Consider the following 1,095,460-nt stretch of genomic DNA (forward strand, 5'->3'; position numbering starts at 1 on the left):
AGGGGGAAGCAAGGGCAAACCTGCAGAGAAAAGAAGCCAAGAGCAGCACTGGGCTGGCGATAGGAGGGATGCTCCCTCCGCATCCCCTTCCAGAGGACAGACCTCACTGCTCTAGCTCTGGGGGGCAGTCTGCCTTACCCAGGTGCTCAGCTCGGGGGAGCTCTCCCCCTTCCACCTCCCGTGCAGCATCACGAAGGCCGCCAGGGGTCTGCACAGCCCAGCTCCGAGCACATCCCGGCTCCCCGTTCCCCCCACGCAGGAATCGGCACGGCCGCGCGTGGTGCGGGCAGGAGAACAGCTTTCTCACCCCCCCCTGCCGTAATCTGAGGGCGTGCGGGAGCTCCGATAGCGCAGGGGAAAGTGCAAAAGCCACCTGAGGACTGAGATAAGGCGTCTGCACAGCGATCCCAGCCGCCCTGCCCCGTGCTGCCAGGGCAGCAATGGGGAGGGAAGAAAAGGGGCAAAAGGAGGGAGCGGCCGAATGGAGCCAGCAGGGGACGGGCATCTCCGAGCTCTGGGAGGGGCTGCTTTGCTCTTTGATAACAGCTCGTCTAAAAATACCTCCGTTATCGCTGCGACGCTGTTTTCTCACTGTGGGTCGGCACTGTGAATGCCGTGAAAGATTATCACGGGAAATGATCCCTCCGAAGCGTTTATCACTGCTGGGGGGGGGGGGAGGAAGGAGCTGCAATAGTGCCCAGCAGGTGCTGCTCACTTTGCTTTAGAAACCATCAGCTCTTGGAAAGGGCAGAGAGCAGCAGGACAGGACGAGGGGTTTTGAGGGAGGGTCGGATGTCAGGGGGAAGCTCTTTGCTATGAGAGCAGTGAGGTGCTGGCACGGGCTGCACAGAGAGGCTGTGTTAGCCCCGACGAGTCCAGATTGAATGGGTCCACGGGTGACCTGGGCTGGTATGAAATGGGAACGCTGGTGGCCCCGCGCGTGACGGGGGGGGTGGAGATCCACGATCCCTGAGATCGCTCCCAACCCGGGCCGTGCTGTGACAACTAACACCCGAGCTCCGATTTCCTCAAGAGGCGGCGACTCCCCGCCCCGCTTCCCGACGCCACGCGTGGGCTCTGAGCGCGCGAGGACATTAAGCCCCACCCCCACAAGAGCGCATCATCCAATCCCACCCCCTTTTGCGCCGCTGACGTCACTTCCGCCGGCCTCTAAGCCCCGCCCCCTTCCCCCCCCCACTCGGGGCGGGGAGCCGCAGTGATGGCGCTGTCCCGCGTGGAGCGGTTCGTGGTGCTGCTGCTGCGCCTCGTGTCCCGCGCGTGCCTGGCGCTGCTGGGGCTGCTTCCCACGCCCGCGCCCCCCACGCGCCGCCAGCCCCGCGCCCCCACGCGCCGTCCCTCCCCCACGCAATGCTCTGCTCCTGCTGCCCGCGCGGGAACTGGCGCGCCGCATGCGGCTCCGGCAGGTGGGTTCGTAGCGGTGGGAGTGGGGGGGGGGGCGCGGATGGGGGGTTGTGCGTGATGCTGCGGTCACGCGTGGTGTCCGGGCCCCGCGCGGTTCCCGCTGAGCGCCCCGCGCTTCCAGGTGAAGTGCATCGAGGTGGTGGAGGCGTACGTGGAGAGGATCAGGGAGGTGAATCCGCTGATCAATGCCGTCGTCAAGGACAGGTAGGGCTCTGCACGCCCGGAGCTGGGCTGTGCGTGCAAGCGGGCGTGCAGACGGCCACGGGAGCTGGTGGGGAAGCCTCTGCCCCACGCAGCTCTCCGTGGTTCCCTGCAGGTTTGAGGAGGCCCTGCAGGAAGCACAGCAGGTGGACCAGCTCCTGGCGGAGGGCCGCGTCGATGACAGCCTGGAGAAGTACCCCCTCCTGGGGGTTCCCTTCACCGTGAAAGAAGCCTTCTCCTTGCACGGTGGGTTTGCTCCTGCTCCTTATGCAGCGAGCACCGTGGCTGTTGCAAGGGGCCCAGAGGGGCAGTGACCCCGTCCCCGTTTGCAGGGATGCCCAACACGTCTGGCCTGGTGAAGCGCCGCTGTGTCATTGCTGCCACGGATGCCGTCGTGGTGGGGCGGATGAAGCAGGCAGGTGCCATCCCCCTGGGGGTGACCAACTGCAGCGAGCTGTGCATGTGGTTTGAGTCCAGCAACAACGTGTACGGGCGCACCAACAACCCCTACAACGTGCAGCACATCGCAGGTGGCAGCTCAGGTGGGCGGCAGCACCTGGCTGGGAGGGGCTCAGATGCAACTGCTTTATCGAGCCAGTGCTTGGGCTTTGCACCTCCCAGGGGTCACAGCTGGCATTGCTTCGGGTGCAGGCAGTGCAAGCGAAATCCCTTCGCCCTGTTTCTCGGCCGTTGCAAAAGCTGGGTGCGAAGGGAATGTCTCCCTTGGGGTGCTGTGTGCTGTAAGCTGCTGTCTGAGCTCTGCTTTCTGCCCTGCAGGTGGGGAGGGCAGTGTCCTGGCAGCCGCTGGCTCCGTGATAGGAGTGGGCTCCGACGTCGGTGGCAGCATCCGGATGCCAGCGTTCTTCAATGGTGTCTTTGGCCACAAACCCACCACAGGTGACACACGGAGGAGGAGAGCTGTTGGGAGGACAGGCAGCTTCTTGCACGGGGCAGACTCGCTGCGTGAGCACAGCAATGGGAAAACGCCCAACGGCCTCGAGTGCAGGGGAGGTGGGAGGGGCTGCAGCCTCGGCGTGGGATGTGTTCCCAGGGCAGGGCTGTGCTGTGTGGGTATCTTCCTGGCAGTGGGGATGCAAAACACGTTCAGCTGGTGTTAGGGGTGCTCAGCTCTGCCAGCCAGCTGCTTGCCCTCCTTGTGCACCTTGGTGTGGGTTGCAAGTACGCCTGGATTCAGCGTTGCAAACGCACTACAAACCCCAGGGCACCGTTAAAAACACCGCAGTCTCATTGCAAAAAGCTGGGGGAGCATTGCAAACACTTGGGAGCGCAAACCCTGGGGCACCACTCCCCAGAGTGGCATTGCAAACCCTGGTGCATCACCACCAGCAATTGGAGCAGCATCGCAGACCCCCAGGACGCCTTTGCAAGACCCTGGAGATCTGTTGCATGCAACCCCTGAGCTGCAGCAGGACACCACGGTGCCAACACTGCTCGCCCCATCAGGCAGCAGTAGCCCTGGGACGTGGCGTGTGGTGACCATCCCCTCTCCCCCCTGCTTGCAGGAGTGGTCCCCAACGATGGGCAGTTCCCCATCGCTGAGGGGGTGCGGAGGAAATTCCTGTGCTCGGGGCCCATGTGCCGCTACGCCGAGGACCTGGAGCCGATGCTGCGGGTCATGGCTGGCCCTGAGGTGCACAAGTAGGTCGCTGGCAGTGCTTCCAGCTCTGCTTCCCTTTTGGAGCTGGCTGGCCTTTTGTCTCGTGCTTGCTTTTTCCTGTTGTTGCCTGATGTTTTTCCGTCCCGACCGCCGTTTGGTGGCCGTGCAGCTGAGCAGTGCTCAGCGTGCATGCATGCAGCAGCAGGGAGCGAAGTGTGGACAGGGCAGGTCCTGCTGCTTGCTGCAGCACAGCGTGTGGCCGTGTTCCCCATCGTTGCTTTCCTTTCTCCCGTTGCAATACGGAGCTGCCATGCTGTCCTCAGGCATGGCCGGGCTCTGTCCCTGCAGGATTTGTTGCAAGGGACAAGGCACTGCAGCAGAGCCGTGCTGGGAGCAGTGGGGTGGGCAAGGAATGGGCGGCACTGCGATGTCCTCAGGAGTGTTTCTGTGCCTGTGAGCAGCTCCAGAGCACAGAGCTGCAAGGAGCCCCGTTCCCTTGGCAGGCTGAAGCTGGATGAGAAAATACTGCTGGAGAAAATCAAGTTCTTCTGCATGGACCACGATGGCGGCTCCGTGTTTGTGTACCCCGTGGACAGAGAGATCCTGCAGGCCCAGAAGAAGGTAGGAAGGAAAACGCAGCAGGACAGTTGACTGCTTTACAGGAGGAGCACGGTGCGAACGTGGGAGTGCTGCAGATGCCCTCGTGAGCAATAACTGTGCCCAAAGCCTTGGGTGCAATTCCTGTTGCAGCAGAGAGGAGCTGCGGGGTGCTCCCTGCCCCACTCCCCTCCCCCCATCTCCGTGGGTTTCGGCTGTGCGTTGTGTCCTGGTGGAAGCACACCTCTCCCTCTGCCCCCAACAGGTGGTGGAGCACCTCGAGAGCGATCTGGGGGTGCAGGTCCAGCGGGTGTCCATCCACAAGATGAAGTACTCCTTCCAGATCTGGTCGGCCATGATGTCCTCGCAGGACAGCGATGGGACGGTGGGTGACACGTGGGGGCACGTTGTGGGGTTTCCACCCCCTTGCAAAGCCACGTGGATGCCACCTCTGAGCTGTGCATCACAGGGCACGCTGCAATTGGGATCTGCGTGCAGTAGCATCCCAGCACTGCTGGGTTAGCAGCACCGCATCACCTCCCCGAGCATCAGCTGCTGCTTTGCAGCTGGGAGAAGTCACAATGTGTGCACAGGGTGCAGGGCAGCAGCAGAAGGTGTTTCGTGTGTGGTTGCAGGAGGCGCAGCGCTTCACGGACCTCCTGGGGGACCACGGGAAACCGGTGTGGCCTCTGTGGGAGCTGCTGAAGTGGCTGGTGGGGATGTCCTCGCACACGCTGCCGGCCATCGGTAAGCACGGGGAGCCCTGCAGTTAACGGGCAGCCCTCGTTAGCAGTGCTGTGCTGGTGGTTAATGAGCTCCATCCTTAAAGCCGTGGGTGCGCTGGAGGCCTTTCCCGTGGCGGCACCTGTGCGTGGTGTAGGGCACTGTGTGGGGTTTTGCCTCGCACCCGGTGGGACCCACAGCCCCGTTCTGCCCTCACCCTGCAGCCCTGGGGCTGACGGAGAAGGTGATGCAGCTCAACCCTAGTGCCAACGCCAAGCTGGTGAGCATGGGGAAGAGCCTGCAGGCCGAGATGGAGACGCTGCTGGGGCCGGACGGCGTGCTGCTCTACCCACCCCACCCCATCGTGGCCCCTCGGCACCACCAGCCCATCTGCATGCCCTTCAACTTTGCCTACACAGGTGAGCAGCTCTGTGCAGGGCTCTGTCCCTAACGACAGGCTTAGCAAAGGGCTCCAAGGGCATGCGGAGGTGGGCATTTCTTTCCGTGCACCCTTGTCCAGAGGGATGCAGCGTGCTCCGGCAGCTGCTCCGTGCCTTGGGGAGCAGCTTGGAGCTCCTTGTGTGCTTCTGCTGCATGTCAGCACCATGCTGCAGTGCTCTCTGGCTTTGGGGCGACGTGGGGATGGCACCTGCAGCTGAGATTCCCCATTCCTGGATGTGCTCGTGTCCATGTGTTATAGAGCTTGAGCCGCTGGTTGGGCTTTAAAGTCCCTTCCAACCCAATCTTGGAAGCCACCTCCTCTCTTCCAGCCATCTTCAACGTCCTGGGGCTGCCCGTCACGCAGTGCCCGCTGGGGCTGAGCAGTGAGGGCTTGCCGCTGGGCATCCAGCTGGTGGCAGCCTCCTACAACGACCACCTGACGCTGGCCGTGGCCCGTTACCTGGAGGAGGCTTTTGGAGGATGGGTACCGCCCGGCAAAGCTTAGCACGGCCTCCAGGAGGCGGGGACGGAGGTGGCCGCGTTGTGAAAGGCGAGGGCGAGGTGCTGACGCCGCAGCATCGTCGTGCTGCGTCATGCCCGCGTCCATCCCGACAACCAAGTTGGTGCCCAGCTCTGTGATTCCTGCTGCTTTGAAGACATGACGGGGAGGAGGAGGAGGCTGGCCGGAGCCGTGGCTGCTGCAGAGCTGGGTGTCTCCAGCCTCTCTTGCCCTCTCCCTGCCTCTGCTTGGGGTGCCCCAGGGCTACCCAGGTCCGTGGTGTGCTGCAGGGGGTGCTCCCACCTGCTGGAGGTGGTGTCGGCTGTGGAAGGGATGAGCTTTTGATCCCGTGAGCCTTTGACAGCACTGAAGAGCTCTTGGAATGCTCTTTTCCCTGTGCTGGGATGGCTGAAGCATCCCCTGCCCCATCCCTGTGGAGTCACCCACTCTGACCGGCATCCCGGGCCCCCCCCGCCTCACTGCCATCACCCCCCACGAGTGACACACCGTGGCCATTTGGGTTGGTAGCTGTGGCTGGGGTGGGGTTGGCAGTGTGAGATGTTCTCCATGAGGATGCCATTAAAATCCGTCCGTCCAAAGGCTGCGTGTCCTCGTGCCAACACTGTCCCCAAGGAGCCCACCCGGCTCTGGGGAGGGGGAGTATCAGCCCTTGAAGGGGGGGGGGGGGGGGGGGGGGGGAGAGCTGTGCACCCTGTGCTGCTCAGAGCTGATGTGTGGGGAGCAGAGGGCACTGCTGAGCTGGCAGCGAGGTGACACGGGCAATGAGGAAGAAACAGAGGAGAAACCTGACCGGGGGGGTGAAGGGGGGGGAGGAAAAAAAAAAGGAAAAGCACAGCACCTCGGCACCGTCACGGGACACATCCGGGCACAGCTGGGCCGGGCACGGAGCACACCGGTGGCAGTAGGCGGCACGGGCTGGGGCTCAGCCCCTCTCCCCCCATCCCCACCCCCCCCTCCCCGGCTGGGTGTGCGGGGGGATACGAGTGACTGCGGGGAGGGAGCGGCAGCACGGGATGGCAAAGGGGGCTGGGGAACAACGGGGGAACGGAGCCGGGGGAACGGAGCCGGCTTTGTGAGCGGTGGGTAAAGAAAAACAGCGTGGTTTTGGGGAGAAGCCGTCCCGTCGGGTTTAGGCGCTGCGCGGCTCGGTGGGGTGCCGGGTTTTTTGGGGTGCCCCGTATCTTCAGCGTCTCCTGGTGTCCGTCCTGTCGCACCAGGGCAGCACTGAGCCGCCTCTCGGGACAGTGCTGCTGTTTCCTGGGACGCACCCGCGGCACCGAGCACCGGGCGAGCGGAGCCAGGCGGTCCACGAGCTGTCCCCGTGTCACCGCAGCCCCGTGGGGACAGCGCAGGGTCCCCACCTCTGTGCAGTGCACCTCCCGTGCTTGCAGCCGGCGTCGTGGGGAGGGCTGTAGCTTGGGAGAGGGGGGGGGACAAATAAGGCCGTTGGGGTTTCTTTTCCTTCTCCCAGGTCTTGGCTGCCCATGGTGGTCGCGGGTGGCCCGAGTGCTCGGGCACGCCGTGGGACCCAGCGTGGCCATGTAGGGCAGATGGGGACGGGATGAGCCCCGCGCTGCGCCTGCTGCTGTCCCTGGCTGGCTGCACCCTGCTGCGGGGTGAGTCCTCAAAACGTGCCTGCGGGGACGGTGGGTGCAGTGTGGCCAAGGAGGAGAAGGGCACGCTGCTGATGGGGTGCTGCCGGGGTCCCTCTGCTCCCCCCAGGCACCCCGCTGCCCCCCCGAGGAGTGTGGCTGTGGGCTCAGAACTTCCACGTGCAGCTGCGGTGGGAGCCGGACCCACGCGCGCCCAACGGGACCACGTACCAGGTGGAATGGAGGAGGCGGTAGGTGGAGCCTAAGGATTGCTTCCCTGCAGCAAACATCCCATAATAATGCAGCGGCAGGGTCAGCTCAGGAGATGCCGGGGCCCACAGCCCACCTGGGCACACTGTGCTATCAGTCGCCCCGTTCCCTCTGTTGGTCCCCATCAAGGAGAGAGGGTTTAGGTTTCTTTTGATTTAGCCTCCCTGGGTTTGTTTTTTCTCCCTTTGTGATCAAATGGAATCTCTTCAATCCGTTCAATCCATCTTCGTTTCAAATCTGCTGCCCTTCCACCTGGCTCCACCACGGAGGCCATCACTCCTCTCCATGTGGACAGGGTCCCCCTGCTCTGAGCCTGCTCCTTTTGGGGCTGAGCCTTCCCGACCCTCAGCCCCATCCCACAGATACCCCAAGCATCAGTAGCTCTCCTCAAGGAGCTCGCCCTCTTGCTCCTCCTCCAGCACACAATAAGCCACCGCTGCTGTGCAGATGTTTCTTGGTGCTGCCTGACCCCAACCCTGCCTGGCCAGGTGGGGTGGATGGGTGATGCCTTTCCTCTCCTGTCTTTGTCTCCATGGTCAGAATCTCTCGCTGGACCAGGGTAGAAAACTGTGATGGGAACAGCACCGGCTCATCCTGGGTGTGCGGGCTGCATTGCGACGACATCCATGGCATCTACTGGGTGAGGGTGAGAGCGGTGCAGGATGGTGAGCCGTCCCCATGGGTCCGTTCCAACGAGCTGCTGCCATACAGAGACAGTAAGGAGCCTTCATCCACATCCCTGCTGTACTCGGGGGGAGGGTCCTGAGAGAGGTGGGGCAAGCATCGTTCCTAGAGAATGCCCACTCCTGGAGAAATAAGACTCCCACCTCATGTTTTGAAGGGCACAGTGCTTCCTCCTTTTTATTTTTTCTCCCTCCCTACAGCAACCGTTGGCCCCCCCACCTTGTCCTGGCAGCTCCAGGGCCATAACCTCAGTGTTGACCTCAGCGTGCCGCTCACCCCGTACCGGAGCAGGGACGGATCCTACAAACCTCTGAGCAGAGTGCTGCGGAAACTGCGGTACCACCTGCGTCTGTACCACGGGGATGTGCTCCAGCAGGAGGTGTGTGGAGGGGTGGGGGCCCGAGGGGGGGCCTGGGGGCCCGAGGGGGGGGCCTGGGGCTGCTCTGGAGCCCATATCCCATTGTGTTGGGGTGATTGCACGAGGGCTTGGAATGGGTGGTGCCCGTAAGGTTGTCCCACATGTGAACAAGGGGATAGGAGACAGGGATGGTTTGCATCCCAGAGATGGGTCTGGGGGCCCCTTTCAGACTGCGTGCGTGGTAAGGATCGAATGGTGATGGGATGGGAGCATCCCATCATCAGCACTCAGCGGGCATGGGGACCTTGGCCCTGGGCTTGCAGGTGCCGTGCCGAGGGACCACCAGGAGAGCACCGTGCACCTTCGGGTTCCTGATGGCCAACACGCGGTACTGCGTCCGCACGGTGGCGGTGGGCATTGCCCCACAGCGGAGCCGGGAGGCCGAGCAGTGCCTGCTGACACCGGCGGGTCCCGCAGGTGAGTGTTCAGTGTCACTGAGGGCACGGGGCAGGACGTGGGTCACGCACCCCACGTGGACCCCTCTGCTGGTGGGGGGGCTGTCCCTGCAGGCTTCCCCTGGGTGCTCCTGGCCGTGCTGCTTGCTGCCCTGCTGCTGCTGAGCGTGCCTGCTGTCTGCCTGACCTGTGTGTACGCCTTCCCGAAGCCCTCGGAGACGCACTTCCCCAAGACCCTGGTGAGTGACCGCCGTGCACAGGGGGCTCTCGGGGTCCCCACCCCTCTGCTCAGCCCGCTGCCCTCGGCCTTGCTGCGAGGTTCTCAGCTGTGCATCCCCATCCCCCCGTGGCAGTGCTCAGCACGTCCCACTGCTCCCCATATTCCCGTGACCCATTGCTGGGGGTGACACGGGTGTCCTGCCAGGCCGAGCAGGTCCCTGTGCACCACAGGGGGAAGCATCCCACTGCTTAGCCCACCCTGGTTGTATCAGTGCCAGGGATTTCTTGTGTGTGGAGCTGTGTTCTGTGTGCCACGAGCTGTCCAGCACCAGCACCGGATCTGACCGCTTTGCTCCTCACTTCCCTCCAGGCTCTGCTGCCCGGCAGTGCTGCAGTGCCCACCTTGGAGCTGCAGGAGGAGGCACCAGCCCGGCTGCTGCCAGCCCCCAGTGACCCCCCAGCGCCCACAGCCCCACTGCTGCTGGGGGAGCAGCGCTGCCAGGAGAGGAGCGGTTACTGCCCCAATGGGTTTGGGACGGAGTGGCACGAGAGTGGGGCTGCACCCAGTTCCCAGCCAGGCTCCTGGGTGCCAGCACAGCAGGAGGATGAGGAGGATGAAGGCGATGAGGATGCTGAGTCGGTGTCCCTAGCCGGCAGCACATTGGATAGGGACTATGGGATGTCAGAGTCGTGGCTCTCCCCGCACCTCCAGCTTTATTCCGCAGCTCTGGGAGCGGGTGGCAGCCTTCCTCCCGCCCTGCACACCATCAGCTTCAGCCCTGGAGAGCTGCAGGAGGGCACGGCTGAGTCCTGGGTACCACTGAGCTCTGTGAGGTTACCGGGGATCGAGCTGGGGGTGGGTGACAGTGGCATGCAGCAGGGGGGCTGTCCCTGTGCCATGCTGGGTGCTCCTGAAGCAGAGCGTGAGGGGTAGGTGCTGCCACCCAGCCCCCACATCTTCCTTTATCCCCCTCATACGTGTGTGAATGGTGTACATGGACTGATGCAAGGCTGTGGGTACGCACACACGGACATCTGTTTGTTAGAGACCTGAATTTATCAGGACCGTGCGCTGTTATTACTATTTTTTTTTAATAACACTAATTTATTACTGAGAGCTGGGCCCAGGGCTCACTGCTGGCGCTCCGTTCATCCCTTCGTGCTCTGTGCCACCCACCCCGGGGGGGGGGGGAAGCAGCAGAAGAGTGCGAAACAGAAAAGGTGAGAGCGGAAAAAGTCGAAGCGTGCTGACATTTGGGCGGCTCGGCTCCCCGGGGTTTTGGTTTTGCATGGGCTGGGAGGTGTGAGGCATCGCAGGGCGGCGTTTGGGGGATGCTGCTTTGAGGAGTTTCACTTCAAAGCAATGAGGAGAACGCAGCTGGCAACGGCTGGCTGTGAGAGACAGCCCACCGGGGGCTGGCGAGGGGGTGGTGGTTCGTATTGCTCACACTCAGAGCTGTCAGACCATCCGAATATCGGAGTGGGGGAGGGCTCTGTGCCGCGTGGGATGCAGCACCCAGCCAGCACGGGCGCTGCCGGTGCGATGGAGCCGGATTCAGCTCTCCCATTTTTGCCTTAGAGCCCAGGAAGGGTTCTGCTTGGCTTCAAGGAGATGAACGGACACGCGAGGAGCAGTTCTGGGGGTGGTGACCTCCCCCAGCGGCCGTGGTGTCACAGCCCAGGACCACCACCCGGCACTCGTGGGGCCGCGCCGCTGGGATGGGGCAGAGCCGGACCCCACGCGACGGTCGTGGGCTGTGGGAGGTGGGTTTAGGAGGTGTGCAGGGGGTGGGTGCTGCGTCCCGTGTTCCGTACGGATGTGACCCACGGTCCTCGGCCGCGAGGCGGCCCCGCAGTGGAGAGCAGAGCGTTCCCCATCGCACGGGTTGGGATGGCAGTGCCCTCCTATGGGGACGCGCAGCAAGTGCCGGCAGTCGGGGTGGATGTGCCGGCAGAAGACGTGAGAAAATGGCTATTCCCCGAGGAAAGCCCGTTCTCTGCCACCCTGCCCACTGCTCGTTTCCCACGGAGAAAAAGAATTGGACATTTAAGCCAAAAACCTCCACGCTCCTGCACTGAATGGGGTTTGCACCACGTTGGGCCAGAGTTCCCTCCCTTTGCATTGACAGATGCGTGGATCCGTGAGCTTTGCCCAAATGTTGGCCCCACATTCCCCTCCCCAGCCCCACCAGAAGTGGGGTGCACCTCGGCAGCCTCTCCTACTGCCTCCTCCCCCAGCACAGCACACCCTGCAGCAGCTCTGCTCTCCCCAACCCCGAAAGCAGTGGAGCTGGAGCGGGGTGAGCTCTGCCCATCACAAAACACTGCTGCTGAATCAGGGGAACGAGAAGCCTCCCGTCTCCTCTCGCCTCCTGGCTGACTCACGGGGACTTCCAGAGCTTTAGCAACGCCATCACATGTCTGACACGGAAAATACCCAAGCCGAGTGCTTGGGAATTTCTCTGGAGTGTGGTGGGAGCTTGCTGGGGTCATGCACGGTCAGGAGCTGGTGGAGCAATGGGTGAAAGGGATCTGGAAAGCACCACAGCCTGCTGGCTTCTGAGGCAGGACAAGCTGGACGCCCCAGGCTGAGCTTAACCCTTTGCAGCCGCAGCAGCACGGCCAGGCAGGGTGCAGAGCTGACTTTCATGGCAGTGGGAAGCTCGGTGGCCCATGGGAACACTCCCCACCTGTCCTGAACTACAGCTCTGCGTAGCATCTTCACTGGGGTCCGTAAGTGAGCAGTGGGTGAGCTGGATCTGGAGGGGCATGATGACAAAGCATCCCACACCAGGACCAATGTTGTCCAGTAGCTCCATTGGTGATCTAGATGGTGGGACTTCAGGCGGCTTGCAGGTGGCATGGAGACGGGATGAGTGGCCCCAAGGGGTGGTGCTGGCATCCAGGGGGACCTGGGCAGGCTGGAGAAGGGCTCTGAGGGACTTCGTGGGGCTCAGCAAGGAGAAATGCAATGTACTGCCCCTGGGGAGGGACAGCCCCCAGCAGGAGATGCTGGGGAGGCATGTTAGAAGGATTCCCCTCCGCTTCACTGGAACCAGTCCCCACATCAACAGGTGACCTGGCTGGTGGGGCAGCAGCTTCCAGCAGGACCCCAGCCATCCCAGAGCCTGGAGCAGGCTCTGATTGAGCTGAATGGAGTAAGCCAGGAGCACCAAGCTCGTGGCAATGGGGAGTGCCAGAGCTCGGGGTCAGCTGGGCATGAGGGTGGGACTGGTGTGGGGTCAGTTATGGAGGGAGGGAGGCACTGAGCAGCAGAGACAGAGCAGGACCCTCAGCAACCCAACATGAGCAGTGTGTGCCCAAACCCAGTGGGTTCTGGGGCCCACGGGTCACCTACTGAGGGGACACAGAAATCAGGGCTGGCCTTGGGGTGGAGGGTGCCCACCGTGTGGATGGAGGCATCCAGATCACAAACTGTGCTGCTAGAAATGGCTTCAAAGGCTGTGGGATCAGGTGGCATCCACACAGCCAAGCAGCACGGCAGCCCCTCACGTGAGCAGCAGCTTCACCTTTCTCTGCCTGCTTGCTTCTGGCAGTCCTGCATCACCAAATGCAGGGCATGGGAGGAGCCCTGCGTGCACGGGGGACCCCTCCTTCCCTCCACCCAGCTGTGCCCAGATGCCACGTGCTGACAATTCACAAGCAAGGCGTATTAAAATAAAGTTTATTGCTGTCCTTAGTTACAAAACAAAAGAAAGAAAAAACAAACAAACAAAAAAAACCCCACCAAACAACCCAGAACTCATCAGTAAAAAAAGAAAACAGTCCCCAAACCCAGTGCTGTCAGAAGCAGGCTTGCAAGGACACACCTTTTAGTGCAAAGAGGGAGGTGGCAGTGAGAGCTGGCGGGTGGCTCTGCCAGCAAGGGTCTGCATGGGACCCTCACACTCACTGTACAGTATTTGTTGCTGGCCATGGGGGCTGGGGGGGGGGGGGCTGTGTTGGCTGAAACCCTGGAAAGAGCTGGAGGCGTGGGGAGGGAGGGTGGGAGGTTGGGGGTTTGACATCTCTGGCACTGGAATGGGAGGAATGATGCCAACCAGGGAGTACAGGTGGGACCAAAGCTGCCCAGGTGGACGTGGCAGCTGTTGCCTGGAGCTGCGCTGTGGGAAGCAGAAGGATGCTCTGCTCTCTCCAGGTGAGGTGGGGAGGAGCTGATGTGGAGTAGGAAGGTAGCAGTGGCCAGGTGCTGTGTGCTGGACCCTATACCCTGGAGCTGCAGATCTATTAGGAGACCCCACAGTGCCCTCCATCCCCACAGCCAGCACGTCCCCAGCATTTCCCTGCCCTGATGTCCAAGTGAGGAGATGGATGCACGTCATCAGTTACCACCACAGAGGAGCTTACAGAGCCTGGATGTCTCGGGGAAGAGACAGCCCAAGCACAGGAGGTGGTGGGACCTTGCAGGGCCGTGCTGTCCCCTCCAGCAGAGGTGGGACACACTGGGAGCTCTCAGCTCCTCCACGATAAGCTGAGCTTGGCTTTTCCCATCGTGTGCTGGGAACACAGTTGCCCCCACAGCCACACGGTGACCAGTCCGTAGATGCGGTCTATGCTGGTGGCACGTGGGGGCTGCAAAGCAAGGCGCTCTTTCCAAAAACTGGGATGCAGGGATGCCATGACCCCCCCCCCCCCTCCCAGCCCCACTCATGGCCAGGGTTTGGTGGGAGGTGAGGGACCCAGGTCCCACAGCGGGCTAGGTCATCTTCCTGGCCACGCTGGCGTAGGTGTGCACGATCTCCTCGTCTGCAGGACACGTGTGGCTGAACTCATCGCAGGCGTAGGCGTTGTTGAGGTAGCGCCAGACGCCCGTCATGTCGGCCGGGATCTCGAAGTCACGGTACTTTTTGGCTGCAATCTGGAGGGGAGAATGAAGCTGAGATCCCCTCCAGCACCACCCTGAGCAGTGAGCACCCCAGATTTGGCACTGGGAGCCCTTACCTTGATGATGTGCAGCTTGGGCAGCAGGTTGCAGTCAGCCAGCGTCAGGTGGTCCCCGTCCAGGAATTTCCTCTTGGAGATGGTGATGTCCTCCATGCTGTCCTGGTCGATCTCCTCTGGCAGTGGAGTGGTGAGGTACTGATCCAGCCGCTGAAACTCCCGCAGCAGAGCCTTCTCCAGGTCTGGGCAGGCAGGGAAGAGCACTGCATCATCCGGGGGCCCAGTTCCCATCCCCACCCTGAGGCTCTACCAGGCTGAGCCTAAGGGAACAAAGCCCTAGCTCCATCCCCAGCCCCCAGTCCTTACTGCTATTTGCTTCTTTGCGTGAGTTCTTGATGTACGCTGAGAACTTGGCGAAGATGTCACTGCCCACGTCGAAGGACTCCTTGTACTTGGGGCTCAGATGTGGGTACCTGGAAGGAGATGCCAGCATCAGCGTGGTCCTCAGCTGGGGGATCCTGGCACCCACAGCTGAGCAGCTGCAACGCCTTAAGGAACTGCAGCTGCTGCATCAGCACGGCTGTTTGCTGCAGGGCAGGAACCGTGGGGCATGGGGACACTGCCCCGGGGTGCTGCACAGGGGCTGACACGTGCGAGGAGGATGCCAACGAATGCACTCAGCACTTCCTCTTTTGCGTAGGGCAACGAGCAGGGGGAGGTGGGGGCACCTCCCATCCCCACCCTGACAGCTCCCAGGGAACCCTCACCCCACCTCTGCTGCTCTTCATCCCGTTGTTCCCCAAACCATACTGTCCCGCAGCCCGGATGCTCCCCTGCCTCAGTTTCCCCATCCGACCAGCCCCACACAACGTGGGTTTGTAGTTACATGGGTGGGCACAGGGTCTGCTCCAGGAACTCCTCGATCTTGATGAAGTCGGTTTTCAGCTCCCGGTTGAACAGCAGGAAGGGCGGGTTGGTGCCTGGAGCTAAATCTTTCAGCTCCTCTGGTTTCCTGGAGCAGAGAAAGGAAGGGAGAAAAGCTGGGGGGAGCACACCAGGAGCTCTGGTCTGGGCTCTGGGAGGTGCCCCCCAACTTTTGGTTTCTTAAATCCACGCGTGTCTTAAATCCACTTTAATCCAAAGTGATGCACGTGGCTGGAGGACAGGGACCACCCATACTGGGGTGCTGGCTCCTCACCTGGTCATGTCCACCGTGGTGACGTTGAACTTCACCCCTTTGAGCCACAGCACCATGAAGAGGCGCTGGCAGAAGGGGCAGTTCCCGATGTTCTCTCCATCCAGCCCAGCCTGAGGGGAGAGCACAGAGGTCAAACCCTGTCCTGAGATGGAGTCGGGAGGAGAGGAGGAGGAGGTGAAGGAGGATGGACAGCGCATGGGAGAGGAAGGGAGGGTCAGCTTGGCTGGGACGCCGGGCTCGGAGGGGAAATGTGCTCATGTTTGCCAGGAAAAGCATAGCTTGTTTTTGTCTGCTGCACTGCACAGCCTCAAAGCAGCCAAGCAAGAGGTGTGAGCATCACCCGGCCCCAGCCAGGAGAAGGGGTTGGGGAGCACAGCCACCACCAACACCTGGAGGAGTGTTTGGGCTGCAGGTGTCCTGAGGGGGCCTGGCATGTCAGGAAACATCCTCAAGTCTGTCCCACTCTGATGCTATCAAGCATCTCCGCTCCCTTTCCGTCCTCCACAATCCCTAGCAAGCCAACACCAATGTCATATCCCTTGGAGCACCTCCAGCTCCGGCAGCTCAGTGTGGCTGTCCTGAAAGGAAAATCAGGATGGCCTCTGCAGGAAACAGAAAATAAACCTTAGCCAGGCCCATCTGAGGATTCTTGGAGCCAAATGTTATCGGGAGGAAGCTCCACCAGCACTCATGGCACCAAGCAGTGGGGGGGGGAAGTCATTGCTCCTTGCTTCCCTCTCCAGCAAGAGCCTCTTCCTCTGCTCAGCTAGAGCTCCTGTGGTCCCCAGTGACTGTACGCCTTGTTTTCCCCTCCAGATGATTCAGAAACCCCTTCAGATGACGACAGAGCCCATCCACATGGTGGAGGAAAGCCTCCAGATGATGGAAGAATTCTTCTCGAGGATAGAGAATCCCTCCAGACAATGGCAAAGCCCTGAAGATGATAGAGATCCCTTCCTCTAGATGATGGAGATCCCTTCCTGATGCTGGAGAATCCCTGAAGATGATGGGAAGCCCTGCAGCCAATGGATGAAGGCAGCCTGGGAGGTGCAGGCTTTCAGCCCCCACCCGAGGCCCCACATCTGCACAAGGCATCAAAACCCCAAAGTTGCTCACAAGTTCCGGTGGTTTCTCTCGGTGCGAAGCAGCGCGGGGAGGAGGGAGCACACTGTGAGCCACATCGCCCCAGCACCACCTGCACCCACCCAAAATGTGACCCCGAAAGAGCCGGGGGGGCACCTGGGGGTGGGCTGTGCAGGGATACCACACAGAGCATGTGGAGGACAACGCATACATCAGCTTGCTAATGGGCGTGCAAGAGGGGGGGGTTTGGTGCTAAATTAAGATTTAGGGGAAGTCCTGAGCTGTCATTTTGTTTTCTGTTTCCCTTCCCTCCAAAACCCCCTTCAATGTGCTGTTGCCATCACAGCAGCCACACACACGTCCTCCTCCCCACCCCCCACCCCACCCCCCCCCAGCCATCCCGGGCCAAAAAGAGGTGCAGAAGAAGGAATGTGAGACCCGAATTCTCATCCCCAAGCAGAAGCATTGCGAGGGGCTCAGCCTGGGCTCGGTGCATGGGGAGCATTGCTTTGGGAAGAGGGGATGAGGCAATGCATCCCAGCACCGATATCTGAAGAGGGGAGAGGAGACTGCAGATGTTTGTTTGGAGCGGAATGTTCCCGAGGAAACACTTGAAAAATTGCTCAACAGAAGGAAAGAAAAATAAATAAATAAATAAATAAATAAATAAAAGGGAAGAAAAGGAAAAAAAAAAAAACAAAAAAAAACCAGCACATTTTCTAGTGAATAATCCTCAGGGCTGAGCGAAGGAGCTGCCCCATCCCACCCACGCTGGGGCACCCACTCCTTTTCCCAGCCCCACTGCGCTGTGCTTCCACCCTGCTGTTGCTTTCCCAGCACGGTTTTATCTCTGCACTTCTGGAGCTGCTCACCCCTCTGCTCTGCTCTAATTGTGCTTTCCAGGGGGTGCACGACCACCTCTGGGGCTCCCCACACCCCCCAGCTGGCTGCCAACCCACACAGACGCCCCGAATCCCCGCTGCCCTCGTGCAACACGAGGAGCCCACCTTGACGAAGAGCTCGATCTCGGGCTCCTTCACCGGCCGGCTCTCCATCGCAGGGAGTGCAGTGTGGGGAGCTGCTCACTGCTGCGCTGAGTTGTGCCTGTGCTCGGGGTGGGCCGGGACTGGGGCTCGCCCTTTCCTTCCCGTCCGAGGTGGGGAGGAGCGATGGGGTGCAAGGAGGGGGAAGCTGCGGGGCCTCCCAGCTGTGACTCAGCATGCATCTATCAGGGAGGCACTGACGGGTCCCCGCTCAGGCTATCGCTCCCTCGCAGGCGTCTCAATCACCTCTCCAATGGGAATAGGGTTATTTTTTTTGCACAGGAAGCATCTTTACCATCCTCCAGCCTGCTTCTTTCTCTCTGCCCGAGCTTCTCGCTGCCACCTTGCTGGATACCATGGATATAGGGCACGAGCACGATGCCACAATGCCCACCCCGCTGCTCGGGGACATGGGGAAGCGTGAAGGGCAAGCCTGGCTGCTTGCCACCCCCTCCTCGCAGACAGCCTTACACAGGAAGGCATTGCAAAAGACCGAACCACGGCCCTGTTCCTGGAATTTGAGCTGTTTCATGGGAAAGATGCCTCCCTGCTTTCCTCCCTGGGGTGCGTCCGGGTGGGACTGGCTGCTGTGGGGCCGTGCACTCAGCCCCCAGCTTTGCACAAAGCAGGGATTTTGTTGCTCCCCACTTGCCCCACTCCAGCTCGGATAAGCTCAGAACTTTCTGCGAACAATCTGGGAATGAAGAAAGCTTCCTGCTGCTGCCCAGCACAGAGCAGCCCTTCCCTTCCTCCCCAGCACTCAATGACCGGACATGTGCTGGGACGCAGACTGCAGCACACGTGTATCCTCCTGGCCACACACAGAAAGCGGGGTGCAGGCTGGGGACCCCACTGCTCTCCTCCACCTGCTGCACAGCCCTCAAAAGCACATCCCCTCCTCCCGGTGGCAGTTGTTCCCTTGCTGTCCCAGCTGCCCAAAGCAGTCCCAGTCACTCTGCAAGGCACAGAAGGAGCCATTGTCACAGCTGTGCCAGCCCCCACCCCGGCGCCAGCTGCTGAGGGGCCGGGCAGTGACAGAGAGCAGTGGTGGCACCATGGTGGCCACGCTGGTGGCAGTCCTGCTGCTCCTCTGCTTGGCTGCAGGGACAGAGGCCAGCCCGGAGCTCGGCGGTGAGTGGGGCACAGGGGACCTTGGGGACCGTGAGGGGTGGGGTGTAAGCAAGGCTTGGCTGGGTGGCTTGTGGGGTTTTGTGGGATCCCACGGCAGATGCTCCGGCTCTTCCCCAGCACACGAAGAGCTGTCCTGGGGCAGGTGGGGAGGATGTGATTTCATCGGGGCAGAGCTGACTGCACGGCTCTGGGTCTGAGTCACCACGAGGAGAACCGCTTGCAGTCTGACAGCAGCCTCCCTGCTGCTGCTTCACCCCAAAAAGCAGCGCCTGAGCAAGAGTGTGCCAGTGCCGGGTGGAGGCACTGCGACACCTCTGGCACGGGAGGAACGTCAGCCCTAAAGCACAAACCCTGTCCACATCCCTGCTGTCCCCTTGGATGCTGCTGGCCCTGGGAGCAGCTCCGGCTGCAGCTGATGAGGGGTTGGTGGCCATAGGGGAATTGAAAGGGGCTCTTTGTGCAGCCGAGCCTGGCACTGGTTTGCAGATGGGTGGACAGAGGGACATGCGTGGGGCTGGGAGCCAGCACTCCCACCTGCCTGTGTTCGTTTGGGGGCTGGGGGGCTGCTGGCTGTGCCAGCACCCTGCACCCTGCATCCCTCAGCATCCCACATCCCTCACTGTCCTTCATCCCCCAGTCAGCGTCCTACATCCAGCACCCAGTGCCCTGAGTCCTGCCTGGCAGGAAGGCTCATTGCCCTCTCCCCAACCCCAAGCCTCCAAACAACAGAGGGAAACCACCGAGATAAGTTCTTTGGGACATGAACTAAAGATTAAAAGAGAGAAATACCCCACGCTGGGGATTCAGGGTGAGGAGGACCTGTGCCCACCCAAAGGGATGTGGGCAGGGGATAGCTCATCCACGGGGTTCTTCCCATTTCTGGTGATCCCCTCTTGGTGATCTTTTCTTAGTGACCGACCGTCTCTTGGTGACCATCTCTTGGTGGCCACCTCCAGCCATCATCTCTGGTCCCCTCCCTGTCCCCACGCAGGGTACCTGCGCAAGGTGCTGCGGAACCACACGGTGCACACATGTGACGGGGAGCAGCTCCTCATCCTGTGCCCTCGCAAGACCACCATCAGCATCCTGGGTGCCTTCTACGGGCGCCGTGTGCCCAGCCCCAACCTGTGCCCCAGCCCCGGCAACGTGTCCCAGGAGAGCACCGAGTGCATGTCACCCACAGCCCACCTGGTAAGGGCAGCATCCCAGGACGTTTGGGGTCACAGGTCATGCTTGGGGCCGTGCTCTTGGGGCATTTCTAGGAGAGTGGGGTGCGTGGGATCTCCTGTGCCTCGTCCCCATCTTGTGGCCGTGAGCGCTCATTGCACGGAGCCGTCCTGGGGGGAAGCAAGGGTGTTGCACGGAGCTGCACGACCGAGCACGCCTGCACGGAGCCACATGAGTGTGCCTGCATGCATGCACCCAGCAGGAAGATGCGTGAGTGTGCGTGCTTGCACGCCTGCGGCTTACGCACTGCATGGAGCAGTGCCCGTGCACGCACTCTGTGCTGCGGTGCCCGGTACTGGGCACAGTCTGCATGGGCACAGGGCAGTGCCTGATTTGGGAATCGGCCACCAAAGCTGCCCACAGGACCAGGTGGCCACCGTGGAGGTGTCAGCAGGCACAGGACAGAGGTGGCAGCACAGGGGTGACGGCAGCCCGGGGTCCTGCCACCAGACTCACGCCCTCTCCGCTCTGCCCTTCAGAAGCTGCTGGATGAGTGTCAGGAGCAGCAGTGGTGCCAGTTCTCAGTGCACAGCCAAGTGTTCGGGCCGGACCCGTGCCCTGGCACACACAAGTACCTCATCGCATCCTACAAATGCCGTCCAGGTGGGCAGCACCCAGGGGAACAGGGGGCGGGGGAAGAGGAGAGGGTTTGGGGCGTCACACTGGGTCGCCCTGCGGTGTGTCACCCTCTCCTCTCCACCCAGATAACCATCGGGTGAGGACAGTGTGTGAGAACAACGAGCTGAGGCTGCACTGCCGGCCCAAATCCGTCCTGGCCATTTACTCTGCGCACTACGGACGATTCCTGCGGGGCAAACCTGAGTGCGATGCCCCCAACGCGGGGGGACCCCATGTTGGTACGAGGGGGACAGGGTTGCAGCCCAGATCGTGGCTCGGAGCTGTGCTTAGCACTGTGCCGATGGACAGGGGTCCCGTGTCCCCACAGAGTGCCTGGCCCCGGACGCACTGCGGAGGGTCTCCAAGAAGTGCCACCGCAAAGAGAACTGCACAGTGACTGCTGACCGGGCCACCTTTGGGGACCCATGCCTGCCCGGCACGAGGAAGCAGCTGCGGGTGTCCTACACCTGTGGTGAGAGTGGGACTGCGGGGCAGGGGAGGCTGTTTGTCCCCCACCCCTGAGGACGAGAGGGGTGGTGACACTTGGGACGGCGCATCTCGTTGCAGTGCCCAAGCAGCTGCTGGAGGAGGTGGGCCCAGACACCTCAGACCCCTTCCTGCTCTCAAACTACATGCACGGTAATTTGGGGAGCAGGGAAGCCACTTCATGCCCCATAGGGAGGAAGAACCCCATAGCAATCCACCTCTGAGCAAACGAGAGTGGGGAAGGTGTTTTCTGCTGGGGAAAAGAAGGGGACTGGCAGAGGGGCACCCCGAGGGCAGGCTGCCCTTCAGGTCCCCTTGTTCACTGCAGGTGGCTGGTACAAAGGGCCCAGGTTCTCCAGGATCCGGGAAGACCGGATGATTTTTACTAGCTCCCTGACAGCGTTTGCCCACCTCTGGGGTACGTGGCCCCAAAGCGCTGGGGTGGGGGGGAGGGGGGGGGGAGGGGGGAGGGGCGTCCAGGCCCAGGCACCCTGTGCATTGCAGCAGAGCGTGCACCCCGATGCCTCTTTTTGCTCTTCTCCCCCACCAGATGTCCCTGAAAAGGTCGCTCTCTACTTTCTCTGCGGGGTATCGGCAGGCCTGGCGCTGCTGCTGTGCATCGTCAGCCCCAAGGCCGCGTTCCTGCGCGAGGCCAGGGAGGCTCTGCTGGGTCCGGGTGGGCACTCAGAGCCGAGCAGGACCAAACTGCGGGACGAGCAGGACGAAGAGCTGCCCGACGACAGCTCCTCCGACTCCTCCTTCCGCCGCCTCACCCGCGCCTACCGTGCCACCGAGAGCATCTTCGGCCCCGAGCTCACAGCGGCCATGGAGGGAGCGGCCGAGCAGCAGGGCCGTGGCGGGGAGGAGATCTGGATGCCCAAGGAGTCCAGTCCCTACACCATCCAGAAGATCAAATCGGCCACCAAGTGAGGATGTGAAGGTGCTGTGTTGGCTCCCTCTGTGCTCGGCACGCCTGACTCTCTGGGGAATGGGTTTGCTTCTTTTTGTGGCCAATAAAAGCAGAAGCTCAGAGTTCAGGAAATGAAGCTGTCACACCCAAGCTCTTGCCATCCCATCCCTAATGGGCTCCTGGCCCCGAGGGGGGGGGGGGGGATTCCCATGTCCCTGAAAGGATTGTGGGGGACACGCAGCTTGCAGCCAGCCCATCACCACCGGCTCTTATCCCCCTTCGGTCTCTCCTCTGCTATTAAGAGTGAAAGGGGAGGAGGAACAACATGCCGAGCTCCAGTCCTGCTCCTGCCGCTCGGCTCTGTGCTGCTGGCGCTGGGCCACGGGGAGCAACAAGTCAGGCCTGTTTGAGCCTGGGAAAGGGAGAGGATTTAGCTTGGGAAAGGAGGGAAAACCCATCCGTGTCCATCCCACAGACGATACTTCTCGCTCCTCCTCTCAACCCCAAGGCTCTGCCGGGGCAGCCGCCCTGGAGCAAACAGCTCACAGCAGCTGCTCCTCGTCCCCCCATCACCTCCACACATCGGGAGCACCCGAGGGCGGTGCTGCGGGGACTGGAAATTCCTGCTCCCCCCCACCCCCCCCCCCCCCCCACAACGCGGAGCCGGGCAGACACCGACCCATCCCGGGCAGCTCTCCCCCGCACAGCCGCAGGTTGTTGGCTGGGGCCGGCACCCCGCAGGCGGCTGCACCCGTTTCCCAGGTGTGGGTGCGGCGTAGCCCAGAGCAGCTCTGCTGGAGGGGGGTAGGGGGGGGTTGGTTTCCATTCGGGTTGCAGCGGCCGGGAAGCCGCAGCCTCAGGCCGGGGTTCACCCCTGGCCATCCAGCAGAGCCCTCCGTGCCCCCTAAAGCACCCCCAAAGCCCCGCCGCCGTGACCCCGCCCCCGACCGCCACGACCCCGCCCCCGACCGCCACGACCCCGCCCCCGACCGCCACGACCCCGCCCCCGTCCGCCATGACCCCGCCCCCTCGTCCCCCCGCCGCTTCTCATTGGCCGGCGGTGGCGAATTTTAAACTCTTCTTCCCTCCCCTTAGCAACCGCATCCGTCCCGGCTCTCCCATTGGCTCTCCTGCCGTACGCTCCGCGCGCTGATTGGCCGCGAGGATCGACCAGTGCCGGCAGCCGCCGCGGCGCTGCTACTTTCAAAAGAGCCGGGGCCGGTGGTGGCTGCGTGCAGGTGAGCGGCGGTGGGACCCCCGGGCCCGGAGCTCGCGTCTGTAACCCCCTCCCCGGTTTTATTGCTTCCCCACGAGTGGGCCCCCCTCTCTTGTTTCCCTGGGTGGTGAGCGGGGCCCCTACCCTGTAGGCCCCGAGACACGACGGAGGGATGCGTGGATGGGAAGGCCTCCTCCCCCCCCCAGCGCGTCCGTTTACTCTCCCTTCTCCCCCCCGCCCCTTCCTTTCTCCCTTATATGTGGGATTATAAGTGGGGAGTGGGTGGAGAGGGCACCTCTGAGCCTCTGAACGGCGCTATCGGTTGCCATGTGGGTGCGCAGTGGAATTTGGACCCCCCCCCAACCTTCTTCGCTCGCAGAGGCCGAGGAGGAGGATGCCGGTGGCACGTGGCACTAAGGCACAGAGCACCAAGCAGCCCCGAGCCAGCAAGGCGCCCTCTGTGACCGAGAATGTCCCCCCCCAGAAGGTATGGCTGTGGGCTATGGGGTGGGGGGGGGCTCCCGTCGGGCTGCCCCCAGCCCCACATCGCCGGCTCTGTTGCAGGATGAGGGCTGCCAGGCCAAGCGTTCCCCCTCCTCACCCCAGGGGGGGCCCAAGAAGCGGTCAGCGTTTGGGGACATCACCAACGTGAGTGTATTGCAGTACTTCCAGCCCTCTGCCTTCCCCCCCTCCCCCATGAGCACTGACGAGCTCTTTGATATGTTTTCCTCCTTCCCCCCCATCCCGAAAATAAAGGCTCACAAGAACCAGGCAGTGACAGGGAAGAAGGAGGGGGTGAAAGCTCCCACCAACAAAGCAACGAGGGCCCCCACTGCCCCAACAGTGGCCAAGAACAATGAGATCAACCTGAAAAAGTGAGTACTGAGGTGAGATGGGAAAAGGGGGTGGGGGCCAGCACCCACTCACAGCCCTCCCTAGAAGTGCTGCAGCTTCCCTGGGGTGCTGGAGTGCACGAGCAGGGTGGGGGTGGGCAGGACATAGACAGGGCTGTTTTGGAGACCCAGGAGATGTGTCCCCCTAACTTGTCCTGTCTAGGTCACTGAAGAAAACTCCACCAGCAGAAGTTCCTGTGGAGCATGAGAAAGATTCTGTGCCTGAGGAGCCTGTGCAGGTATGAAGCTGTTCCAGGTGATGGACCCCAGGGTGCAGCCCGGCCCCTAGTCCCATTCTGGAGTTACTGGGGCATCTCTGGAGGTCGGTGGCATGGGAGTTGGAGTTTAAACCTGCTCCTTTGAGCACCTCCAATGGGAAAGATCAGAGTGAGGGCTGTGAGGCAGCTTGGAGAGAGGGTGTGCTACCCCATAGAGCTCTGCAAGCTTTCCCCAAGCACGTCCTCACTTCTCCACACAGCAGGTCCCAGTGGTGGAGGACATAGACAAGGAGCAGCTGGGAGACCCCTATGCCAATGCAGAGTACGCCAAGGAGATCTTTGACTACATGAGGGAGAGGGAGGTGTGTGATGTCTGCCTGGGGCGTCTTGTGTGGGGTGAAGGGCTCATTTCTGGGGCAGAATCCCTGACTTCTGCTGCCTTGACAGGACAAGTTCCTGCTTCCTGACTACATGGAGAAGCAGCCAGACATCAGTAGGGACATGCGTGCCATCCTAGTGGACTGGATGGTGGAGGTGCAGGTAGGCAGGCACGGGGGGGAGCTCGGATTTGTCCCATGCTTTATTCAGGGTAGGGAGTCACTCTGGACCTATGAGCCCTCCCCGTGCTGCTGGTGGCCCTGTGACTGACCCAGGAATTCAGGCTTTTGCCAACACCTCATATCCTTGCAGGAGAACTTTGAGCTGAACCACGAGACGCTGTACCTGGCAGTGAAGCTGGTGGACCACTACCTGGTGGAGGTGGCGAGCATGAGGGACAAGCTGCAGCTCATCGGCTCCACTGCTGTCCTCATCGCCTCCAAATTCGAGGTGACTTTGGGTGTGGGGTTCGGAGAACGCCAGGACTCAAGTTCTGGGGTGGCACACCCACCCTTCTGCTGCCCTTTTGTGTGGTGGGGACTAGATCCTGCCTACTGAAGACCTGGCTCCTCTCAGCTGTCTGGGGACTGCCAGGTCACCAGGGTGCCATGATAGGATGCTCCTAGCAGGAGCTGTGCCCTCCTTGGGCCTGAAAATCGAGTAGGCTCCCCCGTACGTTGCCAGGATGAGTGCTGAGCAGTTCCTCCCCGCAGGAGCGCTGCCCTCCGTGCGTGGATGACTTCCTGTACATCTGTGATGATGCCTACAAGCGGGAAGAGCTCATTGCCATGGAGACGAGCATCCTCCGCACCCTCAACTTCGACATCAACATCCCCATCCCCTATCGCTTCCTGCGGCGCTTCGCCAAGGTGGGGGTCGTGCCTCCTCCCCTGGGCTGACACCAAGCAGGGGCTGGGGGAGGTTAGGGGGTGAAGGCAGCGACCTGAGGGTTTGGGATGTGCCTCCAGTGCCCCAGGAAGGAGGGTGCTGGTGTGGTGTTGCTTAAACCTGAGCCTTCTGCCCGCAGTGTGCCCGTGCCTCGATGGAGACGCTGACGCTGGCACGCTTCCTCTGTGAGATGACCCTGCAGGAGTACGACTACGTGCGGGAGCGTCCCTCCAAGCTGGCTGCCAGCAGCCTGCTCCTGGCACTCATCATGAAGAACCTGGGTGGCTGGGTGAGCGTGGGGACACGGGGGAGGGATGGTGCAGCATTGCAGGGGTGACCCTGGCTCACGCCTCGTGGCTTTGCAGACCCCCACGCTGGAGTATTACAGTGGGTATTGCGCTCAGGACCTGCATCCCTTGGTGAAAAGGTTGAACTTTCTGCTCACCTACCAGCCCTGTGACAAGCTGAAGGCTGTGCGCACCAAGTACTCACACAGGTGAGCACCCCACCAGCCCCTGGGGGCTTCATGGGAGCTGGGGGGGGCTCTCCTGGGGCTGCCAGGGCTGCTGCTCAGCTCCGTATCCCCACACGCCTCCTTTTGCAGGGTCTTCTTTGAAGTTGCCAAAATGACCCCCATGGACATGATGAAGCTGGAGGAGAAGTTGAAAAGCTAGCCCTGTCTCTGTAGATAGCCTGTAAATAGCTGGGCGCCTGCCTGTGAGTGTACATAAAAGAGGGGGGAGAACAACCAAAACACTGTTTTTACTGAATGGGAGAGAGGGTGGAGATGGAAAAAAAAGTGATGTAGAGCTGTCAATAAAATATTGTGTATATCTTAACGTGGTCGTGGTGGGGGCTGCTCAGGGAAGGAGAAGGTTCCAGATCTCTCCCCCTTTCTGTCCCCAAGCAGTGACTTGACACCAGCAGCAGCAATAAATATCTTTTCTCCAAAAATTTACACAGCTTAAATACCGACGTAGGGAAAAGGGGGAGATGTCTTTGCTTTGGCCCCACACTGCAGCCCAGCTCCCTGGCTCCTGTAGTGACCCTGTACCCTCAGTGCCTCCAGCCCCCCAGGCTCAGGGAGAAGCAGCAGCTCCAGGGATGCTGGGGGACAAACAGACAAAGCAAAGCAAGCGGGGATGAGGGAGGGATGGATTCCACGTACACGCAGGGCAGCAGGGACCCTGGCATCCTAGGGTGGGTTGCTGAGCTCCTTAATGGCTTGCAGGATTCTCTTCATGTGGCCAACTTTGGTGATGCCCAGGTCCTGTGGTAGGAGAGAGAAGAGCTGCAAAGCCTTGCTCCTCTGGTGGAGCACAGGCATAGTGCTGGTGAACCAGGACTTGGGGCCAGCTCCCTCCCCACCGCTGTGTCCCCAACAATTGGGGACAGTTAGGGGGAAGGGGGACCCACTGCTTTCTTGTGCCAAGGTCTAGGAGCTGGAAACAAGGGCAGTGCTACCTTCAGGTCTCTCCTCTCCAGCAGGATCAGCTCTGAGCCCTGGATGTCGTGCCGAATAAAAATCTCCCTGTACTCCCCTAAGCCAAGCGTTTCCAGCCAAGCAGCCACGTCCTCAGCGCCCCATTTATCTGCTAGAAGGGAGGAAAAATCCCACAAGTAGAGCAGGACACAAGGGTGGCAGATGCTTTTCCTTGTTCCCCCACCTCTGCGTAGGGCTTCTTTGTTTCTGTAGGGAGTATCCAGCTATCTCCCTCCACCCAAGCAGCCTTCCCACGGGGCTGAGCTCCACCACAGCCCCTTCTCCCCTCCTCCCATGGTACCCGCAGTTCTTTTACCTGGCAGTGCACTGTTGCTCTTCTGTTTCTGTGCCTTGTCCTTCCTGGGCTTGGGGATGTTGAGGCGAAGCTTGAAGCTGCCCTTATTGGCACTGCTGGCACTCTCCTGCAAGAAACGGGGCTGAGCCTACTCGTACACCCCCCACAGCCCCCCACCCCACCCCTATGCACCCACCTCCTCGCTGGGGTGGGCGATGGGTCCCAGCCAGTGGATGTCCAGCAGCCGCTGCAGCTCCTGACCCAGTGCACTCAGAGGGCCCTGCAGCGCTTCCTCCTCCTGGGGTGAGTCCAGCTGTGGGGGACAGGGACCGTCCCCAGCCCCACTGCTACCCACTGGCGGAGGGGACACCTGGGCTGGGGGGCTCGGGGGGGTCCCCAGCCCCACACTCACCGCCTTTCCCTCCAGGAACGCTCTGGTCTCAGTATAGAGCGCTTTGATGCTCAGCACCACCTCCACAGCTGCGTTCCTGCTGAGAAACTGGGGGGGGGGGAACGGGAGCTGAGCACGGAGCCGGGGGTCTGCTAGGGTTGGGGTTTGGCCCCCTAACCCAGCTCACCTCGGAGGTGCCAGCAGCTTTGTTGCAGAGTGCATCGCTCAGTGCTGAGGTGCTGGTGTTGACGGCGTGCGCCAGCTCCTGCTCCACTCCTTTGTGTGCCTTGGCTGCCTCGCGGATCCTGCAGTGGGGATGGGACAGAGCCGACATGTCCCTGTGCCCCCCACCCCTGCGTGTCCCCTCACCCCCATCCTGACCTGGCAATGAGGGTCTCGGCCACACGGGACAGCTGCTGCAGCAAGCTGCTCTCCTCCTCGGTCAGGTACTCCATGGACTGCTGTGAGCTGAGCCGCGGCCGTGCCGCTGTCCGGTAGCTCTCCCCCTTCTGCTTGTCTTCCCACGACTTCAAAGTGCTTTCAAACGCCTGCGGGGGCACAGAGGTCCCACGCTGCTCATCCCACCCCCCCCCTCCCCTCCCCCATCCCATCCCACGGGGCTCACCCTATCCCTGGTCAGCATCTGCGCCCTGTTCTTGTGCTGGATGCGGATGACGCCGGGCGGTTGGATCCACGCTTCCCCATCCACCTGCACCGGGACGCCCTCGTCCCCACGGATGGTGATCTTCACCACGCGGCACTGCGGGGCGGGCAGGGCTGGCACCGGGGCTGGCAGCGGGCGGCAGCCAGCGGGGGCTCCCCCCCCCTTACCCTCCCCCCCCAGCCCTACCTGAGCGATGCGGTGGTGCTGCAGGTTGATGACCCGTGACACGGCCATCTGGATGCTGCCAAACACAGCCACCACCTCCAGCTTCTTGTCATCAAAGGACGGCGCGCCGAAGTTCTGCATGGAAACGGCCTCACCGTGATGGGCTCAGTGCCACCCCCCCCCCCCCCACACACACACACCCCTCAGTGATAGAGAGGGCTTCTGCACAACCCCCCCCCACTCCAGCTCGCACTCACGTTGTCCTCCTTGGTGCCACCCCAAAAATTGATGCCCCCGGCGTAGCTGGGGATGTTGAGCACGGCGATGCCCTGCAGGCTGGGCAGTGAGATGGGCACCCCGTCGCACTGCAAGAGAGGGCTGAGCATGGGGGCCGCCCCGCTGCCCCCCACCCCGGCCCCACTCCCGGCCCTGACCCCGTACCTCCAGCTGCACCCGCTGCTCCAGGTTCTTGTAGGTGCGCTGCAGCAGCTCCTTGGTGCCCAGCACCCCATACCACATCATGTTCTTGGTGCGGCTGCTGCAGGGGGCAGTGGGGGTGGTGAACGGCCACCAGCCCCACAGTGATCCCAAAGTGATCCCGCTTACCCTCCCAGCAGTCCCTTCCAGTATCCCAGTCATCCCACTATCCTGGCACCCTAAGAGTCTCTTCCAGCACCCTTGCACCCCAGCAGCCCATTCCAGCATCACAGTGATCCCTCCCAGCATCCCAGTGGTCCCTTTCAGCATCCCTTTGGTCCACCCTGGCATCCCAGGGGTCATTCCTGGCATCCTGACAGTCCCTCCCAGCATCCCAGCAGTGTCTTCCCAGCATCCTGGCATCCCATTAGTCCTCTCCAGCATCCCAGTGGTTCATCCCAGCACCACGGAGCTGGGCTGGGGGGGACCCAAGCATCTCACGTTATTCCCTGGGGGAGGTCTCAACCAACCTGCACTTCTTGGGGTGCTCATCCCTCTTGTTGTTGAACTCCAGCGAGATCTTGGCGTCCAGGCCGATGCCAAAGTAGTTGTTCATGACGCATTTCTCCGAGAAGTGCCTGCAAGCAGCGGGGCTGGGACCAGGATATGAAATGAAAACCCAACGGAGCCCCGGGGTGACCCCAAACTCACAGCACACCGGGGTCCTCGGGGAACTGCAAGCTGCCAAACGTGTCCGGCCGCTCCAGGAGGATGGACGAGGTGGCCGAGGTCACCGTCTCCCGACGAGAGCCTGTGGGGTGGGTTGGAGGTGGCTGCTGAGTGAGCCCCCCCCCCATCGCTCTCCTCAAAGCCCACCCTAAAAGATGCTGAGTGCCCCATGGGTGCCTTACAGAGCCGCTCCTCCTCCTTGTTGAGCTCCTCCGAGCTGTCCTTCTTGCCGGGGACCGTGGTGGCCTGGTACGCTTGGGTCTGTTTGTTCTGTTCATCCACAGCTGGGGGGCAAACATAGCGTGGCAGTGAGATAAGGGCACCCCCCTGCACCCCAACAGCTGCCCCCAAGCCCACCAGCCTTTGGATCACCATGGAGATGGGGTGGTTCTCCTTTGGGATTGCACAGTGATGAACATTCTGAGGGGAAACTGAGGCACAGCCCCTCCTCGTGCCACCCCCTCACCTCTCTCAGCCTGCTCGATGATCTGCCGCAGGGCTTTCTTCAGGCTGTTGGCCCTCAGCATCAGCTGCTCCTTGGATTTGAAGATGCGTGACACAGGGCTGGGCACAAAGCCGCCTTTCTCCAGCTCCTTGGCATCAGTCGGGGTGCCCTGCGGGGTCCCCTCGGGGACCACGATGGCCTGGGCCTCCTCGGTCAGCTCCCGCACCAGCGAGTCCAGCTTCTCGTTCAGCATGGCACACTGCGGGGAGGCCACGTGCTCAGCACCGTGCCTGGCACCCCAAAGGATGGGCACCCCAAGAGATGGGCTCTCCAAATGCCTGTGCATGCCATGCTGTTCGGGACACCCCATGTTTGCCCTGGTAGCCAATTGTTTGAGCATCCCATGCTTGCCTGAGTACCCCAAGTGCCTGGATGCCACGTGCTTGCCTAGGGACCCCAAGTGAATGGAAATACTGAATATTCGGGCACCCCATACTTCCCTGGGTACCCCAATTGCCTGGGCACCTCTGAACACCCCAAATGCTTGGGCACCATGTGCTTGCCTGGAAATCCTGTGTATTTGTGTTTGCCAGGGCACCCCAAGGGCCTGGGACCCTAAGAACTTGAGCATCCTGATTCCCAGGTACTCTGGGCACCCCAAGCGCATCAGTCACCCACACTTTCCCAGGCACCCAAAGAGCTTGGGCACCCCCATGACACCCACACCTCCAGCAGCCCCCCACCACCCACAGGCCCCCACCTCGGCCCCCCAGGCCCACCTTCCTGGCCATCAGCTCTGCCTCCTGCTTGTTCTCCGTTGCCCTCTTGTAGGCACGGCCAACTTCAGCCACAAAGTCATTGACAGTGCCGCAGAGGAACCTGATGAGGGGAGAGGTGGGGAACAATGGGACCGGTGGTGGTGTCCTGGGGGGACCTGTCCCCAACAGTCCATCCCCAGCACCCCCATACTTGGCAGATGAAATCACCACGGAGTGCTTATCCGACTCCAGGATCTTGGCGAGGTGGAAGGCAACGGAGTCGGCGTAGTGGGAGATGTGGGCCTGGGGAGAGGACAGCTGGATGGGCACCCCAAGCCAGGACGGGGACGTGCCACCGTGCCCACCCCCTTCGTACAGGGACACACACCAGCCTGAGCCCCACCGAGCTCACCCCATGTCATGTTGCCCCCCCTCCCAGTAACATCCCCCATCCAAGCTTCGACTTCAGGCTGGAAGGGACCTGTACCCAGAAGTGCCCACCTGGATGTTGGAGTCTCCATCCTCCTCCTCCTTCAGGGCCGGTGGGGACTGCTTGGGGGCTTCGTAGGTCAGCACACTCCACCTGCCAAGCAGAGAGCAAGGATGCCACAACCCCCTGACCCCATCCGTCATGCGGGGGTGCCAAGGTCCCCCCAGAGCTCACCGGTCCAGCATCTTGGTAGTGGCCCTCTCCAGCTTCTCCAGGATCTGCAGCAGCTGCGTGTCATCGTCGCAGAGGCTGCCCCAGCCCAGCACCCGTGCCAGGTCATTACCAGTGCCCAGGGGCAGGACACCCAGCTGGCACTGCGGGACGGGGACGGGGTTCAGCCCCACGCCCACCCTGCGGGCACCCCACACCTCAGGTACTGCAGGGGACATCACTGCAGGTACAGTCCCTGTTGTCCCCACGGGGTGAGGATGGGGAGGTGGAAATCTCTCAGCCCCGCTGTCTCCGTGGGATGAAGATGGGAGGTGGCAGCCCATCGTCCCCATCATTCCCGTTGTCCCCATTTGTCCCCACTGTCCCCTGCCAATGCTCACTTGCTTGTGCAGCCCCAGCGCGTCGATCTCGGACAGCACCCACCCCACGCTGCCATCGCCACCGCACACCAGGATACGGAAAGTGGAGAACTTCTGGAAGAGGCGCAGCCTGGAAAGAGGGGCAGAGGGGCTGTGGGGTCCCGCCGGGCTCCTGCTGGAACACCCCCGTGCTGGCACTCACCCCAGGTGTGGGCCCCCGTTCATGAGGTCGAAGACCTGTGCAGGGTTGAGGAACTGCTTGAACTTGCGCAGGAATTTGACGCCCTGGTTGTCCCCGCTCTTGGAGTTGACGAAGGCCAGGAGGGGGCTGGAGCAGGAGGAGGGACAGGTGGCCTTCCAGAACCCTGTGGGGACACACGGACGTGAGCACTGTCCCCAGCACTGAGGACATCGAAGGAGACACCTCAGAAGACATCCTGACTGCATGCAGCCCTAAAGGTAGGAGGGAGAGTAAGCTATGGGCATGGAGAGGGGTGGGATGAGATGGAGATGGGGGTGGGACAGTGACAGGGATGGGAATGGGGAAGGAGAAGGGGATGGGGCTGGATGGGATGGGATGGAGAAAGGCAGGGAGATGGGGTTGGGGACGGAATCGAGATGGTACGGGATAGAGACAGGGATGATAATGAGGATGAGAATGAGGATGGAATGGAGATGGGGAAGGAGATGGGATGGGATGGGAATTGGTCCAGGGACAGGCGAGGCTGTGCCAGGGCAGCACATGGGCCAAGTTTGGTTCCTCCAGCACTTCCCCTGCAGGCACAGTGTGAGTCAGCGGCCTGGCTCCTGTCCCCAAGCTGCACCCACAGCGATGGGCGCAGAGGGGTCTGTCCCACTGCAGAGACGGACCCACCAGAACCAGGTGGGAATCCCCACCCTAATTTAGTGGCATTTGGTGGCCCTGGGAAAAAGCCACTGCCAGAGGCTGCCACGTCCCCCCCAGCTCTGCAGATGACTCAGGGAGGTTGGCAGCCAGCAGCATGCTTTTAAAGAAATGAGATGGGGAATGCGATGTGCCTATGGCAGGGGATCGATGGGGCTGGCCCGCAGCCGGCTCGGGGACGCCTCAGCCACCCCATTCCCAGTCCCTGGGTTGGATGGAGCAGACACAGCTCTGAGGAGGGAGGAGAACCGCGTGACGGTTGCCCTGACAGCATCCCGATGAGTAACAAGCAGCAGATGAGCCACCGGCTGAGCGGAGCGGTGGAAATCATTAAAGAACACGAGAAGGAATATCCGGAGGAGAGGAACAGATTTTGCTTGGCGGAGGCCAGCTGGACCCCTCCGGATAGGGAAGCAGACAGAGCGAGGGAAGCGGTGCGGGAACATCCCTGGGCGGCGTTCACTCTGGAACCTACTGATGCCGCAGCCACGGTGCGTCCCCTCCCGACTCACCGTCCGAATCGATGCTGTTCAGGGCGGTGGGTGGGATGATGGACACTTTGTACTGCCCCAGGGGGCACCTCTTGCCGAACTGCTCCTTGCAGGCACTGTGCACCTGGGGGCATTTGTGCGAGACGTGGGACACCCGCGGCCTCACTGCCCCCAGGGGATGCGTGCAGGGGATGCAGGGGGGGCATGTCCTTACGATGGCTTTGCACCAGAGGCACCGCCAGTCCTGCAGCCTCCGCACGCTGCCGCAGGTCCGGTCGCAGACAGCACAGCGTGCACTGACGGGCAGGTTCCCCTCCAGCCACTGGTGGGGCATGGCCACCTGCGGGCAGGGACAGTTGTCACCCCTGGGCAGCAGCCCCGTGCACCCAGGAGCTATGGGCGAGGACAGGGGATGTCCCACTCGGTGTCACCTCCCGCCCGGTGACGGTGGCCCCTCAGCGGGGACGCTCACCCCGTCCTCATCCTCGATGATCTCGCTGCCGATGGACACCAGCGTGGTCCACTTGCAGTTGTTGGTGGCTCTGACGGCGCAGCGCTTGTGCGCTTTGAATTTGCACACTTGTGGGGTGGGGAGGAGCAGGTGAGGGGCGAGGGCGGTCCCGGACCCCACCTTTCCCCCCAACCCCATGGCCCAGGGGTCCCACCTTCGCAGGAGAGGCCGTGGGAGGTGACCCCTGAGAGCGCCTCACGACACACGTTGCAAAAGGTGGGTCTGGCGTGGGAGCAGGCGTACCAGTTGTGCATGCCCGAGAAGTGTTCCATGTTGAACTGTGTGGCCTATGGGGCACAGCCGCGGCCCTGTGAGCCCCAGGGACACCCCCAAATCGCAGTGGCCCTTCCCAGCATCCTGCAATCCCAGCGGTCCTTCCCAGCATCCCAGCATCCCGGAGGTCCCTTCCAGCATCCCAGCATCTCGCAGTCCCTTCGGACCATCCCAGCATCCCGATATCCCAGCAGTCCCTCCCAAAAATCCCACCATCCTGTACCCCCAAGTCCTGAGGACCCACTCCCTGACTCCACAGCTGTCCCACCTCGTGGATCTCCCACTTCTGCACTGACTTCAGGGCCCCGATCCAGTCCTCCATCTCCTTGCGGTTCTCAGCACATAGGATGAGCTTGCGGAATGGTGTGATCACCTGCAACAAGCCACAGTGCCACAGCCCATTGCAAGGCCACCACACAGCGAGCCAAACCCCACGGCAGCCCACCCAAACCCCACGGCAGCCCACCCAAGCCCCACGGCAGCCCACCCAAACCCCACGGCAGCCCACCCAAACCCCACGGCAGCCCACCCAAGCCCCACGGCAGCCCACCCAAACCCCACGGCAGCCCACCCAAGCCCCACGGCAGCCCACCCAAACCCCACAGAAAGCCTCCGCCTCACTGTGAAGCTGTTGTTGATGTTCTTGGTGCTGGTCTCGGCCACGCTGGCATCAGACAAGTCCACCTCATCAAAGATCAGGGACTGTGGGAACAAAGAGGGGCTCTGTGCAGCTGCAAACCCAAACGCAGCTCAGTGGGGGTTCAGGACCCCCCCTCCCCAGCCCACCTTAGCATCCTTGGCATAATACAGCGTCCGGCCCCGCAGCTTGAAGTATCTCCGCTTCCACCTCTGGAAGGAGCTCGTCTGCTTCAACAGCAGCCCCTCCTTCACACTCTTCTGTGGGGACATGGGGACATGAGCCCCCAGGAGCCCCCGCCCGGGGGTACAGGACGGCAGCGATGACCATGGGGGCAGGGGGACGCACGGTGATGATGGGGAGATGTTGGGGAATGGTGATGAGTATGAGGGAGCAGGGGGCTGAGGGGGTGATGGAGGGACACGGGGAGGTCACAGTGACGTGGGGAGAGGGGCACTCCCTGCTGGTGAGGAGTGGGAGGAGACGGGGGGGGGGGGGATTTATGATGGGAAGTTGCGGGAAGCTGTAATGGTGCGGAGTGGGGAGATGCAGGGAGATGGTGGGGAGCATGGGGGGGCTCCTGGGGGAAGGAGAGGGGGAACATGGTGAGCTCCTGACAGCGAGGAGCAGGGGACATCCTGGTGGTGATGCACAGGGGGCTGCATTGGGGCAGGGGGGAGCAGGGGACGCGGCAAGGTGCGGGCACAGCAGGGTCGGAGCCAGCACTGCAGCCCGGCTCGGCGTGGCCGGGGGCCAGGCGGGAGGCAGGATCCTGCAGGGCGGGTGCCAGCACCGCAGGGGGAGCAGCTCCGGGCGATGCAAGGCTTGGGCAGGATGTGACCCGGCTGCTCAACCCGAAAAGCACAGCCCTCTCCATCCCCCCACGTAAAAAAAAAAATTAATAATAATAACAAATAAAGAAAATCGGAGCGAAAAAGCCCTAAAAGAAAGAGGAGGAGAGGGGGCTCAGCACGCATCACCGCACCAACCTGCATCTCCCCATGGGCGTGCAGCGGGATCCGGCGGGTCCGACCCCGCACCCCCCGAAAGCTGGCAGGGTTGGGGTGCACGCAGAGGGCCGCGGGCAGCTGCAAACCTTATCAGCTGTGCAGTGCAATGAGCCCTTCCGGGCTCGGCTGTGGCTGTGCACCCCGGGGATACGCCCTGCAGCCCCCAAAGCCCAGTGCTGAGGGGACCCCAGCGAGGTTTCGGTGCTGCTGCATGAAAAGGGGTTGCAGAATGGATGGGGGATGGCGATGCAGAGCGTGCACAACGGAAAATGAGTCGGGGTGAGGCACCCCGCAGACATCCGGCTGCTGGCACCGGGGCTATCGCAGTGGCCCAGGCAGCACCCCATCCCCTGCCACGTCCCCGTGGGCTGGGAGCGATGTGGGGCACGGATGGGCCCTGGTGCCGAAGGCATCCCGTGGATCTGGGATGATGTCCCCGCGGGCTGATCAATGGGGTCCCCAGTAGAGCCCTATGGGATCAGGACGTCTCCGTGGGGGGAACTCACAGCACACAGGGGACCCCAAAGCATACAGGGGGGCTGCAAAGCGTGTGGGGGAATCTCATGAGCCCGAGGAACGCAGGAGACCCCAAAGCATGTAGGGGGGGGGCAAAGAACACAGGGACCTCTCGGCATGCAGATGGACCCAAAGCACATCGGGGCACCCCAAAGCATGTTGGAGGACTCCAAAGCACACGAGGGCACCCCAAGGTATTCAGGTGACCTCAGAGCATGCGGGGGGACTCCAAAGCATGCAGAAGACCCCAAGGCAGGAGGGGGACCTCAAATCATATAGGGGGTCCCCAAAGCATGCAGGTGACTTAAGAGCATGCAGTGGACCCCAAAGCGCACAGGGGACCTAACAGCCTGCAAGGGATCCCCGAAAGAACACAGGGGACCCCAAAGCATGAAGGGGGACCCCCAAAGTGAGTGGAGGCACATAGGACAGCATTCGGGCAGCCACCAGAGCCTCTCAGAGACAATCTGCAGCCCAGCACCTCTGCGGTGACACTTCTCAGCCCAGTGCCACCAGCGTTGTCCCCAGGCTTACTCCAGCAGGTGACACCCCAGGGTGACACCTCAGGACTGCTCTGCCGGTGATGGGGGACGTTCCCATCCCCAGTTCTGCATTGATGCCCACAGGGAACCGGCAGCCCTCGGCCCCAGTGAGGAGGAGGAGGAGGGGGTGGCAGCAACCCCCCTCCTGCACTGGGGCCATTCAGCCCTGCAGGGGCACCTGTGCCTGGCAGCTGTCATTGTCACCGAGCACAATGGCCTCAACGCCTCCGCGCCAGGGCCGGCACAAAGCACCCCACGGGGAGCCCCGCAATTACAGCCCACGAGTTGGGGTGTGGGGGATGGGGGGGCTGGGATGGATGGGGGGGGGGATGGGGTTGGCATTTGGGGTGCGTGCTGATGGGGGTGGATGCAGCGCAGATGGGGATGGGATGTCCGCCCTGTGCTGTCCTCAAGGGGACATCGCCATCATACGGGGGCATGCTGAACCCCAAGAGGTGGGGTGGGGGCCTCAAAACCTCAATAGGTCCCCTGTTATCAGGGGTGGCAGCGGCTGAGGACACCCAAAAATAGGTGTCCCCTCCTCACCACTAAACCAGGCATCTCTCAGGAGCCCTAGCACTGGGCTCTCCCTCATTAACTCCGAGTTAATTAGGTCTGTGGGGTGCTACCCCCCTCCCCACATGGCTGCACCGGGGCCACCTCAGATGCCACACGCGTTCCCTCCCTGGCGTTGCCTCCTGCACAGTGAACTGCTGGACACTGCCACCTGCACAGGGGGACCCCGTGACACCACCATGCATGGCACAGCACAGAGCCCACGGTCTCAAACAGCACCACGGGTGGGGGGGGGACTCTGTCACCCCCAGACCCACATCAGTCTCCTGTCCCCATGGCAGCACCCCATATTTCTGTAGGACCTACCAAAACCTCACGCCGCACACACACCACCGACCTGTAGCCACGGAGGGGAGGAAATAAAACAAAGATACGGGGTCGGAGCAGACAGGGGGAGGGGGTCCCCTCACCTTACTCCTCATCTGCCCCGAGGTGGACACCTTTCGGATGAGTTTGTGGGTGCTGCCCTCCTGCTCGCCCTCGCTGTCCGACGATTCCTCGCCGCCCGCCTCGGGGGACACAGGGGACAGCTTGTCCGAGTCCAGGGATGACACGGATTCCCGCGCCTGCCGCAGGAACAGGTCGCCGGCCACCAGCTTCTCGGCCATCTTCTGGGGGGGGGGGAGGGGGACACACAGCCCTGAGGTGGGGAGATGGGGCCCTGAGGTGGGGCACAGAGCCCCTGCGAGGTGGGAATCCATGGGGCCGGTGCCATTGGGGTGCGCAACTCCCGTTCCCTGTAACGTTTCTCCTCGTTTCGGTGCCCCAGTGTTTGCTCCCCCATTTGCCACCCGGTGCCGTTGGGGTGCAGCCCCCTCCCCCCCCCCGCAGCCCCCACCCGTGGGTGTCTGTCTTTGGGGTGTGCTGGGGGGAGGCGAGGGAGGCTCTCTCTCACCTCAGGAAGGGATGGGGGGTTTCCAGGGCGGGATGGGAGCCCCCCATATGGAGTGTGTGTGGAAGGGGGGGCACCCACTGCAGCCTCCCACCTCCCTTACATGCTCTGCCTCCTCCCTTCGCGGCACCAAGCGTGGGCAGCCGATTTATGATGGGATGGGGGGGGGGGGGGGGGGGCGAAGCAAAGCAGCAGCACCGCAGTGCAGCCCCCCCCACCGCGCTCCCCCCCCTCTCAATCCAACCGCAGATCCGCGCACCCGAACACCCCCCCCCCCTTCCCCCCATTTAAAAACCCACGGCACGCACCTTTGCAGCCCGGAGCCGCCGCCGATGCCGATGCCGGTGCAAGGACGCGGTGCCCCCCCCGGCCCCCCCAGCACGACGCCTCTGCACGGCAGCCCCGGCCCTGCCCCTGCGCTGCAAGCCCCAGCCTGCACCGGCTGCCGCTCTGCCGCTCTGCCGCTCTGCCGCGCTGCGCTGCGCCGCGCGCGGGCGGCCCACGCGCGGCCCCGAGCCCGCGCGCACACGCGGCGCCGCGCACATGCGTGTACACCGCCCACGTGGAGCGGTGCGCGTGGAGTGGGGAGGTGGAAGGGGATGCGCGTGGGAACGCACCCCACGCGTGCGCGAGGGGAGCAGGTGAGCGCATGCACCGCGCTGCGCGGGTATTTGCATCCGCCCACGCGTGCACGGGCGTGCTCGGGCGTGGGGAGCACGGAGAGAGCCCGGGCACATGCGCGTGTGTGCGTTCACCTTTGTGTGTGTGCGCGTGCATCCACTCACCTGTGTGCACGTGTGTGCACGCACGCGTGTGCATCCGTTCACCTTTCCCCCTGCGCGTGCACGCGATCGCCTGCATGTGCATGTGGGTGCTCACACGCGTGTCTGTGCACCCACTCGTGCGTGCTCACTCACACACTTGTGCGTGCATTGCATGTGTGTGCGCGCTCGCACACGTGTGCACGCTCAGCCCTCATTCACCTGCGTTCACCCACGCGTGCCCACGCTCGTCCCGTGCTCACATCCACCCCCCCCCGCGTGTTTCCGCCCCACGCACCGCCCCACTCGTGACATCTGCCCGCGGGTGCCACCCAGCGGCCGGCGCTGCCCTCACACGTGGGGCGAAAGGCGTGGGGACACTGCTCCCCCCACTTCCCCCCCCCAGCCCCGCTCAGCCCGACAGCACCGGGGACATCTGGGGACGTGGTGACAAAGCACGCGGGACACCGTGGGACAGTCGTGCAGCAGCTGCTGCTCCTTTAGTGTGTGACAGGCACCAGGGCACCGTCCCCACGTCCCCTCCCGGTGGGGACAGCGCTCTTTGGTCCTAACAATGTCCCCTCCCCACCCCCACCCTCCCCCCCCCCGCAGAACCCCTGTGCAAAACGAGCGTGGAGGGGACAGACGGACGCTGGGGACAGACGGACGGCGGCAGGGGGGCTAAGTGCTGGTGGGGGACACCACAGCACAGGCAGATTTGGGGATGGGAGCCCCGTTTTGTCCTTGGGGGGGGGATTTTTTCCCCACGTTCTTCCCTTCCGGTGCGGGTGACACCACCGCTTGGTGTCCCCGTGGGCAATGGGGATATGGGACCGAGGGACCGGGGCCATTGTTCCCAACACAATGGGGAGGAAGAGGAGGCCGCATTCCTCTGCCTCCGGACAGAGCAGACGGACACACGGACCCGGACAGAACGGATGGACGGGGGCAGAGGGCTTAACCCTTTGAGGCACGGGGTCGAAGGCACACGGCGGGACGGGGGGCCACGGTGACACCCATCCCACGGTGCGATCGCTAGGCCTGGGGAATAAATATGTGGAAAAATAAACGAGATTGGATGGAGGAATGGGGGGGTGGGTGGAGGGATGGATGGAGGAAAGGAGGGAGGGAGGGAGGGATGGATGGGTGGATGGATGGATGGATGGAGGGAGGGATGGATGGATGGAGGGAGGGATGGATGGATGGATGGAGGGATGGAGGGAGGGATGGAGGGATGGAGGGAGGGATGGAGGGATGGAGGGAGGGAGGGATGGAGGGATGTGGCTAGCAGCCAGCAGGCGCCTGGCCGAGGCTCTCGCGCAGGCAACGCAGCTGCTCCTGCCCCAGCTTGATCTTCTCATCCAGCTCTCGCTGCTCGGCCGTCAGCGCCGACTTCATCTTGACGAAGTGCCGGTAGTCCTGCAGCTGCTCGGGGGGCAGGTAGCGGGCCACCATGGCACCCACCGCCTCCTCCCGCCGCCCCACGTGCTCCCGCAGCTCCTTGGCATCCTCCAGCTGCGCCGCCAGCAGCCGCTGCTTCTCCCTCAGGGCCACCTACAGATGACACGCAGGACGTGGGTCCCCCGCCCCGCTGCAGCCCGACCCCACCGCCGTTCCCGTGGCACACCTTGTCCTCGGAGGCAGCGTGCGGCCCCAGAGCGCTCAGCGCGTTCTCCACCCTCGCCAGGCGGCCCGACAGGGACAGCAGCAGGTTGACCACCTTGTCCAGGTCCCCCACGAAGAGCCGGTACTTGTCGAACTCGCCCGGCGTGCAGAGCGCCTGCAGGCGTGCTGCCACCTCCTCTCCCAGCGCCCCGTTGGCACTGATGTCCTCCTGCAGCCCCCGCTGTGCCTCCCGCAGCACCGCCAGCTTGCGGCTCAGGCTGTCCACCAGTTGCAGCTGTCAGGGGGACGGGGACAGATGGGGTTTGGGGGACCAACGGTGGGGTGCAGGGATGGCAGCACGGCGCTGAACATCCTGCTGCAGGAAGGATGCAGCGAGCAGCCTTGCATGGACGGAGCCAGCATCTTTGTACAGATGGAGACGTGCAGCCTTGCATGGACGGAGGCATGAAGCCAGAATCCTTGCACAGACAAAGGTTGCAGGGAGCAGCCTGGCACGGCTGAGGGATGCAGCCACTATCCTTGCACGGATCCCTGCACCCTGTAGCCAGCTTTCCTGCACGATGGAGCATCCTCCACCCAGAAACCCACATCCCCGTTACCTTCTTCTCCACCAGCTCCCGCTCCAACTCCTCCTCCTCCTCCGAGCTCCCCTCTGCCACCTCGGGCAGCTCCTTCACCTTGCCCAGCAGCTCAGCTTTGCCATAATACGCTGCATAGGAGGGGGGGCTGCCGGTGGCCCCAGGGGGCGGCGAGATGGGCTCGAAGCCCTGCCTGTGGGCACAGGGACTCAGTGACGGGGACACATCCATCCTCACGTGCCTGGGAGACACGAGGTGCCACCCCTACCTGTCCTGTGGCTCCTGGTGCCAATCCTGCTGGATCCGCTCCCTCCACGCCTGCCGGTCCCCTGCTGCCAGCAGCTCGCCCATAACGGTGGCAGCGGTGACCGGAGGGGACACCAAGATTCCGGCCAAGGAGCGGTCCCTGCCGGCCACATCCCACAGCAGCTCCTCCGAATTCATGCGGCGGGGTTGGGGCCGCCCCCCCCGGGTGCTCGGCACCTCGGGACTGCGGGAATGGGGTCTCCCTGGAGTGCCCACGGGGCTGGGGGTGGGCAGGGGGCATTCGCTCGACCAGCCCCGCTCCCGGCCCCGGCTGAGCCTTTGGGGGGGGTCCTCCTGCTCCCAGGGCTCCTTCGATATTGAGCGCTCCTCCCTGACCCTGTGGACACAGTGGTGGGAACATCACCACACGGGGACACGCAGGGGGATGAGGGGGGAGTGCTCAGAGACCTGCAACCCCCCACATCCCACCCAGCCTAGGGACATAGATGCTGACACCACCCTTCAATTGACAGAGCGGTCCCCAACGCCCCACAGCGGGGAGGTGACCCCGGGGTCCCCCCAGCGCCCACCTGCAGAGCTCAGCTTCGGGTTCCGGGGTCCCACGGGGGCGGGCAGGGGCAGTGTCAGCAGCGAGGCTGCGCGTCCGCTGCCGCACGGCTTCGGCGATGCTGCGGGATGGTGGCGGGGCCGTGCCGGATCCCGAGCCGTCTTTGAGATGCTGCGATGCTCGGCGCAACCTGTACTGCTCCCAGTTGGGGGGCGGTGGGCGGGGGGGAGGGGGACCCTTTTTTTTGGGTAAACCCGGAGCCTCTGACTGCACCCGGAGGAAGTCCCTGCGGGTGCGGGGGCTAGAGGGTTCCAAGTTGAGGTGGCTCTCGGAGAAGGCTCGGCCCCGCAGAGGGTGGTGCAGAGGCTCCGGGGGGGGGTCGGGGGAGCGGGGCGGCCGCTCGCCATCCCATGACAAATCATGCGTGGATGTGGTGCGGTAGCAGGGCGGCCACTCGGGCTCTGTGCTCTCGAAGCAGGGCCGGAAAGGGCCGAGCCGCTGGAAGCCCGGTTTGTAGTGGGAGAGCTCACTGGGGAGAAAAGCATCGAGAAGTCATCCCCCCCCCTCGTTGTGCCCACCGCTTTGCATGCATGGTGATGTGTGCAACCCCCCCCCCCCCCCCCCCAAACTCTGCACGGGCTCACCCAATGGACTGGCTGGTTTTCCTGCTTATCGCCGGCGGTTCCCACTCCTCCAGAGGAAATTCCTGCGTGGAGATGGAGGGACGGCAGAGATCAGGCAGGATCCAGCAAGCCAGGACCCGATGTCCAACCCCAAATCTCAAAAGCATGGTTCTCTCACCGGCATAAAGGCCTTTCGGGGTGCCCACGTGCTGCCCTCATCCCGTGGCATGCAGCAGCAGTCGGGGCAGCGTGCCCAGGGGTGGCAGCGGTAGGCATGGCCGCGGGGCAGCAGCGCCGGGCACATCTCCCCAGCGCAGTAGCGGCAAGGTTCGTGCATCCCAGGGGGAGCCCCATAGGGATAGGGGCAGCCCCGCAGATACTCCAGCTCTCCGTGCCTCGGCAGCACCTTGTAGTAGGGCGGCTGCTCCCGGCAGCACTCGCTGTAGGGTCCAGATATGCGGCGAGCGTCACGGTGCTCAGCGGGCGGGAAAGGGTCAGGCTCGGCCGCTTTTTGGGGTTTTCCATGCCAGGCGGGCGCGGGGCGGCTGCTCTCCTCGAAGAATCGGCGGCGGTCAGCGAAGGGCAGCAGGACAGCTTCCTCTGCACCCTTGTGCTCTCGGGGGCTGGGAGAACGCTGCGGCTGCAGCTTGCGCTCCGGGGACCAGCGCCAGCGGCCCCGGCCGGGTGCCACCCGCTCAGCTTCGGGGCCCGAGGGCACATCCCCCGTGCAGCTCCTGCCGTCCTCGCTGGGTGCGGGGCTGGGCGAGCCCTCGGTGGGTTCCTCCGCCTCCTCCACCGGCTCCTCGCCCCGGGGTTGCGCTCCGGGTCCCCGGCTCTTTTGGAGCTGTGCTTTGCGCCGTTGGATCTCGTTGCGCAGGTTGGTGGCGAAGCGTTCGCTGCGGCGCCGAAAGTGAGCTGAGCGGTTCGGGGGACCCCCGCCACGTCGACCCCCAGCCCGGTGCTCCTCAGCCAGGCCCTCGGTGCTGGGCGCGGGGCTCAGCCCTCCCGGCCCACAGGGCTCTGCGTGCAGAGGGGACGTGGTCCAGCGGTGGCTCTCAGGCGCCGGGGACGCAGGGGACGCCCGCCCGCTGCCGCTGCTCACGTGGAGGGCCCGGAGCTGGGAGGCCAGCAGCTGCTCAGGCGCGCTGTGACGATGGCCTTGCAGAGGGGACAGCAGCGCCGTGTCCCCCGCTGTCTCCATCCCCGCATCCGGCGCACGGTGGACGCTGCTCTCCGGGTAGGGGCGGTCCCCACCGTCCCCAGCGCAGCGGTCGGGGTGGGAGCTCAGCATGTAGTACTGATCAGCAGAGAGATGCTCCCTGGGAGGACACGCCGCCGGCATCCTCCCGCCGCTCCCCTCGCTGTCCTTGTCCCGCTGGCACAGGAAGGTGTCGGAGATCCACCTCCCCTGGGCGTGCAGCGGGGCGGCGGGCACCGGCACGCGGCGGCGATCCGTGCTGCTGGCTGGGGAGGCCCTCAGGCTGTCCCTGCGCACGGGGGGCTGCGGGGGCACGGGGTGCCGGGCAGCGTGCCGTGCTTCTGCTCCTTCAGTGCCCGTTTGTAGGTAGCGTGGGTCGGGGGCCTTGCAGGGACCCTCGGGGCCGGTGGAGTCGTCGGGACGCAGGGACAGGGCGCAGTCCGAGGTGTTGGAGCTGGCTGAGAAGGAGCTGTAGGCTGAGTCACGCTTGCTGTGGTGCTCGACAGGTGACGGGGTGCCCTCGTAGTAAGCGTGGCCGGGCTGATCCAGGCTCTCCATGCTCCCGATGGAGCTGCTCCGGTCCGTGCTGCAGTGCCGGGACAGCGGGTTCCACTGCAGGGACAGCTCGCTGCCGGCAGCGTCACGGTGCCGTCAGTGTCCCCAAAGGGGAGCATACAACCCCCAGGTTCAGGTCAGCACCACGGCTGCCCAGGGGACACGGGGAATGCGTGGCACCGGGACTCGTCACCTCCTGGCTGCCTCCGGCACAGCCACCACCCCTTCCTGCCAGCAGTAAACAGGGCAGCGGCAAACCCGCGGTGTGGGGCAGCCTGGGGACCCCCCTCCCCATTTTTCCCCCTAACCGGGACCCCTCTGTGTTTTCTCACCTGACATCACAACCCGAGGGCCAGGAGAGGCTGAAGGCGTCGGGGGGGCAGTGCATGGCCGGGGCGTCGGGGCGGATTTCGGCGAGCTTGGCCACGTGCCAGGAATGGGGCCGGAGGACGGGCACGCTCCTCCTTGCCAAGAGCAACAGCGGGAGAGGACAAGAATGGGGAGGAAGCCGGGCCGAGGAACCGGGGCTGAAGTCACTTCCTATGGGGTTTCCTGCCCACCCCCTCTACCCCCCAGGCCAGCGCCCATCTAAGGGGGACAACAGTGATGGGGGGGACCACGGGGGTCCCAGGTATGGCACATGGGGTCCTGGTATGGGGCACAGCTGAGCATTCTCCTCCCAACCCCAGCATGAGTTCAGCCCTCCTGGCTTCAGCTGCTAGACCCTGTGAAGGGACAATAGGGACACCCCTGTGCCCCCCATCCCAGTCCCCCCTAAGTGTTCCCATATGGATACGAGGGGTGACGCCACTTCTTGCACTCCACAAATGCCATCCACCAGCCCCAGCATCCATGGGGCTGCTCCACTCCCCAGGGTTTGGCACAGAGGGAACAGGGTCTGAGGGGAGGGCATGAGGGTCCCTTACCCCTCCCCCCAGCACCCCCAAACTCACCATGGATGAAGCTGCACCCCGGCGGCAGCACGGCCCAGGACCCTCTGTGCCCCCCAGTGCTGCAGCCCGGCTGGGAGCAGCCGGCAAAGTGGCTGCAGGGGGGGGGACCTGGGGGGGGGGGGGGGCGGCACTGCCTTCCTTTCCTTCCCCAGGCAAGCAGGAAGGGAGAGCTCATAGATACCGCCCAGAGAGGGGGCGGTGAGCAAGGGGCACCAGGCTGGGACCTGCCCACCCCACCACAGGGACCAGAAGCCGTGACAGGGCTGACCCCACACACCCGGACCCCCTCCCCATCCCGGTGCCAACCTGCGGACGATCATCTTGAGGGTGCGGTAGGAGCCCTTGATGAGGATGAGGGCTTCCTGGCGGGAGCCGTACAGGGGGGTCCCGCTGATGTTCACCAGCTCGTCGCCAGGCTGCAGCCTTCGGGACAGCGCTGCCTTCCCCCCGTCCTCCACCTGGGTGAGAGACAGGCATCAGGGCAGCACCATCCCTAAAGCTGCTCCCCACACCCCGATGGTGCCTTCAGCCTGAGCACCCCGCTGTGAATGCGAGGGAGCTGCGGTGTCCGCCCCGGTCACATGAATTTCTGAGCTAAGAAAGGACATAGGGAAAGGAGGAGGGGGAAGAAAAATGTCCCGTCCCAGCAGATTCCCCTGCGGGCGCGGGCAGCACAAGGGCTCTTTGTGCCCGTCGCCCATAGGGGCTTCATTTCCAGCCCCGTAAGGATGCTGCTCTGCAGCCCGTCCAGGAGTTTAAGGGGAAAACAGACAATGTGGGGCTCTGCACCCATTCCCGGAGGGCCCCGCGGGGACCCCAAAGCCACCTATGGGGTGACACGCCACCGCCAGGCACCCACCCTGCCCGCGGGCTCCCCACCCTGCCCGGCAGAGGAACGGGCTCTGAGCACAGAGCCCTCAGCGCCCGCCTGGGTGGCAGCCAGCCCCACTGCCTGGGGCTCCCCACCACTCCCCACCACCCCCAGGGGCAGAGCTGGGGGCCCCAGGGGCAGCTCAGCACCCGCAGAGCTGGGCAGCCAAACCTCAGCGTTCACTCTGGTCCCTAATGGTGGCACCAAGTTGGCTGGGGGGGGGGGGGAGGGAATACCTGCCGGAACCCACACCGAGCCCACCACAGGACAGGACCCACACAACGGGAACCCCTCCATCCTTCTTCCAGCATGGGGAGCGGGGCCCCCCATTCCGCCAGCACGTACGCCCCTCGGCCGGCTGCGGGCGCCCCGGGGGACCCTCTCTGAATGCACAGAGCGCTGGAACAAGCCCCCTTTGTCTGCACTGCACACGCGGCGGTGGCGGGGGCCGGCACGGCGAGGACCCCCCCCCCTCTTTATTCCCGCAGCAGCAGGACGCGTCCCCGGAGTCCCCATCCCTGACACGGGGCACAGTGGCCCTCAGCCCCGCGGTGACACCCCTGGGGCACAGGGGAGGGACGGGAGCCACTTTTCCAGCTCCCCCAGCCAGACTACGCTGCAGCGGGGCGGGATGGCCCTGAGTACATCGGGACAAAGTGGGGAGGGGGGGGACAAGCGAAGGGGATGGGGCTGACCCCCTGCCGTGCACTTGGGGTGTCCCGCGGGTGCTGCACGATTCCCGCTGGGGCAATGTCCCCCGATCCCAAAAAAGAGGGGACACCCGCAGAGTGAGGGACAACTTCAGGGTGGGGGACACCCGCAGGGTGGGGGGGTCCGGAGAAGGGAACACAGCTGCCACCACCCCCGCGATAAACCCCGTCCCCCAGCGCGGACCCTCCGCGGATGGGGCAGAGTGGGATCGGAGGGACCCCAACTTCCCCCGAAGTCCCATCTTGAGGATATGGAGGCGGCATCGCGGGGACACGGGTGTCCCCCCCCCTCCCCCTTCGACCCGGCATCGCCTTCCTTTGGGGTGGAGGGGTGCGGGGGTGGCCACCCCCCCGCCAGCCCAACGGATGTGCCGGAGGAATTTCCTCCCGCTCCCTGCGCTCCGCCCTCCCTGCCCCCGGGGAGAGCCCTGGGAAGCGGGGAAAGGGAGTCGGAGGAGGAGGGGTGGGGGGGGAGAGGCATGGGACCCCCGATCTTACCTTGGAGACGATGAGGGGCTCGCCGTGCTCCAGCCCCCCCCGCAGCGTGAAGCCCCAGGGCGCACCGCCCTGAAGCTGCACATGCACCAACTGCACGGCCCCGGGCCGGCCCTCGGCCCGCTCCATGGCCGCTACCGCCCCATCCCGGCACGGCTCGTCACGGCTCGGCACGGCGGAGGAAATGACACCCCCCCCCACCACCACCACCCCCCAACCCCGGCCCGCCTGGCTGGGGCGGAGCGCAACCAGCTCCGCCCGGCACGGCTCGGCTCGGCTCGGGGCCGTACGCTGCGCTGAGATAGGAGCGGTGCAGCTCGGAGCGTCCCAGTAGAGCAAGGAGGGCTGGCACGGCACGGCACGGCACGGCTCGGGCACATACACGGCAAATCAGACTTGGCACAGTTCGGTTTGGCACAGCTCAGCTCGGTGCAGCCCCGCGTGGCGCAGTTTGGCGCAGCTCAGCTCGGCGTGGCACGGCTCAGCACAGTTTGGCACAGCTCACAAGCAAGCTTGGCGCGCTGGGGCTTGGCATGGCTCAGCACAGTTTGGCTCGGCACGGCTCAGCTTGCCGCGTCCCACCCACTGTCACCCGTTACCACGCCCGGGAGGGGACGGGTGACGCAACGCCGTCTGGCCCCCTCCCTGTCCCTCGGGACGTCACCCCACGTCCCCCCCGGTTGCTCTGACTCATCGTCTCTGCCAAAACGGCTGCACCAGGAGCTCCGAGCTGTCCCCACGCCACAGGGATTCGGGACACCCCACCCTCCCACACGGCCCCGCTGTCCCTGTGCTGGCGGTCCCCACCCCGAATCCCTCCCTGCCCTCTCCATCCCATGTGCCACCATCCCTGGGCTCAGGGACACCACCCCACCACCCAGAAGGGGAAACTGAGGCACCTGGCCCCGATGAGCCCCCCAGGCTGGGCAGGCCCGTGGTGAGCCCACCCCGATGCTCTCCTCCAGCCTGTCCTTTTGGTGGGCTGCAGAGAGCTGGCACCGGGCAGGGAGCACTTGGAAGTGGGTCTGAGGGGGCTCCTGCCCCTTTAAGCCCTAATTAGCACCATGCCTTTAAAAAGTCCCATGGGCCCTGGCCCTCTCACCCTGCTGGACCAGGCCGGTGAGGAGCAGGTGGGCTGAGCAAGCTGATCCTCCCACTGCACCCCCTTCCCCACCTTGGTATTTTTAAGCCCCCCTCCCATAGCCAGGCTCCTGTCCAGCTGGCTTTGCCCCCCTGCTTTGGGGGTCTGGGTTTTAGCCCTGATCTTGCACTCCTTTTGCAGAGCCTCCCCCTCCCTTCACTCCTTTCTCTTTGTGCCAAGCTGAGTCCTCTGGCATGGGTGCTGTAGCGTGACAGCACCCCAGGACCTCCTGCTTTGCCTCTTTGGGGGGAGCACATGAAGCATGACTGCAGCGTTCCCCTAATCCCGCTGGCACCTCACCCCCTGTCTCCCACCATGGCTTTGCTCCGGCCCTTCACCGTCCTCCTCCTCCTCACTGTGCTGCTCTCCTGGGCTGCGAGCCAGACCCCTCCCTTGCCCCTCTTGCAAGCACTGCGGGCCCAGGCACCGGGGAGCCAGGGCTGGCGGGGGGGGGCAGCCAGCGGGCAGCCCCTGCGCTACATGCTGGAGCTGTACCGGCGTGCTGCTGACCACGAGGGTCGGCCCCGGCGTGGCCGCAGTCTGAACACCAACACCGTGCGCCTGGTGCAGGCGGCTTCCCGTGGGGGGCAGCCCTGGGCAGGTAAGGTGGTGCTGGTGGTGGGTGATGTGGTGTGTGGAGCTGATGGGGTTGTTTTGAGTCCTGGAGTCTCTGCTTGGATCCACGCTGTGCCCTGGTGGGGCAGCACTTGGCCGTGGGATTCCCGCTCTGAGGTCTGTGATGTGCCCTGTGTGATGGCACTTGGCTGTGGGGTCCCTCTTGGCTTGCGGGGTCTGTCGTTCCTTGTGTCCTCCTGATGTCCTGTGAGTGGTTTCCCCTTGTCTTGGTGATGCTGCCTCTGGCACTGTGCCCTTCTGAAGCAGTGCTGTGATCCCCGCTTTGGCTTGGAGATGTTCTGCGTGGCCTTCGCTGTGCTTTGTGGAGCTCTTGGCAATGAGATCCCCCTTGGATTGGGGACACCATTTCTGCTCGGGTCCTTGCTCATGGGACCTCTCCTTAACTCAGGGACACCGAGGGCAAGAGCATCGCTTGGCGCTCAAGCTGCAAGCACTGCTAGCTCCCCACAACTGCAGTGCTGGCACAAGGGATGGATCCCATCCCGGACACTCTTTGCCAGGTGTCCCAATGCTCGTGCTGGGCACAGTGGGGTGGGACGAGGTGATGCCCTGAGCCTGGCTGCCCCAGGCAGGAGCTGACAGCTGCTTTCCCCCTGCAGGTCGCTGGTACGTGCAGCCCCTCACCTACCGCCTGGGCGCCCAGCCCGAAGCCGAGCACCTTCTCCGTGTCACCGTGGCCTACCTGCAGAGCCTACAGCTGCCCCGTGGCCGCCTCCTGTGTGCCATGGAGCTGCTGCCCTCTGCCGAAGTGCCGGTGGTACTGCTCAGCCCCACCGCCCCGTCCCGCCACGGCTGGACTGAAGCAGACGTCACCCCCTATTTATCCCCGGCGAACGGCAGCGCGGGAGGGATGCTGACCCTGCGGCACATCTGTGTGCGTGCTGGCCGAGCCGCCGCAGCCACCCCACCATCCCCTGCAGACCCCTTCCTCCTCCTCTTCCTCAACGACACCCGCAGCGGGATGCTCCCGGAGCCGCGACGGAGCCGACGCGAGGCGGGCACGCTGCTCCACGACCTGCCCGGCTACCTGCGGGATGCCGGAGGGGATAAAAGCGACTGCTCCCTGCGCTCCTTCCCCGTCAGCTTCGCCCAGTTGGGTTGGGACCACTGGATCATCGCTCCCCACCGCTACAACCCGCGTTACTGCAAGGGGGTGTGCCCGCGGCTCCTCCGGGACGGCTACCACGCGCCCAACCACGCCGTGGTGCAGAACTTGGTCCACCAGCTGGTGGATGCCAGCGTCCCCCGGCCCTCCTGCGTCCCCTACCGGTACAGCCCCATCAGCGTCCTGATGATCCAGCACGACGGCAGCATCCTCTACAAGGAGTACGAGAACATGATCGCAGAGTCCTGCACCTGCCGGTAACCTGCGCCCCGGACTGGATTTTTTTGGATATGTGTTGATGTTTGGTGGGTGGCTTGTTGGTTTTTTTTTTGGGGGGAGTTTTGTTGTTGGTGGTTTTTTTCTTTCAGTGGGGAGGGTTTTGTCTCCACTTCGGTGCGACGCTCTGAGGGAAAGTTTTACAGTTTTATGGAAGACTTATAAAAAAAAATTATGTAGGATTTTAAAGGTGGGAGCCTGCCCCGTAGCATCCCTCTGTCCCGCACTGCTGTCTGTTTTGGGGGCTGGAGCACGAAGCTGGTGGAGAGAGGTGTCTCCACGCTGTTACTTGCACCCAGAGGACTCGGTCCCACATTCTCCCCCCCCCAGCCATCTTGTCCCTGGATATTTTGGGGGCTCTTCCCCTTGCAGCCCCCTCCTGGCTTTTCTTGGGATGGCTATGGAAACTGGTGGGACGCAGGGATGGCAGTGTCACCCCACTGCCTTTTCCTCTGCTGTCCCATATGGGTTGGGCTCTGCCCCGGACCTGTCCTTGTCCCCAGAGGTGCCCCCCAGGCTCACGGCCTGGCTTTCCTCTATTTATTGTTGACTGTGTTAATCAATAAATTACTGGATTTTGCTAACGTTCACCTTGGTGGCTCCTTTGTTCCATTACTGGTCTGTAGGGGTGCACCAAGGCCTCCCCCCCTTCTGTGTCTCCCCACTTCTCCTTCTGCTGTGACATTAGGAGCCCCGGGTTCACCTTTTGTCCCAAGCCTTGCTCACTGCAATCCAGCTGGCAGCGTGGAGGAGAGAGCGTCCAGTTTGTGTGGGAGGTGGTGGAGCTGATCCAGGAGCTCAAGGGCTGGGGCACCGGGGTGCGTGCTGCCCTGGGGGGTTCCTGCCGTCCTTCTGGGGGGGGACACGGGGATGTGACGGCAGTGGGTGACCGCGCGCTCGGTGTCCCCGCGTGTACCGCAGTGCCTCCGCTCGGGAGCCGCCTCCCGTCGAGCCCCGTGTCCCCACGTGGCCCCCTGTCCCCGCCCGCCCTTCGCGGCCTCCGTCCGCTAGGGGGCGCTGTCCGCCGCCGCCTCGGAGGCGACAGGTCCTGACCGCTGCATAGTGAGCGCGGCGCTACGCTCCGCCACCCCCTCCCGAAAGCCGCGGGGCGGAGCGTGCGGGCGAGCTACAGAAATCTCCCACGAGCGTCTGATCCTAGAGGACGCTGAGCTTCGAGGCAGCGCGCAGCCTCCCGAAGCGCCGGCGGATCTGCCAGGACCGGGGCGGCTCAATCCGCTGTCCCACCGCGCTCCGCTGCCGTCCCCGCCGTCGCCATGCGCGGCCGCAGCAACTCGGGCGTGCGACTGGACGGCTACGGCCGCCTGGTGCAGCAGACCATCCTCCGGCACCAGGTGCGAGACGTGGGGCCGAGGCGCCGGGCTCGGGTCCTGAGCCGTCTCCTGACGCTCCCGCCGGCCCTGCCCGCGCTTCTCGCCCTCCTCAGGACGCCGTGACCGGCCTGCTGCCCGCCAGCGCCGACCACCGCGATGCCTGGGTCCGAGACAACGTCTACAGCATCCTGGCCGTGTGGGGGCTGGGCCTGGCCTACCGCAAGAACGCGGACCGCGACGAGGACAAGGCGAAGGCCTACGAGCTGGAGCAGGTAGGGTGGGGGAGGGGGAGCCGGGGCCTCCCCGCCGCTCGGCTTTGCACGCTGCCCAACTTTGAGGCTGAGAAGGTCCGTAGTGAGGACGGGGCTGCTGCAGGGTGAGGGGCAGTGCTGGGTGCCCGCTTTTCCTGCTGCCCCTGGGGTGATTTGGGGCCGCGGGCTCACGCCCAGCCTGGGAGCTCTGTTTTTCTCCCCCCAGCACAGCGGTTTGACACCGCTGAGTGCCATAAGTGCTCTGTTCTGTCCGCTCCTTGCTGTCAAGGCAAGCAGTGGAGAAACGTTAGCGGAGGCTCCGGTTACAGGCACCGGAGTTCTGCAAAGGTCAGCGACCAGCTGCTCCTGAGTCAGGGCTTCTCTTTGCTATCCAGAGATTAACGAGGCTGGTTTCCTTTCCTTGCAGAGCGTGGTGAAGCTGATGCGGGGGCTGCTCCAGTGCATGATGAGACAGGTAGGAGCCAGGGCAGAGCTGAGTGGTCTCCTCACAGCCCGCTGGGACCGTCAGCCCCAGCTTTCCTCAACAAGAGGAGGGGTGACCTCCTTCCAGAAAGACTTAAAACGAGCCCTGACTGGATGTTGGTCCTCCAGAGGGTGTTCCAGTGCTGTGGGCTGGAGGCCAGTGGAGTCTTGTGCCAACTGCTCCCCGTCTTCTGGCCTGGCTAGCCCAGTGGCTGTTCTCCCTGAGTGCATTCAGGGTGACTCTTTTCTCTCCCTGTGGTGGAAACATGGCTGTCTTCCCTCCAACCATTCACTATAGAGGGAGACACAGGAGCCTGGATCTCAGTGTGTGCAGGGGATGTGTCCCACTTCAGCTGTGTCCCACTTCAGCTGTGCCTCTGTGTGCCAGGCTGGTGGCCTGGAGCTTCCCTAGGTTTGGGGTTTGATAAGCCCCTGTATCCCTTTCCACTTCCCCAGGTGGACAAGGTGGAAGCCTTCAAGTACAGCCAGAGCACCCGGGACTGCCTGCATGCCAAGTACAATACCCACACATGTGCCACTGTGGTGGGGGATCACGAGTGGGGGCACCTGCAGTTGGATGCCACCTCCCTCTACCTGCTCATGCTGGCGCAGATGACAGCCTCAGGTGGGATGCCATTTGGAAGCCTGTATCTTGAGGGAATGGGACACATGGCATGGAAGAGGTTAAGGTGTTTTGGGGCTCTCTGTGCAGATCTGTGGCTGTCCCTTATTGCAGGGACATAACCTGCTAGGTGGGGTGGGAGTGAGGATGCAGCCACCACAGGGTGGGTGAGGAGGAGGAGGGGGCCAGCAGACCCTTCCTGGGATGCCTGAGGGCTAACATGAATTCTTCCCTGCTGCTTCAGGCCTCCACATAATTCACAGCCTGGATGAAGTCAACTTCATCCAGAACCTCGTCTTCTACATTGAAGCAGCCTACAAGACAGCGGTGGGTAGCTTGAGGCCTTTGCCAGGTATTGTCTGGAGGGTGGAGGTGGTGGGCAGAACCCCTCAGAAACGTACTGGGTACACCACCAAAGGGTGAGATTCTGAGAGTTTCTAGGCATGACACAAACTGCTGCCTTCCTGCAGGACTTTGGGATATGGGAGCGTGGGGACAAGACGAACCGGGGCATCACTGAATTGAATGCGAGCTCTGTCGGCATGGCCAAGGTGAGCTGGGGAGATGAGGAGTGCTCTGCAGCCCTGGCAGAATGCAGGGGTCTATTTGCATCTCTTCCTTGTTTAAAACTGGGCAGTGGGGCTGGCGTGGTGTGAGAGCTCTTGCAGACTGGAAGTACAGTAGAGGACACACTGCTCTGGGTCTCACCCTGCTTGCAGGCTGCCTTGGAGGCCCTAGATGAGCTGGATCTCTTTGGAGCAAAGGGAGGCCCGCAGTCGGTGATTCGGGTGCTGTCAGATGAGGTGCAGCACTGCCAGGTGAGGCCTGTGCATGCATCCTATCATTACGATGATGATTGCAGTGAACAGTGGCGACCAAACCTCTTTCCTTCCCTTTGCCCAGTCCATCCTCCACTCGATGCTGCCGAGGGCCTCCTCATCCAAGGAGGTGGATGCCAGCGTGCTCTCTGTCATCTCCTACCCAGCATTTGCTGTGGAGGACAGCGAGCTTGTGGAAATTACCAAGCAAGAGATCATCACGAAGCTTCAGGTGAGCAGCTCTGCTCTCTTCACCCTTCCTGGAAGACACTGTTCAAACCCTGCAATGCTTTCCTGCCCCAAAATGTGCTTGGGGAGGGGGTGCTGGGGCCTGTTCTCTCCCAGTCTCTGACTTGTGTCAGGGGTGTGCAAAGAGGCAGTGCTGTGTGCAGTCACCCTGGGCTGTGACAGTGGTGACTGAGCACTGGGTGAATGTGTGAAGGGGGTTTTTGGGCAGAGGAGTCCCCCGTGCTTCTTCAGTGAAGGTAGAAGATACCTGACACTGTTCCTCCCACTCAGTTACTCTTTCTCTCCCTCCCAGGGTCGCTATGGCTGCTGCCGCTTCCTCCGTGATGGATACAGGACCCCCAAAGAGGTGTGTGTCCCCATTCTGCCACTTGCCACGACTCTGGTGCTGAGGAGAGAACGTCCTGGTTACATTTTTAGCACCCTGGGTGCAATGTGAAGGCTGCACTGCATCCGTGAGGGCTCTTAGCTGCAGGCAGTATGGTGGATCTGAGCAGGGCTGCCCAGAATGCCACAGCCTGTGTACAGAGGTGTGGCACGTCCCACCCATACATGCAGCAGATAAGCAGGAGCTGGCTCTGCTCACGTCCTGGTGCTGGTGATGTTGCAAATCTCTGAGGCTGGGGACTGCCATCCCACATGGGAGCCCTGCAGAGGTCAGCTTATGGGTCTCAGTGAGTTTCATGGGCACACAAAGCTGTTTTTATCTCTCCTTGGTCTGTACAGCTCATGTACTACTATGCATAACTCTAAGCTTGAGGAAGGAAAACAAAGGCAATGATATAGGTGACAGGCATTTGATAACCCCAGGACCAAAAGTGGCACTGGGAATGTTAAATCACCAGCTGGTGGACTCCTTTGGCTGTCACATCAGCTTGAATGTTCCTGAGTGGTTCTTTACTATGCTTCTCCAAACGTGAGCATCCCTGGCAACGGGTGTGGCTGGGGCTCTGCAGAGCTCTCCATTCCCACTTCCCCCACTGCTCACGAGCTTTGCCACTGTTTGGTTAACCTATGTCCACAGAGTGAGGGCATTTGAGGAGGGGTCTTGGGGGCAGGGTGAGAGCAAGAAGCTCCTGATTCTGAGGGAGCCCTGCAACCACCCACCTTGCTGTTGTGGCCTTTCTGCAGGACCCCAACCGCTCCTACTACGAACCTGCAGAGCTGAAGCTCTTTGAGAACATCGAGTGTGAGTGGCCTTTGTTCTGGACATACCTGATCATTGATGGGATTTTCAGTGGAAACATGGAGCAGGTAAGGAAGGCAGGACCCAGCAGGCCGGGTGAAATGAGTCCTGGAGAAGGGCACGGGGAGCCCTGCCCTGATACTTTCTGCTCTCTCCCCAGGTGCAAGAGTACCGGGAGGCCCTGGAGGGGATTCTCATCAAGGGGAAGAATGGGGTTCGCCTGGTGCCAGAGCTGTACAGTGTCCCACCAGACAAGGTGAGCTACCTGAGCTGTGCTGGGGGTCTGCTCTAACAGGGTTAGTGAGCAGAGAATAAGAACGTCTCATTGCTACGTGGTTAAGTTTTAACCACTGTTATCCAAAATCAAGTAGCAGTTTCTGCATGGAAACTTACTTAGAAAAGGTATGACTTGGGGCTGTTAAAAGCAAAACAAAACAAAAAAAAAGAAGCCACCATATTGGATAAATAAATAAATTATTTTCCTCAAAGCTTATCTTGCCCCCATATGTAAGGGTGCTTTTCTGACAATCTACTGGTGCGTTGGCTGATTTTTAAATGCAGCTGTGGTATTTCCTTCGGCATCCCATGTCTGTGGGTCCCTCGCTGACCTGGCTTCTCTTCCAGGTGGATGAGGAGTACAGCAACCCCCACACTGTGGACAGGATACCCATGGGCAAGCTGCCACTCATGTGGGGCCAGTCCCTCTACATCCTGGGCTGCCTGATGGCAGAGGTATGGTCACCCCTGGTGCTAGGGAGGGCTGGGTGGGACAGACTTGGAGCTCAAAGGGCAAATGCTGCCACTCTGTGCCACCTGCCATGGGGAAGCTGTCACCTCCACCCCCTGAAACCTCTTAAGGATGGGTTGCTGGTAGGCTTTACCCGCTCTGCTCAGCCCATGAGATGTTTATCTCCTCGTGCCTTTTCTTTTTCCCCTCAGGGATTTCTAGCTCCTGGTGAAATCGATCCCCTGAACCGACGCTTTGCGACTGTCCCCAAACCTGATGTGGTGGTTCAAGGTGAGAGAATGGGACCAGTTCCAAATTTTGGCATGGGAATAGTGCCCTCTCAGTCGTTGGCTGTGGGGTGGTTCTGCTCACCAGCACAGCCACACCCCAGCCCTGGCAGCGGGATGTAAGATGGGATGCTGGTCTTTCTGCTGGACCTTGCATTACCCCAGGGAAGTGTCACCTGCTACAGCCTCCTTTGCAGGGGATGAAACCTGAGCTCATCTGGGCATAGTGAGTGTTATGGGGAGCAAGGCAGAGTTCTGGTCCCCAGAGGGATACCAGACAGCTGCCTCTGCCTGAACTTGCCCCTTGCACATGACCAGAAAGACGAGGGGCAGTGATGTCTTTCCCTTGTGAGCTCTGAACCTGCTCTTCTCTTTTCTCAGTGTGCATCCTAGCAGAGACAGAGGGGATCAAAGCTGTTCTGAGGAAGGAGGGCATCCATGTGGAGACCGTGGCTGATGTTTACCCCATCAGAGTGCAGCCCGCTCGCATCCTCAGCCACATCTATGCCCGCCTGGGTGAGCTGCAAGTTCCTATAGATAAAAGGGCTGAAGGAGCTGCTGTCCCATCCTGCTTGTAGATGCTGATGTCCTGCCCTGCTCCTCTCTGCCTGGTTGTTTAGGGCTTTTCTATTCCTGGGCCTGCAATGCTGCTTCTGTACAAGGGGAGCAGGGATGGTTTTGGCATTATGGTTTCACTCTGAGCAGTACCACGTGGAATGGTTGTGGTATGAGCAAGGTCACCCAAATCTCAGTGAGAGAGGCCAGCTAGATCCCAGGGAAGGGTCTCTTGTCTGAGTCTTTAGGCCAGGAGGGATGGCTCTTGCTGGAGGGAAGGCAGGCTGTGAAGGGAAAGTGTGCTGAAATCTGCATGCTCGTTCCCTGATACTGCATCTCCTCGGGCACAGGGCTTGTTGTGCAGAAGCTGGAGATCCAGCCTTGGCCAAGAGAGAAACCTGACCTGCCCCAGGCTGTGGGTGCTGGCTAATTTAAGCCACTGAAAGGCCAAGTATGACATGGGCAAAAGGGGTAGGAGAGCCACCTTGCAGCTGCTGGGACTTCTCCTGAGTGGCGATGCAGCTCATCTGGAAGTTATCTAGGAGCAGTGGAGACACTGACTGAGCTGTCACCTTTGGGGTCTAGCCCTGTGCAGTCGGGGCATCCCTGCTCCAGCTTCTGACATTCCCAAGGACCTGGAGGTGCAGCGTATTGCTGTGGTCAGGGTTGTTTTTGTGTCTCTGGTTCCAGCAAGAGTCCCTGGGCAGGGCTGTGGGCCAGAATATTGCTCTCACTTTGAGCTGTGCCAGCTGAATACAGGGCCCTGGGGTACTCAACACAAGCAACCCTTTTCCTCCTGGCTGGTAGCACAGAAGCCTTCTGCAGTTTGCTACCACTTTCCCTTCTGTGAGGGCTTGGGGAAAATGTTATAAAACCTTATCTTCTCCAGGTCGCAACAAGCAGATGAGCTTGACAGGACGGCCCTACCGGCACATGGGTGTGATTGGGACCTCCAAGCTCTACAACATTAGGAAGAACATCTTTGCCTTCACCCCACAGGTGGGTGGCACTGTATGTGCTTGTTAGCAGCTGCCATTGTGTAAATGGATGGGAAGTTGGTCTCAGGGATGGCTGATGGGAAGACATGGGTGCAACCTGGTGGCTGTGGAAACGGTGTTCATATCTCATGGTCTCCCTGCAGTTCATAGACCAGCAGCAGTTCTACCTGGCACTCGACAACAAGATGATTGTGGAGATGTTGAGGACAGACCTCTCGTACCTGTGCAGCCGCTGGAGGATGACTGGGCGGCCCACCATCACCTTCCCTGTCTCTCAGACCATGCTTGGTACAGATCCTCCAACCTCTTCCGTGGGAGGATGGGGGTGGGTGGATGGGGGCAGCCTGGGTAATGGGGACACAGCGGGCCTGGATCAGCCAACAGCATCCTGTAAAGAGCTCACTGCTCAAAGGAGTTACACTGAGTTGGCAGCCATCCTGTAGCCAGCAGGGCTACCTGCCAAGCAGCAGTGCCTGAAGCTCAGCAGGTTTGTTGGCGTGGAAGTATGTCGTCTCCAGGCAGCTAGGCCTGTTTGGGAAGCCTTCTGGGAGCAAGACAAGAAATAATAGCCCTGTAAAAATATTCCTGGGGCTCTTCCTGCATCGTGACTCTTCACCAAGGCTAACCACTCCTCAAAGGCTTTCTTAAATGTCAAGGAGGGGAAAACAGAAAACCAAAAGGAGCAGAAAGCTGCACGTTGGCTCATAACAAAACTGGCTTCTCTGGAGCAGCCTTCTCTTCCCTGTGAGCCAGCACAGGGAGGAGACTCCATGCTGTCTTCAGGCCTTTTTGATTTTCCTTGTGTACTTCAAATCCCCTTGGCTGTGTTTGCGGTGGTGTCTTCTGCCCTGACAACAGCACTCCAGCACCTCAACAGCTCCCTGAAAGCCAGAGAGGGAGCAGGGGGCTGTTTGGATTGCTGCTGTCTGGTGCTACTGGCTTCAGGGCGAAATCCCAGGGGCCCACAGTGCATCCCAGCCTGACTTTGCTGGTTATCCAGCCTGGATAGTAATGAATTCCCCTTTTTGGGTGGTGCTGTTGGTGGCACTGCCTGGCTGTGCACCCCAGAGCAAGGATCTGACTGCTGTCGTGGTGCTTTGCATGTCTGAATGCCCACCTGGTCCTGTGTTACTGGAAGCCTGTTCGAGTAGGAGAGCCTGACTGCCTGTGTCTCTGTCCCCAACAGATGAAACAGGCAGCAGCATACACCCCACGGTGCTGGCGACGCTACGGAAGCTGCAGGATGGGTATTTTGGTGGTGCAAGGTGAGTGCACCTTCGTGGGGTGCAGGAGGGAAGAAGACTGTTGTCCTACTTGAGCGTGGCTGTATGGGAACAAGCTGTGCATGAGCACTGGCTGCTGGGGAACAAGCTGTGGAGGATATGTTGGGGTGTGCTGGGCTGTAAGTGCACCCTGGGGCTACAGTCCCAACTGAGGAGGTGCAAGAGAGGACATACGTCCTTGTGCCATTGAATCCATCCCCTGTGATAGCTTCTGGGCAGCCTTTCCATATCCACGTGTGGCTGGAGGAACTGCGAACAGATAAAGCAGACATTGAGATATGTGTGTGCACCCAGACCAGCCTTTCTATCCCTGCCGAAGGGCTACCCTGCATCCGGGAGGCGAGCCAAGGGCACTGCCTCCCCCTTCCTCTCTGTGTGACCTCCCCTCCTTTTGCCCAGGATCCAGACGGGTAAGTTGTCGGAGTTCCTGACAACGTCATGCCGAACACACCTCAGCTTCATGGACCCTGGGCCGGAGGGTAAGGTCTTTGCCAACGGTTACGAGCTCGGCCTTGACAGCTTTGAGGAGCTAGACCCTGAGGAGTGGCTGCATGGCTTGCAGTTTGCAGAGGATGGTAAGGGGGAACAGGCCAGTCGCTGCTGTGGTGTGAGAAACACTGAACTCTCCTGTAAACCCTTAGTGTCCCACCTCCCTGCGAGCACCTCCCACTGTGTTCCACATCACTTAGGTTTCCACCATGTTTCTGCACCCATCTGACCCTCCGCCAATTAACTCCATCTGAGTGATGTTCACGGTGGTGCTAGTGGGGTGGTGGGGCTGGGAGAACAGAGGAGGCTGTTGCAGCCCCTCAGCAGAGGGGTTTCCCAGCCAAATGGGGCTGAGGTTGGGGGATGTGGCTGTAGCAAGCACAGAGGACGTTCCTGAACAAGCCACCCCAACCTCCATAGGCTGTTGCGTGGGGAAGAGACGAAGGCTCAGCAACCTGCCTCTGCCCTGGAGATTTGGCTGAAGATGTTTGGTGTGGTCAGCACAAGTGATGGTGCAGAAGGTGACTGTACAGTGCCCGAGGTGTCCCTGGGTCCCCAGGTGTTCTCTGGGTGGTGTTTTCACAAAATCTTTGGGTCTCCCTGGACAGGGCAGTTCCAGTGCGTGCCAAATTGAGGCCTTGCTGCTGTGGACAGGGTGCCCATGGGGGCTGTGGCCCATCACAACGTGATGGACCCCTTTGCTCTGGGACCACGATGGGATGCAGGTTTTGCTGCTCCCCTTGCAAGCAGCCCTGGGTATGTCCTCCTCCCATGTGACCCAGTGGTGGTCATCTTCCCAGCCTTCCCATCAATCTGCTCTGCCTCTGCTGCTCCTGGAGCCAACGTCTCCACTGCTGCAGCTCTGAACGTTTACTTCTCTTGCATGGCTGTCATCCTCTTGCCTCATTCACACTCTGCAGTTGCACTGCCTCCCACTGCAGCTTTGCAGGATGCGACCAAGCTCCTCCAGGGTGTCTGCATCCCCCTGCCCCCAGCAGGAGGTGGGGGTCTGCCTAGCCACTGTGTCCACTTTGGCCTCTCTAAAAGATGCTCAGATTTATGTTTTTCTGTGGTCAGGCACTGCAGCTAGACAGGATGATTTTCTCAAGCTCAGTGTCTACCCTGGGGCATTTCTCCAACTTAGCCCCTAGGCACTGACTGCAGGGCCAGGTGTAGGAAGGAGATGCTCTGCTATCAGCCTTGCATGCTGTCTGTAGTTCTCCTCCTAGAGCAGAAGTGCTGCTGGCCCACTGGCTGGAAATGCAGCAACAGCTCTATATTGCATAGCACTGCCTCATGTGGGGCATCCCTCACCCTGAGCATCACTCGCTGGGCATTGCTGTTATGTCCTGGCTGAGTAGAGACATGATTTCTGAGCTCCCTTTCTGTGCTGTATTTAGTGATTGGTGGCCCTGGTGCTCCCAGCGTGGAGCTGGAGGCTGGGCAAAGAGCCAGGCAGGAGCTGGTGGTTTGTAAAGGAGAGCGTGCTGCCTTCCTTTAGCTCCTGATTAGAAATGACTCAATTACTGATCAGAAATAACAAATGCAAATCCTACCTCGTCCTGTTCCCATGCTGGAGCCTTGTTGGGGTGAGGCTCTTGCCGTGCTGGGACAATCCAAGTGGTCTCTGCTTGGACAGACAGTGCTGCTGCTGCCTCTGTTTGGCTGGCTGCTGGTGCTGGCCCCACACTGTTGTTCTGTGCAGCCAGCAAAGCTTTGTCCCTGCGGGGACGCAGGTGGGGACCTCGGCCCCATAGTGGTGTGGTGCCCAGTGGCTGAGGCCCTTTCTTCTCCTTCCTGCTCCAGCGGACACGTATGATGAGGTTGCACAGTACCTAGACCACCTGCTGCAGCGCACGGTTCCGCAGTCAAACCTGCCTCCCACTGCCCAGCAAGGAGGGCTGAAACGCTTCCGTGCTGCCGTCCACACCACCCGTGACCTCATGTCCCTGGCATCCAAGGCCAAGGACCTTCACATCCAGAGTGAGTAACCCCAACACCCTTCGTGCCTTCTGTGCAGCCTCATGGTGAGGCCGAGGTGGGTTATGGGGAGGCTGAAGTGGGTTATGCACACAGTGATGATGGCTGAGGTTGAAAAATGCCTGCACCAACCAACCCCGTCTTTCTTTCAGATGTTGGGATGTATGTCCCCAGCAAGATCTTCCAGGCATCCCAGCAGTCAGTCAAGTTGCTGAGCTCACCCCACCAGCACGACCAGGAAGGCAAGGTGAGCCCTTTTTCTTCCTAGCTGGGCACTCCTGGCTTCTCATCTGGAGCCAGAAGATACTTGTGAATCTGCATGAGGAAAGTTTAGTCCTTTGTGGTGGGGGGATGCCCTTGGGGAAGCAGCTTTGCCTCTGTGCCTCCCTGCCCTCAGTGTAGTGCTACAGTGTTGACCAGGAGTGTGGCTCTCTCTTCCCCTAGAGCCATGCAGTCCATGCAGAGATGAACCTGCCCCGTGACGAGGCTGGCAATGTGGACTGCAAGGCACTGGTGGACCAGCTGCGCATCTGCCCCACGCTGCAGGAGCAAGCAGACATCCTCTACATGCTCCACATCCTCAAGTATGGCAAGCTCTGAGACCTGCCTGCTTGCTGCGTGGAGAGAGCTGGCGTGTCCACACGTGTGTCTCGACCTGCAGAGCCTGGATGCTGCTGCAGGATGGGTTGGTGGCAGTAACCTGGCATCTCTTTCACTGCAGGGGGCCCGAGTGGCACACGGGGCTGGAGAGTGAGCCTGGCCCCACTGTCAAGGAGCTCCTCACTGAGCTGTATGTGAGGGTGGGGGCCACGCGCCAGTGGGCTCTGATCCGCTACATCTCTGGCATCCTCAAGAAAAAGGTGGAAGCTTTGGATGAGGTAGGAGCCCTGCTGCTGCGGCCTGGTGGGCTGAGGGCATCGTCAGCTTTGTCCCCCTCTGCCTCGTGCTGAAGCCACAAAGCCAGAGCTCATGGTGACACTCGGCCCAATCCTTTCTGTCCGCAGGCCTGCACGGCCCTGTTGTCTCACCAGAAGCACTTGACAGTGGGGCTGCCCCCAGAGCCACGCGAGAAGACCATCTCAGCGTGAGTGTGGTTCCTCTTTTTCCCATGCATCCTGGGCTGGGACTGGATGCGAGACAGCCTGCATCTCCTCCCTGGACCAGGAGGGATGCAGATTGTCTCTTACCTACTCCACCGTTCCCTCCTCAGCCCGATCCCCTACGAGGAGCTCGTTCACCTCATCGATGAAGCCAGTGAGAAGAACCTCAGCGTGTCCATCCTCACCCAGGTCAGGGGGTGCACCACAACTGGGTGTCAGCTCTGGCAAGCAGCATTGGGGTGACCTGCCCCTGTCTCTCCAGGAGATCATGGTGTACTTGGCCATGTACATCCGTACCCAGCCAGCGCTCTTCACTGATATGTTTCGAATCCGCATTGGGCTCATCATCCAGGTGATGGCAACAGAGCTGGCACACTCCCTGCGCTGCTCAGGTACTTGTGGTGTGCTTGGTGGGATGGGGGCTATGGTGCTTGGTGTTCTGTCGGCCAGGGAGGAGAAATGCCATTAAAAATGAGCAGCTCTCAATGCCAGGATGAGACTCTGCATGAAAATGACGGGGTATGTGGTTGGGACTGCTCTTGGGTAATCTCATTGCAGTGTCTGTCTAGATATGTATTGGGCTGGCATGGGGAGGGGACCCTCTTGTAGGCAACAGCTGGAGTTTATTGTAGAATCCTGAGAGCTGGAAGGGACCTTTACAGGTCCAACTGCCCTGCAGTGAACAGGGACACACAGCTAGATCAGGTTGCCCTTGAAGGATGAGCTGTACCCCTTGCTAACAGTCTGGGTTGCACGCTGGGAGGGTGAGCAACATTCCAACTATTCTCTCCAGCTGGAGAAGCCACCGAGAACCTGATGAATCTGAGCCCATCCAATGTGAAGATGCTCCTCTACCACATCCTCTCTGGCAAAGAATTTGGTGTGGAGAAGAGTGGTGAGTCTCTTGGCAGGGCTGAGAGCAGTTCTGGGCAGAGCTGGGTCCTGGTGCAGAGCATGGCCACTTCTGGGCATCCACTGCTGTGGAGAATGTCTCCATTCTCCTGGCTTTACAGCACAGATTCTGCACTGCAGTGATCTGTGATCTTCAGCAGGGTGGTCTCTGGGGGTTGAAGGGGTTGAACTCAAGTCCTCTGGCTATTGGGTCATTCCGTAGCTCAATCTTTGATATGATCCAGCCTGAATTGAAGCAGCTCTGTACTGTAGTGCTAGCTGGGGATACAAGGCAAAGCTGTAAGTACCAGTGTCACTCAGCAACGAGGGACATCTGCATTCTGAGCTGTGGTACCCACTCCAGACCTCCCCTCTTCTCCAGTGCGATCGGTGGACTCGTTGGTCACCACTGCTATCTCCATCTACGATGTGGAGGCTGCTGGTGTCACCAAGACTGAGCGTGCTGGCATCACCAGGCTGAAAAGCGAGATCAAACAGGTGAGGGCAGGCAGTGCAGACTGCTTCCCTAAAGGTCTGCAGGGGCAAACAAATCCAGGACAAACAAGACTGATGGGAGAGCAGATGAGAGTTTGCTCCTGGGCTATAGGAGGCTTACAACTGCCTCCAGAAGCCCCTTTTGGCTCACTCCTGCCCTGGGAGGAATGTGGGGTAAACCCTTCAGTGCAGGAGTTGCTCTGGCAGTGTAGTACGGGGGGGAAGTACAGGGGCTCTTGAGAAGGTGCAGGGATGGTTGGGGGGGGGGGAACCATGCAGCATCCCTGGTTGGGATGGTGTCCTGGTGGGCCTCTTCCAGCAACAGAAACTTCATTACCTTCTTCTCTTGCAGCAACTGGATAAACGTAGGCAGTCTCTGACCGGGAGTAAGGTGAAGCCACCTTGGTCCTCCTACAGCCTCAGCTTTTATCTGTCATGCTGCATTATCAGGGCAGCTTCTGAGCATGCATGAGTTAATGAGCTTTCCTAAATGACCCCACTGAGTGAGCTGCTGCAGCAACAAGCTGGCTTCCCTTCTCAGCAGGCTTAGGGTTGCTCTGTTTAGGACAGTGGGAAGGCCTTGGGCCTGGGAAGAGATGAGCAAGGCTGAAATGTGGCCCCATGACATTCAGAGGAGCTTCCCTTTAAGTGGGATCTGCTTGTTGAGGCCATAGAAGAGGAAGGTTTCTCAGAGCCATGGGTGCCCTGGCATTACGGCCAGCTGGGAGCTGTGCTGCATAGCTGCCACAGTCAAATAGATCCATTTACACTGTCAAAAAACGCTGAAGAGGGTGGCAGTGTGCCTCCCAACTGCCACATCCCAGCAGTGGCCATGCCAGGACATTGACTGGCGATACTGGATCCCACCTGTACTCCCTGCTATTTCCCCTCAGTCTCACACCAGACAAGTGCCTCCTCTGGAGCTTTTGGCTTGTGTTCAGGTGTGCTCCTGGCCTGGACTGGGGGGATCAGGTTGGTGCAGCAGCTGCAGCATGAGGCCTGGTGTCCCAGAGGGACGTGGCAAGGACAGTCCCCCACCTGTGTTGGCCCTCCTGAGGCTAAATTCTTGCCCATGGCAGCAGAGCAATCACAGCCCTGCTTCCCCTCCAGTGCAGTCCTTCCCCTATTGCTAACATGAGACTTTCTGCATTTTTGCCTCTCAAAACTTCCTCTCAACGTCCAGCTAACCACAGCCCCTGGGATAACTGCTCTGTGACCTGTGCTTGGTCCGTGCTGCTGCTGCTCTGCTCATCATGATTGCTGCCCTGTGCCAGCACTATTCCATTTATGTCTCTCCCTTTCTCCTGCAGCCTGTCGGTTTGCAGCCTGGGGACGGTGACCTGCTGGCCACTCTGGTAACCTGCGTTTGTTGGTCGTGTGCACGGGGTCTGTCATGCTTTGTGGCTGCAGAAAGGAGCAGTGCTGCAGCTGGGAGTGCTGCCCTCCAGGCTGTGGGGAGCTGGGGCTGTGGGAAGGGTTCTGTTGGGGACAGCTCTGTTGGTGGCAGTTCTGCCCCGGGAACCAGGCTGGGTGAGCACAAACCCTCAGTGTGCTGCGCTCTTGTCGGGTATTTAACCCTGCAGCAGTTTGTTTTCTCCTTGTTTGTCTGTCCAGTCCACTGGGCAAGCAGAGCTGCTGGACAAAGGCTCTATTTCAAGCATACTGAAAGACCAGGGCAGTAAGGACAGCCGTCAGGGCCAGTGGAAGCGGAGACGGCGGCTGGATGGGGCCCTCAACCGTGTCCCCTTCGGTTTCTACCAGAAAGTCTGGAAGGTCCTGCAGAAGGTGAGCTGGATGTTCACACACATGAGCCTGTGGCCCCCAGACACTTGCCTTCCTAGGGGGAATTGGGCACCGATTGCTCATCCCTGAGGTTGTCTTGGTATGTGCTGTATGACGAGGCTGGCCCTGCAAAGCTGGGGAAGAGCTGGAGCTGTAGGCATACAGCACCTACTTCAGCCTGTGCTTACTCTTGCAGAAGGGGGTTAGGTCTGGTGAGGAGCTCTGTGTGTTGGGCAGGGCCGTGAGCTCTGGGAACCTGGTGTTGGGGTCACAGCTGAGGCAGCTCTGGGCACTGCTCCTTCTTGACATGGTAAACCAGGGAGCAGAGCCTTGTGCTGGCAGTGCTCCAGGTGATGCCAAGCTGGTGTTTAAGGAGCGAGAGATTGCTGTAAGGAGGCAGGAGGTGGAGCTGGGGTGCGTGGGCAGCATGCAGTGACGTTGAGCTGGGATTGAGGGCACAATGCTGCTCCAGGCTGTAACTGTAGTCTCCACATCTTATTCTGCAGTGCCACGGTCTTTCCGTGGAGGGCTTTGTTCTCCCCTCTTCAACAACCAGAGAGGTAGGTTCTCCAGGTGGGGAACAGGACGGGTGTGAGGCCGCTCTGGGTGAGTGCCCAGCCCGGCTCAGGATTACGTGCTGATGATAACGGAGCACGGTGTGCATTTCTTCTTGCCTCCTTGCAGATGACCCCAGGGGAAATGAAGTTTGCCGTGCACGTGGAGTCGGTCCTCAACCGCGTTCCCCAACCGGAGTACCGGCAGCTGCTGGTGGAGACGATCCTGGTGCTCACCATGCTGGTGGATGTGGAGGTGCACAGCATCGGTGGCATCATACCTGTGGAAAAGATCCTGCATGCAGCCAATGACCTCTTCTATGAGGAGCAGGTAGGGGCTGCAGTCTGTGCCCGGGCTGCCTCGGGGTCAGGCAGCCACGCTGAGCCCCTTCCTGTTGTCCTCACAGGGCACAGCAATGATGCATCCCCCTCCCAGGTCACACAAGCAGTGGGCAGCCTTTAATCCTAATGCTTCTGTTCTCCTTCCCCACCCAAAATCCAGAAAGCCCTGGGTGCTGATGACGAGATGCTGGAGAGAGATCCTTCCACGGGCATTTGCGACCTGCTGTACGACAGCGCTCCGAGCGGCCGCTTCGGCACCATGACCTACCTGTCCAAGTCAGCAGCCCTGCACCTCTACGACCTCCTGCCCACAGATGGCTGTGCCATGCAGTAGATGTTGCTGCTCTTTTCCCCCACGCTGTGGACTCCTCGAGAGGCGTCGTTGCACACTGCTTTCAGCCGCGGACCTTCGTGCTGTTTGTGACGCCCGGCCTCGTGCTGGGAGCTGTCAGGGAGGGGCTGAGCTCGCAGCCCCTTGCCTTCTGCCTGTCAGGAGGGACTCCCGATGCTGTTCTCCTGCCAGATTGGAGGGTTTTAACCTGTTCTGTGCTGCTTTTCCCTCCAAATCTGCAGGGTTTAGTCTGGCGTGAGCTAGAGCTCTGCTAGGGATAGTGCTGCTGGACTGATGGGGAGCACGCCGTGCCATCCCTGCACTCTTTTCCCCCTAAGATGTTGGAGGAAGAGTTTTCACGTGTGTTTCCTGACCTGCGGGTCTGTGTTGCCTTAACGCTGCTGGCGTGCCCGTTCCGGCCCCCCATGGCCGTGAGAAACCGCCCGCAGTCCCTGGGGCCTTTTTTAAACAAAAGTCTTTTTTTTTTCTTCAAACAAAAACCCGCCCGTTCGTGCTGTGTGGGAACCCGCAATAAAACGTCTCCGGCACGCGTGTGCGCACTGCGTCGCTCCTTGGGCGGGCTGGGGGCGGGGGACCTCCATATAGGGGCGTAGGGGGGGGAGTAGAGACAGAAGGACTACGCTTCCCAGCATGCCCCGCGCGAGGCCCGCTCCTTCCGGCGCCCCTCCCGCGCGGACTACAGCTCCCGGCGTGCCCCGCGGCCCGGCCCGGTGTGGCGGCCCTGATGGCGGCGGGGCCGCCCGTGGCCTACGTGTACAGCCCGGAGTACGCGGCCCTGTGCGACTCGCTCTGCAAAGTGCCCAAACGGGTGGGCTGCGGGGGGGGAGGGGGGGGTGAGAGGGCCTCGCTTGGGGGTGGGGGAGGGGCTCTGTGTGTGGGGGCAGCGGTGTGCAGGGCTCCTTCCCGGCGTTGCACTCGGGCTCATCCTGCCCTTCCTCCCCTTTCTCTCTCCCCCAGGCCAGCATGGTGCATTCGTTGATCGAGGCGTATTCTTTGCTCGACCACATGACGTGAGTGACCCCGTTGCTGAGGTTTGGGGACGCACGGCGCGGCTGTGGGGGCACCTCGGGGGTTTCTGGGAGCTAACCAGAGCCTCGACATCCGTGCCGTTAGCGTGAACAGCGTGCTGACCATGGCCTCGTGCTGCCGCCTCTCGCAGCTTCGAGCAGTGCTGAGGCTCAGGGAGATCTGTGCTGCTGCTTTTGGGGGCTGTTCTGTGAAGTGTGAGTGCTGCTCCCGAGAGAGGGCAGAGTGAGGTCTGGAGCAGAAGGGTTAGAGCCCATCTTTGGGCTCCCTAGATTGGGGATCTGTACACCTCCATTGCGCAGCATCTCAGAACGCCATGAGAAATCCCGTGCTCCTGGGCTAGGGAAATCCCTCTCCCTCTGGCACGGGAGAGAAGTCACAGCAGGACTTTTTCTTCATTATTTGGACTGAGAATTTTGTTGAATTGTTGTAGTTTAGTTAGAGTGCTGTTACGGATACAAACTGGAAGGGACTAGGGAGAGAAATGGTCAGCCTGGAGCATTCTTCCAGTAGCCTTCACCTGTTTGTGGGGCATTTTGATGTGCCACAGGTCACAAGGCAAAGTGCCCGAATCCAGGGAAGATGTAAACAAATTGCTGAGCACAGAAATGGGCTCTGAACGCAGCAGAGTTAAGAGCACGTAGGTGTCAGTGCTCTGCTCCTGCTCTGTCAGATTGGTGTCCTAGAAACAATGTGCCTGCTAGGAGTCAGGCTGGGACACAAAATAGGAAAGGGAGAAAAACCCTCAAAGTGAAGGTGAAAGGTTAAATGCAGGCAGCACCTGCAACTGTTCCTTGTCGGAGTGGGCTCAGCAGCCAGTGCTGAGCTTGTGAGAAGCTTCCTACTCAAAGTGGCAGTTGGGTATGGGAGGGGAATGATTTTGTTTGTTGTTTTCTAACAGCAGTTGCTGAACTGTCTGAGGAGCTTAATGTTGGGGTTTGCAGATGTGTCCTGACCTGCTCCCCCTTCTCTCTGCTAGGGTAATCAAGCCCAAAGTGGCTTCCATGGAGGAGATGGCAAGCTTCCACACAGATGCTTACCTGCAGCACCTGCAGAAGGTCAGCGAGGAGGGGGATGATGACCACCCAGAGTCTGTGGAGTATGGACTGGGTAAGGACACAAGCATTTTGCAGTAGGGTAACTGTTCGGTGCAGGGTGCTGTTTGCTGGTGGCTGCAGGGGTGCCTTGCTGTAACTTTGAGGTGCTGCCAGTTCCCTTGAGCCAATGGTTACCTGTCAGGTTGATGCTTTCCGTGCTGCCAGCAGAGGGTACTGTCAGCCCCATGCCATTGCTCTGCCTGTTGTGGGAATGACAGCATGAAACTGCTGCCAGGAACCAGACCTGCACCGTTTACACAATGGCTTTGCTTATTACCTTGAGTAGCAGACTGTTGCCTGCTGGATTAGAAAAAGCTTGAATGATACAGTAGCCCTTTTCCATCTCTGAAGCTGCTCTGTCTGCATTTGGAAGAGCAGCCCTGGGCTGGGCATCAGCTGCAGGGAGGCTGCTGTAGGAACTGGAGGAGGTCAGCTCCTGGTCGTGGAGCTGTGAGACACCTAAACCCATCTTCCTCGTGGATATCCCTGCTTTTAGTGGGAAAATACATTTGCCACTGCATTGGGGTTTTCCTGGTGGAACACCAAAGAGCTGAGAGTGCTTTGCAAGCTTTCTGTGGAATAGTAGACTGAGGTAGCTAGGCGTGCAGATCAGAAATCAGTTCAAAACCCTTCCGTGAGTCTGAATAATCTGAGTACAAGAAAGCTTTCTCTCCCCTCCCCCTCCCCCCCCCATTTACCATCCCTAAATCTGCCACACGAGTCCAGGTACAATGCTTGTCATGAGAGTTTCGTGCAGTGTTTTGTTTGTAATGTCAGCATGCACAGAATGAAAAGCTAGAGCTGTGCTTAAGGAGCAGTAGCCCGAAACGTGCTTTCCCCATCAGAAATGCCTGATGCTGGCTGTCACCCACAGGTTATGACTGTCCGGCTACTGAAGGGATCTTTGACTACGCAGCAGCCGTGGGGGGAGCCACCATCACTGCAGCCCAGTGCCTGCTGGATGGCAAGTGCAAGGTAGCAATTAACTGGCCTGGAGGGTGGCATCACGCGAAGAAGTAAGGAAACAATCTCTTCCCTTGTGTTTTCTCACCTGGTGTCTGACCCAGCTTCCCTGGGAACCCTCAGGGGGAGGAGATCCAGCAGCGTGGTGTGAGAGGGGTGAGGGAAGGACACAGGGTGCAGGGCTGGTGCTGCAGCATGGCCCTGGGGCCTGTCCCCACGTCCAGAGACATCTTATGCCTTGGGGTCAAGTGAGAATAGATTTTGCAAAGCATGTTGTGGTCCATAGAGAATGGCAAAGGATTGGTGTCCTTTAAAACCCGAATGAGTGCAGCAAAACATTGTCCAAATTGTTGTACGTGGGTTTCTTACATTATTGGGAAAAGGAGGGAAGTGGTGCAGGGCTGACCTCTGGTTTTGTTGATGCTCTGAGACACAGTGTCAATAACAGGCTTCTGTCAGGAGGGGAAGGATAATAATAAGTATAATAATTCCTGTGGCTCCCCCGTTTCCCATGGATGTGTACGTTTTGTTAACTCGTGTCCACGATCTTCCAAAACATCACATCAGCAAACACAGACAAGAGGATCCCCAGAATTTTGCTTAAGTCACATCTCTAACCCTAATTCAAAAAGAATTGTTCCTTTGGTGCCAGCAATAGGAAGCTTCCTGTGCTGTGCATCAGGTTCCTGTGAGTCCTCTGCTCAGCTGCAGTCCTGCAGCACAGGGAGCTATGGCAGAGAGCGAGTTTGACTTCAGTGGATGAGAATTTCTTTTACAAAAAAAATCTGCACTTAGCTTCTTTGTGCAGCAGTGAAATGGGCAGAGCTCCTGCCTCTGCTCAGCTGGGGCTGCTGCTGGAAGGCCCGGGGTGGAGAAGTGGGCAGTTGTGTTCTCAGTGATGTGGTCTGCTCCTGACCCTCCTCTTCCTCCTCCCCACCCCTGTGAGATGAAGGCTTGCAAGTACAAGTGGCAAAGCAGTGGCGACTGCGCTGGTGACGTTCAACCTCGTGGCTGTTTTTCTGGCAGAGATGAAGCTTCTGGCTTTTGTTACCTGAATGATGCTGTCCTGGGGATCCTGCGTCTGCGCCAGAAATTTGACCGCATCCTTTATATCGATTTGGATTTGCATCACGGGGATGGTAAGGCCTGGCACGGGCTGCAAGCTGCAGAGACTTGAGTAGGGCTTCACTCAGTGCACGTTCCCTCAGTCCAGTTCTGGCCTGTGGGCACTGATGAAGTACCCTGCCCTCTGTGAGGTGCTGAGCAGCAGTCTCAGACCTGAAGTGGTGTGCTGCATGAAGCGTGTTCCTCCCCAGGCCTTCGTCCCCATCCTGGCTGACGGTGTTCAGCTCTTCAATGTCACCAGTGCAAAGGGGAAGCAGCTGGTAGCAAACGTTGCTTTTAAAAGAAGGCGTGGCACTGTGAAACTAAAAGCAGAGAGGGCCTTGCTGAGCGTGCTCTTTGCTTCAGGGACGTTATTTCAACGCCACTTAACGTTTCTGCTCTCCTGACTTTTGTGGTGCATTTCATTTTGCTCCATTTCCCCACTGTGTTTGGTTTCTGTCAAGTTCCCCATTGCTTCTTTTTCCCTTCTCACCCTCACTATTTTAATACACCTTTAAGGAAAAAGAAGAGGCATGTGGAATTGCAGCAGCACTGGGAAAAGCAAGAGAGCCCAGTAGCTCTGATTCTAATCAGGGCCAAGCTCCAGGCAGAGCATCCGTGCTCCTCTCCCTCCCCAGCCTTGCAGACGAGCACTGACTCGAGGTATTGGGACCCCTTCAGTTGAGACCTAGCAGATTCATTTCAGTTTTGACCACTGCTACCTTTGGATTTGGATCTCTGCTGATGGAGGATGGTGTCAGTGAACCACTTCTGTTTTTCTGTTTTGTTCATTACGTTCTGCTCATTGCGTTTATTGCTCATCTTTTTAGATTCTGACATTTACATGAGTGATGATGCTTTTTTCTTTTCCATCTTCTGACAGGAGTTGAAGATGCCTTCAGCTTCACCTCAAAGGTCATGACTGTTTCTCTGCACAAATTTTCACCAGGATTTTTTCCAGGCAAGTTGAACTTGCAAGGTTTGTGCTGATCTGATTCACACTTCAGTGGTGAGGTCTCAGCACAGGCACTTCTCCTCCACGTCAGCAAAGGTGTCTCGCTGCCTCTGCATCTAAATATTCCCTTTCTTCTTGTGGCTCAGCTCTGGGCAGAGGCACTGCCCTTAGAAGCTTAATTACAAGACAGAACAGAGAGCTAGATCCAGGTCCATCAAAACCTTCCCGTGCTGGTGTTAAGTAAGCTTCTTCTCAGACATACCAGGCCCTGGCACTCTGCTCTTGCCTGAGACATTTCTGTTAGTGCTGAGCCTCTTTTCCTCTTCGTTAACCACTGTCTGTTTCCATTCTTCAGGCACAGGGGATGTGACAGATGTTGGCCTGGGGAAAGGTCGCTATTACAGTGTGAATGTGCCTATTCAGGATGGCATCCAAGATGAGAAATATTACCAGATCTGTGAAACGTAAGCCCTCTTGCTCTGATACAGTTTACTTGGGTGGGATTTTAGAGACTACGTGGCTTGTGCTTGTTTTTAACTCCTGTTGGGATGGGGCAAGGGGCTTACAAAGGTCCTGGGGTAAGAGCTGTACAGTGCAAACTCTATGTTTGACACCACAGTGGTTTATTTTTGCATGTCAGTTAAGTACTGGAGTTGCTTAGGTTCTCAACCAAGGCAGAAATATTTATTCCAGGAACCTCATCTGTTTCTTACTTTGGGAAAATAAAGACACCTGTGAAATAAATGTGTTTTTCTTTGTGATCTACTTTATATTTCGGGCTTTAGAGTGCAGTGCTGGGAACAGGATTGTCCCCTTTGTGGCATTCGTGCTAAGAATGGAAGGGAAAGCTCCTGGTTTGGCTTCCAGCCCTTCTGCTCAGGGCAGACAATGTGTGTACGCTGTTGGATGCTCCCACTGAGCTAAGCTTGTGGTAACCCACTGCTTCTCTCTGCAGCGTGCTGAAGGAGGTGTATGCTGCCTTCAGCCCCGAGGCGGTGGTGCTGCAGCTGGGGGCTGACACCATTGCTGGAGACCCCATGTGCTCCTTCAACGTGACGCCCGAGGGGGTGGGCAAGTGCCTCAAGTACGTCCTGCAGTGGCAGCTGGCAACTCTCATCCTGGGAGGAGGTGAGTGTGTGCACGTCATGATGGTCCTGAGGAGGCAGCTTTGTCCTCCTGGAGAGCAGCAGGTCTTTGTGCTCAACAACTGGATGGCCTCAGGGTTGAAATACACAGTGGCAGCAGGTGCCAGGCTCAGTCTGTGGTGCCAGTCCTGCTTCCGACATCTGACAGTGAGTGGTCTCATCTGGGTTCAAGCAGAGGCTGTGTCTGTGGGTAGGCTGGCAAAGGCAAGAAGAGCCCCCAAAACTTTCCTCATGAAAAAAGGGAATATTTGCCACAATGGTGAAAATACCAAAGGAGTGTCCCACCAGCACAGCTTGCAGAGTGGAAATGTGGGAGGGGGGATTACTACTTGGCAAAAAACAAGGTAAAGGGAACAATGGAATATATGATCTCCCTCGCTTTTCAAAGTGCTTTTTTCTCATTATTTTAGTCTGCTGGAGGAAAAATCTTTCCAAGTCTCCTTCTGGGTTTCTTTCAGCCAAGGTTCCTCCCTGTGAGGTCGTGCGTAGTCACGATAGATATGACCACTGCCTTACTGCCTATGAGGCCTTCTTTAATTGTAAAGTAGTTACCAGCTGTCAGATCTGAAGCTGATTAGTACCTCTGAGACATGACAGCACTCGCCAGCAAGTGGCTGGGCGTGTGTGTCTTGCTGTACAAGACCAAGGCTGGCATTAAAAAGCAGTAATTCTTTGTCTCCACTGCTGCCCTTATACTTCTGTCCCTATTACTGATGAAAACCTGTCCTTGTTGGCAAGAAGAGACCGTTTTGGGTGTACAGAGGAATCTGGAGGAGCTTCTTCAGCTTGTTCCCCCGAGTAAAATCTCTCATTTCCCTTTTCCCCAATCTTTCCCTTCCAAATCACAATTCCTGCTGGAGACAGGAGGCTACCACCTTGCCAACACCGCCCGCTGCTGGACGTACTTGACTGGGGTCATCCTTGGAAGAACACTGTCCTCCGAGATCCCTGATCACGAGGTGAAGTTCCCATGCCCTCCCTTCTCTCTGTGCAAGAACAGTCACCCCACCTAACCCAAGGGGCACCTCAGCTCGGTGCTGCTTTGCTGATGGACTCTCCTGTAACAATGATGCTGCCCTAGCAGCATAGTGGGTGCTTGTTCCCCAGCACTGAGGCTGTCTGCAACTCTTTGGAAGGGTTCTGAGAAACCAATAAGCTCCAGCCTCAGATAATGACAGAGGATGAGGAGGTGGGGTCGCCTTGCTTGCTCAAAGAGCACCGTAGGATGTGCCATGGAGAAGGAGCATCTGAAAAGCTGCTGAGTCAGAGGGGGCACATCCATGGTGCTTGTGCCACTCTCCATCTCTGGGGATGCTGGATGAGACAACTGAGGGATTGTTAGGTCTCGTTAGCCCTGTTTGGTTGCTTATTCCTCTCCTCTTCCTGTAGTTCTTCACAGAGTATGGTCCTGACTACGTGCTGGAGATCACACCCAGCTGCAGGCCGGACCGCAATGAGCCACAGAGAATTCAAGAGATTCTCAACTTGATCAAAGGTGAGTAGTCACACAAAGCTGGCACCCTGCTTCGGGCTTACAGCTCCTTCTGGGGAGGACTTCAGGCTCTTTGGAGTCTCCCTTGCTAGCTAGACAGATGAACCCCATTTCTTTCTTTGCTCGTCGTGTCTCCTGCTTCACTTGGGATCCTCAGTGTCAGGAGCACGTTCAGTTCAGAGCTGTGGTCCCTGTGAGCAGAGGGTGCTGCTGCCTTTCCTCTGGCTGTGCAGAGGGGGGAATCTGTTAAACAGCTCACCGTGCTCCGGGATGTCCCTGGCTGGGCTGTGCCATCAGGCTGAGTGTGGGCTCCACCTTTTTTCCTCTCTTATTGCAGGCAATCTGAAGCACGTGGTTTAGTGGAGAAGGGAAGGCTCAGGTTCCCGGGAGAGCCTCTCCCCTTGGAGAGATGTATCCGGAGCGGCTGGTGACGTTTGTGGCTGCGGGGGAATTTGGAAGAGATCACTGTTGGTTCGTTGCTGAATCTGTTTCTCTTCAAAAAAGAAAAGCTTGCTGTGCCCCACGGATCTCCATGGGGGGGAGAGCGAGCCCTCCAGCCGCAGCTTTCCTGTGCCAGCAGAGCCTCTCTCGCTCATTTCTCTTCACTTTTTGAACGTGGTTGAAGTTTATTCTCACAATGACTTGGACGTGGTTTTTAAGAGGCCGCTGCAGGCTGTGTTTTAAACTCATGGGCATTTTTTTCCCCCTTAACCTCACATAAAATATTTGAAATACTCCAGCCCTTTTCCTTTCACCCCGAATCTGCCCTGCCTTGCCTGTGCCCAGCTGTGTTGGTGGCTGTCCCATCAGGGGAAGAACCCCAACGTGCTGAATCCTGGGGCTCAGTGGGGTTGATGTAAGGAGCTCCTGCCAGCTGCTTTGTCCCTCCTGGAGCATCCCCCTCCAGCCACCTTACCAGTGTCACCCGCTGCAGTGCTGCCACCAGCTGCCCCCTCTTGCCCCCACCCGTGGAGAGGGGGGGGGGAATGTACCCTGCACGGTCAGGGGAGGAACGTGGGCTGGACCCGGTTTGGGTGAGGTGCAGGTGGGGAGATCGCAGCTCGAGGCACAGTGGGGAGAGGGGTGCAACCCAGCTTTGATGAGGGCATTCTGACCTGGAAGAGGAACCGGGGAGGGGTCCCAGTTTAGATGGGGGGTGAGGGGGGGAAACTGGAAAGGTCCCAGCGTGGATATGGGGGGGGTGGTTTGCGATGGTCCTGGAACGATGGGGGATTGGACGTGGGGCCATCCGGGAATGGAGGGGCCGAGGCTGGCCGGGACCATCGCGGGGGTTGGGGGGTGGGGTGGGGGTGGGAGGGGGCGTCGCTCAGAGCGCTCGAGACCTCCGCGCCGCCGGGGGGCGCTCTGCGGGAGGCGGTGGCGCCGCGGCCTGTCCCTCCCATATCGGCCTCGCACCGGAAGCGGCCTCCCTTTCCCGCAGGAGCGCAGCCATGGTGAGTGCGCGGCCTCGCCGCTCCCCGCCGCCATCCGCCGCCATCCGCCGCTCTCCTTGGGCCGACGGCCGCCCCGCCGCGGCGCCGGGCACGGGGGAACCCGGCGAGGGGCTGCGGCAGGGGCGGGAGCACGGGAGCGGCCGGGGAGCGGGCGATGGGGGCGGCGGGCCTGGCGGCGGTCCCGCAGCTGAACGCGTCCCGTCCCGCAGGCCCGAGGCCCCAAGAAGCACCTGAAGCGCGTGGCCGCGCCCAAGCACTGGATGCTGGACAAGCTGACGGGCGTCTTCGTGAGTGCGGGCCGGGGTTGGTCGGGGCTGGGGCTGCGTGGGGCCGGGAGCTCGGCTGCGCTCCTCGGGGATGGGTATCACAGAATCACAGGGGTGGGAAGAGATCATCGAGTCCAGGGCAGAGCGGAGGGGGAGGATCACCTCCCTTGTCCTGCTGGCCACGCTCTCCTTAATGCATCTCAGAATGCCATTGGCCTCTCGTCCCGCAGGCGCCCCGTCCCTCCACGGGCCCTCACAAGCTGAGGGAGTGCCTCCCGCTCATCATCTTCCTGCGGAACAGGCTGAAGTACGCCCTGACCGGAGATGAGGTGAAGAAGATTTGTATGCAGAGGTTCATCAAGATCGACGGCAAAGTTCGCACCGACATCACGTACCCTGCGGGCTTCATGGGTGAGGTCCGGGGGGAGTGAGGACGGGTATGTGGTGCTGCCGAGGGGGGGGGTGAGGTGTCCTGGTGGTGATGAGGGAGAGAGCGTGGTCCAGCAGCCTTTCTCTCCCGTTAGGAGATGAGCTTTGTGCTGAGTTGGCGTTGGGCGGCGTGGTCAGTAACAGCTGCTGTTTTGTGTTTGTCTCTCTGAGATCAGATGTGATCAGCATCGAGAAGACGGGCGAGCACTTCCGTCTGGTGTACGACACCAAGGGACGCTTCGCTGTGCACCGCATCACCGCCGAAGAGGCCAAGGTGGGGGGGGGGGGCTGTTCCCGGGGCACTGCTTGCTCCGGGGCACATCCTGAGCTGGTGGCAGAGTCTGTGACACCCTGGAGGGTCGGGGCCTTCTGGGCTGGGGCATGGAGCCTTTTGTGGGGGAGAACGTGTTGGTGATGTCAGGTGCAGCTCCCGGCTGTGCCTTTGGGTGTGTGGTCACTGCTGGTGTGGTTGGGTCACCTTTACAGGGAGCTTTGTGGGGGTTGAATGGTGAAAACACTGCAGACTCAGAGCAGTGCTGCTGTGCAGGTCCCAGTTGTGCCCAGTCAGAGGTGCAGTGTGCAGCACCAGGGGCTGAGGGAAGAATTTTGGGGCCCCTTCCCAAAAAGGTTCTGCTCACAAAATGAGCAGCTCCAGGAGGGAGGGGAGTGGGTGCTCCCATAGGGCAGTGCCGGTGGTGTTTGGGTGAGGGCTGAGCCGGGCTGTGCTTTGCTTGCAGTACAAGCTGTGCAAGGTGAGGAAGATCTTCGTGGGCACCAAAGGAATCCCTCACCTGGTCACCCACGACGCCCGCACCATCCGCTATCCGGATCCCCTCATCAAAGTGAACGACACAATCCAGATTGACCTGGAGACTGGCAAGATCACAGACTTCATCAAGTTTGACACAGGTAGGTGTAGCGTCCCCTGCAAAACGCTGCTCTGCTCTCTCGGGAAAGGGTTGAGCAGTGCAGAAGATGGAGACAGCTGCCAGGCAGCTTTGCTGTGAAGCAGAGAAGCAGCACCCTTGTGCAGGGGGTGGTGTTTCTCTGGTACAGCTGGAGCTCCTATCTGGGCATGGGGAGGCGTTTGGGTGCAGGGACTCTGAACTGCTCCCAGAGCAAGCAGGCACTGGGTGGAATGTGCTGGAGAGGTTGATTGAGTCAGCTCTGGTGGGGCTGAGAGAAAAGCCCAGGGCAGCTGGAGGAGGATTCTCTGCTTTAAGAGACAGCTTTCAGCTGTCACTATGAGCAGTATGGGAATGCCTGGCTGGGGCTGACAGAAGCGAGAAGGTGATGGGGGATGCATTGTATGGATGCTGCGAGCAGAGGGCTGTGTGCCAGGGTTCCTGCGGGGCATTGGTGCTCCTCACATGTCTCCACTGCTCTGCCTCTCCCTGCCCTCCTGCCTGGCTCTTGAGCACCACGAGCTCTTGTCACAGCCCTCTCTCCTTCTCCCTAGGGAACCTGTGCATGGTGACTGGAGGTGCCAACTTGGGCCGGATCGGGGTGATCACCAACCGGGAGAGACACCCTGGCTCCTTTGATGTGGTCCATGTGAAGGATGCCAATGGCAACAGCTTTGCCACCAGGCTCTCCAACATCTTCGTTATTGGCAAGGTAAGGCCATGTGAGCTGAAGGTGAGCGTGTCCCTCCTGTTGGCTGAAGCCAGGAGTTGTGGGTGTCTTCTGTGGGCAGCTTCTGCCTGTCTGCACTACACACAGCAGAGCAGGTCTGCTCCTTGCAGTTCTGCACGCCCTGATCTGACTGCTCTGAATTCATAGCCACCTTCCCAGAAGGGTTGGGCATGGGGTTGTTTTTTCCTTAAAGCTCACAGCAGTGTGGAACTGAGCAGTTCAGGTCACAAAATGATCAGAGCAAATGCTCTGTAGGCCTCATGAATTGCCATCTCGGGATTCTTTACTCCTGATTGGAAAGGCTCTGATGGCTTTGGCTGACTACCTTCCCTGAGGGCATGAATGACCACCAGCAGAAGGCCCCTGCACCACAGCTTCCTCAGGGCCTGCTGCTGAGTGAAGGACGCCAAACTGCTGGTGGCCTGGCTCAGGCAGGGGCTGGCTCTTGCTGCTTTTCCCTCCTTGAGAGGGAGAATTTCCCCCTGACTTCCTTGATGTGATGTGGTTTCTTCTTCCTCACTTCAGGGCAACAAGCCGTGGATCTCCCTGCCCCGTGGAAAGGGCATCCGCCTCACCATTGCTGAGGAGAGGGATAAGAGGCTGGCAGCCAAACAGAGCAGCGGGTGAACTGCAGCTTGGGCCACCTGTGGTCCTGGAAGTACGTCCAATTAAATTTTATTATCAAATTGGTGGCTGACAGTGTGGTCCAGACCCGAGTTCAGGGCTCAGAGCGTGCTGTGCCAGGATGGGGATGTCCCATGGGGCTGGGGGAACTAAGAGGACAACCTGAGCCTCACGGGGTGCTGTGCCACCTCCACGCTCTTCCTGTCCAGCTGAACAGGAGCCTGGGCTGGGAAGGTCCTGCACAGGGCTTCAGGAGCTGGGGAAAATGTACAAACTGGGGAGGAATTGGTGTGCCTGGGGGGGGCTGCAGCCCTGCAGGGTGTCTGCAGTCCCCAGGGCTGGAGGAGATGCAGCCGTGGTGAGGTACTACCTTCAGTAGTAATTTATAATAGAGATGGATGTAATCTGGGGTTATTTTTTGCTGAACACAGCCCATCAAAGCACGCAGTCCCAAACACAGCAGAGCCCCACCTTAAGGCAAACCACACTGTTCCTACACAAACACCAGAGCAGCAGGAAGTAAATTACACCCCATAAAGACAGTGAAAGAAAGCCGTGTCTGAAAAACGGTGCCCCCCTCGCACGCTGCTCCCTTTTCTCTCAAAGGAGCAAATAAAGATGCAGACAGACACCGTGTGAACACATCTATTGACACTGCTTCCCCTCCTCTTCCTCCCCACAAAGGGCTGAGAGCACAGACGGGGGCAGAGCACCCCAGTACAGTGCCCCAGCAGCAGTAACTGTGAGAAGGGCTCCTCCGTGGGGCACAGGAGAGCTGCACTTCCTCAGCACCGCCCTCAGGGGCCGCTCCCAGCCCCGACCCCCCCCCCCCGGGGGTGCACTGAGCTCTGTCAGTCCACCAGGCCCACACTCCCCTACGTGGCAGGGGGCAGTGCTCCTGCAGGGCAGCACGGAGCAGCGGCCTCTGCTGAGTGCCCCTTGCTTTTCCCAAATTCAATGACCAGCGGCTTCCCCTGCAGCCTGTACCCGTTCAGCAGCAGCACGGCATCCTGGGCCGACTCAACGTCTGCAAGGAAAGAGCAGAACCGTTCTCCACCCACATCTGGGGGCCCAGAACCACGCACCCAGCACGGCTCCGGCCCGGGGGAGAGGAGGAGGAGGGGCGGGGCTCACCGGGGAAGGTGATGAAGGCCTGGCCGCGCATGCGGCCGCTCAGCAGGCGGAACTGCACGGGGGTGCTGCGCTGGAAGCGGGCAAACAGTGCCACCAGGTCCTTCATGGTCACACGGGGGCTCAGGTTCTTCACGTACAGCACCTGGTGCACAGGCACTCAGCCCCGCGGGTGCAGGATGAGTGCTGGGGAAGGAGGGGGTTCAGCTCCACGCACCTTGCTGGGCTCCCCAGGGTGGTAGGAAGAAAACCGAGGGATACTGCGGAGCTCCTCCTCCGAGAGCCGGTTCTTGCGGATCTCCTCTTCTGGGATGAACTCCACGGGCTCCTTTATAGTCACAGGCCCCGGGGGGGGCTTTGCTGGACCGGGGCTGGAGGTTCCTTCCCGGCCTGGCTGCTCCTCCTGGGCAGGGGGCACTGACTCCTCAGTGGCAGTGCCCTGCGGGGCGGGGGCAGGCGGGGAGCACACGGCGCTGGTGGTGGGCTGGAGCCCTGCAGGCTGCTGCTGCTGGCCCAGCACCTCGTGGTAAACACTCTCCAGGTGAACCATGGGGTCCTTCTCATCCGTCACCCTCTGACCGTCATCTAATCCGCAACAGAGAAACACCAGTGCACTTCAGCCCTTAACTTCCACACCTGGGCCCCCTCCCTCTGCAGTTCAGAAAGCAAAAGGACCAGCCCGCGCCTCGTGGGGCGACTGCATCCCACAGAACTCCCACGTATCTCCTCTGCTCTGACAAACCCACGTGAGAACGGGAGGGGGGGAAGCACACCTTGGTGGTACAGCGCCCGCAGGAACGAGTGGCGGTCCGTGCCCTGGAACAGAGCGTTCTCGATCTCCATCTCCCTGCGGCTCAGCTGCTTGCTGCCGGCAAACCTCTGGGGCAGCGCCAGGATGCGCTGCCGCTCGTCCATCTTCTCCTGGATGGCATTGAGGCGCTGCTCCGTGGCTTCGGGGGCCGCTCCCAACCCGGAGCGCTGCGCCAAAGGGATCCGAGCGGTACATCAGCACCGCAGCGCTGCTCCGCTCTGGGGACAGCTGAGAGTTCAGCCGCAGGAGGTGAAGGCTCCGGGCCGCGCTGCAGCCTGCCGGCGCTCACCTTCCCCGCAGCTCGGTTCCTCCATAGCGCGATCTCGGGCTCCGACAGCCCCAGCTCCCGCAGCGCCGCGGTCTCTCTGTCGCTTTCCTGCAGCGCTCGGAACTCGGGCAGCGTGAGGGCCCCCGCCGCCGCCTCCCCGAACGGTCTGTAAAACGCTGCCGGAGCGAAGCACCTCCGCTTCGACCTACACCTGCGGCACGACGGGGGGCTGAGCCGGGGGGGGGAGGGGACAGCAGGGGCCGCGCCCCGGGCCGGGACTCACCGCTCGATGGAGGCGGACGTGTCGAGCTGCTGCCGCAGCAGGCTCTTCAGCTGCCTCTCCCCCTCCGTCTCCAGGTCCTCCAGCAGCAGCTCATCGCCGCTCACGGCGCTGCTCACCCTGCAGGGGGACACAACACCGCTCAACGCGCGGCCGCGGTCGCTGCCGCCCGCCCCAGAGCCCCCCGCTCACCTCCTCATGGCCGCGGCCTTCCCCGTCCGCCCGGGACTCCAACTCCCAGCAGCACCCGCGGCGCGGGCGGGCGGGGCCCGTAGCGCGGAGCGATGCAGCGCCCCCCGGCGGCGCGGAGGACGAAGGGCCGCGGCGGCCGCGCTCCGCCCCGCGCGTTACGGAGCGCGGATATTCAAGGCCGCCCAGCCGCGCTCCTCCGCGTTTCCTTCTCCCCTCGCAACGCAACACGCAGAAGGACCGCTTTTCCACTTGCGCAGCTGCTGCTTTTAATCGGACACAAATCCCACTCCCAGGTGGAGGTACAAATACACAGCGGTTGGTGCCCAAAGCACAGGAAAGGTGTTCCTCTTTCAGAGGCAGAAGTGCACCCCTCCCTCGAGTCCACGTCCTCACGGTGAGAAGCAGTTAGCAGCCGTCCATCAAACCCCTTCCACGAGGACACAAATAAGGGCTCCCCGAGCTCACACCAGGGAGCAGAAGCAGCCGCCCTCAGCCACCCCAAAGAGACCCAGAACTTAAAACAAAAGACATTTATTGCAATTAAAAAAAGAAAGAAAGAAAAAAAACAAAAAGCAGAGGATGGGGCAGATCCCCACCAACCTCTTCTCTATGGGGATGAGAGGGGGACGCTCTGAACTCGGGGTCCTTCAGTCGAAGGTGATGCGGAAGCTGCGCTCCTGCTCCTTGCGCCGGCTCTCACACACCTTGGTCACCTCCTCCACCTTTCTCTGCAGCAGTGCTGGGGGAGAAGAACAGCACTCACACTCAGCCCGAGTGCAACCCCACCCCGAGAAAGCATTTCCCACCCTGACATTGAGCTGTGATGGCACAAAGAGGGGAAAGATCCAGCTCCTGCAGAGAGCACGGCAGCGGCAGCCTCAGAGCCGGCTCCTTCAGATGCTTGCCCTGCCTAATTCCCCTCTGCTGCAGTGAGGGGCAGGGAGAGGTCTCCTCCGTGTGCTGGAGGTGCTCTGCTGCAGGAGAGCAGCCACAACGAGCTCTGATGGCAGCACAGTAAGAAGTGCAGCGACACAGAGGAGACGCAGACTGCTTCTGGTCACAGCACAGATAACAAGTTATCTGTTTCCAAATCAAGGACCTGCAGACCCTCAACTCTAAGCACAGCGATTCTCTCAGCACAAACCAGAGCACTGCTTCGTTTCATTTCACATCAGGAGCCACTCCACGGGGCTGCAGCATTATGGTTTGGGTCCATAGCAATCACTTACTTCGAGTGATTGCTACTGCCACACTTCCACACGTGCACTAAAGGCCTCTGCTGAAGTGCCACATCACCGGGAAAACCCAAGAAGATTCCTCAATGACCTTCAGGAACTCATTTCTAACCAGGTTATGTGCTTCATATTTACTTCCCCTTTAAGCTGCAAGAGGACTCTCACCTGAGTTCTGGTCAATCCATTGCAAGGAATCCATGTGGGCATTCAAAATCTTACAGATCTGCTGGAGCTAAACAGAAAGAAAAGGTGTGAGTTTACTGTTAGAGGACATCAAAACGATGAGCAGCACAGGGCAGCGTGCTGGAACAGGAAGCAGTCACATTTCTCACACACACAGCTCTACCAACCCAGCATTTCTGCTGTGCAGCAGCTGTGTTGCTTTGCTTCTCTTTGCCATCACAAAAAGAAAGAGTCAGAGTGTGCCTGTGGCTCAGATTTAGTCAAACTCAAACCCAAGATGCACCACGATGTGAATCTTAGCCCTGAGGTGAGAAAAGGAGTGAGGAATGAGATAAAAACCTCAGTCTGAAACACTAAAGGGCTATTTTTTACTAAAAAAAACCCCCTCTCAGTAAAGAGGTTTCAGGAGCACTGAGATCAATGTGATGCAGATCAATAAGCTCATAATTTCGGTCTTGTTTTCACAAAGATGCAGAAAGCAGCAGAGAAAAAGTATTGACAGTTGCTGCTTTCTGCACAAAGTGCTCGAACAGAACACAGGATCAAAGCTAAGAAACATGTCTGAATCGAGCTATCTACTCAAAAATCACACCAGAAGCAAAAAGAGCTCATCACAGAGTGACCACGCAGCCAGGCTGCTCACGTCGTTATCACACAAGCCTCACCAGAGAATCAATGAAGATGAAAACAAAACACTTTTCCTAGGCTGAGAATAAAAGCAGATCACCCACCAGCGGGCAAACAAAGTGCCAGCACTGTTCCCTAGCCCAGATCTCTCACAACACACACACACAGTTGGGATTTACCGGGTTGCTGGTGTCTGCGGGGCGTCCCGACGTGTTCAGGTGCTCAATGATGTCCTTGAGGTCCTGAGCCATTCGTTTCAGCTGAGCATCAATGTTTTCAGCCAGCTTGTAGCTGCAGAGGGCACAGGAACAAGTGTCAGTGTTCAGAGCCAACTGGAGACAACCTGGGTCTGTTTATCACATGTTCAAAACAGATCTCCCTTACGTCCTCTCCCGTTCTTCATCTGCGTGCTGCAAGTAAATGGTCCCACTCTGCTCCTTCACAGACTCCTCCAGAGGGGTCAGCAGATCTTCCAGCTCCTTTTGCTGCGACAGAATGAAGTCCAGCTCCTGATCCAGCCTGAAAAGGACAACGTGAATGACTCAACACGACCCTGCTCAGGCTGACGTTCTACAGCTCCCATACCATGCAAGATGATGGAGAATAAAAGCAATCAACCAAGGTCATCTCAAGAGTTCACAGTTTCTCACCTCTTCTGATCAAGTTTCACTTTCTCTACTTCTCTGTGTAGCGAAGTAATCTGGAGATAGAAGACAATTATACCAGGGAAATTAGAAACGGAATGCAGATATGTATAACTTACACCTGGATTATAATATTTATTATTTTTAAAGCAGAAAGTCTCATCACATGCCAGCCTGCTGCCACCTGACCTTCTCTCCATTCTCTATCAGGGTCCGATCCCAGGCATTCACTTGTGTAGCCTGATGAAGGAAGTGTTTCTCTTGATCTTCCAGCTCCAGGCTCCACTTGTTTATCAGACTCTCCAGCTGGGCATATGTCATCACTGGAGGTGCACTGAGAGGAAATATGGGACAGTACAGAACACCAGGTTCAGAAACCAAAGCACAACCTTGACAACCCTGTGTTTCCTTCCCTCCAGCACTTACCAGCACCAATAGTGCCTCTTGCCCTAGTCAGGAGATAGCTGTAACAAAGTACTCACCTGGCTGCTGTTATGGTTATAGCAGCTGTAGAAGTCACTGCTCCAATAGTACCAGTTGTAGTCAATGGTTTAAGGTTCAAAGCAAAGCCAGAAGCAGAAGTGCCTGAAAGAAGGAATTTAGATCCGACAACAGAAGAGGACATCTGCTGTGTAGCACATCAAGGACAGCTTCAAAATACTTCTCAACCACATCCCCTCCACAAAGAGCAAATCCCACATGTGCTGGGAAGGGCAGTACCATCACTCAGCCATACAGCACTTTTGCCATCGATCCAAATCCTTCAGTGACTCCAGAGATCAGCTTTAGGAATACCCTGAGAGCTGAGCAGCAGTCACGTTGTTACACTGAACACTGACAGCCAGCTGCATCCACAAAAGGATGCTCCATCCTGAATCTGGACACTGCAGCAGCAAATTCCACTGCAGATTTTCACCTGCAGGTTGCCACTTCAATACAGTGCTCAGCACAAACTTTGCTTTCCCCAGTCTGGGTGAAATTCAACACTTGGAAACTTATAATACAGAAGAAACAGCTTAATGAAGTGGAATCAGAGTGGAAATTTGCTCTCACCAACCACCCCCACAATCCCCAGCCTTTCTCTTTCCTCCTGTCCCACAGAAGTCTCCCCCCAGGCTCTCACAGCAATCCTGCAACTGCACAAAGAGGTCAGAGACAGAGCAGTTCATCTCTTTACTCTGCTCACTCCAGACCAGAACTTCAAAGCCCTGCAGGCTTTCACCCAAAGGCTTTTTTGCTGCAGACAGACTCTCAGAAGTCATAAGTAACTGTGAACGCTGGGAGATGAAAAAGGAGGATGACAAAGAAACACTGTGCTATTTTCAGTTACTGGAGGACACTACAGATCAGCACTGCCCTTTATATAAGCACTAGAAGGAAGGAAGGCTTCCTTATCTCCATCAGTTCTTCAGCATCTGGCTCTTACTAGTAGCAGTGCTGGTTGCTGCAGCTGTTGTCCCAGGTTTCAGCCCAAATCCAGATGCTCCAAGACCAGTTGTACCAGTGGAAGGGGCACCGACTGCAATCAGAAGACAACATCACAGTTTGTATATCCCATTAAATACAGCTCTCCATCGAAAGACAATTTCTGAAGCTCCTGTTCTGCTCCTGGCAGACAGCATCAACCACACTGCTTGTTTGCTCCCTCCTGTACAGGAGATCTGTGTGCTGTGACTCACGTGAGAGGCCTGTGCTGGTGGATGAGGCTGGAGCTGAAGAACTAGCTATGGATGCAAACAGCACAGGACCTGTTGAGCCAAGAAGGGGAGCTGTGCTGGCAGTCGTTGTTGTAGATGCTGTGGTTGTTACTGCAAACAGAAGAAGTGTAGATGTTGTACAGGCAGAACCCATCAAGCTTTCATACACTTCAGAAGAACAATGCTAAGAACGGGACACGAACTGGCCTAACTGCACCCACTTTTTAAGGATACAAGAGAATTCTGACCTACTTTCCCTGTATTCTACTTCAACTTTCTCTTTTCCCCATGTACGTTTTAAGTTTGGGAATCCTTTCTGTCACGCTCCAGACAGCTGTACAGAGCAGAACTCTACGTGAGACAAAAAACTGCAGCACACCAAGTTCAAGAGCTCACACAGATCACCGATACCACTGCAGATTCACAATAACAAATCATTCCAGCCCACATCCACATTCTGGTTTGGAAAACTACAGGCAGGACAGAAGGTTCCCCAAGTCCCAAGTAATTATTTCCTACCACTTTTTTCCCTACCTCCCAGTTTGCTCCCAAAGGACAGCGTGGGGCCCTGGCTGGTGCTGGCAGTCAGCGTTGCTGTGGGTGCAGTAGTGGCTGCTGTTGAAATCAGTGATCCAAAGTTCAGACCTGAAGTAAGAGCAGTGTAAGCACAAAGGAAAGATGAACCTTTTACTACAGAGCAACTGGATCACAGCCCTGAAGTTCATAGAAGAGAATAAGAAAACGTTAACACCAAATGAAACAAATGCTCTCCATTATTTAACAACAGGACCAGAGGCAGCAAGCTCAGTAATCACAAAGCTTTAACAAATAATTCAACACTGATGAACACCATCCTCACCTGCGAGCCAGCAACCTTCCTTCTGCGTACAAGAAATCCCCATCAGAGCCATAGCTTTACTTCACATGAGCAGATTTCAAGCAGCACACAGCCATCCCCCCCCCCCCCAAGCCGTGCTCATGGTGACAGCCCCCACTCCAAGCTCAAGCACTCACCAGAGGACTGTCCCCCGAGGCTGAAGGGGGCTGCAGGCTGGGCCACGCTTCCCAAGCTGGCAGCAGTGGTGGCAGCAGCAGCAGGTGCTGCTCCAAAGGTCAATCCTGTGGGTGCTGCTTGTGGAGCTGCAGTGCTCGTGGCACCGATGTTGAAGCCAGTTGCTCCAGCCTGAGTTGTGGTGCCACTGGAAAAAGTGAACCCTCCAGTCGTGCCAGGCTGAGTGGTGGTGGTGGCCGTGGTGGCAGCAACTCCAAACACGAAGCCTGAAGGGGCTGCTGCTTGACTCGAGGGCACGCTGGTGGGTGCAGAGGTGCCAAACCCAAAACCTCCCGTGATTCCAGTAGCTTGAGTTGTGCTAGTGGCACCAAAGGTTAGCTTGGGGGCATTTCCCCTGTGAAAGAGAAAAGAAGTAAAAGCAGTGAGCCAGTCTGTCCAAGCCTGCATTCTGCAGTATTGAGTCTCCTTATGGTGACACTCCCTTATACTTCCACACAGCAATACTTTATAAAACGTGTGCAAGCTGTTAACCCTCTCAAGCCCTCTTTGCGTTTCCTCCACCTGATGCTGTTCTTTCCATCACCTTCAGTTCCCCCCCACTGCTCTCACGCAGCCAGTTTCTCTAGCAGTAAAATCTGAAGAACGATTTGAAAGGATCTCACTGCCACAATGCAGCTCCACTTGGACAAGAATGCACTCTAAGTGCTCCAGAGCTTGATCACGAGAAAAAAAAAGACATTTGCTATTAAAACTCACCTTCTCTTCACGCAAAAGCAGTGACTCAGAGCAAAATACAGAAGTTAGCCTACATCCCCGGCTGGGATGGCTCCGTGCAAAGTGAACCTACTTACAGTTCTGCCCCACGTCTTGCTGAGGAGACACCCAACAGACCGAGAGAAGCCACAGGAGGCGGAAACCTCACCTGGAGTCCCTGTGTTCAGCTGATGTTCAGCCCTAACCCTCCCCCCCCCCCCCCCGAGCCCGGCCCGCGGCCCTCACCCTAACGGGAAGACACCGGCAGCCGGGGCGGCGGTAGCGGCGGGCGTCCCGAAGCTGAAGCCGGCGGGCTGAGCGCTGCTGGCCGGCGTGCTGAAGGAGAAGAGCGTGGCGGGCTGGCTGCTGGCGGGAGTCGGCGCCGCGCTGCCGAACGTGAAACCCGCGGAGGGGGCGGGCGTGAAGGAAAAGCCGGTGGCCGCGGTGGTGCTGGCGGCCGTCTTCGGCGTGCTGAAGGAGAAGCCGCCTCCCGCCGGGGCCGAGCCGAAGTTGAACTGGCTCATGGTGCAGAAAGCGGCGGGAAGAGGAGGACGGGAGGACGGGAGGAGCGGACCCCGCCCGGGACGGCGCGCGCGGCCCCGTGGGCCCCGAACTCCAAAACGGATCGCGCCCACGGCCAGCGGCGGCGCGCGATGATGACGTAACTGATGACGCAATGGACGCATGCGCCCGACGCCGCTCTCTGCGCCCCAACTGCCCAACCACCGGCCGCGCTTTCCCCGCTCCCACCGATGATTGGTTGAGCTCGTCGCTCGGCCCCGTTGGATTGGCTGAGGAGTCGGTGGGAGGCGGGAAAAGGAGCGGGGTGCCGTTACCCTAGCAACGGGGGACGCGGGGTTGGTGGTGGTGGTCCGGGCCTAAGGGCTCCTTCTGCGCCACGTGGGGTTGTGTCTGCTGAGATCCGGGCTGCAGCGGAAAGGCAAGTCCGTGCAGCACCGTGCTGTGGGTGCTCGGACCCCTGGGGCTCCATCCCGACCCAAACGGCGCAGGGGGAGCGGCAGAGAGCTCGCCTCTGGCCTCAGAGGGCCCTGTGCAATCCACAGTGCCAACGCGGGGCTGTGAAATCCTGCTGCCACCGACCTGCAGGTCCCGCAGCCGTTGGTTCTGATCAGATTCGGTGCTTAAAGAGCACGCGGTGTTTGAAGGAGGGCAGCGTAGGTAAAGGGCTTTGTTCTTCCTGACCTGGTGCTTGTTTCTCCATAGGTGAGGAGCGAGGATGGACGTGGATATTTCTTCTGTCTCCTCTTTGCAGTCCCTTGCCAAGCTGCTCAGTGATGCACGTGGGGATGGCGATGATGATGACTTCGACGTGAGTCTTTCATATCACTTCTTCACAGCATATCACTGCCTGACTGTGTTAACCAAGGAGATGCAAGCCTTTCTTATCCCAGTGCAAATAAACAGGGAATTAAAACCTTAGAAGGTTTTGGAGTGGCTGAAACAACCCCCGAATATGTATTTTGGGGTTTTAGGGAGGAAGATGGCCCAGGAATCTGAGGAGACCACAGAATGGGAGGGGGTGCTTATTTTTTTTAGCCTAAAGAAAATGAGAGCGTATGGTTGAGAGATTTCCTCCTATTTTTCCCTGAAGTCTTTAGAGGTGGGAGCAATTACAGCGAAATGCAGATTCTGAGGAAGGACTGAAACATCCGGGGCAGTGGAATGTTTTAATTCTGTATCAGGCACTGAAGAAACACAGTTGATCCCAGAAGTACAATGGGTACACTGGGTGCTGTGAAATGGGGAAGGGTGAGTAATCATTCTAAGACAAATGATCTGAATGATTAATGAGAGAAGCATCTCTACATTCTTTTACATCAGTTCATCTCGAGACTGGAAGCAAATCACAGAAGAACATCTCTTGCTCCTGCAACTTACAACTGCAGAGTTATGTAGGCAGGTGTGAATGCTGGGGAGAAGCAGCCTGCTCTGCTTGGCTCAGAAAGGGCCACAGGTGCCACCAGTGGCAATGGACAAGGCCACAGAGATTGCTCGAAACACTGGCAGGCCTCTTAGGATTTCAAACAACACAGATAATAAAAGCAGCAAATGTCTGAGCTCCTCCATCAGCTCTGAAGGCAGAGCCAGCTGGCTGGCCAGGCAGCTGTGTGCAAGGGGTGGCTTTGGGGGCATCTGTGAGATAAGATATGTCCTGAGGGTTCCTTTCAGTAGCTGGTAGATGTGGTCCTTCATGCTCCAGCTGCCCTTCAGCTCTTTAATGCTGGCTTTCTGAAGCTGGCATTATGGCTGTACATCTTTGCAGTAAACATCCTGATTTTAAAAAGAATTTGTTTACATCTTAATAATGAAACGAATGACACTTCAGAGGCAGAAAGGGAAAATTGCTACGAGCTGTGTCAATTAAGGCTGAGTCAATCTGGGCAATTTGAAATCTTTGTTTGGATTTAATTTAATGTTCTGTGCATGCTTCTATCAAACCAAGGAATCTTCACACAGATATAGAAATGCCTCACGTTGGCCTATTAGCACTAAATTGATTCATGATTAGAGGAAAACACTGTTGCCTCGTATGATCTCTACTGTTAAAAGGAGCTGCACGTAGCGGCCTTGGTTTCTTGCAATGGAAACAGGGCAGGCAAAGCACGACAATTTTCTCAAAATGCCATGGAAACGAATCTTTGAGACGTGCTTCTGGCTGCAGCACTGCTCCTGGGAGCCCTGCCTGCACCCACTGCAGCAGGGGGACTGTGCTTAGCAAGGGGAAGAGGTATTCCGTGCATCAGCCACGAAGTGGTGGGGGCATCTTTGGCTCTAGCAGTGAGCTCTGCTAATATGTTGTAATTACTGATGTGATTGTTACTGAGCTGTGATCGTTAATTGGAGTCCCATTTGGGTTTTTGCAGCCGTGCTGTTCTGCCAGTGCCCTGACTCCTGGTAGCATTGGACCAGTAAAGAAAGAGAGCACTGGTGAGGAGTGTTTGTGTATCTTAGCATTCAGTCGTGCGTTAACAGAATACAGCAGCTGTTGTAAGTTAACACAGATGGTTTACTCCAATAAGCAAGTGGACCTTGGAGATGGAAGCAGCATTACATTTTTATAGTTACACTCAAATCCTTGTTTTCCTGGAAACTTAACTGCAGAATGTACAAAGAACAGCAGAAAAGGTAACTCTGGAGGGCAGCACCTTGAGTGGTGATGATAAACAGAGCGCAGAACGTGGGCTGGTGGGAGTCATAAATGGGCAGCAAAAAGCTCCATACACATACTCCCATGGAATTGTTACTGCCTAGAGCAAGCAAGAGGGCAGGCTTCTAAGGAGGCATCTGAAAGGACCTCCACAGGGTAAGCTGCACAGGTCTGAGCCTGGATGAAGGATGAAGGGTTGGGAAATGTGCTGGGAAGCACAGATGTGTGCCATTATCCCCAGAACTCTGAGGACACGTGGCATGAGAAATAAGCTTCACTCAGGACCACCCTCAACAGACTGAGAACGGTTGTTCTCCTTTCTCCTTACTGCACCTCACTCTTTGAAAATCCCACTGTGAAGATGGTCAGGTTGACCAGGTTTGGGACAGCCCACGTTCTTCTGCTGATGGACTTCCCTGAGTCGTCAGTACCCTATCTGTGCTGTGCTCAGTCACTGATGGCTTTATATGTGAGGGAGAGATCCTTTTGTAAGTGACTCCACTCCCTTAAAATCTCGTGTCAGGGACATGGGGAGAGATTAATATTTCATCGTTCTCCACTTTAATCATTTTGAAGCTCTAGATATTTTATGCCTGAAAGGACAATTTCCTTGACATAGAGGTTGGATAGAAGAGATTTAAGAGAAAGGAATAGAAAATGTCCTCCCTCTGCAAATTCTGATCCTTATGATATTGAAGGGAATGGAATCATTAACTGCAGTGTTTTTTGATTTTCCCAAAAGTCTGGAAAAGGGAAGGCTTTTAGCAAACCTGAAAGAGGCACTTCTGTAAAATGAGGGATTCTTCTCATCACTTACAGATACTTTACAGCTGAAATCTGAAAACAGCAAAACTATTTGGAACGCAGGAGAGGTCCCAGAAGGATCCGAATTTGATGACACCTGGGATCCTAGAGAACAGCCAGAGTAAGAGATGTGGGGTGGCATGCTTGGGTTTGGTGTGGTTGGGGTGGGAAGGTGGGTTGCACAACTTCCATGTGAGTGAAACGTGGTGGTGTGGAGAGTGTGTGGTGAAAGGAAGGACAGCAGCACTGCAAGTAAAGCAACAGGTGAGAAGGGATTGTAACTTCTCCCCTGGAAACCTGATCTCATAAGAGAAAGGTAGAGTTGATTTTTCTTGTCTCAAGACTATTTGCAGTGTCAGATCTGGTACAAAAGGGGATGAGGGAGGGGAAGCAGACCAGCAAAATGACCTAGTGGCTCTGAAGCGTGCCACGTTGGTGTGAAGTGCCTGGTTGTTCCTGCTGCAGCTGAAGTGTGCTCACTTTTCATACTCAGATTCATAAAGCACTCAAACTTATGTTTATTTCAAAGAATTAAACTCTTCAGAGACAGCTACTCCTATAGGAAGGAAGGCTTGATGCTGGCAGATTTAAATCTTTTTATTCAATCATAGTTTCCCATGGGACAGCCTTAAAAGGGTCGGCCTTAAAGCAGCCCTTTCCCTTGCTTACAGAAGCACAGTGTTTTAGAAGTAGGCAAACGTGGTAGTGATGCTGTAGATTGTAGAGGTCAGAAAGCTTTCAGGGTCGAGTAATTTGCAAAGCAGCATTTGAATTGATCATCACTGTGATCTGATCACTGCCCTGGAGCACTGGATGCGGGAACAGATGGCCTGAAGTCCATGGGGCAGCACATAGCATGCAATCCTCGTCCACAGACCTCATTTTTTCCCTGCACGTCATCCATTTCACCACTTTGTTTTTTTTTACCATCTCCTGATATAAAAACTGGACCTGAGGAACCCCCATACTGTGGTGTACTTGCTCCTCAAACTACTGCTGAGGTAAAGAATGCACTTTCTTTGCACTGTGGGCACAACAGGAGCCTTATTTTGTGCTATTTTTGACCCTTCCCTCCCTGCTAGCTTCTTCCCTTCTCCAGCCTCCAGCAATTATGTCCTGTGTTGCACAGATGAGACGAGGGGATGAATCTTTGTAATAGTTCATCAAATTAAATCGTAGGAAAAGGCCCAAAAGGAAAACAGATGGTGAGAGGTGCATCCAGAGCTGCTAGACAGATTTCTCATTGACTTAGGAATTATTACATATGCACACGAGTGCTGGAGATGTGAAAAATACTTTCCACGCACTTTTTCCAACAGCTTTGAGAAGAGGCTCCATTTATTTTGCTCAATTTAGCAGGAGTAATATGTTCTAAATGCAATCTTTCAGTTTGTATTCCCTCATTCATTAAATATCAAGAGCAAAGATACATGTGATTCTAGATTTCGTAGGGTTCTTAATTGAACAAATTGATTTGGAGGGGAATTAAATTAATGTTGGCTGAATGCAAAACAATTAAAATTAGGCAAGATAAGAGAGGCACCTCTGGGCTGCAAGAACAGGCTGTGTGACAGGACGTGTAATTGACAGCACCCTTTTCCAAGTCGTTCCCCCTGAGTCTGTGCTTTGGCTGCTTGCTGAGGATCACATTCACTCCGAATGCCTCTTCTGCTCCGTGATCCTGCAGGTGCTGAAGTAGAGACAGCACAGTGATTACATAGGAAGGTGGAATGAGTGCTCGTGTTCTAGCAAACTGTCACTGCTCTGGACAGAAATGCAGTGCTGTTGGCTTGGAGACTTGAAGGGAGACTGACAAGTGGGAGAGAATGTGATAAGAGCATGAGTGCTCGTAGAAAGATTGATGGTCCTCTGAGAAATCCAATTTCCTTTGGTCTCCTGGCCCGTCCATGGTATTAGCCAACTGCTCTTCTTTTTCAGGTATGAGATTTTATTCAAGCAGCAGGTGGGAACAGAGGACGTCTTCTTTGGGCTGAGCAGGAAAGACCCTTCCACAGCCTGCTGTGAAGACATGGTGGTGAGCTGAGCCTGTGTTTCCCATCTCCTCCCTGTGCCCTGTTTCTGCACACTTGAAATCTTGCCTTCTTCTTGAGACAGAACATAAGCACTGAGCTGCACGGCCACCTTCAGCCTCCTGTGGGAGTTTTCTTTGTAATTATCCAAGCATTTGCAGTTTATATCTGCTCTTTCAACCCGAGGAACTTGTGTGCATCTCATCGAGGATCTCATGTTCTGAAGCCGTGCAATGTGTGTCCCAGGCAGAACAGATAGAAATGAAAGCAGCTCTGAGACAAGGTTCTGCCTCAGATACAGTTTTGGGATGGGGAGAGTCTGGGAAGGAGATGATTTTCATCTGCCTGTATTTGTTACAAAGCGTGTGAGTTAGCAGGATGCTGCAGGATGACAGCCTAACACATCCTGTCCTGTTATGATGTGGTCAAAGACCTCCTTGCTCTCTTAATTTAATGGCTGGTACATTTGCTGTGTGATTTTTGGAGCTGCCTTTTACAACCTGCACATCTACGTATCTTAATGACAGCTTTACCTCTGCCCATCATTTCAGATTAAAATCAAACTGCCAGAGACCAAGCTCTCAGACATCACCTTAGATATCCAGGACAAAGTTCTTGACCTCCGAACTCCCCAAAAGTAAGTGAAACACTACAGTGCTTCTGTAGGAAAGCTTAACCCTCTGCCCCAGACTGACTTCCTGCACTGAGTGTGCTGTGACTTCACCTGTGAACGGCCTCCTGCTGGCAGCAGTCACCTCAAGATGCACACTGTGGATTAAGGCCAGAATCAGTTCTGTCTCTCGTGGACTAACTGCAGGAAAGTCACCTTTCTCACGGACAAAAAGAATCTGAATTAGTCACACCTTACAGAAATTCAACCTAAAGATGCAACGGTGCTGGAAGGATGTTTGGGAGGGCTAGCTCTGAAACAGGAAAGCCAGGAAGGGTAATTGTCCATGTTATGACTTGCATAACCTGGTGTTGGTAGAAGAGGTGCCTTAATGCAGTGCTGCAGGTGTAGGAAAACCTCTGCTTCCATTTTCTTCTGCAATTTTGTCTTTCTGGTGACTCAGATCTGCCATTATCTTAGTATCCAGCTGTCTCGAGTCACAAGCCTTGCAAATAAAAAGTTTGCTGTAAATCTGATGGTTGCTTGGGTACAGCCTGAGCCAGCAACGTTTTGCAAATGTAAGTGCAAATCTGCTCAGTGTGAAAGAAACAAATAAGATTTCAAGTTCTACATACAGGGAAAAAAACCACTGTGTTCTCACAGATGTACAGGAGGGCTCAAAGGAATTGTTTTCCACCGTGTAGTCCTGGGGCTGATCTAAGCCCAGCTGATTTCATGGACTTCCCCACGTGCTATCAGCTGGCTCCCTTCAGTAGGTGGAGTGCAACTGTGCTTTGACTGCTGTGGCTCCTGCAGCACAGTTGAGAAGGTCTGGAGCCCCAGTTTGGAGTAACCCCCATCTCCATGCTGCCATGCTGTCTCGTAGGGTGCAGTGGCTCATGTGGTTTGGGCCACGAAAACTCACTGTGTCCTCTTTGACAGGAAGCTACTGCTGCATCTCCCTTGCCCCGTGGACAGCAAGAAGGGGAAAGCTCGTTTTCTCTCGGAAGAGGAGCTCTTGGAAGTCACCTTAAGGATGACAAGGGAGTTTGATTTCATCAATTTTGCCTGAGTGAGAAGTGGGGAAACTTTACAAAAAGTAATCTCTGTAAATCCAAAGTCTTTTCAAAATCTAAATGGTCATGAGATTGTTCCCCTGTAACAGTGGGACCGTGATGGAATAAATTCATAAGTTGGGAGGTAAAGAAGGTCCATTCATGGCACCCACAGGTCCTGTAAGCTGGGGCTGGCTGGCTCTTGAACTGCTCTGGTTAAAGTTCAGCTTCCTTCAGTCCCATTTAGACCTGAGGAAGCATTTCTTTTCTGAAAGAGTGGTCAGGCACTGGAATGGCCTGCCTAGGGAGGTGGTTGAGGCACCATCCCTAGCGCTGTTCAAGAAGCGTTTAGATGAGGTGCTAAGGGACTTAATTTAGTAGTTGGGTAGAGATAGTGATAGGAGGATGGTTGGACTAGATGATCTTATAGGTCCTTTCCAACCTTATGAACTTATGAACTTATGAACTTATACAGGCTCTGAATCTGAAAATGAGAGATGACAAGTTCTGCAAACTGAGGAAAGTCTTTCTGTGGTTTGGGTCCATCAGTAGCACAGGGAGGCTCTGACCAGCAGCTCTGGTTCCTGGGTGCTGTTGGGAGACTTGCAAATGAAGTGTGTTTGGCCTCCAACAGTGGCGATGAGGCCAATTCAGAGCCTGCTCCAAAACTTCAGGGATCCACATCTCTGAAGCTTTTACCCTGGCAGAACAAGGCAGGCAGCTATTGCTGGATTGCTGAGCAACTCAGCTCTTTGGAGTGGTCTGTGACAATATGTGGTTCAATGTCATCCATTCACCTGCTGTCCCTCCAGCTATTCTGATCTTTATTAATGAAAGGATATGCTCTAATGAACCATTCTGGTTACCTTTCACTCTTCCTCCTCTGCATGATACCCTGAGAGACTTCCTAAAAGTGGAAGGAGAGCAATTTTGCATTACAAAGTACCATTTTCTTGAAGGGCTGAAGTGCAGCAGGAGCTTTTGTTTTGGCCTTCAGGTCTAATCTGGAGCGACAGAGATGGGTAACCAAGAGATTTCTCTTACCACCTTCTGGGCAAATACATTCACTGAGCTCCATTAATGGTGCAGGAAGCAAAGAGATCTGCTGAGTGATCAGAGAGGAGAGGACAAGCAGGGCTGGTACTTTGATGCCTCTTAATCAAATCTTTTAATCTGTAAAAATAAAGTGGCTCTGGTCCTGCATTTCTCTGGCATAAAAATAACAGAAAATTGGCCAGCTTGGTGGGGATGGTATCCATGCAGCTAAACCTGGGACAGGAAGGATGGCTTGAAGACACTGACAGTGATTTTTCAGACGTATTTTTGTCAGTGGGAGTTTTCAGTTTGTTGCCTGTCACATACTTCCTTGTAACTCTCAGGTAAACCTGGGTGGTGTTCGTATGCTTCGGCCACTTACCTTAAGGTGTTTCCATTCCTTGGGTCAAAGTAATAGCACCCGATCTCTGCTTTGGTGTTAATGCACTGGAAAACAGTTATGACTCATCCTAAGCCATTGGGCACTCTGACAGCACTCAGGGGCTGCTCCAGTTTGTGTTTGAAGTTTCCATACGTTGCATTTGAATGTCTCTCATTCCAAGTGTACAAAGCCACGGGGGTGGAGGGGTGGGGAACAATGCAGATGTAGGAAGGGCTGAGATCATTCCTCCTGACTCAGTGCTGCGTGTGATTGCCAAGAAGTGACACTGAGGCTGCTTCTTGGAGAAGGCCTGCCTGGTGCTCCATGGGCAGCGTGCTGCTACGCCATCCCGTTTGCGATGTCACTGACAAAAAGTGGGGGCTTGGCCCTGTGCTTGTACACGTGTGCACATCAGGTTTGCCCAAAGGCATCCCAGAAGTCACAGAATCACAGAACTGTAGGGCTTGGGAGGGACCTCCAGAGATCATGGAGTCCAACCCCCAGCCAAAGCAGCTCCCAGCCCAGGTTGCACATTCAAGACTCCAGGTGGGTCTTGAACATCTCCAGAGAAGGAGATCCACCACCTCTGTGTGCAGCTCCAGTGCTCCGTCACTGCACCGTGAAGAAGTTTCCATGCACATCAGTGCAGAACTTCCCATGCTTCAGTTTGTGGCCATTTCCCCTCATCCTATGGCCACACACTGCTGAGAAGAGTCCGGCCTCGTCCCTTTGCCTCCTGCTCCTCAGATATTGACAGACGTGGATCAGATCCCCTCTGAGCCTTCTTTTCTCAAGGCTGAACAGCCCCAGCTCTCTCAGCCATTCCTCATAAGGGAGATGTTCCATGTCCTTTATCATCTCTGTGCCCTCCCCTGGACTCTTTCCAGCAGATCCCCGTCTGTTTTGTACCGGGGAGCCCAGAACTGGACACAGTGCTCCAGGTGAGTTCTCACCAGAGCAGAGCAGAGGGGGAGGATCACCTCCCTGGACCTGCTGGCCACGCTCTCCTTAACACAGCCCAGGATCCCATTGGTCTTCTTGGCCACCAGGGCACACTGCTCATGGTCAACCTGTCACCCACCAGGACACCCAGGTCTCTCTCTGCAGAGTTCCTCTCCAGCAGCTCATCCCCCAACCTGTACCGGTGCATGCAGTTATTCCTCCCTAGGTGCAAGACCCTACACTTGCTCTGTTAAACCTCATCTGGTTCCTCTCTGCCCAACTCTGCACCGTGTACAGGTCTCGCTGAATGTTAGCACAGCATTCCAGCATGTCAGCCACTCCTTCCAGCTTCATATCAACAGCAAATTGCTGAGAGTGGACTCCATCCCCTCCTCAAGGTCATTGATGAAGATGCTGAGCAGGACCGGACCCAGCACCGATCCCTGAGGAACACAGCTGAGTACAGGCCTAAGTCCACAGCAAAGAGCCCAGCTCTGCTCTTCCAAGCCCTACCCCAGTCCTCGATCCACAAGATCTGCCCTTATATTTGACCACAGCAATTGCCTAAGCCTTAAATCAAGTTCTGTTTAATATGACGTTAATGTTTGATGCTGACAACGAAGGTGAGGTTGGCTCATTTGGACCCTCTCCAACGCTTTGGTCTCATTTCGAATGGAAATGAGCATGTGCCACACTCCTATCCATGCCCTATTTTCTCCCCATACATTTTTAAACCTGTGTACATTTCATTTGCATTCAAGAGGCAAAAATCTCAGAGGTAAGTAAGTTGTATAAGAGCGCTGGCTGCTGAATAGGAAATAGAAATAGAAATCAGTCCAGGGATGTGCACGTTGCTGCTCTGATTGGGCCTCTTGCCATCACCCTTTGGAGATCCTCCTCTCAAGGAGACCGAGGCCGCCCTGGAACAGGTTTTGGGTTCGTTGGGTTTTCGTGGTGGTGTTTTTCTGTGGGTGGTCCCAGCTCGGTGCTGCCAGCTACAACACGGTTAACTTGTTTTGCAAATGCTTGGAGGCAATTCTGCTTTGCTGAACCAGCGCTGGCAGAACATCTTTTGAAGGGGATACAAAAACCCCTTTGCCTCCAAACATCAAAGCTATTGCCTAAGTACCACTCCAACACCTGCAGGCATCTTAATTAATCAAAATTATGAGCCCAGTTAAACAACCCTGCCATTAAGCCCCAGCCATTAAGCATCATCAAGCTTTATTTGGTTCCCTAAGAAACATCTTGATTAAATGTATTGCAGTCAAGTAGAGGGTGGTGTAGCTGTGGCAATGAGACAGAGGCTGTTTACAGAGGTATCCTGATAAGCAACGCGTGCTGTGCCTTGTTGGCACCTCGTGTCCTGCAGCGGTGGTGGCAGAGCCATTGCTCCCTCTGGGACTTGCTCCTGCATCTGAGCCGCAGTGTTGCATGAGGTGTGCATCCCAGCTTGCTCCATTTCACTTCCCGTTGTCTTCTTGGTCACTTTTGAGGTTCTGCCCCTGGCACAGAGGCACAGGAACACCTTTGGCTTTGCAGTATTTCTCTCCACCCAAGAAGTGTTGGACCACTTTGGCCTTTTCCAGCTCAGAGTCCCCTTTTCACCTCTTCATTCTCCCATCTCCGGAGAGGAGATCTCAGGGATTTGCAGTTGTGCTGATGCTGTCCACCCACACTCCTTGGGGACCCCCTCTCTTTAATCACTGATCTCCGTTGTGGATGAAGCAGCTCCCAGTCCTCTCCTGCTGCTGACCAGCCCTCCAACCCACGCTGTCTGGGATTGGTGGTACCAGCACCCAGCAAGGACTGCCCACTCAGCCAGGCCACGTTTGGCCAGCTATCTCCTGCAGCCGCAGCGGGGTGGGAAGAGAAGCCTTCTGGAACATTCTTTTCCTCTTGGAAAGCTGCATAAAAACGGGAGGGGTGGGAACGGATAGAGCTGATTTGGTTAAATGTTAAGGCGGTGATGTAGGCGAGCCAGATGTGTCCTGGACATCTGGGATCTCTAACAGGTATAAGCAGTCGTGGCTGAGGTCAGCAGTGCTCTGAGTGCTGATTGTGCTCCACGTGTGCCCGGTAACGAGGAGCTGCCATGCAGTGTTTGTCTCAGGCCTTTGGTCCCATGGAAGCAGACACTGCAGGGAGTGGAGCACAATCCTCCCCTGCCCTGCTCCTCGTTAAGAGAGCTGAGGTGTTGGCACTGGGAATGCTGGGGGTGTTCTGGGGGAAACTGGTGGAGCTGGAGGTGGGGGTGGCACGGGAAGGCAGCACCCAGTAGGACAGCAGCACCCACTGCGCTCGAGGGCTGAAGGACCCCCAGCCACAAATTGCACACTGTGGCTTTCCGATGGATGCTGGTGGGTAACGGCTCCCAGTGTGGTGGAGGGGTGGGATTATGGGATGGGGCAGTGCTGGAGCAGCAGTGTGTGGCTGAGCACAGGAACCCTGTGCTGCTGGTGGCCGTGTGCTCCGTGCCCCTCTTCTACTTCCAGAGGGAAGGACGGGCTCTGTGGAGGATGGTGGGGGCTGAGTACCCTGCGGAATAACTGCAGAATGGCAAAAATAGCTCCTTAAAAGCCTCCGAAGCAGAGTGATCCTACTGGCTGCTCCTGGCATCTCGGGCTCTGCATGTCCCCATGTCACTGTGGAGTGCTCAGAGCTCGGGCTGCTTTCAGCCCATTGCACCACAGCCGTTATTCGAATTTCCCAGGCTGATTTTTGTGTTCAATTCCGTATTCTCCGCCGTCGCTCTTATGGGCTCTCTCAATCATGTCCCCCTCCGTGCCCATGTGCACACACACGAGTGCCTCTCTGCGTCTCCGCAGCCTCGTCCCTGTTTGAAGGATGTTCCTCTATCAGCACGATCCTTCAGAGCATGGAATTGAAGGGGGAATTGGATCTCTGCAGCCGCAGTATCTCAGCATCTCTCCCTCCACACCCGCTCCATTTCCCTGTGCGCTCTCTTTGGGATATCTTGGCTGTCCTGGCAGTGCTTCCATACTTCATTTCAGGCAGATCAGGTCCGCAGAGCTCGACCTTCTGAAGATGCTTTTGTGCCAGTGGGTGCACGGGGCACTGACAGGGGCTTTGCGGGCTGTGCTGCTGCCCTTTGTGGCAAAACAGAGCAGGTGGGAGCTCACAGGGGCTGAGTCCTCCACCAGTGCCATCACCAGGGTGGATTTGCCATAAATCCAACCCCATTGACATCACGGGTGCTCGGATCCAAACCCAAAGGGCAAGGGATGCTTCATGTTGTCCTCCAGACTCCCAGCTCCGTGGTTAATTGCTCACCATCTTGGTGCTATTCTGCTGAGCCAGGACCCAGCAGAGGGCAGCTAGGGGCTCTGCCATTGACATTCACTGCTATGGTGGGGATCCATTGCTCATACTTGGTGAGAACAGGACTGCTCCTTCCCCCTGCCTGCAAACACAGCCTCACCAAAGCACCCAGCGCTGCTCTCAGCTTCAATCCACACATCTCAGGGGGGCACTGCTTCTGAAATCCTGGCCTGAGGTTTCCTGTCACTGGAAATCTGGGCTAAAAAGCATCAAGAAACATGTGAGCCCCCACAGACACCAGTTAGAACAGCCACCTTTCAGCCTGGGAGTACCAGCTCTTCCTTTTGATCAGACAGCACCCAGCATCACTGGTGCCACAAGAGCAGGATCAAATTGCATCCTTAGTTTTCCCAGCGTGTTGGCTCTCTGCACTTGGTGGCATTTGCAGTTAAATCCATCTCATCTTCCCCAGCCCAGCACTCACTACTGGCAGGGCATGCACGGGAGGGGAAGGGAGAAATAAAAGCTCACTCTACGATGGCTCCAGCCCATGCCTGCACCTGGGGTGGGCTGAGCACATCTGGCTGTGCTCTGGTTGTGCATTTCCCACTTGTTTGAGCTGCTTCTGCACTCCAGGAACTGGAACCAGTCTCAAATTTCCCAGGGGACTGAGCTTTCTATGGGGCTATCCACCCACTGTCAGCGCTGCTGCCTTCAGCCTCAATATGCACCTGGGGTCAGAGGGCTGAGGTGGCAATGTGTGCCTCTCCTCTCCTCTCCTGCTCTCTCTGAGCTCTGTGGCTGTTGGGGGATCCCCTCTGGAGGATGCTGATGTTCTGCTGAGCACGTTCTGCTCACAGCAGCCCCACTGCTGCCAGCACAGCCCCGGTGTGTGCCCTGTGTGCGTGTGCCCAGACAATACCATGCTTCTTCCTCCTCAGATCTCATCCTCCTCACACCTCTCCTCCCCGCTGTGCTCCCAGCGCCGGCTCTTCTCTTTGTCACTGCAGGTGACTCCTTTCATTCTCCATGAGAACCCTCCCGCTGCCTCTGAAATCTTCCCACTTCTTGTTGAAGAGCTGCAGGACTGGCGAGGCTGAGCAGAATGGAGATGCCCTGGAGGAGGGCTCCAGCTCCCCAGGAGGTGCTGCGTTTCCTGCTCCCACCCCTGTGCTTCTCCCCTTACACCGCTCAGCGACCGCACGGTGACGATGGGAAGAAGCCAACCTCCCCAATTAGTGCTTCTAAAGTGATTGCAGCCCGACCTGGTTTTCCAGCTGCAGTGGGGGGAGTATCATCACCATTCATTGCTTTATTAGAGCTGTAACCACGCCGGGCTGCAGTTACCTTTATCTACGGGCTCAGCTGGGGCCGGCTGTGCTCTTTCAGTGAGCGGTTTGGAGGTCCATGCTGCCATACAATGGGAGCACTTACTGCCTTTGATGTTCTGCTGCTGCTTTCCATTCATTTCTGCTTGCCCACCGCAGTGCCCAGGCAGGTGGAGCTGCCAGGACAGCCAGGACAGCAGCTGGGGACGGCTGTGTCACCACCCACCGGGGAACCCGTGCCTATCCTTACACCAACTGCCTTTGGGGCTGTGTGTGGGGATCCCGAGGATGCACAGCCTGCAGCATGGAGCCCTATGTGCCCAATGCAAAATGCAAAAGAACAGTGAGAAACCATCAGATTTGAGGTCCCAGGAGAGAGTGGCCGTGTTAATTACCAGCAGGAGCTGGCATCTGCCCATGGAAGGGGAATTTGCTCCCCACTCTGCACATGGGGTTTGGGTTTGCACTGGGCTGAGCAGGAGAGGAGGTGACCCAGTACACGTGGGGCTGTGTCCCATCCCTGGCCCCAATCCCACACATGTGGAGGGGACCACGCTGGGCTTCCAGCACAGCACCTTCCCACCCAACAGCTCCAGCACATGAGCAGGATGATGGGGGATGGTGGCAGAGCAGAAGGGGCTCTTGCAGCTATTGGTCACTGACTGGTTGCTCCAGAGCTCGGTATTGTGCTTCTAAACACGATTACAGAGTAAATCCAAAAAGGAAGCAGGTGGATCATAAGATCCTGCTCATTTACAATCCACTCAAACAACTTTTTCCCCCTCTGGCTTTATTAAGAGCGCCTTGGGGACGAGGAGGAGGAGAGAGGGTTGATTCAAAGGGAACATCAGAAGGCATTTCCATGCTTTTCACGCAAGCAGGGCACTGCTCCCAGCACTGCAGCTCCTGTTCGGGGCTTCGAGAGAGAGAGAGACCCAGAGCTGTGGGTTCCCACAGGATCTGTTTGCACCGCTATTCTGATGGCACACATCTGAAGTGTTGGATCAGGAATTCAACAGCATCGTCTGTTCTCACTCCTTTCAGCCCATCTCTGTAAAAGAGGGAAACAAAAATGCTTTGCATCTAAATATAAATGCAGTCCTCTGCTTTCCCCATGCTGCAGCAGGCGGTGTTTGGGGCCCCCCAGCAGCACCCCAGCCCTACTGATGGTGGCTGATGTGTTTCATTGACGTGGTCAGTGGGGGTGGGGTTGGGGTTGGACTCCATGGCTTTTTCCAACCTTAACGCTTCTGTGATTCTATGAAAGCTCATCTTGGACAACCCCGGGAGGTCTCTCCCAGCTCCATCCAAGTCCCTCTCCCAGGTTGGGATGTCAGGAATTGGGCTTCTCAATATCACAGGACTGATCTGAACACCGTGGTGACTCATTCCTTTTTAAATACCCATTCTCGGATGCTTATCCTCTGCTGCTGGGTGTGCATGCCCGGCCCTCTCAGGGCATTTACGAGGCCTTGAAATTTAATCCTTAAAGAATGTGTTAAAAATGCAGTCCTTCATGCTCTGTGATTTCAGAGGATGAGGGTTGGAGGGATGGTGGCGTGGCATGGCACAGCATGGCACAGCATGGCACAGCATGGCACAGCATGGCACAGCATGGCACGCAGGTGGGGTCACCCAGCTGGGAATGGGGCCGCCTGGTGCTCGCAGGGCTGGGGAATTGCTGCTCATTTCCCTCTTTTTTCCTCTGTTCAGCAGAGGAAAAACCCTCCGCTTCCTTCGGGGCGAAGCACTCCGTGTGCACAGGGATTCCCAGCTGGGGGAAGGAACCAGAGAACACACTGGAAGCGTGTATGTGTGTGGGGTGCATTCCTGGAGGGATCTGTGCCTCCTGGGGAACGTTCAAAGGCATCTGCAAGCCCCCGAAGTGCTGCAGTGGCTGATGGCACCAAGCTCCAGAGGCGCAGCCGGAGGTCCCCTCTCCCTCTGTGCCCCCATGTGCAGATCTCCAGCAGCCTGCCCCAAAGGATCCGCTGTCCCAAAGTGCTCCAGGAGGGGACACAGCCGCCTCACTGCCCCATCCAGAGCGCCCACCTCCAACCTGCACATCACAGCTCACATCACATCAGCTCCGTCCTCCCGCAGAGCTGCGCCGGTGCTGGGAAAACACCTGCCACCTCCCAGGCTCAAAGGTGGAAAGACAGGGGGCAGCTATAAACAACTCGGGAAAACGGCTGCTTAGAACAGAACGAGGTGTGTAACCATGGCTTCGGCTGCGTGCCTGAAATGCAGATGTCTGCCTCTGGCTCTGCTGGGCCAGAGCTGGGAGCTGCAAACAGAGCAGGAAAGAGCTCGGGCTCCGGGCTGGGGGTGGTGCTCGGGGGCTGGGGTGATGCTCAGTGTGGGTACAGTGTCATGGCCACAAATGATCCCCAGCTCTGGCCCCACGCTCCCCATCTGCAGCAAAAGAGCCTTCCTGGGCGCTGCTGTCCCCACCATGGGACGTGGAAGCCCCGGCTGTGTCCCATCCAGCACTTCCACCTCTCCAGTATCCCCACTGCAGAGGGATTCATCCCAGGAGGGAACTGGTGCATGCTGAGAATGAGAATTCAACGCCTGAATGCCTCCAAAGGAATCACTGCATGGCTCTAATGATTGTGCTTGCCCTGGGTGCAGACCGGCTTAATACAGAAAATGAGCAGGAAGGATTTGTGACTGCTGATCCCTAATCTTTCATTTTTGATATTAAAGCATGTTTAATTCATCACAGTGTAGATTAAAATAAGGAGGGCCACGGGTGGACTGCGGGTGTGTTCAGGAGTCCGGCTGCTGCGATGCAGCAGGACTGCTCCTCCTCCCCTCTGAGCCCACCTGAGCTTGGGATCTGCCCAAATCCTATTTCAGATAACCACCCCACTTCCTCCAGCTGTGGATCCGTGGCTGCTGGGATAGCAGTACTGGAGAGAATGTGTCATTGAGAGGTTATTTCTCCGGGAGGGGCAGCTTGCAGCCTCATTAGATGCAACAGGGGTTGGAAGTTTCTGAGGTTTGAGGCTTCCCTAAGCAATCAGCCATCTCTGCTGCTATGAATCATCTCCTGCTTTCCAAAAAGCTCTCCTCTGTGCTTCAAAAGCCCTTGGCCTTCAGGGCACTGTTTGCACTGAATCTCCAACTATCATGCAAGCATTTCCAGCATCATCAGGGATACGTTCTCCCAGCTTTCCCCAGCCCCTGCTGCTACTTGGTGTTGATTGGTACTATGGCTAAAAGCCTTTTAGATGCTCTTGTTAGCACCGAAGGTGAGGTCCACGTTGTGCCCACAGCCACAGGGCGAGGGCAGTAAATCAGCTTTCACTTTATTACAATGACTGGAAAATCCTGACCGAGAGCAGCAGAGGCATCCTCAAAGGGGCCATTGCCCAGCAGCCAGCTGCCAGCCCTATGCTTTGCTCCTGATTTATCTTCCTGCTGAGCTGCAGGATGGCTTTGAGCTCCTCATACTGCCCGTGGGGCTGCAGGTAATGCCACAGTCCTGGCTGGCAGCGAGGGGTGGTCTGATGGGCACGCATCTTAGAGTGCAGAGAGGGCTAGGGATAATCCCAGACACAAGTTCTCCCCCTCACCTGGAATTGAGCACCACACACCCTCGTGGGCCTTAATTCATCCCTGTAAGGGCATCGCCAGGTGGCTCAAATCAGACTCCTAATTGAGGCACTGAGAGAAAAAGGCAGCTTGTCCTCCTTCCTTTCCCCCTTGGTAGGGAGGTGCTCTGTGCTCAGGTGCATGGAAGCAGCACCAGGTGCAAGGAGCCCTATCTCTGCTGCATTCCTGGTTTATCCCTGTGAAAGAAGAGTTGTGGTCGCTCCCCACCCGCAGAGGGGACATCGTGGGGGCTGGCAGCCCGCGATGTTAAAGGAGGGGGGGGGAGAAAGAGATGCCCTTCTGCCCCAGGGGATGCTCACAGCGCTGGGACCCGCGGCTCTGTCCGCTCTCCTCTCATAGCACATGCGTGCCATTAAGGAAAAAGATGAGTGCTCCCAGAAGCTAAAAATAACAGCAGGCAACGAACGGGGTTTGGCCAGGAGACGGTACGGGAACGCGGGGGTGTGGAGCAGGAGGTGTAATTTCACCGCCGCTCCTCCAGCAACAGGGCGAGGGAGAAGGGGACGGACCGAGGCAGCCATCGCCGAGGTAAACGCTGCGTGGTCCCCCCCTGGGTGCGGGGGGCACCGCTGGGAAGGGGGGGGGGGGTTGGGGGGGTGAGCTGGCAGCGGGAGTAGGGCTGCGTGCGAGGATGGAAAGCTCCGCTGCTCGATGGGGGGGGGGTGAGTGCAAACAGACTGTAATTACCATCGCTCCTCCAGCTCCAGTTCTCCGCTCGCCCCAAGCTGTCGGGGGAATGCCTCCATCTCCTCTGCGCGGTCAGATCTGCGCTTATCCGCTCCTCCGGACCCGGTGCCGTCAGTCGGGGAGAGGGGCAAGGGGAGGAAGGAGGGGTGGGCATGCTGCGGGCTCTGCTCCCCCGGAGGATGCGTGCTGGGGAAGCGGAGCTCGTCGGTGTGTCAGCCCTCCCTTGGATGGCTGCGGTCCGTCTGCGGTGACAGCCCCACTCGCGGCGCGGAGGGGACGGGTGCTGCCTACCAAGGGATGAGCCCCTGCTGCCCTCTCACAGCTACACGCTAGGGAGGGATGGGCGGAGGGCTTCGGCTCCTCCAGCCGGTTTCAGGTCCTGCCCTCCTGGCACAGATGGGAGCGCCTGGCAGGGCTCTGATATCCCCAGCACGTCCCGGCCGCTGCCTGGAAGGGAAACAAAGCGAAAAGCAGCCGCGGCAACAGGTCCAATTAGCAAAGGTATTGATGCCTCCGGCTTTCAGAGGGGGCTGAGCTGTCTGGCGGCCAGGCTGCTCTGTGCAGATGGACCAATTTAGCCAGGTAAGGAAGGAGCCGCAGAGCTGGAGTGCTGCCATCTCCCCGGCCGGCTCCGGCACTGCTCTGCTCTGTAATTGTGCTGCAGCCGTACAGACAGCCGCCATCCATCACCGCGCTGCCATCCCGCTGGCTCTGCTGCTGGGACGGCACCCACAGGGCAGCGTGGTCCCTGGGTGCTGCATCCCTGCAGGGCTGATCCTCCCAGCTGTAGGGTGAAACTGGAGCCCAGGATGGAGCTGAGATCCCCAGGGGTGGAAATGGGTTCCCTGTTAGCCAGCAAATGGGTGCAAGGGAGGAAGCTCTTTTCCTGCTCTCCACGGTGGGGAAAAAAATTCTGCTGTGTGAGTTGAACGACTCCTTAATGGCATGGGGTGAGAGATCCTGAGTGCTCCCTCCCGGAGAAGCTCCACTGGAGGATGATGTTTCTCAGGGCTGGGAAGCAGATCCACGGCAGAATGAATGGGCTTCCTTGGTACCTGCAAGCTGCTAGCATTCTGCTTCCCACTGAATCCCATTATCCCCAGTGCACAGCATCTCTGCACCAGTGGGAGCGTGCAGTGTGAACCCAGAGCTGCCCCAGTCTGTCTGCCCCAAAAACATGGGGCTCTGCCTCCAGAAGCTCCTGCAGGCTTGCACCAATCTTGCTATGGGAGAAGAATGCTCTTTTTCCAGTTTGAAGGGTCGTTTTGCTGTAGCTGTAACGTGTTCCTAATGACATGTTTAATTGAGGCCCATGGAGACTGAGAATGCTGAGGCAGGTGCTGTGGGAGATGGGCTTTAGGTGTACAGAGGGTGGGGGGGGAGAGGCAGAAGAATGGAGCCCAGTGGCTGTTCAGCTCCCCCCCAGGACCCCACTACTGTGAGCAGAGCACGTGCCGCCCTTTTGAGCCCCTGCAGTCCAACTCAGGTCCCCAAAATCCTGATACCCCCCACATTCACTGCACTTGGACACCCCTGGCAGAGGGAGAAGCACAGGGAGAAACCTCCTTGCCTTGCAGTATGCCCCCTGGGCTCACTGCTCTGCCTCCCACGAGGAGGAGCATCACCAAAGGTCTCCTGCAGGTGACAACTGCCCAGGAAAGGTGTCCCCCTGCTCTCAGCCCTGCTCCCTCGTGCTGCTGTAAGCCCGTTGCTTACATAAACCACTCACTCTCAAGTGCCGATGGAGCTGTTTGCTTCCCATCCCACTGGGCTCAGAGAGCTAATTTTATTTTTCCTGGGCTTAATGGGATGTTTATTCCACAACAGCCTTCCCACAGTGCCTGGCAGGAGGGATGCTGTACCCTCAGCCCAGCGCTGCTACGACCGAGCGCTGCCTGTGCTGGGGGCTGAGCTCTGCTCCCCCAACCCAGCCTGGTGGTTTCAGTCCACCCGTGGGGCTCTGCGTGGAGCAGCCGGGGATGGGGCACCCCTGAGTCCTGCCGTGTCGTGACAGCGTGGCTCCCAGAAGGCGACAGCGATCCGCTTTGACAACTGCTGGGTTGTTTCATGACAACTGCCAAGCAGCCATCGGGTAGTCGTGATTTCTCCTACTCGCTCTGGCTCGGAGCCATCTGGAGGGTTGGAGTAGGAGGGGGCTGCTCTGCTCCTCTCGTAGGAGAGAGAAAGCCCAGGTGTGCACCTCCCAGTCCTCCACGTGCGCTGCTGGAGCAGTTATCCCATACACACGGGGACGTTTCCCAGCCCTCTGCGGGAGGGCTGTGTCCCCCTTTGGCAGCACCGGCTGCAGAGCAGGAAATCAGCTCTGCACAACCGCAGCAGCACAACAACGGAGAGGGTGAAACTCCCCCGGGTGGTGGTGGCACTGAGCTCGTGCTTCCAGCAGCTTTGCAGCAGCAGCCAAAGCTGAAAGGTGTGTGTGAGCAGGTGGCTGCAAGCAGCACGTCCTCATGCTCTGCCATGGGAGGGAGATCTGTGCACGCAGGGGAGCGTATTTATGGAGTAAGTTGTGATATTAAAAGCTAGAAAACCCTATCAGCTTTGTTATATCTTCATCTTGAATATATATATATGGGAATGGAGCCATCCCGAGGGGTGCTGTGTGTGCCCGGGGAGGCAGTGGGGGGGGGGGGGGATTTCTGGACCGTGTGGCCGTGGCGGGGTGGGATTTCTGCAGGGACTCGAGGCACAGAGCTGCTGCTGGGATGGGGAATGCGATGAAGGCAGCAAAAGCGCTCGTGCTTTTTGGTAAGAGGTTGGAGCAGGATGCTGCTGGCAGGTCCGACTTCTGCAGGGAGCAGCTGGAGCCCTGACCGAGGCGAGCAGTAGCGATGGGACGGGAGACAGCTTTCCAAAGGAGGAATTCATGATTTGCAAACCTGTCTGCGTTCTTTCCCGTGGGTGCTATCCAGCTCATTGTGTACAAATTCCCCAAATCCACGGTAATTTCACCCCCCAGCCCTTGCTTCCCCGTGTTTTAATGGGAAACACGCACAAGCCTCCTTCTGTGCCTAGATAACAGTTTCCTTAAGAGCTTTTGTTGGTTTCTTTTTTCTTTTTTAATGGAGGAGGTTACCATGGAGTTACCTATGGATGGGAGCACAGAAAGCACAGTGCGTTTGGAAAGGGGGGTGAAGAGCAAGGGGTGCGAGCCTCGCACATCACACACAAGTTCTGAAGGTGCTCCAAATGAAGCCGATGGGAAACCGCACAAGGGTCCCACGGCGCCGAGAGAGCGGATGACAAAAGGACGGCAAGCGGGGCCGGGTGCTGGCGGCGGCCACCTCGAAACGGGCTCGCGGGCAGGGCAGGGACCTCAGCGGCTCTCAGCCCGGGTTCAGAGGGCGGGTGGGCAGCGGGGAGATGCTCCAGCTCAGAAGGAGCGGTGGGGAGATGGGCACTCCGCTGTCAGGGCAGCGGGCTCGGGATCCCCGACGGCACGCAGACCCGGGGATGCTCACCCCGCACACCGGAGCTGATCAGGTCCGGAGCTGAGCAGGGTCCTCCCGCCGCCCCCCCCCCCCCCCGCCCCCTCCTCCCTCTCTCCCCGGGCCCCGCCCCGCGTATCCACAGCCTCTCGCGGCCCCGCAGAGGCACAGAGCCCGGTGCCGCAGCCGCCCGCCGCCGCCGGCCGGAGGGAGAGGGCAGCCCGGCGGCATGGCGGGGCGGCGGGCACCGGCTGCGCGCTGAGCGGTGCGGGGCGGTGCGGGAGCTGCGGCGGCAGAGCCATGGGGGCGGCGGTCCGCAGGGGCCCGGCCGTGCCCGCCCGCCTGAGCCACACCGGCAGCGGCGGAGGGAACGGAGCCGGAGCCGAGGTGAGCGCCGTGCGCCCGGAGCGGGGGACCGCGGAGCCGGGGGATGGAGGTGCTCGCTGCCCGCTGCCGTCTCGAGCAGTTCGCAGGAGTTTCGCTCTGCTCTCCGCGCCAAGGTTATGCGGGAGGTTCTCCTCCTCCTCCTCCTCCCGCCGTGCTGCGGGGTTCCCGTGCTCCCTCCATCCCCCCCTTCCCCGGGTTTGGGTGCTCCGAAGGCGCTGAAGCAAGCCCCTGCTTCAGCCCCGCGCGGCGGTGGTAGACGTGATGTTGTGCGGGTACCGGAGGGTGCAGCTTAGGGTGCATCCTTTCTAGTCCGTCGTGCTGCGGATGTAGCTCATGCGTGGTGCATCTGCAGGTGGTACCCGCCCAGCCCAGAGGCACAGGAGGAGGAATCTGCTCTTAGGGCTCCGGGGGGGCTGAATGGGATCCGCGCTGCTCCCCCCAACCCCGCTTTCCCCACGCGGGAGCTGTGCTGTTGCTGCTGGGTCACCTTGGCACGCTCCTGGGCAGCGATGCCCTCCGTGTTCTCCCAGTGTTGTGGCGTTTGTTGTTGTGGATTGCACCCAGCTGAGCTGAAAGAACAGAGGGGAAAGCGCATTGCTCCTGGCTTGGGCTTGTTTGTGTTGTTTGTGTTCTTTCCCCGTTTCCCTGCCATAGGAGTATTGGGATGGGATGAGTTTTCCTCCTTGTCAGCAGTGGGACTGGTGGAGAGATGTGGTTCCCTCCATAGGAAATCTGCAGTGTGAGAGCAACATGAGAACGTTTGCATCTTTCTCCTTTCATACAACAACCTGATAGCTCTGCACTGCCTTTCACCGACCCATGCCTCAGTTTCCCCATCTTTAGAAGGGAGGAGGGGAGGGGAGACAAACCAGCTCTCACCAGCACGGGCTCAGATGCAGTTTGTTGTGTGTGAGAGCGTCGCTGGGCACAAGGCTGCCCAGGGGCCAAGAGCAGCTCTGGATCAGGCCCAAGGGATGCTGAGCTGCCATCCTGCGGCAAGCAGTTCCACATTGTGCCTGAGCAGTGACCAAAAACGATGTTAAGAAATTAAAGAAAATGTGATTTTTATTTATTTCATTTGTGATTTAAGAGGGAATAACCCCCGTCTGGGTCTGAGAGCTGTGTCTCGGGCCATCTCCTGCCTGCTGAGCGTCGGCGTGTGGATGAGCTGCAGCCTCCAGGGCTCACCTCCCTGGTGGCAAAGTTTCGGGTAGTTTTGGTGATGTATGTGGTGTTGGGGCATGGAGAAGCACTTGCAGGCAGCGGGGCTCCTTGGCTGGAAATCCCAGGGAGGAAGCAAGTCCCACTGCCCCAGCACTGAGGTTTGGGTGTTTGTCTCCACCCGGGGTGCCCCAGAGCCACCTCAGGTTGGGCTGTTTTTGTGGCTGGAAGGGAAACATGTTGGATGCGTGCTTGGTTAGCACAGCAGCACCCTGGAGTGCTGCCACTGCAAAGCTCACTTGCGTGGGGTGCTGCTGGCTGCAGAGCTCCAGCATAAGGGCACGGAGCTGTCTGTGGGTCCTGGACTGTCCCAGGGTGTCAGGAAGGGCTGAGCTGCCCAGTGCCATGGGCAGGTGCCACCAACTGCCAGCAGCTGGCTCTGCCCTGATGGAGATCTGCCTGCAGCCGCACCTCCAAGCTGAGCAGGCAGCTAGCTGCCTGAGAGGGGGCTTGGGACCATTTGAGAAGGAAAGGCCTATGGAACAGGTGCAAAACCACAGCTCTTTTGTATGCTGGTGGGTGTAGGAGGACCTGCTGGGGTGCAGAGCAGGCTCAGGCTGTCTCCATTTGCTAGCAATAAGGCTCAGCATGGGAGGTTGGCAGTACAGAGGCCCATTGGCCTCCAGGTTCCCAAGGCAGGAGGGAGGCACGGTGCTCTCAGCTGAGATAAGCCAGACCTCACTTTGAACATCAGCTCCTAGCATCAGGTCCTCTCTAGCATGGGACTCCCAGAGCAGAAAGCAAGCTGGAGATAAGGCACTATATGCACACACATTTCAGTGTGTTGCTTTGTCCCCTGTGACCAAGCTGGCTGACCTGTGTGCTGGGGAGCAGTGAGCCAGGCTCTGTGACTTGTTCCTGGGTCTGCAGAGATCAGATCTTGCCTCAAATCACAGCCCTGTGCCACCTGTAGGGTGCTCCCACCGCCTGCTCAGCAGCTGCTCCGTGGCACTGAAGGACAAAGCCCTCAGCTCTGCCCCTTCCTCGCAGAGCCCCCGCTGGTACTCCTTCCACTGAAGTCCCTTACAAAACTCTCAGTTCATCCCTGTGAGCTGAGTGCCATCCACCAGGGCAGCACCAACCCACAGGCACCACATTCCAGAAATGAGAAAGCATTTATGTAAGAACAAGGAAGGCAGATGCCTTGCAGAGCCCCCAGCCTGCTCAGAGCTGGGGATCCCATAGGGGCAGAGCCCTGCTCCCTGGGGTGCAGCAGCCTGCGATGGTGTGGGGAGAGCTGGCACCAAAGAGGGGATGCTGGACCCTCGTGTTGGTGATGTCTCGGAGCCTGCAGCAGGAGGAGGGCAGCTGAGCTGCAGTAATGGTCCCTCTCACTCCCTGAAATGGCTGCAGCTGTGCTGCGTGCTCCCAGCACCCTGCCTCCAGGGGCTGAGGAATCACCCATCCACGGTGTCCGTGCCACAGGGTTCCTCCAGCTTCAAAACTGAGGGGGCAGAGGTACAGGTCCACTGAGATGTGGCCCCATCCATCCACATACGGCACAGCTCTGGGGCTGGGCAGCCAGCAGCACCGTGACAGCTCTGGTGGTGATAACAAGGGGACAGGAGGAGCCCCACATCTTGCACGGCCCCCAGCTCCGAGACATCAGCCAGCACAGCCTCGGCACGCAGAATGGTTGCTCAGTGATGCTGGGAACACTTCTGAGCTCCTGGTCGTTCTCCCTACCTCTCTTTTAAATTAATCAGGAGCTGGCCTCAGCAGTCAGTCGATACCAAGATTTATCTCTTAAATAGCATTATTGATTGCCTGGGAAGCCTGGTTTTGTATTGATAGATATGTACACGTGCAGACAAGCCCTCTGCCAAGTCCCGGTGGTGAACGGCACAGAGTGTACTGCACAGAGACTGCTCATCACGGGGTGGGTTGTGTGTGTGCCCATGTGATGGGAATGCAGATCCCTGCCAGAGAGCACGGTGTGGCACCCAGGGGGTGTTTGGGCACAAACCCCTTTGCATCCATCTGCTGTCTTGTCCAGCCCGAGGCTTCCACCCTGTTCATTTTCTGCAATGTGATGTTGCAGAGCTAATGCTGCTGCCAGTGTGCAGTGCCTGGGAAGGATGCTGTGTCCTTCCTTAGAGCAGAAGATGCGTGGGGGCCTTCCCACAAATGGCGTGGGAAGGGTTGCTGTGTGAAGGGAGGGGTTCTTCAGGTGGGGAAACCACTGTAGTTGTGCGAGACTGAGGCTGCAGCAACGCCTGGAGGGGGGGGGGGGTGAGAGGAGGATGGCCAAGACAAGGTGTGCCTGATGTTCCAGAGAGGGTTTTGGTTTGTCCTGCTCTCAGGGCAGGTGGTGGGGCTGCAAGCTGCCATGTGCGGAAAGCACGGTGGGACCTGGCTGGGCTCCAAGCAGGTGGAGCCACAGGAGGATTGCAGACACGCTGCTGGGAAAGGCACACTGTGCTGGTGCTCCCTCCTCTAGGTGATGGGAACTGGGTGAAGAGGGCTCCTCCAGCCTGCATGGGCTTTGCTGGCAGCGTCTCCAGTGTGGCTGTTGTCCCTGGGAAGGGGCAGAACGCTTTGCTCTGGGTCCCTGTTGTCTAGCTGCCAGCACAGGGATTGTGGCAGCAGAGGGGCAGCCCTGGCCGTGCTACTGAGGGGAAGGAGCAGGAGGCACGGAGCCAATCTTGGGGTAGGGAGGGAGCAGGGAATAGGGGGTGTTCAGCGTGCTCCTGGCCTCGTGTGCATCCCTACAGCTGCACTAGAGAGCCCTGCTTCACAGTGGCCCAACAGCTGCTGCAAGGTTTGGGAACTCATCCTGGTGGCTGAAACACCCTGGGGGAGGCTGGTGCTGGTAGGATAGGGTCCAGAGGTCGGAGCCGTGGGGTGGGGTGGGCTGCTGTCCTTTTAGCTCTGGGCAGCATCGCTTGGCTTGGCCCGAAGCTGCACTGTGTGCTTGGGCAGCACTGCCGTCCTCCAGGGTCGTGGAGCACAGCCAAGGTGCAGTGCTGCTCGTGAGAGGAATTGCAAAAGCTCTTGCCAGTTTTGCTGTAGCAAACTTCACACTGTGGCTGTTTTTTTTGTTGTTTTTTTTTTGCCTTTTGTGCTGCAGAGCCTGCTCCTGAGCCATGCCCGGGACTGCCCACAGCGAGCCAAGCTCACCCCACTGTGCACACGGGGCCCCACACCTCACACCCAGCTTGGCAGAGCACGGTGCTGCTGCCTGACACCGTGCTCTCCTGGGAGCAGAGGCTGAGCTGAGCATTAGCAGAGACATCACGGGGGATCGGTAGGGTCAGATCACCAAAGGCTTGGGTATAGCAAAACCTGCGTGTGCGTGTCATTAGTTAGCTAATCAGCATCCACAGGAAGATCTCGGGTGCTGCCATGCATGTGTGTACATGTAGATACATATGGATGTGCAGTGCTGCAGCATCTTGATGATGCTTGGACCCCTTGGGCGTTTTTCCAGACGACGTCCTGATCACAGCAAGCCAATCTATGCAGGGATCTTGGGAAAGAACAGTTGGGGTTTTATGAAGCTGGCATAATTTACAGCTAAAATAGCACACCAGAAATATGTCCAATCCAATCTCCTTTGTAATCTTGTTTTCATTTCAGCCTCCAGGCTGGTGGGAGGGGGGGTAGTAAGGAAAGCAAACTGCGAAGGGAGTTTATTACCCATGTCAGTGAGATTTGCGTGGCGCTCCGTACTGCGTGACCTCAATTTGCAGAGGTTGCAGCTGGCCGTGGGGCTCCCTGGCACGAAGGGGCATCTCCTGCCTGCACCAGGGCTGCCAACCCCGCTGCGTGGAGCAGCTCCAGTGCCCGCTCCTGCAGCTGGGCAGGGAGAGCTATCGCAATGTGTCGGTGAGCGTCGTGCTTGTGATGTCCTGGCCAGCTCACCGTGAAAAGGAATGAAATTATCTCACTGCTGCTGCCTTTGCGGGTTGCATTTCTCTTTAGTTTTCAAACCACAGATTGTCCCAGATCTCCTGCCAATAGCAGGGAGCTAACTGATAATGCAGCTGCTATTAATAAAGCCGTGTTGTTACATATTCATATCAATCAGACTTCTAATTCCACGATACAAAATTTAAAATTAAAAAAAAAAAAGAAGAAGGCAGCGTTTCACAGAGTGATGGAGGAAAGGGGCAGGCAGGGTGGTGTTTGAGGGGCATTTCACCAGCACTCTGCTCACATTTCTGCCCTTTGGGATTGCTGTCTGTGTGCTGCCCTGACGCCTCCTGCATCCCAACACCTGGGCAGTGTTTTCTTTGCTCTGTTTTTCCAGAGACAAACGAGATGAGCCCAGCTCTCCACATGTGTATAAGGGTGATGTGCAGCAGTGCTACGCTGTCAGGCTGTGGGCAGACCTCCACCCACAGGGAGGATGCAGGGGGCCAGATGGAGAGCTGTTCCTTCTTGCTGTCTTGTCTCTCTTCGGCCACATTGGTGCCACAGAGCTCAAATGGGTGGCTGTGGGATCCCCGGAGTGCTGGCACCGCTGGGAAATGGGAGCAGTGCGAGACGAGGGAGCTCTGGATGCGTGTGTGTGTGTGTGTGTTGGTGGCTCAGAGCTTTCTCCATTTTATACAGAAATTTTCACATATTATGTAAATTAAAAAGCAAAGCATAGAAAATCCTACGGAATAAATCTGGGATGTATATATGTCTGTACAACTATTAGATAGGGAAGTACACTGAAGATCCTTAGCCAACAGATATACCTACACTGCCATTCCTGCTATAAAAGATGCTTTTTGTCATTGCTACAGCATTAAAAAAGTACTGCCTCCAAAATGTGGCAGCGCTTTATGGTAATCCATAAATTGGATGAGATAGCTAATTATTCATAGGGTATTACGGAGGTGTCGGTAAGTGACTTCACCATTAAGGCCACGCTGAGACTTGCACGTACAGCAAAACCCTCTCTCCTCATGACTGAATTCAGTTTCCAGATTTGGTGAAATCAGTCTGGCGAGGGAGAGCAGGTTTTGCTTGCGCCCTGCTCCAGCACCTCACCCTTCCCTGTCTCCGGGTGTGCTTTGAAATGCAGCCTGGAGACCTTGGGTCTCTGCGTCCCTTTGTGCAGCTGTTCTGCGCCTGCTTGGACTGGCTGCAGCCTCGGGGTGCCGTGGGGCCGTTCTGCAGCTGCTCCCCCCTCGCTGTCCGTGTTCTTGAGTGCTGTCAGCAGAGTACAAGTGATGCTCCGCCAGGTTCCCGGGGCACGGGCTGGCTGTGAGCCCTCTCAGCAGAGGCTTGCAGGCATTGCAGCAAGCAGTTTCCAAGCAACTCCAAGGCTGCTGGTCTAAAAGGACTCCTGGTAATGGCACGTTAATATTAAGTGGAGTTATTAAAAGGCACGGTGCTAAAAAAGAGGCAGGAAGGGCAGCCGGTGTGATGCAGCCAGTACCCTCCTGCCATCCATGGCTTGTGCTCTGAGTGCAGTTCTCCAGCCCCAGGTTTGTCCTAGGGTGCAAGCAGAGGTCCCAGCACTGTGCTGCAGCCAGGGACTGTGCAGAGTCTAGCAGCTCCTTGTTGCATCAGTGACGGATGCCTCTAAGTGGGCTGGCAGCAAAAAATCCCCCACTCCCTCCACGGTGCCTGGAAGCTGGCAGCTGGGGAGGGCTTGCTGCAGCTGCAGAGCGTGCCTGATTTTGGAAAGACAGAGATAAGAGAGTTAGAGGTAATTGAGAGAAGTCCTCCGTGGCAGTTAGAGGGAACAGGAGTTGTATCAGTAACAGATGGGATTGCCTGTGCCACGGGAGAGCTGTAAGTGTTTGCACTCTTTGTTTATGCCTAGCAGGAGGCATCTCGCTTCTTTCAGCTTGACTGCAAATTGATCTTTCTGTCTCTCCTGAGCTTGCGTGAGCTCAGGACAGGGCAAGGCAGGGTGGGGAGTGGAGAAGAACTTGTCTGTGGGGTGGCCACGGGTGGGACCAGGTCTTGAGTTGCTGGGACCACGCCTCACAGGTGGGACTGAGCCACGTGTGAGATGGCTGCACTGCTCGCAATGGGATTGTGCTTCAGATGGGAGAGGGCTGGCAGCACTGCGCTAGGAGGCGTTTGCCTGGGGAAATTGCTGCTGCCTGCCATCAGCCGTGTGCTGCGGGATGTGACGCTGCGCTGCCGGTCCGGCTCGGCAGTGCCCATAAATCTGCCTGGCGTCGGAGCGTGCAGCAGCAGCACGGGGATGATGTGAAGAGCATTCCTGCTGACTTACGGCTTCTCTGCTTGATGGGGGTAGGAAAGAGTAGAGAGCAGCTGGCTCTGCTGGCATGTGCTGCATCGCCAGCTGCCCCTCCTCCCCGTGTAACATCAGTGGGACTTGGTGAGTGACTCCCTGCAGGCAGGATGAGGGCTGGTGTGCTGACAGCATGGGCTGACGGGGGTCTGAGTGCTCCAGGCAGGCAGTGAGAAGCTGAGCCATTGCATGGTGAATGAGGCTGGAAGAAACCCCAGCAATGCCTGGCCTATGTTGGCTTCTGCTGTCCCAGTTTTGCCCTTCTCCTTGGTCTTCTATCTCTTGGCACCTCCTCTGCAAGCACAGCTAGCCCCGGCATCTCCGTCCTGGGTCATCATCATTCACCAGTTCAGGAATGGTTTGTGCAGGTAGGAAGCAGTGTGGTGCAGGAGTTTGAGCTCTGGTCTCGGCATCCAGGAAGCAGCACTTCATCTCTGCACCGCTGGGTCTCCTTCACAGCCATCTGTCCTGCTGTGCTTTGTTTTCCCCAGTTTGCAAACAGGAGTAATGCTCGCTTGTCTAAGATGCTTTGGGAAGAAAACGAAATGCCAAGCACTCTCCTCTCCCTGTTGTCACTCCAGGTGTGTTGGGATGTCCTCTTAAAGCCCTGCTGCCCAAGGAGGGTCTTTCTCCCATCCCAGAGCTCTGAAGGCACATCATGCAGTTCATGGCTAAACAAATTTTCCTTCGCTGTGTCTCTTTCCTTTCCTATTCAGTATTCAAGGAGCATCATTTTAGTAACCAAGGTATTTGCATAAGCTGTGTTGTAATTGCTCCCTTTCTGAAGAGGTGCTTATCATCCCATCGCTTTGGAGGGGCTTTTTCTGTCCTTGAGGCCAGGTTAGGAGCTGGTTTGCCTGCTGCCTCAGGGAATGCCAACCCCAGGCAAGGGGTGACAAGGCAGCCGTTAGCACTCTGCTTCTGAACAGCGTTTCCATCCTGAACGAGTGTAGGACATGGGTTTCTGCACCACCAGCATCCTCCTTTCCTCACCTGTGCCTCAGTTTCCTCTCTGTGGGGGACTTCCCTGCATCATGTGGCACCTGGGCTCGGTGGCAGAGTGACGACCACTTGGTGTGTCTGTGTGCTACAGGCAGCATGATTCACCCCAGAGGCAGCTCTCACATGGCCACGTTTCCAGGAGAACAGCAGTGGGTGTGGGTCCTGGCAGTACCTAGGGGCACCCAGACCACGACCATAGGGCTGATGGCCTGCACTGCAGGCTCTCAAGCTGTTTCTGCCCATTAAGTGTAGGGACTTGCAGTTTGTTCTGGCCCTGAGTTATTTCTGCTGCTTGCTCCCGTGAAGCCCACGCTTGCTTCCAGCAGGTCCTAGGATGCCTGTGGGCAGGGGACAGTCAGCAAAGCCACTGTGCTTTGTGACTGCAAGAGAAAAACATTGTGTCCTCATGCAGGCAGCAGGCTGGCACTGTCTGACCTGACTGCTAAGCAGGGACCGAGGGCTCCAGAGCTGTGCTATTCCCCTGTCCTCTTGCCAGCAGGAGCAGTTTGTCCTGCTGCCCTGCACTGGCATTGCTCACATAATGCCTTTGCACCCATGTGTGACCTGCTCCAACCTCCAACCTTGCTCCTGTGTGAGCACCCCCAGGGAGCACAGGCTGTGTGCATCTCCACACTGACTATCTCCCTGGATGCCTTTAGTCTTGCTTTATCTCTGTGAAATCTCACATCATTTACCTTCCTAAACCCTGGCAGGTAATTCTGTGAGCAGTTCCTGCTATGGTGCTGGCCTCTCCTCACTCCCCAATGTTCTCTTCAGGTTTAATCCCCCTGGAGTTCACATTGTCTTTGCACTCCCCAAGGAATGATGCTGCTAAGTCCAGATCCCAGCACCAAGCTCTCTGGGAAACACTCAATTCCCTTCCCCATTAGCAGGATGCACCGCGTGGAGCAGCCAGTGATGATCCTTCTGTGCAGGCAGAGAGGAGAAGACGTGCAGGAGAAGAAGTGCAGGGGCAGGAGCTGCATGCTTTGGTGCCAGCTCCAGTGCCACGCTCTTATCAGAGAAGGATGCTGATGTTCGCCTCCTCTCAGCCCTTTAGGGGCTGTTATCTTTGTGTCAGTGCCTTCTCCTACTACCTGCTCACACAGGATGAGGTCCTAGCTAGACTGTCTCAGATAATGCTGACACTAATAACTCGGCTGTGTTTACCTGCCCCCAGCAATATTCTTGCAAATGAGGTGTCAGCGGGGATGCTGGCGGACGCGACGCTCTGTGTGTGGGTTTTACAAAACCAATAAAGCGACGCTGGGATGCGTGGCTGGGAGGGGTTGTGCTGGCACCCACTCTGCCTCAGCCATTGGCAGTGCTTCATTACTTGCTCCTTCACCTGACACTTGTTCACGGGGGTTGCTGGTGGAAATGCCTTTCGTGGCTCAGGTGCTTCTGCTGTTAAGGAAGATGTGGTTTGCTACTTGAGTTCCAGCACAGGCTGCTTCCCAAGGAGGCAGTGAGTAACACCACGGGCTTGGGGTCTTGCTGTCCATGCCTGGTTTGGTTGCACAGCCCTGCTCGTGGCTGTGAAGGATCTGATCCATCTCCCAGACCAGCATAGGGTGGTAGAGATGACCCCAGCTCTGCACCGAGGAGATATGGGAACACCACTGCCAGCAATGTTGTGTGCTCTCTGCCGTGGTCCTCCTGGGCATTAAAGGGACACTGCTTCCAGATGCTGACCTCTCACACTGCCCATAACCTCGGGTACCCCTGACCCAGCGCTGTGCTGGATGGAGCTGAACCCTCTCACAGGAGCCAGCCGTGCTGCAGGTGGCCAGGCAGCAGGACCAGTAGGCTCCAGGATTTGCAGATGCTCTAAGTCAGAGAGTTCTGTTCCTCCTCCTTTTTAATTGCAAGGAGAATAATTGGGTTTGCGGCGAGTGGAAGAATGATAGCACGTGACTCAGATGAGCTGTCTGTCCTCTCAGGCACCAGCCTGTTCCCCCTGCAGTCAGCTATGACCCAAGGCTCCTGTCCTGTGGTGGTGGGGATGCTGTGATCACAGGGCCCCATGGCAGAGGAGTGCCACCTCCCTTCCTACTCTTCCCCACCTTGACAAGAGCCCCTCAGCCCCCCAGGACAGATCCAGTCCCTATCCTCTCACCGTGACGTGATTCACAGCTCCCATCTCCCAGTGACAACGCACTGCTGACAGCCAGGATGCATTAAGGACCAACTGGCTCATCTGCTGAGAGCACTCGATTTTTCTCGTTGTTTTGATTCCTTTTTTTTTTTTTTTTTTTTTTTACAGGCTGGCAGAAGGATTTTAATGTAGTCAGTGAGGTGAGAAGCAGGAGAGGCTCTGCACACATCTTGCTGTGCCCATGGCTGCTCTCGTAGACTGGCACCTCCGTGGGTCTGAGTCTCTGGGGATGATTTTGGTGCTCTGAGCCAAACTGGGAGCATCAAGCTGTGCGCAGCCTCGTGGGGCTGCAGCTGTGAGAGGGCAGGCAGAGGGGTGGCAAGCTCCCGAGGCCACGCTTCATCCCTTTCTCCTGTGTACAACTCAGGACGTACAAAGTCATCTGATAGGTTTCTGTGAGCGGGCACGAATTGTCATTCACCAAAAGCACCAAGGTGACAGCTGTGAGGAGCGCAGGCAGTGGTTTTGCCTGCAGATGAGGAGCGAGGCACAGCTCTGTGATGTTCCCCAGTGCTAACATGGGTGCTGCAGATGGGCACCGTGCTTCAGGAAGATGCCACGCTGTGTCACACCACCTCCCCTCCGAGTTGGCAGCGTGCAGCAAAATGGGTTTGCTTCAATTGCCCTCAGTGAAATCGCATCAGCGGTGCTGCAAGCAGATCTGTGCACTTTGTACTGCAGGGCTGGGGGGCACAAGTGGCAGCAGACGTTGGGATGGGGACATCCCAGGGCACGGGGCGGCCCCACGGTGCAGATTGCAGCGCTTTGTACGGGGCCATGTTGCAGCTAATGCTGTGTGACAGCCTGATGGTTCCTCCTGGGACAGCCAGAGCTGACGTGCTGTCACCAGAGCTGTCGCTGGCTCCCGCATCACAGCGTATATGGTAAACAGGAGACATGGGTACCTCGTTCCCAGGAGCAGGAGGGGCTGTGGCTTGGAGGGTACGCTCTCAGGGTGATGCTTGGCCCCATGTCTGGATTGTTGGGAGGGAGGAGCTGGCTGGGGGATGAGATGGGGATGTGAGCAGGATCCCCGGCAGGAGGTGGGTGTGTGAGGGGCCACTGGTGCCACGCTCCGTGCTGCTCTGCCCAGCTGGGCTCTGCTTTCCTCTGGCATCGAGCTCCCACTGTTCAAACCCCATCAGTGCCAAATAGACACAAAGCAGCCCTGCAAACAGTAAGCAACATTACAGGGGCAAGGAGCTGGAACGAGACGGGCTCTGACAGCTGCTTCCACGAGGCAGGCAAGGTGTCAGAACGTACTGCTCCTCCTGCACAGCTCCAAGCCCTGCTCCATGCACGCTGCACTTGGGCACACAGTGCCTTGGCTCTACGTGCCCTGGCCATCGGGTGGGCAGTGGGCTGGCAGCCATTGCCCACTCCTCCTGGGATGGTGGCTGTGCCATGGGGAGGTAAGCAGCACGTGTGCCCAGGCTGAGTCACGCTGAGGACTGTGCCTGCTGTATAGGAGTTCAGATATGATATATTCGCTCAGCAGAAGTCTGCTCATCACACGCCTCTCCCCACCTGTCTGTCCATCCGTCCCAGTTCTTTCACGTCGCGTCTGTAGGGAAAAAGAAATAAAAATCTCTGCCTGGAAGGCTCGGGTTGCTCCTCAGGGCTGGAAGGTCGAGGAAGCAAAAGCTGGCACTTGGTATGCAGAGCACAGAGCTGGCAAGCAGTGACTTAGAGCTGCAGCTGCGAGAGACCGCTGCACCGCAGCATCCAGTGGGACAGGGGGCTGCACCACGGGGAAACGGTGCCAGCAGGGTCTGGAGACCACTGTAGGGCAAGCAGGGGAGGGCTTGATCTGTGCGGGGGAAACCGGGCACCTCGCTGCTCCACCCAACTCGCTGAGCTGTCTGCCCTTGGCTGCTCCGTGCCCAGGTGATTTGAGCTTTGAATCAGCTCCGAAATTGCCTTGGCTGAAACTCAGTCTCTATTGTTTGCAGTCTGTGGGAGCATCATTGAACGTGTCAAAAAGATGAGTTGGAGAGAAGAGGGGAAAAAAAAAACGAGGCGAGTGGCATGTTTGGAGGGGAGAGCAGCACGTGCTGGGCTCCCCAGGTGCACCCTCTCCCTCCAGCCAGGCTCTCCTGGGTGCTCAGGTGCCCCTGTCCTCTTTGAGGAGCACTCAGTTATCCCCAGTGCTGTTCCTTGGAAGGATTGGGCCCGAGGGTTGAGGTGTGGGGATCATCCGTTCATTTGGGGTTATCTGTGGGTGCTGGAGGACAGGGCTGTCCCTCACACACCATAGGGAACTGTTCTGGTGCCAGCACTGGCTGTGCAGCTGGAGCAGCGTGGTCACTGCTGGTAGGGCCAGCAGCCTGCTCCAGGGCACAGCCATCAGGATGGACCCTACCCCGGGGAGCTCGTTATCTGTAGGACAGATAACGAGGATTTGGGTTTGGTCCCACCAGGGGAAGGTGCTGGCACAGCATTCTGGGAGGCGGAAGATGTGGTTGTTAACACTGCTGGGGATGCTGGGGCAAATTAATCGCCTATTAAATGAAACGTCAGCCAGAAATGGATGAAAACTGGCATTGCTTTCAGGGCTCGCGTTTTGTGAAATGAATGTTCTCGTGCATGGTGGATTTGCATATTCAAACCAGGCTGCCTTGGAGGGGCTCTCCTTCTGAACTGGGTGATACCAGAGGCTAAACTGTGTAAATTCAGTTCTCCAAACGCTCCTCTAAATGACTGGAATGATCTAATTACATAATCCATTGCCACAGGAGATGGTTTTTCAGAGCCTGAGCCCCTTTGTTTCTGGAACCTACGTCACCTCGCGCAGGAGCAGCGACGTTGAGCAATTGTCACTGCCCGCAGCAGCCGCTGTCCCCTGGCACAGCCAAGGAGTGTGCATGGGGGGGGGGGGACCCGGTCCCCGTCGCCTCTCAGACCTGAAACTGCAGAGACGGATCTGTGTGAAAACTCAGCGAGGCAAATCCCGTGCGTGTCAGGTTAAATACGGCTGGTTTCAAATAGAAACTGATTTGCATGGGCTGATCAAGCTAATTGCTGCAGCGTCTGCAGGAACGCAGAGCATCACCAGGTCTCCGTGCAGCAGGAAGGCTGCGATCTGCCCCGATGGAGCAAGCACTGCAGGAGCCATGCTGCCATCTCCCTCAGGAGCTGTGGATGGGGACAGAGCCGTGTGGTGGCCGGCAGAGTGGCACAGCCCAGTGACAAGTTGTGGCTCTTTGTGGTCGTTGGGTCAGGGATGCGTGCTGCAGGCTGGCGGTGGCCTCTGGGTGCCTGGAGGCCCCTGGGGGATTGCTGTGGGTTCGGAAGCAAAGGTTGTGTTTCCCATCCCTGCACTCGTCTCTGGGCTTCCCTACCTGGTGTCAGAAAGGATGTGCTGTGTGATGGGGAGCAGGCTTTGCTGGAAAGGGACCATCCACATCCCACAGGGGACAGTGCCTGCATCTCACGGGCTTTGCGCACACAGACTGCATCCCTTGGAGCCCTGCATCCCCGTGGGGGACCACATCTTCCAGCATCCCTTGGGGATCACGCCACTGCAGGATCAACTCCGTGTGGCCGTGATGTTCCCAACGTCAGGTGCCGGCTGGGTGAGGAGGCGTGCAGTGGTGAGCAGTGCGTGCCTCCTGTCACCAAACAGAGAGACGCCGTCTCCCGGGGCTGCGTTTCAGTGCAATGTTTGTACACACCGTGTGGGTGGGCGTGCCTCTAAATATAGAGCTGGCTACCTGGGATGCACACCGTGCTCGTGAGCCCGCTCCGGGGACGGCTTCGTTGCGGGTTGTAAAGAGATTATAAGCAAGTCTCTGGTAAGCCTCTCTGCTAGAAACGCCAGCAGCCCCAGGCAGAAAGCGTCGTGCTCAAAGCTCCCCCCGCCCCTTCTGTCTTTTAGCTCTTTTTGGTGGTATTGCCTTTATCTGCTATCAGCTCAAGGGTTTTATTGAGCCTCGGAGCATCAGAAGGGCTCCCATCAAGGGCGGGCAAGGACCTCGTGTGCTGATTGTAGTGCTGGTTGGGGCCGGTGACAGCCACCTCTCAGCTTGGCATTGCTCATGGAGCTGTCCCCTCAGTCCCACTCCAGGATGGGACGGGGCTGGCTCTGCAAGGAGCAGATTCTTCCTTTAAGGGCACAGGCAGAGAGGCGATCCTATCTCGGGGGCTTCTGCATTCAGCCCCAGGTGGCCCTGCAGTGACACAGGGATGGGGACAGTGCTCACCCACAGCCCTCCCCGCTCTGTGCTGCACTGTGCCAGAGGGAAACAGCTGTCCCCTAAAGCCCTGGCGAGGCATCAGCCGAGCAAATTGCTCTCAGTAAATCCTGAGTGAAAGTCCTGGGATTCGGGAGGGCCTGAAGGAAAGCGAGTGATTGGATTTTCAAGCCACTTTCTGCCACGCTGGGAGAGGCGGGCTGACAGCCTCCTGAATCTTCCCGTTCAGACAGATTGTGCCCTCCCGATAATGGGATGGAAGCGATCCATAACTCTCCACCCTTTATCTAACTCCCCCCTGGACTTCATACGCAGTCATAAATTGCTCCTCCTGCAAATCCTTCCCTGGGCCAGCTCCTGCTCCAGCTCTGGAGGAGGATCGCGGAGGAGAGGAGCGGGGCTGGAAGCTAACTTCCCCTTTCTGCCTTCAGGGAGGAACAAAACTTATCCTTAAGAGCTTGCTCCAGTTTGTCCCTTTGAGCAGTTCAGGCCCTGGCTGGCAGCCTGTGGGTCTGGCCACCACCGCTTGGGGCTGGCTGCCAGCAGCACTGCAGTGACACGGGGTCATCTCTCCTCTTTGCAGACACCGCTGCCTGAGCCACCAAGAGAGGTGCCACGTCCGAGACCCTGCTGACCACTGCAGCACCAAGCGCCGTGCATCCACACCGGCTTGTGAGTGGATGAGACCTGGGGGGATAGGGAGAAGGAAAACCAATGGCACAGCAAAGGGGTGTGGGGATTACCCTTCGGGCACCTGCTCTGCAGGTGGGAGTCTGGAAATTGGGGTATCAATGGAGATGGAAAGGGTGGCTTTGCCTGGCAGGGAGGAGTGCTGCCTCCATCCCTGGGGCCAGTGCAGTATCTCAGCTCCAGGAGGGATAGCCCTGATCCTGACTCCACAAAACCGGCTGGCATCTGCTCTGTGGGTTTTCATAGCATCACAGAATGGCTTGGGTTGGAAGGGACCTCAAGGATCATCAAGTTCCAGCCTCCCTGCCACAGGCAGGGCCACCAACCTCCAGATCTGGCCCAGGGCCCCATCCAACCTGGTGCTGAACACCCTCAGGGATGGGGCACCCACAGCCTCTCTGGGCAGCTGTGCCAGTAGCTCGCCACTCTCTCTGTGATTCCCCCTGACATCCAATCTAAACCTTCCCTCCTCAAGCTTAAAACCATTTCCCCCTTGTCCTATCACCATCTACCCTTGCAAAAAGTTGATTCCCCTCCTGCTTATAATCGCTTTATAAACACTGGAAGGGTTTTGCTGGCAGCCTCGTGGCAGCAGCTCCTGTGCCTCCTGACAATGTTTTGGAAGGATTTTGCTTTGATCCTCTTCTCAGCAAGGTGCTTCTGTATGTCTGAGGCTGAGGAGAACAAAAATCTCTTAAATACCCCAAAATCGTGGGGAGAATGGGAGGATAAAACATTGGGAGCCCCCAGGTAAAGGCAATTTGCATCTATAGGAAAAGTAGGTTTGCAGCACTGTGGAAACTCACGCAGATGAGGCAGCCTGATGTCTATGGGAGGCACTCACGGGGTGCCAGCTTGTCCCCATGCATCTCCATCTCACAGTGTGAACTTTGCCCTTGCAGGGACCAGCTGCCCCACGGTGCCACCAGCCAGCACCTGCCCTCGAGCCTGGCTGCCTGGTGAAGGCCCTGGAACTCGTGCACGTGGGGTCACATCCCTGCCACGCTCACATGCACCTCGGGGAGCCCACGGCAGCGGCCAGACACACGCAGGTGGGTACACACATTGTGGGCAGGCGTGGGGAGGGGGTCATCCCTGCTGGCTCATCCTGCTGGAAAATCCCTCCAGGTTTTGGCAGGCAGCTCCAGAAGCAGATGTTGAGCCTCGGGGCTTTAAGTAGCTAGAAATTGCTTTTCACACCCACTTAAATTTCCAGCCCACCCCCATCATCTCATGGCGGGGAGTTCCAGGCTGGGTGGCAAAGTCCTTCCTTTTGCATGTTTTAAACCTTATTGTGCCGATGCCCTCCCGTCCCCACGCCGTGCTGGCTCCCTGCCCGGGGTCAGCCTGGCTTTGCAGCCTCCTTCCTATTCCCTCTCCCTCATCTCCTCTCCTGGCCTTTGACTTAGAGGGGGAAAACGCTGTTTGTGGGCGTCTGCCTTTGCAAGGTGCCGTGGGGGCTGCACTCCCGTTTGTCAGTGATGCCTCTGTACGTGTCTCAAAGGACTTCACAGGGCTCGTGTTGCTGCAGCATCTCCCTGCGCAGAAGCTGTTTGTTCTATTGACCTGTGCCCCTCTGGAGGTTGGGTGCAGCATCTCTGTTGGCTGTATTTTGTGTTAATTACCTGTGTTCCTCCGGGAACGGCTCCTCTCCGCTTTCCCTTCTGCACACGGGCAGCAGCGTGCAAAACCTCCCTTCTGGAGGGGTGGGGGGGGTCTGAACCCATCTCCTTCCCCCTCCAGCATCCTCCATGCTTTCGCAGCTCCTGCAGTTCCTACCTGGCAGAGCTCCCATCTGCCCTCTGCCCCTCGCCCAGATGCCAGGACCATTTACAAAGCTGCAGGCTGAGCAGCAGAGAGCTGTGTCTGCTGCTTCCTTATTTACAGCTGCGTTTGGCCGCCTCGCTGGCTCCTCCAGCAGCTCCAGGGGACTCTGCTCGCCATCTGCTTGTTCCTGCCCTAAAAATACCCAAGCATTTCTCCCCTCGAATGGTCTCCACCTGGCACCTGGCTCGGCACAAGTCTGTGCTCAGGACAGCTCTGGCTCCAGCAGTGATGCTGACACTGGTGAGCCCTCGTGAAGAGCTCTGCTGGTTTATAAATTGCTTCCTAACCCCAAAAGTGCAATCGTAGATGGAGTACATGGGGTAACAAAGCTCTGGGCCATGAGACAGGCCCACATGCAGCTCTTCAGGCCCAGTCCTTGTAGGACTCAGATGTAAAGCCTGGGTCACTGCCTTCTTAAGCTGTCCCCATCCAGCCCTGCCTGTTCCACTGCTGGTCTCTGGCTGCAGGAGTGTGCTGTGTGCTCCCTCTGGGATGGAGAGCAGCGTGCAGGGCTGGAGCTGCCATCTGCTCCCCCAAAAAAACAGCTCTTGGCCCATTCCATGGCATTTCCTGCCTCTTCCACACACACTCAGGATCCCACATGCCTCGCAAGCCGTTCACCAACTGCAGCCCAGCAGATGGAGGAGCCGGGCAGAGCTCTGCAGCAGGAGGGACGGGAATCCAAAAGCTCTGTTTGTTCTCGGGTGTTTGTGGCAGCACAGGAAGGGGGAGGAGAGCTGGCACCCAGGCCTGGAGCTCCGTCTGTGCAGTGTGCACCCACCCAGCCACCAGCAAGGGGCTCAGAACCCCTCCCTCCCACCTTTCTCTTGCTGCCCTCCCCAGAGCTGGGGATGCAGCTGTGCCAGCTCACCTAGCTGTGTGCCACGATGCTTCTGTCCCCTCGCACTGGGATAAGGCACGTCTGCCAGCACAGCACAGCTGGGCATGGGAGGGGGAACTGCTTCCCTGCTCTGTGCATTGGGCTGGAGCCAGCCAAACACTCTAGCATTTGTTTAATTTAACCTTCCGTGAGAATACTTGAACCAAATTGGTGTGAACATCTATCTGAGTGCTCCCAGCCTGTTGTAAGAGGTTATGTGTTTGGTTTTTTTTTTGTTCCTCAACGGTGGTGAGTAGGAACTATTCCTTGAGCTGCAAAAGGTGTTTCCACACGGTGCCATCCTGTTTGCATGCAGTACAAATGCAGATGGAGAGCATCGCTCCAGCTTCGGAGCAGGCACCGCTTTCTTCTTGTGCCTCATCCTGCAGGTCAGCACTGAAAGCAGACATGGAAAGCCAGTCCTTGGAGGGAGCAGAGATTTATTGTAGTAGGAAATGAGAAATGCACATATCGCCTCTGTCTGTATCTGTGGGGGAAATGAGCAGTGCTGGCAGGTGAGTGGCAGCTGGAGGCAGGTCCCGTGGTGATGTGCAACCACTCTGGTGTAGGTTGAGCAAATGCTGCGCCCTCAGCCCAGCGTGGGGGGGCTGGGTCCCAGGCAGAGCTGTTGTACCCACTGGTGGGCACGCTGTTGCTCCGCCAGGGTGGATAAGTCGTGCTCAGGAGGACACTGGTCCTCCTTTATTTAATTTCCTGGTAATGCCTCTGCGGCATCAAAGTCTTATCAGGAGAGGAGCAGCTTAAGAGCCTGGGAAAGGAGTTTTATTGTCAGTATCAGAGCTTTATTCCTCTCTTTTCTTAAACATTGGATGGCAGACCAGGTTATGGCTGGGATGAGGTGCGCTTTTCTCCTTTTGTCCTCTTAAGCTGCAGAGATTTCCCTGCTCGCCTTTTTCTGATGGTAATTCGGTGGCTGTTCCTCTGGGAGCTGCAGGCTCAACAGGGCTGACACGGGCACTGCGGCCATGGGGCGATGCAGAGTGCCCACTTCGCAGCCAGACAGCGTGCTGCAGGACAGACCTGGGGACCCAACAGCTTGAGCAGCACAGCTGTGGCTGCAGGACTTGCCTATGGCTTCACACACCTGTGCCTCCGTTTCCAATTGTGCTGAGTATCGCTGTGCTTCCAGCCCGCAGCTGTACCATCATCCTCACGCTGCTGGGGTTCATCGGGGTGAGGCTGGGGGCTGCTGGGGGGAGTTCAGGGGCAGCACAGGGAGGGCTCTGCTCAGCCCAGCAGCTCTGCTGTCTCCCACAGCCTGCTGCTTCCCTGCAAACCGCAGGCGTCCTCCCTGGCTCTGCCAGGCGTGCTGGAGATGCAGCGTTACCATTCAGCCGGCTTTTCAGCAGCAGACAATGGCTTTGGATAACGTCCATTTAAGAAAATCGGTGGAATTGTGCGATTCACACAATCGTTGTATCGTTTTCTTTGTTTGGTTTTGTTTTTTAATGCTCATGGGGAGCAGCAGAGCAGATAACGAAGCAGCACAGAGCCCAGCGGGGGAGCTGCGATGTGGGGCAGGCCAGAGCCGTGGATGCTGCGCCCCATTGGGACCTCCCACAGGAGCACCGTGTCCCCTCCATGGCTCCCACCCCGGGAAGGAGCTGGGGCTGCTCCATCGCAGCCTCTCGGGGTGTGTGGCTGCCAGTGTGTGCCCTGGTGCTGCTCTGTACCCTCCGGTCCCACAGCCTGCATGCAGAGCTGGCAGCAGGAGGGGGCTGTGGGAAATGCAGACGGATTGGATTAGACGGGTGATGCGTCAAACCCTAAACTGATAAGAGACGGAACAATTGACGTGTTGCCAAAAAGGACTGGGGAGGATCTTTTTTAAGCAGGCTAAATAGTCTGGACAGGAACGAGCAGTGAGCAGCACAGACGCAGTGCTATGCTCATCTCTTTGGTTTTCTGTCCCACGCCAGCTCTGCCTGCTGCTCGCTGGCAGCCCCAGATGGATGAGGACTGGTGATGGAGACCTGGTCCTGCGAGAAACCAGGGCTGAGCCTGCCCTAATCCTGGTGTTTTAGGATTAGATTCCACCTGGAGGAGGGCTACCAAGGAGCTACTTGAGATTAGGGAAAGAGTTGCTGGGATGGGACAGGGTGATGTGATTGACCCCCGGGGTGCCACCCATCGAGCTGCCCTTGGCAGGGGGCTCAAGGGGAGGAGGGACAGCAGCTTTTGCAGCAGAGGTGTGTTACATCCTGCCCCCTCCCCTGTGCTCCGTAGCCATGTGATGCCGGAGGAGTGCGGCGATGATATGGAATGTGGGCAGCTGCCTTCGGACACGCTCCGACAGGTGACCCTCCAACGCCATCCCCGCTACGGATTCGGCTTCGTGGCCGGCAGCGAGAGGCCCGTGGTGGTGCGCTCGGTGGCAGCAGGTAGGGTGTGCCGGGAGAGCCCCCTCCCCCATGCCCCTGTCCCCTTTGGTGGGTCCACAGAGTCTCTCTCCACAGTCATGTATGGGAGTAAATGCTCTGGAGGTGATTGGGACCCACCCCCAACCCCTTTCTGGCTGGCAATTGCCCCCCCCCCCCCCCCCCCCCCCGTGCCAGACCAGTGCTGACCCTCTGTCCCGGCAGGCGGACCCTCTGAAGACAAACTGCTGCCAGGAGATCAGATTTTGGCCATCAACAATGAGGACGTGAGCGAAGCCCCCAGAGAGAGGTTCATCGAGCTCATCAGGTGAGGGCAGCACCTTGTCCATCGTCCCCCATGGCCGAATGCTGAGCAAAGCCGTCCTCCTTCACTTCTCCTTTCTGTCACAGGAAGGCCAAAGACTTCATCATCCTCACGGTCCTGCACACCCACCAGGTGAGGTCCTGCACACCCCACAGAGCCCACGGGGGGAGCAGGGACCGTTTACACCCATTTACCCGGCGCTCTCTTTCCAGTCCCCCAAATCCGCTTTCATCAGCGCAGCCAAGAAAGCAAAGCTGAGGTCCAACCCGGCGAAGGTCCGCTTTTCGGAGCAGGTGACGGTCGGAGAGACGGACCCAGTGAGTGCTGCCTGCTGTTCTCCCATTGCACCCCACTGTGACGGAGCCCCAGAGGCTGCCCTGGAAAGCTGCTCCCACTCGAGGTCCCCTGGGCACCCATCAGTGGTACCGGGCAGTGCCAGCACCCACCTGAGGAAGGGCTGTGGCTTCAAGCCCGGGGCAAAAGGCTTTGAAGGAGCTTCCTTGAGGGGTGAGCTGGCCTGGGTGTTTCTGCAGGAAGCTGCTGTAGCATTCCAGCTCTGTGGCATCATCTGTTAATTGCAGGGAAGTTGTATTAAGCAGCACTAGTGCGAGAAGAAAAACGAAACGAAACAGAAAACCACCTCCAAAAAACAAAGCGCTTCTAGCAAATTCTGGTTTTAAGCAAAATCAATTAAGTAATTATCTCATCGAAGCTCTTTGCTAAATAGAATCAGCTGTCACCCACTGCCTGTGCTTGTGCAGGGGCTGGGGGCTGGGAAGGGGGGGTCAGACCTGAGCTCCCCCAGCACTCCCTCCTCCCAGGCAGCTCTGGCACACGTTGGGATGTGCCTGGCCAACGCACTGCTGGGTTCCCACTGCTGCTGGTGGCAGGCAGGTGACTCCATCAGGCAGTGCTGAATTACTCGAGCTCTGTGCTGCTAAGTGCTCCACGGAGACAATGGGTTTTCAAGGGAAATGTGCCTCTGAGCATGGAAAACTCAGGGAAGCAGAAGATGCCATCACTGCTCCATCACTGACAGTTGTTCCCTCTGCCTCTTCCCGCTCCCCTGACTCCAGGACATGTTGAAGAAGGAAGCTCTCCTCCTCATCCCCAATGTGCTCAAGGTTTTCCTGGAGAATGGGCAGATCAAATCCTTCACATTCGATGGCCGAACGACCGTGAAGGTATGTCCTCCCCTGCTCCCCCCCCCCCAGCACCACATAGATGCCTCTCTTCTCCATGTTTCTCCATTTTTTCTCAGCCTTTTGCTTCCCTGCACAAGCATGGCAGCGGCACTCAGCTGCCTGTGAGCTGCCACCAGGCAGCAGCCACCCTGGGGCAAAGCATGCTGCAGCCCCCTGCGAGGAGGGAGCTGCTGCCTGGCACACAAGCCTGTCTGTGGCATTTGCAGGACGTGATGGTGACGTTGCAGGACCGCCTGTCCCTGAGGCACATCGAGCACTTCGCCCTGGTCCTGGAGTACTCGAGCCCAGAGCAGAGCCACCGCTTCCTGCTGCTCCAGGACAAGCAGCCCCTGGCCCATGTAAGCCCCTGGTGGTTGTCAGGGTGGTTCAGCCCATGGCGTTGCTTCTCTCCTAAAGGATGGAGCTCAGGGCTTGTGCCGTGGGCTCACTGCTGAATCTGCTCCAGGTTGTACAGAGGACGCACTACCACGGCATGAGGTGCCTCTTCCGTGTCAGCTTCTTCCCCAAAGACCCAGTGGAACTGCTGCGCAGGGATCCGGCAGCCTTCGAGTACCTCTACATCCAGGTAGGGACCGGGATGCCCCCACAGTGCTTTCCCCCACCACGCACAACGTGCTCCTTCCCCTTGAGAGGAGGGTGGTGGGTGCCCCGACTCCATGGGTCTCTGAGGACACTTCTCCCCACCCGCAGAGCCGCAACGATGTGATCAGAGAGCGCTTTGGCATGGACCCCAAGCCAGAGATGCTGCTGGGGCTGGCTGCCCTCCACATCTACATCACCGTGGCGGCCACGCGGCCCAGCCAGAAGGTCTCCCTCAAGAACGTGGAGTGAGTCCCTCTCCCCGTGGCACGCAGGGCCCATGCGCTCAGCCTTGCCAGGGCTGGGGGAGATATGTGCCAGGAGCATCTCCATGGGAACCTGGGCTGATTTCCCACTTGGCATCCCAGGCAAGGAGAAGCCACTGTGGCTGTGCAGTCCCAGCCTTGCGGCCCTGGCTCAGCCCGGCCACAGCTCCCCAGTGGTCTTCAGTCTGTACAAAGCACCTTGGGTGCAGATGGAGAGAGCTGGCATGTGAGGGACCCCATCCTTGTCCCCTCAGCGCGTGGGATGCCCCAGCTGGGCAGCCCTGGATCTCCATCCCCTCATCTTCCCACAGGAAGGAGTGGGGTCTGGAGCCCTTCCTGCCTCCCTCCCTGCTGCAGCTTGTCAAGGAGAAGAGCCTCCGCAAATCGCTCTCCCAGCAACTCAAAGCCCACCAGAACCAGCCCAGCGGCACCAAGGTGAGCCCTTGGGGCTGCTGGGGTGACAACGTGGCCGTGGTGCTGGTGGTGATGGATGGTTTGATGTGTTTGGCCAGGTCTCCACTGCCCAGGCAAAGCTGCAGTACCTGAGGATCCTGAACGAGCTGCCCACCTTCGCCGGGGTCCTCTTCAGCACTGTGGGACTGGTACGGTAGCGTGGGCTGGGAGGTGCTGGCACCGTGGTGCAGCTGCAGTAGTGCCATATTCACATCCCTTCAGTTCCCCATCCACACCATCGGGCTGGGACGCTCTTCACAGCACTTTGGCACTGGGCAGGCTGGTATCTCACTGGGACAAGAGTGACCCTTGGTAAAGGCCACCCATCCCCTGCTTGTCCTGGCAGGAAATAGTTCATCCAGCCTCACCACCCCCATGAGCCCAGCCCCACTGCTGCTCGGTGCTGCTCTGCAAGCTGCCACCTTGCTCCTCCTTGTATCTCCATCAGAGGCATCCCCACCCCTCACCCGAGCCACCTCACTTTCTCCATGGCAGGAGGAAAGCCACCAAGCCAAACAGGAGAACGGAGGACCTGCATAGGCTCCTCGCTGCCTGCCTCACCTCTCCATCTCCATCTCTCGCTCCACCTCCCATCCAGGGGACTCCATGTAAGTGTCATCTCTGCCATCCTCCCCTCCCACCCCCACCCAAGGGTTCAGCTGAGCAAGGGCTCAGCTGAACCGTGTACTCAGCCACATGAACTGCAACCTGAGTGGTAAAAAAATATTCCCTTATTCTCTTCTGCATCAGCCTGCCCAGCTCCTCCTCATCTCTGGGTCTCCATACAGCATCCTCACTGGGCAGAGCAGAACAAGAAAGATCTCTATTTCCGATTAAGCCTTCAGTCTTTCTTCTCTTCTAAATGCATTCAGTCCCTCACTCCCTCCTCTGCTCCCCTCCCTCGGTGGCGATGTCAGATCAGGCAGATTTGTAACATGCTCTTACTTTGCTGTAGTGACACCAGCAGGCCTGAATATTTCATGCGGACAGTCAGTGTGGTGCTCGAGACTGAAATGGCCCTGGCATCGTGTGTGCTGCTGCCAGCTCTGCAGAGAGGCTCAGGGAGGGGGCCCTGGTGCTGCTGCTGCTCCCTCAAGGCCAGCTCTGCCCCGAGCCCTGGCCCAGGGATGCGTTTATTCACATCAGTCTGTCTTTCTGTCTCCCTCTCTGTGCGTCCAGGACGAGAAGCAGCCAGCCACCACGCTGCTGGTGGGGCCCCGGCACGGCATCAGCCACGTCATCGACCTGAAGACCAACCTCACCACCGTGCTGTCCGAGTTCAGCAAGGTCAGCAAGATCCAGCTGTTCCGGGAGAACCAGGGGGTGGCCAGGGTGGAGACCAGCATCCTGGATGCCAAGGTGGGCAATGGGGCATCATGGGCACCGGTGGCAGGGGATAGGGGCCAGGAACATCAGTGTGGGTTCCTGGCCCTGCAGGAACTGAGGGGATGTGGGGGTCTGTGCCCGTTGGAGGAGCAGCCTTTCTCCACTTCCCCTCCCTCCACCTCATACTTGAGAGATGGCAGCTCTCCCATGCACCTTCCCGTGGGCACGTACACACTTTATCACCCTGAGAAAGTGCAGCTCCCTGCCACCAAAACCCTCCTGCCTGCATCTGGAGGGGAGGTCCTGCTGGGGGTGAGGCTCAGCAGCACCCGACCGAGCACAGCCTGCTGCGATCTGTCTTCATTTAAGTGCTATCCAAAGGGCTGAGTTTTAAAGCCAGAATGTCCGCTCCAAAATGAGGCATATGCTAATCCTATGGGGGACAGAGATGGATGAGGCAGGCTAAGAAAAGTTGGCAAAAAGATCATTACCTTGAAGCAGTAATCTGCTTACTGCAATTACTCTATTGTACAGAACGTGTCGCTGGCTAAAACATGGGGCTGCAAATAAATCTGTTTCCTCCGTGATCCGCAGTGCTGACAGAGGGCTGTGCTGTCAGTCGGGGCCCCACTCCTCTGGGGAGCTGGGGTGGAACCTGCCCCATAGTCCTGAGATGTAGGAGCCCTATGTATTGCAGGGGGACCCCTCGCATCCAGGATCAGGGCAGCCTGGGTCTGTACCACATCCACCACAGCTGCTCGCTGGGTTTTGGTATTGCACAGCTGGTCCTGTGGGCTAAAATAGGGACCAGGATAAGGAGCAGCCCGCAGGCAATGCCACCCAAATCCCCTCGCCCCTATCCTCAGCCCAAACCCACTGGCCAGGAAGGAGCTGGGTAAGATTTCCAGGCAACAAGTGAGCTCGAGGAGATCACAAACCATTCGTGTTTACTTCAGGAGGAAATGTGGTGTTTGTCTTATAAATAATTCACTGGGTAGTAATAGCTTTGCTTTGGAGCTTTTCCATCCCGGGCTTCAGTCGGTGTTTCAGACAGTCTGTTCTGGATGCAAAGCCCAACAGTGCCTCCGTTCTGCTCCCTTTCACTGCTCACAGCTGCAGTAGTGGCAAAGGGAACCAGGTGCTGGCAGGAGCAGAGGTGCAGGTGGAGAGCCCCAGGGTCTCTGCTGCAGGGACCTGTAAGGGTTTTTGTGTGGACTTGCTGGCAGAGAGCCTTGGTTCTGGCACTCATAGATTTGCTGGGGACAGGGCGGTGGTACTGCAGGCCTCCTGTGATCTGTGTGCACTTCATGCTCGGCTTGGTGGGCTGTGGGTTGCATTTCTTGGGATCTGTGGTCATCTCCCTGGGAAGGGCAGGAACATGGGGCTCCCCACACTCCTCCCAGCCCTTCTGTGGTGAGGCACAGGGACAGCTGGGGACACTGGAGCCATCTCCCCACATCCAACCCCCGGCTGCTGGCCACAGCCCTGCCCAGGCAGCCCCAGCCATTGTAGGACTGATACCAATGAGGACGAACCCCTTGAGAACAGAGCTGGAGCTGTGTGGTGTCTGGCTGCTGGCCCACGCCGTTTAATCACGGGCACGGGGGTAATTGTCTTCGTGGCTCCCAGCAGGACCCGCTGACAGTTTAGCTAGGATCAAGGCTTGGCAGAGGAAAACAAAGGAAAAATTAATTCAGAAGTGTCCCCCAGCTGCCGCTGTGCCTGGAATCTGGCTGTTGATTTCAGCATCCCAGGGGTAGCAGGCGTGCTTCCCGGCTGTGATAGAGACAAAAGATCACCATGCATGTCCAGCTGCAGCCTGCCCAGCTTCTGTCCTCCAAAACAGGGGGGTGCTGGGGCTGGTGGGGGTGGCTGGGTATTCGCTAGCATGAAATCCAAGGGGAACCCCACTGCACTGCACAAACAGCGGGCGGAGCCCTCAGACTTCATCGACGCGAAGAGCGAAGCTTCAGAGTGATGCCAGACCTGAAGGCTCTGCTTCCCAAAGCTAAATTAATCTGATTAATTCTCTTTGCGCTACAGCGTTCCAGGAAGCCGCGAGGCTGAGAGATCTCCTTTGTCTCAGTGCTGGGGTGGGGAGCTGAGGACGGGATGCTTTCTGCACACAGAGCCCTGTGGGTGCCATTCAATGGCAGTGTCAGCCCGGGCTGGGGGGGCTGGGAGCTGCTAGGGGCAGGGGATGGCTGCAAAGGCAGACAGACCGACCTTGGGCACTGGGGGGAGCACTGAGAGCTGTGGTGACAGCAGTGTGGAGGTGCAGGGAGCAGCGCTGAGCTGCAGGTGTGATGCTGTACGTGGTATTGATCATGAAAATGATGGTGCTAATCACAGCGAGCCCCGTATCGACGGAGCCGAGTTAATAATGCAGAAGGGGAGGGAAGGAGAGGTCGCGTGCAAGTGAGGAATTGACTGCTGTCTCGTTAGGTGCTGTGTGATTAAGCACAAAGTTGGCAGAACACCGCGGGTGAGCGGGGAATATAAATTATTTTCATGTGCTGCATGAAGCAGCCTGAGACCCAAAAGGGGGAGATGGAAAGGAAACACACATCAGGTTATTATAAGATGCAGAGATCGGCTCGTAAATTAATGTAAGCGTCAGGGCTGCCGTGGTCCTCCAGCACAACCGTGGCCATAAAATCCCACCCCATCCCAAACCTTCACCTTGGTCTGAACCAGAGGACACCTTCAGGACGCCGTGCTTTGATTTAAAGGCGGTGCGTCATAGGAAAAGTGCCACGTCCTTAATAAGCTAATGCACAACTTGTCTCTCCTACCCAGGGTACATTTATTTTGTTGTACTTTGAGGAGGGATCGGGTGCCAAGCAGGAAACTCAGTGGGAAAAAAAAACGCCCTTAGCTCATTAAGACTGGAAAATCCAGAAAGGGAATAGGACTGAAAGATCAAAACGTGAATGATTTCAGGCTGCCCTTATGGGCGGAGAGGTAGAAAGTGCTTTCTCTTTATATCACACTCCTTCTCATGGCCTGTTATTGGGCTGGGGTGAACCATTACCTGCGTGTCCCACTGTGGGTCTGCACTTTGGTGTTCTGAAACACATCCCCCCTGGGATACTGGCTGAGTGCTGCTGGCCATTAGGACCCCAGAGCCCCAGGATGGTCTGAGCAGCCCTCAGCCCAGCAATCCTTCAGCTGGAGCCGTCAGCCCCCACCGCTCTCACCTCCGTGTTTGCTTCCTTTCTCCTCTCTCCTGCTGCTGCATAACAGAGGGGACAGAATGTGCAAATGTCTCCTCATTCAATAGATGGCTTAAAAGCAACCGAGGAGGTTTAGCCCCGGGTAGGAAGTGTTTGTTTTAAGGAAGGTTTCCTATGGCGGAACTGGAACACATGCTTACCTTCCATCACTTCTGTCGAGCCTGAAGCTGGGCTCAGAGCTGGGCATCCCCCTCCCCACCGCTGGATGCTGCCTTCTCCATCTCTCCTCTCTGCCTCGATCCTTTCCCTCTGATCCGTGTCACCTCAGGTTTGCTCTCCGTGATGGCACAGCTCATCACTGTGTCGCTTTATTTCTCATCTGCACTGTGCACGGCAGCCAGGCAGGACTCCTTTCCTCCCACCCCATGGGGATGAGGAGTGGGGCTGCATCGCATTGCAGCGTTGCATCTGATATTTTCTTCCCTCTCTTGAAAGCAAAGACCTTTTTTTGGCGTGCAAATCAGTGCTCTCCTAAAACAGAAGGCGCCATCTGCTCTTAGGCACAAACTGAATTTCCTGAAGGGTTACGTTTAAATAAGATCCATGGGCTCAGAGCAGTGGCTGGGGGAGCCCGAAGTGGAGTTTTGCCCCTCCTGCAGCTCAGTGGATGCAATGGTGTATGGGAGGGCAGTTTGGTGCCTGCAATGAACTGGGGATTCCAGCATCTGGACACTGCACAGAACCCCCAGGCCTGTGGGTTAATGCCAGTGCTTGCAGGTGTGCTCAGAGCATTGGCACACAATATATCAGGGCCCCGCAGGGAGCATGCAGCAGCTCTCACCTCTTTCATGTGCAGCACGGCACTGTGGGGATTTGGTGAGGATCAGGAGGACCTGGCTGTGTCCTCCTGCCAGCCAGCTCCCTGTGACACCGTGACAGTGTCCATCCGAGCCTCATGCCGTGCCTCTCTTGCCTTCCAGCCTCTGGTGCTGCTGATGGAGTGGCCCGAAGCCACCAACTTCGCCTGCCTGATTGCAGGTTACTGCCGTCTCCTGGTGGACTCCAAGAAGATGATATTCTCCAGGCCGCCCAGTCAACCTCCGCCACCTCAGATTATCAAGGCAGGTACGGTTCAGCCTCTGCTTTCCCTGCGAGCCCCTTCCCCTCCACCCTCCCTCTGGGCAGGGAGGAGAAGGGTTCCTCCAGCATCTCCTGTCCCTGCGGCACCAGCAGCCCACTCTGAGCAGCAAACATGTCCTCTCTTTACAAAGCTCTCTCTTAATCAAGTGTGAGCTGGCAGCCATAGTGTTCGGCTGCGTGGCGGCCCTTTGTGCCACCAAGCAAATGCAGAGTGCTGCGAGCACTGCCCGGTGGCTCCTAGCTCTGACCCAGGTGACACTGCTGTGCTGCTGATTTCCTCCGGCAGGAAGGAAATGTGAGGGGTCTCAGCTTTGCAGGGTCCCAGCCCGCTGCAGGGACACAGATCATGTCCCACCAGGCACTGATGCTCTGTTCCTCGAGGACAGATTTCAGCCGTTAATCACCCGCAATTATTGTCAAGAAGGATTTCAAACAGGAGGTTTGAAGCCAGGAGGTTTGAGCCAGCCAGGGGTTACGTGGGTGTGCATTTGGTGTAAGGAAACACAGAACGTGGGCTCGGTGGCTGGAGATGCTCCCCACTGCCATCTGCGGGGAGGCAGGAGGTGCCCTCCCTCCCTGTGAGCCAAGGGCCAAAAGAAGGGGGCAAAACCATCCCCTGGAGTTGGATATAGCCAAGGGAGATGCTGAGAGCTAGCAGGGACCCCAGGGAACAGAGCCGGTGCCCCGAGGTGTGAGGAGGGCACCGGAATGTGGAGTGGGCACCAGCGAAGAGCGCACCAGGAGGAACTGGGAAGGCAGCTCCAGCAATCCCAGCGCGTCCAGGGACAGACCCGGCGGTGATGTCGGTGTGAGTACATGAGCATGGTTTCCTTCTGTGTCTTCAACCTGTGCCTCTTGCTTACAGCTGCCACTGTGCTCTCTGCCCTGGGTATCCTCCATAAACCCAATCCCCTTTTGATAGGAGTGGATGGTGCTTCCAAATGGACCTGCCGTCCTCAGAGCGCTCCCTCCTTGGGTTACGTCAGCCGGGGGTGGGCTGCAGGGGGCCGTGGGGTTTGGGGAATGCAGTGGGAAGTGGAGAGCACCGCAGAAGCCCAAGGGCTGCCACAGTCACTGGTTGCCTGGGGGATGTCTCAGCACATCCTGGAGGTGCTTTTCCACACTCTGGTGACAGTGATAACATCCAGCATCTTTCCTCAGTGAGATTCTGCTTTGTGATGCAGAGCACGGACCAAAGCAGGAGGTGCAGTAGGTCCTGCCCTTTTCTCAAGAGTCACAAGGAAGCAGAGTCACACCACGTGGGTGCTGGAAGAGCGTGAAAGGGAGCGACAGAGTGGTAGGACTGGGATGGAGCCAAGAGGTCCGTGCTCCTCATGCTGGCCCCTCTCTCTGTTCACTCAGTACACTCAGGCCAGGTGCTCAGGCATCGTTCTGGAGAGGTGAATTAGTTAGCACTGAGAAAACAAAGTCTGCTGACAGTCCTGGGCCTGGTTCAGCTGCAGACTGAGCTGCCAGGAGCCGAGCAGCTCACCAGGAGCACGGCCTGCTGGCCATTAGCACATCTTTGCAGGAATGATAAGAAAGTCTCACTGGGATAAATCAAGTTTGCCCAGACTTCGATTTCCCAGGCTGCAGGCAGGCTTTGCCAGAATCTTAAGCTTCATGTCGAGCCCTGCCCTGTGCTTCTGCCTAGCAGCAGAGCACATCCATCTTCCCAGAGGCCCATTAAACCCTCCTGCTGAACCACAGTCCTGCTTAGAAATGCATGCTCGTTCTGGATACTGTCAGTTAAATCCCTCTCTCAGAGTTTCCCTGCAGAGCCTCACAGACCCCTGCCCTCCCCACAGCAATTCGCCCTCCTGCCCCTTCCCCCCACGCAGCTCCCCACCAGGCATCACGAGAGCAGCGCCCAGGTGCTATCTCAGCTCTTTCCCAGGACTTTATCTCCCAGAGAAAGCAGCTGGATTGCAGATTTGACAGGTTCTGGCCTCGCTCAGGAGCGGGCAGCCTGCAAAAGCCCCACTCAGCAGGGAGAGGCTGGTGTACGTGAGCTCTGGCACACGGTGGGTCTGCATGGATGGTCCTTTCTTGTCTGCCTTGATCCACGTAACCCACCACCACGAACGCTGCCCCCCAGCAGCAGCATCACACACAGCCACCCGGCTGCTTTTTCTGAGCACAAGCACGGCCATAAATGAGAGAGAAGATTATTCTGACTCGAATTTTAGCACTGCAGGTGATGAACAGTATAACGTGTGTTTGGGGAGACAAATGGTCCAATTTGTTGAGCTAATGAATTTAATTAGGATTTATTTGATTTAATTTACACTTGCTAAGACGGAGCCTGCATCCCCCTGGCAGCAGCTCTCGGCACAGCTGCACAACTCAGCCTGACAGGCAGACAGAGGCCCCTCGGGGGGGCTGGACCACCGGCCAGCTGGGGCGGTGTTTCAGTGCTCAGCGAGGAGCAGAGCAGTACTGCAGCAGGTCTAGCAGCTCGCTGTAGAAGTGGCTGAGTGCAGCAGCTCGGCCTGGCCGACGTGATGCAAAAATGGTGGCGATGGTTATTCCTTTCTGGGTTTTTTTTTGCCATCCAACTCATGACGACGGCAGGGTGAGGCTGAAGGTTCACACGTGCAGACACGCTGCTCCCATCGCCCTCTGAGTCGCAGCGGTGGCAGCTCCAGGTTGGGGTGCTGCCTGTGCTGGGCAGCCCTGCTCCTCCCAGAGCTTGCTCGCTCTGTGTTGCTGCGGTGTGGCACAGGAACGAGATGTTTGCTCAGCTGGCCAACGTGGATGGGGCCCAGCTGGGAGCTGAAAGCGGGCTGATGCGGTTAGGAAATGGATCTGTCAGGAGTGGTTAAAGGAACTGAGCGTGGCTTGTTGAAAACAGAGACGTGTGGAGAGATGGGGAGGGAGGGACGTGGTGATCTTGCTGCGTCTGAAGGCGGTTTAAGGAAGAGCAGTGGTCGGTTGTGCTGCAGGTCCGTGATGTCATGGATCGATTCCCAGCAGACAGAAAAAAAAGAAACAAGAAAAACAGCTTTAGGGTCGAGGCATTCCCGTCTTAAATGCAGTCATATTTAACTTCATAACTCCCAACAGCTCTGAGTTAATAATCCACACTCGGTGGGGAGGCCAACAGCTCCGTCACCGCCATGTGTATGGAGGACAGAGGGCAGAGAGCACGTGGGACCGTCCCGGGGGGGCAGCAGCTCTCCGCTCCTCATCTCCCCTCTGCCCACTGCTGCTCCTGACGCTCTGCTACGGTTTGGCTTTAGATTACATGGATGCACACCACCTCCCCCGGCCCACGGCGGCGGGGCACGCTGGAAAGAAGGAGGGCGGGTTCATGGGGGGCCCTGCCGCCAGCCCCCCCCCCGGCAGACCTCGGGCGGCCCGCGCCTCGGACCCGGAGCTCGTCAGCTTTTGCTACCTGCACATGCGAGAGCAGAGGAAGGAGAGAGAGAGCAGGACGGATATCAACGAAAACCTGATATTTTTCGAGGAAACGCGTCCCAGGACCAAATCCGACCCCACGTCCAAGAGCTCCGGCCAAAGCTACGACGGGGCGGCCAACGAGCGCGACCCCGACGGCCCCGAGCGCGAGCGGCACGCCAGCCGGGCCCGGGCACACACCATCGACACGCACCCACGGGGCGACGCTGCCCACTTCTACTGCGACTCCTGCAAGGCCAAGATCAGGAGCCGGCTGGCCTCGCGCAGGGCCGGCAGCACCCGCGACAACATGGTGGACCTCATGTCGCTCCCCCCTCCCGGCAGCGATGAGGAAGAGGACGAAGCGACCGCCCTGCTCCCCGCCATCGCCGCTCCCCCGCCCGGCTTCCGCGACAACAGCTCGGACGAGGACGACCCCAAGCGCCGGGCGGCCGCGCAGGGCCAGGAGCAGGGCCGGCACCTCTGCAGCATCCTGTACGACGAGATCCCCGTCACGCTGATTGACAGCGTGCAGACGCGGACGGTGCGGGACCATGCCCAGGAGCTGGACGATGCCCTGGTGTCCACCCTGCAGGCGCTGGAAGCTCTGGCTGCTTCGGAGGATTGTCCTCATCCCCCGCCACAGCAGACAGCAGGTAGTGGGACAGTCGTGCCTTTCTTTTTCCCTTTTCAGCTTCCCTTCCTACAGCAGCACGTCCTTCCTTTCATCCTTCCCTTCATCCTCCCAACCCTGCAGGCTCATGCATCCCTCGGCCGTTGCAGGCTGGCACCCGGCTCCTGCCCTGTGAGCTCTGCCCAGGGCACTGTGCTGCAGTCCCTGGGACCAGGCAGCCCCGCAGCACAGCTCTCCCGTCCCTGTGCTGCCCACTCGCTGTAGCAGAGCAGCTGCTTCCAGGTTTCCCATCTTGCTCACAGACCTCCCTGCAGCCCTGCTCTCACTCGCACTGGAACCCTTCCCAAGACCTCTTCCTGGGCCAAGAGCTGGATGGAGCTAGCAAGCCAGCTCCGCGCTGACAAGTGATCTCTTAAATGAATTAACTCTTTCTTGGGTCCCTCTGTCCTCCCCACGGTGGTGTGGCAGAAGCATTGCTGTGGGGTTTTCTTTGTGTCCCTCCCCAGGTCTTATCGTTCTGGCCGCCATCACGCCTGAGTCGTCCTTGGATTCCGGCCACGAGACCAACTCCTCGGAGCTCACCGACGTCTCGGAGATGGTCTCTGCGATGAAGCAGCACCAGAACGCAGCCTACTTCCTCGCTCAGCACATCAACAAAGAGAACCTCCTGGCCAGAAAGGACTTGCCTTTCCGAATCCAGAGCTGCGCTGCCCAGGCTGTTCTCACCACGCCGTACGCCCTCGCCCACCAGGAGATGAGCCCTTCAGTGAAGCCAGCTATCTCCCACCCCAACCCCAGCCTTCCCAACTGCAAGAGCAAACAGGAGCAGCAGAACACTGAGCAGAGTTACGCCATGGCTGCCCAGCCAGCACTCACCTCCCAGCGAAGTGAGCAGAACAGGGGGGCTCCTGTGCCAGGCTCTGAATGCAAAGGTGCAGGGCACGCAAAAGCTGCCTTTGAGGGAGCTCTGCATGCCACAGCTGCACCCAACAGAGAGCACTCACAGGACCTACAAGAGAAGATGCCCAGAGAGGTCCTGCCGAGCCCCAAACTCCTCCCGGATCAGAAAAGTGGGGTGACTCCAGCCATCATTTCAGCTGCTCTGCAGCAAGTGGCAAACGCTAAAGGCTCAGCCCCTCAAGTGGGAGCAGCACCAAAAGAAGACAAGACCACAAACGGGAGCGGGGGCTGTGTGTCAGCCAGCAGCAAGCCTCTGAAACTTAAAGGAGGCCAGCTAACTGCAGAGCCATTGTGCCACTGTCAGCAACAACAGCAGCTCTCCCAGCAGCAGTATAGCGAAGCTTCTCCGAGTCCTATAGAAGCCCACAGTGCTAAGGCTGAAGCTTTCCATCCCAGCACAGGAGGTGAAGAAACGATGCCGGGTAAGACTTCTGCCTCTAAAAGCTTCCAGCAAAAAGTGAGTAGAGATGGGCCAGGAAAAGCAGCGAGCGGGGAGGCCGGTCCGAAGGCAGGTGGGGAAGCCCTGAACCTCATCTTTCAAAAACACACGGCTCCTTCAAACCAAGGAGAGAAAACACAACAGGAGAGCTCAGCCAAAAGCTTAAAAGTTGAGAGCAGCAATCTGCACTCCGCATCCCCTGTTGGCATTTTCAGGAGCACCAGCAAGGATTCCAAGGGGCCAATCCAGCTGGTGCCCAGGTCTGAGAGCCTGCAGATCAGCACTGTGCCTTCCAAAAAAGCAGACAAGATCCTGGAGGCAACCCAGGCAGACGCTGATGTCCCAGCTAAACCCAAAGCTCCAAAAGCTCCCTTCAGGTTGAGGAACCTGTTTTCTGCTACATTTCCTACCCGGCTGAAGAAGGAGACAGACGAGAGGCAGGCCCAGCTGCAGAAAGTGAAGCAGTACGAACTGGAGTTCCTGGAGGAGCTGCTCAAGCCAAAGAGCAAAGGTGACCTCCCGCCTCAGGAGTACCTGCACCCTCCTGCCCCTGGGCGCTGCAGCTGCCAGCTGAGGAGCAGTCCTGTGCAAAAAGTCCCAGGGATGTCCAGGGAGCAAAGGCGCAGCTGCGACTGCAAGCGGATTTGCAGAGGGGTGAGACCACCCCCCAGCCAGCTGGCAATGCCAGAACTGGAGAGGCACGGGAGGGATAAAGGCACCGATGACCAGCAGCAGGCAGAAGCAATGAGGTTGACAAGCATGAGCAGCCCTTCCAAAGGCAAACGGATACGATCTACGAGCTTAGAGTCCAGGGACTACCGGTCGGATCCAGAAAACGACGTGTCGTGTTTGACAACGTGTGCTTCCCGAGGGGAATGCATGGGTGCTCCGCAGTACAAGAAGCTCTTGCGTCGCTACAGTGTCAGTGAATTAGATAAGACCGATAGGACATCCCTGTCCTCTGACATCTACCAGAACATCTACCCGGCCAGGCTGAAGGGCCCTCAGAAGGAGTCTGAGCCCAGCATCCTTTGTCCGGTTCTGAAGAGCAAAATCCAGGAAGCCGCCGGGGTGGCTGATCCATCCTACGTCCAAATAGCACAGGAGAAAAAGAACCAGAAAGGTTCGGCAGTGTTCTCTGTGCAGGAGGAGCTGTATCCAAGCCCTGCAGAGCTGAGGGATGAAGACGTGGAGGATGAGAAGTGCTGCTCCATCCGGTACTGCTTCTACTACAGGAAATGTGACGTTGCGGATGATGGGAGCGAGAAGGATGAGCTGTCCTATTCCATCCCCATGCAGATACTGCCGGGAATGAAGCTGGACAACCAGGTGGTCCCGGTCATGAGCAGAACACTTCAGGTCCTCGAAGCGACAGCCTGCAGCAGTCCCAACGACAGCCAAACCCAGGAAATAGACTTAAGGACCTCCACTTTCGAGGGGAGCTTGGCAAAGATCAACATCCTGCGAGGCCATGCCTACAGCTTACCCAATGGGTTTCTGCAAGTGCAGCTGGACACCAACGAGCTCCTGACCATCCTGCGGCAGTGCGTGGTGAGCCCTGACGTCCGGGACTGCAAACTCTACATCTCCCAACTGGCTGAGTACAAGCAAGAGCTCGCCCTCAAGTTCAAGGAGTTCCGTGCGTCCTGCCGCCGCGTGGCAGCCGTGGACAAAAGCCCAACCCACATGCTCTCCGCCATCACGAGCAGCTTCCAGGTGCTAAGCAGCCTCATCGAGACGTTCGTGAGGTTGGTGTACATCGTGCGCTCGGAGTCCCAGCGCCAAGAGCTGCTGACGAAGGTGGAGGAAGTGGTGAGAAACTACACCTTCCTCCTGCGGGCGGCGGAGGAGTCCACGGCCAGAACGCTGAGCCACCAGCAGACGGTGGAGCAGCTCGCCCGCCAGTCCGCCACGGTCGCCACCGTGATGAGCACGCTCACGCGCTCCCTGAAGACGCTGATCAATAAGTAAAGCAGCTGCAAAAGCCACCGGGCTGCGTGTCAGTGGTTTCCTGCATCGACGGGGTCTGCTGAGGATGTCTGCCCGCAGGGAAGGCCCGTGCCTATGGAGGTCTGCAGCGAAAAAGACGTTGGTTCTCTCCGGAAGGGATGGTTTACGTTGGTGGTGTTTGGAAAGGGAAATACCTGCCTTGTTGCAGGCTGTGCAGCTGGCTTGTCGGGGGTCTCAAGCAGCTGCACTGCTTGTCCTCCTGCACTCGGGAGGCACGGTCACCCCATCGCCACGCTTGTTGGGTTTTGAGTGGTTCTGGGTCTCCCTCGTGCAAAGAGCTGGCACCATCCCCCTTTGTCACGGTGCGTGGTGAGCAGCGGTCTGCGGGGACTGAGCTGACACCGCCCGGCTTCACTTGGGCCACGGTCCAGTCAGAGCCAAACCAGTGTCTTGCCACGTAAACAGCTCTTCTGCCTCCTGGGTCCTCCTGGCCCACAGATGCAATGTGATTAGCAGCAAAGGCATCTCCAGGATGCAGCTCCCTGCTGCTGCGCTAGGGCTTGGGGAATCCTAGCATGGGGAGGATACCACGTTCCTAGGGCAGGGTTAGGTCCCCCCAGCAGGCTCTACTCCCACAGCTTAGGCACTGATGCCCCAGTCCTGTACACGGGCACTGCCTGTGGAAAGGCAGCAGCTCAGTGCTGTGTGAGCTGTTCCCCATCCTTTGCTGGATGGCCGTGTTCGTGCTAGGAAGCCTGCAGATACCCAGATCGCTCTGTGACCAGTGCAAGCCAGATGCTGGGCTAGCAGCTGAGAAGGAGACCTCTTCCACGCCATTCTCCAGAGCAGGTCTGTGCCTTGGAGGCTCAGCCCAGCCCCTCTCCTGCTGCTTTCTTTCACAGTGCCCATGGGAGAGGAGCCCAGGTCGGGTTGGTCTGAGGCATGGCTTCCTCCTGAGCCTGGCAGTGCTGCTCCTGCCCTCCTTGCTGGGGACTGGGAGCCTTCCTCTTGTGTTCACAGGACTGACTGCCATGAGGAACATTACTTAGTACCATGTAATGGTTATTTACTCAGAGTCGGGTTGGGTTTTTTTGTTTGTTTGATTTTTCTTTATTTGCTTTTTTTTTTTTTGAACTTCTAGTTGAATGGTAAAATGACTCCTGATGGCTTTCCTCCACAGCCCTCCTCCTCCCAGACTAATTTCTAGACCCAATCAATCAGACCGCCTTAACTGGGAGCACTTCTGTGCACTCACCCACCCTCCAAAACACAGCAGCCAAGAGGAGAAAATGCAAAGGTCACCGTGCCACCACCACACCTCACACACACGGGGGGGTCAGGGCACCCTGTGTACCCCCCTGCACCCATCTCAGGCTGAAGGGGAGATCACAGTGGGAGGGGAGGGGCTGCCAAAGCCCATAGGCTTGCCCCATGGCTGGCTGAGCAAGCTGTCAGGGATCTCCATAGGATCCACCATTTCCCATCCCTATTATTTTTAATTTTAATTTTAATTTTTTAAATAAATATGCACATTTGAAATCTCTCGTTCTTCCATAAGAGTTATGGAAATGCACAATGTGCTTTTAATGTGCACGTCCTCCACGGAGTACAGCAACATCCCATGGCTGTCCCAGCTTGGGCTTTGCTGCCAGCAAGGCAGAGGGGGTCCTCCTGCCTCCTGCCTTCCACAACCGTGTAGCAAATACAGAGTGGAAGAGCCAATTTGGATTTCAGACCGACTGGGCAGAGTGTGTTGTAATGCTGAAGGCCTGCAGGGAACTGTGGTTATCTTTTCTCCACGAGTGGTCCATTACAAAGCCCCACGTTTCCTTGATGCCTATGTCATTCCTCCATAGAGCCCTCAATCTAATACAGAGGAGAATTTTTTTATGGTCTGTATATAGTATATATATAAAAAATATATAAATTATATATATATATATATATATACACACACAAATTTATGTCTTGTTTTACAAACAAGAAAGATTAAATATATTCCTCTTAATATCCAAACGAGCACGTTGGGTCTTTTTTTTTTTTAATTATTATTGTTTTATTTTAAATAAAAAAAAGAACTTGGTGCAAATAGGGCTGCTCCTCGCTCTGTTCACAAGCAAAAACACCTGTCCTTTTGTCGCTACAGAAATGCACACATGGACTCCAGGAGGATGGAGGGCACGGAGCAGCAGCTCTGGTGCTGACCCTGTGCAGTCTCCTAGCTACCCGTGGGGACGTGGCTTCGTGCCTGGCATGATGCACTGCTCTGCTCAGCGGGGAGGAAGGAGCTGATGTGTGCCCTGTGCATACCCTAAAGCCTCCAGGAGCCACATGAGCCACGACTGATACAGACAGGGCACACGCAGCCTCGGGAACTGGGCCACTTCTGTACGGGGGCTGAATGTGTTGTCTGAAGTGAAGACAGCAGCAGCTTCAGTGCACACACTTTCCCAGTGCCCCCGGGCAGGCTATTTTAATCTGCATCACACCATTCCCCATGCTGACATGACAAACGGCGCTCGACACCGACGGGGGCGACTATTTATAAAGCTGGGGATGGATCAAAACCTGGGCAGAGCCAAGAGGTTCTTTAACACCACGCAGAGCCTGAGGACATCACCAGCAGCCGCAGAGCGGGCGCTGAGCTCCCTCAGTACCATCTAGCAAGCCATCAGCCCCGCGGTGCAAAGCAAGGATTTCATCACACACTTGCTGTCGTCTGTAGGCAGTGACCCATACAGATGCTGGGAAGCTGTTTTCCAGAGGTGTTCTCCCCCAGGGCTGGGTAACTGTGCAGCCACAGGGCACGCACAGGGCACGGTGTCCCACCCAGCTCCCCAGGTAAGGAGCAAACAGGGCGGTTTGCTGCAGCAGCACTCTGAGGTCATTGCGAGGCAGAGAGGCTGAGCTGAGAGCAGCAGAACTCCCAGCGCTGCCTCTCTGGATGCGTGCCCTGCGGTCAGCTGGGAGACACAGATGAAAGGGCTGTGGTTCCAATAAATCCCACTTTGAAAAGATCCTGGGAAATATTCCTAAATCCAAAGGGATGAAACAGGGGACTTTAGTGCGGGAGGAATATCCACCTCTTGCTGGAGCAGCTGGACTCCATCCTCCTGTTTTTGAGCAGAGGGGTAGTAATCGTGCAGTGAAAATTAGGAACACATTCAAAGGGAGCAGGGAGGAGTTTTAATGAGCTTGTAATTCCCAGTCTGCACTGCTTCTCATGGGGGCCTGGAACACTGTTTCCAATGGTTTAGTCCTTCTCCTGACAGCTGGAGGATGTGCTGTGGTTCAGTGGTGCTGTGTGTAGCTGTGTGGTTCAGGTGAGCTTCATTTCCACACACAACCTACTTGGAACCAATGGGATACCTACCATTAAGTGATTTTCCTCTTGAAAGGAAAGCACAGAGTGTTCTAATAGAGCCAGTAAGGATCCGGAAACAAGACAGCTCTCGTTTGATCCTAGAGGTTTCCACTGTAGCAGAAAGGGGATTTATCTGAAAATAATCCCCGTGAAAAGGACTGATAGAGGCGGAGAAGCAGCAGAAAATGAGCAGCAGGCAGACTGTGTTCATCTACAGCCTGCATAGGAAAGCCTCAGTCTGCTGAGTACTGGAAAGTGGAGTGGCATTGAACGCAGGCTGCAGGTGGGCCCTAACCCACAGTGGTAAACGTGTTGGAGGCACTGAATTTGAGCAGCAAAGGGCAGAGTTGTGCTGCTCCCAGCAAGAGTCATTCATTAACTGCACGGCCCACCAGGCAGACAGAAGGAAATGGGTCCTGGGTGAAGCGGTGGTAATTGAGCAGCAATTGTATGCAGGAATGTGCCAAGAGAAGGAAAAGGGCCGACTGGCACGACTGGCACGGCCGTGAAATTTGATAGCGTTCGTGAGCTGCTTAAAACTGCCCTGAAAATGTATTCCTGGTCCACGGAACACAGCAGCATTTGTGATTCAGCAAAGCTGCGTGCTCCTGGGCTAACAAAAAGGGAGGAGAGCTGCTCCTGCAGCTCTGCATGTGGACTCCTGGATATTTCCAAAGGAGAAAGCAGCAGCTCAGGTTCCGGGACAGCTCCTTCCGACACCAAAGCCAACTTCTCCATGGGGTAAACCAAACGGGAATTAAACACAACTCCTCACACCGGAAGTCGGTAATTCGGTTTATTCCGTTTGCCTTTGAAACTGCAGCAAGCCACGCTGAATTTGGCACTTAAAAACATTGCCGGCCACTTTCACATCCACACTGCGGTCTCTTTCATGAGTGCCCCTGGACTCGGGAATCATGATGGGATCGGGGCCGTGCAGCCCCTGCCTGCATGCAGCCAAAGGCAGACGTGGATCAACCCCTCCTCAAAGCTGAGCGAGGGGAACATCCCGGGCGAGCTCCTCGGTTCTGTTTAACCAGGCCTTAGCTGCACGCTGCTTAAAAGCTTCTCCTCAATAAAACCTCTCATTATCCCGTCCGAAGAACAATAAATCGTTAAGATGGATGGACTTTCGCCCTGATAACCACCGCCGTCCAACCCACCGAAGGAGTCCTGGCATGGGAGGCAGCCATGCGCTCATCAGCCTCGGGGGGAGCTCGGGACAGACAGGGACGTGCAATGCAGGGGGGGGAAAGGGCGATCTGAGCCCAGACCGAAGGGAACGGCTCAGAAACAAACACCGTGAACACTGCACCGGGGAACGAGAGGCCTCGAGGCGGCTTTAGGGACACAGAGCTTTATGGCTCAGCTTTCTCTGCCGCACCACGCGCCCACCTCGTGCCCCTGGGCCGGGCATCCATCATGGCGGCCGCTGGATGAGGGTGGGGGGGGCGCCAAGCGCGCGTCCAACTTTCCCCACCCCCCACCCCGCGGCCGCTCTAGCCAATCGCCGGGCAGGCGGACAGACAGCGACCAATCACCCGCCTCCTCCTGCCCTTCGCCCCGCCCCCTTGCGGAGCACGCGCGCGCACCTCGCCGCTCCCCGGCGAGGGCCGTTGTTAGGCCGCCCGGTAGGGTAGGCCAAGCCCCGCCCACCGCGCCCTTCACGCCATTGGAGCGTCGGGATGGGACCCGCCCCCGGAGGCGGCACAGCCAATGGGAGCGCGCCAAGGCGTGTCCGCTGCGGGGCGAGGAGTCTATAAAGGGCCCGCGCGGCTGGCGGGAAGGGGTAAGATGGCGGAGTAGCCGCGGGCCGGCGTGGCTTGCGCTCTCCTTGCCGCGTCCCCGGGCAGGAGGCGGGTGGATCCCAGCGCCGCAGCGGGCCGCGGTGCGAGGCGGAGCGGGGAGCAGGAGGAGGGTAAGGAGGAGGGCAGCGTCCCCGCCGCCGCAGCCGCCGCCATGCCCAACATCAAGATCTTCAGCGGGAGCTCGCACCAGGACCTGTCGCAGAAGATCGCCGACCGCCTGGGCCTGGAGCTGGGCAAGGTGGTGACCAAGAAGTTCAGCAACCAGGAGACATGGTGAGGCGGGGGCGGGGCCGCACTACAGCTCCCGGCGGGCAGCGCGGCCGCCGCGGTATGGGTTCCGATGGGGCCCCGCGCGGGGGCTGCTGGGAGTTGTAGTGCGCGGCGGGGGCCGGGGGCGGCCTCGCACCTGGGCCGGAGGCTTCGGGGCTCCGTGTGGTGGTGTAAGTGATGCCGTGAGGCACGTGGCTCTGTGCGACGGGCAGCCCTGTGCGAGCACCAGTGTGGGTTCTGAGCGTCTAGCAGATCTCGTTTACCTCCATCAGCTCGTGGCTCGAGCTGGAAATAAAGCAGAGCGGTGCGGTGGTGCTCTTAGACAGTAAATGTCTGCAGTCGGCTCTGATGTTGCACTCTAGCGTTAAGGTACAGTGGGAGGAGGCACTGTGTGCTGTTAGTTCACGTGCTCGCCCACTGGGGACGTCTCCACGAGAGCCTGGGAGCGTGCTGTGAGCATGGCAAGATGACTTGGGGTTAGATTGCTGCTGGAGGTGGAGCAGCAAGGCCAGGCATCCAACAGCAAACCTCCCAAGGGGGGAGGGTGAGGCTGTAAGTGAATTAAATTAAAGGTCTGCCCTCAGGTGCTCTGAAAACAAAGCCATTAGGGGTGTGGGGGGTAATCACCTGTCTGCGTGCTCCCAGAGTTTGCTGCAGGTTGTGTGAGCATCACCAGCACGGGAAGAAACTGGGAGAGGATTTATCCTCCCTAGAGCACGTCTGGTTTCCTTCCATGTCTGTGGCAGGCTTCTCTAAACGTAACTGTTGCAGCACTTAGTGCTTCATCTTGCTCACCGTTTCTACAGCCATCTCAAACCTGAGAAGACCTGAGACAGCAGCGTGCCTTCCAGCCCTGCTTTGGGTGCAGGTGTCCCGACACACGCGCTGGAGCTGGCGGAGTGCTGCTGGCAAACAGGACCTTTGGCTTGTGTTCAGTGCCTTCATCAGCAGGGATTAGTGTGCATTACATCCAGGAGGAAATTAACCCCAAAAGCCTTTCCAGAGTGAAAAGCTGGAGGGCTTGTCTGTTCAAGGCAGTGAAAAGCTGTTAGGGCTCTAACAGAATAATCTGCTGCAGCATGGCTTCTGTTAGAAGCTTGGCTTGGCTTTTTCCTGCTGACTGGCCCTTACACACTGCTGCTTTGTACCTCTGTGATTTAGGGGGACAGGAACTGTTTGAGGGAGGTTACGTGCTCGGCTTGCATCGAGATTAAAAGCAGAGGCCGAGCGCTTTCAGCCGTATTGAACCATTAAATGTGAGCAGTGAGCTCTGTGAAATAGCTCCTGAGCAAACAAGCAACAGTGTTTGTGCTGAACACCCATGATTACACCATGCTGTCACCCACAGCCCCTCGGGAGTGCAGCCCCTGGGTCTCTCTGCAGGCATACGTAATGGCTGTGTTTTTAATTTCTTTTAATTTAATTTCTGTTTGGATCCAACTCTTCTTTCCCCATCTGTTCCCAGTGTGGAAATAGGAGAGAGTGTACGTGGGGAGGACGTCTACATCGTGCAGAGTGGCTGTGGGGAAATCAATGACAATCTGATGGAGCTCCTTATCATGATAAATGCGTGCAAGATTGCCTCAGCCAGCAGAGTCACAGCTGTCATCCCTTGCTTCCCTTACGCTCGGCAGGACAAAAAGGACAAGGTAAGGGATTTGAGAAGGGGTTCTGCTGGGAAGAGAGGTGTGTGTGTGTGCTTGGGGAGGCCAGCAGGCCTGCCTGCTTGCCGGGTTCAGCTGAAATTGAGTATGTGGAGGAAGAGAAAACTTAATTTAACTTCAACCTGAGGGCATCGAACTGCAGATTCATCTTCACATAGATGTAGTTCTGCTTGAAAATACACCAACCAGTAATCAGCAGCTGATGAAGAGATGCAATGTTAATGAGTACTTTTAGTAACTGCTTGTGAATCATTGCCTTGAGGTGGAGGGCTAACATCTTGATGAAGGAGTTAAACTTGTCTTAAATACTGTTTTTTCCCGCACTAGAGCCGAGCCCCAATCTCTGCTAAGCTGGTTGCAAACATGCTGTCTGTGGCAGGAGCAGATCACATAATCACGATGGACCTGCATGCATCTCAGATTCAGGTAGGAGCTGAAATCAGGAAGCACTTAGCTGCTCCCATCTGAGCCTGTTTACTGCCTTGCAGGCTTTCCTGTCATCTGCTTTTTTCTTTTTTAGCTGCAGCAACAGTCAGCACTTAAGAGCTGGGCTTGAAGGGAGCTGTAGGGCTTAGAAGGGGGTGGGCAACAGGTTCCTCTGTAGATAAAATCATAGCTGCTCTCAATCAGACCAAGCATAACGAGCCCTGTATAAATGAATATTGGGTTGGTAAATGAGCTGTGCAACTTGGTCACTGTAACAGTGAGTTCTCAATTGGTCCCATGAGGAATTTCAGATCGAGAATGGTTTTCTTTAGTGTTCTTCCTGATGCAGGGAGGTCAGAGAGGAGTGAGCACTGCTGTTTGACACAGCAGGTGACAGTACTCTGCCCTGAGGCTACTGCACCCTCCAGGTGTGCTGGCACAGCTGCTTGAGTGTTCAGTTGTCCAGGACAGTTATGTGAAAGCTTGCTGCTGATGAGATGGGCAACTCTGCTCGTATACATTCCACTCTTCCTCTGAAGTTGGCTTTGATCCCCTCCCAAGCTGCTGGTGAACTGAATACAATGGGTTTTGCTGGAAATGAGCCATCTCAACTGAGCAGTTGAAATTTTGGCCGGGGCTTGCTCTGAAATAGCAGGAGCTGTTTACCAGGGGGAGGAGGGACAGCACGTTGTTGTTAGTCTTGCCCCTTTCTACCTTGAACAAGCTGTGTGACCAAGAAACCAATTTAAACCTGGAACAGTTGTAGCACATTTGTTGTGTCGGTGCAAGCGTTTTGAATCCAGAAAGGTCAGCTATCTACTGCCTGGTGACACAAGTAGGTGGGGTTGCTGTCATTTTAATGGTTGAAAATGCAGCCACTCTTGTGTCAGTATAAATTCTGGTGGTATTTGCCCAGAAATGATTCATCTCAGAAAATCTATGGGAGTGTAGCTGAGATTTCCAGAAAGCTCTCAGAGCTCAGTGTGCTCTTCCCCTTCCCTGAGCAGCAGTGTCTGCCCTGGGGATCATCACCTCTCAGTAACAGCAGAGATGAGATCCAGTTGAATAATTGGTTTTGTGCAGACTGTTGTCCAGCATGTCTGATTTTAACCTGGTTCTTGGTTACCAAGAAGGGATGTGTGGGTTTGCTGAACCCAGAAATGAAGTTAGGAAAGGTCTGCTTCCCTACGCCTTGAATGTAAGGCCTGTTGTGCCAGGCACTCCTCCCCCACTGCTCCCTGTCCAGCATTAACTTTTGGCTTTTAGTGACCTTTGAGGTTTACCTGGAGCAGTCTGCTGTGTCAGTGTATAGTTGTGCAACCAGGTACATTGCAGTGTTTTGATGTTGGTTTTCTTTGCCTCTCAAGATAGAACTAATTCTGTGTTGTAAAAGTGTCGGTTGTAAAGTGTTATTTATGCTGCTCAGCTGGTTCCAGTCTTACTGCTGTTCTGTATATCCCAAAGGCTACTGCTGTGCTGTTAAGAGAAGTAGAAAGGAAAGCAGAAAATGCTGTGGCTGTGTGCCTGATAGCACAGAAATCTTCCAACTGGTCTTGGAATGTGACCTTCAGCTGCATCTGTTCCTGTCATCTTTCTTGCAGGGCTTTTTTGACATCCCTGTTGATAACTTGTATGCTGAGCCTGCTGTACTGAAGTGGATCAAAGAGAATATTCCCGAGTGGAAGAACTGCACCATTGTTTCACCAGATGCTGGAGGAGCCAAGAGGTAAGCTGCCAGAGCAAGCGGAGGTGCTCCCTCGTGTACCTGAATTCCTGAGTGTGTATGCAACTAGCTGTGACCCTGCCCTGAAGACACCTTCCCCTCTGCCAGCTGGCTACAGCTAGGGGAGAGCAGTTGATTACTCTTCCTGGGGAACATCTATGAGATTTCTTGGGCTACGTGGAGAATTAAATTGATTGTGGAATCACAGCTGTGTTGGTAGGAGTTGGGCAATTACTACATCCCATGCACTGAAGTAGATCTTTGTAGGAAGGGAATTATTGAGGTTAAAAGGGGAGGATCGTGTAGCTCATGCTCCTATGCCAAGACAAGGTAACTCCTGGTGAATAAGGCATTTTCATCTAGACTGTTCTCTGTATTTTCTTGCTTTACTGCTCTTACTTTTAATTGCTTGCTGTGATTTCAGCCTGCTGCTGCTCGTCCTCTTCCCTGAGAGCAAAGATGATAGACGATTCCTTTCTGAAGAGCAGCAGCATATGTTACAGCACATTTCTGCTTTGATAGTCTGACAGTGTCCCATCTTTCTGCTGATGAACAGCGGTTTGTGGGCAGTTTGGAACAGTGTCAGATTAGGCAGAAACGAGGCTGATGCTTCTGTATAGTGGTTACATGTGAGCAGCAAAGGGAAGCAGGTGTATTCTTAAATCCTGGGGATTGTGACACCAAAATGATGCTGTGTGCTGACCTGAGCCATGTGCTCTGGGGTGCTTGAAGCAGTCTTACCAAGAGCCAAGCTGTGTGCCTTCCCGTAGTGCTGTTGTGGCCCAGGTGTTAGCCAGAGCATTCTGTATGTAAAGCAATCCATGAGGTGTCGAGTCAGCCAGCTATCATCTGACTCACCAGCAGTGCTTTTACATCACTATTCTTCAGTAGCAGTGTAGCATATAAAGTCTCAGTCTCTCCAGGAAAGATTTTCTGCAATCTCTTTAACGGTGTCTTCTGTGAATTGCTTGGGAGCAGTGAGCAGCTGTGGTGACAGCCTTTGACTGCATTGTTAGCATCTTTTCAGTTTTAGAGGAGGTCTGACTGAAGCTACTGTGGAGTTAAGTGTGGTTTGGAAACTGTTCTCTCTTCAGAGTGACCTCCATTGCAGATCGATTGAATGTAGACTTCGCCCTCATTCACAAGGAGCGCAAGAAAGCCAACGAGGTGGATCGCATGGTGCTGGTGGGGGATGTGAAGGACAGGGTGGCCATCCTGGTGGACGATATGGCAGACACGTGTGGCACCATCTGTCACGCTGCAGACAAGTGAGTAGGGCTGGCTGATGCTTCCCTCAGTCAAAGAAACAAGCATCGTTAGGGATGGCTGATGAATTAATTTGTTTTGCTGGTGGGTATGGCTCTCCATGGTGAGTGTGGTGATGCTTGGTTTCTCACACTTGAGTTTCATAGTAGGCAGGTTGCTGTCACTGATTCTCATGCTGTCTCAACCATCAACTTAGTGTCACACATCTGAATTTCTATTAGCAGTAAGCTTTCCAGGCTTTGATATCAGCTGTCTACACTAGGAAAGCCAGTACTTGGTAGCACCTGCCACCTTGTGTTGGCAGAAGGTGGCTTTGTGTGGTGTAGCCCAAACACCCCAGAACTGATTAGTGTTTTTGCAATGTGTAACATGCCTGTGGGGAGGAGGGGGTTGGTTATGGTACTAGTTCAGCTGTTTGCTTCCCCATGTTGCAGTGGCTTATCCCTTGCCCTGCACCCGTGGTGTTTTAATGCTGGTTAGTAATTTCTCATCCCTCTCTTCCCTCTCCCCTGCTCGTAGGCTTGTGTCAGCTGGAGCCACCAAAGTTTATGCCATCTTAACTCATGGGATCTTTTCTGGGCCGGCGATCTCTCGGATCAACAATGCCTGTTTTGAGGCAGTGGTAGTCACAAACACGATACCCCAGGAGGACAAGATGAAGCAGTGCCCTAAAATCCAGGTGAGCATATCCCCTTTTTTCTCCTTGGAGATGGTAGCACTTGTCTGTTTCCCTTTTGGTGGGGAGAGCACCAACACTGTGTAGTATTTACAGCAGTATTAGCAGACTGTGGTTTCCTGATTCCACTGCTGCCCGGTCCTTGTGTTGTAATTGCTGAGGGTTAGCAGACCTGTTACACCTATGAAATGTACCTGCTTTTCCAGGTGGTCTTACACATTTAAGTTATTTTTTCAGTGCTTGCCTTACCTGGAGCAGATTGCTGCTCATGGGGGGCTGTGATGTAAGCAAGCAGTTGTCACTCCTGCAGGAGGAGTGCATGTAGAAGGACATGTACTCGAGCAGGAAGCAATAGGTAAGAATTTCTTGAGTTGGTAATGATGTGAATGATGCTTCAGTTGTGAAGTCATCACCCACCACAGTAGGGGAGGGTGCAAGCCTTGTTTTCCCACAAAAGAAAGGTCAGAAGAAGCTGTCTGGAAGGATTTCAGCTCTCTGTGGGAAAAGCTCTGCTCTTGCTGCCTTTCCCAATGCCCTTGGCAGATCAGAGAAGCTACTGAGTTCAGAGTGCAAGGAAAAGAAGCATGATTTGAAAGGATGGGACTGCTTCAAACATTGCCTGGTATTTTCAGGCCTATAACCAACCCTTTAGGTGGATTTTTTTATCCAGGTGTCCCTATTGTGTTTTGTGGGGGGGATAAGGGTATGGGGAAGCAGTGTGTGTGTGTAATAACTAAAAGTGAGCTGGAGGGGGAGCTCAGTCACATTGTGTGTGCTGAGGGGGCTGAGAGCAAGTGGCAGGTCCACTGTACAGTGTTCAGGTACTTATGAAAGACACAGAAATCCACTTTGCCATCCTCGTGAAAACAGGCAGCTGGTCTCTTTGCACTCATTTTTAATCTGAAGTCTTCCATTTAGGAAAAGCACTGTGGTGCTTTGTTTGTGCAGCTCAGGTTAACATTCCTGGAGGCAGAAATTCACTGTAGAACGTGAGGACTTCCTCTGCTGACTGACAGCTGGGAGCTGTGGCTTTACCTGAGCATTTATTTGGGCATTAGTGGGTTCATCAGGGGAAGATAACTGCAGTAGTGCACACACAATCAAGGACATCCCAAACACTGATTCCCAGCGCAGATATATAGGGTTAAGGCATGTAAGATTGCTGCAGGGTAGCTTTACAGGCTGTCATGTGTCACTTATTTACAGTAACATCTGCTGATCAGTGTTTGGAAGTAAAGAACTGTAGGAGTTGTATAAGTCCCATGTTCTGGCTGCTGCTGCAGCTCTTCTGTACTTTTCCCTTTCTTCTGAAGAAGCAAATCATCCAGAAGAAAAATGCTGAGTATGAATTTCACCTAATTCAGGCACCACATCTACAGTGCTTCTTAGAGACTGCACTGTATTGGAGTGTTAGGTGCTGGGGTTTGAGACTTGATTTTTTTTCTGCTTTTAACTGGTTTACCCCACCAGGTGGAGCCAGCACAGTAAGCTGGGACTGAACTGGAGCACTGTAGCTTCATCTCTGATAAAGCCTTGTAGTAAAGCCTCGTGACTCAAGAGAAGTAGTGTTGATCTTGCTCCCTGAGCTTGTCTGCAACCTGCAGACCAAACAGAATAGTCCCAGGATATTTGGAATGGGGTAGAAGTGTAAGGATTCTCAGCAGAGAAAGGCAACAGACTGAGAAAGGTCAACACTGAGGTATTTCCTGCAGTGGTGTTCGTACAATATCTTCAGAGGGCATGAGAAGTAAATCCCTATCCCGTGTAGAACTGTAATTTCTCTTCATTCGGTTACAAATCTGGGGGTAATGAGTTGAATCTTGGATTTTTTTTCTTGATTTACCAACTATTCTCACAGGTCTGCTGTCTCTTTCCCCTCCAGGTGATTGACATCTCAATGATCCTTGCGGAAGCCATCAGGAGGACTCATAATGGGGAATCTGTCTCCTACCTATTCAGCCATGTCCCTTTATAACACCCGATGCCAGCTTCTGCTTGTATGGCTTTTTTGTTTTTGTTTAACCAAAAGTTGTTCAGCTTGTTGTAAAGTCCAGTAGAAGACTCTGCTTGTTCCAGTGCAGTTCTCCACAGCTCCTCCTGCTTTAAGTCAGGCTTACTGGCTCTGACCCCAGCACTGGGAGGTGGGGGTGAAAAGCTCATCTCTGTAACACTCCAGCTCCGCCAGCAGCCCTGTGCATGGGGGCTCATCAGTTGTATTGACTCAATACTGCAGATCTGTGGAGAGCAGGACTGACACATGGTGCATTGCCACAATTATTTTTGGAGGGAGGGGGTGGGAGAGGGTTTGTCTGTGGGCAGGGTTAGATGATCTGGCGTGCACGCCCTGAATTGTTTGGGACGTAGATCTCCCTAGGACATGTTGGTCTGGATCTACAACAAGAGCCCAAGAGACTGCTGTCTTAACTGCCAGAAGCTCTGGAAGAGGGATGGGGAAGGCTTGTACCTTGGCCAAGCTTTGACCGTAGCAGAAGCCCTGGGGACACCTAGAAAATGTTTCACACCTGGGAGGTGATTGAGCTGCACCTTCCTCTTGTGAAAGGAGGCTGGTGCAGCTTGCAGACTTAAATTCCCCCTAAGCTCTGAAGAAATGTGCTTTAATGTACTGCACAACTGCTGAGAGCAGCGAGTTCTGCAGTGTACTGCCTTGCTGTTGTGTTAACTTAGTGGTGTAGGTGTGCCTTGGGCAACTGTTCTTCCCCCTCTTATGCAGAGGACACCTGCTGGTTGTGGGCTTTAGGTTTTAGAGTAGATTAAAATCAGTTCCTCCATTTCACAAGCTCCCATTAGCCTTGCTAGTGACAGGAGGACTGCTGTCACATACTGTAGCTGCACACAGACATGCTGTGCACGTGTACCTTGATCCTTTTTTACCAGTACCCTGGTAACTGAGCCCCTCTACCCCACAGAAGCTTGGCTTCTGCCAGTGGGTTGAAGAGGTTCATGTTACATAGTACTGGGAAAACTGCAGAGACAAAACCAATCTGACAGGCAGCGAGGTGCCCAAAAGAAAAATACAAAAATACCAAGAGCTGGCTGAGGCTCTTGGGTGTGAAATAAGTATCATCCAAAACTTGAACACATAGTAACTGTACCAGACAATCTTAAACTGTTAAGTCTCTCCTGGACTCTGACGGTGTTACAGGCCAAGCTGTTTTATGCTCTGGTTTTTATAAGCACTCCGCCTTGATTTGGTAGTGAGATAGGGAAGGGAAAAGAAGGAACTTGGAATGGCTTGCTGGGGTGACTGGCATGGCATTGGGAGGCTGGGGCATAAGTTGAACTAACTGAAAAAAAAAAGAGGTGGTTGAGATCTGGGGAAGTACTTCTGTAGTCGTGCCTTTAATGAAAACTTCTCCCCTCTCCCTTCCTAGAATTCCTGTCCTGTGGCAATGTTAACACTTCTATTACAGTGTAGGTTTTTTTTTTGTATAAGAATTGGTGTTTGTCTGGAAAGTGTGTCCCTTGCTTCTTTGCTTTGCATCCTGCACCGAGCTGTGCCCACAGCCTGATTCCTCCCTCCCGCTTTGGAGCCTCTGCTGCTGTGCTGCCAACGCCTCAAGAGCTGGGACATCAGAGCAGCAGTGTGAGGATCTTCAGCAGCATCTGTGTTTAAATATGTGACCTGATGAAGGAATTAAACTTTTATTTAAAAAAAAAAAAACAAACAACCAAACACAGCCTCTGCCTATAATAAGTGCATTTAAAAACCCGACGAGAACGGTGTGCCTTCTGAGTTTGGTGAGTTATGAGGTTATGTGGTTTGGAAGGGACCCTGGCAGGTCACCTGGCTTAGCTGCAGGGCTGAGTGCAAGGTTCTGCTTTGCTGTGCTCATGCTGCATGGGAGAGCATGCTTTAGGGCAACTGCTGGGAGTGGTGGCTTTTGTCTGTGTCTGATTTGGTGGACTTGGGCTGTGGTAGTGCGGTTTCTGCTGTTTGGTTTCACATCTGAGCAGATCTGTTCACATCAGTGTTCAGCTGCAGTAAAACCTGAGCAGTTAAGCAAGCATGAGTTGAGGAGCTACGAAGAATGGTGTGCAGAGATAATGGTTTGAGACAGCAGGATTGTTCTGAGAAGCACTTGTTTACCTCAGCCTTTCTTACTGCATATTGTAGACCCAGAAAGGGTAAGTTAAATTGAAAGGAAGGAGCTGGCAGCTCAAGGGGAAGGTCTTTGACCTCAGAGTAGTCTTCCTGCCCCAGATTGGATCACTGTGTCAGGAGCCATGGCCTCACGTAGGCTTTGCTGAGGACCACTGTGGTCTTTCCTCTGTTAAGGTAATTCAGTACTGATAGTGAATACCTGGCTCCTGGGTGTTTTTTTCCCCCCCAAGTGGGCAGTGTGGTGGTGTGGCTCTTGTGAGAGTGATGTAACAGGCTCAGTCTTTCTGGGAACACGAGCTTTGCAGCTGAAAGCTCTCGGAAGTGTTCTTTCAAAGGGTTCCTAGTGCTGTTCTGCATGTCCTGCTTCCTTAGTGACTCAAAGTTGGAGGAGGAGAGACCGTGTGGATTTCCAGCTCTGTGAGGCAGCGTGTGGCTGCTCAAGGGATGGGTGATGCATAGGATATGAGGGCAGGTAAAGCATCTCTGCACTGGAAACCTTCAGAAGAGAAGGACTAGATACTTAAGTTGAAAAATGACTTCGTTTCCAATTGGAGAGGCAGGCTGACTGGAGGCGACCATTGTGATACCCAGGTACCAGGTCCCCCTTCCTCCGTGCACGTGGGAGGAGAAGAGCATTCTTCCTTTCTGTCTCAGTCACAAATGCAGCTCAGGCAGCTGTGTAGGGGCACTCAATTTGCTGTAGGGCTGGCTTGGGGGGGAAGCAGCCCCTGCCTGGAGTGGGGCTGTGTTGTCCTGCAGGTTGGGATGTGCAGCAGGGTCAGCTCCAGCAGCATCAGCCATCCCGCAAAGTGCTGGCACTGGCAGCAACAGCAGCACAAAGGAACGTATCAATCATAAACGCGTCTTAGCCCAGCTCAGCTGCCTGGAGCTGATGTCCGGAGAGCTGGGCCGGCCACTTGTGCCTTGCAGGCAGCAGGGCTGTGCTGCTCGGAGCAAGACGAGGCACGTCCCAAATAGTTGTGTGCAGCATCTCCTCCCTGCTGCTCTCAGAGCCGTATCTGGAGGAACGAGCAGCTCGCCCTTCGGGCAGTGGGGAAGTACTTCACACAAAGCCCTTCTCCTCGAAACCGCTGCTTAGTGCGAGGAGAAGTGAGATCGGTGCGAGGAACGAGGAGCTGCTGCCCGGGTGTAACGCGGTCCCGCGTGATGCGGGAGGTTTCAAACTCGTCTAAAATGGCTGGCAGCCGTTCTGTTTCGGGTCAGGGCTGCTTTTGCTTTCCTCCTCTCCGCTGACGGTTCCGTCGTCGGGAATTACTGAAAACGGGGAAGGGGAAGGGGGGGGAAGGGGGCTGCGAGGAAGGGTTCAGTGCGATGGCCGTGGGGAAAAGCTCGGGCCGGGAGCGGTGGGTCCCCCTTTTGGACAAAGAGCACGAAGGGGGCGGGGGGGGGGCCTGAGTGCTGCTCAGAGCGCAGCCCCCCCCTACCCAACACCCCCCCCCCCCCCCCCCCCCCGGCCCTGTGCTCGTGGCCGCGGGCACCGCGAGCGAAGGGGGCTTCGCCGTGCCGCCCCCCGCCCCGTTCCTGCTGAGCAGCCGCTGCCGCATCGCAGTGCTCCGGAGCCCCCGTGGGTCCCTCCTTCCCACGGAGCCGCGTGTGTACACGCGGGTGTGCGGCACGGCGATCTGTGCGCACACACACACTCACGCCCGCGCCCCCCCCCAACCTAACGCCGCGGGGCATGACGGGAGTTGTAGTTCTCCCACCCCCAACGCGGCGGCGGCGGCAAGCGGCGCGCGGACTGCGCTTCCCGGCGTGCACCGCGAGCGGCAGAGCAGCCAATGGGAGCGCGGGATGGGCGGCGGCCGGGGTATATAAAGCGCCGCCCCACGCGGCGCGCTTCAGTCTCACCTGGGGAGCGCGGAGCGGAGCAGCGCAGCATCGGAGCAGCGGAGCGGTGCGGGGTGCGGTGCCTGAGCGGACCCTGCGGGCGGGGGCTGCGCTCAGGGGGTGCTCCCCCTGGGGTGGGGGGTGCGGTCGTGTGGGGGTCTCCCGATGGGTGCGGGGAGGCGGCGGGGCCCCGCCCTGCGCTATTGTCCGCGGTGGGAAGCGGGTGTGCGGCGGCGGGCGGTGCCCCGGGGTGGGCGGCCCTTTGTCTGCACGGTGCCCCTTTCCCCCCCCCACCCAGCACCACCACCACCACCACCACCACCACCACCACCACCGCACGGTGCTCCGCTGATACGAGGTGGGGGGCGGGGGGGGTCTCCTAGGCAAAATGTGCGACAAACCGGACCTGTCGGAGGTGGAGAAATTCGATAAGAAGAAACTGAAAAAGACCAACACGGAGGAGAAGAATACGCTGCCCTCCAAGGAGAGTGAGTGCGGAGGGGATGGAGCCGGGGCTGCGGGGACCGCACGGTCCCGGTCACGGCCGAAGGAGCGGTTGTCCCGAGCGCTGATCTCACTGCTGAGGAATCCGTGGGGAGAGGCGGTTGGGGCAGCTGAGAAAAGCAGAGCAAAACGCACCCGGGGGGGATGGGGGGTGGGCTGGGGGCACTCCCTGTATCGTACAACCGTCGGGACAAAGCTCTGCTGCCATCCCGCTGCAGTGGGTCACGTCCCCGCACGTGGGGCTGCCGCCGTCGGGTTGGGCTGTCCCGGTGGGATGCTGCGGGAGGATGCTGACCCCTCGGTGTTGGGTTGTGCCGTCGGGCTCAGGCAATAAAAACCCAGTGCCGGGCTCTGAACGATCGCTCCGCGGCCGTCTCCGGTGGGTGTTCCTACAGAGCAGCGCTGGGGATTTAATGCACCCTCTCTTTTCTCTTCCAGCCATCGAGCAGGAGAAGGAATGCGTGAAGTCTTCTTAGAGCGGTGGTCTGGCAGGAAGAGCTGCCACCACCTGATCGGTTTTTCTTTTTTGTTCGTTCTTTGGTTTTGGTTGTTTGTTGGTTTTCCTTTGAATTAAGTCATCTGGTTGTTTTTTCTTTTTAAAACAAAAACTTCCATCATGTGCACGTCTCGAAAACAGCCGCATCTCCTGACCCACTGCCCCACCTCGCTGGCAGCTTTGGCGAGTGGGGGGCACCGAGTGTGGGCCCCCCCAGGTCCATCAGCCCAACCCAGCCCTGTCGGTGCTGCCCTGCTGACCGTGCTGACCTTGCTCTGGTGCGTGGGGAGGTGAGCAAGGGCTGTGGAGGCTCCTGGGGACAGAGCTCTGCACTGGGGGAGCGGGATCCTTTCTGGCTGGCCTGCGGCCCCGGTCTGTCTGGCATCCTTTTCACTGATGGTGTTCTGTAGCCTCACTCACGATTTGTCTTCCTTGGGGGAAAAATGAGAAGTTTATTATAAAATAAAACAAAAGTATAATGACCTCCCTCTGGCTTGTGGCTCATTCCGTGGGGGAAGGTTCAGGTGCAGCCCTGGGGGTGGGAAGGGCAGGGCTGGAGGTTGGCGTGGCTCAGATGGATCCCTGCAGGGGCAGCCCAGCTCGGGGTGGGGACTGAGCCTCCTACTCCGTGCAGTTTGTGTCCCCTGCCCAAAGCACTGCTGCAGGGCTGGGCTGGAGGTCCCACGGGTGCTGTGTCCATCTTGCTGCCCTTCCCTCACCTGCCTCAGCCGCTGCCCTTGGCTGAAGGAGATTTTTGCAGCCCCCAGCGATGGGCTTGGTACCCTCTCAGCTGTTCCTGCACAGTGAAGCTCTGCTGAGGTTTTGTGAGATTTCCTCGCTTCCCCCACGGTCACCCGTGCCTGCAGCAGTGGGGGCAGACTGACCTACAGCTTTGGCTGCAGAACTGCAGGGGCCGTCCATGCTGAAGTGATGGGCAGGGAAGTAAAAGCTGTCATCTTCAGCTCTTGGAGGGGGCAAAGAAACTCCAAATGTTCCCATTGCTGGAGGAGGGTTGCCCAGTAAGGGGAGGACCATTACAGAAAAGCTTCTACCAGCACCTTTCCTCTTTGCCTTGGACCTTCTCTTTTTTACCACAGTGCACCTGGGTGTGCAGGCAAGCTGTTGTCCCCGAACTGTGGTGGCTTTGGCAACACGGGTGCAGGGGATGCTGCACCGTGGGGTGAGCATCTCAGAGGGGCTGAGTGCTGCTAATAACCCTCGTGTCCTGGGAGTCTCCATGCCTCCCCAGTGGGGACCCGTCCAGCCACTCTGGGGCGGTTTCCTCCCGTGGCTTTATCGGCTGTGAAGGAGGGAGGAGGTGGGTGAGTCACTGCTGGGAGGAATTTGGGCTCTGCAGGACAAATACCTGGTGAGCAGCAGCATGGGGCCAATTCGGCTCAGGGCTTGTGGCTGGGATGGTGCCTGCCCCCCTCCCCCGGGACTGACTCAGCCAGGAGGGGATTTGGCCCCTGGGTTTGCAAGGAGATAATCTCGAGCACTGCGAGTGTGATAATGCGAAGCCATACTCTCAGCTTCACAGCCATGCAAATCTGCAGCTCCTCCGTGAGTGGAGCAGAGCTGTCACCCAGCTGGGGGGGGGGGGGGGGGGCACGGGGTTGTGTCACCTTGCTGTGCATCTGCAGGGAGGGAGAGAGAGCAAGCATGAGCTGCAAAGGAAATCCTGCTCGGTTGGTGTTTGGAAGCAGCCATGCATGTGCGCACGGTGTGTGCATAGTGCAGCTGTGAGCTCGGTAGGGAGGAAAGCAGAGGGGATGCAGTGGTAGCAGGGAGGTGAAAGCAGTGGGTGAGCCAGCAGTTGCCAGCAGCGCTCAGCACGCACCAACACCTCCCCAAGAAGCTGAGAAGTTATTACTGCTCTCAAAATAACGCCCAGGAGGTCAGATTTATGAACAGCAGCTTGCTCATCCCCACTGAATAAGGGCTTAGCCTGTAACAATATGAAGCTGGTGCGCTCCCTGCGCTCTCGGCCAGAGCCCTCCAGAGGCTCTGGTGGTCCACATTCGGTGTGGGGAGCACAGTGCTGAGCCACCTGCGCCCCAGTGTGGCACCCCACATTGCTCTGAGCATGGGGAGGGGATGGGAGCTGCCCTGCTGCGTGCCTTTGCTCTGCACCACACGTGCCACCGGTGCCTGGGGGTGACAAACCCTCAGTGGCCATCAGCCAGCTCCAGAGAGTGGCCAAAATAAACTGCTCCTGGGGGCCCCCACCACATTGTGAGCATTCCCCTGGCATGCCACGAGCTGAGGAGTGGGGAAGGCAGCTCTGGTGACAGTGGCAGTTGTGCCTGAGCAGGGGCAGCTGATGGTGAGGAGCGATGCTGTATTTTGGGAAGCAGCTGCCTCACACAGGAGACATTGTTAATCGTCTTTCTCCCCCTTCCTCGGTGCTTTATTACAAAGGATTATGGCGTGAAAAGTGGTTTTGTTCCCGTGCTCCCCCTGCCCAGCCCCTGTCTGTGATTGATCCTGTTTTGGGCAGTAGCTGCAGCACCCGGTGGACATGGGAGTGAGGTGGAGGTTCTACCTGAAGGGGTAGGGCCAGGCAGCAATTGCAGGTGTCAGGATCTCCTCAAGTCACCTCTACCACTGGGCAAGGGGACAGGCAGTAGCTGAGCAGACACAGAGCTCTGCAGCAACAGTGGGGTTGGAAGTGGGAAAAGAACAAGGAATGAGGGCAGGGCGGACATGCCCCCAAAGCCCTGCTTCGGGGCGTTTCCATCCCACAGCCAGCACACTGCTGCCATCTCCATCTCCGTCCCATGCCCACACTGTGGGCACTCATCCCCAGTGCAGGGCTGTGTCCGGGTGTGGAGCAGTGAGCCTATGCCTGCCAGCCACCCCCACAACTTTCCAGGAACCAGCTCGGGATTGATGGGCAGCAGATAAGCGTGCTGCAGCAGCTTCCTCGTGCTGCATCTCCCAAACAACAGCCATGCACGTGCACTTACCTCCGGGTAAAACTCAGGCCGGTGCCTCCTCCCGTAATGCATTTCCAGCTGCTCTGCTCGGTGCTGCCTGTGGGTTTGTTCCCCCTATCACTGCGGGGCTGCGAGGAAGGGCACAGCAGGGAGCTGGTGGATGAGTGGTGCAGGGAGAAGGTGAGGATCGGAGCGAGCAGTGGAGCACGAGGGGCTGGCAGAGGGCTCAGGGGCAGGAGTACAGAGAGCAGCTGGGTGCTGGCAGTGCCCGTGTGTCCACAGCCTGGCTGGCAGCGAGCCCAGTGCCTGGGGCATTGCCGGAGTGCTGGGCTTGGGAATTACACAGGGATGTCTCAGGGTGAGGGATGTACGCAGGGTGAGGAGGCCACACAGTGCAGGACCTGGTGCCCCAGGGGCACGGCCCCAGCACCCAGCCCACGGGCAGCACGTGCTCCCACCCCGCAGGGTCTGAGCAGTGCAGGGATGAGCCCATGCTCGCAGTGTTGTGTCTCAGGGAGGCAGCTCAGCCGTCCGGACGTGATTCTTCTTGCTGCTTCTCCCACACCACTCCCAGCGGCACCGTCCGAAGTGGGAGGATGTGCTGTGATGAGTTGGGCAGTGCTCAGCTGCCAGCTGCTCCCAGCAGGCAGACCCCCCCCACCCGGCCCCCTCCCCACCAGCACCTGCAGCTCCTCGTGTTACTGGGATGTCCGGAGCAGTTGCTGTGCCCGGGAGCTGCTGGGTTTTTGGGGGGAACAGCTGCGGGGCTGGTTGCTGGGTCCATCCTAAAGCAGGAGGGAACTGGAGGCCCAGCTGCAGTGCAGGGCATGCAATGAGTTCATCGGGGCTCAAACAGCCTTGATGTGCTGCCCCCACTGACCCCACACGTGGCTCCCGGAGATGTCCCCATCTCCACAGGTGGAGGCACAAATGAATAGCTCTGACATAGGAATCCAATTGCTGTTTTTCCCCAAGGTGTCAATCAAGTCAGCAGCCGAGCTGTGCCCACACACCTGCACTTCCATCTTTGTCAGGGAAACTCTTTTTTTCCTTTTCCTTTTCCTTTTCCTTTTCCTTTTCCTTTTCCTTTTCCTTTTCCTTTTCCTCTTCCTTTTCCCCTCTTCCTTTTCCTTTTCATTTTTTTTCTTTTTCCCTTTTTTCCTTTTCTTTTTTTCCTTCCCCTTTCCCTTTTCCTTTTGATTTCCAGAAGGGATTTGAAGGGAAGGAAAATTCGCACGAGGGGTGGGGACAAAAGGGCCCCCGGCACTGCGGGCTGCATGGCAGCAGCTCCCTGTGGCACCGCAGCACGCAGCCGCTGCTGTCCACACCCCAAATCTGCGCATTTCGATGCAAAACGCGCTCACGCAGTTGACGATAACCGACCGCAGCCCCACAGGAAGGGCACTCCCCGCAGCCCCGCTCCTCGCGCAGACCTCTGGGTTAATTCCTCTCCCGACACTATAATCCCTACGAGCTGATGTTAAATCCCCTCCCTGCCCATCTCTCCCGGGGAGGACAGGGCAGGGAGTGCCCTCAGAGTGGGGAAACTGAGGCACAGGGACGCCTTGGGGTGGGGGGCATGGTGGGCGTGGCCGCACGTCGCGGTGGGCGTGTCCTCAACGCGGACGCGGGCGGGGTTAACAACGACCACGCCCCCTCGCAGCGCGCTGCCGGCGGCGGAAGGCGGGCGCATGCGTTGCGCATGCGCGGGACGGGCCGGCACCTGCCCCCGGCGGGTCGGGTCGGGTAGGTGGGCGACGGTGGCGGTGGGGGGGGGGGGGGCTGGGCGGGGCGGGCGGCGGTACCCCGAGCATCCTTCCCTGCTTCACTCACCGCTTCTCAGCCCCGAGCATCCCCCCTGCGGCCCCGGACATCCCGCGTCCCCCCACCCTGCGGCCCCCTCTCTCCTTCGGGCCGCATCCCCCCAGCCCTGGGCACCGAGGGCACGATGGGGCGGTCCCGCAGCTCTCCGTGCGGTGTGAGACCCTCGGCCGCCTCCCATCCCAACCCGTCCCATCCCATCGCATCCCATTCTGTCTTGTCCTATCCCATCCCTCCCCTGGGCCAGAGCGTGACCCCTCGCCCCGGCAGCCCCCCAGGAGGCACACGCTCTGAAACCCCCAGCTCTGCGTTTCGGATAGGTTTGGAGCCACGAGTGCACTCACCAGCATCGCTCAGGGTTATCTGGCACCGAGGTGATGGGGTACACCGTCCTAACCCCCCAGCAAGGGTTTGGACAGGGAAGGATGAGGGCTGTGATGACCCCATAGCACGGGGGTGCCCTGAAAGGCCTCAGCCCTGAGGAGCTGTGCTGTGGTTTGTTTGGCTCTTGGGATGTTTGTTGGCATTTTGCTTTGGTACTGCTGGGATGCACAGATGCTGCTCGGGTGTCTTGCTCGGTTTGTTCAGCTGTGTGTGCCTGGGGGTATTTTTGTGCAGGGGAAGTGAAACTGGGGAGCCTTTAGTTAACGTCTGTGCCGTGCACAGAAAGAGCTTCAAGAAAAGCAGAAGTGTCTGATTTTGGCTCTGTGGCAAGCATCGGTTGAAAGAGCACCGAAAAGAGAGGAAACAAAGTTGAGCAGAGACTTAAAAGAGATTGGTGGGGAGAGCTTTTTGACTTGGAAGGGATAGAAGTGCTGGGCTGAGCAGTGTCAGACCCCCGTTACAGCTTCAAAGGCAGCGTGCTACAGCAACCTCACTGCCTGATGTTTGCTTACTGCCTGATGTTTGTTTTGTAGTGACTGTTATGCTGGAGGAAGGCGTTCCCTGGGCGGTTCTGGAGACTGAAGTGCTGTATTTCTAGAGCAGGTACAGTACAGACAGCAGCAAAACGAATCTCTCATTCCGCATCAGGGCTTTGCTTTCACTTGTGAAATACCCCTGGGATGGCAGGGTTGTTCAGCACTCGGTCTTTTCTCTTGTGGCTGCTGACTAAGGAACCCGTGATATTGGGGTTGTTGCAATGTGAACTTGCACCTGTGCCTTAGCAAACTGAACTGCAAAAAAGCAGCTCCGAAAAAGAGCAGCAACAGAGGAGCCAGGTCTCTGCACAGGAAAACCCCCTCTGAGCTGTGGGGTGTGAGCATGGAAAACAAGCACGGCTCTGCTTGTAAGGTGAGTCAGCGTGCTTGGGGTGATTAAGGGCTGCTTTGCTGGATGACTTAGATTGATGTGAGGCCTGTGTGCTTCCCACATCCTCCCAGTCCAACGGGAGAAATGATTTAGGCAGCGATTGCACAGTAAGAAGGAAGGCCTGGCAGCGGTGATTCCTGCTGCTGGTTGGCTGTTGCTGTGCTAGGCTGAGGACACAGGCAATAAGAGATGTTTACCTGGTGTGGGTCTATCTGGCAAAACGAGATAAGCTTTCTGGTACACTAAGTTTTCTATGAAGGTGATGTAATCAGTACATAACAATCTCAGTGGCTGTTCTCACCTTGTGCTTAATGCAGAGACCTGCTGCCTTCTGTTTCAGACCTGATGGAAGAGCTGTATGCCAGACAGCTTGCCTGATTGCCAGCTCTACCACAGAGCTCTAACAACAGAGAGGACCTTCTTTTTCACGAGCTCGTTCAGAAATGAGGATAGCAGTACTGCATTCTGTTTATTCCTGTGCTCCCCATCAATATCCTGAGGCTGCAGTTTTGCTCTGTGCTTTAATTGAAATAAGGCAGAGATGGAATAATAGTTGAAAAATGTTATTATGCTACTCGAAATCTGAAGTGGACTTCCAGTTGTTTCCTAAACATCTCGGGAATGTCAGATTAATGGTGAGGGCAGCAAACATTGTGTTCTCTGTTGCAGAGTGCTCCATCTTAGCACTGCACTGCTTAATTTCTGGAGGGGTAGAGGCATCCGGGGGAGATCCCAGGGGTGCAGATTTACTTCCTTCAGCTCTACTAAGTGCATGCAGAGACAAAGCCAGTTTCTCAGCACAAGAGCCATGGGCTGTAGGTTATCAGCTGTGCAACTTTCTGCAGAATTCATAATTCAAACAGCGACGTTGCACTGTTTCTGAACTCTGTAGGTTGCCTTGGTCCTGTGGCCGTCCGTCCTGCTGCAATGAGTGGGAAGTCCTTGCTCTTAAAGGTCATTCTGCTCGGAGATGGTGGAGTTGGGAAAAGTTCCCTCATGAACCGGTACGTCACCAACAAGTTTGACTCGCAGGCTTTCCACACGATTGGTGTGGAGTTCTTAAACCGGGACCTGGAGGTAGACGGACGTTTTGTGACCCTCCAGATCTGGGACACTGCGGGACAGGAGAGATTCAAGAGCCTCAGGACCCCCTTCTACAGGGGAGCTGACTGCTGCCTGCTGACCTTCAGCGTGGATGACCGGCAGAGCTTTGAGAACCTCAGCAACTGGCAGAAGGAGTTTGTCTATTACGCTGATGTGAAGGACCCCGAACGCTTCCCTTTCGTAGTTCTGGGCAACAAGATTGACAAACTCGAAAGACAAGTGAGCACAGAGGAGGCCCAGGCCTGGTGCATGGAGAACGGCAACTATCCGTACCTGGAGACCAGTGCCAAGGATGACACCAACGTGGCCGTGGCCTTTGAGGAAGCTGTGCGACAGGTGCTGGCAGTGGAGGAGCAGCTGGAGCACTGCATGCTGGGCCACACCATCGACCTGCACTCCAGCTCCAAATCGGGCTCCTCCTGTTGTTAAGGGCAGCTGCTGCTTTGGGAATGACGACTGGGTCGCAGGGAGAGCGGGGGCACTCTGAGGAGGGTGGCCACGAGGACAATGGGTGGTTTCCCCATTGGGCTTTACCATCCTAATTCTGGCTGGAGTTTTCAGATGTGGAAGATGTTTCTACAGGAGGGAGCTGTCAGAGAGCACACGAATGCTGTCCTGCTCCCATCCCTGCCTGTTTCGGCGGCTTTAAAGGACTGGGTTAAACTAAACACAGCGAATTCTGATCTGTAGCAAGAACTGCTTGCAGAACAAAGCTGGGGGCACTCCAGATGCTCTTTGAGTTCAGGACTAGAATACTTCGAAAACTACCAGACCCACTAAACTCCTGGCCTTACTGCCAAAGTGAACTCTGCTCAGCAGTGTAAATTAAACCTGTTGGGAAGACTCTAGCCCATGCAACTGTGAGAGTGCCAGATCCTGGAGTGGCTGAGATGTGTGTATCTGCTGCATGGGATCAATGCATTCTGCACTGAGAAATGCTAGAGCTCTGATATCAAGTAACACCGTGAAGGAGAGAAGAAACTGAATGCTGCAGCATCATTTCTTCGTGGCTGTCTGTTTCCAGTCTGTTTTTTCCCCACCTCTAACTTTGCCTCGTTTGGGTGTTGTTTTGTGGAGAGACCAGTTGCTGCTTCTTGCCTCATCTCTTCTGGAGGCTCAACAGCAGATTTTCCTTCTCATACCTTGAGTAGTCCTGCGTGGAAAGTCCCAGCGTGGCCGCTCAGCACGTCGCAACGAAGGATTTGAGTTAGCTGGGAGTTGAGCCGGCCTGGAGCGTGAGCCTTCAGCTGGTCCCTGCCAGAAGCGTGTCTGGATGGTGTGCCCTAGCAGACTGGATGTTGGGTGGGATGTCCCCTGGGTGTGCAGGGCTGAGGGGGCTGCGTGGTCCTCTGTAGGATGAGCTCGTTGGCTGGTGGGTCAGTGTCCTCAGCCACTGTAACACTGATGTTCCTGTTTGAGTGAAACCACTCACCATTATTACCTGTCGTGTCAGGGATGGTGCTGCTCAGCACAGTTGCCCTGGCCCTTACTCCTTAACAGGGAATGCAGTATGTTTTATCTGGCATACTGCTGGTAGAGAATGTCTGCTCGGTTAGTTGACCCTTGTCAGCGAGCAGCTCTGCTCCTTGCACTGGAGAGAGATCTGGGCTGACTCCTCCTCTGCTCAAGGGGCTGAAAGCTGTTACTGGGGGGGGCAGGGAGCCCTCCAGGAAAGAATGCCAAGCTTTGCTGATCCCAGCTCCTGCTCCCTGCTAGGTGTTAGTCCTGAGCTATTTGTGTGTAGCAAAGAGGTCAGTGCTTGCTGGCTTGCCATTGTAACCTCACGTTCTGCTACTTCCCGTGCCAGTGTTTGTCCAAAACGATGGCTTTTCTCGTGAGCACGTAGGAGCCTGTCATGGGGAGAGCTTCCCGTGCACTGCTAGCTGCTGAGTGCAGTGCCCACTGTGATGAGCTACTGGATAGCGAATCGTGTCGCTCCAATAGAGCAGCCTCATACACTCAGTGCTTTAGAGCAGGGCAGTCTCTGCGCTCACACTGGCTGATGGCAGCTAAACCCCATCCCCTAGCAGTCTCTGAGTTTGCAGGATGTCTGCTCTGGGAACTCAGGGTCATCCTGCTCTTCTCTCCAGGGCAGCCACGCTGGGAGGGGCTGAGGCTTTAATACAAAGTCCTGTGGGGGGATCTGAGTTGGAAATGGGGCTGATTACTCACGAAAATAGATAGGAAATGCTTGCAGCTCTTAGAAAATCAGGTCCCTTGTGGTAGAAGAGAAAGCTCTGCCTCTATGGGTACACTATACTTATAGGAATTAGTACCTCCACAGGCCTCTGGCTTTTCCTTCAGCTTAATGTTTCCTTCAAGATCCCAAACTGTGATTCTGCTCCATGCAGACAGTGTCCACCTGAGCTGCATCACCTGGCCCAGGCTCCCTCTCGCTGCCAGCCCTGCGTGGGGCAGCAGGGGGAGCTCACTGCAGGTGGGACTGGTGATCTCTGTGAGTACTGGCCCCTCCAGTGGGAGAAGGCCGGGCTGGATGGGGCTGTGGTGCAGGGGGAAGGCTGTTTGCCATCCCTCGGGGGCACCTTGATGCTGATGGCTGAAGCTCAAGAGCCTGATGGTTCCCGGGCTGCTCACAGCGTATCCCCCGAGGGTGTTGCACATCTCTTTCACTTCTAACAGATGCTGGCTTGACTTTTTGTTTATTTTTTTTAATGACCCTACTTGATCAGGCTCACGTGCTTTGAAAAAACCCATTTACAGGTACAGTGTAATATATTGTTTAATTTATTCTGCAAGGTACGCACAGTCTGTGAAGGAGCCAGGCTCTTGAGCCCTGTGTTGCAAAGCTGTGCCGGCAGCCGTCCTTCCCCCACACCCACTCGTGCTGCTGCAGTTGTTGCTGTCGCTCCAGAACTGGAATTGTAACACTGAGATTTCACCTTTATTTAAGCAAATAAAACATGGATGTATTGGAGTGAAGCCGGGCAGCGCTGCCTTCGTGGTCGGAGGGCTCCGTGGGGGATGGCAATGGAAATGTTGGGATGGAAACGGAAATGTTTTCGTGCTGCTTCCTCCCGTCACTCCTCGGGGTGTGATGGTTGCGAGCGGCAGCAGAGGGCTTCGTAGCTCTTTGTGAGGTTGATGGGAGCGTGCTCTCTCCCGAGGGGCTGCGTGTTCCTGCCGCTGTCTGAGGATGGGTTTTTTTTAGGAGGGTCTAAAAAGGCAGGGCTGGTGGGGCTGCTCTTTCCCAATGGCTTCCACTTGGGGGGGGGGTCCTTGGGGGGCACGAGGTGGTGTCTGACACAGCTCTGCCACACAGGCTCTGCGTGCAGCCAAGCACACCATCTGCTTGTTCCACGTGCTGTTACCTCCCAGGTCCCTATAGCAGAGCAAAACCAGACGGAAAGCAGCTGGGTGCCCGGCGGGGGGCTGCAGGTGAGACCTTCTGGCAGGGCAGGAGTGCGTCCAGCGCTGAGCCGGGAAACGCTGCGGGGTGTGCGGCCACCAGGAGGAGCCGGAGCTCCGCGGATGGGAGCGGCAGCCCCAGGCTGGGGACCCCCCAACCCCACCCCACACCCCGGGCCGCCCCGAGATGAGCATCCCCGGCTGCTCTGGTCCCCTTCCTTCTCCTTTCCTCGCACGGATAAGGACCTGGTTCGTCTCTGCTCTCTCAGAGCAGCTCTGTGCTTGGCAGGAGCAAGATGCTGAGGTTTTGAGGTGGTGAGCAGTGAGGAGCCTCGGGAACTGCTCGGGGGCTTCTTGCTTTGGTCCAGCCTTGGTGGGAGCAAACTGCAGCCTTGTTTCAGCTGCTGCACCGAGGGGAAGTGTCTGCAGCCAGCTCACGTTTGCAGAAATGAGGTTTGCTGTCAGGCAAGGTTTGTTCCCTGTAGTTTTCAGCCAGCTCCAGGGGGGCTCAGGATGCCCAGGGAAGGGGCAATGAGAGCAGGTCCTGTGTCCCCGTGCACAGTGGGGCTGAAGAGGCCACGCGTGTCCTTCAGCCCTCAGATCTGTGCCACTTACACGCGCTGTCACCAACCCTCACCCCCCCTCCCGCTCCCTCCCGGGGGGGTACTGCTCTCTTTCAATGGACAGAGATGCTGTTTTGTTCCCGGTCTCACTCCTGCCTGACGGCTGATGGCACACGCACACAGGGGCCCTTTCAGCGTGGGGGGAGGAGGTGGTGGCATCTGGGAACATGGGGAACAAAGGGCCCCATTGATGCTCCAGTGCTGAGCTGGGGGAGCAGCTGAACCGCCCCCAGCTGAGTTATGGGGAAGCGTCAGTGCTGCTTGGGGGTGGCTTTGGTCGTGGACCGGTGGGGAGTGAAAGACCCCGTCCCACAGAGTCACCTCCCTGTGCCACCAACCCTGTGGCATCTACCAGTGGGTTGGCAGCAAGCATCCCACCAGCTGCCCACAGAACGTGGGGCTGTAGGACTCTGGCCCAGCAGAGTTCACCCTTGGACCCAAATGGAGCCACCCTGCTTCACTCTGTGCTCTGGAGGAAAAATAGGGACGTTCAGGGCTGTCCAGCTGGGAACAAAGGGGCTGGGGCCGTGAACCCCCCAAGCTGGGGTGGGAACAATGAGGGATGGAGCCCCAGAGGGGCTTCTGGGATGGGCAATGCTCCCCTTCCCTTTTTTGTAGTGCAGGGAAGAGGGAGAGCAGCGCAACAAATCAACAGCAGGACAGAAATCTCGTTCGGAATGTTCTTAATTTTAATTTATTTCCTTTAATCTTTACAAAACACATCTTGTAAGATAAGTCTTTAAAAACGTGCTCCTTTTTTATTGCTTGTTAACGAGTTGAACTTCTAGATCAGAGATGAAGGAAACGCTTTCAGTCGATTAACTCTCTGTGTGTGCGTGTGTGCGTGCGTGTGTGTGTGTTCGGGGTCTGGGGACAAGGGTGGGAAGGAGGACCTGGTTATTTGTTGTTAAATCCATACCAAAAACCCACCAGCAAACCCCCCCGAGAGCGACGGCGGCGATGTGAGTCCATCCCCCCCAGATCTTGCCCAGTTTCTCCCCCTCCCCAGCCCGTGTGCGTTGGTAGCGTGGCCGAGCTCAGCGCCGGGCAGAGAGGGTATCCCTGCCCCAGCTGAAACCCAAAGAGTCATCATCGTACAGACATTAAATTAAAAACAAAACAAAAAACAGCAAAAATAAACCAATAATAAAATATCCACGCGGGACGGAGCGATGGTCTGCCACGAAAAGGAGTTCCTCCAATAAATTAACACCAAGCGTTAGCACGAGGCGGGGGGAGAGCAAACGAGGAACGAAAACGTTACAGAAGCAAACGTCACCCCGAGAGAAGAGCACCATTGTGAAGGAATGGCCGAGTTTGGCACGCAGATGGGACATCCGTGGGTTATCCTGTGCTACAGAGGGGCAGCTCTGGCTCTGCTCTGCAGCGTGGCTCAGGTGCTCACACCCGGCACTGCGGGGCTGGAGCCTAAAGCTGAGGGCACCCTTTGTGCACAGACACCAAACTCCTCCAGGCTTTAATAGGGTTAGGGGCACGGGCTTTATCAGCATCGGGGTCAGCGCTCTCTTCTCCGCAGCGGGAAGATCCTTGCCCTGAACTCCCTTTGCCTTGGCTGCAGCAGGCGCTTTTGGGGTAAATTCACCTTTCTTTACTAGGGGAAAAAAACATCCTTCTCATCCTCCATGCAGGAGAGGTGCCGGCAGTCAGCTCCAGGAGAGGCTCCAGCAATGGGGCCGGGACCCGGCCGACTTCCTTTTCTCTCTAGGGAGCCTCTTTCTCACTACTCCTGGAGCAACCTACACATGGATTTCTGCCTCCCAGGAGCACGGAGGCTTTTGCTCATCCCTATAGGCAACGTTGGGACACCGGAGCGAGTCCCTCCTCTTCTTTGCTGGTTTTAGGCCCTAGAGCGAACCGCTTACGGATGAGCACAGAGAGAAAAGTGCACGAAGAGGCGTCCATTGGTGGGAAGCTCTTCCTGGTCACGCTCAGCACGATGGATGCGAGGGAGGAAGAGGAGGGGAGTCAGCGGCGAAGGCAGCGTTAAGGCAGGAGACCTGGTGTCTGGTGGCTGCAGTGTTAAAGCCTCGGGGTTAGAGGAAAGGAGGGTGCGTGTCTGGCTGGGCTCCACCTCGCCGGCTAGAACTTGGTGCCCCGGCCCATCAGCTTGAGGACGGCGAAGTTGTAAGTGGCGGCGATCATGAAGGTGAGCTGCGGGCAGGAAGAGAATGAGGAAGGAGAGGAGGACGGTACTCCAGCACCCTTCATCCCAGCACCTGGCCAGCAGAAAGCCCTGCGGCCCCGCTGGGACTGTGCAGCATCCATATGGGTTTGGTCCCCTGTGGTGTGGTCTCCTAATGCCCCTTCAGATCCCCTCCAGACGCCGCCTCCCCCACCACCTCCTTATTGTCAGAGAATGAGACGAGCTCGGGCTCTGCCACCTCTGTGCCCACCACCTCCTTTGTCCTCTGCCCCCATCTCCTTGTTGGGTGGAGGAGGATGGCTGGGCAGCGGGAGCAGCGACTCACCAGTGAGACCAGCGTGGCAGCAGCCCCCACAAAGGCCGCGATGAAGAGGTGGAAAGTCATTTGGAACTGCAAGGGAAGAGCAGGGTTGAGCTCCCAAAGGTCTTTGCTCAGCCCCATGGGGGCTTCGGAGAGCACTGGAAGGAGCTCACCTCGCTGGTCTTGCAGATGGAGAGCAGGTTGGAGCCACACACCTTCCCGGGGAACGCATTCCAGGGCAGGACACCTGGGGACACAGAGCAGGGTGAGCTGGGGTATGGCCCCACAGCGACGCTGGGTTATGGGGTGTGCTTTGTGTGCTGGGGACCCTCACCAGGAGGAAGGCAAAGAGGGAGGACATGTCTACCCCGCACCACCTGCATTGCCAGTGCTTTCCACCCCATCTGTGTCTCCCCAGGCCCCCTCCAGCCCGGACCCCTCTCGGCAGCCCTCAGTGCTCACCGTACATCCTGGCGTCCGTGCACAGCGTGCCGATGCTGGCAGTGGTCTTGGTGGGGTTGGCGATGGACTGGCAGGTGGTCCAAGTGGTAAAGTAGATGTAGACGGGCACGGCGGAGCAGGCGAAGACCAGGAGCCAGACGATGGTCAGCACGTATGTAATGCCCACAAACTGCAAGGGGCAGCACAAGGCCAGGACACAGAGGGGTCACCGCGTGGCCGGGGATGGGGACAGGGGAGCGCGAGGGTCCCCAGGCGGGCTGGGCACGGGGCAGGCAAGGGGATGGGACGCACCGCCCGCTGTGCCCAACACAGCCCCACGCACCCAACGGGCCACCAGCCCAAACTGGGCGGCACTGGGGCCAGCCACACACACTGGGATTGACCGGTGGTGGCACAACGGTGCCACTCCACACACCGGGGGGGGGTACCCACAGCTGCGTGCACAGTGGGGTTTGACCTCTGCGGGAGAGCAGCTGCCAAACCCCTGAGCTGAGCAGTGCTGCTCTGCCTCCCTCCCTCCGTGGTGCCACCCCAACCGAACCCAAAGGGAATCGCAGCCGTCCCCCTCTGCTCCCCGAGGCCTCTCCCAGCACTTGGACAGCCACAGGGATGGCGCCCGCTACCCTTGCAGGGATGCTCGTGGCTCTGCTGGGCGATCCTTAAGCACGGAGCAATTTGTTTGCTGGCCGATGCCACGGCCACGTCAGCTGCTTTGGGGGACAGATTCGGCCTCAGGGAGGGCGGTTGGGCTGCGCTTCCCCTCGGTACGCCCCGACCCCCGGGAGGCCGCCATCTCCTGCCCTTCAGCCAACGCCAAACCCGCTGCGGGCGCGCGAAGGGGTTCCGAACCCCGGTTAAGATCACCTTGTCAGGATGTCCTAGCCACTTTCCCAAACACTGACACACCCGCTGCAAAGAGTGAGCTCGCTGGGGGCCTCGCGCTCCCCTCCCTTTCGGGCCCCCAGTTACCGTTGCGCTGAGGCCCTTGCCGCAGATGGTGGTCCGGTAGTCCCCAAAGATTTGCCGGACGGCGCCGGTGGTGTAGAAGCCTTCGGCCAGCAGCAGGGCTCCGTAGAGGAAGAAGAAAGAGGCTGTGCCATAGATGACGTACTGAAAAGCGTGGATGCTGCGGGGAGAGCAGCGGGTGGGGATGCTCAGGAGGTGCTGCAGCACATGGTGTGCAGCCCCCACTTATCCTCCCCAAACCCTACACTGCCCCAGGGGGACCGGAGTGGTGTCACATCCTGCAGGGACAAAGCTGCTGTCGCCAGCAGAGCTGATGAGAGGGGCAGCACCTTGCCAAGCAGGGCTTCCCCATGCCCCCATACCTACCCGGTGCGGCTGTCCCGTGCCCCCCACAGCACCTGGCATGGGGCAGATAAGAACAGGGTGGAAAGGAAAGGAGCAGCTGCCACAGGGCCACAGTGCCAGTGCGAGGCTGAGCACAGCCCTGGTGGTGTCAGCCCCAGTGGGGCTGGGTGACAGCAGCACTCCACGTGCGATGGAGACGCGAGGGGCCCCCGCGCTGTCACTTACACCTCGATGAGATACTCGTAGTCCTGGTAGTTTTTGGAGAAGTAGGTCTCAATGAGCTGCTCGGTGCCAGTGAGGGCTTCGTGCCCACAGCCGCAGAACAGCGCGACCCCAAAGAAGCAGAGCCCGGTGGCGACCAGCGAGGCGAAGGGAGCCCCGATGAGGCAGCGGGCACAGCACTCCAACAGACCTGCGGGGCGGGAAGAGGGGATCTGAGGGTGATAAAGGGAAAAACACAGCAACCATTTGTCGTGGTGTTAAAGAGCATCGGCGTCCGGGGTGGTGGAGAGCAAGGCAGCCAAAGTGAGATGGAGATGCGGGGCGATGCGGCGTGATGCCAGCGGGAGCGAGCTGACACGCTGCTAATGGGCTCCCCGCTGCCGCAGTGCTGGGGGGTTTCTGTTCAGGATGCTGCAGCACTGTGCTTATGGAAACCTGCGCTGGGCTTGGGGTGCAGAGAGCGGGCGCAGCTCGGGGGCAGCTCTGCCCCCTCCCCAGCAGTTGTGCACTGAGTTCCTAAAGCGTTCAGAGTGCTGGAAGTGATCCCAAACCCACGCTCCCTCCCCCCCCCCAACAGACCCCACAGTGCCTATCTCTTCCCCTTCAAGGACAAGGCAGCTTTGGGGTCCCAGCCAGCAATGTCCCCCCCTCCTCACGCAGAGCAAGGGTGCGCGGTGGCACCGAGGACAATGGGGAATTGTCCAGAGAGCAAACAGGGAACAAAGGCAGCACTGTGGGGGGGGGCAGGGACCCCCCCGCCTGTTTGCCTTGGACACAGTGGGGCCGGGAAGGGGTCCCTATGCCTCCCCCTCCCAGCAGTGCACCCCGATCCCTGCAGGTCCCGTGGGGATGGATGGCTGCACGTGTGGCAGCACAATGCTGGCACCAACCAGACCTGAGGGCTTATAGTATTATTTCTTTTGTCCCAGCTGGGAACATGGGGGCAGGTACCCATGGCAGAGGATGGCCCCAATTTCGGGAGTAAGGGAGGGGGACCGGGATGCAGCAGGGCCTGGTGTGCCCTCCAGCTTTGGGAAAGTGATGGGAAAATGCAGGAGGGGAAACAGGGAGAGAAAAAAAGGGCTCTTGTGCAGCACAGTCCCGGGCCTTGTTGCTCGGCTCAGCTGCTGCAGGGCTGCACAGAGCAGCAGGCAGGAGGAGGGTGACAGCCACGAGTCCCCCATCAGAGCACCCCAACAGGACGCTGTCATTTTATCAATGGGGAAACTGAAGCACGGGGCTGCAGGCACACACACGGCATGAGCTGTGACAGGTCTCAGCTCCCTACTGTCCCCGCAGCCCTGAGTTGAGCTCATACCCTTCCGGCCCTCCTGGAGGGATGGAGTCTGTCCCAAAAGTCAGAATGGGGACAGAAACCTGCGTGGGAAAGGAAAATGCTGTCCCTGCCTCCCCGCCCCTGCCACCCATAGGAACTTCACCTGCAGAGCCCTCCAGTGCCAGGGGAAACTGTCAGGGTCTCAGCTCCAGGACCGTGTCCCCAGAGCTGTGACAGCTGCCCCGTGTCCCCATACTCACCCATTGCACCCGACTCGCTCAGCTCCCCGTGCGCTCGGCTCTGTCTGCAGCCCTCGCCTCCCCTGGCAGTCCCTTGCCCTGTATTGTCCCCTCTGGGTGCCTGTCCCACTCGCCAGCAAAGAAAAGGGCTCTCTGAGTGACAGCCACCCCCCTTAAAGGGACAAGCCCCGTCCCTCCCCGCCTCGGCCCCCCCCAGCTGCACCCCTTGGCTGCCAGCTGCTCTGTGTGGGCAAAGTGGAGAACTTCAGGGCTTGCGGCAGGGATGGGAGGGGGGGGGGGAACGCTTTATAAAAGGGAAAAAGGGGTTGGGGGCTCATGGGGTGTCCCCTCTGCATTGGGGCTGGGGATCCCCAGGCCTGGCTGAGATGTGTTTGCCTGTAGGCGTGCGTTGTGGCAGTGTGGGGTTGATGGGATGCAGTGATACCTCCCTGTCACCTCCTCATCCCCCAAGTGTCAGACACCTGCGTTCAGCCTCCGGTGCTCCGGAGTGGGTGTTCTGATGGGAACTCTGCTCTTCTCTTTCTCACTGCTCTCACTGTCCCCATCCTCTTGGGCTCTACGTGGGACAGGAGGCAGGGCTCCAACAGGCACAGTCCCCAGGTGGGCTCCTTCCTGGGGTCCTCAACGGATGGGGACACATCCAGAGATGAGGAAGCAGAGGGGTTCATCCCCTTGGGGTGCCCATCTCCCATGAGTGCCCCCCATCGGGGGTCTGCACGGGGCTGGGGACGCCTGCAGAGGGCAACAGGGCCGTTCCCAGCGGGCGGACAAAGCCCCGCTGTGTCCCTCAATGCTCTGCTTTGTGCCAGGCAGCGCCGTGGCAGGGCCTGGCCGTGCCCAGGGCAGGGGGCACTGCTGGGCTGGGGGTCCCCGGGGCACCGCAGTGCCCCCGGGTGCTCTGCAGGAACCGCATCTGCAGAGCTGCTGATGCTCACCAGGAGGGACTGCACTGCCCGGACGGAGCCGGGCACCAGGGAGAAAAATGACGTTAGGGGAAAAAATGATGAGCCCTTCTTTCCGTAGAAATTCAAGAACTTGCATTTTTGTTTTGTTTTTATTTTCAACGCCCCGGGGGAGGCATCAGCTTTATGCCATCCGGGATAATGCGAGCAACGAAGCAGGGCTGTGACTTCTGCACTGAGAGCCTTCAACATCTGAGTAATTGGGCACTGCTCGTTAGCATCTCCCTCCCGTGTGCCCCCAACCCCGCGGCTGCCCGTGCTGCAGGGCTGTGTGCACAGCAAAAAAAAACCCCAACCCGATGGAGGACAGCCTGAATTCATCCCCTCCTTCTGCGTTTTGGCCGAAGCTCGAGGGACCCGCTCGTGCTGCGGGCACGGAGCATCCCTGCCGGCTCCTTCCCCACCGGGACACACCTCCACGATCTGTGCGCTGCGGGCACAGTGCCGGTGTCCCCAGGAGGAGCGGTGACAAACGCGTGCAGCGCCTTTATCCATTATACATACGCGGCGGGAGGAACACCGATGCGTATTGTCACACCAGAGAACCTTGCTGCTATTTTTAAACCGCCGCTTCCCCGGGCCGGGCTGATGCTCTCCCACTGATTTCCCCCATCCATCCTCATCCATCAGTGGGGTGAACCCTCTCCCCTTCCCTCCCCCCCCCCCCCCAAGGGCAGTGCACCATTCTGCCTTTGGGGTGGGGAGGGGGGTCGGCCCCGCTCTCTCAGCAGACCCCACCACCCCGGAGCTGTGGCTGCAGGCAGGGCAGTGCACAGAGCTGTCCCCTCCCTGTGCCGGGGTGGGCTGCGTGGAGCTGTGAGTACGCCGGGTGCGAGGCTGCAAAATGCCCTAATAAAAATAACATTAGGAGAAAATGAAAATGAAAAGGCGTAGCCCATCGGGGGGACGGAGAGGCGAGCTGAAGGGCAGGAGGACGGGCCGGTGCTCCCCAGCCCCGCGGCCGCTCGGTGGAGCAGTGATGCTCAGCAGCTTTGCCTTTCACATCTCCTCACTTTCTCCTTCGCCCCTCTCCCCGCACTGCTCTTCCTCTGCTCTGCCCTCCGCGGGGTCGTCTCTTGGAGCTGTGCTCACTGCAGAAAACCCAGAGAGGCAAAGACCAACAGGGCTCTGTGGGCCCCCCCGAGCCGTCCCTGCCCCACATACTCTCCCCCAGGTCCCACGTTGGATGTGTATTCCCTGCTCACCCTCTGTACCAATCCCCTTGGTTTTCGGGCAGCCCCACACCCTCCCTCGCCCCCCGCAGCCCCTCCACGTGGCTGCAGCCGCCTGATGCCACGCGTGCTCCTCGCCGGGGTGGCTCCGGGACAGGAACACGTTTGCTGCTCCAGTTATTAATGTGCCGAGGTGACACCGTGGTGCAGCCCCTCTGTGCCTGCAGCTGTGCGGGGACCATCCCCCATGCCGGCGCGGGGATGGGATGTGGGGACACGGAAGAGATGGCACTGCCAGAATGTGTAGGGGGAGCACTGCTGACCCCATAGCAGAGCACAGGGCAGGGAAACCCCATCCCCTTCAGCCACCACCGTGTCCCCCCCATCCCACGGCATGACACCGCTGGCTCTGCAGGACGACGATGCCAGCGTGGCAGCCCCACGGCCGTGAAACCCCGGGACAGAGCCGCTGCTGTTGGCATCTGCACGGCAGCAGGAGGATTTGGATTTGCTGTCTAATTAAACAAATCCTTCATCTCTCCAGCAGCGGCCGTGCCAGGCTGGGGTTGGGAGGGGGGGAGGGGGTGCTAAGGGGGAGGGAGGCTGATTTCTCATCCCTTCACTCACCGCCTGATGCCACAGATGCGTAACGCTTCGTTTTCCAAGCTCGGCCCCCCGGGGGGGTCTGAAGCAAACCACAAAATTCCTTCACAATTAGGGCGAGCCGGGCAGCCTGCGGTTAACACCGCTCCCGCTGAGCTCCTTCTGCTCCGTCCTCAGAGACTGCTGGGGCTGAGGGCACGGAGATACGGAGGCGAGAAAAGCCAACGGAGCTCCAGCAGCATCCAGCAGCACGGGATGCACGTCGGCATGGCAACCGGGGATGGGATGCCGTGGGACGGGAGCCCCAAAGTGGGGAGGGGACCATGGGGACCCCATCCCGATCCTCTGTGCTGTCTTTGTGGGTACAACACGCTCACCCCGGTGCTAGGTGAGGTGTTGGTGCTGCACAGCGGCTCTTTCACAGGCTCAGAAGCTGCAGGGGATGAGGGAAGGGGGAGGCGTGGGCTGGAGCCTCATAGTGTCAAAATCCAGCAGATCCAAAGCGTTTGGAAATGCTGTGGGTGATGGGAGCAGCGGGACCTGAGCAGGCAGCACCACTGCTGGGAGCAGAGATGGGAGCATTCCCAATGAGAGCAGCCTGATCCACTTGGAGCTTCCTCCCCTCAGCATCCTCCCCAATGGGGACCCAGCCCCGGTGCTGGGTGGCTTTGGGGATAAGGCAGAAAAAGGGTGACCCACGGACAAGGAGAAGAGATAGGAACACAGGGAAGGGTCACCCCACTGGGTCACCCTGCTGAGGGATTTGGCACCTGTGCCAGGCTTTGCTCCTGGGCCCAAGAGTGCTGTTGGACACTTATCTAAATTAAATCTCCCCTTTCAGCTTTGCCAAGGTTACGGGGTCATCCCTCCGCCCACAGCTCCCTCCCTGCACACTGGAACTAGGGACCAAGCCCCTACAGCCCACCCTGGAAAATCCCATTGCGGATGCAGCCCCCAGGACCCCACAATCCCCACTGTGCAGCGTGGCACGGGGCAAAGGAGCACAGTGGAGGTGGATGGGGCCAGCCCGCATCACCCTGCCATCCAGGGGCTGGGAAATGGGATGCAGAGGGGCACCCCAGTTTCCCCCCAGGGCCACGCTGCTCGGCAATGGGACGCTCAGCCCCGTGCCCTTGGCGGGTCCCTCTGCAGCACGGCATGCAGTGCACGCCCCGCGCCGTACCGTGCCGGCACAAGGGGTATTTTTAGCTTGGAAAAGAGCCACAGAACTGGAGAGTGACATTCTCCGGAGTTCGGACCGCCGTCCCGCTTCACCTTGCAGTCTCCTCCTCCGCCCTGCCCGGTGCTGTGTCCCAATGGCAGCGTCGTGCCCTCCCTGCTGAGCCCCCCCCCCCCCGTGTACCCCACACCTGGGGGGACCTGGAGCACGTCACACTGCCCAGAAAGACAAAAGGATGTCTCCAGGAGTGCGTCCTGCTGAAGATGTCCCTTCTGGTTGTTGCAAAGTTAGGGTTGGTTCAAGTGTGTTCAGCTCGGAAAACAAAATTCCCAGAGGCAGATCTAGTGCTGTGCTACCATTTTCCTTCAGAAAATAAGTGGAAGTGGCCAAATTTGGGCATTTCTGAGCAGCTCTGTGGCCCCACGTGCAGTAGCCCTGGAGGAGAAGCTCTGAGGGACGCGGCCACGGCCCCATGGGGACACACGGGGATGGGGCTGAGCACAGCCACGCTCAGGAGTGTATTTTCTGTGACATTAATCTCACGCCCCATTAGCCACCTCCAAATGTTTGCACAGTGAGAGCAATGCCCGTGTCCAACCCGGGAGCATCTGTCCCTCTGCAAGACGCTGCCACCCTACAGCAGCGGGGACAATCCACTGCTGTGCATCCCCAGGCTCCACGCAGTCCTGCAGCACCAAACCAGCACCGATGCTGCACTGGAGCCTCAGGGAGCTGCCTGCTGCCCTCCCCCACCCCTCCTCTCCGTGGCACCAAACTGATCCTCCAGCAATCGTTCATCCCGAGGCGGATCTGAAGAGCCCATCTGCCTTTCTGCCGGGGAAGAGGAAAAGGGATAAAAAGACGTTTTTGAGGCGTTTAATGCCTCTGTCCCTTGGAGCTGTGCTGGCTGGGAAGGCACGACAGCACGGATCGGGCAGGATTAGACCCACAGATGTGGCACTGTGGGGGCTGAGCAGCAGAGAGGGGTCAGGATCGGGGGACGGTTTGGCACAGCCCTCCCAGGGGCTCCAGACCGAGGCAGGAGTTCCCCAGGGGAACAGTCTGACATGGACTTAAGAGATAGGGAAGGCGAAGGAAAAGAAATCACATCGACCAAGCAACCCCAACCTCTGCTGCTGTTGGCAGGGCCTGGCACCATCTCTGTGATGGGAACGGGGCAGCACCGCGATGCCGAGGATGGATGCGTGCCCCCTGGGGGGGGGGGGAGGTGCGCTCAGCAGCAATGCTGCTCGTATAAAAACCTCCTTCAGTGCCCCCACTTTCCCCGCGGGGTGGGCACAGGGCTGCCCCCCCCCCTCCCTCCTCCTGCTGGTGTCAGCTCGGCTCAGCTCGGCCGGGACGGAGCTGCTGCTCAGTGCTCTCTGTGCGCCCCGGGCTCCAGATCCCCACCGCAACCTCGCGGCCCCATCAGCATTAATGGCAACGGTAATCGGAGAAGACTTCTCCCCGCTCCGTGCCAGCAGAGCTGCTCCCTCCCGCACTCCGCCCCGCAGCACCGTGCCCCCTCCAGCCCACGGCTGTGCTGGGGCACCCTCCCGGGCACCGCTCTGCCTGCTGTCACGGTTCTTTGCTCCAGCAAAGCCAGCAGGGCGCTGCCCAAAGCTGCACCAGCGTTCTGGGCAGGAGAAGGCAGCGCAGGGTCCAGCAGAGCTCTGCTGAAATGCACGGCCCCTCTGTGGGGTGAGGGGGCACAAGGTTGGGGGGCACACAGCAATGGCTGCTCCCGGCCACGACCGAAATGTGATGAATGGCCCTAAACGGCGCGAGCCGGGAGCGGGAAGGTGAACGGAAACCTGAGCGATGCATCCACCGGGAATCACTTATTCTGCACTTTTCTCTTTATTAACGCCGTCTCCTTCCTCGCACATTAATCACGGGAGGCCCGGAGGCAGCGCACTGCGGCTCAGCCACCCCAGGGGTTGCTGTCACCCCACGGGTGCCGCACTCCCCACGCTTCAGTTTGTCCATCGTGGGGGCTCCTGCAGCCCCTCCCCCGTCCCACACACCTGGCTGCCCCCATTGCTTTCTCCCTACTGAGGGGCAGGAGCCTGTGCTCAGGAGCTCAGCTGCCCCTCATGAGAGCAATTTCAGGAGTTCCCGTGTGATGAGCACTTGAGAAAGGCAAATGCTGGGCTCGCAGATCAGCGGTGCTGTGCCCCTCTGTGGTCCCCGTACCTGCGGAGCTGCCCCACACCCCACAGCCAAGCGGAAGGGAGGTCCTGCTCCTGCGGGCGGTCCCTCCAGCGCACCCCCCAGCCCCACACATCCCTCGCTGGCGCATTCGTTCACCCGCAGCATCCCGTACACCTTTTGATCTCAACGCAGCCATCAGCCCCGGCCGCGAAACTGAACGCATCTCCCCCCCCCTCCCCCGCCCTTTCCTCGTGCACCTCCCTTCTTCTATGCATCCCCCCCCTTCCTTTCCCCATAGACCCACCCCCCTTCCTCGTGCAACCCCCCGCAAAGTCCCAGATGAGGACGCGCCCTCGGGGGAAGCTCCCCGACCGTCGCCCGGCACCGCGCACGGCGGAGCCCCCCAGGGCGGGGGGTGCCGGGGGCGGGCGTCTCCCCGCACCGTGCCCGCCTCCTCCCCGCCGCACCGGCCTGAAGCTCCGCCCGGTTCCCGGTGCCCGCAGCCTGCCGGCGGGCTCCCGCTCGCACGGACTATGAGGAGCGGGGCCGGCCGGGGGGAGGTGGCGGTCCCGGTGCGGCGGGAGCGGGTGCGGGAGAACCGCCGCCACCGGCCGGGTCATGCCCGTGCGCCCGGGGCGGTGGGGCTGCTGGCTGCGGCGGGATGGGCGCGCTCCGGACCGGCGCCCGAGCCTTCCTCCTCCTCCTCCTCGGCTGCCTCCCGCCCCGGCGTGGCCCGCTCAGGTGAGCGCACGGCGCGGTGCTCCCCCTCCTCCGGGACCACCTCTCCTCCCTCCGGGAGTCGGGCTTCCCCGTCGGGACCTGGATTCCCCTAGAGGGACCAAGACGTCCCCTTCCAGCCCTGCTACCCGACCCCCAGGCGCGATCCAGCCCTCCCCCTCCCCGCCCCCGGCAATCCGGACCCATCTCGTGGACCCCCCCTAAATCCATCCTTACCCCCATCCCTGGCAGCGGGACCTTCCCCCGGGCCCTATACCCCAGGGACTTTGCCTGCACAGTGCCGCCCATCCCCTGCAGCCCCTTGCCCACTGCTGCCTGTCCCCATGGCCCCCACCCGGGGCACAGCCCTCACCGAGGTGGGCTGAGGGACCACCGGCGATGGCCCACGCAGCTCTTTCTCCATCACAGCAACGTCCCTGAAGTGCTCAGACCTTCTCCCAGCTCAGGGCTTTATTTTTTTGGGGAGTGGACATTGGGATGGGGGAGCTCAGGGTAACCCCCAGGTCCCACAGAGCATTTTGGGTGGAGGACCTGAAGCCCCTGAGTCCCTTCATCCCTCTCTACCACCTCCAGGTGCCACTGGGATGAGGAGGACACAGCTGGGGGGGCTGCAGTGCCCCTGGGGCTCCATGTCCTGCTGTATCTGGGGCAGTGCAGGGGGATGCAGCGTTTGTGGCGGGGAGGGGGAAAATTGCATCTGAATGTCATCGTTTCACCAGCGGAAATCTCTTCCATCGGGATGGCATTCTCAGGCAGACAGAAGTGTTTTCCAGCCCCACCATTCCCTGAATGCATGGGGGGCTGTGCTGAGCACCAGGCCCCCCCAGGGGAGGCTGTGCCCAGAGGCAGCAGTTAGCCCTGGTGCTCGGAGATGCTGAGCCTCTTCCAGGTATGACTTCCACTCCCCTGAGCAGAGGCAAGAGCACTGTATGGGTTCAGCCTACCCACAGCCCCAGGAGAGTCCCGGCCCCCAGCACCCTCCCTTGCTTGTGGCAGTGGGGTCTGCACCCCCAAGCAGGAATAGGACACACCAGCAGCACGCTCAAAGCTCCCTTTGTGTCCAGAAATCTCCAGCTTGTTCCTCTCCATCACAGCCACATGCCTGGCAATGTGGTGAGCAAATGTCTCTCGCATTGTTCCTTGAAATGATCATTATAGACTGACAGAAGGAGAGGAGCTGGCAGGCGGAGATGTGCTCAGGAAAATATCCCCTCCGAGGTCAGTTTAAATAAGTCTCCATCATTGTTGGGAGTGCTGCGTGGGAGAGCTCATGTCAGCTCCTCGCTGTGGCCGGGCTGCTCCTCTCCGGCCATGTCACCACGCAGTGCCACTGTCCCCTCTGAGCTCCTGGTTCCCTCCTCGCTGCCCTGGGGCAGCGACTGCTCTGTCATATCCACACAGCCCCCACGGGTGCATGCCAGGCAGGGGATGGTGATTTACCCAGAGGAACAGCACAGTGGCTCTTCCCAGTGCCCATGGCACTGCTGTGCCCTGTTCCCCACTGTGGGACACCTGGCCCCAAGCCCTTCCCAGGGACCCCCTCCATCAGTGGGAGACGTGCTGGGGCTGCTGCACGGCCATGCGTGTGGGGCTGGCAGCCGGCTCAGCCCACCCCTCTGCCTGCAGGCTGGTCTCAGGGAGGGAGGAGATCAAATCCCACTCCCGCGGTGCTCCCCAGCCCATGTCGCCCTCTGATTTCCTGGACAAGCTCATGGGACGAACCTCAGGGTACGATGCCAGGATCCGACCCAACTTCAAAGGTAAGGGGAGGACGTGAAGCTCCTGGGGCTGACAGTGCCTGACACTTATGGCTGCCCAAACCCGGGGGATGGGCATGGGGACAAGATCCTGACCCACAGCCCTCTGTCCTCAGCACCTCCCCAGTCGTACCTGCACTGTCTGTGCCTGTTTTCCCATGGCAGAGTGGGGGGGGTTCCCCTGCATACACCATGGGGTGGCTCTGGTGGACTCAGGGTGCAGGATCTGTGCCCACACCAGTGTGGTGCTGGTCAGCAGTGAGAGCTGCATGCTTGTTTTCCAGGTCCGCCCGTCAACGTGACGTGCAACATCTTCATCAACAGCTTCGGCTCCGTCACTGAGACGACCATGGTGAGGGTTTGGCAGTAGGTTCCTCTCCTGGGGATGCTGCCCGGGGTGTGTGTGTGTGTGTCCCAGTGCCAGAGCTGTGTCTGTGCTCAGGGCTCCCATGGTTCTCTCTGGAGCCGGAGCACTGAACCAGGCTGCTGCCCCCATCCTCCTCAAACGCATGAGGATCTACACTGGGAAAGCCCTAAAAAGCCCCTGTTGTGCTGCTGCAAAGCCTTCAGGCCACCGACCTCCTCCTCCTCCCCGGGTCCCACGGGGCTCCCGCTGATGTGGTGCCCTCTGTCTCAGGACTACCGTGTGAACGTGTTCCTGAGGCAGCAGTGGAACGACCCCCGGCTGGCTTACCACGAGTACCCCGACGACTCGCTTGACCTCGACCCCTCCATGCTCGACTCCATCTGGAAGCCAGATTTGTTCTTTGCCAACGAGAAAGGAGCCAACTTCCACGAGGTCACCACCGACAACAAGCTGCTGCGCATCTTCAAGAACGGCAACGTGCTCTACAGCATCAGGTGCTGAGCCCTTCTCTGGCACAGGGCTCGAGAGAGGGACGTGAAGCTTTCCTCTTGGTCCCGTTGGGCATCTTCCAGTGACTCTCTCTTGTGTCCGCCTCCTGCAGGCTGACGCTGATCCTGTCCTGCCCCATGGATCTCAAGAACTTCCCCATGGACATCCAGACGTGCACGATGCAGCTGGAGAGCTGTGAGTGCCTGGGGAGGCTTGAGCCGTGCTTCATCTCATTGCATGCCACCCACCCCATCCCAAAAGCCAGCATCTCTGTGTTTCTGGGGGAGGTGAGCAGGAAAGGGGAGGTTATTTGAGGTGGGGGTGAATGGGTGCAAATCTCCCCCAACCCATGGCTGCCTCCATTGCCTCTCCAGTTGGCTACACCATGAACGACCTCATCTTTGAGTGGCTGGAGGAGCAGGAGGCCGTGCAGGTGGCGGAGGGATTGACGCTGCCTCAGTTCATCCTGAGGGATGAGAAGGACCTGGGCTACTGCACCAAGTACTACAACACAGGTGAGACCCTCGGAAACCCCTGGCTGCCCCCAGCATGGCATGGGCTCCCTCACCCATACAGGGCCCGATTTCCTTGCAGGCAAGTTCACCTGCATTGAGGTGAAGTTCCACTTGGAGCGGCAGATGGGCTATTACCTGATCCAGATGTACATCCCCAGCCTGCTCATCGTCATCCTCTCCTGGGTGTCCTTCTGGATCAACATGGATGCGGCGCCGGCGCGGGTGGGCTTGGGAATCACCACGGTGCTCACCATGACCACTCAGAGCGCTGGCTCCCGGGCCTCTCTGCCCAAGGTCAGCACTGCAAAGCACAGTACCGGTGCCAGAGGGGGTGGAAAAAGACCTTTAGGATCCCCATCCCAGCCCCACCATGCCCACTGAGGGTGTCCTTCAGTGCCACATCTCCACGGTTTTGAACACCCCCAGCAATGGTGACCCCACCACCTCCCCGGGCAGGCTGTGCCAAAGATCACCACTCTTCTGGAGTATAAATCCTTCCTCATACCCAATATTTCCCCACATCCATGGACCAAGAACAGAGGGAACAGAACGACAGGCTCTTATCCTGGTTTTTCCAGCAGAATCACGACTCAAAGCCATCTGGCACAAGGGATTCTCCTCGGGAGAACTTGGCTTCCTGGGGCTCTGAGGCGTGCAGCTCTGGGGGAAAGCCTCTGCGATCTGTGACGGTGGGGAGGGTGGGAAGGGACGCAGCTCTGACCCCTCTCCCCTCGCAGGTCTCCTACGTGAAGGCCATCGACATCTGGATGGCCGTCTGCCTGCTCTTTGTCTTCGCTGCTTTGCTGGAATACGCCGCCGTCAACTTCGTCTCGAGGCAGCACAAGGAGTTCATGCGCCTGCGGCGGCGGCAGCGCAGGCAGAGGATGGTGAGTCCCCACGGCCACCGCTGTCACCACGCGTCCCATCCTCGGCTGCCGTGGGGACCCCTGGCACTGCCATTCCTGGGGCTGCAGGGCTGTCCCCTATGGCACTGTAGGGGGAACCACTGTGGTCCTTGTGCCTGCCGGGCAGCTCGGGGAGCCCGGAGCATCTCCCTGTCCTGCGGGGATGCCCAGAGCTGAAGTGCACTGTCGCAGAATCACAGAATCATAGGATAGCCCGAGTTGGAAGGCACCCGTAAAGATCATCGAGTCCAACTCCTGTCCCCTGGGGCAGGCTGATATTGCCTGTCCCAGCGAGGGGGGGTCAGCCCCAGCAGTGGCTGCAGGGAGGCACCGTGCCCTGGGCAGGGAGTGGACGTGGTGCACGGCCCCAAACGGGTGCCACCCCTCCTCCTGCCCTGGGAGGTGCTCCGCTCTAAAAAAGCAGGAAAAGAAACAAGCGTTTCTTCTCCTTTCCCATGTGATGCTCAGGGAAAGCAGCTGGTGCCCCTGCCCCGCCATATGGTGACACCGTTAGACGCAGACCTCCATGTAAAAACCCCACGGACGTGCCCCCCCCTCCAGGCTCGCAGTGCCCCCTGGCACCGAGGCTGTGCTGTCGGAGGGGCTGCTCTCCCCCCACGGCTGCTCTCTGCCTGCAGCAGGGGCAGAGCCGTCGGTCACGCGCTGTCCTGTTTCTGTTTGGTGCCAAAAGGGCCTGAGCAGCGGGACGGTCAGCCTGGAGTCCCTGGGGCAGCCAAGCAGCCGGCACAGCGGCGAGCACACCTACGCGACGCTCTCGCAGCTCTCCAGCTCCAGGGTAAAGCACACCCCTCCGACAGTGCACCCCTGCACCCCTCTCTTCCCCAAAAGGAGCCCCCCCCCGGGAGCCCTTCCCACAAGTGAGGGTGCAGGAAGGAGTGGGGCAGGGATGTGCACGGGGCACGTGGCCGTGGAGACCGGAGGGGATGTGGCATATTTCACCAGCTCCTTGGAGACGCCTTGTCCTGTGCCTCGGTTTCCCCTGCTGTAAAAATGGGGCCAAACGCGGCCCCCTTTGTAGTGGAGTGAACCATGCCAGGGCGATGTGCCCCTCAGCTCCCTGCCAGCACCTGGAGCAGCATGAGGGCTCTGCCTGCCCGGATCACCCAGCGCTGTGATCTCCTCTCCCTGCAGCGATGGGGCAGTTGGCAGCTGGGGACGTGGGGAGGAGACGCAGCAGGGAGTGGTGGCACAGGGCAGGCTGCCCGCTTTGCGGGGAGATGCTGGAGGGCAAGGACATCCAGGGTGGGGTGTGCTCTTCTGGGGCCGCTGCAGCCCTCTCCGAGCCCCCATCCTGCCATATCCTCAGCAAGCACTCAGCCCGCAGCAGGGGAGTGCAGCTCAGCAGCACACGAGACCGCATTTCAGCAGTTTCAGCTTCTGCTGCTCTCCCCGCTGGGAAATCTTGCTTAGCCGGCAGAGTGCTGAGTTAAATAAAGATCCCCGGCCCCCGGCTCTCCGCATGAGAGCCCCTGGCTGCGGGGAGCTCAGGCAGGGTAGGATGCAGCCCTTTTCACCCACGAGCCTCGGTGAGCAGTACTGCTCAGAGAGAGCATGGGGACTCGAAACCCACACTGCGTGTGGGCATGGAATGAGGAGGGGGATATCCTCAGCCCCGAGTGGGGACACTCACAGAGGGTAAATGAGCCGGGCCACTGTGGCTCCCTAATGAAACAGCTCACTAACGATGCACAGCCGTCGGCGGGGAGGAGCGTGGGCACTGCTGGTCTTTGTGGGGGCAGTTAGGAGGGTGAGGATAGAGACTCCATTGCTTTTCACATCCTCTGTCACCTGGCAAGCAGCTCTGGCTCTCCAGAGGGTTGGGGCTCCCTGACGGCAGCGAGGCTCCTGTGTCCCTGCACAGCTCTGTGCCAGCAAGCTGCCTGTCAGCCAGCACGCCTCCATCCTGCAGCAAGCAGCTGCTGCAACAGTGCCTGCACCCCCAGCATCCCAGTGCTCGCAGTGCCCTTCTGTGCCCCGGACCCTACATGCATCCTGCACCCCTGTGTGCAGCACATTCCCAAGTACCAAGCATCCCCATGCACCCCCATTTGTGCCACGCACCCTTTTGTGCCATACACCCCTGTCTGATCTGCATCCTCCCATGCACCCCCGTGGACCCAACTGCCCCCACGCACCCAAGTGGATGCTGAGGGTTCTGGAGCCACCCACTGGGGCAGTTTCGAGCACGTGGTGTTGGCAGGGAGGGGCCACCCTCGTACCCCAGACCCTGTCCTCCTCCAGGCTTCTGCCTGCGTGCCTCAGACGGGCAGAAAAAGCATCAAACCTCACAGCTGGCACCCACCCAGGGCTGGCACGTACACAGTGCAGCACGCAGCCCCGTGACCTGCGGGGTGCCCAGCTGATGGCACTTTCCTTCTCCAGGAGGAAGAGCTCATCCGTGAGAGCCGCTTCTATTTCCGAGGCTACGGGCTGGGCCACTGCCTGCAGGCGAAGGAGGGGGCTGGGGAGGGTCCTGGAATCTACAGCCCCCCCCCACCCAGTGCACTGCTGCGGGAAGGGGAGACCCTGCGCAAGCGTTACGTCGACCGTGCCAAGCGCATCGACACCGTCTCCCGAGCTGTCTTCCCCTTCACCTTTCTGGTCTTCAATATCTTCTATTGGGTTGTCTACAAAGTGCTGCGCTCGGAGGACATCCACCTGGTGCCCTGAGGCCCCAAAAGGGCCCGAGGACCTCTTGGCTGGATGCTGCCGTGTGCCTGGAGGCTGTGAGACACTGTCAGGCTGCCGTGCTACGGACAGCAGTGAGCGGGGTGAGGGGCTGTGGTCCTCTCTCCCTGCACAGCCCAAAGCATCATGGTGGGAGATGGCAGGCAGCCCCTTGCTGACCCCATTCCCTGACTTCCCCCTCAGCCCCAGGTGTAGTGTCTCTGGGTGGGGTCGCTCCATCTGCTCCTCCACCGGAGAGGAGAGCATCTGAACCCTCAGTTTAAAAACTCAGAAAGGCTTCCAGCCCTCCAGACCTGGATATCCTCCGTGCTTAGCAGGAAATAAAAGCAGTAGGTGATGCTGACGTAGGTCCTACAGAGAGAAACGTGTGGATGCTCTCCTTTCCCCTACTCACAGCAAGCCCAGGAGGGGCACGGATGTTCGGTGGGGTGCTTCACTGTAGCCCCAGGGGTTCTGTGGGCAGGACGGAGATGGGATTTGTCCCTTTCCTCAGCAATCCTAGGACCACCATGGCACAGTGAGGGGCCAGGCACCACGGCAGGGGGACACAGGCAAAGGGGCAGCGCAGCCTGGGCAGACATCCTACTCACAGCCCTCAGCCTCCCTCCCCACTCCTCGTGCAGGTGTTGCCCCGTCCCTCTTCCCAGTAACCAGAAGCCCCCAGCACCCACTTTCCCAGTCCCTGCTGAGCCACACACATTCATTTCACAGATGGGACAAGTGAAGGAAAAGCATCCCCAGGAGATGCCAGGGCTCCACCAGGATGGGTGGATTCGGCTCCATCCCATTGCCACTGCCACTGTCCCATCCTTGGGACAACCTCCAGAGACTTTTTGGGGAGAAGCCCATTTGGTGCAGACCCAAACGGAGAGGTGCTGGCACCCGCAGGCACACAGTGGCCAACCAAACCTCCAGCAGCGGTGGGTTTTTAAACAGCATCGATCTTCCTACACAAATAAAGTCTGTCTGGGATTTTCAGCAGTGTGTTGGGGGTTTCTCTGTGCCCAAAACCCCACATCTTGGAGCAGCTCTCGGCTGCGGGAAGGAGTGGGTGCACCAGCCTTGCAGTAATGGGAATTCCTAGACCTTGTTATCTCCATTTATCTGATGGGGTTTTGCCTGGGGGACAGGACCCAAGGAAGGGCAGATGTGGGGCTGTGGGGGTCTCCAGCCCTATGGTGAAGCTCAGATACCCACACACTGAGTGTCCCATCCTCCCCTTTGTGGCCAGCTCGCTGGGCAGGCGCCAGCCTCAGAGTGCTGCCAGCTGTCCTAGGGGCTTACGCCAGCCCTGCGGTGCCACCCTGGGCCAGCGCTCCCATCCCCAGCTGGCGTGGGGGCAGGCAGAGCTCGCAGCTGATGGCCAAGTTTGCAAGCAAACATCAATCTCCCTCTGTGCTCCCGGCCAAGTTTCACAGATCGGCTCTGTTGGGCGCCCCGTACCTCGCAGCCCCATCGCCCTGTCGGCCCCAAGAGAGGTTTTTGTGGTAGAGAGGGGAGAAAGCAAAGTGCAGACCCGCAGTTTGGTGCTTGGTTTGTTCTTCTGAAGGGAGAAACCCTAACCCTGCAGTGCTCCTGTGTTCCTGCTCTTGCTGCTCTCCTTTACCCAGCAGCAGGTCTGGGCACCTGGGGGCTTCACCGGGGAGAACAGCTGGGGTCAGCCCTGAAGCACCCTGATTCTAGGAACTGGCACCACCCAGAAAGAAGAGAAAAAGAAAGAAAGAAAAAAGTAAATTGCAACCCCCCAAAAAAAATCCAACATACCATAAGATAACCTGCAGTAACAGCATGCTCCGCTTGCAGCCAAGTAGAGGGGGTCCTCACTCTAGCACCGTGATGGGGGATGCTTAGGGGTGCTCTGCTACATCACAGTCCTCTGCCACAGGCACAGATCTGATGATTTGTGCACCCTAGGAACCTTCAGGGGGTGCAGTGGCAGCAGTGCTCAGCCCCTACCAGAGCTCCCAGCAGCCATACGGAGCTGGGAGCCCCTCCAGCCCAGCAGGTTTCCATGCCCCAGAGCCAGCAGTGCTCACTCAGGCCGAGGTTGCAGCACGGGTAGCAGCCATCCCCTGGCAAAGCACGCAGACTTCAGGCAGAGTCAATTTTCCTCCTCCTGTGTGACGCTGCTCATTCAGGACATGCCCCAGGAAGCAGCAGTGGGCACAGGACCAGCAGCGGTGGCAGAGTTAATTGCCGGTGTAAATGGAAGCTAATGGAGTTATGTTGGGGTAATGTGACTCCTGGAAAGTAAAATCAGAATAATCAGCACTGGCAGCTCCCTGAGCTCCTGCCAGCACGGCACTTACAGCCCAGCAGCTGCAGATGCATGCAACTTGCCTCCTGCTGCTGCACACTCATGGGTGCTTAGGGAAAGAGGCCCTGCTCTGTGCTTTTATTGATCCACACCCCACAGCGATGGGGCTGGGGAACCACAGCACCTGCCGGGCTGAGCTACAAGGACGGTCCACAAACAGGAGGGATGAGCAAGGGAGGGCTGGGGGCTGGTGACAAGCAAAGGTCGGTTCCGTGATGCCCTCCAGCCCCAGGAATATCGAAAGCAACCCAGCTCCGGGCTGTGGTTTGCCTCAAGAAAAACAAAGCCACGAAGTTCTGCGGCGTGTTTTGTCGCACTCAGAGAAGCCGCGCCCTGCAGCCCCCCGAGGGGCAGGGGGTGGACCCCCAAACAAAGCGCCATTATCTGACTGCGGTCTCTGAAGGGCTTTTGTTCCCCGGGTGCAGCAAAGCGGAGATGGGAGGACACCTAGCGAGGACGCCGCTCCGGGGGCCGCGTGGCACCGGAAGTTCCCGCACTGAGCCGTGCTCTCAGCCACGCCAGGCCGGCCCTGGTGTGAGCCTCACCTCAACGCCGCGTGAGCGGACAGCCGGGCTCCGCCAGGCCCCGGCCCAGCCCCGGCCCAGCCCCGGCCTCGGAGTGCTGAACCCTGCACGCAGCGCACTGAGCTGCTCCCACGGCCGTGCGGACCGTCAGCACTGCGTGGGGACGGCGCGGGAGGACGCGGCCTACACGGCACGGAGGCCGCACCACGTGGGGCCCGCGGAGCTGAGCGCGCCGCACAGCGCCCCCCGGCGGCGTCGGAGGCCAAGGCTCCAGGAGGGAACCACTGCGCGTGGTCACGTGAGTACGCCCCGCCACGTGATCGCCCGCCCGCCTCACGTGACGCCGCAGACGCTGGGTGTCATGGCGGCGGCGGTGCGCTGGGTCGCGGTGGCGGTCGTGGCGGTGACGGCGGCTGTGGCGTTGGATAACGGCGTGGCAAGGACGCCGCCCATGGGTTGGTTGCATTGGGAGCGTTTCCTCTGCGGCACCGACTGCGCTGCTGAGCCGAACCGCTGCGTCAGGTACCGGGAAGGGATGGGAGTAGGGTGCGGTGAGGGTGGCCGGGGTCCCGGTGTCGGGAGCGGAGCGGTGCGGGACTGCGGCCCGAGCTGCCGTGTCCCCCCCCGCGTTACTCCCTCAGCGAGCGGCTGTTCGCCGAGATGGCCGACGTGATGGTCGCGGAGGGCTGGAAGGAAGCGGGCTACGAGTTCGTGTGCATCGACGACTGCTGGATGGCGCCCACGCGGGACGAGCAGGGCCGGCTGCGGGCGGATCCCCGGCGCTTCCCCAGCGGTATCCGCGCACTGGCGGACTACGTGAGTGAGGGGCTGCGGGGGGAGGGGAGGCTGCGGGAGCCGCGTGATTCAGAGCCTCTCCTTCTGCCCGCTGAACTCAGGTCCATTCCAAGGGGTTGAAGCTGGGGATCTACAGCGATGTGGGGAACAGGACGTGCGCCGGCTTCCCCGGCAGCTACAGGCACTACGAGCTGGATGCCCAGACCTTCGCCTCCTGGGGTGTGGACCTGCTGAAGTTTGATGGCTGCAACGTGGGCTCGCTGGGGCTGCTGGCAGAAGGTATGTGTGCAGGTGGGGCCTGGCTGGGGCTGTTCTGCGGGTGTCAGCGATCCCAAACCAAGGGGTGGACTCCAGGGAGATGCTTTTTCCTGACTGTAAACATTTGAGGGATTTGCTTACGTGCAATGTTCCCAAGTGCAAGGCTGCTCTCTCTCCAGGGCAGCGTGTATTGCTGGCCCAAGTGGTTTTTGGCTGTTCTGACTCCCGGAGCTTTCAGGCGTGGCTTGAGAAAGCAGCTTTCTCCCACCAGAGACTGCATCGTGCTGAGCACAGAAGTAATGCCTGTGTTCTCTGGGGGCTCTCTGCAGACTGCCACGTCAGCTCTTAGCACAAAGTATTTGCACTTCTGGAGTGCCTTCCCTGCAGAGCGTAAAGTGTTTCTCACGCTTGATGCTCGATCCCTTTGGTGAGACTGTGCCATAATGGATCAGTTCTGAGCTAGAACAGCTTGCATCTGTGGTAGAAAGGGCAGTTATCAGAGCTTTAGGCAGAAAAAGAAGGGGAAGGGCGTGACAAACCTTCTGGGGTTTCTACTTTGAAGTGTGCCCTTGTGAACGCCAGTTCCAAAGTCATTACACACGGGCTGGTGGGTCAGCAGCAGAGAGCTCAGTAACGCTGTGCTCAGGGCTCTTGGCTGCAGACCCCCTCCAAGCACCTGCACACCCCAGTGCCCCAGGTGCACATTTGCAGATGTGGCTCTGAAGTTGGTTTTCTGTTGGCTGGGCTCTCGGTGCTGGCGCAGCGTTTGGCAGCAGGGATCCTGCACGCCGTCTGGTGGAGAGAACCTGCCCAAGTGACAGTTGTGTGCTGGCTGCTGGGGCCAGGAGCTGCAGCTCAGCACCGCAGGCGACAGCTGAGCTGGAAGCTGGCTGGATCAGTTGGATAACCCAGGTGCAATCCAGTGGTACTGAAGCAGTTCCAGGAGAGATAGCAAACGCTTCATTCCTTCTCTGCTGATTGAAAGGGACTTAACAGGGCTGTCTGAGGACAAGGACAGGACAAAGCTAGTGCTTTTTGTATTCCTGCCCAGCCCATATGGCACAAATGCATCATAAGGACGTGTTCCCGCAATGTTAACCACTGGTTCTGTATCCAGCAGCTTGGGAAGATACCAACTTGTGTTTCCCATGTATCTAGGTTGCCCAGAGAGGTGATGGGTGCTCTGTCCTTGGGGACATACAAGGCCAGGCTGGGCGGGGCTCTGGACACCTGATGGAGCTGTGGGTGTCCCTGTTCACTGCAGGGAGTTGGTCTCGATGACCCCTAAGGGTTCCTTCCAACTCAAAAGATTTTATGATTCTAGAGGGAAAATACACCACAGAGCAAAATGGCAGCCTGTTCCCAGGGCTGCATCTGTGTCCTCTATCCCAGCTGAAACCAGAGGAGTGTACAGAGCAGCACCCCTGCCTGGGACAAGTAGCAAAGGCAGCTCACCTCTCCTTGGAGGCAGGAGCCCGGCTGCCAAAACAAGCTCCTCTCTCCTCCCCATATTATTACAGCTACGAGAGTATGTTAAACCTTGATTTTTTAAGAGTCAGGCTGACACCTGAACCTGCAGCACTGGTTTAGTTCCTTTCCTTGAGCAAGGAGATGGTGTAACCTGCCTTCTTTTAGGTTACAGGAACATGTCTCTGGCCCTGAACAAGACTGGCAGACCCATTGTGTACTCCTGTGAATGGCCCTTCTACCTGAGGCCTGTGCAGCAGGTAGGGAGTGTTTCTCAGTGCACAAAGTGGGAACAGAAAAGCTTTAGGACTGCTCAGCAGCCTCCCAAGGCATTTCCTGCTCTCTGATCCGACAGAGATCAAGACTGCAAGGTGGAGGAAAAGCACTTTTCCTCTACAGCCTTGAGGTGTACTTGAGGCAAGTCACCACTCTGCTGAAAACAACTTTGTAGGATTCTGCAGCACATCAGCACAAGCTGCTGGAAGCACAGCCCAGCTGGAGCTTGCTCAGGACCAGCAGCATCCATCTGTTTCCTGTCTTTGAGGAGCAGAACAAGAAGACGCTGGCGATGTAGATGCAGCTAGGACAGCTTGGTGCTGTTCCCCCTGGGTGCTCTGCTGCACAGAGTGCTGTAACCTCACCCAAACAACCACCTCAGGAATCAGGAATGAGAGTTTTAGGGCAGCCTATTCAACAGGAATGCTCTGTGTTGCTTACAGATGGGTTTTTGCTAGACAGGGTCTGTGAGTGACACGTTGTGCTTCCCCCATACCTCCAGGACAGGATGTGGTCATTCCCTCCCAGAGAGATAGATGCATTAGTCACCCATGGGTGTAAACCCAAGAATCAGCAGTAATTACTGCAATAATAATTACTGTAAACAGTAATAGGATGACACAGTTTAATCCCACTGGCCCCATCCCACCTTTGGTAAAATAGCATTTGTGGAGACTTTCTAACAGAGCTGGGTGGATGCAACTGTTCTCCCAAGGGAAACAATTGGGATGGTGCTGTCTGGAGTATGGCAGACTGGAACTGCTGGGCTCAGGGTGTCCTAGGGACCAGCATCATTCAGATAGCTGACAATGGAAGGTATTCACACAGTTCTCCCCCAGAATATCCCTGATGCAGTCTAGCCTTGTGTACAGTCTTCATCTTGGACTGTCAGGCTCTCTGGCTGATCACACTCATTGTTTTGGCAGCCCAATTACACGGAGATCAAACAGTACTGTAATCAGTGGAGGAACTTTTATGATGTCTATGATTCTTGGAACAGCATCAAGAGCATTGTGGAGTGGACAGCACTGCACCAGGACAGCATTGTGAAGATAGCTGGGCCAGGGGGCTGGAATGATCCTGACATGGCAAGTAGAGCAACACCCTTGCAGCAGCAGCAAAAACTTCTTTCCTTAGCTGTAGCTTGAGAGGGAGGGGGGAGAGAGACTGGGAGAAGAAACACTAGGGGAAAGGATCTGATGGAGTCCTAGGATTAAGCACTTGATGAGAAGGATCCCTGGCTGGAAAAGAGTAGCAGAACAGCACTCTGAGCACACAGCAGAAGCACTGCCTCTGTACTGTAACCTCTACAAGCAGTGCCACTCCTTAACAGATATGACTCTGGGAAAATGTCTCAAGTATGCCAACTCCTGGAAGAGGGAAAAGCCGTGGGTGCCAAGCTGGGTACCAGCAAGCTGCATCCAGAAACGGGTTCTTTTAACACTGCTTTGCCAGATACAGATCCTTCTTTGCTTCCACCACTGGTTCATGCTGAATTGCCAAGCTGGTCTTCTGCAGCCAGCCGGTCTTGTTCCTAGAGCTCAGCCTATCTAACCAGTCCCCAAACAGGGTACCACCCTGAGCATCCTGTCACTGCCCAGCACCCAGCTTGGTGGCCCAGTTTCTCCTTGGCAAGCAGCATCACGTGACATTTTTCTTTTCCTGTAACAGTTGGTGATTGGGAACTTTGGGCTGAGCTGGGAGCAGGCGGTGACTCAGATGGCCATGTGGGCGATCATGGCAGCACCACTCTTCATGTCCAATGACCTGAGGCACATGAGACCGGAGGCCAAGTGGCTGCTCCAGAACAGAGAGGTGATCTCCATCAACCAGGATCCGCTGGGCAAGCAGGGCTACCGCATCACTAAGGTACAGCAGGAGCTGGCTGGGGGTGTGCTCTGGAGCACGGGCTGCAAGCCTCCTCCGAAAACAGGCACTGGGGATCTGTGTGACAGAGGAGTGCCCAGAGCTTGGGAACAGGAGCCTGGTGAACATAGATGTTCAGGCTTCAAGCACAAAGACAGCTGGTTCTGCCTTCTGTAACACAAGCTTATTTTCTCCTTGGCAGGACAAGAATTTCGAGCTGTGGGAACGGCCGCTGTCGCACAGAGCCTATGCTGTGGCAGTCCTAAACCAGCAGGAAATTGGGGGACCCCAGAACTTCACCTTCTCCCTCACCTTCCTTGGCAATGGGTTGGCCTGCAACCCAGCGTGCTGCATCCAGCAGGTGCTGCCAACCAGCATGGACTGGGGGGTTCACAACTGGGTCTCCTCTCTGAGTGTGGAAGTGAACCCAACAGGCACTGTACTGCTCAAAGTAGTGCCACTATAGGAGGCAAGGTTTTACTGTAAGCCTCATGCTCTGCACTTCTCCCAAAGCATTCACTACTCAAGTGTTTCTCCGTGGACACTGAACCTTCTGCCTGGCCTAACAAATGCCTGTGACTCAAGATGATGGAAAAAGGGGTGCTGCTTCTCTCCTGGTTACCCTTTCTCTGACATCTTGCCCAACTCTCTGAGGGGTTACAAGGACCCCAGCAGGGAAACAGCTCATTGCCACTACTACCAAAGATATGCCAGAGGTGTATGCAGTGTTCCTGAGATGCTGAAGAAGAGCTGCAGGACAAAGTGGCAGCACAGCCTAGCTGCTGGAGTGGACACTGGAGTGTTCCTGTCCCTGCTGAAGAAACTCAACACTGTCCTGAGAGCATAGTGTCTGCCTTCTGAACTCACAGCACTTCTTAGCAACTGGCTTCTCAGCAGACATCTGCTTATTGTGATGTATGATGCTTTCCAACTGAGCTTTGAGGGCTTCTCCTCACCTCAGAAGTCTTTCATCAGTGGCTGTCACTTTTGAGGACAGTTTTCCACATCGCTCTTCATGAGCCACTGGGGAATCCTTCTGTAGTGAACTCCCTTCCAGAAATAACTGCTTTCTTTCCCCAGGTGGCAGCAGCCTTTTGCTTAACGGTCCTTCTGGTGCAGGATGCAGATACTTAACCACAAGTACATTCTTTTCAGGCTATTGCACGATCTGGATGCCTTGATTTGTGTTTACAAACTCCAACTGGAGTGTTCCCTAAGGAGTACCCGTACAGGAGTACCAAGCCTGGTAGCTGAAATTAAATCAAGTTTTGGGGAACAGTCCACTTTGTTCAGGTCACTGAATTCTCATAAAAATCACCATGATTACCAGAAGCAACACTCAGTAAAGTGGACACGATGCACCTCTGTATGTTATACACCTCTTGCAGCGAGGCAGGAAATCCTAGCTATTGCTTACAAAGGATTCTGAAAAGTTATAAAGCCTTCAACTCCGCAAGGAACATCTTCCTGTTAATGTACTGACAAGTCTCACCCCACCAACAGCACAGAACACACAATCAATCAATTCCAAATACTTTAATATGGTCCAAAAATGAGTAGGACGCAGCTTAGAACTGTATCACCTGGCCCTATAAGAAGGAAGAGATGAGTGTGAGTTTATTCACCACTGAATCTTGCCCTCTCCCAACCCTGGCAGCACACAGCCTGATGTCTGTCCCTTCTGCAGCCACTCCAGGCAGGTTGTCACACATTGCTGATAATGCTCCCCTTGATACAAAGCCTCACCCCTCACCTAGAGAGTGCTCAGCCTGTGCTGCTGGCAGTACTCCCCCCAAAAGCCACAGCTGTGCTCCCACCCATCCAGATGATTCTACCATCATCAGCCAGTCCTGGTACACACACGTACCTTTCTCTTCTTGTCTCCTCCCAGTTCAAAGTGCTTGCATCTCTTAATTGCCAGCATCCTCTTGGACCTGCAGTTGGGCTCCACGCACTCCAGCCTCAGCACGATTTTCTTTGTGGTCTTGGCCTGGGAGGGAAGGAGCAGCACGAGTGAACAAAGTGTCCACAAGTAGATAAATCACTGCTCTCAGAAAAAGCCTGTTATCTCCACAATTAGAAAAATCACCAGCTTGTTCTCAAAACACAGAGACTAAACACAGCTGGCTCCCCATTAAACACAAGAAGGTATCTTAAAGACCAGTAAAGAGTGGGTCTGCTCCTCCAGCAACATTGCCTCATGTTTATAACGAACACTGGCAAAAGGATTTCTGGGGCAGGGTTGCTCTCCTGCACAAATCCCTAACACTGGAGGAAGGTTGCTTCAGCAAACGTCTGTCACGTTTTGCTTCCCTGCTGTAATAGCACAGATCTCAGCCCCCACCCCTTAGCAGAAGGTGGGGGCACAGAAGGAAAACATGAGAAAAGCAGATAGCAGCACGTGTATATAATGCACACATAACAAAACACACTGCTGCTTTGAGAATTCCTTCCTCTGAAAGCATTATTTGCATTAAGACTGTGTTCCCCTAAAGCACCAGGATCTTTGCAGAAGCTTCTCTGCAAAAAAAGATAACACTGCTCCACCGCAAGGAAGCGGTGATCTAATGAGGAACAAAGAGCAGAGAGGGGTGGGAGCTGCGTTCTCACACTCTGTGGACAGTGCTACCTGCACAGAGCTGCCACACCACGGCTCAGGAGGCAGAAGTGTCCCTCTTCAGCAGGATGTGTGGAGAGCAAAGGTTGCAAGCCCTCCTTTGGGAGCAGCACTCACCTTCTTACGGAAGATAGGCTTGGTCTGGCCGCCATAGCCGCTCTGCTTCCTAGTGTAGCGCCTTTTCCCTGCAGGAAGAAACAGGTTCGTGTAAGCAGTAACTCAGATACGCCACCAGCACAACCAGCATTCCTACGAGCCCCCTGCAGACCTCAGCCTCCAGCTGCACAACTGATCAGACAAAATCCCTGCTCCCACCACAGCTGCACGCTGAGCCTAAAATCATCCCCTCAGCACCAACCACCCTTACCCTGGACCCGGCCCCGCTGCCCCCGACCTGCCCACCGCATCTCCACCCTCACCTTGGGCGTGGAGAGAGTCCTTGCCCTTCTTGTACTGGGTGACTTTGTGGGGCTGGTGCTTGCCGCACTTCTTGCAGTAGGTCCGGCGGGTTTTCGGGACGTTCACCTGGAGAAGCAGGCAAAAGCCGTTCAGCACGGCCAGAAGCCGCACAGACGCCAACCAACAGGCGCTGCTGGGTGCTACCGAGCGCGGCCCGGCCATCCCACCCCTCCCCCCGCCGCAGGGCAGGCACCGCACCAACACCCCGCCGCTGGCCAGGCCCGGCCCAAACCCCGTCCGAGCAGCCCCACGCGCGGCTCAGCGCCTCGGGCGGGCGGAGCAAGCCGCCGCGGAGACGGATGGAGGCGGATAAAGGCAAACCCGCGATCCCCCGCCAACAGCGCTCACCATCTTGCCGCTGCTGACCCGAAGAGGAGGAGCGAACCGGAAGCGGAAGGAGACGTGAGGTGACCATAGAGAGGAAGAGCGCGGGGAGTGCAGCGCCCCCTTCTGGCGGGAGGGGGAGGGGATGCGGGGCAGGGCGGGAGGGAGGAGGTTGGGGGCCCGTGGCTGTGGGGTGCGGGGGTCTGGTGGGCGTAATAGGGTTAGGGTACACAGGGACATGGGGGTGCAGGGACATGGGGTGCAGGGGAAGCCCTCCTGCCCTTCCCGCACACCGCCTGCTGCCCGCCCCACGGCCCATCTCCCAGCCCCAGGCCTGCTCCTCACTCTCCAGCCCTTCTCCCAACCCCTCGTCCTGCCCTGTGCTCCCAGTGCCATGTCTCCGCAGCCGGGCCTGCTGGTGGCACTGTGAAGTTGGCACTGTGGAGGTGGCCCCGGCCAACTCCAGGAAGAAACGCAGCTGCTGCTTTGAGTCAGAAACCCAGAAAAGGGGAACCGAAAGGGTGGGGTTGGCCAGCCCCGTTGTTCCTCCCTGCACGGCAGACCCCAGCGCCGTCCCTGTGCTGTGTCCCCACAGCCACCCTGACACACGGTGCTGGGCCGCTCGGGGCAGGCGTGGGGCAGCGGGGGCAGCCAGGAGGGCACGGTGAGTGCAGGGCACCTGGGGTGGCCCACATCCCGGGATCGTGTGGCAGGAGGAAAGGTGACGTGGGCAGCACAAGGGCTCGTGGCCTCGCATCTCTGCTGTGTCCCCCAGGGTGGTGCTGGGGATGGGGGAGGTATCCCAGGTGTTGGGCAGCTGGTGGTGCACCACGCCAAGCAGCTCTGTTAGGGCCATGAGGCCTGGCTGAGCTCTGAGTTGGCGGCATCCATCCTGCTGCCACGAGGATGTGGGGTGCAGGGCCCTGGGTGTACTGGAGCTGAGGGCCGTGGGGCTATTCCAGATCAGCGGGTTGGAGTGGTTTGTGGGTGTCAGGGGTGTGCTGGAGCTGCTTATCAAGAGTGCTAGCTGGGTGCTGATGGCACTGGGGCTGCAGGGAGCAGGGAGTGGGAGCAATCTGGGTGCCGGAGTGCAATGGAGCAGGGGGTGGGGGTGCTGGCAGTGCCTTTGCATGCTGAATCCCAGCTCCCATCCAGCTGTGCACACGCAGCAGCCTGGTGTGCAGGGTTGCCTGTGGCAGCTCCGCTCCTTGCTTCAGCACAACAATGGGATATAGTTCTGGTGGGACTGAGCACAGTGGCCACACCAAAGCACTCCTGTCTGAGGTGTGAGAGTGGCAGGAAGTCACATTGTCTGTGGGGGACGCCTCCACTCACCCACTTGCCACCTCTGCTGTCACAGTAAGGCAGCAATGGCTGGCTGGGGAGGTGAGTACTGCTGGGCAGCCACCAGCACAGGGAGAGGGGGCTGATGGCCATGTGCTCATCAACACCTTCCTCATCCCTACTGCACACCGGGCAGAGAGGGTCTGCTGGGGCAGAGATGGGGAGGCTGTCCTGGGGACAGGGAGACTGCACTGTGCTGGATCAGAGCATCCCTCTGTGACACTCACCATGCTTTCCTCCCTGGTGTCACCATCTCAGAGGACGCAGTGAGGACCTGCCCGTTCTGCCCACCACTCCTGGGGGTGACGCATTTGCTGCGACACAAGGTAAGGCTCCCTGCATCCCATGGCCTGTGGGTCAGTGGGCACCACAGCCTCCTGCCCTGTCCCCATTTCCTTCAGTCCCCATACCTGGATCAGCCAGGGACTGCTGATTCTTCAGATATCCCATTATTTTTAAGTTGTTTTTATTTTTTAAACCACCCAAAGAACCCCAAACAATGGGGCCCGCAGTGGGAGGACAGGGAGAGCCTCAGAGTGGGGGAGCCTTGTTATCTGCAGGCATGCAAGGCTGGTTTGCTGCTGTGAGGTCTGGGGTGAAGGTCTGGACATTGGAGAAGATGGGAGGGACATCCTGTTATTGTCCCCCTGCTGAGCATGCCTTGGGAGAGACACAGTAGACAGAACCACGTAGAGTACCTCTGGTCCCTGTGGAGAGCAGATGAGCTGCACAGACAAGGAGCAGGGAGCTTGACCCCACTTTTCTGGGGAAAAGAGGACAAACCTGAGATGAAGGGGAAGGAGGCACAGAGGAGGTACTGGGAGGCACAGATCAGTTCTGGCTCTGTGCAGCTCAGCAGTGGGACCAGTGGCTGGTCACCTTCAGCCACAGGGTGCTACAAACGTCCAGACCTGCTCCTGGAGATGGTCGGGAGCTGTGCTGCTGGGGGGTGCAGGAGGATTTAAGCACCTCTGGGTGCTGGCTAAAAGAAATGCTTTGAGCCTGGCTCACAGGGGGAAGAGCGTTCAGCATAGTCTGCATGCTCCTGCAGGCTCCCTGGGCACACAGAGGAAGAACCACCGCTCTGTGCTCTTGGCAGCACAGCACTGCAGTCGTTTGGGGCCAGGACCGACCCCTGTTTTTTTGTGGACCTGCCCCCCACAGCTGTCCCTTATGCAGGCAGAGCCCAGGCATCTCAGTGAGAGGAAACGGCCCACACAAACACAGCAGTGCTGAAAGGAGGAGGGAGGGTGCTGAGTGTCACAGCTCAGCCTTCTGCTCCTCCCCCGGGGTGGTGTTTCTCACGGCCTCCCCAGCTCCCTCCCATCTAGCCACCAACACTCAGCTGGAGCTGGAGGCTGCAGAGTGGCAGTTTGGTCCTTACCATGGCGCCTCAAGAGGGAACCAACAGGGAGAGGTCACCCCATAAATACCCTGCACGTGCATGAGGTCAGGTGCTGGGCTGAGCAAGAGTCGTGTCAGTGTCACTCTGCACACAGCAGCACGGCGAGGAGGCAGCTGGGGTGGCCGACATGGCCAGCGTCATCCTGGAGAGCATCTTCTTGAAGCGCTCGCAGCAGAAGAAGAAAACATCTCCCCTCAACTTCAAGAAGCGCCTGTTCCTGCTGACAGAGAGCAAGCTGTCCTACTACGAGTACGACTTCGAGCGCGGGGTGAGACTGAGGGGCTGCTGGCTGTCCCTCACCAGCCCGAGGCATGGGGATGAGGGTCTCCCCAGGTCCCTTTTTTGGGGATTGTTCAAGCCAATCTCGTCTCTTGCAGCGCCGAGGCAGCAAGAAGGGCTCGGTGGACATTGAGAAGATCACCTGTGTGGAGACAGTGGTGCCTGAAAACAACCCTCCCCCTGAGCGGCAGGCCCCGGTGAGCATCCCTGCTGCTGTCCCCTGTGCTTGCTGGGGCAGTGCTGTCTGGCATGGGGCTCTGTGCACACAGCCCAGCACGGAGCATGGGGCAGGAGAAAGGCGAGGGCTGTGGGTCCCGCAGCTGGGGAGCAGGGTGTCAGGGTCCATCTCTACCTCTCTCTTCCAGAAGAAAGGGGAGGAGTACAACATGGAGCAGATCTCCATCATCGAGCGGTTCCCCTACCCCTTTCAGGTGAGCCCTCATCGTGCTCCCTTCACCTTTCTGCTCCACCTGGCTGCAGGGCACTGGGGGCTGGCGTTGCAGCAGGGGTGAGGAGAGCAGGGGGATGTGAGGACGAGCACAGCATCATTTTGGGGACACCCTGCTGCTGTGTGGAGAAGGCTGATGAGCCTTCATGGGCACTGGAAGGGGAGATGGATGCCAGCTCTAAGCTTTGCCCTGCAGTTTTTGGTCCCCTGGCCGATGCTGGAGGGATGGATGCTCTGTGCTCACTCAGCCCCCAGCCCAGACACTTGCCCTCACCAGCACCCAGCACGGCCCCCCAGCACACTGAAAGTCAGAGGAGGAAGTGGAAAGTCTCAGGGGAAGGGGCTTATTTATAACACCTCTGTCACGGTTCCACGAGCACCACGGGGCCAGCACACAATGGCAAAGCTCATGCTCTGCTCCGGGTGGCCACAAACCTCTGCTCCCCCGATTCCCCTCACGGTCTGGTGCTGAGCACATTGTCTACAGGTGGTGTACGATGAGGGGCCCCTCTATGTCTTCTCCCCGACAGAGGAGCTGCGCAAACGCTGGATCCATCAGCTGAAGAGTGGTGAGTTTTGGGGCACCCAGCAGCGTGCGGCGTGACTCAGAGCACTGGGCTTCCTGGGGCTCACTCCCTCGTGGTTACGATATCCCATATCTGCGGAAGAGAGAGCTCTATCAGAAAGTGCTCCCATGACGAGTGCAGTCATAAGGCTGTTGCCCTGCTTGCATCATTTGTGCCATCCCTGTGCTGACGTGTGAGCCTGGGGAGCAGGGTGTTCATCCTCCTGACTACTTCAGCATTGTCTGAGGCTTCTTGTCATCCCACAGACCTGCTCCAAAGCAGCTCGAGCAACTTTAGAAGTCACTGAGAGCAGGAGGAAATGGCAGATGTGGCCACAGAGCTCCACCAGCACACAAGGGGAGGGTAGAGCCTCCGTTTCATTAGGAAGGAAATGAGGACAAAAAGCTTGTTTGGAGCCCAGGAGCAACTCCCAGCTCATCCCAAGCCCCATGTGGTGCTACTGAGCTGATGCTCTGCTGCGGGGCTGCTCTCTCCTTGAGCTGGGAGCATCTTGCTGCAGCACTGCACGGAGGGGCTGGGCTGTTTGTGGTCAGCCAAAATCTGATGGAGCTGCCTGTGTGTCTGTGTGTGTCTGTGTATCTTTCTGCAGCTTTGTGCTGGTGGGGTTAGATTAGCTGCTGACATTGACACAGGGAAGTTTGCCTGAGCAAGGAGGAAGCAGAGCGGGCTGATAACGGGGAAGTCAGTTATCTCACAAGAGCTCTGCTGCTCGGCCCTGCTACCAACCCCAGCCCCACTTCCCCACTCCAGGAGGATGGTGCTGTGGCAGTGGAAGCTATTGTAGAATCCACAGGGAAGCAGAGAGAAAATGCTGGCTGTTTGCTGCCTGGATCACACCCTGCTTCCTGGAGGGACAGGGCTGTCCACAGGCAGTGGATGGTGTGGGGCAGCATCATGCTGAGGTGACATATAGGCACATCCAAGTGTCCCCCAGCTTGGTGATGAGCAGCAGGAAGTCATTTGGTGCCTGCTTGGTGAAGGAGCAGCCCTCCAGCAAGGAAAGTCACTGAGCAGGCAGGAGATGGTAGCAGCATCCTGCTTTGCCAACAGGAAAGCCATGTCCAGCACTTCTGGAAAAAAATGGCTGAAAAAGAACCATGAATAGTGGACCTCAACAGCCTGGAGGACGCTGGACTTATCAGTGGGCAGGAGGACTGGTCGCATCAGGACCCAGCCCTTCAAGTGTGTTTGTGTCCCTTTACAGAGCTGCTGAAGAGCTTTGATGAAATCTGAGAGGGAAGGGCTGGCCCTCCCCTAGCTAGCAGCTTAGTGTCACAGCATTTGCATTGCTGTGGCACGGAGGCAAGAGCAACTAGCTGGAGGAAACCCAAGCAGCAGAGCCATGTAACCGTGTATCAGTGGCAAAGCAGGGAGTGAAATGATTTACTGGGGATGATCATCTGCATTTGGGGTCACATGCATCTCCCCTCCTCGGCCACAGTGATCCGGTACAACAGTGACCTGGTGCAGAAGTACCACCCCTGCTTCTGGATCGATGGCCAGTACCTATGCTGCTCCCAGACAGCCAAGAATGCTATGGGCTGCAAGATCCTGGAGAGCAGGAATGGCAGTAAGACACTGGGCACCATCCCCTTGCCCATCCCCAGCCCTGGTGACCACCTCCCTCCTGCCCACTGCAGCTAGGGATCTGTTCTCACCTTTGTCATTTTTGTGTTGTGAAGGTTTAAGAGCTGGGCGGTCACATCGCAAGACAAAGAAGCCTCTTCCCCCCACTCCTGAGGAGGACACAGTAAGAGCCAGTGAACGTGGGTTTGCTTCAGTGTGTTTGAAGAAAAGTCTACAGAATTTTACAGACCAGAGCTTGGCTGTGGATGGGGATGTCAAAGTAGAGCCCAAAGGGGATTGAACCAGGGGATGGAGCCCAAAGAGCTGGAGGAAAGTCAAATGTTGTCACCTCTGAGAGTTCCCAGGGGGAGCTGGGAAGAGAGAATAGCCCTGATACAGAGTAAAGACCAAAGGTTTAGGGAAATAAAAACAGTTTTGGTGAAGAGAGGCCTCCAAGGAGGAAATATTGCAATAAAAAGCACTGGGCTGGGTCAAACTCTTGGTGGAATTCTGTGTGGGAGCTGAGATGAATGCTGAGCTGACCTGGGGAGGATCTTGTCCTGGGAACAGCACGTCAGCCAGTCTCACGTGTTCCTTACTCTCCCTCACTCTGATGGAGATGGTGATGAAGCCCCTGCCCCCTGAGCCAGCCCCCAGCACAGCAGGAGAAATGAAGAAGGTGGTGGCCCTGTACAACTACGTGCCAATGAATGTGCAGGACCTGCAGCTGCAGAAGGGCGAGGAGTACCTCATCCTGGAGGAAAGCCACCTGCCTTGGTGGAAAGCCCGTGACAAGAATGGGTAGGAGCTGCCACTACATGTGGCGTTCACCCTGCAGCAGTGACCTATTCCAGCATTGCTCCTGAAGGAGTCCCAGGAACCCCCACCTTACCCTGGGGAACCCCAGCTCTGGACTCAGCCTCTCAGATCATTTTCTTTGCAGAAGGGAAGGATACATCCCCAGCAACTATGTCACGGAAACCAGCAATTCCCTGGAGATATATGAGTGAGTAGGAGAAAATGCGGGGATGTGGCAAGTTGTGCTTGGTTGGAGACTTTATATCCAGTTCTGGCCAGGATAAGGCCAGGATAGGGACAGGGGTGGCTTGGGGGTCCCCCTGATGTCCGTATCTCTCCCTGTTCCAGGTGGTACTCAAAGAATATCACCCGGAGCCAAGCAGAGCAACTGCTGAAGCAGGAGGTAAGCGCTGAGTCCAGGGCTGAGTCTTCTACACACACGATTTCTGCAGGCTGCTGTCACCTGGCATCTAGCATGGGCCAGCCCTGGCTTGTGCTGGGATGGGAAAGCTGGGCACACCTCCAAGCCACCAGACAGCAGGCCATTACCCACAGCTCCTTCAATGGTCACAGCTGGAAAGGGAAGGAGGAGCACATGGCCTGATTTCCATCGGGGTAAATCAGTCTCTCTCCACTGAAGTGATGTCTTTCTAAATGCAGTGGATATTGAGGGCCAGTAGGTTTAGGAGCAATGCAAGACTGCCCCTTCCTCTGTAGCTGAGAAGGAGAATACAGCTGGCTAGACCTGGATCAGAAATTACTAAGGTAGCTGAGATCCCAGCAGTACAGTTAGCCTGCACTACCCGGGGGACAAACAAATGAGCCCTGCAGACTGTGTCACTCCAACAGCCCTCTTTCCACTGTAACCTCCTCCTGGGAAGCAAGTCGGTAGGTGCCCCAAGGCAGGGGCTGCAAGTAGGATTCCTTTCATTCATTGCACCCTCTCCAGCCATGGTGTGATTGTCCTTCTTGCCTGCTAGGGTCACCTTTTCACAAACACCCCACCCCGTCTCTGTCTCCCCCCCCCCCCCTTTTTTTTTTTTTTCTCAGGGTAAGGAAGGGGGCTTCATTGTCCGAGACTCTACCAGCAAGACAGGGAAATACACTGTCTCTGTTTATGCCAAGTCTGCTGCGTAAGTGGATCTAAGAAAAGCTTACTGCTATCTCAGAGGGCCCCTCCAGGAACCTCTCACTCTCTGCTTGCCCTTCCCAAGCTCCTGACCCCATGCACTGTCTCTCCAGAGACCCCCAAGGGATGATCCGCCATTACGTTGTATGCTGCACCCCCCAGAATCAGTATTACCTGGCAGAAAAGCACCTGTTCAACACCATCCCTGAGCTCATCACGTACCATCAGCACAACTCTGCCGGTGAGTGCTCATGGGGGCAGGCAGAGCTTGCAGCCATAGCCTGAACCTAGTGCCTTTCATAAACTGGTACACCTGGTTCTGGCTCCATCCCACACGAGGTGTACAGTCACCGTGTCCCTGCTCTGGGACAGCCCAGACTGTCAGCAAAGCAAAGCATCCTGGAGACACACGTCTGCTCTGCATGGCTGAATCTCCAGGAACTTCACACCTCCCTGATTGTTCCTTCCCTTGGATTCCTGCAGGGCAGCATCCATCAAACACCCCTTTACACCCACCACACTTCTTTCAGTAATGCTTTGTTCTCCCACCTGCAGCCCTCATCAGGCTAAAAGCAACATCGCTCTCTTTTATTGATGCAATTTCAATCAATCCTGTTCTGGACAGAAGTAAAATATGAACCTGTCCCTCTTAATCTCCCTAACAGTGTGGGTTTGCAGATGATAAAGCACCTCAAATAGGGAATTAAGATAGGAAGATGCAGCCCAAGCGGAACGTTCCTCTGTAAGGAGAAGCTGTGACAGGCTCAAAGAGAGTACAGGGACAGAGTGAGGCCACCAGGTTTTACTGACTCCACAGCATCCTCCCCTTTTTGGGCTGAAGGCAGGAGGCCTGCATTCCCTGCTGACACATCATGGGTAAGTATGGGGTGGCAGTGCACCTGTTTGTGTTTCAGGGCTCGTATCCAGACTCAAGTATCCCGTGTCTGGACACCAGAAAAGTGCCCCTTCCACAGCTGGCCTGGGCTATGGTAAGCTGTCCCAGGCTTCCTTAAGCTTCTTTGGCTGCAGGGCCTGAAAAGCACCCAGCTTGTGTGTTCTACCTGCAGGAACTCCTTGGGGCTGAGATCTTGGCCTCACAGGGTTCCCAGGAATCCCTTCCTAATGCTCCCTGGCCCTCTGGGACAGTACTGAGCAAGAGACTTGCAAGTCTATCCCCTGGATGAATAGGTCTTGGATTTCAGGAATTTTCTGTGCTGCTTTTTCAGGCATGCTCATGGATTTTCAGCATGTTCTTTAGGCAGCACACGCTTGTGAGCTCTTCCTGGACCAGCTAGACCAAATAACTGGGAGCATCCTGCGGGGAGGGCACCTGCACCCTCATCATACTCACACTCTCTGTCCTAGGGTCATGGGAAATTGACCCGAAGGATCTGACCTTCCTGAAGGAACTGGGAACAGGGCAGTTTGGCGTGGTGAAGTACGGGAAATGGAGAGGCCAATACAACGTTGCCATCAAGATGATCAGGGAGGGCTCCATGTCAGAAGATGAGTTCATCGATGAAGCCAAAGTCATGATGTAAGTGGTGAGCAGCCCCCAGGTATATGCTGCACTGACCTTGTCAGAATACCTGCACTCCCAGATGGTTTGGAGGGGCAGTGTCAGGCAGCTTCACGCACTGCAAAATGAATCCATGCTTCAAGAGCCTGCACCTTCTGTGCTGGTTTTGCCATTGGGCATTCCAGGAGCACTTTTCCCTGCCCAATTCAGCAATGCTTCTTTTGCAGCTTGTCCTTGCAGATGCTCAGAAATGCCCTTCTTGCCCCCAACATAGGAACCTGTCTCATGAGAAGCTGGTGCAGCTCTATGGGGTCTGCACAAAGCAGCGTCCCATCTTCATCATCACTGAGTACATGGCCAACGGCTGTCTCCTGAACTTCCTGAGGGAAACTCAGCGGCGCTTCCAGCCTGCTGAGCTGCTGGAAATGTGCAAAGATGTCTGTGAAGCTATGGAGTACCTGGAATCCAAGCAGTTCCTGCACCGAGACCTGGTAGGGATGTGGCCAAAGGACACCTCTCCAGCTCAGTTGTAGCCACAGCGTGTCCTAGCTTATTCATCAGTGTGAAGAGAGGCAACTCTGCAGCCTTCTTTTAGAAGTATCCCTGCAAGGGATTCCCTGCAGGACCTGCCTTGATGGAACCTACTTAGCTTATCCCAGATCAGATGAACCTGTGGGACAAAGCAGGGCAAAGCATTAGATGAATGGGGATGAGACAGTTGCAGATGGCACAGGGGAATGGGAGAAGCAGGAGCAGGTGGGAATGACTGCCTCAATCTCTCCATCCACAGGCTGCTCGCAACTGTTTGGTGAATGACCAAGGGATTGTGAAAGTCTCAGATTTTGGCCTTTCCAGGTCTGGTTAGACACATCTGTGTCACTTTCCTGTGTCAATTCCCAGTCTCCTCTGTCAGTTTCTTCTGTACTTTTGTCTAACTCCCCCATGATTGTTCAGCTCCACTCTTCCTCTGCCTTCTCCTGTCTTTCATCTGTCTGGCTCAACCTCCTTTCCATCATCTCTTTCCTACTTCCTTCATCCCTGTTGTTCTGTACTCTTCCTGCTTCTTCCCCCATCTCCAGGCTGCAGCCTCCTTTCCACAGGCCAGTTTTGCCTCTTGCTCTGTCACCCTCACCCATTCCCAGGCTTGACTAATGTGAACTTGTCTGCAAAGGGACATTTTTTGCCTTTTGAAACCCACGCAGAGTGCAAACTCTGATCACTCTCAAAGTTGTGGATTCCTTTTGGGCTTTGTTGGGTTGCATGGAGGAGTGAAATGGAGGACAGGTGCCCTGATCTATTGATGTGCTGCAGATATGTTCTGGATGATGAGTACACAAGCTCCATGGGGTCAAAGTTTCCAGTCCGGTGGTCTCCTCCTGAAGTGCTTCTGTACAGCAAGTTCAGCAGCAAGTCTGATGTGTGGTCCTTTGGTAAGAGCACAGGGTTAATGACTGGGGGGGGGGGGCAGGTGAGTGCCCAACAACAACAAGCTTCCCCACTGTGCACGAATGCCATGGAGCGTCCCTGCCGTTTCTCACCACAGGCGTGCTGATGTGGGAGGTTTATTCTCTGGGAAAGATGCCTTACGAGAGGTTTAACAACAGCGAGACCACGGAGCACGTCATCCAAGGCCTGCGCCTCTACCGGCCCCAGCAGGCCTCAGAGCGGGTGTACGCCATCATGTACAGCTGCTGGCACGAGGTACGTGGCCACGGGGCGTGCCGCGGCTCCGGCACGGGGCACAACGCGGTGCGGGCGCCCACAGCCGCTCCTCTCCCCCCCACAGAAGGCCGAGGAGCGTCCCACCTTCACCGCGCTGCTGGGCAGCATCGTGGACATCACGGACGAAGAGCCGTGACGTTCCCTACCCACCCACCCCTCCTTCCCGGCGCCGGTGGCTGGAACTACAGGGCCGGGGACACCGGGGACACCGAGCAGCACTGAGCGCCCGCCGCGCGCACCCCAAAATAAAACCGCGCACCCACAGCTCCGGGCCTGGCCGCACTGAGCATGCGCGGGGCGGGCGGAAGTAAGGGGCGGGCGGAAGTAGGGGGGCGGGCGGAAGTAGGGGGGCGGGCTGGCCCATGCGCGGTTGCAGCGCGGCGCGGCACGTGAAGGTCGCGGCGGCATGGAGGCGCCGTCCGGCGGCGGGCTGGGGGGAGCCGACCCGCAGCTCCAGCGCTTCATCGAGGTGGAGACTCAGAAACAGCGGTTCCAGCAGTTGGTGCATCAGATGACCGAGCTCTGCTGGGTACGGAGAGAGCTGGGAGGGCGAAGCGGCTGCGGTTAAGCTAATGGGGGGCGGTGGGGTGGGATGGGCCTCGTCCTGTGGGGAGGAGGGAGGTGGGGCACGGTGGAGGCCCTCTGCCGCGGGGTTTGGGGTTCGAGGAGAGCCCCGTGGGCTGCTCCGGGGAGGGGAGGAGGCCCCGGTGAGGCTGAGGTGGGAAGGCGGGAGTTTGAGGCGGGGGTAATGGGCGCAGTGCTGCACCACCGGACCCAGAGCGGCCGCTGCTCCACAGGAGAAGTGCATGGACAAGCCCGGGCCGAAGCTGGACAGCCGGGCCGAGACGTGCTTCGTGAACTGCGTGGAGCGTTTCATCGACACCAGTCAGTTCATCCTGAACCGGCTGGAGCAGACACAGAAGTCCAAGTCGGCCTTCTCGGAGAGCCTGTCCGACTGAGCGGCCCCAAAAATGGGCGGGTGGGACGGCCCTGCTGCACCCTGTGCCCGTCCCTCTGCTGCCCCGATGAGCCGAGGTCAGCTCCGGGGCGTGGGGGCCTAATTAAATGATGGTTTTGTGAAAGCTGCAGCCAGCCAGATGAGAGCCCGCTCTTCCGTGCGGTGTTGTGCTGTGCCCATCCCTGATTGCTGGGAAGCATCTTGACACCGGGACAGAGGGGCTGCAGGTGTCATGCATGAAGTGGTGGCTGCGGGGATGCTCCTGATAGGTGTGCTCCCAGTGCTGGGCATGCCACTGCTGCCTTAAACAGTGCTGCACACACCTTCGCTGCACAAAACCAACCCTCCTCGGTAGGTGCCAACGAACCGTGCAGTCCTCGTGGCTGTGCAGGAGGGCAGCAGGACTGCACCAACACAGGCACCCCTAGCGAGGAGAGCTGCTGGGCATGGTGAACATCCCGGGCAGTGTCACTGCTGGAAGACATTTCAAGGCTTCCCTAAAGTCATTCATGTGGCCAAGTGGCAAACTTTCAAATTACAGCACGGCTCTCTCAGTACTGACTTGCTCCATTCATTGCTTTCTCCTAGTCAATGTAATAAATATTAAGTGGGTCAAATTTTCAATACGAAATTCTCCTTTGTTCAGATAGATGATCTCTGAGAAATGGAAATAGGGCATTCTTGTCCTTCCTTCTCCTTCCCAGTGATTCTGTTTATTTGCAAAATTAGAAGACAAGGGGAGTAACTGTCTTCTGGGTAGGCAACCTGCTGTGAATTCTGATTTGTTGCTCAATGCATTTGGTCCCATGAATCAAAGCTTGTATTTGTGGCCTTTCCCCTTCTTCCCCAAAGGGTTAAATGGAACCTGCTTCCCTGTACAGTTTCTAGAGAAAGCCTAAATACAGGAAAAATACAGCCAGCTGCTTCGTAACTACCTGCACCTTTATCTGTGGGGACTGCTGGAGGGAAGCCTGTGGCTGTGTCTTCTGGACTTTTGCCCCTAGGAAATGACACGGAGCTTTTAACTGGAAAAACAACCAGCACCTACTAATCCACCCTCTGAAACGCAGTGTAGCGTTCCAGCATTGCTTGCAGGCAGCCTGGCTCTGGGAAGCACGGAGTGGCCCACGTTACTAACATGCAACGGCTTAGAGCACTCAGAGAAACCTCATTGAGTGGTTCTGTGCATGCCAGTTGGCTGTGGGTGGCTGGACAGGGTGTGTGGGGCACCTAATGGGTGTCTCCTAGCCAGCAGCCTTCCTAGGACTGAGTTCAGAATGAGATAAACAGAGCTATGCATATACTAACCTGCGAGGACGCAGCTATCTGCCCATCTTTCAGAAGCTTACCTCAATAGCTAAAGACTGTTAGGTCCCTCCTGTCCCCACTGTGAGCTGTTCTCCCTCCCTTCCCTGCCCTGAGTTTCTCTGAGGCACCTGCATCATTCTTCCTACCCCTGTAATCCCTCACACCCCTCTGTGCTGGCTCAGCTCTCAGTACAAATGCATTGTCAGCTGCCTGGTAACTGAACACTGCTGGCTGTGCAGCATCAGCCTGCACAACAGATGTTGTGTGAAGAGGTTGGTCCCCCTGCGAGAGCCAGAACAGCACGTGGCAGCACCACTGAACTTCTCCAGTTTTGGCTGTATTCTGTCCTTGGATGTGAATCTGTAAATAAATTCTAACAGAGTGAGCCAACAAAAAATAGTTTACAGAATTTCTGAAGTACTAGTGTGGGTAAAGGCAGGCACTTGTCTCCTGTCCACATCATCTCAGCACCACGTTAGAAGCTTAACAGTGACAAAATAATCTAAGTGTTCTCAAAAAAAAGCTCGGAGGCTTCCCCAAACGAGCCACCTTTGCATTCAGTAAGGGTTAGCACTGTGTTAGTGCTGCAGGCCTCCACGCAGCCTGGCAAGGGCAGATCAATCATCCCTCATATCACAGAACAGCACCAGGTCCCGGGCAGGGCTGTGCTCAGTCTGTAACAGTGAAGAAGGCTGCAGTCCCTGTCAGCCTCCAGACAGTGGGAGGTCGCACTGATCCCACGCCCAAGGCAGGCTGAAGGCAACTGCTAGCTCCCACGTGCATAGAAGTACCCAGCAGCATCCACTGCAGCAAGTTCAGCCTTGCACAGAGGAGCTGCTCAGTGGTTGAGGCTGAAAGCTGGCATGTCAGAAGCTTCCTCAAACACTTTCACCTTCGTCCTCTTCTGCGCTCTGAGAGCTTTTGTCTTCTGAGGGCAGAAGAGGCTGGTGCTGACATGACTGATGTCTGTCTGTGCTCCTCCACGCCGGGTGCAGGTCAGGCCTGCCTTGCTGCAGGAAGAGGGGCAGGAGGTCGGGGCTGAAGGGCATGTCCCTGAAGGCGTGCAGGAGGAAGATGCCGGACACGATGGTGAGGAAGCCGCTGATGGTGCCAATGATGTTGTCCAGCACCATGTGTTGCCACTCCTTGAAGAGGATGGCAGAACACGTCATGACTGCTGTGGTGAACAGCACGTAGTAGATGGGAGTGACCACAGACGTGTTGAAGATGTCCAGGGCTTTGTTCAGGTAGTTGATCTGCACGCTGATGCAGATCACCAGGCACACCAGGAGCACCCAGCCCAGAGGTTCTTTCAGCACTGGCTTCCCAGCAAACAGTTCTTTCAGGGCAATCCCCAGGCCTTTGACACACGATACAGAAAGTGAGCCGATGGCAGAGCAGACCAGAACATAAACCAGGACGTTGCTCCGTCCGTAACGGGGTCCAGCCACAAAGATGAGCAGAAGGGAGCTCACCAGGACACACACAGCAAATACAATGAATCCTTGGAGAAAGAATAATTAAGGGCTCGATCAGAATGGAGAACAGTAGCCCCAGTGACAGAGTAGCAAGCACGGCAGTGGCACACCCAGGGCCTATGGCATTAGTTGCTGGGGGCCAAAGCTCTGCAGGACTGCAGCAGAAGGCTTGGGAAGCCAGCACTAGCTAAATGCTGCAGGTTGCAGTGGGAAGGAGTCCCCGCCAGTCTAGTCAAACTGTTCCCTCCCCAGTACTGGTATTTCCAAGCCTGAAGTTGACACGACACCTTTTATTTAGGTACCTGGATCTTTAAGCTTCTCTGCCATGGACTCCAAGCTAGAAACCTCTTCTTCCTGGGGAGCGTGGATTACCATCACCGTGGAGCCCAGAATACTTAGGACACAGCCAATCTTGCCATGAACATTCAGCTGCTCATTCAGGAAGGTGGAAGACAGAACTGCACTGGGAAATCAAATCAAAACAAAAAGAAACAAACAAAAAAAGCCTAATAGTTAGGAGTGGAATATCTGAGGGAAGGGACGGAGGAAAGCAGTGCAGCTTTCACCACTTAGTGGTGGCAGGTGAGGTAAGGACAGTTCTGAGGCTGCTTACCTAACGAGGACACTCAGAGCACCCAGTGGAGTTACCAGCGTTGCAGGGGCAAAGGCATAGGCAGCAAAATTTGCTGCTTCTCCAATTCCCACTGCAAGAGAAACTCTGTCAGGTGAACATCAGAGTAAAGAGCGTAATACAAATCTGAGTGCAGTCAGAAGAAAGTTCCCATGTGCAACCAGGAGGGGACAGTGCCAGCCAGAACAAGCAGAAGCTTTTCCTTCTTGGCCACCGGAGGCTTGTGGTTACACATGGTTATCCTCAGCCACACGTGGCCATCCAGCTAAGCAGTAACAACAGAAACATATTGACACGGCCTCAAAGCTGAAAGGAGCTTTGGCTTGTTACATGTTTCTAAGTTAATCTCTGCTGGAACAGCTCTCACAGCTTTTTAAAGGGTAAATCAAATGTCATGTTTGACAAGCATGCAGCAGATCTGCTGGAATCGCTGGTACCTGCTGTGCTGGATGAGCATCACCTGGCTGCAGGGTCAGAGCTCTGACCCAACCCAGTCTGACCAGTTCCTCAGTTCCTATTAAGGAGGGAAACCTGGCAACGTGCAAAGCTTCAAAATACTGTAGAGTTATAATTTGATCAACATCCTCACGCGTTCAAGAGATAAAAATCAAACAGTTAAGCAGTGCTAGGATGACTGGATTGGAAGGGACCTGAAAGGTGAGCTGGCTCCCAACCCCTGTACTCATCCAGGCACCCACTGGGGCACCAACTCCGGGCAGCAGAGCGCACAAAGGCTGCGAGGAGATCCCCCCGGAGCTCTCTGTTCCCCGGGCCGACCACTCCCAGCTCTCAGCCCGTCCCCTTAGCAGAGATGCTCCAAGCTCTGAGCACCCTCACTCCCTCCTCCGGACCCAAACGGCGTGGATGCAGAACGCTATAAGGGACCTCAGGAGGGCAGACATCCCCTCCCACCCCACCCCCAAATCCCGGCACGGCGATGCTACTCACTGCACAGCAGCCCTGCCCACCACAGCCACTCGCGAAGGTACGCGTGTCCTCCGTGCCCTGCGGGGAAAGGGGACGTGAAGGGGCAGTGCCGCTGCAGGGGGATCGACGGGACGGGTCGGGTCGGGACGGGACGGGTCGCGTCGGGACGGGTCGGGTCGGGACGGGTCGGGTCGGGTCGGGTCGGGTCGGGTCGGGACGGGACGGGTCGGGACGGGACGGGTCGGGACGGGACGGGACGGGTCGGGACGGGTCGGGACGGGTCGTACCTGCCCTGGGGCGGCCGCGGCCGCACAGCCGGAGCAGCCCCTTCTTCTTCAGGATGAAGCTGCCCCCGATGAAGGCGCTGGAGGCCAAGGCCAGCCCCAGCCCCACGTAGAAGCCGGGCCGCCCTCCCCCCGGCCCCATGGCGGTCCCGGTCCGCCGCGATAGCCTTCCCCCGCTACGGAACGGGCGGTGCGGGGCTGCGGGCAGCCCGGGCCGGAACACCGCGCTCCTCCCCCCCCCAAGGAGGAGGGAGTGGGTCCGGCGTCGGGGGTCGGAGGCGATGTTCGGGTTCCGACTGCAGCGTCCCGGGCTCGATCGCTTTGTTTCCTTGAAGGTGAAGGAGGAAAACAAAAGGGATGAGCAAGAGCAAGGACGACGCTCCGCATGAGCTGGAGAGCCAGTTCGTGCTGCGGCTGCCGCCGGTGAGCGCTCGAGCGGCCGCCCCCTCCATCCCATCCCCCCCCACCCCCCCAGAGCACCTCTGCTATGGGGCAGGATGAGAGCTGGGGGTGCTCGGCCTGGGGAGATGTCTTTGGAGGAGCTCATGGGGAGGGATTTCTATGTGGGTAAAGAGTGATAGGATCCCTGGAGGTACCCGAGGTCACGGGTGGGCTGTCCCACGGCAGCGGGTTGGAACTGGGTGGGCTTTGAGGTCCCGTCCGACCCAAGCCATTCTGTGATTACTGAGTGATGGGTTGTTAGTGGCTCTTGCTATCAGCGTGCTTAACCTGTGTTGTGAGCCCACGTGAGCCTGCTGAGCTGTACCCCCAGCTGCCGTGCAGGATTTCACTGTCAGAGCCCCCACAGTGCTCTCACAGCTTCATTTCTCTTGAGGGGAAGAAGCACACAAGGAGCAGTGGGGCCATGAGGTCAATACATGATTTTTTTGACTGCCTGGGCTGGACAGTGATGTTTAAAGCTGGGTAGTCTGGGCACAGACCTTCAGGGGCTGCACAGCAGATCCCAACAAAGCTCTGCGCCATCGTTTCAGGAATATGCCTCCACCGTGCGGAGAGCGGTTCAGTCCGGGAGCGTCAACCTGAAGGACAGGCTCACCATCGAGCTGCACGGTGAGTGACAAGGACAAAGGCATGCTGAAACTCCTCTCCTTGTTCACAAGTGAAGCTGTAGGGCTTGGACATGTTTTCTGTGACGTTTCTGCTGCCCAGGTTGGTTTGGCTGTTGGACAGCAGCTGAACAGTCTCTGAAATCATGGAACTATTAGGCTTGGAGAAGACCACTGTGATCACAAAGCCCAAGCCCAGCTCACCCCCACCATTCCCACTGAACCTCAGTGCCACACCTCCACGGTTCTTGAGCACTCCATGGATTCTGCCACGTCCCTGAGCACTGCCTCTGCTCTTTCTGGCACAGAGCTCTCCCTCCCACCCAGCCTTCCTCAGCACTAACCTGTCCTGTTGCTTTCCACAGCCGATGGGCGCCATGGGATTGTTCGCGTGGATCGAGTGCCGCTGGCAGCCAAGCTGGTGGACCTGCCCTGTATCATTGAAAGCTTAAAAACCATCGATAAGAAAACCTTCTACAAGACAGCAGATATCTGCCAGGTATGGGCTGTTCCCCTTGCCTGTCCTGACAGCTGCTTTGCTCGCTCCTCTCTCCAGGAAAACCTGTGTACACTTTGGTTGACACCTGGTGTAACATGGCGAGTTTCTGTGTTGTGATGTTAGGAGTTCAAAATCCCCTGCATCAGCTTGATGTTTGGAGCTTGGTTGTGCCTGTGAATCCCCTTGGCTACTCCTTAGGACAGCCACTATTCATTTTCCAGCTGAGCTTTTATGTCCTTGTGTTTATATGGGGATTTCAGATGCTTGTTTGCACTGTGGATGGAGATCTCTACCCTCCTTTGGAAGAGCAGACTGTGAGTACTGACCCCAAGGCAAACAAAAAAAAGGACAAGGACAGAGAGAAGAAATTCATCTGGAACCATGGCAGTGAGTAGAGGCTGTGCTTGTACTCTCCATCCCACAGCCCCAGGGTCCCCACAGCTCTGCAGAGTGCTCCCAGCTGCTGTGTGCTGGCTGTGCTGCTGCTCTCCTTTCAGAGCTGTCTGGGTTCCTGAAGGGAACTTCTCCCTCTTGGCAGATCGGGTTTGCCAGACCCAGCTCCCTCTGCCTGATGCATGTGTTCTGCTCTGTTACAGTTACTCTTCCCCTGAAAAACGTACGGAAGAGACGATTCCGGAAGACAGCTAAGAAGAAGGTGAGTTGTTTCTCTTTCATGCTGACTTGTGCAGATGCAATCACCGAAGAATCAGAAGGCGGAGACATTAGAGCTGTAACTTCCATCAATCCTGAAGCAGTGTCTTAGCATTGCTTCCCATGTTTCCCTGCCAGAGATGAGGTAGAATGCAGGCAAGTATACTTAAACCCTTCCTTGGGTGCTTCTCTTGTGTTCCCAAAATGCCTCTGAGGTGGGAAGATACTCTGTGCTGAGAACTGCTGGACTCCATTCTTGTGGCTGCTTTGTCACAGTGCATCTCTTCCTGCTCACAGAGAAGAAGGGGTTGCGTGGAAGTTAAGACTTCACTCATTCCTGCTTTCCCAGCTGAAATTTTCTCTCTGTGCCTGGCTCATTGGCTTCACCAACGAGCAGCACTGCAAATAGAATAGCTGTTATTTCAGCTGGGGGAGTGACAACAGATGGAGCTCAGGGACTCTGTCTCAGTGCAAACGCATAAGCCAGGAAAGGTGTTGGGGAGATGCAGCACCACGAGGCTGGGAAGAACTGTTCTCTGCTTTGCAGTTTCTGAGAACATGGTGGAGTGATATTTTGCATGACATTTGGGAAACAAATTATTTCAGGCAGTCTTATAGCCCTTGGGAGAGATTAGCTGTCACTACCTTAAGACACACGGCTGATTTAAAAGTGAAAAATGAAACCTCCTTTTGAGTGAGATGGGAAACGTTTGAGTTGTCCATCCATCAGTGGATGGCACCTTGAGTGCTTTTGGTACACACATAGGAAGCCTTATTTCATGAGTTCTATTAATGGGTCTCCTCATCAATATGGGATCTCCCACCAGGGAGATCTGCACGGAAAAAGATGGATGGCTGTTCTGGAGGTGCATGAAATACTTTTTAGGTGGAGCATGAGCGAAGGTCAAGTGGAAGGAATAAGAAAAGAGAGGCTTGGAACTGGGCACTGTCCAGAGGTTGGGGATAGGAGCTGAGTGGCACGAGCTACCTGCACGAGTCGTTTAATGGGCTGCCTGTTCTTTCCCCTCTCCATCCCAGTATATTGAATCTCCTGATGTGGAGAAGGAGGTGAAGCGTCTCCTGAGCACCGATGCTGAAGCTGTCAGTGTCCGTATCCTTTTAGGAGTAAAAAAAACCTTGGGTGTGGGGTGAGGCAGAGTGCAGAAGTGGAGAACTGAGTTCTGCTTTGTCTGTGAGTGTTAGAGGTTAGGAGGTCAATATGAGCGACACTGAAGTGTTAGAACTCTACCTTTCCCTTTTTCAAAGCTTATTGCTTCTTCCTGGTGGCCTTCCTTGCACTGAGCAGGAGCTTAAGGAACAGTAGAGGGCAGGTCTCCAAAAAGGGGGGCTGGATGCTCGTGACTGCGAGGCCATGCCTGTTGGAGGGGGTGGTGCTCTGCAGTTTTGAGCTTTCTGCTGTTGTGCTGCACCTCTCTCTCCTCATTTTTCCTTGACTCATCTGCTCCAACTGTCAGGCTGGGAAGTCATTGCTGAAGATGAAACGAAAGAAGTGGACAACCATGGTTCGCTCACGAGCCTGGACATTTCTTCCCCAGGGATGTCAGGACATAAGCAAGGCCATGGCTCCTCAGGTACAGTTGGGAAGGCTGCTTTCTTTCTAGCTCTGATGTTATCAGGTGGACCCACTGGGGGTAAAAGTGCCCAAAGCAGAGAGGGATGAGAGAGGAGACAGACACCGTACACGGTGTCCTTCAGCTCTGTTCTTCCTTTTCCATTTTCCACTCTTCAGAACATGATGAACTGCGGGAGATATTTAATGACATCAGCAGCAGCAGCGAAGATGAAGATGAGCGGGATCATCACGATGATGAAGACCTGAACATTATGGACACCGAGGAGGACTTGGAGAGGCAGCTGCAGGACAAGCCAAATGAATCCGACGGGCAACAGCAGGAGAATGAGGGGTCCAACCAGATAGGTGAGTCAGGTGGCAGTGCTGTGCATCACTGGGGTGCTAGGCAGCACAGCCTCTGCTGCAGGTCTCAGCTCACTCCCTCTTCCAGTCATGGGCATCCAGAAGCAGATTGACAACCTGAAGAGTAAACTCCAGGAGACCCAGGACAGGAGGAAACGCCAGGAAGATCTCATCATGAAAGTAGAGAACCTAGCCCTCAAGGTGAGAGCTCTCCCCGGGTCTTCTAAGCCTTGTGTTTAGTAGACCGTCTCAAGTGCTGTCCTGGAAAGACCCTGGAAATGTTGAGCAGTTGCATGCTGGGATTAAAACATTTGTTTTGTGACCGTCCATTCCAGCATTTTCCCATGGAGGCAAAGCCATCTGTGAAACTGCAGGAGATGAGGATCAGTGCAGTTTGGGAATCACTGCACTGTCTGACGTACCGTAGCAGCAGCCGTTAACAGAGCCTTGCTAACTGTGTTCTGGTGTGTTTGTCTCTGCAGACCCGTCTCCAGGCCGTGCTGGATGAGTTCAAACAGCAGGAAGAGCGAGAGAAGCAGCAGGTGAGGAGGTTCCCACAACAGAGGGCATGCTTCCCTGCAGTGTGCAGGCAAAGCGGCCACTACTGCAGCTGGAAGGTCTGCAGTGACTGCAGTGCTCGGGCGTGCAGTGCAAGGAGGCCCAGCCCCGTGTTTCTGTGACATCTCTCTCCTTCTTCCCAGATGACATCTCTGCAGGAGCAGTTGGAGTCTCTCATGGAGAAGTGAGGAGCGGGCCTGGCCAGAGCTGCAGGTCCTGTAGAGGCGAGTGGAGCTGGAAGTGCTCAGTCCCATGCTGAGGTCTTGCTGCAGTCACTGCTGCTGATTTTGGTTGTCCAGTGCTGCTCCTACAATGCCTTGTGCTGAGCTTGGCTGAAGAATTGGGCCTTTTAGAGCAGCCAAATGCTGTAAATATTCAAGAGGGATTTGGTTCTCCCTGGGTCAGTGCAGTGCAGCTCTCTGCACCTCATTGAGTCTGGAATGTGGTGTGCTTTACCCCAGTGGGAGCTTGTCACTGTGTTTTGGAAGTGCTCGTCTGCAAACCACACTCAATAAAGGACCGTTTCCAACCCTGTTCTGTTCCTCTCTGTTCTCCAGGGGACAGGCTGGTGCTGCTTCTTGTCAGCTTGTCACCTGGCTGCTGCTCTCCCTGGCACTGCCGGGCTGCTCCCTTCCACCACAACACCCTGTGCTCAGCTGGGTCAAAGGGAGATTGTGTGCAAAGGGGACCCTGCACACTCTGAGGCTGCGTAAGGAATGAGATCCCTCCTGCTTAGGGAGTTTCTTTAATTCCTCACAGAATAGGCAGGCAAATCCCAGATTAACCTGGCAGGGTGGGAAGAGGATTAGAAAGGCAGTTCCATTTGGCAGCTGGCAGAACACAACGGGGTGCATCACTGTGTGCTGAGGAGTGGAGGGGGAAAGGGCCGTAGTGTGGGGGCAGCCAGCACAGAGAGCAGGAGGGCAGCTCTGGGAGATGTCATGCCTGTAGTTTGGAAAGGGAGCTGCCCCGAGGAGATTGCTGAGCTCAGGGAGGACCTGTGCTGGGGGCAGCCATGGAGGAAACGTACCTGCTGAACGTGGAAGGGGTCAGAAAGAAGATCCTGCACGGAGGCCGAGGGGAGCTGCCAAAGTTCCAGGATGGGAGCAAGGTAAATCGTGTTGGTTGTTATCCCAGAGCCCCAAAAGAGAAGGGAGCAGCTCTGACAGCTCCCCTCCCACCCCACCCATCGTCACTCTGCTCTGCCAGGCACTGTGGGGCTCAGCAGCCATGATGGGGTGCTGGAAATGGCCTTCCCTTCCCTGACACGCCAAGTGGGAGTGGAGGGGTCAATAGGGGTTCTGAGAGCCTCAGCCCATATCGATGGGCAGGTCTGTGTGTGTGCCACGAGGTCTCGGAGCTGTCCTGGTTTATAGAGGGGTACCCAAAGGAAGCAACCAAACCCAGCACTGATGAGCATTAAGATGCTCCACCAGCTGCTTTCTGTCTGAGATGAGCTGGTAGGAGGCACAGACTCCTCACTGCAGATGGAGAGCTGCCAAACCAACCCACACCTTGCCAGCAGCAGGCTCGTCCTTGCGTCCTGGCCCCATGGAAAAGGGCTCCTACCCCACAGACCCATGGGGCCACTCCATCACCACCACCTTGCTTTCTTCGGGGCAGATCACTTTCCACTTCCAGACGTTGAAGGACAACTTTGAGCGGACGGTGATCGACGACAGCAGGGAGGCAGGCATGCCCATGGAGATCATCGTGGGCAAGATGTTCAAGATCGAGATCTGGGAGACACTGCTCTGCTCCATGAGGACCGGGGAGGTGGCGGAGTTCTGGTGCGATGCCATCGTGAGTGAAAGGTTCAGGGGTGTGACCTGCATCCCTCACTGGGCTGTGCAGCCCGAAGACAACGTGGCTTTGCCCTGGCCTCTATCTCCTCGCAGCACACAGGGATGTATGCCCTGGTCTCCAAGGGCATGCGGAGGATCGCGGAGGGCCGGGACCCCCTGGAAGGGCAGAAGCACCGCTGCGGTATGGGCAACATGTTTGACTACCACAGCACAGGTTACGACGACCTGGATGAGCTGCAGCGGACACCTCAGCCCCTCATCTTCATCATGGAGCTGTTCCGGGTAAGAGGAGGGCAGGGTGATGGGGAACGGCCAAGGAAGGGGCTCAGTGCCCACTGCCCATGCAGGTGGAGGAGCCCTCAGCCTACAAGCGTGACACCTGGGCCATGAGCAAGGAGGAGAAGCTGGCAGCAGTGCCCGTGCTGCACAGCGAGGGGAACCGCCTCGTCCTCCAAAAGGAGTTCCAGAGGGCGGCCGAGAAGTACCAGGAGGCCGTCATCTGCCTGAGGAACCTCCAGGCCAAGGTGGGTCGCCATCCCTGCCCACCCTTCCTTGGCCAATTGGTCCCCCGTGGGTAGTGGGATGGCCACTGCCATGATCCTCCCATTGGGGCTCTATGGGGCAGGAGAAGCCGTGGGAGGAGGGCTGGCTGAAGCTGGAGAGCCTGGTCACACCGCTGGTGCTCAACTACTGCCAGTGCCAGCTGGAGCTGGGCGAGTACTACGAGGTGCTGGAGCACACCACGGAGCTGCTCCAGAAACACAACGGTACCCGTGCCCCGAGTCCCCCATACACAGCACGCTCGTGGCCCCACAGACTTGCCCTACAGATACCCCAGCTCTCATATGCCCGGTGCCCATGGCAGTGCCCACATCCTCTGGGATCCATGACATCACCAGATTCCCTCACCCACAATGACACCCGCACCCCATATGCCCTGGTCCCCCAGCCCACTACTTAAGTCCCTTCCCCACAGCAGTACCCAGATCCTCCTTCCTTATGGCCCCCAGCTCCCCGAGGTACCCTTACCCTCAGGAGCATCCACGCCCCATCCCCACAGCCATACTGGTACCTGGGGGCCCTGGTGACCCTGGCCCTGTCCCGTAGACAATGCCAAGGCCTATTTCAAGCGGGCGAAGGCGCACGCGGCCGTGTGGAATGAGCGAGAGGCGCGGGAGGACTTCCTGCGTGTAGCCCACCTCGACCCCGCCATGGCGGCCGCCGTCAAGAAGGAGCTGAAGCTGCTGGGGGAGAGGATGAGGAAGAAGCACGTGGAGGATAGGAAGCGTTATCAGGGGCTCTTCCAGCAGCACCGGGGGGAGAGGGCTGGCACGGGGGCTGTGGGGAGGCAGGAGGAGGTTGGGGACCGTGGAGGGGAGAAGGGCATGGGAGTGGGAGAAGCAGGGGTTGGTGAAGGAGGAAAGCCCGGGGATGGATGGGGAAAGGAAGCACGGGGAAGAGGAGCAGCCCCTGGAGAAGATGAAGTGGTGGGAAATGGGGTGGGACAGGCTGGGGGAGTAAAGCTGGGTGCCTGTAGGGCAGAGCCAGGGAGCTGTGGGGCAGAGAGGGGGCTGGAGGGAGAGAAGGAGGTAGTAGAGGAGGAAGGAAAAGTAGTGGTGGAGGAGGGGGAAGATGTGGTGGAAGAGGAAAAGAAGACAGAGGAGGAACAAGGAGTGAAGAAAGAGGCAGCAGAAGAAGAGGAAGAAAGGAAGAAGGAGACAACGGGGGAGGAAGAAGAGATGGGGAAAGTGGAAGAGGATAAGGTTAGAAAGGAGGCAGTGGGGGGAGAAGAGATGGGGAAAGTGGAAGAGGATAAGGTTGAAGAAGATAAGGCAATGGTGGAGGAACAAGAAGGGAAGAAAGAGGCAGTAGAAGAGAAGGAGGAAAGGAAGAAGGAGACAGTGGAGGAGGAAGAAGAGATGGAAAAGGTGGAGGAGGATGAGGAGGAAGAATTGGAGGCAGTGGTGGTGAAACAAGAAGGGAACCAAGAGACAGTAGAAGAGGAGGAAGGGAAAGAGAGAGAGAAGAAAGAAGAGGACAAAGTAGAGGAGAACTCAGCAGCAGAGATGGAAAAGCCATCTGTAGGGCAACATGAGGTTCCAGAGGAAGCAGAACTCATGCTGGGGCTTGAAGCTGGTGGGGCAGAGGGAGATGGTGCGAAGAGCATGGATGAGGAGGAGTCAGGCAGAGCTGCAGAGCTGGGACCTGCATATCTGGACCAAGGGACATCCCAGGGGGAACTGGGGCAGGACAGCTCTGGGGGACAGCGAGCAGACAACTTCACCAATGGGGCAGTGCTTCAGGCTGGGCCCTCAGGTGCAGATGAGGAGCTGGGTGGAGGGACAGAAGTGCCCTCCTACCCCACACCAGCTGAGGAAAGGGGTGGTGCACTCTCAGGTGCTGGAGGACCCCTGGAGCAGCGCAGAGAGAGCAGAGAGCTCGAGGCCACTGCACTGGGGCAAGGAGAGTCCTGAGTAGGGATGGTTGCTGCTGAATGTGCAAGGCACAGCAGGGGCAGAGGGGCTGTAGTGCCCCCAGGATCCCATTTCCCACAGATCGGAGACGTTGCTGGGACACAGGAACAATGCTGTTCTGCTGCTGGGGCTGGCAGCTCCCCAGTGCCATGCTCCTGCTGCCTGCCCTGCCCTGAATCACTGCTCCAGCAGCCTCCAGCCACGTCCTGCTGAGCTCTGTTGGATGAGAAATAAAGTCTCTTCCCTGGCCCCGTGTGCTGGATCTGTTCCTGGACGTTCCTGGCATCCCATCACAGCCCCCAGCTCCCGCTGCCCACTGGAGCCTGCAGCACAGGGCTGGGAAGGAAAGCAGAGGGGCTTTTCCATGCTCCTTTCAGGGCTGCAGCTCTGATGTGAGAGCAGCCCCGACCCAGCACCGTCAGCCCCATACGCATCAGCCTTCCACTGTCTGCCAGGGCTGTGCATTAGGGTGGAGGTCTCAGAGCCCTGGGCTGGCCCTCAGCTGGGGCTTCACTACAGCACAGGCATGGGAAGGAACACGAGGGAGAGAAGCTGCAGCCTGAAAAAGCAGAAGGAAAGGACTGCCTGCTGAGGGTCCCCGCTGCCAGGACTGTCCCAGTACAGCCAGCATCCCAGCTGCTGCGTGGCCCCACACTTGCTGGAAGAGGATGGATGCAGATGGTGGGCAGGGGATGCAGCTGGGTTGCCTGTGGCTCTGCTGGCGGCTTCTGTGCTGCCCCAGTGGTTGACTCTGAGCAGAGGGATGTCCTTGGCCCTGCAAGAAGACTCTTCCCAGGATGGCACAGCACCGGGAGGTGCTGCAGCTCAGTGGGTACAACAGAAAACAGCACGGAATGAAGAGGCTGCTGCACCCACCGGGGGCTCAGTATAAATACAAATTTATTCTCTTTCCAGAGCAGAGGCCACAGCAGCAGTACATGGTTATCAGAGCATCAGCCCACGCATCCCTCTCCCTGCTGCCCCCAGCACAGCCCCAAACCTGCACCCGCAGCCCATGGGTCAGGCATGCAGAGCCCTGCAGTGAGGATCTGCACCAGTTTGCCTTTTTTTTTCCTATGGAAAACCCTGATCTCGTGCAGTAGCCACTGCCAAGTCAGCATCCCTCCCTAGGGCACAGCAAGCAGCTCCCACCACATGCTACAGCCAACTCAATGCCACCTCCAGCACCTCCACCCTCACCCCAGGATGGTAAGAGCAGCGAGGACAGTGACCCACAGACCACGAGGATGCTGGCAGCGTGTGCAGCCCGCCAGGCCCACACCTCCTGCATTGCTTCATGCCTTTGCCAATGTGTCAGCTCCACAGCACACAGCCCCCTGCTCCCCAGCACACTGCCTTGGTCCAACAGCCCTCCTCCAACACAGCACACTCAGCCATCCCTGCAGCACACAGGGACACACCAACACGCAGCCTTTCCCACACCCTGCTGTGCCCCAGGGCTTCTCCTCTCCCTGCAGCCCCGGAGCAGCAGAGCCATCTGTCCCAACCCTCTCCCATTGTGGGGCACCCACAGCACCTGACTCTGCAGCTTTCTCGACCTAACGCAGCCCCCGATCCTACATCACAGCCCACCATCCCGGCAGCCCCGGGGATGCTCCCCAGGAATGTGGGTTGGACCGAGCCCTGTGCCCAGCCTGGCCCCCACAGCCACCCCCATAGCGGCCTGCTGGGAGGGGAAGGGTCCCTGCAAGGAGCAGGAGTTGGGCTGGACTGAGAGCAAAGTGCAACTACACTCAGTGTTAGGGTTTAATGGCGTGAGTCCGTCCGTGAGAGTATTTAAGTACAGAATATATATATAATATATAGAAATATATGCAAATTAAACGATAAGGCTCTGTTATAAAGATCCTCCCGAGATAAGGCTACTAGCTGGGCTGAAGCTCTGGCGTGGGCTCGTCCCTACCCCACGAACCCAGCACCTCTCAGAGTCCCATCCTTAGGGCTGGCAGCTGCTACAGAGTGTTGGCTCAGCCCCTGGGAGGCTGCTCGGTGGCTGCAGGAGCACTTTGGTGCCCACCACACCCTGAAGGGCCCTGGGCAGAATCGGAGAGGAGCAGGGTGCTGAGCTCTGCACCCTGCAGACACGCAGCCTCCACTGCTGCAGCTCTTCCTTCTGAGCATCTCTGTGTGCAGTGCCGTGACCCCGCAGCCCTGGTGTTCCCCTGAGATCTCCTGCAGCCTGCGAGCACCCTGCCCGCAGCACGGGGAGAGGAGGGGGGCAAAGCAGCCTGGCAGCGGTTAGGCAAAGCCTCTGGAGGTGTTAGATAAGGGAGGTCATACCTGCAAGAGAGATGGGAGGGGAGGAGGGGTTAGAAGGCTGGTGCTTGGGGCAGAGCTGCCCCGCAGAGGGTTAGTGCTGGCACCAAGCAGCATCTCCTTGGTGTATGCATGGGGGTACAGTGGGCGGTCACAGAGCAGCCCCAACCCCATCCCAACCCCAAAGCATCACATCGTCATCCCTGCTGGAAGAGCTGTCCCTGAGCAGCCAGGAGAGCTCACACCACCGCTGTTCTGCCTCTCGTGGAGGTGATCACTCTGCTGTCACTCTGTCCATCTGCAGCACAGAGCCCATAGGGCAGAAGGGATCCAACATCTCCGCCCCACCCGTGGCTCTGAGTGCTGTCCTCGTGAGTGGGAGGGCTCCTCCTCATCCTCTCCGTCCTCGTGGCAGTGGGGGGGATCAATTGATGCGGGGAGGGTGGGATCGGGGCAGGGCTCCGTGGGGAAAAAACCTCATCTGATGGAGCAGTAGGATGCCAGCGAGGGGGATTTCACCCGAGTACCTCGAGAGTTGGGGAAGGCGCTGCGCAGCTTCTCCATGATGTCCTCCAGGCACACGCTGACTTCTTGTGTTTTGGCTTCCACCTCATCTGCTGAGGGAGAGGGCTGGGCTGAGCGGTGCGTGCACCCCGCAGCCATCACCTGGGGAGCTCCAACCCTCACCTGCTGCCTCGGTGTCAGGGGTGTCGTGCTCCTTGTCCCTCGCCTGGCCGCCTTCAGACTGATGTGGAGATGAAGCCAAGGAAGACACTGCTGAACCGTTGCCATTCGACTCTGTTGGAGGCTGGAGGGAGAAAATAAGCTCATGGCAAACCTCATCCCACACCTATCCTCACCCTGCACCTTCTGCCCACCCCGAGCCCTGCTCTGCACCTGCAGCAGCAGCTCCCTCAGCCGGTGCAGCTGGGACTCCAGCTGCTTGTTGTGGTCCTCCAGGATCTGCATGCGGGTTTCCAGGCGGCTCTTGTGCTGCCGGAGGATCCGTGCCTCTGCCAGGAGCTCCTCGTTGCGTGGGTCCTGCACCGATTCGGGGCAGCCCGTAGCCAGGGTTGGGGATTCCACTGCCTCGTCGTGCTGCCACTTCAAACGCCTCAGCTCTCCCTGGAGGATCCTGCAAGGCAGCCCAGCTCAGTCCCACTGCTCTGGAGGGTGATGCAGAGTGAGCTCCCTTGGAGGCTTTGCCTGCAGCACCACCTCGTTGGGGTGGCAGGCAATAGGCACCCAGCTGCTTCCAAGAGGCTCAGAGCAAGGGCCGTGAAAGCAAAGCACTCCTGCTGTGCTCAGCTGTGGTCCAGCAGCACCTCCACCATCCACCAGGAGCTCAGACAGGAGGAAGGCAGCCATGGCCAGGGCTCACTTGAGACAGTTAAAGAGGGCTCCCTGGGGTTCAAGAGGGGAACATGTTCTGGGACGAAACCTTTTGGAGAACATCGAGTCCTCAACTGAGTTCAACACTCCCCAGAGGCTTTAGGAGTCATCCTCCAAACCAGACCCCACACTTCAGGCCAAGCCACGTTTCTCCAGCCCCTTGGCCTTATAGACTCAAGCCCCTGCTTGAAGAGCTGCCTGTGTCCCCAACCTGTTTTCATCCTCCAGGTGGGCCAGGATGCGCTCCAGCTCTCCCTTGTCATCCATGGGCAGGCTGCCCGGGACCTGCTGGCTGCCCGTGGGCTCCCGGTCAGTGATGGGGCTGGAATGACGCAGCAAGTACTGGTCCTCATCCCTGTTGCAGCAGGCAGAGGAAACACAGCGAGGAACATCAGTCTGGGGACTGCTGGGCCGTTGGGTCTGGAGGGAGGTGATTTCCTATGGGAGATGGCTGGGCTGCTCCAGTTCTGGAGCTTGGAAGTGGCTGCAGCACCCTTGGGAGTGCCCTAGATAGATGGGGATGGAGCCACAGAAGCAGGGAGAGGAGGCAGGACTCACAGGCTATCATCAGGGGACAGGCTGTCACTGAAGAAGGAACAGTTCTGGTTTTCCATCTCTGCAAGCCTGGAGGAAATAGAAGTGGCTTGAGACCTGCTCAGAGGCAGGTGGGATGTCTGTACTCCGACAGCAGCATACTCCGCAAGACCTCTGTGTCCAACAGCTGACATGCAGCACCCAGGGAAGCATCTGCCCCCCAAGCTGCCACCCCACTGCAGCCACGCTCTGTGCCACAGCGGTGCCGGTACCTGCTGGCAAAGTGTTCGATCCGAGAGTGCGTGTCGGCGTGCGGCAGCATCGGGGAGGAGGCTGGTCTGGAAGAGAGCACAGCAGTCAGCAAGGCTCGTGGTCCTTGCTCACAGCCAGGCCTTGGGGGGGCTGCCCTGCCTGCCCCTGGGCTGGGAAGAGACAGATCCTCTCCTGCAACAGCTCGTTGCTGGGCCAGCCCTGGAACGAGCTGCCTCTATCCTTGGGCCAGCTCCCCTCCACCCATCTCTGGGCAGCACCCCCCCATCCACGCTTGGCCAACTCCCTCTATCCTTGGCCATCCAGCTCCACCCAACCTCGGGTAGCACTCCTCCATCCCGCTGCCTCCAAGCAGCACTCCTGGAGGTGCCACCTCCACCCCTCGGTGACACGGCCAGCAGCACACTCACGTCTCAGAGAATTCAGCCTCCAGCACGGACTGGACAGGCAGGTACCCCCTCTGTGGGTGCTTGCTGAAGTATTGCTTGGACCGAAACTTGTTCTTCAGCGTGGTGGCAAAGTCCCGCATGTTCTCACTGGAGGTGGTCTGCAGAGAGAAGACCGTGGTCGAGGTGCTGGTAGGCATCCTCAGGGAGGAAATCCCTTCTGGGGTGGGCGTAAGCCCAATGGAGGCAGATTCAGGTGGGGAAGTGAGGCTGCGCTATCAGCACGGTGGGAGTTGTGTTCTGCACAGCCCTCAGCATGCAGAGAGGGACAAAATCAGGCAAGGTGGACGCTGCTGGGGCAGCATCAGCCTAAGCATCACAGCCTGTGGCAGCCCGGCCCCATACCGGGGTGTAGTACTCCATGATGGGGTAATGCAGCTTGTTGCCCTTGCTCGCCCGCCCGGTGAGGAAGCAAGTCTGGCAAATATCCACGTTGAACTGCTTCAGGCTGCGGTACCTGCAGAGACCCGGAGGTCAGAGGGAGAAGCGAGAGGCAGCAGAGCAGCTCAAGGAGCCCCTCCCAGCCCCTACCTGAAGCCCTTGATGGGGCACTGCCGGCAGATGGAGCACTTGGTCTGATGCTTCACCTGCTCGGCCATGGTGACTCGGTGCAGCACAGCCAGCCACACCATGGACTGCGGCTCCAGGTTGGCCCACTCCAGGAACTGGGCTGCCTCGATGGCAGGTTTCCCGTGGCTCTGGGGAAGGGACGGGAGGAGATGCTCAGGGCTGGAGCCGCTCACCACGGAGGCACCGAGGGGACGGCCACTCACAAATCGGAAGCAGCTGCGGATGCTGGGCTCCACGTTGCTGCCCCCGAATGCTGCCACCTCTCCCAGCTGCCGGGGCACCTGGATGGCCTCGTGCAGCAGCACCCCCAGGTGCCGCTGGTCGCACAGCCCTCCTGCATTTGCCACTTGGCTGAAGAGATCTGCAAAGGGACAGGGAGGGGACAGCCCTGTGAGGGGCACAGCTGGCAGCTGGGTGATGCTTAAACCACGGGGAAAGGAGCCTGGTGATGATGAAGTGACTTCATCGCCCCCGGTAAACTGTTTAGAGACTTCTTGAGTCATCGCTCCTATATTTAACCCCCTGTGGTCACATCCTTCCAGCATCCCGTGGCAGTATCACAGTTAAACTGCAGCCAATGGGGCTCTTGTTGATGTGAACCTGAGTGCCCAGCTGTGGGCCCTGAGCTTGAGAAGCACCAAATAAGTGCTGCCCCGTGGTATTACCTGCACTGCTCCCAGCAGTGCCATGCAAGCAGGACCCACGATGCACCCATGGCTGTGCAAAAACACCTTCTAATTTGGGTGGCGTAGGCGTGGGAGGGAGGGAGTGAGGGGAGGTGATGCAGGCACATTAGTCACTGCACAAAAGCTGCTCCTCTGCTCTTTTTGGGGAGCGAACAGCTAAGCCAGCAAGCCAAAACGCTCCTGCTTCCCCCCAGCTTGCTCCACACCAAGGGACTCACACTGAAACTTCTCCTTGACCTCCGTCCCGCACAGACACGCGATTCCTGTCTTGAAGGAGAGAGCCCTCATCTTCCCACTGCGGCCGCTGCAGGGCGAGATACAGCACGGGTGGGTTTGTGGGCAGTGGGGTCAGCGAGGCAAGCCCACACCAGCCAGCCCCATCCCGACCCCTTGGGGCCCTTTTGCAGCTCCCAGGCACAGCAGCCCCAGTGATGGGGGCACGCTGCAGGGTCGGTACCTGTCGAAGACGTTCAGCAGCCAGTTGAGGCTCATGTCCACGCAGAGTGGGACGTTCACCAGGATGCCCCGCTCCTCCTCCAGCCTCTCGTAGAGGGCGGTCAGGCAGTGGATGACCTCCACCACGTCCATAGCACGGTCACTGGGCTGCAGGTCGTGCTCGTTGAAGATTTCCAGGGCCGTGGCCAAGGTCACCATGTCCACTGTGCAGAGAGCACAGGCAGAGAGATAAGAGGTAGGGGGGGAAAGTGATGTGGATGGGAACTGAGAGCAGGGAGATGCAGTCCTGCTGCAGAAGGGAAGTACGTGGACAAAATGGGCACAGCTTCTGGAGTGGCTCTTCCGTTGTAAACCCCACCCCAGATAGCCACCACCCTCTCAAGTCACTTTCTGTGCCATTTTCCTTCTTTGCTGCCATGGCTAAAGGCAGCAGTCCCCCAGGGCTGGCATGGGAAGGCAAAGTTCTTGGCCTCTTGGAGCCAATGTGCCATTTCCACACCATAACATCACGATGTGGGAAGTCTTCCCTTCTCCTGTCCCATCTGGTGGTTGCACCAGGGACCCCAAATTCACAGACATGGCCTTGCAGCATCCCCACCCCTACCCAGCACTCGCTGCCCTGGCAGTCCCATCTCTCTGGCTGCCTCCTTGCCCTTCTCAAGTACACTTCAAATGAGATCACATTTTGGAATGGAGAGAAGTGCAGCACTTGAGACCATAGGTACAGGCAACCAGAACTGAGCAAGGAGCACAGGAAAGGGCTCTTGATCCCTTTGCTCTTTGCTCCCTTTGACTCACACCAGCAATTCCACCCTAACCCCAAGGCAGACATCTCGCCGTGGCTTCGCTCAGCTTTCCAGCCATGGGCTCATCTCCCAGCACTTCCCTGGTTGGGCTCCCGCCCCTGACAAGAGGCTGTGCTCATTGAATGCCTCTCCCAAAGAGACCCAGCAGCAGGGAGCTCCTCCCCATACTCACGTCGCAGGGCTTTTTGCACCCGCCGCAGCTTCATAGCTGTCCGATAGGCTGAGAATTTGATGTTGTTCAAATCCGCTGCAGTGACACAGGAAAAGAAGAAAACCACAGCTGAATATCCTCATCTGCAGGGCAGGAAGCAGCAGCTGCTGCTCTCAGACACCAGTCCCACCAGCACAAGGGGTTTTGGGGGCAGGCTCCTCACCCAGTGTCTGGTACAGCTCCGTCATCTTCGGGTGGTCCCAGCACGTGGTCTGTGCCTGGTGGCTAAAAGCACAGGGGAAAGCCATGCATCAAGCTGGGAACCAAGCACCCAGAGACAAGGAAATGACCCTGGGAGGATGTCCCCTGTGCTGGTGTCACAGGCTGCACATCCTGGGCACAGCAGAATTGGGGATGCCCGTGGGGTTGTTCCCATCCCTGGGGCACAGCTCTGCTGGACGTCAGTGCCTCCTCCCCTATCCATCCCCAGTTCCCATTCCTCACGGAGCACACTCACTTGATGTAGTATGGCACTTTGTTGGGGGAAATGGCTCGCTCCCAAGGAACCTGGACAGAGGCTGCAAGGAGAGAGGAGCAGAGGTCAGGCCAGCACTGGGAGCCCCTTGGGCTCAGTGCTGCTGACGGTGGGTACCCCCCACCCTCCATCTTCAGATGCTGGCTGGGATTGAGACTCTACTTATGAGATATCACAGGAATCTGAGGGCTCATCCCACACTCATCCCACCCTAGAGGAAGGAGGCCCTTCCGCATCTCTTCGCCCTCCCCACGTGCAGCTGGAAACACTGCCCTTCCTCCCAGCTGGGAGAACAAGGGCTGCAGAGATACCAGAAATCCCATTAGGGTCTGTCAGCTCTGCGGGGCTCAGCATTGCTGCCGCCCTCTGTTCTGATTCCTGCACACCAGGCACAAGATGCATGACCCTCCCGCATGCTTTTGGGAGCTCTATGCCCAAGGACCTGCACCCCATAGCCCAGCCCAGCCATTGGGACCTGCCCACGTACAGGAGAGGAAGTGCTGGGAGCCCGGCCCGAAGTCCCGGTGAGCATCTTGGAGCTGCTTCAGGCGTTCGTTGATAGAGGCCTGCAGGATGGGCAGAGGTGTGAGGGCACCCGATGGGCGTTTGGGATGGCAGCCCCATTGGAGGTTTGTGGATGGACTCAGATGTGCCCCAGCCACGTTCCACACCTCATATCCACACTGCCCAGACAGCTCAGCCTTCAAACCCCTCCCAAAGACTGGGGCAGTGCAACCCCTATCTCCATGGCACCCTCATCCATCTTTTCACAGATACTGATGCAATCAGAGCTGGTAATGACCCCCATCAGACCCCAGCCCGCCTCACATCACCTGCAGCTGCTTCCAGCGCGTGTTGATCTGCTCCAGGGTGCGGGAGTTCTCCATGGACAGGTGGACATCCGAGATGGCGAGCTGGTGTGCGAGGTCATTGACCACCTTCACCCCATCCTTCATGGGAGAGAGCTCCTCTTTGAAGAGCTGCAGTACCACGTCCAGGGAGAACAGGAGAAGCAAGACACCAACACCCAGACGTGATTCCTCTGCTCCAAGCTGGGGTCAGCTGGCTGCTGACCAGCCCCCCCTCCTGCAGACCGAAGCTAGAGCCTTCTCAGAGCCACAGTACCTTGGTTGACTGGATGTGCTCCGGCAAGGAGTCGATGAAGAGGTCCCCGATGGGCTCCCAGGTTTCACGCACGCTCTCGGCCTGATCCAGCGCTGTGCTGAGCTCCTCCATGGCCCCTTTGATCTCCAGCAGCTGCTCCAGCGTCCGCTCGATGTGCCGGTGCTGGTCCACGCAGCGGGCTGTCAGCTTCTCCCACAGCTCGCTGGCCACGTTCGCCTGCTTCCAGACGAAGCGGCTGATGTTCTGGATGCGGTGCCGGGGAGAGACATCTGCAGAAGCAAAGCAGGAGGGGCAGGCAGGGGGCAAAAATGAGAGCTGAGGACAGAAGCGCAGCTCATTTTCTACCAGGCTGGACAAAGCTCTGCGGTAAGAGGCAGAGCACCTGTGTGCCGCACCAGCCACCCCCCTCCAACACTCCCAGTGCATCCCCGGAGGGGACACAGAATGAGGAATGAGAGCTCCACAGACCTTTGCTTTCTGAAGTTGGTTCTTCCAGTTCCTCAAAAGGATGCTGGGAGAGGAAAGCCTGTGCTGACTCTAAGACAGAGTAAATGTACGGCCCCCGGGACTTCACTTCTTCCATGAAAGCCTGGAGCGGAGAGCAGGGCACAGAGGAGACCACAAGCTGAGCTGGAGAATTATGTCCTACCTCCCTTTGGCCGAGGGCTGCAGTGATTTACTCATCCAGTGCCCACATGTGCCACCTGCAGAGACTCCTCAGCAACATCAGGGAGACACTGTCAGTGAAAAGCAGCCGGCCCCCTCTGGAAGCACAGAGGGAAGGGACCCAAGAACCATTTTTGCAGTGCAGGGACAGTAGGACCACCTGCATGCACAGGGGCTGCAGCACTGCTGGATAGGCACCACCAGGATTTGCCCCAGCTTCAGATACGATGACGATGAGCACCCCATCCCCGTCACTGGGTCACTTTCAGCCCCACCAACCCCAGGATCTCAAACGTGATGGACCAGCAAGAGAAGATCCCTCCATCACAGAGCCAGGATGCACAGGGCGTGGGCATCGATGTGGGCTGCGTGCCATCAGCTCGGGGAGGTACAAGGGGACGTACCGCATGCGTCTCCTTCTCCTGCTGCACCAGGAGCACATCACCACGCAGGGGCAGCTGTGCTGACAGCTCCTCATCCTTCTGGCCCAGCCAGTCGATGATCTCCTGGAGGGGCACCTGCAGCTTCCCGCTGTGGTCAGAGAACGCCTCCAGCCGAGCCCTGGAGGAGAGCACGGGGTCACCGGGACAGTGTGGCCCCATGGAACCCACAGCTATGGAGATGTGGTGTCAGTGGGTGGGAGGTGTGCTGGGCAGAGGATGCTCTGCAGCCACCCCATGCCTTGCAGCCAGCAGTGGGGAGCCAAGGACGGGCAGGGCTGTGCTCTGGGCAGCACAGGGGGCTTGGCTCCATGTCTACACAGCTGGGCGGCTTCCAGGAGCCAGTGATGAGGCAGGAGGCAATTAACACGCCCCAGTTAAGCTCCCTGTCCTGCTGGCTGGGAGCTGCAGACTCTGAAGGTTGAGCTCATGTGGGTAATGCAGGGAACGAGCTCAGAAAGCTCCCAATGAGCACATGCAGCCCACAGGGATGGCCAGGGGTCTTACCGAAGGCTGTGAGATTTCTTTTTGATCTCATTCCAACAAAGATTCATCTCCAGAAAGGTCTGGGGCCCAGCAGCACTGCCAGGAACCCGGGGGGTCACACACGAGGCTCCTGTGCCATCCTGAGAGCCTTTAACCTGTGCAGAAACAGAGCCAGCTGAGATTTGGTGCCCAGAGCGGGCACTCACAGCACCTCACCCAGGGCCAGAGCTGCAGGGCTGCACTGCTGCTTCTCCCCCACACCTCCCCAGAACCAGCAGCACATGAGGGCTGCTCCGATGGGAGCAGACAGCAGCTGAACCTGCTCTGACTGCGTGCACAGGACTCCCTCAGCAGCACCTCTGGAAAATGGGTGCTGCTCAACCTCAGCAGATGAGCAACCCTACACTGCCTCACACCTGCTCCCTATGGCAGTGGCAGTGAGGCATTGTTGTGCTCACCGACCACACCAACACGTGCTGGCAGTGCCAGGAGCATCACACACAGGATTTGGGTGAGAGAGGATGGGGATTTCCTTTCCAGAGAAGCGTGCAAAGCACACACATTGCGTTGCTACAAGCAAGGCATCAATGTGCTTTGTACGCAGCATTCGCTCTCGTGCTACTTTGCTACCAGAGCTCATTTGGGGGGGGTTAATTATCCCCAGGTGACTAATCAAGCATAATAAACTGCATTATAGCTTTCTAAATGGCCCGTGCAGCAGGCAAGATTCTCCAGGGAAGGCAGCAGCCTTTCCAAAGGAAAGGTGCAGGTACTCCTTGCCCTCGTGATGGGCTGCCAGAGTGCCCCAGGGCAGCGAGCAGGGAGAGCTGCCAGCCCCGGTGCTTGGCCAAGCAGTGCCTGCCCTGTGCTGGTTCCCAGGGAGGAGTCAAACCCAGCGCTGCTAAGCTTGTTCCATCCCAGAGCATCTAACGCCGGTTTGCTGGCTGCTCCCCCACCCTGCTGCTCCAGGAGTGCTGAGGAAAGAGAGAAACCTGTCGCCCGAGCACCCCCCACCCCAGGGCTGCAGCAGCCTGGACCCGCATCCCCTCCAAAGCACGATGGGCTTTTATTCTCAGCCCAGGACTCACACAAGCTCTGGTGATGCTGCCTGCCTGCTTGGGGCGCGGTGGGGCTGCTCGGAGCAGGCATTGCCTCGGTGCTGCTCGGGAGGCAGTGAGCACAGCTGTGAGCACAGCACAGGGCTGCCCCAGCACTGACCCCCCAGGAATCTGGAGGGGGGCGGCTGTGCCTCCTCGCCAGCCTCAATCCCAGCTTTGTGTCTGCAGCATTCCTGCAGCCTCCAACCTGCCTTAACCCCCCGGGTGCCACTGCCGTGCACCCCTCACCCTCTGAGGCCAGGGGGTACACAGGGGTTGATGCTGAGGTGGGGATACCAAAGTCCCAGCAAGTTTTGGCAACCCAGGAGGTGAACCTGCCCCTCCAGACCTAACTCCAAGGTGCTCTCTGCACCCCAGCTCAGATCTAGGTGCCAGCACAGATACTCCTGCCTGTCTGGGTGCAAAGAGTTTGTTTTTGCCAGCAGGCTCTGGGCTGGCTCCTCGTGTCCCCCACAGTCTTGTTGGCCAGCATTGTTCCCGTGCTCTCCTCCACCTACAGGGAGGGAATGAAAAGCTCCCTGTCTCCCTGCACATCTGACTGCTGGTGGCACCGCCAGCTGCTTCTCCCACCACCTCACCCATCCCCAAGCCCCCCGGCCCCAGCGGGCACAGAACTGACCCCAGAATGGAGCAAGGCTCAGCCAACAGCTGCAGCCTGGACAGAGCACTCAGGCTGAGTGGGACAGCACAGGAAGGCTGCGACCTCCATGGTTAGGAAGGAGAAGACCCTCATGGGCTGACACTGACCCAGACCAAATGCCCCACGCAGGAGGAATGGAGGCTTACAGGGATGGAGGAAACCTTGGGTGGACACAGCCCAGGCAATCACCTTCTCTCCTCCACTCTGCTCCGGCAGAGCTGTCCCTTCTCTGCCCTGTGCAGGTGAGCAGGATCCCTCAGGACAGAGCACTCTCTACTCCTTGAGAAAGGCAGCCCAGGAGGAGAAAAGCCCCCTCTGCCCCACGGCATCTCAGTCTTTGCTCCTTTGTGAGCTTTCCAGCCATTCCTTTCCCCAACCAAACACACCATCTCAGCCAAAGCTGACAGCTGACATCCCACCCCACATCCAGGGAAAACAAACCCAACCAAACGCATCAGAGAGCCTGGCAGCAGCGGCCCCGCATTCTTTATTCCAAAGGAACTTCTACAGGCAGCTCCCATGCTCTACTTTGGGAAACACTTGGCAGTCTGAGCACTGAAGGACAGCTAGCATCCTCATGAAGTACAAGGCAGCGTGGTGCCGGAGCTGGCAGCACCTCACCCTGCCAGGAGCAGAGGTCCCCACTTGCTCTGCAGACACATGCACCGTGGGGGCTCTTACCTGGGACAGTGCAGGGGCAGCAGTGCCACGTCGTGCCTGCTCAGCCACGCACCACTCAGGACACCGCGGGGGGACGTGGGGCCATTCCTGCATCACCAGGGGCTGCATCGGCACCACCGCTCATGGGGACAGAGAGGACCCTGGGCACCTGGAAAACAGTGTGAGAGGAGGTCCGTCCTCGTGCTGAGCCCACCCACTGCCATCCTCCTCCTCCGGGGGCTGAGCGTCAGGGTGAGGTGGGTTCGTGCACACAGATGGGTTAGCTTCACGCTCCCATTGCAATCTATTTTCCCTCCATCTCAACGTTCTTTTTTTTTTTTCCTATTTTTTTTTTGTGCCTCATTATGTAATGTGCCATCGTATTGGCCCCCACACAGTGCTGCATTTAGAAAAAAAAAAGCATTGGGTTTCCCAAACTATGGGAGATGCATTAAAAGTAGAGCTGGGAGAGCTCTCACCGCGCTGCTCAGACATCACAGATGTACCCCTGCAGCAGACAATACCTTCAAACATGTCATTTCTCTGCTCTTAAATCCAGAAAGGAAATTTCCCAGCACCTCGCTCCCTCGCCTCACCCAACCAGTTCCCTTTTTATGTGCTTTTTATTATGAACCATAAAAGTCACAGGTTTATTCCATTCTTAAAACCTGTGTGACCATAAAGCGAGCGATCAGCAGCCCCACATCTGCTGTGCACACCCAAACAAACCCTCCAACCACTGCTGCTTTATTTTATTGCCCGGGGCCTGATGGAGCCAGGACAGCAGTTTGCCCCATCAACACCTCATCCATGTAGAGTGGATGAGAAAATAAAGCCCAGAAAGGGGAAGCATGAGAGGTGCTGGAGCTCCTCCTGCCCAGCCCCGTGTGCTTCTCCTGCCCTCCCCCCTGCACTACATGCATTAAGAGAACAGCTTATCCTGTTATGGCTTTTTTAATCCCTTCGCAATTTCTGCTGCCACAACTCTCCCCGTCTCCAGCAGAGCAGCCTGCACTGAGCTCTCCAACGTGCAGATAAGCCAGGGTCCATCCTCTTCCCTTCCTGCCACTTGCACAAATGAGCATCACAGAATGCACTCGGCAGCACCTCACCCTGCTGCCTTCCCCAGCACGGGCAGTCAGCACAGCACAGCTCCAAATCCCCACAGGGCCTCAGTGGGTAAATTCACCCCATGTAACAACACCCCCCATTACCAAGGGCTGTGCTGCTGGGGGCTTAGCTGGCCCTCACCCTCCTGTACACTCCCAGGATGAGAATTTCATCTCTTGGATGCGATTCTCAGGACACAAAAAAAGAGATTTTGCCTCAAATTGCTCCGTGAGATCCCACTGAGCTCTGAGTGGGAAACTCATGGGTTTGGGTAATGAGGTTCTGCGACATCTCCCAGCAGCCACCATCCTGCAGCCTCAGGTTTTCACCAGCATGGATCTGCATTTTGCTCGATGGTAAGTCTCCATGGCTGGGGTGGGTGTTGCTGTGCCCTCCAGATGTGGGGCTCCTCACCCCCCAGGGCCAAGGCAAGGCTCCGTCAGACACAGAGCCACAGCACGAGGGAACAGGAGCCCAGCCCAGGCAGCTGCCGACGTCTGTACGTGGAGAACCCAAGAGAACCTGGAAAAAACCCAACTGTACAGCAGCCAGCACAGAGCCACACATTCAAGGGGAGAGACAAGCAGACGGCGAGGCAAGGCTGAGAGCAACCCAGCGTGCGAGCCCTTGCCAAATCCCCAGCTCCTGCAGAAGGAGAAATGCTCCACTCTGCCTCTGTACCACAGTGCTGCAGCCCAGTGCTGCATCCGAGCCCTGCACCACACGGAGGGGGTGTGTGGGAGATGCTTCTGGGCTGCGTGGCCATTGCTGCTTGCTGAGCGATGGAGCTGTGTCCCATCTCGCTGTGCTGCGGTCAGGGACAAAGGTGTTGGTGATGAAGGCAGCCCGGCTGAAAACACGTGCAGGCATTGGGAGGGAAGGAAGAGAGAGCATCCCGGGAGCTGGAGCAGGGTCAGGATGTAAGAACAGAGCCTCAAGACTTGCAAAAGCACGAGGGGATGGCAAGGAGCTCCTCCATCCTGGGAGGCTGCAGAAGCATCACATCATTACAGTGCTTCCACAGTTTTAAACCCCCCTGAAAGAGAAAAGAAAGCCAGCCCCAGGCTGGCCCCAAGACCTGGTAATTCCCACCATGGGTCACACTGCAGCTGCCCCATGTTGCTGCAGGCAGCCCCAGGACAGGGACCTGCCTGGAAGCCAGAATCCCACGTGGACGTTGGATTTGCAGCTCTCTATACATAAAAGAGCAGCAACTTCAGCACATGGGGCAAGAGGTCCCTCCATCACGAGGCTTCTGTTTTGAATTGCTAATCATCTCCAAAGATGTTCTTTCCAGATTGAACATTTCCACTTCAGATCCTGGACTACAAGGGAAAAACATGGCAAGGTTCTGAGGCAGGGCAGCTTGGCCCTTATCCCACGAGGGGAATGGAAATACAAACACACTCCCCTGCTGCTGGAAATGTTAATGGCTTTGTTGTTGTTTAGCTTACTGTACCAGAGAAGTAATAACATTTTAGCTCAGCTTCCTTTAAGGGGAAAGGTGGGAGGTTTGTGGATATTTCAAAGTTCAGCTCCCATGTATCCGCTAACCAAGGGAGCATTCCCAAGCTGAAGGCAGCAGGACTCCCTCGGTGGTGCAGCAGCACATCCTGTTCGAGCCAGAAAATAAATGGTTTTTTGCATCTCTAAGTAAATAGTTGGACTCTGAGATCTATGGCAGGCAGACCTACTTCCCAAGACCCCGCTAGGTCACGGTTCAGGGAGAGAGATAAGACCTCATCCCGTGGGGACCGAGCTTAAAGACAGCACAAGGAGAGGAAGGACCTGCACCATGATGGAGGGCTACGTCTCTTTACAAACAGCAGCCCCTGATCCTGCTTGTTCTGCCCTACAACGGCCAGCAGCAATCCCCCATACACATGGGGGCTGAGAGCCATCATCCCAGCACTCCAGAACCCAGATGCCAAACAGGACACTGCGTGACCCTCCATCCTCCATGGCAAAACCTGTCCTTCCAGGGCACTCACAGCCAGCTCCTCGTGGTTAACTGCAGCAAAGGGCCCCCAGTGCAGCTGCAATCCTTAAACTCTGGCATAAAACCTTCGGTGCATCTGGTGGAGGATATGTGGTGTGGAAAAGACCTTATTCCCTAAGTGGGCACTCTCCCACCTAACAAGCTACGTGCTGAGATGACCGCTTAGGAGTTTGAGTTCACAACCAAAATGGTTCTAAATTCAAGGGATAAAGAGTTGTCACAAGTCTTAACAAAGAAACAGGGCCTCTTCTGCTGTCTCCCTCTGATATTTTAAGGGAAAGATCACACACATGCACACAAATCTCAGGCTGAAAAACATCACCAGTTACCTTCTTCATCATCAACTGGGACCAACCGCTCCTCTCTGCACAAAAATAACTTGAGGCATTGAGGAAAATCTGAGATCCCTTTCACATGCCCTTCCAGACTCACAGTTGGGTTTGAAGCTGCTCTCTCCAAGACTTGCTTTGCTGAGGGATCCTTCCCCTCCTTCCTCCTCTTCCAGTTAAGCAAGAGCTGTGTATAATTACCTTCCCACCTTGAAACCATGAGTCCTACAGTGCTGGATGGGTAGACCTGGCAGACAAAAGGAGAGAGCGCAGAAGCCGATGTTCTCCCCACACCCAGGAGGGACAGCAGGGCAGCAGTAACTCCCTCAGTGACTGTAAGGAGGCTGCAAGGTGCTCTGTAGAGCCTATTTCCACCCTCTGACAGCCCCACGTTGTCTTTCTGTCATTCTCCTCCAACAATCTGTGCTTTCCTTCCTCACTGTTAGTGGAAGGAACAAGTCCTGCTGCACTGTGAGGCACTGCCCCTCTGCCACGCTAACTTCCAGCTTCCTCCACACTTCGTTTCTCATTCCTGGTATTAAAATAACATCCATTTATCTGCCCCCACCCCAAGTCTGGTCTGCATCACTTGCCCCCTCACCACGCTCTCCAGCCACAAGAGGTCCCATTTCCTTCCCTTCCCTGAGCTGAATCAGAGCCACCTCATTTTTATGCTAGAGGAAACAGTAAAGGAAAATTTAGTAAAGGAGCTATTTTGGCTTCATTCCGAAGAACTGTTTGATCTTTAAACACCTGTGAAAATGAGGGTTTTGGAAGAGTGAACTCCTCCTGCTCAGTATGCTTCGTTGTCATGAGATTCGCAATTCTACTTCCAGGCTTTTATCACAGGCACCCAGCCTGAAGCAGAGGGCCTGAATGCATTTCTCAAAATGGTGTTATAATCAGAAATTCACCACGCACCCAGGGAAGTCAGGGCTTCACTTGAACCCATCCACTCACTCCCATCTGCTCTCCACTTGGTACAGTTTTGAGAAGAGTCACTCCAAGCTGAGCAGCCCCGCTCACAGCTACAGCCCCAGGCAATCTCCATGAGCGTGATTTATCTGTCCCAGGAATTAATTCAGAAAGATTCTTTCCTTATCCTAGTGCTCATCACAAATGGTCATCTTGCTCCCTCTCTGCAGTGCCATCGGACACCTGTCCGTGTTCTGCATGGGGAACTGGCAGTGGAGACGGCCTCAAACCATGCAGGCAGAACAGCAGGAGCCCACCCCCTTCTGGATGGGGTTTCACATGGGGTCTTGTTGCAGGGGACTCTGGGCAAGCAGGGAAGGCCATTCAAAAATTAACCAAGTGACAACGTTCACAGCTCCAGAGACAAACATGGGGTGGGCAGGAAGAAGGTGTGAAGGGCAGAGATGAAACACAACCACAGTGAGATTTGGTTGGATGATAAAACCCAGCCCAAGCTGTCCGTTTGTCCCATGGGCAGCAGCACAGCCCCTGCTGCAGTGATTTCACTGTGCAGAAGGGAAGAGTGGACCTCAGGGACTGCGCTGGGGACCAGCACAGCCTGGCGTGTGCCAGGTGGCACTGACCCACAGTCAGCCCACGTGGCATCCTGCCTGCCCTGGGTGCCTCTACCCACATGGTGGGGAGGTCAGGGGTGGAACACAAGGCCTTGAGAGAGGAGGAGGAGGAAGAAGGCATTGGGAGGAAGCTGGGAGAGGGATGGTCGATACATAAAGGGCACGAGGCTGCAAGGCAGCAAACAAAAAGGGCAGTGCTGGGACAACAGCCCGATCCCAGCCCGCTGCTCGAGGTATCTCCATCTCTGCCCTGCAGGATGCCTGTGGGAGAACAGCAGCAGGCCAGCACACAGCCTGCTCCCAGCACACAGCCTGCTCAGGGCAGTCCTGCAGCTCAGCCAGAGGGGAGCTGAGCCCTCAGTGGGGAAAGGAGAAAAGCTGGCAGAGCAGGGACCGCTCGCTTTGTTTGCATGTGGCATCCTTAAACTAACATACTGATCCCCTACTGCTAAACCCAGCCTGTAACAGCATCCCTTCCCGACCCCCAGCCTCCCCGACGGGAACAGCATCATCCAACCCCCTCCTGCCCCCAGCCCCTTTCTTTTGTGCTCTGTGAGTTCCCTCGCCCGCACAGACAGCTGCGGATCTCTCTTTGAAGGGATGCACACACACCCAGGGCTGCGTTTCCGAGGGCAGTCATCCCCACTTCCCCCATCCCAGCCCCACACAGTGGCATTTCCACCACGGCCTACCTTCCGAGCACGCCAGGTCGGGAACACGGGCAGCAGCCGGGAGCAGAGGCTGTGAATCAGCAGAGAGGTGCCCGTGACAGGGCTGCATGCTGGGGCTGAGCCTCCTCTGCCGCCGCGTTGCTATGCGATCACATCACCGGGACGGGCAGCATCTCTCCGGCACGCCGAGATACCCTTGGGTCAGCACTGGAGGGAGGAACAAGGACAACCCCGCACTGTTTGGACCCTCTGGAGGTCCCTTGGCCACCAGCCCGAAGGAGGGGAGGGAGAGCAGCGGGGATATGAAGGCAGACACACGCGCAGGAGGAGGAGGAGACAAAATACACATGGAGAGAGAAGGGGGGAGGAAAAAAAAAAAAAAAAGGGAGGGGGCTGGAAGGCAAGCACACAAAAGGCGCCGTGCTCTGACCTCCAGACACCCGGCACAGCAGTTGGGTTCAGGTGTGCATCCTGCTGCTCGATGGGGGCTCTCACTGCAGGTTACATATGGCCAGAGATGTGTGCTGGAAATTACCACACACGGTCACCTTGGTCCTTGCCCGCGGTTTGTGGGGAGGTTTGATGAAGTTTAATAATTAAAAATGGGCTGTTTTTAAGGCAAGGAGCAAAAATGAGTTTGATTTCTGATACTCTGCCTTTTCTCCTTTGGAAAGGCAAACAAAGGAAGAGCCAGCGCTCTGGGCTGTGGAGAAACCCTTCTCCAAAGGTGTTTAAACATCAGGGTGTTATCAGAGCTCAGAGGCAGGAGCTGCTGGTGGGGCCGAGGGCACAAGCAGAGCTGGAATTTGGGTTTCAGTCCACATATAACATCATCTGTGGATCTCTGGATCCTCCCAGCCAAAGAGTTTGAACTCTGCGGTGTTATTTCCATGTTATGGGAAAAGAAGCAGAGCTCAGCGAGTTGGTTGTGCAGATCTGATCCCCATCCCATGCTGTCACTGCTGGGTTACCTCAACCTGGGAAATGAAAGCTCAGGTAATGCTTCAGTTTGTCTGGGGACCCTGAGAACGCTTTCTAATCCCACAGCTCTGCTGTGAGGTGAATACAAAGGGATCATCTTGAGGACAGGCACTCATTGCACACCTCCCTGCTTCCAAAACCTCAATAGCATCACAACAGCCACAGCAAAACCTGCCCTAAAAAGCCATATTTAGACCAAAAAAAACCAACCCTCAGGTATAGACTGGGGGGGCAGAACAGGACTGTCTCTCTCCTGGGCTATTTTCATGCACGCTCACACACAAATAACTGCTGGGTTAGCTGAGGAGAGCGAGGGGAAAAAAAAAACAGAGCTGGAAGGGGTGTCCAGCAGTCACCATCCCACCACTGAACTGAGGGACGTGAGCAGATCGAAGTGCATCTGTCACCGACACGCTACAGAACATGGCAACACAGATGAACAAAGCAAGGATGTATCAAGCCAAGTTACACATGCACAGGAGATGGACATCAGCACAGAGACACGAGCAGACAGCACGAACAGCAAAAATCAGTACGAGTCCCTGCGCTATCAATAATTCAGGATGCAGCAAAATACAGTTTAGGAACAGTGGGATGCAGCAGGAAATAATCTCTTGTGTCAGTTTAGCTCAAGTTCTGAGACAAACCAGAATCTCTGGTGAAAGGGTTGTTTCCACAGCTGGGAGCATCGTCCCAGGGCACCGCTACCTCATGCTGTGAGGACATAATTAGGACAAACAGCCTGGCAAGTCAGAACTCATAGGAAATCATGGAGACACACTCTGATCTGCCATAAACACGGCCCTTCACATGAGCACTGCCACCATACGAAGCATATGGGAGAAGAAATGCTCAATATGATGCTTTCAGGTCTGAAGATAACCCCAATGACAGCTCCCACCATCCAAGAGCACAGATGTCTTTCCATCTTCCCACACCTTGGATGTTCGTGCTGTACTAAATGGCAAAGGTGCACCCTGATAGCAAAGTTAGCAATCCTCATTTGCCCAGAAGGGACATCCTGATATGCACAACACTAGATGAGACACAGACACACAGCTGACCAAAGCCAGATGGGTTTTATAAGACGTGAGCCAGAAAGCACAATCAGATTCCGATTTACACTGGTAATGTTCCATCTTAAACAGTGGAGCATAAATCAATTTAAATCATTGAAACAGATCTTGATTTTCCTGGGTGAAGTTGGAATCATTCACACTGACTGAACACAAAGTATGGGGCACACTGAATGCAAATGTGTCCTCTGATATTGGCTGTATGGGGCCTATGAATGCTGCTTGCAGTGTGAAACTCTTCAAAGCTGGAAAAAGGAGCTGCGTTTGGTATGACCCCAAAATCTTTACTGCTTGCTCTTCATTCAAAATCAATACTAATTTGGCCAAATCGCTCCGGAGCTGGAACCTTCTGTAACACAAAGTGCTTTGTAGCACCAACCAATCCAAGCAGTAACTGCAGACCTACAGCCCCATCTCCAGCAGAACAGTTTGGGGATGAGATGGTTCAAGGCAATTACTCTCACCATTTCTCTGCCTACAGAGAAAGGGACTGGGATGGGATATAAGGATGATGGAGAAGTACTGTGTGCAGTTTTGGGCACTCTATAAAAGGCTACAAACAGGGAAAGCCTCTTACCGCCTGAAGGAATGCTATTTCTTCCCAAGTGCCACCAAACCCTGTGCTTTGCTGAGATGCAGGCTCCCTCCTCTGGGTCTGCACCTAACTGAAATAACAAGATGGGACTAAATTCTTCCATAAAAGCCCATAACAAACTGACAGCGATGCATTTTTGATGCGGGCTCGTTGATGAGAGTGGTTGTGCAGAGCCCACCTTCAGAGCCAGAGGGAAGGGACCTCACACGAAGGGACAGGGCTGCCCATCCATCCCCATAGATCAGATGTCTAAGCTGGGAAGGGAACACAAGGGGTCTTAATGCAATGAGAAATAAACCCTGAATCAGGAGCCCTACATTCAGCCTGAAACAAATGTCTGGGCAACCGTTCTTACATCATACCATACTGTTCCTCCATCTGCCTAAAAAAAACACGATGTCAAGTAAATAACTAACTCCTCCATGAGCATCCATAAACACCCAAATCTTCCAAGCACAGACTCCACGCTGCCTGAAGCATTTAGGAAAGCAGCAGGAGGGTTTCTAAAAGCATGATACCTGGGGTGAGAGAGAAGAGAGGGGGAGCTGTGCAGGCAGGCAGCTGGCACGGAGAACAGATCCCCCTCCACGTTTGCTCCTGCAGCAGCGATTGGAGCAGCTCTGCCTGAAAGGAGAATGAGAGAGAAGGAGGAAAGAAATCTGTTCAGAGCAGTGAGCACCAAAAAAACAGGGGGGTGGGGGGGACATCAAACAAGTGGAAAAGAAATTGGGAGGATGAAGAGAGGAAATAAGCAGCAGAAAGGAGACAGTGGTAGAAAAAGGAAAAACGTGAGAGAGAGAGAAAAGGCAGACAGGCCATTTTCAGGGGCTTTGTTGTTGTTCTTCAAAGGCTGTCACTGCATTTACGATGTGCTCTCCACCCCCTCCCTGTTCTCTGGGCTCTGCACACAGAGGCAGGAAGACAGGCACGCAGGGGCTGCTGAAATTCACTTCAACGCAGAACAGAGGTGCCCTAAGAGAAAGGAAAGTGCTTAGTGATCCATGCACAGCCAGCTGCCGTGGGGATGTCACGGGCCTGGGAAGTGTGAGGAGCACAGGGGGAAAACCTGCGGGGAGAAACCTCTTCCTGGAGAGTGGCCACTCAGGGCTTCCAGGTGACCCCCACACACACGAAGCTTACTGCTGTATTCCTTAAAGGAAAAGCCCAAATGCATTAAACAGACAACAGAACGTTCACCTTTTAATCCAAACCCAGTGCCTGAGGCTCAGGAACTCCGCATCTCCTGCGCAGTCAAAACCAAGAGCATCACAAATAAACACTTTAGTGAAGCCATCAGTACTGTGTAGGTACTCCAGTGCCTGCCCTAACAATTGCAGTTACCCAGGAGTTCCTGGTGCAGTTGTAACAGCTGAGCGTAGCTCTCAGGAGTCCTGAGCCCAGTGCCATGTGCTCACACACCTTAACGACCTCCTCAGGCAAATGCACAACCTTGCAAGAGTCAGACTGACATCAGAACAAATCATAGCTGCTATTCAAAAATCAGAGCCGTAATGAGGGGTATCTTTCCTAGAAGTAGATATTTGGAGACTTTGTTCTCTCAAGATACTCGTCCTCCAGAGCAAGCTCCTTTCCGATGCCTGTTGTTCTCCCAGGCTGAAGCATCCTGTCTAAAGAGCCAACAAAGCTCCTCACATAGTCTCCCTCAGGAGCCACAGTACTACAAAGAAAAGCAGGTCAGCATGCATTATTAATGACAAGCTATCAGAGGATCTAGGACCACAGCCAGAGAGAGTTCAACTGTGCTAGAGGTTCCATAGAGAAGATGAACCCTCAGTGGGGTCACTGTCCTCAGTTTCCCTTATTCCCTTCTCCTCGCTGCAAAAAGTGGTGATAAACCACAGTGATCAGGAGGTGGCTGCTCTGCCCATAGGGCTTATAGCTGAGCTTCAACTGGAAGGAAGCAAAGTGAGGAGGCACAGGGTAGAGGTACCAGCACGTGAACGTTAGTGGGAAAGAGCACAGAAGTGAGTTTTATTTTTGGTACCAGTTAGATGTTATTAAAGGGCTCGGGAACATGCATACTGGCAGTTGTTGGAGCTGCAATGCAAGCCTCAGAGGTTCAGTTTTGAGTGGCTACAGCTGTACCACCTTCTAAATCCTTGGATCCTGATTTATTCATGGCATTAGGAATGCAAAATGCAAGCAGAGGGAAGTAGGCCAGCAAGAGAATAGAAAGCAGGGACACAGAGGAACCAGTTCCCTCATTCCAGCTGAAAACAGGTTGAAATTGTTAACTCCTTCAGAGCAAGCTGGCTCCACAAAAGGGCAAAGCTGCCTGACATGCACAGATGTACAAATACTTATCTCCCTAAAAACAAAACCTTGGCTAGTATAAACACGAAACAAAGTGGTTTCAGAAAAGGATCCTATCAACAAACACCACAAGAGTTTGTATTACGCTGCCCTAGCACGTACACAAGGCAGGAGCCCTGCAACTAGCAGAAAAGGGCACAACAAATCACTGGTTTCTTTTGTGACTTATGAGGGATTTGACAGAGCTTGACTACCTCCATTTGAGCCCTCAGAGCAGATGCTGTGGTCAGCCAAGCCTTCAAGCATATGCTCGTAACAGAAAGTTGTCCACAAGATTTATTGTGTTGGATAGTAAAGAAAGAGCAGGAGAAAAAATGAAGGAGAGCAGCACTTTTCTCCCTAAAAGACACATTCTTCTGTGTGTTTCTTCTGGGTAAGTGGAAAGGTAGCAGAGAAAAAGACACGTCTGGAAGATAAAAAGAAATTAAGTGTTCATACGTGCAAGAATGACCTGCAAAAGTCCATCCCAAACACAATTTGTTTAAAGATCCATCACAAAAAGAGGACTGGAGGTGCCACAGCTGCCTTCTGTAACATGATTCTGTTATTTCTGAATAAAACACAAACAAATCAAGGTTAAGAAAAAACTGATCTCAGGGATCAATAACTATATAGTGATCAGTAGATCACAGCATGCTGCTGCAAGCATCTTCAAACATATTTACATACACCAGGCACCCTTAAGAACCCAGGCATCCTCCACAACTGAAAAAAGTCTCTGCACTCACCTTCTGAGTGTTTACAAGCACACATAACTGGTGAGATAATTGTTGGAGACCTCAGCTCAGCTTCATCTGACTTCTACTTAAGTGTTAAAACAGAATTAGAGAAGATGCATTTATTTTCTTTAAGCAGAGATCCTTCAAAAGGGCATTTTGGAAGTATTTTTACAGAATATACATTCTATATGTACACATTTATGATACAACGTTACAGAACTAAAAACACAAAAAGGAAAGCTTACTGATAGCAGACAGTGAGCTGGTGGCAGTGCTGTTCAGTTGTTGAAGCCACCAGCACATCAGTGGTACACAGTGTTCTCCCAGTGCATTACAAGAACATTATAAGCAAAGGTACCACCAAAGTCTCTTCTGGGAGACTCGGAACAGATGTGAAGTTCAGGAGGGTCAGTTTGGCCATCCTGCTATAAGCCAGCATGTACAAGGCATGACAGGGAGCTGGGAACATGCAGCCCTCCAGTCTAACACACAGTCGTTCAGGGGTACTGTAAAAGTCATCAGGGAAGAGGAGGGCCTGATATCAACATGACTTCTGAATAAGGCAGCACTTCTCACTGCATCTTTGAGTTAAAAAATGTTTTTTTCCTCAGATACCCCAGCTAAGAAAAATGAGGATGAAAACCAGGGATGTTACATACCACATTAACTCAGCAGCCTTGGGCTAAAGAAGTTCAGCAGGAAATAAAGGAGTTCAGTGCTAGTGAACCAAGAGAGGCTAAACATTCCTCCCCTATTTTTGCTTTCCTAACACAGATGCCAGTATGAAAATGCAGGCAAGCATAACTGCTACGTTTCTACAAAGGAAGAATTACTGACACAGTCCATCACATCCTGTTTCCCTGATTCAGATGACAGAAAGGCTCCAACAAGTCCTAGAGTCACACTTTCTCATTCTCAGGTTTACTTTGAGAGGTCTTGGAAACACGATTGATACTGCTTTCAATAAAGAGCTTCAAACCCTCTAAACCTTGCCCATAGAGATATCTCAGATACCAGTTCCACTTCTTTCCCTGAAAAAGGAAAAAAGAGTAGTCAGATGTGCAGGACATAGCTTTGTATTTCTTGAGCCAATCTGAAGAATTATGCAAATATAACCTGCCTCAGTTTGACAACAACCATCCTGACCCACAAACACCCAACAGGGGTCTCACCCTGTACTCAGGTGCCTAGACTTTTCACTCATGTATTTCACGTTCTTAGCTTGAACAAAAATCATGATTTTATTTCACACTCATGATGTTCATTAACCCCAATTCTAAGAGAGCAGCATCTGTTGGACGAACAGCAAAGATTTCAAATTAACGTGGATATTGAAGACTTTCTTCACCAACAGCAATTCTTCCAGATCAGGTTTGAAGAACACCATGATACAGGAAAGGAAACAAACTCTCACAACAGGGATCCCTATCCTAAGCAACAACAAAGCTATATATTCATCTCAAATGTAATATTCTGTAGGTTCATTGGTAGTAGAACTTCTGCTTCAAGCACACCAGAAGTACAGCATTTCTGAAGCTGATCAGCTTCTCAACCCACTCCCCTCCCCTTATATTCTTTTAAGTAGCTGAATGTTTTCTTGCTTTTGTTAAAACAGGTATTTTACCTTAATTAAACTGAAGTTGAAGGTGGTATCATCTGGCCAGGCCTTAAGGAAAGAGAATAAAACAGTGTCAAAACAGTGTCAAGTACGTTTATCTAAAGAACACCCAGCATGGCCAGGCCTCTACTTGCTCTCCGAATACATCAGGAATTCTAGGTATGCAAAGAAAGTCAGAGATATTTAATCACCTTTCAGAACAAGCTTCCAGCATTATACCAGGCCAAGTGCATAAGTGACAAGACAATGAGGATTCGTGCTGCAGCATTACTGGGCTGCAACAGAATATGCATAGATACCTCTAAGCACAGCAAAAAAGGCATCCCTGCAAAACACTTGGACTGGATGATCTCAGAGGTCTCTTCCAACCTTGGTGATGCTATGATTTCTATGAACATTAGACAAATAACTCTCCATCAGTGAAACAAGGCAGGAAGAGATAAACATACTGATTAGCTTACTGCTTGTGCTCCCGCAGTGTGCTGCAGAGCAGCGCCCTCAGGTGCTCAGCACTGAAACATTTAAGTGCTGCTGTAGCAGGAGAAAGACCAAAGAAGATAGTTTTATCAAACTGAATTTAAAAAGTTTCTTCAGGCAAAGCCAAAGCTTGGGTTCAAGCCAGTAGTAACAGAGTACCTAGGTTCAGACACAAAACATGTAAACCAAGGCAAATTTCTAGTGCTCCTAAACAGTATTCTTTGCTTCCCCTTCAGCCTCAGATTTGTTGTTTCACTCCAGGAGCAGGCTTGCAGTCTGCAAACAATCCTTGCAACAAAACAGCAGCTCTGTGCACCTCCTGGATAGCATACAAAGCCTGATTTCCCAGAGCAACATGCACAGTTTAAACAGTAACAACTCTGGCAAGCTGCTCCCTCCACTGTTCTTTAACTGCAGGAACATAAGGGCACTCAGAATTCAGCTAATAGATCTTGCATTGGACATTACAGTACATCATGTTTCATTCTGTACTTAGAAGTAGCTACATGCATTTGTTTAACCATTCTCAAAAGTCACTGCAAAAGTCAGAAAGCACAGCTACAAGTTCTGCTGTGGGTACCCAAAACCAACTTTGCTATGCATTTTTAGGAGTTCAGGTCACACGCTGTATTTTTTATAAAGCAGGTTGCCAAATTAGCACTTTCTCATTGTTTATCCATTTTAGTTATATCCTAAAAATGCACAAATTGACATCTAGAGCTGTTTTGCTCAGCCAGCAAACTGAGAGACTTCTCTAGAGAGAACATCAGTACACTGTTTGGTGCTGCCAAAGGCAGAGGTATTTGCCTACATCGTTACCTGCTGCAGGAAGTCAACAGCATAGCACATCAGAGCTGGGTGGTAGACAATATTGAAGCTATTTTTGTATTCCTGCACTCCAGTTTTCTTCAGCAATTCATCATCCAGACGAATGCCCTGAGGATGATTATCCTTCTGGAACGCACTGGATGTCCACAGACAACCCACCATGGATATTATGTACTGGTTATACTCTTGGTATGTCTGGCTGCTGAACTTGAATTGCTGTATTTCCTAAAGGACAAAAAGTAACAAAAAAAAAAGGAAGCACTGTCTGAGTTTCAACTGGGACAGAGTTGATTTCCCTCTACCATCTGGCACAATGCTATGTTTTGGCTTCAGAAGAACTATGTCAATAACACACTGATTTTTGAGTTGCTGCTGAGCAGTGCTGCACGAAGCCAAGGATGTTTCAGCTTCTCGTGCTGTCCCAACAAAGGAGGGAGCTGGGGGTACACAAGGAGCTGCGAAGGGACAGAGCCAGGACAGCTGAGCCAAACTGGCCAGAAGGGACATTACACACCATATGACATCATGTCAAACTATGATGTGAACTGGCTGGAGTAGGGGGAGGGGTGGCACTGAAAGAGGCCTGCTGCTGCTCAGAGACTGGCTGGGCATCAGTCAGCAAGGGCTAGGTAATATATATAATATGTACAGCCAATTATGTAAAATCATGACTATTATTTCTTTCCCTTTTCCATCTCTGTAAATAGCTTTTATTATCTCTACCTTAAAGTTCCACTTCTTTCCCCACACAATCCTTCCCCTATTCCCCTGGCAGGGCTGCAGTGAGCAAACTAACAGCTGTGTGGTGCTTAGCTGCCTACCAGGTTAAACTACAACAAGCATCTTCAAACAATTGCATGTTCCCTGCAGTCCCTAAGAGTGCTATCAAAATGCCTTCCCCTCTGTTCAACCCAGTTCCTTGCTAAGGCCTATTCTAGAGCACAGCAGATACCTTTTTACTCATCTCGTTCTCTTTTGCAGCTACCAAGTTGGCTCGATACCTAAAACAAAACAAGAGTGAGTTTTACTGACACCTATCTGTCAGTGCTGAAAAAGAAACAAAATACACTAGAGAGACATTTAACCAGGGTGAAGAAAAAGTTTTCTTAATACAATAGACCATCAAGTTTTCCTCTTCTGCTAAAGAAAGGCAGGAAAATAAAATCAAAGGGACTTCATCACACAGCATAGACTCGGTTTTCCCTGGAGGAGTAAGGATGAATCCACTGAGATTCGTGTCTTGGATGAGTAACACACAATCAAGCTTGCCAGAGACAGCAACTTTCAGAAAAGCTATACACAGAAATCAGCAGTCTTGAAATGAGCAGAAAAACACAGTGTATCTTTAAGACGAGAGACTTTCATTCACTAAGCAGAGAAACGGAAGCCACTGGAAGTAACACAACTTGACAGTTGTTCTATATAATAAGCACTAGCTCCTCTCATTTCCCAGAGAGCATCCTGTCACGTTAATTACCCTGCAGACTCCTTAGAGAAAAAAGCCACATGGAGAGCCCTACGCCAGCTGTCAGCAATTGGCTACTCTTCTTCTCAGATGCAGCCACTGGAATTAACAGGGCCAAGAACAGCAGGCACATCAGTGGGTCCTGCAGAGCTGAGCAGTGCTGCCGTTGGACCTGCAGGCAGCACGAGGCAGGCCTAAGTTCTCCACACGTTTTCAGGGTGGCAGAAGTGCTTCCTACTCAGCACAGTACAGAATTTGCAAGGAACAATTCAAATCTGGTGGTCAGAGCACAGTGCTAAGAAGTTTAGTGCTTAACTGCTAATGATTTCAGCTCTTCGTTGCTAAGCAACTTAAATCCTCTCAGAATGATCTCAAATTCCTTCCTTCACGTATTAGTGATAACAGAATTAATACTAGGAAAGGTCAGAATGCTGCCATTTAGGATAACAGAGTGGGGAAAAAAAAAGCAAGTTACAGCTATAAAATATTTTACCACGAAAGCTGGGTGCATCTAGAACATTTCATCTTTGCCTTACATAAGAAGAAGTATAATTTCAGATTCAGATTTATAGACCCAAATAATTTCATTAAACATATATATATATATATATATAAGAAAAGACAAGAAGAGGAATCCCTACAGCCCACACCATTTGTAGTACCTGTACATAATGTAGCAGAGCTGATTTAAGTTGACAGAATCCATGCTGAGCAATGCTGGGTAGAATACCCCAGCAGGAGGCATTATCAGCAATGGCAGTTTGTACTTCAGATACATGTCACACACCTGCAGGAATGAAGCAGATCTAGGCAGATTATTACTGCCATTAACAAACCCCCAAACATCGAGGAGCAAAAGAGAGCATGACACTGTGTTCTAGTCAGCTCCATCATCTTGATCTAGGAGGGAATTGTCTCTCTGAAGCCTTCTATTCGTTGCCCTCAGGTACGAGACATTTATCAGCTCTCAGCTCACACCCCAGACTGTTTCAACCATTTAAGTATACCATAATGCTGCTATTTGGTTGCTTGTCAGGTAACATTTCATTTACTTAGATCCCTCAGAAACAGAGCCTATTCATTTTGCACATTCAATTAGTTACAAGAAGTTCCCAGCACTGTCATCACTTCCTTAACTCTTTGCAATGTTATCCAAGTTGTAGGAGCAACAGCAGCATGGCTGAGCTCACCTTGCAGTAAACACATCCACACAGAAGGTGTGGGGAACCTAGAGAGTGGGTTCAACACTATTCAGTGCTGGAAGAAAAGCTTTAAGGGAACATTTAAAGAACTTTCTGGCAATTAATCAGTTTATTAAACTATATTTGGGAAGGTGACTTGTATTTCAGTTGGGAAAAAGAAAAATGCAAACAGCCTCAAGGAAATGGGGTTGTGAAAGACAAAGCAAATGAAAGACGTACAGTCTCATAGAAATCCAGGATGAAGTACAGCAAGAAGGTGTGACTCTTTTCCAAGTGCAGTGCAGCAGTAGAAATCCTTCCCACAAAGTTGATCAGTTCAGCCACCCCATTCACTAGTCCAGAAAGGGTGGTATTCCTGCAGCAGTACACAGGCAGTATTACTACACACACATACCTCTTCACAAAAGGTAGAAAAGAAACATACAAAAAAAGAAGCTAAGTTATTTTTTCTGCCCTGCCACCCCAAAGCATTCTGTATTATGCTCTTTTTTTTTTTTCCCCAAGGATATCCAGTAATAGATTGTTACCCACATAATTACAAACACAATCCAGCATTGCAAGTTCTGGACATATCAGTTTTCAGTACCAATATAAATATTTATAAATCAGGCACTGCAACATTACCAACTGGTCTTAGCTCTAGGTAACAAGCATATTTAAATGTATTTTAGACAAACTTACAAAGAACCAAACTGAGAATCAGACTGTGAATCCAGCTGAACCAAGTGCCAGTTTAACCAGTTCTGTAACAGCTCTTTCAGACTCTCAAGAACACTGCACTGTAGGATTCAAAAGGAAGACAAAACGTCGACCATTGACATAAGTGAAAAACACTAATTCTCAGGGCATCCTGTATAAAGCATGCAAGGAAATGAAGAGTTTCTCAAAGAGAGGTGAGTATCTGTGGACTCCCTTTAAACTGAATGTATACATTACATAGTTTCTGCTGGAGAATGAGAGTTTCAAATTCTGTTAGAATTGCAATAATAACCAGCTCCTGCCTTTTGTACTATCAGACAGTTCTTTTGAAATTCAGTGCCTCAAATTAGTTCCAGTCAAAAAATAAAATATCTTAAAGGTACTCAAATTCCCAGAGGTTGCATCACAAGAACATCTCATAGGTTCATAAGTTCATAAGGTTGGAAAGGACCTATAAGATCATCTAGTCCAACCATCTCATCTCAAGAACATCTTTTACCCTCACTTGTGGACATACTTCTCCCTGTACAACCCTTCAATTGTTACCCCTTATACGAATGCAGACAGCAGCACCAACTGGAAGTAAATAGCCACTCACTTAAATTACCTTAAAGTAAAGGGATGATGTGAAGAAGAGCTGTGCCAGGGGATCGCAGAGCTGCGACTTCATTTCTGGAATAAACAAGAAAGTAGCATGCTACCTGTGCATAAATCATCCCCCTGGGATCAGACACTGTCCAATCTCACCCAAAAGGTCTGCAACACACACCAGAGAAGGTACTGAGAGGGATCCAACTCACGAGTTGGAGGATTTGTGATCGGCACGAAACGCCATCCCAGAGAGGAAGAGTCCTGTACAGGAAATCTTCACAGGAAGGAAATCCCTCCTACAAAGCAGAAGGTGAGCATTCATTTCCTATGCCTGAACCCTGCCTAGCTCAGATCACCCTGGAGAAGGAAGAGGTTTGCACTTGCATCGTGCAGTTCTCCAGAAGGCTCAAATCCCACAGAAACCACAGCTATCTCCAGAATATTGGCTCCCTATGGGAAAGTGTACTCTTATTAAGTCTTTGGATGACTTCAGACACTGCCACTTCTCAGTTAAAAGGCAGGAAGCACAATAAGTCTCAAATGTGCTTTAAGGAACAACTTCATGAAACCCTGTGTTTCCATATAGCAGGCACTTACCTGCAAGAAACACTCTGTCTTGTAGATAGTTTCCAGGAAGCCTTTGAATTCTTCTTCATTTTGGTTATTATCAACTACACACCAGGTGCACTCTAAAAAGGAGAGAGTAATGTATCTGAACAAAAGCACAGCAAGAATAAGCAAAGCCAGAAGTAAAATTCAACTCTTTTCCAGTATGTTTTAGTACTACACAATTAGCACTAAAAACCTAAATAGCAAAGTACTACTATCAAGTGGTGAAAAGCTTCAGATATCCTTACCCACCCTACTACATGAGGTTACACTATGTTCCTACCTTCCTGAAGTGTCTGTCCCAACCAGTAGTAGAGCCTCAGATGAACAGATTCATCTTTGCTGCAGTTCAAGTAGTGAAGCAATAGTGGGTTTGTTAGCACTGAACCCATCTGGGAAGGAAACTGCAAGAACAAGGGCAACATAAATAAACAAACCCAAACTAGTTATTCTGTGTTTATATTTGCAAATTGCCACATACTCTTATGCTATCAGAGTTTGCCAATAGAGGACTGGACGAGAGATCATCCCTCCAGGGTCCCCACCTACCACCCTCAGGTAGGACTAGGTTTTGAATTAGGTTGCCCATGCACTACACAGCTATGAGAAAGGCACAGACAAAACCCTCTGGATCTCTCCAAAGCATGCAAAGAGCTCGTTGAGCCCTTCCTGCCACTCACCTCTAGGTGGTGGATGTTTTGTAGGAGCTGGGGAAAGGTCCGCAGCTGCTCCACTGGAAAAGATTCGTGTGCACTGTATGAATCAACACAGCTCATTTTCCCACCCACTACCAAACTTTGTGTGTTGGCGCTGCTTGCAGGTACAGCCAACTGGGTATTCCACTTCTGTAGAAAAGAAACAAACAGCAATGACTCAGCTGTGCACTTGTGCCCACTGCTCACAAAGATCCTGTTATGCAAAAAAAAGTAAACGCATTCAGATTTTCACTGTAGTGTGCGTGTTGCATTTCCATGCAGCTATCCCACCCTTCAGAGCTCTGAAATACAACCCAGCTCCCATTATTTGCCATTACTCATCACGAAAACAGCTGTTTGGCAGCTTCTTGAGGAGCAAAACCTACTCTTTTTCGTGACCGAGGTTGAGCTGTGCCTAAAAGCAGTGGCTGGGGCACTGCAGAATTGGCCTGGTTTCTTTGTCTTACAGTGCTGATTGCTGCTTTCCAAGGGCCGTCTGCATTCTTGAAATAAGTCTGAAAACAGAAATCAGACAGGTATAGAAGAAGCCAAACTAAAAGCAACAGGAAAAACAGATTCTATTTCAACAGGCACCACAGTGATGTATGCACACTCAACTCTGCTTGACAGACCAAGAGGATAGGATCTGACAGCAAGTAACTCATTCCTTGGATTCATTACGTTTTAACTGCACTTCAAGGGCTGTGCTTTCACGTTCCTTCTAAAACACCCCCTTTTTTCATGAGGGAATTCTAATTCTTATTTATAGTTCTTAAGATCAATCACCTGCTCATAGAGTAAACCTGGAGTACACACTAAAATAGAAGCGTGACAAAGGAATGCTTGTACGAGTTACAGGGAAGACTTCATGAACTCAGTCAAATCAACTCAGTAATTGAGTTCTCAAATCAGATAACACAGCTAAAATGAAACTGGATGAATGAATTAAGCCCGATGCTTTTTTCTGCACAAAACTTATTTTTGCCACTTCATTTACATTTAACTCCAACCAAGTCCCAAACCACCACAGAAGCATCCAGGAAATAGAATTCATCTTCACAACTAAATCATACTATAGTTCAAGCAGAAAACTCATCACAAATACTGTCATAAGTACTGGTACCAAATAGATTAAATCTGATTCCTCACCTTCATCTTCTGGGGAAGGGTTATAGATACAAGCTCAGGACAGAAAAGCTTATAAAGTGCCAGCAGAGCCTGCAGATGAGGTTGTGTACCCTGTCAAGGAAACAGGAGGAAAAAAGATGAAATATACTTTTAATATAGATATTGAATATCGTATTTACAAATCAGAAAAACTCTGATTACTGAAAGCTTTCAAAAGTACACTTCATACAACAACTAGAGAAAAAAACTGCCAATGATATCATAGGGAGGGGACACGAGAAAGGACTTTCTGCAGTCATAACTCTAATAGAAGCATTTAACAAATAAAAACTGTTTAAAAAAAAGCAGAGCATTTATTCTGCAGAGTACTGTATAAGTGTTAATGTAACTACATAGCTCCACTTATATTTCTCTAGCAACTGTTATTACCTCTACTGAAATTTTAGTTTCTCACAAAAAGGCAGCAGGTATTATATAATCTTTTATTTCCCAGTAATTCTTAATAAAGCTTGGAACAGGAAATTAAAGAAGGTAACGTAAGTGAAAAGAAGTTGTTCTTCACATCAGAAATTTTACTACATCTCTATAAAACATAGTGTTCTGTACACGTCATTGCATGTGCTCACAACAACAAAAAATACTGTAAGGACACTCAGAAGCTGCACCATTAAGCACAGTTTCAGCCCCTACAAGATTTGAAATGAACTTGCCATTTTTGATTGGAGATCAAGTAGTCTCCTAACCCGAAAAGGCTTGACTGGAAAAAAAAACAATTGAGAACATTAGAAGTTAAAAATAAACACTTTCATTTAACTTTTAAGTGAAAATGAGATACAGCTTTTCTTGGTAGAGCAAAGAAAGCAGGAATTATTAATTAGTATTATTTCTGGGCTAATAGACAGGTTTGTGACTCATGAAGCATGGTATCAATCAGATGGAACTATAGCTCAGGCCTCCTTGACCTCATTGCCAAGCCATTGCATTAGCTCCACTGAAAGCCCTGGCAGCATCAGCACACAGAATAAGAAATAAAATGGTATTTCAGCTCATACAAGTGAGGACTCTTACCATTTACTTTCCTGGTCAGCAGGTAGAGCATGTGGCAGATGTAGGGACACTGAAAAGAAAAGGCTGCAATGAGTCTGTCTTGCTGATGCTTCCCATAGGAACCAGCATGTTTTTACATGTCACATATTTTGTTTAGATAACATATATACATTACATGCAGTTTTCATAGTAAGCAGACTACCCAGAGACCTCTGGGGTATCAGATCAGCAGTGAAAGATTTTACAGATACCTCACAGCACCAAACGTCTCAATACTTGCTCTTATTTAAGTTAAGCTGCAAACCAACTAAGAAAAACAGCATTCTGAGTTTCTCATCATTCAGTAAACATTTCCTCAGGAGGTTTGTTTCTGTTCCTTCTTCTCAGGGATAGAAGGACTTAATCTGTTGATAAAAGATGTTGCAGACACTGCAGCATACACTGTGGCTCTGTCTGTGTAACAGATTATCAATTCTTGGAAACGTTTCAATAAACAGACTACAATATTCAAACTAAAATAATCCAACAGTGCTTTCCTGTTTCTGATTTGAAGTACTCAGCAATCTTAGAACCCGAGAAGAGGAAAACAAGTTCCACCAAAAAAAACCTCTGGTCTACAGTTCTTCCTGTCTAATTCTAGCATTAATATGCATATTATTAATTTAGGCTTATTTTGTTAATTTTGGTGCATTTTTTCAGTTCTCCTTACCAACTTCTCGTCATTCAGGAAGGAAAAGAAGATACCATAGAGGGCATTAACTTGTTCCTTGTGGTCAATGAAGTCAAACATGGTGATCAGCCATCTTAGAAAAAGCAGCTGCAGACAGAAAACAGAAAACTTACACTGAGTTAACAGGCAAAACTGGGACAGGCAAGTGACCAGCCTTGAGAGAAACAATAATTATACGACATTCAAAGACAACCAGACAGCTACAGATAAGCAACCAGCACTGATGCTGCTGTGGAGACAGCTATCTGTGCCAGACAGAACAACTAGGGCCATAATGCAACAGAAAAACCATCAGTTTTGAGTATGTGCCAACCCCTGAAGATGATGCAAGCCTTCAGCCACCTATATGAAAGCCAAAAGGACTGTTCTGCTAATCTTGCCACAGCCCAGAGAACTTAAGTGCTACCTTACAGAGGCTGGTGAGGAGTGCCTCACGTAGCCAAAGTAATTCAGCAAAATGAATTCTTTACTAAAAGTTTCTAGATCAGAGATGTAAGACAAAAAGAAACTGTGCACGTTTGCACTCAACTCTGAAGTGTTGCTCAGCTCCCACTGTCATTTTTGTATGTTAAAACCATAGGATTTCTGCTTCCTCATCAATCCTGAGCAAAAACAGCCACTATAACAGATGTTTATGAAGTTACCTGGATGTTGCTTGAGCATTTGCTGACGCAGAGCCAAGATACAGAGGAAACAATAGAACTTTCTGGTATTACTGAGGCTGGGATCAGGCTCTTCAGTAAACGAGTATTCACCGTATCAGCTGGAAAACAAACCATGTAAAGATCAGATGCTGCTCACCTGCCAGGTCCTTGGATATGATTCTGCAGTTTAGGTTAAGATCACCCTAGACAAAATTATTCAGAGCTTTTTTTTTTGCAGCAAAAGTGCACAAGAATCCATTGGGGGCTACCTATACCTCCAAAAAGAAGAAAAAATTCTAGATTTATACTAGATATGCTGTATTCTTCCTTTAAAGTACTGAAACAGCCTCTAGACACTTAGCAAGACAAACAAAATAGCACATTTCTGGTCATATTAATGTTCCTTCACCAGAAGAGTATAAGACTGCCAGCTAAACATCAGGAAATTACTGCCAACAAACGTGAATCAATGAAAGAACAAAATCAATTGCACAATGGGGAAACAACCCTGCATGCTCCTCTTGAATGTGAGAAAGGGATAGGTCTTTTAATGTAATATCACATTAATTCAGAAATATAAGAGGTGGCCACTATTTCCAAGAGAGCAACACGAAGACTGCAGTGACACTACTGAATGGATTGGCAGTATGAAGCTCTAATTTTAGTGAGTTTCATTAACACAGTTATGAAAGTGTCCTGGTTTTTGCTGAGATAAAGTCAATGTCCCTTGTGGTGGCTGGTATGGTGCCACACTTTGGATTTAGGAGAAAAACTATGATGATAACACACTGGTGTTTCAGTTGTTGCTGAACAGTGCTTACACTATTTGAAGGATGTTTCAGTTTCTCATATCAGCAAGGCTGGTAGAGAACAAGGAGTTGGGAAGGGACAGAACCAGGACATCTGAACCAAACTGGCTGAAGGGATATTCCATACCACAGGGCATCTGAACTGACAATTCACACTGGAGCATGCAAGGAAGATTAATTTTATGCTAAATTGCCTAACCCTACAGCCACTATGAATATACCATCTCAAGCAGGTTCAGAAAGGAAGGAGACATGCACAGAAGCCATGCCAGTGGTACAAAAACATTTTACCAAGTTTGCCACTGAGTGCCACATCCAGCAAGACATCAAATCCTTCAGGGGGTAAACCTCTTTTGAGGGCAATGCTTTCCACAGTAGACAAATGTTTCCGCAGAACTTCACTCTTTTTCAGGGAAACTCGATCCTGAACTAGGAGAAAAAAAAAAAAGAAACACAATGAAACTACTACTGAAATTAAACTGAACTGCTTTAAACTTCTCTGAACTGTTCCCTTATGTAGTTCTTCTTGTTGGGCTCTTCATACAGTAAGCAAAAGAAAAAAAAACCTTTAAATACACTGAAGAGCTACTATCTCAGATGTCAGAAGAGGGAACACAGCAGATAAGATTCTTTTTTTTTTTTTAATGCTATTTTAAAGACGTTAACAACCTTTACAAGGCTATTTAGCTAATCTTAAAGCTGCTCTCTTACCTTTCTCAAAGTAGCTCAGAGCTTGCTCGAGGGAGATTTGCTCACTGTCATTTCTCTCATCACTCCGAGTCTGATGAGCCTGGGCACTTTTTTCAGTATCAGCTGTCCCTTCCTTTCGCCACGCAGAGAGATCAGTCTGATTGCTGTGGTGAACTTGCAGAGCCTGCTTGGAGTGCTTAGAACTCCGTCTTCGTTGCATCTTTTCAGACTCCCACCTGAGACTGGAGTGTTTCACTCATTTGTCACGTGGCTTCCAATCCTCTGTTACAAAGGGGGAAGAAAACAAATCAACCTCCAAGTGAGGAAGAGCAACAGAGAGCGAGTTTCCTGTGAGAAAAGAAAACAATTACTTTCCTGACAAACTGATTTCATTGGGATCTTGTGTAAGGTGACAGCAGTTTTCACAGCAAGTTGTTTAGAGCTGTCAGCCACTGAACAGTGCACACACAAAGCTGCTTTAAATGAAGTCAGTTTCTCAAATTAACAAAAGGGAAGATAAAATTCACAAGGCCTAACACTAACGTTCTTTACTTAAAATTTGTCTGATGAAGCATTACAGAGCGCTTAGAAACAGAACCAGAAAGCCAACACAATGCAAAAAGAAATCCAATTCAGTGCAGAAATTAAAAGGATAAAGAAAGCTGTGAACAGCCTCATCACTTGTGCTGTGTAAGCCAACGCAGCCAGCCAAAACACTGCGACATCCTGGAAGTTAAAGCACGGTTTTTAAAGGATCACAACACTCTTCTTCCTGTTCTGCAGGAATTAGATCCTTACGGCCTGCTTCTGTGTAACACACAGGATTTTGAGAAAATAAACGCTAAGGACTCAAGCATGAGAGCTACCAGCACTGCAACGCTCTGGCTGAAACCCAATAGTGAAAAGCAGCGCTTTCTGCTCAGCTCTCAGCCCAAAAAACACGGCACAATGCTACAAGCCCCAGGTTCAGGCACAGTACACACGCACGTCCCTGAACTGCTGCGGTGCCCACAGCAACGCAGTGGGAGCTCCTGTCACAAGAACAGCCCAGCGCCCAGCCCCAGGCCCAGCGCCCAGCCCCAGGCCCAGCCCCCAGCGCCCAGCCCCAGGCCCACGAAGCCCTCCCCGGGCTCCCACATCCTTCGCGTCCTTCCCCGGCAGCCCAGGCCCCGCCGCCACCATTACCACACTCCAACCGCCCGCAGTTCAAACTTCCGCGCCACACCCTGCGCATGCGCGCTGCCCACCGCGCAGCATCCCTACGCCAGGAAGGCCTCTCGATGGGTGTGCGCATGCGCGCCCTTCGCTGCTCTGCGCCTCCGCGTCAGCGCGCTTCGATGGGTGTGCGCGTGCGCAAAGCGGTGATGGCGCTCCCGTCCGCGCCCTGTCGTTCTGAGCATGCGCAGTCGCTCTGTTCCGTGAATGAAAGGGGATGGGGAGCTGCTCAGCGATTGGAAAGGCAAAAAAACCCGCGTTAAAAAAAAAAAAAAAGCGGCCACAGGCCATGGAATTGACATAATATGTTATCTAAGGGCTAAATTAGCTCCTTCCCCCCTTATCGTTTCCAGCAAGTAAATATGGGTTTCTGAAAATAGCTGCCTGGTGCTGGGGGTCAGTGATGGAGGTCAGCCCTGCAGGGGTAAGCGTGGAGTTCCTGCTGCTGAGCTCCGAGAACAGCCTTCCTCTGAAGCAGAGAAAGGGAAAGGGGGCAGATTTCAGAATCTGCTTGCTGTCTGCATCTAGTTAAAGCGCCTGCAGTGATGATCTGTGCTGCACAGAGTACTTTAAATTTGCTTCATGCCATCTGTGCAGGTCGTGATGAGGAACAGTATGAGCAATGAACACAAGTGCTGGTTACCAGTACCGAGTTGGAGATGTGGGAACTGGCCATGGGATGGCTGCCACGGTGCAGAGCTTTGCACAGCAGGCACACACTGTGGCATGCTTTGGGATTGGTGCTATTTCAACCAGCCTTTTTGGACCTCAAAGTGATCAACAGCTTAGGCCCGGGCATGGCAGAAGTGCCTTTGAGGAAGTAAAGCAAATGGCACAGTACATGTGGGGTGACCTTGGGATGGTCACTGAGCAGTGGAGGTTGTGTCACCGAGGTGCTCTGTCGGCACTGCCCTCTGCCCGTGACAATCTGTCACCCCGTGGGGCTCTAGGAGGGGGATTTTGCATGAGATATGTGTTTGGGCTACGTCTGTTGTAGCAGAGGTCTGGAGTCAACTGTAATAGCAAAACTGAATACGCTGCATGCAAACATCTATCTGATGCTTATAATGATAAAGTACAGATGATGTTTTACTGTGGATTTAATCTATTTTCTCACTTTCACTCTGTTCTGAAGCAATATTCCCATGGCTTCCCTCCTCTATCACCTCTGATTCCTCTAATGTGACTCCACCTGGTTGAGGCACAGTGTTAGAGCACACAGAAGATTATTTTCAGATGCATCTCTCAAAAAAGAAATTTGTTTCCACCAGGACATCTTTCTCCAAATTAAAAAAAAAAAAAAAGAAGTTTATTTTCATGAATAAGGAAAAGCCCAGACCAACATCAACAGAAGCAAACAAAACTTGGAGGTGAAATGCACTTCTTGTGACATTCTGTAAGATTTCAGCTTTGACACGCGAGGAGTTGGGGTCTTGTGAGAGGACTTTCCCAGCTCACTGAAGCTGTGTGTGGGATGTACAGTGTCACATCCAGACATGTGCAGACCCTCATCTATTATCAGTAACCACGGATTCCCAGAAGTTGAAGCACTTTTGGAAAAAGGGATTTTTTAATTTTGTCTTGAAAGAGAGAGTTTGGTGCTTTTTGCCAGCAGCAAAAATATGGGAATATGGTACTGGGTAAAATCAATTATTCAGGCAGCTCTGCTTCCCATCCCCTGAACGGGGATCCTTATTCTCTGTTGTGGTCTAAAGAGATATCATTGTTTCGTGTAAATCTGGGGAAAAGTTACTGTTACGAGGCCACTGCCCGAGTCCTAAAGCCTCTGCAACGCATGGAAATCCAAGAAGATGTAAGTAGTGCATCACACGTTCTCCCTGCATCACTGGACCACACAACAGACTGGTCACAGGTTATGGGACACCCTACTCAAACACAAGAATGCTTATAAGGGTCTATTCCCTGCCTGACTACATAAAAGAAAATGTACATTTGTGCCTATGATGACTCTATGAGGTGGACAGCACGAATCTGTGCTGGGCAACAGCTATGTTCTACCCAGCAGTTGTTGCTGAGGCTGCAACATAGCAGAAGAGCATCCAGGCCACGTTTACACTGCTGAGGGACTCAGGTCTCATCTTCAGGGTCTAATCCCTACCTCAGGAGTGCTGAGCTAGGCCCACACTCTGGTTTTGCAGCTCCTGCTGAGGCTCCTCCATCAGGTGCTAACTGCCTCCAAACCATCCTGTTCAAAGCTAGCTCGTACCTTCCTACATGACAGGCCAGCAGCAAAAGCAAGACTACGGTGTAGACATACCACGTGTCTCTCAGACCCCAAATGAAACTTTATTTAGACAGCTGAAAAATATAAATAGGTAAATTAAAAAACAAACAAACAAACAAATTTTCTGGGTGCTTTTGGAGAGAGCTGCCTCGAGGGTCCGTATTCCTCAGACTCACTCCACTAGGATACCTTCACTTTGCCTTTCTCAGGAGCCGCCTCGTGGAGGAGTGGCTGCTCGTCCCCATTCACTGACAGCATCCTCTTTTCTGGTGGCTGCTCCTCGGGCTGGCGGGCGATCAGCAGGCGGCAGGTGAGCAGGATCCCAAAGACAAGAGCATGGGCGTAACGCTTGAGCGGGTCCCCCACTAGCTGGTGGAAGAAGAGCACAGCCAGCACGAGGAGGAGGAGCAGAAAATTGGCCACGTCTTTGGGGCGACCGGGAACCAGTGTCATGACAATGCCACACGCCACTTCCAGGGCTCCGATGCTCTTGCGGAGAAGGATGGAGCTGACTCCCATCTTCTTCAGCATGGGGAGGGCTCGCACGTAGCTTTTGTAGGCTCGTTTCTGAAAGCAAGCATTGACAGCGGAGAATGCGGTGATGTGAGAAGGCAGAGGTGACTTTCATTGACACAGGTAAGCACAGTGTGATGTAAAGATCAGTTCAATCATCATAGACCCTGCTGGCATGATACCCCTCTGTAGCCATAAAGCTTCTGGTGGAAGAATATTAACACTCCATCAACCTGCAGTGCCCCTCATGAGCTGGAAGACAGCTGTGCAAGCCAGCACCCATTGCTGGTGCTAGAAGTGAGCCCAGCACACCTTCTCCCAAAATCATTACCGTTGCTACGATCAGCAATGCAGAACCATGGTTAAAAGAAACCACTGTCTGACAGTAGCATGCCCTTAAATAACACACCTCATCCCTGCTAAGCCAGGGCACTGAAGGTGGAAGGAATCACTTCCCATCTCGAAGCAACATAGAGTACCCCAGGGTTTGGGGTCAGAGCAGACTCAGCGCGGGGCAGGCAGTGCAGCTGAGCTCAGACCTGCCAGCCCTGCTCCTGCTCTTACACATCTCTGTGATCCTTTCAGATAAAAGCAAGCAGGCTTTTGACATCCTTGCCCTCTGATTTCCGCTGGATTGAGAAGCAGTGTAAGCTATGAGCCTGCCTCCTCTCACAGCTGCCTCCTTGGTTGAGGGAAGAAGCAACCTCTGTCCTTACACACACTCAAGTTCTTGCATTTGAACATGACGTGTAGGTGGGTTTGCTCATTTACTTCCCAAGCAGTTTTGGAAACCTGCATTATGGGCACACAGAACTTTCCCAAATCTCTGTAAATTTTGCTGCTTCCTTTTAAGAGAAGCTGATGATGCTGTGGTTGCAAAATGCTCAGCGCTGTCACTGTTGCTACCAGAGATCCCTTGACCAAGTGTACGTGTGGTTTGGAGGTGCTTTGAGACTTCTGACAACAAAAGCTCTGCTCAGGGCAGCAGTTTTTAAGCAGATACATAAAGAAGTGCTGGTGGTGCACCCTACAGCATGCTGGTATTCCACGTGTCCCAATAAGCAAACAAGCGTGCGTGCTTTTTGCTGAATGGGAAAATAAAAAGAAAAAAAAAATCACTGCACGTTTGGTGTTGTGGGTAAATAGTAGAGGATCTCTGTTTGCCTGGGGCAAGAAGCCACATACGGATGGGCAAGATCAGGTTTTCATCCCCACCTCCACTATTTAACAGATCACCCTGGTTTGCAGCACAGCAAAAGCACAGAGACCTAACAAGCCTCATCACAACGTGGGGTGTTAAGGGTGATGTTGTTGTCCAACAATGAATGCAAAAAGGGGGGGGGGGATCATCCCTACCTGTAGGCTTCATTCTTAGCACAGCACAGACCCACAGAGAAGCCCAGTGCTATGCAGAACAAGAACTCTGCAGCGCTGCTAAAGCCTCAGTGCCCTTTCCCTGAACTTCACTTAGGCAGCAGGAGAGGGAGAGCTTTGTTTTCTGGATATTTTGTCCTCGTCTCTCACTCTGGAGTTATTCAGTGGTGCTGTTCTCAGTCAGAGCCCTGTGCAGGGCTGCAGACACAGCTCTGCGATTCAGATGTTATTTGAGAGCTAAGGAAAAGCAGGTGCAGCAATGAGAGAGAACAGAACGTGCTGGAAACTTCCATCACTATTTCTTACGGGCCCAAGAATTACACCGACGCTTTTCCACCATTGCAATGAATAAAATGAAAATGGAGGGGGGCAGGAGAATAGCCCAAGGTGGATGGGAGCAGAGGGCCACCCCTTGTCCTCACTCTGGACTCTCTCAGCTGAGAAATGCTCACTGTGCCATCCCCCTCCTTCTCACCCTATGGAGGAGAGGTCCGTTTCCCAGACCAAAGAGAGTAATTAGCTGATTCTTCACATCTTCCCCTACCTGCTAAGAATCCCAAAGCATCTCACGGAAGGGAATTAATCCCACAAAAGCCCGGTGAGGTGGGGACACTCAGTGCTATTAACCCTGCGGTAAAGCACCCACAATGTCAAGAGTGAGCCCGGGGCACCCGGGGTGGGCATTGCCCAGGGATGGCCGGACCCGCCGTCCCTCCCCACTCCCTGCATCCCAGACCCATCCTTCTCCCATCTTAAGGGAACGGCGGTGCCATCCCATCCTCCTCGCCCCGCGCAGGGAGTGCGGGGGGATGTCAGCATCTTCTCTCGCTCGGTTCCCCCCGCTGCCCAGCGGACAGCTCCCTCCCTCCCACCGTCGCTCCGCAGCGGTCCCCACCCGACAGCAGCACGTCCACCCCTCCTCCGGCCTCACCATCTCGTTGTAGGCATCCCTGCTGAGCCGCGGGGTCAGCTTGATGGTCCCCATGAAGACAAAGAAGAGCCCCAGGGCCACCGAGAGGGCGACGATGGTGATGGTCCTGGGGGATGCCATCGAGCCGCCGGGATGCTGTCCTAACGCGGCCTCCGGGCTGCGGTCACCATGGAGGGAGCCGAGGAATAACGCTGCAGAGGCAGCGGGAGGGATGCGGCCTCTCCGCCCCGCGGCCGCAGGGTCCTAGCGCCCGCCCCGCACTACCCCACTGCTCCGGGCATGGGGTGCTGCTCCCGGAGCCCCGTGTCCCAATGGGGACGGTGCAGCCCCGCTGCCAGCTCCTCCCTTGTGCGTGCAGTGCTCCACAGAGGACGTGTTTCCTGATCCCGTGTTACTTTTTGGTGTATGCTCATTCTCCCTCCTTTGGTTTGCGACTGATTTCCTTTTGGCAGAAGCACAGCCTAGAAGAAATCCAGTCCCACCTTGAAGCAAGAAGCTGAGGTGTAATTATACCTGGAGAACCAGCTCTCCTACGAGCCGGGCTGAGAGCTGGGGGTGCTCATCTTGGGGAAGAGAGGGCTTCAGGGGGACCTTACAGCAGCACCTGAGAGGAGCTTAGAAGCAGCAGGAGGACCAACTTTTTGCAGGGATGGATAGTAACAGGAAGAGGGGAATGGCTTTAAACTAAAAGAGGAGAGGTTTAGGTTAGAGGTTAGGAAAAAATTCTTTACTGAGAGGGCAGCAAGAGCCATAATTGCTGCTCAGAATGTGGTGGGTGCCCCAACCCTGGAGATATTCAAGGACAAGTTGGATGGGGCCCTGAGCAGCCTGAGCTGGTGGTTGGCAACCCTGTGTATGGCAGGGGGGGTGGAATTGGGTGATTTTTTAAGGTCCCCAACAACCTAAGTCATTCTACAATTCTGTGAACCACATCCCTCAATGGGAGCTGAAAACAAGAGAGAAACCGTGCAAGTATCTTACACTCATGATGCAGCATGTGGGAATCTGTCATCAGTGTCCCCATCACCACCCTTCTGCTGTAGGACCTGTTGTAACAAGCCACACATCCTGACCCCATCTATTTGAAGAACTCAGTGGAGGTGGCTGGCACTGCCCCGAGCTCTGAGGGACATGGCTTAGTGGGGTATAGTGGTGGTAGATGAACGGTTGGACTTAATGATCTTAGAGATCTTTTCCACTCTTAATGATCCTATGACTCTATGAAGCTCGGGGCTCCTTAGGACCAAGTTACAGTTGTGAGAGAGGTGGGCAGAGCTCTTAGGGCAGGAGCTCTCCCTGTTTCCTTAGCAGTTTGTCAACCTTCATTCAACCACTTTCCTCTTTCTTAGGAAATTCAAAGCCTGACTGTAGAAACACGTTCTGCTGACCAAGACCTACCTCCACTTTGCAGCAGCTTCATCTTTTGAAGAGCTGGAGAGAATTTTGTACAGCTTTGGGGCTCACAGGTTGCCAATGAGAAGAGTATGACAGACAAATGCCTTACATTTGTTTATGCAATTAGCCCAGTTTAGCTATTTATTTGGCTATTAACTAAGAGCAAACAGAAAATAACTCATTTATTGGGATTTGTATAAAAATAACCTCAAATCACAGCCACATCCACTCCTTAAGGACATGGGGAGGTCGCTCCCTGAGCTGCAAATCTCCTCGTTGTCAGCGGACCAGCAGCAGCACCAGCTCACAGTGAGCAGTGTGAGGGAACATGTCGAAAGGGACAGCCAGCACAGGGGCAAACGGCTCTCCTTCCAGCTTCTTCCCTGGGTCAGGGGGACAGCACAGCCTGCAGGAAGCACAGCATCACAGGGCAACCTCCAGACCAGCAGCAGAAGCCTTCCCATGCCATTAGTGGCACGGAGGAGGCATTAGGAGGGTATCTTCAGGTTGGCTAACATCCATCAGCCCTCGGCTGGGTGATTAAGCCTAAGGAGGTGACTGCTAATCCCAGGAGCTGGCTTTGCTCGTTGGCTGGAGGCCCATCTTCCTGCAGGGAACGCAGGGACACGCTATCCCACACCCTGCTGCACTGTTTTGTTGAGGAGGGGCTGCATGCAATGTCATTGCAGCGCCTTTGTACTCTTTTCTACCCCAGAATGATGCTTTCTGCTGGCACTAAGCCCCAGGAATACCCACTGCCTTCAACCAGTGCAGCTTGCAGGTGAACCCAAAGCAGTGCAAAAGCATGAACCACATCTGGCCACGCACTGACCGTGGTCCCACCTGCAGAATTACCCAGTGAAATTCAATAACAACAAAAACCCTCCTGAGCTGAGGATAGGTGCTCAGGTCCTGCTCCTCAGGGCACTCAACAGTGTCACTAATGTCAGCAGAAAAGAATAGAGGAGGCTGCTCACTCAAGGAAGTTCCTCATGGCTTCTCCTTCTGGCTTGCAGGAGATGTAGAGCAGCCTTCGGATGGCCCTGCAGCTCCGGATGGCCCGCACGACCCTGTGATCTGCAACAGCACAGGCACCATCTCAGCATGTCCTGGTGACTTTCCAGCTCCCGGGGACACACCACTGCAGAGGGCAGCATCTGGGCACTGGGACCAGTCTGGGACTTCCCGATACTGGCCCAAAACCAGTAGGGGCCATAGAGGTGGTTGTAGGGCCGGAGTGAATGCCTAGAGAGTGAGTGAGCTGGGGGCTTTGAGCCTGCACAACAGCTCACACACAGCTTGCTCAAAACTGTCCCTTCAAGATGAAAATAAATGGCATATCCTTACGTATCCCTGCCCGGGATGGGTTCACCACCGCAACAAGGGGTTGGGCATCCTCCCACGATGAGAGCAGTGCTGGTAACACAGCCTCTGCCTTTCCACTGTGAAACTCACAGTTTGAAATTCCTGCAAAGTGAAAGCAGTCACACGAACCAAGAGCACTCTCAGACATCCCAACATGAAGTCCCACTCTTTGCTGAGTGGAGGGAGTAGTTAGGAGCAGCCCCTCACTTCTGCTTCAGGTTTCTCAGCAATGGTGAGGTCGAGCTTACCATTGAACGCGGCGTTCCACCTGGCATCCTCTATTGCCTTCTGTACCACCTCAACACCAATGACCTTGGACACATGGCGAGCCAGAGAGAGACCAATCGTGCCTGGAAACCAGGGACACTCAAGCACTCTGCATTCCCATGTAGAAAAACAAGCATTGGAGATAATGTTTGACATGCAAAGCACCACCCCCAGGGAGCTGTGGTGCTGCATCCCTGCAGGTGCCTACAGCCAGGCTGAACAGGGCCCTGGGTGGGGGGCACCCAGCCCACGGCCCAGGAGGGACTGGGTGGGCTTTAGGATCCCTTCCAGCCCATCAGCTCTGTGACTCATGCTGCTCACCCGTCCCGCAGCAGACGTCGAGGAGCACGGTGTCTCCATCAGCCTGGCTCAGCTCCCTGACCTCCCGGTACAGCACTTCTGCTCCGCTCGTGTTCACCTGGAAAAAGGCATCTGGAGAGATGCGAAACTTCAGGCCCAGCACGTCTTCAAAGATGTGTGGTTCTCCGTGCAGGAGCTGGAAGGGTGACTGCTCGTGGGAACAGCGTGTCATGGTGCTGGAAGAACACATCAAGTAACACCCCGCTGGGAGGCGGTGCTTCGTTGCCATTCCTGGGGTGCATGTTTGCTTTCATGAGCGTTCCAACATGATGAAGGAATTGTCATTCTTTGTAAGGGATCCTCAGCTCGCTCAACTGAGAATCTAATAGGGTCACAATGACGTAGGGTGGGGTTGTGGCCCTTTGTAGAGGGTTGAAGCCCTGGGATGTATCCCTACTTTTGCTGCTGATGTGATTTCTTACAGAAATGATAGAATCATTGGATCATTTAGGTTGGAAAAGGCCCTTAAGATCTTTGAGTGCAGCCATCAGCCTGGCAGCACCGAGTCCACCGCTCAGTTGTGTCCCTGAGAACATTTTAGGTTTTCCCTTTCATTCCCCAGGCTCAGCACTCCCATGGGGCAGACCCATATCCAAGTATTTCAGCTGCTTCACAATGAGCGTGTGGTGTGACCGCCTTAAAGCCGTGTCCACAAGAGCTGCCCAAGCACCAATACCTCTCCTGGAAGTAAAGCGACGTCAGTGCACACATTGCTCCGGGTCCGCAGGTGAAGAACTCTTTCAGCAGTGCTTTTTGGGCAGCCAGATCCTCCTGGAAGAGAGGGGAAGGAAGGGATGAGTGCTGGGGAACGGTTGGGGCAATGAGTTCAGAGAGCTCCATGGCCACCATCGGTCCCAGCCCCGCTCACCTGGCCCAGCTGCTGGGGGTGGAAGGTGACGATGGCCATGGTGTGGCCGTGCTGGGAGGTGCGCACCACGAGCTCTCTCCAGTGCCCACCTTCGTGGAACAGGATGCAGGAGCCCAGCGGGGAGCAGCGGATGAACTGCTCATAGCACTGCGTGGAGCACAGCACGGTGAGGATACGGCCCTCGTCCTCGTGTGATGCTGTGCCCCATGCAGAGACTGCTCCAGCCCTGCCCTCTGTTCTATTTCAGCAGAACATCGAGCGAAAGCTCTTTGAGAGGCAAACAGCACATTTGCATCATTCCCCCTTTGTGATTCTCATCTATTTTAAATAGGAATTAATTGCTACTTCGTTAGCTTCACTCCAGGGGACACCTCTGAAATTCCAACATCAACTTTGATGCCTCAGAAAACATTTTTCTATCGGTCAGAATCAGAACATCAAAACAGACCCCAAAATGCCTCATCACTACACATCCATATGCATACTACATATACATACATACGTGTACACGCACATACATCCCACGTACACACATACACACAGCCGATACAGTGTTCCTCCAGCAGGAGTGATGGCACTGTGTCTATTCTCCTGGCTTCAGACACACGTGCCATTTGTTTTACCTGGGCCACTTGTTTGTGCTGCTGGGGTATGTTCTTCATGTGGTCGGCTCTCACACAGACGATATTTCTTGCTGAAGAGAGAGATGGGCATGTGAGGGTTTTGTTTCACTGCAAACCACGCAAGCTGGAGAAAAGCCTTTCCTCTGAATCGTCCCGTTGTGCAAAGGAGAAGGAAAGGTGATATTTAAGTACTGGTATTTAATTTCTGCTGTCAGAGGGAAAACATGCCCTTGGAATTGCTGTTTCAATGAGAAAAGCAGACGGTGAGCACCCTTGCTATGAACACAGAGCAGAAAGAACTGCCACCAACATGAGAACCAGCTCAGTGCTGAGCAGCTTGCAGAGCCAGCCGTGCCCCAGGCGCTCGTGCATCGCTCCGCTGGGCAGAGAAGGGCACGAACCTCCTCCCTGTCTCTGCTCAGCTGCTGGAACATGCTGAACCTGCAGGAACAGCGTCGCTGAGGATGAGATCAATCACAGAGGGGCTGTATTTGGACCAGCATGTTTTGCAAACCAGAACGTGGCGATCCTGAAGAATCAAAGGGGGCTTTAGGAGAGCTGCCCTGGGCGTAGTGGTATTTCCTTTGGATCCCCACGAGGTTCGGGTCCTTTGCAGCACGGAGCAGGTGGGAGCTGCCCGCACAGCCCAGTGCCCAGCAGCTCACACCCAGCACTGCTCCCGGTCCCACACTGACCTCTGCCCGTCCCCACGTATAGCCCCACTGTTTTGGGGTTCCCATCTGGTCCTCGGTTCACAGAGAACGTGGATTTGTTGCGGTAGCCGATGACGATGGGCTAAGGGAAGAAAGAGGGAAATCAAAGCCTTGTATGATGGCTGCTCTGAAAGCAATGCCTCCTGTTTCATGATGGTGGCCCATGACATCGGAGTAGATGCTGGTGGGGTGGCAGTAGAGGTTGAACCATCCCAACAATATCCCATTTCATTTTGTTGCCGTGGGACAGACGGCAGCAGAGGGCGTCTGACAGAATGCTGCCCAGCATGGCAGTGCAGAGGAAGCAAAGGGGCATCGATGAATTCCTCCATGCACAAAAAATAGCACCTGCTGCCATCCATCGGTGCTCGCTGAATGTTTGTGGAGCCCAACCAGTGCATGCAGCACAGTGAGGGGCGGCTGCTGTCCTCAGCAGTGGCAACAGTGACAGTGGCCACCACTGCTGGTGCAGATCTGTATGAGTGCAGCATGCAGCTCTTGTTCTGCAGCTTGCAAAGCAGAACACAGCAAGGGACCTTCTCTGGAACCAACCATGGGGCACTCACCGAGGGGACCACGGGCTGCAGGGGACAGCAGAGCCCACCAGGCTCCTGCACACCTCCTCCCAGCTCCTCCAGACGTGATGTCAGGGTCTGCAGAACCTCCCTCAGGCTCTTATGCTTCACCTGCAGAAAAGTCCTAAGCCAGAAACACTCCCACAGAAGCAGACAGCTGCTTTGCACCACAGAGCAATTGAGGGACCATGGCCACAAGGGTGGGTCTGGGGTGCTGGAGGAATGAAGCCCTTGTTAACCTGTCCTGCACTGGGCAGGGACTGAGCACCTTCTGTGCTTTAGAATAACTCAGGAATGAATGCAGCAATATGTGGGGTTTAGGGACTCGGTTCAGCAAGCGTAGTGGGGATGGGCTGGGGTGGGATTTGGTGATCTTATAGGTCTTTCCTAATCTTAATGATTCTTTGATTCTATGGGATTGGAACAGGCTGCAGTGGCAGATCCCAGGAGCAGCTGCATGGATGGAAAGGGACAGCTGGGACACCATGATGGAGAAATTCCAGGTGATCACACCTTACCTGCAGCTGCTCCTGGTAGGGAAGTCTCCACAGTGGCGTCGCTGCATCTGCCAACCTGGAAAGCACAACACAGGGCTTGTGCTTAAGGCTGCTGGGGGTGGAAGGACCCGGGAGCCACAACAAACACAGCGAGCACAGGACAGGCTGAGCCTGGGCCCCTGGTGTCCAGAATGAGTCCACACAGAGGACGGCACCAGGAACAGCCCCGTCTCCCTAGAGGTTTCCCATAGAAGAACAAGGCACTCCTCTCATTGCTCTCTGCACCCTCTGCCTGCTCACATTGTTGGCCACTGCTGTGAAAGCTGCGTGGGATGAAGCCCAGAGTGGTGAAGTGCAGTTTCTGCACAGTATAGAGGGAATTATGGACTCATGGACCTGGCCAGCCCCGAGGGGCAGCTTGGAGATGAGCTCATTGATACTTATAGACAAGCCAATGAGAGCAGGAATGCAACACACAAAGCTGCCTTGTCAAGAAAATAAGGGAGGATGAGTGAAATGGATATAATCCAAACTGTCATCAGTGTCTATCAAGTGCTCAGCTGCACGTGCTGCTGTTCTTCCTCGCTGGGGCTCCAATACCACGCACAGCACGCTCCTCCAGCGGCCATACCTCTCTTCCCAGGAGGACACTGGCAAGCTGCAGCCCTCCCTGTCCTTCTTCCTTCTCCTCTTGTCCCCTCTCTCCCCAGCCTGCTGCCGGCAGCCCCACCTGGGCAGGCTGCTCAGGAGCACGGGCTGTGGGGTCAGCAGGCGAAGGCAGCGGTGTGTCAGCATCGCTGTGTGGGGCAGGGCCATGGCAGGCAGCACAGGGGCTGCTCAGAGCCCTCCAGCCCAGTGTGTGCCCCGTGGTGTCAGCAGATGTCCCAGCTGTGAGCCCCGACTGCACCTGGAATAGAGCAACAACATGTGTGATGCTTCTCTGGTCCCTTCATCCCCCAGATTTGAGCATCATAGAGAATTCTGGAAACTCCCCATGGATCAGAGTGTGCCCGCTCAGCTTTCCCAGCGTGAAGGTGCTCAGCAGTGACCCACAGTTATCAGTGCACAGCTTCTGAGTGCTCCCACTCAGGTGTGGGCTCACCTGAGCCTCCTGGAGACATCCCAGGCCTGGGATTAACGCTGCACAGACATCATTTCAGTTACTGGAAGGAAGTGAAGCAGAACTCTCACTGCTTTCCACAACCACTGCATAATATTCTACCAACAGTTTACAGCATAATGTCAATTGATCAATCATGATTGCAAAGGAGAGGGTCTCAAGTATGCTTGAAGCATGAATTCATTTATTTTTTGCTTCACCATATGATGCATCATTTAACCATACAGTAAAGAATAATCTCTGATTAAAGCACACATCAGCTAAAATCCTTAAACAGACAATAACAACCCACGTCTCCTCTTCCACGCAGAGGGAACGAGAGATTGCTTTTCACCTGGGAAAGCTGCAGGCTGAATCCGACGGGCTCAGGGCAGCAGCAGCCACGCACTCAGAACTGCTGTGTGCTGTAACGGGGCTGTGCTGGGGCCACAATGGGACCGCACCGGGACCGCACCGGGACCGCACCGGGATCGCACCGGGACCGCACCGGGACCGCACCACGGTCACCCTGCAGCGGAACTGCCGCCTCTTCCCGGCTGTCCCCGCGGCAGCACGTCACCTCCTGCCCATTTGAGATAATCCCAGTGCTGTTTTAAGCTAGAAACGCAAAGGATGCCAGGTTGCATCCCACCGCCTTCAACCTGGGGAAGGGGCAGCGTGCGGGCTCACGGGGTGCCCCGCAGTGAGCACAGCCACGCCGGCCTTGCAGCTTGCTTGCGGGGGGAGGATGGCTGCAGGAAGGCAGGGGGGTTCCCACATGCTGAGCATCACACGCAGGCATCGCTGTTGCGATGCTGAGGTTTCTGAACCACACACCACCTCTGCTTCAGCTCGTCAGCACCGATCGGAAAAGGAAAGCAGCGTTGTGACCTTTTATTTGCAGTTTTCCGCAGGAAGAGCTTCGCTGGCTGTGTTTCCCCCCACCTCTGCTAAAGAGAAAGATATCTCTCTCCTGCTCAACACGTGGATGGCAGTGGAGAGAAAAGAGAGCAATGAGCACTGAGCTCTGGTTCAGAAGGTGCTCCTCCGACAGTGCTGAAGTTGCTCACACATGGCTTGGAAAGATCAGAGGATTCAGTCTTTAAGGGAACATTTTATTCTCTCATGTATTATACAGGTGTTGGACTTTTGTGGTCACTACAGCAGTTCGGTGTGAGTGAACCCCCACCCCTCGCTGCCCGGTTCTGCTGCCTGAGACAGAGCTGCCAGCCCCTGCAAACGTGGTGGTGAAAGGTGCAAAGGAAGCCCTGAGCTCTCTGACTGAGTGTATGGAGACGTGGGGCTGAGCTGAGGTTACAGGGGCTGCGGTAAGGAGAGAATATAGCTGTTGCTGTCATGGTTTGGGGTTTCAGAGCTGCAGCATTTCCTGGCAGGTCAGCCGTGCAAGCCTGGCAGTGCTCACCTCTGGGCTCCATCATGGAGCAAAATATTCCCCTGCTCCACAAGTGATGCTCTGATGCATCTCCTCATCTTTCCCTTCTTCCTCTCCCCTCCCATCCCTTTCTTTCTCTCTCTGTTGAGGAGATAATATGTCCTCAGTAATGATTCACTGCCTATTTCCCTTCTCTCCTCTCCTCTCATCTGTGAAGGAGCTCAGTTTTGCCTGCAGCTCTGCTTCCACCCTCTATCTTCCTGGGGTTCCCAGGCCAAGGCCAAATCTCCTTTGGCACTTCCAGCTTTGTGCTCAGAAATATGCTCTTCAGCTACATCAGCTGCAGGGGGAACAAGCAAGGTCCCAGCTGTCCTTTCCTCCTTGTTTACTCCCATGAAGGCTCTGACCCTGGTGGTGTTACATGAATTGTAGAGTCATGGAATCATTATGGTTGGAAAAGACCTCTAAGATCACCAAGCCCAACACTGACCCATCAGCACCATGCCCTTTCAGCCATGTCTCGTGGAGTGGTTCTATCCTCCCACTAAGCCTTGTCCCATAAATACCAGTGGCCAGAGCCAATCTGCAACGAGGACAACCCATTCCCAGGACCTTGACCCTATAGCTCTGTCACAGACCTGCTAGGGGTCAGCCTGCCCTGGTTGCTCATCAGAGCTCCCTTCAGCCTACCCCGGATGGTGCAGAGCACAGCCCTGCGGAAACTGCTGGACAAGAAGAAGAAGATAATGGGGTCGAGGCAGCTGTTGAGGGCCGAGATGCAGAGCACAAGCTCGTTAGCGAGGTGCAGACCTTGCTTCCAGGGCAGGCTGGCAATGGCCCCGACCTGTGCCAGGATGTAAGGGATGCGGACAATGTGGTAGGGGGTGAAGCAGACAATGAAGATGATCAGGACCACAAAGGTCTTGGTGATGGCCCTTGTGCTGGTCTTCTTGTTCAGCTGCTGGGCCTTCATTGAGGAGACCTGGTGCAGCTTGGCAAAGATCTTGCTGTAGAAGTAGAGGAAGAGCAGCAGCACGATGAAGAAGGCAGCTACTGTGGCCATGTTGAAGGATGCTGCCATGGTGCTTTTGCTCCTGAAGTGGAAGCACTTAAGGTCACAGGGCCCCTTCCCTCTTTTTTCAAAGAAGAAAGGCATCATGAAGGCAGAACTCACCACCCAAACCATCCCAGAGGCCAATGTGCTGCAGGACACGGTGTGAATCCTGTATTTCTGGAGGGGCCAGATGATCTTCAGGTAGCGGTCTAGGCTGATCAGGCTGAGGAAAGAGATACTGACATACATGTTGAGGTAGAAGAAGGCCCCAACAATATTGCAAAAGACGTGGGGCTCACTCCTGCCCTGGAAGGCGATGCGGAAGGGCAGGCAGAGGGTCAGCAGGAGGTCAGACAGTGCCAGGTTCCTCATGTACACGGTGATGGAGGTCCGGCGCTGCATGCTGCATGAGAACACCCACAGTGCCAACACATTGCTGAGCAGCCCGACGGTGAAGATCAGTGAGTACATCGTGGGCAGCGTCACCGAGAGGAAACCATCATGGATCTGGCAGCAGGAGTTGCCCATGTAGAGCTCAGTGACCTCGCTGGCAGGAGGGAGAGTGCTCAGAGGATCCATCTTGAGTGTGCAGACCTGGAATGAGATGCACAGGGAGAGCTGCAGGGGGCACTGGGGTGAGCTGGAGGCATGCAGGCATTGGGATATACGGGGAGCACAGCCACCTGCAGTACTCGGTGCTCCAGATGCAATGGGAAAATAACTTGCGGACCTAGAAGCAAGCAGCTGCTCTGGGTAAGGAACAGGTTCTGCCTGGGAAGCATCCACTGAGGATGTGCCCATTAAACACTGGTGGGAAAGCAGAGCCTGCTCCTGCCTGCCTCAGCTTCCCCTAGCTCTGTCATGAGGGAGGCTGGGGAGGACCACGGCTGTGTGTGGGCTGAGCTGCTCAGCAGCAATGTCTGGAGCAGGGGTCAGCCCACCCCAATCTCTGGTTTCATACAAGTAGCAGAACAGGTACAGCAAACATGAATTCAGGCCATGTGCAACCCAGGGCACTCGGACATCCTCCACCAGCAGCTGCCCCACTGGGACCACCTGCAGATCCCTTTGCGTGCCCGTGAGCTCCTGCGTGCCCCGCAGCCTCCCTCCCCTTCCCACTTTCCATGATGCTGAGTGACAGAGAGCTGCAGAAATCTCCGACTTCCCTCCCACCTGCCACAACTTCTCTAATGCCTTTCTCTGCTCCCTCCACACCTGCCCAGCATGCCAGGACAGCAGGGCAGGGCAGCACATCTGACTTCAAAGAGGGCTTTCAAAGCTCGACAAAGGCTTCAAAGCTCGACAAACTTGCTGCTTGCAACTCACAGTGGTATAAAACCACAGGGGACTGAGTCCCCCAAATTCACCGCTTGTGGCTCACTGCACAGCAGTGTTGCCACCGAGCACCTGATGGTTTCAGAGCAGTGAGCTCTGCCTAAAACCCATCACAGTGCTCTGCATATACTGCGCAAGGGGCAGCACAGTCCCTGCGTGCACAGAGCAGTGCACATGGAGAGCAGTGTGCAAGTAAAGGCAGCCCTGCAGCACACGCTGTGTGTGTATGGCACAGCAGTGTGGCCACCACCTGCAAGTGCTCCTTTGCCACAGCCCTGCACAGCCCCAGGCTCTCCCTCCCAGCTCTGAGCATGGTCCCCCACCAGCTGCATCTGTGACCCAGAGCCACCCACCTCACCTGGCACTCCTCAGCTCCTGCGTTGGCTGTGACAGAGGTTCCTGTTCGTGGTGACCCCTATAAGCCCTTGGCTGGTGATGACACCTCCCACCCGTGACAAGTGTCACCCCCCTCCCCTGCCCCTCCCACATGGGCTCGCCTGGTTTTCCCCTCCTGGCCCTTGCGGGGGAGGTTCTTCTGGAGTAAGCTCTGCAATGCACCCAGGTGCACCAGACACAAATAGGTTGATGGTGCAGGAGATGTGAAAATGCCCCATGAACGGATCCTGTGATCCACTGCTTGAGGGACCCGCGGGTACCACCCCCAGGCCCACACCTCCCTTCCTCGGGGCTGCCTCAAGTCCTCCTCCTGCCCTACGAGGTGCAGAGCAATGGACAGGCACTGAAATGCCTCCAAATGACAGTTTGTCTGTTCCGGCACTTCTGTTCGAGGCCTTTTGGGGATGGTAGGGAAAGCCCACAGGGGTGGGAGGTGAAGGTCCAGGCAGCTCATCCCCAGCCCTCACCCAACACCGAACCAACAGCAGCCACGTGCCCAGAGCAGGTTGTGCTGCAAAAAGTTTCCACCTTCCTGGATTTATTTATGTCTGAGTTTGCCCACGCAGATGCAAATGGCAGTGGTGGGTGGAGGGGAAAGGAGCTTATGAGGGCAGCAGAAAGGAGGGCTTAGTTTTGAACCCTTTGGGGTACTCGTCAGGTACCTGGCACCAACATCCCATCCCACCAGAGCAAAACTGCAGCAATACGTGGGTAGGATAGGAAATGCATCAGGAGGTGCCTTGTTCCATCTCAGCCCAGAGAGAAGAAAGCAGAGGCTTCCGAGCCCGATTTCTCCTTGTTTCAGTGTGTTTTGCTGGCTCAGCCACACCTCCTGTCCTCGCTGAGTCATTACAAAAGATAAACCCAACCTGCCAGACAGCGAGCAGAGAAATAGCTGTGAATAGAGAAAGCCTGGAGACCTCCAAGGGCATTTCTGCAGCTGCTGTCAGTCACTCTGCAACGTGCACCTCTGGGTGCTGCCCCCACGGAGACACCCCCGCGTGGTTTTGAGCGCAGGAAGAGCACCCCCGCACGCACACAGCGAGGCCCGCACGGTGTGACCACGCCCATAAGTGGGCGTGGTCCAGACATAACCACGCCCCGTACCGACGCCTGACCCGGAAATGGATGCTGATTGGTTCGGCGAAATAAGGCGCCGGGAGGGGAAACGCGACGTGATTACGTCACTTCCCGGCGACGCGCGATGCTGGCGGCGGCGGGCGGCTCGGGGCCCGGCGGGGCGGGCGGCTCCGGGCCCGGGCCGGGCCCCGGCGGCGGGGATGGGGACTTCCTGTCGCGGTACCGGTTGGTGTCCGCCAAGCTGCGGCGGCGCTTCCTGCGGAAACCGAACGTGGCGGAGGCGGCCGAGCAGTTCGCGGCTCTGGCGCGGGAGCTGCGAGCCCAGGAGAGCCTGCCCTACGCGGCCTGGTGCCAGCTGGCGGTGGCACGCTGCGCGCAGAGCCTCTTCCACGGCCCCGCCGAGGCGGCGGCGCTGGGCGAAGCGGCGCGGCTCTTCCTGCGCCAGGAGCGGGACCTGCGGCAGCGCCTGGCCCTGCGCGGCGGTTTCGGCGAGCACCTGGCGGCGGCGCAGAGCTGCGGGGCCTTCGCCGCCCGCCTGCACCTGGAGCGGGGGCAGCCGGCGCTGGCGGCCGGGCTCTGCTTGGAGCTGGCGGCGGCGTTGCGCGATACGGGCCGGCCCGCCCGCGCCGCCGCGCACTTCCAGAGGGCTGCCGAGCTGCTGGCGGCCGCTAAGCTGCCCTTGGAGGCGCTGCGCTGCTTGACGGAGCGCGCCTCCTGCCTGCTGCTGGGCCGCGACTACGCCGGAGCTCTCGCGGCGCTCACCCGGGCGCAGGCGTTGGCTGGAGCCGGGATCGGGGGGAGCGGCGGGACCGCGCCCGGTGGAGCTTTCCTGGACGCGCTGGTGCGCTGCGAGGTGTCGCGGGTGCTGCTGCTGCTCCTCCTTCAGCCGCCGCCCGGCAAGCTGCCGCCCGAGCACGCCCGCACGCTGGAGCAGTACTGCTGGGAGGCGCCTGAGAGCGGGGTCGCGGGCGGAGGGCTACCGGCGGCTGCCAGCTACCTGCCCGCAGAGCTCTTCCTGCTGCTCCAGTCCGCCGTGCTGGCCTGCCAGGAGAAGGATGCGGCCGCGCTGCGGGCGTTGCAGGCCGAGCTGTGGCCGCTGCTGAGCGCCGAGCAGAACCACCTGTTGCATCTGGTGCTGCAGGACATGCTCAGCCCCGCGGGGCACGGGCTCTGAAAGCCGCCCGGACTGTCACTGGACTGCCAGCGTCCTGTGCCAGCAGCGTCCCTGTTGTCTCGGGACCGTTGCAGAATTCGCGTACGCGGGACACCCGGCGGGACACCCGGCGGGACGGGCTCGGTAAGCGCGGCCCCGCCGGCGGGGAATGTAACGCTACGTCTCGGTCGAGCTCAGCGTCTGTAATAAAGCTGTGGTGCGAGCACGGCCCGGCGTGCGGAGATCGCTTATTGGGGCGGCGGGCGGGGCCACCACGAAATGGGCGTGGCCAGCGACAGGGGGCGGGGTCACCACGAGGGGCGGGGTCAAACGAGCGGAGCCACTGCGTGCTGCGCGGGGTCACGGTTGGGGGCGGAGCCTAAGGCAGCGGCTCCGCCCGCCTGTGGTCACGTGGTGCAGCGGGGCCTGTCGGGACGGGGCGGCCTTTCCGTTCTCGGCGCGGCGGTCTCACCACGCGGCGCGGCCATGGCGGACGCGGACGGTGCGTGGTACAGCGGCGGGATGGGGCGCGGAGAGCTCCGTTGGGCCCCGCCGCTCTCCGTGGGGGCGGCGGTGGCGGTGGCGGTGGCGGTGGCGGTGGCGCTGAGCCGGCGGACGCCACGTGGGGCCCGCGGGCCGCTGAACGCGTCTCTCCCGTAGGTTCTTCCGTGAAGAAACGGCGGAAGAAGGACAAGAGATCGCTGCCCGACGAGGACGTGGCGGTGAGGGCTGCGCGGGGCTGCGGGGTCCGGCGGAGCGCCGCGATGGGTTCCGCGTGTCCCGCCCGGCGCCGTGCGGCCGCCCCGGGGGTGGGGGAGGGGATGGGGCGGTTTGAGCGCGGCCGCGTGGCACCCCCTGAGCCTTCGCTGTGCCCCCGCAGGACATCCAGCACACCGAGGAGTTCCTCATCAAGCCCGAGTCCCGCGTGGCGCAGCTGGACACGTCCCAGTGGCCGCTGCTGCTGAAGGTAACCACGTGCGTGGAGGGGCGGCGGCTCTCGGCCTTTCTCGCTGTAACGATCCGTAAAGACCTGAAGGGAAGCACGGCAGAACCGTCCCCGTGCCCTAAAGCTCGAGTTTCATTCGGGTTCCTGCTCTGCGTTTTGAAAGCAGTGGGGCTCTGCTAGATTTATCTGTGCTGCTTCCCCACCCCTTCCTGGCAGTGCTTCTGCTCCTTTCTGTGCCTCTCGTTTTGCGGTTTCAGTCATTTTCCCTTTGGAGGAGGTTTGTAAACCTGAATGCAAACGTCCCCTGTACAGCTGGGAGCTGCTCTGGGATGAAGCCGTGCTGTTCTTGGTCTCTGCTCAGTTCAGTGTTGCTTACAATCGTTTTTTTTTGCTTGTTTTATTTTGTAGAACTTCGACAAGCTAAACGTGCTGACTACACACTACACGCCCCTCCCTTCTGGTGCTAACCCCTTGAAGAGAGAGATCTCTGACTACGTCAGGTGAGTGAATCAATCCAGGATGTTTTATTTCTTTTCCAACCATTAACATCTCAGTTCCAGTTTTCTGTTCCTTTCCTCTTCACTCTGTCTTGCTGTTCACCAGTGGATGTCTGCCTGGGACTCGCTGGCTGCTTTCTGTGAAGGTGGCTTTGTCCTGTTTTTGTGGCTGCTCTGCAGATCAGTGTACACCAGAGCAGTTCTCTGGAGGACCATTCAGTTTGTGTGGGGCTTTGGGTCTGCTTGGAGCTCAGTTGCAGTATTTTGTCTGCATTAAATACTGGGCAGTGGTAGCACTGCAGCTCTGTGTGTGCTCCATGGCTCAGCTCCCGCCTGCCTGTTTATTCAGAAACGTTTCTACGTTACTGTGACAAATCTCATCCCGTTTTTCACATTACTGTTGCTAGCCCCAACACGTAGCTCTCAATCTGTCACCCTGCACTGTAGGTCTGGCTTCATTAACCTGGACAAGCCTTCCAATCCCTCATCCCACGAGGTGGTGGCGTGGATCCGACGCATCCTTCGAGTAGAGAAGACAGGGCACAGTGGCACCCTGGACCCCAAGGTGACAGGGTGCCTCATTGTGTGCATTGAGAGGGCAACACGGCTGGTCAAGTCTCAGCAGAGTGCAGGTGGGTTCGTGGCCTTGGGACCAGTCAGAGTGGCTGAGGAGGTGTAGAGTTCTTTTGGGGAGAAGATTTCCATTGCTGTCTTTGAAAGGTCTTCCCTAAGCTTTCGTTGCCTTGAGCTCAAGGATTGCTCATCCATCTTGCTTCCAGCTGTTGAGGGCACATCTATGCTGTCTCTAGTGGTTTTTCTGATTGCTTCTCTGTCTGGGATTTGTGCTTTTTTAGGTCGTTGAAAACAGGTCAGAAAGTCTGGTTTCGTGTGCTAACTGAACTTAAGGCACAAATCTGCAGGTCTCAAGGCATCAAACTTGGTGAAGAAGTAAACATGCAGCTTAGATTGTTTTGGGGGGAGAATAACCTACTGTGTGCACCTCCAGTGCGTGCCTTGAGGTCATCATTAAATGCAAGTGGCCGCTCCTGACTGCTCTTGTCGTTCTTTCAGGCAAAGAGTATGTGGGAATTGTTCGGCTGCACAATGCAATTGAAAGTGAGGCTCAGCTTGCCAGGGTAAGTCTCAGCACTGCTGGCCACGCTGGCGCTCTGCAAAGAGCTCGGCTTCTGTGGAAGATGAGGGGGTAGGAGCAGAGCTCAGGTGTGCTGTGTGTGAGGTGATGATGAAGTTTATCCATTCTCTGAGTGCGGTGGCACTGCCCTCCTGCAGCACCCCGATTCCTGTTCTAGGGTCTGGGTGCCGTGCAGCCTCCAGAGGCCCCACAGTCCCCCAGTGTCGTGCTGGGGGCTGCTGTGGTGCGTGGCTGGCTGCCTGCAGGAGCAAAGCAGTGCTGGCAGGGTCAGGGCCCCTCTTTGTGGGGGGGCTCTGTCCCCACTGAGACGAGGGATGACATCTGATCACATACTGCCACCTGATGATGTTCCCAGCTGTGCCTCACTGGCAGCTGGGGGGGTGTTTGATATCGATGGTTCACTTCAGCTTCCTTAAGTATGGGATAACTGCGTGGCGATGAGGATTCTCGTTCCTGGAACCCCTGAGGTGACACAGCTCGTGTGTCAGCTGTGCTAATGGCCTGGCTTAAGGTGGTATTTCTTCTGCTTCTGCCTTCAGGCAATAGAAACTCTGACAGGAGCACTCTTCCAGCGGCCGCCCCTCATCGCCGCCGTCAAACGACAGCTGAGAGTCAGAACCATCTACGAGAGCAAGCTGGTGGAGTATGATCCTGAGAGGAGGTTAGGTAAAGTACAGCTCTCCTGCCTTGGTCTGCTCACACTCACAGCTCAAGCATGCTGCTTCCCGTTGTTGGCAATGTATTGAGATACAGATGGAGCAGGAAATGCTTCGTGTGCTGTTTACATCGAGAAGTGAATCTCACCAACTTTTTTTTTTGGTAGTTTTGCACCCTTCTCTGAAGAGCCAAATGATGTCAACGAGATGGCATTAGCACTCAGTGCAAAGATGACCTTCATCTATCACCCCATGCTGATGGCTCTGGGCGGGGCTGGGCTTCCAGGTGTGGCTCACTTGTAGCTACACATATAAATTCTCCTGTGTTTCAGGTATCTTCTGGGTGAGCTGTGAAGCGGGCACGTACATCCGAACGCTTTGCGTCCACCTTGGTTTGCTGCTTGGTGTTGGGGGCCAAATGCAGGAGCTCCGGAGAGTGCGATCGGGCATCCTGGGAGAGATGGTAGGGTGCTGATCTGCCCATGACCAGCTAACTGGGAACTGGGAGGGATTGCAGGATTCCCTCAGAACAGTCTTTGGTTTTGGAGGAGGGTTCAGCTGCACAGTGACTCGGAGCTGTTGTGAATGGACCTGGAAGTGTGGGACTTGTCTACGCGGTCTGGAACCAAAGTGTTGAGTTCAGTTCAGGGTCTTGTCCCTGTTCTGGTAATTAAGCTTTGGGACAGAAGTGACTGGGAAGTGCACCCTGGTGTCTGAAAGCTTGTTTTATGCCACCTGTGTTTCTCAGCCTACAAACCATGCACTTGTCTCATTTGGGCACGTGAGCTGTCCCCTCAGCTGAGGGATCACTTGTTGTCAGGGTGCAGTGCAGGGAGTGTGCCATAGCAAAGTGAGCTCAGGACGTGCAGTTCTGTGTGATCTTGAACGCTTTCCCACTTTTCCATCTGGTCCTTTCTGGATCTCACTCCCCATTCAAACTCCAGGAACTCCCCACTCCCCATTCTGCTTGCAAAGCCAGATTATCACAGTGTAAGTGCTTCCCTGTCTGTGCTCTTACCAGGGATGCAGTCACTGGCAGTCATTTCTGAACCGCAGGTGAAGGATGGCTGCAGCTGCTTCCACTTATTCCATGTTACACATTGATGAGCTGATTAATTTAGGCTTCTGTTCACTCATCTAATTGTCCAGAAGTCCCAGGTATTTAAGACTGGTCACACTTGGAAAGTGTTTCGTGTAGACAGAGCTTGCACACTTGATCTGGGTGTGGGGCAGATTGAAGCCTGAAGCAGCAGAGATGAGACTGACCTCGAGCTGCCAAAGCAGCACACTTGTTCTCACCTTTTCCAGGGAGATGTTACAGATTTCTGAATCAGGAATCTATTTCTTGCTCCTTTCCAGCACGCTGTTTGCCATCAGGCTTCAGCAGTGTCTTTTGTGCATGCTTCAAGCCGGTGGCAGGTCGGGGAGCTCAGAGGGGTCATGTCTTTGCAGGACAACATGGTGACCATGCACGACGTGCTGGATGCACAGTGGCAGTATGACAACAACAAGGATGACAGCTACCTGCGGCGGGTCATCCTGCCCCTGGAGAAACTGCTCACCTCACACAAGAGGCTTGTCATGAAAGACAGTGCGGTGAGTTCCTGAGGTAGGGCTGCCCGACGCACACAGAGCTGGTGTCCTGCATGGTGCTGCTCATCAGTGAGGGGTCGGGATCCTTGTGGGGCACAGCACTGTCCTGTTGTGTGCTGAGTAGGACCTAGTATTGGTAGTCAGTTAGAAACGTGTTAATAATAACAGTGATGGCAGTGGGAAGGTAAAATATTAGAGGTACTTCTTGCCCTGATTTCACTCTGGTAGCTTACAGGCCTTCCTGTTCCCCTCTTCTTTAGGTTAATGCCATTTGCTATGGAGCCAAGATCATGCTGCCTGGTGTCCTGAGGTACGAAGATGGTATTGAGCTTAATCAGGAGATTGTAGTCATCACCACAAAAGGAGAAGCTATCTGCCTAGGTATGGAGCTGCTTATTCCCTGCACTCACCTCAATGCAGAAGTAACAAACTACATTCCAGTGGGGGTGTAGCAGCCGAGCCCCCACACGTGTGAGTTTTAAGTAGTGATCCCTTAAAGCCTATTCCTTGGCAAGTCGTGAAGCTTTCCTCAGTGTTTGAGCTGCACAGAGCTCAGGTGTGCTGTGTGTGAGGTGATGATGAAGTTTATCCATTCTCTGAGTGCGGTGGCACTGCCCTCCTGCAGCACCCCGATTCCTGTTCTAGGGTCTGGGTGCCGTGCAGCCTCCAGAGGCCCCACAGTCCCCCAGTGTCGTGCTGGGGGCTGCTGTGGTGCGTGGCTGGCTGCCTGCAGGAGCAAAGCAGTGCTGGCAGGGTCAGGGCCCCTCTTTGTGGGGGGGCTCTGTCCCCACTGAGACGAGGGATGACATCTGATCGCATACTGCCACCTGATGATGTTCCCAGCTGTGCCTCACTGGCAGCAGGAGGAACATTTTTAACCTCCACTGTGGTCACATCAGCTCGCTGCCTTTGAGCAGGGTGTCTTTGTGAAGCTTTAGTGCAGAGCTTGCCTTCAGTGAGGTTTTGAGGGGGTTGTGGCATTGCTGGTGGCTTCTTTCTCCTTTGTGCTGCCAGAGGAGTAACAGCCTGAACCCAGCAAGTTCCTGCATTCGTACTCTTGCAGTTTTGAAGTGTTTGTCAGCTCCCTGCTTGCTTCTGCAGCCATTGCCTTGATGACCACTGCAGTCATTTCTACCTGTGACCATGGCGTGGTAGCAAAGATCAAGAGAGTAATCATGGAGAGAGACACGTATCCCCGCAAATGGGGCCTCGGTCCCAAGGTGAGCAGCTGGGGACTCAGCGGTGCCAGGGTGGTGGTGGGAGCCCAGCTGTGGGGCTGCAGGCACCTCAGGTCTGTGCTTGAACCCTCCTGTGGTAAAGAGCCAAATGATGTCAACTGGTTGGCACTAGCACTCTGTGCAAAGATGACCTTCATCTATCACCCCATGCTGATGGCTCTGGAGGGCTGGGGAGCTGTGCAGTGGGAATGCTTCAGTTGAAATGTTGTAGGTCGTTAAGCTGGAGGAAAAACTGGACCAAGGATCTGAGTTCAGTGATAACGCAGTCATCTGCTGCTGTTACATCTCTCACAGATCAGCCTTTAGTTACTGATGGGATACCTCCTGCCTGTTCCTTGTCTGAGACTTGCAGGCTGCTGTGCAGTGGGTGTTTCCTGTGAGCTGTCAGGGGGTTCTCAGAATGGTTAAGTCAGTGACAGTGCAGTTGTTGCCTTGGCTTGTTCCTGGGTTATTCCTTAGGGTGGGTGGCCAAAGCTCAAGGGATGGTGTCTCCTTCGTGGAGCTGCACTCTGACCTCCTGCCCTTTGCTCTCAGGCCAGTCAAAAGAAGATGATGATCCAGAAAGGGCTGCTGGACAAACACGGAAAGCCCAACGAGTGCACACCAGACTCCTGGAAGAAGGAGTACGTGGATTACAGGTGGGTACAGGGTGTGCAGCTTCAGAGTGGTGGGCACAGTGATGGGCTGCTTGCTGTGAGCACTGTTCTGGGCACTGCCTTTTGTGCTTAGTGTTTCGTACCTGGCCCAAGGTGGATTTGCTATCTGGACCCTTGGTGTTTAGCTGTGTTCCTCAAAGTCACAGGGAGTGTGCTGGTGGTGTGCCAGGCTGGAGTGAAAGGCCCTGAGCAGACGGTTATCCCTCTGTAGCCTGTGCCTGTGGCTCTAGAGGGAGTCAGTCTGCCAAATGAAAGAGGGGAGGCCTTGCTGTTGTCCTGTCCAGCTGGCACTGGTGCAGGCTGCAGGTCATCCCCACACTGAGCTCCTCTCCCCTATGCCTGGGGCAGGTTCGGGAGCCTTAGTGAGGGGGAGGGGGGGGTTGTGCCCATGGAAAGAAACAGCAGTCCCACTCAGCCCAGGGTTTCTTCTCTTTTAGGGAGACGTCCAAGAAAGAGGCAGCCAAAGTTCCTCAGGCTGTGTCAGAGGTGGAGAAGGCTCCGAAAGTGAGTACTACTGCTCTCTGGTTTAAGGTTGTTTGGGCTCTGAAAGCTGCCTTAAATCTTGTGCTTACTACTTCAGTGGTTGAGCCTGTCCCTGTGAGGGCTCCTGCTCCGTCCTTTTGGTCCCTGTCTTTGTGTATGAATGCTGTAGCACAGTAAGAAGGAATGAATTCTGTAAAAGCTGCAGTGTCCGAGGAGATACACTGGATGGAGCTACAGTGCCAGATCACTGTGCCAGGGAATGTTTCTGGAGATTAGAGTGAAAGTTTTATCTGAGGAGTCCATGCAAACGTTGTATCTAGAGTTCCTTGAGTTAGGACTTCTGCACTGATGTAAAGATCTAAATCAAGGCTTGCCACATGTGCATGGGAAGTGCAGCAGTGTTTCACATGGGAGGATTTGGGGTACAGGAAACACTTAAGAAGTTGGGGTGCCTTTCTGGCAGAAAGGAATCCCTATCCTGTATGCTGGAAGGGACCTCTGGCAGTCTGTAGTTCTCACTCCTGTTCAAACATTGCTTACTGAAAAGTTTAAAGTGGGGAAAAAACGCCCGTTGTGATGGGCTTGCAGACAGCTTTTCCATCTCTTGAGCTCTTCTGGAAGGTGGTCTGACTGTGCTTTCCTAACAGAGGAAGCGAGAGTCAGAGAGTGAAAATGAGGCTGTGAGCCCTCCATCCCCGGCCACTCCTCCACCAGAGGAGCTGAGCAAAAAGGAGAAGAAGAAGAAGAAGAAAGAAAAGAAAGCCAAAGAAGCAGCTGAGAGCGGGGCAGAACAAATAGAAGTGGTATGTAACAGCATGCTGCCGTGGTGTGGTTCAAGTGTTGGGAAGAATTGCTGTCTGTCCCTTGTGCATCCAGGATAAATGTGTGTAAGAATGGGAGGTGGAAGATTTCTGTGAGTGCTGTGATAGCTTTCACGTGGGGCTGGATTGTCCTTCTGAAACGAGCAGTGAGTGACACCTTTTTGATTAATTCCTGAACTCTCAATCCTCTTTGCAGACCAGTGAGACCAGCAGCACCAAGAAGAAGAAAAAGAAGAAACAGAAGGAGGTGGAAGAGAGCTCTGAGTAAGCAACTGGATCTGTCCAAAGCAGGCGACCTCAATTAGGGAGGGAGAAGTCTGAGCCCTTGAGAAAAAGAGGACTGCCCGTGCAGCTGAGGGGCTAGCAAGTTCCAAGCTCCTTTTCTGCTGTGCATAGGAGTGAGAAGTTGTTTGCCCAGGACATGCCCTGCTCCAGTACCCCTCCTCATCCTGTTCTAAGGGTAACCAGAGGAGAGTGGTTGCCTGACTGCCCCTGCACTGAAAAGCTCTATAAAGATGGACTCCTTGATGCCAATTGAAGTGGTATCTCCAGGGAAGATGCAGCTCCTTGCTCTTTGGGGTTTCTGTTTTCCCTGTGAGAGGGAGGAATAACGCTTCCCCCTCTCTCTTCTCCTGCCTCTTCCTTCTCTTCCAAGGTTGAAACTGTTACCTGACAGCTATGGAATGTCTGTGTTTGGAGGACTGGCCCATCTGAAAGGCTTTGGCACCTCTGGAGACAGCAGAATTGGTTATTTGAGGGGCTCTGGTTGGTTCTAACCTGGCCACGTACTTGGCCTGACCCTCATCTAGTTGAGAGCAAATGTTCATTCTTTGGTACCTCTTCAACTTTTATCATAAAATTAGAACATGAATTTCCTGCTTTTTGCTTTTTAGTGTGGGGATGTGCTTGTTAGCTGTGAGCTGATCCCAGACACAGTGTCCCAGTGATGCTGCCAGTGCTGGCTCCAACCCAAATATCGGAATGGAGCTGCAGCCCTCTCAGCTGCCTCTGCTGGTTTTTGGTATCTAATGTGCTCTGGAGGTGATGGGTGGGGGTGCAGTTGGAGGAGGGGCAGTAGGTGGGCATGTTTCTGCAGGGTTTGTGAGCACAGGCTTGGCAGCTATGCAAGGGGCACTGAGCGTGGAGCTTGAATGATTTCAGGATGGTTTCTCCATAGAGCAGGTTTCTTCTATCACAGGGATAGCGCTGAGCCAGGATTTCAGCTGCTTTCAGTAGGGAAGGGATCCTGGCTGCTTTGTTCTGAGCTCTGTCCCTGAAGGGATCCTGTCTTAGCTTCCTGAATTGCTTTTGTCATAACGATCTGACTTCTCCCTTCAATGCTAGAGATGCAGTCAGCGCAGACAGCAACTGGTGGCTGTCAGAACCTGGGTTGAAAACAAATGAATTTTTATTCACTTTTTTTACATTAAAAAAGAAAACAATAAAAGCCCTATTTTTGAATGGGTGACTTTCTTGTTTACCTGGCTCCTCGAGGAGGGAACTGTTCTCAGACCACCAGGTCTGTTCAGGGGGAGGGCAGGCAGTAAACCTGCACAGGCTGTGGGTGCAGAGAGCATCTGTGTCCACGCAGATGCTCACTAGAGGTGTTTGGGTATAAAACACAATGGGATGTGCCTAGAAGCTAACTGCTTTTCTGCTTCACTTAACCTGGAGAGGTCTGGCAGCACCTGGAGAGCTTTTTGGTCCTGCCTGCCTTACCTTGCACGCTGGCAGCTCAGGGATGTGGGAGCAGATGTCCACCTGTGCTCAGCCTGATGCAAAACACCACTCGTGGCAATGTTTCAGCACGTGTTTATTGCTGCTCACGTTTCCCTGCAGTGGATCAGAACAAAGGTCCCTATTGCACATCAACAGGTTTTATTTTTGGCATCTTTAAAAAACAAAACAACAAAACAAAATTGCATGAGACTTGTTAACCCCCTTCCCCTGCCTGACTGCTGAACACACGTGACATCCTTGCACCTACATGATGGCTATGGTTTCCCAGGAGCCACGGTCCTGGACATGGTCATGGTGGGTTTTGTGTGTCACTACACTCCAGCTTAAGGTGGATTTGTGTGGGTGGCTTTTACGTTAGCATACAGTGTGTGAGACAGCCTAGGCTCTAGAAAACATGCCTGGATGATCACTGAAGAGACACAGTTTGTACTGCATGCAACAGATGCTTGTGGCTGGGTCTGCTCTACCTATCAGACTGTCCCTCAGAGGTTTGGTCCATAGGACTTGCTCAGCTGCTGCAGAGTTTTTCTGGCCAGCTGGTAACAATCCAAGCTGCACGGTGAGGGTTTAAATGCAGGGAGTTCTTAAAACTACAAGTTGCACAGGGTGAATCAGAAAACCTGAACCTCAGATGGTGTGAGCCATGCCTTGGGATGGCACGCTCCTGTCAAACTCACACCTGCCTTTTTCTGCTCCTCCCTGTTTGTAAGGGGAAGTCCTTGGTCTCAGGAGCTCTGGTGTGGTCTGAGAAGCCTCACAGATACTTGCCAGGTGTCTGGGGCTGTGTATGCTCCTGCAGAGGCAGGAGACCTCTGCCTGGAAGGTGGCTGCTGCACTGCTATACCTGCAGGACTGATGCAGGGAACAAGATGGGTTGGGTGCTGCAGGAGGATTGTGCTTTGCCTCAGCAGGTGAGGTGGGGGCTGTGCTCTGAGCTGGATGCCCTGGGCTCTGCTGCCACCTCTCACTTAGCACCGTATGTCATTGGGCAGCCTCTGTCCTGTGTTCCCTGGCAGAGGTGATCTGGAGACCCTGGAAGTGTTGGCCAATTAAGATTGTGTCCACAGAGCAGCAGAGGAAGGGAGCTGTGCTGTGCTGGGTGGAGGATCAGGGGAAGCTGAGGTTTCTCTGCTCCCTGCAGCTGCAGGATGGGTTGATGGGAAGCAATGGGGGCTGCGTGCTCTCAGTAAACCCAGGAGACAGGCACCCACTGCGGGGAGCTGCAGGCCTGCTCAAAGGCTTCCTCCAGCAGCTTGAGGCTTTCCTCCACTCCATTGTTGACTATTGAGAGATCAAAGTAGTGTGCATATCTGCTCCGGATGCTCTCTGAATCCTTGCGGAGCTGCTGCAAAGCCTCTGTCTGCAAGAAAGGAGAGGAAGTGTTCAGAAGGCCGAGGAGGAGGGCGATTTCACAGCCCATCCTAACAAGCATTGCTCTGTCCCATCCCTAGAACAGTTTCAGCTGCTGCCAGGTATCAGAATACAGAAATCCCCCATCTCACCTAACAGGTCAGGAGAGCTGTCATGCAGTGACAAAGGAGTTAAAGTGGATTTTTACTGTTTGGCTTTGTATTCTTCTAAATGCCTCGTGGTGGCTCACTGGGATCCACTTTGCAGCAGGCTGCTCATTGCTACTGCACGGCCTGAGGCTGGGCTGAAGGCAGGGTCCCTGCAGGATGATCCCTCCCCACTGGTTTGCAACCAGAAAAGTCCCAGAAGTAGGGAGTGCTCAGCATGGCACAGCAAAGCTGCCTACTCCGTATCTCCTGGACACCTCTGCAGTTAGCAGGGTCACCCTGGAGCACTCTGCAGGCAGTCCAGGCCCAATTCCAGGCAATCTCCCTCATAGAACTTGAACTGCTTGCAGCTCCTACACCCGGGGGGAAGGAGGGGGTAAAGGGGAGGGAATGTGCTTGCTGCAGGTGTTGCTCAGCAGTTGTCAGCAGAGCAGAAGAAGGAGAGCACTAAGCAGTTTGCCTGGGTCATGTGAGCTTTGCTAAGTCACATTTTGGTACTGCTGTGTCCCTTCCAGCGAGCAGTTACCTGAGCTGCAGCAGCTCGCTATATATAGCATGTGCAGCAGCAGGGCTGGCCCTGCCCACTGCGGCACGAGTTAATGTTCTGGGGCTGGAGGCAGCAGTCACTGATGGGGTATGGAGTGGGGGAGCAGGCTGCCACGCTGCCCTTTGTGCTTGGAACCTCCCCTACCTGCTGCTTTGCTACACTCCACGCACTGACATGCCTCCAACTACCTGCATGATGCTACATAAATACCCCCCCCTGCCAGCTGCTGACTGTACTGTAAGCTTTATGAAGCCCCCAAGCTCATGATTTAGGCCAACCCAGAATGAAGAGGAAGCCCTGGCTGGCTGTGCATCCAGGAGCAGCACAGCCCTGGGGGTTTGCCTTCTCTCCCTTCCTCTCCCGGTGGAGGTGGCATAGCAGGGAGGCAGAACTGCTCTGTCTCTGGGAAACAGAAGTACGTGAGCTAACTGCAGCATTAGTGTTGCTTCATCCTAATTTTGGAGGGATGAGCATTTAATGAGCTAAAGAATAGAACATGCTGCTGTCTGCGTGTCGCATTTGCATAGCTGATGGCAGGGTATGTGTTCCTGCTCTGCAGCACTGCTGCAGCTCGAGACAGTACTTGGTGCTACGTGTTCAGGGCTGATTGTGCTCCTCCAGGGATGATGCCTGCTGGATATTTCCCTCTGGGAGAGACAGAGCCTAAGGCAAGTCCTGTTTCTTGAGTCTGGGTTAATGAAGTTTTCTTTGCTCTCCTGGACCACAGAAACCAATTTGAACAGGAAGAAGCTGATCCTCAACCCAGAGCAAAGAGAGCCCTGGGCTGCTACAAGGCTTTGTTCCCACTGGGCTCCTCACCACCCTCTGCCCAATGCAGGGGAGCTGCAGCCACCACTGTGCTGACCCACCTCCTCTGCCTTGTCTGTTGGGGCAATGAAGACTATGAACGGGGAGAGTTCTGCCGTGCGGACAATCTTCAGGGTCTGGGGAGAGAGCAGAGTGCAGTTATCAGAACGTGGCTAGATGGCAGGCAGCTGCCCCTACTTCCCCCAGCCAAAATTCACTGGTGCCTGCAGTGCAGTGGTGGGCTGAAAGTGTGGACACCTGAGCCTGGGAGTAATGAGGCAATATGAGGGCAATGGTACAGCTTAGGGAAGGGCAGGTGTGCAGGGATGGTCACAGCCTGCACGAGGGTTGTCCAATCTGCAGCAGTCCCCACTCTGCCCCCCACTCCCTCTGCTTCCTACCTGGGGTTCAATGTCTAAAATAGCAACTTTGTCCTGCTGGTGGATCTTGTGTACTGTTTCAAACTTGGTGCCGAACATGTTTCCCTGGTAACTTCCAAACTCCAGGAACTCATTGGCTGAGATGTCCCGGGTCATCTCCTCAGTGGAGACAAAGTAGTAGTCCTTCCCATCCACCTCATTCTTCTTCTGGGGGCGCGTGGTGTCTGCAGAGGGAGGAAAATGCCCAATGCCCTCAGCCAGGTGCTGGCCTCCAGGAGACTGGGGAGACAACCTGGGGGTTTTTTGAGCACAGGGCTAGGGCAAAGAGGAGTTCTGAAGACCCATGTACCTCAAAATGAGGCTGTACCAATCCCATTGGAATTCCATCCTAAATGGGACAAGTAGGCAATGTGGGCAGCTTGAGAAGAGCTGCAAGGTGCCACACTGGGATGGGGCATCTGCAGCGTGGGCAGTAGAGGCCCTGGAGCCACTTCTGGATAAGTTCAGCCCATGAGGCAGGGAAAATCTACAGGGCCTTGTGTGGTGCCCTGTGACATCAAGGCTTGGTTGTGCTGGAGGAACATCTCCCCCACATCCCATCCCAGCTGGTTGGCTTGAGAAGGAGGTGAGGAAATCTGCTGGGGTAGTGCCGGATTCCCTCACCTGGTTGTGGTTACTTACATGGTGGGGGGTACATGAACTTCTCGGGGTTGTTGCTGAGCAGAGCATTCTTGATGTGGCTGCGACCCACTCCACTGGCTCCTACAGGGAAGGAGGAGTAGTCATGAGATAGGCTGAGGAGTGTCTGAGAGAAGGTGCAACTCTCTGTGGTGTTTTCCAGCTCTGGAGGAGGGTCTGCCTGCCCTAGGTGCTCTCACCGGTGCCTGCAAGCTGGGCTGCTTAGACCAGGAGCTCCACCAGCTGCACCCTCACATGGAAGTGCTGACTTTGGTGCAGCTGCACAGACCATAAGGACGTTTAAGAGCCAGAAACTCTCCTGAACTGACTCCTCAGCACTGGAGTGCAGTGCCAGACCACATGCACAATGCCACGTGGCAGGTGTCACCCTGCCCAGCAGTCACTGCAGGTAGAAGAAATGTTCCCCAGTGCTTACCAGCTTTGAAGGGCAGCACTGTCCCAGCCCTGGTTCCCCACAGCCCCCACCATGTGCAGGAGGACAGTGGCAGGACCTACCTATGAGCACCAGTGTCTTCCTCTTGAAGGCAGGCAGCCTCACCACCTCCTCATATGAAACTACATCCAGCTGGTCAAAAACTGCAGTGGAGGAGAAATAAGACAGTAATTAGAGCTGTCTCAGCTACAAGATAGGACTGCACATGCTGGAGCAAAGCCAGATCCTTTGGCAAAATCTAGGGAGCAATCAAGATGGGACTGTGAGCCTCCCACTGCTTGGCTGGCCTGGGAAAGAGCACCAGCCCCAGCAGCAACCAGTGCATGGCATATGTGTGGTGCTGGGAGGCTGGACCAGCAGACTCTAAAGTTACATGTTTTCTCACTCTATTTCTGCTCAGGACAGTAGGAGCTGGGTGGGGAGGCAGTGGGAAGCTGCAGAGAGCTTGTTGCTGGGGGAGCTTTATTTATCTCACTGATTTACTCCCTTGTTTGCCATCGGTCAGAGCTGCAGGTCAGGCTAGGAGCCAGCATGTCCTCAGGCCACTGCCTTTGCTGGCCTGGGGCAGGCTGAGCACTCCTTAGCACAGGGTTTAAACACAAGCAGCTGACAGGCACGTGCCCCTGCAGGGACACTGCTGGCTGTGACCTGGCTGTGACACTGCTGGCTGTGCAGGACCAGTGCCTGCCTTGTGTTTGGCAGCCTGCAGGGTTTGGGGGCCCAGCACCCCGCTCACACTTACTTGAGCTGTGCTTGGCCAGGTATTTATCTTTGTACTTCTTTTTCTTCCCGAAGGGGCTGCAGCTCTGGGCTTCACTCTGACTGGATTGGCTGACACTTGCCACACGCCTGCCAAGAGAACAAAATCACTGTGTTTGGGGGCCCTGGGAAGCAGGGGATCATCCCTCAGATATGGAGTGGGGCGACTACCAGGACAAGTAAAGACACATCCTGGGCCAGATGAGGGGACACGTGCCTCCTTTTCCCAGCAGTGGCACTGGTACTACCCAGCATGGTCACTGGACTCCAAATCCAACGCTTCCAGCCAAACCCAGTGACCAAATCTTTATGTGGGGCTGTGATGGGTCGTGGCTGCCACGGTGAGACAGCTCAGATCTTGCCAGATCACACCCAATACTTGCCATGCACAACACAGAACCTCTATGCACCGAAGCCATGAGATGGGCACATGGCAGCTAGCCCTGCAACCACGACTGGGATTCCTGTTTAGGGACTTACCACTCCTGCAGTTCAGGGGAAGGGATGAGTCCTGCTGACTCGGTGCCGGAGCCCTCCACACGGCCCTGCCACCAGTTGCTGTCATCCTTGTTGATGATCTGAATCACATCACCTGTCTGGAACTTCAGCCCTGCTTCCTTGCAGGGGATCAGGTTGTCTTTTTTGGGGTCATAGTCAAACTGCGCCCTCATGAACATCTGAAAGAAAGAAGGGGCAGGAGTCAGCATGGACATATCCAGCTCCTGGCCCCATACTGCACCTCCCAGCTCCAGCCAAGCACTGGGAGCTGGTAAAAGAGCTTCTGCCTCTGTGCAAGACTGTGTGCCCTGCAGCTGGTGCTCAATCTCTGGCTGCGTGGCCCCTTGGCAGCCTTGGGCTCCTCAGTGAGCAGCCAGGTGCAAGCAGGGCAGCCCCGCATGGCACGGGGTCTTCAGCTAGCCCAGAACACTCTGTCATGTCTATCCCTGCCTGGGACTGTGTTGACTCTTCAGTATCACCTCTCCTTGAGAGGAAGGTGCAGCACACATCTACACTCAGGTCCTCCCTGTCTGGGACAGACCATGCTGTCCTTGGGCCACATCAAAACAGTTTCCCCACAGTCTGTCCTTCCAGAAATGCTGCTGGGATCTGACAGACACACGAGGCCAACAAAACATGAACGTGGTTCTCTTTTGCTGCCAGAAAAGCAGAGCACATGGATCACACTGTGCCATGAGACCTCACAAGGAACACAACAAAAGTGGAATGTCCTTCCAGGATCCGTCCAGCCACCTGCTCGAGACTGACACTCATTCTGAAAGCACTTTCCAGTGCCAGGAAGATGGTCATCAACACAAACACATAAGGAACACACAGCAAGCACTGCATAGGCATTTGCCTGGAGCCCTCTCCTGCCAGGCTAGGCATAGCCAGGTCACTCCTCATTTGAAAAAACCCCACCAACAAGAGTTACCTTCAGACATCACCCTAGGACCGCAAAGAGCCAGCTCCCAGTGCAGGTTATTTGCCAAACACCTGACAGCCTCACTTCTGGGGCAGGATGTTTAAATACCAAGCAGGATCTAGCACGAGGAGTGCTAGTATTTATATCAAAAGCCTGCAGTCAGAAGTGACCTTAAGAGACCTGAGTACTCAGTGCTTCTTATTAGGATCCTCCCAAACAGAACTGCCCCAAGAGATCTGTGGCTGGTCTCAAAGTGGCCAGCTGCCAAGCTGTTGGGCCAGCAGGGGCTGGCTTGGGTGCTGCTTTTGCCCAGGGCATCATGGTGCTGGGATCTGCTCCATCCTACCCATCACACTGTGAAATTAAGATGAGCACAGGGAGAGAGGAGATGAAACAAAACCAGGAGTTAATCTGCTCCCAGCAGGGGACTGCAACAAGCAGAGACCCAGGCAGCATGTGACCTGTGGCCCCTGGGAGCCTGGATGCAATGAAAAGGAATACAGTAGTTGCTGCAGGACAAAAGTTTGTCCCTTTGTCTTTCTCTGAACCTGGAGCCAGCTCCAGGTGAGCTCGCAGCCACATCCTTATTCTCAGAGGTAACTTTTTCCCAGGTGCTGAGCTGGCCTGGCTGACAAGGAAGGCAGACAGGGCCAGCACTTAATACACAAACACATGCAAGGTTGGCTGAGCAGGAACAAGGACAGCAAGGGCTAAGAGAAGCAGTTTTCACTTGCTACCACAACCAGAGACTTCAGCTCCTCTGGGTAAGGGACTGCAGGTGAAAGGAGGGAGGAAGGCACAGGCTCCCTGAGCACATCCCTCCACCATCGTTGTGCTGGGTGCCCTGCTCCCACCTCTCCACTGAGCTCCCCTCCCACTCCTGCCTGTCCTCAATGGAAGGGCTGTGCTGGGCTCTGCTTCTTCTCCTGGAGCAGGTCAGTACACCTGACATCCTGGGCATCCCGGCCCTCCCTGCTATCCTGAGCACTTTAGCCAAAGCAGAGCTCCAAAGGCAAAGCCAGCCAAGTGCACCCACCAGAGCTTGACATTCCCTGCCACAGCGTGTCACCCCTTCCCAGGCAGTGGCAGCAGGAGCTCCCCTCTTCTCCCCCACCACTTCCTTCCTCCCACTTGCTTGCTGCTAACAGTGCTCACCAACTCACTGGCAGCAACCAGAGCTAGATCACTCACCCTGCAGCTGAGGCACTAAGCATCAGTGATGGTGTGGGCATGTGCCCTGTGCAGCACCTGGAGGCTCTGACATCACCCTGTAGCAGAGAAGAGGCTGCAAGGCTCTGTCACAGCAGTGCTCACAGGGGACAGAATGCTCTTGTGCACACACACCACTGCTTTTGCATTACCAAAGACTGCACACACATCTGCTCACGTGCACAGGCCAGATCCCTTTCTCCTCCACCAGCTCAGGAAAGGGAACAGGACAGCCAGACCAATCTCATGATTTGCTCTGGTCCCACCTGGCCCCACAGCTATGGGACTGGAAGCTGCACTTACCTGGAGAGCAGGCAGGCGGCTTTGCTGGTTGGGAATGACTTTTATTGAGACCATCCCCTGGGTTTCTTTCTGGTGAACAAAGGAAGGGGAGAAAGAAGAGTTTGAGGAGGTAGTCCTGGATGCAGCCCAACAGCAGCAACCTGCACAGGGAGCAAGGCTCTGCCAAGCATCACCAGAATGAACCACCTCCAGCCCAGCAGCCCCAGCAAGGGGCTTGGCAGGACGGCCCATTAGGCCAGCATGATGGAAATGCTTCCCTTCACCTTTCTCTATGCTGGATCCTTGCTCTTGCTTCATATATCCTATATATTCTATGAGGATGAGCACATTTGGAGATTCAGAGGGGCCTCCAGGGTCAACTGTCCTTCTTGAGAGGCAAAGGCAAGATGCTGCATACAGGGGTTGAGCACCTGGCTGTAGTACAGCACCCCAGGATGGCAGCCCTGACTCCTGCCACATCGCTGCCACAAGCAGCAATGAGTTTGGATCTGGTGTATAGGTGGGAGTTAATGCTCAGCCAACATGTGTGTCTGCAGGCAAAGGGGTCATTCCTTGCCCTGCCAAACACAAATACCTACCAGCATCTTCTGCAGCTGGTCAACCGAGTGGTTGCTCACACTCTGCCCATTGATTTCTATGATCTCATCACCCACGTGAAGGGAGCCTGCCAGCAATGGGAGAAACAGGAAAATGTAGGACCAGACAAAAGCCAGCCACTCCTGACACCCAGAGCAAACCGTAACCCAGACACCATGGTGTTAACCTGAGCACCACTCGTGGAGCTGCACACCTCGCCTACCACTGAGGCACAAGGGGAATGAATTCTGTGCCCACCACCCAACACACACACTTTGTCCACTCTGAAGGTCATGAGGTTACCTCGACTGCTCAAATCACCTGTTCCAGAGTTATTCAAACCCAACCCCAAGGTTTGCCTGAAGCCAAACGACAGTCTCCTTTCAAGGCCCTTGAACACAAGGCATTCTTGACTTGGTGTGTTTTCAGTTTACATATCCAGCCAGATTGCAGCCTCAGATATACTGCTATAAATCAGTCTCCAGCAGTGCTACTGGAACAGCTCCTGGGTTATTTTGGCAGGGGTAAGCTCAGACTTCCCACTTGGACCCAAAGCTGGAAGAGGGGCCTCTTCTTCTAAGCACAGAACATCTCATTTCCACGCCACCTTGACAAGAACCAAAATCACTCATTGGCACCTATTAGTTTCTTTTGGCCCTTTGGTTTGGTTTGCAGAGCCAATCCACAGCGAGCCCATCCCATCTGTGCAATTTAGGAATGGGAAGAGTTTCCCCCACAGTCTCTGGGGCATGATCCTTCTCCAGTTACAGTCACCCCATCACGGGATGGAGACAGATGGGTCTCAGGTTCCTTTTTGGGAGAGCCCTGCCCCCAACCCTTCATTTCTCCCTAAAGCCTCCAGTGCATTAACATGCCAGCCATGCAGAGAGATGAGTCCTGAGTTCCTGACATATTCCTGGTGGAGAAAAGGACACAGATGTCCACGTCACAGGGAAAAGCCAGCTTGTTACCTTGTCTGTGTATCATGCCCCCGTGGAAGATCCTGGCTACCATGCAGCTCTGCTTGTCATTGAGCTTCAGCGTGATTCCCTGGAAGATAGGAAAATCCATGACTGCTCCTCTTGGCTCACAGCATCACCCGCTGACGGGGCTCACTCCAGGTCCTGGGCAGCATCCAATACCCTCTTCCCACGGCCGATTTTCCAGCGATCTCCTGCCTCCCCCAGGGCCAACCCATAGGTGCAGCTCCACCTGCCCTCCACCCACCCCTGGTGCCACCAGCCTTGAGGATCTTGCCAGCTCTCACCATGGGCTCCTCTGTCACTTTCTCGAACTGGACCAGGCGGATCTTGCGCACCTCACGGCCGTTGCTGTGGGAAGGGCTGCCCAGGGTGGCAGAGCCATTGGTGTAAATGTCCTCAGTCATAGCGTTCGGGGCCTGAGTGATGGCCTGTCAGGGCAAAACAGAGACTGGAGTTTAGGGGCTCCACCTGAACGGGGCTGAGCCACTCGGCAGCGTTAATGTTCTGGGCACAGCAGGGAGAGTAGAGAGCCATATGATGGAGGAGAGGACAGTGAGAGCAAGGACAGACAAAAAGCACAAAAGCTTCACCTTTGAAGATGCGTATGTGGGCTTGATCAGTAGTTTTCCAGCTTGGGAAACACAGGAGGCAAGAAAACTCTGGGAAAGCTACAGGAATCAGAAGGCAGGAGTCCATAGCTGGTCATCTTCTACAGCAGCAGGTCCCAAACACTGCTGTGTGTCACAGCCCAACACCAGCTCATTGCAGAGCACACAGCCCAGGACAGTTTCAGAGCCAATAGAGTAGTATGGGACTCATCTCCAAGGAACAGGGACAGCACAGGGGACAGGCTCCACTCTCAGTTTGCAAACTCAGCTTATTCTTCATCTAGGTCAATGGGCAACTAGCACGATATACAGCCATGTCCCCATGGGCCAGGGGTGACAGGGCCTGTGGGTGTGCCAGGACAGGCACTGGCAGAAAGGGAACAGCAATGAGAGAACTGTGTGCGCTGTGCAGCACCAGGGAGGATGTGTGATGTACTTTTATCCTTCTAAGCTACTCCTGACAGAGCCCAACCACCTCCTCCACAGGACAAAAAGGCAACATCACACACTCTCTCTGGCTGCAAATGGCTTAATCACGGAGGAGGAGGAGGCTGAATCACAGCCCGGAGCAATGCCAGTGGCTCATGGGGCAGAAGAGCTCATACCCTGCCAGCCCCAGCGAGGTGAGCTGCTAGCAGACTGGATCCAGCAGTGCTGCTGCTCTCAGCTCTCCACTCTTGGTCAGTGGGTGGGAGGAAGGGGAGGAAGTGAACGAACTCCTCCAGCCCTGCTCAAGGCCAAAGTGCTTCTGAGGTGATCTGAGTCAGCACTGATCACACTTATCTCCTTCGTGCCTTGGGAAAGCATTACGCCACACAATCCCCAGCCTCAAACCCTGGGCTCAGCAAAGCACGGCGACCCAGGACATGGCAGAGTCTGCTCCACAGCTGGGAGTTCCCGTCCCTGACCTTTGCATTTTGCTGACAGCTGGAGAAAACAACCAGTCCTTAATGCTGACACAGCACCGATGTCACCCTGGTCGCCCTGGAGAGCAAGCCTTGTCACAACAGACAGCCCCCAGTCACTCAGTAGCAGCTCTGACCCAGAAGGGTCCTCCAGGGACCCTGAGCTCAGACCCTCCATCCCCAAAATGACTGCACCGAGTGGTTGCTGGGCAGGGATGGGGACACGTCTGGCTCACAGGTGGGGCTGGGGCGGCACACGACAGCCCCAGAACTGAGCAGAGGGGTACAGGAAGCAGGAGCCATGCAGCTCAAGCTTGGTGCACTCAAGCTGTCAGCCCACGTTGCCTTCCATGAACTCTCCCAGCAGCCGTCACGCTCCTGGCCAGCTCAGCCCGTGACCTCTGGAGGCTCTGCAGCCGTGCTGGACGCAGGCCAGCCCCTGCTACTTACTCACTGCTCCACAGGAAACATCTGTGCATGCTGCCAGGAGCCGGCACCGCAGCCACCAGCAGGTCCACACAGCCCTGGGCTCAGCCAGCCCTGCAGCCACAGCACGGAGGTGCAAGGAGGCACAGCCACCAGCTCCACAGAAATGCAGAAACAGCTCACCATCTTCCTGCTCTGCAAGAGGCACAAGGGTGAGGGGAGGACACTGGCCCTTGGAGCCACGTGTGCCAGCAGGGAATGCGGTGAGAGGGAAGCAACTCTTGGTGAGGACCCCAGGCAGGGTCAGTGTTGCCTGCTGGGTTGCTCATGCTGCTGGGCAGGGCTGCATGCCACTGGGGGAATTGTAGAATGATAGAGTGACTTGGGTTGGAAGGCTGGAAATCAAACATTAACTCTCATTTACAGGAGAGTGAAGCAGCACTTTGGGGAAGCAGCACCCTGGTGCAAAGGGTGCACTTGGAGGTTTGATTCCTGGGCTCTCCTTGCTGTCCTCACCAGGGGATTTCAGTACCAGGTGGTCTCTGAAGAGCACATGGAGAAAGGTCAGGTGCTGCTGGCTATGCTGGGTGGGCCCTTAAACCACAGCAGCTCAGAGAGAGGAAGGAAGGCAGAGCAACCCCAGCTATGGCAAGCAGCAAAATGCCAGCTCCCCCTGGCACCATCAGCCTTCATCTGCACATAATCAATGTGGGTGTGCAGGGGACACCAGGACACGAGCCATGGGCACACCCTTGCCCTGGGGTGGCTCAACCTGGGTCTGCCCTGCTTGGTGCTGGCCCAGCAGCCTCTCCTCCTGCCTGAGAGCATTACTGCTGTGCTACAAATGAGAGCACTGGGGGGGGGAGGGCTTAAAAAACACAGCAATGTGTGAAAACAAAAACTATCCAATAAAATAAAATGGAGGGAGCACAGGAGGAGCAGTGGGCACGCAGACATTTGGGAGTAATTCATTGCTGTTTGAGACTGCTCCCTACTCAGATCCGCCTGCAGCAGACCTCACTCAAGACCTCTTTCAGCAAAATGGTCCATTTTAAAAAGAAAATTAAACCAAAGAGAATTAGGCTGCTGAAACTGGGAAGGGGCACAGCTATGTCAACAGGCCGCAGGAGAGGAGGAGCAGAGGGGACACAAGTGGCTGTGGGGGACAGAAGACACTGCCCTCGCTGCAGTTCAGTGAGTGCTGAGTTTGAGAAGGGCCACATTTCCAGGCAGCCCCATCCATTCCACTGAGGCACGGCCCTCTAGACGTGTTTGTGAAACCTGCCACGTCTGAGGGCTGGTTGGTAAAACCACCGCCCCGATGGATGGGGGCTCTGCAGGGCAGCACAGCCACCCCAGTCCCCACCTTCCAAGTGGCATTTTCCCTGCAGCCACACAGCCTGGAACAGCACAAACTGCATTCACGACTCACAAGCCGAAGCCAGCCCTACCCCCATCATTTATTTTGGTCAGAGCCAGGAGGAATTTTGCTCAGCTCCCAACCACTATTTTCACCCGCGGTCACTTCAGAAGGAAATGGCAATGCTCTGATGGCACGTGATGCTGCCATGGGGTCACACGCTGTTCCTTCTGCACCCTCAGCTCCAAGAAAAGCCCTCCTCCCAAGCAACAGACCCGCTGCCCATTTTACACCTGGAGAACTGAGTCACAGCAGATAAGGTGGCATGCCCAAGGTCACCCTGCAAGCCAGCAGCACCGCTGGGAGCAAAGCCCACATCTCCTTGGCAAATCTCTATTTGCCATTAATAGATAAAGAAAAACCAGGCAGGCACACGGTGGGGCTGAAGGGAAGAAGGCTGCAGCCTCCTGCACTTCTGCTTGTTTTCCAGCAATGACTCTGCCTACACTCACAAGGGTTTGGGAGCCCTGCCGTGTTGAGAACAGCAGGAAAAGGATCTTCAGTGTGATCTGAGCTGGGAAGCAGCCAGCCCGACCCAGGGCCCTGACAACTGCAGCCATGTCCCTGTGACCCTGTGTGGTCAGCACGCTGCAGGAACGAGCACACAAACAGACACACAACCCAGCCAAGTGCCAGCCTCCTCCACAGGTCCCATGCAAACCCCGGCTGGTCACCTTCCTCTTTCTCTCCTCTGGAATGAAGGCACAGTGTGCAGATGCAGGCCACCTCCTATGTTCTCCACGCTGTACTGCCCTGGGGGAATTCATCCCTGCTCCAGGCGTGCACAGGGATGGATGGTGAGCTCAGCAAGCACTCTCTCCAAATGCTTTTTCTATGTTGTCGTTTCTTTTTTGCAGCGCTCTGCCAGCACTGAGCCACAAAAAACACACAAACAAGCCACCAGCGTGGAGCAGATCGGACAAACCTCCTTCGGATGCCCTGGACGGGCCTAAGGGCAGGGAACCTCCCGCCTGCTTTCAGAGGCAGCGAGGAAAGCCCGTCCCCAGCCGTGCACGGCTCCGACCTTCCCCCTTCACCCCGAACGCCCGCAGCCGGGGTAGAGGCGCGGGCTGCCCGGCCCTGTGCCGCCGCTGAACCTCCCGCGCCCGTTCCCAGCTCAGATCAGCCCCAACTCCGCAGCAAAACAAGCTCGCGGGCAGGATGCTGAGCTCCCCCCCAGCCCCAGCGGAGCCGGCTCCCGGGGCAGGCCGGGCCTCGGCGGGGTGCGCGCGGGGCTCACCTCGGGCTTGGCCCGGTTCTGCAGCAGGTGCTCCAGGTAGAGGTCAGAGAGCGCCGTCCTCATGCTGCCGCTGCCCCCTCCGCCGCCGCGGCCCGATTTCAGCGTCATGCCCCCGGCCCAGCGAGCCGCCAGCAGCCGCAGCCGGTTCCGCTGGCTCCAGCAGAGCGGTCCGGCCCCGCCGCACCGGCCCGGCTCCAGCACCAGCAGCTCCGCGGGCGCCGCACGCTCCGCCCGGCGCGGGGCGGGAGGAGGACGGGCGGGCAGAGCCGCGCCGGGCGGAGCCACGGGGCCGGGGGAGCGGAGCCGCGCCTCGAGGGGAGCGGGCACGGCCTCGAGGTGTGGCGGAGCGCGCGTGCCCGCGGGCTCTGGCCGGAGGAGGCATTGTCCGAGCGGCGGATAACCCGGCAGCCGTTCTCATGCTGCCCCCCTTGGCCTGGCTTGCTGCCTTCCCCCCGCAGCTGCTCCGACCGCGGGAAGTTATGACGCGCTAACAAAGCACCAGATGCTGCCGCCGCCATCCTGGCTGTGCTGCTGCGCTGTCCCGCTCTCCCTGAGCTCTCCCTGTAACCTGGAATTAAACCGCTGCCCAAACCGAGGGCCTTCGGAGCCTTATGTTAAGAGCTCAACTGTTAGTTTCTGGCACGTGCTAAGGGCAGCAGGACGTGAACCTTTATCTCTGGATGCAGTCAGTCCGCATGTGGTGCTCCGTGGTGGGTTGTTAGGGCAGTGTGGTCAGGTTGAGGTCGGACTTGATGATCTTGGACTTTTCCAACCGGAGCAATTCTGTGAGTCTAAACCAGGTGCTCTCATTAAGCTAAAGCCTTCACCTAAGCAGATGGGCCACAATCCTGTACACTTCCAGTTAACAGATGCCACTACCTCTTGGCTCCTGCCTTTCAGACCCCAGCACACCACTAATGTGCATCAGTGAATTTTGGAACCCATCGTGAGCCAATAGGAAGAGGAGTTGAAACCTAATGCATCAACAACACTGAGGGCTGGCTCCACGTAGATGTGGCCTGACCCCAAAGAAACCCAGCACTGAGGTGCCTCAGGCTTTGTCAATTGGGACTGCAGTCCTGAGAGGCCCAGCAACAGCACAGTGCAATATGGGATGTTAATGTGCCTGCTGAAGGATGTGTCCCTGTGCTGGATGCCTTAAGGCTTCAGTGGAGGGATGAAGGCCCTGAGAGTAGCCCAGTGTGATGTATTGGGCTGATGCAGATGCTGTGTGGTGTGTCCCAGCGCTGGGATGTGCCAGGCTTCACCAGTGGGACTGAGGATCTGAGAGGTCCAGCGGCAGCAGGGTGCAACACAGGCGCTGAGGGATGCACGGACAGCTGGTGGAGAGGCTGAACTTTATTTGAGGGTGGGAAATTCTGACTGGGAGAATCTTCTTTAAAATCACCTGAAAGGAGGAGGAAAATGGTTCTGCCCCTGACCCTTTCACACTGCTTTGGGGTTCCTGGGGTTTTGGAGGTTCCTTTCAGCTGGGCTCCATCAAGGAGCCAGAATGTTTTTCAATGTAGCCATGCTGCTTCTCTCAGAGCTCCCCAGGTCACCTCAGTCCAGTTTTACCCTAAAAAAAAAACACAAGAAGGTGGCTGTTCCAAGGAGCACCTCCTCCCTGCTGCCTTGTGCAGGGACAGTGGGCATTGCAGAGCTGTGACCCAGCAAACACAGCTCCCTGAGAACAAAGCACCAGGGGGTGTGCAATGTGCACACGTACGTGATGCAGCAGAGGAAGAGCAGGAACAGCACAGTGATGGGGAAGATGTACAGGACGACGATGGGGAAGTTCTCGGAGAAGTGAGACCACACGTCACCCAGGTATTCTGTCAGCCAGGACCGACGGACACCTGGGAAGAGATGTGTCCTTGTGAGGAAGAGAGCAGAGGAACACTAGTAATACCAGTGTGTTTTTCCTGGATTTGAGAGTATTTTGAAGCAGGTTCAGGGCTTTCTTCCCCCATGCTGCTGTGTACTTACGCAGAAGCACCTGGTTGGAGCCTTCCCCCTCCTGTGTATGAGGAGGGACCTTCAATGAGTCGTCCAAGTAACTCCCCTGGTGGCCTGCCAGCATCATCCTCTGTGACACCCCGGTCAGCTGGAAGGTGTTTTTCAGCTTGGGGGAATCCGGGCAGAATAAGGCAGTCAGCACAGCGATCAGGAACAACAAAGCTCGCAGGACCATGGCCTCAAGCAGCTGAGCAGTGACTTTCAGTTGGGCCTGGTCTTTGTCTGCAGGGCTCCCTGGGGAGAAGGTCTGTAAAATCAAAGCACTAAGAGAAAAGAATGAACTAGGTTGAGCACCTAGGGAGTTGCCCTGGTGGCATGCAGCACCCCCACAGATCTGCCCAGGAGGTTGAAGGGCTCTACTGGGATTGCCCTACCCCCAGCCCTGACTGGCTGGCCAGGAGGCATCTGCAGAGCACCTGGGACAAGGCAGAGCACTTTGCACTGCTTCTCTGCACAGAAACATCTGTGGGTCAGGGAAAGCTACAGTGCAGCTGAGAGCTGCGTCATGCCAGGAGGAAATGGCATCTGGTCTCCATTCCCCAGAAGATAAATGTCAAGAGACACTTCCAGTAATGGATGCCAGAGCTTGGCAGGCTCTTACACAGCTCCCTGCAGCCCCATCCCGGCACTCTCACTGTGTGCTGGGCAGCTGGAGAGCATCCTGAGGGCTGCCTGGCAAAAGCTGCTTGGTTGCCCACAGAGGCTTCAGCTGTTGTTTGCTCTTTGAAAAGTGATCCAGAGAGGGCCCTGGTGTGGGCAGCATTTCTTCTGATCTAATCCTACGTCACTGGACTCTATGCCACAGCAGAGCAGCTTGTTTCCAGAGGTGGGAGGCTGATACTGATGGGGTCAGTGACCATTTTCCCACTGCACAGAACAGCCGGTCCTGCTGCTATAGGACTGCATCTGAGCCTGTTTCTGGGAGGGCTTGTGGCCCACCTGATGGGTATTTAAGCCTCAGCTGGTCAGGTCCAGTGTGGCCTGCTGAGGTAGCCATGGGCAGAAGAGCTCTGCCTTGACAAGGGCCCGAGGTGGCAGGTTCTGCCCTGCTGTGCTGAAGGGAAGACCTTTCACCGGGTCCCCTGGTGGGGATGCTCCCTGTTGAGAAGCTTATGGTCCCAGCTCCTCCCTCCAGGCTGGCTCACACCAGGCAGCGTATGCTGCCATACGTGCCTAATTACTGTCAGAATGCAATTAAGCCAAAGGGTAATTGCATCTCCTGTCTAGGGCTGTAATGTAATCATTGCCAGGGCCGTAGTAAAGGCTCCTTGTACAGCAATGCATGAGGCGGATGTGTGGGGTTTTCAGCACCATCAAAACGTCACTTTCTGATCTGCACTGGGTGGGGGTTTGGGGACAGCCTGGCCTTCTCCCTCTCTCATACTCACAGCGCAGGGGGAGGATGGGCACAGCCTCTGGCACACCGGTGGCGACGCTGCTGCCGTTGCTAGGAGGTAGCCGCCCCCAAAATGGACCCCACCTATCCCACAATGCTCTGGGCCTTTCCGAAGCAGTACCATTCTAGAACATTCACACCACCAGACGTGTTGGACTCCCCCATAATGGAGCCATTGTGACAATTGCTGGGGTGGGACACGTCCTCCAGCAGTACTAAGGAGGGGGAGAACTATCCACGGGGCTGTGGAGCATGGGAAGGGGGCTGCAGCCCACTAAACCCTATGGAGAGTAGTGCTGCTGCTGCTGTGGCATCCAGCATCTGCCCCGTGGTGCTGTGAGGAGCTGGGTCCTGCTGAGGCTCAGGCAGGCTTTGTCCTCGTGATCAACTGCTTTGAAATCGGCACAGCCGGAGCTGCAGCGGCTGATTGAGGTACAGGGCGGGTTTTCGGGAGGTTCCTGTCTCTCGGGAACCGAGTGAGGGCGGCCAGACCTAGGCTGTTCTCGCCAGAGGTGAACGAGGCCTGGGCGTTGCCGGGGTTTCAGCGCCCTCACCCGCAGCCCTCAGCTGAATAGGGCTCCGGGAGGGCAGCGAAGTGTCACTACCCACTGTTTGTTTGTGGGGTTTTTTTATATATATATATTAAATTATTATTATTATTTATTTATTTTTAAGTTATTACAATTCATATCTCTATATATCATCATTATAAACTATTATTTATTTACTTACTTACTTTCAATTTTTCATTTATTTGTTTTTATTCTTTTTTTGCGCCATGGTCTCTACTAGACCAGAGGGCTTGCCTTAAAAAGGCTGTGGCGACCCAGACAGAAGGTCTGCCTTCTCTGGTTGCAAGGAGTGCCAGAGCCTGCTGCTGCTGGATGAGGGTGCTAAGCAGTTCTCCTGTGCGAGGTGTGAGCAGGTGGAAGATCTGCTTAGCATGGTGGTTGAACTGAAAGAGGAGGTTGAGAGACTGAGGGCCATCAGGGACTGTGGAGGTTGACTGGTGGAGTAGCTCCCTAGAGCGCCAGAGAGAAAGGCACTGGGGAGATCCCCCGCACTCGGTGGTGGACTATGACCTGTCCCTGTAGGGCAGAAGGAGGATATCTGAGGGATAGGGAGGGCTGGCAGAGAGTCCCTGCTCGGTACCGTGGGCAATCTCCCCCTCTGCCTCCCCAGTGTCCCCAGATCCCCCTAAGCAATAGATTTGCAGCATTGGATGTTGAAGAGGTGATAAGGGGTGAAGTGCAGGAAGATTCCCCCAGGAGGTCACCAATGGTAAGGCAATCAACTCCGTGCATTGAGACTGCTGCTGCCAAGAAAGAAAGGAAGGTGATCATAGTGGGTGGCTCCCTTCTAAAGGGAACTGAGGGCCCCATTTGCAGACCAGACCCAAACCGCAGGGAAGTGTGTTGTCTCCCTGGGGCCCGGATCAGGGACATTGCTAGAAGACTCCCGGATTTGATACGCCCCACCGACTACTACCTATTACTCGTAGTTCAGGCAGACTGCAATGAAATATCTCAGAGAAGTCTGTGAACTATGAAAAGAGATTTCAGGGGATTAGGGCGATGAGTTCAAGGGGTGGGAGCACAAGTGGTGTTTGCTTCCATACCTTCTGGGGTGGTGAAGGACACAGAATGGGCTAGGAAAACACAGGTGATGAATAATTGGCTGAGAGGTTGGTGTAGAGACAGACACTTTGGGTTTTTTGACCACGGGGCAGTTTACTCGGCTCCTGGCCTGTTATCTGTTGATGGGATGCACATATCTCCAAGGGGGAAACGAATCCTAGCACAGGAGCTAGCTGGACTCATTGAGAGAGCTTTAAACTAGCTGTGACGGGGGAAGGGGATAAAACAGGGCTCACCAGTAAAGAGCCTAAGGAGGCTGTGCTGGAGAAAGGGGTGAGGCAGATATCTCAGCTGAAGTGCATCTATACCAATGCACGCAGCATGGGCAATAAACAAGAAGAGCTTGAAGCCATTGTGAGGCAGGCTAACTATGACCTTGTGGCTATTACACAAACATGGTGGGACCTCTCCCATGACTGGAATACTGGGATTGATGGCTACAAGCTCTTCAGAAGGGATAGACAGGGAAGAAAGGGTGGTGGCATAGCTCTCTATATCAAAGAGTGTTTTGATGTTGAAGAGCTTGAGGTTGGAAATGATAGAGTCCCTATGGATAAGGATCAGGGGGATAGTCTTTAGGAGTGGCATCGTGGTGGGGGTCTGTTATAGACCACCTAGTCAGGATGAAGAAATAGATGAGGTGTTCTATAAACAACTCGTAGATGTTGCACGATGGCCAGCACTCGTTCTCATGGGGGACTTCGACTTCCCTGACATATGCTGGAAATATAATACTGCGCAGAGGAAGCAGTCCATGAGATTTCTCGAATGTGTGGATGTTGCTTCCTGACACAGCTGGTGCAAGAGCCTACCAGGGGAGATGCCTTGCTAGACCTACTTTTCACTAACAGGGAAGGACTAGTAGGAGATGTGAAGGTTGGAGATTGTCTTGGCCACTGTGACCATGAAATGGTGGAGTTTGCTATTCTGGGTGACGTCAAGAGGGTGACTAGCAAAACTGCTGCCTTGGACTTCCAGAGGGCAGACTTTGACCTGTTCAGGACACTTGTTGCAAGGGTCCCTTGGGACTTGCTCCTGAGGGGTAAAGGGGTCCAGGAAGCCTGGATGCTCCTCAAGATGGAAATCTTAAAGGCACGGGAGCAGGCTGTCCTGGAGTCCTGTAAGTTGAGCCGGAGGAGAAAAAGACCAGTGTGGATGAACTGGGAACTTTTGTTGAGACTCCGAGAGAAAAAGAGAGTCTATGTCCTCTGGAAGATGGGACAGGCTACTTGGGGTGACTACAGAGAAATGGCCAAGATTTGCAGGCAGAAAGTTAGAAATGCTAAAGCCCAGCTTGAACTTAGACTGGCTATTGCTGTAAAGGAGAACTGGAAACCCTTTTACAAATATATTAACAGTAAGAGAAAAACTAATGAAAATTTCTCTCCTTTACTCGACGAGGTAGGGAATGTAACCACAGATGATAAGGAAAAGGCTGAGGTTCTCAATGCCTTCTTCACATCTGTCTTTAATAGACGGAGCAGTTGTCCACAGGGTACTTGCCCTGACCTGGAAGTCCGGGACGGGGCGCATAATGCATCCCCTGTGATCCAAGCAGAGACGGTCAGAGATCTGCTCCTCCATCTGAACTGACACAAGTCCATGGGGCCAGATGGGATCCACCCAAGGGTGCTGAGGGAGCTAGCAGAGGTGATTGCCGAGCTACTTTCTGCCATCTATCAGCATTCCTGGTTATCTGCAGAGGTCCCACAAGATTGGAGGCTTGCCGATGTGACTCCCATCTACAGGAAAGGCCGTAAGGAAGACCCGGGGAACTACAGGCCTGTCAGCCTGACCTCGGTATCAGGGAAAGTTATGGAGCAGATGATCTTGAGGGAAATCACACGACACGTGCATAGCAACCAGGGGATCAGACCCAGCCAGCACGGGTTCACCAAGGGCAGGTCGTGCTTGTCCAACCTCGTCTCCTTCTATGACTGGGTGACCAGACAGGTAGATGAGGGAAAGGCTGTTGATGTAATCTACCTGGACTTCAGCAAGGCCTTTGACACGGTCTCCCACAGTATTCTCCTGAGGAAACTGGCAGCCCGTGGTGTGGACAGGTTCACTCTTCTCTGGGTGGAGAACTGGCTGGAGGGCCGTGCCCAGAGGGTAGTGGTTAATGGAGTTAAGTCCAGCTGGCATCCTGTTACAAGTGGTGTCCCCCAAGGGTCAGTTTTGGGGCCCATCTTGTTTAATATCTTTATTGATGACCTAGATGAGGGAATTGAGTGTACCCTCAGTAAGTTTGCAGATGACACCAAGTTGGGAGGATGTGTCAAACTGCCTGAGGGTAGGGAGGCCCTTCAGAGGGATCTGGATAGGCTGAACAGCTGGGCTGAGCAAAATGGGATGAGGTTCAATAAGACCAAGTGCTGGGTCCTGCACTTTGGCCACAATAACCCCATGCAATGCTATAGGCTTGAGGCAGAATGGCTTGAAGAATGTAGAGAGGAAAAGGACCTGGGGGTGTTGGTTGATGCTCGGCTCAACATGAGCCGGCAGTGTGCCCAGGTGGCCAAGAAGGCCAACAGCATCCTGGCCTGTATTAGAAATAGTGTAGCCAGCAGGAGCAGGGAGGTGATCATCCCCCTGTACTCAGCTCTGGTACGGCCGCACCTCGAGTACTGTGTTCAGTTTTGGGCCCCTCACTACAAGAAGGACATTGAGGCCCTGGAGCGTGTTCAGAGAAGGGCAACAAAACTGGTGAGGGGCCTGGAGCACAAGTCTTATGAGGAGCAGCTGAGGGAGCTGGGATTGTTTAGTCTGGAGAAGAGGAGGCTCAGAGGAGACCTTATTGCACTCTGCCACTTCCTGAAGGGGGGCTGTGGTGAGGAGGGGGTGGGCCTCTTCTCCCTGATAAATAATGACAGGATGAGAGGGAATGGCCACAAGTTGCGCCGGGGAAGATTTAGATTAGACCTGAGGAAGCATTTCTTTTCTGAAAGAGTGGTCAGGCACTGGGATGGCCTGCCTAGGGAGGTGGGTGAGGCACCATCCCTAGCACTGTTCAAGAAGCGTTTAGATGAGGTGCTAAGGGATTGGATTTAGTAGTTGGGTAGGGATAGTGATAGGAGGATGGTTGGACTAGATGATCTTGTAGGTCCTTTCCAACCTTATGAACCTATGTGGGCATCTCCTCTTGAAATAGAGCTGCAAAGGGGACAAGAAGCAGGCAAAAGCCCTTCTGGGTACTCCAGGAATGAATTCAGTGCTGGGGACAAAGCAGTGCTGTCACCTTCACTGCTTATAAGTGTGGAAAGAGGGGTGCGAGATCATCTGTCCAGCTGGCACCACCTGGCCAGGACTTTCCTGTGTTCTGGGCATCCTTGCCCTGGGCAATGTCCCACCAAAGCCACCAATGCATGAACAGAGATCTTCCAGTCAGCTGCAGCCAGCCCCGAAAAGCCCCAGGGTGGCATCTAGCCATGTCAGCAAGCATAGGAAGGAGATTAAGGGGACTGAAGGCCAAAGCCCAGTGCTGAGTTGGGTTGTGCAAGCACTGCCTCCAGGTGAGGCATCCGGATCCCCACTGGTTGCGAAACACACACTAGGGAGAGGAGCAGGGCCTCTGCTCACAGCCCTTATCTTTGCCACCGCCTCCTCCAGGGCTGTGCTTGTGGAAAACAAAGCTGAGGATCACTGGGGCTCATTATTTAATTACCAACTGCTGGTAATGCTGACTTAGCCCCTGGGGACTCCAAGGTTTGAGAAGAGGAGAAAATGCAGAGTTACTGGAAAATTACTGTTTAATTCTTCAGCATTACGTCTCACTATATGGCATGGGGTAGATGAGGAGCAGGAAGAGAGTGATGACAAACAGTCCACCCTGTCAGCAGAATCCATTAACACAGCACTGGGAGCAGAGAAACCTCTGCTGATGCCACCAGCACCTCCTGGACACACGGGGCCAGCTCCATCCCCAGTGAGAGTTCAGTGGGTCCACGGGCCTGCACTGCCCATCAGTACTCCTGCTGGGTGTCACAGCCGAGGAACTCTGTCCGCAGGGCGATGTGGTTGTGCCAGTGCCGGGGGTGTATCCTCACATAGCGGGCAAAGAGCGGCGGCTCCAGGCTGTTCAGCACTGTGGTGGTGTAGTCTTGGTTTGCCCTGAAAATCTGGAAAGGAGAGAGGAGTCTGTGGGGTGCTGGCTACATTGCTGAGCTCTGGCACAGAGAGCCCGTGGCTTAGAGACACAACAGACACAGACAGGAACCTCTTGGGAACAATTTAGAGTTGAAAACAAAGCATAGCTTGTTTAGCTGCTGTTGCAGGACTACTGTGGGCATGTTTGCTGCCCCAGTTCTGCTTACCTTCTCCTTGCCATCATGCAGGACTGGGCTCCAGTGCACACCATCCTGGCTGCTGGAGACAGCAAACTCCTTCACATACATGTGAGTGAAGATAGCCTTGGCACCTTGGGTTATGATTGCAGTCACCTTCTTGGTTGCTTCAAAGTCCACCTGCAACCACTCGTTGGGGCTGTTGCTCTGAGGAAAGACACATTGCTTTTACCCTTCAGTGTCACCACCAGCAACGAGAAAAAACTAGCAGCTGAAGACAAGCTGGCCCTGCATGCCACCCCAGGCTTCACCCACCCCATCAGGGTTAGAGCTGCTGGGGGCAACCTGCCTGCATCTAGTACATGCGGCTGAACTCAGGGTGCCCTGGCCCAGGAGAGAAGTGAAAACCCAGCCTGCTTGTTTCACGTTCCAGCTGCCTGCCTGGGGTCTTCTTGCTGGGCTACCTTTGGTCTCCACGCATTGGTCCTTCCCTCCAGGTTCAGGCGGGCCTTGGAGGGTGACCAGCTGGAGAAGACGTTGGTGCTGTAGGAGGATGCAGAGATGCGCTCATCGGGGATCCCTTTGCTCTCCATTCCTAGGGGCATGGAGCAGCCTGGAAGAGAGAAGCAGCTTGTCAGAGGGGACAACAGACACCTATTGTGGACATGCCTCCTGGCTGCACAATTCTCCCTCTGCCCTCTGCAGGCTTTCCTGCTCACAACATCTCCTGTGCTTTGCAGCAGCATTACTGCACTGCTCAGTGCCTCGTGGCTCTGGCTGGGGAGTGACAAATGTCACCTGCCGCTTCTCCCACCTTCTTTTCTCCCTGGAGATCTTATCTAGGAGGAATCTGGAGAATGTGTCTATCTGCCAGGACAAACCTGTCTCGAGGGGAAGGGCAGGAATACCTGGAAACACACTGCACACACATGAACTGATGTGCATGTGCATCTGCCTGGTGTGGGGCGCCAGCACAGAGCTGCTGCCTGTAACGGTCTGCCTTGCTCTGTACAAAGCTAAAGAAAGAATCCCAGAGCATCTGCAGGCCAGAGCAGCCTGGTCTCAGTGAGACAAAAGCAGAGGAAAAGCCTACAGCACTCCTCTGTCCAGGTGGGACTTACTGTTCAGGTCGCAGCCGACGAGCTCCATGCGCAGCGTGGTGCGGATGCTGTAGTGAGTGGGGTTGATGCGGATGTAGCGGGCTATGATCGGAGGGTTGAAGTGATTTTCTTTCACTGTGGTTGCATCCACATTTGCAAAGAACATCTGCAGGGAAGGGGGTTAAAAGGGGGCTGTTGTGTTGGTGGAAAGAGCTAGACAGGGCAGGGATTAGCACGGACAAGATCATTACAGTCTGGCACTTCCGTATCTTAGTATCTTATCAGCATCCTTATAAGAGAACAACAGCTCAGGGAATTCTTTTGAGGTGTGACTCAGACGAGAGAAATGTGAATGGGGTGAATCAGAGCAAACCACTGAGAAACGGAGGGGGAGAAACTCAGGGTTTGTGCAAATGAACTTCTGTATATTCATCAAAAATATATTTTTAAAAATCAGTCCTGGTACTGATCCTCCTCACCATCTGCGTGCTGGTGGCGTTGCCCTTGTATTTCTTCCACCTTTGCCCATCAAGGCTGTAGAAGACGACAAACTGAGAGACGTAGAGACTGGAGAGCCTTTGTCGAGCCCCTTGGGTCTTTATGCCATGTATGATCTTGAGGTGTAAAAGGTCCACCTGGGAATGAAATGCAGGGTTTGATCTGTGATGGCCGCATGTGTGGGTCCTTCTGCAGGGTGCACCGGCTGGTGTTGTGCCCTGGCACTGTCCCCAGCAGCACCCATGGGCACAGGACCCCTCTCACCTGGATCCAAGGGTTGCCTTCTCCAGTGCTCCACGCGTTGATGGAGCCAGAGTTGTGCAGCCTGGCCAGCTTAGGGGCCCACGACCCTGCAAGGAAAGTACACAAGGATGAGGAGCAGGATGTGGTGAGCTGCCCACCTGCAGGATCGATCCCCTGAGGGGTCAGCAGCCTTGAGCAGTGTGATGTGGTCATAGTGCAATGGGGAGGCACCTCCAGGTCCCAGGTGGGACCCTGATGTGGGTATGGATGGTGGGGACTTGCTCAAGTTCAGCTTTGACCACGCTTGTGCTGTGCGTGCTGAACCAGACCCAGCCTCAACAACCACCCCCAAACTCACCTTCCTGCCCCGATGCAGTGATCTGGGAGTCTGCAATGTGGCCTGAGGCCAGCCCCAGCGGGTTCTGGCAATCTGCAGGCAAACAAGGAGAAAAATGGGGATGGTTGATTGATAGAGGCCACAGCAAAGGTCCCACCATCAGTCTCTGGCCACGCTAGTGCTGCTCTTTCATCCTACCCATGGCCTCCTGTCCCTGTGTCTCTATCTCCCTGAAATGCTGACACCTGGGCCTCACTCCTGGGCCTTTTTGTTGCTAGGCAGCATCTTTTAAAAACAAATATCACGTTGCTAAATTGAAACCTGCCTGACACTCCTGTCTCCCTTCTGCTCTGCTGAGCACAGGGCTGTTTGCCTCTTATAATAACTCTTATTATTAGCTGCTTGTCACATCTTGGTATCACTGCTGCATGGCAATGATTCTGGGGAAAAACATGCATTTTGAAATCTTAAGCAGATTTTTAAGTTATGGAAATGTTTGCTGACATTTACTGCTCCTTTAGGAAGAGGAGAGGGGCTGTCACAGTGTGATAAAGCATCAGCCCCGCTAACCACTTCCCCCTGCATTATTTACAGAGAGGGAGAAACGTGTTGTTCCGAGGGAAGCAGAGCCAGAGGTTTCCTGTGCACTTGGCAGTTGCTCTCAGGGATGTTTCCATCAGAACGACCTGCCATCAGGCAGCATTACCCTCTGTGCCTCAGTTTACCTCTTGGCACATACTCTGGGGGAAAATATTTGTGGCCAAATAAAGCTGGTCTCCAGCCTTCACCCCAAATGCACCTCTGCCAGGGGTGTGTAATGGTTGACAAGGGCTGAAGTCAAAACATGAATTGGGTGAGAACCCAGGGGATGCTGCTTGGACAATCCATGGGGACAGGGAGCTCAAAGCGTGCTGCTCTGGGTACAAAGGGGTCACTCACCCTGGTTGTACACGAGGAAGAGGGCACTCATCCCAGCCTGCAGGTGCTCCCCCACTTTGCACTCCACCCTCCAGATCCCAGCATGTGAGGGCTGCATCTCCACTGTCCCAAAGACACCTGGCCAGAGCAGAGCAGAGGGGATTAGCCAGCCACAGCACAATGCAGTGGTGCAAACACAGAGCCTGACACTTTCAGACCCATTCACCATCCCTCCTGTCCCCCAACACATCCTAAGAGGTGCAGACATGAAGCCGTGCAGGCAGGATGTGCATGGTGTCATGCTGCATCTCACCAGGATAAAGGTTGTAGACTCCCATGCGATACTCCTGGCTCGTCCTGACGCTGAACATCTGCCCATGAAAGTGGACGGAATGGATATCCTCAGTGCTGCCCATGTTCAGGAGGTGCCAGCGAACCCGCTGCTGCTGAGCCATCACCAGTCCGGGCAGAGTGTCCCTCACGTAGCCATTGATGGCTGGGGAAGGCAATGGTCAGGAGTGGCTGGACTCCTTGAGCCTTCCCACCCCAAGGAGTTGTGGGATGGAAAGAGTAAGGGCCGGGTCCTCACCGTGAAAGGAATGGTTCCTCCTAAAGTCAGGGTTGTTCAGCTGGATGCGGCACGGTGGGCGGCAGTTCTTCCTCATGTTCTCTGGGAAGTACCAGCTCTTGGTCTCATCGAAGATGGTGAAGAGCAGGGAGAACTCCTGCACGGCCAGCTGCCGCCTGAAGGCAGAGCTCAGCACCCCGCGGCGGCAGATGATCAGTGGCCCAATAAGGCCCGAGTGCAAGTCCTTCTCCTGCAAGACAAGTTTGTGTTAGGGTGAGATGTGATGCTGATGACCACCCTGGGCAATCTGATCGGTGGCCATCTGTCCAACTTTGCTTCACTTGCACCCAGGGACAAAATTCAACTAGTTGGTGAGCTTATGGGGATCCAGAATGCAAATTCCTACAAGTTTCACAGAAAAGGCACAGGGAAGGGAAGGGAAGGGAAGGGAAGGGAAGGGAAGGGAAGGCATAAGTTCATCACAGCATTACTCAGCTGAGAATCTATGCAGCCAACAGCTGCTCTAAGCACATAGGAGAAGTCTTGACCCCACAGACAGAGCCCAGATATGCTGCCCACAGTTCCCCACCCACCAGGTCCACGTTGGAAAGGTAAGCCCAGGCCTTGCAGTCAAACTCCTGCGTGGTGGGTGCCATCTGGGGCAGCACCTTCCAGGAGTACTCCCGCAGCTCACCGGGCTGCACAGCTTCACCTCCCCGCAGCTCCTCATAGCCTTGCAGTGAGGAGTGGAAGGAGAAGGGCCGCGAGGCCAGGTTCTTGAACTTGACCTGCACCAGAAGGGAAACAAAAGCTCATTACCCCTTTTACAATCCGTTTACCCTAAAGGATCCAGAGCCGACCAAGGGGAGAGGTCAGGGTTTATAGGAAGAACTCACCATGATGGTATCTTCAACTTCTGCCCTGATGTATGGCCCGAGGATTCCCAAGTGTTCGTCCAGCTCTCCCCGCATCACTGGCTGAGTGAAGGAATCATCCAAGTACTCTCGGAAAATCACCTTGCGGTACTGTTGGAAGGGTTTCCTCCTGCCACTCATGGGGTCCCTGCAGAAGTGATGGCAGAGATAGTCACAGGCCTGAGCTCCTGGCTGTCCCAAGCTGCTGCATACATATGGAGCCATGCCATGCAGAGCTAGGGGAACAGATGAGAGGCCGCAACACTTACGTGGCTTTTAGGAAGTGCTGGGGTCTCTGGTTCCCATATGCCCACATCACCTCCATTGCTGCAATGAAGTATTGCCGTATCTGCCCCTGGAAGGAGCGTGGGTCATGCTCATTTTCCCCATAGATGTCAAAATCCTGCTCTGTTTCACTGTAGTCATCGTAATCCGTGACGTTAGATTCTGACATCAAGAAGCTAGAGAGGGTCTTGTTGTTCAGAGCCAGGCTCTCCTCATGTTCTGCTCTGCTGCTCCTGTTCCCCACCGTGCTGCCACTTTCCCCATCCTCCTCAGGCTCTCCCACTTTCCCAGTTTCTCCAGGGATATCTTCCCTGCCAAGCACCTGCGGTCCATCCAAACTGTCTTGCACATGTTTGTCTGGTGTCTCAACAGTGCTGTGGTTGAATGCAGGGCTGCTCAGAGGCAGGGAAGCGTTATCCTTCACAGTTACTTTTCTAGGGATTTCATCAGGGCTTTGCCCAGGGGTGCTATCAGACACAGCATCCTTTGTGATATTGGCTTCTAGATGCTGGGGACTGAACCAGGTCCTCTCCTGATCTGGCTGCTCCACAGCATTTGTCTCCTCCTCCATCTGGCTTCTCCCCTGTGCCTGCTTGCCCCACAGAGCCCCCCAGGCAGCCCCTCCACCTGTCTGCATCTCAGCCAGAGCTGGGCTCTGCAAGCCCACAGCATGCCCTGCTGCCTCTGGTGAGACTGGGTCCCAGTTTGAGGCCACATCTGTAGCACTGTTACCATCCTGCAGTGCTGAGCTGCTGCCTGCCATCGCTGCCTGGCTCTGCGGTGCTTCCTCTGTGGGAATTGAGCTGCTTCGCTCATCCTGCTCTTCTCTGCTCACCACAGAGGGGGACTCCCTGCTGCCAGAAGTGGGGCTGGGAAGACCTAGACCATGCTCCAAGCCTCTGCTCTGCAGAGACCTGGCTTGTCGGGGTCTCCAGTCAGGGACACCCATGCTTGGTGCATTTGGGGACTGCCTTGTGTCATTCACCATGAGGTTTGATTCATGAAGGACAAGGCTATCTGTCTCTGGCAACTCCTTAGCGGCTGTAGCATCCTGAAACACTGCCTCCAGGATTAACTCATCCCTTTCTTCTGTTGTTACGTATCTGGAAGGTTCAAGGTCATTGCTGTCTGCAAAGGTGGTTTCTAGAAGGCTTGTGCCTTGGGCAAGTCCTTTGGCTTCTTCCATGCTGCTGTTTGCAGGGAAGGAGTTCCTCATGTCTGTAAGATTTTTTTCTTGTACGGGTAGGTCTGAGAAAGAAACATCATTCCCTTCAAAAGATTCATTCAAACCTTGTGAAACCACTGGGTGAAATCTTTTATTCAGCCTGGCATTTAACTCATTGGAGGAGTGATTGCTTTCTGCACTGTGGCTCTGAGAAGTTCTGATGTCCTCTGTCCTGGCTGAGGGACCCGAAGAGCTGTCTGATGTGAAGGAGGAGTTAGGGTCAGTGCCTAACATTGGTCCTGTATTGCTTGTTGCATCAGCACCCTCTGAAGATGTGACCTGAAGTCTCGTACTGTGCTCCAGGTCATCCTGTTGAAATGAGCTCCTGGTGCCTTGAAGAGGGGCTTTGCCAGCAGCAAACACAGTTGAGTTCCACAGACCATTAGTGTGACCCACTGCTTTTTGAGTCTCTGTTTCCAGCATCTGTAATGTACCACCAGCCTGGACCACTGTTGCTTTTACTGGTTCCTGTACCTCTAAGACATTTGTCACCTTCTTTTCCAGTGTAGCATCTTCTGAAGCTGGCTTACCTTGGTGCAGACTTTCTGAACTCACAGTGCCATGGACCTCTCCACTGCTGTGTTCTCCAGATGGGAGTGCCCCAACACCTTGGTTCTGGCTGATGGTTTTTGACAGTTCTTCATCCGCCAGGAAGGACTCATAGGACACTAGGTCATAGTCTGTCTCTGGCAGAGGGGAGGTGGAAATATCATCCAAATGTGGGCTCCCTGGGAATGCTGATGTGCTGTTGGAAGAGCGTCCAGAATTGGTGCCCTCATGTGGGAGGGCCCCATGGCTGGGTTCTGTCAAGCACAATGCTGGTTTCCTTGTCTCATTTTTGGAAGAGGTGTCAGTGTTGGGCTCACTCACACATGGCCTTCGCCAGCTCTTTCTCTTAGAGAAGCCCCTGGGTTGGAACTCAAAGTCTTCCTCCACATAATTCTCATACTCTTCCTCATCAGGGTTTCCCTCAAGCTGACACTGAGTGACTGTGAACTTGGCATGCATCCCTCGGTCTCTGAAATCAGGATTCATGCACCCCAGTGTCCAAACACCTGTCTCAGGGGAAGATGAGCGCACCATCAGCCCCACAGTGGGGAATCAGAGAGATTATTAGAAAGAATCATGAAGCTAAGAAAAGACCACTACTATCATCTAGTCCAACCATCAGCCCATCCCTTGACAGTGTGACCCACATTTTCTGGCTGCCTCTAGCTCATGCAAGTGATTTCACAGTCCCCAGAGGATGTCCTGAGCCATCAGGACTGCAGATGACATCAGAAATGAGCAAGCACCATCAGCAGGGCAGGTGTTTCCTGCCACAAGGCCTGGTGAGAAGTGATGCACTGACAACCCACAGCACCTCCGGGATGATCACAGCAGAGCCATCACCGTAATCCACCCCCGAAGACACGATGGTGACTGCAGATACGCCTCTCCCCCAGACACAGTCGTCACATCTCTCCCACTCAAGGGAAAAACGATGAGAAGGCTGTGCCTTGCTCACCTCCCCACCAAGCAGTGTGCAGTAGCACAGCTCTGACGCTGGAGAGAGCTGTCATCTGCTGCTGGCCTTCCTCAGATCAGCAGCGTTTGGCTGTGACAGCTCTGCACAGCGCTTGTGAGCAGCGTGCAACTGCGTGGCAAAGCCTGCTTCCTCCACCAGTGAGGAAATGGTGAACGGTGCCACTTTGTAAATGCCAAAGGAAAAAAAAATGCCAAGCAGGGGGAAACTATCAAACCCCAAATCCTTCTTAGGACTTTTCTGCAGCCAGAGCATCTGTTCTCGCAAAGTGGTGTGGGTAAACGAGATGCCGTGAGCTGCACCAGGGGAAGTGATCACTGTCTTTAGCTTTGCTGCTCCAGCAGCTGTGCATCCCTCTGCTTTCAGGGCTGCCAAAACGTGGGTCCCAGCACCCAGCAGGGCCATGGCTGGACGTGCTCCCTCTGCTCTGCTGTGATGCTTTGTGGAATAGCCCACATTTACTCACCTGGCTTTTCCACACTCATGAAGACGGTTTCTCCAGAAAATGGGAAAAGGGTGAGCATGTCCTCAAAGACCGTGTTGTGCTTGAATGTGTTTCCAGAGAAGAAGACTGAGAGGAAATCTGTCTGGGCCCCAACGCTCAGCACGTACCAGTACACGACTTCGTGCAGACAGAGCTGCAGTTGCAGATTGTCAAAGACAAAGCCATTAATAGCTGGAAGAGAGCACAGGGTGAGAAGTTCAGGATCTGGGGCTACCAGGCTGCACCCATTCCCTGGGGCAGGGAGCAGCTGGGGTCTCCCTGCTTTGCACTCACTGTGCATCACGTTGGAGGCATAAAACTGGGGGTCCTGTGTATCCACGTGGGCTGCGTCGGTGCAGAACCGCCTGATGTTCTCCTCCAGGTACCAACTGCGGTTCTCATCGAAGACAGAAAACAGCACCAGCCTCATGGCATCTGCCATTATCTGAGAGCAGAGAGGGAAGGGGATGCTGCTGGTCCATCCAGATCAGCCCCAGAGTGTGGTCTGTCCAGATCAGCCTAGGTGCATGGGGAGCAGTTCACTGCTTTTCACTAAGGTAAAATCTGGGATTGGAGGGAAGGGAGGAGTGAGGAAGGCAGAGGGTTGGAAGTGATGGTAGAGTTGAAGACAACGGGACAGTCATATTTGGTTTTGCCCAAGTATTTCTCCCCCCACCATTATTTCAGCCAGTTAAAGTGACAAAGCACCCACCTTGCTAAGGGAATGGGATGCTCTCTCTGCCACACCTGGAAGGAGGACCCACCTGATTTCCCCTCTGGTCCATGGATTTCTTGAAGCAGATCAGGAGGGGCCCAATCAGGCCTGAGGCTGTGTCTTGCACCGGGTTGATGGAGCTGTAGTAGAAGCGGGTGAGGCAGCGAGGATCTGCCTGCGTTGGCCCATCTTCCATTGTGACACTCCACCTGTAGGTGAAGGACTGGCCAGGGGCAATGGGAATGTCCTTCACGTCCTTCTCTGTCAACACACAGATGAGGGCAAATCTCTTAGTTCTGGGCTGCTCCTCCAGATATCATCCCACTTAATAAAAGAGCACAGAAAGGTTTCCTGACAGCACAAGTCACATAGGAAACTTCTTGAACCCAGGACCAACCCAGAACATGGAGAGATGGAGGAGCTGTCTAGGTTGAGTGAGGATGGAGAGCCATGTGCCTGGCTTTGAAAGCCCTTGTGACTCTTGGAGACTGGAAAATTTGTCCAGTCTCTGGGCTGTCCAGGTGAGGTAGAAGACAAAAGCACTGAACTGGGTCTGGAGATCTCAAGCACTTGGATGGATGGATTAGTTGGGCAACTTGTCTTACCATGGGCTGCGATAGCAATCCTGGCACAGGAAAGTGGCACTAGCCATCTGATGTCCCACATTCCCATGGCCTGCCTACAGCTTTACCTTGTGAGGGCTTCATGGCATGGTACGGGTTTACGCTGGTGAGGCCATGAGGGTAGATGTTGTATGGTCGGCTGGCTAGATTCCTGAACACAATCTGAAACAAAGACAGCCAATGGGGATGTTGAGATCTGTCTGGATGCTGTGAGCCCAGTGTAGGGGGAAAGTCCTGGACCCTGGTGCTCTGGGATTGGTATCTGCCTGTGCCTAAAAGGAGCCCAGACATGTGCAGGACCACAGAGTGGGAAGCAGGATAGAAGGAATTATTGTTTCTCTACCAATCTGCTCTGCCCATCTTTCCAGGAGGTACCCAGTTGTTGCACATTTTGGGAGGGCAGAAAAATGTCAGGTTTATAAAAGGCAGGTTGCTATCTTTAGTCTAACTTTCCATGTGAGACAGAAGAGCTCTGTCAATCCAGGAAGCCCCAGAGGACCAAAACACAGCACACACAGCAGGCAACAGCCTCAAAACACTCCCTACTTCTCAGTGTGAAGCCCTTCATTTACTTCCCTAAATAGCTGTACTGGGGTTTCACCAAAGGTGTTCACCTCCGTGCCCACAAACACACAGGGAACTCTGAGGCAGAGAGTAGCAACGCAAAGCTCCTGAAAAGCTCCCAGTAGCAAATAAGAGCTGTTAGAAGGAGCAGCATCAGGCTTTCCAATTGCTTCCCTTTTCTATCTCTGCAAGGAGAGCAACTTCTCTTACCTTAAACTGATCTCCAACCTCACCCTTTAGGACAGGTCCCAGAATTCCCTGGCCTGGTTGGGACGACACCTTCCGCTTCTTGAAGGTTGCATCCTCGTACTCCACAAACATCACTTTCTTATACTTTGAACCAATCCGCTGCGGGCCAGCCTCCAGGAACAGGCTGGTGATGTTTCTGCAGGGAAGAAAGAGCAAATGGACACGTGCAGGATGCTGCCAGAACCACAGCAAGACCTCCACCTTCCAAGGACCAGCTCCCAGGGCCTGTCGGTGCATGGAGAGCGACATCCATCCCTGCAATCTCAACGTGCATGCTGGGGAATAACACTGCAGGTGATACAGGCAGTGCAGGAACCCCAAGACAGTCCAGAGGTGGACCAGCAAACTGCTGGACAGAGCCAACACAAAAAGGCAGAATGGAATCATATAATCATAGAATCATAAAGGCTGGAAAATACTACTAAAACACCAAGTCCAGCCCCAACCCACCCCACCATGCCCATAACCACGTCCCTCAGTGCCATATCTCCACATTTCTGGAACACCCCTCCACTCCCTGGGCAGCCTGTGCACTGTGCCAGTGCATCACCACTCTTTCTGAGAAGAAGTTTTTCCTAATATCCAACCTAAACCTTCCCTGGTGCAACTTAAGGCCATTACCTCTTGTCCTATCTTGTTCTACCTAGATATTCTCATCCCTACAGGACACCCCTGTGCCTTAGAGGAGTGTCCAGCATTTCTTCTATGGAAAAAGCCTCAGCTAGGCTGCACATGGGCCCACACTGCCCTGTAAGGAAGGAATTAGGGACTGTGGGGGCTGAGAGTGTGGCAGAATGTCCCTTAGATAGGTTGGGTAGAAAACAAACTTCTGGGGAGAAAGGGAAGAGCTGGCAGAGCTGCATCCCCAAGAAGCAGCCCCATGGCCACAGGAGCCCACTCTCACCTGTCCAGAGACACTGGCTTCTCAGGGGCATAGTCCCAGTCCACTTCCTCAGCTGCAATGTAGTGGGTCCACATCACAGGGTCCTTCTTGGCAGAAGAGCGCACCTGGATCACATGATAACCTTCCTCATATTCTTCAGGCTCATCCATGTACTCTGGTTCATCTGAGGGCTGCCCCATCTTCTGTTGGAGCTCATCTGGGCACTCTTCCACCTTCACAACAGCCTCCATGCCAGCTGGGTAGGAAGGGTCATGTTGACTTACCTGCATAGGTAAGTCCCCAAGCCCTGCTGGGAGATGGTCTCTCCACTGCTATCCCCATCAAATGTACCATCACATGGTCAAGCCATGCCATCCTGGTCGTGGACCAGGCTGCACATCAATAGAACAAGGCTGAACAGGAGTGGCCTTGGAGATACAGCACTGCAGAGAGCCCAGCCTGTGCCCTGAGCTCCTTTTCCCCTTAGCCCCAAGGTTACCTTGCTGATGGGATGGTATCTGGCAGAATATCCGAAATGAGCCAGCTGTTCCTGGCATGGTCTGGGCTGTGAGATATGTGGCGGGGGAGATCTCTAGGCTGCTGAGACGGTGGCCCCTCACCAGAAACGTGTGGCCTTCGAAGAAGATGGAGTGGACTTCTGGCCCAGTGCCCAAGGCAATCACATGCCAATGGACCTGCTTCTTGTGGCACAGCGTGAGACCTGCCAGCGGGAAGGACAGTACCCAGGAGTCATCTCTGTGTCTCTAACCCTAGCCCTAACCCCACACTCTTGTTGTCAAGGATGCTGACTCTGAGGAGCGTGGAACTGGGAAAGGGGAAGTATTTGTCTGATCATAGCACTGGTAATCCTGATGCTCCAACAGGACAGCTGGCACAGGGCTCCATCACTTCTTCAGCAGGAGTTGAAATACACCAGAAAGGGCAGAGAGAGGTCACTCTGGGGAAAATTCCTTCCTCAGGCTGATTCAAAGAGCTCAGCATACTTAGGAAATAGGAGAAAAATTGACTTGTGAAAGGATTCTCCTGGGGAGAAATCGGTGTTTGCCAAAGAGCTCTGTAATCTAATGGGGAAGGGAATAACGAGAACGAGTTCCTGGAAGCTGAAGTTAAACAAAGTCAATTAGAGTCAAGCACTTTGTTTTAGCGCTGAGCACCATAAGAGACTGGAATAGATCCCAACAGCCAGAGGAGAGACAGGGTGGAGGCTCTGTCGTGAGGCCACCAGCTCTCTGTTGTCACCTCTCCATCATGACCTGACCAGCAGGATACGGTCCCACAGCCAGGTGGGGGCTGCTATGCAAGTGAACACTTTCACGAGGGGAAGACCATGGGGTCTGCTCAGCCTGTGGAACCATGATGCCAGGGAATGCAGGGGAGTTTTGCTTTGGCCTTTTATTGGAGAAGGGCCAGATCCAGGTGGGAGGTTTCAGGGAGGGGTTCACCATGGAGTGATTGCTGATGGTAACATCTCTCCTGGTGATATTTCCCAGTTTGCCTTGGAGATTCTTCACTACAAGGCAGCTCTAGATCTTCTTGACTGTTTGTCTGGATTATCTTTTCAAACCTGGACTATTCTGTGATTCTATTATTTTTCCAGAAGAACAGCAGAAACTGCCATTTTCTACATTCATTGAGACTCCAGACAGCCTTTGCTTTCCCTTGATAGAAGCTTTCCAAGCCCTACTGAGGTTTTACCAGGGACAGGGCAGTGAGAGCTGGATCTTCCCCTCCCCCTACATGGGGGTAGCATCCCCCAGCATAGCTCATAGGACTATAAGAGATTAAACTCTTTGCTACTGGTACCTCTCCTGGACAAATACAAGGAGGGCAGCTGCATTTGGTAACACACACAGCAGGTCCTGCCTCACTCTAACTGGGCAAGATAAAGAAGATGTGATGTGATGTGATGTGATGTGATGGTGTGTCTGCTGTTTCAAGTATTTTCACCTTCCCCCTTCGCCCCTGTCCCCAGCACAGCAGTGCTCACCAGGCAGTGAGCTGTTGATGTAACCATTGATGGTGTGCAGCTCCGTCCTGTTGTGGGCTGAGGAGCTGGGCTCTGAGTACCAACTTTTCCCTGTGGAGAGAGGAGGGTGTAGTCAGCTTTTGCTTGAGAGTATTTCAAAGAAAGATGTAGCCTTCCCACCATGGTGAAACAGTCTGAAAGCCAAAATCCAGGGAGCTGTAGTGCTTGTTGGAAGTTCGCATCAGGCCTGGCCATGGCTTTGCATGAGTGTGACAGTGCTGTGTGTGTGCAGTGAGCACTGCACACAACAGTGCATTACTCCCTTCAGCCCATGTGAAGGGAACGAGTGGTGGCAGCAAGTTTGGGGTGTGGAGAAAGGAGATGTAGGAGCTGTACCTACATCGTGGCCAAAGCACACCCCACAGAGCAGGCTGAATGCAGGTGACACCAATGTGCTCAGCTCACTTTGCTTACTTACCTTCATCAAACACTGCAAAGAGCATCACAAGGTCTTGCTGCATGTTCTGCATCCCATCTCTCACCAGAGTTCCTGCAACAGGACATGGGATGGGTCTCTTTACAAGTCAGCAAGTACCATGCCCATCTCCCATGGGAAGTTGTTTTCTGCCCTCCAAGAACTGGGAAATCAAGACCAGGCAGTCCCCCAAACCCTGTGGCTGTGCAGTAGCTGCCCCTAGCAGGCTCTGAAAGGTCACTCTGCCTTGCCTTCCCCTCGCTGGCTCTCACAGCACTTAGTCACCTGGAAGAGCCCGTTTCATCCATCCCCTCCGTCATCCCCATTGTCTGCACTGCTCGTCTAGACACTGCTCCGTCACTGGAGGAATTGAGGAGTTGCTCGTGGCGAGTCATTGGGCTGCAGACAGCACATGGGAGCTGACTCGCACCCCACAGGTGCTCATTCCTCTCTGGTGACTATAGAGGGGTCTGGACAGCTACCTACGGGAGACTGCTCAGCCACGGAGAGCCAATCCCACGCCAAGATCATTTTTTGATTTCCTAAAGAGTGTTAACAGTCAAGATGTCATCTCTGTGTTCACCAAATGGAAAAGAGCAGGCACAGATAGTGTGACTGAGGCAGTGTCCCAGGTGTCCTGCTGATAAAACTTCTCTTTAGGTCTTCCAACTAAGTCCTGTTTGGCAAAGTGCCTCAGCTGACAACAGATTATTGTAGATTGCTGAAGCTCTGAAGGAAAGACAAACGTTTATACTTCCATAGGAATTCACCTTATGAATAACTGAGGTTCAGCTACAGGGCAAGATCTCATCTGTGATCTGAAATCTCACAAGGGAAAGAAGCAACCAGGTTCTCTCCAGCAAGGAAATCTGAGAGCGTTTGTCCATCTCATCAGTAAGGAACAACTTGGGGAAAGGGCCAACCCCCACAGTGCTGCTGCTCACCCCATCTCTGGAAGGGATCTTTGTTTTTTCTGCCTCTCAGTTCAGGACTGTACCTGGCCCATTCCCATCCCTCGCTGCTCTTACCAGGCCGACACACAAGCAGGGCTCCGATCAGACCGGAGTTGGTGTCCTTCACGCTGTTGACATTGGAGGAGTAGGAGTGTGTCAGACACTGAGAGTCACCATCCGTGGGGCCTTGGTTCTGCTGGATTTCCCAGATGTAGGTGTGCACCTTCCCTGGATCCACCCTGTCACCCTTCTTCTCTGGCTGGCTGGTCTCATCCTCATACCCTGCGCCTGCAGCCAGAGGAACACTCTAATTTCTCCGAAGCATCATCCCCAACACAGAGTGCCTACAGAAGTGCTTCTTCCCCACCCAAGCCCTCAGCTAGCCCGACTGCTGCAGGCCACGGCTGGTTTCAGGGCAGCAAGCAGAGCCATGCTTGTTGGGGGCAAGTACTTTCACCAGCCCCAGTGCTGGAGGATACATGATCCTACTGGTCCTGAGCATCCAAACTTTGGTTTAACCAACGTATTACCTCTCTGATCAATACAGTTTGCTTTGGACTGAGCGCGGTCTTGCTATTCCCAAGGCTAAGTCAACTCTATGCCAGCCTGTCCTCTTGGGGTAAGTGGGCACCAAGGTCATAGAATTATAGAACAGCTTGGGTTGGAAGGGTCCTCAAAGATCACCTAGTTCCATGCTGGAGGGGATGTGTCCCCTCCTGGGAGGCAGGCACAGTGTGGCTATCACCCAACTCACCCTCTGACGCCTTCCAGTAGGACACCCCAACAGCGTGGAGGTTGTAGGGGCGGGATGCCATGTTCTTAAAGGTGATGACCACCGTGTCGTAGACTTCTGTGTGGATGGTGGGACCCAGTAGACCTGGAGGAGGAAAAGGGTGGGGTCAAGCAGCAGGGCTGGCACAACCACCCGCAGCCCCTGAGGTCCTGTTCCTGGATGAGGAGCTGGTGGCTTTCACCAGCGTCCACCATGAGCCTGGCCACTGCTCTTACCCATCCACGCCGGCTTGGGCTTGGGCTGTGTGAAGGATGCATCGAGGTACTCCACAAACACTGCCTTCCTGTACTGTGGGAGGGCACTGAGCGTAGCGGGACGTGGTTCCGTGGGCCCTGACACACTGTGGGAGGAAGGAAAAACCAAGGCTGAGTGTACGGACCAGCTGCAACCATCCTCTTCCTCCCTTTCCTGCCTGGGATTGCTCTCTGTCCCATCCTCTCTGTTTGCTGACAACCACAGGTGTGTTTGGAAAGGACTTTTTCAGCTCATGCATGCCAACGTAGCAGTGATTAATGTCACGGCATTCATCACAGTGAAAGAAGACATGGTGGTTCATGGCACAGTGCCATTCGGGGCCGCTCTGCCCCACAGCCCCCCTTGCCCTGTACATCCCCAGCACCTGTACGTGTAGCACACATCACACATCACCTCAGCCTTCCTCCCCAGCTCCCCCTAAAAAAACCTGCATGGCAACATCCCCACATTCCTTTCTTTTCTGCCCAAAGTGGGCATTTCCAGCCAGACCCCGAGAAAACACTCCTTGGAACAGGAGGATGAAGGATGCTTGAGTGTGCTTCACACCCCACTTATCTCCACTGGCCACTTTCGATCTGTAAGCAGCTTAGCATATTCATTTTCCAGAAGGAGTCTGGCACGTTGATCGGGATAACAAAGCCGCTCCTCTCTCCAGGGATTTCAGAGACTGCTTATCAGCCCCAGCCCCAGCACCGAGCCCATTTCCAGTAAGCAGACAGACTGCCTCCAGCCCTGCTTTGTTTGGAGCACGGGCCAGGTGGTGTTCTCTTCCCCCTGAAGAAACAGTGAGGTCTGAGCCCGGGCAGCAGTTCCCTGACTGACTCTTCCTCGAGGGGAAGAGGAAGGAGACAGAGTGACTCAGAAATCGAGGACAGCGTGATGCACAGCCCATGCTGCTGTCTGGAGACCCTTCCTTGCCCACCCTGGGGCTGCATCCTCAATCTCTTCTCACAGAAAGCCCAGTGTGGAGCCCCCTCTGAGATCTGAGGCTCCAGGGCTCAGCACGGGGTCCCAGCCAGGGCGGCAGAGCCATTGCAGGGACCCAAGGGGCCGTTGTCAGCAGAGGGACGTGTGGCCTGACAGCTTTGGCAGCTCTCTGCACTCCAGTCCCTGCCGACTTCCTACCCCGGGGCGGCCGAGGAGCAGAGAGGTTCCTGGCTCAGCAGAGCGGCATTGTTAGCAGCACTATCTCTTGGAGCCAGGAGACAGCCAAAGGCAACACCCCGCTGGAGCACTCAGACAGGTCAGGGCTACGTGGCCACCAGCGCAGAGCCCGAGCTGGGACCCCCAGGGCCACTCTGCTTGCGCTTGGGAGGAAGAGGAGAACTGGGACTCATGGGGACGTGCAGGCAGCTCAGCCTGGAGGGTCACAGCGACAGCAGATGTCCTCCTGGAGGTTCACCCCCATGGGTGCTATGGAGTGCTGCTCCCACGAGGGAGGAGCAGTGGAGCAAGGCACATGGCTCACCTCCCCGTGCCCTTTCTCTGAAGTTTGGGTATTTTCCTGTGTCCGTCTCCATCTCTCATTGGTGGGGCAAGGTACATGCCTGGGAGTGGCTTGTGGCTGTACAGGGGTGTTGGTGGAGCAGCATGGGGCAGAGCCCCCCACCACACACAGCTTTGGCTTCCCATCAGCTCCAAGCACTCAGCCCATCAGTATCACACAAACAAATGGAGCAGGCACCAGCTCAAGCCCCTGCAGCACCTCCAGTGGGTACGTGTGGACCCACACTGGTGCAGCTCTCATCTCTGCTCCCCGTCCCAGGCTCAGGGAGCCCGTCCCCTGAGGGGACACACAGCTTTCTGTCTCCACATACCACCATCTCAATGCCCAAACAATGTGACAGCCACTTCTTCCCTCCGCAAAGCACTCAGGCAAAGCCACTATACTTTCCTCCCTCCTCTCGCTGCATACCAACATCTTTTAATGCCCAAACACTCGAAATTCTATTCATTCCCTAAAGGGAAAAGCCTCAGCCCCAGCAATGCAGTGTGGGCAGAGATAAAGAGCTCTAGCTGGGGACAGGCACAGCACAGAGCCTTCATGCTGTGAGCTACAGCATGGGAACACCCCTCCCCGGGCAGAGGGGATTGGGGTTCCAGCTCTGCTTCTGTCTCACCAAAGCAGCTGAGATACAGAGCAGAAGAGGGAGGAAATGCAGCTGGAACGGCAGCTCCCAGCACAGAACTGAAAGCATCACCAGCACAAGGCGTTAAAGCAAAGCAGGACAAGTCTATGTTCTCCCTGCAGCTCTTCCCATCCCGGCTGGGATTAAGGGATGGCATCTGGGGGTTTCCTGCTCTGCCCCATCTATACCCAGCCAGACCCAGCACCACGTAGGCCAGTAGCCCTATGCAGAATGGCAGCAGAAAGAGCTTTACCCCGTGGGTGCCTGCAGTGTGGAGAGCAGCTCGCTGTGCACGTAGTCCCAGGCGGTCTCCACGGCCCCAATGTAGTACCTCCTGACCTCGCCGATGCCCTCCCCGAGCAGGGAGAGGAGCACGAGGCAGTGCAGGGCTCCTATCGGCATCGTGGGGACTGGTGAAGTGCTCATCCAGCAGCTGGAATCTGCAGGGGAAGGTGATTCCGAGGCGGCACCCGCAGAGCTCCGTCAGCGCGCTGGAGCCGTTCCCAAAGGCATCAGGGGGAGAATCGCAGCGCGGGTTAACGGAGCGTGTGAGCACGGCCTCTCCCTCTCTTCCTCCAGGGTGGCAGTGACAGGAGGAGAGGAAAAAACAAAGGGAAAGGGAGGGCAAACACGACGCCGAGCTCAGCCGCAGGACTCAGCTGGCTCCACGTCCTGGCCCACGGCCGGCAGCGAGGTGAGGAAAGGGAGGGTTGCAGAGGAAGGGAGATTTAGGTGCGGTCTCTGCCTGCTCTCACCTTCCCTCTCACTGCATAGAGAGGAGAGCGAGTTTGGGGCCATGGGTCAGCGTGGGTCAGGCAGCTCAAGGGACTGGCAGCCACCAGGACCTGTGAGCTCCTGGTGCTCAAGGAAAAGGCAATTTAGGGCAGGACCCCAAATGGCAATTTAAGGTTTGCCATTAGGATGCAGCTGTAGGTTACTTGCTGCTGAGAAGCAGCAGTAGCCCTGTGCCCCTCATACAGCAGGTGAGGGATGCTTGTGTGCATGCAGCATCACAGGTATCTCACTGCCCTCTGGGCGATGATTTGGCCCCATAAACTCACCTTGAACCCCATGGGAAGGAAATGATGGGGGAGACACCTGGGAGTCCCCTCCCAGCAGCTCCTCTCCCTCTTCTGTGCTCCCAGAATCCCACAGAAAAGCTGGAAGATGAGGAGCAATGCTCAGTGCCACCGTGGCAACTGTGGGATAAGGGAGGTGGGAAGCACCCCGTAAATTATTGCAGGGTAAGAGGAAGGTGAGGGCAGCCCCAGCACTACAGAAGTGTCCATGGGATGGCTCTGGGATCAGGATGGTGTTTGGGGCACACGGATGACTGAGGGGTGAGTGTCTTGGGGTCTTGGATGGGGGATTGGCTGGGGATGGGATGGGAGCTGGGGGCAGTGCCCTGGGTAGGGCCTGTCCAAGCAGGTGAGAATGGGGAACACATCCTCACTGCCATTCCTGGGGCCTCCACCATCCCAGCCCCATCCCATTCCCCACAGGACTGGAGACTCCTCCCCATCATCCTCAGTGCGGGACCATTCCTCAATGGGGACATTGTGTTTCATCCCACCTGCTCCCTACGGCAGCCCCAATGGGAAAACCACCTCCAGACAACGTTCTGGGACAAAACAGTGTGTCACAGGTGGGTGCTTTGTACCCCACAGCCATGTCCTTGAGCAGGGCTGTGCCTTTCCATGACAAACTCTTCCCATCCTTCCACCACGGCAGTCACCACTCACCCCTGCTCATGTCCCCACGACTTGGAGAGAGACAGCATGGGGACCCTGCTCACACAGGGGAGCTGCCACACTGTTCAGGGAGTTATAATGGATATTGCCCCATGCTGGGAGAGAAAGAGCTGCCCCCAGGTCCAGGAGCAACGGGCAGAGGGCAGACAGCCGTGCTGCTGGCACCGCTCCCCACTGCATGGACGTGACTCCCCTCCAGTCGTCCCTGCCTGGGAATCTCCTGGTGCTGAAGGACTGTGTGCTCCCGGAAAGGCTGGAAAGGAACAATGTCACCGAGCAGATAGAGCTACAGTGAGGGGGCAGAGTGCAGGTTGGGGTCAGGGATGGGAAGGGACACTCTGGGCGCTGAGATCACAGAGGGGACTGCAGTGGCAGCATCCCGGACACAGAAGTTACATTCTTGGCACAGGCAGGTGCTGACGGATTGATAGGTTTCACCATTTCCAGCGACCAGGAGAGAGCCCCAGATTCCTGTCCCAGGGATGGAAGAGAGAGTGAGGCATGGTGTCTGATAAGGACCAGAAGGAGTATGCAGAAGGAATATGATCTGGAATATCAAGAGGGGATCCAGAAATGAGTCTGAAGGGCACTCGGGGCTCTGCTGCTGCCAAGTGGTTTATGTGATCTGCAGACAAAGCCCCGGGAGGGTTTGTCTGAGAGCAAACAGAACTTCTATTTGCCATGAGTAATGCAGGGGCACAAGACAGGGAGTTGCTAGGAACCTCCTGGCTGATGTGGGGAGGGAGGAAAGGAGCGGCCCCACCACTGCTCAGCATTTCTGAGGGCTCTGCAGAGCCACGCAGTGTCACTGCTGAGCATCAGCATCGCCTGCTCAGGGATGGGTGATGCTGGAGAATGGCATCGGCATCACATCCTGCACCGGGTGCAGTGTAGGACACATCCATGCACCCCGAACATCCCCAGGAGCCACTCCGGGGCACCGTCCCGCAGTGCAGATGGGACGGGGAAGCCAGGGCTGGCTCCTGGCACCAGGAAAACGCTGCTTGGGGTGTGCCAAGGACCCACGTGCAGGCAGAAAGCGCCGATTGTTTCCCCGAACTGAGCACTTCTCAGGGCTGGGGCGGGTAGAAATGACTCAGAACACGGTGCGCGGTGTCTAATCTCTCCTGGGACTTTTCGTGTGTGTGTCTGTGTGTGTGTGTATGTGTGCGTGTGCAAGTGACTCACGGTGGCTTCTCGGGAATGCAGAGCAGCTCCGCTGCTCCCACGGGGTGCGCGTCCTTCCCAGCACTCACACGGGCAGAGGTGGGCACAGTGACGACGAGGGACCCGAGGGCTGTGGCACCCGTCCCTCCTCCCGCGTGTCCCGTGCACGGGCACACGGCGCGGGCTGGCGGGTGCACGCTGCCGGCTGGCACGTACCCAACGCAGTGGTCATGCCCTCCTGGAGCTGTGCCTCGCTGACTCACGGTGCTGCACACCGCGGAGGATCCCCGTTCCTCAGACACAGCAGAGGAGATTCCGACCTCCTCCGTCCTTGCGGGGAAAACTCCTTCCCTTAGCACCAAAGTTCTGGGTTATGAGGGAAACACCGGGTCCTCCCGGTGCGGTTGCTGCCCCAGCCCCAAACGAAGGGATGCAGCATCCCTCCCACGGCTGTGGGAGCCCACGCACCCAGCCCCGAGCTCCCTTCACACAGCCCCGCAGAAGAAATGCTGACGTGGAGCGGGTCCCAAAAGCAGTTCCCCCCCTGCTCCCTCCCTGTAAGTGGGGCAGTGGGGTGGCTCTCCACTCCCATTTCTCACACTGGAGGTGGCTTTGGATGGCTCAGCACAATGACTGTGCTCGCAAAAGACACCTGTGGAGAAAAGGGGGGGACATGCATTTAGGGGGAACGTCCATTTAAGAGGGGATGTGCATTTAGAAGGATCTACAGCCAGAGGTCGCTCCCGCAGCCGCTGCCTTTGCAGGGATGCTGCTACACGAGCTCAGCTCTGGGAGAAGCAGAGCAGCCTCCAGGCACGCAGTCCTTCCTGAGTCACCTAATTACCTCGGTTGATTAAATGAAGCTCAGAGCAATTGCTTTGCAGGATGTAGCTGCTGGGTCAGCCTGGAGATGGGTTTACATTCACTGAGCTGGGCATGTTTTGATGCTCAGATCAGCCCCACAGATGCCAAAATGGGAGGCTGAACTGACCCCCAGACCTCCGGAGATGGTCGGATTCAGCCGCACATCCCCTCCACCCCACAGCAGCTGTGCTCAGGACGCGGCAGTGCCCTTCCTCCCCGTCCCCCAGCGCTCAGCACCGCTCAGCTCAGGCATCCCCGCACCAACGCAGCTCCTGGTGAGCCACAGACAGGGCTAAATTTAACAACAGCAATTGAGTGTCGCTCCGCGGGGATGGCTGGTTCAGAACTGTCCCAGAAAAAATCCTCTCTCGCTCACTGCAGAGAAGCAGCAGATGCACAGAGAGCTCCCGCAGAGCCTGAAGCCGCTGCCCATCGCTGGGATGCAGCACGCAGCACCACGGGGGTCCCCAGTGCCCAGTCCCATCGTGCGGGATCGGCAGGAGAGGGAGCAGCCCTGTGAGATGGAGCTGCCCAGAGCCAAAAATCCCCACCGCAACCGTGGGGGAGTGAAGGAGAAGGGCCGTCGCCCCCACCAAAGCAGCACGAAAAAACCGGAGCCTGAGTTTGTTTCATTTCCAGAAAACGAGAAGAGAGAACGAGAGGCAAAGGCAGAGATAGAAACCCCGCTGAAAATCCCCGTGCTCTTGCTCTGACGGGGCCGGGCTGCAATTTCCTTTCTACGCACTGCAGCGTGCCCCCGGCCGGCCGCGGTGCCGGGGCTGTCCCCACGCAGCTGCGTGACACCGCTGCGGACGTCCCAGGCGGGGGAAGGGGAATTCAGCCGTCGCTTCTCGCCGTACTAAAAGTAGTGTCTCCTTTGCAGCCTCAGCAGTGAACGATGGCCACGAGGGTGGTGGCACCTGGATGTCCCCCTGAGCCTTCCGTGGCCCCGTGTGCCGGGGACACGTGCTTTCAGCAGGAGACCACGGTGTCTGGTGGAGATGGCCAGGTATGGTGCAGCAGTGGGGCACCCAGGGGGGTGCTAGGATTTTGGGGAGGCTCTGCAAGAGGGGGCTTGCTGGGGGAAGATGGTTTTGTTGGATGCTCGTTGCCCAGTGAAGCTCATGCTGAGCATTGGGTCACCCAGCCATGCGGGCTGGGGGGTGGCAGTGGCACTGGGAGGGACAGTAAGCATTTGAGACTGGGAACGGCTTTTAGGTCTGCATTTCTTGGGCTGAGTGAGGCTGGTGGCTGCAGGGTGCCCAACTGGAGCACAGGGACCCCCAGTCCCAGCAGCACAGCTCCTTTCCCACTGTGGGAGGAAGCCGAGTGCCCACCCTGGGCCATGGTGCACATGTGTGGAAGGACAGGGCCACATGCTGGGTGCAGTGAGAGCCTCGGGGATGTTGAGGGATGATCCAGCTGGGACAAGGGGGGGGGAATGAGGACAGCTATGCCTGGCCCTGGGAGGCACAAAGCTAGCGACCACATCCCTGTCATGCAGGAGAGCCTGGTCCTGCCTGACACCAGTGCTCGTGTGGGATTTCCAAGCTGGAATGCAGCTAGAGAGCTTCCCTTTGCCTCAGCCATCCCTCTCCTCGCCACCGCCCTGCCTGGAGCCAAGGACTGAAGCCTCCCAGCAGAGACATGGTGCCCTTGGCTGCTCAGTAGTCGGTGTAGGATCTGTCCGACAGTCTCACTAACAGCTACATCTGATTACTGGGTCACCAAAGGGCCACCACAACGCTGCATGCAGAGGAGCTGCGCTCGGACGTGGGATGGATGGAGCTGCTGGGGGTGTGGGGGGAGATGCAGAGCAGTGCTTGCGGGGCTTTGGCACCTGAAGAGCACACGCAGGAGCTTTGTATTTGCAAGAGAATGAATAAACCTTCAAAGAGTGCTGTCTTCTCTATGCGTTCACGAGAGCAAGGTCGAGAGCAAGGTCGATGCGGGCACAGGGCTACCTGCCCCTCCCCCCAACCTCGGCACCACGTGCTCGGAGCTCAGCCGGGCTGCCTGCTGCACCCTATGGAAAGCCGCTGCCCCCCGTGTCTCCCAGCTGCGTCCTCCACACTGTCGCGCCCGCGTGTCCACGCCACGGCCACGTGTTCCTCATCCACGCCGGTGTCCTACTACGAGAGACCGGGACCTGCGGGTGGGCGTGGCTGCGATGTGGGCGGGGCTATACGAGACGGGACGGTGGGGTGGGCGGAGCTAAAGGCGGGCGAGGAGACGGGGGTCACGAGGTGGGCGGGGCTACGCGGAAAGACGTGGCCACGTCGAGACGGGGACGTAAGGGGGCGTGTCCGTGCGCATGCGTGGTGAGGTCGGGTAGCGGAGCTGTGCCATGGCTGCGTCGGGCGGAGGTGGGTGGCGGTTCCGGGCTTCGTCCCACCGGGGCGGCTCCTCCCGGTCCCGTATCCCGGCCGGTTCGGGGCTCCCTGAGGACCGCGGGGCCTACGAGGCGCCGTTTCCGTTGGCAGCGCCTCGGGCGGGTGGCGCGGCCTGCGCCGGTGCGCGCTGAGCCGGGCCCAGAAGCCCGCCGCTCCCCTCAGGGGCACGGAGCGCGGGAGCAGCGGGGGCGGCCCGGGAGCTGCGGGAGGGGTGAGGGGAAGGGAAGGGTGAGCTCTGGGCCGCGGCTCCCGGTGTTGAGCTCCGTGCGTGCCTGCAGGAAGGAAAGAGGACTTCAACGTGCTGGACCTGGCCGAGTACACCAAGAGCCGGCCCTGGTGGAAGAAGGTCTTTGCCCCCAGCTCCGGGTCGAGTGCGGAGAAGTACAACGTGGCCACGCAGCTGGTGATCGGAGGGGTGACGGGATGGTGAGTGGCAGCTTGGCCTGGACCGGGCAGTCTGTCGTTCTTGGAGGGGGGTGGTGGTGTGCGATGGGGGTCTGCACCGACGCCTCCTGGGGGTGGCTGTGCTGTGCTGTGCACACTGGCACTGTGGGCACGCTGCCTGCCTGGGCTTCAGGATGCTCTGAGGCTTGTAGCTCTGCTTGCAGCGGCAGGCTGCCCCTGTCTCTTCAGAGATAACCGTTTAAAAGTGTATCATGGTTCAGTTTCTCTTAACAAATCCAAGCTAGCAACTTCTCAGGTAACTTCACCCAGTGTTTATGTAAAGAAATGGGTAAGAGCAAGTTGCTGTGTTGTTTTGCAGCATTGATGGGGAAACTGTGGTCAAAGCAAAGGCTGCTTTGGGTGACTGAGTGATGGGGTGCTGCCTGCTGGAGCTCTGGTGGCTGCAGCAATGCTGAAAGTGTAGAACTCTGTTTGAAACTGGTGTAGCTTTGAACCACTGCTGTTTAAAATTGTACCCTGCCAAAATCATGTGTTTCCAGTTAGCTTTTGGAAGAGCACTGGTGTCAAAGAGAGAAGAATCAGAACTGTGAAAGCTTGAAATGTCATAGTGAGAAGTAAAAAGCTGAAAAGCATTGCTCTTGACTGGGCACAGACTATTTTTTTTTTGCTTGCATGTGGCTCGCTTGTGCTGTTAGTCAGGCTGTCTCTGAGCCCTGAGCAATTAGCACTGAAGGCAGAACTGTCTGTGGGACGTGTGCTGAGGGGTGTGAGTGGCATCCTGGTCTCCTCACTGGATCTTGGTTGGTTTGCAGGTGTACTGGATTCATCTTCCAGAAAGTTGGAAAGCTGGCAGCAACAGCAGTGGGAGGTGGCTTTTTCCTGCTTCAGGTGTGTATGGAGGGTGGGCCAGGCTTCCTGAAAAGTGTCACTGGAGGGGAAGGGCTGTCTGTGATGGCTGCTTGTTGGGACTCGTGGGGTCTGTTCCCTGCTCTGCCAGCAGCTGTGTGCAGCTCCAGATGCTGTGGGTGCACATTCCTTGGCACACACTGCAGCCCCATTCCCACAGGTACTGTAACCAAAGCATGTTAGAACTGGAGCTATGCTCAGATGCTGCTTATGAAAGTTAATTAGAATGTTTGGTTGTGTCTGTGATACGTTACCTGAGCAGTCAGGCTAAAACAGATGAGGCTTTTTGTAATGTGCTGAGAAGGAGGAGAGAAACTCTGTCCTCCTCTTGGTTTCTAAGAACTGTGGAAGTGAGGGGAGCCTCTCAGATCCTGAAATGCAGCTTGGACCTCCCACAGAGGGCTCGCTCAGCAATCTTTGGTTGTTTGCTCCCGTGGTGCTCAGTCTCACTCTTCCTGTTCTGCTTGTTCTGCTGAAAGCCCAAAGCTTGCTCTGAGCCCAGCAAGCTTCACCAGTAAATCATTCTGACCAGATAAAATACTTAGGGAGGAACGGGCTATTAATAGCAGAGTCCACCCACAGCAGCACGAGCGTCCCAGCAGTGGCAGTTGTGAGGGGGAGGGGATGCCAGTTTTGCATTAGAGGAGGGGCTGAAACGGGGTAAGCTGCAGTGTGCTCTTCTTTGAGAAGATTACTGAGGGAGACAGATGTTGCAGGACAGTTAATATAACCACAGGGTGGTGCTTTGGCCACCGTTTGAGCTTTTGTGCTCATCTTCTCTCAGCCTCCTGGTCCAGAGAGTGGGAAGGGGTTGGTGGGTGGACAAGGGGGTTCTGTTCAGCCAGAAGTTCACTCCAGGCTCTTTCTTTCCACCCTTTGAAATTCTAGATTGCAAACCACACAGGATACATCAAAGTTGACTGGAAGCTCGTTGAACGTGACGTGAACAAAGCCAAGCAGCAGCTGAAATTTCACAGCAGCAGCAACAAAATGTCTCCAGAAGTGAAAAGCAAAGTGGATGAGGTGAGACAATTCTTCCAGGGTGTGTGCAGGCATCCTGCTGGAGGGACAGCAGGAAATGGGATGGAATCCAGGGTTCTTCTGTCATGCACGTGAAAAGAGGGAGTGCTCATGTAAAAACAGAACTAGTGAGATGGCAAACAGTGTTTGAGGCATCTCGGCATGATGCCAGCTCACCACGTGTTGTGGCAGATTCCTTGGGGTTGGAAGAAAATGTGCTGGGGTTGCAGGAGTGGGGCGAGGCTTGAGAAGCTTCCACTTTGTCTGAGAGGGAAAGGTAAGCAGATCTGGCAGCAGAGTGGCCTGGTTGCTCTGGGCTCTGCTGTACTGCAGTCTGGCACGTGCGTGCTGTCAGCAGCCCCTTCTCTCATTGTCACAATGCACTGCCTGTGGCAGAGCCTCAGGTGTCTGATGTGGGGAGCATGTGGGCTCTCACTATGTGGCAGCTGTTGGGGGGTCTGGGCTGTGCTGGGGTTGTGTTCTGAGTGTCACCTGCCTCAGAGAGAACAGCTGTGATGTATGGGGAGGGTGGGGGAGAGACTGCTGCTGTTGGGGAACATGCTTGGCTCTTCTCTCCCCTGCTTAGGTGATCATATTTCTGAAGAAGAATGTTATCCTGACTGGAGGGTTTGCTGGAGGATTTCTGCTTGGAATGGCTTCCTAGGAACTACAGTCGACTCTCTCATCATGCCCAGCTTCCCCTGTCCTCTTTTCCTTCCTGTTCCCTCCAATGTAGAAGTCAGTGGTAGTTTCCAGCAGGTTCAGTCCCTGTGCTCACAGGTTCCAGCCTTTATTTCTTGCAGTGCTGCTTTTGATTTCCACCTTTTACCTGTCTGGACTGTTTGGGTGCTGTATTGGCCTGAAAGCTTTTGACTTCAGTGTATCATAGCAATTCCTTTCTCCACTGAATATGCCTAGCCCCAAGTTCTCAGATGAGTTGAAGCCTCATAAACATGTAGTGGCAGAGAAATCTCTTAAACGTGCTTCTTCCCAGGTGCTTGGGACCTGTATACACTTGTCTGCCAGTATATGTGTACAACAGCTGTCAGCTCTTCACTGCTGTTTAGCTTGTACTTTCTTTACCCTGGTCCCCGGAAAGCTTCCATCTGTGCAGAGCTGGTGTGTGAAGTGCAGATGTGCTTGGCTGTCCTGGTGTGGCTGCAGAGGTGCTGGGGGACAGCATGGCTGGTGGGTAAGGAGCACATTCATGCTTTGTGTAGCAGTGGAGGTTCTCTGCCCACCCCTTATCACTGCACTGAACGTGGGTGACTTTTTGGCTTTCCCTCTGCTGTTATTTATAGCCCTTACTGGAAGTGCAGCTCTGGTGCTGCTGATGGAAACTGAGCACAGTGTGCGGCCCTCTCCCTGCTCCACACAGCACCTTGCTTGGTCACTAGCTGCCAGCTTCTGAGGTGTACTCTTGTGGTGGGCTGGTCCCAGGGTGCTCCCCTGCCTGTGGCAGGCTGGCTGGCACGGGCAGCACGTATTTCTGCTGTGCCACTTACTGTAAACCACCTTGGGGCTCTGACCAGTGTTTCTAGGTCTGCTGTGACCTCCTTTGGCTGCTTTGAAGTGGATGCTCTTAAAGCTGTAACTGCATGGGATGGGATTGCAGGTAGGAGTTGTATCCCTGTTTAGGGTATGTTGTGCTGATCCAGGATCCTTTGTGCCAGCACTGCTGGAGTTGGGGGGGGAGGATGTGAAACCTGGTGCTTGGAGCACAATCTCAGACCCTTCCTGGTGCTTAGGCCTAAACTGTTGGAAAAACCAGGGTGTGCCTCTGAGGGTGTAGGCAGTTTCCATGCTCTTTGTCCTGGTTGTCTTCCTTCCTTCTTCGAATTTACTGTTTTCCCCTCCAAAAAAAAAAAAGCAGCTTGCTTAATCCCCTTGTATGTTTCTGACAGCTGTAGCCCTCTGCAGGCGAGGAAGCAGCTCAGGTGCAGGGCTCAGCTGTTCTTGGGAGCTCTGTCCCAGTTGTGTGCAGAGCAGAACTCTAACCCACAAGAAAAATGAGATGTATACCTTGGAGGTGCTCTGTGATGGCCGTGCTGGATTTGGCATTAGCACTTTGCAGAGCGTGGGGACTGCAGGGTGATGTCCTTCAGCACTACGGGGAGGTTTTGATGTGAGCCAGCACTCCCTACGTGCTGGAGGACAGCGATGTGTGTGGGTGCAGCCCATCTCCTGTGTTGTGTGATGCCATTCTGAATGTGCATGGCTGGCTCAAAACGGGGGCTTGTCCCCAGAGAGCTGCTGAGAGGGCTGGAACTGTGGGTTCAGCCACCAGAGGTCTGTTAGTTCAGTTTTGCCTCTCACTGAGGTGTCATCGCAGCAGCAGTGTGTTCTAGGTGGTGTTCCTCTCACACTGAAGGTGATCAGGAAGCAGATGTTGGGATCTTTGCTCCTGTCCTGTGGCTGGGGAGGAGCAGCTGGGCTCACAGCGTTTTAATACTGACATGGGGGGCTGCAGGAGTGATGTGATGCAGCAAATAGGTCCTCAGTAAATTCATGGCTGGGAATGGAGTGACAAAAAAATATATATATATCAGTTTTTTATAGGAAAACTGCACAGCTGAATGTGCTTGAATTAATACATCTGTATCACGGGGCATCTCTCGTTCTTGCAGGGGAAGTGTTGCTTCCCCTGTGCCTGGTGTGCTGAGTAACCCAACTGGTATGCACTGTTCTTCACAAATCTTCCTCCAGTGACAAACTTAAGGTAGATGTTAGCAGGCCTTAGGGCTGCCTCCAGCCTCAGCTCAGGCACTGTCTGCCCAGCGGGGGAGGTCCTGAATCCCTGCTGCAGAGGGGAGCGGCCCAGAGAGGGAGCCAGAAGGTCTCCGTAGCTGCTGCGAGGGGAGGAGACACGAGGAGGAGGACTCCTGTTGGGTGTGAATGCAGGCAGGGGGTGGACGCTGGGGGCTGGTGGATCTGCTGTGCCCGTGTCAGACTGGGGGCTGCCACTGGTGGAGGCTGTGTGCCCGCACTGGGAGTGCTGGTGCCACATCAGCCCCTGGAGATGCACTGTTGTTGTTCAGGTGCCAAGATGAGGTATTCCTCCCACACCCCCAACACACGCATCCCTTTTGTTCTTGTGTCAGCCACATCCGTAGCAGTACGGAAGGTTTAAAACACACTAGGCTTTTTAAAGTCTTTTTGTATATTATATGTAAATGCTTGTTGAAGTGATATTTTATTAAATGGTTTTGCTTTAATTCCTGTGTGAGATCTGCTGACTTCTCACCCTCACGGCTGAGCAGGTTTGATCCTAGAACTGGGCACAGAGACAAAGGTTTCCTTTAAATGGGTGCAGCAGAAGCCTGAGCAACTCAGCTGGATGTGTGTTAGTGATTTTACTTCCACTTCTCTTACTCGGGTTGGGCACGAGGGGAAAATGAGCCACTTGTGAAACGTTTCTCACTGCTGTCATCCTTCTCCACTTTCCAGGAGTACCATCTGTCCCTTCAGCCCCATTTTGTCCTTGTGGTCAGTTCTTTGTGGGGCTGGGAGGACAGAGCTCGCCCTGAATTCATCTGAGCCTGAGCTTGGGTTATAAAAATACCAAGCAGCTTCTATTTCAACCTGATGATATCACACAGCTCTGGATGCTGAGCAGCAGCCAAGCTGCCCGGCGTACAGCTGCGCCGTGCTCTCAGTAAACAACCACACTCAGACTGCAGTTAGTTCCAGTCATTTATTTCGTGTTATGGTATTTCAGAGCAGCGAGTACAGATGGTTTTGCCATTCTAGGCTTCAATACACTCAACTATTGTGCCTAGACTACAGTGGTCTGTTTATAGAAGCTGTATTTTGTGGTTAATTGTCACAGCACAGAAGTCCTTTACGGCTAGATCTAATGACAGAGTTAGGAGCCTAGTGGGTTTGAAGTCTGGTGTTTGGTGCCTGGGCCCTGCGATGGACTTGGCACCCACTGGGGTGCCTGGACTGCTGCTACAGTGGACGGAGAGACAGAGGCAGCACTGAAGGGTGATGCAGGAACCTGACTACCGAGCTCATCCTACAGGTCACAGGAAATTCTGCTGCGCAGGTGAGAGTTAGTGAAAAGCCCTCTCTCCCTGGGCTCCAGACACAGACGGGTTTGTGTGTGAGTCTGAAGTGCTGTATTGACAGAGGGTGCCTACAACTGCGTGTTCAGAAGTGGCACCTAAATCAGGTCTTGGATCTAGCCCAGGGCTTTGTGATAGGCCTCTGGGTCCCAGCGCACCGAGGAACGCTGGGTTGGAAACATATTGCTTAAAGGTCTCCCATCATACAGAAATTTATAAATTTTATATCAACAGTCAGGATTTCCAAACGAATATTGCTTTTTTTCTTTTCTTTAAAAAAAAAAAATCCTATTCCTGTAGCAATCCCTGAAATAATGTTCCTGTAACATCTTTGTTGTCATGCAAATAGCAGCGTGGAGGCAATCCCAATAGAAAGGGATCTGAACTCTGTCCAGTGGGAAAGTGAGGCACTTAGGCAGAGTGACACATGGTCACCGTGAGCTATGCAAGACCTAGGAACAAAGCCCAGACCTGATTCCCATTCTTGAGCTTGGACCACTGGACAGGTGGATGTTGCCTGGAACTGCTGCCTGATGGCAGCAATACCTTTGTGTCAGAATGGACTTTGTGTGTCACGCTTAATCTCACTCTTGAGCACATTTCCTGTACCTCCCCCTCCAGCAGCCGGAGTAACTTGGTTCCAGCCCTCGGTGTTGAGAGCAAGGATGGGTTAGAGTAAGGTAAGCATCCTAAACACATCAAACTGATTTTTCACAGACACAGATGGGGTGCAGAGACAACGTAGATGATGTTTTGGTACGGAAAATAAAAGTCTGTTCACCAGGCCATCTCTTGGTACTGCGTTGTACTTTTTGGTGCACGGGGTGGTGTGTGCTTGGAGCCCTCCAGCTTTCCACAAAGTCTAGAGAAGGCTCAGGAGCACACACACGTGAGCTCTGCAGGTGAGTCCGTGCTCTGGCACCTGCTGGAGCTGCTTTGTGTTACTGAGGTGGTGGGGGAATTCCTTCCGAAGCAGCTTTACGTTTTTCTCTCTCTTCCTTCTCAAAACCTGAACAACAGATGGATCTGCCCTCGGGGTACCGGGCGCAGCACTTCCTCATCTCTTGCAGCACAGCTTCACACTTAGACTCCATGTAGTTGTTGGCTGGAAAATAAGGAGAGGCCGAGTCCATGGGGGGGAACTGGTTTTGTTCCCCGAGGGGCTGCCTGGCCCTGGGATGCTGGGTGCTGCCCTGCTTTGAGAAGCATGCTCTGCTTACCCACTCTGCTTCCCAGCACTTCCCCTGCTCTAGGAGCAGATCTCCCTTTGGTGTTGGCTGCATACGGTGCTCAGCTGGGCTCCTCTGGATGGGGGCACCTCCAGTTCCCCAGTTCTGCAGCTACTGCACTGCTACAGCAGGAATGAGGTTTCCCCAGCTGTTGCTCCCTGCATTTTTAACCTGATCACCAGATCTGGGTGCTCCAGCCCAGCTGCCTCATCGATGCAAGGTGTACAGTAGTATAATTAAGAGCTTGCAAAGAGCAGTTGATATAAATAGGGACAAGTGCAGTAGGGCTGGGAGAGGAAGGGGTGGGCTGTGTGGCTGCAGCCCTGCTGCCATCAGCCTGCTGTGGGCAGGATGTGGCTCTGCACAGCACCTCAGCTTGCAGGAAGCCATCCTGCTGCCAGCAGCAACGGGCTGCACGCAGCCTGCTTAGCTGCACTCAGCCCCACTGCTGGTTTTTAAGGACTAAAAAGAACAGCAGCAACATTTAATGAGACAAATACAGTGCCCAGCAGAGAGCTCAGAAAGGCAGTGAGTGCCATGCAGGCACAGGCAGAGCAGGCTGCACGCGCAGTGCAAGCACAGGGCACCCCAAGGCAGAGGCTGCAGTGATGTCACTGCTTTGTGCAGGGCTGAGGCTGCCTGGGGGCCTGACTGGCCCTGCTCCTCCACACTGCTCTGAGCTTTCAACAGCAGCAGGGCTTGGGACTCAGTGCTCTGTTTCTACCACCACGCCCTGCTACCCATCAGGGATCACTCCAGAAAGGTACAGGGGTTACTCATACAATGGATGACAAAATGCAGAGTGGGTTTATGGACTACAGTGGGCATTCGGTCTCACAGAGGAAGCAGGCAACATCTTTTGGAACAGTGTCCTGCTGCAAAATGGCTTTGAGAAGCTGCACGTCCCTGCTCCTGCCCTCATCCTCTGCACCATCTGTGTGCACTGGTCACTTCAGGCTCTGCTCGGTTTCCTCTATTGCATTAATTCCTGCAGGAAAAACTGCTTTGCTGTAAACTCCGCTGCTTCATCCGTGCGAGTCAGGGGTGATCACAGCACTCTGAAATGTTGGCCACAGAAGTGGTGGGGCAGTGGGACATGCACACAGCAGAGGAAAAGCTTCCTTGCACCACTGAGCCACTCAGATCACACCTGTACACAAACCTTCAGGAGTGAAACACTTGGAGTAACCTCCAGGAACAGCACTGTCACAGTGGGACCAGAAGAGGGCCCAACACCAAAAGCAAAGCAGGCAGCATGTTCACAAGTGCTGGGGACGCATGGATGGTATTGCAGCCCTTCATTTGAACTGAACACAGCGTCCAAAACAACAATCCTGGGAAACACAGATATCCACCTGGCTGAGGGCTGCTGCTCCCTGCTTCTCCACGATGCTCCTCCTGTTCCCCAGCCATGGGGGGCTGTTACTGCAACCACAGCACTTGCTGCAGGCAGCAAAGCCATCCCTCTGCTCCACTTTAGCTAACCTGCCCGGTGCTGCTAGCACTGCTGTCACCCTCTGGGCTCTCAGCCCTGTGCTGACAGCCAGTCACCCTCCAGCAGAGCTCCTCACACCTGCAGGGCTCTGCTGGGTGAGTCAGGAAACGCTCCCCCTGCTGTGGCTGAGCTGCCTGAGTACACAGGAACACTTTCTCCATCCCGTTTGAAGCAACTGACTTGTTGAAAAGGCTATTTTTCTCTGCCAGTATCCAACCTGCTTTCCCCAGCTCAGCCACCCGAAGCACGTCGTCACATAACCTCCCTTTTTCCAACAACTATTTTGCTCACCCGACTCGCAGCAGCTGTGCAAGGCCTCCAAGGGTCCACCTGCTACCCCCAGGCCACGCACACGCCCTGCCTGCTCCTGCAGGCATCTCTGTGAGCAGCAGGACGTGCCCGGGGCTCCAAGCTCTGTGTGTCCTCACTCCATCCACCCACGGCCTCAGCTCCCACTCCACCACAGCTCCCGCAGTGTCTGGCTCTCCCCGCCTACAGCTCAGTCCTGACACTACACACAGGCACGAACACTCAGCTTGGAAAAGCACACTGCTGTGAGAAACGCTCCGTTCTGTGCTCAGGGTGTCTCGTTCCTTACAACCAAGCACAAAGGAACTCTTTGAAAAGCAGCTGTGATTTTGTTGGTGAGGTCACGCTCGTGTGCTCGCTTGCTCTCCCCCCCTCACGGCGAAAGGAGAACGGGGGGATGTGAAAAAGCACTCAGTTCCACCAAAGCTCAAGACACCATAAAGACAAAATGATGCTTGGTACCTTGCAAGCATTTCTGTATTTCACAGGCTTGTTTCTGGCAGGGATCCTTCTGCGGCATGTTCAGAGAACTAAAACGACAGGAAAATGTTACTGTAGAAATAACACCTGGGGGAGGCAGGGGGCAAGACAGTGCCTTCGAGCAAAGAGCTCCCGGCTTCCCTCCCTGCAGCAGGCGGTCAGGATGAGCCTGCTCCCAACAGATGGGACTCCCCACGCTCCCACTGAGCACACAGAGCTCACAGCACTCCTCTCCCCGGGAGCAACCTGCCAGCTGCCTCCCAGCACACCCCTGGAGGCCGTTCACGTGGGCTGTGAGCGCAGGAAAGCTCTACAGAGCTACGCCTGAAGGCCCTTCCCTTTAGTGTGCTCAGAGCGTGTCCTTTCCCACTTGGAAGCACAAAGATTCCGACAACGGCTCACACGACCACGGCTCTTTTCTAAGCAGTTCTGTGCCTCTAAACCTCTGGCTAAAACGCGAGCCCCTCTCTGTGAGCTCTGTGCATCCCGGAGTTTAGCCATGCAACTGCATCTGGAGGAGGAGGTTGGGAAAAACAGCATCATTAGGCACGTCCCGGTAAAGCAACAAGGGGAAAAAAAATTTGTTGCAGGAGAAATCCTCTCGGGATTCCCCCAGGAGAGACAGCTCCACCCTTATCAGACCCCTGGAAAGCCGACGTCAGGCAATCACTTTGACTTTCTGCAGCTGAGGCACCCACCCGTCACCGGGACCTCACCAGAAACCAACAGACAAACAAAAAGTGGGGGGAGCAGCAGCGGGGTGAGAGAGCTCGGAAGGAAAGCATCGCTGCAGCTCTGCATGGCACAGGGCTTCAGCTCCTGCAGTGCCACTGCCCAGAGCTGGGGCCTCCTGCCCACTCCCTGCCCCACAGCACTTCTCGGTATCACTAGGGCCTACTTCCAGCATCCTGGCCAAGCTCCACAGAGGGCAATTACATTCTGCCTACCTAGAACTCCCCCTGATGTTTCAATGGGACACGACACTCCTCTTCACTGCCTGTCCTAAACTCATGTGATGTTGCTGTGTGTAGTTTAACTGCTTCCACCTCAGGGGTGGCCGCATTTCAGTGGAGAGAGAATCATTTATTGTACAAAACATACAAGGACATCTTCCTAGAGCCACTGCTCCTGAAAGACAAAAATTCGTATTAAAGAATGACGGGGAATAAACAGAGCACAGTACAAAGCAGGGGTAATGTCTCCACGTACCAGATTAATCACCAGGCACGAGTTTAAGCAGCAGTTCTTCAACACCATCGAGCTGTAAGCGACAAGGAAAAGTTCAATACGGCTGCAGTTACTGTGGCTGAGAGCTACTGGACTTCAATACAATAACAGTCCTCTGCCGTCCCTCAAGGATCTCAAATGACTTCACAAACAGGAATGACTATGGTCTATTGTCGCCACCATCCTTACCATGAGATGGTGCTCTATCTCCCAAACGCGAGAGTTACTATCCCTGTACTGCTCACCCTGGGACAGCTGCCACATGTGAGGCAGCCGGGATGGGGGGAGCTGGCTGGGTCGCAGCGCCTCACCCAGGGGAACCTGAACTCTTTGGATCCGAGCCCTCAGCATACCTTCCTCCTGGTGGAAAGCAACAAAGAGAGGAGGCAGTTACTGGCAACGCAGGAGAGGCACCTGCCACAGCAAAGCTACAATCCCGGCGAAGCCCAAAGGACACTTGCCTCTTCCGCAGCCACGAGCCACGTTCTGCGGTGCTCATCGCAGTACACACCTACACGTCGCACCCACAGTCGGACCGGGGGAGCGCCGGCGTGCCCTCCTTCAGCCATCCCCCGTCACTCCGTCATCAGCACTCGGGGGGCTCCTTCGCTCCCAGGGCACTCGCGGGGACAGCTCCCAAAAGGCACCTCGGGGGGTGGGAGATGCTACGAGCCGGAACGTCCCTAGGAGTCGCTCTGGGATGCTGAGGTGACGGCCGGGAGGGAGGAGGTGTCCGGACAGGTTGTGCAGTGGGAGGTGTGTGCTGAGCGGCGTTTGTAAGGCATCCTGGGGCGAAAGGTGCTAGAGGTGCACGGTTAAACCCTGTGAATATTGGCTTTGCTTATTCCGCTAACAGTCCTATTAACAGTCTTTGTGTAAAACGGGCCGGGGGAGGGGGCGGGGGGGGGGGGAACAAGAAGTGACTGAGGCAGGAGTTCTGTGGGTGACGATGGTCTAAATCCCAAAAGCAACTCTTGTGACAGCGGGCGAAATCAGCCTGACGAGGACGGAGGTCAATCTGGAGACAGAGCATGAGACTCCGTGCGCCCGACTCTCACACCTGGCACTCGCAGAGCTGTCATCGTGCAGGGTCCTTCCTCTCATCTCACTCGCACACGAGCTCCTGGAGAGCAGCTCTCGTCACCCGGAGCAGTTCAGACTTAAGGTGCTTCTCGAGAGCCAACGACATCGGCGGGAGGAGAGGAATGGGGGGCATGGAGGTGGCTCTTCCCATTGGGGATTTGGTTTAGCAGCAGGTTTGTCTGCACAGTGCTTACATCAAGCTGAGCCATGAGCAAATGGAGGTCTGGGAAAATGATTCTCTCTTTGAACCCTAGAAGAGGTAATCAAAATGGTACGGACAGTCTTCATTCTTTATCTAGGTTTAAAGTAGAACAGAATTAAGCTGCAATACATGTAACATCTTCCTGCTATGAAGCAGATGCAATATTCCTATCCCAGCGAAACACAGTGATCTTCCGAAAACGTGTGGCGTTACAAGGCATATTTCAGACAGAGGCAAGAACATCTGGGTACAAAATAAAGCAGGGAAGGTCAGGGAGAGAAAAATATCGTTACACATCGGGGTACAGACAGAACAGGAAACACACTTGCACGTTGCCTTCTGCACCGTGCCCCAGCAGCTCTCTACCTTTCGGAACCAAAGGGTCACTCAGCCTGTCTGAGAACAAAACACCAACCACAGCTCAGCCCGAACAGCACTGCCACGGTCATTTACAACTGGAAGGTCCTTTCATTATTCCTTTCTCTCCCGTTCTGATTGTTTCCTTGCTTGACGTGCGTGGGAATGTGGAGGTGTGTTACAAAGAGCAGTGCTGCTCTCAAGACTGTCCTGCGATGTGTTACAGCCATTCCAAGCAGTGCCCCGGCAGCTGGACTGCTGGCACTGGCAGGAATGTGACAGCAGCCCAACAAACCTCACAAGGCCTTCAGGGATGAGCTAGGAGGGTCACGGTGACGCTCCTGTGAGCCCGAGTCATTCTGCTTTACCCTAACTTGCTTCACAAACTCAAGCCTGTGTGCGCTACCTGCTTTGCCCAGCAGTGAGAGGCAGCAGTCGCCACTGCTCGTTTTCAGTCAGCAGAATGTAATTACCCAGGTTGGAATTTGGCCAGGACACTCCTACTCTGTGGTAAGATGCCAAAAGCTCCATCATGCCCCAAAAGAACTTTGCTTTCATGCCCCGTTTGCAGCTGGAATTTCTACAGAACGAGGAGACACCGTCAGCTCAGCACTGATTCAGCAGCCGAAGAGTAAGCGAAGTCCGTAAGCAAACACCACCATCTCCTACAGCAAAGTTTCCTCTCCTATCCCAACACGAACCCTGCTGCGGGCAGGAGGACTACAGCACGGCACACACGGTTGTGCTCATCGTGCACGCACACGGTGGCAGCGATGGGCACAGACAGAGTGAGGTCCCACGCAGAGGGTGCAGAACGGGCAGCAGCTCGCTGTGATCTTTTCAGCCTTTGCCCCATGGAGTGGACCCAAACCTCTCCCGAACTCCACGGCCGTGGGGTCAGGGTGGGAGGGCTCGGGCTGCGCAGCCAACAAGCTGGAGGGCAGGAAAAACCCTTCCCTGGGTTTGGAGCAGGTCAGGGCCACCTCTGAACCCAAACACAGTGAGGAAAGGGGAGCACCGTGCGCTGAGACATCGGCAGTGAAACTTTAGGAAAGGGAAAACACCCACGATTCCTATCTTCTTGCTGATGTTATCAGAAAGCAACAAAAGAGCCCGAAGGAAGGCAGGGCTGCAAACAGCTCGCCGACGCTTCCCATAAACGCTACGAACCGATCCTCGCAGCGGAACCTGCACCTACAAAGCACCGTCCAGCAGCACCCGGCCGGCGGGAGCCCGCAGGACTGCAGTGTCATGCTTTGACAGCCCGCCCGGGGCCAGGCCGTGGCTCGGGGCTGCGGTACCCGCGTTCCCCCGCTCCCGAAGGCCGCGGCGCCGGGACGGCCCCGAGCGCGGAGCGGTGCGGGCGGCAGCGGGAGGAGCGCGTCCCGTGACGGCGGAGCCGCGTTCGCTTTCGGAGTGCGCGCGATCCACCGCGGACGCCGTTCCCGGGGCCGCCCCGCACCCCCCTCCGCCGGGATCCGATGGAGACGAGAGGGGACCGGGAGCGCGGGGGGGGGGGATACGCGGGGAGCGGGACCCGGTGACGCCGACGGGAGCGGGGATGGGGGGCGCGGCGCGTCTCCATGGCAACCGCCCCCCCGCCCCTCACCTACCTGCAGCCCCGCGCCGCTGACAGCCCGCGCCGTGCGCGCCCGGCGAAGCCTTCCCAGCCCACCCCCCTGACCCCGCCGCCGCCCCCCTCCTGCTCGCGGGCCTCAATGGCCGCCGCCGCCGAGCCCCGCCCCCAGCCCGGCCCCGCCCCGGTGCGGGCAGCGACCGCCGCGCGGAACCCCGGCACCGCGGCTCGCGTGGCCCACACGGAACTTCCGCCGCGGCGCACCGCACAGCACCCCCCCCTCCCAACCACCACCACCGGAAGTCGGCCGCGCCGATTGGTTGAAGGAGGCGGGGAGCTGCGCGTGGTCCCGCCTACTTCCGGCGGCGGCGGCGGGGAAGGCGGCAAGATGGCGGTGCAGGCCGTGCATCTGGAGGCGGACGCGTTCCTGGTGTGTCTGAACCACGCGCTGAGCACCGAGAAGGAGGAGGTCATGGGGCTCTGCATCGGAGAGGTACCGCAGCCCCGGCACGGCCCCGTCCGCTGCCCTCCTCCCGGGGCGGCCGTTCCTGTAGCGTAGGATCAGCGCTTTCTCTCTCTCTGTCTGCCAGGTGGACACCAGCAGAATCGTGCACATCCACTCCGTGATCATCCTGCGCCGCTCGGATAAGAGGAAGGACCGAGTGGAGATCTCTCCCGAGCAGCTCTCGGCCGCGTCCACCGAAGCGGAGATATCCTTTGGCGGCAGCCGCAGCCCGGGGCCCTCCATGTGCTGCAGGGCTCAGCTGGAGCTCGTCGTTCACCGGAGCTGCTGTTGGGCCCAACGTTTGCGCTGGAGTTGTGATATAGTTTTTCTGTGCCCTCATTTTTAGTCACAAGTGAAGGGGAGCCGTGCTTCTGAGGGGCAGGGCGGGGGTGGAGCTGCAGAATCGGATTTGCTCCTGCAGCAGCAGTATCCTGCCTGCATGGAGGAAGCATCTGTCCGTTTCCTGCCCTGCGTCCTGTCAGCTCTCGGCAGGGATCTCAGGTTCTGTTGACCCATGAGACTTTAAGCTCTGCCCTGTGCTTGCTGTTGCTCTTGTTTGAAGGGTCTCTTGCATTTGCTCCTTTGCTTTTGGAAGGACCTTGACTCACACACAGGTTGGCTGAGATGACAGGACGTCCCATGAGAGTCGTGGGCTGGTATCATTCTCACCCTCACATTACTGTATGGCCATCGCATGTGGGTAAGAGCAGTCTTGGTTCTGTACAAAAGGATGCAGCTCAGTAAACAAATGACTCCATTTACTGCTCTCTGAGAGCTGCACGTCTCAGCTGTCAGCGTTCTGTTTCCCAGATCTCCTCTGGTGGGAGGGGATTATCTGGGTGTGCTGATGTTTTGCTGACTTGTTCATTAAGGCATGCTATTTAATTATATTTTAAGCTGGAACAAGATTTTTACTTCATGTCAGGGAGTGTGTACTCTAATATCAAGCTTGTGACTGTTACCACATTCCAGGGTCACCCTTCAGAAACTGGAAAATCTTTTTGCAGGCCTTAGGTGACCTATGCAGTTCTCATTATGTTGTTTCTCTGCCCGCAGATGTCCGCACGCAAGCTATGTATCAGATGATGGACCAGGGTTTTGTAGGGCTTATCTTCTCCTGCTTTATTGAGGACAAAAACACAAAGGTAGGCGACTTAAGAGATGTGCTTGCATTGAAATGCACCTCGTGAGGTGTTACAGGATGAGGTGAGCTGATAGCAGTGTCTTACCCGGATTAATGGAGCTGTTAGAGCTTGGAAACAGTTCCAGCATATCAATCAAGTGTGAAGTGTACACCTCTGCAACCTGTTCAAGTGCTCTTTGAAAGCATGTTCATCTTCCTGAAGGAGTTTGGAGTTCCAGGTGGTTTTTGGTACTTGAAATCTGACTTTGTGCTCTCTCTCTTAGACAGGCAGGATTCTCTACACCTGTTTCCAGTCCATTCAGGCCCAGAAGAGCTCAGAGTGAGTACAAAAAAAGAATATTATGTTCTTGTATTTCATCAAAGTCCTTTCTAGTTTGTCTCATATAGGTGGGTTCTGGGTTCATCATGGGCAGCAGTTTCACCTAGAGATGCCTGATCTGGTTCTCTTTGTTAGTACAGACTGCTTGAAGAAGGTCGATTGACCTAGAACTTAATAACAGCATAAAGTCTGGTGTAGAGCACTACAGTTTGCATATGGACTTGTACTGTAATCTGTTGTGTGAGGGCTCACCCTTCAGCTTTCAACTCTAGAACTCAAAGCTCCAAGTTTGCATGGCACCGAGTCTGCACCTACTGAACGTGTGCTGTGCCCTGTAGTGTCAGTACTGCTGCTTTAGTTACTTCAGCATTTTTATCATTGGCATTTGAGATAAGTGTGGCTACAAAAGGCTTCCCATTGCCTGTCCTTTCTAGCACGTTCTCAACAGTTAACCCATGGTGGTTCCATAAGTTTAACAGATTGGTGAGGGTTGGCAAAGGCTTTCTTTTTTCTTTTTTCTCCTCTCTTCTCTGCTGCTTTGCATGCAAGTTAATTGTATCTGATACCCTTTCAGATACGAAAGGATTGAAATTCCTATTCACGTTGTCCCCCATGAAACTATTGGGAAAGTGTGTCTGGAGTCAGCTGTAGAGCTGCCCAAGATCCTGTGCCAAGAAGAACAAGATGCCTACAGGAGAATTCACAGGTAAGGCTGGGCTGCAGCCCTCCCTAGGACTGTCTTTGCTGACATTTTCTGCCTCAAGAACCAGCCTTAGAAGAGAGAGAGAAAAAGAGAAGCATCAGTGCCTTTATGTATATGCCTTTGTAGAAAAGCTGGTTGATTAAATGCTTTCACGTTACGGAGTTCAAGTGCTCTTGTGCTTGCACGTGAGCCCAGTGAGCTGCTCCCTGCTGCACAGAAAAGGAGCTGAAGTGTGTGAGCTGATGGTGATGTGTCTGTGTCTAACTAAGGTACCAATATGGAGAAGGGTGAAAAATGAGGAAGAATATCAGCATTGGGGTTTTTGATGCTCTGCCTCCACTGTTACCCGTAGTAAAGTCTGTTATTGTTGTGAATGTACAGGGCCTCTTGCAAGTGAAAAGGTGACAAGCAGCTGCAGTGTCAGCAGCGTGGAGGTGGGTGGTTCTGTACTGCCTAACGTGCACTTCACTGCTCTTGGCACTAACGCAGTGTTTTCTCCCCTCAGCCTCACCCATCTAGACTCTGTCACCAAGATTCATAACGGCTCAGGTAAGGATTCCTCCTTCGTGGGAGTGCAGCTGGGACAGCACAGCACAGGGTGGCTGTTCTGGCATTGCTTTGAGAGGAGAGTAGACCACAGTTGTGTAACAGTCCTTGTGAGCTTCAGTGCTCCCTTTGTTGTCAAGAGCAGTTGTAAAAACGAAACAGAAACCAGAAGAGCACAGACTCCTTTCTTTATCTTTGCCACGCAGTTCATTCTCAGTCACAAACTCTGTGTAACCAAATAGATTCTCTGTTGCATAAAAGTCTGGTGGAAAAAAGTTATGCAATATTTTAAAGGAAGATAGCAGAAGTGGTAAAGTAACCCAGTCAGAAACTGCTGCTTGTGACCCTGCCCTGTGGGGGTCGGTGGTTGCCTTGGCCAGGATGCTGGGAAGCTCTGCTGGTGCTCTGTAGCTCCCTTGGCTTTGGGGTGGTTGTAGCATAGACTTTGTGCTTGCTCTTTCCAGTGTTCACAAAGAACCTCTGCAGCCAGATGTCTGCCATCAGTGGGCCCCTCCTCCAGTGGCTGGAGGACAGGCTGGAGCAGAACAAGCAGCGTGTGCAGGAGCTGCAGCAGGAGAAGGAGCAGCTCCTGGAGGAACTGGCTGCTTTAGACTGAAGGAGGAAGTACAGATCCTTCAGAAAACAAACAGAGACATGAATAAAACTCTACAGGACCTACTGAAGGCTGAAGGGTGGCCCCACGTTGCCTTCCAGTGAAGATACGAGGCTGTGCCCCTTGTCTTGCCCCCTGCAGCAAAGAGCACTTCTGTGGGATAAAGGTCCCGTGTGCCCCAGGCTTGATGGAGAGCAGCAGTTTCTCTCTGGGTGCTGCATCCTGCAGTACAAGTCTGGCTCAGTGGTCAGGTTAGGCAGCATCTCTTGGTAGAGACTTCAGTTCTGGAGAGCACATAAATAGGGAACATTGTTGTTTCCCCCTCCCTTATATTTTGACAGAAGTCTTTTTCCTTTACTTGTACCCCAGAAGCATAGGACAGGAGGGTTAGAGGGGAAGGGGGCACTGGCCCTGCTGTACCTGATGCTGCCAACTTATGCCCTCTCTTAGTAGCTTCTGTTAACCACAATTTCACACCTAGTAATGGTTTTGGTTTACTGGTTAGGTGACAGGGAAGCCTGGGAACAGACCTGGAAGAGCTTTGACATAGGGTCTACGCTCTGTACCTCAACCCAAATAAAAAAAATTCCAAAGCAAAAACTGTTTGGAGTAGAAATGAAATGGATGCTACGCCAAACTCAGCATCAGTGCCTGCACTTCTTGGCCACCAGCTGTTTTTTTCCTGCTTCGTGTACTGCTGTTGCATACTCAGCACTGAAGCTTCTTAGCAAATGGATTCTTTTTGCTGGCTCAACACTCCAGACTGTGGTTCTTTCCAAGAGGGAAGATGATGAAGGTGCTGGGAAGATAACTGATAGATGCACAAGGCGGTCAGATGCTGAAGTTTTTAAATGTCCTTGGTGCTAGGTTTCAGAGCATCCCCCAACTTACTTACACAGCACGTTTCAATTTCAATGCAAAACAGTATCCAGGATCCCATGAAGTTCTGGGTAAGAGCAGGTATCCCATGGCACGGCTCCCCCCTCCCAGCCACACCCCCAACTAGCACCACTGCTGCGTGGCAATGGGGCAGATGTCAGCAGGGCTTTCTGGGAAGGATGTGCAACCTTGCAGGTCCAATTCAGGCCCCAAATCCCCCCCACACGCACACCGTGAGGGTGAGGCACTGCCCAAACAAGCATGAATGAGGTTGCTCTCTGTCCCACTGCAGCCCTCCAGGCACACAAGAGTTGGGTGCTCACAGAGCACCACGTGAGGCTGTCAGAGCAGGGTGACCTAGAAAACATCATTCTCTCTCTCAAAGCTACAGAGCCAGGGTTAAACTGCAACAGAAGGGCTGCTTCAGTGCGGCACGTGGTATGAAAAGCCATTTATTGATTATCCCCATGTGACAGCCACCAGGGTGATCTATTCACAGCACAAACATCGTAAGTAATTCAGACTGCATAGAAAGGCTACGTGATGAGATTCATCTTCACATTCTGTGGTTTAAAAAAAAAAAAAGTATTAGGGACAGAGAGAAAAGTGAAGTCTGAACTTAATCAGGCTTCTGAGCTCATGAGCAGCTTTGCAAAACCTGGTGCTGATGGAGTCAAGGCACTGCTGACACACTGCTTTTAATGAAAGCAGCCATGGATCACTCGAATAAACTCTCCCTGGGAGAACAACTGAACTCACACGTTGAGGTTTTCTTCAGGTCTGCCTCCTTTCCTGCCTGGAAGCCACCCAGACAGGATCAGATTGCTGCTCAGGTATGAGCTTCTCTTGCAGCTGGCAGGCCCGGGCAGATCAGCACAGTGCACTGTACTGCAGCCACACAACTGAGCGTGAAACAATTGCTCACAGGAGCCAACAAACACGTGCTGTGGAGCACTGTGTGAAAACACTGATCAGAAATCCATAAACATCAGCAGCTGTGTCCTAGGAAGGGCTCAGAACTGCAGCTTTTAAGAGAGAGAGTCTGGCTGCTCCGTGCATTGCTGCCACCGACTTTCCACCATCCTCATTTTTGCTCACTCTTGCCCACTTTAAAACAGTCCTCAGGGTCTTCATAGGAAGCATTCAAATCCAAAGTATTACCACGGCCTGGAAGCCTCTCAGACACACACCTCTGGCTTCCACGATGAGCTCACCACCTGCCACACAGAAAAACAGAGTGGCTCCAAAGCAGAGATCGTATCTCACCATCACAAGGAATCTTCGAGCCTGGTTTTCGAAGCGAAATCCGCACTGAGTTTCCTCATCACTTCAGCGTGACTCAGCCCCTGCTGCTCCCTTCTCGTCAGCCCGTAGTTCTCCTTGACGTACTTGGCGAAGGGCGTGAGGTTGGGCCTGGCAGGGGTGCCCCCCCTCGGGGTGGGCTGGCTCAGGAGCAGCCTCCCCCCGCAGAGCGCGCACACGAAGCGCTCCGTGTCCAACGACTTGGAGTGGCGTCCGATCCTGAAACGGAGAAAGGAGCACTGGGATTTCAGAGGCAGGGAGCACTGTCAGAACTCCACGCAGCTTTCTGGAGCCTGGCAACTTTAAAGTTGGCCTCCGTGCTTTCAGAGCCGCAGTTAAAAGCGGAGAGCGGTTCGATTGCAGAGGAGACTGGAGAGAGCGACAGGATGAGGGGAGACGGCCTTAAGTTGCACCAGGGTGAGTTTAGGATGGATATCAGGAAACAGAAAGGGTCGTTCAGCACTGGAATGGGCTCTGCAGGGAGGCGGTGCAGTCACCATCCCTGGGTGTGTTTAAAAACCATTTGCCTGTGGTGCTCAGGGCCATGCTGTTAGAGCTGGGGCAGTATGGTTAGGGCGCGGTTGGACTCAGTGGTCTTTAAGGTCTATTTCCAACCTGATTCTGTGATACCATCCTCTAACAAAAAGCACGGAATCACGCTGACCACGAGACCAGGGACAGCTGGTCAAACAGCTTCACAGGGTCACTCAGTGTTAACACAGCGAGAGCCCCCTAACCTGCAGGCACAGGAAACGGGCAAACGAGAGGCAGAGCTCAACACGCAGTCACACACAACATCAACACGTGACTCACGTGGATCTGCACGCAACGCACACGTAGGTGAATTTGTACTTGATCTCATAAGTGTGGCACCGCGTTACCACCGGCAGTTCTGGGTGAACCACTGCTGATTTTTTGGCATAGAACCTCCAGAATCGGCCGTGCCCATCACGAACACCATTGATGAGCCACGTGGCTGCATGGCACAGCTCGTGGATCAGCGTGTCTCGGAGGCGATCTTGGGGTGAGACAGAAAACACAAAGGTCAGTCAGGTGTGGGTGGTTCAAACTTCCACGCCCAGCTCTCTGCTTCTCACTTCTGACACTGCCCTTCTCACTCAGGGCCTCTCCTTTTGCAGGTGTAGGAAGAGCAGATTCAGCGTGGAATTAAAGACACATCAGCCCTCACAGCAGCTCTTCCACGTGCTGGTTGCTGACAGGTATCATCTGGAAGCTGCCAGAACAAGAATAAACCCACAACAGAGCCCTCCCTAAAAATAACACACTCTTCAGGTTAAATTTCTTGAGCTGAACTGCAGCTGGCAAAGCTCATGGTCTTAAATGAGAGCGTAGGAATGGTGCCTGGCATTGATGGCTGACATCAGTTCCGCAGAGTGACATTACAGGGTTTATACTAGATGTCTTAAAGTCAATAACATAAACAAAATACTGAGGCTGGCACAAACAGATCTCTGCTCTCACATTTCTGAAGTGGCCCAGCCCCTCAGAAGGGCTGTGAGGACAATTAATGCCACGAGGTGGGTTTAAAGTAATAGAGAATTTCATAGCGGGGTGAGCCTCAAATCCCCTCCCCCTCCAGTTCATGCCTTCCTCTCTGGACCGTGATTTCTTAAGGAAGGACCAGCACAGGTCTTTTTTACCCACCTGCAGAATCACAGACTTTCTCAGACAGTTCAATCCGAGCGTAGCGCTGCAGCTCGGGGCCTTTTGTCTGCCCAGTTACACAGTACCCTGCTGTCTTCCTCATTTTTTTGTTCCAGTTTATTACCATTTTCTCTGGTAACTGAAAAAACAAAACAGAATGCGTAAATCACCCTCTCCTGCCTCTTTTATCTTCCTCAGGCCCTCTGGCTTCCCCTTGTGTGTACCACACAGTCAGCACAGTGTCTGTTTGTGCCTTTAACCATCGCTGACCAATCCACACTCCACTGCTTCCTCCCTCTATCCTCTGTCCGTAACAGCATGGGGAGATTCACAACAGGATGAGACAGAGCCCCTCAGGCCCTGTACTCAGCCTCCAAGAGTAGCTGACACACTGCTTAAAGGAAACACAAGGACAGCTGAGGGATGCCACAGGATCTGTCCTCAGCACTCTCCCCAGCTGCTTTCCACCTGCAACACAGTGCCCCCTGAGCATGAGGTGGTTCCTTTGCACTAAACAGCCTCCCAGAGTTTTAATTTTGCATTTTTTGCTTTCAGTATGTGAACTTTTATTATCCACAACAGTCTGCAATCAGAAGCTCTGCAGCTTCATTTACACGTCAAGAACCATCTGCCTTTGTTCCCAACTTGCAAGTTGCTATTTTGGTCGATGCACCTTCAAACCAGAAGATGAATAATCCCCTCCTGCTCATCCTCTGAGCCACTCCTGCTCTTATAAGCCTTCACCATAACTATCTCGGTTACCTCTTCTGCTGACAATTTTCCCTCATCTGAATTAGATGAGTGCAAGTAAGTGGTCCAGCAGTTGGAATTGTCAGCACAGGGAAGGGCTGAAGCACTGGAAATCTTTCATCTCAGCTTTATATGAACTGATCAGCAGCTTTTCCATCTGTTCTGGAATAGCAGACAGCAGCATACAGTAGAAATGCATGAAGACTGCACACAGCATGACTAACCACGAGGCAACAGCCCCTGACACCTAAGGGAAGTGCTCTTATCCTTCAGCTCTCTGGTGTCTGCTCCCCACCACATGCCCCTCATCAGCTGCAAGCAAGGAACAGCACTTCTCCCTTTTGTGGCTGTGAGCTGTTACAATCAGGTCACGGAGGAGTTAAGAGGCCACGTTTCTGAAGCAGCTTGAGCTATGCAGAGTGCTGCCTGCTGTAGACTTGTCTCCCAGTTCCCAGCACACACTCTGCTTTTTTGAGCAGATTGAAGCAGTTCAGCTTAGCACTGTGCAAAGTACATGGTGGGAAGCTGGAAATGTAACAAGAGAGATGACAACGAGCAGACCTGCTTGTGCTACCACTAACTATTAGCATGTGGCAGTGCCACAGACTGCTAGCACGTGCTCCTTCAGTCTGGGCTGACTGAGCAGTGATGGTAGGTGACCTTGAGCTTCTCTGAGCAGCATAAGGACACAGCTGCCTCTGCCGAGGCCTGAAATGCTCAGGCAGCTACAGAAACATTCCTGGCAGGCAGAGCTCATGACCATGCAGGTGCTAGAAAATACGTAAATATCAGTCACCTCTTCCAAGATGAAACTGATCCAAGGCAACCTCACGTAGCAGTTTATCTCATCAAGGAAGGATCCTGCTGGACACCACCCAAAATCTGCTCACTTAAGGCTGGTGCACCATTACAGCTGGGAAAGCAAGCCAAGCTGAAAACTGCTGCATCACAGTGCTGATAAATCCCTTCCAAAGAAATCTCCAACTAACAGAAACAGAAGCCATTACTGTAACACTTCTATGAGCTGAAGATGATGCAGTGCAATCGCATCAAAAAGCGAGGAGCAACATTAAGTAGGCTTTGATAACCATAAGAATAGAAGTTGCTCTGTGCTTCCTTTTGTTTGATTTTAAAGCCAACCTTCTGCTCAAAGATGGTGCTGTTGTAGAGGTGGTACAGCTTCTGTGTCAGCTCCTCTTTACTCTTCTTGAAATGGCTCACGTACTGGGAAGCTGGATTTGAGAGATCCTGTAAGAAACAGCCAGGCACTTTGCACACGTTAAGCCTACAAAGAAAAGATGCCATCATTCACTGGAGTCAGAGGTGCCTACTATGCCCTATCATACCCCAGACCAGCAGCTGTGGCTTCCAGTTACTTCTAACTACTTGCAGAAGTTTGCAAGTAATAATAAAAACAGAATGCCTCTCTAGGCACAGCACTTGGCACATTTTCATCCATCTATAACGGCCCTAGAAAACAGTGAAGATGGAGAACTACTTACTTTTTCTCTGTCTGTGCTGACTGGGAGCAACCAACAGATTCACTCCTAGGAACTCTTACAGAAGCAGTTATCTTGGAAGGCGTTTCTTGAAGCGAAACAGATTTTGATGTTGGTAGCTTGACTCCCTTTCCATTCAGGGACTGAGCACCCTCACAGAGCGGCTTGATGTTTTCTAGTTCAGAGGGAAAAGTCACAAAGATTTCACACTGTCAAAGAGTCAGGAGGGCAGCCATCAACAATCAGGTGACAATGATGAAAATAGTTTGCAAGCCAGCCAAGAACTGTTCCTTACCTCTCGTGCTGGGCTGGTGGACAGTTTTACTCGTGCTTAAGATGGGTTTCCGGGGTACACTCCGTTTCCTGACCCGTTCTATTAATGACTCAAACTCACTACCTGAGCTATCTGACTCGAGCTCTGCACTCTGGCAGAGCGGCACGGTCGATGTTTTGCTCCCTGTACTCTCCTCACAGCTTCCTCCAGCACCTCTGGGCTCTGATTCTTCCAGATTTGGCAGAGGTGGCACTTTTAGGCACTTCCAACTCTCTTTCAGGTCCTTCACTCCCCTACTTCGGTAATCCTGCCAGGGGCTCTCCACAAACACAGAATCATCAGTGTCATTCAGAACCTCTGGATACTGTGGTTGTTTGGGGTAAGCATTTTCCTTCTCAGAAGTCATCAGTTTCTTTGGGGTCTGAAGATCTTTCGGTGCTGTAATTCAAAAGAAACAGCTGAAGGCTTTGGCACTTCAGATATCTGACTCTGTCTTAGCACTGGAAGAGCTCTCAGGGCACAGTTTGCATTTCCTTATTACACACTGCTCATTTACAGTCGTACTGAAAGGCATATATAGATTCACAGAGTCTGAGCTATAATTTTATTGTTCTAATGCATCTACCATCAGGCCTGACAATCCTGCCCGATGCAAATAGCTAGCACTGGCATCATCTTTATTGTATTGTATTATCTTGTAACAAAAGCTACAAGCACATAAGAATATAGCTGAATATTTGATAACTAGAGTCCAACAAAATTAAGAACAAGTAAAAGATAACTTAAAAAATGCTCAGCCTCAGCTGATCAGAACGTAGCCCACAGCATAATGCACACACTTGCCAATGAGGCTTCTGACAGCTCAGCTTTGACTTACCAACATCAACAGATAGTGCCAGATCTAACAGAGGTGAGTGTTTATTTATGATTACAGTCCATTCTGTTTTCTCTATCTTCTCCCTCACCCTGACTGTTCCTCCAGAAATCATCCCGTTGCTTCTCACAGCCTGCAGCAGTTATCTCAGCCATGAATGCTATCTTTTGACCCAACAGAATTCCCACTCTGTATTGCTGCTGCACAATTACTTGCCCTTCTTTGTTGTGCTCTTTCTCACTTTGAAGTCTGAGAAGAAATCATCCATCGAATCATCGATGAAGTCCTTCAAACTGTAAAGGGCACAATAATAAAACAACAGTAGGAATGGGCTGCAAAATGGAGATGTAACTTTGCCTTATTAGAAAAGCAACCACCAAAGAGGCCCCAGACAATGAAATAGCATCAATTAATCACAACAGTTACCAACTAATCCCACCAGCAGGAACAGCAGAACACGTACAGTTACAAACACCCCATTCTACGTGACCTCAGTGTACACAGACAGAACCCACAAACACACACCAGTTCCTCTGTCTGCTCTCACTCCCATGGATTTATCAGCCAATAAATGAAGAAAGCTTTTGATGGATTTTCTGCTCTCAGAACAGCAGATGTGATGCAGAACGCCAGTATATAAAGACTGGAAAGTCACTGATTGCAGCACCCACCTTGAATCCTCCTTTCTGGAGACCGATCTGGGAGTTTTCATTTTCACTAGAACTGAAACAGAAAGAGGTTAAGGAAGGACTGAGGGAATCCTGAGCAGCTCAGGAATGTGCTTGGAGCAATACTGGAACAGATATTGTTCAGAGAAAATGGTTCGTGGAAGATAGACTACAGATTGGGAAAGAGGTGAGAATAGACACAAGGGAGATAACAAGAAGCTCCACATCACTTCAGGAGCTGTTAACAGCAAAGAGAGTGAGAAGGACAGCAAGAGCTTCATGCACAACGTAAGGCAAGAAGTATCCAGCACTGAAACAGGAGATTCAAGAGCCCCCACTGCAGTGTGCAGACACCAATGCTGCACAGGAGCACTGCAGCAAAGCTGCAATGATCTCTTGGAAGAGAATTCTCCTTAAAAACTACTTTGTTGCATCCAGAGAGGAATGGGTCCTTCTTTCTTGCTCTCATTCAGCAAACCAACCAACCCGTGCTGTTACGTACACATTTCGAATTCATCGTCGCTGCTGGATGAGAAGTACAGGGCACGGCTGAAAAACACAGAAAGGAGAACATCAGGAACACGCAGATCTGCAGCTCCAGTGGGCTGAAATCCCAAACACATCCTGGAAACACAGCAGAGACGCTGAGAAAACGCTGAGGGACTCAAATAGGTGGAGAAGCTGAACCCGGATATTGAAGTTTGTAACAATAGGTTCAGTGTTCATAGTAATCAGCAGCTGCCAGCAACTGAGGGCTGGAAGCGTTTGGAGGCATTGGTGTGGGGCTGAGCCCGGGTGGTGATGGACACCAGAAGGGACAGAGCTGCATTCTCAATCCCACGCGTGGTATTTAATGGAGAACTGTGTCGTCCAGAACCTCGGAACGCCCCTCTGCCAACCGATTTAAGCTATTTTCGGGCAAAAGTTACCCGCGCCTCAAAGACGGCGTTCAGAGCACCGCACCGTGAGCAGAGCTGTACGCGGCTACAATAACCGAGAGAAACCAGCACGGTGAGCGGCGACCCGGCTCCAACACCGCCCCACGGGGGCAGGAGCCGCCTTACCCGGCGCTGCTCCCCGGCGCCGCTCCCCTGCGGCCGCTCCCTCGGCACCGCGGGGCGCTCACGGCACCGATGGCGGCACCGCCGTCCGCCTCCGCCATTCCGCTTCAAGGAGCCCGCGCCCCCGCCGCCCACTTCCGCTTCCGGGGCACCGCGCCACGGCGCATGCGCAGGCCGGACTCCCGCCCAAAATCGCGCAGCGATGGGCGTCCCTCAGAGCAGAGCGCTTCACACGGCGCTGCTCGGCCCGGGCTCAGGGGTACGAAGGGAGGGCAGCACAGCACGAGGAGCAAAGGCAAAAAACGGGAACAGTCGAACTGGCAAACCAAAGCTTTATTTTTTCGTCTGAAGTCTTCGCTACAGTACCCAGGACTGCGCCCTCTGTACAATGCACAATCATTCCTGAAAGGTATTTGGCACCAGTTTGTGTTTTTCCTCAAACACTCGGGGGGGGGGGGAGGATTCATTTCAAATCGAATTTGGTTTTCAAACAGAAGAGGAGCTGCCATCATGAAGCCAATTAGCTGAGTTACTGGAGAAGCTTGAAAACAAAACAAAAGTCCTCATCTAAACCAACACATTACAGAGCTCCAAAACAGAGGTCAAACATTAAAAGGCTGATATAGGCTCGAGTGGTTTATAAAACCTATAAAAAAAGACTACACCAGCAAATATGCCCTTCAGTCTGCACGGTTCAGAAATGAACGCAGGGAGCAACACTCGCTAGCTGGAAATCTTGCCATGGGAGAACCACACGTATACCAACAGGAGTACCCAAAATCAAATGTTAAAAGGCTCCAATTCCTGATCTATAGGAGGAGACAAATGCATCAGAAGATTGCATCGAATCTGAGAAATCATAATTGGTTGGGCAGTACAAACTTCCCCCGCGTCTCACTCACACAGGCTCAATCCTGTTCCAATTCCTCATGGAATAAAAGGATCCCAGGCTCTATAGAGTCTTTCTCTATCATGCAAGAAATAGGTCTGGCTGTGCTCTAATTACCATCATGTATCACTTCAGCCAGAGTACCAGGCAGATTAAGTAGAAATGCACAGTTTTTAGCTCATCATCTCTGCAGAAGTGTTTGAGGCTCAGGTCCTGGAGAGCTCCAGGTGGGCAGCAGACAAGTCTCTTCATGCAGACTCACTGGCTTCCACTGGCTTGATCATGTGGTCTGGTTTGTTGCCAGCAGCATAGTGATCCCACATCTGAAGATAGAGCCGCTCCAGGTCCATCGTGTACTGCTTTGTGTTGAACAGAGGGCTGGATATTCTCTGCTTCCACACTTTGCCACGTATTTTTTTCAGGCTACAATAAAGTTGAAGCCAGTCACAAACACCTTCCAACACTTCACAGCACTGCTCAACTTCTAAATGTGCTTCATCAGACCCAGAACTGCCCGCACAGGAACAGCAGCTCCCCAACTCCCACCGAGCTCATAGTGCTGATTCAGCCCTCATCACCTCTGCTACACAGCAGCACTCCCTCTTTGAAACAGCTGTGATGTTAACCTGTCACACCAACTGCACTGCACTAACTTACTGCACAGTTTTAACTTACAGTAAACGACAAACTGTCTCATCTTCAACCTAAAAGAACAAGAAGTGAAATATGGTGCATTTTTATCAGACAAGAGCCTGCACTTGAGCAGTTTCTTCAGAACTGCAGCACTGTTGCTGGAGCACTGTTACATTTACTGTAAAAACAGAAGCAGAGTTAACTAAGACTGTAAAGAGAGATGAGGACTGTCTGGTTTTCTTCAACATGCAACTACACACAAGGTTACTGATCAACTCAGCACTGTGTCCCACAACTGCACTTTCTATTCCTGCTGTTACACACTACACAGCACAAGTTTACTTACTATTCCAGATCAGTTCCCAGTTTCACAGCAATATCCTCATACTCCTGCCTACTTTTTGCAATAAGCTCAAGACAACCAAGGCAAGTAAGCTGGGAGGCAGCGACTCGTGATGCAAGTGTTTCACCTGTAAAAACAAACCAAATAAGGTAACAGGAGGCATCGAGTAACATGCTACACAGTACTTTCCTTCACTTTCCTTCTGCTTCCTTGAGATGAAACGAGGAAGTCTGCCAGGCCTGCTTGTTGCTATGGTTACAATTACACCACATTCACCCTCCCCATCCAGGTTTCCCCACTGCATTACCTGGCATCGTGACCATCGGAGTCCCTGCCCACAGTACATCCATCCCAGTCGTGTGCCCATTGCAAAGCGGAGTGTCGAGACAAACATCAGCCAGCTGCCCTCTCCTCACATGTTCTTCCTTGGGGGCAACAGGAGAAAAGATGATTCTGTTCTGGGAAAGACCCAAGTTCTGTGCGTACTGCTGAATATTGGGCTCTCCTACAGCTGGGAAGCGCAGCAGCCACAGCACACTGTTTGGAACTCTTTTTAAGATCTGCAACAAAAATCAAGAAGAAAATAAAGATGGTCATGTCAGAAACTTTTCCTTCTCTGGATAACAAGGGATTACAGCGCATCAAGATGAAGCAAGAGGCAGCAGCATTCAATACTATCTCTGAAAGCACAGAAGGAAAAACAAAATCACAGTTTGGAGCGGAACAGTATTACACTCCTAACACTGCTGAACGACACAACTCTGAGCGAGTCTGCAGAGTAGTACCTGAAGAATAAGTCTTGAAATTCGTGATCTCATTTATCCACTGGAACACACTCTGGAATAAATGAATGCTATCATGACCTAGAGGTTGGAGCTGAGTTCTCAGATACTCACATTAGCCCACATCTGCAGTGTGGAAGGATCAATCTTATAGAGCTGATTGAAGTTGCAGTACACAACAGCATCCTCTGGTAAGCCGTACTGAGAACGGGTGGTAACGATTATGGTTCGTGGAACTTCCTCTCCAGTTGCTGCTTTGTTGTTAATCTAAAGAGAAAGAAAAAAACCTCAAAGCTATCGGAGCTCTGGAACTAAAAGGAACGTGCTCATGTTCCTGACACACACAGTGCAACGTGTGCTGGCATCAGTTACTGAAAGCTTTTATCTTTGACTTCTCATACAAAGACAAAATTGTCTACTTACCCGGAACAAGAATTTAAGTGGTATGTGCACATGCTTGTGGATACCATGATGTTACAACCACCAAGGAACAAAACACTGGGCATACTCATGCCCTGGCTATGTCTCCCTGCAATTCCAAGTGATTAGAAAGAAATGGCATAAGGAGGCGTTACACATGGACTGTTCCCCTCCCTAAGGTCACCTCACTGCCTTGAAACTAAAAATGAGAGCATCAAGGAAGAAGAAAACAGTATTCAGAAAGCAAAGGGAGGGTTTTTTTTTCATTTTGGGGTTGGGGTGGGTGGGTTTGTTTCCATTTTTTGGTATCTCTAGTCTTGAGGATGAGTAAAAATGGTCAGAATTACAGATTTTTGTAGTCTACTTTTTGTTTGTTTTCAAGCAACAGGCAATGGTCAGAAGAAACATCCTTACAGGTATGGCAAAACAGGTACTTACAGCCTCTTTTTGTTTTAAATTTAATATTTTACATATGTATAGATTTAAAGTTTAGCTCACTGCCACTGCTGCCAGCCAAAATAAATGTACTGTTGACAAACTTGACATTCATGGGAATGACTCACTGTCACTGACTCTGTTAGAACATGGAGCCAGTATGTTGAAACTGTAAAGACACGAAGATAAACAAGATAATTTAGTTCAAAAGAAATAGGTAAGAGTGATACTGACCCAAAACACTGTGAAAACCTCAAGCACAACACACATTCCTAGTCACCCAATGCCCCAAAGTAGCCAATACCACATTAGAACAGTACAAAGAAGGGTTATGTTGGTATGATCAAAAGAGAGAAATTCCTTTTCAAAGGGCACAGATACAGCTTGGACTGCTCCTCTTGGCAGTGGAGCAATTAAGAAACACTGGTATTTCAGGGAAAGAAAAAAAAGCCAATAAACTCACTGATGAAACTAAGACAAAGCCTATTACTAACTTACAGGAAAGTTGTGCACAAAAGAATTCACATAAAAAGAAACCAAAGCATGAGATCGTGGTTAGAGCAGTAACAATAAAATGTCTCCAATGAAGAAAAATACCCTAAAAATTCACAGGGAAGTTCCACTATCTTCAGAACACAACTGATACTCAACGTTACAGAGCTGGTGTGTTTTCCAACTGTCCTAAATAACATCCTGACCTTCCCCCCAGCCCTGCTCTGACCTGGTTCTGATAGCCACGATGGACAGCAGGAGCAGATTCACATCTCAGCTGTACATACACAGAACAACGTACCAGGAAGCCTACAGATCACTCCTCCCTGTACCAGAAGACTAAACTGAAGGACAACCAGAAGACAAAAGAAGCCACATCAGAATCAAAAGGTATGTTAAAAGAGGAAAAACTGCTCTACAAGGTAAGAAATATTGAACAAAAATAGTAACTGTCACTATCACTCAAATCCCATGAACTGAAAGCACTGAGAAGTGATGGCATAGTGAACAGTTCAGAAAGATACAGCTGACAATCTTTTCTAGGCAGAAAATTCAGTTACTTCAGACTTGAGATACCTCTTGATATATAAACCCTCTACCTTTGGGGATAAATCATCTTCCACAACATCTGTGGCTTACAGCACATCTGGAGTTTCCCTCAGTATGAGAACTAAACAAATCAACATGACAGAAGAGAGGCATTTGCTTGGAGGTTCTTGTTTCTTGTTATGTTAAAACATACAGATACATTATAAAGCCCAATAGAAGTGTCCTGAAGTGCCTCACCTGAGTAGTTGCTAGTCCATTACTAATGTTGAATCCATTGATGGTTATCTGAATTTGTCCACGATTAATCATCTCAATCACAGCTTCTGCAATTGTGTTCATAGGAATGACTGGCATACTGAGGGCAGCATTGCTGTCTGCATTGTCTCCACTATCGGGACACTTCATCTATGAGAAATCCCATAAATGTCAGAGAAAGCAATAGCTCAAAAGCCTAAGACAGAACACAGAGGTGTAGCACTCACCTTAACTATCTTGACATCAGGGAGGCTGTCCAAGAAAGCCTTCAAGTCAATGCCATTCAGAACGATTCTGTTATCATAAATATGACCATTGGATTTGAAATCAATGACTGCTTTTTTCTGGAAATAAAGAGAAGCACACCACATTTGTTTACAAGATCCCTCACCAAGTATGCACTGAGTCAGTCCATTAACACAGAAACAGCTACCACCACCACCTACCTCTCTCACCCTGTCTACCTACGTACCTTTAGATGGGGGAACATGTTGGCGTGGTCTCCAATAAAGAAAGTGTTTGGCATGTAAGCTAATTTCTCTGAATACTGCTCAGCCACCTCAACTGGAGAAGTTTCTTTATCTGTGATGATGTAATCCATGAACAACGCCCCACTGGTCCCAGGATACCCCAACCACATTGCCTGAAAAACCAAGAAGCAACACTTCAGGCCCAGGTACACTGCTAAATGAAGCAAATTCACAATCAACACACAAAAGTTAAATTTTCCATCTCGAGATTCAAGTTCCTTGTTGTGCTTTACCAATTTAAAAGCAACCACTAACCCCAAACTTTCACTGGAGCAGTGTACAGGCAGAAAATATTCTAAAACTGATCCTCCAAGCAAAAGACTTCAGAGCCAACGATGCACAGCTTTAACCAGACAATTAAGCAACAGCGATTTCAACTTCTCTCTGCTGAGACAAACCCTGTAGGGCAGCATGAGCCCATTTCAGGCTTCTGCCATTCTTGTTCCACAAGCATTTTAAGCAAAAAAAAATAGTCTGATAATAACTGATCTTAATTATCAATTATTCTGACTAGAATTTCATTAAGCCTGAAGAGATTAGAGCTCATCTTTTTTTTTTTTTTTCCAAAACCTTTAAATACCCTTTTTTTGTTCTCACCTATGTTAAGAATCCAGAGGCAAACAAGAACTTTGCAGAACAGAGCTCTATTCCAGGACTGTCAAGAACACACAAATCACATGTGCACGAGTGCAAAGGCTGCATGTCTTAAATCACTTTGCAGAGAAAAGGGGAACAGAGCAGGGGGTACATGCTGTCTGAATGTTCTCTATATTGGTCAAAAGCTTCTGCCTGACCTTTCTAAATTGTGCTCACACTGTTACACACTTGAGAGTCCCCAGATCTGACACCAGTCACAAGGAGCTTTCAATGTTTTTTTCACTCTGACTCCTCCAACTCAGAAGGAGATTTTCTGCAGAGAAAAGGCTCTTCAACCTAGTTACCTGAATAGGTGCTGGTCTTAGGGCAAACAGCTCATTCCGGGCTCCCTTGGTATAGCCATTCATGTTGATCAGAATGTGGATCCCATCCTGATGGATGCGGTCCGCTGCTTTCCCATTGCATGGTATCTGAAGAACAAATGAATCAAAAGCAGTTAGCAATGAGCTTAGCAATGGATAAATGCCAACCGCATAATTTAGCCAAGACTTCGATTTTGTTTTCAACTCTTTTTAACAAGAAAAAGCAACCTGTTTTTCTTTGAGAGGGGAAAATGAAGTGCACCAACAAATATGAAAACTGCTGCCCTGTTTTTACTGTAACAGGGCTTTCAACATCCACTCCTGCAAAGGTGGAATAAACAGCTCTCCATGAGCATAACTGAAGTTCCTTACTCAAGAAAACTGTTCTCAAGTCTCAGCTTTGCCAAACCCATCTTGAAGAACAGTTCTGCTGACATGAACTTAGCATTCTTACTTATGAGAGCATATTCTCAAACAGAGTTTTAGCCATCATCTAATTCTGGGACTCTCCAGGTGCCAATCTAGTTCTGCCACCCGTATCTATCATTCCACATACATACATCCCATATTGCTTTACATTTTCTGTCAGATAGTTTAACAACTCCCTTGTATACCTTACCACACTGTTTACACAAACATTAAAAACCAAACCCAAATATACAACAACAAAAAAACAGAAGCAAGCTTTTTGATAGAGGCTGGGGAATGCCTCCACCAAATGGAGCCTCTTTCCTGCTTCCCTGGGATAAAGTAACCTTAAGCAAGCTTAAATATTTGCAGCTGCAGGATCTCGGCTGATCCATGGCATTTAGAGATGCAAATTATCTTAAGACCAAATGAAACAGCTGCTGAATATTTTTTAATCTAACTCTAATAATCACCAAGGTCACACAATAGCCTCTGTACCTCACGTTAATTACGCCTAACACCAATACATCTATTAACCCCCAAATTCTGAAACCAGCGTCAGTTTCATTCAATAAATCATTGCAGCTTAAAAACTTCCCCTGTTCATCTTTACACTTTGATTTGCCAGTGCACTGAAAAGCTCACCTGAGATAAGTCAACGAAGTGATTTGCTTCTGCCATCACTTTCACACGGAAGTTGGTACCATCATCAGGACTCAGTGCATAACAGAACACCTGCAGGAAGAGGCAGCAGAAACGGACTGAGCACCTGCAACTATTCTAACAGCTATAAAACTCTTGTCACAAGTTTATAGTTATTTTGCAACAAAACACTTTTGCTATCTGGTATTTTCATTCTAAGTTACTTTAATAAAATCGCAGTTGGTTTCAGACCAACCCTATAGCACTTATTTGTGTGGCAGTTATCAATGAGAAAATAGTAAAGAAGAAGGGGCACAGGGTGTTCAACACATCAGCATCAGGCCCCACATCCACCCAGTTCTGGTCCTACTGGGACACACCACACCTTGCAGAGACTAAAACACAGCATTCTCATCAGCTCAAGGTCAAGTGAGTGTAACTAATTAATTACCATTAAGCGTTTTAATTTTCTAACACTTTCTACAAGATACTATTTTAAAGCTTCAGCACACTTTCATATTTTTACCTCAAATTTGTCTGGGTTATGCATGCCGGGGATCGACTGCATTAGGTGAGATGTTGGATGGTTTCCAAAATCAGAGCTCACGTAACCAATGCGAAGCCGACCTTCACTGGCCTTCAAATCCTTTGGATGCTCATATGGTGGCTTGTGAAGAACATTAATCTGTCAAGAAAACACACACGTGTTCAGAGAGCCAGGAACTAAAACTAAATGCTAAGCAGATAAAAAGTCATTGATTTTTCAGAATGAGCCCTATCAATATTTAATTAAGTGGGCTGCAGGCATCAGTTTCAGACCTGCACTGCCTTGGGCCAGTGGCAAGGAAGCCTTACAAAGCCCAGTACAACATGAGTATTAGACTTTTGTAAGACCAGGCACATGTGCCTCACAACAGACCTTTACAAAACCTCCTACCTTGTCCAAACACAGATTTCCATGTCTCTCAGCAATAGCCTTCCTAAAACTGTGAGAAAGGGGATAGAGCATGCTGTGATGAGGGTGGACAGAAGGCAGTCTGTTTTTCTCCAGCTGATCAGCCACGATGCTAACTAGCTTCTTCATCCTCTCATCATAGTCTGTCCAGTCACAGACAATCTACAAGAAAAAGAAAGAATAAAACAAAACATAGGACAACAAGGTTCATTTGATCTAAGGTTTCTCAAGAAGCCAAGACCAAATTTTCTTCCAAAAACAGAAGCAAAACTTCCAGCAATTACTGTCGATGACTATACATCTTCTGATTTAAGATTTTTTCACTTTGCTGTAAGTGTTTGGTTGAGGTGATCAAGCTTTGGAACTCATACAGAGGAATCTTAAGCTCACAGTTGACACCTTCCCCTCCTCACCTGCAGACAGTGAGCCAAGTTGCAGTAGGCATCAGGGAAATCGGGTTTCAGTTTCAGAGCGGTGCGGTAGGAGGCAATGGCTTCTGGGATGTTCCCTGAATCCTGTGAAGACAAAGGAATGAGTCAGGAGATAAAAACATACCCATGCTAAGTACCCACAGAGCTCCAACACATTCTGAGTGATTCTGCATTGTGCATTACCTTGTGAATAGATGCCAGGTTGCTATGAGCATCAGCAAAAGCTGGGTTGATCTGAATGGCACGGGTGTAGCACTGGAGCGCCCCTTGAACGTCCTGCATTTCCTTCAAGGTATTTCCCATGTTAGAGTAAGCATCTGCAAACGTGGGGCTGATTCTGAGAAGCCAAGATAACAAGTTAGGAACAAAAAGGCTTCTCCTTCCTGTCAGGAAAGGCTGGGAATGTTACAAACAGTGTTCATTTACCTAATTGCCTCTTTGTAATGCATCAGAGCTTCCTGTAACTTGCCTTGCTGTTGGAGAACACTTGCTAAATTTGAATGAGCAGCAGCAAACTCTGGAAACACCTGGGGAAGAAAAAATTGCCATCTGTCTATCAAATCCCCAGAGACCACCACAACGGAACTGATCCTGTGCATTTCTTTGTCTTATTTTTTTATGACTCGTGTCCGAGCAGACTTCCTGCTGCTCAGGGTAGGAGATGCAAAAAAAGCAGCTGTATGTCATACGAGGTAACTCCCAGCTTTATTTCCCTTTTCCCCCCACCACCACATCCAACTGCACCTCAAGAGCCTTCCGGTACAGGCGGACAGCCTCCTCGATGTTCCCCTGCTCCCGTTTGATGTTGGCCAGATTGTTGAGGGAATCTGCGTGAGTGGGACAAAGCCGAAGAGCTGTATTGTAACATTCTTCTGCTTCAGCCACCTGAACAGCAACGAAACAGGAAGGGACAATTAGGGAAATGTTCATACTGCAGAGCGTCCTCTAACGGCACTGTTTGAGAAGGCAGTATACAAATCACTCTAACAGGTTTGAAATGATTATCTCCTGAATTATTCCTCAGGAACAAGCGAGCACAACAGTATGTGTCACCTGAATAAAACTGGGACCACTGGTGCCTAAAACTTCAGTAATACTTATTTTAACATTTTTAAGAAGGTAGAAAAAGAAAGCACTCCTTACACTGCCCTTCTCCTTCAAGGCGTTGGCCAAGTTACAATAGGCATCGGGGAAGTGAGGCTGCAGTTCAATAGCCCTCCTGTAGGTGTCTATTGCCAGGTCTATCAGGCCTTGCTCGTAATACACACAAGCAAGGTTGCCGTGTACAACTGCGTGGTTTGGACTCAAACTCAAGGCTCGAAGATAAGCTGCTACAGCTCTGAAACGAGAAAAAGAATGTAAACTATCACCCACAGAGAGGCAACTTCCCTTGGTTATAAAAGCATACGTAAAACGTTCAGGGGACACATTCAATACCTGTCAAATATTCTTGCCTCCTTCAGGACATTTCCTAGATTGATGTACGCATCCAAAAAGTTTGGGTCAAGTGTTACAGCCTGCAATCACAAGTTTTGAGCATTAGCACAAAAGCTTTCCCTAAGATACCTGAAGCTAGGTGTTGTGTTGGTAGCTTCCCCTTTTAATGTATATATAATTCATACACGTGTCTATTTTTAAGTCTAGTACACCTATCTGTAAGCCTTTAAGACCACTGAAAACCCTTGTAAGGGAGGAAAACTTCAGTTACATAAATAAGCCATAACATCGAGGTTACTTATCTGCAGAAAGGACAAAGTCCACTACCTTCAAACCGTTAACTTCCTTGCTGAAGTCACGACCTAATTCTCTCCATCAACTTCAAAGAATCTCATCTTTGCTACGTGTGTGAAACCCTCAGGGCAATTCTGACTCTCTTTGGTGGCATACAGGCAGCCTGAAACATCCTGAAGCAAACAAGGGCCTAGCATAGGGTGGCAACTGGAGGATAAGAAGTTCTGCTGGTCAAAATGTTTCTGTCATCTACCAAAGCACTCTTTTGTAAGCAGACATAAAAATCCATCAGTGAGGGTGACTGCCTTATGTTGTTACCTTTTCAAAGTGATGAATGGCGAGCCAGATTTCTCCTTGGGCATTGAAAACACAGCCAAGGTTACTCCATGCCACTGCAAAGTTTGGTTGAGTCTCAATTGCTTTTAAGTAACAGGCCTTGGAACAGTTAAAGAAGAGAGATACAAGGGAAGGGGAATATTTGTAAAAAAGAAAAAAAATGAGAGAAAACAATTGTTAGTATGCCTTCTCTAACCAGCCAAAAGTGACCCTGCAGTATAGGCTAGCTTGCGCCAAAACTACTGCGCTGCAAACTGCTGTTGGTCCTGCGCCAGCGCAAACCAAAACCCAGGTGCAAGCCCACCATTCTTCAGTTCCACTGACAGGCCAAAAAGCCTCCGGACCCCAGCTCAGCACAGAAGGAATCCTAGGGACGGGGTAAGTAAAAAACAGCACTAAAAAAAGCCTGTGGAAAAACAACTCCGGCGTGGTTTAAGCTGTGGAACGTCGCAAACGAAATCGCTCTCAAGCTTAGAGAAACCAGCGAAAAACGTGCAGCTTTTTGTCAGCTTTAGCTGTCCTCGTCTGGCACGGCCCCGAAACCTCCAGTGACAGGATGAAACCTCCAATGACAGGATTGCACCGAGGTTCAGGTCCCTGCAATGCAAGCGCGAGAAAGTCGCTGCGCGTCCTAACCAGCACGGCGCCGCGCTCGCGCTCAACTGCTCGCCTCCAGCGCCTGCCCCTAGTGAACGGCCAGCCAGGACCATTAATCTGTCAGACAGCCCCGTAATAAAACTCGCCCGTTCAAATTTGATGTCTGAGAGCACCACAGAGCCAATCGCAGCGGCCGCAGCCCGGCGCCGGGCGGTCACCCAGAGATTAATCACCCGGCCAACCGTTCACGAGGGCTCCATCGCGCGCGACGCGCGTCACCGCTGCGCAGCCTTTGCGCTACTGCAGGATCACAGCGCGTCATCGGAAGAGCAGCACGCTGCAATCCAAACAAAGAAGAAAAAAGGAAAAAAAATGAACAACCAGAAGAGTTAGAAGCTTTTTTTTTTTTTTTTTTTTTTACTATTAACTATCTCCAATTACTTCTTTAAAAAATATATCTTAATTTACGTTTACTTTACTTCTTTGAAAGAATTTGTGGCTACTAGTATTAAACATTCTTACATTACTTGCTCGTAATTAAATATTTTAAGCTGTTTCTGAAGCCACAAGACAGAAGATTCAGGCATGGAGGCAAATGGTTTTGCTGTGGCAGTTACAAACCCGTTACCATATTTCTCATCATGTGACTTTTCGGTGCGTTCCTTGCTGGAAGAGGAGGAGGAGGTGTGTGTCTGCCCTAGATCCAGGCCTCGAGCTCCCTTCAGCGAGGCACCTTACGCATGGAATAGGAGGTTTCACCCACCTGAAACCTTCTAAATACAATATCAGTGGTGAAAAACCAAAAACAAGAGAGAAAATAAAACAAGATCATTAGTAAAAGTTCAACAAAGCAATTGCAATTTTTTTGGATATGTCTTAACACATGGGAATGAGGACAATCTGTCTGTAACAAGGGAGACATGCAGAAGGGAGAGGGTTAATCAGGGCAATTGCATACAGCAGGGGCTTTTTTTTTTTGGAAGAAAGGCTCTGAAGTATCTACGAAGAAATTAAATTTTAGTTCAAACTGCAAGGAATTTGCTGGCTTGATCTTTCAAATGGACTGATAACCAAAGAAACACGTTGCAATTTACTCGAGATGTTTTTCCTCGGTTTATTAAGTTCTCACAAAACGGAATAACACTTTCAAACTAGGTGTGTCTCCAGAGCTCTGAAACAAAGAAGTCAGCAACCTAAGGCAGGCGCAGTGTCTTGGCCTATACCAGTCACACTAAAGCTGCAGTGAAGTGCAATTCGTGTTAGCTGTCCGCTTGGTGGGCTGAGAACCAAGTGTCTCAAAGACTGTTCAAACCATAAACGGTACCACAGAGTGTTTGCAACCTGGATCTGACCAAATCAATCACGCTGCCCTAGGATGGTACACGCATCCAAGTTGTTCTGGAAAAGTCCAAAAGAGAATCGACTTTGAACCTACGCTCCCATCACCCCCTAAGATCATCCCCCCCTGGTGCTGCAGCCAAACAGACAGCTACGCTGTTCATACACTCCACTTTTTAGCATGCGCGTGGGGCTTGGAGTGACAGACGTGGAGGCCAGAGTGTCCCTGATTTCTCCACACTCCTCACCCCTGCAGCGCGGCCGCGTAAGGTGGCTTGTAACAAGACCATTTCTTTGTGCAATCCAACTTTTAACATGCCAAGAGATTTTCAACTCATCTCGGTGTTCAAATTCTCAGTTTAGGAAACACAAGACTGCTAGAAGCCACCTTTCCACTACAGCAAGTTTTCTTTGATCAGTTCATTTCCAAACAAACCAGCTTTGTCCTTCTGATTGCTTTATTTTAGGGAGGGGAGGAGGGAAGGCGTGAAGAAAAGTTATTCAGGGGTGCGCATACTGCAGCTATTGACCATTTACTAGCCTTTCTTCCACCATCGAGGGAAGGGAAAAGTTAAAAAAGAATAAATATCTTTAAAAGCCAATATTACAAGGTAACATTTGGATAAGTTTCTTCTCCACTTACAAGCCACAAAGGACTTTAGAAGAGCAGCATTTTCAATAGCACCTGCATCGTACAGGGATCTCGAGCTAACCACAGGCTCTCTGCTTGGCAGCAGCAGGCAAGCCTCAGATTTGAAGGACTGTTACTTATTTCCAGATAAGAGCATGGTGGAGCCCCTGCCCAATACTTCAGAATGGTATCAGATAGTCTAGTTCAGCAGGAAGGCTCGGTAACGTTCCACTTCTTGACTTAAACCAACTTTTAATCATGGACATGCCATATCTTGCCCTGCAACTACTCTGGGGTGTCTCAGTGCCTTCAGTTTTCAGCAGTTTCTCAGACTGTCTGTAGATCAACGCAGATTTGAAGACTTGGTGCAAAGTTCAAGTTTTCAAAACACTGGTGTTTACATGTATTTTACTCAACACCTACCTTGGCTTCTTCCAAGCGACCCAGGGCTTTGAGCAGGTTCCCCAGGTCACTACGAACACAGTACAAGTCCTGAAAAACCAAAGTCACACAGTCAGCTTCGTGTGCCTTTTGCGTCACGTTGGTTGTTTTATACTTATTAACCTAGATTCATAAATGACACCACTGCCATTCTGGCTTTTAACTAGCTCTCAGTAACGACCTTGTTTCCTGTATTCCTAACAGCTTTCCTCCCTGCGTATCCCCCATGAATGCACTGAACCCTTCAGCAAGGCACTACTTACAGGGTTGTACTGAAGGGCAGACACGTATGCCTGTACTGCTCCTTCCATATCCCCTGCAGCTACCAGCGCAGCAGCCAGATTAATATATCCATCAATGAAATCTGGTTTGAGGCGCAGTGCGTGTCTGTAGTGCTCGATAGCTTCCTGCAGCTGTCCACGTTCCTTGTACACATTGCCCAGATTTGAGTAGGCTTCAGCCAGCAGTGGGTTCTGTTTAATAGCCAAAGTGCTGAAGTGAGCAGACCTAGAGAAAACCACACAAGTTAATGGAAGGCATTTGATTTTCAGTGTTTGCCTGTTTACTGTTCAATGAACGGTCATGCTTAAGCAAGCCAAACGTACAGCCAACATATCTGGACTTAAGAGAGCTATCTATGTGTGGCCTGCCCTCGTTTAACCACCTCCCCTGTTCCTATTGCAGGTTCTGCTGAGAAAGACAACCCAGCTGCAGTCATTGGGATTCAGGTCTCCTCACACCTGAGCTCTGCACGGATGGAGAAAGCATCACAAATATTCTGTTAAGCCTCTTCAAACATCTGCACGTTTTTTTCTAGGCAGTGTTTCACTTTTAAGAAACAGGATACAGCAGGCAGACGTAGGCTTTAAAATTCTGCCCCGCTCTCCTGTTTTATGTTCCCACATCTACAGCTCCACTCAGAAGCCTACACAGAATAAATCCCAGTTACAAGGCTGTACTTCCCTTCACCAGCACTGAGATGTGAAGTTCCAAAGGCTTGACAAACACAAGTAAGGTCAGAGGGAGGCAGGCAGAAGAAACAAGGAGACAACTCTTAACTCAGCAATGCCATTTCACTGCAAACAATCAACCTCAGAATTTAAGAAAATTAACCCCACTCTACAGGTGGAATACATGGAGACTTCTGTCTACACATGCAAATAACTCAGGGGCATGCAAGTGTGGCTGATACATTGACATTAAAGTGCACGATATGAAAACAACACGAGAATAACAGCAATATCTGTTGTTTGCTGCAAAGCTAGCAACTCCCACTTGTGTTCCTCTTATCCTAAAAGAACTCAAGAAAATAGAACATTATTTTAGCCACTCATTACTGCTACCATGAAGTCAGTGTCTGCATTCAGTGCTAAAGCCAACGTTAGATGAGCACTTTTAATAACTGCTCGACCTTACCAGGAGCACAAGCTCCAAAACAAGCTTGAACACAACATCTCAATCCTACCTGTCCAATCTGCGACACTGGAAGTGAATAGACGATAGCAATAAAAGCACACCAGTATTATCAGGCTCTTGTCTCCAAAGCTGCATGCAGTGTCTCTCTGCTGCTTCAAAGTCTCCTGCCTGATACTCACGATGAGCCAACTCCGCTAACCCTTGGAAGGAAAGCATACGTTTCGTTGGTTCTGGAGAATCACCAAAACATTTAAGGGGGGAAAACAAAAAGTTAGAGAATGGAAACAAAACGAAAGAAACCAAACAGAAACAAAACGAATGTGAAAATAAATAAATAAAATGAAATGAAATGAAATAAATAAGCGTTTCAAACTGAAGGATGAAAACGTCTGAAGTTACACAACACACTACAGCAGGTGGCAGTTTGTGCTCTCAGCTCTTCAGGCCCCAGCTACTGCTGGGGTAACTCTAACAGTGAGTGATTTCATCACTTAGTATTTGGAAACAAAACCAACCCTTGCAGTTATACAAGTCCAAATACTTTTCAAGTTAATAGGAAATAGCTGAGGTATTCCCAACGTGAGGAGCTACTCGGGCTCACATCAGCACCAAAGCTAACGACTGAACAATGAATTTCCTTAACCCCCATCCCGCCCCCAAACCGCGCACATAACACTTCCTGGCGCTGAAAAGTTGAAGGACAAGAGACACAGACTTCAAAAGACTCGAACAAAAAGGAGCTCTGCAGATCCGTAGATCCGTATCTCTCGAAAGCCCTCCAGGAAAAACCCGCAATGCATAGCATTCCTTTAAACCTCCACGCCGCCTCTGTTATCTGCCCCGCATAACAATTCCTCCATTGGAAGAGCGGCTGAATGCTATCTGATGGGAGAGCGCACCGAGCTCCTGGGGCTGGGATGCAGCGGGAGGGACACGGAGCCAACTACTGCCACCAAACCCCTGCCCGAGCGACCTACGCCAGGAGTCCATCCGCCGCCTTACAAAGACGGTTTTGCATCAGAATAGAGACAGAGCAGCTCGGGATTAAACACAAGTGCTCACGCCAGAAGGAAGCGCCCTCAGGTTGTGCCCTTACACCAGTCCCCACTGTTAAAAAGCTCCGACTACCACGAGCATCGCTTACTCCTCCTCGTGACGCCCGGGACAGGGAAGGGCACTGAACCCCATTCGTTCAGCACTTCCCACGCGGTCCCACGGAGCGGTGGAACCAATCACACAATGGTTGGGGTTGGATAGGACCTCTAAGGTCATCCAGCTCCGACCCCACCGCTCTAGCAGGGACACCTCCCTGCAGCCCAGGCTGCTCGCAGCCCCGCGCATCCATCCAGGCCCGGGCACCCCCAGCCTGGCTGGGCAACCTGTACCAGTGCCTCCCTGCCCTCACGGAGCCCCTTCCCCATCCCCAGCCTAACCCACCCTCCTCCAGGTTGAGATCCGTCCCGTTATACCGATCCGCCCCAACTTCCCTCTGCGACAGCTCCCAAGGTCGCGAATCCCCCACAGAGAGCCCCGCTACGCGCTCAGCACCCGCCCCTCGGGACCTAACGTCGCTGGAAACCACTCCGATTGTTCCCAGCGTTTCCCGTCGGCGCCGAAGGGCTTAAAAACCAAGGCCGACCCCACCTCCAAACCCAAACCCCCCGGCGCAGCGCGGTTATTTGGGGCCGGCTCTCTGCTCCCCGTCCTGCAGCGGACGGACGGACAAATATAGATAAATATAGCGCCCCGCACGCGCGGGCCGGGCCGGGCCGGGCCCAGGCGGCCGCTTCTGGAAAGTTCCGCCGGGATCGGTCCCCGCGGAGCGCGGCCCCGAGCGCGGCGGTACCTGTGCTGTCAGCCACGTTCCCCACGGAGGTCGCCATCGGGGCGGGGGCCGGGCTGAGGCGGCGGAGAACGGCCGAGCTGCCCGCGCTCCCGGCACGCTGAGGCGGCGGCTCCGAAATGGCGCTGGCGGAGGCGGCGGAAAGCCGAATGGCTGCGGCCGGACCTAGCTCCCCGCGACAAATAGTCCGGGCGGAGCCAGGCGGCGGGGAGCCGCGCGGCGGAGGGATACGGCGGAAGCACATCCGTCTCCTTCCGCCGGCCGCCCCCTCTCTATCTCTTACACTCGCACGCGCTCCGAAGCGGCTTTGTCAGCGGAGGGATCGCTCCGCGCGGCGCCATTGCGACAAACGCGGCCGCACTGCGCATGCGCCGCTGCTCGCCTCCGCGGGCACGTGCGGCGTGGGGGGGGGGCGGCCCCACCGCGTCCCCCCGCCCACGTGGGGGTTTGTTCACTGCGCTGTGCCCGCGCTCACACGGCGCAATTCGCTGTAAAACCCGCGGCTCCCCGCTTTGTTTGCAGGCGGCTGAAGGGCTGCAGCCTCCCGGCTGTTATTCTGGGATAGGAGGAGCCCGCGGAGAGGGGAAGGCTTCAATTAGCAAGTTTGGAGCGCAGGGACTAATTGCAATTTAAAATGGACAGGCAGGAGGAGAGGCAGTGTGCTCACGCTGTGCTCCCCGCACAACCCATCCCTTCAGGAAATAAAGAAATGCCTTCTAATCGTTACCAAACGCAGCACGGGTGTTTTATTCCGAGCAGCCTTTCTTTTCCCCTGATGGATGTGCATGAATCCAACAGGAATTATATTACATCTATTAAAAGGAAGAACAAATGATGGCGGTCTTCATTCCGGAACCAGCTCCAGATCACTGCAGCCCCACGCTTCAGCTCACCGTGCACTGATTCCTCAGTCTCGTGTTTTACAGTGGATTAAGACAATACAAATACTCGTGTAAAATAAAACAGCATATGAGAAGGCTGCTCCTTGTTAACACAGTGGTAATGCAGCAGCATGCCGTCCCTTCCATGAGAAACCCAGGAGCTGAGAGCAGCTCAGGTGGCGGTCACCCCAAGGACAAGGAGTCCCCAGGCAGTTACTCGTCTGAGTCCAGGTCACTGTCTCCTGCAATGGAGTGAAAATCCTCGCTGTCTTCCTCATCCTCAGACAGGTGGACCTGGCTTAACACGCTCGGTCCGCAACGCTGTTCTTCTTCTTCTTCCTCTTCCTCGGAGATCTCGTAGCCCCCGATGCTGCTGAAGCTCGTGTCCCTGGTGTTGGACTTCGGGTCTGGCTCTTCGTAGCTGCCGTAACTAGAAAAAAGGAGTATAGAATCATACAGTCATGGATTGGAAAAAGACCTTAAAGATCATCAAGTCCAACCACAACCCAACCATACTGCCCCAACTCTAACAGCCCCTGCTAAATCATGGCCCTGAGCACCACATCCAAATGGGTTTTAAACACATCCAGGGATGGTGACTCCACCACCTCCCTGCGGAGCCCATTCCAGTGCTTAACAACCCTTTCTGTGAAGAAGTGTTTCTTGATATCCAACCTAAAGCTACCCTGATGCAGCTTAAGGCCACTTTGCTAAACTCTGTTTCATGAAGAATGGAAAATATCAGACATTCACAAGCAACTCCCTCGTCCTGTCACTGCCACCAGTGAGAAGAGGCCAACCCCACTCTCACTGTAATCACCTTTTAGATATTGGAAGAGAGCAATAAAGTCTCCCTTCAGCCTCCTTTTCCCCAGACCAAACAGCCCCAGTTCCTTCAGTCCCTCCTCGTAGGGCACATTCTCCAAGGCCTTCACAGCCTTGTTGCTCTTCTTTGGAGCTGCTCCAGCACCTCATTGTCCATTCTGTACTGAGCTGCCCAACACTGAACACAGTGCTTGAGGTGAGGCCTCACCAGTGCCGAGTACAGGGGTGGGATGACTTCCCTAGTCCTGCTCTCCACACCATTCCTGATCCAGGCCAGGATGTCATCGGCCTTCATGTCACCTGGGCACACTGCTGCCTCATATTCAGCCCACTGTCCATCAGCACACCCAGCTCCCTGCACACTCATGTTATGCCGCATCAACAATTCTCTATTTAACTCCTGCAGAAGGTCGCTGGCTTGAGGTCCTCTAGGAACAACTTGGAACCACCACGCACTTGCATTCTGCCAGTGGTCAGCTGTGTAAAGTAAAAACCCGCCTCTCCTGAACCAAGACACCACCAGATCCTCACCCTGTCCTGATGTACTCAGGGCAGGAAAAGCAACTGATTGCTCCAATACCTCCTGTCTGGTACCTCCACTGGAGGGCAGACAGTGCAACAGCCACCACCAGAATGTGGCCCAGCCACACGGCCAGCATCCCACAGCCCACCCAGTACAGCCCCTCTTATGGGGAGGTTTTGATCATCTCTGCCAGGACAGGGCTTGCCTGTACAACACTTTGAGGCAGACAGGAACAGCACCGAGACACTCAATTCCACAAATGGAAAAAGGACAGAGGAGCTTTTGCCAATACTTAACAGAATGGACAGACAAGGAAAAGTCAGTCAGGATGTTCTCGAGCTGATATTGCTATCTTTGCCATTTTCTGAGAATGGAACTCCTTCCGAAATGCCTATTCTTATTCTTTTGTACATCAGCTCCCTTTCAAGGGAGGAAATGCTTATTCTTAGAGGAAGACAAAGCACATATCAAGTTAATCAGATAAATCATCTTCAAAGGCACCTCAATTCCTGAGATAATCTATTAGAAGTTTTTTTTTTGCATTGTCTTCAAAATCCACTATGCAAAGGAAATTATTTAACTTAGAAGGAAAAACATTTTTTCATTAGTGTGAAAGCAAAACCAATTTCCTATCAAGAAGTTTATAGCAATTATGTCTGCAACACTAAAAAACCAACAGAATAACTTACAGAACACAAGATACCCTTTAGCTTTTTACAATAAACACTTCAGAAAAGAAGAGTTTTAAGAGATCTGTTTTAAGAGAACAGATTTTGTTTTGAGGAAATAATTATTTGAACAAGATTCTCAGCTCTAATTACCTGATGTTACTGTCCTCCATAACCTGAGATGTCTCCCCGCCGTCGCCTTCGTAAGACATCATGCTTTCTTCATTGTCCATGCCCATTCGAGTGTTCTCTTGAAGAACATGAGGCTGTTTAGGTCTCACGGCGTTGGTTTCCACTTCTGAATCGCTGCCACTCTCACTGAGCTGGATAGCTGTGTAAAAAGCCAACATTTGGTCATAGATCAACTGTTCTGTTCTGTCAGTTACATTCACAATGTCTTTGTTTAAAGGATACGATGTTGACTTCAGTCACACATAGAAAGCATCATATGGAAAACTTCCTGCAAATGATATCTGGGAAGTCACACCACTGCCTGAATACCCATTTCTGAAGTTATTCAGAAACAACCTAATTACTTTTGCTACTCAAAAGGCCTTATTTATCAACTCTGAATAGCTTTCCACCATTACCCCTTCGTAAGTTTCAGAAGCTCTCTCTAAAAGCTACCACACGTTTTGATGTACGCCATCTTCAATGAAACAAGGAAAAGAATTGGAAGAACCTTCAGACCATCTTCTAGTACTCGGTAACATTGTCCACGTTACTTCATAGCAAAATAAATGTTGTGCTTTCAGTAAGCTCTGCCCAACTCCGCTGCACACACCAAACTATTCTCCCAGTCTCTTCTGAACCATGTTCAGTTTTACCTTATGAAGTACAATCAATTAGATCTCATCTTAACTCTGCTTCCTTCTGCGTCCATGCTCATTACACCCCTAAGTTCCATTTGCTTTCATTTACTTTTCACCTTGCCCTTTAGTATCTTCCTTTGTGACTACTGGGGCACTTGGCCTCCACGTCCCAATTATGGTTTCTGCTCTCTACCATATCTTTTTGTGATGGAAACACAAGAAGATTAACTGCGTTTGTGAACAAAGAGTTCGATTCAAACTTTTTATGCAAAACGGGAAACTTACATGAGAAAGGATTATCTCCTTCTTCATCACTCCCATCATCATCGTCCTCTCCATCCGACATGAGAAGATCTTCATACAGGACACTGGCTTGGGGCTGCTGGGCTGATCCTTCTTCTTCATCAGCAAGGTCACCGTCTGCATCTTCAACTTCCTAGGCCATACAGAATAGGGATGGTGAGATCAAACAACACAGAAACCACTGCCATTTCCAGCACGTGCCAACAATTTAAACCACGGTTCACCCCAAATTGTTCTCTCACTCTCACATAAATACTAATATTTAAAACTACACTTAGGTATCTATCTGTTGCTATCAATACTGCTGTCCTCCAGGGTGCCAGACACAGCAGAAAATCCATAAATAATGGAGATCTCTACTGCAAGGATGCAAGTTAACACAAGTTAACATGTAGACTGCAGATGGGATTTCTGTAAATATACTCACTGGGGCTGGAGTCTTAGGTTTCCCATCATCATCCTCATCAAACCCTTCAATATCTACGTCAGAGTCTTCCTCGCCCAGCCTACCTCGCCCCTGGCGCATCTGAATGGGGAACACAGATAGCAATACCATTGAGGAAGGCACTATGGACATGAGACAAAGGCATGACAGACATCCAGACCACAGTGGTGGGCAGGGAAACAAGAGGAGAGAGGAGAAAAATTGAAAAGAATATAGAATTATTCTAATATTCTACTCTCAGGACAAGGATCATTTCTCTTCATTCTTGGATCAGAGAGCACACAGTCTCCACATACCTTTACTCTGATGTGCTCGTATATATGAGATTTCCGGCCTTAAAAGTGCCAGAGTTCTTTGTTTACCTACATATTTCTGGAAAAGACACCCCTACATCTTAAAAAGTGAATGTTTTCAAAGCAGACACAGTTTCCATCAAATCTTTCCCTTCTCCCATTCTTCTCCCAGTCACCATGAATGCAAGGTAGAATCTGCGTGTTCTCTCTATCTCAAAGACTATAAAGTGGAAAATCTGAAGACCCACAAAAATCTAGAAGGCATTCCCAAAGGCACAGACAGACAAAATAATTAAAGGGATTGTTTGCATTCAACCTCTGTTGGTATGGATTATTCATGAATAGCTCCCACTAGTCTTTTTGGTACCAGCTTTCATCTCGCGGCCCTCCTCACCTTCTTCCTCTCTCCTGATCATTTATTTTCATGCTCCTATTTATCTCCTTCTGCTAGTCCTTCTCCTATAACATATTTTAAAACAGAGTAAAGACTAAGAAGAACATCTATGGTTACTGTAAGCAGTTCATTCATCATGATTTGATAGCTTTAAGGTGTCAGTGGTTTTTGTGGATTTTTTTTCCTCTTACAATTACAGTGGATCTGCAGTGGCAGCCATCTCTTCCTAGGTGTTCATACAGCTTCCAACCATCATTGGATGCATTGTAATAAGTTAATTATCATCCTTCATAACTGTAGAATACACTTCACCATTTCCCTGTTCAGAACCTACAAGGGACTGCATATTAGCAGACTGCAGCTGGAGTCGCCAGGTTCCTCCTCCCAGAAGCAGTGAAGCAAACCAACAGCTGGCCTTACGCAAAGTCTTTTGTGGCTTTTGGTTCCCTACTCTTTGTGCTGAAATTCCCACTGCTCTTTATATTTTTCTTATTCCATGAGAGCAGTCAAACTGAAGGAAACTGCACAGCTTTTGAAATAGGTTCCCTTCTCTGCCTGGGAAACCTGCTGATCTTTGTCACCTGTTTCCTGCCAAGTGATGTTTGCTTACACAAACCCATCTATCATGAAAAAATGGAGGATTCTGCCTGGAGTCCTTTGCTTCTTTGGAGCTGTGTCCATGGCAGACAAACAGCTCTCATATTGACAGACTGAAGCATCACATGACACACTGAGGGAAGTGCTGGTATCATACATATCAGCTGGCAAAAGTACACGTGGAAACAGGAGATGTAACATTCTCATAGAACTGCCACAAGCATCTTGAGAGGCAAGGATTTCAGAACTAAATGCAAAATGCATTTCTTTGGCACAGTGTTTATATTATTAAACACTGGTTCATCAAAATAAGCACTTATTCTTAACAGAATGAACTTGGTAAAACAGTGGCTCACAATCTCAGATTAAAGGTGAGATGTCAAGATAGAAGGCAGTACTCCTATGCAGCACAAACCTGCAGAGGCCAAAGCTGCAAATGGACTGTAAAAGGATTGGACAGATTTATAGAGAACAGGCCTCTCTGCAGCTCATAAAGACAATGGTCCACATGCAGCTCCAGCTGAAGGTGCCTGGGCTGCCAACTGCCTGAGGCTTCAGTGGAAGCATCACTGTATGCATCCACTTACTTCTGGTCACTGTCAAGAGTCAGAAAACTCGATCACATCAACCTCTGTTTTGTCTTCATATGGTCCTTTTTATAACCACAAACACAGCTATTGGAAGTGGAAGAAAGCTACTTTATCACCTATGAAACAGTTAAGTTTCACCTTTCAGTAAATTCTATGTCAATCACTGTCTCAAGAGTCCCTAAAACTAACACAAAAGAGACAAATGGACGTTTGGATAAAGTGCTCTAAAAGCCTCTAGTTAGTATTTAATTAGCTTTTGAGGAGCTAATGAGGAACTGCAGATTAGGATTTTGATGAACCAACCTTATAACACAGTTTTAATATCATGAAATGCCCAGAAGTGTTAAAAGCAGAAGCAATACCACTTAAATAAGGCAAAACAGCCTTCCTAAGAATTTAAACAGACATGTAACCTATAGACAGCTCTCCACTTGCTGCATTTGCTTTTTATATTCTGGAATCCAACTCCTGAAGACACATATGGGGAGATAAGTATGAGTCACCACGACTACATCTGAACCAAAGCCAAGCAACCATCAGCAGACCTGCCATCTGTGACAAATTTGGGAGCGTAGGAAGTGGGAGTGCACCTTCAGCCAAGAAGCACAGGGAAAGGGTGGCCATCAGGTGACAAAGTCAGGGAGGAGCTTCCTTCAGCAAACAGAGAGGAAGAGCAGACAACTAATAAGCAATTTTCACTGCCCAGGCCTCATTTCCTCCCTCAACTTGGAATAAAAAATATCAGAACAAATAATGCTGTTCCTAAGAAGGAAACCATCAGATGGAAAAAAGAATGGTATTTTTGTCCCTCTTCCTCTAAGTACTGGAATAGTCTTCAATTCCATCTAAGGGTGTTTGAAATGTTAAAGTATGTTACCCCCAACACTGTATGCAGACTGCTATCCTGGCCCCAGCCCTGTGATCTCTGTATATGTATTTTCCTAACATTTTTTAAACTTGTTTTTCTTCTTAAAAATAACCTTAAGAGATGCATAAATTGTTCTTGAATCAAGACCTTCTTTTCTGCTCTGATTTAACTAAAGCTATATACAACTTTCCAGATGAAATCACACCAGACATGCACAGAATAGAAAAATTAGTCATCTACAGTTGGGAAGAACAACTGCAAAGAAAGCTTTGCTGTCTTCCCACACTGAGCGTGCAACATTTAGATTTTGATCATTCACCCATGGTCTGTACAGAATAACTGACACACACACCACTGTTTGCTAATACAACAGTAATGAAGAGTCAAAAGTGTTATTTCCATCAGAGGCAAAGCAGAAAAATGAAAAGAATCTCAAAGAAAGCAGAAAGTATGTTCTGCTGACCATAGCAGGCATTCTTTGCTCACAGTAATCAGCCTCTTCAACAACAGCCTCACAGAACTGCTCTTCTGGCTTCTTCTCCAGCTGCAGTGCTGATGTTTTCCCTTGTGTTCTCCTTACCTTTTTACTGCTTGCTTTAGGGTTTCTAACTGCTCCATTTACAGTTTTTGAATTTGCAACTGACATTCAGTTGTACCTGACTATACTTGGCTCATTTTAAAATTGTTGAAGGTAAATTGCCTTCTTTGTCTTAGGGATCTCTTCCTCTGAAGCAGTATAACTGCTTCTAACACTTATCCTTAAAAACAGCTGTTTTAAGTACAACATCCAACAAAATAGAAGATAAACTGAAGACAGATTGAGAACAGTAAGCAAGAGGCACCTTTAGATCAAATACTCAGGAGACTGAAACTTAAAATCTCTGAAGACTTTGCTTGGACACTTACCTGTGGAGTGTAGGGACCTGGGGTCATAGGATCAAGACTTTCCAGATCTGCCTCCTCTAGTGCTGCTTCCTTAGCAGTAGAGATGTCTCTCTCAAGCTGAGTCAGGTGCTCATCATACTAAGAACAAAGAAGCTTGCTAAGGTTACTGAAAACTCAAAACATACAATAATATTGCAAGAGACTTGTTTACATACCTCAGCTAAAGTCTGATAACAGATGTTTACGATCTCCTGGGCTGTTTTTGTGTACTGACTGTCTGGCCCTGTAGTAATAAACAAATCTCTTTATGCCTTCTGACATTTGTTCACTGTCAGCTGCTGAGACAGAAAGACTGGATTTGGTTACACAGCTCTCATGAGACAGGTCCCTAAATCCCACTGCTTTCTGATCTAAGGAGAAACGAAGTGGGGTTCACGTTCTGCTAACAACGAGCAACCAGTTTGTTCCAGCATCAGTATTTGGCAGATAAAAGGTTGTAACCCTGTCAAACCCAAGTAAATTCTCAGAAACAATTCACTAGAACAGGGACGTGTAGTTTTACAAACAGTAAATAAGGCACCATGTGACAGTGAAAATATCACCAATTAAGCATCTCCTTTCTCAGCAAGGAGAAGCAACAATCCAGTTCAGTTTTCATAGCTTCAGGCTTTGACAGCACAGCAGAACAGGTGCCCAGATGTATTCGTTTAAGGACAGAAGAAGACTGAAGCCTTATTTTCACCACCTACCATTATACTTAATGCTGTTAGCAAGGACAAGGTTGACATCATCCAGGAAAGTCTCTCTGTTCTGGTATTTGTGTTTGGAGATATTCTGCAAGAGATTGTTACCCGTTAAGTAACCAAGACTGAATGCTCCTCAAGTGTCAGTTCAGCTCAAGCTACACACCTTGCAGATAGTCTCTAGATCCATTGGATTAGCGATGACCTTGTAATAATCAGGAACAAACTTCTTATTAACTGGATGATGAAATGGCCAAGACTGAAAGAAAGAACACAGATGTCCCTGCAGGGCCCAGCAAAAACTATCATTACTAGTACAATAAACTTCGGTCCGATCTCACAGTGAGCCCACAGTAATACACTGATTTAACAGCTCTGCGTGGTGCAAAGGTATAGAAATACTCTATAATCTTTTTCTAAACACTGGAAATGGTAAAAAATAAAATTAAAAATGGGATCAACAAAGTTTTAAAGGGGACAGGTCATCAGTGTGACCACTACACACCCTTGTTTCTTACTCCACTCAGACACAGATAGTCCATTTTATTGTTTAAGCTTAAGGGTTTTAGTATAATAAAGCTGATCCATGAAAAATGAGATTGAGTTTGGTTTGCACTTGTAAACTACATCTTTTCAGAGTGCTCTGAGATCTCCAAAGGCACATGGTACAATCAGAGGGAGAAAAATATGTTTTATAGTGAAAAATCCTTAATGAAGACCAATGGTTTTCCACTAAGGAGTGAAAGACATTGGCATCATTGAGGATTAAGAGCAGCAGAAAAAGGACAGGAACAGTGTCTTCACTCTGGACCAATGTTCCACTGAAAGGGGTTGGTACAGAAGTGTCTGCCAATCAGAATCACACAGGCCAGCACCCTGACACTGCACCCTTTTTTTCCACAGAGCCTTTACAGCCACAAGACATGTATTACCCTGTGATATACAGCCACTGGACTAGAATCAGCATGTTTTGCACATCGTGCTCATGTGTACACACACTGAAGCTACGTACATCAGGAACTGCCATCATCTTTTGAGTGACAATGTTATCCAAAATGAAAGAAAAGGCCACTTGGTCATCATCGTCCAGGAGGGGATTGATTGCTTTTTCTAATCGAGCCAGTTTATCTTCTTTCTGCAATAAAAGGAAACTCAGTGGCTGACCCTAGTCTAATAACTGCTTTTATCAGGATACTCTGTACCAAAGAAATTCCCATTCCATATTTATGAAGAATCTTGTAATTAAGAGAAGGAAATAACCTAGATATAAGCCAACACACAAGGTAAAGTAACTAGAGTAATGAACAAGCATCTATTTTTTGAGAGATTCATTGTGAACTGTAAAAATTCAAATACACCTTAAAAAAAAATCACAGTTCCCTTATTCTTCTCTCCTTATTGAAAAGTTGTGCTTTGCCTAGCCATGACCTCTATCTTCAAGCACCCTTGACCATTCCTCCCTTTCTCCACTCTGATCCCAACTCATTCACAAGACTTGCCTCCTTCAGCTTTTCATCACACAGATCCAACATGGACTGAGATATCTGAGTCAGTGAGTGCTTCGGCCCTGCAAGCATACAGCAAAAACAGTGAGATAATTCTGGCCCTGCTGGAAGCTTTTAGATCTCAACTACACACTACTGAACACATCCTGACGATGTAATATTTCAAAGAATTAAAAAGAGCATTCTTTTTTGTAACAATATGAAATAATCTTTACTCTTAAGCATCACTGCATATGTTTCTACTGCAGCTGGGAGTCTGTTCTCAAATATGTTCTTAACACACATGACAACTATAGCTTTGTATGGGTTTTATGAGAGAGAAGGTTATTTGTGGCAAATATTCACACTTCTACTACACATTTTGTTAAACTTTAAGAAGCCCTGTGAGAATGCAGCCGTGTCTGCAGAACACTGGCTGCTACGCCTTCCAACTCTTTCAAACTTTCAGAGTATGAGTCTTAAAATGTCTATTTGTTGCATTAAATCCACTCAGTCGAACAGAATGGTTGAGGAAGTCAAGATGGACATTTAAGGAATACTCTGAAAACCAAAACCACCGCATTAAGTAACTTCACAACACACAAAAACAACAGAGCTATGAAAAATCTCTCTTTAATTAGGATACAACGAGTTAGCTGTCAAAATAATAAAGGAAGCAGAAAAGGCATGAAACAAGTACTGCTAGTATCAGCATGACTGCTACACTGCTCAGAGATAAAATGCAGCTGGAAAACATTGAGCTGCCAAACGAGTACTTTCTGGACAAAGAGTTTTCTATCAGCAGTCAGAATACAGCTGACTTACAGCTGCTCAGTGAATTGGCACTTTCTCCTCACAGCTGCATTATCTCCTTCAGAATCTATGCTCATTTTTTCATGCAAGCTTTCTGACCTTTCCAACTGAAAACCAAAAAGTGTAAAATCATCACAGTAAACTCTGCTCAGAGCCACGTGTTCTAAGGCAATAGCTCCAGAAGGTGTGAATGATTCATACCCAACAGACTTGACTGATCTTATTTGAAAGATTCAACGTATGCCTCACTAAAGCACAAAGCACTAGCAACAACAGTTTCCCCACACTGTTAACAGCTTACCATTGTACGTTGCACTGTTCTTAACGATGAGTTCCAGGTGCTCTCTGAACTCCTCCCGTGAAGGATACTGCCGCTTACGAACATTTTCACGCAAGGTCTGCAAATCCATAGGCCGAGTAATGATCTTATAATAATCCTTGACAACTTTTGGATTTACTGGCGTGTGAAAGGGATACGTCTGAGGACGAGAAAAAGGAATGCTTATTAACACAGCACCAGCACAGTCAATCTCAATTTAACCTCTGTAGGCACTGAAGAAGAAAGTTTTTAAGCAATCAGACCACGGTGCCTATTTTTTTCTTCTACAAAATGTTTTTTAATACCATTACAAGAAGGATTCTCAGACAAAATCTTTGTTTTTGCAGAACAAAAGTTCTTCCCATTCTTCTATCAACTGCCTTCATAGCAGGATAAATCAACATGCGTCATAACAGCAGACGGTGACTTGAAAAATTGGAAGAGACTGAGGAAAAAAACATTCCCCAAATCTCTCCATCTGACACAGGAAGGCAAAACGAACAATTCCTTCTGTGTTAGAACACCACGACCTCTTTCCCAAGGCTCAAAAGGCTTACACAGTAAACAACCCAGCCAGTCTATGCTGATATAGTTTTCCCAAACATCACTTGCAACACAGTAACACAAAAAATAGGAATGAAAACAGGGAGCACTGGCTCAGACTCCTCATAGATAGCACAGACAACGCAGGGGGAAAAGCGGTGGCGTGTTCATCTGAGGAAAGGCTTGCATAATTCTGGTGTATAATCCATTTTAACTGCACTGCTCAAGGGTTTTAGTCTGTTAGCTTAGACTTACATTAGGAAGATCCCTCATATCATTGATGATGCCCTCCAAGATGGATGACAGTGTCACCATGGGATCTGTTCGGCGCCGGTGGATGGATTTATGAGGACGCTTAAGAAAACAGAGGCAGAGAAGTTAAGGCAGCTCTAAAATGCAACGTATTCATCTGCAATTCAGTTTACTAATGTTCTGGGTATGCGTCTGTGGTGCATGCTGAGGATGTGCAGAAGCAAAGGAACTGTCCAGCTGGTACAAACAGAACCAGAGATGCTGCAGTCAGCTCAGCAGCACCTTCACTCACGTTCAGGTAGTCACAGTGGACAGTTGTCCCTACTCGTCGCTTCTTCTTAGGAGGAAGCTGCTGCTTAGGAAACTTCAGGACCAGCGATTTCCTGCGAACCTCATCCGCACTAGTCAGAAAAAGAAACAAAGAAAACAGCATAAAACTCTCTCCTGTGATCCCTCTTGTGATCCAAGCCCATTTGTCCCTTAGTACTGGCTGTGGGCAATGACAGACACGACCAAAATGCAGTAGTAATGATCTGAGCAAAGCCCAGTCACTTCATTCCTGTGATAAATACGCATGTGAATATTCAGCTTCCTTCCTCACCTCTCAATCAGTTGCTTTCCAAGGACAATTTTTGTCCCTTCTACTTTGATGAGTTCTTCATTGTCGTTGTGAATGACTGTTTTTTCCAGCTCTTCCTCCTGCTCTTCTGTCATTGCAACAGGATTAGAAGGTGGGGCATTTGTTTGGTAGTAAAGAGGGCAGAATTTATTAGTCCTCATATGGCCAATTGCACCACATGCTCCACATTTTAGCTACAAAGATATAAGAAAAGTGGCAGATCAGAATTCACACACTCGACTCGTGGCAGAGGATCACTAAAATCCCTTAGTCACACCTTTTGTACACCACAGAACAGAGCACTCCTCCAGCACCCAAGATTTGTTAGCATGCTAAACATGTGGCTATGCTTACTTTCAGATCTGGACGTTCTTTCATTTTCTTGGGCTTCTTTTCTGGAGGGCCTTTGAGTTTCTCCTTTTCTTGGTTCCGTTTTAATCGTCGTAATTGTTCCTGGATCCTACGTCGCTCCTTCCGCATCTCCTCGCGGTGCTGCTCATCAAACAGAGCAAACTTCCGACTGAAGGAGGAGAAAAAGACACACATCAAAATCTTTCCACTCAGCTGATGATTTATCAGGTGCCCTTCTGTCAGTACAGCTTTCCTGGGACTTGAACCTCTGTCACAAAACTGGAGAAGTCAGAGTGTCTAGGCTAAGTTCTTCAGCTTCCAGTATGATGAAGGTTATTTTGGAACCTCAATTAAAGACACAGCCTTGGAGCATTAACATACTATAAGTAACAATGAGGTTATGAAATAAGCTATTCATTTTGTTTATTCAGTCTTTAATTCACACATATTACACAGAATAACTGTATGAGCAAACGCGCTCTCTTCCCCTCAGAATCAAACAATGGACAGAAGTCCTAATGTCCTCTGAACAGACAGCTATGAAACCACCATTTCTCTGAACAACAACAGTGCCAGGCTTCTGCACTCATTTGTTTCAAATCATTGACTTCTTAGAGTACTGTGCAATTTTCACAAGGACCATTTCCAAATGCTTCACAAAGAAAAGAGCACCATTTCACAGGTTAAAGGACCAAAGCCATAAGCAGCTTAACCAAAACTGCACGACTTCAGATGCTTAGAACACCCAGTGCCACTCTGCACAGTGCTCTAAATGTCACATATCCAAAGTGCAGAAAAAAAGATGGGTGATAGCTTGGCTCATTGTCAACACTACAGCTTTTTGATGGGAGCCAAGGAAAAGGGTCTGCTACGCAGAGAAAAAAAAGATGGGTGCTGTAACAACAAACTAGAAAAGGGGAAGAACTGTTTCACTGTAGATTTCCAAACTTTTATAGCCATCAGAAAAATGTTTGGACCTTATCATGACTTTATTCCCTATACTGATATTCCTTGCCTTCTGGAGCATGTGAAATTGAACCCTAACTAAAGGAAGGTCTCCTCTGAAATAGCCATCAGGCCCTTCCTTCAGAAGTGATAAAGCTGGTGTTTCCAATTTAACTAAAATGGATTGTGTATTTAGTAAATACAAACTATTTACCTACGTGATTACTTCCTACTCACAATCACATGAAACAGCCTGCAGGGAAGGGAAAGGAAAAGCTGAGTGGTCTCACATGAACTCCTCATCTTTGGTAGTCCGTATGCGGCAGTAGGCATCGATGACTGAGGGCTTCCGAACTGTCTCACACCTCACATACTCCTTCCCATCCTCATCTCTGAACGTGCGATAGATCTTGAGGCGGCGGCCGGTGGCGGAGGAATTAAGGCTGGTCACTGAGGCAGTGTCATCATCCTTGTGGGAGCTGGCAGAGGCTCCTGAAGCTAAGGTTACAAAGCAGTGTTTTATTTGCTGTGAAGGAAAGAAACTTTTAGCTGCCAGCTACAGACCTGGCAGGCTCTCTGTCAGAACACATTTAAATCACAAAGGTCTGCAGGAAACCCAAGCCTGGAGACAGATCAAGTACCTCATTTACCTCCAGTTACCAAATTACACACTGCTACAGCCCCTAAGTATAACAGAGTGCCATCTGCACACATACTGGCCGTACCTGTTTCACACACACAGTTGTATATACACACAAGATCCAATGAGACTAGCACAACCTGGCTGCAAGAATGCCCTTCTGCTTGTGAACTCATCTCGAATAAAATTACTAAATAAATAAATAAATAAATAGAGAGGGATAGAGGAAGGAAAAAAGAACCAAAGCTACTGGGCAAAGGCAACACTTTAAATGTATATTCAGCCAGTGATTGCTCAGAAGGAAAGTCCTAGATATGTGTCAATACTTTCACACTCTGACAGGCAGGATTAGTCACATTCTGGTTGCTGCAGTTACTTACACAGCCCCTTTTTGTCTCTCCTGTCCTTTTTGCCCCTGTCTTTGTCATTCCCACTGTCTTCTCCCAAAAGCATCCTCTGTAACTCCTTTCGTTCCTGCTCTTCTCTTTCCCGAGAGAGCTGAGAACTAGTTTTCTTGTTCTGTAACATATTCTCAATGTTTTTTCCCATCTCTTCAAAGTCACTGTCTTCAGCTGAGCTGCTGTCTGTGTCTGTTGACAGGATCTCAGTGGATTCCAGAACCCTGAAACAGGAGGCAACTTGAACATCAGTTACCTTCTCAGATATACAAAAGTAAAAACAACACAGAAGTTTTAAAGTTAATGTTGCAAATCTCTAATGAGCCTAATGTATTCCCCCCTCAGTCCTCCTGGAATCCAAACGTTCAAATTATCAATTGTTCTAAGCCTGTCTTCTCCACCAACTCAATTTCTCTATCATCAACACTACTATAAACCCTCCCTACTATCCGTTCTTGAGCAACGGAAAGAAATAATTCATGAAAAGTTTGGCAGTCCTAAAAAACAGGACATGGAATTGTTAGTTGCTACTCAATAGTTATAACCAAAGAAAGAAAGAAAAGAAAAAAGGGAATGAAAGAGAAGGAAATTGGTTGGTGAACTGATCTGTGGAACCCCTCACACTATTTTATGTGGCAGGCCATGCGATTCATTTTGCCTTTCCAAGAGGTCTACGACTGCAAAACACCAAAGCCAACCCTTAAGTTAACAGTAATGACCAAAGCCCTCTTTGTGGACCCAACCAGATGAATCAACAACTACACCACTACATATCAGAGAGCCCCAGGAAGTCATAGTTCTGGACTTTCAAGGTGGGGACGGGGTGGGGCTCACAGCTGTAAACATCAGATAACTTACTTATTTTGCAAATCAAAAATGCGCTGACACTCCTCTTTGTATCTCTCCTGATGTTCTGCTACAGAAAACCGAGAGCCACGTGCAAATTTGCTCATGGGGCCTTCTCCTGAACGAGCCTGCTCTGTAGACATGGTGCGTACCACATCAATTACTTCCCATCGGGACAGCTTCTTTATCTGTGGAGGACAGAGCAGAAATGGCTTTAGAGACATGCAAACAACGTAGCAGGTTGTGGATTTCAACTTTCTTACCACACAACTTGAAAAGCATATACCCCTTCCACCATCTGCTGCTGAAACCACCAACGAAGAGAACTTTGTATTTGTCTGCTACAGGTTCAGGCTCACCTCCTCTTCAGGCACTCCAAATTTACGCAGAAGTTGTTTGGCATTTTTGAGAGAAAGTCGACGAAGATCAGCATCTGTCCCAGTTACTGTCTTCTTCACAGGCTGGGGTTCCTTATCATCCTGTTCAGAGAAAGGTACAGCCTAGGAACAATTCCACATAAAAATCTTTCCCAGGGCCATTTTCAGACATTTTCTCCAACCAATATTCCGTATTTATTCCCTTTCTCTTGCACGACTTCCCACTTACTGCTGCTTGTTCAACCTAACCTTGGGAGCAATACCTTTTGCTGAGTAGGTTTGTTTGGAATCTTCACATAAGAAAACCCTTCACCACAGCCAGTAGGATCTGCTACACCAGTCACTTCTAGAAGACACTTGCCCTTCATAGCAGCAATGAAGGCTCGTGTGGTGTTCCACGGGGCCGTGCGCACCTGCCAGCATGAAAACAAACACATAACAATCCTACTACCACCACTGGTCATTCAAAGCTGTTTAGTTTTCTATTCTTTCTATCATAGAAAATCTAGAGTTGGAAGGCACCTTAAAGGTCCAGTTCCAACTCCTTGCCATGAGGTCTCCCTGAAGCCTTCTCTTCTCCAGGCTGAATAAGCTCAGCTCTTCTTAACCATTTTTTGTAAGAGAGCTGCTCCAGCCCTCTGATAATCTTTGCCACCCTCCTCCAGGCCCACTCCAACAGCTCCACATCTTTCTCAGATTGGTGATGCCAGACCCACATGCAGTATTCCAGTGCAGAGCAGAGGGGGACAACCACCTCCCCAGCCCTGCTTTCCACTCCTCTTTATGATGCAGCCCAGGATACAGTTGTCCTTCCAGGATGCAAGTGCACACTGCTGGCTCATGTGCAGCATTTCATCCACCAGATCCCCAAGTCCACAGGGGATCCCCTCCACAGGGCTGCTCTCAATTTCATCTAGACCGTACTCATATCTGGAATTGCTCAGACCAATTACAACCCCTTGCACTCAGCCTTTGTTAAACCTCATTAGGTTCACATGGCCCCATTTTTCAAGCCAGGTTCCTCTAGATGGCACCCCTTCCTTACATCACCCTGACAAGTACCTCATCATCGATCTTCATTTGGAAATCCTCCTCATTCTCTTCTTCTGGTGCAAAGAAGGATTTCTCCCCGTAACCTGCATCCTGAAGAAAAATATTATATGTGCTGTTTGTCCCCCATACACAGTCACACACTGCTTACTTTATGCTGTAGAGATCCAGACAGAAACAGAAACACTTGCTTACAACTTCCCTTTAGTCAAAGGTAGAACATAGCTGGTTCAACATCTAAATACCAGGCATAAGTTCTCAGCCATTATATTTTTAACTCCCTGCTTAGACAGCAGAAAATATAGCAAGCTACCCAGTTGTCAGGGGCCTAATTTGCCTACTACAAAGCAAAATTAGCTTTCGGCTGAAGGTGTTTCCTAATCTCATCCTTCACAGAACTGTTTGTCAGTAAGTTGCCTTAGAGCCAACAAGGAGCACTTACCTTCAGTCGCTGCTCAGCTGCAATCATGCTGTAGTAAGCACAGCACTGCTCCGGGGACACCATTGCTCTGATCTCTTCCTCTGTTGGCAATCTGAAATCCGGCTTTAAAACCCACCAGTTTGAGTCCATCCCTGAAAAAGGCACAGGTCAAAGACAGAGCAGCATCCCACAGACATCAGATGCCAACGTCATCCTAAGTGTATTTCCAGATTTGGTCCACGATGACAGATCTGAAGTACCTGTACGTTTGAAATCGGCGCAGAGCTTCAGCCGCTTGCGGATGCTGCTCTCTGAGTGAGAGGGAAAGGCCTTCTTGATATCCTCCATGCGGATTCTCCGAGGGCGGTCTCTGCTTTTCCAGAAGAGGCGGTAAATGAAAACCTACAAAACAAAAGTCCAAAGAAAGAATACAACAAAGCTGCAGAGGCAGTACGAACAATGCTATTTTTACAGTGACTACCTCAGACTTCCTATTTAAAGCTCATTGTTTCTGGTTAAGCTTACTTAGTAAGGGGTTTTAAGCTGCTTATCTGCACCAAGCACAACCACTTTTGTAAATAACGTGGGAAAAATATTTGTCTTGAAATTTTCTATATAGAAACCACATTGGGAATGTCCATGCTTTGAACAGAAACTTCCACTAAAGACCTCTCAGATCCCGAAACTATCACATACCTGCAGAAAATCTCTGATGTGAGTGTTAGCTCGCTTAGAGTTCGGACCAGGTACTTCATAAAGTGGGCACTCCTGACCAACTACAAAAATATCCACTAATTCTCGCACATAATAGCCTTGTCGTGTCCGGATGATCAGGAAATCTGTCTCAGGCATCTTATGTAAATAGATAGGGGCCCGGAAAAGGTTGTTTTCAAATGCCTAACGAGAGAAACAAATCAAGGTTTGGAAGTTGAACAAGTTTTCTCTAACACAATCTATGAAAAACATCTCAAAACCAAACCAAAGCTCCCAAACATTCTAACAGTACACTGCCATTAATAACAGAGTCATGTAGACACACAGTCACCATGTTCCCTTCTTATTAAGAGAATAACCAAGGACAATGCACAGAAGCATAACAAAACTTAGAACAAATGCAGAAAGAGTTTGAAGGGCTCTTTGGATTTACCTTTAAGGAGGTACTTTAAAGAAAGGACAAAAAGGACAAATTTGCAGACAAATGCTATAACCATGGAAAAGAGTCCATGACAACTCACAGCCTGGGAATAGAAGGCAGTTGAAACAAAGTCTGAAGGCTTTGCTCAGAAACCAAGGCTGCAAGAGCCTAACCAGGATAGTAGAGTGCAGTAGAGTTCAGCCTTTAAGAGTAAGAGAGCCACTGAGGCTTCCAGAAGTCCTGGTTTAAGCAGGATGAAGTCCTCCGTGGTTTGAACAACTACTATTAAGTAGTTCTGTGATTATTCTCGACAACAGAGCTTCTTTTTTTTTTTTTGTGGTACAGTCATGAACAGAATTATTGCTGCAGCAACACCAAGCTTATATTGGAGTTGATTTATTTTTACACTTACTATGGCTTTTGTAACCACTTGTTCCTTACAACATTCTTAATTTGTCTTCTCGTCTCAACTGCATACATTTCAACAACACAGAAAGGTTCACCATGGTGGAATTCCTCTCACCAGTATCCAGCTGGCACCCAGCAGACACTTAACAGTGCAATTCTCAGTAAGAACATGCATGTTTTTGCTCACAGACCACAAATCATGATCAATCCGTGTTTCCTATCCCCTCCAAGTCTGGCTTAACTAAATTTCCCAGCATTCAAGCAGTTTTGGCCTTCTATGTAGGCTCCTCTAACAACAGCACTTCTAATGTAATTACAGAGCAAAGAAGGAAAGATTCACCTCCTACAAAATCCTACCATTCCTACAAAATTTTGAAAACCACGTAACAGAGAGACATTAAAAAATATATATAAAGGCCAACAACTGCACTGTTATCTGGAAACACAGAGACTAGGAGCAAAATCAACTGGTACACCTGTTTTTCTCACCTGCAGCAGCTGGCCTGGATGCAGAGAACCCAGGAATGGAGAAGTGTGACAATAAACAGTCTCTCCATATTTACAGTCTGGAGCTCCCGGATCTTTGCCAGGTTTCTGCAACATGCAGTGGAAATGCAATTAGCACTCAGCAGGAGGCAGAAGAAAATCATTGTCCAACAGCAAAACTCACACACTCACCCTTTTGTAGTAATTTTTAATCTTTGTTGCCATGCCAACCTGCATCATTAAAGGAGCATTTTCTTCACTGTATTCAGCTAGAATGAGATCTCCATCTTTGCCAGTCAGGTCCTGCGGTGTGCGCATGAAGAACATTTCACCTCCCCCAGAAGCCTGACGTTCCTGCTCCCTCATCTGTGCCAGTGAAAATACAGCATGAGGAAAACAGCACATGAAGTAGATCAGCTAAATGGAGCCACAGCAGACATTATACATGCAGAGGGATAACTGTACCTTAGCTTTCTTTTTTATATGCTTCAGTAGAGGTTGCACGGCGTGGGGCCCTGGCTGGGACAGGGCACCAAAAGAATATTTCTTCAGGGGAGGTCGATGAAATTGTCGAAGCTTCATAGGACCCATGTGGGTGGGAAAGAAGGGCTGGCGAAGTTCCACTGCTGGAATAGAGTGCTAACGCAGGAGCAAAGTAAATATTAAGAAAGAATGACACATAGCATCTCAAGATCATCCTTCAATTCAGCTGATCCTTACATAAGAGAACCTAGTAATACTTTTAGGTCTGCTGGTGGTAATACCAATGCATTCAAACTCACTTATTATCATACATGTTACTCTTTGACAGAAGGTATTCCTCAATCGTATTTCCAGCTACAAAGTTCATTACCAAGGCAATCCATCTCTCACTTTATATGCAGTACTGCTGTGACTACCTGGATGATGTTGCCTCCGAAGGTTCCTCGAAGTCCCTGCTGCTTAGGGTAGTAAAACTCATCGTTGGAGAGGTTCCAGGGATCCTTCACCTCCGGCTGAGACATGTTCTAATTCAATGTTGAACAGAGACAGGTGTCGAATAAATAAATCAGTCACTCCTCCCAGGTCATTCCCAACCTTCAAAACATTAAAGCTTATGCCGACCTGCTGTGGTTCCTCCTTTATGACACCTGTTTTTCCCAACAGAATTCGGCTCTTCTTTAGAGAAGATTCTTTCTTGTTTTCCTTGGATGGAGAGTTCAAAGTCATTTCTTCCTTCTCATCGGGAATTTCTAAAAAGACAAGTAGGCACGCTGTAAGCACTCCCCCCTAGCGTCCCTTTTCAGTATCACAACTTCCTGCTAAGCTGGAGCTTGGTCAAGACTTTTTAGCCCTTCGTTCAGTTTCTGAGGCGACTACCCTCCTCCCGTGCTCCTCTTCTCTTTTTCTTCATAGCCCCAATTTCCACACTGTAATAACTGTCCTCACAGGAGTGGCATCTGTAGTACAAGCCAGTGAATCTTTGTCAGGTGTGTATTGTTTTAGAGAAGATCCAACAAAACATGGGGTATCCATTGCTCAACACAATTTACTAATAACAAGAAACAGCATCTGTTCTGCCAAAGCTGTTCTAAAGAGTTGAAGGTCAAGATCAAAGGAGTGCCAAAATCATTCCCTAAGTACAGGTGCTAATAAACCTTTTCTTTCCCACGTACATACACAACTTGAAAGTGAGTCTGAATCCAAAGATAATATGGACCTGAATCCAAAAGAAATTCTCAAAAAATTCTCACCAAGTACTTTGAATTTGAAAGTTCAAAAGTGGGGAAAGAGTGATTCTCCAGTGAGATTTTCACATAGGAATCAAAGACCAGCAACATCAGCTTAGTAAATGCTACACCAACCTCATGCAGAGGTCTCATACTACTTTAAATAAAATGAGAAAGGTTTACCTTTGTCATTTATTTACATAAACATCTGCAATTTTGTTGTATATTTCAGATGCAGAGAAAAAAAATACTGCAAGTTTGGAATTTTTTTGTTGTTTTGCACTTTAACAAAGCTGAAATTATAAATGATTGTCAAGGCTTTAGGCTAATAGCAAAACCAACACATAGAGAAATGCTTGTAACTGCCCCCACTTTCCTGAGAAAGGAAATGCAATCCAGACCATAGCCAGATAGATTTATCTTTCAATTACAAAAGGCTGCTTGAAGATTCCATCTGCTTTTTCAGGCTTTAATTACAACCCATACTGAGAATGGCATGAGCTACTCCATTACTTACTTCCCTCCTTTCCCTCTTCAAACCAGCATGCCTGCAAGTAGAATTCAGGCAGTCACTTCTAAAACATCCCTTATGCTGACATTAAGTCTGAGGGCATCAATTTTTACTCTCCTGCTACTGCTATTATCTTGGGAGCAGAAAGTGTTTGCCACACTGTTAGTCACCAGTGCTGCTGCCTTTCAATTAGGCCTTCAATCACTTGCAAATTATTTTCAAAAGTCATTACAAGGAAAGGCCACAAGCACTGACCCAGATCATTTATTTCCATTACAGTGCAATTATAAATCCGTGCTTCTATTTCCACTTGCATTTTCCCATTTGAGTCAAATTTCTGAATGCCACATACCTAGAATTATGTTTTCATCATTTGGATCAAGTGTCAGGACAGGGGGATCCAAGTATGTCTCCATTGCCTGATCATCCCAGATGATATTGTCTTCCCACCGGCCATATACTAACTCTTCATTATCAATTGGGAAAATGGAGTACCACGGCTTGTCTTCATCCAGGGAAACTGCAACAATCATAAGGCAGACATTTTTATATGTTAAATTGGCAGAAATCCATTTTAGAGCTCATCCTTCACATCATCTTTACTCAACTTTCTCAGTCTTTCCGGGTCTTCTCAGACTCACAAAGGCAAAAGAAAACTCAAATCTGAAGCAAAGAGAAGCAGCCAACACTTAAAGAGATTAGGGTGAAAATTAACATCCTCGTTACCTTGCTGTTCAGAGGTCTGCTTTTCTTTGCCCTTTGCCAGACCTAGGACTCCTGCTACACCTGGTTTCTGTGCTAGTGGAATGGGTGGATTGAGCAAGGAGCCACTGCGGTTCAACCCTAGAAAAAAGGAAAACAAAAGGAACATTTGCTTGAATTTGAGTCAGGGAGGTATTGTAGATACCTGTTTCTTAGTGATACACAAAGAGTGATTGCCAGTCTGAATAAGGATGGTCTACTCCTATGGTAACAAACACGATGCCATTAAAATAGGTAAGAGTAATTTACAAAAAGTCCACCCACAGCTTACTGCTGGCCTCTCCAGTCTTTTCAAAATCACATTTGGCTAGCTCTGTGTATGTTGCACAACAAAGCATAAAGTGCATTTCTGTGTGATCCTTATGAAAGGGAGGGGCTCTGTGCAGACAGTTACCACTAACAGAACAGTTGGTCTGGCCTCCAGCAGCTTCCCATCTGATCTCAAACTTGTCATAGAGAAAACGATGGCCAAGCAGACAGGAAGGAATTGTTGTGTGGAGAGTGCTTGCCCCAATCCCTTGCCACTCTACCAGGGCAGACCAACTCACATCCACATCACATGTGCCACTTAAGTTTATGCTCGTGGAAGGTATAAGACATAACACATGTGAATGGACTCATCGTGTTTAGGACGTACTGTAGGTTTAGATGCAAAGTTGGACAGATCAGATAAAGCTGTGCTAAAGTGAAAACTGTAATAGAAAGCTACCTCCAGTGCTCCTTCCCAGCATTTTGTACCAATAGCTGAACAGCAAAGAATTGATGCTAGCACCCACTAAAGATAGGTGTGATTTGATGTTCCCATTTGTTTTTCCTTGCAGAAGCGAGGCAAGATATAAGAAACATAATAATTCTGTATTTGAGAGGAAAGCACACAATCAGTCAGCTCTAATACAGCTCATACTGGACCATTACTCACCTTGCTGGGCATTGTATGCAGTGGCATTTCTAGTCATGCTTGATGGCAGCCAGCCTGCCAAACTTGCCCGCTGTGTTTTTGTTCCTTTGTGTTTGACATCTTCTCCATTCCATATAACATCATCTTCCCACTGGAGCTGTGTCACCATAAGGAAGTGCTCATCAGCGAGCAGATCATCCTTCTCATCCACCAACTCCGCATCCTGGAGGGAAAGAATAGTTTTTTGAATACTGACATTAGACTTTCAAGCTAAAGGAGAAACAATAGAAGTCTCATACTGTATGCTGCACAGCCATCCTGTCCCTGCTCTCAGTGTGTGATCCACAGCAATGTGCAGAGCCACACCCCCACCCAGATACCCTCTCACCTTCTCATCTGCCTGTCCTTTAACCTCCTGCTCTGTCTTCTCTTTCAGCTTGAAGCCATAATCAAATCCACTGCCATCTTCTGGGATTCCCAGCATGTCATACCAGAGCTGTGCTGGGCCATAGCGCCATTCTGCCACCTTAGGCTTCGTATCTGTCACCTTGTCAGTATCCCCAGCTGACTGGGAAAACTTTGATTCCACAGGTGCCATCATAGTAATCTAAAGCAGAGCAAATAGAGAATGCATTATGGGAACTGTTATGCCACTGGTCTGTGCATCAGTAACAGGTTTACCCTTCCAAGCTGCCCAGCTCGTTCTCAAAGAACAGAAGTGTATCTAAGAAGTGCTTTTCCATACCTACTAGCTGCCTTAAGAACGTTCTGCAATTAGACTTCTTGATACAAAGAGGATAAGTTCTCCTATTGATCCTGTACCACAGATGCAGCCTTCTCAGTAAGAAGCATCACCTGAAGTCACTGACTAGCATCTGGAGGAGCTTCTGCACTGCTGGAATACAAGCCAACCCTGTCCTCCAGTTATATTCTGGAAGAAAAGCTCTTTACTCTAGAAGCTGCTGTCCCATCCGCCACTACCCCAGTGCTAGCTGGCAACCCTAAGTCTCAGACATCCCACCTCATCATCTGAAAGGCACTGCTCAGGAGGGGGAGGAGCAGCAAACTCGTACTCCCAGGGAGATTTTCCTTCCACTCCGCTCTCAGCTACACCATCACCCTCCTGCATCTGCACGTCCTGGGCCAGCTCCCGATGTTTCTTCTTGCGCTTCCTGCGGGCGCTGCGCCAAACCGACGGGATGTTCTTCCCAGGGCCGAAGAGACGGAGGAAACGCAGCACCTAGAATAGAAAGAAAGCACTGTGGAAATGCCTGCCTGCCTTTCTTTACCCCACCTGAAAAGCAGCATCGAAAGAGAAGGCTCTGAAATTCAGAGGCTGAACGACAACCCCAAGCCCCTGATATCTTAAGCAATCAGAGACAAACGAAGACTGTGGCCCAGGATAAATACATTTATTTCCATCACAGTGCAGTTTCCCTATTTGCATATTGCAACCTCCATAAACTGCATTAATCAAAATGGAAAACTTTCCCTTTTGGTTCTTCTATAATTGAGAAAGCTGCTTTTATGCACTGATAATTTTTCCTTCAGATCTTGCACTGATTTCTGTGACATCTGAGCATGTTCAACATTGATGCAGTCTCTGACATCACAAGCTGAGCACCAAATATATGAATGCACTATAACTGATTAAAAAAACAACAACAAAACAGGGAAACACCAGATTTGCTTATGCTAAGAGTATTAATTAAAATATGACATATAAAAATGCAAACCCTTTAGCTTCTTAAACGAAGCATACAAAGGAGGCACTCTCATATATACATATATATATATATATCTACTACGTGTCTATAATAAGATACAATTCATTCTGAAAAGGCTCACACCATAGTTTCTTCCACTTTCCCACATTTTAACAATACCTTGCCTGGTCGAAATTCCGGGAAGAGCTCTGTAACACTTGGCAACAGTTTGGTAGCATCTCGCTGCATGATTCCTGCAAGAGGAAGTGTGAGTTTACCTTCTTTGGATTCTGCCTGCCTGGATTCTTGATGTCTCTGACTCAGAATCAGAGGTGCTGCTGAAATCCAGCTTGTAGGAGGCAGCGGAGGAAGGAGCAATGATGAAGGGCAAAATGAAACCATCTCCACCTCAGATACTACTACCAACTTATAAACCAAGGCTTCCTCCAAACCCCTAATGCCACATCTACTTTTTATATCACATTATGCAAAAACCAAGCCTCTGCAGATGTTACAGGTACCATTCCTGTTTAACCTTTCATTTTTTCGTATGTGTTCCAGCTGAATTGCCCAACTACAACTGAGAGAATGGGATAAAAAAAAATAATCAAGTTTCATTGTGAACATCAGTATTTCAGCAGTCCTTAAGTAATTAGAAATATTATTCTTTACTCTGGGTTTTGTACAGGAGCTCATCTCAGACAGTCCTGTAACACTGAGTCAGGACAAAGACCGACCTTCAGATGCAGTCTGCATGCAGAATTTTGATGATACGTGGGTCCTTCCCACAGCACAAACTGCTGTGCAGCAATGTCACAGACATTCACACTGCCAGAAGGAAGAAGGAAGCATCCACTCACCAGTGGCAGCTGCATCCTTCTCATCTTCTTTCTTTCCAGGTACCGGAGGTGGTGGTGGTGGTGGCATCAGCTTGGAATCAATATCTTCACAGTCAGCATCATAATCATCCTCATCTTCATCTAACCAGTTAGGAGACAAGATTGTATATTAAGCTGACTACAAAGGAGAGCAAGACAACCTTCCCATCTGTACTGTCTCATATCCACCACTTCTCAGCCTGCTGAGAGGACCATGCCTCTTCTTTATCTGAACAAGGAAAGACCATCCTCATCTCATAACTAAAACTCTTACCAGTTCAGCTTCCTTCACATTAATTTGCAATACTGGAACATAAAACACTTAAAGGAAACTTAAGTAGGAACTTAAAAGGGAGTTTAAGTTAACCACATGTTTGAAAATCTGTTCCTACTACACAGAGATCTCTGGCACCAACAAAGAACTGAAGTGTTCTCTGGAGAAAGTCACTTGGAAAAAGAAATCAGAGGTAAAAAAGGGGAGAGGTTATGACTGACGTTACGTTCCAAGGGTCCAGGAACTGCACTCTACCTCTGATTATCCCTGAGAAGAACCTGACTGCCTTAATAACTTCTCCTAAGAACACAGTTTAAAGAAATATGAGCAAGTATTAGTATTCTCTGCAGGAGATCCCAGAAGAAGGATGTTTGTTTCTCTTCTGAGTGTAGTTTAAGTCTGATCAAGAACTCCTTCTTTAAAATAGGAAGACAGCAAACATGGCTTGATCCTGTGAACATGGTTTCACAAAAGCTTTTATTTTGCTTCTCGAAACAATGAGGGAAAAGGCACAACAGTACCCACCAAGAGAAATACTGCCACGGCCAATTGCCCCAAAACTCACTCAACTAGCTAGAGCTGTAGTGTTAACCCCATTTACCTTGTCTTCCAATCGGCTGCAGGCTGCCCATTGCCTGCTTATACCTACGGCTTTCATCTTCTGCCACTTCATTAATGTCTGAGTAATCAACAGCATCTTCTGTGCTCTTAACCCAACCTACAGAGAAAAACATCTGGTCAAAAAAACACATTATTCCGATGTATATTACCAATGTCTGATTTTACTACGTACTCCTGAATCCTTCTCTACGGGTCCTTTTCTTACAGGAATAAAAACATCTAATTAACTTTTCACATCAGAATATTTTCTCCTCATTCCAACCAAAAGCTCTAAATTTCTCCTACAGACTCACCGGTAACTAGCTTTAGCACATCAAATACCTTTCACTCACCCAATGAAACTGTTAGAGAAGCTTGTGAATAAATAAATAAGCAAGAAATATAACAACAAGCCAGGCAATATTTTGGCTTGTAAGAGTTTAACACACAGATTAATTTATTTGTGAGATAGAAAGAAGGATAAGAAGTAAAACACTAAAATTTGTAAAACGGAAGACATACAAAAGGGAACAGGAGATAAGATGGGATTCATTCTGTTAAGAAACAGAAAGTAAGGCCGTTGCCAGAGAATCTGTCACCAGGCACAGTGCTATTGCTTGCAGCCCAGATGACCCAGGTGCACTCTCTCCTCTCTAAGGGGAGCCCTGACGCTGCCGTTTCCTGCAGGTACCCCAGTCCCTGACCTTCCTCATCCAGGTGGGCTCCGTCAGCCTCCGGGTTCTCGTCCTCACTGGCTGTGATCTCGGTGATCAGGTTGCCCAGTCCCAGGGCACCCAACCCGGCCAGGTGCTTCTTGGATTCCTGGAGAGATCAGAGCCACGTCCCATCAGGGAGGCTCCTCCGCCTCCCCCGCCCCAGCCCGGTGCCGGCAGCCCCTGCTCGGCACCCACCGCCCCTCCGAGGCCTACTCCGGCCCCGGCCGTCTCTCAGCCCCCTCTTCTCCCTCCACTCAGCCGCGGCACCGACGGCACCGTCCCGCAGCCAGCCGCGCTACCTTATCGAGGACGCTGTCTCCCTCGAGCTGCCCCGCCTCGTTGATGTTGCCGAAGAGGAATCCGGCCAACGAGAAGGGCTCGGCGCGGCCGCCATCCGCCTCCTCCTCACTCTCCGAGTCCGACATCGCGGCGGCGGCGCCGGGCCGGAAGCGGAAGTGGGCGGTGCGCTGAGGGCTACAGTCCCGCACAGCGCCCCCCGGCGGCGCGGAGGGCGGAACCGAAGCGACGAATGAGTCAACGAGAGCCGGGGGGATGAGGAAGGTTTTTATTACCATTTAATTTTTGCATAATTTAAAAACAAAAATCTTTTAAAACGGTTAGCCGTAATACAAATCCTTTTATAGTATAAAATCAAGTCGCCAGTGTATGTATCAGTACCAGACGCAGAGGTGCGGGGCGCAGCCATCCCGCAGCGCCCGCTCCTCCGGGTGAGCCCAGTGCAGCACCGGGGTCAGCGCTCAGTGAGGCTGCTCTAGTTTAAATCCCACAGAAATAGGCTGTAAACCAAGAAAGCACTTCTCCACCCCAATGCCCTCGTAACACCCCTTGGCCGCGCGACTCCTGAGCTGCTCGAGGCCACGGCTGTACTGTGAGGATGCTGACACGTGTAAGAAATGATTTGCGAGCTGAGAGGTTCACACCTCCTCGCGAGGAGCCCTCGGTGAGCGATGGCATTCAGAGCGTTTCCACACGGTGAACACAGATCTTGAACGGCGCAGGAAACCACCAGGACTTAACGTGGGGGAACCCTGAGCCGCCGGCAGCAGAGCGCTCATCAACTGTCCACAGGAAAATAACACACGTGAGAGGAAGGGAATGGACTGCAGACTGAAGCACTGCACTACTGACAATGAAACCGAGAATTGGAGGGAGGAAAAAAAGGGATCGTAAACGGAGAGAACGCCCCACTGCACCTGTGAGCTCCTGGGGTCACTCAGGAAGAAGAGATGCTGGAATGAAGCAGCTGTCAAGCAGCAGGAGCTTTGCCCCTGACGGAAAGGCACAGAAATGCAAGGCACCTAAAGGACCACTGATGAGGTACTCTGAAATCCGTACAAAGCCTCTGAAGTCGTTTCAAAGTTCACTTTCTGCTCAGTTCCACCACTGTTGCGTTAATCTCCTCAGGACTGCTGTGCAATCTTCTCATTTAGTAATCTGGGTGGGGACAGAACGTTCGAGTAGAATCACGAATGCAATCTGCTGAAATGCATTGGTTAAGCAGGAGGATCTCATCGCACCATTCCCTCTTCCAGTTAACACCAGGACGGCTGCTCAGGAACGGGCTGTGTGCAGCCAGCCCTGCTCGCAGGGCTCCTCACCTGCAGAATTATTGCCATCCAGTTAGGAATAGCAGAACTAAGAGATTTCAGTACGTATAAAAGTCAAAACTTTTAAAAACAGTAGTAGCTTCAGTACAAAATTGCAAATTTTGCGTAAATAATAATATATTAACAACAACAAAAAAGAGGTGCCTGTTGTTGACATTAAAAGCCTATTTAAGAGCAGTTAAAACATATCACAAAGTTGTTATAGTACATCTGAGTTAAGCAAAGGTTATGGGCTTGCACCAGGGTAACTAGTTTGATGATATAGGCCTGACCTGCATTACAAAAACATGTGCACTGGCTTAAATAAATATATTTTAAACATGATAAACTCTATTTATTCAGTTACTGAAATTTACCTACAGAAAATTATCTTGCATTACAAGGCACAGGGTTAATTGCTGCCAGCAAGTCAAGCCCACGCTAAAGGCCTACTACTAAGACAAGGCAGAACGTGGTGAGTAGAGGTCACCTCACGGGTCTACTCCTGCTCCCTCACAGCCTGCAGGCAGAGCCACATCTGGAACAGCACCTCTGCAAGTGCAAAAGGTGCAAAGACATTCCAGGCAACAGCACCTGGTGAAGAAAAGCATGCAGAAGTCTCCAGGTTTCTGCAAACATTCACTCATGATAGGCATTTGGGTGCTGCCTACAGTCAGGCAATGTTAGGAACTCAGTGGTGTTTTACTAGCCACATATGTTTGGATTAACTGCAGTTGCTATCTATGGGATGCTGTTTGCTGAAGCAGTATTTGTACGAGCATACATCAGATACACAAAAGTTGCAGTTAGTGTCAGCATTAGTTACACCAGCTGAAGAAAGGCACATCCTCTTCAGAGAGGGGAATAAGGGCACAGATACAAACATATCCACCCCTTGTTTTGGGTTTTGTTTGGTTGGTTTTTGGGTTTTGTTTTTGGGGGGTTTTTTGGCATCAGATAAAGCAAGGTCAGATTAACTCAAGATCCCTAATAACCTTGTTGATAATATTTCCTGTTCTCTTGCTAAAATTAGGTTTTTTCTGCCCAGGGTATACACAGTACAGTTTTGCACGTGTGAGAATCACACGGAAGCAAGTTCTGAATGACCAATCGAGGCTGCATCTGGACAAAGACAGTACTGTCAACCTCAGACAACAAAGCCCAGTCCAGCACCATTGGTTTCATACAAAGCATCCTTGAAGCATGCTGCTTTCATGCCACCAAGCTCTAAGGTTATGACTAAAGAAGGTTTTCATGCACTCACTCTTCAGCTGGTCCCAGAATCACACACAAATAACAGTGTACATCCTGAAAATAACAGCCAGCTGCCACTCACTGGAGCTGCTAGAGAAAGTTAAAAAAGTACATAAATAGAACTTCTGTTAAAACAGTTTATACTAACTGGTTACCCAAAGGGGGGAAAAAATCACCCACGTAAATCTATCCAGTGACTGACTAACCATGGCAAACTTAACTGAAACCATCAGAAGAAACAAATGTTTCTGTTTCCTGTAAACAGAACCTCCACATTTTCTGTCAATGATCTCCAAGGAAAAAAAACAAACACCACGGAAATTTGCTGTGAGATGTCAGGTGGTGACTCCAAGGAGATAAAAGTGAAACAATTAACTCTTCAAGAACAACAAATGGGTTTCTACCCAAGTCTCTGGGAGTCAAAAGGGGAGAGCAGGATCACAATGAAAAAACTCAGAGAATAAGTGTCACCTCAACTATCTCAGTCAGCCCAGGAAGGTGATTTTAAGTTTATTCTCAGGGTGTAAAGCCTCTCTGAAGAGTGAAATAAAACCTTAACTTGGTTTAGGAGATTACAGAAGACTTGCACCTAATCTACTCTTCCACCTCTCCATTTCAACAGCACTAAAATCACTCATTTGAGTGATTCATCATTATCCTAAGTTCCTTACGATAGGAATTTGCTTCTATTAACAAAATAATTGCAGGCATTCCCTAGGTCTTGCTTATTGGATTCGATCTCTGCTAACTTTTCATACAATAAATGATCACAGTTAGCTTTAAGGTGAATCTCAGTAATATTTCTGGCATTTCTGTATGTAAACAAATCGTTTTCAGGCTCTGAATTGGCAGATTACAACAAATGCACAACCAGACTTCTATTTGTAAAGCCAGTTTGATCTGTAAATAAGAGATGGGAGAAACAGCACCTAGACTTAAAGCAAAGTTATCAGAACTTGTGCTTTTCAGCAAATCTAGCAACTGGTGGCTATAAGGCAAATAAGTCAGGCTTTGGAGAAGTCCCTTCCTTTGTTTTTCTCCACTAAATAAGAACAGAAGCCAAGTGATCCCTGGAGAAGCTGGAACCTGGGACTTCAGAAATTACGTTTATATTTGACCTCTCCACTGGAAAAAAGTTGGTTTTCTTTCAGTTTCCCTGAAGCAATAAGACTGCAAGAATATTCTCTGCATAAACCATTTCTGCTTAGAGCTGTTAGTGCAAGATGCAAATCTTCAATTTAACACGTTAAAAAGCCCTCCAAAATTCTAGTCACTATTCAACTTTGAGCATCCATCACCCGAGGTAACTACAATAAGACACATTTTCTTGTGTTCTTCTTTGTCACAGGATAAAGAACTGCACGCACAGCTTCAGCAAACACCTCCCGAACGCCCTCCTGATTCAGTGCTGAGCACTCCAAATATTTGACTGCTCCAATTTGTTTAGCCAGTGAAGTCCCCTGTTGTGGGGTAGTGGGAGCCAAGCTTTGCTCTTTTAGCTTTTTAACTGTTTCCAGGTCATTTCTCAAGTCTCTCTTGGTGCCCACTAAAAGAATGGGAACATTAGGACAGTGGTGAGAAACTTCAGGATGCCACTTGTGCCTCACATTTGCATAGGAAGACGGGCTGCCAATGGAGAAACAGATGACAAAGACATTGGTTTGAGGATACGAGAGCGTGCGCAGACGGTCGTACTCCTCCTGGCCTGCAGTGTCCCAGAGATTCAGGCTAACTGTCCGGCCATCAACAGTCATTTGGGCACTATAGTTGTCAAACACAGTAGGGATGTACTCTTCTGGGAAGGCATTGGTGGTATAGCTGATGAGAAGACAAGTTTTTCCCACAGCGCCATCTCCAACAACTACGCACTTTATAGTCTGCATTCTTTACCCAGATACAAAGTCCTGCACAAAGCAAGAAAACAAGTTAGGTAAAGCACACCCAATGAAAGCCATTTTCAGTAGATGCTTTTGCAAGTGTTTTTAACATTGCTAACGATTTCTTATCGCAGCCAGACATGCTCAGTGTCCATAACGAAGAGCTCAGAGGTTAGGAAGACAATAGTGAAACAGAGATGAAACAAGTTGAGAGCTCTGTGACAACTGGCTGCTTTCCAACCACATAAGTAGAAATTAGCCAAATTCCCACAGTCTTGCCTCACGACCAGAGAGTTTCCCACAGGCAAAAGGGACAAGTCTTTGGGAAGTACCTGCAAGCAGAAACAGAGCGTGGCCTCAGGCCCTGGTGCCAGCAGTGGGTCCATCCACACGCACTACAAATTGACATTTATTGCCTACAAATTCTATTTCCAGACAGTTTATCACAAAGAAAAGTCCAAAAATGATGGAATAAGCCAAGACATCGATTGCTGGGCTGCACTGTTACTATTCACTACAATAATTCACTCAACTCACAATCAATCAGACCTGAGGTAACTACATTACTCAGGATGAAAGGTTCAGACAGCAGCATATACAAGAAAAGCTGCTTTTAGAAATAAAAGAAGCAATGGTATCCAGATTAGTATACATAAAGAATTTTTCTAAAGAAGCCAAGAACAGATTATTCTCACTAATTGGTGACAGAACAAGCAGAACTTAATAGGCTTGAAGTAAAATAAAGCTTAAATAGAGTGTTAGAATAAAACATATGGTACAAAAGATCAGCAATCAAACAGCCTTCCTGGGTAGGCTGAGGAAACGTTACTGAAGTTATGCAATGCTTAAAGGTTTTCTTATCCTGTTTCTGAAGTGTAAAGAGTAGGTTTCATCATTAAATGCACACAGCCTAAAACTCAGTCCATTCTTAGCATTTCTTACAGGAATTTTCATGGACTTGTTATTATGGATCTACAAGCACAGTCATTTGCTGCACATTTCTGTGCTGGAGCTTCCACTGCTAGCCTGAGCAAGAAAGAACTTGCATCTGCCTTCTCACCCAAATGCCTTTGGGGTACTATCAGTAATCCCCAACTCACAACCAGCCCCAAATATGCTGCTTCAAACAAACAAACAGTGGGAGGAAATATATTGTGCATTCCAGAAAAATCACAGCTTCAACAGCATCCACACTGTGCAGGGAACACGTAGAAATAAGCAAGTCAAGTACTTCACCAATAAAAAAAAAACAATCACAAAATTCCTTCCCTCCAACCTCCCCTTCAAGACCATCCAAACAAATCAGCAGCTTGTTACCATTAAATCTAGCTCTGTCCTTTCTGACAAAGTCTGTATCTATATACTGCTATCTTCCCACTGGGAGCACACTGTGCTAGCTGGAAATAAACTGCCTTAAGCTTTGGCACTGAAACAGGCAACTCAGGAGAGTGATACTGACTTTGGTTACCACAGCATACAGTGCTTAGGGAGGTATCAATATGTACATACTCGCTATTAAAGAAAAACAATAGGTTGTGGGAAGCAGTGCAGCCTTGCACCAGAAAGGCTCAGCAGGATATGTGGTGGGATTTGGAAGGAGCAAGGAGGAGGAAGGCAGAGAAGCAGTTTTTCCTTTTTTGAAAATGGCAGGAATGAAACCTCTTAAACACCACGAGTTACCTGAAATGCAATCTGGTAGGTACCTCTGAGCTTTGGAAGAAAAGCATACATGTGCATTTCATCATACATCAAAAACATTGGTCACCTCACTTCAAGGCTACAGTCACAAGTAAAGAAATATGCACACAATCTGAAATGGTAATCAGTAAAAATAGCACTGACCAGCAGAAGCCAACAGCAGGACCACATATATTGTTCCAGACCAGCTGCACCAAGATTTTCATTTAACAGGGCTAGAAGAAAAAAAAGAAAAATTATCAAATTAGAGGCTTAAAAACATGAGTTGCATTTTGCAAAACCCAAGGTTGAAATTCTTTAAAATAAAACTGCTGAAAGCATTACAGATGTTTAATTTTATCATTAATATGTTGAACACTGTTCTTAACACAGAGGGTCTATGTGTTACTGAACTGTGAAATAGAAGGGATGTATCTGAATGCTTAACACTGCTGTGTCTAACGATGCAGCTGTAGCCCACCATCCTAAACTCTGCTTCTGCTCTGCAGGGCAGACCACGACCTGCTCTGACACAGTCCTCACCATCACAGCCCTCAGACATCCCCTGGGCCTGTATCCCTGCCCACCAGGCAGCACTCCGCCTTCTCAGCTGCAACCCAAACACTGAGGAGTCCTGCCATCCCATCTGCCTTACCGAGCAGTACCAGCAGCTCTGGTGCAGCCAAGGCAGTGGTGGCACAGTGGAATGAAGCACAGAGCAGAGGAGCCCCATTGCTGCTTTGCTCTTTTTGAAACACAAACCACGATCCACCCCGGAGGGCTCACCTATTAATGTCAAACAGGGTGCCTCGCAGGAAGGCAAGGCAGCCCAGAATTGCATCACTACCTGCACTGATGCTCCAGAGGGTCACTGCACCAGTAGTGAAACACAACACAGGCTTCATGTACTCATACTCTCCAATGTCACATAACCCCATGTTGTTGGTAGATGGAATAGCTTGATTCTCTCTCATTTAAGATGTTCTCAATTCAAAGATTATTTTTGTTGGGTCTTTATTTAAGGGGTCATTGGAGCTCTCAGTTTGGAAAGCAGTCATAAGGTAACAAAGAAGCTGGGAGGATTAATGCTCTTGCAGCATCAATATCTTGGATTACCTGACTAGAACTTCTACTTCAGGAGAGCAACTGTTGTAACAGGAAGTAACTCCATGCAAACTTGCCAAAGCATCATGCTAAGTGTGAACTACATAAAGATGATTAAAGAGCCTGTGGGCTCTTAAGTATGCGTCCCTGCAGGGCTCCTTTCAAGCAGGTCCTCTGAGCTGAAAGGAGTCGTGTGTGGCCTATGCAGAACAGAGAAACAAATGCAGACCAAGGTACAGGAGTTAGTGATGAAATACAGAATTCAGAGAAATTATTTACAAGAAAATGTAGAAGGAAATCACAGCCTACAGAAACCCTGGAGGCTGTGAGCAGGTGTAGCTTGGTTAAAGGTTTACGTATGGAAGACAAAGGATTTTTTAGTTTAAGTCACAATCAAGCAGGCAGCACTCCCCCTAGCCTTTCCTATTAAGTCCACAAGTCACTCTGTTCAGAAAGTATTTCTGCTTGTGCACACTTTGCACAACAATAAAAGCATACAACAGAGAGAAGTGCAGGTTTAAGTCTGAGAGGATAACTTCTTTATTTCTCAGGTTCACCTCCAAACTTGGCACTGCACATCACCCCAGTGTAAGTATACGTGTTGGGGAAAAAGAATGAATCCCCAGCCAGTTATCAGCAATAAACATCAGGAGCTGAAAAAGTGGTTTAGTTTGTTTGCTGCAAGCTTCAGAAATAACTTCATGGAAAAAAAATAAAGAGTGAAATTCCACGTACAATGTGTAAAAAAAAAAAAAGAATTGAAAGAAGAAATAAAGGGGGGAAAATAGAGATGAACACATCAAAAGCGAGGCTCAGGATATAGAAAGCTAGGCACAAGCTTCAAAGTGAAGTTTAAAGGTTACTTGGCAAGGGAAAGGAGTCAATAGAAAGTCCAAAGTAGTGAGAGAAGTAATTCTGGTTGCTTCGCCATGCCAGAGAACACACTTTGATTACAGCTTAGGCAGGAGATCATCAGAACATGAACAGTTGGAACAGTTACGGTAGAATGGGAATCATTTTTAAGGAATCAAGAAAACAAACATTAAAATCCACCACTCCACAGAGCAGCACTGTAAGAACTACACAGATGAGTTCTTTCTTTCTTCTCCATCAGCACCTTTGGATTTCCAAAGTGGCATTTTAGTTCAGGTTAGTTTCCTTCTCAGAAGACACTGCAAAGCGTGCTCTGTGTCTGCACACCTGGTGCCTCCGCTGGAATGTGCAAGATCTCAATCTGCATGTTGAGGCATTGTCTGCAGAGCTGCTCCTGTTCTGCCCTAATTACACCTTCTCTGGTATCACCCCGTGCTCCTGAAACGTGGGACACTCACCGGGGAAATTCACTCCCTGGGCTCCTCCTTCCCCTCCCCACAGCCAGCATCAGTGAAACCACTGAACTCCTTCGTGCTACATCAAAACACGTCTACAGGGAACAAAAAACTTCCAGAGCTTCTCTCCAATACTTCTGAAAGAAATTCCCTCTCTGCTGAGAAAAATAAAAAATAAAATAAAATGACAGCACAGAGTAAACAAGATCCTGAACTCTTCTGGGGCTCTCTAGACTTAGAGCTTTTTACACTTCCTGCACTTTGAAAAATTCTCAAAATGGGGAGCTATTTCTTCGCAGGATATGCCTCTGCCCTCACCACGTTAACACTCCATGCCTCTTCTGGGTGCATTTTAACTTTGATCATTGCTCTTTGGTAACCTCATTTTCATAGAGCTTGTCAGGTCTTCAACTTCTCCTTCCAGTTTAGATGGGCCCTACTTTGGCCAAATCACGTGCAGGAAAAGCACTCGGAGCTCAGCAGAAGTCGCCTGTTCTGAGCTGCTTTGTTCTATTCAGCCATCACCTTTGATCAATCCCTCCCTGTTCTGCAGCCACACAAGTCTGATACTGTGTTATCAGGAGCAAGCAGAAGTTCAGAAATCTAAACAACTTAATTGCTCATCTTCCAGTAACACAAACTAGATCGGAGATGATTCATGCTGCCCACATGAGAAATCAGGGAGAACCTTTCAACAGTGAACTGGGAGGATAAGGCAGCTCTAACTGCATCCTGCCATCCTCACCCATGCAAAAGAGTTTGAAAGATTTCAGATTTGTGACTTAGCCACCCGCTCTGACAGAAGGGATAAAGGGGCTTTCAGCAGCCTAATCAAGGCTGTGTTCCTATTCCATAACAGCTCAGTTTACTCTCCATTGTTTTAGGCGAGCACCAAACAAGTGGACAAGTGCCAAACTTTCAGCATGCGTGCCAAGAAAAAAAAAAAGGCTAAATAGGAGATCTCATCCCTAATGCCCTGACCAGTGCTTCAGCAATGAATGACCTACTTGGACTTCTGAATGCCTTTCAAAGTTTTCACACTGCTTTCTGTCCTCCCATTTACCTGTACACCCAGCACAGCAGCCAGAGCAGAAACAGAGAGGGGGAAACATTAACCAGGCAAGGATATCAGCAGTGCAGCAGGAGCCTGCAGCCCACGAGCTGGAGCTTCATGCTCTGTGAGCAGCAGAACCAAGGGAGCATGCTTTCTGCAGCACTTTCAGGTTCAGTTCCACACTCACATTGCTGATGTCCACGCACGCACTGCTGATGATTGCAAGGGCACATTAATCACTGTTTCTTCCTTCATTGTGGACACCGTAAAGGCCTTCCTCTTCTTTACACACACAGGCTTCAGAGCCAAAAGAAACTACTCAAAACCTTCCACATAACATTTTGAAGATCTATATCCCTGTCAAATCAGGCTGGGATTGGTGTATCTGCTGGTTTTTGCTTGTTTCTTTTCGTATAAGCTTCGCAATCAGTATTTCTTAAGGAACTGTGGAGGAAACCTTGCAACTTTGTTCTGCGTGAGCTGTTGGGGCACCTCAGCCACACAAATCTCAACACATCCTTACTCCTACAATACAAACTTCACCACCGTAAGACCAAATCTCAAAAAGCTTAAGTTCTGTGAATCCAAGACTGCAGTCCATTTGAAACAAGCTAGTAAAACAGCTGCACAGCTGTGAAATAACACTGTGCTGAGGTGCAGCTGCACAGGAACTGCAAACTAGGACATCTGTAGATATCTAAATCCCCAGTACTTGAGAACAAAATGCATCCTGCCATAATCAGAAGCTGCAGGGTATGAAAAATGGTTGCCCCCCCCCCTCCCCCTAGCCACATGCAAAAGCATGGATTTGTGATGAATACCTTTCAGAACATATTTAAACACAAACTGTAAAGTGCTTGGAAGATGATCACAATAAAGGTACAAGACCAGGACTGCTGCCTTCACACAGCTCATGAAAACTGAGAAGTTTATGGTCCTTTCTACCTTCTGTAGATTTATTCAAAGCAGGTGGCTTAAAAAAAGAAAAAAGGCAGTACCTCAGAGACCAGCTATGTTCTGGAGGAGACTGGGAGAAGAACTAACCACACTGTGGGATAAATAACAAATCCAGTTAAAGTTTTTTTTTTTTTGATTTGAAGTGGAAAAAAATAAAATAAATAACTAAATAAATCAGAGTGTCTACTTTCCTATCATCTTCTGTCACCTGGCGTTCACTGACAGTCTAAACATTCTATTTTGAAAAGTTGGAAGAAAGCCACTGCTGTACCAGAGGGGAAATGTGTCTACTGGGAAAATCTGGCCTTCTTCCTCAAAAAGAAAAAAAAAAAGCACTCGTACCATCTTGATTCTCTTTTGTTTTCTCCTCAAATTTGGAAGTAAAGCAAACAAAAAAAATGGCCTTGCTCAATCAGTGACACCCTTCAGAAGTCTCTTTAAACAGCCTTGATACAACTAAGACACAAGTTAAAGCATACAGAAACTGTGTATTTTATACTGCAGCACCTGCCACTCTTGTTTGTATCAGCTACTGTGCTTCTAAAAAGCGAGTGGAAGTTCCCAGTCACAAAGGGACCCCTCAGCCGTCCACCAGATCTACACACCCAGGGCTGTAAAGCAAGGCAATCAAATGCTCTTACAGATGTGAATCTTCTCTAACACGTGGCCCCAAACAGGGTGAAAACACTTAGCAACGTGGAAGAATCACAACCTCATCACGTAAGCAAATCAGACTGCACGTTCGCTTTGTTCCTGCTAATTGCAAACCACAGACTTCATTCCAACATTTCCATAAGGTTCCACTGATGAAGAATACTTCAAAGCTCCTTTCTTTAATGGAAACAGCTCAAAAACAAAAACAACAAACCACAGAAGTGTAGGGGTTGGAAGGGACCTCCGGAGATCATGGAGTCCAACCCCCTGCCAAAGCAGCTCCCAGCCCAGGTTGCACAGGTCAGTGTCCAGGTGGGTCCTGAACATCTCCAGAGAAGGAGATCCACCACCTCTGTGTGCAGCTCCAGTGCTCCGTCACTGCACTGGGAAGAAGTTCCCATGCACATCAGTGCAGAACTTCCTATGCTTCAGTTTGTGGCCATTTCCCCTCATCCTATGGCCACACACTGCTGAGAAGAGTCCTTCCTCATCCCTTTGCCTCCTGCTCCTCAGATATTGACAGACGTGGATCAGATCCCCTCTGAGCCTTCTTTCCTCAAGGCTGAACAGCCCCAGCTCTCTCAGCCATTCCTCATAAGGGAGATGTTCCACGTCCTTTATCATCTCTGTGCCCTCCCCTGGACTCTTTCCAGCAGATCCCCGTCTGTTTTGTACCGGGGAGCCCAGAACTGGACACAGTGCTCCAGGTGAGGCCTCACCAGGGCAGGGCAGAGGGGGAGGATCACCTCCCTGGACCTGCTGGCCACGCTCTCCTTAACACAGCCCAGGATCCCATTGGTCTTCTTGGCCACCAGGGCACGATAATGTCTCACAACCATAAGCTCCCTATAGAAACTTGAGTGCAACTGAACAGTGACAGACTAGCCAACAACACTTCACGCCCACTGCTAGCTGAATAGCATAGAAAAGAACTTGAGATTTTTAGACCCAAAAAGCAAGCTCGGGCCCTGCACCCAACCAAGCCGGCACACGGAGCGCTGCAAGCAGCGGGTACACAAAACGGACAAAAGCACTTCGAGGCTGGTGTTCAGAGTAAACACAGCGGAAATCACAAGTGCTTATGAACAATAAACAGACGCCGAGTACCCACGGGCGCTTTCGGAAAGAACAAAGGGACACCAAATTAAACGCGGGTGCGGGGGGGGGGGGGGGGACGGGACTACATCAGGTAGCGCTTCCTGAGGTCGAGCCCTCGACTCCTCGCTGCAGAACGTTACGAAAAGCCGAGAAGCGCATCATGAAAGAGCTCCGCAGCCCTTTGTCGAGACAATACCTGAGCCCAGCGAGCGCTCCGCCGCCGCGGGCCGTGCCGGGGACGCGTCCGCTCCGCGCGTGGGGTCCGAGCGTCACCGCTCCTCCGCGGCCCTGGGGAGGAACGAGCCGAGCCGCACTTCGCACCGCATCGGGATCGCTGCGGGGCCCCCGCCCGGCCCGACCCGACCCGACCCGGCCCGGCCCGGCCCGGCCGTGCGGAAGGGGGAAGCGGCGGAGCAGCGCGCGGGGCCGTCCGCACTTCCTGTACATCGCTCAGCAGGAAACCGGGCCGGAGGAGAGCGCGCTCCGAAACACCGCAGCTCCGCCGGGGAAAGCGCTTCGCCTCCGGGAGCGGCACACAACGACCAGCCGGAGCACCCCCCCCAACACACACACACACATACAGCGCGGGGGGACGCACCGCCCCGGGCCGCGCGTCTCGGTGCCGCCTCCCGCCCCGCTTCCCTTCGGCCGAAACCCCCTCAGAGCGGCGGGACGGCCTCGGTCCCTCCCGCCCACGCCGCCTCAGAGCCGCGAAGCGGAGAACGGACGAGGAACGGCCGCGCAGCCGCCGCCGCCGCCCCCCCCCCGCTCACCTCACGCGCCGCCGGCGCCGCTGCTCCCGGGGCGGTGAACCCGCGAGGCGGCCGCACCCCACCGCGCGCACGCGCACCGCGCACGCGCGATGTTACGCCGGCGGTGTCCGCCAGGGGGCGCCCGGTGGGGGCGGGGCGCTCCGGCGGAGCGGTGCTGTCCCGGCGGGCGCGGGGCGGAGGGGCGGTCCGCCCGTGACGCGGTGCAGCCCTTCGCTTTATGACTTTATTGCTTGCCCCTCGTGGGCGCGGGGCTGCTCAGGGCTCGGTTTGCTCTTGCAGAGCTCTCGCCGAAGCCGCGCTGTTGGCCGATGCTTCCGTCCCTTCGTCCTCCTCCTCTGACCAGCTCAGGCTGTCATCCGAGTCGTCCTCGGGCTCCTCCGCGCTGGCTGCAGCCTTGTCCGGCTCGCCCTGGGAGCTGGCCCTGCTCTGGGGGTGCTCCAGCATGGCCCAGGCCCCGGGGTTGGCTTTGCGGAGCGTGATCTCCACTTTGGTGGGGACCATGCTCACAAAGCTCTTCTCTGTCTCGATGACCTGGAGAGAGGGCAGAGCGCGGGGATGTGAGCGGGAGAGCACGCATCCATCCTCCCCTTCGTGGTGTGAGTCCTGCCAGAGCAGCAAACGGGGCAGCCCTCCCCTGCTGAGGAGGCAAAGCAGGAGGAGAGCCCGTGCATGGCTGAGCCTCGACGTGTCACACCTCAACAGTGCAGCACAGTGTGTGCCACGCTCCCTTCCAGCCCCCTCCTGCGGGGAACAGGCAGGAGCACAGCCCGCTGCAGCGGGGACACGGGCAGAGTGCACCAGGAATGAAAGCAAGAAGGAGAATGAGCCTCGCTGCTCCTCCGCAGCCCGCAAGTGGCTGAGAAACTGGAGAGTGAGCCTTGCCCTTTGCGTGGCTTCTGAAAATGCAGGGGCTGAACCAGCACCGTGGAGAACCAAATCCAGAATGCCTGCAGAGCCAGCAGCCACGCTCAGCCCTGCTCTCAGCCAAGGGCCAGTCGATGTAGGCTGATCACAAAGCCCTGCTCACAACCCCCTCGCAGAGCTGGCTACACACGCCCATGCCTGGGTGTCCTGGCTCTCAGGCAGTCCCAGCAGTGAGCCAGAACTGAGGAAATGTTTAAAAGAGCAGCCACGGAGCTTCAGGTGGTGCACAGCAGCCAGGCACTGCCCTGTCACAGTCCTGGCTCATGGGGATTGCTACCCGTACAGGATCAATAGAGAAAAGCGTGATTTCCCCATCAGCCTTTGCTGCTGTAGAAAACTGGAGCTCTGGAGATAAACGAATCCTCTCTGCTGCAACAGCAGCGATGGATCTGTGTTCTCTGCAGGGCTTCAGGAGCTGGCAGCAAATAACACCGAGGGAGGGACTGTGAAATGGCTGTTTGTTTCACAGATACGCCAGCCTGTGCTCGGCGAGCAGCAGAGTCCCACGGGTCACAGCATTTCTGCATGACAATGCAATTAAAGTCTTCCTCGTGCTGCATGCACAGGAAGGACTGTGAAGAAATTGTAGCAGCAACCATTTTGCTGCTATTTCAAAAGCCTGAGACGACACGGGGAATAATTTTCTTTACTGAGAGCCTGTGTGTGGGGCTGCAAATCTTCTCCAGCAGTGCAGACTGCAGGCTCCTGAGCAGGGAAATCAAAGTAAACAGGATCTTACCCCCCAGAGACCAAGTTCTGTCTGGAAAATCTTATTCCCTTCGAAGATGACGTGAACTTCGAGCTGAAAGATCAACAAAAAAGTATCTTAGTGGTCAGCATAACACTTCCAGAGCTGTTCCTCGGACAGTGCAGCTGCCTTCCAGCACCGTAATGCCTCCCACATCCCAGCTGCACTCTAACAGCCTGCTGATCCCTTCAGCAGCTGCCTTTCACCCCCATCCCTGTGGCATGGGTCCACCTCTGCCACCAACTGAAGGTCTGGAGGTCTGCAAAGCCCCATGCTGAGGCTGAAAGCACCGAGGCAGCGTGGCTGGGCAGCTGCAGCCCCCAAGCTGCTGGGGGCACGTCCTGGGAGTGCCAGTCTCAGCTGTTGACCAAACAGGGGTTGAAGAGTACCAGCAACCCACCCAACTCGTGGCTCTTGGTCACCAACATGAGTGCCACGTAAGGCAGGGCACGCTGTGTGTCCCAGCCAGCTCTGCCAGCCCCACTCACCACGGTGCGGTTGGCCTTCACACTGCTGAGAGTGGGCAGAGGGTTCTTGCCATAAACTGTCACCACCACTTGGCTGCTGGTCTGGTGCCAGTCCTGTCTGCATGACACCGCCTTCTTGTCCTGCCAGGGAGAGAAACTCACGGTGCAGAGACAGAGGAGGGGACGTTTGTGCTGAAGGATGCTCTCTCAATGACTCTTTTGCAGAGTGCTGGCTGAGGGTGGTGTCAGAGCAGGAGCAAGCCCCGCATCTCGTGCATGTTTTCAAGGAGAGGTTTGGCCTCACCAGGCATTTCTGAGCCTCACCAGGAGACAGTCCCTACTGCAGCCATCACCACGGCAGCCAAAGTTAACAGCAGGGAGGAATCCCAGCCCCTGATTCAGGTAACAATTTGCACAAAACATTCACCCTCCAGCATCACAGTTAATTCACTGTGTGGGGACAACAGAGGACTCCCTGTTAAAGCAGCCTCCCTTGCATCCCCAGTGTGTTTTCTGCCCAGGACAAAGAACATCCTGCTCCCTGAGGGGGGGCTCGGAGGAACATGGTGCACCTTCAGAGATGCCTTGGGCTGTTTTGTTGCAATTTTCCCAGCCAAGAGAAGCTCTCACACACACGCTGTTGTGAGTTGGCACCTTCCCCTCACGGCCCTGCCACAACACCCAGTCACAGCACAGGGGAGGTTCCCCATCTGAAGCAGCTGCAGAAAAAAACCAACAGCTTCACAAAAAAAAAAAAAACGAAAAAAGCACAACAAAGCAACTGCAGCCGTGTGCAGACATCTGCCAGAACTTATAGGGGATTTTTGCAGGGCTTTTCCTGTGCTCAGCTGCCTGTTCCTGTGCAGCAGCACTGTAGGCTGTGCTGAAGCAGGGGCAGAGGCAGCTCTCCGCCAGCTTCCCATTGCACGCTTGCTACAGGCGTGAGAGCTGACAGGTTGTGTGAATGAGGAGGCAGTGTTTTAAACAACAGATGAGTGAAGATTTGGCATTCAAACCCTGATCCAGACATCCATGGGCGATTATGATAATTAAGAAAATTAGATATTAATGCAGAAGAGGGGAATGATCACAACTGGAGTGCCGATAAGGGCTCTCCTGGTGGCAGCCACCTGCCCAGGAGCTCCTCTGCTGCTTCCCGTCCCTTACCGCCTTTCCCGTCCAGCAGTGCCGCCCCGTGCTGCAGCCCGGCTGCTCCAGGAAGGCACTGAAGTCCGTCGTTCTTATCCCACAGCAGCTCCAGTACTTCATCCTGGAGGGAGCAGGGCTGCCTGAGCTGGGAGCTGGAGCCCGCAGGGACGGGACTGCGCAGAGCGCTTCCAGCCTGTGGTAGGGTGAGCTTGCTCCCTACTAAAGGACGGTTTCTTACCCCTCGTGGAAGACAGGAACACCAGGGTGGAAAGTACAAACCTCTGTGTTGCTCTCTGTGCCCTGGTAGATCTGTGGGCAAAAAGCAGAGGCCAGCTTTGGCTGTGCCTCCAGCGTGGCATGGCAGCACAGCTGGGCTCCTGCCCATTCCTGTGGCAGTGCCCACGGTCACCCCTTCACCAGAGTGCGGTGTCTGAGAGGACATGGCTGGTGCCAGCCCCTGCTCCCTGCCAGCAGCATCCAGCTTCTGCCAGCACACATCCCCACCGCAGCACCCCATTGTTTGCCACCCCCCTGCACAGCACAGAGTGGGGCAGGCCAGCAGCACAGTGCTTTGGGCACTGCAGGACTCCCTTAGAGATGAGAGGGATGCTTGGCTGTCCTGTCACTTCTCCTTCCCAGAGTGTGCCAGTCCCATGTCCTTATCCACCTCCCTCCTCTCTTTGCTTGCTTCCCTCTCTGCTTCTTTCCAAGCATGCTGGCCTCCCTCTAGCACTTTGATGGCGTCAGACCGTCCTGCATGGGGCGGCTTTAGGGCAAGACAGAACGTGGGCCACGCTTCAGGATTAAAAGCAGGCAGCAATTATTCCATGCCCATTTTCAAAACAAAGGTCCTGGTTACGTGCTGTACGCCGCTGCAAGCAATTAGCAGAAGTGAAACACGGGGGTACCACTAATCCAGGAATTCAGACGCCTCTTGGAGGAATGTGGCCTGAAGTCGGCAGGGGCAGCCACGTCCCCCTGCCCTGCACCCTGCCCTGTGCTCAGGGAAGGGGAGCAGCACTGGTACTCACCGCCTTGCAGGCTGAGTTCTTGCAGGTGGTGCCAGCTCTCACCTGGGCAGCTGTGTCCCCTGTGAGGACAGCACAGCTTTGCTCAGGGACACACCCTGCGTACCCCGAGCCCTCCCTGCAGCCCCTGCTCCAGGCAAGACCTGCTGATGGCCATCAGCTCATGGCTACCTGCACAGTCGCCCTTGGGCTCCTTGCTGTTGGGAGACAGGCTCAGTTTCTCCAGTGCCTGCTCGAGAGATCTAGATACTTTGATTGGCAGCAGTTGTCGTGGCTCATCAGAGCTGGAAAACAACAGCAACGAAGGATGAGTGGGTGTCTGTTTTTTGCAGTGTAAGTGGTGCTGCCTCTCCTCAGCACAACAGCAGCATGGCCAAGCAGTGCTGTGTGCTGAGCCTCCCTCACCTTGGTCTTTCCTTCTGCATCTTCTCAGCTGATTTTGGTCCTTGGACGATGATCTCTGCTGCTGGCTTGGCCTTTGGCTTGTCTGAGGTCTCCTCTTGGGAAGGCTCAGGAGGCTTCTCCTTGCTGTGAAACCCCTTTGTGCATCCCTGAGCAACAGAGACAATCCTCATACCCATTTTTCTCTTTCTAACCTGCTCCCAAACCCTATTTCTGTGTTCGCAGGGATTCCTGGTCACAGTACCATGTGCAGCTTCACCAGAACCACAGCAGGAAGGCCTCAGCTCTGGCACACTGCAGCCAAGGGGCAGCAGGAGCCTCCTGCCCCTCCCTGGGCCTCCTCTTGCCCCCAGCGCTGCTCAGATACCACAGCTGTGCTGGCATGCAGGGGAAGTGCTGCATGATGGGGAGTCCCAGCTGCTGTGACACCGTTCTCCAGGAGGCAGCACCCAGGAGCAGGCAGGGAGCCAGCAGTGCCACTCACTCACCTTAATGGAGAGGAACTCAGAGAAGTCCGTGGTGCGCTTCTTGCAGCAAGACCAGCCCTGGGCACCGGGGGAAGACGAAATGATTGGGGTGGGTGATCACACCGGGCACAAAGTCCCAACCCAAAGCTGCAGTCCTGCTCACCTTCAGGGCATCGTGGAAGATGGGGACGCCCGGGTGATACAGGCAGGAATCTGAAGAGAGGAAAGCACGCAGAGCCTTTCGGGAAGGGCAGTCCTGCCTGCGAGCTGCCTGTGCTGCCCGGCAGCTCCTGAGCCACCTCCTGTCCCCTGGCAGCCACAGGGCCGGCACACAGCAGCTGAGGCCACAGAGCAGGAACACATCAGGCACCCCAGCGCACGTCGGTGTGAGGCAGAGGAACGTACTTACCCTCGGAGTTGTGCTCAGGATCAAACCTCTGCCCGCAGCCCTTGTTGTAGCACAGCAGTGCCATGGCTCAGGCAGGAACACAGTGCCCTTCACTGCAACAGAAATCCCATCAATCTCATCCCTGTCCCGCGGTTCCCCTTCTGTTTTCCCCGTAGTTTCCAGCACAGGCGCCGGGACGTGGCTTTGCCTATCTTTGGAGGCAGCTGGAGGAGGTGGCCGGTAACCGGAGAGCCTGCCAAAGATGGACACGGCAGCTGATGGGACACCGCCGTTATCGGCAGAGGCATTCCTGTCCTGCCCCCATGCTCCGGCTCACGCAGTTGCCCCGCAGAGGAGATGTGAGTAATGAAGCTCCCCCAGGGTGAGCTGAGCTCTGCCAGTGCCCGCATCCCACCACGGGGACTCCCTCCGCACCACCACCCCTGAGCTGCTGCAGGGACCGCTCTCTGCTCATTGATCGTTCAGAGAAGCAGCTGAAAGTTTCCCTGCCTCGGGAGACTTTGTAGAGGGAAACCCATACTGGTCTCCGCAGGACCACGTGGGGCACACAGCGCACACGGCCCATGCATCCTCAGCGCAGGGTCCTGTGCAACCCAGGGAAGGAATCTGTCCCCCTCTGCTATCTCTGCCTGCACCATCGTTAAAGAAGTGTGCAGAACGATACGTGGACTCCCCAGACCCTGGGGAGGTTTACTCGGGCTCCCTGCTCCCACACCGAGACCTGAGATTTCCTCTTACAAGCAGGAAGTCCTCTTGAGAGGAAAGCTTTTACTTAATTCCTCCAAACATTTGAAAGCGAAGTTTATTTCTGCTGTTCCTGTTCGTAGAGACAGACGTATCGTGGGTGTTTCGCAGTGCAGCAAACCCCACTCTGCGGAACGGAGCGCCCCGGGGCACGGGAACGCGAGGGGCAGACGGGAACTCACGGAGGTCCCGGCAGGGAACGCGCAGCCACGGGGCCGTGTGCTGCTATGCTGCTATAGGGTGTCGGGTCTCGCTGTCCTTTCCGCAGCTGTCGCCGTCCCCGTGCCAGCGTGGATGAGGAGCTCGGGTTACTTCGCGGAGGAAACGCCGAGGCGATGCCGGGGCTGAGCGCCTCGCAGGTCCTGGCAGGGAGATGCGGGCAGAGGGCGAGAGGAGCTCCCGAGCGGCGGCGGAGCGGCCCCGTGTGCCCGCAGGAACCGGGGAGAGAAGCACCGCTCCGCTCCGCCCGCACCGCGCGGGCTCAGCGACAGCGGCGAACTGCAGCTCCGGGCCCCGATTCTTAGCTCGGAGTGCTGAGCATGAGAGCAAATGTGGCCTCTCGAGGCAGTGGTGTGACACAAAGGAGAAACCTCGGGATCTGTGGGCACGCTTCGTCTCTCCAGCTGTGAGTGCCGTCCTCCTGCAGCTGGGCTGGCACCTCTGGGCTCACTGGGTGAGCATCCACTACTACTGGTGCTGAGTTTCTCACTGTATTCTCGCTCTGCCCCCTCGGAGATGAGCTGCTGCTTTACTCCAGTGCTCACTCACATGGACAACAAAGCACAGCCCTTAGTAGGAGCCGGCCCAGGAAGAAGTGAGAGCAGTCTGCCCTGAAGATTGAGTGTCCTCGCCCTCAGCTGACACCCAGCAGCACAACCTGCAGCAGCCCCAGCTCCCGTGGGTTCGCAGCCTTCCTTTGGAGGGTGCTGCTGCCCTGAAGTGCAGCCACTGTGAGCATCACTGTGAGCACAGTGGCCATGTGCAATGAGGGGAGGGGGCTTCAAAGGTGCAGCTCTGAGCTGCTCTGCTTTCCTCTTTCAGCCTGCTCTGCCACACGTGGGGCACCTGAACTGCAAACAGGAGAGAAAAAGAAGGGGAATGGTGGCTGCTTTCAGCGGGGCCACGGGAAACACACCTTCTCTGGAGTTGTGAAGGCAGTTCATTAGGTAAAGCCTAATGCATGCAGAGTAAGAAGCTTCTGCTCAGCTGCACTGCTTCAGCAGCTCTGGCAGCAATAAAGGACTCCTTTATCAATCCCTTCCCAGATCCTCAGTTGCACGTTTTCAGTCTCCTTCGTGAGCAAGGAAGAGCAGCTCCTTCTTGCACTCACTCTGCACGGCTTTAGTTTTCCCTTTCCTTTTTGTTCCTCCGTTTCCACCTGAAACCTGTTTTGTTGGATGAACCCTGAGCAGCACGAAATCCCCTCGCTGTGGTGTCCCTCTCCTCCCATAGCAAGGCAGTAACCTGCCTGCCCTTACCCGAGGGCAGCACCTAGATACTTGAGCTCTGCCCTCCCCCGGGGCAGCAGCTTCTCTAAGCACTACTCACTGCCAAAGCAGCTGAACAAGGGACAGAACACTGAGACAAAGAGACAATACACACAGCTGGGTGGAATTTCACAGCTCCTTTATGCTATTTGGGATCAGAATACCTTCTTCTCAGCCACTCTGCCTTAGGGAAAGCCTGCTAGCAAGCAGACAGGAGCAGCCAGTCCACAAGAGCCATCCCAGCCACGTTTTTGGGGATCTCACCACGTGGAGAGCTACTGGATTCAATAGGGCAGGAGGAAAAGCATCACCCAGCTCCTCACAGTGCCCCTGCAGGTGAAGCACAGCCCCTCTCAGAAGTGCCACTTCGTGCTGTATCACCCGAGCGTGCCAGCTGCTCACACTGCTGCTGTCCAACACGGGAACAGGCAAAGGAAACGAGAGCAGCAGTCGTAGTCGCTCTCCAATCGTTTATCAATCATGCAATTACAGGTTAATTACAACCAATCACGTGCCAGGTGTAAACCGGTGAAAGCCTCCAGAACAACTGCTTCACCCCTGCAGGCCAAACCTTAACTTTCACAAGCTGTTGCCTTGGAAACATCCAAGAACTGCTGCCACCGTTCCCATTCAGTCTGTAAGGCAGCTCCTTACGCTCCCAGGCTGCAGCTCTTCCTCACTGCCCCATCTAGATCTCCTCCTAATCCCCCCCCTCCCCCTTCCAGTCTCAGCTCAAGGGCTCCAATGCAGGAACATGAGGGCAGAGAGGATTCCCGGCCCTGCACATTCCCTCCTGCATTACCACGCCTCAGCCTCCTGCCCTGAGCTCAGAGTGCTGCAGACAGCCCTGCACCAGCTCAGCCCCACACAGCACACGCTGAGCGCCGCGCTCAGTGCTCCACTCCGTACACACATTAAAGCAAATCCCATCCCCAAAAACAGAAGAGGCAGCACAGCAGATGAAAAAGGCTTAAAATCCACTTTAATAATGCATTCCTGTAACATTCCTCAGACAAACTCGAACTTGTTAGTGGGACAATTACAGCTTGTGTTCAAACAGTTTACGCTAAATGAAAAATCCCGCAGTACTTCTACACAAAGGACAGGCAAGGTTAAGGTTATACAAACATTGGTTTCAGTTAAATCTTCAGCATGAGATACAGTATCTTTGTCCAATAGATTGTACTTTACTACCAGTAAAAATAAACAGCGATACAACACGTTATCAAAAAACTCCTCCTCCCCACTGCTCGGGCTGCACGTGACGGTCAACTACTTGAAAGAAACAGATGGTCCAGATCAGAAGAGGAACTACAAGTTAGGAGGAAAAAGAAAAACAAAATTGGGAAAAAAAAATGAAAGTAAAAATCTCTCCCATTCACCCTACGATGGATCGTTCGGAGCGAAATCAATGCACAGAACCACGGGAGCTGCAGAGTACCCAGATGCTGCCCTACTTCTCCAGACACTCCTTCCCTGTGCTATGCTGAAGAAAGAGAACAAAGTGCCACGATGCACCACACTCTGATGGAGCTCCATCCCGGGGCTCGGGCTGCAAACTGCAAACCCAGAGCGGTCCTCGCCGGATGTTACCGTCACTGACCAACCACGGCAGCCTCCCTGAATCCATTTTCACATTGAAATTATAGGAATGCACCACATGAAATTCTCTAAAAACGTTTACCAGTCAGACTGCACTCCCCCTCGTCCTAGAGTGGCTTAACCAAAGCAGGCCCTAATCGACTATTCTGATCCCCCCCCCCTGAGTAGAACCCTGCGTGGCCTGCCCACACTCCTCTCCTCTTCGGGGCAAGTGCAGGGGGCAGCTCCATCCGTCAGTATCTGCGACGTTTGTTAGGGCCGAATTCCCCCCCCGGGTTCCCCCGGTTGAAGGAGGGCGGGTTCCCTCCCATGGCTCCCAGTCCTTCCATCGTGCTGCCCTGGCCGAAGCGCTCTGCGGGCGGCGGCGGAGTCTGCGGCCAAGAAGGGAAACAGGGAAGAACAGACAGCGGTGAGAAGTCATCCCAAGGGATCCCGATCCCCTCCGAATCCCGCAATTCCACTTTACCTCAGTATAAAAGTACCCCCACCCACCAAAACTAACCTCAAAACCGGACCCAGGGGACCGTGATTACAGTTAAGCACTGCAGGCCCTCCCCACCCACTCTGGAGTCCGGGGCACTGGATATTCTCCTCACCCAGAGTGTAAATGGAGCAGCACACTGCCGACCCAGCACAATCACCACCCTGACACTGACGATACCACAGACCCAAGGTAAGTCTGAAATACTGATCCTGTGGCTTGGCCACACCCTGCTATTCCCGTCCCTCAAGCTCTGCCATCTCCCAGTTAAGGCAGTGCTACCACACAACCTCTTCCTTCCAGCAGGGAGAAGACCAAAGGTTTGCTCAGCTTGGAGAGCAGATGAGGTCAGACACAGTTTCAGCCCATCTGCTCTAAAAAACACCCAAGGACAAGGACTGCACAGCCCCTCTGGGGACACGTGTTACTCTGCTGGCAGCGCAGGGAAGGCTTTCCACACGAACACTTCCCACCACGTCCCCCTCCTCACAGATGGAGGACTCTGAGCAGCGTGTACTTGTCCTGCAGGGCACAGCAGAGGGAAGGATTCTGCAGCCACCATCCAGCTGAAGCAACGAGTAAAGCAAGTGCTGCTACCTGAATAGAGACCAGACTGCGCTGACTCAGTAACTCCAACTAAGCACCCGGGCAGGACAAGCAGCTCCCTAAAAACTACACATCTTTCTGACCACTGGAAAAACAGCTTCTTGGTCTGGGTGCTCACACTGATCTGAACTCATTTTCCACTGCTTTTGTTTCCCTTTTCTTTTTTCAATTAGATCAAGTATTAACGAACTGCTCGAGACGAATGAACGCTGACTGCAAGAGCTGCCCTGCACGAGGACTCAGCCTGAAGGACAGGAGTGACAGATGCCACCAAAGCAATTACCTGCTGGAAAGCTCTGCAGTAAAGCCTGAAATGCATACCACCAAAGCTCCAATCCCTGAGCGCTATCCTTCCTCCCCAGTGCAGCCACCAGGTCATCCCCACACCCACATAAACTGCTTTACTAGACCAAACTTCACTTGCCAAATAAGGATCCTCCCAAAGCTGCAAGCTGCAGACATGGACCATCACAGCATTATTCTCATATAACAACCAAATCACCACAAGCAGTTCAGTCCCTTCACCTTAACAAGGCAGCACTCGCAATAACTGCAGACCCTGAGCTCACTGGTTCCCACATTAAACCTGACACCTCCAGCAGCTCCTCCAGAGCAAAGCAGTGCTTTACCTCACATTTGTAACAAGACAGAACATGTGCAGTTACCACTCACCATCTGAACTACTAAAGCAGCAACCATACTTCCTGTCTAAATAACCAGCCTTCTCATTTTATCTCAGTAGTATCTCAGTGCCCCTTAGGGTCAGATGCTGCTCTCAAAAGCATTCTTCCTGCACTCCCATGGAAATTTAGCACTCTCAGAGTGCTTCCCAATAAGCCATTTACAAAATAACCACATACCATTGCTAAAGTCCTTCTAGCTATCTTCAAAAAAAGGATGATGTGGTTAAATCCTCTACCAACAAATAGCAAGGCAAGATGAACCAGTAGATCTGAGCAGCAGGGAGATTTGGCTCTGAGGGGAGGGGGAGCAACAAGCCTCCAAAGCACAATGCTTAACAACAGAAACAACATGTACATTTATAAAGCGTGCACAAAAAGCAGATGGAGATCCATTACCATTCCCATGGCTCCATCAGGGATCATAGCCCCAGGACCTGCTGCAGGAGGTGCAGCAGCAGGGACATTGGTACCACCCATAGATCCTCTATTGTTCATGCCAATGGTACCTGGAAGAAAAAAAACAAAGAATATTCCTGGCAAACACAGAGGAAGCTGGGGTATACTCACTGCCCCAAAAGCACAAAGCACCACATAAGCTCCCTGCAGTGTCAGATGCAGGGACAGAGTCCTAATTCATTGAAGAGCAGCACACTATTAGGTCAAGAGAAAGTGGTTTTGCATTCCACTATTATCTGAAACTACAGCAAATCCTAACAGTCACCATTCTCATGAACCACCACTCCTGTGCACATGGCCTGGAAGTCCAGCTCACGTAGTCAAAATATTGGAAAATGTAACTGAGATTACCACCTGAGATCAAGGGCAAGTCAGTACACACTGCACCACTTACTTAATCAGAGCAAATTTCCCATTCATATATGGGTCTGAGAGCAATTTCAATCAAGCCTTCTGCTTACTGACCTTCCATATGCACAGTACAGCCTCATACCCAATTTTTGCTGTATCTCCCGTAACGTGATTGCTTCCTGTCACTAAATTTAGAAACTGTCACAGCAATTCTCTCCAAGTAAGGAACAATAAGACAAGACCACTCAAAAATGGTGGATTTCCTAGAGAAGGGAATAAACATGCAATAAAGAGAGCCACACACACCAAAAATATCAACAACAACAAAGTAAATCACACCACACTTACCTCCCATACCCATCTGCCCCATTCGCATGTCTGGTGGCTCCCTCTGGAAAAAGAGGTTCATTTCAAACGATAAAGAAAACTGAATATTTCTTAATGAAGTCACATAAATCCATCAAGTTTGGGGTTTTTTGTTACTGCTTAGAAAAGTCACTCCTAGGGTGTATTTCAAGAGCAGATCTACTCTTACCACCATTAACTGCTGACCAAACAGGTGTTGTTTAGAATGTCTCATTCTGCAGGACAACGTGCAGCTGCTAATCAAGCAGCAAAGCAAAGCTGCACAGGGACTGTACCAAAGAGCAGCATAAAGAGATGGCTGATACCTGCCTGGAGAGATCTGCTGGGCAGCAGTAACACTTTGTAAAGAATCAGTGTTGCTACTTCCTCAGCATAGCTAAGAAGCTTCTCCTGTTGAAAGGAATGCAAGCTCCCACAACAAACACACAGCACTTGGCTGCTTCCACAAAACGCCAACGACTGAGCTTAGGGCACACACAGATCCACCTCACTGCAAAGCCAGGCCCTCCATCAACAGCAGTGGGACAGCAACTGCTTTAGTTACATTTTCCAGACAAAACTATTTAGATTAAAGGGAACCAACAGATGAGAACGCAGTGAGTACGGAGTTTCTCAACCAACATCATAAGCGTCCACGGAAATCCCCATGCTGGGAAGGGCAAAACTCTCATGTGTCTGGATGTGATGGGGAAGTGGACTGTTCATACCGCATCAGCAAAGTTCCCCTTGAAGCCTTCCTGCTGGCGCCTCATCATCTCTTCCTGCTGCCTTCTCATTTCTTCCTCCCGGCGCCTGCGTTCTTCCTCTTGCCTGGAAAAGAGAGGTAAGGATGCTCAGCACAACACACATCAGTCGTCTGCATCAGAGTGGCAGTGCTGCCTAGCAGGCTCTTGGTTTGGAAACACATAGCTTTAAAAACATGATTCTGCCGAAGCTGCAAAATATTAGGCACCTCGTGATGAAAACAAACATCCCCGAGCAATCACCCTCACAGAGCAAGACCCTCAATGCTGCTTTCAGGAACCATTATGAAAACCAACCTGAGCACACCCATGTACACAGCAGCTCCCAAGTACGTGCTAACTACGTGCAGTATAATGCATATCTCAAGCTCCTTGTGTTACAGAGGAAAACTGTGGAGTTTCTTACAATGACCCTGAGACAAAGAAGAGATGGAATGGAGAGAACAATCTCTGACACTAAGTTATCCCAAATGAGAAGATAGATACTAGTTGGGGTTTCCCAACCTGCAGCACTAAAGCTGCTGCACACTCGGATTTTTTGTATCTGTCTTCATCAAGGAGCTAAACTGAGATAGATTGGGAAAAACCCAACCAAATACTACTCCGTGTCCTTCAACTTCAGAAGGAACTCTTCCACCCTAACCTAGAGGTACACAATCCCTATGAAAAAAATAAATAAAAGGCCAGGAACAACAGCCACTCTTTAAGCAGCAATTAAGTTGTCAATTAATTCAATAATTAGAGGACAAGTGCTTTGTTCCATAACATGAGGGATTCACAGCTGCAGAACTGCCTCCTTACCTGATTTCCAACTGTTTACGTTTTTGTACTTCTTGGTTATGCAGTTCCTCCATCCTCCTCAGCTCTTCCTGGCGTCTCATTAAATCTGTAAAAGATGACAGTCCCACGGTTGGGTAAAGTCGAGCAGCTCTGCCACAGCTCAGCTCCAGCGGGCTCTACCAGTGTACTGAGCATCCTGGGATGCTGGAGGGCCCTGTTCTGCTCTATTATTTATCTTGGGCTGGTACCTTGCCGCATGAGCATCACTTGGTGCTCGTGGCGAGCTGCTTCCATTTCCATTTCCAGCTTCTCCCGAGCTTCCTTGATGTTACGGTCCACCTGCTCCTGCTGCTGCTTCTCCATTTCTATCAGAGCCTTCCAACGCATGGCATACTCGTACTCAAAGCTGCCAGGCTGTGCAAATCGAGGAGGCTGCTCACGCTCCCTGTCAAGCAAGGGAGAGCTCGTGTGAATGGTTCAGTAGAGCAAAGAGGAAGTAAAACAATAACTGTGTGTAAAAACAATGGTAGCTCCTTTTGTCAGTTAGAAACGTGTCTCAGTGCAATGAACAAGAAACCACTGCGCGCTCTACTTTTGCACAAATAGTACCTTAGATACCACTTCCCTCCCCACCTCAAGAAACTGTTGCTCTTGAAAGAAGAAACTTAGGCAGAAAACTGTGTCCTGCCCTCTCCCATACCAAGCAACCACACTCAAGACACCAAGATAATGGGTGAAAGAAATTGAGAAATTATCTTGAAATAAGACAGGCTTTGGACCTGCTGCACATCTTATGAACAGGTTTAATCCAGAAACAAAGCCCAGTCACATGGATTTACCTTGCTAATTTCTGCACCCCTGCACCTGGAGCATGCATCTATCCCTAATGCATCCTTGGGGCTCCTACAGCTCTCGTTCTCCTTACCTGAAAAATGTATGACCTCACATGGTTTGCTAATTCCCACTGCCACGACCACACAACACCTGCTTGCACCAAGAAGCCTTCAAAGACAACGGCCTCACACCTGCATAGCTCTATAATCCCTTAATGCTGTTCACATTGTTCCTTTTATTTTCACTGTGACTTGAAGTCTTTTTTCTACTGACTGTCCATAATGCTTAAAGCAAACAATTTAAGTCTTTGTTTCAGCTTCTCACAGAACCAAGGGGAACACACCCCAAACTGACACCATTTTTTATTCCAAGAATAGAAGCAAACACTTATGAGAAAGTATGTGGAGGCTGCCAGCCTTATCCAGCAGAGCAGATCCAGAAACACCGCTTCCCTTCAGCTAACCAGGGCAAGGGAGCAGGGCACACAATCCTCTTTCAGGCACCAGGTCACACTGACAGAAGGGAGCACTGACGAGCACTTTCCTAAGACTCAAGCACTGGGCAACGTCCTGGAGCCCACAGTGTCACCCTGTCTCTTATGGAAAGCACATACTTGTGATACTGCTGGTTTTTGATGACAAGTTTTTCTGGTAGTCCCTCTTCATCATCATATTGATCCATGGGCTCCACAGTCACAGGCCGAGGGAATCTATAAAGAAAAGATGAGATGCTTTGAGAACAACTCCAGAATAAGACTGCATTGCAGGAAATCCTGTACACTAAGTCTGAACCTATCAAACGCTGTTTTTAGCGTGGCTCAGTGAAATTCAGAGCAGTCAGGGGTCTGAACTGAAGTGAAACCAGAATTTTTTCCACTCTTTCCTCCCTTACTACATCACCAACCATGGGCTGTGTGTGCCCTGTTCACAGCTGTCTATGGTGAGGAGTAACACTACTCCTCACTGGAGATCACTGGCTGCATCACTCATACTTGGAGAGATCACCACATGCTGTTTGTTAGTGCCAAGCAGCAGAGCTCTGCAAGCTCTGAAATCCACAGGCATGTTTCACAACAGACACTGCTCCGGAGAGCTTCTGCCCTCCTCATCTCTGCATGAAGAAGAAAACTAATTAATAACAATAATTATCTCACAATCAGCTTCTCACCACAGCACCAGCACCGACACCACTCACATCCTCTGTTTCTCTTTATCTCCTTAACCCATTTGCCAGAGCTTTGGAAATGAAATCAGTCATGCTGTGCTGAGGAACAAGCTGTGCTCAGGCTCCAGTAGAAAGACAGGATGTGAGAGGCTGAAGGTTCACAACAAGCTTTGTGTTTTAAGGTGACACACACCAGCACCACTTGCCTTATTTCCCAAGGTGAACTAGCCTATTCCAGGCAGCTCATGTAAGCCAATGCTTTGTAGAATAACTCCAATCAAAACCAAACCATATGTAGAAATAAGCACATAGTGGTTTTCCCACCCCACAAACTAGTGCAGAGAGCTAGAAAAAGGGTGAACTTTGCCCCCCAGGTGCTCCCACTTGTATCTTGATAGTGCTCAACATTTGTTTCCATGGTTCTTTCAGACTACATACTTCTGATTCAGCAAGAAGGCAGGGAGTAAATAATGCAAATAAACCAAGAGAGCCCAAGAGCCCCCTGGCAGCAACCCTGCTGCCAGGAACCACGTGCTCTAATGGCTATTCCCAAAGAGTCTCAGGCAGGAAATGGCAATGGGAAAAAAAAAAACCAACAAAAAACTGCTTTCTGAAACCGAATGCATTGAGTACTGCTGTGCCATACACAGCTCTCCCCCCCTCCCCCCTCAAGAAAAAGCAGAAGTGAAAGCTCAAAGCTTACAAAATTACTTTCAAAATTATCAATACGGCTCCATTTCAGGCAGCATTTCGTTATCAAAAACTCGGGGTGTGGATAGAAAACACACAGCTCCTACCCTCAGTATATCAAAGATGGCCAACCTCACCCCCCCATTTTTAAAGCAACAAGGAGCAGTCTTTTACTTGAACACATTCACATAATTACTCAGGAACGTCCTTTGTTACCTTATATTTAAATACAAGGAAAACAAGTTTATTACTGCAAAAACCCCAAATAACCCAATCTGATCAGCACCTCAGACAGATCCCATGCCTGTAGAGTGGTGGACCAGCATTCCATCTCAGCAGCACTCACTGAGTGGAGTCCCCCCCCAGACTCAGCATGCACAATTAACACTTTCAGCTTTGTTTCCAGACAGCAGAAAAAAAAATTTTTGGTCTCCCAAACAGCTCCTGTTTATTAGGTGTGATTTTAGCTGTGTATTAGGTATGTTTTAAAGGAGCTCCAATTGCTCTATGGCACCTTTAACTACAAAGAGCTTTGCACACTGACCCCTCCAGAAGGCAGCTTTGAGACTTGAGTTTCAGCAGACGTTTCGTCTTGCTGGAAAAGAAGCTAAATAAAATTCTCCTTGGGCAAACTATCTCCTGGCCCATAGCTCTTCTGCCTCCACTCTGCTGCTAAGAAACACTGCTCACAAGACAACCTGTACACATCCATACAGCACTCCTCGCCTCCCACACTTACGTCGTCAGCAGGAAAGAGCCATCACTACATCTGTCCAGGGCTTTCCTAGCAGCAGGCTTCCCTGAGAACTCCACAATGCCTTTCCCAGAGGACCGCCCTCTGTCATCCACGATCACCACAGCCCTTTCCACCTGGCCAAACACTGAGAAGGCTTCCTCCAGGAGCTCATTGGACACAAACTGAGGCAGGTTCCTGACTGTGAGCGATGCGCTGTGGCATGCAAAACGCACTCTGAGCTGCTTCCCACGGAGAGGCATGTTGTCTAGTTCCACCTTTGCAATTTCTGCCAGAGTGCGAGTTTCCTGAAGATAAAAAAAGTCACCACAGAAACTCTCAGAGCAGCATGGAATCACAACCCTCACGAGCACTTCTCCTGAGCAAAGTATTTTATTGAGAACAAATAATCCTCCCACAGCATTTAAAAAGAAATGCCCTAACAAATCATGCTATCAGTGGCTCTGAATATGCACATAGAGCTTGGAGGGGAAAAAGAAACATCAGATGTAAACCTTATCCAATAAAGTTATCAACGTTAGCTGCTGTGTATAATTCTGTTAGAAGACTGTAATCTAATAAATGCATTTAATAATTTGTTTTAAATAGTAATAGTTAACGTTTCACATATTACTGAAGGAAATACTTGTATGACAGCCTAAGAAAGACATCCCACTCCAGTTTCACAGCCTGACTCATTTACATCACTGCCAAGAAGCTTACACTACAGTAAAACACCCCCAGACTCTGGTGTGGGAACTTCCCACTCTATCCACTCACAGCAGGGCTTTCAGACAGACAACACCTGAGCCCACAGATCTGGGAACCATCATGTTAAATCTGTAGCTACTTCCCCTCCCTCCCAGCCACACTTTAATCTGGAGATTTCCCCCCACCTCAGGAGCAGTCATCACCCAGTAATACTGCATGATGGTCTGTGTCCACAGAAATGCCACGTTTGTGCTCTTCCAGGGATAGAAATCTACCTGATCTGTAACAGCATCGTGTTCATGTTTTCCTTCTGCTTTCTATCAGCTGACTCCAGAACAACTTTACTAGATATCTCATAAATCCTGCCACAAGCTGCCTGAATTCTCATTCCTTCTTATACCATGCTCTAGACAAATCACTTGCAGAAGCTAATCCACGATTCCAGGTCACTAAAAATCAACAGCAGGCTTAATTAGCAAGATTGCTGAACACCTACTACTTGCAGTTAAGAACACTGCTCTAAGTGTAACCTACTGCCAGCAAAACACTCCTAGGGCAGCAGGCCACTTACCAGCCTGATGAAGCCAAAGCCTTTGTCCTTGTGTATGAAGACTTCACCTGCCTTTCCATACTTTTCAAATAACTTTCTCATCTCTTCCTCTGTAATATCTGGGGGCAGATTGCCCACAAAGAGGCGGCTTCTTTGAGTGAATGTTTTTTCACCAGGTTTCCGGAAATTCTTCAGGTCGATAGTCAGGCCTTCATCTGAGGGGAATAAGGTACACAGCTGCTCTACAGTTGGGAGGATAAATTCTATTAGGTTTCATCACAGTGAACACAGAAACAAACATAGGACAATACAGGCAATACCACCCACTCACTCAGGTCTCAAACCTCCCCAGCCATCTCTTCAGCAGTAGGATTCTATTTCACAATGGGCACATGGGTTTTTCTTAAAGAAAACATGTGCTCGAACCTCAGAGCTGGCTAACAGCAATGAAATACAGTCTAGAACTGGGAAAAAAAAAAAAGGAAACACTATAGTTTAAAATAACGTGAGAGTTTTCACGCAGCTTTGGAGATCTGCTTAAGATGACTGTCTCACAATAAAAGCAATTGCATTCACAATTGAGGATTCTGCTATTACAATCTGAATAATCACAGGGAAGCTTCAGTTCAGCCAGCAATCAGCCTTTTTTTTTTTTTTTTTTACTGCAAACAACCCAGGGGACCAAAAAAAATACGCAGAGGAGTCTGGGCAAAATTAACAGGTGACATTTTAGATAGCTCGTACTGTACAAGATGGGATTTGGCTTCTATAGCCTTGAGTTCCAAGCTGAAGAGAAGGCTGGTATGGTGAAAACAGTGAAAAAATATAAACAACCCCTTAGTTGAGACCTCAGAAAAATTACAAAGTTCATTACACGAAATCTATATTAAGCAATGCTACATCTAACAGTAATAAACAGGAGTGTTTACACAAACATGCTCAAATCCCCACATGCATAAACAATCTGTAGCCCTCAATTAAGCAAGAATTCACCCTGGAAGCTACAGATCACGTAAAGATGACTGCACAGTCTGATTATCATACTCTCCCCCCTTCTTAAAGGAATATAGAAGCTCTCCACAAATTGTAGGGAGGCATTCACACTTTTTGTTTTTATTCCTCTCTCCAATTTATTCGACACAAGCACCCTGCACATCCTCCCCAAATTGCTTTGCAAAGGATTCACCTTGTGGGCTCATGAAATAAACCCAGATGGTCTGACTCAGGCCACAGAGCATGACACAATAACGGGCTGTTCATGCAGGCAGTGGCTAAAGACCACAATTTTAGGTGTACACTCTTCCATAGCTAACCTTAAAGAAAGCAAGACTCGTGTTGTATCTACAGAGGAGGACAACAGGCTATTTACACTTCATACAGAAGTCACATAAGGTGAAGTGCTTTGTCCAGGCCGTTAACAAAAGTGCTTGGGGTTCAACTGCAAGGGCTGTGAATGCATTAAGAGCCTGTGAGATAACTGAGCATTGTGCTGGTATCACTGTTCCACCTTAAATGGATCGAAGGGATGTGACATGCAGACTGCCCCTCTGAGCTGATCTCTTAAGAACACACTGACACAGTCCTCATGTTGTAGTGTTTCCAGACTGACTGGAAGAAGAGCAGTTGGACACCCTGTTCTACCATTTTTCACAAACCTGCTTAACAGGATTGCTTCATTAAAAAAAAAAACATGCATTTTTTATTAGCCTGCTGTCTGCATGTGTGGGGGTGAGCAGGGCTCAATTAAACCTGCAACCAGGACAGAAACTGTGCATAAGAAGCACAACTGGAGCTGCACTGAGCTCAGGAAACACTTCTGAGAAACTGAAGTGCATGCGTGACCTTCCAATCTTTCTGTTTTGAAAACTGAGCGTGACAACTTCAACAGAAAACTGAAATACAACTGGAACACCTCCTCCCCTCCCACCAACACAGTGGTGGTGCCCTGTGGCTCACGGGGTCGGGTCAGACAGGGATTCATTGGCACATACTGCTTTAGCTCAGAACTGCTTTCTAACACAAAGCAGCAGAGCCCATGTGATTAAGAACAAACTCAGGAACACTCTCAAGTAGAGTCAGCGACGCACTCCTGTGTGGTGCTACACATCTCCTGGTCCTTCCCATGGGAAACCTGAGTCTTAACAGGTGGCCGTGCATAGCAGCACTGTGAATGACATGGCTTAGAGGGCATGAGCCCACGAGTTGGACTAGATGGCCTCAAAAAACTTTTACACCCTAAAGGATTCCATGATACTAAGGACAGCTGCACCCATAGAGAGAGCAGCTCTGCTTCCCTCACGTTTAAGAAAGAGCGCATTGAGAAACCGTTCTGTAGGAAAAGGGTGGAGGTGGGGGTGGGGGAGAAAGAAACAGTCTGAGAGCTGCTCCCCTCCGCCTGCAGCTCCGGGAACACCTTTAAGAACTCAGAGCACTCCCAAACTGCGTGCGATGTTCCCTCGAGAACCCACACACAGAACGGGACCCGCACCACGGTCCCGCGTCGGGAACACAACAGCGGCGGCCCCGAGCCCCGGCCCCACGCAGGGACTCACTTTGGCTGTTGGCCTGCTGCCCGTTGGCGGGGATGGCGGGCGGCGGGTGCTGCTGGTGTTGGTGCTGGTGCTGCTTCCGCGGCGCGTGGTTCTGTTTCTCCATGTTGAAGCCCTTGTTGCCCTGCATCTTCCCCACCTGCGGGGGGGGGACACGCACCGGTCGGCCGCGGCTTCGGGGCTCCGCGGCCCCGAGCCGCTCCGGCCGCGTCTCAGCCAGGCTCGGCGGCCGCGTGCGGCGGCGGGGCGGGGCGGGCCGCGCTAGGCCGCAGAAGGCCTCGACGGGCCCTCGGCGCCGAAGACCGAGCGGGCGCGCCGGCTTCACAGCGGAACGTCCCCGAGCGACGGCCCCGCGCCGGCCGCGGCCTCACCTGGCGGCGGACGGCGGCGTCGAGGCGAATCGCGACCCCCTCGGCCCTCAGCGGCCCTGAGAGGAACGCGCGCGCGGCCGGAACTCGCGCAACCTAACCTCGCGGCCTCCACCCGCGCTCCCATTGGTCCCCCCGCCGCTCACGCCGCGCTCCCGTTGGCCGCTCACGCCGCCACTCACCGGCCTATCGTGGCGGGGCGGGCCGAGGCGGGCCGGTGGCTCTTTGCGAGGAGCCGATTGGCTGCGTTTCGGCGGCGGCCCGCAGCGCGCGCTGCCAATCACCGCGGCGGGCATCACGCTGGGTTGAGAGGAGAGCAGAGAGACAAAGGAGGCGAGTGAGCGGCCGGCGGGTGCCGCGCAGGCGTTGTGAAGCGGACAGCCGCGCAGGCGCAGTAAGGACGAAAGGTTTTAAAGGAACCGCAGCGCCTGCGAGCGTGTGCGGCGTCGTGCGCGCGCGTTGCACCCCCCCCCCCCCCCACCCCTCTCCTCTCCTCACAACCGCGTGCGCGTGCCCGGGCGGGTGGCGGGAACGCCGTGAGGGGAGCGGGGCGGCCCGTAAGTACCCGAAGCCCGGGTTGAACTTGGGGACTGTTCGCGGTAACCGTGGGGGCGTCCGGGGGCAGTCCTCGGCCACAAGGTTCCGCGCGGCGGCCGCAGGTGCTCGCGTACGGTCCGCAGCCTTTCAATAAAGCCCTCTGCTTCCCTCAGCGCCCCGTGACACGCAGCTCTCGGGCGGTTCGCGGCCCTCACGGGGGTTCTTCTCGCGTCTGCCTGGCTCGGACCCGCACCCGGGAGACAAAAAGCCAGCGGGCAGCCCCAGGCTCAGGGCACGGCAGGTGGCTGCGGGCAGCGTCCCGAGGCGGGGCGGGCAGCGCGGCCCGGAGGGGTGTCCCGGGTGGGGGGAGGGGGAGTCTGGGGTGGGGGCGTCGTGGTGGGGGCGGGGCGCGGGCGGCGGGCGCGGGCCGGGGGCTGCCCCTCCCGGGGGCGGTGCCGTGTCCCGGGCCCCCGCGGAAGCCCCGCCCGGCCGCGCTGTCACTCACCGCCCCGGGGAGACGCTCCAGCTCCGGGGGAGGCGGCGGTGGCGACGGCACCTGGGCCGGGCAGGGGGGTCCCTTCCGCGCGGAGGTAGAGGCGGGAGCGGAGCGGCCGGGGAGGGCCCCCCAGGGCGGTGGCGGACTCAGGGCCGCGCGGCGAGAGGGTTAACGAGACGTGGGAGGGCGGGGGAGCGGGACGACGATACTCTGTGCGCCGTTCAGGCAGCCCTACTGGGGTCGGGGCGCACCGTTCCGGCTCGTGCTGCGTTCTCTGTGTCGCACTGTGCCCGCCTCGGGGTGCGGCCGCTGGTCGCGCTCGGCTCCGCGCTGTCGCTTCGCGCGGTTCCGCTCCTTTTTCCGAATCCGCTCCGGGTTTTCCTCCCGCCCGGCGGAGTGCGGGGCTGGCGCGCCGCTCCCGGGCTCGCGTTCCTCTCCGCGTTTTCGGGGCCGCCGCTCACTGGCCAGTCTCGCGAGCCCCGGCCCCGCCGCAGCCAATGGGGATCCGTCCCTCGCTTGGCGCAGCCAATGGGGAGCTGCTCCCCCCCCACCCAGGGCTGCAGCGCGCTGAGGGCTCCGAGCGGCGCCTCCATTTAAAGGGGCCGCGACCCGAATCCGGGCTCTGGGCAGATCAGGCGGCGCAGCGCCGGGCAGCCCCAGGTAAGAGCGGCGCCTCCTGCGGGCACCTCCATGCGGGCAGCGCGGGACCAAGGACTTAAAGGGATGGGGTGCGGCGGCCACCTCGAGGCGCCCTGTCGTGGGGCGCCGTTTCTCTGCCGTGGGGGCGGGGCGGGCGCGTGCGGAGCGGGGTCTGGGGGGGGCGGGGTCCCCCCGCAGGATGGGGGGTGGGGCGCTCTCCCCTCGGGAGGAGGCGGGGTTGCCGCTGGGCGAGGGGGTGGGCTGGGCTGTAAGCGCCCCTTCCGGTGGCGGCCGCTGGGGGGCGCCCTCGGGCGGGGAGGGGTGGGGGCAGATTCGGTGCTATAGCGCCCCCTCGCGGCCACCACCGTGGGGGAGTATGCCCCGCTGCGCCCAGGGCTGCTGCGTTAGCGGGGGTGCGGCCCGGCCCCACGCGCGTGATTCCGTGGGCACAGTGCGGGTGTCTGGCTGCCCACTCCTGAGCCCCGTGCATTGCCCCGCTCCGTAGTGCTGCGGCCCTGCTTCTGGCTGGCTCACGTGGGGGCACTGGTAAGGTTGGGAGCTGCTTGTGGCATGCGCCTGCACAGACTCTGCTCTGAGGTTGGTTTTCGTGGGCGAAGGCAGCGCTCGATGGGGTCTGCATCGAGTGCTGGTGGGGACGGGAGGCTCAGCGTCATGCTCAGAAGCTCTGGGCTCTGTTTTTGCGATGAGCTGCTCCGTTTGTGCTCTTCCCTTCTTCCCTCAGCATTTCAGCCCTCTCTCTCATTCAAGGCTGTGATGTATTTATCTCTCACTGCCACTGGATTCCCCGGGAAAACTTCAGATCTGCCTTCACACAGGTCATCCTCAGATCCCAGGATCAATCCTGAGATAAGAACACAGCTCTGCCCCCACCCCCAGGGCTGCCACCTCTCAGCAGCCAGCAGCTCGTGGCCCTGCTCTGCTTACTGCACTCACATTTTCTGCCTGCACTTCCCCTTGATTTGGGGAACACAGCTTGGCACACTCAATATCAGCAAGGCACACCTGTCCCATGGCAGCCCTGACACAGAGCGAGTGGCTGAGGCTAAGCCAACAGCCTGGCTTGGGGTGCAAAGCCCCATGTGGCTTGTGAGGGTATTTTGTGGCCAGAGGTTTGGAGATGCGTGGCCCTGATGGACATGTGTGCTGTCAGAAGCCTCATGTATAGAAGGTGGTGAATGCAGTATGAGGGAAGAGTGCGATTGGCTGCAGCTATGACAATTAGTCTTATTATCTGAATGGAGATCATGTTAGGATGTCGTTTTAATCTTGGTAGGATGTTCAAAGTGCAAACTTCTTCCCCTGTTGGCAGCATAGGTCAGGAAAGGGCTGTGCTTGAGGCTGTCCTTCCCCACCCTCTTGGACTCAGCTGCATGCTGCTGTTGGTCTGTGTGGTGCAGCATCACTGCAGCTGCTTTTACAACTGCACGGGGATGAGGCATCCCAACATTGACACTGCATTTAGGGGACCCAATGGCAGGGACCTTGCAGAGGAACCTGGGACTGCTTTAAGGGCCCGCTGAGCAGCTCACCTTGCACTTGAGTCATTTCACATCCCTGAGGCTTCTTAAGGAGAACTTTTTATCCTCGGAGATATATTTGCCCTGAGAATTTTCTCATGTTGTCTTCTCTCCCCATCATAGTAAGCTTCAGTCAGAGAGCAGCAGGAGGATGTGGATTGGAAGGGGTTTCAGAAGGAGTCTGTCCCAGCTGGCTGCCTGCTCACAGTGGAGCTGCCTTTAGACGAGGCTGCTGAGGGCTTTGTCCTGTTGAGTTTTGAGGCACTGGAGGGCTGATGTTCACACCCTTACATTCATTAGGATTCCCAATCACTTGCTGCGCGTGGAGCTCTGCTCTCCAGGTGATGTGGCCTCTGCAGGGAAGTCCAAAGCTGTGCTGGGTGTTGTGACGTGTTCCAGCAGCATTTAGCAACAGCAAGGGAGGTGGGCATTTTTCTTGGAGCTCTTCCAGGACCAATGTCCATTTCTGTCTTTTAATCAGTGCCTTAGCATCATTAAGACAGCTTTGTCAGGCGCTGCTCGAGTCTGCCGTGCACCTCCTTGCTTCTTTTGTGGGGCTGCAGGTATTGCTCATGCAGGGTTTTTAACCCCCTTGTGTATTGACATGGTTTTGGCAGATGCTATCATGTGGCAAGCAGTGAGTCCTGGAAACAGTGCTGCTTGTTCATTCTGCACACACCAAGTGGCACAAGAAGCAGGAGTTTTGCTCTCTGACCTGATCTCGGAGTGGAGTTGGTTCTTGAAGCTGAAATCCTCTCCAGGCACCTGGTGTTAACTGCTAAGGCCTCTGTCCTAACATGGACAAACAAAAAAAGTTGTGTTGGAGTGCTCCTGGACTGGTTGCTCATTTCTCTGCTGCAGGACCTTGACATGCTGCCTGGGGAACGTTGGGCTCAGGAGAAGATGTGAGAGCATCCGAGCAGCTTCAAAACGCTGCCAGGATGGCATCCCTGATGGATGTGTGCTTGTCCTTGTTGTCCTAGGGGTTTAGTGCTGGTGCAGAAGTGTTGGATTAATAGCAACTAATGCTGATGTGTGGAACGTGGACAATTACCTTTCAAGTGTTGTAAGAAAACTTATGGTCAGTGTAATTCCAGACAGTCCTGGAAGAATCTAGAAGCTTACCCTTCCTCTTGCTTGAAGCTACGATGACATTTTGGGAACACGAGGTCAAACTCTTGTCTGGCTGGTCCTGCCTTGGAGGAATTGGTGGGGAACCCTTGTACTGTTTTGCAGCACCCCCTGCTCTGTGTTGGAAGGGTGAGGCCCTCCTGCAGCTGTGGAGGGCTGCCATCCTCATGCCCTAGGCCTGCACCCTATGCTGCTGCTCCTGTTGGGGAGAAGTCAGGCTTTGAGTTTGTCCAGCTTTGGCTTCCTCCAGCCCTTGGAGTCTCCTCGTGCATTTTTCTGTTTCTCTGAGGAGTCCTTTGCTGAGGACCCTTTTTTTTCCCCCTATTTTAATTACCATTTAATTATCACCCCCATTTCCTTCTATAACAAAGTAGGCTTACCACTGGAAGGCGTTAACATCCCAGCTCTTCCAGTATCTGTCTTCAAGGAGGTGGTAATGGCTTAACCTGGTGCTGCATGGCTGCAGGTTTGGATGGCACCAGTGGTGGTGTGTGCTTTGAGTACATCTCGGGCTGCCTCTCCAGAACCACCAGTGAATAATGCCATTCTTTCATTCCCTTTCTGGAGAATTTTCACTGGGCCCAAGCCTGCTCTGCAGCAGCACACGTGGTTCCCTGACGATTCTTTATAAATTAATTTGCTTTAAAATGAGTTAGCCAGTATTTGCAGTGCTTAAATCTGGAGGGCTATAAACTGCCTGGATAAATGGCAGCGATGAAGCGAGCCTTTGCCTTACCTGTCATTCGAGGTGTAACAGTTAATGAAGACGTGCTGCTGCATGCGTGGTTGGTGACAGCAGGGTGGCACAGGCAGCCCCTGTCACTGTCCCTGTGCTGGAGGAGGGCAGTCCTGGGGCTGCTGTGTACCTTCTGCACACAGCAGAGGCTTGGAGGTATTCACTACACTGTTTCTTTCTCACTCCCTGCTTTTAATTAAATATTTGCTGGTGACTCCTCATTTTTTTTCCCAGGTAGGCCACATATTCCCCTGCTGATAGCTGAATAAAGACGTTCAGATGTGGAAGAGCTGTGCTGGTACAGCACCAGTGATGTCTTTCATGATGTTTTTAGTAAGCTGTCACCAGAAGTTCCTGGGTGTCCCCATAGAGCTGTCTCTCTCTGAGCTTCCTGGTCCAGGAGAGGACCCTTGTGTCCTCTCTATGGTGGAAAGCTGGGGCAGGCCTGCTCTTCACACATGCTCCTGTCTACTTCCCTTACTGCCAGGCACGTGGCTGGAAAGCAGGAGGGTTTCAGGCAGATGGAATGAGAAAGGAGGTGGAAGTGTGGCAGATCATTTCGGCATCTGCCAGAAACAATAAGCTATTACTCGTCTGTTGGAGGCAGTGAGAAGAGACCTTACCAGGAGGTGAAGTTCACATTGGGTTGGCAGCATAACTCACTGTGAAGCTCAGCAGAACGTCCGGATGAATTGGAAAGCCCGGGGCAAATGAAAGTAGTGATTCTTACCTTGCTGCAGCTCAGCAGCTCTCATTTTCTCAGGTAGAGTTCAGCTTCAGAGCAACAGACGGGGCTGGAAAGCATCCTCCTCTGCTGTTCTATGGGCTGTCTTCTTACTCCTGAGCAGCTGGCAGCTGACAGTCACTGCTGTCAGAATTTCAGTGATGGGCAGAGACATTCCTTCTTTCCCACCCTAACTGCTTGCAGCATCGTTTTGGGTCTCCCTCAACACTGACTCCCTCAGCTTCTCCAGGTTATTATAAATAAATACGTCAAAAGCCAGCACCTCTCTGCCTCTGTGTCTCCTTGTCACGAATCTGTGCTGCAGCAGAACTTCTTTTGAGAACAAAATGATGGTTTGCAGAACGAATTGCTACAGGAACTTTTGGAGGCCCAGAGTATAAACTGCTTCAAAGGGGGATTAGCAGATCCATAGAGAATTTGTCCAGTGCAGCTCGAGCTGAGCAGTTCTTCAGCTGCTGATTGGGTGCAGTGAAGGGGAACTGTCCTCTTCTGTTTTCTTATACTCTTTCCCGGGGTATCCATTCTCGGTGGGAATAGAAACAAGGTGTTTGGATAGGCCCGGAGCCTGAAGGCAGTGCTGACGTTGTAACCAGGTGCTCTCAGTCTATTTGAAGAGCCCGTGGGCAGCACAGCACGTTGGTGGGTTTTCACAGGTTGTTGCTTGTGCTGTCCTCTAGGAAGGAAGGCCAGAATGGATTCCTTATGCTCCAGAATTTTTCCCAGGGTCTCTCCATTCTTTAGGAATATCACCTCCCTGGTTGATTGCAGATTCGTGCAAAGGGTGTGAATTGGAGTGGCTTGACCTTCCTGCTGCATGCTGCTCCAGGGTCTGGGGGTCAGGTCTGTCTGAGGGTCTGGGCAGGGGGCAGCTTCCAGAAGGAAGCATTGTTTGCATCTGGAGCAGCAGAAAATGCCTTCATCTGGAGAGGATTCTCACCTGCTTCCAATCCTTAAGGTCTCCCTTTCAAACATCTCTGCTTCTGTTTTGCTTTGTTCTTCTTCCTGTCATCCAGCTTTAAGCAGGCGTTAGGTTCTGCATTGCTTGTTCTGTGGAAGCTTTGTCTCTCGTGCAGCTGAAGAAAACGAATGGAATAATCAGTCCTTAGTGGTGAAATTCACTGAGACACTGATGAGGACAACTTTTGTGGTTGCAAACAGTGCTTATCTGATGCTGAAGCAGAAAATGTCGCTGTGTTTTTTAGAGATAATGACCTGTGGAGTGCTGTTCCCTAAACTGCTTATATGAGGTTCCAGATATTTCCTATTTAGTTCTGAGTAAGCCATCTGTGAGTGAGCCTTGGTTATCTTTTCAGAGGGAAGGATATGACGGAGGAACCCATCAGCCATCACTGCTGAGATTATTTCATCCTTCCTTCTTCAGTGGAGTAGGTGAGCCATGCTCACAGTAAGCCCAAACAGGCAGCAATACTGTATTTTCTGCTTCAGAGCTCAAAACAGTGCCAAATTTAGGATTCGAATGACTCTGATGAGGGGATAGGTTGTTGCTGTATCTTCTGATTACATTGCCTTCCTTCCCTGTAGTGTGGAGTTCTGCCCGTTCTGGGGATGTGGTGCTCCATCCATTCTCACTCTGCATCACTTGCAGAATCCAGCTCCCTTTCCCTCTTCAGCTTTTATTCTTTTGTGGAGACACAGTGCATTATTAGCTGATGTGAATGTAAATGCTTTCTTGCCTCACCTGATCTCTTGCAGTGCTGCTGGCTGCAGGGCTGGGCTGTGGCCTTGGCCGTCTGCTGGTGGCAGCGTGCATCGCACCTTGCAGCGCGAGTGCTGTGCAGTCACACTGCTCTTCCTGACTGCATTGCATGCTCCTGCCTACTTTGCTACGTGTTCTTCCTCTTGTGACTGCTTTTAAAGTCGTGGGCTTTCCCACTTTTCTTTCTGCCGCTGTCCAGAATTTCCCCCAGCTCTGGCTTAATTTTTTCCTGCAGTTCTCACCCATGCAGTTACGGGGCTGCCTTATAGCTGTAGTTTAGTTATGACATCATTTATATCTGTCCTCTAACAAAATTCCTGTGTCTTCTCACCCTAACTTGTTCCAGACTCAGACTACAGAGATATAAAGGAATTATTTCTGCCTCTGTTTCAAGAGAAAAGGTATTTTAGAAGATAGGTTAGCTGTGTGGTGACAGGTCAGGAGAAAGGATGGGCCTGATGATTTGAGTCTGGTGAAACACCAGGGAAGGCAGAGAACAGGTTGTTCTGCACCACAGAATGGCAGTGAAAAGCCCCCCTGAACTGGTGCTCAGGTAATTTCTGATATTCCACTGTGTCCTTTATCATAAGCAAGTCTGTTTGCCACGCCGTGGTGAGGGGTATGGATGGTAGGGAGAACTCTGAAGGCTTTGCTGAGCTGCTGTGTCCTACTGCTGCTTCTTGGCTTTAGAGTTTTGTAACCTCACTAGAGCTGTGATTGATTTGCTGGTGTCCTGGGTGTTGCTAGCAATCTTACCAGGCCTTCATTTACTCCAGCAGCATTCAGAAGAGTAGGCAATTCATGCACCATTAGATTGCTTCCCATTAACTTGCAAATCTCTCTCTCATTCTCAGTTGTCAGCATCTAAATGGATTCCAGTGAAATTTCAGGATCTCTGGACCCCCTGTCTCTGCCTGACAAACCACTTATTGGTGATCTTCCTGCTGACATGGAGTTTGGGGAGGACCTCCTGGGCTCCCAAACAGCTTCTACCCAGGAAGCTTCGGTTCTTCGGCCCCCAGTCTGGGATCAGTCCAAGATGACTGCAGATGGGGACGTAGGCCTTCAGGAGGAAGGAGACAGCCTGTCTGAACAGAACACATCAAATGACTTCAGTCTAGATAAACCTTGTACTGCCTTGGATGTCCTGGAGAAAGCTGATGTCTTAGATGACTTGGATGAAACTGCTGGCTCGGTGGAGCTAGATAAATCAGAGGGTCTGGAGGAGCTATGTAAGGCACAGCCTTCCCATGATGGGGAGGATGGGATGGGAGACTCCTCTGCCATCTCTAAACAAGCTCTTGTTCCAGAAACACAGAAAGAAGGGGAAGATGCACCAAAAAACAAGTCTGGGGACCTAAAGGAAGATGGTGTTGCTGCTATTCCTGCACCATCTGATGACAACAGCCCTGAATCGCTGCCACAGCCTGTTCTCAACTCTGGAGACCTGAGCAGTGCCCCAACCACAGAAGAAACCACAACACAACCCTTGAGTCCACCGGGAGCCCCTCCACAACTCAGTCTTAAACAGTCAAAAAAGACAAGGTTGAAGGCACCAAGGAAAAGCTCACCTGTGCAGAGGGAGGGACTTCTGGGGGAATCAGAGGTGGAGCTGAGCCCGGACAGCAGTATGGCCGCTCTGCCCTCTGAGCCTGCACAGGAAAAGAAAGCAGAGGAATGGAGTGATGACTGCAACGACTCACTTAGAGAAAGCACTGGACTGAAGGCAGAGGAAGCTGCATCACTAGCAGGTAGGTTGTTGTTTCTGCAGGACTTGGCTCCCTCTTGCTCAGAAGGCTGCTTGGCTGCACTCTGAAGTTGGAGACAGCTCCAGCTTTCCCTGTCTTCCTCTGTCTTGGATATCACTAGTGTTACTGACAGACTAAATATGGAAAAAGTGTCTTGCTTATCTGGAATAATGTTCTGGAAGCTGTTCTTCTGGTGTGCACAAGCTCTCACTGTGGTTGTCGTAGCTTTAACTTTGATTTTTAATGCTTTTGTCAGCTAGGAGCTCCCTTGATAAAGCTGCTGCAGCCCATCTTGCTCCTCATGTAGTCTTTGTTGGAGATGAGGGTTCCACACGAGGCTCCACAGTCATGTAGTTGGAGGTAGCTGCCCAGCCTTCCTCCGTGCTTGCAGGGCGGTCTCTCATGTACAAGACTTCTCCTACAAGTGATGGGTTTAGGAGCTTCCCTGTCTGAACACCACCAGAACAGCTGGCCTTGTCTGAGGCCATGTATGCAGACTTGCCCAAAGGGCAGCTATATCTTCACATCTGTCCTCTTCTGTTGGACAAGGTGTCAGATTTAAGTTTCTTCTGTGCTCTGTTGCAGAAGGCCTATCTCGGAAGGGAGGTGTGCCCCAAACTGAGAAGGTGAGGAGAATGCAGTCAAGTACGTATGCTGTGGGAACAACGAGGGTGGCCAACTGTTTGCCAAACTCATTGAGAGACACTGTCTCATCAGCCCCCTAAGAAGGGGTTTGCACGTCTGCAGTGATGGAGCTATCCCTGTGTACTGCCACTGTGCGATGTGTGGCTTCAGTGTATCTGTCCCTGCTGCCCCCAGATGGAACATCATTCCCATAAGCCTGCTTTCCCCTCTCTCCCTCGTGTTGCTAACTCTTGTCAGATATCTATGGGGTTTTATCCTTTTTTCAGCCTAGTTAGTGGGAATTTAAAGCTCAGAAACTGAAACTGCACTGTGATCTGGGATATTTATCCATTGTTGTCCTAACAAATGGTAAGTCTAAGAATTCTGTGAATCTCTTTTAGGAGAAAAGAAGTGAACGAGCCAGAAGATCAGAAACGACCAGGCCTGAAACTGTGAACTCTGCTGAGAGCAGTGAGTAATCAGCATTGGCCATCACCTGTGTTCAGCCCTAGAGCAAGTCCTAGGCCCAGTGCAGGCAGGCAGTTTGTGTTGTCAATAGAGAATAAGGGCTATGGCGCTTTCATTCAGACATCCCTGTTATGCAAGACAGTCCCTTCACCCCTTGAGTTTCCATTTCAGGATACTTGCCTTACTTTCTCAGGGTAAGGGAGGAGAGATGAAATATTTTCACAGTGGCTGATAGACAATAAGCACCAGCTAATAGTAGGATGAGAATCCAGGGATGTTCCCAGGAAAGCCATCTTCCATTTCCTCAGCCAGAACCTTTCTTCCTTTGCCTGTGTGCCATCAGCCTGTCTGAAGGAAAGTTGCATTTTGGGGACTTACCTGTGGAAATACAGGAAGTCTCTGTCCTCCCATATGTCAGGTGTTGCACTGACATTTTCTTGCATTTTTCCATTGGTCAGTCACTGTCTGTGTTGGAGAAGTGGCTGGTGGTCCAGCTTGTCCCCTTTAATGTTCACTGGTTCTTAGGCTTTCTGTTGTAAATGTTTACACCTCATGACTTTTCCCAGAGCAGAGCTTTGCTTACGACCAGTTTGCTTAAGGAGCTTCCAACTCAACTCCAAATCCAGCAGAATATCTTTCCAGAGTCTCCTTATTGTTCTGCTTAGGAAGGTGCAAAACATTTCAACAAACTGCAGAAAGATGACCCCAGAAAGCCCCATCGTGCCTCTCATGGCAGTAAGCTCCTAATGGGGAATTTCTGTCCCTCTTGCAGTTCCAGTCTCCGATGAGGATTCTGATGCAATGGTGGATGATCCCAACGATGAGGACTTTGTTCCTTTCCGTACCCGGCGCTCGACTCGCATGTCTCTACGCACTCAGATAGCTCAGCGAGCTGCACGTTCTGTCACTAAGATGACTTGTGCCAACTGCCGGACCCCGCTGCAGAAGGGCCAGACCGCCTACCAACGGAAAGGACTCCCTCAGCTCTTCTGCTCCAGCTCCTGCCTCACCACCTTCTCCAAAAGGCCACACGGCAAGAAGATATGCACCTTCTGTAAAAAGTGTGTGGTTGTTCCCCTCTCCTCAGGGATGCTGTGCTTGTGAAGCAGTGCGTTTTCCCCACAACCCTGTGACCTTCGTGCTTCCTTTGTCACCATGTCACCCTTCTCCTCTGCCAGCTGTCTCCTTGTGGGGTAAATAACTCCCAAGGATGGTACTTCAAAAGAAATAGTATAGATGATGGTATATTTGAGTAGGTCTGTATAGATAGTACACAAATAATACACAAAAGAAGATGGCTCACCTTTAAGATAACAGGGCTCACAGGGGACTCCACATAGGATGGATCTCTGAGAAGAGACCCTTCCCTGGTGGTGGTCAGCCCTTAAATGGGGTTTGGGAGAGGTGGAGCCAGGCTCCACCCCTTCCAATCACACAGGTATATCACTTTCACCTGTGCCCCCGTGGCTGACTCGGTGCTCACCTCGGGTGACCAATCAGTGGTTCAGGTTGTGATTCAGCAGTTCCCATACACTCCTCATGTCTTCTTCATGAGTCCCATCCTCCTTCCACTCCCTTCACATTACTTATCATCTCTGCCTGCCTGGCTTAATTCCCACTCTGGGCTGGAACAGAGGCTGATGTGAAACAGTTTCTGTCACTCCCTTGGGATGGTAGAAAGTTCCTTTGCTGCAGCTTGCTTAGTGGCTGGACTGGTGTGTTCTTGTGCTAACATGTCTCCTTTTGATCTCCAGAGACATCTGGAATACCAGGGACTCTGTGGTTGCCCAGATTGGTTCAGGTGGCTCTTTCCATGAGTTTTGCACCTCTGTTTGCCTCTCCCTCTATGAGGCCCAGCAACAGAGACCAGCACCTCAGTTTGCAGGCCACTCAGACACCATCCGCTGCAGCGTCTGCCATAAACCTGGTGAGGTAAGCAGATCTCTTGTCTTTCTCTTGTTCTGGATCAGGTTGCTGTGACCTCCAGCCCTTGGCGCTGTCTGGGACTATCACTGGGTACTCCTGTGGTGTGAAGCCTTAGCTCCAGAGTTTGGCTCACTCCTGCATTCTTCCTTGTTATTGTGCGGCAGCTTACTCCCAGAAATAAGGTTTCTGCTTCTCCCCACCCTTCAGATCGTTGCTTTTTGCCACTCTCCTCTCCCAGTTGCTCTGCTGGCTTTTGGCAGGAGGCCAGCCTGAGTCCCCAGCAGCTCCCAGTACGGCACTTGTCAGAGTTCTAGTGTAACAGCCCGTTCTCCCAGGGGTTGTGGTAGCAGGCTGTGTGGGAGAAAGGCCCGAGGTGTTCTGTGAGAATGACGGCAGTGTTGTCCCTGCAGGTCCAGCATGAGGTCAGCAATGGGAACGTGGTTCACCGCATTTGCAGCGATGCCTGCTTCACCAAGTTCCGAGCCACCAAGGGGCTGAAAACCAACTGCTGTGACTACTGTGGACTTTACATATACAATAAGGGTATGCCTGTGGAGTACCTCTTCCATGAAGGCCAGCAGAAGCGCTTCTGCAACTCTAGCTGTCTCAACAGTTACAAGAAGGTGTGTGGAGTCAGCTGCTGGGGGTTGCAGGAGAGGGATCTCCTCTGTGGGCACACTTCTCCTTTCTTCAGTTTGGCACAGGACACTTAAATGCCGTAGCAGGCAGCTTGAACCTCCTTGGCCTTCTATTGCTGACAAAATATCTTAAGGCGTGCTGTGAAGAAACTTAGAAATGGAACTTAGTTATACTTTTGGGGGCCCATCTTGGACCCAGGCACAGGTCCACTCAGACACTCTGACACTGCTGGACAGGGCAGTTCTACAGGTAAATGCATTTAGCATGAGATGGCATCTTTTAGATGCTTCCCCAAAGCTTGGTTGTATCTGTAGTCTGAGTGGATGGCACTTAAACTGTACTGATGGGACTTTCAAGTCCTGTAATCCTGCCAGAATACCCTTGAAGTGAGAAGCGTGGGTGCCAAAGGCAGGTTTTTTGATTGCAGCCTGGGGGCCTGGCTCTCGTGTCAAGTCTTTGCTGCAGGAGAGCTGCCCTGTGGTGGAGGCAGCAGTGGGGTAGAGTGTGAGAATAGGACCTCATGGGCTGTGTTGGGCTCCCTGACAGCTCTGCTCTGCTCTGTGTTTGCAGAAGAACACCCGAGTCTACCCTTGCATGTGGTGCAAGACGCTGTGCAAAAACTTTGACATGCTACCCAATGTGGATCGCAGTGGCAAGATGGGACTGTTCTGCTCCATTTGCTGCACCACCTCCCACAAAGTGAAGCAGTCGGGCTTGGTTGGTAAGGACCTTCATACAGAGATTTAATCACCTCTCAACTCCTTTCTTTGTACTTTTTATTGCTTTGTGGATGAGACTGGAAAGAAAGTGGGAAGGTGTCTGGGGAGGGCTGCAGGGAGATAAGTGGAAGGAGATGTTGCAAGGGGGTACTTCCCTCTCCACACGTAGCCATTGTAATGCAGAGGGGTAGTTTCTGTTGCTGTTCTTAAGAATGCAGGAAGCAGCTGTAGTACCGTACTGTGCTGGCTTTGTCCTTCCCATTACATAGATTCCCACTGTGCTCAGGAGTGGGTATGGTCTCTGATGACTGATGCAAGTATTGCAAGCTGTTTTGTCCCAGTTCCCATACAGCCAGGTTCACTGAACCAGTCTGCTTTCCATCCATGTTTAGCATTTCTGTCCTAGCAGAATCCGGTGCTCCTAGTTTTCTGGTGTTCTTGTCCCTTCCTTTTTTGGTAATAGCTTGACTGAGGATGAGTGAATAGATTGCATGCCATCCTCAGAATCTAGTCCCATGTCCCGTGCTGCTGCCCTCACCAATTCCTGTCTGTTTCATCAGGTCCCCCTAGACCCTGCAGCTTCTGCAGAAAGAGTTTATCTGAACCCTGCTATTACAACAAGACAGACCGGGTTGTCTACCAATTCTGCAGCCCCAGCTGCTGGACCAAATTCCAGGTACTGAAAAATCCTTAATGCTGGGCTGGGCCCTAGAGCTCCTGCCTCTTTTCACACTTAGCAGAGGCTGCAGCTTCTTCAGGCTCCTCAGGGAGTGTCCGTAAGAAAGTCTCTGCTGGAGCACAGGCATTCCAGTGACTGCAGTTGGTAATTTCTTAGTCTTGGCCCTACCTTCCCCCCACTTCATCTGGAATAAGACTCTGTTCTCTCCTGTATATCAGGTTATGCCAAGTAGGAGTACAGCACAGAGCTGCATTGCATGAGTAGTTTGGAACATAGTGGCCTTACAAAGTGCTACAAGTAAGCGAGCAAAGCACTCTGGGCACCTGCTAGCATGGAAAGAGGCAGAGCTGCTCTCTGAGCCAGGGATCACCAAGAAACAGATGTCTTCTAGGTCTTGTTGTCTGAGAATTCACAACCAGCAGACTTGGGTCTCTAATAGCCCTCAAAGGCTTGACTGATGATGTCCAGTTTTCTGGTGTGGAGTTTGAGTGTAACGTTAAATGTCCGTAGTATTCAAAGGCAACTGGAAGAGTATTTGTTTTGTACAGTTGCCAAAGAACAAAGCAACAGCCAGGAAGACCTGGGAAACTTAGGCCAGGGTTTACCTTGGGCAACTGAGAAAACTTGGAGAACCTAGAGAAGGAAAGTTATTTTCTGGCAGTTGCAGTGTCTGTTTGTCTGTTGCTGTTTTCTTTTTCTATTATTCTTTTGATGGTGGTGTAGTAGTTTGCTAAGGTCACGTGTTGTGTGGATAAAGGGTAGCTGATGTGTCTTTGCAGTTGTAGACTTCATAAAACATTGTGAAGTCAGCAGTGTAACTTGATGTTAAAGCCATGCATAACCCGGATTAGGAACCTTACTGGCAGATCTCAGAACACACTTGCTGAAGAAAAACCACTGGAAGGAGTGCTTCAGGATGTCTTCTCTGGGATCAGAATTAGGCCCAAGGAGTTGAACACCTTCATCAGTCATCTGGAAATAAAGTCAAAGTAAGCGTACTAAAATTTTGCAGATGGAACAAAAACTGGTGAAGTGTTAACTGATGCTGAGGTCAGGGCAGTCATACACAGCAAAGCAATTGGATTCCTTGGCACTGCTGATACATCCTAACGTGTACTTACAGTTCAGTGCAAGATCAGCCTTACTCAGGTAATGCAGGGGTACGAGTCCTGGAAAGTAAGGAATTTGAACAAACTCTTGATTGCAGCAGATAGACCATTAAGCATCAGTTTGCAGCTATGGAAAGAAGGATGAAGTTATTGTAAGAAAAAGCAGAAGAGCAGGAAGTTAAAAGTTAGGGGGCTGGAAAGCAGAAGATCTGCCTAGAGCACTGCACAGGTAGGAAGGATATTCATCTAATGCCCCAGATAATTTTGAAGTGGAAGAAAAATAGGAAGTATACTGAAGAAAATCTACAAAACTACACAGAGCCTTAAAAAAAATCAAAAAGAACAACAGTGACAGCACCTTATCTGAGATTATCAGAATGAAAACCAGGAAGATGACATTAATAAATGTACCCCTGTGGACAAGACGCCAGGTGTTAAATGGCTCTTCAGTGTAGCAGAGGAAGGTGGGATGAGGATGGCTGCTTTGAATTTTGAACATTACCCTGAAAATAGAAACCAGACACGTGTGCTTCAAGATCTTTTAGAGAAAGTCTCAGAAGAGGTCATGGAGCTGCCATCTCTTAATGTGCTCAAGTGCAGAGGAGTGGGAGCCTGAAAACTTGCCTTCTGGAGAAGAACTGGACCCGGTACATTGGAAGCAAAGGGAAATTGCTCGAGAACCTGCTCTCCAGGAGCTTGAGATGTGATCTGATGGACTGACTGTGAGTCACTGACAGTGGCAGCCAGCACAGGTCTGAGCAGAGGCAGAAGGACTGCTGTGGTCAGTGGAGCAGGCAGGACGACTGGTGGCAGTGCAGAACGGGTGCTTGCTGCCCTCTGTGTGCCCCTCTCTCCATGAGCTGTCTTTGTCTTCTACAGCACACCAGCCCGGAGGGTGGGATCCACCTGAACTGCCATTACTGCCACAATCTTTTCACCGGGAAGCCAGAGATCCTAGACTGGCAGGTGAGGATTTTCTCCATGGGGATGTAGAGGCTGAGGTCAACCCCCTGTGAGGACCTCAGAGCTCCCTGCTCAAAGGAGAGTCCTTTCTGAGCCATTGCTCTGAATGCCTTGGCTACAGAGACGTGCCTGAATGCTGCTCTCCTGATGTTCAGCAGCATGTCAGAAGAGAAGGGTGGGAGGAGACCTCTTCTGCCAAACCCTGCTGGGGGAGCTGTGGGCTCGTCTCAGACCCGTAGCCTCGCTTCCCTGGGAGGCATGGGGACCTCCTGCCAGCCTGCCTGACCGGGTGGTGGTCTTTTTGTCAGGACAAGATGTATCAGTTCTGCTGCAAGGATTGCTGTGAGGACTTCAAGCGGCTACGCGGGGTAGTGTCTCAATGTGAGCACTGCAAGCAGGAGAAGCTGCTGCATGAGAAGATCCGCTTCTCAGGGGTGGAGAAGAACTTCTGCAGCGAAGGTACTTGGGGAAGGCACGGGAGAGGCAGAGCCCCCATGCCAGCCCTTGCTGGGGGAGGAGAAGAGAGCATGGAGTGGAACAGAGAGGGGAGACTGTCTAGCCAGGCCCTGGGGCGAGAGCCTCACCATGCAGTGAAGGCAGGACTGTCAGTGGGGATGGCTTGCTGTCCAGCCAGGCCCTAGGGCAAGATCTTTACCATTCATTGTGTCCTTGGGGAGGGCTTTCTCACAGCTTTTCTCTCTCTGGGGGCTGGGGAGACAGCAGGTGGCAGCTCCGCTCCTCCTGTCATCATGCACTTCTACGCTCTTGCGTCTGGGCTGGCCTGACCTGGCCTTGCCCTGCCTGCTGGGTTCCTGCACACAGGAGGTTGGAGTCAGACTCTTCCTAGAAGCATGGAGGTGAGAGATGGCAAGTCCCCGTGAGGTCCCATCTTATCCCAGCCCCAGGGGCCAGTGCTGGATTGTTCCCTACAGTGTGTTGCGTGTGCTCTGTTGTCTCCGCAGACCTGGATTCTGGTCATGTTTGGGTCAGGGAGGCCCCCCAGTTCATCCTGGGAAGGTTTCACTCCTATTGTTTCTCCGCAGGGTGTGTGCTTCTTTACAAACAGGATTTCACCAAGAACCTGGGCCTGTGCTGCATCACCTGCACCTACTGTTCTCAGACCTGCCAGCGGGCGGTCACCGAGCAGCTGGAGGGCAGCACCTGGGACTTCTGTAGTGAAGACTGCAAAAGCAAATACTTGCTCTGGTACTTCAAGGTCAGTATTGGCACTGGCAGCTTGTGCTAAGTGCTGTGGTGGGCACGGCACCCAGATAAGTGGGCATTGCACTGAGGAAGCTCGCACTGCTGGAGTCTGGCTGGCACTGCTGCGGAGAACCTGGCACTGCTGGAGTCCTGCCTGGCAATGACGGGACACTGCTACGGGGAAGCTCACGTAGCTGGAGTCCCCAGCTGATCCTGCCAGAGCACTGCACTGAGGAAGCTCACAGTGCTGGATCCGCGGCTAGTGCTGCAGTGAGAAGTTCGCACCGCTGGAGGCCCCGGCTGGCACTGGCAGGGCACTGCTGTGGGGAAGCTCACAGCACCTTGCCATGTGCACCTTTCACTGGAGAGTTGTGTTGCACTCGGAGGGGGTGTGGTTAGTTACTCGTTGTTTCTCTCCTGCTGATGCGGGCTTTAGGCAGCTCGGTGCCATGCCTGCAAGCGTCAGGGGAAGCTGCTGGAAACCATCCACTGGCGAGGGCAAATCAAACACTTCTGCAACCAGCAGTGTCTGCTGCGATTTTACAATCAACAGAACCAGCCCAACCTGGACACGCAGAAGGGGCCCGAGAGCCTGCTGAACAGTGAGTAGGAGGGAGGGAGGGCACCTGCATAGCTCAGTCTGAGAGACACAGGGAAGACTGAACAGCGAGGGGTGGAAGCTTCCTGCCTGGGACTGGATGAGACGCTAGGGAACAATCCTGCACTGGCCCTTGGGGGGGGAAAGGACGGAGTGGGACCTAATGGGGCTTCTCCATCTCTAACGTCTATGGTTCTATGACACACAGGGCCCAGACGGGAGGAGCCGGTGCCAGCGTGCTGCCTGTAGCTCACACTCTTAGCGAGGATACTCAGGGATTTAATGGGCGATTCCATCCTCATGTTGCCAGCGGAGAGCTCGATTTGCAGGGTTAGGGGACAGCGTGGCTTGGCATGATAATCCACCTGCAGCCCCACACCACCTCCGAGCTGTGACCTTCTCAGATCTCATAAGCTAATCAGGATTGGGCCAGGTCAGTGCTTGGATGGGAAGCATTCAAGGAAAACACAGGGTGCTGCAGGAAGTGGTGCTGGTGATGCTGTAGGTGGGCTCTCCTCAGCCAGAGCTGAACCTAGACCGATCTTGAGGGAGCGCAGAGCCGCTGGAGGCACTCTGTCTTGTGAAGTTAGATTGGAGTCCTACCAAAAGGTTGCTGCAGCCTTGGGGAATTGCCAACCCCGTGTCCCGGATAACCCCATTCTGCATCCGTGGAGTTCCAGCTGGAGAGGAGGTTTTCACTGCCTGTTGCCTCATTTCCTATCCTTAACTTGAGCCGATGGCTTACGGAGGATTGCAAAGTGCTTTGGGGTCCCTCAGGATGGAAGGTGTTCGTAGTGACAGTGACAAGACATCGCGTGGCCCTTGGACACTCGTGTAGTTTCATTCTGCTTGGTCTTTCAGAGGCCGTGATCTTCTAGGTAATCTGTTTGGTCTAGTTAACAGAATGCCTGCAGTTTGTGACGTGACTTCCTTCAGTGCATCAGGCTTCGACTGATACCAGTATTGCAGGCTTAAGGGTTTTGCAGCCCCCTGGGATTTCACGGGATGTAAAACCCTGACTAGGGTACACTGAGGAGGGGAAACCGAGAGGAGGAGCTTCCCTTGAGAGACCTCATTCTCCATCTTCAGGCTCTCCTTGATGCCTCTCTTCTGACAGCAGTGGGCAAATCTCAAGATGAGGGAAACCCTGGATGTCAGCACTGCTTCGAGAGCAAAGCAGATCTGCTCTGCCAGAAGCAGACAGTTCCCCCAGCCAGGGGAGACCCCCGACCTGTCTTCTGAGAGCCACGCTCTGTAAAGCACTGTGTGAGGTGACAGCTCAAGTGGCAACACACTGGGGTGACAAGGACAAAAAACTGTTTGTTTCAGCTGGCACTGGGGTGTCCAGAGCGAAACTGCTTTTGGGGCAGTGTCCTGCTGCCCCAGTGGAGGAACAGGCATTGAGTTTGCCATCTCCTGTAGCTCACCGCATGATTTTACAGCCTCGGCCTTGCTGTTCGATTTGTCCCCTGCTTTCAAGGCTTCTTAACTGTGAGGCATCTCTAACACTGCTGTGGGGACACGGGCACAGCAAGCAAGTCACTGCCTGCCGGGGGAAGCATCTGTTTCATACCGTTTGGCCCTTGCCTCTTGGAGACATGGACCACAAGACTCTTGTACCCTCTCCACCACCAGCAATCACGAGGACCTGACCACCACCCTCTACTATGTCTCTGGAGGCCCCCAGGAACTTTGCTGTTCAGCACTTGGTGCATTGCCCATCCCTGTACTGCCTTTTTGCGTGCTTGTGAGGCAGAGGACCCTGAGAGGGTAGCCAGGAAAATGCCCTTTGGTAGTGGTGAGTGCTCGGCTGAGTACGATCTCCAGGCTTGGTAAAAGCCAAAGTGCATGTGCCTGTGGTGGCACTGAGTCTTCTGAGTGCTGGTATGCCTGTCCTCTGCCAGCCGTGGGAAAGGTGTGGACAGCTTTGTCCTGGGACTGTGTTGTACTGGTCAGCTTGCACTGGAAGGCTTGCACTGGAGCCAGAGCTGCTCTGTGCTTACGCAGAGCTTTCCAGCCCAGCGGGCTGTGCAGGGTGTTTCAGGAGGAGCAGCTTGTCAGTGCTGGTGAGGATCAGCTTCTGCATGGTCCAGCCAGGGTCATCTGTGCACCTGGCAGCATCGTTGCAAGTTTGCAAGGGACTGCTTGGGTTTTAGGCTCATCTCAGGCATTGTTGCTGAACACTTGCTTTTTTTGCAGACTTTGGTTGCCTAAAACCATTAATTCCAGAGGCTTCTGTCTTCCTGGTGATCCTCAGGGAGCTTGCTGAAAATAAAAGCAACCATTCCTTTGCTGGAAACTGTGTGTGTGTAACAAGTGATTAAGGAGCTCCTGCCACAGACCTGTCCCCAGAGACTTCCAAGGAGAGCTGGTTCTGTATAGGGCCATCCAGCAGTAGAGGAGGGAGGGATAGAAGTCATGCTTGGTGCAGTTTATACCTTGGTAGCTCCTTGCTGGTGTTATCTAGAGAGCTTACTCTGAGAGTGAAGACCAAGCTGCAGCTTTCTTGAGAGCCTGGACATGCAGTGTGTGGCGGTTGGTGATGGGAGGATTTCCTTGTTTCCCACAGACCTAAATCTTTGGCCTGTGGGACACTGACCTTTGCTTTTGATTGTGCTGTAGCAAAGACTCTGCTTTTCCTCTGCTCTGCAGCTCTTCTTTCTCCATCCATGTCTCCCACCTAGACTTACTGCCCGTCCACCTTGGGTGGGTCACAGGGAACTCTTGGACCCACTGAGATGGTTTCACATCCTGTGGCTGATTGCCCAGCTGTAGGCTGGAGAGCTCCCTTGAATGGGAACTGAGCTGTCCCCTCTTTAGCAGTCACCAAATGGGCTTTGCTGCACCTCCAATTACTGAAGAGCAAAGTCCCTGGGACACAGGGCATGGTGCAGTGCTCATGTCTGTGTGTTGGTCCTTGGGGAGTCTTTCCTGGGGGAGCTATCTGTAGGAGCTGCGAGTGGTCCTGCTGCTCCGTGTGGGTGCTCTGACCCACTGCTTTCCTTGCAGGTGTCCTTCACACGTGGCCCATGGTGGGTCAGTGCTGTAGAAGGCAGTTCTTTTCCTCAGCCACGTGGGTAGGCAGGGTTCACGGGGGCTTGGATGAAGGTGCTCTCTTAGCTCAGCAGCCTTTGGTGCGGGTGCTCTGCAAAGCAGGTGAGCTGGAATGATCGTCCCAGCAGGGATGATACTGTCACCATCTGAGACTAGTGTCTGCCATGTGTGCCACTTATCTGCTGGTGATCCCTTCTCTTTTGCATCTCTAATGCTGGGCAAAGCTGTCTCTGTACTTTCTGGGATACCTCGTAACACTGCTATAAGCTCTGTCACCTTCTTCCCAGGGATCTCGAAGCACTTTGCCAAGATTTTTATAGCAGGGAGATGGAGGCACAGGGAGGGGCCATGGCTCGGTACAGCAAGCCAGTAGGCAGAGCTGGGAATAGAGCCCTGGTGTCCTCTCTCTCCAAGGGGCTGGGATTTCTCCTGACCTGCTGTGATGGGGATGGGGTGGACTACAAGGGAACACAAATTGACGTGGCAATGACCTGATTTTGAAGTTGTAGTGTTTTCAAAGGTGCTAGGGCTAGAGATTTTTGGAATGACTAACTGTTCCTGGAGCGGCCAGGAGTGGTTTCTGGGGAGCCTGTCACTGCCCTCTGGCCTGTGGCTGCTGCCACCTCCAGTCCCAGCAGTGGGACCTGTTAGCTGAGGAGCTCTTGAACTAAGAGGCATTGCTTTCTCTTACAGGTCAATCTTCAGAAACAAAACCACCCACTTCTTCCCATCAGAAGGCAGAGACTAACACGGTAAGGTCTGCTGGAGATTGGGATTTGCTAGGTAGCACGAGGGGGCTGTCCTCACTCAGATCTGCTGTTGACTGTGGAGACCTAAGCCTCCTACAACCAATGCATTTTAATGGTAGTCGCCTGGCAGTGGGAGCTGATACAAGCTGCTGGGGAGGGCAACATCAGCATATCTCCTGAGGGGGGGATGAGTAACTTGCTCAGGAATGAAGCACAGACACGAAAGCAGTCTGTCTCTGTAGTGCTGGCTCCTCTTTGCACAGTGCTCACCTGTGCCTGGGCACAGTCCCTGCCCCACTGCACTCCCTGCTGCTTCTTGGTGCCAAACTTCCTGCTGACTATAGAGATCCCATGTGGGTTTGTTCCCTGCCACCATCAGCCTGGCAGCTCGTTGGCCAGTTGTGACTGTGGGAGTGTTAATGTGTGTGCTGTGGACTGCCAGGCTGCAGGAGGCTGTACCAGTGATTGAAAAGAGAGTGCTCCTTTCAGTGGACACCAACCTCCTGCTTTCTGTGTTTCCTCAGTTGTCATCAAAGACCTCCTCAGCCCACATGTCTCCAGCTGCACCGCCTCCCCCACCCCCTCCAGTTCCAGCCACCCCTCGAAAGAACAAAGCTGCCATGTGCAAACCACTGATGCAGAACCGGGGTGTTTCCTGCAAGGTAGAAATGAAGTCCAAAGGATGTCAGACAGGTAGGACAGTAAGACACAACTAACTGCAGTGTCAGAGGGGCATTTTGGAAAGAAAGATGGCATGTCCCTGTCCCAGACTGGATATGAATCCAGCTTGAAATACTCTATAGAGCTGCTGGGTGTTTGGCATCATGCTGAGGGAGCATCAGGGATGTGTGAGGCATGTACAGCCTTGGATGGAGGTAGGGAGCCCGTTTCCATCAGCATCAAAAGGAGCACTACAGCATATTTCCACCTCTCTTACAATACATGAGGCAACTCCTTCTCCTCTTAGAGATCATCAGCTTGCCTGAAGGGCTGTCTGTTGAGTGGGTACCACTGTAAAGCTGCTGTTGGGTGCATGTATGTGGTCTCTAGCAAATACAAAGCAACTAGATCTCTCAGTAGGACCACATAAGAGCAGGGCTCGCACCTCTTGCTGAGGCAAGCTTCTCCTGCTGCAGATCTGTCTGGTTTGCTGCTGCTTCAGCTCTGCCTGTAAGTCAGATATTGATGTCTGGAAGGGCTGTGGTGCTGGTTGGCTGTGTGGGCATGGCTGTGCACAGCTGGGCTGGGTGGAGGAGCTGCCAGGAGCAAGCTCACTGATGTACTTTTGCTCTTGTCAGAGTCTGACTGGAAGCCCCAGGTGATTGTGTTGCCAATCCCAGTCCCAATCTTCGTGCCTGTGCCTATGCATATGTACTGCCAGAAAGTACCTGTGCCTTTCTCCATGCCTGTCCCGGTAAGCAACACACTTCACCTGCTTGTGTTCTCTGTCTCAGTCCTGTCTTGCTGTAGTCCTCCCTATTCTCTGTCCTCTTCTGCCTCTGCTTTTACAGCAGTTGGCTGAACCAGAACCCTGTGAGGGCACAGCACGTGTCTGACTTCTGCCTGGTGTGCTGCTGTCAACAGGTGCCTGTGCCAATGTTTCTACCCACCACACTGGAGAGCGCAGATAAAATTGTGGAGACGATTGAGGAGCTGAAGGTGAAGATCCCCTCCAATCCTCTAGAGGCTGACATCCTGGCCATGGCAGAGATGATTGCAGAAGCTGAGGAACTGGACAAAGCCTCCTCGGACCTGTGTGGTAGGTTCTGCCCAATGTCTGACATTGCACAAGGTTTGCCTGCTCCTGAAACCAGAACGTCTGCCCAGATGGCAGTTTCTCCAAAGCCTTTGAGAAGGAGCAGAGTAGAGCAAGCCCTCAGCTGCTGCTGAGGATGTACCAGGAGCGGGGAGAGCTGCAGCAAGGAGCAGTGCCTGCCACTGTCTGCTTTGGGGGTGGCAGTCTTGGTACTCTTCCACTAGTTTATTCACATGGCTGTTCAGGCTCTTCCCCAAAGTAGTTTCCCTACCAGAAGACTAGCAATCCTGGCCTTACAGATCTTTTTAGCTGTTCCTCAAGCCCCAGTGACTAGGGCTGTGACAAGGGAGAGGACAAAGGTCTAGTTTCTTGCTGTCCAGGGCGAACTGCACAGTGCAGTTGTTGTGGAGCTGATCTGAGCACAGGACTGTGCCCTAGGGAGCCTGACTTCATTTTCCAGCTGCCACGAGGAAAAGAGACGAAATAATGTTTTGAAAGTTATGTTTCTGATCTGCTTTTGCATTGCAGACCTGGTGAGTAACCAGAGTGCAGAGGGTCTCCTGGAGGACTGTGATCTCTTTGGACCAGCAAGGGACGATGTGTTGGCTATGGCTGTCAAGATGGCAAACGTCCTCGATGAGCCAGGCCAGGACCTGGAGGCTGACTTCCCTAAGAGTAAGAGCTAGGTGATGCAGGCATGAGGGACTGCTCGTGCTGCAGCAGGGTCTTCTTGCTGCCCTCAGCCCACCTTTGCCAGCAGCATTAAGACCTGTGTGAACTTACCTCCCTATGCCCTCTGACTGACCCTGCTCGAGGCCGGGAGCTGAGGGTCTTGCAGATGACTGCTTGCAGCAGGGGTGAGAGCACCACTTTTGAACAAGTCTGTGTTTTTTGGGTTTTTTTTTTTTTTACTAACTGACCTCCTGAGGACATAGGTCTGCAGGAAAGGGAGAAAGAGAAGCTGATTTTAATAGCACAAATTGTAGGGCAAAGGTGCTGGTGTGCTTACAGATAACGATTCCAGAGGATCTGGCAAAGCCCAAGAGAGGCCTGGACAGTGCATGATATCTCGGGAAATGGCAGAATTGCTGTGTGTCTGTCGGAGGGCAGAAGGTTGGGAAGAAGGGACAGACATGCACAGCAGCACTGAAACGGTATACTAGGAATAGAGGACAGAGAACTGGGCTGCTTGTGCCAGGCTGTCACCACTGCTGGCCTGGAATGAAAGGATGAGAGATGTTACAGATGTTTTAAAAACCAGAACTGTCAGAAGGGAGAATTTTGGGTTCTGGTTAGCCTGAGATATTTTGCACCTCTGGCAGGTGATAGTGTTTCCTTTGTTGGGCTGTGGCTAAATGTTTGTGCCAGGTGGAAGTGGAAGATAAGAGGTGTTGGGCTGCATGTTCCCTCTACAGCTGGCTGTAAGAAACAGATCATAATGGCAGCTTGTCTTAGATGCCTGCCTGTTGTCTTTGTTGGAGACAGGATGAGGTGTCTCAGCTGATCTCTTTATTCCTGTGTTTCTTTTCAGACCCTCTATACATCAACCCCAGTGTGGATTTCCTCTTTGACTGTGGGCTGGTGGGCCCAGAAGATGTGTCTGCAGAGCAAGAGCTGCCTCGTGCTGTCCGAAAGGTGAGCTCTTAGTGGGTGCTGCCTGCTCAAAGCCTTGTGGATTTGGAGTGGGAGCTGCCATCTGGGGCGTGGTCTGAGGTGAGGTGTGCTGGGGAGGTTGTACTCCCTTCTTTCAGGACATACGTGGCCTGTGGGCCACTCTCTGAATGGAGATACGTGGAGCAGTCCTGAATGCAACGTGCCATGTGAGAGCTGGCCTCTTCCCTGCCTGTGATTCTCATAACTAATGGGTCTTGTTAGCTTGGCTGTCAGCAGAAGGATGCCTGCTGGAATTGGCACAGGCACACTGGGAGGGAACTAGCTGCCAGCATGTCTGAGGAGCGGCTGGGAATCTTGCATCTGTCCCAGGTACATGCCTAATCTCACAGCACACCTCTCTGCAGGGGCAGAAGCGGCTGGTGCTCTCTGAAAGCTGTTCCCGGGACTCAATGAGCAGTCAGCCCAGCTGCACAGCACTGAACTACTCGTATGGTGTGAATGCCTGGAAGTCCTGGGTGCAAGCCAAGTATGCAGGGGGAGAGACCAGCAAGGGAGAGGAGCTGCGCTTCGGACGTAAGTGCCCTGACTGTATGGGGTGGAGTGGCAGACACCTCCCAGCAGCTGGGTTCCAGGATGTCGAGGTGCTTCTCACCTTGCAGGATATTGTCTCAGGCTACCCTGTTTGTTTCCACAGCCAAGCCCATTAGGATCAAAGAAGACATCCTGGCCTGCACAGCAGCTGAACTCAACTATGGCCTGGCTCAGTTTGTCAAAGAAATAACGCGGCCCAACGGGGAGCGCTACGAACCAGACAGCATCTATTACCTTTGCCTTGGCATCCAACAGGTGAGGGGGGGTTTGTTGTCCTCACATCCTTCACAGACAGACCATCCTTCACCAGTCACATCTGGTGGGAGGGAGTTCTTACACTTCATATTGCCTTCTGGAGACCTGTGACAGCAACCTAGCTGGTTCATTGTTCCTGAGCCCAGTGGGAAGTGACAGCTATTTCTTGTCCTTGCTCCCAAGGATCACGTAGAGGAAGGCTTAGAGAACTCTCCCAGTTCAGTCTCAGTCCCTTCTTATTCATCAAGTCTGCTTTGTAATGTGCTGCAGTTTCTCACAGCTTTCAGGAATGGATGCTTATAGCTCAGCGTCTGCTCTGCAACTCTGCCTGTGCAAGCCAGGGCTGTGTGTGTGTGTCCTGGGCTTTCTAGGGAGGGTTTGCACTCTGGGTACGGCTGTCTCTCTTGACTGTGTGTTCTGTTCTTTCTAGTACCTGCTTGAGAACAATCGTATGGTGAATATATTTACAGACCTTTACTACCTGACCTTCGTGCAGGAGCTGAACAAGTCCCTGAGCGGCTGGCAACCCACAGTCCTACCAAACAGTACGTGTCTCCATATTACCTTGACTTACCCATTGACACAACCCATTTATGCTTCTTGCCTTGGATCCTTCAGTCTGTTTGCGTTCCTCAAGCCTCAGTCTTTCTTGGCACAGGCGATGCTGTTCCACTGCATTTTAGGGTCATCCTGACCCATACTGACAGCGGAGTCAGTCTGCTTTATGCCTCAGCAACTTTGTTTCCCAGAGTCAGGTTGGCTGGGAGCGGAGCATGGCTGCTTTGTTTCTTGGAGCAGATCTAACCATTACAGTAGTGAATTTTAGTGGTGTCTCAACCCTTTGGTGAAGAGGATACCAAACCAACAGGTGTGATGGCCTGTGTCTTTCCCTTCCCAGTCTGTGGCACACTGTTCTGAACGTTGGCCATGGTTGCTGTGGTGCTGCCTTGTGGGCAGACTGCCTCAGAGCTTTGCAGAGGCTTTCTGTGATGCCATGATCTGGGCTTCCTTCCCTGCAGCATCCTATAAACAGGTAGTTGCTATAGCCTCTCCTCTGCATGGTGGCTGTTCCAGGCAGAGGTCTTTGGCTCCAAACTTGTGTGTCTAGACAGAAGCTGGCTTTTCTGTTGTGGAGCACTGACCTGGAGTCTGCCTCGTGGCTGTTTATAGGGATGAGCTGTTAGGATTTATTGGGGTTCTGTGCTGAGATTTGCCTGTGCTGTGGAATGGGCAGGGTTAGGGTCCACTGATGGCTCTGGAGGAGGAACCTCGTGGGAAAGAGAGCATTGTGAAGTGTCAGCACCAAGCTGAGCTTGCCTGCACAGGGGCAGCTCCAGGCCCACGTTCTTGGGATGCGTGGGGCTGGCTCCCAGCCACTGCTGGCGGGCACATTGTTCTAGTTCCCTCCTGAAGGAACACGAGGCCACTGTGGGTGTTGACCTGGTTCTTCCTCTGTATTACAGACACAGTCTTCTCACGTGTTGAGGAGGAGCACCTCTGGGAGTGCAAGCAGCTGGGTGTTTACTCACCCTTTGTGCTCCTTAACACCCTTATGTTCTTCAACACTAAGTTCTTCGGGCTGCAGACAGCGGAGGAGCACATGCAGCTCTCCTTCACCAACGTAGTACGCCAGTCCCGCAAGTGCACCACAGCCCGTGGCGTCACGAAGATGGTGAGCATCCGCTACTGCGCTCCTGCCAAGCAGAAGAAAGGCCGAGGTAGGGTCTGACAGAGCATCTCTTTGTCCCTCTCCCTGCCTTCTCCGTTATGTCCCAGCTGTGATCCTACTCTATCCCCCCCCCCTTTGCAGATGGTAGCACTGGAAAGAGGAAGCGTGAGGAGGAGATGCCAATGCTGGAGCAGAGGGAGAACAAGATGAACCCCCTTCGATGCCCTGTCAAGTTCTATGAATTTTATCTCTCTAAATGGTGAGCGAGGAGGAGAGGCCTGTGTCGTTTTGGGGCCACCTCTCAGTGTCAGGGAGACCCAGTGGTGTAGCTGCTGCTGTCTGCGTGTTCTTCCATGAGCGTTAAGCCTTGACCAAGGTCTGCATTGCTTGTAGACTGTGGTGGAGAGAACAACTTCTCCCTGTCTGCTTTGAAGACAGGGATGGGTGTGTGATGAGTCTGCTTTATTGGCTGGGGGGTTTACTTTGGAGCAAGGACTGCAGCCCATGGCCTTGTCCTGCCCAGAGGATGTGAGGCTTGAGCCCCCACTGATAATTGAGAGGTCACACCAGGCTTTCTGAGCCCCTGCTGTCAATATCCTTTCTTCTTACAGTCCCGAGAGTATGAGGAACCGCAACGACATCTTCTACCTGCAGCCTGAGCGGTCGTGCATCGCCGAGTCCCCGCTGTGGTACTCAGTCATCCCCATGGACCGGAGCATGCTGGAAAGCATGCTGAACCGCATCCTGGCGGTGAGGGAGATCTATGAGGAGCACAGCCGGCTCAGCAGCCTGGAGGATGACACGGACTAAGCACAAGGTGCTGCTGGGCTGCTTTTGCTCCAGCCCTGGGCACCTCATCTCCATGACTCCTGTTCTGGGGGCCGTGCAGCACAGCGTGGGGCCGGGACTACAGCAATGCTGTCCCCACATCGTTATCGGACTCGAGACATCTCATCCTGCTCATAACAGGCCTTTCCTACCTATGTGGTGCCCGTGCTCAGCCCGTCCCAGGGCCGGGCAGGCCATCTTCCCTGGGGCCAGCCCCTGCAGCACAGAGGTGGCAAAGCCACCAGGGTGGTGGCCCCTTTTCAGCCCCGTCCTCCCCTCCCCAGGGCTGCAGCCCTTACCCCCATCTCTGACACTATCCCCTTCTCCCTCTGCCCTGAGGCAGGAACCGCACAATGTGGCAGAGCACTGCCTGGACCAGCAGGCTCTGAGGCTTTTGGATTCCTCCTTCCCTTGGCATCAGCTCCCAGAAGCTGCACGTGGCACGGCAGGAACGGTAGCTCTGCTGCAGTGGGACAGTGTTTTCAGGGCAGCAGAGAAGGACCACCGGCAGCGTGTGAGCTGTTGGGTAGGGGAAGAGTTGTTTCCAGTGGGTGGGAGGGGGCCAGGGCTGACTGTTGGGAGCAGATGGAGTTGGTGCTGGAACGTGAGGTCGGAGACCCAGCTGCACTGTCTCCCTCAATTTTGTCAATGTTTTCTGAGTCGGCAGAAAACTGACACGGGTCTGTGCCAGTGCTGCCCTTCTCTCCCCACCGTCCCCATTCCTGGTGTAGCCCCCTTTGCAGGGCAAGGTGCCACCAGCATTGCAAGCTGGCTGGGGTGCTGGTGGCAGCGGCAGGTCCCTCTGCTCCTGCTCCAGGCTCAGGCAGCTGCTGGCAGAAGCAGGGGGGTCTGCCTGGCCTCTCCTCCCCCCAAAAGCTGCAGGGCCTCAGTGCCCTGCACAGGGCGAGCTGGGCTCTGGCTGTGCTGTTCCCTGCTGCCTCCTGCCCCTTCTCGTGTTCTGGTTGGTTTTCCTGAGCTGTACATGGGTCTCAGCACTGTTTGTTGAGCCTGTATATATTGTTCTGGGCCTTGGCCTGGGGCCCTCTGTTCTCTGTGTCCGTGTGGAGAGTGAGCCACTCACCAGTCTTGTTGTAGTGATGACAGGGCGTTAGGACTAACCCTGTGTCTCTGGAAACCATTCATTTCAAATAAAGTTGCAGAAAGTTGCTGCCTGCCCCTGCTTTTCCCAAGCAGGGGTGGGTGCTGGCGTGCAGCCCCAGCCCCGAGCAGGGAGCTTGCCTATGGGGCTGGGACCTTCCCTTCCCTGCATGGCTCTGTTGGGCATGAGCATCCTTGTCCCCATAGCAGTGGGTCATCCCAGCTCAGCGTGTCCTGCATGGCCTGGGGATGGGGGAGAGCAGGATGAGCTGCCACCATGCATCTCCTTCCTCTCCATCCCTCCCTTGCTGTGCTGCCATCCTGCTCACTTCCCCCCCCCCCCCAGGACTGCAGCCCAGCATGCTGATGGTGGCCCTTCCCCACCCTTTGGGGTCGTGCATAAGACTCATGGTCAGACAGCAATGCCACAGTGCCCATGGGCACAGCAGGAGTCAAGTGAGGTGCAGTGGGTGTTTATTTGCTCCTCAGTGGTGATGGGTGGGCAGTGGGGTTTGCCTCGGCTTGGCCCCGCTGCTCCTGGGCCATGCTCAGCTCTCATGCTCCCTGTGGGTGTGGCAGGTCCTGGAGATGGGAACCACAACTGTATCCACCGTGGCACGGCACAGCAACCCACGCATTGCCCATCCCTGAGCATCCTGGCAGGCACCAGCTGCATTCACACCGCCAGGTCCCCCACTCGTGCCTTCCCGTGGGACCCACCAGCCACCCCCAGCCACACGCCAGCCTTCCCCAGGGCTGCCAGCTGTGGCCTGCTGGTGTCCATGGGGCTGCCTCCACCAGGCAAGGTGAAACGGGCACCGTGGGACCCCGCAAAGCCACCCGGGCTGGGCAGGATGCGGGATCTGGGGCCCGGGCGCTGCCGGCACTTGGTGAGGCCCAGGTGGTAGATCTCCACCAGGTTGAGCAGCAGGGACACGCAGGCCACCCCCAGCATGAAGAGGATGAAGATGGTCTTCTCGGTGGGCCGGGAGATGTAGCAGTTGACGGTGTTGGGGCAGGGCCAGCGGCTGCAGGTGTACAGGGGCTTCAGCTGGAGCCCGTACAAAGCGTACTGCCCCGTGATGAAACCCATCTCCAAGAGAGCCTTGAAGATGATGCTGCAGACGTATGTCCTCAGGATGGCCCCGTGCATCTGCACCCGGCCCCGAGTGTCCCGTGTTGGGATCCGGGGCCGTCCCTGGGGCCGTCCCTGCTGCCTCCGGGCCCCGCTGCCGCCCCGTGCCGCCGCCAGCTGCTGCGCCTTCTCCTCCAGGTGCACCAGGTGCAGGATGTGGCCCAGGTACACGAGGCTGGGGGTGGAGACGAAGATGATCTGCAGGACCCAGAAGCGCAGGTGGGAGATGGGGAAGGTGCTGTCATAGCAGGCGTTCTGGCAGCCGGGCTGCTGCGTGTCGCAGGAGAAACCGGACAGCTCGTCACCCCACACCCGTTCCGCGGCCGCCCCCAGCACCAGGATGCGGAAGACGAAGAGGACGGTGAGCCAGACCTTCCCCACCACCGTGGAGTGCTCCTGGGCGTTCTCCAGCAGCCGGCCCAGCACGCTCCAGTCCCCCATGGTGCTGCAAGACAGCCACGTTCCCGCACACGGACGCCTGCCCCACCGCAGCCCCATCCCCATCCCCAGGGTGGGCACGGGGGGGGGACAAAACGGGGGCTGTCCCCACCTCGCGTCCCAGCAGACCCCCTAACCCGGAGTGGGGAGGGCAGCGGGAGCCTCCAGCAGGAGCAGCCCCAGCAGTGGGGTGGGCACGGCCGCCGCGGGGACACCGGCTGCACGGGGACCCCTCACCGTCGTGGATGTGTGGGTGCTCCCACGCTGTCAGCTCCCCCGGAGCGGTGTGTGATGCTCCGAGGCCGCTTCCCCAGAGATCGCAGTGTGGACAGGTCTACCCAGCTCCGTCCGCCCGTCCGTCCAGCTGGTGGTGGGCAGAGGGTTAGCGGGGTCGTGATGCAGCTGCGTGCTCCATTGGCTTTTTTTTTTGTGATTGGCAGACGAAGCAGCCACTGGGGGAAATTTTTCCCCTCTATTTTTGGTCTGGGCTCTTTTCTAAATATACTGTGGGGCTGCAGGGGCTGCTGCTCAATGCCACCAGAGGGTCACTGCTCCCGCACGCGCTGCTGGGGCACTGTGACTGCCACCACAACTGCACCCGGGGACCGTGACCCTCCAGAACCCCAGGAACGGGGCTGGGTGACCCCTGCACGTGGGGAAGCGGTAGCCTGGCTGCACCCAGAGCTGCTCCTCTCTGCTCAGGAGTGGGAACCCCACGCTGGCACCGCATCCCCATCCGGAGCACAAAGCAGGGAGGCAGCACCTGAGAACGGACATTTAATGGCCCGAGCACGCAGCAGCAGCCGTGCCCTCCCCATCCCCACTGTCCAGGAGGGCCATCACTGGGTGTGCAATACCCAAACAGGGGCAGCGTGGGCTGTGTGGGGCTCAGCAGGCGGAGCAGCGGTCGCCCTTCTCCTGCAGGCTGGGGTTGCGGCGCAGCATGTCCTTGAGGGAGCCGTCCTGCTCGGTCAGCAGCTGGTTGATCTCGTTCTGCTTGTACTCGGAGGAGAGCTTGTGCCCATAGAAGGAGCCCTTGGCCGAGGAGGGGTTGGAGTTGTGGTGGCCGCGGCGCGCGCAGGCCCGCACCACCAGGTAGACCAGCTCGGCCATGTTGAGCACGATGCAGACGCTGGAGGTGACCAGCATGAAGACGGTGAAGATGGTCTTCTCGGTGGGCCGCGAGACGAAGCAGTCGACGGTGTTGGGGCAGGGGTAGGCCTCGCACTTGACCAGCCGCACCATCTGGTAGCCGGGGTAGATCATGTAGAAGAGGTACATGAAGACGGCCTCGAAGAGCAGCCTGAAGACCACGCTGCACACGTACGTCCACCACAGCGACCCCGCGATGCGCATCTTGTGCTTCTTCACCTCCTCCAGGTGCTTGGCGTCCCCGTGGCCCGTCATCACCAGCAGCTTCTTCTCCTGGTGCTGCTGGTAGGCCACGTGCATGGCCACGAGCAGGGCCGGCGTGGTCACCAGGATGAGCTGCAGAGCCCACAGGCGGATGTGCGAGATGGGGAAGAAGTGGTCGTAGCAGACGCTGTTGCAGCCCGGCTGCTGCGTGTTGCAGGTGAACGCGGACTTCTCGTCCCCCCAGACGCTCTCGGCCGCCACCACCAGCACCATGATCCTGAAGATGAAGATGACGGAGAGCCAGATGCGTCCGATGGCGGTGGAGTGGCGGTTCACCCCGCTCAGCACCGCGTAGAGGCCGGCCCAGTTCATGGCTCCTCACGCCTGGCAGGGAGCAGTGAGAGGCGGCGTTAGGAGCGGGGCAGTCCGCAGCTCGGAGCCACCACGGCCCCGCCGTGCTCGTAGGGGGCGCGGGAGCGAGCGGCCACCGCAGCACCGCAGGCGGAGGGCAGCGCAGACAGCGGGATGGATGGACAGGCAGCGTGACAGCAGCACAGGCAGGCAGCAGGACGGCTCCTGCTGCTGACACAGCACAGAGCTCTGCCCCGTGGCTCTGCTGTCCCCCTGCCCTCAACGCGGCCCCATAGCAGAGGGTCAAAGGGCTCCCAGCGTGTGGCTGCGGGGCCTCTCTGCCTTCCCCCGTGCGGGAGCAGAGCTGTCCCTTCCGTCCCAGGGTGGCTCGGTGCTGTGCTCTGCCCTCCACCCCACCCGAGTGTGCTGCAGAAGTGCGGGTGATGCCCCCCTGGACCCCCACCCGCACCCAACACTGAGCTCCACCCCTTCCCTGTGCCGCCCCATTAACACCCCCGGCATAGGGCTGAGGATTCCCAGCCCGGTGGGTGCAGCCCTGCAGTCCCACCCTCCTCCAACCCTATCCACCCCTGCTCTGCGTGGCCCTACACACCCGCAGTGCCAGCACCGGGGGCTGCGGGCCGGGAGCCGCTCCCGGTGCGTACCTGGCGGTCAGGAAGAGTCCCGCTGAGCTGCCCCCAAAGGCCCCTTAAGGTCTCATGTCTCCCGCAGGAGAGCTCTGCTCCTCCTGCCCTCGTCTCTGTCCACCACTGCCCTGCACTGGAAGTCATATGCTGCTTTATAAACTATTTGCATACAATGGGGCCTTTATGGGCTCCTGAACAACACACTTTAGCATTCAGATCCAACGCCCTGACTTCCGCCCACCCCGGCCAAACAAAGTCCCTGTGTGCCGCGTCCCCGCTCCCACCTCGCCCCGCGCCCAGCACGGATGTGGACCCTCCGCCGTCACCGGTGGTGGTGGGGGGGAAGGGAAGGGGGAGGGTCACCGCTGTGCGGGACGTGGAGGAGGGGGGAAGGGACGGGACGGTCCCCTCCCCGGGCAGCGAGCACCGAGAGCAGGCAGCCGCCGTGCTGTGCCACGTGCCGGTGCCGTCCGTGCCTTCCCCGTGCTCAGGGAAAGAGCGATCCGCGTGTCTCGCCAGCAGCCACGGGCAGGGAGCAGCACGCGTGGCACGGCTCCATCTCAGGGCCCGGCACGGACGCGGTGCGATGGGAACGAAGGCGGGGACGGCGGCGGCGGTGTCCCCCCGAGTACCGCCACCGCAGCCCCGGTGTGCTGAGCTAACCCTAACCCTAACCCTAACCCTAACCCCAAACCCTAACCCCAAACCCTCCCCGCGGTACGCACCTCTCCGAGGGCACGGCCACGAAGCTCTTAATCCCGCGCACCTCCCGACGGAGCCTTCGGCGCTGCACCCTGGACTTTATACCGCCCCGGTCGCCGCCCACCCCTCCCAAACCGCCCCGCTGCTCCTTCCCAGCTCCGCAGGTGTGTCCCCGCTCCCTTCGCCGTTCCCGGGGTCACCGCAGCACCCCACGGCCGCGTCCCCATCGTATCCGTCCCCTCCGCGGACCGCGCTCTGCCGGGCGGGGCCGTGCGGGGACACGCGGCCGGACACCCCCAGCCCGGGGCTCCGGGCGACGTCGGTCGTTCCCGACACCCAAATTTAATGGGAAAAAGTGCAGCGGGGAAAGACAAACAGCCTCTGTCAACCATTAACTGAGCCGCTGCCGCTCCAAGGTCCCGCCGCTGGGAGCTGGGACGCGGCGGTGGGGGCAGAGGGGCAATGGGGTGGGGGCGACGCGGGGCTGCGGGGCCCGGGATGGGGCTGCGGGCGGGGCGGGGCGGGGCGGCCCCAATAAGGGACTGAGTCGGCGCTGCCCACCGCCCCGCACCGCGCTGGAGGCGGCACTGAGGCGGCAGAGGGCGCTGGGGGGCCGGGATGGGGATGGGGACGAGGATGAGGATGGAGTGAGAATAGGAATGGGAGTGAGGATGAGGACGGGGTGAGAATGGGAATGAGGTTGAGGATGGGGTGAGAATGGGAATGAGAACAGGGTGGAGCTGGGGTGGGGCGGGGTGAGGATGGAAGTAAGAATGGGAATGGGGATGAAAATGGGGTGGGAATGGGGATGAGGATGGGGGCGGAGAAGTGCGAGCCGCGACCCCAAGGACGGAGTGCATCAGGTGGGGATGTGTCGGCGCTATCAGCAACTGCTGCCCTTTGTACAGTAGCAAAAACGTTGTGCAAAGCCCTCGGGCAGGGACAGGCTGTGCTCCGAGGGCAGGACCCGAGAGCCCACGGCCTCCGGGAGCAGGCGTGGGCTCTGGGGCGGTGACGCCAATCCGGAGGTTGGCAGCGCGGTGGCGATGTGCGAGGCCGTGGGTGCGGGTGAGGAGCTGCCCCGGGACGGCATCCGAGTGCGGGTCCGGGCTGACGCAGTGCTGCGCTGCGGGGTCGGAGTGTCGCGGAGGGAATCGATGTCCGACCGTCCCCGACGCACAGCGGTGCGGGGCAGCGCCGTCTTTGCCCGGACTGACGGCATCGCGGGTGTCCCCAGAGACGCAGATCCCCCTCGTGGGAGTCAGCGCTGCCGGGAAGGGCGCAGACAGCATAGAAATGCTTTGTGCTCGTGGAGCAACGGCTGTGCTGCGGGGTTGGGCCCTGAGCCGAGGGGGGGAGGGGGGACCCGGACCAGGACCCGGACCCGGAGCTGGAGGAGGACACGGCGATGCCGCTGTGCTCCCACTGGCGGTGGATCCCGGAGCATCGCGGACGCACAGCGGCCGCTTCACGCCCTGCCCGTGCCACGCTGCCGTCGCGTTTCGGTTCCTTTCCGCTTCTCTTTGTCCCCAGCTCCAAGCACGCCCTCGGAGCTCAGGGTATCCCGCGTCCTCACGCAGATGTCCACCACGTGTAGTCGCAGGGACGCGGTGTCCGCTCAGTGCTGATGGTGGGGACACCCAGAGCAGAAGGCGGCAGGCTGGGGGAGGTGGCAAAAGCAGGAGCTCAATGGCACCGCGTCCCCACAGCACCACGGGGTGCACTGCTGGGGCGGCCGGGCTGCTACGAGGGAATGGCAAGGAATAGGGCGCAGAAGGGCAGGGGGAGCTCCTGTCTGTGGGGCGGGATCCCACCTCCTCGCTCCGTGGAGGGGACTGCAGGGTGGGCGGCTGACGGCGTCCCCGGGGTGGGCTGCCACCCCCTGGGCAGCGCCGGCCCCATTGCCCGCACCGCAATGAGCGGGCTGTGCTGGAGCCGCGCTGCGGAGCGATGGCATCGCCATGGCAACCCGTCCCCCGTGGACCAGTGTGGGTTTCCACGGTTTCCATCCATCCCAGTTCTCTCGCAGCTGGCGGAACGCGGCGTCCGATGGGAGCACTGCATGGGTGTGAGCAGAGGGCACTGAGCTCGGGGCAGCGCTGGGTGGGGCCGCGGGGTCAGGATTTGGGGTGGGGAAGGATACCAGCTGGGCATCCCTCCATCAGCCCCATGGCAGAGGGTCGGCAGCTCGCGGGTGCCCCCCGCCTCGTGCTGACTGCGGAGTGAGGACCCCAAAAAGCAGCACCCGTGCAGCAGCGCCTGCCCCCCTCCCCCCCCCAGCCCTAGCCCTTGGCCCAGCTCTGCTGCTGCACTGCCTGGAGGCGATTCAGGCCTCCATGCCTGGTTGCCATGGCAACTCCAGTGGAAATTACATTAAAAAGCAATGAAACCAGCAGATTTCTGATCGGCGAGCGGGGGAAGGGGAGTGGGGCTGAGCAGGGCGGGAGGGGGCACTGTGGGGCATCTATGGGGCTGGGGAGGTCCTGCACAGGGCTGCAGTGCCATGGGGATCCAGAAGGGCTGGGACATGCAGAGTCCCCACCGTAGCACCAACGCCAGCAGTGCTGGGGACAGGTGGCACCTTTGTCTGGGTGGGTCAGGGCCGTGGGAACCCCCAGTTTGGGGCGTCCCCGTGCTCCACTCCGTCCCCTGCACATTTCAAGGAGAGGCAAGACACACCGCTATTAAAAATATCACTTCTGTTTTATTTGGAATTTGTTACTCTGAGCGGGTGACAGGGTATAAATACATTCTCCAACCCGCACCCTCACCCCAAACCAGGGCTGTGTGGGGCCGCGTGGGGCTGTGTGGGGTCGGCCGGCACCGGTGCGTCACGGCCGCCAGCGCGGGCAGCGTCTGCCAGCCGGACCGGGGCTGAGGGTGGCATCCCTGCGGGGACACGGGACCTGTCCCCTCCTCCTGTGCCCAGGGTGACCGCGCTGGAGGCCAAGCCAACCCCTGCCCTCACTGCTCCTGGACAGCTCCTTCCCCACGTCCAGCCCCGAGCTGCCCGCTCCCTGCAGCTCTGCGGGTGCCCCAGCCCTGGAGCGGGTGCCCTGCCCCCAATGTCCCCATGGCTGCGGGCACACCCTGGCAGTGGTCATGGGGTGGTGGCGAGGTGGGGAGCAGGGCAGGGTGGCTGTGGGTGGCTGCCCTCCGGCAGCGCGCGCGCGTCCAACCCCATCAGGTGACACCACAGGGGGCTGAGGGCGGCTGGGATGGGGCAGAGAGGCCGTGGGACGCCTGTGGCCGGGCCCCAGAGTGGGCTTTTTTGGCTGAGATCCGTGGGCACGGGTGACAGAGGAGGGAGAATATCAAAAATACAAAAGAGTGCGGCCTCGCGGCGCGGGAGGCAGGGCCCTGCCTGGTGCCTGGTGCCCACCAGCCCCGTGCACGGGTACTGGGGCCGTGGGGCCGTGTCGGGGCCGGCACCGCGCACACACGCTGGGGTTCTTCTAACTGGCTTTTTATTTTATATCAAGAACACTTGGTTTAAAATCTTTACAAAGGACAAAACGCGGCGACTCCGTTAGTGTGTAAAGAACTAAAGATCTGCTTTAAAAAACGTCTCTGCAAAGAGAAACGACTGACACAAAAGAGATTCTCTGCAGCGCAAAGAGGGGGCAGAGGTGCCACGACCCCCACGGCGGGGCGGCTCCCCGGCTCCCAGCGCCCGCACCCAGCGCGAGGCCGAGCCCCTGCCCGCTGCCTCTGCCCTTAGCACCATGGCACAGTGACGGAGCCTCATCCACGGCGCTCTGGATGCCAAACCTCCCCCCAGAGGGACGCCCGGCACCGCTGCTCGCCCGTCTCGGGGTGCTCGGTGGGCGCGGGGGATGGGGTGTCCCCATGGTTGGGGGGCACAGCCCCGGTGGGGCCCTCCTGCCGGGAGCCGGAGAGTTGAAGCACTTCTCAAAGTTAGAAAGGAATGAAAGAAAGCGCCGAGGGAAGCGGGTTGGCCGGCGGCAACCAGGGCCCGCAGGTCTGGGCTCAGTGTCACACCGTCCGTGTGTGCCACCCCCGTCCGTCCGTGGGCTCCCGCCGGTCCCTCTGCCAGTGTCTGCCGAGTGCGTGTGCGTGCGTGCGTGTGTGTGCGCCGGCCGCGGGCAGCTATACCCTGGTGGTGGAGTGTGAGTGCGGGAGCCCCGTGCTGTTGAAACCGGCGGCGAAGGTGTTGTAGGGGTGCAGGGTCTGCAGCCCCACCAGCGAGTTGGGGATCATGGTGATGGTGTTGGGCGTCATGAGCGGGATGTCGTCCGGGGAGCGGCGCAGCGTCAGCGTGTAGTCGGGCAGGGCGGCGAGGCGCAGGGTGTCGTGGGGTGGCACGGCCTCGCACTCGTGGTGTGCCTGGCCGGCCTGCAGGGACGGCATCTCCTCGTCGGGAGCGTGGGCGATGTCGTTGGCGGCTCCACGCTGCGGGCTGGGCTGCCGGTGCGTGTCCTGCCGCCGCTTGTCCTTGCGGTAGTAGAGGGCGGCGAAGGCCAACACGTTGAGGAAGAGGAGCGAGGCGCCCACGGCGATGGTGACGCTGAGCTCGGTGGAGTAGTCGCGGGGGCTCTCGAGCAGGGTGCCCGCCTCCTGCTCCGGGCTCCACTTCTCCTTGCCGTTCTCGCTGTTGTAGGCGGGTGAGATGGCGGGGCGCTTGGTGGTCCAGATCTTGCCATTGGGACGGCGGGTGATGTGGGAGTTCTGCGTGGTGTCAGGCGGCGGCACTTTGGTGGTGGTGGAGGTGTAGTGGAACATGTCGTGCAGGTTGTACAGGTGGGGGACCAGGTGCTTCCAGAAAGCCACCTTGGTGGCTCGGTAGTGGTCGCGCACCCGCGGCTTCAGCCCGATGTGCAGGTACAGCTGGTCGCGGGGGTTGTACTTGGACCAGGCCACCTCCTCAAACCTGTTGGCCTTGGTGTGGATGAACTTGGTGTCCTGGGGGACGGGCTTGTTGGGGTCCCTGCGAGACACAGACAAAACAGAGCTAGCACTGGGCAGGGCCGGAGAGGCGAGGTGAAAGAGCCGGCTACCTCCGGATAAACACAGGGAGGCACAGACGGGCAGCACTGCAAACCCTGAGTCAAACCTCACCCCTGATAACCATGACCAAGTGGCTCCCACACCCCTGCCCTCAGCTGAGATTGGAGCCCCGTCCTGGGCTGACGCTGACTACAGCCGTGCCAGGCTGCAATTTCCCTGCCCACGGCAGGAGCACGAGCAGCCAGGCCCACAGACCTCCAGGTGCAGGGGGCTCACACCTGGCCTGCCACCCTGCCTCAAGCACAGACCCCCAGCACAGCCCCGCTCCCCACCCTGCCCCGCTCACCCTGTCTTGGCAAAGTTGGTCCAGTAGGTCATCACCACAGCACTGAGCATGACGTCGTTCTTGGAGAAGTTGCAGGGAAAGAGGTCTGTGGGGCCAATCATGGGGATCCCGAACACGTAAGGCACCTCATCCCCGTGGGCCGCGTCGGACCATGCGGGCTTCATCAGGCTCTGGCAGTGGTGGTAGAAGGCGTAGAAGTAGGTGGGGGAGCCGTAGCGGGCGTGCAGGTCAGCTGTCACCACCGACGGCTCTACCCACTGGTGGTCGGTGAAGAGGGCCACCAGGGTCTTGCGGCGCGTCTCGGGGTTGTCCCTGTCGGCCCAGTCTGTGTACATGAACTTGATGGTTTCTCGCAGGGTGTCCTTGCCCTCGGGGTAACCGTACAGATTGTCTACGAAGTTGGAGACCGAGTAGTCAAAGTCGCTGCCCGAAACGCCATCCTCGGGGTCCACCACGCCCTCCACGAACTTCAGCCCCTCGCCTTGGTTGACGCCCAGCATGATGTCGTAGTTGAGGAACTCGCCCTGCTCCATCAGGATCTCTGGGTCGTCTGGGATCACGTCCCCGTCGATGACCGGCCCGAAGGCCACGTGGTAGCGGGCCGGCTGGATGTCTTGTTCCACCAACTCCTTGGCACTCTTCTGCCGCAGGCAGTCCACCATATCCACCGTGTCCAGCACGTTGCAGCCCACCTTGTCAGCCAGCATGCTGGTGTACTTGACGGGCTGGTAGTTCACCGCCCAGCTGGAGAGCGCGGAGCCGCTCTGGATGATGGCTCTCTGGAAGAGACCTGCAAGAGAAGCAAGGAGCTCGGAGACGCTCCAACACCTCGAGGCTGCAGCGGGGTGCTGTGTCCCATCTCGTGGGGATGTCCCAGCGTCTCATGGGGACATTCATGGTTGTGTCACAGCCAGAGCTCGTGGAGCACCGTGATCCATCCCCGCCATCACGCGGAGCACCCGCTGCTGCCATCCTCCACCCTGGGGTGGGACCACGCGGCAGCAGCGGGAGGGTTAATCCCTGCTCGGGGACACTTAACCCTGCGTGTCCCACCCGCCGCTTTGTCAGGGTCCCCCTCACCCCCCTCCCTGCCACTTCCTGCCCAGCTGGGGCTGCTTGGTGCCAATCCGGCCCCGCAGGAGCACGCTGCCAGATGCACAAAGAGGGCCTTTCTGCCACCGGGAACACAGAGGGAGTGGACTTTCGCCCTGGAAAGCGGGGCCACAAAGGCCCTGGCCCAGGCGGAGGAATGCGTGGCTGGGCTCCAGCCCCATGTCAATGGCGCTTGTGCTCGGAATACAAAGGGCTGCGAGGAAGCGGAGCCTCCGGGGCGGTGCAAGGCGGCCGAGCTCGGGGTGCACCCCACGGTCTCTGCTCTCTGGCCAGCCCTCCCCTGCTCCCCTGTGCCTCTCTGGACCCTGGCACTCGATGGCTGCCAGATTCCGTTTCATGTACGGTGCAGGGTGCAGCAGCAGCGCGGCACGGCGCATGGCTGAGCTCAGAGTGCTGCAGGAGAGCCGGCTGCACACCTGAACCCCGTGCAGCTTCGCAGGGAGCGTGTCCCCTCCTGCAGCAGCAGAGCTGGGAGGATCCTGGCTACCAGCCACAGTCCCCTTAGCTGTCTGCACGCACAGTCCTTGCTCTGCCAAGTACCTGACGTACAGTCCCATGCGCTGGGACAAAGAGAAGTCACAAGCTCTGTTTGTCACCTCCCAGTGCCCTAGAAAGCAGTACCCAGCCTACAAGCCTGAGACTGTCCGGGGGCTTGCTTGCTCTGCACCATCACCCACCATCAAGCAGCTGATGTGGGGATTCCCTGAGCCACACTGGGTGCTTCCAAGGCGAGGTTCCTCCTTACAGATGCTCCCCACAGCAGCAGCTATTGACCCCGCCAGCAAGATGCTGCCCACTGGGAACTGGCCATTTCCCACCAAGGTGACAGCCCCCCCCATGCTCCCCCCAACCTTTATTGGGGAGAGAGAGACAGCACTTTGCTTCTTGGTGAGGAATCCACCTGCTAGCAAGCAACAGGGCTGGCAGGGGAGCTGCGGGTCTTCCTGGCAGTCAGACACAGCGTGTGCAGCACCAGCCTCCCATGTCTGCCTCTCGCCGCGCCTGGCAGAGCAGGCACAAATTAGCTGCTTCATTAATAGCTCTTGATCACTACGTGTTTTATTTTGATCCGATAAAAACAAACCCGCCCGGTCTCCAGGCTGCGTCTCGGCGTGGCTTCCCTGCTGCGCTGCAGGGATGGCCCTGGGGAGATGGGTGCCCTGGAGCGGGGCTGGATGAGGGCATTTCTGTGTCTGTTTGTTCTGATGCAGTGCTGGCTGCAGCATCAGCATCTCCCCTCCCTCCTCGCTGCGTTCACAGCCGAGGTGCTGAGGGAGCTGGGAGCCCGGCACCAACGTGATGCAAAGGACACAGCATCCAGACACAGGGTTTAGTGGCAGAAAGCCTGGTGTCGCCCAAAAAGTGCTGTGCTGGGTTCTCCAACCGTGGATGGAAAGCCAGCGAGCAGCTGCAGTTGTGCTGGGGAAGTAATTGCTGGTATCCCCAACACGCCCAGCCTCTCTCCACGCTGCCAGCTGCCTCTCCAATTCAGTTTGGTCAGAGAAAACCCTTCTCTCTGTGTAGGAACTTTCAGACTGCAAAAGACTTGTGCATACGCTGCCCTAGGTGCCATGCACCTGCAGGAGGGCTTGTGGAGCCCCAGGTGCTCATCCATGTGAGTCCCTGTGCCACAGTGTCCCCTGCGTGCAAGTGGAGCCCATCCTGATGCTCAGGAGTCTGCAGAGATTTGCCCTTGCTCCTTCATTGCACAACACCAGATTTCCCAGCCCACACAAGCAAAGCATCTCCTGGTTTTACCATAGAAGGTGTCTCCTCCTAATACCCAGTCGTGCTTGTACAAGTGACCTGAAGAGGATGGGGTGATGTCCCCAGCAGCATCCTGCTCAGGGTCAGCAGGAGGAGAAGCACTGACTGTGCAGAGCAGAGGCTCTGACTTTGGGCACTGGGCACTCACGGAGGAGCATGGACTGATGATCTCACAAGCGTCCTGAGATCCTGAGGCAGCACAGAAAGCAGCTTACTCACAGCAGGGCTGTGCTCAGAACACACTGCCAGGGCTGGACCACTGCAGCTTCACCTTTCTTCTTGTTTCCAAGCCTTTCACCTCTTTGCAAGGCCATGCTTTTGTCCAGGCTGTCAGGACACAGCTGATGATGACAGCAGAGCAAGCAGGCTGACTCTAATTTCCTTGGTTCTTGTACCAAACTGGTTCAGCAGGACAAGACAGCATGGGGAACTTTGCTCCCACCACTAACAAGTGCTCAGCATCTCCCAGCAGCCAGCATCAGCCTCGTGCTGGACGTGGCATCTCTACAGAACAGACGGTGCTGCTGGCTCTGATGCAGACACCTTCAGAGCAGTTTGGGCTGAGATCACCACTGCTTTGAATATCAGGATGATCGGTCCATCCTTCATCCCCCCAAGGCTGGAGGAAAGGCTGAGCAGCTCCTCTGCCCCGTGCTGACTTTCTGAAAGTTTCCTTCCTTTGTGCACTCCTGTGCCCACACGCAGGGATGTGGTACTGTGTGAGGGTAACTGGCTGTTGCATGCGCCCCACGGAACTGCTCCCTGGCAGCCCGGTGCCCTGCGGACCACACTCAGATCAGCTTTTCCTCCTGCCATTTTCTGTAGGAAGCTGAAGGCAGAACAACTCTTCTCTGTTGGCTGAAAATCTCCTTTCCATTTTTCAATGTAAATTTATTCGCAGGTGTTTTATATTCACTTGCTCTTACACGGGCACAATCTTGTAGCATAAACAATTCCTTTCTTTACCTGGAGCAAACAGTCCACTGTATTTACAGTGTGATATCAACCCCATCACCTCCATCTGCGTCGTGCAAATTTCAGCACTCCCAGACCTCTGCTCTGGTACCACGGGGGCCTCACTCACTCTGCAGGCTCACACCCAGCTTTGCCCTCACTCCAGCAGCAATTCCTTGGCACGGCCAGCACCTTACCTTCCGAGTGGTGGGAGAGGGTGAGCAGGCTGACGCAGGAGGCGCCGATGCCGGAACCGAAGACGGTGATGCGCAAAGGATCGCCACCGAAGAAAGCGATGTTCTCACTGACCCAGCGCAGCGCCTGGATCTGGTCCAGCAGCCCATAGTTGCCTTTGGCAGCCTGGTCCCCCGTGCTCAGGAACCCTGAGGGCAAAGCAGAGCCCCGTTAGTGATGGGGGGAAGCAGGCGGACCTCCCACCCCTCCCTGAGTATGGGGGAGAGCCTATGGGATCCCGTCCCACCGTGACAGCGCTGATCACACGGGGCTGGGGGGCGAGGTGGAGCCACTCCAGGCACAGATGGAGTGATGGGCACCAGCTCTGCCCTACTCCGACCACCACCCACACTAACAACGGTCCAAGACATCTCCTACACGTTCCAAAGAAAGCTGAGAGTGTCAGGGAGCAGAGTGCATGCACAGCCAATGGAATAGCATGGTCTGGAGGTGCTCTAGAAATGCAAGGAGGTGGGCTGAGCAGAGAGGAACCGACTGCAGCTTAAAACGCAAAGACTTTCTGTGAGGAAGATGCTGAGAAATGCTTTCAGTAGTAAAGGTAACACCCAAGATAAGCTATCAGTGTTTTGTTTGCCTTGACTCAAAGCAGGAAGGCAAAGCCATGGTGCTGAGGCCAAATGCAGGTGGGTAACCTGGCAGGGGGGAGTGGTGCTGCTCCGGCTCTGGGGGTATTCCTGCCCGCACACTGAAGCAGTGGAGATCTCACACATCTCAGTGGAGATGCCAAAGTCAGACTTCAGATCGTACTTCAGGTTTCTTAAATTTGCACTGTCTATCTGAAAGACCTGAATTTTAATATCGAAAGGTCTCAAGCATGTTTGTTTTTACAGAAAAGCTCATCTTCTACTGGGTAAATCCAAGCAAGACTGCTGATCTGCGACTGACATCCCCAAGAGGAGGTTGGGCACAGGGGCTGTCGGAGGGATGTGGTGCCCAGGTGTGGGGCAGTGAGCCCCTGAGCTGCGAGCAGCAGAGCCCGTGGGGTGGTGTGGATGGACTCTTCCCCAGGAAACCCCTGGAGGGCTGAGCATGGCTCCATGCGTCTCAGGAAACCACAGAGAGAGCAAAATCAATCTTACAACCCTCCTGTTTCCTTCCCCAGGGGGATGCATCTGGGCTCGTGCACTGCCCATGTAGGGTGAGGGGAGCTCCTGGACCTGCCCCAGCCCTGGACACAGGCTGCTGGAGCACAGGCACTGCTGCTGGCTCTATGGACTCCACGGGGCAGTGAGGCAGCGCCCGCTGGCAGCTCGGCGCTCCGAGCACTCTCAGGAGGCGATGCTGCGTAAACACATTTATTATTTATTTAGCCACAGACCAATATTTGCTTTCAGCTGAGCCAGGTTGTGTAAAAGAGCCCGGGTGGCCGGTGCCAGGAACTTGACCACACTGCTGTGTGCACTGCCACGTGGCACGGCACTCGGCCACCTCCCTGTCCCCTGTCCTGCAGCGCAGCCCGTACCGAGCACTCCAACGCGGTAGTTGAGAGTGATGACAATCACGTTCCCGTAGCTGGCCAGCACGCTGCCGTCGATCATGTTCCCCGTGCCCTCCATGTATGAGCCACCGTGGATGTACACCATCACCGGCTTGGCCCCGCTGTCCCGGATGTCTGGAAGGAGAGGAGGTTAAACACAGGACCCCGCTGGCGACCGCAGCACCCTGCCAAGAGGCAGACCACAGAGAGAGGAGGGCAATGCCAGCTGCCAGGACCAGGGAGGGGGCTGCAGCAGCCAAACCCAGAGCCCAAAGCCACGGCACGAACCTGACAATCCCCCTAACCCTGTCAGCCCTTCCATGGTAGGCAGCCACTGTCCCCATCCCAGCACTGCTGTCCCCCTGGGGCAGGAGCTGCCCAGAGTCTCAATGAGTGCAGGGGAGGCACCGGGCAGACCCAGCTGCTTTTCCCTGGAGCTGAGCTCTGGTTGCAGGTGGGAGCTGGCACCTCCATGGAGGCAGTGGCTGTAGGGCACCAACAAGACTGGGGGTGCTCCCGGAGTTTGTCCCTGTGTCCCCGTGGCCCCAAGCCCTCGGCTCCGGGAGTGCTGGCAGCTGGCATTGAAGAGGGGCAGGGATGGGGTGTGCAGGACCTGGAGGGCGGGGGGGCACTGGTGGGTGCTCCCACCTCTCACTCACCCGCCTCCCCACCTTCCCAATTGCCCAGGGAGGCAGAAACCTGCCGGCTGCCTGGATGAGAACCCATGGCACCCCAGTGCCCGGACACAGACATGGCGATGAGCAGACAGTGCGTGCACGTGTGCGTGTCGGGGAGGTGAGCGCCGAGGCCGGGCGAGGACAGGTCATGAGGCATGGAGTGAGGATGGGGAATGGGACCTGAGGGCCGGGGAGAGAGCACCGGGGGGGAGTCTGGGGCGAGGAGCAGCCATGTGCTCCCTCTGTCTTTGCTATTCTGGTCCCAGGGACATCCCTGCCCATGCTCAGCCCCTGGCACATGTCACCCACATTGCATGGAGGCGGCTGCACACATCAGGGTGCCAGCTCCTGCATGCCCAGCCCTCTCCAGTGCCGATGGACTTTGCTCTCCTTTGTGCTCACCTGCACCCAGTGCTGTGCACTGGTGGGCACTGGCTGGCACCAGGCACAGCTCTGCCCCTCCTCAGCTGCCCCGACCACAGCTCCATCCCCACCACCCCGCACACCCCACCATCCTGGCCGCCCTGCAGCCCTCTGCCAGGAAAGCTCCTCCTGGGTGAAACCCCAAGAGCTCCAACACTCATTCCTGTGCAGCTCTGTCCTCTCCCCACTGCCACATGTCACCACCGAAACAAGAAGGGACAGCCCTGTATCAGAACGGCAGCAAAATGCAGTGGCAGAGCAGGGAAAAAATGGTTCCTAATCTTTGTGGCACAGTTCAGCGTGCAGGGATTTTCCGCAGTCAAATCACTTAGGATGGATGCCAGTTTACGCCCTGCTACAAGAGATCCTGGGGCACAGGTTACTGGGAGAAAACAACAGGTTTTGCTGCTGCCAATGAACTGGCTTTTCATCTGCTTCCCAGAACCCAAACACCATCTGCCAGGACGGGCTCTGGGCTCATGGACAGCCCACGAGGTCGCAGTGCCCTCTCCGTGGCACAGCTGCATCCTGGCTGAACTCCTCCTCACATCCCTGCGACAAAACAGACCGAGCCCAGGCCCTGCGGCCGAGCAGCTCCACGTTACCAAAGACCTGCAGCTTTCTTAACCTGGTGGCAACGAATCAAACCTGTTTGACATTGCACTCCCACTGGCACAGATGCAGTGGCACAAGCAACACCTTGCGCTGGGAAACAAAGGGGCGCAGCTCCCCCAGCTGGGGCCGGGCACAGGGCGGTGGCACAGCTGTCCCCACTCCTGTCCCAGAGTGGGAGCAGGTGGGAGGAGAGAGCACAGGCTCCCGTTGTGCATCACTAAGTCTGGAGGGATGAGGCTGGAGGTGGAATATGACCGGGCTCGGGGTGAAATGGGCCCAGGTGCCCGAGGTCTCCTCTGCTCCCAAGCTGCCATGCTTCCTCCCAGCCCTCGCTCGAGCGGAGCGGGGCAGCCAGCAAACTTCTCCTGCTGCAGCACGACCCCACAAGCTTCCCACGAAGGAGAGGATGGGGCTGAGCCCTGCACAGCCGGCCCCCCTGCCCCCCGCCCCGCGCAGCTGCCCAGCGCCGAGACAGACACACACGGGGCTCCCTGGGGACGGCAGCGGATGGCGGGCATACGGAGTTGCTTTGCGTGTCATGCAGTGGCAGCCTCGAGCACAGAAATACCTTCGTCTTCATCCCCGTCATTATCCGCTAAGTCCTCTCCCTGTTTCTTAGCGCTGGCTCCTAGGGACCAAACACGAGGAGACAGAAAAAAAAAAAAAAAAAAAAAAAAGAAGAAGGAAAAAAAAAAAAAAAAAAAAGGAGAAAAACAACAACAACAAAACAACAAAAGAAAAGAAGAAAAAGAAAAAAAAAACACAAAAGAGAATTCAAAAATAGCATGATAGCAGAGACGGTGGGGCCAGGCCTGTGCCCCACAGCGCTGCTGGCTACTCACACTGCACCTCTCCCAGAGCCACGGCACGGCGGGGGCAAGGCTGCCCCGGTGCTGCAATGCTGCTCCCCGGGCCCTTCCCAGCTCCTCCCCGGGGTGCAGGGACCGGGAGCATCCCAAAGCGGTGTCCTCATCCGCCACCAGCACAGCCGACGTGCCGGGTTACCCCGCAGCCCTGCCCACCGCCCTGTGCTGAAAACTGCCGGCTTGAGACGGGGGCTTCCCCGTGCCACAAGAGATATCCGTGTCTGTAATGTCCTGAATGACTTTGTGGGTTGTCCTGGAGCCCTGGTCCTGTCTGCACAGCTCTGCCCGACTTGCCCACGGGGCAGCTCTATCAGGGGAAGTGTAATTGCCTCTTGGAGAGAAAACCCAAAAGCCTGGCTGGGGAGAGCAGCCCCGTCCTGCTCAGAGCACAGACCTGGGGTGCAAAAGGGGAGCACAGTGCTCCGTGCCATGACCTTCTGGACAGTGCCCAGAGGAGCAAGGAGAAGATGTCTGGGAAATCCATCAGATGAGCCAAGTTTGAGGAAGAGGAGGCCATCCAAATGCTGAGAGCAGGGAGCTGTGTTCACAGCCTCCCCAGGCAGGACAGGCCCCAGCAATGACACGGAGAGTGACTCCTGCTCCACTGGGCAGCAGCTGTGCCCCACAAGGCAGATTTAAGCCAGTCAAGAAAAGTTCTTTGGCAGAAAGGGCAGAAGAGCAATGGAAGATGGTCTGGGGAGGAGGTTAAGGAGAGGCATGACAAATGCTGGGCACAGGTCAGGCAGAGCAGCTTGCCCCAGGTCAAGGACGGCACCTGATGTTCTTCAAGTTCTCCTTCCAACCCAGCACTCCTGCCTCCTCCAGCCTCAGCCCACACAGTCTCAACAGCCCTGTCCTGCTGCATCCCCCCCCATGCACAGCCCCCAGCCTGACTGCAGGCATGAGCTGGAGCGGGGGCTGCGGGTTTGACCAGCTACATCTTTGTTAGGGAGCTGTGAGCCCACAAAGCACTTAAACAATGAACCCGTGCAGCATTGCTCCTGCCTCCCTGGTAATACACAGGGAGAGGGATTTTCTCTAATGAATGCTGCAGGCAGCAATCCTTCATCTGCCCTGTGCTTTGGAGCTGTGGGAGGGCAATGGACACCCTCTGATGGGAGCACTGCATGGGGATGGATGTGGCTGAGGGCAGCCATGGCACATCAGTGAAGGCAGGGATAATAAGGCTAAAAGAACCTGAGCCTTGAGAGGAGGAGACAACTTCAGAGAACAATGGAAAGCAACAATGGGAAATGGGGTGAGAGTGATGCACTTGGGGACAGTGAGAAGAGATGAGATCCCTGCATGGCGTGTTCAAACCAAGAGCCATCCCTACTGGCAATGAGGTGCCAGGGTGGCCGTGTTTTTGGGGTCCTGCTCCTGCCAGCAGCAGATTCTGCAGCCAAGCATCCTTTCTGCCTCACAGCCACGCTGTGCCAGCAGCCAATATCACATCTATAGCAAGTCCAGCTCCGTCGCTCACCTCTACAACTACCCACCATTGCCCCACAGCTCATAAGAGAAATTACAGATTAAGTGCTCCCACGCCTTCCTTGCACTTTGCTCTGCCACCTCCCTGTGTCTGCTGTTGCAGCACGCAAGGCCGCTGCTGTGAGATGTTCTCTGCATTGCTGTGGGCTGCAGCCCCCAGCCCAGTGCTGCCCTCCTGACTGCTCCCAGGGGGCTGCTTTGGTTTGAGCTTCTTGGTGATGGAAGAAAAAAACAAAGCACTTGTGGTTCCTGCTCTCCTCACCCATCAAAAATTCATTCTGCTCACCTCGTGCGAGTGCCTGTTACGCTGTTTAACTGAAAGCTGACTGTGGAGTGACATTGTTTGGGCTGATAGGAAGGATGTATGCTCTTATCTGGAGTCCCTAGAAAGATTTAAGCTCAAGTTTAGGAAAAAATAAAATAAAATCAGTTTTCCTTAAACAGGAGCATCCGCACCAGATTTATACTATCTTAAGCAAACTGTTGCAATAGCACTGACGCCAGTGCAAACAGTGATAAAGAGGGCAGGGATCTCAGCTCCTTGCAGCCATCGTGCTCAGCACGGCAGATAAGAGAGAAGGAGCTGCATCCAGCGGCCAAGCAGGAGCCTTTCCCCGTGCTGCCCTGTCCCTCCCTGCCCCTGAGCAATGCGGAGGAGCCATCTCCATCCTCCAGGAGCTCCACACCAGGGCTGGCACAAACAGTGAGCCTCACTCTGAAGCAGGAGGGCACAGAGGTGGTAGTGAGTCCTCAGCCACGCCGGGGAGGCATCCATAGACCCTACACTGTGTGCACGTACGCGCTCCTCTGGTGGGCAGAGCTTCATTTTCACAGCAAAACATGAGCAGCAGCTGAGCTAGGCACTGACAGATCCTCTGCACAGCTCACAGCTAATTATTCCCCAGGCACTGCTGCCCTGCCCAAGAGAGGGACCAAAATGCACCCGAGTGGGAGACAGGGACATTTTTTGTCCTGTGGAGGCAGGGATAAATGCTCACAAATTCCCAGCCCTTTGGCTGCTATGAAATGACAACAACAGCAAGGTGGGAGCTGAGGTATTTCGAACCACCGACATCTCACACGGCCCCCTGCTCTCTGAGAGGACAGCTTATCGACCAGTCGCACCAAAATGGTCTTAGAAATAATAATCAGGAGCATTCCTGAACAAGTCGATGTTCAAATGGCACCAAGTCTGAACAAACAAGCACTGCGGGCGTGTTATCCTCGCCCTAAGCACTACATACCCAGGACACTCAGAGCTAAGCAGAAGGGGGGGATGGGGGGGGGGAAGCCTCAGTGCCTCTTCACAAGTTATTCAATTAATTCGAGTCAACAGACACCAGTGCAGTGGCCGGAGCTGAAGGGCAGCAGCAGCAGCGTCTGGGTGCTTTAATCCTCCGCGTGTCACGCCTGGATGCCCAAATCGCTGGCTCTGCCCATCCGTGAGTCAGCGGGGCAGGAGGAGCATCCCCGCCAGCTCCCCAAGAGCCTCAGCCGAGCAGGGACCCGCAGCTGGGCCACCAAACGCATCCACAGAGGGACTGTGAAGGAAGAGCCAGCGAGCAGAGCTGCTGCAGGGCAAATCCGGGGGGGAGAAGGTGCCTGAGGTGCTTCATCGTGCCTTGTGCCACCCCTTCTCCTGCCTTCACCCGGGCCCTGAGGAGCTCCCGTGGGGACTCCAGCCCCAGAGGGGCCAGGGAAGGAAGCACTTTGAAGTGGCTCGGTGTCGCTGGCACAGCCTGCGCCGGAGGCGGCGTGCGGAGACTCCCTAATGTGCCAGCCCTTTCAGAGGCAGCCTTGGCACTCAGAGAGATGGCGTGTGAATAGCCAGGACAGCGACAGGAAAAGCAAAGCAAAGAAACCAAACGACAGAACTCGGGGGGGGGGGGGGAAGGAAAAAAAATAGAGTCGCTGGAAGGAAAGAGCTCCCCAAACCTCCGAGCCCAGCTGTGCCAGCCCCACCAAACGTGGGGGCATGAAGAGAAAAGCAGTGGGAGCGGAGTCCCCACTGTGTAGGACACCCAGGATGGCAGTGGGGAGGTGGGGAGGGCAGCTCCAGCCAGGCAGAACACCCCCTCCTGCACCTTTCAGAAGAGCTGGTCGGCCTGGCCACGGGCATCTCGGGGCAGCAGGGAGGATGGAGTGATGCAGGGAGCAGCGTGGGCTCTGCCTGCTTGTGCAGGGCTGGGCAGTGGGACCGAGGGAGCGCCCTGTCTGACCATGGACTGAGGCAGACTGGGAGGATCTGGTCTGTGGGTCTCTGCTCCCTGGTCTGTGGCACTGGGGATGGATCTGGATCGTTCCAGGGACCCAAGCTGCAGTGCAGCAGGAGGAGCCCCACACAGCCCTGGAGACAGCGGCGAGACAAAGCAGAGCTGTGTCTGCTCTGGAGATGCTCTGCTGCCTCCGGGAGGCTGCAGCTCAGGGAGAATGCAATGTGAGGGGGTGGGGAACAGACCCTGAGCTTGCACAGCCCTGTCTGTGTGCATGTGCATGCATGTACGTATGTAGGTATGTAGCCCCACCAGCACAGCCAAGGGCAGAGAAGAGGCTGGGGCAGAACATGGCAGCTGTTAACCGGTCATGTGAGGAATGATGCTCCAACAGCAGAGCTCCTATTCCTGCTGACCATGGATGCAACTGTGGGAAGAGCTCAGCCTCCTTCTAAGCCCAGGTGCCCCCATGAGTGGGTCAGGATGTGGGGATGGGAGGAAAACCCTCTCTGGGCAGAGAGGCGATGGGCACAGCCCCTCCAGCCCTAAGGGGAGAGGTTTCTTAAGGCGCTCTTCACACCCAGGCGCCTGGGGAGCATGGAGCATGGGCTCAGCTGTTCTGAAAGGCCTGGAGCAACGGGAGCATCCTGCTCTGCCCTGACCCCAGCCCAGCTGCAGCCCAGGGTGGAGGCAAGTGGGAAGCAGGCAGCAGCAGGCAGGGCTGCTCGGGGCCCACGGGCGGTCGCAGCACAGAGAGGAGCACGCCACGGGGCCAGAGAGAACCGACAGGCACCCTCGCACTCTCTCACTCTCTCTCTCTTTCCTCTCTGTGCCTCTCTGCCGGTCGGCTTGCTACATACCTCCTTTCCTACATATTTTCTTGTTGGGCTTTCGGGTGCATTCCTTGGAAATCCGTTTTACTGTAAAATGAATAAAAGACTACAAAATAACAGGAGGCTCCACCGGCTGGGAGTGGGCATGCAATCACAACCACGCTGCCGCCCGCCCGCCGCCCCGGGGACCGCAGGAGGTGGGTGGGGAGCGGTGCCGTGGGAGGAAAACTCCGGGTCTGCCATGCTGGGAAGGTGCAGCTGAGACCCCCCCCCGGGATGGAGGAGTGGGGCAGGGTCTGCTCTGTGCACCCTGCACCCCGGGGATCCCGCAGTGGTGAGGCTGTGATGGGTGCATGGGCAGAGCGTTGGCTCCTCTGCCCTCTACTTACTGTTCAGGTGGGATGTCCTGTGAAGGGAAAGGTTAGACAGGAGGCAGCCAGTGCTGCTCGGCCTCACCACCGTGGGACTGGGTCTGTGCTAGGCTGTGGCACCCTGTGCTAGGCTGCAGCACATTGCACTGGGGCACAGCACCTTGCACTAGGCTGCAGCACATTGCACTAGGCTTAGCCACGGCACACTAGGCTGCAGCTACTTTGCAATGTCCCCCAGCCTCCTGCCTGCACCAGAAAGGGCTTCTCTGTGTCCCCAAAAAGGGCTCTGTGTTCCCTTCCTGGCATGAGCAGCCCAGCCCCAGGAGAGGCAGAGTGTTCCTCCCAGCAGCGGCCGCAGCCCGTGCCCACGGCTAGCACATGGACCTGGGGGTGGGAAAAGGGAGGAAGGACAAACCCGAACCAACTCAAGACAGAACCTGGCACTCGGCACCTGGGGAGCACAAACCAGCTTGTCGCTCTGTGGATCTGCGGTCAGAGAGTCTGATTCAGATTTAGCAACACAAGAAAGGAACCCGTGACGATGCCATGGAGGTGGAGGAAGAAAGAGGGGAGAACCGAGAGGCGTGGAGGGGCGGGAGCACGCGAGACAAAGATGGCAGCTGAGGGCAAGCTGAGTGGCCAGAGGAAGCTTTCCACAAACAGACAGCATGCTGCAGGGTCCACAACCACATGCTTCAAACACAACACCCAGGTGAGACCAACCGCTGCTGGGCAGGGGCAGGGCAGCCCCCCTTACCCTCCCAGAGCGCTCGCTCCTTTAGGTGCCCCACCGGGGACTCACCATCCTCCGTGGGGATGTAGATGTTGAGGTACAGACAGTCCTCGTTGGGGTCCTGGATGTAGGTGGCCACGATATCCAAGTTGGAGGTAAACCAGATGGGCAGCATGATCTCGGGGACGGCGTTGTGGATGTTCTGGGGGCAGACCGGCGAGAAGTGGGTAGCGTTCCTGATGCCCGACCAGGAGGGAGGTGGCTCTGGAGGCATGAACCGCTTCTCCCCAACGGGGGGGGCGGCGTAAGGCACCCCCAGGTACTGATCCACGGGTCCCAAAATCTCACTGGGTAGTGGCACACGCACCCCCCGTAGCTTCCCGTAGTGAGTGTTGACAGTGGGAGAGTAGACCTGGCCCTCCATGCGCACGACCGCCGAGGCGAAGCTCAGGACCCAGAGGGCAAGACGCAGGTCCCAGCCGGCCACCAGCTCAGGCACTTGGAGAACAGGGGGCAAGAGAGGGCTTCTCCAGAGTATCAGCCACATCGTCCGGGAGGAGCAGCACCAACATCCAGGCCTGAAGCTCCTGGGGTGAGGGCTCAGTGCATCCCCATCACAGCAAGCCTCCGGTTGGTCCAGAAGGAACAGCCAAATCCGTGAGGCAGGAGAACCCAGCGACTCAGGGACCTGGAGAGACTTGTCACTGCTCCTCAGAGCATTCAAGCTGCCCTCTGAGGTCCCCCTTCAAATGGCCCGGCTCGGCAGGGATTGCTGATGCTGTGGAGAGATGGAGGGAATTAACAGCAGACTCATCCTGGAAAGGGTGACAGGGCTACGGGCACTCGATCCTACCTGGGCACAAAGTGATCCCCTGCTCAGAAGACCCTGCCATGCCTGGGGAGGAACCAGCGCTCATCTCCCTGGATGAGATGGGCTGGGATGCAGGGGATGCAAGGAAACAGCCGAGGTGCTCTGGGAAATGGAGCAGCCAACACACCCCCAAACACATGCAGACACACAGACAGCACGCATCTCCACTCATGGAGCCGGTCCGTGTCAATGAGAGATTCCCAGCACCACAGTGCAAGATGCAGGATGGGCAGGACAACGACAGCCAGAGTGCCCCAGGGCCACATCCACCCCCATGCCACAGCTGCAGCCCTGCAGCCCCTCCACGTCACCCCAGGCAGGGGGACATGAACGATGTGGGGATGGCCGAGGCCACGGACCCACGGCCGTGTGTCAGCACAGAGCTGCTCCTGGGAGCCCTCGCTGGAGGCTGCCTGGATTCTCAGCGCGCTGCCCTTCCCCTCCCCGCTCCTCCTGCTGCATGCAGGGCTTATGTAAGGGCCTCCCCGCCTCCCCCAGGCTCCCTGCGATGTGCACACCGAGGCCACATTCGCCCATGAGCTCAGCAGCATCGGTGAGAGGCTGCATCCTGTCCTCAGCGGGTGCCTGTGCACTGCTGAGGGCACTGCTCGGGGAGGGGAGCAGAGGCTGCTGGCCTTATCTCAGCCACATCTCCTTACCCTGGCAGGGATGGCAGCAGTGACAGAGCACCTCCATTTCGCCCCAGAGCATCCTCAGGTGCCCACCTGGTAAATCTCTCCAAAGCTCGGAGGGGAGCGGAGTTGCCTTGGAATTATTGGAGCACAAAATAAGGGCTGTGTGCAGATGGAAGGAAGAGGCTCTGTTAAAGGCTCAGCTGGGCAGGGACTCCACGAATGGAGAACACCTCATCCAACGAGGAAAATCCGCAGAGAAAAAAAAAAATACACGGAGGGCGTCTCAAATCTGCACTGCACATGTGCAGGCAATTCACTGCCGGTCATTAAGGAAATGGGCCCGTGCTGTGCCTGCCCTCCTGGTATGCCCAGGGAACACAGCAGGCTCAGAAATCAGTGTCTGACAGGCATAATAAGAAACACTCAGCCCAGAAAATCATATTGCTGCATCCACTCTGCCTGAGCAGCAAGGCTGGGAGAGCAGACGTGCTCCAGAGCCTGCAGACAGCAGCAGTTTCAGATGGGGGTGGGGAGAGAAGTCCAGCAGCAAGGAGTGGCTGCACCCACTGCAACACCCAAGACCTGGCCAGGAGACCTACACTGGTGCACCTTCACCAAAACAGGTGCTATGAAACAACACAGGAGCAAAAGAAGTGTACATGGAGGCAGGCGAGGTGCTCCAGCACCCCGAGCTCTGCTGTTACTGAACCGCTGCCAGCGCTGCCGTCACTGCCCCAGCTCCAGAGAAAAGCCATCATTCATCCCACATTCCCTGCAGTGCTTCAGCACAACACTGAACTGTGCCTTGCAGCACTGCAGGGTGCAATGAGGCTGGGCCCCCAGCAGCATGTCACAGCCGCTGCGTTCTTGCGTGGGCTCTGGAGCTGCTTCAGACCCCACTGCTGTGCACAGTGCTGCTGGAAGGCGAGCTATCCAGCCTACATCATCTGCCCAGGTTCCTTTGGATGACACACGGTAGGATGAAGCCAAATTATTAATGACTGTCGTATCTCATTGGCACGCCTGGAAGACACAGGCAGCTTCAGTAGCGACTGTGACTTCCAGCAGAGCCATTTCACTGCCCAGCCACAGCTCTCGCTCTGCAGGAGCACACACACCACAGCCCTGGGGCTTCCCTGGCTCCAGGCTCTGCCAGAGCCATGGCCACACGTTGCCTTGGGCACGACTTCCCCAGCACAGCCTCAGCTGAGGGTTCTCACAGCAACAGGTATCACGAAATCAGGGCCGAATTCACCACCCACCTCCAGCCCTTGTGGGTCCGTGGGTCCCTGCACTGTGACAAAGAGCCTTGTAGGTTTTAGTCAAACAGAACCCAAACGAGCTCGTTCCTACAGCCCTTTGGATTTGGGCTGTTAGGATATTCTAATCCTCACCCATGGCTCTCCTAAGAGCTCTTAAAAAAACAGGGAAAAATAAGTCTGTTACGAGAGAATTAAAGTTGCAAGTACACATCCATAACACAAATAAAATTATGCTCCAGGATTTGCGATTGTCTCAAATTATGAGCTCTGTGAAGCACCAGAGGTGAGCTGCATTAGCAATAGCCAAATACGTCCAGATACAGAGATGCACAGTCAAGACCCAACAACCCTGATGTTACCTTGGAGAGCCACAACCCGCCGACAATAAAATCCAGATCACGCTACTTCAGCATTTGTAATTCCAGATTTGGTTCCATCATTTTTTAAAGACTTTTTTTCCTCCATCTGCCGACGTCCCCGCAGCGCGGAATAAAGGCACCCAAACAACCCCAGCAACACGCTCCTCAGCCTTCCCACGTTCGGATTGTTTTTCAATTACAAAACCAAAAACGATGCAAACCCTAAATCTGGAACTCCCTGGGTTTCAAATGCCTCATTTGGGATGATTACAATACCCCCGGAACACATCTTACCCTCATATTGCTGCTCTGCGCTCTGCGCTGTAACTTGGTGTTAACATAACATTTAGGATGGGAATTTAGCCTTAATTTAATACTGTCAGACTGCCATGAACACCAGAGCTCAGCCCCTTCTGCCAAGGGCTCGGCCACCAGCACTGCTGTAGGATGGAGAGCCATGCCTTCCCAAGCACGTGCAGTAACGCAGATCTGAGCGGAGACATCCCGCGTGGGGAAGGTTCCCTCGCATCCCATGGGATGTGGGAGCGAAGTGTCCCCAGGGTGAGCTGCCCAAAGCTCCTCCTGCTGCTCCCACGAGTGACCGAGGCCGCCAGTAGGAAATGGATGCTGCCAACTGGAAGTGAGAGCCGGCTCTCCTGGGCAGATACAGCCGAGCTGGGGGCAATGAGATGAGTGTGTGAGCGAGGAGCCGGGAGAATAAAGACACCGTGGGCATCCCGGGTCGTCCTGCCAGCCCGCCGAGGATGACGGGCGGTGTGAGCGGAGGAAGTGAGGCTGCTAACTGTTAATGATTTGATTCATGCATCTTGGAAAACAAACGCTGTATCGGTATTTCCATGACTGTACCGTCTGCCAGGCTGCTCCCTCCCCAACAACAAGACGCTCTCCATGGAAACCCGAGCAGGCGGATCTGAGCTGCGGCTGCAGATGCACAGCCGGGCGTCCCCGCGCCAGCCAGGAGAGCCGGATCCACACCTTTGCCGGTCTCTCCCAGTGCCTGGGGATGCTACAGAAACCCCACAGAGCACAGAAGCTGCAGCACCACCGGGCTGATGTGTCCCTGTGCCCCAGAGCCCGTGCACGCTGCTGGGTGGTTAGCAGCGGTTCTTGCTTACGCTGAGAGGAGACACTCAGGTTGCAGACAGGTCTGCCCTGCTGCTGCCACCGCCCAGCTTTTCCCTGAATGATGTAAAGGACAGAGTAGAGTACATTTTAAAATCTGTGCTCGACACTCCGTGCTTTGGAGGCCAGGGCTGGAGCTCAACAGACTGGAACAAGGGCTCAGAGGGGATGGGCATGGCTGGGGATCATTGGTGGGAGAAACCAACAGTGTGAATGTGGGCTGGGGGAGAAAAGGCAACAGCAGTGTTGCCAGAAGGGTCACAGGGCTGCACAGATTGAGCATGAGCCAGCATGTCACTGTCAGGCAAGTACAGAAGGATGAGAGAAAGGGCAGCTTATAAAGACATATGAAGTGCCTGTAATTATTCTGCTCTCCTCCAGATCATATAGATAATCAAGCAATTATTCTGTTCTTCTCTAAAAAAACACTTCACTCCCCCAAAAGATTTGGGCCAGCTGAGATGGGCACAGAAGACCAGCATACCCAGGGAGCATGGTCTTGAACAAAGGCCTGGAAGACCAATGCTGGTGCAGGCTGTCAAGACATGTCAGCAGATGCAGTGTTATAACATGTAAAGGCTGCTGCACAAAAAAAACCCCAACCCGCCCAGAACAGCCTGATGTTGAACCTGGTGCTAGGCAGGAGGCAATTCACATTAAGGAAGAGAAGTGTGCAGTAGGAAAAGGCAAAGGCACACTTCTCAGCAAAGGGCACTGTGGGGCAGGCAGAAGGACCAAGTGACACCTTAAAATCATAGATTCTTCAAGGTTGGAAGAGAGGAATATGACAACCAAGCCCAACCCCAGCCCATCCCACCATGCCCATAACCATGTCCCTCCAGGGGCAGTGACCCCACCGCTCCCTGGGCAGCCTGTGACGCTGCCTCACTCCTCTTTCAAAGAAAAAATCCTTCCTAACATCCAACTTGAGTCCCCTCCCATGTGGTCCCATACACTTTGCATGACCCTGACTGGCAGTTCTGTCCCTGCCCTCTGTTTTGACACCATCCAGGCCAACAGCAGCCACGTTGGCCACAAAACATGCAGCATTTGGGATGCTCTGATGGGACAGAGTGCTCCGGGAGCCTCCCAGCAGAGCAGAGCTCTGTCCTCTGTGCTCTGCAGGTCTTCCCCAGAGCCCCGCATCATCCGTGTGACCACACAACATCACAGTCACGCTGATGGCTCAGAAGGAAAGCAGCCACAAACCTCACCCTTGTTTGCCTCCCATCGCCAGGTACTTCCCTGCGACTTGCCTTTCCTAACTTCTACCCACAGCATCGCAATGCTTAAGCACAGCTGAGCTCCAGAAGCCTACGAGACACTTCACTGCGCATCCATTGCCCAGGGGAAAGGATGAGAGACCTCTCGAGGAGCATCAGTTCAGTTCCTCAACACTGCAGGAATATACATGGGACAGAAGCTCTTTGACAACTCCCAGACATGTGCCAAAATCCTCGAGAGCTCCCATTCAGAAAAGAAAAACATTACCCCAAATCCTTAGAAACTGAGGATTTCAGAGCTACTTCTGCTGCGGTGCCAGCAGTCCCTGGCTGTGACAGCCCATCCCTGTTCTCTCCATGCCCATGAGCGGGTCCTTCGTGAAGGAGCAGAGCCTGCTGCCTCGGGAAGGACACCGGGAGCGAAGCAGCCTTTTCCTCGCCCACTCTCCAGCCTTTTCAGATATTTTTGGTGTCGAATCCAGCGCATCGTTTGATGCCCTGCTCCTGTCTGCTCCAGAAGGCTCACAAGCCAGTGGGTGGCATAGCCTGGCTCCCTTCCAGCTCCGGTTTAGCACCAGAAGCTCCAAAAATGTAGGAAGTTTCTCAGCGTCACCAGGCAGAGCGGCAGTACTGCTGTAGGACAGGCAGGGAGCGGGGACAGCGGGCGGCCAGCACCCATACTGCCAATGCAAGCAAGGACAACTGTGCTTGAGAGCCTGGGCAATTTGGGCTTGGGTTTGTTCACCTTGAGCTGGGCTTGACTGACTGACCTTCCCACTCACCGTGTCCCAGCAGCGTGCAGAAAGCTGGGGCCACGTGCACAGCCAGCATCTGCTCGGCGTTAGCAAGAGGCTCCACGGGACGGATTCTGGCTGTGAAGAGGGCAGCAGCGGCCTCTTGGTGGGCTGCCAGGCTCCTGTGCTGCTCACAGACAGCTGCTGGAAGTAGGCCGTTCAGTGCCACGTTCTGGGTAGGAATAATCTGGATTATCTCACGTTGCGGCATCCCTGACCTCAGCACAAAGAAACAGCAGCGGCTTTTCTCTCCCTCACCTTGCTGCTTGCACAGATTCGGTTCACAAATGCCTCTCTGCAGGGGCAGAGGCTAATGAGAACCACTGTCTAAACAGCAAACACAATGCCACGGCCTTGGCACCGACACACACGCATTTGCTCCACAGCCAGAACAACTGGCAGCCAAGGAGGAGCGCCTGACCCAGGCTGGCAGATCACAGAGCCCTGAGGAGAAGCCTCTGCAATAGGGATGCTGCACATGCTGCTTCCTGTGCCCTTTGCAGTAGCCAGATGGGGCATTGCTGTAGGGCGACCTAAATGGGCTGGCAGGACAGATAGAACAGAGGAGAGCAGAGTAGTGCCAGTTGGAAGGGACCTACAAAACCCAGACTACTTCAGGGCCAGTTCAAGGTTAAAACACATCACTGAGAGCGTTACTCAAACGCCTCAAATGTGGACAAGTTTGGGGCATCCACCACCTCTCTGCTACCTGCTCTCTTACCAAATAGCCTCTTGCTGAAGGACCGTGTCCTAATGTCTGGTCTGAACCTTTCTGGTTCAGCTTTGAGCCATTCCCATGCACGCTGTCATTAGAAACCAGAAGAGATGAGCACCTCCTTCTCCACATCACCTGCTCGGGAAGCAGTAGACAGTAAGGAGGGAGGTCACCTCTCATCCTCCCATTCTCCAAGCCTGACAAAACCCAGTGTCCTCAGCCACTCCTGGAATCCTAGACCCATAGAAGAACCTGAGCTGGAAGAGACCCACAAAGACCAACCCCAACGCCACGCAGGACCACACAAAATCCAAACCTTCTATTGGAAAGTGTTGTCCAGACGCTCCTTGAGCTCCATCATCTCCGTGGCACCACCGCTGCCCTGGGGGGTCCGTCTCATGCCCACCTCCCTCTGGGAAGAGCTTTTTTCCCCCCAGCCGCAGCCGCTGCCGGGCTGCCCGGAGCTGTCCGTTCAGCACCGAGAGCCGAGGGCCCCGCACCACCGACGACGCTGCCCGGAGAAGCAAAGCAGAGCTTTGGAAATGGCAGAGCTCCTCCAACACTTGCTCTGTACAAGCAGGTTAACCGACAGTGCAAGCGTCCACAGAGCCCCAGAATGTCCAGACGTCTGCTCGGGAGCAAAGTGACAATCTGCATTCAGAGAGCCCTCGGCACCAGCACGAGGTTCACGCCGAGACAACACGCTCACTCTCCAACACATCACAAACAAGCACCAGGCACCTACTTTAAAGCGATGTAAGCTCGCTCACAGATCTGAGATCAACACTCGGCAGCCAGAGACTGGAGTGCAAATCTCAGCCGGCGAAGCGTGCGCTGTCGGCACAAGCAGCGCTCCCCACACTTCCTTCCCCAGCTCCACACTGACATTATCCCAGCTGCTCGCTGCCATCCCCCTCGCATCTGCTGGAGTAGAGGCTCCCATGTCCTCTCCCAACCACCCGCCCCATTTTGTCAGTTAGCACTGATCATTACGAGTGAGCCTCGTTAGGAAGCGATCACGCAAACGCAAGGCTCTTTCTCAGAGGAACGAGCTCCCAAAACCCGATGTCCAAACACATTCATCTTTCTCAAGTTATCAATGGCAGGATTGATATTTAGTAAAGAGAGGAGACATCGGTGCCGCAGAGAGGGCTGGCTTCCTACGATGAAGTGTCTGAAATATCCCAAATAAAACAGCATGAAACCCAGCTGCGGATGGCATGTCCTCCCACAGAGCTCCCAGTACACCCAGCACATCGAGCTCCATTCTGGGCACCAAGGCATGGCCAGATGGATCAAGGGCAGCTCGCCCCAAGCTCTGCCCTCTCCTGACTACCACTGCACTAACTACGGGCCAGGACGTCTCCTCCATGCTCCAAGGGAAGCTGAGAGCACCAGGGAGCTGCGTGTGTGCACAGCCAATGCTTCCCATGGAATAGCGTGGTCCGGAGGAGGCTCTATAAATGTAAGGAGGTGGGCTGGGCAGAGAGGAACCGACTGCAGCTTAAAACACAAAGACTTCCTGCAAATGCGACTGGAGAGGGTGGACAAGAAATTCCAGGAGTGCTTTGAACGGGAACAGCTACGCCCAGAATAAGCCATCAGTGTTTCACTTTTACTGACTCAAAGCAGCAAGCCAGAACCGCTTAATCACCGGCTGCAATGTGGGATGTGGTCGTAAGAACCTCCGGTCCCAGCAGCAGAGCTGATAAAGGATTGTTTCCTTTACCGTCACCCGTCCCCATCACCTATTTCTGCCTCATATCACTGCCCGCTGCCATTTGTCAGCTCAGCAAAGTGTTGTGGGGTGGAATCGTAAGCCAGGTCGCGGAGGTGATCCAGACTGAAGGCAATCAATGGCAGGGCAAAGAACAAATATGAGGAAAATAGCTGGAGAGAAGCAGGAACTGGCTTTTCCTCAGAAGCCAAATCTCTCTGTAGTGACTCAGTTTCCCCGTGCGCAGATAAGCTCACTACATCACCTTCCTGCACCTCCCTGCCTTGCAGTACAGGTCAGCAAGGCAGTGAGGCCACGGAGCACAGCGGCTGCAGGGGGTGCACACACCATCCAGACCACAGCAGGAGGGGCTGAGCATGCTGGAAAGCCACGAGTGGCAGGAGAATACTGGGATCATCCCAATGTCACTACACCGGAGCCTATTCAGGCTCAGTGGCACCAGCAGTGATCCACCACTTGGCAGCACTGTGGCTTTTCCCTGGTGGCAGCCACCACAGGGGGTGGGTGACCCCAGCAGCTCTGCAGTGGGGCAGGAGGAAGGAGCTGTGCCCAGTGGGGCAACGCACGGAGGAGCAGAGCAAACAGAGCGTGGTGCCTGCTCCTTCTGCATCCTCCAGCAAGCAAGGCTCACCGGGAACATCAGGAAGATGAGAAGATGGAGGTGGGGAGGTGGGAAAATACCACCCGCCAGCCCTGCTCAGTGCTTGCCCTTGCAAGCCACTCCGCTCGCCTGCTGCTGCTGCTGGTGACGGAGCATCTGCATCCCTCTGCCAGCTGTGTCCCGCCCCTGTGCAGGGGGCAGGGATGAGTCCGGGTCAGCATCACTCTGCTGGGGCTCCTGCGGGGCTGCAGACCCTGGGAGAACACAGCACAGCTCCGAGCAGCCACATCCTGCAGCAGCACGAGGTGACGTCAGCCCGGCCGGGCGCTGGCAGGCAGGACACGCCATGCATGCAGCCTGGGCTGCTCCAGACACCGCCTGACTCCTGCAGACTCCAGGGTCTGCTACGGCTTATCTACAAATTGAATTTCACACTGTGTGCCCCCGAATCACAGGTGCTGCAGGAGCCGCCCTGCCCCCTTCTGCATCTGTCCTCCCCCTCCTGCGAGGGTGACACTGGGGGCAAAACACCACCACAGGTGGAACGGTGGAGCAGGGGGGCACAAGGATTGTGTGGGATGGAGGGTCAGCCAGCAGCGAGGCTGCTCTGAGAATCCCTCTTGCTTGTGCTGCTGAGGCACGCTGAGGACTCGAGGCTGGGCAAGCCAGCAGCAAGGAAAGAAGGCTGTTTAAATTTAATCCAAAATGTATGTTATATTTTACCCTTGTAGCTTTCTCCTCCCCTGTTTTCTATCTTCAAGCATAAAAAGCGGAAAGCCTAAAACCTCTGGCAAAAATCCTTTAATGTGTTTTACTGTAAAGGCTGCCTAGTGTTAAGAAATAAGCTGAACCGGAGCGAATCAAGGCAGCCTGTGGATGCCCTGGGAGCTGAGGGTGGAGCAGGACACGTGGTGGGCTGCAGGGACAGGGAAGGGGACAGCACACATCCTTCCTCAGTGCAGGCAGTGCAGGGCCAGCAGAGGGAAGATGGGGAGAGGTGAAAATGGGATCTCGAGTGCCCATTGTGTACAGTGAGCTCTGGGGCAGAGGAGGGGTGAGGATGCAGCTTGCGTGGGGTGGAGTATCCCATGCTCTGTGGGACGACCTTTGCCAGAGGGACAGCTCAAGGTGGGGTGGGATAAGGGCTGCCCCGAGCCCCATGCTCCCTGCTGGCTGCACATCATGGGGATAAGGCATCAAACCAAGGGCCCACGTTGCCCTGTGTGCTTTCTTGCTGTTCGTCTGAAGCACGGGCAATTTGCAGCTCAGTGGCTGGCTGACCAAGTGCATCTCTGTATTTATCGGTCCTCAGGGAACCTCTTGTCCTTCTTGAACTTATCCCATTTCTCCTGGAGCCAACAAAAGGTTTCACTGTTCACAACACCTTGTTCTGAGGACTCCTGTGTCCCGGCAGCACGCTGGCGAGAGGCAATACCCCTCCTCCTGGTTTGCACCTCCTGCCAGCAGCATTTGATGTGACCTTGTACTTGTACGGAAAGAAACAGGGAGCAGTTAACCTCCATCCCTGCTCTGCTGGCCTCCTGTGATTCCTGTACATGTATCGTATCCATCTTCTGTTGTTTCTTTTCCAGCCTGACGAGCTCTGCCTGCACAGAGGCTGTCAGCCCTCGGATGGCTCTTGCTGCAGCTGCACCACAATCTCAGCACCCGCACACCCTGATGAGTCCCCCCAGGCCTTTGGTTACAGGGAGGAGCAGACCCTGCCTGTACTGGATCCTAGATCAGCCCCATGAGCCCCAGAGCTGCAGCAGGGCCCAGGGCAGACAGACAGACACAAACAAGAGCTCCCAGCACCGGGTCCTGGCCCACCCCATGGTGACCAACCCACAGGTCACTCTGCAGGCTCCAGAATGCTTCTCCTGCTCTCTGCAGAATGTAACCTCGGGCAAAGCCCCTGTGGTGCTCTGCACAGGAGGGACTCTGACACCCAAGGGCACTCTCAGGAACCCCGTCCCCGTGAGCCCTGGGATCTCCCCATCTCTCACCTGCCCCACACTTTGCTGCCCCACATGCCAGGCACCTCACGGGCCGTGCTCACGCTGAGAGCCCGTTTGGAGGCAGCAGATGTTCCTATGCTGCTCTGCATTTTGCAGCGTCAGGAGCAAAGCTTCCTCAGCAGCACTCCCAGAGCTCTCAGGCAGCCCCAGCCCAAACACCGCTCCCTGGCACGAAGCTCTGCTCTCACACTTCCCCCCATGCCCACTCCCTGCCGACACAGCCAACACAACGCGGAGCAGGGGCAGAGCTCCACGTGCTGCAGGGCGAAGCACCGTGCACTGCACCACCACCTCTGCTGAGCACAGACAGCACCGAGAGCAGCAGCACGGCCCTGCCCAGTGGGGAGCACTTCCAGGACCCAGGCAGGTCCTGGCAGCCGCAGCCACGAGCTCTGCTGCCTTGCGTGGCTCCTGCTCCATCCCAGTTTCCCCACGGGGGCTGAGAGATTTGGGTTCAGACCACCCCTGCACAGGGAGCCCTAAGGACAGAGCCAGGCTGTCCCTGCCCTCTGCTCCCAGGTGAATTTTGCCGTGAATTCCTCAAGTTCCGCACCGTTGAAAGCAGCAAGTTGTGCTCCACGTGTCCCCCCCACACCGCTTCCCAGCAGCAGCAGCAGCAGCAGCATCCTTCTGCGTCCCCACCTGGGACACGGTGCCGGCAGGGAGCGCCGCTCCCCGTGCCCTCCCTCAAGGACTCACCCCGCTCTTAATTCCCACGGCCCGCATCCCTGCCCGCATCACACGGAGGGTCTGGAAAGGGGCAGACCGAGCTGCAGGGTCGGGCTCAGGGCACGGGCTCGGCCTCCCTCCCAGCAGCGCTGCCCCACACGCGTGATGCGTGGCCACGGAGGGCTGCGAGCAGGCGGACCGTGCCGCGATGGCACACAGCGCTGCCCCACGCGTGGCCCCCCCGGCTCTGCCCGGTGCCGAGGAGCTGCGCCCGCAGGTGTCCAACCCAACTCCGCACGGAACCATGTACAGGTAACCATGGCAACCAAGCGGCAAAGCCGAGATCTGGGCTAACTGCAAATGCAAATGAAGCAAAGACACGCACGGTGCTAAAAGCGTGACCTCTAAATGTCAGCGCTTCACCGCCGGCCACGCGTCGGCTCCGGATCGGGGGAAGCGCCCACGGGTGCGGTGCTCGGGGGCAGAGGGCGGCACCGCGATCCCCGCACCGTGCGGGGCACTTCTGCCTTCCAAGGATGGGAGGAGAGCGGCAGCGGCGCGGGGGCTCCGCTGGGACGGCCCCGGGATGGGGACACTGTGCCACAGCGGTACCGCCCCGCGCCCGCAGCGCTCTCCTTTCGCCGCCGCTGAGCGCGGAGGGACCCAACGCGGCTCCGCTCCCGCACACACGCGGCGGCCGCACCGCCCCGCACCGCCCCGCACCGCCCCGCACCACGCGCTCAGGGACAGACGGGCGCGGCCCCGCGCGGGTTCGGGGTCCCCCCGCTGCGGTGCTGCGGGCGGTGCGGGGCCGGGATGGGGATGGAGACGGGGACGAGCCCCTCCGAACCGCACCGCACCGCACCGCTCCGCAGCGGGTGGGTCGGGCCGGGGGGGGCAGCGCAGCTGGGCGGGCGCACAATCCCCCTTTCAGTCCGTCGCCATGGCAACCCGCCGGCTCGCCGCGGCCGCTCATCCGGCCCCGTTAACCCCCGCCGTTACCGCCGCCGTTGCCGCCGCTCCGCCCGTCCGCCCCCACCGCACCGCCCCGCACCGCGCACAGCGGCACCGGGAGCCGCCGCCCCCGCCCTCCCCCGCGGGATCCCCATCGCCGCCTCCCGCCGGTTCCCCCCCCCCCCATCCCCCGGCTCCCCGTTTTCCCCCCCCTCCTCCCCGGTGCGGACCCCGCGGGGCCGTCGGGGCGCACTCACCGTCGGGGGCGGCGGCGCGGTTGGGCCATCCCGGGGGGGGCGGCGGCGGCTGCTCCGCGCCCCGCGCTGCGCTCAGCCCGGCCCGACCCCGCACCGGGAGCGCGCGGCGCGAGCACGGCGGGGGCGGGCGGGGGAGGGGCCGCCGTCGCTGCACCCCTTCGCTGCCGCCGGCGGTACCGAGCGGCTCCGGTACCCGCACCGTCCTCGAGTGCTGCGGGCAGCGGGACCGAGCCCAGAGGTACCGGTACCCCCGGGACGGCACCGCCGCACCGCACGTCCCTGAGCATCCCCGCTCCGCCCCGGGGTGTGTGCGCGGCCCTGGGCAGACCCGCAGAGCTCCAGTGCCCCCCCCCGGTGCCCTCGCACCCACCCCGCAGCCCTGCGGTGCCCGCACAGCCCTCACCCATCGGGGCTCCCCCTGGGCCTGCTGTCCCAGAGCCACGGGAGCAGCTCCCGTCCCTCCCACCTCCTGGGTCGGGGGGTTGGGGGGGGGGCGGGGGGGAGTCCGTCAGCTCCCATATGGGATTTACCACTTCCAGTCTCAGCCCTGGGGCCCGGCCCAACCCCTCCACCCCATGGCACGCACAGAGCTCCGGGCTCAGCAGTTACAGCCCACGGGGAGCTGTGCACCGTGACACAGTCCCACCCAGATGCACCCATTTCTCTGCTGTGTCCCATCCCCCCCCCAGCACAGGGGGATGCTTTGTGCCATGCACAGCCTCCAGCAGCAGCCACCTTTCCCCCAGCCCATGGCGGAGCACCTTGCTGCTTCATTCTGCCTGATGGGATTACAGCAATAATTGGAAGCAGGGCACGGATTTGGGTCTTGCTGGATGCGTCTGCCTTCTCTGCAGCTCTCTGCCATCGCCAGGGCAGCGTCAGCCGCGGTGTCTGCTCACAGGGAAGGACATGCCATTGCCAGCAGACACCTCTGCGTGCTCAGTGGTGCTGGAGCTGCAGCCCAGACCTGGCACGGGCTCTGCAGAGCGGCTGCTGTGCCCCATTCTGGACGCTGGTGCTCGGGGCAGGCCTTTACAGCACCTCTCCTGTGTGACACTGCCACGTGCAGAGCGCAGGTAGGAGCAGCTGAGGGGATCCTGCACCCCAACACTGCTTACAGTCGGACTGCAGCTCAGCCGGTCCTCTGCACACAGAGCTGCCCTCTGTCACCCCGTGTCCCAACCCAGCACCCGATGGGACAGTGGTATCCACACTCTCGTGTGGGCCATCAGCCCCTGAAGCTGCACCCTGCATCTCGCAGCCCAGGGGGCTGCACCCCACCCCACCCCACCCCCGGCACCGCACCGCACAGGGAGTACGGGAGCTGCTCAGCTCCTGCGAGCAGCCATCGGTTTTCTTGCACAACACCCCCGGATAGGGAGGGGTGCATGGGGCAGGACCTGTTGCTGCCCACCTGCTGCCATTTAATGCGGAGTCGTTGCGGCCCCGGGGCCCGGGCACAGCCGTGCAGCATCACCCACCCGCACACAGCCCCGAGCCCACCGAGCTGCATCCTCCCGCGGGTCCAGCATCACCCCCACACCGACAGTGCAGCGGGCAGCGTGCGATATCCACCCGTCCAGCCCCACCCCGTCCCCTCCGGCTGCCTCTTAAGCGGCATTTAGCCACGACTTGAGGAAGGAGCAGAAGGGCTGGAAGCTGTCAGAGCTGCTTACAACCACCTCTGCTCAGCGTTAGCGCACGGCGCAGCGAGGGGGGCTGCGGGGCGCGCACCAAACCGGGCACAGCGGCCGTGCCGTGACCCCGCATCCCCCCGCAACCTCGGGGCGGGCGGGGAACGGCCGCTGCCCGGGGCCACGCGGGGCTCAGCCCCCACCGCCGCGCTCGGGATGCCGCAGAGCAGCCCCGCTCCCACCGATGCGGGAGGCAGCAGCCAAGAGCCGCTCGGCGCAGGCTCAGCCGCCTCCCAGGGCCGGCAGAGGAGGGGGCAGCGGGGAGAGGGGGGGGCTCAGCCTGCCCACGGGCAGCGCCCAGCTCGCCCACGCCGCTGCTCTCACGGCCCCCGGCGAGGATGGAGCACGGGGAGCTGTCCCGCCCGGCCCGGCCCCGGGGAATCTCGTGTTTCCCTCCCACGGAGCCCCACGGGGCGGCTGTGTGTGCCCCGAGACTGATCCTCATGGAAGGGGACAAGCGGTGGCACACGGAGGAAGTCACCCCACACACGGCTGTCTGTTCTCATTAGCGAGGGAGTCTGTCTCCATCAGTCCCGGCCACCTTCAGTCCCCGCGCAGAGGTGCAGGGCAGGGAGCACAGCACCGAGCTCCTCCAGCAGCGGGCACAGCCCAGGAGCCCGGCCTGGGGCTGCACTGAGCACACAGCCGAGGGCTCAGCCCCACCCTGCCTCCCTTCCACCTCCCACGGCTCCTGCTCATCTTCACGCTGCTGTGACCCACACCCTGTGCACCGCTCCTAAGCTGAGGTTTGCTCTGCCTTGGACTTGAGGTCCACACGCCACGTCAGACTCGTGAGATCCCACCCACCCCCAGCAGAGGAAAAACACCCGTCAAGAAGTGCAGTCTTACTGCAGAACAACCAAAGAGAGGAGGAGGAGGGTGGGGGTGCGTTTCAGGTTCAGGAGACAGCAGGAGGGCAGAGCACTGGTGCTGCAACCAAGCAAAGCCCAAAAGCAGCCTGCCACGTTCTGACAGATGAGAGAGAGCCCACAGCAGCAGGCTGCACGAGCTGGGGCAGCAGCTGAGCACACAGCACGTGAGCAGGCAGAGGCACTGCCTGGGAAGCCGGGCAGGGCCCAGCAGTGCTCTGCTTTACCTCCCCACCTTTGCTCTTAAAACCTCCATCAGCACACAAAGCTCACACAAACCCCAGCTTAAGGAACAAGAAGGGAAGAAAGGCTCGCCTTCAAAACCCAAGTCGCTGTGCCTCAGCACCACACCCGTTGCCAAAAGCAGAAAATGCAGACAGCAGTTGTGCTGAGGAGGAGATAAAGGCCACAAGATGCTGCTGGGCACTGGGAAGCCGGGAGGAGCTGCAGGGAGGAAACACGGGCTCTGAATACACACTCCTGCAAAGTAAGCTCTCTGTATTCATCCGAGAATGTCTGTAGTACACGGTTCATCTGGTATAAATAAAGTACAAAATTTTACAATGTCTTAATCGTTATTTTAACAAAAATACTAAAAACGGAGTAAAAACTGAAACCAAAGTGGGAAGGGAGACTATCAGCCACAAGGGAGCTCCGTAAACGTTTGTAGAAATCGGATAGTAAAAACATTTCCTCTGTACACAATAAAACCATCCTCCTGGCATCTCCGTGTGGGATGAGCAGGGCCCGGGGGCAGGGCTGGGAGCAGCCCCACGCTGCAGGGCTGCACCCCACCCCGATGTCTGCGTCCTGGAGCAGCTCAGTAGCGCCCAAAGGGGTTGCTGTTCTGCTGTGGCTGTGTATCTGTGGAGGGGGAGAGAGAGAGAGAGAGTCACAGAGGTTTCAGCAGGGCAGCCTGCCCTCCTCCCCAGCCCTGCAGGATGGAGGATCACCCCGGAGCCAGCACACCCTGGGCCCAACGCACTGTTGCTCCCCTCCCACGAGATGCTCTTGCTTATGTCCTGCTTTCCACTGCACTACAGATAAGAGCTCCAGATGGCTCCTGGTGGAAGCGATGCAAACCCACTGAGGCAGCATGGGATCCCTGCACAGACTCGGGGTTTGTGAGTCAGGCCAGGAGCAAAGTGAGCACATCCGTAGGCACTTCTGTGGCATCGCTGCCATTTTTTATGGCACAAAAGCCAGGAAGGTTGCAGTAAAGCAGCCAGGTGGTGCAGAGGGAGCAGTACAGGCTCTGGGTTCTGCTTCCAGGCCCCCAGCCAGCAGTTCAATACCGATTAGAAGAGCACTTACACAGTGGCAGACCACAAATACCATCCATACCATCACCCTGCCTGTGACAGCAGCCACAGAAGCCTGGAGAACATTGAGTACAGAGCAGTGCTTTGCAGACTGCCTTCCCTGCCTCCAAGAAGCCTGGCCCTGACCACAACATCTCTGGATCACCCACCAATGAAAACCCCAGGATTGCAGCAGCCTCCCTGAGCCTCTCAGAGGTCGTTCACAGCAGAGGACACATCTCTGAATGCCTTAAAGCTGTCATGCAGCCTCTGCAAAGGCTCAGCTCCCTCATCCCTCTGCACGCAGCAGGTCTGGAAAGTGGTTTCAGTGCTGGCAGCACTGCCTGCCTTGCTGCTGTGCCCCCTAGGGCAAGGGGCTCCACGTCCTCAAGCTACTGTCCTGCCAGCACTGCTTATGGTCTCAGCCAGCATGGTTTGGCCGTGCTTTCCTGCAGGGTAGCTGCTATGGAGAATGACAAGGAAGGAGACTGACTAGAGACAGAATCAAGAACACCGAGGCTTACTGGAAAGCTGCTGTTGGAGCTGTCGAACCAGAGCAGCTGTTTGCTGCTGCTGCTGTGTCTGCTGAAGGCCCTGGCGCTGGAACTGCAAAGACAGAAAGCGAGTTACAGCCACACCACCTGGCTGGCAGCCTCAGCACTCACACGAGCCCTGGGGAAAAGCAGGGGAAGAAGAAGGGGTAGGATGCAGGTGGAGCACAGTCGGGTTTGTGCTGGACTATCACAGTCCTCTGTCTCCAAGGCAACACTCACAATAGGCTGCTGGGGGGGAAGAGCCTGCATCCCCAGCCCTGGGGGCTGGCCCTGCGCCTGTGGCTGAGGCACTGTGGAGACCTGGGGCTGCTGCTGGGGCTGGGGCTGTGGTGGTGGTGGCTGCTGCTGCTGTTGCTGCTGCTGTTGTTGCTGTTGCTGCTGCTGCTGTTGTTGCTGCTGTTGTTGCTGTATAGACAGAAAAGAAGGGGTTATCAGAGCACCGCACAGGAAGGGGGAAGAGCGTTCTATCACAGTAACGTGCTCCTACACCACTTTCCTTATGGGGTACACACATTTCACCAGGACCTTCCCACCCTAGGCTGAGAAGCTGCATGAAACAAAGGAACCGTAACAAAATTCTCCTGTAAGATGGGGTTTTAACAGAAGGCAGCAAGAGAACTACAAGTCTGCTGGTCAGCTGGGGAATAACTAGGAGCAAAAACAAATACAAGAATAGAAAACCACTAAGAGCAGTCTCCCGAGGTTGGCTAGTTCAGCTCCTGCCTCCCAGTTAAGATCAGCAATACCTGCTTCACTGAGTATTTGCCTGACCTCTTCTAAAAATATTTCCAAACATATCAGGAGAGCCCTGATAACCTCTGTATGCAACGTGTTTCAGGTCATGGTTTAAGGCCGTTTCTTGTCCTCTAGCTAAGGCAGCTAAAGGTTGTTTTTCTTTGTGTGTTTGTTTTCAGAAAGTCAGAAGTTGAGAAATTCCACTCCTTTCTCTAACTGAAAGCCCAGCTACTTCAGCCTTGTCTCCTCTGATACATCCCTCAGCTCTGTGATCCACCTCACTGCCCTTCTCTGCACTTTGGGGAAAAGGATGCAGGTAAAACTGAGTGCAGTGCTCCAACCTGAATGCTGGCAGAACTTCTTACATTAAGAAGAATACACAGAGCCAGAAATATTCACACATCTCAAGGATCTTCGTTTCTCCCCAGACAGCTCCCTGATTTTCAGATACTGCTCCCACCTGTCGAGATAGTTTTCAATTCTCTAGATCAACAGAATTGCTCCTAGCAAAAAGAGAAAACTGGTACAGCTGCCATAAAAAACATGGTGATGGTAGGTATAGTTCTGATCACTGCAATCAGAACTTGAATGGAGTAAGAAAAAAAAGACAAAAACACAACCAGGAGAAGGAACAGTATCTTGAGAAAGGTTAGAAAAACCTGACCTGTGATAGATGCTCCCCAGGAATACACTGGGTAAACAGCAGAAAGGAAGAGGAGGAAACAACAGGACACAGTAGACAGCAGTGACTGGATACAAGAAACACACTGAAGCCTGGATCAAGGATTCTACCCGATAAAGGGGGTGTGTGCCCAGACCAGCCTCCCAGCTTCCATCTTAAACCAGTTTGGTCACTTAGGTTCAGTGTATGCTATGACCTGGATAAGCAGATAACTGTATGACAGGAAAGCAGGTAAGTGGCAAACTGAGCCAGGAGATTCCTCCTGATTTAAAGTCCTACCTCCTTGCAACAGCTGACTAGCACCCATGGGAAACAAACCCAAAGGCCATACATCTTTTCTACAGGATGCTGCACGATGACAGTCAACTGCAGCACCAGGAGTCTGTTCTGCATCTGGTGTGCTCCTGATAACACACCCAGAGTCACTGGAACTGCAGAGATCTCGGACACTCCACATTTTTTTTGAGCAACCACGCGATGTCAGCTAAAAGCTGAAGGTACACATGAGGGGACTGAACTAGGAGAAGTGCTAGCAGCTTGTCTGAGGCATATTCTTTTTCTAAATACAGTGAAGAATGTCAAAAGAAACCCACTGAATAGTCAGAAGGTGCTACTCATCAAAAGAACTCAAAGCTGCTGACCACGCTACAGGAATCTCCTGTCCAGTGCAAGGCAGCAATTCTCAGATAATGCTGACAGCAGCACTCACTCAGGTCCCTCTAAGAAACCTAAGCATCATTGCCCTGTGCATTTAAAGGCTGCCCACGTTCTACAGGTTGCCTCGTTGTAAGGTACATCACTCACCAAGTACCCTCCCATTTCCTGTTTTTGTGTTTCTCTTTCAATTAAATGCATTTCTGTAACTCTAAACCATATGGGTATTTGTTATTCACAAAGCCATAATGCAAATGGATGGAATACTTCCATCTGTTGTCACACGTGTGAACTTATCCAAACCTAGTTCTAGACCTAACAGCTCACTGGATCTGTTAGGTGTGGAGTACATGGACTGTTTCATACCAGATTTCCCACACCCCTGGAAACTGTGACTGAAACTCTGGTCTTGTGAAAATGCAGACATACCCCTAAAAAGGATCTTAGAAGAGAATTCTACCTACCCTGGCATGGACATGGGGATTTCTATTTTGTGTCTAGCTCCTGCAGCATGTAACTTCTATGAAAGCAAGCTTTCTACGTGATCTCAGGGGCTCAGCTGGAGCAGGAAGAAGTAGGATGCAGGCCACAGAAGACTAAACAGAGCTTTCCTGCTCTTAACTTCCCTTTAAGCTCATGCTGGGTGTCCAGCAAAAGACAGCACAGCAGGTCTCTATCACGATTGGCCACCTCTAAGGAAGGGAGAACAGCCTGGCAAATTATTACAGACAGTCCCCAGCTGAGCTGACGTCCTACTGGGCACAGAGGGGCAGAGCACACTGTTGATGGGGAAGCAGTGTTTGGTAAGCCATCTCCAGCAGCCTTCCTCCTGTCAGCAACCACTCACCCTCAGCATCTGCTGCTGCTGCTGCTGTTGCTGCCGCAGGTACTGCTGCTGCTGCTGGTCAGGCAGTATCTGGCTGGGTCGAATTCCTGAGGGGACTCCTTGGGGACCCAAATGGTTCATCCCAGTCATCATGGGAGCCTGCTGTATCGACTGGTGAGGAAATCTGCAAGGGAAAAGGATGAGCCCGTGGAGGAAAATATTCACAAATCGCTAGCTTCTCTATTCCAAACCCATCTGCTGCCACCAATGAGAGACAGCCCAAAGAGCTGCCTGCAAGCTGTGCTGCTGCTTCTCTGCAGAAACGTGAGGGACACCAGGCACCTTCTAGGGCTTCACACAACCTGCTTTTCCAGAAGCCTTAAGTAATGGAGTCAGTTCACTGGTCTCCAGAGTCTCCCTGATGGATTTATGACTGCCCATGAGCAACGGAAGTACCAGACTGCACTTTTAGATGTTAATCTACTGGCTAGATTTAAATTCACAACTATGACTTTCTCAGGTCATTTGTTTCATACTTCCCAAATTCATCTTTCTCTGGCTAGTAACATCGTCTCCTGCTGGCAGCTAGCATCTCCAAATTTCATCCTGGCTCTGTTTCTTCTCAGGACTGAAAGCTGAATAAACATGCTCCCTGAGGGTGTAAAGGACTCAGATGCTGTGTAACACAGCATGGAGAACAGGCTTTTCACAGATTGCTGTTAGGGCTGTCTGAGCAGAGCAGGGAAGCCCTTGATGAAATACAGCTTATTAACATCCAGTAAGGTGGGAAGTACCTCTGTGTGTTGCCCAAGGTGTGCCCATAGCCTGGGGCCTGCTGGTGCACATAGCCACTTGGTCTCTGCTGCATCTGTCTGACGGGATCCACCAGGGCAGGATTAGAGCTGGGGTGGGAATTCTGATAGGGCTGGCCTGAATACGTAGGAGGCACCATCGTGCCTGACTGGGAAGGGTGCTGCTGAAGGCCTATGTGGGAGACGTAAGGTGTGTAACCCTGGAATAAAACAAAAACAAACCCTCTGTCAGCCACGGAGTAGGGTACAGTAATTTGGATCATCCTCCTGTAAATGCTAACACAAAGACTGCTCATCTCTGGAATTCAGATTCACACTGGCCAGAAAAATGAGTGAAAAGCATTAAGAGGTTTCAAGACTTAACAGCGGAAATGAAGACTCTGCTCTGTGCCAGATTCCAGCCTTACCTGTGGACACTGAACCTCACCTGGGAGGGCTGCAGCGCTCCATAGGATGGGGTTGGAGCCATCTGGCGTACTGGCTGCTGTCCCATTATGCCTTGGCCCTGCTGGAAGGCAACAGAAGAACACTTTTTCAACGTCTCCAAAGGGCAGGACACTGCTTCTCTATTCTCAGAAGCTCCCACCAAATCAGACGAGCAGCTTCACAGATAAACCCATGAGGTCGCTCCACAGCACGCAGACGCTAACAAGTTTTTCTTCACCTCGACTTGGGGCAAATAAGCCACTATCATCCTACCACTCCACCGCCAGGATGAGCTCCTCTTACTGCCCCAACAGCTGCAGATGTCCCCAGTGTACCTCACTCACACACCGTTGGTGACACAGGTTCAACAAAGCCAGTGGCAAGCACAGATCTGCCCAGAGGATAATGAAGGACACTTTTCCAGGGTGAAAAGGGAGATAGGATTGGAGAGTTATGGCTAGAATGGACACTCCTCAGCAAACAGCTAGGGCTTGATGTGCCACGGGGCCTGCCAAGAGCACAGCCCTGACGTACCAACTTTGCTTGAAGCTGCTGCCTCAGTATCTGTCCCTGGGACACGGGAGGCTGCTGTCTGTACACTGCTGGCTTGTAGGAGGGGTCAATGCCCATCATGCTCCCCATCCCTGAAGGCAGGACCCCACTGTAGGGAGGACGACTCTGAACAAGTTTCCCCAGTGGCATGCGCACCGGTCTGTAGGACGTATCCAGGCGAGGGCCACCTGCAAGAAGAATAGCAGCAGGATGAACAGACACATGCTGTTACTGAGCCGGGAGCTCCAGAACTACTTCATCAATGCATCCGGACACAGAGAGCAGGCAGAAGGGGCAAACGTGGGTGGGACCATCTCAGAGAAGGGGCTCCCACAGAGGTGCAACACACTCCCCTTTTCTGTACACCTACCTGCTGGAAGAGGCTGATTCTGGGCATAGAGACCCACTGGTGACTGCCCATACGCCAGCCTAGACATAGTGCTTCCTGCTTGGTGATGCAAGAGATCCGTAGGCATGCCAACTCCATATGAAACCCCTCGGCTGGGACCCAACACAAAATCCTGCAAGGAAAAGAAGGAAGTAAGAAACATCAGTGTGTACAGGGAATTCACGAATGGATCAAGAGTAAGAAAAATTCATAGGAGGAAGCCTGGATTGCTATCTGAGCTGGAAGCCTCCTTCCCAACCATCAGAAATGAAGGAAATATTTGCATTACCCCAGGCTAGCAGGAACAGTATAAAGCTCCAGAACTCCCAGAGAGAAATCACATTTCATCTTCACTACTACTGCTCTCCAGCTCCCTCAGAAGGGCTCAAGGGAGTGCCCAGGGCTAAAGCAGCAGGGTTGGACACAGGAAATCCACACGTGTTGGTCAGTTACCTCACTTTTGCTGGCAGACTGGTTACGTTTCTTGGTTTTGCTCTGTTTCTTCTTGCGTTCCTCAGTAGAAGTGGCAGGATTGGAGCTTGTTTTATCAGCCTTGCTTGGTTCCACAGCCTTTTTCTCTGGCTCTAAAGCCACAGGTGTAGGAGGCTCCTCCTCTTCAGGGGGCAGAGGCAATGGCTCCAGGTAGTAACTGCGGGGCTTGGGTTTTAAGTGAGTGTGGTACAGGAGAAGCCTCTGCTGCTCCTCAAATCTAGACACCCTGCGGTCCACCCGGACTGTCCCAAACCATCCCCAGGAGAGGGGGGCTGAGTGCTTTAAGCCTTCAAACAGATCCCAAGGGGAAATCTTCTGCTTTGTAGAGACTTGCAAACCCTTTAAAGCAAAAGAAATAAGAACTTCCAACGCCCTGCTTTTTCTCCTACTACAGGAAACAACACTTCCATCAGACTCTACTCCACATATCCCAGAAAAAAAAATAGAACCAAGACCCAACAAAACACAACCACCACCAAGACAGCCACTTCTAAAGCCCTCCATCAAAAACTGGCAACCTCCTTCATCCCACCTCTGCCAATCTCCTGCTGCACACTGGCACTGCCTGTTAAGTCGTGTGTCAGGGATTATGGCTTTTTTTCTTCATACAGCCATGATTCCAAGATAAAAGTTTCAATAACTTCTCAGACCGTAGTAGTCTGCATTGCTGAGCATTAACACTCAGCTTTGCCCTTTTCAGACATAGTTATGCGCCAGCTTGCCTGCGTGCAGCCAGCCATTACAAGCTTGGCAGGCAACAATGAGCTGCATACTGATGCCTCCCAAGCAGTGAAGACTCAAGGCACCAGAAGACAAGGCAACACCCGCCCTCAGGAGCCATGATGCAGGCAGCAAAGCTCCACATACCTCCTTCTTGAAGATGGAGTCAAAACCAGCTATCTTATTGCCTTTGGTGTCAATAAGGGATCCCTGAGGTTCGCAGGTGATGACATCCCGGGTCTGCTTGGGCAGTGGCAGCAGCTGTCTCACCTTCTCCAGGCTGTCAGACTGCCTGTCCCCCAGCTCCTTCTGCACATATGGAGTAGAGAAGTCTTCAACAATTCCTCAGGAAAACAAAAGCCAAAAGCATCCAAAGCCCACCCATGCTTCTGCTGGCATCAGCCTCCACCTCTACGCTACCTGTCATCTTTGCACCTTTCAGCCCGAGGCCCACAGAGCCACCAGGGCACCCCCACTGCTTTTCTAAACAGAAACAGGACTAGTGCTGTGTGAGAGACAGATATCTGCAGAGTGGGCGGCTGCAGCACAGCACACAGCTCCCTGGTACAGGACGTGGAGCCCCTCACCCTGAGTTTCTTGACAAGATTCATGTATGCCCGCTTGTTCTCCTCCATGCTGCCCTGAGAAATGCTGGACATATCAGCAGCCAGGGTGCCGTTGATGAGAACACTCAGCATGTCCAACACAGTGGTGAAGAGCTCGCTGTTGGTGAGAGCAGAAAGGTCAAAGTCACAGAAGAATCAAAGTCTCTACCATCACAGCAACACCAGACACTATTAGGCTGCTAAGAGTACTGCATAAAGGCAGAAGTGCTGAGTGCTCTCCAGCCATCTCCCACGCTAATCCTCCCTTCGGTTATACATCACAGGGTGTTCATACTTCAGTCAAGGGAGATATTACAGCTTAAGACTGGCCTCCTGTCCACCCATTCAGCTTATCCAAAAGAGTGTGTCCAGACTCAGCTCTCCCCTGCTTATCTCTCTGCATCTGAAAAGCAGAGTTTGCTCTGAATATATCGGAAGAGTATAGTTGGACTCCTGGACCTAAGTCATAGCCTGTTATTACTCCAAAGTCTCTTTCACCAGTCACAGTGCTTCCCAACAGTGTCCACAGAGACAGCTAGCTTACACAAGAAAAGGAGCCATGCTAATGACTGCCTCCCCCTAGGAACCACACAGAGCAGAAGTCAGCCAGAAAGTTACTTGTTTGACTGCATGTCCACGGTGCCACTGCTGATGATGTCCAGGAGAAGCACAGCCCATTCAGTTGTCTGCTGTGTACTGCGTTGAACTGTGTCAAACATCCCTCCCACCTGGCAGAAGAGAGTCATTTATTACAAAACAACACACCAAGAAGAAGTACTAAGACTGCAAAATGAGAAAGGAGCCCATATCAGAGCAATTCGTGTGTCCATATGCAACTCCTCACCAAATTCAGTCGTAACTTCAGGGCCTCGTGCATCAGCTGCTTGGCTTTGCAGTCATCTTGGTACTGATCTTCTCGCCAATTCGTAACAATCTAGAAGATTTAGAAGACAGGACAGACCTCATTGTGCTGTATGCTTAAGTTTATAGAAGGCAGCTCGTGCTTTCTGCTGACTACTGACTCAGAGGAGACGGTCAGCTCAAGCACCCTATACCAACCAAGGTAACATGTTTGCCTTACTGGGCACAAAAACAACGTCCCTAAGGAAAACAACATGTCTAATGAGGAACGAGTCCTTGGGGAAAGTGAAGGGAGAGGCAAGACACTTACCTGCTGGACCTGACTGTACAGAGAGGTGAGGAGACCCTCCCGCTGCTCATCCTGCCCCTTCAAGCAAGTTAGCACCAGTGACAGAAATGGCTGCTGGCTCAGCAAGGACATACTGCAGAGAGAACAGCAATGTAGCTATGCTGCCAGGCTGTGGGATCAGCACAGCAAGCACTGCCTGCCCTTTCCCCAGGACTCACCTCTTCTGCTTCTGGCGGTCCCGCTCTTTGCGGGATGACGACCCCAAATGTTGTCCTTTCTCCAGTTCTTCTCCAGCAGCTTTCAGCACATGGCCCTGCACTGACGTTGGGAGCTTGGCAATGAGAGGGGCCACCAGCCACACTCCTGATCTCTCCAGAGAACTGGGATAACAAAAATGAGAAAACCAGTTTGAGATCCAACCTCTACTCAAACTGGTCTACAAGGCAGCTTCACGGTGGGACTACACCAACCTGAGGATGGGTTTGGATTTGTTGCTAGCTGGTGTAGCACTCGCTGAACTACTGATATTGTTGACTCCACTGCCAGTAGAACTAGCAGAGCTGGTCTCTGCTGACTGTTGGAATACCTCAATAGTGGCCTTGGCTATATTTTCTAACAAGGAGTTCATCTCCTGGAGATAGGGAAGAAAAAAGAGCTAAGTCCTGCTAAGTCATTGGTACAAATCCAGCTTGCCCATGAATGCTACTCTTCGGGTCTCAGACTCCTCACATTCTTCTCAGGCTTGGCTTTGCACGCTCTTCATTTTCTCCCTATTCTTGCTTCTGTCACATCTCCAACCCACCACCTCACAAGCAATTACTTCAACACTGGCAACACATGTGCAGCCCCACACAGTCCCACTGCGCAAAAACTCACGTTATTTGCAGTCTGCTTAATCATGAGCTGCAGCTCCAGTGAGGACTGCCTCATGGTCCACTGGTCCAGATTCTGCAATGTACACACACTTCATATGAGTATTTAACACAGTTCAAGGTACATCCCAAACCCGTGCCCTCAGCTCTCATGGTAACAACCATCAGAACCCCTCAGAGCATGGACTCCACTACTCCAAAGCCATGTCAGGCAATTACTAGGACACCCCTGGGCTCTGTGAGGAGCCTGTACCTGTAGGATGCGCTTAATCCTCTGCCGCTGAGGATTTTCTCCTTCCTCATTGTCCAGCAGTCGGTGTGGATAACAGATGAGCTGCATCAGCCTCTGGGCCTGCGTGCTGCTCAAGACAGGATCCTGCAAGTCATTACTGTCTTCACAGAGAGACTTCAGACATCGCTCACCTACCCACTCCTGCAGGACGAAGGCAGAGTTAGAAGAGCCGAACTCACATCTCACACCAAACCGGGGCTTCTGCTTCCAGTATCAGAGAGACACAGGGAAAACTTCAAAGTCAAAACAACCTTATCAGCACTCAATGATGTCTGGTAATTATTTCTCTTCATGATTGGTATTATCCTGACTCAGCAGGCATCAGACACGGCGCAGCAATCACGACAAAGAAACATCAACCCTGACAAGTCAGCAGTGGAGGAACACAGTAGCTGCTGTTTCCTTTGATAAAGCACGAGTGTGATTTGACACCGCACACTCACTGCCATGCCCAGACTGCATCAACACTACCACTTGGTCTCAAAGGTCAGAAGAAATCACATTTATTTGGTCTATTTCTCACATAGCAAAGTCCTAGAACTGTACTAAATGAAGTAATTCAGCTGCAGGGCTGCAGCTAGGGCAAACTAGAAGGTGTCTCAGGGAAAAGCAAACCTCTTAACTCTCAAATGGTAATGGAAAACGCACTGCTGTCCTTAGTGAAGAACATTCACCTTGCTTCTCACTGCTTGGGAAGGGAAATAACTAACTGAATGCAAGATGTTTATGAAGTCACAAATTATGAGAAGGTGGACAGAAAACTATTACTGTCAGCCTCTCAATTTCAGCTGCTTGCTCCTAAATGTATTATCAGGTAGCAGTTTCCAAAACAAATGAGGTAGATGCCTCTTGATGCAACTCACAGTTAACCTGAAGTGTTCATTACTGCATGATTTTTTCATATTGAAAATCAATTAGTCTCATTAATGAAAATAAAATCTACAGAGAGCTAGTGTACAAGCACTTCTGCAGCAGCCCAGCAAGCCTACATCAGAGAATTCTTCCACTGAGAAGTAGAGAGCCTAAGCAGTAAGTACAGCATGAAGACTGGGAAAGTCTCTGACTTGAAACCTTGTGAAAGCACAGCTTAAGACTTCAATAACCTCATCACAGACGAAGATCCTGCTTTGCCAATACATATAGATTTGTTGACTCCCCCAATGCCTATCACATTCCTTCCCTTCACTGTTACCACGCCATTCTTCTTCAAGAACCTCTCTTCCTCATGCATATAAACACATTTCATTGGGAAGACCCACCTGCCCCTTGCCCAGCTTTCTACAGGAATTCAGTGGGGCTGGTCTCTAACCCACTTCCTTGGGATAATCTCACAAACCAGTACAAAGTCAACTACCACCTGTGTCCTCAGAGCCTTATCAGACTTATCAGTTTCCCTCCAACACTTCTTTATAAGACAGTCACCTCCACAGGCTCTGTATTACTGAATCGGAGTCCTTCATCTCTCTTCACAGCAGAGCACTGTGAACACTTTTTTCAAGCATTATGGACAATTCTACCACCCCAACCATCACACTCAAGTTAGCAGCTTTGACTCAGCCTCCCTCTTGGTCCACGTTCTCAATTCTGTGGCCTATCACAGCTCTAAGAATTAATCTTTTCAAAGGGTCAATCACTATTACATTTACTAATCTGAACGGGCTGAAGGGCAGACTTGTAGTCAGGTCATAATTTCCCCCACACCCTCATGACTAATAAAATACACGACTGAATATGAGATGTAACAGTTTCTGAGTTTGAGACATCACCATCTATGGCTTAAGGCACTTCACAGCCATTTCAGATTGATACTGTGAGTTCTGGAGCATCTCCTGCTTGCACTGGAGGTGCTAGTGATAAACATATCATTTTACTTATCCTTCACAGCTTTATAGCAGGAGCTCTGGCACAATCTGGTGGTACTCACTGGTGTCTGCTCAAATACTTATTCTTACATAACCAGCTCTGCCAGCAATTGGTAAGTAACTGGCACGCTGCTATTCCCTCCCATACACACACATTCTACCTGCTGTGAGTCCCACAAGCATAGGCTGGAACCAGCAAGAGAAGATCTACTTCTGATAGTGTTATAGTCATACTTCAATACCAACTATGTTGTATTTATGCTCTCAAACATGCAGTCCCAATTCTCCCTTGGAAGCTGGTAACATTACTGTATAACGAGCCATTTAATAAACAACTGCATCACAAAGCATGAGTGCAGCACCACACTGAGAAGATGGGCATTTCAAATTGCAACACTCCATCTTTCCTGCTGACATCATAAATCTGCAACTACAGCCAGTAGTATCCTTCAGGACCTATTTTCGTTAGGTGGAGGTAACAGACTTTCCAGTCTGCAACCAAGTATCTTACCAGCCAAGTTTCAGGTCTTCAAATATCAGTTTTCCTCAAAGGAACAGAGATACTGATGTTGTCAGAATAGGGATGAGCAGAAGATTTTTGGTTTTGTTTCTTTAATTAACTCAACAGGGCACTGCAAAGCCCAGGGATATGTTAACAGCCTAGCTGCAAGCAGAGCTTAAGCTGCATTCTGAGAGGCACAATTTATCACTTCAACAAGCTGCCTTTCTTACGCTTATCTTCTTTGCCTCCAGCAAACATCTCAGGAAACTGCTCCCAACACTCCCCTCCTTGGACAAGAGCCTTGTGCTGCTGCCAGAGCAGAAGGGGATACGCAGTCCCTGAATACTGCAGCACCTCATTCTAAGGAGCTGCTTCCTTTTTTTTTTTCCCCACTCCCTTTTGTGACAGTGAGCAACCCTTAGCGCCATCACCTGGCAGAACCACATCTAGTTCTTTACTGATACTCACAGAAATACCTGTGAAACCCAAGCTGCAGAAGGACAGATAGGATGCATCTATCTGCAGCAAGGATAAGGGACAAACCCAGAGATAGGACAGACTCACCTGCTGGCAGATGCTCCTTAGTACATACTTGGCATAAATATCCAGGCTAGCTGTTTCTACAGTTACTACCCGACCACCAGCCTTCCTGGTACCCAGCTCATCATCCATCAGATCATCGACACCACCAGGGTGGGAAAAGCCAGAGCCTTTCAGTTCTGCATCTCCTACAAGGAAAGGGCACACACCACTTAAACCACCAATGCCAAACCCAAAGCCTGACCCCCCCAAGCACTCTGAGCTTTTGAAAACTTCCTGCAACCAGTGATCCCTCAGCACACACAACAAAGCACATCTCCTCCAGTCTCCTTTACAGCCAGCACACCTACCCCTATGCACAACAGCACCCCCACAGCCCCCCCCCAAAACATTCATACAGGTGTAGGCTAACACAGGCAGGTACACACCCAGAACAAAGACAGCCTTCAGAACTGCAAAGACTGCTCCGTCCACAATTCGATTCTGGGAAGCGGCCAGTAAGTGTCGGTCACAAGAAGAACGGATTCCCACCGTGGGTTTGTCTGCAAAAAGGACAATAGGGAAGGGCAATACTCAGCAATAAAGAAAGGCACAGACTCCAGAGCTGCCTGTATTATGCAGCAGCCAGTAACACAGAATCAAGCTCAGAGAATCCTGAGGCTAGTCCTTTTTTCAGCTGTAACACGGGGTCAATTTAATTAAGTTTCACGCAGCATAATGCCAATCATGCCGTGACAACTGAACCATGAAATCCAAATGGGGAGCAGTGCCTGTGACATGAACTCCAACAGTACCCTAACCTAGAATATGGGTTGGATTTAGAGATCTGAGCTACAAGGATACCGATGAGGAGCCAAAAACAGCTTCCTGGACTGGTTCCATCATCAGACAAAAAGGGAGTGATGTAAAATAACAGCTTCTGGCACCAAGCTAAGAGGGTCTACAAAGCTCTAGACATGAAAAAAAGAGATCATTACTGTAATGGCTTAGTGACAGCAAAGCCACCTCTACTGGTGGGTTACTGGCCTCCAGAGCCTCCACCCCCACCATGCCAGGCTACCATGGAGTGACATAAATGGAAGGATATTGTTCTTTGTCCTCTACAGAAAGCAGTGTATGAGGCTTTGCCTGCTTCATTCTAAGCAGGCAGGTCATGATCTCTAATCACAGGGTCCAGCATCTCTTTTCTTGGGGTGCAAGAGCCTCGGTACTTTCACAATAAAGACAGACTTTACTTCCATTCACTTACTGCCATCTTGCTGGCATGGGTTCAGCTGTGGAGTCTTAAACAGATGGAGTAAAATCCGGCAGGTCAAACGTGCTCCTGGTTCAGAGTCCTGTTCACTGCAGGCTATGTAAAGAAAACAGTCAACTGAGATTTCTTAAGTGCTGGGACAGCTGACTCTCAATCCAAAAGCTATTCATAGTGCACTGCCCTGGAGCAGCCAGTTGAGAAGCTGCAGCAGCTTTATTGTATTTGCAGATAGGGAGCATGTGCAGCAATTAACATGCAAGTGAGCAAATACATCAGTATTATCCCCAGTGACACGCACTGCATTCTGCCTGCTCCATCCTTCCTACTTCACCCTGTCAGAGCTTGGATGCTGCAACCCCCAGAGCAAAGCGGGAAGACTGGTGCCAGAGTAAGGCAGAGTGGCTCTGGCACTATAGGGCACAAGTGGTCAGTGGCTGCTGTAGCCAAAACCTTATCTAAACCACAGCAGCAGCAGGAACTGCTCCACTGGAATTCAGGACTGAGGGCACTGGTCAGGCAGAGTGTTGGAACACGCCTGCCCATGCTTTTACACAAACTCCAGATAGTGAGATCTTGAAAAACCTTAGCACAATTAGTTTAAGGAAAAAAAGAGGCCAGAAACTCTATAAAACAAAATATTCAATTCTCAAGTACTAATCCGTAAAATAAGAATTGGAGGCAAGCTTCATAACTACAGGGTTCATTAAGCACTCAGTAAGCACGTCCTCTTGTGCCAGCACTAGGAGCAACACCAGCCTCCTGCAGGGATGTGCTTACCAGCATTGAGGAGTGAGGGAATAGCAGCACAGCGAATGAGGTCCTCCAACAGCAAGCACTGCCGGGCAATGAGAATGGCAACAAAGGTGGCCAAGGAATCATGGAAAGATAAGTCACTGACCTGGAAGAGAGATCAGCTAGTGATCACAACAGACTCCGCCTCATTCCAACTGTCAGCAAATCCTGAGCCTAACTAGGAGCTAGCAGGGAAGCACCCACAACCCCAAGATCAGCCCAGGCTGCAATAAGCACCAAAAGGCACTCAAAGCCTTTCCCCTGTCCTCAGAAGGCAAAACTTCCACCCCTTGTTCATTTCCACCTCCTCCCGACAGATCCCTTAATTCCTGATTCAATTCCTTTCCCCCCTTTCAAATGTTTGCACTTGCATCAACATTGCAGAGGAGATCATTGAAACCACAGGTCCCATTATTGGAGGAACAGCACAAAGCTTTAAGCACACCCAGCCACTCGGCGCTTAGAGACTTGCAGTAACCAGTCAGCTCAGCACACAGGATGGCGATGTCATTCACCCTGTGAAGCAAATAAACAGCAAAAAAGCAGATGGTCAACACATACACAGTTGGGGATTGATTCCCTAAGGCACCTCAGCTTTGGCTCCTTCTTCCTTTCTCTCCAAGACAGCCAAACAAAGGTTACTGTCTTCCTCATCCCCACCTAGAAGATTTGTCTGTCTCAAGAGAACCACGAAAGCTCTGCTCCTCACCTGTCTGGATCGTGGTGCCCCACACACACATGCATAAGTGCATTACAGACAAAACTGTAGCGGTTTGCTGGGTTCTCATTTAGGCTCTTGCCCAGGTTGGTGTACGTGAAGTTGTGTGCAGATGGATTTTCAATGGTGTCAATCATGAACTCTGGTTCCCATAGCATGTTGGAATCAGATGGCTCAACATTGCAGTAGATTGTGTTCTTCACCTTGGAGCAGAAGTCACTAAACAGGACAGGAATGAAGATTAGGAGCACAAAAAAAAACCCAAAACCAACAACCCTTTTTCCACTGAACTCTGATAAGCAAAGCAATCCTGTGTCAGATAAACACAGCCCTAGGCAAGACTGAGTGGAGATCAGTTTGTACCACAAACACTCGCCCAGATGAGGTGCTTCTCTGTTGTCACAGTTCTTGGAAGTCACTGGGAGGGCTCAGTGCACACAGCACGAGAACAGGTCATTCCAGGTCAGATGGGGAAGCATCTAGCTTGGCCTTTGGTGTCCAGACAGTTAATGACCAGAGTTTAGGAGCAAGGCGGGCACGTTCAAACCACATTTCAAACCACCTCACATCCATCCACACAGCACCCTTCACACCCAACTTTAGTGCATGTTTTCTTGAATCAGGTTCCCAAAAAACAAAAGGTACAAGTGCACCATGATTTATATGGTGGCCTAACGATGCCCTCTGTTCTCTTCGCCATTTCTTTTCAAACAATACCTAAAATTTCATTTGCTTCTTGACTGCTACTGAACATTGAGAAGGCATTTTCACTGACGTGTTTACTACAACCACAACATCATTTATCTGAGTGGTAATATATATCCATTGCTCTGCAGAGTTAGCGAGGCAATGAGGATGATTCTATGTGCGCTGTTTTGTTTAACGACACTAAATTTAATCTGCCAGTTTATCACCCAGCCATCACCACTGGCCTCTACTGACTCGCAGTCACTTGGAATTTTATGTGATTAATAACAGTTATACCAAAAACTTTGATATCAGCATTCGTACAACCTTTGATATGCTGAAGAACACAAGCACTATCACAGTCCTGTGGGGCTTCTCCAGAAAGGGATCACCCTCAAAACAGAAAATTCTTCCTACTCCTTGTCTCAACCTCCAGTCTATTGTTCGCCTGCAAGAGGACATTCCCTTTTATCTGTAGCTGTTTACATTAAAGGCTTGCTGAATAGCTTTTGGGAATTCAGTTACACTGATATCATGCCTCTCATTTCCATCTGTGTGATGGCTGCTGTGAAGAACTCCAATGCTCTTCCTCCTGCTTTCAATTTTGTCAAAAAAGACTTCAAAGGCACTCGGCAGCCAGGAGCCCAACCAGCCCACAGCTCACACCAAGGCACAAGCAACTCCCACTGTCCCTCAACAGAGGTAACACCTGAGCTGAGACATCCCTACCAAACATCTGCACTGAAAACAGTAATAGAGAGTAAGGGCTGTGGGACTCATCCCAAAATGTCTGTCCCTGTTGAGCATCTCTCAGACAGTTCCTCCAAACAAGATCACAAACACAGCTTACACCAAGGCACTATACTGGCAGGCACCCACAGCACTCCACCTGCCTCAGACTCACCTGAACAGCTCCCCAAATTTACTTTTGAGGTGACTGCAGGAGGTATAGAGGTCGTAGAGATAGGCCAGGATACAGCGCTCTGCTGAGGAGCCATCCGAGCGGTTCATGCCATGTTTCACCACCCCACACAAACTGTATATAGAGAAAAAACAAACAAACAAACTGCTGCAACATAAAAAGAAAACCTGCAGGAATACAGCCTCGTTACATAGAGTTCACAGCAGCAGTGCTCACTGGACAACAAATCCCTTTCCCCTCATGTTCTGTGAGCTGAACGCTCAGGCACAAAGCTGCTACCTTTTAGAACAAAGATACATCCCTGCGCCCTGACAGGTCCCTTCCATGTGATGAGGGGAAGGTTCTCTTACCCTTCAAAGACCTGAGCCATCTGGTCCTGGTTCAGTATAAGGCAGGAATGGTAGTGCCGCAGCACAGCCACGATGCACAGGCACAAGCTGGTGGTGTAGCTGCCAACAAGGTCGGAGGATTTCAACAGCAGTTCTGCCTCCACCACGCTCAGTTCATTCAGCAACTGCACCCAATGACAGAAAAACCCTTCAACAGCCACAGGGGTAAGGAATGGTCAGAGATGGAGGAGGCACACCACACCCATATTCCACAGGGCTGCCTGGAAAAGGGGCTGGCATGCACTTTCTGCCTAAAGATGTGACCCTGGAACAATGCTCAGCATTCAGGCACAATGTCTCAGGCAGTACAAGATTTTTTTAATGCTTCTAATCTCAATTCTATTGGCAGTCATAGCAAGGCTTCAAAAGACAGGTGACAAAGGCTTATGAACCAGCAACAGAATTTTAGCAGGAAAACAGAAAGCAGCCTCAGCTCTCACATGCCAAGGATCCTTCCAGGAGAGCAAGGCAAAAAACTGGCCAGAGAGAGTCGTTCCCCTGCTCGCTCAGAACAAGGCCTTGCTGAAGGAATGCAGTGTAAATCCTTCGAGAACAAACCTGAAACTTCTGGAAGAATAATCCTTTCAACAGGACACGTGAAGACTACCTGCTGCAAACAACCTATTCCTATCAGCTGCAGCCCAGGAGGACCACAATGACCGTGAATTCTGATCACCTCTGTGACACACGTCGGAGGACCCCAGCAGAAGCTCAGCTATCACAGCACAGTCCTGCTGCCTTTCAGGGATGAACTGAGCCCCAAGAAATACTCCAACACTGTGCTCACCTGGATGGCAAAGTCGATAAGACCACTGATATTGAGTGAATACTCCATCAAGTCAAAGATGAACTGCACGTGCTGTACCAGAGGCAGGTGGTAGGACATGCCCAAGGCAAAGCTGGTGATCTGTTCCAAGACGTTGCGGGATACCTGCAAGTGCAAGGTGACACACTGCACCACCTCCCCCTGCAGAGGTCCCTCGGCAGCCCCACTGCCCTTTCCCTGCAGGCAGCCATGCTCAGCAACACAAAGGGACACAGTCAGGGCCTGAGGAGGACAGCAGTCTTGAAGGTTTCATACCTGAGATGTGACTTGGTGCTGATCGAAGTGAGAAAGGTGCTGGAACTTTGCAAAGATATCTTCAGCTGTTGGGAATGCTTCTGGCTTGCTCTTTTTCCTCTTCTGGCCTTCCTCTCCACCTACAGAAGTTGAGAGGACCAGAAAACAGCATTGGGCTACCTTCCTCATTAGCAGATGAACAGATTTCAGTCATCAGCACATGCCAGTCCCTCAGGAAGACCAGCCACTACCAAGCAGGACAGCCAAAGAACTTGATTCTCCATCCCTAAGCTGATAAGGACCATTCTGAATTCACAACAATAAACTGCAGTTTCTAGCCTGAGAATGACAGTAGGGTTAACACCTGGTTTATCCCAAGTGAAGGTAATACTTGGAGGAAGAAAATATTTTTACCCCCACTTTAGAAGAAACTGACTCCCTGGTGAGAACAGCTATTCTGGACTGGAGATGGTTCAGCCCAAAAGCGTGTTATTAGAGCATGCCACCTTTGAAGAATCACACTATATTTCGAGCAGTCTTTCAAGAAACAAACTAACAAAAAGAAAAAAATGAATGCAGATCCTCAATCGACAGAAATTAGAGGCTTTAGATAGCTGTCAGTAGCAATAGAAATCTGCCACCCTCAACAGTTAGCACGTTTAGTCTAACAGCACACTACACTCAATCAAGGTTTTTGCCTAACATCCATAGGCAAAGTTCTTATTGCTTCTGTGCAAAGATTTAAATGGTAGAACTAAGAAAACGAAGTTTGAAAACACCACGCTTTTGGCCAGGGTCTCACTCTGAAACTAGCATGACTTTAAGTGCCTACTGAAGGAGGTAAATTCAATTAAACATCTAGGCAGCAGGAAACCAATCTTATTCGCTGCTCATTATTATTTGAGAACAGAGCACCATCCCAGACAGTCAGTGACTGATACAGCCAACCAGGCACTGCAGATCATATGAAATCCTTTCATTGTGAGACTCCAGACAAAGAAGGCAGTCAACTGCAAAGACACTCCTTTTTCAGAAAGGAGTGGCTCGAGCAGTACTAACCTGTCTCTGCAGTACTCTTTCTGTTTAAAACTTTTAGGATGTCTTTGGTTATTTTCTTGATTGTATGCCGAGCATCATCCCGTTGTTTTCCAACCCCAAAAAGAACTACCAACCGTTGGTTACATTCGTGACTGCATGATTCCTCCTGGGGAGCCAAGAGAAAGAACTGCATTAGCAACTATCCAGCTGAATGCTTTCATCTTGGTTCACATCTGGATCTCATAAAAGCAAAAAGAAAGCTTCATCTCAGAAGCTGCTCTGGGAATAAGCAAATAGATGTCTTAAGTAGATCACCCTCCTGCAGCAATGCAGAAAACCGTGACTGCACTCCTCACCCACTCAGTAATGGAACAGAAAGATACCAAGTTCAACTCTGCTCAGTTAGGTTATAGTAGCACAACAGGGAAACACAGCACTCTGGTTATCAGAGCACATGGCAGCAGCAGGAAAAGGGTTATGAGCAGGTCTCATACCTGAGGAATAGGAAAGTGTGTTGCATACTGGATGTGCCGAGGCTGGTCATAGAGAGATGCTAGCATTCCTTCTGCAGACTTGTCCTTCAGCAGAGGCTTTGCTTCCTTTTCAGGATCTGGTTTCTCAGGGGAAGGGCTGGCTTTAGATTCACAATGCATTGGAGGAGAAAACATCTAGGAAGATGTAAGAACAACAAAGCAGTTAGGGAACATGGTCATGCCATAACTAAGACAGGTGAAAGAAGTCAAGATCTCTTCACAGTGCCAGCTACCTTACAAGCTAGGCACTTCCAGCATATTGGCTCTGCAGTAGAGAGGGAGCACTCACACAAAAGCGAGGCATGTGCTGGCCCTGGTGCAGGCACAACATACTCATCTACTCACTGAGTAGCAGCCAGAAAAAGCAAGCACATACCGAAAAATCTGTCTTCTCCATGTCATCAAAGATCGTGCTGGAATTGTGGTCAATGTCCATGGGCTCAGAAAGTCCTGTATCCTGAGAACAGACAGAGCAGCTTTACATCTCAATAATACACCAGGAAACAAGACAGGACTCATGACTGCAGGACCCCATTTTCCTGTTGAACAGTGACAGCAGCACACCAACAACAATGGTGACTGGCAAAAGAAACTCAGTTGGAATCACATATGCTACAAACACCTGACAACACAGTCAGGCCTTGCATAGCACTTGGTATGCTGCTCAGAGTAAGATTGTTCTATTCTACCCCGTTACATTCTGCAAGACCTTTCCACCCACTTGGAACATAAGCCTCTACTTTTGCAACTGAAGTGCTAAGGAAATAGCTTGGGGAAATGAGAAGCATGAGTCACTGGTACATCTTCCAGCAAGTAATAGCAAGGAGTCTGCAAAGCTGGTAAGAGCAGAGAACTAGAACAAGAGGAAGCACGTAAGAGAGCTGTGGTTGTTGTATTCTCACCTCTAGCTTGATCCCACTGTTTCCTTCTGCCTCCTTCCTGTCGTGCTCCTCAGCAGGGTCATCGAAGGGTGAGGGCGGGCGAGGTCCATGAGAATCCATGGCAAGATCACCCCGGGAGATGAGTGTGCACATGTAGATGTTGTGAGAGAAGACATCATGTCGGATTAGCTCACAGAATAGCAGCACCAGGTTAAAAAACTCCACCTTCTCATTCTCCTTCCCAGGATCAGCTGAAAGGACAGCAGACAGGCAGTGCTATCAGGGTTCTTCTGTAACATGAAGAGCAGCAGCAGCCACCACATCTATACCCACAGAGAAAGTGTCCCTAGAGACCTCAACACACTAAGTGACTGATACACAGTTCTGAGACTGCATGAGAAGTCAGAACCAGAAAGCCCACCTTCAACAGGTGGCAATTCAGCAGTGAAAACCTCTCCATTCAGAGACACAGGACTTCAGACTGAAAGAGCCATCCCTGGATATACAAACATACAGTCCTCTCATCATTCAGAATTGCATCCTGCCCCCCTTAATTAATCTGTTTGTAATATTTACATGCTACTTCAGAGCTTTGTCACTTATGAGTTAAAAACTTCCATCTAGTTCTCAGCCTAAATTAATTCCAGATCAGCCTATGTTCATTTATTCTTGGTCAACATTCTGTTAACAGAAGGGCTTCTGCATTATCTTCCCCTCCAAAGCATGCTCTGGACTGCAAGGAAGCTAGAGAGATAGTATGGGTACATCCAGGAATAACGTGCAGAAAAACAGCGTGCAAATTCAGAATTTGCAGAAGAGGGAAACCTGGAAATGATAAGCCTAGAAATTCTTCCTACATACTTAGCATAGGAGCTTGAGTGTCAAGGAACTGCATAAGAACATCCTGAAAGACAGGAGCACTGGCTGCTGACAGAGAGCCAGATGAGATGGAGCCTTTCTCATCCACAACTTCGGAGTCCCCACACCTCTGCAGAAACAGACAGAAGTACCAATCACTGTCCAGGAAGAGAAACTCAATGTCCATAAACTCAAAAAAAAGAAGTCTGCAAGAGATTATTCCTAGCCTGCACTTATGGGAAAGCTATTACACAGGTTTCTGTAAGCTACTTTACAGTCCCCCAAGCACATAACTGCCTTCAGAAGCATCCAAAAAATGGAACACAAAACTCATGACCTGCTTTGGGTTAGATGGAACAAATGCCACAATGAACAGCACAAGCATTAATAGGCATTGTGTGAATCAGCCTTTGCTTTTCATTGCTGCAACACACTGAACATAGGTAACCTCTGCTCAGCTTTACTGCTGCTAGCCTCCTAGGAATAAGGATTTACCTCAGCCTCTATCTCTGCTTGACGCTTCTCCAGGAGTTTGGCCACAACCATAGCCCTGTGGCGTCCAGAGCGTTTATAGCTGACAGCCCATTCACACAGCAAGGCCACCACTGCGTCGTCATCCGGAGAGATCTGGTGAGGTGGGAGAACTGCTGTGAGAACGTGAGTCAAAGAGGAAAGCGAGCAGCCCTAAGGCCTTAGGTTGGATGTCAGAGGGCCCACTTTTGGCAGAGCACAGCCCGAAGTTTGCTGCGTCCCTCTCTTCCTAACATGGGGCACAGATGTCAAGGTAGAGCCTTCCTGCTTCGTCTCTGACTCCGCTTTGCAACATGGGGTAAGCCACATCCTTAGACAATACTGCAGGCTGGCTCTGCTTCAGAAAATCTGCTCTTTCAGCAGCCTATCTACAAAGCATGAATCTCAGGCATACAGAGAAACACAGTTTTTCAAGAGCACGATATCGAATATGCAAACTACCAGCCTTGCAGCTCATTTCCAGGAACCAATGCAGCACACAGCATAAATAGGTCACTCTCTTCAATTAGCAGTGTGGACCATCTCAGGCTCACACGCATTTGTTAGCATACACTTAGACTAGCACACAACCCCTCACTGTCACTTTAGTATCTCCCCAACTTAAGGCTACACAAAATCGTTTTCAACAGGGATTGCATCTCTTGGCCATAGGCCACCACCTAGTCAGCTCTCAACAGATACAGGACAGTAAATATGGAAATTAATCAAGAACACAGTCAATTCCAAGACAGGGCCCAGCAGCAAAGTCCCCAGGCACCTCATGACTGTCCTTGGTTGGACCCAGCCCAAATATTCTGTTATATAAGGAATCCAAAGAGTTGCTGAAGTCAGATCTTTCAAAGCTGTGACTGTCCAGAACTTCTAAAGTGTGCAAGACACGGCCAATAGTGAAACCTGGAAGAGAACACAGAAAAGAAATTCATGTTCCCCAGCTGCTACAAGAGACTCTTCAGTAAAACAGTTTTGGAGAGCTCACTGCTCAGGAGATTGCCTAAAGAGAGATGTGTCAGGAAAGGATCCATCTAGCATAGTATCATGTCTCTCAGAGGCCAACAGCAGATGTTAGGGGAAAGCATCAGAATGTGGCATGCATAACAAACTACAACCCTCCTGTACACATTTCCAGCTTCCAGTAACAGATACTCCTGCTATGCTCAGGGAAATTGACCCATGCCAGATTCTGTACTGGAAAGAAAAAGATCTACTTGGTTCTTCTCACAGCTGACAGTGAACACCAATGCCAGCACATGTGAAAAAAAAAATCAAGAAAATAATCAGACAGGAAGCTTAGAAGGATAACACATACAACAGGGGAGAAAAACTTTAACCTACAGCAAGTTACCTGCTGTGGTTTCCTGGCACTTGTCAAACGACCAACGGACCTCCACAGCTTGGCCACGCTCTTTGATCTGCTGCTCAATTTCACGGAGCTTTGCACGAACCTAGAAGCACCAGACTTGTGTAAGCACTCAGGAGGACACCTCAGAAGTGTAGAAAATTCCCATAAAACAAAGAAGGTGGCAGTAGTTCTACTTGAGGTTAGATTTTGCCCATCTTCCAAGGACACCATCTTGCTTGTGGCAGAATGGGACAGTTAAGTCCCTGGGAGTGTGACAGAACCTCTGGTTGTGCTCATCACACAACACGAAAAGAAAACCCTGAACAAGCTACAATACAATTACCCTGGAGCACCAGATCCCCCCTTTCTGGAAACTGCTCACCTGCTGTGTAAAGGCTGAATTCCCTCCAGGCATAGGCAAGTTGGATGGGGCTATAGGCAGGTGGTCCAACGGAGAGCCAGTCTTTATCCTGCTGTCAGTCAATGAGTAATGCCACACAAGGGCACTTGGGCAACACAAAATTATACTCTGCAACAAATAGGCAATTTAGTATCATTGAGCAAATCAAGGGCAAATCACCCAAAGTTAAATTACTATCTGTAATTTAACCCCTTATCCTTATCTGTAATTACTCCCTTATCCTGCTTTCCAGATATACACTATGTTGCATTTACTGTTTTTCAGTTTTTTGTTGGTATTTTCCTTGTTTTTGCTTTTGTGGTGGTTGTCATTTGCAGCTTTGGATGGAAGATTCTTCAAGCTGAAGACTATATGAGAACAGAAAGGATTAGATCAGTATTTTTGCTGTATTTAATGTCATGGACTAGGCATGCTTCAGAAACCAGAGCAGAGTTCCAGGTTATCCAAAAGCATTAACACGTTGCTGCAGATCTCTCTGCTGCTCCTGAGCAGATCATATTTTCTTATGATTCATGCCAACTCTCCTGGCCCAAGAGCAGCACTACATTACTGACTTACAATCCTCATCAGGCGTGAAGTGGGAGAAGAAAATCGAGTCAACAGACGTAAATTCCTTGTAGTGTACTATTTAATAATTATGATCCTAAGTATGATTATAATAACAATACTCTTGTACATGTTTTCATTCTTTTATGATCTTGTACAGACACCCACACACACAGACAAAACTTCACTGAATGATTTTTAGGATACAGCCCTAAAGCTTCTGGCTCAGGAGCCAGGCATTCAGATGAACAATGAAGCTGCCACAAATACTCAAAGCAAAGAATCCATCAACTCTCTGAAACACCTGAGCAGAAGGTAATATCATACACTGTTAGAAACCTATGTTTCTAGCTTGACTTTACCCAGCTTCAGCTTCCAGATATTTAGATTTCGTTCTGCCTTAGCCTCATTTACTATCTGCAGATCAGAAAACTTGCAGATCTTTTCTCAGACAAGCTCTTCTGATACCTGCTAAATATAATCCAATCATAATTAATTTGAACCTGAACTTTAAAGCATGTTGTGTACAGGCTCTAAATCAGCTAAGTCTTGAGATATATATATGCTCATGTGTTTTCCCTACAGTGAACTCCCAAACACAGGACTTTTATATTCAAACAGCTATGCTTTACCATACAGAAACCAGAACAGTAACATTTTAAACTGAAAGTGACTAAGAAAGGCTTAGCAGAAATACAAAGGGGTTATTTATAACCCACGCCTTGCTCTCTAAACTCTTACAGGACTCTTACTTCCAGTCAGCTGTAACCTAGGAATTTTCTTTCTGTCCTCTTTGTGAGCTGGCTGGCTGCTTCTTGATCCTGTCAGGGCTCCCTGAGCTCAGTTTTCCTGCTGAGTTCCATGTTCCCAAGCTCTTTGCTCTCTTCCTTTCTACCTCTGTTCCATTCTGCACTCTCTGGAAGCTTCTCTGCTTTAACATGCTCCTTTGCTCTCTTGGAAGGGAACAATCACCTGACCACGTAACTCCTCCCAAAGGAGAAAAACACAAACATGAACAACTACAATGAGCAGAACTCATCTATCTCCCTCTGACACAAAGTACACCATTACACAACAGTATTTGCCCTTCAAACATAACTATCGAGACTTTAACAATCTTGCCCTTTTACTGTGAGGTAAGGTTTAATTCCAAGTATAAAGACCAGGAGTTCAGAGGCATGCCTCTTTGTAGTCAGCTGACACTTCTGAGAGTGTGGTCTGGTTCAATGGTTAAAATTCTTCCTTGTAAAAAAGTGAGGGGGGTTGTGGGCTTTTGTTGTTGGTTTTTCTGGTTGTTTGGTTTTGTTTTACTTGGATGGTTACAAATAAAACAAAAAGCCAAAGTGCTACTCTTCATTTCTGCCATGACTTCATTTCCTAGCTGACAACTTGTTAGTGACACACACAGCAGTAGGTAAAACATCCTTTTCTCCCTTCCCCTCTTTCCTGCAAAGCATTCCCAGCCATTTGAGGCACATGTAAACCGAGCAAAATGCTCTGCTCTTCTTATGCAAGTCTGCCAAGGGCACTGCTACCACACTGAATTCTGCAACTAATGCTCTGTAACACATCAGCAAAATACCTGCCCTTTGACATGTCATGGTTTGAACCTTCCACGCTCAGGAATTTACTGTCTCTGACTAACAATTTCCTCCTGTGATGGCATACAACACGGGCTCCTGCTGACCCTGCTGTCATCAGCTACTACTCAGACCTACCTGGAGGATGCAGCTAAGCCCATACACCACTGGTCGGTGCTGGGGGCACAGCAGTAAGTCACTGAACGGGCTGGGAGGAGGATTCCCTGTAGCAGGCTGAGGGGTGGGAGTTGAAGGAAGAGCATTTCCTGTCTGTGTAGACAGGATGTGGGGTGGGTGCCCGCCAGCACCATCCAGCTGCATAGCAAGTCTGCGGGTGCAGAAGTAGGCCAGACGTCTGGACAGGTAGGCAGACTGCACAAACTCTCCAGAGTACTGTGGGAAAGGGCAAGAGAAAAATGTCCTCATCACAGGTGACATGCTCCCAACGTGGTACATGGGGTGGCACTGCTGGTGCCAGGAGTCCCTATCATGGGTAGGGCATGAGCAAGGATTACCAGGTTTAATGAGGGAAAGCAGAGTAAAGGAAGAAAAAAAACAGAGAAAGAAAGGATTAAAAAGATGTCCTTGCATTAGCTAAGAATAATGCTCCTGCAGAAGGACTCTTCTTAATATTTACAGTGAAAAACAGCCCATCAGCCCTTAGTTAGGAGGGAACTGACAACAGACAAGTCAGTACTCCTGGAGCAGTGCATGTTTCTCACCCGCAGCAGCAGGGGTAGGAGCATTTTCAGAAATTCATCTTCTCCTGATCGTATCTTCTCAAAGCACTCGAGGACCCATGTCAGGAATTCATGCCGGTCCAGCATGCCATCCTGCACAAAGACAGAGCAAACAGACCAATGTTGAAGCTACACTCACCAAGGCATCACCAAGCTTGCCTACTGATACCAGAACTAACTCTAGAGAGCTGCACAATTCTGTGTTGCTCTTGTTCTACTACTGAGCTCAGAACCACGTCAGCCCTAAAGGTCTCTTCATAGAAAGAGAACCTTCTGAAAAAGTAAATCACTCTGGGTATATGCCTCCCATCCTTCTCTGCCACACACTCATTCCAGCAGCCCCCTCCGCAGCCCCTCACCTGGAACATGAACATTGCTAGCTTCTCATTGTAGTCCCATTGCTTCAAAGCTTGTTCCACCTCCTGGGGCATTGGCCCAGCTGGTGAAGCACAGCCTTGCCCTGGGAGCTGTCTGTAGAACTCTGCAATTTTCTGCAGCTGCTCTGACAGGTACTTGGTGATGATCTGTGTCCACTCTGGAGAAATGGAACAAGTTAGCAAGGAGTGCAGCAGTAAACAGGAGAAGAACCAAGGAACAGGTTGGTGTCCAGGTGGGAATCCAGAAGATTTCCTTTCACATGAAAACAGTGAATGGCAAAGAAAGTTAAGTGTCACATGCTGCCTTTGCTTCTGGATGGGGGGCAGCAGTGAGAAATGGGCAACCACAGAATAAGGAATGCAAGAAATAAAGATCTGAGTTGGGGAGGTGAGAGTTTACTTTGTGCAAGAAAAGGTGTGAAGGCCCATTTCTCATCTTCTGTTATTGACAATCAGCAAGCTGACAAAACCAAAACACGCTTTCCAGCACAGGGCAGCATCAGACCAGCCTGTCTGAGCATCCTCAGTCACCTGCCACACAGCAGAAACACTTCAGCTCTGAACTCATTTTTCATCTATTTCAGATACCAGTGCACACCTAATGTCACCATTTTTTAAAACATATCATTATTTTTACCAAATCCTAACAGTCTAAGACAGAAATTCAGTGCACAAAATGACAGTGTGATTGGAATCCTCTGGGACAATGCAGACGACAGAAACAAACCAACAAGATAAAATATACAACACGAAACAAAGAAGACTTAAAGGGTCAGCAACTGGACAAATGAACAGGACATTGAATGGAACCAACACACCCAACAAAGCAAACAGCATTCAAAAAAAAAGTTCAGCAGCCCATGTTAATTTCTATATCAAAGATAAGCAAGAAAGAAAATGATAATCCAGTTGCTAATATTGCTTTTCAGGGGAGTCTGGTCAGGTCTAGTGATGGCTGTAAGAACCAGAAAACAGGAGCTCTCCCAGACTGCAGCAATCTGGAGTAGGCCAGAATGCAAAGAATGTTAGATGTGGGATCCAGCAAGGCTTAATGAAACTGGAAAAGCAAACAGGGAATAACATCCTGCCGTTTTCTGGGAAATGTGCTCACCCACTTGAGAAGAAGCTGAACAATTATGGTTAAGCAGTAAATTTGTAGTCTTTGTAGGATAAGAAAAGAGGTTATGCAGCAAAGGAGCACAGCAGAACTTGATAGGGAGTTTAGAGAAAGAAAGGGGAGAAAGAAGAAGTAGGCTTTAAGGAAGCATTTCTTGCTGCTAAAACTCATTTTTCAGAGTACTCTCCCAAGCAGGCCCCATTGTTTTAGACAATTTTGCACATCAAAACACCAGGATTTATCAGCAGGAAACAAATCTCCGTTGATTTGCAGGCTACCTCCTACTGTTCAAGGGGAAGCTGTGCAGGAAACATGAGGTGTGGACAAACCCAGAGCTCCAAAGTGCTTACCAATGAAGGGATCGATGACGTGTCGCTTCTTCACCTTGGTTTCTGTGATGGCAGCATAATAGGCACAAGTCATTTTGATGAGCCAGGCTGCTCTCATTACTGGAACAGTGTATTTTGCCAAATAACCAAAGACCTCTTCCTTCTTGCTGAAGATGGGTACCTGTGACAGGATGGAGAGGGGGAATCACGACCACGGACTGGGACAGGAAGCATCTCAGTTCAACCCACACGCTGCAGGGATTGGCACCTGAGCAGGGGAAAAACACACTGTGCTGCTCTGCATCTTGAGAGAATTCACCTTTGGTCAGAAAGCATCAGCACCAGAGCAGCATTTCAGTATAAACAAAGACAAATGCAAAATGAAAGAAGACAGAAAACATAATCACATCCCTGTAAATCCTCGCCCTGAATCCTGCAAACAGCTTTGAGGATATCCTCCAGAGATGACGTATACAACTACAAAAGGAACAGGGCAGGGACTGAGTCAGAAGCACAAGCATTTGCTGTATGACGACAGACTGAAGAGAGGACTCTCTGTTTTGTAAACAAACCTGAATGGTTACAGAAGGCCACTTGTGATATCACTAGCCAACAAGACTGTGAGAAACAGGGAATCGAATGCCACAGCAGGAAGGAATTCAGTAATCCAAGATTGAAAATTCGAGACATTGGAGAATACCACTGACATCATCAGATGGCAGATTTATACAACAGGAATTGATAACACATCACAGAAAGAAGTCCAGTGGCAGAGCTCACTTCTGTGGGATGCTACGGACGGCAAAAGCACGCGTGTGTTCACAGAGGTCTGAGACACAACCAAAGAGCACAGCCACTCTGGGCAGGTATTTCAATTTCCCTAAACTACCAACTGTCAAATCCTAACTCACTGTGCTTCTGACATCCTTCCCAATTATTCTCTGCTTCCTCACAGGTGCAGACTGCTTGGCTACCAGGTGCAGCTGCCTTCGTGCCTACGTCCATGAAAACCAATGGAGCATGCTGCAGGAAACTGGGAGAATTCCAAAGTCTTATGTTTTCACAATGACCTCAGGACACGGACAGCAAACATAGAAAGAAAGACGAACCAAGTTTATTGAGAAACAAATTGTGGAGAATTCCAATGATTTATTTTCCCAAGACAGACTCGGAACTCCAAGGGTCAGGCAGGCTCCAGGTGCTGCACCATGTGCTCTGCCACTATTTTGCTACTGGCAATTAAGTTTTTCCACAATACAAAGTAGATTTGTAGGCTCTTGTTTATGGGCTCACCCCAAAAGACAGTTAGCTCTCCTGTTATCAGGCCCTACAAGACAGCAGAGTAGGACCCTCACTCTCTATTTTACAGAGCTCAGAGCAGTCAGGGCAATATCTAGCCCTAGGTCCCAAAGACCAGGAATCCTTTACAGTCTGGTCTCAGCTAGGCTAACACACATACTCCTCTCAGCTTAAAAACAGCAACACATGTTACTGCAACAGAAATCTGGGAAGTCAGTCAGCTGATTATTTCCAGTAACTCTCACTACAATTTTTGAGAACTTGGAAACCCCTCTTCATCTAAACAACAGACCAAAGGTGGCAGCACCAGCTCTTCTGAAAGAGATCAGAGCCTTAAGGTAAATCAGTCACACCATACAAGCCAAGAGACAAAGCTGAACCCAACCTCCAAATAACAAAGCACCAATTCTTTGAGCGAGGAGACCAAAGGTAGTGCAGTACACACCCTGGATATGCTCTTCAAGCAGAAAGCTTCAACAGACTCAGAAAAACTTTTCCAAATAGGAAATAAATGCCTCAACACCAAGCACAGAGGCAGTGCTCTGCCCTACACAGGCAGCCTCTCGTGTAATGTACCTTCTTGGCGAGGTGTGTGAGGGGCTTCGTTCCAGCCAGATCTGTGAACCAGTTGTTTATGGCACTCTGTGAACGTGCTGTCACCAGCCAGAAGTTGTCCTTCTGATTCACCTGGGGTTTCCGTCTTCCTGTGTCGGGCAGAGTGTTGCAGCGCAGCTTTTCTGCGATAATACTGCTGAAATTTGAACTGATCTGGAGCAAGAAAAGAAAGAAAAAAAAGGATAAACTGCATTTCATAGCTCAGTGATCTTCTCAACATGCTTAAAATTCCATCTGCGCTTCCAACCACAAGTCTCATCGATTATGAACTCCTGAAACACAAAAAGCTGTTAATAATTCTCTCTGTTAGAAGGAGAGGAACGCTTCATAGAATCATTAAGGCTGGAAAAGCCCCCTCAGGTCCCCCCAGCCCACCACCACGTCCCTCAGTGCCACATCCCCACGGTTCAGGAGCACCTCCAGGGACAGTGACTCCACCACCCCCTGGGCAGCTGTGCCACTGCATCACTACTCTTCCTCAGAATAAACTTTTCCCCATATCCAACCTTGCTAGCTGTCACAGGCCGAGAAACAGCGCCCACGTCCTTCAGCTGAAGGTGGGTTAAGAGCTACAGCACCTTTTTTTTCCACTTGTTAGCAGTGAGAAGAGCTGGATGTCAGCACCATCACGACCGAGGTGCGCATGGGGTGCTTCAGATGATCACAGCCGCTGTCCCAAAGCGGGAGACCCCAAAGCAGCAGCTCGGCAGGAGGAGCAGCCCCTGCTAAGGCAGGTGGGGCCGTTCCCACCTGGAACTCAGGGGCACGAAGCTCGAGGCTGTTACATAACCCCACATTTCCATCACCAGACGTCGCAGGAAACCCCGCACGTCCTCTCCCGTGGCAATGACGCCACCAAACCCACGGTGCACAAGTTTCTCGCCGCCGGTCCCGCAGCCCTCTGCTGCAGAGGCAGCGCACGCAGACACGCGCTGACACGCAGGGCCGGACGGGGCCCCGCTCAGCGCAGCCCCGGGGCTCGCTCTCACCTTGGCCGGGTTGAAATTGACGTTCTTGGCGCTGCCGTGCTCGTCCCCGGAGACGGCGGGCTGGTTGTTGAAGCCCTGCTTCACGTTCAGCGCCGTCAGCTCATCCTGCGGGGGAAGGAAGGGCGGTCAGCGCTCGCCCACGGGGGCTGACAGGACCCGGCCCCCGGCCCCCGCCCCGCGGTCCCCATCCCCCGCACCTCCTTCTGCTTGGGGTCCTGCGGGTACACGTCGGGCGGGCCGAGGCGCGGGCGCTTGAGCGGGCGGTGCTCGTAGCTGAGGACGCCGAAGGCCGCCATCCCGGGCGGGCAGGGCCGGCCGGGCCGCAACAAGGAGCGCCGGGCCGCCCGCCGCTGCGCATGCGCCGCCCGACAGCGAGCGGAGAGAGGCGGGCGGTGCCGAAGAGTTCCGAAGCCGAAGCGAAGAATGCCGAAGGGAAGAGCCCGAGCGTGCGCCGAACGGAGGGCGGAAAGGGACGAAGACGGCCGAGGTGCTCCCGGCGCCCTCTGGCGCGGGATCACGTGACCGCGTTGCGGGCCCCCGTGCTCCGATGGTCCCGAAACCGTACCGCGATTCCCGCAGCGATGTCCCCGCGCTGCCCACCCCCGCTCATAGAATCCTACACTCACCAAGGTTGGAAAAGACCTACAAGACCATGCAGCCCAACCGTCCGCCTATCACCCGCCGTTCTCACTTAAACCGCGTCCCTCAGCGCGGTGCCTGCACCTCCTCATCCCCTACATCCATGGAGCAGCCCAAGCAGCCCCTCCGTGGCTGTGTCCCCACATCTGCCCCTCGGGACAGCCCCCAGCGTTGGGGACGTGCTCCTGTGGGGCAGCCCCCATCGGGGCGAGCTGCAGGACTGGGGCAGGAAGAACCGCAGGGCCCCCACTGGGGCAAGCAGTGGGGCAGGGAGCCGGGGAGCTCGGCAGGAGGGGCGGAGTGGCCCCATTGGGGCGGGTGTTGGTGTGGGGAAGGAAGTGGTGGTGGTGCGGAAGCCATCAGCATCACAAGGTTGGGCCACACGCGGAGCATCACACCATCGCGGAGCATCACACCATCGCGGAGCATCACACCATGGCGGTGCCTGGGGCTTCACTCACGCCCATCCTTCTTTTTGGGCTGGGCACATGCCTGGCCGCTGCCCCCAGCCCCACAGGTAAGGGGGGATGGCTGCAGCGTCCCATGGGTGGTGGGGATTGGGGGGGGGATTGCTCCGCAGTGATGGTGGCTGAGGATGGGGTGTGGGGCCATGAGGGTCTGTGTGCCCGCGCTCCAGGCTCAGCACTGGGGCACCACTCTGAGCGTGCTCACCCTGTGTGTGGGTATGGATGGGCACTTGGGACTCTCAGCCCTGCAGCTGGGGGCCCGGCCACTGGGGCAGCCCCATGGCTGAGCATTTAGCTGTGAGCGCCCCAACAATGCTGGATGAGAGCCCTTTGGATGTTGGGGGGCTGCGGGAGGGCTGTGAGAAGGTTGGATCAGCCGCGTGCATCAGCCAGGCTGAGCAGTGCTCAGCAGGTCTGTGCTGGCCTCCATTTGCATTACTGCGGTGTCGGCGGTGCGCACGTATGCAGGGGACGTGGGTGGCCAGCTCCTCTGTGCCCGCTGTTATCTGATGGGTGCTCACTTCTTCACTGCTGATTACGTGCCCAGTTTCCGTACCAAAGCGGCGCTCACATTCGCTCGGCTCCGCCATTTGCTTTGTGTTACGAGATGGTGAACGTGCATTTCCTCTGGCAAAGCAGCTGAGCACGGCATCCTGCCACAGCCACAGCACTGAGCTGTGGGCTCCTTGGGGTGGGCTCTGTGAGCTGAGCTGGGCTGCCCAGGGTCCGGTGGGGTCACTGGAGGTGTTTCAGAACTGTGGAGGTGTGGCACAGAGGAACGTGGTTATGGGCATGGTGGGGTGGGCTGGGGTTGCACTTGGGGATCCAAGAGGTCTTTTCCAACTGGAATGATTCTGTGATTCCAGGGGTGAAGTGCATCCTGTTCAATGAGGAGTACATGACCTGCATGTGGGGCAGTGGGCAGACGCTGACAGCCAACTACTCCCTCTACTACTGGTGCGTGGCCGGGGCTGGGGGCTCCACCTGCAGCCCCACGGGGATGGGAAGCGCTGGGAGGGGCTCTGGGAGGAGTGCTCGGGGTCCAAGCAGCCCGGGAGGGTGACTGCTGTGTGCAGGTATGAGAACAGGTCCCCCATGGTGGAGTGCTGGCAGTACCTGTGGGAGCACGGGGTGCGCGTCGGCTGCCGCTTCGAGCAGAGCGAGATCATCCAGTTCCAGCCCTTCCACGTCCGCATCAACGCCAGCCTCGATGGCCAGACCCTGGAGATCCCCAGCGACCTCATGGAGCTGCAGAACCTCGGTACGTGGCGGCGTGGGTACACCCGTGGTCCCTGGGACAGCCACTGGGCCGTGAGGACCGCGCTCAGCGGGCACCGCCTGCGCTCTGCAGTGAAACCAGAGGCGCCCGTCAACCTGACCGTCCGCAACATGAGCAGCAACCAGCTGCTGCTCACCTGGAGCTCGCCCTACCCCAAGGCGCACTGCCTGGAGCACGTCGTCAAGTACAAGAGCAACAAGGACACCAGCTGGACGGTGACAGCCCCCGTACTGCGCCTGCCCCCCAGCCCCGCAGCGCCGGCCCTCACCGCCCACCCCTCTTCTTTCTGCAGAAGCAGGAGGTGAAAGGAGACATCTTCTCCTTACCCAGCGTGGATTATGAGAAATACTACACCTTCTACGTACGCAGCAAGATCAACCACTATTGTGGCAACACTCAGCTGTGGAGCGAGTGGAGTGTGCCCGTCTTCTGGGGCAGCAACTCCACCAGCAAGGGTAGGAGCAGTCCCGAGGCCCCAAGGTTCCCACGGTGTCCTCGTGATGTCCCTACGATGTCCCCCCCCTTGTTGCAGGTGTGGCGGAGGAGCAGCTGCAGTGGTTCTGGATCCACACTGTGCTGGTCCCCATCGCCTCCTGCCTGCTGCTACTGGTCCTGGTGGTGCTGCTGGTGCGCATGGAAAGGTGGGTGTGTGGCTGGGAGGTGCAGGGTGGTGTGGGGCAGCTCCTCTGACACCTCTCTGCTCTCATGCAGGTTGTGGGTCATCATCATGCCCCGAATCCCCAACCCCAGCAAGAACTTCGACGATCTCTTCATCACCCACAACGGTGACTTCCAGGTAAGGCGGCTGCCCCGGCTCACCACAACACTTGGCCAGGTGGCAGCTCCCAGCCCCTTTCACCCTGCTCTGTCCTTCAAGGAATGGGTCGGAGTCCCCAAAGATGTGGTGGAGAGTTTCAAGCCCAACTACAGTGAGAGCATCTGCCACGTGAGCGAGCTGCCCTCCAAGGAGGGCTACGAGCCCCTCCAGGACAATAGCACCCACCCACAAGGGGTGCCTGGCCCCCAGGAGCACGGCCCCTACAAGAACACCTACGTGGGAGCATGATGCTGGCACTGCTCCCCCAAAATGCTGCTCCCACCCTGTCCTTGCTGAGTGGGAAGAGCAGCAGCTGGCAGTGGAGCAAGCAAGAGCCAACAACCAGAGGTAAAGAGAACCAAGAAACGTGCACAGCACCGGGAGCCACCCCAAGGGAACAAGCCACAGTGTCACCCCAGCTGCCTTTGGGCACTGTGCAAGCCTGACCACTTGCTTGCCTGTGCTGTGGGTTTCCAACTGCAACTTGCAGCTTCCAGCTGCAATAAAGCTTTGCTGCGCTTTGGTCTCAGATGGTCTCATTTTGGGTTGGATGTTAGGAAAACATGTTTCTCTGAAAGAGCAGTCAAGCAGCAGAATGGGAGAGGGGACAGTGGGACACAAAGATGTGGTCATGGTGGTGTCCCTGCAGGTATTCCAGAGCTGTTGAGAGGTGACACTGAAGGACATGGTTGGTGGGCATGGTGGGGGTGGGGTGGAGGGTCCTAAAGGTCTTTTCCAACCTGAACGATTCTGGGATTCTATGATTTTGGGAAGACTGGGGGGAACTCCAGAACGCCAGCCCCAAAAAACCCCTTCACACCTCACAAATGCTGTGGGGCAGCACGAGGCACCACGTTCCCATCCCCACAGCAGCAGCATGTTCATCTACATCACCCATAGTGGTGAGTACCCTGCAGCCATGGGCTCAGCCCATGCCACCCCGCTGGTGCTCAAGGTCCCCTTGGCCACCATTGCTTCCCTGCATACAACCAGAGCTTCCTGGCCAACACCGACTGCCCCATGCTGCTGCCACTCCACTCCTGAAGATGCTGGAGGGCAGGAAGGGTGCAGCCACTGAGATGCTGCCCACTTCCACCAGCACCCAGGGAGCGGTACGGGGCGGTCTGTGGGGTCACATGGCACTGGGAAGCACCCCTAGGGGGACAGGGACACCACCGGCCATGGGATGGCTGTGACCAGGGGCCCTTCCCACTGCCAGCACCCTGAGACTGAGGGAGCTGCCCCGTCCTCACGCCTGCTGGCCCCATGCCACCTCACACTCAAGCCCAACCTTGGTGCTCCACCATCCCAGTGCTCGTTCCCATGCCACCATCCCTATCCCACTCACATCCCCTTCTCTGCCACCTCCATGCCCATGTCCTCCATTGTCCCCATTCCCATGGCCACATCCCCGTGCCTCCTTCTCTCCACTCCTGCCCACACCTCAATGTCCCACTGTCCCCATCCTCATGCCCTCCACTCCACACTGTCCCCCCGCGCAGGGCAAGGCGGCTGGGAGAGGTGCATCCCGACCCAGGGAGGAGCAGCAGGGTTCCACCTGCAAGACCACAACGGCCCCGGGGGGGGCGACAGCAGCAGCCGCGACCCCACTGAGACCCAATAAAACCGCGCTCTGCGATTAAACTGCGACCGCTCCCCGTCGCTCCGGGCCCAATCCCCCCCCCGCCCTACGGCGCACCCTAGCGGTGGGGCAACCCAAGCCCCGCCCCCTCGCCCTGTGGGCGTGGCCTCGGCGCAGGACGGACGGGTAACTTTCCACCCCTGCCCGCATGGCGCTACAGCGCTTCCGCCCCCTCTGGCTCCGCCCCGAGCGGCCGCTGGGGGGGCGTGGCTTCAGCGCGACCCGCCCCATCGGGGAAGGCGATTGGAAGAGGCGGAGCGGAGGCCACGCCCCCTCCCGGTCCGGGCTGCAGCGGTGCCCGGCTCGGCGGTGCCGGCGGCCGGGGCTGAACGGGGCGGGCGGGGCTGGACGGGCCGGGCCGGGTCGGAGCGGACCAGGCGGGGCAGTGCCAGCAGCGGGCAGCGAGCATCGGCACGGCGGCGCTCGGCGCGGGCTCACCATGATCGTGTGTCCCCAGAGCGTGGAGCACCCCCGAGGAAGCCGGTGCCAGCGGCTGCCGGGGCAGGTAGGACCCGCCCCGCCGCTACCGGAGCCCCCACCGGACCCCGCGCCCGACTGTGCCCCGGTTCTGCCCGCAGCACCGGCCCTGCCTGCAGCTCGGCCGCCGCCCCCTCCCCCCCCCCATCCCCACCCCGGGCCGGGCCCTGCTCGCCGCCTGCCGCTGGGGCTCGGTGCCGGCGCCGTCCCGCAGCGGGGCCCGGTGTCGGTGCCGGTATCGGTGCGGCGGCGCCGTCCCCTTTGTGCGGGATGCGGGAGGCGCCGTGCCTCCATCACTGCCAATCAAAGTTGTTTTTCTCTCTCCGCCTGCACTGCCCGCGCTGCGCACCGGGGGCGCTGCCGCCGCCTCTGCTCGCACAATGGGGCCCCGGTTACCGGCAGCCCGCACCGGGCACCGGCATTGCCCTCGGGCCCGAGACAGCGGAAGGGGGCTGCGAGAGGGCCGGAGTCACCGGCGGGGCCGCGGGGAGCCGGGGAGCCGCCTCCGGGAGGGGTCGGGCGGAGCGGCCCGGCGGGGTCCTGCACATCGGGAGCGCGGGGGGCGAGGCGGGTCCCGGTCCCGACGGCTGCCGTCGAGGGGCAGCGGCTGGAGCCGGACGCGGGGATGCCAGGAGGGAGACTGGGGAGGGTGAGGTGCGGAGACACTTGGGTGTGAGCGGTGAGGCCGTGGGGATGCTGGGACAGCCCCAGAGCGCTGGGGGGGTGTGGGTGGAGTGACTGTCAGGGCGCTGGGGCTGGATGGCAGCCCTGTCCCCATGGCCCACTTGTGGGTACGGGGCTGCTCTTGGTCGCCTGGTGGCCCTGCACCAAGCTGGGGAGCTCCATGCACTGCCCGGGCAGCTCACTTCCAGCCTTCACCCCTGGGACACAGAAGCTGGCGCTCCTCATCCCCCTTTGGTTTTCCTTTTTTTTATTTTTTGTGCTCCTTTGCCCCAAACCAAAAAGAAAACTCCAAGCAGCAGCTGAGCAAAACCCAGTGACACCTGAGCAATGGCAGAAAATAGCCACGGCCACATCCCGTGCTGCTCCTCTGTGGGTGTGACGGACCTCAGCTCACCAGGCCTGACACGGCGGGGACGGGCACCCGGGCTGGGGGCTCCGAGGGCATCCCATCTCTGGCTGCTCAGCGACCCCTGATCCCCTCCCGTGCTCCCGCAGGTGGTGAAGATGTCCGGCAGCGGCGGCGAGCCCGAGCGCCCTCAGTTCCTCTTTGTGAAGGCTCTGGCGAGCCGGGGCCGGCTGGAGGCGGTGACCCAGCAGATGGGCTACCACCCGCGCTACCTCGACAGCTTCCTGAAGACACAGCACTACCTGCTGCACATGGACGGCCCGCTGCCCTTCGACTGCCGCCACTACATCGCCATCATGGTGAGCCCGTCCCGGCGGGGCTGGGATTGCTGTGCAGGAGCCAAGTTGGGGTGAAGTGGCTGCTCCCCACGGGGCTGACGTTTGGCTCTTGCAGGCGGCCGCGCGGCACCACTGCCGGTACCTGGTGAACCTCCACGTGCTGCAGTTCCTGCGTGCGGGGGGTGATCCCCAGTGGCTGCGTGGTCTTGATTTCATCCCCCCCAAACTGCGCAACCTCAGCGAGATCAACAAGATCCTGGCGCACAGGCCTTGGCTCATCACCAAGGAGCACATCGAGGTAGCGGGGACGCGCGGGTCGGGCGCGGATGGGGTGCCGGTGCTGTGCCTGCCCACCGTGCATCGCTGCTCTCCGTCTGTCCCGCAGAAGCTGCTGAAGATCAGCGAGTGGAGCTGGTCGCTGGCAGAGCTGGTGCACGCCGTCGTCCTCCTGGCCCACTGCCACGCGCTCGCCAGCTTCGTTTTCGGCTGCGGTTGTGAGCAGGAGGAGGGGCCGGGGGGCCGGGGTTCGCTGAAGCCCTCTCCACCTGGGAACCAGTGCTTCTGCGAGGCTGCGACGGGGAACGGCTGCGGGCAGGAGCTGCTGCGCATCAACCGCAAAAGGGTGAGCCCCCACGGTGTGCCCACGGGGCCGGGCACGGCGTGGGAAGCGTCCCGACCTCACGGCACACTGTGCCCCTGTGCAGTCCCTGGACTCCTGCATGGAGCTGGACTCGCTGCGGGAGCGCGTTCAGCGGATCCACGTGGAGACGGAGGGCAGGGAGGAGACGAGGCCGCTGCCGGACCGCGAGGAAGGTGAGGGGGTGCGGGATGGGAGCATCGCTGCCAGCAGTGCCTGGGAACGGGGCAGCACCAACTGTCTGCGGGCTCTCCCCACTCAGATATGGACGGGGAGGTCACCGGTGCTGCCAACCTCGCGTGCTATCTGCAGGACCCCGACTTCGGGTACCAGGACTTTGCGCGGCGTGACGAGGAGCAGACGCAGGTGTTCAGAGTCCAGGTGAGGCTCCTGCACCCTCCTCCCATCCAGGGAGTGGGTGGGTGCTCGTGGGGTCCATGTGTGGCCCCAAAATGCCCAAGCAGGGCTCTGCTCCTCCACGGGACCCATCAGAGGGCTGGGGGGGATGCGACTGCCTATTTGTGCCCTCAAGGACTACCACATGTCCCCTCTGGGCTGGGTGTGGTTGGCACTCAGGTGGTGGTCAGAATCATTCCCACACTGCCTAGTGAGGGATGCTGTGACTTGTGGCAGAGCAAACCCTTTGAATTCTGCCACATCTCAAGCTCTTCAGCAGCCCTTCTCCCCAGCAACGTGGCCTGGACTCCTTTGTGCGGTGGCAGAAGCCTCTTGCTGTGCTCAACAGGATTACTCCTGGGAAGACCATGGCTTTTCACTGGTGAACCGGCTCTACTCTGACATCGGACATCTCCTGGATGAGAAGTTTCGTGTGGTGGATGGTCTGCAGAGCAGTGCCATGGCCAAGAGGCAGGGCTGTGAACCCTCGGTCTTCAAGAGAGGCATCTGGAACTACATCCACTGCATGTTTGGCATCAGGTAGAGGCAGCGACCTTGTATTCATGGGAGAAACCCAAGTCAGTCCAGGTGGGAGGAGTGTGGGCTGCTGTCCCCAGAAGTGTGGATGTGTTCTTGTACGTGGGCTTGGAAAAGAGATAATGATGCAGATGCACATGCTGCGCAGAGAGCTGTGGCACCCATCCCTGGAGGTGTCTGCAGCCGGGCTGGACAGGGCCCTGGGCATCCTGACCTGGTGGGGGACCCTCAGCCCACGGCACGGGTGGGACTGGGTGGGCTGTAAGGTGCCTTCCAACCCAACTACGTGTCCCAGGTGGACCACAGGAGAGCTGTGTGGTCGGGACCGGGTGCTGGCTGTGACTGCCCCGTGCTCCCCGCAGGTACGACGACTACGACTACGCGGAAGTGAATCATCTACTGGAGCGAATGCTCAAAGTTTACATTAAAACGGTAACCTGCTACCCAGAGAAGACAAATCCGGAAATGTTTGATAGGTTCTGGAAGCAGTTCAAGCACAGTGAAAAGGTAGGGCAGCTGCTGTGCCTCTGAGTGGGGGTGAGCAAGGGCTGAGGGTTGGGATGTGCCTGTAGTGGAAACCTTTGAGCCACCACGCCGGCACAAGGGAAAGATGGAAGCAGTCTGTCTGGAAGGAGTTGGGTGTGACGTGGTGTGGCACAGGGGCCACCAGCAGTATGGGGGGCTATGAGGTGGTCTCCCCTGTCTGTGAGCACCTCCAAGCAAACCCTTGGTCTGGCTTAACCCATGCAGTGATGTGCTGATGCCCGGTGTGCTGGGGGCTGGCCAGCGCACGGCTCAGAGAGCAGCTGCAGGCTGCAGGACAGGAGGAGGAAAGGACATCTGCCCATGCTGGAAATCCTGGTGGTGTTTGTCCTTTGCCAAATGACTCTTTGATCTGGTTGGGTGCTTGCTGCATGAGCCTCTCCTGCTTCTCTCCCAAGGTCCACGTGAACCTGCTGATTCTGGAGGCCAGGATGCAGGCAGAGCTGCTGTATGCACTGCAGGCCATCACCCAGTACATGGTCTCGTAGGCAGCGGGGAGCTGCGCTGCGGCAGGGCCGGGCAGCATCCTCTCTCCCTGGACTTGTGTGCAACCCGTCGTGCTGGGACAGACGGCGAGGGATGACTCCTTTTAGTTTACTTGACTGTCTTGTTCCTTTTTTTTGTTGTTTTTTTGTTTTTTTTTTCCCTTGTGGGGCACGCTGAGTGGCCCTGTTACGTGCAATTACCAAACTGTGAGGCAAGTCTGTGCTGCTGAGATGTCGGTGTGATGCTGAAGACTTGAACCTGTCCGTGGAGGACTGCCAAAGACATGGGCAGGGGGGTCGGGAGGGGACCAGGCTGCGTTGGAGGGTTAGGGTTAGCAGCAGCTCCTCACTCCAGTGCTGCAGGAGCTCTGCTTCCCTCCCTGTTGACAGCCTCCATTGGGAACAACATCTAGCTTAGGAGCAAGGTGGGTGCACGTGGGCAAAAGGGGCTGTGCTGGGCCCCAACTCAGCACAGGGAGGGGATGCACTTGCTGCTGTGCCTGCATCCTGCCATCGATGTCCGTGTGCCAAACAAACCCCTGTGGGTCAGATGAACCAACTCCAAACCATGAAGCTCTCGCAGGTGGGTGCCCTCAGCACTCTGGGAGCAGGGTGAGAGGGCCTCTAACAGCATTCAGGCTCCGGAGGCTCGCACAGAGGACTTGGGGCTAACATCCCTGGGGACAGCCATGAACCCCATGCTGTTTCCTGTTGGGTGGAGGCTCAAGAGAAATGAGGGAGGCTTCCTGACTTAACACAACTGGCATCTTCCATGGCGATGAGGGCCGGGGTCCTTCACCCAGCTGCTTGCTGCTAACAACCCAGGTGAGCTAAGGGAAGCCCTACCTGCAGGCTGGGGGCTCCTGGGGCTGTCCTGGGTGGGCAGCACCAGCACAGCCTGCCAGGACCTCCCTGGCCCAGGGCTGCTCCATGCATGTGCACAGCCCAGAGCTGGTTCCCCCTGGGCAGAGGAGAGTGACTGCAGGAGGGGTACGGGGCCCCCCATCATCAGTGGGAGTCTGAAGTGAGGGCAGCTGTAACGTCAGCCCAGTGCACGCTGCTTCAGTCGACCTGTTTACTGCGTAAATGTACGGGGAGAAAACCTTGTGTATGGAAGCTAAAGAAAAAGCCTATTTTTGCTATAAATATATTATGTTTGACACGGATGCGTGTTTTCTTTCTGGCTGGGGCAAGTTGTACTGGGATAGTGCTGGTACCTGGATGGCTGTGCTGGGCAGGGCTGGGTGTGCTGCCCAAAGGTGCTGTAACATCCCAGCTAAGCTTTGCAGTGGGTAACTCCAGCACCAGGGACTGCACCACTGGAGAAATGGTGCCATCCTTTACCAGAAAGGCATGCAGAACCTGAGTGCCCATTAGGATGCAACACAGCAGGGCTGCACACCTAGCCCTGCTCTCCTTGGCAATGCTCAGATCAGGATCAAACCTATTAACAACCACTGGGAGGGAACAAATGTTCCTCTGTTTTACGTCAAATTTGGAATTGCTCCTCCCTGAGCCAATCAACAACTGCAAAACCCACCCTGGGCTGGGCATTTTCTTTCCCCAGCTGCACCAACCACTGCATGCTTGCAGGAAGCCCCAAGCAGCATCCCCTGAGCAGGTGCAGGACTCAGTTCCCCTAAGGATCTCCTCCTAAAATCCCATATTTGGAGATCAGCTCAAGACTTGACGCACAAATTGAGATTCTTTTGAAGTGTTGCACCCACTGATTTCACATTTTTTCAGTGGTACTCTTTCCTCAGATCTTACTGAATAACAAGCTACCCACACCTTTTAATATAAGGCCATAAACATCTTGTGACAGAGGAATTGGAGTATACAAGGACAGCAGCTCAGCACCATGCTCTGCTATCCTAATGGACAGCATCTGCCTCAGGATGGAGCAGCAACTCCATCTCTGTGCTCCTAGATAGCCAGCCCACTGCTGACACTCATGCTAGAATACAAGTGAACGTCAAACATCCATCTCCATCCAAAGTGAACAGAACCATCTGCACTCAGATCCAGGAGGGCAAGCCACAAGGTCAGCATGACTCCAGTGCAGTCCTGCAGAAGTTGCAGCCCCCCAGGGTCAGCTTTAGGGCTTAGCAGCATCACTGGCACCAAGGGGAGCACACTCATAGTGGAAGCACACAGTGACCTCAGCACCGGGCTGCCCTAACAGCACAGGGAAGCAAAGGAAAGAAGTTGAAGGCAAAGAAATAAATGAATAAACACACCCAAAAAATGGGTCCCCACCAGCACAACAGAACAAACCGCAGGAGACACAGAGCAGAGGATTACAGGTTTTTATTTGTCAAACATTCCCCCCTAGTCTAGCACATTCTATAGTCTTGCTAGCACAGATGGTAACAAAGAGCCTGTAATGGTTCAGAAGTTACACTGCTACGGAGAGCAAACAAAAGCAGAGATTTATTATGTAAAAAAAAAAATAAAATCCTCGTGAGAAATGGGTGAAAGTGTGCAGAGGGGATGGGGTGGGCAAGGCATCTGCTCACAGTGCCCACCCCATGCAGAAAGCACTGTGCTGGAACCAAACCAGCCCTCTGCTCCCTGCACAAGGCTCCTTCCAGGAGAAGTGCCCTATCCCTGCGGAGCCAGACCTCTCCTGAGGGGTTATGGGCTGTAGTGATGAGTTACCCATGCCACCGAGCTTTCCGGCACCCGGAGTCACCTCCTGCTTGCTTTTCCCCACGTGAATCACAACACATTTTTCACTGGGTGTGCAGCTGAGGCAAACCCTACACCATCCCTGCTCAGGCTCGTCATATACACATTTTGGTTTTGTTTTGGATAATGGTCCAAACTTGCACATTATTTTGGTGACCCCACTCCCCGCACACAGGTTTCCCCCTCCTGGAGCAAGGCTAGCCCTGGAGCATTTGAGCGTGGCTATAAATAAGCACCTAAGTAAGAAAATGAACAAATCATGGTCTATATAAAAGCTTTCTAGGCATTTCCTTTGGAAAAGCTGATTAGTGCTACTTGCTTCTAGCACGAGCCTCGGTTGTGAGCACAGCCGGGCTCCGCAACGCTCCCACTGCGTTCATTCCTCACTGACCAGAACAGCAGCACTGCTGTTTATAAAGCAGGGCAGGGGGATGTCGTGGTTTTAGACACACCAGCTATGAAAATTAAGGGCTCTGAGAAGCTTTCAATAGTCCAAGCTTTCACGGGAAGCTGGTAGTAGTAAAATGTGCTCAAGTTACGAAGAAGTCTCAAGCAATTAGCTAAACTCAGGTGTAAAGGAAAGCAGTAAGTGTGCCTCCCACCAGGCTCCATGGGCAGAACCCTCGGGAGCCCAGAGCATGGCAGCCTCATGCTGTGGAAGACAGCATTTGATCCTTTGGAGGTGAGTGGAACTTGTAACAGCGAGGACAGGGAAGATGTGCACGGCACGGCGGAGGGCTTCATGCCAGGAGCCCCCCAGGCACTTGTCCAGAAGCCTCTGCCCTCCCCACCGGGCTCAGAGCTGCTCCCTAACTCCAGCCCGACCCCACTGCAGCTGACTTGGAACAACGACCCACGGAGACACTGCACCCAGCATCTGTTGGAAGCAAACACTTTGGGAAAGAACACAAATCCCAGGGCAAGTGCTGACTGAGGCCTCTCCTCCCAACCTTCAGCAAGCAGTGGTTTAAGAACTTTATAGTCTCTTATGTTCTACTCTATGAGGAAACATCCCAGGCTAGAAAAGCTTTACGAAGGGGAAGTTATTTGAGAAGGCATTGGAGAACTCCCAAATTCTCTGCATCCCTGCCCTGCATGACCAGGATCCAAACCATCCTGCCACACGTACCAACAAGCAGAGAATCTGCCCGAGCCCACAACGCTGCCTTCATCACTCACCAAGCACTCCTTCCCAGCACCAGCACGTGCTCCCCAGCTCCTCCAGCCCCTGCCAGCTGCTCTTGTGTTGAGGGAAAGAACCTGTTGCTAACACTGCCCTTTCCACTGCTTTGGGCTCTGTTTTCATGATAAAGGCATTGGAGAGTTGCACTGAACAGCGCTGGGCATGCTGGTATCCTGTCCCTGATACACAGCTGTGCAGGGGTAGAACCACCCAAAGCATGGCAGCCATCACTCTGCACATCAAGGGACTTGTTTGCCCTCAGGGTCCAAGCAGATGAAGTGGCATATTATCCACCAGAAAACACAAATCCCACCAGATCTATTCAGTGAATCAGCGTACGGCCCATCAGCGTGTGCAACACATGCCACACGTAGCAGGAGGTGCTTGAGGAAAGGTGATCTGTCCGTTTGAGTAATGAACTCATCGCAGTGAGAGCATGCATCCGTGGCTCAAGACCTGGCATCCCAGCTTTTCATCTGCCTCCTTCATGTTTCTGGTGCTGCTGCAGTGAGGTGTGGCCAGACATGCAGATGGTGGGTGATTTTTAAGTGCATCCCCATGAGGTCTGCCACAAAGACCGCCTTCAAAGGAGAGGTTATCAGGCTACACAAGGGCTCTGATGGCAAAGCACGCTGATAAGGCTGTTGAAGACTCGTTGGTGCAGGCAGCCAGACAAACCACTGCCACTGTTCCAGTCCTCACTCAATTGAAAACAAAATGAGGCCCATGACAAGAGAGCAGACAAGGTGGTGAGACAACACAGCTCATGGCACTGCACGATGGAAACCTGAGCAGAAGTCACCTCCTCCTTCAGCAAGGAGCCCAAAGGCACTCTGCCAGACCCAGCCCACTGGAATACCCTATAAGCACCGCCAGGTCCTGTCACTGCCAGCACCAAATGGTGACAGGCACGTGCCAAGTGGTCTCCTCCATCCTACCTTCTGTCCTGCAAGAACCAAGAGATGGGCAAGCTCCCCAGCACAGCCCCAGGGTGGTGCCCCCCAGCAGCAGAACAAACTTCAGCAACAACAAAAAAATGTCACAGAGCCCAAGATGACAGCTAGCAAACACACACCAACTCGTGCCCTCTGCAGCACTGCCCACAGCATCACCAGCAGGTGGAGCACGGCCAGGCCCACACCATCCCAGCAGATGGGAATCCCTGCAACACAGCTCAGCTACAGAAGGCACCAGGGGGGAGCACTGTTAGTGACTGGTGCTAGGAATGTGGGATCCAGGGGAGCACACGAGGAGCTGTGGCTGAATGCCATGCTGGCACCTTCCACCTGCTTCAGGGGAGCACTTATTCCCCATTTACACTGTGGGGCCCTTCCCACTTGCACTAATGACATTTTCAGCTTCTTGGCCCAAAATGCCTTTGCCCTGCCCCCTCCCACTCTGTAGTGTTATCTGGTATCAAGGGGACAGAAGCAGCAAGTGTGTTGGTTTTCTTTTTATCCAATAATCTCATTTTCAATTAAAATATATAATATATATTTAAAAAGGTTTAGAAAAGCTTCTATGTAATTTGCAGCTACCTTTACATATAGATTACAATAATGTACAACCCTTCCCCACAGCAGTTGGAAACCATGGGGATCTGCTAATTCTCTCCCCTCAATCATATACATTATCGAACATCAAATATGTTTGTTCCAAATACAGCTCTGAAAAAGAAGTCTGTCACTGGCACCTCCTCAGAGGCAGAGGCTCCTGATACACCTAACGGGGACACACTTAACATTGGCTTCATAATCACTGTAGAAAGTTCCCAGATTAGTAAAAAAATATTTCATCTATAGAAAATGCCCTTCTGAAAAGCAACCAGGGCTCTGTTAAGGCCACACCCAGGCTTTCCCACTCTCTGCTGTAGCATGACAGATCAGAAACAAACCCCAAATGATGCTTTCGTGTCCCAGAAACAGCTATTAGCACCCGTGCTTACTTCACATCAGCCTGGTATATTGGGAATGTGCTGAGAACAGCATAGGGACTTCTCTAAACATGCTTCGGATTCAACGGGGCACAGTTGGCACAGTGAAAAACTCAACACTGCTCCACTCAGGCGAATGAGAGGGAGCCTCCAATGCCACAACACTGCCCTTCCCTGCACCACAATGACAGCTGCTCTGGCGAGAAGGGCACAAAGGAACCACTGACCCCACAACAGCACCCCTCTTCCCACCAGGCTTCCAGCAGCACGCTGCTTCCCATTCCTCAGCCTGTCCATGGGATTTCAAGTGCACATCTGGTGGCTTTAATGGAAACGTCCAACTTCATCCCGGAGAGCAAGGCAAGAGGGAAGCGAGCGGCCCTCCGCCAGCCCGAGGCACTGGGAGACTTTCTGCCATAGCAGACAGAGGACAGACATGGAGACATTCCTCCAGCAAACCCAACTCTTCACATGGGATCACACTACAGTAGCCCAGCACAGAGGCTTCTGGCCAAGGTTTCTACCAGGGCTCCTCTCCAGACACACACACAGCCCGGGGTTTCCCCCAGAAGGTCCATGGCAGGGTCAGGTTTGTAGGAAGAGACGTGGCACATAACAGGATAATTATTTTTAACCTCTTCCTGTTGCAGCCAGATGCAGGTTGCCCTTTCTTCCCAGGTGGGCAGCCCCTCCTGCCCAAGGCGTGGCGTGCAGGGAAACCAAATCCAACATGCTCCATTCTTTTCTCTGCCAGGGGTGGGAAGCGAAGTCAGAACCCGATGTTCAAAACCTGAAGGACACTAAGGAGAAGAAAAAGTGAACAGTTAGAGCTCAGCTTCGCTGGGAATCCTGGATGCACAGATAAGGAGATAGTTCCTATCAGTCATCCCTGTGATGCTCAAAGGATGCCCACTTCCACTGGGGAACAAATGCAGATTGCAAGAGACCTCCATCAAAAAGTCCAGTGGAAGACATCACTGCTCAGCCCCAGAGCTCAGAGTACCACTGAGACAGAAAGATGAAACAAAAGCACAGAGGTTGGAAGTGAGCACTCCTCCTGTGAGCTGATGGCACCAAAGCTCAGTAAGACAAGCAGGTGTTAAGGACTGGGCTACCACCAGAAGCAGTGTGGGAAAGTTGCAAGGATGAACAGCCACGAACCTGAACTGGGAGGGAAAAGTCAGAGAGAGGGCTTTTTCAAGATCACACACTCAGAACTCCCACTGACCAGCAACAAGGCACGAGGGTGAGCAAGCAGAAACCCCCCAACAGGGAACAGTGGCACAAAGTGCTGGAGGAGCACCTGTGGGAACCCACTGCCCCCAGGTGCAGCCATGCTTCCTGCACAGCACCGCTCCTGCAAGGCACTCTGCACTGCACATCGAGCACCTTAACCACTCATTACCCACGCAGCAAGCAGCAGAAGTGGCAGGATTTCTGCATTTCCCAGTCAAGGAAATTGTTAGCACACCAGTGCTCTTCCTCGGAGGTAGTTTGTGGCCCATCACTACTGGGCAGAGGCATTACAGCCATACCCAATCCAGGGGGACGCAGACCAGCCCGCAGATGCTGCTCAGGATGGCTCGAAGGTTAGCAGCCCTCTATGATAGATTTCACCAGTGTGAACTTAACACAGCAGTATGAAAGCCTGCCATGCTGCAACAAGGCTCCCCTGGAACAGTAGTTTCCAAACAGTGCCATATCTGCTCTTCACAGATCCAAAAGAAGAGAGTGGTGGTACAATCTCAACCTCACGTCCGCAGCTCACTTTAAAAGTTCTACATTTGAGAAAGCAGTGCCTTCTCTTCTTCCCAGGGCCATTCCTGGTCTCCAGGAACGCTCCCATTTCTCTCCGTGCACATCCTGCTCCCCTCCTCTTGCTGCTCTGCTGCACTCCTGACCCACCTCTCCCTCAGCAGCAGTTTATTCAGTCATTGCTTTTCTTTGGGGGGGGGAGGGAGGGTTGAAACCTCTCTTCCGCCTCACCCCACAGACTCCAGGATGCATGCTAAGCTCAAAAGCTTGGCAAAGCTCAGAGTGAGCAAGCCAAGGACAGAATAAAGACCTGAAAAAGGCACACTGAACGGGGTGTCACTCATCCCTGCTCACCCAAAGAGCACAGGGCTACAGCTGCTGCTGTTACACATTCAGGTTTCACAGCTTGCACCTTTTTGAGGTGTCCAGGTATCCAGAGGGACCACACTTCCCAGGAGACCCAGGGGTTTTAACATTAACTGTTTTGGTTAAGCAATGCACATACTAAACACATATATTGAACAAGGGTGCAGCTGCTGCCAGGAACCTCATCTTCCTTACCTTCTTCTTTCACCTTTCCCTCTGACAAATATTTGGTCAACTTTCCCCGTTCTATATCCCCTACAAAAAATAAAGCTATGCGTGATATTCTATAGGCATTCTGTTGACTATCCAGCCCAGGTCATGAACACAGCCAGGACTGCAGGGTATCCACAGCATTCACACTGTGACCCCATAGAGGCAGTGCTGAGCCCCAGCCTCTGCCACCAGCTCACAAACCACCCCCCTGCAGCTGAAGAGCTTTGAATCAAAACTGAGTTTCCACACTCCACCTGAAGTTAAGATACCCGATTGAAGATAAACACTCTGTAATTCAGCAAGGCACACTTAACAAGTGCACAAGACTATAGAAAGCCCCACAAGGGAATGGGGGAAGCTAGATTGATCCTCCCTCTCCCTACAGCAAAGATATTCTTCTGTCCATACTTACAGGATACCACTAACAGATGAGATCTTAAGTGGTGTGATGAGATTTGGAAGAAGGCATCCAATTGTGTTTAAAAAGTCAATATATAATGGTGAATAAATATGTCAAGCATCACAGGCCCAAAGGACAGCATTTCACTGCACCTAGCCCTGATGCTTTCCAGAACCTGCAGCATGAACAGCAGCAGCCATCAGCAGGGAACTTAGGGGAGGCTGAAGGGACCTCCTGAGGTCACCCAGTCAAAGCTCCCTGCTCAAAGCAGGACTATCTTCGGGTTACTCAGTTGCCTTGGAACGAGTATTAAGGTCAAGCATACAATAATTTTGCTCATCCTCCATCATTCTGAAGCTCAGGGGCTTCCCACAACTCAAGCAGTATCTGCAGTTTGTCTTTCTGTCTGCCCAGCATTATGAATAGAGCTTGCAGCACTAACAAATCCCACATCCATCTCCTTAGCAGAAGATAACTCTTTGCAACACTACCACCTTCCAACCAGTACCCAGCATGCCCCAGCCCATAAAATAAACTGCCCCTTTTCTGTTAGCTAGGTGAGCTCCAAGTGTGAAACATGGCTCATCTGCAGCGTGACAGCACTGACATCCCTCCTCCTTACATCCCCATTCACACCACACACTCCCATTTTCCCTTCCTCTCTCATTCCAATGGCTGCATAGGCAATTTGGTGGTTCATGCTGACAAACTGGCTTACCAGAGCTCACAGATGCTATTCCCAGATAAGAGAAGGGCAGAAGGGCTGATAACTGAGAGCAACTGTGTCTGCTACATGCAGGCAAAGCAGACAGTCATGAAATAGATAGGCTGCACATACTAGAAAACATTGCAAGCACAATTACGCCCTGGATAGAAACAGAGCATGTGCTTGTTCAGTTCCACAGCTCTGAACGTAAGCAAAATACACTCTCATGTCAAATTCAGAGCTAAAAGCATCATATGAAGAGACCAACGCCCTGCACAACAGTTATCCTTGGTAATGAGAGACAGCCAGAACTTCATTCAGTTTGCTGCTCTACTTCAGTAAGAAGCTTACTACCTGGTCAAGTTAAATCCACCCCACTTTCCACAGCCATTTCCCCTTTCTAATAGGAGCTCTGTCCTGAAAGAGCACTCACTCTTCCAAAGACTTATCTTCAGCTACTGAGAGTGGGGCAGAGGGGGCTTCCCAGAGAGGGCTGATGCTGACACGACAGAGCTGTGGTGCTCTACGTGGCACCACTTACCTTTTTGTGCTCCTGAAGTTAACTTGGTACCCAGGTGTGGCTGGAGGCCTGCGAGCTGCTGGGATAGCTGGGAGTAGACGGAACAGGTTCAAAATTAAAGTCCAGTCCTTCTCCATCCATAAGTTCACTGTTGATTATGTAATCCATATCACATTCAAGGTTCTCCATGTACATGTCAATGTCCAGGTCGATGGGGAGCCTGTCCTGGTTCAACCCCAGAGGAACAGGGCCAGCAGAAGAAAGCAGTGGAGGAGTGCCCAGCTGGACCGACTGGGCAGCTGTTGCAGAAACTGGAGCCTTCAAACTGTTGATGCTGGCAGTGTTTTGAGGAGATGCTACTACGGGAAGTGTTGATGGCAAAACACTGGCACCAACTGGTTCTGCCTGCTGCTCCGCAGGCTTTCCTCGCGGGTTGCCTGAGCTCATCTTACTCTGGGTGGTTTGTCCACCCAGAAGCAGAAGAGTTCGGCTGCTCATCCTGCCACCAGTCTGCGGGAGAACTGGATCCACCTGAGTCATCAGCACATCCCTTGGAGGAGGAGAGCCAGGTGTCAGGAGAGCTTCCAAGGTCTGCGGGCCGGAGAAATGGCTGACAGAACCCTGCAGGGACATTTCAACAGGGTTAAAGAGGGAACTGCCAAACGAAGTGGTCTGACCAGCTGCATTTGGGCTCCGCAGTGAGAAGCTGGAATCTCTCTGGATCTGACCACTGGAGGCAGATTGCTGGGCAGACAGCACGGATGAGCTGGGAGACATCAGATTTAACCCATCAATGAGCTCGAGCTCCTCAGTCACCGTTGGTGGAACATTGCTGGATGCACTGGAGTACACCATAGATGGGAGAAGCTCTTCGTCGTGGAGGTCATCCTGCTCTGTCAGGATGGGAGAAAGCCTGGCACTGATGGTGCTTGCGTTGGAGCTGGTTCGAGGCCGGAAAGTGTTCCACACATCAGAGTCCTCATTGCTTCTCGAGGACGGGCTCCCAGGCCACTTTGGGAACTGAGAGCCAGGACTGTCAGCAGTGGCTTCTGGAGCAGATTGGAGAGGGGGCTTCTTTTTGGACGCTTTACTTCTGACTTTAGCGAGTTTGCTGCTGTTGTCCATAGAGGCAGCTCTTCTTCTTGGTGCTTTTCCACTTTTACCACCTTCAGGATTGAGCATCCACCAGGAACTCTTCCCTGTGGCTTCATTATGAACTTTAATGAACTTGCTGTGCAGGGACAGGTTATGCCTAATTGAGTTCTGAAAAGAAAACAAAAGTACAAGATATGAGGAACTGGCTGTTTACACCACACCTCTCACTTAGAAATCTCACAATGCATTCAGACAGTATCCAGAGAAGAAAGGTATAGCAAAGAACCACTCATCTGAAACGTGCTATTTCTGCTGCAACATGCCTGACAGCACCAGCAAGCAGTGCAATGTCTCACTGCAGCACCAAGGGTGAAACCACCACGGCAACCAGCACGATACTGACACAACACTCCCAATTCCGTATGCCCGTCGCCTTTTTCATCTCCAAAACAAACAAGAGAGAATCTGTGGAGCAAGAGTCCTTCCTGCTCAGCCTGGAGGCTGCAAGCCTCACTCTGCAAGGATGCAGTACACTGTGTATGCTTCTAATGGGGTAAGATGTTCAAGCTGATAAAGCACTCCCACACGGTACATGCCAGTTTTAGCCTCTCCCATCTTCCCATTTGGCAAGGCACGCATTCCTCGTCCCTCCCAACACCCTTCACGTGGTTGAGCTTGGCTACAAACTGCCAGCTAAAATGGCTGCACACCAGTATCAGAGCGAATCTTCATCCTGCAACCATGCTGATAATCCTCCCAGTACTTCAGAATCGACAAGCTGTTCGGGCAGACCCCCCACGAGCCCCTCCGAAGCCTACACCGTGCATTTGTCTGCATTTAATTTGTTCAGATAAGCAAATTGCACATAATTAAAAGGTGCCATACCGGTAGCACAACAGTGGTGCAGAGCAACATCAGTGTCATATAAGCAAAAAGGCTCAGAGCAGCCTCCAGCTTTCGTGCTCAACGTCAGCACTCTGAACCAGCTGTGCTTTTATCATCTTTTTCCACCACTTCTGAGCGCAGCTCTTCCTGCCTGCTGCTCTCCCTCTCCCCACCCTTTCCTCTCAGACAAGTCCTTGCCACGCTCATTTTGTCCACCCTCAAACGTACTGTCCTGAAGCAGAGCAGCTGCAGATAAACACCACAGGCACAGTGGAAAGTTTGTGCAGATGGTAGATGTGCAAACGGATCTGTGTCAGCTTTCACTTCAACCTCTGGCTGTGGAGGATTTGGAGAAAAACATTCCCAAAGGACACACAAGCTCTCACTCTCACTTTTACTCTTCTCTTGTGTCCACAACAGCAACCAGAGCAATGCCATCTCCTGGAAAGCTGCTGCTCTCATTCCCAAAGCATCACCCCATTCCCCAGGAGACCACACTTGCCTCTGCATGCTCCCACAGCAAGGACCTCGTCCAGGTTGTCCCCAAACCTTGGCTCATTCTCCTGATGTTAACCTGCTGAAGACACCCAGTCCTGCAGGCTGCACTGGTGCAAGTGTTCCTGCCCCCCCATGAACAACGAAACCTGAAGAAAAGTAACATCACTTTCCATATCCAAAGTTTTAGTACCTAGTTTTCTGGTTGAAAAGAAGCTCAAAACAAGACATCTTGAAATAAGGACTGTTTTGGGAAGCCCGAAACCCTTGCACAAAAGGTAGCAAAGTGCTCACAAATGTCCCTACTATGATGGCTAATGGCCACAGACACAGATGGTGGCTGGACCACTCCACCTCCCACCACACAGCACCTGCAGCACCACAGCTCTCAGGATCCTCTTTTAGCTCTGCTGCATTTCTGGACTACCTCTGTGCTAACAAAAGTACAGAAGAGAACAGAATGTGCACTGGGGGTGTGCTGGGGCAGCTGCACATCACGCAGGTGACAAACCTCACCAGGGGTACGAGGAGAGGAAGCCTTTCCCTGGCAGCTTCTGTGCTGTGTGCTCCCCAGCACGAGGATGCAGCTGTAAGAGTGACGTACACCTAACACACGGAGGGCACCCTCCAATCTGAGAAAGCAGGCGGAAAATTCGCCATAAATAACAGCAGAACTCCAAGTGAAACCTGGCAGGAGAGGAAATGACAGAATTCGGTCCCCTAGGCAACCCTGACGTATTTCCTTTCTCGACGTTAAGCAACTCAAACCAAAAGCAGAGCTGCAATTAAGCAGCCCAGCTGCCCTGCACCTCCAGCACAGTGTGCACCCACATGGGCTGCAGTGTGCAGTGCCTCCGGGCAGAGCACAGCCTGAGTGGGAGGACGGGGACAGGACAGTGCTGAACCTCTTTGCAGAGATGGGGAGCAGGTGACTGCATCTCACAGAGGTTCTTACAGAGCTCAGCCATGTACTGCAGTGAGAAATGCCCCCATCCGGGTCCCTGATCCCTTTGGGATCAGAGATGATGACTTCAAACCACATTCACACAAGACTAGTAGGAAATTAATGACAGCTATTATATGGATTAAAGCTTGGCCAGAAACACTTGCTTGAACAATCAGTGATCCCCAACTGCTCCGTGTCTGAAGCAGGATACACCAACAGCCACAGCTGCGTGCCCAACACCACACAAACCATCTCATTCCCCAGCAGCTGTCACAACACTGAACCTCATTCGATAACATCTCCTGGCTCTCCGTAAAGGGAAGGAACAATCCGTGCACTCCAGCAGCACGGTCTGCAGGGCAGGCATCACCCACCTGGCAGCACACGAGGTCAGCAGCTGTCCCCTGCAGCTTTCCACACATCCCACCCCCCCAGCAGGCAGCGACAGCCCTTCCAAGGCACTGTGTGGCTCCAAGGCCAGGCTGGGGCTGCCACCCACACCGTCACCCACTCCCGCCTGGGTTTTCTCCTGAGCACTGGAGCCATTCTCCAAGGAAGCCTCCAGTTCCCACCACGAATCCCAGAGGAAATCTCAGCAAAAAAGTCTCCCTGAAGAATCGGGGACAGAACAAACTGAAAAGCGAGACGTGCAGTCCCTGCAGCTCCCTGCCCTGCGCTCCCACTGCCCCGCGGGCACACAAAGAACACGGTCACATCCAGCACAGGGCCACGCTCCAAAGCCAGGCCTGTAATTGTGCTGAATTACAATTTGCCACGGCATTCTTCCGAGGCTGCACGAGGGAGGACGCCCCGCCTCCCACATTTGTCAGTGCCTGTCTCAGCACTCAGCACTCACCCCGCCACTTGGCTCCAAAGGCTTTAGGAAAAGGCTTCGTGGCAGAGATTTTGCAAAGCTATGCTCCAGCAAGTAAACAACAGCTCTGGAGCTGGAGCTGAGCCGTGTCCCCACTGCTGCCCTCCGGCACAGCCACAGACCTCAGCCTCGCAGACAGAAGGCCGCTTCTTAGGAGGAACATCTTCCCCTCTCTCTGTAATCTTTCAATCTGAGCTCTGAAGAAGAAAATCCTAGCTCTCTAGAAGAGAGAAAAGCGTGACAATTTAGATGTTGAACATGACAGGCAGGCAGACACGGCAAAAGCTATTCAGGATTAGATAGAGCAGAAGGAACTTGTCGGAACAAGCCGTGCCAGCATCCCAGGAGCTGCTGCCTCTCAGGGCTGCCTGACAGATTAAGCTGCACTGCACAAAAAATCATCATCTTTCAGCAAAGCAGCTTTGCCAAGCAAACAGACAGGGAGCAGCAGCAAAAGCTCCTGGTGGCTGCAGAGCACCGCATGGGGCAGAGGGGCTGCTGCCTGAAGGAGAGCTCTCCCCTCCTTGGGGTGGAAGGATTGCATCCTGTGAAGGAGAAACAAAATGAAAACAGAGCTCCCTCAAAGCTAACACAGCACGGCTCTGTCGGACCTCTGCTGGTTACTTCTGCTCTGCTCCTGTTTGTGGCTGCTCCCCATGCTCTGCTGGAGCACAGCACCCGATGGATGCGCTTCAGGACACGGAGCAGCAGTGCAGTGCTTTGCACCCAGCCTTAAACTGGAGGGCCTTAACCTCCCCCTTACACCACAGCAACTTCAAAGCATCCCAAGTAACCCCACTGAATAGAAAGCAACACTACTGCAGCACCGCTGCAGGGTAACAGCACCCGAGTTCAGTTTGGTGCCGGTGACAACAGCAACATCAGCACCCAAAGCAACAAAGAGCATGCAAAATAAGACCACTCAGCCTCCCCCCTGTGGCTGTGGGCAGCCAGGCTCCAGGCTGAGCCCTCGCAGTGCTCACAGCTGTGACACTGAGCTTAAGTTTTACGTTTCCTTTCGCTTTATGGCTTCGTGGCACGCAGCCAGCGATGCCTCAGCAAGCAGCAACAGGGAAACACGGCTCCTCAACCCGACAACGACTGCACGACTGCTTTCTGTGGATCTGCCTGCTGAAAAAAAGCAAAACTGGCTGGGCAGCAGTGGGCAAGATGAGGAGCAGCTCACCTCCAGCAAAACGAGCACGCACTTAATTGGAACTGAACTGGAACTCGTTTGCAAGGTGTGAGGGTAACCTGCAGCACCTCCCAGCTGGGGCTGCTTTTGCTTTCTGGCTGCTGCTCTCCCACAGAGGACCTTCAGAGCTGCTGTCACAGTGGTGGCAGCCAGGGAAGTCCCTCCTTACTGCAATCTGCAACGCAGCCACTTGACTTGTTGCACCGTGCACACACACATCTGAATCCCAGCGAACTTGGAGTGCCAGAACACAGCACAGCACTTCAGCCTCCTGCAACCACTGCTGTGCTGCAGAGCCATTTGTTCTTTCCTTTCCATTGCATGCATAAGAAAAGTCTGGTTTTCCCTACACTGAAGCAGTGTGGAAGATGAAGAGAGCAGCTTAGAGTTCCTTCTGCTCCTACAGAAGAGAAGACAGTGGGTTTGGGAAAATGTACTGAATGCTTCAACACAGACACACAAAGCACAACAAGAGCACACACACACTGCTGCAGAAGGGTTTGTGTCCTCCTGCTGAGCAAGGCACAGCTTGGCCCAAAGCCCCCACGTCCCCATCCCACAGGCACAGAGCTGGAAGGATTGATCCTCTTATCCCGGAGCAGCTTGCAGAGCCCACAAGGGGATTACAGCAGCTGTGGGCACACCCCAGCGCCAACACTTCTCCCCCCAGCCCAGTTAATTCTTAACTCCATCTGAATTACAGTCCACACCCCCAGCAAGTCTGTGCCATCGCACAGTGCAGTTCAGGAACAGCGAACCTTCCTCAAGAACTGATTTCTCCGGAATTTGGAGGTTCACGCCCTCGCAGACCTTAGCAGCTGTATTTCCCTCCATTGTGTGCTGGGCTCGGACAGCTGCAAAGCGATTCTGAGGCAACAATGAGTTTATAGGCTTTATATTAACGAAAGCAGATGAGTGTAACATTCTAAACATGTTCACTTCTTTAGCTTCTGTCTTAAAATCCTCTGTTAGGACTGCACAGTGCAGTACATTACTGGCGTGTTTCTGCCAAGACAACAGGAAGGCCACAACTCAGGGAGCTGAAAGCATCCAAGCAGCATCACAGCAGCCCAGCAGCACCAGGCAGCAGCTCCACCTTTGTTTCCCTTCTCCAAATTCATCCAGTTCAGTGCTGAAAAAGCTGCATGCAGAAGAGTCCTTAACTTGAGCAAAAGGACCCAGAGCTCCCTGCGTGTCAGCGTTCAGGAGAGAGAGTTCTGCCCAGCCCAGCTTGCACCAACAGGATTGGAAAGGCTGAGGAAGAAAACTGAGCAGAGGGAACAGCACAGCCTCTCCCTCGCATCCAAAAAGCCATATACCATTGTGATCCTAACTTAATCTTTGACAAAAAAAGCAAGTTTTTAATGGGAATCCCCCTCTGCCCCAGTATCTGTAGGCTTCAGTGACATTTCCATACTGGCTTTCTGTTTGCTGGTCTCAGCCAGCAGTGTCACAGTGCCCCAATGAGCAGGAGGGCTGAGCCCAGCACAGCTTGCAGTGTGGATGACACAAAGCAGCCCTCAGCCCGTGCTCAGGCTGCAGGGCCTCAAAGGAACTTCATCACGATGAAGAAGTCATCACAGAACAGCAACAGAGCACGGGACCTCTCCCCCAGTGCACAGATCCCCATTTCTACATTTCCCAACATTAAATCCAACCATGCGTTTCCCAGAAGCGATACACAATGAAAACTCCAAGTAAACCCAAGGCTGACAGTCCTCTGCACATTCATATGAGGACGGCCCCACCGCACCAAGCTGGACACAACACTGCAGCTTCCCCATAACATCTTGGGACACATTTAATCAGACACAACTTCGGCCTCAGGCTCAGTTGCCAAGCAGATGCAGACGCATTCCTGAAGAGAACAGGCACCAGATCCAGGAACTATTTGCCAGAAGAGCACGAGTTTGTGCAGCAGTAGGAGCAGCGCAGCGTGCTCAGCCCGAGGGGGGAGAGCTCTCTGCCATGAACCCCCCCAAACCTAACGAAAAGAATAATCGTGCCCTGCCTCAAACTGAAGCTTAACGGTGGTTCAACCTGCACAGAGGGGAGGAAAAAAATAAAAAGAAACACGGACAGATACTCAATTTTATGCTGAACTACACACACTTTGTGAGAGCTGTCAGAAAACCTGAGAAATACAGTGGGAAAAAGTTCTGTGTTGACCCATGCCAACCTGGGCTGAGACAGCTGCATCTCCCACCACTCCTCACCTCTCTCCAGCCAACACAACTCCCACAGCTGCTCAGTGCTCACCCCCAGAGCCGAACCAGCTGGAGGAAGACCCACCAACACACCCCTAGAAGCAGAACTAACTCTCTGCACTGAGTCCATGCTCAGTCACTCAGGAGAGGAACGTGGAGATGGAGTTGTGGAAGCCCCAAACCCGCGGGCTCACGCTGCAGCGTACACTGCAAACGGGAACACAGCATCACTGCGGTTCTGCCCTTCAGACCCCACTCCTGCAGCTCCTGCTGTGAGGTATGTACGAGCACAGCTCTCACATCACCCCTTCTCTTTACTGGAGTCCATCTGACGAACAGCTCACGCACAGCAGCTGCCGCCTGCAGAGGATGGAAATGGAAATTGGCTCTTTAACGTAAGGCAGCACCTGCCCACGTGCAGAGCAGCGGGAGAGGTCGGACGGCTCCAGGGGCTGGAGCTCTGATCTCCCTTTGCCAAACTCCAGCAGAGGTCCTCAGTCCCTGCAAAGAGACTCTCGGACGGAACACGCTTTTAAAGGAGGCCTTTAACGCCAAGAATGCCTGCTATGAAACTGTTATTTACACGGAGCTCTGTGCATTGGGGCAACAACGAACTACAGCGCAGAGTTAAAAAACCCTTCAGCCGATGCCTCTGCAGCCCTGCAAAGGGCTCCTCAGCGCGCTCCGTCCTTCCAGGACCGCCCTGAGGACACGACAAGTGATCGTAAGGAACAGACGTTTCGGAGCGGCACAGCTGCGGGGCTGCTCCTCTCTGCTCCCGCACACGGAGCCGCATCGGGGCAGCCCCGCAGCTCCGATAGTGGCACGGACACCGACACCCAGAGCGGGACGAGGAGCAACAGGTGAGCGCGGCTGGAGAGCGGCACCGAGTGAGAGCGGAGGGAACGGCCCACCCCGCGCCGAGCCCGGACCCGCGCACCTTCCATCCGGCGGAGCTGTTGCTGTCCCCCTTGTCCTTGAAGTAGGGCACGGAGCGGACCATCCACTCGTAGATCTGCGCCAGCGTCAGCCGCTTCTCGGGCGCGCTCTCGATGGCCTGGCTGATGAGCTCGGCGTACGACTGGTTGCCCCACGCGTTCCGCCGGGAGCCGCCCTTCCGCGCCGCCGCCGCCGCTCCGCCGCCCGTCCGCGTCCCCTCGGCCCGCCCGGGCCCCGCCGCCGCCGCCGTCGCCGCCGCTCCTCCCGCGCCCTCCTCTGCCGCCGCCGCCGCCGCGCCCGCTCCGCCCGCCTCAGCCGCGCCCGCGGGCAGTTCGGGCCGCGGTAAGGGCCAGGTACAGGAGCGCGGCCGGCTCTGCGGCTCGAAGTCCGGGTCGATGTCCGGCGGGGCCGCCGCCGCGCCGCCCGCCTCCGCCATGAGCCCCGCTCAGCGCCGCCGCCGTACCGCGCCCCGCCGGGCTTGAGGCGCTCCGCGGCGGCACATGAGCTCGGCCCGCGGCCCCTTTGTCAACCCCGAGCCCTCCGCCGCCGCCGCCGCGCCGCTCTGTTTACCAGGGAGCAGCGCCGCGCTGTGCGCCTGCGCGCGAGGGGCGCGCCGGGAGCTGTAGTCCTGGCGGGGCGGCGGCACGTGGCCGCGAGCGGGCGGAGGACTGCAACTCCCGGCGAGCACCGCGCCGGGGGGGGGGGTGGGGAGATGGGGGGCGTGGCTCCGACGAGCGAGCGTGGCGGGCGGTGCGGCCGCATGCCTACAGCTCCCAGCGGGCAGCGCGGCGGCAGCGCTTACATAACCGAGCTCCGTTCCGTCGTGTGCTCGCTTTGTGGACCCAGTACGTGTTGTGAGGGAAGCAGTGTGCTCGGACACCGCCGCACCGGGGGTGGGAGCGCGGTGCCGGGATGGGAGCGGCGCGCAAAGTGCGATGGCCCCGAGTCCGTTCTCTGTGTTAATCAGGTTCCGGGGCCCCAGCGTGCATTCAGCTTCCGGGGTTCTGATCGCCCTGTGCCCCGCGCTATGAATACTCATTGACGTTATGCGGGCGCTACGCGAGTAGCAGCACAGGATGCATAAGTGGGGCGGCCCTGGCGACCCGGGACTCTGGATAAGCGCCGCGTTATGCAGGCGGCGGGCGGGCATCGGGGCGTTATGCGCGGGCGGGGCAGCACGGGCTGCGGCAGCTGCCGGGCCGAGCCGGGCGGGGCGGCGGCGGCAGCACCATGTCGGAGGCGGCGGTGGCGGACACCCGGCGCCTGAACGCCAAGCCGCAGGACCTGACGGACGCGTACGGGCCGCCCAGCAACTTCCTGGAGATCGACATCTTCAACCCGCAGACCGTGGGCATGGGCCGCGCCAGATACACCAGCTACGAGCTCCGCATGAGGGTGCGGCCCTCGCGGGGGGCGGCTCGGGAGGGCGTGAGCGCGGCCTGCGGGGCCCGGCCCGGGGGGTTTGCGGCTCGGTGAGGCCCTTCGCCTCACGGCCGTGCCCCGGGAGCAGTCCCCGGCCCGGCCCTGCCGTCCGTTTGGGGGTTAATGCGCGGAGATGTGGCGGTTCTGGGGAGCGGGGCAGGTGCAGCGCTGCCGGCCGGGCTGAGCTGGGAAGCGGAGCTCGGGGAATTGAGCTTCCCCGAAACGCGCTCCTGTAGGGAAACGCGCTCTGTTGGTGCTGCAGTGCTGGCGGTGCCCTCTGTCACAGCACGATTTAAATGCTGGGTGCCTTTCAGAGCAATTGAGTGGTTTTTTTGTTTTTTGTTTTTGGTCTTAATTCCTGGTTTTCGTGCTGGGGAGATGACAGCGAGCAGGTCTTTGTCTCAGCAAAGCTAGTTCTTGCAGTGATGCTTTGAAAGCAGTTTTATTCTGCAGAGCTGGTTGGGATAGCATAGAATTGTTTGAGCTGGAATGGATCTTTAAGGGTCGGCTAATCCAACTCCTCTGCAGTGAATGGGAACATCTGCAGCTTGATAAGGTTGCTCAGTGCCTGGTCCGGCCTGACCGTATGTAGTTGGCTGTGTTGCAGCAGTACCTGGGTGCTGTGTGTCAGGAGGTTGTGCCACAGCTCCCACAATGATTCAGAATGTATTGATAGTGCAAAGGTGAAGTTTGAGGAGTTGTCAGTCCTCAGACTTTTGGAGTCAAGGAGAAGGAAGGGGAGGGAGCTCCTGCAGGTTCCTTCAGTGGCACAGGGCAGATAGGAGAGAGCTGCTCGTCCGTTGGGGCAGGCAGTCTGTTCTGGGAGGAGGTTGTAGCACAAGGTCTGGCCTTGGGCAGTTACAGGGACAAGATTTCCTCCCTTATTTCTTCCATGGAAACACCAATGTTGATAGGTTGTTTTGCTCTGCAGGAGGCTGAATAGCTGTCTTGCAGATCACCTCAAAATGGAGTGGACTCGGGAGGAAAAAAAACATAATCAGCCTTGTCTGTACTGTAAGCACTGAGTGCCCCTGGGTGCGGAGGGTGTTCCTGAAATAGTAACTTGAGGGGGAGGGAATGGCTGGCTCCAAGTAGCCTAGCGAGTGCTTGCTTGATTCTGAAGGGCTTTGGTGCTTGTGTTCTGTCCTGAATAACAAAGCTGGGTGTTCTGGCGATGCGTCCTTCTCAGGGGGCCTGGTTTTCTCAATGCAGCTTCAGGTTTCAATTGCACGTTGAAATGCTATCTGGCTTCTGAAGCGCCCTGCAAGTTAACTGCTTCTCTTTGTTGCAGACAAATCTCCCAATCTTCAAATTGAAGGAGTCGTGTGTGAGGAGACGATACAGTGACTTTGAATGGCTGAAGAATGAGCTGGAACGAGACAGTAAGGTGAGGTCTCAGACCTGCCAATTCCTGCATAATTTTGACCAGAGGAGAGGCTGTGGTGGGCAGCCACTGGGGCTCGATTTCTGGCCATGTGACGGTGATGAGTGTCAAATGATGAAGGATGCCTTCTGTCAGGTGGCAGTTCTGCTGACTGGAGGGATTCTTTGCTTTCAGATTGTAGTGCCACCGCTGCCTGGAAAAGCTTTGAAACGACAGCTTCCGTTCCGAGGAGACGAAGGCATCTTTGAGGAGTCCTTCATTGAGGAGCGGAGACAGGGACTAGAACAGTTTATTAACAAGTAAGCTTGATGTCCTGGGCTTGCTGCCTGCTTGTCCTCCTGGCTGCTGCTGCTAGAAGGGGGTTGTGGGTGGACAAGAAAGGAATCCTGATACGCTGCATGCAAGCGTTATGCTAAAGGATGGTGTCTGCTTCCAGGTGATTAAACCATAGTTCTGAAGCAGATTTAAGCCCCCGTGTAGGTTGTGCTCAGTGGAGTTTTGAGAGAGAAGCAAATCTGAGCAGAACAGTTGTGTTCCAGAGATCTGCTGCCTGGGCAGCGTTGGCTGAGGATGCTCCTGACCCTGCTGTGGTGGGGAACGCTCTGCTCAGGCATCTTCCTGGCCCTGTTGCACACTGACCCAGTGGCCTTGGACTGAGTCCTGCGTGGGTGTGCTGGGAGCTGGCTGCCCGTGAGCGGGGAGCTCTGCCTCGCTCACTGCCTGCAGGAAATGTGTGCCTGGGGGTCTCGGTGATGCCTGTGCTAACCTCCACCTCTGGTTTTTCTTCTAGAATTGCTGGGCACCCGCTGGCACAGAACGAGCGCTGCTTACATATGTTCCTGCAAGAGGAGACTATTGATAGGAATTACGTCCCAGGGAAAGTGCGCCAGTAGGAGCACCTGGCACTGTCTTCCTCCATTCCACCCTCCCTCCTGCAAAAATGACATTTATTTTTACACTAAATCTGTCTTCTCTGAACCAGCTTTTCCTCTCTTGAACCTCCCGGTTTGTTCAGTATTTTCCTCTTTTGTAACTGGCAGCAGCTTGTTCTTCTGGGCTGTGGTCTTGGCCTAAAGGTATGAAGATTTATGCAAGTGAATGTGTTGTCCCACACCTAGTGGCAGGTGTGAATAGGTGTGGAGCAGGAACTTGCTTGTGGCATTATGGTGTAGGAGCTGCCTCTCTCCCTGTACAGAAAGGTATGAGATGACCTTCACTCCCCTTCCTGCCCCAAGCTTCTCTGCAGGAAACTCCGAAGAATAGCAGTTGTCATGTTGGTCAGTGATTGCATCGGGTGTTAGAGTTTTAGTGAGGCTTATCTGAAACAGTGAGTAGGTGCCTGGGTGTGTTGGTCCCTCGTCCGCCCCATTCACCCTGCATGAAACCCCCATTCTTCACTGTCTGAAAGTGCTGAGGCCCAAGACTTCCTGTAACCCTGCGCTCTGCCTCCTGCGTTACAGACCCGTGTGCTGTGTTAGTGTGAGTCCTGCTCCTTTCTGCTTGCTGCAGGTGGGGCAGGGGGGGTTCCCACGACGTGTGCTCTCCTGATGAGCAGGTTGCTGTTCTCAAGCTGGGCGAGCCTGGACTATCATGGTGTGGGTTCAAGCTTTAAAACTGCATTGATATTTCTAGTTCAGCTGAGCTGTGGTGACCTGCTCCTGCACCCCAGGTGCAGAGGGGAGGAGAAGGGTCTGGCTGAGGAGCAGGAGGTGGATGTGGCTGTTGTGCAGCAGTGGTGGCAGGTGACAGCAGCTGGCTGCTGCAGGAGGAGCCCAGCGTAAGGGTGGCACCACCTCCCCCATAAGGGATGGTGGGAGCTGCTGGGTCAGTCGTGGGTCTGACAGCCATCACTTGGTATGGGACAGGATAAGGACCGATGGGTTTTTGATTTTTCTCCGTTTTGCAATGAGCTAAAGTGACAGTGTGGAAGGCACAAAGCTGATCAGGGAACCGTCCAGGGCTTGTGAGCAACTTGCTGCACCAGAACTGCCCTTTGGAGACCCCTCTGGCTGTCACAGCTGTACCGGGCGAGGCTCAGGGTCTCCTCAGGTCAATGCTGGCAGCTCTGTGGGCGCTCCTTCAGATTGCGGTGCGTGGTACAGCCTCTCTCGGAGCCCGGACCCGTGGTGGCTGCCCTTCCTTCCCTGCCAGGCTCCCTGCCGTGCACGTCCCTATGTCCTCCGTAGCGACCCCGGGGTGTTCTGCTGAGGGCGAGGGGTGGAAGGGGCTGAAGCCCGGAGGGAGCTGCACAGGGACCGGGGGGCTGCTGGAAGTCCTTTGTCCCCATCAGCCCCTGCTTGGAGGGAGGGGTCCCCTCGTCCTGCGCGTCTCGCTGCGGGGCAGCCCGCGGCCGGCTGTCCCACTCTGTCCAGTGTACCCTCCCGGTTCCGTTCGCATTAAACCACTGTGAAGCCAAGTCTCCGCCTCGTCCTGCGGGCAGCGGGGCGGGTGGGGGAGGGGGTGGGGGCAGCGGGAGGTCCTTCCGCGCCGCGGGTGGGGGGGGCGCTGTGCAGCGCGGGCGGTCTTCCGCGCCGCCGGGGGGCGCTCTTGCGGCGGAAGCGGCGCGATGGCGTGGGCGGAGCGGCCGGCGCTGCGGCGCGGCTCCCCGAGCTGCCCCGATTTGCTGCGGGACGGCGGCGGCCCTTCGCTCTCACCGTTCTTCTGCAGCTTCTTCGAGGATGAGTGCCGCTCCATCGTCACCCGTCTGCTCGGGGACTCCGCGGCGCTTCCCGGCCTTTCTCCCGGCCCGGCGGAGAGCGGAGCGCTGCGTCCTCCCGCCGCCGGCTTCGTCACCTCCACGCCCCGCGAGTCCTCGCCGACCCCCGCCGCTGCCCGCCCGCACGGGGAACCGCGGCGCCTTCCTCTGCCCCGCGCCGGGGGATGCTCCCGCCTGGCCCGCCCGCAGCCCCGCAGGGCCGGGCTGCTTCCCCTCGGCCGCCCCGGTGGAAGGCCGCTCCTGGCCCGGCCGGGGCCGCCCGGGGCTGACGAAGGGCCCGGTGCCCCCGCTACGAAGCTGCCCGTGCCCCAAGGTGAGCTGAGGCCCGGGGGCTCAGGGAGCGGTGCCTGCTTTGGCATAGGGCTGCAGCACACTGTCTTCTCTGCCCCCTCCCCCAGGTTCCAAGCTGAAGGCGATGCCGCCTGCCAAGTCCAGGCTGCGGCATCCTGCCGGCAGGGCCTCGCAGCTGGAGCAGCCGTCCGCTGCGTGCAAAGACCTCCCCCGGGCCAAAGCGATGGAAAGTAATTGTGCAGTGATGGGGGATCGTGGAGGGCCTGATGCTGTGTCCAGAAGGGAGAAGGGGGAAGGCCTGGGTTCAGCACGGAGATGAGACTGAGCGCAGGGAGTGGGGAGTCCTGGCAGCAGTGCAGGTGGGAGCACAGGGAATGTGGTGACACTGTGAGTGCTGTGCTGGCACAGCCTGGCCTCCTGCCAGCACTGACTGGTGCTCTGCTGCCTGGGGTGGTGGGTGCTGGTGCCCCTGGGCCTGCCGGAGCCCTGAGCTGCCCCAGGAGCAGCGTGGTGTGGCGGCCTTGCGCTGTTCCTGATGTTCTTCTACCGTGGCAGTTGGCAAGGCTGGGGGCCACAAGCAGCCTGCTCAGAAGCTTCCCACTGCGATTCCTATCATGGCTTCTCGCTCCCGATCACAGCCAGTGGGAAAAGTGGCTTCCTCCACGTGCACTTACCTAGGTAAGGAGTAGGCTGGGCAGAAGCCTTCGAGGTTCCAGCTTTGTGGCAAAGGGGGAGGAGCTCCTCCTGGGGGGAGCATTCAGGTCTCGGCTTCAGAGCCCGAGGCTGATCCGGACTGAGGACAGAAGGGGGCAGTGTGTGCTTAGGCTCAAACATGAAGCAGCGAGGCTGCATGGAGTTCCTTTTCCTGGAGAGGCATTCAGAAAAAGCATGAACAAATCTGCTCTGGGTCACTCACAGAGTGGGGTTTCCCAGCTGCCGCCTGGGCACTCTCTGAGCAGGGCCTGATGCTCTTCGTTTTTGTTTCCTGGACCATACTTCAGAATCGACTCCACTCCAGGAACTGGTGTGCAATAGGACCCGAGAGCTGGTGGAAAGTGGTGAGAACAAAGAGTGACTGTTTTCAGCAGGGGTTGCCATAGGAGTGGGTGAGCAGGACAGAGGCTTGGTCCCACGCAGGAATGCAGCTCTTTGCCTGCTGGGCTCAGCCTGTCTCTGGAGTTTTCTTGGCCCAGTCAGACAGGGTCCTGGGCAGCCTGATTTGGTGGGTGGCAAAACTGCCCGTGGCAGGAGGTGGGATCTGGGTGATTTTTAAGGTCCATTCCAACCCAAGCCGTTCTGTGACTCTGTGATTCCTAACTGCTAAAGGCCAGCAGAAAACAAGCTGTGATCGTGGCATAATGGGAAGAACCTGCATTTATGTATTGTGTTGTTGGATTTTTGCCTTGTGCGTGGGGTGTAAGGAGAGGGGCAGCCATTCAGGGCAGCTGGCAGCATCCTGGTGGAGAGTGCCGCTCTTGCTGCGGCTGTGCCCCCCTTGCTGGCTCACCCCTTGCACCCAAGTGGGGCCACTTCTCCCCACTGTGAGCAGCACCTGAACAGGCCAGCAGCAGCTGTGGGGCTAGAGGGGCTCAAAGGCCTTTGCTTCTCCTGTACAGCTTGTCTGTACAGCTCCATGTCCTGACTGAAGAGGGGCTGGTGGCCGTGGCAGTTACATTTCTAATGAAAACTCTTTTTACAGATAAAACTGACCAGACATGGGTGTGTGTGGAGTCCCCTTGTCTCAATGAACTGCACCCTGGCCCTGCTCCACGCTGTGGGGATGCAGCCTGTGCTGTGCAGGTAAGAGCCAGCTGTGCACTGTGGGGCTTGGGCTTCAGAGGTGGCAGGCAGTGGAGTGCCCGGGGCTGCCAGTTTCTGAGCTGGCACTGGAGCTTCCTGGCCTTTCCCTGCTGTTTACACAAGACCTCGTGCATTTTGCTGCACCTCCCTGGTGCTCAGGGCACCGTAGGCTTCTGCTCAGTGAATTTCTAAGGGACTTTTGAAAGATTCACGGCCACGTGGCTTGTATCATGGTCACTTTTATACGTCCTGACATTTTGGATGCATCCCAGTGTGCAGTCAGGAGAACCTGTGCTGGGGCTGGGACACTGCATGGGTCACTGCATCCCCTGACACCCTGCCCTTGCCAGCCTGCAGGTTGCCAGCTGTCCCAGGAGCTGGAGCATGTGAAGAAAGAGCTGGAGCGAGTGAAGGGCGAGCTAGGTACGTGGGGCTGGCTGCTCTGGGGGTGGAACAGGAGCCCTGCTGCTGCCCCAAGAGATCTGAGGGTGAGGTGTTCAGGATTGAATGCACAGTGTCTTGCCTCCTGTCCCCAGCTGAAAAGACTGCCCAGTGTGAAGCCTACTGTCAGACAATCTCCTCCTTGCAGGCTCAGCTCAGAGCAGCAGGTGTGTCCCCTTGCCAGGGTGAGCCCTCACCTCTGTGCAGATTGCAGGGGTGCTCCTGTGATCCCTTGCTGGGGTCACCAAGGGCTGCTGGGAACAAAGCTTGTGACCTGAGCGCTGGGAATGCTGCTTTTGGTCCCCAGGAATCTGCCCAGAAGATGCTGCAGAGGATGAGAATAATGTCTGGAGGAGAGACTGATGGCTTCCCCCAGCACGTGGGACAGATGGCAACGACTTGTCCATGCACCTGAGCTTCTTGGCCAGTGATTCTTACAGAGCATTTGCACAGATGGATTTTTTGTATTTAAAATAAAGGTGCCTTTTCTTGCAGTGTGTTTGCTGCCTGCTCTTCCCCACGGGGCTGGGCACAAAGGACAGGTCTACCTCAGGCTTCTGCCAGGCCGGGCTCGGGTTTGCTGCACGTGGGGAGGAGGTGAGGATGGTGATGGTGGACTGCAGCACAGCCTGGCTGCAGCTGGGCGGCCTTCCTGGACATGTCCAGGTTGGTCTGAGCAGGATGCTTGGACACGTGCAGGTGACACTGTGGCAGTGGCAGGCAGCTGCGTGGGGAGGTTTCTGCTTTAACTTTGTGCTGGAAGCGAGAAGAGCCAGTGCTTTCTGATAGCACACTTGGCTTCTGCAGCTGCTAGCAGCTTCTCCCAGTTTAGTGTTGGTTTGCGTGTAGGGCATGGGGCTCAGCTCATCCCTGTTCCTGCCTGCAGGTGAAGCACTGCCTGCAAGCCCTGCCATGCTGCTTTCTACCCGTGGTTGGTTGGCACGGGTGCCTCATCCGCCTGCATGGCGTCTGGGTGAGGCCCTGCAGAGCCCCAGGGCCGGGCCGGGCAGGTTGATGTGCTCCTGCTCCCTTCTTGACTCAGGTTGGTGGTTTTGGCCGCCCCTGTCCCTTCCTGGGGTGGCTGTGAGTCCCTTTGTCTGCTCATGGGGTGGCTGCCAAGGGATGCTCTGTTCTCTGTCTCCCACCTCCGCTCTGCTTGTGGTGTGGGGCTCTGAGGGCTGACTGGGGGCTGCTCCTGCAGGGTTTTGGATCCCTTTCTAGGCTGGAGCCGCCTGTGCTTCTGCATCGAGCTGGCTAAGCAGGCCCTGCTGCTGCCTGCCCTCCCGCAGCTCCTGCTGGGACATGTGCTTGGCCCGCTCTGCACCCCCGGGCTGGATCGGGGCCCTGCGTTGGATGAGATGAGGACGGGACACCGTGAGGACGGACGGGGGCACTATTGGAGGTGTGCGGTTGTACCTCTGGGATCAGGTGAGTCCCAGCGTGGTCAGCCCAGTGCTGTGGACCGGGCATTTCCCCACAGCGCTGTGCCGGGGATACCCCGCTGCAGCCCCCACGGAGCCGCTGCCCACGTACCGCGTGGCCGTGCCACGTGGCGGCAGCCCGGGGGGGGGGGGGGAGGAAACACGGCAGTGAGGCTGCACGGGGCTCCTGTGCGTGCACCGTGAGTTCGTTTTCTTTTTTTGCGGGAGCAGCCGGGATGGGGGGGGGGGAGGAGAAGTTGGGGGGGGGATGGGGGGGGGGGGGGAGGGGGCACAGTTCATTCATACCTCAGCGCCGTGCGGGGGGTTGGGGGGGGACTGGCTGCCTCCTGTCGGCACTGCACGCCAGTGCATCAGGAGATTTCCGGGGTGCGTGGGGGGAGGCGGGGTTGCTGGGTGCCTGACGCCGGGCCCCGCTGTAAGGACAAAGCGCAGTCCTCCTGTGCCGCCTGTTGCCGTCCGTTTCTCCGCTGTGGCGGCAGTGGAGCACCGTGGGCTCGGCCGGGGATCCGCTGTGGTCGTCGGGCCGCGCTGTGCCCCTCGGTGTCACCCCCCATCTTCCCTCGATCCGCCGCTCTGGGGGTAAGGGGCAGCGCTGCGGCTCGGCTCGGCGCGCTCGCACTCCGCGGGCGGAACCGCTCTGCCCTCCAACGCTGTGTGCGGCGGAACCGAACCGAACCGTGCAGGTGAGCGGCTGCGGGTGCGCGGCGTTCACCGGACGCAACCGGTGCCGCCCTGCGGGGGGAGGCGGGGCTGCTCCGGGATGCGGTACCGCTGTCGGTGTCGGTTCCCGCCGGGGTCGCGGTTCCGCGCGGTTCCGCGTTTCCCGCGCCGCTCCTTCCCGCGCTTTCTGTGCGCTCAGGGACGCGGAGGTTCCGTGCGCACTGCGCGGGAACTGCGCGGGGAGCGGAGCCCTCCGCCGCTGCTCAGCGCTGCTGGGCGCTGCCGGGGATGGGCCGAGCAGCGCTGGCACTCGGGCACGGCCCCGAGCCCTCCTTCCATCGCCCGTTCCCCGTGGGCTGCTCGCGATGCGGAGCGTTTTGGGGGACGGCGGTGAGCGGCCGCGGGGCGTGGGCTGCGCTGCGTGTCCGGCCGCGTGTCCGCACGTGGTGTGCTGAGAGCTGCACGGAGCCCAGCAGCACCTTCCAGCAGCCGAGCCCGTGTCGGGGGGTGAACGTGTCGGCGTGACTCAGCCCGGCGTGCCTCGTCTCCCCTCCGTGGCTCTGCGCACACCCACGCTCCTCACCACGCTGTGCCAGCGCTCAAGTTCGGGCCGAGGAATGCGTGTGTGCCAAACGTGGGGCGTTGCTCTGGGACGTGCTCGGGGCTGGGACCACACAGTGTTTGCTTAAGGAGCCCATTCGGTGCTGCGGGCTCGCTGGGTTTGTCTGCAGCTCCATTTCCTGCTGCCGGGGCTGTGCAGGTGGGTGTGCGGCCCCGCACCGCCGCTCTCCATCCCAGTACTGTGCTGGGGAACGAGGGAATGCTGCTCCAGCGAGTTTCACGCCGCCGTACTGACTTCTCTTTCAGGGTTTTTGAGCAACTGAGCAGCGAGAGGACAAAATGTTCGGGGGAAAAATGAGCAGCCTTGGGAAGAAGCTGATCCGCCGGCGCGTGGTGGATCTGAGCTCCGAGGAGACGCGCTTTGCTCGCTGCCTCTCCACGCTGGACCTCATCGCCCTGGGGGTGGGCAGTACGCTGGGTGCGGGTGTGTACGTGCTGACCGGGGAAGTGGCCAAGGACACAGCGGGACCCTCCATCGTCCTCTGCTTCCTGGTGGCCGCGCTGTCATCGATACTCGCCGGGCTGTGCTACGCGGAGTTTGGGGCCCGTGTCCCCAAGACTGGCTCTGCCTACCTCTACAGCTACGTCACGGTTGGTGAGATCTGGGCTTTCACCACCGGCTGGAACCTCATCCTGTCCTACGTGATAGGTATGTGGCTCTGTTGGATGGGGCTGGAAAGTGTGGGGCCAGCATGTGTCCCGGCGAGCAGCACTATGGTGGGGCGCGGGAGCTGGGTGTGGGCTGGGTGCTTTGGGGATCCACAGTGCTGCGTGACGGGGTGTGTGCTGCTCTGCCCTGGCTTGTCTCAGCGCTGCCACGTGCAGGGCTCGTCCTGATAAGCAGCTTTGCTGTTGGCCAGGCACAGCCAGCGTGGCCCGAGCGTGGAGCGCGGCGTTCGACAACATCATCGGCAACCAAATCTCCACCTTCTTCATGAACAAGACCACGCTGCACCTGCCGGGGGTGCTGGCCGAGCGCCCGGACTTCTTCGCGTTGATCCTGATCGCGCTGCTCACCGGTGAGTGTGTCGGAGCGGCACCGCGGCCACGCGGTGTGGGTGCAGTCTGTTCACCCCATGATCCCCAGCACTGCTGACCTTCGGCGTCAGCGAGTCCGCCCTGGTGAACAAAATCTTCACGGCCGTGAACCTGCTGGTGCTGGCCTTCGTCTTCATCGCCGGCTGCATCAAGGGGGACATCAAGAACTGGCAGCTCACGGAGGAGGACTACATCAACCTCACACAGTCCCGTGAGCCAGAGGAGGTCAGGTGAGGGCAACGAGCGTGCCACGGTGGGGTCTGGGGAGCGGTATGTGGCGCAGGGCTGTGTGTGTTGGATGGTGCTGCAGCTGCTGTCCCTTCTTCCAGAATAAAAGCCTTCGGCTCCGGCGGGTTTGTCCCCTTTAAGCTGGAAGGGATCCTGATGGGCGCTGCCACGTGTTTCTACGCCTTTGTGGGTTTTGACTGCATCGCCACCACAGGTAGAGAATGCCCGGAGCGGGGCAGCTGATGGAGCTGCTGTGGGATCAGCCCATCCCCAGCTGTGCTGCACAAAGGGTCTCGACCATGCCATCAAAGGCTCCCCGCGAGGTGTGGTGAGAGCAGGGCTGCAGGGAGCCTTCCAGCTGCAGAGCTGAGCGCTGGGAATTGCTGCTGCTTCTGCTTATTTCCTGGCCTCAAGCAATATTAGATTTCTTTTTTTTTTTTTTAATGTTGGTTCTGCGTGAACTTAGTTGCTCTGGTGCGCAGAGAGCCCTCTTCATTTCCTCTCCTTCCCCCAGGACTCAGCTCAGCAGGTTGCTGGTACAGGCTGTTCTGCACGGCCTCTGTGCCTCCCTGCTGCCTCCTCTGCTGGCTGCAGAGCCCCCGGAGGGGAGCACAGCACTGTGGGGAGCAAAGGCTCAGGGCAGAGGGCACTGTGGGTGCATTGCTGCATCGCTGCACCCGTGCTTATGCAGAGAGCTGGATTTACCAGGAGCTGGAGCTGCAGGCTGGGGTCTGGGGCTGGGCACAGCTGTAAGGATGAATGGGGATGGACTCTGCCTCTTTCCTCCTCACAGGGGAGGAAGCCAGGAACCCGCAGCGCTCCATCCCTATTGGCATCATCGTGTCCCTCCTCATCTGCTTTGTGGCTTATTTCGGGGTCTCCGCGGCCCTCACGCTGATGGTGCCCTATTTCCTGCTGAACAAGAAGAGCCCGCTGCCCGAGGCTTTCAAGGCGGTGGGCTGGGAGCCCGCCCGCTACGCCGTTGCCATCGGCTCGCTCTGTGCACTCTCCACCAGGTAGGACTGACCCCTGTTTGTGGTGTTGCCTGGCCCAGCACAGGGCTGGGGATACCTGTCCCACTTTGCCCTGTGTTTCTTCAGTCCTTTCCCTGGCACAAAGCGGTCCCTTCCCTCCCTGGCTGCTGGCCCCCTGGCCAGCCCTGAGCTGTTTCTCCCCACGGCAGCTTGCTGGGCTCCATGTTTCCCATGCCACGTGTGATCTACGCCATGGCAGAGGATGGGCTGCTCTTCAAGTTCCTCTCCAAGATCAACAGCCGCACAAAGACTCCTCTCTCGGCCACCATCACCTCAGGGCTGCTCGCAGGTAATGCTCCTGGTGGCCATCTTACGCTCGATCACCCCACAGCCCAGGGCTGTGCTCATGCTTTCTGTCCTCGTTGCAGCGGTGTTGGCCTTCCTGCTTGACCTGAAAGACCTGGTGGACCTCATGTCGATCGGCACGCTGCTGGCTTACTCCCTGGTCGCCGTGTGTGTGCTCATCCTCCGGTGGGTGCCACCTCCTGTGCCAAGTGTCCCTTCTCCATGATCCCTTGGGTGGATGCACCTTGCAGACAGCTCAAGCCATGAGATGAAGGCTACTTGGGGCCTCCAGGCACATTGTAGAATCATTAAGGCTAGAAGAGAACACTAAGATCCCCAAGTCCGACCCCAGAGCGCCCCATCATGGCCATAACCACGTCCATCAGTGCCACATCTCCAAGCTTCTGGAGCATCTCCAGGGATGGTGCCACCACTGCTCCCTGGGCAGCGGTGCCATCCATGAGACTGCTGCCTCCTGGCATGGGGCTGGAGGAGCAGGAGGGTCTGATGGGTGCTATTGTATCCCTGGGCTGGGAATGTCCTCGGACTGCACTGCAGTTTGTGCAGCACTGAGCAGGCGTGCTGTGCACAGGTACCAGTCCGGGCAGCTGAACTCCCCGAAGGCCGTGGAGATGCTGGAGCTGAATGGGAATGAAGAGGAGAGAGTCGTCATGAACCCAAACATCACTGCCACGGGCACCAAACAGAAGGAGACGCTGTCCCTTACAGCACTCTTCAATCCATCTGCAGACACTCCCACGGCGCTCTCAGGGCGCATCGTCTACGTCTGCGTCTCGATCATGGGTGAGTGAGTGGGAGGCAGTGGCTCCTGCATGTCCTGCCACATCGCTGGCTCGTTGCTGTGCCAGGGGCTGGGCCGTGTTGGTCCCTGCAGACCTGGGGAGCTTTGATTGATGCATCAGTGGTTTCATTGTGCAGGCAGAGCGGGACAGCCCAGCAAGGTCTGGGGAAGTGCCAGAACTGGGTTTGGGGCCAGATGAGCGCAGGCTTCCCTCTGCTTGCCAGGCTGGGGAGCTCCTCCTGGCAGAGTGCTTCCCTGAGAACTTGGGGTGGGTGTTGGAGGACCTGTGTGTGACCAGGAGGAGGGGGTGGCTCACCCCAGCACCCCACAGGGTGCAAGGGAGGTGAGGTCTGTGCAGCTGCGTGCTGTGCAGTGGTGATGGGTCCTCTCTTGTAGCTGTGCTGGTCACAGTCATCTGTGTGGTGCTGACCGTCAAAGTGAAGGCGCTGAAGGAGGCCAGTGTGGCCTGGATCTTGGTCCTGGTGCTGCTCCTCGTGGCTCTGCTCATCCCCACCATCATCATTTGGAGGCAGCCACAGAGCAATGTGCGGCTGAACTTCAAGGTGAGTGCGGCCTCCAAGAGCTCTGAACCCAAGCCTGGTGCAGGATCTGCTGCACATTCACCATCCAGGAATGTCCAGAGCCCAGAGACAGCTCTAAGGCACAGCCCCAGCACTGGAAGCACCCAAGTGGTGGAGCATTCTCGTGCCCAGCCAGGTCCCTTGGGAGTGACTGAAGTGGCACCTCTTGTCCCTCACAGGTACCTTTCCTCCCCCTCCTGCCGCTCTGCAGCATCTTTGTTAACATCCTGCTGATGGTGCAGCTGAGTACTGGCACCTGGGTGCGCTTTGCCATCTGGATGGCTGTGGGTAGGTGTCCCAGAGGGGAGTGCAGTGCCCTGAGCCTTGCGGGTATCTCATTGCTCCAGCTCCTGCCTGTCAGTGGCCTGGGGAGCCCGTCTGGCTGCCATGTGTCTCATGGCAGGAACTCTCTCGCAGGTTTTGCGATATACTTCGGCTACGGCATCCGGAACAGCGTGGAAGGGAAAAATGCGAAAGAGCTTCGAGGTGCTCTGACTGAAAACCCTCTACACCACCCCGGGATGGAGCTCAGCCCTGGGCCTGCTGCGATTTGAGAGAGCTGGTGGTTGCGATCAACATCAGTATTTGGAGGACTGTCAGTGTTGGGACCACAGCCTGCTCAGCACAGCCATCCCATGGGGCCTGAGTCCACAGTCATGCTCAGATGCCCTTTCCCCTCGCTGAGCAGCGGTCGTGGGGAGGAGACCCCGGGCCTGGGGCTGCTCCCTGCGCCTGCACCCCGCCGAGGGGCAGTGACATCGGTACGACCCTTCCAGTGTGAAAGCTGCTGTCACATCCTGCTTGTCCTCCATGTGATGGTATTGCTGTATTCGTGTCAATGCAGTCACAACGGAGTTTGGGATCACCTCATCCTGGTACTGCCCGGTGCCCCACAGCAGCACAGGGCTCAGCGCCCACGGCCCCGATCCATCCACGCGCTGAGCCCCGCGCTGCCAGGCCCGTGTCACTTGGTGTGAGCCTCACACTCAGCTGCTTGTGATGATGTCTGCAGTGTAGACAACTGTCCAACCTCGTATGCCTTGGTACAATTGGAATTTCAGTGTCAATTTTTATACTTATTGGTCTAAATGGTTGTGTTGTTTTTTAACTGCTTGGCTCTGTGGGTCCAGCTGCGTCTCGCTTCAGTGTCTGTGTCCTGCAGCCCGAGCTGGGCTGGAGCCACACTCCTCCATGCCTGCCTGGGGACAGTCCTTCCCTGTGTCCCTTGCTCCTCATGAGATGGGGAGCAGTGCTGTGGGGTCCTCAGCCCTGGTACCGGGGCGTGGGACAGCAGCGTGCTGGGCCCTGTGCCACATGGCAGTGTGTCATCGTGTCCCAGTGCTGCAGTAAAAGACCTCAGAAATAGCCCCTGGGGCTCCTGCAGGGCCTGCGGGGGAGGCACAGCCAGGAACTGGGCCACCATCCCTGGGAGAAGACTGCTTCCCAGACTCCGGCCTGGTCTCAATCAGCCCTGACATTATTTTGTGAAATAAACTAATTTAGGGCAGATGGATCTGACGTGGGTTTCGCATCTCTTCGTTTCCTGGCAGCGGAGCGGGGTCAGCGCTCGGCCAGCAGGGAAGGCCCCATGGCTCAGCCCCATGGCTCAGCCCCATGGATCAGCCCTGCTGCATGGGGCTCTGCAGGGAGGAACGGGGCTGCCACCCCACTGCACCCCACGTCCTCGTGCCCCACGTCCCTGTGCAGGCCCGTGAGCAATGCTGTGCCAGCCCCAGGGCAGTGTGAAACAGCCTTCCACCTCCTTATCCAGCCAGCAGATCAGATCGCTGGGGAGGCAAGCTGTAGGCTCCAGGGAAATGTCTGTGCCGCTCCCACTGCTTTAACCGCTGCCTTGCCGGGTGAGATGCTTCCACAGGGACGTGGAGGGGAGCTGGGGAGACGCTCCTTTTGGGGTGAAGGGATGAACCTCAGCTCCTTAATGCCAGGGACACCGGTGCGGGCTTCCCCAGAGCACAGCACTGCTGGATGAGCCCTGGGGGAGCAGTGGATGGGAAGTCTGGGATGAGGCCCAGCTGCAGCACGAGGGGTTGGGGTGCGGAGAGGAGAGCTCGTGGCTCTTGGCCTCCCTGCGTGGCTCCACCCCCACTCCCCTGCGACTTTCATAACCCTGCATGCTGCCACGTGTCCGCACAGACCCCGGCTGCCTTGGGGGACACAGGGCTTGTCCTGCTCTCCAGCTGATCTGCCCATCTCAGTACGGGCAGGATGGGAGCGGAGGGCTGAGCGGTGCAGGGAGCTGGGGCTGCAGAACCTGGCGTGATGAGGAACCTCATCCACTCGTGGTATTGCTGCGATACTCCTGCAGCACCGCCGGGCACTGCCATCCAAAAGAGCTGCAGGAGATCAAAGGCTGGGGTAGATTTCTATCATCTCTAGTTAGTCACACAGCTCCAGGCAGCAGCCGAAGCACGCGCGACCCAGCAGCTGGTGAGGGCCCACGTGCATGCGATAATCCCCGAGCCCTGAGCCGCAGCAGGTGGCTGGCTCTAATCGGGCAGGCTTAATGCTCTTGCTTTGCCTTTGCAGGTCTGGAAAGATGACTCGCTGCCAGGTGGTCGCCATCCTCCTGCTTTCCTTCCTTCCCAGCACTGCAGCTGGGAGCCAGCTTCCCACCCTTGTTCCCCGGTCCACGCTGCAGCTGGGCAGAGCGCGGTTCTCGGCACGGCCCGTGCTGGAGCTGGCTACGCGCTGCGACGAGGCGTGTGTCCGACGGGAGGCTGCCCTGCTCCCCCAGGACTTCCAGGAGTACCTCTTCTACGAGACGCTGTACGCCAACGGCACCCGCACCCTCACGACCATGGAGCTGAGCCCCGGAGGGGGCAGCACGGAGAGGAGGCGGCCGAGGAGGCGTGAGCGGCGCAAGCGGCAGATCTATGGCACGGACGGGCGCTTTTCCATCAGCGGGAACCACTTCCTGATGGACTACCCCTTCTCCACCACAGTCAAGATCTCCACGGGGTGCACGGGGGTGCTGGTGTCCTCACGGCACGTCCTCACGGCTGCCCACTGCGTCCACGACGGCCAAGACTATGTGAAGGGGGCCAGGAAGATCAAGGTGGGCTTCCTGACGCCAGCCAACGGCACGGGGAAGCCGGTGATGCGCTGGGCTCGTGTGCGGCGCACGCAGGTGCCCAAGGGTTGGATGCAGAGCCCCAACTCGCTCAGCATGGACTATGATTACGCCCTTCTGGAGCTGCGCAGACCACACCGGCGCCCGCACATGGAGCTGACGGCGGCTCCGGCAGCGGAGGAGATGGCCGGGAAGAGGATTCACTTCTCAGGGTTTGACAGTGACCGGCCCGGGGTGCTGGTCTACCGCTTCTGTGGGGTGGAGGAGGAGACGGCGCACCTCATCTACCAGCACTGCGATGCCAGGCCTGGCGCATCCGGCTCTGGGGTGTACGGCAAGGTGTGGGATCCCCTGCGCCACAAGTGGGAGAGGAAAGTGATCGGTGTCTTCTCCGGGCATCAGTGGCTGGAAGTGGGGGGGGAGCAGCACGACTACAACGTTGCTGTTCGCCTGACTGCTCCCAAATTCGCTCAGATTTGTTACTGGATCAAAGGGGACTATAAAAGCTGCCAGAATGAATGAGGACTGGAGCCTTCCTCCTCCCCTCCCCAGTGCAGACGGCTCTGAGTGTGGTGTTCCTGAGTGGGTGCAAGGCTGAGGAGTGTGAGGTGGAGCATCACCCGTCAAAACTGCCCCACTGCTAAACTTCATTCTGTCCTGCAGTAGTAGGGTCTCTGCAAAGCACACGGGATCCAGTGGAGAGATTCAGCTAAGCCTGAAGAGCACATAAGCTCCTTCAATGAACTCAGCATCAGAGTTCCTTGCTAAAAGAGCCAGCTCTGGTGGCTGCTACCTGCAGCAGGTTACCTGCTAGCAGCTCTGAGAGGCAGCTCTTGCTGCCCAGCTCCACTGCTTCCATTGGCTCACCTCAGGTGTCTCAGTTTGTTGGCTGTGCTGCCCTGCTCGGCACTGCCCCAGTTCTGTGAGGACAAAGGATTTTTTCTTCTAATGGTGCCTTTGTGTGCCTGATGAAAGATGCCTGAAAGGCAACCCTGGAGCCTGAGGCTTGTGGGCACAGTGCTCCAGCAAGGAGCACAGCCCGGGTCTTTGATCACAGTCCTGGCAAGGGTGGCTCTTCTGACTGCTGCAGCACAATGCCGTGTAGGTACCTACATGCTGCAGCACAGGCTTAGAGCTGGGATTGCCTACTTACTTGTAAACCTTCTCATCTCTCTTTGGTTCTCTATGGGATGGGTGGCTTTAGAAGGAGGGATTTACTGCAGCTGTAGTGTTTGGGATGGGTTATTTTAAGCAAATACACGTATTTGAATAAAGGTCAGCACAAATCTCTTTGCAAATGTTATGCTGAAAGGGGAACGGTGCACAGCTTGCCAGCACTGGTTTGGGACCTGCTGAAGGAGGGAAGTTCTCTGCCTCCAGGCTGAAATGAGCAGGACAGGCAGACATGTAGAGAAGAAATTGCAGTATCCCAAAAATTAGGGACATGCCTGCCACAGTCATCAGACAGCCCAGGCACTCCACTGAGCACAATGCTACATGTTCTGTCACATACATAGGAATGATATGACCAACAGGCCTTATCAGGAGCAAACTGGGAGCCTGCCTTGCTTCCCTGCCTCACATACATGAGATTCTGTTGCTAATGGAAGTCTCACAGCAGATTTCCCTGTCTTTCTCACATTTTCCCTTCTGCTAGCTGTTTGCCCAAGCAGTTTACCTTTGCAATCCATATTCCCCTGAAGGATCTCATGTGATGCTGCTTTGCCAGGCTGGGCAATCTACTTAGACATCTCCCTTTTATTTCAACATCCAGCTCCTTCTCACTGCATCTCAGGGGCAGCCTGTTATCACAGGCTTGTCATCTGTGTCATTTCTTCAGCCAGGTGAGGTCTAAACACGCAGCTCCCTCAAGACTTGTGACAGCTGTCAGAATGCAGCAACCTGACTTGCAAAACAAGCAAGCAGGAGACATTTCAAGACATCAATGCTACATCCCATCCAGCTCAGCTGTAACGTGAGAGTTAAAATAATTCAAATTGTATGCCTGGACTACACATGGGTGTGCAGTAGAACAGTATGTATTATCTTGGATGAGACAGTGCAGGAAATACCACGATTACACATTACTGGACAAGGAGCAGCTGCTATTATTTACATCATACTAAACCAAGTTAGTCAGAACTTAACTTGTCCAATGAAATCACCAGTCATGGCTGGGAAGTTTTTGGGGACAGACCAGAGGGGATTTTAATCTTCTCTGTTCCCTTGTTTGGACCTTAGGAAAAATTTAAGAGTATGAGCCATGCTTTTCTTAAATGGGGAAGAAAGCCTATTGTGAATGCAGGGAAGGGAGTTTCTGTTTCCTTCTTCTCTTAAATGCACATTACACTTTTGTATTGCTTCACACATGCCTGACGTTGTGGAACAAGTGTTAAGATCACAAGTTTTCCCGGAATCTGTTGGTATGAAACATAGGGACTTCTTATTCAGAGCATCTGTACACTTTAAAGGTAATTTCCTTCTGATATCAGCCATCAGCTATTGCAAAGCAGAAGAGGAAAAGCCAGTAGTAAGAGGGGAAGCTAGCAGCAGTACACCAAGACTTTAGTGTGCCCTCCATCTTAGTGTCTGCAAGTACCAGCAGCTTTAAAATACCATCAGGAAATGTTCCCCACGGCTCTTGTCATAGAGCCAGAGGTTTGATGCACAGATTGCAACAGGTACAGGACTCACTGTTTATTTAAAAAAATTGAAAGAAACTTTTAAACAAAATCATGCCGAACAGTGAGGATCTGAAAAAGCAGGCAGCACTGGGGCACCATAAAGAGAAAGGCTCTGCAGGCCCTGACCAACTCAAGGGCTAGGTGTACAGGCAAGCACCTCCAAGTGGACAGCGAGACCTCGCTCAGCTTCTCTCATCCAAACAGTGAAACTGCTCTGTAAGCAGACGAGCTTGTAAATCAGAACTCTGAAACTTCTGTGCATCTAAACAGGGCGTCCGGGCACCCAGAGGTCTCCAACAGTGGCACAGCTCACAGAGTTCTATCTGAGAGCAACCACAGCTGCAATCATGGCTTGGAAGAAGCCAACTGCTTAGCTGTAATGCAAAGAGTACATCCTAACGTGACATGCTGCATTTCTTCTTACCAGAATCCTGCAGAGTTGTCAAATTGTTTCCCTTGTTGCCCTGTATCAGCACAGAACATCCTCTCTAACCCAGAAGAAAGGGGGAATGAACGCATGTAAATCCACAGTCTAAGGAGGGTCACCTTTTGCTGGAACTTGGATCTCACTCCCTACCCCAATCCAAAACGCAAGAACATGGCTAGCTCAAGAAGAACAGAGCCCTCTATGAGCCAGAACTCGTGAGGCAATTAATAGACTGCAGGCTGTTGATTTGCCTTCTGCATCTGTATAATCTTGCCAAAACCGCCTCTTCCCACATCGTAGTCTGTCCGGTATTCATCTCGCACCTGGGGCAAGGCAGTAACAGGAATTAGCACCACACCAGGCTTCAGAATCATCACCATTTCCTTGCTCAGTAGGTTGATAAATGCAGTTCAGGTGAGAAGTACTTTGGCTCAATTTGAAATCTCTTCAAATAATCCACCAAACAGACAGTGCAAGTGACAAACGAAGATATATATCTGCTGCCTGAAGACTTTTTAGAGAGGAAGCAAAGATGACCCCAAACTATTGTGACTCAGCTTTGTCACCCAGCTTCTAACTTTCTGAATAGCTAAGCTTGGCCTCCACAGCATTTCTCCCTTCCCCAACCCTCCAGAAAACTGCAAAGTAAATTTAGCTTCTCACAGAGCAAACTGATGGATCGTGAGATTGATCTAGAAGCTGTGCTCCCTCTCCGCTCAAATTTTGCATCACTTAAAAGAGTGCTAGCCTGAAACAGGGAAAATTCTGCTCGTATTGTCAGGAATTTTGGACCCTGTCCAGCAGTAGCTGTAGTCATACTTCCAGCTCTTAATACCAAGGTAGCACTAGTTACCAAAATCACCTAAAGTTCGTAGATGGTAAGGAGCCAGTAATAATTTGTTCTGCATGAGACAAAATGAGCAAAACAGCACTGCCCTACGGGGAGTGTATTCAAGGTCTGAGATGGTATTGCCTTTACCTGTCCACCAGTCTTTCCTCTTCCATACTGCCGCCCCTCCTTGAATCCTGCATCCCAGTCTGTCCGAACGATGCGGTCATCGAGCCGCGTGCCATTGATAAATCGCATCGCGTGCTCAGCATCTGCTCTCGTGTAATACCTGAAACACACTATAAGGAAAACTAAACACGCTATTTTGCTGGCTGCAGGGGAAAAAAAACCCACGAAAACACACCATCTTGTATGTAAGAAACGGAAGAGCCTTCCCTGCCTTCTACTTTTCTACTTTTTCTGCTCTTCTGTGAGATCAAAAAGCTGCACTCATACAAACCCAAGCTGAAAACATCTCCCTCTCCCTCCTCAGGTTCTGAACTGTAATGTTAGTACCTGTACAGACAAGAAATAGCTTTGGATCACTTATTTCACAAATAGATAAAACTAATTGTTAAAACCTTATTAAGGGGAAGAAATCTGATGCCTTTCTATGCTGTGTTAAACTCAACTGAATTTGAACAGCCGGCGCCGGCCTCACAGGAGAGCTCTGCAGAGACAGCTCACAGCTCAACGTGTGCGAGCGCACACCCCGTGCCTGGGAACAGTGCCATGGATCACACTGCTGGTTCTGCAGGTGTGAAGCTGAGGTGTGAACATGAACACGTGCCCTCCACTTGGGCCACGCAAAGGCTCAGCATTCATGGGTGACTTTCACCCACAGCAACGCAGTACAGTTTGGGAGGTGGTGGAATGCAGGCAGCAATGGGCCTGGTAGGAAGCCCTGCGAATTTCACTCCTTTTGGGGTTTCTGACAGTTGAGCTCATTGCAAATAGGGATCAGAAAGGATACTCCACAAAGCAGAAGCCACAGGGTGTTTTCTTGATCTTGTCCAGCCCCATGACGATTCTCTTTACATCGCCGCACTTGGAGAAGAGTTCCTGGATCTGCTCTTCGGTGGTGTAGAAGGACAGGTTGCCCACGTAGAGCGTAGAGGAGATCTTCAGGAACTTCTCCTGCAGCTTTTTGCTCCCCTGAGGGCACAGCCGAGCACAGGGCGGGGTCACACCCCAGCAGGGTCACATCCCTGTAGCCCCGCTCCCAGCGGTGCCCTCACGGCCCTGCCCCCTCAGCAGCCCCCGGCCCTGCCAGGCCCTGCCAGGCCCTGCCGCCTCAGGCCCCGCCACCCCCGGCCCCCTCGCACCCGGAAGTGCTGGTCTCGGTAACGGCTGATCTCGCAGTAGGAGTCACTGTTGAGCCCGCTTAGCGTGGTGTGAAGCAACCCCGACATCTCGCCCGCGCCCGGCAGGGGCCTGCTCCCGGGATCCTTCCAGAACCGGCGCGGCGCCCACAGCACAGCGGACTGACGAGCGGGCAGGCCAACCGCCGCTCCTCCTGATTGGCCGAGCGGGGCGGAAAGGCGGGGCGATCGGTCCGAGCAGCCAATCACCGCGTGCTAACTCACTCCCGTCATGCGGCGGCGCGCAGCGGAAGGCGCGCATGCGCTGTGCAGTCTCAGGGCGGGCCGGTGGCGGAGGGGCGGTCTCGGCCATGGCGGGCGGGCGGCTGACGGCGCTGGGAGGTAGCGTCCTTTCTCCATCCCCGCCCAGCGGCTCCCGCCGCGTGGCCGCTCCCTGACACCGCCTTCCCGGCTTGTCTTCCAGCGCTGCTCCGCGAGCTGCTGAAGGAAGAGGCCCCGCCCCGCATCGCGGCCCTCACTGAGGAGCTGTTCCAGGCGGCGGGGGCCCTGTGCGAGGCGGACGGGAGCGCGGCCGAGGTACATTGCTGCGCACCGCCGCCTCGATCCGTCCGTGCCGGGGAGCTCAGCCCCGCCGGTTTGTCGGCGAAGCAGCTCGGCCTGGGTGAAGTGCAAAAGCGCTGTGTGCCACGAGTGAACTCAGCGCGCTGATTGCGAGCTCAGCGCTGTGTGTGGAGCTGGGAGCGGGGTGTGTCACAGCTTCCTGAATGGCTCTGCCAGGAATGAGAGGCGGTTAATTTGTAGCCTGATGTCTACGATAAAACGGGCCATAACGTTTCTTCGACTTAAGCAAGCGGCTGCTTGTAGGCATCTCTTCTGGAAGCCGTGACTGGTGGAAAATTCACAGCCCTTTGGGACGGGTTGTTAACGAAGCTTATTGCCTTTATGCAAGACAGCATCATCTGTTTAACAAAGGGTTTCTTGTCAGTAGCTTTTATCTGATAACATCAGAAGTTCCTCTGTGTAGATACTTAAAGTAATTAAGCTACTTAATATTGTTGGCTTGTTGGAGCACGTCCAGAAGAGCTCCACACAAATGATCCCGGGGATGGAGCACCTCCCTGCAAGGACAGACTTGAGTCCTGGGGCTGTGCAGCCTGCAGAAGGGAAGCCTGAGAGCAGCCTGTCAGTACCTACAGGGGCTGTAAGGAGGAAGGGGAATGGCTGTAGCAGAGTCCCTTGTGATAGGACAAGGGGAAATGGTTTCAAAATAAAAGAAGGGAGATTTAGGTTGGATACAGGGAATATATTTCTTACAGTAGGGGCAGTGGGGCAGTGGTTGCCCAGAGAGGTGGTGTGACCCCGTCACTGCAGATACCCAAGGTCAGGCTGGAGGATCTGTGAGCACCTGGTGGAGCTGTGAATGTCCCTGCACAGTGCAGGGAGTTGGATCTGATGGCCTTTAAGGGTCCCTTCCACCTCAAACGATTCTATGAATACAAGCAGAAGGGTTAAAGTCTTACTGTAGATGCATTTTCAAATCTGATACAATTCTCACAGCTCTTTTCCAGTCTTTTCTAATTCTGCAACATCTGTTTAACACGTACATAATGCATTTTGAAAGCTGCCAGTGAATCAGTTGTGTTTTGGATGTGGTGATGTGCTGTTGCACAAATTTTGTATGTATGAATGCTTGTGAGAAAACTTCATCCCAGATGGATGGGGTAAATCAGGTCATGTTTTGCTAGGCTTGGAAAAGGACTTGACAGAAACATATGTTAGGCTGTTTCAGCAATATAACAGATTAATGGGATTTGTTTAGGAACATATTTGAATGTTTCTGAAGTCCACCACTTCTCATACAGAATTTGCTGTTTTGTGTAACTTGAAATTGGAGCTGAAGGCACTGATGGATGACATGGCATATACATGCTTGCTGCTATTGATCTTATGATTAATTAGCTCTTTCTAGTTTCAGGTCATGTCAGCCTTTGGTTTGCAGCTGTGTTCTTTCCTACTTTTGTCATCTTAGAAACACTCCCAAATTTTCAGGAGATGGGAAATAGTTTTTTAGAAGACTGGGGACATGTTATGAAATATGCTTGTAAAAAGAGTGTGTGATTCCTGCCAACTGCTTACCAGTCTCTTGGAATACCTGGTCTGTAAAAAAGAATGGTCCAAACTTATGGCTGTGGTAGACATCAAGGATAGCAACTTTTCCAGCAGTAAATTTCAATTTAATCCAAACCTAGGACAAAATTAAATCAAATGGAATTCTCTTTCTCAGGTTGAAGAGGATGCAATAAGCCTGTGGAACTGGACTGTAACTAAGCACGTGGGTTCTGTCATCAGCAATGAGCAAAGAGCTAAATGTATGTGTGTGTTCTTTTCCTTTCTAAGTGTGTTTGTGTGTTGCAGTGCAAAAAGGAAAAGCTCCTTACTGACAGGAATGCACATAGTGCTGTGGGTTGGTCTGGCTATTTGCAGAGAGGGTCTAGGCAGAGAAAACTGTCCAGCTAGACTTACACAGTTCAGGAAGGATCACCCTGGTGTAACAGTGATGCAGGATTGTTGTAGGTATTTTTGTCATTCCTTCTTCTGTGCCAGAGTGTCAATAAAGAGGTGATGTTTCCAGAGGAAACTGCATTGCCTTTTAATGCTGTTTTTTTAAAATGTGAGTGTATGGACATCATGCTGATGTAACTTTTTGACTGTCAATTTCTCAAAGGGAAGGTTGTTTCTTCAATGTGACTATCTTACCTGTATATATGCAGAAAAAAATCACAATCCTTTTTTTCACTGCTTTACCTTAGCTAACAATTTACAGTTGGTGGGTTTGCTTAGAGCTGGGGGCAGGGCTGGAGGAAAGCAGAGGGAGCTTTTGGTTTTTGCTGTCAGGCAGTTCTTTGTGTGGTGCTACAGTATCTGGCCTACGTTTTTGTCTTAAGGGATAGCAGTTAAAATTAAGTAGAGTCTGCATCATGTAAGTGATGTCAAGTGAAGGGAAAAGGGTAAGTTTACACAAAATAAGTGATAATTGTTGTAGAGCGTAATGTTCTCAGATCTTATATCACAGCTGAAGGGCCAGGGAGAGGCTGTTTTAAACACATTAAGTGGTGAGTTTTCCATCCCCAGTGTATAAAAAAGGCCAGAAAATACTTGTGCTTTTTACTTTGAAAACATAAAGATTATTAAACTTGATTTCCCTGTTTAGCTGAAGGCTGTTTAGAGGTGCTCAAGACATGTTCCTGTGAGCACCTGCCATGTAATTAAGTCTTTGAATAATGTGTCTTTAAGTTAAACTCTCTCTAAAATGTTTAATAGGCGTTTTGAGGAGAACATCTTGGTATCTTGGGGTGGTTTGTTTTTTGTTTGCTTTTCTTTTTGATGCCTGAAAAGCAATTTCAAGCAGCTTGACTAAAATTTTAATTCCGAAGCTTTCAGAAGTTTCTCTCTCATCATTTTAAATATGAAACCATCTTTAGGATGTGGCAGGGCCTGAATTTCTCAGCAGCAGCTACAAAAAGGAACTTAGAGATCTATGTGTTACTTTCTTGCAGTGAGATTTGTTGCTTGTAGGCTGGTGGACCTTTGTGGAGGCAGTGATCCTCCAGAGGGAACTATCCGGAGGCAGATTTTGGTAAGGCTGACAGCAGGTGAGCAGTGAGGTACAGCTGATCACTAAGGGAAGCCCTAAAAACCTATTGCAGTTACTTTGGAAAGTGAGTGTGGTATGCCTGTCATACTAGAGAAGATGCATGCTGAAGGTGGGCCCATGTTACCACAGGATGTCCTGCCGAGTCCATGCAGTTAGCACCACACCTTTGTCATATGTTAAAACATTGTAGGAGCTGCTTATTCATTTATTCCAATATCTTACAGTGTTGTATGGTGGGGCACTGTAAGCCTTGTGCTGCAAGTAGGTGCTGTAGAATTTGTTCAGATGTGAGAAGGATTTGTGATTAATTTAAGAGCTGGAATATCTCCTACATCAGATATGTGCATCAATAAGAAGAGATCTAACACTGCCTGTCCTGGAACTGACTAGATTTTCACAAAGCACCAATTATTTTCTCCTTCAGATGTCAATGAAAACTGGTAAAGGGTGGATAGATATTGGCAAAGCTGATCTTGCTGATAGATTTCTGGAGACTGCCATGAATGTAAGTTCCTTTCTAGTTCTAGTCCCTCATAAACACACCTATTTGCGACTTCCATGGGTGATACTTAAGCTTTGTTTTCCAGAGCATAGAAAAACTGTATGTGAAATTACAAAAGGAGGGCGATGGTGAAGCAGATATTCATGTGTGCAAAGCTGATGTGGAGAAGGACCTCTTCAAAGTGCTGTCTTATCAGGCTGAATCAGTATGTGTTCTTCCCAGCTTTCTTTATAAGTCCCTAGGAGGTATGGAGGGAAACTCTGATCTGTTAATTAGGTGCATCAGTGCTTGGCATTGGAGACTTGCTGAAGGTTATATTTCCTTTGCTTAGATGTCAGATATCAGATGTGATGTTTGAATTCGGTGTTGCAATAATGTAATGATTTTTAATTTGCCTAATTTATCGCTGTCATTTCTGCTGTGTTGTTTAGATCTTCTCGTGCAGATTTGTTGCTCTGTAATTTGGCTAACACGGGTGTTTATGCAACAAACAGCTGCCTTTCTGAATCATGTGTTGGTTCCAAAGGTGACCTGTGCTTTCTGAAAGAGGGGGATGGAGCTGGCTTAGAGCCTGGGTCCCCAAAACTGCATTTGCACAGCAGGATTGGTCATTTCAAAACACTGATCAGACTGCTGGTATTTGCAACTAGATTGGCTACCACCAGCAGCTTCATATACTTTTCAACCAAGGTTCCTGTCCAACAAGCAGATATTGTAAGCTGTATTTCCAAAGACTTCACTAACTTGCAAGTTTAAAGACTCTGAGAAGTCAAGAGCAATATAATCTTAAGTACTACTGTACAATGTCATTGGATAGAAATCTTCCTCTACCCTCTCTCATGACCCAACACATGCTGCTTTTCACATATAAAGGTTTTGAAACAGTGGGAGAATCAGTATGAAATGATAAGATCTGGAAGTAATGAGTTCCATGACATTTGAAATTTTCCTTAAGGTCTCTACCTCTGTCATCTTACAACGAAGCAGGAATTACAATTGATCATTTGAAAAAAGAAGTCTAGCTCAATGTGAGAAGATTGAAAATATGCTGAGTCTTTTCTAGGGGATCAACAAGGCAGATTAAAATAATTCAAAGTATGTCACTCAGAAATTCTGTGTTTTGAGAGGCATTGTCCTGACTTTTGCTGCCTGACTGAAGTTTCTGAGTACTTTGTCAATACTACAGAGTATTACAGACATAAGGGTATAAATGTGAGATAATTCAGTTGCTACCATTTGCTGATAGCAGCACTGATCTCAGAATCCAGAAAGGGATTACTGCCTTCAAAATTATTAAGAGCCTCCCTAAACAGTGGCAGAATTTTTCACTGAACTTCTGGTTGCTAATGGAGACAAAAGAGGATCTTAAATTATTGGAGTGGTGTTTCAAGATTTGCTGAGCTTTCCAAGATTCACTGTTATCTGACATCTGAAGGAGCTGGTGCCATGTACCCGACCCTTCTGCATTACCTGTGGGCTGCAGGGTACCCCTGGATATCTTTCAGTGTATAAAAATATACAGAATTATTGTAGCACCATAAGGACAGATATCTAATCTCAAACTTGGCTTTACTGCATGTGAACAAGGCCTGCAATCTGAGTCTTTTTTTAGAGAACCAGTCTTGTAACGAATTTTAGAGGCAAGTAGTTAACTTACAGATTGTTGGCATGTTCTGCTTTCTTAGGCTGTTGCTCAGGGGGATTTTCAGAAAGCAAAGCAATGTGTGCAGCGTTGCAAGGACATGTTGATGAGGTTGCCAAGAGAGGTTAGTGAAATCATGCCTTCTTTATCGTGCCAAAATTTGAAAATCTTGTTTTCCTCCTCATGTATTAAAAAATGGCATATGTTATATTAAATTTTGAGAAATAATTTGAGAACTCTATATGTCTTCTCTATTTTTTTTTTTTTGCTTCTTTGAGATTTTCTTATTGCAAATCTTGAGTGAAAGCAGCAGGGTTTTTTTTCCTTCAGAGTTTTTATTTTTGCCTTTTGCTCATAGTTTATCATTTGAAGCAGAATGATAAACTCTTCCTACAGACTGTGTGAAGACAAATAATCAAGAAAGGCAAAAGGATTTCTAAATGGAATATGGCACTGCTCTTCTGCAGGAACAGCTGTGCCTCTTGTCTTGTGTATTACTTTGCTTTTGCCTGTGAACTTTTGTGTGGAAACAGGTGGGCCCAGAGAAGAGCTGAGCTGCTAGGTTTTTGATATGCAAGTCTTCCCTCAGTACTAATCTTCATGTTAATGAAGCTGCACAGCTATGGGAACGCTTACTGTTCAGAGAGCTGCCAGGTTAATGGGAATGCTTTGTGTTATGCACCATGCCTGAAATGCAGCCATTCACTGCAACAGTATTTTGGTTATGAGAGTGATCGTTTTTTTTTTTTTTTCCACCCACACTGAATCTGTGCTTTTGTCCCTGGATTGCAGTGAGGTCAGAAATAAATCGGTTTGAAGCAAGATGCTGTTCTGCATCTCTCATTCTTGGCTGAGGGTTTGAATTCCCTTGCAGGGAGCACGTTTTGTACTTTGAAAAGACAGTTACCACGGAGGCAAAATGGATGCAAATATTAGCAGTCTGTCAGCACTGAAAACGCTTTTCTGTCTCCTCTTTGGACAGCTGCAAACATGACAGTTGCAAATCATTTCAGCTGAAAGACAAGATGTTATGAACAGATACTGTCAGGGCTGACTGATAAAGCAAAAAGCAGCACTACTCTGAATAATGAAGCATTCAAAAATATTTTTCTCCTCAAACTGGTGGTGTGGATCATCCTTTTAAAATGCAAAGGTGCATGCTGGCAGAAAGGCTGTCATGCAGGAGGTGGAGTTCTATTCATTTGAAGGTGCAAAATTAAAGCTTGTTAGTCATTTTTGAAAATGAACTTGTAATGTTCCATTTTTTTTCCTCTCAGGTTTTATTTTGTATGGTTTGTACAGTTTTAGTGCTTTCAGCTTGGCTTCTTGTGGGTCCACTCTATGCATTTGAAGAATTCTGATTTGCATGTCCTAAAGTGGTTAACATTGCCTCACTTTCCCACAGAACAATATGATTTTAGCCATGTTCAGTACTGCCCTATCAAATAGAAAAGAAGTGATCATAGTGGATATGTCTTTAAAGTAAGAAGTGTTTTAAAGGACGTGAGACTGCCATAGATCTAGTGATGTTTCTACGAGAACATTCTAGAAGCAGCCACCTTTTGTTGCAGACCCGCTACCTCTCAATCCTCTGTTATAACTTTGGAGTGGAAACCTATGACTGTAAGAAGTACGAGCAGAGCTCCTTTTGGCTCAGGTAATGTGAAAAGGCAACCAAAATAACATCCTGCTTTTGGAAGGTAAAAATCTATGTGAAGGAGAGGAGGGAGCAAGGGAAAGCAAAAGTTTGATTGAAGGTATGGGGACACAGGATTTTAACTGAACCATACTGTCTGATCAGATGCTTGGTGCTTGTTGTACTCTCTTGCCTATGTCTGTTTTCCACATTGATTTTCATGTCATTAAAAAGAAAGCCTTCTTTCCATGTAGAAGCTGTATCCATGGTTCTCCTTAATGCTTCTTCCAAGTAGATTGTTATGAAGAAGCTCTTCCCAGACCTCATGCCACTTACACACAGCAGTGAAAGAATTTGAAAGCTTTAGAAAAATGTAGCAGAGCTTTCTGTTTCAGATAGGTTTATTTTTAAGGAATATTTGAATTTATCAGAAAGGAAAATTGCTTCACTGACAGCAAAGCCTTGACTGATGAAAAACACAAACGTCAAGGTGAAAAATGAGTAGTTAGGGGTGGTTTGGGCAGCATCCAAGTAAGTAATGTGTCTTGCTAAGGAAGAAAACTTTAGGCTGTCAGGAAAAGTAATTCTCATACCAAAATCAGGTATTGTTTTTGTTTTTTCTTGTTCTTTTTGTTTTCTGTATGCAGAAGGAAACAAATGCCAGTGCCTCTAATTCAAAATAGTTATGGTCACATATGCAATCAAAGAGTACTTTTATAAATACATCGGATTAATCACAGCTGGTGCTTTGGAGATTATTTTCTATTTTGTTCTAGTGGAAAATTAAATACTGAGTCCTAATGACAAAATTTGAGGAGGAAATAAGGCTTTACCAAGAGCAAATATTTGTCTGGATATAGAGATTTAGCTCCATCTAGTGGGATGAGACAGTGTATTAGATTAGGAAACAAGTGTCTGTTCTGTTTTTAACATTGCTTCATTTGCACCATTTGACATTGAATCTCTTTTGTGGAATTACCAGTTTGTTTTCCCTGGGTGGTCCTTGGTGCTGTCATTCAACTTTTAGAAAATGAGTGAGAAATTATGACTTCCAGGCCCTGTTTTTGTGCTGCTGATTAGCTATGACCTTGAGATTGGGTCATATATACCTTCTGTGTATGACTGTAATATCCAGCAGGTGAGGAGTGAGAGCAGTTACCTCCTCAGAACACCTTTAGCTGAAAGTGATAGAGCCTACTGAAATGGAAGAATGTGGTGCAATAGACTGAAGGAAGTGATTGAGTACAGTTTTTAAAGTGAGGATTCAGAAATAAAGGATCAGTTCTCTTGCATGGCGGAGTACTGAGACTAGTTGGTGTGATTTATGAGGTTTCTAGGTGCTTCACAGATGGGGAAGGATAGCAGTGTTGCACGTATCAGAAGACTGGCTGAATTTATCCCTGTCATCACATGTAATTTTAACTTTCCCTTGTTGTTGGTAGCCAGAGTTATGACATTGGGAAGATGGATCTGAAATATTCTATTGCAAAAGAAATGCAGGTAAGAAATAGAGAAACTGCTGTTTGCAGTTAGGAAGGTTTTGTTAACATAACTCCAGTGCAGCTATTTCTACTGTGCCAAATCTGAGCAGTGATTCTCTGGCCTCCTTTGTAGTACTGTCTGCTATGAAGTTTGGCAAAGCTGCAAATCCCCTTGCTATGAGCATTGTTCTGAGAGTTGAGTCACTATTAAGTGCCCTTAATTACACTTGAGTGTACCATTTCACCAAGATTTAATTGTAGAAAACAAGAGTCAGATATGCTCTGAGATGTCATCAGTTCTTCCTTCCTCCCCCGTCTTTCAAATCATCACTAGATACATCTGTGTCATTTCTGGGATATATTTGCCTGTCTCACAGGCCTGTTACTCCTTGTACTACCCAGAATGCATACGGAGAAAATTTTCTTCTCTTCTTTATGTAAATCACTTACATATTTGAAGACCATTCTCTTGTATGTTGTCAGACAAATATTCTTTTGACTGAAAGAGCTTTTATTTGTCGTAGCCTTAAAATTCAAGCCTTTTGTCTTTGTGTGTTCATGTGTGCTCCCATGTATAAATTGGATTGAAACTTTTATGTTTTTCTCCCCAGGCGAAGGTGCTGCGGTTGTTGGCTACGGCCTATTTCGAGTGGGATTGCAGTCTGTATCTTGACAAGGCACTGAAGGCTATAAACTTGGCAAACGAGGTGGTGATGTGCTGTTATATTTATGGTGTGCAGTAACTGAAACTCAAACATTTATTAACATTAATGTATAGACCACTGGGGTTTTCCTTGAGTTAGTTTGCTTTGCTTTTCATGCCCCTAAGTATGTTTTGATATTTGTACCTTTCTAGAGAAACACAGCTCAGTGTGTGAAGGCAGGGTTGTGCTGCTGCCCTGTGCTTCTATTAACAGTGAGATCCTCTTATAATTATGTGGCTAAATGACTGGCATGAAAACTTTCTGACCTTGGGTTACAGTGGCTATCCCCGTAGTATGTTTTGAGTCCCCATCCCATCACCTTTACAAATGTTTGACCAAGTAGCAAAGAGAGTTCCATGCAACAGCAGCCTTATTTTATGTAATTAATTCAGCTATTTCACTTTACTAGCTTGACTTTTTTTCTTCTGGAATCTGGAAAAGGAGCTGTATAAACATATCAGCTGGCCTGAAGAAAGTTCATATATCTCTAAGCAGCTACTACATTAAGATCTTGTGCTCTTATAGAAATTCCATTTGCCACGTAGGGAGTTAGATTAGTTTTATTTTCCTGTGTCTTCAGTTCACTGAAGTAACTTAAATTTAAAACCATTCAGTTTGGTTTTGGTTGACCATTATTAAACTTCTATTATTTGGTTCGTAGAAAACAAATTGTAAAGTATGAAATCCTATTTTAAGTGAAAGCTCAAAGTCAGTTTTCAACACAGTGGTAAAGCTTTCAGATGGGGACGATGAGTATGCTGGTGAGGTCAGGGCAAGTGGCAGTGCATTTAAACCACTCCTATAATGCATTACTGCCACACCTTAGCAGTTTGTGTTCTGTATTTACCTTCAGAAAACCTTTTGAAGTGGAAGAGTGTTTTGATAGCGTGCATTTTGCAAATATATGAGGGTATGGAAAACTGGAAGAAAATTGTTGTTCTCAAGTCTGATACATGCAGTGTTTTAATGAAAGCTGTGGTATAAAGCCTTCATTATTTCTATTTGTTCCCATTGTTGTTCTGCCCTAAATTTCTACCGACAGTAGAATATCCAATTAATGGATTGTTTCTCCCTCTGCAGGAGAATTTGCATCCAGCAGGGTTTTTTCTGAAAGTTAAAATTCTTCTTAAAAGTGGAGCATCAGATGAAGACGTCAGCTCAGGTATCACAGTTCTGTGTAGGTGTCACAGGAAGGTCATGCTATTCCACATCCAGCTGGACAGCCTGAGTAGATGGATTGAAAAGAAAAAAAAAAAAGAATCACCTCCTTCTTGTTTGTTCCAGAGGAATTTTCAAATGCTGAATGTCACAATTCTGATTTGTCATTTTGGCCGTAACAGCCAGTGTTAGCAGAGGAATTCCTAGGATGTCACTCTGTCACATTTCTGTAGTGTTACATTAATTGTGAGACAGAGAAAGGAAAGTCAGAGCACAATAGACAAGTCTTATTCTACTGTATCCTTTTATTTTACCCCTGAAGGATTTGTAAGGCCATACATTGAGCAGTCATGTGTCTTATGTTGATTGAATAATCTCAGCAGCATTGTGTTCTGTGTAGCTGTTGCAGAATTCCAGCACCATGAGATGTCTTTAGACTTCTGTTTGAATACTGCCAAACTGCTGCTGGAGCATGGAAGGTATGAAAGCGCTGCTAAGTGCAGTGAACACAATGTTTGGGCTTTGTAGCTGCTCTTCTATCAGCAAAGACCATTTATTATGTAGTGACACTTCATTTTAAATAGAAACTGGCAGAGGCAGGGAAAATGTTTTGAGAGGCAGTCTATCTGTGCAGTGCTGAGGTGATACACAACAGCAGAACAGGATGAGAAACAATGTCTAGTGGTGATTTGCAATAAGGTAGCCTTATTGTGGTATCTCCACATAGTTTTAATATTTGCCATAGGTCTGGAATTAGATTTTTCTTCCCTGTCAGCTAACCAACACTGAGAATTAAAGGTTTTGGAATCCCAGTGAGAAATGGTATGAGGATGAACAAACTGCAAGACAGAGGCATGCAGTTTCACAGTGCTGAGTGTTCCAGTGTGATTACCTGCATATGCACTTCTATCTTGTAGTAATTTCTAACTCTGTCATTGTGAGATGTAAGTTATCTTGTGAATAGTGTAGGACAAGCATGTGCTAATAGGAAGTAACTACAGAATGGATGAACTCCAGTGCATTCATACCTTGATTCACTCTGTCAGTGTGATTTTATGCCAGTAATACCAATGAGAAACATACTGAATAGTGTGAACGTTACTCTTTAGAATGGAAAATTAACAGCTTTTTTTTGTGCAGCCTCTTAAAATTCTGTCAATGTGAACAGGGAATCAGTTGGCTTTGATTTTCTGAAATCTGTTGCTGAACGATTTGAAGCTTCACCTGACTGTGGAAAAGTCACCCTGCTCTACATCGAGTTCTTGTTGCAGAACAAGAGAGAGCTGCTTGCTAAGCAGAAGGTTGAAGAAATTATTATAGGTCTGTATTGCTGTTTTGCTGCCATTTACTGAGAGCTACATTTAGCTGGCTACCCTTTAATTCTGATTTTGTTTTTTAATATATTTTCATCTTTCTTTTTGTTTGCATCTACATTCCACTCTGTTTCTTTTGCATGGCAACTCTCAACTTCTATAAAGAATGACAGTCATGATAAAGCTTAAGGCTAAATTCTCTTGCTAAAACAGTTCCTCCTTCTTGGTGTAGGCTGTGTGAGATTGATGTACGTGGGAACATAAACATTTGCTAGAAATTCAGTGTGATGTTAATACTTTGCCCATCCAGCTCAGTGTATTTTTGTTTGTCAGTATTAAAACAGATTGCATGTCCTTGTTTGAGCAGCTGAATTGCAGGTTCTTTTTCAGGTCCTTTGTACCTGTAGCACAGTAGTGCTTTTTGACTGTGATATCTGCTTGAAATCAGGCTGTTTTTTGTATCATTTAGCTACGTGCAAAAGCCATAGTGTTTTTTCATGCCATTAAAGCATGAAAAAAGTTATTCTCTTGCTTGCTACTTTTTATTCCCAGAAGCAGGATAGGATATGGAGCACTGGGTCCTGGATGAAGCAATTGCTGTGTTTTAGGCAACAGAACAGTTGCCTTAAACTTTGATGGTTCATAGGTAGTTCTCTCAGTGTGATTCTTGAAGTTCTTGCGAAGTGATGATCTGCAGTATGTTTTCAGGTCACTATACTGGGAAACAGCTGTTGCCTGAAACCTTGAACCGACTGCACATCATCTTGTGGGACACAGCTGCCAAACATTATGAGGTTTGTAACCCTGAAGTGCTGTTACTTGTATCAGTGAAAATGCAGCTCTTGTTTTTCCAAGTTCTTTGATATGTCTGGTTTTGTATAGAGGGTAAGCTGTTAGTAAAATCCCTGTTCCATTTGGAGCCAGTGTGGGTAGGATGGCTTACTTATACAAAGAAGAATTTGCCTTAGTGCTGGACTCATTGGCCCTAGTACAGTTTCCATGGTCTATTCTGTCCAAATTGAATCCTAGTTGAGAGTGCCTTCTTCAGCCTAGTATTGCTAAGGCTTGTGTCTGAATGGAATAAAAGCTTCCATCTTTTTTTCTTACTTCCTTTCACTCTGTATCATGAAGAGAAAATTGTTTGTTTGTTTTTTAATTATTTTTCAATTTTGTACTTAGTCAGACATCTGTCTTTCTGGATCAGACCAATAAACCGTCTAGTCTGGTGTTCCTGTCTTTTATCATGGCTGTAAGAGTCATGGAAGAGCAGGAGTAGGGAAAATATCTGTTCTAACCAATATGCCTGCAGTGTGGGACCAGTGACTGCTCTTCTGGGAAAAGGACTGCACTAGAATGTACCTGGCTATCTAAATCTTTCATTTCCCATGGTGGTTATGTTTAAATTAGGAAAACAAGCTATTTAATCATCTCCCCCCCCCCACACACCCCTTTCATTTTTTAATTTCCTAGGCAAAAAGCTATTCTGAAGCTCTGAACTGGTACAACTATTCTGTCAGCTTCTATACACCTGGGCAGATAGATCAGAATCTGGCTAAGTTGCAGAGGAATGTGGCTTCTTGCTATCTCCATCTGAAACAAGTTGACAAGGTATATTTATTTAATTACATTGCTTTCACGTTTGTGGTTGTATCATTTGGACTTAATTTACATTTTTGTTACTGTACCTCTTTTGCATTGGGAGGACTAACTATCTTTGTCTGTCCTTCATGGTCTGAGAGACATGCCATTTGTCTTTGCTGCTTTGGGGGGCCCCTTCTGTCACCCATCATTGTAATAGGGGAAACAATCCACAGGTTGTCTTACCATGCCTCACTGTATCAGGTTTCTTCTCAGATTAGGGGCTATCCTCCCTTCAAAACAGATGAGCCTTAGCAGAAAAAATGTTTGACATATCTTGCTAGAACTTCCACAGTGTGTTAGCCCTCACCCCTGCAGAGAAGTGCATGTGCATTACCTGTCTAGGTTCTAATGTGGGGATGTTTAACTTCATGGTTCAAAGTGGCAGAAGGGAGCTGAATCTTTCTGCATTCTCAGGGCTCTTACTGCTTTCTAATTCTGTGTCTCTAATTGAGGAATCACTTTCTTCCTTGTTATAGTCATTGTCTGCCCTTGGTGTTATCTTCTGCTCTGATCACTTTTCATTCTGGGTGGTTTTTGCCATACCACACTCGTTCAGTAATTATGTAAACATCTCTAATGAAACCATTACAATTTTTAGCTCTCTCCATTTGCAGCGTTGTACTGAATTCCTATCTTTTCTGTGTATAGGCTAAAGAGGCAGTTAAAGAAGCAGAGAGGTGTGATCCAAACAGCATCTTTACTCAGTTCAGCATCTATAAGATTGCAGTGATGGAGAATGATACTGATAAAGGTAGATCTTGAAAGATAAAAGGGTCCACTACAACAGAGTTGTTGAGTGTCTAGAAAACACTCAGCAGACGTGGGCTGCTAATAGTGGGAAAGACATAACAGAGAGAAGATAGGAGAAGGGTCTATAAAGTCAGTGAAAAAGACAGGCTGTAGAGTTTGCACTGTCAGAGGGGGATGGATTTTGCATATCACATGTAATATATGTGGATTCTGTTGTCACATCTGGAATATTGTCTAGGTGGAGCCTTTGGCTAGGAATTCTCTAATTTTATGGCAAAAGCTAGAACAACATCCTGGGGTGAGAATCGTTGTATACCTGCTATTTCTAATATTCTTTTGTAAGTATGGACAGCTGGAAAAATGCTCCAGAGCTAGATGAACTTCAGATGAACCATTACTGCTGCTTTTGATTGCTCTGGTCAAGCAGAGCATGAAGTTACCAGAAAATACATGAGATGACTTGCAAGATGACATACGTCTGCAGACTTTTTCTTCTACCATTTCATGTTTTAATGAGAATCTTAGCTCAAATAATTAAAATTGAGAATTATAGTCTGCACTTAACTAGAATACAGAGTAACACACGGAGCTTATTCTTCAATGAGTTCTGTGCCAATTAATTATTCTCTATACGTCTTTTAAATGACAGCCTAAATTGCTCATATAATACAGAGTGGGAACCACAGCACAGTAGGAGCATAAAAGCAGCAGCCTTAACACGAACCAAGATGTGGGAGCTTGGAAGCAAGCCCAGACAATATATTAAAGAAAGCCTTCTGCGACAGAAAGATATTTAGCAGAACAGAATTAAGAATATGTGAGATACAGTTTCATTTGTGTGGCATCCTTATTTCCTTAGATTAGGAGCTTGGAATGCCTTTTTGGCCCCTCTAGGAAGAAATGCATAGTTGTGGAGAACTGCTGGTATGGTCAGGTTTTCTTTTCTTCATTTTTCTTGTTATATTAAAAAATATAATTACAGCCTTTCTTAAGTTGTATCTAAAGCCTTATTAAAACAGTGGAACTTTATTCCTTCCCATTGCTTCCACTAAAAAAAAAAAACAAACAAAAAAAACCCAACAATTGATTTTTCTCTTTATATTTCAGCTGTGGAAGCAATTATAGAAATGGGGAAGCTAGTAGAAAAGTCATCTCAACATGAAGACAAGCTGATAGTGGATGGAAATACAAGCACTAACCTCCTGAGTTTAGCTGCCCAAATTGCTTTAGAGGTAGAACAGATAACATTGTCTTTATTTTGCCTGACTGCTATAAGCAGTACAGCTGTAACCTCTGTAACCTGGCCTATTTCTGTCTATTTCATGCATTTTGAGGTATTCAATGCCAATGTGACCAAAGTCTCACTATATATTCTGAAATGTATTGTATAAAGCAAAGTGGAAATAGAATTTATATATGAAGAAACTGTTATTTTAACATATATTTATTTTTCTGGAAAATAAGTGATGCTGAGTTGTAAATATTTGTATCAAGAAACATCATGGCATATTTCTGTAAAATTCTCATCAGCAAAATGTTGCTTGTCTTCCTGCCTCTGGGATTCTATCCTCGCAGTGCTAGAGGAACCTTTGTACAAAATTGCACAGGGCAATGATAAAGGACTGAAAAATCACTTGTCCCTCTGTTTGCCTCAGTAGAGAAATCACTGATCAGTAACAATGAATCCTGAACTGCCTGATGACAGTGGCAATAGTAGAAGAGGCTTTGGGATGCTTTGTATGGCTTTATAGCACTCTAAGGCATGAAATCCTTGCCAAATTGTACTGATCCTGTTGTTGCTTTAGGCTTTTTGCACATGGAATTGAATCTCTTTTTATTACTGTTCTTTCAGCTCTGAGAGAAACTCTGTGCAAGGTCTTTGGCTCTTTTTTTTTTGTTGTTGTTGTCATTTTGTTTTGTGGAAACAGAGCTAGTACACTTCATACAAAATGTGCTTTATTTTCGTTTCAGAATGATCAACAAGTTGTGGCTATCAGAGCTTTGGAGTACCTGTCTGAACATTCACAAGACTGCCAACAAGTGTTTGCAGCTTTAAAGTGAGGATTTGAGATATTTACGAGGAAAGAGAACTTTGGTTTCTCTTTTCAACATAAATTATTTTGTTGAGGAAGGTGGAAAACAGAGTGGGTGAAAGATTAGTCAGCAGTGTTTTTGGTGCTGGGGATGTACCTCAGGCCTGGCCTCCCTGTGTCTGTATACACTTCAAGTCTTTTCCAAGCAAGCTCTGAGTTTTATGACTACGTTATGATTTGAACAGATGACCAACAATAACTCTAATGAGATTGCAGCAATGCGTATGGTGAAAATACCAGTTCACTTGTATCCTCTGATGAAGTGATATCTTCTTGTTGAAATATTTGATCACTTTTATAAAAACAAATACTACAAGAAATACCTGTTCTTTCCATTTTTTGTTTAAAACTTTTATGGAAGTGCATTACAGTATTCTCAGCTTGACACCCAATTATTTCATGAGCTATGTGGACTGATGGCATAAAGAGGAAAGTGGGATCCCTTCTGAAAGCTGAGGACAAAGTACACTGTTGGAAAAAAATATCTTGTTTCTTCACTGTTATTTCTTTCTCATGCTCAGATGTTTGGTTCGCCTTACGTTGTCAAAACTAGAGAAAGAAGAGAAAAGGTGAGTACCTGTGTAAAAACGTATTCTTCTGGCAGATTAATTATACAAATAGTGTAACATATATACTTTTTTTTTCTTAAGGGGTAATCAAGAGATTAGTTTTTGTGCTAGTTATGAGTCCACCCAGATGATTTCCCACCTTGAACTAATGATGTCACATGGAGGCATCTGCTTGTATAACCTTTCCTTTAAATACTTACTTTTGGATTCCAGTTTTATCATGAAGATAGTCAATTATTATTTATTGGGAATATGAGCTAAGCATTCTTTTTAACCTTGACACTAGGTTGAGATATTTTATAGAAGTTCTGAGTGAGAACTTGAAAGTGAGACCTTGCTGAAGGCCAGCCACTTTGCAAATAGTGTGATGGCACAGAAGGAGAACTGCTCTGCTGGATTTTGGCTGGCAAGAAAACAGGGCATGTCAGTGAGATTAGAAGATAAATGTGTAGCCTCGAACTGCAACCTAACCACTAAGCAAATCTCCTGCACTTCTACAATGGCTTTCACTGCTGTAGGTCACCAAAACCTTTTGCAGGCCCTCAGCACTCCTGCTGCATCTTCAAATGCTTGAACTTTCTAATGCCTGATATATTTGTCAGAAGGATGATCCTACCTGTAATTAAGCAGCTGTTGTCTTTCCACACCAATAATGTGTTCTGTTGTAAGAATATTAATCAAATGTTATCTAAAACTTGATTTTTCCTCTGTTTTAGAGATAAAGACATCAAGTCAGTGCTGACTTATTTGACCTTGGGTATGTTTTTGTATTTATGTTTTACATTTTCTGTTGTTCCTCATTATCTGAACTTTTTTTAATGTGATTAGGTCCATACTGACTCCTTATTTCAGTCCAGGAGCTCAGCTTCCCAAGTTAAAACTGGAGATTCAGCACCACTGGGAAGTTGGATCTGTCCTAGAGGTTTTTACTATGGAAAGCTTGTAGAGTACTGTTCCTTGCAGAGCCTGTGCTTGGCAGCCTCTCTCAAACAAGAGGCTCTTCGAGGCAGTTGTGCTGAGGAAAGAGAAATTAGTACTTCCTAAGGCCACATGTGCAAGCAACAGATACTTGGGTAAAAGTCACAGCCTGAATGGCCTCAGGTGTCTGTCCATACTCTGGCTGCACTGGCAAGGACAAAGTTGGTGTCTTTAGTAGCAGAGCTACTGCAAAAGGACGAAGTTTGGTTCTGTACTGTGAGTTAGCAGCACAGCTTTCTGTTGGTATTCATTAAATGCCAGCGATGGTGTTGGCTGTTGTAGCTGTTCTGGGAGGTATTTAGGTGTTGGGTTTTATTTTTTGCAATGAAAGACATAGAAAACTTCAAGCAGTATTAAGAAATTGCTGGCATGGAGAGGCTTGTCAGAATTGGGTGCTACTTTTAAGCTGTGCCATTCGTTGAAAAAAATTTCTTGTTTGCTTTGGAACACATACAGGAGTTTCAAAGGAGACTTTCACATCAAAATAAATTATTTCACGGATCTCTTCTACTGCTTTCCTCCTGTCTTGGAAAAGAAAGTTAATGACATTGCTGAACTTTCGATGTACTAACCATTCTTGACTGTGGCTTACAGAAGAGAACGAACAGCGGAAGTAAAATAAATAAAGGTTCCTTGAGGAAAACCCTTAAACAACAGTTATTAAGTTTGATTCCCCACCCAACTTCTTGAGCAAATTCAGTTAAACTCCTCTGCATTAGGCTTCAGTGTCAGTAAACTTTGAAGAGGCAGTACCTATTGGGAGCCTTCTATCTTATCCTAAATGCTGCTTGAGACACCTTCTGATATTTTTCTTATAAGCTTTCATGGTCAGGTGTATTAGATTTATTTAAGTTGTGAGAATAACCCTTCATCAGGAATTACATGGGTGCTTTGGAAAACATGGTATTTGTAATGTAACTATTAGACTTGGAAATGTTTTTATTCTGCTCAGAAAAAGTCTCTTATCTAATAAACAAGACATTTTCTGCAGCTCGACAGAGACTTGCTGAGCCCTTCACAGAAGAGAATTTGACAAGAGACATAAGGACTTCAGAAGCCCACTGGTTTAGAAAAGTTGGTAAGCTGCACTCTTAAGACCTAAACTGAATCACCTCCACCTCCACTTTGTCTGATCTTAGGGAAGTGTTTGAAGATACAGTGTTATGAAGGGTGTCACCTTTGGCAGTCTCTGCTTATCTAGTCTGTTGCATTTTTGTCTTCTGAAACTGCCTGGTGTAGCTCATGTTTTAAGGCAGATGCTTGTGTGAGGTCTGTGTGACTGATGGGGCAGTTAGTACTGCTCTTTCCTGCAGGAGCCATACGTGCCCATGATACAATTATTCAGGGCTCATAATTTTTCTCCTGCTTAGCCCTTTGCTACCAAGATTATGTTAGTGAAAGAAAATGCAAGGTCATGCAAATAGAAAATATCCTGAAAAAAAAACCTGCTCCTAAGAGCAATAAAAAAAAAAAACCAACAATGAATAGTGAGTATGCATGTTCTTCTGTAGATAAAATCAGCATCAGGAAGTTCAGATGAATGTACTGCTACCAGTGGTGTGATTGTGGTGTGATTTAATTACTTGTCTTGGGAATACTGATCAGTATTTTTATTCAGATTCTGATCTTGTTTACTAATGAGAAGACATTTCTTGCAATTCATTCTCTTGTGGGGGGAACGTGTGTTAGAATGGACACTCGACTGCAATGAAATTATTAAAACAAGATTTGAAAGCAGGAATAAGATATGCTAACAAATCACTAGTATAGGTATCTCTTGCCATGATATTTTGATTAAGAAATTGAATTGCACAATATGTTCTGCCTGTTACTAACAGTTAGATGGGCATAACCAGTAACATGTCTTAAGATTTTTGTTCTAGTCATCAGTATTTGTGTCTTTGTTAGCTTGGAACTTAGCTGTACAGTTCAAGGACTGTCCTGAAAAGATGAGGGATTTTTTTGTCCTATCTTTCAAGGTATGTAATTGCTAATACTGTCATCAATCTAGTTCTGTTAGAAGTTACATCTGTGTATCAGGTATCTCCTTGAAGAAGCCCTTGTGTGCTCCGAGGATGGAGCACTTCTGTCAGGAAAAAATGGTCTTGTAATGCAAAATTTAAACTTTGTTATACTTCACAATCTGTTCTTTGAGAATATGGTAAGAAATTTAGACTTCAGTGAGATCTTTCTGAACTACCTATGTTCTCATGTATGGGAAATGGATCGTGAATAGAAACGTGTTATGCAGAGAAGTACTGGAGTCCAAATCTCCATGCACAACTTCTGCCAACATTGTGCTTTTTTTGTATGCTTTAAAAGAGGGAACTCCAACACTGCTGTGCCCTTTGTATTGAAAAAGTCATAGAAGACACTTGACAATCCTTTGTTCAGTATGCAAATTGCTTTATATAGGCACAATTCCCATTACCTGATCCTATTTTTGGTTTCAGTTGTCCCAGTTTTGTCCTTCTGACAAAGCTGTTCTAATTGCTCAGAAGACATGCTTGTTAATGGCAGCTGCAATTGATCTGGAGCTGGGGAGACAAGAAGTAACACCTTCTGAGCAGGTAGGGCATTGTTCTGTTGCCTCATTCAATATGTATCCATGAAATGAACATTCACCTCTTTTGAAGCCATAGTTGTTTTACTCAGAATGAGATACTGAAAGTGTAAGCATGGGAACCTTCCATAATTAACTAGAATCAGTACACCCAGTGAATTGAAAACACTGGATTTCTGTAAACAAATTCTATTGACTTAAGTAGATTTGAACAGGTTTGTATCAGCAAAGGGTTGAGACAGTGCCTTTTCTTAAAGGAACTTCAGTCTACCTTGTTTATTATGTGAGGAGAGTGCTGCTCAATAGTTACTGCTTCTTTAGGATTAAGCCTAAAATAGCTTTTCAACTTTTGTAAATTAGGTGGAGCTTTTGAATCAGGCTCTCCAACATCTCCAGGCATGCACAGAGATATGGAAAGTTCTGAAATTAACGGGTAAGCTGGAAAGCATGTCTGTTCAGCACACTTAGTCACTGTAATCATTGAAAAGACAGGGCATGTAGAATTGCTGCCTTTGCTGAGGGGTGCTGAAGCTTATATATGGCAATATGGTATGAGAATTTACAGTGCCACCTGTGAGAATCGTGAGGTTTTATTGTATGTAATTCCTGGCTTTTTGTTGCATAGGTACTGTGAAGTGGGGAATGATCTTTTAGAGTGAATTGAGTTGACTTTTTCTATCTTCACTGTTAAGAAACGTGAAGCTTTTTGCTCTAGATTAGACCAGTACCAGATTTGTGTGTTTTTCTTGGCTCCACTCTTGCACTGGAGTCTGGAGTAAGATAATGGCTTTGATAGTTTTACTGACTCTTCGTGTGAAAGGCATTAGAGAATACAGAAAGACCTACTGCCATACTTTGAAGTGCCAGAACCCATCTTTGTTCCTTAACAGTTCCTTGTCAGTTTAGATCAGACTGATCACAGGAAAGGCTGGCTTGGCATTTATATTGGGTTTATGCCTTAGTGGTTTCGCTGTTCTCCCACAGTTTCCTGAGGGTTTTCCTACCAGAGAGGGGACGAACCCTCTCTCTCTTTTACCTGTCTGTGGCATTGGCTTTCATAGTAGCTATTGCTTTTATCCTGCTTGCATGCATTTAGTCAGTTACAGACAATCCAGACTGTGGGGAGGGGGTTTGAAGTGTGGGGTTGGTGGGATTTTGCATTGGACATCTGAGGGTTCTGTCCATGACTGTTTCTGACTTCCATTTTCTCTGCTGTTAAATCTGAGCATGTTAATGGTTTTCCTGCCTGTTAGAAGTGAAATATTTACCTTATACACAGTTTAGCTTTAAGAAAATGAATCATTACATACAGGGAAATCTATTGTTCCTCTAGGAGATTTTGCTAAAGACCCAACAGACACTTTGTTGCTGCTCTATGAATTTGAAGCAAGATCCAAGCTTAATGATCCAACACTCAGTAACTTTATGGAGTCAGTATGGGAGCAACCACACATAGAGATCAAGACACTAGAAATCATTGCATGTAAGGACTGCATTTGTACTTGCATCATTCTTCAAGTCATGAGAAACAGCTTATGTTACTCTTTCCGGTACATTTGAGGTGACCAGGATTACTGTGTATGGTACAGCATGCAGAAAATGAGCTTAATATTGTGCCCTGAAACAAAGATGCTTAGGATCTCAGCAGTATTAGGGGATCTATACTTTGAAATGTCATTGTGTTCCATGGATGATGAGTCAGTAATCTGTGATGTCCTTCCATTTCTAGAACCTGAGATGTTTGTCTATAAACTCCAAACTGGCAAAGGCAGGAGAATGGCCCCGACTGCTTTGTGTTCCAACACAGATGTTTTAGGATGCAGACATCAGATTTGCATTTTCAGTTTAGTGCAATTACTTTGTAAATAATCCTTCTGTATGCTATACCATGCCTTCATCACAAAGTTCTGGTCATGCCTTCTTGTGAATACAGGGTAGGAACAAAAAAAGATATATGTAAAACGTAGATCCACCATGGCAAAGCTTTGGAAGGGGTTCTGTGAATTGTGTAAGCACCTGTGTATCTCTGTTGTCTTGAGGTGATACTTGTGGGGGGTTGGAAAAACTGTATTCAAATCCCACTCCTGCCTAATTGTTCGATCTAGATTTTCATGCTCTGGGAGACAATCAGAATAATACTTGTTTCTTTAAAGCCCATTGCTATTTTTGGATTGCTGCACTGAAAGTAAGCAGCAGCCAGTATGCTTTTGCTTGTAGTCCTCGCTGAGGAATCTACAACTGAGAAAATAGTAGAGAAGCACTAGCTTGTGACCAGCCCAGGCACTGAGCAGATGCTGACCATGAAATAGAAGGCTAGCTCCAGTCATTTCTTACTTCCTCTCCATTTCTATTTTCTTTTTTTAATTTATTTAGCTTTAGCAATGGAACCTCCAGCTCGGTATCCTGCACTGTGTAAGGAGGCTCTGAAGAGTGCACTAACCCTTTACAGAAAGCAAACAACCATTGATGCTGTGAGATTTAGGTTAGTTGGTACCACATCAGTTTGCCATCAGCCCGTGGTTTGAAATGTGATAGGGGATGAAGCCTTCAACTGGAAAAAAGAGGATTTTAGCTTATGTTTAAGGTTCCTCTAATTGGTGGCCAACCAATCTACCATTGAAATAGGATTGTCTAACAGGTGTGTTAACTGCAGCCTATTTGCTAGGCATATTTTCTGAAAGTCATATTTACAATGAATGAATCTATGCAGGAAGGGAAATGGTCTAGAAAGTGTCTCTGGCTGTTTCTTGTTATAAAAGTGTTTACTTCACTGCTGCAGAGAAACATTTGGAACAGTGAGCTAGAAAATTAAGACAAATTAAAGGCTAAGTAGAAAGCCATGAGGTCTAAGTTAGCAGTAAGATGCTGTAGCACGTGCATGATTTATTCTGCTGGGTAACCAGCTCTGTAACAGCTGTAGCCTGTGGAATCTGAAAAACAACCTGGTGTGTCCTTCTCTCTCAGCTATATCTCATAATGGATTTTTTTCCTTCTTGCCAAGTCCTGTGCTGCAACCAGTGGGCAGAGGCAGCCATTCCTACTGTCTTTGTCTTTTCACACTGTGAAAGAAAGACCTGTTTTCAGAAGCTGTGTTTGTTACTGATTTTCTGAGGACACTGAGCACTTATCTCTTGGTGAAATGAGAAAAGGATCTTCTCTTTTTTCCTTGCTGTCACGCACAGTGTCCCATGAAAGTGCTACAAGCCCAGAGATTAAAATGCAGAAGAACTTCTGGTCTTGGGTCTCGTTTTGCACAGCTTGTATGAGTGAGCTCTGATGCTGGGAACATGTATGCTCTGCTGTACGGATGCAGATGTAAGCACAGAGGTGCGACATATCAGGATTGCAAACAGAGGGGCACAAGGTAATGTGCTGCAGGTGCTAAAATGTAGCAGTTTGCCCTGTGCTTGTGGTATTTAATGTTTCCTCTTTCACTCTGTTTTGCTTCCCAGCAAATGCTTACATAGTTTGATTAACCTTTCTTTGCCAACCGGAGTGACAGACTTGGATGCCTGTGTACTGCAGGAGGTGTGGGGCTATTTTGAAGATGCTCTGAGTGTAGTCAGCAGCACAGTAAGTTGAACAGGAAAATAAGAGATTGGGAAATGATCCTGAGCACATTTAAAACATTTTTCCCCCATCAAATTGAGAATAATTACTGTAGTATGATTTTTTCTTGATTCTGTAAGGGCTTTTTTAGAGATAGTTAAGGCCAAGTTTCAGTGAAATATATGATAACTCTGAAAAAATTTACTCTTATGTAGGGGGAAAAAAAAAAAAAAGCATCACTGTCTTCCATTTTGTTTGCTACTCTAGGATAGTTACCCAGAGATGGAGATCCTTTGGTTGATGACAAGAGCCTGGAACACAGGAATATTTCAGTATACCATTGGTAAATATCAGGAAGCAGAGCAGTGGTGTGGATTAGGAATGCGTTTCCTCAATCATCTGGGATCCCTGAAGAAGAGCTATGAGGGCCATGTAAGTGTAAGCAAATGGAAATAGGACTGGGAGTGGATGTCTGGGCTGAATTTGGTAGAAGTTAGTCATGGAAGGGAGGAATTTTGTTGTGAAGGTATGGATCTAAGTGAAGAAGCCACTACCTGTGGTTTAAAGGTTTTCAGGAGCAGCATGGCTCCTGCATGTTTTGGGGGAACCAAAACTGATTTGTTCTAAGTCAGAATAGATTTGATGCAGAGTAGAAGGAGTAATGCAGAGTCTTTTTACTGAAGGGACTGCACAGCTGGCTGACTGGAACTAAACGTTGGCTATTTGTGACCATGGGGAATTTCTTGCACCGTGCCTGATTTCACTGCGGGCAGGATGCTGTACCAGTTGTCTTAAGTCACCTGTTGCATTGAGTATTTTCAAGCCTGTTCTTTAATTTGTAAGGGAGAAATTTCAAAGCTAGTGCCCCTGCAGAAAGCAGCAATGCTTCTTCTTACTCTGCCACAAATTCGCTTCTCTCTGCAGTGTTTTGGCTGGAGCTCCTGTCTTGATTGCAGCACAGCACAGTCTGGCTGTTATATGTCATCATGGTTTATTCTCTTATGTACAAGACAGTCAGGAAGGAGCTGATTGCAACCACTGTGTTATTTTAAGCACATCAGTTAATACAATAAGAACAGGTTTATTAATTGGTATCAGACTCAGCTATAAGCTGTGCTTTATGTCAGTGTAAATTAGTCCACCTTTGTGAGGTGCTACTGATGTGAGCTAAAGCCCTGTGTTTAAATCTGTGCCAGAATCTTTACATCATTTCAAGATTCTAGATTTAGAAGCTGGCTTTAGTGTCCCACCTGCTTCCTTACTCCTGTTCCCTGCCATTACTTTGTGTTATCTATTGAGTGATACTCCTTTATACACCTTTGTTGACTGAGACAACCGTTGTGCTTATATTCTCCAGATGATTGGTCTTTATAGTGAGGTTCTGGACAAATTGGACAGAGTAAAAGAGTTCCTTCCAAATGAAGAATAATAATAGCCACAACTGCAGGAAAGGAGGACAGCAGTTGGAAATGTCCTGCTGAAGGAAAGAGGCTGTTAGCACTGTGAGGGTGTGGGGGCACAGGAGCAGTGGAAAAGCAAGCAGGATCTCCCTCCTTTTGGCAGTTAAGTTATGTTCTTTGCAGACTGCGTTTGTTTGAATAAATGTTACTGTTTCCCTCTAGGAGAATTTCATTCTGTGGAGCTATATAGCAGAAATAAATACCTAAGTTTCTCGTGAGGTGTCCTGCTGTTGTGTAACAGGTTAATTGAGATACCTGCTTTCAGTAATAAGTGGCACTGTGAATAATAAAAGTATTCCAAGGCATCTCCTCTGGATGCCATAGCTGCCTTGCTGCATAAATATTTATCAGATTGTTTAGTTTTCAGTCCATCTCAGTAGGGACAAGAATTCAGAGCTGTTTGCCAGGATCACAGTTTAGAATAAAACAGAGCAGGTGCTATCCAGCTCACAGGACAAAGCCACAGCTTTAACTGTGTACTGCTTTTTTTCTTGACTGCTAGCTGCAATGTGCCAGCCAGAGCTCAGCATGAAGTGCCCCCAAATCCACAGAAAAATACAGGCTGGTAAATGGATGGATCCAACTCCAGCTAGATTGTCCACAGAGTTATACCCCATCTGAAATACAGCATGGATAGGGATGATGGAGTGAGGTTGAGAGGTCTTAGTTCTGTGCAACCATTGCTGTTTAATCAGCAGCTTCAGAAGTCAGAAAATAAGTGGTCTGAGAGTTATCTTCTGTACTGCACTCCATTACTTATCTTGGTGTCCCCCTCCAGGGCATAAGTCTTGGCTGCACTGAGAGTGTATGAGCACAAGGTCAGAGTGTGTGCATCTTCTGCTGTGGCCAGTCCTTTGGAAGAAAACAACAGTGACTGGGACGGGAGGAAGGGGCACTGTGCTCCAATGAAGGCTTCAGATAGGCCACATATACATTTATATGGGCATGTGTCCTTCCTTGGGTTCTTCTGCTATTTCTAGAGGAGGAAATTGAAGATCTAAGGGACGTTGTACCCACTGTCATTTTGGGTCCTTGTGTTTGCTTAGTTGAGGGCTAGAATTGTTTTACTGCTTGAGATTTAGATCTCAGAGTGCAACTGTTTTCAACTCTTTAATGAGACCTCTGAACCCCTAAAAAGCTAGACCTCAACTGCCACAGTGAATTCTGTGTTGGGGACAGATGCTGCACCCCCTTAACATGAGCACCATGGATGCCATAGAGTTAAGGTACTCCTTGCTGCTGATGCATCCCTGCAGTGCCTGCCAGGACAGCTCTAATTATGGCCCTCAGTTCTGACGTGCCCAAACAGGTGAAGAGGTCACATCTGCCCAGTAAGTACAGCAGATAATTACATACAGCCATAGGAAGATAGCAAGCAATAATGTATTTTTGCCTACAGCCAGAACTGTTTGATTTTTTAACAGCTCGGTTTGTTTTCTTTCATGCCACAGCCTCTACTGGCACATCCCCTCTGCTAACAGCACTTCTTAGCTCTTTGCCACTCATATTTTACACGGTGCATTTACTGAATCAGGCCTCAATGAGCTGGATTCCCAGTGGCCATTCCTAGTATGTGGTTTGTGTGCAGGCATGCTGCTTTGCACACAGTTTGCTGGTGTAGATGCAGGCTGTTCTGTGCTGTAGTTACTGTACCAGGCTGAGCGTTGCATTGTGGTCCCATTAGTCCTTCTGGGGTGACTGTGGGATATAAAGGGAAGTAAACTCTGTGCCGTTTGCATCTCACATCTCCTTTCATGGATCAGCTTTGTGCAGCAGCTTGGTTTGGGCAGTGCTGGTCCTGAGGTGTGAGCAGATGTCTCCAGGAGGTGGCGTTGCGGCAGTGGGTTCTGCTTTGCACATCACTGTGGACCCTGCAGGGTGCGCTGATGTTTGCTCTGTAACTGCGTTCCTCGCAGCTTCTCAGAACACAGATGTACCCTTCAGGGCAGCAGTTCACAAATCCCTCTGCCTCAAGCCATTGCTTACGCCCTCTTTTTTTCTTCTTACTAATCTGATGCCTTCTTAACCACGTGGGGAGCAGCAGCAGCCTGCACTAGCACGGGAAGTGCAGTCTGAAATGTCCCATGTGGGATGTGCTGGGACTACCTCCCACCACAGGGTTTGGGTGCTTGTCAGTGCAGAGTCTGCAGTGTTCAGGAGAGGCAGAGGAGAAGCTTGGCTGGCCACCAGTGCTCAGGTCAAGCCCAGAAGAGTTGAAGTGATTACAGTAAACAGAAATCAAGTTAATTGGAAGAGGACTGAAGCTCATTAGAGGATTGGGCAGAAGCTTTTGTCAAGTAGTGCACTGGAACTAAGAATAGGAAGGCAATACCACGTCAGCCCAGTGTGGTCCCAGCCCTGTACTGCGAGTCACTCCATCATCATCATCTCCTGTGTGCCTCCACCATTACCTGCTGCTCTGACCAACCCAGACAGCTCCACCATTCTAATTAGTGTTAAAAGATCCAAGTCAAACACCGTGCCCTTCCTTTGGGAGGCAAGGGGTACAGACAGGCACAGAAGAACACAGAGTACCTACGGATTCATCACCGTGTGAGACTTCATGCACCAATGGCTTTACCTCCTTTGCAGCAGATGCCCAAGTCCTGAGAGGAGTAATCCTTGGTGCTTATGCTGCCAAGCATGGGGAACACAAAAGGGTGTGTGTAAGGCATGCAGGCATTCAGCTGCCTGCACATCAGGCATCAATGGGGAAAAATCTTCTGGAGAAAGATATGATTAAATTATCTCCCATGACCTCACAGTTACTGCACTCCTGGGCTTAGTAACGACCAGAGGGTTAACGAACCACAACTGCAGAGACTGAACAGGAAAAAGGACCCTTCAAGATTCAAAAAAACAAAAGCCCTCTCTCTTTTGAGATAGCTCAGCTCTGACACAGCAGATTCAGACAGGAGTGCTAACATTAAACCCGTTCATCACACTTGTCTGCAGCAAGCACTCCTGCTCCCTGTGTTTAAAAATACGAGCAGAAGAAACTGGTTGTCTTTGCAACTTTTTGTCATCTGATGTATAAATAACACGTAAGGCTGAAAAAGGAGGCTCCGTGTTAGTGGGACTATATCTGTATACACGTGTATATATAGACACGCACGCTTTGCTGCCTTCACATCCAGCACAGAAGCCGTGACACAGCAGCACACAGACCCTATTTTCAGAACCAGCCCCACACAGCTCAAGCTGCAACCCCACAGGCGTTGATGGCGTCATCCCACCCACCTTTCCTGGGAGCTGGTTGGGGCTGCACGTGAGGAAGGCTGCTTCCCTTCATCCTGGCACATGAGCAGAGACTCCTCAGGAAGATCTCGAAGACAGAGTTCTTTGCAACTCTCTGTTTATTAAAAATATACATCTCCTTGGAAGAAACACCGGTAACCAACGAGCGTTGCGATCGATTCGATACTGTCAGCTGTGCCATGGAGGACATCAGTTGTTTCTCCATGGGGCTTGAGGGGAGACAGGCTATTAGAAAAACAGCTGAGATGAGAGCTGTGTGATGAGCATCATTGTGAAGACCTGTGTGGCACTCAGTGTGCTGCCCCAGGGCCTGCTGCCCGCAGCACCCACCGCAGGCCCAGCATCCAGAGTTCACTCCATCGGGGCAGGTCCTGTTGGCAGCAGAATCCTCCTCCCCTGTGCTGTGTCTGCTGTGCTCTGAGCTTGTGGTGCTGCTTTCTGGCCCAGCAGGATAGGTGCAGCTTCTCAGCAGAGCACCTGAGCAGCAGTTCGTGTCCACATGGCACACTGCACCCTGTGCACCCACAGCTGTTACCTCCAGGGAAGGGCACTGACACTGCTGTGCTCTCTTACCCCTGTACAGAAAGGGGAGGGAGCACAGCCCAGACTTACCTGCTGCTGCCTCTCTGCTGAGTCTGAGAACAATGTTTGCATTCCCAACTTAGCTATCAGCACCTGAAAATGCAGCTCAAAGCCTGAGCTCCCCCACAGCTTCACACAGCCCCATTCCCACGATGGAGCCCCACACTCCAGTGGGAAAGCTTCCTCCAGAAGGGACATTGCTCTGCACGGGGCCAGCTCCCACCACTAACAGAATTGGGAAACCACAGCTCAGTGCGCAGTGCACGACTCCATCCCCACCAAACCATGAGCAGGAGGCACCCAAAGCAGTTCCCAAAGGTGAATATAGAGCCCAGTGTCAGTGAGAAGACAGAACCAGGAGGTGAGTGCTCACTTCCCCACTGCTCAAGGATAGAGCTCCCACCCACAGCCACCACCACACACCCAGGGAGCAGAGCAGTGAGTGTGACATGAGAAGGAAGGAGAAAGGCTTTCAGCTGCTGCCCCATTTCCTACCCCCCTCTGAAAAGCGGTGAGCACAGCCAGGGCTCTTTGTGGCAGCAGCCAATGCCAGGAGGGATCATTCACCCTCGAGCACAGGTCCAGGGCCAGCCTGACATCTCAGGTTTTCCACAGCAACACAGGACAGCGAGGACATCGTTTCATGAGGCTGGTAGAATATTTCCTAACTAAACACCTCGGATCTAGATTCTATTTACAATACAGCCAGCTTAAAAAATAAGTTAAAAAACTGGATTTTATACCCGTTCAGTTCATTATTAACAAGAGAGAGAGGAAAAAATAAAATGGAATAATGAAAAAAAAAAAAAAAGCCAACACAGCAACACAATATGGTTTTGGTTTAACATCAGCTTAAAAAAATAGAACCAAAAGGAAACCTCTCATGCAAACACATACGGTGGCGTGTAAAACAATGTGCAATTTAATACGTAGCATCGTCCGTTCTCTGCAGCCTCATGCTCACTCTGTGGCTCCTGGGTCAGCCCAGAGCTCCAGGCCCTTCTGCACACAGTGTCCCGGGCTCTGAGCTGCACCCCGACCTGGGGCTGCTGGCAGGGGCTGCAGGAGATGCTCGTGGGACCACTGGGATCATTCTTCCCCCAGCAGCCTCCCTATGCCCAGAGGGTGGGACAAAGAAACTGAAAGATCCTTGCAATAACACAGTACCTTTGAAGAGGTCCCTCAGGTTTCCTAGTCCACACGGATATATATAATATATATATAATATCTTTCTCTATATTATATATAAATTACATATACAGATAAATAAAATGCCTTCTGCTGCCGTTCTGTCGTGCTGCTCAGAGCTGCTAGACAGTCACACCTGGAAGGTACGCCCCAGAGCTCCGTGTTCTCAGAGTCCACTGTTCCACTTGTTTCTTACTGTAGTCCTCAGCCGCCTCCTCCCATCTGGATTCTTGGTTTAGTTAATAATAATAATAATTAATAATTAAAAAAAAAAAACCAAAAACGACTCTTGAATGGGTTCTCATCCGTCTCTAATGGAGCAGTGGGAAGGTCCATGCAGGGATGGTGGGAACAGTCACGTGATGAAGGAGATCAGTTCATCCCAACAAAAGAAACAGGACTAGAAAACTCAATTTTGCGACGATCTAAAAAAAGGGGGCAGGAATCGTTTGCACATCCCCCCCCCCCTCTCCTTGGGGCAGAGGGTGCAGGTGGGGAGGGACGGCAGAGACGGTCCCCACAGGTGGCAGACATCTTCAGAGCTTCTCTGGGGATGGGACCCAGATGTAGTGCCCGGATTGGTCCTCGATGATCTGTTTGATTTTGCTGTAGATCTCTTCGAGAGAGTCTCCTTGTACGATGGCTGGAAGAGGAGAAGACAAGCGACATGTTGAGCAAGGCCACGCGCTACGGGAACGGCCTTCGCTGCAGCCCAACAACCAACGCCTGGTGTGTGCTGGAGGAGCTGGAGGAGGCACGTGGTGACACGGAGGGTTAATGCAGTGTGTCTGAGGGGATTAGTGAGCACCGTGCTGATCCCAATGCCGGTGTGTGTGAAGTGCCAGCCAGGCTCTGCACAACGGCGTTAATCAGCTTTGTGTCCCAGCTCCAGGCAGGGTGTGAACTTCCAGCACTGCTCCGCGGTCTTTGCCTCCCCCATCCCTGCTGTGAGGATCCAGCAAAGTGCAGACCCCGAGGTGATGGATTCGCCCACCCGGACCTGCCCTCCTGTTGAGCACTCCTGGCTGTCACTTCTATGCTTCAGGATGGGAGTGACAGCACTGCCATGCTGGAAAAGGACAGCTCCCGGCTGCTGCTCCAGGAGCAGTGCTCTCCCAGCCTTACTGCTTAGCATGAATGCAACACAAAAGACTTCTGTGTGTCTCCTACATCAGGAGATGGACCACAGCTCACTCAGCCTGTAGCCAAGCCAGCACTGTAGGCTCCTGGCACACGATTTCCTACAGCATCCACCTCACTGCCCATTACCGACTCCTTTCAGCCGGGCTGGGTCCCAGCCAAGAGCATTCCTTCCCCAGGTCAGCCTGAAGCCTGCTGGCCACGTGAGGCTGCAGACGGCGTGCTGAGGGTTTGGCAGGATGGCAGAGCACATTTCCTTTGTGTTTGCTCTTCCTGGAGGAGCAGCCTGCAGCTCTGGAAGCACCGCCCAAGGCAGAGTGGTGGGGAAGGCTCTGTGCTGTTTGTACTGATACATTTTCTCAGCTGTGATCCCTATTTGGAAAATGTGCTGCCTGAGATGTTACAGTAGCTGTTAGGTGAGTAATGCAGTATTTGGCAGGATTACCATTCCTCAGCTTCAGAGGACACAATTACCACTAAGGGGGAAAAGATGGAAGACCAGTTGCTCTGCCTCTTTGCCTGCCCGTGATTTCCCAGCATTAATCACACACTGCAAACGTTAGTTCCTTAACACACAAGGATGCCTCTGTCGTGAGCCCATCCCTGTGAGCACAGAGTGCTGGGCAGCCCTCAACCACTCTTCAACACAGACTCAGGAAGCGAGCCAAACTTCCAGTCCTTTCCGTAACAACTCAGGGCAGCCTCCATCATTTAGGTCACACATTTTCCTCTTTAAAAACAACTCAAGTCTCCTTCTGGGAGAGTTACCTATGAACCTATGTGTTTCTCCTAACTGCTGTGGTTTTTATTTTTATTGCTATTATGAAGAAGTCAGGGATAGGCTTTCACAACCTTGGAAAATCCTGCCTGACAACTTCTGCCCTTCTCTAGGGCTGGTGTAGCTCTTATCCAGTGATCTCTGAACGGGCCCTTTGTATGGCCGTGCTGGCAGAGCACCATTTCTTTCTGTCCTGATGGAGCTGGACGTTTTCTCATGACCCCACAGTAAGGCAGTGCTAGCAGAGGTCACCGCTGCCAACTGGGAAGAGATTACCTATCAGACACAGACCTACTGGGGACACTCACCTGTAAAATACTCTCCGAATTCTTGCTCAAGTTTCATGGCTTTGTCAAAGACCTTGTTGGCCTGTTCGTACGTCTGTCTCCGGTTCATCTCCCTGCCATGCACAAAAAACAGAAACTCAGCGATGAACAAAAGCAAGAAATAGCCCCTGCCACCATCCCTCTGTTGCACAATAACATGGAAAAACCCCAGCAGCCCTCTGAGTCTGCAGGACCACTGTGGAAATCCCCCTGCTTTCACACACCCCATCACCACTCTCCTTGCCTGGGCTCCCGCATGTTCACACGACATCAAAATGAGCAGCTCCATGCCTGCTGGCCTGAGAAAGGGTTTCCCCAGTCCCCTTGGTGCCAGCAGTATCTCTTTCAACCTTGAAATCCAGCACTATCTACAGAACTTCCCCACAGACAGTACTGTTGATGCTGGGAAGATGTGCAAGCTCTGGTCCTTGCCAGGGCCACGAGCAGCAGGACGAGCTGCAGGAAGCATCTCCTCCAGCCATTCCAGCACTGCGGGCTCTCAGCAACTCCCCTGACTGCCTCATGGCCCAGGGTCCATCAGATACATTCAGGAGCATTACTCTACTGCCACAAAAAATCCTCTTCAGTGCAAGTAATGGGGTCTAAACCAGAAAAATCCAGAGACGGGATGCACCCACAGCATGAGACCCACTATGAGACCAGAGACACAGTAACAGGCCCAGCTCTAGTGAATAGGGAATGTTCAGCATCACCAGCAACGTCTGCCACTTTCTAAAGCACAGAGGCAGAAGTATGAAGCCCTGAATTGCCAGCACCACCCACCCCAGAACACGTCGCTGCACTTACATGAGCGCTTCGATGGATTTTGGTTTGATGAAAATGGCAATGGGATAAAGTTGTGCTTGTTGCAACCTCTTGATAGCATTGCCAGATACATCCAGGATGCAGTGCTTTCCCTGGAAAGGGAGATGATTGGGATCAGACCTACCCACACAGTCTGCTCTGGGCACAAAACAGCTTGCTCATAGGGACACGCTTACAAAAGAGAGGAGCTACTGAGGTGAAACTGCTCCCAAGACACCAACCAACTCCCACAGTCCTTACGTTCCTGTCTGCTTATGGCAGGAATGCACAACAGGACTCTGTTTTATCCTGGACACTTACAAAGCTATTCCCAAAGCATCAGCACTCCCCTGTGCAGGAAACTCTACTGCTCCACTAAGAGCAGCCAGCCACCTTTGCCCCGAGGACTCCTGAGCACAGCTGGTGCCCCCGAACCAGGGTTTGGATAGAGTTGGGCTGAAGGAGACAAAGCACTGAAGTGGAGCAAAACAGACACGTGGGCTGAGAAGGGATGCAGTCACTGCCCTTCATTAGGGGCACGAGGAGAGGAAGGACAGTGCCAAGCACTCCCAGGAGTGCCACTCACACTCACCCTCTCTGCCACCGCCCGCACCGACTGAATGCTGGTCCCGTAGAGATTGTCGTTGAACTGCCCGGCCTCGATGAACTTGTTGTCCTGAATATCCTTCTCCATCTGCTCTCGGGAGACGACGAAGTGGTAATCCTGTCCATCCACCTCATTGTCACGCCGAGGCCTGGTGGTGTCTGGAGGAGAGAAGGGATCAGGATCGGACCCAGAGAGACCCACCCAAACCCGTGTGGTTCTGCCCCCTGCAGGGACTCACGCGGCACACAGGAACCAAACTTGTGTGGAAATTCAGAGATGAGGTCGTCATTAATTCGGTCCTTTGTGGGCCCCAGGATGATCACAGGCCTGGCATAGTGAACTGCAAACAAAAGCCACAGCTTGAGACCAACCCCATGCTAGGGAGCTGCATGGAAGTTTATCTCCTGGTCGTGTTCAACATCATCCACATCCAACCCAGGCGATGCGTGCAGTCAGCCCAGGTGCAGGAGCTGCCCTAGGGAAGGTGCTGCAGTCTCACAGATCAAAGATCAGCAGAGCTGCTCTGCTGCTCGGGGCACAGAGCATACATCCAGAACACTTGGGCTGCTGCAGGACCAAAGAGTCCAATGCAGCTGCTGGCAAGGACAGACTGAGAACAGAACCCTGGGATATCCTATGTTGGAAGGGACCCCCAGAGCTCACCAGTCCAGCTCCTGTTTCCACACCCCAAACACAAACCCTGTGTCTGAAAGCACTGTGTGAACACCCCTTGAACTCTGGCACTCAGGGCCGTGACGCTGCCCTGGGCAGCCTGTTCCAGTCCCACTGCCCTCTGGTGCAGAACCATTTCCAAACCCCGTCCTGACCCCATCCTCAGCAGGGGCCAAACCCGGCTCTGCTGAGCTGCAGATCACCCCAGCAGCCGTGCACAGTGCAGCTGTGACCACGGGCACGGGCTCTGATGCCCACACCCCAGCACCAGGACTTACTTTCTTGCCGCGTCACTGGCTCGTATGACAGGATAGTGTCCTCTTGTCCTTCTGAAACAGAGCCGAGGAGAGGCGGGTGAGTGTCAGCAGCAGCCTCCCAGCCCCAGCTTCCCCTCGCACTGAGGACAGGGTCTCACACCCATCCAGTATCAGCCTCCTCCTCCCCTCTCCTCCAGCGCAGGCCTGGATGTGAGCGGGCACAGCTATGGGTGCACCGCTGGCACTTAGAGGAGCAGTGGGCACTATGGGAGCACCAGCTGCAGCCAGACCCGAGTTATCTTGCCCAGATGGCATGGGATGGCAGCTGGCCCAGCAGCTCCATGCCACCAGCAAGAAGGAGCAGCCTCCGAACAGGAACACCACCGGGACAGGACAAGATGGGAGTGCACACACACACACAGGTGAGACGCACACTTACTGGAACTGCTCTCGCTGTCACTGGTGTTTGATGTCACTCCCTCTGCAAAGCAACCAGAGAGATCCCCTTCAGAGCCAGCGCTCGCAAGGGCACACGAACTGGCACCCGGTGCTGGAGGCCGAGGGCCGGGCAGCTGGGTGGCACCACTGAAATGCACTCCAGCACCCGAGGGGAGAGCTGGGAGCAGGATGCCAGGGCAGGACGGCATCTCTTGCCCTTTGTCACTCTCAGGGGGAACAGGGGATGTGCAAGGGAAGCTCTTCTGCTTGGCTATGCTGAGAGGTGGGGGAAGGTGCTGGGAGCAGGGTGCAGCATGCACACGGAGGGCAGGGATGGGGAGCTACCTGTGGGGACGGGCTGGGACTCACAGAGACGAGACAGTGACAGGATGGGACAGAGTTCGGGGCTTTGCTTTGCTTGATGCCAGTGCTGTGACCCCCCAGTGCAGGGGCTGGCTGCTACCCTTGCTGTCTGCCCCGCTTGGCACAGCTCCGCAGGGTCTGAGGAGTGCAGCCAAGAGAGGAGAGCTGAGGAGTGGCTGTTTTGCAGCTCTGGGCACGCGGGCAGTCGCATACCATCAAAGGAAGGTGGCACGATGCCTCCCCCTGCTCCTGAGGGTGCCACGGCCAAATCCCCCAAGCAAATTACCCATCCCCTCCCCAGTGCAGCACCTCCAGAGCCCTCTGCTGGGAGAGGCAGTCAAAGCCGCGGGGTCCCTCGTGCCCTGCACCCAGAGAAGCACAGCCACCAGGCACCCCCGCGCATGCCAGCGACGGAAAATGAACGATGCGCGTTGCAATTCCACTTACTCAGGTTCTTTGCTCCATAATAATCGTCACTTAACCCAGGGAAGTCCTGATTTCACAGACAGCGAGAAGGGGGAGGGGGAGGAGAGAGAAGAGAGCGCGGGAGAGGGGCGGTCAGAGAGGAGGGGAGAAGAAGACAGAGCCAGATGAGCATTAGTGACAGGAGTGCAGAACGGCCCAGAACTGTAACTGCAAGTGATGTTAAGAAACGTTTCTCGGTGGTGACTGCTCTTACCTACACCCCTGAGGAGGGGAAAAGAGCACTGCTACGTGTTTAACAGCATGGCTGGAGGATGCTTCTCCCCAGCTGTGTGCATGGGCATCCCAGAATTTGGGCAACACGCAGAGAAAGGACCCCTCCTGCTGAAGCAGAGCACCAGGAGGGGCAGCACAGCAGAGCATGGCATGGGAGCTGCCTGCAGGCTGCTCTGACGCTGCTGGCAAAGAGCACAGCCTGCCCTGTGCCCGTGCCATATGTCCTGCACTGCAGGGTTGGCCGAGAGCAGTACCACAGTGACCTTCAGCTGCAGGCACAGAGCTGACCCTGTGCCTTCCCCTTCCCTGCTGCTACACCGCCTCCAGCACAGCTCACATCCTCACTGCTTCCTGCAACCACTGCCATAGCAGTGCCCTGCACACAGGGCAGAGTGCCCACACCCCACAACAAAGCAAGAGGAGGCGGGATGGGAAAAGCTTCCTACAGTCAAGGACTGTTCCATCAGAGGCTTTCCAGAATGCAACAGGCAGCAGATGCTGTGAACCCAGCTGCAGGAACATGGACCTCACACACCACCACAGCCATCGTGCTGACTGCTGTCACTGAGACAGCCAGTGCAGCCTGGCTGAAGGAAGTGGGCACTGCCCCACAGCAGCCTGGCTCCAGATGCCCTTTGCCAAACCCAGGAGGGCACCACTCACTGTGCCGGCACTTGGGCAGGGGCACTGCCCTGCCTTGCCCACTTGCTCTCCTCTTCCCAAAGATGCAAGACCTGCAGCATTCTCTGTGAACACTCGTTGAAGGAGTGGATGCAGTTTAGCATCTGGAAAGAGGAGGGGCTGGGTTAGGTGAGCAGCTGTGCCCAGCAAAGGCAGGCTGTTCTGTCCTTGCACTAGTAGAATGCTTTCAACAAGAAAGTTTGCTCCAAAGGAACTCAGCAGCTGCCTCTCAGCTTTCCCTGCAGGCTCCAGCATTCCTGATGTCAGGATTTGGAGCAACAAACTGAACACTCAGCACAGCTCTCAAGCCTGGAGGTGTCTCAAGGTTTCACCCCCACCCCTTTCTCCCATCCTCTTCTACGTGCAGGATGTGTCTGTGCACAGCCCTGCCTGCCAGGGAGAGGGGAGCTGCAGCATGGCCTGCCCTCACTGGGAGCCCTGGGTGGGAGCTGGGTATTCCCCAAAATCCACAGCCAAGAAGCCAGGATGTGCCTCAGCTGCTGAGTGTGGGCAGTGCTTCTGCCAGCGAGCACAGAGGTCCCTCGTGGCCATGGGGTTTTTACCTACAGAAAAGACTTGGAGGCTGTCAGGAACAGATTAGCCAAGAATCACTTCTATGGGAGACAGTGAGCACAGCCAGGATGGCCCCCTCAGCCCAACCAAGGACGGGGACAAGCTCCTGCACAGCTCAGCCACCCCTTGCTCTGGGAGGGGAGCAGCCCTTGGCAGGCACAGGGAGGGAGCAGAGCCCACAGCACATGGGAGAGAGCAGGAGGAGGCAGAGCGGAAGTTTAGGCAAGTGAAAAGTTATGAAAGGATGAAGACATCAAACATGAGAGAGAGAAAGAGAGAGCCAGCCCGTGCAGAGACACGGCCAGAGGCAGCTGGGCTAGCAGCAGCTGGGAGAGCCTGCCTGCACAGGGTACTCGTGCCTGGGGCTTCAGCAGGTGCACAGGGACAAGAATTGCAGCCAGGAGGTCCCTCACTCGGTTGGCATCTGCCTCAAGTGCTACAGGAGCTGCTGCTTTGACTTCAGGCTCTGACTGCACCAGCAGGGCTGCTGAGCACAGAACCTGACCCGAGCCCTGGGCCACATCCGTGCCTGACAGCAGCTGGGAGCACAGCCCGGCAGTGCAGTGCCTGCCCTCAGCCTGCCTGGCAGGAGCAGCACAGTTTGGCCAATGCAGGCAGGTCCTGGGCTTGCTGGCTGTGGGAACGTGGCACGTTGCTCCTCCCCAAGGCAGGAGGTGGGGGCTCGGGGGGTTGCACGGTGCCCTCTCTGGCCAGCTGCTACTTACGTTCCTGTCCGCTGCTCTCCTGGGCCAGGTTCTCTTTGCTCTTGTAAAATGGAAACTTTCGAGAGAGGCGGAAACTCTTTTTACGTTTCGTTTTGATCGACTGTGAAGAACATGGAGATGGAAAGGAGGACAGAAAAAACAATGGCGTTTAACGCATGCAAGGAAAATTAAAATGAAGAGACAATGAGGAGCCGTGTCAGGGCGGTTACCCTTCAATGAAATCATGGAGATTACATGAGAACTGTAATGCAGGAAAAAAAATTAAGTGCAGAGGAAAAAAAAAAAAATGCGTTTTCAGGGATGTTGAGAAGCTGATGAGCCAACCAGCAGTTTGCAGGAGGAGCAGGGTCACCCTGCCTCGTCCATCACTCTGTGCAAGGGGAGCTCTGCCTGCACCAGGTGCCTGCAGTCAGCTCCCGGCCACCAGCGCTCTGCCCGGGCTGTGCTGGGACATGCTCCACTCCCTTGCCACTGCAAGGACACCCCACTACCAAACCAGTGTCCTTTATCAGTACTTTCACAGCTGCTCAGCCTCCTCTGCTCCCACCCTGCACGCAGCCGAGGGGAGCCGTGCCTGACGAAGTCCCACTGCACTGCTCCTTGCTCAGGGACAGCTCTGGCTGCCCTCCCTTGAAGCTGGCTGCCCGGACTCACCCTGCCCCTCTGTAGCCACCAGCTCAGCACACCTACTCAGCACTCACCCGGTTGGACTCTATCATGCCGGTCCTGGCGTGGAACTTCACCGTTTTCAACCGCGCTCTCTCCTTCTTCTCCACCCTGATGGGAAGTTAAAAAGGAGAGAGACGCTGCTAGTCCCTGGGATGCTGTGCATATTCCTCGTGTGGACAGCACCAGATCTGCCACACAGTGCGGATCCAAATGATGGGTCCTGAGGCTCACAGCACCAAAGCACTGTGTGAGCCAGCTCCTGCTGATGGGCACTCACCTCTTCTTGCTGGGGATGACTCCGATCTGCTCGCTCTCGCCGTGGGGAGTCACAAGCCTGGCTTGCCACCACTCATCATCAGAGGCATTGATGACGTGCAGGATGTCCCCGTAGGAGAAGCTGAGCCCCTGGCTGGGCAAGCAGCTGTCCCGGGTCCGGTCATAGTCAAACAGAGCTCTGCAAAGGAGCACAGAGAGGAGTGAAGCCCTCCCCTGCCAAGCAGCAGCACCACAGGCCTCATAAGGCCTAGAATGAAGTGCTCACCATGAACCCCCCCCAACAGAAACAACAGCCCTGGACTAAGAAACTAGCTCTTGACATGAATTGCAAGCACACAAACCACACAGGCATTGAAGAGGGCTGTGGTCAGAAAGCACTCAAACATTCAAAGTTCAGAAGCAGGCTGGAGAATATAACAGGTCATAAAAGGTACCACAGGCTTTCCCTCCCCACTGGGGAGCAGGAAAGCAGCACACAAGGGAAAACCCAACTGCTCAGCTCAGGGGGTGAGACCCAGCACCCTGGCTCAGCAGCAAAGCTGTGGGGCAGCAGACTGTCCTGCAGCAGGGAATGGAGAGCCACGACCAGCAAGGTGCAAGATGGACAGGAGGTAACTGTGCCCTGCTGCTGGAGGAAGGCATGCCAGCGGGCTGCAGGGCGTGCACAGCTTTGCTTTTATTTATGTTACAGAGGTATTTTATTCCAGAAGTCTGTGAATTATGAATGCAACTCAATGTTTACCTGATTCTACAACTATTTCAGATTTTTAAATACTTCCCCTCAGAGCAGTTTATTTAGTTACAGTACACGAGCTTCATCTCCAATATCAAATTATCCAGCTGCAGAAAAGATGATTATTTTTTAAACTAAGGAAGAGGAGCACTAATGCTCTTCCTGTGCAAGTGACTGGAGCTTTATCACCCGCCTGCACTGCAGCCCTTTGCCACAGGCTGCTTTCAGGGGCCTCGTAACTCATCCCACCAACGTCAGATCTCAAACCAGACCTATTTGCTCCAGACACATCCATACAGCAACGAATGGGAACAGCCGAGCAGCCATTCAGAGCACTGCTGCTGGCAGCACAACCAGGAGCTCCATCTTCACTGCCACGAGGTCGGGCCCCGCTCTTCCCCCAGGCACGGTGTAGGGCATGGTGAGAGCTTCTCAGCCAGCTGCCAGCCTCATCCAGGCAGAAAAGAAGGGGAAAAGCCACAATAACACCACCCTCTGCCCTGCTCATCGCCTCCTTCCACTACGAGGAGCCCTGAGGGGGTCTGAAGCAACACAGCACAAGTCACACTGATCGTCGAGCTGAATCCTTTTAACTGTGGCTCCATAAATAGTAAAAGCAACAGGCACGCTGTGCACCAGCCTCCTGCAGGGCGAGCTGCCTAGCTGACTCTCTCAAAAACTGCTTCTCTGCTATGTTTAACAAGAGCCCTCTCCCCAGCCAGCACGGTGGATGAGGGTTGGTGTAGGTCTTCCTCCCTGCCGTGGCCTGTGGCTCTGGGTGAGCTGGGGCTGCTCTCTCCTGGGAAGCAGAAGGAGCAGCACCAATTCCTGTACTGTTACAAAAGTTGCTGCTGCTGCTCCCAGTTCCTCCCACCCATCTCGACTGGCTAAATCATAACCCCACACAGGGTTGCTGCAGGGACAGCTGCAGTGTGATCTACCTTTAACTAAGCAGCCAAGATCTACCTGCAGTTCCCTACTTTTGGCAGCAGAATCAGTGTGTGAGCTGCAAAGTGCCAGCTCAACTTCCAGGCCAGGGAGAACCTTATGAAAAGAACCACCCATTGTGAGCATGCGTGCATCCCAGGACTCAGCACAGCCACATGCCTTCTGCTTCCCAGGCACCAGCACCTGCCCGCGCCAGGATGGGGAGCTCAGCTGCCAGATCTCACCACAGGGCTGAAATGAAGGGCTTGGCTGGGCTCGGGCACAGAGCCAGCTCCTCCAGTAACCCTGTGCCACCCTCTAACAGGACAGGGATAATTGAGGGAGCCCTCAGCAGCACTGGATGTGCTCTTCTTGGGTCACATCCTTCTTCGAAATGCTCCGCCAAGCACAGAGACCTAAACAACTCCTGGACCAGAAGAATAGAGAGCCCTCTGTGATGATGAGGTTCAACCAGCCTGCAGGTTGCTCTGCTTTCTGCAGGGCCATTGCTGAGAGGCTCCTGTGCTCAGCCCCACAAGAGAGCAGAAACACGCACGGCCCCGAGCACAGCACGTGGCAGCCGGCAGCACAGCACCGCAGGGCCCTTCAGCTGCAGGCCAGCAGCCCTGCCAGGCACCTGCTCCCTGCCAAAAGATAAGGCTGTGTGCGTGGCTGGCACGCCCCAGCCAGACCAGCGCCATTAGGAACGAGGAGAGTGCAATTAGGAGGAAGGAGAGAGCGGAGAACCGGCCAGGCAGGTTCTGGAGCCAGCAGCACCCTCAGCCCCACAGCACAGCTTGGCAGCTCCCAGCTGCAGGGTGCTCGCTGGCCAGGCCTGGCCCTGCTCCCTTCAGCACCTGCACAAGGAACTTGGTGGATAAGAAACAGTGGTGGATGAGAAGCCAGGCTGCTGGGATGGCAACCTGCTGCAGCCAAACGTCGGCCCCACCAGGCCCAGCCCTCCTACACACAGCCCACAGCAGGAGCAGCTGACCTGGCTGCAGGGCAGGGGAGCAGTGCTGGGCCTGCTCCAACAGCCAGCACTACACCATCCCAGCCCGGCTGCTCGTGGACTTTGCCCTGCAGGAGTGCTGGGAGCCTGCCTGGCCCAGGTGGGCTGCGAGCATCATGGCCCACACTGCCCCACAGCCTGGTGGTGCTGACTTGAGCAGTTTGCTGGTACGTCCCATAATTGATGTCCTGTCCACAGTGCAGCAGCTCAGCCGGTTTCAGGCAACCTGTGCTCGAAACCACCCCGCCCAGCAGGGCTGGGGCAGCTCTCACACGCTCACTGGTGAAGGTGTCAGCGGGGCAGCAGATGACACATCCAGCACCTTGTGAACCTGTGAGCTGCAGGAACCTAACGCAGCTCTGCCCCGTGTCAGTCTGTGCATGGGGTCCCCACAACCCCAAGCCCTCCTGCCTAGCACAACCCTGCTGCAGGACACACAGCCTCAGCTCTCACCATCCCCCCCGCAGGGAAAGAGAAGCATCCCTTGCTCTTGCCAACTCCCACCCGCAACACAAGGTGAGGAGTTGTGGGATTATTTTAAACAAGTGAATTTACAATTGCTCATTAGCTGCCACCACGCTGCTGCTCATCACTGCAGCCAGCAGGGCACGGGGATGCAGCAGCCACAGAGCTTATGCCATGTGGCTGCTTAACCCCTGCCTGCTCCGTGCCTGGCTCTGAACCAAAAGCGCAACTCAGGATCAAAGCCATAATCCTCCTAAGAGCTCATCTCCCCTCCAGCCAGATCCTGCTGCATGAGTGGCAACAGAGAAGCCAGTTAGTGCAGGGAGGGTAGAGGAGAGGGCTGCCTGCATCCTCCATCCCCCTCCATCCCCAGCAGATCACCCTGGGACGCAGCTGCCCTGCTGCAGCAACGCTCAGCTCTTTGCACAGCCTCCTGCTTAAAAGGAATTTGAATGCAGAGCACTCAGCCCTGAAGAAAGAGCACAAAACCCAGTGCTGCACTCTCCGAGCTCCATGCCTTATTTATAAAGCTCTCCTCGTAGCAGTGGGGCAGCACATCCTCTGAAAGGTGCAACGCCCACCCACAGGTGCAAGGATGCAATCCCAGCTGCTGCGGGTGCGTCGGCCCAGGGATGAGATGCTCATGTGCAAGGCTGCACTGACACACTCTCCTTCCTCGTTCTCAAGTTCCAGGCACACCCAGAGGAAGCACAGGCACTTCCTGGAAGGTGCACCCTGTATGCACCTGCCTCCCACATCCAGGCACTGCACAGCCCTCGTGTGCGCACTCAGCAGTGGATCTCCTATGGATCTCCTAGACAGAACTGCAGCAAAGCAGGAGTGGGTCCCACATGGTGACATGCACCCAGCAACTCCTCCCTCGGGAGGAAGGGTGGCCTCCTCCTCCTCCGACTGAAACGTGGAAGCAGCAAGCGACCTCAAATCTGGTCACGGTGCTGACACAGAGGTGGGACGAGTCTTACCGGACATAGAGGGATCTCTTCTCGCTTGTCCGGAGTGAGCCAGAGCCAGAGCTCATGCTGCTGTTCATCATCTGCTCTCTCAAGTCGTGGATCTTGGACTCGAAGCGGCTGTACTCTGTGGGGAGACAGAGGATCAGTGCTGCCCCCGGTCTCTGCCACCAGCCCACAACCAGAGGAACCCAGGAAGCACCGAAGAGGCAGCCACAGCCTGCCCACAGGGCATCTTGCCTATGAGCCCATCCTTATACAGACAAGGAGGGCTGCCCTGCACGCTCCTGTCCCAGGGCTGAGGTTGCCTTGCAGAGCACTTCAAAACAAAAGCAGAACGAGTGAGACCTCACAGGGGACCGTCACCTGCAGGCCAACACGGCACGGCCACGCAGCACGGCCCCCAGCCTACCCCTGGCCTGGGATACGGGACACAGCGTGGCCTTAGGAAGGGAGAGGAGGAATTCACCTGTCCTCACCTACATCCCAGGCAGCACAAGACCCTCCAGAAGCCACCAGCACCTCCAGCAGCAGCAGGACGGGAGCTGCCACCACCTGCAGCTCCTCCCTCTGTGCTGCTGCGACCTTCAGCTGGGTGTAAAGGTCGGCCCCTGCACGCAGGGCGGAGGCAGCGGCCCTGCTCACCCAGAGTAGACAGGGAAAGGTGCAGCCAAAGCTTCCCAGGCTTGGAGATATTTGGAAAAGTTCTGGTTATGAAAGCCCCCAGCAGTAATATGAGTCACACCGAGGGCTCACCAGTTCTGTCCCATGTACATACTCTGCAGTTACATCCCCACATCCTGGTGCACAGCAGGCTGTGTTTGAAAGCCCCTATCCGTGCACAGAGACTGCTCCTTGAGTGCAGATGCACGTGGAGCTGGGGTTATGCAACCAGGGGTCGGCATTTCCTGGCTATTGAGCCCTAAACTGTGCAGCCAGAGCCAGTTGAGGATTTCCCTTCTGTACAGAACTGAATTTTTACTAAATAAAGAAGAAAAAAAAAAAGATGATGTACCAAAACCCAAAAAAGAAACTCCACAGCCACACAGAGGAGCTTTGCTGCAGCCCCAGCCTCTGAAGCCTGCTCTGCTGGTTTGCTTCAAACCCCAAACGCCAGCATATGCAGTGCAATGTGAATCGGCGTGTGGGACAGCTTGACAAGCCATCTGCAGGCTGCCTGCTGCTGCACTCACCTCGCAGGGTGTTCAACCAGAAGGGTTAAGCAAGCCAGGTTTCCTCCTCTTGGCAGTTCTCAGGCAGCAGCTCGCCCTGCTCTCACTACTCCTGCAGCCCCTCTGCGTGGCTCAAGGCCATCCATGCTCTCCTGGTCCATCTACCTGCTGAATTTGCTGCATCCCATGGGAAGCATCACCCGTGCTGCTCTGTCTCCCCATAATGCTCACACTGAAAGAGGCAGGCAGCTCAGGGCAGGGGGAGAAAGGAAGCAGATGGGTTGGCATAATGTAAGTCAGCACCGTCGTACAGATGCTCAGAGGCATGTTAAAATTTCATGGGCAACACTCCGTGACATGAAAGTTTGTACGCAGGGTGCGTTTGCCTGGCTATCATAATGCTTCTGTGCAGGCAGGGGGAGGTGCAGCTCACTGCTGGGGCTCCTGAACTGAAGTCCTGAGCAGTGTCACAGATGGGGCAGCCACCTTCCCCAGCACGCTGCTCAAAGGCTTCCCCTGAGAGAAAGAGAAAGCAAGCTGCAGTGCTGAGCACCCCGAGTAGCACAGGCTACAGCCTTATGGGAAGCAGGAACACACCCCATACCAGCAGGCTCTGCCCCCAACATCAAGCTTCAAAAGCACAGCTAGAGCCTTCCTGCAAGGTTACCCCTGCCGTGAGCACTTAACTGCAAACAGGCCCCCCTTATCAGCATGCTGGAACAGCCTCCCCAACAATTATCAGCAGATAACCTCCAGCAAGCAGCACTTCTATCTCTGCCCACTGGCTCCTATCCACCTTGCCTCTGCATCCTGGAAGCAGAGCTGCTGTGTGGCACAACCTCACCCGGGAAGCACGCCTGCTGTACAGCATGGAGCTGAACATCAGCAGCTCTTGGCTAATCCCCACCTCTGGCACTCCCACAGCACCCGGGCACTGGATGTGTTCAGGACACTCTTATTAACACTGAAAATATGCAACAGGTGAACTCACTCCTCTCGTTGCAAGAGGACCTGACACCAGCAGGAGCAGCACTTTGTTCTCACCACCTTGCAAGCTGACAAAGTGACACAGTGCTCTTATGTCCCCTCCAACCCCCCCAGGGCTGCCCCAAGCAGCTGCTCCCAGAGAGGGCCCTCAGCCCACAGGGCACAGAGCGGCCCCCACCCCACCCCAGAAGGACCTTTGGCCTCTGCATTCTTCCACGAGAAAGCCCAAAGGGATTTGGGCTGCCCAGGTTGCAAAGCTCTGGGATTAGACATCCACAGGGCCATTGTCCGCTGCTCTCTCTGCCTCTCCGCCCTCACAGAGGAAAACACATCCTGTTTTCAATAGTGCTGGCTTCGCTTCCACGCAGACCAACGCTCGCTGCCATCCCCGAGCTCATTTCCCTACAGAGCTGCTGTTTCTATGGCAAACAAACCCAGCAAATGGAGCCAGCGTGCAGCAGCAGAGCTGAAGCACAGCAGGGCCACTGCCCCCCACCCCGCACAGGGCTCTGATCCCTGCGTGGCCGTTCTGCAAAGAGCACAAGGGGATAAAGCACCGTTAGAAAGCAGCAGAGAGCAACCCCCAGGCACACACACGAAGCACGGGTGCTACTTCGGGTGCAGGAACCACCTGCACGGGCCGGGCCAGGAGTGCATCCCAGGGACCTGCAAAGCCCACAGTGAGCTCTGTGCCTCGTCCTGAGCACAGCCCTTCTCTGCCCTGAAGTTCGGCCACCAGCCGTGCACGGTGAGCACACAGCGAGCACGCTCTGAGCCGAGCTGCAGCAAAGCGTGGAGACAAAGCAAGCCCTGCAACTCCTGAAAGCCGTGGTGAGGTCTCTGCAGGCCCCTTCCAGCTGCACACTCCACGACCACCCTGAGTTCAGCAAAGCGTATCAAAGCTCTGCTCCATGGGGCTCCAGGAGGCAGAACGGCCAAACCCAGCACTAACAGCAAAGTTCACAGGGAGGGGCACGCAGAGAGAAGGGGCCTTGCAGACAGAGAGGAACGGAGCAGCCTCACCACAGCTCTGTGCTCTCTGCCACCTCCCCAGGGCTCACAGGGCCCCACTGGAAGGGCCCTCACACCCAAGATGGATGGAAGCAGCCTGACAGCTGCACAGAGGTGGGAATGAACCAGAGCACAGCTGGAGCACGCCTGTGCTTCACCTGCAGGAGCCACGCAGCAGCCCCACAGTGCTGCAATAGCACCCGGGTGCTGCTGCACATCGCATCCCAGCCCGAGTCCGGAGGGGTTTCCAAACAATTGGACCCGCGTGACATTGCCAAAGCGCTCTCGTTCACGTCTCCACCAAATCTCAAGTGACGAACGGAGCCAGAAACACGAGAACATTAAGTGCTTCCTGGAAAGAGGGAGAAGAGGAAAAACCAACCAAAAAAAAAAAGAAAGAAAGAAAGAAAGCAAAACAAACAAAACCACACCCACAGCACAACCCCAGCGCGGGGCTTAACGGCTCCGCGCGGACGGGGACATCGAGTGCGGGGACACGCGGCCCCGGGAGCGCGCGGGGCTCAGCGCGGTGCGGGACGAACCGGCGCAGCCCTTTGTCCGCCGCGGGCACCGAGCGGCTCCGCGTCGCCCCGGGGGCTCTGCCCCGTTCCGTGCCCGGGGCGGGCGGCTGCCGGCAGCACCTCCGCCGGGTGAATGAGGCCGGCTCTAACGAAGCGCTGTTGTCAGAGTCACGCCGGGGAGCGGCCCGCGCCCAGCTTGCAGCGCGGCACGGGGATGCTCGCGGCCGCACCGAGAGCCCCCCTCCCCCCAAGGCCCTGCCTGCCCCGCATGCCGGGGGGAGCGGCACACGGGAGGCGGCCCCGTTCCCTCTTTCGGACCCCAAGGGCAGGGAGCTGGAGAGGCCCCAACCGCCGCCACGGCCTCAGCCTCCGACAACGGGCCGCGGTGGGGCCCGTCTCGGAGCCGACCCCATCCCGGCGGGGCCCGGCCATCCCGGCGGGGCCCGGCCATCCCGCCGGCCCCACCCCCGGCGGAGAGAGCCCCGGCACGGGTCGGGAGGAGGGGAGGCGAGAGCCGGGCGGGGGCCGCGCAGCCCCGCTCACCTGCAGGTCGGCGCGGTGGGAGGCGGCGGCAGCCCCCGGCAGCGGCCCCGGAGCCGCCCGGCCCGCACACAAAGCCGCGCAGGCACAGCCGGCGGGACGCCGTCGCTCCGCCCTTCGCCGCGCGGCCCAATCACCGCCCGCATTTCCCTCTGGGCACCGCCTCCCGGCCGCGCTCCGCACCAATCAGCGCCTCGCCGGGCCGCCCCTCCCCGCCCCATTCTCCCGCTCGCTCCGCGCGCCAGCCGCCGCTCCGCCCTCCTCGTTGCGCGCGGAGCCCCGCCCCTCTATTTGCATACAGCGCATCACCCCCTCATTTACACTCAAAAGTCACGCCCACATCGCTCTCATTTGCATACGAGCCCCCGCCCCTCTGTACCTTCGGGCCGGTACTGCGCGATGATGGTCACCGTCTGCCCCGCCCGCTTCAGCGCCGCCGCCGCCTGCTCGTGGGTCGCGTTGCGGAGGTTCACGCCGTTCACCTGCGTGGACAGCGCCGTGCGTGGGCTCAGAGCCCACCTCCCAGCCCGGCCCCGGGCTACCGACACCCCGGCGTCCCTGGAGCGGCTCTGCCCCTGCCCTCCCCGCAGCTCACCGACAGGATGCGGTCTCCCCTCCGCAGCTCCCCGCTGAGGTCGGCGGGGCCTCCGGCCAGGATGAAGGACACGAAGATGCCCTCTCCGTCCTCCCCCCCGACGATGTTGAAGCCCAGGCCGGTGGAGCCTTTGTGCAAGATGATTTTCCGGGGCTCTCTGCAGGGACAGACACGGGGACATCACGGTGGGGTCAATCGTGCCGGGATAGAGGAGACCTCGGGGTGACGCGAGACGGAGCACAGGCAGGGACAGAGTGCCGTGGACGTGCTTGCGTGGCAGAGCACGCGGAGGCACCGGGGACGATGCCGGGACGGGCGGACGCGGCGCGGCCCCGCGTGGCACACGAGCGGCCCCGAATTTTTTGCCGGTGACTTAATCGCGGCTCGGCTCAGACAACAGGCAGGCGCTGCAGCAGCGGCCGCTCCGCACCGCCGCCGTCCTGCGCTCATTTTCAGCTTGGAAAGTAAAAACATCAGCGCCGTCGGAACGACAGACGGCAGCTCCCGGCTCCGGCGGAACGGCACTGCGGCCCCCGGGATCGGGACCGGGGTTGGGTGTCCCGATGGGCTGAGTGTCGCTCGGACGGCTCAGGCGGTCACCTTATAAGGAACATAAAAAGCAGGAGACGGACGGACGGACGCCCAGCCCTGCCCGACCCTCCTGGCTCTCCTCGCGGCCCCTTGCCCCGTGCTGTGTCCCCGTGCCGTACCTCGGCTCGCACTTGCTCCCGTGGCTCTGCCGCTGCCTGGAAGGGGACGGCTGTCCCCGGTAGGACATGGAGGAGGAGACGTTGACGGTGAACATCGTGTCTCCCCGAGCTCTCGCCCCGCGCTGTGTCCCTCTGCTCCCAGCCCGGTGCGGCCGCGGGGTGCGCGGCTTCCCACTGCCATTCCCACCCCCGGGATTTTTATGGAAGCACAGAGGACGGACACTTCGGCGCCTGCTAGACCCTGCAGCCTTAACCCCTTCCTGCCCCAAGCTGCACCGGGGTCACCTCTTCTTCCAGCAGCACTCAGCCCTGGGGTGCGCAGGGGCTTTGGGGGACTGGGGAAACCCCGCTGGGATCGCTGGGATCTGCCACATCCCATGGATGCCACCAGCACTCAGCTCTGGTGCTGAGCCCCAAATCCTCGCTTTGCTGCTGCTTTGGTGTCTGCCTGGGAGCCGGCTCCGTGCGACAGTGCCTGCTGCTGGAGCCCAGCGGTGATGCTGCAGGAGCCAAGGGGAGAAAACAAAGCCCTGGAGAGGTGAATCTCTTATCCCAGCTCTCAGTCACACTGTGTGCTCCAGGCATGCTGGGCAGGATGACGTTCCTGCAGGCGGATCCTGGATGTTGTGGCACTGATACCTCGACCCGAGCGGTGCACGTAGGGTTTGAATTTTGGGGGTCCTTTGTGTAGCCCGGAGTAGGAGTGATGATCCTTGCGGGTCCCTTCCGACTCGAGATATTCTTGGATCCTGTTCTACGCAGCCCATGGTCACAGCAGCACTGAGCCCTCAGCAGGGGAGGAGGCGGCAGCCGGGAGCGGCTCAGCAGCAGTGGGGCCCTGGCAGGGCAGCACCATCCCCTAGTGGCCGCCGGCTCCTGCTGCACTGTGCCCACCGTGCTCCGGGTGTCAGGATGCTCTGATCCCTTCCTGGCCCATAAAGAAGGGCATCAACGCCCCTGGGATCCAATGGGATCAGGGGTCCCCGAGGAAGAGCAGATGGAGTGGTGGCACTGGGAATCAGTCCCTTCTGTGGTGCAGTGCACATGGAGCAAGTGGAGCTCCTGCAGCACTGCATCCTCCGGCGATGCCCGGGCAGCACCTGAATGGCTGCATCCAGAGAGGCCACAGCATGCAGCAGAGTCCAGCTGAGCACCACGAGGTGGGAAATCAATAGGGTGGATGTGACAGCTGGGGCTCTCCGAGAAGACCTGCCTGCCTCCCGCTCTGGGACCCACCAGCACCACAGAATGGGTGGAATGGACCATCCCATCCCTGACAAGGCCACAGAAACTCTGACACCGTGTGACAGCCTTGCTTACAACTGCAGAGCCAGCCCTGCTCCTGACCCCAGCATCAGTCCTGAGCACACAGCCATCCAGCCCTGGACCTGACAGTACCAAAGTGGGCTCAGCACCAGCCCTGGGGCTTGCAGCACCTGGGCTCAGCTGCCCTGAGTTCCTGGGCTCAGTGAGCACAGCAAGAGGAGCTATGGCAGTACCAGGAGCTGTGACCTCCCCCTGGCCCCTCCCTCCCCGCATGGCACCCACAAATGAAGGGTTTCAGCCCCCACAGAGGCTCAGCACATGACAGGATGCGGGGATGGGGTCAGAGGGAGAAAGGGAAGGAGGAGAAGGAGCAGAGATGCGGGTGCCCATTCACGGTTCTCACCTGGTGAAGTCTTCATCCCCAATCATGTGCCGAGGGATGGGCGAGTACCTGGAGGGGGTCACTTGTGGGGGGACGGGGTATGCGGGCTTACTCTCCACTCCACCCAAGTAACCCAGACTGGAGTTATGGCTTATGTGGTTGTCAGCCAAGGCTGAGAAGGCTGCAAAGAGAGGAGATGGGCATCAGGAGCAGGAATTGACCTCAGTGTAGATGTGGAGCCCAGCCTGGCTCCAGCATGGGCCATCCCCATCCCTCTTGTGGACTCCCCCCCCCCAACCATCCCTGCAGTGCCCCAGGGCTGCTCCCTACGTACTGCTGGCGTAGTCGGGAGGAGCGTACATGTCGTTGAGGTGCAGGCTGCCGGGCTTGGCCACTTTCAGGTACACCATGTCCGAGGTGTTCTTCAGCGCAGCCACCGCCTCCTCGTGCCGCACGTCCTGCAGGTTGGTGTTGTTCACCTGCCACAGGGCAAAGGGACAGTGAGAAGATGTCAGACCGATCCTGGGTGGGATGCTGGGAAAGGGGGACGGGGGAGCAGCATGGAGGGGTGGGTTGGGGCTCACCGCCAGCAGCCGGTCCCCGATCTGCAGGCGCCCGTCCTTCTGGGCAGCGCCTCCCTCGATGATCTTGGTGATGTAGATGCTGTTGTCCCCAGGGATGTGCTGGTTCCCAATGCCCCCTGCGATGCTGAAGCCCAGTCCTGGGGATGAGCAGGAGGGGAGGAGAGAGAGGAGGGATGGTTGGCTGCAGCCAACCCCGCTGCCAACCCTGGGCAATGGGACACCTTCTCACTGTGAGCTTTGATGTGGGGCTACCCCACACCCTGCACCCCACAGCATTCCCCATTGTGGCATCCTATCCCGCAGCATCCCACCCCACACCAAGGGGACACCCCACTGCAGTGGGGGCTCACCTTTGGGTCCCTTCATCAGGTTGACCTCCATGATGGTCTCTGGGGGGGGCTGCCGACGCCGCACCACGAGCCGCACCACGGGACCTGCTTCCTTCAGGGCCTCCACTGCTTTGCTGTGCACCACCTCTGAGACATCCACGTCGTTGACCCGCAGCACGCAGTCATTCACCCTAAGGGCACGGTGTGATCCTGAGCTCCCCAGCACTGCCAGCCCTGTGCCACCACTGTCACCTCCGCCACCCGGACCCTTGCACAAGGGGAGCTGCTTGAGTTGGATGGATTCTGAGCTTTGGGATTTGCCGGGGTCAAAATGTGGGGTGACAGCAAGGTTCCTCCTCAGGGACGAAGGCTATGGGGGGGCAGTCCTCATGCAGGAGAGGGGAGATGGGGAAGGATGGATCCGACACTGGTTGAGAGCCAGAGCCAGGGAGGAGGCAGGATGATGATAGCAGGAGGATGCCTGGAGAAGGGACCCGACCAAAGGGAAGGGGCTGGGAGAGAGCAGGGCTGGGAGCTGTGCAGTGGGACCAGGAGGAGTGGTGACATCCCCAGCCCCGTGCACTCACCCCAAACGTCCATCCATGGCCGCTGCTCCTCCGGGGATGATTTTGGTGATGAAGATGCCGGGATCATCTGGAATGTGAGGGTTGTCAATCCCTCCTGCTATGCTGAAGCCGAGGCCGGAGTTGCCCTGCGGGAAAGCACATGTGGCATCTGTCCCACGCTGTCCCCAAAACCCAGTGAGCCCCTGGGCTGCTCCGTGCAGGCAGCCGCTGTGCAGCCAGGAAAGATGGGTGCTCGTCAGCCCAGCACTCAGTGCTGAGCAGCCAACAGATGGAGCAGGAGCGTGGGAGCTACCAGGACCTCCCTCACCACCACGTCTCTGTGAGAGACTGAGCAGGGGGACGAGGGGGTGGTCCTTGGCGGAGAAACCTCCCTTTGCTGGCGGCTCCCCAGGAGGAGACACCGCCCGCATGGCCCATGCAGAGAAGAGGGGCTTGGGTTGGGTGCTGGCAGCTCCTGCTAGACCACTTTGGGTCCTAAGTGTGACAGATACTCATGGCTCCAAGTATCCCCAGTCGACTCCAGCAGGGCTGCTGCCCACATCTGCTCTAGGGAGGTGTAAGGATGGAGATGGAGCCTTGCTGGGAGGAACGAGAGAGCCCCTGTTCCAGGGCTCGCTGTGTCCCAGCACCAGGGGTACTTCTGCTGCCCAGTCCTTGCTCTCAGGACCCTGCTCTGTCACTCACTTATGGGCACTGCTCCCAGTGCCGTGCTTGATGCAAGTGGACAAATACTGTTTATTTTTTTCTGCTCTGCCTTGGAAATCAGATGGCTTGTTGCCTTGTTTTCTCATGCGGAAGAGCTGACACTTAGTCACATCCTACCATGCCTGCCTCTCATATGCAGCCGTGCTCAGGCCAAGTTCTGTCCAGGCTGCCCAAGGGTGCTGCTCACCCACAGAGGGTGGGGGACCCGTGTGGGGTGGACCCACAGCTGGGATGGCTGCACCCAAGCAAGGGCTCCAAAGGAGGACTCCTGACAATGATGTGTCCAGCTCTGGCCACGATTCAAGAGGTGTTTGTTACTGTTCTGATAATCCAGAAGAAATCAAGTTGAAGGGATTTCTTTGCTGGCACTGGGGCTGCTAGAGATGTGGGGACAACACCTGCAGCAGACACGTGTGCTGCCCATTGACCCACTGCCACGCTCCTCTGCGGCAGCTCCCCAGATGCTGCCACGTTTGCCCTTATCTTTACAGCAAGGACAAGCCCACTGCTCTGGCTGAGGGTTCTCATCCCTTGAACACAATGCTTTCGGCCCTCCAGCGGCCCGGAGCATGCAGCAGCACTCAGCCCAAAAAGGAAGCATCCCCTGGGCACGCTTTGTCAGGCGCAATGGGGAAGCGGTGGGTGAGGCTGCAGCCCCGGATAACCTTCCGTCCACCCACCTCCGTGATGCAGAGCCGAGGGGGAGGAGGGGGATGACTAAAGGAACAGGAGGACGAGTGATGCGTCTTCCCCTGCGCTGCCAGCCAAGCGCGAGGAGGAGGCCCTGCACGGTGCTCCTGGGTACGGGGTGGGATGGGGCACGCAGTGGTGTAGGGACGGACCACGCAGCTCTGCTTTTACCCCACGGGGGTGATGCCTTGGAGCAAAATCTGCTCCATCTTTTCTCACCCTGCGCACAGCCCCTGCTTGACCCTCTGCTCACGTCCCCATCCCCACAACCACCGTTATCCCAACGTCAGCGCTGCGTGGCCGGGATCCCATCGACACAGCAGAAGGTGCAGCCAGGAGCTCTCCCCCCCATCCCCGCCGCAATCCGGGCTGCGAGAAAACCTGTCCTCATTGCTCAGCATCACGGCGCTCGGTGCCTGCGGCGAGGCAGAGCCATCCGCTGGGGCAGGGGGGGGCACGGAGGCGAGAGACAGACCCCCTCCCCCCCCACCCTCCCACTTCGTGCGCGAGCGCAGATTTTCCTGCCTCCATTTTCAAGCAAAGATGGTGACAAAGAACCCCCCCTCCCTCCCAGCTCCGCGCTGGAGGCTGTGCGGAGGCGAGGGTGCGAACGAGAAACCCTCCTCCTCCCTTCTGGAGGGGAGTGCGGGGGGAGCGGAGCGGTGACCCCACCCCCGTGCTGCGGGGGAAGGAGAGCCGGACCCCCCAGAGCCCCAGGGGTGGGCAGCGGAGCCCATCCGCTGTGTGCGTGGGGGGAGGTGCCCACGGGGAGGACTCACCCTTTCCAGGACGATCTCCTCGTATTTGAACATCCCATCGCTGCCGTTCACCTGCGGAGAGGGAGAGAGCGCGTTACGGCCGCACGAACATCCCGGGGTGATGCGGTACTGAGAGTCCACCCCGAAACACGGAATATTTCAGAACGCAGCCCCAGACCTGGGCTGTCAGAAACACGACCCTGCCCCGGAATCAAACCACTCGCTGCTTCTCTCTCTGGGCACGATCCCAAACCCGCTGACTTCAATTCACTTCAGCTCAGCCCTTTTTATTCCCGCAGCTCAATCTGCGAGGCGTGAAAAGGAGCTCCACACAAAGCAACGACGCCTTCATTACCCGGCATGTAATTAACCTCGGGAATTCACTGCTGCGAGAAGCAAGGGGAGGAAGGGAAGGGGCTCATGTACGGTCTGTATGTAATAACAATGCACAACGTGTGGCAGGCATGCAGTGGCACAATGTACATCTCTGGTAGCTTCCATCTCCTACACCTTCGAGCAGCATGGCTTTGTTAACACAGAACTTGGAGCCATCTCTTCTGTTGAACTGGTTGGTCGCAAAGGGAGCTGAGTGCTATACACAGAAGGTGCCCTGCTATAAAAAATGGGATAGCCACGTGAATACTGCATGCCATGCTGCTCCCTGAAAGCAAAAAGGGCTGCAGCTGTAGGCTCTGAAATAGCACACATGAAGTGTGCAGGCCAAAACCTTCCCTTTTCCCCATCCCTACCAACACACAGAAGAAGAAGGTGGCAGCTTCAAAACACTTCATCCGGACACTGCTTTCCCCTGCATGCTCTGGGTCTTCATAGTAGGTCCTAAACAGCTATGGAGACCTCAATATAGAAAAAAAATGCTGAAAAAGCACTTGTATATTTAAAATTGGAAGAGGTTGACTCAAGACTCACACTTGAAGTCCTCTTGGGGGACAAGGGAGCTGGCAGCAGGGCTGCAAGGCATCAGGAACGGGGCTCATGCCACAGAGCAATGTCATGGGTCTGTAGAGAGCTGAGCAATATTGTGGGTTTGCAGCGTGGACATCAGTTGTTGGTTTTTTTTTGGGGGGGGGAGGGGTGATTTCTGTCAGCTCCCAACTGCTGCTGCCACACTCCTGTTCAAGAGTGCCCTTGTCTGGTGCCAGCTCCCAAACTGGGGCTGAACCACTGCTCTTTCCTGTTCTCTGAACATCCATGGGAAGGGAGCACAGGAGGAGAGAAACCATGTTTGAGCAGCACCACATGGCATGACCGTGTCTCCAAGGGTGGCTGTTCTGCCCAACTAAGCACTGCAGCACTGCACAGCAACCCTCCACAATTCCACCTCTTTAGATGCAGGGGACAGAAAACATAATTCTGCCAAAGACATCGAAGAAGGGACAGAAGGAAAATGCGGATTCAAGAGGGAAGCAGTGGTGGCGAGGGAACCTGCAGGGACACACAGTGTGTGTCAGGATGATGGGAGCTCAGCACCAGCAGCCCCAGAGCCTTGCAGGACCTTTATGTCCACTGAGAGTGACAGAAGGAGTCAGGAACTTGGAACGAGGAAGATTCACGTGGGGTGTAAGTGAGAAAAGAAAGCTTTGGGACGTGCTGTTAAGGTATTGAGTTGGACTAGATGACTTTCAAGGGTCCCTTCCAACTCAAATGATTCTATGATCAACAGCTGTGGAAACATCCCGGGGCACAGATGCTGCATCCCTTCGGCTGGCAGCAGCACAGTGCAGGTAGGATGAGACCTCCCCCATCACTGCTCTTCCTCCTCACCCCACCACACTGACTCATACCAACCCCCCCTTGCCACCTCCCTCTCCTGAGCCCCCGGGCAGTTGGTGGGGCTCTGCTTCCCCCCATCTTTCCAGCAACTCAGATTCCTGGCACCCGCCGCTACTACACACGTTGTCCTCTCCGCTTTGGCATTCAATGCTATTGCCACACAGACAGCCATATGCACACCCACGGCCGCAGAGGAACAGCACATACATACCTACAGGATGGGGATGTGCAGAAAACTTTGACAATCTGTGAGCCGCGGGGAGAGCCAGCAGAGCCAGCCCAGAGAGCGGCAGCCGCTCGTGCCGGGAAGCACCGGGGCAGGGACCCACGTCATGGGACACAGGGACACCCCAGGACGTGGCCCCAGTGAAAACCCCTCTCCAAGTGCTGGGGCTGCCCATGCTGAGCAGCATTTTGTGTCATGAAATGGGAAATGTCGGCGTCTGCCTGGCACTGTATGTGCCAGGTGAGCCAAGCCTGGATGTGAAGTTCCTGCTCTGATTACGTCTCCAAAACCCGAACAATAGAGTACCAGTTAATTGCATAAAGAAACCAAATGGAGCCCTTAATATATACCATGTAACCAAGGGAACAAGCCAACAAAGCAAGTGTTCCAGCATAGGAAAACTGAGCACCAGTTACTCATTGACAGCAAAACCCGTCTGTGGCACCCACCAATGTGCCCTGATTGCCCATCCAGCTCTCTGCCAAGCTCCCTCCCAGTCCGGGAGCTGCCTACCTGCTAAGAGCAGTGCAGAGCTGGCACGTGGTGGCTCTCATGTGGGGCTTCTTTGGGTGATGCCCAGCTCCAGGCTTTCACATGGGTGTCCTGAACCATGCCCCTGGGTTGTTGTGGGGCAAGGTGAGCCCGTTCTGCTCACATTTCCCTGAGCACCACTTGCTTAGCTCACAGGAGTCTGGGGCTCCTTGGCTGTTCCCAACACAGCCCAATCCTGAACCCAAACGCTGCTCTGGTTTCAAACAGAATGAAGCCACGGTGTTTGTTCTACGCCCATCCCATGCGGGAAGCCCATCTGAGGACTCAAGGAGAGGCCTTCCCTCCGACCTTCACTTCTCTTTCGTGTTTTGAGCAGCAGGGAAATAGTTAGAAATGATGACATTTAAATCATCAACAGAAGGCTGCAGAGTTAACACTCACACGATAAACAGAAACGAGCACACCTTCCAGTGCTACTGCAAGCTGTCTGCAGGCTCAGCCGGCCAACGCTGCACCGTTGCACGTGGAACGTGGTTTGCCATTTGCTAGCGAGTCAGGGCCAGATTTAGAAGGCAAAGATGGAGTTCCTCAAACCAACCCGAGCAGCTCAAAAGGCTGCAAGGAGAATAACCTGCAGGAAGGGTCATCCTCCTGCTCTCTGAGCCCATGCCTTGCAGCCACCTCGTGAAGGGGACAGCTGTGTGCTGAGTGCAAGTTGGGCACGTGGCTGAGCTCTGATGTGGCCCCAGCAACCATTTGCACACTGATTGGTGAACTGGTTGCAGGTGGATGCTTGTGTGAGCCCAGCTCGACTGCGATGCCTTCAATGCAGCAGGAGCTCGATGAGAACTTGGTTGGATTTTTACAACCCAGGAGCACTGCCTGCAGTGGGGCTCAGCACCAGCTCTGGCAGTGAGCAGGAGGTGGTGCCACATGCTCCTGGGGATGGAGGTGGGTGGACAGAGGGACTGAAATGTGGAGCAGACTTCTTAATAAACAGCCGGGGCCAAATTCAGCCCAGCAGCTAGTCCAATGTAACCAATGGAGCTAGAACAGGAAGGAACTAGACCGCATCCATCTGTTTATCATTAAGGAAAGCATTGAATAGTTAAGTAATTAAAGACTGGAAGATATCACATTAACCCTTCCAGATACTGTACCAACAGGCTTCAGCTTTTGTTTTTGTAAGAGAACACGCTGCCAGACTTGCCATTTCAGAGTGCTCTTCTGCAGAAAGCCCCCACCGTGGCTCCTTTGCTGACCTCTGAAACCAAGGATGGGAGATTCTGAGTTTTGTTTTCCCTGGAACCTTGATCTCCAGGAGGTTGGATGTTAAGAAAGATTTCTTCTCAGAGTGGTGAGGTATTGGCACAGGCTGCCCAGGGAGGTGATGGAATCATCATCCCTGGAGCCATTCAAGGACTGGGTAGATGTTGCACTGAGGGACATGGTTTACAAGTATGTTGGTGATGGGTTGATGGTTGGCCTAGATGACCTTAGTGATCTTTCCAAACTTAATGATTCAGTGAAGTGAGTGGCAGGATGGAGCAGGGCTCACCCTGGCTCCAAAGCAGGGCCACAGTTATGTGGGACACGGGTTCTTCACAAGCTGTTTTCTGGCACTGAATTGGCTGCTTTCTGCACTGCTGTGACATGAATCAGAAGGAAAGAGGGTTTTCAGTCTGGAGTTTGAGCCCAAAAACCCAGCCATAGCCACCAAGAGGCTGCAGGAAGGGAGATCCCTTACAGCACTCCTTGCAGCCACATGCTCTGCCATTCTACGGGCTTGGACAGGAAATCTTTGTAGATGGCAACTCTCCTCTGTCACAACTTGTGTGACGCTGCTGGATCAAGGGCCACTATGCTGAGACAGAAAGCACAGACTCCCTCGTGAGTGCCAGGAGGCTTTGACTCAACATCTGACACCTGCAACTTGTCATGAGGAACGTTCAAACAACAGGAGCGATCCATCCAACTTCAAGTCCAAAGACCAACCAAGCCCTGGCAAACTGTCAACTGAGCTCCCTTCTGGGAGCAGTGCTGCAGATATCCACACTGGCCGCCCTGCTCCTTCCATCCTCCCTGCAGGAATGATTTGCAAATGTTCTGGTAAGGGCTGCAGCAGCTTGCAAACCCTCTCTGCAACAAGCTGAGGATTAGCTCTACAGCAAGTCAAGAGTACCAAATGCACAGTGGCTGCAAACACTCCCATCACCAAGCACTGCTCAGCTGCTGGCAGCCTTGGCTCTGCTCAGCATGGCCCCAGCAGGGTTTGGGGCTGGGATGTGCTGTTGGGATGTACCACAGATACCAGGCTCTTCTGCCACCTTGCTGGGTCCTTTCTGGCCCCTTTGAGCCAAGAAAATGCAGTGTTTGTTGAAAAGAATTGAAACAAAACCAAGAGACTTACAGAGAGCCCTTGTTCCAGCGAGTCTGTGTTCACGATAATGGGAGCAGGGTTGGCCTGTGAGGAGACAAAAGTGGGATGTCACCGAACCCACCCTGCTGTGATGCACGGCCTCATCCCGGCTGTGCCACCACAGCCCTTTCAGGCCAGGCAGAAGAGGGTGGTTTGGGAAGGGCTCTGTTCTTGCCCTTCTTCCATGTGCCCAGCAGCCTGGGCTGGGTATGGGGACACAGCAGGGCTCGGGCATGAGTCCCTTCTTCAGGCCCAGTGTATCCCCAAACAGGCTGCAGCAAAGGAGATAGGCAAGACTGGAAACTGTCCCAGTGTCAGGCCAGATTCGTATTAACACTAGAACTTTAAACCCACATTGCTGAGGGGTTAGGAAAAAGGAAAGTTTGGGAAGGAAGTCCTGTGGGATGGACTTATGGCCAGCAGACCTTATCTGAGGCCTCCAGGCACCTCCCAGCACAGGAGGAACCACCGTCACCTGGAGAGGTGACAGTGTGCAGTCCCCCCATGCTCATTACCCGAGGGTAAACTCTCTGCTCATCACAGTTGGGTAGAAACCATGGGAGGTGAGGAGACAGCAGCTAGGGGATGGGGCCGGAGGCACACGCCTGCAGGGGAATGTGTGAGCAGAAGGCAGGCAGAGGGATCGAAACGCTGGAGGTAGGGAGGGTCCATGGGGAGAGAGGGGCACGGGGAGAGCTTCGGCATCGGTGCTGGAGAGCGGAGCACCCCGGGGCGCAGCGCGGGGGTCCCGCAGTGCCGGGCTGAGCCGGAGCTGTCCAGCACCGCAAGCTCCTGAAGGAGCAGTGTCCTCCCCGCAGCCCCTTCCCATGGAGCGTCCCCAGCTCGGGGAGATCTCTGTCCTCTGAACGAGAAGTGCTAAAAGAAGAGTATACTCAGGCTAATCGCAAGGCTGACGTTTCTCAACAGCGAACAGTGCAAAATTCGGGGGGTGCTGGGCTTGGCAGCATGGGTGGCCACACTGCACGGCCCAACGGCACCGGTGAATCTCTGAGACTTTCTCAGGGGCAGACTACTGCCTCACTGCCCTCCTCTGGTATAGGTTTCCCTGACAAAGGACCACCTCCTCACATCACCCAGAACGGCAGTTTCCACCTTCTCCTGTTTTAGCAGACCGTATTTCTGGACGTTTCACTCTCATGGTTCTGTAGATGTGGGGTCAGCTGAACTGTGTTTCTGATCTTGCCCAGAAAGGTTTAGCTCTCATGAGGATGGAACAGGAGGTAGTTAATTTGATTTATTCAGATACCTTCTGATCTTTCCAGCAGCTGTAACTATTGGTTACAAAACCGTAGTTTTTATGGCAATTAATTCTCTAGCTCAGGGAAATATGACCACTTCCAAGCTCTCCTGCCAAACCACTCCCACACACGTAAGAGAATCATAATTTTCAGGTCCAGTGTCTTGGGATCTCCATGGCCCAGAAGCAGTGTTAAGCTGGGAATATCCCCTCTCTGGTAGTGCACAGTCCTTGTATTTAATCCAGATAATTTGTGAGATAGCATATATTAAACCTGGCACTGGCTTTTATTAGTCCCCAGTGCAATTCTAGGAAGGGATTCCACATTTCAAGGCAAAAAAAACCCAGCACTTTTACTGCCAGCAATTAACAAACGGTGGATGTTTGAACCTTGGTGTGCCAGAGGCCAGCTCTTATTAGATGAGTTTCCAGGAAGGATGTAGAAGAGGCAGTCTAACTAAATGCAGTCTGTCACGTGCCCCATGATTTATGACATTAATTCAACTCTGCAAATGATGGGGAGAAGTGCTCTGTATGATAATGCCACAGAGGCTTTTGCAGGTCTAGCTTGAGTCCTTCAGCGAGCCCCACTGCAGTCTCTTTGTTGAATTACTAATAGCCCACAAATCACACATCACATCGCCTCGCTCACACAGTGGTGAGCCCTAAGGACATATTTTGTCTAGCCTGCTCGTTGCGCACTGAGCATCTTTGCAGCCATTCCACACTAGTGACTTTTACATCTCAAAATACTGCTAGGAGCACAATTTCCCACTCAGGCTCCAGATGGGACCCGGGAGATGCTGAATGCAAGTGGCTGCTTAAAACAAAGTCACACATGGGCTGAAGGAATATAGACCAGGAAATCCCCATTTGCCTCCTGTGGCCAGCCATTCCAGATACTATGAGGAAGGCATTTGGATTGTAGCCCTGACTTCCACTTGCAAATATTCCAAGATTTGCACCTTTCCTGGTAGTAAAGTCTCCTCTTCTCTGAGCCTCCAGAGAGCAGAGAGATCTTGAATCTTGACCTTCAAGCCTCGTTCCCCTCCACTGCTATTCCTTTCAGCTCCTGTTGCTGCCCAGATTTTCCCAACAGCTGTCCTCTGCCTCGCTGGCTTTGCGCCTGGATCAATCTCTCTGCATATGTGCAGTGACCCCCTCACTCCACAAGGTCCTCCTTGAGTCCCACCTTCCCTGCAGCCTTCCAACACAGAGCGTGAGGACTTGTGCAGCCTGCTGGAAGGGGTCTTGGGCACCTCCAGCTCTGCTGGGTTTTGGTGCTCATGCTGTGGCGAGGGGCTCGGACCTCTTTTCATTTGTAAACCTCCAAGCACCAACAGGGCTCAGTAAATAATAATAGTGTGATGAAGCATTTTAGATGGAAGAGATCTGACAGCCCTCATTGAATGTGACCTGAATGCACAGCCCCGTTTCCTCTCTTCCCTGCATGCAGCAACCCCCTGTTCCTTAGGGCATAAATTACTTACCATTCCCTATAGAATTGAGGGCATGGTTAATTCACCAGCACATTCCCGCTGCCCAGCAAAAACAAAATGACAATCTCTTTCCTACCCTGGCTGGCAGAGGGCTCGGTCAGTGTGCCTGCCTGATGGAGGAAGGCAGAGGGTGTCAGCCCAGGGGCACGACACCAGTCACCTGTGGGCAGTGCTGTTAGTGCATCACCCCATCTAATTCATTTCTGTTGATACCATTTGCTGGGACGAGGATAGGATTTGGAAAACGTGACCATTTTCCAAAACTTCCAACTTGAAAGAAAAGCTGCAATTAAATGCAAATGGAGGAGGTTCGTTAGCGTGCTACAGAGGGAGGGAGCCTCATCCTGCAGCGTTCCCATGAGGACTGGGTTGGTTCTGAACTGGCAGCCCATGCTGTTCCCCCCGTGTTCACATCCCCCACAGATCCAGCACAGGGTCGGGGATTATGCTCCTCATCCAGACACAATAAAAATGCTGCAGACTGCTGAGACCTGTGGCAACTGGACTGTGTCCAGACACAAACCCATCTCTATCACAGCCAGCACTGGGACTGAAGCAGGAGCTCCCAGAGCTGACAAACCCCAGTCTGCAGGAGGGCTGTGTGCCCCAGGTGCCATGTATAAAGGGATGCAGAGTGCAGAGTGACTGTGACTCTGGGCCTGTGCACAAGAAGCTGGGCATTAACTTGTCTGCTTGACTTCTACAGCTTCCCCAGAATGGATCAGACTGAGAAGTTAATCTGCCCTTCTGCATGCTTTGCTTTACATCGTGTCAGGTATAATCACAACATGTAGAAGGAAATAGTTCTGGAAATACAGAAACTTGCACTCATAAAAACAGCTCCTGGAGCAGAGGCCAGACGTGGAGATGCCCAACAGGAGCATCTAGGCAAGGTGGACAGATGGACATCCATTTTGCTTCTTTGCCAAAGGTGTAAAATCTGAGGGAGACCCATGCATGTGCAGCAAGAACAGCTGCCCTGTGTCAGGGCCCTGCTGTGAGCACACGGCTCCTGGCACGAGTGGACACTGGGGAGCAGCTCAGGCACAGGATATGTAAAGAGAGGGGTCACAATGTGCTAATGAAGGGATGTCAGTGGGGCGAGCCCAGGTCCTGGCAGCGCAGCACTGCCTACGTGCACTGCAGCTCACTCTGATCAGGGCTGACACATTCATCTGTTCCGCGCCAGGCGATCCTGCCCTGTGCACAGACACTGCTCCTCCCAGCACCAACAGGGAGCTCAAAACTACACAGCATCTCCCAAAGCACCCGAGGTGGGCTGGCCATGTGCAATTTGCCTACATCTCAACACCACATCTGTGCTTTTGGTCTTCCTGCCTCTCCAATTCTCAAGGGCAGAGGTAACACAGCATCGGCAGAGGGTCCCTCTCCCAGCTCTCTCCGGCCGCAAAATGGGTGGGCCAAGGGGTGGGACAGGGAAGCAAGGAAAGCAAAACACGGGCTGAAAGCTTCTGGAGGCTGTAGAATGCCATGGCCAGGGATGAGCCTCCCTTCCCTTTCACCAGGCCACACAAAATATCTCTTTTTCCACTTTTATTGCCCATTGGCACTGCTTGGGCTGAGTCCCTCCCATTAAACCCCCAAAGAGGACTGCATACTAACCCCGTGCCCTCCCTCTGTGGGCTCAAAGCACCACGGACATCCCAGGACCTGAAAGCTCTGTGGTCACAAGGATTGCTGGCAAAGCCACGGAACTGCCCAGAGCGAACACAAGCAGCTACTGAGGGTTTAATCTTTGTTTTGGTGCTTTTTTTTTATAGGAGTATGCTTAAATAGGAACTGGAAAAAGCCTTCACTCAGTGGGAAGAGAAGAAAGCCTCCCCAGACAGAAGCTCTGTGGAGTTTCAGTTTCTATTTAGAAGCCATTAAGGCTGGCGTGTTCATGCCTGGATCTTAGACGTCCTGTTCCAGGCTCTGGCCGCTAAAATAAGCGACCCAATTTGCAAAAGTGCTGGGCTGCAACAGCTTCCTTCTGACCTGGAGCTGCCAAATAAAATCGACTCAACTCTTATTTTATTTTATTTTTTTTTGTTGGCAGAGTTATCATCTCAAAGATCTGCATGATTTTCAGACAAATACATATATGTAAGGGAAGGGAGGGCCAATAAGGACAGTATTACGGATTTCTTTGGGTTTGAAACAGCTTTCTTCTCTAAGTTCCAGTGCACCCCTAGGTACAACATTTCAATAAAGATGTTTCTGTGCTGCAGCAGCCAACTGAGATCCACCAGCATAGACCCAAACTAAGTTACAGCAGATAGGAAGGAGACGAGGGAGAATTCAGGTCCCAGGGTGCTCTGAAGTGCCACGCATCACCAGAAATAGTGACAGCCCCTGAACGAGTCCTTCAGCAATCCCCCCTTGGATGAGCTTCTGCAGAATAAACTGAACTGCATACCAAATTCATGCATGCTCAGCTTGTTAAATGCTGTGGTTTTTTTGTTTTTTTTTCTCTCCATGTTACAGATACGTGCCCGTGACATACTGTTGGATTTGCAAGTGCCCTTGAGGGATCCCCGCATCATCCCATGTTGTTCAAACCAGCTACGAGCACTCACACAACCCGTGTCACCTTACAGCAGCCCTACAGCAGAGCGAGGGTTAAACCAATCCCCAGATCACCATCAAGCCAGGGACACCCTGCTCCTCCATCCCAGAGTGGTGCCTGATCCGCTCTCCTCTGGGAACTGGGAGGGCATCCTGCATGGGGCTGAGTGCTGCAGCACCCAGCACGCAGCCACGGCTGATTGCAGCCTGATTAGTCTTAATCACTTCCTCTCTCTAAATGAGCATCCGCAGAGAAGGAAGGAGCGGAAGCTCCTCTCCTCTGATCGAGGCATGCTGTGTGCCCACGGCCTCACCCGAGCAAGGCAGCTCTCCAGGGACGGCCAGGGCTTCTGCTGCGCTTCCACCCCTGCAAACACAGCACCTGGATGGGTGGATGGAGGGAAAGATGGATGGTTGCAGAGATGGAGAGATGAAGGAATGGAGGGATGGATGGGGGGAGGGAGGGATGGATGGGCGAATGGATGGATGAAGAGATGGAGGGAAGGATGGAAGGATGGTTGGTGGAAGAAATGGATGAATGGAAGTTGAGATGGATGGATGGAGAGACGGAGAAATAGATGTAGCGATGGTTTGCCTCTCATGAAAGACCTGAGGGCCCCCCCTGCCTCCAGAATAACACGTGAGCAGTCAGCAGAGCCCCACCATGTCCCCAGCATTGGTCAGGAATGGGCTGGGACAGGTCTCACCAAAATGGTAATGTCAAAGCCAAGGGAAAGAGCCCAGCTGAGACAACAGTGTATGAGGAGCATCCCTCTGGCTGAAGTCTTCCTTGTGAGGAGCCACCTCCTGCTGCAAGTAATGGTATAACTAATACAATGTTTTGGTAGGGTCAGCACAAACATATAAGGATTCCCATGCCTGTTGGAAACAGGAGAAGACCTTCAAGTGAATAAGGAAATTAAGGAGACAAATGTCCTTGCCCATCCACTCCCAAATGGGCATTTTTGGAAGGCGCACTGAGTACATCTTAGCCCTTCAGCTTGCTCCTTGCAGAATGGAGGGATAGGTGGGAGCAGGACAAGGGATGCCCTAGGGTGGGTGAGGGGAATTGGCCAAGCAGGAGACAGAGAGGGAGTGAGGAGACCCCAGGAACATCTTGAAGAGGGGTCATCAGGACCACGGTACCGGCTGGGTGGCAAAGAAGGAAGGTTCAGGATGACAGAAATAGTGCCTGCGTCATAGGTCTGTGGGGTGAGGGCTTGGGGTGATGGAGAGGCAGAATCTGGGGGAAGGAGGGCAGCTCAGCACCTGGTTCCAGCCACCCAGCTCAGCGACGGCAGGATCACCAGGCGGAGATGCCCGAGAAACAAGCTGAGAGGTGAAATCAGATGGAAGGAGATATATTAGGAACAGACACGCAGATTTACACATCGTGAGTGAGGAGGTGACAAACGGGTCCGTGGGTTGGGAATGAAACTCTCACGAGGGAGCGGGGTGCGATGAGGGAAGAGTGGGGTGCGATGACAGTGTGGTGAGGGAAGACCCTGCGGGACTCCGGCTGGTGAGGGGACACGTGGGGACAGATGCTGGGGGTGGCCAGGGGACAACCAGCGGCTGAAAAGTCCCGCTGAGCGTGGGGAGCCAGCTGCAAATGGCAAATGTTGCTAGAGTTGTATCTACATTTAGGCTGCCAAAAATACCTCCCCGCAGATTGGATGTCTTTAATTAAAAGGATGTCTCCTGCCGCTCAGTGTGACGCAGAGCTCGCCCTGCTCACGGGGCTCTGCACGGCACCGCGGGGGCTGTCCCATGGGCAGCTCATCCCTGCGGGCATCCTCCTGCACCCTGGGCAGTGCTTTCCCCAGTCGCTCCTGCATGGAATGGGCGCAGAGCATAGGAGGGAAGCAGACCCCCCTTTCCTGTTTTGGCTTCCCTCTTTCCTTCCTTCCTTCCCTCCAAACACCGAGAACGCCTTCCTTCTCTTTCCTCCTCCACCTTCGAGTGCAAAGATTTAGCTAATTTCTTCTATGAATAGCACACAAGTAGCCATAGCAACATCACCCTGCCAACCTCACCACCTCCACTGCCTCCGTGTCCCCAGCACCCCGTTCCTCTCACCCTCCCTCGCACATCCCCAGGGAATATCTGGGGCTCCAGCCCTTTCCCACCCCACTGCTCATAAACCCGGACCGGCCACTGCTCTCTCCCAGGGCTCTTTCTCCCCCACCTCCCATGACCCATGAGCCCCGAAGCTTTGCTATGCCCATCAAGAACTGCTACTTCCACCAAGACAGTGCCCACCTCCTCCGGGTGATTCCCTGGTGGATGGGAGGAACTGTAACAACAGTTTTTGTGCATGGAAAAACACTGCCTTTGGTGACACATTTGTAGCCCTGTACAGGCTGTGGGGCCCTTTCCCCCACTTCCCATTGCTTGTCCACAAAACGCCTCTGTCCAGGAGGTCCCCAAAAGCCCAGCATGCTCCAGAGCTGCTCCAACCCACCCCGAATGACCCCAGTCCCAGGAGAGGGGAGAGGGGAGACAGCAGGATGCCATCTGCCCACAGGAAGGGCATCTCTGGCCGTGCATGGCTGGCAGACCTGGGGCTGCTCCTGTGGTTGGATAACCCATACCAGCCACTTCCCACTGTACAGCAGTGCCCTTCCCGGAGAGGAGGTGCTCGTGCCCAGAGCCACCCTAAATATGCACCAAAATGCCAGCGAGCCCTTCTGGAGCCCCATGGGGGACCCTGCTCTGGCCGCCAGCTTTGCACTGGACACAAGGGCTGAGCCAAGCTGCAGGGATGGCCCTTCCCGTAAGGACCAGCCCTGGAGAAGGTGCTCCAGTGTGGCCGAGCATCCGGACATCGCTCGCAAGCATCCGTGGGCGGCACTGCGCGGGGAGGAGGGGTTTGGAGCACTTGGCTCCTCTCGCTGCTGCGCATCGGCACTGATCGCGCTGCCATTCCTCCCCCAAAGCTGGGAGTCCTCCTCTCACCCCGGTATGGCAGGGAGGGGGGGCCCGCGTCCCCAAGCAGTGAGTGAGGGGGATGAGGTGGGTGCGGGGATGGATGTATTAAGAGGTGGAGAAGGGAACAATGGGGCGTGGTGAAGGCAGAAAGCACAGGAGATGGGGAGTAATAAACGCTGAGATAAGGGAGGAGAAATGGAAGAGATCTCCAAAGGGAGAAAGGAGGGGGGAAGGAAAGCAAAGCAGAAAGAAATGAGAAACCCAGAGCTGGGAGATTTCCTCTCTCCCTGTAGTCAGGATTAGGGGTTCTCAGTTACTGCTGTTGCCTGAGCAAGCTAATTCGTGTCCTGGAGAAGGAAAGGCAGAAGGAGGAGGCAACGGTCGATGCTGGAGCTATGCTGGGTGCTGGGCAGCACATGTGGGCACGGCTACATGCCGTGGGGCTCCATGAGGATGAGTGATGTCAGCGAGCATGCAGCACCAGACGCAGCCGTGAGCACGTTCCCTGTGCACAGCATCTGCACATGCGGCCATGCTGGCACATGCACTGGGTGCAAGGAAGGGGAGAAAAAGGACTGGGGGGAAGGAAGCCCCCAGGGAGGACAGCAGGTCCTGGCTGATGGGGAAACCTCCCGGCTCTGCCTCCCACCTCTGCTGCTGGAAGTGCTTCCAGGGACAGGGACACCACTTAAAGGGGCAGCCCTGGAGATGTCAGATTGCCTCTCCCCAGTGCTCTGGGGGTCTGGATCAGAAGAGGAGCACGGCTGAGCTTTGCTCAGCGCATGCATTTGCGACACAGCAGGGAGCAGTCCTGTCTGCTCTGACACTGGCAGTGCACATAGCACACACGACACAGTACACACGCAGACCCCACTGTGCTCACGCAGCCTCACACACTGCCATCCTCTGCCACTTGCAGAGCAGCGAGGAAGCACTGATTCCTTCACCTCAGTGCTAAGGCTGGGCAGAGGTTCCCAGTGTGGACCCGGGGCTCGGTGGCAACACCACAAAGAGACAATGCTTTCCCTTCCACCATTGCAGCACACGACAGCTCCCCTGCCCAGCGCCGCGCAGTGCTGCAGCTGCCACCACCACCCTCCCCTGCAATCATCCCTGGGCCAGACCTCCCCTGCAAGCAGGAGGGGAGCACCCGGCTCCAGCTCACTGCTCCTGCCCAGGGGTGGATGCTCTGCATTGGATGCTCTGCACTGGACAGAGCGAAGCAAAGAGATAGCGAAGGGAAGCTGAAAAGCTTTGGCCAGGGATCAGCAGGCAAGAGAGAGAGACGAGGCTGATTTTGATGCAAAGAGTGGCAGAGAAGCAGAGAGCAGCAGGAGCGGGCTGATAGGAAGGTGCTGGGGTTTTGGGGGCTCTCTGTAAATGTCTTCTGAGCGTATCAACCTGGAATCAGATTATTTCGATCAGAGCTACAGGCTGAGACAGCAATGAAGAAAAACACGGGAAGGGAAGCAGAAGATTGTGTTTTCCAAGGGGAAAGGAAGAGAGAATTCCCATTGATTCCTGTGTGCCTGCCTGCCTCAGCGTCTTGAAATAATAATTAGAAGAATCAATAAGAAATCATGTGAGGTTTGAAGATAATGAATGAAAGGAGCAGAAGAAGCAAACTGAAATGCCTTTCTCTTAAGCAGGGTAAATCGTTTTTCAGGCAGGGTCTAGCCTCCATTTTAATGCTTTGCAAACAGCTCCAACCATTTTCTAAGCTTGCTTGTGGGTTCAAAACAAGACTGGTCTCTCCATTTAGAGGAAAAACACAGCCTAAGAATGGGTCCTGGAGGAGAACACTAATAAAATGAACGCGTGTGGGAAGAAATGGAGGCAGTGAAATGGGGCAGAAAGCACACAGCATGCTGGCGACCAGAGAAGGGTTACATAATAATCTCTGGGAGCAGGGACGTAGCAGCAGAGCGAGGAAACCACAACTCAACGGCAAGCAGGTGCCGGTCTGAGAGCCCACGAGGCTGTTTGTGGCAGCGTGCCCCACGCCTGCAGAATGCAACACCACGGGGGACACCCTCAACGGCACCGGGGCTCCAGGCAAAGGCATCGTGAGCAGCAAGGACGGCAGGTGGGTGCCCCAAACCCATTGTACCTGCCACCTGCCTCGTGCCAGGCGAGAGCCAGCCGTGCCCTGTCCGAGCTGTGCCCCAGGGGTGCTCTCCAGCACACAATACTACATTAGGTGGGACTGCAGCTCTCGGCCTGAGCGATGGAAACAGCCAACCAAAGCAGCGATGACGGCCAACCCAAGTGATGATGATGGCCAACCCAAGTGACGATGATGATGGCCATCAACTGCAACAACGACGGTGTCCACCCACAACGGTCCAATGCACCAGCATCGCCTGCCACGGCCCCACTGCTCCTTAGAGGAGCCCCCCAGCATCCATCCGCCCCATCCCATCGCATCCCAAGGTGCCAGAGAACCGCAACGTGGTGCCGGCCCGTACCTGCTCGTACCAGTCGCGGCTCGAACACGTGCACTCAGGCCACCAGCCCGGGCCACTCCCGTTCACCTTGGGCGCACTCTTCCCCGGTGGCGGCGGCGGAGGCTTCAATGCAGCGGCATCGCGGGCAGGGGGCCCCAGCTTGGCCTTACCGCGGGCAGCAGGCGCGGCCCCCCCGGGTGCCGGCAGGGTCTGCGAGCCGTAGCCACCGTAGCCGTACTGCTCGTGCTGCCACTCGCCGTAGGAGGGGGGCTCCATGCGCCGCAGGGCCGCCATCCGCGTCACCTCGTAGCACTCGGGGCACTTGCAGCAGTGGTGGTGCTTGTGCATCGCTGCCCTCACACCATAGAGCCGGCAGGGTGGGAGGGAGGGAGGGAGGGAGGGAAGGAGGCGGCGCGGAGGGATGCGCGCAGGGAGACGGAGAGGGAGGGATGCTCGGGGGGCGGCAGCGGCCCCCGCCCCACGCCACGCGCGCCCCCGGTCCCGGGATGCAGGAGGGGTTAGGGCGCAGAGAGCTCCGCGGGGTCGCGCCGCTCACTCCTGTCGTGGCTCAGTCCTTGCGTGGGGCTCCGCTCCGCTCGGCTCAGCCCGGTCCGGTTCGGCGCGGTTCAGCCCGGTCCGGCGCGGCTCGGGAGCGCGGAGCGCGGCACCTGCGGCGGCGCGGAGCATCCTCCGCCTCTCCCCGCCGCTCCCCGCCAATCTGCGGCGCGGAGCCTCCGCGCACCGCCCCGCACCGCGGCCGCCCGCCGCCCCCGAAGTGCCGCCGGGGAAAGGCTGGGGATGAAGGGCAGAGCGGCCGGGGGTTCCCGCAACCCAAAGGGCAAGATTTCTCCCCCGGCAGCAGCGTCAAAACCCGCCCGCAAAACAGCGAGCCCAAAAAACGCCGTGCCGTGCAGCCCCACGGCTTGCTCAGCTCCGCTCTGTGCCCTGCTGATCCCCAGAACCTCGTGTTTGCGGGAATGCAGAAACCCTTTGCTCAACAGTTCCCTGCCTCACCTGCGGCTGCCCTCGCCCCGTCTCTATCCCCAGCTCCGCACACGCGAGGGCATCCCCACATCAGCTCTCATCTCTCTTGGCTCTGTTGCTGTGCACTCCAGCACCGCACCCTGGGGTTGCTGCCCGTGAGGCTTTTTTGGGGTATAGAAACCCCAGGTGCCTTCACTGGGCCTCGGAGCAGCTCAGTGGCTCCAGATCTGTGGCACAAAAAATCAGAAGAGAGTCACCCTCCCAAGTTGAAAGGTGGAGGGGAAGACCACTGCAGAAAAGCATATCTGACTCGTTAAGGAAAAGCTGAGCCTGGCCCACAATTAACCACTGCAATAAGACCCATGTTGTCCCAGAAGCCCTGAGCACCACAGTCCCCACTGCACAGTGCAGTGTCCATCCTCCCCAGCACTGGCTGCAATCCATTGCCTCTGGGCTGCCCAGGTTGCCTCTGTCACAGCATGGATGCCACTGTCACACGCTGCTCTTGATGACACACATCTGTGACACATTCAAGCTGAAATCCCCCTGGCTCTAAGCTCAGAACAGCTGTAAGGTGCAGGGGACTGCTGCACACAGAGCTGCAATAAGCCTTGTAGGTGGTCAGCACCTCCTGCCTGAGCACTTCAGGACACAGAGTCCTTCACAGCCACCCCGTACCTCTGAGATCTGGGTCACTCCAGCATCAGAGATGTGTCCAAAATGTTCATGCTGCCCTGCTCCCAATGTGGCTCTGTTCACTCAGTCCTGCGGTGAGGACAGGTAAGGACACGGGCTTTCACTTAGAGGAGGGAATGTGAAAGCAAAGGACGAGACCTGGTAGGGAAAAATGCTTTAATGAGGAATGGAACGAAGAATTTAAGAGAAGCACTGGCTTTGTTTTTGCCCTGGCAGCCCATGCCTGCCCCTCCTGCTTCTTCTCCCAGCTAACTTATCTATGGGTATCCCATTGCTGTGTGCAGAGAGGCCCCATACTTCCCTTGAGCCTCATGGAGTCCTTCCCATCTTGCAGCTCCCTATCTGCATATCCTGCTTTACCTCTTCTGCTCTGTCCTTGGTACAAGGGTTGTTTCATTCCTCCTCATTTACAGTGAGCAGCACACGTCATCTGCCAGCCCCAACCAAGAGGAACAAAATCCTGGTTGCTGCTTGCCTGCACTGCTCCCTGCACTGTGTGGGGCTCGGGACGTGTTACCAGGCTCAGGAGGAGGTCAGTGCAGGGCCAGGTGCACTTCAAGGAACCCAAGCACTCTCCGATCCGCTCTCCTCTTCTACCAAAGCCTACCCATCTTATTCAAATGTGGCTTTGGCAGCTGCTCTTTTTTTTTCAGGTGCTAATTTCAGCAAAGCATCAAGAAATCCCAGAGACGGAGCTATTTACACGGCACGAAGGCGGCGTGGCACGGAGCTAGGCTGCCATCACTTCCTTCCTCTCACACGAAGTCCTGCGGGAAGAGGAAGGCAAGTGTGAGGGATGGGCACTGACCCATCCAAGGTCGGTGTGAAGGAAGGGGTTGGAGCCAGCTCAGAAGGCTTTGGTGGGCCTGCAGCCTTCCGAGGAATGCCCAGGGAGGATGGGATCCTGAGCTCAGTGCTCTCAGCACAGTTGCCAAACAAATTATTCTCCTCCAGGGTAAAACCGTTCTTGTTTTATTAATGATACGTTGCCCGGTGCCACAGTTCCACCCCTCACTTGCCGCAGCCACCGAGTGAGGTTCTTCAATCAGCACCAAGAGCCACTTTCTCCAGTTGAAACTGCAGCAAATGAACTAGGAAACATTCCCTGCTGTGCTGATGGGGCTGAGCACCACAGCTTCACGCTGGGGACCTCCTGTGGGTCAGCCTGGGAACAGCCTGGGTTCTCCCTGTGCAGAGGCTCTATTCAGCAGCAAGCAATTGCAGTGGGCATTGTGCATGGACACAGACACTCTGCTCAGCTCCTGCTCGGCCCTGAAGCTCACACTCCTGCCCTGACAGAGGGTTTTTGGGGGCCACAGTGGAATCATATCATGCATTTCAGAGCTAAACAGCAGTTTTAAGCATCAAAGGCACAGCTAGGAGCCCATAAAAGCAGGGGAAAAGGCCCTTTCCTTGGATTAAACATTAACATGACTCAGTTCTGCACAGGCATGGCAATAAAGCACTGCCACATCCCATGGCTCAGAGCGCCCGCTTGCATTGTCCCTGAAACCAGGAGATCAGGGCAGCCACCCACCCAGGGCAGCAGCGTGCAGGTATACGTGGGGACCTGGCAGTGACCGGAGCCAACCACGAGGGACGGGAGGTGGCGGCCCGCCCCTCCTCAGCTCTACCTTTCTGCACTGCCGCGTCGCCTTTAAGAGAGCGAGTGCAGCTCGGAGTTTCTGAATGGCTGTCCCCGCCCCCCGCCCGCCTGCCCGCCGCTCAGCCAATCAGCGGCCGTGCCGCAGGGCCGCAGCCGGCTCACGGGCCTCTCTTAAAGATGCAGTGTCTCTTTTAAAGCCTTCCCCTCCGCCGTCCTCACGCCAAGATAGAAAAGGAGTGCTTTGGGAGCCCTGAGGTGACCTTGAAACGTGCGCCCACGCGTGGGGCAAGCAGAAGGCGCAGCTCAGGCTGACAGAGGCACGGAGCACTGACAAACAGCTGTGTGTCAGCACTGACCCACCTGGCATGAGCCCGGGGTGGCAGGTGACTGTCCTCACCTGCAGGTTGGGATGCAGCTGCTCAGGTCCCAGGATCTGTTGTTCTGCACCAAAGCAGCCCTGCACTCCTGCAGCAGCATGATGCCAAAAGGCACAAAACCTCCCCGCAAGAACACCACATGAAATTTACCTTGCAAAACGCACCCCAAAACGCATGGGACACAGTAACGTGGCACTCATGGGGGCAGGGACCTGACAGCATCAGCAATGACACTGGCCCAGGGGCAGGCTGTGCCTCCCAGCACCACAGTGCATCCCCCCTTGGTTGCTCTCTGCAAACTCTCCTACATGTGGTCTGCAGGAACTTAGCTGCAAGGTGACCCAGTCTGAAAATGACCCTAAAAGGAGAAGAGACACGTGGCAGGACACGGCTGCAATGCTGGCAGAGCCGAGCCCAGCTCTGGGCACACACAGGTGGGTGCCTGGTGGTGAGGCTGGGCACGATGCTCCACGTGCCAGTGCTGCGGGCACCAGAATGCCTGAGCAGTGCCAGCCCTGAGAGCTATCTAGGCCACAGAGCGCAGGGGTCCTCTGCCTGAATCTCAATGCCTGGAATCATTTCTTAGGTGCAATGCCAGCAAAGTTCTTGCACGATGCTGTGCGCTTGCAGGCTGCGTGGTTACAACGGGAGCTGCATTCCTGCAGCAGGGCACTGGGTTGGCCTGAAATCATCCTGCAGCCACGTGTGCTGCAACCACCTCGGAGCAGGCAGAGCACTGCAAGATGCAGCAGCACGTAGCAGAAAGCCTTAAAACGGGGTCACACTCGGATTCACAAGAGGGACGATTCCCAAACCCGCACTCATCCACTGCCCTCATTCCCCTGCAGATTCTCCTAACTCCTACAAAAGCCACAGATAATGGACCTCTCAGCATAGCTCAGTGCTTATCCTCCAAATCCCAAAGACTAAAAACCCTCCTGAGCAGCTATCACGGCTGCTCTATTTATAACAGTGCTGGTGATGCCTCTTTCACCACCATTCTGATTCCATCCTTCCCGACACCATTAAGATGCAGCGACGTTTTCCCGGCTCCAGCTAGGAGGCAGCTGGCCTGCCAGGCTCTGTCTTCCAGCTCAGTTTGTTCCTTTAACAGAATGGAGAGGGGAGCCCGCTTGCTTTGCAGAAATGCACCCGGGAGATTTGTCTTCAGCCTCCAGAGACAGGCACCAAAAACACTTCAGCCCCATCCTGCTCAGGTGGTCTCAGCTCGTGCTTTCAGAGCTAAGCCCTGGGATGCATGAATCTTAATGTACAGGCAATGCCCTGCTCTGCTGGGGACAGCAGGAGCAGGTCGATAAGGCGTGGATTGGAAGGATGGACTCAGAGCTCATGTGGGCGATGGGAGCATGGCTGTCTATGGGACAGCCCCAGCACTGCACGTGCTTGTACTATCACCAAACAAAATAATACCCAAACAGCAACGATGACCTGAATGAATGGACAGATCAACAGCCCCATCTCCAGCAGAACCTGCCTGTGCTGCAGAGCCAGAAAAGCCTTGCAGTCTGCTGAGGATCTTCCTTTTGCCACTGGTTTTAGACAGAAAGGCCCTGAATAGCGTAGGAACAGATGGCTGCACGTGATCTATGTTTGACAGGCTGGTGGCTCCATCAAATTCATCCTTCACTGAAGCTGTACGTTCAGCAGGGAGAAATGAAGTCTAAGCATCTCCTTGTTCATCTCTGCAGCAAGAATAGCAAGAGCCTCTAGTAAAGCTGAGGCCACTCAACCCCAAAACGTCCACTGAAGTGACAGCTCTCCCTGACACAGCCCATGCTGAAATCCCCTTTGCACAGCAGCATCCTCAAGACACAGGCAGTGGCTGCCCAGCTGGGTGCCCGTGCTGCAAGGGCTGATGTGCGTGGCTGAGCTGGAGTGAGTTACAGCAGACGGACAGACCAATAGACACACATCCACTTGGCCTCAGTGCTTTGGGTTTTGAGGGGAAGCAGACAGGCGTGGTGGTGCTGGCAGAGCAGCCCCCAAGCGTGGGGGTCAGAGTGGATGCGTGCATCTTCTTCAGCACTGACAGCAGCAGGGAGGGCTCCTGAGAGCCGGCAGGGCTGGGTCGCATCCTTCCTGGGGTGACAGGAAGGGAAAGGGACATTTTTGACCTTTGCCATAACAGCCTTCTCCTGGCACACAGGAACACACTCACACAGCCTGGGTGAGAGGCAGCACCTCTGCCAGCAAGGTTTCCCATCCACCGGCGATGCAGAAGCACACGAGGCACAACTGCTTGCTGAAGCAGCCCCTCCACCACTCTAAGAGCCGCTGGCGCTCAGCATCGGCTGTTGGGATAAGCATCGCGGTGCAGGGAGGGATGTGCAGGGCAGACCGCGGTGGCACAGTGACAGAGATGAAGTCAGAGCGGCTCCGTGAGGGGCCGGGCAGCGTTTTCTCGCAGGCGCAGCGTTTCTGCTCATCAGCGGTATTGTTCCTCCTGCATTCATCGCTCCAGCTGGCTGCTCTCTGCTCCCCGAGCCGGGAGCGGGGAGGGGAGGTGTGGCGAGGATGGTGCTTTCAGAGAGATGAAGCCTTCCTGCCACCCCCTGGGCACAGGCGGGCAGCGCTGCGGGAGCAGCCTCTGGTTCTTCCCCACGCTCAAGCCTCAAAAGCTAAAGCAGAAGGAGGCTGACGTGGAGAATTTGGCTGACAAAACCCCACGGAGCGTGCAGGATCGTGCTTCCACGGGGCGTTGCAGCTGCCCGTGTCCCTCTGCGGGCTGAACATCGCTTTCCCACCGAGGGATGCTTTCAGCCCCCGGAGCTGATGCTCTGCATGCCGGTCCCTCTCCCTGAGCAGCAGCCATTGGTGCGGTGCGGGGCTACTCAGAGTGCACGGAGCCATGCCAGCAGACAGAACGTTTCCTGTTCCTGGAAGCATTTGTGCAGACAGGCCATTCGTTTCCTGCACGCCTTCCTGGCTAAGGCAGGTTACAGTGACTTTCCCTCTGCCGTTACCGCTGGGAAGAGCTGCAGGCAGGGGACAGGCCGGAGCCAAGACAACACAAAACTTATTTTCAGCGATGGATGCAATAAGAGAAACAGGCAGGACATGCCAGCTTGCCTCCATTCCTCTTCTCAGCAGTGAGGTATCCACTGGAGCACTTGCTTGCAGGCTGATAACACAAGGGATGCAGCTGCTCTGCCCCGCCTTGGCACCCACATGCCCTATTATCGTCAAACATCATCTATTATAAACCCCCCACATCTCAGCTTGGAGAGGAACAGCTCTGAGCCTGCAGCTTCCAGCACTGCCTGGTCCCAGTTTCCAGGGGAGATGCCTCAGGGATAGCAGAGTCCCAGGCATGGCCAAGCACTGCACATCACCTCAGTGTTCTTCCCTCAAGGCCCCTACTCTGCACCCATCCGGGTTGTGAGGGAAGAGGTGTGGGTGTGAATGCTCTGGCTGAAGGTGCCCATCACCCTGACCTGACCCCACACAAGGAGAATGCTGAAAAGAAAAACGCTTCAGGAAAGAGTGACAGGAACAATTTCAGGGCTGGAACAACACTGAGCAAGTGAGGAAGCCAATCTGTTTAGTTTATCTAAGGGAAAGTTGAGAGGGAACTCAGAAGCATCTATAAATACCGACACGTTGGGAACGGTTCTGACTGCTGCAGCCCTTTATCCCAGCAAACAAAGGCAGCAAAACCTCCTGGGGCTGGGAGCTAAAGCAAGAGGAATCCAGGCTAGCAGTAAAGTGCAGATTTTTAAATGGAAAGGATAAATAACCATCAGGAGAGCCGGGCTATCATGCAGCAGATTCCCCATCATGTGAAATCTCAAAATTGAGGGGAGGTGTCCACATCTCAGCCAGGAGCGTGGGGATGAATGCTGTGCTGGTAGGTTCCTGCCCCTGAGAGCCCCATGTCCATGGGTACAGCCCAGGGACACAGGGATGGGAGCAGAGGGAAAGGCGGAAGGCTCCATCTGAAATCCCAACGGATAAAGTAATAAAAGCAGGTGGATTCCCAGTGTGTGCAAAGCAAGTTTTCATCACTGAAACCACTGCTAGGTGTGGGCTGATTGCAGAATGCACCTCTCGTCTCCATAAAACCACAGCCACCCCCCCCCACCTCTTCCAACACTAGTAAGGGTTTGGTGAGTGTTAGAAGGTGCAGAGGACAGTGAGAGGAAAAGGAGAAATTCAACAGTAAGGAAAAAAAGAAATGGGGCATTACCCATTTTATTGGAGACTAAAGCAAGAAGGGAAACAATCAAAATGGGCAGAAAAGCAGCAGTATGATTTTCATGTTTAAAATATATTGGAAGAAGAATCCAACTTAGCAAACGAGGACTGATTAAAGCTGTGCCAAGGAAAACAAAGCCTTTGTGTTATTTTACATCTGGTGAGCTCCATCCATCACAGCCACCCCATCCCTCCCTAAAGGCTGGGAGTATGTTTTGCCCTTCACTCGTCCCTACAACCAACATCAGGTACGGAGCCCACACGATGCGCTCGCACCAGGAGGACGCTGAGATTTATGACCCACATCCAGATAGATGGCAAACAGCAAGGAAAAGCTCCTGGTATGCTGAGGAATGGACCTGCCATTGAGCAGCTTGGAGAAAAAGGTGGAAATCCACAAGGTGGGCGTGAGACAGAGATATAAGGCAAGAGGGACAGGGCTGGGAGGATTTCCATCCTGTGCCACATCCATCTGCCCTCTCAGCCCAGAGAGCTGACGCTGGACCACACGAGCGCTAACGCACAGGGGATGCTGTTGGTGTTACAGCCACGTTTCCCAGCCTGAGCATCACCATCCCACCAGGAACAGCCCAAGGAAACACCAGCCCCAGGCACCTCCCCGGCACCGTCCCGCGGTGCTATGGGCACGCAGCCCCGGTGCTGTCCCCACGGTGGCAGCTGGTGGCCGGGTGGGACGCGGTGCGGGGGCTCACCTGTGGCAGGGCACTGTGGGAGCCCAGCACCAGGCTGCAGATGCTGGTTGGTGCCTCTGTCCGGCGAGCTGTCACCCTCACCAGCCGTGGTGGCGTTCCCGGGGTCATCGAGAGCAACCTTTGCTCACCGTCCTGGGCTGGGGCCTACAACGAGACCAGGACACGGGTGGGCAGGGAGGGCTGTGAGCCTCTGGGATGCATTCAGGGCAAGGGGGACCCTACTGCTGGTCTGGAAGTGGATGATCTTTTAGATCCCTTCCAACCTGACCCATTCCACCCTGCATTCCAGCAATAGGAGAGGTGTCCATGCATCTTTCTGGTGAAAGAAGGAGGGATGTGATGGCGTTGGTTTGCTTGGACAGGGGGACTCCACTGCTGAGACTGAGGCTACGAGAAACCCATAAAAGTGAAATAGGATCTCAGTGCGTGCTGCTCCAGAAATAAGGGGTAAGCCCACTGAGAAATGATCCATTGCCATGGACCAGATCCAGGGAAGGATAGGAGCAGGCCTGGAAAGGCAAAACTGCCCCCACTCCATCAAGGCAATTCAATTTGCTTTTCTGCCTGTGAGATAACTTGAAGCCTGCTGCTCAGGCGCTGCTCCTCTGCCTGGTGCTGTGCCTCTTAAAAGACTGTGGGAAATTAAAGAGAATGCAAATAAGAGACATGGAAGTTATCAGAGAGTGGGAAAAAATCCTGAAAAAGGAAACTTGAAAGGCCCAACTCCAGTTATCAAAAGCAGCTTTGTGAGGTGGCTCGATCACAGTCCCACTACATCCGAGGCAGAAAGCACAGCAAGAAGCAGAGCTGGAGCATTAGGAATAATTCAATTAACGCTTATGAATGAGAGATGTTGCCTAATTATTGAGGCAAGCTCTGACAGAGGAGGTGTGGAAGCACGCTGCTGGCGTAGGAGCCAATGCCATCCTGGCCCCTCTAATGGGACCGGAGTGGCTCTTACCTCGGGGGGGGTGTAGGGCTCTCTGGGGCTGGGGGAGCAGCTGGGCTCTGCATGCTGCTGTCGGGCTGTGCCACGATGTGCTGCAGGGCTGGGAGGCTGCAGGAGTGCTGAGCGCAGTGTGAAGTCATAGAATTCATGGATATCTGCAAAACAGCCCAGGAAATGGCATCAGGAGCGGGCAGGGAGCATAGTGCCATTGGGTGCAGGGTCTGTGGGTGCTTTCTCCTAGCCCTGCCAGGAGCGTTTTCCCCTCTCCATCCTGCACACAGGGTGCTGCAGGAAGCAGTGGGGCTGCTGCATGTTTCCATTAGGAAGTGCAGCAGCCCCAGCAAATCTCACGTCACCGCGTTTGAGTGTTTAATTCTGAAGGGGAACTACAGAAAAAGTGAGAAGCTCTTCAGAAAGAAACTGGAAGGGGTGACAAAGAGGGTGGGAAGCAGAAAATCCTATTTAGAGGCTCTGCATCGTGACATCAGAGCACACGTGTGCAGCGTTGGCTGGTGGATGTTAGAAGGGAAAAGGGAGGAAAGCACAGCAGGACTGCAAGAAAAGGGGCTTTGAAAGGGAGAAGGCATTCTCCTAAATAGCTGAAACTGCATCCAAATGAGAAAACCAGAAAGGATGGTGAATGGCACCAGGTTAAATGTACCACTGCAAGAGGTTGGCTGAGGGGGTTTGGTGAACGCCTTGCACACAGCATGGCAAAGTCATAAATCCTGACTGCACGTGGGAGACCGGAGGCAGCCAGGGCTGTGGGGCCAGAAAGGGGCAGTGCAGAAAGAAGCACTCAGGAGGAAAGCCACAGCAGGGAAAGCAAATTCATTTTCTGTGTTCATTGCAGAGGAGCACAGGGAGCTCCGGTTTACTGGGCGTGGTGGGGATGGGTTGGACGAGGTGGTCTTACTGGTCTTTCCCAACTTTAATGATTCTGCAGTACCCCCAAAGGGAACCAACGGCTTCGGGGTGGGGCGGGGGGGTGGAAAAAGCACATCTTTAATGGATTTTCCTAAAACCTGGCGCTTGTCAAAGGGTGCCCTGCAAAAAACTGAGCAACTATGGGAAGAGAAGGGAGGAGGGTACAGATGCCAGGCCCCAGGTGCATCTCTGGGCCTAGCTGCTCCCAGAGCCATGACTGATCAGGCCTGAGGTCACGGCTGGTGCTTGGACAGACAGACTTTGTTTTTGTGCAAAAACATCTCTCCCTCTGCTTATAAAAATAGTCATTGCGTAACAGGATACCACGGGCTCCTGGCTGCGTGGATTACACTTGGAATGCACAAGAGTTCCCGAAAATGAAAACAGGATTTGGATGGCTCTGTCACAGGGGAACATTGCTGCTGGCGCCCCTGTCTGGGGCAGGAACATCACTGGGGGCAGTGGGGAACCCTGGGGAATGGGGTCCTGGGGAAGCTGTGTGTTCTGCTTAATGAGCTGGTGTCTGTTTGATGACAGCATAAATCCCCCTCTGGATCCTGTACGGAAGAGTAACTCTAGATTGACAGAAGAAGGGAGATCAGGCAGCGGTCTAACGCTTTCCTCCTGGGCTCCATGCATCAAACAGATAAGCCTTTCTTTTTTTCAGTTGCAGGAGGCTGCTGGGGGAACAGCATCCAGAAGAGCACAGGCACAGCAACACAGGGCACCGGGACAGCAGGCACAGTGCCCGGCCCCGTGCACGCTGCATCCCAATAGCCCGGGAGCAGAGCCTGAGTTCACAAAGCAGCTTATTTCTAAAGAAGTGCCTGGGAGGCCCCACCCCTTGCATTTTTCATGTGGAACAACATGTGAAGCTCCGCAACACTTGGCACTTCCAGTAGCTCTGCTACCAACAAATGCACTTCGGTGCTCAAACTCAATATATGTCTTAGGAGAACGTTATCTGCAGGAGCAAAAGTTCTGAGGATGACTGTGAACCAGCCTCGTGCATTTGCCTTACTGTGCCCCACCAAAAAAAGCCAACAACCAAGCACAAGCTGCTGAGAGCATAGGAGAGGACAGAGGTATCAGCACCCCGTGCCATGGGAAGGGAAGCACAGGTGCAGGCGTGGGCACAGCACACCCTGCAAACACCCCGACCCAGCCCTGAGGCTCCAAGCAAACTCCCGAGGTACCGCTGGGAGAGGGGTGGGTAAAAAGCAGATGGCATGAGAGCACTCTGTCCTCCCTGTGTCAGTGTCACTCGTCCCTGCGTGCCCGTGGGGGCAGAGCTGTGGACACCACACACGAGCACAGCGTCATGTGAGGCTGTGCAGAGATGGAGGAATTCACAAACATGCACTCAAGGGACGGGGGAGGAAGCAATTAATGCAAATTCCTCGTTAGGTAAATACATTGAGTGAAAGCTGGCTCTGTCCCGGGAACTCATATCCTGCTCAACCAGTTGAAAAGGTCACCAGCAACCAAGAAGCACTCCCTGGTGTTGGTGTTGACAGGACAGCAGGGCTACTCCAGAGACACTGTGCCCTCTCCTTTCCTGTCTTGACAGTGAGCACGGCCCTGACTCTTAGAGCTTCATTCTCCCCACATCACTTCTCTGTTCCAGTACATAAGTCCTCTGCTTTGTGCCTTTGCAGCAGCCTGGGTTGCACTGGGATCATCTCTGAGAGAGCTCCAAAATTTGTGTCCAAAGAGAAACCACGCAGCCAGGAGCGGGTCTGCTCCAGCCAAGAGCACCCACTGACTGCAATGCCCCAGAGAACAGCAGGAAGGGGCTTACCCAGCAGAGCCTGGAAGAGTTTGCTTTGGAAGATGTGTGAGATCTTTCCGATGGAGGCTTTCAGCTCCTGTTCCTCTGGGGAGCTCAGGGTGCTTTGGTATCTCGTCAGGATTTCCACTGCCCGTTCGGTGTCTGCAGAGGGGACACAGGAATAACATGGCATTAAATGCCAGGAGATGGACAGACATGCTTTAGGAAGGCTTGAGTGCACCCTTGAGTGCAAAGAACTCATCCATGAAATACCTCAATTTCCTTCTAGCTCTGGACATTTAAGAGCTGTACAGCAACTCAAGCAGCTTTCCTATGCAGGTGTCCACACGGGCAGCCCAATCACCTCCCAAGCAGAGGAGTTTTTGGGAACTGGACACATCCCCAATGCACAGAGCTGTCAGCATGACCCCTAGGAGCACATGCTCACCCACACAGGGCCAGATGGTCACAGCAGAGATGAGCATAGCAGACTGGGCAAGTGAGGCAGTTACACAGACATTGCAAGCAGCTCGGATCCACGGGCAGAAAAACTTGCAGTTCTACAAGGAGAAAGGTGAGAACTGCTCCAAGCAGTGGAGCCTTAGGTCAGTGGGAAATAAAGCTAGGAAGGAGGGATGCTGGCCAGGAGACTGCTGTGACTGAGCTCCCCCATAGCTGTGGGACAACTTTGGCCCTAAAACAACGGGGCTGTGAGCTCACTGTACCAGGATAGCTCTACACCAGGATAACTCTATGCTTTTCCAGCCAAGACAGCCCCATAGCTGGAGGAAATCCAGCACCAAGCCCAGATGTGACCCACACAAGATGGGTGGGGAGCTCCCACGGACCTTGAGCCCGCCACCACCACTGAATATTTCCCTTTGTCACCCCAGCAGCCCACAGACAAAGGGAGTCTGTGCGAGGCAGCGGGGGAGGCGGCCCGCTGCTGTCTGAGGATCATCATTTGACCCAGGAACTCATGCAGAAAGGATGGTCCTGCTTGTCCCAGGGCTCTCAGCGGGGAATTCAGGTCACCAAACAAGGGGGCCTGTGTCTGCCAGGGCGTGTGCCACCTGCTGTCCCAGCTCATCCCGCCGGGGTCCTGCCTGTGTCACCAGGCCACACTGACTCATCCCAGGAGCAGAAGAGAAAGAGCCAGGGGAAGCGTGAACCGCTCCTGCTCAGAGCTGGGCTCTGCTTTGGGAAGAGCAGGGAGTTTCCAGGGTTCCACCTTCGCTGGGCTTTACAGGCATCCCAGCACCATATCAGCACTGAGGATTTTTTTTTTTTTTCCTCTCTGCAACATCAGACAGCAGCTCCAGCCACTGCCCAGCATCCTGTGAGTCATCTTCACGGCTCATCCCTGACCTCATCAGCAAAGCCTAAAGAAACAGGTGGAGAACCGTGACCACTCCATCAGGGCACAGACCGAACACGGTCTGACCATCCCACCCCACCCGGGCTGGGCAGGAAGAGCAGCACGTATGCTGCCGGCCCTCGTGGTGAGTGACACAGGAGCAGGCAGCGCTGGCCCTGCACGCCAAGCCCAGGGGACAGCCTGAGCATCGCAGTACCTGCAGGAGCACACCCCACTTACAGAGGGGTCCCTCCTCACACCTCACCCGCACGCCCACGTCCTCCCTCCCCGCAGGGGAAGCGCAGCAGCCCACAGCCACGCCGTGGTAAGGACGCATCCCACGCCCCGGAGAGGGCACGCAGCCGGGCGCCCACTCCACGGTCCTCCATCCCGGGGGAGCCGCGGCCGCTGTCCCGGCAGCGGAGCTCGGTCACGGTGCGGCGGGGCGGACACTTGTTGAGCGCTGCGGGCCGCGGTGCCCGGAGCTGCGGGCGGGGCGGGGCAGGGCTCGGCTCTCCTTACCTTCCCTGCGGATCATCGCTCCGCCGTGGCCGGCGGCCGCTCCGCTCGGTGCCAACCCACGAGCGGCCGAGCCGCCGCCGCCCGCCCCGCCCAGCGGGAACCGGGCGAGGAGCCGCCCCCTCCCACCCCCGCCCCGCCCCCGGGGAGCACCCCATAACCTTCCAGCCCCGGGGCGTTCCGCTGCGGGTCCTCTCCCCCACGTCCAACCCGGGCACCGGCAGCCTCAGGCCGGCCCGGTTCGGAGCCCCGCGGTGATGGGCCCCGGCCCGGAGCTGCGTCCGCTCCCTCCCCGCCCCGACGGCGCTTCCCCGTACCGGCGCTAGGTGGCACGGCCACACCGCGCATCGCTGCTCTGCCCCGATCCGGGAGGGAGGGAACGGAAAAAGGAAAGGAGTTAGTCCCTACAGCGGTGCGTTGGCCATGTGTACCTTTCAGCTGATTTATTGACATAAATAGGCAGGAGCAAGTGAAACAGACTCCCCTCTCCAAGTCCAAAGTGCCCGATGCTGAGTAACACTGCTCTCGGCCCCGGCCGTTGTGCAGCACCGTGGCCCAGGATCCCTCCACCCACAGCCCCCGCTCCCTGTCCCCAGCAGCGCAGGACCGGCTGCGGGGAGTGCCGGCACCCCGGCCAGCAAGCACAAAGCCAGCAGCAGGGGCGAGGCTGCTTTACCCAGCACGTGGGGGCAAAGGGCTCTGCTCCCCCTCCGTTGTGTGCAACCCTGCATCCCCCTTTCCTATTCACCTCCTGCCACGGGGCAGCAGCACTTTAAACAAGGCTTCCCCATCACCAGTGCTACTGCTGACAGCAGGCTGCCATACCCCTGCACCAAAGTGACTCAGACCCCCACCAGCCTCCAAGTGAGCACCCCAGGGCTGAGGTCTTGGTCCTGGAGAAAAGCTCAGCTCCCAGGGCACGAGGCAGCACCAGAAGTCCCCTGTCCCAGCTCTGTTCCCTCTCTGCCAGCAGGACCAAGGGACCCAGCTCCAGGTCTTCGTGGATGAAAGGAGTTCTGCACCACGTCAGGAGCCAGGAAGGCTGCAGTGAACTGCAAGCTCAGGAGGCTGCAAAGGAAAGGAGCCTTGGAGCCAGCCAGAGGAGCACTCCCTGCCTGAGCTGTGCACATCTCCAGCTGCCCCTCCCCGTGGCTGCTGCAGGCTGGAGGGGTCAGTCTTGCATCAGGCTGTTGATCTTTGTGAGCAGCACGTCCGTCTCAGACTCTGGGGAGAAGGAAGAGAAAGCAAACAGTCACTGACAGCAGCCACCATCCCACAGCGACAGGCAGAGCTGCCCAAAAAGCCGGTTGGAGTGGAGCTGGGGAGCGTGGGCATCCCCAGCACCATCCCACAGGGCGGTTTGCTAAGGGCAGGGCAGGAACTCCCTGCGCTGGGATTCCCTTCCCTCCCTCAACCATCTCAAAGTCTGCTGGGCTCCATCGCACTCCATTGGGGCAGGCTGTCTGCCTGCAGGGAGCCTCCAGGGACAGAGGAGCCGGCGTCTGTGCACTCACCCGCCGTCCGCCTTCGCTGGGAGCATTTCCTAGGAGATGGAGCAGGATCGATGTTAGTACATCACTCTGGACACCCCCTCCCCCACTTCCCTCCCACAAGCTCCCAGCTGCAGACTGTGGCCCCCTATAGCAAACAACAGCCTGCTCCTGGTACGTGGTGCTGCTGCTGCAGGGCAAGGCTCCCCAACCTCAGCCCTGGGGTGCACAGCAAGCAGGTGAATGCAGCTGCTTTGGGAGAGGCTGAGGCCATGTTTTTAAGCAGCAGAGTGGTGATAAGAGCTGCCACTGCCCGTACAGGGATGTACAGGATATCAGCCCAGGGTGAGTGGCAGCAGATGGCACATGCATGGGGGAATCACCACCCAGGGCATGCTGCAGCCTCCCCCACACCTAGCCCAGAGGTCCAACTTACTTCATCAAGAGGAAGGCCCAGAGGATCATCAAGAAGGAGACACAGTCTACAACAATCCAGATCATGAGGTACGTGCTGCTGGGCTGCAAGGTGGCAAGGCAAGCTGTGAGCATCACTGGTGGCACAGTCCTGCCCCCTGTACCAGCAAGTTCTGCAGGGTCACACTGCCACACCAGCACAGCATGGAGCAAAGCCCACCCTGCACGCAGCTGCAGGACCAGACCCACCACTCACACCAGAACGAATTGCACCAGGACAGAAGTTTCACTTACCAGCAACCAGATGGGATGTTTCATCTCCTTCAGCACCTGGCAGGCATTGGTGGTGACAGAGCTCACCCCTGAGCACCACAGCACGGAGAAGAGCCAGGGCTGGTTCACCACATACAGGTTGACTGAGATGTTGTCCTGGCGGTACTGCCTGTGCAGGGAGAGCTGTGGTCAGCATCGCAGACAGCAGGGTGCCAGCACGCTCAGCTCGTGGCAGAGAAGCCTGTATGTCTGGGATGTGATCCAGCAATTGCAGCCACGTAGAGCAAATGTCTGGAGAGCCAGACTCAGGGCAGGCTTGCTGGCCAGGCAGAGGGCTGCATCCAGCTCCAACCTCCCACAGCAGCCCTGAGGCACACCAGGCTGCAGCCTCTGCTCAGCTCTCAGCCCTGTTGGGGGCCTCACTTCTGCTAGACCCCAGACTCACAACAGCCCACTCCCCTCCCATGCTCTCACTTGATCTCCTCAGAGCTCATGTCTTGATAGGGCAGGTTGACATGCAGCAGGGGCTCCTTCTCATCCTGGAGTCTCTTCCGGCCGTAAATCTGCTGAATGCCTGGGACTTGCTGTTGGACCTGCTCCCTGAACCCATCTGGCAGCCACAGGACCTAGGCAGGAGAACAGGAAAGAAGCACTCCAGGGCTCTGCAGACACTGCCCCACTCCTGGGCACATGGACTGTCAGGCTGGACCAGGCTCTGAGCAACCTGTTTGAGCTGTAAGTGTCCCTGTTCAGTGCAGGGGAGTTGGATTAGATGACCTTTAAAAGTTTCCCTCCAATTCAAATGATTCTATGACAATATTCCTGGAAGATCTCAGCCAGGGCATTCTCTTAAGAGCTCGTTGCAGCCAAGAAGTGAGCACAAACCCCACTGAAAGGAGAAAGCAACTCCAGCCTAAGAAAGCCACTGCAGGACATTGACATCATTCTGGATCCTTGAAGGATTGAGCAGGGCACACACTTTTGGCCACAACTCTGCAACAAGAATGCACCCCAGGCCAGCACTGCAGTACTGTGCCGGCGAGTTCCCACAGGGAAAGCAATTTGGGTGCTTCTCCAGCCCTACAGGGTAGCATGTGTCTCACTCTGCAGAGACCAATGAAGTGCAAAGGAAACTGAGTAGGCTGCAGCAAGTCAAGGAACTGCAGGGAGAGGTGAGGCACTGGGAGCATCGATTTCATGCACTCCTACCCGTGCTCCACTCCCTTGACTGAGTCACTGTTTACAGACCTGAGTGGCCAGTTCTGGGAAATGATTATTTGCTGGAATTGCAGCTTTATGCACTAGCCTTTAACTCTTGGCAAGTTCTCCCAGATAGAGAACCTCTTTCAGGACTATGCTACCATGCCAGGGACTGGCCATCAGCTGCTCATGGAGTTGTTGTACAGTAGCATGGCACAGCAGGAAGCACAGGTGGCAATGGGGTATGTGTGGTGATACAGATGCTCAGAAGTGTTGGCAGAGCACCTCCCACTGTGACAGAAGGGTCCAGCATTTGGTGGGCAGCTCACCTGCTGCAGCGGGATGCCAGAGTGGAGGATGACATCCAGGGTGGCATTGACAAAGCTCTGGTAATCGCTGTGGTTCTCTGGGCGAAGGTCAAACATGATGGAGATATTGTTCTCCTTGGCTGCATTCAGCACCTGTCCCAGGGATGGGATCTTCTGCCGAGTCGCCTGCATGCGGTCGCTGTGTGAAAGGCTTTGCACACTGGGAAACGGTTTCCTCTAGGAGAGAAAGAGAGTCAGCCACCATGGGGAGAGCCTGCAAGCTTCCACCTCCCACCAGTGCTGCTCCAGTCCTCCACCCATGTTGGGTGCAGGGCACCTCTCCCCTGCTGCCCACTAATAGCACCGTTCCAGCAGCCCCAGCACCTGTGTGCATTCAGCAGGTCATTAGTCACCTGAAGAGCATTGCCCCAGCTGCCTCCAAGCCCAGGCAGGCTGTGCAGCTCAGCACAAGCACCAGCAGAGCATGAGATATCTCCCCACACACCAACCTCCCTGTGACTCAGAGCAAACCCCAGGTGCAGCCAGCACAGGGTGTAACTGCACCCCAGGGGTCCATGCAGGCATGAAAGTGCTCCTGCATGCTGCTCAGGTGACTGCAGAGGAAGTAGATCCCAGGGCAGGGCTCTCGCTTCCCTCTCAATGCACCCATCCCTGCATCCTGACCTCCAGAAACCAGCTGCCAGCATTGAGCTGCTGGAGGTCTGTCCAGTTGAAGGCAGTACTGTTCAGGGTGGCTCTCTCAGGAAACACGGTCTGCACATTGGTGGTCCTGGTGAGCTTCTCATCATGCATGAGGAACGGGACCCCATCAGCACTGGCAAAGGAGCACAGTGGGAGGTCATGTCACAAGCTGTTTGCCCCCAGTGCATTTCAGCCCCTTCCCAGCCACCTTCTAAGAGTAACCTCCACCCCAAGCCTACTTCTGAGTCTTGGCAGAGGGGTCACCACCCAGGAAGCAGAGAGCACCAAGAAGCCAAGCTAGGCATCACAGTTCCTTGCTCCCTCCAACAGCATTCCCCACGGGGGGGTGGGATTGCATGAGATGAGGGTCCAGGTGCTGTCCTCAAGTAGTGCCCTCCCCAGTGGTGCCTCCCTCCTAATGGTCTGGAAGGCAGCATGGGTGAAGAGGAGAAACCCAGCACCTTCCCCAGCTTGTTGGGACACCCAACTTGAGCCAGTACTGTGCTGGGGAGGCAGCATTGGCAGAGCCCTTGAACAGGGCCCAACTCCAAATGAAGACTGCACCAGTCCTGCAGGCTTGCTCCCCAACTACCGATGTGACAGGTGACATTTCGGGGCACACAGGCCCCTTCCTCCCCTCTGAGCCCTTCTGCCCCTTTACCTCACCATGACGTCTGTCTCAAAGACTTGCACATCGCAGTCCACAGCCTTGCGCAGAGACATGAGTGTGTTTTCAGGGGCCAGCTGGAAAGGGAGCGAGCATCAGCTCAGGAAGGGGCATAGAGCACTCTCCTCACCCACATCCTCCAGCCCTGTGCTGTGCAGCTCTCTTGGCCATGCACCAACCATGGCTTGGTGCCAGTGCCCCACAGCTCTGTGCCACCTCAAGTGCTGTGCAGTGCTGTTGCTCACCATAGGGGCTCCACGGTGGCCGACCAGGGCTGGCTTGGGGGGCAGCTGGTTCTCCTCCATGATGCAGGGTGAGGTGATCCCCAGGGGAGCCAGGTACAGGGCAATCATCACCGCAGAGTACACAAGCAGCAGAAACACCTTGAGGCCTGGAGGAAGAGACAGAAGGTGCAGGGGAAAGAAGGTGCCAGATGTTGGGAACAAGTTGATGCTGCTGCTTTTGACATTCACTTATGGCTACCCTAGGTCAGGTGTTGCATCTCTGGCCTCAAGAACACCTCCGGTTTCTTTGTGATCCACTACATGCTCTTGCAACCCCAACCCAGGACTTCTGCACCTTTCCTGCTGCAAAGCAGTCTGGGCCACTACTCTTGGTATAAAAAGCAGCAAATATGAGCAGGGGTGATGCATCACTACCAGAACTCAGTCCTTCCCACTGGCACCACTGCTTGCTGTGCACTGTTCTGCCACCAGAGCCTCTCAGTGGGGTGCAAGAAAGAGCACCTGGCTGTAGGGAGAGGTGGGGACCCTTGGGGGGCTTACCTGTGTTGTGGGTGCGGTAAATGACGCTGGCCAATGGCCAGGCAAGGAGTGTCATTCCTCCCACAATTCCAATGTGCAGGAAGGGACCTGTTGCCTGGGAAGGCAAAGGCAGGGTATCAGACATTGCAAACCCACCCCCTGTCCTCAAAATCCAATATTGGGGATCTAACACTACAGCATCACTGGAACAACCACAATGCCAGGGAGAAAACGACAAGGTCCCCCTCCAGTCCTCCCCACCCTGACAGCAGCTGCTCCAGGTAGGATAGCACAGACCAAACTGGGACAGAGCTTAGCCCCCCCGTGGGGCACACAGCCATGCTGGGAAGCCCAGACACCATCCTGCATCTCATCCCCACAAACCTCCACAATAGGACAGTGGGGGGAGCCCCTGGTGAAAAGCCAACTCACCTGCAGGGAGATACGTGCACTTCTCCACTCCTCTGCCCACTTTATTCCCAGCCCTGTGAAAGCTGCAGCCACCACGAGGGCAGTTATGATCAGCAGGATCTGTGGTGAACAGCATTGGGCAGTTAGAGACGTACACATCAACATCCTCTAGACCAGCAGGCCCTCCCTCCGAAACCTCCCACAGCCCTTTAGAAACCCTTCCCCATCTTGATTCACAGTTGAACTCAGTACCCCACACTGAGCAGGGAGAATAATCCCATCCCAGAGACATGGGGCTGAAGGACAAACAGCTGCTGCCCACACACAGCCCCAGTGGGCTGGCCTCAGTTTCCCAAGTGCAAGTACCAGAAAGCAGCAGGAGAGGACCACACAGATTACATGCCCAGCATGCAGACAGCTAGGGTATGTAATACCTTCCTGCACCAACAGCCTCACCTTGTGTAGCCAATGCAGCTTCAAGGGCTGGCCACATAGCTGCAAGCACAAAGCAAGGAGCTGCAAGAAGAAGGAGATGTCAGAGCTGGTCCATACTCCATACTTCTCAAAGGGCCTTCCCACAGGGGCCCTGCCCCCCTCCCCCAGTGCAGACAGAGTCTTCAGGCTCTAGCTGGCTCATGCCCAGCACTGATCCATACCCCTGCCAACCCAGAAGGGATCAGCAGAGCTCACCAGCAGCACAGCAGAGTAAGTGATGAGCACAGCTGTTGCTATTAGCAGGACCAGGGACCAGTCCAGCCACAGCTTCTGCTGCTTGAAGATGAATCTGCAAGTAAAAGGAATGGTCAGAAGGATGGGTGGCATGGGGGTTGTGGGGGGGGGGGTGGAGGAGGTCAGGCTGCATGTGGGATCCTACTCACTCATTAAAGTTGTGGAAATCATTGAGGATGATGATGGCAACATAGAGCCACACCAGTGTGAAGAGGAAGACACAGAAGAGGAAGAAGAACCAGCTGCAGTCACACTGAAAGCCAGAGAAAAGACAAGCATGCACATATCTGCAGGCACCCAGCCCACAGACAGGTGCTGAGACCTGAGGCTCAGCCTGCAGCAGGGAGCAAGGTACTGAGCTGCCCAGGAGAGCTCTTTTGGCTGTAGGAACCAGCATCTCCCACTATAAGCTAAGCAGCTGCTGATGCCAGGCTGGAAAGTAGCCTTGTGTCTGATATGGCCACCCTGTCCCCATACAGCAGCCTCAGGAGCAGGCTGGGGCTGAGGCACAGGAAAGGGCATGAAGCTAGGTGCCATCCCCAGTTTGCTGGGCTGAGGATGGACAACTCTGACTGGAACAGCTGGGCAGCTGCAGGAGCCCCCTAGACTGCTCCTGCCCACCCAGGAGCAGCTCCAGGCTCTCCATCCCTGATCCCACACGTGTAGGGATGTGCCAAGCGGGACAGCTAGCAGCCTGGACCAACTCTCACATTCCAGGCAAGATAGGACAAGCCATGGCACAGCCACTCCCATGAGAGTTGGAGACCTCAGAGTATCCCAAAGCCTCACCCCTCTGCTGTGTTACAAATCACCAGGGACACCCGTGCCAGCATCCCCCCAGGGGGGACGCACCCTGCCCAGGCACTGTGCCTCCCACGTGCCTCGTTGGGCACCTTGCATCCCAGAACATGCCCACACTGTGCTCAGCTCCAGGCACGTGTGAACCCAGCCACAAACGCGTGCCCAGTGGGGCAGAGGATGGGCTCAGCCTCACGCTGCTACACTGTCCCTATTGATACCTAGCAGAAAAAGGGCTCATTCTCACCCCTGACACCTTCATGCCTCCCCACCCCACTGCTCCCAGAGCACTCCCTGGACAGAGAGGGTCCCAGGGCACCCCAAGCTCTCCTGGGGTTCAGGACCAGCCCTGGCTCAGCATCACCCACAGTATCACCTTGGTGGTTCTCAGACCCCTCCTCTTCTCCTTCTTAGCATTGATCCACTGGCAGCTGTAGAGGCACAACAGGCAGGTGGAACATGGGCGGCAGCAGCTGGGAGGGTCTGCCATAGCGGGTCAGTGTCCTGCATGGGATGCATACAGTGTGTGGTCACAGATCTCCCCACACACACCAACTCCCAGTCCCACAGGGACAGAGCACTGCAGCATCCTGGCACCATGCAGCAGCCACTGCCCCAGAGCCCTGGGACATAGCGGGGCTGCTGGCCATGTCCCCAGGTGAGGCACAGTGCCAGTGCAGCAGAGCAGAGCAAGCGATGCAGCCCAACTAGTTCAGCAGGCTGCTCCAGCACCTTACGCACAACGAGCCACAGCAAGCCTGGAGATGGTGGGGAGCAGGTCCAGCTCAGGAGCAAGGACACAGTGCAGGATCCAGGCTCTGGCAATGCTGGCACCCCACAGCTGCACAACCATACATGCGCTGCAAGAGCTAGTTGCATTGGACACCCTGAAATCCCATCTTCACTATTGCTTGCCCTGCTGCAGAACTGCTCCCCCTCTATCAACCCAACCTCTTCAGTGAGCTGGACAGACAGTCTGCAGCTCACCCCAACAGCACCATCACTTTTGCAGAGGAAGACTCTCATTTCACTGCAATCCCATAGGACCCCAGAACAAGGAGTGGGAGCCAAGTGGTGGCACGTTCCCAGCCCTCACCACAAAGCCACATCCTCTCCAAACCTGGGGGGAAGCAGTCCAGCAGAACCACATCCCATTCCAACCCAGCAATGTACATGCCTATGTCCCAGCACAAGTCCCAGGTATGACCCCTACATGTTTAGGAGGACATTCCTGGGACAGCTCCCACACCATGAAAACTGACTGGTGCTACACAAACTGGGAGGTGACACAGCCATCACCATGATGTTCAATGAGGGCAGGACACCAGGGACCAGGCAGTTTCTCTCCTTGATGCCAAAGCCCATGGACTCAGACAAAGGTCACCTCCACCGTGGAGCAGTGGGCTCAGTCAGCATCCCCGGGACTTGCTCCTATCCCCCTCCTGCTGCTGATAGCATCTGAGCACCGGTGCCAGCGTTGGCCAGGGAAACCCTGACACATACAGGCTGGCTCCCACACAGGGTATGAAGTACAGTGGGAGTGGTTGCAGCCACCAGCTGAACTTCAGCCCTGCACAGCTGAGCCTACAGTACACAGACAGCACAGGGCTGGCCAGGGACTCAAGCCTGGCAGCAGCAGCACAGGGCTGGCCACATGCCCACACTGCTGGCACGGTCTGCAGGATGCAGAAAGCATTTTCAGAGGGAAAATGTCACCCTGCTCCCCCCAGCTGGAAGCAGCACCAGAAGTAACCACACAACACCCTTGCACAGGACACAGGTCCAAGATAAAAGAGGGCTGGACAGGCAGCAGACACTGCTCAGCCAGCAGATGCTGCACACCTTTGGCTACAGCTTCACATGTGGGTGTCTGCGGGGACCATCGGGACTTCAAGAAGCCCTCCTCCAGCTCTCAGCAGGCAACCCCACAGTGCACTGCCAGCTCTAATACAGAGGACTTGATGACATAACACTGTTACAGTTGCTGGAACAGCAGTGTACATGCCCACAGCCCCACGGGGGACCCCTGCACCTCTGGGGTGCTGGCACAGGAGCGGCCACATGCAGGATGCTACCCACTCACCCACGTACCACCCTTCCTGAGCCCAACCCTGCTGTCCCCACGGGCAGGTGAACAGAGCCCTGCAGGAGGACCTCAGACCCCACTCTCAGCCTCACACCCCTCCCGCACTCCCCATCCCCACAGCCAAAAGGAGCAGCACAGCCACTCCCTTCCCCTCCCCACCCTCCATCAGGGCAATACCCCTTTTTTTTGCCACCCCGCCGGCCACGCGGCCGCCCCCCTCGGGGAAATACCTGCTCCCGTCGGGGCTCCGGCAGCGGGCACCGAGCAGCCAAGGTGAGCGCTGGGCTGAGCTCCCAGGCGGGTGCCCGTGCGCAGCTCCGCTCCGTGCCGCCCGCTCACACCCTGCTGGGTGTGTTCGTGGCCCCGCGGGGCCGTCGGTGCCGCCTGCAGGCCCGCACAAGCCGACGAAGGCGGGCTGCTGGGGGAAGGGGGGGGATAGGGAGGGCGACGGGAGAGCCTTTTGTGCCCGAGGCTTTGTGGCTGCTCGGGAAGCGAGGAAGGGGCCCTGGGGGTGGAGGGGGGGAGCACTGGGGAGTTTGCAGGCAGTCCACGCGCAGGGAGGATTAAGGCTGCAGGAGGGAGGATGGAGGCACCGCTGGGTCTCCCAGCGAGGGGCTGCTCTGAGCCCTCTGCCCGGGAGGGTTTCTCTCCTTCCTGCAGAGGGGTCTTTGCGCAGATGAAATCAAGGGCTGGCCCTAACACAGCAGGCATTAGATAATGCTTTGAAGGGAAAGGCACTGAGGAAAAGTGGTTTCTTGTCTTAGACTGAGCATCCAAACTTTGGTAAAGGAGATTCCCAGACAATGACCCGATGTCACCTGCAGATGGACACAGCCGTCCAATCATGGTCTGCAGCTTGCACTGAGCTGAGAGCATCAAAGCACGGGGAAGTGACAGCTTCCAGCAGCAGCACGGCATCTGCCAGACCCAACTGACATTCCACTGCTCACAGCTGTTCTACGCCATCATTTATGGCTTTGGCAACTAACCAGTAAATGGCTCTGAAAAATGTGCTGATTGAGTACATCTGCAAGGCCTTATCAGCAGATGGGTCAGAGCATGGCAGCAGTGTAATAATCTTAATTGCTCCACTCCCAGAGGAGCAGGCAGACAGCACCGCCGTGGCGTGACCAGGAGCAGATATCTGACGTTAAGGTCAGGGTCACAGGTTATAAATGGACGACTGTGGGCAGCAGGGCGGGAAGGAGGGCCATCGAAACCGAGAAACAACACAGGCAGCCCGGAAAATCCTGAGCACGAGCGAGGGGTAAGGTCACTGGGGAAGAGGAGCGGGGACGCAGCACCGGGAGCCCCGAGCCGCGTAGACCTCCGCCCACCAGGGGGCGCTGTCTCCCAGCGGCTGTCTGTGGCGCGGTCTCCCCGTACTCTATGATCTCTCTATGGCTCGGCCGCCTCCTGGCCGTGCAGCGCTGCCCGATACCGAGGGCTCTGAGTAATAAAGGGAGCGGCAACAGGCCCGCTCCTTCCACGCAGGCCCCCGATTTCAGCCCTTTGTGAAGCAGCGGACATGTTGCGTGAGGGCAGCGGCGTCTTGTAGCGCCGGTAAGGGGCGGAAGCCACGTTGGGTACTGGCACGGGCGTCGGGCCTTCCCGCTCAGTGCCGCCAGGGGGCGCGCTCGGCCCGGGCATCGCCGCATCCCCGCTCTTAGGCCGGCAGCTTTCCCTGACATCCCCCTCCAAATCTCCTATAGCGCACCTTGAGGCCGTCACCTCCCATCCTATCACTGTTAGCCAGGAGCAGAGGTCAACCTCCACCTCAACCTCCCTGCAGGGAGCTGGAGAGCACCATAAGGTCCCCCCTGAGCCTCCTCCACTCGGAACCATCCCAGCCCCCTCAGCAGCACCCCATAAGATGGTACTCCAGACCCTTCCCAGCGTCATTGCCCTCCTCCAGACACACTCCAGCACCTCAAAGTCTTTCTTGCAGAGAGGAGCCCACTGAAATACTGAACACAGCACACAAGCTGCAGCCCCACTGGTGGGCATTGTTAAACACGAGGAAAAACCTCTACAGAGAGCTGCGTTTACTTCAGCCCCCACCATTAAGTTCGTGTAATATGAGGCAAATCACTTGAGCCAAACTTTCATGGGTGGTCCTTATGGCTTTTGTTTCCAAAGTACATGAAAGCAGCACGGAGCTGATTTTCGGAAGTGCTAATCATTTGGGGGTAGTAATTGAGATTAATGACAGGAGCTCTGAGGATGAAGTGCTAGCAAATATTGAGGAGTTCGTGCTGCACACAATGACAAACCTCAGGCTGGATGCTGATAAACAGGAAATGACTTTCAGGGAATAGTATCACAGTATATCTAAAGTCACGATAACACAAACAAGACCTCTCTTTGCTCCCTGGTGGAAGCAGAAAAAAACACCGAGAAGAAATCAAACAAGGAAGGCTTGCTTTCATTACAAAGAATTTAGTCTCCAGATTCTGATATCTGTCAGAAATCTGCTCTAAGATCTGCACACCGAGCTGAAATAACTTCCTTGTTTAGGTGTAGCTTTAGGTTTTTGGAACTTGGACTAGTTTAGAATTTGAAGATGTTTATCATTTGCCATTTCCTATTTGCCTTATTGCATAATTAACCAAAGTCACACGATTATAGAACAGAAGCCAAATCTTAAGTGTTACATTTAAGACAAAAAACCAATACTCAGAATACACCCATATGTAACTTTGAATCTTTTTGAATCTCTAGCTTTCTTTTTTTATTGCCAACAGAGAAAACAGAATAGCTTAATTATGGCTGAACAATGTTTGTCATTAATTTCTTCCTCTGCATGGATAGCTGCTTTACTAGGAGAGCTACTGTAGGCATAACATACTGAGCAAGGCAGCACTGGGGCTGTGCAGAGCCAGCCCTTCTTGCTCTACACTGAAGTACATCCTGGAGCAGTAGCAGTGATTTGTGTTATTGCTTAGCCAATATTTATGATTTTTTCCCCAGAAAAATATTGTATTGCCATTGTCAGTAACACTGAACTCCTCATATCTACCATTTCAATTGCTCCTCTGTAACACTATGTGTATGCAGTCTTTTAGCCATTGTTTACTAACTTTTAAAATGCATCATCACTGTTACACTGGAGAGAAACCTTCACAATAACATACTCCTTGCTGGCACACCTGGAGATTCTGTTATCAGTTATGGCTACAGTAGAATAGCAATTTTGAATTTTTCTCCCTTTCAGGATATAGAATTTGATGCAAGATCACAATGTGAAGGCACACCATGGAACAGAAAGTCTATCTGTTACCTAAGCTATCTGCCTTTCCCCATTGTTTCAGGAACTTTCCATGAAATCATTAGGACTTGCTAATTCTACTGTATAGCATCACTAAGGAATTAAAAGCACTCTAGACAGAAGACTGAGGCAGCATTTTAGTCAGAAAACAGCTTAAGAAGTCCATAAAAAGCCTTCAACAGCAAATATCTGATAGGATACAGCTCCCAAGCACTCCACTTGTAAACTTTTGTTTTGTATTTAAGCACCAACATTGATAACAGTTAAGAGTTAGCCCTCGCTCTGAGAACATCACCACACACTGTATAATGCTTTCTCTCTTCTGTAAACTCAGAAAAACAAAAACAATTAATTCACCATTGCTTTCTTATTGTCAGATAGGTAGTTAGAGAACACACAACATTTTTGAGAATCAGGATGTGCTGCAACAAGTTAGTTATGCTCCCACAGCACTTGGAGGTCTACAACACCTTTCAACCTAGTAAGTGCAAGATTCTAGTTTTAGAGAACTTCTCAAGGATGTTAGAGCACTTCCAACTGCTTTAAAGAAAGCAGCTCATTTATAAGAGATACTTCCTCAAAAGTAGCTTTTAATATAGACATAACTCAACTACAACTTACACATTACAAACATCATAAGCAACCAGCTTAACTGTTGGAAAGAAAACCCCATAAAACAAGCACGCTTACCAGACAGAAGCAGCTCCTTGCTCCAACCTCCCCAGTGTATACAAGCAGCAGCTGCTTGCCATTGCCAAATTTATATGACCAGAGCACTGTGTTGGGGGTAGGTCTTTATAAAAGGTCCCTGGTAAAGGGTGGTGAGTAATCTGGTATGGGGGTGGTGCTTGTGGTTTCTTAGGTGTTGGTTGGGGGGGGGGGGGGGAAAGTATAGTTGTGTCATAAGTGAAGCTGCTATGTATGTTTATTAATTTTTCCTTTAATGATTGGTCTTTAATAGTTACTTTAGTGGTGGTTCTTTTTGTTTATTGTAGAAGTTATTTGTGAGTGAAGCTATTTGTGAGTTTTTCTGTCATGCTTCTTTGATATCTTCTTCAGTAGTAAATCTCCTTGTTGAATTGGAAATTTTATCAACTTACTTAATGTACCTAAAAGATTATAGTTTTAATGTAGTAGCCCCCAAAACTTCAGTTTTTCTGTTCTTTTTATTTTGTCCGTGTGTTAGAGATGCTTCCTTTTAGTCTGTAATTACTTTATTTTGGTAGCTGCTATGTCAAATCTCCTTTAGAGTCTTTAAATTAGTATGAAAAGCTGTAGAGGGCTTCTAGTTACTGTTCTGTACTTGATTTTTTTTTTAAGAGCTGTAATGCAACCCCTATCTCTGGGGCTTTGTGTGGTTTCTTGTGTTTAGTGAGTGTTATCAAATTACTTACAGCCTGTAGGGAAAAACAACTAATTCAGGCTGTAGTGAGTGTGTTGCAGAAAGAAAAATTACTTGAGTTCATGTGTTGGTTTGGTTTGGGGGGGGTGGGGAGGGTTTTTTTCCTATTAAAAGTGGGAGAGATTAAATCTAACTTTTCTTCTCATCTTCTCCCCTGTGAGGCTTTCCTCTCTCAAGCTTGAGCTGTAAGAGATACTGGTTTTTCAGATGGAGTGGTTGGTAATGTGGAGACTCAATAATGTGGCTGAGCAGTTCTGTTGAGGAGTTGCTACTGGAAAGCATAGAAGAAAGCAAAGTAGAAAACAAGTCAGTTTCTTTTGTTAACCTTCCAGCAGTAAGCTGGAGGGGCTCTTCTGAAAGGCAGAGCTTAAATGTGTATAAAGCCTCAGCTATCTGAGGGACCTGCTACAGATGAGGACCAGGTCTTGTACATAGCACAGGTATATGATCCCCAAAACTGGTGTTTCTCTCTTGAGAGCTTGGAAGGGGTGTGAACGTTCAGAGTGTCCAAATGCTCTTTCAGATGAGTGAAGAACATGTGCTGCCAGTATCTATTTGCACCTTGCATGGCTGGTAGTGTATCTTGAAGCTGTATGTATAGGCTACCTGGTGGAGCAGGCTTGTTCTTAGCTGCTTGAGGAATGGTTTTCAAGGAGGCATGTTTATCTTTTCTTATACATTCATTAGTTCCCAGATTATTTGTAAGTTCAGCAGCTTCTTCTGGATAAGTTGCAACCAGTGATTGGAAATAATGCTAAAATGAAAAGAATGTTATCTTCTTTAGTTCTGCCTCTGAGTCAGTAGAAACAATACAGGTTTAGCTGTTACTAAGGCTAGATGAATAGTAATCTTGCATGCAACATGCTTGCTTTAAGACTGGTGGATTTGTGGTGGTAAAACACATGGGGGTATGACTTAAACATATACCAGTAATGAATCTCCTTATCTGTGGACTTTTTTTGCTTAACTGCTCTAAAAGATTGGAGGATTAAAAACAATTTATGTACTACTTGCATATCCTTTCAAGGTTTCTTTTTTCCAGGTTTCTGAAATATCACAAGCTTTTGGTTGAGTACTGGCTGTCAATTAGGTGGTCATTTGCCTAACCGGTTGTAATTTCTTTTGCTGGTGCTAACTGATGTCTTACCATGGACCAGTGTGCAGCCAGGTGTGGATCTGAAGAAATTCTGTGATTTCCAAGCACCTGGAGTTGTTGTTCTGACCACAGATGATGGCTGTTGCTGTGTCTGGTCATCTTCTGGCTTGCTTATATTCCAGTCAAATGCAAGTCCCATGCAAGCTAACTAGTTTGTGCAGTTAAGATATGCCAATTGCTTTCCTCCACAATGTAGACTATAACTTGCTTTTATGCCTTTTGTCAAATTATAATTGCTGCTAAACAAAGTGTTACTTCCTTTGTCAAGAAGAGAATGTAATTTGTATGAAGAAATAAAAATAGACTTGTAATTCTTGTCCTGTATGTTGTAAGAGACACGCACTCCTGCTTTGCACGCCAGCACTCACTAGGTAAGATACTTACACAGGTCTAACATCCATTCACAGCACTTACCTTTATTCTAAGAAAGTGCCTGGTTGCTCAGAAGAGGTGGTGGTGTCTGCCAGAAGTGAGTTGGTCCAGGACCTCGAGGGGCACAGGGCTTTTAGGATTTGTGAAGTTCATGAAGAAGTTTATCTTCTTTTCCAGTCACTGTAGGGTGATGCTGAAGTGTGAGGGTCTGTTGCCTGAAGTCCTGATCTCCAGTGCTAGGGAGTAAGGAAAAAGTCTTAGGAGGAAGTCCTGAGAGGAACTTCAGTGGTTGAAATGGATGTTGAGGTGCAAAATATCACTTTCTAGTTATTATAGCTGCAATTATACTTGAAGCTTACATCACAGATAGCATCCACTGCAATAAGACATAATACACCTACAGGATAGCAGTCCTAGCCTCAGGTACTTTCACTTGCTTATCTGTCTTTATGGCTACAGACAGATGGTTATGAGGAGCTGAGAATATGCATAGCTCAGCACGAAGGGCATTTGTCTTGGCACTCTAGCTGTTTACTTGCTGTCAGGCTTTGTTTCTGGGTTCTGCAGAACTATGCAAAAGCCAAGTGAGTACTGTGTGTTGGAGGCAGTCCTCAAATACACAGGCTAGGGTGGAAGGAAACAAAACGGGATTGTTTGAAAAACAAAAGAAGTGGTGAGGAAAGAGGAGTGTATAGGAGAATGATCAGAGTGCCTGTGAACAGAACAAGCTCAGTGTAGGGATGCAGCAGTAACTGAGAATCAAGCAGAGTTCTATGCATGGTAAGATCTCACAAATAATTGTGAGCAGTAGATGGAGGTTGCTGGAGCCAGGCTGTTGTTAGTGGCACTGATGTTCTGTTCCCAAATGCTGTTAATAATCAATAGTTTGGGGGAGGGAAAGAGGAAAGCTGACAGAAAGCTGTTGGGGTGTGTTACTCCTGGGGTTTTCAGCAAACTGAGAATTAGATGTAGACTTGATCAGCTTTGTGGATAGCAGAGATTGCTGTGTGCTTCCCACTATGTGGAGTTGTAGGGGTATTTGCATGTTTTCCTTGTGTTCACTTTTGGGACCATCAGTTCTTGTTAAAACAGAAAATTGACAACGGGATGAACTTCTGGAATCATTTTGTACTGATCAGGCAAAGAATCACTTAACCAGTGATAACTATGATTTATACTTACTGATACTCAGTTCTGTTATGCAAATTCTTGTGCTAATTTGCACTGTTTTAATGGCCACTTTGCAATATATAATCTACTTCAGGTATCTAATTTTATACTCCTGCATAAAGATGTTAATAAAAAACACTACTTGAGCAGCTTGCTGCTACCAGAAATGTATTTGTGTTATTGAATAACTGCATTCTGGTGATGTTAACAGGATTTAGCAGTTCAGCTGTTAAAGAGATCTTTTTCTAATTACAAGCATGTTATTACATCAGCCCTACTCAAATTACCAAGATGTGCTGCTGTAGTGGAAATGCAAGTCACAGCTTGAAGCAGTGATGGAGCACCTGGTGGGGAGGCAGGGCCAACCCAGGGGAGCTCAGGTGTATGCAATGTACCTGAGTGGCCAGAGTGGGTGGGACCAGGATCCACCTCTTTCCAGGCCTCATTTAAGGGTGGGCAGAGGAGGTAAGGGTGTCTTGTTGGAGATCCCTGTCTACCTGAGGCCTTCTGAAGGTAAGCAGAGTCTTTCCTTTATTTCTGTGCCCATGGCTGTTGCATTTGAGCAAATCCTCAATTGCTGTAGTCTGGGACTTGTTGCTCTGCTGCTCATTGCTGTATTTTCTGCGCATTACAGCTGCCTTTTCAGAAACAATAGCAGGTGAAAAAGGGGGACAAAACTATGCTAATTTTCAATATGTTACCAAAATCTGTGTTACTGAGAATTTTTTTTCTGTAAAATCAGAAGTCCAAGTACATAATGATAGAGAAAGAAGAACAGGAGAAGAGAGTGCTACCTGGCTCAGGAGCAGCCAATTCAGTAGAACTAAAAGGTCATAGGAGTAAGTGGAAGTGATCAGCATCTCATTACTCAGACTGCAAGAAGCATCCCCTTGGGAAGCAGTACTGTTGTGTTCTGGCTGGTGGTGGGGAAAGCTACTCTGATTAAGGTGCCTCAGTGTTGTTATAGAGGATGTGGATCTTAACCTTGATTTAACTGGTGTAAATGGCTGTGTTGTCTGAATGCTGAAGGGGGAAACATGCTTAGAAGGAATAAATGACACAGATATTAGCTGTGCATGGCAGTGTGAAATAAGAATGACAGGATTCCTGGGAGAGAGCATTGGGATTCTTTGGTTGGATTATGGCTAGCTGTAAAGAGCTGCAGATTCAGCAGGTTAAACAAGCAAGGTCAGCAGACCAGCAAGTGACTGGAGGCTTTCCTAGTAACTCATGCAAGCAGTAGGAGTATAAGTATCCATGTAAGAACAACTCAACTTGTAATGTTATTTTGCAGGTAGAAAAAGCAGTAAGAGAACTTTTAAAGGTTGTACTAAGGAAGCAGAAGGAAGAGTGCTGGACTTGTCTTAGTTGCTGCATGGAGTGTTTGCAATCCAGTGGCAAATCTGTCCTTGGGTGACTGTAGGAGCCTTGTCAATAGGCTGATGATTTGAGAAAATGATTGTCTTAATTTCATGCTTTTTGTACTCAGCTCTTTGCTTTGATGGATAGGAGATAGATAGGTCTCTGTTCCGGCTGAAAGCATTGTGCCTGAACTACTGAAGTGGATTCCTCAAGAACAGCTAAGTTCAAAAGAGAGCTCTAAACGCTTTGACAACTCTGAGGGTACACTAAGCTTCAGTGCACAGAAATAGCTGTCCCAGTTGTCTTTTTTTTCTTGTAATAAGCTTGAATGATAATAAAGATCTGTCTTTTTTTTGTGTGGGTTTAATTTTGAAAAGGAATATAGATGGACTTGTGTCTTTCTGGGATGCTAAGAGAAGCTCATGCATCTTCCTGTAGTTTCAGCAATCCCATTGTATATACACTCTATAGGTTCGTGCCATGTAAGGACTGAACCCTTTTGAAATCCAAGTTGCAAGATGCTTCGTATTGAAGAATTCTGCCATTAAAATGGTGTTTCACTGCATATGTACTGTGGAAATGCAAGTCAAGGCTTGAAACAGTGATTGAGCATGTGGTGGGAAGGCAGGGCCTACCCAGGGGAGCTCAGCTGTGTGCAGTGTACCTGAGTGACTGGCAGGGTGGAGTCAGGATCCACCTCATTCCAGACTTCATTTAAAGGTTGGCAGTGAAGATGAGGGTATCTTGTTGGAGATCCCTGCCCATCTGAGGCCTTCCAAGGGTAAGAAGCTTTTTTATTTTCGTTTCTGTGTCCATGGCTGCTGCATTTGGGCTTATCTTCCACTGCTGCAGCCTGGGACTTTGTTACCATCTTATCTCTGCACTGCGTTCTGTTGCAGTATGGTTTTACAATATGAGATCTTCCCTTCATCTCTGTATGGAGGAGAGGCCTTGGCAGACTGCTTCAGTAGGGTTTTTCTTACTGTATTTGACACTTTCTATACCCATCAAGTAACTTGTAATGCTACTTGAAATTATTTTTGTCCCTTTGCCTCCTCTTTCCTGATGGTAAAGGTTGTGAGAGAACAGTGTGGTGAGGCAGCAGGTTAAGTTCATCTTATATTTGTGTGGATTCTCCTGTCTTTTAGTGTGGTAGTAACAGGTTAGCTGGCTTAGGATATTTTTGAGCAGTCTAAATCCAGATGTAGGCACATCTGGCACTGATGAATGTGGCCAACTTAGTGTGAAGAGGTAAATTGCTGCCTCATGGCTGAGGAATGCACTTACCCATTAACTCAGCCACAGCTGTAGCATCAGCCTGAGCACTTGGGTTCTGCATGTTGATGTGATTTATTCTTCCTTTGTTCTAACCCCGTTAATCTGAAGATCAAGTTCTTTGATGTTGACATAGAAGATAAAGAAATGCCTAACATGGAACTGGGGCATCAGTGTTAAGGGTAACATTAGAATACTGAACACTGAATACTATTTTGTTTACTTGCAAAATCCTTTACTAGGAAAAAACAAATTAAGTCCTGTGATAAATCAGCTGTGATTGTCTGGATTAAGTCAAATGACTCGGAAAAGTGATTGAGGGGAAAAGAGTGAACTTTGAAACTGAAATTCATGTTACAAAGCATCCTAGGGTGGTGCTTAGCCTCTTCCAGGTATAAATATTAAAAATGCAAACAACTCCTGCCTGGTTTTGTTCAGCAGGTTTACCTTTCATTGAACTTGCCATCCCAGTGCCTCTCTGTTAATGCTGTGCATGAGCGTGGTTTTATCTCAGAGAAAAAGCTGCTCTTGATGTGATCAGTGACTATGGTGGTTCTTGGTGCTATTGAATTACTTTTCCTCAAACATTAAAAATGCGTAAAAGTAATATACAGCATGAATCTACTCAGCAGATCAGTGGGAGGGTTTCATGTACATGCAAACTTCAGCATTTAGCAATTACTATAATTATGCTAATTGTCAATTTATTAATTAGTGGATAAAACAGAGTATTTCTGCACTTTGTCAAAGATAGGAAACTTCATCTAAGAGATGAAGGTATGGAAACTATGGCCCTACTAATTCCTGAGACCACAAGTTGCAGATCATACTTGGTCCATGAGCCAGACTGCAAAGCATTTTCTTATCTGTAATGGTGCTGTAAGTTGGCATGTTCAAGGAGTTAAAAATCAGTTATTTAGGGCACCGTGAGTTATAGGTGATGCTTTGTTTTGAATATACACTCTTCATAGTGTATCTTACACTAAATTTATTCAAATCTAAAATAGAACTCCAAATGAGCTAAATTGGTACAGCTGAAAATTCATCTGTTGGTTATCTTTACAATTCTCTGTGCTTGGAGAAGAAGGTATCCTGGGACAGTTTTGAATACAGTTTTCCCAAATGAAAGGAGTAAACCTATTCCCATCTCTTTGCTCACTCTAAAATTCCTCTGAGAATGAATGGACTGGTATTTGTTCAACATCGTCATTAATTCTGTGAAATATTTTAATGACTTATGAAGTTTTTTTGGTGTGAGGCTTAGATAATTGTTAATTTTTGATGGATGATATTAATAGAAATGGTTACATTTTAATGCATGATGAATGGATTGACGTGATGGTCAATGGGTGGTCTATGGGTTGGTGGTGGGACTGGTTGGTCAGATCTTTTCCAGCCTTTATGAGTTGATGATTCTATCTCAGTGTTCTTGAGAGAAGTGGATGGGAGTTGCATAGTTAATTGTGCAGAGGTGCAGTTGTGAGGAAACAGGGTATGACCAGTGGGATTTTAAAGCACAAATTGAGCTTTTGTTTTACAACACTGCTGCTGAAGAAAGATCTGTAATATTAATTGATATTGCTGACTGGCTGTCATCTTCATGCGTACAATCAATAAGCTGAGTTCATTGTAGCCTTTTATTCACATTAAACCACTTATAATCCACAATCCATTTTTATTTCAGTAGGGGCAAGTTTTCTGTAAATGTTTTTGACAGTGCTTGTGGGAAAGAAAATGGAAAGACTCAAAAACTTGGGTTATTCCTACATAATCTTGCTCTAAATCTAATGTGACTTAGGCAGAGGTGGGAGATAGCATCCTGACTGTGAATCCCACCTCAAGTGGTTTTCTGTTTTGAGAAAAAGAATAGTTGCATTCAATAACAGAAGGATGAAGCGTTTGGAACAGCTTCCTAAGTGGCAGGGGGCTGGTGACCCAGATGGCTTGTTCTGGCTCTTTGTGATTTTTCCACCCATGTCTTGTGTTAATGAAATGTGGAAGAGCTGCCCTTTCCTGTTGCCTTTGGAGAAGGGCCCACCTACCCATTTTATAGATGTTGAAGGAAATCCTATGAAGAGTGCAAGTGGGATCACTGAGAACAGAGGTGCTTTTTTTATATGAAAACGTAGGTCAGAACTGGTATTGCTCCAAGTCAAAGATGTTTTTGCCAATCTGTGTTGGCAATGAATGTATTCAATCTTTCTGTGGTACCTCTTGAAACACTTTGTAAGGCTCCTGCTTGCTCACCTGGCACCTCAAATCTATTAAGCCATTAACTTTCTCCCTTGTGCATATAAAATGGTGTGTTTGAAAGCGAGGGCCCTAAAATTAATGATATCCACGTACTAAATTTCAATCTGTTTGAGCATGTTGGAAGAAACTCACCTGAGATTAAATGGAATGTGAAATAACGTCTATCTGGGAAATGTGTGGATTTACTGCTGGTGAGCAGAATGAGAACAGTTTCTGATAATAAAAATGAAGTACTGTGTTGAGGGAACTTAAACAGATACTCAGTGATGCTTCCGTACGCAGTGTGGTATGCACAAATGAGGTTGCCAGATGGCACAAGACAAATGTGCATAGATCCTGGCAAAATAAATGACACTTCTTGCAGTGAGAGTCAACAACAAGCAGAAATACTTGTTATGCTTTCTTTTACAGTAATAGAATATTCATAAACAAATAAATTCGGAGCTAATCAATCACTGCCAGGGAGGGAGGAACCAGCGCTTGAAGTCTTGACAAAACTTTTGTCACTGGGTGTTTAATTTTTCAGTTTGTCATTAGACAATAAGATGAATAACTCCTGCCCTCGCTTTTGGGAAGTAATGACTCCTGTCTGCTCCTCAAATGGAAGCCCTTTAAATAGAAATGGGTAGAAAATTTCAGGGATAGATAACTGGAAAGAAGTATGACATTTTGGAAAGCTGCCAGGGTCTTAAATTGAAGTGATTAAAGAACTAAAAGAGACTGAGGTGTTCATTCCTGAGGAACCAGTACAGCATTGGAAGACAGGTTGTATTGATTCATCTGATTTTGAGAAAACATTTGCTCTTAATGATGAAGTGCAGGTTTTTCTTCAGAAGTTCTGTACTTCAAGGCACAGCATGAGCTATTGCCTGCATTATCACTTGATTGCACTTGCCTGAAAATTTACAAGATGAAACAATCTAAAATTATATACACCAAGGAGGGTACTTGCACAGCTCAGTGACAATAATCCATGGAGAAACGGAGTCCTTTACATTGGATTTTACATGGCACTGGATTAAAAGCAATCCAATGTTAGCTGTGCTTTTTAGCACAGTATGTGTGATAGGATGATGGGTTTGACTGCATCTTGGTGTTTGAGACAGATGTATGAGTAATTGCAGGGGTACTTGGTGGTCTTCTTATGTGAATTAAAATCTTCCTTTGTGTCTGGAAGCCATACTCAGAGCAGAGGTGAGCACCTGCTGTTGCCTCACATGGTCTCTTCTTCAACCAGTCCCCTGTGGCCTTGGTGCTCCCAGGTTTCATGCTTACAGCTTTGTGAGATACGGCCTCTTCTGACTTGCAGAGCATCACCATTGTGTTGGAGAACTAACTGCAATATCTTTCTTGTAAACACTTAGGACAATAAATGCACCTTCAGACAATTAAATGTAGATAACTTTAATGGAAGGACCACAGAGTTAGGAACAGATTTTCTGGTAGGGGAGCTACTGTGTTGGTGACTTGGTTGGTAATATTTCTATTCCAGAGTCAGATGTCTTACCACCAGCTCAGTGTGGGGTCTTCACTGAGAGCAGACAGCTACCTCTTTCCTGTGCTAAGAACGTGGTTCAGGGTAGAAGAGACCTGTTTGGGAGTGCAAACTACTGCTGGTAATGTCAGTTTAGGATCTGCAGTGCCAGGGGATGGTTTTGGGAAGGATGCTACTGGTGTGTGCAGCCAGGTGTCCTGCTGTGCCAACAGATGGTGATGATTAACTCCACAGCTCAAAGTAACCACCAGGGTACAGTCACAGCCTGGGACCTGTGCCAGCAAATGACCAAACATCTGATCTTTGGATCTGTTTAGATACCTGAAGGTTAAATCTCTCTGATGGGATTTTTAAAAAGTGCTTAAGAACAGTTAGAATCTCTTTGCCATTGGAAGTAGTGAGACCAGTATCTCTCCCTGTCTTGGGGTAACAATCAGGCTGTGCTTTTAGCAGGGAACTGTGCTCCTTTCCAGTGAGAGCTGTGTGGTTGCTCCTGGTAACAAAGTGGTGCTGCTTGATGTTATCCTCCTTGTCAGTTTCTCTTATGCATTTGCTCCTGCCAAAGTGGCGTAAGCACAAAATCTTGGATTGACAAAGAGAAGTTGCCAGTTGGATGTTACACTAGTATGAATCCAACTATTCTGCTTCAGAAAGCAGGAGAGCAGTGTACATCCTGCTCTTGTGCATGTGTGGTGGCACCCACAGCCAGAGGCATCGTGCCTGGCTTGGCTCCTGCATCAAAAAAGTTCCCAGGTGTGTGAAAAGTTTTTCTGAGGACATTTCTTCTGGATATCTTCATCTGTACTACATAGGAGCTAACCCCTTCTGCTAGCAAGAGATTAGAGCTCTTTCATCACTGTCTCCAGGAAATGTGAAGGTGCAGGACCAGAAGTGGAAGCTGAAGGATATGATGCCTGGGCAGTGACTGTTTTAATCCTTAGCTGTCTCTTTTCTGGTTTTCATACCTAACATGGTCCTTGAAGCATGTTCATAGAATCATTAAGGTTGGAAAGTACTGTTGAAACTGTCTAGTCCAACCATCAACCCATTAGGTTCAAAAGAATAAGGCTCTGTATATAAATTCCTTTCCTGTGAGTGAACAGAGGTCTTTAAGATCATCCATGTCACCCACTAGAAAAGTGGTTATCTTGTGTACCAAGTAGCACTGCCTTCTGGATGGGCATGACAGAGTTGAGTAAGAATTTATCTGCTTAGATTACCTTTATGTGTTTCTTTTCCTTGGGTCTAGGTGATAGGCAGACCACTCGTACACGTGCTTTCCTGTAACCCATGCCCAATTCCTGGTGCATGTGGTCTACCTGTCACTGGGAGAATGGCATGAGTGGATTATTAATGACATAAACAACTGAAACTAGCTGAGCCCTGAACCAGCACTGCTGGCTATGGCACTGGAGTCAGAGCATGGTGTTGAAATATGCCATCTGTTAATGTAATGGCAGGATAAAGGCTGAAGGTACTTGCACTGTGCTAAAGCCTATAAAGAGGCAGCAAAAAAAAAAGTAATAAACAGTAAAAGGTGCAGGCCCTGCTTGCTTCTCTCCTTGGTTTTGCTGTTAGGTTGTGATGAAGCACTGCGAATGGTACTCACTGTTTTGCCAGAGACATCAGGTCCATCTCCCTGCTGTTTTCTTTTCCTTTTTTTTTTTGCATTAGTTGGTTTACTCTTTAACCTCATGTATCAGAATTAAACGTTGTTGCTGAGCTGCTGTTTGATGTACCTCATCTTCTGCAAAATGCTGAACAGCTTCACCAATTCAAAACAAAGCCCTGTGTTGTTTCTTAGCTTTGCAGCAGTGAGAGCTGCTGTCGGGCTTGCAGTGGGGAGCCACTTTCAGGGCAGCATTGATATGATTTTTCCCTGTTTGCAAGGCAGGGAGGACACAGGCAGGGATTTTAACCTCTGTTCTATTAAGCAATTGTAAAGCATTATAAATAGCCAATTTCTGAACACCCCTGGTGGGAATGTCTCAGGAGTTCCTGGATATATTGCTATCTCAGGAGTCTCTTGAGGAAATTGTTGAATAAATTGCATGCATGTGCTGCACTGCTGGACTGCTGAATAAAAAAGCATACCTATGTATTACTTTGATATTTTTATTAGGATTAGCAGGAGGTTTGGGAGCATTTAGTTATTTGTCCTTCTTTCTGTTTTATTGAATGTTTGTACTGCGCCATACTGTGCTAATTCAAAAACCCTGATGTGAGTAAATGATGTACTGCTTTTCCTAGAAGAATCATGGCAAGAGGTACTGTGCTGTTCCCACCTGAGCTGGCTAGTGGCTCTGAGTCGTGAAACGATAATGAAAATTTGATGAAATGTGCTGAATTTACAGAACTAGTTACAAGGTGTTTGAAATGCTGTAATTTATAAGCCTTTTTTTTTCCCTCTTGAAACATCCAATAACAAATGAAGAGGTTTTCCTTCAGCCCTCCCAACAGCCAGTGATTAAATTTACAGAACTGCTCTTACATTTCTCAGCTCTAGTTTCTGTTGTAAGACACTTTGTCTCTGACTTGGTGGTTCTCCATGGTGCTGAGCTGCGGGACAGCTTTCGGCATTGGGCCAGCTCTTGTTTCTGTTGCAGACTGCACCATCCCAAGGTGAGTTGCATGTATAATTAAGTTTCTTGTTAGAGAATTTTGGAAGATGGTGGTAGGCTTTTAGTTTCGTCCCAGAGTGGTGTGAATTTCAGTAACCAGCCCAAGGATGTAATGATGGGCTTCAGTGAGTGGCTATAGCAGCTGGTACGGGTCATACATGCCCTGAAAGAATTGTTACTTTCCCTCCTTAGGTGGGATGAGGAGGGATTTCAGCAAAGCATTTCTTGTGCTTGGGGTTTTCTTCCTGAGTGTAGGGGTTCTTGATGGCTCATCTGAGTGACAAGCTGCTCAAAAGATGCAGTGGGGAAATGGCACTTCATGGCCTGGAGGATGCAGAGGAGATGACCATTCATACGTTTGGTTTTTTTTCCATTTATATAAAACTTCTTTCCTAGGAAAGCTGGAGCAAGGAATGACTGTAGGGTGACATCAGAGCAAGGGCAGTGGCTGTGTTCTGTCCAGCCAGCAACCTCTGTGGCCAGTGTGTGCTCCAGTTCTTCCTGTGCTCTGTGCCTGCCTGTAAGCAGTGCTGCGGGTGCTGGGGCAGCAAATAAGATACTGAGTTCTGGTATGCCACATCATGCTGCATGGATACTTTTGTGGCTCTAGACACCACTGCAGTACCTAACAACTTGTGCTTCTTAAAAGGTGAAATATCAGCCATCAGTCTTAGCCAGAGGCAGGATGCTTGAAACTCCATCTGGCTGTGAACTGAGTAGAACCATCTGAGGATCTTCTTGCTGTGTGCATCAGCTTGCTTCCCAGCTTAGAGAACATGAGCAAGTACCTATTTCTGTGAGAAGCATCTGTAAGCAAGAAATTCTCACAGCCTTCACAGGGGGTGGAGGACAGTGAATAGGATTGTAGAAAATGATGAATTTTGAAAAGGACCATTGTCCTGGAGAATAACCAGAAGCTTCTTGGGACAGATACGTTTCAGTTACTTTATTTGACAAGTTTGCTGCTAATCTAAGGCAGTTAATCTAATCCTATAACCAGGCTATAAAAATCTTATTTACAAACACAAAGAAAAGACTACCAAAACCCCACTGAATAACAGTATTCCTCTGCTGTTTTTTAAGGTGGGCAAGGTGCCCTTTCATCATCCACTGCCCAGCAGGAATGGGTCTGTAGAGCACTTTCTAACCACATCAGCAATTGTCTGAAAAAAATGGTGAGGGCAGCTGCTAATGTGTGGTTTTAGTGGGAAGTTTGCAGAGCACTGAGTGTGGGCATCCTTCCAGGCACGTTCAGGGGAGAGGTACAAATGTTCTTGCTGTAGCTAAGGCTAATAATATATGTTGCAACAGGAGACATCTTTCAAAAAAGATAAAGTATCTATCTGGTATGATCAGTGTTTTGCCAATTGCATCTGGGAGCTCGTCTTCCTTTGGGGACCCAGTTCTCTTTTTGAAGCACTTGGTACTGCACGTAACCTGAAAGATGAGTTCTTTCACAATTAAATTTTTCAGGCAAAGGGCATAAATCATACAAGGAAGAGTAGAAAGAAATGCAGGGCCCAATTGAGATATTAAAAGAAAAATACAAATGAACCAGGGAAAATACAGTGAACCATTGGGCTGGTTGCTAGTGGATGTGCCAGCTCAGTTGATGTATGGAGTGAGGCTGAACCTAAAGGATGTGAAGGTGTCAGTAATGGAAGGCCATCCCCATTTGTGATAGCAGTAGAAGTGAGCTGGCTCTGTGCAGATGGAAGGTGTCTGAGTACAGCTTTGACATTTCTTCTCTGTTGCATTTACCTAGGCCAAGTTGGTGCCCTTTTCGTGTTCTTCTGCTGTTAGTCTCTCTGTTTTGCAGGTTCACTCTAATCGTTCTTTCTTTCTCCTCCTTAATTTCACATCATTGACTTTCTGTACCGTTCTGAAGTTAATTGTTCAGGTAAAGTAGTGCTGTTTTTTAGGGGCTATTATTTATGGGCCACACAAACCTAAATGGTGCAGAAAGCCCAAACAAGCATAGGCTGGGAATGTGGTAACATGGCTAGGTCAGACCCAAAAGCTCCCATTTCACCAAACGACAATCTGCTTGTTTGATCACTGAATATAAAATGCAAATCCATTAATCTTCACAAAGTGCCTTTTAAAGAACTTAGGAAGTCCATATGGATATCCAAACAGCACAGTGAATAACAATGCAATGTTTATAATCCCACTACTTAGCGTATTTCCAAGTAACAGTTTGTGTTGGCTTCAGTGTGCCCAAGTGGCTTTTCCTTTCAATTACGCTTAATTATTGTATTGGTTGTTATTTAAGTCCTTAGGTAACCTCAGTGTGTGGCTGAACAAAGGCCCGAGTACTTCTTCTGTTCATATGGGAGTTAATAAGAATTTTACTGCTTATTACTCCTGGTCTAGAGTTCCATTCTAAGGCCTTTATATGAACCTAGAGAGGAGAGGAACTTGGAAGGGTTTTCAGGTCTCCTATAAAAACAGAAGGATAACCAAGATTTCATACAGGAGCAATGCAATCTTATGTGACTAGGAAGATTAGAGACCCTTCTTCTGTGCCCACTGAATCAATGTCGTTACTTTCCTGTCATTTTGAAGTACAAGACAATTTTTTTCATTTCTTGGAGTGAATTCTCAGTAGTGTATTTTCCAGCAGTTCACAATAAAATAGATATCTATATTTTCCCCTGGAACATGGACAAGTTCACAGTAAAAGAGAGCACCTTGCCTTCACTGATGTTAGTGAAGAAATTGGCATAGCACAGTCAATGCACCCTGCACTCTACGTGGATATCTGTATACCCCTCTGATAACACCCTCCTTGCATTCTGTTGTCAAATTGCATGACTGCATTCTCTTTTGGTGAGAGAAATAGTCAACTGTTGAATGATTTTGTTGAGATGCAGAAATAATGTGGCACAAAACTTTATTCTTGTTTGTAGAACTGTAGAATCTTTAAGGCTGGAAAAGACTTCTAGGATCATCAAGTCTGACCATCCATGGGTTTAAACCAATGTTAGTCTTCAAAGGTAGTTCAGGACTACTAATAAAGCAGCTTGTGACACACTGGAGCATGGAGGGAATCTTGCTGCTGGCCAACTTGCTATTAAGCCTTCTCTGGGTGTGTTAGGTTGTGTGGAGATCTGGTGGATGTTTTCATTTATGTCCATGGCCATGCTTTATTTATAATACGTCAGTGCTTAAGAGTTAATAGCAGTGATTGTGTTGGTTGTGAGCACTCAGTGAGTGCTTTGCTTTGCAGTGGGTGTGTTCCCCAAGAGCAATGTTTCTTTACTTAGTGCAAGGTGACTCCATAAGGAGGTGGATGCAGACTATCAGGTAAGGTGTTTCCATTACATTGTGCCTGAGGACCATCAGCTTCAAACTTTAATGGGTGCAGAAACAGTTGACTGAGAATTAATTGCTTGCTAAGCTTGTAGAGCTTAGCAAGAAAGAAGGGAATGGAATCTGGTTGGTTTCTTTGGTACATCAAAGAGTTAAGCACCAGAGAAAGGAAGAAGTGAAATAAGATGGCATTTGCACAAGAACAGATGGATACAAATAAATAAGGCGTGATTAAATCTTTATTCCCTAATAATTAGTCTGAATCTTGATTGGAACAAGCAAGTCTAGGAAAGACTTCTAAAAGACTTCTATGAAAGCAATGGGTTCATAGATTTACCTGACTTTGAAATTGAATTTATATAGAAGTTGCATAGAGTTAATGAAAAGGAGGAATGATATCGTGCCTGTAATAGTGGGGGTTGGCTCACAGGATCTGTGGAATCCTGCAGCTCTTCACAGTGACAGCCACTATCTGTTTGGGATCTGTAGGCTAAAGCACTCTCATTTCTTGACCTTTGAATCAGAGCTGAACTTCAGGCTGGGGTCTGGGAGAAAAATGCAAAGATTTAAGTGCCTTACAAATGCTTCTGTTACTATTAAAAGTAAAATAGGCAGTAAAACATCATTGTCAACAGCATCTGGCCACAGCAATCATGGGAGATGCTAATACTGTTCTCGTTCCCAGCGCTTTTTGAAACACCAACGCAGAATAACAATAGTTTTTCCTCCTCCATTAAGCACAGCTGGAAACAGCTGAGGAGTCCTTCTGCAGCCAGTCAGGCTTGTTGTCTGATAGTGCTCTTCTGAAGTTTTGCAGAGGAGATGTGGGTTTTAATATGCTCCCCGGGTCTTGCATGTTCTGAGTGTCTGACACAACGTGAGCCATTATGGGTGAAGGGCAATGGGATGATTTGGCTGGCTCTGTTTACCACAGCCTGGAGACAGTGGTGCTGTTGTGGACTGCTCAGGGGCTGTGATCTTAAAGGAGGCCTATGAATGAATGAGAGATTGACCCCAACCTCCTGAATTAATGATTGGATGTTTAAACATTAAAATCACAATAAAAGTGGTTGGTTCTAATGCATGCAACAGAGGGAGGCTGGGAATCCGAAGGAAGAAATACTCTAAGGCATCATATATGCTGCTTAGAAATCAGTTCAACATGCACAGGGGCAGAGGGGATGGCCAAGTGCCAACAGCTGTGGGCTGGCTGAGGATGGTGCTGCATTCTGTGAGCAGTGTGTGAGGGGGTACAAGCTCCAGCAGCTTCTGACCACATAGCTGAGCTCTCTAATAACATGGCTTTCTGTTAGGGGCAGGTGAAGCTTTGGAAGTTTTCACTTATTCAGCCAGGATGAGGGAACTACTTCCTTAAGAGAGGTTCTGTGTTCTCCTTAGCCACCCATCTGTCCATGACTCTTTTTTAGGCAAATGGGCACTGATGGGGAGTGGTTGGTTCCACATCAATTTCCTTTTGGGCATGGCTGCTGCTGTTGAGGTTGCTCATTCTTCAGAAGATAAGGATTCTTTACTCATGCCAGATCTTTGAGTTTTCTTGTGTAACAAATGGGGTCAGAGGGGATGGAAGGCATCAGAGGTCCATAGCTGTACAGGCACCTGCAGTGCAGGACTATTGGAAGAGAGCCATGGTGTGCAGCATGGCAGCTCAGCAGAAGTCAGCTGGGAGGTGCTGGTGCTCAGCTCACTTCCCAGTTACTCTGTCAAAAAGACAAAAACAGCCAAGATACTTCATCAGCGGAGAACTGCTTGCAATAGGAACATCGTTTTGCTCCTGACATGATTTGAGATCGCATCCTCCTCTGCCAGGCTGATACATGACTTGCATTAAGAATGCTTAAAATGCAGTTCCAGGGTTTGTGTACAGTGACATGGAGGTGAACTTTCATATTCTTCCTTTGATTTTTGATTCCAAATGTGTATTAGAAAAATTATAAACAAGTGTGCTTGTATTGAATTTTGTACTGAAGAAATGACTCTTTGATGGGTACAATGTATTTTTGTGCTTCTAGCTTTCTCACTGTGAAGAGTAGAAAATAATTAGTAATAATCAGTGGGAGCCTAACACAATTCTCCAGCTGTTGTGCAAAGCAATTTTGCACATATCTGGTAGAAACAATTAGTGAAATAACAAGGAATATAAGTTATGCAGCACAATGGCAGAACTGGTGAGCAGAACAGTAGGTAGAAATTGATGGGTTCTTTTGGTTTATTGCCACTCACACAAATGGAAATCTGAAAAACCTGTCAGTGAAATAATTGTGATTGTTAGGCTGAAAGTTGTGACAGATTAAGCGTAATAGATTAAGCTGGCTGCTCAGATGTAAATGATGAGAACATTTTGATGGGGTTTGCATGAGGTAGGCTGTTTTGGAAGCTTCAGTGCTCAAATGGCTGGGTTGGTGTGGTTAATAGATGTGAATTGCCAGGTATTTGCTGTAGAAAGTCCCACTGTGATATGGTACTCCATCATGGACAGCTCCTGATAACGAGAGCCCTCTTGGGCAGGAGGTGGTTGTTTTTCCATCTCTTATTGCATGTCTTTGATTTAGCAGAACAGCTTCAACAGCAATATAATGTGCTTTTTGATGATCAGAGTACTGGGGTTTGTTATTGCTGAAGTAGTTTAAGATACTGCATTATAGTGCTCCTGAAAACAGCAGTTCTCTTTCAGCTCTAAGCCTGAATACATCACAGTTCTCTCGTTACTCCCTTAGCTTCATTAGCTAAAACCACTGCATATGTTAAAGGATGAGATCAACAAATGAGATGAAAAATGTCATTTGTTTACAAAACTGAAAAGCTTGCCTTCTAGCTCGTCTGGGTTGTGCCATGTGGGACCATATGTCATTTGACCTTTATTTCCTTTGGCTAAATAAATTCAGATATAATGAAAACAAGTTCAGAAAATGGATCAGATTGCAACAGAACTTTGGCTAGATAAATCAGTGATATTTTAGTTGTTCTCTGAAATGTTCTCACTATTGTATTTCATTAGTTTGTGCTTCTTGCAATATCTTCCACGGCTGCATCTTTCTGCTTTTCCTACATGGGAATTGTGGGTTGTAGGTGCATATTGGGGTATTCTGTTAAGTCATGGGAGATGCATGTGGGCAGTCTGGTTGAGCAGCAGACCACTATTAGAATCCTTGTATTTAATACGATCCTTGTATTTTGTGAAATACATTATTAAAAGTATTTTGTAGTTCAAAAGTTGGAGTTCTGGAAATGAGGACAAGTTCCTGTGTATTTCTGAGCTCTGAAGTAGGAAGAAAAGTCCTGACATTTTTTACCCAGCATGAGAAAGTCTTCCTCAGAACAGTAATAGTGTTTTTTCAGTCAGTGAGAATATTGTGTAACGGTAACTGATGAAATTCTGCAGCCATCCACAGGGATTGTACCACCTCTGGATGTACCCTCTATTCCCTGTTTAAATGAAGCTGCTATGGGTTTCCTCACTGTAGAATGCTGTTGAGGAATTACACATTCTGAAGGGCTTAATCCATCTCTTATGTGCTGTGCATAAGTGCCATTACCTGTCATTATCATCCCACTGATTCTGCTCTGAACTGCTGTGTCTGGATAACTGTGTTCACAGGACAAAAGCTGTCACTAGTCACAAATACCAGGTGTTTATGTGAAATAGATAATGCAGGTTCTCATGCAAGAACAACTTGAAGCTGTCTGATACTTACAGGCTGCTGCTTAACTGCTGGGAATCAATTGAGATACCAAGAAAACTGTAATGTGTAGGGCTGCCTTGTACATAGTGCTGACATGGATGTAGTCAGCACCTGCAAGGTGGGTTTCTGAGGAGGTGAAATGCATTTGTCACCTGCCTGGCTGAAAACACAGTGCATTTCAAGGAGGAAACAAATGTGGCTTGTAATTCAGGCTGAACTGCTGGCTTGCAAGGCTGGTGATGAGTGGCAGGGAGTCTGTCTGGAGGCCAGTTACCAATGGTCTGTTGCAGGGGTCAGTATGACCATGTGTAAGCAGTGTGTCTTTGTGGGAAGGAAAGCCAAGGGCCTCATCAGTTACAATAGGAAGAGCGTTGCCAGTGGACCAGGAGAGGTGATACCTTTCTCTTTATTCAGCCTTGATAAAGTCACAGCTGGAGTGCAGTGTCCAGGACTGGGCTTCCCAGCACACAAGAGGCATTGGGGATACTGGAATGCGTCCAGCAGAGGGTCATGAAGGTGAAGACTGAAGCGTGTAGCATAGAGGGAGAGGCTGATAGAGATGGAATGTTCAATCTGGGAAAGAGAAGACTTGGGGGAAGTCTTATCCAAGTGTGTAAACACCTGATGGGGGGTGGGGGGGGAATGAAGATGGAACCAGACTCTGTACTCTGCAAAGGGCCCAGATATGCTTCAGCCATTCTGTGTTTCTGTGATGCTGTGTGGATACAGCCACGTAACTAAACTCTCATGCAAAATCCAGTAGGGGCATTATTAGCTCTATTCATGCTCTGTCACAGTGAGTAATCATGTCCACTGCAATATGTAGCCCTTCTTTGTACCTCGGTGACATTAACCTATTGCAGATGATTTCTACTTGGTGGAATAAGCTATGAAACAAATCTGATTCTTTACCAGATAGTGAGTACATAGTGAGGATTGTAATTAGAAAGCCTTCTAGCAAAAGACAAAAAGAGCATGGGCTTTACTACATGCAATGAGCTATGTCATGGTTGTGCTCCTTCGTTTTGTGCAGACTGGACATAGGTACTGCTCCACTGCTGTTCATGGGGACTGGATGGAGAAAGCAACAGAGTCTGGAAACCACGATGGGGCTGGGAAAAGGAAAGGTAGTGCTCCTAGTGAGCAGGGTGGAACCTCCCCTAGCTGTGCTGTCCTGGAGTGAGGCTCTTTCTTTTCTTTTCTACAACTGGGTGGCAGCATTTCTGCAGCAACTGACAGGCGTGTTAATTGCTTAAAGGTATTTTGGAGCCAGATGTTATGTGCCTGTTTCTCTGTCGTGATTACCCTTTTAAGAGCAATACAAAACTTACTAAATCTCTTTGCGAAGTGTCTGCAGTGGTGAATCCTAAATGCAAACACCAGTAGATGCAAGACTTTGCAAAACATGAGGTGTGAATGGTGTGGTGTGGTGACACATCTACTGCCCATCCTCTCCTGTGATGTTTGGTGCTTTCTGTGATGTTCAATCTGCTGAAGTTTCCTTGACTCAGTCACCTGTTTGCTCAATTTACACACCTCAGTGAAGATGAATTCAGATAAATTTGGCTGCCTCATGGATCTGAATAGATCCAGTTTTCTCCAGAGCATTATCCTTGCTGTTCTTTACCTTCTGTATTAGCAAATAAAATCTGAATTTCAAGCCTGAATTTTTTCAAGCTTGAACTTTAAGACTTTGGATTTTGTTATTGTCATCAGATGTAAAAGTTCCTCACCATTATATTTACTTTGTTGGGAAATTGTTGTAGAACAGCCACATAACCCTTTCATATCTTCCAAGATTTTTTTTTGCTGCTCACCAAGAAATTCTCCTTTTTGAGTAACTCTGTTATCTCTGAGATCTTATCAGTTACCTGATACTTGGCTGTGTTAAAATACCTCTGGTTGTCCTGTGGTTGTCTCAGTTGGCAATTTGGATAGTTCTGTATCAATACCTGTGTTCATGTTCTGCCCTACTGAGCTTCACTAACTGGAACTGCTCGTTGTGGTATTGAGTAGTGTTAGTGTGAGCACTAGTCTCTGGGCAACCATTAGTGATGTCCATGTCAATGAAGGTTTTTTTTCTCAGTAGGACCTCAATTAAGACCTGTTACTGGGTCAATTTTGAAATCTATCTAATGTATCCTTTTGATACTACATGATATCTTCTGAAAGAAACCATACTCACTGCCATCTCCCCAGCTTGCCTTGAGTATAATTGTCTAACACTCTGAAGGAATTAAAATGTAGTAAGTCAAAATAGCTGCTTCAGTCAACCAGGTGAGTAGTCTTCCAAGCTGTAAAAGTTTTGAGAACTTTTCTAGGAAGCCGTATTGACTATTGTTAATTGCATTTTTAGCTTGTAACTGCTCTGTGGGAGTAATGCCATGTTATTTAGACTGTAGTGCTCTAGGTGTACATCTTGCCACCTTTACATCTTGAGTCTACATGGGGAGTCCTCAAAGACTTGTGCAATTCCTCAATTCCTAGGATGAATTAAATGCAAGCCTTCAGAAGGCTTCTCTCGTCTGTAAGTGGGGCCTTTCAGATCTGTAGATGTAGATTTATTTTTTTTTATCGAAGTGATTTAGAAATTTGTGCTCTTCCTTCAGTCACAGACTGATGTGTGTACTATGTGTGATCCTCAGGCATGTGTCTGATCATAAAAAATAAAGTAAATCACAAATATCTTCTGTACTCTTCTGTATTCTGACCGTGCTAATTGCAGTTGATAAAATCCTAAGCAATAAGCTCTTTCTGACTGAAGTTTATTTCTGTTCTTACTGTACCTGAATTCATACTTGCTGCACTGTCTCGATACCTTAACTCCTATTAACTTTGCCAACTTCCTTTTTGTAATTGTATTGGTTGTTGATATCTAATTGGTTTGCTTATAACCCCCTTCCTCATTATGTGTATTTGAATGGATAGCTTTCATTTGGCACTTGTAGCTTTCCCCTTCCTCCATACTTAACATTTTTATTTTCTTTCTGCTTTAACATTCCTTGCTAACAGAAAAATGAAGTTGCCAGTTTTTCTCTTTATATTAGTGTATTTGTGGCTTTCTGACCTTTTTTTCAGATTTTGGAGCATACTATTAACATAAATGACTATTAATGAACTGCAGAAAAATAATGAATATCTGCAACAAATCCTCTCTGTTGTCCTGTTAAAAAAAAATCCTACATGCGAACGTATGATTTATTTCCTCTTTCACTAACCCAGCAGGCTAGGATTGTGCTTTCAATTAAAATGGCTTAGCTGGAGTAATTAGGATTTATTGCAATCTGCAAGGATAAACTTGATAAAGGAGGAGACTGAATTATTTCATAGGGCTTTATCTTGACTGTGGTTTTTTTTCTTAGCAAATCCAGCTAATAGCTTGGAGCCATTATTATTGAAAACCAGTTTGTGGCTTCATCAAGATGTGACTGTACAATGGTGCCCTTTGTTTAGTATGCTGGGGAGCACTGACTTTCCTTTGATACACTGGTCATCCCAGGGCTTGTGGCCATCCCGTTGCAGGTAGGACATTCAGCTGGGTGGGAGTCAGCTCATATGCTCAGACTCCACAGTGAGCATCAAATCACTCTAAGTAGGGATGGGATGGTTGGGAAACTGAGTTCAAAAGTGCACTCCTGAGTCAATCTCAGCACAGAGGTGTGCTCAGTGAACTTCCTTGGCACTGCTGTAGTGTGAATGGTTGCTGAGGCTAATTTCTCAAGCTGTAATAGGTATTTCTAGTGCCCCTCTGTGGCAATTACAGTTCAGCACTGTGGCTGCCATGAAAGTTTGTCTGCCAAGGCTGGGTTAAATGAGAGTTTGTATTTGGTTATTTTTTGAGCGTATAAAACCAAATTGCAGGAACAGAAGTATTTGGGTGTTGGGTGAAAATCCCTCCAGTTTATAAAAGTATTCTTAACCAATGACAATCTCCATATAAGCCTATTTTCTCTATAGATGTGATCGTATACACTTGCTGTATTATTCTTTCTCTCGTAGAGCATCCTATCTTATGTTCTCCTTGTATAATGTACCATAGCACACAGTCATACACACTAAGTAGTGCATTATTAAATAGGTAGCTATCAACTGCACCACTCAGCTTGATGTCATCAGCAAACCTGCTGAGGGTGCACTCAATCCTAATGTCTCTGTTGCTGTTAAAGGTATTGAAGATCACTGGTCCTAAGACTGATCCTTGGGGGGGGCACCACTTGTGACCAGCCTCTGCCTGGGCGTCGATCTGTTGATCACAACCCTCTGGTTGTGCCCATCCAATCTTTTCTTTGTACACCAAATAGTCCAGACCTCAAACCCATATTTTTCTAATTTAGAGGTGAGGGTGCGATTCACTATCATGTCAAAGGCCTTGCCCAAGTCGATGGTGGGTCTGTTTGGAGCTGAGCAGAACTGCTGTGTCCTCCACAGGGGCAGCTTTTGGTGTCTACTTACAGAGCCTGCCCCTCAGTATCCCCAGTGTTACCCAGAACTTGCTATGTAAGCTTAATACAGATGAGAAAACTGTTTTCTTCTGGAGAAACTCCCTGAGAAGAAGAACGCCATGCTTGTGTGTTGTACTTGTGCTGAATCAGAATCATTAAGGTTGGAAAAAACCTCTGTGATCATCTAGTCCAACTGTCCACCTACCACTGATATTGCCCACTAAACCATGTCCCCAAGTACTACCTCTACCCTTTCTTTAAACACCTCCAGAGACAGCGACTCCCCCACCTCCCTGGGCAGCCTGTGCCAGTGCATCACTGCTCTTTCCAAGAAGAAATTTGTCCTAATATTCAACCTGAGTAATGAGGAGTTTCCTGTTCTAATCACATACATACTGAGGGCTGACTGAATGCATATGGCTTCTTCTGCTGTTACCTTGTCCATACTCAGAAGCAAGTGTCTTTTGTTTGTCTAATTCAAGGGCAGGAATTTCTGGTCATTAACAGAAGAGAGGTTTTGATTTTGATGTAGTCTATCTTTTAATATTTTGTCATGGTACCAAGTGTCAGTTTATGTCAAGTGCCATTTCTTTTTTTTTAATAAATCTTTTTTTTAATAATCTTCTTGTGACTCTCTTTTAACAAATACATCTGTTAGTGTTGGTACAAAGTTCATCCTGAGCATCTGATTGCTGCCTGTGCAATTCCCCAGCTTTCAGTTTCAGCTGGATGTGACGGTTGCTTTACTTTCTGCTAAGTGTTGCTGAGGTTTTAGATTACCATTTTTGCCCAGAGCTGACTGCTGCTCATTATTAGGATCTGTTTTGTTTCTGAATCTTTCTATTTATTCTTTTCCAATGTTTGATTCCATTTGATGGATGGTACTTATGCATCTATGTCATTGCGTTTAAATAAACTCACAGTAGTCAATGTATAATAGGATTAGTTTTAACGAACGTTAAATTTAACCATACTTTAATGGGAGATCAGATCTAGTCTCTTCCCTCTTTTATTCCTTTAAAATGTGATACTCTCCAGGCTGGCTGGAGAGCTGGCTGTTAACAAGGGAAGATTTATAGGATGGAAGTGCTGCTGGAACTATCACACTTGGCTACGTTTTAAGAGTCAGTTTAGTTTCTGCAGGATGTCAGCCTTGTCATAGTGTTATATCAGGAATTTATCTGTCTCTTTTGAATGAGTCTTGATAAAAAAAAAAGGAACAAATGGGTAGTTTTCTGTAGTTGGTTTCAGAAGTAGGATTGTGCTATAAATAGCTTTAAATTCCTGTGGGGCTTTATAAGGAGAGTGGAACTCATCCTTTGCAAGGAAAGGCTGAACTCGGTACCTCTGCCGGCACCCTAAATCCTTCCCAGGTGTTGTGATATATCATCAATATTGAAAAATGTAACTGACATGTTGCTACAGTCTAACTAAGCAATTGTACAGTTGGGCAAGTTATATAAGAAAAAGAACTGCAAAAAAAAACCATTGAAGTTCTTGAGATCACTGACAGCAAAATTTGAAATGGAAGAAAACAGCTCTACTGCATTATAACATGGATTGAAATGATAAACATCATTTGCTATCTATTTAAATAAAAGTTCAAGTATATAGCACAAATCTTCGGTTATGTTGGATCAAATGCTCAGCAAAGTGTTGAAATACTCATTCCCATTGCTTGCAAAAGCAGCAGCAAAAAGAGGAGCAGTGATGTATGGGCTCTGCTATTGACAAGGCTCTAGCAAACTTTTTGTTTCACCCCAGAGGTATTGCTGTTTCCTTATTTTAGTGGAATAGATGTAGAATATTTAGCTGAAGAATTGGAGACTGAGCCTATTAACATTCTCAATAGATTCCAGAAGATGAAAATTTACTATGTAGTGTTGCATAATTCTAACTTAAATAACAAAAAAATCAAAGTCCTTTCTCCACTAAAAGTAACAGGGCAAGTTCTTCTTTCCTGATAATATCCCATAGCTTGACTATTGTGTAATTATAGATCAGGTTTCCTTCCTCTATTGCCTCAGTATTTGCTTTACCCTTTATGCAAGGGTCAATTCTCTGAGCAAAGCTTTTGAATGGGGATGTGCTGCCTCTTTTTGTACATTTTCAATCAGGTATTTTTGAAAGCTTTTCACAGGCAATGGTGCAGTTTTGCTGTTGTCACTGTCTGTTTCTTTGCTGTCTGCTATGATGAGATATCTCCTAATGAAGCCTTGAAGCTGTTGTGGGGTGATAACAGTTTCAGAATGACCCTTTCAGCTTAATGGGGGATGTACTTTCACTTCTGGGCTTCCCAGGCTTGTCTCAAAGTTCAGACAACCACAGGACATCCTCACATCCCCTTATAATTAGGATTCAGTTTGAAGCAGCAAAATAAGTGAGAGTTCTTGCTGTCAATTTAAAAAATGGAGCAGAAAAATGTTATTTTGTTGAAGTGCTTTTTTTTTTGTTGTTGGTTGAAGTGGTTATTTTTGTTGAAGTGGAGGAAAAGCATCAGAAAAAAGCCCCCGTTCTGCAGAGTGTATGAAGCTGTTACCTCACATTGTGTTGCTCTGCAGCATCTCTTGGCTGTATCTCAGTTCTTTGTCTCTGTGGCTCTGTCTTTCCAAATGTATTCTTCTCTGGTCCCCCTCTTTACTTCCACTTCAGTGCTATCAGGATGCTGTTGAGCACTAATGAGCCTTCAAAGCGGTGTGCAGGGACTTCCACTTCCCTTTTGTTCATGCTAATTAAGTCAGGGAAATTTTGTACCATGTCTTGATTAATTCTTGGAATTTGTCAGGATGCAAATGAAGCAGTGTTTAGGTTTATCTGGGGCTGAGTTATCTTTGATATGCAAACACACATTGATGTGCTGATTTCCATCACCACGATTACCTTCCTCCTTGGGATGGTGGTTGAATTGCAGATTCCATTGGACTCCTCACTACATGGAGGACACATCTTCCAGCTCTTCTTTACTGTATCATAACTGTCTACAAGTTGCACATTGCAGAGATTATCTGAGCAATGTTTCTGTACATCTAACAAAATCAGGAATTTGTCTTATTTTTTATGCTAACTAAAGCCCATATTAATATGATCCTGGATTCCTACTGAACTCAGAGTATGTGCTTTTTGCATCTTCAAGGCAGCAAAGTTCAAACCATGGCACTGCCTTAAGAGTATTTTTATTTCTTTGGACATCGTGGTTGTATGCTGCCCATGTTTTTATTTGCAGACTTATTTGAATCCTAACCTGAATTCTTACAGTGACCTCAGGATACGGTACCTGAGGGCATCCCATACAGTTCAGTTTGCACTGATTGTAACTGCAGTTCTGCTGAACCTGTGTGACAGGTTTTCTTCCTAATGGCACCTAGCTTTTCATTCATTAAAATACTGTTGTGCCATTTTGGTTCCTCTATCCATCTTGCTGCTAGTGTGCAAATGTCTCCTTCGTGCTTACCTTTCTTTTGGTAGAAGCTAGTCAGTCTGCCTTTGGTGCTTGTATGCACGGATGTGCACACAGGTCTTGGTACAGCAGGACAATATGCATAGGCTATGCTTGATTCTAAAAACAATTTTCAGCAGGGCACCTGCTAATGTCAAACTGAGTGTTTTCTTCCAGGTGTTTGCCCTTCCCACAGCTATCATGGCCCCAGGATGTATAGGCGCTGTTTGCATTTTGCAGATCTTCATGTTGACTGATGTGTCTCAGTTATAGGCAAGTCTCAACTCATCTCCTAGGGGAGTAAATAGACTGTATGCCAGTGTTTAGGAGAAAAAAAAACAAAACAATTTTATCAATGCTATAGCTAGTATCTGGTATTTTTAATGGGCAAGACACTGTTGGAAACTCCTAAGAGTTCTGTTTAATGCTTTTTTAAACAGACAAGACAGAATCATACATGAAAAATATTCTCTCACTTGTTTTCTTTGTAGCTGACTTGCCTTTGCATGGTGCTTCTTAGTGGAAACACATATGGAGGACTGTTCATGGTGCTATTTTAGTCTTGGTTTGTCTTTTAGGATATGTTGAGAGTTCTATTATAGGGTACAGAGTTTGATAATGTGTTCAGTGTTGTGGATATAATAAAGAAGGATCTTGTAAAGCATTTTCTGTCTAATTATACTTTCTTAGCCCACAGTGTGTCCATACATCTCTTCCTTATCCTGAAAGGCACCCTAAACACTAGAAAGTGCCAAGACAAATTAAAGCACCCCTTCTAAGTAAACAACCACATGGCAGAGTCCGTATGTTCTAAAATTAGGCTCATCTATGTTTACAACCAGATATTCCTTCTGCATCTAGAAAGGGAAGTCAAACCAATTCACTTATGGAAATAATCCCATTGCATTTTGAGTGACTTATAATTGACTTATTAATAAGTTCCTGTGAAATTTTTCAATTTAAAGTCCCCCTGGAAGAGGATTAGCTCTAGAATAATAGCTTCATGGCCTGTAAACACGTACTACTTTCAGTCACATTGATGGATGCTTTAAGGTGTCTCTTAAAAAGGTCTCTTAACACACTGGGTCAATGCATTGGGTCAAATCATTGACCTGGTATGAACTCTGCATTTGAAATGAGAAACTGAGATCCAGGTCTTGGGGGTGGCTGGACATGGGTTGTACTTTGCAACCTGGGTGGTTCCTTATATGTTCTTGCCTGCTGCCCTGCAGTCCCAACATGCCATAGGGCACACAAATTGATGTCCCTGTGTGTTCTGATGAATATGCTGCAGCTTGAGGGTGAGGACTCAGCTATATCAGAGACATGGACATTCTCCAGGGGATGAATCTGTGCCAAACATTACCGATGGTTTCTTCAGTCTTTCTCTACGAGTTTCAGAACCTGCATTCCTGTGCTCGCATTATCCTGGTAGTAGCAGAAGATGGTAAAATGAATGGTGCCAAGAATTTTAATGTTCCTCCTGGGATGCCAGTACAGAGGATTGTGACTTGAGTGCATCTGGACTGATAGAAGCTAGATTATGGCAGTGGTAAAATACTGATTTGAATGGTGATGAGAAGTAAGAAATAGGCTAATTAATTTTGACTAATTTGGAGGTTAGGATGGATGCAATATCTGTATTTAGTTTGCTTATTTTCATTTCTCTAAGAAAACAATTTTGTGTCAGGACAGAAAATTGAATTAATTGAAGAGCATGGCAAAGTTGGGCAGAGCAGCCAGTGCCACTGGACAAGCTGAATATTCTGGGATTTGTAGATACCCACCAGAAACACTCCAAAAAGTCTAAATACATACCTGACTATAAACCTTAGCAAAAATTATGGAAAAATCTTTAGTGCCCAAGTTCTTTTTTTGATCGAAGCAATTTGTTGTGACCTCAATGAGTGGTGGTTACCTTTCATAAGCAAGTTTCTTAGTGCTCTGACACCTCGTGCCCCCTCTCACATTATATTCAACTTTTGGGATACAAAAGTGCCCAAGGCTTCAATTTTTCTAAGCACGTATGCACTTGAAGTGAAATACCAAATACATCTACTTGACTGTCTCAGTGAAGTGTGTTCTCATCCTGAACCATGACTTTGTTGTCATGCTTCTGACTAAGGGCAGGGAGTAATAACTATTGTGGCAAGGTCTTTTTGTGTCAGCTTTTAGTTTCAGCAGTGAGTCTGACACTGAGTGGATGCAGCTGCTGGGCAGAAACCTAAGTGAAAGATGGGATTCAAAGAACTGATTATCTAAAATCTCCACTTGGAAATGGGAAAGGAAAGATACTGCGATTTGCTGATAACACTCATGAAGTCAACCTGGAAGCTCTGCTGCTTGTCCCGAGCCACTTGAAGATTGACTTTAAACTTGCTTTTTCTGAGAAATGTTTGCATGTCAGTAGGAACTTGTTGCCTCCTGGGATTACTGATGTTCTCTGTGGATAGTATTAAAGCCTTTACTATCTTCATGATTGACTTTTCTTTAGACTGGTTCATTTGGGCCTGGAGATGAAGTGGAAGATAAGTAAAGCATAAGGGTGCATGGTGAAAACTTTCATTTGGATGGTTTAAAATTTCTTACCTGTTAATGGCTCAGGTTTCCTCTTAAAATTTCCAATTAAAGAAAATAAAGTTAAGAGTGATGTCTTAGTTATCCCCCCTTTTTTTCCTGCACTCTTCTGTATTAATTCAGGGCAAGTGAGCAACAGTCCATTATTGGGTCACTGAGTGTTACTGTTGTGACTAACCCAAGCCTTTGGGAAAGAATGGAGAGCTCTGTGCCTGGTAGGGGGCACACAGGACTCTCTTGCATGTGAAGCTTGGAAATGTCCGTTCTGCTCTCTCAAATGGGTGATGCTGTTGTGCAAAATGCTATTACAGGAAATCTGTCTTGGGAACGCTCTCACAGAGTATTAGAGCTTCTTTCAAGAGTGCCTAAATTGCTGAGATGATGGCTCGCAAGGAGTGCTACAGGTTTGAGCTTCAAGTATGTCTTCTAAAAATAAATAGTTTCTTAACACGTTGTTAAGACATCATGTCTAAGCTGATGTGTACTCACAGGGACAGCAGCACAGATACACTGAGGGGCAGCAGCTTGCACCCAATCGCTTGGATCACACCAATGAAAAACACAAAAGGATCTCTGCAAAGTGGGAACATGGAACAAAGCAAGAAATCCGCATTGGAAAGTTTGGAAGTTTTGATGGCAGCTTATTTTGAGTGTGTATTTCTTCTTCTTAAATACGTCTAGAATGAGAGATTGCCTACTCCTATTTGGCACACTGCAGCCCTCCTTTTAATTCCACATTGTAGTGCAGTGTTGAAAATGCAGTGAGTGTCTTGGTGAGCTCATACCTATGAGAAGCTTTTTAGCATGCTTAATTCACATGCCAGAACGCTTGTGTCATTATACAAATTACACGATGGGGAAAGCCCAGTGGTTGAAGCAATTAGACTATTGGTCTATGCAATGAGCACTCTGCAGGAAGTCAAAGGAATTTTGTTTGTTGATTTATGTGATCAAATCAAGATGATTCCTTCCCTTGACACTAGGGACAGCCAGCAGTACATTTGACTTCATTACATTCCAGGTGGTTTTCTATATGCCTGACGGACGTGATAAAAACTGAAATCTAGCTACCTTTTGTCCACCTCATTCTTCTTATGTATTGGTTTCCTAGTTGAAAGGAAGGCAAAATTTATTAACTGTCAGTGGAAACAGTTGACCTGACCACAGAAAGCTGTCCAGGCAGAGGTGAGGTTACAAGCCTGAGGAAGAGATGAGTGAGGTATACAAGGCCCAGGTATAAATTGGCACATCATTTCATGGAGCTCAATGATAGTTGCCTGCTCACCACAGCTTTCCTCATGATACGAATTACTGTGGTAGTATAAAAACTGGTAGGATAGCAGGAATGCTGCCAGTACTGCTTAGATTTGATCCTCTGAGCTGTAGGTAGAGCAGTGAACTGAAAAATATCCATCTGATGAACAGCACTTCTTCACAGTGAGGGTGACGGAGCACTGGAGCTGCCCAGAGCTGTGGCGTAGTCTCCTTTTCTGGAGATGTTCAAGACCCACCTGGACACCTACCTGTGCAACCTGGGCTGGGGAGCTGCTTTGGCAGGGGGGTTGGACTTGATGACCTCTAGAGGTCCCTTCCAACCCTTAAAATTCTGTGATTCTGTATGTTTATTGCCACTTTATCTTCAGCTAAAGACATCTGCAAAATTTGAAGAGGAGAGAAAGAAATGCCTGAATTCAGCCCCAGTTCTAAAGCCAGTGAAGGTGCTTGCAGAATATGGTCTTGCTTTCTATTTTCTTTTTTTTTTTTAGTAATACACAACCTATAATCTAAGTGCATATGAAGTATTTTCACATAGGCAAAAAAAAAAAGAAAATTGAATATAGATCATACTACAGATAAGAGCAGCTTTGATTATGCGATGAGATGCAGGTAATCTTCTCTAGCTTCCTCCAAAAACTGAAAATGATTGTTCCTTACTTGAAAGGAATCAGCTGAAGAGCTACCAGAACAAAAGAATTGTTATTCCTGTCTAAAATGGAGAACTGTTGTCAGGCTTTTGTGCTTCATTGCAAAAATATGTTTTTATAAAATGGTACAGCTGTCTCGGTGATACACCAAGAGCTTCTGCTTTTTATTTATTTATTTTTAGGAGAGAATTATTTCCTTTTTTCCTTTATCAGCCTTTATTTTATTTTTTTTTCCCAGTGGTAAGTGTATTTCTTTTCTTTTATACCTGCACTGCAGATGTCTGCTTTTGCTTAATCTGATTTTACACCATACTGAGTGGAGTCGGCCTCAGTTTACACCTGAGCCCCAAATCCTGTTGCTGGCCTGGGCCAGGATGAGCTTTTTGAGATCTGTGACTGAGCCTATTGAGAAATCTGAATACCAAACCAGGCATGAAACCAGGTGTAAAATTCATTTACCCCAATCTATCATAAAGTTTGTCAGAGGGTTTGGTGTTGTAGCTGATGGGGGAATCTGGTGCTCTACATAGAAATGGTAAAAACATTTTCAGAGTGTGTTTATGCCCGCCCTGAAACTTGACTAGTTTATGCAGTCCTGGAAACGGGAGGTAACTTCTGAGACACACAGTCATGTTCTCTGGTGTGATTTTTCACAGAAAAGCAAGAGCTTCTGTTATCTGCTGTACGTGAAGTAGTTTAAATGTGGGAGAGCTGCGACAACCGAGTCTGCAAAACCTCCTAGTAACATCATCCAGTTTCAGCAAAGGGAGCCTTGCCACCTGTTCACACTTTGGGCATTTTGGTTGAAAAGAAAAATATTCCATTAATCTCCATGAGAACCCAAAATAGTTTCTGAAATCCTGCTCATCCTCTGTGCAGGGAAAGAGGGATTTGTTGCTGTGGACTCAACTCTAGCTGTGGCTAAAAGTGGGTTCTTGAGGTCTTCCTGAGATGCCTTCAGACTCTTGGTTTGCAATCTGAATCCCAGCAATGCATATGAGCCCATGTTTCCACCCCTGTGAGTGTTTGCTGCCTGAGTTGTGTCCTTGTGCCTTTTTCTCTAGGAACAACAATTTTACAATTGATGTACATCAAGTGTGAGCTAAGGGCTTAAGTAGTTTGTGTTACGGGCAAGAGTTCAGCCAAATCTGGACTTCTCATCTTTCAAAAAGGTTTTGGCTGGTAGGGTGTCTGATGCCCTCAAAAGAAACAAGGTGTTGTGGATTTGTAATTACCTCTAAAGAATTACAGGCAACAGTTGTGGTCTCCTTGGATCTGAAGCCTTACCTGATGATCACTTGCATCCTTGGAATCTTGTGCTGTGTTTCTTCACCAATTTCGTCTTCTCTCGAGTTGATGTGAACTTTTTCTTGGTGATAAAAAGTCCTTTAAAAGCTGGCAGCAAATCTCTGTTCATCTTTCTGAGTTTTAATCAAGCTCTGAATGTTAAGCTGCCTTTTTTGTTATTGTGATCTTGTCTTCTGTCCTTAAAAATTAACCTGCATACAGGGGGTGGCTTATCTTGAACCTAATATTTTCTGCCTTAATTTTTTTCCGTTGATGGAAAGCAATGTTATAACAAGCACCCCATTATTTAGGATAATACATACTGTATGCTTTATTGCAGGATATACCAAATCTGTTGGTTTTGTTTGCCAGGCTACCTTGCAGTTTTATGTACTTGCAGTTTTTATGTACTGGTTGCTCTGAAAGTAATGCTTCTTATTTGTTCCCACAGAAGTGGCAATAGATAATAATAATAAAAGCACAGTAGGAGTGTTTGTTAGAGCACATCCTTAGCTACAAAGCACTCTTTTTCACATAGATGCCACCATGAGCTATGCATGGGCTGGGGGTGTTTGCACCTGCATGATCTGGCTCATTTTCCATTGGATTTGTCCATCTTTGTAACTTTTCTGTAGAGGATGACAGCATTTAACAGGGCTTGAAAAGCGAGAGAAAATGCACCCTTTTACTGTGCTAACAGCTCTCCTTGCCCTGATGGCACTTGAAATGTTTGTACCTCTCCATAAAATTTTGATGGATGTCTTTGGATCTCCAATTTAGTCACTTGGTGTTAGGTTGTTTGTCTTCGGGTTTTGACAGTGCTGTGAATATATTTTACAGTCCTCATCTGTGCTGAGATCTCTAGGGTCCTATGTGATGTCCACAGAAATCAATAGAAAGACTTGTTCATGCTTCCTGTTGGATTTTGACCCTTACATTGAAACATACAGATTTTTAGGCCTTGTGATCATTAGTTCAGGAGTTGTCACACAAAGCAAAAACAAGGTCTCCCTCTGTCTGTGCCCCGTCAGGATCAGCTTTTTGAAAGGAGAATGTGAAACACATTGGTGGAGTGGTCCAAGAATAGCCAAAATCCCTAGAGGATTTTGCTTCCTCCTCATATCAGTGAGAAGATGAACAGGGCCTCAGAGCAGGAGACCTTGCGCTTGACAAAGTTTTAAATGTTCTTATTACTAAAATTAATTTTGTCTCCTTTAACTGGGCATAGCTTTTCCTCCACTCTTCCCCTGCAGGTAATTAAATCCTCTTCAGCTGTCAATAACAGAATGTGAGGTTTTTTTAGTATCCTACATAGACTGGCTAAACTCTATTTATCTCGTAGTGTCCTGAATAGTGCAGCATGATTTGCATTTATAGCTAACTTGTTTTGTTACACAGACTTTCCTTAATTACTTTTTGGGCTGTGTTTTTTTTTTTTTTTTCATAAGTACATTTTTGTATTTCTTAGCTTATATTTATCAAGCCTTGAAAATCACAACATGTTTCGCACAATCTGTCTCTGCTTCTGCTCAAGCATACTTAGCGATCTGACGAGCGGCCAGCACTTCTAAAGTGGGTGATAAAGTCAGCTTTGAAAAATTATACATAAGCAGCTGAATATAGGCTGGCTAGTTTCTAAAATAACTGTGCTCTCTTGTTAGCTTAGTGATAGTCCTGGATGCAGAGAGATGCTAGGATTCCTGGTCCTCCTGTGGGTTATGGAACTTCATATGGAGCATCAGAACAAAAATGCCTGCCCTTGGCTTGAGTGGCTGTCCTTCAGAGGACAACATTGTGTGCTCTCCCAAGTACGCGAGAGAAGGCCTGCAACTCAGTCTGTACACTGGTGCAGTAGCTCTAGTTCATGGACATCAGTTGATGAAAGAATGTCTTGCACAAATAAAGAAATCCAAAATTACGTGCTACCGTATGCTTCCAGTAACTTTTGAAGGAGGTCTGAATCCTCCATGTACATAGTGGTTCATTTCATTAATAAACCTAATGAACCCCAATCAATGATCCACCATGGCCATTTTTATGTGATGGAGGGTTCTGATGGGAACCCATTATTGGCCCTGAGAAGATGCGACTGTATATGAGACAACTAAGCAGAAGTCAAGGTTGTGGCCACTGTGATGTGTCTGTTAATGGGTACCCTCTATTTTGCTGATGGTTTAGTTGGTGCTGTGCTACGCTTACAGGGTAGAGGAGCCTGGTTTAGCAGGGAACCTCATCATTGAGATTGATTTCATGCACATCAATATAGCGGTGCTAGTATTTTTATGCACCTTAAAAGTGAGACCCTGTCTGATGAAAGAAGGTGAGGTTGTTTGCTTGTTTTACAGAAAATTGATTTCTGCTTCAGAGAAACCTTGGATCATGCATTTTTCATCTTGTTTGGACCAAATACATCATTATTTAATTGTATTGTCATAGGCCACACAGTTCAAAAATGGTGGGCTTTTTGGAAGGAGAAAAATGATGACCAGAAGTGCCTTAAAGTACTTCTTCAAGAATAACGACGTTCTGATTGTGTTTTGCCTCTTTTCACACTCAGAAATCACTGGATTTACTCTCCACCTCACTTTTTCTTTCTAATCAGAACTAGAGTTTTTTTCCTCAATTAAAATTATGTCTTGGAGCTACAATGCTTCAAAGAAGTCATGCTGTACAGCCCCAAGGTGGTTTGCGCCTCATTAATTCTGTAGAGGTGCATTTTTTCTTTAAGACAAAGCAGATATTTATTGCAGCTTAACGTCACCCAGCCGTAGTGTGTCCCGTAGAGCCAGACTGTGGCATGGTACATAGAAGCACAGAACCATTCAGGTTGAAAAAGACTGCTAAGGTCCCCAAGCCCAACCCACCCCATCATGCCCATAACCACGTCCCTCAGTGCCACATCCCCACATCTCTGGAGCACCTCCAGGGAGCGTGACCCCACCACTCCCTGTGCATCTGTGCCACTGCCTCAACACTCTTTCTGAAAAGTTTTTCCTCATATCTGACCTGATTTTTTCCTAATATCCAGCATGGCAAAGCACAGCTTTTGCTGCCTACACGTGGGGCTCAGAGGTGCTGTGGGATGAATGGGAAGTGCCCATTGGTCACTATCAATGGCCCAGAGATGTTCCTGGCTCCTCTGTTCCATGCTCATTAGAGTGCAGCTTGCAGCTCCTGACAGTTTCTACACAACGTAACTGTGGTATGTGCATTTATCTCTGTTTTCCTGCAAGGAAAAATTCTTTGGTGAGTCCTGAGAATTTATTACAAAAGTTTCCCCTTCAGTTTGAGATTCTTCTGCAGTTCACATGCATCTCTGGGTCACTCTGCATTGCTGGATTTTCTTTTGCTTTACTTAAATGCCCTCTGACAGCCTCCTTCAGCCAACTTCTGCTTTTCTTCTGTTGATTTTCAGTCTGTGAGCATTGCAGTAAAGTTTGGAGGGACTTCTGGGTCAACTGGGGCTTTCAGTTTTTCTTCTCTCTCAGCTTACACTTTACCAGTAAAGAAGCCGTAGTTCAGTCCTGTGTCCCCACACAGAGGGTCTGGCTGCCCCCTGGAATTTGTTTCCCACCACTTCTTTTGGGAGCAGTGATCCCAAACTGATACCTAGCAGAAGTGCAACCATAAGATGGATGATGGCAAAGGGCTTTACGGCCTTTGGGCATCGTGCTCAGCTCTGGACAGGAACATGGGGCTGGAGACAGCCCCAGCCTTTCTTGGCTGTTCTTAATTCCCCAGTGCCAGAGCTGCCAGGCAGCCTGCACCATCTCTCTCCTATTTTATTTTATTTTTGTCAGGAGCTATTCTCTCAACAGCTGTCTGTGGCATTTTAATTTAGAGCTCAGCTCCTTTCGATCCCGGTTATGAAAGCCCTTTTAGGAAACACTTATCCTTTATTTGCTTTCATATATCAAAATTATGTTCTCTACTATTTGGTGTAAGTCTGTGGAAACTGTTAGACTTAAGAGGGTGAATAAGGGTCAAAACATTGTGCCTGTTGCCTTTTCATAAGCAGATTATAAATTTTTGTTTTTTATTTCATTGGTTTTTTCCACAGGAATGTCAAGTATGACTTTTGCTTTCAAACTAGAGGAGTTGAACTCTTTCTTTATTGGACTAATTCACTTAGAATTTCCTAAAATAGAAAAATAACGTACAAATAATTCATTCACTTATCATGTTGAACTGTCCTAGGGAATTAATGGGCAAAGGCTTCAGCAGAATGATGAATCTGATTATTTGTGTAAGGTAGTAGGAATAGCAGTCAATATCTTTTTTGTGCCTGAGCTGTTTTGATTAGCAGCTGTCAAATGTGGGTTATCTGCACTTAACAACAGTGTCTCTTTGGCTCCATTTTTGCACAGGTTTATTGGGTGCTCTAATCCAAAGCAAATGGAAGCCTTCAAATACAAAATAAGATATCAAAGCCATAAGAAAACAAAAAAATGTAATTTTAGCAAGGAGAAGTACCTGTTATGACAGAAATTCTCTGTAAAATAATACGTTGCAAAGAAAACTGTGTCAATATGTGAAATAACAGTGTACTGTCAAATTTAGTGATGCAGCAACTGGTTTATATTCTGTGCTTGATCACAGACATATTTTATAATATTTCTCTTGTTTCACTGCAGTGAGAGTGTATTTGACTAAACTGCACATGTTGTTTATCACATTTATTTACCATTCCTGGCAGCTGAAGATATCAATGACATTAAACTGGCATGGGTAAATCAACAAGAAATATATCCCCTTCCAAGAAAATTTATACTCTATCTACCACAAAATGAAATCCTCTGAAGTTCAGAGTTGGTAATTCACTTTATTTGCCCCAAAGCTTTAATGCAATTCCTGGCAAATCTACAGGTGTGAAGTTATGGACTACTATGGGATAGCGAGTTTACCAGATTTCACCATTTCTTGGGCATATATCATAAAACTGTACTTCTAGGTCTGCATCCATCCCGTGTGATGTAAATTTCATATTGCTTTTGAGCAGAAAATGTTTGAATGAAATGTTCAAAACAATTAAAAATATTTACGATTGCAGTCAATACAAATTTCAAGGAATAAGCATGCATTAAGAAAAATAGTCATTAGTCAGGTCAGTCAGGTGCTGGAAAGTCAGTGATTAAGAAGGAACATTGACTGTTGCTTGTTTTTCTGTCTTTCAAATACATTTTGAAACTTCTTTCTTAAATGGTCAGATATGGAGAAAAGTTCAGTGACTGTGATTTTTACTTCTTTTAATAGGAAAAAAAGGTACTGTGTAGGGATACAGGAATCTCAGAACTTTGTGGTTCTGTACAGACTTCACCAGTTTGAAGAACTTCAATTTGACATTGGCAAAGCACCTTGCTTAGGCCTGGCCTTAGAAGAGTAGTCTACCCTTCAGTAAAATGTACTATAAAATAGAAATCGATTCACTCTTTTGTATTACCCTCCCTGCTTTTTTGTCTTTTTTGTCTTTTTTAATTTGTTACTAGGCAGTTAACTGAGAGAGATGAGAAAAGGGAAGTATCTGAGCTGGAGGAGATGGAAGGATGGGCCCTCTGAGATGCAGCCCTGAGGGTCCCAGGGGGCTGACTGCTTAAAACAGTGTACAGTGACATGAGATCATCTCTGTGTACTCTGCAGTGCTGCAAAATACTGAATATAGCACTGGAGGATGCTCTGCTGACCAAAGCACATTGGTATTCTCATAGTCAATCTCATACTTCTCCTGTGGCAGAATGTTGCATTTCCTTGCTGCGATTCCTCCTGGGCTGGAAGATTTAAAAATAATATATATATTTTTTTTCTGGACTGAGGTCTCCAAAACACGCCGCTAAATCAATCAGAAACAGTAATTGGATTTTTTGTTGTAATACATTTGATCAATGGAGTGGAAAAATTCACTAAGTTTCTGTTTAGAATAAATCATCCTCTCAAAGGCTTGACCTTTGCAATGGGAAGATATTTCATATCAGAACTTTCTGAGCAGGTGCTGTCCAAGTGTTCTCAATCAATTGCAGTAATTTTCTAATTTAATAGGCCATCACTGCATCAATGTCACATTCATAACCATCATCTGAAGATGTTTCTTCCTCTCATAAACAAAAAAGGAAGTTAATCTCATAATATTTATGTGATTTAGCCTTTTATTTTTGTCACAGTAATGCTGAACTTTTTACTCTGGGAAAAGTTTGGGAACTTTATTTTGACTTCTGAGTAAGCAGCATGGGACGATGAGTACCCGATGAGGCAGGATTGCCAACTTGTCTCGTTTTGTTCTCCTGATTATAGGTTTACTGCATAGTAATCACAGCTTCTCACTGAAATTCCTGCATCTCTGAATAGCAGCTGGAAAATTTCTAGTGCTGCCTAATACAGACCACTGGTGGCTTCCTAATGCCAATATTATATGGTTTTATAGTTTTATACAGTATTTGTCTTGGAAAATAAGAACTCCCTTACTTCAATAAATGCTTGCATTACTCTCCCGAATAATTAAAAAAGAAACCCAAAAACACACACAAAAAAGACCCGACCAAACTGTGTTTAACAGTCAGTGCTTTCTAATGTGAATTACTGCAAAATCTGTGCTTCATTGTAAATCACAGAACTGTAGGGGTTGGAAGGGACCTCCAGAGATCATGGAGTCCAACCCCCTGCCAAAGCAGCTCCCAGCACAGGTTGCACAGGTCGGCGTCCAGGAGGGTCTTGAACGTCTCCAGAGAAGGTGAGTAAACATTAATGCATCTGGAAAATGGGATGTTCCTGTAGTTCATTACATCCTGGAAGAAGGAGGGACAGTGTGACATAAGTGGGGTGTGATCAGTCCTTGCAGATAGGATCCAGCCGAGGGAGAGAAATCACATGCTGCAAAGCTGAGAGCTTGCTGCCTTGGTAATTGCATTCCTAAATGTCTTCCAGTTAACGCGAGGTGCCAGATTGTTATAATTTAACTAGGACTGTCAGTTCCTGAAATTTAAATCTTTTAGTTAATTTTATCAGTCTAATTCCGAGCACTGTGTGATCAAAATATGTAATTTTGATAGAAGTAGGAAAAAAAGAAAAGCAGTGATCTCAACATTCAACACCCCTATTCATGGTATTTAATAGCAGAGGAGAGATGCTACAGGCATGTGTGAGAACTGGTGTCAAGGATGTGTGAACTTAAACTTCAGAAAGGCAAGGCTTCATTCAAGCACATGTGTCTAGTTCCATTTTTTCCCCCATGTTTTCAACCAGAGCAGTTGACAGCAGACAATAGGGACTGGCAAGTTTCTCCTCTCAAATTAGCACAGAATGAATGAGAGCAGCTTCCCACACCCACCTCTCACGTTTGCACTGAGAATTTAAATCATTCTGAAGTGTTGTTGGGAAAGCACATCAAGGAAGAAAATGCTATTTCTAGCTGAGAAAAACTACTTTCAGCAACAGCTTTCCACCCTGGAAAGTGTTAAGGGTCAGACCTGAGTCAGACTAATGAGGGTGATCGGGGGTTACACTAATAATTATCAGGTGAAGTACATTAAAAAAGCTACAGCTAGAGAGGAGGGAGAGTGATGTTGGGTCTAGGGAGGTTCTTGAAACCCATTCTATCTGTAGTCTTTGTGTGGCTGAAAAGTTTGTGTCAAAATGTGGGTCAGAATCTGTGAAGCTGGAGACAAGTGATTCAGGTTTGTGCTTGAGTGCAGAGAAAATAGGCTGTGTGGAAAGCAGATTCTGCTATTGCAGGTTCAGAGTTTGCTGAGGAGCCACTGAGTTTCTTGAGGACTTGGAGAAAAAGACTGTGCATGGTTGGGTGTGTTGGGTAGGCAGGTTGGGTGAGTTGGGTGCCGTTACTTCTTTGTTTATGGGCAGTTCTGTAGGGACCTAGGGTGTGCTTGGTATATAGATTAAAAGGAATTAAAAGCACCAAATATTTTTATGTTCTTTGTAAAAGGGTTTACGTTAACTAAATGTATCTGTGATACTTGGTGGGCTGCTGTATTTGTTATTTGGCTGGTAACAGTGAGTTAATCAAATTGTTTGAAAGATTCAGGGGGTAGGAGAGAGCTTGTTCTTGTATTTGCAGTGCTGACTTACGCTAGACAAAGTGTAATAGTGGTAATTAACTTAAAATACCTATTCTACTCTGCAGGAAGGCTGTGCCCTAGGAGAGGCTATCAAACTGCATGTTCTGTTGAACAAGGCAGACTGAAACCATTGTGCTCTGCAGTTCAGTTGAGGAATGTGATTTTTGTGGTCTGGAGCAGTGTCACTGTAATGAGGTTAACCTTTGCAACTCATTTTAGAAAGTTGTGGCTTGGGCAATCTCTTTTCTAATTGGTTTACTTAACAAACCCTATTCTCTGGTACATAGGAGATACTTGGTTTTTATTTTACATTATTTTTCTGGAGCTTCATGTGCTTTAAGATGGCAGAGAATTAATTTCTACTCTAAGCTTTGCTCAGCTCTTTGCCAAAGAGATGTAATAGGGCTTCAGAGCTGAACACTGAGGTTATAGGGACAAGAAAGCAAAAGTGTTATTTTTTGGGGGGTGAGAGGGGGCACGAGGGAAGCATTTTCATCTTAAAACACTTTAACTGAAAGGTGACAGTTCATTGTCTTCTCAATGTGTTCCTCATTGCTGTAGACCATAAACTCCAGTGTGTACAGCTCTTGCCAAGCCTTTAACCTTGCCAGGTTGTTATAACAACTACAGCTCATTAGCACGTTGTAATTGCACCACTTGCTTTGAAATTATAAAGATGATAGCTCTTTTGCTACAGTAAACAAGTATAAGTATGTATTTTAATGATCTTGATTTCAATGGCGTGGTAAGCTGAAGTCAAATTAGACCAAGTATTACATTTGACTTCAAAACACTTGGTACCTGCATGGATATGCATATCCATGCGTGTTTTGTTTAGTAGTGCAGAAAGGTTAACAAATAATGCTGTGAAATGTAAACTTGGAGTTATAGTGAATACTGGAAATGCTGGCAGGTCCTAAAAAAAGCCATCTGAATGCTAGAATGTGCAAGGAAAGGAATAGAAAACAAAGCAGTGAATGCCTCCATGATGTTCACGTGCCTCCATCTTGAATGATGTATTACAGTGGTTCCATCATTGCAAAAAGAGCATGGGAAGCCTTTGAGTGGCAGATGTTTCAAATAAGAGAGTAGGCAGCACCTGTCAGAAAAGTTACAGGTTTGGGAAATTAGAAGAGACATCATGGTGTCTCCTTAAAAATCTCAAACATTTCCCTTAAAAATTGATTTTCCTCTTTTGAGTTTATTATCTATTGTTTAACTCCTCTCTGCTGTGTAAGCAAATCTGGGGGACTGGCAAGAAATGCCATCATTAAATCCAACAATCCATTATGAATTCTCTTACACTGATTGTATTTTACCAAATATTAAACTGACTACAATGAGTGCGCTGCTGGAAAAGATATTGCTCATTAGATATCACATTAGTTAAATTTAAACTTTAATATAAAGTAATATAGAACTAATTCTTAGACTAGTGCTTTTGTTACACAGATTCATTTGGATTAATTTCCTTTGTGCAAAAATGATCTGTATATGCTTAACAAATGTGTATCGAAGCTTTATTTATTGTTAGATGTGTGGTATGCAATTGATTAAAAACCCACATTTAAGAACGTCTGTTACAAAAGAGAGGAGATGAGGATATGCAAATGAAGGTAAGATATGAAGATAGAAAGGATCTGAAGGATGTTGGAAGAGATGCAATAGCACTGCCATGGGCTGGGAGCCCATCCTCGTTCCTGAGATCCTGTTGGCAGCCACCTTATGTCTGTGGTGTTGGAACCTTGCGATAACCTGAACCAACACATGCAAGTTTTTGGTGAAGAGGAAAGCAAAGCTTCTGTTAGGCTTTTATTATTATTCTATTCATACGTTGTAATTACTGACAAAAAAAAAAATAATTTGAAGATGGAGCTGGAAATCTTTAGTAACAGAGAAAGAAATGAAAATAAATTCTATAAGCCTGTTATTTTGATAGTGAAGCTTTGCACCAAGGTGTTGCTTCCCAGCTTCTGGAATTCTATAGAATTTTGTCTTGATTTAAACACTTGAAGTGTCTTTTAAGAGATGCTGGTGGGCGAAGTAAAGGACAAAGAGAACCAGTTCCTCCTCTAGAATGTGCGTTTAATTGTTCAGAGCTTCACTGTACTTCTCTTTGTGGCCAAAAAAAGAGTTTCCTTGGAGTCTCCTTGGCAAAGCTCGAAGTCCACTTTGGAATTCTCTCCTCTCTGGGGGAGGAAGAGCGCATCTGCTCTTTGTGGTGCTGCTCCTGTGATCCAAGGAGCTCAAAGGAGGAATGTGGACAGCAGAGCTGTGGTTGGGCTGCTGTCTGCAGGCAGCACGGTTGCCTGGTAACATCTCTGGGAACACTTCTTCTGCACCTGGATTGTGCAAGTTACTCAAAATTGTCATCCCAAAGCTGTAGCTGTGATGCAATTTCTGACTAGATGATTTCTCTCCCTGCCCCGTGCCCTCATACTTAGCTCCTCTTATGGAGCTATAAATCCTCAGCCCTTTTAGTGTGATCATTACTCAAAATTGCTGTCAGCTAAAAAGCACAGTTGTGATTTCTTCAGAAGACAAAACCTTTTCTTATTAAATAATACCCCTTGGCTTTCAGATTAGTTTAATTAAACAGAATATTCTGCCTGTTTCTGCTAAAAGCTGTTTCCCAGCTTCTATTTAACTTGAAACTGAAGGGTGAGTCTTCTCTTCTGGTTTTCACAAGAGGAACATCCATTCTTCCTTTTCCCCAAAAGCTTGACTGAGTTCCTTAGCGATGTCGCCTTGTTCTGTATTGGAAATATCGGACAATGGTATTGACATTCCTTGTCAGGACCCCAGCAAATGGATTGTATCTGTTTGAATTTGATGGAGTGGAGATCTATGCTTGATGGCTTCTTTCAGTTGTGCAGTTATTTTAGAAAATCCTAAGAGCCTTTCAAATCAGCACACTGGAAAGCATCATCTTGGAGATTTTCAAGAAAATGCTGTTTAGCTTTTTGTTTTTAATTTGAGATTCCTCCAAATCTAAAGGTCTTTGCATAAAAAAGTATTGTTTTCATAAACTGCCCTTGAAACCCCAACAAATGATTCATTAGGTTGTGGTTGGACTTGATTTTTAAGGCCTTTTCCAACCTGAGTGATTCTATGACCCTATGATTCATCTTGCCAGTTGGTCACTGCTGACACCAGTGTACTACGGACGCAGCCAAACTGGTGTGTATCTTATTATTATTGATATAAAATATTGCCTTAAAGGCCATATTTTTCCAGTACTTCTTCCTAGGCTTTTGCCTAAGCTGGCTTTGTAGGACTTCTTGTAGGAATTCAGCTTTGTAAAGACTTAAGATGCCATAAGGAGTGTGTTTGTAGTGTTCAGGCTTTACAGAGGAAGGCTTGTGGGAGAACCAGGGGAGCAAAGGAATAATTCAGTTTGATATGCCTTAATTGAGAAATACTAAGGGTCGGTGGGGAGGATCAAGGTGCCCTCTTTCCCCAAAACAGTTTTTAATTTCTTTGAAGAGAAGCTCCAACTTAACAAAAATCAACCAGCAGTGTTTTGGGTTCAGTTCACTTGAGGAGGGTGTTCAAACAGCTTCTGGTTCTGGTGACTTTTGGTTTAAGTACAACTTTTTCCCAAGTGCATAAGTAAACGTTCTGTATTTAGTGCCCAAATTATCACATCGTGTGCTTCAAAAAGTGTTTTGATATTCTGAAGGTTGAAGTGAGAGCGTGTGGAAGAAAGGGGAACTGCCTTTGACTGTGGATGAGTGAATTTAAATCAAAGCTGTCGTGTCTCTGTTCTTAAAACAAATTTCCTTTTCTTCCTGAAAATTACCTTGATTTTTGAAAGATCCTTTACTATCTTCATCTGATGATGTATGTTTGCAGTCAACTCATAATTATTCCCAATACAGAGAGACTTATAAAACAGTCTGAAGGCCTTTTCAAAAACTCCTATGTTCCAATTCAGGTAAAGCTGTGCCATTGCATAACAAAGCTTTACAATATTGTCATTATGTAGTAGCAGAGACCTCGGACAGTACCATGGCATGGCAAAAATCACAGTATTCTCTGACCAGGGGGTTCCAATGGGGGAATCACTGCTGTAACACAGCACGTGGGGGAAGGCCTTAAACCACTTGAAGTTTTGCTGAGGGCTTTGTAGTCCGCCAAGTGCAGGCTTAACTTGATACCAACTTTTCATTGTGATATACAAATTGTTTTCTTTGGGATGAAAAAATGTGAACCATCAAAGGAGGCAAGATAGAGAAAAAGGCACAATATTAAGTACAATAATACTGCTACAGAAGCCACTTTCCTTCCTCAAGATTAATTTTGCTGAGAAACAAATGCGAAGCACTTGTGAAATGAGTCATTCAATTTGCCTATAAGAAATCAGTTGGTTAAACTTAGGAAAATGTATTTTAGGTTTACTAATACAATTTTAGCTACAAAGACTTCTGCTGAAGAATTCTCAATGACACTGCTGGTGGATGTTGTTGGAAAACGTTCCTGTATGTGACCACCATATGCATCGCTTATGGTGGAGGGGGAGATGTGCAGCACCTCTGCTGTTTCACTGTACTTTCTGTATGGATGGAGGCATAGGGAATTAGAGGAATTTCTCACTGTAGCCTGCAGAAAGTCAAGGTCTTGTTCCTCTTCACCTTCTGATACTGAAGAACTTGATAGAGAAGAAAAGGTCAGAAGGGTAACAGTGCTGGTGTAGCTTTCTCTCTTTCCCACCCTGGAAGAAAGGACATCCAAAATCTGCTCCTCCTGGGTTTGGAGACCCATAGGACAGGCAGGCCGAGTTGATGATTCATATCTATCTCTATATATTTTTTCTAGAGCACAGGAGGCCAAATCATGACTCACGGGCTAAATTGTGTTTACAAAGCAGTTTTTCTGACCCAAGGGAGTGACAAATCGTGGGTCACTGTGTGACCTACCAGATCCTTAGCATGGAGGTAGCACTGCTGCCGGTCCAGAAGCTGCATGTAGTTCCCAAGACAAGTATTGCTTCTTTAAAATATTCAAAGAAATGGTGATGACTACAATTATCAACAAAGCAAAGAGGTCAACAACAGAAAACACAGGGAGCATGGCAGGAATAGCAAAAACCTGAAGAAACCAACATAGGAGAAGTGTGCTGCAACACCTGCAGCGTGTAAAGCTGCTTGGAAAAGGTTGTGCCTGCGTGCTTGAGTTTCCAAACTCAACCTGGAAGTAACTAAACTAAAACAAGCCCCATTTGTTATGAATTGTTATTGACTGAATGATTTATTGTGCAAGCAGCTTCCAGAGGGACTGCAAACGCAGGTACTTCTATATTGCCTTTCTCACTGATTAGAATAAGGTCACTTTGCTGCCTTGTGACGTCTGTCTGGATTAATTATGAAGTCACCAGGCAGTCCTCCATCCTTGTAGTGTGGTAGGACTGGTGGTGGCGGATTTGTGCCAGCAAACAAAGGAGTTGACAGCAGCTTTTTTTGTTGTTTTTTTTTTGACTTCCATCAACAGAATCACGTCCTTCATTGTTCTTCCGTGTGGCTGCTGTGTGCAGATGGCCTGGGGTTTTGGGGAACTTGAAAGGTGACTAGAAAAAAGTGACTAGAAAAAAGAAACCGGTGCTGCCACGATTCTGTCAGGTACTCCAGAATAATGCTATTTCGCTGCATTTCATTTCCAAAATGGCTCTTGCTCTTTGAGGTCGACTTAACTTTGTTGTATGAAAGATATTCAGTGCCAGCGCACCAAAAAGCTCATGCAAGCCATCCAAGGTATCAGAATTTCTAGAAAGGAAAGGGATTACTTGTAGATTTCTCTCAACCTACAGAAAATTCTATTTCAGAATGTATTCAACATAATTGCTCATTATGTAAGTATGTTAAAATGTACAACACCCTTACCATGTCGTCTTTCATTGAATGTCATGCTGTGAATTACAAATCTGTTAATGTGGAACTCGCACATTCCTAATGCAGAGATCTATTTTCAATTCCAAGTCTTTTATGAGACCATCTGTGATTGCCAGTTTGTAAGAAGTGGATAGGAGCAATACGCACTTCTGTATGGGTTGTACATAAACTCTGTGCTCTTTCTAACTACTGTAACATGCAGTTTGTCAGCTTTAGAATGCCAACCAATTTTTTGTCTTAAAATATGATAATTTATGCAGTATTTATGTACTAAAGCTTTTCTATAACTGCTTTCTGACTAAGAAACCATTAGGAGCCCAAATTATAAGAATCATAATTAACTGGGTATGTGGTATAGCTGTCTAGCAGTGATCTTTTTATGCGAGAGATATGGTCTGCCTTATAAATGAGGAATTAATCATCGGCTCTACACCAAATTAGTACAGGAGAGAGAATCTATCACTACAGGTTAATCAGGCATAATTGGGGCTTTTTGACAATGGAACTGTCTCAGCAAGAAGTTTAGTGCTGTGCTCCTGCACAGATTAAGCCAGCAGAAGAAACCCAGCTGTGAAGCCAGGGAGAATGAGGGTGACAAAGAGCTCTGCAAGTTGGGCTGTTTCCTGGGCCTGAACATGGTTAGCTGTCTGCACTGGGGCTTCTGCCCTCTGCAACCCACCCAGCATGGGAATGCCTGTTCAGTCACCATCCCTGGATGTGTTTAAAAAGCGTTTGGACGTGGTGCTCAGGGCTATGCCTGAGCGGAGGGTTGTTAGAGTTCGGGTAGTATGGTTATGTTGTGATTTGATTTGATGATCTTTAAGGTCTTTTCCAACCTGAGTGTTTCTGTGATTTCTATGACACATGTGGAGAAAGCCCTAAGGGATTCTGGAAAGTCAAAGTACACGGAGTATTATAAAGCAAAAGATGGCTCATATTGTGTTGCTGTTGTTATCCACTGCCCAGAATGTATGTGTTTTGAGAAAGGCCATTGCAGCCAACAGTACCTGAAGCTATTTGTAATGACAGTGTTTTATCTGAGGCTTCTTTCCTTTTCTGTAGGACAGAACAGCCTGCATGAAACCAGGGTGTTCAGCAGCATCCGTGCTGTGAGACCTGGGCTGATTGCAGCTTGCTGATCTGGGACACACACTGTTGTGTTACCTGGTGGGATGTTGATGAAGCAAGTGGCCCCACAAATATTGAGGTTTGTGAAGACCAGTGATGCCTCTTGAAAGGGTAAATAGCTGTCTACATTTGGTTTGCTTCTTGGGAAGTTGTCTTGTGATGGGCACAGGCACTGGATAGATGTGAAGACTCTGCCTGGAAGCTTCTTTGAGCCGGGGAAGGGGGAAAGTCCAGCTTAGTATGGGCTTGCTGAGGAGTGACAATAAGCAAATCCCACCCAGGGAGTTTGCAGGATGATTGCTGTTTGGGAGCAGTGAGAATGGGAGGAAATCCTCACTTTGCTGTGAAATTCTCCTGCGCTTTGGAGAAGTCTATTTCTCTGTGTCCTGAGCCCTGCCATGCAAGGGCTGCTCGTATGCTTGGCTGAGCTGCTGCAGGCAGTCAGCTTAAACAACTCCAGCTTCATTCTCTAGCTGGCTTGGGATATGGCTCTATATATACTGCTTCTAAGCGTGTCACTGTAGCTCTTTGTGAAGCTAAATGTAATATAAACCTATTTATAACTTGTGTGTATAAAAAATAAAAGGAAGAAACCAACCTTCCTTGCAATGTATTTGTCTTAAAATAATCTCTGTAGAAAACCTGGCTCATGTGGTTTACCCAACCACACAGAGCAGTGCTCAAGAGACGTGCTCTCCTTCTGACTTAGTGATGTCCTGGGTGTGATGGTTGTTATGCCACGTGCAGCACAACATACGCTGAGGAGTGATCCATAACGCAGATGAAAGCCACAAAATGAAGCATCTTCTGTGCAGTTACATGGAAATATTTGTCTTACAAGTGCAGGTTAACAAGAAGATAAAGTTGGGTGGTTAACAACGCTTGCTTGACCTGCCAGCTGGCAGAGGAGCTGTTTCTCCCCCCAACCTCTCCATGTGAACACAAGAGGTCTTTTGTTGCCTATCATGGTTCTAATTCTTCTGTGGGAAAGGTTTAAAAAAAAAAATCTGTGTCAATGCTGCCATCCTCTGAACTATTATGAAACGTATGAGCTTTTTTGATCTTTTCTTTATCAGTGTAGGTTGCTATAGATACTATTATTATCTCACCACTTTTCACTATGCAATATTGCTGTCACATTCTAAAGGCTGTCTAGTGCCTGTCAGGATTAGCATTGAAATTTAACTTAAAGTGAGCTGTGTGAGGTGAAGATGAGCTTAGGATGCCTTTCACTTCATCAAACTTCGGTGAAACCTTTTTAAGGATTAAAAAGAACTTGACCTATCACTCTCTCCCTATTCCAGACCATGTACTGGTGGTCCATCCAGCAGCAGCTCTGCTCTTTTGGAGGGAAGAACACTGTCCCAGGGAGTGATGGGGTCGTCGTCCCCAGAGGTGCTCCAGAACCATGGAGATGTGGCACTGAGGGGCGTGGTGGAGTGGGTTGGGGATCTGAGAGGTCTTTTCCAACCTGAATGACTCTGTGAATAGCATTTGCTCTGCCTTCACCTCAGAAAATCCACAAGTATTTCAAGCACGGAAGGGTGTCTGTTCCCCTCGCTTTTTTCTATCTTTTTTAAAATTAACTCCTGAGCTGAAGGATGACAGTCTGTCTTCAGAAGTGGTTATAAATCATGCATCTACGCTAGCCTCATTTCCTGAGGCGACTAAAGCTTATTCATGCTCCCTGTCAGTCTGTCCCTCTGTCTTCACTCAATAACTTTTAACCCTTCGTTAGATGTCGGTGCAAATCTGACAGAGGAATGCCAAATTTATGGAATCCCTCCAGACTTCATGAAAGCAGGTGGCTAATTAAAGGAAAACAACCTAATTAGCGACCATGAGGGAGATATTTTATCATGTGCTTCAGAGAGATTCAGGGAATTTACACAGATAAAATACAAATGTCCTGTGTAGGAGCACTGTCACTAGCACTCATGTTGTATGTCAGGGAATCCAAACACAAGGTAAAGCTCTACCAGCTTTATTAGTCCTGCAGCTCCTACTTTCCTGTTTCCATTATCTGTTTTAGTAAAAAAACCAAACACAAAATTTATTGAAAGATGAGACAGGATTTTTATTTCCACACTGGCTTTTCCTTTTATGCTATTTTTTTTTCATTACTTTAGCAAAAGTCGTGTTTTGGTTCACAGCAATACTTCCATCCCTTCTTTCTGTCTTGATCCGTTTTGGGTGGGTTCTCTCAGCGTGGATGTGTGGAAGTGGGCAGAGAGCAGATGTCCTGGAAATAGTCTGGGGGAAATCCTGCCCCTACCCAGTGCTGAGCAGGGGTTTGGACTGTGTGATCTCGTGAGATTCCTTTCCAGCTGACTTGTTCTATGGATTATAGCTTGATGTTTTTATTTATATATTATAACCAGTTGTAATTCTTATCTTGCTGTGCCTTGTAGTATCTTTCAGGCTGCTTTTGTACTGATGAAGTTATTTTCCTCTGGGCTTTGGGTAGGGAGGTGTCAAAGAAATCCTGTAAGTGATGCATTTGGATGCCTGACCTGGCTCCTGGGGATTATTTATTATTAGTTATTGCATGAGGACAGTGAAAGCATGTAATAATCTAAGAAACAATTTACTGATGTAAAAACAACTTATTCACATGGCAGAGGGAGAAGCAGAGCTCAAGGGGAATGTTGAGTTGTGCTTCTCGTGCTGCACTGCTTGCTGCTTTGCTACTTTGTCAAATGAACTACTTGGGAAAATGTAAGTTTTGAAGATGCTCCGCTGAGCTGAGATAACATTTCTGCTTATTTATGTTTGTTTGATAGCAGCTATAAAATTACATTAGAAGGCACAACTTTGTTTAAGCTTTGCAATCTGTAGTTGTGATAAGATCAGGATGATGCTCTTTATTGCCATTGAAACAAAAAGAAGTTTCTTGGCTAAACGATTAAATCTCTTCATAGACAAAGGGCTTTTTGCATGGATGAGAAATGTATTATTTCAGAAGAGGGAAATTGGGTATATGCAGAAGTAGAGCACAGATCCTAAAGAAGGTGCTGAAGAATTGCTCACCCAACTTAATAAATTCTCAGTATTTGTTATGCTTGACCTGTGTTTTTATCATAACTTTTATGATGTGGAATACACATTAAGATCTTTCCTGAGGGCTCAGGAGATATTCTGCATGTTTGGAATAATTAGATGAGGGTAACTTTAGACAGATATAGAACTGGGGTGTAAAACTGAATTGATGAAACCATGTGTTGCATTTGAGTCTTTCATCAAGTGTTGTGTACAGATCCTGTGCTTTGCTTTACTGGAGAAAAAGACTTTACTCAGGAATCCACTATCGTAATGTTTCCAAATTTTACTCCTGGTTGCTCTGTATTGAAGTACGTAGTGTGAATGAGCGTGGAGTCTGAACCGTTCTAGCACACGTTGCTTGGCTATCCTTCATGGCAAACAGATTTCTCAGACCAGATTCTGGAACAATGCAATAGCTTATTTCTGCCTCTTGTTGACTGCTGAAATGTGTACTGCAAAGTCTCCAAAGAGCTTATGATAATCCTATCTCAGAAAACCACTTCTGCCCGGGTCCCATTACCTGTGTGCTCACCAAAGCACAGTGGAGCACAACTATTGCCTACAGATCTTGTCTTTGTTCATCACCACTGGGGGTTGGACTCGATGATCTCTTGAGGTCCCTTCCAACCCCTATGATTCTATGATCTTGGCCAAAGGGGAAAAAAGGTAATAAGCGGTCCTATAATCTTTCAACTCCGTGATTTGGATTCTTTTCTCAACCTGCAGAACTACCTCTGCAATTAAAACAGCCACTGTACTAGAGAAGAGTTAGAATGGAAAACATTTTGATGTATCATAGGAAAAGTGACACAAGTGCCGTGAACGGTTTGATGGTGTTATTCTGCAGTGTATTCTTACCTCCAAGGACCACCAGTTTCTCTGATGAATGTTAGAACAACGAATCCATCACGAGAACATGAGCAGTGTGAGCAAAAGTAATTTTTGTACGAGGGTTGGTGTTTTCCCAAAGCAGTGGTTTGTCTTCTGTTTACCTTAGTTCACTGTTTTTGATACAGAAGATGGTGATCTATCACTTTATTTTTTAATTTAATTTGGCTAAAATAGTCTAAAAGCCAGGAAAGGAATCCTCTACAGCTACACTAAACGAGTGAACCTCTGAAGTCTTTTGTAGGAGAATTAATTCTTATTCTAAATTCAGCAGATAATGTGTTAGCATCTGAGTTTTCTAATTATTTTGACTAATGCCAGCACAATGTTACCTGTTGGGATCGCATAACAAAAGCACCCACTGTCACTCAGTCCCTGACTGCACATTGCTTCAGCAGCACAAATTGATCATTGCACTGTAGGCATCAGTAGATTTGCAGCTTTTTGGTAAAATCAAGGAGTGCAAAACTGAGTTGCTCTGTTTCTTCTCTTTTTCTCACTATGGATAGGCTGATGGCTGAAAGGGGCAGGATTTGTTCTCTGCTGTTCTCATGTCCCCTTGAGAAAGGCAGAAAAAGAAATGCAGGCTTTGCTCTTTTAATATGTAATCCCTCGTCTTAGCCATTATTATTATTGTTTAATGCATGTCAATATCTTGTTTTGTGTTACTCTCCCCTTCTTCTGCCCAGAGAGTGGCGGGGTCACTGTCCCCACTGTTCCAGAACTGTGGGGGTGTGGCACTGAGGGCCGTGGGGATGTGATGTGGAGGTACTGAGCTGGGGTTGCTCTGGGGAATCTGAGAGGTCTTTTCCAATCTTAATGATTCTGCAGTTCTTGGAGTTAAATTAAATAATTACATGAGCTATAGATCTTCCAAGTTTCTGCCTCTGGCTCCTTTCCATCTAGATAGCAGTAGTGGAGAACTGTGAGGGAAAAATGAAAGGTTTGTTACTTTTCTCATCTGTTTACCTTACCATAAGCGTGAGTGGGTCTTTAATGTCAAATAGCTGTTAGGACTCTCGAGTTTCATTCTTCTGCAGATTCCTTGTTGCCTCTTTCCATGACACTTTCATTGTTTTTTCCCTTTCTGACATGTGCAAAAGAGCGGGTTAGACTTAATTCCAGTTATTTTCACAGTTTGAATTGAATGAACAGACACAGTAACTGCAAACTGTTATGATGCTGAGACTCCTCCTGTCACAATGACTGTTTTAAAACACATACCATAATGGCAATATGGGCTCCAGACATGTTGGGAATGAGAATTTGGCATACTGAAGAAAATGGTACATCAGTGGCTGCAAACTATGATGTAGGTAAGTAGAGCTGAACCTGGAGGTATTGCTCAGATATTCACACATTAACATGATGCCTCTCTCCTGGGAGAGGCCATGGGGTGAGAGCCAAAACTTTTTGTCTCAAAAATTATGGAAAATTATCTTATCTGTCCTGTGAAGTCTTTGTAAATATGTCCCACTTAATCGATGGAGGTGAGTACCTGTTGGTCTTTAAATACCTGATAGCATTGCTCTACTGCAGCAATTTCTATGTCCTCTATGTACAAAAATAGATTTTTAATGACATAAATCATTTACTTATATATATATATATATATAGTATGTGTGTGTGTATATAAATATATAAAGAATCTGAATGAGGAATGTTACTTAGCTGTGGCTGCTCGCATAGGGTTTGCTTGCATGCCACAGAGAATTCTGCTGTTGTAATCCACTTAGCTGCTCTGAACATTGGAGTTGTGGGTGTAAATGGGAACTGGTGATGACTTGGCACTGTTCCTGAGGCACGCAAAACCCCTGGTAGGTTGCACCCGAAGCACTGTGTTAAAGGAGTATTACTAAGGTTCCTAATTCATGCACTTAAAATTAAGTAAATGCCTCCCCCTTGTGCATGTGCATTAGGATACAGCTTGCACGGTGTGGTCTCGTGCTGTGTTTGCAGGGTCAGTGTCTCACTCACTCCTCAGAAATGAGCAACTTCATCTGGGGCCAAACTGGGGTTTTATGGGAGAATGTGGCTGCTGATCCCGTGTTCCTGCTAGTGCAGAACTCTGAAGGCAGCAGTGACTGATTTAGGAGCTGCAGGAGGAAAAGAGAAGATCTCAAACGTAGCTTAGTAATTGGAGCAGCAATTTGTTAGTTGCCCTAAGTTTTCATGGACAGTTTGAGCTTTGGGAAGATGAAAAGCAAATCTCAATTCACAGTATCTGAGAAGAATAGTTATAAATTTATTGGGAATAGACTTTATCAGAAAGATGCTAGCAATATCTGTAGAAAGTCCTTGAAACCAAGCAGTATCGCTTCTGAAAGAACAGCCAGTGCTCTAGAATCCCATAAATCTCTTTAATGACTGTGAATGCTAAAGGCAGCTGTAATGTAAAGGCACACTTCAGTCTGGCAAACTCATCAGAACCCTCCTGAATCAACAGTGTATTGGATCAGTGCCTCTGTTTTCAGGGAGAGCTGAATGGACCCAAATGCTCCATGTTAAAAAACCTATTGCTTTTCTGCAGTGTTTAACTCATGATAGTCTTTCAAAACACACTAATATCTAGTAAGAGGTGGGAGGGCACAAGAGTTTTCACCTTCACTTTGGGTGTTTTCGAGGGTTGCCTGGCAATAGTCAGCCAACTAGTGATAGAGTGAGAGGTGACAGCTTTCAGTTGTGCCGGGGAGGTTCAAGTTGGACATCAGGAAAAATTTCTTCTGAGAAAAAGTAGTGATGCACAGCTGCCCAGGGAGGTGGTGGGGTCACCTGGAGGTGCTCCAGAACTGTGGGGATGTGGCACTGAGGGACGTGGGGATGGGTGTTGTGGGGTGGGTTGTTTGGGCTTGGGGATCTAAGAGGTCTTTTCCAACCTGAGTGGTTACATACATACATCTGTGGTTGTTCACCTTGCCACTGTTGCTGACTGGTGATTCAACCCAAATGCTCAGTTCAGAAATCCTATTGGAGATAAATGGGCTGCGTTTATGTCCCAGTGCAGCTATTGCCATGTGAAAGTGCACATTACTGTTCCAATGAGCAGAAAATATTGTTATGGCATTTCAAAGCAAAACTATTGCTTGGTGCATGTTGCACTTGCAAATGTTCATAGGTAAGCTAGAGGTATTTGGTTCTCAGGGCTGAAATTTCTGTATGCCTGATACATACACAGTCTGAAACCTCATTGTGCTGATAGGAAAGCATATTCTGAAATATAAATGGATATAAATGCACCTTTTTGGCAATGCTTCACCTTAGAGAATATGCATCAAAGTGTTAAAGATATTCCATTTTGAAGACATTTTGCCTAACCTTGGAACAATTTTTTCTTGTATCTCAAAATGTCACCTCAGTCAAAATGAATACACTTTAAATTCCAGAGTGCTTAATGTCATTACATAAATAGAAACTTACAAACATCATCGAGTTTATATTGATTTCATTCTTTTCAGGATTATATTCACCACATTAGAACTTTACTGAAGAAATCAATCACTTTTTGCTCTTACAAAGAGTCTGTCTTAATTAACTTCTTTTGTAATATGATAAGAAGCAACATAGTCTCTTAGCTGCTTGATAACAGTGGCTGTGTTTTCTTCTCCTTTATGCAGAAGATTGATTTTGAAGGGCAAGAGTTTAATCGTGGTATTGGACTTTCAGAATTACAAGGCAGGCTTAAATACATGCTGCTGAGCAGCCTCTATCCCTTGCATGCACCCAGTTTTCCTTGAACTGCATGAAAGAATAGTCCAATGAGCCTGTATGCATGCATGCTATATGATTGTTCCTGGCAGTGCATTTCACAGTTTAAGCATGAGCTTTAACTTGATATCTTGCCTGCTAAATAATGTAGGGAAAAGAGCATTGATGAGAAATTGCATCTTTTATTCAGGTGTCAAGTGATGTTGCTGTTGGGTCTTGTCATGAGACAGGAGGGGCATCAGCAGCAAAGATGAACTTCTGGAATTTTCAACGCTGTGGTTAAGAAATATTAGTGGTTAAGAAAGATCTAGACCTCTGCTATGGTGAACACAGCAGATGCTGTTTCCATTTATTCATAGGGAGGACTTCTTTCTTGTGGCACCTGAGTCCTCAGGAAGGGCAGATGGGAGTTAGCATCAGCCACGCATTCACCATCAGCCGTTCTCCTGCCTTTAGCTTTGAACTAACTATATTCTTGGGAAAAACTCTTGCCACGTACACTGTAGCAGCCTGGAGACTTTCTCCTGACCTTTGATAGTCTCCAATATGTACGTATATATTTCTAATAAAATAAGATGCCCATATAGGCTCTTGGCTACTTAAATTATAATTCATTTTTCAATAGGACCCAGAAGCACTAAAGTATTAAATGGGTTCTACTTTATCTTTCAGATAAATGGAATTGTCCCCTTTTTTCCTCTAGGCTGGGGGCTCATTAATAATAGCAATCAGGTCTGAGATTTTATAGCTCACCTTGGCTGAGCACGAGAAACTCCACAGTTCTTCGAAGGTCTGTGAAAACAATGCATATTTCAGAACTCTTTTGATAACAATTAAAAAAAATAAGCATTGCTGTTCCCTCTGGATAAAATCTTTGAAATATATAATATCTGATTTTACTGGATCGTGCTGTAGTTGGGTATCAAAATAATAGAAATGAGTGAATGTCACTCTTTCTGCTGTTGTAACTCACAGTCAGGAGATCAGACTCCACAGTTTCTTTTTAATTCTGTTCTGCTGGTGCCTTTAGCTTAGTGCTGCAAAATGCACTTCCTCACTTCTTATTCAAGAAGAGTTTGCTTAAATTGTTATCCTAAATTTTACACTCCTGAGAACATAGGAAATTTCCACGAGTTTAAATGAGCTTTTGCTTTTAATGCTTTTGGGGGTTGGACTCAATGATCTCTAGAGGTCCCTTCCAACCCCTTCAATTCTGTGGTTCTGTGCCTGTAGCTTTGCTTAAAATCCCACTCTCTTCTATGGCTTTGAAAAACACCACGTTCCCAGGCATCCACCTTCCAGTGCTCTGATTCTAATATCTCTGATTTCCAGTGCTAAAATGATGTGTTTCAGTTGATTGGCATTCAGCACCGAAAGTGTGCAACTCATCACTTCACTCCTTAATAAAGTTCCCTAGATTCCAGAACGCTCTTTGATAGATGAAGCATTGTTCTTCCTTCCTCTACAACAACAGGACCTGATATGACAGCTTTTGTCAGCTTATGAAATACCACAGCTACATTTGAGATCTCATTCCCTGAAGACGCGCTAAGATCCGTCTTATTGGGCAGCCAGCAGCTGGATTTATTTTTGTTCACTGTCTCTGTTTATGTTTTCTGAGACAGAATCATACACATTTCTGATTAATCTTCTTTGTACAACGAGGAAAGCACTTTACCTGCTGGATGCAAACAGGTACAAACAAAACCATCTGCTCTGTTTAAAGCATAGCAGAATTCTTAATTGTGAGAAAAGCTTGTTGTACTACAGAAGAATGTATTTTACAGACTTGAATTCAGATTTTTCCTGCAATTAAATTATTTTGTTTTGCTTGTGCTTTTTGGTTTGCAGGTACTGCACTGATTTAATTTTCCTCACGTATTACAGGACTATAAAATATTGCCTCTCCCTATGAAATAAAGCATGCCTATTTGTGAGATAGAAGTTATTCAAGGAATTCAGTAGCTGTATTTCCACCCTCTGCTCGTAGCTAATTTCTCATCATGTGTTGAAGGATAGGGATGAAGGAATCTCGTCTTCTTACCCACTGTTGTCTACAGCTATTTTGTCCTTCTGTAAACTATTTTTGAATGGATTACTTCTTCGGATGTCATCTCTGATAGGCTCCAGTGCTCTAATCACACAGTATCTGTTAGTCTGTTATTTTCAAGGAGACTGATTTTGATGTGAATGGTTTCATGTGAGTCACACACCTCATAACCTCTCTGCTGCACCAGAGGCAAGGGCAGGGAAATCTGTGACTGCTGAACAGGGTCTTGGGTCTCTGTAAATGAGTAAACTATGGTGATAGCTATGTTACTGGATTAAAGTGCTGGACAATTGCCATATATGAAAGGGTGCACAGTAAGAATGATCTAAATGTGCTTGTACAGTCAGGCTGGGGAAACCTCGCTTTAAAATGAAACAATAGCAGTAACATGAAGCTTTAGAAAATGCCCAAATGCCTTTTGGTTTTCACTTGCATAATGTTATGTGCCATTTACTTAAACAAAACAAATCTATTGCCCAGTTTATTTTTTAAAACTGGCTTTTCATTCTTTGTGGTAGAACCTTGTCATAAAGTTGCTGTAGTGGAGTGTAACTCATAAAGAAGCTATTGCCAACTTCAGAAATTGATTCTGGTGGAGTCAGACTGTCTTTCAAATCAGCCTTTCCATTGCTACTGCCATAACAGTGAGATATCTCATCAGCTCTCTGACTTGCTGCTCTGTGTACTTTTCTTTCCTTGTGGCCTTGTTGCACTCAGGGGTTAAGTGGGAAACCATTTCCATGCCATGGTGCATTGTAGCTTCCTCCTGTGCTTTAGCAGGCAGGTCTTTGCTTTCTGTCCTGGCATTGCTGGTTTAACCTGCTCTATGCACACTAGGTATGTGCTAGCAGAATTTTGCTGTTTGGTAAATAACATATGCTTTGGGGGATTCAAAACCAACCATTTGCGTCTCTGATGTGAAATTGTGAGTAATAACGTAGCAATACATGCCTAATAACTGCCATCTGCCTCAGCTTCACGATCATTAATCTGTGGCTTCTGTATGTGTGGTGGTTTTATTCGGGCATCACTACAAGAAAGACATAGAGGTGTTGCAGCGTGTCCAGAGAAGGGCAACAAAGCTGCAATGGCTCTGGTACATAAGTGCTGTGAAGAGATGGAATGGCTTGACATTGCATCAGTTGGATATTAGGGAAAAATTCTTCTCAGAAAGAGCCGTGATGAAGTGGCACAGCTGTAGGGGGAGTGGTGGGGTCATTGTCCCTGGAGGTGATCCAGAACTGTGGAGATGTGGCACAAAGGGACGTGGTTATGGGCATGGTGGGGTGGGTTGGGGTTGGACTTGGGGATCCTAGTGATCTCTTTCAGCCTAAACGATTCAATGATAATGATTCTATGACATCCTGAGGAATATTCTAATGCAGAGTGACCCGTTGGATCTGGCTGCAATGATAGCTCTCCAAAGCCTGACCCTTGGCAGAAACTTTTTGCTGTCAGGGACGAGCATTTCTGCAGGATGGCAATCTGTGCCAGCAGAGGCATGGGATGTTTCAACCTTTTCCCTTGTTTATTTTTGGTGATGGATATCAGAGCTCTCTACCTGCCCACTGAGACCCCAACCAACTGACCTGTCACACTGTGCACTGAGGCTGTTCTGCAAGAGCTGACTTTGCTCCTGTTGGATCTTCCCACGTAATGAGCCCCTGCTGCTGAGCTGGGCTTTATTTCTTGGAGCTCTCCAGCCTCTTCAGCAGCTGAAAGAGAAGGTTATCAATAATGCACGTTAATGGTGTCGTTAGCTGGAAGAGGGCTAGCCAGCATCTTCATTAACCAGCTCAGAGGTTTTGCTAGGGCTCACTAAAATCTCCTCCTGATTAATAGCTGGAAAGTGGAGCCTGAGGGGGGGAGGGAGTGGCTTCCCTATAGAGCACCATTGCTATTCCTGAAGTACGTGAAGGTCATCAGATTCTGGAGGCCTGTTCCAAAATCTCATAGAAAAATAGGATTTTTTTTTCCCTGGAAAACAGGGACTCTTTAGCTCTCATGACTACAGGTGTATATCATCACTTCTCTCAATCAGACACACACAAAAAAAGCATTTGATTCTTAAGGACTCGTGAAGCATAAGTGCCTCCAAGTATGATATCCTAAATTCACCTAATAGGGAAACTTCTGTGGACTGATCTTCAATCCATTTCCTTTTGTAAATTGAAATACATTTACAGAGCTGTACCTATTTTCAGCAGGCTGTTTTCAGAACAGGAGTGGCTGTCTTCCACGTGGCTGAGGTTCATTATACATTCTTCTCTCTCCCTGCTGGCTCTGCTTGTCTATCAGTAAAGAATCAGAACGAGGAAGTTGAGACTGTCGTGGTGCCAGAGATTATTTCTGCCTTTTCCCCCTATAGCACCTATACTTTTATCCACATCAGTTATTTTGCCAACTGCCCCTGGAAATTTCTGACAGTAGTGCAAATGGGACTCTTCTTTTTGTTCAACTGTCATTGTGAGCCTTTGCTATCCATTTGGGAAGGTAATGAAAAATAAACCTGGGGACATCAGTGAGGTTTCACAGGATCATGGAGCTCAAGGTGCAAAATTATAGAAAACATTTTCTTTCCTACAAGAAAGAAAAAAAAGATAAAATATGTAGATTAAGCTGTGCTGTGCTGCTACGGTGTTGTTACTGGTCCAGAGGGGCACTTATCTTGTGCTGTGTACTGCACCATGGTCATCCTGGGAGGATGTTTATATTCCTGTACCTCTACTGGGGCTGAAGACTGATGCTTCCTGCAGAAGTCTGTGAGTGCCGTGATCATCATTTCAGGATATCTGGGATGATTGGGACCAATTAATGAAAACAAAACAAAAACAGCAACAAAACTCCCCTGTTGATTTAGAGGTAGAATCCTTTCCCATGGCAGGATTTATGGCTTGCAAATTTTGCAAGCATTTAGGGACAGATATAGCATTTTTTCATTAGAACAGTGCCTCTGCTTTTAATGAAATTAATTCCATTTATATATGTCTATAGGCAAGATCTGAAGGTCTTGGGGACTGCATGTACGGCATAATACTCATACCACCGTCAAACATCTTGTCTCCACATAAAAATTTCTGCTATAAAAACTGCCAAACAAGATCTATAGTGCTTGCTTTGAGTGGGTTCCAGCTTCCGTTCCACCGAGTACAAGATTCCAATATCACGCAAGAGATGGCGGGGTTTGCATAGCAAGTTAGCACTTGGAATGCAGTGATTTGTAGGTCACTTCACCACCAGGCAGTCCTCATAAAACAGCACTCTCTTTTTAAGCTGTTTTGTACCAATGGATCCAAGCTGTGACGTGCATTTAATATATAGTACCACTCTCAAAACAAAGTTCAGCTTACCTGAAAGTTTCTGTAGAGTACTTGGTTTTAATGGGAATCCAAGCCACAAGGAAGAGTGGCTTTCTCTGATAGCTCCTCATAATGTAAAGCTACTCTTTATTTTTTGCATATGGAGAGACAGAAGTGTTATTATTCCTTAAAAAAAAATCAGTTAATATTGAAATTATAGGTCTGTTATGAGATTCCTTCCAGCTTCCTATGCATGCCCACTGGGTAAGCTATTGCTACTGTGGGTGGTTTCTTCAATATTTGTGGTCTGTGGGGCCCAGTTTTCTATTCCCAGACTTCTGCCCCTTGGATTTGGTTTTCCAGGCCCTGAGTTTGAATCTGGAGCCGAGTGATCTTCAAGGTCCCTCCCAACCCAAGCCATTCTGTGTGCTGTGATGCTGTGAATTCAGATTGACTGTAGCTCAGAAATGTGCTCAGCCCTTTCACTCCTGTCTTAAGCTCATTCATGGCTCCTTGTTTGCAAGAGAGAAAAAACAGGACGAGTCTAGAGCAGGCATGCAGATGTGCTGTCGAATGGTCAGGGCAGGGGTGAATGATATGGCTGAGCCTCATGATGCTTTTGTGGAGGAGCATCCTCATTTTCCTTTATGCACGGAGTTCCCAAACTTCTCAGGATTTGGAGGTTATATAAAAATCTACATAAAAAAATCCCAGAAAGCTGTGGTTCTTTGCCAGCCCAGGGAACTTGTCCCAGAGCCAGGGGTGGCTGCTGCTGTCACTGTGCTGCCAGTGATGGCACCCAAGCAAGCTGAATTTAGGAATCTGTTCTGCAGAGATGTCTGCTCTGGTCTGTGCCAAAACACACTTTTGTCTCTGGAGACAATGGAGGCAAATCCTGACCTTATCTGCAAGTATTGCTACTGCTGAGCGATTGATAATAAGAGCCTGACATCTTCTCATGGTTAATTAGCTCAAAATGAGAATAGCTCTTGTATTCACTGCTGATGATCAGAGACAATAATTACAAGGCTATTTTGTATGAACAATCCATGTCCCATTCACTTGGGCTGCTCTTGCTACCCAGCTGAAAGACTTCGCTTTTCGTGGCCATCAGTAAAAACAGATCAGTGGCAGAGTACTCTCAAAAGGGACAAGGCTCTGAGCTGCCCCTCTCAGACAGGAGCTGGAAATGTGCACCCAGGCTGGGGAGGTGCTGCTTTGTAGCTTTGAAGGCTTTTTTTCCAGAAGTGATACTGCAGCGCCAGAGCAATTCCTGGGTGAGTCACGTGTGTAATAGATAAAGCTCTATTTCTCCTAATTAAATGAACGCTGTACTAGGGCTGCCAAATTTTGCTCACTGCAATGTGGTACATAAAAATGAGAGAGAGGGAAAGTTAGGTTTTAATGGGAGAACCTAATCCTGCTTTGTGCCAAATACTCTAAGTGGAAGCACAGCCAAGGGAAGAGTGAATGGTGGTGTGCTACCTAGGAGAGAAATAAACTTTATTAGTTGGGCAAAACAGCAGATGTCAGACTCTTTACCTAAAAAGGAAAAGGGAATAAAGCACAAAATGTAAAACAGGAAGATTCAGTTTTCCATCCTCTCATGCATACGTCCTATTACCTAACTACTCAGACAAAGATATGAAAGCTTGTGGAGGAAGTGAGCTTCAGTACATACAGTGATATATACCTGTGGAAGAACACAACAAATGAAGGGTATAACTTTGATTCAAGTAATTTTGAAGGGAGTCCACAAGATGCTGTCTTGCTCTGCTTTGAATTACATCTGCAGTTTTTGCAGCTTCTTTCCCAGTTGCAGACCAATGTGGGATGCCCAAATTCCATCGTATTCACCTCCTGAGGGGGAGGTGAACTTAACCTTCAGTGTGCTCTATGTGTTACTTGAGTAGAGAAACAAAACCTTGCAGACCTGGTTTATTTTTTTTTTTTTGGAAGAGATGTGGGAACATGTAAATCTCCTTGGTGCACTGGTGCAAATAGAAGAATTTTCCTGTTCACATCACAGCATCATTGACTGAGGATAAAGGGTTACATCATCCCTCATTTTCTGATGTTACATGTTAGCTTTATGAGAAAACGTAATTTGGAATTGGAGCAGTGCTGGAAAATGTTCACTGAGAACATCCTCAGCTCTCCTTTCCCTGACTGTATAAGTTTGCTGCAGAGAGAAGAGAATCCTTTAAAAAATGCTTCTATTCTCAGAGCACAAAGAGCCCTCTGAAAAACTTCATCAAGAGCTGAAGTGAACTTACAGAAGATTGTCTCTGCTGATCGAGTCAGGATTCTGAAGTATGACAACAGTTCATTGCATAAAGTAGCAACTTTGCATTCTCTTCGGTGAGGCATTTGATTTCATCCCTGATGGCTAAAAGCAAAAAGCACCGACTTGTGATGCTTTTTCTGCAGCTCCACAGTGTTTTTGATGCATTTTTCTACAATGAGACGAGCCCAGAATTCCTCCAAGCTTTGTCTTGGTCACTCATACCAAGATTTCAGTTTCTATGGCCAGAGAAATTCTGTTTCTTTTGTCCCTCTTAGGTAGCACTGTATGCACACAAATCCAATTGGACGTGGTTTTACTGCTGATTGTGCTGCCTTGGAAAGTAGCCTCAGTGTGTGTAAATTGCTTGGATCAGAGTGGAAGTCTAACATAAATTGCTCTTCTGGCTATTGAATCCAAAGTAATTATATGGCAAATGCTCTGGGCAGTAATTCCCCCTCTCTAAGTGCAGCTGGGTGATTGTCTTGATTTTTAAAACCAAGCCTTTGCTTTCTTGAGACCAGGCTAATTTCTGAAGAGGAGATCCTCTAGGATTTCCTGCTTGTATTTATAACGGGGAATGAAAAGATGATGGTAGGGAATGGGCTTTTAAAAACTCTTATGGTATTGCCTACAGCTGTATAAACAGAAACTTGCACCATCCTTAGCAGGATGTGTTTGTCACTGTTGGCTGCTCTGCATCCCCTCAGCTAACACACTTTGTACTCTGCTGCCTGGATTTCCAAGGTGATCTGCATTCTGACTACCTATAAGCAGCGAGGTCGCATCTTTTCCTTATCTCTATCTTTTAAGTGGATATGTCAATGTAGCCAGAGCGTATACAGCAAAACACACAGGTTTGTCTCCAGAGGGCCACTTAAGGACAGCCATATGGCAACGTATATTCTCCTCTGTAATCATTACTCAGCATGGAAAGCTGTTCAGTGTCTGATGTTGGAAGAGCTCAAGAAGTGTGCCCAGGGAGGTCGTGCTGCCCCATCCCTTGGAAATGCCAAGATCAAGCTGGATGGGCTCTGAGCACCTGATGGAGCTGTGAGTGTCCCTGCTCAGTGCAGGAACTGGACCAGATGGCTTTTAAGGATTCCTTCCAACTCAAGTGATTTTATGAAGCATCAGCGTATTAAGACCGAGGAATTTGTCTTTTGTCTTCCCGTGTTTCTGACCTATTGAGTAAATGTGACAGATGGGAACAAGCTGACTGCATTTATTGCAGGGACATGTGGAATCTCTGCACGTGGTTTGTTGAGCAGCCCCAGAGGTGCTGGTGGGTCAGACTACTGTTGAGCTTGTGCTGGGCACGTGAGTCCTCACCTGGGTGAGGGGGATGCTCCATGGTGAGGAGCAAAAGCTTCTAGAACTGGAACAGCAGAGGATTTGCCAGTGGTTGTTTTCAAGCTGATGTTTGCAGAGAGGATTGAAAATGTGATGTGCCTTTTCTGTGCCTGGTAGAACAGTGCTGCTTTGTGGGACTCTGAGCAACCTGAGAGTCTTTGGGAGGTTTTGAGATTTGGAACTGCTTCAGGGCAAAATTATTCTAATTGCTTAATGTTTCCAAGACGAACCAATTAGTAATCATTGGTAAACAGTGTTGTCAGATGCACCAAAAACGCTCTAGGCTACAGAAGCAAAAAGCCCTCTCTCCACTTCTGGCATGCAGAGGGACCCGATGAAGCAGTTCTGAGGCAGAATTGATGTGTTTTGGTTGAAACTGTTGCAGTTTCCTATCTGTCACTTTGACTTTCCTGCTGCCTGTCTTCCAAGCATCAGTCTCAGACCATTCAGTACTACTCATTTGGGTGGACTCTTTCTAGCAACATTTTCCATCCTATGCTTTAAGGTGGAGTCTACTGGTGTCCATTGCTGCCTTCTCTGTGAGGATGACCCTGCAGCTCTTCCATCAAGGCAGTGCTCTAGTTACGTAGGGACAAACTTATCTTGATATAAAAGCTACTCTTTATTTCAGACAAACCTATTTAGGAGGAACATATCTCAGAACCAGTAAGAAGCTCACAGGTATATTTAGGTGCTGGACTGCCATCCTTATCTCCAACAAGCCTGGGCAAATTTAATCTCTGCTGCAGGTTTGTTTGGGACTTCTCTTTCTCGTTCCTTAATTCAGACGTGAGAGACTCACCTTCAAGGTCCTGTTATCATTGCAGTTCCCTTGAATCAATTCAAACAGGAATCTTCCCCCTGCTAAGGGGGGAGAAGGACATAAATTCCAGGAGACTTGTTCCCTGCTTCTGGCAGTACGTGGGATTAACGTTACTTCTCACTGACATTAATTACCAGTGAGTTTGGAACACAGACAGCTGTGCACCGACCATGAGAGGTAATGTATTTCTGAAGTGAATATAGTAATTTGTGACTCTTCCATAACAGAGAACATATTAGCCGTGCTGGAAGTCCCTTGTCACTTGTAGCCAGCAGGTATATTAGTGAATGTCAGGAGCAAATATACTTATTGAAAATTCAGCTAGTTTTCTATTAAATAATTCAGCAAATCCTAGCTGTGGCTGCATCACAAACGGGCTTGTGTCAGATCCAAGTTTAACACATTTGTAGTTTTCAGCTTGCGATGTTCTACAATTGTAAGGAATGCCATACGTGGCCCTCCTTGCAGTAGTCATTTACGACTCACGCTCAGATCTTCCAGAACCTCTATTGGCAGCTGGAGTGCTCTGTTCCCTCAGCTCTCCTCACAAAGGTCTCCAGTTCCCACTTGAAAAAGCTGCAGACCTAAGAATTTTCCTGCAAGCCCCGTGCAGATGTCTTGGATACCATAGGAAGTCTCAGCTAGCGCTGGATTCCCGTGTGCTGACACTTGAGTTTTGCCCATTGGTTGATCCAAGCACGTGGAAAACCTTGCTCTGAAGCTGGTGGGCTCTCTGCCCTCCTCAGCTTTGGAAGCAGGGAGCAGGTGCTGACACAGCCCAGCTGATGTAATGCAATCACTTCCTAAAAAGACTTAGTCAAAATTGCTCATTGCTAATAGGCTTGAGTTAAATCTTCTGTCTGGATGGGACTGGCGGGGTCTGAAACCTGCTCCCAGGCTATGCACGTTACACTTACAAAAACAAATCTCCCTTCTGCTCATCTCTAGTTCCCATTTTGCTCTGCTGTCTCCTGCGGTTTATTTCTGGTGCCTTTGCTGGAGCTGTGTTGCTCATTTTGGATGCCTGTGGCAGGCGCTCAGCTACTGAGCCTCTCTCCTCCACTTTCTCACCTTCTGGAAGCTCTGTGGGTTCCTGATGCTCACAGTGGCCGTGGTTTCTCATAGGCTCTGCAGGTGCCTAAAGCCATGCTCAGCATCTCAGTGACAGTAAGGGGTGGGTGTGCCACTCACTGTGAGCCCACTGCTGACCCAGTGCAGATTCTCTGACTTCAGTGCTGGAGTTGGCTGTGTGGTCCCATTGGTTGCAGCTTCTGTGTTGGCAGCTTCGTGCTGTGGTTGATGCAGAGTTGAGGTGTCCTAACAAAGCCCAGTTCTTCCCAGAATACCTAGCCTGAGTGGCCAAGCTCTTTGAATGCTGATTTCATTTTGGCTTCCATGAAAAGGATGGGGATTGCTCTGAAGCTGCCAACCACGTTGCATGACTGAGACCATCTGCAGTATTACCAGAGATATGGCTCTGTCTTTAGATTCATACAGAATACGTTTGTAGAATAAATTTTTCTTGGACAAAAGCCTACCTTAGAGCAGTAAATCAAAGTGCCAGGTGCTGGGCTCTTTTGTGTGTCTTAGAAGAGAATAAGTGGTCTTTAAGCAGAAATGACTTTCCAGTATCAGCCAGGGAAGAGCTAGTGCTGTCTTGCCCAAGGGTCCCTCACTCCTCCTGGCTGTGAGGAGTGGGATCAGAGAGGCACTGGCAGCATCTGCCCAGCAGTGGGCAGCCAGTCCCTACCACCAGCTCCACCAGCCTGGCTCTACCATCCCAACACAAGTTGGCCATTTGTGCCATTCTTGGCATTGTCTCAGAAAGAACTGTAAAATTTGGGCAGATCATTGTTGAGGAAAATACACACTCCTCTGAAAAGGCCAAATCTTAGCATGAATCACAGTTGTGAATAAATCTGGGCATTGACTCCCATGTAAACAAGGCATAGACCTGCTACAGCTGATGGGGGAGGGGAAGAAATGTGTTGCTTAGTTTGTTCATCAGCAGTTGATGAACGATTTTCAGTAATGAAGTTGAGTTAGACCTTAGGAAGCCTTTAAAAAATGATTTCAGATTTTCACAGCTATCTAGGAAGCAAAGAGATCAAGGCTTTTCCTTGAACAGTATTTGCAGCTACTATATTTGTGATAGGGGAAATCTGTCAGTTTCATACATCTGCCTGGAATCCTGTTTATAGCAGTGACAACACTCTTCAAGCTGAAAAATTCTTGAAATTCATACACATCAGAGAGATTAGGTTTTAGTTCTGACTGCTCCCTGATATCATTCTGTCTCAGTTGAAAGTTAATTGTCTCTAAATCAGATGCTGCTTCAGCTGCCTTCCAGTGAGAAGGATTATCAAATTGGATGTCCCTAGATTTTGTGCTGCACTAATAACGTTGCTGTGCAAAAGCCCAACAGAACTTATTTTTGGTGATGAAAAATGTATTTCCTTATTATTTAATCCCTTAAAACAAATGTCTTTGGAAGAAACCTGTTCTACCAGGCAAGGCTACAACCTGATCATAAATTAAATTAGTCGCCTACAGCGTCGGTGTAAATTTGCCTACTGTGCATCATGGATCAAGTGCTCTGAAATATCACCCCTGAGAATGAATGAGCTGAAGTCACACTGCCAAATCCATTCAGGGTACAGCTTCAAGTTAGGTTACTCTCATTCCTAATGTAGCAGGAAATGTGGCCCAAGCCAAAATCCCCATAAATTGGAAGGGACGGAAAGGACAGATGCTGTGTCTTAAAGGATATGCTCCTCTGACTACTGTAGTGTGCTCTCCTGCCTTTTTGTCCAAAGCAAGCAGGTGGTTTCTCGTTCTCCCAGCTATCATGACAGCGCAATGGGTGAAAACTTAATTATATTTGGCTTTCTTCACTTCTGTGCATGGATTCTAGTATCTGTGAGCATCCAGTTTGCTTAGCAACATTGGGAGGGGGGGAGAGAGAGAAGTCTGCTCAGTCCTGGAGTCAGCCAGCAAAGGTCTTTTCTCCTCATCTCCTTCACTTCTGTAAAGAAATATGGAGTGTTTCTGTTACCATCCAGTGACCAATAGCTCAAAGCCAGCCAATGCTAAAGTGACTCATTTAACTTTTGTTGGATTTGGAGGGAAAAAAAAAAGGTCTGCGAAAGCTTTCCTAAATGCTTTTTCTGAGGAAACAAATTCTTTTCACTTTGGCCTTTTTGTTGCTCTTCAGTGAGAGAGGAAGTCAACTAGTTAATAATGCAATGATTCAAGTAAACTGCTGCTCAGAGCTCTTGTTTTTCTGTTTTTTTTCCCCTAAGCTAATCTGATGAATTTGTTCACATCAAAGTGGGATGCATTATTCATGTCATCTTATGTCACATCATGTATAATGGGATATGACAACTCAAGGTAATGCATCAATTAGGGAGAGGCAGGAGCAGAGATTTGTTGACGAAAGAGGGAGTATGTATCCAGCTTTGGGCATGGTTGCTTGGTTGTGCAGTGACAAAAAGGCTATTTTAAAACTTCAGAACTGAATTCAGAGCTCATGTGCTGTGATTCAGACTTATTTTTTTTTGTCCTCTGTTTGTAAGTATACAAATTGACATCACCTAAATCTCAAACACTTATGTGACTCAAAACCTTTTGATTATCCGACTGAGCTTAGCCCTGTTTGCTTGCATTTGGCCATACGCAGGCACAGGGAGTGTGGTGGGGGCTGAAAGCTAGTGAAGGGAGGTGATTCATGGTGCTGCCTGCAAGTCAGTGCAGGTGTGAAATGGGAATTTACATGAGTCTTCATGCTTCTGCTGATCCCAAAGGGATCTGATTGTTCTGAGCTGCTAGCGACAGTTGTTGATTTAGTGGCTTGGTTCCATCCTTGTATTAGTCAGTAGTAGTGAACAAAATGTTAAATCAATAGGTTATTGCTTCCAGGAGGTCAAAGGTTTTTGTACGGCTTTTGTGTGTTAATAACATATGTAGCCTTGGTTTAAGAGTGAAGCATGAGCCTTCCTTTGAAAGAGGAGTAAGAATTTGGGTGGATTAGACACCAAGACAGAACCCATCAATCTGCAGGTATGAGAGGTTTCAGGGAGGGAAAAGTTGAGTTGTGGCTGAGACCTGGGGGAACAGGAGCAGAGGAAGGAGAGGGCTCAAGTGATGTGGAAGCACAAAGACTTCCACCTGCATCTGCAAGCACAACAAAGTGTTCCCTGGAAACAGCATCTCCCCTCCTCTCTCCTCTGGCCTTTTGGGAATTAATGTCACTTTCAGAGATACTTGGGAGCCCTTCAGGGCATGAAAGCAAGGACTCTTGCTCCAGCCACATGTTCCTTTAAGCTCCACTGGCACTTGGAGCATTTGCTGATGAGACAGCTGTCACAACAGGGCACTACACATTGTCACTGACACACAGCATCAGTATACTCAGAGAATGTGTGACTGGAGCAAGAGTCTTTGCTTTCATGTCCCCATGAAGTATGTCCAAATGGCATCCATAAGTCATCTATCCAGCCCGAGCAGGTTCAACAATACCTGCATTTTTTAAAATATAAGTTGCAATAACCTCTTCTTAAGACCCACCACTGTGATGCTCTACGAGATCCTAACTGCTGTAGGTGTGACTGTAATTATTCAAAAAGATCTCAACATCATCCACTCATTAAGGTTGGAAAAGACCACTAAGATAATATAGTTCAGGCATTAACTTATCACCTATGCCCACTAAACCACATCCCTCTGTGAAGATGGCAGACACGCACCAGTTTTGTTTGTTGTGCTTACAGAAGAGGGCAAAGAGAACTGGAAGGCATCTTGAAGTGAGCGATGTCAAGTGGCTGGTGATAGAAAGTAGAATTGTTAGGGAAGCTGAACAAACTGGACTTGTTTAGCACCAAGAATTGAAATTTCCTGGGAGGTGTTGCTTTGAAGAGGAAAATATTCTCCTGATTTGTGATGATTTTGTGGCTTATACGTTCACAGTTTAAAATGTAAGGCTAGGTAATTAACTGTTTGCAAAAGGGATCTTTTAAGATGTACTTACTTGTTTTAATACAGTTGATGATTGCTCTGCAAGACTAAGTCCAGATAGCAAAAACGTCAAATTTTCCCCTGGGTTTATTTATAGAGACATTTCCATAGCAGAGTGCTTCAGTCCAGAATATTTAGAACAAATAAAACATCTTCATTGAGAATTAAACATCAGGACATATGGGCTCTCATGCATGCACAAGTACACTATTTTGTAAACCTATCTCTTGTAGGGCTGCATAAGCTTTCCTGGAATATCCTCTTGTTTGGCAATAACCAGATAAATAAGAAATTAAATTAAACTACAGCGTGTGAAATATTCCAGTCCTGGTGCCAAAGATTTTATTAGATTGAGAATGCATCTAAAGATCAGTAGAACACCTCAGGCATTTGCCAATCAAATGGACTTGTGAGAGCACTACTGCTCTCCTTTCCTCCTTGGAGGATAGGGACAAGCTAAGGCAGGTGAATGATCCACTTCTTGGGAGAACTCGATTTATATTTCCATTCAGAGATCGGTGTGCGAGAGGGGAGACAGAAAATTGTTATTTTGTATGTCAGGGTGTTTGCTGGAGGACAACACGCACAGAACAGCAATGAAAGATGTGCCCCCAGTCTTCTGGGAGATGAATGATATTTGAGCACTGTGAGTCTATTGATTTGTAGTTTAATATTAAAAACAGGAACTAAAACTTTGTGACACTGTTTTTCTACCCTTTCTGTTGAATTACAGATACTGTATATGGACTTAGAATCGTAGAATCATTTAGGTTGGAAGAGACCTTTGGGATCATAAAGTCCAACCATCACCTAACGCCACAAGTCCATTGCTGAGCCGTGCTCCTGAGTCTGCACATCTCTTAAATGAGATGACAGCCCTCCCTCCTCTCCGGGCATCCTGCCCCAAAGTCTGACAACCCTTTCCATGAAGAAATTTTTTCTAATATCCAATCCAACCATCCTCTGGTGCAACTTGATGACGTTGCCTCACGCTGTATTACTTTTCACGTGAGAAAAGAGACCGACACGCTCTTCACTGTAACCTCCTTTCATGTATTTGCACAGAATGATGAAGTTCCTCCTTGGCCTCTCCTTTACAGACTGCAGAGCCCCAGTTCCCTCAGCCACTCCTTGCATGTCTTGTTTTCTAGTCCCTTGGCCACCTTTATTTGCTATTCTCCGCACACGCTCCAGTGAATCGATGCCCTTATTGTCATGAGAGGCCTCAAACTCAACTCAGCACTCCATGTTTTCCAGGAAAGCTGTGCACTTTGCACTTCTGCAACTCACTCACTGCAGTTTTTCAGTACAGTTCTTCTGTAAGAAGCTCTTCGGGTGTCTCGCTCTGAAGCATATTCTCTACCTCTCAAATACTTTCTGGCTATTTCTATGGCTCTTTCATGTCCAACTCTTTTAAAATTGTGGACTTCTCAATAGGCGCGCAGCATTCCAATAGCAGTTTCACAACTGTGATGTAGGAGCTAAAAGCAAATGTGCTCCTGGGCTTCTTTTTGAAATTTTCTTTCCTACTGGTGAAGGAAACTTAATGCAGCTTGTGCAGTGTTCGTGCTTTGTGAGCTCCTTCCCTGGTGTCCAGGCACAGCCTCCGAGTGTCTGTCTTGAGAAGGAGTGTGCAGTGCCAAGCAGATCTGCCCGGTGGGTGGTGCTAATGATTTCAGCGCGGTCGCGTTTTTGCACATGATTTGAAAAAGAAAGTGAGATGGAGGGGGAAAAAGAAAAGTGTCAGCCTTGCCAACAAAGTATTTCTGGGAAATCTCTGGCAGTTAGAAACTCTCCAGAATTCTGCTGCAGCTTTAACAGAGGTGCGCGCCGTTTCGATATGAAAAAGAGAAAACTCTTTCAAAATACTTCAAGCTATTTGTTGATGCAAAAGAAAGGAGCTTTTCCCCAAATATAATTGTAATTTTCTATTAATTTCATGTGGTATTGTCTGAGGAAGAAAGTTATTAAATATTGACTAATTCCCTGCTCTCCCACTGCTCTCAGTGTATCTACGAAGGGTTCCCCAGAGGAGATGCTGACAGACTTTGAACAATCTGCCATGACAGCGTGGAGGTAGAAGTATTGTCTAGCTTGCTAATCTCTTAGCTCTGATGTTCTCAAGATGGTTTTACTGAATTTATCAGTGTGCCCTGGTTCCCAGTTCCCTTCATAACCATTGTGCTCATTTCAGATGTTGACAGTGTTTGGTGCTCCGTGGTGGGGGGGTCTGATGTAAAAGCCTGAAGACATCTTATCCCCTGGCAGTATTCCTGCAGAGAGGTCCCTTTTTCAGAGTCCATCCATCTACCCATCAATCAGTTTATTTTTGGTGTGTCTTTCATTATTTTGGGCAGCTGATATATTTCATGCTCTTATTCTCCTCCTTAATACAGATCTGACCACATTTTCTTGGAGGTTTGCCTGCTTCACTTGGAGGACTTGGATATTTGTCCTTTATTCTGTCTGTGTATCTCTCTCCCCCTCGTATTGCCCTTCCCTCTCATTGATTCATGACACAGGTGGAGGCCAAGGAACAGCAAAGGACATAAATCCTATGAAAAGAATGCAGCAAGTTTATCATGTTATTTTTACCTGTCCCCTCGCTAACATCCTGGTATAAATTCAGATGTTAAACTGGATCATGGCAAGTGGAAATACGTGTTATGAAAAACATTGCAGAGCACCTTGGTGGAAATGATTATCTTCTATACAGTTGTGTTGTTAATTGTGCTTTTATAATGAGCACAGTTTTCTTAGAGTTATGTTTAGCATACAGTTTTCTTCATCTTCCTAAATTCAGCTGATCCATATTGATCTTCGTTTCTTATAGGGTTTAATTTTGGAGAGGGAGGGAAAAGATCTGTATCGAGTGATGTTCTCCAAATTATGCAAGTCAGCTTCCCTGTGTGTGGGGAGAAATCACAAGGTCAGGACAGCTAGAGGAGTGAGAGGGACTGTTCTCACCCTGCAAAACCAATTTTCTGGGCATGATATCTACCCTGCCAGACCGGTGATTCAGAGAACAAAAAACAACCCCACAAAACCATCCCTGGCTGACAGAAGTTTGTGACTCCAACGTTGCTGTTATGCTTTATTTTCAGTGTCTCATTCTATCTGGCTTTAATTGGTAAAAGGCAAAGGTGAACAAAAAGTGCTTTTTTTTTCCCTACTCTTTTTGCTTATGGCAAAATGCAAAAGTGAGAGTAAACTTCTGCAGTAAAAATATATTTTTATGTGTGATTTGTTAGCTTTGTATTTTCCAGCGATTTGCTGTAGTCTTTATAATGGTAAGGCTTAGAAGTAGTGTATTATTAGATACATAATAGTGTGGGTTTTAGAAAACCTGGAGATTTAAAGGAAGAATGACTGAACAATATGCTTTTCATGGCCTGCTGATCTCCATTCCATCCATGCATTTATTAAATGCATTTTACTTTGTGCTTTGTTTGACAGATTTTAGTACACTGGATTAGGTAATTGACTAGATGCAATGTAAACCTTTGCAGTCCAAAGCAAGCATCATATAAGATCTACAGAGTCTATTCCACCATTTCCATTAGGCTCTATGAAGTGTTGTGATAAGATCAAGATGCAGAAGATATTGCATGCTAAATTATGCATTCAGCTGGCTGATAGCACTGCTGGTGCTGGGGGACTGACAAAAGCTATTCTTTGGACCAACCAGAGGTGCTCCTTCACCAAAACCCTTCTATGTTTGCTTTCTGAACTTTGCATAATAAGAAGTGTTTTTCTTTCTTGAATCCTGAAACCATGGTCAAAAAGCAGCAATTAATTAGGGCATTTGTTTGATAGAGGAAGTAAAATCTTATATAAAATCTGGGGTTTCAGTAATGATTGAGAATCTGTAATGGAAACACATTTCTTCACATCAGCTTTGAGTGGGGAGCTGGAATAAAACTGGCAGTGGAAAGAGAGTATATTAACATGAATGTAGAATGAGGATTTTTTAAGGCAGACTGAATAGGGGATTGTGTAAGAATGTGACGCTGAAAAGGGAACTCAGAAACCTATTTGAGTGAATCCTACTAGTCTGAAGAGTGGAGAAAGGTGGTGTATTGCACCACCAAAGGTATGGCAGAGGAGTGTAGGATCACGTGGATGGACAGGGATTGATGTCATGCTCTCAGGTGGTGCTGGTCTGAGAGTGCATTGATGTTATCAAGTGCTGGGTAAAGCATAAGCAAACAGAAGGAGGATCTTCACAATACAGTCAGCCTGGGGAGCCCCTCCAGTAGCCAACAGAACAGGCACATGCTACAGGAGCAGCAATACCATGCTAGGGTAGAAATTGTAGTCTCAGGCAGTCTGTGTACAGCCTCCCAGCTGGGTTATTGAGAAAGGTAAGTGTTCTTTCTTCTTCATTTTTGACTGTACTACTCTAATCCTTTTTTTTACTTCTCTTTTCCACCCCCAGTAGCTCATTTCAGCCCACATTGTGGCTTAGGCTAAGGGGTCTCCTTGTCACTGTGCTAAATGCAACTCCCTTTGAAGCTTAACTTAATGCTTGACTGCTGCAACACATGAAAATCCCATTTAACACAACGAAGCCCATCACACTGGGTCCTGCAGCTTCAGGCCTGTGTTTCTTTTCCTTGAGGACAGATGTTTGCTGCAGACAAGCAGCCAGTCATGTCCAGCCTGTCTCCACAACCTTGCAGCACAGGTTTTCCTCTGTTTACTGCCTACTGATACCGGAAAGCAATTACCTGTTTCTGTCCTCCAAGTGCCTACGAACCCCACACTTCCCTGCCTCCCATGACTGATCACTTTTGAAAAGAGTGCTGTACCTGTCAGCAGGTGTTAGCAGCTATCAACATGGCATCACCCATGCATGCCAAGCAGCATCCTGCCAAGGAGCTGGCACACTTTGCTGTGCATCTCCCCATGTGCATGCAGATCCACTTAGCACCTCTCGCCCCAGTGGAACTGGCACGTGGCTCAGTGTGGGCCCAAAGCCACCCAAGCATGTGGACTCTGGCTGCTCCAAGTGTGCACAGCAGTGACAGTGCTTTTCTGAAACAGGAGCAGGGTTCTCACATGAGAAAGGTAGTGCAACCTTTGGGCCTGGAGCTCTCTTTTTAAATCCCTGTGTGTTGAGTTGTACTCTGATCTATGTTTCTGCAACTCCTTTTTGGTATTAGTGTTATGACAAAGGTCTACATAAGCTCTTTTTCTCAACTCTGTAAAAGGCCTTGTTTTCAAAACCAGTTCTTTTTTATTTGGTTATCCTTTTTATTCAAATGAAAACATAAAATTGATTGCTAATAACATATATGCAGAGGAGCCTGTTTCCTGTAGGCAGTATACTGTCCTGAGGATTTGATGATGCATGATATCCTTCCTTATGCTTCTTCTAAGCCACTTTGTTGCTGTGCCTTACCTCCCTTTGGCCATTGCCATTGCAAAAGGCTATGGAGTCATCTGCCTTAGCCCTTTTTTTTCTGCAAGTCTGAGCTTCTGCCCATCGCCCTCCTCTTGCCTATGGGTTTCTGAATGAATCCTTGTGTCCACTACATCCTCAACTTGGTTTTAAAGCAGAAGTACTTGAATTTAATTTTGGCTAAGGCTTCAGTGTGGGTTTGGCTGGACTCAAGATGCTCTTGGGATGCTCCACTCTACTCCTTGCATGGGCCAGTCCAGACTGAAATGGCACATTTGACACTGACACAGAACAAAAGTGAAATGATCCTTCTGATGATAAAGCCCATGGTCATGACCCACAAACCACTTGAACAACAAAACTTAGAGTGCTCAGAAGAGGATTACGACTATTGTCCTCTTCATATGATGACCTTACTTCTCTCCCAGCCTTTCCTGATTTATTCTTCTTTGGCTTCTCTGAACAGGTCCCAGACATACAGCCCATAGCATCAGCCATTTGAATGGCAGTGATGTTTGCTCTGAAAGTATTCCCCTTGTCATAAAGACATTGGAAAACGTGCTCTGAATGATTTATCCTTTGCTTACTCATATTTGGATGCCCAGCCAGGATCCGTTTCTTTGGAACAACGTTGCACAGCACACACAATATTTGTAGCTCTGGGCCAGCCCTCAGGATTGCTTCCTTCCTTGTTGAACTGACACTTTAAAGGCAGTTACCACTAAGGTTACCTGGTAGAAGGAATGTTGTCCTCCTTAGATGCTGCGGTAATGCCTCCTGGATTCCTGTTCATGGCACACCTCAGTGATTGGATCTTATCCAAAATCCTTTACATTTCATCTGTTGTCAAAATTTTTGTGTATTGCTTGGTTCTGTGCTAAATTAGCAAAAGCAATGACAGTCAAGGTGGGCTGCAGTTGTATTTTTGTCCGATTGCCCTTCTTCTGGATTTAGTACTCCAGCAGTATGAGTTTAGTGGTCGTACTGCTTGGCTACTGAGAAGAAACTTTTATGGGGTGATACTGATCCAGCTGGGACCAACTGAGTTTTCCAGGTGTGAGTCTTCAGGCAGGGTTTGCAAGGAATGGCCTGAGCATTTCTATTCCCCAGGCAATTTCAAATTGGGTGATTGGATTTCTGCATTGACCTTTAAAATTGTGCTTGTATTGAATGTCCATCTGTAGCATTCTAGTAGCATGATAAATCTGGAGGGCTCTAATGGACTTGTAAAATACACGTGTTGCATAGCAAAGTGTTGCCTTCCCTCCTTTGCTATTCGTAAAACGTTTTGCATACTTAGTGATTGTACCCTTAAGAGATTAGCTGTAGGCTTTATTTTTCCCATGGGAGTTTGTGAAAGAATTAAATGGAGGCATTAGTCTGCATTGTTTACAAACAATAACAAAAGAACGGATCATCAAACTGAACAAAAGTGGCCATACTTATTCTGCCTGATTCACCACTGCTAGTTTAAGCATTCAGTGTGCTAGGTGGAGCTAGTATGACATTTTTAAAGCAAGAACGGAGAAACCCCGTCCTTGTGTGAAAGGACAACGTGTGTATATATTTTAGATCATTCACTACTAAAATTAATGATAGGTTTCACCCCACCTGCCAAACCTTCTTAGTCATTTTCCTCCCAGCCCCGCTTCAGATAAAACCTTTTTATTGCTCCTGGGTTAACACATTCAGGCTGAGCAGTCACAATGCACCAGTGAGTGCCCTGTGCACGGGCTGGGAGCAAAGTCTGCTTCTCTGGCCAGCTGGAAAATGCTGGATTGCCTGCCTGTCCTGCGGGTGGAGCAGCAGCTGAGGCATCCTGCAGCCCAGTACAGGGTGCTGGAGAGCGTTAACAGCAGGGAATGGGGATGCGATGTGCCATGTGATGTGCTAACCAGTGGGCTCGCTGCAGTGTTTGCCCCTCTCGCTCTGTTAACCAGTTGCTAGGAGAGCAGGAGCGGGAAGGAGAGGACAGTGGGACCTCCTATTGTGGCACAGGTGCAGGAGGGGACAGTGCGCTGCTCCCTGTGCTCCAGGACGGCTCTTGGTGAGTGCAGGTTCTTGAAACTCCCAGGGAAAAAGGAGAGTGTGCAGAGCTGCCCCTAGCCCTCCAAGCTAGCACAAGGCTGAGGCAAAACTTGCTGGGCCATTTCAAAGCAGGGTTTTGACAGCTGTTGGATGAGAAACTGTCTCCCCAGCCCCAGGAGATGCCATGGTTTGTGGTTTGTCAGCTGTGATATCATGCTCCTCTCCTGCTTTCTCCCCTGGGGCTTTTGGACCTTGCTGATGGATCCAGATTGAAATAACAGATTCCTTTCTGCTCTTGCTCCACCAGGTGCTGCCTGGAGCATGAGTAGGATAGTACTGCACCTGAGCAGCAGCGGGACACCCCCAGAATATGGGTTTCTTGGTAAGTTTCTGCGTCAAGAAATGGTTCCATAGTCATCAAATGGTTTTCTGCTGTTGATACTGCTTTGGCTTTCAGAAGTTGCTCAGTGCTGGTACGTGAGACCCTGAGTATGGACAGGTTTCAAAATGGGTATTGAGGGCAGTTGATGAGCAAGGAAGGGATGCTGCAGCTGGGAGGAGCAGAGCTGGGCTATGGGAGCTGGAGAAAATACTGGGGGAGCAGATCACATAGGATGGGATGTGAAGTGGAAGAGTGAAGCAGGTGGTTGGAGCGTGGGCTTGGCAGGTTTGTTTTTGTGTTGCTGAGTGAATGTGAACAGAAACTTGATTTACCAGATTCTGCATGAGTTATGGAAGAGGAATTCGTTTAGAATTGTTCCAATTGCCGTGTGTGTTTGGTGCAGGACTGGGACTTTCATCTGGGAAGCCATCAAGGGGGTCTGTGCAGCATCAGCATCTTCCAGATTGCTTTCTAGATGAACGTGGAGTTGTTGGGATACTTTTATAAAACTTCTTATGAGCTTAAATGATTAGCCCCAAGTAATTCATCTTGCTGGCACCAGAGCCAGGAGCAGAACCCGTGTTCCTAGCAAGAGACATTACTTTCCTGTTTGCTCAGTGGGAGAGACGAGGCCCTGGAGCAGGAAAGTCAAGAGATCTAAAAGTAGCAGTTCTTCCTACGACTTATCAGCCATTCACAGCACATATGGCCAGAGAGGAAGTTTAAATAATTTAGTCTCACTTCTTTGTAATGCAGCTCAATTTAACCTAGTTATCCTCACAGAAAAACCATTACCTTTTGCTTTACTTACCTTCCTCAAATACTTATAGCTGTAGTGTTTCTGCACCAAGAAATGGAGGATCTACTGCTTGCAGAGTGGAGCTTGTGTCAGTGCTGAAACATTCTTGCTGCACCTTTTATGAGAGTTTATCTTTCCATTCTCAGGTGTTGTCTTGCCACTTTTACTACTGTCTGCCTTGTAAATAGTCCAGGCTACAAGGGTGCTGTTTTTGTTATTCTTCTTTTGTCTTGCAAACGCAGTGTTTGAAAGGGCATTTTGGTTATTGATGCCTGTAGCTCTTTCTTCTAGGGACATGGGGTAAGCTCCCATTCTGATCTACATGCAATTCCTTGGGTAAGCAGCGCAGGCTGGCCCTGTGAGTGAGACGAGATGCAGTCTGGATGCTAATGCCTTTTCTGAAAGGCATTTTCTCAATGTAAATATATTTTGCTAATGTAGATAAACTTCAGTTTTATCAGCAAATAGATGTGCAAGGATTCGAAATGTCCTTGCCCTTAACTCTGTTGTTAGTTTTTCTGGAAGTTTTGTTTCCAGAATTCCATACACTAAAGCTCCCTATCATCACTTCTCAGACTCCTTGCTGCTCACCTGGCGTGGCAAATGAGCCCTTCCTCTCTTCTGCTGCCTGGAACCTCTCTGCTAGTAACCAGCACTGGTTTCTGAACTGCAGGGACCCATAAGTGTACTGGAAATGCTAAGACACAGCTTGAAGCAGTGATGGAGCATCTGATGGGACAGCAGGAACGACACAGGGGAGCTCAGGTGCATGCAATGTACCGAAGTGATCAGAAGGGGTGGAGTCAGGATCCACCCCCTCCCAGACCTCAGTTAGGGGCGGCTCTGAAGATGAATCTGTTCTGCTGGAGATCCCCGTGTGCCTGAGGCATCGTGAAGGTAAGCAGATTCCTTCCTTTGTTTTTGTGCTCGGGACTGTTGTGTTTGAGCAAGTCCTTGCTTGCTGCAGCCTGACACCTTGCTACTCTGCTGCCATTGCTGTGCTTTCCATCACGCTGCAGGCTTACAGTAGGGTTATGGCTAGTGCTCGGTAGCTGGCTATTTTCATGGATGGTGGGAAGAGCTGAAGAGCCATCTGTGGTACAAATGTTTTGGAGCAATTCTGTTTGGAATAATGGGATCGTTGGTGTTGAAAGAGGCATTTAAGGGCCTTCTACTTCAATACCCCCGCCCTGAACAGGGAAGGGGTGTCTATAGCTCAACCAGGTGCTTGTATGTCTTGAAGGAGGGGTTGCTCACTGCTTCTCTGGGCAGCCTGTGCTTGTGTTTCCCTGTCCTAATTGGAAGAGAACTTCTTTCTTATGGCCAAGCTAAATCTCTTCTCTTAGTTTGGAACCATTTCCCCTTGTTCTGTCACAACAGACACTGTTACAGAATCTGTCCCTTTCTCTCTTACAGCTCCTTTAGATACCAGAAGGGAATCTGAAAAAGAGTTAAGTGCAGAGAACCAAGGGATAAAAGACCTGGCGTGTCCCAAGGTCTTCTTAATTTATTTGCAACTATGAGCTTGGAGGGAGTGCAGAATTGGGTCTTATTCTTTGCTATTCCTTTATGTGAAGCATCCTTCTAGGAGACGTTCATCTCTATGGCATTGTGTCACCATATGGCAAGTGCATAGGCTGCTCCAAAAGTAATGCCTCCTATTCATTTCCATGGAAACTACGCCAGATACAAGCAGCACAGTAACACTGTTTGATAGAGCACATCCTTAGCTACGAAACATTATTTTTCAACACAGTCACCAACACAATCTCTCCAGTTCTTGAAGTGCACAAGCATGGAATTTCATCACCCCGTCACCGTCCAGCAGTCTGAAATGATTGTATTGAAATTGATTTTTCAGCACAGAAGCACTTTTCTCCTGCTTCTAAGGATTTTCTTACATATCACCTGGAGGATGTGCTGACAGTAGTTGTATCAATTGATTACTTACAAGTGCAAACCTATAAACAAAACAAATTAATAACACCAGTTTCCATAAAAAGGAAACAAAATTTGTTTAGAAAGTAGATTAGTTTTCATGCACTATGTGAATGTGATAGGAGGCTAATTATAGAAGGAGATCAGGTGCTGAGCATTAGCAGTAGGATATATTAATTTTGTGGCATGAAGAAGGTTAGGGCCAGTGTTGGAGGAGTTCTGAGCAGAGATGGCTGTGGTGATTTTCAGGGCCCATACAAGTGAGTTACTGAGTACAACCTCATCCTGCCAAGTCCCTGTTTGTCTCCCATCCCTGTTTGTTTTCTGTTGTTTTTTTTCCCCATTTCTCTCCAAGCTAGCCATTTAATCTAGTGCCATTATTTCTTATGTAGCCCCGGCAAGATCAGCACTCTGCTGATCTGAATGCTTTTGCACGTGCCTGCTGTCTCACAGTTAGTTTGTTTTGTATGTGAGGTGTAGCCTTCAACATGGACACATCCACAACGTGAGAAGTTTGAGTTTCAGAAGGTTATTCAGTTTGCATCATTAACTAGAGGGTATTGGGGAGGAATATAAGTAAGAATGTAAATCTGTAAGTCTTAGATAGCTGTATTTCGGTTGTCTGACTTTCAAGTTTCTCTTTTGGAAACCTATGTCACTCTTGGCTGTGCTGCTTTAAGTGTACGTTTATTTTTGTGCCTTCGAGAAGAGTTGTTTTTTCACTTCTTTCCTTTCTGCAAAGAGCTGTGTGCTCAAACTGGAACACATATTTCTGGTACAATGTACTGTTTAGTACAGCTATGAAGTAAACTTCAGGTCTTGCAGTTTGTAGATCATCGAATGGATTGTACTGAGAGGGACATTGAAGACTGTTCATTTCCAACCTCCTCGACACAGGCAGTGTTGCCATCCACTGCATCAGGTCTTTAGTGATTCAGCTTTCTATGTGATGCTTCACAGCACGACATCTTCCTTGTGCTGATTTCTAAGAGAAAATGTTTTCATATTGCCCTGAATTAAAGAGATAATGTACTCACTGCTCACTAAGTACGTCCCACTTCTACCTTCGTGTGCATGCATTGTTGTACAGACCTTGTAACCAATAGAAGGATGTGACCCTACCATTAGGATTTTTCACTTCAGATGTCTATTACACACAATGGGATAACTCAGATTGTCAGTTGATCTTGTTAATACACTGTCTTTTCCAGTGAATTTAATTTTGATTGATCAGTGGGGGACTTGAACATAAAATAAATAATAGAGAAAGAAATAATGTCTGTACGTAGTAGGGTATTTCTTTTCATTTTGCTACACTTCAGGAGAGATCCCTGTAAGGATGTGCTGGTAGTCACTGTGCTGTGTTTGCGTACTAATCAGACACAGTTCACGAAGCCTTATACTTGTGAAACCATCAGCTGAGCTCTGTGGAGCAAACTTGAACTTTGATACGCAGGGGGAAAGTCTTTAAGAGTGTAATGCCTTAAGTGTCTCTGCCAGCATTTTGATGACTACTTATGCACGTTTTGTAGATCTAGTGTCAGGAAGGCTCACTTCTCTTTCAGACACTTGTGATTTATAAAGAAAAATTTGAACTAATTCCCCGTGGTATTTTTGCACGAAGCTGCATGGCCTGGAAGTAATGATATTCGTGTGGAATTTGTCTCATTGAATGATTGTGTTTTAATAGACCTTCTGTACAAGCACTACAGGAAAGCAGCTTTTTATTATGCTGTGCTGTGTATTTGCGTCAGGTAACGTTTCACAGACTCTGTGCCAAAAGTATGAGGTCTGTTCCTTTCCTATCAGACAGTTTTTCAGAGAAGCCCGAAGTTAAACTGTGCTTAACTTGGAGCTTCTTCACCATAGTAATTTATCTTGTCATTGCTAAGGTTAAATTGTCTACGCTGCTAATAATGATAATGAAGGAAGGTAGCAGTCGAGTTAATTTGAGACCTGCAGTGGGCTTGGAGAATTCAAGGCTTTCATGTGACCTTGTGTGACTCAAGGCAGTTCAACCAAGTCCAGGGCTTCACCTGGCTCAGTTCTGCTCAGAAAAGCATCCTATATGTGGCAACAACACTGCTGAGGAAACAGAAGTGCACGTCTCTAGTAGGGTAATTTCCCTGTTTGACTGACTTGTAAGGGGAGTTTCAGTTAGTACTGCTTTGGGAGTGGGTAATACCTGATGTGGGTTTGAGTGAATATCTTGTTAGATCTGAGATACGACACATTGAAGGGTGAAACAATCTCTGGAAGAATGCAGAGGGGGTATCAGCAGTGGGAGCATGAGGCATTTGGCTGGTTCCTTGCTCTGCTGTGGGTGGGAGATGGCTGTAGCAGCAGATATTATGGCCAGGCTGAGGTCTGCTGAGCTCATTGCAGCCTGAGCAGCATGCTGAGGCCTCTCACAGGTCAGAGAGGTGTTACAGAAAGGAGATCCATTCTACGTGGCATCAGGGCACAGAGCTGCAGTGCTGGTGCTCCAGCATCTCTGGGGGGAGCAATGGTGTTGACCCTGCTGTGCTGGGCCCAGAAGAAGTACACCAGCCATGAGGTGCTCTGTGCCCTCCTTACCCTGTGGGGTACGGGCAGGGATAGTGGCTGTGTGTGCAGGGGCAAATGGGGGTGTGGTGTGGTGACAGCTATGCTTATGCTGGGACAGGGGCAAGCATCCCAGCTGGGTGATAGGACTTCAGCTGGATCATGGAGATGAAGGAGCCCTCGTTCCTGGGCCCTGATGTGTGAGCGCTGAGGCCAGGCCTGCTGTCTCTTCCCCTCTTTGCTGGGGTGCTCATTCCTCCCCTGTAGGGCTGTCTCTTTTGCCCTGAGCCAACAGAGCTCCTTCTGGGCTCTGTCTGAGGCACCGTGTGTGAGCTGTGGGCATCCGCATCTCCAGCGTGCTCGTGTGAGCAATGTGCCTTTAAGACTAGCAGGAGAGCAATAGTATCCCCCTCCCTCCTGTTAATTGTAGCATGTTTTTCAGCCATGCTTTCCAGTCACATTCGCAGCTTGTGAGAGAGAGAGGGAGCAGAGCTGAAGCTCCCAGGCTGAGTGCTGTTCGTGCCGGCAGGACATCGTGTGCTTGCCCACGCCGTGGGCGCCTGCAGCTGATGGACAGCAGAGCTGTGTGCTGGGGGCAGGAGCCCTGTGTGCCCCAGTGTCAGTGACACCGCTGTGTCCCTCACCTTGTCTTTGTGGCTGTGGCCTCTGACGTGCTGGCCCCGCTGGGAGCTGTGTGTTCTGGCGATGCAGTGGGAGCTGCGCGGTGCCTGCCAGGGGATGCTGTGGACTTCCGTGGGATTGCTTGGCTCCCAAAGTGACTGCAACTAACTCCAGGTTGGGACTGCTTCTCGGAGGATGCCCTGTGCATCTCCTCTTGTTTCCCTGCAGCCTCGCTGTGGAGTATTTGGAGTAATTCGTTTGTCCCTGCCGGCGGAGGGCAGAGTCACAGGCCTCCAGAGGGTTAAGAGCATCTGCCTTTACGACAAGTGTTCAAGCAGGAAATAATCTGCAGAGATACATGTGCAGCAATTCAACTGCTGCTGCTCTCCCAGCCGCTGCTGTGTGTGTCAGGAGCCGTGCTGCTTGCAGAAGATGCTTTCTTGGTGTGTCCGAAGCGCTGGACATGGCAGCGGAGCCCCTGCTCCTAGGGCTGGGGTAAATCTCTCCATCCATGAGGAATTATGTTGACCTGCAGACTCTGCTGTATCAGTGAGGTAGGTGCTGCTCCCTGTGCGATGCGCTGTGAGCTTTGTCTGCGGGATACAGTTCTCTCCTTGTCCTGGGCTATGCTGTCAAAAACCATTTCAGTGAGAAACAGCTTCAGTTTGCAGCCTAAACCTGGGCAGAAATACATGTCTGTGTTTTTGTGCTTCAGCAGGAAGGGGAGCGTAGGGTATCCTCAGGGATACCTTTCATGCCTGGCAATAAAGTTGTTGCACTTAATTGGAACAAACTTGCTTTGGTCTGTGAAATGCACCTGGGAGCCCTGCTCCTTCCTGACGTGACCTTTGGAAGGGGCTGGCTGCAGCATGAGGGGTTATGCTTTGGTTCAGATGCAGGGATACAGTGCACTCTACAGGTCCCTGCATTCTGCTCCTGTGGATGTGGGGAGGACAGGACACCCACATGGAGACGAAGCCCTGCTGGCAGGGAAACAGTGTTTTCTGGAGGAGTGAGGTTACACCGGTGTGGAGAAAAGAGGTGCTCTGCACTGAGGAAGAGGGTGTTTGAAGGTTCTAAGGGCAGGTTTTGGTATTTTGAAGCAGAGAAATAAATGTGCTTTAAGAGTTGTCTGAGTCTGATTTGTGCTTTGCTTTCCCAGCTCTGTAGAGAGGAGCTCTGTTCATCTCTGTTAACTGCTTTACTACCTGCAAGGTTTAGTTGAATCTATTTTTGAATGATCATTATAATTTTTATGCCAATAGCTGTGGAGGAATAACTGCTAATGCCAACAGATTTCAACATCAGGTTTCCTTGCTAAGGATGGTGCCTTCTTGAGAAGTCTCTCTCAAGATGAGCAGCAGCCTTTCTCTCCATCAGACCAAATGTTTTGGCTTCTCTTGAGACCTCCAGTGGGTGCTTTGCTCAGTAAAGGCTGAGCTGAAAGGAAAGTTCTCAAACGTTTTTCCCCTGGAAAAAGGAAAGAGGTGCGCACAGGGTATTGATTTTATACCAGTGTTCATGGCTAACTTGTGTATGCTTGCGGGGGGGGGAGAGCAGAATTGTCATGTTTGCTGTAGACGTTTTAGTCACTTCTGCTGTCCTTAGTCAGGGCTTCCTGACTATGATGTTTTGCCACCTGAGCTGGCAGCTCAGAGAATTTGTTGTTGCCTCCTGAACATCCATCCTGAGACTGTTGTGCCATGCTTGACTCATCTCTAACCTATCTCTCAGGAAAGGCTCAGAAAAATCCCTTCTCCATCACTAAACTGGGGCCAAATGCAGGGAAGAGCATACTCCTTTTGCACGGACAAGATATTTACGGAGCCTCCTTTGGGGTCTGTTAGGGAACATCTCTACCACTCTGTGGGACCTCTATGTTGGTGATGGAGCAGCAGGATTGGTCTGGTGGCTTTGCTACTGCTGTGACTCTAGAAGCCACAACCCCTGCGGGGGATGGAGGCTGTGGCGGTGCCCGGGGAGCAGCTGCTCTGTTCTGTCCTGCAAAGGAGGATTCCTTGCTCCCCAAGCAGGAGGCAGAGCTGGACAGCAGCGCTCCATAGCAACATGCACATCTCCCATAAAGGGGAGAAAAATCTCCTGATTTCACTCAGGAGTAGAAATACGAATGTGTGAACACCCAGTGGAGGATCTCAGCAGTGTAGTGCTGGTATAAAGCCATCTGAATGGCTTCTCTATAAAAACACGTTTATGAAATATGATGAGCATTAAATAACCAAATTACCTGTGCAGGAAACACTAGAGAAATTATATGGTAGTCATCCTACTTATTGCTGTTTGCAGCCAGGCAGAGTGGTGATTAGAGCTGGCTGAATTAAAGCAAAACGCTTCTCACAAATATGCTTTCAAAATTCAGAACAAATTTGGTGCTTGGTGGCCAGCAGCTGGTTTGGCTATCCTTATGCCCCTGTTCCAGCAAGTGCATCTTACATCAAGTCCTTTTGCTAAAACAACAAAGCATTGGAGCCTATTCACATAGGCTGAAGGTGTGAGTGGGAATACGTGCCTCGTGGCTGTACTCTCATCTACTTAGGGAACAAAAGCACTATGTCTGACCTACTGATTATTTCTAAATGGTGTTTTTGGTCAGTAGAGTTTAATGCAAAACTCCTAATTATATGATGTCAAGGGTTATTTGCTCGAGTTAATTATGGTAATTTTTAAAATTGTAATTTATTAAATGAGAGGTGATCGACGCTGTGTGTCATGTGTGCTGTACTGTGATATATCCCCTGGTCCAAGAGTCACAAAAGTGAATAGCTCAGAGACTGAGGGTAGGGTGCTCAGCACAACCCAGGGCTGGGAGCTGCTGGGGCCCATTGCCATTACCTCACTGCATGTTGACTGAGTTGAATGTTCATTTGGGTCCAACAGCGGCCTGGAATCAGCAAACCTTGGATTTCTGTGAGGTTTGTTTCTGAATCAAAGACCTGGCCTCATCCTGTGCCATGCTGCTACATGTAGTGTGCCTGCCAGTAGTGTCTGCTTGTTGGTCACAGGTGACACGTAGAATGATGACAGACTAGTGCAATGGGAATGAAATGAGTTCTCAGGAACTGTTTGCTAGGGGGTGATTTTCCTGGCTTCTGTGGGGAGATAAACGAAGCTCAGTAATTAGGTGCCTGCAGTCTTCCAGCAGCCATTTGGTTTTTACACTTTGGATGCTGCCTGGAAACCAGCTACAGGTGGTCAAAGCATGTGTGGCCCAGCACCTGTTGAGTCAAAGGTAGAACTGCTGTTTTGATAGTGACTGGAGTCTTTAAGAGATTGTGCTACTGCAGTTGAAATCTCTCTGGCTTTGTACCACTTATAAAATGCGTTCACAGTAGGTGGTGGCATCAGCCTCCTCTTAGTGGATGCAGATATTTATATTATGCAAAAGGTTTTCTTGTTTTGCTGCATTCGGATGATGACTGGAGATACCATTCCTGTTAGATAAAAAATTGAGTCTGACTTCAGAGGTGAATTCAAAGAGCAATTTCTGTTTAATATATATAGCAGCAAATAGGAACAAAGCTGCTTAAAGATTACTTTAATGATGAATCATTATATGGCTCTCACCAGTCTGAAAAGCAATAAAAGTCAAAATGGAGTGCAAGGGTTTAATCGGTTAGAAAATTTGTAGGAAGGGACCTGTATTGTGGAGAGGGTTTTTCACCACATCAAAGTAAAAATACTTTGGAGATGCAGCAGTATCAAGTGACTTTTCATCCATAGATGAGAGGCAGCTGCTACCTATTGTGTGTTGCTCTTTGGCTGTTAGTTACTCTTACTATTGAAAGTACCTTTAAAACTGACTGATTTCCTTCCCCCTGCTGCTTGCTCCCCATTTTTAGGGCAGGTGCTGTCATGTTCATCCTTTCTTTGAACGTTATCGTTGTTGCTATTCATCCTAATTAAACGCTGTAAATTTCAAAAATCAGATTAATTCGAGCCATCAGCCCAGTGCAAATGCTGTAATAATTGGAGATCGTAAAATGTTCGAGGGAGCTGTGATTTTTTACCACAGAGCCATGATGGCACGTGTCCAGAGACCTTGCTACCTTTGTTCAGATGACAAGCATTGTGCTGCGCGTGCTTCCACGTAATGCAGCATGAATAGGAGTGGTATGCAGCTCAGCTGTTGAGTTGCAAACTCTGTCCGTAAATCAGCAAACATTAGAGAAATGATGTCACCTCTCCCATCAGTGAAATACCCCCTCCTTGCTATAAATGCAGGATGATGCTTTATTTCTGCACGGGACAGAAGTGAGCTGACAGAGCTGGGAGGAGGTTGTGCAGCAAAACTTCAGCTTGTGAGCTATGTGGCAGAGTTGATTTTCTCACTCTGTCCCAACTTAATTTCTGAGGCAGTGACATCAGGAAAGATCTCAGAGGTCGTTATGGATGTAATTACCTGGCACTGAAAGACAGTAAGGGATTAAACGGGCACTGCAAACATTTATGTTGGAGTTGGCTGTTTAGATTTTCCTCACAGCTGAGGATAAGGGAACTCTGTGGGAGCAATTACCTTGCTTGTTTTAGAAGTCTGAGATCAGAGATGATGGATTGCAGCTAGAAATGCCCCATCCACACCACTGGTACAGTCAGTCTGCCAGTCTGGCTTGGGTTGGGATGGTGGCACTGGTTGGGATGAACACCCCAGCAGCAGTGGTTGGGTTAAGCCCTAATTCAGCCAGTGTTCAGCTCTGCCTGAGCTGCTCCAGGTTCCTTGGACAGTTTTGGCCGAAATAAGGATTGCTGGGAAGGATGTGACCCTTCATTTTACACTGCCTTACACTGCCTTGAGCTGTTTGACTACAATGAGTTGGTGTGACTGTAGGGTTCGTTGCTGTTTCCTGTTTCATATGCAGACACCCCTCACTGTGACTTTACTCCTTGATGGTGAATTCACTGTTTTTGACAAAAGCTACAAGTTGGCATTCCTTCTCTCCACTGCTCAATAGCAATTAGATCTTCCAGACACATTCCAAGTGTGATAGTGGAACTGAAGCAGGGCAGTCTATCAGTTCAGGGGCTGATGCTGTTGATGCACGTTTGTGTTGGTGGGCTTTTGCAGCTCTCCTGCTTTGCTCCTGCAGAGCTCCCCAACCTTGTCCGTCTACTCCACTGTATGTAGGCAGTTGCTATTGCAGAGGAAAGAATGGTAGAATAAAATCTGTCCCGTGAAATGCTATATACTGAGGCTTGCCCAGTAGGCTGGCTACAGCCAGATGTGGAATTCAGAATTGAGTTTCTTTTCTTGTGCACTAAGCAACATTCATGCAACATTTAACCATGGATGCTGAACTATGTTCTTTTTCAGCATAACTTCATACACATCTCTGGGCACGTGTGTATGATTTTATAATAGCTATTGCTTACAAAGGAGGAAAAAATTACAGGAGCATATTAATTATCTACAGCTTAATGTATACAGTGGTTTGCAAACAGCTATTGTGGACATTGTTATCTGGAAGACTGCAATTTTTATGGGTCCAAAGGGGACAATTGTAAATGTATTGAAACTCTTACAGTTATGGTTTAATTTTAATATGGGTCCTATTTGGAAAAGCCTGTATTTTTTTATTTTATGGCACCCAGTTTTATGTGCTTGGTTTAGGCAGTAAAACCATAGTTGAATGCTGCAATGAATGCAAATATGTCTGTATCAAAGAGGACTCTTGCCTTAATAACCTACCCATTTTAATTGCTGCTTTCTCTGTTTCCTAAAATCATATGCAAATGTAAAACCCAGGGTAAGTGCACAATCTGAGCAGTGCCACAGAATATGGCAGATGCTCTCTGACTTGCCTAGATTTTCAGAAGACCCAAGTGATTGTTAAGGTTGTGTAGTTTTGCTATACCTCGTGTAACCAGGCAGCCAGTATTATCCAGCAATTTCTTCTTGCCTTTCAGAAGCATATTCAGCCTTGATTAAGGAACCCAGATCACTGGGACTCAAATGTGTCCTAAGGGTAGTTGCTTTGGTGAGTAATTATTTCCAATGTTTTAAAAAAATTAAAATCTCCAATTGGAATTTATTTCCTTCCTCCATATGTTGGATCTTCTTCTGTTTTTTTTTCTCCTTAATTAAGGAGGCTGCTGCTAATAAAGATCATTTCGTGTGCTGTGGGAAAACTGTTGCTCAGCCTTCTTTTTGCTGAAGTGATTTTGTTTAAACTCTTTTTTGCACAGTCTGTTCACAGGCACTTGAATCATGTTGTATTGCCCTCCCTTTTTTTTTTTTGGCAGTTTTGAGCTGTGTGTCTCAGAGGTGGGGACAGCAGAGCACTGCTAACGTTCTCATTGACTCCATACGTAGAAACAGCATCACCTTTCTAAACTTGGACTAAGTTGCCTCTCTTCAAATGTCCAAGGGTGTTATTAGCTCCTGCAGTTAGTGACCTTGGGAGCTCATGTGCTATTTATCTGTCGTTACCCCTATATATATGCTTAAGTCTGTGATTTCAAAGACACAATTCACCCCTCTGCAAGTGGGATAAGTCTTCCTGCATTCCTCGATTCTGGATGAGCAGGCTTCTCTTTTGCTGCATTAAAATGCCCAATCTTTAGCAGAAAAGAACTGAGTTGTTTGTCTGCAGTCATTCAAGTGTGACCCTATCTACCCTTAAGCAGGTACTGAGCTGCAGTGGGCTGCGAAACATTTCTCTGTAGGCCCAGTTAAAGGCTCTTCCACTCACTGACCGTTCTTCATTAAAACTACATCTTGTTGATTATCAGTGATTTTCAGTGTTCTGTAGTAATTTCATGTAATGATATTATTACAGTACTTGGTGTGTCACCAAGCTGTTAGCGAAATACAAGTTGTGATGTGAGCACAGCTGCTGTATTTATTCCCCCAACCTGCTTTATTAAATGTATTAAAAAGCATGTCAGGTTTATCCAGTAGGGCTGACAGGCTTCCCATCATGAACAGCCACAGAGTGCCCTGAGGATGCAACCATCTCTGCTGCTTTCCCCTTCCTGATGCCCGTTGGATGATATTCTCCAGGAGAGACTTATCAGATTTTTATGTCTCTTGTGGTCGTCTTAAAACCACCCAGGACAAAGATGAAGCAAATTACATGTTTTGAGTTCTCCATACTTTGTCAACTTTAGATTTCCTGCTGACACTTGATGAATGAAGTAATGAAAATGAATTCAGTCATCAAGCAGTTCCTTTCAGATTTTGATCTGGGGATCCTATGATTGCTGGGAGAACTATCCTGACTGCATACAACTACTGGACTAATGTATTCCTTTGGTGTCTCTCATAATCTCTCCAGTTCAGCTCCTCATTGCTGGCCTCCAGCTCTTTTCCTAAGCTTTGTCATTGTTTCCCTTTACTCCTCTCCTGGGGTGCAAGTACTTCCAGCAGGAAAATGGAATAAAACCTTTCCTTCCTCAATCACTGCAAGTGATTTCCGTGTTGCTTTCACTTTCCTGTATTCTTAGTGCTAGCCCTGCTATTTCTTTAGCACCCCTTATCTTTGGGTCTCAGTATGACTCCACCTGAACTACTTTTTGGTTTGCTTTTTTTAAGCATCCATTTTGCTATTCTTTTATTTATCCCTTTTTCCCCTTCTATGGTCCATTTATTTCTTTGACATAACAATTACTGACAGCCTGCTATCCTGTCTCCAACAGTGGCAAACAGCAGATGCTTAGAGAAGAATACAAGAAACAGGGTGAGCATGTAATAACCCTAATATATCCTGCCAGCAGCTATCAGTATCGCATATGCCCGAGTGTGTTGTGAATGTATTTAAGCACAGCCCAGTGGGGGTTATAATGCCTAAAACCATGTGGGTGAGGAAAGGAGAATTTTACAAGGTGGCAGATTTTCTCGCGTGACTGCTGCCCTCTCTTTGCTCTTCTTTGCATAGCACAGAATGCTGCGGCAGTGCCACGCTCGTTTCTCAGCAGGTCATTTGCAGGGGGCTCTTTGCATCCGATGGAATAGTTCGTATTTCTTTCCCTTGGAGGATTTTTGGGGTGGTGAAATTCTTAGAACACAGCGGATGTAGCGGGAAGCGTGATACTGAGGTTGGAAAAATCATGGCTGTGCAGGGGAGGGAGAAACACACGCACGATTCCCCTCCACTTATGGAGAAATTACAGGTGTCTGGCATGCTTGCCCCATGGGCAAGTGAGTGAGCATCACTGAGCCCTGGGGAAACAGGGCCAGGTGTGTGCTGACAGCAATGGGGAAGATGTTGCATTGTAGGTGCTGCTGGAAATCCATCAGCTGCTGGCTGAACTGTGCTAAAGCAAGAAAAAAATATAGTAACGTTACAGGGAAGTATCTTTAATGATATTTTTTAAGCTTCTATGGGAAAAGATGTTTTTAAGTTGTTGGATTTTATATATATTTTTTTCTTCTACTCATTGGTTACCATTGTACTACTGGGGATGGTGCAATGTAGCAATCTGCTTAGTCTTACTACGCTGTCATTTTAATAATGTGGTGATTTAAATATTAACACCATATTGTTACCATACATCTATATACTCACATGCAGTATATATGTATTTCTAGCAAATAAAGAGGAAGAGGATAAGTAGTTGTAATAAGATACAAAGAGTGCTTAACATCTCTTGCACTCTTCTAGTGCAACAAAAACAATCCAACCAACCAAAGCCAACCCCTAAACAGGCATTAGACATCCAATTGTCAGCTCTTCACTTGTGCACTTTCACTGTTACCATCAGCTCTCCAGCAGCCAAGTTAGATTTAACCTCAACTGGTGGTCTGATTTACTGCTGTAAGGATTTTGAGTCGTGTTTTCTTCACGTGGTGTATTTTCTTACTGTGGTTGCTGATTTTTTTTTTTTTCATTGCTTACCAAAAAAATTTTTTTGGTAGAAGTCCTTGGCTCTTAGGATAATATATAAAAGAATAACAGGATGAAAGAGGCACTGCTGTTGACATGACAAGCCTTCAGTACCTGTCTCTTTGCTGTTCAGCTTCACTGGTAAGAATAAGGGTCATTCTCTTACAACAGATGAGTTCATAAATCCACAGCTCCAACCAGTGCAGTGCACGCCATGTGGTTGTTGAATAGGATTGGATGGTATTTTCTGTCTAACTTTTCCTCTACACCCAGCACTGTAAGAGTGCCTGTGATGAGTTCTGCCAGGTGATCCTGTGGCTTCAGGGGATGCTCAGGAGGGGTGGGTGAAGACCCCACTGAGCCTTTCCTGGATGGAGGTTTCTGACTTTGTGTGTGCCATACCTCAGGAGTGTCTGACTGTAAATTAGCTGAAGTGCCTTTCTGCCCTGGATTTGTAATTTCTTTGATGCCAAAGCAAGCTGTGTCTAGAGACTCTGGGCAGGAATATGCCTGCTTATAGATACAGATGCTTTAGATCCATATAAATCATCTGTAAGTACAGCACATTCTTTTTATTTAGCCAGTGACATTGTTATTTAGGGATGATACCAAGTAGCCACAAAGTCATTACGACTGTCTGTGAAGAAAATATGTGCTAGAGCTCTTAGGTGTAATGCTAATTTAAGTAAAATACATGCTCTATGTGGATGTGGAATATTTCTCTTAGAAATCTTAACAACATTCTACACTGGGTTTCTTCAACATGAAGACACTATAATTGTTTAAGAATATTTAGGCTCATTTTTTAGTTTGGGTTGATTCATTATGTTCTTATGGATGCCTCAACAGTAGGGACACCTGTGCCTTTGTAATGTATTTGAATGCAGTCTGGTCTTGTGTTCCTCCCTAACCATGATGGAAAGCAGAGGGAGCTAAGTTCTCCTTGTTGTTAATGCAGGTCTCGTTTTAAGTCAGGCTGATGAGCAAGGACATCGGTATTACGCAGATATTACTCTAAGAATTTGTTAATGCCAGTACTGTGCATGGAAAAGAATGTAACTCTGAGCTGAATAAAAATAAATGCCACAAACAGAACTCTCCTAACTTCATATTAAACGAAATCATAAATATGCCAAAAGGTAATAAGGAAACCATTCAAACTGTGCTGTTATTGCCTTTGCTTTTTATTTCTCTAAAGGTTTCTCCCTGTTTGTGTGAACATTATATTGTAAAACCCCTTGCAAGAATGATAACCTTGTGCTACTTGCAAATGAAGTTTGGTTGGAGTGGAGTTACCATTTGCTGTGCAGGTGGTTCTTGCCACGGTGCAAATATTGGGGAAAAACAAATCTTACTAACTTTAAGAGCTCCCTTATATGATGAAGTGCTTTGTTTTTCCAATGTTTTAACTGTTGGAATGTGAATGAGAGCATAGCTGGATAGTAATGATGAAAGATCGCGCTCTTTATTGTCAGCATCAGTCCATGTGGATGCTGGATGAAGTCCACTCTGCAGCTTGAGAAGCAATATTTTTCCAGGGTGAGGTGAATCGTTTCAGTCTGTGCTGAGCCCTGAAAGAAATGGATGCCATTAACCAGAGATTTAAACTTTGTCCCTGGCTGCTGCTGGCTGTCATTTTTATGATGATTCCCTTTTAACTTCTGCAACTTCTGTTGTATAGTTAGTGTTGATTTAGTCTGCCAAAATAGGCTGCAGATGCCCGCCTCATCTTGGGCTTCCAGTTAATTTTCCAAAGTGTGGCTGTGTATAAAGGTACCATATTTCCCTGTCTCTTTCAGCTGTGTCACGGCAAAGTGAAGTCCCATCCAGGAGAGCAAATTTCCTTCCACCCTACTGAGGCAGTAAGCTCTGTATATACAATGGGATCTCTTCCATTGTTTTTTAAGCTGCTTGGGCTCATGCAACTCCCTTCTTTTCTCTCCCTACCTCTCATGAAATACAGTTTCAAAGGATAGAGGTGTTTTTTTTTTGTTATGTTTTGATATATTTTTTTTACTGTATATATCTTAGCGAGAGTGAATTACTTTGCCATGTAAAAGTGCATGGGAGGTGTTCTACAGTTGAACCAGGTAACGACACCTGGGCAGGGGCAAACAGACAGAGCAGAGTTCTTGTTGTTTGGTAACTGGAGTCATGCCTTGAATCAACTCTATCCAAACCACTGGTTGTTGTTCCTACAGTAGTCAGTTTGACATCATCACTCCTGAAACGGATATAAGGAGTTGAAGTGCATGAATTCGTAAAGTTTGAAATGCAGCTCTTTAATGCTCACAGGTGTATTCACTTCTTACTGCTCAAGTCCAGAGCTTGGGATTACTGATGTTTAACTGTTGCAGAGTGACACAGAGCAGAGTAAACTGGCCGTGCTAATCTCAGAGTGTTTATTGCTTCTGCAACACTGACATATTGGAGGGGGGAGAGATTTTTTTGCATGCTATGGTGCTAAGCTAGCTATGCTGGTGGCAGGTCTCTGGTGACCGTGTATGTTGCCAGACCCAGGTAGAAGTCATTCTGGTTGCAGTGAGCATATGCTTTGCTGAATGAACCTGCCTGATCAGTACAGCCAACGCAATCAGCTGTGAACATCTCTTGGCTCTGATACTGCCATATGTAAAATGGGGCGATGCAGAGGAGGGGGAGGTGAGATCTGAGCTGGTTTTTGTGGTTTTTCTTTCAGAAATATGTTATCTGTGCAGTATTCATGGACATCACTTTTCTGAGCCCTTCCTAAGAGGGGTGAATCTTAGAGAAGTGACCAGCCATAAAACAAGACATACACCCGAGTTTGGTGTAATGCTTTCCAGTATAGCTCTGACCTGCTCTGTTTGTCACCTGGTCATTATCTGTGGCTGAAGGAGGGAATAAATCCAGAATCCAAAAGAAAGATCTCAGTGTGTCTATAATAATATAACAAACAACAACAGCAACGAAAATCCTTTTTTTTTTACTCTCTGAATAGGCTGTGTCCTAGTTTGTGGATTCCAGAACCACAAAGATAACTATGATCAGGAGAAAACTATCAGCCACGTCGCTGCCCCCAGCAATGATGAATTCAGATCCCACAATGGATTTTGCAAATGGATTTACAGTGTTCTTACATTGATGTAGAAGATGGTATCTCCCAGAGACGAGCAAAAAGCTCACAGGAAACACTTTGTGAATAATAATTACAGAGCTGTGTTCATCTCTGGTTGTCTTGAGATTTCTGCAACAAAGCTGTGCATGCAGAGGTGGAATTTGCTCCTTCATTATGTGTTACTTGAGGACTTTTTCTTTTTTTTTTTTTGCTTCTGGGTGATTGAGGAAAAGTGAGAAAACACTTGAATCGAACACTGAAATTCCCAGTGGTGTGAGAAGTGCCCTGAGGGGCTGGATGTGTCTTGTAATGGCAGCAGTCTCTTTGAAGATGGAATAGCACAGGGTCAAGTTGGAAAATCTTGGTATGATTATATAAGACAGTTCAGTTTAGTCTGAACTATGTAATTTTTGATTGTAGAGGAAACAGAAGAAAGGAGTAGGTCTGTTCCTAGATGTTAGGAGAGGGCAGCTCCTTTTGGGTGACAGAACTTGCTTTCTGTGTTTTTGTTTCTGTACAAACTTAGACGTTGATTCCTGAAAAGATTAAAAATCCATGGGCAAATTACTGCCTGGAACTGTTGCTTCTATCTTTTATAATAGCAATTCCTGGTGTGCTATATAGAAATCCATTGCCATGGCAGTGGTGATGTATATGTAATTCTGAAAATGTGCCACATCTTTAATGAGCTCTGAGGCAAAATTATCTATGAACAGCTCTTCGGTTATCAGAAAAGCTTTTGAGAGTGCTCAGTGTTTACAGGTTCTGTAATCTGTTTCCTGGGTGTTGGGGCAGTTACTGTTCATAGCTGAGCTCTGTGAGAGGTTGACTATTGCAGTTGATATGGTTTTTCATTTCTGTGCAACTTCTGAAGATTGTCATAGAATATAACATCTCCAGATGAAATATTTTCCCAGGTTAGTAAGTTTTATGAGGATGATGACTGCGGGCAAGGAAAAAGGGTATTAAAAGGGAAACTTGTATGTTGATCTAGCGAATAAAAGCTACATAATATTTATGTTGCTTCCGTATCCTGCTCGATCCTTTGAATGTATGTAACAGCATCTTTTTGAATGCTGATCAGTGCAGCTGAGGTAGTTGGGGTGGACCAAGAGTCCCTGCTGAAAACCTTGAATCAAGACATTGAATCCAATGAACAAATACCTTACTGCTCAGGTTCACACTGTGTTATTAACAGTGCTGAATCAGCATGTGAAATTTAAAACACATGTGGGCAAGAAGAGACTCTGAATACTGTGTTCTACATATGCTTTTTTGTGAGGGGGTTTGTTTTATGATTTAATTGTTGCATGACAGCAATTTCTCTGTGCTTCTAAGACAACAATTTAATTGATTTCTCTATTTTTATAGCAGGATCTAAACAAGAATTACTAGAAGGTGTCTCTAAATGTTGACAATTCTCCTTTTTATAACACATTTATAGGCCATTCATGGCTGTGACACATATGTATGCACAGAAGTAGTACGTATTTATAGACTACATCTACAGTTGAAGGCAAATAAGCAGGTTTTGCCTTTAGTGGGATATTTTCTGGTGTAAGGACTCTGTTTTTAAATAGTGTGGATAATAGTGTCTTTGCTATCTGAGGAGTGTATGGGTATGACTCACAATGTCATAAATACTACTGCTATTACAGTGAGCATCCAAGTGAAATTGCACAAAATTATATATTTGCCAGGGTTCTTTTCTCTTACGGCCAAACTTCAAAATAGAAAGCATTATTATGTATTTTCATGCCTTTGAACTACTGAATGTTCTTGGAGGCCCACTAGACAGTAGTCCTAATCATTGTTGATAATTCACACATCTCTTAAGCAAGCACGTGGTGCTTCTTCAGTGATGTTCAGGCCATACAGTACTGTGAGCTGCTCTAGGATGCTCAGGGCTGTCTGCCATCCAACCCGTCAGCACTGGCTCTTGAAATTATGGAGGTGGAAGGTTTGTGGACTTGAACCCCATATGGATCCTTAGCCTCAAAATGCCCATGTGCCTTTACTGAAAGTTTTCCTGAATGGAAGAAGATGGTTATCCAAATCTCATTTAACATTAGTGAACTAAGACATGCAAAGATAAAATGACACGCCCAGGATAAACATCTTGGAGCTGAGAAATGACTGCAAGCTTTCTCTATAGCAGTACAGTCTTTTCCTATGAGAACCATCATACTTCAGACTTGTCATATTTGAGCAATGCCCGTGTGTCTTTACAAACAGAGTAAGAAGTTAGAGCCTAGAAATTAAGGATTTGAATATGGTATTGTTGAGGACCAGTTAACAATTATTTTTGAATCGGAATCTGTTGAACAATGTGCAGTAACTGTGCAGGTGAAGGAAAACAGTGCATGTAGTCATTCTTGTTGGAGTTGTTTTGTGGCTGGATCAGTCCACAGTAAAGAACTTCATTTCTTTCCCTATTTAAAGTTCTGTTCTTTATCAGGATTCTAAGAAAGTTCCTGTGCTGATTTCCTGGGGTGGTATTTGCTATGGTGATAACAGTCAGATTGTCCCACCTTTGTTCAGAATACAGAAGTGTGTGAAGATCTCTATGTTCAGGCAGCTTTCTGGAGTCAAGCTACAGTCCCCAGGCAACCACACTTAGTGCAGCTTGGAAAATAGCTGTTTTGCAGCTAGCTTAAGGACTTGTAATGTGGCATGGCATTGAACCCTGTGAGCAAGATATCTGTGCTCACTGAGCTGCGGGGAACAGCGGGAGCCTGTTCAGCTCTGGCCCATTTGCTCAGGGCTGGGAGAGAGACAGTTTCGACAGAGCTGGGGCTGTGATCCTTAGGGACAGGTTTTCTAGTAAAAATTTGCTGGAGCTCCCATTTTTTCCATCCAGGCTATGATGAGGTTAGCTCTCTCAAAGTGCAGCCCCTTATCTCGTTCTGGAAATAGTTTTCTGGAGGTGGGTACTTTTGAGAAAAGAGAGAAGATAGCTTTTTTTCTTTTTTCTTTTTTTTCCCTCTTCCTTTTGTTGTAGTGATGGCACTAAGATCTCAACATTTCTCTTGGATGTTGCATTTCAGTTATCTTTTCCCTCTGGCTAGCTGGGGTGTTTGGGCTGACATGAGAATTCTGGTTCCACGGTGAAAGAAAAAATGAGAAAGTGGCTGACCATGATTACCAGCCATCGTGTGCTTATGCCTCACAGTGGTGGACAGAAAGAAAAGGCCAGTTGTTCCATTCCCAGGGTTATAGTGCTTGCTTGTCTGGGACATGCAGCCTGAGCAAGCTTTTTCCCATTAAGCTGTCAGCAGGGCATCTGAATCTGCAGCTTGTGTACCATGCAGGATGATGTTCCTCATGTTGAAGATGGGAATCCTAGTGTTGGAATCTACAGATCAAAGCTTGTTTCCTGCTTCATTTCCAAAATGTTAGAATCTGACCTTAAAGGCTGCTGAGTCCCCACTGATTACGGCTGAGCTTAGAGTGATGTTGCCTCTTACTGTGTGTCTGGAGCTGCTGCTTATGCAGTGCAGGCTGTGTTGCTGTTATCCAAACTGCTTGTCACCAGAAAAGTAGTTCTGAAATCTGGCAGAATAATATAATTTCACAGAGGTTTATCTTATCCCTATTTTTGTCTCTATTTTCCTATCACAGTGACAAGTGCTGGAGTCCCTCCAGATTGTCAGTGGCCTACAGCCTGGGACCCTCCTTCCGAAGCTTTTCTGCTTTATTTCTTAGTGGCATGTTTGTTTCCATGGAAACCTCCCCCCACTCCAAACCTAATCCAAATTATAAAACTATCCGGAGCATAAATGATGCTGTCATTAAGGAGCATTCTTGGTCCAAACAGATGTTTGTTCTGTGCCCTATCAGGCGGGCAGTGAGGCAGCAGGAGAGATGTGGCCACCAAACTTACCGGGAACCTATAAAGCTTTGGAAGAGCTGATAAGGCCAGCAGCTGCCCACTGAAGAGGAGTTTCCTTGGCCGGTGTTCTTTAAGGTTGCCATGTCTGTAACAAATAGGTCCACGGGATAGTTGGGGTATTTTGCCTCGATCAAAATTCTGTGCTTCATTTACACGTAAAAGCCTGTCTGTGGGGCTGATACTGAACAGATTTACTACAGCTCTTTTAAAAACAACAACACAACAGAAAAACAAAACGTATATACTTGTTGTTGTTGTTGAGGTGAGAGGTTAGCTTCTGTCACAGAGCATGGTAGTATGGCCATAGTGCACCCAGTCAGCTTTTGTGCGTGATGTGCTGTGTTGAATAAGAGTTGTTGATTGGTATTAATATTTCCCATCCTACTTGTACCCTGGTGTAGCACAAACTGCTCGTGGCAATGTTTTCTTCATCTCAGTCCCTCCTCTACTGATATAATTGAATGAGAACATCAGAAACGAACAACAAAAAAAAAAGCATGCTTTAATGATATGGAGACAGAAGTACTTTGTGAAGCTTTGCTGATACTGTTATATTGGTAACCACTTTTTGTAAGTGCCATATTAGCAGGACAAAACTCACTGCATAAGAGATTTTGCAGCCTTTTTCAGAAGAGCTGTTAGACTGAGATGAAATGTGGCTTTGCATCTCTCTAAAAATAAGATATTTGCATCTGTATAAAGACTTCAATGTTGGTAACCAGGAATAGTCTAGGCATCTTCGTTGTAATTATTAAGAACTACTAACTTGCATAATTACTGCTTTGAGAGAGATGTGAATTAATTTTGGAGGACGTGGAGAATGATTTATTGCTTTTTAAAAAGCTGGCGGAGTTTACTTGTTTGTTAGCAAACAGAGAAATTCAAGAATTGCAACAGTGGAGATGGCTTTAAATCCCTCTCGTTTGGTGTCTTAGTCATGACAGATACAGGGTTAGCTCTTCCCAAGAAAGGGAGTGTCTGGTTAACAGAATGAATAATGCATCACGTTATTGGTTGCATCTTGGATCATGCTCAGTACAGAAGGATGCAGCCTGAGCCTGACAGCGAGTAGTGGCAGAGTTTCTGCAGTGTCTGGTGGTGTGGTCAGATGGTAGATTTGTTGTTCATCAGCTGATGTGATGTGCAAGAGCGGTGACAGTTTATAGAAGTACTGCAAAGCATTCTCCAACTCTGCATTTCAGAACTCTTTTCCTCTGTTTTCCTTGGTTTATCTCAGAGATAATTTTCCATTGTCCCATTGTAAATTTATAGCTGAGCATTGTTCTGTGCTGTGATGGAATCTTCCCATTCATCGTTTAGATCAGCTCTGCTCTGCCTCCTCTCTACAGCTTCTGCCAGGTTTTTGTGTTTGCTGTTTGTTTTCCATTAAATTATTGCTTAGATTAAAATAGATGAGATACGATGTACTTTTTGCATTAATAGTGCCAGCATCTGAAGCCTAAAATAGAGCTGTGGTAACAGGTGCAGATATTCCTTGTCAACAAATAGGTGTCAATTCCTAATTGTGTCTTTCAGTGATTAGGCTGAATGCTCTCACTGGTCTAGTAGCAGAATATCATTTGGTTACCATTTTGGCCTTGGTTAAGTGTTTCCTCTTACAGAATGTTACTGGAACAAGCTCTTAACACACTTGTCTTTTGGTCTTTGGAAAGACCCATTTCTCACAGCGCATTCTCTTTTGATGTCTGATTCAAAGCCCATTGTGATCAGTGTAGCTTCCCATGCATTTAAATGCAGCCGAATCAATGGTCGTGCATTTAGGAACAAAGAATATTGCTCACATCTGCGGGCTGGGAGGATTCCATCTTGGTGTGCCATGACGTTGGAAGAGACTTGGGTGCCGTGCTGGAAGCCAACCGTTGTGTGCAAACGTGGCCATTGAATGGACCTGCAGAAGGGTTGTTGCTTCTGTACCACACACTGATGAGATGGCTGCCTTGGCCTTCAGCCCTGCTCTGGTGTTGATGTTTTTTACCAAGGATTATAAGGATTTGAAGAGAATTCCAAAATGTTCTGCAAAGAAAAGGAAGTCTAAAACCTGTGTTTTTAATGAGAGGTTCAGTCTAGCTAAAATAAGGTTAAGAGGATACTTAACAAGCAGTATAAATACTCTGGTAAGAGCTTTGCGGTCACAAGAGGCTTCTCAAGCTAGCAGGCAAGAATGGAAGTGTATAAATCAGTGCATGGAAGCTAAAATTAGGCTGATGTGTGTTGGTAATAATATAAAAAAAAATCTTACCCAAGAACACAGAGGATCTCTATCACTAAATCTATCACTAAAAGTTCTTAGGAACGTACCGGTTTTGAAGGTTGAGATCGCTGATGTCCAGGGTAGCTGTAGTAGTCTCTGATTAAAGATCTCTGAGTTATACCATGTGCATGATTACATTGTGATAAAACCATCTCCTCTTGCCCTTAAAGCCGAAGCACTTGGCACTCACTGACATGAGAGCTTTGCAGCTCGTTCATTCAGTATCATACCACTAGGTGTTAATTCCTGTAAGGATGTAGTTGGCTGGGGTTGTAACACCATGCTTTTTAAGAGGAATTTTTTCCCTTTGCTGGTTTGATTTAATATTCTCCATGTCCTTGTTTTAAATTGATATTTCTTAGAGTACCTTTTGCCGGAGGAGCTTTTAGTTATAATGTTTTCCACTGTATATGAAATTGCCTTGCTGATGCTCATGGATATTCTGGGCAAGTAATTAAATAGTTTCTTTAATAACAAAAACCAGGAAAAAAAAGACAACCTTTTGAAATGAATATATTAAGTAAGTGAAAAGAGGATGGATGGGAGGAATTTTCTTCCTTTAAGAAACTGTCACCACAGATTTTTGGGAATGGAATTTAATGGTGAAGTCCTACTTTTGAGAAGACAGTTGCTTTGTTTTCTTTTATTTTTTGTGGTACTACTGAGTAATCGATGTCTGTAAAGTGACACTCTCCATTTCTTTTTTTCTATTCATGTTGGTGAAATGCTCAGCTGAAAGCACCATCGTGCATTTTCCCTTGGATGTTTTAAAATTCACCAATCAAGTTAAGATTCACTAGAAAGAAAAGGCCTACGTGGCACTGTCACACAAATGGATGGAAATTTAACGTCGACCAGAATTGCACTGCGAGAAAGTAAAAACTTTTACCATGCTCTGTCTGCTTTGAAGTGCTTTGGCTGCATTAATAAAACTTTAGGATGTCTTTGCATAGTTGATGCAGCTTTCAAATGAAGTACAGAGTTTAGTTATCTCCTTCCACTTTCCATCCTTGCACTTTCTGTTATGGTTGGATAAAAGCTGCCCTTCCCTTGACAAACACTGATTGCTTCTGTTTACCTCAGCCCTTTCCTAACAGCTTCCAAGCAGTTTGTTAACAGTCTTGCTATTTTTCTCAAGTGTTTGCTGCAGATGTGCTTCAGAGGTTGGGTTGTCTTGGGAATTGTGTTGAGGTTGAAGATCTCTTTTTGTCTGCCTGTGTGCGCTGTGCTAAAATCCGATGAACTGTTTTCCTTGTGGTGTCCATAGGAAATGATGACTTTTACAAAGATAAAAAGGCGTTGTTCCAATTGTGTTTAAAATCTGAATTTTGAAGTATCTAAGATGAAGAATTTTGGGGTTTTCTGAGGTTTTAGTTCTTGGTTATTGAACAAAGTTCTTGTTGTAGTTTTCTGAGGAGGTTTGCATGTTGAAAATTGATGATCTGCAGTTCTACTTCAATTCCTTCTGGTTTGGGTCCTGGCACAGGACCTTGTGGATCTTCATTGGGTTAACTGCATGGCAGACACTGACAGCATTTATTCAGTTTAGTGTTCTAGCCTTCTGATGGCTATATTTGTGTTGTATTTTACTACAGAAGTATCTCTCTGGATTACTTACTGAAAAAAACAAAAAACCAAACAAACCCAAAAGCAAAAATTTCCCAACTTCACTTACTGCAGTATTCTTCCTCTGTGCACTTTATTCTTACTCAGCCCAGAGTAAACCTGAAATCTTGATGGAGGGAAGAAATCATCATGGTTATGCTGACATTTGAATCACTCGGAGCTATTATTTGACCTGAAAATCTCTGAAATCCTTATATTGATTTGAATTAATCACCTGCTGTGTTAGAACATAATTAGAATCATAGAATCACCGTGGTTGGAAAAGACCTCTAAGATCATCTAGTCCAACCTTTCACACAGCACCAATATTTCCCCACCAAACCATGCCCCTTAATGCAACTTATAAATTTCTTGATAACCTCCAGGCACGGTGACTCAACCACCTCCCTGGGCAGCCCATTCCAGTACTTGGCCACTCTTTTGGAGGAGAAATTCTTCCTAATATCCAACTTGAACCTCCCCCGGCGCAATTTGATCCATTCCCTCTGACCCTTTAATTGCTGCTATACAGCTTAAGGTGTAATACTGTTATCTTCTTTTGTTACAAAACAAAAACGAAATGCTCAATTCCCTGTGGTCAGCAGAATTGATGGCTGTCTTCTGACAGCATGGCCATGGCCCAGGGGCTGCGGTGGCACTGCGGGAGCAGAGCTTTACCTCACTGGCTGCTGCAGGAAGCAGGGCTGAGAAACTTGTTTCAAACAGCTTGCCAAGGGCACAGAAACGGAAATAATTTCGGAGGTTTTCAGTCTATTTATAGCTACAACCAAAAAAAAAAAGTGCTTTTTTGAAGACAAAAATTGCACAAAATGTCTCCTGTCAAAATTTCACTCATCAATGTCAAGTTCTCGTGACATTGACAAAATAGCTATTTCTGCATGGAAAATGTGACAAAACTGAGTTCTGAATTTGTTGCTGACTTCTGTATCTGATACCTTCCTTGGAGTTAGCTTGTTTCCCTGGGAATGTGTTATATCTAAGCTAACATCAGTAGGGATGGGTGAGCTTTCCTGCCAAAGTAATCTTGATGCTGACCTTCTATGAAGACTAGTGTACTCATTATGAAGTACCTATTACGGCAGCCAGGAGTTGAGCAATGCTAGCCAATTGTATAGCCAGGTGTACAAAGCAGCCAATTCATTGCCTCTTACATTACTGTGATCCTTAAGCCTGTAAATAAGACTTCAGCCCCACCAGTGCTGCAGGAGGGAGAAGCTGTTAACATGTACCTTGAGGAGGAAGGCAGTGGGTTTGTGATGACAGTGTTGCCGAAGACGTGATGTGCTTATATTTAAAAGACTTTCTTAAGCAGTCATGGTAGTTTCCATTTGTCTCCTTCGAGGATAAGGGGAAATGATTGTGAAGGGTAGTGGTGACAAAGGGTGTATGAATGTTTCATGGATGTGAACCGTGCATTGCTATTGATAAGAAAAGAAAAAGGTGGGTTATAATCCTGACAGGTAGTAAATTATGGGTGGCTATTTGTTTCTGAGCCCAACCACTTTTGCATTTAATTTCATATCCTAAGGGAACATCTCTACTAGCAGATCAAAACTGTTCAGAAGTTAATGGCCCTTTATCTGTGAGATCATTTTCCTTTCAACCATGTAACGAAATCTGTCTTTTTGGGATGTGACATTGTCAGTTTTCATTGCAGAATTTGCTATGGGGAGAGGTCCAGGCCCAGTTTATTGGCGTAAGAAATATCTTGAGGCTAGCATGACTTTAAAAGTTGTGACACTAAGTGTCTTGGGGGGCACGGTGAAGGGCAAAAATGGAAGCGTAGTTTTGGTGACACTGTTGCTAAGACAGCTGATGTTGTCCTTCAGAGTGTGAGTGGAGCAGGATGGAGTAGGAAGGTGGTGTAGGATCACCGAAAAGGATGCTGCTACCACTGCATTGGCTGGTTTCAGAAAGACACGGGAATTTAATTCCTGGAGAGTATGCTTGATAGGTACATGGGCTTGACAGGGAGCTGGTAATGCTTAAACATAACACTGAGAGAGGTTAAAATAAGGATTTGTCTCTTGCTTTACACGGGGATCTGTTCTGTGGCTCTCGGTGGGAAGCAGTTTAAGTGAGCAGATGATACTGCATTATCCAAGGAATAGTGCATAATCATATTTCTCACTCGTGGCGTAGGTAGATGGAACATCTGAAGAGATGTTTGAAGTCACCCTCAAATGTTTTTTATAAAATCATGACTTGCTGATTTCAACCCAATCTGTTGTGCAAAGTGTCTTACAGAAACCAGGATGCTTTTGACACAGAAGCCACACACAAGTTATGCAGCTCCAAGGTTTATTGTAAATAGCCCAGAAAAACAACAGTGACCTTAGTACGTGAATTAAGATGCAATCCTTCTTTCTGCATATTATCCATTCTTTGTAGATTAATTTATTTTACCCAAGAAAATCCAGTCTGCTATAGAACACTGAATCCTAGCCGTAATAAGTCTGGTGCCGATATGTATATCTAGAATCAGCCCTGGAGCAACCTATGGTTTTTTTTACGCTGCAATAAAATCAGCATTAAAGACAGAGGAAAAGCCAAATCCTATAATCCTTCATTCATCTTGGAGTAAAATTCTTCTGTATGACAGCTGCTCCATCAGGCACTAAAGCTTCATGCACTTCAAACCAGAAAGCGTAAATATTTGTAGCTGTCCTTTGAGTCTTGTTGGTGTGAAGGCATTCAGTGCTGGAGCTTTCCCTGATTCTTTTGGACTGTGTGGATCCCATGGGCCTGACTTCAGTATCTCCCAAGTACACTACGAACTAACTTGCTAATATGACAAGGTTAGCACCTCTGTCTTACCCAATCCTTTATTACTACTTCAGTTAGTTACCCAAGGCTGTGCAGTAGATCTAGGACTTGGTGGAAAACTGGACTTGCTTTCTTCCCTGGCCTCCTGAAGTAGGTGCAAAAAAGATTTTCGTATTTCTTATCCATGAAATAAATTATATATAGACTTAACTGCTTTAAAATCATTGTTATATTCGAGGCCATCATTATTATTTTATGTCTTGCTCACTATACAGTGTTAAGCTGTCCCTTTTGTTATAGGGGGTTAGCCTGATAACTTAATTGTCATATAGAAGTTAGGCTTATTTTTCAACTTTTGAAATATGCCTCCCCTCAAAATAAACTTCCAAACATTATTTGGCTCCAAAATAAATTCAGTGAATTTTGTGGACTTTGGGCTATATGTATGTAAAAAAAGCCTCATCTTCTATAACTGCTACAGCAATAAAAAGCACAGCTTAACACCCATATTAGAAGTCATCTTCATGATAGAGTGGTGAAGTTGCTAGGACTTCTCCCACTGATGGCTATATTTAAATGGATGTATTGGTGGTAGGCATTTAAATGATGGCTGCCTGGAGGAGTTGAGCTCTAAGTCTGAAGTCTCATCCACTCTGTTCTCGTTACCAATTAAAAATCAGATTTTAATTGATCTACTATTGAACTGATCTTTAACCGTAGCTATGTTTTTAATGAGGGAAGTGATCGCGTTCAATATTTTTTTTAGTGTGACTGACCTGTTGCTATTCCCATTTGAATTATAGGCTTTTTGGTATAAAGATATTTATACTTCTAAGATTGTCTGCTCCTCTGGCACCTTCCTTTATTTGCTCATGTTTACAGAAGATAAACATTTATAGATCCTCTGCAAGATATTTCCATATTGCAGAATGCTATCATAATGTCTGCATGTTTGGAGTTCTTTGTCATGACAAAGGTTAAGAATTAAATTAAACACTTAAGTCCTTCTTGCTAGGAAAGCAGCCTTGATAAATTACTCAAACCTTTTCAGAACTAGTGTTTAATAAATACTGGTGTATTCTTATGTGAAGCTAGTATTCTTATCTAAGATTAATCTATAAAAGAATATAAACCTTGAGCCAGAGTAGAACTGATGCATTCATAACAACCAATTTTGAAGCTAAAGTTAGCTCAAATATATTCAGGTTGTTGTGCAAAATATGTTTGTTGTAAATGACAGTTACTTTGAATTTGAGCAGCAGCATTACAAAAGCTTGCATACCTATGAGATTAGTAACACCACAGTGAAGAGAAACCTTAATAAATAAATCAATCTGTAATGCTGAAAAAGGTGTACTTTCTATTTTTTGTTTGGTCTCTTGAATATTGGAGATGTTTGAAGGTGTCCCGATTGAGAGTAGCTGGCACTCCTTTTGGGAGCTGTTTTCAGTGACTGGTTACCAAGTCTGTACAGAGGTTGGTCCTATATGCTTCCAGCCTGATGTATTGAACTATGGACTTGTCAATGCTAGATGCTGAACCAGACTTGGACAATGCAACAACAATGCAATGGAAAATAAATGATGAGGAAATGAACACAGGCAAATGGAAGAAGTGGGCAGGGACTACTCAAGGTGTGTTGAAAAGCAAGTATCTATCAAATCTTCATTTTGAATCTACAGATAGTCAACAAACCTCCATAGCTGCAGCACAAGTTGGGCATGCACTTCAGCATGAGTTATCCTGTTTTGCTAGACCTCTCCCCATACTTGTGCTCCACTTCTGCCTGAAAAGCTAAAGAAAGTCAGAGCAATATGCTGGATTTTCTAGGAGAATTATTGGCAGTGGTTATGGAACTGGAATTTCACTGATACCCTCTTTCCTTCCACCTTTTTCTTTGTTCAAATGCTATGCAAGTGTTTTGGCAGTCTTTGGAAAAATGGTTGCTGGGTACAGTAAAAGGAACTGCCAGTGTGGTTTTGAGTAGCAGTAGGGAAACCGAACAAAGGAGAATGCTGAGTCTCACATCTGAGTTGAAGTAGTGCAAGACAAAAGCACACAGCTACTGAACTATTCTATTCTGTTCTATTCCTATTCTATGGAAGCATCAGACTCCATACTGTGATGGAGGGCATCCTGCTTTCATCACACAAGAAACATTTCTGTTCTAGTAACTGTGCTCTGCTATGCTGACTCTTCTTAATGCGAATGTTCTTGCAGTTGCATTTCCCCTATGATCCATCTGATCAAAATGATGCGAGTATCTAATAATCTAGAGTGACACTGTTCTGAGCATTTCTGCTCCATATAATGGTGGCATCTCAACTAGTCAGTACATTAACAACCTCTATGTATTTTGCTTCATTATCTTTCAGTTCATTACCTTCTTATTAAATTCTTTGTTGAGGAATGTTCTCTTCTTGATGGTAACATAAACTAGCAGAATAATAAAAGCTAGGTTTAAAAAAAAGAAAGGAGTGGCTACTACTGGTTTCTAAATTGTTTTATTCCTACTTCATTTCCTAAGGCTTTTTCTCTTCCAACACTGTCTCAAGAGTCAGGTAATACATTGTGAGATACAAGGAATGTACACAACTGAACAGTTGAGGTCTATGAATGTGCACAGCAAGGGTTTGCTTTGGAGTGGTTGAAAAGTTATGGTGAAGAAGTAACTGTAAAGTTTCTTCTGGTGCTGTCAGTGAGACAGATAGGCATCTGGTAGTATTTTATTTCATTATTATGCATCTTGTTTACTGAGCAAGTTATTTTTATTTTAGACAGTTCAGCAGTAATTATTTAGTCTTCAATTAGGTAGAACTGTACCAGTCTGTGGTCTTACCTGTGTTCAGTTGGAAAATGGAACAGCTGAAATGTACGGACGAGATAGACCTTCTTTAAGGGAGTTGAAAACATCTTTATTTTGGCTGAATATAACTCATAAAAATAATTTAGGACTTCTTCAGAGGATGTGATAAGTATTTTCCAGTTTTCCACTTTACTCTATCACCATCTGAGTGGGAAAATGTCAGCACAGATTTGTATGCTCTTTTTTTTCCTTTGAAAAATTGGCTGTGGTGGTTTTGGAACAACAATTATTTTTTTAAAGCTTCTTTCTACTTCCATCTAGACTGCAAAACTTAGAGATTATAACTCAGCTATCATCAGCGTTTGATTGTGTTATGTCCTTAGCTTTCCTCTCTGCATCATTATATTTACGAGAAAAAATGAAATGCAGAGATGCAATAGCAGCAGTAACTTCTGCAGAACAGGCTGCAGCTCTGCAGTGTGCCCATGGCATCCACATTTACAATCAGCTCACTCATTGTTACAGCCACATGAGCTGCATATCTGCCTTACAGTTATCCTGACAAAGGGAATGTGTTGGTATCAGAGCACTGGGAGGCTTACAAGAAAACCCGATTGAAAGTAAATTACAAGGTTAATTTCCAAGGTAGTGAGCAAGTATTGAGAAACTGCTCTTCTGATGTACTAGCTGAAGTTCGTGCATAATCTGCTTTGTGGCAGTTGCTTTACTCTACTATTTCTGCAAAACCTCACTTTTCCCATCCTTCTTACCAGAAAAGATCAAATGTGAGTAAAAAAATGTGAGTAAAAGATAACTGAGGGGGATCTGTTCCATGTCTATAAATATCTAAGGAGCAGGAGGCAAAGGGATAAAGCCAGACTCTTCTCAGCAGTGTGTGGTGATAGGACGAGGGGAAATGGCCACAAACTGAAGCATGGGAGGTTCCTCTCAACATGTGCGTGGGAACTTCTTCCCAATGCAGTGATGGAGCACTGGAGCTGCACACAGAGTGGTGGGGTCTCCTTCTCTGGAGATGTTCAAGACCTGCCTGGATGCCTACCTGGGCTGGGAGCTGCTTTGGCAGGGGGTTGGACTCGATCTCTAGAGTTCCCTTCCAACCCCTACAGCTCTTTGATTCTGTGAGTATATCTCTGTACTGGGCCTCCTCTGATCTGAATCTTTATGGTCTGTGATATTACTGCTGTGGTCCGAGGAAAGTGCTGAAGTTTAACAGTGATTTATCGTAGGAATAATTCATATTTCCTGATGTGTGATTCTTGCTTTTTCTTTAAAACAGAATCTCCCATAGGTATTTGGAGTGAGTTCTGTAGTAGCTCTTGAGTGAGCCCGTGCCTTGACGGCAGGGAAAAGCATTCTCCTGGCACTGCTTAAATTTAGTGGGATTGTTCACCTCCAAATACTTTGTTAGCAGGCAATTGTGATCCTGTGATTTAGGGCGGTGATTGCACCATGCTGATCCTGACATTTCCATTAAAATGAAGGGCTGCTGCTGCTGGAGTTGTGCAAATATCTTCATTTGCATTCTGTGCATGTACAAATGAGAGAAGGCATTCTTACCACTCCCACAGGTGTCCAAGCTATCCGGGTCTGATTCATCATCGGCAACTGGGAGCATTTGTAGTTTGGTTTATGGTAAGGGACATGAAAACGGTCTGGATACCCCCACAGCTATATTATTACAGTGTCTTCATAAGATCATTGTCTGCTTACACAACTTCTGAAGAAAACATTAAAGCAATATAGAAATTTCTAATATAACTTCTACCTTCCCACAAAAAATGTTATTTTAATTCATTGTATTGCTTATTTTTGTTTTCTAGGGGAAGTACTGAAATAACATATTGTAAAGCAGATTTATTCTCACGCAACACAAATTTCCTTTTCTCTCTGAGCCTATTATGTATTTAGCAATTTGCCAGTTGTTTGTAACAATGAACACAGTGTGTAATGTGAAAAATCTTACTGCCATTGTATTAAGTTTTAATAATAGTTTAAAATGAGATTTTTTTGTGATATATGTAAATTCAGTGTCCCGTAAAAACTGCTAGGAGAATGAAACTTTCAGGGGAATAGAACAAACTAAAGCGCTTACTAATAATGGATCTTGTCAAAGTTGATTCTTAAATAACAACGATCATTTATTTAATGAGTTTCATGTGTCAATTTATTTATTGCAATGAGTTTCATGTGTCAAATGATCTCTGCACAATTTTAATTTGATAAGAATGATCATTGTCCCTGAGAACCAGTCTTGTGATCCCGCCTAGAATTCTTTCACGTTTATTTTTGTAAGTAGGAAAGAGTGCAACCACATGCACATATTAACAAGAATATGGAAAAAAAAACAAACCCAAACAACCAAAGAACAACCAACAATAAGAAAGATCCCAAGGAGCAAAAGGCTCAAGTTTCTACTTTATTGATTATTGAGCTCAGCTGAGATTTTTATATTGATTCAAAGACTTGATTGCTGTGCCAAGTGCATGAGTTATGAGTGCAGACTGCTAAAACACAAAGCACATCTCCTCCTAATGTGATTGCTGCAGACACTGCCAGGCTCTGGGAACGGACTGCAGGTAAAGGAGGGCGTGGATGTGCAGCACTGCCGTACCTCTGATAACTGCTGAGTGCGTGTTCTCACATTCTGAACACCGTTGCAATGAGCAGTTAACGTGCTGTCGATCTGCAGCTTGGTTGACTTCGCCTTTAGCCACAAAAGAAACAAAGGTTGCATTAATGCAGCCTTTGTGCTGAGGTCTGAATGGTATTCCTGTCTTTCAGAAGTTGTGTGTTGTTATTTCACGTTGGCTGCTGCGGTTCCCATTTTGAATCTTGGGATTCGTAAATCAGTGTTTTTGATATCTTCCCAAAATTCAGCTGTAGCTTCCCTCTCCCTCTCCCCTCGCTTTCAATGAACCATGGAGTCTCTGCATTACTTTACAGGGGGCACTTCATCTTTTAGAGATATGATTGTCGATTGATGTGATTGTAGCGCTTTGGCTCTGGCAGATCTGATGGAAAAGTGGAAGCAAGTCTTAGGCCAGCTGTGCCCCTGCTGATAAATTTGTCACCAACTAGTTGAGTTTTGCCACAGATGTAAAGTTAATTTCAAATACTCAGAAGCTAAACGCTCAGCTTGTTTGAGTTAGCAGTGTTGGGATGGTGTTTTGGATAGTAACAGCAAGAGAGCTGAATAACCTTTAAACTACAACAGTAGTGTTGTTTAGGTGTTGTTTGTTTGGCCTTACAAATTCAAATGGATCCAAAAGTTGTGTAAAAATGTGTTAAAGCGTTTCTCTGCACTGCATCCTCACAGAGGAAAGAAAAAGAGGAGGTAATTTTCTTCTGAGATGTTTACTATTAAGATAACGTCTTGTTGCTATAGAATCAAAACTGAGTTTTTCAGATTGGATTGTTGAATGATTTGGCTTTTACATTTAAAATGTGAAATGAATTGTATTTGAAAATGGAATACATGGTGGGAGCAATGAATCTGAACTACTGTTTTTTTAGCAGTGAGTTAAGTACTGTTAGCGTGTGTATTAGATCAGTGCCTTATTGTCTGTCCAGGAATTGATGCCCATTTCCTCTTCCTGATGGACACAACTGCTGTCATGCACTGCATGCTATGCAGCAGGGTGATGTGATAATCGCGTTGTGAGGATGTGTTAGCACTGTCCTGGCTGCAGGCTGTGAGTGAAAGATGAGGTTTGGAGGAGGGCTTGGGGGGTGGTGGAGCTCGGGGTTGGACGGGCTCTAAAGCTGCTGCTGACTGCAGAGCAAAGACCCTGGCACTGTGCCACCGTGCCCTGCATCTACAGCCAACTGCTTCAGGAAGACTCCAAGAGCCAACACCCAGACAGCAGAGAGAGATTACAGCTTTTGTGATGTTCCGTGGCAATATTCACCAAGCTTATATTTAAACCCTGATATTAGTATGCTGTGACTGATGCACTTAAGTTCTAGTCTGCTTAATTATATTCTGCTTTACTCCCTTTCCATGGAAAGGTTTTATTCTGCACTTTCCATCCTAATTTGGTGCCTTGAGTGAGATCTTGTGGCAGGCACTGAGTGTTCTACCTATCTTGAGAAATACCATCCGAGTGGTGCATGAGAAGGATTGGGCTCCTTCTCCTGTGGGAGCTGCTAGACAGAACGGTGATGTTTTTTTCTATTAGAAAAAAAATACCAGCACTTATGACAAAGGAACACTTTTGCCTCCTTTGAAACTGGAGACTGATTGCAATAGATGGTACTGTGCTCAGTGATTTCTACTCTTAGCTTTGATGCTGTTTAGCTATGTAACTTTTAATACCTAAAGACAACAAAAATCCAAGACTTTCTGGACTGAGATAAGAAGTAGAAAAATGAGCAAACTATATTCTGGTAAATGAGTTATTGGTGTGCCCGCTGATCCTAAAAGCATCATCACTTACAACTTCAAAATAGAAATAGCAATAAAAAATATATAAATCTGAATAGTTGAGAGAATGCTATGAAAAATAAAAATGAAAAAAATGGGAAGAAAAAAAGGAGCTGTCTTGTTGATCGATGGTTGCTGCCAGCTTTGGCAGAGCTCTTCACAAGCTTAATAGTTTAACAAAAGCATCTTAAAGGAGCTCCTTTACATGAATCTTCTTTATTTGCTTCCTCATAAATGAGGAAGTCATTTGAGAAACAAATGTCTGTCTACTGTAGAGTGCTCCTGCCCCGTATTTTTTGAAAGGGTGTGACTTGCCTGAGGTAGGGGTTAAACAAGGGGAAGAGCATCCATTTAGTGCTGCTTTATCCGTGTTGGTGCTCTTCTAGCTGGTTCTGCTATGAGAGGGTGGAGCTGATAATGTCTGTGTCATTCTCTACCCCACTTGGGAGGCAGATCCCATACTGCTGCACCAGGGTATCATCATAGGAGTGTGAGAGGGAGGGAAACTGAAATAAAACGGCATTCTCTGTGTGGATTCAGACTTTATAGATTCTGCTCCTGTTGATGGCAACTGTTTCTATGCATGTGGTGCTTTCCCATTAGTGTAATTATCTCATACTGGTAGAGCTACAAACAAGGCAAATAAACCAGTATAATTAAAGTACTGACAAGACCTGAATTAGTGGCTCTCCCTCCAGCGTTGTGTTCTTTTTTTAGATTAAAACCTTTAGCTGATTGACTGAAAATCAGAAGGAGCTTAGCACTGCCATGCAGGTTGTCAGGGCCACAGTGTTCCCTCCAAGGACAGAGGCTGCCAAGGACTTGGCAGCTGCAGCCCTGGCACCTGTGAGCAGATGTCAGAGGACCTCATGCTGATGGTCCTGTTTTTATTTATTCATTGTAATATCAGGCCCGAACTTGAGAAGGAGTGCTGTGGATACTGATAGGCATGGGGCACCCTGCAGGCAGCAGGGTGAGGTCATGCAGTGTTGGTTCTCTGGGATGGTCTTGCCAATGGGAAGATGACTGCTGAATGTGGGCTACACAGGTTTCTGTTTAATTTATTAAACTTCTTAAGGGATGAATCCTCTAGGCATGATTATACATTACTGCAGCAAATTATCCAAATGTACAAGAGTTATTGAGGAATTAAATGCATCTGAGTTATGGAGTGCCAAACATCCTGGGAACAGACAATTCTGATAATGTCCTTTGATTGTGTTAGAGCCATTTTATGGTTGATACGTCTGAATAAATCTAAAAATGTCAAACCTATACATTAGCAGGAGATTCGTCTTAATGCTCCACGCTACCGAACAGTGCACTGCACAAAAATTGCACTTGGCAGTTGGAAGTGCTGGGGATGTGAAGGAGAGCTCATTTGAAGGGACTGCACTGTTTTTCACGTCTCATCCCTCTGCTTAAAACTGCTCCAAACTGTGTCTGTCTGTGTTGTGACCTTGCTGTTAGAGACAGATTTCTGGAGGATAGTTGAAAGTAGTTCCCGTTGTTAGTCTGAATGGCTGGCAAATGAGTAATGTGGTCAGTGATAATTCACCTTTGCACTGCCTTTGTGTTGCAGCTGCATGCTACAGCTCTCACAAGCTGGCTATCTCTTATCTCTGCTCGCTGGAGCGTGAGGATGTCATGGAAAACAGAGCTAGCACTCCTGTCTTCATACAGATACGATGAAAAGTTAGTACAGCAGGTGGTTGCTATTTGTATTTTATTTGAATGGAAGTAACCACTCCAAATACTTGCACAAGTGAGACGAATCTGGGATCAAAAAGAATGCAAAATGAAAGGTTAGTATCAATACAACTGTGCCCGAAGAAAAAAATCGGCCAGATGGACCTCCAGCATACACTTGTTGGATAGCTGACAGCGGGAGAGCTTTGCTAAGGAGAGCTGCTCTCTGCGTGCGGAGGAGATGAAGGGTGCTCCCTGCTCTGTGACAGTGCTCCATTGGAAAATGCAACCTCCAGCAAGGACAAGTATGTGCATGCCTATGCACAGACCGTGTCACCAGGAGCGTGGAACAAACGTGGTCATTTTCAAGTGTGAAGTGTCCCTTGTACTTTGGGAAGAGATAGCTAAGACAAAAGCAGGACAGCCTATCCCAAGGAGCAGGGTGCTTCAGGAGACCTTGTGGGGTGAGATGCTCTGATGCCACAAGGCTGTGCTGTGGGGGATGGTGAGTGGGTTAAGGTCTGTTCTGAGTTCCTGTGAACTGTTGAATAATAGAGCTCCTGGGGTATGTATAGAATTGGTAGCAATGCAGAGTTTCTGCCACGTTGTGAAATTAATCAGGCTGTAGAAATTACATAGATACTCCGCTATGAAAAAGCTTGTGCACAATAGTTTCACCAGTATCACTCACAGGTGTAAATTTGCAGAAATGGTAATTAAGTTGAAAAGGTGCAGCAAACGTGTTTCTCTATAGAAAGTTTCTCTATAGAAACAAGGCAAGTTATATAGCTGATTCATCATTCAGCGTGGCTCACTTTTGTGACACAAAAGAGAACCTGTTAGAAGGAGAATTTGTCCTAGGCTGTTACTTGTATGGCACTAGAAATCTTGAGATGGACAAATAATTGGTTGGGGGGGGTTGCTGTCAAGGGCTCTATGCCCAAGTTGAGGTCAGTTATGAGTGGTGTCCCCAAGAGGTCCACCTTGGGACATGTTTTCTTCAATATCTTCAAAATAAATGGTGTAATACGGCGCACCCTCAGCGAATTTGCTGATGACATCAAGCTGGGTGGTGCAGCTGGGAACATAAAAAGAAGGGATGCCATCTGGAGGGACCTGGACAGGCTTGAAAGGTGGGCCTGATGAATTCCAACAAGACATGTGCAAGGGTTTCCAGTTGGATCAGGGTGATCCCAGATACATGTACATTTGTGGCTTCAGAGACAGACCATTCTTGTAAGAGAGACAAACTACAGAGCATTTGGGTTTGAATCCCTGCAGTTTGTGCTGCTGAGCTACTTAATTTCCTGCATTTAGAACTTGCCATCAGATATTTTTTACTTTTGAAATCTTTTATTAGCAGTACATTCCTCTTGTTGTGGACAAATCTGTCAGGGTGGAGTTACTATGGCAGACAGATAAAGCTCATAAGGAACTAACTGAATATGTGAGCTGTAAACTCTTTGGGGACAGACAGTTGTTTGGGATTGTGTAAGTACAGTGCTTGGAATTGGTATCCTAGTGGCTCTGAGGTGGTCTGATACTACTGATAAAGATGATTAATGTGGAATTGCTGGGAATTTGTGATGATGGCAATATAACAGTATTTCCTGTAACACTCTGAATGTTCTTTTAATAGTGTTTGGTTACGTATTTTAAAGTCTCCTTCATTAAAAAGAGTCCTTGAATAAGTAGCAATTGAGCATAACAGGAAGAAAAAGCCTTCACTCTAGTGAATATCTGCTTATTCACTGATTTAATTACGCAGCTAAACAATTACCTTGCACTTAAACTAAGACTCCAAAGTACGTGGGGAAGCTCTGCTGCTGTGTACCACAGTATGGAGAGCTGAGACCTGTCACCTGCAGAGCAGCTTCAGCATGTGGCTGCGTTAATGCTTTCTTCAGCACGTGGAAAAGTAGCTGCCTGGGCTGAATGAAGATAATGCTGGCTCTTACAGCAATCCTCAGTAGCTCTGTTTTCCAGATTAGCACAATACAAGTTGTTTTTTTTCTCGAGGCTGAGCTGGGGAGACCTGTCTGGGGTTTAATTAGAAGCCAATTTCTGAGCGAGTGTCTGCCAGGACTGCTGGAGCATTGTTTCTCTGGAAGCCTAGAGAAGATGCAGAATATGCTGAGGGTTTTTTTCCTTTGCTGTCGTCCCTGTGGTAAACTACATTTATTTTTTTTCCTGCTTCTCTGTGCTAGTTTTGTTGCATTATTCAGGTACCGTTAGTATTCCTCCAGCTTTCTGGTACCCTTGGAAGCAGTGGGAAGCAGCTTTGCTCCTACCAGGCTGTACCCCAGTGGGGTGGCACCTCCCCAGAGTGGGAAGTGGAGCAGGAAGGGTCGTGGACCCCAGGCTCCCAACCAGGCTGGTGCGTGGGGAACTGCACTTCCCTCTGGGGAGTGGAGCTGGGGCTGTGCTCAGCACAGGACAGGCTGTCATTCTCTTTGTTGATTGTGCTGCAAGGCTAGAGTACCAATGAAGATTTAGGGGTGAGCATCTCTCCTTCAGGCTTCCTGTTGCACCACTAAAGCTGAGAAAGGCAAATGATAATGCTAGGGTTCAGCCCTGTAAAGGGGTTGGTTTGGTTGGCTTTAACATCCATTGGGTTCTGTGCTTTGATCCTGAAGGTGAGGTATTCCGTGCCACTGTGTCTAACGTTTCCAAAGAGATCTTTCAGTATTTAAATAAATAAACGAATTCCTACCTTCAGTATTTATTTCTTTATTTATTCCTAATGGAAAAAAAAAGTGAACAATCTCAGTGAAATTTCCCTGCCTTTCATTTCAAAATCCTATTTTTTTTCTGTGAATTTTCTGCTTTGAAATAACAATGAGAAAAGCCATGAGAGAGTACTTCTGCGCTTCCTCATGATACGCTGATGTATTTGTGTGCTGTTTTTTAACCACATTTTCAAGCCCGTTCTTAAAACATCTGAGTTCCAAAAGTAACAAAAGAAAAACTGAAAAATATTGACAGAGGAGGTAGAAATGCAATTGCTTCTCTTCTTTGCCGAGGGAAGATTTCAGTTCTCTGAAGAGAGAGTGGGCGATGGTGAGGACAGCTGTGAATCACTCATCATCGCTGGGACCTTCAGTTGTTGGAGAAGATGCAGGGCCAGCACGTAACAGTTCAAAGCTCATCTTATGCCCTCTGTCTTCATGCTGCTGAGCGCCCTGCAGCTTGGGAATGCAAACACAGTGTAGGTTCTTGAGTGAGGAGAACAGGGAAAAAAAGATGCATCTCATCTTCTCTGTGTCAGACTGGTGTCACCAGGCTCTCTGAGAAGGAGGAGAGCATCTAGCAGATTTCTTGGCTAAAAAATGGTAAAATTAGGCCAAAACTTTTTTTGAAGTAATTATATGAGTCGGCAGAAACCTGAAGTATCTGCCAGTTTGTTAAATAGCACCGATCTCTCAGCATTCCCCAAGGCATTTTTTTTGGCAGTTCTCTGGATGATTTGTATCTGAGTCTGCTCTTACTTAGTGTCTGAAATGGCAAAAATGCATCTATGGGTGGGCTTCTTGTTCTTATAACCATATGAAAGGATGTCACTTCCCAGGCCCTGAGGCTTGCCCATTCTCCTCTTGCTGGGACCCTCATTGCTTCACTATGTTAAGGAGTGGTTTCAGTGCCCACAGGAAGCACTGGAACTTCTGATATTGGCACAGTCTGCCCAGGGAGATGGTGTGGTCATCCCTGGAAGCGTTCAAGAACCATGGAGATGTGGCACTGAGGGACATGGTGAGATGTGTTGGGGTTGGATTTGGTGATCTTAGAGGTCTTTTGAACCTTAACGATCCTATGGTTCTATAACTTAAAATTTATCTTGAAGGAGAATAAGAGAGAAAGAAGGCACAGTTTGTAACTACATTTTGGCCACGAGAGAAGAATTTGCAACTCTTCTCAGACCTCTGACCAATTGTTCTTCCTATTGTCACCAGAGTCACTATCTACACTTCAGGGCCTGGTCATCCTTGAGGGAGAGCTCCATGAAAACCATTTGTCAAGCTGTAGAGCAAGCTTCAAGGGGATATTTCTTCATCTGGCATAAAGCTTCCCTTTGCTAGCCGTCCATGATCTGTTTCTTTAACAGTGGTACAATGTCAGTGCTGCTTCTGTCAATCTTTCCAAGGAACTCAAAGAAACTATTTCCTGATTAAGGCAAGAGAACTATTCCGGCTCTCATGACCTGCAGCTTGTTTTGGGTAAACAGATTTAAATTCCTAAGAGGCTCACTCATCCTGTATTAACAGTTTGAGGCTGGACAGACTCTAGTTGCTGTGTCGCTAAAGCAGCAAAACACTCTGAAAATAGTGTCCCAGACATGTACGGTTTTGTTATTGTTTTTGTCTCTTTTAAATGTTGAAATGGCCTTGCTGTGCCACATCTGGGTGCTGAAGTGTTGAAATGAAGCTCTTATCAGGGCTGCTGACATTGCTAGCTAGCTCTTACTTTCTGTATTTTGTACATCTGTATGGTTGAAGGCAGGTTCTTGTCTCATGTTACTGTGATCCTGTTGATTAATATGGAGTTACTATTGAGATAAAAATAATTAAATCATCACTGGTTTCTAAGTGCTTAAGTGAATTCACAGTACCAGAAAATATATGTGTATAGAGTGACATGGAGCTATCTCCTTCAAGTGAAGGATTATCTGTTGCAGTCAGCATCAGCGACCATCACCTCATGTCTGTTTGCAATACAGGATAAAGAACAGGCTTGGATAATAGGAAGTCTGGTTTTGTGGCTTGCATGGTATAGCTGATGAGCTAAATATTAGAGAGTACTGCTGCATGGAGTATCTGCGGATCTATGAACGGATTAACAGTCTATAGAAGGCAGCAGTGATGTTATATGGAGGAGGATGCACAGGCAGGGAGATAATTAAATATGATGTTGAAAGATGCATAGCATGAACTGAATGCATATCACTACTAACAAAATGAGCTTGTGTGCACGCTTACCATATGGATGAAACAACTCATTAAAAGCGTGTGATATCTACTTGATGGAAGGAATAATGAAAAGAAGTGCATGATATCATGTACCAAGATTGCTTATAAGGGAAAGAACGGGTTCTTTAGATAACATTCTCAGAGATTTTTTTCCTATCCTTGGTGGTTTGGTGCTTCCCTAGCTAAGAAGTCTCAATGGCAGGCTTACCTTGAAAGCAGCTAGAAATGGTGATGCTGGGACTGTATAGAATCCGGAGGAGCCAGTTAAAGTGAAATGCCAGCAGCCAGATTGTTTCCCATCACATATCATGCCAGTAAAAGCACTGCTCACTGTTGAGCATTTCCTTCCCAGAGACCTTCATGGGAGAGAGAAGCAGCATTAATATGGGGCAGAAAATCCTGGGCTGTCGGGAGGAGTCAGAAGGACTGCACTGATGGAAAACCTATATTTTCATTAGTGTACGTCATTACAATTAGTCAATTAGTACTTGCTCTTTTTTTTTCCTCCTGTTTCAAGGCCTGATTTAATGCATGCTTAATTTAAGCATTTATTGATGACTGGAATATGCTCTGTGAAGTGTATGTGTTTAAATTACTTACGCATTCAGGTCTAGTTTATTTTATACTACGCAGATCTCTTCAATCCTTCCTCGCTGGATGTTGGTTCGCATTTCACTTGAACTGATGTTAGAAATGAGAAATGCTGGGTCTTACCTGTAGCCCAACATCTCCTTGTCTATAGTAGCCTAGAATGCAAATTAGATGGTTTATCAGTAGCTAATTTGCCATTCCTAATGTCATTCTGCAGATGCCTTCAGGAAGAAGGAGTTATATGCATGTAATGCCTGTGTCTTGATTAATTTTTGATGAGCTTAGACAAAAGCTACTCATCCTTTAAAGCCAGGAGGGAATAAAGCCACATGTGAAAGCTCAACAGCTTATGCATAGCTCAGAGCTGATGTGTGTGTTGGACCTGTGCGTGCCAACAGGATGAAAATTCCTTGTTCTTTGTAAGGATACTGCAGTCCTATAGAATGGTGTTCAGCTGCTGGGATAAAGTGCTGAATGGTGAGGTGGATGGGAGGGAGGTGGAAGGGCAGAGCTCCTTGAGATGTCTCCTGTGTAGGTGGTACAGAGCAGGGCCCAGTGAGGAGCAGGAAAAGACAAGAAAAACCCTGGTCCCTTTCATCTCTCTGCTTCCCCTGACCATGCCCAGGCTGCATCCTGACTGCAGCTCCTGGTAAGTTCTTTCCGCTTGTGATTAAACCTGTGAGGCATTTTTGGCTCTCTACCAATGCCAGTGGTTAGAAAGGAGAGAAGAGGACAATGTGGAGTTTAAACCCTGAGGTCCTCTCTGAACAAATGTAAGCTCAGATGGTCTAAAACTGACTGATAACCGAAGAAGCAATTGGTAAAAGGACCCATTTATTTGGAGACAAATTGCTATGAAGCAGCATGTCCAATAAAATCTTAAGATTATACTTTGGAAGATAGTACAAGCTTAAAGAGAAAGAAGAGGGATGTGAAGGCCAGAAGTAAACTGCAATTATGTTTGTGAAGTTTCACCAAATTGTAAGGGAAATGTACAGAGGGAAACTCGGAACAGCATTTACTGCATCTAAGAAAACAGCTTGAGCGAGTGGAAACATTTGAAGGAAAATAAGAACAAATCAACAGCGCTAAGCAGTCTGGTATGTAGTGATTGACAAGAACAGGACAGAGAACCTTATAAACAGTTTTTATTTGAGATTATGCTCCGTGTGCTGTTAACTGCTGCAAACAGAAAGCGTTACAGTTGTTTGGCTTGTTTGCCATATTTCCCAGTGTACCCATAATGGCTTGGCAACGTGCTTGTGAATGAACAAATGAATTTCAAGGCGATGTGGTCGTTGTTTTCTGATGAAAGTAAGGGAAAGATTACTCTTCGAGCTCTCTGTGTTTTCCAGAAATATTTATATGTTACAGTTTCTGAAGAAAACTAGCTTAGCAACATGGTGTCCCTGAGCTGAAGAGCAGTCATGAAAACAAAAATATTGCTTGAAGGGGGAGTCGGGTCTGATAAGTAAGGGAGAGGCACAACCTTGTGTGCAGGGTTGCCCAGCCACGTTGGGTCTGGGCTCCCACAGGGTTTTGATGGATATGTTGAGATGATGCCCATACCTCCTATAGCACAAATGTCTACATGTTAAATTGTGTGTATAGCATCAAAACCGGAGGTTTCTCGGTCTTGCTGCTGCAGCATAAATAGCATATATACATATATATGCCAATATATGGCTGTTGCTTTTCTCTCCACTTTTCTAATTAGGAATTTTTTTTCAACCATTTTCATTGACCATTTCTGCCAGAGATAAACCTCTGTGGTTTGCCTGATGTTCAGTCTTCCATTCTTCTTTGATTATTTTTTCCCCCTTTTTTTTTTTTCATATCTTATGTATTCTAATTCCTTTCTGCAAACTCTTCAAAGCATTCAGCTTCCACTGCATGATTGCTTGGTCTACATAGGCATGCTCTGCTTTTTTTTATGTTGTTATCTCTATAGACCTGTAATCACCGTGGCTGCCTAAACTAAACAACTAATAGTGTTCATCTGCAAACTGCTCTGTTGGCTTGGTCCACTGAGAAAGAGCATTAAGAGCAGGTGGTGAGCTGTGATTGCTGTTTCTCATTGGGGAAGAGTTATGAGTGTCTTTATTTTTATTATCTCCTTCCTCTGTCTTCCCACCTGCTGTTGGGTCTGGTTTTAATACTGGGGAAAGGCCTATCTTTTCTTCTCTCTCTACACATACGTGTAGAATTATCTCTACACAGACCCTAGTTCTTGGCTGCTGTGCTAATGGCATTATTGATGTTGAGGTAATAGGGCATCATGGCTGCGTTCCTGTTGGGTTTGTTACCTGCTGGAGAGGCCTGGGCTATGAAACCTGTGAAGGGTATTGTAGCATTTCCTTTGAACCTTGGTCTGGGTGATGTCAAGTTTCTAAAGGTCATAGCTTGCTGAAGCAACTCTTCTGGAGTCTGTTACGCTGTGTAACTGTTTGCTGTGGATTGGTCAGTCTGTGCTAAGCTGTGAGTCACAAATCCCCAGAACCCTGCTGAAACAAAGTAAGCTACAAACCATCCCCTCATACCTGAATAGTTGCTTAATGGAGTTTAAGATTTTGTAAGGCCTGTGTAAGGTGAGCAGAAAGTAGATAAACTGCAGCTGCTTTATTGGCTGCCTGAGATCGAAGACCTTTAGAGCATGAGAGGATTGCAGAAAGGAAGGCTGTGAGCATCCCAGGACCTGAAAGGCTCAGCAGCAGATGGAGGCAGTTGCAGTGTCCAGGGGTGGCAGGGGCTTCTTCCCCATCTCCTTATCATGATGAGATCAGCACTGGTGGATCTCTCTGTGTTTTTGAGGTCCCTAGCACTGTCATTAAAACAATTAAATGTAAGGACTGAAATCCATCTTGTCTTCCTTAGGGCCCCACGCATGACTCAGTGTTACAGTTTTAGCTAGACCTATCGCTGCAAGATTCAGGAATGCCTGAACAGCCTGCCCTGATCTGCACTCTGTGTCCCAGAAATCCCAATGGCTGTCCTGCTGTTGTTTCTCTGTCCTAGCTCACTGGGAGCATCCTTGTACCAGGGATCCAGTGCTGTGCTGCTGGGGAGTGTTCTTATCTCTTCCAATGAAGATGTACCTGTTTGCTTCACAGCTCCATTCCTTGGCTTTCTGTTTCTGAAGACCAGTCCTGTGATGTTTAATTATCTTGTTTTGGCAGGGGATAGAGTTGGGGTTTCACTGTCCTGCTCTGTCTCATTGCAGGTGTCAGGAGGGAGAAGGGAGGAAAAGCAGCAGGGACATTCTTACTCAGTCTGCTCCTGGAAGAACTGGGGAGTCCTCTCCAATGAGAAGCATCTGCAGCAGTATGGGCTGATGTCTTTGTAGGCTGTGAGATGGGCAATCTGTTTTCTAGCAATGAAAAATCCAAATACGTGTGGTTTGTCTTAGCATCCCTTTACTAAACTGCATTTTTGTCTTCAGAAAAAGAAACTTCCATGCTCCAACAGCACCAATGGAAGGTGTAATTGGATGCCTAGTTACAGAAGAGATGCCCATTAAGAACTATTACTTGATGGTTCCTAGCACAAATATAAGAAATAGCAAACATTCAGGTAAATATATGTATTTTAAGTCTATAAAAGCACTCCACTACTGTTTTGAGTATTTAAAGTGTTTGTTGCTCTTGGGGAGAGGAAGTGCTTTCCATTCATTAGCCCCTTGCAGCCACCTTTGAGTTTTCTGCATAGATTCAGGTAGCTGGGAGAGATGCTTGACTCCATCCAAAAGTTGAGCCACAGATCACTCATCTTTGTTGCAGTTTCAGCTACAACAGTTTGTCTTTTTTCTAATAGAGACAAATGTATTTTGAATTAATTTATGCTGTAGTAACTACACTCCTGATGAGGAAGCAATCAGGAAATTGCAAGTGAAGACGTTCAAAGAAAACATAGTAGTTCTGAGTTACCTTCCAAATCTGATTATATTGATGTCATTAGTTTCAGTTTTGAAGCACAGTGATAGTAGGAAAAAGCTCAGTTAATGTGGAAATGCGTTGGCACAGCTGTCCAGGGAGAGGTGAGGTCACTGTCACTGTCAGTGTTCCAGAACCATGGGGATGTGGCAGTGAGGGACGTGGTTATGATATGGTGGGGTGGGTTGGGGTTGGACTTGGGGATCTTAGTGGCCTTTTCCAACCTGGATAATTCTATGAGAGAGCTAAAACCGTGGACCAGAAGTGAAGGTTGTGGTAAATCTGAGCTGTAGAAACTTCAGTATTCCAGTTTTAGGAACAGGAACGGATATGACTAAGTATTGGCTGAGTGGAAGGAGGAGAGGGTGTGAAGGAGATTGATAGTTTGTTTCTGCCTTTTTCAACCCTGATGGTAGCTCTTTCTGGCAGTATGAGAGTAGGAGGGAGGTTGTGCCAGCCCACTGTACCACATCATTTCAGCTGGAAGAATCTTCTGAGCAGAAGAGTAACCTAGCCAAAGCACTGAACGATGGGAGGAAAAGGAGCAGCACCTTGCACTGGGCTTGCAGGCAGGCCAGGTGTACTTTGAGCAGTGAGATGATGGAACTTGAAAAGTAAAAGCTCTGTAGGCTCCCAGAGAAAATGACCAGCTAAAATGATCCTGAACAGGTGTAGTTCTTGCTGCTGCTTTGTTTTGTGAAACCGATGCATGTGCAGTCTAATAAACAGGAATCAGAAAAAGAGGGGTTTGGCTGGAGGCAATCATTTCAGAGGGTGTTTTTGTATTCTTTCTGTCTTTGCTTGCTATTTCTCCCCTCGGTGTGTGCAATGGATGAGGGCAGGATGCAGAGCAGAGGTTTGGTGAGAAGGGTACTTTGAACACTGCTGGGGCACACTCAGCCTGCTGAGCCAGGGAGCCTCCAGGATCCCAGAGGAGACACAGAGCTGCATGCCCATATTCAGCATGATGTACCAGTAGTGAAGGGGTTTTCTGAGTCAGAGGATTATGTGTAATCCCAGTTTGGGACAAAAGGCTGTCCTGGGCTCTCTGGGGTGGAGGAACACAGCCCGTGATCTGGATCATTTCCACCGTCGCCATCGGAGACCTCTTTAGAGCGAGGAATGAGAAGCTTGCTGCAGGTGAGAATGAAATGGGTGGCTTGAGACCAAGCTAATGATCCCCTGCAAGGGAAACAGGAGCTTGCAGTCATTTCAGCTTCTTGGTTTTTCGTTCCACTGAAACCTAGCTGTCTATGTGAGCTGATATCACTGCCTCGTTGTCTATTGAAACCTGCTTTAATCTTCGCCTATGGTCTGTGGGCAGTGGATTAGCTGAGATTTTATTTTTAGGTTTCAGCTGCTGGCCTTTCACTATTCCTGATGGTTCTCTGACTTCATAGCATGAGGACAATAAGCTCAGACATTTTGGTCTAGTGTCTGTAGACTCTTCACTGCTTTATAGTGTGAGAGCAACTACAAAAACTCTTTAGTTTTTAATTGCTGTCCTATCAGAGCTTCCTTAATCTTTATTTTTTAATGTTTGCATAGTGATTCTCTCTGGTTTATGTCGTTATTGTTGGACTTTATGGCCCTCATCCTCCCTAGCCCTCCTTGTAAATATTCTTCTGCAGTCATATTAGGATTACTAAACACTGTCTCATTGGGTATATGATTGGATTTTTACAATGCAGCATATTAATGAATGTTTATTACTGCTGTCCCTAGAAGCTGTACTCCTGAACCAAGAACTTATTGTGGTAGCAACCATATAAATACACGATGGAAATGACCTGTGCCTGGGCGAGTTAATAAGTATGAGATGATCTGGTTGCATATGGGCACGCACACAACAGCCATCAGGGGATGAAGCCACAGCTATAGCTGTCTGTTTTTGTGTGGTGGCACGACAAGAAATGGGTGGTGAGGAGACATGGATTGCTCTCAGCTTTATGCTTTATCCTTTTCCCACATCGTAGATCATTTCTCTACTTAAAATGGGTCCTGTTCTACTGCTTGTGGTCCAATTAGACAAATACAACTTCTTTCATGGTATTCATCAAGCATGGTCATATTCAAGTTCTAACTTAGGAAATTAATGACTTTTGTACTTTTTGAAGTGGTTATCTAATGAGTAATGTTACACTCATTCTCTATCACATAGACTCAAGCTCAAGCCAGAAATTGCTCAGACTCTTACGGTGTATTTCCTCTGATGGGTTCATCTTTTCTCTCTGTAAGAAGAAGGAATGCCTTTTGTTTGAGTTAGAAGCATGCTAAGGGTTAAACAGTATTTTTCTTTGTTGTAACCAGTGCGTGTGGAGGGGATTTTTGCTTCAAGGTAATTGTGAGCATGTGTCATTAGTTCATTAACAGTCTGTATCATCTCGGTTCTGCAGTTCAACTCTGAATTGGATAACTGCTTTCTGGAGTGCCCCCTCAAAATAATTCTACAAATACAAATAGCGTAAGATTTCACATTTCTGGATATTTTGCTTAAAACTGAAATGCACAGCCTGTGCAGAGCAGCAATGAGCCCAACTGAAAGTGGGCAGAGCAGCAGAATGGAACCAGCAGAGCTGCTGAGGAGCCCCAGACTGGTCTGGCAGTTCCTGGGATGCTGTGCCAGCACGGGTCCAGCCCGTCCTCTGCTGCCTGGGATTTTTCTGTCTGGAACTGATGTGAGAAGGGAAGACCCAGAGTTCAAATGCTCACAGCCGTCTCCAAGTGCACTTTCAAGAAAAGGCCAGTGATGCTGGATCTCCCATCAGCTTTTCTGTTAGCTGACTCATTTAGCATTGGGAATAGGCAGGGAACTGAATCTAGCTGGGGCTGGTTTGGACTTTACCCCTGAATCTTATTTTTAGCTGCACAAATGCAAATCAGAAGAAGTACTCTGCTGAAACTGGTGAGGCGCTTTATAATTTATTTGTCAAAGTGGTGTGAGATTTCTGAAGTGCTCAGTTCCAAACAGTAACATCTGTTGCTGTGAAATGTCCACTCCCTTTGGACAGGGAGGGATAGTTCAGCTGTGCCCGAAGGTGTAATGGGCTGAGCGGATGGGAACGCCCATCAGCTCTGCAGGCACGAGTGAGGTGTGCTTTCAATGGATTGTGAAGGCAGAAATGGTTTAATATAATTAAAAAACCCGAAGCTGGCATTAAATAATCAGCTTCTGGAAATCAGGCGTTACCTTTTGGTGGTAGAAGTCTAAATATGGGAAATCATGAGGCACTGCTGTGAGTGCCGTGGAAGAGAAGTGTTTGTAATGACAAGCTGTAGGTCAGCACTGATGCTGAAATAAGCAGCCTCGTTTTCCTGTTCTTCAGTCCTGTCCTTACTCTGCCACATCCCATGTGCTCACACAACCATTAAACTGAATTGAGAATCTGATCAAAATCAGAAATAAACTTTATTTTTTTTTCCCGTGGGTATCTTGGTTGATTTTTAGCCTGTTCCCAAAGCTCAGAATGAACCTCATACCAGTGGTATGTATTGTATTCCAAGAATTTTGTTGACTGTGTGCTTCCATGTATATGTACGGGTTGTTTGGTGTCTTTTGATTTTTTTTTTTAAGTGCTTGACTGCCTCCTCACACTTGCAAATAGTGACTGTCCTGAAGTCTCATGCTGTGCTTCCAGCCCTGGCCGCGTTTTGGAAGCTTTCTCCGAATACTGTATTCCTTCTGCTCTGTTAGTGAAATGCAGGTTGCTCAGAAAAGCAAATTAAGCCATGAAATAATATTTCATAGCTGTCCTCTGTGCTTAGCCTTTTACAAGCTGTCAATATTTAGGAATTCTCCATATGTAGAGGCTCGGTTTGATCTGCAAGCGAGTCCAGAGATGAAGAGAATTTGAGAGGAGAGCAAAATGAGTGGGCTGTTCACTGTGTTCACAGAGCTTCTCAGCTGCAGCTCCCGCTCTCTCTTGCAGCAGGGAACCAGGTAAGGGATCAGATTTTCCTGTTTCCAAGGCAGTTGTAAAGAGAGATGTTTTGAGATATGAGTTTACAGGAACAGGAGGTGAAGCACAAGTTAAAGGATCATTGCAGTCACCTGTTCACCGTCTGAATCAGTCATGGTACAAGCTCTCTTCCTATGCCTGTATGTGGGCGCATTGGTTATGTTTTTATCATGTAAAATAAATCCTTTCGGGGCTACTGACTCATCTGGGATTTTTGCAGTATGTCAGATTGGATTAGGAACGAAGAAGTGAAGGCAGACCCCTTTCTGTTGGTTGTTCCTTTTCTGCAACTGCTATTGGATCCTGCTTCACGTTCAGGGTCTTGCTCTTGATGTGCAACCTGGCTTAGGCCTTCCTTCTAAATCAGAATAAACCTATGAAATGGAAATCCTCTGTGAACAACTTGGCTTCCCTGACTTCAAACCTCTCTTCTCTAAGCCATCTATTTCCTATCTTTAAGTAGCCAGAAAGGTGCAGCTAGAGCTGGTCATTTTTTTTTTTTCTGAGGTCTCTCTTCATGTCACCATCTTACATTAATCTGTTGTATCATTTCATTCTGATTCATTTTTAGCAGTTATTGTTGTTAGCTGATGCATTTTTAGTCGTTAGTATGGATCTTTCAAACTTTCACTGCTTGCTGAAGCCTCACTGACTTCACGCAGCCCATCCTGCCCTCCCCTTGCTGCATCTGTGATCTTCCTCTTCCTGGGTTTTATCAAATATGTGCCAGTGGCCTTTTGCCAGAACTGTGATACTGGCACCTGGTGAAGCAGGAGAAAATAATTATCTGATATTTCTGAATGTAAAATGCATTTGCAGGCAAGCATTAGCCCTTTGTCTACATATAATGAATGCCTCTACTAATTACTGCTGGGGATAGGGAGACAGTAATGATCTCTTTGTGATACAGCAGGGCAAAACTCAGACAGGATGAGGCCATGCAAAAAGTGAAGGTGAAAAGCTTCCTGAGGATCTATCAATGGGAGCAAGTGAAGGGGTGGAAGTGATGGAGGGAGAACGGGGAAGAGTGGGCAAGGTGCATAAACAGCTTCTCATAGTAGATTGTCCCTGGCAAGGATACCCCCTGCACTTATCCCTGTCTTGTGGTTTGCATCCAAGGAGTGGGTTTAGGAGAAGGATGTGCTGTGAGAACGAGCTGGGCTAGATCTGAAGGGCAGCGCATGTAAAAGTTATGGGGGAGAGGAATCCACTTACAAAGGCTTGGGCATGGCTGTGCATGCTACACCTTGGGGAAGGGCTGTCAGTTTTGAGGTAATGTGTATTAAAATATCTGTCAGAGGAAAGGGTGAAGCAAAACTAGAAAACTGTCCAGCTTGTCTGAATGCAGCCTGATAGAAAAAGCACAACAAGCTGCTTTGCTGGGCTGCTGCTAACAAGCACTTTCTTCTCTGGGAAAGGAGAGTCAATTAACAGTAGGACTTCTGGATGAAGAACATGGACTGAGTAGTAGTGGTGCTTCCCATGGCTTGAAACACATGCACTGAGGCCTCTACGTAGTGTTTTCAGAGGTATGGAGAAGTGTAACCAGTCTGGCACAGTGGAATTCAGGGGAAAATGATAGTGAGCATGAATAGGACAAAGGTTTTCTCATGGACATTAAGAAGGGAATAATCTTGCTTTATTAAAAAAAAATAATGTCTGAAGTGCTGTTAGCTGCAAAGGTGTGTGTTATGAGACACGTCCATTCTGGATAAGGGATGCAAGCTCTGCATTGGCAGCTCTGACAGGAGCAGAGTGGCTGCCTGCACTGATCTGTCTGAATGGTTTGTGTTTGAGTGGGTATGGAAACACTGAGTGAGCTATGGGTTAAGGAAAAATGTTTATGCAGTTACTGATGTTTCTCTGCTGTTTTGGAATACCAGGACTTACACTCTGGCTTATAGTACTGTGCCAGCCACAAAGAGAAAGCAATGGAGCAGCTTGTAGGGAGCTGCAGGAGGAAATGAGACCATCTGCAGGGAATCAAATACTTGAGTAATTCATCAGGTGATTCATTCTGTGACGGATCTTTGGATCTGTTAATAAGAATTAGTGCTTCTCCATATGCAGCGGATGGAAACAATAATTCAGCATTTCTGCAAAGTGACTTTGCAGCCTTGTCAAATATTGCTGTGATTTAGGGATCAAGCACCTGGGGGCACTTTATCAGTCTAGGCCAGCTGAGGGAGTGCCTTAAATGGAGTCATCTTGATCAGCTCTGACTATGCAGATAGGAAGATCTGAATGAAGCCTGATATGCACCTGTTCCTAGTTTCTGCTTTGATCCTGGTTCCAGTAAGATGCTTTTTCTGGCAAAAATACAGAAGTCTCCTTTGTATTAAAGCAGCCAAAGGATTTGTGTCAGATTCAGACAGTGACCTCTTCAGCTGACAGCAAATGTTGTGTTTTGGTGCCAGAATAGGTAGATCAGCTGGGACAGAGCTGTCTACTTCTGCTCACAAGCCAAAACTGTTACATGCATGAGAGAAAATCTTTCCAAGTCATTGTCATAGAAAGAAGAGTTCTCTCAGCTGGACTCTTACATCCCCTGAGCTAACTTGTCCTCAGTCAGTAACTGTATGTATGCTTTTTGTAATATACTTGCACAGAGACCTTAAATAGCATCATTTCCACAGTCTCAGCATTTGTGTGATAAGCCTGAGCAGCTTCTGTCAGTGGCTCTATATCTTTCCACACTGCTTTTCATCCTTTTTTTATTTCCCGTGCTGTCCATGTCAGTATTTCATCCTCCAGTTTTGTCCCTCGAGAGCCCCATTCACATCCATGAATAAACCAGCTGTTTCTGTGCTGTCTCCTCTCCAGCTGCTGTCTGACACCACAGGGCACCCTGTGAATGCAGCCCTCTTCCTTCCTGCAGCATCCCTCCAGCGTTGGATGTGGTCCTTCTCATCCTGAGCCAGTGTGAAGAGACAGACTGAATTCTTCTACTCCCTCAGACAAGCCGTGGCTTCTGTCCATCTTCTGGCAGAACTCACAGCCCTGCAGCCTGGCTTTCTGGCTGCTGCCCCATTTTCTCTCTCTTCTACCTCTACCATGCCTCCTCGATGCCCTTTTCTGCCATCTCTCACCTCTTAGGCTGTGGACCTTCATCTCTTCGGAGCCCTCGAGGCAGGCAGAATGTTGGGCTCCTCGCTTTTGATTGCCCAGATGTATATTTAATAACAATTATTTTTATTACCCTTTTTTTCCCCCAAGGATTTCACTCCTCTATCTTTCATGCCTACCTCTGCTGCTTGCACAACACTTATGAGGATAACTTCTCACCGAAGAGGGAACAGATCTAATATTTTCTGTCTGCAATTGAAACTCAATGTGTGATTTGCATTAAGTTTTGATGCAGTTTGGCAAGTTTTGTGCTGATTCACTTCAGATGAGAGAGGGTTGAAAACTGTGTAGGATGCAAGTCACTGCCTGATGGTCACTGTCTGCTCTGCCAATGATATTTTCCATGATCTGTGCTTGTGCACCTTTAGAAATGCCCCCTTTTTATTTTATTTACATATTCATGAAAATTTACCCAAGTTCATTGAGGCTTTGCACTGAATGTAAATTGCATCCAAGGAAGTGCCATATGGCCTGAGATACTATATTTAAACAGAGACTGCCTCAAATAAATAAAGCCCCCAAACCTCCTTGCAAACCTTTGGAAGGAAAAAATCTTTTAAGGGCTGCTGTGGAAATAGAAGAGCTGAGTGCAGCCTCCTGCAGGCTACTCCTTGAAGTCTCTGTTCACCAACGTGGGGTCCTGTCCAGCTGTATAGCCCACTTCTGGTCACCTTTCTTGTATGCTGCTGTGGAGATGTTGGCCAATAGTGGGTGTGACCCAGTTTATGACACTGGAGCTCTGGAAACAGCCTTTAAATCTGTCCCCTCTGCTTGCTTCCTGCAGTCCCACTGCATTGGCAGCAAACCTCAGTTTTAGCACGCCCAACTTACGGCCAGGGCTCTGCTTGGCTCTCCAACCTCTTCTGCAGAGATGTCTGCTTTGGGTAAGATGCACACAGAGCTCTTTGGAAATGCAGGAACCACCAGAGAATATTCTGCCTAGGAGATGGAACCAAAGCCTCTTCCTAATATTGCTGCGTGCCTATTTTCCATCAGCAAGACTATGAACAATATCAACTCTTGGCTGGAAAGTCACTGTAATAGATGCTGCAGTATATTCAAATGTGCTTGAATTTAATTTGAGCCTTGCTAGGGGAATGAACGTCTTCATCCCTAAAGAGATTCTAGGCTATGAAACTAGTTTGTAACTATTCCCTGAATAGACTGAAGGGAGCTTATTTCTTGCTCAGCATCTAGCTGTTGAGGTGACTGGCCACAGTTATGTGTGCTGCACTGTTTTTCAGCAAATACTGTCTTCATAGGAAGTGGACGTGGTGCAATCTTGCAGCGTTAGGCCCTAAAATAGTAGCCCTACTCTCTGTTTAAGAGGTGAACTTCTAATTGCAGATTGGCATGAGATAGGGGAAAAAAATGTTCTCTTTTTTTGTTTTAATGCTGAAGGAAAAAGAAATCTTTATACTTCAATGCTGAGAGGATTAATTAGTTACTGGATGCAAGCCATTAGTGTAAATGCTAAATATTGTTCTTCTGGGGAGTACATCAGTTAGAACTGGCCAAGAATTGAAGTGTGTATTTGTCTCTTCTCCCATGGTCTACTTCATTAGAGTAATTACTATTTGAAGTCTCCTACAGAGATATGTACATGGAGGGGGGGGAAAAAAGGGCTTTGGCTGAAAATTAGCTTGATGGCAATCATTCTGCAGCTGGCTCTGCTCTCAGTCCTTTCTTCCACTCCATGCTGCTTCTTCCCTTCTCAACAGATACTGGTAAATGGTTCAGTAAAAACACTCATGTTCTGTCACAGCAGAGACAGAAGATGGGAGAAAGGTGTTTCTGTCCGTCTCTGCTTATCTCTACTGTTGAGTTAATGTCTGTCTCCTTGCAGGAATGCAGGATCCTACAGAGGAATGGAAGGGAATAAAACACCCAGCATCCCTGCTTCACCCACACAGCAGATGTGGGTGATGCACTTCCCCGTCCTTACCCAGCTGTGCTCCAGCAGCCCACCAGCCAAGGATGGAGGGACTTCATCCATCCTGAGCTGCAGCTTAAAAGGTGGAGTGATCCCTCCGCATCCTTTAAAGGTCAAAAGGGGGATCTGAGAGTCTTTTTTAGCTTCTAAAACTGGAGAGACGTTTTTAGCTTCTAAAAACATCCTTGGTAAGATTGGAAGTGACAGTCCTAGCGCTCTGAAGCTGACTGATAGCATTGAAGTGCTGCCCTGGCACGAGCACTGGGACATGCTGGTCCTTGCTGCTGCTGCCATTGCCCTCAAGTAGTTCTCCGTGTGCTGCTTGAAGGGGGGGGGGGGCATGCCTGTGGGACACGTTGTGCTGGCTTCTGCTTAGAAAGGTTGACAATAACATATGTACATACACCTAGAAGTATCCTGGGAGCAGATTTTGCTCTGTGCTGCCTCTTAAGCTCTCCATTCTGCTGCTCCCTTTTGCTTTCTTTCCACCTGCAGGCCAAGGCAGGCAGACCTCTCTTCCTCTCTCTCATGTCCTGATGGCAAACCATGGTAAGAGTTGGCTTCAGTTCTTTATTCTTTCCCGTATGTGTTTGAACAGCTTTCTGCCTCTGAGATCCCAGAGCTCAGCTCATCTTTCCCACTCTCAGATGGGGAGCTGCTTCCTGGAAGAGTTGTTACCCCCTGTTTCTATCAGAATTTAGGATGGCTGGAGGGGGATGCCTTCCTGCTGGGTGACCTCGTGGGGCTGAGGTGCTTGTGCCTATGCCAGCAGTGCTAAGGAGCCGTGCCCAGCACGTTGCCTGCTGGTGCTGGTTGAATGGAGGCTGTGTGCTGAGGCTTCGTGCCCTGGAGCTGTGCTCTTGCTGGGACACTTCCCTGTCACTGCTCTCCTTGTGCCTCTGACAGATGGTGGCAGCAGCACTCTGTTCTCCTTTGCGATGACATATTTTAAGTTTGGTTCATCAGTTCTGACACTCTGAAGCTGAAATCCTTCAGAACAGGCTACGACAAGGAAGGGTCGCTTGTCTTCCACTGTCAGTGCAGAAGCTTGAAGTGAGATCTCCTAAAAGAGTGCCAGGGGTGCAATCCCTTATGCTTGAAGCTGTCCGCAGCTTCCTATTAACTTTTTGATGTGCTCCTATATAATTGTCACGTTCTTGAGTGTGTGGCAGTTTAACGTGTGTTTTAGTCCTAAAGAGCAGCAGTGGGACAGGGCTGGCTTCTCCTCTGATCTGAGCCAAGGCAGAACCCTGAACACGGGTGTAAATGTGGGACTGCTGCTGACAGAGCCAGGTGAGACCATCCCTTCTGTAGCACAGCTCTACATCCACTGAAGAATGCATCTGGAAAACGTGATTTTGCTTTTGTCAGCTGATTATCCTCAGGGAGGGCTACAAGACCCAGTTTCATCAGGCTTTGTATCTTCTATATGATACCTAATTTACAGCCTAAAGTTGTAAATATGGCTTTTTCCAGGTTCTCTGTACTGCACCCAGTCTGATCTGCAACAGGTCACAAAACAAATGATGTTTGTGTGGAAATGAAAACACCAAGGCAAATGCTTTCCTGGGATGCTGGTGCTGGTTTCAATTTTGTGTTTGCTCAAACTGCTCCTCAATACACAGACCAGGGTGTGAGAGAAGGACAGAGGCTGTGCTGAACAGCTCTCAAGAAGGTTTCCTGTGGTAAGAATCCTTTGTCTCCAAGGAGTTGTTCACAAGAGCTATGTTTAGGGAGAAGAGAACTGTGGTGACATAGTCAGCATCTAATATGAAGGATCAATTAACAGCTATCCAATTTATACATGCTCATGCTCAACCAACTTAATGCATTCAGTTGAGTAGCAGTAGAGAATTTAACTTCAGCAAAATCCTCTGTACCAGAGCCATACGACACATAGCAGAACTGTTCTCAGTTGTGTGTATTATTTTCATGCCTATGCATGTCTGCCTTGAGTGTCTGTTAGGACTTAATGATTAGAGTCAGGGTGAGGTTTTGGATAACAAATGTGGATTCAAAATGAGAGCTGTCATTTCTCTCATTGCTCCAACCGCAGTCCGACACCCCATTAATATCTCTGGAGCATCTCCACAGTGTGTGTGTCTGAGTCTGTGTTCCAGTCCTCTGCAAATGGCTTTCTGCTCCTGAACCATCTCTTCATTCCTTTGACTCTCGTTTTTTGAGACTGTAGGCCATAAGCTAGCTAAATCTGTGCAGAAAGGTGAATTCAGAAAGTTTAGTGCTTATTGTGTTGGAGTGATGCTAAGGTTATTAGTGCCTTTTGTATGAGCCTTCCTCACAATGGACTCCATGAACAGATGATCTGTGCTTGCAGATCCCGCAGCATCGTTAGGAACCTCTTTAATCAAGCAGCTATTTTGTACCCTAATCAACTTTTCCTTGCTGCTTAGAAAGCAGCAGCTGTGTGGGTTACTGGGTGAATCATAGGGAAAATTAGTAGTTGTCTTCATGAAGTGTATCCCCTCACTCACTGACCACATTTGTTTTGTTGTTTTGCTCCCCCCTTTCCTCTTCATTTTATTTTATTTTATTTTTGGTGTAACGTTAGGTTTTCTCTTTGTATGCATTTCTGGGGAAGTTCTGGGGATTTAATTCCTTGTACATTTTCACCTTCATCATGGGTATTTTGGTATTTTCTTGAGTTATTACTCTGCGTTGAAACACAACGTGTAATGTTCTTTATTTTTTCTGAAGATATAGTGAGTGGATTGTTCTATTATTGAACACCGCAAATCATTGCACTTTGTAACGCTTATCACTTCTGCCACATGACTGCTGTGGCTGCATTTCTCCTCCAAGCCTGTCTTCTCCTGCCTGGCATTTGGACCTGCAGCAGGTGGCAGACCCATTGCTCCCTCAGGTGTGTGCAGTTCTGGAGGCAGACAATGATGTGCATGGTTGCAAGCATAGCAGGGTGCCAGCTGGGACGCTGCAAGGGCTTAACGTTGACAGTCTGGATTTCCAGGGAGCATCCAGCCCATGGCTGATGGTTTCCAGATGTGATCTGGTGCATGAAACCAGATAGAAAGTCAAATGGTGATCGTGAACTTAGAGTGATTGGATAAATATTAAAAGAAAAAAAAGGGTTGCAAGGGAATTTTAATTCCTACTAAATGACTTCTTTTTGTTAATAATTAATATATGTATATAATTATTTTAACTGATTTCATTTTGAAAGCCCACGTAAGATGCTCTCCCTTGCTTTATTGCTCTGAGTGCTGCTCACCTCCCTGCCCAGAGAGCAGTGGTGTTTCAGGGTTGAGTGAAACTGCTGCCATCATCCCCTTGTCCTCCGGCAGCTGTAGCACTGCCCCTTGCTACCATAGGCTCCACTTTGTCCTCTGCTGCTGCTGATGTTGGCTCTGAAGACAAGCCTTGCAGGGATATTAGCTTGGCTGAGCCCTGGATGCACCAACATTATCTTTTGATCAAGTATTTCTGGTGAAGTTGTGATCTGTGTGCAGGATGGCATAGTTCTTTTCACTCTTTAAATGTCTGTGCATCATCCTTCTTGGCATTTTTAAGCATTCTTACCTCATCGAGAAGAGAGAAGCTGATGCATCCTCTATTACTGGCAGCATGCTTCTGGAGCCGTTCAGTAAATTGTGCAAGTATTCCTTTTATACTCTTTTAAAATGTGTTTACCATTACAAATTATTTGCAGAGGCCACAGATACACACATATGCACCTGTATATGTACATTGCATGCATGTGTAAAACATTATAGATACACAGAATCATTAAGGTTGAAAAAGACCCCTAACATCAAAAAGTCGAACCCTACCCCACCATGACCACAACCACATCCCTCAGTGCCACCTCTCCATGGCCCTGGAGAAACCTCCAGGGACAGTGACCCCATTGCTCCCTGGGCAGCCTGTGCCAAGATCCATGGACACAATGCAGTATGGCACAGTGCCTGTGCCAGAACAGGGATAACTTCAGCCCAAAGCCGTCACTGGAGGCAGCTGCACTGCACAGATGCTTTTATCTTCTGTTGAAATGTTTAATTTTTCATATTGATCTGTGATTTGGTGTGCCAAAAGATGTTTTCTGTAAGAGGTTCATTAGCTCTTGCAGCAGAACATAACATGCCAAGCACTGTGCTGACTGTTTCCAAGGTGCACGTTGGGTTGACCACAATATCTCAGAGCGAAAGGGATTTGCAGAAGCAAATCAATTTTTGTTCCCCAGGATTTGGGCCGCATAAACTGTTAATGTGTCTGAGCATAAAGCGATGCACTCACCCTGCCCCGCAGCCCTGGGATGTGGAATAGCTCCTACTGAGCTCTAAACCAGTGCTTTGGGAAATGCACAAACAAAGCAGGATGTGGCGAGCTTCCTATTGCCAACATCCTCTGTGGTTTCTCATAAGTGACTGCAAGAAGTGCTCGCATTCACTGCCAGCCACCTAAGCTGCTAGGAGAAGTGGAACCTTTTAAATGTAGCTTGGTTTCTTTGGGTTGATGGATCGTTTTCTTTGTTTGCTTGTTGGGCTGTTTGTAATATGATTATTATTTTTTTTAACTGAGGGAAAATAATGTTGCTGAGCTAATTGGTGATCGATGTGAGCATTTGCAGGGAGAAATTAAACTACTTAGATTCTCTTGATATTGCAGCGGGATGCAAGTTTAGGGCTTCTGCAATGTGACACAACTGGAAGGAGAGGAAAATCTGATTAGGAGCTGCAGTAGTGCAGCACAATAGCAAGGAGGCATCTTCCCACGGGTCACAGGGACAGATGTTCAGATTTTGTGTTCTTCCTTATCTGTGAGGCTGTGAAGTAGAGGAGCAGCTCTATAATAATGGAAACTTTCCAGAATAATTAATAAGCCTCCCTGGCATGTCTTAATTGTTGGTGCAGTCGCAGATCCACAGACAAACACGATGACAGGAAGATATCTTCCTGCTTGTCCAGTTGCTGAATGCATTTATACGTTTGTTCAGATGATGCCTCTGTGTTAGCATTTCATTTTTTAATTCGGACAAAGCAGTGAAGATGATCTGGTGCTTCTCAGGATGGCAGTGAATGAGAAGAGGCCGAAGTGTCTGAGTGCTGCAGGCGCTGCTGTGAGTTCCCAAGTGACACACAAACATTTACATGATAACAGTGATCTTTTTGCCTCTTGTCCTCTGCTTCAGACGAGTGGTGTAAATGCGAGAAAGCACTGGCAATGGGTCGCTGTGCAAATGTGCTCTCTGGGTTAAATTCCCAAGGTGTGAAAGGGAAGAGAGGTGTTCTGCTTCTGTCATCGTCTTATTCCTTTTTTTTGGGGGGTGGGGGGCAGGGGGAGGTCATCTTTGCAATACAGCGTTCCTCACAAGTGTGGACTGAGGATTATTTGAAAAGAAAAAAGAAAAAGGAAGGGGAAGTATATGTAGATGGTGTTCAAATAGTAACCCACACCTCTGCTGGAGCACGTCAGACTCTTTTCCCCTATTCAGAAGGGGAAAGAGAACAACATCATTGTGGGTAATATTTTATAATACAACAACGAGGCTGAATAGATGGGTTTGAAGACCTTTGTTTCATAGCTGTTGAAAAGACTCTTCACAGATTAAAACCTCATTTTTTATTATTGCTTTCCTTGTTATGCACCAACTTTTAAGCTCCGTGCTACCACTGAGAAAGAAATAAAATGTCAGATGTGAGGGATGTTATTAGCAGTGTGCGGTGGCACTTCTGTGTACTGATTATAATGAAACCTCTCCACATCACTTTCCTTCATTATTTTTATTTCTGCAAGTGAAATGGAAAGGGATGGCTGTACCTCTGTCTCCACAAATGGTTTTATGAAACCAGCTGTTGGAGGCTGTGTCAGGCTGATGGTTCCAGCACAAATGGGGGTGGAGGATAGGCAGAGGACCACATTCCTCTTTCTCTGTGCACTTTGTTCTTACAAAGGCATCTGCAAGGGAGCTGGGTATGGAGCGCTCGAAGATCATTTGCTGCGATGTGTGGTTTTCTGGTGTTGTGACGTTCTTCACTTCCCATTCAACTTGTGACAGTGTTTGAGTCAGCATGGCTACAGATTCTGCTTGTGTTTTGAAACCACAGCTGCCTTGAGGGCTTTTGAGCAGTTAGCTCCAGCGTTTGTTTCCATAATGTTGGGCAGTGTGACACAGAGGTTTTTAAAATAAAACAATGATGAAAACAAACAAACAGTTGAAAAGAGAGGAGATACTGCTGTTGAATGCCTTCAAAACAGCAAAAATGATCCACTACTGAATCCTGCGTTCAAGTCTTTGCAGAGGTTGCATAGATATTTGGCCAGGTTGTGATGGGGAAAGCAGTTTTCCAGGTGCTTTGGAAAGTGGACGTTCCCTTTTGGTGAGGCACAGTTGGTGAATGTTCTTGCTTTACCTACACTTTATTCTGATTTCTTTGTTGTTTGTGCTGTTGCCTTAACTGAGTTTTCTTGGTGATAGAAAATATCTGGCCATATGCTGACCTTCACAACTATATGGGACTTAATACCGCATGGCTTATTAGTGTTGTCATACCTTTGTAACATAGGCAGTGAAGCCAGAAGAGTAAAAGCAATAAGGCATTAATAGTTCAGTTTCTCATGCAGCCATTTCTGTTATAGGAAAATGTCTTTAAAATTGAACTAGCTGTATTTCTGCAGTTGTAAAATTTCTCCAGTACTTCCAGGCATTGGGTTTTAGTCTATTGCTTGGAAACAATCTTAATAAATAGGAATGAAGCTGAGCCTTATGCTTTTAGCTGATCAGAAGTACTCCCTCTTTGGCTATAAAACTGGTTTTGCTGTTCCATATCCCCTCGTTAGAAGGACCAAAAGGCTGCAGAGTCATCTAGCTTTTAGAGTAGGGCATAGCACGCTTTCCTTGAGTAGGGTGAAAAGGATAACAAGATACGTTATTTACAGTCCTTCCTGGAGCAGAGCTGTGCGTTCACCGTGAGAGCAGGAATGAGCTGTGGGTGTGCACTGATTTCAGTGTTGGTGGGGTTTTTTTTTGCGTGGAGGGTGATCACAGCATCCATCCCACTCAGTTCCAAATGAATGATGCTTACCTGGGCACGCTGGTACCTGCAGCACAGCTGGCACTGCAGGAAGCACAGCAGGCAGGTGACCCCACACTGTCCCTCCTGCATCCCCACTGGGGCTGGTAGAGGTGTGCTTGCTCTTTGTGGTCACCAATCTGCATCTGTTGCCATCTTGCTGTCTGTGATGAAAGTAGATTTTTCTACAAGCTTGAGCTGATAGAAACTGTTGCATGTTTCCACTGTTGTAATGTATAATGCTCTGTCGGCTTGATAATTCTCTTCTGAGTAAAATTAGGAAGAAAAATAAAGTAAAATTAAAAGATCATTTAAATTATAGCCTTTTGTTCTACCTTGTTAGTTAACATTCCAAACAGCAATGTACAAACTGCATAATTTGTTTTGCGAAAATGTACCCAGTGTGGAGCCATCTGTGTAATAGGTGGCATTGTTTGTATTCAAAAGGGACATTATAATGGCTGGAAGAGCCCCCGTGCTCCCAGCTCACCATTTCTAGAGTGGCTCTAAATTATTGATTTACATTCATTCTCTGTTAACCTATTATGAGTTCATCTGCCACTCTCAGCCATCTTATCACGATGTGCTTCTAATTTTCCAAGCTGAACAGTGATTTATTGCAAAGACGGAGGGGCGAATTGTTCTCTGGTGAGCATCTGAAAGCTTCTTATGCACTGGAAGTCCTCTTTCATTTGAAACCTGCATTGGAAGCTCCTGTATCCAACAAGGCTAGCAGCAAAATCTTAGCTATACTGGAAATATCCTTTCTCTCCTTCCAAATTCACTAAGTATACGCCTGTATTTCCAGAAAAGATATTTAATGAGATAACATTCTTGATGTCTTTGGAAATGGGATGACCCTTCTGGGCATCTTCCAGGACTCTGGTGGGCAGTGTGAGCTATTTGCAGGAGAAGGGACATCCCACCCCTCCGCAAAGGGCACGGGCTTGGTTGAGTGAAGTATGGCATATAAAACCTTTTGGGGTTCTGCTATACTTTAACTGTTTGAATCATTTCTTTTCTGAAAGATGTTCTACATATTCTGCGATCACCAGGGAAACCACAGAACTCTATAGGAATGATATTATCGCTAAGTGTTTTTTCACCTTACATGATGAAACAAATTCAGACAACATTTCCATTGGAAGCCATGACTTAAAAGTCATTTTTTAGAGAAAAATACAGCATTTGTTGAGTAGAAGGTGAAATTATATACATGCCATAAGAGAAAGGAATGGTGTGATCTAGGACAAGCTGATTTTGAAGAGATTTTTGTTGATCTATGCTAGTAGTAATACTGTTCTTAATCTTTTCTTTGAACTTGCAGAACTATTGCTCTGAGTGTGTGCTCTGTATTGTTGATTCATTAAAAATGGTTTTACTGAAACCTGGGAAAAATGCAGTTATCAGCTTATGGTACCTTGGCATGTCACCATGTCACCTGTGGTCATCATTTTAGGTATTGCAGTCATGTGAGACATGAGAGCTGAGATGGAAGCTCCTTTCTGATCCATGCTCCTGCACTGCTCTTGGTGCTGTAGCATGACTGCAGCTCCCCAACTGCTTTTCAAAGCAGATGATGCCCATGTGGTTCTCAGAAGGTGTTCTGGCAGTCATGTCCTGGAGCACAGGAGGACCTGGGTTCATGAGTGGTGATGGTCACCTCTCTATGTGCTCATAGAGGTACTGACTGTCAGGTGTAACTGCTGGTAGGGGACAGTGTTATGTTATGCTGCCACTTTGGGGTGGGAGAAGCCTCACTAGGAGTGCTGATCCCAGTGACATCCTTCAAAGGCAGCCTAAGCCACCACAGTGAGGGACGCTCAGTGCCTTCAGGCTTAAGCTGTCCTCCATGTGGAGAGCCCAGCAGGAGCAGGGGGATCCTGTGGCTCACTGAGATGCAGTCTTGCCTGGTTGAGGCTCTCAGTGTTCAGCCAGGAGCTGCTGGGCTCCCTGGGGGGCTGCTCTCAGAGCAGAGCTCCTGCTGAGCCTGCTGCTGCAACTCCATATTTTCTTTCTAGCCTTGGGGCCTACACTTGTCCTTTGACGTGCAGTCCTTGTTCTGGTGCTGCTGTTCTGCTGCCATCAGTCTGACTTGAGCTTGTTTTACTTACTGATGTGTAGTCTGTAACTCAGACCCTTTTCTGCAACTGCACCAGAACAGAAAGGATTGCTTGAGATTACGCACACCCAGCCCCTTCCTCTCCATCTTCCCAGTCTTGACCAGCAGTACTATGTGACAGTCAGGTGGCCTTGGGAGTACTCAAAAGGATCTTTTCTAAGTAGTTTTGTGTCACAACCAAACTCAGATTGTTGTGTCAGAGCAAAAGCAACATCATGGCTTGTTCTGCTGAATTATAATTAATTACAATTTCAGCAGTGCACTGAAAAATGGTAGCAAAGGTTCTTCTGCGACCTATTAACGTGGGGATACTGATGTGTTCATCAGAAATAATTTGCATGGTGCATTTTCTGACCTAATAATGAAAATTTAGGTCAGCCTCCGTTTTGTGAGATGGGAATTAAACATTTTAGCAAGAAAGTCTTTGATAGTTTTACACAAATCACAGAAACTTGCAAACCTTGCACATTTAAAGAGCTTTTTCCCATAATGATGGCTTAGAGTTGGTTCTAATGAAGTGTGGTAGCACATCAGCAGTGGATTTCCTTGGCTTTCCCATTATCTCTCTTTTTTTTTTTTTAACAGTTTAATGGAATTAAAAAAAAAAACACAGAAAGGAGATGGCTTACTTGCTAAAAATGGTATTCTATGAGGAAAGGATGCTTTTAACATGAGACTTTATGCAAAGTGCTCTTTTTATTATTTGTATATTTTTTGCTCTTCTTCAAGAGTAACTCCATTCAGCACTGTGTATTCCAGATGCATTTGTTGTTTATTTATTGCTGGGGAGCATACAGCATGTGACCCCTTTAAATATTAAGCTGCTAGGACTTAACCTGGCTAGTGTCAGCAAAGGGTACATTTGTGAAGTAGGTGGTGTATTTTTTGTCTTTTGGGGTTTAACTTTACCCATCAAAATGATGATCTGCCTTCTGCAACCTTGAATCTTCACTGTCATAAATGCAGATGTTACCGTGTTGGATTGGAGCTGGCATCCATGAAATGCTGTGGTTCTTCCTCTGTGCTGTGGCAGCTTGGCCAACCTCTTGGCCATTGATGACGTGTCGTGTGTTGAATTCTGTGCTACTCCGGCAGCAGCATGGTGGCAAATGTGAAAGGACGATGAAAAAGCAAAATGGAAAGTCCCTAAATGAGGCACTGTTGCTGGGAGATTGTCATGGTGGCTCTCGCAGCAGCCCTTGCAGTCTGTGGGGAAAGGTGGAGTGTTTTGGCCATGCTCTGTCCAAGCATCGCCCTCTGTGCTCTGAAGAAATGTATTTTTCATGTGTGCACTGCTTACTGTCAGCTTGAATTGTTCAGTGAAAACACGTGTTCGAGCTCTCCTGTTGCGCAGGAATCGCTTTTTTAAGATCATGCACTTTCCTAGTGCTTTTGCTATTCTCTCCAGCTAAATTCCACAGCTGTGGGCTCTCACCCAGCAGATATCTTGCTGTTCCATCTCAGATGCTGACTTTTGCTGCACGCATTGTTAGTGGCTGGTTGTCAGAACAGTCATGTTCTGTAGGGTAATTTCTGAAAGAGTTGTTCTTGTTTCCTCTTGTAAGGGAAGTTGTTTCTCTTTGCCCAGTGAATGTTTGACCACACTCCCCATGTACAAAATGGCACAGAGGTTCTGCTTAAAAAGGAGAGACTTATAGACTCATTTGAGTTGGAAAGGACTTCTAAAGGCCACTCAGTACAACCCCTTGCGCTGATCAGGGACACCCACAGCTCCATCAGGTGTTGAGAGCCCCATCCAGCCTGACCTTGAGCATCTCCAGGGATGGGGCACCCACAGTCTCTCTGGGTACTCTGTGCCACTGCCTCATCACCCATTATTCAAAAAAAATTCCTTACATTTGATCTAAATCTTGGTTTTGTCCTACCTCTGTTCTGTTAAACCCTTGTCTCCTCTACTGAAAACTGAGAGTACTGTAAGTCCCGAGTCCTTCTGTCTTGGTGAAGGCTGCAGACCATGATCTATGCTGAATCTGTGAAATATAATTTGAGGGTGGTAACATCTGACTTCATTGTAACTGTTAATCAGGGCTTGAGGAACATGGTTTGATTAGAAGCGGATGGTGTGGTGAATTTCTGAGATTCTGCAATAGTAACAGAAATCTGGGGGGGGGGCTGAATAATTTTGGGGCCTGATTCAGTGTTTGGAATACTTGCCTATTTTTAGAAGTGAACTCAAACCAATGCTTTGTAGCACGATCAGATCATGTATGCAAAAGTTTCTTCATTTTTAGTTTTAATGAGTCCCAGAAAGTGATCTGGCTGCTAAGGAGTGTCTAACAAGGGCTGATTGTGCAGAAATTTAGGAAAAACATGATCTGAAGTCCTGTTTATTCGTAGTAGGCTGTTCAAATTCCACTGCAGAAATGAGAATTGCTTTAGGATTCTTGGGTCTCAGTTTTTAATATTTGTTTGTGGAATGAAAATTAGATTGATCTCAGGATAATCAGTTTTCTTCGTTTAGTGGGACACCATTATCAATGTGAAATGATGTGCTTTCATAAAGGGAAATGTTGGACTGCTCTTAGTCCCATCTCTTAGAGGACAGTGCCATCATCTAACTGTGATGGCAGGAGATCTGCTGGAAAGAGAAAAGTGCCAGGGCCTTCCCATCCCTGCTCCCACACGCTGGATGTCTGCTCTGGGGCAGAAGGCCACGTGTGCAGCCAAAGGGCACAACTGAATTCTTCTTTCAGAATCGTAGCATCATTAAGGTTGGGGAAGACTTCCGAGACCATCAAGGCTGACCTGTGCCCACTGAGCCCAAAATCACACCCCTCAGTGCCACATCTCCACATTTGGAGGTACTCATGTCCATCACCGTGAGTGACAAGCTGGAGTTGATCAGCTCTTCTGATTTGGGGATTTCTGTTGCCAGAATACTTTAAAGGGTAAGGAGTGTTGCTGCTCATTAATTAGTAAAATTGGAGCTGGCTCAAGCGTTGCTTGGAAATACTATTAGACTTTGGATTTATGCCCTGGAAGAGAAGTGAGTTTTATGCTAGTTTTTCAGTCCTCGTTAATAATTCTCCTTCTCTTGAAGTAATCCCTCAGATCAGGGGTCTGAGCAGCTGGGAGCAGGTGGGCCACCGTGAGGGTCAGAATGCAGCAACCTGCCAGAACTTATGGTGTGAGTGCCAGGTGCTGCTGCCCACCCCATAGCGTGTGATGGGTGAGCTCTGGGGGTGCCCAAATGGTTAACCTGCCCTGTAGATGGATGTGTTCATCAGATATAATAAGAACTGCCTCTTTTGTAAAATTAGAAACCGAATGCGCAGAGGCATTATATAACTGGAAAACTAATACTGTATACGGCAACATGATGGATTAATGTATGTAGAAGTCCTTGATGTGTTTCTATCCTTCTGACAATTTATGAAAACATATGAAAAGTTTTCAAACGACCTTTCGAATTAGCTCCTAGCCTATATGTTTTATCATCGTTTTCTGTTCCAGGAGCCTGAGGTGCTGAAGGATTCATAATTCAGTATATCAAACGTTGTCGGTGCTTCCACTGTATGAAATTTTAAATATTCTGAATGTAGTTCTGGAATTCAGTGGTTGTATTTATTCATTCAGATGTAATGGATATTGAATAGGACCTATTATCAGCTTGATATAGAAAATATATTCGGGTAATTACATGTGCCCACACTTGATATAAATTTCAATCTTTTTTTCTGCCAAGCTTTGTGCTTAAAGAGATCAGAGTCTTTTTGCACTGTATGAAGATGCTGTTGAGAATTCTTAAATTCATGAGAGAGAGATCCCTGTGTGAAGGTCGGTGCTGCTTCCCCTGAGCACAAAGCTGACTTCCAGTTCTGTGTTTCTAGCAAACCTCCTGTCCTCCTTGAATCACCTTCTGTCTTCACCTGGCTTGCAGAAATTGCAGCCTCTCTTTATGTGAGCACAGGAGCTTTTTTAATAAACAATGTATGCTGATAGATTATATAGATGGTAACAGATGTCGCTGTATCAGTTCTTTACAATCTTTTTCAGTTTAAGACTGTGGATTTCAGTTGCTTAATTGATCTAACACACGAACTTGGCCACTTCATAGTAACGAAGGTTTGTTTGGCACTTAGGCATCACAAAAGATACAGTTTGGTGTAAATAGTGCTAAGGACGGGTTTTGTTCTGCAGTATATCGGTTCTTCCAAGATACGGGCCAGATCCATGAGGATCAGCGGCTCTAGTTTAGATTTTCTGTCTCCTGCAGCCTCTGGCAGAGGCTGCTTTCAGCCAGGGACAGGCACAGGTCACTGATCTGGTGAGGGATGTTAACGAACACAGCTATTTTGCTGAGCATGCAGTGTGTACGAAGCGGACTGGAACTCCAGTGAATGCTCTTTTGGCGATGGCCAAGCAGTTCCTGCAGGTCGTGAGCAGAAAAGCTGCACTTCATGCTGGTTGGTGTGAATGGAAGGATTTTAATCTGACTTGATTTATTACTCTGCGAATTGATGCTTGGAAAGAAGAACTGCACTTGGCAGCTGACTGCATTTGTAGAAACTGTTATATTTTATGCTGCCATAGCAACTTCGGAGTGCGGCGAGTTAGAAATCTCCCAGTTATTAGGATAAATGAATTAAAGCAACTGTTGAGCAAGATTGTGTTTGCACAACACAGCCAGGTCCTGCCTTTGCTCCTGCAGTTCCTGACCCCATTTCAGGAAAAGGGGTATCCACAGCTCTCAAGAAACACTCAATTGAGATGAACCATGCAGAGGTAGAGAGTATGAGAACAGATGTGCTGCGTTACCCTATGGGGACTCAGAATTGTGTGCGTATGTTTGGGCTTCTGAGCATGCTTGAAGCTGTCTTGAGTTCCTCATCTGTGAAATACAGTTGTGTATATGTTCTTAAGTTATTTAATAATGAAACAAAAATTGCTACGGAGAAGGGTGACCTCACTGAAGGTTCAGAGAAGGGAAGGAAATAGGAAGAACCTGATGGGAACTATTCAGAATGATGAATTCCTGCCGTTTCTGACCTGTGATGAATATCTGAGGAGACAACAAACTGACAACAGATGAACAAGCTTCAAAAATACTCCGAAGCTGAGAATACTGTGCTGCTTTCTGGGTGTCCTTCCTGTCCTCTAGGGGGGGAAAAAAAAAGGAGGAGATTTCCTGCTGAGTGTTAATGGGAAGAAATCTGTGGAAAATTTCTCTTCCGTGGGTCCTTTTCATTTGGAAACCACCCTCCCACTGCTGTGCAGAGCAGTCCTGTTAACCCTCAGGAAATACAGAAAATCTGATCTCTCTCATGTTGTCAGGGGCAAAGTGAGAAGTAGAGAGCTCTATGTCTGATCAGTGTTTTTGTTGGTGGTTTGTGTGGTTTTGGTTTTTAATTTTAAACTGCATTTATGTATCTGCAGCTTTCTGATTTATTTTTTTTGGTCAGAAGTTCCTAACACGTCTCTAAGACCCCTTTTCTGCTGTGATTTTGTAAATACCCATTTACGATAACCCCAGGAATACTTGTGGGCTTTAACACATTCATCCTGCATTAACCCCGAAACGTGAAGTTCTGAAAATATTTAGTGCCATTTCACAAAGTGTTTTGCAGTTTTTGCCTTGGGAAGATCATTTTTCTCATGTTTTGTGTTCCTAGGTGTCATTAAGGACGTGTTTTTAAAGGTCCGAGTAACAGAACGAGTGTTAAAAACCAAAATACAAGTGCAGCTGCTTTGAAAACTTAATGCACTGCTGAATCTATTGGCTTCCAGTAACACAGTGGAGCCATTAGACTGATGGATCGATAACTGCAATTAAAGGGATATTATTTCCTGTGCACTTAAGGGGCCTTTTTTTTGGTACGGGTTGGTTTTGTCACACAAAGTTTTATTGCTGCCAGAGTGGGCTGGGCTCAGAATGTTGGTTTTCCTCTGAAGTGACATGCTGCGACCTCTCGGATCTGGCTCCACGTTGTCCTCATTGTACATGCTGTGTGTATTTCTCACGTACACAGCGCATGCAATGTGGACATAATGGAGCTCAGCTGACGCCCAGCAAGATGTAAAAGGCCTACAAGAAACAGTGGTGGCTTGTTTTAAAATTGGCTTCTGTGTGAGTGCTATCTGGGAGGACTTGTGTGTGAAACTGGGTTGAAAAATGGTGTTAAAGATGCTGTTTGTTACTGAGAAGAAAGTGGCAGAAGGATCGTTCCAGTCCTCCAGAAAGAAACACTCAAGCAGGACTTAAAAGCAGAGGAATCTGAATTTTGGTCCTCTTAGTGTTCACATGTGCTGTCGTTGTTGTCTATATTAAATTAACACTATTATTTATTGCGGTGCTTACGTTTTGGGGAAAATACTGTTTTGGAGGATCACAGAATCATTCAGATCCCCAAGCCCTGCCCACCCCACCATGCCCACAACCACATCCCTCAGTGCCACATCTGCACGGCTCTGGAGCACCTCCAGGGACAGTGACCCCACCACTCCCTGTGCAGCTGTGCCACTGCGTCACTGCTCTGCCTGAGAAATTTCCTTAATATCCAACCCAAACCTCCTCTGGTACAACTTAAAGCCATTACCTAAATTATTGCTTAAGCTGTAAACTGCTCTTTGGTTTGGGCAGCTGTAGGTACCCACCTGCACGACCCAAAGCAGAACTGCATCCCAGGCAGCGCTTCTGAGCAATGTCATTTTTCCCCTCAAATCATTTTGATGAATCTTTCTGTGACTAGCAGTTATCCGGACAAGTGCTGAGTTGCTTGGATTTAGATATTTACGGGTAAAATTTGTTACAGAGGAAAACATTGTGCCTAAAGTGTCTTGTGGAGGCAGCAAAAAAAGGAAGGCCATTCTCAAGTGGATGTGGACTGAATTTGTAACAGGACAATGCAGGCTTCCAGCAGACCCGAACTCCCATTCAAGAACAGGAGTTGCATGGAAGAATGGTGATTCCCCTGCTGTGCTGGAATTAACTTTAAAAGCAGGGGGTGTGTGGGGGGTGGATACATGGTTTTGGTGGCAGTGATGGAAATGCAACCCAGCTAACACGTCCAGGGAACAGTGCTGTGCACTGCTGCTGTCGCTACTGAGAGCATTCCTTCATTTGGTGAGAATTGTTAGGAGCTTTGCATTTCAAAGGATTATTAATGATGATGCTTTGTACTACTACTACTGTTTGTTTTATACTGGGAGAAGACTGAGTGAAATGAGCAAAGCTGTGAAATGGAAAAGAGGTTCTCCATCCCTGGAAGCTTCGCTGCCCTTGCTGACCACACAGTGGTCACGAGCCATGTCCTTCTCATCCTACAGCCATCAGTAATGATGTTTTTTCAGGGCTGAGAGTACTGTGAGAGCAGTGCTTTCCATCCAGATATTTTTCCATGGGAATGTGGGGCTTAACCCATTGGCCCTACAGATGTTGGTGCAGATGTGGTCACTGGGAGCTGAGTGAGCTCTGCTCTCTGGCTGTGCTCCCTTGACCCCCCCCCCCTCCCCCAAGTCAGTGCCTATTCTTTGCAGGGTAGGTTTTGCTTTCACTGGATTTATACTTTTTTCCCCTTTCCTTAAGTCATTATCTGCATTAATCCAATTGCTGGAAGGAGATTATAGGCCCGGAATAAAATCCAGAAGTAATTAAAAATGTAAAAGCAGCTTATGTTTTTTTAGGCCAAAGTTATTAGAGGAAGCCATCATGGTCCTGATATTAATACTCCAGCCTCAGATGGGAGGCTGTTATCATGATGAAAGCATCTGATAACAGTGTGGTTACTGAACATTCTTATAGTAGATAACTTCTGCTCGTGTTTGCCCTGTGCCAGACATGGTAAGCTGCGCGCCAGTTCTTGTCTCACTGTCCTTGTTGGTATCTTTGTTTGTTCTCGTATATCTGAAGGTTGCTACTTAGAAGCTGTATTGAAAAGAACAAGAGGAGTGAGTGAGGAGATGTTCATGGCACAAAAGCCAGTGGAAGTTACCCTCAGTAAGAGGATGGGGGTATATTCTATTCTTAAAGTCATGGAATTGTTAAGGTTGGAAGAGACAACTAAGATCCTCAAGTCCAACCAGCAGCCCATTCCCACCATGACCACTAACTACGTCCCTCTTTAGCTTCTGCGCCTTTTGTAGCAAGAATTCTCTTAGCAAGCATCCTCTCTGCATTTGTAGTTTCCACTGACCCTCTATGTGCATGAACAATACCGGTGAGTCAGAATGATGCTCAGCCCTTCAGTTAGTGGTGCCATGTGTCTGATATAGGGCGCACAGTTGTCTGCCTATTTGATTTTCAAGCCTGCTTTGAAAGTCTTTTTAATTACCTCTTCTAAATGAAATCAATACAGGTGCTGGAGCTACTTATCACTATTTATTTTTTAATCCAGAGATTGAAACTTTCTTTGAACTTTGCTTTCCTCGCATGGGAGGAGTTTCATTTTGTCTCTGTCATTTTGAATTAAATGAAAGATTGCTGTCAAGGAGAAGATGCTGAAAGACTGTTGTTTCTTGATGAAGGGTTTACATAAAAAATTATGGACCAGTCCAGATCTCTAATTGCATTTTTCAGTCTCTTCAATCCAACCTTGTTTTTTTTTTACCACCCATACCCAAACATCCTGTGTATGCAGTTGGTCCCTTGATGACAAATGGGATTTGGAGCTGAGGCAATGAATGGCATCTTCCAAAGCAACAGTGCTAAATTGCTGAAGGCATGCATGCAAACAAATGCCTCACCAAATGTGCTGTGTTTTTTGGTTTTTACTTTTTGGATGTGCTCGGTCTCACTTAGGAAAGCTTGTTGTGATCTGTTCAGCACTGCTGGTGTCCCAGGCAGGAGGTGGGTGTTGGCTCCGGGGCTGTGTTTGGGTCTTCTGGGAGCTGTGTGTTGGGGTTCAGCTCTCACACCATCCTGGCAGTGCCATTTGTGATGTGGGATGTCCGATGGCACAGCTCCAGCTGTTTGTTAAAGCTGTTCAGAAATGTTTGTTTACATGAAATGAATTCAGACTCCAGGCTGTGTTGAGAAACTTTCTGTATCTCCAGCCTGTACTAGCAGTAAAGACACTGTGCCAGAAGCCCAAGAGATTTCACAAGAGGCAGCATTAGAAGACTGCATGTTTTTAGTGCTGTGCACAGCTGAAGAATTCCAAATTTAGTATTGTCTGTGTGTTGTGGAAAATACCATCTCAGGAAAAGCCTGAAAAAGAGAAATTGAAAGAGTCAGAGGAGCTTTCCCTCATGTATTTCTACTTTAAAAGTCACGAACCCCAGCAAAGTGCTGATTTCTCCTCTGCTAGTGCACTTGCAGCCCTACTGCACACAGCACAGTGTTTGCTTTTTCCTGTCAACAGTCCTGGAAGGTTGTTTTGCTCGTAGTAGCAGTGGCATTTCACATGCATGGTGCTGGCTGAGGACACCAAGTGCAGGGGACAGAAGCAGCCCGTTGTGTAAGGAGTTCCAAGTGGGGAGAATGTGGGACTTCACCACTTAACCTAAATAACTACTAAAGAGGGATCCTTTTGGATGCACAACCATTTCTACAGTCTCTAAAAGGCAGCAGACATCTGATTTGTGAAGTGCTGCAGGTTGTAACCTGCTCTCCATGCAAATCTGCATCAGGGGGTGAAGCACTGCTCCCCTGTGCCTGCTTCCCCAGACAGCTCCTGGTGCAGGGAAGGCTTCAGCTCCAGCAGTGCTACTGCATTTCTTCTACCAGCCTTCTGCTGTGAGAGTGTGGTTTGAGTGATGCATGGGCCACACTGGGTGCTTGGTGGGTATGTGTGTGCTTTGTTCCCCATCCTATTAATTGCACTCTCTTGCTGAAGGTTCACCCTGATCTGATGGATCAGGACAGCTGAGCAGCAGGTCTGGAGAGAAGAGTTTGGTGCATTCTTGGTGCTGGTTGCTTCCCTACTGCCTTCAGAGGTTGGGCACAGGAGCTGAAGGCAGTAGCTGGGAAGCAATGTGGGCTTTGTGGGTCCCAGCAGCAGAATTGGGCTTGACCAGCCTGCAGCCCTCAGTCCTCACTGATGAGGCTGTGATGCAATATTAGGGCCAGGAAAGTGCCCCTAAGTGGTGGTGTGGCTGAGTGAGATCTGCTGGGCTAAAGAGTTCACAGACCTCAGGGAAAGCTTTGCTTTGCATCTAAACATAGATGTGATGGGTTCTGCCCTCAGTACTGGAGTTATAGGAGAGAGTGTCTGCATCTTTTGCAGTGTTAATGTGTGTAGCATGCATTTTTGGGAGGGCATGGGGAAGCATTTCATCTCTATCATGTTATGCTCTTTTGGACACAGTCTAAGCTCTGGAACAAATATTTGCAGTCAGTCCCTTAGTGCTACTGAGCCTGACTCCAGGTCTCCCGGTCTGTTTGCAGGAAAAGAAAACAAACAAACCCCAAATACTCGTACAGATTCTCTTATGCAGGTGGTGTGTGCTGTAGGTTTGCCTCCCTGGGCTGGAGGATGGAGGAGCTGGAACTTCCACTCCACTGAGGCAGAGAGAAAAATGGGAGCTGTCTCTGGGCTGACTGAAGCTGATGTAGCGTAGTATTCCATAGCATCCCTCATGTCCCCAGGCATGTGTTTGGGTGGTGTGCTCTCCCCTCCATCAATCCTTGCTGCCCCTTTCCTACCCTTGAGCTATAAGAACTGGGAATGGCAGTGGTGATTATGCCTTGGCAGAGCCATCCCAATGCTCTGTGTCCCCTTCCTCTTCCTCCATTAATTGCCTTCTGATTACTCCTCATTTATTTCTGTAGTTTTTCTTACAACGCGTTTTCTTTTTTCTTTGTTTCTTTCTCCATCATTTCCTTCTTGCTGTCTGGGATTGTGCTTTGTATGAGAATCGCTGTGGCAGAACCACAAAGTATTTGTCATTTTTGTAGTGCTTCCTTGCCTGCCTTTATAATAGTATTTGTATTATTGCAGCTTTTTCGCATATATGTTTTTTACATTATTAGTACAAAGTGGACTTGAAACTGAGCAGATGTATTCTAAAGGCTGTGCAAGAGTGAATTCACTGCTGCTGATGGGCATTCAATACTGATAAATTCAATGACATGGAGAGTTCCATATTGAAAAAGGACCCAGCACAAATAATTTAAATATTTTTCTCATGTTTGAGTGTATTTGTGGTGTCTGATTGAGCTGGTTAGCAAAATAAAGACAGATGGCAATGAATTCATTCCAACACGTTTTCATGATGGCGCAGCTATTCCAGCTTCTTGCAGCACTTGCACAAATGATCGTCTTGTTTAAAGCTCCTTTGCTGCTGCTGTCCACACCCAGTTCAGGGAATACAGCGGGAGCATGATTATTATTTATGGAGAGAATTGATTTTTGTATGCATAGTAAAAGTGAAAATAAATGGGAAGAGGAACTGCTGGTAATTAATCTGTATGCTCAGAGAGGCAGTGGGTAAGAGTTCACCTCTTCCTCCTTTAAAGTCAATACCAAGACGTAATGGGATTAGAACAGAGTTGAGTTTTAGTGAGCTGAAGTTTGAAGGCAACACCATGATTGACAGCACTGTCTTTGTAGAAACAGAGGGAATCCTGGTATTGCCACAAGCAATGAGCAGCTGGACTGGGTGCCAGCCCCATTGTGTCTGGGCTCTGCCAGAACCTGTGTATGGGGATGGTTGGTTAATGTGGTTTGATGGAAGGTGTTATTTTCCTGTAAGTTTGTAGTTCTTTGCAGAAAAAGAAAAGAGGAAGGGAGGGAAGGTTTGTGAGGACTGCATTGCCTTGAGTTGTGTTGTCTGGTGAGGCAGCTGTTCTTGGAGCTCTTGCCCTGAATAAATACAATCTTTAGCATTTTTGGTTTAATGAAATAATTACGTTGACTAATAATGTTATCCATCACTTTAAGGGAAAACTTGACATTTCAGTTTTACAGTAACCTGTCAGTGTGTTGTCCCATTCCTTTGCCATACTTCAATGGTGCTCGTTATCTTGGTACTTTCCATATGGAAGAGATGCTAAAATCCATGTATATTGATGGAAATGTTGTACTTAACGTCTATATGAAAAAGTATGCAGAAAAAACAATGGCAGTGTAGTATTCTCTTCAGGTTAAGTTGTTATTTTTTGAGGCTTCTGCACAGAAATTGTTTAACTCCTCAATTTGTTTAGTTCTGCTGTTGTTTTTGTGGTTCTGAGACAAGCCATGCCTGGAGTACAGCAGATTAGACTTGCTTTGCCTAGCTGTTGAACACCCTTAACAGTGACCGTGGTGTGGATGGGCTTTACCTTTATCCCTCTCAAGCCACCTCTCCGTCCATCTCCCTCCCAGTGATGGGTGTGTGCACGGGCAGAGTGCAGAGGATGATTCTCACCTTTTTCTGTGTCTTGGAGGACAATGTGCCTCCCTGGGAGGGAAGAATGCCTGCAGGATATCAGCCATAGGAGGACTATCTGATGGAGCTGTTGAAAATGGGGTACAGCCCCTTGTGTGCAGCATAAAGCATTAAAGTTGTGTGTGAGGTGGTGTTGAAGGAGAGGGATATTGGTCTCCCTGTGGGAGCATGGCCTGTGTGTGCTCACAGCCTGCCACAGCTCAGAGCAGCTGTGGTGATGGTGGTTTTGCCACTTGTACCAGCAGTGGGAGTGCGCTGGGTGCTACCTGGGATTTCTGCAGCAGCCTCTCTGTAACCAGGCTGGGGCCAGCTTTGACACCTCCCACAGTCCCAACCCAAAACTGTGTCTGTGAAATAGTGATGGACAGAAAAGCTCCAACTGAGGCAACTGCAACAACACGGCGCTTCCCTCAGTGGCAAAACACTAATTAATCCTGAGTATTTCTCCTTTCAGTGTGGCCAATTAGCTCACAGCAGTGCTGGGTTAAAATAACTGCACTGCAGAGTGCTGTATGTGGGGTGTGAGGATACCTGCAGCAGAGGAGGGCAGTGTGGCCATGACTGAGCATCAGCCACTGTCAGCCAGGGCACTGCTCCTGTCTTCTTCTGTCTCTGGTTTCTTGCTCTCTGCCAGGCTGTGCATATATGTATGATTTTTCCCCTCTATTTAATGTGGTTTCTTCTTCCAGAAGAGTGATGTTGTTGGGAGAATTTGGCATTTGGGTTTACTGAAACGTTCTGACTCTGCATTAATGCTACATCCATTAATGTAAATGTTCTTTTCTTCCCAGACAGAATTGAGAAAACAGAGAGAAAAGCATAAACAGTGAGGTTAAGCATTGCATGCTCAAAACGTAGCACTGTTCTGTGCTGGAGGTGGTGAGAGGACCACCAGTACTTCAGCAGAAGGAGGGATGTGTGGAAACTTAGAGAAGGAAAAAAACAAAAGGACTTGTGCACGTGCATCATTTTGTGAGGAGGGTAGGAAGGAATATATTGACAACTGTGGTCAAAAGTTAAAGGCTAGCATTCCAAGGAGCCTTTCCAGCAGAGGAAGGGTTATGTGGTTTGGGTAGGTAGGCTGTTGAAGTGCTTACTTGGAACGTGTGAATGATTTGAGACAGTGTGACCCTGCTCTGCAGCAGGATTTCTCAGTGGAAATGCTTTCACATTAAACAGCAAAGAAAGACAAGAGGTTTGTCTGAGGGCCAAACGTGTGATTCATATCATTAGGGTGAAGTTAGGCACTTCATTTTATCGTCTCATGCCTGGGAGCAAACCTGTGCTTCTCCCTCAGTGCCACAAAATCGGGATGGACACGGTGCTTTTGGTGAAGCACCAATGGGATCTGCCCTGGAGGTGTCACAGTGTCATTGTCCACAGTCATGGCACAGTGGTAGCTGTCGAGGATGGGTAAGAACCAGAGCTAAAAAGCCAATCTGGCTTTGTTTCTTCCTCCTGCAATCTCACTATTTTTGATTCCCTTTTTGTTCGAGTGGTGGTGGAGTGGGAAAGAGGGGGGAGGATCAACTGTTGGATTAGAAGTGCGAGTTCAGAATATCGTGTGTGATGAGTGCAAGTGGTGGAGGACACGTGTCCCTACGGAGCTGGGTGTCCAGGGGAACTTCTTGTGTAGGAGCCTGGAAGGAGATGTGACAGATCTGCTGTTTGTGGATGGAGAGGGGCAAAAACTTTGTGGGACCATGCAGAAAAGCAGCATCAGTGTTCTCTGCTACTGTGCGGATATTGGGGCTGATAGAAGCTGCAGGAAATCTGTCAAGTCGGGGACATGAAGCAAAATCTCAAAATTTAATGGGTGGATGTTTCTGAGAAACTTCTTCACATTGATACCACCCTGAATTGGAAGGGACGAAAGAGTATTTTTGTGGAAGTGCTCGCAGAAATACTGCTCCATGTCTGGATCAGAGCTACGTAGCAGTTGCTAGGAGCCAAAAATGAGTGTGGCACTTCAGAATCTGACTTGATGTGTGGGAACTAATTTTTATTTAGAACGCAATAAGATCACATGGCTGCACAGATACTTTGTTTGCTTTTTTCCCCTGTTCTCCTTGCCAACTTGGGCTGAAATTAGAACAGGGTAAGTCACCGAATGGTTTTTTAATAGTTCTGACTTAGCAACCTAGAATTAAAGTTCATGTGTGTCAGATGGCATCTAAATTACTGAGGATACACTGATTTATTTTTTTTTTCTTTCCTTCCCCCAAAGCTAAACTTCTTATTTTCAGGATGGCCTATTGCCTCCATTTATGCACTCGCTGTTGGCTGATGCTTGCCTGTGGTCTCAGAGAGCTGTGCCCTCCAACCTTCTTGTGAATGGAGCCAGTCACCAATCCCTCTCCCCAAAAACTTGTTTGATGGCTGCTCTGAATTCTAAGACTGGTGTTACAGAATGAGCAAATAGTTTATTCCTTATCTCTGAGTGTGGTATTAAATGTTTGCACTTGTGAGTACAAGAATGAGTTACTTCTATTTTGAATGATCTGATTACCTCTGTATGTGTATTTCTGAGCTGTAAGAGGCCTCATTATGCTTCCAAATTCTCTTGGAGGAAGAGATGTTTCTTGTCTGGAAGACCACAGTCTTATGGGAATTTGCAAGGAGAGTTAGTGCATAGGAGAGGCTGTGATTTCCCCTCTATTTGGAGCATTTTTCCCTTCTGCTTTAATGGTCTGCATCTGTATATAGAGAATTATCTATTCTGTGCAACTGCGTCTGGGAGATATCTAATGATGGAGGGCCCTTATTTAGAGCCAGGGCTGGGGAAAGACTAGGATCTCCTGAAGTTATTTGGAGGAGAGGGATGATGCCTTGACCTTCAGGCATTCTCAATGCAGAGGTTGGAAGGGGATCATTTAAGCTAACTCAGCCTTGATGGTGAGACTTGCAGATGGCAAGTGCAAAAACCCAATTTAGATTCCTGCTGCACCGCCTTCTAGAAGAGCAACTCCTTGCTGACTGTTCCTGTTGGCTCTCTGCTTTGCAGGTCTCTGCAAGTATTTTATGTCCTGAAGAGAGAAGGATGTGTTTGGAGGGAGGTGGGAAAGCAAAGGAAACGAATGCTGTTGGCTTCTGACCTGATGGAGATGGAGTGAAGCAGTGTAGGGGCTGCCACAGTGTATGCTTGTGCATGAGCTTTCAAACAGGCTGGGGATTGGGCTATAACACACCCTCAGCCAAAGGTGCTTACTCCCTGTGGTTCTGGTGAAGACCTGTCTTTGTCCTGACTGTGAACTTGGGGAAGTCATAGGAGCTAAGGAATTATTCCTTGCCACTGCTGCAGAAAAGCAGAGCCAGCCCTCCTCTGTGGTCTCCTGACTCGGTTAGCATGCCAGGGATCAAACCCTGACCTGCTCAGGAACAGGAAGAAATGGGATTCAAACATCGCTGCCGCCAGCAAAAAAACGATTTATGGGAAGATCATTTTTCTAACCATCTCTGCTTGTTCCAGGCTCTTTGAATGGCATCCTGCCCAATGGTAAGTCAACTGGAATGTGTCATGAGGGAACAAGTACCGAGCAGCAGTGTGCTCAGACAAGCTGGCTGCATCACCCAGGAGGTGCCACCTCCACGGCAATCCACCCTTGGGGCAGGCAGGGAGGCACTTGCCTTTCCTTATGCTTCGCTGTACTTCTGACTTCCCTGTGATGCTGCTTGAATGCCTCTGAAATGAAGACAGAAGTGCGAATGTCACAGAGCCTTGTGGCTGCCAAGAAGAAGATTCAGAGGTTGCAGGCACATGTTGGAGGTGTTGTGAATGCAGGAAGGGATCAGGAATTCTTTGGCTGAGTTGCATGGAGAGCTAGGACACCAACAGTATATGGTGATAACTGAGAGCAGCCATGTTGTGACAATGGTGGAGCCCCGTTGGCTGCAGGTTCCTGTTCTTTCACGATTATCCAGTAAAACCCATTGAAATATGTGTGGAAATGTTAATGAAAGGTGCATAGCCCATTGAAAGGTGCCAGCTTAAAGGCTTGAGTATCTCCTTGTCTGTAACAAATACAGATTATTGCCGTGGTGCCTCACTTAATTTGGTGGAGCACTAAGTGATGTGGTTTTGCTGGTACGGTGAGCAATGGATTTCGTACTGCATTCTTTTGATGGGAAGAAAGAAGTTTTGCTTTTCCTGTTGCACTCAGAGATCTACAATTGAACTTGCTACAGGCTTTGAGTGAATTTCTCTTTTGAGAGTATTAACTCAATTAGTAAATAGGAAGGTAGTAAATAGAAAGGTAAAAAATGAAGCATTATCAAAATATTTAAGGTTTTATTTAGGGTTTTTCTCACTGCTCCATAACACTTTGTAAGATTGATTTTTCCAAGTCATTATAAAACCTTTCCATGTGATCCTTTTGCTTATCGTTCAAGGAGAACATCTCACTGCTGACCTTTGGTATGGAGCTCCTTTGATCTCCGCCTTGTATTAGTGGGTATCTCAGATCTGTGCAGTCAACATAAGGGCATCAGAGGTGATTTCCAGGACTGCAGCACTGTAGCTGGGATCCCAGAGAGCAAACCTGGCCCACTGGAATGACACTGAGGCCGCTCATCCCATCCCACTGCAGGAGTGAGTGCTGGAGCTGTGCTCATTGAAACAGCCTCAGATGATCTCTTTTTGGTAATGTGTCCAATGTAGCTGGCAGTACGTAGGCACAGTACTGTAAGTTCACATCCAAGAGCTTTTCAGTATTCATTTGTTCTTCTGTACTAAACAAACCCAAGGAACACAGTCTCCCATTGCAGTAAGAAAAAGCATTGCTGGTTGATTCAGGCTCCAGAAACTGTACTGCTGAAAGTATATTTTGTTAGAAAGAGAAGTCTGATTCATCAAAGAGCTATGCTGAGTTGGAGGCTTGTATAGCACTTTATAAAATCAAAGACGGAACTTTAATTTTCAGTGTTCTGAGATGGATGCAGTGAACCTTCAAGGATGCTTTTGAGTAAGGTGATAACCATAGATAAGACACTAGTGGTTAAATAATAAAATCATCACTTTTTTTATCACTGTGGACCTTTTTGGACTATGGACAGAGTGTGCTCTGCTCACATGGGATGTGGGTAAGCTGAGGGTTTGTGCCTCCTGTTTCACTGTGTCGCTGAGCCTACCAAGGGCAAGAGAAAATGCCCTAAATGAACCACAAAGAAACCTACAAGAGTGTGCTGTGGGTGTAGCAAGAGCCTTTTAATTCTTTGACTCCACGAGTCTTCAGTGTGTGTTCTGTTGGACAACCTGATGGTGTCTCCTGCTCTGACACCTGGCAGGCTAACATTAAATAAACTATTCTGTGAATTTCAGGCATGCTCACACGTTCTTGGGGCTGAAATCCCTGATGAAGCTTCCAGTTCTGCAGGTACAGACATCAGTGAGAGCAGCACAAGCTTGCAGCTTTTGTAACTCTAATCTTGTTAGTTAAAAGGTGGCATGCTGATAGTTTCATTTCACAGTTGAATTTTTTTAATTATCTCTCAAGATGAATCTTAGCTTCTCAGTTTAGGCCATCAGGTGTAGTGTAACCTACAACACAGCACACAGAAGCTTCAGACTGAATGTGCTTCAGCTTGTCTTTTAGGCCTGCAGCTGTACCTCTGCACAAGTTTTAACTTGACCTAAGGGGGGAAAAGAAAGAACAAATCAATAAATCTAATGAGAGTTTGCAGTGTAGCACTGATATCAAATACAATTTATTAAGTCTGTGGTGGTGAAAAATATACACTGCTTCCTCTGAGGGAATGTAATGGCTGAATGGTTAAACACAGCTTAGTTTAAATGCTTTATATTTTGGCTGATATTGAACTTCGTATCAAATTGAAATATCGTGGCTTCAACCTTTATGGATTATTTTTCTGTACGTGTTCATATTGCATATGAAATATATTTTCATGCACATATGTAATATGTATGTGTGTATGAACATCGTATGTCTACAGTATTCCCTCAAAATATCAACAGAAAATCATAGAGGCAGAGTCCAGCCTTTCTGGGTAGGCCTCTACTCTTTGCCTCTACTCTTTGCCTGTGGTTACTTGACCTTCAGCCAAACCCTTCCATTTGCAGGCTAACCCTTAGCTTTGCCTAAAAGATCTGTAGTATTCTTAATTACTTGGCTCCAGTGCTGTGGCAAAGAGCCCCTTCTATCCGGCTGACCATTACCTGGATAAACATAGGCTTTCTAACAGAACCTTCAGAGAGAATCTTGTGCCATTTTAGAGGGCTGTAATTAGCAAAGATGGGCTCAGAAAGGCACTGTGTTCCAGCTCATGACTGTCTGTGAGCTTCTGAGGGATTCCTAGGGGGAACTATTGCAGAGTACTGGGTGGATGAACGGGCTGATCCCTGCAGTCACAAGATCTGCAATCCATCAGACCTGAGACATGACATTCATCTGCTTAGGTGTTTTTTTTTCCTGCTCCTAAAAGCATGGGAACTACAGCAACTTCACAAGTAAGAACCTAGAGTGCGCTTCAAAGCATTTCTGAGGTGCCCAGTAAATATAAACTGGATTTATTTTTCTTCTCTTGAGCGACTGATCCTCTGAGCCTCCCTACGGGCTGACCCGAAGTGCTCACTCTGATGGGAGGCACAGAGATGAAGGAGCTGTACAGGGAGGTGTGTGTGTACGGGGTGGCTCAGGGCACCGTGTTTTATGGCAGAACCTTCTGTTTTTGTGTTGTACAAACTTTGAAGATGGAGGTCCATGAGATTAGGCTGAGCTTAGGTATACACAGGAAGGCTGTTGAACACAGTGTGAGCGAGGCCATATTTTCAGACTGTTGGAGGGGATTTTTTGTTTTTTGCTTTGTTTTTGCCAAATTCTGGGACACTGCTGGAGTTTGGGAATATCTTCAAAAAACAGTGGTGCAACTTGAAAGGTAAAAGTTACTTTTAGGCTGCTCTGGAAGGAAAACTGAATAGTAATAATAATTAAAAAAATCTGTGGTAAAATAATGTTTTTTCTTCACTATTTTCCTGTCTGCTCTTTGCTGTGTGTCTCTTTTACGATGCCCCAGTTCTGCAGTGTGCTGCAGGGCTTGTACCCGAGCATCCAATGAACTGAATGCTCTCTTCCTTATTTATGTAAGTATGTGTATATTTATTTATTTATAGATATAAATTTAAATATGTGTATATTTACTGAAATGCTATTTTAATTCACGCAAATCACAGAACTGTAGGAGTTAGAAGGGACCTCCAGAGATCATGGAGTCCAACCCCCTGCCGAAGCAGCTCCCAGCCCAGGTTGCACAGGCAGGCATCCAGGTGGGTCTTGAACATCTCCAGAGAAGGAGATCCACCACCTCTGTGTGCAGCTCCAGTGCTCCATCACTGCATTGGGAAGAAGTTCCCACACACATCAGTGCAGAACTTCCTATGCTTCAGTTTGTGGCCATTTCCCCTCGTCCTATGGCCACACACTGCTGAGAAGAGTCCGGCCTCGTCCCTTTGCCTCCTGCTCCTCAGATATTGACAGATGTGAATCAGATCCCCTCTGAGTTTTCTTTCCTCAGGGCTGAACAGCCCCAGCTCTCTCAGCCATTCCTCATAAAGGAGATGTTCCACGTCCTTTATCATCTCTGTGCCCTCCCCTGGACTCTTTCCAGCAGATCCCCGTCTGTTTTGTACCGGGGAGCCCAGAACTGGACACAGTGCTCCAGGTGAGGCCTCACCAGGGCAGGGCAGAGGGGGAGGATCACCTCCCTTGGCCTTCTGGACATGCTGTTTTTAATGCATCCCAGAATTCTTTAACTTAACTGCTGGGGTAATGTAAGCATAGTCCACAAGGTTAAGAACTCCGTCCTCCCAGTTTTGCATCCTGCCAGTCTTGGCACAGTGAGTCACTAAATAATGTTTTTCCCATTAGGTAAATGACCTTTTGGGGAATTGTGATTCTACTGAGACTGGTGGGAAAATAATGGGTTGCACAAATAACTCTGAGGAAAGTGGAATGTTTTTAAAATGCCCATTAATAAGAAGGGATAAAGCAAACCATCAGCACTATGTCATGGTTTTTATTTGGGGTTATCTGAATTTGCCAGAGCTGGAATCCAAAACACTGTTGTAAATCATAAAGCCTGACTCCTTGTTGGTTATCTTAGCAAACAATGGGAGATGAAGTGTGTGCTGTGCTGTTTCTAATAGCTGGTCTGATGGCAGCTGGTTAGTTATTGCCTTCCTGTATTTTCCAAATAGAGGATTTTGGGGTGAGGAGCAGCACAGCTTGCTTTGCTGTTTTCCATTTTTTGAGGAAAGAACATGAAAAGCTTGAACGAACTTCCAGAACCTGATGGTTTCTGGAATACTTTGGAGGAGCTGCCCTGGCAGCGTGCTGATATTTTGATACAGACATACTCTGTTAATTCACATTCTGACCAAGAGAACAGTATAAGTTTGCACATTTTCTTGATCCGTTGTGAATTATCTGAGATTATTTAAAGGTTTTTGTGTGGCTTTCCTCCTGCCTGCTTTCATCACTGAAAATCCTGTATTTTTCTGTCATTCTGTTTTTCACAAAGACCTGTTCTGTTCTGTGAGTTATCTTGGAAGATTTCTTGCCTTTAATTTATGTATTGTTTATAATTCCAGGATCATCTTGGATTCCTTCAGGTTATCCCTGCCAACTAATGGTTTATCCCAGGTTCTGGAGTGTCATTTCAAAACTCCCAGCAGGTGATAACTGCTGCAGATTAAACTCTTCCATGCACAGTATGCGTTTCCCAATGCAGAAAGCTATAAATGCCTGAATGGCCAGCCCTAGAGATCTTTCAATTATTGTAAGTAGTTTTAAACATCAGTAAGATTTATGGGATTATGGATTTATTTCTGCTCCTGAGTATTTAAGGAACTACCCTGCTGTGACTTGTAGGATCTTGTTCTGATCGCTAGGATTGAAATGTATTCAATATAAAGTTATTGTATTCAATCTTAAATCACGCTTCTAACTTATGAAAGTTTTGAGGTCAAGCTTCCCTTGTGCTCTTCTGGCAGTAGCTGGATGTGTTGGAGCACTGCTGACATTTCTGTTCTTGTTCCCCTTCTGGAATAGGGCAATTAAATACAAAATTATATCTGAATTCCTTGGGGGAAGAGTTCCTGATCATCTGTAGTATCCTGATCATCCTTCCAGTATCTAAAAGGGCTGTAAGAAATTAAGGGACAGGCTCTGTAAACAAAGAAGTTGTTTACAGTAAGGGTGAGGAGGCAGTGGCACAGGTTGCACAGGGAGATGGTGTGTGCCCATCCCTGAGATACTCAGGGTCAGGCTGGATGGGGCTCTGAGCACCTGATGGAGCTGTGGGTGTCCCTGCTCAGTGCAGTTGGACTAGCTGGCCTTTCAGGGTCCCTCCCAGCTCAAACGATTCTATGGTTCTGGGAGGACTGAGATCCTCACCGACACTGACACTGGTGGTGATCTTCTCTGGCTTCAGTACTTGTGAAAAAGATAATGTTGTGTTTACTTGTAATATGATTTGAAGGGATTTTCCCTGACTTGTCATTTCTCTCCTTTTCTGATGCTAGTATTTCCCTTGATGATCTCAAAGAGTGAAGAAGCAGTACTGTATCAAAAGTGGCAGAACATAGTAAATTGGATCCCTGTCTGAATGCCAAGGAAAAAATTCAAAAGTATCTGGAGTAATTTCAAGTGCAGCCAAAAAGCTGCTTTGAGATTCATTCTGTGAAAGGACAAGCTAATGAATTTAGGGCTTGTAATCCAAGAGAAATAAATCAGATCTGAGAGGGGGAGGCTAGCAGAGCTCTGGGAGATGTAGTGGTAATAAAGGCCTAACAAATAGACATGAGTGCCTAACGTGATGAGGCTGCAGAAATGACAGTGCTGAGCCCTGGATGATAGGAGCAACAAAACTCTGTTTTTTGTGATGGCAGGAGGGGCCCTGAATTGAGAAGCAGTCTCACATTGGGGAACAACATTAGAAAAGCGTTAGGGAAGAGATCGGAGCTAGAGCAGCTGTGGTGTCTCTGAGACAGAGGCATTTCTGTAGGAGGTGGATGTGTGTGTATGTTATGGTGATGCCAAATCCAAGGGATTTGCTTCGAAAACCAAGGAGGGGGAGAGAGGAAAAGATAGAGATAGAGGAAGGAATGGGGAAAACGTTAGGGTTCAACAATGAAGATGTAGACCACGAGACATGGTAACTTTTGGAAATCTCTTTTGGAAGGTGTGCCAGCAGGACTGCAGTCTTCCTCAGTACTTCAGCTCTGGAAAGTGTGATGTGCTACAGTTGGATTGTAATTCTGTAAAGGTATTGACTGGCTGTCATGGAGGCCTCCAGTTCCAGCCAGTAGATCACCTAAAGCTGAGGAAGAAACAAGTGTTAGTACTGTGGCAATGCAATATAATTCACTGTTACCATAGATACCTGTGAGTGTACATAAGTATTAAACTGGTATGACTTGTATGTACTTGTGAAGAGCTGCTGTGGCTTGATTTCCTCTCATAAAAACAGCTTGGCAGCTTTTGAAACGATGATGATAACTTGTTATCACTTTAGCTTACCACTACAGCCACCTCATGAAATTGAGGTGTGTTAGCTGGAAAGAGACAAGGGTCTCAGTGTACTAAAACTACAAATCAGGTCTGCTAGATGCACGGAAGCAAAAACTAGCTCAGGTGTGCAGGCTTGCATTCTTGAAATTACTCATATTGTAACCCCTGACAGACACGTCCCTTTCTCTGAGCCATCGTTGCCATGTTGATGTGGACCTCTTTAGTAAATTGCTTTGAAATTAACTAATGAAAGATGGTAGACAAGAGACGACGATCTCTGTCAGGAGATAACGTGTGTTTGATCATTCAGTAGGTGGGAGGTGTGAAGGGAAGGTTTACAGCACTGCTGTGAATGTGTTCAGATATGTGAAGCCTCACCTTTTGTAACTGGGACTGGTAGAATAGGAATTGTTTTGATTGCACTCATTTCTGTGTAGCTACAGACAGACTGCTGTAGGGTTAAGAAAGGGAAATGGAAACTGTGGCTCGATATTGTGAAAAGAAGGCGGGAGGTAAGGGGGGAAGAGGTGGGAGGAAGGAACAGGTAAAATAAATAAGATGTCTTGATTTAAGAGAAGTGTATTTGCCCAGAGTGGTGAACATGAGTGACTTTCATGCACAGTCATAGCTCATTGTCACAGCCTGGAAAAAAAGAAAAGTATTACTTCAAATGTCTCCAAACCTTACTGTAGTCAGGAGTGCAGGAGGGATTGCAGGTGGCATCCTGGTTTTTGGTCAATACAAAACCACACGTCTGTGCATTCTGCCACTGAGAGCTGTCTCATGCTGGGGGTGGGCATGCTCCTGAGGCATCACTGAGCCTGTGAACCTGCCTGCAGTGATAGGGATCATGGTAAAACTTGGACTGAATGCAGTTTTATTGAGTCAGTAGACATAATTCACAGGGATACTTCTCCCCCCCCCCCCCATGTGGCTCATGGACTGCCCCAGGATAGGGCTTTGCCTCATGCAAACTGGGAAATCTCTATCAAAACTTCAGAGTTTATTGCTAGCATGATCAGCAGCCAGGATTTCATCAACGTGCATTCTACAGAAGGCAATCTTTTACTTGAAAGGTGTGGGGAGGAAATCATCCAGCTCTCCTGTGATTGTGACTAAGAATTTACTTAGGGACTGGGGCATAAAGCCTTGAATCAGGATGTTGTTCTACTTGAAAGCTCAGATGAATAATAAGAATGAATATATGTGGCAAGAATGAAAGCAAAGCAGGCTGAGATTTAGTCACTGGAGGCTGTACGTGTTCAGGAACTGTCTCTTAAAGCTCCTGTTGCTTCTTGTGATGCTGCCTCTAACTTTGTTGCTGCATAACTATAGCAAAGGGTCATTAGTATCAGCTTTGAAAGTTGCTGCATTGCCCGTTCTGATCTGGAAGGGGGACCTGAGCAGCTCTGGAAATGCCCTTTCTGCTGTTCTGACCGCTGGGTGGTACTGCTGATGATACATCATCTCCTTGCTCTCCTTAGGTCATTGCCTTTTATTTCTTTTCTGTCCTCAGAGGCTGCTGCTAATAAAGGGTATCCATGTATTAGTAGTCTCTCTTTCAAGGTATATACTTTGAAAATCCTGCTGTAATTTTAGCAGGTACAAACCAAAACTTGCACTTTCTTCTAAGTCAGGTGTGATATTAATTTTCTCTTCTGTCATTTGGACCTCCCCTGGAGGCTTTCAAGGAAAGGGTGGATGTGGCACTGAGAGGTGTGGTTAGTAGGCATGATAGGGATGTGTTAGAGTTGGGCATAATGAGCTTAGTGGTCTTCTCCAACCTTAATAATTCTGTGACATTGGGAAGCTATTATTTTTCACCTGTCATTAATATTAGATACTTGTCTAATAATGGATGCTTGATAACAGCATCGTAACATTGGGACTATTTTATGTCGTTAAGCAGCCAGATGACCAGTGGGCTGTGCCAGGAAGGTTTGGTGCCTTTAGCTCCTTAGCTGGCATCTACTGCACAAATAGAAGAGCATCAGTGTTGATGCACAGGGTGGAGCACAAAAGGCAGCAGCTGTGTGCTAAGCCCTGCTCCAGCAATTCCAGGTCTTACTTCTCTGGGGCAAAAAAGGGGGTACTCTCATTAACATCTGCATGTATAAGCAATTTGTCCCTTACAGAGTGGTGGAGGAGTTGGTAGGACCAGCACTGACGTGTTTCCTTCTCTACTGCTGGCACTTCTGTGATCTGTCTGCTGTGTTTGCCTGTGGGGCACAGAGGACTGATGTAGGAGCAGTAGAGTGATGTTTACGAGCATCCATATGGTGCTGGAATGAACCAGCTAAGCACAGGGCAGGTACCGAATTTATTGCTTAATTCAGTCACCCAATTCCCAGAGAATGCATATTTTAATTGAACAAACTCATTTTGTTCCCATAAAGACAAATGTTTTCCAAAAATTGGATTTATTACAGGGCAAGACGTGGCTTCTCACAGCACTGTATAAACTCGCTCGTTGCATGTTATATACAATGCATGTTCCTCACTACTTCCATTATTTTCTTCTTGTAGTTTCCAGATGTCCTTCCCAGGGCTTCCGTTCAGAAGCTCAGGTGTGTGCTGCTGTTCTGTTATTGGGGAATCCTGGTGTGAGACAGAGATCAGAGTGCTGCTTTGTTTGGAAGGGCAAAGCTGGTTTGCTTTCCTTTAAGTCTCTCCATGAGATTTTGGCCAGAGGTGAATAACTGATGTCTCCAGCTCAGAGCATGTGGAGAAGAGAATCTGAGGCCCTGTGGCTCCAAACCCAGGAATCTGTTGGAATAATAAATCTAATTTGTGTGTGTGTAAAGCAAACAAAGGCTGCAATGCTCTCTCATTTTTTTTAATTTAAATGTTCTGCCCTACACGGCAGTTTGAGGTTTTTAAAAAAGTTTTTAGAAACAACTTGTAGAGGGGAAGTTAGGAGGAGAAGGGATGGCTGTTGGCTTTCTTATGGTAATTTTTAAAGCAAAATAAATTCAGTTCCCTTGCTAAATTAAAGGCGACCGAAGAACAAAACAAAACCCATTAGTAATTAAATGGTGAGGTACAATCTAAGGCTGTTGCTATTCTGATGAGCTGAAGGGGAGCTCGCTTAAAGGAAATGTCATCTTCATGGCTGAATGTTGATTAGCTTCCAGCATGTGTGAATTATTGAAAGTTGCTTTCTCCTCCTTCTCTTGATTTGGTATTAGACCTCCTTTATCAAAGGCCTTAGGATATATGTGACTCCATTCTTGATGACATTTTAGATGGCAGCTTGTAATTAATTTTCCCAGGGTTATGTCATTTCTTCAACCATTTCATTTTTGCGTCTCACTTAACACCGTTTGATTTCCACTTTTCTCTTTCTCAGTTCCTTTGGGAAATAGATGACATCTCAAGGGTTCGGCTGAAATTAAGGTGAGAGAGGTAAATTGAAACACAAGTCACCCAAGCAACAAATCAGTCAGCTGCATAGCTGGGAGTTATCGTGAGGATTGCAGTCCTCCAGCCACTATCAATCCACATGGCCCAGTTCTGAGATCCAGGTAAAAGAATTATCCCTTGTTAATTCTCTAGCAGGGATGCTCAAAGCTCTTACTACACTCCCTGTAATTGGTGGAAGTGGAGGCAATTTCCTTCGTTGCTCATGGGCTGAATCAGCCTTGATTTAGAGATGCTGAGAGGTGGCCTGTTCCTCACCAGTGCCTGTAGATAAGGCTGAGGGTGATGAGTCGCCTCTGTTCCATGCGTAACTGAGTTTGCTGTGGTGTCTGGATGGTGACTCATAGCTGCAGTGAAGGAAAGAGCATTTCCATTTAGCACTCTACCAGAATTGTAAATCACGTGCTTCAGTCAGAGGAAAAATATGTCCAGAGAGAGGGCAGGACTGGTGTCAGATTGCTATTCTTGCTTTGTATGCTTTGTGGGGCCAAGATTTTCAAGGAAACGAACCTCTAGTCCCTCTTGCAACTTAGGGAAGTTTAGAGAAGGGTTAGGAGAGATTTAGAAACTATCTAGCCCTCAGAGCTGCTACCTCTAATTTACCTGCTCCTCCTGCAGGCTTCAGAACTGTCTGCCAGGCTTAGAGCTTTATAATTTATTTCAGCTGGGAGGTAAGTAATAATACTTCCTGATGGGCCACCTTTTACCTCGCCTTGTTCTAAGGTATTGAGTTGGCAGATTAAGGGCCTTTTCTTAAATTTACGTTCATGAACAAGTCTCTCATCAGATTCCCCATCGTTTTCTCTCTGAGCATGCGAAACTGAACATGCATTGCACCCTCTGGTGATCAGTGAGGAGCTTAAATTCGTGCTCTCACTCCTGATAAACCCACCCAGCATGCCTGGAGAGCAGCTCACCAATCATTGAATTGCATTAGAGGAGGGTCCCATTTCCACTGAGAGGTCAGGTCCGTGCTGTGTGCTCTGTCAGAAGGTGATGAGCCAAGCAGTGCGTTTTAAGTACAGGTTTAGGAGGGAGAGGAGAGCGTGAAGGAGAAGTGTTGCTCATGCTACCTGAAGATGGGTTGCTGTGAGCAGTTGTATGAATGGTTTGCTTGTTTTTTCCTCATCCTTGCTGCCTCCTTCCTTCCTTTGCTTTGTCTTTTGATTCTGTTTTGTGTGTGACATCCTTATGGATGTGATTTTGCTGTGGTGTGGTAAGATCTGGGTATATTTCTGAGTTGCTAAATATGATCTTAGAAAGGCTCATGTGTATGATGTGATTCCAGAAAGGCTTGGAGTCAAACCCAGGTGGTGGTGGTGCATCATTTTTGAGTTTAAAAAATATTGTCTTTCTATAAATATTTTTAGCCACCCCACAGAAGCACACTTGCTGAAGCTCCTGAGATAAGAAAGGATATTCCTGGAAGTTCAAAGCCTTGTTGTCCTCTCCTATGCCATGTCAACTGTGTTGGTTTTTTTTCCTCCTCTGATTGATGGACCTTGTGGACTCTCCTTTTGTTGGATCCTGTTGCAGTTTTAGTCTAAATTTTGCACACAGAGCAGCAATTGGAGCCTTATATTCTCAGGCAAGATGATCTCTCCAGGGCACAGCTGTTTCTCCTGTGTATCTATACATTTGGGGGCAGGATTTTATCCTATTAAAATGCATTCTCCTGAGAAGCAAATAAAATTGTTTGTCTTGCTCAGCTACCAAAGTTTTATATTAAAGCTTACAGTTTGGAGTGCCTTCTCATTTTTGCCTCTACTTGCATAGAGTAATATTTGCCTATCTTTGGGAATGACTGTGGAAAATGAATGCTTGGGACTAGTGTGGAGGTTTAAGAGCAAGAGAACTCATTAAATAGAGCCCTGTTTAAATATATATTTATATATATATAAATAAAATATATAAAAATATATAAATATATATATAAAATACAACTATATAATATGTTTCTTGTGTGATACCAGAGATGCTCATCTAAATCACTTTTCTAAACTTTAGTGAGGAGGAAGGTACAGTAATATAAGAGAATTCACTGCACGTTGGGGGAATGTATATAAAGACCTATATTGCAGTATGCTGAGTTTAGGGCTTCCTGGAAAAGTTCATGTGCATTAAAATTGGCTGTAAACTCAGCAGGTGAGCACAGTGGGGAATCCTGCCACTGGCTACCTTATTGACTACCCAGCATGGGGCTCCAGCAGGGACTTGACTGACTAGAGTGAAAAACTTTTTGTTTTTAGGTCCATTGACGGCAGTATGAATGCTGTGCAGGTATAAAGGGACAGCTTCACATCACCACTAAAAAGCTTATGGTTGTGACCGCAAGGATTTTGGTATTAACCTCGAAGAGAACGTTTTATGCTTTGCATTTTAGAAAGCAGCAAACAAATGGAAATTTCTGAAGTGTGGAAAGATGGGAAATTCAGAATATGAGACTGGTGGGGATCAACACCAGCTGATTGAGTCTAAAAAGGACTCACAAATTTGCAAAATAAAATAAATGAAGGTAATTTTCATGAATTACTATCTGGATAGCAGTGGGAAATAAAAAACGAAAATGTGTTTGACTTAGGAATTATTTTCCAGCTGCAGGGACTGTGAAGCATTAGAGTTAGCTGCTTGTGGGAGCTGTGAAATCTGCTTCACTGATGAATTTATTACAGGTTACAAACTGGTTAGATGGTTTCAGGTAAAGGAAGGATTAGATATACCTCTCATCCTGCTGCAGAACAAGGGAAAGAGAAGACGGCCTCTTGAAATCACTGCCAACTCTTTGAACTGATATTCATCTTGATGTGAAGACATAGATAACTACAGAGTTGCTGTAGGTTTATATAACACTATACACAGGGTATCATTTTCTTGCCCATCTGTTTGAGGGCACTCAAAGATCATATAAAAACTGCTTCAAAAAAGTAGCTAATCAGTGTTAAACCTCGTAGAGAATATAACCCAAAACACCATTCTACAGACAACACAGCTGTAGTCTTATCTGTGATAGCCTACAAAAATAAATGTGTTTTTTTGATCAGTGAATGTCCAAAATGGAAAAACATTAGAGGTTTGAGATTACGAAAACTTTGGTAAGGTCACACATCTCATACAAATCATGTCAAGGTTCTTATCTTAATCAAGATGGAGACAAATTTGACACAAACATAATAACCCATGTTATTCAGTGTTTGGAGACACAGAGACTCATTTGTAATCTGACAGGGTTGGTGATGTTGGGAATGGAAGCAAGATCCCACCTGAGTATTCCACAGCCTACAAGTACATTCCAGGTATCTTCAGCCTTACTTGATGATGGAGATGGATTTTTGAAAGAGTTTAACAATTTACTTTGTTCAGTGTGGAAACTGTAGAATCCCAGAGGAAGAGATTGTTCTTTTGTTTGGAACCAAACCACTGTCTAAACCAGGAAAGAACTTGGCTGGTTAGTGTGCTTTTGTAAGAAACTGAAGTGTGACACCACAGAGAAATGGATCCTAAAATGGTGAAGAAGATACAAGGCTTTGAACGAGTTTATAGTAGATTTCAATCAGAAGAAGAATTAAAAACTGCTCAGAGTTTTAAAGGTAATTATATCAACGTGTAGTATATCCTGTGGATTGTAAGATATAGTTTACTCTGTGACTTCATGAAGAAATAGGTAAATGAAGACTTCTGTACTACAAATATAAAATCAATGTATTGTGATATCAGATAATCTTTGACAGCTACATTAAAAGATAAACCATTATTTGTGTATTGTATAAGAATAATGCTGGCAAATAACTACTAGAGAGTAAAGGAATAGGTATAGGTAAAGGAAGTCATGAAAAACCTAACCAAAGCTTAAGCTCAACTCGCCTAAGTACTTAAACGTGAAATGTTGACACCTTTCCATCTTTGTAAAACACACGTTCTTCTCATTAATGGATTTTTTTGTTTGTTTGTTTGTTAATCCTGCCTCACTTCTTAATTATCAGGTTAAATATTCCCCAGTATTTAGGTGCTGCCCCAGATGGTGGGTGATGTCAGCAGAGTGGAGAAATACTCGAATCTCTTTACTACAGATTGTCCCTGGGACATCTTTTTAAAAAAGTAAATTAAAGAATAGGCAAAGACTATTTTTAAGAAAGGACATTTGAGTTTTTATTTCATCTAGACTACCCCTTTCAAACTGGCTTTCTCCTGCTAAGCTTGTTTTATATTTGATTAGTTCTAGGAGATGGATTTTGACATTTAAAGTATGTGTAATAGGAAGAGAATAATGACATAGCTGGGATTACGGAAAAATATTTGCCCTTGAAAATGGTAATGCGTTGTTAAATACAGGTTGCATCGTGCCTGAGTATAATAAAATCAGAGTGGAAATGTGGATGATTGTGTTGAGAATGAATAGTCTTAGAGAGCAATGGAGGAAGACAGAAAGAGGAGGACCTTGGCAGTTCTAGTGAAATGCAGCACATCCTTCTGAAAGTGGATGTTGTAGCACAGGCTTATTCTATTTCCCAACCTGATGTTTTGTGTTTTGTTTAAAAGGTTGAACATCCTGCAAAAGATGCTATGTAATAAATACAGGCAATGGCTATGTGCCTGGGTGCTGTGGCATTTTGACTCCAGGGGAGGGGCACGGTTGTGTGATGGTGCTGGTAATGATGTGGAGAGGGATTAAAGGTAAAACTTTACCAGGGAAGGCAATGGGAAATAAGTTTATAGTGTAGATGATCTGATTTATAGCATGGCTCCCATGAGAGCTGTGTTGAGTTGCGGGCTGGAATGGGAGAACAGTGTATGGGAGAAGGATGGAAGGAGATGCAGGATATATTATCATACAGTAGGTGGTTGGCTGGTGCTTTTTTTTTTCCATCATTTTTGATGGAAGTACTCAAAGTTGGCTTTCTCTGAGGAGTTTCTCACAGGATGTGAGTTGCTTTCCCAAATTGGACTGAAGTTTTGGCACCTGATTGCCATAGTCACTCTTATTGCACGTGTTGGGGCAGCTGACTGACAAAACCAGCATTAAAAAGGTTAGCTTTGTCTGTGTCTTTGTTCCTGTTGATGATCCTCACCCTTCTACATAAACCATGCACTGTGGGTTTTTTGGTCCTTCTAATAAGCATTATAAACATGTGTGGCTGCTGACTTTGGGGCCAAACTCTCTTCTAAATCATCAAATACCTACATAGGAAGGAAATTTACAAAGCACGTGAGGAAAAATCCAGAGATAGCAGCAAATGTATTGTTTCCCAGCCTGCATCCTTGTGCTGTTTGTTGTAATACATGATGGGTCTACAGTTGTGGTTTTGTTTTTTTTGCAGATATGCTGCTTTTTTCTTTTCCCATCCTGTCTGTTTTTTAGACGTCCTTAATTCCTACTGACAGTAACTAAATCTAGTTCTCTTCTAGTTGTCTTTCAAGATGAGAATACCCTGCATTAAAAGGAAGGAGTTATAAGCAGGGAGGGTTCCTACCATCTCCATTGTCCACTACAGACTTCTTTCTTGTGCAGTTGTTGAGGATGTCTCAAAAACACTGTTATTTAGGTGGAAGAAAAATGCAGGAGGAAGCCTGGACTTGCTTCTTGGTATCTCATTTATGTGTTTCATTTATTTATCTGCTCCTGTGTTTTCTCTGACCTTTGGTGTTTTGATATCTGTGTGCTAATAGAATTTGCCCTGCACCTCTCTTCTTCTGGGGCTTCACTCCCAGCAGATGCATTCTGAGGCCTCATAAAAATGCAGCTGTGGAGAAGTTGATGTGCCTCTGGCATGCTTAGGGCTACAACAAAATGCACTGCTTTTAAAGAAATTATTGCCTGTTTGTCATGCTGTAGACTTCCACTCCTATTTTTAAAAACGCCTTTTTTGTTGCTGAGGGCTACATCCTTGCAAGCAAAAGCAGGAGCTTGTTGCCAGGTTATGCAGCACAGCTGCTGTATGATGTGCTCCCCATCTCTAACCTCTGAAAGATGTACAAAACCATATATTCCCTTTCTCTTGTGGTAGCATTAGGGATTATGTGTGGGGAAAAAAAACCACTAGCCCACCTGGGCTCCTTCCCTTCTTGCATATAGAAAGCAGCTATGTCTGGGTCTCCATTCCAAACCTGTACACGGTTATTTGAGACCATCAGAAGAAAACAAACAATGCACCTTTCCCCTGGCCCCACAGACGTGTGCTGTGCCAGACTGCATCTTCTCAAAGTACCGCAGTTCCTCTTCTTCCTCCTCCCAGCCCCTGCCCCTCCTGTAACAATTTTGCAGCTTTTGTAATTTAACCATTGAGGAGTCTTCATCAAATTTCTGTGTTCGTACTGAATTCCTGTTTACACATCTGTCTGAAACAGAAAAGTTTCTGTTACTTAAACCTGCAGGTCTTTTCAGCCTGTATGTTTTTCCCAGTTAGTAAAATATTCTCAGTTCTGTCCAAGCAGTGGCTGTTTTCTTGTCGAAGAGACAGACTCCATAATTTCAGGCAAAATGAATAATTATTTTCCCAGGTGTGTCCCAAGCAGTGTGCTGCTGTGAACTTCTGAGATTGGTGCCTTAGAATCATAGGGCGACTAAGGTTGGGAAAGACCTCAAAGGCCATCTAATCCAACAGTCTACCTACCACCAACGTGGTCCACCTCGAGGAGGGATGTGCTCCCATGAAGAGGTGAAAAAATCATCTTTAGAGAAGGGGACCGACTGATGGAACCCTTGAGGCTGTTAGGAAATAAATCTATAAGGAGGGATGTGTAATTAAATCACTTAGGGCTGCAGGAAACATCTTCTAATAGAAGTGGTAAAAACCAAGAGTTAAAAAGATGCATTCAGTGTTAGGAAAGGCAGAAATGACAGACTGCCTGTCAGTTGAATGTGAATTTAACTTGGGGTATTTCGTTCAGTCTTTCAGAAATGAAGCTTTTAAGTGCAAAGTGATAGTGACAGCTGTATTCGGTCTGTATAGGAAAAGAATATTATGCAGCAGTAAATGATGGATTGTTAGTCTAGTTAAAAATGAATATGTAGTGTAAAGGGATACCAGGACTGGGTTGAATATGTTAAATATGAATAAACAGTGCTTTCCCTGTGCCTTGCTGGCTCCAGTTTTGTAAACGTTCCAGCTCCCTTTGGTTGCTTATGTAAGGACTTGCACCAGTGTGTTAATCAGCACATTCAGATGTTAATCTATTTTATAGGTTCAGCATCATAGTTGATGATGTCCAGAAATGCACCCTTTCAAGAGATAATGAGTTATAACTGGGAATCTATGGTTACTGGTGGATGCTTTGTGGGCTCAGATTGCTTGCTGCAAGAAATAAGATTGATTGTGAAAGATGTTAATGGTGCTGATAGTGGTTTAGATCATGGTGTGGTCAAAGTGATAAAACTGACAAACTGCAGCGAAAACGAAAATTGTCCACTTGTTTCTCTCCTGCATAAATTCCACTGTGTTCAGAAAATGCATGGAAGGTCAGTAACGTAGAAAAGAAATCCCCAGTCTGTCTAGTTGACTTTTTTTTTCCCACAGGTGGTTACTTTTTGCCCCTGTGGTCTCATTATGCTTGAAAATTCAGTGGAATTAACAGCGTGCAAAATGATGGTAATGTATTTGTTAGAATTGTGCTTACTCAGTCGGTCACAAAGGAACTGTTCTGGAGAAAACTCATTCCTAAGTAGTGACAGTTTTTGGAAGGCTCTTCAAAAATAAGTTGCATTTCACAGGAAATGTTGTTTCCATTTTCATAATTCTCTCACGCCACTTCTCTTCTGAGTTAATTAAACCTTTATTAGATGCTTATCAAAACAATGCAGTTGAACTGTTTGGAAATGATATTTCCAAACTCTGAGTTGCTCAGTATAGGCAACTATCTAGTTGCCATCTACTTCACTTAAGTGATGGTTTTGCTCAGTTCCTTGTGATAAACAAACTCATTTAATGTAGAGGAGAATTGATAGTGAGAATTCACTGTACCAAAGGAGCTCAGAGACTGGAAGGAGGACACTGAAGCGGGCAATTATTATTGAAGCTTTTGAATGCATTGCTTTAAATGGAAAGGAGAAAACTGTTTCCCCTCTTGATTTTTTCAGTATGAAATTTTATAATGTCTCCTGTGTGCAGTGAGCTCGCTCGTACAGGGGTGATAGGGGCCTTGCCAGAGTCCTGCCTGAGTGAGAACAGTAGAAGGAGAGCCCCACAGTGCAGTGCTGATACGCAACCAAAAGGGGAAATGGAAGAGTGGAAAGGAACATTGTTTAAAGGACATCATGAAAGCAGTGTTTTTACAGGCAAAGATAAATTACTGGCGTGCTGTCATGCCATCAGCCAAAAGGAAAAATAAATTTTACCTGGGAGAAGCAATAGAGCTGCTTTTGTAGGAATGGTGCAATGCAGAGAGTGAAGTGGTCCTGATGGACTTTCCATAAAGCAGAATGCAACTGCGGATTTGTAAGGCAGCCAGAAAGATGGTTTTGATTTTCAGTTCTGCTGTTGTTTTTCTTCATTGTACAAGGCGTTCATAATTCAACTCAACAAAAGCCATTTAAACACGCGTTTTTAAAAGGACTCTTCTTTGATGCTCTGTTTTTTTGAACGACTAATTAGTGGGCACTTCAGACCTGCACCATGGATGGTATTTCAGCTGTTAAATGTGTGATTTTATCTCTATCTTAGAGAAGTGCTACACCAGCTTTATTCAGTGGAGAAGGATCTTCAGAGCCATGAAGCAACCCTAAAGCTTGAATTTTAGCAGGTCTTATCTTTAGTTTAGTTTTATTTTACTAGTCAGTGGAAATCTCAAAGCTATTAGAGAAGTTGAGGTGCTGGAATGGCCTCAGATTCACCCTTTGTTCCCTAATTATGCTTTCCAAGATACTATCTCATTATCTAAAACTCAACTATGTAATTAGTTATATTTCATTTTGGTAATTACAAGCTATATATGTGTCACATCTACGGAAGCAGAAAACATTAACATTATAAATCTATGGCTTCTGCAACCTCAGCAGGAATTGCTAATGAGCAAACATTCCTTTCTGTCTCTTATACAGTTTCTTTCCAAAGCCTGTCCTGTAAATGGGGACTCTGAGACTATAAATTCAACTGCTTGGGCCTTCATCCTGCGTTCTTATTGCAGAAACCCATGTCTGTATTAGTAGTTCACAATACTGAACTCTCCAAGTTTGTTTTCTTAAAACACGCTGTTTTTCATCTTGGCTCCACAAACAAAAATGTAAAGGCAGATTTCAGAGAGAAGGTAGTGTGACTAAATGATAATCTTGGCACGCGTCTGTGATCGTAGGGTCACACTGCATTGTGGAGGAAAGCAAATCTCAAATTCCATCTGTGTTCTTTTCTCACAGTTTCTATGCATTTGTTGGCCACACGGGTATGGTTGGCAGAACTTAGCTGTCGTGGCTGAGGGTTTGCAGGCAGTGCATCTTGGTGATCAGTGGCTGGAGTCTCATGATGTGATAAAGGATCATCCAAACCCTAAAAGGGGTTTCTCTATGATTCTGGTGCCCTTCTAGATCAGATTTTCAGTCTGCTCCTATCCCGCATGCTCTGTGGATTGTGGGTTTTTGATTTTGGTTTTTTTTTTTCCATTTACTTGTTAATCTTGAATTCTCTCACTGGTATTTTAAGTTTTATTCCCACTGCTGCCACGGTCTCTGTGTGCACAGTGTACACTCAGCTCCACCTGGACTCCACCTGTGAGTCGGCTTTACTCTGAGAGCTCATCAATATGTGACATTTCTTTTTTAAGATCACTTTCCCTTCCTTGTCTCTGAAATGCATTTTTCATTTGTTCACAATTTTTTTGTTATTTATTCAAGTGATTACTAATAAAAAAAATCAGTCACTGAGAATCCTGGATTTCAAACAAGCAGATATTGGAAGGAGGAAAACTGAGATATGTGTAATATATCTTGTTATGTATATATATGTGTATATTATGTTATATATATAATATATCTTTTATAATAAATTGTAATGAATGCTTCTTTAAATATTTCCTTAAGTCTTTAGGTAAACATGCAGACTTCTAAATTGCAACAGAGTACATTGCATTTCTTGGTAGCATAGTAATTATAATTCACACTGCTTTTCCTCAAATTCATACTGGCAGTAAAGAGTAATATTTAGATCACTTTTAATACAAATATAACGTTCCCTTTCAGCAGTTAGTGGATTTATTTTTTTCTGGAAGTGATGATATATTTTATTTTCACTTGGCAAAAATAAGACTGCAATTTACTGGATGTGTTGTTTTTACGACCTGTAGATGCACAGTGTGTGTGTGCCAGCATACATAATCCCAGTTTTATTCCTATATGCAATGGAGGAAGGAAAAAGATTTAATGCTTTGATGTCATCTGCACCACGAAGACTTGCAATGAGTTGCAGGGAAATGGCTGTAGCCACCCTACAGAATCCAGGAACTTAATCACAACAGTGATCACATATAAGATACTGTGGTGCTACTGATGGTGAGGTTAAGCTCCCTTTTTACTCCTGAAAACTTGTTTACAGTATGTACCGAAATATACATCTGAAATAGCTGCCTATTGGATTTCTAAGGTTTCATGAAAATGCCTTCAATTTCTTCAGGTGTTTCCATTTTGAATATTGCTGCAGTTGCTTGCTTCCATCCCAATCAATCTTTTCTTCGGAGAGACTGGATTATGGCTTTGTGTTGTAATTAGCACTGCTGAAGTCATCAGTTTCATTCCGAGTTCATCTTTCATCTGTTTTCATTGCTTACCTCCTTAGCATATCTGCACAGAGTGCTTTGTGTGCTGAAGTGCACCAGGATTATTCCAGGAGCGTTCCAGTGAAATGACAAAACATTTGGCATTTCTGCCTGCCCAGAGCAGCCTCATTTTCTACACTCATAGAAATGAACTTAAGCTTGTATCTTTTGGAAACTGTTCCAGATGCACACTGTTGCTTTAGTGACAGCAGATATTTGTTCTGGAAACAATATTGGGATCCCATTGGATCATGCATTGTGAAAATTGATTCTAGGTGACATAGGTGTCATGATTTCTATAGGTGTGAAACAAGGACTTTAGAGGTTAACTTTGAGCCTCTTGTGTTTCTGTGAGGAATATGCTCCACACCAAGTGAGAAAAGAGCAGAGCCTAACTTCCAGCTTATTTGAAAATGGATCCTCCCAGCGGATGTGTCAAGATTGGCATCATCCAGAGCATTAAAACCTTGTTTCATTCATGCCAGTGCAAATCAAGAGGTTTTTTTTTTTTTTGAGAGAAAGAGATGGTGATCCATTGCATTAAGTCAATTTGCTCAGCTTGTGACATCTCATAGCATTGTAGAATCATTTGGGTTGGAAGAGAACCTAAAAGGCCATCTACTCCCCAGTATTAACAGATATCTAGATCTCCATCAGGTGCTCAGAGCAGTGTCCAGGCTGACCTTGGGTGTCTTCAGGATCAGGTACCAGAACAAATGTTTCCTGAGTTGAATCACTTCACCCAAGGGCTGGGAGTTCAGGTAGTGCCCCAGGCCATGCTGGGTGGAGGGATGAAGTATTCACCAAAGCACAGTGTGTTGGAGTCAGTCGGTGGCCCTGGGGAAAAGCACAGCATAAAGTGAAATTGTTTGAGATTTATTTTGCTGGGCCCATTCGCTTTCATACAATTCACCTCCTGTCTTTTTAGAAACAAATCTTCTAAAATAACTCTATTTTCATAATGGCTTCTTTCCATATTGGTCTATAGAAAACAAGGTTTTTCTATGAAAATCCTTTTTTATATTTTAATTCAAATTAAAATTCATATTTAAATCACTCTCTTTAGTTAAAATGGAAATTTAGATGCTAAACTGAACCAATCTGTCTGCTGCATATGCTTTATCATCTAACTGTCTTGACAACCCTTGTTACCATTTACATAAGCTGTACAGGCTAATAATAATGATGATGATGGAATTAGCTTGTTACTATCTTATTCTTGTTATATAATTACAAGCTCTGTAGGAAGGAGATCCGTTATATATTTTGAGATGCTCAATGACTCTGCTTTACTATTATTAGTTATTTGTATTTATTTGTTTCTCTACATAGCACAGAAAAGCATGCTGGTTTCCTTGTGTGATATCTAGAAATCTGTCTGTTGTTCTTACTGTTGAGATTATTAAATCATTTAATAATGATATTTTAGCGTGTTTAACTGACCTTTCTCTGAAATGTATTCAGAGCTGTGTTTGGTTGATGGTAATTTGTAAAGTAATTGTGGACAACGTGATCATGTGTCTCTTCTGATCTGTATAGCTTTTTTTAAAAGTAATGTCACGGGCTCGTGCAGAAAAGTTGATGAGTTCATGTTTTGCTACTGAGTTGACATGAGGTCATCATAACAGGTTACGATTGGACTGGATGATCCTTGTAGGTCTTCTCCAACCTTGATAATTTTATGATTCTAGTGTTTGTAGGATAGGAGTGGGACAACAGCCACCTTGCAGTCTTTCAAGGTCCTGAGCTGATTCAATGCTATTGGTATCTGGCTCTTTTTATTAACAAACAAACAAACAAACCAAACAAACAAACAAAAAAGAGGTTTATTGGGTAATGTATCATTGTATTTTCCTTTGAAACTTTGAAACAGATAACTATTGGTAATAGTTCACTGATTTAGAAGAAAGAAAAATGCCTCATTAAGTAAATAAGCTTAAATAAAATGTGTACACTCAAGAGCATAGCTTTATCATTTGAAATGTTTTATTGATCAAGTTCTAACTTCCTGTTTAGGATTTTCACATAATAACGTCATGGGGTCTTGCCAAAAAAAGTCATGAAAAAATAGGTTGTTTGATGTTAATTTCTCATGTAAATTTGTTTTTTAATAGTGTGAGGGAGGAAGCCATGTGATAGGCTGAAACTTGAAAAATCTGTTTTATAATTACAGTTTTTGAATGACTGAATAGGAGAGAAACTGTCTTTGAAATTTTACTTTTATATATAGGAAGGAAAGTCAGTAGTACCCAGGACATAGAAATATAGAAATATATTAATATTAATGCATCTAAGAATAAATATGTGTTTATAATATATACAGTAATACTATAGAAATATACTGTATAGTCATTATTGTGGTTTTTTTTCCCTCATCACTTCCGTTGAGTAACTTGATATCTGTCTGTCCCCTTCCAGCCAGGAGCCAATGAGCCCCTCTTCCTCTTCCTCATGTCTCTGTGTCCACTGGTTCCTCACTGTGACTGTGATAACTCTTTCCTGTGCTGTGGCGAAAGCCTACATCTCCAAGCTGAGATGCTGCCATTACATAACTGCTAAGACTTGTACAGTGCACAAGTGGTGTGTGGGTGAAGGCATATCTTGGGGAAAGCAGAGCGATGGATAATTTTAAAACAGGCATAGAGGTATGTGCCAAAATTAGTAAGTTATATTGTCGAGTGAACAACTAAACCTAATCCCCCCCTTTTCCTGCCCACTTTCCTCCCCCAGCTTCTAATAACTGTAATCCGATAAAGTAAATGACATGAGCTGAAAGGAAGTCGAAAGTGGCTTAATTGTGCCACTTGTCAAATCTTCAATCATTTAGCCTGCTGTGAATAGCATTGAGAATGGGCCACAGTTTTGAGTTTGTAAAATATTTTAATGGACGAACAGAAAGTGTTTGTCAGCTCAGTGCGTGAGCAAAGATGTGTGTGTGTCTGTACACAAATCTACATGAAGGATAGTGCGTCGCTGACGTATTTGGGGATTGTTCAACTGCTTTTAACTATGTTTTAAGCAGCGACGTGGAAGTTGTGAATAGAATGGTTAACTGTGCTGAAATGTGAAGCTGATTAGTCATTTTACATCAGCTGTAATTATGGAACATTACCGCAAATAAATCATGTACACTGGGATATACCAAAAGGTAATGTTATTGATTGCAGCTGACATTTAGATAATAAGCCCCTATTGAAATCATACAAAAGGTAATTTTAAATCTTATGGCTTTGTCAGAGTTATGATTTTATGGTCAAAACACTAATTTAGCTTGATACTATAGCCGTTATGTAGTTTGACTTTGCAGTGTTAGGAAGGCTGTTGTTTAAGCTCTGTGTTTTAGATGCTGAGTTTGAAAGTTTTTCTTACTGAACGTCGATGTGAACAATCACCAGCCCAGATCTTCAGATGCTTCCAGGGCACTGGAGATATTGAACTAGTTGGTAAAACACCTTGGAAATTCCAATGTGTATTTCCTTCCATGTCACAACAATCTAGAAGCCATTGCTTTGTGCTTCAGCTTTGGGATTTGATGCATGTATTTTGGGCATGCATTTGACTTGAACCCAAAGGACGGCTGAAACCAGCTGCCATGTCCACATCCAGTTTTGTCTCAGCACTGGAGTTTGTAGATAACGAAAGGTTCACATGTGCAGGAAGTTGCCAGTGTGGATGACGGGTTGTGGTGACAAGTTGATGGTTGGCCTAGATGACCAGAGTCTCTTTTCCAACACTTACAACTCTATTCTGTGAATGTGGATTGGTTGTGAGAAGTTCACAGTGATGGGAAGGGGAGATAAGGAACTTGTTTTTTTTCCTTAACTGCAGCTTGCTTGCTGCAGCCTGGGGGAAGGCTTTTACTGGATATTTGTGAAGAACTGTTTTATCTTGCCTTTGCAGCAGTAGATGGATACTTGAGGCAATGGAGCAACGCCTGTCTCAATTTTATACCTCTGTTTTATTTTGCATATTTCAGAGAAAGGCTAGCAGCCTTGGGTAAAGCAAGGGAGTTGGCAGGTCTGAGCTTTCAGCATCCTGTGAGGTGCCACTGCTTAGGTAACAACACTGAGGCGGGTGATAAAGGGAGGTGTAACATGTTGACTTGGTGACAAGACTGTCATGTCTCAGATGTGTTCTTTGCTGAGCTGCCTGCTTTCCCTTGTACTGTACAGCTCTGACCTGCAGAGCTGTTGCTGTGATGGATTAACTGTTTCTCTAGCTATCAGAGAAATCTGTTATTCACTAATTAGAAGTGTAAGAGTGATTATTAGCTTTTTTTTTTCTGAGGGATGTATCACTATAGGTTAATTGTACTCAAGAGATATGCGATCACATAAATCACAAATAATTCAAAATGATGCGTATGATTTAATGTGATATGATGAACTTGACTAGTGAGCACCTTGGGGAGAGGAGTGAGGGAGACTTTCTATGCTTTGTGTGACATAAGGAAGCTTAACTGCAACCCTTTGTTGTTGCATGTTTGTTATGAGTCTGCTTGGTCCGTTCACAAAACCACAGCCAAATAGGCCAACACTTTAAAATCTTTGAGATCCAGACAAATTGCTTTTGACTCTACAAAATCTCAGCTTGGTGGGGAAAAAAAGGCTGCTTGAAAACAGCTTGTTTCCAGGCTGCCATTCTGACAGCCTGACTAGAAGCCAGCATGTTCCCAAAGCTATTGGAGAAAGCACAGCCCTTACCGACTCGAATTTGCCAGCAGGTGTGGTATAATTGATGTATGAGTTCTCCTTATTGTAAATATTGTTGGTGGGTTTTTTTCTTAACTCTTCTAAATGCTGTCTCGGTCAGAAGCACGTAACTGACTCATTCATATATCTGGGTATTGACGTCATTGTGATGCACTTTTGGTTTCTAGCATGAATGTTCCAGTCTTTCCAGTAGGGAATCTAAAATGAAGACACAATGCCATATATTACTGACGAGAAGCAAACATACCAGAAAAATGACATAGGCTTTCCAATTCATTCTCCATTGCATCAAACATTTTGGGTATCAGGGCTTGTCAACGCAGTAATCTGAAAATGTCTCCCTCAGTTTTCACTCCTAAGAGCCTGAATTATTCATCAGGTATTTTACTATGTTAACATATTCTTATGATCACATTGAATTTAATTCCAGTGCACGAAAAAGCAAATTCCCTGTTTCTGTTTGCATAAAAACGGATAAATACATTAATGCTTTATCAGCCACCCTTATAAATCCATCTTAGCAATCAGAGTGGAGGGAAGCACGAAGTAGTGCTGTATCACATAAAATGAAATCTTTCTAATAGCTGAAGTGATCACAATGATTTAGTGAAGATGTTTCTGGTTCCTCGATGGGCAGCATGGGATCTATTTCAGAAAGCCAGAGTGCCTTTTTTTTTTGCTGGATGAGGAATCTGCAGCAGAACACCTCCAGTCCTGAGGTCCCCTGTGCCATGCATGTCATTGCCTTGAGAGTGGGGAGTGTGTGGGGCAAGATGAATTTCTTCTCTATTAATCCTTATTATGCTTATGTTCTTCAGGGAGAGGAATAGTGCTATGGACAAAGATAAACATTCAGACATGGCCTGAACCAGTGTTTGGCCAAGGTGAAATAGCTTCATCAAATCAGACTTGTTTTTTTTCCCCCCCACCGACTTTTACTAGAATAAATGAATCTGCAACGTGGTAATTATAATCTCCACATATACAATTAAACATGTTCTATAATTGAAAAGTTTTGAGAACTCTGTTACTGCTCAGCAAGCATTGGCTTTTGGGATGGCTAATGAAAATACGTACACAAGAAGTGTAAGAGGTTTCTTCATGTATAAAGTGTCGCAATTCAATTTGGAATACTAAAGGAAGAATTATTTTACAGTATGATGCCTGGGGAATGTGTGAGTTCTTTTGTGACAGGAGCATTTATGGAGAAACAATTTCAAACATTCATTCTTTTTGCATGTGAAACTCAGCATATGTATTTGATAATTGTTTAGAAGGAGCTTTCTGCACACTTTGAATGTATGGGGTGTAGAATCCTGGATGCCTACCTGTGCAATCTGGTCTAGGGAGATGCTTTGGCAAGGGGTTGGACTAGATGATCTCTAGAGATCCCTTCCAACCCCTACAGTTCTGTGATTCTGTGAAGAAGGAAGCTATAGGCAGTTCTGAAGCTTTATATCAAATGAAGGCATCAAAGCTTTGAGTCCTGTATGGCATGGATTCTGCCAAGGATCACAGTAAGTCTCCTAACAAAACAAGGCAATCTTTCAATGCACTTTTGCTGTGAATCTCACGTCCAAGTGCATGGTGGCTTGTGAAGCTCATTGCAAACATGCTGTTCTCAATTCAGTGAACACTTTTTAGCTTTGTGCTTTCTGTTTTTTCATGTTTGGAAGTGTTTAGCTCTCAGTTCTGTCCTGTCTGTAGCTAGTTTCCTTAGTCTTTCATGTCTGGAACCACTCTACTACTTTAATCTTTAAAATAGTGGTTTTCTAGGAGTGTGGTATAAAGGCAATCATTCATGTTTGATCTCGTGAATGAAGAGTGGTTTCTTGTCTCCAGAATGACAAATAATATTTTCTTGGGGAAAAACTAGCGTGAACATTATCTCTCCTTTAACACAGTTCTTGTTTGCAAGGTGAAGGAATGAAGATGCCAAAGGGCATGCCAAGGGCAGAGTTCTACCTTGGGATGGGAGCAGCTCCTGGAGAGTCTACATGTGAGGGCACTCAAGTGCTGCTAAAGCAAACAGATCTAGCCCAAACCCCGCATTAACAAATGAGGTCTTACACTAAAATATGATCGAGAGCTGCACTTTGGTGCATAACATCTATTTAAAGTCTCCGTGTAATTTACTGGAGCTGAGATTTTACTGAAATAGTTCTGTGGTTTCATTCTAATGTCTGTAGGAAGACACCTGATCTATATAACCAAAAATGAGTGCTGTTTTAGGAGGAAATATTCTAAATGCTTCCCTTTTTGTGCATTACAGGTGGAAAATGGGAATACATCTCCTGTGAATCATGGGCTGGTATTTATTTCTCAAGTATTCCAGGGCTTGTTTGTCTTGAAACTTAAAATAGGACTTTGGGAGTTTTTCACCTTAACAAAATGCTGTGTTTTGAAAGACTGAAAGCTTTTTGATCCCATATATTCTGACAGATTTTCTTGTAGGGCTATTTTTGTCCAAACTGTTATTTTCATCCCGTTCAGTACGCATGAGCCAGACTTCTGCAAATCCATAGTGCAGATTTAGCAGCTTTGAACAAAATCAAGCCTGTAGGCTCTGTATTGCTGTAGCCCTTCACAAATCATCCTGATGTCTTAAGAGCTGAATTTCATCTTTGCGATGCCAAGTTGTTGTTGTTTTTAATATAGAGACTTTTAAAGCTGATTCAGAGCAGCTGTAAATCAAAGAAAACCTCTGAATTTTACCCTCAGAGGTGACTTTGGAGGGCACCTGCTCACAGCCCTGGCTGCTCTGGCTCCAGAAGCTGCAGCAAAGCACTGAGATTTAAAATTATTGAGAACGTCTTGTAGCAGCAAGTGTGTGATGCGTGTGTTGTGGGTGGTTCTTTGCTTTCCTGTGTCTGCATCTGCAGTATCCTATGGACAACTCTTGGCTACCTTCTGTCTGTGACTACTGAAGAACTACTAAATGTTTTGCAATAAGACTTTTTTCCCCTTTGCTCCTCATTGTCACTTCACGTGTTGCTAATAACAGCAGCCAGCAAGCTGCTGAGATTTGCAGCATGTTACTGGCAGATTTCCATGATAAAGGCTAAACAAAGCTTCATTTCAACTTCACACCTCTCTTTCCTTTGCTAGCAAAAGAATGGTTAAACTCTTATATAAGTTGTGGGTTTTTTTGGTGAGAAATACATAAAAACCTTGCCTTAAAGTCCAAACAGGGTATTATCACAGTAATGAATCTGAAACTTTATCTATTTACATGATTCGATGGTTTCTGAGACGTTAGCTGAGCACACCTGTAAATACAATCCAAGATCGGATTGAAGTCAAATGTATGAAGTGGGAGGGACATGTTTTAGTGGGTCACATTGGTGGTAGGTGGATGATGGGACAAGGTGATCTTAGAGGTCTTTTCCAACCAGAATGATTGTATGATCTGGCAGTCCAAAGCTGCTTAAAAAAGGAGCTGGGAAAAAAAGGGCTGGGGAAATGCAAGCCATGGGGTTGTGCTGTAGGCTTTGTTTCAGCTCTTCAATGGGATGAAGTCACACTTTGCTCAGCTAATAGTACACAAAGCATTCACTAGTCAAAGTAATTAATGTGGCTATAGCAAGAAGCAAAGGCACAGAAAGCAGAGTTTTCATTGACTGTAGGGGATTTTGGACAGCGAGATATTGTCATCACAACGTAAACAGATAAAATTTGAGGTTTGTGGTTAGTTTTACCATTCATCATGCATCACCTGAGCTGTGCTTGTTGTATATGAACCCTGAGCCTGTGGTAAATGCTGCTTTTTCTAAATGTAACTTCAACTCTCTTTCATTTTCACAGCAGCCAAAAGTATGTGTCCATGCAGCCAGCATCACTCAGCTTTGGGGGCTGCCATGTGGGAAGGCTCCAGTGCACATGGGAGGGGTTCCCAGGAGAGGGTCTGCACAGCTGAGGATCAGAATTGGGTTACAGTCACATGAGGGCTCCGCTGTCCCATTTCACCACATCGATGGGTTTTATGGCATACAGAAAAAAATATTACTGAAGAGCTAAAATGGAAACCTGGAGGCTTCTTTTCTTTTTATAATCACCAGAGCAGATTAGTTAACATTTTTCCTAGACTACTGTCAAGCGTTTTTCGAAGCATACGTACACTTGACAAAGCGTTTGGGGTGCTCCACTAGAAAAGAAGCATCTTAATTATTACCCTCATAAAGAAGCATCCGTGTGAAATATGTTGGGAACTTACGGGACTTGGAAAATATTCCTTTTGAAACCTCTGCTGGATTTTGTCTGAAGAGTTACAGCTTCCTACAGCCATGCACTCTGGCACAAGTTCAGAACGTTTTTGTGACCTTTTTGCTGAATGGAAGTGTTGCATATCTGACCATGTAATCTCTCCCATACTACTCTACAACACCATAAATTCTTCTAGACCTGATAATTAAAAGTTACTTATTAAGCTGGCAGCTTGTCGTTATGGTAGATGGTGCTGGCCTTTTTGGGACTTCTGAGAGGTTGTCCTCATTCATGAAATAGGCTTTAAAATCTGGTCATGACTTGTGATTCACAGGGCAAGCTGGAAATGCTTTTTTTTTTCCTTGGGATCTTCTGCACCCTCACTGTATGCCTCGCTGCTCATTTCATTACCTGTTGAAATCATGTTGTGTTGTCTTGTAGGGCGTATTGGTTTGGATCACACTATGTCACCTGTGCAGTTTGTCCCTAGCTGGGTAGGACTGGTGATCAAGGAACAAAACTGAGAGCTGTGAGGTTTAATTCTCCCCTCTGAGAGTGGTATTCTGTGCTGCTCAGCAAGATGTTTAATTTTTTCTGCCCTGTTGCTCCCTTCTCCATTGGGAGAATGCAGTGTGTTAATATTCACCGGTTCAGATCTCTTTGTGGGAAGACTTGGAGGATCTACATGGACATTTTTGGAGGTTGCAGCTGGTCTGGCTTTGTGTTGGGTCCAAAAGGTCTTTTGGCACCGACCCTGTTCTCAATGGGAGGAGGAAGGACCTGTACAGCTTGAACTGGGTTCTGAGCCATGGAGGCTGATCTGCTCCCCTGATGTGATGGGTGGAGGAAACCTCTGCCCTTTCCTCATAGAAATCTGCAGCTGACGCCCTCCTCCTTGATCCCTACACCCATTGAAAATTACTGTGATAGTACGGATTGTCAGCTGAAAAATGATTGCTTTTGTGTCTGGGATTCGCTATCACATGTTCCAGGCTCTATAATGCAGCCACACTGACAATTAAAAATAGTTCCAGTCCTCGGTGCATAGGCAACTGTAAAAAGGACTGCTCTCTCAGCCTGCAGATGAGGAGTGTTAGCGGGCTGTGTCTGGGAGTGCAGCACCATTCACATGCAAATGTTCCTTGTCTTACCACTCTGCTGCACTCAATGGTGATTCTGAAATAACGGAGCAAAACCTATTTTGGCTTGCCCCATGTTATGTTGGGAGAACTCTGTGGGTAGAAGTGGTGGGACTATAAAGCAGCAGGGTAATACACAGAGCGTTTTGAAATGCTGGGCCTGAGAACAGGTAAATATGGAATCAATAGTGGCAGAGTCTTCCTGGCTTTAATGTACACGTGTAGAGAACATCCCTCTGTTTTGAAAGGTACAGAGATAGTTAGCAGACAGGAGCTTGTGTCACCTCTCTGTATACAGAAATAAAATCTCATGGAAATCAATGGCAGAACTTGTAATGATTTCAGAGAGAGAAACTCCACCACTGGTGGACCAGCACTTGCCCTTTGTTCCCACTGCTTCTCCCATAACTCCAAAGGGTTTTGGCCTCAGAACTGTGAAGAGTTGACAGTGTAATGGTGAAAACAGTGGGAGAAGAGATAGTGAGGAGGTAGAAACAGCATGAATGATGAGATCAAGGATGACACTCATGTGCCAGCCTGTCTGATGAATAGTAGAGACCAAACTAAGGAGCAAATGGCATTACAGCCTCTGTAACTGCTCTGGTTAACATACAGTACTGTGCAAAGTACCTATGGAAGGGATTTAATTTTCTGCTGTGCACACACAGGGTCCTCAGAACAGCACAAATGCTTGAGCAGATTTAAAAAAAGTCTGAACGCTTTCCCTTCTGTGAGAGCTCCTTTGGTTATTGTATTTTAAAATAAATCACGTTTCCATGCGTTTTGACTTCCTTGGGCATTGTGGGAAATTAGAAACTGCTTCGTGTGCAGGGTGACATTTCAGACGTGGGTGTGTGGGGCCCTCACATGCATTTTGCAGCTATTTGCTTTGTCGCTTACTTCAGCTGCATGTGACCCGTCTCTATTCAGTGGAACTTGACATGTTCTGCAAAGTTCTTGCAGGCTCAGGTTTGCTGAGAGGATCTATTTCTTCATGTAACTGTAAATATGTGGGTGCAGTTGCTCAGCTCCTCACAAGCTCAGTAGCTGTGGGTGCCATAAACAGAGCTGGGAGCTCTTTGATCCCAAATCGCTCAGCAGCTGAGTGGTTCTGATGGCAGCTGTGTGCAAAATGAGGAGCCTGGGAGCCTTAAATATGAGACCTGTAGAAGGTGGTGAGAGTAAGAGGTGTTTTGTAGGCTCTGGGTTAGCTGAGGATTTCTCTAGGAAGGCAAATCATTGAATCATTTGAGGTGGAAGGGACCCTTAAAGACCATCTTGGCCAACTGCACCGAACAGGGGGGTACCCACAGCTCCATCAGGTCCTCAGAGCCCCATGCTGCCTGACCTTGGGTGTCTACATGAATGGGGCACCACCACCACTCTGGACAAGTAGTGAGCTCAGCTGTTCCTAGGTTAGCTTTGTGGAATTGTAAGATTGATCTAGTGGAGCAAGTGATTCATCTCACTAGGTGGGGCAGAGGAGGCTGGGGAATGGGTGAAATAAACAAAGGAATAAAGCAGAAAGGTCAGAAGGAGAGGAGCATAAGAGAACTTTCTTCCTAAAAGATCAAGTGCCAGAAACGAAAAACTGAAGTTGGCTCATTGTGGTAGTGGTTGGTCACGGAATACCTGGAAGCAGTATACATGTTGTAGGCACTTTTAAAAGTAGTGATCTTCCACTGTCTCATCTTCTAACAGCAAAATCAACCTTTGCAAAAATATGCAGCAGTTGATGGCAAATGCTCTGTCAGCACAGAACACGCTCTGTGCCTTTAGAAAGCAGTTGCAGTTACAGAGATTTGCCCCCCCAAATCAGTATTCAAATATATATTTGATATAATTCCCAACTTCAATAAACAGAGGAAACATTCCTATGCTTTTTCATGATTAGTTTTACTAATTACTTCAACTTCCTGCCAACTATAACGTCACATTTTGCAAACAAATCCACAGATGATAAGGAAAAGGCTGAGGTTCTCAATGCCTTCTTCACATCTGTCTTTAATAGACAGGGCAGTTATCCAAATGGTACTTGCCCTGACCTGGAAGTCTGGGACGGGGTGCATAATGCACCCCCTGTGATTCAAGCAGAGACGGTCAGAGATCTTCTCCTCCATCTGAACTCCCACAAGTCCATGGGGCCAGATGGGATCCACCCAAGGGTGCTGAGGGAGCTAGCAGAGGTGATTGCCGAGCTACTTTCTGCCATCTATCAGCATTCCTGGTTATCTGGAGAGGTCCCACAAGATTGGAGGCTTGCTGATGTGACTCCCATCTTCAAGAAAGGCCGTAAGGAAGACCCGGGGAACTACAGGCCTGTCAGCCTTACCTCGGTATCAGGGAAAGTTATGGAACAGATGTTATTGAGGGAGATCACACGACACGTGCATGGCAATAAAGGGATCAGACCCAGCCAGCACGGGTTCACCAAGGGCAGGTCGTGCTTGTCCAACCTCATCTCCTTCTATGACTGGGTGACCAGACAGGTAGATGAGGGAAAGGCTGTTGATGTAGTCTACCTGGACTTCAGCAAGGCCTTTGACACGGTCTCCCACAGTATTCTCCTAAGGAAACTGGCAGCCCGTGGTGTGGACAGGTTCACTCTTCTCTGGGTGGAAAACTGGCTGGAGGGCCGTGCCCAGAGGGTAGTGGTTAATGGAGTTAAGTCCAGCTGGCGTCCTGTAACGAGTGGTGTCCCCCAAGGGTCAGTTTTGGGGCCCATCTTGTTTAATATCTTTATTGATGACCTAGATGAGGGAATTGAGTGTACCCTCAGTAAGTTTGCAGATGACACAAAGCTGGGAGGATGTGTCAAACTGCCTGAGGGTAGGGAGGCCCTTCAGAGGGATTTGGATAGGCTGAACAGCTGGGCTGAGCTCAATGGGATGAGGTTCAATAAGACCAAGTGCCGGGTCCTGCACTTTGGCCACAATAACCCCATGCAATGCTATAGGCTTGGGGCAGAATGGCTTGAAGAATGTAGAGAGGAAAAGGACCTGGGGGTGTTGGTTGATGCTCGGCTCAACATGAGCCGGCAGTGTGCCCAGGTGGCCAAGAAGGCCAACAGCATCCTGGCCTGTATTAGAAATAGTGTAGCCAGCAGGAGCAGGGAGGTGATCATCCCCCTGTACTCAGCTCTGGTACGGCCGCACCTCGAGTACTGTGTTCAGTTTTGGGCCCCTCACTACAAGAAGGACATTGAGGCCCTGGAGCGTGTTCAGAGAAGGGCAACAAAACTGGTGAGGGGCCTGGAGCACAAGTCTTATGAGGAGCGGCTGAGGGAGCTGGGATTGTTTAGTCTGGAGAAGAGGAGGCTCAGAGGAGACCTTATTGCACTCTACCACTTCCTGAAGGGGGGTTGTGGTGAGGAGGGGGTGGGCCTCTTCTCCCTGATAAGTAATGACAGGACGAGAGGGAATGGCCACAAGTTGCGCCAGGGAAGATTTAGATTAGACCTCAGGAAGCATTTCTTTTCTGAAAGAGTGGTCAGGCACTGGAATGGCCTGCCTAGGGAGGTGGTTGAGGCACCATCCCTAGCGCTGTTCAAGAAGCGTTTAGATGAGGTGCTAAAGGACTTAATTTAGTAGTTGGGTAGAGATAGTGATAGGAGGATGGTTGGACTAGATGATCTTATAGGTCCTTTCCAACCTTATGAACTTATGAACTTATGAACTTATGAAATCAGTTGCTTTCGCTTACTGCCATCTAGAACTTATTTCTAAGAATGTTGTGCTCAGGATACTGAGACTGTTTTTTTTGATGCTGTGAACCTCAAAGGCACGCCTGAAACCAAGAAATCAGTTCAATATAACAGCAGAGCTTTCAGAACCTCCGACAAATATGTAATTTTAAATGAAAGATTGGGATTTGGATGAAAAAGAAAAACCAATAGTAAAGAGTTGAAAGTAGCAGGTGTCAGCTGAGCTGAGTGTGGTGCACTTTTAGGGAGTGTGTGGGTGCTGTGTCCTTGTTCAGTAATGCACTCATGCAATAGCCCCAGTGGGAAACCAAGCCCAAGTGAATTTTCATTTTTTTTTTTTCTGAGAATGCATTGAAGGTGGGGAACTGCTTGAGTAATTTTGTTCTGAGTGGAAGTGATTAGTCGAAGCTTGCAGCTTTCCTTCTATTAAGGCTTAGAAACAATACTCTGCATCCCATTGTTTTTAATCCACAGCGTTAAGCACGATGTGAGTGAGCTGAGGGCCATAGGGCGAGCACACTGAGGCTGCTTTGTCTTGGGAGAGAACAACTGACGTGCATCGATGCTTAATAAATCCCACGGCTAAAGTCAATCTGCGACTGCAACAAATGCTCCTTTACAATGCAATTTCCTGAGCAAATGGTATTTCTGAATTCCTTTGATAATTCATCTGGTTCTGGAAATATCCAATTGATTTGGGAAGCTGAGTGGTAATGAGCTCACGGGAAACTGAGTGCATAGTTTCCAATTGGCAGCAAAGCTGCTGTGGGATTGTACCTTCGCTTCCGAGTGTGGTTCTGTTTGCTTTATGCTTTACCAAACATCAAGGTCAAACAAACAAACAAAACCCAAACTACAGCCACGATGTTACAGTAATTGGGAGCTCTGCCTGTGCTCAGCTGCGGGGAGGATCAGTTCAGGGACGTCCCTACCTGCTTTCGGGTTGCTCCAAAAGTAATGCCTCCTATTTATTTATGAGGAAGGTGCAACAGCTGCAAAGAATGTGATAACAGTATTTCGTAGAGCACCTTCTCAGCTGCACAACACTTTTTCAGCGTAGTCATCACCACGAGCCATGTGTTTTCACTAGCAGTCAATGAGAGCTGCACGCTGCACTCCTGACAGCCTGTACCAGTGGAGGTGACCGCTGTCACCACACCCATGCTCTCCCTCCCACACCTCTCTGGGTGTTTGATTTGTCTGGAGAAATCAGGAGACCAAAGGCAGGACGAGGAGGATCTCCTCTGGGGAGCATCTCTGTGCATCTTGCTGATGCCTCATTGCCTTCCTCTGCTCTGTCGCCAACAACGTACCTGAAGGTTTTTCTGATTTACATTTCTGCCCAGCTATGGGACGCTCGGGTATTCCTATATATATGCATATGGAAGCCTTTCTGGGCTGTAGGCTGCCGGTTGCTTCAGAGAGGAGCACACTGGGGAGCAACTATCTCCGTGGGTATGTCTGCAGCTGCGGAGGTGGAGTGGCTGGAGCTGGCCCAGGGACTGCACCAGCACTACGGCAGCTTTATGGGAATGCAGGCGGTGTTTTCTCCTCTGTTTGCTAGTGTGCTAAATAACTTGGAAATAGCTGCGAAAAAACCTTTCAGGCAGAGAGCAAAGAGGAGGAGATCAAAAAGGGAGCAAAGTTTTATGGAACTCTGCGCCGTAAAGTGTCTTACATTATGAAGTGAATTCAATGCCATGGGGGGATTTTAGTCCTGTTATGCCAGAGGATGGTAATGTGAAGGAGAACCTATTCTATCTTTGTCTTCAGGTGCCTCACTTCCTTCATTAGCCTTTATTTCTTCACATTTCTGCTCTCTGTCAGCTTTGCACATCTCAGGTTCTTCCTCTTGGAGAAGCTTTGATGTGCTCGTCTGACAAACTGTTTAAGGTCCTTAATTTCACATTTGGAGACATTTTGTTATATGGTGTCTTTAAAATTCTAAACGAACTTCTGGTTTTCTTCATGAAGGAAGTTTAATCTCTGCCGTTAATTTTTGCCTTGGAATGATGTTCCTGTTTGACACCTCAGATTACTTTTGTCCCTACAAAGCAACAAGGGGCTTTTAGGGCTAGGGGTGTAGTTACATGTGCATTTTATATTAGGGATGGGGATGGTTATCAAGAAAATAGGAAAGCAATGATAATGAAAAAAGTCTTTTCAATGGATGAAGTATTTGATACTACAGAGGCATGGCACTAAGGAGCTGCCCAACCTCAGATTTGGAGTTCATCTGTGAATTATACACTCAGTGCACTTTTCTAGACTGAAGTTATGTTTTCAGTATCTCAAGTTTAGTGTAAGGTGATGAAAACAAGCTCAGTTTCCCTCAGTTTCCTATACTTGTTGATTTTGGAGCTATTGACCATGACATCAACGGGAATCAATTCCCCAATCTGGAATATGAGACTGATAGGAATAATTCTTTGAAATGTTGGAGCCCACGTTGGCCCGTCAGATACGTAATATAGATGCAGTGGCTATAGGAGCCTCATTGAGGCCAAAGCAAGAGCTACGTATGAAGGAAAGATTGTTATTGATAGGAAGCAAATGTTTCCTAAGGATCTGTTGAACTCGGAAGCCACATCTGCTTTGCTGTAAGAATATCTAGGGCTATTCCAAGAGCCCTGCTCTGTGTTCTGGGCCCCACTGCTGCCTGGATGGGAGACTGAAACGAGGGAAGCGCCAACGAGAAGGAATATGTACCTTTGTCCCTTCTGCTTCCCTGACATTGGCATGTGCGAACTTTCAACGCAATCTGAATCACACCAAATGTTTCTTTGCTATAGTAATGTTGGAAGCACTCAAGGCCAGGTTGGATGGATGGGGCTATGAGCAACCTGGGCTAGAAGGAGGTGTCCCTGCTATAGCAGCGCGTTGGAATGAGATGATCTGACAGGTCTCTTCCAACCCAGACCATTCTATGGACATTAGCAAAAATAATTGGAAAATTAATAATAATAAATCTAGTAACTGCTTTCCTGACAGGGTAAATAGTAGAAATGTGCTGCTAGCTTTGAGGTACCTGTTGTAATGTTGGTCACAACAGAATAATCAAAATGTGATCTCTTTTTAGAAAAAGCCAAAATGATCAGTTTTCCTAAGGGGAATTTTAGGAAAATAAAGTGCTCCTGAAATGTTGGATTTGCTATTGCTTTTAATCAGCCAACAATCAGCAGTGCTTCGTTTGTTTGTTTGTTTTTCCTGAGGGTCTTTTTCCCTAACTGCCATTTCTCACAAATGAAATAATATGAATAGTTTATTTACATTATCTAAAATAACGGAATGTAATTCCATTAGGCTAATGCCTTGATTCTTCACTTTGAAAAAGAGAAGTATTTTGCCTCAGGTCGAAATTAAGATTCAGCATGCACAGCTCAGCTGCTAAAGGGAGGCTTTAAATCTTAATGCGGGTTTGTTCTTTAAAGTAGAGACTGACTGATCTTTAACAGTGAGAAAGCTCCATCAAGAGGTGGGACAAGGTTTGTTAAAGTCCAATTAGAAAACTCATCTTAACACTAGGCATCCTGTCTCTTTTATCTCCCAAGGAAAAACAGTAATAGTTTCATCATGTACAAGTCAGTGCATCTTTAAAGTTTATTATAAAATAACCTTTGTGTTTAATGCATCTCCTTGTGGAGTAATTGATGTCCATTAGGGCCTCTGACCCATCATTAGGCAGGACCAGCTTCACCTTAATGCCATGTGCCTTTGGTTGTGATTCTTCATTATCCCCATGGACGTTTTAGCAAATGAATTGAAAGAGGTCCTTTTCAGAGCAGTATTAAAACATTTTTTTTTAATCTTTTTTATTTTTTTCCGTGCAACGCGGTCTCGGCACGTGCTCAAAACCCATGACTCAGCACCTTTATGCTGGGGGGAAGTTGATGGTACTTTAGTACAGTTTAGTCAGTTCAGGTTTGTGGTCAGAATGTTTCCTGCTGATAGAAACACCCCTTCCTTCACGCTGCATACATTAGACCGTGTTGGATGATGTTTGCAGCATGGACAGCGCACATTGTTCCGTGATAATGAAGGAAGGGCAAATAAACACAACATTTATTCTTTTCACTAATGCTGTTCAGAGGTTCAGCTCTCTTTTTGCAGCCTGTGTCTTCCAGTGACTTGGATGAGGACCGTGAATTTGTATCAGAACACTGTGGGCAGTGACTTCTGGGAAGATCATGAAAAAATAAAGTATGGCTAATGGACCCGAGCTCCCCTCCTGTTCCCCTTTGGCAGTCATTGATGCGAACACAAAGTAAGCATAATGCCTGGCACCGAGGCAATACAATACTGATTTATGCTTGCTTTAAGAGATACTTGAGCTAAGAGGAATCTTCAAGGGCTTCCCTGAATTAATTCCAGTTTGAACCAAAGCCTGAAACTTAAATGTAGACCTTGCAGGACTACAGCTGCCTGCACTGTGGCTGTGGCAGCAAGATGCTGAGCTCACAGGATTATCTGGGTCCTAGGGCTGGGGTTCATCTGGGCATGTTGGTGAACCCAGATGCAGCACTGTGGGTTGGTTTGCATGCTCAGACACAGGAGGTGTTCAAGAAAAGGGAGAGCTTGACACTGAGTGACATGGTTTAGTAGCATGGTGGGAATGAGTTGGCAGTTGGACTAGATGATCCAAACTTCATGGTTCTCTGTGCAGAGTATTCCCACTTCAGCAAACAGGTCAGTGGGATCCAGGGAAAAAGAGAGGCTGAAGGAGGAGGTGTCTGAGCTTGCTGACGAGCTGAGATGTGCCCAGCATCACGCTCAGGCACTCTCTTATTTTGAATATTGACCTCTTTGCTCCTGTGAATTGGTTGTGTGTGGGTGCTGGGCTACATTTCCTGCCCCATCTGCTTTGCAGTCATTGTGGGTTAAGCTTTGAAATCTGCCGTGTGCTCATTCTTGTCAGTAACATCCTTCAGATCAGTTCCGTATCCAGGGGGTGTGATGAATTGTGGGGTTATGGTGGTGTTATTTTGTTGTTTTTCTTGAATGTTTTTTTGTCTTTTTAACTTAAATCTGGTATTTCTATTTGAAGCCAAATAATTTGAAATAATCCACTTCAGAATTAAAATGGCATCTCGTTATTTTTATATTAAGATTTAAGCCGACTGCATTCCCTTAAATTTACATCAAACCAGTATTTTAGCACTAGATGCTTTCTGTTATAAAGAAAGCTACAACCCAGGGAAATCTTGGGCTAAAAGCATAAAATTATGCTTAATTGCAAACAGCTTTAGTTCAGCAGGGTAGTAACCATTAATTCCCTCTTAGGCAAAGTTGTGAGTTAGGTGAGGTCTCTCTTAGCCCTTTGATCTTGTTATAATTAGCAACAATTGATAACAATTAGTAAACATAATGTGCTTCATGTAATGACTCCCATTTAAATGCAAGTCATATTTGAATGTTTTCTTACGTAGCTGGTGCACCTATTAAAATATTTTTTCCATAATGTTAATTGAATTGCAGCTTCCATGCAAAAGCGGTTTGATACAAATTGCAGATAAAATTAGTAATCACATAAATTAGAACTGTAAAAATTAGGAAAAAGCATAGCTGCTAACCACGGTGTTCTATTAGCATAATAAATATATATATATAAAATTTACTGTAGTGACACAATCAGTTGTAGCTGTCATCAAGCAATTACAATTGATTATTTGTCTCTGGGGGAAAATAAGGTTATTCAACAGGATTAACTTCAGCTGCTTGAATGAATCTGTTTCGGCTATAGTTAGGTCACACTTCTATCTACATCATACCTCTGCTTTGTATTCTCTTCTAATCTTTTCACTTCTTAAACTGTTCAAATTGGGTGTAGCGTGTCTTGCTTTTGTGGTGAAAGAAAAGATGATGCCACTTCTGCCCTTCCCATCTGCAGCACAGAACATTTCTTCCCCCCACCCAGCGTGGTCTCAGGACAGGGGTGATGTGTGGGTCCCTGTGTGTGGTGTTCAGCTGTAGGAGAAAGTTGAAACCAACCCTAAGAATGCATAAATTCAAACAGCTTTGCCACTTTGGGAGTTGGCTCTTTCCTTCCAAGGGACGATATTTTGCTCTGTTCTAGACAAACACTTGAGCTGCCTCTCTGTTGGCCACACTTGTGCATCAGGATTGAGGAATGAAACTCCTGAATGGGTTATATATACAAGCAACCAGCTTGTTCTTAGCTGCTGGAGAAAGGATGTCCTCAAGGTCTAGTTGCTCCATTTATATTAAGCAAATTTGTTTGGAGTGCCTAATTACCAGCATGTGTACAATTCTTGTGCATGGGAAAATAAAATTTGTTGTAACATGAAGACGATAGAATATTTCCTGAATAATTAAGCTGTCACAGCACATGAAATAGAAAATACTTCCCTCTCAACACCATCTAATGGGATATGACAGTGTGCATGCTGCTTGCTGTTACCCGGCCTCATCAGTTGTGTCTGAGTGCACCCGTACCCACATCGCACTGAGTGGTATTGGCACCAATCCTGGACTGTGAGAGACCCCATGCAGACAAGCCAGCAAGCAGAGGATTCCTCTTGTCAAACATTCACTGGTGTTCAACAGCATCACTGTTAGCCCCTGAGTAAACTAATACTGCGTTTGCAAAGCATCTGGGGTTATCAATTCCTATGTGTGTTATGGACCAAGCAGAGTCTTCGTGCTGCATGGGCTGCTGGCTCCAGAGGAGAGTCAGTCAGAACTGGAACTGTTTTTTGTCTGTGTTGCACAGAGTAATGGATGTTTCAAGAAAGGAATGCTTTCTCCTTTTATTTAAGAAATCTATTCCCTCTTTTATGCAAAGCATAGAGTAATAGTAGGAGGAAGCATCATTAACCTTCCTCTCAGTCGAGGAGGAAGTGGTTGACTGCACTAAAATTACAACCAGTGGTATATTGGATAACTAATGGGAATGCTAATTGCAGACAATGTCAGAGGAGAAATGTCCTCGGGACAGAGCTACTGGTGATGCCTGCAACCATCTCTTTCTCACTGCAAAGGGCAGTAGTAAAAAGGGAAATGACAGAGGGCAAAGCTGAAAGATGGGGAGAACTGCTGCAGGTTTACTGTGCCCTAATCAGAGGCAGTGTGCTGCTTTGCAGCCAGTTTAATTTCACCTCAGTGCTGAGTTCCACAGGATAGAAATTTAAGTGCTGGAAAACATTACTGCCTGCTTTTTGTGGCAGTGAAAAAACTTAATTGTTTACACGTTGCTCTGCTTTATTCTGTTTTGTTTACTAAGAGCGTTCTATAAAATCTATGCATCCCAAATTGCCCGTGCTGACTTTTTAATGAGGAAACAGCTATGTGCTCACACCTTGGGACTTTGAAGCCTATTGAATCAGCATAACAGATTGAAGAGAGATGAATGGAAGGGGTAAAGGCTCTCTTGTTCCACGCTGCTCTGAGTTGCTTGGTGTCTGGAAGGAAATAGTGTTCTGTGTTAAAATTTGGCTCTCTCTTATGGTAGGACCACAATGAGAGTCAATCTGCTCTCTTGTGAATGTGTGTTTGGGAATTTCTCTGTTGGATTGAAGTTCTGTGTTTGTTTTTGTTTCAGTTCACCAGGTGTGCTATTGTTTATGAAACAGATATTCTGGAGATATATGTATAGTATAAATATATATATATATATATATAGTTTTATATTCTTAAATGCCATGGAAGCATTCAGAGTAATGGCTGAATGTCATTTTCTGTAAAATAAGAATTGCTCTCTGTGTTAGTTGGTAGCATCCAGTATTACTGAAATGGGGTTAAAATATTCTTTCATTCTGGGTTGTTGGGTTTTTTTTTTTTTACTCTGTTTGTTTTTCTCCATTTCTTTGACTTTATTTATCAGAGAGACTGGTGCAGGCAGATAGGAGAAAATGCAGGGAGGAAAAATGGATGAAGCTGTTGAGTTGCTGGTTCCCACTTCTTTTATGTAAGCACTTCTGGGGGAAGGGGTAAGCGTAGCACGTAGTCTGCTGTGGGCACGCTCCTTGAAGCCAACAGGCAGAACCATCCATGGTGGTTCAGTGTCTGTGCTGTGGTCAAAATGTTGAGGTCATCCTCCTAAAGATGAGGATAAATGGAAAGAAATGTTTTTAATTATTTGTGGAGTAAGAGAGAAAATAACTTGCAATTGAGTCTTGGATTTATAACCTTCATAGTTTATTCCTTCCTAGTTACTTTTCTCCAAGATCTGTCATCATCACATTGTCCCCATTTCTTGTCCAACATTAATTACATTAGTTCACTGACAAACTATTATTAAACAACTGCAGTCTACTTTAATAGCTGGTTATCTAATTAAATACCTGTGATGTTTTTGTTCTCAGTCCTTGGCTTCAGGCACCTAACATGTTGCTATCCAATGTCCCGAATCCCTTCTGCATTCTCATTCCTATTCATACATACTTGTGCTGGGAGAGTTTGTCTCTGGAAGCCCTGTGGGAGGTTGAACACCAGTTAGAAGGCTATTCCTTCCTTCAGAGAAACAAAAAAAAGCACATTTGTGCTCAGGAGCACGCAGGGGCTGCCCTGGGTGCGTTCAGTTTGACTGTACCTTTCTGCAGGGTCCTATGGATGGTTGGACTAGATGATCTTCTAGGTCCTTTCCAACCTAATGCATCTATGAATCTATGACAGCCATGCATCAAAATTGAGCTCATTCTTCAGTTTTTTCTTTTAAAGATTATTCTGAGTAATTGTGTGTCAGCTGAAATAAATCACTAAACTGCCTGCAAAATACAGGAAAGCATTCTAATGTTGGTACAGAACCTTCAGTGCCCTGACATTATTCTACTACTGCACTGGCTTTAAACATTCACATATTTCAGGAGAACAGCAACTCAATTAAAATCAGTAAGCAAATGCAAATTATATTTAAGTTAAATATTTATATAATTTTTTAAGCATTCCAATTAGATTAGACTTTGAACAGCAAAACAACTAGCATCTGATTAGTAATTTTACTTCTGAGCCCAATTGGGAAACTAGTCAGGAGTACAGCTAGTAAGTTGTTGTATCTGAGGAAATATTTGATAATGTATTCTGTACACAGGGCTTTTAAAAACAGGTGCTCTTAAGTAAAATGAATAGTTGTTAATGTTAAATTGGAGCATGTGGTTATCACAGGTAATTTTAATTAGTCAATATGTACTAAATGTGTGTGTAAGTATTTTCAGAGTATAAGTACAGATCTGCATGAGAACATTTAAAAAATCTTAAGGATGTTCTAGTCTGTGATAGAATAATTAGGATTAAAATCTCTCATGATATATCCCCTCCAAATCCTAAAGCAATATAATTTTCATAGTTAAGAATCCTTTGAATCATTTTCTCCTATGTGGTTTAGCCCTGATTAATAAACTGCCAAGGCTACTTCAGAGACAGGTCCAAACTCTTGGGTTGTCACTCCTATTTCCCTTAAAAATAGTTTAATTCCCTGCTACACTGTTTTGTGTTGGGAGACAGAACCCAGGAGGGTGCCTTCAGCCTCAAATTTAGTAGCACAGCAAGGTCTTCAGTGGCATTTTTGACTTGCACACAGTATAAATTACGACACGTTCCTTAGGCTACTCTAGTGAGATGGAGTTGCCAATTAAGGGATACTTCTGTTGGAGAAAGGACTTTTCAAAGGCAGAGGTTTCATGGTGCTTAAAATCAGTGATGCAGAGCCAAGAACATGCAATGACTATTCCACCACAGGATCCTCTCATGCAAGGACACGATGTCCAAGTCTCCTGCACCTTATGCTTGGCTTTCTTCCATCTTCCAAGAGCCCTGATGGCTTGGTTCTTGGCACATCAGTGTGAAAGTAAGCCTGTGGTATGGCCGAGATCAGTTATTTTCAGTAACTTTTCTGTGCATTTCCATGCTTAGAGATGTCAGTGCCTTCACCTCTGCTCTTGCTTCTGAGCTGATGCTGCTTTGGGGCTGAAGCTGCTAATAGCCTTCCTTGTAGTTCCGCATCTTTTCCTCCTCCTCACACTCACTTCATGATTCTGCACTGTATTAGCAAAACTTTTGGGTACAGATTTCCATCTTTCTTGGATGCCTGTACAGGCTCTAGCAGAATGATCCTTGGCTGGTGCTGCTTCGGGGCTCTGGGGTGCATAGGGTGCACTGATGAGTTCTGCTAGTTTATTTTTCTTAAGCTGTGCTGCAGCAATATTTTGGAGCAAGAACTGTTCAGTTCCACACACCTATGAAGATGGGGATAGGTCTGGAGAGGAAAGCCTCTCCAGAAAAAATGAGGTCCATTGGTTTGTGTGGAGCAGTGATCCTTTTTGTGTCGCTTCCAATGGATGATGTAGTATGGTTCTGTGCTAACCCTGGCCTGGGCTCTGTGCTGGGCTGACCCTCCCTCCCTGCTCTGCTGTGTTTCACAATATGTGGCTCATGGCTAAAACTCATAAGGGCAAAAAAAAGCTATTCATTGTTTTGGGTAAATTAGTTGGAGATTGATGAATGAGAAGAACAAGATGAAAGCTAGATACTAGTGCTTATTTTTCTTGTATTCCACCATCCTGTTTTTTATTTCTTTCTGATGTTTCATAGTGGTATCTAAGCATGTTGTAAACATAACCAGGGAGAATAAGCAGAGGTGGAAGCATGCCAAGTTTCAACTGGATTACTGAAGGGCAATTTCCAAAGCCATTTGAATCTACTACAGCAAAATTCCACTCTGCTGCTTCATGGAGTTTTTAATTGATTAATGTATGTATTTAATTTCATGGGCTTTTTTTAATGACTATTTGAATTTGTTTCTGTTTATGGGTGACTCAGATTATTTACTTTTCTGGCTCGAGGGTGCTGCAACATCGTATGCCATGCTATGCTGGCTTTGATAGTCCACCAGTGACTGCAAAAGGTAGAAATTCTCCTCGTTGCACAGAAATCTGTTGTTGTATTCCCTCTCCTAATTTGTCACATATGCTACTTTAATTACCAAAGTTAATGCTTAGGGGTCTGATTGTTGAAAACTTCGGCGACAGATGAAAGCTTAGTGGCTAGAGCTGGTTTGTTGTGTTTGCAGAGGAGTGATTCAAACGAGTGTGAGTTTGCGTCACTTTAAGTGGGGGAAGAAATTTAGTCGTAAAACAGACTAAATAAACAAGTCAAGTGGAGTGCAGAGTGCTGCGAGCTCTTAGTGATGTTTGTGTGCTCATATCTGAAGCTGTTAATTGCTGGCAATTTTTGCTTGGTGTTGTGAGGCTTGAATTGCCCATAACTATGCTCGATCATAAAATACTAAAACCGCAATGAATTCTGAGTTAATCACAGCTGACCAAGTCATCCAATTAACAGGAGTTTATCTAATGGACTTATTTAATGAGGGTGTGTGAGATTTACTGCACAGAAGCCACAAAGAGGTTTAGATTTAAAGGAGGAACAAAGTTCTTCATTCCAATCTCTCTCTCTCTTCCTCTCCACTTAAGGTCTCCGTGGTGTTATCTCCACCCTGGTCCAGCTCTGTGCCATCCACTAGTTCAGAGCCCACTCAAGACATACTAGCAAGACCCTGAGTCCCAGACAGAGCAAATTGTCATTGCTTGGGACCCTGTGGCCCCAAATCCTCTTGGGGTCAGCTACCAGAAGGACTGAACTTGGCTCTTTTCTGGAAATTATTTGCTGCCTGGGACCTTTTCCTCGTGAATGAAGGCTGATGGATGCTCGTGGCTAGGTGGCAGTGTGACAGATGCTCGCTGTGCCCCGACGCCCTGCCCAGGCCTTGCAGACACACACCAGATGCTCAGACAGCAGCAGCGAGCACGCTCCCCTGAGCGCAGATGCTCTCTTTCAAGAAAAAAAGTAAGTGTTGGGCATTAAATGCTTGTCAACCTTATCACTGTATGCTCAGATGACAAATGCTGTTCCTCTGTAGTGCAGTGACTGCACGGCTGTGTTGGGCTGGTTTGGGAAATACCTCCTTCTGTGGGGGTAGGAAAGTCTCTGAGATTAGGTGATGTGAGGTGGTGCCAGGGCTCTCTTTAGGAAGTTTTACTTTGTTTAAAATACTTTGTTAGCAAATAACTGTTTCTTACTTCTTTTGTTTTACCTGGCTCCAGGTCTCCTCCATCCCTTTTTCTAAATTGATAAGTGCTTTAGCTAAAGTGTTCTTATTGGCCAAACCAGTGCTGGCTGCACCTTCGGGACAGTACTGTTCATCTATTTCACTTCTTTACAGTCCAAGCTGAATCTCAAGGGATATGCTCTGAATCAAGTGGCTTCAGGCTATTCTTCTGGAAAACAGAGGTACTTAGACCTTTGTAAAGAAAATAATTTAGTCATCAGTGTAAGAGACCTGCCTCCAAGCCAGCCCACTTGGAAAAATCGCCAGTGCAGTAATTGCAAATGTTTTGTCACAATAATACTGATGATGCTTTTCCACTATTGCCAGCATTTCTTTCTCCCTCTTACTACAGGACAGCTGTTCTTGCATCCTCCTCTGTGGTCCTGCATTAGAAATGATTTGTAATTTGCTATTGATGCCGCAGGACTGGCTATTGAGCTGAGAAGTTTTCCTTTTGTTTTCAGCATGTTTTCCTGCAGACTGATGCAGCTAAAACCATTTGGAAGGGAGAAATATGTCACTGCAGTGCTTCTGGCAAGGCAGTAAGCATTACCTTCCCAGTTCTGTAGATCCTCTTTCTGGAGAAGGAAGGGACTGGAGTCTCTGATCCCTTGTACAGGCTGGAGAAAATTCCAGATAAGTGTTTGCCCTCTTCCCTTTGCTTGCCAACCTGTCTGATCAGCAACACATACAATCATTAAGGTTGGAAAAACCACTAAATTCACCAAGGCCAACCATCAACCCATCTCCCCCATGCCCATAACTATGCCTCTCAGTGCCACAGTGCTGGGTTGTGGGTATTTGGGAACACACAGCTGGGAGGCTGACACAGTTCTCCCTCCATACCCACCTGATGTGCTGATTCTAGGCAATCTCATCCAAATAACAGCAATTTCCTGCCCTCTCTTCAGGTATTGGTGTCTCAGTGTTTCTATGTACAGCTTAGTCTGCTGAAAAACAAATTGAAGTACAGGTTGGTTAACAATGGAAAAGTTAGTGCAAAGGTTTTGGCTGCATTATTTTTAACTTTGCTTCTCTTAATTTTTTTTTTTTATCTTTTTTTTTTTTTTTTAGTATTTTGAGAACATATACAGATAAAGAGCATGCTCCTGCACCTGTGCGGGTGAGTTGCTCACTGCTGTCCTGCACTACTTATTACCATGTTCCTTGGGAGCTTTAAAAAGAACATAACATTAACACCTGATTCTATTTTGAAAATGCCTTCCATACTTTCATGTCCTGGTCCTGCCCTCCCATTGGGAGTGTTGCTTGCTGGAAGAGCTTCCCCTATTCCACGGATGCTGGGTAAGAGGGATCCAAGCAATGGCCTATCTACAGGATTTATCAGCTGCCCTGCTACTCGTCCACTGGATGCAGGCCAGGATGTCCTGACTTCAGTGTTCAGAAACCAAGCAGAGAAGGCACCTCCAGCTGGATTTCATACAGAGCTATTTGTCTGTGAAAGTGCCAGCAGATTTAAAATTACTGCTGCTGTTGTCAACAAGTTCCTCCTGCATGTTCTGTAACGATTAAGGTCCTTAGAGGTTTTGGATCGCTTATGTTTCTCAGTGTAGCTACAGATTGTGAACATAAGGGTTGCATCAAGTATATTAAATAATGAATTCAAAGGCAGAAGTTCCTTTTCTTCTCTTTGCTGTTGGTAGAGAAATTCCTGCTGACTCCACTTTGTTGCTACTGCAAAAGATAACCTGATCAGGTAGCTAAATGTTAACTTCAAACTTGCCAGCTCTTTTACTTGATGTATAATTGCTCTCAGAAACAGCTGCTGCCTTGCTGCTACCAGTGCCAGAGAGCATTTTGTTTGATGACTTAATCAACATGTTATTCTATCAGGAGCCATTTGTGGATTCAACACAAATTTGTAGGGTGATAGATTTTTTGGAATTGCAATTGCAGTTGAGGGCATCTCCATGAAGAAACTATTTGGAGAGAATCTTCTTGCAGCATCACAATGTTGGAAACATGTAGAGCAGACTTTCAAAAATGCATCTTCCAGTGTTCCACTGGTCCAGAGGACTTATGCTGAAAACTTTCATCTGTTCTGCAAATTGTGTGTTAAATGGAAAGTAACAGGCACTTATTTTGGGGTTTTCTTTTCCAGTCAACATTGCAGATGAGAGCAAAGATAAAGAAAAAAAAAGTAGAAAGACAATATTTATTGCTTATTTGTCTATCTATACAGCCCATTTCCGATGTTCGTGGCATTGATGTTCGGTCTCAATTCCCTTTTTTTCTCAGACATTGTATATTTTTGATCCACCATTGTTCAGGCGGTTGTGCGAAGTCTGATGTGTTGTCAAAAAAATGGTGGTAGGAAACCAGTGTTTCTAGGAAACAAAAGCAAGCTAGAAATACTAGTCTCTTCTTTTTTTTCTGGGTAACATCCATGGACTTTCCAATCTCTTTTTTATCCCTAGGTCTGTAGAACTGGTTGTGTTATTAGGGCGGGGCAAGTCACAAATCTAGGTTTAGTCTTGAGGGAATCTGTGAGGGGCTCAGGTTTGCCAGTCTGGATCCTAGACCTGTTACCAGGGAAATCATGTCCTTCTGACTTGTACCAGCTCAACAAATGGGGTCTGACTGCATGTTTCAGGCATCATTGCTCTCCCTGGATTTGTTTTTGTGCTCAGCAGTGTGGATGGGCAGTTTTCTCTTTTGACTTTTTAAGAGTTTATGAACTGTGGAATAGCTGTTGCTTGTCCTCTTTGAAAGTGAATGAGATAAATATTTAGCAGTGCTTTTTCTGGACATCAGCACTAGCATCTGGAAGCAGGCTACTGGGGAACAGCCATTTCAGGTTTGTTCTGCTCTTTGCTGAGACTCCCAATCAAATGGATCGTTGAGAGGGTTCAGATTGCTAATACACCCGTGCTCAGCATTTACAGAGTTTTATTTCTTTAACCGAGAGAAGAGAATGAATCTTTCTGCTCCATTACAAAGACTGATGCCTTTTATACTGAGGAAAGCTTCACTTGTTAGGTTTTGTTGTTGTTGTTGTTTTCCCCTAGATATAAATTTCATTGAAAATCTTTATTGCCACATTGCATGAAAAGCCCCTTCTGCATATAGTATTTTAATACTGTTTCAAAAGCCAATATCTGATGACTTCTAGTAGAGACATTTTCATCTGGATTTAGCTTCTGTGGTTCTTGATTCTATCTGGTGCTTATCGAAAAACTGTTGTTTTTTTTTCTTTGGGGGGGGGGGGGGCAGAGTAAAAAGGTGTTGTTATTGACCTCAGATTTGGGAGAGCATGTACATCGGATTATATGTTAAATTTTCTTTTGAAAGGTAGTGCAAGGTAAAGATGATCATATAATCACTCTTCTATGATCAGCTTCTTATCTTCAGTTCTCAAGACACCAATTTTCCATTTGCAGAACCTCAGATACAACAGCTCAGATTTCAATCAAGAAATCAAGATCAGATTTTCATTTGACAAGACTCTTTGTTTGCTGGATTGAATCTCTTCTTGTTCCCTAAGTATTTGTGTGGCTGCAGTTCTGTTGAGCTTAGCATAAGTGGGACCAAAACCAGAACAATTATGTTTATCCTGAAGATCATGATAACAAACTCACTCTGCATGCCTCAGAAGAGAGAGTAATTCTTGTTGAATCTGAATTTGTACATATTGTTTAGATACTAATTTGGTTTCTATGCTGCCAATCATCTCATCCACAAAAGTGTAAGACTTGTCCCATCCTCTGCAGTGGAGATTGCTCATTGTTAGACAATCTTGTTCTTTCTCTCCTTTCTTTTCTCCCTAATATCTTCTAACTAGGAATGCCCAATTATGTCCTAATTAGCTTCTTTCTTTTTATGGACCAGCTCTCCTCCTGACTGGGGGCTAATGCTGGCCTGCTCTCTTTGTTGGATATGCTTGCATATTTTTGTATCTCCTTTGAGACAAGCTATTAAAAAAAAATCCCTAATTTATCCAGCTTGTGGATAAGCAGGATTTCAAATGCTGCAATTTGCTTCATAACTCCCTGTAATGAGCAGGAGGGGGAACCTACCTATTTTCCAAAGCTTAGCATCTCTAGCATATCCTATTCGAACAGAAATGTAACAATTGTTACTAGCATCTATCTCCCCTGCTTATTTTAACACCTCCTGAATAGGTTAATCAGTGATTTTAACTGCCATATGTGATGATGATCTGCAGTCATCCAACCTAGGTTGCATAAGCGTATGCTTTAAGCGTTAAATGAGGGTGTGCATACAGTGTCCTGAGGACGTTTCTTTCAGTGGCAGCATTTTCAGCTCACATCTTTGCAGATCTTTCAGGAGGCTTTTCCTATTTTATTCTTAGCTTCTCCTGACACCCACGAATGACTGCAGAAGGATGGGTTATCTCCGTTGTGTAATGACTGTTAGCACGTAAGACTCTTTCACTTCTTTGGGCCAATAACGGCAGGAAAACAGCTGACCCTCACCTTGCTTTATTTCGAGGGGTGACACTGACTCATGGTGCTCTGTAACCTTGTGGGGGATTCTTCCATAAAAGCAGTGATGCATAAGAGTAGAGGTAGATGGGATGAGAGAAAATAGCTTCAGCTACTGTGGGTTATTTGTGTCCATTTGGCAATCTGCTTTTATCCTCACATAAATACCATATTGCCCTGGAGTTCTGACATATGAATTAATAGCATAAACAGATATGAAATAATAACTAGTTTATTCCAAGACTAGTGTGACTATGCAGTAAGATTGCTGGGTACTTTGGGTGATGACCTCCTTAACCTATTCTTATATATATTGGTGTTGTGATGGGTACTTTTTATAGGGTGAGGAGACCTGCAGCATTTAGGGCAATGGTTCCAAACGAAAAAAAAAGAGGTGATTTAGATCGGATATAAGGAAGAAATTCATGTACAATGAGGGTGGTGAGGCCCTGGAGCAGATTCTTTGGAGAAGTGGTTGGAAGCCCTGTCCTTGGAGACATCCAAGGTCAGCCTGGACCAGCTCTGAGCACCTGATGGAGCTGTAGGTGTCCCTCTTCATTGCAATTGGACTAGCTGACCTTTAAGGGTCCCTTCAAACTCAAATGGTCCTATGATACTAGATTTTTCTTGTCTGATCTATTTCTGGCTCATGGAGAATCTATTTTAAGTTGAAAGTAATCAGGGTTCAACTGCTGCCAGGTCAACATGAGAGGAGGAGACTTAATTAAGACAGCCTATCATATGCCGAATCAGCTGGTAGAGACCTGAAACACTACATTGGAAGATGGCTTGCTATTATAATGAGAAAATACTGAAGACCTTATCTTCACACCTCGTAAAATGACCTTAGTCTGGCAGTGTGATAGCATGAGGTGCAGAGGGGTTCTCACACAGTTATTTTGGCTTCATGTTGCCCCTCAGAAGGAAGGCAGCGGGGACTGAGCCAACTCATGCATTTCTTCAGTGTAGCCCTGCAGAGTGGCTTACAATCACAAACAAGACATCTGTCTGACACCCTGCAGTGAACGTTGCAGCTACTTGAGCAATATCCATCACCCACCACAGTTCTTTGGCTCTTTAGCAGGCCAGCAACATTTTCTCATTAAAGTATATGTTGTTACTGTTGTATCTTAGTAAGGGTAAGAAAGGACTGCTGGGCTCGAGAGAGACAATTCCCTCTGACATATACAGCAGGTCTGAAAGACACCAGGTCTGGAAGTGGATGCAATACCTAAAGCTTCATTTAATATCCCCCCAGTGACCTCTCGTAGGAGGAGAGCTGAGGGTGTTAACACCCAGAGTAGTCTGTGAAAGGGAATGTGCTTTTAATCAGCTTCCAATAGTAGGATAATAAAACCATTAATCCTTTTAGTATTCTGCTTTTATGATCTCTATCTATTTTCTGCAAGGTCACTAAAGCAGTAAACAGTGGGGAAGATAGGAATTGAAGGAGTTGAATTTGTAGAGCAGAGGGGGAGGGGGAACCCAACAAAACAGTATAGATAGTCCTTTTTCCAACCCTTTTTGAGGGAGCCAAATTCTGTAGTGCACAGACTGAGCTGTTTCCCATGGCACTGATCACAATAGATTTCCAGTATAGCTCGATCTGCTTCTTGTGTTCTCCAAACATCCTTTGTTAGATTTAGATTGAGAATTTGGACTTTTTCCTCTTGTTGGAAGACAAACCTGGTAGTTCCTTGGGAGGGAGGGAATCTAATTTTGTGGTTGAGGACTCTCATTTGTTTTGGTTTCAATAAGCTGATTTTCTTTTAAATAAACAAATGAAAACAATCCACCCCACCCTCCCCCCGAAGCTCTCATCTTCTGTGTGTACTAATTTCTGCAGGTGACATTTTTTGCACAACAGATTGGATGTTGTAGAAAAACGCTGCTCTGAAGATATCATTTAAATGTCCACAGTGTGCTTATATTCTCAGCTGTGGTGAACTCTGCCCTGGTGTAACAGATGCTCATTTCCCTTGACTTCATTAGGCCATGTATACAAAAACTAAATCTATCTGTCTGTTTGCATATTAAAGAAGCACAACATCAATTCACTCATCTCTCATGGGCTCTTAGCATTCAAGTGTAACTATTAGGTCAGCCCCAGTGTCCATGCAGCCCAGCATCCTGTTTCCAACAGGGACCTGTAAAAGGAGGAAGGCCAGGCCAAGGGCAAACACACAGAGCTCACCCCAGTAATCTCCCAGGCTCCAGTGATTTCTGCTTAGGGATTTCCTAAGCCAAATCTGGTCTTAGCCTGTTTAATAGCCTCAAATGGATTTTTTTTTGTTCATTATTTTGTTTAACTGCTTTTTAACTCATCTAAAACTTTGTGTTCATGACATTCTGTGGCAATGAGTCCAATTGTTTTAGCAGAGTCTTTCTGAAGAAGTACTACTGGCACAGGTTGCCCAGGGAGGTGGTGGATGCCCTGTCCTTGGAGGCACCCAAGGTCAGGCTGGGTGGGCTCTGAGCACTTCTGGAGCTGTGGGTGTCCCTGTTCAGTGCTGGGGAGCTGGGCTAAGTAGCCTTTAAGGGTCCCTTCCAACTGACTCCTACTGAAGTATTTATCATGTCACTGGTGGTGGCTGCTCCTAGTGTTTCCGAGGCAAAGGTAAAATTTCAGAGATAGGCAATTATTCATTGAATTTTCTGGGGAGATAAGTGTGTTATTCAGGCAGCCAGTAGAGTGTACTGCTGTAATGAACATAATAGTTCAGATGCCATATAAATTGTGCCTGCTTTTACTGTGGATTATGTCACTTTTACCTCCTTAAATTGCTCCTGAATGCACCTCTTACCTCTAATTTAGTAACATTCTATACCACTGAGCAGATATTTTTTCTTCTCTTGCTTAGCAAAATCATTATTTTATCAATTCAGAATCCATTGCATTTTTGCTTAGGCCTTGATTCATTCCTACTTTCATGTTACAGAACACGTAACTTTTGTCCTGAAATACTAATGTACCTACCTACTTTTTCTTTCCTCTGCTGACGTGAAGCTCTGTAGGCTGTGATGGCCCACTGAGCCCAAAGATGTCCTGTCCATCATCTGGAATCTGTGAGAATGGAGTGTGCTGTGTGTGTACATACATGATGGAGAAAATAGGAACAGTGGTCAAGATTATATGCAGCAGGATGAAACTGGGTTTCCTCATGACAGATGAAATGCTGCAGTCCAGACACATCAACGGTAAAATTGGGATTGCATCTCGGGATTTCTTTGATTTAGCTGCTGACCAGGTAGCTTACCTTTCTTTTCTGCTACTGCTAGTGTTAAAGGCCATGTTTATTGCATACTGCAGCACTCTTAACGATTTTGTTTTGTGTACTCTGCGGTGAACATCCAAGCCAAATTGTTGACAGTCTTAATGTGTTTTTGAAGCAAATGAATTTCCTGAGGTTTGATGTTTTTCACCTTATCCTTTAGTTAATATATTCATTCTTCTGCCTTAGGCAGAGATGCTCAGCCTTCTGTCTACTGGTTGTTGTTTTTAATTTGAATTCAGTTATTTGCATCAAAGAAACTCTCAGATAGTATAACTGCTTTAAATTCACAGTAGAAAGGGTCCTTGAGCCATCATATATTTTGCAGGCATTCATAGTGCTGAAATTCACACATCTAGTTTAGATTGTGCCAGGCAGCTATTGAGAGTATCTCTGTGGGATTTCCCCATCGGGTGCATAGGACAGCAACAGTATTCAACTTATGTTGAAGATGCATAGGATGAGTTGAGCTCTGCTCAGGCACTGAGCGACTTCTTTCTCTTGAGAGCAGTTGTACTGCTCTGGTTTCCCTACTGGCTTTCACTATAATCTGTATCATCCTGACACTTCTTTTGTGTTAGTTCTTGCAACCACTGAACCCATTAGTGAACAGATTCAACTCACTAATTGGACAATGAATAACCCATCTGGAAGAGAAAAAAGAAGCTGGCCTAGTGATCTGCTACAGCTTGCTTTCGAGTGATGAATTCGAGGCATGATAAGTAGCCAGTGCGAGTCTGCCCACGGGTATCTGATGTAGTAGCAGTGAAGCATGAAAGTTCTGTGAAATACATTCCTGGCTATCTTAATTTTATCATCTCTCTTTATTTTCTGCTTTTCTTTTACTGCTTCTAGTCTGGCAAGTAGAGCAGTTTCAGAGCTCAGTGTACATAAAAAGGGGATGCTTTGCCTGTGTGCTTGAGCAAAAACTTGGGGTGTTCTTTTTCTGTAGTGAGAAAACAGCAATGAACCCAGCTGGGGTGTGTCATTTGCTCAACCATTCCTCTCCCATTTTATTTTCAAGATACTATTTCTGGATTTTTCTGCTGGTGAAAAGAATATAGGTGTGTTTACTGGTGTCATACAGACGTTATGTGGCTGAAAGGCTGTCCGAGAGACCTTAGGTAACTGAGTTGCTTTGCAAGCACTTGTAATGGGGTCCTACTTAATTAGCTGTCACTGTTTCCACAGATATTCTTTTTTTCCTGTGAAGATAACCAACATATTGGTGTCTTAAGGATGCTTTGAAATAAGGACAGGTGAACTAGTTCACCTAAAGAAAGAATGTGTCTAAGTGATAGCCTCATTCCTCTATCTGACACAAACTCTAAGACTTTTCTAGACTGTTTTCTAAGACTGCAAAAACAAAAGAAGTCCAGTCTGTGCTGTTTTGAGTTCTTTCTTCCCCTGTGTTTCTGCCAGTTGGCATGGCTCCTTCCACTGGCTGGATGTGAGTGGTGGGTTGGTCACGTTACCCACAGGACAGCTTCAAGTCTGAGTTGAAGCAAGCCCCAAAGAGGTTCTTTCCACGCAACTCAACACAACTGGATTAAACCTTCCCATGGGTCCTCAGGCTGATGGAAAAGCATCAGAGCTTCATTAAGATGAAGAGATGAATTGATTAACCATGCTGATTTACAGTACTAACAGACTCCTGAACTTCTGGGTGCAATCTGAATTTCGGGGAAGGCTGTTCGCACCGCGACAGTTCCCTGGGTTTGTGATTTGAAAGCGAGTGGTCTTTTATCTCAGCATTTGGAAGCAGGTGAAGCAATTGTACAATTTTGGCTGCCCTCTGACAGCTTCTCACAAGGATGCTGGGACTTGAGACAAGCACAGATCAATTGGCTTCTCAGAAAAATTCTGAGAGCTGGCACTCAGCCACTCTGCCTGGAAGTGGGACAAAAATGTCATTGCTCCATTCTTCTCCCACTTTGCTGAAATGGCCCCAGAATCCTCAGGCTAGGAAAATGGTCCACAAAACAAAACAACCAAAACCAAAATAGCAGTGTCTTTCTGTTGTTAACAGTAACAGGATTTAGGGTGACTGAAAGACCCCAAGTACTTGGCTTTGCTTGGTGAAACCAAAACACTGAGTGAACAGTCAAGTGTTAACATACAGAGAACAAGTGGCGTGATTTTGCCTGTGGAAGAAATCATCCTTGGGTACAAATGATAAGCAGCATGGAAATGAGATGGGAGGCACCGAACTAAGAGCACGAGCTGCTAGCTCTTGAGCTGAGGTGCTTTGCTGCCCAGTTGTGCTGTGATAGGAAAGTGGGAAATGAATTCAAACTAAAGAGAGGGAGGTTCAAAGGCACGGTGTCAGAAGATGCCATTATTTCCCTGCTTTTCCTTCTGTGAATGGTTGGAAAGTGTAAGGGCAGATGCTAAATGCTGAAGGAGGAACCATTACTGAGCTGCCTTTTTAAGGCTGGGAGCGCACCTATGAGGACCAGACATCACATATTATTTGGGTCACATATGTGTATTTCCTTTCATTAATACAAATGCACTTTTTAAAATACAGTGTTAATAAGTTCTCAGGATCAAATGAAGCTGATTTGCCCAGCTGGTGTGACCACATATCCATCCCATTCAGAGGTGTTCATATTTCATTTAATCCCTGAAGACAGGAGCCTGGCCTGGTTTTAGCACTGTCTCTGGAAAGTTAAAATGCTTTGGTGTAATTTTGCAGGATCTGTTGTATTCAGTAATAAAATTTGCTTTCTCTATCCTTATTTTATTAATTTTGAATTAAAACCATATGGATAGAATAATTAAGAATGTATTAATAACAGATTCTGACCTTGAACAAAGATTAGAGTTTAGGATATTTTTTACTTCTAGTCTATACTTCATTTTCAGATAGATAAACGTTTCTAATAGAAAAGTCTGTCGTGTTTAACTAATCTGATAATTCTAAATGAAACTGATGTAGATCATCTGATAAACAATAAGTGAAAATTAAATTAGATAAATCTGAATTAATTAGCATCTAGTTTTAGGATGTAATTGTAAGAAAATAGGATGTAATTGTAAGAAAATATGAATGAGAAGAGGATGCTGGAAGTGCATCTGCTGGTAAAGTGATAATTAAGAGAACAAAAGTAACTTAATCAAGATTTAAGACTACCTCAGGTGATTGTTTCCCCCACAGTGGGATATAAAACAGCACTAAATATTTCTCTGTTGTAAATTTGGAGTGAAACTGAGGGTCATCAAAGCTGCTTTGGGACCGTGAACACATTGAATAAGCATAGATGAATCATTAACTTGTATCTAGTAAGAAATAATAAATTTATCTAATTGATTGTTCTCTGGAGTTCCATCTGGGTCTTATGGGATGATTGGAAAGAGATGAGGCAAATGAACTGAAACCCACCAAAAGCCAGAGGGGAAGGTTTCCCACCCACTGCAGAAAAGCAACCTCAAAACTGAGCATTAATTTGCCTTAGCTCAACGTATCTAGTACAACACATGCTGCAGTTACAGAGCTGTTTGATATGAGCTGTTGTGAGATGGTGCTAACCCTCTTCCATATGCAGGATTTTCTTTGGCTTGTTTGTGGACACCTGGTGGTCTGTGAAGAGCTGGCTGTTTGTGTGGCTTCTTTTCCACACTTCTCAGCCTAAAAATACATCAAATATGTTTTTCATCTTACTTTTCCATGCAGCAGAATTACCCTAAGTCTAACTCTGCATCTTAGAAGTACCATAAGGACAGGATACATGAGACAGGGTACCTGGCAGGACGTGGTCTGTGCTGGGGAAATGCGTGGGAGTCTGGTGTAAAGCAGCAGAAGGGTTCAATTTGCTTTAGAGATTTATAAAAGTTCTGGATCCACAGAAGACTGCTCCGCCCTGAGGGAATGTCACTGCATACCAGCATCTGTGCCAGTTTGGAAGTGCACTCAGCTGTTTTTTCAGTGGCTGTTTCCCACACATTGCTGTGGAATTGAGCTGCTCTCCTTTTCCTTGAAACTTCTTTCTTGCTCCTCGTGGCTGGCTGGGTCCAGAGGTGCAGTGATAAAACTATGCATATTCGCATGTCCTCTTCTGTGTTATCTGTCCCATAAATGATAAACTCCTTCAAGCAGACAGCCTGGGGTGTGCTAGCAAGGTGGGGGCTCTTGCACCGCCGCTGTTGGGATTTGGTGCCATGCGTTTGTGCAGAGGAAAGTCCAAGAAAATAACCTGAAGCTGTCATCCACATAAAATCCATGGATCAAGGCAGAAAAATTCCTTTACAAAGCTGTGAAATGGGTGAAATAATTTCTGGTTGGATATTAGGAAAAGCTTCTTCTCTGAAAGAGTGGTCAGGCACCAGCACAGGCTTCCAGGGGGGTGGAGTGTCTCCGTGGGAGAACCGTGGAGAAGTGGCACTGAAGGACACTATTTAATGGTCAATACTGGTGGTAGGTGGGCAACTGGGATTAGATGATCTTGGAGGTCTTTTCCAACCTTGATAATTCTGTGATTCTATGATCCTTTGATTTTTGGACCTCCGCTTCTCATCTGGCATGCAATGAGTAGTTTCCTCTCCATCTGTAGTGAGATGAGACATCACCACTGCAACGATTCATAGCCTCACTGTCATTCTGCACACCGTTTATCAACCCCAAACTGACTTCTAGGAAATGCCCAGTGTGTTTTTAGTAAGTGAAAAATACTCGACAAAGAAACTAGCTTTTTGGATAATTAGGAATTGGGGTGGCCGTGGATAGTGCATTATTGAAATGGCCAGTTCTATAAATAAGCTGATAAAATTCAGAAGTGCCGGAAATCAAATTAAGGAAGAATGAAGGCCCAACTGTTCAGTTGGCCCCCAACATAGCCCCTAAATCTGTGTGAACAAATGGTTATGAGTGAAATTAGCCCATTTGGCTATACAGTCTGTGCATTGTGTACTTGCTTTCATTTGCAGTAAATGTGATAAAAAAAACCCATGATATTCTGTATGCAAATCCAAGCCCTAATTCTATAGCATGGTTACTGATGTATAATGGACATTAGCGCAGAGGCCGAACTTCAAACCAGTTCTTGAAACAGGTGAACTATAAAACAATGCCAAAGACCTTCAGTTCTGGTTTCAAAAGCTCTCAGGAAGACACTGAGCTGTCTCCTACAGCAGCGCAAAACTGGAAATACTTGAAAAGCTCAGGCTAAGCATTCTCATTCCCAGTTTGATTTGGGAGTAACATTCTGTTCAACTGCAAACCTGTCTTCCAAATTCAGCTTTGTAGGTGTGCAAAGATCCAAAGGATTCTTGAATATTTCTCAACTAGAAAAATGAGAAAAAGGAGGGTTTTATTTATCCATCTCGGCTGCTTCCCTCCTATTTGAAAATCAAGACAGAGATGGAAAAGGTGCACTTTCAAATTTCAAAATGATGGATTTGATTTATGCTGAGTACAGGGGTAAAATAGTCGAACACTTTTCTAACTAGGATTGTCATTCTCTAGTAGACAGTGCTGGGGTTGATTTGCTCCACGTAAGAAGAATGTCATTAATTTTATTTTTCAGCAGCAGAAAATACTCAAAGAGTCGACCTTAATGGGGCAGGATTTTCGGTTAGTGATTCCCATGAGTCAGTCCCCTAGCCGAGTATTCTTGAGAATGATCTTTCTGCAACATGGGAAGTCTCAATTATCATTTTCAGCACAAGTTGAACAAGCTGCCGTCTGGAGAAGCTCGGAAGTAATAAACTGTGCTGAACTGAGCTCAGTTGTATGCATAATCCTACGCAAGCCTCTGGCCTTGGGTGTATGCAAACTACTTGCTCTATTGTGATGCTCTAGGGACTGTTAAGTGAAGAAACATTTCTTTTTGTACAAAACCGGTGTGAGTGATAAATGCCAAAATGACAATAAATATATGTGGATTGTCACACATTTGGGCTTTTGAATGTGCAATTTTCCATGGAAAGCATCAGTTACAAGTAGACTGGCAGATTGCAGACGACACCAAGTTGGGAGGGAGTATTGATCTGCAGGTGGGTAGAAAGGCACTACAGAGGGACCTGGATAGACTGCATCGATGTGCCAATGTAAACTACATGAGCTTCAGGAGGGCCAAGTGTTGGGTCTTGTGTTTTGGTCACAACAACCCCAGGCTACCCCTACAGGCTTGGAGAGGAGTGGCTGGAAAGCTTCCTGACAGAAAGGGACCTTGGTGTGCTGATGGACAGCGGCTGAATATGAGCCAGCAGTGTGCTCAGGTGGTCAAGAAGGCCAATGGCATCCTGGCCTGGATCAGGAATGGTGTTGTGAGCAGCACTAGGGAAGAAATCTTCCCCCTGTACTCAGCACTGGTGGGGTCTCATCTCGTGTACTGTGTTCAGTTTTGGGCACCTCAATACAGAAAGGACATGGAGGTGCTGGAGCGGGTCCAAAGAAGGGCAACAAGGCTGTGAAGGGCTTGGAGAATATGGCCTATAAGGAATGACTGAAGGAACTGGGGCTATTTAGTCTGGGGAAGAGGAAGCTGGGAGGAGCTCTTATTGCTTTCTTCAAATACCTGAAAGGTGATCGCAGCAAGAGTGGGATTGGTCTCTTCTCATGTTTGACAGCTGACTGGACAAGGGAAAATGGCTTCAAGTTGTTCCACAGGAGGTTTAGGTTGGATGTAAGGAAAAGCACTGGAATGGGCTCCCCAGGGAGGTGTTCGAGTCACCATCCCCAACTGTGTTTAAAATCCCTTTGGATGTGGTGCTCGGGGACATGATTTAACAGTGGGTTGTGAAGAGTTAGGGCAGTATGGTTTGGTAGCAGTTTGACTTGATGATCTTGGAGGTCTTTTCCAACCTGAGCAATTCTGTGATTCTATAATACACCTTGGGCAGTGATATCTATAATCTGCCACAGAATCAGAAAGGCAAGGCAGAAATCAGTGCAAGCTAAATAAACTTTCAAAAAGTTCTGAGGACTCTTCCTTAGTTGAACCGTAACTAACTGCAACACATTGAAAAAAAATTATCAGGTAATTACTCGAGAACAATAATGATGTTAGGCTGCCTGGGCCATCTACTCAGGGGCTGTCAATCATGGTTGTCATGAAAAGCACAGCGTTTAGAGGCTGTCTGTCATAACTGCTTGTAAAAGCCAAAGGACTTTAGGAATTGTTATGCCTGAATCTACCAAATGCAGAAATAACAAAAGCTCCCAAGTCTCATGCAGACTGATACAACAGTTTATGGAGAATTTCTTGCAGAAGTTTATCCTTCTATTCATCTGAAACCATCTAATAAAACATTGGAAACTTAGGCTTATTTTTTCGGCTAGCTGCTTTTTTGTCACTCACTCTTTTTTTTTTTTCTTTAAGGCTTCTTGAATGTGTTAAAGCTGATAACAAAAAGTAAATTTTGTTAAACTCCTTTGCTGTAAAGCAAAAATGTCAGTTAGCAAATAGCAGAGAGCTGGTGCTGGAGCCCAGCGATTTTCTGGGAGTTTCACACATTTCTGCAAATCCAAAGCTCTGCAGCAAATACCAGCTGGAGATGTAAAATGACTTGGGAAATACTCAACATGGAGGTACTCACCCAAAGATCACAGAACTGTAGGGGTTGGAAGAGACCTCTAGAGATCATAGTCCAACCCCCCTGCCAAAGCAGCTCCCTAGCCCAGGTTGCCCAGGTAGGCGTCCAGATGGGTCTTGGATGTCTCCCTAGGAGCCTGAGAAAACGGGGAATCCTAGAATAGTTTTGAGTTGGAAGGAACCCTTAAAGGCCATCAGATCCAACTCCCTGCACCAAACAGGGAGATCCCCATCTCCATCAGGTGTTCATAGCCCATCCAGCCTGATCTTGAGAGCCTCCAGGGATGGGGCACCCATCCCCCCTTTGGGCAACCTGTTCATGAAGCCTTGCATCTGTTCACTTTTAAGAGAATCCTTGAATATATTAACTTCCCTAATTTAAACCAAAAGGAGGAATAGTGAGATTTTTTTTTTAAACCAAATTGAAGAGTTGTTTAGAGAAAATTGTTTTCTGATGGTATCTTTCCTTCTGTGTGCTCCTGGGACACAATCTGCATTTCAAAAAAGGGAATTTCCTGTACTCTGCAGCTACCCCACAGCGTCCTAAGTGTTCTGGATTGGTTTGGACAGGGAGGGATGCAGGACTTTACAGTAGATCATGCGTTTTAGAACTGAAGCTAGGCAGATGCTTGTCTCTGTACATTCAGTGTTTGCAACACTGTTTGAAAACCTATTTGTTACTGAATAAATCACAGCCTTCTGCTTCATTGAATGGCTCCTATCTAGGAATCAGTCTCATCTAGTTTTATCCCAGAAGACTGAGTTTTTTCCAGCAGATTTCTTGCTTCTCAGGGCCCTGCGGGAGCTTAACATCAGTAACCCTGGCATTATGCCCTACTAAGGCATGATTTTTTACATTTCTTACTCATATTGAGAGCTCTGCTTTACCAGCACAGCATCAGGAGAGTGTTTGCCAAGAGCTGACACCTTTGGTCCCTGCCAGCTCTGCTCTTTAAGGTGTCAGCAACTGTTACTGCAATGATGACTTGGGTGCTCTGTTGTGATGGGCACTTCATTAAGCACAGAGGAACTGAAGGAGGAGAAATAGGAGCAGTTCTGGGCAACCTGCTGTAGGTGTTCCTGCTTGAGCAAGTGGAGGTCCCTTAGAATCATTAAGGTTGGAAAAGACCTCTAAGATCATCTGGCACAACCATCCACCTACCACCAGTATTGCCCACTAAACCATCTCCACAGTTCTGGAACACCTCCCTGTGCAGCCTGTGCTCACCCCTCTTTTAGAGAAGGACTGTTTCCTTATTCCCAACCTGACCCTTACCATGGCACAACTCGGGGCTATTTCCTCTCATCCTTCCAACATTAACTGTCCTGTTTAATCCATACTCCAAACAGTTCACACCCCGACCAACTTAAATATATTTCAAGAGGAAAGTAGGTTGACTTGCCCAAAGTCACCTGGTGAGCTCAGAGCCAATCCATCCCTTTGGCATTTGGATGATATTTGAGATGGACCTGAACCACATCACCTCCCCTGGTCACGTGCCCACCTACCACACCAGTAAGCATCCTCTCACCAGAGCAGCAGCACCGTTGCACCACTGGAAGCTAATTCAATGATTTCTTAAAGCAAATGTTAATAAGTAAACTCAAGTAGTTAATGAGTTTCTAGAAAAAAAAAAAAAGATCAAATTATACTCTCCAAACGTGGAGTTAGAATTTTGACTAATTAGAAAAAATATGTTTTCCTGTGTGGGGCAGTTGAAGTGACTGTTTGGAGATTGTTGTGACAGAGTTTGCAGAGATGGGTGCCAGCCAAAGAAGACAGATTTTTTAGCATCCCTGGTGGTGTAGTACCTTCATTTGAAGGCATAATTATGGTGCGTTCTTTGTGAAGTTCATTAGGAAGAGAAAAACAAAGAATCTGTATTCCATGAGGTTGCTGTTTGCACATTTTTGTCCTAGCATGGGAGAAGAAAAGGTGTTGGATCCAGAGAGCAGCACGGTGTCTCTCTCTTTTGCTGGTGGCTTAAGAACATAGTGCAGGGTGGAAAGCAGCTTTTCCAGCCCGCAGCTGTCACTCAGGAATCCAGGGTTATTTTTCCTGCAAGACACCTTAGAAAGCATAAAAATACTTAACAAAAATAAAAATCCCCCAAACAACAACCCTATGTAAAGTAAAATTCTAATCAGGAAACTAGTGTGGGTCAAGTGAACCATTTTGATGCCTTGAAATCTTTGCTATCTATGTGATTTCCAATATGAATTATTATTTTTTTACTTCAGCAAAATGAAAAAAAAAAAACCAGCCTCAAGCTTCAGGATTATTCTTGCATTCACATTGTATGAATTAAATCTTCTGTATATGTTTTGCCAGTGCTTTCCATTGAGGAATGCATCAAAATTCTTCCCCTCCTCCTCCAAAAAAAAAAAAACCAACAACAAAAAAAAACAACCACAAAAAAAAAAATCCTGTGTTGGTGTAACACCTTTTTTGGCAGAAAAAAACAAAAACGTTTTGTGGAACCATTTCCAACTAAACTAACTTCAGCAATAAGTATTCTTTTCATTGCATCCCAGCAGTTGCAAGCAGAACAAGAAAACAGGACTGCCAGAATTTATCGGAGGTGTCGAGATAAAGCAGATTCATTTTCTTCAAGCATATGCAAGACAGCCTTAATGGCCAAGGAGCATATGAGAGAATAAAATGACTCTGCTAGTCATACAGTGGATGTAGCAGAACAGAGCCCTTTTGTATTTGAGAAGCCAGCAATTGCTTGTTCCCACTTCTGCTTTCTCCCTGGAAGCCTGGTAAATTTATATTGGTACCCATAAATATAACCCCACTAGCAATGCAACCTGTTGGACAGGCTCTGAGTGGTTTAGCTCCCATTTCAGGTGTGCCCTGAGCTGCTGCAAGCTTTGCTGACACTTTGCAGCATCATCTTTGCAGCTGAGGATGCTCAGCTGTGTTGCAGGAACACAATGTGAGAACGTTCCCTGGTTGTATTTTTGTCTGTAACTGTGCTGTGGACTATGGATGTCACAGTGCCCGTGCAGTGGAAGGATCCTGGTGGTACCCCGGGATACAGCCAGCACTGGGAAGGAAAAGACACAAAATTCTGTTTTCTGTCACATAGGAAGACAATGCTCACCTCTGAATTCTGCCCAAACCCTCTTCCAGGAATAGAGTACGTAGCAGCAGTTTGTGGCAGAGACCTGTGATGGCTGGAAAATAATGGCAGCAGAAGGGCTGAGGGGAAAGCAAACACACACACACAGACACAGAAAACAAACTACAGGAGGATTTTTCCATTCTTCTGGTGAAGTGATGTGAGGGTCTGTATATAGGGGATCATGATGGTGCAGCTGTGACTTGTCCTTCCTGCCCAGCTCAGTGTGATCCTTAGCACTAAGGCAGAAAAGGGAATGTGCTTCCTTACAAACTGCTTGGACATATGCACTGATGAACTTACTGCCTTCAGCCTGAGCTGTAAACTGGGAAAAAAACTGGCTTTTCAGTGACCTTGGCAGGGCCTGGGCAGGGTTTTAGTAATTGTACATCTGAGGAAATAGCTCAGAGCTCGGCATTTGTGGAAGCCATTAAAAGCATCAAAAAATCTCCTTAAAATAAGGGAAGGTCCTGGCAAGGAGCAATTCCCCTGTGGTTTGTGGCTGGTATCCGTGAGGCATGTTGAAACACAGGAGGGGAAGAGGAAGAGCCTGAAGTGCTCAGCTGCTGTTCCTCAGAAATCAGTCTGTAGCTCCTAAAAAATCAGCACACCTGGGGATGTCTGGCTTTGTTTTCAAAAACTGTGCGAAGTGCATCAGCACGAATGTGCTCTGTGCTGTCTGTATTGGTGAAGAGAACTTCTAAATAAACAAGAAAAGAGGTAGGAATGTATTTTTAATGGCTTTCATTTCCTTGTCCAGGCAAATTTTGAGGAATATAGTTTTGCTCGTGGATAAGTTGTGTGCACTCAGGACTGGCCTTTGCTTTTACAGCTAAGGAGAAATAAAGCAAAAAGAACTTGTTCAGTGTTGAACAGTAGTGAAATGGGAGCAAGGTGAACTGTATTTTAACGTTTGCTGGAGCTACTTACAATGTCCTTCAACAAAACCAACAAAACCACAAAGATGGAATTTCCAGCTTTGTGCTGTATTTCAGCCGTCCTTGCAAAAAAGCTGATTCAGCATTTTCATCTGTTAATATCCAGCCCCGTTTCGTGCTGCTTGGTTTATCTCTGTTTCTCTCCTGAGAGCAATCTGCATGATTTATTCAGCTTTGATGGAAACTCCTCCTTTCCTCAGGTCTCGTTGGTTTGGGGTTTCTTTTGTTTGGTTATATTACGGTAATGAGCAAATGACCAAAATATCTCCAGTTCTCCAACCCTGCCCTCCCGGCTGTGCTCCTCGGTGCTGTCACTGCCTCCTCGTGTCTCACTGGCTGCTGGGTGAGACGTGCCCCGTTCTGTAAGCTCTCAAAGGAAGAGGTTTTATTTCATTTGCCACATTAAGTAGCAGAACCAGCTTTGTTCTCAGTGGGCTGCAGCAGCCTGCTGAGGAGGATCAAGGGGAGAAGCACAGCACTTTGTTTCTGAATGAATCAGCCCGTCTGATTCAGAGCTGAGTTTTGCAGTGTTGTGGGGTTTCTGCACTGCAGTGTTTGATATTTTTGGGAGAACAAAGCCCTTTTACACCCCGTTGACTACAACGGTGCTTTTATCTAGAAAGTACAAAGTATTATGTCTTTCAGTTCTCTAAGTGAATTTAATGCTGTTGAGGCCTCAGATATGAAAAGTTTGCTCGGTGCTGTTATGCCTTATGAATCCTGAATGAAGTTACAATCTCTAGATTTTGGTGGTGGTTGTTTTTCTGCTTTCTCTCTCAGATCTGTGCTTGAACAATGTCTGTCCTCCCACACAGCTTTGCTGTGTGAAAACAAGATTATGTTCTCTTACAGAATTCTTCCCTTCCATGCCCAGGGCAGTGTTGCCTTTGGACTTTGTGGGGCTCAGGTCCCATATCTGGTGAAGTTTCTGTGGCTTAGTAAGGCTCCTGTGGCATCCTCTAACCTTACATGATCTCTCTGTCCTCAGGTGACCTGCGCTGGTAAAACTAGACCTGCAATGAAACAGCTTTAGCACAATATGCCTTACCCTGCACTTATCACTGGCTCAAATGAGGTCTTTGTGTTCAACGTATTTCTTTATTTATAGGAAGACAAGCTACTGTAATACTCCTTCAGTTACATCAGTTGTACTGAGGTGAGTTTCTCCAATGTTTTCGAAGTGTTTGGTTTCCCACATCTTTCATCTCGGCTGCTCTCCCAGCTGTATGTACACTCTGAGGCAGCAGCTATGCTCAAAATCTTCTGTTTTGCTCTGGAACTGCAAAGTGGTACTTCTGTGCAGTGTGTTTGATGGCTGCTGGTTGCCTCTCAGTCCCCGTGGTTTGTAACGGCAGCATGGTGCTCACACTTCGGTGAATGCCTTCCTTCCACTGCTCCTCCTTCCTGCTGCAGTGTTGCTGATGGGTTTTCCCAGGTGTGTTTCTTGGTAGGTTTGGTCTGGAATAATGCTTTGGTCTGTTTTAGTTATTTCTTTATTCTTAGTTTTCTGTTCTATTTTGATTCCTTTTTAAAAATTCTCACATAGTGTTGCCCAATACCAACATTATACTGTCTGTTGGTGGTCTTGCCCAGAATGGCTTTCTCCAATAGAGAACACAGTCCTGTTTCATATCAGGTTCTGTACTGAACACCTTGGTTTTCTGACAGTTCAGCTTTGCACAACAAAGAGCGTGGGTAAGATTTTAATGACAGTGAGAGGTCTGTTAATTTTGGAGCAGAGCATAAAAACTAGTTCTGCCTAAGGAAATCTGAAAACAAGGCTTGGGTCACACTCCACACACAATTTTTTCCTCCTGAAGGTCCAGATGTTCACATAGCTCTGTGTTATGAGGATGGCAGATTGTGGAAGGTTGTCATGCAAGGATCTTGTATCAATAGGAATGGGTTAGTTTTACTTTTGAGAGTTACTGAGAGAGGGCCTGCAAGTTGTGCATTCAAGTCCATAAGCACTACTGAATTCCCTCCCTTTCCTTTGTGCAGCCCCCATATTAATGCTCATAGAATTGTTTGAGTTGGGAGGGACACTTAAAGGCCATCTGCTCAACTCCCTGAGCAGGGACACCCACAGCTCCATCAGGTGCTCAGAGCACATACAGCCTGACCTTGGTGTCTCCAGGGATAGGGCACCACCACCTCTCTGGGGCATCCTATGCTAATTCCTACCATCCCTATTGTAAAACACTTATAAAAAAAAACCTAGTGCTTGTGCCACATCCCCAAGTTTGAAGGCAGCAGCTTCAGCCCCACAGCCTGAGTGCTGTCAGCAAGGCACACAGCAGCATCAGTGGGATGGGATGTGCTCCTCTTGACCTCTGTGGATGAAGCAGGTTTCAGCCTCGCTCAGTATCCAGTGTTTCTAATTGCTATTTGAGCTGCTTTCATGTAATAAAACTGGAAACTGAGAATTGTATTTGTTACCACATTGACCTCTTCCTTGAGGGTCAGATGCGTATGAGAGAAAGAAGATGTCACTGTAATTTAAAAATTGTTCTATGAAATTTTTAGCTCATCTACACATGGGAGTCTATTACTGCCTCTTAATTAATGCAACTCGCATAATTACTTCTTTTTCAAGTGCTGCCATTTATCAAAATGTGTTTATAGTTTTTTCACTGTTGGGTGTAAAGTAACCTAAAATGTTAGGCTAGTTGGCCTGACACTGCTTTTTCTGGAATAGCCCTGTGATGTTTTATTGGTGGGTGGAGGTTTTATAAAATGAAAAGAAGAAAAAAAAAAAAAGAGTGATAATTGAACTGTCTGAACTCAAGAGGTGTTTGTCTTGTCACAGTGCAGTCATACCCAGGCTCATTCTGAGATCATTCCACATATCAGCCTGCTGATACAGTGAATATGTGCGGGAAATGTGGTCAAATAATGGGAATGAGACCAAAATCTGGACTTTGGCTTCTGCTTTATAGCATACTTTCACTCCTTGTGAGACTGGATTAAAAACTGGAGTCAGTGGCAACGTTTCTCTTTGCTGATAGTGCAGTACACCAGCATCCAGATTGAGTTCGTGCTGATACCGAAGCTGTGGGAGATGACAAGCCAGGAGTGGTGGAGCTGCTCTGTCATTTCTGATGGAGCTTTCTCCTCTTGTGAAGGGCTTGTTCTTACCAGAGGAGGTTGGCTCCTGCTGGAATTCTGTCTTTTTCAGGTGTGCTTTACCCACAGGACAATTGATAGATTTTAAATTCCTTAACTCTGAGCTGTTCACGTGGATATTACCTTGCTGACAAAGAAATTTTATCGCTTTCAGGAGAAAGCAACTCCATTAGAGTTCAGCTGCCTTTGTTCCAGCTATTAAGATGCAGACACTACCTGATTCATGTAGGAATTGTTTCGATAGTTTCCATATTTTTTTTCTTCAGTCAAGTTTATTAAAATGCATCTGACCAGCTCCTTGTTGCTCAGACTCACACAGGCTGTGCAGGGAGATATTGGTCTCCCTGCATCAGCTGCTCACTTAAGGATGACTGTCTTTGGTTTTCAGCATTATTCACTGGCCCAAATGCAGCAGTCATTCACACTCTGGCTGGAAAACACTGCTGATGTGCCTGTCAAACGTTACCCAGATTTGATGTAACATAGAGGGAGTATTCCTTTAAAAAGGGAAATGGCTGCTTTGAGTGATGTTTGAATGATGTCACTTGCCCTTTGCAGCACCAGACACCTAAGGAGTGCTTTCTTTGCTGCAGCCCCAGCATGCATCATGCACCACATTGGTGAGAGTATCTGAACTGTATGAAGTCCTTCTCCACATGCATGTTCATAACGAGAATCAGATTAATACAAATTGTATTGAGTTTCATAGACCTCCTCTACCTTTCACGTCATGCTGGAAGCTGAAGTGTTTTCCATTATGTTTTGTCTCTTTCCCTTCATTTTTCCTGACTCATTTACTGATGTCATAAATGACAGCTTGTGTCACTGCAATTTGCTCCCATGGAAATGACTCCTGCACACATGCACGTGGCATCCGACTCCTCGCTCTTCACTTCTTACATAATTTGGGAGCTGTCACAGCTCTACCCCGATGTGCCCATCTGTCTATTCTCTGAGTTAATGAACCTTTTTCTTCTTGCCTCAGGCATATTACACACCCTGACTCATTCATAGATGATGTCTATTAAAATAGTCAAACGCTTTAAAAATTAAATGATTTCTCTAAATAACGAGCCTGCTTCTGATCCCACTGAAGATGTTTCAGTGCCATTGGCCTTTGCTTAGTACAAGTCAAGGGAGGCTATACTGATGTCTATCCAACAAGACAGATGATTAGGCCTTCTTGTATAGTGGAAGATCTTTATGATTTGCTTTAGTGTAAGGGCTCAGAATCTGTCCCTGTGAGCAGTAGCAGAAGGCAGATGTTACCTGTTACTAGGGAATAAGGCATCCACAAGTGGTCAGTATAGGGAGTTGTTGGCTGTTTGCTTTCAGAGCAGGAAAATGTAGAAAAAAAAAACCAAAACAACTGATGTTAATTAATAGATTTCTTAAAAGGGTGGAAGGGAATTAAAGAGAAAGATCTACAGTTCACGATGGAGTTGCTGCATCTCTAAGGATAATTTAATGAGACTCACAGTGAGTATGAGATAGTAGGATATTACCTGAAGTTATATAACAAGGAGAAAAATAGAAAAAAGCTCAGAATTATAAAGTTGTATTCAGAAAATCAATAGAAAATTTAATTAATACTGGAACATATTTTCCCTGGCATAATTTTGGGGAAAAGATCATATAAGATTTTTAATAGTTTTTTTTTTTCTTTTCTTTTTTTTAAATTAATAAACCTAATGCTGATTTCTATCCACTTTTTCTTTCTCTCCACTGAGAGGGAAGAGCCTAGAATAAAAGAAGTGAAGTAACTAGAAAACACAGTTTAAACAAACAAGCTATTAAGATTTAGTTTAAAAAGCCTTGTAGTTAGAATAAATAATAATTAAAAACAATTATTGAACTGACTATATTTAGTGCTATTATATTTAGAGGGTAATCAGGCTAACAAGATGACTGCATCTGTGTCTAAGGTCACATCTGATTGGAGAGAGAAGGAAGAAAGAGCGTAAAATGAGTGAAACTTTGGATTTGGGATCCTGGTCTGTGGGAGTAGTGCTGTTGGCCTCTTTGGGTGCATCTGTGGGTCAGACTCCTTGGAGTAAAGAGGGTGAGTGCTGATGGGAGGGCAGGGCTGTGGGGTCCTCTGGTGACACCCCATAGTGCTGGTGGGGAAGGAGAAGGATGGAAGCTGATGGGGTGCAGCAGAGAAGGATGTTTAATGGTGTAGGAGTAAGGAAGAGTGGATGAAAGCAAATTAGCACATGAAAACTATGTAATCATTTAGGTGCTAAAGGCTATTTGGATGATTGATGTAGCTGAAGAAGAAAATGTTCTTTAGTGCAAACACAGAACTTACTGAGAAAGGCAGAGGAATACTTGGAATTTGGGAGCGCTTTACGGGAGGCATTGCTGAGCTATTACAGCACTGTTTGTAGCAGAGAAATCTCTTTGCTACAAAACAAGACTTGTGACTACGACCACACTTCAGTGAAGCCCATGGGAAGAAATGCAATGGGGGCACGGGAGTGGTGGAGATGATCACTTTCACTCCGGTGGAAGCACCATGTGTTGTCCCATTGTGCTCTCAGTTTGATTAGGTTGAACAAGCTGAGCCTTTTCCTTTTTTCAACCAAGATTACTCTTTTGTCCAGACAAGTGCAGCCTAACCACGCTCATTTTATCCAGCCTCTGAGCATCTGGGTGTGTGCTGATGTTGACCTGCTTGCTCATGGCTGTAAAGCACAGCCACCTCTGGTGCTTGCACAAATTGGAGCATCTCGCTGCTGTGTTGGTTTCATAATGATGGCCAGCTAAGCTCCACCATCCAGCCCCCAAGGAGCCAGCCTCTCCTGGGTGTTGTTCCAGCCTTTAAAAGTTTTGAATCATGAGTACATTTAATTCCCACAGTAAATGTTTTGACCTGGTCTCATTAAAAAAAAAAAAAAAAAAAAGTAAATGACTCTCAAACCTTGCCAATCTCAACAAGCAACTCATTCCCAATCCAGGATTCAGTTTTTAAAGCTAATTCATTTTCATCTCTATGGCGGTTTCACTATCGTGCTGTTGTCATTTTCTTTGGGGGACACCCAGTAATTTCCCTGGTGATACCATATCAAGTGGTTTAATGAAGTCTGTATAAATTAGATGTACTTTTTTTTTTCCTTTCTAGAAAATGGGGTATGGGAGAACAAGCAAACAGAATCCTAAGACATAAAAGCAGGCCATTACAAAGCACATTTGGGGGACTCATATTGCATTTGATGTGTTTCTGTTTTGTTTGGTTTTAGAATTTCTTTATGGAATTATTTAAATTATTTATCAGCCTTTGTCCTCTGACATTCCTAGGTTCCCCTGGATTCCTCGTATTTTAAGTGGCCATGTCAGAACCTTTATAACCTGAAGAAAAGAAAAGAGATACAGTTCTCCATTTTGTTAGGGACAATTTTTATTACTACTTGCTTATCTGATACTGTGATTTCTCAAAGCTTGGGCAGTGCTGACAGCAGAAGGTGTACTCATGGTACGTACAAATGGGGCTGCTTTAGGTAAGAGACCTCCACAAAACACCTCTCTGATTAAAATAAATACTTCTCTGAGGATGTGCCCCATGTTATTGCATAATAAATCCCTGTTTTTTTGTTAGTAGAATAGCAGCGATAGAAAACTGGTGTGCTTTTCAGAAGGCACAAATTCTTGGGGTGGAAATAAAGCTACAAATGCAACATCAAACCAGTTCTTGCTTAAGAAATTGACCTCATTAACAAATAGATGAGTCACCACCATTCTCCCCAAAATGGGCACGTATTTTACTTTATGATGTGTGTTCATTCATGACATGACTCATGGCTCTGGCCTTGTGAACACTCACATGTTCCTCTCCAGATCGACTGCTGCTCCCTGTTACTATTGCAAAATATATACAATAATGTGAAGCTGTTGGTTTTATTTTTATTGAATACGAGATATCCCCAAAACATCACTTGAGATCACTTCATGCCCTTATAAAAAATATTTATTTCCTTGTCTATATTGAGGTGTGTGCTGCCACGTGTACATACATACAGGTAACAATTGTCTTATGTATTCAACACAGTCTGGGGCTGATCAGTCAATGCCCATAGGAAGGGTTGGCCTTTCAGTGCTGGTATGGAGTGCTTTCAATCATTTATCAATAAGGAGGGTGCAAAATAAAAATATTAAGTTAAATTTATGCACAGTGGAAAATAAACATAGCACCCAATAATATACCTACACAGGAGATGGAGGGGTGTTCATCTGGTCTTTTTGCAAAGATGAATTTCAGCCTCTGGGGGCATATTTCCTTTTTTAAAGGAAAAAGGTTGAAACAATGAGGGGAAGAAAAGAAGAAGGAGGAAAAAAGAAAAGCAGTTTGGTATTATATCTCCATATAGAAAATGTGATTAACTACTTTGTAGTTATTCCATGAAGTTAGGACAGTACACGATGAGATTTGGATTCATTCTGCTATGGTATTTTGGCCAATTTATCATCACAGGGAGTGGCAGAGTACCTTACACCCCCTCCTGAGGTTCTCAGGTGCTCTTCCACCAAGGGAAAATAAAAAATAAGGCTGCTAGTCTGGCTGCTGGAGGGTAGATTAAGATGTCTGCTGTGTGCTTGTATTTCCTTGAAACGTCTTAAGAAGAAATGAAGGCCTTCCCGACTCAGTATGAGGGAAGAGGAGGAAATTAATGCTATTTGGTTTTGGACAGAATGGTAGTGATTCACTATTATGGCCTTAAAAAATGTAATTACTTGAACTTGTGTCTAAGAAAATCCATTTTCCTCTTGCTGTGAAAAAACACATGAAATATGCTTTTTTCAGTTTGCAAGTAATTTAGTAGTTATTTTCTGTGTTGGGATTAAAAACAGTGGCAAGATCTGTGTTTGAGGAGGTTTTCCTGAGGCTTTATTAAATGTTGTCTTTTATTTTAAAAATGGATCTATCCCCTGTGCCTACTGGGAAAAAATCCAGCATTTCTTGCATAACAGAAGAGATGGTATCGGATATTTCTTTGGAAAAAAGTTCCTGCCCTAATCAGGGGTTGGTGATGTGATCCCCAGCTCAAGAGCAGCTTTGGGAAGTAGTTAAATGCCTGGAATGTGGGGTAAGCACTTCTCTGGACTGCATCTTCAGTCAATTTTCAAGCAGGTATCTGCAGTACAATCATTAGGCTTTGATTTTCTTTTCCCACTGGAACGATTGTGAAAGCGTATTACTTTTGCACAAATTCTGCTTTCAAAAGACAGGAGGATTCCCTATCACTGCCAAGTGCCTAAAGGGAAAAAGGACTCTGTCTCGTTGCCACTCCTCAGGAAGTCCTTGAACCATACTTTCCCCAAACTCATATAGGTAACCAGAGGTTCTGGGCACAGAGGAACAGGTGAGGACACAGCATTGTCCTCATGAGACAGGAGCATGTTAAGCCCCTGTTTTGGAGATGGGGGACCTCATGATTTTGCTCTCACAACCTGGCCACACAGAATTTTTTCTGGACTTGGGGAAATAGGAAAAAGAGGTTCTCATCTTATCCTCAGCTTAAGTAGGGATCAGTGTAGGGTGTGTATCTTGGGATAGGGGCTGAAAGCACAGCCAGGTAGGACGATTTCCCTTCAGGACATTCCTGATCCAAGCGTACAGTAATTCAGGCTGGAAGTGATCTCTTGGAGGTCTCTTGTTCAACTCTGTGCTTAAGGCAAGACTAACTTCGAAGTTGGATCAGGTGTCTTTATGGTAACCCCAGCTGCATGTCAGCTCTCTCCAAGAATGGAGATCCTAAAACCTCTCCGTGACCCAGTTTGTGGCTCTAACAACATTCACTGTGATCTATCATTATTTTCTTTAATCTATTTTTTTCGTATATGTTGTACATAACTACATTTTGCCGTGCAGTTCTTCATAAGTACTTCATAATTCTCCATCAGTAGCTCCAGGCATTTATATATTCTCCCATTTTCTTTGGACTGAAGCAATCCTGGTGCTGAACTAAACCCACTCTTTCAGATGCTTCAGCCCCAGCCACGCTGATGGTCTCTGTTGGCCTTGCTGTGCTCTCATACACCGTTTATAAATAGGTCTGCACAGAAATAGTTGTGCTGGTTGTGATGCGACAAAAAGGAGAAAGATCAGTTGCAAATGCCTAAAAACAGAGTTCTGTTGCAATGAAAAATGGAAACGAATTTAGCACCGCTTTAAAAAGAATAAATAGGTAAAGACACAAGTAGAGGAGAATATGGAATTAAAGGTGAAGAAGGAAGCCTTAAATCTGCCTTCCAGAGCATAAACTGTGTATCCTGTTCTATCATTTAAAATTACTTGCCTTTCTGTAAAGATCTTTGAGGAGCTATAACCATTTACACCAGCTGACTCTGGCTCACGTAACTGTGAACTATGTGCAACTGTTTTCCTGTCAGAAATCGCAGTACTCGCAGTTCAGTGTGATCAACTTCAGATTTATTTTTACCTTTATGGAGATCTACCGTCAGCGCCAAGGACGAACACACACACACACAGAAAAAAGGAAAAAAGAAAAAGTTTGGCTTAAAAATATGTTTGATCTTTAACAATTTGTGGACGTTGACCTCCCTCCCAATGAAACACGGATGAGGCTCAGTGAATTCTACAGCACTGAAAGGAGGAGGGAAAAATCTGGTTTATTCACATGTGTCCTTTGTGCTTTTGAGGCACTGGACAATGTCGATTGTCCTTGTGAGGAGGGAATCACTGAAAGTCATCACTTTGGGTCGTCAGGTACTAATGTGTTGTTGCTTTTTTTTTTTACCACAATACTCTAGGAATGAATGTAGGAGGAGCGCTCCGAAAGTAACGCCTCCTATTTTATGACGTCAGCCCACAATTATCAGAGGCAGATGTTGGTGGGATGGCAGCAGAGGTGGAACCTTCCCACCAATATTCCATTACATTTTGTTGCTGTGTGACAGATGGCAGCAGAGGGGCAGTCTGACAAATTAGTGTCTGACATGGGTGGAATTAAATTCCTCCATGAACAAAAAAATTACACCTTTTGATATTCATCTACACTTGCAGAATGTTTATGGAGCCCAGCCAGTGGAGGTGGTGCATTTCAGCAGTGGCAACAGTGGGGCGTCTCTGCTGGTGCAGATTTTTATGAGCTGGGAACAATTCACAGCTCACAGTGATGACAGCATTGAAAAATAGCATTTTGCAGCTGAGAATGTGCTCTATGGTTCTCTGTTATTGTGCTCTTTGTATGTATTGTAGTTTCCATGGAAAAAAAAAAAAAAACAAGGAGGCATTACTTCTGGAGCAACCTGCATTGGCATTTTCTCCTTTGTGACTCTGTGTAAGACTGCTGGTTCTTTTTTTTTTTTAGCTAAATGACCATCCCTGATTTCTTACCGAGTTTTAACTGCATACTGATAATGTTCAAGCTTTGAGTCCCAGAGAGTTGGAGCAGAAAGGATTTATGGGAGCTCAGCAGCTCTGTGGTCTGGCTGGGAGAGGACGGATCCTGGCTGGGGGGTTGCTGAACACTTCAAGTTTCTCAGCAGGCAGCTGTTTTCCTGTAGCAAAAAGAAAAAAAGAAAAAAAAAAAGAAATTGTTCTGAATGTTGAAGGGTAAAATAGCTGAAGATGAATGCATTTAATTCAAAGGAAAAAAAAAATTGCTTTCTTTCCAAGGAAGTTGTTCTTTTGTTTTCTGTTTTTCCTTTTAGCAATGGAGTAATAGCGGTGCACCCTCTCAAAGGTGTGTGAACCCCCCCAGTGCCCCACCAGTACAGACTTACTAGCTGCCAGAGCTTTGGTTTCCCTTTGATTTCTCATTCTGGAGTATCTGGAAGTGTTGGTGGACCCACTCCTGCTCTAAATAATGCATGTGGGTTTGATAGGAGGGAAACGAGAACTGTTTTCTAGCTTTGGCTTATAACTAATATGGACTTAAAAGGCAGTAAGGAGAAGTCCAAATTACTTCTCACCTCTGTCAAAGATGAGGAATTCAGCTCTGGCCAATGTTTAAATTATCATCTTAAGGGCTGTTATTAGTAGATTGAATTGAAACTGATGAATGATCACAAAATTTAGCATATGTGCTTTCAAGTTAGCTGGTGGGAAAAATGTGTGGTAGGCACAGATTTTATTGTAAAATTATGGAGATATTCCTTAAACATATACAGAATTCATGAATAAAATGTGAATTATTTTTCTGGTACAGTAATGTGCCTAGAAGACTGTAGCTGATGGAATTAGTCATAAAAATGTAACTTATGGAGACCATGATGCTATGAAAAAGAAAGCTAATGACTTCCAGTCAGAATCCATGTAAAAAGTAAAATTAAATGTATTAATGGAGCAATAAGGTTGATAATTCTGAAGGTGGAGCTCTGTCTTCAGCATTGCTGTTGTCACATTTTCATGTGTTAGAATGAATACAGGCAAAATACTTCCTCTGTTGAATTAAGGATGCTTTTTTTTTCCGTTTTTTTTCTCTAAATCATTACTTATTTTTACCATTGTAGTCTTGGATAAAACCTGTACCGCTTCTGAACACTCTCATTATCCTGATCTCTTCGGTAATTCTGGCTACTAGAGAGCCTGATATTGTTCTGGGATGAATAGCAGCAATTCTGTAGCCAGTAAAACCTGTGCAAGGTCAACATCTTCCATCCATGTCACCCAGAGGTTGGGGGCTGCAGGGTAAGGAAGAGCTCCTGTCAGTGTCACTGCTTCTTTTCTGTACCTCACTTCTACGTGTACAGTTATTCCTGGGATTGCACTTCAGATCTTTTAAGTGCACATGGGAAAATGTCTTTTTTCAGGTGCCTTCATGATTTCTTTTGCTTGTTCTGTATTGGCACATGAATGGGAATGGTTCTATTTGAGTCACTCTGAATAGCAGACAGGTGAATGGGCTGACTTTTAAAAGAAGTCCCTATTCTGATTAATAGAAAAGATGAACTTTGCATTCTGAGATTCATTTCTGCTCTCACAGTCCTAACTCTCAGTGTCTCATTTCTGAACGCCATATCATAATCCTACTCTCCCGTGTGGAACACATGCATTTTTAACTGCTGTCGGGAGTATGGGGATGAGGATTATTGGGAAATGTGTTTGTTCTCAGAAATGCTTTCTGAATTTCAGAAATGAGTTGCGTGCACCAGATGTGCAGAACTAACTTTGTGTGGAAACCATTTCCTCGAGTTCGGGTGTAATCATTCCACTTGACCTGCCAAACCATTAGTGTGACATAATCAGGAGTGCCCAAGAGTCAGAGAGCCAAAGAGAAGGAGTTTCTGGACAGTGGGAGTTCCCACTGGGGCTGTGCTGCACAGTAAAGCTCAGGTGCTTCAGAGCTGGTCTGTGCCCCCTCACTGTGGCAAAGTGATTTGGAAGAAAGGGTATTTTGTTCTGAAAAAAATATACCCAAGTTATTTTGAAACTGTCTGGAGATTTGTTTTAGACTGGAGACGCTGGAAAAATAAATGGCCCAATGATTACTTGTTAATTCATCCGCATGTGCAGCTGCAAAATTATTTTCTGTGCACACAGTGCAAAAACTTCTTCCTAAATATGAGGTTTAGAGACCCTTGGGGAGTAATTAACTATAATGCAGAAGCAAATCTGGGTTCATTGTACACACTGCTCATTTAAGAAATGTTTTTCTGCATGAGACCCATTAGTAAGTTTCCAAAACCTCCATGAATGTTAAACATTTTATTATAGGACTGAGCACTTCTTATTTTACATAAAATCTCATGTAATCCCATACATTACACTTAGCTTTTGATCCCAAATTGCTGTCTCACCCGTCTCTAACACGATGTATTCAAGGACTAAAATCTGGCTTTTATATATTTATTTAGTAATGACAGAGCTCTTTTTCTGTGGATTATGCAAGAAGTAAAGGGGGATATTTCATGCTATTTGATTTATTCTACCTCGCAGCCTTCTTCCACGAGGAGGACATTTGCTTTTGGTCCTGTTCTGTACATCACCAAGTTGTTGGGATCCTGGATTCTGATGTGCTAGAAATGAAATGCTGCTGTTTACATCTGTTGAACAGTATTAGCAGACAAAATTATCGTGTTCCTGAGGATGTGATTTAGCCAGAGCTGAGAACACAGCCCCTTTAGGTTTTCTGTTTGTTTGGAGAGGTTGGAGGTGTATATTGGGTTTTCTATACCATTTGTTTCCAAACAAGACAAAGTGTGGTCTTAATTCTACGGGAAAGTTCATCACTAATACCTGAGTGCTTTACAAACCTATGTTTTTTCTCAAAATATGCAAAATATATCCAACCACTCCCAACTTGAGGAGGTGGTTTACCCTGTGCTGTGACTGTATTGTCGGGATTGGTTGGAATTTCATGCAATTACTATTTTACACAGCAGCAGAGTATCTGTGAAGTGGCTATCAACCGAAACATATTTTCTTCTTCGTATTTGCCTTTGCAGATTTCACAAAACATTTAATTAGTGATAATCAGCTTCTCACCAGCCAGAGCACACTGATGTGATTCTCTCCCTCTCTCCCCCATGATTATAGACATAGTCTGTATCCATAAGATAAATTACGTGCAGTCTGGAGAACATCCTAGCCAGCAGGGAGAGAATAAGAATGTCACTTGCATGAGGCTAAAGAAAAAAAAAAAAGATGTTTTGTGCACTGTGATTTCAGTTAAGAATGCAATTTTTCTTTCCTTTTCAGAATGGTGGACCTGGGATTCAGCTGGAGATTGCAAAGTCTACTGTCCCTCAAGGCTGTTGGCCAGTGGTCACCTTCCACTGCTCCCAAGGGAACCAGAGGAGCTCCGTGCTGACTTCTGTAAGGTCTGATTCACCATGGCAGATCAAATGATTTCCTGGCTCAGGTTTTGTGAAGTTCAACATCTGCTTTGGACCCACAATTTGGAAAAGGGATCACCTCTGCGGCACACTTAAGAGACAGAAAAAGCCGTCCCAGACGATGAGCACTTTAAGTAGCACTGGAATATTACTCAGCTTGACAACAGTGTCTGTTACACTGGATTTTAGTTTGCACGGTGGTCTGATGGCTTGGTCCTTAAGCACCAATTTGACTCTGAATCAGAGTTTACCCACATCCGATCCTCTTAATGCCTCTGAGAAGGGTGAAATCTCTCGGATGTCGATTAGAGAGAAGAACTGGCCAGCCCTCTTGATCTTGGTCGTCATCCTGCTTACCATTGGGGGCAACATACTGGTAATTATGGCTGTGTCCCTGGAGAAGAAGTTGCAGAACGCCACAAACTTCTTCCTGATGTCCTTGGCGGTGGCAGACATGCTGGTGGGTATCCTGGTCATGCCCGTGTCGCTCATTGCAGTGCTGTATGGTAAGTGGCTTCCCTCCTTATTGGCACCCCCTGCTTGTGTCCTTGCTGCCAAGAGTGACCCATGTACAGTGTCAGTGTTGGTTTTTATTGCCCTGAAAAGCTGCAGCACTGAGTTTTTTGTTTTTTTATTATTTTCTTGGTGGAACTGACCCCAAATTAATGAGGAAATCAGAACTTTGGGAATAGAAGGGTGGTGTGGTTGGAGCTGAGCCAGCTCTAAGTGAGTTCAGTTGGTCCTTGAGCTTGAATCCCACTGACACCAGTGGGATTTGAGTGCTAGCTTAGAAAGGAGTTTTGCATGTGGTAGTTTGGGCACCCTTCTGAGTGTTCTTGGCATTTGTTCGGCTTGCCTTGTGCCCTTCAGGGAATCATTTTGTTTATCTGTGCCTCAGTTTCCCTATTTCTAACCTGAGAGCAACTGCCTGTGTTTATTAAAACACTGTGAGATCTGCATGTGTAGGTCCAAGCCTTCATTATTGCTGTGTGACTCTTCCCTCCTGTTCTGGGGTGGGTGCATTTGCTCTGCAGTGGGACATTTGTCCCGCACTGTGAGGGAGTAGCGATGCAGTGTAGGACCATGGTTAGCACTTCAGAGGAGTGAAACACCCATCACATCCAACGCCCTCATCTGTCTGAGACTTTGAACCGATTTCAGTGCCCGGACTCTCCATCACTGGATATTACAAAGGGATATTGTGTTTGCTTCTGTATCTCTGATCATCGTGTTCGTATACACACATCAACGTAATGGGTGTGCTTTTCATATATAGTGTTTTATCATTTTTGATGTCTGTTTTGAGACTTTCTTTGAAAACTATTTTAATATTGATATTTGTTGGAAACAAATAATGCTGTTTACTTACTGATTTGATTAGAAATTGGTTAACTGTCCTATAAAGCAAAATGTAGAGATATTTATGTGACTTCTTCACTTGCTCAAATGATTAAATCAGGCAGAGATTCATTTCGATAACACATTGATCAAGGATACATAATTCCAAAGCTTATATAACCTGTCTACAGAGAGTTAAATCAATATGTGATTTAGATACAGACCTAAGGATTGAGTTCTTATGCATAAAGCCTTTTATTTTGGGCTATCAGAATAGTTCCATCTCTAAATCTTCTGCAAATTACAGCACAGGCATTTTATTTTTAGCATTTTGCTATGGTTCTCCTGAGCTTGACAGGGAGCATATAAATACAGAATTATTTGACTGACCTACACTTGCATAAATTCTGAGTGACTCTAAAAGGTGAATTTATGGCAGTGATCCTCAACATATACACTTTCTGAGTCTTTGGAAAATAATGGAAATGGATTTTCTGTTGTTCCTCGAAATTATTCCTTAAGGTCATTTAAAGGTGTAAAGTATACTACGTATTTAAAGGCAAGTAAATATCATTGATTTGAAGAGGAACTATAGTTATTCCTTTTTCTTTTAGCAGAAGACCTTTTGGAAAATCACTCTTCCAGCAGCATACAAGCACTTCAGGCACCGCTGTGGCCAGGAGAACATTGGAATTTATCTTTTTCATTTCTCCAAGCCCTAGAAGTCAAGAAAAGTTTTTAAAAACACTTTAATAAGTTTTGCATTGTTTGCCATGGTAGTACACAATCCAATGCCGGTGATTAAGGGAGAATATTCACACTTCATCTGAGAATCTCCAGGGTTAATGGCCAAAGATGTGGACTGGAGATGTAGTTGAGAATGTGTGGTCATTTTTATTCTGTATATTTTAACCTACATACTTTGTAACATATGACAACCACTATGGCAATAGGATATTTGAAAGCTGCCGTGCAGACAAATGTATGAGACTCCTTCCAGAGTTGCAGAAGTTACTCATAATTTGTGTAATCAGAAGGGAACCTTAAAAACAACAATTAAAAATAGATGAGTGAGTTTCTACGTCACCTCTCTGCGATGCAGTGATAAATTCTACTTTGCAGAGTAGGTTCATTTTCTTAATTTTCATTTAATGAGATTTGATTAAGCAGATTTCATTTGGACCATAACCAGAAAATCCAATGGATGCTCTCTCTCCACAAATGCTTCCTTTTTCTGTGTGTGCATTTGGTCTTGTTGTGTTGTTTTTTGGTTTTATTTTTCATTTGTTTAAGAAGGAAAAATCAAGTTGCCAATTAATTCCAGAACCTGAGTACAAAGGAAGTAATGGCAGGAGGCATTATACTGAGTTCTTCACCATTTAGTCAGTGCTCTGATGTATGTGTCAATTAGTCTTTCTTGAATGTCTTGTGCTAATAGATGAGTTGCTTTTGACAACCTAGTACATCTTCCACAGCATGTAATTCTTAAAGAATTAAACAAATTAATTAGCTAATTGATAAGCATGCATCAGGGAGAGTAAATGAAAAATTAAAACTGTGTTTAGATGGAGAAACTTCGGTCGTAACTAAAGATATGGGTGTGACCTAGAGGGCATCAGCTGTTCTGCACATAATGGATCTTCTGACAATGTACTGAGATTTATTCCTGAGGGTGATTTAGGGGAAAGCAATGGTAGCTTTGCATTGTATATAGTATCTATGGGCAAGAAAAAGCCCTTAGAAGAGTTTTCTCTTGTATTCCTTCATTAGAATAATCAAATCATTAAGGTTGGAAAAGACCACTAAGATCATCTAGTCCAACCATCCACTCATCCCCTTCATGCCTTCTGCACACCATCAGTCTTAAACAAATCTCATCAGCTCTTCCTAGCAAAAATTCCAGAAGGTACTGAAGCTTTCTTTGCCCTAACGACTCCAGAACAATGTGTTAACAACTGTTAATGAGTTGCTGGTGTGGGCCACTAGCATCCATGAGCACATGTCTTGGACTCCACGTGTCCAGGCTTTTGCCTGAGATTCAAAAAACAGTGTGAAGCCCAACACAGCTTCCAGCAAAGCTGCTATTAGTAGCAGCATCCATTAGCGCCAAGCGCTGGGCAGCTTTACATCCAGATTATTGTTATTATAGCTAATTATCATCATTATTTTGCAGCAACAGAGATGTGCTGAGCACTTGCAGCAGCCTTCTGTAGAGGGAAGGGTGCAGGAAGAAGGGTGTGGGGAGCAGGAAGGGCTGTCTGTCCAGCAGCCACCTCTGCCATCTCCTTTCACCTGACCCTGCTTTGCTTTTCTGCAGTGTTGCTCTGTACGAGCAGCAAACAGCTTGCAGGGAGAGCTGATGGGGCATGGCAAGGACAAGGTGTTGCTGAGTAAGTTACTGCTTAAGTGAGAGTCGAATCTGGAGAGCTGAAACCAGCACATGAGCTCAGGGCTGCAGAGGATAATGATAGCTGGCAGGAGGAGGGAGTGATGCTACGTGTCCTTCCTCAGCAGTGATTGAATTTGGTCATTTGCATTAGCATCAGTCTGTCCCAAAAACATTTCCAGAAGGAGCCTTTATCTTTTAATCATTATACTGAGTGCTGGCCTTGCTCCATTCATGTAGATTTCTTCTTAATTCCATTTCTCATCTCATCAGAGATTGTCCATGCCTTTTTTTTGCCTTTTTATCTTCTTTGTAGTTTTTCTTAAAATTTTTATTTTGTACTTAGCACAATGAATACTGGAAGCCTGGCTAGCAGGGGAAGTGCCATCATCTGAGCAAGGTGCATCTAAAGTTTTGTTTGTTTGTTTTTTTGTAGACTTCTTTCTGCCTTTTTTAATGCTTTTATTCATTTAACTGAGTCTAGTCTTTTGTTATTATTTCCCATTACTTTGACATCTTGATATTGATATGTTGGCTGAAAGCCACAAGACTTTTGTATTCTTTTTGTAATGAGAGATGAGAAAACAAATCTGTTATCTGTAGAATGGCACCAGTATGGGCTGCATCCATTCCGTTGGGCTATTTTTTGTTTGTTTGTTCAACTAATGAATTGAAAACATTGGGTGGACCAGGAATGAAGAGGAACTGATGTTAAAGCATTACTTTGGATTGGACTGGACTTGTGAATAGAATCTCAGCCGAAGGCTGGGGAGAGCAAATAGTGCTACAGAGCATCCCCAGCTCCCCGGGGAAGCAGTCTTGTATCATTTCGAAGCAACGTCTGCAGGATATATCTTTCTTCCAGTAGAGAAAATTATAACAGTGTTCAAAGTCTGACCTGCTATCAGTTCTTTGGGCAGATGGTAATGTCCTTTAGTGGCAACTGAGCTGTTTTTATGTGCGGGCTGCAGCTTCGCAGGCAGATTTAGAAAGCCTGTCGCTTTTAATATAATAGGAAGCAGCCCCATAAAAATTCAGATTTTAGTAAAACCTCAGCTTGCGTTGTAAATTCTTCCTAAATAAATTCGTGGGACCCACTCTAAATCTTTGGTGTGGAAGCTCTTTTCTCTCCCTTGGGATGAATCTGTCCCTTCCTTAGCTGAACTGTGAGCATGCAGAGCAACAGCAGCTGCTAAATTTGCAATGAGAAGCAGTATTATCATGGCAAGCGGACTGTGACAGACACAGAGACATTTTGGAATAAGAGGAGGGAGTGGAGCTGGCAGAGCTTGCTGCTAGCATACCCCAGTCTCAATGGCACTCTCAGAGATCCTGTGCCCCACAAGAAAGGTGTGGGCAAGGCCCGTTGGTGGGTTCCTTGGCCCTGTTCTGGATGAGACCTGTGATGGATCCGGGCTGCTCCTTGTGTCTCAATTCCCGCTGTGTTTGTCTGGAAGAATGACTCAAGTCTTCCCCCCCAATACCTCAGCCAGGCTGTGCTCTCTGCTATGTGCAATGTGTAGAGGCCAAAGCCACGATAAGCACTGTGGGACAACAATGCCAAAGTGCAGCCAGCCACTGCTGTCACCCATCCCCATGATATTCTGATATCCACCTTGCCTGAGCTGCCATCTGTTTCCCAAGGTAGGACAAGTGAACTGGGTTTTAATAACCAGTGTAACGAACGCAGAAGTGTCCCTCCTCCCCTCTCAGCAAAGCTTCATTAACTCCAGTTGCAGGAATGAAGGTTACATGGCACGAGGTGCACTTCTGTGCATGTTCTGCTAGAAAATGCATGCTGTTATTCATTACGTGCTCTGGAAGAGAATGCTTCCATCTGCAGTGTTGCCTGTCCTCTTCCTGCTGTGCTGTAGCCCATGAAGTCTCACCTCTATTGTGCCAAATGTCTTTGCCATCCACCTACCAAACCCAGTATCTGGGAGTCCTGTGAGCTCTGGACGTGATGGTGTCATGGCAGTTAGAGTTGCTCCAAAATGCTTCTGTATGAGTACACTTTTTAAATTGAAATACTGTGTGTCACTGAAACTGAGAACTCTGCATAAGCGTATCCATTTCTCCTGCATTTCTCCTGTGGAAAGCTGGAAGAGGGACAGGATTATCTTCATTGCTGGTGAACTATTTTTGTAGTGTCTGGGAGTTTGTGTCCCATTCTGGGTGCTCCGCAGGGACCCGTTGTGGTGATGGTGATGGGTTGATGGCTGGACTTCATCTTAGAGGTCTTTCTCAGTGGGCCCATCAGCTGTATTTCAAGCTTTAAATCAGAATTTCAGTCCGGAAGACATTTATTTCTTAACATAACTCTATTCTTGCAAAAACCCTCAGAACTTCTTCAGTTTATTTTGATGCTGAGTGAAAATGCCCTGTGAAAATGCTGAGAAACTTCCGTGTGAAATGGCCAAAGCTGAGGGACCAGAAGCAGATCTCTGTGCTCAGCTGTCAATCGATGCCAGCTTTCAGACAGAGCTTGAATTTCACTTCTCTCACCTGCTACGTGTACAGCCTGGCAGTTTTGTGCCAGGTCCTTATTACTAATCTGAGCTCGCCTATAATCCACGTTGTGGAGCAGCAGTTTGTGGGGCTCCAAAGACCAATTTCTGCTGTCAGATACAGAGGCTGAATGATCACCAGTAAATTTTTTACCGCTCACCTCTTTCTTATTATTTCTCCTCTCCATGCTGCCTCTATATCGCTCAGCGTTGCCTTCATCCTTCTTCTCTGTGTAGGCAGTGATATTTATTATTATCCTCCCCATGCTCGTTTCCATTGACAAGAAGATCCTGCCCACATGCCAGCTTTAGGAGACAACACCAGAGAATAATATTTTCTTCCCATTTGTAAACATGCTCTTTTGCTTCTCCTCACCTCTTGCTGTTAAGCAATGGCTGCGTTCTGTGCCTGATTTCCACAGGCTCTGAGGGATGCTGCACACTCTGATCACTTGCCCTGTGGCTTTGGCAGGCTCTATGAAGGATGGTGCCTCCTGCAGAAAGGTCTGAACAAAACTGGTTGCGTTCATCTGGAAAATGCTGCATGGAAGCATGAATCCATGTATCTGAGATCAAAGGAGAGCTGGGAAGTAGAAAAGAGAAGACCTTTTCTCCCCCTTTCTCCTTCCTTTTCCCCCCTAAACATAGAAAAGTGAAACGAGAATGCTAAAGGACACCCTAGATCTTGTTGACTACATGTGACTTCGCTGCCTCCTTTGTTGTGATGGGTGACAGCAGCCTGCAGGTGGCTGACACTGTGATTTTCCCTGTGCTTACGGGTGGGAATGGCTTCTCACAGAATGCACCAGATCCTGACCACAGTAAGGTCAGGGAGAACATTGGCAGCTTGTTCAGATGGGCTGGGGCTTTTGCCAGAGTATTTCTCTGACTCCTCAGCCCTCTTTACACTCCTCCTGCCTGGTGACAGCTGTAGCTCTTGGCACAACTACTGCAGCATCCTTCATGTAAAAGTGTCCCTGAGGTTTCTGTGGTCTCCTCCGAGTACAAGGAAATCTCTAACATTACAATGCACACAAAGCATGGGTGACTCACTCTCTCATTAAAAGTTTATGATGCATGTAGGTAAAGAGCAACGAGCTGGCATTTGAGCCAGCAGAACAACCTAGCACACTCAGTGTCCTGGAATGAAATTGTAGACTCCAAGGAGAGTTTTCTCAACTCACAGGAACAAGGAGTTAGAAAGACTTTCTGACTCAGTGTCCTGTTACTGCCAGGTGCTGGTAAGGCAGAGCTATTGCAGTCATATGTCCTATTTTCCAGAGACTGCTTTCAGGTCTGCCTACTGTAGGGCTGCTGAAGTCTGGAATTGTGTGTGGAATTGTGTAGCAACAGAAAGTCATGACAAATCTCTGAGCACTTCATTACCAAATCAAAAATCATATCTTTGTGAACCTCAGCTTTCCTGAAAGCAGAAGCTTTTAAATAGAAAATCCTAATGCTGTAGTGCGAAAAAAGCAGTGCCTCTGACGTCCCTCTGTACTTTGTAAGGAGGAGTAAATGAGCCTTGCAACTTTCCTTCCAAAGGAGACAACCTGGGCTGCCTCTCCTTCACAATTTTACCCAGGGAAATCTGTTATTAGTATTTCCTCCCTCACAGCTACATCAGGGTGCAAGAAGGAGGCACAAAGGCCCATCGTCTCTAAACCAATTAAGGGCTGTGGTCTAAAACAAAGCCAGAAAGCAATTTGCTAATGAGAGATGGCCATTACCTGCTCGAGTAAGCACTTGCTAAATGGAGGTAGTTTTTCTGCATCGCTTCGTGTTACCCCAAAACATCACCTGGCAGCAGTCCTAGGTAACAACTAACCGAGTAAATGTCATGCAGGCATCTCAGGGAAGGTGTTTCCTTGGCAGTCCAAATGTAGACAACGGAGTCCAGCTTCAGCCTCTCCCCAGATTCCTGAAAATGAATGGAAAAGGTAAACCTATTCTCTCTGATCAGGATGGAGCAACTCCTACTTGCACTAACTGAATTATGGCCTTACGGTTTTCTATTCAACCCACAGCACACAAGTTGTATCCAACCAGGGAGCTATTTTTTGTATTTTAGACTCTACATTTGACAGGCAGGTCTTGTCTACCCTGTGAAATTTTAGAGTTGCCCATCCACAAGAAATCCTGTGTGTTCAAGTATGGCTAATTAGAATGTTTCTGAATAGTGAACCTTGAAGTTCTGTTTTTTAACACAAATAAGGATTTCGATCGAATTCTATTTTTAATTTTATCCTTTTGCTACAAAATGTTTGAAAAATGTGAAAGACTTTAAAACCTGAGGGACTTTAAGGGCTTGGTGAGGTGAGAGGAGCCCCAAAACCCAGAGCGTGCATAGTTTCGTCTTTGTTTTACAGGAGAACTGATGTCATTTTAAATACAGCAGCAGTTTTAATGCTGTCAGTGCAATCGTCTCATGCCCAATTTGCTTCTAAATCAGTGAAGCTAAATGTGCTTTAAAATGCATGAATTTTTGTTTACTTTTTATGACAGTAGCCTGTTAGCTCCAGTAGTAGCTCTGTAAGCGCGCCGCCTCGTTGTAATTAACTTTTATGAGTTGAGTTGAAAAGAAATAGAAAGTTACGTGTTTTGCAGCAAACCAGGAATTAATACAAGACAGTGAGGGAAAGCAGGATTGTGATGTAGGAGCAGAAAGACCCTGTGACAATAAACAGCTCTGGAGATAAAACGTACTGCTTTCTAAAGGTGCCAGGTTTGCCAGGCTCACGAGTGGAAGGAAGACAGCTGATGTGTTTCCCACGGGCAGATGGAGCCTCATCTGGGAGGGAGAGCAGCACGGCTCCTGGGCGAGGCACAGCCACCCTTGGGTGTGTTGAAACATCTCAAGGCGAAGGGAAATGATTTAATGAGAATAGCAGGCGTTTTGCAAAGGCTGAGTTCATTCTGGCACACGGCACCGCATCTATCTTATCTCTGTGTATCTGTACCTGACGTAACTTCTTGCAAAGACTTCCCCAGCTACGATGGCTCGCCCCAACCTTGGTGGCCCTTTGCAGACCTCAGCTGCAGCTCAGGCCTCCCTCGTTTTCCCAATCTGTTGGCCATCTGGAGGGCGGCTCAGTTAATGTGTGCCCCGCCTTTCCAACCCCAGCACAAAGCCTGCTGCTCCAGCAGCAGCTGCTCAGCAAACGAGGGAGCTGCCTGCCGACTGACATTTGCTTCCATTGATTTCTGCAAACAGAGGGATTTAGAGAGAGGATGAATTCCGTGGAATAGCAAGGAGGAAAGGGTAGTCACTCTTGCTGATTCTTACCCAAATGCTAAGTTAATTTAGAGATATGGGAAATGCAACATCCTGCATTTACATGCAGCGGATGGGTGAGCTGGCATTTACATCACAGAGATGACCACGCTAGGCTGGCTGGTGCGCCTCAGCAGTTTCATCAGGAATACTCCACACCAGTTCCTGCCATCTCTCTCATTTTCTGTTACCATAAGGGCTCTTGCTTCCCCTCCAGCAACACTTCACACTCTAAATATTTAGGACATTTTATCTCTTGCTCTCTCTTCTCGCTCAGCCCAGCAGAATGACATTGGGATGAGGAGCAAGTTAGCTGTGTGCGATTGCACTTGCCAACAAGCAGTTACAATTTCCAGGAATGGTCCTGCTTGCCGTCTGTTGTGAAGATTAACATATGGCTCATCTTCCTGTGCTGCAGCTGCAGATATTGGAGAGCTGTAAGGGCAAGGAGGAACATCTCCGTGGTGGGTCAGCTGCGTTTCTGTACTTGGTCCTGATTTAATGCATAGCTGATAAAACTGTCTCACCTTCGTTCTGTGTGGGAATTATGCCCTGCTTTCACTGGGGAGGACTGTTGCTGTGTGTAGATAGGTGCTTCCCACCACCGTTTTGGTGTTTTTGGGGTACATCCTATCCTATTTCTTACTTCCCCTGTGCTGTGTTATGGACAGGGTTTTGTGAAAGTCAGTACGGTTTCCCTGCAGTATGTGCTGTCCTTAATGCTCGTTATGTGGAAGATGTAATGCTATCAATTTTTTTTTTTTGCCTTATGGCTCCACGTCAGTGATGGTGGTATGCCAAGGCCCCAATGAAACATTTTCAGAGGAAGTGGATGAAACGGGCAAACAAATCTTCTGAGCTTGTAAAGTGCAGAAAAAATCACTGCCATTGTTTAGGTCCCTATGTATATAGGCAGTTATATATAGACAGCTGCTGTACAAAACGTGGAAAGGAATCGTGAGAGAAACAAGGTGAAACCTCTGAGCAGCACTTAGATATCTTGTAACATAAATATACCAATGTCATACATTTTTTTTATTATGAATCTTTCCAAGGTTGTATCAATTAACTCAGAATTAACTCAGTTTATTCTTTCACTTCTTTTTGCATCTGTCTGCTGCATTGATATCATTAAATTCATCACAGCAAAAAATGATTTTTAAGTCTCTCTCTAATTCACACGGTGTATTCCTTGAAATTCTGACTCTAACGGTTCCCAAATAGTCATTAAAATATGCACAAATACCCTTGCAGGGTAGTTCACTTGTCTGAGACATAATGGTAACAGTAGCATTGAGTTCCCACTTCATGTTTTATCAGCACATGCTGGGGAAGAGGCTCTGATGTGATTCATCTGCTTGTGCAGTAATTAAATGGAAATTACATTGATGGAAGAAGGGCCACATGCCAATTTCTCTGCCTTGCACTAATTTGCACACAGCCTGATTGACGCAGTACAATCCTTTTCTGAATGGGCAACTCACAAGAGAAACAAAATGTAATCCTCTCTCTCTTTTCTGCCAAAATTGTCGTTAAAGATGCTAATGAGATGAGGGGAATTTGTGCATGAACCTGTCATGGAGCCTAGGCTTTGATTACCAAGACGTGCTTTATCAACGCTTTGGTTTCATTATTAGTTTCAAACGTACATTCCACTTTTTTCCAGCCTCTTCTGTGTTTTCATTTTTTAATAATCATATCATAGGATCATAGAATGGCTTAGGTTGGAAGAAACCTCAAAGGTCATCCAGTTCCATACCCCCTGGCAGGCTGCCCCCCACCAGTCCATGGCTTTGGGCACCTCCAGGGGTGGGAGACCCACAACTCTGGGCAGCAGTGCAGGGCCACACTGCCCTCTCTGTGAAAAAGTTCCCCAACTTCTAACCTTTAGCTCCCATCTTTTAGTTAGAAAAAGCAGGAATGGTTTTAATCCCTCTCTACTCATCTAAACAGTTGTTTTCCCTTCTGCTTATTAGCTCCCTTTAAGTACTGGAAGGCCGCAGTGAGGTCACCTGGAGCCATCTCTAAGATGAACAGTGCTGGTGCTTGGAAACCTTCACCATTTTTTGCTGGAGTTCTGAGCAATTCAGTAATGACACTGTGTTTAGTGGGTGAATCTCCCCTCTAAGATGCCACTTCCATTCCTAGGTGAAAAAGGTTCTGAACTACAAAATTCAACTCGTAATGCATAATAAATACCAAGTTCTTCCATTAACTCCTAGACACAGTATTTTGTGAGCAAGACAATTCTGTTGGTAGGATTCTGCTGATTCTCTATCATTTCTTGGGTGGTTTAATTTCTATTTCTGTTGACATGCTGGCAGCAGACTCTTCTCTGACTGTGCTGGAGATATCAGGATAGACCAGTCGATACCCTAACCAATGCATTTCCACCTTCTGATGTACAATCTTTAGTGACGTGTTTATTTTAAGTAAATTTTGGGTGTTATGTTTGTTTTTATAGAAGTCTACTTCCATCCACAATCAGACGCAACAGCTGTGGGAAAAGGTCTTGGTGTTGCTGAGATATGGAAATTGTTTGACAGGCTTTTACCATACCTATTTGGCACCCACTGGGATGCGGAAAACTGTAAATGCAGATCTGACACCTATGAATATTGATGACTGGCTTTAAGAGGCAGCAGAGCTGTGTCCTCATGCTTGTTCTGAAAGGTGACTACTTCTCTTTCCTCTGCATAAATTTTGAATTCGTTAGGGAAAATTCGGAATTTGACTTAAAAATGTTAACCTTTTGTTTGTCCCTTTTGATCAACTGGTCGAAAATGAATGCCAAGAGAGATTGCTTATCAACACAGCAGAAGAGGAAAGCTGTGGGGTATGCTTTAAAATCTAACCAGCTGTCTCCATCCAAGACACACAAAGCAGAGCAGGACTATTTGTTGCACGTAACGTGGCAAGTTGGTGTTGAAAAGCACAAACATGGGAAGAACAGATTCTGAGATGAAGCTTTTTAAATATACCCATTCCATCTTTATCTTCTTTCCATATAGATTCTTTCTGAAGTGTTTTCTAGCCCAAACTGTGTTAAGTATCTTGGGAATAACTACTAGGGTACCTATATTATTCACTTACTTCTGCTATATCTATGGCAACACTTACTTTATTTCATTTTGCTAGATTATTATGTTAACACGTTATTTTATTATCATAGTTATCACTGGCTTTGATTTGTAATCAACTGCAAGTTCATTGTAATAGCAGTATAACCATGATAATAGAATAATGTTGCACTTGATTACAAAGCAAAAACAAGTCTATTAAAAAAAAAACCAACAATGATAGAACTCAACTAAATATCATTTCTTTAGTTTCCTTTTCTACCTCATGAGGCCACTATAATTTTCAGGCTAATAGCATTGTTTCTAATACATCAGTACGCCCACTCCTCATTTACCCATATTAAATTAAACTTCAACTTCATGTTAATAGAACTTAGAATGGGCCTTACAATCTCTGCAAAACTGAAAAACAAAGGACTGCAGCTGTACCCAAATTGTGGTCATATGTTAAGTTTTACCTTATCTCTGATAGTAGCTGTGTGGAATATGTTCTAACATGCTGAGATATTGTTATGTGAAACAAGATCACCTCCTGCAGTATTGCCATCTTCGATCTTCCTCAGGAATCAAAATGATGTACCTGTGTTATGTCTCAGGGAGGGATAAGTCATAAAGTCGGGATTAATTGATCATAGAATCATCACCCACAGCTCCATCAGGTGCTCAGATCCTCATCCTCTGACCTTGGGTGTCTCCAGGGATAGGGCATCCGTCATCTTTCTGGGCAACTTGTGCCAGTGCCTCACCACCCTTAATGTAAGCAACTCTTTCCTTATATCCCATATATATGTAAATTTATATCTAAAATTGCTGCCCATTTGTTTTCTTCTTGGCTGAGAGATGCCACCTGCACTACAGGATGTGGACACGGATGTGCATGTGTTTCTGAATCTTTGCAGATGTAAGGAAGGCAGTGCTGACTTCCCTCTTTGGGGTCCTCATGCAGCAGATCGACAACAATCTGGCATTTTGAAGGATGTAAATGCTTTAGTATGAAAGCACCTAAGCTTAAATCTAAGCTTCAAGACTTTGATGGTAGAGTCTGTTAGTAGAGAGCAGCTTTAGTTAGTAACAAGTTGAATACACAATATTTACAATAACACCAGTCCTTAGTGTCCTGTGGTGTGGTGTTAGGCTGGCACACCCAAAGATTGGGTGACTGCTTGGACTGAAGGGCTGGCTCCAGCTCGTGCTGAGTCAGAAACCCTAAGAGAGAGGGTAGAAGTTCACCCTGTTGCCAATAGCCTGCTCCTGGGCTGAGGAGTCAGCCTGCACACTTGTGAAGATGAGAAAGGAAGAAACAGTGCCATTATGAAGTCTGAAAGCTGTCTTCCCTCTGAGATTTAATGTCGGGACATCCGCAGAGTGTGGTTCTGTCCGTAGCTTAATGCAGGGAGGCTTGATTAGATGAGAGCTTTTAAAGTTGGTACTTTCTTGTGGTCACAGAAGTGGAGCAGATCTCACCAGGGGATCTCCTCTTGCATGTCCATGTCCTACAGGTGTCTGGGCTGTCTAGGAAAGCTGCTGTGCTGCTGACAGATAAATGTGCTTTCCAGCAGGCACCACACTGCTAATATTGCTTCCAGACCCAGTCCTGCTGTGGAAAATGATTTTCCAAGCCTGTAAAAGGAGCCTCCAGTGCTTCTATGCTCTCACAAAATGGGAAAGCACCAAATTTGTGGTGGCACTGAGGTGTCCAGGTTATACAGCTCCAAGTCTGGATGCCTAGTTTCTTTGGGCTACTTCAGCCTGCCCTGCCAAGGGAGGTTCCTTCATTCCCTCCTGTTGTTGCAGAGCTCAAGCATCCTGCCTGGGAAGCTAACAATAAGCTGTGTCCAAATTAAACTGCTCCTCTGCTCTGCCATGGTAACGCTTCTGGGGCTGGAATAAGTGCATAGAACAAAAAAACACTGAGCTAGCAAATTATTTCAGTGTGAAAGCCACCAAAGATGGTATTCTATCACCATTCAGGTTCCTGCAGCAATAGTTCTGAAGGGGGGGTGAACTCCAAATTGGTACCTGTCCGATAGTGAAAGGTGTATCTGCTCTTGTTCAGAAGCAGCCTTGGTGTGGTAGTTGAAAAGGCAGTCAGTAGCACGAGGACAGTAGGTGGCACTCACGGATTTGGAGCAGAGTTTTGGGGCTTTCTAGACAACCCTAGAAATTGTATTTTGCAGTTGCTTCTTTGGAGCACTCCCACACTGCCGTTTCCATCTGTACAGTTGTGAAGAATCAGACATGGCAATGGGCTCAGAGGAAGTTAAAAAAGGGAATGCATTTTGCAGGCCCTCCTGAGATATTTTGGAATTGAAAATAGACATCTGTGTGCATGACCAAAATACAGCTTATCTCTTCTGCTTGAAGTGCTTTCTTGCCTTTGTCAGTTTTACTGAGCACACTTTAGCAAAGACTGCTCGTGCTGGCTTTTAACCTCATCAGGCAGGAAGAATGTGACTCACACTGGCAAGCAGCTCAGCCACATAATTAACCCACTGTCCCTAATAGCTGTCTTGAGGTTGAGGAAGGTGTGCTGCACAGTAAGAAGCAGAGCTGATTCACTGAACAACTTTGATATTCCTAAATCCATCAAAGCACTTAAGGGCATGCTGAATTTTCTATTGGAACTGGAGTGCTGTTAGCATGTCACCACACTGAGCAAAGGCCAAAGTGATGGCTGTGTTCTGTTCCCATCCTGTAAACAAACAGGAGGCAAAGTCAGTGCTGCTTTTGAAATTACAGGTCTCTCTTTGGCCTCGTTATATGCTCTGTTTCGTGAGTTGGTTTTCTTTTCTTCCCTATAAGTAACTCAGTATTGAGGATATGAGGAAAAATACTGACCATAATGCAAGGCATGACAGAGTGATAAATTACCTGAAAATACCTTATCTGGACAAATCTGTGTCCTTTCATTAGCACCAGTGTCAGTTCAGGTTCCCAGGGTATGATATAGTCTAAACTTTTTGGGGGGAAGAAGCATTTCCTTTCAGAAAGAGTGGTGATACAGGTGGAATCACCATCACTGGAGGTGTTCAGGAACAGTGGAGATGTGCCACTGAGGAACATGGTTAGTGAGCATGATGGGGGAGGGTTGGGGTTGGACTTGGTGATCTTAATGGTCTTTACAACCTCAATGATTCTATGACTTGGTTGTGTGCTGTGGCACAGATACAAGGCAACCCTTTCTGTAGTGTGGCTCTATAGCAAGATATCATCTTCTAGGTGCAGATGTTCAAGCAGTGGTCTCACAAATGCTGTGTCACTCCTCTCTTTCTTGGTCATTTCTTTTACCTTCCACTCACTTAGTGATCATATTACCCAAGGGCCTATTCTCTGCTGAGCATCTGTTGGGACACTTGGGGGCTCACTGTGTTCAAAAATACAGTCTGCTCAGAGTATCTGTGGCTGCATCTAGAGTTTCTTTGTGTGGAGTCTACGTCCTTGTGTTGGGCTGTGTTCAGACACATGCTTGTTAAGGGATTTAAATAGCTTTCTCTAGAAAAACACAAACTAAAAGCTTAAGCTCTGATGTAACCCAGTGTCCAGGAGTTCAATACATCAGAGAAACATTCGATTCCACTCTGCTGGTGATGAAATCAGAAGTGTGGGCATTACTGCCATTGAGATCAGCTATTCCTGCAGCCAGGAACCTGGGTTGCATGAGTGTGGTCTGTTCTATGGACGTGGTGATAATCTCTGAGCATTGTGTGGGTTCAGCAGAACGTTCTGTACTTCTCGGGCACGGTGGAGATTTTGAACAGGGCTGATCGTGTGACTCTCAAGATGATATGAACGTCTCTGAATCATTTCTCTACGTAAATTCGAATGAAATAAATTAGCAAAAAGGAGATACATAGCTTTACACTTACTGATAAGCTATTTCGGGCTAAGAAATACTTCATTTCCTAGATAAGAGAGAGAGACTAAAACCATTTAAATTCTTCAGTTCCCTTGGGAGTAATGCAATGCAGTAATGTTAAAACCCTATGTAATTGCTTTCTATTTTTGTGAAGCCCGTGGCTTCCACGAAACTTTGTATTGAATACTGGAAGGTCTGCTTTGTATAATATACTTCAGTAGGAACAGGTTAGTGGTGGCAATGGGGTAAAACAACCGTTAGGGTTGGAAGAGACCACGAGGATCATCAAGGCTGTCAACCCATCACCACTGTGCCCACTCTACCACGTCCCTCAGTGCCACCCCTTGTCCATGGGGCAAAGGATGCTTTTTTTCCACAGCCTACAATAGTGTATTTTCCTGCAACAGGTGAGAGAATCTTGGGAAGATACAGAATCTACCAGAAAGTGGCAGCTTTTGGCTGTGCCTTTTGAGCTGCTGGGATTATTGAGTTTAGTTCAAACCTAATGACTTCCTTCCATTTTTAATTCAGTTTGTTCAAGGCTACCAGTAGTTAATGTGAGGCAGTATGTGCCAGAACCACAACACAAGAAATAATTCAGCACTTTTTAAGTCTTAGTACAGCCAAAAACAACATTAAGAGAGGCTGTATCTGAAAAGATTAGCAACTTTAGCTCTTTTTCTTCACCTCTTGGTTATGTGTTTTTCTCTGTGTGTGCAATATATATGTGTATGCATATGAAACCTATAAATCTATATAAATCTATGCCTCATACTTGTATGCTTATTTATAAAAATACAGTCAGGAGCCTTATTCTTTTTTTTTTTTTCCTGTGATTTTGAAGGGTATTTTTCCCTTTTTATCTGTCACAACAGTTACAAAGCACTGGCTAAACACCATAAATTTTTTTGAAGCCTTTTCTAAATTCCTGTTTATGGCTGGAAAAGCAATGACTGCTGCAGCTCGCTGTGTTTGCCACGAAAAAGTTTCGAAGCAGCAGTGATGAATTTTATATAACTCTTTGCTTTATCGTGGTGTAAGCAGGTCTTTTGTCACCCAGCATCAGACCAGCTCTGTGCTGAGCCTTGCACTGTGTATTCCCTGGAGGTATCCTGGGGCAGATTGTGCTATAAAGCAGTCAGTCTGTACAAACAGCAGCAACTTTTCTAAATGTAAATAGAGTGGGCAAGACCATTTGTAGCATGGGGTGTGTGTGTGTGTATGCATATGCCAAATGGTATCTGCTCCAGCACAAAGAGCTGTGGAAAGCTCATGAGATCATATCGGAGCCTTTGGGGAGGAGGAGGGGGCTTCGTATCAGCTTCAGTCTATTTTGCAATCCCACAACCGTTTCATCCACAGGTTCAAAAGCTTTTTTTTCTGGTTCAGCCATTCTCCTGCAGCCTGGAGTGATTCTGTTTTATCACTGCACATATTTGATGTTGCTCTCATGTGTTGCGTTTTGGATCGTTCAGTCCCCTCCTGCTGCAGTGGCTCTAATTTTGACTCTCCTGCAGGGACTGACACAATGACCACAACAACGATGTTAAACAACACTTTGAACCCATACATATAAAACCTCTGACAAAAGTGATTACATTTAATTGCTGCCATCTTTCTTGATGGAAAGCACAGAAAAATTAAGAGCGCTCTCATCTGACAGCAAATTAAGCTGTAGACAGAGATGGTCTACAACTTTGCCAAAATGCTTTTGATTTTCTGTACTTTGCTGCCAACATTTATTGCCATCTCAGCTGTTTGGTGACACACGGGAGCTGCGGATTCCTTTTTCAGCTCATTGAAGTTGTGGGAGGTAGATAAAAAACCCACACCATGGGATTTTACCATGACTTCTGGTTCAGTATGAGTCTTTTGAGCCATGTTTCTTAGGAGATGAGGAACCTCGGCCACTTGGGTTCCATGAGATGCTCTTCAGTGCTGGGAGCTGAAGATAGGTTATGTAGGATATATATGATACATAGGATAGGATTATAGGATTTCACACATTGAGTTTTTTATCCTAATCAGAGCCAGAACCTCTGATCTAGAATCAGTATCACTGCAATAGCCTTCTATACACTGTTCTCTACAAATTTGTCCAGTGAAAACTTCTAGCATCCATAAAATGTCTGGAGGTGAAAAAATCTGCAGTTGGTTCGTGCAGTAGGTGAAGAAACATCTCATTTTGTTCTGGCCTGCTGGATTCATCTAATTTCCTTCAGCACTCCTCTTGGATTTAGCAGCCAATGCATTTAATCTTAGACTGATTTCAATGGCGTAGATTAATTCAAAGCACAGAAATCAGAGTTTCTTCCAAAGAATTCAGGTGTTGCTATCCAAGTGCTTAGTACTGTTTCATTCTTTCCAGAGAGAAATTTAGACTGAGATGCATGCTTTCAATTGGAGATGCACTTACTAAAGCTTAGAAGAGCTGGGGTCCAAGAATTCATTGCACACAGTACTCTGCAATTCTAAATATATGGTAATTTCTATCATTTGTGTATGAAATGAGAGAGAATAGAACTAATTAGAGAAATGTTACCTTCTGTAGATAGAGCATTTCTGAGGATAAGATTGTTTTAAATGTATAATTGTTAATAGAACTGCTTTATTCAATCTTTGTTTGCTTCTTGACTCAGTCACGGGGTGCATTCCCTGTGTTTTGTACGTTTATTTTAACAGAAATAGCATCAACATTTTTTCTCTTGGCTCAGATTGCTGGCTTCACACGCTGTGTAGGTGTTCTTCAAACGCAGGCACCGTGCTTGCATGGAAGTAACTCCATTCTGAGATAGGATATTATATTCTGCCCTTCACATCAAGGTGTAATCATGCACGACAAGCTGCCATTCTACACATTTCCAGAGTGGCAATTTATTATTGCAGATCATTTTAGGAAACTTCCTGGGAAAGTAAAACGTCTCCTCACTGAACTGCCTTTTCAGCCAGAAGTGTAACAGAGTGCCTTGGGATGCTGCAGACTGAAAGGATTAGCTCTCAGATCACCTTCATCTTACACACATCCTGACAGCTTGCCCGGGTGCTTACACCAGGCAGCATTGCTCTCATTGTGTTTGCAGCTGTGTGTGAGAAAGGGCTCAGTTCTGGGGCAGGCAGTGGTTCCTGCTGTGCCAGGGCTGACAGCAGAGCACCTCAGCTCTCCCCATGAGTATGAATGCTTACAGCTGCTTTTGCTCCTGTAAATTCTTTGGGTATAGTGTCGTTGCCCACTCCGCAGCAACAGCAGAAGTAGTTCCAGTGGGAATCAGCTCTGGGAAGTGTTCAGCTAGCTGAAAGGAGGAAGGAGCAGAGGCTGTTGATATCCAGCAATGCTGGAAAGGTGGTTGCTGTAGAAACCTTTTCCAGGTCTGGTAAATGTCAAGAATCAGAAGGTGCCCACTGCAGTGATGCTCCCACACACAGGGCAGCCTGTGGCCTTCTGAAGATGCTGGAGGTGTTCTGGCCACCTGCTTGGTGTGGAGACCCAGCCATCCTACTGGCATCCCTCTGAGCAGAGACTGCTGCACAGCCACATTCACCCCATGTGTGTTCCCCACCACCGCTCCGTCCATCACAGCACATTCCCCAGTGCTTTTCTTCAACTCAGATGGAAAAGCAGGAAGGGGGACTGAATGCATTTTAGATTGGGCTGGCAGCAAAAGCCCAGGATGTACTGGAGCACCTGTACCACCTGCAGGAGATGAAGCTTGCTCTCCTCTGGAGCATTCACTGAAGTGCTGCAGCAGCATGGGCCCCGAGAGCCTCCTGCTGCTCACAGGGAGCACAACTGGAATTCAAAGGACATCACTGATAAAAGCAGCAAATTAAGCATGTGTTTACCTAAAGTCCTGAAAATCGCAGGTTAATGGCAATGATGTCCTCAGCTATTCCAACGGAGAGCAGGAGGCTTGGAATTTGATCATAGCTTCATGAAGTCATAATTTAACCAAGCTCAATTGATCTTTAGAGCAGAGGTGCTAAAGAGGCTCCAGCTGCACAGCACTTAGTTTCCTTTGGGAAGGATCAGTGATTAAATGCTTGCTGCTTCATACCCATGCAATGCCAGTCCTTCTAGCAAGAGTGGTGCAGACTTGCTGGAAGAACAGGTATATTTCTCCAGGCCTGAGCTCTTCTGCTGTGGGTTCTGTGAGTTACTCAGCAGTCCTGTGGATTTCCCAGTGCTAAAGGGAGCTCATGCATTCGATCTGTTCTGCTCTGCCAGGACAACTCATAATCATTTCCTCTGGTTCTGTTCATCTCGTGTTTTTGCATGTGAGATAATATGGGTCTTTCTTTGTCTGAGTCATTTGTTTCAAAATATGCCTTCTGAACCTAATATTTCCTTCTTTCCATTTGGGATTGGTAACATGGAACAGCAGTTTTCTTACTGTAACATTGGTTCTGCAGAGTGACATCACTGGTCCTCGGGGTAGACTTCAAGATTGCTTTAGATATCTGTGTTCTGAATGAAGATACAATAATACCACATTATGCAATTATGACGAAGTCTCTCATGTTTCCAGCTGCTGTAGATGCTGTTGATTTATTTTGCTATGTGTGTTAGAAGCACAAGGATTGGCAAGGACACACCACTGATCTCATGCAATCCGTTCTGGGCATTAGCACACGGGAGTATCATCCAAAAAATCAATTTTCTCTGAGCTTTAATTGAAATACTGGTGCCCCCTGAGGATCTTGCTGGGTCACTTTTATTCTCAAGCCGTGCTTCAGCTGCTGTTGGATGTGGCTGTCAGTCCCCTCTGATCACTGGTCTACTGTTCCTCCAAACAGTACTGCTCAGTTCTACCCTGAAAATGTTGTAAAAGCAAAGAGACCAGCACAAACAAGGTGTCAAAAAAGAAGGAAAATGAGTGCTCACCCATCTCCAAAGATCTAGGGTCACAGGGAAGGAACTCCACAAAGGAGGGATCTCCAACAAGAGATTTTTCCTCAGTGGCACTCAACCCTTAAATGAGGTCACACAGGTGAGTCACCTTCGCCTGTGCCCCCAGGGCTGACCAGATCTTTCCTTCAGGTTCTCATTCAGTGGTTCAGGTTGTGACTCAGCAGTTCCCATACATACTCCCAAGGCAATTTTTAGACTTCAGCCTCAGCTGTGTGAGGTGGCAAGTATCACTCTGTTCTTAAGGGAAACCTGACGTGGAGAATGTTGAAGAGAAGTAGTGAATGTTGGCTGGTGGTTGGACTGTCTGTAGGAGAGCTCTTGGCTACCTGTCTCCTGGGAAGACAGAAACTAATGAGTAAATGGATCTGACTAAAGTTCCTGACACCCAGCACTATGTAATCCATCAAAAGCCTGTGATTAACCAATTATAATTAAATGGAGTATTTGTAAAAGGTTTGGGGAAAGGTGCAAAAGAGGATGGTAGAGGGAACGGTCACCTCGAGGCACTGCCAAATTAATGTGTAGCTACTGCCAGAGTGAGTCCTGGCAAACAGATGTGTGGATCTGGCTGTGGGTTTGTGCCCCATTCTGGTACCGCAGAGTGAAAATATCCAAAAGCTCTCAGAAATGATGGCCTGGCTTCCCCAATTATTTCCTTTTCTTTTTTTTCCTTTCATTTCTTTTCTCTCTATGTTTCAGATTATGCTTGGCCTTTGCCTAAACAGTTGTGCCCTATATGGATTTCCCTAGATGTGCTCTTTTCAACTGCATCTATAATGCATCTCTGTGCCATCTCTCTTGATCGGTATGTAGCAATACGCAATCCCATTGAGCACAGCCGCTTCAATTCCCGCACCAAGGCTATTATGAAAATTGCTGCAGTTTGGACCATATCCATAGGTAAGCAATGCGGCTCATGATCTTCACTGTGTCTTAATGAATAACAGTCTTCCTCCGATTTTCATTTAGGATTTTTAAGGGGGTACTCAAATTAATTTACCTGGCCTGCATGACTGAGTGTAACAAATGATGACTGGGAAATGGAAATCTTCCGTTGTGGTGTGTCGGTGCCAAAAGGAGGTGGTCGTTTTCCAGAATCCCACCACTTCCCATGCAGAAGCATTGCCTCTGTGTGCATATCAGTGTGCCAATAACAATGGTAACGCAGACAAATGGAGCTGTAACACTGCAGCATAAGCAAAGCAGAAAATAGCATTAGCAAAGAACCTGAACATAAAACCCGGCCAACACAAATGAGGTCTGCGCTGCTGTTGCTGCAGTTAAACTTCTTGCAGTTTAAGTAAGGCAGCATGGATCTGAAGACAGCTAACAGCCGGGTATTTATTGTCTCCAGTGCAGGCTTTATAGCCTGTATTACACTCTGCCACAGTCAGATAGTTGCTGGGGCTGAGCTAGAGAGTTTGAAGTCGTGGTGAATGAGGAGCAGGCATAAAAGATGACAATTTGTTGTTACCTTGATAAAAAAAAAAGGTGGTAAATAAAGCAGCAGTAAAATAGGTAAGAAAAGGAAAAATGATAGCTAGATGATGGTAGTAATTTTTATTATTTGAAGAAAAACATCTGGGGCAGAATTATTTCCATGTGGTCTATAAAAGAGACATTGGGGGCAAGGTCAGAAAGCTTGGATGACCTCTTCCTTCTGTTGCATTGCCTTTTTTTGCTTGAATAAAAAGCAGCCTGACAAATATTTAATGTTCAGCTTTTCTTCTGTAAAGCAGTTGTCACTTCCTGAGTGGTATTTCAAGAAAAATAATGTTTCAGGTGCTTAAACTTCTGGTTTTTGCTTTCCAGTTGTAGTGTGATCCTTGCTGTCTGGGTGCTGCAGGGTCTGCTTCTGGAGAGGCTTGTCAAGGAAAATGTGGATGGAAACAAGTGAAAAAGAGAGGAAATAATTTCTCTCTTCATGAGTATAACGAGAATATGTTAGAAACACATTTTTTTTGCGTGGTACAGGCCTGCTATGGTTCCTCTAGGTAATGCAATCCACAGTGAAATTTCATTGGATTTAATCAATTCATTCTGGGGTAGGAAGGAAGGGGGGTAAATTCAGTGCATGAGCATTTGCATGCCGACAGCCTCCTGTGCAAGACCCTTCCTTGGGCAGAGCCAGCTCTAAGCCCATGCAGTGCTTTGCAACGGGATTCCAAGTGAGCAGCCAGGAGCCAGCAGGGCCCTGTTCATCTGTCAGCAGCATCAAGCAGTACATTGCAAAATCACAGGGACAAAACCATTGTGCTCCCACTTGCTGGAGCAAACTTGCACATTTTTTGCCTGTGTGCTGCAGATGTATCCTTGGATAAGCTTGCTGCTGAACGTAGTGCCTGCACAAGCACTTTGAGGGATGAGCTGTGATTTGGATGGTGGGTCCAAATGAAATCAGATGAAGAGTACTTCATGCATAGTTCACTGAGTAAGCAGACTAGCACGCAGCTCTGGGGCTTGAGCAAATAGATGGAAAGCAGTTGTAGGGCTGCTTTTTCCTGGAGTTACTGGGTGGGGAATGGCTCAGGATGGTGGAAATCAGGAGTGGGCTCTACTGTTCTTCAAGGGGAAAAATACTGAACCAGGACAGGTGAGGTGACTCTGTTCTGTTGTAGAGTTGGATGCTTCATGCCTGCCCACTTGTCTTGTATGATGTTGAACAGTCTGCATTCACAATAGAATCTGAAAAGAGCTTGGAAGGGAGGTGGAAGGGCACGTTTCTTTTTCAGACACTTCTCTTCTCAGCCATGAGTGAGACACTGGGTGCTGCATTCAATCCCCAGCATCCAAAGGCCTTTAGGAAGAAGCTGTGAGCAGTCTCTCAGTGGATGTCTGCACTGTCTGGATTTTGATGATGTTTTGCTCATCTCTTTTGCTGTAGATACAACTGACCCATGGTAGTCTTTGCTTGCATTCCTTTTCTTCAAAAATAAAGGCAGAATCAATAATTCTGTTCAGGCTGTGGAGCAGCAGGGCACTAAAATACTGTTGGTTTTCTGTCCTCCCCAATACAAGTGATAACATTTAGCCATGTACTCAGGCTTTCTCTGTGAGATTGCATTAATGGGGAAAGAAAAACATTCTTGGTACATCTCCAGCTTATATAGCATAACTGTTTTTACTGTAACAGACAAAGGAATCAACTGAACATGAAATGAAAGAGAAGAACCCACCTAAGGTTTGTTATCCTCCAGTTCCTCCCCACCTATCACTTGTTAAGGCCTGATGAAAACTGACACCATTCTCAGGAGGATGAAACGGGTTGAGCAAATTCACCCCCCTTTAGTTTCAGTATCACAAAATAATCTGTGCATCACTGCACAAAATCAAGTACCAAATCCAAAGCAGAACAAAGTGCAGGCCAGTCAGTTTGTATTTCCCAATTCCTCCTTCAGTTGGACCAAAGAAACTTTTAAATATATCCCAAGTAAAGAATCCTGAATTCTGCTCCTCAATCAGAATTTAAAATCAGAAGGAAAAAGCGTGTCATCTCTCTGACTATAGGAGTTTTGCATTCCATTTTCCTAAAATGTTAATGCTGGCAGCAAAATATATGATAGAGGTTCTTTGATCATTGAGCTATGAATTTGGCAGGTTGCACAAGCCGAAACTCATGACTGGGTTTTTAAGCAGAGGAACACGAGAGGTCCTCCTGTCTCTTGGCAGTTGCTTCACAAATGGATCTGTTCCAATGTCCTCTTTGTTCTACCTCTAAAGTGCGTCACAGTCAGCTGCCCTGTGTCTGAGCAAATGGAAACCAAGTGACATTCTGGGCCTGGGTGGAGAAAAGTGGGCTCCTTGTGAATGGGGCTTTTGTGACAGATAGCACTCTGCAGAAGCTGCAGGTAGAAATGTAGGCAATGGAAATAACCACACCATTGAAAATGAACATAAATCATTGCGGTGAGCTTGCTGGCAGAATTGGGATGTTTCCTGGCTTCGGGCTTTGCACTGTTGCAGGTGGAAAGGTTTACACTAAAACGTGTTCTGGACTCCCTTATCCTGCCCTGAGACAGGTGACCTTGGGCCATATTTCCTATTAGATTAAAGAGAGAGAGAGAGAGGAGATCTTCATGCAGCTCTCAGCAGGAGTGATGAGGCAGTCAGACCCTACATGCACACCTCACGATACAGGAAAGAGGATTAAATTAACACTGAAGAAATACAGTCATAGAATAACCAAGATTGGAAAAGACCTCCAAGATCCTCCAATCCAACCATCCGCCTGCCACTGATACTTCCCCACTAAACCATATCCCTTAGTACCACTTCTAAACTGCAGTGTGGGAGAATGGGCAGCTCTGTTAAAAAAAAAAGGTGCTGCTCAGTTATGGTATAAAATGGTGTGATTTGCATTAGAGCTGAACTTCTTTCTCTTCATTCTTCTCCGGTATAGTTTTGGTTTCAGGTAGATATCCCAGGTTTGTGTATATAATAAACCATTCTAAAAAGTAGCTTTGCATCCCCATTTAACTTTCATACCTCTTCATTGCTTTATTGAGATTTATTTATAGAAGCCTGAAAGATCTGTGCCGCAAGGATCAGTAAATACTTATCTCAGATGAAGTGGTTGTAGCTGAGTTTGTTGCAAGGGAACTGCCTTGGCATTTCTGTCATGGGTGCTGAAATTAGTTTGATTTTGTCATCAAGCATCAGTGAAATATTTTACCATGGAGAGTAGCAGGCGGTGACAGTCTGTGTTTTGTGCAGAAGGTGGATTAATCCATCCCAGTAGATCTGTTCCTGGGGGCAAGGGAAATAATGCTGTCTCCAACTTGAGGTTACTGCTCCTGGGCATGAGGTCGGGCATCGCTGTGTGATTTTAGGAAACAAGCAAAGCAAGAGAAGTAATTTAGCAAAATAGAGGAGCGGGTGGGAGAATCATTTATTTCTTTTGTCTTCTACTGGCATTTGCTAGTTTTCCTTCTGGGCTTGGGTTGTTCAGTGCTCTCACAAGGTTTAAGCAAAGGTCAGCAGCTTGCTCAGGCACAGGCAGTAATTGCGTTCCTCTGTTTGCAGTTGTGCTCGTTGCAGGCAGGGAGATCCTTCAAAGTTCTGCCCTCTTTTATCTTTGCCTTTAAACCGACACAGGGCTGGCACCGTTGTTCTGTTAGAACACTTCGATGAAACCAGACCTAATCCATCCCTGGAGCTGCATTGTTACTGCATTAGCACATGAAATGCACTGCAATTAGTCTGCTGACACATGGGGAATATGGAAGCGTTACGTGTTTGAATGCTTCAGAAGATGTCATCCTTCAATTTGCTGCTGAAAAGCTCGCTTCCTGAAACCAGTGCCTTTTCTTTCTTAATGCAAGTCAAGAGGCTGCTGTCTGCTGGGGTTTGTGCTGCTCACTGTCTGCTAGCTATTATTAGAGAAACGTGCAGGCATTTTGCAAGGCACTTCTGTTAAGAAACCAAACAGAATTGTTTTAGTTTTCTCTTTTCTGAGAGTCTTTGGAGAGTCAGTCCTTTAACACTAATGCACAGTTACAGCAGCTGTTAACATTCAGGTCAACCTACTAATAAGTATGAGAGCAAAGAAACGGATTTAAACGTGCAGCATTTAGCATGGACAGCCGTGTTCTTGCCTTTGCAGCACAGACAGCTTTTGTGGCAGCCGTAGGCTGCGTGCCTGGCACACAGCTCTTTCTCTCTGCTTCATCTTTTTATCATGTACAAATGCCAGGAGGGTGATGGTGAGGCCCAAAGCCCACCTGCATTAGCAGAGCCCTCTCCGTCAGTCACAGCAGACTCTGGGTCCAGTGCTGACACCAGAAAGGCTCCCAGGGACCCCCAGGTACCAGCAGTGAAACAGGACCCCTCTTGTGTTCAACACTGAGAAACCCACATGTGGAAAGACAAAGTAAACATGCATGCGGGCTCATGTTTCCTTTATTGAGGTTGTTGTCCTTGAAGGAAATCAAGTCTCTTCTTGTACAAGAATGTTGTGAAACAGAATGAGAATTATTTCCTTTCTTAGTGGGAAAAAAAACATTAAAAACTCCACCTTTCCAGTAATCTCTATCAGTCTCATAGGCTTTCATGGAAGAAAACAAGATATTAAATACAAACACATTTTACCCCTACATTTACTCCTCATTTACTCCTACATTTTGTGACTGTCAGTTGTACACTTGGACTTCTTACCTGGCTTTTTCTGGAGCAAGCTGGGAAACGTTTTACAAAGCCATATTTGTAATCATTTGGGTTTTGTTTTATTAATTGGGAATCTGTGAAGAGCATCTGTTCCTCTGTGTCCGTGGCATTATCTTGGCCCTGTTTGATGAGCTGCTCTGCTGGCTTGAGAAGATGGCTCTGAAGATGACAAACTTAAACTGTGAGCAGTGACAGCCACAGTGTCAGTACCGTGGGTTATTTGGGTCAAAAGGAGTTGAATGCCTTCTCCGTGCTCATTCCAACAGCTGAATTGAAATAAGGCAGGGACTCCTGCTTACCCTCATTCAGATGCCACAGGGATGCTTACTGATACACACAGCCATTGGGGTAAGCTCTTAAAATCAAGGTCAGGCTGTGAGCTGTGGCTGCAAGGAGAGGTCTGTGCATTCAGGATTGTGGCAGCTGGGGTGTTGCAGGAACCCTCCCACTGAAGGAAGCCTCCCCGGGGTGTCTGAAACCCACAGCCCTTCGATTCTTTCTGCTGGGGGTGTAGAGTTGCTCACATTGCACGACAGACTCAGTTCTCCCTGGGGATAGATTGTGAAGTGGGTCAGTGATAAGGCTCATATTAAAGAATTTGCTTTATGGAGCTATGATCACGTACCTGCTGTAATGAAGCGAGCTGCACAGGAGAAGTGTGAGGCATTTGAGATGAGATGAATGCTGCCTGTTCATCAGCAGTGCTCTGGGATAGCTGGCAGCTGAGTGAATGCATATTGGCAAGCTCCTTGGAGGGCATCTTTCCTCCTCCTGCTGTTAAGTTATGGGATTTTCCTGGATGGGAGGAAGGAGCAAGCAAGGACTTGGTGCTCTCTCTTTCCTGTGCTTTCTCAGTTTTAAATCCCACTTTGTTATGAGAGTGGTAGCAGGCATTTTCCCATTACAGTAGCTACTTTCTTGTTCCCTGTGGTCAGTGCTGGGAAATCTCATGCTCACACAGAGATCTAGACTGCCATCAGCACTCCTGACTTGTATATACTCATCATATTCCAGAACTAGCTTATTCTTCCTGAGTGTGCTTTATGTGTGTGACCATGAGGGTGTCCTGAAACCTCATCTCCTTTCCTTTGGTGAAAGCAATAACACTAAATTCCATGATGAGTTCTTCCTGAATAAGCTTCAATTCTGTTCTGTGGTTCGCTTCAAGGAATATGTGTTTTACAAGACTCTGAAGTATAAAGTTACCCATGTGAATACAACCCCAGCATAATGTCATTGATTTAAATCAGATTTCTTCTTTGCACAAAGGCTGTTTGGTCCACCTCCCACTGTTTTGGGGATGTCTGGTATTTGATGGAGCATTAGAAAGATGTATTTAACAATAAAGAGTTAGTGGCATGATTGGCTGAAGGTTTTTTCAGTCACAGACTTGGCACAAGCAAGTTGAAAGATATATTAGAGAGGAAGCAAGCACCTTGCCAAGGGTAAGCTGATAAACATTAGCAGAATTATCACTTGGGTTAAAGGAGCTCATGCTATAATCACAGGAGGCATTTATGTTCATTACTTTTCGAGAAGAAATTCCTTCACTAACTTACTGGCAAATGTAATTATATGGTAACGACAGATTGCAGATGTATTCTTCAGAATCTTGGAAAACACTTAGCTGGAATGGGAAAAATGCCCTGGTTAATATCTTTAGCACGTTACTCTCTCTCTTTAGAAATTCTGGTTCCCAGAGGATTAGCTCTAAGACATGTGGTGTTCACAGCTATTCAAAAAAAGCCATCCAGGCACAGCAGAGACCTTGGTTATTGCTGGGGAGAAGGAAGAGCATGTCCAGCCCTACAGATATGTGTGCATAAGGAGAGCCTACGGGCAGGCAGGAGCTATGGGGCAAACAATGGGGGGAACAAGAGCCGTTCTCCTGCTCCTTTGAAAGGACAGAGAGGAATTTATAAAGAAATGGAGAAAGATAATCAAAGGCATGAAATGGGTATGGCGTGAGGATAGAGTAATAGGAAAGCATTCTTCACTTCTAAAAGAGTTGTTAGAAGGTAGAGATGATACAGGTCTATAAAATCACTGAGGGAGTGGAAAAGGTGACCAGAGAGTGATTTTCACCATTTCTCATGGAAGAGAAACTGTGAGGAGTGAAAGGAAATTATCAGGAGTGAGTTTAGAATGAGCCAGCCATCGTTTTCTCACATGGCAAGCAGGGAAGTTGTGGAACTGATTGCCACTACACATTGTGAAGGCACAAATGGGATCGAGAGTTCCCAGAAGGCAGATCTCTGAAAGCTTATTTTGAAAGAAGAAAGCGTGTCTACAGCTTTGGCTGTGGAATTTTCTAAGCTCTAATGCCAAGTGCTGCTCCATTTTGTACCATGGCCCTAAACATCTGTTGATTGCCAAAGACACGAGGCAGGGCTGAGTGAGCCATGATGGTCTTATCTCATTTCCCTACCGTTAAGTTCGTGACCAGATTAGAAAAGAAACTGCCCCAGCAAGTGTGATGATTCCCGAGTTTTATTAGTCTTCTCAGTGCCTGCGAGTAGCTGCGAGCTGTGATCGGCAGTTAGTATAATTGTTTAATTAATAATAATTTAATTTAAAGTTTCCTTCCTATCAGCCAGAAGGTCTGTGACCAGAGCTCTGATTTCGGACTGTCACATCAATCCCATTACCATTCTGATTGCAACTTTTCTACCTATGATATCTGCAGCTCCAGCTTTCAGCCCTATATTCAGTCACTATACAGGGATGAGAATTGGCAGATGTGTGCCACAGACTTTTCGTTTGACCACATAATTGCCTTCAGTAGGAACTGAAGTAGGATTGCTTGTGATACTTATCAGTTTTGTGTTGCTTGTGGATGAACACCTGGGCAGGTAGGACTTGCAGGGTTAGGGTTAGGCTTGCACCAAGATAGTTGATAAGGACTCAGAAGGCCAGGAGCTTTTCTTCCAGATGTCCATGTTGCCATAGTAAAAGTGGCCATTTCTCTATCAGGATTAGTTTAATGTCTTAAACAAACGTGCTTCCACTTCTTCATTCTTTTGCATTTTGATCATTTTCTTTTGTAGCATTCACTAATATCTACTCTGTGCCTGTGATCTCAGAAGGCCCCAGAGTGGCAGCCAGCTGTGACACAGAAGTGGAACGACTTGTCTTTTCTACACCAACAAGTCACACATCAGACTAGGAAAAGTGCTTGACAAAGCAATTGTGTTGGTGTTGCTGTGGAGCACAGCGAAGTTGTAGTTGTTCCCAGTGAAGGGCGCTCGTGCCCTGGAGCTGCACTCTGTGGTGTATTGTTACGTGAGGTTTTACTTTCCATGTGGAAGTAATAACTTTTCTTTCAGACAGCCTTAGGCTGTGGGCGAAATGCATGCAGGATTTGCACCTTCTGTGCTCTCTCTTTGGAGCCCTGTCAGTCCTGATAACCACCTCCTTTTTGTTCCTGTTCTTCTAGGGATATCTATGCCCATTCCAGTCATTGGTTTGCAGGATGACTCCAGAGTGTTCATAAATGGGACCTGCGTCCTCAACGATGAGAACTTTGTCCTCATTGGGTCTTTTATGGCATTCTTCATCCCTCTCATCATCATGGTGATCACATACTGCCTGACCGTGCAAGTGCTGCAGAGGCAGGCCACAGTGTTCATGTGCGGAGAGGTACCCAAGCAGAGGAGGAGCAGCGTGAACTGCCTCAAGAAAGAAAACAACACAGAGCACATTTCAATGCTTCACAATCACGAAGGGGCATCGCATTTGAACTCTCCCGTGAGTAAGGAGGCAGTGCTGTTTCGGAAAGGAACTATGCAGTCCATCAACAATGAGCGAAGAGCCTCCAAGGTCCTGGGCATCGTCTTCTTTTTGTTTCTCATCATGTGGTGCCCATTTTTCATCACTAACGTCATGTCCGTCCTTTGCAAGGAAGCCTGCGATAAAGACCTTCTGAGCGAACTCCTCGACGTGTTTGTGTGGGTGGGGTATGTTTGCTCGGGGGTTAATCCCCTTGTATACACACTCTTTAATAAAACCTACCGCAGGGCTTTCTCCAGTTACATCCGCTGCCAATACAAGACCAGCAAAAAATCAGCACTGCGACAGAATCAGTGTCTGAATGTTGCTTCAACAGCTTTATACGGGAAAGATCTGACTTTAACGAGTTATCGAAATGGCAATGAACTCAACAGCATGGAACTGGATGAAGCTGAGGAGGGCCTTGAAATGCAACCAGGGACTTCAGAGCTCTCCATAAACAGCTGTAACGTTGTAAGCGAGAGAGTGAGCTGTGTGTAAAGGTGGCTCACACAGCCTTCGGCTACAGTCTGTCTGTGGCCAAAATATATTGTATAAAAATGTAAGTGTTGGTCAAAGGACAATGTAAATACTGCATTCTGAACAAAGATTTTTTTTTTTAAGGAAAAAAGAAAAAGAAAAAAGATTTGTCTTTCCAGTCGAGTACTCAAAATCATATATATTAATATACTGCAGTGAAGTTTAAGGTTCTATATTTACTGTTAATACTAGATCAGAACTAGTTACTTTGCATCTGTCATGGACAAAATGTTTGAATTCTTCTTCCAGTGCATGAACAAAAATGCTGAATATTTATCTCAGGTGGCATTTGCTGGAGTCCAGAATGGCACGTTAATAGTTATATATCAAATACACGCTATTAGACTTGGTCAGTAAAACTTTCTTTTTCAAGTTGACAGTAAATATATACTTTAAATCCTCACCCCGATTTGTGCCGTGTAAAGAGTGTACAGAAACCTGGCAGAGACAGCACAAGAGCTGTAGGCAGCTGGCCAGATGTGTCGTGGTAAGGGTCGTGGCTCGCTTGCATCCTGGGGCAATATTTCACTTCTAGGGACCATCCTGCTGCTTCCTCTCCATTCACTTGTTTGATCCTAGGTTGGGAATGCATTTCCAGTGTGGTTTTGGGATCGCTCGCATGCTCGGAGAAGAAGCGTGAGAAAGAGGGCCAACTTGTTATCTGCTTTGGCCATTTTAAAAATGGAGGGTGTCAGATTTATAAAATCTCCCACCCCCTCATTCTTGCAGACAACCATCTGCTCCGGGATGGGGGAAGCAGTGCTCAGCATGGATGGCACTGCCTTCAGAGACCGCCTGGATGATCAGGTCATTGGTTGACCTGGAGAGGAGCACTCTGGCTTCGTGAGAGCTCGCCTTCTCCATTCCCTCACCCCTTCAGTCTTTAGCTTGTCTTGCATTTTCTTTTGTTTTTCCAAACCCAAGGATCTGCAGTGTTGGGGTAAAACAGTGCTTTGTGTGCAGAGCAGAATGTGCTGTGCTTGTGGCAGAGGCTGAGAGGCTGTGGGGTGTGGGATGCTCCTTCACAGGGGATGCTCAGGATAGAGGCATAAATGAGGATCCTTTTTTTTCCTCAGTCTCAGGAGGGGTGTGCAGAGCTGGACAGGGTGCATGCCTGGAATAGTTTGCTATAGGTCCAAGAACAAACTATGACCAGGGATAGGAAGGAAGCACTGAAGGAATTATGACCTGGAACAGATCTACAAGGAAGATTAATCTGGATTATCTGTTCAGTTTGATTTACTCCATTTCACTCCCAAAGTAAATTATCCTATATTATGTTAAAGCCACTTTTATCTTAATGAAAACATCCACATCGTGTTTTACTGCAATTGAACTAATCTGCTTTTAATTCACACCATAATTAATTTGAATTAATTTCCCTCTGTGTTCCTGTGTAGACAAACCCTGAAAGGCACCACCACGTCCCCCTGGCACAGTGCCTCTGGGCGATGCTTCTCGTGCAATTTGCCTTGTGCAGAGTGCTGTGTGATGCCAGATCTAACCCGTAATGTTTTTATATCTTCATTAACTAATAAACAAACGCTGCAGTCATCCATCTAACACGGATGTAGTTAGCACTGCTCACAGCCTCTGTGGTGAAATTCCTTAGAACAAAAAGCTTACACGAGGCACAGATCAGTTGCATTTTATTGATGTGAACTGCTTGCACTCTAAGCTTGCTGTGGTTATCCCTCCAAAACCCAAGGGAAGGAGAAACACAAAATTCTGAAAGCACACTGGTGCAGTGTAGTGCTGCTGTTTTGCTATGCACACCAACAACCTGGCTGAGACAGCTCACATCTGCTGCTGGTTTGCTTCTAGCTTGAATCAGTGAAGCTGGTGGTCCTCTCTTGTCCTTCATTCCCTCCTTTGTGAGATCTGTAGTACTTCCATGCAGGCAGGTGAGGTATCAGCGTGAGGAGCATAGTGTGTGTGCTGGTCTGCTGATGCTGCTTGAATGCTTGGGAATGCACCTGCCTGTCCAAAAATAGTTCTGTAACCTGCAGGAAAAGCACTGGCTTTTGAGACACAAACTTGTGCCTTCAATGAGTGCCCTTTGTTCTGTGTCAGATTTGAATATCTGAAGTGGTACAGAAAAATCAGAAAGATCACGTTGCTTTTAAAGTTCTGTTTTTAGTTTTTTCCTTGCGTGAAATCATCGCTCATCTTTTGCAGCCATGTATATGTCTGTGTGTATATATGTGCATGTACATATATATACATATATATATATAAAAGCCATCAGACTTAGAAAGCATTTAGCAATAAGTTGAATTACAGTAGCTTCTAGCACAGGTGTGAATAGCTCATTTGCCACAGCATCCTCCAACTTGTTGCACCACACAAAGGCGTTCTCTTTGCGTAGGAGCCTTCACATCTTACCTTTGCCAGTTCTGTTGTATGGGTGAAAAGGGAACCCACTCTATTTGGATGTAAATAATGAGAACTGAACTGAGAATTTACTGAATTTTTATAAATGTTTTTAAAAATAATTCAGCACTAGGACTGTAAATATGTCAGGTGTTGCCACTCAGCTGGAGCCGTTCTGATGGATGTTCCTTCTCCAGATAACCAGACAAGGGGACTGCCTTACAGCCTGCATTATCTCCCCACCAGGGGCTGATAACGTTTTTGGGAATGATTAAACACTGTCTCTTACCCAACTTCCTTTGGGTCATTCACATCAGGGTTTTGTGATGCTGCTATTAATTTATTAAAGAAAGTTTGTTGGTTTAATCACTCCTAATTATTATTTTTTTTCATTTTCGTGATCTGTCAGAAAATAAATAAATGAACATGCCCTCTCTTTCTTTCCTCTCTCACCAATTAAAACATTTTCTGGTCAAAAATATGCCTGACCAAAATTAAAATAAAGGCAAAACATGGAGATAATGAACTTTGTTTCTCTCAGAGCACAGCCCGTGCTTGTTTTAACCACAGAAATTAGTGCAGATAACCCAGCATTTCTACCACCAAGCTGTGCTGAAGAAAATAGTGCTGAGAAACAGCAGTATTCCCCCTCTTCTCCTTCCTTCCCCCAGGAATATCTGTTACAAATGATGCTTTTAAAATTACTTCTGTTTGAAGTGTTTCGTTAACCACTGAGTATGGGAACTGTTGAATCATGGCCTGCACCACTGATTGATCACCTGAGGTGAGCACTGAGTCAGCCACAGGAGCAAAGGTGAAGGCAATGCACCTGTGTGATCAGGAGGAGTGGAGTCTGACTAGACCCCATTTAAGGGCTGACCACCACTAGGGAAGGATCTCTTGCTGGAGATTGCTCCTTTGGAGTTTCCTACCATGAGCCTAGGATACAGGTGAGCATTTTCCTTTATTTTGATTGTCTCTTTCCATTGCAGTAATCTTTCTAACTATACCATCTGTAAAATATCTCAGCTACAATACTATTTGGCATTATTTATTCTGTTAACCGTACACATCATCACCCTGCTCTTGCAGCAGCTTTGCTCGTCCTGAACTGTAGCCATTATCCATAGTGGTGCCTCAGGATTACCTGCTGTGGGCTCTGGGTCCGTGCTCACATCTTGGCTCAGGTACAGTGCTGTCTTTTGTTTATTTTTGCTTTTTGTGTTCCTTATAGAAGAAAAGCAAACAGCAGTAGCTTTTCAGAAGTATTATTTAGTTTTGAGGTAATTAAGCGTGCTTGGTGTTCTTGCAGGCAAATGGTGGTAACTTGGTGTTCAAAATGTAGCATCTGTCATGTGAGAAGGATGCAGATGTCTCTTGGGCACGTTTCCTCCTTGGGTCACGGTATGCTGAGCTGAGAACTGCACCTGGCTTTGTCTCCATTTCTTTCTGGGCGAAGAAAATTGTCAGTAACTCCTTTCTGGGAAGGAGCTCCCAAAGATTGCCAAGCCTTTGGCAGCGTTAATGGAAGTGCACTGGGGAAACTGGGGGGTACTGGTGGATGGCAGCTAGACACAAGCCTGCAACGTGCCCTCACAGCCCAGAAAGACAACTGTATCCTGGGCTGCATCCAAAGCAATGAGACCAGCAGGGCGAGTGAGGGAATCTGCCCCTCTGCTCTGTGTTGGGAGACCTCACCTGGAGCACTGCGTCCAGACGTGGTGTTCCTCAGTACAGGAGAGATATGGACCTGTTGGAGCACATCCAGAGGAGGGCCACACAAATGATCCCAGGGATGGAGCACCTCCCTGCGAGGACAAACAGAGCTGGGGCTGTGCAGCCTGCAGAGGGGAAGGCTCTGGGTAGGGCTGAGAGCAGCCTGTCAGTACCTACAGGGGCTCTAAGAAAGAAGGGGCAGACTGTAGCAGGGTCTGTTGTGATAGGACAAGGGGCAATGGTTTCGAACTAAAAGAGGGGAAATTCAGATTGGATGTAAGGAAGAAGATTTTTCCAGTAAGAGTGGTGAGGCAGTGGTTGACCAGAGAGGTGGTGGTGCCCCATCCCTGCAGACACCCAAGGTCAGGGGATGGGGCTCTGAGCACCTGATGGAGCTGTGGGTATCCCAGCTCAGTGCAGGGAGTTGGATCAGGTGGCCTTTAAGAGTCCCTTCCACCTCCAACGATTCTATGCTTCTAAGTTGCCTGTAACAAAATATGCCTTTATTTCTTTGTGTCTAACTGTGAAGTTGCTATTGACTGTTCTGCCCCTTTCATCTTTCTTTAAGTTCTGCTTTTTGCTTTGACCCACACTCAAGCTCATGCTCTGGAGCTGTCAGGATCTGACAAGTACCTGTGACGTGTCATACCCTCTTGGCTGTGCAGGGATGCTGCAACCCCAGAACAACACAGAGATGGAGTTTCCTCAGGTAAGTGATTTTTAAGTCTATCTGAGACAGACAATCAATGCAGCAAGGCATGTTTGCCCATTAAACAAGCACACCAGTGGATCTTTAACAGTCACATGAGCTTGGAGCTGAATTTTTTGCTTAAAATTGCTAAAAAGAGAACAGTTTGCAAAAGGCTGGGCAAGGGGGCCCAAGATTATTTGGGTGCCAGTAAGTGGAAAAGTGCCTAGCAGTGACAAAAGTCCAATAACTCTGATTATTCTGGGAGGGTAGAAGGGGGAGAATTATCCAGGCTGCTCACAGTGGGTGAAAAATAGAGGCATTAAATCATGAAGGGGAAAGGAGTTCTCATTGTGTGATATGTCTATGAATGTTGCCTTATATTCTACTTACCCAAAAAGCTACAGGCACTGCAATTTCACCAGCAGATTGCTGGGGCAATGCCTGCAGTTTTACCACTCCAGTGGCACTTTGGTAGTGGGAGACTGGAGAAATGAATCGAGCATCATCGAGCAGAGACATGCTACATCCACTGTTCTGAGCTTTCCTGTGCTTAAATTGTAATTACCTCAACAACAAGTTGGATAAATTAGTGTTTAATTAAAATACAGCCTAAATATCAAATGTTAATAGGATGTAATTGTGGCATTTTGAGTTATTTAAATTGCTGAAGCATTAAAACCAGTCTGCAGGCTGGTGCCTGTTAGACTATTGCCTGGTTGCAATTGCTAAGAGCAATTTTTACCTTTGTGTGAACTGCTGCTGTGGGTTTTTCCTCCTGCAGAAACAAGCAGTGGAATGGGATGGTGCAGTGTTGGGTGTAAACCAGAGCCACTGGAGATTTGAATCAGGGTCCTGTTCATTGACTGGAGGCTGGAACAGCACTTTGGTGACTTTTTGGAGAGAAAGACTTGGGATGCATCGTTCAATCCATGCAACAAAGCAGGTAATGCAGCAAGCTGTGGTCAGCAAGTGGTCCTTAGTCAGTTCTGTGCTCCTTGAGAGTATGATTTCCTGTTGTGTTGCAGTCAGTTGGCACTTCTGCTTTCCCAAAATCAGATTGGGGTTAGAATGGTGCTGCAGTGGCACAGCTGCACAGGGAGTGGTGGGGTCACAGTCCCTGGAGGTGCTCCAGAACCGTGGGGATGTGGCACTGAGGGATGTGGTTATGGGCATGGTGGGGAGGGCTGGGGTTGAACTCCATGATCTTAAAGGTCTTTTCCAACCTTGATGGTTCTATCATTCTGTGACTGTGTTGAGCCTCGGCAGCCATCCTGGTGACAAGCATGGAGATGGGCAGAGGCACTTCTACCACAAAGAGAGCCCAGTTTGACTTCTTCCTCCTGGCAGCTGAAGATGGGGAAGAAAGCTCTGCAGGAGGACATCAGGGGATGCTTATTCTGACTAATAGAGAGGAGGAACTATTTGGGCTAAAGAACACTGGCAAGAAAGGAAGGGTCAGAAATAAGGTAAGAATTAGAAGCAGGTTTCTAGCAACTGCAGCATTCCAGGTCTGGAACAGCACTTTCCAACGAGGGAGCAGGAACAGCAACTAAGAAGCCTACAGAGGGCTCAGCCCTTGTCTTCTGACAGGAATTTATGCTACAGGGGTGCAGTGGGAGGGCACAGCTTGGTGCCTGCTCTCCTCAGCCTGCCAGCTGGCACTGCTCGGCTCCAAGCCAACCATCTGCACCTCTCACCTCCTCGGTGATGCATCCCAAAGCATGGGAGGGACAAATATCTCAAAGCAAGAACACTATTTTTATGCCATGCCCTTCCAAGTCCTGGCAGAGCCATGAAGAATGCCATGGTGAGACTGTGCCAAGGCAGTGCATTTCCCCTGGAGAGAGCATCATGAATTCAAGGGGTGGTGGAGGCAGTGTGTTTCCAGCCCTGAGCCCAGCTCCAAGTGTATGAAGCAATATTTCTTCCGTGCATGCAGAACCATCCAGAATTAACCAGTTTAGTTAGCTCAAGCCTGGCTGCTCTCCACCACGTAAGTAGGCTTTATTTACCCACAGCAGCATTTTTGTGGATACCAAGTTTTATTGGACTCAATTTTGGTCTTCTCTGGGGAGCTGCAGTGTTGAGGTAACGTCCCATTGGGTTTCCTTTGGCTGTTGTAGCTCAGAACAGCTTTGAGGGCTGGGAGTCAGACAATGTAAGCTCTATGTGCAATGTTTTTTCAGTGCTTTCGTCTGTTGCTGCGTTTCCATCTACGCATCTGTGGATCCAGCAGCTCTGTGCTTTTGATCCAGCAAAATAGTGTGGTTGGCCTCTTAAGCTCTCTGTTGTTAAAAGTGGACTCGGCCGAACCTTGCAGGCAGCAAAGTGACTGTTTTCTCAGTGTGATGTTTCTAAATAAATAGGCTGGGAGCCGCCCAGAATTTTTTTTGCCCACACTGCCAAACTGATTGAAAAGTCTCAAAGGCTGGGATGTATTTCCAGGTCAGCAGTTCAGAGCAGGAACACCATCAGATAAAAGGCATGGAGAATCCTTTCCTGGGCTTCATTGCAGGAGATGGGGACCTCTCGGTGGCACAGAGCTCTCCCCAGCTCAGCTGACAGCAGCCAGACCCTGCAAAGGATGTTCAGGTGCACGGTCTTCATTTTATGTTATATGTGTTCTAGTGCAAAGTTTCTTTCCAGCTGTGGGCAGATAAACAGGTCTGCAGTGTGCTGAGCTGGATGCCATTCCTGGGTGTTGAAGGACCACTGTGTTTACAGATGTTAGCCTTGAAAGATGGATCTTTTCCCAAGAACATCATGTGTCTGGTATGTGTGCTTTCTCTGCCACTGTGTGAGTTCCAGTGAAGAACACTCTGCTACCCTTTGTGTTTTTAAAGATATCTAGATAATTCTCTCACAGAAGGAAATCGTTCCCAGCATCGAAGAAACAAAACAAAGTTGCTTTTTTTTTTTAATTATCATTATTATTTTTTTCCCTAAGTGAAAATGGCTCCTGCAAATTCCTGATGGCTTTGGAGGCTTCATTCAAACAGAGCCATCAGAGAAGGCAGCATTGAGGCCGTGTTAAGGATTCCAACTGTCAGTAGTGTCCCTGAGTAGTGCAGGGGAGTTGGACAAGATGACCTTTAAGGATCTCTTCCAACTCAAATGATTCAGGTGTGAGAATCACCCAACCTCCTGAGAAAATTCATAGACACAAAGAGCTTGGCAGTGCTCTCAGGTGTCCCTCATTGTGCAAAAGCTGTGAACCAACCACAGCCCGTGAAATGCTTTACATTTACTGATGATTCTTGGACTTGATGAATCCGCTCCAATCCGGGATATTCTGTATCCTAGGATGTCACAGCATTTCTCCACTTAACAGCACAGAGAGCAAAACGCATCCGTCTCACAGTGAGAGCCATTGTCACCTCGATTTTCATGCAATAGGTGCTGAATCCTGGTGGAAGTGAGGTTGCACATCGAGCAGGGATGCTGACACCCAGTGGCCATGGGGATGACAGCGGCTGTACGGGTTGGGCACGCTCAGCAGCGATGCCTCAGGGCGGTGGGATGCAACTTCTGCCTTTTCATGTCCTCCGTGCAAGGGGAATGACTTTATCACTCAAAGAAAGAAGGGGGAAAAAACACCCTAAACGCGAGGGTGTGTAAAGGAGTTGTTGGTGTGCTTGGCCAAGCACAGGGTAACCCAGACATAGGAGGGAACAGGTAGAGTAGAGCAGAGTGCTGGAGGAGGGATTTTGAAACAGCTTTACTATATCTGTTGATTATGGACTATATCAAATGAAGGACCAGGAAGGACCGAGCCCTGCGTTCCCCATGGAAATGCTCCCATCAAGCTGCAGCTTGCATGGCCATAAGCAAATGCACTTAACTTATCCCTCTGTTACTAGGCAGATTTCTAGGCAGGCTCCCATCTAACTTTTATATTTTGTAGTGACAGAAATAGCTCTGATCTTTATGGGGGTGAGTTTTAGTCGGGGAATACAGCTAAAACCTTCTCCATCTCTGCCTGTGCCTGTTCTCATTTGTTTCTCTCCTGTTCTAGTAAGTTTTTGGTCTGCAAAAAATCTCTGCTCTGCTGAGGTCTCTGCTGCACGTGCTGCCACCAGTGCAGTGATGGAGCCAGGGAGAAAGGTGGAAAATGTGGAGTTGCAGTGCACTCATCAGTGTTGCTGTGCACTTGCAGGGCTGTGGGAGCTGGCAGGCAGCCTGTGAGGACAGGGTTTGTTGACCAACCAAGAGGAGCAGTGTTTGCACTCTGTTATCCTATTTGGTAAACTCTGACATGAAAAGCATGTCGTGCCCCCATGCACAGAGACCTCTCTGCTTCTGGCATCAGGCTTCCTGCCCTGGATTTCACCTTTCCCTCCTCATGCCCTGGGCTCTAGGCACATGATCTCCAATCTCTGCCTCCTGCAGCAACCTGTCTGCTTGTGACCTGCCAAGCTCCATGGTCAGCAGCCTCTGAAGCAACCTGCACCAGCACGCAGGGGGAGGGCATGCAGAGTGGGGCAGAGTAGCAGCAAGAGGTTTCAGAGCAATGCAAGCTGCAGACCCATGTTTAAGATGGCCAAATGGTTGTGCATGGCATCTCTGTGTGGCAAAGTGGGTGAGGTTCCATCTGCTTCAGCCTCATTTCCTACCTCTCCTTCATTCAGATGACTTCCACAATGCAGTTGGTGTTGGCAGTTTAAAGGCCTGGCAGGATAGCAGAGGCATTTCTACTAACAGGATAACCTCAGTGGGATTCTTTCCAACAGTTTTCTTCAATGCCTTCTGTTTTCAGCCATTACTAAAGGAATAACTATTGTCCTGAAGGCAATAGTCCCAAACCATAGTCCCTATGGTTCCTGCAGAAAGCAGTTAAATGTTATCAAGTGACTGAGGAGTGGGGACTGAGAAGAAAGGAGTGGTGAGGGGCTGCATGCACACATCGGTACCCAGCACTGGGTGATGGGCTGCCCTTCAGTGTATGCCCTACAGATTTCCCAGAGTCCTTAAAATAAGCAGAACCCACAGAACAATGTGTTATCTTTATTCATCGCAATTTCACACCTCCTTTTTCTCCTTTGCCTTGTTATTAGAAACAGTTTGCTCCAGTCAGTCCTTACAGTTCCTCCTGTGATTTCCTGGGCCCATTGAGGATTGCATTGCAACTACCAGCCTCGCACAGGACAGGGAAGACCCACATCAGCCTAGAAGGCTCTGGGCTTCTTGGCCACCCTTGGGATGATGTCGTGAGAGCAGTCCATCAAACACAGCAGTACAGCAGTCACGGGCACAGTTAGCATCCCACCACTGTGTGCAGTGGTTTTCCTGCTGGGGATCTGCAATGGGAACAGAAGGTCACTGCCAGCACCACGGCACAGGATGGTATCCCCATCACACATTGCCACAGCATGGTGCTAACGCAGGAAGCATTTGCTTGCCGAGGGTTTATCACTAGCATCTACACTTTAGGGCAAGATAATGGCATTATTTCTGCTGCTTTACATGTGAGTAACTTTGCTGCATTTAATAGAAGCAGTATGGGGCCGCGTGACCAGGATTTGAGTCCTTGCTGCTTTTATGGCTTGTTATGAGGCAGAAACGCTCGGTCACACGTGTGAAGTTGTTTCCTGAAAATAAACTGTTGTTTAGTGTCTGATCTTAGCTCATCTGTTGATATGTGTTTGTCTTTTAGTACCTAGCACATTGTTTTATTTATAACCGTAGGCTGAGAGCTCCCCTGTAAGAGCACACTGCATGGACAGGCTGCTGTAGCATGCACTTACCTTTTTTTGCACTGGCCAATCAATGTAAATATTAAGAGGCTACTTGACAATCCCAGAATGACTGGAATGAGGATAAATAGCTGCTTGACTTCTTTTCTTGATACTGCAAAGAGAAATTATAAGCAATTCCTATCTTGCAGAACAGAGCACCTTGCTTCTTAAAGCCACGGGCCCCACCCATTCAAGTGATTCCTTACTCTATTGAATCTTTCACTACAGACAAACACTGATGACTGTGGGTTCCCTACCAGAGAAACACTCCTGCGTCCATTCACTCCAGAAGCCCTCATCAGCGCAGAAATTGTTTGTTCTCCCTCTGACCCGGACACAAGAAACACGACTCTGGTTTGCTCTGGAGATGACGAAAGCGGTCTCCATTTGGGTCGACATGGACTGAGAAAGAAAACATAGAGCAGCGAGGAGTTCCCAGTGGCCAGCAGTAGCTCTCTGGCATGGCCTGATGCTGCTGAACACGCTTTGCAAATCCTGGGATTATATTCTGGCAGTCTTGAATGGTTTCGTAATAGCTCTGGACCATCCAGTGGTGGTCATTTTATTGTGGAGCTGAACCTCCTGAAACCACATACACTCATGGGGGGGGGTCCCTCTGTGTATGGTCACTGTTTGATCATTTGTGAAGCTAGCTATGAAGTGTATGCAGCACTTAAAGAACGTGTCCTTCAGCCATCCCTCTGACTGAATGATTCTTGCTATTAAAGCCATCGCTGCATAACACAGAAGGGAAAAGCCCTATGCATGTGTCCCAGGTCACTTCTCTGGAGTGCTGAGCCTTCACCCTTTCACTGGATCAGGGAAACAAACCAAACCACGTTCTGTAGAGGCCATATATATTCACACTGACAGGCCCCCACCTCCCCACCCCGCAGCAGGCTGCTGGCAGCCCCGTGTGCTCCCTACCGCCCAGGCAGCCTTGGCCTCCCCCTGCTCCTCCGCCAGCTGCACCTCGTACTCCAGGCACTGGGGCGGTGTTTGGCCGCTGGGTGGGCTCCACACCACGCGGAGCTCCTCGGCTGCAGACATGGAGACCACCAGCTGCTGGGGGGGCGAGGGCTTGGCTGGGGGAGGAAAGAGAAGAGGAAGTCAGGAGGTGCCACCGACCGTGTCCTGGTGGGTTTTGGTTAATCACCACCAGGCTCCGTCCCTTACTGCCACTGATGGGGCTTTGGAGCATCACAGTGCTGTAGGAGCGAAGGCTCCACTTTGGAGGATGGGTTGGTTCTTTTTATGTGGACACGTAGACAGGGCTGATGGCCAAGCAATGTGTTTGGCACGCTGTTCTCACAGGGCAGCCTGGATCCCTGTTGTGTTGTCCTTACACTGCATCCTTTATGCCGTATGCCCAAAGCCATATAAAAGAACATGACATCCCTAATTGAATCCAGAAATCCTGCTAATTAACCCAGGAGGACAACCCATTTATCCCCTGACAGTTACGTGTGGGTAAATGTTGCTCTGAGCACCTTGATGGGGCCGTGGGTGCCCCGGTTCAGTTCAGGGGTTGGAGCAGATGGGCATTAAGGGGCCCTTCAAACTTAAATGAGTCCATGATGCTATAGAATGCATCAGCCCAGGAACTGCCCATAGCAGAGAGTGTATCAGGCTGTATCTTTTGTTTCTTTCTCCATTTTAAGGAGGCACGAGGGGTTTGAAAACTACCCTTGCTTCTTGTTTCCACAGCTCTGGCAAACCCCACTATGCTATGAATCTGATTTTCCCCTGCCCCTCACTTGCTTTCAGCAGCAACTCCTTCAGAGCTCTCCTGTGCTTGCAGGAGCAGAGCACTATCTTCAATCCCAGCAGGAGGAAATCAAGCTGGTACCAAAAACCCCAAAGCTGCTCTGCTCTCTGCCCAGCAGCCCACTGACATGGAGTCATCCAGTGCCAAGCATGGTACTCAGCAGCACCTAGCAGGATGAGCACTAAGCAGCATCACCTCCTGAAAACACCCCCTGAGAATCGAGTCCAGCAATTCACAGCCCCCTCCTCTATTTGCAAAAGCACACATTGGTTTGAGCTCCTCATACAACACATGAGCCTTTGGTGGCCATACAAGTCCCCCAAGGCCTGCTGCTCTCCCTCCAGCCTTACCCAGGTTGTGAAGGCGCAGGGTGGCATACAGGGGCCTCAGCAAGGTGGCTGCCACCGACCCGTTGACAACGATGCTCAGATCTTTGTATTCTGCCTGGCTCAGGTTTTGCAGCGTGCAGCCGATGTTCATACCGTGATCCTGGATATAGTCACTGCACTGTACTGTATGCTCCAGACCCTCATACCTAAGCAGGAAAACATTAAAAAAAATAAATAAATGGCAATCTAAGCACTGGCAGTTAGTTTTGGGTTAAGCCTTCTTCTGTTTTTTTTTAAAGGACAATTAGATGGGAGCAAATGGACCTAAACCACGAGCATCCCTTTTGTCCTACCCGACAAAGCACAGTGTTGTGCATCCTTCCCACTATGGGAAAAGCATGGGGAGGAGGAGAAAAAAAAACAGCTGATTGTAATGGAAACTCGGGGCTTTGGTGGTCAGTAGTGATGCAAGAGCAACCCAAGCCAGCTCCTGGCTTGGAGGTTTACTCCCCAGAGCTGTCCCCATGCTGGAAACGCCACGTGGGGCTTCCCATCACCTTACTTGACTCCCGTTGGGTTACTGCCATTGAGGCAGAGCTGAATCTGGCCTCTGTACTCCACGCCTAATGAAAGTCTCCCTGTAACGCACGTCATTACGTGGGGGGAAAAATCATATGGCAGTGCTATGAAAGTTAACTCACAGGGATCAAAGGATAGCAAGGCTGTGTTTCCACCCATTCTCATCATAAAACAGGACAGAGATCCAAATGCCTGCTTTGGTTATGGGCAGTTAAATAGCAGCAGGTTTGTTGGTTTTTTTGTGTGTGTGGATTTGGGGTTGGTTTGTTTTTAGCAACGAATCGTGAATTTTTCCATGTTTTTCTCCAAGCAAATCTTTGCAGTTTGTAAAATCGGTGTTTCTGCTTTGAAGAATATTTCCGAGAGCCACACAGAAACTATTTTGAAAGAGCTGCAGCCATGCTTTTCTCTACAAACAGCCCCGAGTCACAAAACAACAAAGGCCCATCATTCTCACCAGAACATCATAGAAAATGAAGCACAAGTTAAGTTCTCCTAAACACATAATTCTGGTTTTGTTTCCCGTGCAAAAAAAGAAGTCATTAAAAAACAACATAACAAAAATAACTGAGAAATATTAATTATTTCTACCCCCCATAGCATCCTCCATTGCATTTAAGTATGCTGAGTGATTCCTAGAGTGGCTCACTCGATGACTGTCTGGATAGTATTCTATTTTGTTGACACGTACCAATAGTAGAGTTCATAATTCACACCACGAGGGGCGAGGAGACCTGGTTGCCACGTGCACTTGAGGTATTCCCAGTCATGATAGATGCAATGAAAACTCTGAACCTTGGATTCCAGTTTCCCTGCCAAATGAGAAGAAAATAATGACTGGTTAGGGAAGCAACAGCCAGAAACGTCACTGCACAGCTTTGAAAAGTTGTATGCCTCGGTCAAGGCAAAGCTGCACCAGGAAAAAGTAGGAAGGCTGCTCCTAACCTTGCAGTGGGACCTGAAAGGTGGCATAAACCCATTCACTTTGAACCTCCACGTCGTTGGTACACCATCCTTTGAGCAGGGTCTGGACCTTCACTTCAGCAGTCCTGCTGAGGTCAAATCCAACTCTGAGTTTTAGTTTCCTAGTAAAAATAACCTGGTTGAAAGACAGATTTTATAAGCACCTCTTGTCACTGAGCTGAAGAGTTAACCATCACACCATGGCTGCTGGCACACGGGTGCTTTCACGTTCCTTTTCATTTCTATCCTGCTTCACCTGCCCAGGGCTATTCCAGCACTCTGTTTAACCCACTCTGCTTCTGCTTGGGCTGCCCATCCTCCCTGGCTGTGAATCCTCCCTTCCAGCCCAAAGAAAGGAAGCCCAGACTGGGGGGTCAAGGTCTGGAGCAGGCTCCCTCTCCCTTCCCTTACACGTGACAGAAATAAACTGGAGAATGTTGCAGCAAAATGAAGAGGGAGAAAAGGTTGCATTGAACCAACCAGGACAGAAGTGATGGACTGTAAAGCCAACGTGCTTGCTGCAGAAGGAACTGCAGCCCACACTTGGGCTTTGGTCAGCAGTCCCAGAGTGTCAGAGCCTCACTGAGCCACACATTCCTGACAGACACTGCTGATAACGGATTCCCTGATGGCCCCATGGGCTGTTTTTTAAAGCCAACTTTTCTTTGTGACCTTATCCAGCATCCACGTTTTGGCAAGGTACAAGCCGTGCTGTTTTCTCCCTTTTGGCTCTGCCTCACAGGCACTTCCATTGTGACCAGGGGAATTCTGACATGGCTTTTGTCTTTTTTTTTTTTTTAACTACATTCTTTTTTTTCTCTTGTGCTTATTAAGCAGCAGTTACAGACACCAGGCAGGAATTTGCCCATATCCTCCTCATATCTCTCAGTGCTCCCCAGTACCTTGCACCAACCACACAATCTGCCACTGGGTTTCTCCTGTCCCTCCCACCTCTCTGTCAGCTTTTCTTCCCTAAGGGTTCCCACAACATTTTGGCAACCCTTTCTCTCTCTGCTGGTTCCCTGCTACTCATTTATGAGCTAAGGTTGACTATCTTATCATGGAGCTGAGCTGGAGTCAAACTTATCTAAAAGACAGAAGGAAACACTAATTAATAACAATCTTGTGAATATGGGGAGGGTTTAACCATTAGGATAATTAATGAAACTTCATCTTGTATTTATTCACCATGCTGCGTCCCTAAGGATGTGACACTGCCTGAGTTCCAGTTCAGGACCTTATAAACAAAGGCTTTCTAAAATGCACAGCATCTTTTATGGCAGGGGATGATACTGGATATTGGTGGATTATTTTTGGCAGCGAGCAGCACACTTCTGACAGAAATAGCCCTTTTCTAACCCCGACTGCTGCTTCTGAGGAATTGCAGAGCATGCTCCTCTTTGGCAAACATTTCCAAGCACTGACCCTGTGGAACAGTGCTTGGAAGTGTTGCTTTACCTGTCCTGCCAACACTTTGAATGCATAACCCACGCAGGAAATAAAAGAGCAAGAGCAATAGAGGAGGATGGAGCTGTGCATTCTCTCACCTTCCAGTCTCTGTCGCCAGCATTACGGTATTCACATTTGTATTTCATCGTGCATTCGTTCGAGGTCTGTACGTTGGGTGGAGGTTTCCACTCTATATCGAGGGAACCTAAAAGCCCAGGATCAGTGATCTGAAGGTCTCGTGGGGGAGCAGCTGCATTGGAAAACAAAGCAGGGATGTGGATCCATAGTAGCAACAACATAAATAAACGATAAAGCCCCAAGAAACAGTAAATGTGATGAAACTAAGCATGCTGTGGGTGTGGAAGAGAACACAGCTGGTTCAGGTCCAGTCCTGCACGTGAAACCACCTGCACTCAAGGTACACACACAACCTCTCCTCCTGCCTACTCAAAGGAAACACTAAAGAACCACCGAAGAGGCTCCAAAATGCCACAGTATTTTGTCAGTCCCTTTTGAAGTGTTCTAAACAAAACTGCTGTCCCACCGTGACCTTTCCAGTCCTCCATTGGCTCGGGGTTAGTAAGACACGGTGCCACAAAGCTCTGCCTGTTGAGCTCATTCAATTTTATCAGTTCAAAGTCGATGTGTGACAGGTCATTTTTAATCCACATGTGCTGTCTGGAGGTGGTATTACCCTTCCAGGTGTCTCTGTATTCATGGCATGATGCATTTTCTTCATGGTGCTTTGGAGTCCATCACTGGCCAGGTCAGTCCAGCGTGTGTGTCCTCTGTAGAAAGTAGGCAGAGAACATTACTGATTACTTCTGCAGAAGCCCTCCCAATGAGACACGCTGCAGTCTTCAGCTCCCACACTTCCCAGCATGTGAAGCTCCTGGGAGACCAACTGTTGTGTCAGGTGTTGGACATCACAGCAACACGTGCAGGGAGGTGCTGGGGCAAGGAGCAAACAGATTATAACAATTTGGAGGAAAGCAATGAGCTCTGATGTAGAAGTGCAATATTTTGCCTCCCAGCTGCTCTGAGCCCAGCCTGTAGGGTTCAGAGGACAGCAGTAGCAGCTCCAGGACTGGTAGGAGATGGTCCTTGAAGAGGGCAGGGCTGGGAGCTGAGCTGGAAGCCTCCTCCTGCATGGGTAGAGGTTGTCTCACCACTGTGCAAACAGAGCAACTTGCCTTTGTTTGGCACTTCAGAGCATGACTTCCAGGAGAACCGGGGATTGGTTCAAAGTGAAATTTCTATTTCTCTGGAAACAATAACAATTCATTTCCATCCCGATCTTTTTCTGGTCAGCCACATCATCTTGAAACAACCACATGTAATTTTTGCAGAATGAATTCTGACGATAACTAAAGTTCAGTGAATGGAAAAGCTCTGTTTGAGGATATCACTTTCTGTTGCATTCCAGAACTCAACTGCTTTTTAAACATCAGTGCTGCGTCTTGTGGAGTTTCTCATTATTATGTCCTTAGATGATCATGTCTAGATGATCTTAGCAATTTTTTCCAGCCTTAATGATTCAATACAACTCTATTCCAGTAGGCACAAGTCTCACTCACATCCTCCATACAGGACATAGGACTGTGTCATCCAGCCTGGAAGAAATGCTGCTCCTTGTTGCTTCCTGCAGAACTGCTTCCTTCTGGATGCAGTTTGCACTGTGCTGAATCACATCCTGATGTCCTGGACAGCCCTGCAGCCACCCCATTTCACTGTCACCTCATCACACAGCCATCCCATCTCATCCCACAACCATTCTGTCCTGCAGGCAACCCACTGCACCACCACCCCATCCCACATCTATCCCACCGCACAGCCACTTCATCATCTCATCATCATAGCCATCCCATCCCATGGTCACCCCCACCACACAGCCATCCAATCTCATAGCCACCCCACTGTACAGTCACCTTGCCCCACAGCCACTCCACGCTGCGCACACCCTATCCTACAGGCTCCCCATCCCACAGCCACCCCATGGCACACCTTGTCCTACAACCACTTTATCTTGCACACACCCTGTCCCACAGCCCCCCCATCCCACAGCCATCCCACTGCACAGCCACCCTGCCTCACAGCCACCCCATCACACTGTCACTCATTCCATCTCATGGCCACCCCCATCACACGGCCACCTCATCCCATAGCCACCCCATTGCACAGCCACCTTGTCCCACATCCACTCCATCCCACACACACACCCTGTCCCACAGCCCCCCCACCCCACGGCCATCCCATCCTGCCGCTGGGCACTGCTGGCTCTCACTGCAGCATCACCTCTGCCGTGACACAGCAGTGCCCTGGAGCAGCCCAGCAGGACGGCTGGGATCGCTGTGCACCTCGGTGGTGCTCTCAAACACCAGCCCAACATCAAACCCTCCTCTGGCAGTTCCCCCCGAGGCACTTTCTGCTCCCTTTGAGGAGGGAAACATCCCACTGAGCGTATTAACTGCCCATTCACACACACATCCTCCCCACCCGGTATCAAAACCACACAGAGCCCCACGCGACCCCAAACCCCACGTGGCTGCCAGCGGGTTTTACCTGCCGTGTGCCTGGGGGAGGAGGAAGCCACGCAGCCCCACGCCAGCACCAGGGAGAGGAGGGGGATCAGCTGCAGAGCCATCGGCGCCGGAGGAGCCCTTCGGCACAGCATCGCTGGAGCAGCGCAGCAAAAGGCTCTACCGCCGCGGTGGGGCCCCGGAATTCCCTCTGCAGGGTGTACACAGATGACAATCGGTTTTCACTTGTTTACTGATTAATCATTTCCCAGAGGGTGGGTTGTTTGTTTTTTTTTTGTTGTTTTTTGTTTTTTGTTCTCCCCAGTGAGTGCAGCGTTGGGGGGATGACAACACATGGTTGAGATTTTGGCTTTGTTTGAAATAGTTTCTGGCTTGCTAAGACACGTCAATCTGCAAACAACAGTCAATCAGCAGTCGGCGCTGGGGAAGGAGTGGGGGGACAGCTCCATGCAGAGACATTGCCATTAGACTGTGACTGTGGGGCACCTCTGCTGTTGCAGGTGCTTAAAGCACGCAGCTCTTGTTCCTCGCTGGCAAAAATGCCCAACTGCCAGCAAGACTGTGCTGAAAAAGAGTGGTTTGCAGCTGAGAATGTGTCTGTCAAGCAGTGCTGTTGTGCTCTTCGTACCTGTTGTGGTTTCCATGGAAATAAATAGTAGGCATTACTTCTGGGGAGACAGACGCACAGATCTTTAACATTTACAAGCGTAGGAACAGATGAGCTAGAAGTTCAAGCTCAAGCCACTGCTTGATGGGGGCAGCCCTGGCTGTGCCCGCTCCTCACCCCCACCTGCTGTACGTAACTGCAGTCTGAGCTCAGGAAATCCCAGCCAACCCTGACTCCATCCCACAGAACCGCGGAGAAGAGGATCAGGACGCTCTGGAGGGGAAGAGGGAGGGAGCTTGAATTAAGCAGAAATCCTAACTGGTAACACATGGCAGCAGTCAAAAATACACAACAGTTTCATCAGCTAATTTTCAACTCAAATAAACGCCAAACTCTCCCCAGCACTCCACACGCCTGTAAACAGTGCTGATTGTATTTCTGTTTCACTGTGAAACAAGAAAGGAAAAGCTCCTGCCAGAAGAAATGACTGGAGTTAATTTGTAGGACACCAAACAGGATGCAGGCTTACATCTTCACAAACCCTCACACGGGATGCAAGCATCAGTGTCTGCCTCTGAAAGGAATATTTCAGCACAAAGGCAGTGAGAGCTGGCTTCAGAGCTGGAAAGGCAACAGGCATAGCCCAGCTCAGATGGATTACAGCCTCCAAAGCACTGAGCACGAGTGGAGGACAATCTTTTTCAGTTTCCAGTAGTGGTTAATCCTGACACGTTCCCAGGGTTTCACACAGCAAGGAAAAGCAGACAGGTTGCACAGAAAGATTTCACAGCAGCGAAGTGCTCTTACCTGGACTTCTGCCTCCGAGTGCTGAGCTCCACGCAGCCCCGAGGCTGCTCTGCTCAGAGCTTCACATTTCTTACAGCAGTGGAGGTTTTTAAAGAGCTCAGTCCGTTTAATTTAGGGATCAGATATCACGTTGCAGTGCTATGGCATTTCCCACACTACCAGAGGCCTGATTAAGCCAGCAGCTGGTGAGGACACTGCCAGGATTCATGAATTGTAGGTGCTAACCATTGCTGTAACCGAGCTCGGTACATCAGAGATTCGTTTCAAATATTTTTGTGATTCATCAAAATGAAAAACAAACTGCTTAACGAGTACAGGCTGTCCACAGCACCTACAAACATCACCCCCGTGCAGAGCCCCTGTGGTCCAGCTGCGGTCCTTCAAAGGCAACCCTGAATCATTCAGTTTAGAAAAGACAGCGAAGATCCCCGAGTCCAACCCCAGTGCACCCCGCCACGGCCATCACCACATCCCTCAGTGGTCAGGGATCAGCCCAGGTCATAGCAAGGAATAAGTGCGTGGTTCATCTCCCCGCTGCCTTGATTGCAGCAGCACCCCTCCAGGTGGGACAATAAATGACGTTTCAGACGTGGAGCTGCCCCGACAAGCCCTGGGCCACGTCACACATCTTCCTGCACCAAATTTAGAGACATTGAGAAACAGTGAAATCATCCTGAGGAACGGGAGCAACAGCACCAGGAACAGGAGGAACACTTCTTGGTGGGAAAACAGCCCTCAAAACACTCGTGCAGGGCTGATGGTATCGCTGTTGGAACCACTCCTCAGCTGGAGACAATAGGAAAGATAAGATCCTCCCCACTCTGCAGTGAGCACACACACACACACACACACACACAGAAACATGTGAGGTCTCGCTCACAGTTGGCCATTGCCCCACAGCTGAATGACACCTTTTCTTCTGTCTGAAGCAACAAGCCGCAGAAGTGGGTGGTACAACCCCTCCAGCACCCCGGGATTTTATAGGGAAGGGATGGGGGCTTTGGAGGGGTTCCCCCTTCATTGCAATCACACAGTGAGGGGGGAAAAAAAGGCTCCTTCCTGCTGGTAAATGCACGGTCTTCCTTTCAGAGTTATGCAACACCAGAATTTAACACTGATGCATTTTCATTGTGTAAGCTATTTTAGCAGAAAAGGTCACACTGGACCGATCATTCGAAACAGATGAGAAGTATTTGCCAGCAGGGCCAATGCCAGTTCCCAAAGTGCCAGAACTGGGTCAGTTCCTGAGAAAATCAGGTTTGGAAAAAAAAAAAAAAGAAGAAGAAGAAGAAAAAAATGCACAGTTGGGCTCTGCAATAGCACAGCCGCCAGCTTGGCCACGGCTCAGCAGCACTGGAGCACGCAGAGGAGGAGCAGCAGTGCTGAAAAACGTCTGCACAAAACCTCCTGCTCAAATCAGCTCCCTCTGCACGTTAACTCGCTCTCCTTTCCTTTCATGCCTTGTGGCACTGTGCTCCTCCTGGAAGGACCTGGGCCTTTTTGCAGTGATGTAGAGCAAAGGCACTGCCTGCACAGTGCGAGGTGGCCCTCAGCTGTCTGTGACCCTATGGGCTGAGAGCTTGGTGTGCTCCCATCCAGGTGGAGCAAAGCACTGGGAAACTTCAGGAAATGAGGAGATGAGTGCTGAGCTCCAACGGAGCCACACGCCTGGGGCTCAGGGCAGCAACAAGCAGGTGGATTTGGGTCTGCATGCTCTACACGTTGGGTTAAGGTGCAACTTCACGGCAGAGCCTTCAGAGGGATGGAAAGAAGGGGCAGAATGCTTTGATTGCTGCGGCAGCTCAGCATGGCACAGCCCTCCACTCATCCCTGCCCTTCCCAGTGGGGTGGGGGTGGGAACTGGGAAACAAAGAAAGGAAAAGAACTTGTAGGTTGGGATGGAAGCTATATACTGAGACAGAAAAGGAATACAGCAATAATAGTGATTATAGTTACTATCATATATGTATATATGTAAGTGATGCTCGACGCAATTGCTCACCAGCCACCACCTGATGCCCAGCAGTCCCTGCCCCACAGCAAGCTTCCCTGGGGTTTACGGTTCCTCAGCGATGCCATGTGTCAGGGGATGTCCCTTTGGCCAGCATGGGCCAGCAACCCCAGCTCTGGGGTGAGCTGATGCTGAAAAGCCAAAACGTCCCGGGCTCTGTGCAGCAACAACCACACCAGGTCAGTGTGACAGTGACATGGCTCTTCTCCCAAAGCCAACACACAGCATCACAGCACACGCTGTGGCACCAGGATGCAGCCCTGCACGTGTGACTTGTACAAACCCACTTTCATTTGAGGAAATAAGGGCGATGGCAGGGCGGTTTGCAAAGAGCTCCGTGCTGGAGCCAAGGCAGAAAGACGGGCCAAGTGCTGAAGTGCTTTCTGGTTGAAAGATTTGATGCTCTCGTCCCTGTGGTGCCAAATTGGGCTTGTCAGACAATCCACTGCCTTCCTGTGTTAGAGCTCTGGGATCTGATCGCTCAGAAGAAAAGCTTTCAAGTTTTCAATACAGATCTGTGTTAATAAGTCACTTCCCATTTCATGAGATACAAAATAAAAGGCCCCGGCGATGAGTGGGACATTCGGGCATCGAACAGCGTGTCTCATTTGATGGAAAGCAATGGTTCTGCAATTGCCAGCAGGAAGAAAAATCAATGCCTTATAAAAGCCTCTTAATTGCCTCGTGCTTCAGGGAGGCGAGCAGCACGGCTTGCATTAGACGAGCTCCTTCCAGGGCGCCAGGATACGAGCATCAGTGATGCAAAGCAGACCTGTTGCCTCCAGGATGGCAACGGGAACTGCACAGAGCTGTGAACATGGGAGACATGCTGGGATAGAGCAGCACGAGGCTGGATGATGCAAAAAAACACTCTTTCCTTTGCGTTGATGAATGAAACACTTGTGGCTTCCGTGGGACTGCGGGAAGTAACAAAAGGAGCTCTCCAGCAGCACCCAGTGTCAGTATTTACCCTTGTGCTGAGCGCAGCCTTCAGTTTTCCCTGTCTGTCTGTTGATGGCTTCTGATGGGGACTATCCCTTGCACATCTTGAGGAAGGAGTGGCTGCTGTCTGGTTGTGTCTGGGTTATGCAGACAGCTGCAGGTCTGCACAGCTGAGTAAAGAAGGGAGTGCGGGTGGCTGCAGGGATGGAAGGGGACTGGGAGCTCGGCCCTGCCTGCCTGCAAGCACACCGGGGAGTGATGAGAAGCACTGAGATAGAAAGCTGGCAGAGCACCAGGCACGAACGGGCCAGGCAGAAAGAAGAAACAGAATGCAAAAGAAATGAGAAATTCATTTGGGAACTGGAAGGCCCTGTGATATCTCTCATCAGGAGCTGAAGGGACAAAGCCAACGCTGCAGCTGGGCTATGGGTGTCTGGGGGAAAGTGAGCGGGGGGGGGGATTCATCAAGAGGTGCATTAGGGAACCCCAAAGCCTTCCCACCTTAAAGCTGTGAGCCCAGCTCAGCTGAGGTCCCTCCAGGTGCAGGGAGTTTGCCTGCAATCTGTGCACAGTGCTGACAGAGCTGAGCCTGGTTTGAGCCACACTTCTTGACCTCAGTACAATGTGTTCCCCGTGCTGGCTGCCTTGGAGAAGGCTTAGCCCAGTGCCAGGACCCTCCAATGATATATGTTCAGAAAACACAATCAATCACAGACAACCAGCAAGGCTCCTCTCACCCCTGGGCCAACTCTGTGCAGCTGCCCTGGGAGATATTTGCAAGGCAGGAGGGGTTATGAGCTTTTCCTGCTTGAATTCTTGTTTATCTCCACCAATTGGATTTGATCCATTTGCTCAGTTCATCTATGTTAGAAGATAAAAAACCCTCCAGCCTGGTGTTAAGGAGCAGCAGCATTCCAAGAGGAGTTCACTGCCCGTGCAGTGGGATCAGTCAACCTTGTTCCCAGGGCAAACCAGTGCTGTCCATGAAAGCCTCTCTCAGTCAGGAGCAGCACACAGTGCTCAGCAGCCAGGCTCCCAATAGCATTCCACTGCTGATTACTGGGTGAGCCATCCCACCCTGCCCCATACTCAGGACCAAGTACTTGGGGCCGAGGATGGCTGAGCCCACACTCAGCCCATTGTTCGTGTGGCTGCTGTCCTGTGTCACAGCACATCCCCACTCTCCTCCTGCCTATTATTTCCCCATCAGAGCTTACACCCAGAAGCAGATTTGCATTGTCTGTGTGCTGAAGTCTTTCTAGTTCAACACACCGGGCTTCTCAGGACAGCAGTAATTAGTTCCAGTCTCGTTCTTGGGTTGCTTGAGAATTATATAAACTTTAAAAGGAGTCGTTATGAAAGGAGGACCCTCTCTCACTGAGTGCTCCTGACATCACCACCTCACAGTGGGAGCTGTACACGCAGGACACAGCCATTCTGTCTGGCTCACAGGGGTGCTGGAATACTCTTTGCTGGGTGTTCCATCAAAGGTACAAAGTTTGGCCCACTGGTGAACAAACAAAACCAGTTCTTTAAATAATAAACAGGAAGGTACTCAGAAATTGCTGGGTGGATCTGCCCTTCGCAGATGTCAATGAATTGGAACCCACATCCCTGCACCCACCTCCACGTGCCAAAAAGACAGCATTAATCCAGAAAAAGTGCTTGGGCAGGAGCAGAGACCTCAGCAACATCTGCTGAGAGGACAAGCTTAGATACTGTTAATTATATTAAAAGCTCTTTGAAGATTCCCATATAAATGAGAGCTATGAGGAGACCCTTATGTTGGGAGCGAGCACAGGAAGGATTTCGGAATAGCTCATGGGGATGCAGGCTTCCAGCAACAGCAGTGTCAATACCAAAAGGATATAACCATGCCCCTCTTCGAACCCACAACGCCAGCACCACCTCCAACCCTGTGAGCAAAGTTATTTCAAGAACACAAACCTCACTGCCACTAAAAAAAGTGAGAAGTACAAGGAAACTTTCCCATATTCATTCAGGAGCACCAGCAAATGCAAATCAGTGTTCTGCACTGCATCTGCAAAGGCACACTGAGTTTCAACAGCACACAATGGCACAGAATGAAGATACAAAACAGACACACTCTCCCACTCCCATGGGCTAAAATGCAGCTAAGACCTAGCTCCGATCACAGCTTACCACAGCAGCTCTGGATTTTCCTCTGAGCCGGGAGATGGGCAAGAAAAAAGCTGTAAAAAAAAGAAAACTGGACCAGGAAGATGGAAGGAAAAGCCCCGCATCTGTTCTTGGTTCTGGAGAGTGGGTTTCAAGCAGCCTCATCCGAGCAGCTTGCCTGGGAGCATTCTGCCTATAGGATGCACATGCAGAAATAGCAACAGGAAGACAGCTCACTGAAGTCTGGCTCAACATCCCCTCCTAGATAGCAAAACAAGCACACTGCACCCGTGGGATGGAGTAAAACAGCCCCACACCAGCAGCGGAGGGATTTTCCTGCCACGAGATGGATTCTGATGGGAGAACTGAAAACTGAAGGGTTTCGTGGAAACCCGCTGCTTCCAGCTAATCGCCGGTGCTTCTGCAAGCTGGTCTGCAGCCAAGCAGAACGAGCTGCTAACACAGCACCGTGCTCCGGGACCTGAGCCCAAGGACAGGGCTGGGGCCTCGCTGGGAATATCTCTGGTGATCCCACTGGTTGCAGAGGTCACAGACCTCCTGGCTCCCGTAACACGCGGCTGCTGCAGCGCTGCACGTCCTGTGTTAGTGCTCTGCATCTCAGAATGGGTGAGAGAGGCTGCCGGGGTAGATGATGATCACTGAACTGCTTCAGTTGTGGGAAGAAAAGGAGAAGAAAAAGAAAGCATGAAAACAAACCACTTCGTCTTTTTATTCAATGGGAAATTTCGGATCTCGCTTCCCCTTGGGGCCTTTCAAACTGTGTGAGGCTCCTACTCATCACGGGATATCTCTTCTGCATTATTTCCCATGAAATATCTTTTGCCCGAGGTCACAGAATCATTCAGGTTGGAAAAGATCTCTAAGATTCCCAGGTCCAACCCCAGCCCACCCTACCATAACATCACCACGTTCCTCAGTGCCACATCCTCATGGTTCTGGAGCATCTCCAGGGATGGTGACCCCACCACTCCCTGGGCACTCTGTGCTGGTGGATGACTGCTCTGATCAGAACCGGGCCAGATGGCTGCTGCTCTCAGACAGAAACACCACAGAGGAAAAAAGATCACCCCAGACGACTTTAGGTAGAAGCAGAATTGGTGAGATGGAGCTGATCCACTCTCTGAGAGATCAACCCACGTCCCGAGAGAGGATGATGTCAGATCAGCTGAAAATCAGAGCTCTGAATGAGGCATTGCTGGTAGGGCTAGCAATGGTGGGGATGGGCTGACAGTTGGACCAGAGGATCTTGGTGGTCTTTTCCAACCTGAATGATTCTATATGACTGCTCCCAGCAAGGTGCAGGTACACATGGTTGTTCTCCCCCAGCACGGACTGGGATGTTCTGGTTATCGGTCAGGGAAAGCAGGAAGAGTAAGTTAAATTTCACAGGTATGGTTGGGCTTGTGGATGCTCTTATATAGGTTGGTTCCACATGAGGAAATTTGAACTGGGGAACTGGACAGCCCAGCCTCCCTGGCAGTGCTCACATCCCTGCACATGCCTGGGAATGTGCACACTCTAGATAACAGCAAAGAGAAAGGCAGAGGAGCAGGAACTATCCCCTGCCACCGTGACAGAGGGAACAGGGGGACAGAAGGTTTGCCAGATAACATAGCAACCATTTCTAACACTGCCAAAAGAAATGGTCTGCATGGCAGGACCTGAAGGTAATGCTGCTCACAGAAAAGCACAACAGGTTTCCAATGCTGCAGCTTGGCCAGGCCATTCCCACACAAGTCCCCTTGTGATCCACTTCAATAGCAGCTGTGCTGAGTTGGTCCTTTGGCACCAACCACTGCCTTTGAGCTCGGGGTAGGAAGGTAAGGGGATGCAACATCTTGCACACAAATCAACAGCACTCCGTTTATCACGCAAAGGGACACTACACTGCCAGAGCCAAAATCTGATGTCACGTTAGCAGCCCAGGGTGAAGATGAACTGAGGACGACTGAAGAGCTATAAAGCATTTATTAGTGCAGTTCTCATGGATGTGCTGCTGCAAAATGCTCCCAGCCAAAGAAATGCCTACATTTCCACTGGGCTGAGCAACCAGGGCTCAGCACCAAGCAGCCATCTCCTCCAAGGTCTTCTGTAACTGAAAGCTGAGCGTGTCCCAGTGCCCACATTCACCTGAGTGAGAGCCCTGTCCCTGCAATGGGTGCAGACCAGGGTCCTGAAGCACATGCTGGCAGGTGCCCACACCTGAAATCCCCTGTGCACTTCAGAAAGATGTGGGGATGCTGACCATCAGCTGCACAACTTCGTGCTCTACCTTCAGTGAAGTTCACTTTCACATGGGCTGCGTTAAAGGTTCCACCCACACACGAAATGAGGAAACAGAGGGGGAAGCATTGTTCTTATTTTTTAAATGCAGTTCTACATCATTTCTCATGGTCAGACAGCTAAAAGGCACTGCTGCCTGACAAAATAAGACCAAGCTGGGAGAGCTGAATAGCAGATCACTTAGCAGGTGGTACGAGCATCTGCCCCACTTTCACGACACGGGTGGGGCTCAAGCAGCTCAAACACTGCTTAGATAAAAAAATGCCCATAAAAACATCAGCTACCACCTCAGCTATCGCCTGATCTGAAGTCCATTGCTTGAGAAATGCAGAAATTCCTGTGCGAGTGAAGGACTGACCCCAAAGATCATTGTGCTGTTTCCTGCTTGCTCCCTTTCCTGGCTCTCACTGGTTCTGTAACTGAGACTTTCCCTACGTGATCAAGGGATGACTTTTTGTACATAGGTCACCCTGAAAGTAATGCCTCCTAATTATTTCCAGGGAGACTACAACAGATACAGAGAGCACAACAGCACTATTTGATGGAGTACATTCTCAGCTACAGAACATCCCTTTTCAACACAGTCACCCCCATGACCTGTGCATTTTTGCCAGCAGTGAACAAGAGCTGCATGCCACACTTGTAAAAACCTGCACCAACAGAGATTACCCACTGCTGCACAACCTTTCACCACTCACCACTTCACTACACCCACTGTTTGGTCTCCAGAACCATTCAGCAAACGTCAATGAATGCCAATGGATGCCATTTTTTTCTGCGTGGGGGAAATCAACAGACACTATTTGGTCAGACCACGCCTCTGCTACCACCTGTCATACAATAATAAACGTACTGGAACATCAGTGGGAAGGTTCAATCTCCACTGCCTTCCCACCAACATCTGCCTCTGACATTGTGGGTCAATATAATAAGACAGGAGGCATTACTTTTGGAGCAGCCCCCTACGTTTGAGTGATTCCTCGGTCACGCTGTAATAACGTATAACAGGAGGAAAGGACAACAAAAAATACTTCAACAGACATTAAAAAGCTTGTTAATATATTTTCTTATCGATGTGCTAATCCATCGCCACCGACGAGGTGGATTTCAGTCACACTGGGGAGGAGAAAAAAAGTTATCTGTTTTAATGAAAGCATCTCAGCACTTTGGATTCTTCTGGAAGGACTTACCTCCACAGCTGGTGGGTACAGCAGCCTGCACTCCTCTGAGCACGAGTTATGCTCTCCTAATATCCTCTCACAGTGAGTAAGCAGTGACTTTACAATCACTTCTAATCCAATTATGATCGTGAATCTCAAAGCCTGCTTTTCTCCTGAAGCATCTCCCGGCGTTGCATCACCTGCCCCTGGGGCCACGCCAACAATGCTTTCTTAATGAAGTCACAGTTCCCAGTAAGTCCTTCTAGCTGGGCACTGGCTCTGCCTAAACTGTTTTATGATAGGGTTAATTAGAAATTCAAATAGGGTTTAAAGAAGTGCTGTTGTGAACAGGCTGCCTGACCTCTGCTTGCACTCACACATTCCCCTTCTTAATCTCCTGTCACTAGAAGAACAAATATGTTTTTCCTCTGGGGTACAGGAGCCTAAGAGCGGTGGTCAATGCATTTCACACTTGAAACCTCTCTAAAGGTACGGTGCAGGAGCAGGGAAGGTGCTGAAATGGCTGCACCTTCACTACTGCAGAATGCAGTCAGACAACTGCTGGTTCAGCCCTGTGCCCACCCTGCCTTGGGCAAAGGGAAGGCCTGGGGATGCTGGAGGGGTGGAGGGTAGTGCATGGGGAGAGGAAGCTTGCAGCATCACATGGAGCTTGCTTTAGGGGAAGGAAACATGCCTTGGCTTGTCCTCCAGCATCTGTCTCCCACCAGCTCCCTAGTTTATGCCCTGAGAATATCAAGCACAGAAAAAAGGAAACAAACAAACAAACAAACAAACGTTTCCCATTCTTTTAGGTTCTTGTTGTGAACATTTGGAACAGAAAATAATCATCTGATGTCAGAACATCCTCACAGCAACAGTGCAGCGATGAACAGAACACTGAGCTCAATGCTGTCATGAACAAAAAAGGCAAGTCAGTTCACTCCTCATGTGTTTTACCAGCACAATTTCAAATGCCTGATTTGGTTTGATTTCCCACTCTTGTTTTTTGAAAACACCTGCCCAGTAGCAATGCTTCCTTGTGGATGCTTTTCATGGGACCACCTTGCACGAACTGCACCCTCAAAGCTGAGATCTTCACTAAACAGTGTCATGTGGGGCAATGCCCTTGGACTCTGTACCACCAAAACCACAGCATGTGGACAAATTAACCAGCAACAGAGACGTGTTTTCATGTCAATCCATGCTGGAGATGTCAGAGCACGCTTAGCTGCTGGGAAACATATCACCCAGTGCTGATGTGGCACTGAGGGACATGGTGATGGGCACGGTGGGGAAGGGCTGGGGGTGGACTTGGTGATCTTAGAGGTCTCGCACCTCAGTGATTCTGTGAGCTGCACGTTGGTTCCACCTCCATTACCTGGTTTGCACGTTTGCAAGCTTGTGTAATAACTTTAGTCAAGCAAATCTGGAAAGAATCGAGTGCTTGGCCTTAAACACAACGTGGCTTGCCATTTAACTGAGGTATCAAACAGAACTATTGAACTCACAATGAAGAAACTTCAAAGAAAACATGAATACAAGTTATTCAGAAGAGCACCTGTCAACCTGACCCTGCACATTAAAGGCTGCTTCCAAATCATTGGTGTAAGATTGGAGTGCTGAAGTCCCCAGACACATGTCGAGGACCTCCAGATGTGGTACCTCAGTGATGGACAGGCAAGCACAAAGCTTGGAACCAAACAGAAAAGCAAGAAGGCAAAGTAACAAACAAAGCTCGATTTGCTGGGGGCCAGCGGGCAGGAAGGAATCCAAATGCAGCAGTCCTAACTACTGAATCTTTTCTTTTGCAACCTTTAGAGGACAGGAAGTGGTTTGGTAATTGCCCTGCCCTTGCACCAGAAACAATGCAGCCATCAGCTAACTGATATTCCCAGGAAATACAAGTTTATGCTCTTGAGCCAACATCACAACATTATCAGCGTTGGCTGAAGGATCTCAGTTACATCCTTGTGTAAATATCTCACTGGACCAAGAACACAACGTCCATACCGTTTCAGCATATAACGAACTCATCAATCACTGATTACCGGAGCAGAATAGCTTTAAACCAAATACAATTTGTAATTGAGTTCAATGCCACTTACCCCTTCCTAAATGTGCTGAGAGGACTCAGAGATTCCTCTTACTTTTGACTGAATTTATTTGAAACTGGAGAACGAATGGAGCTTGGGGTGGTTTCTCTCAACAGATAACTCTTCAGACACTCACGCACTTGGGAGTCCACACCACGAAGCACAGTGCTTGCTGCCAGATTTGCAAGAGAACAAGAGATTCTGGAGATCAAAAGCAGAAGGCCAAAAAGAACAACGTCTCCTCCACTTATGAATTCATACCTATCTGGAATGTCAAATTCTTAGTGACATAAATTAATATTTACTGTAAGAGATGAGCAGATCTTGCTCAAATAAACCACAAAAGGATTCTGAATAAACAGACTGTATCACGAGCTACTCTTGGGCTAGATAATTACAATATTATTAGTACAAGACTTCCTTTGTCAATAAGGACTAATTAAAAACGCATTATTTTTTTTTTTCAAATTGGCTTCATGCACAACATTAATCATCACACTTTGGATAACATTCTTGGAAGGGCTTCTAACAGCCATCAGTGTACTAGTCGTACCCACCAATTAATGCCTTTGAAGACAGCACCAGAATGCTCCTGTGAGTTGTAAGGATGAGGAGCTGATGTCTTAAAGCTCTGCAAAATTAAGAGCATCAGAACAGCAGTTCTATTTTTGTTTTAGGAAACAGAAGTGGGGCAAGCCACGTGTGACATGGGAAAAGCAACGTGCAGCCAGCAAGGTCTGTCAGAAACCAAGAACTCCTCCAGTGAGGGGAGAAAGTACTGCTTCTACAAACCATGGCTCACCGGATCTCAAACAGCAGGGGAAGGCACACCGAGGCACGAGTGGTGTAACCCAGCCGTGTTGTGTCTACATTCAAACCCTCCCATTTACAAAATCCTATTTGACAAACGTGTCCATGTCCGAGCCACGTTCCCAACAGCTGCTGGGCTAATTGTGAACATAGTCATTTTTGGATCCTTGAACAAAGTTAACCTCAAATGTAAAAAATAATATATATTATTGCAAAAACTTCACAAATTCCCCATCTCTCTGTGTGCATCTGGTGGAAATTATCTGACACTTCTCTTACTGAGCAGTGACTTTTCTCATGCAGATGACCAAGGACTGATGCGGTCTGTGGTTTCAACCTGAGACACGTGTATGTGTTAAGAGGTGCTCACTTTCAGCAATGCTGCTTTTCAGTTTCTGCTCCAAAGAGTCCCAACCACAGAAGAGCCATGTGGTGCAGGAGCAGAAAAGACACTGGCACAGGTTGCCCAGCCAGGCTGCGGGTGCCCTCCCCCAGCAGCACTCAGGGCCAGGATGGGTGCGTGAGCAGCCTGGGCTGCAGGGAGGTGTCCCTGCTGTAGCAGTGGGGTTGGAACTAGATGACCTTAGAGGTCCCTTCCAACCCCAACCATTGTGTGATGAGTCTCACAGAAAGCCTTCAAAAACCTCTACACAATGCAGCAGTTCAGTTCTTTGAACAGAAAGAAATTCAGGTAAAATATATTTTGTCATAGCTGAACTTTACAACTGGCAAAACCAGCAGTTCTGCTTCTTCCCCAGTGCTGCATCCGGCACTGAATGACCACAGAGGAGACAAAAGGTGACCCCTGCTATCGCTCCACCCATCCCAGGGTGGGGGAGGGAAGCTGATCACCTCCATCAGTAGGAGTTTCCATGCTGAATTAAGATGCAATCTTCCTAATTAACACATTCTCACCCGTTTCCCTGTGGATTAACCGGAAGACGTAAGCTACATCCTATGTATTTCCGTGGAATGGGAGTTCCCATTTCTTTTGTTGGATATGCAGTTGGGCAGGTTCTCTCTCAACACAAACACCTTTGCAAGAACATACAAATTGTCATTATTTACCACAAACACAAAGACTGAAGTCAAGGGAATAACTTGCCTACACGAAGGTTATGAAACAGTTTGTATTTTATACACAGAGCTATGTACACTGGTTTTGGAAATGTGGGTTTTTATCCATGCAATACAAAAAAAAAAAGGCTATTTACAAAAAAAAAAACAATAGGAACATTTCTTCAAAAGAAACATATACATGTTGGAAGCTCCAGTGGTAATGGAAGTCCTGAAAAAAAACAACACTGAATACACTATTGTACAGGTAGACAATCTTCAGAAGTGTGGAAAACGCACTTTACAAGAACAGGAAATTCATCAGAATGCGCTGTCAAAGAGATGCGAAGTATATACACAACTGAGGTGCCCATTTCTAAATGATCACTCCCCAACTGTGCCTCAGAACTGCTGCTGTCATGTCCTGCACACGTTTACATCATCCCGTTACGTTTTCCAAGTTTTATCATCACAAATTACAAAATCAAGTTAACCAAATACCAACGGAGCGATAACTGAAAGCAAATCACGTTCTCCTGGTTCTACACATCACACGAGAGTAAGAAGTATTCACATTATTCCCAACATAATCCACCAACCATTCTGCAATGCCTCCACACTCCCCCTCTGGAGCATCGTTGCATTACCTGCTGGTGCAAGAGACACCAATCCTTGCAATAAGGAAATCCACCCCCCCAGTTGCAGCAGTGATTACTGCAACGCTGCAGTTCAGTGACCACAGCCGAGGTGACATCTTTCATGTGAAGAAAAGGTTTCAACATCGACCAGTGGGAGATCCCATGCCAGGAAGGGCATAACCAAACCCTCAACCAAACCCCAACAGCAATTCTGGAAAGATTTCATCGATTCCTTCATATTCAAGAATAAATGAACAAGAATCATTGCGGCCAAATACTGGCTGCTTCATGACCTGCCCTCATAACTAGAATGGGGAGGGGAATAGTCAAGTTTTCCTCATTTCACACAGTTCTGAAATAAGCAAGCAAGTCCTCATTTGTGCCAAGAACTCCTCTTCAATGACTGACTTCATGCTGTAGCTATTGAGGGAAACTCTGCTCTCACTGAAGGCAATGGAAACCCCCGAACAATTTAAGTTGCTGTCAGCTCAAGCCATTCTTCTCCTCTTAATGTTTGCTAAACAAATCCTGGAAAGGCTTTTGGGAGTTTGTCTGAACATCAGAGATGCTTCTACATGACTAAAACACCATTAAAAAAAATTCTTCTTAGAAAGTGTAGTCTGCTACAAAGCATTTGAACCATAATTGACCGATGATGTCACTTTTACATCACCTCTTCTTCCTTCCAGAGAAAGTGTGTTGCTTATGGCAATCCCCTCTGCTTGCTATCTCAGAAATGCCAAAAACAGCAAAGGAGCAATGACAGTGTGCAGCTACAACTGCCAGATCTGTACTATGTGAAATACTTAAAGGCCAACAAAGCCAAGCAACGGTTTATGGCATAAAAAACACAGGAGGTAGAACAGCTCCTGTAGTGGCAAGATTAAACGGGCTCCCACTTAATCACATTCTACTTTAACAGTTAAGATGGGGAGATTTTTATTTTAATTCAAAAGGGTCATCTGTAAACAGGAAATATTCCATTGGCTTTGTGTGTGCTGTGGAGGCGTAGGGTTTTCAAGTCCACTTTTCCAAGGAAAGGGCACTGTTTAAATCAGATGTACCCTCTTGAAAGAGACACGTGTGTCAGACTGATTCAGAGAGGAAAACAAGAAGGTCCATCTACCAATACAGAGTCATCTCCTGTCTGCAGAAAGTGCCAAGAATGACTCCAAAAACCTCACGCCTGCATTGTGTTCAGCTGAAATCCACTCTCCTGAGACTGAATATATTATATATATATAGGTGTGAGTTATCACTGAATAAAGTCTTGCTTACTGCTTGACTAACATTTGGTACATTACTTAACACACTCGACCTCTTTGGAGACGAACAGACTGCAGCTGTAGTACACACAAGAACTACTTTATTTAAAAAATAAATAATTAAAATAATTTGCACGGGGGCCATAAGGCCAAACCATCATCTTTCTCTTCAATACTGAGAAGACGTGCAAATCTGGCTTCAGTGAAAATAGATGTCTTCATTTTTTTTCTCTAAATTTGGCCAGACTTCCATTAAACTCAGAAGACCACTGCTAAGCAATGAAGTATTTGTAATAAAGTTTTCAGTGCAGCAAAGTGACGGATGGTCGCCCTCACCTGCAATCTTATTGAGGTGACAGACCTTCCAATAGTACTGTGCTTAAGAGTATTTTTTCTACCTAATACTGTATGGCACATTAGAAGATTTGCATTAAATAGATACATCAGTAATATATAACAGCTTCCTTTGGCTAACCAGAGATCACTGCTTTAGCCAAGAAATGGACACGGTAGCTTTGCTCATGTCACACAAACTCATGTTTTGCCTCAGGTGCTCTATAAACTAAAAAGATAAAACCTTCTACTGAAACCAAGAGCAAAGTAAGCACTGACTTCACTGAAGCTAGGACTTCATCCAGAACCTCCCACAATTCCTGTCACACATTTATTGTTCCAAATGTGTGCTTCTGTATTTTACAGTAACTTATTTTTTGGTATGTTTTGAAAAGCCGTCAGATAGATGTGTACAGACAGGTTTCTGGACACCCAGCAGCCCCTGAATAACACAGCAGCCTGGCAGCATTATAAACTAGATGTGAAGCATTTCTGAAATACAATGTCTCAAGTCCCCATCCTTTACAGCTATTATTTCAATGTCACTGCTTGAAGACCTCACAATATCTGGAACATTATTGCTTAAAGCATTCGTGTGCTGCATCCAGTAACAGAGAAAATAGGAAAAAAAAATACAGACAGGCAGAAACCCTGTCAGCATGCTGATTCACTCCAGCTTACAGAGCATATCACATTATTGCAGTAACTTTGTGCTGGCAATAACAGACGGACTCTAGTTAACTCTTAAAATTCTTTAGGAAAACTTAATGTAGGTTCATTTTCATTTTTCCTTTACAATAGAAGTTAAAAAGAACAACTATGATAGGAATTAGGCCTCTGTTCTTTGTTTTTTCTAGTCTTAGCATCTCTTGCAGATGCTCCTATAATTCAGGAAGGCAACAATTAATTGTTGCATCGCTCCACAGTATTATTTAGAAAGGTGGCTAAAGGAAAATGAGAAAAGATTCATTCAGGTACAGCAGATCTCTTCCCAGATTGCTCCTAAGGACACACTAGAAAGCCTTAAATGTTTGCAATGTTAAAAAGGAAATCCTCTAAGTATGAGCATGTTTCCCCACAGGCATTAAGAAGGCCATAATAATTTCCAAAGAAATGCAAAGCAAGGCTGTTCCCAGCAAGCTCGTGGGGAAGAATTCTGGACTAGTTAAATGGTTATTTCTGTGGTTTTCAATTTCAGAGGTACAATTCAAAATGAAGCCAAGAATTCCATATCCAGTTATCATGTTACTGGGAGATAACATGCTAATCTTAGAAAACTGGTAAGTATCTGGCACCTTACATCATGGGAATTCTTGCTGTTCACACTGCAATATGGTAAATTCATTTAGATTAGACTTGGATTAAGAAGCGTTCAAAGTAAGAAAAAATACATAAGTGACAATTAAGTGGTAGTGTGGATTGGTTTATGCCACATAATTTCAAGTGACAATTCACAGTCAGCAATTCCTTGGCTAACAAACTGAAACAGAACTGTTACAGCCATCAGATGCTACACAGCAAGGAACTGAAAGGCAACGTTACTCCTTTTGGATGGCTGTGTTCTTCAACTGCAGCACTCAGCAACAGGAAATCTGCTTAACAAAACACATTACCTTCTCATTTTAGCCTTAGCATGACTTCATATCACAGAATTACAGACACTGCCTTTTGTAAAGAACAGATTTAAATTGTTGAGATGGGTATTATGTGCATGATAAGAAAAGCAATTAGAGATACAATACCTACTGCATTTCAAAAAGCCAAAGCAATATGGATTACATTACGTATTCTGTTTAAGGAAGTTAAGATTTTAGATCCAGAGCTTTGGAAATTCAGTTTTTCATCAGCTTTGCAATGAGCTGTGAAACCTTCAAGGAAAGGACAGAATCAAACCCTGTTACACACACACGTCAAACGCATCCCTCAGTTGAAGCACTGAAATTAACTTAGCCTAAAATAGAATACCTGTGACAAACTTTTCTTTCTTTAAATCAACAACCTATTTGACAAACTAATTCAAATTGCTGCTAGAATTACCAGATTATTTGCCACCTTTTTGGAAATGTGTATTCTGGGCACAGTTTCCAGAATACTCTCAGAATACTGAGAATCTGTGCAAGACAGATAAACTCAGAAGACAGAAACAAACAAACCACCTAGCACAGTGGGAATTCTGCTTTTCCACATTCACCCAGAAAAGTCTAATGTCTCAGCACAGTGACATATGCACAAACTGATCTGTGTGTTATGCCACACTCTTATGCAAACTACACAATAAATTCTGTGATCGTGACGAAGATAAACACTGATATTCCTCAACTAAATTATGGGTACACCTGTGGTAAAAATGTAACGTGAAGTCAGGAGTGGTATTAAAGTCCCGAAAGTCACAGTATAAACCTGAGATTTTGGCAGTTTTATCAAAATGTCCTAAGTTACTCTGTATACATCACTAGTCCTCACATTGTACTCACCACGTGTATTTGTTTGCCCCAAGCAAAGAAAAGTAGACAACTTTGTTTCTCCAGCAATACATTAAAACAAACAAAAAATGATTAGGTATTATCAAATTAAATATCATAAATAAAGTGTATTTACAGTATTTTCTAATTATTAGACAACAACATAATCAACTGTGCAACAAACTTAAAACACCCAACATCAAAAGTGTGAAGTATTAGTTAAATCTTCACTTATTGATTTTACAAAAAACTATTAAAATATTTAAAAATTCCCATTTTATCTATTTTTCAACAAAGAAATCTCAAAAATGTTTAAGACTATTAAGAGTTATCAATTACACAGGCACTTCACATGTAAACAATCTACAGTACAACTGAAAAAAAAATATTTGGCACCAACTGAGAAGACTGGAAAAGAAAAAACTGTGTCCTTTTTCCCATTGTATACTGCTTTGCATCACCATACACTCGGACTAAATACTGGCAATGTCAGAAGTGCTTAAGTTACAATCAGGAGTGCAAAAGAAAAAAAGAAAGAACACTAATATTAAGGTTTCTAAGGGAGTGGAAGTGGATTGCAGGTTTACCATCATACCATCACTACATTATTGTTTTACCTTTCAATAGGATATCTGGCCTTAATTCAAGCAAACAGGGTCAGGTTTTGTACTTCTGAATTCACTCAAAAACCATTTCCAATGTAGAAAAAGAAATCCAGCATTTAACTGTAACACTGTGAGATGCTAAATGGTAATTTTTAACTTAAAATTTTGACTTTTAAATGGAAAGAGAACCTGATGCTACCAAAATCTTTGTGTATCCAATTAGAACAGAAAACAAATCATTATAGTATTTTAACATCAGCTGACTCCAAGGTTTTCATGTATAATTCCAAAGTAAGGCTCTCTACAGCATCTGGACAGACATTAGTTTTTGATGGCTTGGACGTTCCCATGTAGGAATCCTATGTAGGAAGCTGAACTGCTCCAGAGCTTCCAAGAAATAGCATTACATGGAGGAAAGCTGAGACACTTTCAACGTAGGCAATTCAAGCAGAGCCTGAACTGTGAGGCCAACTTTCACCAGACCTCTTTCCTCTAGTATGTGATGAGGCAAGCAAAGTCTCTCCTGTAAAAATAAAGCAGTATATGTATTAAGCTTAATTCACTTCTTCCAAGTTGGGTAAAAGATTAAAAAAAACCATTCTCCCTGAAGCTGCACACACAGACATCTGCATAGAAAACATCCTTGGCTTTAACTTTTGCATGCAATTTGCATGTGGAAAATTATTAATTGTCCCCTCGGGACCTCTTGGGAATGTTAACAGATCAGAGTCCTCAGTATTATTCCTGCTGTTGGGTGCTAACTGGAAATACAGTATCCTCAATTTAATGCCACAGGCCAGAAATGGGACTCTTCCCTTATCTTCATATCTTTAAGTCCCTTGGGTGGTGTTAGAATCACTACTGCTCCCTAAGTTAAACCCTGCTGCAGGCCAGATTTACTGACACATTGTTGGTGTGATTATGTTAGTCAATAAGGCAATTACTGTACCTGTGGAACACCCAATTTTTTACAAGCATCCAGAAAGTTTTCAACATTTCTTCGGCACTTTGCCATGCTGAGTTTAGGCTGTAAAGAGAGCATAATAGATTTTAGTCACCTATTTGTGAAGTACTATTTATATCCGATGCAAATTCTGTAACAACTGGAAAATAAGTTATAACACAAATTATATAAAGTCTCAGTACATGAAAATAGCTCTTCAACTTCTGAGCCTTGTTTAATGCTTCTTGAAAGCAACTGAAGGGAGGAATGTAGCCAATTAATACAATAAATATTATACGTGATATCTTTGCACTCAAATTCAAAAATGCATCTTCAGTTATGATGCAAAAATAATTAAAAAACAGTGAGATAAATGACTTACCACTGCTGGTGATGGTACGTGAATGCTGGCAACAGAGCGTGGCCTTATGTGATTGGCTAAATGGCAAAGAACTACTCCATCCATCAGTGCTGCCCCAATATCATCTGGCAAGATCACTTTCAACCTCGATTCTAGATTCTGTTGAGGAGGCCATAAGTAAATTTTTTTCAACACCAGCTAATTATTTATTTTAAATACAAGGTATTTGAAAGCATACAGTTTTAAAAGGGCATTTACTGAGTACAATTATTCTTTCCTTTACATCAAGATCATATTCCCTTTGCTTCTTTTAATGACACAGCCACATAGATTGACACCAACATTCAGCCAGCAACTTCTAAAACACACAGCTCAAAATCATATGCTGAATCCCACTGCTCGTAACAGGAAAGCACAGAATTTAAAGGTAGAAATGTTAGGCTAAATATCTCTACAGCTGACACTGCAGAATTTGTAGGCTGAAATCACATAGAGTAGAAGACCAAAGCTTTCAACTGTAGCACAAAGCAAACTAAACACACTGAACCCACACAGTAAAGAACAGTACATACGTTGCGAAGTTGTCTTATTTGTTCCCTTTCTTCCCTTAAGTGCTCCATTTTCCTCCTCATTGTAAATCCAGGATCCATAGCTCCGTAGTCCTGGCGAGCTGCTCGGCTGAAAGCTATTGAACATTACCCCAAGTTAGTCTTTGGAATTCAAAACTTCAAAATAGCAATAAAAATCTACCATCAAGGACAGCAGCAGGGAAAAACATGCTGCAGAGCTTTACAGAAAAGAGATGTATCAGCATCCTGAAGTAACAGATGCTGCCCATGAGACTTAGTTTTCAAATGAAACATCCAAATCATCTTATTTGAGTGTGTTACTTCAAAATGTGGCCACAGAACTGACTTTGGCATTCAAATACCTAAGGTATATGATTCTATTTGTAATTCTGCAAGCTTGTCTTGCAGGCTAGCTTTGAAAATATTTTCATGGAGGATAAAGAAAAGAACAAAGCTCTTATCCAAAAGTTTGGAGCACTTCTTTAAAAAGCTTGTCTGTTAAATACTTTGACTGCAATTTACTTCATTAATCGTGTTCAGAAAGACTAATGACCATTGTAGTTTATAGAATATGGGCAAATGAGAACTAACAAGCCTAACTTCTATGAAATCACAGCTTCCTACAGCCTAGGACATAGATAACTCCAGAAAAAAAGCCAGTCATGCCCTTATATATGCAAGTAGCCAATCTTTGGCACAACACTTCCAAGCAGCTGCTTACAAATGATGACTCTAAGACCATAAAGGTTCCACTTGTGAACTCAGCCAGACACACTGCTACTGAGGGCTCTCAGGTTAACATTTAAGTAGTCAAATTTCACTACCACGAAGACTGAATTAAATTAAACAGAAAAATTCAGGTTATCTTTACAACAAATGCACCAAGATTGTTCTCTCCAAACAATGTATGTTAACTGGAAATGAGATTGCAGAGCAGCTTTGCCAAATTATATTTTACATTGTTGACACACAATACGCTCATGGACCTTAAAAAAACCAGTACTGCAATAGCAGAGTGTTTGTGGTTATTCTGAAACCCTGGATTTCAGAAAAGTGAAAGCCTTCAGATAATCAAGTCTGATGCAACTGGGTGCAGAGTTTTGGAAGAGCCAGAGTACAAAAGCATCAAGCTGTGCAGCTCCTGGCAAAACTCTGCTCCATACATCTTTTCATGGGACAAATAAAAAACAACTTCTCTTGAAACCCTGTTGCCTCATCATATCCCAGGAACAACTGCACGCTGTCTCCCTGCTCTTTGACCATGACTAAACATGCAGAAAATAGATCAGTCAAGTTAAAAAAAAGTGACTGTGCAGCTCTGGGAAGTTTCGATTATTTGACAGCTGCTTTGGCAAACCATGTCTTTTCCAGAACTATGCTTGTGGTAAGTACACTGAGTGAAACCATGTTCTGTGTCCTCCCTTCATAATCATTCCAATTCATACATCTGCTGTCCTTATTGTCTGCTCCAGCCTAAGGAATAAAGATCTGTTCCACTGAGGTAGCTTACCTGACCTTGGTTTGAGACCAAAGGGACCATGAGTGTTACTATCAGCCCTCTCATAATCCTGTCAAAAGGGAGAAAGTCTGTTTTCTTCTGTTCGTTACAATAATTAACTTTTGTTCCCATCAAAATAGTGTTTGAATTATTTATTTGTTTAGACAAGAATAAGCTCTTCTGCTTAGAAGTAAAACACTTCTTAGAAGTGGACACTATAAAGAAAAACGGAGCTCATCTTACCAAGGGAAAAAATCAGCACCAGATAAACTAAAATCTATTTTAAGATTAATATCTATTCCCAACATTTCCAACAACAGCAAACCATTCTGTTCACTGAATCTGAAGGCAGATGCAAGCTAACAGAAATATCTTCCCAACTGAATTTTTAAATAAATGTTTACTTTCAATTATGATGATCTCCCTCCCCACCCCCCCATATCACAATATAAAAGAGAGCACTCAGTGATCTGATACACACATTAAAAACTCTTAGTTCAACGCGTGTCTGGGAGATGTCCTACTCATTGCACTCCCTCAGCCTTCATTTCAGCATTATCTTTGGTATGGTATATTTACAGCTGAGGAGATGAATGCAAGTACAGTGAGACTACACAGACACTTGTTAAACAGCAACACAACCGACGAATGAACCTGCAAGGCTGTGTCATACAGATGACAGAAAATTGTAAGAATGAAACTACTTCAGCAGTGTCAGTACCTCTGGGTTCCCTGCAATGCACTGAAAACTGAACCACAAGTTTTACTTGAAGTTATCTGAACAGCTAGTGCATAAGGGAAAACTACATTAATCAAATACGATGTATTATCTTCATTAGCCACTTTCATTTGGAAAACAATGGAGACAAGGTAATGCATCCTTCTACGTATTAATCAATTAGAAAACAAAATAATCTAGGAAAGATCACAAAGTTGCAACGGTAAAAACAAGTTGTGTCTCCAGTTTCAACTTTTGACCTTTCACTTACAAAGAAATACTCCTAATTCCAGTTTCATGTCTGCATGGAAAACCTGGTAACACGATGTGCACAAAGAAATGTTTGTTGAATGAAAAACAAAGCCACAAACTTGTACCTCAGACGATACAGGAGACTGTGGGGACACATTAGTATTATCACTGTCTTGCTAAAAAGAAACCAAAGAGATGAAATTATAAAATGAAAGTTATGTCCTAACAAGAGAACATGAAATAATGAAATACACAGTACACGAGACACACAACATTTGTCAAGCATGGCACAAATTGGTAGAAACTGAATTTAAAGATACGTAACACAAGAAACACTCTTAAGAAAACTTATGTAGAACGTGACTTTAATAATATCTTTTCCACAGTGCACAATTTTGATGGCTGTTTTTCTCAAATAGGAGTGTAATATTTACTTCACTGTATTCCTGCTATGGCCTTGGGAATGCAGAGTTTGCCTGCATCAACTCTAGCCAGTGTCATGCTGTTCCATGAACGTGACTCACTGGTGCTTATAAAAACCAAATAAAACAAATTTCTTACGTATTTTACCCAATTCTCATTCCTTACCTCATCATTTTCATTGCCACTTGAACTCTTTCTGGAAGATTTATACTGCAAAACACATACACAATCAACATTAAAACACAAGTATGGTTCTCAGTTAAACCACATAGCCTGACATCATTCAGAAGCTTATTACTTCTGAAGCTACTGAGAAAAAGAACATGTTAGAGAATCAAAAGGGGAAAAAAAGAAAACAGGAATATCTAGTTCCTCTGCTACTCAAGATCTACTTTATGTCAGTGAGAGATCAGACCCTTTTCCAAAATACTTTTATAATGTGAACTCTGACAACACATGACATCTGATTCAAGTAGAAAGACCTCAATAACTGTTACCCTTGAGAAATTTTTTGTTAGGGAAAAAAAAATATGTAACCCACGAGAGTTAAGATACAAAAACACACTGTAGAAGCAACCTTAAGATTCATTCCACTTGGACAGATTAATCTGACAACCAAGAAAAAAAGATTTCATTTACAACTGCAAAGCCTGATCACATACTTTTACCTACTTAAGACCACTGCTCTTTTACAAGAGGTCTGTGAAACTTTGCTCATTGTTCCTGCCCCCACTTCTTAATTATCTGAGGAGTGCGATGAAAATGGAAGGATCAAACCAAGAAACTTGCAAAAGTATACATTTATTTTTCCATCCTAAATGCATTTCATTGTCTGCAGAGGAAACATACAAATAAACAGGAACACACAGGTAGGATTAGAAAGCTCAGCCTTTACAAAACTCTAAGCTTGAAGTGCATTAGGCTGCACTGTTTTTATGATGCAATACAAAACATGAAAGGTTAAGAGTCTAACTCTGGAAATGGAAGAATCCAGTTCCAGGATCTCCCCTTGGGGATCTGATTTTTAAGGCTGCCTATAAGTTATAGTTAGAAGAACTGAAGAAGAGGAAACTGTTTAGAACAATTTCAAGTCATTCACAAATATGCAACTTCACGTAATTCTGTTATGTGAAGTTTTGTGTCTAAATAAAACATTTAAGATGCTAGCCTTCTTCCAAGAAGAAGATGCCTTCTCAAGAATTATTGAAAGGCTTTGTTTAAAAACAAAAGAACCTACATACACAGTGCATATAGTTCTGGGGTTGCATACAAATGTGTTAGACACATTTATGTCTGGATATTTTGCTTCTTGAAGGGAAATATTTGCTGTGTATTTGCAAGTAAATATATTACTTTGGGAGTTTACATGCCAAAGCTTAATTTTCTGTGCCCTGTAGACAACCACAGTTGACTTCTTTTTATGCAGGCCTTCAGCCAATTCTGCATTCAGGCTTTTCCCCCATACGTATCCACACCACAGCTAGCACATAGTAATTCTTTTCCCTTGTGGGTATGCTAAGCAGAATTTCTGCTTAGATGGAGATACAACCCAACGATAAACTATTCCAGCAAAAATGTACTTTGCTTCATAAAATTGTCTTAGATGGTAAAGGTTCTTGTAGCAATAATATTTAGTACAATAAAGATTTGAAATACTGACCAGGCTTCAAAGACAGGCTACAAGAAAAGGAGTTCTGATTCTCACAGGCATCCTTAGCTGCACTGCACAATTGCAGCAATAAAATCGTATAGATTATATAATAAAGATGCTCTATAAATACTTTTGGATGCTGAGCCAAGTAAATAGTTCATGGTTTAATAACACACTCTGCAGTAACTTGGCATGTAATCTCAAGATACTCAATGTTGGCATTACAGATATTATTCAATGTTTGTTTGTTGGTTTTTTTTTGCCATGAAAATATGGACACCATAAATTGTACTTTGATTTGGTCCTCAGAACAGCCACAGTGCTCACTGTTGTTTGGTTGATTCCCTCCACTATTTGTCATGGATGAAAGGGTTCACTTCATTTACTTATTGCCTTGTTTTTTTTAAATGAAACTGATGAGAATAAAGTGTGAGAGTACTTTTGTTGCTGATACAAGCTTGATTTACTTTGGTAAATTATTGGCATACCAATAGGTGCATGAAACATAATTTCAGGTATCTGCTTCCACCACAGAGCTCAGAACTATTAGCATTTAAATTCACCTTTTGAAGTGATAAGAAACAACTGATGCAAACCTTCTGTACAGATGCTTATTAAGCATGGATAGTTTAACAAGTTAAATGGCAGGATTCTGTCTTAGAATTTTCTCCTCCTTCTCCTGAAAGACTGCAGGGTGAAATTAATTAAAGGATGCAAACCTCAGAAAGGGGTAACTGGAATTCAAGTTAGGATACAATTCTCTAAATTCCCCAGAGGGAAAAAAAAATATTAGCTTCTTTAATTAAAAGAAAGTATCTGGGTTATAAAGCATACTTTACTTCCCCCCCCCCCATAACTTAATTTCTTTAAAATTTCCTATCTTTTTTTTTTTAAATATTTGATGGCATAGATCCAAGAAACTGACTTCATAACTGTTATTAATTAAATTTTAACTCAACCTAGCACTGGCCAGAACTATCCTATTCTTCTACTACCCATAAAAGCAAATTTTTATCTGATAGTGCTGTTACTGCTCATCCATCCTACAATGAGCAGACACTGACATCTGGTGACCAATGATACTCACTGCAATAGCAAAATCAGTACACAGAAAACATGCAGTGAGAACATGCCACAGGAAAACATAGTACATTTTCCTAAGACTGAAAATAAAATCCTTCAAACTGGATCCAAATGGAGGGGATGGGGCTTTGAGCAATCTGTTTTGTGGGAGATGCCCCTTCCTACAGCAGGGTACTTGGAACTAGATGGTCATAAAGGTCCCTACTAACCTAGTATTGCTTGCAAAGCAATGGAGAAGAAGTCCAAGCAACTCAAGATAAAAGAAAAAAAAATGCAAGTAATTACCATCACCACATAATTACCTTGAAATACTCTTTTCTGATCTGTTTACTTCTCCTCCTTTCTTCATTCTGCCAAATCACTGGCTGTGTTTCTGGCCAACGCTGATCGTCCACTGAATCCTTCTGGTTTTCCAGTGACTAGGAAAGTTCAGAAACACATCTATGAAGAGGGCAAAATATACCTTGCATTCATCACCACAAATTATTGTAAACTACAGTTGGCCTCCCATGATGTAGCTTTATGGCATGGAAGTGTCAAAGACAATTCTAGTAGAAATCACCCTCTTTAAAACAAAATCATTTCAAATTCTAAAATACACTTCAGACAAGAAAAAGTAACTATGAAATCATTCTTATGAAAACAACATACTTTTCTGCACTAGCTTGATTTTCACAGGTATGTTAGGAAGCCATCTAATGCTACCGTATACAGGTTTGAAAAGCCAGTCAGAAGTGTGGTTAGCCACCAGCACATCTCATTTATCAGTATGAACATACACTGCACAGGAAGAGAATGAATAGAATAAGAATTCGTGTACTGCTCTCACCTAGAAGGTTACAGACTCTACAAAGCATTATAAAAGTCTCCTGAGAACGTTACATAAAAGAATACTTTGATAGAGGCTGTTAAAGGAAATTCAGTCTTTAAATAAGAATAAATATGTATGCTTATTCTGTGGAAACCAATGGACAATGTGAAGGGAGCAACTCATAAAGAGGCTGAGACAGAACACTACATTTTCAAAGATTCACTCATATTAAAATATTGGGCCATTTAGCAATTGTAAGTAAATGATGGATTCAGCTCCAAAATGATCAAGTACCCTTCACAGCTTCACACATTTTATTGTGCCATGCAAGACTGGAGGAGGTACCTGGACTGGAAGAAGAATGTAATTCAAATTATTTAGAAATTTTTGCTGATTTGCCACAATCTTATTTTTTATGCAAATAAATTCAAAGAACAATTAAACTTACATCTCACTAGTCTCAAGATCACACAGCTATTACCACTCCCCCTAAAAAGCCTTGCATTACACAACTTGAGTCAAACTATCTCAAAGTTGACAAAAAGTTTTCCATTTTCCACAATTACATGTACACTATGTGTGCAGTCAACCAAATTAACACATTATCTGCAAGAAACAAAATGACTCAAGCATGAAGCAAATAAACCTTTTGCATTTGGATACTTACCTGCCAGCTGTATGGAGACACTGGAGAGTTCACTTCATCTGTTGAGACACTAAAAATTAAAAGGAGAGGCATTATGGAATTTCCTTACTGCATTTTTGGGTATTTAAAGAACAAGTTACTAATGCACCTTCCATTATTTTGTTTCTCAAAACAACCATCCCACATTTCTTCACTCTAGACCAAGGATGGTGTCTGAGCTTATTCAAGTTCTTGGGAAAACGGAAGAGTTTAGATTTGGTGTCACTTAATTTTCTTTCTAAACCTTTCTGTGAAATTCAGTTCTATCAGCTTACCAACAACCATTTTGTTCACATTCTGACAGCTGAAGGAGAACACAGGCTTAGAAGCTGTGCAATATACCAAAGGACTACAGCTGGGGATTTAACACAAGGGCTCAGCACAGTGTGCAAAGATGAAAAAAAAACTACTCCCAAAGTAACAAGACACAAAAATTCACTTCCTAGGTTCTGCTGTTTCCTACTCCTTGTTCCACACGTTTGCCTCAAACCAATTAATCTGCTTTTTTAAAGCTGTTGGCATAGGAAATGTCTCAATCACATCTGTCAGGCTGTTGAGCGATACAGCTGAGAAGTGCAGGAACTGCTACAATAAATAATTCAGTTCTGCTGTTAATATGTTATGTGTCTACAGCTACTACATCATCTGTACATGTGAATTCTGTATGGATATGTCAGTGCTTCTATTCTCTTTATATGATCCCTACACAGAGAGTGACTGGAGTTCCTCTACATCAGCACAAGACAACAATTAGCCTATAACATTCGTGTACCTTGCATACACATCTGTTTTCCATTGTTTCATCCTGAGTTAACACACTTGGTCAAAAGATGGCAGTACTGACAAAACAACTATTAGAATTTCATGAAATATTGAAAGTTATGATAAAGTAGATTAATACCATTTTTCAGACTCCACTGGCTGCTTTGGCCTGTTCCTCGTGCTTACTGAGGTGGAATGATTAAGAAGCCTATTAAAAATAAAAGCATGATATTCAATAGTTGTATGTTCTAAGAAAAAAAATTAACTACATATTACTTACACAGTATAACTTCTCCTATAAATTAAAGCTTGACCAATAAGGCAGGATTTCCCATAAAGTTGGAGTGTGTCCGTGTGTAACCACAGATATGAAATCCAAGGCCCATCTTGCTTCCACTCAAATCCACAACAGTTTTCAGCTTGTAAATTATTTCTGCTCTGACTTTTAAGGAACTAAAATCGATCACAATCCAAACCAAAATAAAGTTCCCTCTTTTCTCTTTAGATATGTACCAAATGAACTGATCTTGCAGCTGCATGAAGTTACTCCACTCTCCACACAAAAAGGCCCCACTGTTTGCTAAATTTAGAAGGGACATAATGGTCAAACTAAAGCAGACAAAACGACAGGCTGAGCACTACAGATCAGTCAGCAGGAGAAGGAAGGAGGGCAGCTGAGTAAGACTGCAAACGCAAAGGAAATGCAAGAAAAGGAGAGGTGGAAACAGGAGACTAAGTAGAGAAATGCAAGCTAAGAACTAAGCAAAGCCAAAGAAACAAAAGATATGCCATTTCCCTCAGCTCTAAACAATAAAAAAAGTCCTAGACTTAAGATATAGATTCTGATTATTATTTTTAAATTGGGAACACACAGGAATGAGATATGTATGCTTAAAATGTTAAAATACCACACCAATCATAACATTTCTGGTTAAGCATCACATTGAAAATAACTGGAATGATTAATGAATTCTTGGAGGTATTGACATTATGGGTCGACACTGAATTTACCAAACGCAGGAGAGGACTGACATCAAAGTAAGTTTATATCAAATTATACGCAGAATTTATTAAGGACAAGAAAAAACTACAAGAAAACCAACTATTCTGCAGGGACCTTCTTTTTATATTTTGTTATCATTACACATGGCAGCAAAACAAGGAACTTCAAAAGACAGCTAATTTCCAATCAGACCTCTGATTACTGTAGTAACTTTGAGCTCAGCCATCACTCTTTCAGTTCAAATCTGAGCGTGTGAAATTCAGTTTAATAGGATTGACAAGTTAAGCCTGTAAAACAACAGGACAATTCCCACTCTGCAGCACGTGCTCCCTGTATTTTCTCTTCAGAAACAACTTCAAGGGTACTCTCCAGAATTTAAAGAAGTCCAGTAAAAAAATAAGCCTCATCAAAAAATATTCTGAGCACAGGATGCATCAACCAGCATCAGCAGAAAGCATCCAGAGTAAGTTACAGTTAAGGACACTAAATCTGAAAGCATTCAGTTCATCACATACGTGTCTGAGCATAACCTACACAGTCCAGTCCCAGAATTCGAGCTTCCTGTGAGTTCTGTGTACTTGTATGTTACTCCCCTCATGGCTGACAAATGCAAAACAAATTCTCATCAGTCATGTTAATATGAAAACAATCACTAAACTCAAGAGGTTTCTAAAGAGAAAAACCTTTTCTCTGAGGTTTCATACTAGAGCTGTTACAGATTCAAAAACAAAAGAGAAGAAGGAGATACAGCATGTGATAGGGACAGAAAAACAGGCTCCTAGTTGGGAGTTATTTAAACATGCTATGTACAGCTGCCTAATTAAATATGCTCCTGAAACAGTGCTTCAACTCAAATAACAATACACTGCAATCTGTTTTTGCTAGCAAAATATCTTAGGCTAAATTAGCCAACCACTATTTTCTGCTTTGCTTCCAAAAATGGCCAGAAACATTTCAGTTCTCCACATTTTGTCTTCGACAATCTGATGCTCTCCAAACACTATATACCTTGATGCACGTCCTGCCGCCCTCGTCCTCTGGAAGAGTTTTTCACTGAATGAAGTTCTATAGCTTAATGGCCTTCGTCTGTATTCATATTTCATGTACATCAAAGCCAAAGACGGAAGAAGGAAGCAGAACAGGTTGATGGGATAGGACAGGGAAGTCATTAGCACAGCAAGCAAAAAGAAAAGAAACACTGCGTAATATTAAAAGCAAACACGCTAAACAAACAGGAATGCAATTAGTAAGGAATTATCTCATGGTGCTCACTTTGAGCATTTTGCTTACTCAGGCCGTACAATGCTCTCCACAAATTCAAAACTATCTCAATTCAATTTCAGAATATTATTCTTACTGCAGTTTATGGCAAGAAGCTACGAATCCTCAAGTCATGAATTCAAAATCAGCCCTAAACTACACTTTACTAATTGCAAATAAGTACCATCTCTATATTAGAGATTTACCCCATATATCTAAAGATACTTAAGCAAGCTTTAAATATAAAGCCCAAACTAAGAAGTAAAATTTAATTACTAAGATCATATATATATACAATTTAAGAGCAACGTAAAACATTCAACAAGATCACTGCAGTAAGACAGAAGAACGTGTGACAAAATTTAACTTGTAGCACACTAGAAGAGGAGTGGCTTGGTATTTCAAATGACTAAAGCTAACAAGATACACATACAGTATTAACAGCCATCATAAAAGATATACATCAACATGATAAATGCAGATAATAGTGTAATTATATGAGCACTGCCTTCCTATCTTGGGTCCGCGAAAGATAAATTACCATGTAAACCATAAAAATCAAGACACTCTCTGTATCATGTCTCCCTCCCCACATGAGACTACACAAAATTGCTGTCTTAAAAGGAGTGATAAAGAAACATGGAATAGCCTATTGCTGCAGCTGTTCAAGTAGACAAAACTGTTCTCAGAATGAAGAACTTTTAGGTGCAAGGCAGGCTGAAGAATACACTAATTGTAACACAGTTAACTAACACTGTTAATACCTGTGCTTTTGTTCTTGCTGCAGCAGCTGAGCAGCTATTTTCCTCAAGTCTGTCACTTCCTTGATTTCATCATCTTCTTCAGCCAGCAGCTGATCTTTCTGAAGTCTGAAAAATTAAGCATTACTGACTTGCCTGACTTCAGCACAGCAAGATACAGAAACACCTACATTACTGGGCAAGAAGCAGCTCTTCACTGTTGGTTTTTTTGTTTGTTTGTTTTTGCCCAAGGGGAACTCTGCATTCAATGGATTTCTCTTCTATATGCAAAGAGTTGAAAAGCAAAAGCCCTCATCAAAAGAGACCGTAGACACTCACTTTTTTTCATCTCCCCAGTCCTCATTATGCTCTATCTTGTGGGATTTCTCAGGGTGTTTTCCTCGTTCCTTATTTGGGATGGAAAACAAATTAGACTTCAATTTAATACACACACAAAAGTCTGTTGAATTAGACTTTAAATCAAGCTATGCTACCTTTATATAAGACAGCAATGGTCCAACCTGTACATCTCCCTGCTCAGGAACAGCTCCCTCCTCTGCATTAGGATCAATGTAATCATACACCTCCTGGTCTAGTGAAGATTGATTAGGAACAGAAAAGACAGTATTAACAGTTCTCTTAATCAGATTTTGAGAGAGAATTCACAGTCAGAAGTACTAGAGAAAAATTACAGATAATACAATTAAAGAACATCTCGTTAATCCATCTTCCTTTCTCTTATTTGTGATTACAATTCTTCTTTTCTGAATTGATAAAGAGAAAATTCCAATATACCCTCATATCAATTTATGCCATTTTCCTAAATCAGATTACCTCAGAAAAAACAGTTCTTCTACCCAAGATGACAGGTGCACAACAGATATTACCTTTTTGTGGATCGAGTTTATTCCCCATCACATGATTGTCATTCCTCAATGTCTGTTCCCTTGTTGATTCTGATACCTGGGAGTGAAGGCTGATTGTATCATCATCAGATGGCTGCAAAGAGTCGCATCGAATACAGAATTTGCATATAAATCACATTATAAGATGATTTGCTAATAAACCACAAGTTTAATAGAACACACTTCATGAAAAACAGCTCCTAGGACAGGGTTTTTTTGTTTGGTTGGTTGGTTGGTTTGGTTTTTGGTGTTTTTTTTTTTTTTTTTTTTGTTGTTTTTGTTTTTTTTAAGTTTTAGTAGAGAAATAGTGTAGGGAGCACTGACTGATATTGTCAGTCCAATAGTTTGAATATTTGTACAGGTTAGTTCAAAGGATGAGAAGTGCAACTTTGTTAAGCATTTATCAAACTATACAAAATATAAGAAAATTCTACAAAACAAGTTACAGAAATTCACCAGGGAGAAATACATACTTCTGTTGTGGACAATCTTTTATCTCCATTATCACTTCCAATGCCAGAGTCTGGTCCATGGTTTTTATTGGGATAGAAGTCCTCTATGCTACTTAAAATTAAGAAGAGAAAATGCATGAAAGAAACTGTAGTCTTACTTTTCTAAAAACAAAAACATTCTTTCAAATACATTTCCTATACATTCATCTACCAATCTTTACTTAATACAATGGAGACTTTTCATAGCCACTCAGAGCCAACTAAGACTCCAGTAATATGAACTTAAAGTCAATTCTTCTAAAATAGACAAACCACTGAAATTAGAGCAATTGAACTGCAAGAATAAGCATTATACATTCTTTCCTCCACCCAAAGATTACTTCACAGCAAATGCTAAATACATAAAAATCATCAAGCAAAACAACAACCCATTACTCACCTGTCTGTGAGTGGCTGGGAGGGGATTCGTTTACCCAGCGATGGAAGATCCAATGAATCTGGTTTTTTATCTATTCTGAGGCAAGCCTGAATGCTGAGGAATTTAAATATATGTACTTTACCCTTTAAGCATATCTGGAAACAAAAAATAGTTCTCAATTACATAGCATGCCTTTAGAAGACACACGCCAACAAATTCTTCCTACATTGATGAGTTTGCACTCACAGCTCCTGCCAGCAGAAATACAGCTAAAAAATGAAAACCTAACTGGTATTAAATTTAGGAGAGCTTCCTCTTTAATGTAAATTACTAAAGCAGAACTTTTTCATACTAACCTGTGCTGGTGGTATCTGCATTGGATTGTTATCCAAAACTATTACTTGTAAGTGACGTAACTTTCTGTAACAAATTGGAATTTCTGTAATTTTATTACAAGAAAAATCCAGCTTTACCAAAGGAAGGTCTCCTAGTTCTGTATTGGGGAAAAAAAAAAAAAGAATAAGATATCTAATTAACACTTCACCTAATTTAGCTACTCTAAAGAAATGGCAATGAGCAGCTTACCATCTGGCAACATATGGAGATTATTTCTTCTTATGTTTAATTCCCTAAGTGACTGCAGTTTTCCTATTTGCTGGGGAAGAACCTGAAGTTCATTGCAGCTAACATCCTAGGCAAAAAGATAATGAATAAATTAGCTGAACACCTTAAATGAAATTAAACAGAGGCAAACTGCTATGAGAATTGTTATACAGCATATTAAAAAATACTTCTGTCTTTCTAGCTGTTGTATTTTTTTGTTCCTCCACAGAAATACTACCACAGCAGATCTCGTTGTTTAACATCTACGTGGTCCATAACCAATAATCATACGAATATAATCAATGTCTAAACTTTTCTATTTCCAATAAGAATTTCAACAAAATACACTGCAGTGACTCATTTCCTAGACTAAACACCAATATATTCTAGGTGCTTATCTACATAATGAAGAACGGGAAGCTGATTTTAAAGGCCAGCTTCTAGTTACTGACTCAGCTGGGACTTAAGCAGAAGCCAGGTCTTAAGCCAGCCTCCTTCCCCACTGCACAATTCCAGAGCTTCAGCTGTTGGCAACAGGGATGACTGCATGGAGCTGGATGTCTCAAATTACAGCCTGCTAGGGGTCAGCTCTTATGTATCTATTGCAATTTCTTCTCTGTCCACATCACCAAATGCAAGATTGGACTCCTTTCTAAAAAGCATCTTTCTAGCATGTGGCTTGGTCATCAAAAAAAAAAAAGTATGAACTACTAAACAGGTACAAACAGGGACCAGAACAAAACCCTCTGGTATGTCTAGAATCTGACATCAAGCAAGTGTTCTAGGTGAACAATAATTTAAAAACAATGCTCTTGTAATACTGAAAAGTTTTCAATCCCTGTAAAATAACAGCAGTGGATCTCACCTTGCAGCTCTATGATACTGAAGCATACAGTTTCTCACCAAATAAAGGAGTAAAAGACATTAGAAAACATTAGAAAAGTCTAACAATCAGAATCTCGTATTGCTTGTAATTAAGGAATAAATGCTGCTTTATATCTCAAAAATCAGGTCATGTTAAAAGATGTCCAGAGCATATGCTCTTGAATATGATGTGGTTTACTTGCAGTGACCTAAGAAACTGTAAATACTGAAAAATCAGACCTTGTCCAAATGCCAAACTGGTGAATGATTGTGCACAGGTCTCCAAAATGGAGCTCAACACTTGAAAAATAAAAAAGCCCAGAAAATTAAAAAAATAACAGATGCCAAAGCATAAAGTTTCAGCATGACAACGGAATAAACTCATACTGCAGTCACACCCGAACTGTGACTAGCACATATCACTCACTCCCTTCAACCTAACAAAAATTAGGGAAGGAGTAAAGGCTGGGGTGGCCTGGGGAATACATCACAGGACAATAATAATGGACTAGTGTAATTCCTATAAAAATATGAATTAAATAAGTCCTCAGCTAGAAAAAAACAGTTCTTCAATAAAAAAAATAGACTTGTGATTGCTGTACAGAAAGCCAGCAGAAAAATGAACATTTTAATAACATACAAATCAGGGATTCAAATGAAACAATCTGAAAAGCAATTCTGTTTCTGAAGGCTTAAAGTGAATCCAGCATGCTGATTTGTGTTTATTCCCAGTTTCGAAACTCTGCAGTATATATTATGCATGTAATTTGAGATCAAACGTTGAGGAAAAAATAAATGAAATTACACTTGGCATTCTTATTTTAAAATTATTACTGATTTATATTTTTCTTACGCTGTAATAAAGTCCTTACAGTTAATACAGTTATACTTACCAACTCCATTAGATCTCTCAGCTTTCCAATTTCTTCTGGAATGGAGACCAGCTTATTATTACTGACAACCAGAACTTTAAGTGGAAGATCAAATAGGTATTTTGGCAATGTTGATAAAAGATTTCGACTTGAAAGAAAGAAAAATGAACAAGTGAGGCTGAATCATAACACTCTCTTAAAGCCTGAATGCAAGTCTCAGACACTGTGCTTTTCTCCCGTTCTGAAGAAACATTATCCACCTACTATAATTTCATTTAAGTTTTAGCTACGATCTTCAACATGAAATCCTTACCAGAATAAGCCTAAAATACATAAATTTTAGGTTCCCTTCTTATATGGATAAATGAGAAAGTAGGATAGCTGAACTTTCTAATACTAAAACATACAGAGAACTCTGTTAAAAGAAATTAAAAGAACACTGACAAACACAACTGTATACAACAAGAGCAAACACATCACAGGAAATTCCAACCCTTGCTCTCCAAGCTTTGTGCAACCATATCCCTTCTTTGACAGAGAGGTACAGCTGACCTGGCACCTTGTCACAGCTACTGTGGCTCAATTACCAACTGCGACTGTGTGCAGTAGGGAATCTCTCAGGAATACAACATCAACATGGTTCAAATAGTGACAAATTATCACATTCCTGCTGAACTAAGGAATGTCTGCACTACTGAATTAGTACTTGATATTTGCTTTTATGCTGCTCCCTAACAGGTTCAAACCACCCGAACTGATGGGTTCTACCAGTATGAAGTTATATTCTTCTCATCAAATCCCAACTGAGGGGATTTATACAAAGACACTGCTTCCCATGCCATTTGGTTGTGTCACTCCTATGCCATTACCAAAACTCTCAACGCCTATTTTCTACTTTGCTGTAAAACAGCCCACAAAATAAGTTTATATTAAAATTGAATTTTTTCAAAGCAGCTTAAGTCTGCAAGCTGTTACTAGTATCTTGGTAAAGAACAATGCATTTATTCTGTTAACACCAAGTGGAACACAGTAAGCTTTCCCAATGCAGGCACGGGGTTTCTATCTCAGGCTTTTTCTGGAGGATAGGATGAGATACAACACACGACTAAACTTTTTTGTGTGTGGAAACTTGGCACTGAAAAAGTAATTCATCAGCAGTGAAACACAGGAAATTCATCTGAAGTCATTTAGGTTGTTTTGTGTTTGAAAAAGGAACAGCCAACTAGGAATTGCATAACACTTCTCTCCAGTCTTTTAAATACAAAAGGAGAAGTGGAGATCATGTGGCTCTCTTCTGTAAGGAAATATTTAATCTAGCCCGGCACTGTTTAGGCCTGTTGTTCACCACTGCAATCCACATGCACTGCAAAAACAGCACTCAGATATTACCACAAAAACAAAGAATGTAACACAACCAACCACGACCTTAGGTGAGGCAACTCCTGAAATAACACACAACACCCACTTAGAACTAAATGCTACTGCATTTTTGCATGAAGCACCATACTCAGCACCTCAGTTGCCATCTATAGAGAAGTGGGATTTTGTTCCTATGAAGAAAATTAGATCAGGCTTCTTTCAAAAAGAACAAACAAAACCCTGCAGTTTTATCATATCACTAATCCTCTTGAGAATCTCCACAAAACAGATGACTTAAACTATCACTGTAAGAACAGATATTAGAGGTTTCAAGATTGTTTGGATTTGTGTTTTCCCCCCCCCCTCCTCTTTTCCAAGTTTAATTCACACAGTTATTTCAAAATAAGCTCTGGAATCAAGTCTTACACGTTAAACAGCTCTCAGCTGAGGAAACTGATTTGGACTCCAGATAGTCAAAGTTAACAATGTGAGGAACACTGTGGAAAACAAGGCCTCAGCTCTTTATAGGAAAGTTTCAATAGATTTCATCTGCTTCCATATGTTCACAGAACATCCTTAACAATCTCCAGTTGAGCTTCTTTTCTTCTAAGGAAAACCAACCACATGTTTTCCAAGTTTAACAGCAAAAATGGATGCGCCGAATGTGCAAAATGAGTAGGACGTTCTGGCCAGAGCAATGTACTCCCCTGAGAGAGGCAAATTTCTAAGGGTTGATTTTAAACACAGCGTGTTAGAATAAAAATAAAGACAAAGAAAACTTCAACAGCTCTCCTCACAGTCAGCTACCAGAGCTTAAAGAAATTCTGCAAGGCAGTCAATGCCTTCCCACAAAGGAAGCAATAAGAACTGCTGTCTCTAAAACAACAAGGATATGACAAACAGCATAACTGTATCTACCTGGACAAGATACAGCCACGAGGGCAATGCTCTAGAGAAGCAGGATGCCACCTTTTCAGTGAGAAGTTGTTGCTATACAAAATATGAAAAGCATTACTCACCTAATGTTAAGGTAGGTAAGCATTTGAAGGTTTTTTATAGATTCTGGAATGGATTTGATGCAGTTGTGATACAAATTTAATGTTTCCAGTGGTGCAAACAGCCAGACATCAGGAGGAATTTCAGTAAATCGGTTCTTGGAAAGATCTGGATGTAAAAGGGAAAAAGAAAAATCCTTTTATTAGTCAAAAATTTGCCTGCACTAAGATGAAAATAACCACTGTTATTCTTAACATGATAATATATATATATAAAATAACTCAGTTTTAGTAAACGTTATTGCATATAACAGTTTCACCAAAAAGACTTAAAATACTAAAATAGAGTTATTTGATACTCACTCATAAAAGCAAATAGAAAAAAAATACAGGAATTCAAAGATGTATTACTCACTAGTAGTTAAGAATGTTTAAAATGAAACTGAATCTCACTTCTTGTCCCTCTTCCACCAGTCTTCTATGAAACTGTTTTTTTCTGTTCTAGGCTCCAAAGCCAATAAGGGAACAAGCCCAGTATACATTACTTTTCCTGTTTGACAGCTACATTACAATCTAATTTTGTTGTGCAAAATATCTGCAATTCTAAAGCCAAGTCAGCAAAAAAAACCCTTGCATGTTTTGCTCAAGAACTACAATTTTCATCAAAAAAGGTATCCTTTATTGGAAGCACAGTAACTGAGAAATTTGCCAGTTGCACATTTATAACTTAGCTATAAAGAGAACAAAATCACACTACTGATGCCAGAAGTACATAGCTATGAAAATAAGGCTGTAATTTACCCCAGCCTAAGAGCAGCAAGCGGCCATCTCTTTGACAACAGCAATATAATACTTAAACTAGAGTTACTTTGACAATGTATGACTGCATTATGGGAATCTGCATGCAGAAGTTTGGAGAGAACAGTGCAGACCACCTCCGGCTGCATGTAATCTCCAAAAAAATCTATGTAAAGCAGTTTAAGTGGAATATGAACCTTGAATTCCGGAACTATCAGTTACCTACCAAAATCTGTGCCATCTATCCAGGAAACTATCTTCTTGAAGTAAATAGAAGCTTACTTTAGAAAGCAGGCCTCCTTTTCTGAAAGTCACTGGCTCCCAAGCCAAGATGTTTCAAAAGGATGTGGTTTCTCAAAAACGCTGAACAAACTCTTTTAACCAAGAAGGATGCAGACCTCTTGCTATTTCAGGCTTTAGTTCTCAGTTTCTAACACTTACACAAAGTAACCGGCCTTCTGCTTAGCCCCCTGGCAGCACAATAAACAGTTTATTTTGTTCCACTGAACTGGAGAAGCAAACTAGAAAGTGGCTGGAGAAGTGATTAAAGGTCAGTCAGGCTCAACAGCTGGAAGTACAACCTGCGAAGGCACTAGGATCAACACCAGATTTAGACTTGTTTATTTCTTCACCACCTTTGGAAAGCAAGGCTGAACAAGGTCTAACGTCAAGATTGAGGGGGGGAAGCAGCAACTCAGAGCTAGAAGGCTGAAGGCCGGGGTGCCAACCAGAGTGTGCCCCATCAACAAGTCAGATCTCCCAAACCAAACCTGAAGGGGCTAGCTAGCACTTACAAGAGTTCTAAGACCGACAAACAAGGAAAGCTGCAAAGTGCCAAAGTGCACATGATTTTAGGTGACAATCCCTCTAGAAATAAGATTAGAGTTACTTCCTTAACCAATTTATCCCGTAAAATTCTAAACTGAGAGTGTTTGAGGAAGATTAAAGGTAAAACATTACCAACGCTATGAATCAATGGAGTATTTTGGTTCACTAACCCTACAGAAACGATAGAAATGAGAACACCATTAGAAAGGTTACATTTAAAAGAGGAACAACAAAAATATTAAGTTAGTCGCTGCTTCGTTTATATTTTAACCAAAAGAACAAAGTCTTTACGGGCTGGATGGAGACCAACTGAAAATATGAGCTCCCTCATCTCATATGCTGGTAGCAGAAATTTCTTGCTAATAGAATTTTATCTTCTTTTACCTTTAACAATTCCAAGACTACAAATCATCACACAAAATCCAAAACTTCACAGCACAGCTCTAAGGATAAGTCACCTCCTCAATAGGCCAGCTACATGTTTACAAGAGAGCAGAGCACACCCACTCACACTTACCCACTCCTCACTGTTTTCAGCAGTGATCTGAAGCTCAATCTGCAAACACTGAACTCAAACAAAAACACAGAGCTGTTTTATAGAGAGCTAAGCACAAATCGTGACTGAGCAAACACACTGCCATCAAACTCTGCATTATTTCAAGCAGGAGTCCTTCCCTGTATCTGTTATTACACAGTTCGTGCACAAAAATTTGATACAAAGCATTTGACAGAGCAGAAAATCAACAAGTCAGACCCTAAAAAATGTAAATTGTGTTAATCTGTCACTGAAGTACACCGATCAACCTAGTGAGAAGCATTAAGTCCTACTTTATTATTTTTCCCCATTTTATCCTCCCACCAACATCCTCAAGAATTGCTAAACATCAAAGCACACCCCAGGCTGCCTCCATCTTTCAAGAAAGTAAGACATGTATTCTTCACAAAAGAATAAGAATGCTTCAAGTCTGGGCAGCTCTCTTATCACATAAACTTAAAGCAGTGAAATAGTGTACCACCGTGGGTTTCTGTTGACTTTAAGTCATCAATAATCTGTCACCCAACCACTCCTACCACAACAGTGTATTTGTAATAAACTGGACTTATGACAGTTTATGCAGTAGCCTCATCCATATCCCTGTTTTCACATCTCTTCTGAGATAAGAGAGCTGAAAGCACTCCAAGCCTGCACATCTCCCCTTCGGATGTTTCTAATGCTACCAAAACTGTATTTCCACATTTCCTTTAGTCTTGCCATCTTCTCTACTGAGAAGAAGTAAATGCAGATTCTCAGAAATGCTATTAAGAACCACAGATAAGCTCAAATGTGTTATCCATATCTGAGAATATCATCTTTCATTTTAATCTTCTGCCAGTGCCAAGCTTTGAAAGACCTTGAAGTGCTAGCACCTTACAAGCATTCGAACAAATCACTTTAGAAACCAAATGCCTTGTACTACATTCTTCTCCTTTGAAAAGTAAAAAGGAAACAAAAAGCAAGATAATTGGATATATTCTGTTTTATTAGCAAAACAAAGCTGCCAGCTTCTGCTGTGCTGTTTCAATACCAGAAAAATACACCCAGGAATACAATTTGTCATCACTGTCAGCACTAATAATTTCTTCATTTTCTACCTTGTTTTAATCCCAGCAATCACGTGAATATGTTTGTGTGATATGATCATTCCAGGACAGCCAGAAGATGCACTAAGGTAAGTGCTGAATGCATTGACCTTAAACCAATGGCTTTTAAAGCCCAATATTAAAGTCACAAGTGAGTTATGTAAAAACAGAAAACCATGCATTTCAGAATCTATTAAATCTCTTGACATGTTTGATGAGAAACTAGGAAAGCAAAAGATCAGGTTTATGATTAGCAACCACAGAGAAAGCACTTAGAAGGAACAAACCGATTTTTTCTTTATTTTTTTAAGCAACAATGCTTTCTTCAATCAGAATGAAATAAATAGAGGCATCAATGATAATCCTGAAAAAGCATTTCACAGAGAATTAAAGAGCAGAGGACATGCACAACACTCAGCTGGATGAGACCCTGGGCAACCTGCTCTGTCTGGACTTGTTCTGTGCAAGACACTGTCCTAGATCATAGGATCACTCAGGTTGGAAAAGACCTTAAAGAACACTGAGTCCAACCAGGACTCAATCATACTATCCTAACACTACCAACCCTCTGCTAAATCATGGCCCTGAGCACCACATCCAAATGGATTTTAGACACATCCAGGGATGGTGACTTCACCACCACAGATGGCCTGTGAAGGTCTCTTTCAACCTAATCAGGGGATCCAGAACTGCATTTTGTTTGTATTACACAACTATAACTACCTTAGCACTGTTTGGATATTTCAAATGTCAGTTCATTGCAATGACACGTAGGAAAAATAAAGATGCATCTATAAAAATCAAGTGGCCCTAAATACATCTCTGCTTCATATACAGCATATGCGCCCAACCCACTAGTTTTATTTATTCCTCTTCATATTAAGCTTAATGAATTTCATACCCAAATATACATTTGCTTTCACAGAATCACAGAACTGTAGGGGTTGGAAGGGACCTCTAAGGATCATCAAGACCAACTCCTCCACCAGAGCAGCTCCCAGCCCAGGTTGCACCAGCAGGCATCAAGGCAGGTCTTGAACATCTCCAGAGAGGAAGCCTCCACCAACTCTCTCTGTGCAGCTCCAGTGCTTCATCACTGCACTGGCAAGAAGTTCCCATGCATATTTGTTCTTCCATTTGCGGCCGTTCCCCCTCGTCCTATTGCCACACACTGCTGAGAAGAGTCTGGCCTCATTCCTTTGCCTCCTGCTCCTTAGATATTCATAGGTGTGGATCAGATCCCCTGTGAGTCGTCTTCTCTCAAGGCTGAACAGCCCCAACTCTCTCAGTCCCTCTTCATAAAGGAGGTGCTCCACACCCTTTATCATCTTCGTTGCCCTCCACTGGACATTTTCCAGCAGATTCCTGTCTGTTTTGTACCAGAGAGCCCAGAACTGGACACAGTGCTCCTAAGTTAGAACTATGGTGGAAGGCTATGCTGAAACTGAACGCATTGAAGGAAAAAATAATAAAGGAAACCGATGCAACTGCCAAGCACTTATCTCTCATGAAATTAAACTCACCAGCATACATTCCTTGCCACAAAGAAATTTAAATCCATTTAAAATCAATTGTTAAATGTTTACATAGTAAGATTTAAATTGATGTTAATCTGGTGCATACATACACGTAAAATAGAAGCACAGTCCATCTTCATCTAATCTTGGTGGTCACTCCACATTTTAACAGACATGATAAAATGATAAAGATTAGACCAAAACTCCAGACTGTCTCCCAACCACAGTATGTACTCATGGCAGAATGACAAACACCAGGACTCACTCTGCAGCACAGCCTCCCCATAAATAGGGAGCACTGGCAGAACTGCTACGCTTTTTGAACAACAGACGGATATAACTTGCTATGGATTTAAGCCTGTGTACCTCATATTAAAGATTACTGTCCTATGCTCAAGAAATTTGCTCTTGTAGAAGACAATCACTTCATAGATTACAGCTTTTCGATGGCACAAAACGCTAAAAGGGTGTTTGTTTTTAGTTACATCACTGTGGTTGAAATTTAATTGCAAATCACCTGTCATGTTAACTACAAAACTGTTCTCCCAAAAAACTCTACATGAAATAACATAAGCCTTTCTAATCTAAACTTGCTGAAAGAACAAAACACTTCAAGTTTCTATAGGAAGAAATTACCATTTTAAGAAATAAGCTTCTTAGAATCACTGCTCAGAAGGACCTGGCTTAGAGGCAGTATAGTTAGAATTTTCATGTGTAAGTGAACTTAAGCTATGCTACTCGCACTTCGTGATCAACGCTGCTTTTTTATTAAGAAGAAAATCAAAGGAAAGGTCACACACACACTTCACAGAAGTGGTACTACATGTCCAGCTTATTCTGCTTCTGTTTCCTGTTTTGTTCCTACTCATCTTAGGCACAATTCTGTGAGGATTTCACTTTCACATCCTTCTCTAGCTTCAGTATGCTGTATTTAATTACTATTAAGTGAACACACTGACGTTTCAAAGCTCAGGCTGATGCAGTCATATTACTCTAGTCTTCAAGGTCTGAAAAATGCAACTCAAGCCCAAATGCAGAAAACCATGCTAGGAGCAGGAAACACCCATACCTTGATGCTGCATGTTCCTAGCTTATCTCCAGAAAGACCCAGCACAAAATATACAGAGAACATCAGCACGTGTAGGAGTAGATTATGCAGAACAGGTTTTATCAGCCTGGAATAGACAACTGAGGATGCAATATAAATTTATAGCACTTCCTGTAAAAACACAGGGCTGCAGGTGTAGTTATTGAGGAATAGGCTAAAAAAAAAAAAAAAGAATGAAAAAGACACCAAAAAGAGATAGGAAGTGGTGTCTGAGTTCTGGATCCGGTAACTCAAGAGCTGGGAAATACCTGCTCTGTGGTTACCCACTAATTTTAGTTATGCAGTCTGTGCAGTGAAAGCAACACAGGAAGAAACCATACATGGTCATGTAATTAGAGATTCTCATAACGCAGAGAGGGAAAGCTGTGCAGGCAATGAGAAACTCTCTTGCAGATTCTGAATGCTTGGCTTTTCCAGCAGCACCACTAAGAAAAATATCCTCATTTTAAGAAGTATATTCTTATTATGTTATGAACTTAACCAAAAAAGCATCCCCTCAGATTGAGCCACAGATTTTTTCACAGCAAATACATTTTTCTGTATCTGGAACAGAGCGATGGCTGTCCCTCAAACTTTTCCCTCTTCTAGGAGGGATTGAGACCCAGTACACTGCTTAGAAATCAGCATGGCCTTACACCTTTAACACCGACTCCTGTCTGCTGCTTATCGGTTCCACCAGCTGAAACAAAACAACGAAGTGAGGAATCCAAGTAAGCAAATGCTTGTTCCAACACACAGATGGTGAAGGATCTGCACTGTGTAAGTTACACCTGCTGGCCAGCAGCCTCCAAACAGGACTGAGATGAGGGCTTCCTTTAAGCCACATACAATTTGTCTTTGTTGAGAAATTACACACTGACTCACCAGTCAAACTGAACCTTTCAACACTTGGGAACATATCAGTTATAATCATGCCTGGACAAGGAATAAATACATAGTTCTGTAACCTAACTTGAAGATCTGAAAAAGCAAAGGCTAGCCCTTCTTTTCCTTACTGCACAAGGCTTTGCAATCCAATTAATGACCTAAACACATTTACCACTTCCTCAGATATCCTCCTGATATTCCAAGACACAACGTTATGGCAAATTCAGTTTTGCTGGATGGAAAAAGCAAAAAGACCCCCCCCAAAAATCACACATTTCATGTTCTTTAATTACATGACCAGCATTCCAGATGAAGATGTAACATGGGCTTTTTTTTTTTTTAAGATTACGTTAAGATATTGATTGCATTATTCATAACATAATTTGTTATGCAGCCTAATAAGCAGTTGCTTCAACTTCAACTCATTGAACTGAGAACTTCTTAGCCTGTGTACAGGAATAAGCATCCTTAACGAGCATCCTTATTACCCAGCTTCAGCAAGAAAGCCTCAGAGAGCATACATAACTCATCTTCCCTTAGTCCAAGGGCTGGATAGGCTCACAAACCACTGTGGGAAATTTCCATAGCTGCTTTCTGATTAATGCTGTCACTTTCAGCTTCTGCATCTGATACAATTCTGAGCAAAACAGCAGTACAAAAAGCTCATGTAACCTGAGCTTGTTCCCATCCAAATGTGAAGAAGTCATTAGTGAAGAACCACATCTTCCAAGATGTTTGATTTCGAGAAGGGAATCCACATTAAGAAACATACAAATATGAGGTTTATCATAAAATTCAAACTGGGATTTGGTGTTGTCCAATCACCTGCCATCAGTTTAATCAGCACTGGTACCAGCAACAAATTTCACACAGGAAAAGAGAATTGCTTTAGAAGCACACATTGAAAAGGCAGCAGAAGAGTAGTGCAAATAACATTCTCATGCAATTCACACTGAATATTAAGCTATAGGTTCAGCTGTTTTCAAACTGTAATTGCAATGGATGACTATATGCCTTAAAAAGGACAGAAATATGATGTGAACACCAAAGCCATGCACTTAATGGAGGCAATGGTACTGCAAAGGACATGCATGTTTCCCCACCCCGCGTGCAGGAACCACAATTGGGAACTCAGCCACTGGCCATGAGACTGTGATTAGCCATGACAGGAGTGCTCATACTGGTAATAGACTGGTGTTCCTCCCCAGCTATATGAAAAGGTAGCAGGTGGTGACAAAGGAGAAATTTCAAAGTTAATGCATTTACAAGCCACCGACAATTGCCTGAGGTTCCTTCTGAATTACAAACTGGGAATCAAGGGTTTTTTGTGGCATCTGTGTGTTTATCCAGAGTAAAGAAACTGCTTTGTGAGCTGTCACTTTAATACACTTCATATTTACTATACTCATGCTTTTAAGAGATGCTTACAAAAAAATACAAACAAAAAAAAAGCAAGGAAATTTCTAAAGGCATGAGTTGCCTTGGGTCAGGATGGCCATACAGCACAGGAACCCAGCAAAAAAAAAAAAAATACAAGCAGAACAGAAAGCGCACAACTCTTCAGCTAAGCAGACAGTGATTACATTGATGTGATTACTCAATTACTTAACTGCCAGGGGCTTAATGTTGCTCACACAGCAAGAAGCAAAATTACACACGTTAATAAAGTGACTGGAATATTCATGCATCCCCAGATATCACAGAACCACAGAAGTGTAGGGGTTGGAAGGGACCTCCTGAGATCATGGAGTCCAACCCCCTGCCAAAGCAGCTCCCAGCCCAGGTTGCACAGGTCAGTGTCCAGGTGGGTCTTGAACATCTCCAGAGAAGGAGATCCACCACCTCTGTGTGCAGCTCCAGTGCTCCATCACTGCATTGTGAAGAAGTTCCCATACACATCAGTGGAGAACTTCCTATGCTTCAGTTTGTGGCCATTTCCCCTCGTCCTATGGCCACACACTGCTGAGAAGAGTCCGGCCTCGTCCCTTTGCCTCCTGCTCCTCAGATATTGACAGACGTGGATCAGATCCCCTCTGAGTCTTCTTTTCTCAAGGCTGAACAGCCCCAGCTCTCTCAGCCTCTCCTCATAAGGGAGGTGCTCCACACCCTTTATCATCTCTGTAGCCTCTGCTGGACTCTTTCCAGACAGTCCCTGTCTGTTTTGTACCAGGGAGCCCAGAACTGGACACCTGGACTCAGCAGGGCAGAGCAGAGGGGGAAGATCACCTCCCTTGACCTGCCTGCCACACACTTAATGCAACCCAGGATACCAGGATATCTTGTGACTATGTTTATTGTTTGTTTATTTTTTTCCATATTAGTTCATTTAACAGATGCACAAGATTTGTTCAAACAGCAAGAGAAAAAGTTCTGAGGAATAAGATAAAGCACTTCAGGGCAAGGAGTCGCAAAGAAAATTCAGGGTTAACATGAAACAGAAGAAACAATAAGGTCAGAGCTGAACAGCCAGATCCTGTCGTTATATTTTTAGCTCAGCAGTTTAATCACATAATTTAAGATGCCCAAAATGTACTATATTATTTGTAAATTATGAACTGGCAAGCCATTACATAAGTCAGAAGCAAAATATGGCCAGACATCAAAACAGAAGTCCAAGGGAATTTCTGAGGACACATCAACTGCAGTTGTGCTTTCTGAGCATGTATGTCTCTGCAGGCATGAAAGTTACCAAGAACTGCAGCGTTTTTACTCCAGCAACAAAGTTCTTTCTAGGATTGATTTCACTGATGTGAAGGTGGAATATTCTGGTTTTACAGTGACACTACAGGTGCTTTAAAAACTGTGAGGGCAGGGAGGCACTGGCACAGGTTGCCCAGCCAGGCTGTGGGTGCCCCTCCCTGGCAGGGCTCCAGGCCAGGCTGGATGCACAGGGCTGTGAGCAGCCCGGGCTGCAGGGAGGTGTCCCTGCTATAGCAGTGTGCTGGAAATACATGACCTTACAGGTCCCATCCAACCCAAAGCATTCTGTGATCCTATGCTACTCCATAAAGGCTTCTGATATGGAAAATCAGCTTTGTATCTAGATCTGTCAAAGACATCCTGTTTGTTGGTTAAATGCTTGTTTCAAGTAGCACACCACTGACTTAAACTGAAAGTGAAACACTGGAAACGTTTTTGACCCAAGGCCTTGCTCCCTATGTCTAAACCTGTACCTATAACCTCATTCATGGGCTTACTGCAGTGCAGAAGAGCAGTAACAGATTAAAATGCCAACAGAAAATGATTGCCTACGAGGTAGCAGTTGATCCTACATCAGAAGATCTGTGCCATCCTGATACTGAAAAGTATGTCAGTGATTCATCAGCAGAATACCATTTACCCACTTATCAAAAAAAAAAAAAAGCACGAATGTCAAAATAAAGGGTACACATCTTCTGCTCAAAAGCAAGCCTTTGAAAGACATCTAAAATTCATATGCCACGGAATTAATTTGTAATTACTATCAATCAGCAATGTTATGAGAATGCTTTAGCACAGACTTGCATCTATGACCCAGATGAGTGATTTCAGAAGCAACAGCACTATGGCTGTTGCTGTCAGAGGCTGCTAGAGTGTTTTCATACAACACCCTTCACCATGAAGGCTCCATCCTGATGGTGGTGACAGAGCCCTACTACTTCCTAAAAGATACAGACTATGGCAGGCAGCTTTTACTCAAATATGTTGAAAATCAAAGCAAAGCTAAAAATTAAACCCAGATGCAATTAGGGCTAATTAGAGGTGGACGAAATATGGATCTTCGATGCACCTGCTTCGGGATACAGAAAGTCTTTCTTTTAATGAATATTTCATTCTAATGCTTTAGTTATTGGGCATGTATACAGTGAATTGGCCAACTATGGCAATGAATATTTTTTTATGGTATCCCATAGAAACAAAATGATTATTAAATGAAAAACAAGCTCCAAGAAATCTCACGCTTCCCCTCCCAAATAACCAATGCACTTTTACCTATCCCCCGTTCAGGGCTGCAAACGGGGATGCATTGCATACACCAGGACAAAAAAAAAAAGCAACCAAAACAACCAAACAGCCACAAATCACGAGCAGGGCTGGTAACGGATTGCAAGATACAAGAACTGGATTGTTCAAATCCGCCCCCCAGGTTTTATGCCCCAATGTACAACAGGAGGACGAGGACGGCGTTCTTTAAGTCCCCGCACAAAACGCAGCCCACAACAAAGACCAACAGAATGCGGATGCGATGGGAGCAGGGGCACGGTGCTGTCAGGGACGGATCAGGTGCCACAATGGGCAGGCTCGCACTCCAGACAATAACGCAGCCATTCGCGGGCAAAATAATAACAACAGAAAAAGAAAAGAAAATAAAAACACGGGATTGATTCACGCGAGCAACGTCTGGGAAAGGCAACGCTGTTTCTGGTCGAAACACGAGCTGGAAGAAAACACTAACGAGGCAACCAGCGTTGTTCAACGCGATCCGTCTTCAGCAAAGCCCGCAGCCCCATCCCCATCCTCAGCACAGGGTAACAAAGCGGCGAAGGGCCACGCACCGCTCCCCGCTGCCCTCCCCCAGCCCGGCAGAGCGTCCCATCCCTCCGGCCCCTCCAACCCCAACCCCAACCCCAACCCCAACCCCAACCTGCTTGCGTGGTGTCGCTGAGGTCGTAGCCGCTGCCGGGGAAGTCGCGCAGCTTCCTGCCGCTGAGGCAGAGGATGCCCGAGCTGCCCGCCTCCTCCAGGGCCCGGTCCAAACTGCGCACCGTGTGAGGCTGCGGCAGGGTGGCCGCCCCCCAGTGCGGCCCGGCCGAGAAGGAGAGGGTGAGGTGAGCGGGGATCCCCAGCCCCCCCGCCCCGTTGGTGTTGTTGCTGCTGCTGTTGCCTCCGCCGCCGTTGCTGCCGCCGCCGCCCCCCTGCCCGGCCGCCATCTTCGCGCGGCGCAGCCCAGCCCCACAATAACAACAGCGGGGCCGCCCGCCGCCGCCGCCGCCACTGCGCGTGCGCCGCCGGGCCTGCAGGGGACGGGGGGCGCAGGAGGGAGAGCGGAGACGGCGAAGGGGGCGTGGCTTCTTCGAGCCGCTCGGCCGTCTTCACCAATCCGAAGCGACTATGGGAGAGGGGCGTGGCTTCGTGCAGCCCTTCTGACCAATCGGCGGCGGCGGGGTGAGGGGGTGTGGCTCCGCGGGGCGGTGCCCGCTCGGTGCTGCTCCGGACTCTGATGGGATCCGGGCTGCGGTGGGCCCTGCTGCCTTAATGAGATGCTACAAGAAGAGTAATTATCTCTATTACCGTGTAATCTGCGCTTGTTAGGTGCTGCATATTTATCTGTCAGCCTAAATATGACAGAGGTTATCTGTCTTAACCTCTAGAGCCGCCGTTAAGAATCGCTAAAGAAAGGCTGCTCCTAGACCCACGTTTTAATGAGATAAGAGAGTCTGCTTTTATGCTTTGATTCTCTTAAAGGCGCTTAAACGGAAAAATAATATATAATAATATATATATTATTTTTTCATGTCTACATGCATCTTGACTAATTTGGTGATCGAAGGGAAATTGGCCCTATAGGCAGTGTGGAAAAGAGCAGCACTGTGTCACCAGGAGACTGCTGAGCTGTTATCAATGAAACAAACAGCTCCATAACGTTCTGTGGGCACACTCTGACCCACGCTCCATGACTGCATTAGCTGGGATCAATACGGTGGAACTGAAGAGTGAAGGGCTTAATCCTTCGTTGCAACGGTGCATGGGCTTTGGGATGTCTGTGTCACTGCAAACAGATTGGCTTTCCTGCCACTGAGCACGCTGCAAAATGTGGAGGGGGAAGGGCTGCCATTGTCACCTGCAAATATTATGGCTGTCCGCTTCGTTTTGCATCAGCTGTGGGTGCTGCTGCAGGATTAATGCTCACAGATCTACCAGTTGGTCTGCCTGGAGCAAGCTTCTGCCCTGAGAAAGCAAATCATCCCCTGGATCCACAGCAGGACAAGTCACACAGACCTGCAAGAAGAGAGCTGCTGCTGCCCTTGGACAGGTTTCCAAGCAGGGAGGTGGAAGTAGAAGGAGCTCCCAGGCACTGCTGGGCTGTGCACATGGTTGCACATTCTTTGGGTGTAGATCTGTGCAGTCTGACCTGTGGGGCTGCTCAGATAGTCACGCAATCAGAACAAACATCCTGAAAGATACAGTCCCATTGATTTTACTTACACAGACTTTTACAGTCTCTCAGCTGTTCTGCCTTCCTCCCACCTCTGCTGCCCTCTCTTTTTTATTAAGAGACAGTAACAAATAGAACTAGAGTCATGAGTTCAGTGGCAGAAGGCCCCCCAAACCTCTATTCCATTTCATCAAGCCAGCAAGCCATGGCTGTGCCATCCCTTGGTTTCTACTACAGAACAGAGGGAGTGTTTCTTGTCTAACATGGCAGTGCAAATGAATACAGGAAGATGTGGAAACACTCAGATGTTGCAGTATGACTGCACAAGACAAACTATTTTTGTTCTGCCACACCACAGACAGAGGCTGTGTGAATGGAGACTGACAACCACCAAAAATCCCCCACTCCTATGAGCAGCTTCCACTTTGAAAGTCTGTGGTTACCCACATCCTCTCTAGATAAAAACTCATAAAGATATGACATCAACAAACATTAAGAGGCAGTGTAAGTGCCCTATGGGGATGAGATCTAGATAAGGCTTTGATCTGCCCAGCTTTCAGCGTGTATTTCAAGCTGTGGCTGCTCACAAGACTCACAGCGGTGTTGCTCTGAGTATGGTTAAGCCAAGCCTTGTATCTCTGGAAGTGTCCTCCATCATGTTCTGCAAGCTGTGTCCCAGGTCAGAACCATGGCCTGGGCAAGTGATAAGGGCATCAAAGCCTGGCAACAGGAATCCTCATAGGGTGTCAGCACTGACCTTTATTTTCACCCTTTAGAGACTATTGCTTGAAGTGATTGAACACCAAAGCTTTCATAATGTTCTTGCTATGCTTCATTATGAGGAACCTCTGTTCTCTGACATGTGTGAGGCACAGAGATAACACATGTGTGGTTATTTCAGCACTCACACGATCCTTCTGCCATCTCCTTGGCTACTCTTCAATTTCTTCTCACTTTGCACATCAGTGTATGGACTCTTCCTAATTGATGTTGCTTTTCTTCTTCAGGACCTGCAAATGTCCACAGACTCACACAGGGAGATAAAATAATCCCCAAATAAGCAGATTCCAGACAAAAATGGTATAATTTAGCCCACTGTGAATGCAAAGCAAACAAATCTAATAGGTCAAAAGGCAAGTACCACACTAGGAGTGCTAAAGGGCAGTGATTTATCTGAAGCATCATTTTGAAAGAGCTAGTTATAACCCCAAATACTCAGCATATGATGCTCAAATAGAAAAGAAGCAAGCAGGATTACATCTGCCTGCTTTGGTGAGCAATAGCTATTCTTAAAAGTCTTTTGTACAGACCACAGTAAAATAGCAGATCCATTAATGAGAAGATTCCCAGTACCCTTTCCACAGGGAGCATCTGATTATTTGTACAGCTAGCAATGCTTCACTAAGCACCAGCAAATACATTCCTGAAGGCAGGGGGGAGTGCAGCTCTTACCTCAAAGATAGCATTCTAAGTACCTCTTATTCCAATTTCATGGTGTTGCAGAGGTCTTTATCCTCAGATAATCATTCTAGCATGATTTTAGCAGCGCTTCTCTTTTCTCCCTTCCTTCCCTCCCTCCCCTCCCTTCCTTCCCTCCCTCCCCTCCCTCCCTCCCCTCCCTCCCCTCCCTCCCTCCCCTCCCTCCCTCCCTCCCTCCCTCCCTCCCTCCCTCCCTCCCTCCCCCCCCCTCCCTCCCCCCCTCCCCCCTCCCTCCCTCCCTCCCCCCCTCCCTCCCTCCCTCCCTCCCTCCCTCCCTCCCTCCCTCCCTCCCTCCCTCCCTCCCTCCCTCCCTCCCTCCCTCCCTCCCTCCCTCCCTCCTCCCTCCCTCCCTCCCTCCTCCCTCCCTCCTTCCTTCCTTCCTTCCTCCTTCCTTCCTTCCTTCCTTCCTTCCTTCCTTCCTTCCTTCCTTCCTTCCTTCTTCCTTCCTTCCTTCCTTCCTTCCTTCCTTCCTTCCTTCCTTCTTCCTTCCTTCCTTCCTTCCTTCCTTCCTTCCTTCCTCCTTCTTCCTTCCTTCCTTCCTTCCTTCTTCCTTCCTTCCTTCCTTCCTTCCTTCCTTCCTTCCTTCCTTCCTTCCTTCCTTCCTTCCTTCCTTCCTTCCTTCCTTCCTTCCTCCTTCCTTCCTTCCTTCCTTCCTTCCTTCCTTCCTTCTTCCTTCCTTCCTTCCTTCCTTCCTTCCTTCCTCCCTCCCTCCCTCCCTCCCTCCCCCCTCCCTCCCTCCCTCCCTCCCTCCCTCCCTCCCTCTCTCCTCCCTTCCTTCCTCCCTTCCTTCCTTCCTTCCTCCCTCCCTCCCTCCCTCCCTCCCTCCCTCCCTCCCTCCCTCCCTCCCTCCCTCCCTCCCTTCCTCCCTTACTTTCCTACTTTCTTTTCCTCTTTCCTTCCTTATTTCTTCCTCTTTCTCTTTCCTTCCTTCCTCCTTTCCTCCCTTATTTCCTCCCTTCCTTCATTTTCAATTTTGAATAATGTTATACAGATAACATGCTTTCCTTGTTTGTTGCTTGGGAAAATTCAAAATATATTCATTTTGTTGGAAATTTATTTTAATATCAAGAGACCCTGAGAAGCAACATGAACTAAAACGAGTCCTACACTGCAACCAGTGCCATTATCAATGTACCTCAGCTTTCTGGGATGTTGCTTGTTGTGTGCAGATTGCAGCAGAGCTACCAAGTTCCCTGTCATCCTGCACATGTGTGAGCTGAACCCAATCCTGTGCTGTTGGTGTTATCTTTAATGAAGTATGCCATGCATTTCTCAAGCCACAACTCTGATCTCACACAAGACAGTTTAAGATAGGAAGTAGCTGCTGCGACCTTGTCCTAGATAAATGTACATGAGATGATCGGTTGTACTGTGCTGTAATACAATGGTTTTGGTGTTACATCATCCTGCAGACCTCCAAATTTAGACATGCATTTTGATGGGATGATTTTAAGGATGTTCTGCATAGTTCAGAGGCATAGTTCATGGGTTTAGAAGAGTGGTTTTGCATGTACCAGCCTCAGATCTCATTCTTTAATACTCATATACAGAGAGGGAAAAAAAAATCCTTCTCTGAATTCCTTCAGTCTTACAGCACTTATCTGCTAAAAGCATTAAGACTCAAATCGTGGAGTTCTTAATTAACATTACAAGAAGTGAATGACCTGTCAGTGAAAATTGAAGCTGATGCTGTTCTCACCTCAGCCCCTGTTACATGCTGCTGTAAGTTCTGCATAAAAACTGAAGTTCTGCCATCAAAGCAGCTCACATCGTGGGAATGGGTGGTGTGGAGAAGAAGAAACATCGTGGAGGTTTCCCGGTAAACCTGCAGAACGGTTTTGTTCCCTTCTGTCTTCCCGAGAAGACGATTTTCAAGCAGCATCACACGATGGGAAGGCCACGTTCAGCACTTAACGACAGAACAGGAGCTCCGGTCCGTGCCCCCGTTTGGGAGCGCGCTGATGAAGCTGCGAGGAACCAGCGGTCCTCGTTAACAGCTCAGAGCCGAGCTCCCCCCAATGAAAAGGCCCCAACACCCCCCCTGGTGGGAGAAAAACGAAATATCGCCGACATTCCCGATGGGATTTTTGGCCCTTTGTGAAAGCCTTTGCTGCTCCTTTGAGCAGTTGTGATCCGTGTTGGAGTGCTTCCTTACCAGCAGGTACAAATATATGCGGATTGGAAACGCTTCCCTGATGTGTATCCCTACAAGCACTGAGACCTGCTCGCCAAGCAAAACCCTGCATTTATCTGTGAGAGCATCGTGTCACCTGGGGTCTGTTTCACCGAAAGCAAACAGTCATATTTCTGGTAGTTTTTTGTATTACAGAACTGCCAAATGAGGTTGCTCGAAGGACAACGGGCAAAGCGGTCAGCATTCATTATAAAATCCATATTTTTATATCCCAGCATAAGATGTATTTCAACAGCAAATCACCACAAGTTCATTCACATGCAGGAGACTCACTAAATCTACCCAGAGACTGAGAAAATATTTCAGATAATACAAGTTTTTGAATGCTGGCATGTGTTCCCTTCTCCCACTGCCTTCTATTTTTATTTGTTTTAACTAAAAGCCTTCTGAGGTTCCTTAGGGTTTGAGTAAGTGACAAAACAACACCTGATAGATTATAATGCTCCCTGCCCTGAAATAACACTCCCTTTTCATGAAGAGGTCCATTATGTGTGTGCCTCGCAGGGAGGGAGTACCTGGCACCTCCTGCATATCTCTCTGCCTCACTCTGCTGTGTGGGCTCAGATCGATGGCTGCTTGACACACAGTGATTTGGACAATGCAAAACAGCTCTAGTTGGAAACATGGCAAACTATTCTTCAAACATTGCCACTTCAACCTTCAAAAAGCCACATGCATGAAATTCCATGCTCCGGATGCAGGGTCAAGGCTACCTGTCAGACCCTTGCAGTGCTATCCAACTCATGGGGTTGTGCTGGAGAGGGGGTTCTGGCTCTCAGGACCTTCTCACCAAGTCCAGCGTGTGACAGCTACATTGCTACCGTGAGAACTTACACAGAACAGAGTTAATGGCAGTGCTTAGGCACATGAAGCAAATGAGAGAGTTGCCAAGGCTCAAAGAGGCCACAGTCCAGCAGCTGAGAGATAGCAGAGTATCGGCTGCTGCTTCCCAGGTGGAGAAATACGGCATGCAAAGTTTTTTGTCTCTGTCTTCAGTTCTAAGTGGCACAATGAAAAACAGGTAGTTAAACCTCTCATCTAGTGAAGGGGAATTTGCTGAGTTGTAGTTCATTAAAATGCTTCCCTCTGAAAATGGCTGTTAACTTAGAAGCTGCTTTCAGTATTTCTAAACTCGTTTCGTCTTGTTTCCCTAAAAAGATGAAACAGAAACACAACTGGAAATTTCTCAGTTGTTGCTTTTAGATGCTCCAAAGATACATATAATTTTCCCCTTCCCTTCCCTTCCCTTCCCTTCCCTTCCCTTCCCTTCCCTTCCCTTCCCTTCCCTTCCCTTCCCTTCCCTTCCCTTCCCTTCCCTTCCCTTCCCTTCCCTTCCCTTCCCTTCCCTTCCCTTCCCTTCCCTTCCCTTCCCTTCCCTTCCCTTCCCTTCCCTTCCCTTCCCTTCCCTTCCCTTCCCTTCCCTTCCCTTCCCTTCCCAACACTTTCCCAAGCACTCAAATTCTGCTAAGAGCCATCCACATTTCAGGAGGCAATCTTCGTCCTGATCTGTTTGCCTGCATAAATTTCTCTCCCTAAGTACAAGCTGTCCAGAAGGGAAAACATATCCTGAAAACACAGAACACAGACTTCATTCTGAGACTCATGTGGTCTTCATTATGTGTGCAGTGCGGAAGGTTATTTCAGAGCAATTGTACAGAAGCTCCGGGAGATGATGCTCTTCACTTAATGTCCCAGTACAGAAGCTTTGGGAAATGATGCTCTTCACTTAATAGTCCCGCTAGCCCTTTGGAAGAGGAGTGGTTGTTCTCCCCTTCTTCTTTTTGACTAAAAGCAGAAGAAGGCTGCTTGGCTGCCGCTGTGTGTTCAGGGAGCAGTGCCACAACCGCTGTGATCCAGAGGCAGAAGGGTCCCCCCGAAGTACTGCCCATCAGTGAGCGATCCGGGGGTGCTGAGGGACCAACCCCGCATGAGTGCTGGCACCCTTAGGACAACAAACCTCATTCTTGAGCAAGAAGCCAAAGGTGCCTCCTCTGCTCAAACGATCCGATCTTCCCCGTTTTCAAAACGAGCCATTCGTTTTTCCGCATCTCTCAGAAACGACCTATTTTTTTTTTTTTTTTTTTCCAAAGGGAGTCATAAACCCTGGAGGAACGGGATCGGGAAAAAAGCGCAGCGATACTACGGGGCGCGATGCCCGTGGGATAAAGGTCCTAGGGATGCTGCGGGGCTGCGGTCGGGCTGTCCGTGGCCAGGGGCGGGGTGCCGGGCCGGGGCCGCGCGGTGCGGTGCTGCCGGCGGTGCGGGCACATTCCGGGCAGGCGCACTGCGCTGCGCTGCGCGGGGCGGCGGCACTGCGCGCTCGGAGCCCATGGAGGTGGTGGAGCCGCAGCCCGGGCCGAGCCCCGCAGCGGGGCCGCAAACGGGAGCCGAGGAGATTGACATGTCCCTGGGTAGGTGCGGAGATGGGGAGCGGGGCTGCTCCGGGACGGGGGTTCTGGGGCAGCGAGGTTTACGCTGGGAAATAGGATGCGGGGTGCTGGGTGCTGGGGGAGGGAGGGGGTGTGCTGCGGGGCCCCCGGGGCTCCCAGCCCAGGGAGGGAAGGGAGCGGGGAAAGGCAGAGCAGTGGGACTGGGAGGAAGCACGCATTCAGCCCTGTCTCTGTGCTTTTCTGGCAGCACCCCATAACTTCAGAGGGGAGAGCACGGAGAGGGCTGGGAGAGGCTTACGTAAATGAGCCTCTATTGAAATAAAGATATGAGACATGTCCTCGGGTGCGCGGCTATTTATAGCAGCCTGCTCGTGATGCTCGCCATTCCGCTGGCAGCAGAGATGTGAACTGTGCACAAACAACCACCCTTTTATGAACTCCGAGGGCCTGGACTCAAGGGCTGGGGCAATAGATCTCGGCGGATCATTGTGTTGACATCACCGGGGAAGGAAAGTCCTCCAGCATGCCTTAATGTTGGGTTTGCTTCCTAACAGAAACCGTGTGTCATTTCTTCCCAGTGATGTGCTGCTTGCTGGGGACAGCAGAACATTTTCTCTACAGATTTCTTGGTGCTGATGCACACTTATTTTAATGGCAGCATGAAGATTTATGGCAAGAGTTGGTCTGGCCCCTAATTTTTCATTTATTTATTTTTTTTCTCCATGGTGCTGCCACCCTTGAAGATCTAATTCTGTCTTGAGGGCGTAGGGGTACCTTAAATGACCTCCCAGGATCCCTTATTTAGTAACCTCTTACACTGCTCTGTTAACTCCATCAAACTGATGGGAGAAGTCATGGTAACGATTGATACCTGCAGTGCTGGAAGGCAAGGGATTGGGCAGCCAAGCATCTGGCTCTGCTCCGTTCCTCGTGAGCCCACCCTGCTGACCCCTCTGCAGAGGAGGGGCTGCAGGCGATAGGCTTCAAAGCAGCCTGTGCCCCAAATAGCACATGTCCCAGAGGCACACTTAGCTGGGAACATTAGCACATTCATACCCAGAGCAACGTGCAGCCTCTCTCCCAATTCAGCCTCTCTCCCAACGTGCTCTCCTCCTGGCAGATTTGATAGAGAAATCACAAAAGCAGTCACGCAGCTTATTCTTACATCTGCTCTCACTCGCTTTCCCTGGGCCTTATATTAATTTGGACATGGGATTTTCTTGATAGAAAATGACAGGTGACAAGCACTGGAGGTAAGATGTGCTGTTTGTGATAATCGCCCTTTGAAAGCTAATGGCACTTCTGTGCTTCCACTCTGGTGGTTCATTAAGGAGCTGGAGTCGCTGCTGCCTGGGAAAAAGCCTGATTGGGATGCTTCTTTCCTCCCTAATTTGGCAGAAGTTAAAACATTCTGCTTGGAGCTCAATAGATGCAGCTCTGTTACTCACTGAACGTTTTCCAGGAAGTCTGAGGTTAAAAGATGGATTTATTGGAAAATATGAATTGATGGGGAGATGTTACTTTGCCTTTGCCATCCCTCTTCGTCAGAACAGCTTGAATTAATGACCCCCTTGATTTCAAACTGGTTCAGTGGGAACCGAGGGGCTACCACGGAGTGATTAAGAAGCAGCATCTACCCAAAAAGGAGAGAAATTCAAGAGTCAGCTGAAGATTGTGACACTTAAAATACAAAGTGCTTCTGATATTCATTGTGCTATTCATTTGATCTGATCATGCCCATAGCTGTGTTGCATTTGGGAGATGGGAACTGAAAGGAGACCATCGCTCGTGATGAACTGTGAGTGTCTGCAGGGCCCTTGTATGAGTGAGGCTGCTTCCCTGCGCCCAACCTTGGTTTTCCCATTTAGAAATTCAGGGGCTGAGCAGATTTTCACCCTGCAGTGTTTGCACAGCACACAGATGGCATTTGTAGGGGTTGTGCATCAGGGCTCCCACATGTGGCAGGGTTGCTCTCTGGTGCTTCTACCCGTTCTCCCCCCTTTGATCACCACCCAAACCAGGCCTCCTCCAAAGATGTTTTCCAAAGAGCACAGGGTGTTGGTGCCCATGTGAATATCCCTTCCTTTATGTGGGCAGTCCTGGGGACTGAATCCCTTAGTGGGACGCAGGTCTGAAATCCCCATTCTGTGTGTAGTGCATATATGCTGGATGGTGACATGTTTTCGCATCATTCACTGCACTCTAATCTCCAGTGAGCAGGAGCCTGTGCTTTCCTAGCTGAGCTTAATCTCTCATTGTCTGGCAGCGTCGCTTACAAAACCACCAGCCCTGTTTTCACTGCGGACGATTCCGAGCACCAAAAATGGAAATTGAAGTTGGTGGAAAGCGCAGCTTTTACGAATTTCCCCTTTGTCCTTGTGATTTTTAGATGACATCATCAAGCGCCACAGGAAGGAGCAAACAGACGCCAAAGCCGCAGGGGATGGGCGGAGGCAGCAGACCAAGAACAGGAATTTGGCGTATGGGTTCGGGCGGCCCCGCTTCCGTGCCTGGATGCAGAGGAACTTGCAAGGTACAGGAGTGCCATGGGATGGAGGGGGTGTCTCATTATAGGTATCAGAGGTGCTGCAGTCAATGGGACTGGCTGATCCCCGGAATCCAAGCCCTGTGATTCTGTGGGATTCTGTGAAGCTTCGTCACTGCCCTGGAAAACACTTTTGTGTGATAAAAATCAGCTCCTAAATCCTTCTCCAATCTAATTCCTGTGTGCACATAGTATGTACTTGGGTGCTGAATAGCTTTTCTCTCCACAACAATAGAATATCAGGGCCCTTTCAGAGCATGAATCCATCCATTTCTCTCCTTTCCACCCTCCCATGAATTACTAATTCAAAGTGACTTAATATCTGTTCTCTATTCCCTTTGGCTTTGCATATTTTAATTATGCCTCTTCTGAATCCTCTTTTTCCCAGAACACATTTAAATTACCCCTTCAGTAACTGTCTTTGATAGCTCCGTTATTGGAGCTAATTTATCACTTTCTCCAACCGTGCTATTTTTATGATGAGTTTTTTTATAATACTGTGTGATTACACACTAATCTCTGCTTGGTTCCACTGGCTTTTATCTTCCAGACTAAAGCGATCTGCTGCACGAAATGCAGTCTTTGTTTATCAACATTTTTTCTTTTTTGCCTTTTTTTCCTGGCTGCTGACTCACCTCGCTGAAGATTTTAGTGACATTTTGCAGCGACGCCTCTTGCATTCATCCCCTCGAGTGCAAATGGCACATGAGGACGGGAGGATCACTGGGAGTGCTCCCAGTTGCCTCAGATCCTCCTCCCACTCTCACATTCTTGCTTTCTGCCACACATTGCCTCGCTGAGATTTGTCCCAGTTCAAAACGGCGCCGATAATTCCCCTTCGCAAATTGATTTTCTCTGTCCGAAAGGAAACATGGGTTTTGATATTCTGCTGCACTCTGAAGTCAAATGAATCGAACAAAATGTGGGCTATTTTTGTAGCCAGCCTTAGAAAGCAGAACTTTTGCTAGTCTAAGTATTTAATAGGTTTAACCAAGCCTGAATTCAGCCCTGCTCAGGGCAGGGACTCACTGTGCTGTGCGGAGCTGATGTCAGGAGCAATTTTAGGCAGCTCAGCATGGCCGGGAATTAAGCCCATAATTCTCCAGGGGCTCATTCCACTTCAGTCCCTGCTGAAATGCAGCCCCTCGTGGGCTGAGATGTGATAACTGTTATCAAAACGCCGATCGGAACAGCACAGCACAGCAATGACAGAGCATGGGGAAGGTATTATGCTGATGGAAACAGCAAGAGAACTCATGCAAGCAAAATACTCTTATCTTTCCTGGAATTTGGCTTAAACCATCCCCCCAGGGGTAGGGGGAGTGATGATTTTTAATGACAAGAAGTTCCAATTTCAAATCTCCTCTGAGAAGTGGGGCTCAGGGCTTTTCTCCAGCCTGGCTTGTTGGGCAGAGAGGCTCCTGGCCTTCAGATGTGTGCTCAACGCCAGATTCTGAGCCTGCACCTAGGTGGGGTACATCCTCCTCAGCTGCTGACACTGGGGGATCTTAGTCAAGTGCTCTTTGATTAATGAATGCAGAACAGCTTATGGTGGAATGGACAAGATCATCCATTTCCACCTCCTGCTGTGGGCTGGCTGCCCCCCAGTGGATCTGGTTGTCCAGGGCCCCACCCATGGCCTTGGGCACCTCCAGGGATGGGGCACCCATGGCCCTGGGCAGTGTCAGGGCCTCACTGCCCTCTGGGTAAAGAGTTTCTTCCTAACATCTAACTGAAATCTCCCCTCTTTTAGTTTAAAGCCATTCCCTCTTGTCCTGTCACTATCAGAGCATGTAAAAAATCAATCTCTCCTCCTGTTTATAAGCTCCCTTCAAGTACTGGAAGGACACAGGGAGGTCTCCCCGGAGCCCCTCTTGTGCAGGCTGAGGAAGCCCAGGAATACCTGCCAGGTGTTTTGCAGAGATGGAGCCTCCTGCATGTCACACATCAGGACACACATAAAAGGAGGCACTGCTCCCCAGCTGGCACAAACAGGGTGCCCTCGGAGCTGCTGGCCTCGCAGTCAGTTATCTCCATGGGGTGTAATGCGCCTGGGTGCACTGCTGAGCTTCAGCTCCCTAATAGGAGCTGACAGATAGCAGTGTGCTTTGCTGCTCAGGGTTGCCTTGTGCTTCTGCCCCTCCCATTGTGCTGGTGGGATACCCACAGATGGGCTCAGTCTCTTGCTGGAAAGAAAATGCTGCATTGAAAGAGGACCCTAACCCTAATGCTAGCCCTAATGCTAACCCTGATGCTAACTCTTGCCTTGTAACCTGTGTCAGCAAGCTGTGGAGCAACGTGTTGTGCCCTGGGGCTTTAGCCTTCATTAATCACCTGCTGCCATCCCCCTGACAGCGGTGTCACTGCTTCCTCACAACACTTCACTTCTAATTGCTCCAAGTCATTATCAACGTAGGAATCGATGGAATGGGATCAATGCATGCATCCGAATGTCCTGTGCTCTGTGTCTCTGAGGTTCTTATTGGTGTGGGGTTTTAATGCATGGTTACTGCCCACTGCTTTTCGCCTGATTTATACACCCCACTGGGGGGGGGGGGGGGGTGCACGTTTTGCTGATGGGGCACCTTGGAAAATGGCTATTTAATTATGATACGGAAGTTTATCTTATGGAGTAATTAGGCTTTAATGCACTGTGCTGCTCTGAGTGCTTTCCTCTCACTCGATGCTTCAGCAACACTTAGAAATCATAAACAGGCGTAGGGGGAAAAGTTAAATGTGAGATGAGAGGTTTCAGTGTACACATAGTGCATTAAGATGAAGCAGGAGCAGAAGGCACTCCCTTCATCCTCTGCAGTAAGGGTATGTCAGGCTGAAAGAAAATAGATACCGGTGGGCCGGACCTCCCTGAGGGAGTTGTGTGGGCACCCGGAGCTGCTCTGACTGCTGTGGGTTTGGCTTGTGGGTATCTGAGTCACTGTGTATCTGTATGAAAAGGCTTTTCCATTTCACAGTTAATTCATGGCAATGTGAGCCCTGACAAGAGATTGACAGCTTTCCTGATGCGAGTGTTCCTCCTTTATTAGCAGCCAGGACTGTGGAAGGCTTTTCTTTTCAAATGATGCATTTGTCAGTCCCATGGATTGTGAAAATGTTGGGAGTGAGACGTGGAAAGAGAAATCATTTTATATTGTGCTAAATTGATTTCCTTTTCAGGATTACTGTAATTCTTGTTGCACTGTTTATAGAGATACTCTTGTGTCATCTTAAGGCAAACTTCGGATGCCTTTCCAAAACTGAACCCTGACGTGAGTTTTGAAGGTCACTGACACAGCTGTTTGTTGTCTTAGGACCCAACCGTTTTAGGAGAGGATTTGGACAACAACAGAACAACCGACGGCAATTCAGGAATGCTCTGCCCGGCCCCAGGAGAAGAGCTGCTGCTGCACTGAGTGGAGTGAGCCCTTTAAATCGCCCAGCATCGGCTCAGGAGGTAAGGGAGGAAAGAAGTGCAGCACTTCCCAAAATGTCATGTCGTGGTTGGCTGGGTTTTCTGGTCCCCCTTCACCCCTAAGGACAATCTGCATAAAAAATGCACAGGCACAGTCTTTTATGTGCCCATGCACAGCATTTGTATGCATAGGTGAGCACAGACATAGGCGTGCAAGCCATCAGTTTTCCCATTGGTTTTATAAGCTTAAGACTTGGCACGGTTGTTTTTTTACTGCATATGATTCTATGGGTGTAAAGAAAAAAAGTCCTTCCAAGATTCTTTTTTTTGATATTTTAAAATATTGCCATAAAACCCAATTCCCTGTCATCCTCATATTCCTGTTATCATTTAGAGATGACATGGGATTATCTTTTAGATAATAGGGAAGGGAGATGACATAAAATCAGATGTTATGGGAATAAGTTGACACCTTTCCCAGCTTTTCTCTCTGAGTATCACTAAGATTCAGCTGGCTTGGTGTTTGGAGAAGGTAGAAATTGAGTGAATGGACGGTCCTCTGGGAGAAGAGGTTGTAGAAACTCACCCAATGAGGAGGTCACATGTGCTCAGTGAGCTTTTGGAAACACCAAAATGGTGATGGCACTCTTAATGGCTGTGTCCAGGAAGTGTGAAGCAGAGAACCCCAAACTAAGCATGCATGCACTTGGAATGTGGTTATTCTTGAAAATAATGACTGCAGTGACTCATATATATATGAAGTGTGGCTGGATATTAGCAGAAAGCAATGAGCAGTTGCTAGGAGGCATAATTCTATGGTAGCTTCCTTTTTTTTTTGTAGGAGTAAACCAAGTGGGAAGGATGTGGAAACACATCTGAGTTATTGGGTAGCAGCAGTGATGGTGGTTGTCCCACAGAAATTGACTGAGATGAGTATGTGCTTGTGTGTATAAGTATGGGAGGACTGTGCTGCTGCCAAGAGACTTCTGAGGTGCCCCATGCTTCAGGGCAACAAATGTATGTGTGTCCAAGAAAGAGTCAATGACTGAAAACAAACCTGAGCAAGGCTGTAATGCATTGCTTGTGTGAGATTTGTGCTTCATGGACTAATTTTTCTGTAGCGTTGCAATGAAACATTCTCCATCCAACTTGTTATGTCATGCTCAGGAACTGCAGCACATCTTCCAATTGTTGACAACACTGTGTCACGAATTCAAAAGCTGAGAGTACAACAATGCTACTTGGTAGAAATATTCCTACTATAGTTGCCAAATGCCGTGGCAGAGACCGGGTTTGGTGGGGAATCCATTTCCCTCTAAGAAAATAACAAAGTCTTTGCTGCAAGACCACAGAAGTTGCGAAGGAAAAAGCTGTTGTGGATGGCAATATGGCAATGCAGAGCACAGAGATGAGACCCCCTTGCCACAACCACCAGCAGCACCCAACGCCTCGATGAGCAGTGCAGTACTGCCACTTCTCCCAACCTGCTCCGTTCTTGCTTTGTCTTTGCCTGCATGGCATCAGTGCAGGTGGCAACTGCTGACTTGTCTCTGCTCTTCCAGGGCAACAAGAGTGAGGATGCTTTCACCAAAAGCAGCAGTGGGCAGCCCGAGGCACGGCGACGGCCACCCCCAGGCCCCAGGAGGTTCAGAGCAGCCGCTGCCGGCACCAGCACCCCGGGGAGAAGGTAAGTGTTGGTCACTATTGGTTTTCAGCAGTTCCCTGTGGCTCTGATCTCAGTCAGCTGTGTGCTCGTGTGATGTGAAAGGAGCGCCCTTGGGTGTGTTTGGAAAGCACCTGGACACAAAGCAGCCCTGTGTTCGTAAGGCCAGTAGTCAATCTGTCACTGGATTTTAGTGAGCACAAAGAATGTGACTGTTCTATTTGTGTTCAACGTCTAATCTGCCACTCTGGGGAAAACTTTGGAAGGGAGATGTAGCCTTTATTTTTATGAAAGCAGAAAGCACAGGCTCTGTCCCAAGGGGAAGACCGTGAGTGGGGCTGCAGAGCTGGGCAAAGCCACAGAATGGCCTCCAGGGGTCCCTTCTGACCAGATTTTTTTTTCTATGATTTTGTTCTATCATTTTTCTTCTGACGAGAAGAGCTCAAAGCAAACAAGCTGCCCTTTCATTCAAGCAGAAAAACTCGTTTCACTGAAATCCTTTTTTGGCAGAAAAAACCTGTAGGGCTGAACATGGTCACAAAAATCCTCATTTGCTTCTCATATTGCTTTTCATACCGATCTTAGACAGGTGTTGCAACATTAAACCTTAGGAGAGAGCTGGTACTGTGCTGACCTCCGTTGTTTTCTCTCCTCCCACCCTTCAGGCCCTTCGTGCTGAACAGGGGACCAGGCTTCCAGCAGAAGCAGATGCAGCAGCGGTTCTCCAAAGCCTACTTTCAGAGAGGGGTCAGTACAGAGGCATTCTTCTATGCCCTGCTGCTGGTGACAGCCCCTCAGTTTTTATAGGTTCATAGGTTCATAAGGTTGGAAAGGACCTACAAGATCATCTAGTCCAACCATCCTCCTATCACTATCCCTACCCAACTACTAAATCCAATCCCTTAGCACCTCATCTAAATGCTTCTTGAACAGCACTAGGGACGGTGCCTCACCCACCTCCCTAGGCAGGCCATCCCAGTGCCTGACCACTCTTTCAGAAAAAAAATGTTTCCTCAGGTCTAATCTAAATCTTCCCCGGCGCAACTTCTGGCCATTTTACCAGCCCCTGCCCAGTTTTATCTTTGCTTCCAAAATAACTCTCTTGATGGTTGCCAGCTGCTTTGCCTATGCAGCAAGAAACCCAAGAATAACAAGTTTCATGATGACACAGAGAAAGCACTTTTCAAATATACCAAACAAAACACTGGAAAAGGAATCACTGTTTCTGAGTGATAATTATTTAAGTGATTTTCTTTTTGTAATTGATTTCACAGCAAATGGATGCTAATGCAGAAGGGAAACCACCAAGGATGAGAAGGTAATTGGAGACAAAGGCACAGAATGAACGTGACTTGCTCTTTCACGCTTGAATCGAAGCTGGAGACATCTCGCTGTCTTGGCAGGTGGCAAGTGAAACCCAGCCCTGGAGCAGTTCTGACAGTTTCTGTGGCTAATCCCCAGGCAAGCCAGGCCAATGCGTAAGTAAATGAGTTGATTTGTTAGGATGGGAGCCCTACAAAAGCCATTGCTAATCCCTTTAGTGTTACTGCAGCTTCACTTCTTTTATAATAAACGCAGAACTAATGGTTCGGCCCTCAAAGTGGTGAGCAAATGGTGCCTTGTTCTGGTGTATCTGAAAGGAGACAGTAATTATGTGTGGTTGGCTTGGTATCCAGAGCAAGGGGAAGTGGGAGCACGCGGCTGCTCACAGGCTTTGTGGGAGCAGTGCTGAGCTGCTCGCAGGCACGTGGCTGGAGGAGCGTGGCCTCAGGCCTGTGCTGGGGCAGGATCTGGTGGGTGGGTATGGGTCCTGGGCCCAGAGAACGTTCCCTGGTAACTGCAGTGCTGGAGCTCAGCTTGCACAGCTGCTGAGCACCTCTTCGTAGAATCATTAAGATTGGAAAGGACCATTAGGATCACCAAATCCAACCATCAACCCACCCCCACCATTCCCAATAACCTTGTCCCTCAGTCCCACATCTCCATGGTTCTGGAACACCTCCAGGAACGGGGACTCTACCTCCTCCCTGGGCAGTCTGTGCCAGTGCATCAGCACTCTGTCTGAGAAGTTGTTTTTCCTAATATCCAACTCAGACTTCCCCTGGCACAGTTTGAGGCCATCATCTCTCATCCTACTGCTGTTACCTGGGAGAAGAGGCCGACCCCCACCTGGCCACAACCTCCTTTCAGAGTGTTGTAGGGACTGATGAGGTCTCCCCTGAGCCTCATCTTCTCCAGACCGAACCATCCCACTTCCCTGAGCTGCTCCGTATCAGATTTAAGCTCCAGGCCTTTCACAGCTTTGTTGCCCTTCTCAGGATGCACTCACCCGCATCTCTGTGATTAACACTGTGGGAAGCATGGGGTGCACATGTGTCTCCCTTAACCCCATTCGTTTGCAGATGATAGGGAGCCACCTGCCTCAGCTCCCTTTGTGACCACACACCTGTGCTTTTCCCCAGGCCTGGAGCCAAGCGCCCATTCCTGCGAAGCCAGAGGCCCCCGCCACGCATCACCAAGCCCCAACCCAAGGGGGTGATGCTGAGGTTCAACTTCCGTGCCATGGCCAACCAGGTAGAGGAGCACCGAGGGGACCGGACACACCCCGCGCCCCACAGGAGCCCTGTCACTTGGTTTTGGGGCTTCCAGCTGGGTTTATGTAGCACAACCCAGGAGGACAGCCCTGCGGCCTTGTTGGCTTGGGTGCTCATCAAAATGGTGGCACCTGAGAAGACTGTTTGGCAGCTACAGACTCATCCCTGTTATTCCTGCTCTGTTGGTCGCTCTTGTCCTATTTGTGTGCTTGCTCGGAGCACAGAAGTGCTCCCTGGGAGCGGGCCTGGCCGGGGCCAGCCATGTCACCACTGTTGCTCCCCCCTCCTCAGAGACATGCAGCACCTCTGGGCTTTGCTCTCTTTTTGCTTTGGAGGACTTCTCATTGCCACGTTTTACATGTTTTACTCCAAGAGCCCTGGGGCGGGTCAGAAATCCTGCTCCATCATCCTTCGTCGCCAGCTCTCCTTGTCTGGACGGTTTGTTTGCTCCTGATGCCCTGTGCTCACACGCCATCTGCTTGCTCCTGTTCTTGCCAAGGACGCCCGCTCTCTCGGGGCTGGGCACTGCTTGGAGGTTTTTCAGCCTCACACAGTCTGTCGAGCTCCTTGTCTCCGTGTGATGGGTGGATTAATTGACTAACCGGCTGCGACGCGCCCTCCCGACTGATGGGCTCTAATCAATACCCCGCTGCAAGCCCGGCTGTGCTTGGCCACGAGCTGCGGGACTGATGTGCTCTCCCTTTCCTCTGCAGACCAGCCTGACGCTGGATGAGAGGTTCTCTGGGCTGAGGAATAAGAGGCGCTTTGCTGCAGCCCGCAGCGCCCGCCGGACGGTCACCATGCCCTAGCAGCACACGCTCGTCATGGGGACAGCGGGCAGCAAGCAGCCCGGGCCCTGGAACAGGTCACTCAATAAAACTCGATAGATTCCCTCTGAGATAGCTGATTCGGAAACCTGCTGTCTACTTCCTTCCATGCACAGTGAGCGAGTGATTGAGGACAGGGATGAGGCGGCGTGAGCGTCAGGGACAGACATGGGGCATGGAGGTGGTGGAAGGAGATGAGTGGAGGTAGATTGGCTGTGCTGAGCTCTGTGGTGCTGGGGTCCACCCCGGCCCCCTGCCAGGCACCCAGGAAGGGAGAAGCTACAGGCCTTGTCCTATGGTTGGCACAGCGTTGAGAGCTTGGGCCTGCCCACCAGGCCAAGCTGTGCCAAGGACACGCTCCAGCACTCCCCACCTAAAAGCCTGATTTACAGCGTGCAGCCAGGACCCGTCCCCAATGGTTTGCAGTGTAGGACCTTCCCCATCCTCAGAGTGCCTCTCCCTGCCTCGTTAGCCATCCCGGTGGCTCAGTTGGAGTGCCCTGCTGTTCTGAGCACGGAGCAGATGGGCGGCCTCAGCCCAAATCTTTGCTCCCAGTGCTGTGTCGATCTGCATTGGGGTCTTTGTAGATGCTGCTCCACCCATTCATAATCATGCGGATGTGGGAAGGAGGCTGGGCTACACAGCACTTGGCTGAGAAATTAATGAGCTGAGTTGAGACGCTTGTTAATGAAGCCCGGTATCAAACATGAGTTGCCAATCCATTCTCTGCCCACCACAGCAGCCAACACTGAGCGTGCCAAGCACAGCCTGTTGCTGGGCCCTAAGCTGTAAGTAAGGAAGTAAATATCTGATAGACTGCTTTACATTTTACACTGAGCATCTTTAACAAGAGACCGGATTTGGGGTGGATTTTATAGGAATGTGTGAAATGTTGCTAGCTGGTTGATTGAGCAGTGATGTATGAGTCCAATACACTGAATAAAAGACTTGTCAAATGGCACCTCCAGTTACTTCCTCTCCTTCAGCAGGGTTTGGGTGCAAGCTCTGCCCCTTGGCATGGTGCTCATGGGGTGCACAGCCACCTTGGGTGCCCTCTCTGTGTGTGGAAGTGAGCACTTGCTCACCCCTTGGCAGCATCACTGCAGCATTCGACCTCCTGCTGCCATTCCTGTGGGTCAAATGACCTCTGAAGCAGCAAGAGGTTTTAAATAGGCTCCTTGTAAAATCTCGGTTGTTATTACTTCTGCTTTTAATGTTATCAGCAAAACTATTGGAGCAGTTGGTGGCTCTGAGTGTGTATGAAGCGAAACGAATGCAAACGGGTTTACAGCCTAATGAACTGAGGAAGAGAGCTCATCTCTTCATGCAAATACAAGTCACTGGAGATGAGCAGGAAATACAGTCACAAATGACAACAGCCCTGATGGCAGTTGTACCTTCACTATAAGTACTGACAAACGATGGGAGATGTGCTAAGGGCAACCTGATACCTCCTTACACCGTGCTACAAAGGCATGGAGCTATTCTGTCCTTGTGTTCAGCATCCCCTGGGTGTTCAGAGCATACCCCGACATTCCTTTCCTATGAGATGTTCATTAACAATCCCTACCTTGTATTTTTCGAAGGACTAAATTAAAATAAAGGAATTAATGATAAAAGCTACGCTTTCTTTCTAGCCTGGTTCCCCCACAGGGCTCAGTGAATTTGCATGAAGCAAGAGACAAAAAGCGGATGTGCACAGAAGGACACTAAACTTACAAGCAGCAAGAACTCACAGCCATCATGCTAAACACACAGCAGGAGGGGACAACGGAGTCAGTTTGCTCCAAGAGGCATAAAAAATACCCCTTCCTGCTGCTCTACTGAAACTAAAGAATAATTCCCTCAAAAATTGTACCAGTGCTGCATTCTCCTCTGCTCACCTTTCCAGGAGCAGAGCCTCGGCGTTGCTCAGTGCCTGCACTCTGGAAGCTGATCCGTGGCTGTGATTGCCTTTGAAGCAATCTAGCTCTGCTACATCTGCTGGAGACTGCAGGGCTGAAGCCAGCATGATACTTGAGATGGATTTGTACGGGGGCTCTGTGTTGTTTTCTGTTCTTTCCTAACAATTCCCAACATTCCAATTGCTTTTGGACCCAGAGTAGACATTTGGGGTAGGAAATAGCATGACACACTTAGGCTGGTTTAATGAAACAAGTTTCCAGGCATAGATTTCAGCTTCCCAGCAAACATTTTCTGCAGAAGCTGTTCTCAAAGCACATGTAGAGAGAGCACACCTGGAGCAACTGTGGGCCCGAGGAACCTGACTTCCCCATCCTTATGCTGATGTTAGGTACTTGCTGTTCACTGGGTGCTTTGGTTTGATGCTAAATCTTCCTTTAATGAACTTAACAGGCAGGGAGAGAAGGCAGCTTTCCCTGCTCACCAGTTCTTGTTGATTTTAGTGCTGTGTGACAGGGATTTGTGCCTCAAGTGACTTCCCAGTGTTTGAGGACTGCCTCACTAGCACCAGGCAGAGGGCAGAGCAGTGCAATAGGAGCAGCACGGCTGCAGAGGCCTCAAGAATAGAAATGCTTTGGGCACATCCAATCCATCCTGGCAACAGAGCAGCAGCTGAGGCATGGAGCAGGGGGCTGGAACATGTGCCAGCAATAGAAAGAGGAGCTGCTCTCCCCAAATGCCTGCAGTCCTCTCCAGTAAGAACCAGCTGCAGTTGTGCCTCCAGCACTTAGCAATGGCTGCAGAAATCTCTCCTGCATTGCACCAGGGGTTCTTGTGCCATCATTTGCCAGCATGGCTGCAAAGTGGGGGCAGGCAACGCATGAACTCACTGCCCTGCACCAGGGCGCAGGAGGTGCAGCCTGCTGTCCGCAGCAGTTGCTGTGTTTCAGGGGTTCCTTGGAGGCACTCAGCCAGCAGTCACAGTCAGAATGCATGAAGAGAAAACCAAGATACAGATGGCTTCCCAGGCACCACAGCTCCTGTGAGGGCTGGGACAAAGCGAGCTACAGTCAGAGCACTCACCAGGCAGGAACCAGGAGAAAAGAATCACAATGGACTGAGGAAAGATCCTTAAACCCCCAGGTTGAATGGATAGGTGCCCCTCACCATGGTATAGCAAAGGACAGGATGCCTCTGCAGCATGCCCTGCTCCATGCCCTGTTCAAGACCCCACACAGGTGGGGATGAAGCTTTTGCTTTGTTCCCTGGAAACGGGACAATCCCTTCCAGAGTTTGACCAATGGCCTATTCAATTCCATTTGCAAGAAGGTTATTTTTCCCTGCTGCAGGTCTTGTTTACTGAAATCTGTTCATCTGAATCAATCAATCCTGACCATTTTTGTAGGGAACATAAAGCACTAAGATGCAGAGGGAAAATGGACAGAAAATTAGAGCTGAGCTTTATCCAGTCAAGATGAAGGCTTAGGATTTAGCCCTGAGCCATGTCCTGACAGAGATCCTTCCCAGCTACCTCAGAACTGCTGCCAGCTCACAGGGTTTTACTGGAAGTCCTGTGATGGTGAATGCTGCAGTAAAGCCCCAGATCCTGGAGACAGGTCAGGAGGTGAAAGTCTCAGCTTGCCTATATTAATAAATACATTTGCAACAATGTGATTGTGCAGGGAAGACCGTGACCCAGGGGTAACTTAAAATCTCAGACATCAGATTAAGAAAAAAATAATATTTTTTGAATGTCGTATTTCTAAGTCTACCTCCCAAGGTCTGGAGCTTGAGCCATGACTCCAAAACACTCAAAGCACACTGAGAGACCAGAATGAATCCACAATCACTTCTCAGTGTGGATGGGAATATCTGCATTGCTGCCAGCACTTAGAGACCTCCATCCTTTCTTCCCCCCCTCCATGTACTATGTCACACCACAGACCACACTGGTTGCAGAAGCTCATAACTCCAACAAGCAAGAGATCTGCTCTCTCTATAGGTCAAAATCAAGAGAGAGCAACAAGAAGATGCCCAGCTCTAAATCACACCAGGCTGTAGCTATTAACTCTCCTCCTGCTGAGCTGCAGGAGGAGGAGGACAAGGTACAGCCTCCCCACACCGTGCCCTTTGAGCAATGGCACTGGCACCCTCCATCCACTGACCCACAGGATGAGGATATCCCCAGTCCTGTCCATGAATAATGGGGGTATACCATGGGATGAAGGATTGTGGTGACTGAGAGGGATCCTGGAGTGCAGGGAGCACCACCACCACGCAGGACAGCAATGTTCAACACCAGCTAGTTTTGCACCACATTAATCCTTGCTGCAGCAGCTCTGGGCTGTAGAATTTCCCCTACCCCAGAGCCAGCACAGCACAGTGATTCATCTGTGCATTTGCTCAAAGGTTCTCACTGTCAACCAATCCTAGGTTTCTTTGCTGACCACAGCTAGCGTTGGTATGCAGAAAATGCCTGGGTCTGAGCAAAGGCAGGAATCCCACTGCAGTACAGTACCTCCAAGCTGCCTGCTCTGTAATAACTGACAGAGCAACACTCAGTGCTCAAGTCCCAGTTTCCATTACTACAACACTTCTAGATGGAAAAGAGCTTGTGAAAAACCTCACCCGAGGAGGGGCTGAGCTGAGGCATCCTTAGGAGTCTGTCTTCTCAAACAACTGCAGGAGCTCGTGGATCCTCAAGCAGCACAGGCTCAGAACAAATGGTACGACACGCAGTGAGCACTGGCTGCAGGACACGTGGCACAGCTGAGGGTTTGCTCTCTGTAGGTCAGGTATCCTTATTTGCACACTTGTGGCGATGGAAATTGCTTGTGTGCAGTGGAAAGAGAACACAACTCAAACAGCTAGAGACAGGAACAGGGCTGATTTCCTTCTCTTTGTATCGATCCATAAGCTGTTCAGAATTTTTTAATTTCTTTTTCTTTTGCAAAAAACAGCAAAAAAAAAAAAAAAAAACAACCAGAAACAAAAACACAATTCCACTTCAACACAAGGGAAGTGTGGATGGATTCCCCAGGGATCTCAGGTTCTGGAGGAAGAAAAGCTTTTTGAAAATGCTTTGGTGCTGGTGCAGCATTCTTCAACTGTACATGAGGGGAAAATGGGTGTTCAATCCCTCCATGACAGCTGTGGGAAGGGAAAGGACCCTCACTGAGGAGTCGGGGGTGTCAGTGCAGCTGCAGGCACAAAGCTCCTCTGTCACACATCCGTACTCTGATCTCCTCCTGCAGGGCTGGAACACTCGGGCAGTGGGAAGGAAACTGATGAGACAGAGACATTCTGCAGCCCACCACGGCCAAAGGGTTTCTCACAGCGGAGTCACAAAGTGCTGCAGGGGATGTCTGGACATCAGCATGTACCAAAGTCCTCCTTGTTCCCTGGGTCTTCCAGGGCACCACTCCCCAGCACTCATCCCATTGGCACAACCAACACACCCTGCTCCTTGCAGCATGCAGCTGCTATCCCTATACCCAAATGCGGCAAAAGCAGCATTAAACCACACGTTTGGAAAACTGAGTTATGTTTTCACAGCTACCCAGCAGCGCACCAACAGCCCCAAGGAATGGCTGTGCTATGACTGTGGAGTTGCCTTGGCTTTACCCAGTGCAAAGGAGCTGACACCAGGTTCAGAAGTGCTTTGATTCACACTATTAAACACATCCGGTCGTGAACCTACAATGCAGATGAGCAACAGAGCCCTTCTGGAAGGAAAAGGGGCTTTTGTTTGTCACCTGTGGGATGTTCTGGAGATGCACTAGTATCCTCCCTCAGCTCTTGAAGAGAACCAGAAGCATTTTCACGAAAACACTGTGCTTCATCAGAAGCTTTCCCTGCTGCAAATAAAGCAAGTGAGCATTTTTATAGAGGTTATTTATTACATACAAAGGTCCTGACAAGACGGGGGATATTCAGCCTTCTCTCACATTCTTTTACATACTTTGAATCAAGCTTCAGCTCTGTTTGACACTTAGCAGGCTCCACAACTTATCAGCACCTGCATGTGCCATTATGGCAGTTCCCTTCCCGTGGCAGTACTGTCATTGTCTGCACCCACCTGCCCACCCCTCCCCAGCAGCTGCCTGGCACTGCAAGGTACTGCTCTGAATGCAGCAAAGGGAAATCTTCAAAAGGTTTTCAAAGAACATTCAGCAAACTGTAGCAGATGGGAACTTCGTATCATGGTGCGACTGGTAAGAGAGGTCCTACTACATCCTGCCTGAACTCGATTGTTCATTTTTGCACTAAGACATTCAACATCCCTGCCTGCAGCTACACCAGCCTTACACTTCCTGCAGTGCTGACCTCAGTGTGTGGATGCTCCTTTGGCCAATGTGCTGCTTTGTCCCACGGCAGCAATGGGCTCTCCTGGAGCACAGTGAGGATGGGGGCTGCAGCTGTACAAAGGAACGGGTGAAAGGGAAGCACAGTTTGTGCCAGGCATGCTTTTAGAGGAATGCAGAGCATAAAACTTTTAAGTCATACAAAAACCCAACTGATCATCTGCTGTACTCCTAGCCCTGAATTTGCTTTGGCTCACTCTGGTCGCTGAACTCTCTTTGGTTCACTCTTGCTGACTTGAGTTAATCATGCTTACTAACCCATAGAAATGCTCAACGTGTTTTTTTCTCCCCTCCTCCCCACTTTTTTGAAGCTCAGCGTTCCCAGAAGTTGCTGGTTGCTTTGAAAAACAACTGACAAAGTAAAACCTGCACAATGTATGAGATTGCAGCACACAAGAATGAGGAGAGAACCTCACATCATTTTGCTCTGTTTGCTAAACCATATCAGCAGTATCAATGCATTTGTACCCCCTATCCTGAAAAGTAAACCATCTCAGCCCATTGTGCTATTTGCTTGCATTTTTGGGAGGAGACAGGCTACAAAGAGATGATGCACAATGTTACCCATAGACTTTATGCCCCTTTGCACTTGATGGCTGAGCATGTGTGCGTTAAATGTTATCGTAAGGGCTGGATTGTAAAGTGGTGAAATCATCTGGGAGTGCAACAGGCCGAAGAGGCACAGCACAGTTCACGTCCATTAGAGCAAACTCTGTCACAAATGTTCTCTTGGTGGCATTTGCCAAGAAAATCAGACACTTTCCCAGCAAACAGAGGCTAAAAGGCAATGGGTGTTTTTCATCCTTAGCTCCCGCTGCTTTCCTTGTGAATTCTCTGTCCAAAATGCTGATACAGAGCCCAGATGCTAGGGAAGAAATAAAACAAATGGGAAGCAATGATTTCTAAGGCTTCTAAAAAACATTTCAGGACAAAGTGCTGCAGAGCTCTGGGGACAGCTCTCACTCTGGGGAGTGGGCTGCTGGAGGCTGCAGGGGTCCCATCTCTGCCCCCAGACTTCCCCCACTGCTCTATCCCAGATGGATAGTCAGCTTTAGGCTTGCTTCTAGGATGCATCTTCCTCAGAAGTGCAATTCACAATGAAGGCAGGGCAAAGAGCAGCCCAGTGCATGCTGCCAAGCACTCTGTCATCCTTTCTCACATCATTTTCTGTCTTATACCGCCACTCTGTGCTGCACTGGCAAGCATGGTGCATTCGTTCGTGTTATCCCAATAAACATGTCAGCAGATTTGAGAAGACAGATTTGTTTCTGCTCTACCAACGCCAACCAATGTAAGCTTTTGTTTTCCTTTCAACACAAAAGTATGGCTTGCTGGGATTTACCAACAGTTTCAGAGTGAGATTTGGATCTCCATTCAGATCCTGTCTAATTTTGGATCTAGAACATAATGCCACTATTTGGTGAGCTTTGAGTGTCTGGTTGTGAAAGTCCTTGGGATTCATAAGATGAAAAATACTGCATTTCACTGTTAGCTTCTTCTGAAATCGGGATTTGCAGAGGGAAGACTGCAGTTCTGCAAGTGATCAGATCAGATCCCAATGCAATACCCAGACATCTGCTTTGTTCTGTAATAAGATGTACCCAAGGGACTAATTAGGCACAGCTTGGACACTATTTGCCTGGTAACCCTGTTTGCCTTCAGATACCTTGTTACAGCAGCTGCGTGAGTTTATTTGTTTCATCAGATCAATGGAAGGAAGCTGGGTAGAGAAATGCATTTTCCAAGAAGGAAAACTAAGCCCTGGTATAATTCAAACATGTTGTGCTCAGAGCACCACCTGCACTTCATTATTGGGAAAATCCACATCATGCCAGGATCACCCCAAGACACTCTTTTCCATCATTCTTTGCACCTTTGTTATTCCTGCCAAAAAGGCATTTTAAGGCCTTTCCTTAAGCAGTCTGTAGAGCTACAGCTTATGGCATGGGAATCATGAGGCAGAACTGAGCCCTTTGACACAAGGAAGGTGACATGTAACAACCAGGTTGTGCCCTGAGTCCCACAGTCTGCAATCAGGCTTGAAAGAAGTCAACATGGCATGAGTAAGGAAATTGTGCATGAAGGGAGATGCTTAGAGTTAAATGCAGCATTACTGCGAAAGGATTGCTTGAAGCCAGTAAGTCTTCCCCTAAGCAGAAAGGTTGAAATGTCAAGCTCCTGTGGGAGAAAGTTGCTCTCCCAGCTGCCCGTTATTGCTGTGGCTGCAAAGCACACACTGCAGCGCTGCCTCTCTCTAAGGTGCAGAGCTCTGATTTCCCAGCACACACAAATCACAGAATAGAATCACAGAATCATCAGGGTTGGAAAAGTCCACCAAGATCATCAAGTCCCACCACCAACCCATCCCCAGTGACCGTGTTGCCCAGTGCCACATCCACAGCACGGCTGAGGTTTGCAAGGCAAACCCACCTGTGCTTGATGCTCTGCCTCATGGCCATTGCAGAGCTCAGCAGGCTCAGCTGTCCAGACAGCATCACCTCCCTGAAGTCCCCATCCTGAACAACCATACTAAGGGGGACTCCACATCAAGTCCCACATCAATCACCTGGAGTTGGATAGGCTAAACAATGAATAACCGAGCCTAGTGCAAATAGCTGTGGGCAAATCATTTTTGGGACAGTGGGCACACAAACACACTTTGCTGCAGGGCCAGGGCCAGGGCATCCTGTTCCCTACAAAAGCCTCTTTCTCTACCATGGCTTTGCTTCTAGAAAAGACGCTCAAGTAATTATTCTAAACAATAGCCTTGCTAAGTGTCAGCATGGGAGGGAGATTCAGCTTTTGTTGCTGAATCCCCTGGACAGGCCAGGCTCATGGGTCTTTGACAAAGTGCATCTTCCAAGATTTTATTTTGCCTTTTTCTTTTTTCCTTCCAGTTATGAATACCAAATTCTTCTTCCTTTTTCCTTCACAGGAAAACACAAGCTTCTCCTCAGTTGGTAAATAAAGTAAATAAAGTAAATTTTCCATGCTCAGTGGGCATTTTTCATTAGGCAAAACCCCCAGGAGAGATCATCATCAGCTGCAAAACACTGCTCGATTCAGGCTGCTGCTGGATACCCTCATTCTCTGCAGCACACAGCACAGACCATGCAGATGGAGCAGAAGGCCCATGCCTTCTGTGGGCATCTCCACTCCTCCATCTTCAGGTTGAGAACTCTGAACGAGTCTACCTCAGCACTGGAACTTCAATTGCTTGGCTGATGGCAAACCTGCCCTGTTGTTCTGGGTAATACACCTACAGCCTCTCTTCACTGGAACATTGCGTCACCAAATACCAGAAAATAGCTTCACTCGAGGATTAAAGCAAACAAAAAATTCCTGAGCTGCAAGGCCTCGATTGTCATGGGAGAAACCTTGCTGAGGGCACACATGGACCAGAACTCAGGGCAGAGCTGTGAGCACAGAGCCAGCACAGCTACCTGCAGCCAGGTGGGATTACACAACACAGCTCTGTTCCAGAATGAGTTTTAGGTATTGCAAAGACCAAGCCAGGTCTCCAGGAGAGATTCATTGTGGTTTACTTGTTATGTTCATATGAGATTTGTGAGAGTACAGATCTGTCTCATGGAAGAGTTGTTGGTGAGAGCTCCTAGCCACAACATCCAGAAACCACAGGAAATACTGAAACAGTAAATAATAAATGTTTTACTGAAAGCACATTCTATCTTGTGCTCTCCCTCTGTCACTGCCTGCAACCAGCAGAGCTCACTTACAGGGGGTCCCTTAAAAGCTACACATCAGCCATATCTACTGTCTGACAGTGCAGTGCAAGAGCCATAAACAGAGACAAAAGCTTGAAAGCAGCTTCCAGGCTATCACAGCCCCAGCAGCACGTCCACCCAGGGGCTGGGTTCCTGTGATTGCTGGGATGACACCCATTTTTAGAGGAGCACAGCGAGAAACATCAAACAGCACAGAAAGATAACAAATCTATCCACAGAAACTGGGAACACCCTCGTTATTTTGCCCTAGGATGACCAGATAAAGAACTGTGCTGAAAAAACCTGTGAACGTTTTTAAGACCAAGTTCTAAACAGATTGTAAGTTATCTCTAAGCACGTATCTCTTTCCTACTGCTAGGTGATAGGAAACTGCAGTTCTGCTCCGCAACATGCAGCTGTCCTGCTCTGAGAGAGATGTGCCTACAGCCACACTGCCAGCCAAGAAAAGGAGCAAAAAAATAGGGGGAACTGGAGAGAGAAAGGTGCAGGGCAGCGTGCTAGTCTGCTCTGTTTTATAATGAGGTGCTGGGGGTACAAGCAAGGAACAGGTTTTATAAATGTGAGCCATGGGCACTGTGCTGGTAACAACCAGTGCCCTGCACCCAAGGTGGGGAGCTCAGTGGGTCAGTCCAAAGTGCTCCTGCTACAAAGCACCTCTCCAGGTTCCCAAAGAGCATATGGGAAGGAGCTGTTTTCAAAGAGGAAACGTGGACATTAAGGTTGTAACTGGATCAGGCTGTGAGTATAGCTTGTCTTTATTTTATCTACGTCCACGTGTTGGGTCTTCACTATCCCCAAATCAGTGCAGTGTGGGGCTGTTGGGGTCAGAGCTCCTGAGTCACACCTGCTATTTTAGGGCGATCCCACGCCAACCCTGCTTTTCCTTTTGTATTTCTTGCTTGTTTTTAATGCATCTTTGCCTGGTGTTCTGTCTCTACCTCACTAAAAGGGAATGAAATACAAAGTCTGGGCACTCTTGCTTCTGCCTGATCTCATCACACTGTTCCCACCTGGGGAGCTGCAGCTGTGGATGGGGGCGAACATCACTTATTCCTCTCTTGCAGGTACAAATCCTTGGCTGCATTTTGAAGCTTTTTGAGCTACTTCACCTACGAGAAGTGGCTGTGTACTCTCAGCTCTCAGCAAATACCAGTCAAACCCCATTACAGGGCTGTGGCTGATCCTTGCAGGTGCATGGCTTGCTACCAAATTGTTTCATGTTGCATTGCCACATAAGCATCGTGTTTTCTGTTTGCTCAATGCCTCTCTAGGTGAGCTCCTTACCTGCTGCCTTAAGTCACATGGCGTTTGTCTAGAGGAGCTCATTTCTTTCTGTGGGGAAAGAGTTTGCACAATAAACAAAGAGCAGAGGGAACAGTTTCAGGCTTTGTCAATCTGAAGCTGTGGAGAAAGCATAAATTACTATTCAGCACTTTCATTGCTTGAAATGACAGACAGTGGGTGGTTTTTTTTTTTTGTATAAGAACCAAACCTCCAGTTCTAAGATCATATTTACACACTTCTTCGGCTTCAGAAGTACCAAATACTCAGAATCTACCGATGAGATCAGACAGGATGTTTCTGGGGTGAAGAGAGGAACAAGATGCTCAGCATTTTCTTAGAAACAGACCTTATCTGGAGATGAGGATTTCATCTTCAGGGTCCATAGCTGTAGTCTGGAAGGAACTTCTTTTTCTGAGTTGATCTTGGAAAATAGGCTTCTTCCCGGAGCAGTGATGGAGCACTGGAGCTGCACACAGAGGTGGTGGGGTCTCCTTCTCTGGGGATGTTCAGGACCCTCCTGGATGCTGAGCTGTGCAACCTGGGCTGGGAGCTGCTTTGGCAGGGGGATTGGACTGGATGATCTCCAGATATCCCTTCCAATCCCTACAATTCTGTGATTCTGTGAGTATTTTCTGCTCCCGAACTCAGGAGATGTTATTTGCATCTTAGACTCCTCATTCCTTTTTTTTTTTTTAAAAGGGAAAATCAGCCAAATCCTATAGCAAATAAATAAATAAATAAATAAATTGCCAGCTGAGAAGTTGATTTAATATTTTAAAGCCCAAATACACATTTTTACAAGAGCCTTCTTTTTCAGCAAAGACACTGAAAAAAAAACTGTACAGTGTGCAGGTAGCTCTGTGTTCAACACGGTTTTGTCAGTGTAGGTGTAACACACAATGATGACATCGTTTTTGTGCCTTTGCCACTTCACATACCCAGCCTGTAAGTGCTAAAAAGCACTCCTGAATTTCCACAAAAACAGCATGTCAGTGTGCTAGGAAGGTACCTTGGCAATTTAATCAGAGCAATGGAAAGAAGCTGGCTTGCAGTGAGCAATACAGTGCCTCCCCTTGGAGCCAGAACTGCCACATCAGCATTGGTTGAGAGCAGCCTGAGTCCAGAGCAGCTCCAGGGCTGCCAGGCAGCAGGTTACTGCTTTGTTTTATCTGCCTCTCCATCATGCTGCTACAGAAGGTTCTGTACTTTGTGCATGAAGCCCATACAAACACAATTTTAAAGAGCAAGAGAGAATCACGTTACCAAGGTCTATGATAGCGAGCAAGTTTTCATCTCAGCCAATTCATTCCTGGCCTGGACTGTGTCTCTGACAAGGCAGAGCAGATACAGCAAAGGCTGGCACCACAGACTGGTGTGTTTTAGCAGAGATTTTCCAGAGAATGTAGCTTGGAAACGTTCAGGGCTATATAGCAAAAGCAAAGCTCAAACCTACTAGGGATGCAGCATCATTTCCTAGTACGATGGGAGTTATTTTTTACTCATGTCATCTTATCCCAAATTGCACTGTCACTGTCTTGCACTTTTGGGACCCAGGTCTTAGGAGCTGTGAATTTGAAGAAAAATTTGGCTGATGCAGCCACCTTGGGAAGGCCATTGAGATAAAGTCTCTAGTTTTGTACAACATGCTCCAATCCCAGGTGTGGTTCAGAGTTGCTTCAAAAGTTCTGGGACGTTCCTACGAACACAATGAGTTATTTCCAATGAGGTTTTCAAGAAAAGGGTGGAAGTGGCACTGAGGGGCAGGGGTTAGAGGGTATGGTGGGCATGGGCTGATGGTTGGACTCAGTGATCTCAGTGGTCTTCCCAACCTTAATGATTCTAGGATTCCACTTCAAGACCTGGCACACTTCATTTAGTGTAGTTACTGCCTGCAGAGGTCCATGGCACAAAGATGGCTGTGATGGTGTGGCTTCTGTAAATTCTTACTCGTGGTATTCAGAGAAAGTCTTCCATCTATGTTGCAGAGCCCAGCCCAGGAGCTTTTTCAGACATGTGTGGAAAGGGACATCAATATTAATAATAATAAATTATGCAAGTCTTCTTGCTATTAAAGGGAAGATGCTGAAGGGATGAGAAGTCTCTCTGAGCCTAAAAGCTGGCACCACTTGCACCTGGTAATATAATATATAGATATATTCCAAGCTAAAGGAAAGGATATGGGATGTCATCCATTGGCAGACATGAGATATACAGCTGCACTAAGTAGACTCTTCATCCAGCCCATTGCTGCAGAGTGTTTTGTAAAAGGCCAATAGCCACTCCTTCTATTGCCTTTCCTTGTGATGTAAAAGTACTTCCTGATTTTTCCCGAAGATTAATTAATTGTGTTATGATCTCTTCACATTTTAAGTGGAATTTTCACATTCTGGTTCCATTTTTGAAGTTCTTGAAAATGCATCCTCATGTTGGCAGGCTGTGCTGGAGTCACCCTCCCTCATTCTCGTGGTTTAACGGATTGCTCAGCACTGTGCTCTCACACCAAATGTATGCTCCTAGATTCCAGATCATTTTTGTGGTTCCCTTGAATCTCTTCCAAGCACTCAGCATCCTGGGATATATTTACACCAGAATGGGAGCTGCTGGATGTTGTTTGCCTGTTTTTCCCCCTTTCCCTTTTTGTTGAGCAAACTCCTGCTTTTCATGCATAGGTGATATTTCTGCAGGGATCTCAATTTACAACAGATTAATTTGTGTTACATGAACTGAGTCACTTGTATGCTCAGCAGGGAGCCACCCTGTTTTCTGAGCAACTTCCACTGAAAAGGGGGAGAAGTATTTTACAGCATTGAGGCCAGCAATGAGGTTTCAGACCACACCATCACCAGCTCTGGCTTTGCAGCAGTCTAGACAGAGTCAGGTGGCTGGAAAGCACCGTGCCCTCCAACGAGAGCAGGCCACCAGCAGTCAACAACACGTGACATTTCTTTGTCCCATGACCCAAGGAAATATTTCAGTACAATGAAACTTAACCCAAGTCTAACAGATCATCTCCCTTCAGCCCCATTTGTTGGCTCCTTGTCATCACTTATAGCCCATTCTCAATGACGCACGTGATGGAGCTGGTCCTGCAGCCACCCACACCTTGAGCTCCATCCTCCTGGGACGTGTGGAAATGGGAAGGGAGCGACTGCCCTGTGCTGGATGGGGCTGATGAATGGGCCTCTCTTCTTGCGTTCCTGGGTTCCAGGAATTAGAAATGCTCTTTGGATGCTTTGTTAGCCTCCCTGTGTTGCTTCCCTTGCTTCGCTGCCTGGTGCAGGCGGATGGAGAGGGCTGCTTGGATCATTTCCAACAGCCAGTGCTCTTGAGGACAAGTGAAACCAGTGGAGAGGTTGAAACATTTTCAGGAAAAGGGCTCTGCTGAGACTAAAACAAATCTCAGCTGTTCTGCAGCATATTTTAAAGGTTTTTTTGCTCTAGAGTGAAGATGACTATACAGGCATCTGCAGGATTAGTTAGAATGAATCTTCCATCACTACTAGGGATGCACACTGGGGAGAGAAAGAGGGAGCTGCTTCTCCTCTACTTGTTGTGCCCTAAACTTAATGCACAGAGGAGAAAATTGTGCAGAGATGTTAACGTCCTTCTGCAAGGTAACAAAAATCTGATAAGAACAGGAAAAAACTGGAACATTTTGATTACTTTAAGTCTGTATCACAAAGAGTACTTCTCATAGTGCATCAGATTATTTAGTTTTTCCTAAGAGCACAACAGTTTCCTCTCCAGACCATTGGGTCCCTGGTGGTTGATCATTCCCAGCACTACAGGGGGATGTGGCAGCACTGCAGGGTATATTATCTCTGTTTCCTAGAGAATGTTTCTCTCCTTGGTGAGAAATGCTCTTTGTAATATCCTGAATTTCAGCATCCAACACTCACAACTTCACCACAAAAGAAGTAGCTGGGTGATGTGCCACATTCTGGAAGCATCTCCCTAGTATAAGCTTTTGCTGCTTCATTGCCTCAAGAAAAGATTTTCTCGTGGCAGAGGAATACTCACCTTTCTTGTGCTCGTATACCTCAAAGAACCTCCTGACCTAATGGCACGGTTAAATTGTCATACTAAAAAAGCCACAGGAAATGGATGAGCTGCTTGCAAACGTCCAGTTGGTTCAGGTAGCACAAGGGATATCGCAAATTTGGGAACTGCATTTCAGTTAGATCTTTCCCACAGCATAAACTGATGGTATGTGAGCAATTGGCCTGACCTCGTGCTGCAAAACGTTCACTCGACATGATATGTTCAGCTCCGTGATCCACCTTGTCTCGTATGATTTGTGCAAGCACCCGTGCAAGCAGGGCTTGCTGGCATTAATGTTTGCAGAGGCTGCTCTTCTGACAAATCAGGGCACTTGTGATACAGAAGGGACAGTGGTTATCAGGTGCCTTCTGTGTAAATGGGGTCAGGCTGCTCCATGCTTGCTCCATGCCTGGCTGCTCCCTTCTCTTTGCTCCCAGCCAGGGACAAGAGCAAGCGAGCAGTTCACAAACAGCTCTCTGTCTCAAATATGCACTGAGCTGTTACTGACAACAAATACATCAATAAAAAAGAAATACACGTTCATTTGTGGATAACTCACAGGCAGAAAAAAAACTGGTCTTAGGTGGCCTGGTAAGATGTTTGCCATGAATAATTCAACCAAAGTGCGTTTGCTGGTAAAAGATAATGGGAAGTTGTCAAGCCAAGTTGAAAATGAAAGCAAGAAGTAGGGCACTTTGCTGCTTCCCCTTTATCCCTTGCATTAATGCCCAGGAAAGTTGAGGCCCTTGGAAAGCAGGAGAGCTTTGCACTCTGGCAGGAAACCCCAGCAACAAAAGAGAGGGCAAGGCGTCATCCTGTTCATTCCTTGGCTTTCTGGGCTCAAGCACATCGTTTCAGTCACTGCACATTTCTGTTGAGGTGGTGTCCTCACCACCACACAAGATGCAGCTCTGCTGGCAGCAGTGTGATGGACGGCTGTGTCACCATCAGGAGGTGAGCACTGATCTCTGTGCAGCTGTCCAGCCTCACACCAGCAGCAGGATTATGCAAACACTAGCTGGTTTCAAACACGCTCGAGTGAAATTTAAGAGCAGCTGGTGATTAGGAGGATGGGATTATCATGACAGATTCCTAACTTCCCTGCATGGCACTGTCAGCATGGTGCAGCACACTGCCTGCCAGCTGCAGCAGAGGAATGCTGCTGTTTGTATCACCTGTTGGGCTGTGTGCACTGAGATGAGGGTTTGGGTGCACGCAGAGGTGCAATATGGGGCAGAGAGCTCTCCGAGCTGAATGTGAGGTGTTTTTCCAGAGCTGAGCCTCAGTGTTCTTATCTGCTTTAGGGAAACAAGGGCTCTTAACCTTCTTGGTACAGTGCTCGAGATATCCTGGGGAAATCCCCTTGGTAAGATGAGGATTTGTTATTAAAACATTTCAAATTGTTCCATGATTGTTTTCAAGCCCCATGTTGCAACACAGTAGAAAAAATGTTCTTTAATGCCTCTTTCTTCTCATGGCTGCTATGTTACAGCCCTGGTTGATGTTGCTTTAATAGCCTTCCTGATTTCTGCTCCATCCTCCTTCTGTAGCCCACCACCACAGCTCACTGTTCCCCATGTACTTCCAACTGGGTGCTGCGGAGATGCACAGAGGTCCATCTGATGAGTAATGCGTTGTGTGCAAGGCAGGGTGTGTTAATCCTCTGTTTTATGAGGCTGGCAGTGCTTGCTGACTTCCTCTCCTGCGGAGATGAGATGGAAGCACTGTGCTCCTCACCAGAGCCACCCCTGACTGCTGCTGCTGTTTGTTATCCATGCACCAACTAGGGGTGGTTATTATGCAAGTTATTCAAGGATAGTAAACAGAAATTGCATTAACCAGAGTATAGTGAAACAGTTTGACACACCTTATCTCAAGTGCATGTGAAACATCTTAGTGCATGGATGGGATGCCTAAAACGCTTCTGAACTTACCATAATTATTTTTATTTCTTGCAGGAGCCAAAGGGAGGTGAGTCCTGCATGTTGACATTGCACTTCCTCTGGGTCTGTGTCTCACTGCCCTCTTGGGCCAATCCCCACGCTGGCACACAGGGACCAGCCTGGGGAACTGTGCTGCTCATCCCTACCCCCCTCATCACAGCATCCATCCCATTTCCCCCGCTGCCTTTCTGCACTGCTGGTGCTCCTTGCAGACTGATGGGGGTCAAGGTGAACTTGCCAGAGCAAGATTTCAAGCCTTGTTCTGGTGCACTTGTTCTCAGCCAGGATTTATGTACCCAGCATGCTCATTGCTTGGCCTCTGCTTCCTCTGTTACCATTAAAGTTAAGGGACCGGTGAGGGTAACAGCACAGAAAATAGCACTGGACAGTTATTCTACCAGCTAAGGAAGGATGCTGGGGCAGGACAGGACAGCACGTTCCCTCCAGGCCCGCAGGGTATCCTGCTCCTGTAGCTGTGGGGGCTGCAGGGCTGTGCCCCCAGGTAAGTCTGCCACAGCACCGTGTCTGTGGGACAGGTACACGGTGTTCCCCTGCACACTGCTCTGCTGTTTCCTTCCATTAACCCCCATCAATCCTCCAGCTGGAAGCAGCTCCATCACTCCCAGCTCGGCCAAGGCACACAGCACCTACTGCTTTGCCTAATTTTTCCTCGGGATGTTCCCAGCTTTGTATCCCACTGCATCTGAAGGGACTCTGCTGCTTTTCGCAGAGGTGCCCCCTCCTCAGCAGCCCCCCCACCCCCACCCCCCCCAGTGGGTGATGGTTGGTGTACACGTGGGGAACTCGAACGCTCATGAGCTCGGTGGAAAAAATGTCAGGCTGTGGGAAGCAACGATCTCTCCATAACCACCAAAAAGTGCCGAGTCAGACATTTAAAAGCAGAGTTGGCAGAAAAAGAAAGAGAAACTCTGCATGAACAAATCCAAGAACAACAAGAATAAAGTTTTCCTTTGCCCCTCTCGGGTTAGAGTGCTGCCTTTCCATACCATCAGCCTGTCTTCCTGTCTCTTTCTCATATGCACTCCATCTACTCCTGCCCAAAATGTGTTCAGAAAGCAAACCTACCCTGCAAGGGCAGTGCTAACTGACTCAAAGATTGTCTGTACCACATTGTGAGAGGAGAAAGGAGGAGAAAGTCAGCTGTGGGATGGTATGCAGCATGGTGCCATCACCCCAAAGCAGCTCTCTGGAGCAGGAACACCCCAGGTAGATCCTATGGTGACAGCTCTGCCCTGACCTGGGTGTGTGGGACTGGAGCAGCTCTGGTTGCTTCTTCCTAAGCTCAAAGAGCTCTGTGCAAATCTAGAGTGTAAAGGGTAGCTGGCTGCTCAGGGAATGGGGAAGGAAAGGCATTTGAGAAACAGCTACTTGGTTAAGCTCAGTTTAGTAATGTGTAATCACAGCATGTCACAAATGATACAGCACTGCTTTGTGAATAGCCTGGCTTGAGCTCGCAGTGAAGCAGGACTGGGTTTGGTCTCCTCAGCACTGAATGAACGCTTGATCCACCTCTGGAGAGGAGGGAGAGCTGCCTCCTGCCATCCCTTCACAGAAGCATGAAAGCAAATATCTGGTTTGCTTCCAAGACTTGAAAGCTTTCATCATCCATTTCTGCCCTTGGGTCCCCAAAACAGTTTCTATACATCATAATAATTCAGAGTGAGGCACCCACTGCATTTCCCTTCCATGGGTGTCTATAGGGTTGCAATGAGGCAGTTCAGCTATGACACATATGTACCCCTAGTGGACCCAGAGCTGCTCCTTGAGCCCAGAGCTCAGCAGCACAGGGAGTGAGACACAGCACTGCTGTGGGCAGCTTCCCTGTGGTTTAGAGGGGCTGTCCAGCAGAGAACAGCACACAGCAGTGCAGTCCTCTTCTCTGTCATAGCAGAGATGATGGTGCTCCATGTGTCTGAGTTTTTATCTTCTCCTGCCCCTCCCAACCTCTCTCCCAGTCGTTATTTCTGCACATTATCTCCTTGTGCCATGTGTCAGCAGCAGCTTTGCTGCCCAGCATGCATTGTGCCAGCCTCTTCCCCCCAGTGCAGCCTCTTCCCGTGTCATGCAGCACTGTGACCAACATCTTCTGAGTAATGCAAGAATAACCAGCACCCAACCCAAAGCCTACAGTGCTCTTTCTTCAGAAGTACTTCAGACCTGGGCTGCTCTGGGAGGAGAACATTGCCTCTCTGGTGAGTCATCCAAAAACTGCTCCTTCGAGTGACATCCCAAAAATACACACCCAGCTCCAGGAAAAGCTCCAGAAGTTGGAAATGAAGAGATTTGCTTTGCACTCAGGACTTCAAATGCTGCCATGTAGCAGCCCTCTCAATCACAGTATTTTGGTGCCTTTTGCTCTTTGCACAATAGCAGTAACATGAAGAACTCTCCCAAGCACAGCTGGTCTAAATAATGATGAGGATGAAATATAAACAGACTTTCGGGCTGCGTGCATATATCCTGCTGCTCTGGGTGATGTCCAAATGCAGAACACAGTGAGCATCAATGGACTCCTCATAAACTAATGAGAAGGGACGCTGAACTATTTCTGTATCCTGAAGGTACACTCTGTTTGGGGAAAAGGTGCAGGGATAGCTTCAGTTTGGAGCTCACATTTAGGGAAAGGATTGAGGCAGTGAAGTACATTTAGAAATACCTTGGCCTGCAGTTCTTTTCCTTCTTCTGGAATACCTATTAAGTGGCAGTGCAGCAAAGTGCTGAAGCAAACATGCAAACAGCTCAAGCTTGGAAATGCTTAGAGAATTCTTTCTTAAAAGAGAGATGAAGGAGACAACCTGTAGCTCTGCATGTGGGGGGCAGTGCTCTCTCCCTGCTGCCATTTTACCCCTCCATGCACCCGTTCACCAAAACTGCCTGCAGAGCCAGCAGTGCTCCAGGCCTGCATTTCTGCCTGACCCATATGCATCATCCAAAAATAAGAGTGTCGTACCCAGGAGATCAGCTCTGAGCCATTTCTGACAGGAGTTAATCTATGGCACGGGATCTGCTGAGGGATGGAGGATTACAGGGTCATTTATCAGCCTGTCCAATCTGTCAGTTGTCTGATGGATAGATTTCAGCATCCCAAATATTTTGCAAGTGCTGCCTCACCCAACACTACTGAACTTCTGCAGACAGTGCCCTGGTGGCCTCCCTTAGGGTAAAGAGCCACAGAATCACAGAACTGCAGCGAATAACTGAATAATGCTTCATTAAATTGAATAGAGCTTCATTGCTGTCGCATGGCAAGCTCAGTGCTGCTGCACACACCAAACCCCGGGGAGAGGCTCTGCACCTCATCTTGATGGTGTTGTTGACACCAAAGCCAAAAGCTGCAAGTGGCCAATCGTAGGAATGAGCTAAGTGAGAGGTTTGTTTCACTTCTTCCTTTGTTGGAACACAGAGGGAAGCATATACGTACCACAATCATATATCCACTCTAGATATCCACTGACCTACTTGATATCCATTGAATTCTCTAGATCTACTGATACATGGGACTCTGCTGTGGGGGAAATCAGCTCCTTGTTAGGAGTGCAGAATTTATCCTGGATCACAAGGGGCAGTTACCTGCACTGCTGAGCACTGCTTTGCGTGGCCCAGAGCATCTCCTCTGAGCACACCGTCAGGAGGAGCTTTGCTCAAAGTGGGAGCTCAGCGACTTTTCACAACCTTTTGCCTCTCACCAGAATATTCTTGCCTGCAGAGTTGTTTGTTTGGATATTTGTGGAAGGTGAATCATAACAAAGGAATTACAGACACAGCTGAACAGGCTGCTGCCCGCTCCTCCTCCTGGCAGCTCATTTTAGGAAAACACTGCTGATTTATGGCCATTGACATCCTGAAGTGTACAGAGGAACTATTCCTTCCCTTCCCAGACATACGTGTTTGATTTCTCGGACTCTGCTGGACAACAGGGGGGCTTATTGCATAAAAGGAAACAGCTGGGCACAGTGTGAGCCATGCCAGCTCTCCCTCTTGTGCTGCGGAGATGTGTTCAGGTTGAGGAGGAAGGGCAGCCCTCCCCCAGCCCAGGCATGGTGCAGCCCTCAAGGTAGGGGCTGTGTGAGTCCTGGGTGCTGTGACCCACATCTAAATGGCATCAGAGCATCAGAGCATCAGGCTGGAGTCACCTCTGAACACAGCACCTTAACCTCCTGTCTGGCAGCAGCAGGAGTGAAAGGCAGAGATGACCAAAGAGCTTTGTGCTGTGGTGCTGGGTGCTGGGCAGAGCACGGCTCACCTGCATTTAGAACAGGTTGGATATTAGGAAAAACTTATTCCCCAAAAGAGTGGTGATGTATCAGCATGGGATGCCCAGGGGAGTGGTGGAGTCACCATCTCTGGAGGTGTTCCAGCACTGTGGAGATGTGGCATTGATGGATACGGTCAGTGGGCAGCACTGAAGGTAGGTGGACAGCTGGATTAGGTGATCTTAGAAGTCCTTCCCAACCTCAGCGATTCTATGATTCTATGAAAGCTCTCTTGCTTAATTTCCTCAGACTACAGGGTGTTCCCACTCAAGAACATTGACTTTTTGGCTACTTCTGATGCTGCTTTTCCACTGCATCCAAAGCTTTGCTGCGTGTGGGTGCTAAGTTCAACAAACGAGCCGCCTTCACTATCACCACTGGGGGAGTGTGGGACCTTTCCTTGGTGCTCCCCACCTGGCATCAGGGTCCATGGGATGCCTCTGGGAAGTGAAACAGAAAACACTCCTTCTGCCTGAGATTTAGATTAGATGCTGGGGGGAAATTTTCACTGAGAGGGTGGAGAGGCACTGGAACAGTCTGCCCAGGGAAGCTGAGCATGTTCCATCCCTGGAGATGTTCAGGGTTGGATGGGCCCTGGTCCGGTGCCTGATTTAGTGGGTGGCAACACTGCCCATGGCAGGGGGTTGGAACTGCATGATTTCTGAAGTGCCTTCCAACCCAACCCAACCCATGCCATGATCCAGTGAGCTCCACTTCTGGTAAACAAAACACAACTCAAAAACCTCCTCTCCAAAACTCTTCCGAACCAAAGATCCCCCTTCGTTCAGCTGTTTGCTCAGTGCTTTACTTGCTGGAGAAGTTATGTCTTGTTTCTGAGCAAGGGGCAAAGTACCATACGGTGAGATTCAAACATTCCTGCATGGGGAACTTGCACAACACCACTTCAAAGTCCACAGGGTGGGATGTCCTGCACTGAAAGTTCTGCCCCTGGATGCAAGAGGACAAGACCTTTGCCAACACTGAGAAGGGGAACTGGCCCACCAGCTGGGGGGTCAGCACCAGAAGGTGCTCCTCGCACCATCCTACCCTAAAAACCAAAATTAATGCAATGGGCATTTGGGGAGTACTGAAATGACTCAGGATTTCAACAAAAGATGAAGCTGAACAACACAACTGTTTCAGCATCTTCTGTTTTCCCCTCTGTTTCACCTTGGGACCTCTGTAACTATTAGAATTTCCAATGGAGGTTTTAAAATGCATTTTTTCCACTGCAAGTCACCTGAGGTGTAAGGGGAGTTAAACACAGCGTTGGGAAACACAGCAATTAGATTTCAGGTTGAGCAGAGTGCTTTTGGTTGCACAAGATGAAATATTCCTCTCCGCCCTATCCTGCCAACCCAAACCTGTTCTTTTTTTTTTTGTTATTGTTGTTTGTTTGTTTCATTTTCTTTTGTTTTGACCACTGAGCAGATGAGCACTCCCATTCCTGTGGCTGTTTGTGGGCAGCTGTAACACCACTGCAATTTGTGTACTTGGTCCCATGCTTTATTTTTCCCCACCCAGCATTCTCCTTTGCCTTGAGCCCTTAGGGATGGGGATTTGAAGCCTTTGTCTCTGCTTTCCAGCACATTTTCTCCTTTGCCAGTTGTCAGTCTGACCTCACCAAGTCCTCCATGCTTCATTCAGAGCCAAAGCACTGGATGCGCACCACTCTTTGTGCCTTTCCTGACTTTCACACCAGTTGTAGCAGGGCTGGCTAAAAATGGCCCTCACTTTGAATGAGGAGAGGCTTCAGAGGATGGTAGCTTGGCAAAGCATTACAGAGATGCATCACAGCACAACGAGATCCTTGGCTTCTGATGCCTTTGCTTTCTGCACTTCCTTGCACACTGATTCTCAACAGTTTCTGCTGCAGAATGGGTGTTTATCACACACTTAGAGCCTGTTCCCAGCTCATCAGGGCCAGCTATTGATGCAGACCAACAGTTTGATGGAAGCATCAGTGTTGGGGCTGGTGGCTTCTAGAGCTTTCCTGATCTCCCAGCATCGAATATTTCCACTCCTGAACTTCCTGCCAACACCTGCTGAGGATACAGCAAGGTCGTAGGAGAGAGTCCTCGTTGACAAAGCCCCAGACACAGGCAGCTTTACAGGAAAGCTGGCATATTATACGTGCTGCAGATAACTGCGCTGCTAAGAGGAGATAGCACAGACAATAAAATTCAAACAATGCGTGTTTGCCCGGCAGCTTGTGAGCACACAGCAGGCTGCTGGAGGGAGCAGGGAGCAGCTCGTTCATGGTCAAGGACAGAGAGGCAGTAAAGGAAAACTCAGAGATGATTTTATGGGCATCTGGTTAGATCTGCAAGGGGGACCGTGGGCTGTCCCCAGACAGACAGGACCGTAGGGGTTGGATGGGACCTCTGGAGAGCTCCCAGTTCAACCCCCTCCTAAACAGGTTCTCTACAGCAAGCTGCAGATCACACTGCTTGTATGGAGAAAGAGCAGCCATGGGGCTGCAGATCAGTCTGACACTGAGCTGGGTGTGCAGGGCTGGGTTCAACAGGTGAAGCCTGCACTGCCAGCTGCCCGCACTGCAAGCAGCTGCCTCTACCAGGCCCTGCCTGCACAGGCTGCTTCAGCAGCTGTTCTCCTTAATCCCCCCCAGCAATTGCTCGTGCTCCCTTGGCACAGCAGTGCTGGTGGCAATGCCTGCAGCTCAGCTTGGCTGGAGCAGCAGGGAGCGCAGGGAAGGGCAGCCTCCAAGAAGTCTTTATTTTCATGCAGATAAAGATCAAAGTTTTTCTCTCCCTGGCTCCATGGCAGTTCCTGGCTGGAAACTGAATCACCCGTCCCTGGGGGTGGGTGCCATGCTGATAAGGCAGAGCTGCACGTGATGCCCAGGGCAGATTGCAAAGTGCAGCCTGGGACAGAGGGAATTTGTGCCTGAGCCAAAAGGTAAAGTTCTTCCTAAGGGTCATTTGGATCACAGCACGTGCATCACCCGTGGGCTGGCCTGTAGTAAACATGTGCTTTCATTATCACTGCTTTTCCCCACTTGTCACCCTCTATCAGTGCTATCACCACCATGTCCATAATTTTGGCTCTGTGAAACCCTGTGTACTGTCCAGGATGTCACTGTACTAGATGGCACATGGGCATCAAACATGATCATCTTTACCCCAAAGCATAGAATGGATGGAGCGACAGAGCCAGAGCACGGATTAGGTTGAAAAGGACCTTAAAGCCCATCCAATTCCAGCCCTGATGTGGGCTGGGTGCCACCCACCAGTTCTACATACTCTGAAAGTAGTGAGAGAGGCAGCAGACAGACACACAGAGCGGTGTGGCCGAGGAGGGAGCACTGTGGGAGTGGGCTGAAAATGTGAAGAATCATGCAAAAAAAAAATAATAATAATAAAAGCAAAACAGCACAAAATGTTGGGCAGTGAGGATCTACATAAAAGGCTGTGACAAGGGGAGAACCCACCTCGTGTGCAGGTGGATTCAGCAGCTGGCATTAGCTAGGGTGGGACTCAGTAGGAGAAGCCTTAAGAATCCTGCTTTCTTCATTTGGAGATTATTATCATGCTGAGAAGGAGATATGAGGGGCTCCAGCTAAGTTTTAAACCTGAGGAGCTGCACATGCACCAGAAAAGCAGATGCATGAAGAAGAACATTCCTCCCAGCTGGGGATGTAAAACCACTACATGCTTATTCACAGCATAGTGCAAAGGGCTTCTTGGTTATGTCCTACACACAGGGTGCCTTCCAGCTCCCAGTTCTGTGAGGATGGTGGTCTCCAGTGGGGAAATCAGAACATTTTTCCTACTTACAGAGTGGGAAAATAAGTTTGGCTGGGGAAACTAAACAAGAAAAAGATCAATATAGCTGGATTGAAAACAAGAATTTTATTTTGGGTTGACTTGAGCTCTTTCAACACTTTCAACCTCCTTGAAATGTTTAGCTTCACATTTGGAATGAGGTGTCAAGTGATGCTGCTTAAAAATGATTGCACTTGAGTGTATTCTTAGAACTTCTATTCCCCAGTGTTTGGGAGTGATATGAGCGAGATCTCAGGGTCTACCCACCAGCACCACCCTCAAAGTGGGGTGAAAAAAAGAAAACATCTGTGTGATTTCCCACTCTTCCAGCATAATCCTTAAATAATTCCATTAATAAGTAAACAAAACCCACAGTGAGCACAAGCCATCACAGTCGCTGGTAAATAAAGCCAGATTTCCCCGACTCATGTTGTGGCTAGCTGGCCTGACAAATCCATCAGACAATATTGCAGTCATCACCATTGGATAAAGTGTATTTCAGAAGACAAAGCTGGTATTAGCTGCTTAGCAGCTGTGCGAGACAGAAATCCACCTCAGATTTTCTCCCAGTACCAATCTGATGGATCATGAGCATATAATGACTGGAAAAGCCTCTTTTCGCAGATCAGGAGGGGATATTTAGTGGCTGAAAAAATATTTGTGTGTGTTAATGCCTTTAGCAGTGCTTCTTTCTCAAATTCCTTACGAGAGACACGTGTTAACGTGAAACAAAGTCAATCATAAAAAGATTTGGGGTACATGAAACCTAAGGCCAATTGTCGCTCATTGCCTGCAGCAGCCTGTATTTCCACACCAGTTGTAGTAGGCCTGGACACAACAGGTGAAAATATCAAAAGTGAGGGCAGACAGTGATAGAAACAAGAGGAAAAAGTATAGGAAGAGATCAAAACTGTTGACATAGCTGTGCTTAAACATGAGGTGAGATCTCTTTGGGATATGTACATGTTTCTTTGTCCTTCAGAGGGGCTTCTTTCATGTGGGGCATGGGGTGGTGGTGGCTCGTAACATTGTGCTTTGTCTCCATCTGAAGCATGGAAGATGCTAGAATTGGGACAGACCAGCTCATGCCATGTGTCCATGAGCTGTGGGACATGGACATGGCCACCTCTGCTGCACGTGTGGCCCCCAGAAATTCCTTGGAGATAACAAATTGGGTATCTAGCAAAATGCAGCTTTGGGCTCTTCCAGTCGAGTTGCTGCTGGGGCAGAGACACAAGAGATGTGTGGACAGACCAGCCCTAAATGACAGAGCCATGAGTCTGATGCTTTGGGGAATACCCTTGGCTTGGCAAGGTCAACAGCAGAAGCTCCCAGTGCCCTTCTGAGGACCAGTTTGCCCTTTTCAGTATGGGCCAGCGTAGTCAGAGCCTGGTTCCCTAAGGACTGGGAGCTGGGTCCCTGAGCAATGTGATCTAGTACCAGATCTGGACGTTGGTGGCCCTACTTGTGGTAGGGGAGTTAGAACTTGAGGATTCTTGGGGTCCCTTCCAACCCAAGACATTCTGTGATTCTGTGACTACTCCCCATGCAGAAGCTGAGGATATCTCACTGACTGGAGGACAAGGAGTGCCCTTGCTTTAGGACAACACAGACTGTTTTCTAATTCTGCCTATGCTTAACCCACTAGAGAATCTTCTTTTTTTTCCCAAAAGAATATAATTTTCTTCTGTTTTTAAGCCACGTTGCAGCTATGAATACCCTTCTGTCCCTATCAGCACTAACAAAGAGAGCAAGATGGGCTGCTGGGAGGAATTCCGTTCTGGAGCTGCTGCTGAGAGACAGTTTTTATGAGCTGTTTGCTGTCTTTTTCCAGTAAATGACTCTTTTTATTTTTATAGAGCATGTTGGTCAAAACCTGCAGACTATTGTCGGGCTGGAATGTGAACTGCCAAGACAGCTCCAGAAAAAAGCTGCTGGGACAGAAGTTAGGGGAGTGCAGAAGATGAGGTTTCTGCTCGCCCATCTTAATTGGCAGAAATGCTTTTCAATGCCAGTGGATTGAATATCCATGCAAAACAAATTGGTTAAAAGTTCATAAATATTTGCCCATCCAAATGATTTCTCGCCCTTTTGCTGCCTGCTCATTGCTGAGCGCTCACATGGGATAAGGAACAGCTCTGCTTCTTGAGAACCCTTCACACTGACCGTCCCAAGGCTACACACTGCTCACAGGACACGCTGAAATATGGTCTGAAGGCCTGGGCTTGCTTTCAGACCTGGAGACTGCTTTTGTAGCAAGGTTTCATGTTTCCTAAGGTGGCTGTCATCACTGTGGAGCTGCTGGTTTGTCCTCATCTCGTCCTGCTTGGGAAACATTAAACATTAGCTATAGACTACTGGCTGAGGAGCAGGCATATGGAAAAGACTTTCTGCTCTATTGGAAATAAGCATGGTTATGATTGAAGAATGCAGACCAGAGGGGAAATGAGCTGGGCTCTTGCCATGTGAGGGTTGATCACTTTACAACGCGGAAATGCAGTTTTCTTGTTCTTTATCAAAGAAAATATGCCTTGTTTTTAATATGAAGCTTGCAGGATTTCTGATGTTGATTAGTCACTGTTCCAAATGAGGTATTTGGAGGGTTACTGACCTGCAGTATAATGCAAATGATTTCAGCAGCTGACAGCCACGTACTGCAATGACCCAGCTACCTAATAACCTTGCCTAGAGTCAGGCACCAAGATAAAAATTCATTTTAACGCGTCTGGATCAGCAAAAAATAGAACAGCAAGGGCTGAGCACAGGGAGTACAGTGGTGAGGTTGGGAGGGAGGAAGCTCTGCTGCCAACTGGAGCCAGCACTCTGTGTGCTGCTTCCCTGAGGACAGATCCATGCTGCTGTGCTGAGAGGACAGAGCTGAGCATCTCTCATGGGGCTGAGGTTGGGGCTAAACCCGTTGCATGCACGTCCTGCAGCTGCTCCATGCCTTGCTGCTGTAGCCACTGTGCTGAGTGGGGTTCTGTGCAGGTGAGAAAAGAGAGAAAGCCCAGCCTGGCTGGTGCTAAGAGGTTGTTCACTGCGACAGAAACTGCAGTCCCAGGAAAGGGGTCTGGAAAGCCCTTGGAGAAGGCAAATGCTCTGTTCCGTGCTCCACAGCAGGACCACCTCAACCCCAGCCACCCCAGATGGTTTCTGTTTGCCCTATCCCTGCAGTTCCTCACACTCCTTCCATCCATCTCAAGCAGTTCCTCTGCTCTCTGCTCCATCCTGCACATCAGTTACCATAAAAGCCACATTATTCTCAGCCACTTCTCTCTTTTTCTGCTGTGACCATAGCAATAGCACTTAGAGTATGCAAAGCTCTGCTATGTAAATGTTGGCCGAGGCACCCACCTGCACACCCAGGAGAGCATCCCTGCTTAGGAACATGCTGGGACGTTGTGCTCAGGCCTGCAGCAAAGCAAGCCTGCAGTGTCAGGGTGCTTGGCCAGCTCTGTGGGACACAGGAGGAGGCAACAAAGCCTTGCATGTACTACATCTGCAGGAGAAACTGCTCTATTCCCTGTGCTCCAGCCACTGCCTTGGGTTTCCTGTGCTCCGGACCCAGCTAGAGCTACACGTGTGCTTGCTTTGGCAGAGGTGGTGCAGCCTGGCCTCAGAGCTGCAGACAGCCACCTCCAATCCCAGCCCAGCACATGGTGAGGTGACAGCAGGTCCCCAGTCCCCTCCTGGGTTTAGGGCATGCATGGTCCGGGCAGATCCTGCAACGTGGCCAGAGGGCTGCAGAGCTGTGCCAGGCAGTGCAAAGGCACACATCACAGGCAGACATCAGCGCTCACACTGCTGCCTTTATGCACAGCGCAGCGCCTGCGCAGACACACGCGTGGCTGGACAGATATCCAATTAAGGACAGGCTATTTTTCCCCTTTGGTAAATACCCTTATCCAAGATCAGCAAGTGGGAATTCTGCGAGTCTTATCTCGGTCTGCAATTTTCCTGCTCTGCACAGTCATTAATAATTCCCTATTTATTAACACTGGCACATGTCCACACCATCTCCCAAGCCCTGGGCTTGTAGGAATGCAGACAGCACTGCTCTGCTTCCGCTCACTGTGGGGTTGGGAGGTGGTGGGACTCCGGAGTTCTGGAGGGGTCAGGGGAGCTCTGTGGCAGCCTGAGTAAAGTGGGGGAGGTGGAGAGAAGTAGAGGGGCAAATAAACTAGTAAAAGGGGAAAAAAAAACGTATAGAAAAGGAGAATACAATATTCACGGATGTATTATGGATTAAGAAAAAGTATTTCCAATGTCGCTATGAGCACATGGGGGGAATATGAAGAATGCTAGAAGTGGTCAGAGTGCTTGAGAGGCACAAACACTTCTCCAGTGTCTGAGCATGGCTCCCATGTTCTCATCCACAGCTGATGAACGTTATTTATCAGCTGCCACAGCTCTTTTGTGCCTCACTTTAGCTTCAGTCAAGGGAAGGCAGAGAAAGAGGACAGCAAGGTGGTAAGGACCAGAGCTGGGCAGGTGAGTCCTCTTTGGAGGCCCTGTCCACTTCCCAGCTCATCCCATCCCAAGCTTCCTTACACCATGCAATGAATATTGGGTGTTTTATTTCCCACCTCTGGTCTTGTCCCAGTGCAGAACCAACTGTGTGAAATACTGATGTGGCATCGCTCCCAGCATGCCATACCCCCTGCCTCCTCCTCAGCCTGGCTTCCTAAAAATTCATTCTGGAGTGATGTTATCCCACTCCAGGTATGTTGGCAAGGTTTAAGAAGAGGAAGCCACAGTCATAACCAAGATAGCAAATGCAAAATAGCCAATCTAGATAACTGACCAAAGTAACCAAAAGGAAGTTGCATAGGTATATTCCACAGCATGCAGCCAACTCTGCTTGGCTTTTCTGTCCAAATCTCTGTATCTGCCCTTCTGCTGCTGGTGCTCTCTGGAAGCATGAATTGCTGTGCAGATGGCTGTTTGTACCTCGGCCAAGAGAAAGGGAGAGTGGCTACAGTAGTTTCTGAAAGTCTGCCCTTGTGTCGGTGACTTAAAGAGGAAAAAACACCTTGTTGCCATGCCACACTTTGTTCTGGGGTTTTTTGGTCCACAACGGTGAAGGAGGGAAGTTCATCCTGTTGATGGGAACTGCCAATAAAGGTTCGAGGCACCCGCTCTCCTGCAGGCTTCAAAGGGCCCTACAGACAGGAGGTAGGCATGCACAAGGACATGACACAGCTCTGCCTTGCTGCTGCTGGCTGTGAGCTGCAGAGCTCTCCTCATGCTGGATGGACAATCACTGCAAAGCTCCCCTTGACAAGAAAGGCACCGCTGCATATGACAGAATGTAGAGTAGAGACAATGTGAGACCCCAGGTGACCCCAAAGGCCCACAGCAATCAAGCAGGGCACTGTGATCCTATGGGATGTGGGGCAGCAGGGATGGCAGCAATGGTTGCGTGGGCCAGGTTTGCTGGATACACTTATTTATCTTCCCAATGCTGCTTTGAAGCAAGGAAGTACCCAGAATTATTTGATTAAGCGTTTCTAGCAGGATGAAAATTCATTTTGCCCCACCCCCAAAATACGATGCAGATTTCCATCTGCTTCTTTATTTATTTATTATTTTTTTTGCAATAGGAAAAAAACAGTTCCAGCTTATAAATGCACTCACAGTGCCATTGTTCTCCCCGATTGATGACAAGTGTTTTGGACGTTACTATCGTGGCTCCTCAATTCTGCTAATGCTGTGAATAAGCACCCACAGAAAACAA

The 1,095,460-nt window shown here is 50.3% G+C and overlaps 65 protein-coding genes and 5 non-coding genes across 122 annotated transcripts; 36 read left to right on the plus strand and 34 right to left on the minus strand.

The window, feature by feature from the left end:
• Window positions 1-1,219: 1,219 nt before the first annotated feature.
• On the plus strand, window positions 1,220-6,101 carry FAAH2 (fatty acid amide hydrolase 2). The gene is given in 12 exon segments (XM_065729245.1): window positions 1,220-1,315; window positions 1,317-1,424; window positions 1,544-1,626; window positions 1,739-1,869; window positions 1,956-2,165; window positions 2,401-2,520; window positions 3,147-3,282; window positions 3,745-3,862; window positions 4,104-4,223; window positions 4,474-4,585; window positions 4,786-4,980; window positions 5,332-6,101. Coding segments are annotated over 12 exon segments (1,605 nt in total). The 3' UTR covers window positions 5,508-6,101.
• An 849-nt stretch (window positions 6,102-6,950) lies between these two features.
• On the plus strand, window positions 6,951-10,203 carry LOC136044155 (interleukin-20 receptor subunit alpha-like). Its single transcript, XM_065729272.1, has 7 exons — window positions 6,951-7,138; window positions 7,245-7,365; window positions 7,925-8,100; window positions 8,269-8,447; window positions 8,750-8,903; window positions 8,996-9,120; window positions 9,471-10,203. Exons 1-7 carry the CDS (start codon window positions 7,084-7,086, stop codon window positions 10,032-10,034), a joined length of 1,374 nt encoding a protein of 457 aa, XP_065585344.1. The 5' UTR covers window positions 6,951-7,083; the 3' UTR covers window positions 10,035-10,203.
• Window positions 10,204-12,846: 2,643 nt separating this feature from the next.
• LOC136044158 (chloride intracellular channel protein 2-like) lies at window positions 12,847-17,394 on the minus strand. Of its 2 annotated transcripts, XM_065729275.1 has the most exons (7): window positions 17,291-17,394; window positions 15,201-15,310; window positions 14,889-15,014; window positions 14,369-14,475; window positions 14,063-14,244; window positions 13,857-13,979; window positions 12,847-13,251 (listed from the first exon to the last, which is right to left on the minus strand). In XM_065729275.1, exons 1-7 carry the CDS (start codon window positions 17,336-17,338, stop codon window positions 12,934-12,936), a joined length of 1,014 nt encoding a protein of 337 aa, XP_065585347.1. In that variant the 5' UTR covers window positions 17,339-17,394; the 3' UTR covers window positions 12,847-12,933. The 2 variants fall into 2 exon arrangements, with proteins under 2 accessions (XP_065585347.1, XP_065585346.1); XM_065729274.1 differs by lacking the exon at window positions 12,847-13,251 and having other exon boundaries at window positions 13,395-13,979.
• An 862-nt stretch (window positions 17,395-18,256) lies between these two features.
• Window positions 18,257-21,730, plus strand: LOC136044156 (protein eva-1 homolog C-like). The gene is made up of 8 exons (XM_065729273.1): window positions 18,257-18,457; window positions 19,449-19,648; window positions 20,164-20,287; window positions 20,389-20,541; window positions 20,631-20,774; window positions 20,870-20,941; window positions 21,117-21,206; window positions 21,339-21,730. The coding sequence occupies exons 1-8, from the start codon at window positions 18,382-18,384 to the stop codon at window positions 21,716-21,718; spliced, it is 1,239 nt and encodes a 412-aa protein (XP_065585345.1). The 5' UTR covers window positions 18,257-18,381; the 3' UTR covers window positions 21,719-21,730.
• Window positions 21,731-22,870: 1,140 nt separating this feature from the next.
• On the plus strand, window positions 22,871-26,137 carry CCNB3 (cyclin B3). Of its 2 annotated transcripts, none has more exons than XM_065729277.1 (12): window positions 22,871-22,936; window positions 23,294-23,401; window positions 23,479-23,562; window positions 23,671-23,789; window positions 23,971-24,046; window positions 24,289-24,387; window positions 24,473-24,565; window positions 24,716-24,853; window positions 25,117-25,272; window positions 25,431-25,580; window positions 25,657-25,787; window positions 25,896-26,137. In XM_065729277.1, the coding sequence occupies exons 2-12, from the start codon at window positions 23,309-23,311 to the stop codon at window positions 25,963-25,965; spliced, it is 1,209 nt and encodes a 402-aa protein (XP_065585349.1). In that variant the 5' UTR covers window positions 22,871-22,936; window positions 23,294-23,308; the 3' UTR covers window positions 25,966-26,137. The 2 variants fall into 2 exon arrangements, with proteins under 2 accessions (XP_065585349.1, XP_065585348.1); XM_065729276.1 differs by having other exon boundaries at window positions 22,872-22,936; window positions 24,286-24,387.
• Window positions 26,138-26,477: 340 nt separating this feature from the next.
• On the minus strand, window positions 26,478-38,372 carry LOC136044162 (diacylglycerol kinase delta-like). Of its 5 annotated transcripts, none has more exons than XM_065729285.1 (30): window positions 38,319-38,372; window positions 37,529-37,758; window positions 34,624-34,734; window positions 34,459-34,539; window positions 34,106-34,210; window positions 33,719-33,851; window positions 33,526-33,632; window positions 33,268-33,393; window positions 33,075-33,177; window positions 31,861-32,023; window positions 31,680-31,788; window positions 31,303-31,442; window positions 31,140-31,221; window positions 30,850-30,941; window positions 30,660-30,759; window positions 29,902-30,139; window positions 29,618-29,719; window positions 29,418-29,517; window positions 29,237-29,344; window positions 28,731-28,827; window positions 28,547-28,654; window positions 28,311-28,424; window positions 28,086-28,220; window positions 27,842-28,008; window positions 27,648-27,765; window positions 27,482-27,568; window positions 27,266-27,382; window positions 27,091-27,196; window positions 26,756-26,886; window positions 26,478-26,561 (listed from the first exon to the last, which is right to left on the minus strand). In XM_065729285.1, the coding sequence occupies exons 2-30, from the start codon at window positions 37,724-37,726 to the stop codon at window positions 26,487-26,489; spliced, it is 3,453 nt and encodes a 1,150-aa protein (XP_065585357.1). In that variant the 5' UTR covers window positions 37,727-37,758; window positions 38,319-38,372; the 3' UTR covers window positions 26,478-26,486. The 5 variants fall into 5 exon arrangements, with proteins under 5 accessions (XP_065585357.1, XP_065585356.1, XP_065585355.1 ...); XM_065729284.1 differs by having other exon boundaries at window positions 27,076-27,196; XM_065729283.1 differs by having other exon boundaries at window positions 27,266-27,568.
• Window positions 38,373-39,990: 1,618 nt separating this feature from the next.
• Window positions 39,991-47,357, minus strand: SHROOM4 (shroom family member 4). Of its 3 annotated transcripts, none has more exons than XM_065729281.1 (10): window positions 47,198-47,357; window positions 45,425-45,576; window positions 44,498-44,629; window positions 42,591-44,196; window positions 42,434-42,495; window positions 41,812-42,318; window positions 41,244-41,618; window positions 40,997-41,168; window positions 40,399-40,671; window positions 39,991-40,325 (listed from the first exon to the last, which is right to left on the minus strand). In XM_065729281.1, the coding sequence occupies exons 1-10, from the start codon at window positions 47,321-47,323 to the stop codon at window positions 40,056-40,058; spliced, it is 3,675 nt and encodes a 1,224-aa protein (XP_065585353.1). In that variant the 5' UTR covers window positions 47,324-47,357; the 3' UTR covers window positions 39,991-40,055. The 3 variants fall into 3 exon arrangements, with proteins under 3 accessions (XP_065585353.1, XP_065585351.1, XP_065585352.1); XM_065729279.1 differs by having other exon boundaries at window positions 42,591-44,238; XM_065729280.1 differs by lacking the exon at window positions 47,198-47,357 and adding an exon at window positions 46,226-46,361 and having other exon boundaries at window positions 42,591-44,238.
• A 1,233-nt stretch (window positions 47,358-48,590) lies between these two features.
• On the plus strand, window positions 48,591-50,337 carry BMP15 (bone morphogenetic protein 15). The gene is made up of 2 exons (XM_065729287.1): window positions 48,591-48,936; window positions 49,571-50,337. The coding sequence occupies exons 1-2, from the start codon at window positions 48,591-48,593 to the stop codon at window positions 50,335-50,337; spliced, it is 1,113 nt and encodes a 370-aa protein (XP_065585359.1).
• A 1,181-nt stretch (window positions 50,338-51,518) lies between these two features.
• On the plus strand, window positions 51,519-67,173 carry PHKA1 (phosphorylase kinase regulatory subunit alpha 1). Of its 5 annotated transcripts, none has more exons than XM_065729289.1 (33): window positions 51,520-51,704; window positions 51,797-51,955; window positions 52,362-52,409; window positions 52,874-53,042; window positions 53,284-53,366; window positions 53,510-53,590; window positions 53,759-53,857; window positions 53,943-54,089; window positions 54,399-54,452; window positions 55,235-55,357; window positions 55,450-55,545; window positions 55,914-56,021; window positions 56,229-56,307; window positions 56,685-56,819; window positions 57,748-57,857; window positions 58,000-58,144; window positions 59,043-59,121; window positions 59,539-59,714; window positions 61,435-61,611; window positions 61,761-61,855; window positions 62,053-62,192; window positions 62,330-62,486; window positions 62,613-62,692; window positions 62,819-62,897; window positions 62,971-63,100; window positions 63,502-63,603; window positions 63,982-64,097; window positions 64,447-64,485; window positions 65,405-65,449; window positions 65,709-65,879; window positions 66,383-66,436; window positions 66,561-66,761; window positions 66,933-67,173. In XM_065729289.1, exons 1-33 carry the CDS (start codon window positions 51,627-51,629, stop codon window positions 67,104-67,106), a joined length of 3,729 nt encoding a protein of 1,242 aa, XP_065585361.1. In that variant the 5' UTR covers window positions 51,520-51,626; the 3' UTR covers window positions 67,107-67,173. The 5 variants fall into 5 exon arrangements, with proteins under 5 accessions (XP_065585365.1, XP_065585361.1, XP_065585364.1 ...); XM_065729292.1 differs by having other exon boundaries at window positions 59,539-59,618; XM_065729291.1 differs by lacking the exon at window positions 65,405-65,449.
• A 671-nt stretch (window positions 67,174-67,844) lies between these two features.
• On the plus strand, window positions 67,845-111,508 carry HDAC8 (histone deacetylase 8). Of its 2 annotated transcripts, XM_065729296.1 has the most exons (11): window positions 67,845-67,932; window positions 68,082-68,134; window positions 69,130-69,260; window positions 70,122-70,263; window positions 71,237-71,349; window positions 72,198-72,275; window positions 72,625-72,733; window positions 73,225-73,397; window positions 74,279-74,373; window positions 74,804-74,909; window positions 75,244-75,667. In XM_065729296.1, exons 1-11 carry the CDS (start codon window positions 67,849-67,851, stop codon window positions 75,264-75,266), a joined length of 1,107 nt encoding a protein of 368 aa, XP_065585368.1. In that variant the 5' UTR covers window positions 67,845-67,848; the 3' UTR covers window positions 75,267-75,667. The 2 variants fall into 2 exon arrangements, with proteins under 2 accessions (XP_065585368.1, XP_065585369.1); XM_065729297.1 differs by lacking the exons at window positions 74,804-74,909; window positions 75,244-75,667 and adding an exon at window positions 111,495-111,508 and having other exon boundaries at window positions 74,279-74,402.
• LOC136044169 (small ribosomal subunit protein eS4) lies at window positions 76,300-79,376 on the plus strand. The gene is made up of 7 exons (XM_065729298.1): window positions 76,300-76,360; window positions 76,570-76,647; window positions 76,857-77,037; window positions 77,232-77,329; window positions 77,793-77,964; window positions 78,515-78,672; window positions 79,216-79,376. Exons 1-7 carry the CDS (start codon window positions 76,358-76,360, stop codon window positions 79,315-79,317), a joined length of 792 nt encoding a protein of 263 aa, XP_065585370.1. The 5' UTR covers window positions 76,300-76,357; the 3' UTR covers window positions 79,318-79,376.
• On the minus strand, window positions 80,190-82,111 carry RBM41 (RNA binding motif protein 41). The gene is made up of 7 exons (XM_065729295.1): window positions 81,997-82,111; window positions 81,808-81,924; window positions 81,546-81,735; window positions 81,219-81,423; window positions 80,663-81,030; window positions 80,449-80,590; window positions 80,190-80,341 (listed from the first exon to the last, which is right to left on the minus strand). The coding sequence occupies exons 1-7, from the start codon at window positions 82,002-82,004 to the stop codon at window positions 80,190-80,192; spliced, it is 1,182 nt and encodes a 393-aa protein (XP_065585367.1). The 5' UTR covers window positions 82,005-82,111.
• On the minus strand, window positions 82,600-88,671 carry NUP62CL (nucleoporin 62 C-terminal like). Its single transcript, XM_065729294.1, has 12 exons — window positions 88,394-88,671; window positions 87,397-87,788; window positions 86,917-87,027; window positions 86,365-86,493; window positions 86,112-86,204; window positions 85,168-85,270; window positions 84,875-85,019; window positions 84,692-84,741; window positions 84,426-84,560; window positions 84,221-84,332; window positions 83,397-83,463; window positions 82,600-82,735 (listed from the first exon to the last, which is right to left on the minus strand). Exons 1-12 carry the CDS (start codon window positions 88,669-88,671, stop codon window positions 82,644-82,646), a joined length of 1,707 nt encoding a protein of 568 aa, XP_065585366.1. The 3' UTR covers window positions 82,600-82,643.
• Window positions 89,360-96,051, plus strand: DNAAF6 (dynein axonemal assembly factor 6). The gene is made up of 6 exons (XM_065729299.1): window positions 89,360-89,477; window positions 91,033-91,096; window positions 92,136-92,241; window positions 94,059-94,155; window positions 94,702-94,787; window positions 95,703-96,051. Exons 1-6 carry the CDS (start codon window positions 89,385-89,387, stop codon window positions 95,830-95,832), a joined length of 576 nt encoding a protein of 191 aa, XP_065585371.1. The 5' UTR covers window positions 89,360-89,384; the 3' UTR covers window positions 95,833-96,051.
• Window positions 111,509-127,383: 15,875 nt separating the features above from the next.
• Window positions 127,384-149,342, plus strand: FRMPD3 (FERM and PDZ domain containing 3). Of its 2 annotated transcripts, XM_065729302.1 has the most exons (15): window positions 127,384-127,446; window positions 131,349-131,503; window positions 131,705-131,807; window positions 131,891-131,936; window positions 132,017-132,121; window positions 132,881-132,988; window positions 133,216-133,347; window positions 133,455-133,574; window positions 133,700-133,836; window positions 134,166-134,289; window positions 134,367-134,456; window positions 135,487-135,666; window positions 139,790-139,934; window positions 143,192-144,004; window positions 144,489-149,342. In XM_065729302.1, the coding sequence occupies exons 2-15, from the start codon at window positions 131,356-131,358 to the stop codon at window positions 147,350-147,352; spliced, it is 5,115 nt and encodes a 1,704-aa protein (XP_065585374.1). In that variant the 5' UTR covers window positions 127,384-127,446; window positions 131,349-131,355; the 3' UTR covers window positions 147,353-149,342. The 2 variants fall into 2 exon arrangements, with proteins under 2 accessions (XP_065585374.1, XP_065585373.1); XM_065729301.1 differs by lacking the exons at window positions 127,384-127,446; window positions 131,349-131,503; window positions 131,705-131,807; ... (6 more) ...; window positions 134,166-134,289; window positions 134,367-134,456 and adding an exon at window positions 134,781-134,915.
• A 3,132-nt stretch (window positions 149,343-152,474) lies between these two features.
• On the plus strand, window positions 152,475-162,305 carry PRPS1 (phosphoribosyl pyrophosphate synthetase 1). Its single transcript, XM_065729303.1, has 7 exons — window positions 152,475-152,776; window positions 154,239-154,422; window positions 154,765-154,863; window positions 156,465-156,589; window positions 157,681-157,854; window positions 158,372-158,531; window positions 160,411-162,305. Exons 1-7 carry the CDS (start codon window positions 152,655-152,657, stop codon window positions 160,501-160,503), a joined length of 957 nt encoding a protein of 318 aa, XP_065585375.1. The 5' UTR covers window positions 152,475-152,654; the 3' UTR covers window positions 160,504-162,305.
• Window positions 162,306-164,500: 2,195 nt separating this feature from the next.
• Window positions 164,501-165,512, plus strand: LOC136044428 (thymosin beta-15A homolog). 2 transcript variants are annotated; one of them, XM_065729753.1, is made up of 3 exons: window positions 164,501-164,573; window positions 164,883-164,987; window positions 165,442-165,512. In XM_065729753.1, exons 2-3 carry the CDS (start codon window positions 164,888-164,890, stop codon window positions 165,477-165,479), a joined length of 138 nt encoding a protein of 45 aa, XP_065585825.1. In that variant the 5' UTR covers window positions 164,501-164,573; window positions 164,883-164,887; the 3' UTR covers window positions 165,480-165,512. The 2 variants fall into 2 exon arrangements, with proteins under 2 accessions (XP_065585825.1, XP_065585826.1); XM_065729754.1 differs by having other exon boundaries at window positions 164,512-164,566.
• A 4,635-nt stretch (window positions 165,513-170,147) lies between these two features.
• Window positions 170,148-174,945, plus strand: RAB9B (RAB9B, member RAS oncogene family). Of its 2 annotated transcripts, none has more exons than XM_065729304.1 (3): window positions 170,148-170,184; window positions 171,177-171,246; window positions 172,463-174,945. In XM_065729304.1, the coding sequence occupies exon 3, from the start codon at window positions 172,498-172,500 to the stop codon at window positions 173,101-173,103; it is 606 nt and encodes a 201-aa protein (XP_065585376.1). In that variant the 5' UTR covers window positions 170,148-170,184; window positions 171,177-171,246; window positions 172,463-172,497; the 3' UTR covers window positions 173,104-174,945. The 2 variants fall into 2 exon arrangements, with proteins under 2 accessions (XP_065585376.1, XP_065585377.1); XM_065729305.1 differs by lacking the exon at window positions 170,148-170,184 and adding an exon at window positions 170,785-171,037.
• Window positions 174,946-178,067: 3,122 nt separating this feature from the next.
• Window positions 178,068-182,794, minus strand: PLP1 (proteolipid protein 1). Of its 2 annotated transcripts, none has more exons than XM_065729307.1 (7): window positions 182,660-182,794; window positions 181,127-181,313; window positions 180,560-180,716; window positions 179,591-179,759; window positions 179,302-179,375; window positions 179,153-179,218; window positions 178,068-178,835 (listed from the first exon to the last, which is right to left on the minus strand). In XM_065729307.1, the coding sequence occupies exons 1-7, from the start codon at window positions 182,661-182,663 to the stop codon at window positions 178,764-178,766; spliced, it is 729 nt and encodes a 242-aa protein (XP_065585379.1). In that variant the 5' UTR covers window positions 182,664-182,794; the 3' UTR covers window positions 178,068-178,763. The 2 variants fall into 2 exon arrangements, with proteins under 2 accessions (XP_065585379.1, XP_065585378.1); XM_065729306.1 differs by having other exon boundaries at window positions 180,455-180,716.
• Window positions 182,795-189,377: 6,583 nt separating this feature from the next.
• On the plus strand, window positions 189,378-196,850 carry LOC136044429 (glycine receptor subunit alpha-4-like). Its single transcript, XM_065729755.1, has 10 exons — window positions 189,378-189,471; window positions 191,095-191,228; window positions 191,510-191,577; window positions 191,863-192,086; window positions 192,194-192,276; window positions 192,456-192,596; window positions 192,676-192,890; window positions 193,334-193,483; window positions 194,193-194,297; window positions 195,905-196,850. Exons 1-10 carry the CDS (start codon window positions 189,392-189,394, stop codon window positions 196,190-196,192), a joined length of 1,488 nt encoding a protein of 495 aa, XP_065585827.1. The 5' UTR covers window positions 189,378-189,391; the 3' UTR covers window positions 196,193-196,850.
• A 2,562-nt stretch (window positions 196,851-199,412) lies between these two features.
• Window positions 199,413-204,430, plus strand: GLA (galactosidase alpha). Its single transcript, XM_065729308.1, has 7 exons — window positions 199,413-199,573; window positions 199,693-199,867; window positions 199,948-200,125; window positions 201,740-201,831; window positions 202,774-202,935; window positions 203,519-203,716; window positions 203,916-204,430. Exons 1-7 carry the CDS (start codon window positions 199,413-199,415, stop codon window positions 204,177-204,179), a joined length of 1,230 nt encoding a protein of 409 aa, XP_065585380.1. The 3' UTR covers window positions 204,180-204,430.
• An 804-nt stretch (window positions 204,431-205,234) lies between these two features.
• On the minus strand, window positions 205,235-239,950 carry RPL36A (ribosomal protein L36a). 2 transcript variants are annotated; one of them, XM_065729353.1, is made up of 5 exons: window positions 239,947-239,950; window positions 206,750-206,855; window positions 206,448-206,515; window positions 205,581-205,703; window positions 205,235-205,302 (listed from the first exon to the last, which is right to left on the minus strand). In XM_065729353.1, exons 1-5 carry the CDS (start codon window positions 239,947-239,949, stop codon window positions 205,282-205,284), a joined length of 321 nt encoding a protein of 106 aa, XP_065585425.1. In that variant the 5' UTR covers window position 239,950; the 3' UTR covers window positions 205,235-205,281. The 2 variants fall into 2 exon arrangements, with proteins under 2 accessions (XP_065585425.1, XP_065585426.1); XM_065729354.1 differs by lacking the exon at window positions 239,947-239,950 and adding an exon at window positions 207,138-207,141.
• BTK (Bruton tyrosine kinase) lies at window positions 207,627-218,109 on the plus strand. 4 transcript variants are annotated; one of them, XM_065729338.1, is made up of 20 exons: window positions 207,627-207,777; window positions 208,716-208,783; window positions 209,957-210,130; window positions 210,240-210,338; window positions 210,507-210,572; window positions 211,077-211,158; window positions 212,618-212,746; window positions 212,859-212,926; window positions 213,362-213,543; window positions 213,686-213,748; window positions 213,889-213,943; window positions 214,591-214,673; window positions 214,783-214,910; window positions 215,584-215,658; window positions 216,035-216,206; window positions 216,463-216,679; window positions 216,979-217,043; window positions 217,500-217,618; window positions 217,732-217,889; window positions 217,975-218,109. In XM_065729338.1, the coding sequence occupies exons 3-20, from the start codon at window positions 209,990-209,992 to the stop codon at window positions 218,044-218,046; spliced, it is 1,974 nt and encodes a 657-aa protein (XP_065585410.1). In that variant the 5' UTR covers window positions 207,627-207,777; window positions 208,716-208,783; window positions 209,957-209,989; the 3' UTR covers window positions 218,047-218,109. The 4 variants fall into 4 exon arrangements, with proteins under 4 accessions (XP_065585410.1, XP_065585411.1, XP_065585409.1 ...); XM_065729339.1 differs by having other exon boundaries at window positions 209,960-210,130; XM_065729337.1 differs by lacking the exons at window positions 207,627-207,777; window positions 208,716-208,783 and adding an exon at window positions 209,399-209,655 and having other exon boundaries at window positions 209,960-210,130; window positions 217,978-218,109.
• TIMM8A (translocase of inner mitochondrial membrane 8A) lies at window positions 218,289-219,492 on the plus strand. Its single transcript, XM_065729355.1, has 2 exons — window positions 218,289-218,439; window positions 218,708-219,492. The coding sequence occupies exons 1-2, from the start codon at window positions 218,317-218,319 to the stop codon at window positions 218,867-218,869; spliced, it is 285 nt and encodes a 94-aa protein (XP_065585427.1). The 5' UTR covers window positions 218,289-218,316; the 3' UTR covers window positions 218,870-219,492.
• Window positions 220,601-223,662, minus strand: LOC136044196 (magnesium transporter NIPA2-like). The gene is made up of 5 exons (XM_065729348.1): window positions 223,500-223,662; window positions 223,234-223,290; window positions 222,268-222,358; window positions 221,957-222,117; window positions 220,601-221,680 (listed from the first exon to the last, which is right to left on the minus strand). Exons 1-5 carry the CDS (start codon window positions 223,636-223,638, stop codon window positions 221,055-221,057), a joined length of 1,074 nt encoding a protein of 357 aa, XP_065585420.1. The 5' UTR covers window positions 223,639-223,662; the 3' UTR covers window positions 220,601-221,054.
• TAF7L (TATA-box binding protein associated factor 7 like) lies at window positions 223,789-228,741 on the plus strand. Its single transcript, XM_065729309.1, has 11 exons — window positions 223,789-223,919; window positions 224,489-224,567; window positions 224,929-225,062; window positions 225,323-225,449; window positions 225,659-225,717; window positions 226,752-226,824; window positions 227,189-227,305; window positions 227,464-227,652; window positions 227,738-227,850; window positions 228,132-228,191; window positions 228,351-228,741. Exons 1-11 carry the CDS (start codon window positions 223,854-223,856, stop codon window positions 228,393-228,395), a joined length of 1,062 nt encoding a protein of 353 aa, XP_065585381.1. The 5' UTR covers window positions 223,789-223,853; the 3' UTR covers window positions 228,396-228,741.
• On the minus strand, window positions 233,372-245,906 carry DRP2 (dystrophin related protein 2). Of its 7 annotated transcripts, none has more exons than XM_065729333.1 (23): window positions 245,766-245,906; window positions 243,348-243,481; window positions 242,805-242,961; window positions 242,203-242,323; window positions 241,735-242,003; window positions 241,443-241,589; window positions 241,097-241,175; window positions 240,592-240,652; window positions 240,298-240,359; window positions 240,096-240,170; window positions 239,119-239,320; window positions 238,880-238,965; window positions 238,179-238,336; window positions 237,937-238,103; window positions 237,751-237,862; window positions 237,370-237,506; window positions 236,962-237,027; window positions 236,714-236,779; window positions 236,367-236,510; window positions 235,661-235,898; window positions 235,451-235,571; window positions 235,291-235,377; window positions 233,372-234,787 (listed from the first exon to the last, which is right to left on the minus strand). In XM_065729333.1, exons 1-23 carry the CDS (start codon window positions 245,871-245,873, stop codon window positions 234,768-234,770), a joined length of 2,817 nt encoding a protein of 938 aa, XP_065585405.1. In that variant the 5' UTR covers window positions 245,874-245,906; the 3' UTR covers window positions 233,372-234,767. The 7 variants fall into 7 exon arrangements, with proteins under 7 accessions (XP_065585405.1, XP_065585402.1, XP_065585403.1 ...); XM_065729330.1 differs by lacking the exon at window positions 245,766-245,906 and adding an exon at window positions 244,415-244,568; XM_065729331.1 differs by having other exon boundaries at window positions 233,372-235,380; window positions 245,766-245,905.
• Window positions 245,907-257,461: 11,555 nt separating this feature from the next.
• On the minus strand, window positions 257,462-271,063 carry CENPI (centromere protein I). Its single transcript, XM_065729310.1, has 20 exons — window positions 270,362-271,063; window positions 269,942-270,079; window positions 268,842-268,960; window positions 268,177-268,284; window positions 267,489-267,537; window positions 267,131-267,177; window positions 266,442-266,531; window positions 265,679-265,807; window positions 265,278-265,442; window positions 264,881-265,001; window positions 264,586-264,677; window positions 264,167-264,284; window positions 264,005-264,069; window positions 263,380-263,477; window positions 262,918-263,053; window positions 262,159-262,283; window positions 260,984-261,032; window positions 260,023-260,256; window positions 258,733-258,774; window positions 257,462-258,139 (listed from the first exon to the last, which is right to left on the minus strand). The coding sequence occupies exons 1-20, from the start codon at window positions 270,558-270,560 to the stop codon at window positions 258,008-258,010; spliced, it is 2,256 nt and encodes a 751-aa protein (XP_065585382.1). The 5' UTR covers window positions 270,561-271,063; the 3' UTR covers window positions 257,462-258,007.
• Window positions 271,064-273,841: 2,778 nt separating this feature from the next.
• On the minus strand, window positions 273,842-276,881 carry TMEM35A (transmembrane protein 35A). The gene is made up of 2 exons (XM_065729756.1): window positions 276,619-276,881; window positions 273,842-274,367 (listed from the first exon to the last, which is right to left on the minus strand). The coding sequence occupies exons 1-2, from the start codon at window positions 276,736-276,738 to the stop codon at window positions 273,981-273,983; spliced, it is 507 nt and encodes a 168-aa protein (XP_065585828.1). The 5' UTR covers window positions 276,739-276,881; the 3' UTR covers window positions 273,842-273,980.
• Window positions 276,882-278,178: 1,297 nt separating this feature from the next.
• On the minus strand, window positions 278,179-284,875 carry TRMT2B (tRNA methyltransferase 2 homolog B). Its single transcript, XM_065729345.1, has 13 exons — window positions 284,736-284,875; window positions 283,913-284,188; window positions 283,303-283,357; window positions 282,776-282,895; window positions 282,192-282,291; window positions 281,497-281,567; window positions 280,874-281,020; window positions 280,682-280,776; window positions 279,967-280,181; window positions 279,627-279,728; window positions 279,361-279,480; window positions 278,991-279,090; window positions 278,179-278,419 (listed from the first exon to the last, which is right to left on the minus strand). The coding sequence occupies exons 2-13, from the start codon at window positions 284,095-284,097 to the stop codon at window positions 278,293-278,295; spliced, it is 1,437 nt and encodes a 478-aa protein (XP_065585417.1). The 5' UTR covers window positions 284,098-284,188; window positions 284,736-284,875; the 3' UTR covers window positions 278,179-278,292.
• Window positions 284,876-286,115: 1,240 nt separating this feature from the next.
• Window positions 286,116-287,416, minus strand: LOC136044432 (probable G-protein coupled receptor 34). Its single transcript, XM_065729757.1, has one exon. The coding sequence runs from the start codon at window positions 287,404-287,406 to the stop codon at window positions 286,393-286,395; it is 1,014 nt and encodes a 337-aa protein (XP_065585829.1). The 5' UTR covers window positions 287,407-287,416; the 3' UTR covers window positions 286,116-286,392.
• A 2,346-nt stretch (window positions 287,417-289,762) lies between these two features.
• LOC136044433 (40-kDa huntingtin-associated protein-like) lies at window positions 289,763-290,837 on the plus strand. Its single transcript, XM_065729758.1, has one exon. The coding sequence runs from the start codon at window positions 289,763-289,765 to the stop codon at window positions 290,810-290,812; it is 1,050 nt and encodes a 349-aa protein (XP_065585830.1). The 3' UTR covers window positions 290,813-290,837.
• A 383-nt stretch (window positions 290,838-291,220) lies between these two features.
• Window positions 291,221-299,771, plus strand: DKC1 (dyskerin pseudouridine synthase 1). Its single transcript, XM_065729344.1, has 15 exons — window positions 291,221-291,293; window positions 291,452-291,513; window positions 291,672-291,758; window positions 292,146-292,237; window positions 292,682-292,866; window positions 293,306-293,370; window positions 293,927-294,053; window positions 294,376-294,506; window positions 295,496-295,639; window positions 295,897-296,017; window positions 296,738-296,856; window positions 297,409-297,512; window positions 297,968-298,034; window positions 298,661-298,813; window positions 299,031-299,771. Exons 1-15 carry the CDS (start codon window positions 291,278-291,280, stop codon window positions 299,100-299,102), a joined length of 1,545 nt encoding a protein of 514 aa, XP_065585416.1. The 5' UTR covers window positions 291,221-291,277; the 3' UTR covers window positions 299,103-299,771.
• LOC136044509 (small nucleolar RNA SNORD17) lies at window positions 293,467-293,716 on the plus strand. Its single transcript, XR_010621822.1, has one exon. It is a non-coding gene; the product is annotated as a small nucleolar RNA SNORD17 (small nucleolar RNA).
• LOC136044512 (small nucleolar RNA SNORD83) lies at window positions 294,232-294,307 on the plus strand. Its single transcript, XR_010621825.1, has one exon. It is a non-coding gene; the product is annotated as a small nucleolar RNA SNORD83 (small nucleolar RNA).
• Window positions 294,667-294,800, plus strand: LOC136044515 (small nucleolar RNA SNORA36 family). The gene has a single exon (XR_010621828.1). It is a non-coding gene; the product is annotated as a small nucleolar RNA SNORA36 family (small nucleolar RNA).
• On the plus strand, window positions 296,204-296,453 carry LOC136044510 (small nucleolar RNA SNORD17). Its single transcript, XR_010621823.1, has one exon. It is a non-coding gene; the product is annotated as a small nucleolar RNA SNORD17 (small nucleolar RNA).
• Window positions 296,958-297,033, plus strand: LOC136044508 (small nucleolar RNA SNORD83). Its single transcript, XR_010621821.1, has one exon. It is a non-coding gene; the product is annotated as a small nucleolar RNA SNORD83 (small nucleolar RNA).
• Window positions 299,772-300,630: 859 nt separating the features above from the next.
• Window positions 300,631-315,025, minus strand: MPP1 (MAGUK p55 scaffold protein 1). The gene is made up of 12 exons (XM_065729346.1): window positions 314,810-315,025; window positions 310,495-310,638; window positions 310,199-310,277; window positions 309,230-309,315; window positions 308,652-308,720; window positions 306,197-306,393; window positions 305,700-305,806; window positions 305,020-305,100; window positions 304,507-304,587; window positions 303,847-304,049; window positions 303,508-303,582; window positions 300,631-301,934 (listed from the first exon to the last, which is right to left on the minus strand). The coding sequence occupies exons 1-12, from the start codon at window positions 314,915-314,917 to the stop codon at window positions 301,758-301,760; spliced, it is 1,407 nt and encodes a 468-aa protein (XP_065585418.1). The 5' UTR covers window positions 314,918-315,025; the 3' UTR covers window positions 300,631-301,757.
• GCNA (germ cell nuclear acidic peptidase) lies at window positions 312,326-375,301 on the minus strand. The gene is made up of 11 exons (XM_065729808.1): window positions 375,204-375,301; window positions 374,642-374,688; window positions 374,143-374,194; window positions 373,688-373,764; window positions 372,619-373,035; window positions 372,327-372,498; window positions 371,965-372,109; window positions 370,075-370,213; window positions 369,223-369,427; window positions 368,334-368,628; window positions 312,326-312,342 (listed from the first exon to the last, which is right to left on the minus strand). The coding sequence occupies exons 1-10, from the start codon at window positions 375,299-375,301 to the stop codon at window positions 368,376-368,378; spliced, it is 1,605 nt and encodes a 534-aa protein (XP_065585880.1). The 3' UTR covers window positions 312,326-312,342; window positions 368,334-368,375.
• Window positions 323,593-342,437, minus strand: F8 (coagulation factor VIII). Its single transcript, XM_065729318.1, has 26 exons — window positions 342,121-342,437; window positions 339,699-339,823; window positions 339,445-339,567; window positions 338,766-338,978; window positions 337,741-337,812; window positions 337,284-337,373; window positions 335,775-335,996; window positions 335,297-335,531; window positions 334,354-334,528; window positions 333,648-333,741; window positions 333,006-333,217; window positions 332,536-332,686; window positions 332,224-332,433; window positions 328,992-331,287; window positions 328,705-328,870; window positions 328,402-328,596; window positions 327,830-328,058; window positions 327,554-327,736; window positions 327,262-327,378; window positions 326,344-326,415; window positions 326,007-326,092; window positions 325,724-325,879; window positions 325,266-325,410; window positions 324,609-324,757; window positions 324,175-324,351; window positions 323,593-323,979 (listed from the first exon to the last, which is right to left on the minus strand). The coding sequence occupies exons 1-26, from the start codon at window positions 342,291-342,293 to the stop codon at window positions 323,824-323,826; spliced, it is 6,222 nt and encodes a 2,073-aa protein (XP_065585390.1). The 5' UTR covers window positions 342,294-342,437; the 3' UTR covers window positions 323,593-323,823.
• Window positions 346,042-351,343, plus strand: FUNDC2 (FUN14 domain containing 2). The gene is made up of 6 exons (XM_065729807.1): window positions 346,042-346,165; window positions 347,709-347,895; window positions 348,301-348,468; window positions 349,260-349,335; window positions 350,242-350,376; window positions 350,960-351,343. The coding sequence occupies exons 1-6, from the start codon at window positions 346,042-346,044 to the stop codon at window positions 351,035-351,037; spliced, it is 768 nt and encodes a 255-aa protein (XP_065585879.1). The 3' UTR covers window positions 351,038-351,343.
• CMC4 (C-X9-C motif containing 4) lies at window positions 354,054-357,997 on the minus strand. The gene is made up of 2 exons (XM_065729314.1): window positions 357,936-357,997; window positions 354,054-355,545 (listed from the first exon to the last, which is right to left on the minus strand). Exons 1-2 carry the CDS (start codon window positions 357,991-357,993, stop codon window positions 355,382-355,384), a joined length of 222 nt encoding a protein of 73 aa, XP_065585386.1. The 5' UTR covers window positions 357,994-357,997; the 3' UTR covers window positions 354,054-355,381.
• On the minus strand, window positions 355,463-359,830 carry MTCP1 (mature T cell proliferation 1). Of its 2 annotated transcripts, none has more exons than XM_065729312.1 (4): window positions 359,642-359,830; window positions 359,370-359,540; window positions 359,163-359,214; window positions 355,463-355,545 (listed from the first exon to the last, which is right to left on the minus strand). In XM_065729312.1, exons 1-3 carry the CDS (start codon window positions 359,747-359,749, stop codon window positions 359,167-359,169), a joined length of 327 nt encoding a protein of 108 aa, XP_065585384.1. In that variant the 5' UTR covers window positions 359,750-359,830; the 3' UTR covers window positions 355,463-355,545; window positions 359,163-359,166. The 2 variants fall into 2 exon arrangements, with proteins under 2 accessions (XP_065585384.1, XP_065585383.1); XM_065729311.1 differs by lacking the exon at window positions 355,463-355,545 and adding an exon at window positions 358,992-359,081.
• Window positions 362,771-366,828, plus strand: BRCC3 (BRCA1/BRCA2-containing complex subunit 3). Its single transcript, XM_065729315.1, has 8 exons — window positions 362,771-362,891; window positions 362,989-363,108; window positions 363,516-363,603; window positions 363,960-364,048; window positions 364,311-364,366; window positions 364,941-365,072; window positions 365,575-365,618; window positions 366,080-366,828. Exons 1-8 carry the CDS (start codon window positions 362,787-362,789, stop codon window positions 366,229-366,231), a joined length of 786 nt encoding a protein of 261 aa, XP_065585387.1. The 5' UTR covers window positions 362,771-362,786; the 3' UTR covers window positions 366,232-366,828.
• Window positions 375,302-376,040: 739 nt separating the features above from the next.
• On the minus strand, window positions 376,041-392,384 carry OGT (O-linked N-acetylglucosamine (GlcNAc) transferase). 2 transcript variants are annotated; one of them, XM_065729317.1, is made up of 22 exons: window positions 392,260-392,384; window positions 390,463-390,613; window positions 389,261-389,504; window positions 388,980-389,048; window positions 385,973-386,089; window positions 385,361-385,440; window positions 385,067-385,262; window positions 384,668-384,808; window positions 384,350-384,450; window positions 384,107-384,260; window positions 383,906-384,007; window positions 383,475-383,654; window positions 383,064-383,222; window positions 382,541-382,630; window positions 381,470-381,595; window positions 380,471-380,641; window positions 380,226-380,342; window positions 379,981-380,148; window positions 377,962-378,114; window positions 377,373-377,625; window positions 377,069-377,192; window positions 376,041-376,512 (listed from the first exon to the last, which is right to left on the minus strand). In XM_065729317.1, exons 1-22 carry the CDS (start codon window positions 392,294-392,296, stop codon window positions 376,338-376,340), a joined length of 3,108 nt encoding a protein of 1,035 aa, XP_065585389.1. In that variant the 5' UTR covers window positions 392,297-392,384; the 3' UTR covers window positions 376,041-376,337. The 2 variants fall into 2 exon arrangements, with proteins under 2 accessions (XP_065585389.1, XP_065585388.1); XM_065729316.1 differs by having other exon boundaries at window positions 390,463-390,643.
• A 924-nt stretch (window positions 392,385-393,308) lies between these two features.
• TAF1 (TATA-box binding protein associated factor 1) lies at window positions 393,309-420,766 on the minus strand. Of its 3 annotated transcripts, XM_065729319.1 has the most exons (39): window positions 420,524-420,680; window positions 420,213-420,330; window positions 419,510-419,626; window positions 418,617-418,736; window positions 417,937-418,010; window positions 417,072-417,290; window positions 416,439-416,657; window positions 416,072-416,273; window positions 415,117-415,233; window positions 414,743-414,910; window positions 413,275-413,402; window positions 413,070-413,177; window positions 412,636-412,809; window positions 412,363-412,536; window positions 412,174-412,278; window positions 410,838-411,038; window positions 410,402-410,543; window positions 410,163-410,293; window positions 409,733-409,813; window positions 408,934-409,083; window positions 408,653-408,772; window positions 408,306-408,481; window positions 407,430-407,671; window positions 406,700-406,907; window positions 405,468-405,633; window positions 405,096-405,307; window positions 404,787-404,895; window positions 404,498-404,596; window positions 403,682-403,859; window positions 402,583-402,650; window positions 402,096-402,218; window positions 401,250-401,342; window positions 401,090-401,174; window positions 400,556-400,623; window positions 400,362-400,478; window positions 396,696-396,794; window positions 396,251-396,401; window positions 395,307-395,484; window positions 393,309-393,567 (listed from the first exon to the last, which is right to left on the minus strand). In XM_065729319.1, the coding sequence occupies exons 1-39, from the start codon at window positions 420,647-420,649 to the stop codon at window positions 393,351-393,353; spliced, it is 5,583 nt and encodes a 1,860-aa protein (XP_065585391.1). In that variant the 5' UTR covers window positions 420,650-420,680; the 3' UTR covers window positions 393,309-393,350. The 3 variants fall into 3 exon arrangements, with proteins under 3 accessions (XP_065585391.1, XP_065585392.1, XP_065585394.1); XM_065729320.1 differs by lacking the exon at window positions 396,696-396,794; XM_065729322.1 differs by lacking the exons at window positions 393,309-393,567; window positions 395,307-395,484; window positions 396,251-396,401; window positions 396,696-396,794; window positions 401,090-401,174 and having other exon boundaries at window positions 400,390-400,478; window positions 420,524-420,766.
• NONO (non-POU domain containing octamer binding) lies at window positions 417,199-455,414 on the minus strand. 3 transcript variants are annotated; one of them, XM_065729342.1, is made up of 12 exons: window positions 455,282-455,414; window positions 454,735-454,870; window positions 452,204-452,397; window positions 450,928-451,229; window positions 448,948-449,043; window positions 447,749-447,945; window positions 447,522-447,606; window positions 446,685-446,787; window positions 445,960-446,002; window positions 445,201-445,310; window positions 443,026-443,405; window positions 417,199-417,209 (listed from the first exon to the last, which is right to left on the minus strand). In XM_065729342.1, the coding sequence occupies exons 1-11, from the start codon at window positions 455,393-455,395 to the stop codon at window positions 443,268-443,270; spliced, it is 1,518 nt and encodes a 505-aa protein (XP_065585414.1). In that variant the 5' UTR covers window positions 455,396-455,414; the 3' UTR covers window positions 417,199-417,209; window positions 443,026-443,267. The 3 variants fall into 3 exon arrangements, with proteins under 3 accessions (XP_065585414.1, XP_065585412.1, XP_065585415.1); XM_065729340.1 differs by having other exon boundaries at window positions 452,204-452,424; window positions 455,282-455,413; XM_065729343.1 differs by lacking the exon at window positions 455,282-455,414 and adding an exon at window positions 455,103-455,196 and having other exon boundaries at window positions 452,204-452,424.
• Window positions 421,388-433,669, minus strand: LOC136044198 (rho-related GTP-binding protein RhoG-like). Of its 2 annotated transcripts, none has more exons than XM_065729351.1 (3): window positions 433,608-433,669; window positions 426,805-426,875; window positions 421,388-424,989 (listed from the first exon to the last, which is right to left on the minus strand). In XM_065729351.1, exon 3 carries the CDS (start codon window positions 424,966-424,968, stop codon window positions 424,393-424,395), a length of 576 nt encoding a protein of 191 aa, XP_065585423.1. In that variant the 5' UTR covers window positions 424,969-424,989; window positions 426,805-426,875; window positions 433,608-433,669; the 3' UTR covers window positions 421,388-424,392. The 2 variants fall into 2 exon arrangements, with proteins under 2 accessions (XP_065585423.1, XP_065585424.1); XM_065729352.1 differs by lacking the exon at window positions 433,608-433,669 and adding an exon at window positions 427,426-427,444.
• Window positions 433,831-439,378, minus strand: ITGB1BP2 (integrin subunit beta 1 binding protein 2). Its single transcript, XM_065729347.1, has 11 exons — window positions 439,202-439,378; window positions 438,956-439,005; window positions 438,814-438,870; window positions 438,329-438,474; window positions 438,095-438,207; window positions 437,927-437,985; window positions 437,134-437,204; window positions 436,914-437,016; window positions 435,768-435,887; window positions 435,271-435,333; window positions 433,831-434,138 (listed from the first exon to the last, which is right to left on the minus strand). The coding sequence occupies exons 1-11, from the start codon at window positions 439,263-439,265 to the stop codon at window positions 433,863-433,865; spliced, it is 1,122 nt and encodes a 373-aa protein (XP_065585419.1). The 5' UTR covers window positions 439,266-439,378; the 3' UTR covers window positions 433,831-433,862.
• Window positions 455,415-456,737: 1,323 nt separating the features above from the next.
• ZMYM3 (zinc finger MYM-type containing 3) lies at window positions 456,738-485,088 on the plus strand. Of its 3 annotated transcripts, XM_065729323.1 has the most exons (25): window positions 456,738-456,792; window positions 463,493-464,389; window positions 464,972-465,012; window positions 465,412-465,481; window positions 466,251-466,539; window positions 467,233-467,410; window positions 467,815-468,027; window positions 468,614-468,764; window positions 469,323-469,438; window positions 471,430-471,516; window positions 471,822-471,972; window positions 472,557-472,729; window positions 473,153-473,318; window positions 477,062-477,120; window positions 477,642-477,810; window positions 478,416-478,531; window positions 478,702-478,876; window positions 479,402-479,548; window positions 480,405-480,508; window positions 480,892-481,060; window positions 481,182-481,333; window positions 481,764-481,878; window positions 482,797-483,051; window positions 483,144-483,261; window positions 483,614-485,088. In XM_065729323.1, the coding sequence occupies exons 2-25, from the start codon at window positions 463,507-463,509 to the stop codon at window positions 483,810-483,812; spliced, it is 4,296 nt and encodes a 1,431-aa protein (XP_065585395.1). In that variant the 5' UTR covers window positions 456,738-456,792; window positions 463,493-463,506; the 3' UTR covers window positions 483,813-485,088. The 3 variants fall into 3 exon arrangements, with proteins under 3 accessions (XP_065585395.1, XP_065585397.1, XP_065585396.1); XM_065729324.1 differs by lacking the exon at window positions 456,738-456,792 and having other exon boundaries at window positions 463,305-464,389; XM_065729325.1 differs by lacking the exons at window positions 472,557-472,729; window positions 473,153-473,318.
• Window positions 485,089-485,573: 485 nt separating this feature from the next.
• LOC136044197 (gap junction alpha-3 protein-like) lies at window positions 485,574-486,504 on the minus strand. The gene has a single exon (XM_065729350.1). The coding sequence runs from the start codon at window positions 486,502-486,504 to the stop codon at window positions 485,605-485,607; it is 900 nt and encodes a 299-aa protein (XP_065585422.1). The 3' UTR covers window positions 485,574-485,604.
• Window positions 486,505-487,381: 877 nt separating this feature from the next.
• On the minus strand, window positions 487,382-489,688 carry GJB1 (gap junction protein beta 1). 3 transcript variants are annotated; one of them, XM_065729761.1, is made up of 3 exons: window positions 489,581-489,686; window positions 488,874-488,988; window positions 487,382-488,241 (listed from the first exon to the last, which is right to left on the minus strand). In XM_065729761.1, exon 3 carries the CDS (start codon window positions 488,227-488,229, stop codon window positions 487,390-487,392), a length of 840 nt encoding a protein of 279 aa, XP_065585833.1. In that variant the 5' UTR covers window positions 488,230-488,241; window positions 488,874-488,988; window positions 489,581-489,686; the 3' UTR covers window positions 487,382-487,389. The 3 variants fall into 3 exon arrangements, with proteins under 3 accessions (XP_065585833.1, XP_065585834.1, XP_065585832.1); XM_065729762.1 differs by having other exon boundaries at window positions 488,874-488,983; window positions 489,581-489,683; XM_065729760.1 differs by lacking the exon at window positions 488,874-488,988 and having other exon boundaries at window positions 489,581-489,688.
• Window positions 489,689-493,606: 3,918 nt separating this feature from the next.
• NLGN3 (neuroligin 3) lies at window positions 493,607-509,537 on the minus strand. 2 transcript variants are annotated; one of them, XM_065729334.1, is made up of 7 exons: window positions 509,513-509,537; window positions 508,729-509,437; window positions 502,721-502,780; window positions 500,423-500,572; window positions 498,903-499,088; window positions 494,872-495,661; window positions 493,607-494,505 (listed from the first exon to the last, which is right to left on the minus strand). In XM_065729334.1, exons 2-7 carry the CDS (start codon window positions 509,204-509,206, stop codon window positions 493,668-493,670), a joined length of 2,502 nt encoding a protein of 833 aa, XP_065585406.1. In that variant the 5' UTR covers window positions 509,207-509,437; window positions 509,513-509,537; the 3' UTR covers window positions 493,607-493,667. The 2 variants fall into 2 exon arrangements, with proteins under 2 accessions (XP_065585406.1, XP_065585407.1); XM_065729335.1 differs by lacking the exon at window positions 502,721-502,780.
• Window positions 509,538-524,941: 15,404 nt separating this feature from the next.
• Window positions 524,942-557,768, minus strand: MED12 (mediator complex subunit 12). 3 transcript variants are annotated; one of them, XM_065729357.1, is made up of 44 exons: window positions 557,640-557,768; window positions 557,443-557,547; window positions 556,415-556,606; window positions 554,561-554,720; window positions 553,076-553,251; window positions 552,699-552,809; window positions 552,115-552,369; window positions 549,812-549,958; window positions 549,433-549,532; window positions 548,848-548,984; window positions 548,055-548,186; window positions 547,563-547,689; window positions 546,723-546,952; window positions 546,197-546,277; window positions 545,782-545,955; window positions 545,309-545,453; window positions 544,271-544,389; window positions 543,977-544,120; window positions 543,151-543,314; window positions 542,783-542,914; window positions 541,183-541,410; window positions 540,845-540,989; window positions 540,459-540,579; window positions 539,676-539,777; window positions 538,855-538,968; window positions 538,451-538,614; window positions 535,484-535,663; window positions 535,235-535,306; window positions 534,829-534,989; window positions 534,577-534,738; window positions 534,380-534,491; window positions 534,053-534,142; window positions 533,827-533,936; window positions 533,191-533,326; window positions 532,751-532,912; window positions 531,845-532,222; window positions 531,374-531,524; window positions 530,986-531,191; window positions 530,453-530,530; window positions 530,008-530,225; window positions 529,235-529,397; window positions 526,536-526,721; window positions 526,287-526,368; window positions 524,942-525,325 (listed from the first exon to the last, which is right to left on the minus strand). In XM_065729357.1, the coding sequence occupies exons 1-44, from the start codon at window positions 557,736-557,738 to the stop codon at window positions 525,282-525,284; spliced, it is 6,495 nt and encodes a 2,164-aa protein (XP_065585429.1). In that variant the 5' UTR covers window positions 557,739-557,768; the 3' UTR covers window positions 524,942-525,281. The 3 variants fall into 3 exon arrangements, with proteins under 3 accessions (XP_065585429.1, XP_065585430.1, XP_065585428.1); XM_065729358.1 differs by having other exon boundaries at window positions 526,536-526,709; window positions 530,453-530,533; XM_065729356.1 differs by having other exon boundaries at window positions 530,453-530,533.
• A 721-nt stretch (window positions 557,769-558,489) lies between these two features.
• On the plus strand, window positions 558,490-561,080 carry IL2RG (interleukin 2 receptor subunit gamma). 2 transcript variants are annotated; one of them, XM_065729359.1, is made up of 9 exons: window positions 558,490-558,598; window positions 559,096-559,158; window positions 559,415-559,505; window positions 559,625-559,809; window positions 559,900-560,042; window positions 560,120-560,282; window positions 560,360-560,468; window positions 560,539-560,623; window positions 560,705-561,080. In XM_065729359.1, the coding sequence occupies exons 1-9, from the start codon at window positions 558,517-558,519 to the stop codon at window positions 560,891-560,893; spliced, it is 1,110 nt and encodes a 369-aa protein (XP_065585431.1). In that variant the 5' UTR covers window positions 558,490-558,516; the 3' UTR covers window positions 560,894-561,080. The 2 variants fall into 2 exon arrangements, with proteins under 2 accessions (XP_065585431.1, XP_065585432.1); XM_065729360.1 differs by lacking the exon at window positions 559,096-559,158.
• Window positions 561,081-562,656: 1,576 nt separating this feature from the next.
• Window positions 562,657-567,158, plus strand: LOC136044211 (sestrin-3-like). Its single transcript, XM_065729374.1, has 9 exons — window positions 562,657-562,791; window positions 563,943-564,152; window positions 564,247-564,429; window positions 564,517-564,753; window positions 564,836-564,952; window positions 565,000-565,149; window positions 565,514-565,704; window positions 566,064-566,208; window positions 566,643-567,158. The coding sequence occupies exons 1-9, from the start codon at window positions 562,726-562,728 to the stop codon at window positions 566,730-566,732; spliced, it is 1,389 nt and encodes a 462-aa protein (XP_065585446.1). The 5' UTR covers window positions 562,657-562,725; the 3' UTR covers window positions 566,733-567,158.
• Window positions 567,159-571,605: 4,447 nt separating this feature from the next.
• Window positions 571,606-585,697, minus strand: FOXO4 (forkhead box O4). The gene is made up of 3 exons (XM_065729365.1): window positions 585,134-585,697; window positions 576,518-577,759; window positions 571,606-573,336 (listed from the first exon to the last, which is right to left on the minus strand). Exons 1-2 carry the CDS (start codon window positions 585,566-585,568, stop codon window positions 576,536-576,538), a joined length of 1,659 nt encoding a protein of 552 aa, XP_065585437.1. The 5' UTR covers window positions 585,569-585,697; the 3' UTR covers window positions 571,606-573,336; window positions 576,518-576,535.
• A 625-nt stretch (window positions 585,698-586,322) lies between these two features.
• SNX12 (sorting nexin 12) lies at window positions 586,323-590,354 on the plus strand. Its single transcript, XM_065729373.1, has 4 exons — window positions 586,323-586,527; window positions 587,846-587,941; window positions 588,113-588,237; window positions 588,729-590,354. Exons 1-4 carry the CDS (start codon window positions 586,363-586,365, stop codon window positions 588,829-588,831), a joined length of 489 nt encoding a protein of 162 aa, XP_065585445.1. The 5' UTR covers window positions 586,323-586,362; the 3' UTR covers window positions 588,832-590,354.
• A 5,806-nt stretch (window positions 590,355-596,160) lies between these two features.
• SLC7A3 (solute carrier family 7 member 3) lies at window positions 596,161-600,501 on the plus strand. The gene is made up of 11 exons (XM_065729364.1): window positions 596,161-596,558; window positions 596,770-596,928; window positions 596,997-597,177; window positions 597,277-597,389; window positions 597,969-598,191; window positions 598,359-598,498; window positions 598,578-598,680; window positions 599,087-599,298; window positions 599,693-599,859; window positions 600,057-600,165; window positions 600,295-600,501. Exons 1-11 carry the CDS (start codon window positions 596,189-596,191, stop codon window positions 600,429-600,431), a joined length of 1,914 nt encoding a protein of 637 aa, XP_065585436.1. The 5' UTR covers window positions 596,161-596,188; the 3' UTR covers window positions 600,432-600,501.
• A 1,652-nt stretch (window positions 600,502-602,153) lies between these two features.
• On the plus strand, window positions 602,154-603,666 carry LOC136044207 (serine protease 23-like). 2 transcript variants are annotated; one of them, XM_065729367.1, is made up of 2 exons: window positions 602,154-602,325; window positions 602,425-603,666. In XM_065729367.1, the coding sequence occupies exon 2, from the start codon at window positions 602,435-602,437 to the stop codon at window positions 603,488-603,490; it is 1,056 nt and encodes a 351-aa protein (XP_065585439.1). In that variant the 5' UTR covers window positions 602,154-602,325; window positions 602,425-602,434; the 3' UTR covers window positions 603,491-603,666. The 2 variants fall into 2 exon arrangements, with proteins under 2 accessions (XP_065585439.1, XP_065585438.1); XM_065729366.1 differs by having other exon boundaries at window positions 602,154-603,666.
• Window positions 603,667-605,650: 1,984 nt separating this feature from the next.
• Window positions 605,651-608,336, minus strand: LOC136044209 (nuclear cap-binding protein subunit 2). The gene is made up of 4 exons (XM_065729372.1): window positions 608,234-608,336; window positions 607,882-608,063; window positions 607,059-607,197; window positions 605,651-606,402 (listed from the first exon to the last, which is right to left on the minus strand). The coding sequence occupies exons 1-4, from the start codon at window positions 608,318-608,320 to the stop codon at window positions 606,304-606,306; spliced, it is 507 nt and encodes a 168-aa protein (XP_065585444.1). The 5' UTR covers window positions 608,321-608,336; the 3' UTR covers window positions 605,651-606,303.
• Window positions 608,337-608,501: 165 nt separating this feature from the next.
• Window positions 608,502-634,702, plus strand: TEX11 (testis expressed 11). Its single transcript, XM_065729809.1, has 29 exons — window positions 608,502-608,523; window positions 608,640-608,806; window positions 610,515-610,599; window positions 611,788-611,867; window positions 612,310-612,390; window positions 612,473-612,592; window positions 614,073-614,153; window positions 615,601-615,686; window positions 617,108-617,165; window positions 617,758-617,853; window positions 618,931-619,012; window positions 619,409-619,487; window positions 620,177-620,328; window positions 621,030-621,115; window positions 621,792-621,929; window positions 622,611-622,713; window positions 623,820-623,944; window positions 624,684-624,769; window positions 625,327-625,374; window positions 626,091-626,131; window positions 627,344-627,430; window positions 628,261-628,331; window positions 628,806-628,922; window positions 629,276-629,348; window positions 630,249-630,398; window positions 631,289-631,397; window positions 632,368-632,488; window positions 632,732-632,896; window positions 633,822-634,702. Exons 1-29 carry the CDS (start codon window positions 608,502-608,504, stop codon window positions 633,891-633,893), a joined length of 2,781 nt encoding a protein of 926 aa, XP_065585881.1. The 3' UTR covers window positions 633,894-634,702.
• A 3,780-nt stretch (window positions 634,703-638,482) lies between these two features.
• DLG3 (discs large MAGUK scaffold protein 3) lies at window positions 638,483-678,884 on the minus strand. Of its 2 annotated transcripts, none has more exons than XM_065729363.1 (21): window positions 678,558-678,884; window positions 667,825-667,878; window positions 662,927-662,977; window positions 660,753-660,877; window positions 660,187-660,356; window positions 659,837-659,973; window positions 659,587-659,731; window positions 659,274-659,433; window positions 656,895-657,051; window positions 656,679-656,781; window positions 652,081-652,195; window positions 647,962-648,138; window positions 647,717-647,792; window positions 644,785-644,830; window positions 643,976-644,017; window positions 643,558-643,608; window positions 642,846-642,947; window positions 642,593-642,765; window positions 642,004-642,113; window positions 641,179-641,270; window positions 638,483-639,595 (listed from the first exon to the last, which is right to left on the minus strand). In XM_065729363.1, exons 1-21 carry the CDS (start codon window positions 678,882-678,884, stop codon window positions 639,489-639,491), a joined length of 2,520 nt encoding a protein of 839 aa, XP_065585435.1. In that variant the 3' UTR covers window positions 638,483-639,488. The 2 variants fall into 2 exon arrangements, with proteins under 2 accessions (XP_065585435.1, XP_065585433.1); XM_065729361.1 differs by lacking the exon at window positions 644,785-644,830 and adding an exon at window positions 647,016-647,115.
• Window positions 678,885-680,864: 1,980 nt separating this feature from the next.
• LOC136044208 (disks large homolog 1-like) lies at window positions 680,865-692,703 on the minus strand. Of its 3 annotated transcripts, none has more exons than XM_065729370.1 (4): window positions 690,805-691,035; window positions 688,089-688,231; window positions 687,128-687,271; window positions 680,865-680,983 (listed from the first exon to the last, which is right to left on the minus strand). In XM_065729370.1, exons 1-4 carry the CDS (start codon window positions 690,965-690,967, stop codon window positions 680,972-680,974), a joined length of 462 nt encoding a protein of 153 aa, XP_065585442.1. In that variant the 5' UTR covers window positions 690,968-691,035; the 3' UTR covers window positions 680,865-680,971. The 3 variants fall into 3 exon arrangements, with proteins under 3 accessions (XP_065585442.1, XP_065585441.1, XP_065585440.1); XM_065729369.1 differs by lacking the exon at window positions 680,865-680,983 and adding an exon at window positions 692,654-692,703 and having other exon boundaries at window positions 686,393-687,271; window positions 690,805-690,936; XM_065729368.1 differs by lacking the exon at window positions 680,865-680,983 and having other exon boundaries at window positions 686,393-687,271.
• A 378-nt stretch (window positions 692,704-693,081) lies between these two features.
• GDPD2 (glycerophosphodiester phosphodiesterase domain containing 2) lies at window positions 693,082-700,896 on the minus strand. 3 transcript variants are annotated; one of them, XM_065729377.1, is made up of 15 exons: window positions 700,783-700,896; window positions 699,758-699,861; window positions 699,570-699,663; window positions 699,336-699,395; window positions 698,901-698,999; window positions 698,490-698,583; window positions 697,950-698,095; window positions 697,699-697,781; window positions 697,020-697,170; window positions 696,357-696,572; window positions 695,302-695,453; window positions 694,849-694,996; window positions 694,577-694,659; window positions 694,165-694,193; window positions 693,082-693,874 (listed from the first exon to the last, which is right to left on the minus strand). In XM_065729377.1, the coding sequence occupies exons 1-15, from the start codon at window positions 700,894-700,896 to the stop codon at window positions 693,822-693,824; spliced, it is 1,626 nt and encodes a 541-aa protein (XP_065585449.1). In that variant the 3' UTR covers window positions 693,082-693,821. The 3 variants fall into 3 exon arrangements, with proteins under 3 accessions (XP_065585449.1, XP_065585448.1, XP_065585447.1); XM_065729376.1 differs by lacking the exon at window positions 693,082-693,874 and having other exon boundaries at window positions 693,884-694,193; XM_065729375.1 differs by lacking the exons at window positions 693,082-693,874; window positions 700,783-700,896 and having other exon boundaries at window positions 693,884-694,193; window positions 699,758-700,005.
• A 245,103-nt stretch (window positions 700,897-945,999) lies between these two features.
• HTR2C (5-hydroxytryptamine receptor 2C) lies at window positions 946,000-978,288 on the plus strand. Of its 2 annotated transcripts, XM_065729763.1 has the most exons (3): window positions 946,000-946,496; window positions 968,037-968,237; window positions 976,936-978,288. In XM_065729763.1, the coding sequence occupies exons 1-3, from the start codon at window positions 946,112-946,114 to the stop codon at window positions 977,766-977,768; spliced, it is 1,419 nt and encodes a 472-aa protein (XP_065585835.1). In that variant the 5' UTR covers window positions 946,000-946,111; the 3' UTR covers window positions 977,769-978,288. The 2 variants fall into 2 exon arrangements, with proteins under 2 accessions (XP_065585835.1, XP_065585836.1); XM_065729764.1 differs by lacking the exon at window positions 968,037-968,237.
• A 9,288-nt stretch (window positions 978,289-987,576) lies between these two features.
• On the minus strand, window positions 987,577-996,194 carry IL13RA2 (interleukin 13 receptor subunit alpha 2). 2 transcript variants are annotated; one of them, XM_065729379.1, is made up of 9 exons: window positions 995,973-996,194; window positions 993,509-993,660; window positions 991,944-992,097; window positions 991,690-991,810; window positions 990,441-990,625; window positions 989,295-989,407; window positions 988,580-988,724; window positions 988,332-988,434; window positions 987,577-987,884 (listed from the first exon to the last, which is right to left on the minus strand). In XM_065729379.1, exons 1-9 carry the CDS (start codon window positions 996,082-996,084, stop codon window positions 987,842-987,844), a joined length of 1,128 nt encoding a protein of 375 aa, XP_065585451.1. In that variant the 5' UTR covers window positions 996,085-996,194; the 3' UTR covers window positions 987,577-987,841. The 2 variants fall into 2 exon arrangements, with proteins under 2 accessions (XP_065585451.1, XP_065585450.1); XM_065729378.1 differs by having other exon boundaries at window positions 989,250-989,407.
• A 16,690-nt stretch (window positions 996,195-1,012,884) lies between these two features.
• On the minus strand, window positions 1,012,885-1,046,057 carry LRCH2 (leucine rich repeats and calponin homology domain containing 2). Of its 2 annotated transcripts, none has more exons than XM_065729381.1 (21): window positions 1,045,772-1,046,057; window positions 1,034,434-1,034,578; window positions 1,032,077-1,032,203; window positions 1,030,302-1,030,407; window positions 1,030,073-1,030,209; window positions 1,029,738-1,029,871; window positions 1,029,320-1,029,407; window positions 1,028,829-1,028,940; window positions 1,028,436-1,028,533; window positions 1,028,281-1,028,348; window positions 1,027,966-1,028,070; window positions 1,025,078-1,025,146; window positions 1,024,159-1,024,207; window positions 1,022,983-1,023,099; window positions 1,020,112-1,020,156; window positions 1,019,649-1,019,699; window positions 1,018,566-1,018,623; window positions 1,017,059-1,017,171; window positions 1,016,508-1,016,645; window positions 1,016,132-1,016,209; window positions 1,012,885-1,015,705 (listed from the first exon to the last, which is right to left on the minus strand). In XM_065729381.1, exons 1-21 carry the CDS (start codon window positions 1,046,055-1,046,057, stop codon window positions 1,015,586-1,015,588), a joined length of 2,244 nt encoding a protein of 747 aa, XP_065585453.1. In that variant the 3' UTR covers window positions 1,012,885-1,015,585. The 2 variants fall into 2 exon arrangements, with proteins under 2 accessions (XP_065585453.1, XP_065585452.1); XM_065729380.1 differs by having other exon boundaries at window positions 1,029,320-1,029,410.
• Window positions 1,046,058-1,053,243: 7,186 nt separating this feature from the next.
• LOC136044231 (UAP56-interacting factor-like) lies at window positions 1,053,244-1,064,472 on the plus strand. 2 transcript variants are annotated; one of them, XM_065729416.1, is made up of 9 exons: window positions 1,053,244-1,053,367; window positions 1,055,736-1,055,879; window positions 1,059,200-1,059,342; window positions 1,060,863-1,060,987; window positions 1,061,629-1,061,710; window positions 1,062,238-1,062,281; window positions 1,062,367-1,062,441; window positions 1,063,426-1,063,537; window positions 1,064,271-1,064,472. In XM_065729416.1, the coding sequence occupies exons 1-9, from the start codon at window positions 1,053,286-1,053,288 to the stop codon at window positions 1,064,364-1,064,366; spliced, it is 903 nt and encodes a 300-aa protein (XP_065585488.1). In that variant the 5' UTR covers window positions 1,053,244-1,053,285; the 3' UTR covers window positions 1,064,367-1,064,472. The 2 variants fall into 2 exon arrangements, with proteins under 2 accessions (XP_065585488.1, XP_065585489.1); XM_065729417.1 differs by lacking the exon at window positions 1,053,244-1,053,367 and adding an exon at window positions 1,055,086-1,055,144.
• The last annotated feature ends 30,988 nt before the right edge of the window (window positions 1,064,473-1,095,460 follow it).

Source organism: Cyrtonyx montezumae, unplaced genomic scaffold, assembly GCF_038088225.1.
Source record: "Cyrtonyx montezumae isolate F1298 unplaced genomic scaffold, pur_monq_1.0 scaffold_11, whole genome shotgun sequence".
Taxonomy (NCBI): Eukaryota; Metazoa; Chordata; class Aves; order Galliformes; family Odontophoridae; genus Cyrtonyx; species Cyrtonyx montezumae.

What these genes read in the sequence shown, in the direction of transcription:
- LOC136044155 (XM_065729272.1), top strand. Translation starts at nt 7,084, where the DNA reads ATGAGCCCCGCGCTGCGCCTGCTGCTGTCCCTGGCTGGCTGCACCCTG. An exon ending in GACACCGGCGGGTCCCGCAG is followed by an intron (nt 8,904 to 8,995) that starts GTGAGTGTTCAG and finishes CTGTCCCTGCAG; the next exon opens with GCTTCCCCTGGGTGCTCCTG. An exon ending in CGCACTTCCCCAAGACCCTG is followed by an intron (nt 9,121 to 9,470) that starts GTGAGTGACCGC and finishes ACTTCCCTCCAG; the next exon opens with GCTCTGCTGCCCGGCAGTGC.
- LOC136044158 (XM_065729275.1), bottom strand. Translation starts at nt 17,338, where the DNA reads ATGGAGAGCCGGCCGGTGAAGGAGCCCGAGATCGAGCTCTTCGTCAAG. An exon ending in CCAAGCTGCACATCATCAAG is followed by an intron (nt 13,980 to 14,062) that starts GTAAGGGCTCCC and finishes TCTCCCCTCCAG; the next exon opens with ATTGCAGCCAAAAAGTACCG. An exon ending in GTCCTGCAGACGAGGAGATC is followed by an intron (nt 13,252 to 13,856) that starts GTGCACACCTAC and finishes TCACCTGGAGAG; the next exon opens with AGCAGAGCATCCTTCTGCTT.
- LOC136044156 (XM_065729273.1), top strand. Translation starts at nt 18,382, where the DNA reads ATGGTGGCCACGCTGGTGGCAGTCCTGCTGCTCCTCTGCTTGGCTGCA. An exon ending in GGCCAGCCCGGAGCTCGGCG is followed by an intron (nt 18,458 to 19,448) that starts GTGAGTGGGGCA and finishes GTCCCCACGCAG; the next exon opens with GGTACCTGCGCAAGGTGCTG. An exon ending in TGTCACCCACAGCCCACCTG is followed by an intron (nt 19,649 to 20,163) that starts GTAAGGGCAGCA and finishes TCTGCCCTTCAG; the next exon opens with AAGCTGCTGGATGAGTGTCA.
- CCNB3 (XM_065729276.1), top strand. Translation starts at nt 23,309, where the DNA reads ATGCCGGTGGCACGTGGCACTAAGGCACAGAGCACCAAGCAGCCCCGA. An exon ending in AATGAGATCAACCTGAAAAA is followed by an intron (nt 23,790 to 23,970) that starts GTGAGTACTGAG and finishes TGTCCTGTCTAG; the next exon opens with GTCACTGAAGAAAACTCCAC. An exon ending in ACTGGATGGTGGAGGTGCAG is followed by an intron (nt 24,566 to 24,715) that starts GTAGGCAGGCAC and finishes ATATCCTTGCAG; the next exon opens with GAGAACTTTGAGCTGAACCA.
- LOC136044162 (XM_065729282.1), bottom strand. Translation starts at nt 37,726, where the DNA reads ATGGCCGAGAAGCTGGTGGCCGGCGACCTGTTCCTGCGGCAGGCGCGG. An exon ending in AGAAGTGGGAGATCCACGAG is followed by an intron (nt 33,852 to 34,105) that starts GTGGGACAGCTG and finishes TGTGCCCCATAG; the next exon opens with GCCACACAGTTCAACATGGA. An exon ending in ACTACCAAGATGCTGGACCG is followed by an intron (nt 31,222 to 31,302) that starts GTGAGCTCTGGG and finishes TCTGCTTGGCAG; the next exon opens with GTGGAGTGTGCTGACCTACG.
- SHROOM4 (XM_065729279.1), bottom strand. Translation starts at nt 47,323, where the DNA reads ATGGAGCGGGCCGAGGGCCGGCCCGGGGCCGTGCAGTTGGTGCATGTG. An exon ending in CCCTCGGGTTGTGATGTCAG is followed by an intron (nt 44,239 to 44,497) that starts GTGAGAAAACAC and finishes CGCTGCCGGCAG; the next exon opens with CGAGCTGTCCCTGCAGTGGA. An exon ending in AAAACCAGCCAGTCCATTGG is followed by an intron (nt 42,319 to 42,433) that starts GTGAGCCCGTGC and finishes TTTTCTCCCCAG; the next exon opens with TGAGCTCTCCCACTACAAAC.
- BMP15 (XM_065729287.1), top strand. Translation starts at nt 48,591, where the DNA reads ATGAAGCATGACTGCAGCGTTCCCCTAATCCCGCTGGCACCTCACCCC. An exon ending in TGGGGGGCAGCCCTGGGCAG is followed by an intron (nt 48,937 to 49,570) that starts GTAAGGTGGTGC and finishes TTCCCCCTGCAG; the next exon opens with GTCGCTGGTACGTGCAGCCC.
- PHKA1 (XM_065729293.1), top strand. Translation starts at nt 51,627, where the DNA reads ATGCGCGGCCGCAGCAACTCGGGCGTGCGACTGGACGGCTACGGCCGC. An exon ending in AGGCCTACGAGCTGGAGCAG is followed by an intron (nt 51,956 to 52,361) that starts GTAGGGTGGGGG and finishes CTTTCCTTGCAG; the next exon opens with AGCGTGGTGAAGCTGATGCG. An exon ending in TCTGGAAGGTCCTGCAGAAG is followed by an intron (nt 65,880 to 66,382) that starts GTGAGCTGGATG and finishes CTTATTCTGCAG; the next exon opens with TGCCACGGTCTTTCCGTGGA.
- HDAC8 (XM_065729296.1), top strand. Translation starts at nt 67,849, where the DNA reads ATGGCGGCGGGGCCGCCCGTGGCCTACGTGTACAGCCCGGAGTACGCG. An exon ending in TTCACCAGGATTTTTTCCAG is followed by an intron (nt 72,276 to 72,624) that starts GCAAGTTGAACT and finishes TCCATTCTTCAG; the next exon opens with GCACAGGGGATGTGACAGAT. An exon ending in CCGAGATCCCTGATCACGAG is followed by an intron (nt 74,374 to 74,803) that starts GTGAAGTTCCCA and finishes CTCTTCCTGTAG; the next exon opens with TTCTTCACAGAGTATGGTCC.
- LOC136044169 (XM_065729298.1), top strand. An exon ending in GTACCCTGCGGGCTTCATGG is followed by an intron (nt 77,038 to 77,231) that starts GTGAGGTCCGGG and finishes CTCTGAGATCAG; the next exon opens with ATGTGATCAGCATCGAGAAG. An exon ending in CTTCATCAAGTTTGACACAG is followed by an intron (nt 77,965 to 78,514) that starts GTAGGTGTAGCG and finishes CCTTCTCCCTAG; the next exon opens with GGAACCTGTGCATGGTGACT.
- RBM41 (XM_065729295.1), bottom strand. An exon ending in ACCCTGGGGAGCCCAGCAAG is followed by an intron (nt 80,591 to 80,662) that starts GTGCGTGGAGCT and finishes CCTGTGCACCAG; the next exon opens with GTGCTGTACGTGAAGAACCT. An exon ending in GGCCTTCATCACCTTCCCCG is followed by an intron (nt 80,342 to 80,448) that starts GTGAGCCCCGCC and finishes CTTTCCTTGCAG; the next exon opens with ACGTTGAGTCGGCCCAGGAT.
- NUP62CL (XM_065729294.1), bottom strand. Translation starts at nt 88,671, where the DNA reads ATGAGCCAGTTCAACTTCGGCTCGGCCCCGGCGGGAGGCGGCTTCTCC. An exon ending in CCTCGGGGGACAGTCCTCTG is followed by an intron (nt 87,028 to 87,396) that starts GTGAGTGCTTGA and finishes CTCTTACTTCAG; the next exon opens with GTCTGAACTTTGGATCACTG. An exon ending in CTTTGGGAGCAAACTGGGAG is followed by an intron (nt 86,494 to 86,916) that starts GTAGGGAAAAAA and finishes TTCTGTTTGCAG; the next exon opens with TAACAACCACAGCATCTACA.
- DNAAF6 (XM_065729299.1), top strand. Translation starts at nt 89,385, where the DNA reads ATGGACGTGGATATTTCTTCTGTCTCCTCTTTGCAGTCCCTTGCCAAG. An exon ending in GCGATGATGATGACTTCGAC is followed by an intron (nt 89,478 to 91,032) that starts GTGAGTCTTTCA and finishes GGGTTTTTGCAG; the next exon opens with CCGTGCTGTTCTGCCAGTGC. An exon ending in GACCTCCGAACTCCCCAAAA is followed by an intron (nt 94,788 to 95,702) that starts GTAAGTGAAACA and finishes CCTCTTTGACAG; the next exon opens with GAAGCTACTGCTGCATCTCC.
- FRMPD3 (XM_065729302.1), top strand. Translation starts at nt 131,356, where the DNA reads ATGCCGGAGGAGTGCGGCGATGATATGGAATGTGGGCAGCTGCCTTCG. An exon ending in CGGTCGGAGAGACGGACCCA is followed by an intron (nt 132,122 to 132,880) that starts GTGAGTGCTGCC and finishes CCCTGACTCCAG; the next exon opens with GACATGTTGAAGAAGGAAGC. An exon ending in CCAGCATCCTGGATGCCAAG is followed by an intron (nt 135,667 to 139,789) that starts GTGGGCAATGGG and finishes CTTGCCTTCCAG; the next exon opens with CCTCTGGTGCTGCTGATGGA.
- PRPS1 (XM_065729303.1), top strand. Translation starts at nt 152,655, where the DNA reads ATGCCCAACATCAAGATCTTCAGCGGGAGCTCGCACCAGGACCTGTCG. An exon ending in GGCAGGACAAAAAGGACAAG is followed by an intron (nt 154,423 to 154,764) that starts GTAAGGGATTTG and finishes TTCCCGCACTAG; the next exon opens with AGCCGAGCCCCAATCTCTGC. An exon ending in GATGCTGGAGGAGCCAAGAG is followed by an intron (nt 156,590 to 157,680) that starts GTAAGCTGCCAG and finishes TTCTCTCTTCAG; the next exon opens with AGTGACCTCCATTGCAGATC.
- LOC136044428 (XM_065729753.1), top strand. Translation starts at nt 164,888, where the DNA reads ATGTGCGACAAACCGGACCTGTCGGAGGTGGAGAAATTCGATAAGAAG. An exon ending in TACGCTGCCCTCCAAGGAGA is followed by an intron (nt 164,988 to 165,441) that starts GTGAGTGCGGAG and finishes TTTCTCTTCCAG; the next exon opens with CCATCGAGCAGGAGAAGGAA.
- RAB9B (XM_065729304.1), top strand. Translation starts at nt 172,498, where the DNA reads ATGAGTGGGAAGTCCTTGCTCTTAAAGGTCATTCTGCTCGGAGATGGT.
- PLP1 (XM_065729306.1), bottom strand. An exon ending in GGCTAGGACATCCTGACAAG is followed by an intron (nt 179,760 to 180,454) that starts GTGATCTTAACC and finishes TGCCCCTTGCAG; the next exon opens with TTTGTGGGCATTACATACGT. An exon ending in CACGGACGCCAGGATGTACG is followed by an intron (nt 179,376 to 179,590) that starts GTGAGCACTGAG and finishes CTGTGTCCCCAG; the next exon opens with GTGTCCTGCCCTGGAATGCG.
- LOC136044429 (XM_065729755.1), top strand. Translation starts at nt 189,392, where the DNA reads ATGGGCGCGCTCCGGACCGGCGCCCGAGCCTTCCTCCTCCTCCTCCTC. An exon ending in CCCCGGCGTGGCCCGCTCAG is followed by an intron (nt 189,472 to 191,094) that starts GTGAGCGCACGG and finishes CTCTGCCTGCAG; the next exon opens with GCTGGTCTCAGGGAGGGAGG. An exon ending in GATCCGACCCAACTTCAAAG is followed by an intron (nt 191,229 to 191,509) that starts GTAAGGGGAGGA and finishes CTTGTTTTCCAG; the next exon opens with GTCCGCCCGTCAACGTGACG.
- GLA (XM_065729308.1), top strand. Translation starts at nt 199,413, where the DNA reads ATGGCGGCGGCGGTGCGCTGGGTCGCGGTGGCGGTCGTGGCGGTGACG. An exon ending in GAGCCGAACCGCTGCGTCAG is followed by an intron (nt 199,574 to 199,692) that starts GTACCGGGAAGG and finishes TTACTCCCTCAG; the next exon opens with CGAGCGGCTGTTCGCCGAGA. An exon ending in TCCGCGCACTGGCGGACTAC is followed by an intron (nt 199,868 to 199,947) that starts GTGAGTGAGGGG and finishes CGCTGAACTCAG; the next exon opens with GTCCATTCCAAGGGGTTGAA.
- BTK (XM_065729337.1), top strand. Translation starts at nt 209,497, where the DNA reads ATGCTCCTGCAGGCTCCCTGGGCACACAGAGGAAGAACCACCGCTCTG. An exon ending in GGCAGAGCCCAGGCATCTCA is followed by an intron (nt 209,656 to 209,959) that starts GTGAGAGGAAAC and finishes TGCACACAGCAG; the next exon opens with CACGGCGAGGAGGCAGCTGG. An exon ending in AAAGCCCGTGACAAGAATGG is followed by an intron (nt 213,544 to 213,685) that starts GTAGGAGCTGCC and finishes TTTTCTTTGCAG; the next exon opens with AAGGGAAGGATACATCCCCA.
- TIMM8A (XM_065729355.1), top strand. Translation starts at nt 218,317, where the DNA reads ATGGAGGCGCCGTCCGGCGGCGGGCTGGGGGGAGCCGACCCGCAGCTC. An exon ending in AGATGACCGAGCTCTGCTGG is followed by an intron (nt 218,440 to 218,707) that starts GTACGGAGAGAG and finishes GCTGCTCCACAG; the next exon opens with GAGAAGTGCATGGACAAGCC.
- LOC136044196 (XM_065729348.1), bottom strand. Translation starts at nt 223,638, where the DNA reads ATGGGGCCGGGGGGAGGGCGGCCCGGCTTCTACGTGGGGCTGGGGCTG. An exon ending in CCGCGGCCGCCCCAGGGCAG is followed by an intron (nt 223,291 to 223,499) that starts GTACGACCCGTC and finishes CTTTCCCCGCAG; the next exon opens with GGCACGGAGGACACGCGTAC. An exon ending in GTGGGCAGGGCTGCTGTGCA is followed by an intron (nt 222,359 to 223,233) that starts GTGAGTAGCATC and finishes TTTCTCTTGCAG; the next exon opens with TGGGAATTGGAGAAGCAGCA.
- TAF7L (XM_065729309.1), top strand. Translation starts at nt 223,854, where the DNA reads ATGAGCAAGAGCAAGGACGACGCTCCGCATGAGCTGGAGAGCCAGTTC. An exon ending in GCTCACCATCGAGCTGCACG is followed by an intron (nt 224,568 to 224,928) that starts GTGAGTGACAAG and finishes TGCTTTCCACAG; the next exon opens with CCGATGGGCGCCATGGGATT. An exon ending in AAGAGCGAGAGAAGCAGCAG is followed by an intron (nt 228,192 to 228,350) that starts GTGAGGAGGTTC and finishes CCTTCTTCCCAG; the next exon opens with ATGACATCTCTGCAGGAGCA.
- RPL36A (XM_065729353.1), bottom strand. An exon ending in AGCCTATCTTCCGTAAGAAG is followed by an intron (nt 205,704 to 206,447) that starts GTGAGTGCTGCT and finishes CTTCCCTCCCAG; the next exon opens with GCCAAGACCACAAAGAAAAT. An exon ending in GAGGAGACAAGAAGAGAAAG is followed by an intron (nt 205,303 to 205,580) that starts GTACGTGTGTGT and finishes TCCTTCTTATAG; the next exon opens with GGCCAGGTGATACAGTTCTA.
- DRP2 (XM_065729331.1), bottom strand. Translation starts at nt 245,873, where the DNA reads ATGCAGCCCCTGGTGATGCAGGAATGGCCCCACGTCCCCCCGCGGTGT. An exon ending in GGAGCTGTACCAGACACTGG is followed by an intron (nt 240,171 to 240,297) that starts GTGAGGAGCCTG and finishes GTGTCACTGCAG; the next exon opens with CGGATTTGAACAACATCAAA. An exon ending in TCCGCAGCTGCTTCCGATTT is followed by an intron (nt 238,104 to 238,178) that starts GTGAGTGGCCGT and finishes TCCCTTCCCCAG; the next exon opens with AGCCACGGGAAACCTGCCAT.
- CENPI (XM_065729310.1), bottom strand. Translation starts at nt 270,560, where the DNA reads ATGCAACGAAGACGGAGTTCTAAGCACTCCAAGCAGGCTCTGCAAGTT. An exon ending in TTGATCTCCAATCAAAAATG is followed by an intron (nt 266,532 to 267,130) that starts GCAAGTTCATTT and finishes TTTCCTTGACAG; the next exon opens with GGTACACAACCTCATCTGCA. An exon ending in CCCTCTCAGTACCTTCTCTG is followed by an intron (nt 264,070 to 264,166) that starts GTGTGTGTTGCA and finishes TGTTTATTCCAG; the next exon opens with AAATGAAGTCGCAGCTCTGC.
- TMEM35A (XM_065729756.1), bottom strand. Translation starts at nt 276,738, where the DNA reads ATGGCATCCCCCAGGACCATCACCATCGTCGCCCTCTCGGTGGCCCTG. An exon ending in GGGATGCCTACAACGAGATG is followed by an intron (nt 274,368 to 276,618) that starts GTGAGGCCGGAG and finishes GCTTGCTTTCAG; the next exon opens with AAACGAGCCTACAAAAGCTA.
- TRMT2B (XM_065729345.1), bottom strand. Translation starts at nt 284,097, where the DNA reads ATGGCCCTGCCCCACACAGCGATGCTGACACACCGCTGCCTTCGCCTG. An exon ending in GTGTCCTCCTGGGAAGAGAG is followed by an intron (nt 283,358 to 283,912) that starts GTATGGCCGCTG and finishes TGTGCTTTCCAG; the next exon opens with GTTGGCAGATGCAGCGACGC. An exon ending in GTGGAACGCCGCGTTCAATG is followed by an intron (nt 279,481 to 279,626) that starts GTAAGCTCGACC and finishes TTCACTTTGCAG; the next exon opens with GAATTTCAAACTGTGAGTTT.
- LOC136044432 (XM_065729757.1), bottom strand. Translation starts at nt 287,406, where the DNA reads ATGGATCCTCTGAGCACTCTCCCTCCTGCCAGCGAGGTCACTGAGCTC.
- LOC136044433 (XM_065729758.1), top strand. Translation starts at nt 289,763, where the DNA reads ATGCTGGCGGCGGCGGGCGGCTCGGGGCCCGGCGGGGCGGGCGGCTCC.
- DKC1 (XM_065729344.1), top strand. An exon ending in CGGGCATCCTGGGAGAGATG is followed by an intron (nt 294,507 to 295,495) that starts GTAGGGTGCTGA and finishes ATGTCTTTGCAG; the next exon opens with GACAACATGGTGACCATGCA. An exon ending in GCGGGGCAGAACAAATAGAA is followed by an intron (nt 298,814 to 299,030) that starts GTGGTATGTAAC and finishes TCCTCTTTGCAG; the next exon opens with ACCAGTGAGACCAGCAGCAC.
- MPP1 (XM_065729346.1), bottom strand. Translation starts at nt 314,917, where the DNA reads ATGACGCTGAAATCGGGCCGCGGCGGCGGAGGGGGCAGCGGCAGCATG. An exon ending in GGGCATGATACACAGACAAG is followed by an intron (nt 309,316 to 310,198) that starts GTAACAAGCTGG and finishes CATTGCTGGCAG; the next exon opens with GCTCCCTTCACGTGGGTGAT. An exon ending in TTTTAGACATTGAACCCCAG is followed by an intron (nt 303,583 to 303,846) that starts GTAGGAAGCAGA and finishes CTCTCTCCCCAG; the next exon opens with ACCCTGAAGATTGTCCGCAC.
- F8 (XM_065729318.1), bottom strand. Translation starts at nt 342,293, where the DNA reads ATGAGCACTTCACCAGTCCCCACGATGCCGATAGGAGCCCTGCACTGC. An exon ending in AGGTTGGAGATCAGTTTAAG is followed by an intron (nt 333,742 to 334,353) that starts GTAAGAGAAGTT and finishes TCTTTGTTTCAG; the next exon opens with ATTGTGTTCAGGAATCTAGC. An exon ending in ACGCCACCAGCACGCAGATG is followed by an intron (nt 325,411 to 325,723) that starts GTGAGGAGGATC and finishes CCTTCCCTGCAG; the next exon opens with ATGTTCTTTGCAAATGTGGA.
- FUNDC2 (XM_065729807.1), top strand. Translation starts at nt 346,042, where the DNA reads ATGCACAGAGAGCTCCCGCAGAGCCTGAAGCCGCTGCCCATCGCTGGG. An exon ending in GTGGCTTTTTCCTGCTTCAG is followed by an intron (nt 349,336 to 350,241) that starts GTGTGTATGGAG and finishes TTGAAATTCTAG; the next exon opens with ATTGCAAACCACACAGGATA. An exon ending in TGAAAAGCAAAGTGGATGAG is followed by an intron (nt 350,377 to 350,959) that starts GTGAGACAATTC and finishes TCCCCTGCTTAG; the next exon opens with GTGATCATATTTCTGAAGAA.
- CMC4 (XM_065729314.1), bottom strand. Translation starts at nt 357,993, where the DNA reads ATGCCGCAGAAGGATCCCTGCCAGAAACAAGCCTGTGAAATACAGAAA. An exon ending in AATACAGAAATGCTTGCAAG is followed by an intron (nt 355,546 to 357,935) that starts GTACCAAGCATC and finishes CTTATTTTCCAG; the next exon opens with CCAACAACTACATGGAGTCT.
- MTCP1 (XM_065729312.1), bottom strand. Translation starts at nt 359,749, where the DNA reads ATGGCTGAAGGAGGGCACGCCGGCGCTCCCCCGGTCCGACTGTGGGTG. An exon ending in GGCTCGTGGCTGCGGAAGAG is followed by an intron (nt 359,541 to 359,641) that starts GCAAGTGTCCTT and finishes GCTTTCCACCAG; the next exon opens with GAGGAAGGTATGCTGAGGGC. An exon ending in AGATAGAGCACCATCTCATG is followed by an intron (nt 359,215 to 359,369) that starts GTAAGGATGGTG and finishes TGTCGCTTACAG; the next exon opens with CTCGATGGTGTTGAAGAACT.
- BRCC3 (XM_065729315.1), top strand. Translation starts at nt 362,787, where the DNA reads ATGGCGGTGCAGGCCGTGCATCTGGAGGCGGACGCGTTCCTGGTGTGT. An exon ending in CCGCGTCCACCGAAGCGGAG is followed by an intron (nt 363,109 to 363,515) that starts ATATCCTTTGGC and finishes TGACTCACACAC; the next exon opens with AGGTTGGCTGAGATGACAGG. An exon ending in TTGAGGACAAAAACACAAAG is followed by an intron (nt 364,049 to 364,310) that starts GTAGGCGACTTA and finishes TCTCTCTCTTAG; the next exon opens with ACAGGCAGGATTCTCTACAC.
- GCNA (XM_065729808.1), bottom strand. Translation starts at nt 375,301, where the DNA reads ATGGCGGAGGCGGACGGCGGTGCCGCCATCGGTGCCGTGAGCGCCCCG. An exon ending in TCAGCACAGACAGAGAAAAA is followed by an intron (nt 372,110 to 372,326) that starts GTAAGTAGTTCT and finishes TTTTCTTTGTAG; the next exon opens with GCTTAACGTGTGCAAAGTGC. An exon ending in GAAAGTCTGTGATTCTGCAG is followed by an intron (nt 369,428 to 370,074) that starts GTGGGTAAAAAA and finishes TCTCACCCCAAG; the next exon opens with ATCGCCTCCGAGACACGCTG.
- OGT (XM_065729316.1), bottom strand. Translation starts at nt 392,296, where the DNA reads ATGGCGACCTCCGTGGGGAACGTGGCTGACAGCACAG. An exon ending in ACCTGGCATCTATTCACAAG is followed by an intron (nt 384,008 to 384,106) that starts GTAATGCACAAT and finishes TTGTCTTCACAG; the next exon opens with GATTCAGGGAACATCCCAGA. An exon ending in TCCGATGGTCACGATGCCAG is followed by an intron (nt 377,193 to 377,372) that starts GTAATGCAGTGG and finishes TTGTTTTTACAG; the next exon opens with GTGAAACACTTGCATCACGA.
- TAF1 (XM_065729319.1), bottom strand. Translation starts at nt 420,649, where the DNA reads ATGTCGGACTCGGAGAGTGAGGAGGAGGCGGATGGCGGCCGCGCCGAG. An exon ending in TGCATACAATGCCCAGCAAG is followed by an intron (nt 415,234 to 416,071) that starts GTGAGTAATGGT and finishes CCTTTTTTCTAG; the next exon opens with GGTTGAACCGCAGTGGCTCC. An exon ending in TAACAGCATTAAGTATAATG is followed by an intron (nt 400,624 to 401,089) that starts GTAGGTGGTGAA and finishes TTATTACTACAG; the next exon opens with GGCCAGACAGTCAGTACACA.
- LOC136044198 (XM_065729351.1), bottom strand. Translation starts at nt 424,968, where the DNA reads ATGCAGACTATAAAGTGCGTAGTTGTTGGAGATGGCGCTGTGGGAAAA.
- ITGB1BP2 (XM_065729347.1), bottom strand. Translation starts at nt 439,265, where the DNA reads ATGGCACTGCTGTGCTACAACAAGGGCTGCGGGCAGAGGTTTGATCCT. An exon ending in TCTTCCACGATGCCCTGAAG is followed by an intron (nt 438,871 to 438,955) that starts GTGAGCAGGACT and finishes CCCGGTGCCCAG; the next exon opens with GGCTGGTCTTGCTGCAAGAA. An exon ending in ACTGCTGGACGGGAAAGGCG is followed by an intron (nt 435,888 to 436,913) that starts GTAAGGGACGGG and finishes TCTCCCTGGCAG; the next exon opens with GACAAGAAGGCGGTGTCATG.
- NONO (XM_065729340.1), bottom strand. Translation starts at nt 455,395, where the DNA reads ATGCCCGCCGCGGTGATTGGCAGCGCGCGCTGCGGGCCGCCGCCGAAA. An exon ending in AGTGATGCTCATGCGGCAAG is followed by an intron (nt 447,607 to 447,748) that starts GTACCAGCCCAA and finishes CATCTTTTACAG; the next exon opens with ATTTAATGAGACGCCAGGAA. An exon ending in CGTAAACAGTTGGAAATCAG is followed by an intron (nt 446,788 to 447,521) that starts GTAAGGAGGCAG and finishes TCTCTTTTCCAG; the next exon opens with GCAAGAGGAAGAACGCAGGC.
- ZMYM3 (XM_065729323.1), top strand. Translation starts at nt 463,507, where the DNA reads ATGGATTCCAGTGAAATTTCAGGATCTCTGGACCCCCTGTCTCTGCCT. An exon ending in GCCCGAGAGCCTGCTGAACA is followed by an intron (nt 473,319 to 477,061) that starts GTGAGTAGGAGG and finishes TTTCTCTTACAG; the next exon opens with GTCAATCTTCAGAAACAAAA. An exon ending in AGAAGGCAGAGACTAACACG is followed by an intron (nt 477,121 to 477,641) that starts GTAAGGTCTGCT and finishes GTGTTTCCTCAG; the next exon opens with TTGTCATCAAAGACCTCCTC.
- LOC136044197 (XM_065729350.1), bottom strand. Translation starts at nt 486,504, where the DNA reads ATGGGGGACTGGAGCGTGCTGGGCCGGCTGCTGGAGAACGCCCAGGAG.
- GJB1 (XM_065729760.1), bottom strand. Translation starts at nt 488,229, where the DNA reads ATGAACTGGGCCGGCCTCTACGCGGTGCTGAGCGGGGTGAACCGCCAC.
- NLGN3 (XM_065729334.1), bottom strand. Translation starts at nt 509,206, where the DNA reads ATGTGGCTGATACTCTGGAGAAGCCCTCTCTTGCCCCCTGTTCTCCAA. An exon ending in CTACATCCCCACGGAGGATG is followed by an intron (nt 502,781 to 508,728) that starts GTGAGTCCCCGG and finishes TTTGGTCCCTAG; the next exon opens with GAGCCAGCGCTAAGAAACAG. An exon ending in TGACGGGGATGAAGACGAAG is followed by an intron (nt 500,573 to 502,720) that starts GTATTTCTGTGC and finishes CTCTCCTTCCAG; the next exon opens with ACATCCGGGACAGCGGGGCC.
- MED12 (XM_065729356.1), bottom strand. Translation starts at nt 557,738, where the DNA reads ATGGCGGCCTTCGGCGTCCTCAGCTACGAGCACCGCCCGCTCAAGCGC. An exon ending in ATGGCTCAGGTCTTTGAAGG is followed by an intron (nt 542,915 to 543,150) that starts GTAAGAGAACCT and finishes CTCTATATACAG; the next exon opens with TTTGTGTGGGGTGGTGAAAC. An exon ending in TGTACAGTCAGGTCCAGCAG is followed by an intron (nt 534,143 to 534,379) that starts GTAAGTGTCTTG and finishes TAAATCTTCTAG; the next exon opens with ATTGTTACGAATTGGCGAGA.
- IL2RG (XM_065729359.1), top strand. Translation starts at nt 558,517, where the DNA reads ATGGCGGTGCCTGGGGCTTCACTCACGCCCATCCTTCTTTTTGGGCTG. An exon ending in CAGCAACTCCACCAGCAAGG is followed by an intron (nt 560,283 to 560,359) that starts GTAGGAGCAGTC and finishes CCCTTGTTGCAG; the next exon opens with GTGTGGCGGAGGAGCAGCTG. An exon ending in CCCACAACGGTGACTTCCAG is followed by an intron (nt 560,624 to 560,704) that starts GTAAGGCGGCTG and finishes CTGTCCTTCAAG; the next exon opens with GAATGGGTCGGAGTCCCCAA.
- LOC136044211 (XM_065729374.1), top strand. Translation starts at nt 562,726, where the DNA reads ATGATCGTGTGTCCCCAGAGCGTGGAGCACCCCCGAGGAAGCCGGTGC. An exon ending in GCCAGCGGCTGCCGGGGCAG is followed by an intron (nt 562,792 to 563,942) that starts GTAGGACCCGCC and finishes GTGCTCCCGCAG; the next exon opens with GTGGTGAAGATGTCCGGCAG. An exon ending in ACCGCGAGGAAGGTGAGGGG is followed by an intron (nt 564,953 to 564,999) that starts GTGCGGGATGGG and finishes GGAACGGGGCAG; the next exon opens with CACCAACTGTCTGCGGGCTC.
- FOXO4 (XM_065729365.1), bottom strand. Translation starts at nt 585,568, where the DNA reads ATGGCGGAGGCGGGCGGCGCGGCGGCGGCCCCGCCGGACATCGACCCG. An exon ending in ACAGCTCCGCCGGATGGAAG is followed by an intron (nt 577,760 to 585,133) that starts GTGCGCGGGTCC and finishes TTTTCTTTTCAG; the next exon opens with AACTCAATTAGGCATAACCT.
- SNX12 (XM_065729373.1), top strand. Translation starts at nt 586,363, where the DNA reads ATGTCGGAGGCGGCGGTGGCGGACACCCGGCGCCTGAACGCCAAGCCG. An exon ending in AGCTGGAACGAGACAGTAAG is followed by an intron (nt 587,942 to 588,112) that starts GTGAGGTCTCAG and finishes CTTTGCTTTCAG; the next exon opens with ATTGTAGTGCCACCGCTGCC. An exon ending in CTAGAACAGTTTATTAACAA is followed by an intron (nt 588,238 to 588,728) that starts GTAAGCTTGATG and finishes TTTTTCTTCTAG; the next exon opens with AATTGCTGGGCACCCGCTGG.
- SLC7A3 (XM_065729364.1), top strand. Translation starts at nt 596,189, where the DNA reads ATGTTCGGGGGAAAAATGAGCAGCCTTGGGAAGAAGCTGATCCGCCGG. An exon ending in GTGTGTGTGCTCATCCTCCG is followed by an intron (nt 598,681 to 599,086) that starts GTGGGTGCCACC and finishes TGCTGTGCACAG; the next exon opens with GTACCAGTCCGGGCAGCTGA. An exon ending in TGCCATCTGGATGGCTGTGG is followed by an intron (nt 600,166 to 600,294) that starts GTAGGTGTCCCA and finishes ACTCTCTCGCAG; the next exon opens with GTTTTGCGATATACTTCGGC.
- LOC136044207 (XM_065729366.1), top strand. Translation starts at nt 602,402, where the DNA reads ATGCTCTTGCTTTGCCTTTGCAGGTCTGGAAAGATGACTCGCTGCCAG.
- LOC136044209 (XM_065729372.1), bottom strand. Translation starts at nt 608,320, where the DNA reads ATGTCGGGGTTGCTTCACACCACGCTAAGCGGGCTCAACAGTGACTCC. An exon ending in ACCGAGACCAGCACTTCCGG is followed by an intron (nt 608,064 to 608,233) that starts GTGCGAGGGGGC and finishes CTGTGCCCTCAG; the next exon opens with GGGAGCAAAAAGCTGCAGGA. An exon ending in TGTGGCTTCTGCTTTGTGGA is followed by an intron (nt 607,198 to 607,881) that starts GTATCCTTTCTG and finishes AGTGTGTTTCAG; the next exon opens with GTATTACACGAGAGCAGATG.
- TEX11 (XM_065729809.1), top strand. Translation starts at nt 608,502, where the DNA reads ATGCGGCGGCGCGCAGCGGAAG. An exon ending in TGTCTTATCAGGCTGAATCA is followed by an intron (nt 612,593 to 614,072) that starts GTATGTGTTCTT and finishes CTGCTTTCTTAG; the next exon opens with GCTGTTGCTCAGGGGGATTT. An exon ending in CTGCTGCTGGAGCATGGAAG is followed by an intron (nt 619,488 to 620,176) that starts GTATGAAAGCGC and finishes CAATGTGAACAG; the next exon opens with GGAATCAGTTGGCTTTGATT.
- DLG3 (XM_065729361.1), bottom strand. Translation starts at nt 678,884, where the DNA reads ATGCACAAGCACCACCACTGCTGCAAGTGCCCCGAGTGCTACGAGGTG. An exon ending in AAGAGATCCCTCTATGTCCG is followed by an intron (nt 648,139 to 652,080) that starts GTAAGACTCGTC and finishes GCTCCTTTGCAG; the next exon opens with AGCTCTGTTTGACTATGACC. An exon ending in ATTCGGAGAGTATTTTACAG is followed by an intron (nt 639,596 to 641,178) that starts GTGAGTGTCCCC and finishes CTCCTCTTCCAG; the next exon opens with CCATCGTACAAGGAGACTCT.
- LOC136044208 (XM_065729368.1), bottom strand. Translation starts at nt 690,967, where the DNA reads ATGCCATGTTATTCCTGTGTCCCCTCTGCAGACACCGAACGGGCAGTG. An exon ending in ACTCTTCCAGGCTCTGCTGG is followed by an intron (nt 688,232 to 690,804) that starts GTAAGCCCCTTC and finishes GCTGTTTTGCAG; the next exon opens with ATATCCATGAATTCTATGAC. An exon ending in AGCCCTACACCCCCCCCGAG is followed by an intron (nt 687,272 to 688,088) that starts GTAAGAGCCACT and finishes GTCTCGTTGTAG; the next exon opens with GCCCCAGCCCAGGACGGTGA.
- GDPD2 (XM_065729375.1), bottom strand. Translation starts at nt 700,005, where the DNA reads ATGCTGGTTCCTACAGCCAAAAGAGCTCTCCTGGGCAGCTCAGTACCT. An exon ending in TTACCGCACCCACAACACAG is followed by an intron (nt 698,096 to 698,489) that starts GTAAGCCCCCCA and finishes CTCTTCCTCCAG; the next exon opens with GCCTCAAGGTGTTTCTGCTG. An exon ending in AACATCCCATCTGGTTGCTG is followed by an intron (nt 694,660 to 694,848) that starts GTAAGTGAAACT and finishes GCCACCTTGCAG; the next exon opens with CCCAGCAGCACGTACCTCAT.
- HTR2C (XM_065729763.1), top strand. Translation starts at nt 946,112, where the DNA reads ATGAGCACTTTAAGTAGCACTGGAATATTACTCAGCTTGACAACAGTG. An exon ending in GCTCATTGCAGTGCTGTATG is followed by an intron (nt 946,497 to 968,036) that starts GTAAGTGGCTTC and finishes TCTATGTTTCAG; the next exon opens with ATTATGCTTGGCCTTTGCCT. An exon ending in AGTTTGGACCATATCCATAG is followed by an intron (nt 968,238 to 976,935) that starts GTAAGCAATGCG and finishes CTGTTCTTCTAG; the next exon opens with GGATATCTATGCCCATTCCA.
- IL13RA2 (XM_065729378.1), bottom strand. Translation starts at nt 996,084, where the DNA reads ATGCTGTGCCGAAGGGCTCCTCCGGCGCCGATGGCTCTGCAGCTGATC. An exon ending in CTGGCGACAGAGACTGGAAG is followed by an intron (nt 992,098 to 993,508) that starts GTGAGAGAATGC and finishes TCTTTCAACCAG; the next exon opens with GTTATTTTTACTAGGAAACT. An exon ending in ATTGGCCAGTGCAAAAAAAG is followed by an intron (nt 987,885 to 988,331) that starts GTAAGTGCATGC and finishes TTCCCATTGCAG; the next exon opens with ATCCCCAGCAGGAAAACCAC.
- LRCH2 (XM_065729380.1), bottom strand. Translation starts at nt 1,046,057, where the DNA reads ATGGCGGCCGGGCAGGGGGGCGGCGGCGGCAGCAACGGCGGCGGAGGC. An exon ending in CAGCGACACCACGCAAGCAG is followed by an intron (nt 1,034,579 to 1,045,771) that starts GTTGGGGTTGGG and finishes TTTTACATCCAG; the next exon opens with ATCTTTCCAAGAACCGATTT. An exon ending in TGAGAGATCTAATGGAGTTG is followed by an intron (nt 1,030,408 to 1,032,076) that starts GTAAGTATAACT and finishes CTTTTTGCCTAG; the next exon opens with GATGTTAGCTGCAATGAACT.
- LOC136044231 (XM_065729416.1), top strand. Translation starts at nt 1,053,286, where the DNA reads ATGGAGGTGGTGGAGCCGCAGCCCGGGCCGAGCCCCGCAGCGGGGCCG. An exon ending in GATGCAGAGGAACTTGCAAG is followed by an intron (nt 1,055,880 to 1,059,199) that starts GTACAGGAGTGC and finishes TTGTTGTCTTAG; the next exon opens with GACCCAACCGTTTTAGGAGA. An exon ending in AAGCCTACTTTCAGAGAGGG is followed by an intron (nt 1,061,711 to 1,062,237) that starts GTCAGTACAGAG and finishes TTGATTTCACAG; the next exon opens with CAAATGGATGCTAATGCAGA.